This window comes from Syngnathoides biaculeatus, chromosome 6 (assembly GCF_019802595.1).
Source record: "Syngnathoides biaculeatus isolate LvHL_M chromosome 6, ASM1980259v1, whole genome shotgun sequence".
NCBI lineage: Eukaryota > Metazoa > Chordata > Actinopteri > Syngnathiformes > Syngnathidae > Syngnathoides > Syngnathoides biaculeatus.
The window spans coordinates 31,003,816-32,118,728 of NC_084645.1; the positions used below are offsets into that span (position 1 = coordinate 31,003,816).

Here is a 1,114,913-nt window from a genome sequence, read left to right on the forward strand (position 1 = left end):
TGCACCACAAACAGTTCTAATTATAAAGTCTTGTTCATGAGCATCACAAGTGTAATTTGTTTGAAAGAATAAATGCTTGAATTCAAGTGAATTATGCCTTTATATTTCACAGGATGATTTCTGAAACTTCACTAGTAACGCTCCTTAAGCTTGTTTAAAGCATGTAATGCACGTGAATTCTGCCTTTTTTGTTTATGTATTTTGTCTGTTTCATCCATCTATTTTCTTTTGCCGCTTATGCTTGCGAGGGTCGCGGGGAGTGCAGGAGACTATCCCAGCTGTCAATGGGCCGGAGACAGGTTACATCCTGAACTGGTTTTCCAGCCAATCGCAGGTCACATAAAGACATCCAACAGTCGCAGTCATTTCATATTTCATGTTTGTTCATGTTTAATAAATATTGATTTTCAACAGTCCATAAAGGCTTTTGTAATACTGGGCTATATTTTTGTCAATTTTGAGTTGCGAAAGAATGTCAAACATTTATGATGTGACTTTATAACTCACTTAAATTTTGGTTCTTGAGGCAAACAGTTGGGAACCACTGAGAAGCTGAAAGTTTGAATATTAAACTTACATCTACAGTGGTCTATTCCCCCCACCAGTCCCCCAACCCACTCTATGCTTTCAAACTCTTCCGTGTAAATCTCGACGACTTACTCAACAGATACATGTGTAGATCCAGTTGTCCAAGACAAGTCGAAGCGGGTTAAGAATCCAATTTCTTATGGGCAAAAACATCGACTTCAGCATTAAATATGGTTCCTCTCTTCCAAGTGTCTTTTTCGTTTTTCCACCTACCTTCGTTTATCATCACTTTCTAAATGTTTAACCGTGTCGGACAAAACTCTGGGCGTCGTGCTATAAGATGTGATTTCCTGTCGTCTCCAACCGACTTACCATTGAGCAATGCAACATGCAAACTCCACACAGGCGGGGCTGGGATTGAAACCCGAGTCCTCAGAACTGTGAGGCCACGGCTCTAACTAGTTGCCCCACTGTGCCACTTAAATTAGACCAATGAATACCACCCCCCAAAAAAAAAGATGAAACTTGGTTTGTTATTGAGTGAGATCCAGATGAAAATGTAGGTGGATAAATTGATCACTTCTAAGTTGGGAAGCGTTGACAATAACATGGCAACTAAAATGAAAAAGATCGAAAGACAGAATTGCTTCAAATGCTCCGGTTCTTCATGATTGGTACTATCCGGCTCTCTGGGGGTGGGTGTGTCAAGATGAAGATGTCGATGCGAAGCCAGAGAACTCCATAAACATGACAGAATTCCCCCCCCACCCCACACACACACACACACACACACAACACACACACAAAAAAAACACTTCAATATAATTCGCAAGCATACACAAATCGCGACTGAGGGTGAGGCATATATAAACTTGTACCGAGGGGGTCACATTGGGTAACACAGTTTCCAACAGGGATGAAACATACAACTGGAATGAAGTTCTGGAACTGACAGAGCGGTGCTCATCAGGCAACCTGGACACAAATATTAGAGCATAAACAACAACAAAAAAAATCTTCATTGATTTCTGGAAGAAAAGAACTGACCTGACCCCTCTCTTCATCAATGGTCTGGCCTTTTGAAGACCTCGCCACTGTCATCTAGTACTGTACAACATCTCGTGGTCCTCAAAGGCCCAGCAGAGAATCCACACCCTGAGGGTACTCACAACGATCAACCTGAAGAGCAAGCTGCTGCAGACCAAAAGATCAGGCATCCAAGACCTCCTGACTTAGTGCATCCCAGTGTGCTATGCTAGCTGAATTGAGGCAGACAAGAAGGGGCTACAGAAGGTGGTCAAACCAACCAGAAGATTATTGGCCAGTCCCTGCCCTCCCTTGACTTCATCTCAACCTTCCGCTGCTTAAACAGCAACCCGTTCAACCAGCCCCAAAGGTCTTCTTACATTCAATCAAAATGCACAGAAGCTTTCCCCTCCGGTGGAAAAACACATCTATATACATATCCGGGTGGCTGCACGGTGTCGCAGGTAGAAAGCCTTTGCCTCACAGTTCTGATGTCCCGGGTTCAATCCCGGACCTGCCTGTGTGGAGTTTGCACGTTCTCCCCGTGCCTGCGTGGGTTTTCGCCGGGCACTCTGGTTTCCTCCCACATGAATTGATATGCCCTGCGATTGACTGGCAACCAGTTCAGGGTGTACCCCACCTCCTGCCCGTTGACAGCTGGGATAGGCTCCAGCACTCCCGTGACCCTCGTGAGGATAAGCGGCTAAGAAATGGCTGGAAGGACATATCCGGGTTTGTGTTACCTCCGGTCAAGTCATATGCTGTAAATAGTACATAAAGCCTTAACTGTTAATGCGCACGTCGATGCAAAAAGCAAAACTTGTGACAGGAAAGGTAAATCACTTGCTCAGTACATTTAAAAATGAATGGAGCTACCTTACGAAAATCCCATTTCCCCCTTAATGCTCTGTATTTATTAACCTGGTTCTTCCTTAACTCTTCATCTCTCTTTTCATGGTTTAGGAAATGTCATCAAGTGTAATTTATTTTACAAACAGTATCAAACGCCTATAACGGGTCACTGTTCTGACTGTCACACAGTGAAAAGCACAAAGGAGTCTAATTCTATACTTACCAAGAAAAAAATTCAAAAAATATGCAAGAGGGCCAATAGCCCAGACGAGACCTTGAGCTGGAGAGTAAACGACCTCAGCAGTCCCCACAATATAACCTCCACCAACCCATGTCGCTAAAACACAACACATATGAGAAACAAAAGCCAGGAGTTTAAATAAAAAGTATCACAAAGTAAAAAATGTATGTGCGTATGCGTGTGTGTGTGTGTGGGGGGGGGGGGGCTTACCTGTCATGGTAAACACACCAATCACTACATTGATATTGCGGCCTCCGACGATGGTGACTTCGCTTTTTTTTCCAGAACATTGCTTCTCCACTTGCTTGGACTTCCGAGAGGCGAAGATTCCAGTGAGCAGAATGACCAAGTAAAAAACCCCAACGGCCACAAGTCCAGCCACATGCACTGCCATGTTCCTCAAACAGCCGCTGCTGACGAACATGGCACAACAATCACAATAAAGTACTACATTGTCAAATACTGTGGATGTGACATTTTTTGACCTTTGACCCATTAGGTTTACAGCTTGAAAGTGAATGCCAAGAATGCATTACCTCCATAAATATGTTTGTACCTGGGGTTGATGTTAAGACATATTTACATTTTTTTTAAAATTAGTCTGAGAAGCTAGCAATATGCTGTCATGTAAAAACGCAAGAGTTAAAGAAATTTTGCAAATGACGTCTATTATATCAACTGGATGGATGGAAATGGATGGTCGTTATTAACTCACCGCTCTGTCAGGCGTTCAAAGGCTTTCTGCTTTGTTATTTACTTTGTCTTCATTTGAAATCTGCCATCCCACCCCACCCAAGCAGGTTTATCTTCTCACTCTCAACAGGCACAGCACAACCTCCCCAAGCTGTTTTGCGTTTTTTTTTTTTTTGGGGGGGGGGGGGGATATATATATATATATAAAGAAACGAAAATACATTAAACAGAAAGTGTGTGTGACAGTATTTTTCTTATTTTAAGGCTTTTAACACATCTTAACTGGGGGTGCCAATAATTACGGAGGGTACTTATATAAAGTAACTAAAATGCATTAAACAGAAAGAGAAAACAACAAATTTTTCACGTTTAGGTACTCCTGCAGTCACACTTTTTCTGTTACAAACTGACCCCTGAACCCCATTGGAGAAGCAAAAAGATATGTGGCCCTCACAGGAAAAAAGTTTTGGGACCAGGAAGAGTTAATGTTGTTTGCTGAGTCGTTTCTTGACACTCCAGTCAAAATTCACTGTAAAACTAAACATGAAACATAATAATGGCACTTATTAAATGTTCAAATACATTACAGACATTGTTTCTTTCTCCTTTTTGCTCTTAAAAATTTGCTCGCTCAAAGCTCACACACAATGAAAGAAAACCACGATTGATGAGCTAACAAAGATTAGCATCTAACTCGCGACGCATACATCTCTCAAAATAATGCATAATAGTCCACAAATGCTGTACAAACGCAAAGAAAACACCAATATAGGAATATTGCCCCGTATGTATTCTCCAAACTCTGTGTAAAATGAGTTTTATTAACAATATTGTCGGTTTTACTTTCCTTATAACTGCACGTCTCGCTGCGTGCACGACACCCCCCCCCCCCATGGTCAAGATGTGCACACTATTTTATTATGCTCCCCGGCTCCCAAGCAATGGGAGGTAAAAGTTCTCTTTGCGTCCCGTTTTGAAACGTTCTAAATATGTAATCATTGCTTTTATGGTAGACTATACATTACATTTTTTAGTATTGTTCCACATGCATCGTTTACGTCATTGACTCCCAACTTTTACTGAGCCAAGGCATGTATCTTATCTTTGAAAGATCTCACGGCATGCCAACCCCAAGAAAAGTCACAAGAAGTGGAAACAGAAGCTAATTCTACACTTTCTCCAATTTAGTAAAGTAGCATTTGCTCTGTCTATCTTTGTATGTTGCTGCCACGGATAGATGAACAAAAATACTTTAATTGTTGTGAAAACAAAATATTTTGACCAATAAAGTGAAATTTGACTCAGACGTTGACATCATCACAAAAGGAATCCGAGGCATGGGTGGCAAACTATGGAAAATTGTGATACCGATTGGAAAGCTATCATGGTCTGAAGTTGCAAAACAGACAAGTGATTGGTTGATCATATCACATCGGCCTGGCTGGAATCGAGTTCTAGCGGAGAGCAGTAACCAAGCTTCAACAATAAAATACCAACCAAGCCGGTTAATGTGCACCAGGAGAGCTTAACTCGTGTCTAAGTCTTACATTATCCACTTACCGTAATTTCTCGAGTATAATGCGTCCTGAAGTATAATGCGCGCCCCCAAAGTTGACCTAAAAAAATAAATAAATCAGGAATACCCTTCTACCAATGTACAATGCGCACCACCAATTTGCTGCTTCACATATGCTCAAAATTGTCATGAGCAAGGCCTGGCCTGCCAAGAGGGGCGTGGCCGAGCCACTGCTCTGGGTGGTGCCTCCTCTGACACCCGTCACAGATGTTTTGCATTCGGCACTGTAATTCGACCAAGTATTTAAGTTGCAGTTTTGTCACTGGCATTTGGCAGTTTGTTGAGTATGCTTCACCGCATCCTGGATTCACCGCTACTGTGCGAAAGTTGCAAGTCAAGTGTTGAGCTCTCCTTGTCACAGCGAGTCTGTGCCGCCATAGTCTAGTCACGTCTGAGTTCATGTTTCCAAGTTTTCCCTCGTTGTCATCAGAGCCTGCCTAGTTTTTGTGCCTCTGCCTTGTCTGACTGCTACACTGTGTATGACCCTGATTTGGAATAAAACCACGCTCACCACCATGCTATCGTCTTGGAGTCCTGCCGTAATATATATATATATAAATGTGTAACATAAGACCGACCGATCATTACCGTACTGTTTGGGCCTGCCAGTGACAGTAGGTGTTAAAATCCTGAAAAAGCAATTACAAACCGAGCGCAGCAAGGATGCAGGCCACCCACAAAATATCACTGACCAGAGCAGGAACTAAAATTGCCGTAGTGAATAATTAGCCATCGCGGTGCTGAAATGGGTCCAACATAGTCACGTAGAGTTTGGACCTCATTGGCTTGGCAAAAAACAGTTCTGCTGAAAAAACACAAGACATCAACAACAACAACAACAAAGAGTGGCGGTCTTGACATGTCACTATGCACCACAAACAGTTCTAGTTATAAAAGTCTTGTTCATGAGCATCACAAGTGTAACTTGTTTGAAAGAATAAATGCTTGAATTCAAGTGAATTATGCCTTTATATTTCACAGGATGATTTCTGAAACTTCACTAGTAACGCCACTTAAGCTTGTTTAAAGCATGTAATGCACATGAATTCTGCATTTTTTATGTATTTTGTCCGTTTCATTCTATTTTTTGCTTCAAGAAGTCTGCTTTTTTTTTTAAATTTAAAAGTTACAAAAAGTGTGCCATTTTATTTCATGCTTGTTCATGTTTCATAAATATTGATGTTCAACGGTCCACAAAGGGTTTTGTAGTTCTGGGCTATATTGTTGTCAAATTTGAGTGGCGAAAGAATGTCAAATATTTGGGATGTGACTTCATAACTAAGTTAAATTTTGGGTTTTGAGGCAAACCCAGTTGGGAACCTCTGAGTAGCTCAAAGTTCGAATATCAAACTTACATCTAGCGTGGTCTATTTCCCCTGAGATTTTTTTAAACTTGAGCCTTGAGGTGGGGATTTCATCACAATGTGCATTTGTAAGTGGGCCCAAATGTAACAAAACAACAACACAAAAAAAAAAACCAAAATCTATGGGGTCCGTTCAGAAATGAAAAAAAAAAACAGGATGACGAGATACACCTACATAGTTTTATCTTAATTTTATAATAATTTGATAAACTCTTTAATTTATATTATTGATTCATTATTTTGTATTACAAATTTAACATTAAATCATCAGAAACAGTTTAATTTAGATTAATTCATAATGAAGAAATGTGAACGATAAAAGGCTGGCACTTGATGTTAATCTTCATCACAAATATGTTTTTGTTATCACCTAGACTTTTTGTCACGAGCAGGGACAAGGGCTAGGACCCAAACGTAGGACTCCAAGGCAAGGACGTGGTTCAGGTGGACATTTAATACCAGGCCAGGGTCGTGACACGAGTAGGAAGTCCATAAAGTACAAAAATGTGTGGCAAAAAGGTAAAACCATGAATCGATGTTGGATTATTATTCCGTGGCAAAAAATATGGGAAATGAAATCTAAGACTATGAGGCGGAAGAGTGCTGGAACGTGGGAAAGAGTCACATACAACGAACTGGCAAACAATGAAATGACCCTTGAGGCTTCAATGCATGGCTTAATTAACAGAAACGATTTTTTTTTGGGGGGGGGGGGGGTTGGGGAGGGGTGCTACCAGGAGTAGATGAAAGCAAGGCAGTGGCATGACCACACTCCCTGATTGCTTCAAATTGAAATCAATTCACCATTATCTGCACAATCAATTGAATTACAAAACAAGTTCCTTCTTGCTCGTCCCCCCCTCCTCCGGTTGTTCATGATTGGTATTATGCAGCTCTCTGGGGTGTGTGAAGATGTTGATGTGAAGCCAGAGAACTTCGTAAAAGTGGCAAAAAGTGGCACGCACAAAAAAAAACAAACAAAAAAAAAACACTTCAATATAATTCGCAAGCATACACAAATCGCGACTGAGGGTGAGGCATATATAAACTTGTACCGAGGGGGTCACATTGGGTAACACAGTTTCCAACAGAGATGAAACATACAACTGGAATGAAGTTCTGGAACTGACAGAGCGGTGCTCATCAGGCAACCTGGACCCAAATATTAGAGCAAAAACAACAACAAAAGAAATATTCATTGATTTCTGGAAAAAAAGAACTGACCTGACCCCTCTCTTCATCAATGGTCTGGCCTTTTGAAGACCTCGCCACTGTCATCTAGTACTGTACAACATCTCGTGGTCCTCAAAGGCCCAGCAGAGAATCCACACCCTGAGGGTACTCACAACGATCAACCTGAAGACCAAGCTGCTGCAGACCAAAAGATCAGGCATCCAAGACCTCCTGACTTAATGCATCCCAGTGTGCTATGCTAGCTGAATTGAGGCAGACAAGAAGGGGCTACAGAAGGTGGTCAAACCAACCAGAAGATTATTGGCCAGTCCCTGCCCTCCCTTGACTTCATCTCAACCTTCCTCTGCTTAAACAGCAACCCGTTCAACCAGCCCCAAAGGTCTTCTTACATTCATTCAAAATGCACAGAAGCTTTCCCCTCCGGTGGAAAAATACATCTATATCCATATCCAGGTTTGCGTTGCCTCCGGTCAACCTGTCAAGCCATATGAATAGTGCATAAAGCATCAACACCAATGCTAAACTGTATTCAGAATGGATAATCTGGCTGTCGATGAAAGCAAACCTTGTGGCCAGAATGTATGCAAGGTAGATCCCTCGCTCAGTACATTCAAAAATGAAAGGAGCTGAAAGCTACCTTACAAATATCCATCCTAATTTCCGGCCTGCAGAGCGCACCTGATTATATATATTTATATATATTTCCGGGTGTCCGCAAACCGCGACTTGTTTTGCCTTTTTGTCAAAGTGTTTCATGTTTTGTTTTTGAGTTTCCTGAAATGTTAACGTGCTTCACAATTTGTTACACTGTTTTGAACTTCCAGGCCACCATAGTCAAGGCTTAAGACCAATTAAAACCGTTTCTGCACAAGTAGCTATTCACGTAACGACGAAGCAACCCTGTTGAGCCCTGGGTCTAATAAAAGCAAGTGCTCGGTATATGCTAGCACCCATAAAAGTGGAAGCATGGATTGTATTTTCACCCACGGCTGGAGCACTACATCACCAAGCCGTTGAATTACACTTGCATATCCCTGCATGGGGCGGAAACATAAATACTACTGACAACTTTGCCAAACCATAAAGTCTGTGCCTCAAACTCTTTCCGCTAATGCTAACCTGCAAGTCCAACGACGTTGCAGCTCGGTTTACCTTTTGGTTTTGATGTGCTGACAGTGTCTATGTGTTGTCTAACATGGAGAAAAAAGCGAACCAGAAAACTGTTGCGTCATTTTTAGTAAATTTTTCAAAAGCCACTTTATGGTCCTACAATGACATATACCGTAGATACCAATCAGTATACATGCAATAAAAACAAGAACATAAAAATATAAACTGCAGATAACTATGACAATATTTCACTTGAAGCCTTGCCCTCATGCTTACCTTTCCACTTGCAATGAAATATTTGCAAAAGTGTAGTTCAAAGCAGCTTCTCTTGACCTTCTGCTTAATTTCAGCAGTATTGAGACATTCTACAATAGTAGCAGTAAAATGTTTTTATAATCCTTTATTTTTGCTTCTGTGTTTTTTTAAACCCTAAATTCATACACAGATGAGAATGACCAATTTGGAAAAACAATGAAAATGTCTGCCTAGAGAGTTCAAAGGGCGGTGCATGAATTTTTTTTTTTTTATTAAACACACTGTTAAATGGGGACCTCTGGTTACAGTGTAGATACAAGACAATCATAATATTTTGAAAAATTTAAATATGAGTCCAAACAACCAAAATAATTTTCCCAAAATTTTTTTGCCCAAAAAAATGTTGACTGATATTGCCATCAAAAAGGCTACTGCACTTACAAGTTATACTTCAGAAATAAGTACACGAGCAATTTGTCTACATATAATATGAGAGAGAGAGAGAGAAAGATCATGAAATATAAAAGTGAACAGTAAAATGTGTGATCTACAGGGACAGTGCTACAGATAGGCCTAATCGTATTAACAGTTGTCAATTTTATAATATTTGAGGGATTTACGTCCAATTTTTGTGTTCCCTGGTTTGGATACGCTCCTGGATATTTTTTGCTCCTCATATCGGAACACAGAGTGCACCGCACTTTGCCGAGAATGTCCACTTTTTGTATGTGTTCGGTTAGACATGTTGATCCAGTTTTCGTTCCTATCTGCACGGTTACACTTTTTTCAAGCCATGCCCATCTGAAACTGTTTTTTATCAATTACCCTGGCACGATCTTCATCTTTTCGCTCCAAGACTTTCGCCATAATGGAAAACGTGCAGACCGCGCGATAACATATGCGTACGTATGTCCACAAGTTATATCTATGCCGTAGTAAACTGAATGCTTCTCTATGAAAAGTTAAAGAGTGAAAATACTGATGAAATACCGCCAAAATGCTGCCGGAAATTGGAATGTTGTCATTATTATAAACACCAAATTTAATACAAACAGATAGCAATGCTGTTTTCCGCTACCATAGCTGTGACAAATTTCACGACGAGTGCTGCCGATAGATGCTGGTGGCAGGTCTTGAACACAGCGTCGCCCCATGTCAAGCCGTACCCCCCCCCCCCAAAAAAAAAAAAAAAAAATCTCAACGGATTTACACGTTTCACAAAAATGACAATTTCAGATGAAAAAATTCAGAAAACGTGGAAAATTCTCATTCCTGCACACAGCTTCCTTTGATTTTTTTTTTCAATGCTATTCAATTCTGTGTTTTTTAAACTAGAGAGAGGGACACAAATGCCTTGAAAATCAGTCAAATAGAGCTGGCTGGATTTCCCCCATTAAAGTCTGCAAAGGTCCGTTCATCGGCCGTGTATCCTGAGTCATGATCCTGTGGTGTCGGGTGTGAAAAGCACAAAGGATTCTAATTGTATACTTACCAAGGAAAAAAATGAAAAAAAACATTAGTACATTTAAAAATGAATGGAGCTACCTTACGAAAATCCCATTTCCCCCTTAATGCTCTGTATTTATTAACCTGGTTCTTCCTTAACTCTTCATCTCTCTTTTCATGGTTTAGGAAATGTCATCAAGTGTAATTTATTTTACAAACAGTATCAAACGCCTATAACGGGTCACTGTTCTGACTGTCAACCAGTGAAAAGCACAAAGGAGTCTAATTTTATACTTACCAAGGAAAAAATTCAAAAAATATGCAAGAGGGCCAATAGCCCAAACGAGACCTTGAGCTGGAGAGTAAACGACCTCAGCAGTCCCCATAATCGAACATCCACCAATCTATGTTGCTAAAACAAGACACATATGAGAAACAAAAGCCAGGAGTTTAAATAAAAAGTATCACAAAGTAAAAAATGTATGTGCGTGTGTGTGTGTGGGTCTTACCTGTCATGGTAAACACACCAATCACTACATTGATATTGCGGCCTCCGACGATGGTGACTTCGGTTTTTTTTTCCAGAACATTGCTTCTCCACTTGCTTGGACTTCCGAGAGGCGAAGATTCCAGTGAGCAGAATGACCAAGTAAAAAACCCCAACGGCCACAAGTCCAGCCACATGCACTGCCATGTTCCTCAAACAGCCGCTGCTGACGAACATGGCACAACAATTACAAGATGAGCATGACGGCAGTCAGACATAAAAGTTATGAAATGAAACAATTTAGATGCATATATTCCTGCAAAAATCTATTCAAATCACATGTAGGATAATGTATGTAACTTTTTCACTTACAAGAAATTGCAACGTGACTGTGACAGTCAATCCTCCTCTTGTACAATAAAGTATTGTATTGTCAAATAGTGTGAATAACGACATGTTTTGCCCTTTGACCCGTTCTGTTTACAGCTTAAAAGTGAGTGCCAAGAATGCATTGCCTCCATAAATATGTTTGCACCTGGGGTTGATTTAACACATATTTTTTAACTCACCGCTCCGTAAGGCATTCAGAGGCTTTCTGTTTTGTTGCTTGCTTTGTCTTCATTTGAAATTTGCCATCCCACCCCTCCCAAGCAGGTTTCTGTAATGATCATCCTGACACTAAACCAGCCACAACTGGAACCTCGTCAAGCTGTCTTGCGCTTCAAATAAACAAACAAAAAAAAATAAATATCCATCCATCCATCCATTTTCTTAGCTGCTTATCCTCACAAGGGTTGCGGGAGTGCTGTCATCTGGCAGGAGGCGGGGTATACCCTGAAATGGTTGAGAGTCAATCGCAGGGCACATGGAGAAAAACACCCGCACTCACAATCACACCTCGGGACAATTTAGAGGGTCAAATTAATGTTGCATGTTTTTGGGATGTGGGAGGAAACCGGACTGCCCGGAGGAAACCCACACAGGCATGGGGGAGAACATGCAAACTCCACACAGGGAGGGCTGGGATCAAACCTGGGACCTCAGAACTGTGAGGCCAAACACCCCCCACAGCTGCACCACCATGCCACACGCACGCAAATAAATATATATATTTATATATATAAACCTGTTCTGTTTAGTCGCCATTTTGGAAGATTGTGGGAGACGGCAACTGTAGCTAAGGGGGGCAGAGCTAAAGCTCGCCAGTCGGAAAGGTCTGTTGTGCACCGCTTACGCAGTCTCTTCGCGGAATATATAGCATTGTGCGCAAAAAAATATATAATCCAATGCAGATTGAAAGTATAACATATAGCTATTCAGTTTGTGGCATTTTGCAATATGATTCAATGAGTGAGGGATGAAAAAAATGAAAAGAAGACACTGGTTTCCTTTTGGCAGCACACGGAATTTTATGTAACAACGACTGACCGCTGCTCCGCCACACACTCGTCTTCCTAGTTAACCATACCCCCGTTCTTAAAGATGTACACTCATAATTACAAATGTTACAGTACTTATGCAGCCCATCAATTTGTTTTATAACGACAGCGTCCACTATCGGTGCTCTAGTTTGCAACAGAGTCTGGGCGAAGTAGAGCAAAGACGAGCTAGACATGCTGCTTATGATTACTCTCGATAATAATGGCAAAAGTTAAAAAAGAAATTAGGTTGTTTTAAGATGCAATAACTGTCGGAGTATGTGAATAATCGGAAGAAAAAAAAGTGGTTAAACTGGATGAGATTTTCTCTTTTCTGAGTGGGAAAGGTCTGGTCTGAAGCCAAAGTAGAAAGTGCAGGATGAGATGGCGTGTCATTTTAACATTCCACCTTGGCACAGGATGTAAGCACAGACAATGCAGTGCACTAAAAGCTAATTTTGTATTTTAAATAAAGTAGACAACATAACGTTAACCTCAGAATGGTTTGGGAGCATCATTAGCCCCCCAGTTGGTAGCTCGCGAGAGGCTGGCTGCATGAAAAGTAGCTCTTGGGGTAAAAAAGTCTGGGCACCCCTGCTTTAGAGCTTCTTACAGCAACGCCTGGATGGTGTGCAGAGCCCTTACGATTACAGCAACAGGTTGCTCACACAGCAGCAACCAGGAAGAGTCAAGTTGCTCAGTCGTTTCTTGACACTCCAGTCGAAATCCACTGTAAAACTAAACGCGAAACATAAAAATGGCACTTAATAAATTATCAAATACATTACAGACGAAAATTCGCTAGCTCAAAGCTAACACACAATGAAAGAAAACCACCATTGACGAGCTAACAAAGATTAGCATTGTACTCGCGGCGCACATATTACTCAAAATAAAGTATATTGTTCCACAAATGCTGTACAAATGCAAATGTCAATATAGTAATATTTCCATGTATATATTCTCCAAACTATCTGTAAAATGAGTTTTATTAACAATATTGGATTGTAGGTTTGACTTTCTTACTGCCCCACAAAGGTCAAGATGTGCACAGCAGTTACTTTGTGTAATGGATTTGATGAAATGAAGTCATTGTTGTAAAAAAAAATAAAATAAAGAAAGAAAAAAAAGAGCAGGGAAAAAAAAAAAAAAACGACTGCTTGGGGGCACACTATTTTATTAAGCTCCCCGGCTGCCAAGCTGTGGTTGCCAAAAATTCTCTTTGTGTCCGGTTTCGAAACATTCACAATATGTAATCATTGCTTTTATGGTAGACTATAAAATTACATTTCTTAGCATGCTTCCACATGCATCGTTTACTTCATTGATTCCCAACCTTTCTTGAGCCAAGGCACGTATCTTACCCTATGCCAACCCCCCTAAGAAAAGTCACAAGAAGTGGAAACAAGTTAATTATACACGTTCTGCAATTTCATAATAGAGCATTTGTTCTGTCTGTCTTTGTATGCCGCTGCCACGTACAGATGAACAAAGATACATTATTTGTTGTGAAAACAAAATATTCTGAGCAATTAAGTGAAATTATATCATTTCCTGCAGCAGACCATAATAAGAGCTCTCACGGACCATTGGGGGGTGGGGGGGGAATCAGTGGTTGACGTCATCTCGAAAGGAATCTGAGGCGTGGGTGGCAAACGGTGGAAAATCGCGATACCGATTGCGTTATGAAGTCGCAAAACAACGAAACTGATATAATAGCACAATATCGGAATAGTTTGCAGAATTATTTTTATCCTACTCCATCAATTCTAAAAGTATGGAAATTCAAACAAATTTGAACAATTGTTCTAGAAGATTGACATGAGTATTTGATGGTTTATCCATGGATTAAACCAGATGAGTCCACCCTAAGGACCATTTTGAGGAGCCTGTGAGAAGTATGAAAAAAAAATAATTGACACGTCACGGCAGGAGAAGAGATTGAAAATATCGTGAATCTCAATGGTTAGCATTTTCTTCTGGGCAAGGTCAGTTTAGTAAATTGGACATATGAAAGTCGTGTGAAATATTAGTACAGGGTAAGACCCAATTCTAGTTTGTGGTAGTTACTTTTTTTTTTTTCAAATAAATATATGAATTGAAATAATTCAAGGCGGCACGGTGCACAACTGGCTAGAGCGTTGACCTCACAGTTTATTAATTGCCCGTAGGTGTGATTGCGAGTGCGACTTTTTTTTGTGTGCCCCACCTCCGGCACGATGATCGCTGGAATAGGCTGGAGCACTCCCCTGAACCTTGTTAGGATAAGCGGCTCTGTGATCGCAGGAAGGGAAACTCCGGATCTCTTGCCGCAAAGAGGATGCACGAATGGATGTGTTCATGTTTTTGTTGTTGTTTTGACGGTGGCCTTTTGAAAAAGTAATCGCCGCCTTGCATGTTCTGCATCTCCAGAGAACTGATAAAATTCTTAATGAGTCTTAAATATGGCTGTAATTGGCTGTCTGTTCAGACTTGCGAGGATGATTCAGTCCTGCGCAATCAGTTTACCTTTTTACGAAGGCCCGTTCCCTTGGGAAGCTCCGCCGTGCGGGTCATCGCGACGGCTCCAGTCACGTGACGCCGTACGCATCCAGGACACGACCTCTGAACGATTTTCCCCTCTGGAACTTACCTTTTTATTATTTACTTAAACTTTTACTTTTTGAGACTATTTTGAATTTATGAGAGGGGGGCGGGGGGAAGCAGCCGCTTTATTGTTGCTACCGGCCTGGGGCGGTGGTGGAGTTTGCTTGAGCTACCAACTGAACGGGACAGAAAAATAAAAAAAATAAATGTACACGCATCTTGCCATGAGCGTGTTTGAATTGTGACACACCCAATTTAATAAACTTCAAATGGCTTCTTGCTGTGTTATTCCATATTAATTCCTTTCCACTGTGTATTTGAAGTGTTTGCTCATTCCCGCCTCTCTCTTTCTAACAAGCACGCCGATAAAACCATCCATTTTCCAAGCCACTTATCCTCACAAGGGTCACGGACGAAAGGCGGACTACACCGTGAACTGGCCGCCAGTCAGTCACAGGGCGCATATTGACACCATCGCTGAGCAGGAACCGATCCCATGCTACCTATACGAAAGTCAAGTCCAACTTTTTCGAAATAGAATAAAGACCAAGAAAGTTTGTAAGACAGCTCTTGTGAGTTTAAACATTCACACATTGGCTGAGATGAGTCAAACAGACAGTTTTATAGGGGGAGAGGGGCCACTTTTTTATGCAGACTGCACTTAATGGGCGCAAGTTCATCATTTAGAATGAATACGAACATACAAACGGTGGTACAAAGAAAATTGGTCCGAATATGTGTCACGAATCTGAAGATAAATCTGCACATATGTTCATTTTTCTCTCGCATTTATAGTGAAAGAGCCCAATTGATTTATGAACAGTTTTTGAACTGTTTTCCTAAATGAAAACAGTACCTTCTAATTCCAGGTCTTTCAGAAGCTCTCCAAAGGTGGAGCGGTCATTGGCTCATGGACAACTCTTGATTATTCTTTGTACTCCTCTGTCAGAAATCTTGCGAGAAGAGAGAACTCTACAAATTTCCAATGAAGAAAGGGGTTCTCTCTGTAATACCCCACGATAAGTTCAAAGTATTTGGCAAAGCTCATATTGGGCTCGATTATCCCATTTTTGCACAAGTCAGAATCCTATGCTTATGAATGAATGCTTTTTTCGACCTGTGTATGGAGGCACCTGAGAGACTAGTGCAGCGATATCTCAGTACTGGATATAATTTTCGCACCTTTTCTGTCAGAGGAGACTGCTAAGTATTTAGAGATAGAAAACTTCTCTCACAGGATGCACTGCTCACAGTTACAACAACCACTATTTCACATAAGCTGAACAACTCACAAAAGCACATCCTAGTATGGGTCCAAAAACTGAGTGAACTTGATGCAGACATGTAAAACAGTAAGCTGCATGTTTTGATTGTATTCTAATCAGGGATGGACTTTGTACCAATCGCTGCGGAGGTTTCTACTGGAGATGGATTAGCTACTCATTTCCCTTTTACTGTCTGAACCCAGCACGCCGTCTTTCTAGTGTTCTGCCTCCTCACGTTGGTCCAACTCTCCCTCTACCATCCCCAATCTGCAAGTGTCACAGGCCACCATGGGCTTTGTATTTCATCACATTTCTTTTGCTAGTATCCATCCCACTTACAAATATTCTGTTTGTCACCTTTGTTTTTGGTAAGAAAAAAAAAAATCCCAAATGCCACATTTCCGCTTCAAGTCTGTAAGATCCGAAGTAATTTCACATCGTTTTACAGACAGTGACTCAACATTAGCCATGACACATAATGTCAGACCCAGCTAAGACTACAAGTAGGTATACCTAACAATTTTCACCTCTCCTCCTGGCTCCGTCAAAACAAATGAGTTCCTTTACCCTCGGGTCAAACGTTCCAGAACTTTAGTTATGATTATCATAGCTATGCAGATGACACACCGTTATGTGGAGCAATCTATCCAGGTGACTACAGTTCAATTGAGATGTTGTGCCACTGTTAAATGCAGATAAATAACTGCATGAGCCCAAATTTTCTTCAACTAAACCACAACAAAACTGAGAATTGTTTTCAGTAAATAAGAAAAAAAAAAAAGGATTGCTGTTCGTAAACACCTGAACTCACTATTTTTTTAAAAAGCTAAGACCGAGTCTGTAATTTTGGTGTCCTGATAAGATTCTGACCTGACCTTCAAAAGTCATCAAATCAATTACTAAAGCTGCCTTTTACCATCTGATGAATATATCTAGAGCGAAGGCTTGCACGTGTCAAGCAGACCAGGAGAAGCCCATCTATGCTTTTAGCTCAAGTAGACTTGACTATTGTAATGGTCTTCTCACTGGGGCAGCACGGTGGGGCAGTTGCTGAGCGTTGGCCTCGCAGTTTTGAGGTCCGGGTTTCAAATCCCGGCCCTGCCTGCGTGGGTTTTCTCCGGGCACTCCGGTTTCCTCCCACACCCCAAAACATGCAACATGAATTGGACACTCTAAATTGCCCCTAGGTGTGATTGTGAGCGCGTCTGTCTCAATGTGCCCTGCGATTGGCCTGGTGACAACTGGGATAGGATCCAGCACTATTGCGCCCCTCGTGAGGATAAGCGGCTAAGAAAATGGATGGATGGACAGATTTGGGTTTGTGTTGCCTCCGGTAAAGTCAAATAAATACATAAATAAAACATGAATTGGACACTCCAAATTGCCCCTAGGTGTGGTTGTGAGTGCGGCTGTTTGTCTCAATGTGCTCTGTGATTGGCTGGAAACCAGTTGAGGGTGTACCATGCCACCAGCCCCCTTGTGAGGATAAGCGTTTCAGAAAATGGATGAGTGCTTTGGCGCTGTCAGAGTCACCTCGTGGTACATTCACCGGAGACAGACATTGGACTTTCTTACTCGTAAATGTCAAACTCGTCTGTAAAAATTGCAACGGTGAGGCTTTCCTTTAGGGTGGCGTTTGATGGTTGATCTGTACATGATATTACTAGTGTAAAATATGTGACTTGGTTCAAAGGTTGAGACTACTTTTACAATGTCATACTTTTTCTCTACTCAGCTTTCCAAGAGAAACCTGAACTTTGGTGTCCTCCCGTAGGGCTCCTCCATGTCCAGGTGCGTTTACTGGCTGGCCGAGGTACTCTCACCCGAGTTGACTGTGCGGGCCATGCTGTGAGGAAACATCCAGACATTACACGTTTGTGATTGTATTGAAACTCAGCTGTGCGCCGCATATGGCCCGTGGGCCACGTACAGCTTGCATTGGCTCACAGTTCTTTCCCCATTACTTTAGACCGGCCAATAAAAAGCCCAACAATGAAACTAAATAGATATTGGAAAGAAAAGTATCCATGACATCATTGCATTTCCCACAACGTTTTAAGGCCAATACCTGTTCATCCTTCCAACGTTCTTGTATCCCCATCTGCTGTCCAAAATAAGTCATTACAGTACCGTTGCATGGATACCTCAGGATAATCTAAGACAACAATTAACACGCTGTTCGTATTATAAATGTATAATTTTGGGAAAACAAAATCCACAATACGGTGAACCATTTTAAAGAACACTCCCTCCCCAATGGTACAAAAAAATCCCCACACTTAAAATAAGAGTAGGACGCCCCTTCCACCAATAACGGCGTCTCGTCCCCAAACAGTTCTTATTGCGTGCAAAGAGGTCCAATAGCTTCCGGAGAGGTCAGAAAATAGGAAAACAAATCACTTCATAAGGATCAATTTTTTCACAGGAAACCTACAGAAATGGATGAAAAGATAAAGCTATGGATTCAATGGGTTTCAACAACAAAATCGGAATCTGAGATTTTAATAGCGGCCTTAAAGCCTTGGGCTCAATTAACGGCAACAGTCAATACTTTGTTGAAGACACTACAGTGTAGAAAATATCTAAGAATGTGTGCAGAAAGAGGATTGGCAAACACCGCAATCCTATAATGCTGTATTAAAGACATAGTTCTTTTCCTCATTGAAACTTTGTATTGGTCTCTCTTCCTCCTCTTCTGCCTCCATTTTCTCTTCAAACACATCCAAAACATCCCAGGACTGAGGAATGAGCTGGCGAGAGAACCCCAACTGGACCAGGTAGGACACCACAATGACAGCCGTCAGACAAATTAACGCAATCAGAGTCCTAAAGGGAAAGTACTGTGTGATGATGCCATCCTCCTCCCTCCATCCAGGGTAGAGCAGCACAGGAGGGATGCCGAGCGCTGGCTCGCCGCTCAGCCCGCGAAGCACCAGCGCTATCACGTAGCCGCTGATGGCGCCGTAGCAATTAGCAGAGCGGAGGTGCACCACGCACACCAGCTGAGGGGTCACGATGCAGTAGAGCAGGTCGGCCGCGAGCAGCCAGAGAGCAAGGATGCTGTTCTTGTTAAAGGCCAGACCGGTCCCAGCCAGGCCCACCAGTAGCACACTAATCCTGATCACCCACTGCAGCTCCCTCTCTGATGCCTGAAAAACAAACACACACAAAAAAAAAATACATCGACAAAAAGTCGTGTTGCTCCACTCATACAACTCACACACACACACCTGCTTTCTCAAAGTCGTCTTGTATATGTTTTGTGTGAACATGGATGCTGATGAGAGCAATGTTGAGTCCATGGAGGACATAACTGCTGCTGCTATAGCGCCAATGCCTAACACTGACACCCAGGCGGGTGTGATGTAGGACAGAGCCAGTGGCAGGACATTCCCTGCCTCCCCGCGCTCATAAGGTGGGGGTAGACCATAGTCTGTCTGGTTCCAGTCTTAGAGAGGAGATATAGAGGCACATACAGAGACAGAGAGGGGAAACAAAATTATGGTAATGGGGATAAAAAGGATGTACAAACCCTTGTTAATTATCACATTATCAACCAATGAAGAAAAACATTCCTTTGACGCACATTTAACTTGAATTCTACTGGGAAAATTCACCTTACACCCTGCTGACAGACTGGAAATGTGTTGGCATCCTTGGAGACTTACACCTAATAGCCTGTGTACAGTGGAACCTCCAAAATCAATAACAATCCCAACCATGACATCTGATGTGTGAGAAGTCCCCAAGGTGCAACATTGCGTTTTTAGGTTCAGGCTGAGCGAACGGCGGGGGATCCCATTTCTGTGGAACCACCACCCGTGCAGGAAGTGCTTTGTGGTTTTGCTAACGGTGGAGTGTGAGCCACTTCTCGTTTGCCCCATCTGCTTCTTGTAACATGGACTGTCACCCCCCCTTGCGGGGAAGAACCCTGAACACCTCAACCTAAAGTTTGAACTCTGGAATCAATGTAACTGAGAGGGGTTGGAGTTTTTGGACCGTTTTGTGTGTACGGATTTGATTTATTTCTGGTAAAACCGTACCCTTAATCTGAACCTGTCATTGAATTTCTGTTTTAAAATAAGGCATAATCTAGTGCGTTCGCAATAGGTTAAATAGTTGTCAGTGAATTTCATAATCGATTATTTGTTGCGCCTTTATGTTCGATATATGCACATGCTTTTTAGAGACGGGCATCATCGGGTGGGACGTGACATCAACAAGTCTGCCCGCAGGTGTCTGCACGGGAGCTGTGGCCGAGAGCGTCTTCTGCGTGTGTGTGCGCTTGCTGTGTTTTATTCCTCTCCCAGCGTTCATTAAATGGCTGAAATATTCAACGGGAAACTGGGGATACACTAAAACTAATCAAAAATAGCAATATAGCAGGGGTGTGAAAAATGAACCATGAGATACCGGGGGAACGCTACAGTGATGGGACTTGTGACCGTCTTTGAGAGTCCGGTGAAGAGAGGGGCTGTCAAGTGGATCAAATGGTAGGGGGACTTGCACATGGGACGGTAACAACAGCAATGTATGTACCATCGAGGGACTGGATAATCTTGCTGCAAAAGTCTCCGCCCTCCCTTCGATGCCAACGTCTTATTGAGTAGTTTGACTGTTCCACTGTAAAGCCGCACAGTCTTGCCTTCCTCATGCTGCATGTGCGTGAAGTGGTAAAAAAAAAAAAAATAAACTCCTCGCAACCAAACAAAAGCCATCGAAATGATAGTCGATCTGTGATGGTCAGATGGCGTGAATGCACTGGAGCGGCCTCAGTGTATTAAAACTCGAATACTACATATGATGGGATGTTACGGGATGAGAGTGTACAGTACCTGCAGATGCAGCCACAGCTCCAATGATCGCCGAGGGGATGCCCATAATAAAAGCAAAGCCGGCAGCAGCAAAGCAGGTAACCTGAGCTTTGTGTGAGGAGGCTGCTGCAAGGATCCTCTGGTATAAAGATTGGTACGCCAGTCCCCCTAAAGCCTACAACATACTGTACATAAGTTCATCCAGCATATTAGTTATGCATCTTTTTACGAAATATATCTATGCCTGCTAAATAAACTATGTGCGGCTGCTGTAGAGCTCAGGTTTCACTGTATTGTCAGTGTTTAGCTGTAGGGACGTCCAGACAGTAAAGAAAATAAGTATTTGTACACGCTGTTATGTAGCAAGCTCTCCCATTTAGAAATCATGGATGGGTTTGAAATTTTCATTGTAGGTCTAATGCAAAGGTGATAATCTAAAAAGAAAAATTCAGAAATCCCAATGTATGATTGACCCTTTATTTGTGTGATACAGCTGCAAAGAAGTATTTGAAAACCTATCTGTTAGAATTCTGACCTGTTGGTCCGCCTTTAAAAGTCCACCTCCACTCCATGTATTATCATGAATCAGATCCCGATCTCATCGTTAGCTGCATAAAGACACCTGTCAACCCCATACAATCAGTAAGACTCAAACTAACATGGCCAAGACCAAAGACACCAGAGACAAAATTGTACAACTCGACACGGCTGGAAAGGGCTACGGAGAAATTGCCAAGCAGCTTGGTGAAAAAAGGTCCACTGTTGGAGCAATCATTAGAAAATGGAAGAAGCTAAACATGACGGTCAATCTCAATCGGAGTGGAGCCCCATGCAAGATATCACCTCGTGGGGTCTCAATGATCCTTAGAAAGGTGAGGAATCAGCCCAGGACTACACGACAGGTCTTGGTCAATGACCTGAAAAGAGCGGGGGCCACCGTTTCCAATGTGACTGTTGGTAATACACTAAGACGTCACGGTTTGAAATCATGCATGGCAAGGAAGGTTCCCCCCCTTAAAATAGCACATGTCAAGGCCCATCTTAAGTTTGCCAATGACCATTTGGATGATACAGAGGAGTCATGAAAGAATGTTTTGTGGTCAGATGAGAGCAAAATGGAACTTTGTGGTCATGATTCCACAAACTGTGTTAGGAGGAAGATGAATGATGAGTTCCATCCCAAGAACACCATCCCTACTGTGAAGCATGGGGGTGGTAGCATCATGCTTTGGGGGTGTTTTTCTGCACATGGGACAGGACGACTGCACTGTATTAAAGAGATGATGACTGCAGCCATGTATTGTGAGATTTTGGGGAATAACCTCTTTCACTCAGTCAGAGCATTGAAGACGGGTCGTGGCTGGGTCTTTCAACATGACAATGACCCCAAGCACACAGCCAGGAAAACCAAGGAGTGGCTCCGTAAGAAGCACAAAAAGGTCCTGGCATGGCCTTGACCAGTCTCCAGACCTAAACCCAATAGAAAACCTTTGGAGGGAGCTGAAAGTCTGTGTTTCACAGCGACATCCCAGAAACCTGTCTGATGTTGAGAAGATCTGTGTGGAGGAGTGGTCCAAAATCTCTCCTGCAGTGTGTGCAAACCAAGTGAACAACTACAGGAAACGTTTTGACCTCTGTAATTGCAAACAAAGCCTATTTTACCAAATATTAACATTGATTTTCTCAGGTGTTCAAATACTTATTTGGAGCTGTATCACACAAATAAATTATTTAAAAAAAAAAAAAATTATACATTGTGATTTTTGGATTTTTCATTTTAGATGATCTCTCTCACAGTGGACATGCACATACCTTGAAAATTTCAGACCCCTCCATGATTTCTAAGTGGGAGAACTTGCAATATAGCAGGGTGTTCAAACACTTATTTTCTTCACTGTTCATCCACAGGAGCAAAACAACAACAAGAGATAAAAAAAAAAACATCTCCATTCACTGCCAAACAATCATTACTCATGATTGAGAGTAAACTTTACATGTATGACTTCTGCATGGAGATCAGAGTCGAGTGGCTAAATTTGGACTGTGGAACTAAGTCATTTTTACCATCCCCTCCACATAAACAATAAATGACCTTTGTCATAGAGCGCTCTGATTACATTTAAACATATGTCTTCGTTGCAGATACCGCAGAAGTTACAATGTATGTTTCTGGTGGGGTTTTTTTATTGCTCCTGGAAAACAAGACAAAAAATGTGTGACATAAATGATCATCGTCGCATGATGACAATTATCACAGAAACAATTTTAAAAAAGAAATTGAACAAAAATATCTTACCAACATGAGAAAGTCATCTATCCATTTTCCGGCATCCTCCAGCTTAACCTCTCCAACCCAAGAATGGATGTTGGACTGGTTGAAATGGGCTACTTGTGCAAGGTCAGTCACCACAGGACTGAGAATCATAAAGGGAATACAGAGCCACTGAAAGACAAAACAAACACTACTTAGTCACAGCAATCTGAACGAAATGTGCGTGGATAAAAAGATTTTCAAAACAAAAGCTGCTTTGTCATTCCTCATAGATAGACGGCAATCGCACGACCTTGCTGCTCACCAGACTGACAAACATGAAGGAGAGTTGGATGATATCGGTGTACGCAACTGCGTAGAGGCCTCCTAAAAAAGTGTAGATGATAGAAACAGCCGCAGATATCAGGATAGAGGCAAGAGATGACAGTTCAAGGATGATACGCATGGTCCCCCCTGGAAAGGATATCATATCAAACAAAGAAAAACAAACTGCGTGAGTGCAAAACATACAGCTCACAGCCAGAACCATAAGCTCCATTAAAATGCAAATTAAATGCATTAAAACTTAATTACCAACCGAGGGCAGCGAGGATGCAGGCAACCCACAAAATATCACTGAGCAAAGCAGGAAGTAATATTGCTGTGGTGAACAATTGGCCGTAGCGATTCTGAAATGGGTCCAACATCGTCACGTAGCGTTTGGACCTCATTTGTTTGGCAAAAAACAATCCTCCTTGAAAGACAGAAAATAAACCAAAGTAAACTGTTTTGGGAATGTTCATTTGATTAAAGGGTTATTTAATATTTAAAATTAGACAGAAAACATTGACTCCAAAAATAAAATGAAATTGTTTGCTCTGGCGTTCGAGTTCCTTGGAAGTCAATTGGGGCGGAGCACCGAGTCAGTAAATTCATGGGGGTCTTTTAAATACGATCAACAAGCTTCCACACAGAAAAATCAAATATATTTTTTCAATTATTTCTGCAAACGCGACACTTCCAAGATGACAACACACCCCTCTGCTCTCGAGGGCTGTCCATCAGAAATTAGCTCAAGAATGTGAAATTCAGATAAAATGGAGTGCCCTGACCCGACTGAGCTTTTGCGGATGATTGACCAGCAAGCCCGCATTGGCTGGATCGGGACAAACGCCATCCCATAACTGCGTGCGATCAGCATGAGGAGGTGACATGCTACAGAGGGTCCTGACTATTAGTTAAAACAAAGCATGATGGAATTGGTTGCTTATTTTTTTTTTGTCCTTATTAGTTATGACTTGAATCATCATCCAATCAAGCAAATCACCCCCCCCAACCCTCCTGCCCCGCAACAAAAATCCTGTGCATCCAATTTTCTACATTTCAGAACTAGGGTCGGTATTTTATTTTAAAAAAAATATTTTTACTCCGTCTCCAGCACACGGTGCCGCCATTTTCTTGTCAGTTCCTGTCAATTCACGCTCACATGTGCATAATGAGATCAAAATTCATGATGGCCTCTCGCATTCCGAAACACCAGAATACTAGCAATGATAAATAAACTTGATTTTGTCACAAACAAGGCGGGAGATAGGACCTAGATGCAGGAAGCAGAGATGTGAGCGTGGATTTTAGGACAGTTTATTGCCTGGCAGAGGTCATACACGGGAAGGTAGACCAACAGGGTGACGGTACAAAAATCACAAGGCAAAAGGCTTGGTCTAAAAAAACATGAAACACTGTCAAAAATTGGACATGACAAAAGATGAAAACAAAACTTTACTTGATATGGCTCAGTCACGCGATGACATGGAACGAGGGAGTTAACGCTGGTTGACGCAAGTGAACACATGCATATTCACACAGCACCCAGAACCTTTTGCCACTGTCCATGTTTACTGCATGGACATTTGTTGCGGTTACTGCGGTGTTAGGCCAGTGAGAAACATTGCGGAAAACGACAGAAGTGAAACTATTACACATGTAATGTACAGATGACATGTAAAAGTGACCTGAAATGTAATGTAATAATCACACATGCTAACTGTTTTGTAAAGGCTGATTTTGTAGTCTCAAATTCTTTACAGAATTTATACATGACTCCGTACCAATGCAGCCCTATGGGGGCACAAACCAGTGCAATCTGTAGGCCGGTCCCAAGCCCGGATAAATGCAGAGGGTTGCGTCAGGAAGGCCATCCGGCGTAAAAACTGTGCCAAACAAATATGAGCGTTCATCTAAAGAATCCCATACCGGATCGGTCGTGGCCCGGGTTAACAACGCCCGCCCCCGGCACTGCTAACCTGCAGGGCGTCGGTGGAAATTCAGCTACTGTGGGTCGAAGACAAAGAAGAGGAGGAAACCGGATCCAGCGTCAGAAGAAAAAGAGGAATGCACAGAGCCTACAACTGAGTGTAGGGACTTTGAATGTTGGGACTATGACAGGAAAAGCACAGGAGTTGGTTGACATGATGATTAGGAGAAAGGTTGATATTCTGTGCATCCAAGAGAGCAGGTGGAAAGGTAGTAAGGCTAGAAGTTTGGGAGCAGGGTTTAAATTATTCTACCACGGAGTAGATGGGAAGAGAAATGGAGTAGGGGTTATTTTAAAGGAAGAGCTGGCTAAGAATGTCTTGGAGGTGAAAAGAGTATCAGATCGAGTGATGAGACTAAAATTTGAAATTGAGGGTGTTATGTATAATGTGGTTAGCGGCTATGCACCACAGGTAGGATGTGACCTAGAGTTGAAAGAGAAATTCTGGAAGGAACTAGATGAAGTAGTTCTGAGCATCCCAGACAGCGAGAGAGTTGTGATTGGTGCAGATTGTAATGGACATATTGGTAAAGGAAACAGGGGCGATGAAGAAGTGATGGGTAAGTACGGCATCCAGGAAAGGAACTTTGAAGGGCAGATGGTGGTGGACTTTGCAAAAAGGATGGAGATGGCTGTAGTGAACACTTATTTACAGAAGAGGGAGGAACATATAGTGACCTACAAGAGCGGAGGTAGAACCACGCAGGTAGATTATATTTTGTGCAGACGATGTAATCTGAAGGAGGTTACTGACTGTAAAGTAGTGGTAGGGGAGAGTGTAGCTCGACAGCATAGGATGGTAGTATGTAGGATGATTCTGGTGGTGGGTAGGAAGATTAAGAAGACAAAGGTAGAGCAGAGAACCATGTGGTGGAAGCTGAAAAAGGAAGAATGTTGTGCAGCCTTCCGGAAAAAGGTGAGACAGGCTCTCGATGGACAACCGAAGCTCCCGGAAGACTGGACGACGACAGCCAAGGTGATCAGAGAGACAGGCAGGAGAGTACTTGGTGTGTCATCTGGTAGGAAAGGGGAGAAGGAGACTTGGTGGTGGAACCCCAAAATACAGGGAGTCATACAAGGAAAGAGATTAGCGAAGAAGAAGTGGGATACTGAGAGGACTGAGGAGAGGCGAAAGGAGTACATCGAGATGCGACGTAGGGCAAAGGTAGAGGTGGCAAAGGCTAAACAAGAGGCATATGAAGACATGTACACCAGGTTGGACACGAAAGAAGGAGAAAAGGACCTCTACAGGTTGGCCAGACAGAGGGATAGAGATGGGAAGGATGTGCAGCAGGTCAGGGTGATTAAGGATAGAGATGGAAATGTGTTGACTGGTGCCGGTAGTGTACTAAATAGATGGAAAGAATACTTTGAGAAGTTGATGAATGAAGAAAATGAGAGAGAAGGAAGAGTTGAAGAGGCAAGAGTGAAGGACCAGGAAGTGGAAATGATTACTAAGGGGGAAGTCAGAAAGGCACTACAAAGGATGAAAACTGGAAAGGCAGTTGGTCCTGATGACATACCGGTAGAGGTATGGAAGCAATTTGGAGAGATGGCTGTGGAGTTTTTGACCAACTTATTCAACAGAATACTAGCGGGCGAAAAGATGCCTGAAGAATGGAGGAAAAGTGTTCTAGTTCCCATTTTTAAGAACAAAGGGGATGTTCAGAGCTGTGGGAACTATAGAGGATAAAGTTGATGAGCCACACAATGAAGTTATGGGAAAGAGTAGTGGAGGCTAGACTCAGGACAGAAGTAAGTATCTGCGAGCAACAGTATGGTTTCATGCCTAGAAAGAGTACCACAGATGCATTATTTGCCTTGAGGATGCTCGTGGAAAAGTACAGAGAAGGTCAGAAGGAGCTACATTGTGTCTTTGTGGATCTAGAGAAAGCCTATGACAGAGTACCAAGAGAGGAACTGTGGTACTGCATGCGGAAGTCTGGTGTGGCAGAGAAGTATGTTAAAATAGTACAGGACATGTATGATGGCAGCAGAACAATGGTGAGGTGTGCCTTAGGTGTGACAGAGGAATTTATGGTGGAGGTGGGACTGCATCAGGGATCAGCTCTGAGCCCCTTCCTGTTTGCAGTGGTAATGGATAGGCTGACAGATGAGGTTAGACTGGAATCCCCTTGGACCATGATGTTCGCAGAAATATTGTCATATGCAGTGAAAGCAGGGAGCATGCAGAGGAACAATTGGAAAGATGGAGACATGCACTGGAAAGGAGAGGAATGAAGATTAGCCGAAGTAAAACAGAATATATGTGCGTGAATGAGAAAAGTGGAGGGGAAGAAGAGTGAGGCTACAGGGAGAAGAGATAGCGAGGGTGGACGACTTCAAATACTTGGGGTCAACAATACAGAGCAATGGAGAGTGTGGTCAGGAAGTGAAGAAACGGGTCCAAGCAGGTTGGAACAGCTGGCGAAAGGTGTCTGGTGTGTTATGTGACAGAAGAGTGTCTGCTAGGATGAAGGGCAAAGTTTACAAAACAGTGGTGAGGCCGGCCATGATGTACGGATTAGAGACGGTGGCACTGAAGAAACAACAGGAAGCTGAACTGGAGGTGGCGGAAATGAAGATGTTGAGGTTCTCGCTCGGAGTGAGCAGGTTGGATAGGATTAGAAATGAGCTCATTAGAGGGACAGCCAAAGCTGGATGTTTTGGAGACAAGATTCGAGAGAGCAGACTTCGATGGTTTGGACATGTTCAGAGGTGAGAGAGTGAGTATATTGGTAGAAGGATGCTGAGGATGGAGCTCCCAGGCAAAAGAGCGAGAGGAAGACCAAAGAGAAGGTTTATGGATGTGGTGAGGGAAGACATGAGGGCAGTTGGGGTTAGAGAGGAAGATGCAGGAGATAGGCTAAGATGGCAAAAGATGACATGCTGTGGCGACCCCTAACGGGACAAGCCGAAAGGAAAAGAAGAAGAAGGTACATGACTCCGTACCAAAAAAATGCAATTTAAGGAGATGAGTTCAGGCCTTGTTAATAATTTATCTGTAATAATTTCGGTCATGACGCACAGCTGGTGACTATAAGTGAGGGTAGGAATGTAGATTGATTGATGAAATGAGTGTTTCGCCTTTGCTCCTTCTTTACAAAAACAGAGTGATACAAAACCCGCACCACTGCAGATGCTGCACTGATTATTGGATTTTTTGGGGGGCAGGGGCGGGGGGGGGGCACTGTGGGGCAGCTGTAGAGCGTTGAACTCACAGTTCTGAGGACCAGGGTTCAATGCCGGCCCCGCCCACCTCTCAAAAAGTCATTAATTGGATACTCTAAATTGCCCCCAGGTGTGATACTTTCATTGACGTAACGCCGACCACGTGTTTGTTTGTTTTGGACGGCAGGATTGTGTCTACATATCATGGCTAGGAAGCTATATATAGGTATACTGTAATGTTTTGGCAACAGTTATCTTTTGATCTTTTTTATTGAACGTCTTTTGACAAACGAACGCTGTAACCAGAAGTGATTGAGGCATTTGTGCTGGCGTGAGGAATAAAGAAAGAACAAAGAAAGAAGCCACATGTGAAACTCGAGAGCATTGTGTCGATGTCAGTGGGGCACGAGAGACAGGACAATAAGGAAGTGAGCTAGAGAGATTGGGGGGGGATAAATATCACCCAGGTTAAAAAGTACAGTTGGACTCACATCTACGTTATTCAATAACACGACAGCAAGATCATAACATGGTGTCAGATTGACGGATGTATAACGACGGACTCACGGGAAAGAAAAAAAAAAAACGAACGAAGACGAGGAGGAGGCGTTCAGTGTTCCAACTCATCCAATTTACTAGATGCGTGGCGGAGATTCAAGCAACATGCCGAACTCATATTCCCGAGACTGCTTAAAAAACAGAGCTGAGGAGGAAAGTTGCAGTTTCTTCCTGCTGTGGATCGGCGATAAAGGACGGGATGTCAGCAATACGTGGACACTGACTGGAGACGAAGATAAGTTGCTAAAAAGTTATTACGAAAAATTCTCTGATTACCTCACTCCGAAAGTAAACCCCGTATTAGCTAGATATAAGTTTCACGAGAAGGCGCAAGGTAACTGCGAGTCATTTGAGCACTTTGTGATAGAACTCAAGCTGTTGCTTAAAGACTAAGAACTACGCAAACCGCAATGAGATGGTCAGAGACCGCATAATTTTTGCTACAAACTCACCGAGTGTGCGCCAAAAGTTACTCAGCCAGGGGCCGGAGTGGCACGCTCGTAAAAAAGCGATCATAGCTCGCTCCCAAGTGTTAGCAAAGGTGAAGCGAAAAGCTATGGCTAGCGACAACCACAAGGTTCACATTATCCACCGCAAACCTGGAAAGCAAAATTTCACTGCGGGTGCTAGCAGACATATTGACAGCCCAAAGACCTCCGTAAAAATATGTAACAAGTGTTGGGGATACCACAGTAAATTAGCTGAATGCCCAGCAAAAGGGAAACAATGCCTGAAGTGTCAGACCCCTTTTTCTGTCTCTTCTTACAACCATAAGCCACACAATGAAATATTATTTGATGAAAAGGCCGTGAGACGCTTATAAGCAAGCCAACATTCACAAAAAGATCGCTAAAACACACAAGTTGCATTGTAGTTTTGCCGTCCAGTGGGCGTGGTAAACAAAAGTCATGATACTCATGACGTTACGTGAAATATATCTATTAGCTGGCAACCGGTTCAGGTTGTACCGCTCCTCTTGCCCGATGATAACTGGAATAGGCTCCAGCACTCCCATGACACTCGTGAGGATAAGCAGCTCAGAAAAAAATGGATGGATGGATGCATTTTTTTGCGGGGAAGGGCGGGAACGATTATTGGATAATCCATTATAAAAAGATTTGGAAATGACAGCCCTAGATTCAGGGTAATGTTGTTGTGGGATATTAAAAAAAAATTCCTTTCATGTCCTCAAAAATGTTTTATCAAGCATTATCAAGAGCAGAGGTTGTCTTCAACTGTGCTGCTGCCCGACCGCCGCCCCGACAGATACTGCCTTTTTACCGAAAGTAAGAGAAACAGTCAGGAGCCCAACAGGAGGAGGATGGTCTAATGTCTGAAGGGGAGTGGATAAAGTTTATTTTGGAAGAGATAAGCTGCTGATGATGTGTGTCCATGATGTGGCATTTACCATCAAAGAACATCTCATCACCCAAGTTCATGAATCCCCCAGTAGGTATTAAAACGTCACATGACCCTAAAATCTGAGCCCCATGATCAACCATTTGGCAACCGCTGTTAGGGACTAATAACCAACACTAGACTTACAGGACAAATATGGCCAAGTCTCACCGTCTAGCACGGGGGTCGGCAACATTTAACACTCCAAGAGCCATTTGGAGCCGGTTTTCACAGAAAAGACAACACTAGGAGGCGGAAACACTTTTTGAAATCTGAAATGAAGACGTTAGTCTATATGAACATCTTTACACTAGTAAAATAGTGCTTTGCTTCTGTAAACCATGAAGTCCATCTTTTTCAGAAAATTAACTTGTATTCTTGAAATGAACACATTTTGAACTCTTAAAAATGTCTTAAGAATTGCAAAAGCTGAATTTAAATTATTGCTCTAGCTAACAATAATGCTGTGACCCATCATCCTTTGAGCTTTCGGATGTGTAGTGGAGCCTATAATTATGAACGTACCTTTTAAAGAGGTAGGAGGGGAGGGGGAGTAAGGTAGACCAGGCGGAAGAGTGCGGTGACCGAGCAGCTCGTTCTTGTTGTTGGAAAGTTTAGTGTGCTGCCAAAGTGTTAATTAAAAAGCATCATCATCCATCTTCTTATCCTTCTCCTCACGAGGGTCGCAGGAGTGCTGGAGCCTATCCTAGCTGACATCGGGCAGGAGGCAGGGTACAACCTGGACTGGTAGCCAGCCAATCGCAGCGCACATGGAGACAGACAACAGTCACACTCATAATGACACCTAAGGGCAATTTAAAGTGTCAATTAATGCATGTTTTTGGGATGTGGGAGGACAACGCAGTGCCCGGAGAAAACCCACGCAGGCACGGGCAGGACATGCAAACTCCACACAAGCCGGGGGGTGGGATTGAACCCGGGGCCTAAAAACTGTGAGGCCAACGCTTTACAGCTGACCCACCGTTCCACTATAAAGAGCAACTTGGGGAAAAAAAAAAAAAAAAAAACAGCGGTGACTCCTCATCGCCGAGGGGATTATGATATAATGGGAAAAAAAGAGCACTATTTCACTGAACAATGAAAATAAATATTTGCAAAGTAACTGCCAGAATATTCATTTTACATTGATTTCTGCTCCTGAACCTCCACGCCCAGCATCTGCAAGTCAGGGCTGTAGGAAGTCACGTTTATTTTTACGCAGGACTCCCAGCTGCAGTCTGTGAGCCGTGTCGGCGACGAAAAATAATAAATAATATTTATATATACACAATTTTATTTTACTTTCTCGAGATCACAATCTTACTATTTACAACTACAAATGAACAAACAAAAATAAAATACTTTGTTCAGATATTGTGCAGTTTTGGTGTGGCTGGGCTTCCCCCATATGCCGGCAGTCAAATGTTTCTGAAGAAGCCGAACGGTGATCACTGAATATGCAAAATGCTTGAAGAAAGAAGTTAAAAACTTTATACTTCATAAGGAGGCATGAGACAAGATTTTTGAGACAAATAACATCCAGTTCAATCGGACACTTCTAATTTATTTTCCCAAGCCACGAGAGCCGCAAGATAACGATGAAAGAGCCGCGGGTTGCCGGCCCCCGGTCTAGCTAATGGGCAATGACAAGGTTGCTGCATGCGGAGGGAGTGAGCTAGAAAAATAGTGGAAAATTCCCACAGGCGGATTGGAGTCCACTAATTCCTGAAACTTTCAGGAAGTTCGTTGATAACTGTGTCCTACGACACATTATTAGGAATCAAGCAGTAAGTGATCGGAACCCGAATACCCTCACCTAAATTGGGTCAAATCATCTGCACATTGATAGAGACATAATTCAGTAACAACAAATAAATGGGCAACAATGAAAAAAAATTCAAAGACACAATGTCAAATTTAAACAAACTTATTTGATCTATGCCAGGGATGCCCAGACATTTTTTTTTTTTTTACCCCAAGATCTACTTCTCCAGCATCCAGCCTCCAGATATCGACCAATTAGATAATTTAGAATGACCAATGTTGAAATAGAAAGATAATGTCACAAAGATCTACCCACTACAAAATTGCAAAACACATTTATTTTAAAGTATATTGACGATTCTTTTTGTGTAAATGTATGTTTAGGCATGAGCCAATATTACACAACATAATTCACTTTAAACATTTTGTGTAACTATCTAAGTTCACGTTGATGAACACTAAACATCATACGCATGAAAATGCACACCTGGGCCGTGTCACTCACGTCAGTGGATTCGTGTCCTTCCACACATCAGCCATGGCTTCACAGCGCCGTGTAACTGTACTCCTTTACAGCTGCAGAGATTTTATTGAAGATAATATTTCCGCCTTATTTATTTACGTCAGTGTGGTATTTTCCATAAACAGTTCGAAAACGCCGCTCCACTTTTCACTGCACTGGCAGATGAGGCAAACGCACTTCGAAAATGACCGCTAAAAAGTTGTCCGCCTCCCCTTCCGTATGAATGTGATACATTTTTCTCTTCTTTACAGCAGCATCCATACTTATATTTGTCAAGATTTCTTAAGCGAGAGCATAAAATGGGTGTGGAACTCGGCGACTAGCGTGTTTTCCTGTACTGTTGTTGTTTGCATTTGTAATTTAATGGCATCCTTAACCACCGTGCTACACAGTACTGTATCTTTGCGACCATAAGGCACACGTAAGTCTTAAATTTTCTCCAAAATGGACAGGGCACCTTATAATGTGGCGCGCCTAATGGGTGCACCGAGTTCCAAAATCTGCAAATATCGTGTGACTTTGACGACCCCGCTGCCTGACTGACGGTGCATTACCGACCGACACACCGCTTATATAGCGGAAAGGTGGGTGACTGAGGACAGCATGCGGTTGTTAACTGGGGAACGGTGGGGGTGGAAGACGGACGCTAAGGACATGCTGCTCCCCAGTAGGTATATTGTGCCGGTATTTGCTTAGTGCAAAACAACATCGTTTTGGATAAGGAGCGCGTGAAAATAGCGACAACGCAAAGACGCCCTTACCAAGAACAGTTTAACTGCAAGCTATCAGTTAAGCGCAGCAAATGCAGTCGAACCTTGCCATGATTCTGGAGGGTTGAAAAAAAAGAACTTCAACTGCTCGACGTCGGTGCATTAAGGGCATCAAAGTGAAGTTGCGAGCGGCATGGCGAACACAACTTCACTAAGACGAGGAGGCGTTTTTCGACTTCTGAGCTTTTGCAGAAGTCACAATCATTTCCGTGGAGCCGCGCGGCAACGAGACTCACTCTGACAATGACGAGAGGGAATCTGGCGTGTTGGCCATAGAACTTGCCTAGCTGTTCATTTCAGATACAGATGAGGACTTTGATGGATTTTTGTGGATGAGGATTAATAAAAAATAATTATGTCAGGACGTAAATTGTTCAAAACTTCAATAAAGACCAACTAAACTAAGTTTTGCTCCTGCTGCCTTTTTAACTAGCGTATGGTTTAAGCTAGGATATCGTAGCATCACTGGGAGGCTGGAGACGCTCCCAGCATGCTTTGTGGCACTAAACCTTCGTAAATATCATTGAAGTGTATATATTGTCACAATTATTTCTTCACTCACGGTTCTGGTTGTTTTGTATGATTTTGGTTTGCTGTGACAACACGAGTGAGGATGGCGTGTGGACTGGTGACTTGCTTGCACCGGTCTGTGTATTTTATTTGTTAAACTAATGATAATCCCGTAATTCCGCGTTTCCAGAGCGCACCTGGTTATAAGCCTCACCCAGTACATTTGTAAAGGAAATGCCATTTGGTACATACATACGCCGCAGCTGTGTCAAAGCCGCAAGTGGCCACATTGAAATCCTCATTGAAACATGAGATATTTACCAAGAAAGACGGTAGATTTTAATGCTAGGGCCGTGCTAACAGGGCCAGTAAAAAAAAACAAACAACAAAAAAAAAAACATACCAGTAAAAATTACTGAGACATGGCAGTAACACACTAGCGCAGCACTAACAATGAAAGTCACCTCCTTGGCACATATATTCCACCGGTCTCACGCTTACCTTTTCCGCTCAAGTGCCCCCTTGCGGCCGTTAGAAAAAATGCACAAATTAGCCGCATCACCGGGTTGAAATCGTGTGAAAAAAAGTTGCGGCTTATAGGCCGGAAATTACAGCCATTAAGTAATCTCACTTCTAATTCTTATGAGAACCGATTCCCGCTTCGGATACTCACCTATAAGGAAATTCAAAATATATGCGAGAGGTCCAAAAGCCCATACGAGACCTTGAGCAGGAGAATAAACAGCTTCAGCGGTGCCCATAATGTAACCTCCTCCAACCCATGTTGCTAAAAGACAAAAAAAAAAAAAAAAAAAACAGATGAGAAACAAAAAGTCATTGGTGAAATTAATGCACTACAAAGTAACCAATGTGAGAAGAAGTCTTACCAGTCATGGTAAAAACGCCAATCGCGACGTTGAGGTTGCGGCCCCCGACCATGGTGACTTCGCTCATTTTGCCAGTGCATTTCTTCTCCACTTTTTTTGATTTGCGTGACGCAAAGATCCCGGTCAGCAGGATAACCACGTAAAAGGCAGCCACGGCCACAAGTCCGGCCACATGTACTGCCATCCTCGCAAACCAATAATGCTGCCCACAAACAGAACCACAATAAAAAGGAGCCCCAGATGATTATTGATCATTATTTAGTTAATTACACTGCAAACTGAATAAATGCCACCATGTTTTACTGTTCACCAAATAAGGTGGGTTCAAGTTTTACTTACATTTGGACCTTTGTCATAGGTCGGATTTAATCAATTTTTGCAGCTAGTATCAGCAATTTCATCTAAGTGTCAAAGTAAGAATTAATTCGTTTGTGAAAAGAATGTATGGAGAAGCACACTTAAAAACACAAAGAGGTCAATAAAAATCATAATTTATCAAACTCTGGCCCATGGAAGACCAGGAAGTCTCTTCTGTACACAATTTAAACATAATTTGCTGAAATAGACATTAAATTGTCCCGATTGACATTATATACAATAATAACACACAAGCTTACTGAAAATATTCCAGTAGTTCAACAGTTGTAATGTTACACAGTATTGAAAAGTAGAGATATGGATCCTGATTATTAAAAGAATATTGGGTTTTAAAATCTGTAACAACAAACAATACAAACAGCAAGAATTAAGTTCACTGAAATGCCTTTTAGCAGATGTTCATTAAGAAGTGTTTTAGATTTGGAATTACCGAGTTATTTTTTTCATCCTTGGAAATTAGAAATCTTCCCAAAAAAATTTTGAACAAAAAGGTGCTGAAATCGGCTGCTGTGGCGCGCTATTCACCCGGGCGGGAGCTTTGGCTCCGCCGGTCATGTTTCCTCCTTCTAAACTCATCCTTTCTCCACCGCCGTCCAAACGAAGCTACGTTAGGTTTACTCCACGCTAACTTCACCACTTCTGACACCATGTCATGTTATTAAATAACAGACGTTAGTCCCTTGTGTCATTCAATGTGCGTGATCTTTATTTTTCTTTATGCCCGCCAACTCCCTAACTTACTTCCTTGTCGTCACTGACCGTCGCGCCCTCGTGGAGTCAACACAATCATACCACAGTTGACACATACAAAACTTCACTCTAGATATGTTTTTCAGATGGTAGAAAGCAGTTTTTGCGATTGATTTGATTAGATTATTGAAAGTCAGGTCGTAATCAATCCAGCCAGGCCAGGAGGTGGGGCTCAAAGGAGAGGACCTGGTGACCGGGCCTGCACCCATGAGGCTTGGCCTGGCACAACCTGAAAGGGTAACGTGGGTTCCCCTTCCCATTAGTTCACCACCTGGTACCAGTCCTCTTGAGAGGTATTGGTACCAGGTGGGCAATGACAGTGAAAATCTGGAAGGGCGTGAGGCCCCCCTCCGATTTCAGAACTACAGTGGGTAGGCTTTTTTTAACTAAATATTTTTGTACAAGTGGCATGAAAAACAAGGCTTACATACACAACATAATCAGGGCGTAACAAGGTGCAACAGCACCCATAAGAAGTGGCGGCACACGGCCACGGCGCCCGCCGCGGCTGTTGTAAAACACCCGACTCAACGGACGTGGTCGTGGAGAACCACAACCCTGACAGATTTATTACGTGGTGTAAAAATGTTTGTGTCGGTCGGGAAATCGGAACCACATGGTTTTTTTTGTTTGTTTTTTTTCCCCACACCTGATTGGGAAGGACACCTACCCACCCTACCCCATCAGAACCCGAACGGTGTTGATTGGAAAAATATGTTTGACTTTTGAAAAGACTGCAGGATAAGATGGCAGAAATTAACGGTATATTTTTGATCAAAAAGTCTTGTGTAAATCACTTAAACATTAACACTGCTGTTGGAGCTGTAACTAGAATAGTTAATTTTTATCAGAGCAAAGGCTTTAAATAATAGACAGTTTGTTGCACTTTTGAGGGAAAATTAGACAAAATATGGTGAGTGAGGTCAGTCTCATTGCTTCATTATTACTCTTCCCTCAAAGAGGAGAATTTTCCACACCTGAGAAGCCATGCTCGGAAGGATTCTACTCCTCTTTGGATCAGTTTGCATACAGTAAAGGAACAGACATTCTCAGTGGTTCGGTTCGATAAATCCAACCAGATCATCTATCACTGATGACCACCTCTCAGCGGTCCTTCGCATAACCACCTCGGATATTGAGACAGATTTCAACGCCCTTGTTCAAGTCCAAGATAGACTGGAGTTTCATTCCAAAGCGAAAATGAAGTGAAAAGTTACAACTTTCAGTCTTTATGGAGCGTAACAAGTTCTAAATAAATTGCACTGATGTGATGAGCGTTTATTACTTCTATAGGAGTATTTTGGATTATAGGCAGATCTTTTTTTTTTTTTTTTTGTCCATACTTCGACCTTTCAATCACAATGGTAGAGGTCAATGTTGGTCTCATCAGTCCATTAAACTTTGCTCCTAATCTTCTGTGGCTCATCTCTGTACTACTTTTCAAAATCATTCCTCACCCTTTGCCATGTCAGTACCCGAGGAGGGGACTGTACCATATCATTGTTTTAAAGTCCAAATAAAAAAGTGGGGAATTCCCAGGGTCAGGAGCATCGCTCATAAAGTGAACTGAAAATGTAAATAAATACTTCCCTGAGTCTTACCCAGTTTTAATTGATCTCTTATAGGTGGTCCGATTTTAAAATAACTGGCAATGCCGATATGTGTCAAAATGCTGAATTGCGATGCTGATAATCATCCCCCGACAGACAATCGGTCAATTTCTATTAAAAAAACAAACTGAATAATGTCGTAGTGTTTACAAAGAATTAAACTGAGTCCAAATGACATATTTAAGTCAATACCAGTTTGTTACTTTTGGAGATAATGCATTGCAATTGTTCAAGGGCACGAAACATTCCACTCAAAAAGTTTGAGTATGACAACGTACAAACAAATGTCGCTCCTCTGCTTCCCGAAAATTATGAAGGGACCGTTGAGCAAGCCACCAAACCCGAAAAAAAAAAAAAAAAAAACATTTTGCACGTTCTCGCCCCCTCACTCGCCGGCAGTCTGTGAATTATTTCTTTGTGCAAGAATCTAAACAATGGAGGGCAAAAGGAGAGCACTACTTAGCAGCAGTGAGCAGCGTGACCTATTGCTTCAGTCTCGAGTTTGCTGGCTGAAGTAGAAGCACGGATCACAAGTACACAGGAAAACGGCTGAGGCTGGGCACCTCTGCTCTGGTGCTTCTCCCGAATCAGAAGAGATTTTCTGAGACTCTCCCATCCCTCGACTCTACTGAACGACTCGGGTCTTTTCCTCACACCATTTTCTTGACGGTTTCACATCGCTTGTTTAATGTGAAGAGAAGTTAGGAAGTGAGCCTCGTTTTGATATCTATGAACAAATGAACATCTCCCATTATCAATTATACAATTATAATCGTGATTGTAAACATATTTATATATAAAGTCCTCTGAGGGCCATCTACAAAACAGGATACAAAGACTATAAAAAATCTTTATTATTGTACATAAGGGCGGATTACTGTGGTTTTATATATAATAAAAAAAAAAAAACACTTCAGGGAGGCATAAAATATCAGATACTGACAGAAGCAGTAAAGCATGTGACTTTGTCTGTCAGCACGGAGTAAAACTACACCGCTTTACATTTTGCCACAGGGAACCATACTGCAAACAGTATAGACTGGGAGCAAAATGACTAGAAACTCGGTTTTATGGGGTTTACATTGTAAACATGCCAGAAGCAACCAGTTAAATGAGGTGATTCTTAACTATGCATCAAGCCATCCGTAGGAACAACCACATTTCATACGTATGAACAAATGAAAATCTTCATAACTCAATACAAAAAAAAAAAAGGTGTATTATTTTGTCACTCATCATCTTAGTCGGCGACCTCCACCTAAAGAGTTTTACCTGCTCGTCGTCAGAACCAAAAAAATCACATTTCAGAAAGCGGAAAGTTTCGGGTGGGGGGGAGGGCCTTCTTATTTAATGGCTATACTGTACTAAGGCCTCGTTTGCTGGTACTTTACAGATTAAGCCGTCGCGTTTTTACAATGACAAATCATTCACACACACACACACACACACACACACACACACACACACACACACACACACACACACACACACACACACACAGAATAAAACCTAAAATAAGGTAGGCCCTAATGGTCGTGGGAACTGCCCGCTATTTGAATTTTTTAGTGGGCATTCGTGGACTGTGTGAGTTTGGGGGGGGGGGCTGGCGCTAGAATGAATGAAATGCGCGTTTAGGCTTTAAACAAAAATACATCCAAATATGACCTCCATCCACCTGTCGGCGTCAAAGGATTCGACCGAAACGCTCGCGTCTAACATGTCAAAGGGGAGACCCACGTCAAAACTCACCGTTCCGCGGGACTGCCAAAGGTTTGCTGCTGCTGCCGCTGCTGCTGCTGCTGCTGCTGCTTTCTCCTCCTCTTCTGTCTTTTCACATCTGCCTCCCTCAGGCAGCTTTATCAACTCCTCTAAGCTCGACTCCCGGCTCTATTGTTCGTCCTCGGCAGCTCGGCCGAACGTGCTACGTTCGTATGGCGTCACTGCGAGTGGAAATTTACGGAAACATGACGCCGGAAAAGACGAAAAAAAAACATGACGCCGGAAAGCGCTGCCCACTACCCACTGGTTACTCGTGACGTCATCGCCCAACGCCAAATGGGTGCGTTCATATAGTTTAGATATTGGAAAATGGGGGAAAAAAAATAAAGCTTTATGATTTTTATAACTGGACCAACACTAATGCATCAATGAGACCCCAGGTTACAAAAATGGTCACCGATGTCTTTGAAATACAGATCTATAGCAAATGTGCTCAAATTACTATACCTCTCATTGCATATTCTCACAATAATCACCAAGTGATTTAACGAGGTAGGAAACCGATAAATATTACGTGAAATACTTAATTTTGCGTTTACATATGTTCAAGTCCCAGTTCAGTTAGCTACTCAAGTGGTCCTTGATGGTTTTGTGACCCATAAATTACAAAGCGACATATATTCCTAGTATAAACCATACAGGCCTTTTGGTATTATTAGAATCTTTTCATTCATAATAATTCATCCATCCATCCATCCATCCATTTTTTTACCGCTTGTCGTCACAAGGGTGGCGGTGCTGGAGCCTATCCCAACTGTTAACAGGGCAGGAGGCAGGGTACACCGTGACCTGGCTGCCAGCCAACCGCAGGGCACATCGACACAAACAACCACACTCACAATCACAATCACACCAAGGGGCAATTTAGAGTGTCCAATTAATGTTCCATGTTTTGGGGATGTGGGAGGAAACCCGGAGTGCCCGGAGAAAAGCAACGCAGGCACGGGAAGAACATGCAAACTCCTCACAGGCGGGGCCGGGATCGAACCCGGGCACTCAGAACTGTGAGGCCAACGGCTTACCAGCTGATCCACCATGCCGCCTCATGATAATTCACTTATTTAAAATGATCTTTCTATGGTACAATGTGGCCCAGCTAGTGAAATACCGTGAAGAGTACCTAAGTAGAGCCTTTGAGTGTTAATTGTCGAGGTACAATATTGTATTTTATCTGAGGATCCAGTATAATGTTCAGTTTATTATCATGCATTTATACAGTTTAATAATTCCAATCCAGTTGCATAATTTTCATGAATGATTAATATTTAGCCAACTGCCAAGTACAAATCCCAGCCCCGCCTGTATGGCGTTTTCATGCTCTCCCCGTGTCTGCGTGGGTTTTCTTTCTACAAGTACTTCGGTTTCCTTTCCACATTTCAAAAATGTTGAATTAGATGAAATAATTCAATTGCCTATAGGTGTGAATATGTGTTTGCATATTTGTGCCCTGTGAATGTTATTTTTTTTTACACCATTAATCTGACCTACATCCTGTACAACTTAACTGGGAAAGAAATTAAATCTTTTGGATAGAAAGGAAAAAAAATAACATTTTTGAGATAATGTGGTGGCGCAAGTGTGCACACCCTAATGGCTAGGGATATGGCTGTGTTCACAATCACCCATCACACATAAACTTATTAAATGGTATTGGACACATAAATGATAAAACCAATTACAGTGTCTCAGATGAACCACAAATAAAGTTCAACTTTTGTTGTCATTTAGCACCAGCCATGGTTTGCAAAGAGCTCCAACAGAAGCAGATGGATCTTGCTGCTCGCGGGTATCAGTCAAGAAATGGATTAAAAAGAATTTCCAGCTACATTAAAAAATATGGCACAACAGGGCCATAACCAAGAACCGGGCATCCCCTTCAAAATACACTGAAAAACAAGAAAACTGGGCAAAGGCAGACAGCAACAATGAAGGAGATGCAGAACTTGCTCATTAGGATGTGACAACAATAAAAAAAAAATTAACATCACTATTTTCGATACGCTGTATAATTAACGTGCAAGTGGTCCGAAGTGGTCAAGTCACAACCCAAACACCCAGCCAATCCAGTTACGCTTTCTTAGTCACGTGCCATCACATACTAAGAAAGTGTAACTGGATTGCCTGGGTGTTGGGTTCTGAACTGTAGTAACCCTGCTTGGTGCCACAGACGGTGAATTTTAAACAGCAAATTGTAGCCAGACAGAAAATTATAGCCAGCTGAATCTCAGGAGACTGAAAATATTGCGTTTGAATTTGAAAGGTTGCATTTTTTACATGGCGAATTTGTTAACATTGAAAAGTTAAATGGAAATACAGCTATTGAAAATGGGATCACTTTGAAATAACAATGTGAATTTTACAACATGAAATTTTCAGTGGCATTTTAAATTCAAATCCTGGTGGCACATATTTACTTCCGTATTGAGTGAAAGTTGCTGTGCAGTGCCACTCGGCCTTCGAAAGACAATTAGGTGTCTAAATAAGTCTTTGAGAAGTGAAGTGTCAACAGCTCGAGAGGAACTCGTGTTTGAGTCAGGGGTGTCAAACTCATTTTTGTTGAGGGCCACATTATAGTATACTATACTATAGTATAGTTAAGATAGAGCTGGACTCCATGATTGTGACTTGATGAGGAATGATGGCCAATTAGAGCCGGTGTGACGGTCTGAGCGCTCCCCCGTACTGAAAAGTCTCCTTGCGATAAATGCTATTTACTAACAGGGGAACTCTGGGTACGTAATAGACGCTTACTGGGAAATCCCCCGGTCTGATAGTTCCCCTTTATCATTTATTTTTGATACAGATTTTAATAAGAACCATGGAACAATAAAATCAAGCGGCGGACCGGATCTGGCCCCCGGGCCTTGAGTTTGACACCTGAGAGTTAAGCTGATGTCAAGGGAGACCACGCTTGTGAATCGCCCCCACGCCTGTATCCGAGCAATCCTGAGCCGGCCCCGGCCCAATCGTCAAGTGAAATACGGGACCCCCACATGACTTACACAAGGGAGCCACAGGGCCCTGAGACAACCGGGCTGCCAACTGAGCCCAACGAAAGACCAGAATGGCGGTCTCCAGTGGGGGGAGGGCATTGCTTTCGATGAAGTCACAGTGGGGAATCTTTGTGTCACTGAGTTTAAAAGTCAATCCAGCGGTTGCTCAGTATTTCTCTTCAAGGGTTTGTTTAAAATGCTTTTTTTTGGGGTAACATGTACAGTTCTTAGGTCTTCTGTTTGCCCCAATAAAGACACGGCTCACCAAGGTTATTGTCAAAGCATCACAGATGATTAACCTTTATCTTTTTGTTTGCCACGATACAAAGTTGCTGAGGTTGCTGTGTGAAAAAAATTCCGAGAATTTTTTTCCCCTCCACAACCCTTTTTACCATAAAGTATTTGAAAAGATATCTGTGGATATATGACCCCAGGTATTGGCGGGACTGTCATGTGAAGAGCAAAGTCCAACCCTGCTTTCACGTAACAGGAGACACACACACACGACTTGTTCTTAATTAAAACGCGATCTGGAATTTAGCAGGTCAGATTGGGTAAATGCAACCTCGGATGAACAACAGAGAGTAGTACAGTAATTGCACCGTGTCATGTCATCATTCATTGAACGAGTTTTGCAACAGCGCCTGAAACCTTCCAATCAATGACGCAAACCTGTATCCATGTCAAAGTATTTGTGTTAGCCACAGGAAGCCCCAGAGGTCAATCAAGCATCATGTGTTTTGTGTGTATATATCTTATATCATAAGTCAAAAACTTGGCATAAGTAAAGTTTAAAAATATCTAAAAAACAAGTAATGTCCAATCAACTGAGTTTACCACATCTCAGCAATGACCAATGGAAGCTGGATGCACCTGAGCTCAATTTTCATCTTCATACCAAAGGCTGTGAATACGTCTTTTTTTTTTAAACAATCAGACTCCTGAAAAAAAAAAAAAACTGATTATAGCAGCATTTCATTTCTGAGTAAGGCTGTAATACGACAAAAAAAAAGCACTGTCAATATTTTTGTTTTTTCGAATGTGGCATTTTCCATCAGAGAACATCTCGTCACATAGTTTTATGAATTTCACACCTACAAACTAGCCACCTCGTTTTCGATGTTCAAAGAAAAAATTCCTTTGCCCGTCACAATCGTCCATCTCCTCACTGGGAAACCCGCCAAACTCACTCACTCGTTTGCTACCTATTAATATACTAAGGAATCAGACATTGAGGGTGGTGTTGCCAGATTTTTTCAATTAGTTTGACATTTGAGCATTTCCAGGAAATGCTATCTACTATACTGCAAATCGTTCATTCGAGGGCATGTCATAAAAACAGGCTGAGCATCCAGCATCGTTCTGTGCCTTTTTCAGTTCATTGGCCAGGAATGTGGAATTTGAAGCAAAATCAAACTTCACCATGTCATTTTTCTGTTCAGGAATGCAAGTGCAACAACTATGTTTTTGACACCTGAAGAAATAATCATGTGCTTTAATATTTGTTTATCCATTTGAAAATACATCTATTGCAGTACTGCAATTGGCTGGAAACCAGTTCAGGGTGAACCCCGCAGGCTGCCTGGAAATAGCTGCGATGGGCACCGGCAGTTGTTAACGAAGCAGCTCAGATATTCTGTGAATGGTATGTAATAACAATACAGGGAATTCATATTTTAGCCTCACAACAACCACCCAAAAAAAAAAAAAAAAAGAAAAAAAAAGTTGTGTAATAGAGTCTACACACTGGCAAACTAATCCATCCATTCATTCATTTTCTGAACCGCTTATCCTGACAAGGGTCAGGGGAGCCTATCCTAGCTATGTTCGGACAAGAGGGCAGGTTACACCCTGAAATGTATTGAAGCAACTTTTCGTCCCTGATCTGCTCAGTAAACCGGTCGGGGCCGACAATTCTAAATGGTAAACCTGTTCAATTTTCAGAATAGCAACTCCTTACGTGCATAGTTAAGATAGAGCTGGACTCTATGATTGTGACTTGATGAGGAATGATGGCCAATTAGAGCCGGTGTGACGGTCTGAGCGCTCCCCCGTGCTGAAAAGTCTCCTTGCGATTAATGCTATTTACTAACAGGGGAACTCTGGGTACGTGATAGACGCTTACTGGGAAATCCCCCGGTCTCATAGTTCCCCTTCTTCTCGAAAGAGGCAGCTAACATACATTACCTAACCCTAACCTAACCTTAAAGCAAAAGTTGATAAAAAGGTATACACATCTATATACGTTCGGTGTGTTCATCTTTGAGACGTCCATAGCAAACATGAACACTCGGCAGCAATTTGTCAAATGGCACATGTTGAAGCATGGATGGGGATGTTTCAGACTGGCCAGAAGTTCACAAAATATACATCATGCGCGTTAATCACAAGGAGACTTTTCAGCATGGGCGAGCGCTCAGACCGTCACACCGGCACTGTTGCTGGCATCGAATGGCAGCAACTTCTGTTGAGTTTTTGTAAGACTAAAGTTTGCAGTTGTTACCAGATAAAAAACTAGCAGAACCTCTGATGTCCTCCTTTTGCTGTTTTCTAGCAATCTGAAGCCATGTGGCCCCATGCTGCATCTCAGAGGAAAGTCAGTACTACGACTGACATCAGGTTTGGGGGAAACTTGCAATTTCAACTGAGATCTGGAGGCGCTTCATATTCTGGTTTTAGCTTAGTTTTACTGTATTTCCCACAGTATAGGCCGCACCTAAAAGCCTTTAATTTTCTCAAAAACCGCTGGTGCGCCTTATAATCCAGTGTGCCTTATATATGGATCACTAGTCTTTAGTGCAGTTCTTTCATATGAATGCGTAACGTAATCCCAACCTTTACTATCTATTATATGCCCTATATATGAAAAAAAATCTTAAAATAGGCTATTCATTGCGGATGCGCCTTATAGTGAGGAAAATACAGTAGTTGTAGTCATTTTAAAAAGTGTTGTCTTTTCATGTTCCAGAGGAAGCGGTGCTTCATCTCACCTTGATCCAGTGATGTTTTCCTCTGAGGAAAAGGAAAAGTGGTAGCAAGTTTAGGAGACTTGACAAAGAGGACCATGTGGGGTGCTCTAACTTGGTTATCTCAAGTACACCTAAAGTGAGGTCTTTTTGTAAAATTGGTTAGAGTGGCGTGTGCATAAATGCCAATTTTTCAGATTTTTCTCACTTGTCATTTCTATTGTGGTGAATGACTTCAGAGACGCTAGAGAAACATCACAAATATTTGCACCTCTATTTTTATCTGGCAACAGCGCAAGGTTTGGCAAGCTTTCTGATTGGATCATCGCGCTATTTCAAGTGACAATCAGAGCGTCTCTGGCTCAGCACAACTCAGTGTTGACACGTATGGATTCACACACACAAATGATGAGGTCGAACTTTTTCACTAGCCTTTTCCTCATGACTCACTCCACGCCACAATATAATTACTTAGGGTGATCTTGTAGAGGCCGTCAACATTTGGGGCTTTGGGGCTGGGTAAAGTAAATAACTGGATTCACTAGCTTTAAAAACTAAAGTGCAAGTGTGAAACCTTGGTGTGCTGATAAATTCCGACCTGATTTTCAACAGTCATATCCTATCAATCCTAAAAACTGCTTTTTACCATTTGAGGAACATTTGTAGAGTGAAGGGTTCAATGTGGCAAGCAGAACAGGGGAAACTCATCCAAACCTTTATCACAAGTAAACTTTACTACCGTAGTGGTCTTCTGACTGGACCCCAAAAGGGTTACCAAAAGAGCATTAAACAGCTGCAGTTCGGGTTCTGACCAGAACAAAGAGGTCAGCGCTTACTACTCCAATTCTAAAGTCTTTACACTGGCTTAGAACAGGTGTTTAAGTTCTGTTACTGGTCTGTAAATCACTAAATCGTTAAGGTCCTGAATACATGAAAGAAAATGCTAATGGAATATAAACCCAGCAGGGCTCTAAGAACAGACTTGTGTCAAATAGTGGAGCGCCGAGTCCAAGGCAAACGTGGTGAAACATTTAGCTATGCTGCAAAAAAAAAAAAAAAAAAAGAGAGTTGCCATCAGCGTTGACATCAGCCCCAAGTGTGAATGTTTTAAAGTCCAGGTTAGAAACTTTTTTTCCTCATGCTTTTTAAGAGCATTTCCACTTTTAGATATTTATTACTGTATGCTGTTTTGATCATACTTGTTTTTGTTTTAAATGTTTATAATTTTTCATTTCTAAATGAGGGCCGGTTAAAATAAAACTTACCGGTAAATATCAGAGACACGCTAGCGCAGTGCTAACAGGCCCGGTAAAAGTCACTTCCTCGGCACATATATTCCATGGTCTCATTCTTACCTTTTTTTACTTGAGCGCCCCGTCGCAGCCGTTAGAAAAAATGCACAAATTAGCCGTATCACCGCATCAACCACAGGGTTGAAAGCGTGTGAAAAAAGTTGTAGCTTGTAGGCCAGAAATTACGGTATATTATACTGCATTAGTATATGTAGCTTGGGGCTGCCCGCTAGACCTAAACTAACCAGCACAGGAAGGAAAGATGAGATGGTTTTTCCTCAAGTGACTGTTCAGAGTACCAACGTGCTTCTAACACCCCGGTGAGAGGCCATTGTACCCCTGAAGGTATCATGTTTTTTTTCCCCGAGTGTGGGAAGCATGGCTCAGCATGAGACTCCATATCACATTTTCTATTATTATTGTGTTCTAAAATGGATGATAGATGAACTGCCTTGTGTTTAACAAAACATATCATATTCTTATAGCAACAAACATTCCTGTTGAAGAAATCTGTTAAAAAAAAAATGCAAAGTTGGGGGAAATCGTCTAAGCATTGAACTTTTTGAAAGAAACAAATCACCTGTTTTCCCTATAATTACATACGCTACATGTGATATACTCTGATGGGCCGTCGTCCCGGGGCAACGATACACAGTTTCCCTCTGACTCCAGGCGATTGAGAAGCAGGAGGCCTTCCCTGGCTGGGTCACCGGTGCACATGATCCAGTGGTTGTTGGACTTTTCAGCTCTGTGGGTGTCCAAGAAAGTATGAGCGGTCACCTCGTACTCGTTGCCGTATATGGTCCTGCCGGGGGGGGACAAAAAGGAATGAAAGACATTGAATGGCAAATTTATATGTTGTCGACTGAAATTTTTTACCCCCCAAAAAAATCGAGAATACATTGTACTGATTTTTTTAAAAAAGCAGGGTAAAAAAAAAAAAAAAAAAAAAGGGAAAAAAAAGTTCAATCCTCCACATGATACCAGGAGTGAGGAAGTGTTTGTCTGAGATGTATTACATTTTTAAAACCAACAGATTGGCTGGGTAATTGGTAGACAGGGTTAAAGTGCTCAAATGTATGTAATAAAAAGAAACATAAAATACAGTCATAATAATCCATCCATCCATTTTCTGAACTGCTCATCCTCACAAGGGTCAAGGTAGTCCTGGAGCCTATCCCAGCTATCTTCGAGCAGGAGACGGGGTACACCCTGAGCTGGTTGCCAGCCAATCACAGGGCACATAGAAACAACCAACCATTCACATTCACAATCACACCTATTGACAATTTAGAGTCTTCAATTAATTTACCACACATGTTTTTGGAGTACCTGGAGAAAACCCATATAGGCATGGGGAGAACATGCAAAAGCCATACAGGTGGGACTGGGATTTGAACTGCAGTCCTCAGAACTGTGAGGAAGAGGTGCTAACCAGTCATCGACCGTGATGCCTTGTCGTCATATAATAATACAATATATTTGGGCAGCACGGTGCCTCAGCTGGTAAAACGTCAGCCTCACAGTTCTGAGGACCCGGGTTAGATCCCGAACCTGCCTGTGTGGAGTTTGCATGTTCTCCCCGTGCCCAAGCGGGTTTTCTCCACTCAACATGCAACATTAATTGGACACTCTTAATTGCCTCTAGGTGTGATTGTGAGTGCGGCTGTTTGTCTCTCTGTGCCCTGCGATTGGCTGGTAACCAGTTCAGGGTCTACCCCGCCTCCTGCCCGTTGACAGCTGGGATAGGCTACAGCACTCCCCGCTACCCTTGTGAGGATAAGCGGCAAAGAAGATGGATGAATATGATGATTTGCCAACTTCAAGAGAAACTTCACACATACTTTTTCAAATCTTGGAAAATTTTACACACTAGGATACAAAATCAGGAATTTACCAGTTTTGGCCGCAACTGTCTGTGGTGTGCACCAATAATCTCAGCACAGAAAACCACACGTAGATTTGTGTTCCACCTTGACGGAAACATACTGCAAAATCGAAGGCGACGTACTGAGTGGGGGAAATGATTACAGCTTTGGTCCTATTTTTTTATTGTAGTTAAACCCCACACTATTACAATTAATATATATATTTTTTTTATCTCGCCATAAATTCCACCAACAACCCAGGCTTAACTTTGGCTCCTCCCTGACATCCAAAGCACACCTGTCAGATAACCCTGACACAAACTACTGTACGACTCTCTTTCAAAGCATTTTATGCTGTTTCAGGAAGAGGCCCAAAAAGTGAATAAGAGATTTATGTTTTTGCAAACATGTAGCATAAATTCCGCAGATAAAAAGACAAATCGGGGAGTTCTTGAATGTATCAAAAATATGCGGGGGATTACTATACCCAAGGATTAGATGTTCCAGAACAGCCAAGGCCTGGTTTGTCTTGCAGTGGAAGAGGACCACGTTGACATTGGCCTGTGAGACAAGAAGGCAAAGGCAAGCCTTGTTAAGACAAAGTAGGGTGCAAAGTAGTTGCAGAAAATGCTCAAAGGCACTAAGTGGGGGAAATACTTAACCGAGTGCACACAAATACTCACAGGTACAGGCAAACCCTCGTGCTCGAGCCTCTCCTGAGGGTCAAAGTGCACCACCTTCCACCAAGCTGGGAAGCTTTCGCTCTCATCCAAGCTGACCTCCTGGAGACGAGACCTCAGCGCGGACTTCCGGAAGGTCTGCACATCACTTGTCAGGTACAACTGAAAAAAGGGAAAGTGGCATTGTCGCGGTCACATCTACAGCGCAGTCAACCCATTAAAAGCCTCAATCAAGGTGTCACATTATTGAAACATGACTATATATTTTTCCCAAAAAGATAACACCGAACTAACTGATTTAGTAAATAAGCTCCACAAAAGCGGGAGTGAGATTTGAACCCCATCCTCGGAACTACGCGGGAGAAGCTCTAACCAGTCATCCACTGTACTAAAATAACACGTTTTTTTAGAGTAAAATACTTTACATTTCTATATTTTCAATTATTTCATTATTTTCTATCCCATTAAAAATGACTTAAATACAAATAATTGTTTTCCATTTAAACTACATTTTTTATTTAACATTGTAAAATTGTAATAAAGCTAAAAAACAGTTGTTGTATTGAGGTTCATTTGTTTATATATTTCAAATGACATGAAAACAAAATAGGCGTCAAGGTGGATCAGCTGGTAAAGCATTGGCCTCACAGTTCTGAGGACCCGGGTTCGATCCCAGCCCCGCCTGTGTGGAGTTTGCATGTTTTCCCCGTGCCTGCGTGGGTTTTCTCCGGGCACTCCGGTTTCCTCCCACATCCCAAAAACATGCAACATTAATTGGACACTTTAAATTGCCCGGAGGTGTGATTGCGAGTGCCCTGCGATTGGCTGGTAACCAGTTCAGGGAGTGCCCTGCATCCTGTCTGATGACAGCTGGGATAGGCTCCAGCACTCCCTGCGACCCTCATGAGAATAAGCGGCAAAGAAAATGGATGGATGGGGGGAAAAAATTCAGATAATGTAAAAGTATGCCTATTAACAACTGTGCTTATCTTCTGTGCTCGTCTTCTTCTGAAGACTTAATGCGCGTTTTCTGTTACTTACATCCCCGGCGAAGCCACTTGTTGTTTTCAGGGCAAAACTTTGCTCATAGTGCAGAGTTGCTCCTTCGGGAGTGCCATCTACACTATTCTCACACACACACATGCACGCACAGATTACAAAATTCGGCCAATCCAACACTAGCATATGTGTGCGTGTGTACCTGGTTATGATGAATGCCGTGCGCACACAGGCCTGAATGTTTCTCCCAGCACTGACCCCACACGGACCTTTAATGCCAGGAGAAGGAACCTTGGTCATGTGTTCAATGTACGCATTGATGCCGAGAGCAAAACATTCGCCATCTGTGCCGATGTTCACCAACATCACCACATCTCCAAAGTGCAAAGCATCATCTGTGGTCACACTCAATTCCACCTGTACAAAAATGTACATCATCATCATCATCAATGTTGTATTGGTATTATGGTTGCGCATGTGAATGATGGTACCGGACTGAGGATGTTGTGCTTGAGGAAGTCGACTCTCTGGGCGGTCAGCTCCCCCTTTTCTCTTTTATACAGGTAATTGCTCCTTACATGCTGTCATGAAAATACACATCAATATTGTAATGATCATGCAGTCGTGAAAATACACATCAATATTGAAATTATGGAAGGGTAATTTACATAAATTGACACTTTATAAAAAAAAAATTGTGTAATATGTCTGTTTTTTTTCCCCAACCGATTTAGGACAATTTTGGCAACTAGTTCTCATTTTCAGGTCAGGTTCTTATGCCAAGTCACCCCTTCCCAAAAATCCCAAGAGAAAAAAATTGTTCGGCCAGACCAATATTACCATTTTGATGCAAGTTGACCATTTAAAAAAAAAAAGAATTTGGTGAAAAAAATAAAACGATCGAAGCCGGGTTATCTGATCGAAAGCGCTGCCGTGATATGATATTAGCCAATTCATTTCTTGTTAAAATACAAGACAGGTCTCTCTGTATTGAAACCTTCCAAAATTTAATGCTGTTTAAAATTCATACTTCGAGACATTTAAACTGATGACAGACAGACACACAAATGAGAAAAAATTCAAAGCTAGATCGATTATTTAAGACAGCTGGACTGGCACGTGTCAATTAAAACTCCATTTTCAACATTGTGTCGGTCCGAATAACACTCGCCTAGCAAAAAAAAACAAAAAAAACAAGGAAGTTTATTTGAACACAAACCTCTTCCAAGTGCTGCTCCTCGTTCCAGTTGCCAATTTTCACGTTCGTACGATACGTTTTAAAGTTGGGCATGGAGGTCATTTTGTTAGCCATGATGTCGTTTGCTCGGTAGCCACCCCAATGCTACGCTGGCCTGTCTGGCGGTTTCTATGGCAACGTCTAACCACTTCAAGCTCCCGCCGGAAGAGGAAGCCGAAAATCCGACATGTCGGACGTAAAACCAAGCGACGCGCTTGACGCATGCGTCATTCCCTCACGTCAAAAGGTGCGCCTGATGTGACGTGACTGTGACGTCCAGTGTGTTATTTTGTTTACTTGCGGTGTGTAAACTTTGCAAGAAAGATTTTTTTAACGCTTAGGTCCAATTTTAAAATAGCATGGTAAAGTAGCAAAGTGTTCACTGTGTTTACCATGTGGTCAAAGTCGGTATACAATGTACATGTAATATATCCATTCAGTTTCTTATTTCTTTGCTTATTAATAAGAGTCAATTGTGTGTAACACAACACCATCAGCGACTTTCATCACATCCAAACTCATGATAAGTGGAAGGGCGCACACACCTGTGACATTTTATGTGGATACATACAGTACATTATTTGTTGCAGACCTACGTTGCTGTGATGCTTTAAATATTTTGCTATTAGTTGTCATGTTGCCCTTGGAGACTTTTGTGATTGAGAGCAAGAAAAATGAAATGAACTGAGTGGAAATGTTTTATTTAAGCTTCACTAATATGGAGCTCCATATCAGGTCATCACTTAACCGTCACTTTTTTGTGTGTTTTAAATAACAATCAGAGTGCATGTGTTTTTTTCACATCCGGAAAGTATTCACAACACTTCACCTTTTCACGTTTTGTGTAACAGCCTTGATTAAAAAAAAAAAAAATACAAGAAATTCTTTTCCAACCCTCGAAATTCGACACCTACTGTATTGGAACATGTTACATGTGGTTTTTCTTCACGGCCGCTAGAGGGCGTAGGTTCATTATACAGTAATGTGATCCGTTTGTTCTCGCCCTTTGGCCAAACTGGTTTCGATATTGACGCATTAGTTATCAAATCTCGATCCGTGTTGTAGCTTCACATCATCTCATCAAATACAATAAGTGCCTGTTCCTTGTAGGTGATGCAATAAGGAGTTTAGCTGTCTGTAAATCCCAATACAGTTACTTTGCGTGCAACAGAACAACTCTGCATGTTGATGTTTTGCAGGTTCTGTAAAAGTACTTTAATTACCACCTGACTTTTGCATAATTTAAGAGTTAAAAAAAACAATCAAGAGACAGCTTTAAAAAAAAAAAATCAAGACAAGTCAAGTGAAAATAATATTTAGCAACTAAAGTACTTTTACACCCTCATGTGGGCAAGGGGAGCCACCTAAAAAAAAAAAAAAAAAACAACAAACTCTTAAACTAATCCATTTATAAGTCGAGTTACTGATGACCATAGCAAAATGTTTAAAAAGTGAATTGCTGTGAATGCTTTGAGGTTGCATTGTACTTAATTTCTACAGTCTACCGGGATTCTGTCCAAGAAGTCACTTTTCTTATCCCCATCAGTGACCGTTGGCCCGGCCTCGTACTCCGACTCCATTCGTGTGATTTTGCTTGCAGTTTCTCTCCTCCTCACTGTCGTCCTCCTCTTCGTCGCTCCGATCGTCCCCTTCCAGCTGGACACGCGAAAGGTACTTCACAAAGTGAGGGTGTCGTAAAAAAAACGTAGCACCAGGCCAAAATAAACACACCTTGCTGAAGAGACACTTGTAGAGCATTTTTGATATGAGAACAGCCCAGTAGAGGTGCAGGATCTGCAGCACCAGCAACATGACGTTGAAGAAGTAGTAGCCAAAGAAAGGAGGGTAACTATCCAGTGGATACACCCACGTGCAGTGGATCACCCTGTGAACAATGTTGCTTGAGTTGTACAATTGCAAATACTGTATACGTTTACAACCAAGTTGTATTACTTTATTTTGTATTGTTATGTCTCTTATTACATTTGTTTTTCTTTTGTGCTGCATTGTTTCTCTTTTTTGTTCGTTAATATGTGCATTATGTTGATATCCTTGTGGAACGCAAAATAAGAATTTCAGTGCAAAGGGGAAACACGTTTCCCTACTGCTCACATGAGTGGCTTAAAAAAATGTTGAATGTTGAAAGTGGTGACTTGCACATACTCACCAGAAAGGAAAGATCACAAGTCTGGTCAGCATGAAAAGGAAAGTGAAGATCACAAAGATAGTGTTAGCTGTCTTGTGCCACTTAGCGTAGTTGAGTACCTTTGCACCCTGTGGGACAAAACAGACCCGAACCTGGTCATCGTCCACTGTGCCGCGGAGATTAATGATATTGTACCTTTTTTCCCCCTCGCATTAATAAAACAAACATGACATGGAATCTTATCTTTTACACAACAGTATTGCCATACAGGCATCAAATACGGTCCAATATGGAACCCATCCATGCATCCATCCATCCATTTTCTTAGCCGCTTATCCTCACAAAGGTCGCTGGGAGTGCTGGAGCCTATCCCAGCTGTCAAAGGGCAGGAGGTGGGGTACACCCTGAACTGGTTGCCAACCCAATGCAGAGCCGCACTCACAATCACACCTAGTGGCAATTTAAAGTGTCCAATTAATGTTGCATGTTTTTGGGATGTTGGGGGAAACCGGAGTGCCCGGAGAAAACCCACGCAGGCATGGTGAGAACACGCAAACTTCACACAGGCGGGTCTGGGATCAAACCTCAGAACTGTGGGGGCAATCCTTGGAAATGACACTGGACCGCCTCAATATGGAACCAGAAAATTAAATTATATGAAGTGATTACATGCTCCCAGCCTTGTACCCCAAGCTAAAATCCCGACAAAGGTGGAAGTGGAAAAAAGATTAAATGTGAAAACTCCCCAATGTGCAGGAAAACATGAATTATTCGATGATACAGGTAGTATGATCTCTTCCAAAATATTGTTGCAGAATGATTGTATTGTGATACAATTGTGATACGACGGTATCAACCATCCATTATCGGAGCCGCTTATCCTCACAAGGGGCGCGGCAGGACTGGAGCCTATCCCAGCTATCTTCGGCCAGGAGGTGAGATACACCCTGAACCGGTTGCCAGTCAATTGCAGGACACACAGAAACAAACAAACATTCACACTCATAATCACGCCTCAGGGCAATTTAGAGTCGACAATGAATAAATATTTTGAACTGAGGCAGACGCTCTAACCAGTCTGCCACCGTGCCATCCAATGGTATCATAAATTCCTCAAGTATAAAAAGACACGCAAAAGGATTACTTTGTACAGCTATAAAAATGCGCATTTGCTCCTCATCTGACAAAGAGCGATCAACGCACACACGAACTGACGTAACGAGCAAGCCGACCTCGAGGAGGATATCGGCCGAGTCGTGGAGCGCCATCACGATGGTGCCGACGCGGATGTAGTTGGAGATCCAGGAGAACGCCAGCAAAGTCAACGTGGCGATGTGGTGGATCACCTGCTCTTTAAAGTCCTGCACAGGCGAGAAAACCCGTGAACCGCCGATGAACTGAGATTCAAACCCGGAACCTCAGAACTGTGACTCAGATGTGGAAAACCAGACTGAGAGTTTCCCCAACTTTTATCTATCTATCTATCTATCTATCTATCTATCTATCTATCTATCTATCGAGTCACATTCAAACATAAACACTTGCCTTCCGCTTCACATCAAACGTGAGGCTGAGGAGCAGCGAAAGATAGAATCCCATTTCCAGGAAGTAATACCAGTACTGGGATTCCAGCAATGACTGGACACATGACAGGACAAAAAGTTTTGCACAGTAAATGAATCACCTGTAATTTTGTCAAGTGCCAAAAATGCTTACCTGTTTGGGGAACCCTGCCCAAACCTCTTTGAGATTGTAAAACCAGGGTTTCTAAAATGGAAAATAACACATAACAGTGACATGGTAAGAGCAACAAAACAGACGAGAAGAAGCGGACAGATTGCTTACATCGTGGAGGGCCACAATGCCGCCAACAAATGCGGAAAAATAGAATACACATCGCCAGCTGTTGACATATGAGAACAATTAGGATGTGTAAAAGAAATAAGCGATTGAGAAAACATTTTGTGGCTGAACACACCCAAGTCCACCCACGCACACATGCACATACGTACCTGGCTTCACAGAATCTCTTGCGAAGACCTGGACGCAGGTGGTTGCGCCGCCTCCTGAACCACACTTGAACTCTTCGCTCGGTCCAGCCCATCTTCTTACATAGACCCCTCACGTCGGCCTGACAGACAAAATACACACACGTGCACACACACAAGCCCACTGAAGCCTTTCTAAGAGCCTTTTGCAGGCCACTTTGATCAAACTGAAGACCTAAATACAACCACAAACAGTTGGCGATATGGGAAACTTGAATTGGACTAGTTACAAAATTGTTCAAATGCTTCTCAAGGTTATGCAATCATGTTTGCATATGTCTGTGCCATCTTTGGTCTTTGTTAATGATCTGTGGAATTATAATGAAAAAAAAACTCCATATAAAAACAATAAAAGCTGAATGCAGCGAAGCTGAATTTGAATGTAGTGACAAACGGACACTCAATTTCTTGTCAGTCAATGAAACTTGTTGGCAGAGCTTTTGTTTTCTTTCCAGGTGGGGCAACTCGTGAGAGGTGTTGGAGAGGGTGAACACATTCATTTACACCAGGATACATGCACTTGCCAATATAGTGTAGAGCTCGTGCACGTGACGTCACCATTTTCACGGCGCCATATTGCCGGTCAAACAGAGCTGCTCGACATTGTAGGATACATTGAACCGGAGGAGAATATTTACAATACCCGAGACCAGTTGCGCTGTTGGTTGTCAGAACAGATGAGACAGATACTCAAAGAGATCATTCTGTGGAATACCAGCTGAAAAGACCAGAAAATATCAATGGATTTTAAACATGATGGATGGTGCCTAACCAAAATACACACGTGCCTGTGTCGGGATCGCTTCATTTCCAGTAGGAATTATTCTTCTCAATCTTAAATTACCAAAAAGTAGTTATAATGCAAAATTGGCTCATTTGAGAACAATGCGTTTAAAAAAATAAATAAATAAAAAACGTCGGTCGCAGAGGTTTACGGAGGTTAACTGTGACCGCAATCGCTTCCATGCACGTTCCATGGAGATGACTCTGAACTTTTTTTCCCCAATCATAGTTAATGAATGCGAGTTTGTGTAAAACCAGGGGTCATTTATTTAAATATTGTTATTTGTATTGAATACTAGCTGAAAAGATCGATGGATTCCGGCAAAGGTTAACGTGTCGGCGAACACACTTCCGCGTTCACAAGCGGTCAAAACCGTCACTATGTGGGATTTATTCCTGATGAGAACAAATCCAGCAACAAAGTATTCGTATGCGTCCAGACTTTTTTCGCTTTCGAATTTTTCCGTGTAAAACATCAACGATTTACTCACTAGATCCATGTGTATAATGTATATCCAGTTGTCCAAGACAAGCAGAAGCGAATGAGCAATCCAATTACTTATCGGCGAAAACAGCGATTTAGGCATTAAATACGGGTACTCTATGCTGAGTTTATCTAATTTTCCACGTACCTTGGTTTATTTTCACCTTCTAAATGTCGAACGGTATCAGACAAGACAGTGGGCGTGATGATGAGTGACTAGTTTGCGCAACGAATGACGTTCGTCCAAATGACGTAAACGGTTAACGTCTTCACTTGTGATTTTGACCATAAGCCCTGATGTCCTCACGGGGTTAGCTTTCACTAGCAGCCTTTTCTTCAAGCTAGGAGCTAATGTTGAGTCAGTCAACCTCATTAAAACCAACCGACTTAGCATTGAGCAATGTTTAGTTTGAGCGGCAATATGGCGAGGTAAACAAAAGTCACGTGATTTTATGACGGAGTGCACAAGCTCTCTATAGTATTGTTCACCTGTGACAGAACCCGTGCTTTTGTGCAGAAGTAGTTTTCCAAGATGGCATTTTGCTCTAATGTCTGACGTAGTCTGTCTTTAATGCCACAAACGTCGGCAAGGGGAGCAGCCACCAACCTGCACACAAAAATCATCTTTCAGCCGTCAGTATTAACATTTCATACTGTTATACAAGTAGAGCAGTAGCTAAGCTTCTAAATAACCTTATTTTTGTTTGTTTCTTCTCTTAAGTGTACAATTTGGGGGGAAAAGTATTGAATTTAAGAAAGGAAAGAAAGGAGGGATTACACCAAAAAAATGTTAGAAGGAATATATTAATGAAGTAAGGATGGAAGGAATAAAGGATGGAATGATGCAAAGAAGGAAGGACAACACATGGCTTGTGACCCATTTTTGAAAAGGTAACTCTTATACAAAAGCCCTATCCTGTTTTCAAAACCATAATTTTGATACCCTAACTACTTTTATAAATCCCTAATCCTGAGTGAACACTGCTTTAAAACCCTAAACCTTCCGTGTAATCCCAACACTTGCCTTGAAACTTTATTTAGAAACCGTAACCCTTGCTTGACACTACCACACTGAACCCCAGTTTTTGAGGGGGGTTACTTTCCAGACATTTCCACACTTGGTAATTTTGTGCAATTTTGAGACATTCAAAAAAAAAAAAAAAAAAAAATCCATAGTTTTAACCATCCTATCACCAATTGTGGGATGTGCCGTCATACTTTTGGTCTCTGCTCACCTCTCAAAGAGAAACCTGACAAAGAGGAGGCAGAAGGCCAAGGGCAGCACGATGTACAGCTGGGAGGCTTTGGCGTAGACGCGGCCGTCGCGGTCCTCCAGGTCTGCCCATGAGACGTTCACGGGCAGCCACAAACGCTCCCACCACAGCCACTCGGTGACTGTGTGCAACATCCTGTGGGAAAGCGCACAGAGCACAAAACCCCATTTACTAAAATTGATGCGGTATATATCACAATTTGAGCTAACCTATTAAGCTCATTGTCACAATAGTGTTCCCTGCCTCAATTGAACTAGGGCACCCATTTTATACCGGAAAAATCTCACAATACACTACCAGACAAAAATGTCACAACTAATTTATAGCTTGTTAATATCCTGCTCTGGCATAGATAACATTGTTTGTAAATAAGAATTTTGGCACCACACATCAATTTTCCGAGCTGCTTATCTTCATGAGGGTCGCGGGAGTGCTGAAGCCTATCGGAGCTGTCTTCAGGCAAGAGATGGGGTACACCCTGAACTGGTTGCCAGGTAATCACAGTAATTTCGGCACCAATCAAGTGAAACTGAATAGTGGTTTGAAGTCACTTATTTAAGTAAATGCATGGTAATTATCAGAGAACCGACATTTCTCATCAATCCATCCAGCTACTCTTCATTTTCTATAGCGCTTGTCCTCAATGAATCTGTACTCCGACCTTCATTTGCATGTTTGCCTCAAACTTGAGTGGGTTTTTCCTAGGTAATTCGGTTTCCTTCCAGATTCCAAAAACATGCGCGTTAGGGTAATTGAAAATTCTACATTGTCCTTTGAAGTGAATGTGAGTATGAATGGTTGTTCAATGTATATTGTTTTGTCTTTGGTTGGTAACCAATCCAGTGTGTAAACAATTCTCATCCAAAATCAGCCAATACCTGTGACTCTAGTGAGGATAAGTGACATAAAGGATGGATGGATGGATGGATGGATGGATGGATGGATGGATGGATGGATAGAGTTTTTTTGCAAGAGACAAACAATATCAACCAAAATACCTAATACAAGTCTTGGTTTTTGTAATGTAGAAGGCGTACGTTACTCATAAATAGTTCCTGCAATCACAGTGAAAACATGCAAACTCTACACGGGAAGACCGGAGCAGAGATTAAAATCCTGGGTTCTGTCATTTGTGAGACAGATGAGCTAACCACTAACAACCGTCCTGGGTAAAAAAAAAAATACTGACTTTACTTTTATTGACTTCCAAACAAATTCCCTGCTCATATGAAGCTATCAAATACACTTTCTCTACCATCCATCCATCCATTTTCTAAGCTGCTTATCCTCACAAGGGTCTTGAAAATGATGGCGGGTACACTCTGACTGGTTGCCAGTCGCAAGGCACATGGAGACAGACAAAAGTCGCACTCACAATCACAACTAGGGGCAATTTAGAGTCTCCAATGAATGCACGTTTTTGGGATGTGGGAGGAAACCGGAGTGCCCGGAAAAAAACAATATGGGCACGAGGAGAGCACCCAAACTCCACACAGGTGGGGCCTGGATTTGAACCCCGGTGCCCAGAGCTGGGAGGTCAACGCTCTACAGCGGCGCCACGGTTCCACGTTTCTTCTACTCTTTCCTACTAAATAGGTCAATCTGACAGCCCATTAGGTGACAGTGGCTTGAAGGAGCTGAGTTATTTCAAGCAGATACCAAAGGGCGAAATGATAAACAAAAGGAGATGAATAGCAATTTACAGATGGAAAGATTACAAAGAAGTAAAGTCCTCCGTCTCTCATGGACTCTGCCCATAAGTGTAGATAAACATGGGGACAGTGTGTTCACATGAACGGCTAATATTGAAGTTCACCGCGTCGTCGTTTTACACACTGAAACATGTTGTCGTTAAACAAGAAGCCGTTGAGTCAGTTACTGTCAGCATGGCTATGCAGTCATTTGAATAGCTGCGGGCAATGTTTTTCCTCGGTGAGCTCGAACAGAGGGAAGGAGAAGCCATTGGAGGAGGTGTGTTGCTCACCAGCATGCAAAGTGTTTTAAAAAAGTAAAAATTGTGTGATGGGATCATATGGAAAAACTTTGGGCTGACACCCACACTCACCTTGTGGCTTCTCAAGGCAGCTGTATAAGCAGCGTGAAAGTCATGTAGTCCACTTACACATACACGCCGTTAGATCCGACCTAACTACCTGTCTGCACTGTATGAAGACACCTTCATGCAAGACTAATATTTACTCATGTCCCGATCACTCCCTTCATTAGTTTGTTTGTGCGTCAGAGAAAGAAACACAGAGGAAGAAAGAGGGAGAGAGTGAGAGAGACAGCTCACCTGGGTGGAAAACTTGGAGTCATGCCCCTCCCTCTTGGCCTGCTGTGCTGCTCACACTTGCTGCAAAGCAAGATTTTACTCAGCACACACACACAAAAAAAAGTCGGGATGAGAGTTTTAATTTGTCATCCAAGCAAATTTCTGTTTCTGTGTCCTCACCTACAGGAATTCCCTTTGGAATGCCTGGAAAACCCCCCCACAATGGGCCCCTTTCATCAGAAGAGTAGGAGGAGTCAACGCAAGGGTAATCCTAACCCATTAGGAGAGTCACTGTGCACATAAAGAGGCAACCATGTTAGTATCAAAGTTCACCAGCAATTGATATATGCAAGTGGTAGCACAATTGAAGCTTGCTCTGAACTCAACCCAAGGCTTACAATACAAAAATATATATATATATATATATATATGTATATAAATCGACCAGTTTTAAATCACAGTAGTGTATATTTGTTCATGTCTATCCTCGCGACATACAATGGTGCCTTGAGCTATGAGTGCCTTTTTAAAAAAAATGCATCGCTGTTTTATTTTTGTTTGGTGGTGTGTCTTGACATTTTTTGACCGAAATAGAGTGCCTGGGCTAAATAAAGATAGGGAAACACTGTACTAAACCAAGTAAGACCTTCAGAATTCCTGTGACAGAGCAAAAGGGGACAGAAGAGACTGTAATTTCATCTGTCTATTAAAAAATTTGGACCACAATCTACAGCTGTTTGCTTCACGGAACACGCAAATCAAGCATTGCAATCTAGCTACCCAATGCTAACACAGTAATAAATTCAGAATTACAATAAATATTTGTATGAAAAACATTTCTTGGCCATGACTATCAAACATTGACATACAGAACAGTACGTACTGTACAGTGGTAATCAAGCATTTTGTGCCGTGTGAAAAAACAGAAATAATAACCAATAACCTAATAAAAAAAAAAATCATAGCAGATTTCACAAGAAAAAAAACAGCCATAAAAAAAATTCTCATTTTATTCTCAATTTGCCTTCTTTTGTATATAAAAACCTCTAAAAATGAAATCTGATCTGCAAGCGTAGCTGTTGGGAATGCTGAGCATCACCAAGGTGTGTGGACTATTTGAGCTGCGTCTGTGGAGGAAAAACCAACAACAATAAATAAAAAGATTCAAAGTTCCCGTGATGAGCCACAAGGAGTGTTTTGGAGGATCACAGTCACGTTCTTTGAATTGTCCAACGTTGTATAAACATTTGTGGCAATTAAGGAGGAGAAGAAGGTGGCTGGAGGGGTATTACGGAGGAATGGGTGTGAGGCTCCAGGCACATGCAAGATAATGATCTGGATCGTGTCCCCCGTCTCTTTCTGCCGCCTTTCACCTCCACTCATACTGGCGTGTTGCGTTTAAGTTCACTGGGGGAAGGGGGCACTCGGTCTCCCAGTTTTGTGAAGCTAGTAGAATGGCTCGACTTGGTGGGGCGCTCCTCCGAGCCAGGGGCTCTTTGTCTGGAGGGCAGGGTGGAGCACCGGGCTTTGTCCCTGGAGCGTGGCTGCTGGAGCGGGGGGCCTTTGAGCAAGAAGGGATGATCGGAGCTGGTGGGCCCCTGTCGGGACTCTCTGTCGGGTTTGACGGGCAGCGAAAGTCCGAGGGGGACCAGCGGCGTGAGCGACGCCTGCTGATGGAACCTGGACAGGCTGCTGGAGTGCCTGGGTTTCGGGAGGGTGGAACACGTCACCGCCTCTCGGTGGCGTGAAGGCAGGGTGGAGCAGCGGGTCTTGGACCTGGCGCCCGGCTCTTGGAGGGGTGTAGTGAAGGGTGCAAAGAGCCTAGCGTCCATGTGGGAGGGGGCCATTTCTGCCACGGCGCTGCTCAGTGACTGGCAGGAAGGTCTTTTGGATACAAGGTTCTGTTTCAAGCTTGAATGTGGAATCTCTGTATCTTTGATGGGCGACATATCTCCAGCTGCATGAGAATGAAAGAATTTATGAGAAAACACTAGTCACATACTGTTGGGGTTATCAAACAGGAAAGACAGCTTTACCAAAGACCCGCTCAATTTCATGTGTATGCGTGAAATGGTTTCATCTCTCACCTAAGAGGCCCAGCTGGATCATGAGGGTGTCCAGATCCACAAGTGATTTATTTTCCTCATCTGCTACTTTTTCATTAGTCTCTTCTTCCCCTATTTGAGGTTCACTCTTCCTTTCATCTTCTCTCTCTTGCCCCCCTCCTTCGCTGACACTATTTTCATCCTCATCTTTCTCAGACTCATACCATCGCTCTTCTTCTCCCGTTCCAACTACATCCTCAAATGACTTCCCGGGTTCTGAGTCACTATCACTGCTGCGACTCAGGTCCTCTTGAGTTACATTGACTTCAACCTCTTTGTCCTCTTCTACATCCTTGTGCAGATGCTGCTCCTCTGCTGGTGCCTCCACCACAATGTCTATGTTGGCTGGGAACGGAAACGCGGAGCCTTTGGTTGAGTGTGACTTGGTGTGAGCCTCCTGGTCTTGATTGAGCAGAAACTCCATCAGCATCATGTTCTCCTTCTTCAGCTGTTCCCGTAGTGACCGCGGCACATCAGGGATCATCCAGGCCACAAGCATGCTGAGGAACATGGCGAGGTTCTGAAAGAAATATCATGATCAGACTGTTACAGGTGTCGTAAAACTGTACTATGGAACTATGATCTGGAAACATTAAGATCATTTCAAACTTATTTTACATTAGCCTTAAAAATTAACAGCTTCCAGATGCATACAAAAAAGACACTCAGTAACTTCCACTTACAACACGATCTAAACGTAGCAGCTGCCCGACATACTTACTGTAGATCACAGATGTCAAACTCAAGGACCGGGGGCCAGATCTGGCTCACCACATGATTTTATGTGGCCCGCCTAGGCAGATCATGTGTATCAACTTCCATGACTTTTTTTTTTCCCCAAATCAGTACCAAAATTTCAAATTGTCATCTCATAAATGATAACGTTGAGATATTTCAAGCATCTTTGTGTGACCTAACAACAATAGTTGCAAAAAGCCATTATCCTTTAGGTCTGATTCCAAAACTAGTTCATAAATTTCATGTGTAAATATGATGAAGCGGCTAAAGATTTTTATCGTTTCACAGCCATAACGGCCCTCTGAGGGAAACCGCAAGTACAACGTAGCCCGCGACAAAAATGAGTTTGACACCCCTGCTATAGATGTTACTCATTCAGTTTAGAGGTATTGCTTCAACATACTTCTTTGACACCTATAAATACATTCCAGAGCTATGGTACCATCTCAGGGTGTTCTTAAAAAAATTCAACTTTATTTTTGAGACGTGGCATCTGTACAGCTGTCACTATAGGAAAATGATTAGTCACACTATTGCTGAATCCATGTTGATAGCACCAAAGTCAAGGAAGTGCACCACTATACGATTCATGTATCCCAAAGTCACCTCTGATACACTCAAGTTTACCCCTAACCCAATTACTGAATACTTTTTATACAGTCGTTAATAAAGTAAATAATACATTTAAAACAGCTCTCAAGAGTCCAAATAAAATAGAAGTTTGTGTTTCTGTCTCATGCAAAAGAGACACGGCTCACCCTGCATCCCTCACTTGCAAGAGATGATAATGCAAGAATAGCTTTTGTAACCACGACCAAAGGTTGCGGGCACAGGGAGCAGTTAATTGTGCTCAAGGAAGCCCCAAGTCAACAAATGTGAGGCCACATAAAGAGAATAAAAGCATTGATTGTATTTTCACCAATGAAGGTAGCACAATCACGTGGGATATGCAGGGCACACACTCCCAAAAACACAAATTACCACTTTGAGTCAACAACTTTGGCAAATAATCTATCATGTGTTTTACACTAATCTGTGTATCCAACAACATTGTGGCTCCGCTTATCTCTAGGTTTTGGCATAATGGCATGTAGGTGTAGTATAGCCGTTGTTTGAAAATGGCAAATAATCAGCCTAGGTGACTGAAGTACTGAAAGGAGAAACTAGGTGTGGGGGCAGTGTTATTTAAATGAGCTGGGTCATTGGTGAGGGGCCTAATTATAGATAGAATTAAGGAAACAGCTCTAAAAAGGGAGATTTCACATTTGATTGGCAGTCTCTCAAGATCCAACTCTTCATTTACAAGCATTTAAAAAGTCAACTTGACATAATGTTCCTTGTTTTATTCGTCCCTAGCCAAATTATGAGGAAAAAAAATGACACAGAGTCTATCCATGTCTCCATCCCAAGAGAGAAAAAAACCCCAAACCGAAATCCATTACCTGAAAGAATATTACAAAGACCAGTTTTGCAGCCAGAACAGACCAGTACTGTTTCGAGAAAGTGTAGGCATCTGGCGCCCATGGTGGATCTCTGTAATCCTTATACCTATTGAACACAAAATGAGATTTAGCATGGCATAAGGTCCATAATGTTACATCGTGGACTATATTGCTCCTAAGGTAGAGGTTCAGTAACTGTAACTGATCCCAAGGATAAAAGGTGAAGGGTGAAGATTTAAAAGAATTCCTCGCCACCTGCACATGGATACTGTCGTGTTGGGTGCGGTGCCTGGGGGGAAATTGGTGACGTTGAAGTAGGACAGGGAGTGCTCAGTGTAGCCGTTCATGGTGCCGTTGTTGCTGTAAATGTACTGGTACACCATGCGGGGCACAAACTCCGACGTGAAAGAGATAACGAATGCCTGCAGAGACAAATCACAATTGTATAATGTTAGTGAAGCGTACTGTCAATCCATATTCAAAAGCGCTTGTCCTCATTATAGTCGACTCCAGATGATTTGGGTGAGAGGTGGGGTACACCATCGACGGTCTATATTTCATGGTTTGCTATTATCACGGTATTAATCTCACGGTATGTTAATTATTGCGATATCATGGGAAAGCTCATGGTATTGCAGGAATGTTCAAAGTACAGGTGAGGTGAAGAGGTGAAGCAAGAAAGATAAACAAGAGCAAATTATATGCTCAAAACATGCATAGTAGGTTAATTGAGGACTCTTAATTGTTTGTAGGTGTGAACGTGAGTGCGAATGGTTGTTTGTTTATATGTGCCCTGTGATTGGCTGTAAAACAATTCAGTCTCTATTCTGGCTTTGAGGCAGTAGAGATGAAAAGTGGGCAGCGATGCCAAATGTAGCGAGGTACGTCTTAGTTAAGCTTAGCTAAGTCTTCTTTTCCCCACAGTGCTAGTTTTTAGCAATGTCACTGTCTGGGAACATGACTGCAAACACTTTCAAATTATTTTCACAAGATTTGTAACTGTAATGGCTGGAGATCACTTTTAAAGTCCACACGATCTCTGCCTTTAACGAGTCCGCCTTCGTGTATTGAACTACGTTCATAGAGCCTGACTTCTGGCTGGTTGAAGTCGATGGCTGGACAACTGTAGATGCGCATGCACTGCTAGTACCACTGCCTGAAGTTGATGCTTCACTATCTTTATATTTTAGAAACAGATTCATACCAACGGAAGATGAGAGAGTCTTCGCCAAATCAGCGTGTCTCCTTGTTTTCCGGTGCGACTCCAGCTCTTTGACGCCCGTCTTTCCTAGCTGGTAGCTCTGCTTGCACAGATGGCAGTAAAACATGTGCCCATCTTTTGCATCTCGACGAACCCAGCTTCCAAACTCCTTACTTTCAACCCAACCATCTTGAAAAATGCACTTCCCCATGATACAAGTTGGATCGATGAAAGACGTAACGAAGACGAAGTGAAATGCCGACTCACGGAAACGAACAATGGAATATCGACGACAAGATGGCGACTCATTGTCAACACGGTGACTTCCGTTGACAATTTACGGCTGTTTTGGATGCCAGACGGATCGCTATTTTTTTTTTTAAATAAAAGATAATTTTTTTTCGGGAGAATTTTGGCAGTAGAGGTCCTCCCTTTAATTTTTTATAGTTTAAGGCCTTTTTAGGGGCTTGACCGGTTTTCGCGGATTTTAAGGACTTTTAGGAGCCGCTAAATGCACCTTTGAAAATTTAGGGATTTTTAGGGACTTTTTGGGACGCGTGCGAACCCTGTCTGAAAGGCTACAGAGGTTTACAAACATCCAAGTAACAACGGATAAAATAATCACAGGACTCCTACTTAGTTCGATTTCGTCCATTTAGTGATATGGTAAAATTATTTATTTTCCTAGCACCCTTATTCATGTGTTTTTGTATGAAATGCGAACATTGCATTTGAAGATGGGAAAGTGTGTAATAAGACTTTTTTTACAGTGATATGAAGGAGACCATTTTTATGTTTTTTGGGGGGGGTTGGGCTTGGAAAGGATTAGGCTATTTATATGTAAAAAGCGCTTCCACTTACGAAAAAAATCCCGTTACAAAATTACTTTCGGAACAAATTAATTTCGTAATGAGAGTTACTATTGTATACTGTTCAAACATTGCAAGAAAGTTATTTTCATGTCAATATGGGGTAATATGTGTACAATTTTGAGGAAGAGGAACCGATTCAATATTGGAACAAGACCATAACATTGTCAAATCGGAAAAAACTTTGTATTTATAACCTATAAGCAAACAAGCATCTACACTCACATTCATATACATTCATTCAATTTAGAGTCCCCGATTGTACCCAACATGGACGTTTTTGGAGTGTGAGAGGAAGTTGAAGTTCCCAAAAAATCCAAATGAACTCGGGGAGAAGAAACTCCACGCAGGAGACCTGACCCTAGAAACAAACCTCGACTCCTCGAACTGTGAGAAAGATACATTAACCGACGCTAATCAACCATCCATTATCTCTAGTTCTTGTCCTCATTAGGATCGTAGGTGATCTGGAGCCTATGCCAGCTGACTTTAGGTGGGAGGTGGGGTATACCCGTGACGAGCCAAATGACAATCAATTGTGCATGCAATCATGCATGTTTTTTAAAGTCAGACCACCAGGAGAAAACCACACAAGCAGCCAACTCCTCACAGGAAGGGTGGAGCCAAAATTCAAACCTAGTCCTTAGTGCTGTAAGGCAGCCTTGTAACCACTGCACATCAACTGTACATTAAACCATCATTCATGCTGATAATTCAACACTACATGCATCGACTCAAACAATCAAAAACTTTAGCAAGGCCATCTTCATCAAGCACATGCACATGCACATGCACACACAAAGATGCACACTTATATACAAAATGCAGGCACACATACGTAAGACACAGACACACACATACACGCACACACACTTACATTGGTAATGACAGAAAACTTGCTGATTCCACAGAGAATGTTGTACCATATTCCTGGAGGTGGCATGCACAAGAAATAGAAATAGAGAAACGAAAAGGGGAAAGATGGCGAATGAGTGAAGGAAAGACAGACAGACAAGCACACAGACAGAAGGACAGTAAATCAAAAGAGAAAATACATTTTAGAAAAGGTAAAAGTTATTGGAGTCATGCAGTGGTGAGCATCCTATTGTGTGTGTGTGTGAGTGAACGCTTGCGCGGGTGCATGCTCACTGTACCTATGTCTTTACACCTCACAGCATCCGGCCGCCGGATCTCGGTCACAAACTTGGCGGCATCGAGGCGGATCTCGATTACGTTGTTGAGCAGAGCAAACGCAGGTGCCAGCGGGAAGGATGCCACGAACAGAGACACAAAACCATACTGGATGACTGCAGACAGAAAGATGGAGATTTTCAAATGTGTGCTGATTGACGGAGTGAATTTGGGAAAAGAAAGGACGCTCACTCATCTCCATGTATTCCGGGCTCACACCCTCGAAGGCCTCCAAGGCAAAATCCTTGTGGAACTGCTGCTTGGATCTTTTCTCTTCAGCTTCATCCACCTCGTCCTCGCCTCCTCTGTCCTTGCCTTTTTGCTCCTGTAAGTTTCTGTACATCTTCCTTAACTTACTACAAAGAACATACACAGAGGACCACTATGACTTGTAAGTTATGAAACTTTGTCAGAGTATTTACATTTGAAGAAAGTTGAACGTACGGAATGAGAACCTCAAACACATTATTTTGAATGAGTTGTTTTCCGAGCATGATCATGCTGAGCTGGATGCACAACTCGATTAGGCAGCCTGGAGGTGCGCACTAACGAGAGGATAAAGAAAACTTTTTCAAAAAAATCAATGGCACGATAGACACAAGAAGCAAGAGACAGGCCCCACCTCCTCCATGCGGTAGTCGCTAAAAACGTAAACGTAGTCGCCAGGCCGACCGGAAAACCTGAATGACGACAACACAGGTTTAGAAATAAAGACGAATGAGTGAGTGGGGTACAAAATCGCTCACCTGCCCTTGAAGAAGGCCACATAGAAAATAGGTGCAAAGGCATTCATGGATTTGAGAAAGAAAGACTTGAAGATCAACCTCTCCTCAAACTCTTCCTGTGTCTTTGGGAGCTCTGATTGGGCAAAACAAACAACACAGAATCAGCTTGGATTATACATACTTCCTTATCAATCTCTTAAATGGGAAATATTATTGAAATAGCGCTTATTCAAATACTGTGGTTGTTTTTCGAGATACAAGCTATCGTTCGGCTGATTTTTTTTTTTTTTAACTTCAACTTGCAAGGTAAAATTTAAGATTTGAGAGCTGTACAGTGGCACTGAATTCACTTCACGACAAAGAGCATAGTGAACCAAAATAGTGTTTGGAGCTTTTTAATGCCAGTCCCATTTAAAGTTAACTCTCAAACGGAACAAGAAACAGAAAATAACAAAATGTGTACTTAAAAGCAACCACATCAGTCTGCCTTTAAGCGTATGCTAGCTTAATGCTAACACATAACGGGTGATGCCATACACAGGCTAACGTATTGCATCTTTGTTATGTTATAACGCATTAAGGAACAGATATTTGAAGCCAATGATGCAGCAACACATATAGACAGAAAATAGAACAATACACGGAAGGACATAGTCTTTGTATCCCTTCGTGCCTTCTTGTGCCGTGTTACCCCTTGTAACTGACGTGTAATTTGCCATCGTGTTGATGAAGTGCTGCCTCCTCCCCTAGCAAAAACCACAAGAGGAACTGTTTTAAAGTCAGGATTCATACCCAGCTCAGTCAGCCATACGGCAATGGCTCCGTAGACCTCCTCCAACACCAACACCACCAGCATGTTGAGGATGATCCCTGTGGTGGTGACCGTCATCCTCACGCTGGCTTTGGCCTCGGGATCGGGGTTCATGGACCACACACTTAACATGCAGATGCGATATACGGCCACCCCAAAAACGGCTGAGAAAGTCACAAAAACCTGTACACACACACAGACGGATGCCAGAGAGATCTTGACTGGATTTGCTTGCTTAACTTTACATGCAGAAACACATGATTGGTAAAATGTTGTAATTGACATGATACAGTTATTATTAGTTGTTTCTCTCCAAATAAACATTTTCACTACTCCTTAATGTTGTATATTTTATTTTCCATTTTGCCATATGCTAATGCTACACGTTACACATATGCACATTATAATGACATTCCAGATGACATCTGGTTACTCAAAAAGATGAGCATTTTGAGGTATTGATAAAGAAGTTATTACTATGTTAGTTATCATGATAAAAGTATATCATTACTACTATAGTTGCTGTTAGGATTGTTTTATCATGCGTTTGTTTCTGTTAGTCTTAGTCTGAATTGTTCTCTTTGTGAGCTGGGTGCGTGTCTTAAAGTGTGACCCAGTGACACCTGGGAGGCGATGCCCCCCTGCCGACCTCAAGCTGATGCCCCTGAACACTGGGAAGCGATGTCTCCATCCTGGCCTCAGCATGTTTCCTTTCTGATCTTAAGCAGATTCTCCTCAACACCGGGAGGAGATAACGCCCTTCTACCGCAGGAGGATACCCCCAAATACAATAAACATGTCTTTAAACAATGCCCTGCTTTTTCTCTTGTGGGTTTATCAAGACACTCTTGCGGCCTTGAAGAAACATGTACCTTAGTGTTTGTGTGCTGTTGGTGTAGCCATCTGTGTCAGCATTTTCACTGTGTAACCATGGAACCCTTTGACCTGAGAACGCAATAAAAAAGAGCAGACAGGGACTACCACTTTGGCAGTCTGAGGTAGCGCACTTTCACAGTGTGTCCTCCATCTGTCCCGTGCACGAAAAGACAATCTTGGTTGGTTTGAGTTCACTCTCTACAGTCCTCAGGCTTGTCTTAGCTGTTTTTCTAGGAACATCTCTGACAGGTATTCATGAAGCAAAATATGACTTATCATTGCGATTAGCCAACTTTACCACATAAAAGGGGGCAAATTCGAAAGCACGGTGTACATGTGGTGACATATCCACCTCACAGTCAGGAGGTTCGTGGTTTGAATCTTGGCTTTTGCCTTCCTGTGAGGGGTTTGCATGCGCTGCAGTGTTTGCATGTGTTTTCTCCGGGTACTCTGATTGCCTTCCACGTTCCAAAAACATGCATGTGAGGTTAACTGATACTAAATTGTTGATCGGAGTCAGTGGTCATTTGTCTATATGTGCCCTGTGATTGACTGGCAATCAGTCAAGGGTGTGTGTGCCCTCTCGCACACATGCTACACTAATGACAACAAGTGCGATAGAAAATAGATGAGTGGAAATAATTAGCATGTTCATGAAACCCATGCAAAGGCGATTTTTTGATACATCCCTTGCTTGGGATGTCACGAGACACACATCATTTTTAATCTGGAGAGAAATTTCATCTCTAAGACTAATTTAATTTTATTACAGAAAACAATAATAGGGGTTTACCAGTAGCAGTAGTGTGGACACGTTGATGAGGTAACCTGATAGGTGATCCTCGATGTCCAGGGATTCTGGCTCTAGCTGTAAAAATAAGGAAAATGTAAAAAATTTAAAGTACAAATAATAATAATCATAACAGGTTTAAAATGCATCGCGGGCAACCATCCGCCCGTGGGCACCGCGTTGGTGATGGCATGAGATGGCATCCCCTACAGTACTTGCTGATATGCCAATCTAATTCGTCCAGGCCTAAAAGAATCAGTAGTGCTGGTTGATGTAATTTAACTATAATATATTAGCGATGATACTGTTAAAGCAAATCAGATTTCAAATTTGTGGTCTCAGTGTAGTAGGGTCATAACCTACTTTTCAACTTGAAGCTACTTCCTGAATACACTCTGTTATTAGACAGTATCCACAAAACGAATATTTTCTCAGCCACTTCTAAATTCAAAATGCATCTTTGGCGTTTTTACCTATCCCCCCTCAAAGGTGAACGATTCCTACAAACTAATGCAATGGAAGCAAGATGGAAAGCACCCGTCTGGAGACAATGGCACAGGAGTGGGGATAGATGATTGTAATCAATCCCCGTGGCCATACATTGCCTTCACAAAGCCACGTTACTTTTTAGAGTCCTTGGAAAACCAATACTTTTTGGTGTTGACTGTGTGAGCCCAAAAATAACCTCTGTCAACATCCAATAAGTCCAACACAAATTTAAAGACACTTTATGGTATTCCCCAAAGTTTACATAATCACCAGGTAAGCTAGTCATCACAACTCAGACAGCCAACATCAACAACTAACATAGCACAAGCTAGTACCAGGTGTTTGGCAGCAAAACAATAAAACTGTGCAAAATGTGTGTGTGTGTGTGTGTCTGTAAAGGGAATTTAGACAGGAAGAGGAAGGGAAAAAGTTGCAAAGTATGGCTTCACATTATGTTACTCAAAAATTATATCTGTCCAGGTTATTTTTTTTTTGGGACAAGACCAAAGTGTTTTGGTCTGGTTAAATAATTATTTCAATATTTGACTGAGTTTAAAATAATAATAATAATAATAATTCTATTCATTAGACTACAAAGATGATCACATCCACAACTAACACATTATTTGTTGAGTACACAAAGTTCAGTTATGGTAAAAACAGAGTGCTGTCACTGCATTAGTCTAAGCCATTGATACCGCAGTGGTAGTAAAAAGCATGATTATCCAAAGATTTTAGAATTAAGTGCTCATCTATAACCCGATTGTACAATTACAAAAATTAGTTACAAGAAAACAAACAAAAACGTTAATCCAGCTCTTTTTATTATTATATTGTAGTTTAGTATTTTGTATTTCTCTAGTGGATAGCTACTTCGTCAAGAAGCTTTAATTGACCCCTCCATACAGGGCACTTAACCACGGCTCCTGAAGTGACGTCACGCCACGTGCGCTGACGTCAGACAAACAATTAGGAAAAATATCGGCGCAGCAAGAAAGGAATAGAGCGAAACTGTCCGATTTACCGGCCGATTTCTCACTCGCATTCTTAGCTAACAGTGAAATATCGTTGAAAAGCAGACAGCAAGGTTCAAGTATTTCAGCGAGGGGTATTTCAATGGTATTTACATGCATATCGACGGAGAAACCATTGTTATTAGCGCGAGATCTTTCCAGAGTCAGAGGAAGACTGAGAAGCCACATAATATATTATAACCCAAAGACGAATTCGTCATTGACAGTTTCCTATTTTCGTGTTACATATCACACTTGTGTGCAGAATCTGTATATGTATCTGTATAGCCGTTTGTGAACAACCGTATGAAGGAAAAGAAGGCGAGGCTTGATTTACGAGTTGTTTCTCTCGTTTTCTTTGTGTAACGTCACGCGCTCCCCTCAATAATTATTCTTGAATTAGTGCCGAACCTACGCAAGTCCCGACAGAGTATGACAATCACTACTTTAGTGTCCTCAAACATCCTTCCTTCAGTCTTGGTGTCTCGGTGCAAGTCGAAGGCTTTTAGGACTGCTAGTCCTGTGTAGCCTAGCTCACCACCGAAAAGAGACACGTTTGTGCAGTCAGATCATCGCAAAATATCGCTCAACACAGATCAAGTGTGACAATCATTCACACGTAGCTATATTATGCAAGCGAAGAACTGCTAATTCATTTATATGAGACATGTATTGAAAATCAAATATAGGACATACCTTCGTGCTAACACAGTCCGGTTTACCCTAGCGTAGAATAACTTTAAGGATCCAAGTACGTCAGTGAAGATTGTATTCACCTCAAAGGTCTAACTGGCTGACCTACATAAAAAGTCAACATTTTTCTGATCTCTGGTTGCTCGATCAGAGCAAGTCAAGTTTGACAAGCAAAACAGGTCTGTAACAATCTGCACATACTAATATATTTGATAAGTAATGCCTCTGACCAACATAATCTATTCAAATGTCTTTGATTATGTCACATTACTTGATAAATATTGTTTCTTGTTGTGTAGTTGTGTGCTGTTGTGTTGCATTATTGTAAATTACTATTAGTTTGTATAATTATGATGTGATAGTTTTGGCATTATCAGGAGGATTAAGATAACCCCCCACTGAAGGCCCAGGAACCAAAAGCCCACCTCTGTTAGTTTCCAACATTCCTTTGCTGGATTTTCTTTCATACGCATCCTGTCATGTTTTCCACCTGGCAGGTGTAAGTTTGCCAGCTAAACGTGGCTTCACTCCTGCCTTTCTCTCTCTCATCAGTAATCTGGGCTAATCTCAGGCAGGACAGAAGCTTTGGGCTCCACCATTTACAGAAGGTAGAGGGGGCCGGGAGTTCTTCCTCTTTGTTTTTATGATTATATATTTATATATACCCGGTATTTCAAAACAAAATCATACAGATGCTGCAGTGCATCAGAATGTAATTGTTGAGCAAAGATAAAATAAAATGTTTGCATAACATTTGCGGAACTCTGTGCATGAGTAGCGCTGCTGAACAAATGAGATTAGGATAAGCATTAGTTCCCTGGCGAGGTTTAAATCACCTTAGTGCCACAAGCCCGCCCTCTCCCCCGGCTTGATCAACAACCCTCTCCCAGCGATACCTGGTTGGAAAGCATCTGGTCCCTCTCTCCATCCACTCCATCCCCACTTTCAGTCAACTGTAACACAGTTCAGGTATGATTTTTACATGCATTTATGATCAACCCAAATTATGACAAGCAGATACTACACCTTCTTTTTCCACTTTGCTTTCTTCTCCTGTAATGCTTCTTCATACTCAGGCCTCAGTTCATCCTATAACACAAACACAGCCACACACAGAAATGTAACATGAGAACAGATTACTTTTTTTTCCTATTCAGTTGGTTCTAAATCAATTTTATGAAATGAACTTGGTAGACAAAGTACCCACCTACTTTTTAGTGTACTCAAGGATCACAACTGATTTATAAAATAGAGAAATGAGCCAGGTCAACAGTAGATAAGGTGAAACAATGGAAGTGTTGGTAAAATAATTCATTTTAATAACAAAGGAATGAATTCTAATTTTCTAAAATATTGATTATAATGAATATAATAAATCCATACATTTTCAAGAACGCTTATCATCACGGGACTGCGTGAGCCTCTGTGGATGAGAGGCTGGGTACACCCTGAATTGATTGCCAGCCAATCAGAGGATACATATCAACAAACAACAATTCGCACTCACATTCACACATACGGTCAATTTAAAGTATTCAATTATACTACTATGCATGTTTTTGGGATGTGGGTGGAAGCCGGAGGACCCGGAGAAAAATTTACGCAGGCACGGGGAGAACATGCAAACTCCACACAGATGGGACCAGATTTGACCCAGGGTCATCAGAACTATGAGGCAGATTTGCTAACCAGTCACTCACTGTGCTGCCTTAATATGATTAATTCAGCCACTATTTTAGGAAATAATTACAATCCTAAATGTTAATTTGATTATTTTGAATAAATCAATTGACCACTTATTGAATGAGCTAAATTATAGAAAAGAGAAGACAGTTTGGGAAAAATAGCAAAAGTAAAGTAACAAACACACCACGACAGAATTCTTGATAATCTAAATGCTCGGTACGCTAGATTAAAGAATGGTGTGGGTGGTTAAAGCCTTTCCCACATTGGAAAAGTGTAAGAATCCAGAAAATGGACCTGATTAAACATTGTAGTCTTCTGAAACACCTGCAAAATTTTCTATTTATAGTTCAGAGTGCATCCCTGCTGATGAGTACTGTTGGCATTAACAACATGGTTGAAAACAGAAGAACTCGTTTACAAAGGCTCAGTCAGTGTTGCCAATTTCCGGAAATGCAAACACCAAATGCATAAACGCGTCAACCAAATTTTTTTTAGATTCCTCAAGCCCACACTGCGAATTTAAAACTTGTTTTTAACATAAATTAAGCAATCTGGAAGACTGAATAGTACAATAAGGCAATATACTGTATATGTACTTATACTCCTCAAGTACGTTGATGTACACATTTAATATTCCAATTAAATTTGCCTCATTTCTTTGCCTTTTTTTTCTAGCCTCCAACTTGAATCAGACCCATCTCCACCTGCACGTGATGCCTGCTTCAAGTTTTGCAACGTGAATAACATCCCCCTCTTTCAGCACTTTCATTCTGGAAAAGAATTGTATTTCACTTCATTTTTCAATATAACCAAACTCAAGCCTAATCCCAAATGGATCCTTCAGGAAAATATCAAGTGCAAAATGTTGCCGTTTTAAATCGGTGAGTTCTGAATTTTAAGTTAGTTCACTCTGTGTTGTGACAGAATCCTGAACAGTGCTCTGTCGCTTAATACATTTATATCATTTATTATCGTATTAATATCAGTAAACTAATTAGATAACTGTAGCAACATTTCCTTATTAGTACAAAACAACAAATCAGCTCATGCCGCCGATGTTATGTGTGCTTCGCGGAACCGGGAAAATCAGATCTATATGATTAACGTAAATGGCCTATTTTTAATTCAAAATGGCAAATTTTGATGAAAGGGGACTGATTTTCATGTACAACCTAGCGACTTTTCCGACGCTTCTGGCGAATATTTAATAAAAAGGCGACTATCGACTTTGATTTCCGACAAGAAACATCACAAGCGGAATTAACACATCGTTTTGTTCCTATGACAATAGAGGAGCCTGGTGGAAGGCAATCATTCAATCACACTGAACACAGCAAAATAGATGGTACACGTTACAAGTTTTGAAACTTTTCAGGCACTGTATGTAATATTGTGCCTCAAAGGTGAGTTGTGCATTTTGTGTTAGATTGAACATTCTGAATGCTCATTTTATCAAATGTAATTTTTTATTGTTTCTGGGGAAGTTGATTCTGGGGAAGAAAATCTTGCAGCTTCTTAGGCATCCTTATTTGGTAAATTTGAGGCCCACTCCTAGCTTCTTCTACATGTGTCAAGTGACTACAGAAACATGCTCACCTGTACCCGGTCCTTCGGGAAGTGAATGTAAAGAAAACAAAAACATGCATCAGACAGATGAAAAGTGTTATAAGCATGTGAGTATTTATGGTCATCCTCTCAAGCAACTTTACCCCATTTAAGAAGAGACCAATCCCATTAGGGACTCCAACGACCAGGGAGAATCATGCTAGTACACGTGTATGCATATTTACGTTGGTGTGTGTGAGTGTGTGTGTGTGTGTGGTCACACTTCAGTGGACCCGGGACCCTGTGAGCTTTAAAACTCTCACTTCAACTGATTAAAGATTAGATAATTAGACTATGTGAAGGATTTAAAGGCAAAGTGCTCAAAATGGTGACAAGTTGCTTCATGTGCCTTTCACATATGGTACCTCTTCATCCTCCAAGCTGGTCATGTCCCAGGTGTGTTTCAGACACATCTGTCGCCTTTTCCAGTGCTCCAGGAAACAAGCAGCTGGAAATTGACAAACACATAAAATAGGTTTAGATCTCTCCCCGCAAAATAAATAAATATATTATTGTTTGTGTGTATGCATCTCTTCTAGTAGGTGATGCAGGGTTTAAGATAATTTAATCCATCCATCCATCCATCCATTTTTTCTTTTTCCGTACCACTTATCCTCACTAGGGTGACGGGAGTGCTGGCTCTCGTCTGTCTCTGGGCAAAAGACGGGCTACATTCTGAACTGGTCCTGAGCAAATTTTAGGCCACATACTGTATAAACAAACGACAATCTAAACTCACATTCAGAACTATGGGCAATTTAGCGTCTTTAATCAACATACCGTGGATCTTTTCGGGATTTGGGAGGAAAAGGGGGAACGGGGTCACGGGGAGAACTACACACAGTTGAGGTCAGAATTTGAATACCGATCCTCAGAACCGTAAAGCAGATGTTCTAACCAGTTGTACATCGTGCTGCCACATTATGACATTTACACTTATTACGATTATTTTTAGACTAAGTGTAATCTTGAAAATGCCCAAAATAATATTTCTGTAAAATTATGACTCAATTCCAGTATTATTATGACTTTATTCTTGAAAAAAAGAAAATCAAATTTTTTTTTCCCCTTAAAAATATCTAACTTTATTCATTTACAATTACTCCATACTGGAAATACTGAAAGCACACCAAATTTAAGTGTGTCACTCTCCCTTTGCATTCCAATTTTATTTTTGGGGATGAGCAGAGCAGCGCAATATGTTCGAACGAGCAAATCTGTTGCATGAACATACTGAATGGGATTACTTTATAAATTGGCAATGATCAAAGGAGTGTCAAAATATTGGTCAAGTCTTTACACAAAACCTTGAAACCGGTAGGTGGTCCAAAAATGATTGGGTACCGCTGCCCAACAGAACTGCGCCTAATCAGATGATCGCTCTTTAGCCTTTAAATTCATCCAGTTAGGCCGGTGGGGAGAGAGAAAAAATGAGTACCAAGCAACAACAACCTCTCTCTCTCCACTTCTCCCATTCACACTTTTAAATCCAAACAACAAATAGCACACAACCTTGTGTTTTTTTACAATATTTTCATAGATGTAACTAGACAAACAGTGCCATGCTATTTACCCCAGAGAGACATGAAGATGGCAAAGAGAACCGTCGCTCCATTGTCGAACAGGTAGGACGCTTTGGCCAGCGAGCACACCGAACTCAGCCGCCAGTAGTCGCACACTCCATCGCACAGCGGACACATAGTAATGTTCAGGTTGTCGTCGCACGTCTCCTGACTACAAAGTCAGTTTGTCATTAGATATACCTTCCATTCTTAAATTTTACAGATTTAGCAGACTACCTACCTTGGCACGTTGGTGTCCACAGTGAAGATGCCATAGAGGAAGACGATGATGCCCAGTACAGATGGTGGGATGAGGAGCTGAGTGTAGACACCCAACCAAGCAAAGTACAAGCCAATCTGCTCCCCAAAGTACTTCCTTTTGACATGGAAGCAACATATGAAGAAGGTTTGAATGAAAAATACACCATTTGTGTCTTTCAACTTGCTCCCATCATTGGGTAGCCTTGCAAAATTCAATGAGATCTAATAACAGAGCTGTGCCAAAGGTTCTTCCTTTACAAAAGTTAATGATGCTCCGTTTCAATAAAATTCGGTAATCAGTAGAGTGATTATATCTTGCAGTGGTACATCATAACTGTGATAGAGGTAGGCAGTGGATGAGATTTTGCTAGGCCATTCCAAAAACTTCATTTTGTTTTTTAAGTCATTCAGAAGTTGACTTGGTGGTGTGTTTTGATCGTTGTCTTGCTGCAGAACCCAAATGCAAGCTGATGTACCAAGACACAGACTTTCTAAAAAGAGCAACCATCATCTCATTAGTCCATATATAATTCTCCTAAAAGTGTTGGGAGTCATTGAGATGTTTATTTGCAAAAGTTCTTTTTGGTCAGCATTGGTTTTCGCCTTGGAACCCTATCATGAATGCTATTTTCTCCCAGTCTCTTCCTCAATGTTACGACTTGAACACTGACCTTAACTGAGGCCGGCTAGCAATTCTTTGGAAGTTATCCTGAGTTTCTTGTTTTGAGAGTAATGCTCTCCCTATCGTTTGCTGGAATCCTAAAGCTTTAGAAATGCCTTTTTTAACCCTTTTGAAACTGATTGATGTCAATTACTTTATTTCTTTTCTATTCTTGAATTTGCTTTCGAGTTTAAAGTTGTGATTAGTCCCAAATAATTCATTAGTTTTTCACACATGGCCAGGTAAATTTGAAGATTTTTTTTCCTTAATAAGTGAAAATATATATCACTTGTGATATAATATTGTGATAAAATATATCACTTATGTGATATTTACTTTTGTTGGATGAGCTTAAACACTAAAGTGGTGAAACTATGCACAAATATATTAATTTAAGAAGGGGGCCAATACTTTTCCCCTATGCTGTAGGCTGGAAGCTTCGATGGTATAAAATCCGGATGTTAGGGTGAATAGAAAATGAATGGAGTGTTCAAAATTATCAGGATGGATGAGGATTCACTTGTCATAATAAGGAAGACAGTAGAAATATTTTGAGAGGGTATTGGCAACCATCAATCACCCTATTCAATAACTCTCCATGCTTTGCTTTCTAGCTATTGGTACAAATGGGCTCTTTCTGTGAATGCCTGTAGACGCCATTCCAAAACATAGATGTTTGGTTCAAGTGTGAATGTAAATGCTTGTTTGTCTTGATGTGCCCTGAAATTGAGTAACCGCCAGTCCATAGTATACCCAGCCCCTCATCCATAGTTAGTTGGGACTGACTCCACCTCACTCGCCACCGGAGGGGGAAAAGCAAAAGAAAATGATGGATGATAGTTAAAGAGCAACCTGATCAGGTCCACAGGCTGGTACTTATGCATGACTCCATAGTTGGCCCATTCTTCATGGAGGACCTGAGGGAAAAGCAAGAATGCCACAAATAAAAGTCTTTGCAATATTGTCCTTCATTAACTACTGTAGATAAGGGCTCACCTGTCTGTCATTTCGCTGATCTTTACGTCCTCTCCCAGAAAAGGGGCCCTGTATTCCAAAATAAGTGCTTACATATGGACATTTCCACTTGTACCAATAAAATAATTCATCTCATTTTATTTCCAAGCATGATGACATAAGGATTCTCACATCATGCAAAGGGAAGGCAGAGATGTAGACCCCTCGAGCCAATAAGGACATGATGCCTGCAGCAGAGTCACAGGATTTGAGATATCGTGAAACATGACTGACCAAAAGCACTCAAATGGTAGCCACGGGACAATGCGATCCTCACCGGCGGTTTGGCAGGAGTGTCGGCAGGTGGTGCGTGAAATAATCTCTGCCACCTGCACACACACACACACAGTACGTGTGTCAGATTCACCCACAAATTGACAGATAGATTTAATGCATGCTTCAAGTAACACAATAACAATTTCTGTTTGCACTCAAGTGACACAACTGACATGTGTATCATGGCAGAGTAAAGCGAAAAAAAAAAAAATGCATACAACTGAATATCTTCCAAAAGTGAATAAAATATACAATGCAGCGAATGGTGACATACTGTCAGTACACCTGTATCTAATCAAACAAATTATCCTGATCCTCAGAAGGTTTGCGGGAGCGCTGGAGCCTATCCCTAACTTCAGGCAAAGGCGGACTACACCCTGAACTCGTCACCAGTCAGTTGCAGGGCACATAGACACCATCACTGAGTGGGAATTGAGCCCATGCTGCCCGCACCAAAGTCAGGCGTGTGTACCTCAGTGACCTTGATGTGTAATGCATTTGTTATTATTATTGTTATAATTTTTCTAGTGATTATTATTATTAATTCCACCACTAGTTAGTACCTATGGCTTACAGTTCTGAGGTCATGGGTTTGAATCGGGCCTTCTTTTGTGGAAGAAAACATGTTCTCCCCATATTTTCTCCTGATACTCCAGTTACCTCCCACATTCCAAAAACATGCACGATAGTTTAAATTAAGACTCTGTATTATAAGTAATTGTGAATGTGAGTGACATTGGTTGTTATCTATGTGGCCTGTGATTGGCTGGTTGCCATAAAAGTCAGCTGGGATAGGCGCAGAGCACACCCGCAACCCTCGTGAGGATAAGAGGTTCAAGGAATGGATGGATGGATTTTTATTTTTTTTTTGATTATCTGTTTTTAAAACCTGTGGATTTTTTTAGCTGCAATTTGATTGTTAATGAAGGTTGTTTCCCGTGTTTCGTTAGTGTACGTACACACAACTGTATGGAATATGTGTCACTTGAAATGTAGATGGAACTAGACCTAAAAATGCGATATTGGGATTCAATCAGAATCGTGCACTTGGACCAGTTGTGTAAAAGCAGCCTAAAAATTTTGTTCTCCACTTACTATTCTGCTGCGTGTTGCATTGTCAAAGACAGTTTCTGTTGACGTGATGTCATACCTGCAAGGAGAACACCTGCTGTCAGATACTACTATTCTGGAAAATACACTAAATGAACTAAAGTATTGGTGCAGCTTCCCATTTCACCAATAGGAGATAAAAATGGAAGAAAATTCTCATGTCAGAAGTGACTGTTGGACCTAACTCACCCCCCCCCACAAAAAAACAACAACATTGTTTTAACACTTGTGTTTGTACAATCTCTATTGTCACTTATCTGAAAAGTTGTGGTAGTTCTTTCACATCAAATAATGTAAGGCTTGATGAACCTTATGAACTGCTCCCACAATATTTTAAGCTCTCCAAAATCTCTTGTTGGGATGAAGACTTTAAGAAATAAAAATTGATTACGTTGAACTATATTATAATACTCATTATGTGTGATGTGTTTGTATTATGGCACAGCTGTAGCAACAATGTGATATATATATATATATATATATATATATATATATATATATATATATATGTATGTATAAAATCCATAATTTCTTTATATAAAGATTTTTTTGGGGTGTAGGCATATCATTTTGAGTCATTTGAAAAGTAACTCTCAAGGCAAAAAAGTGGCCACTTTGCTGTAAAGTGTCCTCATGTGTGACTTTGAGTGTGAATGGTTGTCTATATGTGCTTGGTTAACTCGCTTCCAGTCTTGGGTGTACCCCACCCCTTGCCCAAAATCAGCTGGGATAGGTGTTATACAGTGATGCCTCGGTTCTCGACCACAATCCGTTCTGAAAACTGAATCGATGTTTCCCATTACAATGAATGGAAAAAGAAATAATGCATTCCGTTTTTTTTAGCTTTTCCTGATAATAAATGTGTACAGAGGCTGCGTTATAAAGAAAAACAAAAGTGCGCTGATTGCGCTATGTCATTTCCGTTTTTTTTTTCGGGGGCGAAATAGAATAGACAATAACAAAACGCATCGTGGGTGGGTCAACTGCTTGCGCCACGCGCGATGTTATGCTATTTCAGTGGGGTGGAAATTAACAACAAAGCGTGTCGTGGGTCAGCTGGTCAGGCTGCGCGCAATGTTATTTCCAGGTTTGTTGGGGGCGTTCGAGTACCGATTATCGTTCGAATACAGAAGCAAAAAAAAAAATCTCTAAATTTTCAATCAAAAACCAATTTGTTAAAAAACGGGGACGTTTGAAAACCGAGGCTTTACTGTATATACTGCATAATGTTATTTTTAATTTTGACATTACTACTGTGTTAGTGTAGATTAGTAATAGATTACGGCACTTAATTACAAATTCAAGTTATGTCGCTGTTGAAATGGAATTCTGTCAAACTGAATTTCACCTTCACTTGCAATCCGTGAGTGGGGTGGTACTTACAGGTAGAGCTTGTCTCTGATGAAAGGGTGTTTGAGCGTCTTAAAATTTACATGTGTCTGTGGGTCCCGCTGGATGTCAAAATCAGGAATGTCAGGCTGGAACAGCGTGTTAATTTTTGTCGCAATGGAATCCCACATTCCTACAATGCCCGCTCTTTCCCGCAGCTCACATTTCTGTTTGGTTACAAAAAGAAAGAACTAAATTCAAATAAATTGAAATCAGACGTGTGTATAAGAGAGAATAAACTACCTTTTTCACGGCAACTTTGATCTTCTGGAGTTCCGCCTCTCGACTCAAGATTGTCCATGGGATGTGCAGTCGGATAAAAGTGATGCCGTTAGCCCTCTGCGAAAAACACACGCGTCCAAAACAACTTTGTTTTAAAGAGGCACACAAACAAAAAGAACAGAAGAATGTACCTTGGTTCTGACTGTAGTATTAGACATGGAACACACTTAGCAAGTCCATAAGGAAATAATTGTAAGGCCCATCCTATGTGAGTACGTGAGATTCATTGCTGACGTGCTTTGTGTTGAAAGCAGTTGTCTCTTATTGTTTGAATATTTATATATCATTAAAATTTCAAAGTAGACATGGCGATTTTTCCGCTGTCTGAAACACACAGGCAAATAAATCCTGACTGTACTGTAACACCTCTGATGCACCCGTGTGAAAAGGGCTACTGTTGAATAATATTTTAAGGTCGTTTGACTCTCGGTATCTACACAAAAGATGGCAGATGCGCGTCCTCTAATCTTGTTAGGATGCTACTATGTATTCCAATGAGGTTGTTTTCCAGGAAATTCCATTATTTCAAGCTCAGGACCAAAATCCATCCGAAATAGGATAACAGCTACAGTACCCACATGAGAGATAATTTGATATTTTTCCACCATTTAAAACGCTTCCTAGGTGTAGCAGTTGACTGCAACATGCATTCAACTAAATACCCGAAGAATCAAGAAATATGACACACTCTTTTTAGCCTCGACTGCTTTTAGGTTGCGCTCCCTTAGAGATAAGCAGTCAGGTGTGGGGAGTGTCAATACAAGAACAGCTTTTGTTACCATGACGACCAAGGCTACAGCTTCCTGATGAGCCCAGAGTCCAAAGAGGGGAGTGCAAAGACCTGGTGAGTGTCCCTAAAGACATTCAAAGCATGGAATGGAGTTTCACTCGTGGTGGCAGCACCTCCTCACCAAGCCGTCCAATTACATGTCACTTGATGTGCAGATCCGGCACCACAAGCGTCTTACAGATCAAGAGAAAAAAAATCTGTACAGCCAACAATATTGCAGCTCTCCTTGACTTTACGGTGTTTCTGTGGAGTTTGGTGGTTGCCTGAAAATGGTGGTTATCACTCAGCCTAGTGCGCGGATAAACTTATTAAGGGGGAAGTTGTTATGTAAATGATCCTCAATGCTACATCACAATCAGATAACATTAAGAATTGCTTTGTCGCAGACATATTTGAGTTCCTTGGTTGTTTAATATTACACTTGATGGGTGCCCAGACACCCCAGACTGAATTGCTAGAAACTACCACGTATTCCAAATGATTATCCAAATGATATTTTTCACTGTTGATAGTCAACACATATGAATATTATTGCTGATGCTGTAGCCTTGTTGAGACAGGCTGGCCATCCACCAACTATCCATAGCGCCATATGTCTTGGCCATTCAGGGTGACACCACTCGTCAGTTAGTGATCTCATGCTGCAGGGGAATCCCTCTAGTTCAATGGCTGCGATGGGCAGGAGAGAGACTCATGTTGTGGTCCCCGATAGTTGAAAGTCTGAGTTGCCCAATAATTTGTATCAAAGTATATATTTAAAGCAACAAACTCCACCAGAGAGTCATAGATTATTTAATTACAGCAATGACCTTTACAGCGGGACACCAAGCCTTCATGCCGCACCTGTTCCAGCTGTATTGTTAGGTGTCATGAAAAGCTATCCTTTAATTTTAAATGCTCCTTTCGTCACAACATTCGCACACCTGCATAAAATAATATAATCCACAAAAGATGTATCAAAACCTTTATGAATATAATAAATGCCAGCAATGTTTTCAAACAAATGGGCTTGCACTTTTCACCCAGTTGATTTTTCTTAGGAAAAAAAACTTGGGTTACTGACAGATGGTATGAAGTGACGTCACACGTCTACTCATTCAATCAAAGTGAAACCCACCCGCAAACCATACGCCTCTCTCAAGCCAGCACAAACACTTCTGAGTAGTGGATCACTCTCTAATAAGGCCCTATAATCTGGCTTTTGGCTTCACACTCGTGGTCTGCGGGCTTAATCCTCAACCAAAACAGCAGCTGATATAACACGCTAGCGCCTCGCAACCCGCACACAAAACACACACATGCACATCACTTCTAAAATAAGCAAGATACTTGGGCTGTACCAAGTATACCGTGCAGACATAATGTTCTTTCTCTAACTAGGATATAATATAAGCATATAATGACATTAAAGGCTTTTGATTTGATTTGATATATATCTATCCATCCATTCATTTTCTTAGCCGCTTATTCTCACAAGGGTCATGGCAGTGCTGGAACCTATCCCAGCTATTATCAGGCTGGAGGCGGGGTACACCCTGAACTGCTTGCCAGCCAATCGCAGGGCACATAGAGACAGACAACAGTTGCGCTCACAATCATACCTAGGGACAATTTAGAGTGCCAGATTAATGTTGGATGTTTTTGGGATGTGGGAGCAAACTGGAGTGCCCGGAGAAAACCCACACAGGCAATGGGGAGAACATGCAAACTCCACACAGGTGGGGCAAGATTGAACCCGGGTCTTCAACTGTGAGGCCAACACTTTACAGTTGCATCACCGTGCCTCCTTAATACAGTATGTTGTTCTTCTTTCGGCTTGTCCCTTTCAGGGTCACCACAGCGTGTCATCTCAGATGAACGCACATATATGTTTGGCACAATTTTTACGCCTTCCTGACGCAACGATTCTCAGGGAGTGGAGGCCCCAGTGGGATACGAACCCACAACCCCTGGTTTACCAAACCAGTGCTCTAACCACTGAGCTACGGGGCCTCTTCCTGAATACAGTATATACTTGTGAGGATAAGCGGCTCAGAAGATGGATGAATGGATAAATGAGCCCAAGATGCAGTCTTAAAAAAAATGGAAATAATACAATGACGTGTTCTTAAAAAAATGTGAAAAATCTTAGAAAAGTTGAGGGCAGATGAGCAGGTCACAACCCAAAGCCTCTCGTAGGGATACAATTTAGTGCGAGCCTGTTCTCAGCTTCAGACTCTGACTTATCCTTAACCTGTTTGGCAGCCATCCAGCCACAGGATAATTTCGTTTGCCTCACTTATGTGTGACCCATTTATGTCTGTCATGAAAAAAAAATTTAAAATTACTACTAAAATACAAAGCAGCAATGAGCAGGTCCTTATACCCTCCTCTGCATGGCGAGGTTTGACACCATGTTCACAAACAATATGACTTTGCATTGGCGATTATCCATCTTGGGATGCCTCCTTCATCTTGAGCAGTGGGGGGAAAAAAGTGTTGGAGGCATTTTTTTCTAATAAATTTCAAGAGGCAGTAATGAGTGACTTTTGTTGAGTCGTCTTCAGTACCCTGAAAATATGTATGTTTTTACCATGATACACACGGTTGCAAATAGCGGCAAATTTCAGGCATATTTACCCCACTGTCCCAGCCCTTGCCGACTCAACGTCGCAATCACAATTACCGTGATTTCCGGCCTACAGAGCGCACCTGGTTACAAGCCTCATCGAGTACTTTAGTAAAGGAAATACCATTTGGTACATACATATGACGCAGCTGTGTAAAAGCCACAAGTGACCACATTAAAACACGAGATATTTACAAAGAAAGACGGTACACAGAAAGAGTTTAACGCTAGCGTGGAGCGAGTGCGGCGCTAACCCTAGTAGCAACGCTAGCGCCGCGCAAAAGCTAGCGCTAACACTAACGCCGCACTAGCGCTAACGCTATCACGGCCGGTTAAAATAAAACTTACTGGTAAATATCACTGAGACACGCAAGTAACACAGCAGCAACACACTAGCACAGCGTTAATGCTAGCGCAGCGCTAACAGGGCCGGTAAAAGTCACTTCCTCGGCACATATATTCCGCCGGTCTCATTCTTACCTTTTGTGCTCGAGTGCCCCCTTGCGGACGTTAGAAAAAATGCACAAATTAGCCGCATCACCGCATAAACTGCAGGGTTGAAAGTGTGTGAAAAAAGTCGCAGCTTGTTGGCCGGAAATTATGGTAGTTTGAAAGCCCCTTAAAACCATACACACCTCTTTATCGCGTTCTAACTGCAGGCCGGCATCGAGCAGGCCGGTTTCAAACTCCTCCCTTATGAGAGCCTTCTCCTCCTCAGACAGCTTTGACTCCTCTGCGTCCCCCGAAGCAGTTCCTCCTCCTGCCTCTCCGGACTCTGGGTCCATTTCCCACAAGCCTGGTATGGGGATGGGAATCCCGCCGTTGGACGCAATGGAGAGGCGTCCCTTGGATGACCGGCTTTTTTTGTATTTGTAGCACAGCACATAATCCACCTTCCTCTTGCCGTCAGCGAAAAAGAGCCCTGGTTCGAGGTCGATGCCAGACTCCTACAAAGAAAACCGTGAACACAACGTATGAGCTCAATGGTAGAACGAAGGAACACAACAATACACAGCTGTCTTCATGTACCCTGCGATTGGCGAGCAACCAGTTCAGGGTACACCTTGCATCCTGCCTGATGATAGCTGGGATTGTCTCCGGCACTCTCGTGACCCTTGTGAGGTTAAGCGACTCGGAAATTGAATGGATAATCATTTTTTCATATTTTATTTAATCAAAAATTCATTATATTTACCTTAAAGATGACAAAATGTAAAAAATTAAAAATTATTCAAATTTAAAAAATACAAAAAATGTCACCTCGGAGTTTCAACATAATTTGTTCTTGTGCAGTGTCCAGTCCCAATTTTTCAATCACTGAATTTTTTTTTTTCCATAGGAAATAATGTAAATGAATTTAATCTGTTCTCAACCTCCAAATAGTAAATTTCTGTGTAAATTATTTTTACTTAAAACCATATAGAAACTGTATTCAAACAATAAAAAAGCATAAACTTAAAGCAATTTGAATGTGTATATCATTATATATATATCTTTTTGGTCACTGTGTGATGGCATCGGAGAGACTTGAGAAACGAAGGAGTAAGTGTCATGCTGAAGTCACCCTCCATGATTTGACTGTGTAATTCTTCAGTAGTTTCTCAATTTCTTCTGTTCTGTGACCTTAGCTTTGCTTTGTAATGGTAGTCACTCCTTTGGCAACACTTGCTGCCTTTTATTACGTTTTTATTCTTTCGAATAGTCAAAATAGCTGACATAGCCTTATGATGGCAGGAGCTGTAACAAACAGGCACCCCATTTTCGCACTTAGCGATTATCTCCTTCCTTAAATTCTTTGTGGTTTGCACAACTTTACTTAACTTTTCTTCTGGTAGTACAGCTGCGTTTGTTGGGGGCATGGCAAAGAAAATACTGGAAAAACAATAAACACTCTCGAGAAGCACTGGGGAATGTGCGTGCTCAGTCTATGTCTGCCTGACTGACTCAAAATGGGGAGTGTCTTGTCTTTGCACCGTTCGGCTTGACTGTGCTATGCGTTCAACATGGGCTCAGCTTTGCTCGAGTGTTCGGACTCAGAGAATTGGGTCGAACACCAAGGCATTTTCTTTTCTGACTTTTTTGGTCAAAGTCCGATTTGTATGGCCCACCCGAATGGTTTCAACTCTGAGGCTCCACTGTAAATAACTTTACATGAAAATTGTAATCTTCTTATTTATAGTTTATCTACGAACGACTTGGCTCATCTGAACCTTTCATAAGTCAAACCTTTCGGCGAAAACTTGCCCACCCCTGATATAAATTAGACAGACTAGTCAGTACCTGAGGAGGAACCTGGTCGGTGTCCGGCAGGCCGCCAACAAGGGGGCCTCCATTGGTGGCATCGAGCCCAAGCCCGGAAAGTGAGTGGGCCAACGAGACGAGTTTTGCAGAGTGAACGGACGACGACTCACTCATTGCTGTGACGACGGACATGCGGCCTTTTTCGTTTCATCCCTCTGATGGCACAAGGGAAGGAGAGAAACTTCTGAACAGTGTCAACATTATAGAAACCTCTCAGTATAATGCAAACCCGTTAAAACGGCAGACATGTTGTATATAGATGTATATATATAGACATGTATATATAGATTTATGACAGTGCCCATCAAAACCAAATCATTATTTTCTCTTTGGGCGTAGCTGATTTTCCACCCAAATGAAAAATGATGAAAAAAAGAGAAATCTTTTCTTCCTCTGTTTTTCTTACAGTGGCCAAACTTGAGCTACAGGTTCACAAAGAACAAACATTTTTTTGAAAGTTTCATAGTGGTAAGGAAGTGATGAAACGGGTCCAAGCAGGTTGGAAGAGCAGGTGGAAGGTGTCTGGTGTGTTATGTGACAGAAGAGTCTCTGCTAGGAGGAAGGGAAAAGTTTATACAACAGCGGTGAGGCCGGCCATGATGTAAGGATTAGAGATGGTGGCACTGAAGAGACAACAGGAAGCAGAACTGGAGGTGGCAGAAATGAAGATGTTGAGTTTCTCACTCGTAGTGAGCAGTTTGGATTGGATTACAAATGAGCTAATTAGAGAGACAGCCAAAGTTGGATGTTTTGGAGACAAGGCGAGAGAGAGCAGACTTCGATGGTTTGGACACGTTCAGAGGCGACAGAGTGAGTATATTGGTGGAAGGGTGCTGAGGATGGAGCTGCCAGGCAAAAGAGCGAGAGGAAGACCGAAGAAAGGGTTGATGGATGTTGTGAGGGAAGACATGAGTTTAGTGGGTGTTAGAGAGGAAGATGCACGACATAGGCTTAGATGGAAAAAGATGACATGCTGTGGCGACTCCTAACGGGAAAAGCTGAAAGGAAAAGAAGAAGATTGTGCTTATCTTCTCACTACTATGAATGAAACAACCAATTCACTCCTAAGGACGTCCATTTCTATGCCTGTTCTGTGACTTCCAATCTTTCTGTTACAACGTGATGATGACATTGCGTGACACTCAAAGCTCAGTGGTTACTTCCACCTGAGAACCTTGGTCGAGAACACCTCCGTCCAACTGGAACAAATTCACTCAATGGAGTTTGTCAAAGACGAGGCCTGGAATTGATCTAATATGGCTGCTGCTACCAACCAAACTGGCTTGACTGACTGTTCAATTTCGGGCATGGGTCAATTTTTGTGTCTGTCAGTGAAACTGATGTCATCGATAATTGTTTTCGAGTTTCGTTATTCATGATAAATCCCCAAAATGATCATAAAATTGTAGTTGACATGCTCCATCCACGTAAAGCAGTATTGCCAAAAAAGGCTTGTAAATGTATTCCCATTAATTCTATTGAGGGCTAATGTGGCCAAAGTCCATAGTAGGAGTTCACCAAAGTCCTTAAATTTCCGCAAATTCAAACCAAAATTGACAACTTCCCGTTCAATTCCGATGTTTCCTTGACTTTTTCATGCAAGTTGATATGATTGACATGTCCGTCCAATATGGTGTTTATGCACGAAACTGGTTCCTGGAGACACTACTGAGTGAATTTTGAGGGAATTAGTACATCCGGGACCCCGAAAAAACAAAATTTTTTACCAGGATACACACATTCTGCATCAGCAATTAGGGTGCATTTTGAAATTTTGTTGCCCAGAACTGTGACCTTGATTTGACTTTCCACTTTCATGTCACTTTTTAACTGACGGATGAAGCATTAAGGCCAAAGTTAAGCTGTCCCTACGCTTTTTTGCCCCAGTTGAAGATGTAGGCTCGGATTAAGCTCTGAGTGAGCGGGCGGCGTTTGCAACAATCTACTGGGGTAATTTGGTCACTGGGCCCCATTCGTTGGGGATTTCTCAGACCTTTTGTCCTTTAATCTTGAAATTTGATACGGAGTAAAAGGGTGTTTAAGTGCCAGGTTGGAAGTATAATTTTAGAGGTTTAAGACATAGTGTAAAATAGTAATATATGAAACGTGTGACTAAACCTTGACTCTTCGCAGAAACGACCCAGATGTTTCCTACTAGTTGGGATGTAAATGTGACATTTAAACACAGCAATGTTCTCTTGAACCATCTAAGCATCTCATTTTGATGATCAAACAGAGCATGCAAATCATCAGAATTACTTGAAACTTCACAGAAAACAAGAACGCTAGTGAATCACCGCCATAGAGTTTAAGATTACTGGCTACCTTGGTAATGACAGTTGCTATTTTCCTGTGGTGTTTTGGAAGCGGTTCTGTTTGGGGCCAACTAAAACAGTTCATCAAGTTTCATTTCATACCATATCAACTGGTGTTTCCACCTAAGATGTGTCCACACAAGATCACCTCCAATTAAACTAGTCAACTTCAATGGACATATGGACATTCTAACTGCGGTAATCCCGGTTTACCGTGTATTAGTAAACAAACAGCTAATGTAAACAGAGAATATGAGGGCCATAATGAAGGTCAGAAGCTAGGTCATCATTATGCACTACACTTCTTCTTTTCCTTTCGGGTTGTCCCGATTAGGGGTCGCCACAGCGTGTCATCTTTTTCCATTTAAGGCTATCACGTGCATCTTCCTCAATAACACCCACAGTCTTCATGTCCTCCGTCACCACATCCATCAACCTTTTCTTTGGTCTTCCTCTCGCTCTTTTGCCTGGGAGCTCCATCCTCAGCACCCTTGTACCAATATACTCACTCTCTCGCCTCTGGTCATGTCCAAACCATCAAAGTCTGCTCTCTCGAACCTTGTCTCCAAAACATCCAACTTGGGCTGTCCCTCTAATGAGCTCATTTCTAATCCTATCCAACCTGCTCCCTCCGAGCGTTCACGGCAGATCACAATATTATCTGCGAACCTCATGGTGCAAGGGGAATCTAGTCTAACCTCATCTGTCAACCTATCCATTACTACCGCAAACAGGAAGGGCCTCAGGGCGGATCCCTGATGCAGTCCCACCTTGACCTTAAATTCTTCCGACACACCTACGGCACATTTCACCGCTGTTCTGCTGTCCTCATACATGTCCTGTACTATTCTAAAATATTTCTCCGCCACACCTGACTTGCGCATATGCAGTACCACAGTTCCTCTCTTGGTACTCTGTCATAGGCATTCTCTAGGCCTACAAAGACACAATGTAGCTCCCTCTGACCTTCTCTGTACTTTACATTATGCACTACACTACACACACATAACCTCAATAACGGTGAGGTAGACCTGTTAACCTCTTGAGACGTATGGATGAATGCTGGATAGAAAAATTCGATGGATAGATGTGAGCAATATCTTCTTTGAAAAGTTTTTAAACCCTTTTTAGGTGACAGGTTTAGCAGCTGGTATTGGTAATATGGTGTTTCAAAATGAAACCAGTGGAGGATTTGTGATGGACACTTAAAAGCTGTGGGCATAGGGTTATGCTCACCAGTCTATAGCCTTATCAGCAGTCGGGGTGACTTTAACAGATCAGTTCCCCAGTGAATAAGAGCCAAGCAGTCATCGACCGTCCATTCACTATGAGTCACTTTTAAACTGGCCGCATTTGGGAAAGCAATATGTACATTCAGTGCCCTGTGTCGTTTATCTGTTGGGCCAACAAAAACTTTACCGGTGGTCGTTGGAGCAATGTTGCGACTTTTATCCACATGTTGCGCTGCTAAACTCTGGAAAAGATTGCTCAGCCAACTGGTTGAAAGTAGGCGAAGGCTCAAACCAACAAGGCTCTAGCTCTCCCCAGATTACAAATGTGTCTATTCAAATCACCTTTTCATTTATTCTACATAGTTGTGTAGTTAATTGTTGAATGATTTTATTTACAGTACAACAAATAATGTTTCTTTATGTTTAAGCCAGTGAGGCATAGTGACAGATAGAACAAAGGCCTTCTATTAAATGGCAAGAAGTACATAGAGTCATTAATGTATCCACTTTATTGTTATATTTTTGTCTGTTGGCGTGCCCTGAGATTTTGCAATTGGAAACTATGTTCCTTGGTTATATAAGGTTTGGAAATCAGACATTACAAGATGTCAGAAATAATAGGTGCTAACTTACTATGATGAAATTAATTAAAATTGCATTGATGACTAAGGCACCCATTTCCCACATGTGAGGGCATTACAGCTAATAAGGGGAAAAAAATAAAGTGCTTTCAATGAATTATAATATCAGGTAACACTGCATCTGTATCATAAAAATCCATCCATCCATTTTCTTTCCCGCTTATCCTCACAAGGGTCGTGAGAAGTGCTGGAGCCTATCCAAGCTGTCAACGGGCAGGAGGTGGGGTACATCCTGAACTGGTTGCCAGCCAATCGCAGGGCACATAGAGACAGACAACAGTCGCACCCACAATCATACCTAGGGGCAATTTAGACTGTCCAATAAGTGTTGCATGTTTTTTGGGATTTGGGATGAAACCAGAGTGCCCGGAGAAAACCTACGCAGGCACAGGCAGAACATGCAAACTCCACACAGGTGGGTCTGGGATTGAACCCAGCAGTTTAGAACTGTGAGGCCAACGCTTTACCATCTGAGCCACCATGCCGCCTCGGAAACATACTGTCTTAATTTCTATTAATCCTGAAGTTGATTCTTAAAAAAAAAAAAAAAAAAGACAACATTTATGTCATTTGCATGTCATTCAGCAAAGAGCGATTTGGAAAAAAAATTCCAAAATGGATTTGTTGAAAGAAAAAAAAACTGGAGGAGTTTTTATCTTGAAACCATATTTCTCATCTCTTACTTTATAGTTCAGAAAAATCCCAATATTTACCTGTGTGATTATCATGTGACATCAAAGGGGGTAGTAGGCTTGTTTTTGCTTGATTCTACATAGGGTTAATTTATTTTTTACACCTATGATTAAAAGATTGCCTGAATAGTTTGTACGGTATATCCATCGTTCCCTATAAGGTAATAAATGTGTATCTAAACTACATCTCACTCTCAGATTTGTGGTTAACATGTAACCTGCGGACACATTGTTATGTTGGCACAGGCCCGGCAGGAGGGCACATGCACACGTCTGTCAGGCTTACCGGCCTGTAAGCTCTGCTGACAGCTCAACAACACAAATGCGGAAAGGTCAACAAATGCACCCTTCATACGAGGGGGAAGCAGGTACCGGGATAACTCAGGGGGTCGATTATTAACGTCACTCCAACAGATTAAATGCTGCTAATTTTAAACACTATCCATCTTCAACATATCCTCACACGGGTAATGGGTGTGCTGGCGCCTATCTCAGCTCATTTCAGTCGAGAGCCAGGGTACACCCTGAACTGGTTGCCAACCAATCACAGGGCACCTAGGGACTAACAACCATTCGGAGTCACATCCACTCCCACGGAAAATTTAAAGTCTTCAATTAATTTACCATCCATGCCTTTGCAATGTGGGAGGGAACCGGGAAACCCGGAGAAAATACAAACATGCAAAGGGAGGCTTGATTTAAACTGTGAGACAGATATGGCCTAACCGGTCGTTTATCATGATGCTTCTTAGCACTATTATGATAACATAAACATTAACATAACATTAGGACCGCAACTCGCACTACTTCTAAAAATCAACCCAATTAATTTTTCTATTAATCGATGACTGAAATAAAAAAACATTTATAAATGCCCATCCCCTTTTTAAAAAACAAGACATTTCAAATTGACACTGCAGTGAAATTGCACACAAAATGATCATGATTCAGTAACTGGTTTGGTCTGTAACATGTCAGAAACGTTGCGAAAAATGTGAAGCATTGTTTTCCCAAGTATAAGCAGATGTTTAAAATATTCCAAAAGTCTGTTTTCACGAAGGAGTGAAACGTCTCTAAACAACGGATTGATAAACAACACAAGTACTAATTAATAGATGTAATAATTGCCAATTAATCAATTACAGTGCACGTGTAATTCATGTAACACCTACGACAACAAACCTACATTCTGCTTCACATTAAAACAGTCCCTGAAAATAATAAAGCCAATGAACAATTTAAACAACCAACAAAAAAAGGTAAAAATATCTACATAAATAATAAAAGACAAACAAATCGATTGAAAAACCAGCGTCTTTAAGAGATGTCAGTCTTCAAAAGACGAAAACAACTGCACCAGTTTCACAATACAGGTGATCGTGTTTTGTTGCAATCATAATTAACAAATTGGAGATAGTGTGGAAATGTTTTTGTTTTGTTTTGTTTTTCCCAACAGTTGTACGCATCCAGATGGTCGGATGGGGAGGGGGAAGAAGCTTGGGGCCTCATCCCCACACACGAATACGCGCACAACTAACAAAAAATGTGTTGTCAATCAAAACAAGTTGGGTGACGAGTTTGTCCAATAAACGCGCAGATAAATGCCAAACCTTTACCAAAAAGTGTGCTAAATAGTCAGAATCATTGTTTTTTTTTTTTTTTTCCACATACAGACAAAAGAGACAAGTGGGTACTCACTAGTGCTCGTGGAGGATCAGCTGGCTGCCCCCGTGGAGGTGGACGACGATGAAAATAAAAGATGATTTGAAGACACGCGTGAGGTGCGCGTTGGCCCGGGCCTGACGTGGGACACACACACTCAAAAAAAAAAGAAAAAAAAATCCGCACACGCTCCCGACACCCACCGGGTTTAGCTCGGCGCGCGCACGCGAGGCCGCTAATTCCCCCTGAATCCCGGCGACATGGCGGGCATCTTGTTTGCCTTCATACCAAACTCGACAGGAGGGAAAAGTCAGAGCAAAAACAAAGTCACAAAAAAGTGGTTTCACAGCACATTTTGGCCCGCCTTCCACTTTTGTAAAGTTTGCGCAAACATTTATCAGCCCCTATTCTACAATAAATTGTATTTAAACGTGACATTTTGGCAAAAGTCGAAAATTTGCCCCACGACTTCTAGAAATACGGTCTGACTAACGTGTGCATAAATTGGCGGTCACTTTCTTCTTCACTGGTAAAAACACGCTTCAGTGGGAGGCAGCGGCACCCAGAGGACAGTAGCGAAACCGCACAATCACTGTTGAAATGTACGTGTGGATTGATTTTTTTCTCTTTTTTTTTTAAATAGACGAGTATTAAGTCATGTCATTATCCGAGCCGCTTATCCTCACAAGGGTTGCAGGAAAACTGGAGCCTATACCAACTAGCTTCATGCGAAAGGCGGACTACACCCTGAACTGGTCGCCAGTCAGTCGCAGGGCAGATATCGACACCATCACTGAGCGTACCACTACACCATCAGTGACTTTCATACCAGTCAACTTTTCAGAGCGCCAACCTGTATAAAATACCCAAAAAAGTCCTTATAGAGAGCAAAAAATCCTTATAACATATCGAAGCAAATTATGTCAAAATAACGGAGGGAAAAAAACCACAAAGTTTTTCAATGATTTTTTTTTTTATTATAGATCTCCATAATGATAATATCTGAAGTTAATGTATAATTATCAAAGTCTCTTTAGTGGCATTACTGTGTTCAGAATTGTAATCATGTGTAACTTTCTTCACCAACTCTAAATGCTGAACCTTTGGCTCGAAATTACAGCATCCATCCATATTGACGGAAATGTTCAGAATCCGTATAATTTATGATATACGGCCGTATACGTAAGATTCACCACAAAATGCGTATGAACTACGGCTAAACCGTACGAGTTGACACGTATGGACTGGACGTGTATTATTTCTTGCATTTTCGTTTAGTAAAGTGTCCGTGCCAAACTAATATCAAAAAGGCTCAAGAAACAGACGTTATTAAGACATACTTGTTGCCAGGGTGAAATGAGCTTGTTTTCGGGCAGCCCGCCATGCACTATTGGACATCCATTTTCCGAGCTGCTCATCCTCACAAGAGTCAGGGGAGTGCTGGAGCCAATTCCAGCTAAATTCCCTCACATTGCATTCTGCTGGGCCAATAGCGAGCCCGGCGATCATTAAATTGACATTGGGGTACAGCTCGCCAGAATGTCCCTCCTTATCTTTGGATTTTTCCGTGCTCATATCAGCAAAAACAGAGCCCAAAGGACAATAATATCAAAATACAATTTTAGGAACATGCTGACTTTGAAATAAAGCACATTGTTGGGTCTTTCAGTCAGTGGTAAGGTGCACATTTGTTACTTGGGCCTTCTTAACATATTTAGTTCACCTCTTAATAAAAAAACAAAAAACAAAAACAAAGATCCACCACTGCTTTATAGGTACCGACTAAAACATAACTTTAGTATTTTTGACACACGTGGGACTTTTACAACTTGGGAATATATATGACATACAAAACAGAAAGGGAAAGTGCTTTGTTTTATTATAAGTTGTTTAATACGGGTACATTTGTATTTGATATAGACAGGCAGGTCAACAAAAGTTTAATAACTAGCTTCTGTTGGCTTCTAGGTGCATTGTTTGGACTGACAGTTGCACGTGGTGACAGACAGAACTGTGTGGTGGCCGCGGGTTCCGTTGGCACACAGGACGGGAACGCTGACGGGCTCCGTCTCCGCGGCGACGCAACACACACACTCCTGCTCCATGGCGGCCCTCTGCAGGGAGTACATGGACTTACTGCGACATTTACCCTGACAGACAAGAAGAGACAGAGAGGATCAGATAGACAGTTAGTTTTAGGACTTGACTGGTGTTGGACGAATTATCAAATTCAAGTATGACTCCGTGTCACGCTACCTCGCAGTAATGCAGTTTAATCTGCTGCTCTGACTGGCAATTGTCGACTTTGACAAAGTTGAGTGTTCCCACCGCCCTCCGACACTCCGTCTCAGTACCTTCACACACGTAAACACGGTTATTAAAAACAGACTAAAAACAAAACAAGTAAAGTAGTGCATTGAGATACGAGTGGTACGACTTGCAAGTTTGTCGTTTGGCTTTGAGTCGTGAGTGCCATCTTGAAATACAAACCTTTTATCGTGGCAATGAACTCAACTCCCAATAAGCAAATAAAAAAGAGGCTTCCGGTCTCGCCTACGTGGCGTTTGTATGTTATTTTCGTGCCTCCGGTTTCGTCCCACACCCTAAAAACATGCACGGCAGGATAATTGAAGACTCTAAATTGCGCGTATGTGTCAATGTGAATGGTTGTTTATGAGTGCCCTCCGACTGGCTGCCGACCAGTTCAGGGTATACTCTGCCGGTTCCCAAGAAAAAGCTGGCATAGACTCCAGCACGCGTGCAACCCTAGTGAGGATCAACAGAACGGAAAATGAATGAATGTCTTATACTGTGCCCAGGTGGGCGGGGCTTGCAGCGGCACAATGGCCATTCAATTGATACAAAGTGTGGCAAAACAAATTCTATGTAATGACAATATTTCGGTATTTTTTCCATTTGCAAATACAATATTAAAGAGTGCTACATTAAAAAAAATATATACAAACATTTTGTTTTTTGGGGCAAGGCTGGAAGTGATTACCGTAATTACCGGCTTATAGGCCGTGACTTTTTTCACACGCTTTCAACCATGTGATTTATGCGGTGATGCGGCTAATTTGTGCATTTTTTCCAACGGCCGCAAGGGGACACTCGAGCGGAAAAGGTAAGAGTGAGACCGGTGGAATAGATGTGGCGAGGAAGTGACTTCTACAGGTCCGGAGCTGTGAGCGCTGCGCTAGCGTGTTACTGCCGTGTTTTTTGAACCGGCCCGGTTAGTGTTAGCGCGGCGGCGCAAGCGTTAAACTCTCTGTGTTCCATCTTTCTTTGTAAATATCTCGTGTTTCAGTGTGAGTTTCAATGTGGGCACTTGCGGCTTTTACACAGCTGTGGCGTATGTATGTACCAAATGGTATTTCCTTTACAAATGTACCAGGTGAGGCTTATACCCGCTGCGCTCCGTAGGCCAGGAATTACAGTAATCTTATTCCAATTCATTCCAATGAGGAAAGATGATTTGAGTTAAGACCGATTTGAATTACAAGCATCACGGGATGAATTACACTCATATCTCAAGTCACCCCCGTATCTAGTACTGCTAACTACTCACATGTCTCACAGCATGATGTTCCAAGCTGCTTCACAGTCCCCTGGGAAGAAACAAGAGTTACTGTATGTCAATGAAAACATTGGCGAAGCTTGTGTATGAATGTACAATGAAGAAAATAAGTATTTGAACACCCTGCTATATTGCAAGTTCTCCCTCTTAGAAATCATGGAGGGGTCTGAAATTTTTATTGTAGGTGCATGTCTACTGTGAAAAAGATAATCTAAAAAGAAAAATCCAGAAATCACAAAGTATGATTGTTTTAACGATTTATTCGTATGATACAGCTGCAAACAAGTATTTGAACACTTCAGAAAACAATAATAATAAAATTTGGTGCAGTAGCCTTTCTTTGCAATTCCAGAAGTCAAACGTTTCCTTTAGTTGTTCACCAGGTTTGCACTCACTGCAGGAGGGATTTTTGGCCCACTCCTCCACACAGATCTTCTCTACATCAGACAGGTTTCTAGGCTGTCGCTGAGAAACACTGAGTTTCAGCTCACCTCCAAAGATTTTATATTGAGTTTAGGTCTGGAGACTGGCTAGGCCACACCAGAACCTTGAACCTCCTTGGTTTTCCTGGCAATTCCAGCTGATAGACAGATGTTTAAATACTTTTTTGCAGCTGTATTACACAAATAAATCATGAAAAAAAAATCATACATTGTGATTTCTGGATTTTTCTTTTTAGATGATCTCTCTCACAGTGGACATGCACCTACGATGAAAATTCCAGACCCCTCCATGATTTCTAAGTGGGAGAACTCCCAATAGAGCAGGGTATTCTAATACTTAGTTTCTTCACTGTATATGTGCAGGTGGGTCGCGCGTGGTGTTCGCACCCCGTGTTCAAGGCATGACTGGCGGTTGAAAGGCGGGCAGACGGTCGATTGGATGCGAACGCCGAGGTCCCCTTCGCTGTTGACGGTACAAGTGAATTGGTTGCAGCCCTCCTCCTTGGTGGTGTTCACCTGGATGTAAAACAGTTTGGTACAGTGGCACACCCAACAAAGGGCAAGAAATAATCATTCCAGTCAATAAGTTATGCAGTTGCACTTATGCTTTAATATTATCACATCTAAGCGTCAAGAACTAATCTCTGTCATTCGACTACCTGAACATGTGGTTTGTGTGTTGTGTGTGTGTTTCCATACCTGCAGACTCATTTGCCTCCCATCGGGCATGCGGTAAAAGCACGTAGTGGGAACACAGCGACCACAGCAGCTGCCTTCTTCTTTCTGTTCCGTGTAGCCCTGTGGTGAGCGCTGCATGTTAATTTATTTACATCCACATTCATGCATTGTGACTGTCCCTGCACTGTCCAAAGGCATTACAAGACATAAGACGTGAGAACTACCGAGGGACAAGGAACACATGTGGTCCCCGTGCAGGAGAGCCGGTGTTTCTTGACGGGACCGCCCTCCACGATGCATTCACAGTGTGTGCACACGTCCAACATCAGCCTCTCTCCTGCCTAGACACACACACAAAAAAAACCTCATGACACAATTTTGTTTTACAATTCACAACAATTAGCAATTAACGTATAACATGCTTTTGTCAAAATAGCCCAAGTATCAAGAACTTTAGCCTGTTTTAAGGGGCCGTTGCTGTCTCATGCAAGTGAGCCTTGGTTCACTCTGCCCCTCTGTACTGCTGTGTAAATGTCAAGTACGGCTTTCGTTACCAAGACAACAAGGATACTAGCTCGGGGGTGGCTACTTGGTGAGGTCAGTCTGTTAAAATGGCAGGCACGAGGCACAGTTAAGCCCCCAAAGACAGCAAAAGCATGGCTGTATTTTCACTTGTGAAGGCAGCACTTCATCACTAAGTAGTGGAATTACGGACAATCAACAGTCAATACACATTTTGGAGTGAATAAAATTATATATATTACTACCAACATATACAAACAATATTTACTGTGTAATTTCACACTTGACTGGTGGGCCGGCCGGGACTTGCAGAAACAACTTGTGTAGAACTTATTGAAAAATACATTTAACCATTTACCATAACATCCCCTTTAACATAATAAAACACAAACTGAAGTCGTTCACCATTAAAAAAAATAGAACAAAACAAAGCTTGCTTACACCAATGAGCGTGTGGTTCAGGACGCAGACATCCAAAGGAACTGCAAGGGAGAAAATACACCATCAACTGTACTTTGTAAAATCAAGTCAAAATGAGCTGGTATCAATCTGACCCCTGCTGGAAATACACTACAACTACATTGCAGTTGTCCCGTGACTCGAGTCAGCAGCTGATTCTGAGGGTCCTCTGTTTACGATGACAAGTGACTTTTTGAGGTGATGAATGGCTCAGAGAATTAGCTTGCCCAGCAGCGTAACAATACTGTGTTGACAGCATTGAAAGTAGAGTGTTAAAATAATGCCAATAGAGGTCTGGATTACTACTGGCAGTTAACACTTGATTGACTGGTTATGGCTACCTGTTCAAAGAAAGGTAAATAATAAATACATACCGTAATTTCCGGCCTCTAAGCCGCGACTTTTTTCACACGCTTTCAACCCTGCGGCTTATGCGGTGATGTGGCTAATTTGTGTATTTTTTCTAGCGGCCGCAAGGGGAGCACTCGAGCGGAAAAGGTAAGCGTGAGACCAGTGGAATGTATGTGACAAGGATTGTGACTTTTACCAATATGTTTTTTTTTTAACCGGGTCCTGTTAGCGCTGTGCTAGCGTGTTGCTGCTGTGTTACTGGCGCGTCTCAGTGATTTAGGTGGGGTTTTTTTTAACTCGCTCTGTTAGTACTGTGATACCGTGTTGGTACTGTGTAGCTGCCGTGGCTGTTTTTTTTTTTTTTTTTACCAGCCCTGTTCATGTTACCATGTTGTTGCTATGTTAAGCTAAGATAAGGTATTAAAACTTTGAAAACTTTCTATGTACTGTCTTTCTGTGTAAATATCTCATATTTCAATGTGGGTTTCAATGTGGGCACTTGCGGCTTTCACAAAGCTGCGGCTTATGTATGTACCAAATGGTATTTCCTTTAAAAATGTACTGGGTGAGGTTTATCATCGGTGCACTCCGTAGGCCGGAAATTACGGTAAATCATCTTTGAAAAATCGCCCAATTTAAGATAGTCTTTTGAGACAAGAAAATATATTTAATGCTGAGTCAAAAATCATCATGGCTAATAGGAAGGCAGCAATTGGTATTTTTATGGGGAGCAAACCAGGAATATAAATATATACTATTGCCCTCCTACTTAAATTGTGCATAATATCTTTATAATTGCCTATATAATGAGTGTAAATATAATACAAAAGTGGATACCTAAAAACTTACTCATGTCATTCCCCACTCATCTTGCATTACTCAGGTTTACAGACCAGTTGATTTAAAAAACAATGCACCGGAATGCGCACTTTTTCCGCTAACCCAGCCTAAAATTAGACTGTCCTCCATATAGAAAGCTTGCATCTCAGTTGAAATATAGTATATCTCTTCAACATACTTCCATGTGACAGCGTACTTTAGACTTTTCTATAAAAAAGAGATTTAGCGTCATCTTGAGGATAATATTCAGGGAGAGGTTTCATGGGGAAAAGAAAAGACTAAGAAGTAAACTGCAAATATGTGTTTTAAACGATACAGGCAAATATAAAGGAAAAATTGGCATAGGCATCCATTACTAGCAAAATCTTCAGTATTTGCAGCAGGGTGTGGTCTTTAAATTCCACAAATAGCAAGGGTTCACTTTACTCATGGCCGAGAAGTGTTTTTCATTCATACATTTCCTGTAATTGTGATTTTAATACTGCATCGGTTAGAATTGGACCACGGCACATTCCCACATATGGTAAACAAATTCTGGTTGGGATCCCTGACTCCTGATCCCCATTGTAAACCGAGGACCCCCTGTGTTTAACTTAATAAATTTAAGCTTAGCCCGTAGCGTCACGTGTGATGTTTACCACAGTGGCAGCGGGGACAGCAGTCCTGCGTGTCGCAGCGCATCTCGGAACCCAGCGGGCAAGGCGGCGTTTCTATCGTGGAGCAGCTGATGTTGGTCGAAGCAATAAACAACTCGCCCTTCAACCTCATGCACTCATGCATGACACATTTGTTGATAGAAGACTGCCATCGCTCCCCCACCTACACACACAGATTAAAAACGTTCAATTTTCCTGAGGTAGTTTCGCAGTTATTAAGTGCATGTGTAAATTGCAAACCTGTCTAAGTGTTCCTGCGATGAGTGTGTCCCCTCGCATGTCTCCATTTGCCTCCACACAACTAGTTTCTCTGCACTTGCCGCAGCATTCTCCACCGGACACTGTATATGTCGAACCCTGTGATGGAGACAGACAAAATAAAATTATAAGCTCACTTCCAAAAACATTTACGGTCTACAGGTACAATTATCATAGTTGTTTACTGATCTTGGCAATAGAGGTCGTGCACGTGACGTCACCATTTTCACGGCGCCATATTGCAGGTCAAACAAGAGCTGCTCAAGATTGTGGGAGACATTGAACCGGAGGAGAATATTTATAATACCCGAGACCTGTTGTGCTGTTGGTTGTCACAATAGACAAGACAGATATTCAAAGAGATCGTTCTATGGAATACCAGGTGAAAAGACCAGAAAAGATCGATGGACGTGATGGATGGTGCCCAACCAAATACACACGTCTGTGTAGCCATCACTTCACTTCAGGGAGGAATTATTCTTCTCAATCTCAAATTACCAAGAAGTATTTATAATGCCAAGTTGGCTCATCTGAGAACAATGCGTATTTAAAAAAAAAAAAACATCGGTCACAGAGAAGTTTACGGAGGTGTGTGTGTGCGCCTGTGGCCGCAATACGCTTCAGTGTATGGAGGAGACGACTCCGTGTCCTAAATGTTTTTCCCAATCATAGTTAATGAATATGGGTTAGTGTAAAACCAGGGGTCATTTATTTAAATATTGGTATTTGTATTGAAAAAATGAGAAGTGTATAGAGATTGTGCATGTGATGGATGGTGCCCAACCAAATACACACGCCTGTGTAGCAATCACTTCAGGTAGGAATTATTCTTTTCAATCTCAAATGATCAAGAAGTATTTATAGGTGCCAAATTGACTCATTTGAGAACAATGCATATTTAAAAAAAAAAAAGTCTGTCTCTTTACGGATGTAAGCGTGTGGCAGCAATAGGCTATTTTTTTTTCCAGTCATAGTTAATGAATGCTAGTTTGTGTAAAACCAGGGGTCATTTATTTAAATATTTGTATTCGTATTGAAAAAGTCAGAGTGGCTCTATCACTATGTGGGATTTATTCTTGATTGAGAACAGACCCAGCAACGAAGTATTTGTATGCGTCCAGACTTTTATACGCTTTCAAACTTTTCCGTGTAAATCTCGACGGCTTACATGTGTAGATCCGGTTGTCCAAGACAAACGGAAGCGACGAAAACATCGATTTCGGCATTAAATATGGGTCCTCTATTCCAAGTGTCTCTCATTTTTCCAGGTACCTTCATTTATTATCACTTTGTAAATGTTTAAGGGTATTGGACAAAACTCTGGGCGTCGTGCTATAAGACATATTTTCGTTTCGTCTCAACGGACTTAGCAATGAACAACGCTTTGTTTGGCCGGCGATATGGGCAGTCATGTGATTTCGGTGACGTAGGTGCACGAGCTCTACAGACAAAATGTCAATCAGAAATGGTATGTCTTTGATGCATTATTGACTGCCATTCTGTTAATTACCAAAATCGACTAATATTGGAGACTTAAAAATGGAGAAGGGAATCAAATAAATGACTTTTGTTTGTCTCACCAGGGGGCAGCTACGTTGGCACGGCGGCACAGTGCACTGAGCAAAGTGGAGTGAGGTTTCCTTGTCCAGTAGCTGGCTGCATGTGCACTTCTCGCATCCCTCATCCCAACTGCTGCCCACTGGATGGACCATGTTGCCCACTACACACACCTATTGGGTAGAATACCATTACAACATGATATACCATAGCAGTAAACCCACCCGCCCATCCGTTTTCTAGGATGTCCAAATTGATCTGCCTCAAAGTCTTCTGAAATAAGATGTGGTCCACTCATGACCTCAATGAGGACACGTGCATGAGAAAATGGATGGATGGAATGTCACACTTCTTTGATCCGTGTGTAAAAATGCAAAATCTGAAATACTGACTTTATCCGGCATGCAGCTTGTCTCAGTGCACCCGCATTCATCCGTCTTGGAGGCCGTGATGAAGCCGACCGGGCAAGTGCGGCCGGAGGTCTGGCAGTTACACGAGCACTCGAACACATCGCAGCACTTTGTCTTTTTGACTGTCAGCTGGCGATTGACACCACAAACTTGGGGTTGACTGACAGGGCAGTCCTGCTTCTTGCAAACTGAGTGGTTGAAAAGAGATGAAGTCACGTCAAAGTGTTCATAGGTTTAATCTCAGTTATCCTGAGGCTGAAATCTGTCCTACCGCACTCGTGTATAGGTTGACATTCTCCTGGATTTTTCAGAACCAGCACTTCACCGTCCTCACAGCGGGGGGCCTCGGGACGATCACAGCTTGACAGATCACACACTGAAGTCACAGAGGGAGGATATGAGCTACATGGAGACTGATGCAAGTTCAAAGTGAAAAAACTGTTATTTTCAAGAAAACGTCAATTTTTTTTCACAATTTGAAAGTGTTCCCAGATGTCTTAATCACAAGAAATTTTATCGACACACCCTAAGCATCAAGAATTAGACCTCACGAACTCACTGCCCAAGGTGTGTGTGTGTGTGTGGGGGGGGGGGCAGTCTCATCCAAGTGAGCCTGACCCTGCCTCCCTCTACTGCAGGGCTAATACATTCATTAGGATGTTGACTGGAGTCAGTGCTCGGGTTGCGAGTAGGGTAGGCGAGGGGCTAGTAGAGGGGTGTTCAATGTGTCGATCGCGACGCCGTGCCATGAGGAAAAAAAAAAGACATCAGCTGTTTTTTCCTACATTTAGCTCACCGCGGATGTGCAAACAATGACAGTACAGGAAAGCACGCTAGTCAGCGAGTTCCCCCCATTTTAGGCTCTCGCTTAAGAAATCTTATCAAAGATGAGTATGGATGCTGGCGTAAAGAAGAAAACAAAAACATATCACTTTCAAACAGAATGGGAGGCGGACTTATTTTTCATGGTGTCATTTTCGAAGTGCGTGTGCTTCATCTGCCAGTGGAGTGAAATGTGTAGCGTCATTTTGAAACTGTTTATGTAAAATATGACACCGACATTCTGCCGAAAAGCAAGCTGAGAATGAGAAAAGTGAACAAACTAAAATCGCAATTAGGGGCACAGCAAAATCTCTGCAGCTGTAAAGGAGTACACGGCGCTGTGAAGCCATGGCTGGTGTAGAAGGACATCGGAAATGTGGGTTTTTCTCACTGCAGTTGGACGAATCCACTGATGTGAGTGACACAGCCCAGGTGTGCATTTTCATTCATATGGTGTTTCATGATCATCGTGAACTCAGATAGTTAGTTACAAAAATGTTTATGGTTCACTATGTTGTGTTGTGCAATACTGGCTCATGTGGTTATGCAAGGCAAACAAACATACATCTACACATAAAGAATTATCATTATACTTTAAAATAAATAGGTTTTGCATTTTTGTAATGGGTGGATCTTTGTGACTTGGTCATTCTATTTCATTATTGGTCGTTCTAAAAAAAAAAAAGACGTCCGAATGTCCCATCCTCCATATCCCCGGTCGTTTGCGAGAGGCTGGCTGCTTGAAAAGTAGATCTTGTGGTAAAAAAAGTCTGGGCACCCCTGGGCTAGTACTACACCAGTATGAGAGGAAGAAAAAAAGCGGGCACTCAAAAAAGATTTCTCCAGGCACCCCAATTCCTTCACGGTTTTTCCTCTAAACAAAATTTGGCTCACAACAAAAGCAAAAAAAAAAAGCAAGTTGGAAAAAGATGTCACTCAAAGTACAACTGTATTTGCATACAACCCATTTTCCATGATAAGCCCCCTCTATAGTGTTATCTTAAGATTACTTTGTACATACCACATTCATACTCGGGGCAGCACTTGGATTCTTGCTTCTCTTTCAGCACCTGGCAGGCACTGCACACTGGTACTACACACACCACAACAAAAGCCTTCAATTAGTGAAAGGTGGCTGTCATATAAGAAAAAACGCTGAATAAAGCATAATTGCCTTTCACGTCACTGCACGGTCGGGCGGTGCAGTTGATGAGTTGTCGGTCCAAACACAAGCAAATCAAACATGGGTTGTCATCCGGTACCCAACTCTGTAAATACTGTGTTTGCGCAACAGAGGGACACACGCATTTGAGTTAAATTGCGCATAACAAATTAATGACACATACTGACAACTACCATACCGGTGACATCTTAATTGTATCATTAGATTGTAATTACGTTAAGCATAACAAAATTTGATGTTGATCAAATATGATTTATGTATTTAACTGAATTATTACACTGGATATGATGAAAAACTGCTATTTTACACATTTTATATATTGACTTTTTTCATTTTAACCTTATCTCTGAATGACCCGGGCCATTTGTTTTAAAAATCAGATGTTGCCCTTGCGCCAAAAAGTGCTGCTCTGACTGATCCAGGCTGAATTCCTTCATTTTATTTTCATTTGTTTTCAGTATGACACACGCCATAAGTGCCTTATTGTCCTCTCCATGGGGCTGACCTGATAGGAGTGTCCGCGATGGTCCACGCACTGGTTGCACTTCTCTGGTGGCACACACACTCCCTGATGCAGAACCGTCCCCCCCGGGCAGAAACAGCCCTCAGTGAGCGTGTCCGTGCACGATGAGTCGTTACCCTTGGAAGGCGACCAGTCACCCCGTGACGACCGTGCAGTGTCGCAGTTGTCCACGCAGCCCGTGCGGCACGCACTGTACTCCATGGTGGCGGGACAATGTAAGGCTGTAAAAGATGAATTTCAGGTGAAGGTCCGGAATGGATCGTGAGAATGCAATTTCTGGAACATTATGTTTGAATGCAGAAGAGCTAACACTCAACTGAGATGACCGCAGAATTAAGTAAATTGTCAGAAAATGTCGAATGTGAGAATTAAAAAACAGAAAAATACACCTTATCTACAAATGAAAATTGTTTGATGAGGGTACAGTATTACATCCTGCCCTCCATTTATGCATTGTTTTTAATGAGAATTGCTCAAATGCACAAATGCTAGCATAAAGAAATAGCAATTTGAGAATAAAAAGAAAATGTTCTGAATGAGCAGAGCAATTAAAACTTTGAATGTTTTAAATTGGTTGAGGAATGTGGAAAGAGAGGATAAACATAAAATGTCTCAATTTGGGACTTGTGTGAAAATGTGGAATTGTGCGAAAGAGGCAATTATTGTAATATGAAAAGTACTTCCAAATATATCCTGAAAGAGTTGAAATTTTTGAAGTTGCAATAAACTGAGTGGGTTGAAAAAAGGATTAGCTAAAAATGTTCATGGAGCATTTTTAAAGCATTAACAATGGCCGTGAATTATTTGAGGATTTTCAAAATTTGTGATCAGGCCGGTCCCATTCCGCCATAAAGAGTGCTGAAAAAGTGAGAATTTTAAAAGTCTCCTGTGGGCAAGTGTTGAGAATTGTCACTTGTGTGAGAACACAAAGAAGCAATGAGTCTGGTTTGTTCAACGTTGTTGTAACGTCCACGTTGACAAAATGTCCCTAAATGGCTGAACACTGGAAGACTGCGTGTTTTTAATTAAAACGCATATAGAGGAATGTGGAAATTAAAAAGTTTGAATGTCATGAATTAGCGGGATATTTTGAAGGAATAATTTCAATCAGTTGAGAAAAGTGGAATAAAAAAATAGTGGAATACTATTAAAGGGGAAATCCACTGGTTTGCATTGACAATGTATGCAATAGGTCACGTAATATGTACTTTATTTTGACAATGTGATGTTAAGTTCTCTCTCATTTAATGGTGTTTTGAGAAGATTTTTAATCGACAATTCCGCTGCCATTTTTATGAGTTACATGGCCTACATGCGGAGCTGTGATGTGTACAGTGCCGCAACACAGGCTCGATTACATGGGACACCATTTATGCTCGGCGCTGATTTCCCGGATTTATCATCATCTGATGAAGAAATAGCAGTATCGGTTGATAGGGAAGACGGAGGAATACTTCCATACACAGTTATGTATGGTTTTAGCGGATTTCCCCTTTTCAAGACTTTCAAGTTAGTGATCACATCTCAGACTTACGGCACAAGTGAGGGTTTCTCCAGTCTACACACACCCCGCTCTGCCTACACAAGAACGCGTACGCAGAAATGTGCTCGCACACGTCCGACTCCTCGCACGCCTGCTCCTCGCATTTGGTGAGGTACGTTAGGACAGGCATCTGCGCATGACAGGCCTCGAACACCTGCGACCGCAGGGCTTGGCATCCCCTGGACGCGCCAGTGGCGCACACCACATTGCTTTTCGTCACGCATAGGCCCCGGTTGGCGGCCACCATCCAGTCAGAGATGAAGGCCGTCTGGTCGGAGGTGGGGCTGCCATTACGCAAGGAGAGAACGTTGACAGATTGTTCCCCGCAGGTACCTGCGAGGATAAAGACTATTACATTATAGCTGTATTGTTATCCCAGTGTTTCCCAACATTTACTGAGCCAAAGCACATATTTTACATTGGAAAAAATCTCAAAGCGGACAACTACATTTTTACAATATTCAATGATGCTAAGTATTAGTCTAAAAACAAAAAAACAATGCTTAATTAAAAATAATATATATTCCAATAGGGTAGTACAGTGTGCTAGTGGTCCTTTGCTTGAACTTTAGTTTTCATGTTCTTGTCATGCTTAGATGGGGTTTCTTTGGGTACATCAGCTTCCTAACACATTCCAAAAACATGCTAATTATGTTTATCGAAGACAAAACTCTTCATAGGTGTGTGAGTGAGATTCAAACACAGATCTCATTTTGAGGCAGACCTGCTAACCATACATGAAGGCTCCATCTAAGGATCAAATCCAGAACCTCTCGACTTATCCACTATACACTATCTTGGCGTGGGGGCCTCTAATAAAGAAACGTGTTTGGGTTTTCTCTTCAAAAACGTTACCACAGAGTCCAGCAGTGTGGCCGCTGATACTGGAACTGACGAGCATGATGGTGAACTCGTTGCGCTGCGGCGTGAACGTCAAAATGTAACCAAGGTCGGACTTGATTTGCAACATCAGTCCTCCGTATCGCACTAGCTCCAGACCTGCGTGCTTCCACGGTAGCGAAATCTCTTCTTGCCCAAGTAAAACCTGCACAAATAGAGTATATAACCCTCTCAACCAGCGGCAAATTTATTCCCCAAAGGACGCAAGGGATGGACTTTTGACACTCTTGCTCTAAACACTGTCATTATCCAAATAAAAACACCAGAAATTCAGCTTACTGTCATGTCATCCTTCAGTAGGAGTTTATATGGCCCGTGCATGACCTCGATGGCTGTCATGCAGACGCGGTTGTACTCTGCCCCGTCCCGACAAGGTCCATTGTGGAGCGTGACCTCCCAACTCTGGCTGACACTGAGGAGGGTATAGGAACATAGGCCCTCTGCGTCCAGTCTGAGTGGCAAGCTGTCAAATCTCACCACGTGATTGGTGGAACTCCCAATGCAAATGCCTGACAACACACATTGACAGGCGGCAGCAAGAGAATCAGGAACATGAGGTTGTGAAGAAACTATAAATAACCAAATTGCCCAATTCCAATTTCATTTCTGTTTCTGATTTTGAACAGCCTTTTCAAGTGACATATATTCCATATGACTGTGTCCACCCTGAAACACATCCACAAAGCCTCCATTGCACATAACTCGAAAACCAGCAACAAGAAATTACAGTAATTAAAGTAAAGTAATTACAGTAAATCTTAATCTAACAAATATTTAATGCTGCAAATTAGTCACTTGGCCTGGGCTGAGTCTTTCCCACAATTTTTGGCCCACTCGTCCACACAGATCTTCTCTAAATCAAACAGGTTTCTTGGCTGTCGCTGAGAAACACAGAGTTTCAGCTCCCTCCAAAGATTTTCTACTTGAACTTGCAATATAGCAGGGTGTTCAAATACTTATTTTCTTCACTGTATTTAATCCTCTATTTTACCTTTGTAGACCATATGAAGAATCAATATACCAAATGTGCCATATCTCTCTTTACATCTCTAATGTAGCATATTTAAACCATATGTAATATTATATACCTCAAATGTAACATTTATGCCATAGTTTCTGTATAGTTGTAATGTACCATATTCAATCTATGCTTTCTCTCTAGATCAGATGTTTTATTTAATATTTTTAACATGCACGTCACACTGGCATTTATCCGACATATTTATCCACATTTTTGAGAGGCCTGATTCCAAACTGATTTTTTATTTTTTTTTGCTGTATTTATGCTGCCATCTGAAACGGTGTCAATTCAAGCATGCGGCGTAAATGTAGCAACTCTTCTTTTTTCTCATGCTTTTTAGAATGTATCCACTTTTTGATCATATTACTTGCACCGTATGCAGTTTTAATCGTCTTTTTAAAAATATTTTGTTTGCCATTTTTATTGTTTTTATGCCGTTTTAAATGTTTTATCTCTTTGTTTTCAAATGCCTTTGATCCTGTAAAGCACATTGAGTTACCCATTGTATGAAATGCGTGATATAAATAAATTTGCTTTGCTTTGTTATTTACATTTTTTGGATGTGCAAATCAGAAGAAGTTTGATCCTATCGGACTACATACATGGACATTCCCAATGGCAGGTGCAGGCCTTCTGGACTTTCACAGGCGGCATGTTGTTTCTACAAGCCGGGGGCTCCAGTCTATCGCAGCTTACTTTGTGGTTCTCCATGGTTACGGTACCGCTGGGATGGCACAACATCAAATGGCAACCATCCTCCAGCAGCCACGAATCTCCAGGCTGTGGCACATGAGTTTAAAAAAAAAAAAAAGGATGCATCCATCACAGTACAACAACGCAGTGAAAGTTTTTTGTGTGTGAGAGTGCAGGACTCACTTTTCTCTGTCTGCCACTGTCATCAACGCACATTCCTGGTGGAGTAGCTGAGAACCGAAGTAAATCAAAGCAAACAACTACTGTTATGATCACTGATATGATAAAAACGAGAACAACGCTACCACGAGATGAGTCATTTTCAGCTGTGTCCACGTGTTTGTGAAGATAGGCACCTCTGCAGATTTTCTCTACATAACTGTGGTCCAAAGTCAACAGCATCCGTAACTGATCCATATTCTTTAGGTGCAGGCTGTTGTCGTGTTTGTGGCTGATAGTGGCCAGCTCGTTCTGGTCGTAGCCTGGACCCACGCCGATGGCGAACACCGACACACCTGAGGCAATGGAGTATATTACAGGTCAGACTAGTTGCTCTTAAATTGGGGTTCTCAAACCATTTGGGTCCATCAAGAAGTTTTTTCTCAGGACCCCCTCATAAGTTTACCACCAAGTGTTGGTTTTACTAGGACATCAATCCCTATACTTTATGTACAGTAGTAAACTTGAAATGAGAGCACAGAATTTATTGCTAACTATTTTCTGCACTCCAGGCCTGCCATTTTGAGGATGACTGCTTTATGGAGGCATTGTGTGAGTTACCTGCCGCCAGTGCGTCGTCCGCTGCTTCTTGGACCTGATCACTCGACTTGTCGGTCACAATCATCACCACAGCTTTGGTCACGCCCACTCTCCCCCATTGAATGGCTGACTGGACCGCGTACTTCAGTACTGAGCCTGAGCCGAAGACATGGCAGTGAGCATCAATGCGCTGAAGTCTTCACGTGTTTTTGTGTCTTCTATACCGAGTGGCATGACTGCTGTTCTCCTCATTGGAATGTCATCCACCAGGCTCATGAGGTGTGACTTGCTCTGTTGTGCGCTCCAGGGCAACTCTGTGGTGATTGCCTCGCCATACTGCATCACATTCACTTGAGTGCTTTTCGAACCTGCATGTGGACAACACGGATTAAAGGACGGGGATGAACAACATACACATCTCATTCAATTCTCAGAGTATTCACTGGGGGGCCGATTAACTAGGGTTTAAAACACAAAAAACAGGTGCAAACATGATTTCTCATGGTGCAGTAGCTGAGTGGTTACCGGAGTGTTCAATATCATAGCGGTCCAATGTCACTAACCCCTCTCCAATCAACCTTTTAATCAAGGTAAGCCGTTCTTCTGAACATTGTGTTGACCCCATTTTTCTCAGGCTTTCAAGGAGAAATACATGTTCAACAGGTGTTGACTTCATCCTTAAATGGGGGCTGCCTGATTCATGACCTCACTGCTATTTTTTTTAAAAGACCCTTCAACAAACTGCCCATTTACATACCCTTAAAGACTGTGTATATCAGGCCCCATGAGAAGGGTTGCGTCAGGAAGGGCATCCGGCGTAAAAATTGTGCCAAACATATGTGCGTTCATCTGAGATGACACGCTGTGGCGACCCCGAAAGGGACAAGCCGAAAGAAACTTACTTATATCATGAATGCAGGATCTTGTTGGTTTTCTGAGAATCCACTGCTTTTACTGGTAACTTGTTTGACATGTAATAATAAATATATGCTGAAATCGTAGATTAATCTGGTTAGTCTCATTAGACTGCTATTGTTTTGAACACTATGTATACTGTATGGCAGCACGGTGGATCAGCTGTAAAGTGTTGGCCTCACAGATCTAAATTGCCGCTAGGTGTTATTGTGAGTGTGGCCGTTTGTCTTTATGTCCCCTGCAATTGCCTGGCAACGAGTTCAGGGTGTACCCTGCCAACAGCTGGTTGACAGCTGAGATAGGCTCCAGCACTTCAGTGACCATCGTGAGGGTAACTGGCTAAGAAGATGGATGGATGGATGGATGGATGTATACTGTATCTGCCTCACAGTCATTAGATTTGCATTGGAATCTGTGAAGAATATACATGTTCTCCCCGTGGTTGCATGAACTTTTTCTAGTTACTCTTTCCCCCATATTCCAAAAACATGCTTCTTAGTTTAACTGGAGACTCTAAATTCTCTAATTAGTGTGAATATGAGTGTGAATGGTTGTTTGACTATATGTGATCTGGGACTGACTCCGCCTCTTGCACAAAGTCACCGAGTATAGGCTTAAGCTCCCTCACAATCCTTATGAGGATATGTGGCAAGCCCTTTTGGAAAACGGATGGATGGATCTCAACAATGCGTCCTACTGTCCGTTGACACTCATTCATATCAGTTCCATCCAGAAGAAACCCACGTAACCTACCTATATCCACAGTGTTGATGAAGGCTTTTACAAAAGTCTTCATGTCATCAAGCTGCCCTCCGGACTTCAACAGGAAAAGCACATCCCTCGGTGTTCTACAAGGCACTGTGGGAACAATTGAAAAACTACATCAAACCCTTGTCAATTCACCGAGCACCATTTGCAATTCACTGTCTTTTTGTCGAACCTAATTAAAATTATTCAATGGACTTGCTAGTCTGGGGTTGACTTAGAAATGTGTCACGGTAGAACATCTGGTTAGGGCATTAGCCTCCCAGTTCTGAGAACTGGGGATCAAATCCCAACCCCGGCTGTGTGGAGTTTGGATGTTCTCTTCTTGCCTGGGTGGATTTTCTCTGGGCACTCTGGTTTCCTCCCACATTCCAAAAATATGTATCGTATTTTCCGCACTATAAGGCGCACCTAAAAGCCTTTAATTTTCTCAAAAGCTGACGGTGCGCCTTATATATGGATCAATATTGAGCCTTTAGTGCAGCTCCACCTAAGAGGCCCCGTAGCTCAGTGGTTAGAGCAGTGGTTTGGTAAACCAGGGGTTGCGGGTTCGTATCCCACTGGGGCCTCCACTCCCTGAGAAGGGTTGTGTCAGGAAGGGCATCCGGCGTAAAAATTGTGACAAACATATATGTGCGTTCATCTGAGATGACACGCTGTGGCGACCCCGAAAGGGACAAGCCGAAAGAAACTTACTAGTGCAGCTCCACCTAATGGATACATAACTTAACCCCAGCCTCTTCTGTAGCGTCTATTCTATGCGCCTTATAATCCGGTTCGCCTTATAATGTGGTGTACCTTATATATGGAAAAAGTTTTAAAATGGGCCATTCATTGGAGGTGCGTCTTATAATGCGGTGTGCCTTATAACGCCGAAAATACGGTGTTTATTGGATGTGAATGTGAATGGTTGTACAATGGTTTTATGGTTGTTCAGGGTGTATATATATATACATAACTGAGTCAAAAAGATAAAAAAAAATGGCTAATGGGAAAATGCTAATTGGTCTTTTTATGGATAGCAAAGTAGCAATATATACTTGAGCATAGGTAATTGGTGTCAGTGAAGTGAACATTTTGACCGAGACAAGCAGTGTATTTAGGGGAGAAGCCTGGGTTGTTTGTGGGAGTTATACAGACTATAGAATATGTAGTTTCAACTCTTAATACAGGCAATTGTAAATGCTGTTGTGGGATGGCAAGTTCTTGCATTTTTTCGTTATTTGTAGCAGATGCGCCTTTTTACTGTGATTATATCTTAGAGTATGTGCAAATTGATGGCAGCGTGTTGTCTGTACCTGTTGGCGGGAGGGTAGCGATCGTGGCGTGGACCTTGGGCACCAGCGTGGGGAAGCGTGGCGTGACAGTATAGTATGTGATGTTGATAATACGGTGGACTACTTTGTCGAGATGGGTGTAGTTGTCCACCATAATCGGAGGCAGGACTAAGCTGAATGGAAACAAGTCCACCTCTTGCACTTTGGGGCCGACACCAATGGGGTACAGGTATGTATGGGTGATTGTGGTTGGTGGCCGCCACACTGTGTCTGTGGGTGGGTTCTCTGTCACCAGGAAGACTACCTGTGGAGGGACAGGACCGCCTGAAGGTGGGACAATGGTCCTATCCTTAATGACTGTCGTCACGGCGGTACCCGTGTTGGTTTCGCGCCCACCCCGCCAAGGAATCTCCCTGAGACGCTGTAGCAGCAGCTCCCTCTGGTACCTCAGATCCCAGCGGTTTATTTCCACGGTCACTTTGACAGAGTACTGGATCACGGTAATGTAGATGAGCTCCTGCATTTCAAACATCTGTGTGACCACTTTCTCCAAGAACAAGAGGAATTTTTTGAAGTTGAGTTCTCCGACTGAATCAGAGCCTTCAATCATGAATGTCACTTCCTTGATTGGATGTAGGGAAGAGGGCGGTGTAGTGGTGGTTCTAGTGACCAGGGAGGGGGTGGTTGTTGTACTGGACTCTGGTTCTAGCCCCAAAGTGCAAAGATAGTTGGTAAATTCAACCAGGCGATCAGGCAGCTCGGCTGTGCTACTCAGTATGTAGGACTTGCTCTCGGGGTTGGCCTTTGTGATGTCGTCAATCTGCTTAATGTCCACGCCGGGACCGAGGCCCACCGTAAGCGTTGTGATGGTCCTCTTGCGGAGCATTCCGATGAATGGGGTTAAGTTTCCAGAGTTGCGGCTGGCTGTTAGGATGACAGCGACACGCCCGGCGTACACCCTTTTGTCCTTGTCGTAGATGTTGTATGACAGATATTTAATTGCCTCATCCAAGGAGGCTTTCTTGCCTCCGGCGTAGTGCAGCTCGCGCACGGTCTTCTTAAACAGCCACTTCTGAACCTACACATTCAATAAAAGAGAGGGAGGATCCCACATTTGTCAGCTGCATTCATTGCGTGTTGTGATTTGGTCTAGAACAGGGAACACAAGTCGCTCAAAGGCCTGGTCTATAGCTCCGCAGTGATAGGAAATCCAGATTTTTATCATTTGAAACTGTAAACATGGAGAGTTAAAGAAATGAAGTTTTGGAATCTTGTAAATGAGGTGATGCTCTTTTAGTGAAAATACCGTCATGGGTCTACCTACCTGTAACTCATTTGGTTTGACTTTAGCGAAGTAAAGCAGGACAGCGGCTCGAGTGTGAGCGGAGCCCATGCGGAACTGCCCAACCACATGGAGGATAAAGTTTTTAACGTCCTGAAACTCTGCCTCTGTCAGCGCCATGGAACCATCCAGCAAGAAAACCAGATCCATGGCGCGATCGCACATCCACTCTGGCATTATGGTGGGGATGGGGATGGTTGTGAAGGTGGTGGAAGGAAGGGTTGGTGCAGCGGTGGGCAAAGTGGTGCAAGCCTCACAGGTTAGCATGTTGTATTCGCAGTGACTGGCGGACAAATCATGAAGAAAACAAAATACGTATCATGACTTGTAAATGAATTAACATTGGTAAAGGTAGGGAAAAAAATCATACCAAGGGGCACAAAAAAGTCTCAAGCACCTATGCCTAACATTGAAAATGAAGCCAATTGTGTTTAAAGGAAGACTTTGTCGAGACTATTAGGAATGGGACCACACATTAAAAGTTAGTAGATGAGGGTTTAGTGTTTCTTTTAATGCCAGATTTATCCGCAGATTTCACCGAGAAATATCTCTAATCATCAGCATCTCCGTAAATAGTAACCGGGAAGTGTTGTGTGCTTATACGTATATATCCATCCATCCATTTTCTTAGCTGCAGGATAGTCGCAGGAATGCTGGACCCTATCCCAGCTGTCATTGGGCAAGTTTACACACACGGAGACACGGGGGGAACATGCAAACTCCACAGAGGGAAGTCCGGGATTGAAAAGCTGCGCCTCATAACGTATGTTGTTGCTTTACCGTACCAGCATGTGAGCTAATAACTAGTAATGATTAAATGCGTGCAAATTTCCCCGCTGATGAATGAGCCTCAACTGCGACAGCCACGGCTTTTTCCTGTCAAGTTGACCCCACGGGAGGTTAAAGGACTAATTTGGGTGAGTTTTCTCGGTTTTGGTGCAGAAAGAGTCAGCATCTTGGCTTAGCTAGAACAAATGGTCTGCAATGCTAAGCACCGGAGACGTCAGGGGCGGAGTCAAGGACTTTTCTTTCGCATTTGGCTCTGAAAGCTGGCACATATCCAGATTTTGCTTGGCTTTCAAATATGCTCTTTATTTTCAATTAATGTCCAACATATATGTAATAATAATATTCCTTCACATTGGAGGGTTTATTGTACATATGAATTTTGGGGAGAGTCTTCCTTTTAAGGGAATTCAACATTCTACACGTTTGTTTGGTGGTGTTCCATGAGATTTTTCTCATGTAACATATGTGCCTTGGCTCCGGAAAGGTTGGGAAACACTGTTCTAGACATGGCTCACGTTAAATTATAATGATTCTGTGTGCATGGGCCATCTACAATTGTCAGAGCAAAGCACAAGTTTGATCATCACTCCCTGAATTTGCCATGAATTATGGGCTACTGCTTGTATTTTTAACCCACTTGTAGTTTTACGGCTACTTTATTTAGCTAGATAACTGCATTCCTCAGTTTTGATTGCCCCACAATTCTACAAAAACTGGACTTTTTGACTGGCTAACAATGACATATATCTTGAGGTTTACGGAGCTGATTTTTTTTATATATATAAAAATGAACACCGAGTAGGCGCTGTTACCATATTTTGCAGTGGGCGAGGTCATGACGGCTGATGATGACTGAGTTGCCGTGGGAGATTCTCTGACCCTCGTGGATGCACACTTGACACTGGGAGGGATCGACACACTTCATGGCCACTTCATCCAACAGTTGGCCTTAGAACGGCATAGCAAATTGACACAATTTATAACAGCTTTGAGGTTTGTATACCAAAGGTTACTGACATTCTTTTATCAAAATACAAATGATAAAGAACTACAGCACAATTAACGAACACTTTGGACTTTTATTCAGTTTGGAGGGGGGCTTTTCCGCCTCGTGCCAGTGACCCACTCTTCACCCAGCCCCAATGTTTTGATTGCATGAAATTATGAAGGCAGGTAAAATTAAGTGAAGTCCCCATTGCTGAAAAAATAATCTTTAACAGGTTCAGAATTGTGGAAATTTGCAAATGCTAATGTGTCCACCACACACTCCACGTGCCCGGATAAAAGCACATAAATTGACAATGAAGTGTAGTTTATGACGTCCTGACACCAATTAAACTGCTTTAACTGAGCAAACTTGGTGCAAGGCTGATAGCTCATGTTAATTAGTGCTTCTAACACTGCACCGCTTCTTCCGTTTTGACTTGGACATTGTAGTACAGGCAACATACATTTCAGTATACAACACATACGTACCTCGTGTATTCTATTTTGAAACACGTCTGTTAATAAAAATAGAACTGCGCTGTTATTTTCAAAACATCCTGTACTTCTGTGTTTGAAAATAGACATGGAGAAACATGGTGTCATAACATGGTGTCTGTCAAAAATCAAAATGACTCACTGCATGGCACATTTTCAGAAAACGGCAGCTTGTGCAATTTCACGCTTGATGGGTGGGTGGACTGTCCCACCAGAAACCCAACAATTTATATAGAAGGCATTAAAATGTTTACTATCCATTATAAGTCTCTTTTAGTATGTCAAATATATTGTATGTGAAAATGTTCTGCACCTGGGGGGCAGTAAGCGTGACATCCTTCCACACACGTGAGGGAGCAGTGGAGGGGATCGGGGTGCTGGCAGGTGATGGGACAGGCAGGGCCACAAGTGTTGTACCTCCACTGGCATAACTCTTCTCCAGTAGTTGGAGTCCGTGGGTTCAACTCCTCACAGCTCATCGCTACAGAAAGGAAACATTTTCCATGTCGTGCATTCATTAATTTGCTCCGGTCATTGATTTTTATCCTATGAAGCAGCAGTCCCAAAACCAGTGGATCCACAAGGCCATTTTGTACCTGGCTCAAAAGAGAGACTCAACAAAAATATTGTATTGTTAATCAGAGCCTGAAGGAACTGTTATTTGGAAAATTAGGTGCATTATTCTCACTCCACACACTATTCTCCACTCACATTCGTCATGTGATAGGATCATTTCAAGTAAGCCCACAAGGTAGCAAAATGTTTTCAATGAACTTCTCTGTGGAAATATGATGAGACAGCAGAATAAGAAAACCTCCAAGAAAAAGAAAGGGAAACTATCAGGAGTCGTACTTAATGTATGGGACTATGGTTACAGGTGATCCTCAAGTACCAGGAGCCCCTCTGCGTAATACAGAACAGTACAGCGGCGGGCTCGCAAATGAGGAAATGAAGCTGTCAAAGCAAGCACTGAATACTTTGCTTCCATTTCCAATGACCCCTCTCTGTGAAATGGGATTTTCTGCAGCAAAACTAAATTACTGCATAGGCTAGGCGAGACACAAGTAATACATTTCAGGTGTCATTGTCTGTCATTACCCCATGATGGGACTGCCTGGTTGAAGACTACATCAAAATACCTCTTTACGTGAAACCAGTTTGTGTCACAAAAACGTCAGGGACTGCTGCTATAAAGGAACACAGAAATATTCATCAAACTCACGGCAAAGTTCGTTGGATCTCCAGTTGATGGATACACCTTTCTGTGAACAAGCCTGAGAGTAGGCTGCAATGACGTCACAAAAACAAGCGCAGTCAGCCACTGATGCACAGGTGCACGCTGCTTCAATGCACATCTCAACATATGGCTGTGGATCCACCTGTGGACATAAAAGGGAGAAAGGACGCTGAGAACCTTCTATAGATACTCAATGTACGTACCACACACAAGCTAAAGAGATTCAAAACATTTTGGTTTCTTATTAATACTGTCAGATGGCACCAGAGAGTCCAAAATCTCCCTTTGTATTACTCTTCTTCCCCCTATTCAGGGCCCCATCATCCTCTTGAAACTCATACAAAAATTAGCCCCTAAGACCAGTTTCACTTATCGATATTAAATTTGGTGGACATGTTTATCATAAGAGGACACATGAAAACTTCCACGAACCCATGAAATTGAGCAAGAAGTTGGCCATTTTGGTTTAAAGCAGCCATTTTGACTGTATTCCATTTTTTAATAACACTAGACGACATATTTGTGTGATAGAGTGCGGCGCTAGAAAAAAAAATAATTTTTGTTAAAATTCTTGCATTGGGCAACAATGGACCTTTCCGATCTGTCAATCACTTGTACAATAATAGCCAGTCAGATAGCCGCATTGTCTTAACCCCTGGCTTGACACGCCCCTCTCGCCATATTGTCCCACAAGCAATGCTGATTGTCAGTAGCGTGCGCTTGGAAAAGTCAATGTTAGGAAGAAAATGGTCCTCAGATGCGCTTGGGCAATGTGCAATTCTGATGAAAGATATCCTGCTAGGCTGGAAGGGGCCCGGTTGATTCATTTTCCAAAGCCTAAAACACAGGTGCCGAAGTTTCTATGATGGATTAAGGCTAGCGGAAGACCGCACGTACAACTAAATGTGGACAATATCAACAAACACAAGGCTATATGTTTGAAGGTAAGTGAGAGAGAAGTATCTTCTCTGACTTTGATTGAATTATTATCAGTGCTTTATACATTGCAGGAGAACAACTTTCACCTTGTTACTGACTTGCTGAATGAAGTGTGTAATGTTTTATGCCAAAGAGTCGGGCTAGTGATATGTAAATGCATGATGTCATGCAAGAGAAATGTCTATTTGCCTATTTGTATCACATCAGACTTTTAAGACAGAGCACTGGGTTCGATTATGAGCCAAGTCAAACTTTTTCATCTGTTGACTATTGCACTGACTGAGTTGATCACCATTGTTTAAATGCACTTGTAGAAGATGAAACCTAACTCACTGATAAAGACTACAATGATATTAGTCTTCATCTTTCCAAGTAAAAAGGACTCACCCTGCTTTACATGTGCAATACGATTCCACTTTTTTATCCTGTTGGATTTCAATATGAAGTGTGTGAGGTGTGAAACTTTTTTGCATCGATCACCAACATTTCGCTGTAACTCTGACATTGCGTCCTGCTCCGTCCAAAAATTTAATTCCGTGTACCTATCCTTGCGTGAAATAGTTGAGACCTCTCTGTAGAACTCTCTTGGACAAGTCTGACGGATTTGGCAAAAAAATACCGCAATATTATCTGGAATACGTGATAGAGAATCGACTTCAAGCATGTTCTGTTCAGTCGCCATTTTGGAAGCATGTGGGACATGGTTAAGGGGGCAGAGCTTAAGATCGCCATCGGAAAGGTTCATTGAGATTTCAGTGCACTTGTTGTTGATGCAGTTGATCATTTGAGTTTTTTTGGTGGCACGTTCACCCAATCACTCACCTGGATGTTGCACCCTTTAAAGATGGGACCGAGAAGCAAGCGGCACGACTGCTCAACTTTTAACAGTTTGTTAAAGTTGTCGGCACAAGGAGGCAGTATCTGTAAACAGAACGTGATGAGCAACATTACAATGTAAAGAACCTAACCTACTTATTTACCTTAACTGCCCAGAGGGGATAAATACATTTTTTGTATCTGAATATGAACCACTTCAACACAAAGTAATGTAGTTTCATGGTAGAAATAGGAAAAAGAGCCAGAATCTTGTACATCACCTGTCTGACATCAGGACAGCTGGGAGCAACCTTCCAGGAGTTCCCAAAGTGCAATGAGTCAACTTCCAGCTGATTGTTACTGCTAACTAGGTCGTTATTCACGTTCCCGTCAAAGTTACCACACAGACCACACACCCGACTCTATACATGTGGGGAAATTACAGGAAGAAAGAGGGTCAAAATGCAAAAAAATAATTAATAAATCTTTGTAAAAACACATCCATACCTTGTATTCAGCCGATAAGTGGATCAGAAGGTGGGTTCCCGTGTCCCAGCTCAGGGAAATGTGTTTCCCCAGCAATAGTGTGTAGAAGTGGCCTGATTGGATGATCTCCACCTGTGCATTCTGTGGTACTGGTGCTTTCGTCCTTACCTGAGCAATGACCAAAACATGTCAATAAATTCAAAACATACCAAAAATCCACAGCTAATATGAGAGTACTGGTATGTACATTATTTTGTTGTATAGCATGGGCCAAAAAAAAATGTTCAAACTCCTGCTGATGCTTGGCTTTTTTTGCCCCTTAACATGTTCTCCCTCGATTTCTAAAGCTACCCATTCAGAAATAGAAGCGACCAACTTCTGCCGTAGCAACCTCTGCCTCATCAAGCCAAAAACACGCAATTAGTGACTAGTCTACAATCGTGCTTTTAATCTCGTTGTGGGGTTGTACAGTCGACAAGTTGACTAGTTGACCAAAAAGTAGGAAAAAAAAATCACGAGTCGCAACGTACCTCTCCATTTTCCAGGACAATCAATCCACCCTGATAGTAGACAGACACAGACTTGGCACAGCGATGTCCCACAATGCCACAGGCTTCATTTTGCACAAGCACTCGGAAAGTCCCCTCTTCCCCATTACACATGTCCTGTTCGTAAAGAAGGTATAAAGAATGGACAAATAGATTTGAAAACACTTTTGATATTGAAGATCTCTTTTTGAAGCGTCTTACCTGTACCAGGACATACTGGCAGAGACCGGGAAAGGGGTACTTCAACCCATCAAAGGTGATGTAGTGAGCCTCCCCCACGGTGCGGCACACCCCATCGCAAAAGGTCTTGGTGCACCGCCACTTTTGTTTCTCACATACGCTGCAAAGACAATACTGTCGGTCATGCAACCACCAGCAAGAATATACCAGTAGTCATAAAAATCTGTTTACCAAGTGTTGCAGTCCACTGGTATACTCTGTCCTGCCGCATAAGGCCTGTCGTTATAGTAACAAGGGCACTGGTCTGGCGCTATACAGCCTCCTTGATGTTGTACCTGAAATATCAGTCAGCAAGTTCTGTTTCAGATCCATTTGGTCTAAGAAATGCCCTCAGTTAATAGTTTGACAATGAAGTCCATCATTCTACTCTATTTCTATAGCACCTTTCAAGCAACACAAAGTTCATCACAGAAAATGTATTCACATAAAGTCAATCTCTCCCAGCGAGCCATAAGTCTCTGACCCCCACCATTCCTTGCGCCAAGGAGGCCAAATTGGATAAATCATCCTAAAACATAATTCTTTATATTACTATAACTCCAAAGTAGTCAGAATCAGGTACAGGGATGTCAAATTAAATTCTGTTTGGGGCCACATAACAGTAATAGTTTCCCTCAGAGGGCTTTGGTTAAAAACAGATTATTAGTGGATGGGATATGATTTATATCATAAAAGATAAGGGTAGGCTTTTTTACTGAGTCTGATGAAATGGAAGAAATGTGTTGCGTTCCAGGACCTAAAACTAAAACGTCACAGTTTTGGTCTGCTTGAGCCGTGGGAAATTCTCTGCCATTAATTTCTAAAATACAATCAAAAAGACTATCAGCTGCACACAAGGCTACTGCTACCTACTGTGCCGGGTGGACATAGACAGCCGGGGATACAGGCGGAGGAGACGCACAGGTGGTCGGCATTCTGGCAGTTTCTGTTACATTCCAGGCCTTTTCCCCCTGCTTCACATTTTGCATAGACCAGTGGAGGGCTGCACTGTGTAGAGCGCCTCTCTGCAATTTTAAATGCCACACATTTAGTTCATCGCTAAGTTTTTACAGTTCTTTTTAATACATACCGAGGATTTGTAAGAGTCTGTGGTCGCACGGCAAAAGAAGCCACGCTCATTAGCTGCTGTACTCAATGATTTTCATTAGATTCGGGCTATATTTCGGCAGCTATCATGATTACTACTGCGAGAAAGCTTGATTGGTACTAATGTGTCAGACAACAGTCTAGCATATCTGTTTTTTGCATTGAAATTAGGAAACTCACCAATCGATTCAGAGAAAAGCTTATTTAAATATCAAATATTAATGACAAATCCAATTATCTGACAGATGTTTTGAACGAGCTGGTACAGATTGAAAAAGGGCATCCTGGGCATTTCCAATAATTCCATTCTTGCAAACCGAATAAAAGGACAACAAACAATATTCCTACCTATCCAATCATCACCCATTATTAGTTTTTTTTCCACCTATTGCTGGTGGGTCTGGAATGCATTCCTAAGAATAAATGGCGTTCATTAAAATAAATTGTGGATTTGACCTCTGGAGGGTGAACGCTCATATTTGTTTGGCACAGTTTTTACGCCGGATGCCCTTCCTAAAATTTGAAATTGAGGGTGTTATGTATAATGTGGTTAGCGGCTATGCACCACAGGTAGGATGTGACCAAGAGTTGAAAGAGAAATTCTGGAAGGAACTAGATGAAGTAGTTCTGAGCATCCCAGACAGCGAGAGAGTTGTGATTGGTGCAGATTGTAATGGACATATTGGTAAAGGAAACAGGGGCGATGAAGAAGTGATGGGTAAGTACGGCATCCAGGAAAGGAACTTTGAAGGGCAGATGGTGGTGGACTTTGCAAAAAGGATGGAGATGGCTGTAGTGAACACTTATTTACAGAAGAGGGAGGAACATATAGTGACCTACAAGAGCGGAGGTAGAACCACGCAGGTAGATTATATTTTGTGCAGACGATGTAATCTGAAGGAGGTTACTGACTGTAAAGTAGTGGTAGGGGAGAGTGTAGCTCGACAGCATAGGATGGTAGTATGTAGGATGATTCTGGTGGTGGGTAGGAAGATTAAGAAGACAAAGGTAGAGCAGAGAACCATGTGGTGGAAGCTGAAAAAGGAAGAATGTTGTGCAGCCTTCCGGAAAAAGGTGAGACAGGCTCTCGATGGACAACCGAAGCTCCCGGAAGACTGGACGACGACAGCCAAGGTGATCAGAGAGACAGGCAGGAGAGTACTTGGTGTGTCATCTGGTAGGAAAGGGGAGAAGGAGACTTGGTGGTGGAACCCCAAAATACAGGGAGTCATACAAGGAAAGAGATTAGCGAAGAAGAAGTGGGATACTGAGAGGACTGAGGAGAGGCGAAAGGAGTACATCGAGATGCGACGTAGGGCAAAGGTAGAGGTGGCAAAGGCTAAACAAGAGGCATATGAAGACATGTACACCAGGTTGGACACGAAAGAAGGAGAAAAGGACCTCTACTGGTTGGCCAGACAGAGGGATAGAGATGGGAAGGATGTGCAGCAGGTCAGGGTGATTAAGGATAGAGATGGAAATGTGTTGACTGGTGCCGGTAGTGTACTAAATAGATGGAAAGAATACTTTGAGAAGTTGATGAATGAAGAAAATGAGAGAGAAGGAAGAGTTGAAGAGGCAAGAGTGAAGGACCAGGAAGTGGAAATGATTACTAAGGGGGAAGTCAGAAAGGCACTACAAAGGATGAAAACTGGAAAGGCAGTTGGTCCTGATGACATACCGGTAGAGGTATGGAAGCAATTTGGAGAGATGGCTGTGGAGTTTTTGAACAACTTATTCAACAGAATACTAGCGGGCGAAAAGATGCCTGAAGAATGGAGGAAAAGTGTTCTAGTTCCCATTTTTAAGAACAAAGGGGATGTTCAGAGCTGTGGGAACTATAGAGGAATAAAGTTGATGAGCCACACAATGAAGTTATGGGAAAGAGTAGTGGAGGCTAGACTCAGGACAGAAGTAAGTATCTGCGAGCAACAATATGGTTTCATGCCTAGAAAGAGTACCACAGATGCATTATTTGCCTTGAGGATGCTCGTGGAAAAGTACAGAGAAGGTCAGCAGGAGCTACATTGTGTCTTTGTGGATCTAGAGAAAGCCTATGACAGAGTACCAAGAGAGGAACTGTGGTACTGCATGCGTAAGTCTGGTGTGGCAGAGAAGTATGTTAAAATAGTACAGGACATGTATGATGGCAGCAGAACAATGGTGAGGTGTGCCTTAGGTGTGACAGAGGAATTTAAGGTGGAGGTGGGACTGCATCAGGGATCAGCTCTGAGCCCCTTCCTGTTTGCAGTGGTAATGGATAGGCTGACAGATGAGGTTAGACTGGAATCCCCTTGGACCATGATGTTCGCAGATGATATTGTCATATGCAGTGAAAGCAGGGAGCATGCAGAAGAACAATTGGAAAGATGGAGACATGCACTGGAAAGGAGAGGAATGAAGATTAGCCGAAGTAAAACAGAATATATGTGCGTGAATGAGAAAAGTGGAGGGGGAAGAGTGAGGCTACAGGGAGAAGAGATAGCGAGGGTGGACGACTTCAAATACTTGGGGTCAACAATACAGAGCAATGGAGAGTGTGGTCAGGAAGTGAAGAAACGGGTCCAAGCAGGTTGGAACAGCTGGCGAAAGGTGTCTGGTGTGTTATGTGACAGAAGAGTCTCCGCTAGGATGAAGGGCAAAGTTTACAAAACAGTGGTGAGGCCGGCCATGATGTACGGATTAGAGACAGTGGCACTGAAGAAACAACAGGAAGCTGAACTGGAGGTGGCAGAAATGAAGATGTTGAGGTTCTCGCTCGGAGTGACCAGGTTGGATAGGATTAGAAATGAGCTCATTCGAGGGATGGCCAAAGCTGGATGTTTTGGAGACAAGATTCGAGAGAGCAGACTTCGATGGTTTGGACATGTTCAGAGGCGAGAGAGTGAGTATATTGGTAGGAGGATGCTGAGGATGGAGCTCCCAGGCAAAAGAGCGAGAGGAAGACCAAAGAGAAGGTTTATGGATGTGGTGAGGGAAGACATGAGGGCAGTTGGGGTTAGAGAGGAAGATGCAGGAGATAGGCTAAGATGGCAAAAGATGACACGCTGTGGCGACCCCTAACGGGACAAGCCGAAAGGAAAAGAAGAAGAAGAAGACCTCTGGAGGGTGCCAGTTCATCGTCATAGAAGAGATCGGACAGCAAATTGCTTGTTACGGCTGAGCTGCAACGCATGGATCCATTCTCGCAGTAGCTGTAAATAAACACATGCCAAATGTAGCCCTTAGTACATTTACACCACAACAATGCTGTATTCTACATTTTAAAAGGAAATTTAAATGTTTTAAAAGTCTTTTTTTTAAATGTCATTTCTGTTTTAGTTTTTGTTGGGACAAATTTTAGAATTAACACATTTAGTGTGCTCCACCATCTTTTTGGATTGCATGCTTGCCAATGTGTTTTTTTCTAATGCTACAAAAAAAAGACCCTCCCACAAACCATACATTGTAGAGCTTTTCCAACAGAAAAAAACAAACATGATCAAAGACACACACACCATGTGAACAAGAAGTGAACCATTTTTGCACTGTATTTTGGGCAAATTCTAGAGCTAGTATGTTGTGACCAGAAAATGACCCCAAATGAGCCCAGTTCGAATCAGCAAGGCTTGATAGATCGGTGATGCTAAATGGCTATCCAGTACAAAGTGGTTGGAGCATGGCATCAAAGCATCCAAGTCAGAAGGCCTTTGTCACTAACCAACACTAATGCAAAAGCTATAATTACAGTAAATATTCTACATTAAGTATAGACACTCCTGAAGCCTTATACTGCATGTACAACGAATGAAAAACAATAAATAAGGCCGTAAATGACACGTTTCTTTACACATTGTCAGGTGTGCCACGAGATATTGTCTCATTTCACTTAATTGGTCTCAGAATTATTGTTAGTGTACGACACGTAATGTATTTTGTACTACGCTAGTGATGTATGATGGCAATTGGAACAAATAATTCCACTTGATGGTATCATTGATTTGAGTATCCTCGTTACTTTTCATTAAACTGAAAATTGTATGTTATAGCTAGGTAGGTAATCAGCTTTGTGTTTAAAGATGCCCACATTTCACACTATGTCAATTCTTGAGTAAACTGAAATGAGATCATCATTATTTAATTTTTGTTTGGTGGTGCGCAACAAGTTTTTCTTACGTAAAATAAGTTCATTGGCTGAATAAAGGTGCATTCGATAACACTGTGTCTACTAAGTGTATTTGCAGGTTACACCAACAGACCAGATGCTGCTGTGATCGGCATAGACGTCATTGGGCTGGTACAGCTGTCCGTCATGAAGACATGAGCACTGGTCTGACGTCACACACTCTCCGGAGTCGCTCAGGTACTTTCCAGCGGGGCAAAAACAACCCTCCTCGCACACCCTCTCCGCTCCGCATCCCGCCTCTCCTCCAGACAAGGAGCGGCAGCTGCGGTCGCACAAGCTTGCGCAAGCCTCGTACACCTGGCCTTTGGTGCACTCCATCTCTAAGGATGAAAATCCCTTTGTGGGGTCGTTCTTTCAGATAATCAATTAGTTTGCACGCAAAAAGTTAGGGATAACTTTCGGGTTTTGGGTGAACTTTCAGAATGAACATAAATGAAACTAACACAGGTAAGATTAGTTTTGATCTTTGTTTACTACAACTTGCTATTCTCCCAAAAAAAAGCTGATCACCAAAATTCGCAGCAGCTGTTTGATCCATGACTCTGTCAAATGGCAGTATATTACCATGTTTAATTCAAATTGGTATGTTGAAAATGTCCATTGCCAAGTTTTGAGATCGTCAAATTAAATTCATTTGTAAAAGTTACAGTGCATTCCAGGTTCACCCTGCAATTTCACCCAAAATCCCAACATAACGGAGTTGGGGAACCCCACCGATTGACAGAGCCAGACAGCGAATAGCAAAAATCTACGGATAATTGACACATATTATAACTGCACTGTAAATAGAACCCCATCCCCAAACATTCCTGAATAAGTGGGGCTAATCTGATAATAATATTTGGGGGGTTGGTTCAAATAAAAAATAAAAAAAACAAAAATACAAATAAATACAATGGGGAAAAAAAATCTGAATCGGTAAATCCACAGGTGCCGGAATGCAAGTATGTAGGTTTGCATTGTATCCCTAACTTTTTGTGAGTACTGTAAATACAAGTGAGGAGTGTTTTTACGGCAGAGCGATGGAGAACGCCAGTGGAGAAGCACGCCTTTGGCAGCACACGCAGCTGCGTAGGAGGCCAGGGCGGCGCAGAGGCATTCCTCGCCATCAACACACGAACATACATCATAATGACAGAACCGTTGGAAAGGACCCGGATTGACCAGGAAGTGGCATGGGCTGAACACATCAGACGTTATCATGGCGCATCCTTCCTCCGCGAAATGAACTAAGGAAAATGATCACAGCAGATTAGAGATTAGGTATGCATTCAACCCTAGTGAATTTGCATTTATTTTTCTTTGACACCTAGCCTATCCAATTCTACTCACTGAAAAATATACCTATTTGTGGCTTTGGGTGTATTTTTTGACTTTTTGTAAGGATGTAAGGTGCCACAAGATGGCTACTAGAAAAGAAGTTATTGGTGTCAAAGACTTACAGTATGTTAAAGCAATACACAGTATGTTGATTTAAAGACTATGATCTTTATATGCTATGTAAGACTAGCTGGCGTTGTTAGGAGTAACAGTAGTGATAGTAATCCAGTACAGTACAGTATCAGCAATTATTAACATTTATTGGGGTTGAAGGGGCATTTACTATTCACAAATTATTGCTATTTGTCATTGACCCTAAACTCTGACAATTATGATTGTTCAAGGTAGTATTGAGTTGTGTGTGGCCGAGTTACTATTTGTGTGTGTTTCTACCTCTTTTGGGGTTGATGGTACAGGGATCGGTCATGGATTTGTGGGGGGACTTGCAGTCCCCACTAACTCTCCAGGACTGACTAAAGGCCACCGGGCCTGCCTCGACCAGCCCAGATGCGGACAAGAAATCGTCGCCTTGGTTACCATTGTAGTTACCGCACAGGCCGCAAGTGCGCCCCTCCCAGTATGGGCTGAGCTGCAAAAGGTGAGTGACATTTTAAAACGGCCAAGCTTCTCGCAGGAATTTACCAAAAAGTGCCACGAGTGATTTAATGCACCTTTAAGAGCACTCGGCCTCGTCCATCCCAGTCAAGACGCAGGTTATCTCCCAATTTTAGATGCACAGATGACTGGGCAGATCTCTGGATCTTCAAGCGACCTGGAAATTGAGAAGTGTTGATGTTTAAGATACTGTATGTCAAGTTCTTTTAATAACAGAAGCATTTGAGCTCTAAAGAAAAAAACACTTTTTAATTGTACTTCAGTATTTATGTGAGAAAGAATGAATACTTTTAGCCGGTCACAATGATTGATATACCGGTCACTACTTTAATTTATTTACTATTAGATAGTAAATAATGGCACCCATCCAACGTGCTCACTAGTGTCATTTGACTCCAATTCACTAATCAGATAGCTCAAGTCAGTCACATGACCACACAAAAACCCTTGCAGGCCAATCAAAGTGAGTCATCTATCCATTTTCTTTGCCGCTTATCCTCACGGGGGTCGCGGGTAGTGCTGGAGCCTATGCCAGCTGTCAACAGGCAGGAGGCGGGGTACACCTTGAACTGGTTGCCAGCCAATTGCAGGGCACATGGAGACAAACAGCCGCACTCACGATCACACCTCGGGGCAATTTAGAGTGTCCAATTAATGTTGCATATCTTTGGGATGTGCGAGGAAACCGGAGTGCCCGGAGGAAACCCACGCAGGCACGTGGAGAACATCCAAACTCCACACAGGCGGGTCCGGGATTGAACCAGGGACCTCAGAACTGTGAGGACAACGCTTTATCAGCTGAGCCTCAAAGTGACTCATTTTGGGGAACCCCCCCCCAAAAAAAACTGTTGTCCGAGTTACTTTATAGACTGACAAAGAACAACTTTATTATGCACATCTTAAATTATGACTGCACAAACTTGGATATTTCGGCCCACTTCAAACTTCAGAAAACTATTGTCGTTTTGGCAGTGCATAGATTATAACGTTATGGTCATGAATCACTGCAAAACATGCTTCTTTGGGGATACGTGCCAGGCTGTAATTTTAATCTCTCTCTCCCCCTATACCTACATATGCTAATTGGGCCAAATTTGACCCTTTTTCCTTATCATGTGAGGTCTCTCACATAAAAATAATAATAATAAAAAATCAATTAAGTAATTAAAATTTGGTATGTGTGTGCCCAGCTTCGGAACCTCCATTTTCAACCAGCTCACTGATTTGACTACTTATCCTCAAGCGAGGCAATTCACATATAACACTAAGTACACAATGACGTGTCACAGTCTTCAGGTGACAAACGGCAGCTACTCCCCATCAAATTGCCATACCGTGGTGCATTGGGGTCTGGATGTCCATGCCGTTGACAGAAACCATTCCTCCGTGCTTCAGCTTCACTGTCATGTCCTCCAGACTGGCCAGACTGAGGGTCACAGAGCGGGTACACACAGCGTCCTGATCATCGGCGCACTAAAAGACAAAAGCAAGCTGTTTAATAAGCAGCTGTCAGACATAGAAAGAGTGACAGAAAGAAAACCCTGAGATATTTGCCTGTCAAATGCGAGTTCTTATGGAACATGATGTATCTTAGCCATCATTTTTGGAAAGTTATCAATTTCTGAATTTGCAGGATATGTTGTCATATTTTGGAGGATTTGCCACAAGGATGAGACATCCCGAAGAGTAATTTGTAATAAAGTGAACCCTCGCTTTTTATGGCCGTGAATCCCCCCCACCAGTGACCTAGATTAGTACATTATGATTTGCTACTGTTTCCAGGACTTGAAAGGACAGTACAAGCTTCTAAGTTACGATGTACAAAAATACATTACTTTGATAGAATTTGCAAACAACAGTTTTGGGCCTCCGTTACCTGCACATTTTCAATAATGACAGAAAACTCCCGCTTAGTGCAGTCTTGGGCCAGCATGTACTGACATGGGCCCGTGAAGGTGAAGAACTTGTTGTCAAAGGTCTTGAAGTGGGACTGACCCACCACCAGGCACTCACCTGCAGAGCATATGAAGCCAGATGAGGAAGACTAACCACAAAACCATCAAACACTACAAGACACTTTATTAGCCACACTTGCATGATGAGCCCCAATAAAAGAGCTGCATGACGTTTCCAATCATTTAGTTACCTTATTTAGCAACTGGAGGAAAGCACAATTTTAGCAGTTGATCTTGTGCTGGATGTCAATAAATTGTTTAAGTGTACGTGATCACGAGGCTCTATTATAAAGCCGGATTTTCCGTGGAGGTCCAATTACTCAATTCCAATTTAATGTCCACATCCATTTGTTTGCCTATTTCCGTACATAGTCAAGTGTACGGTGGCCTGGATGTGCAAAATGACAAATTGTGAAACAGCTTTATATTTCAGAAAACACATTAACAAACCCAGCAACACTGAAAAAAAAGACAAATTGCAAAAGACGAAACACCCGAAAAGGGAACATCCCATTTCACAGACTCTCTTAGAATTCTACAAACTTTCTTGCCAAAACCCACTAAGCATATTTATGCTTAATCTGTAATTTACATTTGCAAATGTTGTTTTTTTTTTTTAAATGTGCTTATTTGTGTTGTTTATGCCGACTTTGTTGTGTATATGTCACCCACTAGTGTATTTCAGTAAGGTCAAGCTAACATTGACGAGGTATATTTGATCAGTGTGTTTACACCCTCCTATTTTTATACACAATTTGAAGGGGCCTAATTCTGAATACAAAAGAGTTAACATTGTCAGGACACATATCCAAACTACGTCACGTGAGAGTAAAAAAAATACAATTGTTTCCCTCCAACCATACAGGGTAAATACTGCCAATGTGAATAGTGTTCATGTCTCTTACCGGGGCAATCTTCATTGGTGCATTCCCACGAACCGTGTCGACACACACTAAGGGAGACAAATAAAAAACACAATAAGTGGCTCTTATTTCACACTTTCTACTGTCATCTGCGTTGACTCACCAAGTGTTGCAATCTTGAGAAATGGTGGAGCCAGGGGGAAAGTGTCGACCCATATGCACGCAGGAACACTGAGACACCTCCACGCACCGGGTGCCATCCAACACTTTGCCCACTGAAAAGCGAACACACATTCATACAACGTATGACTTGTAGCTGGAGGGGTTGGAAATGAGAAGCTGGGGTGCTGTCGTGGGAGGCCGGGGGTCAGGGGGGGTTGATTTGTTACCAGGGCATGTGCATCCATCCACGCACTCTTCTTTGCAGACCTCCTGGATGTTGAGACTATGGCAGGTTGTGGAGCATGACTTAGTGCATTCGCTGTAGTGCATTCCAATAGGACATTTTGGAACTGTTCAGTGGTGAGAAAGGATTAAAAAGAAAATACTTTGTTACAGTACATGTCATTTGTTTCAGTAATTAGTCTTCTTCCCCACACTTGAAAACAGGTATCTTTTCTTTGAACTCTCAACTTTATCAAAACAGGCTCCTTACTTTTTTTTTAACCTTTGTGGATGACAACATGATGTTCAAAAAGACAAATAGAGAAGTAAAGTTAACCACGACGGGGTGTGTAATTGTCTGGGCTCATAAGAGAGAAAAAACAATGACTGTGACACCATAGAGGACCGTGAACCAGGGGGTAATACGACAATGACAAAACAGACTCATAGAAGCAAGATATTCCCCATCCATGGCCTTATATATGACACTCGTTTGTGGTGAATGTGTTGTCTTCTGTTAGCCTAAAAACCATCAGCATATTTCTATTTGAGTACTAAATACTGTAAGAACATCTGCACTCCTTTGCTTATTTTTGCATAATTTGATGGCATTTTTCCAACTTACAGCATTCTGTCTCCTGTTGCCACCCTTGTAAAAGCATCCCGTGGGCGTGACACGTGCGGGCGTATTCGAGAAGGACTGGACAGTAGCAATCTTCGCTGTTGCCCTGGCCGCAATGGCACACTTCCTTCTGGCACAGGGACAGGAAGGCGTCGGGTGATACCAAGTGGGCGCAGCGCAGGAACAGGGCGGATGTTTGCAACATGTTGCAGCTGGACAGAATCTACAAAAAGGAGACCCGGCTGAACGCTGGCTCATTTGTATGGGAAAGGATTGCTCCCCTCAAAATAAAAGAATTTCAGAGACACCATCAAAAGGTGAAAGTGTGCTCTAATTTCTGATGCATGGGCTTTGTTGACGAGGCCATGTCATAAATATGTTATAAGTGTTAAAAAAAAAAAAAGTTTGAAATGTTAAAAAAACAAGAACATATTTCCTTGTTAAGGTGGGATTCCATCAGGGATCAGCTCTGAGCCCCTTCCTGTTCGCTGTGGTAATGGATAGGCTGACAGATGAGGTTAGACTGGAATCCCCTTGGACCATGATGTCCGCAGATGATATTGTGATATGCAGTGAATGCAGGGAGCAGGTGGAGGAACAATTAGAACAATGGAGGCATGCACTGGAAAGAAGAAGAATGAAGATTAGCTGGAGTAAACCAAAATATATGTGCGGGAATGATAGGGGCGGAGGAGGCAGAGTGAGGCTACAGGGAGAAGAGATACCGAGGGTGGAGGAATTCAAATATTTAGGGTCAACAATCCAGAACAATGGTGAGTGTGGTAAGGAAGTGAAGAAACGGGTCCAAGCGTGGTGGAACAGTTGGCAGAAGGTGTCTGGTGTTCTATGTGATAGAAGAGTCTCTGCGAGGATGAAGGGCAAAGTTTATAAAACAGTGGTGAGGCCAGCCATGATGTACGGATGAGAGACGGTGGCCCTGAAGAAACAACAGGAAGCAGAACTGGAGGTAGTAGAAATGAAGATGCTGAGGTTCTCCCAGGTTGGATAGGATTAGAAATGAGCTCATTAGAGGGATAGTCAAAGATGGATATTTTGGAAACAAAGTTCGAGATAGCAGACTTTGATGGTTTGGACATGTCCAGAGGCGAGAAAGTGAGTATATTGGCAGAAGGTGGCTGAGGATGGAGCTGCCAGGCAAATGAGCTAGAGGAAGACCAGAGAAAAGGTTGATGGATGTGGTGAGGGAGGACATGCGGACTGTGGGTGAGAGAGAGGAAGATGCACAAGATAGGCTTAGATGGAAAAAGATGACATGCTGTGGCAACCCATAACGGGACAAGTCAAAAGGAAAATAAGAAGAAGATTTCCTTGTTAATGAAGTGAGTGTGAATGGTTGTTAGTTTCTATATGGCGCACGATTGGCTAGCGACCAGTTCACGGTGTGCCCCGCCTTTCCCCAGAAGATAGCTGTGATAGGCTCCAGCATGCCTGTAACCCTGTTGAGGATAAGCTGTTAAGAAAATGGATAGATGGAGAATCAGAATCATCCTATTTTTGTAGTATGTGGCTTATCTCAGAGGTTGTGCCTGGATCATTCTTGATTCTCAGTCAAGGATGGTAAGGATTTTCTAAAGCATGAGCATGCGTGCCTGTGTCTGTGTGGGACGCCTGACCTCTGAAGTGTCTTTGGAGGTGTTGCAGGACAGACTGGGAGGTGAGATGCGTCTGCAGGCTTGTCCTGCTCCTTTCACCGCCCAGGAATTAGCAAAGTCGTAGCTTTCCTCTGTGAGGAATCCTGAAATGACGCATAGCGCATAAGGGTCTTGACAGCCTCTTCATTAATCTGCTCTTTGTTTTTTTAGATCCTTTCCTTAACTCGTTATCTTTTCCTGTATGGAACCGCTTCTTTTCCTGTTTCTAAGACCTGATGACGAAAACCATTTCCGAAATTCCCTGGAAAAATGGACAGCCTTTCATTCCGTTCTAAATTGGGCTACAGTACTCACGTACCGACAATTTGGCCCAATCTGAGCATCTTCCCTCCTTTGTGATCAAAATCAGCGTAGGTGCGACTGTCAAATGTATCACAAAGATTATTGCGAGGGGTTACCCTGAGGTGTGAGGGATATTTCCTCGCCCATCTGCATGGAAAACACTCAAAGCTGACAATCAGAAATGTTAAACCTACTCAATATTTACGATCGGAAATCCTTATGCAGGAGTCTGGATGCTGTGTGATAGCACGCTGCCTCCCTGAGTCAATGTTCGTGCTACAACAGGCATCTGGTTGGGGGAGGAGACGTGATTGTTAGGTGGAGATATGTGTGTGGTGTGCTGCGTTGTTCACACGCTTTAAGAGCAGTAAGGAGACACCTGTTATTTCCCTGTCATGTGTCAGGTCGCTCACATTTTCAAAATCAGTGAACACGATGTCTTAACATTGAGCACACAGAATGAACGGCCTGATGTACAAGTTGCCATAGACATACCTTCTTGAGCGGTGAATTCATCAGCCGGTTCTGAATTGAAGTTACCGCAGAGGCCGCAGGTGTGGTTGGCGTGACCTTCGCTTAGCGTCAGTGCGATGTTGGCCGCGTTGTCGATGGTCACCGTGAAGCCAAATTCCTCGCTCCACAGCTTGTAGAATCCCAGCTCCTGGCCGGCAAAGACGGAGTGCGATGCGTACGGAAGATTAAGTCTGCAAGAGGAGAGGCACGGAACCCGTAAGATACTGTAGACTGTAAATGAGCTTCCCTACATTGCAATTTTAAAAGTATCGGAACACACATCAACTATTAATGAATCTCTTTTCTTTTTTATGTAACTTATTGAATGACGCTGATGACCGTCGTCAGGCTAGCAAGGTAGCAAGTGCTGGAAAGCCTCCGATGGCCAACTCATGCCAGAAAGGCCAAATGTGTTCTCGGGCTTGGCTTTAGATACGCCCCAAAAATCTGGACAACTGAGATGGTTGGAGAGTTTACCATTATATCTCAAAATTTAATTCAAAAGTTCACGCAGGTTTTTAGAGCTTATCTCCAAACACAAATTAACACTTGCTTTAGTTTCTATGTGATGTCCAGTATTACCTAGTTTCTCCCTGTGACAGTCTTCCGTTGACAGACAGTTGCAGCTCAAAGACGTCCCCGAGAAACAACGTGACGCCGTTCCTTTTGCCCTCAACAAAATCACCTGAAGGTGAATCACAATGGACATTGTGTTACTTCTGTCGCACCAAAATGAAACACATTGACACAAAAGTGTCTTTACAATGTACTTGATTGTCACCGCCAAAGTGGTATTCATTAAACAATAAATGCATGTTTTCTTATCTGTTAAATGTGTGCAGCAATGTGGAGCGGCACTGTAATGCATCTCGTATTTAACTCAATCTGTTAAAAACCTAATCAAATAAAAAAGTTTTTGATACAGCTCTTGTATAGTCTCTACACCACGGGTAAGCAAAGCATAGCAAATGTATGTATATAGCGCATTTCGTACACGAGGTAACTCAATGTGCTTTACATAAATAAAAGGATTTGAAAAAAAAATACAATAACTAAAAACCAGGGCAGCACAGTGGATGAGTTGGAAAGCGCTGGCCTCACACTTCTGAGGTCCCGAGTTCAATCCCGGTCCCGCCTGTCTGGAGTTCGCATGTTCGCCCCATACTTGCGTGGGTTTTCTCTGGGAACTCCGGTTTCCTCCCACATCCCAAAAACATGCAACATTAATTGGACATTAAATTCCCCCTAGGTGTGATTGTGAGTGGGGCTTTTTGTCTCGATGTGCCCTGCGATTGGCTGGCACCCAGTTCAGGATGTACCCTGCCTGCTGCCCGTTGACAGCTGGGATAGGCTCCCTTGTGAGGGTAAGCGGCTAAGAAAATGGATGAATGGATAAAAACCAGCACACTATGACCACTGATGCTCTACAATGTTTCTTTGATGGGCTCACCCAGCAGAGTGAAGGAGCGAAGTTTGCAGTCCCCAGCCAGGAGGTAGCTGCAGTCGCCGGGAAACTCGTACAGAACCCCGTCGAAGGTGTGAACATGGTGTCGTCCAAACAGGCTGCATCTCCCCGTCATACCTGCCACGCATGCTTTACACACACAAACGTAATATTGTCAACATCGTTATGAGCACCACATGTGACACAATACACAACCCTCCCGTTATCTTGCAAAGCTACCCATTTCAGAGTTTAACGATACAAGACCTCCTACTCCACGCTAGTAAAACTCACTCAGTAGCGAACAAAGTTAAAAAGAAAGTTGGAAAAAATTGGGCCCTGACCTTGATTTCAACAATTGGTAAAAAATTGGTGTGATTTTTCAATCATAACAAGATGCAAAAAAGTCTCAAGGAGACCTCCGAAAGGAATCTTGAAAAAATTGCCCCAGCCAGAAGCAGATTGTTGTTGCTGGGTAACCAAGCCCTTTTGCCTACACCTCCGGCTGGAGCTTAGCGTCAAAACTTTAATAACTTAAATATCAGGAATTCAGGAGGCATGGTGGACGACTGGTATGATCATCTGCCTCACAGTTCCGAGGACTGGGGTTCAAATCCTGGCCCGACCTGTGTGGGGTTTGCACATTCTCCCCGTGCTTACTTCGGTTTTCTCTGGCCACTCCGATTTCCTCCCACATCCCAAAACGTGCATTATTGTAATTGGGGACTCTAAATTGCCCCTAGGCGTGATTGTGAGTGCGATTGTTGTCTGTCTCCATGTGCCTTGCGATTGCCTGGCAACCAGTACAGGGTGTACCCTTCCACCTGCCCGATGATAGCTTGGATGGCTGGATCAGTAAATCACCATTAAAAAAAAGTGATGCAAAGGCCTGCTTATCGGTGCTAGCAGCTTTAAATTGGAATGTGGGAGGAAGACAAAGTTCTTGGAGGAAACCCACTAAAGCAGCGTGACAGCACGCAAACTCCACACAAGATTCAAAGGCAGAATCTCACAACTGTGAAGCAGACGTGCAAACCACAACTTGAGAGTCAATGATAAACATAACCAGAGTTAATTATGGGATTGTTTTCCACCCACCTGTCAGATGTAGCAGAAGCCAAATTCCTCTCAGACATCTGCATGCACGCAACTGAAAAATATAAACAAAATGACACGCTTCATTTTCATGATCTTAAATTGACTTTGTGATACATTATTACTTTACCTCCATGGCTCCACACTGAGCTTATATACAAATCTTGTAAAAAAAAAAAAAAATGGTAAAAAACAAGACTAATACAATCCAGAAAAAAAGCTGGCTTTACATGGTGGAACTGCCTGAATAAAAAGGCTAAAGTGAGAATGGGGTCAAAAACGCAAAAGCCCAACTGAAAGCTTCTTAATTTATATCAAGAGAAGTCCATCCCACCCTGCCATTGCGACCCTAACATCCCTCCCCCTAACACCACGTTATGTCAAGAAGGCCAGAATATCAGACCACGCATGTAGAGTGACACCATCAGTCTGCATCAGTATAAGACAATACCAGGATATGCCCGCGGATGGTCTGGCTATGTGATTAGTCTGCTGCTACAAGCCTGCGTCAGTGCCAACCTAAACAATTGTGCTGCAAAACATTCTGACAGCGAGGATATCTCATGAGAGAACTGAGTGTTTGGTATCCACAAGCAAAAAAAAAAAAAAAAAAACACACGGGCAATTTACGGCAAAAGTTGTACGCAAACAATGGGAACGAGTTCTTTGGAAAAGGTAAAAACATCACCTATCAGCTGGGGAAAGAATTAGGAGCCTGGAGGAAATTTAAAAAAAAAAAACATTTCCTGCAAATTCCGCTGCATTTCTTGAATGATTAATATGCATGAACAGAAAACACAAACTTCACGGGACAAGTGCTGTAGTAATCTCCTACATATTTGTCAAGAGACTAGACACATTTTCACTCAATATTTGTGATTTTTTTTCCCCTGGAAACCCAACAAATAGCCCAATTACTGATCAAATTGCATTTTTTTTTCTACAGTCTGTAAGATGCAACAAGATGATGCCAAATAAGTAAGTAGTAATTGGTGTCAAGGAAGCATGTTGAAATTACAGGTCTTGAGTTTACTACCATGTTATAGGCAATAAGATACAATTGTTCCTGAGAAATTATCACGAACCATCATTCTGGCCCCTTTAATTATTTCATAACAATTTGTTGGCTGCACTTTGGAGAAATGGTTAGCACATCCACCTCACAATTAAGTTCAGGGGTCAAATCCAGGCTCCATTATTCTTGTGTGGAGTTTACATTAAAAATTACACATCACAAAAACATGTGAAGCTCATCCATCCATCCATTTTTCTTTGCCGCTTATCCTCACGAGGGTCACGGGTAGTGGTGGAGCCTATCCCAGCTGTCAACAGGCAGGAGGCGAGGTACATCCTGAACTGGTTGCCAGCCAGTCGCAGGGCACATAGACACAAACAGACACGCTCACAATCACACTTACGGGCAATTTAGAGGCTTCAATTAATGCTGCAAGTTTTTGGGATGTGAGAGGAAATCGGAGTCGCTGGAGAAAACCCACACAGACACGGGGAGAACATGCAAACTCCACACAGACGGGGTTGGGATCGAACTCAGAACTGTGAGGCCAACGCTTTACCATCTGATCCACCGTGCCGCCATGTGAGGCTCAATGAAGACTTAAAAAAAAAAAAAAAACATCGCTTTGAATGCTGGTTTGTAAAAAAAAAAATAAGGGGGGGCTTGGAAAAGTGGTACTGAAAATTGATGGGTGAATAATTAGTTTTTCCCCTTCCAATGAAGGAAAGGCAAGAGAGCGAGCGATCTTGTAAACGCGCTTAAATCGTCTCGGAGGAATGACGTCATCGCCCGTGCCACCGAATTCAATCAAGAGCGAGACCGAGTCTGAGAATAACGTCATCGCACTGTTACTCGCCGTGAACACTTGAGGGCGACGCAATGCATTGACAAGCACCTAAAACAAACAAAAAAAAAAAAACAGTAACTATCAGGATTTAGCGCAGTGCTGTGTGCATGTCCAGCCTTTAACGCTCGGCTGGTTTGCAGAAAGGGGGGCAGGGACGACTACGAGCGGGCACCAGCAGCGCCACGCGTGGAGGGAGAAGCGCCTCACTGAGCGACCTCACTACTTGTTAAGGATCCCATTGTCGCCGTCATGGCGGCGCTATCCGGCGGAGAGATGTGCATCAAGTACCTAATGTTCGCCTTCAACCTGGTCTTCTGGGTAAGTGCGTTTAAAAACTACAATGCATTGATTTGGGTGCGCGTACTGACGAGGCGTTCGTCGGGAGTGGAGCGGCACGGCCGCAAACCTTCAAATTGCCGCAGTCTCCGAACGGGGTTGATGTCTATTTACTGTATTTATTTATTTATTGCACCGGATGGCCACTATAAACATAATCCTGGGACGTGCCTCAACGGGGTTACTGCTGCTTGTAATCCTCCCCAGTGGCCAAATGACCCACTTCCACTGAGCGCACCGAGTTCCGCGCACCGTTTTTTAAAATGGTTGCGCAAAAAAAAACAAACAAACAAAAAAAAAAAAAAAACCAAAGAGCCAGGCTGTCTTTTATTGACTGCAAAGACTTCTGAACGGTCTGTTTGTGTGCGTGGGGTGGCGCATGTCAGGAAGATCGTGTGTGTGCCTGCATCTTGGAGATCCTATGCACGCTATTTATGTCCCACAGTCCCACTAACCCCGTGGGGTGTGTCCCAACTGTGTTTGTTTATCGAGAACTGTACGTGTTAAACTGTGTGTGTCTAAACAAGTACGTTTTGGCCTTTTATGGTGATTTTAAGTTTTGTAGCTATAGATAGAAATGAGCACAACAATGCATCACAAGAGGTTGGGGGTAGGAGGGCGGGTTGTGTGTGTATCCGCGTGTGGAAGAGGAAGAGCGCTGTGGAAATAAACACAACTATAAATATTCAAGTGCATCTCATTAAATTAGATTATGGTTTAAAGAGTGCAGCTCAAAGATTCATAACAAAAGTGAACATATTTTCACACTTTTTTAGATAACTATAATTTACAGTGTACCTCCCTGGCAAATATTACCATCTAAAGAAATCCATCAATTTTCTTAGCCACTTATCCTCACAAGGGTCTCGGGGAGTGGTGGAACCTATTTCAGCTGTCAACAGGCAGGAGGTAAACCCTGAAATGGTTGTCAGCCAATCACAGGGCACAAGCAGACAAACAGACACACCCACAATCACACCAAGGGGCAATTTTGAGCGTCCAATTAATGTTGCATGTTTTTGGGATGTGGGAGGAAACCGGAGTGCCTGGAGGAAAACCACGCAGGCACGGGGAGAACATGCAAACTCCACACAGGTGGGTCTGGGATTGAACCTGGGACCTCAAGACTGTGACTGTGAGGCCAACGCTTTACCAGCTGCGCCACCATGCCGCCCCATCTAAAGGAATAATAGACAAGAAAGCATCAATTATTCTATTCAAGTGCAGGGCCGTGGAGCCACCCGAAAATACTGAACAATTCTAAACTATTTGCTTCATTACCTTAAACAGAAATCCCTTCCCTATAAGTTCATTTGATGGATTGGTTTCAGCGTGTTTAGTAAATTAAAGTCAGGGAATGTCAAAGTGTGGATTGAATATTTTGTTTTTTGCAATATAAGAAAAAGTTTGGACACCCCTGTGATAAGAACAGTTCAAATACACATGCCATGTTTTCCCCTTATGTGTGGGGTTTCTCATGTAAAAATATCTAAGATAAGATAAAATCTGTATGCGCGTACCATGTTTAAGACGTCCAACCAACTGATCAATGAATTGATTAAGAGGTGTGTTTCAACACGTTTAATCAGTAGTATACGGTTGAGACAGCAGACAGTAGGTGAGAAAACAAGTACAACAGATGTCAGCATGTCCTAACAGGGCCTTCTGTGTTGCTATCAGATGCGTCGCTCTTGTGGTTGCATGCCAAGGTAGGAACTTGCACAGGACTCGCTGAAGTCACAATCTGTGAATGCGTCACACATACAGGAAGGAACATGGGAAGACTTTATCACGGTAGGCAAGTTTGTTGACTCGGACGATTTTCTCGCCACTCCCCAAGTGTGCATTCAGGCAAGTGGAGGCGTGGTATCGACAGAGCTTTCACTTTCAAACGCCTCGGTATTTTTCCTGCTCAGGCAAACACCGCTTCCTCCCCAGAATTTCAAGTTTGTTAACAAAGCCGTCAGCATGGCTGTCGTCGGGGGGATTAGGTGCATCAAGTATCTCATGTTTATATTCAACTTATTCTTCTGGGTAGGTGGTCTTCATTTTTTCCTAACGTGTGTATGTGTGGGTGTATTCAGAAGTTAAGATGGAAAGAGGAGGGGTGAATTCTTCAAACTTTCAACCTTTGTGTGTCAAAAAGTAAGAAATTATCAAAACAAAATGGCAGCACGCATGGATGACCGTCAAGTGTAGAGTTTTAATGTATCCTGAAGCAAAAGTGCGAAAATTATACATATAGTTTATGCTAGATTTGTTTGGACTGGAGTGCTGTGAAATTTTTCCAAAGTAAAACTGTGCCTATATTCAAAATAGGAACACAAAAGTAGATAAATGCATGTGTACCATTTAAAGTGTCCTGACACCACACTGATGGTCATGGCCAGGCCGTAGACGGCCGTGCCCACTGATCTAAAAATAAATAAATAGATAGAAAAGACTGGATGGCTTATTGGCCACCAAAACTTAAATCGCTACCCGCCATCTTGATACTCCCAAAACAACCATGCCGACCTGTGTTAATGGCCAGTTTCGCGGTTGTGAGAAAACGTTCCACAGGTAAGTTAGAAAGATTTACTTTGATAATGTTAAAAGTTTGCTTTCTAAAGGTTTTTTTGTTTTTTATTTTCGGATGAGCTTAATTCACTTGAACAAAGTTTTGTTTCCCGTTGTTGTTGTTCACTGTTCACTCTCTGCTTCACCTCTATAGGCTGAGGCTTTTTTGCGAAAAAGCAGTGTAAATATTTTCCCAAACTTCATCAGTGGATAAGCAAGAAAACACATTTCTGTGAAATTTTTGATGAATTTCATAATACAGAACTCTGCAAATTGAATATCATTTTCAAATGCAAGGAAACTCGTTTGAATTTTCTGTTTGAAATAGGACGTCGCAGAGACAACAAATGAACAATATGTTTGGCATGTATTTTCCCATTGCGAGTCCTTATTTCCAAAAACATATCTAACTGATTGACTTAAAATGTAATGTTTTTATGACAAAATTTTTTTTAGTTTTTTTGCTATTTTATGACGATTGTACTTCATAGCGTATTTCGGGAAAAGTTAATGTCACAGAAATCAGGCCCTAGGTAACATGTAAGGTTTCTTAGTAGTCACGGAATTATATACATTATAATTATTTTTTTATTTTTTTGGAATAGTATACAATACAATACAATATTTTTATTCAATTATATTATTATAATTATGTCTTTCCTTTCCACCTAGCCTTTTTTGGCTTACCAAGTCGAATTAAAACTCCTTCATGTTAACAGAACTAAAAAAATGTCACGCTCACATGACCAGCTTTAATACCACATGCCAAACTTTGAGAAAACCCCCCGCCATAATAAAACATGTAAACCTTGTCCTCTACACGTTTTGAGAGTACCAAGATGGCAGCAATGGCTTCAACCAATCGACATACCGCTCGATGTGTATGCGCTATCGAGTCTTTTTTATCATTTGGCAAGGAGTTCTTCATCACTATGACATTAAAAATATCTAGAAACAATGGTGTGATTTTGTTAGATGTATGGGCAATTTAATCTGCGACAGCCGATCACAGCCTGATTGAAAATCATTTTAAATTCGTAGGCCTTTGTGACAAACATGTCAATGTTATAATATACAGTAACTCAACGTAACTCAAGTCTTGTGTGCTTTAGCTCGCAGGCACTGCCGTCTTTGCCATCGGCCTGTGGTTGAGATTAGACCCCAAGACCAAAGGCCTTTTTGAAGGACCAGATTCTCCGTACGTGTTTTACACCGGTAAGAGGCTTTAATCTAATGATTACTATTCACTTTGTTTTGGGTTGATTGCGTTTAACAAAGTCACCGCTTTATATGTCATGTTTAGGTTCACTACTAATGAATGGCACTGGAATTTTTAAACGTTACAATGTGTGTTATATTCAATGGGAAATGTTGAGTAACCTACAATAGTTGGGATTGAGGCATGAATAGTACTCTCATTTATAAGGCTCTGAAATAACAACATTTCCACCTAAAAATAATTATTGTAGTACATGACAAGACTTCTTTGGGTTGTCTGGGAGAAACAGGGTTTCACTGTCTTAACATAAAGTGTGTTGCCTCAGTTTTAATTCAAAAGAAACATTTTAGATTTTCTTCCCTCTATTTAAAACCACAATATTTCCCATGAGTCTTAAAAGTGACATTTCTCTTCATCAAATTATAATGTGCAAGTGACAAAGAATTACAATACCGTCGACTTGTCACACTGGTTCAAACTACTTGGTTTTGGGAGTGGTTCTGTCTTGCAATAGCCAATGAAGGGCCTTGTTACCATGACGACTAGGGGAAGAGCAATAGTGTTGCGACAAAGCAAGCTCGTTGTTTACAACTTGAGACTTTGTTGCTATATTTTTTCTTCCATTTTGGAGCCCTCTTGCCAGGCAACAGATTTTGCTTCCGGACACTAGACCCACCACACCCCCACCCCAGAGCAAAAGATGTTCACTCCTTCACATCCAGATTGCAAATTAAATCACATTTGTATGATGCCACCTCTGGCCAATAAATCCATAGTCCTGCCCTGTTAAACGATACAGGTTCAATTACATTTTCAGTCTTGGAGGAAGCACTTCATCACCACGCAGCCAAATTAACGGTAGAGGCAATGTTCCCTCTAAGCTGAGCAACTGCGCATTTGCGCACTTGTCCCACACTCTCAGCGTAGAAGAAAACAGATCCAGCGCAGTGAACTGAAGGCTGACGTTTTTTTTGTTTGTTTTTTTAAAACACGGCAGCACAGTGACTCTCACAAAGAGCTACTGATCGGCCACACTGGGCCACATACTCTTCTTCCTAGTTTACCTGACACCCCCTCCCCCCATTTTAACGGGGTACACTCATAATTACAAACACCAGGGTATGTGAATAATAGAAGAAAAAGTGGTGAAACTGGATGGGATGTTCTCTTTTTTGAGTAAAAAAAGTCTGGTCTGAAGCCAAAGTAGAAAGTACAGGATGAGATGGTGTATGATGTTACAATTCCACCTCGGCACAGCCTGATTGAGGATGAAAGCACAGATGATACATTACCATAAAAGCTAATTCTGTATTTTAAGTATAGGAGGCAACATAACATTAACTGTTAAACTGTTTGGGAGCATCATTCAGCTTTCAATATGCATTGCGAAAGATATCCTGCAAGCAATAATTCAGTTTTACACCAAGAAAAACAGATGGGGATATCATTTTGGGTAAAAAAAAAAAAATGAAAAAGTTGGAAGCGACATTTCAAATTTAGTTAATAGTTGGCTTGGTATGTATTTTTATTGTAATGTATATTTTTGTTTGTAGACATTTTCATTGTAAGTTTGCAAAAACACAAAATTGTTCTTAAAAATGTTCTGATGGGAATGTAATCTGAACCTTTTAATGAGCATTGTAACTTCAATGGATGACACTGACTGACCACAGTGCATACGTCTGATGTTGCTCACAGTGGTCAAAGGGGGTGCTCACGGGCTCAGTGTGTTTGCTCAGACACGTAAAAAATTAGAGGGAACATTGGGTAGTGGTGTCATTGTTGGTCAGAAATACACCACACCCCTAAGTTGACAATCTAGCTGAACATTTAAGTATGTTGCAGATAATTGGGAGTCAATGCTGCTTACACTGCTAGGTAATGATAATATGCACTGCAGCGCTTCTTTACTTTTGGCTTTTGTGCTTCTGTATTGTCCAGAGCCTAGCTGCCATATCATTAGCAGAGAAACTGTGTGGGTGTGGTTATTAAAAAGTAAATTCACTAAGGGCTTAGTTAAAGATTGGTTAAATTCCACACGTGATGGGCGGTAGGCATTCCAGTCATCCAACTATGTCTACAGAAGTTAATTTATCATAATAATAAGTCACTAAATATGGTTCCTCCCATCATTTAGATCTATAACTTCTACCTGCAGAAATTGAGTGGATTTGGTCAAAAGACAGTTTTGACATGTTCGTTGTCGATCTATGTAGGTGTGTACATCCTGATCGGAGCTGGGGCACTGATGATGGTCGTAGGATTTCTTGGATGTTGCGGTGCCATCCAAGAGTCTCCCTGTATGCTGGGACTGGTATGTATAACCTATCTCGGTGATTCTAAAACACTGTAATGCAGCACACTAGTGCACAGTTTCACTTAATTAGTTTGGAAGTTATCTAAGTACTACTGAAAACAAATCTTTGTTCATCTATGTATGATTTCCCATAACAATTAAATGCTACTGAGTAGGTGAAGTTGTCCATAAATTTGTGGCCATACTTCTCTGGGAACACGCCGTCTTGCCAGATTTCAGAAGTGAATCAGGGTCAGGACTTGGATAGGCGACTAAGTGAAAGCACATCGTTCATCCAACTTTCATGTTATTCTTTTCAAGAAAATGTCAACAGTTTTTTCCAATAGTGTTACATTCTATTGTTACCCTGGGTGGAATGTGAATTGACCCGGGGACTTTGAAAAGCCTGTTTGCATAAGTGTTTACTGAACATGTCCAGGTCCAGGTCCAGCCAGCAGGCTTAGATGTTGCTTGTTCACTTCCTGTGTGGCTCACTCATCGCCTCCCCTCTGGCCTTAATTGTCTTGTACTAAATGTCCCAGTAGGAGAGTTACATGTGAATCAAGTTCAGTTTCGCTCAGATGACTTGACTTGTTCATACATGCCAACAGACATGCGCAGACAACTTTCTAACTCCCTTTATCCTTGCTGCAGTTTTTCTTCTTCCTGCTGATCATTTTTGCCATTGAAGTCGCTGCCGGCATCTGGGGATTTTCCAACCAGGGCAAGGTAACTCACGCGGCTCAAGTGCATAAGTACTGTATGTAGATATGTATGTTACTTCCCTTTCAAAACAAGTTCTAGCAGAAGACACATGCAAATAAACATTTCTCCACTTGCATGGCAGGTGGTCGATGACATAACCACATTCTACGTGCAGACCTTCAACAACTACAAGGAAACAAATGATGAACGACTCAAAGAGACTCTGCGCGTGATTCAAACTGGCGTGAGCTTCTTTCATTCATACCAAGATTAGCAAATCAGTTTAGCGAAGACATTACTAAGAGAACGAGTCAGTGAAGATCATGGGGCACTTGTTAATCATGCAAACAATCAGTACTTGAGGTTACGAGGTATACTTTTCCCTTGCAACATTATAAAACGTTACTCAAAAGTCTTGATCAGAATCAGAATAAGCTCTAATGGCCAAGTGTGTAAAAACAAACAAGGAATTTTTCTCTGGCAGTCGGTCCTGCCCTGGTACGACATTCAGAACAAGGAACAACAACATAGTAACAAGAACAAAGAACAAGAGACATTTCTGTTTATAGGAACTATTCTGTATAAGAGGTGCAAGATGTAAAATCTATATAGAGCTCGTGTTCCTATGTCACCGAAATCATGCGACTGGCCATATTGCTGGTCAAACAAAGCATTGTTCAACGCTAAGTCCGTAGACACGAAACGAAAATGTGTCTTATAGCACGATGCTCAGAGTTGTGTCTGATACTGTTAAACATTTAGAAGGTGATAATAAATGAAGGTACGTGGAAAAATGAGAGACACTTGGCATAGAGGATCCATATGTAATGCCGAAGTCGACGTTTTTGCCAAAAAGAAATTGGACTGTTAATAAGCTTCCGCTTGTCTTGAACAACTGGATATACTCTTGTATCTGGTGAGTAAGTTGTTGAGATCTACACGGAAAAGTTTGAAAGCGTATAAAAGTCTGGACGCATACAAATATTTTGTTGGAATAAATCCGACATAGTGACGGTTGACTGCTCGTGAATGCGGAACGTATTCGTCTGTTTGTTAATCTTTGCCGGAATCCATCGATCTTTTCAGCTAATACAAATACAAATATTCAAATAAATGACCCCTGATTTTACACAAACTCTCATTCATTAACTATGATTGGAAAAAAAAAAAAAGAGGACGAACCTGTCTCCACGGAACATACATGGAAGCGATCACGACCACATGATAAATAATTCTTGGTAATTTGAGATTGAGAAGAATAATTCCTACCTCAAATGAAGCAATCGCTACACAGGCGTATGTGTATTTTGGTTGGGCAGCAACAATCATGTTTAATTGCCAAAATCCATCGATATTTTCTGGTCTTTTCAGCTGGTATTCCATAGAATGAACTCTTTGAATATCTGCCCCATCTCTTGTGACAATCAACAGCACAACTGGTCTCAGGCAATTTGAAAACCCTGCTCTGGTTCAATGACTTCTGCAGTGCACAGCAGCTAGATTTGACCGGCAATATGGCGCCGTGCAAACTGTGACGTCGCATGCACGAGCTCTTTAGATATGTGTGTTAACAATGTCAATTGTGCAAAAAGAGCAGTTTAAAGTGACGAATCGTGTGGTCTAGAAAATATAGGAAAAAAAAAAAAACTATTGGACCAACAGGATGTGAGTGAGTGCCCGAACAAGGCTTTTGTCAAAATACCCTAAATGAGACACTGCTCACCCCACCCCCTCCTCAGCAGGACCAACACCAACTATCGCTTTAGTTACCATGACGACTAGGGCCAGGGATACTTGTTCGGAAGAGTATGTGATCCTAACAAAAACAGGAAGAGTATTGATTGAATTTTTACTTGTTAGGCAGCATTTAAAACCAAGATGCCAAATTATTCTTGGAAAAATGCATTTTTGTGTGCTGTATTGTCAATTAGACACATGGTTATGTCACAATCCAGCAATATTCAAATAAAGAATTCATAAGATAAGATTTACTTCGGTCTGTAATTTTATCAGTATCAATTGGTTTGCAGCTTTGTACATGTGGTGCATGCAACAGACATGTCATCAAACAGTAATACAAGTTTGTTGGTGACAGATGCGTTAGAAACCTGAATTTGCATGTAATAAAAGGATTGATGTCCTTGTGTATAATGCTCCTTGTCACTAAGGCTGTCATTTTGCTGTTCTGTATATAATAGAGATGGAGTGGGGGATGATGGGGATTAAGTCAACTAATCTAGTTTCAATAAGACATAAATAGACACTTACAGCCACCATTATGAAAACCCCAGTGATTTTGTATGCAGACAGTTAAAAATAATGTTTTTTTTTTTTTTTTTGTATTGTTCTAGCTAAACTGTTGCGGTCCAACCGGCACACTGTTGGATGCTGCCAAGGACACCTGTCCTTCAGGGGAGCTTCTTGAGGAGCTCATCACCAAGGTACGATTGGAACACTGCTTTTAATCAAGAAATGACAAATGTGGTTTGCTTAGCGCAAGGCTGGGCGTACTTTTGTGCCCAGGATTCACAGTCAAGTCTTAAAACACACTGATGAGCCATCACAGTCATATTTGAGTTAATAATTAAAATAGGGCTTCAAGAGTAACAAACTGTCCGTTAAATTTTCATTTAAAATTTTTAAAATATAAAATAAAACAATTTATCATTAAAATTAAAAAACACATTTTAAATATGTAAAATCCATCCATCCATTTTCTTCGCCACTTATCGTCACGAGGGCCACGGGGAGTGCTGGAGCCTATCCCAGCTGTCAAAGGGCAGGAGGCGGGGTACACCCTGAACTGGTTGCCAGCCAATCGCAGGGCACATTGAGACAAAGAGCCGCACGCACAATCACACCTAGGGGTAATTTAGAGTGTCCAATTAATATTTTGGAATGTGGGAGGAAACCGGAGTACCCGTAGAAAAACCACACAGGCACGGGGAGAACATGCAAACTCCACACAGGCGGGTCCGGGATCGAACCCAGGACCCCAGAACTGTGAGGCCAACGCTTTACCAGCTGATCCACCGTGCCACCATATGTAAAATCATTATACTATATAACATTTTAGCAATTACAATTAATCAAATAACTACTCATCATTGAGATATAAATGATTTTGAATTAATAAAATAACTGACTACATAATTAATTTTAGGGAAAAAAACTAGCCCAATAAATACAAAAAATATTCCACGACTATCGATAATACTCGGTGAGTCGGATTATAGAATGGAGCTGGCTGTAGTTTGGTTAATGGACACCGCTTAAAAGATTGAAGCTTTTATTGGGGTGAGAGCTGGCGTAATTACACGTCCAAAAGACATAATGATGGTGCGGGCTGTCAGTTTTCCGTTGCAGACGCATTCCTTCAGCCCTTTCGCTGTAGTTTCTATGGAAACAACCGTTTTACTGGTGCGTTTGTGGGCCCTCCAAGTCATTTCGCCACAGGTCTGAGAAAAGCCCACATGAATTTCGTGCTCTTGTGTCGTAGAGCTGCCCTGATGCCATTGATGAGGTGTTTGACTCCAAGCTGCACATCATTGGAGGAGTGGGCATCACTATAGGGGTCATTATGGTAAATGCACGATTGGCCTAGCCTTGTCACTCAAATGAAAATGTATGCAACAACTCAGTTCATCTCTCTTGGCAGGTGTTTGGGATGATTTTTAGCATGCTCCTGTGCTGCGCCATCAGGAAATCTCGAGAGGTGGTGTGACCGCTGCCAAAGCATTGTGACGTCCTCGTTAATGTTGCATGATGTCATTCTTAGAGTCACGTGACTCCCCACTGCCAATAGAAACACCGCTTGTTCATTGTGGGGGGAAATCGTAACCTCCATTTACATAGTTGTCAGGCCCAGCCCAGAATGGGTGTCATCTGTGCTTGAGTGAAAAATGTAGCACATTGAGATCATACGAATGAATTTAGTGTTTGTCCAAATGACCTTAACTGAAGATTGGCTTATTATTTATCGATCACTTCTCTCACCTATTGGCAAAAGGAGATATGGATCCCAGCCAAATAAGTCTACTGCCTCTTCGGCAGGCTGGATCAGCTGCCAAATGAATACTTGAATTCATTTGAATGAGAGTAACAGGATGCTGACCTATGTACTATTTTTCTGGTTAAGAATCAAGTGGTACCCTTTGTGGCATTTTGTTGGATCACCTCTTTCTAAATGCCCATTTGTGTCATTTTTTTCAGTCCTCTATGTATGCACATATGAAATGTTATGTATTTTCAAATTACCTTTTCATTTTATTGATTTACACCACACAAACAGATGATTCAAGAGTCAAATAAACCAAAATGGAGAGCTTCATCTTGACTTTTTTCCCATATGCTAACACTGACTGTCACATTTTTCTTTCCAGATGTTATATCATTCACGAATTGAGATACAAGTAAAGTGAGTTATGAGCTGAGTCACAGAACAAATCGACTCTTAAGTTCGGGGAAGGATGTGGGAAGTTGTTTTGCGGTTGCCTTCCATCATATCAGACTCCAGCTTTATCGGGAGCACAAGATTGACGCTAAAAAGTTGTTTTTCAAAAACGTATTACTTCACTTCATATGAATTAACTCAGTGTGATGAGTAGACCTCGTGCGTCTGTGATTAGAAAACAAGGAAGTGCTCATTAATTGGGTTGTTGACAGCCGGGCTTTCATTGTGATTCCTGCTAAAGATTATGTATAAATTTATGTTCACTAATTTTCTTTGTAATGGCAGGGGGAAGAGAGCAAGAAAGAAATAAGACACACAGATTAGCCAAAGTAAACAAGGGCAAGATGAAGCCTGCACATTTTTAGTGATGGATTAATGACTATCTTGGAATTTTAGTTAGAAAGTAAACCAAAGAGCACTGATTAATCGGCAATGACAAACAACCACTCTTAACATTTGACTGGTGTATTGTCAACCACGAAGGCCCAAATAGAAACAGTTTGCAGGTCGAGTGAGCCATAGAGAAAAGCGAAAGCATGTGAGGCTGGAAAGGAAGAGGTCATCGATCCATCCATTTTCCAAGTTGCTTATCCAGGGTCACGGGAGTGCTGGAGCCTATCCCAGTTAACTTTGAGTGAAATCACAAGCACCCTGAACTGGTCGCCAGTGAGTCGCAGGGCACATGTATAGACCGTCACTGAGTGGGAACTGAACCCATGGTGCCTGCTCCAAAGTCAGTGGGGTGTAGTACGGCGCCATCAGTGACTCGATGAGGAGGCCGGATACGCATTTAGCCTACATCATATCGAAGCGACAAAGGCTATGGTCGGAAAGCTGAATTCCAGCGTTAGTGGGCATCAGAAATCACGGACGACAGAATTAAGTCCCCTCAAAAGTATTGGAACGGCAAGGCCAGTCCATTTAGTTATGCCATATACCGAGCCAAAGCAGCATGCGAGTTTTCAGAAGGAAACGTGTGGACAGAATGAAAGCTGGACAACATCAAGCGTCACATTCACCACAAGCCATTTGAAAGCAGTTAGAATTGCACGCAGATGTAAGATGTGACTCAGGATCGGTACTTTGTTGGGGGAGAGCGCCTAAGAGGGGGAGAAAATGAAGAAGCTGACACTGATAATCAAATCGAACCCAGAACAAGTTGGAATTGTCATCAAAAATATTCTCCTACCCATCAACAAGAATGCATCTCTGCTGTGAGTTCAACAAATTCACAATCACATGGCAAAGCACCAGAGTACACCAGAAAGCTGACGTAGCAAAATGTATGCCTTTGAATTTTTTAATTCAATCAAAAATTCCATCTTGCCACACCCTTATTAAGGATGAAATCAAAGACAATACAGTGTACAAAAAGATAGCTCTGTATTTTCTATACACAGAGCAAAATAATGTTCATCATAAAACAGTCCAAGAGCATCATTCAACTGTCAGTGTGTGACTGCAAAAGATATTGTGCAAGCAATAATTCAGTTTTACACCAAGAAAGACAAATGGTGATATTATTGTAAATTAGGAAAAATAAGTGGAGTAGGTCAAAGTTTATAGCCCGGTTTGGTTGAAACAATGAAAAAAAAAAGTTCAATGACCTCAGTCTTCATCCTCAGAGGAATAAGTGAGTTGGAGTGATTTTGGGTGCAATTGGGTGGGTGTGTGAAGCACAGCATCCAATCGGAGGAGGTTTTTGACACAATGCAAAACAGCCAAAATGAGATGGTATTTACAGGAAACAGACTCAAGTTCCGATACCGTTTTGTTATTATTGAATAAGGAACAATACATACTTTGTTCAGCCTCTCCTTGGGAGCTTTTATTACCACAATGTGCTTGGCTAAACCCTGGCTTGCAGAACAATCCGTCAGGTTGGAAAGGATTTCTGTCTGGTAAGCTCCAGACTTTAGATTGAATCTGTAAGAAATGTCTTTCATTGCCGGAGTGAACATGTCGGGGAAGATGCAGTATTGCATCTGCCAAGACCTGGCGCACGACAGGTGTGTGTTTAGAAATGGCGTGCGAGTGGCCATGTTGTAAAAGGGCGCGGTGTAAGAGAAGCTCGAAAATACCACCTGCCGGTATGACGCAGCCTGGCGAAATAGAGGATGGCGCTTTAGTAGCTATCCCCTGGGGCTCCCATGTTGTACGCAGCATATGAATAACATCTTGAACAGCACCTGCATATTGATCCGTTTGCCCTTCACCCAAGCCACAGATGATGATATTACAGGGCTGCTGTTCCCTGGAATCCGAAAATGCCACGTGAACATATCTGTGGAAGGGGTAAAAGGTGGAATTGTTACAATTAAACAACATGAGGACGGCATCAATCAATATTGTGTCGCGATAAAAGATTTTCTCACCTATGGGCTCCCAGCAGTATCGATCGACAAAATGTCAAAGAAGCAATGTGTTCTGGTTTAATCCCCCAACAGTCTGAGACAGCCGAAGCGCCGCTCAGGTGGAGGAAGAGCGCCAGTTCGTCTTCGCCGATGCACTCCACCACACGTATCTGCGCTTGTGTTGCTAAAGTCAGGACGGCGTCAGACTGTTTGACTGCAGACAGCAGGACAGAGACGCCAAGAGCTTGAAGGGTGGCAAAAATATGTTCCAGTGAGCATTCCGCCCAGGCACTAAAGTGCACGATGCTTTTCCTGTGTGTTCCGTTCCCAATTTCCATCGTGTCGCTTGCATTTAGCCATTTGGGTTGCAGTGAAACAGTCAAAACCACTGCTTTGACTGGATCCTGGCGACTGTCTTGGTCGTGTGTTGCAAAGTCCCTGTGAATGACTTGTCCCTCAATCAAACGTGAAGAGCTGACAGGAAAGCCAGACACCGGCGTATGTAGAGCGTGGAAATTGTCGTTTAGAAACCGGAGTGATAAGGACGCAGAATCTGCCTGACAGCCATTTGAGTCTACATACAAATTACCCTGAAAACTCCTGCTGTTGTCTGAGCTTGAAGATTTGTCATTTTTACAGCTCCAGTTAAGGAGCAGTTTGAAAATTAGCTCCCCCATAAAGTCAGAGTGGGCAAAACCCAAACGGGTATGAAAGAAAGATGCTATTAACTTTTCAACATGAACCCTATCCGAGTGAGATGCCGATTGCGTGCTTGCAGTTAAAGTCTTCGCTGACAGGGAGAATCCATAAGGAGCCACTGCGACAGCGATCAGATCCTCTAGCTCCTCCAATGCAAAAGCCACCGTTTGGTCAGCCAAGCGTCTGGCAGAGGCAGACTCGGCTGCTTCCCTGGAGTTATAGACACGAGATACATTGAGTTCCTTAGATCCTGTGGCATAAATGGTACGCAGCAATGATGCCAAGAGGAGGATAAATGACTTGGATCCATCCCCTGTTTGTCCGCTGTGCTTCCAGACGCACTCAACCATCATCCTATAACGAAACAGAAGCAAATAAGGGGTCGGCAAAGGATCTTTGTAATTTCCTTTCAAAATCCCTGGCCAAGGTCTTCGCCTGATATCACGCCCCTGGCGTTCTGTCTATGGGGCAGTGCATTAAACAAAGAGATGAGACACCAACGACCTGAAACAAATAATCACTGATGCCATTGGCACCATTGATGAAGCAAAGTAAAAAAAAAAAATAAAACATGGCAACATGTCTTGATGATTTGGGTGCAACTAATGGTGCCCACAGAAAAGTGAACGACTCGTCAGCACATCCGCCTCACAGTCCAGAGGTTGTGGGTTCAAACTCGATTGCATGTTCACTGTGCCCCTGAGTGAGTTTTCTCGGGGTAATCCGGTTTCCTCCCACGTTTCAAAGGCTTTCAAAGTAGGTTGATTGAAAACTCTTAAAAGTCCACATAGTTATGAATGTGATTGTAAATGGTTATTTGTCTATTTGTGCCCTGTGATTGGCTCACATTCTCGGTGACACCCACAAACTTATTGAGGATAAGTGGTCTAGAGACTGGATGGATGGATAATGGTGAGTTTTTTTTTTTTTTTAATACTGATTAGTCTATTCATTTGCCTGTTTAATTATTTTGTTACATTGTAAAGAGACTTTATGAACACCTTTATACAGTGGACAGTTAAAACAGCGCAGTCATGGGGGAAATTATGCCTTTAGCCTTTTATGCTGCCTGTCAAGGCTGGTGTTTCCCCATTTTATTAGCATGTCGCAGTTCTGTAGCCACCTTTTTCCTGGAGGTGATGATAATGAAACGATTACGACAACAAGTTCTTGTGAGAACATGGAAGCAACAGTGAGGCTTTAGTCACTAGCGGGCTTTTTGTTTGTTTATTGCTTTCTTTTGTAAACACTTATTAACAGCCGCAACTTTTAAAAGTATTATTTTACAGCTTGGGAACGTGTTGAGCGGTGAACCTTCCACAAGCTTCTGAGACTACTCTGGTGGTATCCTGGCCAATTCTTCCTGACAGAATTTTGGTGAGTTCAGGAGAGGTTTAGTCTGATTTGTCTTCAGAGACAAAAATTGAAATGTGTGTTTTTGCATCGTGTACATAAACTTCTGGCTTCAACTGCATGTGTGCTTTTTTTGTTGACAAAAGCCCCCCGGAGGAACATTTCCATCCTACATTGTGGTTGTGATATGACAAACCACTCCACTTAGACATACACACATATGTAATTACACTCACAGATATTTATATACTTAAACAAATATACATATTTCAGTCCCTCATTTCTTTTGTAAAACTGAGGTACAGCTCTTCGTTTTTAAAATAACTTAAACTGGTAAAGTGCTCTATATTTTCTAAGGTGCATCTTTTAGATGTATGATTTTTTTTTGCATTTGGATCATACCAAAATATATTAAACTAAAAATAAATTTCTCTTCAATAAAAAATAAATGCCTGAAAAAAAAATATTATTTTCATTCATACAGCACTCTTTTATCTATAACACACAGTACACCTGTTAATATTTCACTGTATTTATAAGTGATTTGATGATGGACTAAGTGTTAGGACTACACTAGTACTCATCGTTAAATAAGATGCCTCAGATTTTTTTTCTAGATTGTTCATTGCCTGACCGTCTGATGTGAAAGAGTGAAGAAATTTGCTACAAAACTGCAACTGTACATTATATTTGGCGACTTTCTCATGCTATCCTCCCACCTTTAGCAGGGACTGTAATGTTTTCTTAACAGAGCTGCAAAAGCTGGTGTTCCCGCATGGTTTACGTCTCTAAAAGGTACTTTACACCTAACGGACATCAGTGGGTGTTGGCCGAACAGCACCAATATGCAGTGAGGGGACCACCAAATTTTCAGGTTTGGGGGCCAGTATCTGAATTATGTCTGCATGTGAGGGAAATCAAGTAAAGGCAGGACAAAAGTGTGAAATTTGGCCCACAATTAATCTTCCCACAGTTGGTTGTGTTGAAAGCAATTGTCAATGTCCAGCAATTACTTTAAATATCACAACTGGCCACTGGTGAATGACAAATCATGTCTTTAGCCCTTGATGATGCCTGTAACGACTGGCATTTTCCCACCTTTGTTTCCAGTGTGACATATTTGTATAAACAGCACTGACACCAAAGGAGGGGGGAAAGTCAATTTTACACTATTGTGGTAGTATCTGAAGTGGGACATCACCTGCAGGCCAGGAAATATTGGTAACGGTTTTGTATTGAAACAACTGTTGCTGTACAACAAGTATTCTATATGTCATAGCCGACATGGACATAATCATGTTTCTAATTATCACTGCTGGAAACAGTGTTGCTATAGTTACCTGGCAAGTGGATGGTCAAGTCGTAGTGCCGTGAGAATGCGTGTCCCACTGCGGCTCAACATCACATGTCCGTTCTCTCGGGTGAACAACACCTGTCCTCCTTCGGGTCCGAAGATGCGGAGGACGACGGCCTCCAGTGCACACGCCACCTGCATGACATGTTTCTGGTGAAGGCGCCGCACTTGCGGCATTTCTACGCACTAGAAAAGAAGAACGTGTAGAGGTGTATTATTAGATTATTATTATTATTAGATGTATTAGGTCCACACTGTTTAGGCTGTAAGAGTATAAATATACATTTTTTTTTTGCAAATGCAACTGAGGCCAACAAAATGATATATTGGCTAGCATCTATGAATTAAGAGTTCCGAGGTTCTGGGTTAGAAGTAGGATGTACTCTTTGTGCATGCGTGGGTTTTCTCTGGGAACTGTGGCTTCCGCCCACATTCCACCACCATCCACGTTAGGATCCTAAATTGTCCTTATGTGTGAATCTGAATGTGAAGGCTTGTTTGTCTACTTGTCCTGCAATTGGTCCATCTAAACTCCACACACAGCTAACCAGATAACGAGGACAAACACTTTGAAAATGGTTGAATTAAAATGCAACTAATCCAGACCACATATGATTGGAGTTCAATGGAATTATTAACTTTTTATTTTTCCCAGCTTCATGTACGTCCAAAAACAAACAAAAACATCATATTTAACGATCACGATCTAGATGGTGAAAAAGTTATTTTTCCATGTAGTGTTAGCGTGGGGATCACAGTTGTCATACTGAAGCATAGTGCTCAGGAAACGGTATTAATTTAGCAGGATTCTTACAATGAATCTATTGGGTCCCTTTTTAATATCCTCCCCAACATGACATTTATGGTTGATGCTAAAATATTGACATACACTCAATGGACATTATTAAGCACACATGGTACAAAGCTAGACCGCCACTCAACCATCACTTGTATACAACACACATCGACGCACACATCGTTAGCATCGAGCTACTTTTTTCATGACAAAACTGATAACAACCGGCGAATCAAGCCGTCTGATTTAGTTCGTTTGTCCGGACTATCATCTCAACACGTTCTGCTTATCTCGAAGTAACACCGGCCAGAATCTCTTAAGAAAGACATCCAGAAAAAACTTACTATTACGCAATCTAAACGACGCTTCCCACTGTATCCCGGAGACGGAGCTTCTTCTCTTGTAAGCATGCATACGCAGCAAAGGTCAAAAGCTACTACTGCCACTTAGCGTGTGGCGGTATGAGCTGCACTCTACAGGAAATGAAACAGTATTGTACAATTTTAATAATAGTGCTTTTGACCCCGAAAGGGACAAGCCGAAAGAAACACACATAGTGTATTAGTTATGAATTATACACCACATTTTAAACCAATACAGTTTTATGAGTAAAATGGTGGGATAATACATTTAAACATTTAAATAGATGGTTTTTTGTTACAAAATGAATTTCACTACATAATCTGCACTGAAAAAAAAATATCTTGAATAAACAGGGATACATCGGAAAAAAGACGTTTTCAGAGTCCCCGTCCCTGACCTTGGAAATGAAAAAAAGAAAGAAGAAAAAATATAAATCTGCAAAAATTCAATGGGTGTTAAACCACAAGTATACAAAGGGCCAATGTAAACTATTTTCTACATTTTGTGTATGCTTACATGTATAAATTAAGGGTATTTAATCATGGTGCATGTATTCACAACACTCCTCATGTTTGTCTCATTATATATCAAAAAAAGTATAGCGTACTGGGATTTTAAGTTTAGCAGCTATAAATTCAATGTCGGCTTGAAAAAGTGTTTCATGAATCCAAATGGCTTTGGTTCACACATGACTGTAGAAAATAATTTTCAGCAACATCAGTTTTGATTCCCAGCTGAGATTTTTGCCATATTGGCCTTGGAAGGAATCCCTCAATGTGTTCGACAATTTATACACACACTCACACAGTAGCTGCAGTGACCTTAACCTTTGCCCAAAATCTTTTGACTTCATCCCTGAATCCACTCGGTGTGCGACCTTCCCCGCCTCTCTCTGTGCCTCAACCTCCCTTCCGTACAGCATCTCTCGCTCTTTTGTGGCGTTTCAAGGTGAACTGGGCCCGGGTCCGAAACATGATCTCACTCGCTTGCTGCAGAAACCAAATCCTAAATTTCTAAATCTGGCACCAATCATCTATACATAGATGACATCCAGGTGCTTATGTAGTGCGACGTGTACACACAACACACATATATACACACACTCACACACACTCATAAGCATAATGTAAATGTTAATGCACAGTACCGCTGAACTCTCAGCATGCTAAGAAGCTTTTAAAAAGCAGTGTCACTACACTGATGAATATTCAGCTGTGTTGTGGTGAGGGTGACCAGTACGGATGAGACTGAGAAAAATAACCACACTCCCACGAGACTCATATCAGCACAGATGCAATATAACCAAAACAACGTTGTTGAATTCCTCGTCATTGAACTTCAAACTTTTTTGACGGGTACAAAAACACAAAGGACGACACGGTGACTCTCCCCCCTTACCACATGCTTGTCCTTCACCTGTCCTGTCCGGTCCTGTCATCGTCTCTCCTCCTCCTCCTCCTCCTCTTCATCCTCATCTTCATCTCTGTATGTGGGGGAAAAATAAGGGAGTACTTGTGAGTCCGGATATTGCTGCGGTGTGCACAGTCGGGATACCGGTAGGTTTGTTTATTTCCTCTCTTTGATGATGAACAATTTCAAACTATTTCCCTGAAGAAATCTGAGTTGTATTTAAAATATTCGGGCAGTTCATAGACTTGAGAATAATGTATGTTCGTGTTTTGTTTTATGAATTCAGGCTGGTTAATATGTTTACACTTTGGGAATTTTGGTAACACCATTTTTGTAAAGAAAAAAAAAAGGTTTTATCAGCTAACTTTTTATAATATAAAATATTCGCAACACTGTATGCGTTTCAAACATAAATTTTTAATATATATATTTTGATGATTTACTCATTCCTGAAAATCAATTTTTAACCCTTTTAATTAATCCTGACTCCTTTGACATTGTCAAGTGTACTACTGTATACCTACTGGAATATACTTTGAAGATGTATTCCAGTAAATAATGTTTGCATCACTTTCCAATGACCTAACATTCACTTAAGTCAGCATTTTATTCCAACTAAAAAAGGAGGACCTCGGCAGCATATATTATATAAGTGGTTAATACGTCTGATTAAGGGCGGCACGGTGGATCAGATGGTAAAGCCTTGGCCTCACAGTTCTGAGGACCTGGGTTCGATCCCGGCCCCGCCTGTGTGGAGTTTTCATGTTCTCCCTGTGCCTGTGTGGGTGTTCTCTGGGCACTTCGGTTTCCTCCCACATCTCAAAAACATGCAACATTAATTGGACACTCTAAATTGCCTCGAGGTGTGATTGTGAGTGCGACTGTTTGCCTCCATGTGTCCTGCGATTGGCTGGCAACCAGGTCAAGGTGTACCCCGCCTCCTGCCCGTTGACAGCTGGGATAGGCTCCAGCACTCCCCGTGACCCTCGTGAGGATAAGCGGCAAAGAAAATGGATGGATGGATTTACAGTCGAGAACGTCTGGCTTCAAATCTAAATGTTGTATTTTCTCCCTATGCTTGTGTGGGATTTTATCAGGTTTAAGTTCCTCTTTGAGTTAAAAAAAAAAAACAAAAACAAAAACGTGCCTCTAGATGTGCCCGGTGATTGACCGATGACCAGTCTAGGGTGGAACCCACCTTTACCCCAAAGTCAGCTCGGATAGGCTTCAGGTCACTTGTGACAAGAATGAGGAAAAGTCTGTAGGTAGTGGATGAAAAAAGAGAGAAAAACTGTAAAAAAGCAGAATAATAATACTGCTGAATAGAAACTGCAGAGTCGTTGGCAGTTTTTGAGGGATGACAGTGACCTTGGCGCCTGGCTGTGACCTCGGTTGAGCAGCATGCGCACACGTCCTCACCCGCGATGCTCCCTTCTGCCCTCCATGTCACGGCTCGGTCAGACGCAGCTGCGCAGCGGATGTCCTGCTTGCACTCTAAAGTGCCTGCGCAGCAGAAAAAGGAGAAGTCATTTGACACCATCGGTCATGTGAGAATATCGTGGCATCAATTGATCACTTGCATTTAAATGGGGTTTGCTTCGTTTTGCTGCATGGAGGAGGAGTATTCGCTTAGACTTTTTTTAAAAAATATATTTTGAGGGGAAAAGATTCATAACATCACAAGAATCAAGTAAGAATGTTACCTGAATTAAATTCTAATATTTGGTGTGGAAAATTGAGTAACGTACTAATGTCATGAAAATAAATATTATAAGAATACAGTTGAACCGCTGGCCTCACAGTTCTGAGGACCAGGGTTCAATCCCTGACCCGCCTGTGTGGAGTTTGCATGTTCTCCCAGTGCCTGTGTGAGTTTCCTCCAGGCAGTCCGGTTTCCTCCCACATCACAAAAACATGCAACCTTAATTGGACACTCTACATTGCCCCGAGGTGTGATCGTGAGTGCAGCTGTTTGTCCTGATGTGCCCTGTGATTGGCTGGCAACCTGTTCAGGGTGTACCCCGCTTCCTGCCTGCTTATAAATGGGATAGGCTCCAGCACTCCCGCACTCCTTGTGAGGATAAGCGGCTAAGTAAATGGATGGATAGAAGAATACAGTTGTGATCTTACTGGAATTAAATTGAAATGTTAAGGCAGAAGGTTGCAATTTTTTGACAATGTAGTTGTAATGCTACTGGGAAAAATGTCATCTTATTAAAATAAAGTTGTGATATGGGGAAAAAAGTTATAATTTCATTAGAAAAAAAGCACAAAAATCAGCTGGAAAGTGTTGGCCTCACAGTTCTAAGGTCCCAGGTTCAATCCCGGACTCGCCTGTGTGGAGTTTCCATGTTCTCTTTGTGCCAGCGTGGGTTTTCTCCGGGCACTCCCGTCTCCTCCCACACCCCAAAAACATGCAACATTAGTTGGACAGTGTAAATTGCCCCTCTGTGTGATTGTGAGTGCGGCTGTTTGTCTCGATGTGCCCTGTGATTGGCTGGCAACAAGTTCAGGGTGTACGCGCCTCCCGTTGACAGCTGGGATAAGCTCCAGCACTCCCTTGACCCTTGTGAGGATCAGCGGCTAAGAAAATGAATGGATGGATAAAGTCATCGTGTCATGAAAGCTGAAAAAAATTGGAATGTTACAACAATAAATAAACCCTATGTTACAAAAATCAAGTTGTAATTTTGCGAGAATAATATTGCGATGTTAGTGGAATAAAACTACAATCGTAGGGGAAATTGTACTGTTGTAAAGTTGTAATATGAAAATAAAGTCGTAATTACAAAATCACCATTGTTATATTTTAATGTGTTTAGAAAAATAGATTTATGAAAACATACTCATAAGTTTAAAGCAAGAACATCACAGTATTACAAGAATAGATTTTAACCAGTGAATGCCAAAATTCCTGCAAATACCAAAAGCTCAGGTCTTGAAACATTTTCTTCCTCTCCGTAATCGACTTCTCAAGGGGGGGCCTTGTTCTTCGCAATTTCATGCGAAAGTTACGAAAATATAAATGCTTGTTTCTTTTCACTAAATTCTTATTTTGATTATATCATAATGCATTGTTTTAAAACCATTCCCATTCTTTTATGATGACACCCCAAGGATCAAGAATTACAGCACGCTATTCAGCCTTTTTCTAAACTTCAAAGAAATCCCCTTCGTGTTTTATGTTACTGCGCTTTCGCCAATGTGTCAGATGTTGTTGTCCATGATGACTAACATTGGAACTCGGGAGCTTGCGACAAGGCGATTGGCCGCTCTGAACTAATCAAGAATGTGGCAAAAAAATTACAAGTTTTACATAACATGGCCCCTTTATTGATATTTGTTTATATGCAGTCGGTGGATATTACACATTTGGGTGCTGATGCTTATTTGAAGAGCCTTGATGGAGGTTCTTGCTCTCCCGATTGCTATTGTTCTCTTGACACCTGTTCTCCATTTCTCCAAGGATGTAATTCTCGGTTCTGTCAAGAGTACAATATGACGGGCAACCACCGAGCTCCTCCCATCGTTCCTAGAGGAGCTGCCCACAGGCTCAACGCGACAGAAAACCAAACACATGCTGCGGGCCAAAGTCCTGACAAGTTTATGAGTGAGCCTCAACGAATTCACAGTGAGTAAATGCAACGTTATACAGTCTTGTGTGGATAATATACACATTGTACACTATATGAATTCTTAGCTAGTAAAAACACCGGGATAATTCCTGCAAATACTTAATTAGGTTTACGCTCACTATTTATTGTCAATTTGGAATACAAGTGTTATATTAAGCATACCTTTAAAAGGATAATAAATGCTCGCTTCTGATTGATATTGTCTCTGGGGTATTAATTGCACACTGTTTATTATGTATCTTTCCTGCACCCACTCACTGTATTAGATCTGCTCTGTCCTTCTTGCTAACAATTATTATTGACGAGTTTTTCTAGTGGCGGCACAGTAGCGCAGCTGTAAAGCGTTAGCCTCATATTTCTGAGGTCTAGGGTTCAATCCCGGCCCCGCCTGTGTGGAGCTTGCATGTTCTCGCTGTGCCTGCGTGGGTTTTCTCTAGGTACTCCGGTTTATTCCCACATCCCAAAAACATGCAACATTAATTGGACAGTCTAAAATTGCCCCGAGGTGTGATTGTGAGTCCGGCCGTTTGCCTCCATATTCCCTGCAATGGGATGGCAACCAGTACACGGTGTACCCTGCACCTTTGCAACCCTTGTGAGGATAAGCAGCTAAAAAAATGGATGGATGGAGGTTTTTTCTAGTCTGCTCCCACATATGGGAAAGTCACAATTACTTAGGTGTTTATTGACTGGAGGATTCATAGTAAAACACAAAGATAACGAACACGCAAAGGCAGGAGCTGCTGTTGGCCACAACACACACCCACTCACTCACCAACGTCACATCCCACCCCATCAGGGCCCGCCTCTTAAAGGCACCTCAAAGTAATCAAATTAAGGCAAAATCTAGAATGGATCGCTCGTAGTAGTAGTAATAGTAATTGAAAAGTAAACTTTCCATAAAGACCCTTGAATATACATCCATCCATCCATATTCTTTGCCGCTTATCCTCACGAGGGTCACAGGGAGTGCTGGAGCCTATCCTGTCAACGGCCAGGAGGAGAGGTACACCCTGAAGTGGTTGCCAGCCAATCGCAGGGCAAATTTCGACAAACAGCCAGACTCACAATCACACCTAGGGGCAATTTAGAGTGTCCAATTAATATTGCATGTTTTGGGGATGTGGGAGGAAACCAGAGTGCCCGGAGAACCCCCACGCAGGCACAGGGAGAACATGCAAACTCTGGGACCTCAGAACTGTGAGGCCAACGCTTTACCAGCTGATCCACCGTGCTGCCCTGTAATATCCAGCAAATGTGAATATATTCAAAGATCTGAGGATTCGCATTCAATTTTTTTTTGGGTGTGTGCTTATTTTGTTTTGCAGCATCAACGTGGGTCGTGGCGGCCTTCTGCACTGTGAGCTTGTGCGTACTCTTTGCGTTCGGCATTTGCGCGTGGAAGAAATGTCAGAAAAAGGACAAGGACAAGAAAAAGGGACAAGAGAAGAGCAAGGGAGGAGGAGATGCTGAAATTGATGAACTTTCCAAAGAGGTACACATCTTCCCCGAAATGTCTGCTTCAAACTAAATTGAAAGGCATGAGTCCTGTTATGATATGCATTTCCACTTAATTTTGTGTCAGTCAATACACTTTCCAAGGGGTATTATTGAGTTATTATTATGATCCATTTTTTGGGGGGTGGGGGTGGGAGGGAGTCCTTTTCAGAAATGCAGTGCACAGATTTTTGCCTGGATACAAGTACTTGCAAAAGTTTTCAGAGATTTTGAGTTCCCCCAGAAAGTTATTAGACTGTTGGAATAAGAAGTAGAAGAACAAGAAGAAATAGAACAAGTTGAGAAGGAGAATAGGAATAAGAACAAGAAGAAATGAAGCGTTTTCTTGAGGGCCTTTGGGGGCCCTGTTAGATAATAAATAATGAGAAAGACAAAATTGAGGCCAACATAAGTTTTATCCACAATTTTGGGGGTAAATTTGAGTTGCGAGTGAACGACGTTGTCATGTTTGTTGTGTGTCTAAACAGCCGCTGAAAGTCGAAAGCAAGAAGGTAACAGAGTTGTTAGACATCCAACCAAAGGAAGACGAGAAGTTGGGAAGACTGCATTTCACACTAGACTATAACTTCACTGAAAATATGGTGAGCTGTCCGCCAAATCTCAAGTGTCACCCGATAATCATAACTTTTCTTAATGTTAAATATGTTCTACTCTCCCATTGTAGCTCGTAGTGGGCATCTTGCAGGCCGCCGGGCTTCCCGCCATGGATGTGGGTGGGAGCTCGGACCCTTATGTTAAGGTCTATCTGCTCCCAGACAAAAAGAAAAAGTTTGAAACAAAAATTCACAGGAAGACTCTGGAACCCAACTTCAACGAGACGTTCACATTTAAGGTGATATTTTTTTTTCTGCGTTTTTGATATGGAATGTTCCAATTTATAGTGGAAACAAGCTAAATTCTGTTCCAGGAAGTTGATCAATATCATATTATGAGTCAGAATTTGTCCCCCCCCCCTGTAGGAAATATTAACATTTTAATAGCCTCATTATACAATGGTAAAAATGAGTAACCCATCCATTTATTCATGTGTAGCTTTGGCTCATTAAGGTTGTAAAATTGCTGATTGGGCAGGTACCGTACACCGAGCTGGGCGGGAAGACGCTGGTGATGACAGTGTACGACTTTGACCGCTTCTCCAAGCACGACGCCATCGGGGTGGTAAAGATACCGATGAGCAGTGTGGACTTCAGCCAGTCGCTGCAGGAGTGGCGGGATCTGCAGAAGGCAGAAAAAGAGGAGGTGTGTTGCCATCAGATCCTGGTTTATCAAACGGTCTGCCTTTACAAAGAGAAACCACATCACTGTCTTAGTATTGTTAAACTGACATCTATAGTTTGTTACCTTGCCCGATCAGATTTAATTAAATGAAGTAACAGATGCAATCGAAAATTAGAGCATCATGTCAGCATTTCTAGAGATGTACAATTTTAAAAAATAAAATCAAAAAATAAGTACTGTTCAGAGAAAATATTTGATATTTTTAGTTTAAATACCTAAAATGTATCAAATTTGCAACCTACACAGCAACAAGTGTCAGACTTAAAATGACCGAGCGGACAGTGATATTTTGAAAAGTAGTGGGATTCTATTTAAGTGATTCTTTAATTGAGAGCCATTCTAAAAATGTAATTTGAGCAAATAAAATATTTGACGCAATAAACAACTTACAATTCAATTAGAGTTTGGTCAATGATTACACATACATGAACAAAAATAATAGAAATGACTTGTTAATTTCCCATCAAATTACTACATACAAAAACAGATTAATGCCATTTAAAGTGCCACTGTCATGAAATGCATGATTTTTAGTATGTTATTAATTAAAAAAAGGCAGCCAGAATGGACCATCCGATTTTTCACCACACAATATGATTTTGACGTATATGGCTTTTTGTCACTACCGCCATGAAAATCCTCTCGAGAGATTTGTTTTCGAGGAAAAGCAGGAAATGACGTTAGTAGCAGACGCCCACTCAAGCGGTCTTGTATGTTTCCATTAGTTTTACGTCACGGGAGGTAGCTCGTTGTTCCTTCGTGTTAGCCAAAATGCCGGCTCGTTTTATTCCTGGATATTGTTCGTACACTCGGGAGGATGGATTCATTCTTCATACTTTTCAAAAGACATGGTTCGTCGTGAAAAATGGATTACACAGGTGCAAAGGAGGAGAGCTTCGTGGCTTCCAAATGACAGGTAGGTGTGTATATAACTACTACAAAAAAAAAATATTTGGGGGAGGGGGGGACACAATCCTCTCAAAATGTAACAAAAGATCCGTGCACATAAGTCAGGGATCCTAAATGTGTCGATGTATTCGTCGGCGCCGAACACGGCTTCGGCTGGGCTGGCTCATACATACTATCTGGGAGTCTGTTGTTAGTTAGAAATGATCCGCATATCATCTAACTGCGGCTCAAAATGATAATATTGTTCCGGTAACTTCACTCGATTGAGAGATGTTCTCTTCTTTGTAAAGAGCTTCCGTGTCCCACAATAGATGGCATAGCGTGTTTTCAATGGTGAATATCGCAGTGTGACGTAATGAACAGAGGATTCAGGCAATATGGCTACCACTTGGATGTCGACTGAGACTTCCTCAACTTTGCGCATGGATGACACGCTCTCCGCTCATATTTCATTTTTCGTGTGTATATTGAAGTGAATAATGTTATATGTATTTTTCATTCCAATAACAACAACAACAACTTTTGGTCAACTTGGTAACTTTACTCCTGACTCGAGGGACCAAGGCTGAGCTTTGTCCGCTGCTTGAAGGCTAAAGTTAAGGATACCTTTTCTTCAGAAATTATTTCCCTTTTTTGTGTATTCAATCTTATTCGATTGTGCACTGTATGTGACCATGACGAGTACATATTTTCCAAGTATTGGTACTTCTCTTTGTTTGTTTTAGAGCGAACGCCTCGGAGACATTTGTTTGTCCTTGAGGTACGTTCCAACAGCAGGGAAGCTGACTGTGGTAATTCTGGAGGCCAAAAACCTAAAGAAAATGGATGTGGGTGGATTATCAGGTGAGTCAAATAAAAAAAGTGTGTTCTGCAATCTCGAGAGAGGTTCATTTTTAAGTGAAACACAACTGCTTTTTAACTTTTTTTGAGCTTGAGTTAAGGACCAATCACTGTTGATGCCAGCTGCTGAATAAAGTGCACCATTGATCGTTCCCGTTCTCTCTCGTCAGACCCTTATGTGAAGATCCACTTAATGCTGAATGGGAAAAGGCTGAAGAAAAAGAAAACAACTATCAAGAAGAACACTTTGAACCCCTACTACAATGAGTCATTCAGCTTTGAAGTGTCGTGTGAACAGATAGAGGTACACACAGGCACATCTACTCTATACTTACTTGCTTGACATTGCATTAGATACAATAACGTAACTCTGCTGTATTTATCTTAGCTGTGCTTGGGTCCTAAAAAAGATTTATCTCCTCATAAGAAGGGCCTCAATACTCATCAATTTTTGCAAGCATGTACATTATAGTTGTATATTTTCATTGGTAAAATGTTGTATTCGTGTGGCTGGTGTCCATACAATAAAAGGTTCAAAATTCAATCGATCACAAATATTCACTTTCTGTGTTTGTGTATCGATCCTTATCTCCAGAAAGTGCAGCTAGCAGTGACCGTGTTGGACTATGACAAGATTGGAAAAAACGACGCCATCGGGAAACTGCTGCTCGGTGGGAGCGTTGCTGGAACCGAGCATCACCATTGGTCGGACATGCTCGCCAACCCGAGGCGTCCAATTGCCCAATGGCACAGCCTTCGAACAGAAGACGACGTCAATGCACTAATTTCCAAGAAATGAATACCTGAGAGGTGACAATGGCTGAACAGTCTCCTGACCTCATCTCCTTACATGAGCTTTCTCCACTCTATTTATCAAACATAGGCTTTCATAGGATAAATGTGATCAAGATCAGTGGGTGGCATTGCTACAGGTACTACAAAGATTGAGAACAATTCTTTCAAAGTTGCTGGTCAAACTTTGATTTATTGAAATTTTGAACAAGAAATTGAAAATTAGCTCTGGAGTCAAACTGTCACCATCTTCAAACATGTATTGAATGTACAGGAAACAGTTTAACTAATTTAGCATTCTTATATGACATACATAAGTGTGAAAAGAAATTGTTATGCAACAAAACTGTACAAAACTACTCAACCTTTTACTGCAATTAAGCATACAGGGTGTTTTACTAAGTGTTCCTTGGAGGTGAGTCCCCTCATATTAACAGGCTAACTTTGTGGTGTACCTTCCATTCTTCTTGTAATAAATCAATTACAGTTTCTCTCTGTTGCTTTGATAAATTTCTCAATTCATCCTCAACATTTACAAAGCAGTAAGTGCATTTCTCCCAGAAAATTTTAGGAAAGGCAACACATCACGAAATACCTGCAAAAACCATCCGTTTAACCAAAAACTGCTGTTCATCTCTAAAAACTAAATATCGGTCGTGGGCATGTCAGTGCCAAGTTTTGATAAGATTGATTGCCAGAGACTAGACAAAAGACAAGACTGTAATTTACCATTGCAATATCGAAAGGAAAGGACCATTGCAGAGCTCAAAGGGGAAAAAAAAGTAAAAATGTGAACATAGTACAATCTCATGAGGCAAAACTGTATATGCAGTGCTGTAGGATTTTCAAAGCAGTCTTCCTCCCCTTGATGTTTCTGGCTGTTGGGCCATAAATTCGCGTCCACATCACAACAAATATCTTCTCTTGCAATGAGCTCTTTCATAAAATTGCCAAAACAATGGTTAATCTAATCCTTCACACGTTTCCCTTCGTTAGAGAAAATCAAGATTCACTTGGGTAAAAAGTCAGATGGAAAGTCAAACGGAAATGTATAGCAATATGCTTGACACATCATGCCAACTTTTTATTTGAACCATTTTGCTTGTAAAGACTTATGGGATGAACAAATGTCTAAATGTTGTGGGGAGTGAAGCTATACAACGGAGGCTCATAATATACTCGGATCAACATAACATGGGCAAACGATCATGTCAGAAACAGCAGAGCATTGTAGATATTCATTTACATGGATGTGCCAAAGCATTGTTTAAAGAAATGAGAAACCACTCTTTTGGGTAGGCACAAGTGACACAATGATGTGAAAATTTTCAATTCTGATCTCAGACACTGCACATACCAAAGAGCCTGAGAAAAAGTATAAATTGAGGCCACGTTTGACTGAACAGCCAAGACACAGACTTTCATCACACATTTCCACTTTGCTATCAGCAGTACACTTCACTATGATACTCCAACGATAAAGAAAAAGTAACCCAACTGTGGATTTCATTCTTTTGATATGGATAGGTTTCCAATGACGTCACCACAATCCTTAGACCTTAGACGGATAAATTAACGATAGAAAAAAACTTCACGCTTCACCTATCACCTGTGTTCTCTGACCTCTATGACACACAAGATGACGTAATTGGAAACCTATCCATTCAATGAGGGTTAGGAAATCCTCAACGACTGAGATTTTATCCAACTTTAGAAATAGCATCTTCCAGAAGATTTGGGGCACTTGAAATTTGAGGTGGTACTTTCCAAGAACATTAAAACAATGACAGTGCAGACTAAATAATTTAAAAACATTTAATCCACACTTTCCATTTTATTTTTATCCATAATCCAATGATGATCCACTGTTTTTACATTAATTGGCTTGAGAAAAACTATGCAAACTATACAAACCTAAACAAGATACACTTTCTGTAAACCTTTTTGTTTTTTCCTCCATTCAACCACACACACAACACGGGGGAAAGGGCATACCATTTTTCTGAATTAGCTGTTGAAATAAAAAGTAGAAAGCTAATATTCTGATACTACTAGGTTAGCACTAAAACTAAAACTATGCTGCTAAAGTGCAAAAAACAATGGCATTTTAGCTTTCCTGGTAAGATAGGTATATATGTTATTCTATCCCAATTACAAAATCTTTTATTTTGTGAATATATATTCAAATTGTTTGAATGCAATAAAAGGTGAAAGCTAATATTCTGAGACTACTAGGTTAGCACTAAAACTAAAGCTATGCTGCTAAAGTGCAAAAAACAACAGAATTTTAACTTACCTGGTAAACTCAGAATATATATGTTATTCTATCCCAATTGCAAAATCTTTTATTTTGTGAATATGTATTGAATTTGTTTTGAATGCAATAAAAAGTAGAAAGCTAATATTCTGAAACTACTAGGTTAGCACTAAAACTAAAACTATGCTGCTAAAGTGCAAAAAACACAACAGAATTTTAGCTTACCTGGTAAGATAGGTTTATATGTTATTCTATCACAGTTGCAAAATCTTTTATTTTGTGAATATGTATTGAATTTCTTTGAATGCAATAAAAAGTAGAAAGCTAATATTCTGATACTACAAGGTTAGCACTAAAACTAAAACTATGTTGCTAAAGTCAAAAAACACAACAGAATTTTAGCTTACCTGGTAAGCTAGCTAGCACTCACCTGCCGAGTGGGAGTATTCTGCGTGTCGTCACCAGGTTGGTAAATTTCCCTTCCCTCCTCCTTGCACCAGACACTCTTACGACCCACTTGATCTTCTTGCGGGGGCCACGTCCGAATAACCTCCCGAGACCAGTGACATGTCCCGGATTGTGAGATGAAAGTCAAGCGTACAATGAGACGCATTGCCGTCGTTTTGATGTGTTTCTCCAACCTCCTCCTCCTTCTACTCGTGGAGGGTAAGTGAAACAGGCAGACACCTCTTCATCGCAAACTTTTAATAACACACACATACACAATTGTATTTTCAAACTCGAGATGACAATACCACCTGGTCCGACAGGATGTTGTTGTAATTCATGAAGATGCCTCAGAAATTTTGACCAGAAGTACTTCTTTCATAGCTCGGATAGTAATTGTTTCTTGGTTCTGATTGCCTCTCGCCAGGTGGATGGTAAATTTGAGCTGGGGTTTATTCAAAAGAACACACTGCAGGATCCCACTAGAATACTGAACTTGAGTGACACACATTAGTTCCGCCTTTTGCCTTGGTCCAATTTCACAATTTTAATATAACTGCGTACTGTAGTGCCCAGAGAAGTGGACATAGACTTCCAGGCATGCTGAGCAGTATGTTGTACATGCAAAAATTACCTGTCAATAGTAATGTCAGATGTTTTTTTTTTTTTTTCAATTGTTGCTGTTGGGTTTTTAAACTTTTTTTTTTTTTTTGGCGGGGGGGGGGAGAGGAGGGCAGTTTTGTCGAAGTGCAAATGTAGGTTGTGCTTTGTGTAGCGAGTCATTGCTTGATTTTATAGTGTGGGATGTGTGTAGTTAGTGTACACAAGCTCCTAACTCCTTTGTCCGCTTTGTCTGATTACAGTACAGTACTGTGTTGTAACCCCATTTTTTTTTTTTTTTTTTTTTTACACACCAGCACAAATCTTTGATTCCAAGTATTCACTGATGCTCAGTCTCGATCAGTTCATTGACATAAATACTATATCCCTAAATACAGTATATATTGTACATAGAGTATCTGTATGTGGGCTTGTATGTGCGGAAACGTACCCCGGGGACATACTGTACAGGAGCTAAAATAAGTATTTAACACATTACCAGCTTTCTCATTAAATACATTTCCAAAGGTGCTATTGACGTGAGAATCTCACTACATGTGTGGAGCAACCAAAGTAATCTAAAGATTGAAAGAAAGTAGAACAAGTAAGATCAGAAATAAAGCTGTGAGTAATAATGTGAAGTGACACGGGGGAAAAGTATGGAACACACCATCTGGTGTTTATTTAATAGTTTGGACAAAAGCCTTTTTTGGCAATGCAACTTTGAGACATCTCCAGAATGGAGAAACTAGTCGCATTCATTGCTCTGCTGTGATTTTGGCCCATTCCCAAATACAATCAGGCTACAAACCTTTGAAATTCTGTGCGTTTCTTCTCTGAACCTTGACTTTCAGTTCTTCCCATCAATTTTCACCTTCAATAATAAGTTTACCAGTACCATTTGATGAAAAGCAGCGCCACGCAATCTGATACCGTCATCACCATACACCACACATCCCCATCAGTGCTGGGATACGCTCCAGTGCTCCCGTGACCCTTGTGAGGACAAGTGGTTCAGATAACGGATGGATGGATAGTTTACGATGGTTTTGAGATAGCTCTCTGCTCTGACCCATCATGAGGTGTGTCTTGACTCACATGAATGCAGTAAGACACGTTTGTCAGCCATCAATTAGAAGTGAAAAAGATGACGTTCATTTTCATTGGCAAGGGACTGAATTACTGTTTGATTATTGACAGTTTTCTTTCTTTTTTGGCTTTCCATACCTCTTTGCATCTCCCTTTATGTGTTTAATACTTTTTCGTTTCACATTTTTAAACTTAATTTCTGATCTTATTTGTTCTATTTTCTTTGTACGCTTGTTCTTGATTTTATTATTTTGTATTCATCAGTAAAAATGTTTTTAGTGCACATATTTACAGCGATGGCTTCCGCGCTAGCATAGTTAGTGATTGATTATGCTACATTTTGACCATTGGATGGGAACTGTCGTAAATCTGAAGATGTCCTACAAACATGCACAGAGGCCATTTTTAAAATACTTGCTTCTGTTTTCTTATTTTCGGCTGAAATCTTAAGGAGCCCAGAATCGACCTTCAGGTTCAGAAGCAAGAGTACAAAGGTAAATTAATTCCTGTTTTTTAACAACAACAACGGACACCAAGCTTGGCTTTCACATCAAGAGGTTCTGGTTTTAGATGTCAGCTTGCGGTCTTCTGTTTGAACTTTGCATATTCTTCCTGTGCTTGTGGGGGTTTCCTCCCAGTATTTGGCAAGCACTGTTGAAAATGGGTGGATGGAAAACAACAACTGTATTGTATATTGTGTTTGATATGAGTGAAATTTATATTTCCGAGTTTATCGAGATATTAATGCACCAATTCGATAGACAAAGACAAGGTTTTATTTTTACCCATTTTGTTACATTAGAAATTAGAAAGACCTGCTGTTTATTTATATTTCTACATTTCTCATTACGGTACTTTTTGGAGTTGTTTTGTTTCTCATTATTGTCTTTTCCGTTAGTGTTACATTTACATCAAACTGATTGGATGAGCATTCCAAAATAAAGATTTTCTATGACAGGAGAGTAAAAGTTACGCCACAGAATGAGTTTAAATATAGTAATTTTGGAGTAGGCAGCAGCTGATAGAAAGGTATTCAAGCTTGTTACTCATAGATGGGGCATAAAAATTGAAAGGTACCTCTCCCTGTTCAGGTCCAATTCATTAGGAAAGAAAAAGGCAGACTTTTTGGTACAGAAATTGGCACTGTGTCCTAATGAAGTGTCCAATCAGTGATTATCATTGATGAATGTAGTGATGAGTATACTTGCACTCTTTCCAGCCTGTGTTACAGACAATATCCTGTCTACGTAGTAAAGTGGACCTCAGTTACGAGTAGTGTAAAATCTTCAGCCATCCCTCTTATCACTCCTTCCTGCTAGTGTGCGCGTTTGTGTGTGTTTGTGTGTGCAGACGGGCTAATGCACTTCGGAGGAAACAGGATCTCCTCTGGGATGAGGTTGGTACACTACACCAAAAAGAACCAGAGCAAGCCTGGGTACCGTCATGTGCCCAAAAAAAAAAACGTGAAAAAAACTAAAAACACATTTCTCACAAGGCTATCTTTGTACATGTGACAGACATTTGCACTTTCTAAGAGAGACACCGTTGATTTCAGAGGGACATGGTCAATTTCTATTCAAGTTTATAATAACTTAAACCAGTGATTCTCAAAGATTGTCCAAATGTGGTTTTCCCTCCATTATGCGAAAGAATGAAATTAATTAAAACAATTAAAAATGTGAACCATTTTACACTGGCTTTTTCGAATTCAGTATAGTGCATTTCTTTACTCGTATTTAAATTTTAAATACAAGTGAAGGATTTCTTCTCATTAAACAGTTTGTTTTTAAAGATTCAGGACTAATTTTTCTTTGGGAAATGCATTTCAATTAAATATTATTTAAGTATAGTTTTTTAATGTTCCTGTATTCAAACATAGTGTTGATGATCAAACTGTGCATAATATTCCCGTGGCTTGAATAAAGCCTCTGCCTCATTTTTGATGACGCTCAGGCTTCCTGTTCTAGTGTATTTTAATGTAGGTCAGGTGGTACCTGAAGGTCAAACAGTTTCATTAGCTGGTACTTGTAAAAAGTTGCAAAACCTGTGATTTAAACCATTAACCAGACATACAGACCTCTGCTCTCCAATGAGACTTTGTCACGCAACGTTTTGCACAACTACACAGCCAGAGACTCCTCCTCAGGTAAACTCTCTCTTAGATAAAGTTGATGATAGCAATAATGATGTAACCCTGTCACAGAAAAGAAGCTATCCATGTTTTTTTTTCCCCCACCAGAAAATTGTGGCTGCCTTAACGGTGGCTGGTGTCAGGATGATGGAGTGTGTGACTGTGCCCAGTTCCAGGCGCTGGGAGACCGCTGTCAGATCGGTGAATAAAGTCTGAACACAAACGCAAAAACAGACACATTATTGATAAAATAATTTTTCAGTGGTTGAATCTTAATGTGCATGAAACGGTCACATTTTTGAACAACTACGATAGAGATCTAAAATTCAGTCTTCCCAGAAGAGGGGAACCAGGACGTTAATCTCAATTATTATTAGTCTCCAAGCGCAAGTTGGAGTTATTATTCATGGTTTTGTTCCCAACATAAGTGAACTGTAAGCATGCTTGCATGTTATTCTAAACACGTCATATTCCCTGGTTATTTGCAAGTATTCATGAAAGAGCTATGCGCTACAATGTAATTAGTTTCCACAGATCGCTTGCGCTCTATCCCACGCACACAGCAGGAGAATTGTCATTAATATATTTTAATCTGATTTAGCATTCACACACATGTCGGAAGGGGACCGAGCTGAGACTTGAAGATATTTTTTTTTTTTTTTTTTACTATGAGAAAGTGTTTTTTCCCCCCAAAGCTCAATTCAATAAAGCTAATTACTTTGATAGATAAGGCTAATGCTCAAGCAGCTGAGCACGTTTTAAATAATCATATATTTAATCAGCTCATGTACAGATAAATAGGATCGAATGTAAAAATGTGCCCTTTGCTAAACAGATAAGAGGATTCACTTTATCCACCCTCAGCCCCCCTCTAAATGTCAGCATCGTCAGCTGGGGGGGATTCAGTGAACCATGAAGAGCTTTTAACTGGGTGGAAAAAAAAAACTTTCTTCAATAAAAGATGATGACATAGTATGATTAAAGTGAAAGGGGTATTACATTATTTTTAATTAATCGAATTTATGTCTCCAAAACCCCAAACTGATTCGTCAGTACCCAACCAGGGTCAAGACAGAGATGGGATCTGCAGGTCCTGGGGTCAGCATCACTTTGAGACCTTTGATGGCATCTACTTCTACTTTCCTGGGACGTGCTCGTACGTCCTGGCCCAGGACTGCCACTCTGCGACACCACGGTATACTGTGTGGGTAAGAACAAGCATGTAGACATAAAAACATATATAATCTCATGAATTTCAATGCATTTACTTTTTGACCCCAGTATTGGTGATTTATACGAACTGTAATTTCCGGCATAAAAAGCACATCGCATTATAAACCTCACCCAGTACTTTTGTAAAGGAAATACTATTGGGTACATACATAAGTCTGGGTATCCCTGCTGAAACTTTTTCCCCCGTGACCCGACCCAGAGAAGCGCTACAAAATGGATGGATGGATGGATGGATGGATCGATGGGTGGATGGATAAGCCGCACCTGTGTAAAAGCTGCAAGTGCCCACATTGAAACAGGAGATACTTACAAAGAAAGACAGTACACAGAAAGAGTTTTCAAAGTTTTAACACCTTATCTTAACATAGCAACAACACGGTAGCACGATCAGGGCTAGTAAAAAAAAGACATACCGGTTAAAAAAAACATCCACAGCAGCTATTCAGTAGGCACGTGGTATCACAGCACTAACAGAGCCGGTTAAAATAAGCCAAAAAAACATACCTAAATCACTGAGACGTGGCAGAAACACGCTAGCGCGGCTCTAACGCTGGCGCAGCGCTAGCAGGGCCAGTTAAAAAAAATATACTGGTAAAAATCACTGAGACGCAACAGTAACACAGTAGCTACACGCTAGCACACCGCTAACAGGGCTGGTAAAAAAAATAAAAACATACTGGTAAAAATCACTGAGACGTGGCAGCAACACAGCAGCAACACGCTAGCACAGCGGTAATTGCTAACACAGTGCTAACAGCGCCGGTTAAAAAAAAAACATACTGGTAAAAGTAACTTCCTCGGCACATATACTCCACTGGTCTCACTCTTACATTTTCTGCTTGAGTGCCCCTTTGTGGTCGTTAGAAAAAATACACAAATTAGCTGAATCACCGAATTAACCGCAGGGTTGAAAGCGTGTGAAAAAAGTCATGGCTAATAGGCCGGAAATTACAGTATATCAGTTATTACCTTAACTTTGACATTGGTTGTGTAATTTGACTTTCACATCAGATAGCCTGCTACTGATATTTGTATACATGCATGCTTTGAGCCTGGAGCATGTCTGTAAAGTATTACCACGCTGCATGATGAGAATGGCTGGAGATTTGGGTACATTTCTTTCATGGTGACTGGCCCCCTCGGTGTGTCTTCAGGTGCACAACAGCCGATTGTGTGACGGCAGCGTGTATTCATGTCCAAGAGCTCTTAGCTTGTTATTCCCAAATGAGGAAGAGATTCACATATCTGCATACCGTGTTCACCAGGGAGGACGCAGGTATGTGATCTGCATGGACAATTGTATCGTTAATAGCCCATTTTGAGGAGTATTTCGAAAGATGAAAACGACTGTCATTGTGTAATCCCAGGCTCAGCTTGCCTCACACAATAGGTGGCGTTTTTATCGAGCGCCTGGCCGATTACCTGCTGGTGAAGAGTGTTTTCGGCTTCTCCCTGGCCTGGGATGGTGGCTCGGGGGTCTACCTGAAGATGAGCGAGGATCACCAGGGTGCCCCCTGTGGCTTGTGTGGGAATTTCAACCACATCGCCGGTGATGACCTTACCACTGCCCGCGGTAAGTGCTGCCTGACTGGTTCCTCGTCTTCTTTTCACTTGTGTCGGGCATACATTTTCTCAGTGGGTATTAGCAGCAGAAAGGCCATCTTGAAATCATGGGATTTATTTTTCTTCTGTTTCAATGATTGACACAAAATTGGGTGGACATGTCTGTCATAACCATTTTGGGTCAATTTGAGGCCTCATATTTGAATAAATCCCCGTTAAGACATGTTCCCAAATCCAGCTCAATTGGAATAACCTAAACAAATGGACGACATTAAATTGCAAGGGTTTTTTTTGCCACTGTAATGTTGAAGCTGGTGGTGGTGTTAAATTTGACGATTGTTTTGTTTTGTGGATTCGCCATGGAAAGGGGGTACAACAACTGTTAATTGTTGCTTGCAACTTTAATTCTTACAGTTATTGTATTTAGCCACTGTCTTGAGTGCCTTAACAAATGAGAAAATTAATCAGTTTTCACAAGTGTGTGTATTGCGGTGAACATCGTGGTGATGTAGTTTTACATTTTACATGTCTATCGCAACAGGGATGCACTAAAAAGGGCCTGTGGCTGGAATTGAAAAGGAACAAAGGTATTTTGGGTTGAAGCATCAATTTTGTGCAAATTTCAGCCATGATGAAACAAAACATAAAGATTATGAACATACAAACCCCTCAGCTGTTAAGATTTGTCAAATTAAAATACTGTATGGGCAATTGTTTGAGATTTCATTGATGTGTCAAGATGTCAAACAGTAAAGGGAAAACTCAAACTTTTTATGTATTAAGTTAAGCTATTGATTTGATCACATAACTTTTTTTTTAATTTCCATTTTGTTATTGTGAATTTCAGAGCCCTACGTTTATTTGATAAATTAGAGAACACGCAGTTGTGCTCTTATGTTTGATTACTCGGGCAGAATTCCTAAATTGTGTTATATTCTTTAAAGCCACATAAAACACATTTAATTTTGAATGGAATTCAAATTACAGTGAGTTTCAGAAATGCACAATAATTAAACAAAACATCCATAAAGAAAATAATGAATATAATTATATATAATAATATATATAATATATAATAATGAATACTCAGTCATAAAAAAATGTATATTCCAAGTTCATCCAGAAAAAGCAAACTTATGAGCACAACAGTACATATAAGGAGTCAAATATAACAACAATATTAAATGGCAAAAGGTTTTTGGGTTTGGCTGAGGTATTGATTACATGGCGATGAAAACCACTAGGCTATTTAAAAATATATCATAATAAATAAACACTAGATGATCTTCCAAACCTTTGCGTTAATAAATTTTCTCAATCGGGACCTTTTTTTTCTCAATCGAGACCTTTTAGAATTTTTTTGTTGAGTATCCCTGTCCTTGATGTACAGTATTTGTGGATAGGTGATGCTAAATTGTGAAGCTCATTTTAGCTCTGCACCAGCAGCAGTGCAACTATTTTGATGATTATTAAAAGCTATAATAAAGGGGATGTGAGGGCTTATTCATCACTGCGTGTCGAGAGGCACTGTATGTCACCATTATTTATTTTCAGGCATACGGACTGATGACCCTGCTGTATTTGCTAACAGCTGGGCGGTGGACCTCCCTCATGAAAGACCCTGTCCCTCGGTGGACCTTGACTTCAGTGGACCGTGTGACTCGGTATCGGAGATGGATGTAAGAACTACATAGACGCACTTCACTGAGAGACAGCGTGTAATACCAAACTACTTGATAACCAATTAAGTATGCCAGTACAAATCACCTTAGTTTTACCCACCTCTGTGGATCCTGTCAATTAACCAAAAAGGACACGATTGCACAATAAAACACTTATTTTAAACATGCCCTAGAGCAGGGGTGTCAAACTATTTTTTGCCATTGGCCACATTGTAATTTGTGTTTCCCCCTGAGGGCCGTTATGATTGTGAATCAGTCAAAAAAAAATGTATCGCCTCATTTTATTTACACTGATGTTATCCCCCATCTCCTGTATATTTAGGTACACAAATAAGCTGGATCTTGTACAATATATACCAGTATCTGAGAATATCAACAAACCTTCACAGTCGATGGTTGATTTCCAAATGGGCAGCGGCTGTGTATTTTTTTATCTACATTGGTGTGCCATTCCTTTTCTGCAGGATGCCACTGAGAAATGCAGCGCTCTCCTCTTCTTCCCGTTTTTGTCCTGTCATGAGAATATTGATCCCAACCCATTTATGGCCAGCTGTGTCTCTGACCTCTGCGCGTAAGTGAGAACTACCTATTCAGCCTTGACTGCCTTTTTATGTGTTTCGTATGCTAGCCTCTTTACGGACCAACATTAGTTGTAAAAGTAGCCTCCGTCTAAAGTGTATTTCGACCATAGATCCGATGATGAGAAGACATTTTGCCGGACTTTGTTGGAGTACACTCGGGCCTGCTCTCATGTCGGGTATCCAGTGAGGGAATGGAGGGATAGCTTCCCCTCTTGCAGTAAGTTCTGGCTACAACTCTTGAACAGAGAGGGGGATACATGAATACCAATTTTTAAAACATGAGAGACCCCACATATAACACGTGTTCTTACTGATATTATTATTATTATTATTATTATTATTATTATGATAGTGTGGTGAACTCAAAATGAACAACACAACAGACCACAAACAAAACCATATCTCCATCAATTAGACCTGTGTGATATGGGCAGGCCGGCACGGTGGATCAGCTGGTAAAGCGTTGGCCTCGCAGTCCTGAGGTCCCGGGTTAAATCCCGAACCGGCCTGTGTGGAGTTTGCATTTTCTCCCCATGCCTGCGTGGGTTTCCTCCGGGTACTCCCACATTCCAAAAACATGCAACATTAATTGGACACTCTAAATTGCCCCTAGGTGTGATTGTGAGTGCTGCTGTTTGTCTCTATGTGCCCTGCGATTGGCTGGCAACCAGTTCAAGGTGTACCCCGCCTCCTGTTCTTTGACAGCTAGGATAGGCTCCACCACTGCCTGCGACCCTCGTGAGGATAAGCGGCAAAGAAAATGGATGGATGAATGATTTGGGCAAAATTAATAATAATAATACATCCTGTAATTTTATATTCTGATAATATATGCAGTATATCCTGATGTGTCCTTATAATTATATATTAATGGGAATTATCTGTGTTAATCTATTTATTTATAAAATATGTATTTTATGAATAGACCAGAAAATGAAATGAATAAACAATTCATAAAGAACAACTCCTGCGACCTTTGTGAGGATAAGCGGTTCAGATAATGCATGGATAAAAAAGTAAGAAAGTCAAAATCGCAGAGGGTATGACTCGGCTAAACTAGGTCTTAATCACACACATAAGCTTTTGGCATTTTAAATATTGAATAGGTTTAACATTTGTGATTGTCAAATCTGTTTTCGGACCAATTTGGGTAAGAAAAAACACTTAATACACCCCACACCATAGGATAATCATAACAGATAATCTTTCAGGAACATTTAAAAATTGGGCCTTTGCCACATTGCTAGATTTAACAAAAACATTTACAACCTAACCCGATTATGCATGGACCCCGCTTTACTTTGTGTGTGAAACTCTCTTTGCATTTAGATGATGGCTGCGAGGAGAGCTTTGTGTACAGAGATTGTATCAGTTGCTGCCCTCCCACCTGCACCTTTGAAAAAGAGTGTCTTGGAACCAACCTCCATTGCCTGGATGGCTGCTACTGTCCTGATGGTAGTGAAGACAAGGAACTTAGTAATTTCTGCTACCTGCTAGTTGTAGTTTAAATTATACGCAGTGGTGGGAAGGGGGTGTTCATAAAGCCTCCAGTGTGCCCACAATCCCAGTGAGGATAAGCGTTAGGGAGAATGAATGAGTGATAAAATAAATTATATATATATTTTTTTAAACAAACAATTTCTGAATGGAAGCCCTTAATGCAAGATCTGATCATCCTGATGTTTTCTATCAGGGCTCATTTTACAAAATGGAACATGTATAGCGGCTTCCCAGTGTCCGTGTGTTTACCACGGGTCGTCATACGTGCACGGACATGTGCTTCAACAGGGTTGCAATATTTGGTGAGTGTTGATATGTACTTCATCAATTTCCCCAATGTGCAGTTAAACTACTGTGATACTTTTTTAGTGTTTGTATGGGAGGCGTATGGAACTGCACTGAGAACAACTGCACGGGTAGGACTGCCTGACCTTTTGTTGGGAATGCAGCGACCTAGTGAGTCATTTAACCTCTTCTGTCCATCCCCACACAGCGGAGTGTTCAGTGGTGGGTGATGTGTTTGTGACCACGTTTGACGGAAGAATGTTTCTCCAGCCTGGCGCGTGCCAGTACGTTCTCGCAAAGAGCCGCGGCAGCAGCAAATTTACCATCACTCTGCAGTACACGACCTGCACCGAGGTGCCAAAGCAATGATCTCTGTACACCCATATGAGGAGCTGTCAGGAACGTAATTAAGTATTACCTCTTCCACGCACATAACTAAAATGCTGTACTACTGCCACTATTGAAAGACTTTCACATACAACTTGTTTTTTGTACACTCACACACACTGCTTAAATGGTCTCACATGACAGAAACATTCATACAAGCAACTGAAATCCTCTCACACATTAGTCAAATGCTTATACACACTGAAACCCTCTCATATGCTATACGCAAACACACATTTCAGTATATTACGAGCATATTTCATTAACTGTAAGAGGATTTTACTTGTGCGTAGAAGCTTTTCAGTTGTTTGTGCAAGCATTTCTGTAGTGTGTATGATAGCATTGCAGCAGTGTCTGAGAATGTTTGTGTGAGAGGTAATCCTGAAGGATGTCCCTGAGGGCCCCTCATAAAGCCACAAATCCACCTGGGTTCAAACTGCCTTTTTATGTGTACAGAAGCAGGTGTGTATTCAGTCGGTGACGTTGGTGCTGGAGGAGGATGTGAGTCGTCAGATCACTCTGACCAGAGAAGGAGGGGTGATGATCGGGGTCAACTCGGCCCCTCTCCTGCCTTATGTTGATGGTGGCTATGGACTATTCTATTCACTTCTTGTTTCCTTCATTATTTAGGAATAGAAATAATGTTCTTGGTTAAATTTCATTTTTGTTTTTGTTTTTTTTAATTACACAAGTGTCAGAAACAAAAAAGCCTAAATATTTGAAATGTTTTTCTCCAGCATAGTGTCAAACAATGTTAAACTGACACTAGATAACTATGGTCAAATTTACTCACTGCCTTATCAAGACAAATTCAGAACATTTGAATGAACAAAATAAGAGTAGCAATATGAACACGGTGGATTTGTTTGAGTCTGAAAGTCTCCATGTTCTATATTAGTCAGCTCCTTTTTGTTTCCAATTTGATTACCAGTTTCAAACGTGAACTAGACCTTTTTCATTTTATCTGTTAATTACTCACTGGATGAATCTAGAATTGTGGCCCAAGAGCCCCATCCAATTTAATCTCCGATTTTATTGGCCGCCTATTTTTGCGTACCTTTCATGTGATCTATCCCGTAGAGCCTATGTTTACACAGACTAGACACACAAAAGCAATACACATGCACAGACAAAGAATTTGAACTGAAATAACATCACAAGTGTCCACACTCAAAAGTAACGGAAGTTAAGAATATTTCACAAATAATACAAAAATAAATTTCACTGAGCATTTAATTAGCCTGGGCTGACCATTTCCTAATTGATTTTATGAATAAAAACTTCCACATTTCCCCACTGGCTGCTACCAACTGAAATTATTTTGGCAAATTTGAAAATGGATGTCATGCCTCTAATGTACATAACATATGTATTTGCATTACATTTATTGTGATACAATTTGCTTTCTCTGTAGTTTAGATTTACAGTTTTTCTTTTTTAATGAATTTATTTGTGGTGTTTGCGCACATCTGGATGTGTATGTTGTTGACGTTGCTGCATTATACATTGGAATTTCAGTTTTGCCACTTCAGTAAAAAAAAAAAAATCTAAATTGTTTCCATTAAATTATGCAGTTAACAGAATTTTTTGGGGACTCTGTACTTTGTATTTCACATCAAATTAACATCTTACCAGTGATTGCATTTTTTTTTTCTCCCCTGGATATGTAGATGCGATGGATGTGCGCAAGCTGACCTCGGTGTTCACACAACTAAAGGCACGAGTGGGACTGAGGTTGCATTACGATGGTAGAGGAGGGCGAGTCCAATTGCAGTTGGACAGCCACTGGCATGGATTGACGCTCGGCCTTTGCGGGACTTTGAATGGAAATCTTCGAGATGACTTTCTGTGAGTTTGCAGTTGTACCACTTAAGTCTGTTTTTAAAGCTTTTTGTAACCGTTTTCCATTCTTATATAGGTCCCCTGCAGGTATGATTGAGGGGACGCCACAGCTTCATGCCAACGCTTGGAAAGTGTCATCAGCATGTGTCGCGCCGGTGAACTTGCCCATTATTGACCCGTGTGAGATGAACCTACAGAACGGTAATTAGCTCCACCAAGAAGGGAATGTCTACCGTGGAACACCGGGACACCTGATGTTGTACCTTTGAGAATATGATGTGAATTCTGGTGAAAAAAATCCAAACATTATGACATCATCATCTTTGCTATTAGTCGTGCTTAACTTTTTTTTTAACACTGATCTTTTTGTAATCTTTGGCAGTGTTTTTTCAAAAATATTAAAAGGATACTTAAAGGATTTCCTCTACAATTTAAACAATACATAAATAAAGTAGCTTTTTCTTTTCTTTTCTTTGCTTTGCTTTAGATCAGACTACAGTGTTTTAGTGCCAATAATGGCCAGATTAGCGCAGCCGATTTCCCATATCAGGCCCAACATAATTTCGAGTGAACGACAAAACGTCTTGTGGTGCGACATAATCCATGACTAACGATTTGGCCCTATGACGCTAAAATGAAAAGTTTAGCATATTTTGTTTTTGTGGGGAGAATATCGTCTGTGTAGTGTGACATAGACTATCACTGACAACTCTCTGACAGTAAACTTTGACGTTGGCAAAGAGGATTTCGCACAAACCTTACTAGGTTACTTATCGTTTTGTTGCCTGCTTGTGAGGCATATCGTATTAAAAGTATGTGAATATACCTCGAGCAATCCTGATGAACACAGCACGTTTTTTTCCCTCATTTTGTTAATTCTCTCAAAACGTCCTCACACACTCACATGCACACAAACAACACATCAGTGGAGCGCATTGTTTTCATTGCCATGGTAACGAGTATCTCATGTTACCTTGACCAGTGACATGTTTTGTAGTTCCACCACTCTGGCAGTGTTCGATTGGAGAAAATAAAGCCCCTGTGATCACAAAAGACAGGCTGTCATGGTTTTGAAATACATGTTGTGTATTGTTGCTACTGTCTGCCCAAGACAAAGTAAGATCATATCTCAGTAGTGTGACATATTGCAATCGTAAAAGACCAAATGTGTCTTGTCTGATCCAGGCATATATCCGCATTAACCAAAACTCAACGCAGCTCTTGCTTGCATTTTGGTTTTGACATGACACCAGGGATTTGTTGGGATCTTGGTGTTTCTGCAAGTTTGCACCTATGCATGAAAGTGTCTCAGACAAGGTCATGCGGGACACAGACTCTGGCCATCAGTTGAAAGTGGCTCTGGATTCTCACCGTGCCTAGCTGGTCAGATCACTGGTCGAGAATTGGTTTGCTCATAGACACATTTTGCAAATAGGTAACAAACACAAGATTTAGCTCCATCGAAAGGAGCCAGGAGCCAGCTCGGGCATCTGGTTAGATGTCTCCTTCTCGGCCTCCTGGTAATGTGTTTTGTGCATGTCCCGCTAGAAGGAGGCCCCGGGGAAGACTCAGGACAGATGCTATGTCTGTCGACTGATCTGGCAATACCTTGTGATCACCCAGGCAAAGTCAAGTAATTGGTGAAAAGGAAGTCTGGGCTGGCATGATTCAGCCGCTGATGCTTTTTTGGTCTTTAGTGATTGGGAAGGTTGATTTTATTTGGGTGGGGGCATGTCATATATTGCTATGTTATCCTCAAATAGCAGAATGGGTAAACTCCCACTTCGTCATCATTGAAGCAGAACACCAAACAGCCAGGATAACAGGCAAATAAAATAAGGCAGAAGAGTTAGGAGATTCCGAGAAGATCAACTAGGCAGGAAGATGAGGGGCAGAAATGGTCGGCAACAAAAGATCAGTCCACAGGAAGGTACTGGAGATTCTATCAGTGACATGAAAAAAAATCTGGCAATGAGTGAGTCATCAACAGAACCTTAAGTAGGTGGGTGTGACTGACTGACAGAGGTGAGCATGGCTGACTGGCTGTGACAGATTGTGATGGAGTGAGAAAAATTACACTCAATGGGTGGGTAGGTGGTTTTGAAAAAAACCCAGCAGAAAGCGAGTTTTCATAATACTTTGTTCCCTTCAAGAATGATTTACCGGTACGCATTGGCGGACTCTGGGTGCACTTGTAGCGGGAAAAACCTACATGATACTTTTGCAACACTGTCCAACATTTTCTGGATAGTAATGTATTGTGCATATCTTTTTAGTATTCTATGCCTCCCAGTGTGATGTGCTCCTGGGGAGTCTGTTCACCCCGTGTCATGGCTACATTGCTCCAAATGTCTACCAGCAGCAGTGTCGCTACCAGGCCTGCCGATGCGGAAGCGCTTGTCTCTGCACAGTTCTGGCTCACTACGCTCTGCTTTGCTCTAAGCACGGCGTTGACATTAATTTCCGAGCGCACATCTCCGAATGTGGTGAGTTGCGAGAGCTGCTGGAGTGAGTTTAATCACTGTTGAGATTTGAAAACAATATCTTTGCATAATTGTTATAATACATTGAGGTGAAAAGGCTTCTGGGATTTTTTTTTGTCTGTTTGCAAAAAGTAGGTCACGTGCTTTTTTTTCCCTATTGGTTTCGTATATATGATGTAGGAGTGGTGTGTCTCGGAGGGATGGTGTACCACTCGTGTGTGTCGTCCTGCGGGCGGTCCTGTCGTGATCTATCCAGCGTGGACGTGTGTAATCCAGATGACTGCGCTGAGGGGTGTGGCTGTCCTGACGGCAGTTACTATGACGACATGCGCCAGAGATGTGTGCGACTGTAAGTCTACTCCAGTTTCCACTGGAAATAGGATGTGAACACGACTGTTGAAATTGCACTTTTTTAGTGTACCATTCAAACCATCCTTCAATATATTTTAATTGGGCTTTTCCACATTACGGTTGTGGTTCAGCTGGAACCATAATCGATCACAGACCGTCATACTCTATTGATAATGAAAGGTTGTTTAACATTTCATACTCACATTCACATCTATCGACAATTTAGTCTCCCACGCGATCACCTCGACAACATCCAAACTCGACACAGGAACACTGAGCATGGATTGGAATCTGGAACCACTCCACTGTGGGGCACACATGCTTTTCTTATTATTGTTCTTATTCATTTAGAAAATGTAAATCAATTCTGACTCAAATTGAATCATGGCTCATTGCAAAATTTCTTTCCAATATTTCCCATGTAGTCTTCTTCTTTTCCTTTCGGCTTGTCCCGTTAGGGGTCGGCACAGCGTGTCATCTTTTTCCATCTTAGCCTATCTCCTGCATCTTCCTCTCTAACCCCAACTGCCCTCATGTCTTCCCTCACCACATCCATAAACCTTCTCTTTGGTCTTCCTCACGCTCTTTTGTTTGGCAGCTCCATCCTCAGGACCCTTCCACCAATATACTCACTCTGTCGCCTCTGAACATGTCCAAACCATCGAAGTCTGCTCTCTCGAATCTTGTCTCCAAAACATCCAACTTTGGGTGTTTCTCTAATGAGCTCATTTCTAATCCTATCCAACCTGCTCACTCCGAGGGACAACCTCAACATCTTCATTTTTGCTACCTCCAGTTCTGCTTCCTGTTGTTTCTTCAGTGCCACCATCTCTAATCCGTACATCATGGCCGGCCTCACCACTGTTTTGTAAACTTTGCCCTTCATCCTAGCAGAGACTCTTCTGTCACATAACACACCAGACACCTTCCGCCAGCTGTTCCAACCTGCTTGGACCCGTTTCTTCACTTCCTTACCACACTCACCATTGCTCTGGATTGTTGACCCTAAATATTTGAAGTCCTCCACCCTCGCTATCTCTTCTCCTTGTAGCCTCACTATTCCCCCTCCATCTTTCTCATTCATGCACATATATTCTGTTTTACTTCGGCTAATCTTCATTCCTCTCCTTTCCAGTGCATGTCTCCAAAGTATAATATAATCTAATCCTTATAAACATGGGATAAATTACAAAAAAGATATGTGCTGTATATGATATTACAACAAAGAATATAAATTTACTCATCTTGTTAATCATGTACTTCAGGGTCTCCCCCCCCCCCTCCCCCCGCATACCAGGGGGTCACGCCCCACTATTTGAGTGGCACTGATTTAGTGAAAGGATTTGAGGATAGAAGTCTCTTCAATGTCGTCTTGGAATTAATTGACCACTCATCCTTGCAGAAGTGTATGTAAATTGTAAGGACATTCGATGTGCACAGCCAGCGTCAGGTCACCCAGATGATGATGCCAGTTGGGTTTAGTTTGGGCTCAGGTAGAGCCAAATTCCAAATTTATTTCTACTCACTAATGTCCATGACTAAAGGCCCAGTTCCATCTGAAGAAAAGCATGGGTTTGGTGTACTTCTGGTGACCTGCACCATTGCTTTTTTTTTTCCTCTCTCTCTTTTTTTTTAATGGATATGTTCATGCTCACTCGTAAACAACCGTCATGGCGCATCATTTTTCTGTCATTGGCAGGGCTCAGTGCCACTGCTACACCATGGCCGGTGTGTCTCAACCAGGCGAGATCATCTTCAGTGCCACTGGACCCTGGTGAGTTTCACTGGCTTCCTTGAAAAAGCAGAAAGACATTTCGGCTGCTTTCACACTTGCAAGATCCACACCACTTCGTAACAAACACGATCAACCCACTCTATTTGGGTTGTTTTTGGGGTTGTTTTTAGTCATTACAGACAGACCACAAAAATGTACAGATATGCACAAATAGGAACATTTTTCAATCAAAAGTTGTGCTTATTTTCTACAGGAAAATTTGTGAGTAGGTGTGTTCCCAAAGGACAACTTTGCGAAGTTCACTTAAGCGCAAATGATGTTCAAAATGAATGTGACTTTTATTTTATTTCCCTCTATTTGCCATCAGCCTGTGCAGGAATGGGAAGCTGGAGTGTGCGGCAGAAGAAAAAGGTAACCCCTTCCCAACTCCATTACACACCCCCTGCCTTCAATTCTAGCTTCTTTCAACAACAAAGTGCTGTTTCAGGCTGTGTCCCCCTTGCCGAAATCAATCTTATTATTTTAGTAGCCTTGCACCTAGTTTCCCAGAAGTTCCTGCTGTGATTGGTGAGGAGGACACGGGCATTGATTCACCCGCATTTCTGTGTGTGTGTGTTTGTGTGTGTGTATAGAGCCAGACAGCCCAGAAATCAGGCAGTGCCCCACGGGTAAAGTGTACCACAGTTGCGCCGAGCAGAGAGGCGGCTTGGCCTGCGCGTCAACATGCCGCAATCTCATGTTGAACGTAACCTGCCCGCCCAACACGCCGTGCATCTCGGGCTGTGTCTGCCCTCCTGGGTAATACACAACCCCTCTCAACGTTGTTATTCATCTGTCTCATTGATGTCCTGAAACTGCCTCATTGGTACTTGGAAATAATAATTAAAAAAAATACATCAGTGCAAATTTAGCTCTTTTTGGCAATCTCTGACAAAGTGATCTCATTAAAGAGATTAATTTTCAAATGTATGCATGTGGATGTGAGCACAAAAGGACGAAAAACCGGAGGCTTTCCTGTGAGATAGAGATGTAATTAGTTGGTAGTCATCTACAATGATTAAAGGCACGGTGTACTTAATCAAGAGAGAGCAAGCTGTGTGTGCTTTAATCTTCAAGATCTTCACTCTAATATTAAAAACCTGCATATCCATCTTTCTTCATTACAGAATACATCTGTGTCTGTACAGTCTTGTTCTGATTGCACATATTTGTATGCTTGGTATATTCTATTTAAAGGCTGGTACTGCATCGTGGGGAATGTTACTATCCAGAAAACTGCCCCTGTGTCTGGCTTGGCCTAGAGTATCTCCCTGGAGAAACTGTGGAAACGTCCTGTTATAAATGGTACGTCGAAAGCCCTCTTGGAATCCATTTTTATTCGTTGGAAGAAGGATGCTCGAAAACGTAATCATTTTTTGAAAGCAGTGCAAATATATCTACTGCAATTTGTAGGCCTTCTGAACGTGACATCCCAAAACTAACTCGATGGTACCCCCTGGAAAGTTACAAAAAATAATCACCTCCCAACGCCATTTACAACAAATCATCATAATTTTAGATTGACATGTCTATTATAAAATAATGCACCTGTAAGTCTCAGATACTAATGCCCGAAATTGAACAGGAAATCAGCCATTTTGAGTTGAAGCTGGAATTTGGGGAAAAATGTTTAGGACTAATATTTGCTAGACAAATTACTACTTACAAAGAAATTACCCAAATAAACTTAAATCGGAAGCAGGTAAACAAGAGAGGAGTGAAGATTGAATTTTTTTTTTATTTGCCTAAAGCATGAAAGATGGATGATTATTATAAGGATTTGCCATAAAAAGGGGGATGTCAGGCCCCATTCATCGCTGCTTGTAGCTTTATCTGTTTTGTATTTAAAAGAACACAAGCTCATGATTAAACAAGGAGACAAATTTAATAGAGAATATATTATCCACAAAATTGTATACTAATGTGGTATGATTTCCCATTTGGATGATCACTCATTTGAAGCAAACAGAATGAAAAATAATCATTTTGGAACGTTGCAATTACGCATCTGCTTCATTTCTTTTTATATTTCCTTACATGCCTCTACCTGCTGCCTGCCGTCTCCTCAGTCTGTGTCAACGTGGGTATTTTAACTGCAGTTATTCACCGTGTCCAGCTGTGTGTACCATCTACAGCGACAGACATTACCACACCTTCGATGGGCTGGAGTATGACTACCACTCCAAGTGTCAGGTCTACCTGCTCAAAGTGAGTCTGGCTAGGTCCCTAAGCAATGTCTGTATGGCAGGCTATCGTGTATATCTAATTATTAGGAGTGTTGAAGAACCCGGCTACAAAATGGAATGGAGGTTAGGCTCCTTTTTGTGTAAGTCTGGTCCTTAAAGGAGGCCTTTTGTACCTTTTTTGTCAGAATTAAAAAAAAAAAAAACGCTGAATAAATAGTCTGATATTTTTAGATAGAAATATACAAAGGATAAAGACCTACAGTGCATTAACTGTCACTTGACATACTCGAAATAGTCAGGACGGGCTCATCCAAATGCACAATATGGCTTTTGTTACCATGACGACTATCATGCGCATGCGAGAGCTATTTAGTGTGACACACTTAGTAAATTTGTTGCTAAAAATTGATAAGCAACAAATACAGCAACTTTTTGCGTTGTTATTGAGGATTTCTGGAGACTCGGTACGTACAGAAAAGGAAATGTTCACCCATCCATGTCCACATTGTGAATTTCCCCCTCCCCACCCCCTGTGGGAAGCAAAGTCAACTATATTAGTATGGCTGGAAACATAAAGACATAAAGTATTGATAGCATTTTCATTTGTGGTGGCAGCACTTCACTGCCAAGGTGCCGAATTACACTTGTGTTGTTTGTAGAGTTTTTCCTGACTGTGGTGCATGTAGCCGATCTATTAGTCCTCAGAGTCGTGTAAATTTCAGATTGTCTGACTTGACGAGACATTTTCCAAAATAGTCAGATCACAAATTATTTACAGTAGGTTACTTCATTTCACACTTGATGGACCAGCGCTACAGAAGCCCATCTATTTGTCTACAATTAACTAAAAAAGTTGATTTTAAGGTCCCTTTTATGGAAGTAGCATCACTGTGTCTGACTCACGGTGACTTGAATCTGAAAGTGCGCAGCCAAGTCTTTGACTATTTCTTTTCTTTCTTTTTTCTTTTTTTAAATCAGAGAAGGCAAACGCGTTTGCATGTGTGTACTCCTTTGTTTGTGCCCTGGTAATGCTCGGCAAAGATCAAGCATGACAAAGAGGCTAGTGTTCAACCCAAACCTCAGGGTTCCTGTGCTCCCAGGGATATAGAATTAGAATGGGTGAGACAGGTGGTCCGATTGAGACCCGACAGATTTGCAGACCACCTTGCAGACGCGTAAAGAGTGGGCAAGTGGGTCTTTGCTGTTTAATTACACTGCAGTACTTCCTGAGCGCATACATTCCAAATGTCAATGTTAGCTTTCTACTCAAAGGGGATTTTGTTCATGAATGACCTTCTTCCTGTGTGCAGGGTTCAGGAAAAACTGAAGTATCCATTGTTGCCCAAAACAAAGACTGCTATGAAAGTGGCATTGTGTGCATGAAAACACTGGTCATACACGTGGGACTTACCAAGATCTACTTCATGGACAACTCTGGGAATCCTGTACACACACACACACACACACACTCACTCGAACACATACGAAACATTTTTTATAATGTATTCAAATAACATTTGTGATTGTTGTTTTCTCACACAGAGCGCATCAACTGTAATTGGTCGAGAGTCAGGGTTTGAGATGTGGAAAGCCGGTTTCTACACAGTGGTCTATTTCCCCGATCAGGACTTGACCGTCCTCTGGGACCGTAAGACAACCGTGCACATCAGAGCCGGGCCTCGGTGGAAGGTGTGCAGCTGCCACTCATTTTAAATTAGAACAGATTTGTTTGTTCTTGTAGCTCAACGTAGAGACCTGAGGAAGGCGTTTTGTTGGCAGTCAGCATCATGCCTCCCATGCTTCCTCTACAGCAATTTTATTTGTGCGTTTGTGTGTGTTATCAAGTTACCCACAAACTCATGTTGTCTCTGGTGAAAGTTTGCAAAACTATCTGTTGTAAAATTCACACTGCAGAGTCAGCTCGTGGTGTTTATTTCCGCTCGTCATCTCCGTGTCTTTAAAAAAAAATCAGTCGATCTTTTTAATTTCCTTTTTTGTGGGAGTTCACCGACTGTTGTGGAAATTGAGCCATCCAGCGAAGCTGCGTTTTAGGGGTGTCCTCATTGTTGGCTAACTGCAACCTGGAGTGATAAATGGGCCTTATTGTGGAAGCCAATCACAGCAAACACACATTTGAGCAGAGCCAAGCAACTTCACGTTACGTTGTACTTATATAGTGGGAGACCGGACTCGAGCTTGAAGGTATACACATCATGGGCCTGTATTTTAGCCCTGTCCACAAAATCAGGACAATTCAAAAGTTGAAAAAGATTCTTATACAGAGGCAGCACAGTGAATCAGATGGTAAAGCGTTGGCCTCACAGTTCTGAAGTCGAGGGTTCGATTCCTGCCCCACATGTGTGGAGATTGCATGTTCTCCCCGTGCCTGCGTGGGTTTTCTCTGGGCACTCCGATTTCTTTTCGCGTCCCAAAAACATCCACCATTAATTGGACACTCTAAAATACCCCTAGGTGTGATTGTGAGTGCGACTGTCTCTCTGTGCCCTGCGATTGGCTGGCAACCAGTTCAGGGTGTACCCCGCCTCCTGCCCGTTGACAGCTGGGATAGGCTCCAGCACTCCCTGCGACCGTTGTGAGGATTAGCAGCGAAGAAAATGGATGGAAGGATTCTGATGCGATACTGTAACAATTCATCAGTATATGTTTGTCTTTGCACGTTTTCAGCACTTATCTGTATTTAATGTACATCTGCTGTGAGCCCCTCTAAGAAGGGTTTTGCCCAGAGAATGTTAACAAATATACAGATAACAAAAGATTAACTCGCTTGTTAAGTTCAAGACCTATTTCTATATAATACTGCATACCTCATAATAGACTATTTTCAATTTTTCCGACAGGGCCTTCTCAGTGGACTTTGTGGAAATTTCGATGCTGTGACCATTAATGACATGACCACATCGAGCCACATGGAGGTCAACAATGCGCAGAACTTTGGAGATAGCTGGACGCTGGGACAGGTACGCCCCGCCCTACCCCACCACCGCCAAATCTTGTATCAAGACCCTCATCTTGCTTACCATCTTTCTTGCTCTTTGCGATTTTTGTAGTGTCAAAGTGATTACTTAGTGGAGCGACCATGCGAAGCCGACTTGGGGAGACAGCCATACGCAAAGAGGGAATGTGCACTCCTGTACAGCGAAGTCTTTGCATCTTGTCACAATGTGGTGAGTAGAGATGAACCATTAAAAGTTTAAAGTTAATACTGCAGTAGCAAATGTTATCACTAAAATGACACATTCAACACTATCATAATGATGTTGCTAAATAAACGACAGATACATACACCTAAAGCATTGCGCACACAGACACACACAAAGTTCAGCTATTATACAGTATTTACATGTGTGGCCAGTAGATGGAGTCCTATATTTTTGCACAAAAGCAGCCGGTGGACTGCAACTCTATAACAAAGCACAAACTTCAGAGGACATCACTTGATATATTACAGTAGATATGAACATCTATGCCCGGATGCTTATTAGGAGATGATTAATCATGCACTCCACACGATGTAACATTTGCTTGAGTCTGTTAAGCATCTACTGCGTCCAATTTTTTTTTTTTCAGGGCGATGTGATGAACAACTATTGTGATGGTTGCCATATGTCATAGTAACACAATCTTTAGAAACAGATATAACATGGGGAAACATAGTTACATGAAAAAGCGTGTGAACCTTTTTGTTTGAATTGGGAAAAAAAGGTAACCTAATCTTTATCAATCATAACACAAACTACACAAACAATAGGTTTTCACGGTTTGACATTAATGCCTCGAAATATACGTTGTCCACTTTGCACAATGATGTTTAGATGTTTTTTTATTCAATAAAAATATGAAACCAAGTCATTGTGTGTGGTATTAGATAAGACGATTTATTGTTGTGATTTACATGAAAATCATATTACATTTCATGACCAAAATGCTGAAAGTAATTCCAGTAATTCCAATGACTTTTTGACAACTTTATAATGTGTTATTTACAGTTGAGTTTAGCTTTCCTTTGGACTAACATGACCCTTCACGCATGCATATTGACTCCATCATAGCAGTTACGTCGTTCCTTCTGCACCAGAGATTAGCCCACAATTCTTTATCCTGCTATTTTGTCACTCATCTGAATTATTGACAACTACCTCGTATATAACGAGCCCTCACTTCATTTTTACCCCATGGAAATAAGGAGAAGGCCACTCTCCCTGGCCCTGCTATTTTCTTCAAAAGGGCAATTGTCAGGAATAAAATCCCTCTATAACCTGAGGATTATTATCATACTTACATATGTATAGTGTATCCAGAAAGTATTATGTTCATGATTGTTTGTCCCCAATATAGCAACCTTTTAATATCTCATAGCAACTGCAGTTAACTTTACCTGAGTCCCTATTTAATCTTTTTTTATATTGTCATCTTCCACAGAGGTTGCAAAATGTAATGAGCCTGTTTCACCAAAGAAGAAATAACTATTTTCAACTGTAGGGACTAAAAGTAAAAAGTCATCAGAAAAATAAATAATGAAGTAAAGTACAAATGCCCCCAAAAATTAGTACCATACAGCACCAAAGTATTTGTACTTTGTTACTTCCCACCACAAGAAGCCAGGAGGTGTTTCTCTCTAATGCAGTGTGCTTCCATGTACTCATATGACGGCATACCCTACAGGTGGATGTGGCCTGGTTCTACAGAAACTGTCTGACCGACACTTGCAACTGTGACCGCGGGGGCGACTGTGAGTGTCTGTGCACGTCCATCGCCGCCTATGCGCACAAATGTTGCCAGCACGGCATCACCATATACTGGAGGTCGCCTTCTGTGTGTCGTAAGTGCACACATACACACACACGCATACGCACGCACATGAACAATAACATGCTGATTGTCGACTTTCTCCTGAATGTTACTCCCGTTCAGCCCAGGATTGTGAATACTACAACAAAGGTATTTATAATTGTAATCCCAGCCATTACTCACTCACCTCCTTAAAGCTCAGCTCCATTTATGCGCACCTTAGCGCTCGGCGACGGCCCGTATTCCTTGGTGAGTGCTGTCCATAATAACACGATGATGGGAGTTAATCGCACCAGTGGCTCAGTCTTTCCGCTGATGAGGGACACGTCGGGCCATTTGCCTGCCCCGGCCCTCCTCTTCAACTTTATGGTTACGGGAGGCCTGCACAGGAACAGGACCTCACGTAAGTATCGCAGGTTCTCACCGTGATGCACTACTACAGTGGAACCTCCAAAGTGAACAGGGTCTGAGATGCTCGTCCACTTTCAGTTATTCCAAATTTGGGGAGGATTTTTCCCATAGGAACTAATATAATTGGGTAAAGAGGTCATAACAGTGTACAAGTAGTTAGAAAGTGTGCCTCATTGTTAGGACAGTCCAAAACATGGATGATAGCCTCATGGAAGATCCAAAATTAAGACTAAAATAAAATTGTCTACTGGAGTTAATCTGAGTTTGAGTGATTGATAGTTTACCACTCCCATGTTTACCTGTTTGTATCACCAAAATGAACCCGTTATAGGATATGGCTAAACCGCACCCCAAATGTAGCTCTCCGAACTGTCCATGTGTGTGTGAATGTCGGGGTCCATTATTGATTTTCTATATTTGCCCGGCAAGTGCCTGGTGACCAGAGCAGGGTCTACCCTGCTTCTCGCACCATGTTTGTTTGGACCAGAATGAGAACCTCTAAACCAGTAGATCTCAGCTGTTGTCACCCTGGGATGTGCATTTTCCTATTGCTACAAAGTCACCATCCAATTTAAAAGAACAATAAAGCATTTTGGTGTAAATATAGCCTCTGAGAACATATACACTACAGTATGTTGTATTTTTAATGCCGTTCCATATGAGGCTTACAAAAACATATTGCTAGACATGACGTCCATTAACCATAGGCTAAGCTGCATTGTATTTATTTACAGCATAAACTAGTGACTAGATCAAAAGTGAGTAACATTTCCTTTTGCTTACCTCTACCATGTGGAACGCCTTGGTACGCCTTTGTACTGTACTGAAAATATCTGATCACAGGTATGAATGCATGTAATTTTTATTAGCTGTCCTCTATATGTACAAGCCCTATGGTTTCCCATGGGCAAGCAGTCCAGGGTGTGTGCCCTGCTTCTCTCGCCTAAAGTAGCTGGAACAGAATTGAGCTCACCTGCAACCCTAATGAGAGCATCCATATTGTCCTTAGCTGTGACTGGTTGTCGATACTTACAGTAACGTGCCTTGCAATTGATCCTAATAAGGACATATAAGTTGTCAGGTACAAATGTCAGTGTGGTTATTAGTTTGTGTAGATGAGGCCTAGGATTGACTAGATACCAGTCCTGGGTGTACACCGCTTCTCTCGCCAAAGGTTAGCTGAGAAAGACTCCAGCTCAGCTGGATAGATGAACAATTTTACGAGTGTTCCACTTCAGAGGTTCCACTATACTCTTAGGGAATCAGTTGTTTCACCCCCTGTGGCTGTTCCGGTAGGTATCCCTGTGGTGTCCCTTGAGTCTGCGGAGAGACCCAACTTCTTCCTTGTGGTGTCAGAAAAGAGATGTTTCCAGCTGGAGCAGTGGAGTCAAGGGGAAGAGTTCAGACGGCGGGCGACGTTCATCCAGCATCAGGGCCTGTTTCTGCCCGGTCACACCTCGTTCGAACTTGCCAGCCAACCGGGAATCTTTCTGACACTAACGCGCACCGCCGTTCGAGCTCTGAGATATGACACGTCCAGCGGATTCAAAGCCAGCAGTAGCTTTATACTCGAGGGTATGTTCTGCATTTTTGGTGTATTTAAGTGACACAGCTATGGACGTCTTTGCTGAAAAATAGTTATCTATGTCAGGGGTTTCCAATTTTTTTTTAGTCCAGGGATAGGACAGGATCATTTTTTGAAGGTCCCCTTTATTAATTAAGCGTGCTGGAATTAAATTAAATACCAAAAGCCCTCTATGAAAGTGCATGTGTATTATTATTTTATTTTTAAACGTTCAAACCATATTATTCATGACCAGTTTGACAGAAAGAAACTTAACCAAATTCAGATAAATTAAGTTCCATAATCATCCGTCATTGCCCGCTGATGTGCAATGCATCCACTGACAACATGGCTACAAACAAAGTGGTGCTACACTGCCAAAGCTTGGGTTTAAAAAAAAAAACGAAATGAGGAATATATTACTGAACTTGAGCAAAACTATCTTCCCAAAAACATATTCATCTGACTTGGTTTGGTTTCTTTAATGAAACAATATTCATTCATTCATTGTCAATACGGCTTATCCCGTTCAGCATCGCGGGCCACTGGAGCCTATCACAACAGACTTTGGGCAAAATGTGTAATAAACCCTGAATTGGTCAACAGTCAGTTAAAAGATGTAAATAAGAGTACGAGCTTAAAAAAAAAATCTCTTAAAAGTAGTGTGGTTAGATTGCCTACAATTACCCAATTATAGTATTTCTTTCTTTAAGGTAAATACGTTGTTTTCTCTTACTCTTTGCTCTAAAATCTATATCGGCACTTATGATACTGTGTTAGTTGCTTTTTTTTCTTTTTTTCAGGAACAAAATGTTTGAGGTAAGTGAATTGGTCTCAGACAAAACAATAAAGAAGAAATATTCAACAGACAACGAACAAGCGTATTTTTCCTTGCACAATCCTTTGCTGTTTGGACATTATATTTAGAAACATTTCCTAGCACTCTGTCTACATTTTTTTTATTAAAGCGGTTAATGAATTCAGTTCTTGGTAAGAAACAGACAAGGACGAAATCACTGAGTCAGTCATGCAGAACATTGCCAAAGACATGGTTTGCATTTACACATTTCAAAAGGAGTGATTTCGCAAAATCTTCAAAAATATATACCCAAGGCATGTGCTTCAAAGCTACAAATATTTTTCCCAGGCTATCTTGCTTTACCTGTACATCTGTACATAAAGGAAAAACTATTATACTGTATAACGGGAGAATAGCAGATTTATGTAATATTTCACAAGCGTGACAGTTTTTAAATAGGCCAATGTTAAGATAGGAACAATTTATTGTTTTAGAGTGCCTATTTTCAATGCTCGGGCAATCCCATATGTTAGGTATGCACAAAAAGCAACATAATTTATTGATGAATGGACCCCCACGTTATGACTCCCACTTTGAGAACCACTGCCCTACATTTATGCATGCAATAACCAATTTGCTCCTCTCTTCATGCAGAGACTCATTTTGTCATCCCCTACCGGCTGATGTGTGAGTGGCGCTATCAGGCCTGCGCCAGCCCATGCGTGCGCACTTGCAATGACCCTGATGCTACACGATGCCGCTTCCTGCCCCTGTAAGCGCACCGCCTCTTGTGACGCACACTCAATCATAGTTTAAAGATATTTTTAATGACTTACTATATGTCACAGCGTGGAAGGCTGCTTCCCACAATGCCCCAAGAACATGATCCTAGATGAGGTCACCAACAAATGTGTCTACATGGAGGATTGTGAGTGTTGTAAGGCTGGAACTTTTAAAGTTGAACAGAGTCCGTTGTGGGATGCCTGTGTACAACCTGGACTGATCGCCGTCTATCGCAGGGCACATGTAGACAATCATTTACACTCACATTAACGCTTTTGGGCAATCTGGAGTCATCAATAATCCTAACATGCTTGTTTTTTTAATTTGGGATGAACAAGAGTTGGACAAACACAGGTAGAATATTCATCTCGACTGGAAGGCCCCAGCCGAGATTCAACCCAGAACCTCTCTAGTGTGAGGCACACAGATAGAGACAACAACACAATTTTTACCATTCGAAAAATAATTACAAAAAATAGACATACATGAGCTTTCTTGACTACGTTTTGTCACTTTTAAGAATACTTAACTGCTGCTTAACTGTAACAATACGTTTATTTACAGTAGATATTCATCCATTTTCAATAGAGTTTGTCTTCATTAGCATCGTTATCTGCAATAAAATCTCACATAACTTTGGGTGAGGGGTAAAATCGCTATTCATCGTACTCAAATAAGAGTAAAAGTAACAAGTACTCCTCTAAACATTTACTTGAGTAAGAAAGTACTCCGAAAAAAAAATACTCTGGTAAAAAGTACACGATGATAGAGAAAATAATCCCAAAAATGTTTTTTTATTTGGAAAAAATTTAAAAAAAAAACCTACTCCAAATAGGTAAATCTGCAGGTACCGAACAGTGAGTATTGCAGGGTCAATTGTGAGATGTTCCACTCTACTTACTTTAACTCTTGCTTTTCAATAGGGCTGAATTCTTCAAAACTCCTTTGATATAATCTGTCCTTTTTAGGTGTAATTCTTCCCCCGACTCCCACCCGCTTTGCGTATGTGACGCAGCCTGACATAATTACGTCTCCACCATTAACACTTTCGACTCAGAGGCCGACAATTACCACAACCACAAAGAGCATCACTAGAGTGCTCACTACATCCTCCACCTCCATGAGGCCAGCAACATTTGCCACTACTTTCAGTCCATATCCTCCAGGGATCCCTTCCACTACAACCCCCCCAACAAGTACACCCACTCCTACGACCCCAATACCCTCGGCTGCTTCCACCGAGCCTTTCACGTCATCCTTCATTTTAACACAAACCCTTTCAGCTCCTCCCACCACAGGCATCGGCACACCTTCAACCTCAGTGCCACCTGTCCCCATAACGTCAATGCCACCTCCCGTCATCTCCACCGCCACTAGCACTATTACCACGGCTATTCCTTCTCAACCTCAGCCCACTGCGGTCACCCCAGTGGACGTTTCGACGCTTGCCGTGGCAATCTCTGCGCCAAGTGCCACGAGCACAAAGCCGATGACAAAAGAAATATTCACAAGTCAAGATACCTCTCCGACAAAAGAGGAGGCGTTGACCACATCGCCGTTCTTCATACCCACAACACCTTGCACTGTAAGTGTAACTTCATCTCTGAGAGTGCAACATGTGAACAAGATGATTTTTGGGGGGCTTTTGAAGGATTTGAAGACTGAATCGAAATCATCATGAGATTGAAAATGACAAAGCTAAGATGTAATTGTCCAGTTCGATTTCTTGTAGTGTCCCTCCTTCCCTTTGTACTGCTTGTCTCGCTATCCCTGTCGTGTCCGATTCTGTCTTTTTCTGTCCTGTTCTGTCTTATTTGCTATTATTTGTCTACCTTCCTCACAGAATCTAACACCGTTTAGCTCACAACACCCATTCTTTCCGCCCCTGTTGTATTTGCTCCGTTGTATCCCTTTTCACAGAGTGTAGGACTGCCTGGCTCACCACTCTTGTCTTTTCCTGTGCTGTGCTGTGCTGTGCTGTCCTGTCCTATTCCCTATTTGTCTTATTTGCTAATCGTCATGTCCATTTCCCATAGAGTGAAGCACTGCCTTCCCAGTCCACTTCACATACAATATAAAAAAGAAAAGATACAATTCTTATGTGATGTTACTGTTGTCTTATACTGCTGGTATGCTGGTGTTATTTTTTTCTTGTTTTTTTTTTGTCTGTTATTTATTTTCTCTCTTTCTCTCCCTTCTCAAACCTTGTACTGTCCAAATGTCCATCAATCCATCCATCCGTTTTCGTGGCTGCTGGCGCTTATCCCACCTATCATCTAGCAGGAGGCATGGTATACCCTGAACTGGTTGCCAGGAAATCACATTGCACATTGAGACAGACAACATTTGCACTAACAATCACACCTAGGGGCAATTTAGTCTCCAAGGAATGCATGTTTTGGTGATGTGGGAGGAAAGCGGAGTGCCCAGAGAAAACCCACACAGGCACGTGGAGAACATGCCAACTCCACACAAGCGGGGCCAGGATTTGAACTCCTGTCCTCAGAACTGTGAGGCCAGCGCTCTACAGCTGCGCCACTGTGCCGCTGTCCAAATGTATTACCTATAAATATCTATCTAAGTACAGACTGTCACAGAAAAGAGTGTATCGAGTCTCCTGTTGCACAATGAAACTGTGATGGCGTGACATGCCATAAAGAGCCTCCATACTGCATGAGGGCGGCCAAACAGGACAGATTTAAAGAACTACAGATCCCAATATGTTAATTAGTTTAGAGGTATCCCTTTTTTCCAACCGGGTTTTGTAGGACACTGACATTACTCAATTTTGCATGTTAGTGAACACGTTTGGGCTCCACCTCTGACATACACTAAAATAGTAGTTAAGTCAAACATAGTAGTAAAGTCATATGTTAAAGAAAATCTTGAAGCAAAAACCCCTTTGCAATGCAACGACCCTCATCCATCATTTTTTTTCCTATACAGGGAGTCCTCGGGTTAAGACGGTCTCAACCGAAAACGTTTCGACTTTACAACGCCATTCCGCCATTTTGTCTGGCTATTGCTTGTCCGTGTTTGTGCACCCTCCTTTTTATACATTATCGCCCCAAAGAAGAAAGCTGTGTCTTTAAACAATGCTTCTGCAGCCAAAAGAAAATCCATTACCATGAAAACGAAGCTCAAGATCATAAAAAGATCGGAGAAAGGAGAGACATCAACACCATCAAAGCTTCAGTCGGTCGACCATGGTGACAGTTATTAAAGACAAAGCCCATATCTTAGCCCATGTGAAGGGTTCCGTTCCTATGTCGGATACAATGATCACAAAACAAAGTTCTTTGATACTTGTCGAGATGGAGAGGATTGAGGACCAGGTTCCTTTGCAATTAGCACTTCTTAGCAGTAATGCTAAGTACATCATCTTGTTTATTTCAATGTATTTGTTTTTTGTACTTTTATGTAAATTCTGATTTTAATGGTGGAATCCAACTTAAGCCAACTGTAGGAATGGATCTCAGTCGTAGACCGAGGACTCCCGGTAGTGAGTAAACTATACTATATCCTATTCCAGTGGTTCCCAAAAAAATTTTGCACTTTTTTTCCTTTTTGGAGATGAAATAATTTTCGCTCCCACGCCCTTCTGTTGCTTACAAATATTATTCCATGGGATCCAACAAAAACGTGAGGAACAGCTCAGTGAAACGTAATAATGAAAATTGTTCATGGGAGTTCATCGTAGCTCTGTGCCCCCCACCCCAGTTTGAAATGGACTCTCCTATTGTAACTATGGTTCCCATTCTAATTGTGCATATTTCAATACTGTATACCCCATAAGCCTCCATACGTCTACCGTATTGACGAGTGTGCAGAGTTCATCTGTTTCAACGGGCAACTGTTGCTTTACAATGCGTCGCTGCATTGCCGGGTCAACACCACTCGACCTCAGTGCAGCCTACTGGGCCTACCCATCCTCATCAACGTGGACCCCTGCTGCCCACAATGGCAGTGCCCTTGTAAGCTGCTGCAATGTTACTCTTTGATATAAGCTGATGGTGTAGGTTTATCAAGATGGATGACCAAGAGCTGTTTTGTTTTTTTTACCCTGCCAGGTCGTTGCACTGTGATGTCTGACCTCCGTGTGATCACGTTTGATGGCAACAACGTGGCCTTGTACGATAACGGCTCCTACGTCATGGTTAAGCTGCCGGGAGAGACTGTTATTGGCACAGTTGAAAAATGCCCAACTAGCCAGGTAATGTAAAACATCAATTATATACAGCAGGGATGGGCAGAGTATGGCCCAGAGGCAAAATACAATCCGATATGTTCTTTAATACGAATTATGTAGTTGTATTTACGGAACATTATAAAGAGAACTGTGACTTTTTTTTACAGTAGTTTTGCTGTTGTTTCATAAAATTCAAGATTCAAGATTTTTATTGTCACATGCACGGTAAAAACACAGCGGTAGCATTGAGGAATGGAATTCTTAATTTGGTAAGGTCCATCCACGTATACAATCAAAATTTAAAATGCTGTAGAGAAAAATAACTAAAATAACAAAAGATCAAGAATAAAAATAAGTATGTACATTTCAAGGATCCAGGCATTCAACTTCAAGTGTACGTTGTTTAAGTATTGGACAGTGTAAGCATTGGTTAATTAAAATAAATTTTATTATTATTTATTCATGTCCCTCATTAAATAATTATTTAAGAGATTCATTTGTAAATAATCACATGAAGAATGAGAGTAAAATGATTTTACATATTCATGTAACTTTTTGTACATACTGTTCAATGTTTTTAAAATAAAATTTGAAGCCATTTCATAGTGTACCCAAGTAATACTGAAAGGATCTTATATTCTAACTAGATGGTTAAGAATTAAAAACACGTTATTACTTTTTTAAACAATATAATACACATCCCATTTGTCTTAATACAGTAATTGTTCAAAGGGAGTGTGCATGTTGAACTTTCGCAAAGCTTTGTGAAATTATGAAAAAAAAAATCTATATTTGAACATGTAAATTAGAAATCTGAAAAATAAACCTTTTGTTTTTCAAGTTGAAGCCTAATCAATTTTGTTTGGCTAGGACATGTAGTTACTCAGATATTGATATTTCAACAATGTCATGATTTTGATGTCACTCTTTGTTTTTGTGCTTATCATGTTGTTTTTGTTATCCTGCCAGAGCGTAAACTCAATCAGAAGAACTGTGAGTAGGACATCCACAGCCTGTTCCATTATGAAGAAGCTGTTTATTTTTACTTTTATTCATTATTTTTTATTGTCATTATTTTTTATGTCCTGTATTTTCGTTCCCTACAGAGTCCAACAGGTGGGACATCTGGCCTGTGTTTGAAGAAATTAAATATCACTACCTCTTCTGACCACATTGTTATCAGTCGACTGGATCGAAAGGTGATCTTCATAAACTGAATTTTTCAATTTTGCTAATTTAATTCACAAAACCTTATTATTATTAAACTTGTTATTATTTACTTACAAAAGAAAAAGATTTATCTTTTCACAAGTATCAATGCCAGTGAGAAAAACTGAGAAGCAGCAAAATTAAAGCATAAGGTACAATTTGCCTATATAATCTACAACAGAATAAACGGGCCCAGATTTCACAAAATAAATTTATGAATACAGATGAGATTACCATTATTTCCGTATATATCCAATCATAGATAAAATGAAACCAATGAATTTAGGAATTGTCTTTCTGTGAAACATTCTCCCATGTTTTAATGAATCCATGCAATGTTTGTTTTTTTGAGGTCAACTCCAGAAGTGAATTAACTTTTCTACACAATTCTAATTTATTAAGATGCTTCTATACACTATGTACATTTTTAGGTAACAGTGAACTACAGGCCAACAAGAGTGCCGTTCTCCCTCCACTATCTTCATGTGGAAGACACCGGCGCAATGTATCTTATCAAAACCCCCGGTAATGTCAGCATACAGTGGTATCACAGCACTGGGATCATGGTGTTGCAGTACATCACGCCGAACGAAGCATCTGTGCACAGTCGAGGCCTGTGCGGTGAGTGTCAGCATCGCGGCAAAGGCTTCATGAGGAAATCAGATAAACACGAACGGACATTTGGTGTTGACCTCGTGTCTTCCCGTCATGGCAGGTTACTGCGACGGCAACCCGGAGAATGACCTGAGGTTGCCAAATGGCACTGCGGTGAGCGAAGTGGGGGACATGATGCTCTTTCTGCAGGCTTGGAGGGTCCCCACACCCGACGAAAGCGAGCACATTCGCAGGGTCGGTGACAACTGCACCGTCGGGGACTGCTCCATTTGTCTCTACATGCTCCACCAGAGACCCTTCACATCGTGCCATAGCAAGGTGTGTCTTTGAAAAGTATTGTTTTCCTCTTTGCCGCTTGACAGTATTCAGTGTTGGTGAATCACTGTGTGAATAGATCACTGCACACCATCGGAGCCCCCAATGAACAGAGGACTATGACATTGGTTTATGTCCTGTGCAGGTGCCTCCGGATCAATTCTGTGACACCATGTGGGCGGGCGACCTGCACTACAAGGACCACCAATGCGACTTCCTGGCTGCGTATGTGGCCGTCTGCTACACGCACCAAGTTTGCGTTAGCTGGAGAAGACACAATTTCTGCCGTGAGAACACAAGCTCCGCACACACACACACACACACACAGATACCGATTACAGGATGGAGCAATTAAAGTACAGTGTTCACAGTTCACTGTTCGCAGCCTCGCATATTTGCAGATTTAGGTCTCCAATTTTTTTTTATTTCACGATCATAAAGGTCTTAAATTCTCTCCTCTCAATAGACGAGGCACTACATTAGACATGGCGCCTTTCAATGTGGTGCACCTTATGGCCCCGTCACACCATGACGTTCTGGTCAACGTTCTCTGAACATTTCAATCGTTCTATTTTTCGGTATTCTCAAATGAGGATGACACATCTGGCGTGTGATTAACGTGTGTCTAACGCTTGACTAACGTGTGTCTAATGCACGAGAAGCGTGTAACAGCAACCAAATAAGAGAACCCTAAAAACCATTAGCGTGTACTAACGTGTCACTGGCGCGCGACAAGCAATTTGTCAATGTTAGACGAGCGTGTTGAGCGTGTGACTAAACGGGTGAATAACGACAGAATAGCGTTTTGCTGGCGTTTAATTTTTACAGTGGAACGGGAACGAAAACGTTGGAAATTTCATACTCACTTCAATTGTTCTTGTGAGTTTGAACAGTCAGCATCATGCGGCCTAGACGAAAAAAAGGTGGGTGCGGACTACAGCAACTAGCACTGCAAGTAAGAATGCAAAGCATCGGTTTATATACCCATTACATGGACATTCGGGAAATGCACGAATGACGCTCAATGGACGCCAAAGGACGTTCGTTTGACTTTAGTTACACACTGTGTGCGCTAGGGGATTGTTCAGTGGTCGTTGACAGGTCGCCAGTGAGTCGTTCACTGCAAAGCAAACGATTAAGTAACAACCAAGTAAAGCTCGAGTTACGACTGACTAACGATAGCCAAACGCGTGCAACGCTCGGCGAACCTTAGTAAAACGTTCCACGAACGTTCTTGAACGTTTCGCAGCGTTTACAATTAAACATTGAGGAACGCTGGTCTCGGTGAGAACTTTTGTGCATGTTCAAGACTTTTTTTCCGGACCGGCGTTCTCCGCCGATTCCCAGCAATCATTGACGTTCACTAGCGTTCAAACAACGCTCTTCTGGCGCTATCCCAGCGACCATGGGCGACTACCTATGTTTCCTCAAACGCTATAGAACGCTGACCAGAACGTCATGGTGTGACGGGGCCATTATGTGCACACTGAGTTCCAACATTTGCAAAAATTGTTGTGTGACTTCTCCATCAAAATACACTTAAACATGTTGGTTACACTGTTGGCATCCCTGCCAGCCACTGTTTTAGCATGTATGTAAGGTACCATATAATGGCGCTAATAATAATTATTATAATATATTATATTATTATAATAATAATAATAATAATAATAATAAATAAATAAATAATAATAAGCGGGTAAGAAAATGGATGGATGGAATAAATTGAGTTACAAACTTGGGCATGGAACAAATTAAACTCATGCCCTCAAAGCAAATCACTTCTCCCGCAGCTCTGCGGTGCCCCCCTGGGAAGGAGTACCATCCATGTGTGAACACCTGCACCAGCCTCACCTGTCTAAACAGGGACTACTATAAGGAAACAACTTGCCCATTTGTCCGGGAAGAGTGCGTTTGCCGTGCTGGGACCCTCTTGCATCGCGCCGACTCCCCGTACTGCGTGACTGAGGATCGCTGCGGTGAGTCGCACTAAGAGGCAGAAATATCTTTTTGTGATTGGTTAAAAAGAAAAATAATTCCAGACCAGCTTGTGGTCTCGTACAAGAGCAAGAGCAAGTGCATGCAGAATGCATTCGGCTTGCATCACAAACTACAGTATGACCTCCTTAATATGTCTGAGCCAGGTGAATTTGTAGTTTGTTCATTTGTAGTTTGTTTTAATATGTTTAAATGTATGGGAGGGTTAAAACTAAAAGAAATAAAGTACTCTTTGTGGTTTCCCTATACTGCAGATGTTCAATTACTGGTGTAGTTTATCACCTCCGTGATAAATAGAGCTTCACTGTACCTCAAATGTAATTGAAAATAACACACGATTAGAGATTTATGAGCAGGGTGCATTCACCTGCAAATGGTATATGTAGGGAAAAAACTCCAAAAGACCACCTTGTCGATCAGTGAATTATTATCTGGCTTCCATAGTGTGCACGGACAGTGAAGGCAGGCCCAGGGCCCCTGGTGAGATGTGGAATGGCTCTGCTCAAGCCTGCTGCCTGTACAAGTGCATGGAAAATGGATCCGTGCAGGCGGTGGAGCCCGACTGCGGCTTTGTTCCGACGCCGCTGTGTGAGAGGCAGGGCGAGTACGTGCTTGACGTGCTGGAGGAAGGCGCCTGCTGCCCAAAGAAGATCTGCGGTGGGTTCAAATGTCAGAAGGAAATAGTGTGAATATGTCATACTATGATGATCATGACCAAAATAATCACAGTTTTTATATTATTATTATAATTATACTACACAACGCCATGTAAACGGGCAGTAAGGGGGACAAGTGGCTTGTAGGGGTGGGAAAGTACATGTTACCCTGATTTATCGTACTTTTGTTGTGCCACGGTTCAGTACATATGTGGTATGCACTTTGTGCATAACTAGAATGACATTTTGTCTTCGTTATATAATGCATTTTAATGTACTGAATAACATACAAGAACTCTTTTGTCCAACACCTCTTAGCCCTTGACTCTTTTGTAAACATTTATTCGATGCAGAAATATTTGTATACACGTGATGAGTTTCTTTCGGCTTGTCCCTTTTTTTTTCCACTTAGAAATCATGGAGGGGTCTGAAATATTCATCGTAGGTGCATGTCCACAGTGAGAGAGAAAATCTAAAAAGAAAAATGCAGAAATCACAATGTAAGATTTTTTTTAACAATTTATTTGTGTGATATAGTTGCAAATAAGTATTTCAACACCTGAGAAAACTAATGTTAATATTTGGTTCAGTCGCCTTTGTTTGCAACTACAGAGGTGTAGTTGTTCACCAGGTTTGCACACACTGCAGGAGGGATTTTGACCCACTCATCCACACAAACCTTCTCTAGATGAGACAGGTTTCTTTTTAGATTATCTCCCTCACAGTGGACATGCACCTACAATGAAAATTTCAGACCCCTCCATGATTTCTAAGTGGGAGAACTCGCAATATAGCAGCGTGCTCACATACTTATTTTCTTCACTGTAGTAGTAATTGACTTGGGCAATAGGTAGTTGATACCCAGGACAAGTTGGGAGCCAGGAAACAAATGTAAGCAGTTGAATTACATGTGCCCTGCTAATCAGGCATGATCAATCGACCCACGAGTAATCCAATTGATACGCTTGGGTTATGAATTAATATGTGCACTGGTACAACATAATGCGGGTCAAGTGTTTTCATGAAATGACAGAACCGCACATCTTGGACTGTGTCCTTGCATCTAGAATGCAACATGACCATTTGTGACAATGAAGCGCCAGCTTGTGACAATGGTGACCGACTGGTGATTGGATACAGCGCACTTTCTTGCTGTCCGGAGTACAGATGCGGTGAGAACAAGCGTCATTCTACGCAAATTGTTTGACATGATTTAACACCATTTTGTCACCCCCTTCTTTAGAGTGTGACCCTGCGGCATGCCCACCTGTACCCCTCCCTGACTGTAGGGAAGACCAGTTTTTAGTGGAAATACGTTGGGGGAAACTGTGCTGCTATTCTTACCTCTGTGGTAGGCCAGATATTTATTAAAATATTAAAGGAGACATGCAATTTTTTCACATTGTTCGGAGTTAGCCTGTTCTTAAGGCTCATCCCATCCTATATGCTGTTTGGGCAATGGCGGGTTATGTTTTTGTTTGCATGAGCCTACAGCAGAGCCCAGTGTGTGGAAAAAAAAAAAGTGAGCGCAACAATAAACAGAATTACCACTGTCACTGTAAACCATGCTGACAACTAACCTTACAGTGGGAAAATGAGGGATATTTCTATATCATAGTGTTTCAGACTTTGCAGAGTTGCTTGGAGTGGCTCTGGATCAGCTCCATCATCTGAATTATATATTATATGTGTTTTTCCGGTGCAGTGTGTGAATCATGTACAGAGCCAGTTCCAACCTGCTTGCATGGAGAAATCTTGGCTGTGGATATGAACACCACCCAAAGCTGCTGCCCACAGTATCTTTGTGGTGAGCGCTGCTGCCAGATGGCATAATAATAGTCATTATTACACCTTTTTGTTTTTACCTTTGCTAAGGCTGCTGTGATTTTATTAGTGTAGGCTCTATATCGCCACAGTTTTTCTGTGTGCTTGTATGCATGCGTGTATGTATTATATATACTATACACTGTACTGTGTATATATATATACTAATGTGCGAGAGAGAGAGAGAGAGAGAATTAATTATTAAGAATATATTATTAATAATATAGTGACATATAATGAAGTAAACATAACCACATGGGCTAATTTAAAATTTGTTGGCAATCTATGTTTTACAGTAATATGATTAAATAACAAAAATGGATAAATATAAAATACTAACATTTAAAATGTATATTTGTGTCATGATTATAATTTTTTAAATGTATTTTTAAATTTTAGTTACAAAATAAGACAACCACATCAACGACTTGGTGTCACTGAATATAAACATTCTGTACTGTATTTTGTTCTATTGTTTGTAATTTATAAGGATGTCAAAGTTATTTCAAGATTAATCACAAAAAAATGTTTGCCTTAATCATGTATTAACTCAGATTAATGATACAATTTATTTTTACCTTAACATGCAATTAATGGCTATTTTAAATGCGGAGTCAGGTCGATCCTTGTTCCAGTACTAAGATAAGTGAGTTGACTCCAAGCGGTGTGCTCGGCAGCAATTTTTGCTTCAAAAGTCAAACCCGTGAGACTTTTGAAAAAAGAAAACTAAAAAACAAAGGTAATTTGCTTATAGTGCAGTACCAAACTCTCTTTCTATCAGCACACCAAGTTTACCATCTCAAACCAAAATATGGCACTGCATGTGGTGTATTTGGTGCCTGTAATTCATTGCAGTTAATCAAAATTGAAGTGTGTTAAATCTGATTTAACATACTAATCGATTGACAGTGCTAATAATTTTATGTATTAAAAATCTTTCCCATGTGTTATAGTGTGTGATGTCAGCAATTGTCCCAAATCATCCGTGAGCTGTGCATCGGGTCTTACTTTGGTTGAAACCACTGTGCCGGGCTATTGCTGTCCGCAGCAGCACTGTGGTACCTAAAGATTTTATTTTCAAGCAAGTTCTCTTTTTTTGTGTGTGTGTTTAAACCTCTCACAGTATTCTTTTGCTTCTGTCACTCCCAGAATGTCAATGTGAGGACAGTCCTCTCCAAGTGTGCCAGCTTGTAAGTAAGCTGCATTAAAACTCTAGAGCAGGGGTTTTGTTCACACCGAGACAGCAGAATCGCTTTAGCCAGAGCTTTTATCTTCTCTCAGGGGGAGGTTCTAGTCGAGGTCCCAGACATCAGCAGCAGCGACTGTGGCTGTCCTCGACACGCATGCAGTATGTGGAATGAGAGCGTGAAAAAACACACTGGGGTGCAAGTCCATCCAGGGCTCCCTGTCTCCCCACCCACCTTCCATAAAACTGTTTTTGCACTTCCTTTGTCGTGTAGCTATTGATGTCATACTTGTGTGCGCTTCCCTTTAGAAAAAGCAGAGGTGTGCCTTTTCCAAGGGGTTACAGTGCTGGGACCAGGCCAGTCCCTCATTCAGCAATTTGAGGCTGAGTTGTGCTACACTGTCCAATGTCTACATCATAAAGATCCAAACACAGGCTTCTATGCCATGGAAATCACCTCAGTCAATTGCAGCCAGCAATGTAAACCTGTATGTATCCAGCATATTAAAGTGCATTTTCATATACTGTATATAATGTTAGACTCAAATCATACACACCTTTGTTAAACATCTTACAACACCAACAATGATGAGGAAATAATGGCTAAGTGTGTGCTAATTGTTCTTCTACTGGGTCGTGTTCCTGACATAACTTCACACAGTGATATCTCCACCGACAATCAGGAGTCTCCTCCAGCAAACCAGATGTCTTTCATAGTACCAAGACTTACCTGTGACAGGCACCATTGTGCCACACGGCATTCAGACTGCTGGAAATTTATTTTCTAATGTAAATACTAAACAAGATTTACATTTACGATTGTTGGTCAATAGGTTTTCTGAGCAGATTGGTGGGTGAAAATAAGACTTAATACACCCCATACCACAGGATAATCGCTCAAAATAATCTTTGAGGGAGAGCCGATAATCGAGCCTTTGCTCACTTTGATCCAAAATGTGGGAAAATGCTCAAATTCACCCGACTCGTAACTTCTTCTTTCTCAACAGAACCAGGTATACGTACCATCTACTGACCCGCAGGTGTGCTGTGGCTTCTGTAAAAATGTCTCCTGCACATTCACGGGCAACAATGGGACTCCAGAGCTTTTTACCGTGAGCGCAAACAAAAACCAAACAAATTTTAAAAACATTTTTTAAAGGGGAAATCCATTGGTTTGCATGACCAATGTATCCAATAGGTCATGTAATATGTACTCTATTTTGACAATGTGATGTTAAATCCTCTCTCATTTAATAGTGTTTTGAGAAGATTTTGATCGACAATTACAAATTTTCAGGGGCGCTGTTATTTTCGCAAGTCACTTGACTTATGTGCGCGGATGTGACGTGTACCGTACCGTAACAAAGGCTCGATTACATGGGACACCATTTATGCCCGGTGCTGATTTCTCAAATTTATCCTCATGTGATGAAGAAATAGCAGTATCGGTTGATCGGGAAGACGGAGGAATACTTCCATACACAGCCGTGAGTGGCACAGCCGTGAGCGGCTTGACCGGTCGGTTGATCGGGAAGCCGGAGGAATACTTCCATACACAGCCGTGAGCAGCTGTCTATACACTGCGGAGCCGCTCGGTCGACTGGGAAGATGGAGGAATACTTCCATACACAACCGTGAGTGGTGAGCGGAACGGAGGAATACTTCCATACACAGCCGTGAGCGCTGTGTATGGAAGTATTCCTCCGTCTTCCCGGTCAAACAATACTGGTATTTCTTCATCAGATGAGGATCCGAGAAATCACCGCTGGGCATATAAACATCACATTATCCAAATAGAGTACATATTACATGACCAATTGGATACATTGTTAATGCAAACCAGTGGATTTCCCCTTTAAGTGAAAATGATTGGAATAGTGAGTGTGTGCAGGTGGGAAGGTCCTGGGTGGAGAACTGCACCAGATACAACTGCATGGAAACAGCGGTGGGGGCTATGATGTTAGCCTCTGGCATGGCTTGCCCGCCTTTCAATGACAGCGAGTGCACTCAGGTTGGGGACGAAGGACAGAGGTGTCTGTACACTGTACACGAAATGGACAAAAGTATTGTAACACATGCCTTCAGCAAGTAAAAAAATCAATGGTGGATGACTGTCTCTAATAATGATTGTCATGCATGGTCATAGGATTTTATCGATGTTGGAGGGGAAACTCTTAGCGTTAGGCCAAAATATGGTCGTTTTCACTTTTTTTACTATTGGAGTGTCTCCAATTTCTCTCCTATTTTTACGAGATATTAACCAATTTAAAACTCATCTGTCTGAGAAGTGTTATAAAACTCCACTCTTTCGTTCATTCTGTGGGAGCCTTGCAGCATAATTATAGCCTCGATTGTAAGTCTGGATGTTTTTTTGGCACAGACGGGTGAAAATACAAGTCGTTAGATGCATTTGAGTAGGGCTTTCAACAAAAAAAAAATAATAAATTGATCGCTGTTATGCTTTGTTGCAGAAGGAAGGCCTTGAGCCGTGATTAGTTTGAAATCCCACTAATACACAGGGTTAGGCTTCTCATGGTATTATTTATGACATCGCTCATGGTTCTCAGAACTTTGAAAAAGTTTGGGAAGATGACGTAACACTGACATGTACTTTTGAGGAGTTTCCAAAGCTTCTGTGTGATTGGTGGAGGGGATGGAGGTTGGTGGGACTGCAGATTGTTTGTTTCACATCTTACGGCACAAGCCATGGTACGCAAAAAGGGATGTGTAGACTTTATATATAGCTACTTTATCGCACTGGACATCCTCCCGATTGTTTATAGTACTATGTATTTATGCCATAAAAATATTTAAGCTATCAATTAGATTGTAATACTACACAGTAGTTGTCAATCTTTTAAATTCCATTTTTAAACTTTTTCTAAATTATTATTTGACACAGCATGTTTTTTGTCTCATTGTGGGTTGGTAAGCAGAATTGTTGCTAATTCCACATAGTACCTGAATCTTTCGATGCCTGAGCTCATTTGTTCTGCTTTTGCACACTAGTCAAATGCCAAGATATTAGCAATCAAGGGATGAGCCATTTTTTAATTTTAACCCATTCGTGGGCAGCATCCTATTTTTGGGACATCATGATTTTCATGCATTATATCCTCCATTTTTTCCCTTGAAAACTTTATCCTTTAATGAGCAAGGTTGTATTTTTGGGACGATCTACTAAGAAAACCCAAGTACCCTCTCGCAGGCAGGATACCATTTTTCGGACGAGATTATAAATTAATAAAGTTATCATATAACTTAACCATAAATGAAAAAGAAGTGTGGTTTCCTTGATTGTGGCCCGTTAGGAGACGTTTCTCAATAAGGCCAAAGATTGCCACCCTGCCCGTGAATGGGTTAATTTTGCAGAGGTGGCCATGCAGTCCAAGGTAACAGATCCGTGTGAGGCATTGGGATGTCCCCACGAGTGAATGGCACTTCACCGGTCACACCTTCTATCTCTGATTTGTTGTTTGTCCTCGGGTGTAGTAGTTTCTTAAAAATCTTTTTTGAGGTACACGATGGAGCCATACAGGGAATTTTTTTATTCTCAAACTATTTTACTAATGTACTACTGTTAGTGAAAATATTATCAAATAGTATGATGAAAAAAGTGATCATTTCAATTTTTTAAATTGCAAAGCTCTCTTTAAAAAGGGAGCACTTTTGTCCATGTATTGTGTACTAATTGGGTCACATTTCTCCTTACATTTGCTTTTTTACTCATGATTTCGACTTCTTACCTTGTCAAGAAGAAGATATTTAATCATAAAATTAAACTTGAGCGGTAAGTATTATTCTCTACTTGCAGAGAGGTGGTGTGGTTCAGAGATTCATGGACGGCTGCTGCAGGACATGTGAGTCTCTGCGTTTATTAATGCTTAAGAAGGCTGAGTGCCTTGTTGCCTGACAGTGGATGGGCTTATTGGCTGAATTTTATGAAGGGTGCGTGGCCTGTTGTAGCAATCGGCGACCAATCCTGACGCTTGGCCTGTTTTTCATTTCCCTACGATATGCGACTTTTATCTGGTGTTCGGCACCCAGGGAAAAAGGAAAGTTCTGATCATCTGTGGACCAATACAGTAATGGTGCACTCCGGGTGATCGGAAGTGGATTGTTTCTTCACCGCTTGTCTGCTTTGACCTTGCAGTTGCGCCAATGTGAGGTTGTGAACTGGGGCAGAGGTCTTCTTAACGCATTATGTGATTTGGGTTCCTTTTGTTGGTGAGGTGTGGAAGAGGGAGCAAAATGCATGTGCATGCCATCGTCCTGCGTCCTCTCTGTGCCGTGTCTGTGCCATGTTGACTTTTTGATGTTGTTTTTTTCTTTTAATGGTTTTTGTGTTCTCCCGGCGCTTTCTTTCTTTGCTGTCCTGATGATGCTACCAGGTGCTGGAGTGGGTGTTTTACCCTTTACCGTTAATCCCGTAACCCCCACCGGTAGTACTAACTGTGACACAGGTATGTGCTGCTTGATATTAGAAGAAGAGGCCTGATCCAATTGATTGACTTGCAATTATCCTCTTTCTCCATTGTAGCTAAGCGCAGTCTGAGCACCCCAATAAAATACCTGCTGCTTGGCAACAAAGCATCCAGCTCAATAGTCCTCATAGTGGAATGACATCCAATACAAGCGCTGTATCAAACAATCTATTTTAACACGAAGATGCTCAGTTTGATTCACACTGTAGCTTCATATACATGTGCGTCATGATGAATTGCAATATCGAGGAAATCTGATTGTTTCATAAAGTGAAACTCATATTTTACATCAATTCATTACATACTTTATCGAGTGAAATATAATTTATGATGATATCTTGCAATGAACGAAAACCACAAATTTGCTATCGCAAGAAATTAGATTTAAAGCCCATCGTTAAAGATTGCAGATCATTTCGAGCATTCGCATTGAAAAATCGATGGCCCACTCACCGAAGCCTTCAGCATGATTTTTTTTTAAAGATATCATTTTTGATACAGTGCTTGCATTGAATTATAATAAAAAGTGTCAGTGTGTGATTCATCTTTTTTTGTGGTTGTCTGTGAATATGAGTACAGGCAAAGAGGACGGTAAGACATGCAAGCGAGTGGCCATCCGAACCACCGTACGTAAGGATGACTGCAGGAGCAACACACCTGTGAGAAAACACACATGCACAATCACAATAGTGTTCCCCGCTATCTCGCGGATCCTCGTTCTGACGTTTCCGTGAAAAATACGTATCTGTTAAACGAATGAGGTTCACTGTAGCCTATACATGTGCCTTCACACTGTATCCCGGCCTGATTCCAGGTGACGCTCTTCTCCTGTGACGGAAAATGTCCGTCGGCCACCATCTTCAACTTCAACATCAACAGTCACGCCAGGTTCTGCAAGTGCTGCCGTGAGAACGGACTGCAGTCCCGCTCAGTGGCGCTCTACTGCACGCGCAACGCCACCAGGGTGACGTACCGCTTTCAAGAGCCCCTGGACTGTACCTGCCAGTGGAACTGAATGAAAGGTTCCGGCCTGTAAGATTTGGGACGCATGTATGACGTAGTACAGGGAAACTTATTAGATTTTGTACAGCACTTAGAGGTGAAGGTAATACATTACTTCAAAAGGGACATATTATGGAAAATTGTCTTTTTATATGCCTGGGTTCTGTTATTGGTTTCTTTCTTACAGGGAAATTTTCTTTCCCCTTGTTGCCAAGTGCTTGCTTGCATGAGGTTTAGATTAGTCGTTTTTTTCATTTTTTATGCATGACAAGTGTGGTTCTTGACCTATCCAAAGTGTAAACTTCTTTGAGATAACTTCTGTAAATTGGCACTATGTAAATAAAATGGACTGGACCGCCGCCTAAAAGCAGGTTGATTTGAGTGAGACCCTAAAAAAGAGGATTTTTAGTAACAGACATGTTAAGACAGTTGGAAACTCTTTTAAATTGTGCAAAATCAGTGTTACTCTTCTGGAATATTTTAATAATTAAATTATAATTAGAAAAAAAAATTCAAACATTGAATTTCTTTCTCTCTGTCTCTCTCTGTCACTCTCTCTCTCTCTCTCTCTCTCTCTCTCTCTCTCTCTCTCTCTCTCTCTCTCTCTCTCTCTCTCACCAGCAAGATGTGGTATCTGAAGTTGCCAAGTTCTCTATGCCTAGAGTTATCATGGAAACTAAACACAGATTTCCAATAGGCTCAAACACCATATGGGCTGGAATTAGGGCTGACACTCCCACCCTTCCAAAAAAAAAAAAAAGTCCGTTTTCAGCAAGACCCTGGGTAGAGGGTGTAGAATGTATCGTAATTCTTGATCCTTGGAATCATTTGACACCTCGGAACTGTTTTCATTAGGGAAAAATAAGTCTCCTTTAAAACCTAAAAAGCAAATTTAAATTAAAATATAACAATACTGACTCATAGGCTGCTTAGTTTTGACAGCTGATCATTTTAGCCTAAAAATTGATTATAGTGTAGAATATTTTTTAGATTAAGATGGGTCTTTACCAACTGACGATTTCCATGAGTCTTTGTTTCTAGAGAAGTGCAGTTAAAATAAAAGTCATTCGAACTTCATACGGACACATTACAATAGGTTAATAAAAGCTTTTAATGTGTTTTTGTCTGAATTATTACTTTACCCAATTGCCCAAGTCAATTTTAATACCTTTATTCCATCTACTTCCAAGTAAATTTCAAGGGACACATTGAATATGGTTTGTTTACACTAATGGAATGAAACAAATCAACCCAAATTGCACCTCATAATGCTACAAGAATCACTTGTACAGCACTTAATGAAACAATATTTCAAAAAAATGCAAACAAATGTTAAATTCCGTTTAGTTGCTTTGCTTACTTAATAATCAACATGCCTCAAAAGTATCATACACAGAAACCATATTAAATGGACTCTTACTGTTCTTTGGATTTGCATTTGCTGTTTTTACTGTGGGCTTTTTAATGCTACACTGGCATTATTCTTTACTTATTGAAATGTTATCCATATCTGGAAAAGAGGCCTGCTTCTGATCCCAAGATAATTAACTCGGTGCTTTTATACCCCCTTTTTACACTGCCATGATGCATATCCCAACTGTGACACTTGAGAACAAAACAGGAATACTATCACTTGAACTCTATTGTGTAAATCCAACATAGTAACCATTTAAGTTTCTTACATTTTGGTGACTATAGGCTCTTTGGGCAAACAACCTATGTCAGGATGTGTACTATTTGTGTCCAAGGGGTTATTGCCTTAGTGGGAGTCCCTTTTCCATAACACATGTTGTTATCAGGCCTGCTTGTCTGCGGGGCCCCGATTTCTCTCCCTATCGTATTCTAGTCATTTTTCATGGCCGAGTGGGCCCACCACACCTGGCACCCCATTCAAAAACCACCAAAGCTCACATTTCACAGATCATAGTAACACTTCCAACCCTGTGTACTTGGTGAGTTTATGCAAAAATGATGGCGCTTCTAACAAACATGCGCATCTCAAGTGGGGTACGTACGTACAACTATATAAAAAGAGTGGGGACAATTTCTAGCTTTTTTTCCTGCCTTGTGCTCTACGTCCGGAAAGACACGATAATCATATTTCAGAAAAAGACCATCCTCGGCGTTTTTCCTCTTGTGTGAAGTGTTTGTGACTTCTTGGCTCTGGTCAATGCACCATTGACACAAATAGTAGTTAATGATTGGGAGTTAACGTTGCCCATTTCAGATGTTTACAAACCGCTGTTTCAGGGTTTCTCTTTCTGCCTTTTGACACACACATACGCATAGAGATATACACGCACACACATAGAATGGAGTGTCCCTGAGGATTTGAAGTTTGATCTCTGAGATCAACTGGCTTCTAACGGGTACAGCAGAGTATCTGTGTTTGCTTGCAAGTTTCTTCCAGCTAAGGTTGTTTTTATTCATTTCAGTATTTGAGTTACTTCCACTCCGCCGCTGGAGTGTTTTTGCTCTTCCTTAGGTGAGCTTGATGACCTGTGAGCAATCTTTCAACCCAGTGGCCTCTCAGCTTGTGTTCCTGCCCTTCAACACAAGGTGTGGAGAGCTTTACGGTGACCTGCAAAACAGCAAGAAACCGCCTGGTAGGAACTTTGCAGGATTTATGAAGGACAACTGCAATAAAGTGTGATTTTTGCAGGTGTGGAGCCTGCCGGTTCCATTGCATGCCGTCCTGAATGCAACATCTCCTTGTGGCTGGCAGCGTCACATTGAGGATTGGCATAATACTTGAGGAGAGAAGAGAGGAGCCTGTAGACAAGATGGCTTATGGAAGTAAAAATTCAATGAGATATTGGACATGGCGGGGAAGGTGACACACTGGTAAGCAAATCTGCCTCACAGTTCTGAGGACCGGGGTTCAAATCCCGGTCCCTCCTACGTGGATTTTGCATGCTCTTCCTGTGCCTGCGTGGGTTTTCTCAGGGTACTCCAATTTCCTCCCACTTCCCAAAAACAGGCATGGTAGGTTAATTGAAGACTCTAAATTGCTCATAGGCATTAATGTTAGTGCGAATGTTTGTTTATAACTGCCCTACAATTGGCTGGCAAGCAATTCACGGTGTACCGGTTCCCCTCTTGCCCGGAGTTAGCTGGGATAGGCTCCAGCACGCCCGTGACCCTCAAACCCCAGTACTAGAGAGCACTTAACCGAGGTGACTACACTGTTAGCCGCTATCTTGACCATGACTACAAGTTCAGAAGTAAGGCATCAGCACCAATACCTGTTAGTAAGGTTTATTTAGCATACATTGTGGGAAAAGTGGCACTTAAAAGGATGTAGTAAAACGGCTGAATTCATTTTTGTGGTTAATCGGAGGCATTTAAAAAGGTGGCAGGTGTGTGCTGACTCCCATTTTACGATTTTCCTTGTGATTATGTTAATTCTGAACGCAGACAGAGTTACAGTATAAGGGTGTGCACATGTGTGGAACCACATTATCTCAGTTGTTTGTACAGTATTTACTTCCCCAGTCAAGAAGATCCTAAAAAAATGTCCTCCACAGGTCATCGGACCTGGTGGAAAAAGTTTTACAATGACTTTATTTTTTAATCTCGTTTTTTTGTTTTTACATTATAAACTTGCCATTTGAACAGGGGTGTGAAGAATTTTTTTTAAATCCCACTGTATATACCCTGGTGGCATGGTGGCTCAGCTGGAAAGCGTTGGCCTCACAGTTCTGAGGTCCCGGGTTCAATCCTGGCCTCGCCTGTGTTCGCGTGCCTGCCTGGGTTTCCTCCGGGCACTCTGGTTCTCTTCCACATCACAAAAACATGCAATATTAATTGAACACTCTAGAATTCCCCCGAGGTGTGATTGTGAGTGTGGCTGTTTGTCTCTATGTGCCCTGCGATTGGCTGGCAACCAGTTGATGGTGTACCCCACCTCCTGCCCGTTAACAGCTGGGATAGGCTCCAGCACTCCCGCGACCCTTTTGAGGATAAGCGGCTGAGAAAATGGATGGATGGATCGATTGATGTTCCCTGCTATTGGCTGGCGAGCAGCCAAGGGTTTAGTCTGCCTATCACCCAAAGTCAGCTGAAAAAGGCTCCAGTTTATCCATGACCCAAATAAGGGCAAGAGTGATAGAAAATGGATGGATAGTGGATCTCAAACTCGACACTTTCAGTCCTCAAAAGTCTCAGAAACCTAAATTTGGCACCTTCTGGTTCACTAAGAAACCCTCAAAACGAAAGTAAGTGCTGATGCTGTCACTACGTTGTGTCGTTTCCAGCGCCGGCGAAGCAAGAGGCAAGCGATATGTTTGGAACCCACACCAGGACAGATGGACGGTTACAAGGTGGGAGATCAACCAAGCGCTACTTGATGATGTCATTTGTGTGAAACACAAAATAGTCTTTCTTCAAGATACTGTTTACATTTGCGTCACATTCCAAGTTCACCTGTTAGTTGCTAGGCAACCACTGTCAGCACATGACAGTTTGAGTTTCCAGCCGTTTAAAGATGTATGATCCCTGTAGAGCCAAGAGCCTCGGCCCGGAAGAATGACCGAGCTTGCTTCAAAATGTCACTGAGGTTTTATTTTCTTGTGCACATGGCCGCGCACGTGCGTGTGTGTGTGTGTGCAAGTTCATGTGCATGCGTGTGTGAATATGCTCTTAGCTTGTTTTCGGCCTCCTGTCCTGACATATAAGATCCCAGATGGAGATAATTGTACAAGGTCTGCACTCATAAGAAGGATATCACACACTTGTAAACATGTAATAAATAAATAATACAGGGTTGCTCATTTGTTATTTTGTACTCAGAGTTTCTCAACCCTAGCGCTTCAAGTACCACCAATATGACCAACATTAAAACGCAGCATCTGCGCAGACCCAAGTATTCATAAAATATTAGAGGTTTTATTCCTGAAAATTATTTTGAAGACTATTGAAAACCAGTACAGAAGTACAATTTAACTTGGTAGAGTGGGAGCCAGAATTTGAACCGCCAACCCTTCGATCCCTTGGCAAACCCACTCAACCAACTAAGTCACGGTCGCCCTAATTGTAATAACATATACCATTGGTACATAAGTATCAGTTCTTTCAGACAACACATTGTATTGCTTTCCAAAAATGCACAAATCTGATATTTAACACAATTGACATTGTGTACCACTAATAGTATACAATCCACACTTTGACAATCACTGCCGATAGGGGACCAGTTGTACCAGTTTTTCTTTTTCTTGTTAGATTTGGATGTGGTCCGCGTTTGATGTTGTTATCTAGAATATAAAGTGGGAGAATGAAAACGTGCAGCAGCCCGCAAATGGTCCCTAGATCAGCCTTTGGACACCCTTGCTGAAAAGGAAAATAACCAGCGGGATGCTACAATTCACATTGCGACACGGAGCAGGGGAGGGCGCTTCTAATATAGCTCCCGTGGCTGAATAGGAAGATCTGTTTTCTGACTGCTTTCAATCTAGAATCTACATTCCCCAAACTCCGAGTGTCATCTTTTCCAGGCCCTGCAGGGGTGTACAGCCTACACGTGGTGCACGTTAACGTCACGTCTGCGTCTGTGATGTGGGACGTGGCCTCTGGTGATTTTTAACTTACTCAGAGTCACCGTGGCAAAAGATTCCATCAACATCACTGTGCTCAGTGGACCTAAGGAGGAGACAGTTGCCACCCTTATAGGGCTGGCGGGGGGGCTGCACTTACAACGTGATTTGCCAAGAGATTGAGGGGGGTCACTCTGAAGCACTCTGTCTTCCTGACTATCACCACGGATGCATCATTTCATCTAAGCACCCAAGCCCCGACTATCACTTGTACCTGTCCAACGATATCTCTCCTTTCTTTTTCTTATGTTGCCCACCGTGGAAGGAAGCGAGGATCGTTCCTGTGTCTGCATGTGCTTTCTCGGTCAGATCCCAAGTCCGACTTCAACCAAAGCAGAGGAATGTCACGGTGCACTTACCTCATCACAGGTATGTTCAGGTACATTGTTTACCCATATTCGCCTAATCCTGGACTGGTTGAGAGTCAACGCTGGGGCCCGTTACATGTACCGTAGAAAAACGAGCATTCACACTCATATTGGTAAATACTATATGGGAAATTTGGAGTTGTTGAATTTTCAATTAAGCTGCATTCCCAAAACGTGCATGTTAGGTTCATTGAAAACTCTAAATCAGGGGTGTCAAACTCATTTTTATCACGGGCCACATTGTAGTTCTGGTTTCCCTCAATCAGAGGGTCGTTATGACTGTGAAACCATAAAAATCGTTTATCACCTCATCATATTGACACTTGAAATTTATGAATTACTTTTGGAATCAGACGTCAATTTTACTGTGTTTTTCAACTATTGTTGATGTTTGGTAACGTAAAAATACTTGCAATACCTCATCATTATGATTTATGACATGCCAATTTGAAATGTTGGTACAGATTTGAACAAGAATCACCGACGCTGACATACATGATTTGCCTTCGTGGGCCACATAAAATCATGTGGCGGGCCGGATCTGGCCCCCGGGCCTTGAGTTTGACACCCGTGCTCTAACTTGTTCATACAATAGGTGCGCAGGGATCTCGTTTGATGAGCATCCCGCATCCTAGACACAAAAATTATCAAGAAAATATTGCGAATGTGCGTCCACTGACGGACAACATTTCCGAGCTACGTGAATGTATACGGGTCGCTCAAATTAAGAGGTCTCCTATGGCACATTGCGGGGTAAAATTCACATTTGCACATCAAAAAAATCACATTGAGAAGAAAAACTGCGAATTGAAATGCAAAACTATAAATCAGGTTCACCGCAAAGATGGTCGCAAAGATGGAAATAGGGCGTGGCATATGTGACACGATGCACTTTAGAACAATGGATAACGCAAAAGCTATTTTACAAACAACAGAAAAGATTAAAGTGTAACTGTCCTAAAAATATGCAATATAGTGGAACCATGAAACAAGAACCCCAAATATAGTGGAACCATGAAACAAGAACCCCAATGTAGCGGAGGTTTATTGGATCTGTATTCCGTGATAATAAATTGCAGGGACTCATAATAAATTGCAGGGACTCATTGTTCTAAGGCTGCGACTCATTGTTTTGGTGACATGCATTCCAGGACTCGCTCAGTCTCAAGTGTAAAATGACCCCTGCCTTTTAATGTGAGTATGAATGCTTCTTTGTCTCAGTGTGCCCTGTGGATGTAACTCTTCTTCTCTCCTCCAAGTTAGTCGGCATAGGCAACTATTTCGGCCAAGACGTCATACACCCAGATTATGTATCACACACTTTATGATGGGCAGACATTTCAGCGCAGAAGTGTACCACACGTGTTCAGCCAAGCTTCACCCCATACTGGTTCCTTGAGGTTGCCAGGTGACCCATACCCCCCACCCTACAAAATGTAACCTTAACCATCACGTACACACACGTACAGCTGAGTAATATATCTCATGACTTATTGAGTTGGTTTCGTGAGCTCAACCCTGAATGTTTTATTTGCTCAAGAAGGGAATGAAAGCATTCACTTTCTTCTGCCCTTGAACACCAAAACTTTGATAAACTGTATGGCTCTGGTTAGTTCCTCCACCTGTCACTTTTCCAGGTCCCATCATGGCACGTAGCATCTCATAAGCATTCTTCCGCCGCATGGATTACCTGCACTGACTCTAGATGCACCTCAGCACTAGTGCGACTGAGATAAACTTTGAACTCCGTTTTCCGTCATGGCCTTTTTGCATCGCATCTTGCTGCTCGCACTCTGCATGGCTCTTGTTCACACGCAGGTAAGACCCAATGTCTGCCTCTATTGTTTATCTACAGTATATGTCTGTCTGTAGTATATAGTTTGATTCCTCTCTCTAGCTTTGTACTGTATATTTTTCATTCTAAATCTGTTTCTATCTATCTTTAATCTTTCTCTATAACTATCTACAATGTCTCCCAATGAATCCATGCAAAAGTCACTTTAAGCCCCCAAATACCATGAATGGGCAATAAACCATACTAATGTTACTGTCACGTAGTACTCGTTAGGATTATTTCAAAACATCTATATCACAAGGTACAGCTGGTAATCACATTAATTATGTGAAACAACAGACTGTCTTACAATATCAATAAACCATCCCAATTTTGGTAGTGTATAGCTGTATATAATGTGCAAATAAAAGCTTCGAAACAAATGTCAAATGGTGTCCATATGGCATGTTAATTTGTGTTTTTAAAAATAGAATCAAAATGATCTTTTTCTGCATATGTGTGAGAGTGGGCAGCCCGTTATTTCTGTTTTTATGCTTTACCGTTGCTCCAATCCCCTCTTATTTTCTGACAAATTAAGGATTGGTTCCCCTCACGTGAAACACAAATATCCTTCCACAAATCATTGGATGCTATCTTTTATACTCTACAAAAAGCTGATGTTTATCTGGCACCGATAAGCCTAATCAGCATCGTAAAGCCTTCAGCTTTAGCAAAGATAACTCAGCATTTGAGTTGAAAATCTATTCCAATAAATCCGCTCGCAGCATTGAATAGGCCCGGAAGCCCTTTTTCTTGGGCAATCCTTGAAGTGATTACCAAACTTTGATGCCATGCGCTGGCCATCGTCGATGGCGTAGGCAAAAAAGCTTGGCCATTTAGCCACGCCCATCTGTTTACGATGCTGTTAAACTTCTGCTCATTTGGTTTAATTTTTTAGTCAGAGTTAGTGAAATTACAAGCCCTAAAATTCACTCAAAATGTCTGTTTCAAACCATGTTGGCCAACTTCCTATTCAGTTTCAGGAAATGGGTCCTTGAGATTTTTTTTTTCCATGCATCATGTTATAATGCATATATCCAACCAATTTCATCTGGATTTGTCAAACTAGGGTCCGGGGCTCACTTTTACCTAATTTTCCATGGGGTGCTATTGAGTTAGGTGTTTTTTTTTTGGTTGGAGTTTGAGGGGAGAGATTGTGTTAGGACCCTACAAATCTATATACAGTATTTTTGCCAGGATACATTTTGACACCCTCATTCATCTATCCATCCATTTCCTGAGCCGCTTATCCTCACAAGGGTCGCAGGAGGGCTGGGGCCAATTGTAGTTATAATTAGTCAGGAAGCGGGGTACACCCTTAACTGGTTGCCAGCCAATCACATCAGAACAATGATAATAATAAGGAAGTGATTTCAATAGGGTTCCGCACCTCCGTGCTTTGGCCTAATAATTTTAAACCATATAATGCAATGCAAATTAAGCAAAGCAAATTTATTTGTATAGCGCATTTCATACACAAGGTAATTCGCATTGAATGCTTTACATGGTTAAAGGCATAGATAAAAACAATAAAAATGACAAACACCATATTAAAAAAAAAGAATTAAAACCGCATACAGTGCAAGTAATATGATAAAAAAGTGGATACATTCTAAAAAAAAGAAGAAAAAAGAAGAGTTTTCAACCTGGATTTAAAAACATTGACACTTGTTGCTGACCTCACCTCTGTTGGCAACTTATTCCATTTGTGTGCAGCATAACAGCAAAATGCTGCTTCGCCATATTTGCTTTGGACTCTGCTCTCCACTATTTGACCTGAGTCAGTCGATCTCAGAGCTCTCCTGTGTTTGTATTCCGTAAGCATATCTTCCTTGCATTCAGGACCTGAATCATTTAGTGATTTATAGACCATTAGCAGAACTTTAAAATCTATTCTAAAAAAATAATGTACTTGATTATGTGTTGGTGGTGATATTTTTATATTTGCTGACGTTGTGTGTGTTGTGACTTTGTTTTCCTTAGGCTGATGTGGACAGCGTGAGTCCATCCACACAACACACACTGACTGTCACTGCGGTGTCCTCAACCAACATCAGTCCAGGGGTCAGCCGCATGATCAACACTAACGAGAACGGTGAGGCGTCCCAGTGATTGATTTGGGTCATGGTTACTTTCTATAGTTTGCTGTTAGAGACTGCTGCGTGAGTCTATTGCTATCCCTCACTTTGGCGTTTTGAGGGCAACAAAACTGGAATGTTAAAATGCTCTCTAGAATGTTTTTGGTGTTGTGTGTGTGTGTGTGTGTGGTGTGTGTGTGTGTGTGTGTGTGTGTGTTGTGTGTGTGTGTGTGTGTGTGTGTGTGTGTGTGTGTGTGTGTGTGTGTGTGTGTCCTTGGGGCATAATCATTTTCAAACTCAAGTCCTTAGTAGAGAATCTGTGAAGGTAAAAAAAGAAAAAGTAACAGCTCTACTGTAGAACACATTTCACTGTCTTTTTGTGGCCTCACTGAACTCAGCTTGCATTAAGGGGGGCTGTGCAAAACCCAACTGCTCACTTAATTTCACGTTTCAATTAGTGGACCAGACACAAGTACAATAAATACAGTACTGTACTTGTCACATTCCAGCCAGGCCAATTATAGAACTGTCTATATAAATGAAGTTTTATTATGGTAAAAAAAAAATGCAATACCTTTTAAAGGTACCACCCCAGTGATAAGACATTGTACTCCTAAAGGTTCAAATATGTATTTTTTTCTGAGTGTGTCATCTTCTAATTGAAGAACAGGAATGTGTCAGTATAAGTGATTGGGTCTTTTAAATTCCTCTTTGTATTTGAAGTACATGAAGAACAGCTCAGCACTGAGCGTCTCTTGAATGTCACTTCTTAAGTGAAGCCTCAGATCAGCGAAAACACGAGCACAAGCCGCCGTGCTCGCGCACATACTTACCGTATTCTTTTGCCGTTCATGCTGTCCTTTATGTTCTTAAGTGCTACCTTTCAGTAATAAAAGAATGGAAATGAGTGACTGCGAGAGGTGAAAAGGGATGAAAACGTCCCTTCTCATTTATACTGACCAAAATTCACACTATTATCCAATCTGGCTGGAAGAATTGTAAGCAAAAAATGACAACGTGCACTTATATGTAAGCTGTCGATAAAGCAACACAATCACAACCTGACATTTGTTGAGAACTTCAATCATCATTTGGACATTCTAGCAAGCTACAACCCCCTAGAAAATACTTGTTACACGCCAAAGACACCACTGGAATACATTATCACTGATAATAAGGAGCAAGCACACGAAAAGAACATTTATCTGCTCAACAATGGCAGACATTTCTCAGAAAGGTTTGAATATATGTATTACTAACACTTACCTTCATTCTGTTAGCTGCATGCTATCACTAATAACTTGCTGTGTCACAAAATACTAAGATGAGCCAGTGATGGAGCTATTCACTCTGAGATGATAAATATAGTAGTAATGTAAAAAAAAAAATAATAATAATAATAATGTAGCCAACCACCATTTATCACAAGGATACATTTCGAGGTGGCACACTGGTTCAGCTGGAAAAGCATTGGCCTCACAGTTCTGAGGTCCCGGGATCGATCCCGGCCCCGCCTGTGTGGAGTTTGCATGTTCTCCCCGTGTCTGCGTGGGTTTCCTCCGGGCACTCCGGTTTCCTCCCACATCCCAATAACATGCAACATTAATTGGACACTGAATTGCCCCTACGTGTGATTGTGAATGCAGCTATTTGTCTCGATGTGCCCTACAATTGGCTGGCAACCAGTTCAGGGTGTACCCCGCCTCCTGCCGGTGGACAGCTGGGATAGGCACCAGCATTCCTTGTGAGGATAAGTGGCTAAGAAAATGGATGGATGGATACATTTAGATTAGATTAGATGCAGAACCATCAGCAATCGGTGAAGGTCCGTGAGGCCAAATATATGTATATAATATCCCTCCCACACGCTTTTAACACCTAAACTCATTAAAAAATACTTTGCAAGTAAGAGCAAAGTTCTTAAAACAGTGGTGAGGCCGGCCATGATATAGGGATTAGAGATGGTGGCACTGAAGAAAAAAACAGGAAGCAGAACTGGAGGAAGCAGAAATGAAGATGCTGAGGTTCTCGCTTGGAGTGAACAGGTTGGATAGTATTACAAATGAGCTCATTATATGGACAGGCAAAGTTGGATGTTTTGGAGACAAGGTTTGAGAGAGCAGATTTACATGGTTTGGACATGTCCAGAGACGAGAGAGTGAGTATATTGGTAGAAGGGTGCTGAGGATGGAGCTGCCAGGGAAAAGAGCGAGAGGAAGACCAAAGAAAAGGGTGATGGATGTTGTGAGGGAGGACATGAAGACACTTGGTGTTAGAGAGGAAGATGCATGAGATAGGCTTAGATGGAAAAAGATGACACGCTGTGGCGACCCCTAACGGGACAAACCGAAAGGAAAAGAAGAAAGAATAAATATTTCCAAGCACCTGTTTGGCACATTGAAACAATGTGTGATGGATGATAAATTTGTGCTTGAGTATATAGTGTAAACAGAACTGCACACTGTACTAACAATTTTTTTGTGTGGTTTATGCAAAATATAAATAGTTTCATCCCTAGTGACAGAATAGTAACATACAGACCTATTGCTCTCCAGTTCCTGGTCCACCTTTGGGACTAAAAGGGGAGGCTGTCGGCTCCAACGCGATTATTCTCTCCTGGACCATGTCGACTGATACCAGCAATATTGACAATTACACATTGAGGTATAATTTATTTTCTTTTTTTTTTATCTCTACCAATTTCTCTATTTGGATCAGAAGACATATGTCAGTAGACAATGCTGTAAATTGAGATGACTTAATACTTCATAGGTACAAGGAGGTGTGCCCCTACCTGGATCCTGTCTTCACAGATGTGGTCAAGGTCCTGGAGACCCCAGATGTTTTGCTCTCTGACTTCACCCCAGGTTCAACGTACCACATTCAGGTACTTGTACCATTGCTTGTTGTCCACAGGCACAACACAACCAGCGCGACTTCATTATTTTTACTTTTTTTATCATTTATTCTGTTCCATTTCCTCTGGCTGCCCATCAGGAAATGAAACCTGTGACCTTCTGTTCCGAGAGTTTTATGGGGAAAGGAGACATACAATGTTATGTTCATGTGAGACACAAAATTGTCTATAAAATTAAAATGTGAGCTTGACTGGTTGTTGATCTATCGGTGTCCTGCAATCCACTGGCAAGCGATTCAGTGTGGGACAGGCTCCAGCTCAACAGCCACCAAACAGTGATAAAAGAAATACATTTCTTTCCTATTCTTCCATAGTTTCTCTTACTACCAATATTAAAATAGTTTTCAAATCATATTCATAATTGATATGCTACATCAATATGCAGTTGGCTGGCAACCAGTCAAGGGGGAACCCTGGCTCTCGCCCAAAGTCATCTGGGAAAAGCTCCAGGTCACTCGTGACCATAAAGAGGACACAATAGAAAATGGATGGACTGGTATTAAATCAATGAGTTGAATGAGGAAGGATTTTGTTTCGGTTTTAATTCTTTGCTCAAAGACAATGTTTGTTCGTCAAGTGTATTTGTTTTACTTCTCCAAGTCACGTGTTTACAATGAAAAGGACCCAGCGGTGCAAAAGTAAGGAACGGATATGACCCAAAAATGTGGTGAATTATTAGAGAGAGACGAGTTGACTTCCTGATGTCCTCCAGAAAGGCACTAAACTGCAAAAGGACAACATAAATCCTTTGCCGATTTTTGTGCCAGTGGGTTCTTAACATGGTGAAATACATGGAGGAAAGTGAATCGCCATATATTTATTTAAAAAAAATCTACTTGGAATGCATTCAACGTCTGTCTCACACTGATTCCACAAGCTGTCTCTTGATCGGGCTCAGTGTCAGTAATGGATCCCGATTGTATTATTAATCCGGTAAACAGAGCTATGGATCAGCGGGGGATCTTTTCACACTCTGTAAGGACTGAATGAATGTGACATTGCTTATTAGCCTAGAGAATTCATTAACCCACAATGACCCTTATACATTTGTCATGTAAATCCTTGGCAGCATGTATGGCCATATATTCTATTTGTGTGTGTGTGTGTGTGGTGTGTGTGTGTGTGGTGTGTGTGTGTGTGTGTGTGTGTGTGTGTGTGTGACTGTCTCAAATTACAACATCACAGTTGCTAAATGATACCTATTATGTATTTCTTTTTCACAATTTAAAACAATTATCAGGTGTCTTGATTATATGTTCGTGAAATGCTTTTTTTTTTTTTTTGGCCATAAAAACAATAATAGCATTGTTACCCGTTTTTAACTGTGAAGATAGCACTTCATATACTGTGGAACATGGACACATCACCAAACAAAAAAAATCAATATGTGGCACATTTCAAGAGCTAATGCTGTTAGTGAATTCTAACCTGTGCAACTAGCGAAACTCAATGCAGCTCTGCTTACCCTTTGGCCCATGTGGCGTCACCCTAGTGTAAGATGTGGATGTTTCTGCATTGCACAGCCACTCCACTATACTGGACTCTGTGACTTGAAAGTGGCTCAAGCTCTTCCCTCATTCCATCACCCAAGTCACAAGATGATACATTTTGTGTGGCGAGGGGGATTATGTGAATTATCCTAAACTATTATTTAAAAGTAGGACAGTAGACTATAACGACTCACTCGGAGACTCCATTTGGTAAATGGGCAGCTGGGAAAAGATTTACTTTGTTTGGCAAGACAAGACCCAAGAATTTGTATAAAAGCTATTAAAAAGTCTACTTGAAATATTAGCTCCCCTCGACATATAAAACCCAAGAATTATTACAATCAAACCAGATTACAATGCAAAAATTCATGATATGTCATCACTACAGTATAATACTTCATGCCATACCGTACTGTCCAACTTCCTGTCTTTAGGTGGCAGCCTCCTCTTCTGCTGGCACGGGACCATTCAGTAAAGCTATCTACATAAATACCGCTGAGTCCCGTGAGTACCCACAAACAGGCACCCACACAAAAAACAATGTCCATTTAATATATAACTCCATGGGAAAATGTATGTACAATTGTGTTGTTACGTAGCTCCGGGCCTGGTGACCAACTTGACCGCTTTTGCCCACAATCACACCTCGGTGCTGATCACGTGGTTCCTGCCGCACCGCACCAACGGCCTGATCATAAAGTTTGCCATCAAGGCCAAGCACGCTCGCACGGTCCAGACCGTGCGTGACCTGGAGGTCAACGCCGAGGACATCATCAAGGGAACGCTGCCTCACTGCAACGTGAGGCCTTTTGAAATTGACTCACTGCTTCCAGTTTTTTGATCGGTCTTTCGCAACATGTTGTGAGCTATGGCATCAATAAAACCCAGGAAAAATAGGAACGGAATCTTCAAGTGTTGGGTAGGTTTAATTTTAGACCAAAAGACCAAAATAAGACAACAAAAATGAAATATTGGTCATGTTAAATATAAAACTACCGGTAGTGTAAAAATAACACAGGTTTGACAGGTTAAACTAAGTCTAGGCTTACCATAAATACCTTAAAAGTTGTACAGGTTGAATATTAAACTACTGTAAATCCCAAAAAGGTGAGAATGATAAAATAAGACTACTAAAAATCACAAGTGTGTCAAAATATTACAATAATAGTTCTGGATTCATACGGAAAGGTGTCTGCGTCTACCTACCTGGTTCTTGTGGTATATCGTATCAAACTCGATAAAATAATACAACTAAAATAGCATTTTGTGTCTGTTTTTTCATGCTCAACCACTTGTAGTATTTGAAAGGCATTATCATTTTTTTCTTAAATGATATCCCAGTTATGCTCACTACTATAGCGTATACTATATACATATACTTTGGTATCTTGGGGGCAGAGTACCTACCTGTCACTATACATCACTGACAAAAAAAATGTGAGCAAAGGATGTATTAATTTTTGGGAAGTAAACAAATTTGGGGCCTTAGATGGTGAAATGAATCTGAATGACATTTCCACCTGTTTGTTTGTTAGGATGCAGCAGATATTCTGTCTCGTACGACCGTCAGCCCCTTGGAAGGGACGGCACCGTCCCTGCCTTACACACTCAGCGCGGTGCCCCCCTCAGCCGCCTGGAGCGTGCCCATCTCGATGGTGGTAGATCAGCTTCGACCTTACACCCCTTATCTCTTCGAAGTGTCTGCCTTTACGTCTGAAGGGGAGGGACAGATCGCCTCCACCATGGTCCGCATGCCAGAGTCAGGTGCGAGGGAAAGGCTGAATTTCAACTGCACTTCCCAAAATGCCCAAATGAAATTTCTCTTGTGTTAGGGACTCTTGTTTGTGTGTATGTGCGCTACAGGGCCAGAAGATCCTCCACAAGACTTCACAGTATTGGACGTGAAGTCTCGATCGATATCCCTCGCCTGGAACTCTCCCACCATCATCACTGGGAAATTCATCTACGTGCTCTTCCTGTATGGGGCCTCAGGTCAGTCCAGATTGACTCTGCATGAACAGAGAGCAGTGAAATGTAATTTGACGGGACTCTTCTGCGTGTAGGATACCTGTACGAGAACAGCACAGCCGACATGCGATTCACCTTCAAAAACTTGGCCCCGTACACAAAGTACACGGTGGCGGTGGGAGCCAAAGCGGCTGGAGAAGTGGGTCCGCTGGCCAAGGATGACGTGAGGACCTCGGCTGAAGGTGACGACGCTTGCGTGTGTGTGGACATTTCAATCAACCAACTTGTAAGTTGTTCCAGCCATCGATTGTCTATAAGGCTTGTCCTCACTAGGGTCCTCGGTCAGCTGGAGCCTGTCAAAGCTGACTTTCGGGTGAGAGGCTGGGTACACCCTGGAATGGTCAATAGCCGAGCCAATCATAGACTTGCTTCTTTTTTCATACAGTATCATCTGCTTGTTGTGATTCTTTTTGGAAATATGTCAAATTTCCTACAATTTTATGTATGTAGCTTGAAATCTGGGCTACGCTCATAATTTTTCAACATATTAACCAATTGTTTTCAACCAAGGAGACCCCACACAAAGAAAAAAATCACAAGTTGTGTTCTTACTGCTCTTGTGTGTACGTGAGAAAATCAACATAGCACACCACAGATATTCACCGCTGAGTTCAATGATGTGCGATAGGAACTATTCAACAGATTTAGAATGTATGATTGTTGGCCCTGGTTAGAGCACCCGCCTCCACAGTTCTGAAGATCTGGGTTCAAGATCGGCCTTGCCTGTGTGGAATTTGCATTTTCTCCCCGGGACTGAGTGGCTTTTCTGCAGGAACTCTGGTTTCCTCCCAGATCCCAAAAACATGCACGGTACATCAATTGGAGACTAAATTGTCCATTACTATGAACGTGAGAGTGAATGCTTGTTTATATGTGTAACAGGGATTGACTGGTGACCAATCCAGGGTATATCCTGCCTCCTGCCAGCAGTCACAATGCCTGGGATAGGCTACGTCATATATGTGACCCTAGTGAGGATAAGCAGTGCAAGAAAATAGATGGCTGGATGGATTGTCAGGCCTCATACTTGTCAGTACTAGTGTACGCCATCTTAACTGAGGACTGTCTTTGGTGGTGTAGTGCCCAGTGCTGTTCAGGACCTGATGGCAATCGCAGAGGACGCTGTTTCAGTCGGAGTGAACTGGAGAAGTCCGGCTCAGCCAAACGGTCCAATCACTCAGTACAGACTGCAGGTCCTGCTGAACGACACTCTGTTACAAGACATCACCCTCGTAGGCGAGCTGGTAAGATGCCTTGTTTTTACCCCCTGCTTCAGAACCTTCCATATAATGAAAAAAAAAACAATAAGCTAAGATGAGATCAGATCATCTTTTAATGATTCCCAGCGGGGAAATTCTGAAGATGCACTGCTGGAAAATCTTTTGGGATATGCAGCTTTCAGTGAAATTTTAAGTCTTTCTGTGACTCTTCCAGTCTATCTGCATCGCTCTTGCAACCTTCTTATGACAATCTGTGGTGCTTTAAGCTCAGTGACCGCTTCCCTATGAGAACATGTTTGAAGCGTGGCAATGACAAAGTACCATTGATCAATTATTAGTTGTAATCTTGGTCTCCCAATGTCATAATGGGAACAGAATGATGAAGAGGAGTGTTTATGTAAATAGTCGGCCTTAGACTCATAGAAAAAAATGCAAGTGAGAAACAGCAAGTTGTGAAAATGTAAAGTCACTGAGCAAACACTGAGCAATTGGACGTTCAAAAGTTTTGAGCTCAAATTAAGTTCTCCTCTCAAACTTACAGTCCATTTTAGGTCCACATTGAAATTTCACCTGAGTATCCCTCATTTTTAGCAAGTAGTAGATGCTCACCTATAGACCTTCCATTTCTCTCCCACAGAATACAAACACAACTGGGGTTCATGAAGAGTTGTTGCTCAGTCCCGATCAGGACGCCGGTACACGGCGGCGTAGGAGGAATGCTGAGCTCAGTCGGACCTCCACTGCAGCTCATTTGGACTCAACACAGTCGATCAACATGACCTTCAGTTTGGCCTTCACACTCAGAAATGCAAAGCAAAGCAGCACAGAAGCTCAAGCCAAACAGGGGTTTAACCCCTCTGTGCCCCCTCCGGTCACGGATGCACCCAGCAACACTCACCATTCTCTTCACCCTCCCGCCACAGTGTTTTCTGCTTCATCTGCGCCGCCTGATACGCATTCACCCCGCCTGACGGCGCCAGATGACGACATGACTGCCGAGTCATCCCGCCTCACTCAAACGCCGGGCCATCTGCGCTTGTCCACTCGCCATGCATCCATTAGAGGACATGCGGGGGCTTCTGCAAGTACAGGTACAGCTTCTGCTTTTGACTCATACGATCACTTGACTTACAAGTCACATGGCAGAATTTTTTTTTTTTTTTTTTGCTTTTGAGTTCAAAACCAACATTTGATGGCTGATGGTAAACTCAGGTAACACTTGATTTCAGGAACATTATTTATGAATTCTTTATTAATTAATTAAAGACTCTAAATTGCCCAAAATGTAAATGTGAATATGACTGGTTGTTTTTATATCCTGTTTGTGCTCTGCAATCTGCTGCTAAATTGTCCACAGTGTACGACGCTTCTTATATAGAAAAGACATTTCTAAAATTGTCCAAAGGTGTGAATTTGAGTGTGAAAGGTTGCACTGTATTTATATATTGTGCAACTGTAGTGCTATTAAAAATAGAGGAATGGATTGATGTCATGTTTGATATTCCAGATTTTTTTTTTTTTTGGTAATATTAACTAACTGTTAAACTGTCCTTTTCCTGATCTCTCAGGAAAAAACATTCTGTACACATTTGTCATTTATTGGACACTTTGCTTTTTTATGTGTTTTCCGAACAGATGCTCTTAAAATTTCCATTTTCAATAGATACAATTTGATCTACTTGTGCATGCCGCAGGTGTCACGGTGCGAGAAGTAGCGATGGACCTGTCGACAGACGAGTTGCACTACCTGGTTTCCAACCTTGAACCCTTCACGGAGTATACGTTTAAAGTCTCCGCCTCCACCATAGTGGGCGAAGGGCCCGCCGCCAACATCACCGAAAAGACACGAGAGCAAGGTACCAATAATTCATGATCGGCCTAAAAAATGAAAATACTACACAGGGTTACCCTGCTATATTGTGGTTCATCGTCAGCACACCAGCTATATCAGTTTTTTCAAGCCATTATTTTGTGTGTGTGTGGTGTGTGTGTGTGTGTGTGTGTGTGTGTTTTTGTGTGTTTTTTTTAAATAAGGCAAGACAAATTTTGCTCCTTTCATACAATAGACAAGGGAACTAAATTTAGCTTTACAGAGCTAAAGAAATGATGGCTAAAAACAACATCAAATGAAACCACACAACCAGGGCTGTCCTCATATGGGCACACATCCAATTCATAGGAACTAAATACGCACAGTAATTGACACGGACAAAGGCGACACAGTAGAGGACTGGTTAGCACATCTGCCTCACAGTTCTGAGGAAGCAGGTTCAAATTCGGCTATACCTGTTTGGCGTTTGGAGATTCCCCCGTGTCTGCGTGGGTTTTCTCCGGGTTCGCCGGTTTCATCCTTAAATCACGCACGGTGGATTCCTTGAAGACTGTAAATTAACTGTAAGTGTGAATGTGAGTGTTGCTTGTTTATATGTGCCCTGTGATTAGCTGGCGACCAGTTCAGGATTTACCCCGCCTCTCGGCCCGAATTGGCTGTGATAGGCTCCAGGATGTCCGCACCCTAGTGAGGACAAGTGGTTTTGGAAAACAGCTGAATAGATCTATTTTCTAGAAGTGGTTTTTTTTTTGCCATTTCTGTCTGTGTTTAAAGAGTCTTTTTAAATTAGTCTAAGTATGTATAAATAAGGCGGCACGGTGGATCAGCTGGAAAAGTGTTGGCCTCACAGTTCTGAATTCCCGGGTTCAATCCTGGACCCGCCTGTGTGGAGTTTGCATGTTCTCCCCATGCCTGCGTGGGTTTCTCCGGGCACGCCGGTTTCCTCCCACATCCCAATAACATGCAACATTAATTAGACACTCCAAATTGCCCCGAGGTGTGATTGTGAGTGCGGCTGTTTGTCTAGATGTGCCCTGCGATTGGCTGGCAACCAGTTCAGGGTGTACCCCGCCTACTGCCCGTTGACAGCTGGGATAGGCTCCGGCACTCCCCGCAACCCTTATGAGGATAAGTGGCAAAAAGATGGATGGATGGATGGATGGATGGATGTATAAATAAGTTTAAATTTGTAAGTGTGTGGGATGTCTCTCCAAAATGCAGATTTTGATCTGTTGGGATGAGTCTAGAAAGCATCCCCCTTCATGACTTAGGTTTTCTTGTGCTGTGTGTCATGTAGTCCCCAGCTCGGTACTGGAACTTGGCTACCAAAACATCAGCTCCACCTCCATATTTGTAAGATGGGATGCACCACTCAACCCCAATGGACGGATCACGCATTACACAGTCTATGGCCTCGGGGTGCACACTGGTCAGCATCTGAAGTGGGTCACAAACGTTACCGAGATACTGATAACAGGTAGTGTGTTCATTGTGTGATGACACAGTTCAGTGTGCAGCTGTGATTGTAATACATAGCGATATCTCATTTTTACAGATTTGGATAAGTATGCTGCCTATAAGTTACATGTGACTGCATCTACAGCTGTGGGAGAAAGCGTGCTATCCCAGGAAGACAGCATCTTTGTTCTCACATTAGAGGATGGTATGTGTAGGTTGGAAACAAATATGTACTCACGAAATGGAATTGCTGTGCAACAGGAGAATTTGTTGTCTTTTGTTTGTGTGGAGAAAGATGTTTGAGAGACAAAAGACAGCAAAGCAAAAAGAGGAACAGAGAACAGTAATGGAGAAGAATAGTACATGACAACAATAACAAGAGATAAATTTTGTCAAATTTGGACTGAGAAGGCTGTGCTGCACCTCTGTGAGGAAGGTACACGACGAGGAGCAAATAAAATGGGAGGAGGCAGTACAGGAGTAGTGAGCCAGTAAGTTCTATGTGAGGAGTTAAAGGCTGCCTGCCACACACCAAGAGACTAAATTGTCAGCCCTGGTGTTGGGTTTGGCAATTTGAATCACCGGTGGACGCCGGAGCAACGTTGCAAATTAATCAATCAAAATAAGCATCAGCTTTCACACTTTTATGCCAAAAATGCATGGGAGCGAGAGAATGAACGTGCTGACCCCAAGCCATTCAAATACAGTACATTGTAAAAAGTCAAATGTTTTATGTCACAATACTTAACTACCGTATATTTATGATTTAGAATGTACCTGTGGATGAAGTAAGAAAGCTTGTGTTAAAAACGTACATGAACAGCACGTATCGTGCCGAGTATGTTATAATGAATGGGAGCCATTGAGCCTACGATTAAAGGTCAAGTGTCATCCCTATAAACATTCTAAAATAGATATTCAAATGAAAAATACATATAACATTATTCACATCAATGTCCATACGAAAAAATAAATATGAACGGAGAGCGCGTCATCCATGTGCAAAGTTGCGGAAGTGTCATTCGACATCCAAGTGGTCACCCCAGATATTCGCCATTGAAAACACGCTGTGGCCCCTACTGTGGGAGACAAACACGCCCCTTCTGACACAGAAGCTCTTTTCGAAGAAGAAAACATCTCACAACAAAGTGAAGTTACCGGGGCAATATTACCCTATTGCTTCGAGCCATATTTAAATGATATGCAGATCACGGCCTAACCACCTCCCCACCCGATCCACCTCCGCGCGGCGATGATAGAAACAACACCGCCCGCAAGCGACGATGACACCACGGCCAAACCGCCTCCCCGTCCGATCCACTTCCGCGGCGGAGATGAGATGTGAAAAAATGGCCCGGTCTATACCGGCTGCAGTTTTTTTTAATTAATAACATACTAAAAATCATCCATTTCATGACACTTGACCTTTAAATATCCACACTTTTTTCCCACCCAAGTAGTCTTTCTCTAGTGATCCACTTCTTCCTGAATTCCCACTCGATTTTTTTATGATTTCGTTTTATGGTTTCATAAAAATAAACGTACCACATCGTTGCTCTGGGTCAATGGAACTTGACTAGAATTTTTTTTCCCCAGAGCCTGATTCCCCCCCTACGAACCTCACTGTGGTTGACACCAGCTCGTCCACAGCCACCCTGACCTGGTCTGCGCCAGAGAAAGCCAACGGGTTGATCCTACAGTACACGGTCCTCTACGAGAATCAGTCGTATTTCAATTCAGTGAACACCTCCAGCAACAGAGTCACTCTAACAAACCTGCGGCCCTTCACCTACTACAATGTCTCCGTGATGGCTTTCACACGTTTTGGCCATGGCAACGTCTCCTCTGACTATTTGAGCGTGTTGTCTGGGGAGGATGGTTCGTTGATGCAAAATCTGAAAACTCTGAAGTCCCATCAGAACTGGCAAATAAATGAACTTTTGTGTTGTTTCCAGTGCCAGGCAGTCCCCCGTACAGCCTTGCCTATGAATCGCTCAGTTCCAACGAGGTGAACGTGACCTGGCTGCCCCCGTTGGCTCCCAATGGCGTCATCACCCACTACAGCTTGGAGTTGTGGAATTCCACCCACTGGATCAACCTCACTTCCCAAACCAACTTTCTGCACTTGACCCACCTAAGAAAGTACGCGCGCTACCGTGTCATGGTGCGGGCGCACACCCGGGCCGGGCCGGGGAATTTCAGCTCCGAGGCACTCAACATCACCACACTGGAGGACGGTGAGATGGACAGACGAGCTGATGGGTGGGGGTGAAGGAGGGAGTCTTAATTCCTTTATTTCTTCTGTGCTTCTTTTCCTTCATTATTCATCTTTGTCCATCAGGTCGGCGAAAACTCACTTTTTTTTTTATTTTAGCAGCAGCTAAAGACACACAAGGTTGCAGTGCCATCGGTTTTCCACAGAACAGTTGTCGTTGTTGTCATTGTTACTTGATTCGACAGTTTCTCTCCCACATCACAGCTCCAGATATGCCTCCTCAGTTCCTCTATGCCAGGAAGTTGTCCGACTTTCAGGTGGAGTTGTCCTGGGAACCCCCGCTCATAGCCACTTCAGACATACTCTACTATATTGTCAGAGTGTGGTGAGTTCTATTTCTCAACGGAGAAAGAAGAATGGCTCCACTGTGATCAGCGGACCTCTTTGTCAGGAACGAGACAACAAATCTGCTGCAGAATGTAACCGAGACATCAGTGGTTATAAATCTGAACATTGAGAGCCGGTATAATGTGTCGGTTTCCACCTGGACCAGGATGGGAGACGGAGGGGTGCGGGCTTACATAATCTCCGATGCAGGTAAGTGTGGTCTCCACATTTGCTAATTTTTTTATGAAATTGTCTCTGATGATCATTTGTTTCTTTAGAGCCCTTCGAGCCACCCCAGAAAGTCACCTTTGCAAACGTGACTATGTCCGCTGTAACCGTGCTGTGGTATCCACCGACCAAACCCAGCGGAATTGTGATTGTTCGCTATACAATTTACTACAGTGACAACAAATCTGTTGTCAAGCAGGTGAGACACACAAACCTGTGGAGGTAGCTGAAGGCTTACGTTTGCAAGTGGCAGCCAAGAAATTTCAAAGATTTTGAATGTATCAGCAGGAATCAAATCATTATTTCCCCCATTGAATACAGTCAAATACCTTTATATGTGAAAAGATACTGCCACTCATGTCATTCTGTCCTGCCACAGGAAGTTCCTGTTACAGATGTTTCTGTCCCTGCATCGCCGAATACGCTTCTGTTCTGGACTCTGACTGGTCTGGTCGGGGGAAGTAACTACACAGTGTGGATGACTTCAAGTACTGTACGGGGTGACGGAGGAGTCCAGAGCGAACCACTTAGCTTGCTCTTACCTGAGGACGGTCAGTCAGATATGCCAAAACACCCAGATATACGACATTAAGCAGATTACTGCACAATGTTCTCTCACCAGCCATCTCATTGGGTTCGCCTCCACAATATTGTGACATCCGGTTGAAGAAAATCAAATATTTTTATTTACAAAGATTAGCGCTCTGATTACAGGCGAGACATCAACAAGTTTAGTATTGTGCAGTGGTGTAGTACTATGGCAGACATAGTATAATTCACCTAGTTAACAATTACTACTTTGCTAGTAGTACCCACTGTATAGCATGAAAATATCCACCAGCGTACAGATTAGCCTCACTGGTAAAATGGTAAAATGTCCCACCAGTATGCCAAAGCGATCCAGCTAGTATGCAGATAAACTGTTCTGTCATACAGTAGTGTACTGTACTCTACTCTGTCTACTAGTGTACTGAATTGTGTTTGAAAAGTGCATACTAGTGCATCAACCTTATGATGGTTGTCAAGGATATTAAATAAATACTTGAGCAGTATTCCATATAATTTGCACATATATAGTGAAAGTAGGCGCCACAAAACGGATGGATAGAAGTTTTTAATTAGGGTCTTGGTTGTGTAGCGGTTCACATTGGTGGCTGGTGTGAGATTGTTGCTCCACACCTTTCTGACAGCGTCAGTCAAAACAGAGCATTGTAATCTGTAAAGACACATCTTTTGTATACAGTTTCATTAGATTGTACGGGTGTACCTAATAAAAGGTCTGGTGAGCATATAAATTATCATATCTAGTTGCAGTCTCACTGGAAGACGCATCTGCACAGCTTTTTCAACACTCTCCTTCCACCTCCATGAAAAAAATGACATAAAAACGGTGCTCAGGCTGCTCAGTGAAAGGAGATAACTCTCCATCTCGCAAACTGGCTCTTGGGTTTTTTAGTCCCGAGGGCAACCAGTTTGTATTTCCTTTCCCTCAGCAGGATGAAAGTTGTGTGGGATTAGAAGGGAAAAGAACAAAGTGCAAGTGCAAAAGCACTTGATGACAGAGTAACAAAGGCTGACAGATCTCGCGAGCTGGAGTCGCACGCCGCCCTTATGCCGTGGTTGATTCATTGCCATGGATACGGGCATTCTCCTGTATGTACGCATGTAATGTTCACTTTGATGCTGTGAATTCCAAGTTGACGTCAGAAGGCCTTGTTTTTATGTGATTTTGTGAAAAAGGGTGCAGACAGCTTCCAGTGACGTAGATCCAATTCAATAGGCACGTACTAGCGAACAATAGTAATGAAACGATGATATCTGGTAACTGACTATATATCTCTGCCTGTGATCTAGCCGCTCCATTCTCAACTGAGCAGCGGACCACCACGCCGCCTTGTCTCTGCCGCTCAGCCAAGCCCAGCGGGGGCTCGGTTCCCCCCCTAGGCACTGACTCCACACATACCTGGCCTGCCTCAATCCTCTCATTGATCCAAATATCATATTTAACTTTTCCTTGCTTCTCAGGTTAAACATTCAGGATGAGTATTGTCTTCCCAACGATTTTTTTTTCCCATCCCTAAAGGCACATTTCGCTTCTGAATGGCTTTTTTTTTTTAATTCTCTTAACACTGTCTCTTTGAGGTATATATTTCCACCTTGTCTTTTTTCTGTTGTTGTCTATTAACCCCAACACTGCTGGTACAATGATGACTGTTTGAAACTAATGATGACTGGCAAAATCACATTAAAGGAGACATTAGGTATTTACAGGCGTCTTAATAACATTGGTGGGCTTTGCATTTGGTACCTGGTGTCTTCAACAGAGCATGTGGGCCTTTGTGCGTGACCGTGTAATCCAGGTTTTACTTGAAAATGTCTCTTGATCTTCATCTAGCCTAGCTGGCCATGTCAGAGCCAAAGAAATTGGAGGAACATTTTTTGTGGAAATTATCACCACTTTTTTGAAACAGTCAGCCAGAAATGAGCACCCATAAAGGCACTTTTTCCTCTCATGGATAAACTACAGATTAAGTAGGGAAGACCAAGTTTCCTTCTCCCTAGCCATTTCGTCCAGCTCTTCCGTGGAAATCCATGTTCCCTAAATCCTTTAAAAGTCAAATTTGCATAAAATGTCTCCTTTAATGCAAAATCATTTTGATGTGGTTTGATAAGAATGTCATGAATCACTAACCCACCCGTCTTCCCTTCAGTGCCGTCCGACTCCGTCCACAACCTGACCGCTCAGAGCTTCAGCTCCACCATTGTCATCGTGAGCTGGGACCCTCCCCTGGAGCCCAACGGCCGCCCCCACTACATCCTCACCTTGCAGGAGGCTGGCGTCATCCCAGTTGTACCCAACCAAACCCCTCCTGCGGTCAACAAAACAATCGAGGTCACAACCAACGAGACTGTTTTCCTCTTCACCAAACTCAGAAAGTATTTTCCTTATGTAGTCACCGTTACCCCGGCGACAAGGGCTGGCACTGCCCATAACCAGACCAGCACCATCTACCTGAGGACGGATGACGACGGTTAGTTCAAGGAGAGGGACCGTGGCCGTCGTTGATGTATATGTGTCTTAAATGTATTTTTGGTGTCAGTCCCAAGTTCTTCACCATTGCTGGTCTCCGCGGTGAACTTGTCATCATCTTCCATCGCCGTGGCATGGAAGCCCCCCCTGGAGGCCAATGGGGAGATCACAAAGTACATGCTCACGCTCTTCAGCCCCGCAGGCTCAAGCACTACACAGACCTCCGACAGCTTCTTCACTCTCACCGATCTGCTGCCGTACACCGCTTACAACCTGAGCATTACTGCGGCAACACGTAAAGGCTCTGGGCCCGCGTTGGTATTGATGCTGCACACAGATGAGGGGGGTAGGTTTTTCTGGGGTGCCCCTCTCTGTATGTGCATCCGTGCTTGTCTGTCCTTTCTTTGCGTGTCTGTGTGATCAATGTTGTCAAATTTTGTCTATGTATACAATGTCAAGACTGTATGTGCAGTTAAGACCAGTAATCTTCATGGACACCAGAGTTTGGGGAATCTGTGTATCATTCCATCCAGCTCTTAAAACGTAATGAACACAATAATAAATACAGTAATTTGATAAATTACATTATATTTTTGTGTTCCAGGCCCCATGTCCCCTCCCCGTAACCTGAGCGTTTTCAACCAAACGGCCGTGTCCGTGTGGCTGAGCTGGGAACCCCCCCTGGAGCCCAACGGTGTGGTCCTGCAGTACGGCTTCCGCATCCGAGAGCTCATCACCGACACCGTCACACGCCAGGTACCGTCAATTTCACACGCCGAAAGCCCGGTCCGTCATAGTGAAAACATGAATGTGCACCCGGGAGATCTGCTTGGCAAAAACTGCACACCTGTTACACAGCTTAGCGGGTCTAATTTCACACTCCAGATGCCACTCGGCGTTAACATTAAATTCATCCGCACGTGCGCAAACAATAAGATATCATCAGCAAGTAATCAAGATGGGGTGACGATCTCCTTTCTTTTTAAATGTGTGTGTGCGTGTGTGTGTGTGTGTGTGTGTGTGCTTGTGTGTGTGCGTGTGTGCGCGCACACCATTACAGAATTCATCCGGTCCCTCAACCACTGAGTACATCTCCGGCTTCAGGCCTCATAGTTCCTACGAGATCAGTGTTCACAGTTACACCCGAGTAGGCCATGGCGACCAATTTAGCAGCCCTGTGACCTTCACCACGAATGAATCGGGTAAGAAAAGAAAATAACCCGTTTAAATGAGTGCATCACTGATCAATCATCTGCAACAACACACGCACGATTCCTGATGAGGATAGAACAATTTTATGTTGTGGTCTTATTCCAAGTCAGAAGACTAAAAAAAAAATTATCCTCAAAATTCTACACATCTTTTTCTTTCGGCTTGTCACGTTACGGGGCGCCACAGCGTGCCATCTTTTTTCCATCTAAGCCTATCTCATGCATCCTCCTCTCTAACACCCACTGTCCTCATGTCCTCCCTCACAACATCCATCACCGTTTTCTTTGGTCTTCCTCTCGCTCTTTTCCCTGGCAGCTCCATCCTCCGCACCATTCTACCAATGTACTCACTCTCTCGCCTCTGGACATGTCCAAACCATCGAAGTCTGCTCTCTCTCACCTTGTCTCCAAAACATACGACTTTGGCTGTCCCTCTAATGAGGTCATTTCTAAGCTTATCCAACCTGTTCACACCAAGCAAGAACCTCAGCATCTTCATTTCTGCCACCTCCAGTTCTGCTTCCTGTTGTTTCTTCAGTGCCACCGTCTCTATTCCGTACATCATGGCCGGCCTCACCACTGTTTTTTAAACTTTGCCCTTCATCACCGCGGATACTGTTCTGTCACATAGTAAAATGTGAAATTTAAAAAAACCTCAAAATTCTACACATAACACGATAAAATGGGGGTGAGGGAAATTTCTTTTTAAATTTGGAAAATTCTATTTTAAAAAACTAATAAATTTAATGTACTCATGCATTCAGAGCAAATGTAGATGATGAGTTTGAAATAAAAATGTTTTGCAATGCATGCAATTACAAAAAGCAATTTTATGCTAATGCTAGCAGCAAAATAAATTCTAACCTCACTTTGTCAATGTTTCCTGTGATTTAGACCATAGAGATAATTTGAAATTATATATAAATATTTTTTTACACTGGCTGAGGTCATTTGAGGTTCATTACGTGTTAAAAATGATTCACTTTGCTTGAAATTTATTGCAGGCCAGTTGTAATGGAAATGTCTGGGATGGCTCTTTGTGCAAGTCTTTCTCATGCACCAGGTTTTACTTCTGCCGAACCCCTGTGCATTCCCATCCTGTCTGCGTGTATCCATTTGTAATCTGAAGGAGTGTGTACTTCCCAGAAGATGGGATTTTCCTCAGACATGAAAGTTAGTGATATCACCGTGAAAACACGTAACAATCCAAACATGAAATCAACTTTCGTAGCTAATGCGGGAGTTACTCATCACCACATTGCTGATGATGTGCCTCCCGCTTTAATCATAAGCAATAAGTGGTCATTAGCGAACACATCAGCACCAGTGATACGGCATCATTAGCATATTGCGTGTTGTGAATTCTTTTTTCCACATTAGTGGTTCACTAAACGTGTCAGAGGTGCCGATGCGCTCAAATGCCTCACACATCAGTATGCTAGTTCAGAGATTATTTGCTCTTCTAGATTTCTATAACCCATGTGCTCATACTAATGCTGCCTCGTTTTAGTCTGAAACAAATAACTAGAGCTACCCTTGCTGGGTGCGAGAGAGAGAGAGATGAATCATTACTTGAGCTAATTTTAGAAAACCAACGCGTCTGCTTTTTATGTTGGCAGTGTCAGAAGCTGTGGCGAACCTGTCGTGTTCAGGAGTCAGCTGGGATTCCATTCATTTATCTTGGGGACCTCCGGTCAGCCCGAACGGGCAGATCCTCTTTTATGAGATTGCAATGGAGGTGGACTCATACCGCGTCAACACAGCAGAGTACACAGTTACTGGACTGCCGCCAGACCAGGAGTACATACTCAGTGTGGCTGCAGTCAACTCTGCAGGACCAGGCGAGCAAATTAACTGCACAGCTTGGACTCTTTCGGAGTCAGGTACATAGTTCACATCATGAATGTAATCCTTTCAGAGAATTGAACAACAAAGAGCAACAAGGATGTTAAATGTAATCCTTAATCATGGTGTTTCTATTTAGCCCCATCTGCCCCTCGCTTCCTCGCCATCTCTCAGGTCACAGCTAACAACGTGACACTGGAGTGGGGTTCCCCTCTCTCAGTCCCGGGCGTGCTCAAAGAGTACCGCCTGGTCACAGAGTTGCTCGAAACAAAATGCCAACCCCACGTCCCAAACCCCGAAGAAGAAACGGTCTCGGATTGCGTGGAGTCAAGTGTTACCATGTCGGTCAACGCTTCGGAAGAGGCCTCTAGTATCACGCTCCATCCTCTGGCCAAGTACCGGCACTACCGCTTCAAAGTGGCAGCAGTGACCAACGCAGGAGTCGGAGAATATACGGACTGGAATTATGCACGCACCCTGGCTGGCAGTAAGAATAATCTCGAATATATTCTGCCCTAATGACCGTGGAATCTAAAATCTGCTCTCACAAAACACTTCAATAGCTACATAAACCGGAGCAATCTTGGGACAAAGTTCCATCTATCTCTTTAGCGCTTTCCTTCTTAATGTTGCAGGTGAGTTGGAGTTTGGCTCAGTTGACCTTAGGTGAGAGGCGGGCTACACCCTAGACTGGTCGCCAGTAAACAGCTGGGTGCAGGCAGATAAACAAGCATTAACTCATTTGCTCCAGTGGACATTTTTGAGTCTTCAATGAACATAACATGCATGTTTTGGGTTTGTGGGAGAAAGCCGGCATAACTGAAGAAAACCCAGACAAGCGTGGTGAGAACATACAAACTGCACTGAGATTTGAACCCTGAACCCCAGATTGACTTGGCTGTTCAATTTCACACTTTATGTCCGGGGAAGAACTCCAGAGAACCAACTATTTATTGTTCCATATGTCCCATCTAAAACCGAGCATAATATTCTTTGTAAAAGAAGCATTTTCTATAAAATGCTTGTATTGGACCTGCACGGTGAGGAGTGCGTTCCTTAGCATTTCCGCATCATAGTCGAGATGTCCTGGATTCGAATCTTGAATTTGTTCTACCCACCCTTCCTCCCGCATTCCTCAAATAATGGTTCGGCACGAAATTAATCGTTCATTGATGTGAATATGAGTGTAGATATTTGTTTCCCTGCTACCAGCCTAGGGTGTGCCCCGACACTTTCCCTAAAGTCAGCCGGGATAGGCTTCAACTCGCAACCTTATTGAGTACAAGCTAAAGAACATGGATGGCTGGATCACATGAGATGGTCCAGCTGTACTGAAAGATGTGGCTTTATTTAATATTTGTAGCGAAATAGTCATCAACCATTATCTAAAGTAAAAAGTGAAAAATGTGTGTAAGTGGGTGATGTGCGTGTCTACCTCTCAGACCCAGATGCTCCTCCACGTGATATCAGGGTGCTGCCCACCTCCAGCAGCCTTCGTATCGACTGGGACCCTCCTGACATTATTTCTGGACCCACGTCCTACCTCGTTCAGGTCATTTCTTTCACTCACATTTTGTAAGGGTTGATGAAGTCGCCATTTTTACTGAATATTTCCCACGACTGCCCACTAGGTGGAAGGTCCCAGTTTGAATTACTCCTCTGTCCTAGCGCCGCGGGAGCTGACCACGGTGATTGTGACCAACTTGACGGCATTCTCTCTTTATTTCGTGACGGTCACCGCCTTCACCGGGCCCTTGGAGCGCGCCGCCGAGGACGGGAAGGCCGTTGGGCCCCTTGTGTTTCAAACTTTGGAGGAAGGTGTGTGGGGAAAGTTGTTACTGGACAAAGAAAAAGTGGGCAAAATATGAAAAGACTGACTCTGCTGGAGTGTTTGTGTACTCCCTCACACCGTGACCTTGCTCCCTCATTGTTTTGACTTATATTCTATTTTTTGGGGGGATATTATTCAAAATATTCAATGCTAATATACTGTATAGTACCGTAATTCCCGGCCTACAGAGCACACCTGGTTACAAGCCTCACCGAGTACATTTGTAAAGGAAATACCGTTTGGTGCATACATACGCCGCAGCTGTGTAAAAGCCGCAAGTGCTCACATTGAAACCCACATTGAAACACATGATATGTACAAAGAAAGACGGCACACAGAAAGACGTTAATGCTAGCGCTAATGCTAGCGCTAATGCCAGACTAACACGAACACGGTCGGTTAAAATGAAACCTACCGGTAAATATCACTGAGACACGACAGTAACACAGCACCAAGACGCTAGCAAAGCGCTAACGCAAGCACAGCCTAACAGGGCGGGTAAAAGTCTCTTCCTCGGCACATATATTCCACCTGTCTCATTCTTACCTTTTCCGCTCGAGTCTCCCCTTGCAGCCATTAGAAAAAAATGCACAAATTAGCCGCATCATGACATAAACCGCAGGGTTGAAAGGGTGTGAAAAAAGTCGCGGCTTGTCAGCCGGAAATTACATAATTGAGAAATACAATCTAGTCCATGGAAAGAAAAGGAGAGCACACCATTAACGAGTGAATATGAAAAGATTAAATAAAAACATTTTTGCAAGCTGTTAATATGAAAATAACATGAACATAATAAATTAATGGCAGAGCGCAAAGTCATTTATTTCTTAGGAATACCATGAAACAACAATACTCATGATGATGATATGATTCATTCATTCTGAAATAATTATCACAATGAATAAGATGCAGGTTAACATCATATCTCCAAGAATAATAACATATACAATAATAATAGATGATCAGAAAAAACATACTAAAAATAATACTGGATGCGTGTGTATGTATAATCCGATACCAAACAATGGAGTAATTAGTGTTTAATTAATCTTGACGAATAAACACGCACAAAAAAGGAAAGAACCAGCAATTTGGGCATAATAACATCGTTGAGGAATTATATTCCGATTTTGGACATGCAACATGACGCAAAATCACAACTGGATTTTCATGAATAATGCATACCAGCAATAAATCATGGACGTTGTTGAGGCCATATACGGTTGACTTTACAGAGCTAATGAAGGCTTCAGCTACTTTCTGTGTTTTCCTGTCTCTCGCCAGAGCCTAAAGACCCACCGAAGAACGTAACGGTGTCCGTGATCCCGGACCAGGTGAACCGGGTCAAGGTGACCTTCACGCCGCCGGAGGAGCCCAATGGGCAAATCACGTCCTACTTTGTGTATATCTACGAGAAGGAACTCCTGGTGAGGAACGTTAGCCTGAATACCACCCAGAAAGAAAACCGCACGCTGACTGCCGTCATCGACGGCCTAAAGGGTGGTCACAACTACAGCATTCAGGTGAGTGGGTTGGGGGGGGACTTTTAATTACTGTTAGTATTTACACTATAATGTTTGTGACTAAAGCGGCACGGTGGATCAGCTGGTAAAGCGTTGGCCTCACAGTTCTGAGGTCCCGGGTTCAATTCTGGCCCCACCTGTGTGGAGTTTGCATGTTCTCCCTGTGTCTGCGTGGGTTTTCTCCGGGCACTCCCGTTTCCTCCTCAAAACATGAAATTGCCTCTAGGTGTGACTGTTTGTCTCCATATTCCCTGTGATTGGCTGGCAACCACCTCGTGCCCGTTGACAGCTGGGATAGCCTCCAGCACTCCCTGCGACCCTTGTGAGGATAAGCGGCAAAGAAAATGGATGTTTGTGACTGTATTTTATTCAAAGCATTTTGTGAGTTCTCTAAAAAATTAAATTTGCCAACACATTATATATTGGTGCCCACTGAGCTTTTTTTTACATTCTCAAGAGTCCTGTAATATTTGTTAAATTAATTTGCAATTGGCTATATTTGCTATTTCTTTTCCTAAAATTGTTTCATCATTTCTCAATCCAGTGTTTTTCCTTTTTGTGTAATTCATTTATCATCATCATCATCATCATTATAAACTGGAAACAGGCTAACTATAGTCATATATTGTACAATCACGTTTCAAGTGTTATTCAAATTAACTATATTACACCCGCATTTGAACCCGTAATTGGTCTTCTACTGTACGCGTTGCGCTCCCTCATCCAATGCTTTTGTTTTTAGATTTCAGCAGAAAACGCCGCAGGTCAGAGTCCGCCCAGCCCACACGTCCAGATATCAACGGGAATCAAAGGTACAGCGTTCGCACTCATTTCTGGGGCAGGCTCGCCCGAGCCTGTCTACTACTGACACTTCTAAATTAAATTCACGTCTGTGCGGCATGTGGAGGACCACGCTTTCTACCCAAAAAAAAAAAAGCGCGACATTTGCAAAGATTACACCACTGTGTTTTGACTGGCGCTGTCAGTAAGGATTTCGTTTATTTGTCACGCTGCGAGCTGTTTCTTATAGTTTGACTCTTGTTCGACTAAATGAGGAATCAGAATACAGTAATCCGCTGCAATTGTGTGCTTCACTATTCATTAATTCAATTCCATGATACATGACTACCAGGATGTGTGCGTCATGAAGGGCTGCTCTGGAAAATTAGCCAATTTCACCTGCCTGAAAATTATTTCCTAATGACAAATGTAACTTTGTTCATCTATCTGTGCCAGCTAACAATTACATCCTCTTAAATTAGATGACACGCGTTACAATAATTGTGTATCCGCCTGTTGCCATTTATACAAAAGGATCAAACACAACTTCCTGCAAGTATACATTCAAGGAGCCCAAACTTCACATTAAGTACATTTGTGAGTACATTGAGACGAGATCATATTTGTGTCAGAATTCATACTTTTTGAGTCATTTCTTGTGCGTGCATGCAAGTGCGTGCGTGTGTGTGTGTGTGGTGTGTGTGTGTGTGGTGTGTGTGTGTGTGTCTGTCTGTCTGTGTCTGTGTGTGTCGACGTTGATGATTTTTAGTGGTTTTGCAGCGCCGGCCAAGCCCGCCCGAAATCCCCAGCCAGTGCTTGGCACCAAAGGGGTTGCCATAGTTACTCACAAGAGTATCACCATCCACATGCCAGCGTGTTTCTATAGTGACGACAACGGGCCAATCGAAAAAATCCAGGTCATCGTTTCTGAGTCAGGGGGTATGACTATTCACAAATGTCACTTTAATTTTGTCGGAGTTTGACAGAAAAAAAAAAAAAAAAGACTGCTTTCTAATTCCATCATGTCACAGTGAAGGATGTCCCAAAACTCACCACCTGGAGGGAAGCCTTCTTTGAAAACCCCAGCCCTTATGTGACGGACCGGGGCTTCCCCAACCCTCCTTGTCTGGAGGACACCCACAAGGTATCCAGGGACCACCGACGCACTTCCACCCCCACGGGGACGTATGTGATCGGAGAGCACGACGAGTGTATGCGTGAGAACCGTACGGACGCGCTGTGTAACGGACCTTTGAAGTCCAACACTGCTTACGTGTGAGTGGGCCGTGTAGAGTACCATCGATAGTTTTTAATGGATGAAAACTGTTTTAAATATACTCTGTGTATTCAACAGGTTTAAGTTCAGAGCAACTAACAGCATTGGCCAATCCACTGACTCTGAGTACTCTGCCCAGGTTAAAACTGCAGGTATACATAGAGAATATACACTATAGAGGCTATGGAATATAGTGGAAAAGTTAGTTTCTTTCACTAGCTTAATTTAAAAACTTTATACATCAACGACAGACCACTGTATAGAGCTCGTGCATGTGACATCACCATTTTCATGCTGCCATATTGTCAGTCAAAAAGAGCTGCTCAACAGTGTGGGGAACATTGAACCGGAGCGGAATATTCACAATGCCCGAGACTTGTTGTGCTGTTGGTTGTTACAACACACAAGACAGATATTCAAAGAGATCATTCTATAGAATAACGGCTGAAAAGACGAGAAAGGATCGATGGATTTCGGCAATTAAACTTGATTGATGGTGCCCAACCAAATACATACGACTGTGTAGTGATCACTTCATTTCGGGTAAGAATTATTCTTCTCAATCTCAAATTCCCAAGATGTATTTATAATGCCAAATTGGCTCATTAGAGAACAATGCGTTTAAAAAAAAAAAAAACTCCAACGTACATTAAGCGTGTTGCAGCCACACGTTAATCTTTGGTAAACCTCTCCCCGACAGACTTTTTTTTTTTCTAATATGCATTGTTCTCAAATGAGTCCAATGCGTATTTAAAAAAAGAAACTAAACCGTCGGTCACACTGAGGTTTACATAGGTTAACGTGTGGCTGCAACATGCTTCCGTGTACGGGGGCTGAAGTCTATCCCAGCGGTTTATTTTCTTTTTTTAAATAAGCATTGGACTCATTTGAGAACAATGCATATTTAAAAAAAAAACACGTCTGTCACGGAGAAGTTAACCAATGTTTAACGTGTGGCCAAAACATGCTTCCGTGTACAAGGAGCCGACTTGCTGCCTTTAATTTTTTTCCAATCACAGTTAATGAATGCGACTTTGTGTAAAACCAGGGGTCATTTATTTAAATTTTGGTATTTGTATTAAAAAAATCTGACTGGCTCCATCACTATGTGGGATTTATTCTTGATTGAAAACAGATTCAGCAATGAAGTATTTGTATGCATCCAGACTACGCTTTCAAACTCTTCCATGTAAATCTCGACGACTTATCTCACCAGATACATGTGTAGATCCAGTTGTCCAAGACAAGCGGAAGCTGGTTTATAGTCCAAATTCTCATCAGCGAAAACATCGATTTCGCCATTAAATTCATGTCCTATATGCCAAGTGTCTCCCATTTTTCCACGTAACGGTGTTTATTATCACCTTCTAAATGTTTAACGGTATCGGACAAAACTCTGGGTGTCGTGCTATAAGACGTATTTTTGCGTTGTCTCCAACCAACTTAGCATTGAAGAATGCTTTGTTTGACCGACACTTCCGGCCAGTGACGTGATCTGATGACGTAAGAGCACATATATTAATACTGCAGATCGCAATGGATCTGTTTTGCTAGTCGAACTCGGATGTAAAAAAATCTCCTCTGACCGGGCAATTGGAGTATGGAAAAAGCACTCCAGCCTTGTTAGGCTGAATCCCAAATCTGATTGGTTGTAGAAACTGTCCGATTGCTCAATGAGTTTTATTTACACCAGCCAGCACTTCTGATTTTGAAGGCTGCGGGCAGATGAGCTAGACATGACAACAAATAGATTCTGAATTCTAAAAATTTAAAAAAAAAAATCATTAACATCCACATATATGGTTTTGGTACAAGGTATGGTACTGGTAGCAATGCAGCAAAGACAAACATAAAATTAAGAAAATAGTTTGGAACGGATAAGTACGATTCAATGGAAGAAGCTTAGAATTTAGTTTGTAAATGTAGGGCAGCGCTTCTGATAGTTTTTAGGCCAGCACAAATGGCCACCACTAATTCACAATTCACAGAGTGAAAAGAGTTCCATTTTTTAATTATTGATGATTGTAGTTGACAGCTAAAACAAACACCAAATGGGATAGAAAGAATCAAAGTATTTTTACATGTTTAATTCATCTATATCATATACACACTTCCCATTTTAATTTAAATTGCTGAACTAAATTAACTTCTCCACTAAATTCAAATATATTGCGATGCACCTGTAAATACAGTACCTTTGTCACAATAAATGCATCATAACCGCTCATTTTTGTCTCCCAGTAGTGTACAAATTGTTGAGCCGAGACGAGCAGATCATCCTGGGTGTACTCCTCTCCTTCTTCTTGGCGCTGCTGCTGTTTGTCATTGTCTGCGTCTCCGTCAAGTGAGAAACAGAAACACGCAGCGCCGTTGTTAACATCTTCACAAAACACTCAAGGAAATAATCAACGCGCTCAGATGGTGGGCATGTAATGCAAGTCAAATTCATGAATACCAACGATGGAAGAGCATGTACTAGGATATATAGTATGGCGTTGAATGAGAGCAATCAACAATGTTTCCTTTTTCATTCCTGGAAAATTTGGCCATAAAAGGGAAAAGGAAGAGAATATTGTGAAATACGTTCAAGCATAATAAAGGGAGGAAGGACTAACAGTGAAAGAAAATGTTCTACAATAGCAGATTTAGTTATGGGCCTTGTAAATGCCTTTTAGAATTACACCTATAATATTGTGGTTCTTTATGTATAATGTGCACTCATGTATAATATGCACAACATTCGGAAAAACCTTTCTACCTATGTATAAACCAGTTTTCCAATAGATGATTTTGCTTCTAACCTTATGGTAGAAAAATAAAGAAAAAAGAAAGAGGTACAATTCTTCAAAGAAAACACAAAGGTCCTAGCGAAACACATTTACTTTTATTTTAATGAGATTCAAATTAACCTTTCAAGCATTTCAGAAATGCATTATCATTAAACAAAACATAACCATAAAGAAATTAATGGTTGTTTTCCAATCATCGGTCATATTACAAAAAGGAAAAAACAATATTAGACAAATTCTGCCAAGTTTGTCAGCTCAACTGTACATACAGTGTGTGCAGTCATACGTACCCGTGTCATATTGGAATGGACGTCTAGGCTACACATTTTTTACAACTTGTAGGTGGAGGTGGCATATTGGAATTAAAATGTACACCTTTCCCATTCCTTCAAGGTGGTGGCATCCATTTTTAAAATCTGAAAGATTTTTCCATTTTCCCCTATACAGTACCTATGTATAATGCACATTTTTTACTTTTGACAATTTTTTGGGGGGGTTGTGGCAATTGTGGCAATCCAGAACAAAATAGGACCAGTAATTACAGGACACTCAACTCCCCTTTCGAATCTCATTGAAATAAGCTTGCTCATCCCGCACCCATCGACTGCAGGGCTAACGGCGAATTTTGTTACCATGACTACCAAGGAGCTACTGTATTTCTTGGGCCCCAAGTCTAAAAAACTAAACTTGTGAGCCTTCATAAATACAGTAAAAGCCTGGATTACTTTTTTTTTTCACTTGTGAATGCAGCACTTCATTACCACACCGTTGAATTCCACTTGTCAATTAGTGTACACATCTGTGTGTGTGGTCCACCCATGTAGCAGACACATTTTCAAATACAAATACAAGGCCAACGTCACCCCACAACTCTGATTAGCTTTGTCGTTGACATGTTTGCTAGGGTCCACCACCGTAAGAAGGAAGGCGGAACATATTCCCCCCGAGAAGCGGAGATCATTGAGACCAAGTCCAAGATGGATCAGTTGATTGCCGTGGCAGACTTAGAGCTGAAGCAAGAAAAAGTCAACCGGTTGGTAGATTAAATCCGATGGCAATTTGAAGGCAAGTGCACGCTTGCTGTGACTTCATGACGGACGCTCCAGATGTACGACTTTAAATGTGAATTCAGAGTGAATCCAAAGTGTCTATGCTGCTGCTAACACGATCTACATTCCCATCAGCACGAAATCATTTTGTTGTTGCAGAGAACCGAGCAAAAATAGAAGCAATGTCTATGGCTTTGTTTTTTGTTTTTTTATTTGCTCCTTTTTTCTTTGGAGATGTGCTGTCTGCAACTTTCCAGCCATTGTCGAATAACAGTTTGGCTAAATTAGACACTTTTACTGTGTTTCTCCACCTCTAATTTAACACCTCTTTACATTGCGAAGAACAAACAAATTTCAAGTGACAGACTATATGAAGCCTTGTCGATGTTTAGTGACGTCGTTATTTCCAAAATAAAAAACATTTATAAAATTGGACTTTTAGAAGACTTACAGTGTGCAGGGTAACACAGAACATAATGAACCTCAGTGTATGAATCTCAGGACTGTTCTCAAACTGAAAAATGCATATGTCTAGTAAAGTGAGAAATGCAGGGAATGTGGAGCAGTCAGTGAAAGCAAACTGGATTCTCAACCAAAATAAAAGAAGCCAAAATAGTGAGGTTCGTGTCGCCTTCAGGCTGTCTTTTATTAAAAAAACAAGAGCTGCAGGAATATTATCAAAGTGAAACTTGCATTTTACTGTTTAATATGTCCAATTTTGCTGCTTTAGAGAATATGAGGCAGTGTCATAAAATATTTACAACACCAATCCCTAATATGCAGTTGGTACTACTTGTATATGCTCCTGGTGAAAGAGCGTCACTCCTTTTCACGCCATTCTTTTTGGGAAGCAAATATTTTAGCTCATTGCATATTGTTCTTTGCCTTAAGCGGCTTCTGTCTTTTTAAAATACGTGAGTTTTACTTGCGAGGGTTAGGAATCGGTTCAGGATCAGAATCAGAATCGGTTATAATAACTCAGGTATGTAAGTCACTAAAATAGCTTTGCTTTCACACAATTGCGCGCGGTTTGTAACACACTGCAGCTACACACGTAAAGATTTAAATACCTCAACTGTTACAGCACAGACACATAAAGATATCTCTATGTACGGTGGGGACTCGTCCCCCAAAGCAAATGCACAGCGTAATACCAAGACTAACCTGTGAGAGGCGCAATGCTGCCAGAAAATACAAAGAAGAAGTAGGAGTAATGTAGTAAAAGAAATACAAGAAGCTAGATAATTGTAGACATCACATGAGGAAACATAGTCTTTGTTTTTATTTTTTGCAAGAATTCATTGTATGGGCCCCCACTAGTCTAAAAATGATATTCCGTTTAATATACCAAAATTGCCAAAATTTTGGTCAAACTATCATCCTATCAACTCGTATCCATGCGACTTATCAGAGCTTACGCGGGGAGTCTGCTTCCTGTGTTCCTTGTTTCCAAGTGCGAGGCCAGTTGTGACGTGAATTTCGATCGACAACAGAGGGCGATATTGGCAAATATGGCGGCCCCCTAACATGGATGAAAACTTGATTATGTAATTAGTTTAACGCTTTTTTCAGAAATGCTATATTAACCAGAATAAGGTCTTGACATTTAATGGAGGCTCATACACTCTTGCAATATATATTGTTGTATCGTATTGTAAATATACATATATTAAGATATTGGGTTGCAATCCCCTTTAAACAGTTTAAAATTTAGGACTGATCCCTCTTAAAACACACCACAGGTATACTCTACACTACATGATATTTTCTCAGGTCAATCATTTACAGATGTACGTTCAACAATCAGGCCTGAACTCACTTTGATCGGAATTGAGGGAAAAGATTCATATTTGTCTCGATGATGGGAATGTGTGTACGCTGCCCCTCTCTCACTGAACGCTTTTCTCCCGCCAGGTATTCATCTTTCTTCCTCAGACGGAAGGATATATACGTAATCCAGTACGTGTTTCCAGATGCTGTCTTGGCTCTGACTCTCCCACAATCTCCAACCTGCTTGGGGGGGCTGAATAGTTTCAGTGTGTAAGCAGTGCTACCCGTTATCTAGTTCATGGGTTCAGAATGGCAAAGAAGTCCGACACATTGAACTTCTTGATACCCAGCATTCCACTTAAGCATGGGCAAACTGTTACTTGTATTTTAAATCATCATTTCCCATTGAAAATGCAGTTAATACCCATTAACAACACCCACAATTTAAAGGTGTACTGCAAACAAACATTATTTATTGTGTGCACTCCACATAATCTGCAAACACAGAAGATGAAAGCACATAAAATGACTGTACCTAATGTATTGACCAGTCTTGTTCTTCTTCTCTGGCCCAGTTTGGCACCTGGCAAACCAGTTTAATAGCTTGTTACTGCCACCAACTGATGTTGTCCTGCCACTGCAAGGAAACCAATGTGAATTGATGGTAGCTGGATGTTGTAAAATGTGCGGCCCCCATCTGGCGATGGTGGCCTGAAACCCATTTATATCTCAAATTTTGCATGAATCACTCTAATTTTTACAGTCACACAAATACACATAAACACAATTTCATCCCGTAAAATCAAAGAAATATTTCAAAATAGGGTTTCCAGCCTGGGATAGATTCATCGATAAGGCTTTGAATTTAGGGATTCGAAGTCCAGCTGTGGGTTTGTGCATGTGTTCACTTGGGATAGACATAAAAAGAGGTCCTTCCTTCCTTCCTTCCTTCCTTCATTTTTCCTGCCTTCATTGTTGCTGAGCCTGTCCTTCCTTTCTTCAGCCATTCTTTTCTTCGTGTATACCAACCTTCCTTCCTGGGTATATACATGCTTTTTTTTTACAGCATATACAGTATGTGTGTGTGTGTGTGTGTGTATATATATATATATATATATATAATTATTATTATTATTATATAGTCTCTAGTTGTTAAAGCACAGTTGTTTCTCTTAATGAGAAAATGAAATACCAGAAACACTTGTGAGTGTGCGAGTTCTTTATTTATTTTTTTGTATATTTATTGAATGTTATCTATTTTCATCCAGACTCCTCAGCTACAGGAAATCGCTCAAGTAAGTCATCTTGCATAAATAATGTATAAATGTGTATAAATAATGTGCTGGCATCCCTACGTGGTGTTCTTTTGTGCTCGCTGTATGTTCATGTTACACACTCGCCGGCCACATGCCACGTTGGTTCCACCATTGTAAATATCATAAATATTGTGCACCTATTTCTTTGCCCAGTGAGGTTGCCTCAAGTTAGGTATAGATGCATATAGATAACTAAAAATTCTACCATGGTCTAGCAACAAAGTATGTGTACTTTCCTTGCCAGCAGTGGCTATCACAGTACATTAATTGAATTCTTTTCAAGGCCCATCAACAAGAAGTGTTTCCTCCAGCACGTGGAGGATCTGTGCAGCAACGACAATGCGAAATTCAAGGAGGAGTTTTCCGTATGCAAATTTTTCCTGAAGGGGATTTGATCTGTACTCACAAAATCAGACTCTTTGTAACGTTTCTCCCCCTCAGGAGATCCCCAAACTGCTTCAGGACTTGGCCACCACAGATGCAGATCTTCTCTGGAACAAATCCAAAAACCGTTTCCCCAATATAAAACCCTGTGAGTACGCATCGAAAATACAACGCTTCCTCGGTTTTGTCAATATCAGTGTCAGCTTTACAGATGCCAGGTCTGTAGATATCACTCGTAAAGGTAATCACAGTGCCATCGAGTGACCTGATTTGTTGACACAAAACAAAAGCCACCACAAAGTTTCTTTGGTTTACAAAGGAGATTGATATTATGGGCCATAACTATAGAAACATTTCTTTCAGCATTTTAGGCCATAAGAGAGTAAAAGTGCTTCTATATGCGAATGTACCGTAATTCCCGGCCTACAGAGCGCACCTGGTTATAAGCCTCACCAAGTACATTTATAAAGGAAATACCATTTGGTACATACATATGCCGAACCTGTGTATTAGCCGCAAGCCCACATTGAAACCCACATTGAAACACGAAATATTTACAAAGAAAGACGGTATACAGAGAGTTTAACGCTAACGCAACAGGGCCAGTGTGACGGTCTGAGCACTCCCCCATGCAGAAAAATCTCCTTGTGATTTATGCGCATGCGTTACTGACAGGGGAACTCTGGGTACGTAGCAAACACTTACTTGGAAATCCCCCAGTCTCATAGTTCCCCTTCTTTTATATAGAGGCAGCTAACATACGTACGTTATAACCTAACCTTAAAACAAAAGTTGATTAAAAAAAAATATACACATACATGTATGCTCGCTGTGTTCGTCTTTTTGAGACGTCCATAGCGAACATGAACACTCACTATAAGTTGTCAAAGGGCACATGTTGAAGTATGGATGGGGATGTTACAGACTGGGCGGAAGTTTACAAAATATACGCGCATGCGCATTAACCACAAGAAAAATTTTCAGCACCGGGAGCGCTCAGACTGTCACACCGGTTAAAAAAAAACATACTGGTAAAATAAAAATCACTAAGACACGGCAGTAAGCGATAACGCAGTGATAACAGGACTGGTAAAAGTCACTCAACCTCCACATATATTCCACCGTTCTCACTCTTTTCCGCTCGAGTGCCTCCTTGCGGCCGTTAGAGAAAGTGCACAAATTCGCCGCGTCACCACATAAATCGCAGGGTTGAAAGCGTGTGAAAAGAGTTGCGGCTTATCGGCCGTAAATTACGGTACATAACATGTTCCTGATGTGCAGTCATGTAGGGTAATAGCATTTTTACACTATTCCCGAGGGACTAATAATTTGTAGTTGCTCTACAGTATACATTGAAAGTGGCCATGTTGTACCCAGATAATAACAACCGAGTTAAACTGCTGTCAGAACCGGGAACTTTGGGCTCAGATTACATCAATGCCAGCTTTGTCTCGGTGAGTGTTAATTCCCAAAAAGTGAACAAATGCATACTTTTTTTTTTTCAGTCAGTGTGAGTGAAACGCTTATGTCCCGTATGTGCGTCTGTGTCTCAAAGGGTTATCTGTGCCCAAATGAGTTCATTGCCACCCAGGGTCCTCTGCCCAACACGGTGGCTGACTTTTGGAAGATGATCTGGGAAACGGGCACCCGCACCGTCGCCATGCTCACGCAGTGCCACGAAAAAGGCAGAGTGCGTTTATTCCTTTACTTTCAGAGTCTTCATCGCAAATACTGCACCTCTCCATTTTATTTCACGCACTTCCTGTGTACCGTTCTAGATTCGCTGTCACCAATACTGGCCAGAGGACAACAAGCCCATGTCGGTGTTTGGTGACATCCTCATTTCAAAAGTATCTGAAGAAATCCTTCCTGACTGGACTGTCAGAACACTTAAAGTGGAAAAGGTAACACTAAACAAAACTAATTTCATGGAGCTCCCTTATTATTTGATGTCTTAAAGTGGGCACGCCCCTCCATCAAATGTGAAATAAGAAAAAAAAAAAACCACTGATGAAGTCCCGCCTTTATGATCTTAATGAGTTTGTGTGAGGTTTAATTAGTGGTGGCCAGTGGTGGCTTTCTGCAAGCACCATTCATTTGCAGTCTGGACTCAGAGCGGTCAAAATCTCCTGCTTTCAGAACTTACAGAAATTTCCTTTAACATTTTTTTTAAAAGAAGTATCTTCAGTTGTCGCTATTCTATTTTCTAAAAAATATTCACTGGAAGTGTTGGAAAAGTCGTCAGCAGGGATTTGCCCGTACTTTGTTGGAACACCCAAGCTCCTTTAAACAAAACTTTACCTTTGCCTAAAGTACTACTTTGTTATAGATTATAGCCTGTTCCATATTATGTACCGTAATAATAATAATAATAATGTAACCTACACAGTGCACCTATTGATAAGCCTCACCCACTACATTTATAAAGGAAATACCATTTGGTACATACATAGGCCGCAGCCGTGGCAAAGTCGCAAGTGCCCACATTGAAACTTGAGATATTTACAAAGATGGTACACAGAGAGTTTAACACTAGCGCCAACGCGCTAACGTTAGCTAACGGAAGCTCATAACAGCCAGACGTTGAAGTTTGGTAAACCTCAGCGTGACCGACGGTTTACTTTCTTTTTTTAAATACGCATTGGAGTCATTTCAAAAACTCTGTCAAGAGAGAAGTTTACCGAAGTTTAACAAGTGGCCGAAACACGCTTTGTGTACTCGGCAGCAGACTTGCTGTCTTTTTTTTTTTTCAATCATAGTTAATAATGCGAGTTTGTGTACAACCAGGGGTCATTTATTTGAATATTGGTATTTATATTGAAAAAATAATTGAGTGGCTCCATCACTATGTGGGATTTATTCTTCATTGAGAACAGATCCAACAACGAAGTATTTGTATCCGTCCGGACTTTTCTACACTTTCAAACTATTCTGTGTAAATCTCGACGACTGACTCACCAGATCCATGTGTAGATCAAGTTGTCCAAGACAAGAGGAAGCTGGTTAATAGTCCAATTTCTTATCGGCAAAAACATCGACTTCAGCATTAAATATGGGTCCTCTATACCAAGTGTCTCTCATTTTACCACGTCCCTTCGTTTGTTATCACCTTCATAAAGCTTAATGGTATGGGACAAAACTCTGGATGTCGTGCTATAAGACGTATTTTGGGGGCGTCTCCAACTGACTTAGCATTGAAGAATGGTTTGTTTGAGCGACACTTCCGGCCAGTGACGTGATTTGATGACGTAGGTGCACGAGCTCTATATTCCACCGGCCTCACTCTTACCTTTACCGCTCGAGTGCCCCTTTGCGGCCGTTAGAAAAAAATGCACAAATTAGCCGCATCACTGCATAAGGCGTGTGAAAAAAGGCCGGAAATTGCGATACAAATTTGGGTCATGTCCCCAATTTAGGAAGTACTTTATTCCTCTGTACTGGATTACATTCACAAGCACAAAGAAGAGCGAAACATTGTGAAGCGTAGTTCAAATGCAACCTCCCCTTAACATTTCTCTCCGCAGCACGGACAATACATTTTGGTCCACCACTTCAACTACACGTCGTGGCCCGACCACGGGGTCCCGGAATGCTGCAGGACCCTCATCAAGTTTGTCCGGGCGGTCCGAGCGCACCAGCACGACGACGCCACCATAGCGGTCCACTGCAGGTATCTGTATGTCCCCAAATGGAGTTTTATACAAAAGAGGAAATAATGATTTGATCTCTTGCTGGATTTGTTAGTTTATCAACTACAAATTCAACACATACTTAGTGTCGTGATTGTGTGTCTGCGGCCTCAGCGCCGGGGTGGGCCGAACGGGCGTGTTCATCGCTCTGGACCATCTCATTCAGCACGTCAGAGATCACGACTTTGTGGACGTTTACGGGCTTGTGGCTGAGCTGCGCAGCGAGAGGATGTGCATGGTGCAGAATCTGGTAAGCACACACACACACACACACACACACACACACACACACACACAATTTATTTTCATCCTGCAATTGAAATGAACAACCTCCAGTGAAGCAACACGCACAAAAATAATGCCCCTTGCAGAATATCCTCTTAAGTTGTGTTCCGTTGCATTTCAGCATGGGCAAATGTCTGTGTAGTTGTCCTACTTTACTCTTTTCATGCCCCCCCCCCCCTCCCTCTGTGATCCCGTTCCCTGTGAGGCATTAATAGAAAATTCTTTTCTTTTTTTTTTTGACTGAGATGATCTGGTAGTGGATTAAACGTGTATTGTGAGTAGGATTCCCCCATCCTCACAAAGCATCCTAAAATCACCCAGCTTGCTCATTCCTTAATAATCACTTGTGTGCCTCACTGTGTGTGTTTGCGTGTGTTCATATGTGTGTGTTCCTGTGCTCGGATTGAATGTCTACACCGTTTTTATTATCACAGCTCATTATGTGTTTGTTTGTTTGTTTGTTTGTTTTAATACAACATAAGATCCATATTTGTTGCTTAGTATCTCTTTTACTCTAATCTATAAAACCATTAAGCCTCTTTTTGTCTATTTATTACACCAACAATGGCCGTTGGTCACTGTCACCTGCCGCAATAAAATCAAATAATAATAAGAATTTCACGTCACGTTTTAAAGTGATGGCATGAGATACGACTGTCTCAACTTAGCCATCCTTAAATGATGGAAAAAGTTAAATGTACATACAATATAATTGAGTCAGTTTAGCCTAGCAGTACATAGCATACACACAGTACCAACATAACAGGAGAGCGAATATAATTTATTAAAATATTCACTGAAATTAGGCCTTTTAAAAAAATATTTCCATAACCTTTTGTGGCCATCCATCCATAAGAGTAGAAACACAATAAGAAACGTGAATTTTGTGCACTACCGTACTATATTAATATCTATCCAACATCATCAATCATAAGTAAGCGTTATTTTCTTTACAAAGGCAATTTTTTTTCATACCGCTGCAGCACTTTTATTGTCTCTCATCATATTGTGCAGGGGTTGTTAATAAAGTGAACATTGAATGTATGTGTTGGGCATACTCCATAGTGGGAAGATGGATTAGGTAGACGGTACTTATTGTCACTTCTAGCTGCATATATGCTGCATTTTAGTGTTATCAGCATGTTTTTGCCAGTATTTTTTGTTCGTTTCAGCAACTTGGCCGTGTGTACGCGTGTGCTTTCTTGTGTGTGTCAGGCCCAGTACGTCTTCTTGCACCAGAGTACACTGGAACTACTGAACAACAAAGGCAACAGTCAGTCAATCTGGTTTGTCAGCTACTCTGCTCTGGAGAAGATGGACTCGCTGGATGCAATGGAAGGTAAACAAATGACGCACACAATCGGACTGTCTTCCCCTATTTTATTTATTAAGACAAGGCACACGTTTTATATTTGAAAATCTCATCCCACACCGCTAAATAGAAATGTCACAAAAAAAGTAAATACCCTGTAGTTTCCCAGTCACAAATTATGAATTTGCTTTTCTTTTTTTGGGGGGATCTATCCTCATCTATTTGCTGAAAAACGTTTTGTGGTTTTCTGCTCATTCCTGTAACATCCCATGAGATGGCGCCAAAGCTCTGCCTGATTGGAAAGTAGTAATTGGCGTTGAGGAATTATTTTGAGGTGAAAGTTAGTGAGATATGAACATTTTTATCAAAAAAAAAAAAAAACACAAAAGTTGGGACATTGTGTAATATGCAAATAAAAACAGAATACACTATTCAAGCTATACAAAGTTGAATACACGACAAAGACATATTTCGCATTGAAAGTGCTCAACATTTTTGTTTTATTTATATTTGTTTGTTTTTTGGAAGGATCTCACGACTGATCCCTATTGCTGGCTCACCTCCAATTTCAACTTCTCTGTCGCACCTACATCACGCCTCACCAATGTTCCGCTGCCCTCATACATGTCCTGTACTATTCTGACATATTTCTCCATCACCAGACTTACACATGCAGTACCACAGTTCCTCTCTTGTTACTGTGTCGTAGACTTTCTGTAGATCCACAAAAACACAATGTACTGCAGTTCCTTCAGGCATTCCCTGTACTTTTCCACAAGCATCCTCAAGGCAAATAATGCATCTGTGGTACTCCTTCTAGGCATGAAACCTTACCGTTGCTCTCAGATACTGACTTCTGTCCTGAGTCCTGCCTCCATTAGTCTTTCCTGTGGCACCACAACTTTATTCCTCTGTAGTTTCCACAGCTCAACACATCACCTTTGTTATTACAAATGGGGCACAAGCACACTTTTCCAGCAAACCTCACAGCCACCTCTCCTAGGTGTTTCCATTCCTCTGGAGGAATGCCATCAGGACCAGCAGCCTTTCCATTTTTCATCCTCGTTAGTGCTTTTCTACCTTCCCCCTGACTAGTCAATGCCACTTCCTGATCTACCAAACTTGCCGCATTTTCTCATTTTCCTGCGCTGGTGAGAGGACTTTGATAATCTGGGCCACAGCCGATATGATATGGAATCCTTTGGATGAACAAGCATGTTTGTTTGGCAAAGTTTTAAGGCAGCTGCCCTTCCTGATCCAACCCACTGCGTTTATCTGTGTCACGAGCAACCGGTGTGGGGGAGGACCCAAACGCAGGACTCCGAGACAAAGGCATAATGCCCAGTGGGTTTTATTTCAGAATCAGTGTCCGCACCCGGTGACCCGATGCAAACTCAATGAACTGGCAAATGCCCGTGACGAAAACTCCAACATAAACACCTCCCAAAGCGGTGACCAGCCCACGCCCCTCCTGACAGTGCTCCAGCCCCACTCATGACAATCTGGGTTTCGGACCGGCCCACAGTTTGCACTGGTTTGGGCCGCCCATCGGACTACATTGAAGATCAGACTACATTTGATAACCAATTTATACAAAAATTTAAGTTCACATACCTTTTCTTCCAACTGTAGCTAGACAAACTAAGCAGGGCTCGTACGGGTCAGGGAATTTCGGGAATATCATGGGAAGAAACGATGCCTTTTCCAGGTCTTGGAAGGTCCAGTAAATAAAACATGTCATGGGATTTTATTGTTGCAGCTCAAAAATATTTTTCATCATGTTTTTTAATTGAAACAATAAACCTGTCAAGCGAAGACCGATAACTCTTGCACATTTCCGCTCTGAGAAATTTCTCGAACTGATGCCATTTTGTTCAGTTCATCCAAGCGTGGAGGGAGTGCGCACCTGAGCTCGAGGAAACAAACAAAGCTTCCAGTTACGGATATCCTGGGAAAGTGCAGATTTAACGACGCGTGGTGAGAAAATGAGTTATTAGAAGGTGCGTTGCGAAGTCATATGAAGTCGTCTAAACACATCACACCAATGTCAAGGAAACTGAAAGGATAAGACGGAGAATTTGACAATTTCCAACGTCTTCCGTGGGAGGGCTGACTCCGGAGAAAATTAATTTGCCGTGCCGGCCGGCGCTACTGCAACTGTCCCCAGTCGGCTGAAAACTTCTAAACTAAACAAAAAAAGAGCAGCTAGAGGCCATGAAGAACAGTTAGCCACTTCCTGATGCAGCCAAAACAGGTTATTTTATTTTATTATTTTATTTCCTACGAATTTTTTTCAAAAACAAAAAAAAAAACCATTTGTGAAATTAACAAACGTCTTCCCACATATTTGAGAACATAAACTTCTCAGCATACATATACTGCAGTCTTCCTTAGTGATATTGGATAAACGCCACTGAGTTTCATTAAAAAAGAATGACTTCCTCACAAGCGTCAATAAAATAGTTTGGGTAGCTATGATTTTGCGTTACAGCAAACAAATACTTTTGTATTTTTGGCCTTATTCAAAATCATACTTTGTGGTGAAGGTGTTAGCCTTTCAGCCATTGGCCACACGAAGAGTGAGTTCAAACCCGTTCTCTGACCAGTAGTCTATGAAATGTCAATTTTTATATTACATGTAATTATAGTTTATATTTTTAATAACCATAAATTTCACAGTCATTATGATGCGCCTACTACAATGGTCAGCTTTGGCACTTATTATATAAGTGGAAACACAATCATAAAGCTGAAATATTGCTGTCTACCACAATCAGTCAATCCAATATTAGTCAAGGAATTTTGTATTGGGTGCCTGAAAAGTCATGGAAAATTCATGGAATCTTGATCCACTGGAAGTGTACGAGCCCTGAACTAAGGCACATTATTTGCGGTAAAAAAAATCTGAATTTTCTGAGAAATGAAAGTTCTTTGCATACCCACCTGATGATCTTTCATGGCACACGGGTCGGGAATCGTTGAACTTGAGACGCAACTTGATCCATCACGCCTCTCCCTGCACATGTTTTTTTTCAGGTGACGTTGAACTGGAATGGGAAGAGACGACAATGTAGATGGAGACCTTTGCCAGAAGATGTTTGTTCTTTTTTCTTTTGAGCATTCGAAGTAAAAGGAGAAGGATGAAGAGGATGAGAATGCGTCTTTGGAACATTTCTCTCTCCAAGGACCTTCTTGTTATCACCGTGGGGATATAAATGGGAGCATTCAGAGCGTCCTATCACATTTTTGCACACTTTGAGTCCACTGCGTATTGTCATGACTGCATCATACTAAACGCTGTTGTGTTTTTGTAAGATAATTTATTCAGCCATACGTCCTTTATTTTCTATTCTTTTATGATGTCTTTGTCCATTCTGCTGTGGACATAGAGGAGTTGACGGCGTTCCAATTTTGGGTTTGGATCCATTTCTCAAGAGTAAAAGCTGCTTGGATTTGGAATTCTTGCATTGTTGTTCTTTTCCTGCCTTAATACTTGAGCGACGCTCATCGACTCTTACGTGGAATGAATCCATCTTGACTTTGCCCGGTCATGGTGTAAAATTTAGTAAGTGTGTGTTTGGGTAACTTTTAAAAGAAGTATTTGGACTATGAAGTACTTTTTATGATGTTGCCTTTGTACACAAAAGTAGAAATAGTGGGACTTCCGTTTTCTTGATTAGTTTGTTTTTGAAAGTCTGCCCAAGAGCAATATTTTGCATAGCAACTAACATAACTCCGATTAATCCCTCACAGATACCCAGAAATTGTGATAAATTTAAGTAGTAATAAAAATGGCACACACATTTTTTTATATGACAACAAAGCAGATGTACGAAAGCAGAGAAAATTGATTGAATTGATTCACCAACTTCTTGATTTCAATTTCAGTTGTTTATTTTCAGCACCCCTCTAAAAATGTGCAAAAATTATTCAGTTGTGTTGTATAAATACATATATCTTCGATAAGTGTTGGTCATAATTCTTTTGCAAGACAAAAACCTGGCATTTGAACGGGGGGGTGTGTGTACATTTTATGCCCAGTGCAGCGTCGTTCCTCTTTTTACAGTATTGTGCTGTTTAACAAGTGCAAACCATTTCGTGGAGCTGAATTTTACAAAAACTATTTTATATAGAATATCCTATATTATTATAGTGAGGTCTTATTCTGTTCATGCTTTGATTTATTAAATAAATCAGAAGTTTCTCGCAAATTACACGGCACTTGTCATTTTATTCACCCTGAGTACTTGCTCTTCCTCAAGTAATTATTTGGAGGATTACTTTTTGCTTTGACTTGAGTCCATCCATCCATTTTCTTTGCCACCTATCCTCACGAGGGTCACGGGGAGTGCCAGAGCCTATCCCAGCTGTCAGCGGGCAGGAGGCGGGGTACACCCTGAACTGGTTGCCAGCCAATCGCAGGGCACATAGAGACAAACAGCCACACTCACAATCACACCGAGGGGCAATTTACAGTCTTGCGTGTTTTTGGGAGGTGGGAGGAAACCGGAGTGCCTCGAGAGAACCCACGCAGGCACGGGGAGAACATGCAAACTCCACACATTGTTCTAAAGTAACAGTACTCTTACTTGAGTATGGTAGTTGTCTACTTTATCCACCTGAATATGTGCAAAGAATATTCGGAAGATCCCAGCCAATCAATCACCTGACTTGAATCCGATGGGAAATCTTTGGGAAGAACCGAAACTCACGGCGCCTTCAACATTTCAAGACTGCTTGTGTGGAGGAACCGGCCAAAAATAGCACCCTATGTCTCCTTTAATTAAAAATTACAAAAGATTTTAACCCCCAAAAATGGGAGGTAGTCCACATAAAATGTCTGCCATCGTTAAATGCTAAAATGCAAAAAGTTTTTTGCATTCATTTCAAAGCATTTGCTGTGTTGTATAAGGCCAAATGACAGTCCTATACCGAAGCAGATTATTGTTTCTATTTCCTCATCCACATTCGTCACGCTCAATATTGCATCCCAGTGCCGTAATGACGAGTTCAGCGCCTGTGTGCCGAAGCCACAGGAAAAGCATTACGGGCGGATTTTGCCAGAAGCTTCCCGCGCTCCGTCCTTCATCCACCTGCAGACAAATCTTCCATTAGAGCCGCTCGAGTCGATATCAACAGCACACAGAGACGCCGAGAGTAAAAACTACTTTATTCTTTCATTCAATCCAAACAAACAAAGAAAAAAAAATTAGAAATAATCTTTTGAGTTTTTTTTTTTTTCCTAATAAACATGTCGATCTTTACGAAATCTCCTATTGTTTTCTTTTAGCAAGAGCGTGAGGGTGCAAATATTTATGACAGTGTGAATGCGTGAGGCTGCTCCATCCCCGTGGCAACCGCAGAGAAGGAGGAATGGAGGAAAACTCAGCACACGGAGCAAGACTTCCAAAACTAGAAAATGCAACTTTCTCTAGAAGTTGAGTGTGAACGCTGAAGAGCTGCCACCGAACACAAAATACATTTACAAGAATGTCGGAAAATGGAACCTTTGGAGAAATTAAAATACATTTGTTTAACGAAGAAATTGTTTTAATGGGGCGGCACAGTGGAGGATCAGCTGGTAAAGCGTTGGCCTCACAGTTCTGAAGTCCCGGGTTCAATCCCGGACCCGCCTGTGTGGAGTTTGCACGTTCTCCCCGTGCCTGGGTGGGTTTCCTCCCACATCCCAAAAACATGCAACATTAATTGGACACTCTAAATTGTCCCTAGGTGTGATTGTGAGTGCAACTCTTGTCTGTCTCCATGTGCCCTGCGATTGGCTGGGATAGGCTCCAGCACTCCCCGTGACCCTCGTGAGGATAAGCGGTGAAGAAAGTAGATGGATGGATGGATGGTTTCAATGGTTGAGAAATGGGGAAGGATTAAGAAAATCTGTGAGAGCGATCATTAATTCCGGAATTTTCTCGAGTAAAATGGCGCTGATGACGCCTGCTCGGAGGAGACGGGAAACGTCTTCCAAGACCAGATCAAGACCAAAGTCCAGTTGGGATTGCTTCAGCGCCCTGAGAATGAAATGATCGGAATTAATGAGGATGGTCACAAGCCTGTGGAAGGATTGGAAATGTTGTCAAAAGTGTTTGTTCATTTAAATGAGGACACATAATTCTGGGGGGTTGAAAAACATGTTCCTGAAAATGTTGGCAAAGGAATAATGAATAATGAGGAAAATATGGCCTGATGACGGCTGGGATTGGCTCCAGCACACCAGCGACCCTCGTGAGGATAAGTGGCTCAGAAAATGGATGGATGGATGGATATAGAACAGAGAATGTGGGGAACTGCCATGGAAAACATGTGACTCTGGAGAAAAATGGAAATATTTTGGAATGTTGAAACGGCGTCCTGAAAGATCGGAACATTTTGGTGCTGGAAAAGGTTTGAATCGATGAAATAATGAGGAAGGGTTGAAAAAATACATATGTTTGGGACTGTTGACAACAAAAATTTGGAATTCTGTGGCAAAAGTGGGAAATGTTTGGAATGTAAACAAACACGTCCTCGGCCTTTGGACGTTGAAATGCCGAAGGGTTAGAGAATGTGCCAAATGAGCTTGAAATTTTCCCCTGAAATTGTTTGAATTCTGTGGGGAACGTGAATACCGGTAGACGAATTTATACATGGCGTCTTTGCTCTTCAGCGTTCACGCGTTAAATAAATACCATATAGAAAATCACATCAATGGACACGACGATTATGATGCCAAAACAGACCGGAGCCGCTCCGTTTTTGATGCTTAACATGCTGAAGGGCGGTCGTCAAGTCAGTAGTGGTGGTGGTGGTGGTGGGGGGGGGGGGTAATCCAAGAGCCAAAGCAGGTATAAGACAAGCTTTTCTGAAAATGGATTTTGTCCCGATTTGGCTTTTGTATGTGAGTGTGCATTTATATATTTTACCCAAACAGCTTAGCCCTTTGCAAACTCCTCATTATTACAATACTACAGTAACGAAAGTGGCAATAATAAGAATAATAACAACGTGTTGCCATGGTAACCCATCTAAAGTCGATAAAACCTCGTCGCTTTCCTGCTCGGCTACAGGACTTGGTGAGGACGCCGACCCTCCCCCGCCCGATATTAAGATGCCAATAATAATGATAATAATAACTAGCTCTGTTTGTCGCTCTCTTTTAAACTATAGACTCTTCTCTGTACAAATTCGGCAGACGGAGACACGCACACACTGACGCGAGATCACGTTCTCAGAATAGAATCTATATATTTACAATATATATTTCATATATTCTGTGGTGCAAAAAAAAAAAAAAAAAAAAAGGTAGGAGACGTGCTCGGTGCGTCTCTGCCATACAAAGCGGCGCCGACCAAATAAACATTTCAACTTCATCCCAACCATCTCGCTGCTGCTGCTTTTCCATAATTTCCTGATTGACCTTTTATTTTTTTTTTCACTGTGCCAGAAAGTAAAAAGTGCAAAAAGCTTTCATAAGGACACCAATGTCCACCCCCCTCCCCGCCATATTTTCCCCTTCTCCTCAACTAAAGCTATAAGTGAGAGCTTCCCGGCTGATAAATGGTCTTCAACAACAACAATATTCACAGTGGAGGAAGCCATTAGGAGAGATTGTACAGGAAGAAGAGGGGGGGGGGGTCATGACGAATGACCACCACGGTCCCAGTTCTGAGGAAGGACGGGAATGGAAGTAAGACAAGAGAGGTGCAGGCCTTTCCTGCTACAAATGTATTACGGCCACACTGGGAAGGGAAGAAAAGAAGAAAAAAAATGTATGGGATCATCTTGAACTCAAATGAGAAAAAAAAAAAGTCCAGAACGGTAAAAATAAAACGGAAAAAGTCCTCATTTGGATTGGATTGAAAAAAAAAAAGGGGGTCTAAGATGAATGTAATTATGTAATTATTATTAATGTAATGTAATTAATGAATGTAGTTTTTACTAGAAAAAAAAAGGTTGGTGAATACAGTATGTCTTAGTTTGATGCAAATTATGACATAATGTCATGGGAATACTGTGGGAACTTTACTGGAAAATAAATAATTTCACAAGAAAAAAGCCAATCAGAATTTTATGAAAAGGATATGGTAAACTTACAAGGAAAATAATTTTTATTAGGATTAAAATTTTAACAATTTTATGGGAATATATGCTTAGTATTACATAAAAACCTTTACAGTAAGGCCACAATATTTTGAGGAAAATTACTCATTTTACAAGAATAAATATTCTGTACTACTTTCAGTAAAGTACTACTAAAGTACATCAGGTCTTTATTATAGTATGAGGGCATAATAATCTAAATTGTATGCAAAATTGAGTGAATATTATGACACTGGTAATTTCATAGGGGAAATCGGAATTACTAGAAGAATCGTCTTTATATAAAAAAGTCGGACTTTGTCGTGAAAATTAGAACTTTGTTCTCAAAACAATTTGGTAACAATCCCACTTTTGTTATAATAGGACTTTTATTTTGAAACTTGACTTTTTTTTTTGGGGGGGGGGGGTATGATCGACTATTTCTTCCCAGCGTGGCCCTAACACTTAGTGAGGCAAGACAAAAACTGGACTTCGTTTTTGTGACGTGATCTGCTCCCCCGAACCATTGGGGAAAGCCGATGACGTGGAACTGTACATCATGGAGGGCAGACACACACTTTTATGTACTTATGTATTGCTCTCTCTCTCTCTCTCTCTTATTGCTCTCTCTCTCTCTCTCTCTCTCTCTCTCTCTCTCTCTCTCTCTCTCTCTCTCTCTCTCTCTCTCTCTCTCTCTCTCTCTCTCTCTCTCTCTGCATCGATAAGCAGCTTTCTTCCTCTTTTCAACTCTGAAAAGCTAAACTTGTTGTGCCAAGATGATTTTTTTAAGGGTCCTGCTTTTTTTTTTTTCAGTAGCATCCTCTGTTTTCACACAGGGGTGAGCAAAGTAAGGTCCGTGGGCCAGATACGGTCCGCTAGGTTCTTAAATAGGGTCCACCGAGCCTTTATATTAAGCCCTGTGACATTTGTTGCATTCATGTAGTTATTTTTCCAAGGATTTTGGTATGGAAATCTATTGACTCGTGATTATTATTATTTTTATTCATATACTTTCATTGAGATATTTCTCTCCTAAAACTGATAAAATGATAATTTAAAATATAACAAAATTAGAATTAAAATTTAGAACTTAGCATAACTAATTATTTTACTGCTAAAATTCATAATTTACAAATAAATAAATACAAAAATATAAGGAAAATAAAAAATGCATTTTTATTCAATTACTTAATTGAAGTGAAAGTAATTGTTTTAAATTATCATAAATATAATAAATTATTTTCCATTTAAATAAAATAGCAAAATAGTTAAGGCTTTTGATTCAATTATTCTAAATATTTTGTAAATTAAATCAGATTCAAATATATAAAAATTTGTAATGATCAAAAAATGTAAATTCGTGAAATAAAACTAAATGCTTTTCTCGGTCAATTCTAATTCAATTAATTAATAATACGATTCAAAATGAGCATGAATAATGTTATCATTGAAATATATTCATATAAAGTATGAGTATTAGTAAAACATATATGCATATAAATATATAATTAAGCCATTCATAAATTATCATTAAATAATTTAAAAATATTGAAAAGCTGAAAAATGAGTACGACTCATTATTTTCATTATTAAAAATAAAAAATATTCCTTTCTTCAGATACACATTTTAACTTTTTTTTTTTTTTTTTGTACCTCGTCTACGAATGAGCGGGCCTGATCCGTTGTTATTAAATTTACAGACATTGCCATTCAGGGTCGTACTTTGCCCACCCCTGCTTAGCATGAATCTCGGTGCCACGAAGATGGCGAAACGTGGGACCAGCTGGCCAATTGTCGGTTGGCTTTACAAAATGGTGACCCAACAATTCCATGTTGTTGCTGTTTCCGCGAGGGTCATAGTGGCAGCTTTTTTGGGGTGGAGGGTGGGGGGGGGTGCCGGGTTCAATTCAAACAACACTGCGGGAGCCGCTGGAGTTGCGTCTGCGAGTGAGCGGCATGGTGTGGTGTAGCGGCATGGGCGAGTCCGGCGGGCAGAACTGGTGCGGGTGGTTGTAAGGGGGCGGGGGCGGCGGCAGAGGGGGCTGGGGGCCGTCGCCCTGGACGTGGACCGGCGTGGACATGGCCGATCGCAGGAGCTGGTGGGCGGCCGGGCCCTGACTGAGGAAGGCCTCCATACGGCCCCGCCCGCTCTGGTCCACTACGATGACTTTGACGATCTGCTGACACTGGATGAGCGTCTCCGGGCGGAGTTCCCCGGCCGGGGCGGGGCCGAGCAAGGCGGGCGGCGCGGTCAGGGCCAGGGGGGGCGTCGACTCAACGCCGGGCGGACTCAGTTGGTAGGTCTGCAGCCTGTTGTGAATTGACACCTAGTTTAGGAACAGCCAGAGAACGCACGGGGAGTTACCAGCCTGAACGCAGCCTTACGCAGCCCTCTGGTGTGACACGCACTGGGAGGGGGGCGCATGCAAGCATGCACGGAAGTGGCGTGCAAGAGTGAGCGTGTGCGACACACACACGGACACACGCTTTCTCCTCTCAACACTCACATGTATCGTTTTTTATATTACAACGACTAACTCCAAAAAGTTCAGATGCCGTGTTAAGTCACCACCCAACCCAAAAAATGTAATACACTATAGATAATAAATAGTCAATGTCAATCTTTTTTCCCATTACAAAAAACATCAGTACAGCGGTACCGTGACCTACAAGTGCCCCACGAGTTGCCCCTTGCTTGATTTCTTTTCTTTTTTCATCATTCATTCATAGCGTTCAGGCACCGTCTCTACATTCTTTAAAGGGGAAATCCAGTGCTTTGCATGAATGATGTATCCAATAGGTCATGTAATATGTACTCTATTTTGACAATGTGATGTTAAATCCTCAGTTTTTTATTATTAAGATTTTTTATCGACAATTACGAATTTTTAGGGCCGCTGCCGTTTTCGCAAGTCACATGACTTACGTGCGCGGATGTGATGTGTAAGGTGCCGCACCAAAGGCTTGATTACATTGTGCCCAGCAGCGCTGATTGGGAATGACGCGGAGTCTGACGAGTGAGATAAAGGCCTCCGCTGAGCTTCGGCGTCCAAGCTTCGGCTAACGGCCTCCGCCGGACGCCGAAGGTCGGCTCGCGGCCCGCCACCGGAGCTCGCTCGTCAGGCTCCGCGTCATTCCTGTCTGAAGAACCATCCGCATCTGCCGGCACGGAGCTCCGGGGGCCTTTGTTTACACACTTAACGTCCCGCGCGTAGGTCTCCGAGGAGTCAGACTCTGGCGTCATTCCACCCGAAGAACCATCTGAATATTCAATATTATTTACAGCCGCAGGTATTCCTCCGTCTTCCCGATCAACCGATACTGCTATTGCTTCATCAGATGAGGATAAATCCGAGAAATCGGTACTGGGCATGTTGTAATCGAGCCTTTGGTGCGGCACCTTACACGTCACGTCTGCGCACGTAAGTCATGTGACTTGCGAAAATGGCAGCGCTCCTGAAAATTCATAATTGTCGATAAAAATGTTCTCAAAACACTATTAAATGAGAGAGGATTTAACATCACGTTGTCAAAATAGAGTACATATTACATGAACTATCGGATACATTGTTCATGCAAACCACTGGATTTCCCCTTTAAATAGTGGAGGACGACTTCATTGTTTACTGTAAAAACATTTGACACTACATCAAAAGTTCTGGGAAAAGAGGGGACCTGGGAGATCGTTCTGCAGGTGGGTGAGGGCGGGGTGTGGTGGGTGTGGGGGTATTTGGTAGAAGATCAAGGGATAAAGTGACACCGAGGGCGTGGTGCCTCCCTAACACACTGACTTGACATCTCTCGAGAGGACTGGCCAAAGGCGGGAGAGACACACACACACGCGGTGAAAAGGGAGAAGGAAACAGCAACACACTCGCAGACACACAAGCTGGCTTATGTTTGCCTTGTTGGGGCTTAGCAGCAGCTGATGGAGAATGGATGTTTTCTACAAAGCGAGAGTGGCGGCTGATCCACTCCAAGGCCTCTAGGCAGCCTTTGTATCCTCGGTGATGAGCCCCGGGCAGAGCTTTTCGCTTTTTTTTTTTTTTTTTTAGATATATTTTTGTTATTATTGTTGAAGCTAAGCACGACTTTCTCCTTTCCGAGTCGCACACCCAAACACGGAGAAGCCGACAAGACTGACGGAGATGAAGGAGCGCAGGCTTACCTGGGCGGTTTTTGGCACTCACCTCCACTGCGTTGTTGTTGCCGCTTTTATCGTACACGTCCTGTTGACCTGAAGGCGCGAGACAGCAACAGGCGCACTTCAGAATATTAAAAGTGCTGGAGACAAGGGCGCATTGTGCAGACCGCCGCCATTTGTTACTCTTTCAGTGGAAGGAGTGAGTACAGTCCGTCGGCTATAATGGCGATGAGTGGATCTCCCGGATTACACTCCATTGTACACTGTTATGTCAGATTATACTGGATTGCGGTTCATTGTTTGAATTATTTTTTTACACCGTAGGGGAAAGTCTGAATTTAGAGTTGCCGCGTAGTGCCGCAACATGCACATACTGAAATGCTTGCAACATAATACATGAAGAAGAAGTTCCTACAGAGCCCCTAAAGGGACATTGAAAAAAAAAAACTAACTTGTTTCTCATTGTAATGAGTAACTAGTCCATTGCATGCGTGCATTTCTAGGCAACAATGACAATGCAGGAGTTAGTTGGGTTCTATTTTCATCCAGGATTTTATTATAGAGACATTGCTGCTTTACTCGCAAGTCGTCGGCATTATGTTTTGTCTGACAGACATTTAAAAAGAATTTTGAAGTCTTTGGGTCTGGTTCGGCGCAAAGAATACAACACTTTGGATCGTGTAGTTCATTTTATCCAGACGTGCTCAAAGCCAGTTGTGGTTTAGAGGCTACCTGAACGCAGGAAGCTACCGCTAGCAGGTAAATAAGGTACGACCCATAGGTAGCCATTTTTCGACACTTTCTCATTGTAACGAGTAAGTTACTCATTACAATGAGAAACTTACTCATTATACAATGAGTAAGTTACTCACTGTAATGCGTAAGCTACTCATTACAATGAGAAACCAGTCTGTTGTTTTTTTTTTTTCCATTTAGGGGCTCTGTAAGTTCCCAACAATAACTAAACCTTTTTATGGTCTGTTTGTATGTTTTAGTGCGGCGTGTACAATCCTATATGTTAAACGAACAGTTTTGTAAAGGTTCACAATGACTGTTAGTCCATTTATTGCATTTGCATCATATGTTAGCATCAAGCTATCAGAGGTCATTATTTATTATTTAACAAATTTTACAAGTTGAGAGATAGAAAAATGTTGCCTGGAGGATTCACCAAAACGAACAAACTTCCCTTGGCACAGGTAGAAAGTTTATTCCGACGCTTGAATTTAACACTTTACATTTGTTTCTATGATTTGTGACTGCGCCCCAAGTAGTACTGAGAGTACGCATAACCTTGACAGCTAACAGCTACAAATACCGCTGACATCTACTCTAATTAAATTAAAATATTCCCATCTTTCGGTGCTTCTAATCAGCACTAAGTAGGGGAGTTGTCACTTTGAGGGTTTTTTTTTTTAGTCTGTGAGTGCAAGAAAGCTTCAGCAGTTTGAGGGATATCCGAAAATGCTTATTTGCTTTCCCCCAGCGAGCAAGATAAGAAGATTTACCACAACGTGCGTTAGAGCTTAACTTTGTTTGCAAAAGAAAGAAATACACTCCATATATAACAAACAAAGATTGACGCTGAGTGAATACTTAGCAAATTTTAGCCAGTGTTTAGCTTTGGAGCGGCACAAATTTGCCCAAAAAAGTAACTCAACTAAAAATGTGTTTGCTCAATTTTGCCGCAGTCCGATGTCACGTTTAGGCCCATTGACGCAATAACACCACCTTATGAGTTCCTGTGCCTGTGACTCGGCAGCTGACTGAAGCTCTGAATCACTTGTATTGAAAATGGACTTGAGTGAGCACCTGAGGGGGATCCGTGTCCTGTGTGCGCATCCACTTGGCCGCCATTCGTATGTATGCTGTGATGCTGGATGCCTTGCTGCCTCTCCAGTTCCCCTAAAAAAAATACGAGAAAAACAAACACAAGTGTGAAAGATATAAACAGTACTGCACAAACACCAGTGCTTAGTCGTCGCACATCTCCAATCGTGGGAAGTAACGGAGTAACTAGAACGTCCTTGCTGGCTATACTTAATAATTTGAATACAAAATTCTCTATCTAGTCTGCAGAAAAACCTATACGGGACCTCTTTTCTAGTTCAGTCCCAATTATCTTGTCAGAATTTAACACACAGCGAGTCCGTGTCCAGTGATAATTTCTTTCTTCTCTGTACAAGCGCGATGAAATTTTTTTTAATAATAATCATATGAATAATGCACACCACTTATATAGCAATTTTCGAGCACTCAAAGGTGCATTTTTTGTGTTTTTTTTTTATTTTCTATTTTACATAGCTGCACTGAAAGGAGATGCTTGAATCTAATTCTACATCTATCTATCTATCTATACAATTGCACACATTATTCATTCGCTCCAGAGTGACACCCTTGCGGTGCTCGTCTACTTGTGAAGCCACACGTGGCCTGGAGCAGTTTGACGGAAGGGTGGCTGCCATTCTGCACCTACGGCCCCTCCAGCCGCCACCAAACGTCAAACCAGATTCCTTCATAGGCATGCGGGGGAAGTGTCATGCTCCTGGTTTCCTGCCCAGGCTGGCGTGGCCAGCCAATCACATGCACCGTGTTACAGTTGATGACGCCCAGTATAGATAGGACGTGGGGGACGACTTGTCCTTCGCTAGATCGTCGTCCTCGATGCCTCGTTCCCGCACTCCTGTTTGCCTGACTTCTGCTCTCCGTGCACCGACCCACGTCTGTCCACTGACCACCCTCGTAAGCCTGCCGTACTATTACTTCTGATTGTTGGGACTGTCTGCCTGATCTCAGACCTTGGACCGAATAAAGGTTTCCTCTGTACTGTCTGCTGTCTCTGGAGTCGTGCATTTGGGTCCACCCTCGAGCCCCGTTTCGTGACAGGAAGTTTCCTGCGCAGGGACACGAACCGACGACTTAATCTCTACACCAGCCTATGTACTTTTGACATTTTATTTAAATGAAGGAATTGAGTATTCGTACACAAGTGTCTGTAATTTTACGTACAGTGTCATGAAAATATACAGTATTCCCCACCCCACCCCCCCACCCCCAAAAAAAACTGTATATACATATCACATAAAGATGACCCAAGTAACCATAAAATGTTTCGTTAATTAAGGAGGGGAAATATTGAAAGTTTCCTGGCCCTGTGTGGAAAAAGTAATTTGGGTTTCGGGGGCAGCTATATACTTTTTTTGTCTGTTCATTTAGGTTATCTTTGATATTATTTTTTTGGTGATCATAAACAAAGTGGGGAACCTATGCAAAAAAAAAAAAAAAAAAAAACCATCTGAATTTGTGAAGGTGTCAAGTACAGAGTGTGAGTAATGCCAAGCCTTACACTGGATGTGTATGTGCTCCATCTCGTTGACCTCCGAAATGGCCTCCCGCAACTCCTCCGCGAATTTCCGCAGCTCCTCCCCACTTGGTGAGCAAAAGCTCACCAGCTGCTTCTTCTCGGAGGTGAAGGGGCTCATCATGGTGACGCCGTGGGCGTAGTCTGGTGACAAACGCAAACACACATCAGATCCCTTCATGGATTGCATAAACTAAACCGCAGGAATCCACGAAAAATGGCCGACACTCACTAACTTGCCGAGTTTGGTGATCATTTCAATGACGGACCATGAAAACGAGATCTACGCAGCTTGGGATTGATGTGTCTGACGACATACTCAATGTATTGACCGTGTCATTGGGCTGTTTTGGTACTTGTTTCGGTGTTTTTCCGGCGCCTGGGCCTGTGGATGGGTGGAGCCTGCTCAGCATCGTCACTACTTGGGATCTTAATTGTCGGACAGAAGTAAGCTCGTAACCAGAATATTGTTTCTTCCTCGGTGTGCTTTTTCCCCCCGCATCATATCTTTGTCCAAGTGGAAATAATTCTCGTTTTTGTTTTTCTAGTATTAGCATTCTACTCTTGTGCAGCAGGTTTGTTTGTTCCTTTTGTTTGTAACCCGTGTCTTACTTCTCAACCTGTGCGGTTTAGATTCACTTTCTTTTGTTTGTTTTTCCCCATTTGCGATTTTCTTCTCCTTGCAGTCAGGACTCTTTCTGTTAGCATTGCTTCGTTTTTTTTTCGAATGGCTGTGCGGCTCCTACTTCGGCTGTGTATTTGTATTATCCATTTTTTGCTTTTTTAATTATTTTTCCCTTCGCCTAGCTCCTGTCTGGCTTTGCCCATCCATTTTTTGGTGCTGTTTCTTGGGTTGCTTTTCATTATTTGTTTTGCTCACCTTTGTCGTGCTCCCCTGTTGAAGTCAATTTATTTGTTTTGCTCAAATTGTGACTCAACATTTTGGGGGATCAATATTATGACACAAAATAATTACAGACCGTGGCACCTTGACTTCCAAGTTACATTTGTTGGATGACCGAACTCCTTACTCAATTTACTTGTATAACAAATAGACGTTCCCTCTAGACCTCATTTGTCTTGCAAATTATGGCTCACAACTAACAAAAAAAGCAACAACAGCAAAAACCGATCAAGCGACAGCCCGTAACTCCGAAAAAAGTCCTAAATTGAAGTACTTGTAAATCACGCTCCCACCGAATTTAAGGAATTACATTATGTAGGTGGTTCATCGTACATTCATTGCTGAAGAGGTGAAACTGCATTCCCAGGAGACCCATCGCTTTGCAGAAGGTGTAAGAAGCCGAGCTTTTCTTCTTGGGGCACAGCTTGAGGATCTGGAGACGGACCCGAACGTGTTTAAAATGCTGGAAAGCTGCTACGCTAAATAAAACACGAGCGAGCCAAATGGCTGATGTGCGTCACGCGTTTTGGAGCGTGCTTACCAAGAGCAGGTCATTAAAGAGGAAGACCTCTCTCTGGAGCTGCGAGAGTTTCTGTTTATGAGGTTTGTTGGCATCGGGAACCTCGAACAGACGACAGCAGCACACCAGACGTCTGTGAGGCACGGCCAAGATCTGCGACGGGGACAGCGAAAGAGACGAGCGCGGAGAAGTTAGTCAGTAGGCAAGCAAGTAGGTCAGTCCGTCGAGTTGTCACGTTGGCAGACGGTAAATTCACTTCTGTCATTTCGGTTAAAGGAAGGTTCGGTTAGGTGGCCCGGCAGTTTTAATCGGCAGCCGAGCGGGTGTGCAGGTATGGAAGGTGGCAGGTGAGCGACGCTTACAGTTTTCAGGCCCAGGATGGACTGCTCCACGCGGCTCACGTAGGTGACGTGGTCCTCATTGGATCGCAGCTCTCTTTGTTGGATCCTTTCGTAAATGCCGGCCACCATCTCCCTGGGGATGTCTGCGCCGTCGTCCACACCTGACAGAGCGGCAGTGTGCGTGTGAGTGTGTGCTATCTAGTTTACACAAACCACCTAAAATTAAAGTAGACGGAGGGACAGACAGAATGAAAGACAGACAGATATGCAAGATCTTTAAATGAGTGCCTGTGCACAGCCTGAATTGCTGGCCAGTCACAGCCACACCATGCAAGGTGGCTGCGCTATTTTTTTTTGGTCCGGTTTCCATGACGATGAACTCTCTGTCTGGAGGCGGCTGTTGACTGAAGAAAAAGTGCTGGTGAGCAAAGGTAAATAGAAGTCAAAGTGCCGCCGGGGCGAGCGCAGGTGATGAGATGCATGCGGAAAACACCGGCTCGTATCGTTAAATCGCAATGAGGCGCATTTAATTGGCACGCTCTCTGGGGCGGAACTCCAGGAGCTCAAGTTATCAGACATGGAACACCGGGAGAGCGAGGACAGCCCAGAAACTTTGACTTCAAGTGAAAGCCCGATAAAATACATTGCCATTGAAATTCATGTGTGCACTCGCGCAGTGTGTAAAGTATGTATGCTCACTTAATGGGTGTACTGTTTGCATGTGAGTATACAGTGAAGAAAATAAGTGTTTGAACACCCTGCTATATTGCAAGTTCTCCCACTTAGAAATCATGGAGGGGTGTGAAATTTTCATGGTAGTTGCATGTCCACTGTGAGAGAGATCATCTAAAAAGAAAAATCCAGAAATCAAAATGTATGATTTTTTTAACAATTTATTTGTGTGATACAGCTGCAAATATATATAAATAAAGACCTGTTGTCCGCCTTTAAAAGTCCACCTCCACTCCATGTATTATCCTGAATCAGATGCAACTGTGTGAGGTAGTTAGCTGTATAAAGACACCTGTCCACCCCATACAATCAGTAAGACTCAAACTTGTAACATGGCCAAGACCAAAGAGCTGTTCAAAGACACCAGAGACAAAATTAGAGAACTCCACACGCTGGAAAGGGCTACGGAGAAATTGCCAAGCAGCTTGGTGAAAAAAGGTCCACTGTTGGAGCAATCATGAGAAAATGGAAGAAGCTAAACATGAAGGTCAATCGGTCAATCTCAATCGAAGTGGAGCCCCATGCAAGATATCACCTGGTGGGGTCTCACTGATCCTTAGAAAGGTGAAGAATCAGCACAGTGTCACGTCCCATCGGAACGAGAGGTAGGACCCAAATGCAGGAACTCGGAAGACGCAAGGTAGTTCAAGAAGAGACACGTTTATTGTATGCAGGGGTCGGGGATCGAGCAGGCAGTCCGGTGCAGCAGCGGTAGTTGTGACGTCGGGCGAAGAGAACAGATGAGCGGACAGGCAGGAGTCGGTACACGGGGAAACAATCAACGCAGGCAGAAGTGTCAAGGAGTCAGGCTTACAAGGTTGGTCAGAGAACGGACGGAGGTCGGTACACACAGGTTCAGTCAGGAATACGAGAGTGCTGGAACGGGACATAAAGCTCAACGAACTGGCAGCGGACCAGTCGTCACCGGGTCCTATATATACACAGGCGGTGATCCGCCCGCATGAGTCGCAGGTGTGCGCCTCCCAATTAGCGCAGCCGCGCGGGCACCCGCACAGCTCGTGCTGAAGCAGCTGGATCATGACACACAGGACTACATGACAGGACTTGGTCTACGACCTGAAAAGAGCGGTTTCCAAGGTGACTGTTAGTAATACACTAAGACGTCATGGTTTGAAATCATGCACGGCACGGAAGGTTCCTCTGCTTTGTGTTTGGAGGAAGAGGAATGATGAGAACCATCCCAAGAACACCATAGCATCATGTGGTAGCATCATGCTTTGGGGGTGTTTTTCTGCATATGGGACAGAACGACTGCACTGTATTAAGGAGAGGATGACCGCGGCCATGTATTGTGAGATTTTGGGGAACAACCTCTTTCCCTCAATCAGAGCAATGAAGATGAGTCGTGGCTGGGTCTTTCAACATGACAATGACCCGAAGCACACAGTCAGGAAAACCAAGGAGTGGCTCTGTAAGAAGCATATCAAGGTTCTGGCGTGGCCTAGCCAGTCTCCAGACCTAAACCCAGTAGAAAATCTTTGGAGGGAGCTGAAACTCCGTGTTTCTCAGCGACAACCCAGAAACCTGTCTGATCTCGAGATCAGCTGTGTGGAGGAGTGGGCCAAAAATCCCTCCTGCAGTGAGTGCAAACCTGGTGAACAACTACAGGAAACGTTTGACCTCTGTAATTGCAAACAAAGGTTACTGCACCAAATATTAACATTGGTTTTCTCAGGTGTCCAAATACTTATTTGCAGCTGTATCACACATCTAAATCGTTAAAAAAGTCATACATTGTGATTTCTGGATTTTTCTTTTTAGATTATCTCTCTCACAGTGGACATGCATTCTCTTCGCCAAAGTGAAGCACAGCATCATCAGTGTACGCAGTACATACATACATACGTGCGTACGCGCAGTACGTGCGCCGCACATGACTTTCACCTCTGAGGTTGCGTATGAAGTCGTCGAGGCCCATTTTGCGCTGCGGTTTGATGTTGGGCGAGTACATGTCTGTGTTGAGGAGGACCACAGCGAAGGCCAAGATGAAGATGGTGTCGGGGTTGTGGAACTGCTGCACCACATCAGGGTTACACATACAGTAGCGCTGGCTGTTTGCACACACACACAAAAACATCACATCACAACATCACAAATACAGTCTAGACTTTGTGAAGGCTACTTTAAAGAACAACTGGAAACAATTTTTGGAAACATGTACTGTCCAGATGGTCCGTTGCTTCCGATACTTCCCAATAAATCACGATGAGCAAGCGAGAGGGAGAAAGAACTGTAACAAATATTGCTTACAACATTGCAATAGCATAAGCCTCAAGATGAATTAATCAGTCCCAGTTTGGAGCACATCCCAAAATATGTAAATTAATAAAGGTCTGAAAAGACATCAAGCGCTTATTGAATTCTCTAAACTCTTCATCACTTTTGAATCCACATCAAAGCATCCAGTTTCTACTCCGGAGCGACGAAACACTCACTTTTGCTGCGAAATGCGACCCTGACGAACGCGAGTTTCCATTCACTCTGTCAACTTTGGTCAAAAGTTCTTCACGACTGCTGAAAATGATGCCGAAAAATGCTTTAATATTCAGCCCGGCTCTGTTCAGTTCCGCCCGAAGGCTTCCAGCGAATGTTATAGAAAGCCCTTTCTAAACCTTCTTTGTGGCTCCTGAGGTGCAGTCTAACTTAATGAAGCGGCCCCCTGACTTCTCTATTATTATTTTGCAGCACATTTCACATTTTTAAGTTATGGATTGTGAGCTGGCGAGAATCGGAGGAAATGCACAATAGCACCATCTGAGAGTCTGCTAGCTTTCGGGAAGCAGATACAAATCATTAAACTCGACATTAACTTTTTAATTGCTTTTTTTCCCTCCAAAAAATCTGGAAAAAATGTATAGCCTTGTGTTTCCTTCAAGATTGTGAAGGCAAATGGCAGGAATGTTTTTGGTCAGCATTGTCTCAAAATAAGGAGCAGCCGTCATGAATGGTGCTGAAAGGACACGTTTGACAGTCCAAAGCGGTTTGTGCCCTCGGTCGTGAAGTAACGCTTCTCTCGTCACGTTGGCTCGCACGAGCGCGTCGAGATGCTGCACTGTCTTTCTCCTGCGTCTCTGCCGGCAGGCTTCCAAATGTCTCGCTCGCACCTCCCTGACTCCTTGACTGTCACTTGAGCTTACACACTGGTGCATTTGGGGAGTCGGGGGGGCTTTCGTCACAGCCGCCAAGACAGGAAACCAAGGCGGAGACAATTAAAACCAGAGACGACTCGCTATGGCGTAATATTTTTTAGGTTTTACTTGTTTTTCCAATTTTATTTAGCACACGATGGTACGATGAGATGCTTAAAGTGTCACTAATAAAATCAAGAATGGTGCTCAGTAAGTTGAACTAACAAAGGCCATTTGTGTTGCTTCTTTTGTCTGTTTGTAGGTTACTTTGTGGTTCATGGACGGCCGTAGCATTTTGATTTGCAACATTCCTTAATGTTCTCAATAAAACTTCTCCATGTAATTTCACCTTCTGGTCCTCGTCACTGATCTAAAAAAAAAAAAAAAAAAAAAAAGACTGGATAGCTCATTGGCCACCAAAGCTGATATCCGCCATCTTGATACTCCCAAAACAACCGTGCCGACCTGTGTTAATCACAAGTTTTGTGGCTGTGAGAATACATTCCACAGGTAAGTTAGAAGGATTTACTTTGACACTGTTGAAGTTTGTTTGTGAAGGTTTTTTTTTTTTTTAAGTTTCTGATGGGCTTCGTTCACTTGAACAAAGTTTTGTTTACAGTTGTTGTTGTTCGCTGTTCACTCTCTGCTTCACCTTTACAGGCTGACGGTTTTTCATGAAAAAGTGATGTCAATATTTTCCCAAACTTCATCAGTGGATAAGCAAGAAAACACATTTTCTGTGAAATTTTTTGATGAATTTCATAATACAGAACTCTGCAAATTGAATTAGATTTTCAAATGTGAGGAAACAAGTTTGAATTTTCTGTCTGAAATAGGACGTCGCAAAGACAACAACGCGTTTAGCATGTATTTTAAAATTAGTTATCTTTGGGTTCAATAGAGCTTGTGCACGCGACGTCATCATTTTCTCGGCGCCCTATTGCCGGTCAAACAGAGGTGCTCGACAATGTGGGAAACATTGAACCGGAGGAGAATATTTACAACACCCGAGACCAGTTGTGCTGTTGGTTGTTACAACAGATGAGACAGATATTCAAAGAGATCATTGTATGGTATTGCATCTGAAAAGACCAGAAAAGATCGATGGATTTCGGCAATTAAACGTGTTGAATGGTGCCCAACCAAAATACAAACACGCCTGTGTAGCGATCACTTCATTTCAGGTAGGAATTATTCTTAATCTCAAATTATGAAGTATTTATAATGCCAAATTGGCTCATTTGAGAACAATGCGTATAAAAAAAAAACTGTCGCAGAGGGTTATGGAGGTTAAGTGTGGCTGCAATCGCTTCCGTGTACATTCCGTGGAAACGACTCTGTCCTTCTTTCTTTTTTTCAAGTATAGTTAGTGAATGCGAGTTGTAGTAAAACCAGGGGTCATTTATTTAAATATAGGTATTTGTATTGAATACAAGCTGAAAAAATCGATGGATTCCAGCAAAGGGTAACGTGTCGTGGGATTTATTCCTGATGAGAACAAATCCACCAACAAAGTATTCGTATGCATCCAGACTTTTATACGCTTTCAAACTTTTCAGTGTAAATCTCGACGACTTACTCACCAGATAAACATGAATCTCCAGTTTTCTAAGACTAGCGGAAGCGAATTAACTGTCCAATTTCTTATCGGCGAAAACATCAACTTCGGCGTTAAATATGGGCTCTATGGCGAGTTTATCTAATTTTTCCACATACCGTCATTTATTTTCATGTCTGACGGTATCGGACAAGACTCTGGGCGTCGCGCTGCAAGACATATTTCCGGGTCGTCTCCAACCGACTTAGCATTGAGCGATGCTTAGCTTGACCAGCAATATGGCGAGGTAAACAAAACTCTATATATGAGTCATCGAGGATGCTTTCTGATTCACTGAGCAAGACCGTATCATTTTCAATTATGTGGCACAGGGGAATTTTTGGTCCCAATTGTCTCAATAAACATTTAGTGAATGTTGCGAGGCCATTTTAAATATGCAGCAAATCTAGTAGTCAATGGTTGGCCGCCTGATTCCAAAAAATCGGCATTGAAGAAGGAACGTAGCCGACACCTTCGTATTGCTTTAATTATTGAAACCTTTCCATGTTGACAGCAGTTTTTGTGGAATCCTGCAAACTGCTGGTTCGTGCTGGATTCACCCAATGAAAAAAAATAAATAAAAAAAAAAAAAAAAAACAGCAGCTTCCCGACTTGTCTACTTGACGTAATATGCAGCAAATGCTGAGGGGAGGCAAGCTCCACAACCGAATGCATGACTCCACACACACACAATGTGTGTATGTGTCTGCACTGTGAATACACACTATTAACGTGTTGTGCGTGTGTGTGTGTGTGTGCGCACGTCACTCTTGGCTCCAGATCTTATGTCGGCAGTCTGTTTGAACAGGAGCCTGGCATCTGCATATCATGAAGGTTCGCATGCCAGCTGGCACAAAGAGGCCCGTGCCACGATGACAGAGCAACACACACACACACAAATGACATAACAAGTGTTACGTAACACACGGCGTATCCCGGTACGGCCCGCTCACTTGTGACCTACGCTCACGGACCGTGGTACGTGATGGCTGGTGACAGATGTGTAATGCGCGCCACCCAAAGGGCCCGGGCACCTATGACTCGCCGGGATGTGATGAAGTGATCTGATTGGTCTTCCAATGAGACGAGATGCATGATGCCTGCTCGATTCAACACACTGTGTAAAGGTCGCATGATATAAACTCAAGGGGACTCTGTCCCTGGGGTGCTGAATTTATATCCACACACCAACAATTGGCCCCAAATGTGGCATTTTCACCCCTTCCGAACAAAGCCCGCACATGCACGATTAACAGATGTCTCTAAAAGATACTCCTGAGTGATTATCCCGCGCTATTGGGTGCTCAAAGAATGACGTTTGTACTTTCCGCCCCAATGTGCATGAAAATTGGAGGATTTCCCCCTACGGCTCAAAGTCCCCTTAAAGTTTGTGCTAAGTGATTAGCCAATGACGTGAGGTGTTTTAAGAGTGGTTTTACACCTCAATCTGCTTGGTTACCAGCAATTGTAAACAAAAGCAAATCCTTATTGTGTGTGGTCAATTCCGAAGTGGGGCCAAGCCACAGATTCTGTGATTATGACGTGAAATGGAATCTTAGACGATCAGCAATCTCGCTGAAGATGCTGGTGCTGCTGCTGCTGAAAATAAACAAGAGGAGCAACGGGTAGAACGTGTCTCACAAGACATTCACCACAACAGAAATGTCAAGGGAAAAAAACAACAACAATGTATGTAGTTACCAGATAAAAATGCAGCCAAGCGTCTCCTATTCCGTATTTTCCGACGATTTGGGTATTTTTTTACACTGTATTTTCTGTCCATCCTCTGCCACCAGGCTGGCTTTCAGAGGTCCGTCTTTGTAAAACAGCAGACGCTGAACCGGAAATGTGCGCAGTTCACTGTACGCCACATGCAATAAGAGGAGTAAGTACAAAATGCATTTTTTCCCTCTTCAAACTATGACTGGGTTGCACGTGACGTCACGCTTGTTCATCCGGGTACTTGACAACCACCATTGTTGCAGACAAGCAGTCAGCCGTCCATCGTCATCATGCCAGATTTTTGTTGCGTCTATGGATGTGGAAATCATGGAAACGGAGACATTGGGAAGCGTTTTTTTCCGTGTTCCAAAGATTAGATTACATGAAGAAGAAGATACAATGGAGTTACTGAAAAAACGGCAACAAAAGCGGCTTGCAAATATACGACATGCAGATCTGAACAAAGCTCGAGTACACAAGGCACACACAATGGTTATTTGAAAGTCTCTAGTTTGTAGTATAGTTCTAGTGTCCGGATATTCTATTTCAGGGAAGTCTTTCAGATCCTTTGAAAGTACGTCGTTGTGGAGAGTATACGGATCGATATCTTCACAGAGTTTGATCTTCTGTACTTATCTAGCTTTGGCGACATCATTGAGTGAATTAAAGTAGGGGAAAAATATCCGCAGCTTACACATGGGGGTGTGGACGTTGCCATGGTGATGTCGTCTGCAACGCCTAGCTTGTCTGTAGAAATGGCGGCGATCGTCACGTGATTGCAACCCAAGGATATGTGCGGCCTCTAACATTTAAAAGAAACACCTAAAATATCGTAACGCAGTATTGTGGGCCTGTGAAGATCTGAGAGACTCTTTTGTGATTGAGGATTATACAAAAAAAGCTTGACTTTGACGGTGTGTAGCTTGCTTAGGTCTGAATGCATTGTAGTCTCACTATCATTGGCTAACCCAGTAGAAAAGTCCCGATTACACTTGAATGTGTTGAAAAATATGAATTAGTGGAATAAGGGAGCGAGCCTTCATGCGCCACGTTCTTACACTGCTGCACATATTAGTTGATTGCACCCCGGTTGTAACCTCAAACCGCCGGTGCACAGTTTTTATGCGCACATATTGGACATGTAGTAGTCTGTTGTCGTTCATTCCATAAGTGTTTGGCGTTGCAAGTTTGTGTTCTGCAGCACGGTGGAGCAGCTGGTAAAGCGTTGGCCTCACAGTTCTGAGGTCCCGAGTTCAATGCCGGAAAAATATATACATCTATGTAAATAAAACACTGAGATGGAATAGCTACACGGTTCAAAAACAATGAAACGAAATCAAACTTATGTACAACGGTACGTCTGTGGTTATAAGGTTAAGAGAAAAGCCATCAAATCTTTTTAATTCCTACGATGCTAGCTTTCCGTTTGCGGATATTAATAGTACTGACCCACAGAAAGCGGCACACACCTCTCACTCAATTGTGACTACACAACGTAGATCGAAATCAGTCCAATCGAAATCAAGTCTTACTACAGCTAACCAGTGGAATTTTGGTTGGGGGGTAGGATATGGAGGGGGGAAAAGGACATGCTTGAAAAAAAAAAAAAAAAAAGAGTCAGCATGGCAATTTTAGTTTTACAGCATAAAAACCTATAAGATATGTGATATGCGAATGCTTAGAAATTAGCTTTATAGAGGACATTTAAAAGCTCTGTCAGGTGATACTTGATGAAAAAAAAATGGAATCCCTTTGGTCATATTGATGTATTTTGTTGATATGATAAAAGAAAGGATAAGGCAGACCTCATCTTCCTGCACAAAGGACACACGAAGCCTATTACGTCGACTGCGGCGCATCAATAACGCTTTTTCTCAGATTTGTCCCTACGGGTAATCTGTGGACACATCCAGCGAGCTTCAAGGGCAGCGCTGCAGAGAACATTTGTTTGCTCATCTTCTTCCTTTTTTACTTTTAATCGCGGTCACTACAGCGGCATCATCAAGGCAGCGTAAATACGCTTAAAGGGGTAAGATTATGGAATCTTTAATTGCGCGTATGAAAACGGATGGGCCTGAGTACATGCACATCCACCAAGTGTGAAATTATACAACCAAGAAAAACTTTTGTGATTCTGAAAAATGTATCAGTATGCAAACCCTTCTGAAGTATGACATAACAGCGAGGCGACTCAACATAATACCAACTTTACACGCCTTGTTTTTCCACCGCTGACTTGGAGGAATTTCAATCTAACATTTCCAAGCCAAACTGCACAAAAATATTTTATCAGCCAAATGTTTAGCAGAGCTTTGGCGTTGTTGGATGCAAAATTTGACACGATTGTTTGGTGAAGGTGTCAAGGTAGTGGTCGGTGTGTTTGGCAATGCGTCCGCTGCATGGGCCAAATACGCGACTTGGCGAATTTGCGACGTATGTTCCTACTGCTCTGTGAGAACGATAACGAGAACTGGAGCTCAGTTGGAGGCCTTCTATGCAAAATACAAAGGTAGAAGATTAAAGTTGCTGCAGGTCTCCTGCTATAGAGCTCGTGCACCTACATCATAAAAATCACGTGACCTTTGTCACCATATTGCTGGTCTAACAAAGCATTGTTCAATGCTAAGTCGGTTGGAGACGACACGAAAATATGTCTTATAGCATGATGCCCAAAATTTTGTCCGATACCGTTAAACATTTAGAAGGTGATAATAAACGAAGGTACGTGGAAAAATGAGAGACACTTGGCAGAGAGGACCCATATTTCATGCTGAAGTCGATGTTTTCGCCGATAAGAAATTGGACTGTTAATTTGCTTCCACTTCTCTTGGACAACTGGATATACACATGGATCTGGTGAGTAAGTCGTCGAGAGTTTGAAAGCATATAAAAGTCTGGATGTATACAAATACTTCGTTGGAATAAACATAGCGACGGGTTGACAGCTCGTGAACGTGGAAGCGGATTCGGCTACATGTTAACCTTTGTCAGAATCCATCGATCTTTTCAGCTAGTATTCAATACAAATACCAATATTTCAATAAGTGACTCCTGGTTTTACACAAACCGCATTCTTTAAATATCATTGACAAAAAAAAGAGGACGGGGAGTCGGCTCCTCCATACACGGAAGTGTATTGCGGCCACACTTACACACACACACCTCTAAACCTCTCTGCGATAGATGTCTTTTTTTTTTTAATGAGCATTGTTCTCAAATGAATCAACTTGTGATTATAAATACTAAATACACCATCCATCACGTTTAATTGCCGAAATCCATCGATCTTTTCTGGTCTTTTCAGCTGGTATTCCATAGAAGGATCTCTTTGAATAGCTGTCTTTTCTGTTGTGACAACCAACAACACAACAGGTCTTGGGTATTGTAAATATTCTCCTCCAGTTCAATGTCTCCCACAATGTCGAGCAGCTCTGATTGACCGCCGTGAAAATGGCGACATCACGTGCACGAGCTCTTGTAGAGCTTCGGAATTTACCACAGCCGGAATGAAGTGCTCCAAATCTGTTTTGCTAAGAGCGGAGGTTGTTTGCGCATACCTCTATACACGTGTCAGACCTTGACAATAAATAAGAGAACAAAATAATACATGAACACAAAATGGCAATAGCGAGGCTTCTCTTCACGTGTTCAGTTGTGACTTGGGCTGAAGCTCGGCATCACAACGCATCACAACTCCCTCAAAACAATGTGTTTGTAACGCTCGCCAGGAGGTTGTTGGGAAGTAGAGAGCATCTATTTTTGTACACACGCTGATTCCCTGCATCAGTTTTGGGTGTTGTAATTGGCGAGTTCATCCACGGTTCCAAGGCAATCAGTATAATTTGTTAATGATACCAAGACTTTGCTCTCCTCACAACCTGTCACCACGAGCTCTCACAAGCACTTAAAGTCGATTAAAATGTCTCGCTGAATCCGGATGCCTGCTTGCCCCAAGGCTGATACATGACATCAAAGATTCTTTCCCTTTTCTCCTAAAAAAAAAAAATCGATTGATTCCAGAGTATGTAAGCACCAGTCGCCGGTGGCGTAACAAAACAGTGCCCTTTTGGTTTTTAGGGTGTGATTGTGTTTTTCAGGAGCGGAGCTGTAGTCCAATGTGCCGCAATAAAGTCAGGACATTTATACAGTCCTGCATGAAATCATTCATCGAACTAAAAGAAAACAAAATACCATAATTTCTGGCCAACAAGCCGTGACTTTTTTCACACGTTTTCAACCCTGCGGTTTATGCGGTGATGCAGCTAATTTGTGCATTTTTTCTAACGCCCGCAAGGGGGCACTTGAGCAGAAAAGGTAAGAATGAGACCGGTGGAATACAGTAAATGTGCCGAGGAAGTGACTTTTACCGGCCCTGGTAGCGCTGCATTAGCGTTAGCGCTGTGCTAACGTGTTGCTGCTGTGTTACTGGCATGTCTCAGTGATATTTACAGGTAAGTTTTGTTTTAACCGGCCCTGTTAGCATTAGCTTTAGCGCAGTGCTAACGTTAGTGTTAGCGCAAGCTGTGTACCGTCTTTCTTTGTAGATATATTGTGTGGGTTTCAATGTGGGCACTTGCGGCTTACACAGCTGTGGCGTATGTATGTACCAAATTGTATTAGAGACAACGAGACACGGAAAAGTATTAACATGAAATTAATATTGTTCACCCTCATTTTCATCATTTTATTGTGTTTTTGTTCATCAACATAAAGTTCTCTTTTCTATTGTAGATTTCACCAAGTCAGTTTTAATTTCTTATTGCTTCATTTTCATTTTACATTTGACTTACCTACATGATACAAATGTATTATAGTTATGTTGTATTGTTGTACATATTATGACAAAAATGATAACATAAAACGTGTATTTCAAATAATAAATAGTGGTTCCGAATTGGTCCGATTGACATTCATGACAATTTTGTATGCTGTTCCATTATTTAAATGTGAGCGTGTCGGTATCCATCCAGAGGTTCAGAGGTACCAAATGCCCGGACCTGCTGCAATTAGTGACCCGCCGAATGCCAGGGTGCCAAAGTTGAGGGTGGGCATGCCCTATTTTGGCTCGGCAATGTTTATCCGTGTGAAAATATTCGGTTTTAGCGCTCCCGGCTTCTCACCTAAAGGCCTCGATGAGTCGCTCCACCTTTTGCGCCTCGCCCTGCACTCGCACGTGCGCTTGGAACTTTCTCAGGGCCTCGTCCAGCTCCATGCCCGAGAAATCCATCTCGTCCACCACGCAGCTGCCGGCAAGCGCACACATTTGCAAGTGAGAGGGGAAAAAAAAAAAAGAAGAGAGAAGCAACAATTTAGCAGAGGGAAAGAAACGTGGGTGTTTGCGTCCGAGTGAGTGCGCACACAAACACACGCTGATGGGCAAAACCTTCCTTTACAGTCATAATTCCATTACAGAGCCATTGACCTGGAACACACACACAGGGGTGTCGGGGGGTGGGGGTGATGACATTGGGAGTTAGAAGCACCACAGCCACATAATGACATTCAAAGGAGTACATGAAAGGGCTAAGAATGTGCCAATGGCAGCGCACACATGAACGTGCGTGTGTGCAGTGACCTATTTTGACAATATCTGCAACAAGCTCAGCAAAAAGCCTCTCCTTTCACCCTGGAAGTGTTTCCGCATGCGGCTGGGAACCGAAAACACGAGCATTTTGAATGAAAACATTTTGCATTTAAGCATGCCCGAGTGTCATCGCATGCATTTTACTACTATGAGGCCCATGCCGAATAGTACAACTGGGAGACAAAAAGGTGATGTTTTGTCCAAAGAAAATGATCCAAAGTTCCGAGACAAAATGTACATTTACCAGCTGTAAGATTACCAGGCAAAAGTTGCTACAATTTTTTCCAACATTTGAAGAGTTTGTTTTCAAAACGAGACATGGGCATTTTTTTCAGATTTACGAAACTTGCGCCAAAATTATCCATTCGGAGCTGGATAATTTTGGCGCGAGTTTCGTAAATCTGAAAAAAATGCCTATGTCTCGTTTTGAAAACAAACTCTTCATTTATAAAATTCCAGCAATACTGAGAGAAACGTATGGAAGCATATTGAAACATATCACGTTATAATGTGGATGTTTCATGTTATAACAAGATATGTTTCACATTATAATATGGTTAAGTATTCAAGTAATGTAATTTATTTCATGTTATAATGAGGTATGTTTCACGTTATAACGCAGTAGCGAACTTTTTTTTTGGGGGGGGGGTGACAGCGATACGCTCCCGCTGAAATGAAAATGCAGTGTTGTGAAGATAAAGTATCTATTCCGAGAAAATGATGGGAGAAAAAAAACCACTATATAGTACATAAAATTGGATAAAATTTCAAATTCCTGGCTGAAACAGTGTCTGGTTTCAGAATTGCAGCTTGCTAACTGGCTCAAGTTCCCAAGTGAAGGTTCACCTTGTGCTCATTAAATGCTAAACATTAGTCAAAAATGTCCACTCATGTCAGAAAGCTTGTGCATTTGTTTGTTTGCATATTCTCTGCTTACAGCTAATTAATCATAATCATAATAATGCTGATCAATATGCATTTCTAACAGGCTAACATCAACCTAAAACTGCATACAAAGTTGAATGGAAAATCTGAGCTTTTTGGCTGGGCTGAAATGGGGAAGTGTCAAAGGCACTTTACTGTGGTATAAATCATTCCACCCGTCCATTTTCTTTGCCGCTTATCCTCACGGGACCCTATCCCAGCTGTCAACGGGCAGGAGGCGTGGTACACCCTGAACTGGATGCCAGCCGATCGCAGGGCACATCGAGACAAACAGCCGCACTAACAATCACACCTAGGGGCAATTTAGAGTGTCCAATTCATGGTGCATATTTTTGGGATGTGGGAGGAAACTGGAGTGCCCGGAGGAAACCCACACAGGCAAGGGGAGAACATGCAAACTCCACACAGGCGGGGCCGGGATGGAACTTTACCAGCTGATACACCGCGCCGCCTATTGGCAATATACTGTAAATAATTATATACACTAAATTCATACACTTTATAGATCCAATTATTGGGCTTTACACGCAGGGAAGAAAATATTTCAGCGTCTACCCTCTGCAGCTACCCTACAAGAGTTTCCGCTGTGATGGGATCTCCCTCACTTTCTTTTTTAGTCGTTGAGCAGAAAGCAGCAGACAAGTCACACCTCATTCTTAACCTTGGAAAGCACTTGACAGAAAGCCCCCAAGATGCAAAGTAAGGTTTTTTTTTGTTTGTTTTGTTTTTTAAATCCAATTTTATATGGCTCTCAGCAACACGACGTGCTTTTATGGATTTTTTTTTTTTTTTTAAAGGGGTTGGGGGTTATCATTCAGCAATTTTGAAACATGACAACGAGTCCTGGAGGTGCTCTAAACAAAGGCAGCTGATTTAAATCCAAGATTAAAGTACAGGAGCTGCTGCTAATGCAACTCTGGGGTTGTAAGTGCTTCGCCACATGGCCGTAGCTCACTCTAAATGCATTTGGGCGCATGCTTATCACTTGCAGCAAGCCAAGATATCAGCATAGCTGTCAATGTAGCAGTCAATAAAAAGCGGGAAGTGCTAAACCTGCAAAAGGTCTCGTGTAATGCATCGCTCTTCTCTGGCCGAGCATACATAACATCAATCTGAATGATGCTGCTGATAAACTGTTTGAAAGGAAAAATTGCTGTTGCATGATGGGAAACGGAGGCACCAGTTCCACATTCTTCTTCAACAACCTCAGAAAAAAAAGCCCCTCTCTCCATTTTGGATAGTCCAAAGATATTTGAAGGAGTATTTTAAATCAAAGTCCGTTGCATTTAAGGGCCATGCGGCAGATGACTGTTATGAAAGAAAAGGCAGATTTTTTTTTTCAAAGAAAAGCATTGTACGTTTATAAGAATGAAATGGTATGGTTAAGTGGGGGGGGGGACTGTTTTCACAATGAATTATATTTTTACAAGGAAAAAAATATTTTGTAAATTTAAATGAAAGTTAGCTGGGATAGGTTCCAGCAACCCCTTGACCCTTGTAAGGATAAGCAGCTTGGATCATGGATGGATGGAAAAGGTAAAATATTACAATACGTTATTGGAAATTTTAGGAGGACAATGATCCATTAAAATAGTCAAATGCAAAAAAAAAAACAATTAATTTAAGTTATTGTAATTAATTAAAAAATTGCAGTAAAATTTCAATAATTTCATCATAATATTATGAGAATAAAACTGTAATATTACAAGACTAATTTTAGGGGAAAAAACTATTACAATTATTAGAATTCAAATGTTTTTTAATGATGGAAAGTTACAAAAGCAGTCTCCTGACCAGTATAAAGTCATATGACATTTTAATTTTATGAAGCTCATATTTTACTTTAAAAAAGATGATATTAAAGGAAGAATAAGGTTGTCATTTTTAAAAAAACGATCTTTTTTTATTAGAAAAAGATTAAAAGTTATGGGTTCAATCTTGTAACAGTACAAGAAATACATCATGAGATAAAAGCAGAAATTGTATGATTACATAATTTAAAAAAAATAAAATGATAGTGCTGTGAGTAGAAAAATATATCGTTTTCAAATCAAGTGGTATTTTTTTCTGAGAAAAGGAAAAGAGGAGAAAAATATTTTTAAATTAAAGAGAATAAATCTGTAATATTATGAGAATAGATTTGAAATATTCTATGAGAGAAAAATGGGAATTAGATAAGAATTTGTATAGGTCCAAGAAAATCTTGGAAAGTTATGAGAAAAATACTTGTAAATTATAACAAAATGTCGTGAGAATGGAGTTGGACTTTTATGAGAAAAATGTTGGGATGTAATGAGAACTCCGTCTTTTGTGAGTAAAAAGTAATTTTACAAGAGTAAAAGTCATAAGAGTTTTTAAAGAATACAAGAATACAAAACTGTTCTAAAGTAGCAAGAGTGTAATCACAATTTATGCTAAAGAAGTTGTGAAAAAGTAGCACAATCCCAAAGTTAGGAGAAAAAAATTACAAAGTTGTACTATATAGATAAAACATTGCAAGAAAATGAGAATTATTGAATAAAGGCAAACGTAAACCTTGTCTAACAGAATTCATCATGAGTCTTTCTTTATCTAGCTCTAAACGACTTTCGTTTCTTGTGCATTTTTTAATTTCTTTTTTTTTATTCCCCTTCTTACCTTTATGTCAGTTTCAAAGCTAGAAGGCCAAGGCTCAATTGGCTGGGGGAAAAAAAAAACTTAGTGGTTCACAAAGACTCTCTAAAGTCAGTATAAATGATTGATATTAAATCGAAACTTGTCTCCATTGGGGGAAGAAAACAAACGAGGAGATTCTATTTAAGTCTACATGGCAAAATATTTTTCATTGTCCTGAAGACTGAATCAATAAAGACGCTGCAAGAAATGATTTCGATTCATTAAGATACCATCATGACTTCAGCATGAGACACGTTATGCTTTTTTTATTCACACTGTATATATCATTTTAAACAGCTTCCAAGTGTTTTCATAAAGTCCGGCAAATAATTGAGTTGTCTTTCTTCTCTGCCCTTCGCCCCCCATTTCGAACTAACAACATTCTTTTATGTCCTTACAAACGCCAAATTGATGTCTAACCTTGAACTTACCACGACCCCAAGTTATCAATTCTAATTCAAATTATCATCATGCAAATGCGCAACTGCTCGCCCCGCTGCCCTCACCCAACCGGGCAAAAGTTGACCTTTTGTTCGTCAAATGCAGGAGCCGACTGTGTGAAGAACAAAAAAAAAAGAAAAAAAAAAACCAAGCCACCACAGCAGCATGTGCTGTATTTTCCCTCAAGGAGGCAGCACTTCGTCAACAAGCTGCAGTACTTCACTTGTCAATTAGTCTATTGCTGCACCACATAGCTTGTCTGATACTAGATTGTTTTAAGAGGGCGGTTCTGTTTGTCAACTATCGCATTTGTTAGCATGACAACAAGGGGCGGAGTTGCTCATTGAGCCTCGAGTTATTTTGTTGGAATTGTTTATATGTGAATTAGCTCCACGTACTTTACTTCTTCTTCTACTTTACTACCGTAATTTCTCGAGTATAATGCGTCCTGAAGTATAACGTTAACCTATAAAAAAATCAGAAAAACCCTTCTACCAATGTACAATGCACACCAGCAGTTTGCTGCTACCCATGTGCTCAAAATATCGGGAATTATCTGTATTTATATTTTGTTAGGTTTGTACTTGTATTGTTTTTCGAAAACTGTCTTTACAACAATAATTAACAATAATCATTGTGCATCTGCTGATATAATCTCTTTAACTTTTTGAAAATTGTGCGCATTATTTTCGAAAAATTACGGTAATTGTAGGTTGGATGTGTACCTACATTGGGTGTGGCCTAGTGAGCTATGGAGTCAGGTTTCCAGTTCTAGTGCAGAGTGAGCGTCCGTGTGCGACTTGTGGCCTAAAGCAACTCCTAGCGAGGGTTTTCATTTTGTCCTTGCCCAGGTGTGAGGTTACCAGCACGTAATCTTTGGGGTACCACTGTAATTGCATACGAAGAACGCGGACTCACTCGAGAACGTCTCTGTTGAACTGCAGCTTGCTGTTGCCCAGGAACTCTCCAATCATCTGCCTGCTGAGGCCTTTCCTCTGGAGGAGGAAGTGCGCCACGCCGATGGCCGTGTCGGGTACGAAGCCGCGCGTGATCAGGAAGTGGATTCCTTTTTCCGGGTTCCTGCCGGCACAAGGGAGCAGCGACAACACTTTAAAGCGTGGACTGCAAAAACACGGGTTTGTGACGACAATTACTTCACAACATGCGGGGTGGGGCCCACTATTTAGCAGGTGACAGTCAGATACATATTCATATTAATTATGTTGTCAACATGACCCACTATCATTTGACATTCCCAAGAGAAACTCGTTCATTATGCAGCCCTTTATACTGTACATAGGAAATTGCATATAATCAAAAGGAAAATTACAAAATAAATACAAAAATCTGAAAAAACAGATACATTAAAACTTGTGTAATAACACATTTTGTGTTTTCAAAAATAAGAATGGCAGTGCAGAATCTACTTTAACTTAAATAATAATAGACATTGAATAAAAACGAGGTCCTTCAAAATATATTTAACGATGTATATAATGTGGGTGGCACGGTGGAGCAGCTGGTAACCTGTTGGCCTCACAATTCTGAGGACCCCGGTTCAAACCCAGACCCCCCCTGTGTGGAGTTTGCATGTCCTCCCCGTGCCAGCGTGGGTTTACTCCAGTTTCCTCCCACATCCCAAAAACATGCAACATGAATTGGACACCCTAAATTACCCGAAGGTGTGATTTTGAGTGCAGCTGTTTGTCTCGATGTGCCCTGCGATTGGCCGGCAACCAGTTCAGGGTGTACCCCCGCCTCCTGCCTGTTGACAACTGGGATAGGCTCCAGCACTCCCTGCGACCCTCGTGAGGATAAGCAGCAAAGAAAATGGATGGATGGATGGATATAATACTGGTATGTCTTCTTCTCTTTCTTTCAACTTATCCCGTTAGGGATCACTACAGTGTGGTATCTTTTTCCTCTCGAACACCCGCTGCCCTCATGTCTTCTTTCACAACATCCATCCAACTTCTCTTTGGTCGGCCTCTTGCTCTTTTGGTGTCCTCATCACCTTCCACCAATACACTCATTTCTAATCCTATGCAAACTGCTCCCTCCTGGAGAGAAGCTCAACATCTTCATTTCCGCCACCTCCAGCTCTGCTTCCTGTTGTCTCTTCAGTTCCACCGTCTCCAACCCGTACATCATGGCTGGCCTCACCACTGTCCTATAAACACAACACACCTGGCACCTTTCGCTAGGTTCTCCAACCTGCTTGGACCAGTTTCTTCACTTCCTTACCACACTCACCACTGCTCTAGATTGGTGACTCCAAGTATTTGAAGTAGTATTTGCTATCTCCTCTCCCTGTAGCCTCACTCATTCGTGGACATATATTATGTTCAGATGATATATCAGCTAATCTTCGTTCCCCTGTAGTGCATGCCTCCATCTTATGAAATATTCTTCCACCTGCTCCCTGCTTTCATTGCAGATCACAATGTCATCTGCGAACACCGTGTACCCACGGGGATTCTAACCTCCTCTGTCTCCCTATCCATCACGACTGCAAACAGGAAGGGGCTCAGGGCTGATCGCTGATGAGGTCCCACCTCCACCTTAAATTCCTTTTTCACACCTACGGCACACTTCACCACTGTTCTGCTACCCTCATACAAGTCCTGTGTTGATCTAACATATTTCTCCTCCACACCAGACTTGCGCATACAGTACCACAGTTCCTAGGTACTCTATCATAGGCGTTCTCTCGCTTGTTCTTCACATTTCACAAAGGCAGCTTTGTAACATGGTGGCTGGGATTTTTTCATTTTTTATTTTCTGCACTGTAGCTCGCAAGTGCCGGACTCCACCGTATTCAAAAGGCGACTTACTCTGGCTCTCTCAGTGTGTGAAGAAATTGCTTATGAAATCAAGAAAAAGATGAGCGCATTCATGCTCAAAAGCTGTTAGTTGAGGACGAGTCCGGGTCAGAGCGGCTGTCGGCGATGCGTGCCGCTTAATCAACTTTAATTCGCAATAACTAATAGTAATGTTGAGAAGTAAAAGCGAGTCGTGCTCTCTCGCTCTCTCTCTCTATTTATGGCTCCTTTCACATTGTTCATGCCCTACGATTCTCTCTTTTATTGCTCCGCCGTTGCCTCGATGGCTTTGCCTTTATTTTCTCATCCGTAGTGAGCCCCCACCACAAAAGAAGCTCCCACGGCAAAAAGGCTACTTTGAAGAGCGACTAGTGCAAATGTGTGTAAGGGAGTGTCTTTACAGTACGTGAGTGTCTGTGTGTGTGATTTTTGTGGTTCCACTTACACGTTAAAGAGGTTTAGTCCAATGCGATAGAGCCGTTTCCGATGCGTGTCGGTGGATAGGGTGGGCGACCGGCACGCCGTCGGATCTTGGCATCGATCCCTGGGCAGGGAGACCACCAGAGCCTGCAAGGCGTCGGGCCCGGTGCCCGCCGCCAGCTGCTGCGGATGGGTGTAGTGGTACTGCTGGTACTGCGTGTAAATCTGGGCAGGCTGCTGCTGGTCGGACTGGGTCGATGTAACGATGGCGGTGGAGGTAGACGTGGAGGTGGACCCTGTTTTGTCCGAGATGCCTTCCCCTTCTAAGGTGCCGTACCCCCCCGAGAGGGGCACAGCCGAGCCTCTCCGCGAACCCGGATCCAAATTCTCCAGCTCCTCGCTTGGAGGAGGCGCAGGGAATTCAGGCTCCTCAGTTGACTCTCCTCTGATGAGGCCCATCCCGCTCAAGGAGGTCTTCCTGCTGCCCGCTTCGCCGCCGGCGTTCCCCAGGGAGGTGGTGGTGGTGGTGGTGGTAGCAGAGGAGATGGTGTAGGAACTATTGCTATCAATGTGGACGGTGACGTCCCGGAAGGCCATGAGCAGAGAGCTGGCGCTGCGGGGGAGGCAGGCACTCTCGGCGGCGGCACGGAGGGCCCCTGGGTCCATGAGGAGTCCCTGGCCGTCCGGGCCCTCCGATACGCTCCAACCACGGAGGGCCTCATCAATCGACTGGGCCAACGAGTGAAGCTGAAAGGACAAAGGACACATCAAGCCTTGTCATGTTTGAGTAGCACATGGGAGATCTGTGTTTAAATATCAGTCAGAACACCAAAATAAATTGTTTATAGATGGTTCTTTGTCTAGATCTGCCCTGTGATTGATCGGTCACTAGTCCAGTGTGTGCACCGCCACTTGCTCTTGGAGCGCAAGCTACGCCGCCATCTCAAATTCGGTATCAAAGTATCAGATTGTGAACACTTTAAGTATTGAGTGTTGAACTCTTACTTGCCCATAGATGTGAAGTTTATGTACAGTAGTTGTCCTGCAATTGATGGCAAGTGGTCCAGGGTTTGTCGTGGTTCTGAGCTCAAGCATCAGTAGTAGACTCAGTATCAAACATCAAGTACATTTTTATGTCATTGTGCAGACCTTTGGTATCAGGGTTAGCATAACTCCCACACATCTTACGAGATCCTTTTTCGAATCGTCGCTGGAAAATATCTATAGTAATACAGTACATATAGTGAGACTCTGATGTGAATGTGAGTGTCCCTAAAGAGGACGAGAGCTATAGAAACATTTTTGTCACCTTGACACTTTTAATACATTGGGAACATACCTGCACTTTTCAAAAGGAACAGTCACCTCAGTGTCTACTAATAATAGAATACTTTGGTGAAGAATAAAGGATGAAAATGGACTCCTACTGTGAGCAGGTTAGCTAATTATCTGCCCTTTGTAAGACCGAGGGGTCTAGATGAATAGTGACAATGTCTTGGTAATTAGATCATGAGGCAAAACTGATGAAACAAGCCTTTCTTTCTGTTGCCAGCGTTGCATTTCAAAGTCATATAAGAGGAATGGCAGGCGTCACCTGGCTCAAAGATTCAAGGATTTTTATTGTCAGTGCCTTGTACAGTCTATAGAGTACATACAGTACAGAGAACCAAAATGCAGTCCCTCTCTCTATCCCTCTCTCTATATATAAATCTCGCTCTAGGAGCATCTAACTAAACATTAAAAATAAAATAATAATACAGTACAGGTAAGTCACTGATGGTGTAGTAGTACACGCGCCTGACTTTGGTGCAGGCAGCGTGGGATTGATTCCCGCTCAGAGATAAAGTTGCAACCTGCCTTGCGACTGACTGGCGACCAGTTCAGGGTGTAATCCGTCTTTTGCCCGAGACTAGCTGGGATAGGCTCCAACTCTCCCGTGGCCCTTGTGAGGATAATTGGCTCGGATGATGGATGGATAGTACAGTACAGAACAACTACAGAACAGTAGTTCTTTACGTATAGCTCATATAGACTGAAGTTCAATTGAGTTGAACGCAGTCAGATGGACAATGTACAGGAATCATTCATGAGTAAATATCAGATGAGGTAAAATATTGGCTTAGATGGCTTTTGCTGAAACGTTAGTCTAGCAAACAATATCACATTTTAATTATTATTAGATTACAATAAAATTAAACACCTATATTCTATGGTAATGGTCCTCGTTAGGGTCACAAATGAGCTGAGGTCTATCCCAGATGACTTTGGGCAAGAGGGGATTTACACCCAAGACTGGACACCAATCAATCGCAAGGAACCGAGAGCGAGGCATCAGAAAATCACAGTGGAACCCTTTCATTGAAGAACACTAATTAAAATCTGAATTGAATATGAAGAAACAGATACTAGATTGTTCAGAGATGTGTATGTGAGTGTGAATGCTTGTTTTTCTGCATATGCCCTCCAATTGACTCCTTACCAGTCCTCTTTTCATACAGCAATTCTTTCACCACGTCTCAGCTGGCTTAGGCTCTACTAGGTAGAGTCTACCTCACATGTGACCCTAATGAGAACCTCTATATTGTCCATAGTTGTGAATATGAGTGTCAATGGTTGCTTATCAAAATCAAACCGCGGACCTGCCCTCTAAATCCATATTTGCTGTTCGTTTTGACAGTAACGAATGTCAATAACTGCCATGTTTTGGCTGCCGCTTATCCCTCTGGAAAAGGTTTTCTTCTAAGTAGAAAAAAGATTTCTTTAAACCAGGATTCCTCGCCATACTGTGCCAATGCCATAAATCCTCACTGTCTTGGACCAGCTGCCTCATTCCTAGCTAGCCAGTTGGCTACCTAGCCAGGGTTACTGAGCCGACTGAGTTCCTCGGATGCTCTCGTCATTGCCCTCATTGTATTGTGTCAACTTCCCCTATTCATTCTGCTGCAGTTACCATCCACCTCGGCGATTGCTCCTTTTCGGCTTCGGTTGTTGTACCGCCACGAATATCCATGCAGGTTGTCAGGGCAGGCTAATGGACCAGGAGAGATCCTTCAGCGGAGATCTCAGTGGAAGGCTATAGCTACAACTGCAAGAGCTGAAATTTGGGAAATATTTAGGGTGCTTTGGGAGCAGTTCCAGCTCTTGTTAGACTCAATGAGTATTTTGCTGTGATTCAAATGTATACATTTTGATTTGTCCATTTTCCGGTGGAATCAAATGCCAATCCAATCCACTCATAAACAGCACTAGTCAAAATGTATCCTGTGACTGATTATCCACCAGCCCACGGTATATCCCACTTCTCTAGCACAAAGTCAGCTGAGCCAGGTTCCAGTTACCTACCACCCAGAACAACTAAGTATTTTTGGTGTAGAATAATGAGAACTCCAGCTTACTTGTTCAGAGAAGCAGTCCTCCAGCTGTGAGAGCGACGGTCCAGGACTTTGAGCGGGCCCCGGTCCCGAGGCCGGAGGGACAGCCGGCGCCGGGGCCGAGGCGGGAGACGGGGGAAGAGAAGTGGAGCGGCACGGCGGCGGAGGTGGCGTCTTGGAACGTAACGGTATCTGTCCCCCTCCCGGATGGAGAGAGTAACTGTGTCTCTGGGCGGTATTGCGGTTCCGTCCCGAGGGGCTGGGTTGGCGCAAGGAGATGCGGCGGGGTAGCTTGCTCTCCGAGAGAGAGTTGCGGATCTTTTGGAAATTTTTGCTTAGCTGGTACTGACGGAAGGCGGTCTGGATGCGACGGGCGGCCCGTCTGGAGATGAGGTGCCCTCCGTACTTCTGCTCCAGGTCTTCTATCTGAAGAGAGGAAGGTGGGGTGATGAATTCACATTTAAACTGTGGAGGCCTTTTTGAAGTAACAATTCCAACTAAATCGTATTTATAATCGTTTAGTAGCCAATGTGGCTGGAGAATTGGAAATAGAAAACAACCATCATGCATTCCTAATAATTTATATGTATTCAATGTAGTGTTTTCCAACCTTGATTGACACAAGGCGCATTCAGTGGTACCTCGACTTTTGGGTTGCAATCATTTCAAGCTCACAACTAAATACTGCATTGTACTATAGCGGTTTACATTTGATGCCTTGGGGGCAGGAAATTGAATTTACTTTGGTTTCAGGTTCATTTTGACAAATTCCTTTGTACAAGCCCAGGAAATTGCACTAAATAGCTGCTTCAAATCAATATTGATCACTTCCTTTTGAATTCTACCCTTGGGACCTTTTGTCGAGGATGTCAAGGGTAATTTTGTTTAACTTTCCAGGGGGGCTCGAAAGAGTGAGTTTTTGGGGAGAAGATATTTTGGTGAATACATTTTCACCAGGAGATAAATGTTTGCAAACATTTGTGGGTTTTCGGGGCCATAGATACATACCAGATGAACGAAAACTGTGTATGCTTATCTTCGTAAAGGCAGAACGCGAGTGTGGGTTCAGCAAAGCAGGCGTACCTAATAAATTGTTTCGGAAAGTTTCACTGCCCAAACTTTCCACTCATGAAGAAGAAAAATCAGAGCACTAGAGAAAAGGAGGACATCCGACGCACATCATGAGAACACTCCACAAAAATGCGCACACAGATGTCATTATTAGCAGTTACCATGGCAACCTAGACTCTTTCATGCTCCTGTCGCTGTGGATGTGGAAACAGTGGTGTTCATTTTTTTCCCCTTTTCATGTCAACAGAGACAGAAATAGATCTGAATGGGCTTCTGCTGTAGCAGCACGCAATGTCACCCTTGCAGCCCCCACACACCCCCACCCCCACCCGTCACCCCCCTCACTCCCAAAGTAAACCAAAGTTTCCTCTCTCTTCTGCCAAGGGAGAAAAACATACCCCAATACGGGAGGGCGTCGGTGACGTCAGGTTTACCTCTCACACACACGACTAAAATGCCACACTAAATGTGATGAATTAAGGAAATGCTCTCACACATGATATTGTAATGTGCCCATATAATATGCTGAAATGCTTTCACACATCCGACTGAAATACTTGCAAACACACTACTGAAAAATATTTATGTAAACTGGATTACTGCATATGAAAGGGTTTGATATACAAAAGCATTTCGGTACAGTATATCATATAATATCATTTTCAGAATATTATGTGACAACATTTCAACATAATCTTTTGAAGCATTTCAGTACAGTAGATGAAAGCATTTCAGCGTATGTGATATACATATATCATGATGTAGGAGCGAAAAGTACACTTTGAGAGTGCTGCAGTATGTCGTGTGTGAACATTTCAGTATGATGTATGAGAGCATTGTGAGAGTTTTGGTATAATTGTGAGACAATTCCAATCTATCATATGAGAGCATGTCACCATTAAGTGTAAAGGCAGTTCATTATATTTTCATTATGAATTATATTTTGGTATGAAACTTGAAAGCATTTATCTACATGACATTATACAACAGCATTTTATTTTGATGTGTGAGAGCAGCTCGGTATATCATAGGACGGCACTTCAATATACTATGTGAAAGCATTTCAATCCATATTATATGACAGCGTTTCAGCACATGTGAGAGCAGTCTAATATGTGATACAGTTTTCTTATACCATAAAGTACATTATATGAGAGCATTTAGCAAATAAATCATAGGACATTTCACTATGTCAAAGCATTTCAGCTTATTATATGAGTTTCAGTAAGTGTAAGAGCATCTCACATGGCGCGTGGTAGTTTTAGTATGATTTACAAGAGCATTTAAGTACATTATATGAGAGCCTTTAGTAAGTAAAGTATGATGTCATGAAATGAAAGCATAAACTGTGAGATGATGTCAGGATAATTGGTCTGCGAATCTCAGGTGTGTATACCTGTGCATCCTTGCAGGTTTGTGTGTGTGTGTGTGTGTGCGTGTGTGTGTGTGTGTGTGGTGTGTGTGTGTGTGTGTGTGAGTGCGAGTGAGAGAGAGAGAGAGAGAGAGAGAGTGTGTGTGAGAGAGAGCATATATGAGAGCGAGTCTTGAATTACAATGTGTCCCTAACGGGCCCTCGTACCCCGATGAGATGACACTTTTCCCGAGAAGGACGTACCTGTTTGTTTTTGTTCTCCAGGGAGATCTCGTACTCGCTGGGCCCCTCCCGCTTGGCCGCGGTGCCCTCCACGTCCGGTCTGCCCGAGGACGAGCCGTCCTCCAGGCTCAGGAACCGCCCGCTGTTGTGGGAAGACGAGAGGATAGGATTGCGATCAGTGGCCGCCTCCGTTTCCTGACCTTCAAAACACATCTGTGAGGTGCGTGTGTGTGACAGAGAGAGAGAGAGAGAGAGAGAGAGAGGAGAGAAAGAGAGAGAAAGAGGAGCAGCAGGTGGGAAATGATTGCAGTGGCCGGCGGCCATAGCAGGACACAATTTCATCACAGTTTGCAGCAGGAATTCATTTCATTTCACAAATCTACTCTCAAGACTTGATTGTAATATTGTCATCATATCATTTTGTTTAATTATGTTTTATGAGGATTTAGGTATCTATATTTTGGCTGGGGATGGGGGGTTATGTCCCATCTGGACTGACTGTTCTTATCTTTTGCGTAGGCCATTGTCAAGTATTTAGGCTGCTTTAGCATGGTGTGCTAGTGGGTAGCACGTCTGCTGGAGCTTTTAAGGTTATGGGTTCAATTCTCATTGATAGGTTTCCAATTACCCGTCACACCCACTGATCTGAAAAAAAACGAAAAAAGACTGGATGGCTCATTGGCCACCAAAACTGAAGTCGCCATCCGCCATCTTGATACTCCCAAAACAACCATGCCAAACTTGGAGATAAACATCACCATAAGCCAACCTGTAAACCATGTCCCCCACACGTTTTTGGGAGTGCCAAGATGGCGGCCAATTGGCTTCAACCAATCGACATACCGCTCGATGTCTATGTGCTATCCAGTCTTTATTTATTTATTTTTTAGATCAGTGGTCACGCCTTGGGATGGCCGCCATCTTGTGTGTTATAGAGGTCAGAGAACACAGTTGATAGGTGAAGCGTGAAGTTTTTTTCTATCGTCAATTTATCCGATTGGTCCAAGTGTTATGAGGTCATAGAAAAAGGGAATCCTGGCACCGTGGTGACGTCATCGGAAACCTATCCATTCTGATATTCCTCTGTGGAATTTGAACGGTCTCCCTATGCCTGTGAGAGATTTTTCTAGATATTCTGCTTTCCGGCTTTGTCGTATTCCGAAAAAGTGTGTTAGGCCGGAAGAAGGGTTTTGCCTCAAATGAAAGACTTGAACGGAGTTGGGAGGCACATGAGTACGCCAAGATCTATGCAAGTGATACAGTAGATGTGTCAATGAAGTATGATGTACGGGCCGTGGAACGCCATGGCGCCTTGACCTATGGAAAAATAGGACATGAAGCAAACCCAGGCATCGACAGCCCGGAGAAACTTCACTTCAAAAACAGCAGAAGGCGACTGTTTTGACATGCTCTGTATTAAACATAAAATACATCATGGAAACAATGGCCCAGATGCGGAATGGCAACTAGTGCTGTCCTGTGTCAACTAGCGTGAATTATAGCAAGAGAACGAGAATGTCTGCACGCGCTTGCGAGACACCCAAAGTCAAACACGACTTGCATAAAAAGCAGCAAGATAACTTCATCAGTCACTTCAGATATTTTTTTAAACAATCATCAATCATCATAGTGGACTTTTGTGCTATGCTAACGGGCACGACTACGATTTAATGAGATGAGTGATTGGAGCCCAACATGCTAACAGTAACACTTTATGACTAGTGTAGTTGGACAAAAGTTCAATACATAAATGTATATCCGACAAATACAGGAGTGCATTGACTTACGAGTTCCCTCATGTGCAAGTTCTTTTTCAAGGTACAAACCACTGCCTGGTGGACTTTTTTTTTTTTCGCAACGCAATTTTTAATTGCAGGCAGGTTTTGGAGAAGCCGCTGTTGAAGTGATGCAAGACAAAAAGGAGAGCCACAGTCGTTAATGCATTTCAACTATTTAATGACCCGGACAAATAGTCAAGCGCACAAATACAAAAGATTAGGGGGTTATTTTACAGAGTTGATTACAGTACATTGTGTTAGATTAACTCTTGAAAGATGGAAGACAATCATTCCACTTTTTTTTTTTTGCAACGACACTTCATCTTGGGAGAGACGAGTCAGCGCTATTTTCCTCTTCCTGTATTTTCACATGGTGTTCAAACCTACTGAAATAATTATGAACTGATGCTGTGAACTGCAGGAATCTGAAAAAAAAAAAGATCTTGTAACAAGTCTTGGCACTCCCAACATGTTTTCTGAAAAATGAAGCTACAACTAGGGTTGGAGCTTAACGTTGCTATTTTGCAACACTTTATTTCTGCCTACACTGTAACAAGCAATGTTAGTAATGTTAATTTTTTTCTAACATACATATTGTATGGCGGCACGGTGGATCAGATGGTAAAGCGTTGGCCGCACAGTTCTGAGGTCCCGCATGTACTCCCGTGCCTGCGTGGTTTCTCTCCGAGCACTCCGGTTTCCTCCCACATTCCAAAAACATGCAACATTAATTGGACACTCTAAATTGCCCCTAGGTGTGATTGTGAGTGCAGCTATTTGTCTCCATGCAACCAGTTCAGGGTATACCCCGCCTCCTGCCCGTTGACAGCCGGGATAGGCTCCAGCACTCCCCACGACCCTCGTGAGGATAAGCGATGAAGAAAATGGATGGATGCACATATTGTATATTTTCATGCACAAACACAATTACCGTACTTTCCGGCCTACAACCGGCCCTGTCAGCGCCGGGCCAGCGTTAGCGTTAGCTCCATGCTTGTGTTTGCGCCGCGCTAGCGTTAAACTCTTTCTGTGTACCCCATTTCTTTGTAAATATCTCGTGTTTCAATGTGGGTACTTGCGGCTATTACACAGCTGCCGCGTATGTATGTACCAAATGGTATTTCCTTTACAAATGTACTGGGTGACGCTGATAGCAGGTGCGCTCTTGAGGATGGGAATTACAGTATATTCCACCACAAGTATGTGACCCAGTGACTGCCGTATAAACGCTGACCGAGCGTTGATTTCAACTCTGAGAATGTTCAGTTTCTGTTCTCAAATTTCCTGTGAGGTAACTTATAAAGGACGACTCCGTAGTATCACAAAATCCGTGAAGAGCGCTTACGGGGTGTGTGACATGCACGTGCTCCATCAATTACTTTTTTGTTTTTTGCCGTTAGCAAATCCAACAACATTGGAGCTCTGATTAACTTTTATCTTTTGCACAATTGTATTTCCACATATTTAAGCAAAGTCTGACAAAGTCATGTTCAGAGGAACTTTGTGTGTGGGGGTATTTAGACATATTTTGGGAAATACACGGCTCACATTTACTTTTCTGTGTAAAAACTTGACTGGTGGACACAAACTCCTGAGATCTGACTATTTTGACACAAGCTATTAAAAAGTCAGTTTTCCACAATGTCTCCTGCAAGCTTTGATCATCATTTGACTAATATTGTCTTGTGTTTGCTTCCCTCCCTCTCGTCAAAACACTTTATTGTTCATTCAGAGTGTTTTCACAAGTGCAACACTGAAAAAATGTCATCCGTCTTTACAATCCGACGGCTCAACAAAAGCAGTCAGGTTCGACGTCCTCTGCGGATTCCTATTGGAGTTCCTCTTGTTTCGTTATTTTGTTGTTTTTGTTATACAGCAAATATCCCCTCTCAGAAATAAGGTTGCAAGAGAAGCACTGCGTCGCTCACATGAAGTGACGCGAGTCGCAAATAGAACGCAAAGGCAGTGGAAACAAGAGGGGGACACGAGCGCTGCTTTGGAATACATTAGAGTACATTAGAAGGTTGAAAACGCAAGACTTGAGCAATTTATGCGCAAGCACTGCAAAAAGCTTCCGTAATATAACTGCATGTGCAATTTCAAACATTAAAGGGAGGGCTGCAGTTTTAAAAAAAAGTACTTATCTGGCTGCTACATGATCTAACCATGTAAAATTATAAAAATGATGTTTTGAAAAATCAGCATTCTTAGGCCCCATTTTAGGCCTCTAATTTTAATATCAATTTAATAGTTTTATTTAATATACCGCGGCCGTGTAAGAATATCTTATCGGAGATTATAGAGACCAAAGGCGTGGACGAGATGTTGTCTATCATTTAGTGTGAAAACACAGACACCCGCTGCAGAATTGTTTCCTTGGTGGGAATATTTGGCTCCAGTTAGCTACAAAAGTAAGATCGGAGGAATCGGACGCCTCCCGAGACGAAACAAGAGTAAACATGTGTACCTGGATGCGCTCCAGCCTAAGGCGAAAAGAAAGAGCTGCCAGTGGCCTCTCTTTAAGGCATCAGGGAGCGAGAATCGCATACTCGCGCGTCACTTTGGCTTGGCTCGGTTACACGTAGAAGCTGCCTTTCACAGGTGGGGGGGCACACAGGACGCCGAAGAGGATTCGAGACCAAAGCGGGATTAGCAATGGTTCTGCTCAACAAGTAAGTTTATATCTCCTGTATTGGTTGCAAATTGATAGTACATTCGAGAAAAAAAAATGCAACATCTGCAGCGGCGAGTTTGCTGCAAGCGCAAGGCTCAATGCATGGGTTTGTTGATCTGGCAAACTGCTCTGGGCCAAGATTGCCACTCTGGCGCAGCAAATGTCATAGGTAATCTGCCTGGAGGAGTGACAATTTGGGGTCAGAAAGTCGATCAAAATTGACGGCCACTTTTAGTTGTGGTGCATGGTCTAACGCAATTTTGGTGAATTTGATCAATGCGCCGCTGACATAAGATATTTTAGTCACCCGTAGTTATCGCCAACTCATTCTGTATTTAATGGCCAGACAGCGCAGCGACGATGCTCCACTCATCCATGAATCACTCCACATAGAGAATGCAGAGTGCAGTGTCTCCCTCAAGATTACTAGTTGCACCACATTTAAAGTGAACGAGAGGAGCCACTTTGATTGGCTGCGACTGACGTTGGATTTAAATACTTCCACAAGGGTGGACCTGGTCACTCTCAGATCTGCTGGTTTATGCCTGTCTACAAAATTACTGGAACTGGTCTAACATGCCTCTGGATCACAGTTGCACCGCCCAGGGTTTACACTGTTGACGAAAATAGAATCCTTTGTGTTCTTTCAACACTCCATCATGAAAAATTCATAATACGTTGGAATATGTAGCTGTGGGTAACATCGCGTTGGTTGCGGTGCACATTCATCTAATGCATGTCTGGTCTATGTTCTCATTGGTGAGGAACACAGCTTTGTTCAGTGACTTGAGGGTGGGGGCAAGAGTGGAGTGGAGTGAAGTGAAGCTCCATTTAACTCTTCCTCGCAGTTTAAAAACTTTAAACTCTCCTTTAAATGATCGCTTTTAACCTCATCTACAAATGTGCTAAAGAAATCAAACAGGACTGCAATGCATAGACATAAATAGGTTTTGCTCGTGACCTCGGAAGAGGAGGAGGAAGGGGGATTTTTTTTTTTGCTTGAGTGGACCAGTCACCTGACGGTCGGTTATACACAGTACACGTTGTCACGTGGCACCACGGTAGAGTTAAATGTCTGCTTCCCGTCATCACGGCGGACTGGAGATGTTTGCACTGTTGCGTGTCGCAGTGCTGTCATCGCGACAGAGGAAGGAGAGGAGGAGAGCTCCAGATCACAAACGCTTGTCATGAAAGCGAAACCGTCGCGAATGGTATTATCTCCCCAAAAAATAAAAATAAAAAAAGGTGCCAGATTTTGCACCCGGCATAAGTGAGCGGAATGTAATGAGATCTCTCGTGAGCTCCACAAATTGCGATCTGATCTGATGAGATTGAATGCAGATACAGTCTAAGGCTCTGAACACATTCGATGGGATTTTCCATGTTCAATTTAAATTGCTGTCAAATGTGCGATCTGGATCCGATCCGGTGGAAATTTGAGTTCTGATCCTGAATATCAGTGATTCCCAATTTGTGCGAGCTGGCAGATTTGAGTCAAGTTATTTCAATTTCACCTTGTTGGCTTGAAGATTATTATTTATTTGCTACAAATAATCTATACATTTTTTTCATCTATGTATGCCAGAAACAGATGGTGATAAGTATAACGTTGAAATGCTCTTCCACAAGATGACAGAAAGACGTTGTGATATTTTTGTTTGAAGGATGTTCTATGAGATTTTCATGAAAAATGCAAAAAGTAAATCAAGGTTGGGAAACCCTTCTGGATTTGCACAGTTAACTGGGTCCCATTTAAAATCTTTCATAAATGTCATTTTCTATTTTCATGACATTGAATTTGCTTGCCGACGAGTCGAGGGTGTCCCTGCGACCCTAATGAAATGAAAATTAATGGATGGATGGATTTTCATTTTGACTTGATGTGCCCTGCGAATGGCTGGCAACCAGTTCAGGGTGTACCCCGCCTCCTGCCCGTTGACAGCTGGGATAGGCTCCAGAACTCCCCGTGACCCTAGTGAGGACAAGCAGCAAAGAAAATGGATGGATGGATTTTCATAACATTGGCCAAGTGGTTAGCACATTTCACAGTTCTGTTCTTTTAGGTTCAGATCTCCCTCTCGACTTCCGGCGGGGAGTTTTCATGTTCTCCCCATGCTTGCCTGGGTTCTGGCCAGGTACAGCAATCTGAATTAAATACATATTTCCATGAAGAAAATGTAAGTACAGTATTTTAGGGGTCCAAATATGACACCCTCTTTTCACAAAAAGAAAAAAGCCAACAAGTCACTGGACACACAATTGGGTGGACATTTCTCAGGCCTTAAGGACTGAAATTGATCAGCCATTTTGGTTTGAAGTACCCATACACTCTCTGAGCCACTTATCCTCACCAGGGTCACGGGAGTCTTGGAGCCAATCCCAGCTGTCATCAGGCAGGAGGCAGGGTACACCCTGAACTGGTTGCCAGCCAATCGCAGGGCACATGGAAACAGACAAACAGCCGAACTCACAATCACACCCACGGGCAATTTAGTGTGTCCAATTAATGTTGCATGTTTTAGGGATGTGGGAGGAAACCGGAGTGCCGGGAGAAACCCCACACAGGCACGGGGAGAACATGCAAACTCCACACAGCGGGGAAATAGAATTTGAACCCCGGTCCTCAGAACCGTGAGGCCAACGTTCTACAGCTGCGGCACCGTGCCGACTTGATGTACCCATTTCTGTCACGTCCCATCAGAGCGAGAGGTAGGACCCAAGTGCAGGAACTCGGAAGACGCAAGGTAGTTCAAGAAGAGACACATTTATTGTATGCAGGGGTCAGGGATCGAGCAGGCAGTCCGGTGCAGCAGCGGTAGTTGTGACGTCGGGCGACGAGAACAGATGAGCGGACAGGCAGGAGTCGGTACACAGGGAAACAATCCACGCAGGCAGAAGGATCAAGGAGTCAGGCTTGCAAGGTTGGTCGGAGAACGGACGAAGGTCGGTACACACAGGATCAATCAGGAGTACGAGAGTGCTGGAACGGGACATGAAGCTCAACGAACTGGCCGAGGACCAGTCGTCACCGGGTCCTATATATACGGGGGATGATCAGGCCGCATGAGGGACAGGTGTGTGCCTCCCAATCAGCGTAGCCGCACAGCTCGTGCTGAAGCGGCAGGATCATGACAATTTCGGGGCAATTCCAAGGCTCATACCAGGCAAACTCCTCATAAGGAATTATTTGAGCCCCAATAGGAAGCAAGGGCTCGGTCTTTGTAGCTTCAATTACGATTTGATTTCCACGTCTTTATTTTGTTGCATGTTTTTACTGCTGCCTGTAAATCAAATTTGCCATATGAGAGTTATATAAAAATAAAGAGAACACACAAACACACATCAACTCATCGCCGTACTATGAAACCCACAACTGCCCACGCGCCAAACAGAAGGCAAAATGGCTCTTTTTTTTCCCGTCCCCTCGTTACTATGGCAGTGATGGCTTTTGCGTCATCGTCGGGTTGCTAGGGGGCGATGGCGTATTGATGATATCGATGCTCGTTGCTCTGACTCAGGCCCCCGTGCTCAATACCCGGGAGGCCTGACGGCTATTTGTTACAACGCGTTTAACGTGGCTGCATCTGTGACCACAAGTGCCCACACACAAACGCACGCACACACCCAAATGTGTGCAGTCGGCTGCACACGGAACAAAATGTCATTTGCTATAATAATAATAAACCTTCGTGTAATGGCCATGTTGGAGACTTACAATGAATATGATGGTTGCCCCTTACAAACAAGAAGACAATAGGAGAGGACATCGTTCCGTTGATAGCGTGACTGATGGCAGTAAACAGCTGAATTGACTCAGGGATGCTGATTACCAAGGAAATAATGACGGGAGAAAGCAGTTTAGCAATAACTCCAACAAGAGAGATGGATAAAGGACTGTAAATAAAGGACAACAATGGAGGCGCTTGAGCCGCAGTATTAATGTTCCTGTCCAAGGCTGTCTTGCCCTCAAGGCTACTGTAGTTCTTGCGCTTATCTGGAGATTGCAGAAATGAGCCCAACAAAGTCACTGTGCACCCTCTGCTCGAAATGCGAATGTCAAACTTCAAGGTGGCTCTGGTCAAGGCCAAAACGGGAATGTCTAGCGTTCTCCCAAAAAATAAAAAAATTAAAAAAAACTTTCGGTCGCGCAATTAAAATGCGCTAAACTTGTGTCATTTTACCGTCTTTTCCTTGTAAATGTACATCCATCCATTGTCTTTGCCGCTCATCCTCACGAGGGTCGCGGGGAGTGCTGGAGCCGATCCCAGCCATCAACAGGCAGGAGGTTGGGTACACCCTTGAACTGGTTGCCAGCCAATCGCAGGGCACATCGAGACAAACAGCCGCACTCACAATCACACCTCGGGGCAATTTACAGTGTCCAATTAACGCTGCATGTTTTAGGGATGTGGGAGGAAACCGGAGTGCCCGGAGAACACCCACACAGGCACAGGGAGAACATGCAAACTCCAGCGGGTCCGGGATTGACGCTTTCCAGCTACTTTAGAGTCTCAAATTGTTGTTGATGTTTTTGGGATGTGGGAGGAAACCAAAGTGCCCGGAGGAAACCCACGCTGGCACGGGGAGAACATGCAAACCCCACACAGGTGGGTCCAGGACTGAACCTGAGACCTCAGAACTGTGAGGCCAACACTTTCCAGGTGGTCCACCGTGCCGCCTCCTTATAAATAATAAATAGATATTTGTGATAATGAGATATTTTAATTGTGTGGAATTGATGTACGTGTTCAAATTAAGTCGATTCAAATAACTTTTTTTGTGTTTCAAAGAAAGCCATTGTGAATTTGATGGGGGTATCTATCTATCTATTTTCGTTTTTATTTTCAAATGTTACTGTGACCGGCTGACTCTCAATAGAATAGAATAGAATAGAATAGAATAGAATAGAATAGAATAGAATAGAATAGAATGCGATTGGTTCAGGGTGCACCCGCCTCCTGCCTGATGACAGCTGGGATAGGCTCCAGCAACTCCTGCGACCCGTGTGAGGATAAGCAGCTCAGAAAATGGATGGATGAACAGAAAAGAAAAGACATGCCACCTCACGCCTGAAAATAGTTGGGATACTGTCCAGCATGCCTGTGACCCTAATGAGGATAAGCGGCACAGAAAATCGATGGATAGATGAATAGAACAGAAAAACATTTTATCCAACAATGAAAACCATTTTATCAGCTCAAGGTTTAGGAGCACATTTAAAAGCACAAAATAAAGTTACATCTAATAAGATTGAATTGCATGTAATGACAGATAATAGCGTGTAATTTGTAATCCTCATAGCATAATTGCTTGAGTTGTTTTTGAATAGGAGAAAAAACAGAATTCCCTGCAAACATATTTGTTTTTTTCAGTTTATCTCGTGACACTAAGTTATAAACCCGTCCATCCATTTCTGTATCATTTTATTCTCTTCGGGGTCGCTGGTGAGCTAGAGCCAAGCCATCCGATTTTGGCCGAGAGGCGGGCTACTACGCCCTGGACTGTTCACCAGCCAGTCGCAGGCCACTTACAGACAAAACAGCCATTCACACTCCACTTTGCAAGTAAGTGCAATCGAGTCTTCGTTTAACCTGGGAAACAGCTTTGTGGCATGTGGGAGGAAGATGGAGTACCTGGAGAAAACCCACGCGAGCCTTCGGATAATACATGCAAACTGTATACGCAGCAAGGCGGGAACCTGCATTTGAACCCCCAACCTCACAGCTGTGAGGCGGATGTGCTACCCACGACATCACAGTGTGAAAAATATGTTGTTTATGCAGTATTATTTACAGTGGTCAGAAGGTAGTTTCGGATAAGACAAGCAGCAGCTGTTTCTTCGCAAGTGCCAACTGCTGGCCTGGCATTCACAATACAGACTTTTCAGTCATCTGTGCGCGTCCCTCTGTTCCGATTGACCGTGTCAACTGCAGATTAAAATTTTCCACAAAACACACACGCGCACAAAAAAAAAAAAGAACTCACATACAAATTGTCTGTCCTACCTCGCCGTGCCGCTGGTGTCGGCCTCGGGATGCTCAGGGGCAGGGCAACAGAACTGATGCAGCACCGTCTCGCTTCTGCAAACCAGGAGACAAGAAAATCATTTGTTTGCCCGTTTGTTTTCCCAGCATCCGGCCAGCATGCTCTCGCCAAGCAATGTCGGCAACACGTTACTGTCACTCTTAAATGGTGGCCGTTTTGAGTAAAAAGCAATTTAACTCGATCCATGTAAGTCAACAGATTACAGTTTTGTTTTTTTGACTCAACGCTGATATTTAAAAAAGAACCATTTGTAGATGATGATTCACAGGTGGAGCAACCCATCTGTCGAATACAATTTTAACAATCCACAGTAAAAGTGCAAAGAAATGCACGGCTTCACTGTCCCCACATGATTTTAATTCTTTTCCTGAGTAAAAAAAAAAAAAAAAAGTGTACATGATTATTGTGACTTTTTTATTTATACATTCATAACTGAGTTTTACTGGCGTGTCTAGCACGCAATGGATTTGTTACTTTTCCAACAACACTGCTCACAGCAAAAGATCCAGAAAAAGAGACTTTCATTGAACTCCTCGGGATTATTTGGCACTGATCCCTTAGTAAATACCCTATGTGGGTCAATTCCGGGCTGAGACCGCTTGCATTGCGATGATACCAGCGTCCAGATGTTGATACCCACCGTGCATCACTCATCGTTGTGATTTAGTCGTGTTCCCAAATCGGCGTGACAGATGGTCACTTGCAGCTATTTCCCTCCGCATACAAAATAAAACACTTTCATTCGACTCTCTTCAACATTCCGATGTTGTTTCGGTGACACAATCAGTGCAGGCCGGCTATTAGCAAACTGCTCTGCTCCCAAAAAAAAAAAAAATGATGCCGGTTCCGAACAGACCCATGAAGAGGAGCACCAGGAGCCGTTTGACTGTCAGTCACCCCCACCTGAACAAGTCCAAGTACCCACTGAGGAAGGAGGTGAATGGCTGTGTGTCAAATTAATTGATTTTACGTTTATTTAACAAATAAATACATTTAAAAAACAAAGGAAAATAAATTGTTCTGTAACGAAAAGCCTGTTCTCTGTTTTCATCAGAATCGTTTGGGAATGTTACCGGCCGCTTTGCAGTCGGAAGACATCCATCTATCCATTTTCTTTGCTGCTAATCCTCACGAGGGTCAGGGAGAGTGCTGAGCCTATCCCAGCTGTCAACAAGCAGGAGGCAGGGTATACCCTGAAGTGGTTGCCAGCCAATCGCAGGGCACATTTAGACAAACAGCCAGACTCACAATCACACCTAGGGGCAATTTTAGAGTGTCCAATTAATGTTGCATGTTTTGGGATGTGGGAGGAAGTGCCCAGAGTGCCCAGAGGAAACCCACACAGGCACGGGGAGAACATGCAAACTCTACACAGGCAGGGCCGGGATTGAACCCGGGACCTCAGAATTGTGAGGCTGACGTTTCACCAGCTGAGCCACCATGCCACCAGTAGGAAGAGAGAATTATTTTATTACATGAATATGGCGTAGCTCTTTTCACAAATATCCATCTATTTTCTTTTGCCGCTTATCCTCACGAGGGTCGCAGGGAGTGCTGGAGACTATCCCACCTTTCAACGGGCAGGAGGCAGGGTACACCCTGAACTGGTTGCCAGCCAATCACCGCTTTTCACAAACATGGTCAAAAAATGATAGTGAAATGCATGTTTTAGTATCAACATTTTCAACTGGCCTGATGGCCGGCAATGGGGGGTGTCCTGTAAGATTTCTTTTCAGAAGCCCAAAAGTCTGTTGAAGTTCTGATTCAATGTACTTTGTTAATCGGATTGAAAAAAAAAAAAAGTTCAGTATCTAAAATGTGCTTGATCCAGGAGATGAGAAACGTCACTAATGTATTTTGACAAACTAAGTTTTCAAATGTCGGAGAAAATACATACTGAAGTGCAGGAACATGGAAAAAATCTTAAGAACCGTGATGAATTATTTGCACTTTGTCGCTTCCCAGCGCTGCCATCCAGAGTACAAACATCGCTGTAAATACTTTCGATGCATCGCCTCACCTTCGAGATCCCGTACGTCTGCCGGCATTAAGCGTACCGTGAGGTGCGCTTTTCAGAGATGAGTTCTCGCCGCGATACGCGTATTCTTGATTGACTGCACAACAAAGGCATCTCCTGACCTGCACTCAGCATATTGTATGTGACGCAGAGTCACAGTGACAGCCAGTCAGAGCCGACGCCAGGACTCGCAGTGACAGTCGCAGCTATAAAAAGATTTCTTTTCTCCGTGACTTCCACATCCAGGAGGAAACTACGGAGCCATCCATCCATTTTCTACAGCACTCGTGAGTCTCATTTGGATCACAGGTGAGCGACGGCACTATCCCAGCTGACTTTGAGTAAGAGGAGAAGTGGTTAACAGCCTGGACTGGTCGCCAGTCAATTACAGGGCACAAATAGACAAACCTCAGAACTGCAGATGAAGTGGTTCTGTTGGCTTTATCAAGCCGTGATCTCCAGCTCTCACTGTAGCGATTCACAGCAGAGTCTGAAGCGGTTGGAATGAGAATCATCACCTCCAAATCCGAGACTATGGTCCTCAGTCGGAAAAGGGTGGCGTGCCCTCTCCAGGTCGGGGATGAAATCCTGCCCCAAGCGGAGGAGTTCAAGTATCTTGGGGTCTTGGTCACGAGTGAGGGAAGAATGGAGCGGGAGATCGACAGACGAATCGCTGCAGTGTCTGCAGTGATGTGGACCTTGTATCAGTCCATTGTGGTAAAGAGAGAGCTAACTCGAAAGGCGAAGCTCTCAATTTACCAGTCGATCTACGTTCCTACCCTCACCTATGGGCATGAGCTGTGGGTCGTGAGTGAAACAACAACATCCCATATACCAGCGGCCGAAATGAGTTTCCCCCGCAGGGTTTCCGGACTCTCCCTTTGAGATAAGGTGAGAAGCTCGGTCATCCAGAAGGGGCTCGGTGTGGAGCCGCTGCTCCTCCGTATTGAGAGGAGTCAGATGAGGTGGCTGGGGCATCCGATTCGGATGCTTCCCAGACGGCTCCCCGGTGAGGTGTTCCGGGCATGTCCCACCGGAAAGAAACCCTGATGACAACCCAGGACTGGCTAGAGAGACTATGTCTCTCGGCTGGCTTGGAAACGCCTCGGGATCCCTCCGGAAGAGCTGGAAGAAGTGGCTGGGGAAAGGGAAGTCTGGGTATCCCTGCTGAAGCTATTTCCCCCGCGACCCAACCCGGGAAACCGGTAGATAATGGATGGATTGACCTCAGAACTGCTGCAACTGCCTGGCAACCAGTTCAAGGTGTACCCAGCCTCCTCCCCAAAGAAAGCTGGGATAGGCTCAAGCGCTCCCGCCCCCCCCCCCCCGACTCTTGTGAGGATAAACAGCTAAAAAAATGGATGGATATTGTTTTGAAAACAAATATGAGAACTTGTTAAGATAAATAGCCGTTTTGGAATTCAAGCTGAGAGCAGACAGTAACTCCAACAGACACTGTTGTTTTCACATAACCTTCGACCAAGCTTCTTTTTGTTTTTGTTACATGTAGAAATAACATTTTCAGTTCTCTGCAGTCATTCATTCATTTTCGATAGAAGGCTACTACACACTTTTTCTTTTACATCCAGGCAACAGAAAAAAATGCAGTATCATCCTCACTTTAGATGTCAAACGCCTCTTTGGGCCTTCCAATGTTCATTGTTTTTCTGTGGGAAACTGTCCAGATGATTCTTTGAGTACTGAAGCGGAAAACCGAGCATGGTTGTTATTCACATGGTAATCTTAGTCAAATAACTTGCTGTGTTCCACTTACCTGATTATTGGGAGCACGCGGTTTAATTGGGGTGACTGAGTGATGTTAATTAGCTTGGCTGATGAGGATAACTCGATTTTTTTCAAGCCGAGATGCAAAGACAGTCAAAGGTTTTTAAAAATATCTTTTGCAGATGAAACCATTGTTTTCAGAGGTTTCCGAAGTCCCCCCAGGGGGCTCGTTCACAGGGACCGAATGACTCGTCTGATCAAGGCGACAGTGACAGAATCAGGAAGGGATTTTAAAAGTAGTCGTAGAGACAGATGTCACCTTATGCTGGTGAAGAAATCAAGTGTGGAAAAAATATATCATGTCTGCGTGTGAGAAAGAGAGACAGTGAGAGGGAGAGAGAGCGCGGGAGAGAGAGAGAGAGATTGTGACAAATGCTGACTGGCTTGTGTTGAAACTGCAAAATGTAGCTTCTCAAATCCTTTCATTGCCTGATTAGGGGAGATTAATTCTCTTCTCTGCTTCAGAAATTGGGTTAGAAATTGTCAACATTATCCCATGAGCCAATCCCTCCTTAATTTGGGTTTGAGGCGGAGCGCCCTGGACTGGTCGTCAATCAGAGCACATTTACCGGAGAGCAGAGGTATCAAACTCAACGTCTGGGGGCCAAATGTGGCCCACCACGTCAATTCATGTGGCCCGCAGAAGCAAATCATGTCCGTCAACTTCCATGGTTCTTGCAAAACTTGGAACAAAAATTCAAAACTTGTCATTTTCTGCTATCGTTCCCCCTTTCACGGTAACTCGATCAATTGTTGAGCAAACTATTATCCTTCTGATTTTAAAACTACTTATCCCTTAAGTATATAAAAGAATATGACAAGGTACGGCATGACTGTTATAATGGTCCTCTGAGGGAAACTTGAAACGACAATGTGGCCCTCGACAAAAGTGAGCTTGACAACCCTGTCGTAGACTAACGAGCAGTCACACTTCTATTTGCACCCATCGACAAGTCCGTACAAATTCCACACAGGAAGGCCAAAACGGAGGTTCCACTTGTGAAATGTGAGTTGGACGTGGCTAGCAGTCCACCAGGCCGCCATTTCAATGATTTCCCACGGGAGGAATTGTGTGGTGCCTCAATAGATCTACCTCAGAGTTGAGTGCAGGTATTGTAGTGTAAGAGTTCAGTTTCTGCTCACTTTGCTGTTGTTTGACGTGTGCTCGTGTAGGTTGTCAGACGCACAACGCGCAGACACACACTCCCACATCCACTCGTTTGTACACGTAATGGCCATCCGCATGCAATGCGGCATACACAAAGTGCAGGTGAATATTTTAAGAATACACACCAAGTGCTGTCGGCCCGTGTTCCCATCCTGCCTCACGCGGTCCTGCTCTTTTGTACCACGACTTCAAACACAGTATGTTCAGTCGTTAGTCCCTTGCCAGGAGGCTCGCATGCAACTCGGGCCCGGGATGACGCCACTTTATTTTGTGCACCTTCCCAGACACCACGGGATGTCTCTCAGTCCACTGGCATGGATTGTTTGTTTAGGATGGATAAAGCAAGTAGACAGCTCCCGCAAAATACAGCCCACCATTCCTTTTCTTCCCTTTCCTGGTCCTCCCCTTGCACCTGCCTCAGCCTCTCTGAACCGGTCCGCTCCAAAGTCCGCCTCGAGCTCCTTCCGCAAACCTCCTCCAAGGGGGCCTCCATCAAAGAGCGTTACTGAGCGTGCATCTTTCTATTTCTCGTTCCCCCTCCTGAGAACCGCTGATTACTGTTCGCTCCACGGGCTAAGTGGGCCAGATAGGAAGGCTCAGCTGGAAAGAGAGAGAGCAAAAGAGAGAGCGAATCCTTTCTCTGAACCTCTCGCTTCCCTGCAAAACCCCTAAGGTGCATACACATACACCGGCAGCACGGGCAACAATGCAAAATACGCGTGTCATTTAGACGGAGATACAGATAGACGGGTGCGGTGAGTGTACGAGGCCAGCAGTCCACTTCCATCCATCCATCCATTTTCTTTTGCCGCTTATCCTCACGAGGGTCTCAAGGGAGTGCTGGAGCCTATCCCAGCGGTCAACGGGCAGGAGGCGGGGTACACCCTGAACCGGTTGCCAGCCAATCGCAGGGCACATGGAGACAAACAGCCGCACTCACAAGCACACCAGGCGGCAATTTGGAGTGTCCAATTAATGTTGCGAGTGCGACTGTTGTCTGTCTCCATGTGCCCTGCGATTGGCTGGCAACCAGATAAGGGCGTACTCCGCCTCCTGCCCGTTGACAGCTGGGATAGGCTCCAGCACCCCCCTGACACCCTTGTGAGGATAAGCGGCAAGGAAAATGGATGGATGGATGGATGGATAGTTGTAGTGGTAGTAGAAACAGTAGTAGAAGTCGTAGTTGTTGTCGTCATCGTACAGTCGTTTTGATGGAGCAGCAGCCAGCTGTCAGAGAAGCACTCTTTCGACACTCTATAAAGAAATCAGCCCACCACACTAGAAATATATCATTCATGTTTTTTGTTGTGTTTGAGTGTCTACTTGACACGTATTTATTGACAGATGCAGCCGAGGAAATGAGTGGCTGGAGCCCACAAGCTTCAAGTATGAGAAAGACATTAAAAAAAAAAACCCACATGTGGCGTAATCAATGTTGTCAGGGGATTCAAAACCATGCCATCATCTTACATCCAGAAAATACGAAAACAAACACTCTCAAGTATTCCCTCCTCCTCCATCTCCAAAACACACTGAGGGTACGCAAGCTTACATGAGCCGTGGATCAACATCCACTAATTGCGCTCTGATTTAAATTCTAATTTAAATGTTCTCAAAAAAAAAAAAACTTTGGCCTTTTCTTGAGCTTTTTCTGTGATGACACAATCAATCTATCGATCTATCTATCCATCGATCCATCATCTTTGCCGCTTATCCTCACAAGGGTCACGGGGAGCGCTGGCGCCTATCACAGCTGTCAACTGGCAGGAGGCAGGGCACACCCTGCACTGGTTGCCAGCCAATCACAGGGCACATGGAGACAGCACTCACAATCACACCTAGGAGCAATTTAGAGTCTCCAATTAATGTTGCATGTTTTTGGGATGTGGGAGGAAACCCACACAGGCACGGGGAGAACATGCAAACTCCACACAGGCGTGTCCAGGATTGAACCCGGGACCTCAGAACTGTGAGGCCAACGCTTTACCAGCTGATTCACTGTGCCGCCTCTATCTATCTATCTATCTATCTATCTATCTATCTATCTATCTATCTATCTATCTATCTATCTATCTATCTATCTATCTATCTATCTATCTATCTATCTATCTATCTATCTATCTATCTATCTATCTATCTATCTATCTATCTATCTATCTATCTATCTATCTATCTAGCTATCTATCTATCTATCTATCTATCTATCTATCTATCTAGTCCAATGTTGCCTTCACAAAGGCACACAATGTACACAGACACACACACACTGGCATGCATACAGTATATACATGAAGAACGTACATGTGTGCGTGTGAGCGTGTGTGCGTGCCACTATACTTCCATCTTCCCATTTCATTGAGACGTGAGGCCCTCAACATTTAACAGCTGAGGCCTTGCACTTTTCGTAAGCACATCATTTCCTTGCTCGTGGCTCGCCAATTGACGATGGAGCACCGTTGGAAAAAAAATTGCGACCTAGCAAGACGTTTTTCGATTCTCCGACCGCAGTCCAGCACCATTTTGACAAGCTTCATGGCCTTCGCTCTGGTCCAACACGAAGGGCAATTTACACCATCCATGGCAAGTTTCTCAAAAACAGGTTCTGTTTTGAGGATACATGTAGCGCAAGGTAAGTTACTATCGCTATCCATCCATCCATCTTATCTTTTGCTGCTTATCCTCACGAGGGTCGCGGGGAGTGCTGGAGCCTATCCCAGTTGTCATCAGGCAGGAGGCGGGGTACACCCTGAAATGGTTGCCAGCCAATCCCAGGGCATATCAGGACAAACAGTGGCACTCACAATCACACCTAGGGGCAATTTAGCATATGCAATTAATGTTGCATGTTTTTGGGATGCAGGAGGAAACCGGAGTGCCCGGAGAAAACCCACGCAGGCACGAGGAGAACATACAAACTCCACACAGGCGGGGGAGGGATCAGGAACTGTGAGGCCAATGCTTTACCAGCTGATCCACCGCGACTATCGCTATTGATAAAATAAAAATGAACACATCATAGAGCAGCCGTTCAAACCAAGGGGAATTCATCAACAAGACCTCGATTCAGGGGGCGCCTTGAAAAGTGATAACGCTTTTCCGGTAGCGACTTGGGGTTGTTGGCCATCATTAAGCTCCACTCGGAGAGCTGAGCAGATCTCTGCATTCAAAATCAAAACGAGAGAAATTTGTATTAAGCTGACGACGTTAAAAGCTGGTTTCCCTGAGGGTCATTAATGTGGATAAATCGGACCTTGAGATGGCGCGGAAACAGGCGGGAAACACTTTTGCATCTGAAAATCATTTAGCTGTGTTCACAGAGGCGTTATGAAGAGAAATGTTACTATTTTAGTTGTAAATAGTCCTGCATGCGTGCCTTGCATCTATGTTTAAAACCAATTTAGGATTACTGTAGTAGTAATCATTTCAGCAGTCTTCAAGGGGGTGTGGGGGGGGGGTTCCACCCACATTTTCAACGCTAACAAGCCACCCCCAAACCATCTCCCCACCACTAATGATTATTTTTTTAAATAGTACCAAATATAATTTGTCATATATCCCACAGACTGCAAAATCATGAGCGGCATACCGCAAATGGCCCACTGGGTGAAATTTTGGCGCCTGTGAAAAATAAATATACATGATAAGCATGAGAAGTGCGTATCTTTCAATCATTAGATGATGTAGTGCTGGTGTACCAAAACGCAAGGGAAGGTCGTGGCGTGGTGGGGTGCGCGCGTCCACGTGGCGCGCGTGCGCCTCATCTAACAGCAAAACATCAGAGGCCTGACGGTTGCCCCATGAGACGTGAACAAGCTGCACATTCATTAACAGCAGGAGGAGCGACGTGCACCGCATCGCATCACACGCCGAGCTGCCCCCACACACAGTTTTCACACAACTATGCATACGTGTCATACATGCACAAATACATGCGTCACATACTCGCGCCTCCAGTTCACACAAACTTCTGCATTACACACTCCCATGTCAGACACAAACACACATGCATGCATCACACAGACACATGCGTTGCACACATGTACTGTATGCACATGGCACTTATTCTTTTCCTTTCGGCTTGTCCCGATTAAGGGTCGCCACAGCATGTCATCTTTTTCCATGTGAGCCTCTCTCGTGCATCTTCCTCTCTAACCGCAACTGCCCTCATGTCTTCGCTCACAACATCCATCAACCTCCTCTTTGGTCTTCCTCTCGCTCTTTTGCCTGGCAGCTCCATCCTCAGCACCCTTCTACCAATGTACTCACTCTCTCGCCTCTGGACATCCCCAAACCATCAAAATCTGCTCTCTCTAACCTTGTCTCAAAAAAAAAAAAAAAAAAAACTTTGGCTGCCTCTCTAACGGGCTCGTTTCTAATCCTATGCAACCTTCTCACTCCTAGAGAGAACCTCAACATCTTCATTTCCGCCACCTCCGCCGCTGCTTCCTGTTGTCTCTTCAGTGCCACAGTCTCCAATCCGTACATCATGGCCGGCCTCACCATGATGAAGTTCTACCTCCACCTTAAATTCCTTTGTCATTCCTGCAGCACACCCCACCACTGTTCTACTACAGTACGTCCTGTACTATTCTAAAATACTTCTCTGCCACTTCAGACTTCTGCATGCAGCACCACAAGTCCCTCTCTGAGTATTCTGTAATAAATATTAGCTTTCCATAGATCCACAAAGACACAATGTAGCTCCTTCTGACCTCCTCTGTACTTCTCCATCAACACCCTTAAGGCAAGTGATGCATCTGTGGTACTATTCCTCGGCATGAAATCATAATGTTACCGAAAAATACTCATTCCTGTCCCGAGTCTAATCTTCTCGACTCTTTTCCATAACTTCATTGTGTGGCTCATTAACTTTATTCCTCTAGAATTCCCACAGCTCTGCACATCATCCTTGTTCTTAAAAATTCCTCGGGCATCATCTCACCGACAAGGATTCTATTGGAAAACCTGCTCAAAAGTCAGCACTCGTAGATGTTTCCATACCTCCACAGGTATGCCATCAGGACCAGCTGGCTTTCAATTTTTATCCCCATTTGCGCTTTTCTAACGTCCCTTGACTAATTAGTGCTAATTCCTGATCCACCACACTTCCCTCTTCTACTATTCCTTGTCTCTGATTTGACTCATTCATCAAGTCCTCAAAGCATTCTCTCTATCCAGAACATTACTGGCACCAGTCAACATATTTCCAATCCCGTCCTTAATCACCCTCCTCCCCAGTGCCATCGCTCTGCCTGCCAAACCTGGACCAATATTTTTCTCTTTTAGTCTCCACCTTGGCCTACATGTCATCATACGTCTCTTGTTTGGCCTTTGTCATCCCCACATTCGCACTACATGACATCTCTGTGTGTTCTTCTATCCTCTCCTCTGTCCTCTTCTTCTTCCAGTCAATTTTCTTGCGTGATTTCCCGCACTTTGACGCTCCACCACCAAATCTTCTTCTTTTCGCCTTTGCATCACATGCACACACCTAAATTACACACACATGCATCACGGAAACACACATACACACACAGGCATGCATCACAAACAAATCCACATGCATTACAATACAAACACATAATGTACATGTATTTCACACACATACGCATGTATTAAGCACGCACACGCATATCCATTACACAAACACACATCAACACTCACCCACATGTGTCACAAATACATCTCTAAGCATTCATTTTAATTAAAATTACATTATTGAATAGCAAACACATGCAATGCACAATCCCACACATGCATTCATCAAACACACATACTAAAGCCTATATGTATTTCACACACGTTTGCATGTAAGAAACACACATGCATTCATTACATACATACACGTATCTTTTACATAGATACACACGTAAGCGTCCATTGCACACGCGCGTGTTCATGCAAATGCATCACACGCAGCGCAGATATAATGCTTCACAAACACACACGCGCGAATGCGTTACACCCACACATGCATTAAACATGCATGCATCGCAAACGCGCGCACGAACACACGCGCACACATCACAACACACGTGTGCAGGCCCACAGCTGTTTGTTACGTAATGATGATCCAGTTTTCCTTTTAAAATAATCCACATCTCTCTCTCTCTCTCTCTCTCTCTCTCTCTCTCTCTCTCTCTCTCTCTCTCTCTCTCTCTCTCTCAAAATAATGTTGAGAGCGTGTTTTCTTTTAATGAACAGCTCTCATTGTGCTGGCAAGAAAATATTGATAACCTTTTAGGTGCATTAGAGATTCTGACGAAAATGAGGGAAAATCATACCGGGACACGGCGTATTACATTCAGCAATGTGTGATTGCAAGTGTATGTTAGGCTACTTATAGTATTTTTGCCGGTACATTTCTGATCTACTTTCGGCGTCTACTCACTCGGACGTCTTGGCGAGGGTCAGTGACCGACACAGAGTAGTCGGGGTCATCGGCACCAAGGAGCGGCAACCGCTGCAACTCCCGCCGTTATCCGGCTCGCTCTCCACCGGCGAATCCGTAGTCGGCTCTGCCGGAACCAGCTGCATGTCTCCCGGGTCCAAAGGTTCCGTGGGAGGGGGCTGGGCCATTGCTGCCCCGTCGACTTGTTGTGCCGGTGCGGCCTCCTGCTCCGGCGCGGGGCTCGCCGCGGAGTTTGCCGCCGAGCTCTTGGTCTGGGGGTCCTGAGCGAGGTGGAGGTGATGGAGGCATCCCAACTCGGGGTGAATCTGATGGTGGTGATGATGGAGGAGTTGGTGCGGGTACGCGGTGTAAGGATGCTGATGCTGCTGCACGCGGACATCTCGCAGGTGCCTGTTCTCCCCGATGAGCTCATCCACTCGCCGGTCCAGCTCCTCGATGCGGGTGCGCTGCGTCTGGATGAGACTTTGCTGGTTCTGCACGATGGTGGTGAGCTCCCGCAGGTACAAGATCGCCTGCACCGGGTTTTCCAGCAGGCTGGAGCTCATTCTACAGCCAAGGCTTGGACAATGGCCAGGAAGAGAGAGGCAAAAGGACGCGGAGGAGAGGAAGGCGATCGGGACGAGATCTCCTTGCAGGGGTTCCTGTTGTTTTGTCTTCCTTCTGCAGGATGCAGCGACAGTACTCGCCTGCACTTGTGCTCCCTCCCTCCTGTCTCCCTCTCTCACTGCGCTGAGAGGGGCTGAAGAGAGGAACTCGATCCAGCTGTGATGGGAAGGAGGGGGGACGGCGAGGAGGAGGAAGAGGAGGCGCGGGGAGGCACTGATGCGCCATTACGCACAGCCACGGTCAAACTTCAGGGCAAAGACGCACCCTACAGGCGGTGAGAAATCAAAGCAGTGCATCAATGTTAGATTGGCCACAACACACGTGCACAGGGACAAAAAAAAATAACTTTCTAACGTTCTGTCCCTCTGTTTTTTTTTTTTTTTTAATGAAAAGCTAGCAAGCACTGGTTTACACTTTTATGCTATCGACAAAACAAAAGAAAGTTTTAGACTGCCTATCCAAAAAAAGATAATACCAAATTAGCTCATGAAAGCATCCATCCGTCCATCCATCCATTTTCTTCCACTCGTCCTGGGGTCAACAGCGGAAGCCCAGACTTTCCTCTCCCCACCCACTTCATCCAGCTCTACCAAGGGAATGCCAGGCCAGCTGGGACACATAGTCTCCGCAGTGTGTCCTGGGTTTTCCCGGTGGGACGTGCAACGACCATCTCAGCCAGGAGGCATCCAGATTATTCTAATCAGATCCCGGAGCCACCACATTCACCTCCTCTCAATGCAGAGGGGCAGCGGCTCTACTCTGAGCCCATTCTGGACGACTGAGCTTCTCATCATCTCTAAGTCGGAGCCCAGACACCCTGAAGAGGAAACTCATTTCAGCCGCTTGTATTTGGGATCTTGTTCTTGCGGTCATGACCCACATCTAGTAGCCTTAGGAACTTAGACTGTTAATGGAGAGTTTTGCCTTTTGGCTCAGAGCCTCACTGCAGACTGCAGCGTTCTCCCTGTTGTTTTCTTGCTCCATTTTCCCCGCACTTGTGAACAAGATCGTGCACAGGATCTCCTCTTTGACATGGCGTGGACACACCACCCTTTACCGACTCGGGGCCACAGCCTTAGATGTGGAAGTATTGATTTTCACCTTATTTCACACATGGCCATGAACCACTCTAACAAGAGTTGAAGATTGCAGGTTGTTGAAGCCGAAAGAATCACATCATCTTAAAATAAAATAAAGCTAAGACCCAATGCTGAGGTCAGCAGATGGAACCCCCTTGACACTTTGGCTGTAACTACAAAATTCTGTCTATGAAAGTAATGAATAAAATGAGTGACAAAGGGCAGACTTGGGGGAGCCCAACTCTCACTCAAAAACGAATCTGACTTCCTGCCAGCAATGCAGACAAAACTCTGACAGCCGTAATTCAGGGACCGAACAGCCCTTATTAATAATTCAAGTTCTGCATACTCCTGGGGCACCCTCCACGGGACACGGCACACAGTCAATCGTCTTCTCCAGATCCACAAAGCACATGTAGACTGGTTGAACGAACACTTACGATAAAAATAAAATATACACCAATCTGCACGTAGTTTTTTTTTTTCCATATCAGATAGAGAATTTGTGAATAAAGCTGGTGTTTTGTTTTATATTTGTTTTGTCTATGCTGGCCCGGGACGCTCACTGTGACTCATTCTTAAAGTCGACAACATCAAACAATTTTCTTGCCGGTGGATGGGGAATATCTTTCTTCTCCTCAGGTGCTGTGCCACCATTGTTAATGCTCTGGTTCACATTCTTCCATGTCGCTGCTCTCCCATTTTTTTAAGTTAGGCTACAAGATCTCAATCAATTAAAATCTGAACCTGTTGACCTTACCTCTGTGCAACACTGTGTTCAAATGCAAAGAGTGAACGTAAAAAGATGCACTAATACTTGAAAAATACAGAAGTTCTACTTTCTTACTTCATATTCTGGGTCAAATTAAGTCTTTTTAAAGACACATGAAGAAAACCTTGCATCAGTTAAGATGTGAGGACACAAGGGCATTCAAGGAATAATAATTTCTATTTCAGAATCAAATAACGTGGACCTTGGTTTAGAAAATCACGAAAAGGCACATAGTTTTAACATAATCAACAAAACACTTGATCTAATCAAATTTGAAGCTGGGGAGTGCAATGCTTAGGTGATCTTAAATAAGAGGCAACTTTTGTAGTCAAGATGAGAAATAAGTGGTGAAATATCAGTTTTCACCCTCATTATAAGTCACACAAGGTCACCAAAATGCTGATAACACCCGTCAGTATACTGTGGTGCACTTCTACACTAATGCAAACAAAAATCACATTGAAAATTGTTATTGTTCTTAAAGATGAATATATCTATCATCATATATCCGGGCGAATATATTGTGCAGGTATGCCTAATAATTTGTATTATTATTATTTTAAATAACAGGGAAGATCTAGCTTTTCTTACATATAAATCCCCTGGAAGTGTTGATTACACAAAATCAATTGCAATGGTTTGAAATGCCTTTCATGTGTCGGGTTCCCCCTACAACCCAGTCCGCGAAACTGTAAAAAAAAAATTCCGAGGGTACTTGAATGCTCCATCATGACTGGGGAAGTCACATGATACGTAGTCGCAGAAGTCATGCGACCGTTGTTTTGCTAGTGCCGTTAGCCTAGCATTTCCCAACATATAAATGCTCGAAACGTGTTTATAAGTACACAAAGTCAATGGTCAGGTAAGGAATTTGTGTGTCAAAGCGTACAGGTTTTGAATCGGTTTTACAGTTTAAATGTTACGGTCTTTCTAATCCTATTACCGTAAACGGCATACAGCATAGTCTTGGATCGTCGCTGTGCTGAGTGTAGCTTATTCATTTTTATCGTGTTTTATATTTAAATACGTGACATGGGCTCACGTGCTGTTTTTGGTGCAAGATTCTCACGCTTGCCAGTAGACGTCTGACACACTGGACTGTATTAGTTTGTTTATGTGTAATGCGAGTGTCAAAAGTGGGCTCCAATGTCTAAATATAGTATAGAATATTGCCAGACAAAAGATTACAGTATTAGAGTTCCCACATAGACAAGAAGTGTAACTTGCCCACGCTGTAGCCTTTTGCTTGGTTGGTACCCAATGTGAAAACAAAACCACTTCAACCAAGGTAGTAAAAAAAAAAAAAAAAATGAGTACCCTCCTCATGTTATTCTAAATGTGTTAGATATGACACTTTGCTACAGTGGAAATTAGTCATTGTACATCTTATTTTGCGTTCTTATGATTATCGAAAGTTGTAGTTTATTATTATCTTCCTTAAATCGAAAGATAATCTATACCAATCTATATCATTGCAACCGGAATTCACTTCACAACAAAAGGGAGTACACCCCTAAGTGAAAATTGGGCCCAAAGTTAAATTGTAAGTTAATGGGAAGAGAGAAGAAGCTGTTGGAATGTCTGCTGGTTTTAGTTGGCATTGTTTCACAGTGCCTCCCTTATAGGAGGAGGTGGAATGGGTGGTGGCTAGGATGTAGGATGTGGTGGGTCAAAGAGGATTTTGCATATCCTTCTTTTAGTCTCAGCAGCATGCAAGTCCTCAAGAGTAGGTAGGTGGGTACTGACCTGGCCTCAACTGCCCACTGCAGTCTAATTTTGTCCTTCCATGCGGTAAAACCAACCCAGACTGTGATGGGGGAACACAGAACCGAGTCAATGAATAAAACTGCCTCAACAGCTCCTGTGGCACGCCGTGGTCCCTCAGAAACTGCAGGAAGTAAATCATTTTCTGGACCTTTTTGAGGATGGAGTTGATGTTGGTCTCCCACTTCAGGCTGTTGATACAGAGTCGTCACTGTTTTTGATGAGGCTAATGATTGTGGTTTTATGTGCAAACTTAATGAGTTTGAAGGAGAATAGCGATGCGATAATACTGATATCACTGATCAAATGGGCGTAAAGTCTCGCAATTACACCCCTCTAAGCGATAATGCATTTCATATGGTTTCAACATCATAACCAGCCAACTATAATGACGAAGTGGCCCGTGAGGAAAACAAGTTTTACACCCTTGCTTGTATAGAGTACTGTAATTGGGGCTTGATTTACCCTTTGTGAAGCAGGATGACACAGAAACACTTCCTGGAGGGTCAGGTGTACTCGGTACCTCTCATACAGCTGGACCTCAGGAGAGAAGAGGCCGTTCACCAGATAGCAGATGCATTGTTCTTCCTGGAGACCATCTGTACCGATATTTTCAGGAGGTAAGCTCCTCGCAATATTGCTTACAAAGTCTTCCTGTTCAAGTTTCGGAATGCTAGATTAAAGCACAAAACTTTGTCAAAAGAACTTTTTTTTTTTGTCTTGTGTCTTGCTTTCAGAGTGTCTGAGAGTGTGGAGAAAAATCGCCACCACCTCCACAGTGTCACCGACCGGATCCAACTGGTTCAGGCTCGCGTTGACCGGATCAAAGGCAGTAAAAAAGCCACCAAGGTAAAAAAAAAATAAAATAATAAAATAAAAGCAGACTGAAAAAACATTCCGACGAAATGGCCAGCCATTGGTAAAGCTGACTTCTACAGTGACATTTGAAGAGAAAGTTGCCACTGATGTGTTGAAGTCTGCTCAATATTAGTATCATTTATTTAAAGTAATATTAGTATTATCTCATTTGGTGAATATATTCCATTTCTCACAATTGAGAGGAAAAAAAAATCCATCTTGCAAAGTGACAGAAGCTGTGATACCACCCATTTTATGTACTGTACTGATTGTAATACATAGTCCTTGCAATACTTTTTTTTTTAAAATTCAATTTATTTGTGGAAAAATGAAATGAAAGGGAGTGATTATAAAGTGTTTAGTAATATAAGAAATGTATATGTACAATAAAAGTCTTATTGTCTTCCCTCATCACAACCCCCAAACTGTGGCCCCTGGTCATCATGGTTCGAATGAAAATAAGACACTTGGGAACGTTTCCCTCAATGTTTACTTTTAAACAGCTTTTTATGTTTGTAGGTTTTCTCAAGTGCCAAGTACCCAGCTCCAGACCGACTCCAAGATTACTTGTCTATCTTCACCGGAGCCGCCGACCCCTCGACGGAAGACCGCCCTCGTCTTAGGATACAGGACAAACTTCGCCCCTTTGATGAAAAGACTTTACAGGTCAGATCAAGAGATCTCTACCCTTTTTCTCAAATTAGTATTTGAGAGAGTCTTCTGAATTCTGATGGTTTATGACTCAACACTATAGCTTATTTACTACTGCCACTACTGGCTTCGCACCAAGTTTCTCCCCCTTGGTGAGGAGCCTCCATTTTCGAGTGACATATATGACACGGTGACATCTATCATGTAAAATCCAAAACCAAGACAAGTGTTCATTTCCAGTAAGCAGCACTTTTAAATGCTCTATGAAGTTGTCATCTTAGTGGTGGAGACTTGCTGTTGCATGCAGAGCGCACGTGATGACAACAACAGGTTGCTAGGATGCTAACATAGTATCAAGGACTAAGAGTTTCTTGGGTAAAGTCATTTATTGACACGCCAGTTGAAATTCACTGTTAAACTAAACTCACATAACAGAATTACACTGATTGAATGTTCCAAAACATCTTGACCTTTGGTTCTTTTTTGCGCTTTTATTCACAAAAATCGCAACCTCAAAGCTAACATAATGACTAAACAACACCACAGACGTGCCAACAAAAATTGACAATGAACCGTGGGATTTATAGCTCTCAAAATAATGAATATTGGTGCAGAAATGCTGTATGAGCACACACAAACAGGAAATATAGCAATACTCTCTGGTGTGAATTCAAACTGTGAAAAATGAAATATCACAATATTCGATTGTGACATCGACTTTCTTTTATAATGCTAGAGTGTATCTCACTTCCCCACAGAGGCCAAGACGTGCACAGCAGGAAATGTGATCATCAATAAAACTAAAACCCAGTCCAATAAAGTTGTTTAAGAAAACAGTGCTCACATTAGATACTAACTTGTAAAAATATATAGTACTTGATTGAACTTTATTTTGCATTTTACATTTATTTCTTGTTAATTGTTTTAATGATTGTGTTTTTCTTCATCTATTTAAAGAGACTGTACTTGTGTTTCAAATCAGTGGTTATTTTTGCATTTTGAATATAATTTGTTATTGCTTTTTATTATTATTTTAGAATTTCCTATAAATATATATTTTCAATTGTAGAGTCTTCTTTTTAAAGTCACTTTATGTAATCCATTAGGGTCAATTTTTCTCATACTTACTGTTGCCGATTATTGCTCTCTGTTTGCGTAACGTCACCTTATCAAGCCTTGTCTAACTTTCCATATAGTACAAAACGAGCAAAGTAAGTATGATTCTTGCTTGTATCGGATCGGACTGATATTAGTATCAGCCAAAATTCAAGGCTGCAATATCTGATCGGAAGTCACAGATTTGGATTGGGACATTCCTGGTTGGGACGCCTGGGAACTGTTTTAAATTGGGAATGAAAATGCACAACGTCTTCTTTCCAAAAAAGAAAAGTGCACAACATTTCCCTCGGTAGCACTGCTTTGTTTCGCAATAAGATATTTCTGTGTGTCTTGTCTCGAGACAAATGAAAACACATCCTGCAATCTCCTTTGGTGCACAAATGCATTATTCAGTTTCCCGCATGGAGAAACATCTGATTCGGTTCTGCCTGTACTTACGTGACCCTTTTCCCCATTTGTTACCAAGCGCAAATGAAATTGACAACAATTTACAAATAATTGATGCCCTACCTCCTAAAAATGTTTCTAATTTCTTAAATGAATAGTTCAAATCCTAAATGTACCCAAAACTATGGTACCAAAATAGTTCAATTTCAAAATGAGGAGGCGCTGACGTGTATGTCGCTGCTTCGCAACCTGTAAAAATAGCAATTACTATTCCATTAGCCACTATTTTAATTTTTTTATTGGATACAAAGCTACATTTGACCCTGCTCTTTTCGGGGAATAAGGACAGAGCCTGACCACGAATAGAGAAAATGTTAAATATGCAAACAAATGACACTCCCTTATAATTGGCATGATTTATTTGTATATATTTTATATCTATAAAAAAATAGCTTTTTTAAAAAAAATTAAATAATGGGGATCAGGTAAAAAAAAAAAATGCAAATAAGTGGGTATATATTGTGAATATAATGTAAATCAGGGGTCACTAACGCAGTGCCCGCGGGTGAATGGTAGCCCGCAAGGACCATATAAGGTGCCCGCGAGGTATGTTCTAAAAATACCATAGGCCACAAATTGTTACTATTATTTGTGCCTTAAATTCTGAATCTGACTTCCTTACGTGAATTAAAATGTCATTTACTACAGTAAATTAAAACAAAAATATTTTACGTACACGTAATGAAGTGAGTCTGAAATTTGCCGCAAACAAGTCACGTAGCCCTTCATACCATTGGTGCTCACGAAGTAGCCCTCAGCCTCTCAAAAAGTTTCCTGAGCCATTATGTAAATCATCTTAAAATAGGTGAATTTTTCAGTGAGTAGATTATTTTCAACGCAAAAGTTTGTGAGCGGGCAGGATCAAAGTTACATTTTCCATCTCGTTACCTTATCCCCCTTTTGCTTGTCTCGCTGGCAGGAGAAACTGGTTTACTTCCCGATGTGCGCAGGCAACAAGAAAAAGTCCGAGGATGAGACGGAAGAAGGGCTGGGCAGCCTCCCCCGCAACATCTCCTCTGTAAGCTCGCTGTTGCTCTTCAACACCACGGAGAACCTGTGAGTACACACGTGCACTCGCCGACTCCCTCACACACACTCGGTGGAAGAGTAAATACTCAATGTAAGGTAAAGATACCTGAAAAATGTACTTGTCTTCTTACTCCGTATTGTGTTAAGATACAAGAAGTACGTGTTCCTCGATCCTCTGGCGGGAGCTGTGATCAAGACGCACACAACCATCGAGACGGAAAAAGAGCAGAAACCTTTTGACGCTCCTTTGTCCATCACAAAGAGAGAACAGCTGGAGAGACAGGTAATTTAATTTTTTTTTGTATTTTTAAGTATTTTTACGAGATTCGTGCCTTAATGGACCTAACTAAAGAAGCAGTACTTTTTCTGATTTATTGTAGAAATTCTAGTCACGGGCTGGATTTGCGCTGCAGGTACAAACGTCCATGATTTGAATGTCAATCTTTTTTTTTTTTTTTTTTTTTTTTTAAATCGTGCTCATTTCAGGTGACAAATCCCATATGGCAATGTTTATACTGATGATTGATCACCATACATACATATAATACTACACATCTTTATTTTTTACAATATAGTTTAATACAGGTTGAGTAGCTGATGTCGTAATGGTACAGTCACATGACTTTGGTGCAGATAGTGTGGGTTCAGTTCCCACTCAGTGACGGTGTCTTGCCATTGGCTGGCGACCAGTTAAGGGTGTGGCCTGCCTTTCACCCAACGTCAGCTGGGATAGCCTCCAGCACTCCCGCGACCTTTGTGAGGATAGGCGGCTCAGAAAATAGATGGATGGATGGATAGTTCAATAAAAATACTCAATTTTACATAGCAGCTCCAACTATTGAAGACAAATTCCTTGTATGTTTATGACATAGTTGGCGAATAAATATGATTCTGATTTAGGTGCACTGTGGCGGAAATCACTTGCATATAGAATCAAGTTTCCCCTTTTAAATGAATAGAAAAGCCAGTCTATTACATTACACCCCCCTCCCCCAAAAACAAAACAAAAAAACCCTCCCATTTGAATTTTTAAAAGAAAAAAAGCACAGTTTTGTAAAATATTAAAACATAATGAGTGAGTGAAAAAGTAAACAGATTTTCTGAACCGTAATGGACTCTATGCACACGGCACCTCCGTGTTTGGGGTTAGGTGACGTGCTAATTCTGGTCCACAGGCAAACATATCTCAATAACAATAACATCATCAAAGTATATGTAATGTGGCACGTAAGAGTAAAACAATAATCGAATTGTGTCACTTGAGCCATGCAGTAATAAATCCAGCCACGATGATCTTTTGATTTGTGTTGAAAATGATTGGTCACTATTGTTTCGCTAGACTGCAGAGAACTATTTCTACGTACCAGACTTGGGCCAGGTGCCCGAGATCGACGTCCCGTCGTACCTGCCGGACCTGCCGGGCATCGCCGATGACTTGTCCTACAGTGCCGACTTGGGCCCTGGCTTCGCCCCATCGGGACCCACACTCAACATTTCAGAACTTCCCATCTTCTCAGAGGAGAGCGATGGTATTAAACTACCGATGCACACAAAAACTGGAACAGTCGTGTCCCCCTGAATTGTTTGAAAATGCAGCTTCTGAAGCCAGTTTAACTTAGCAACATGAAATTGGGTTGGCACATCTACGATGAGCAGAAGTCTCCAAAAGCCTTTCCCTGTCAGTTTTACTTTGTCGAAAAATTGCTGACGCCTATCTAAATCTAATCTATGCTGGCTTATCTAAATGCGCAAAGCCGCAACGACTTTCTAAAAGGGTCAACCAGAATAATTTGAGGTCCACTGATAAAGCCAGTCTGCCACAAGGGGAATCCGTTTTGGAAGTATAATTTGAATAAGGCCGTAGCAATGGACAATTGCAGCGCTGCGCAACTAAGGCATGATGCCTGGAGGCGGCCTATCCTAACTCTGTCCTGTGTGTTTCAGGAGCTGAGCTCCACCCGAGCATTCTTCCTCCTCCTCCTCCTCCACCGCCACCACCACCTCCTCCTCCCTCAACTACAACTCCATCAGGACCGCCTCCACCACCTCCACCGCCTCCAGCACAAACAACCCTGGATGGAGTCATAGTGGGCACCTCAGGTTTGCCAATCATAAAAGACTATACATGTAGAGTAGGTCAGGATGGTAATTATAATTGTTTCTACTCTTTGCGGCCAAAGCATCCACGTTGACGTGCACTGCTTGCGCTAAGAACTTGGCTGCAGTAGAGACCAACTATAGTTTGCAAAAGCAGACTCAGTATTGCCAGCTTCATGATTTTTTTATTTAGTTGACATTTCCAACCCCAGCGCCAATCACAGCGTCACTATGTTGTCCATTTATGTTTAAAAAATTTGTGATTGATCCATGCTGGGAACCTTTGACCAAATTTATGTGCTTCCAAGTCACAAACATTTTACTGAAGTCACTTTTCTTCACGCTTACAACTACATGCGAAAATAGCCCGAGAGAAATGCAGCTTGAGAGCTCATTTTAGAATGTTAAATTTTTAAGTTACTTTAAGAATCATGTTCACATATGTTTTTACTATAGGGAGATTTCTACTTAAGAGGAATAACTTGTTTTCACTCTATCTGTTAAGAAAAATATTTATTTCTGTGGAAGTGTGCAAGTTAGCAGGGGGAAACAAATCTAAGCTTGTTTGGTATTAGGAGGAATAAAACAAGGTGGGAAAAACAATACAGAGCAAAACCTGTTTGGAACCCCATAGGCGCAGTGTCTGGTGCCCCCAGCGAGGTGGTCCAGCCCTCCGACGGTCGAGCCAACCTCCTGGAGTCCATCCGAAATGCCGGCGGCATTGGCAAAGCCAAGTTGCGCAATGTCAAGGAGCGCAAGATGGAGAAGAAGAAACAGAAGGAGCAGGAGCAAGGTGGGAAGATTTTGTTTTCTTAACTCTGAGAACAAAGGCAGCTTTTAGGGTCAGTGATGAGCAATTGAGAGCAGAGCGTTACTGACGAGCAACCTCTGGTTAGCGAAGTGAGTCACTCTGTAGCAAAATCCTAAAAATGGTGACACTGTTAAAATCTAACAATGTAGAATTGGCTTTGTAGACTTTTTCACTTGTCACGCATACCATAATTTCTCGTGTATAATGCACACCCGTGTATAATACGCACCCCTGGTTGACCTCAAAACTCTTCTACCTATGTATAATGCATTTTTACAATACATGCTTTTGCTTCTAACCATGTGATCAAAACAAAATATTTTTAGTTGTTTTTCAAATCATTCTGACGCTACGCACGGTATTTTAATGTCATACTTGCTTTATTTACTTGCTAATTTTGAAATTCACAGTCCGACTTTTATCTAGTAAATGAGAAAACGGACAGTTGTGCTCATGTTTGATTACCTCGTCGGAATTTTTAAGATGGGCACAATTCTTTATAAACACAAAGGGCCCGAGGAAACATTTAATTTTATTTTAATGGGATTCAAATCAAACTGTCAAGCGTTTCAGAAATGATTATTAAACAGAACCATTTAAAAAAAATGTTTAGTTTTCAGTTAAAAAAAGCAATTAAATGCTTATTGGTGTTATAGCTCTGCTTATTGTTTAGTACTTGGGATTGAAAAAACAAATCAATGTAGTTCTAATGACTATCAATTATTTGTGGATTTTCACTTTTCAGTCGGGCCCGGTTTTTACACCCTCGTAAAAGTCCACTGTACCTGTGAGAAAAATGGGAGCCTTGGTCCACAGAATACAGGGACTGAGGTTAATTTCCCACAGCACACATGACCTGTATTACTTTTGTGAAGGCAGCTGTTGTTGAATCTCACTCGGCCTTGTCCCTAGTAATACTTCCATTGTCACAATCAGACCACAACCTAATAAATTATTTGTCATCTCCGAGCAGTCCGAGCAGCGTCCAATGGCGGCGACTTCATGTCCGACCTCTTCAACAAGCTCGCCATGCGCAGGAAAGGTAACTTGAGGACACCATGCGTGCCAGCTAATTGGGGATTTAAAAATGACGCATCCTGTCTTTCTTGAGGTATTTCTGGCAAGGGTCCCGCTGGTGGGGATTCAACCCAACAGCCTGCCAGCGCCAGAGCGTTCGCGAGAATGTCCGACGTCATCCCCCCATTTCCCGCCCCGCACACGACCGCAACAGACGACGACGACTGGGAGGTCTGAAAAGACTATAAAAGATTTCATGCACTGATAATTAAGGTTTGGAAACCTCCGGAAAGTTTTCAGTAAATTTCCACGGGAGGTAAGGATGGGGAATTTTCAAAGAGTATTATTTTCAAGCATACATATTAACATGTTTTGTCATAAGCAGACATCCTTGCTAAAATATAATTTCAAAGCATAACATTTCAACAGATTTGGAAGTAGAAATGCATCAATTTTTAGATATTTTATGACACCCATAACATTTGTTCTTTTCCCTCACCCAATGCATTCAAATTCAATTGTATAGCCCTTAATCACAAGTCTCAAAGGGCTTTACGGGCCCACTGTTGGTAAAGATTGGCGACATCCATAATCTACACCTGCTACTCGAAATAAAACTCAAAACTCCATTTTGAGTAAAGAAGAAAACCCTTAAAGGACCTGCAGTTGTGGGGAATGTGCAGGCTGGAATGAACGTCAAGTAGGCAACATTTTAAATCTGAAATGAAAATATTTCTATTCCCCCCCCCAAAAAAAAAAAATAAACAATCTGTGCATGTATTGGGGGAAAACTGTTGTGCATTTCATTAATGAATAGCGTGGATACTTTTGTAAAATCTTTAATCGGCAAAATTTGATTGAAGTACCACATTGCCCAACTTCAATTTTTTTTTTTTTATGAATTCCAGGTTAACTCTGTTTTTTCCCCCAGAAAGTTTCCAATTTGCACACCGTAATTCCAGTAGTTTTGCAATTCTGCTGGTGACATAAAAGCATTTGATAGTTTTTTTTACAGATATAATCTACCAAACAAAAGTATTACGTAACGTTCTATTGTAAAATGGTGTCAGTCAGGCACAAGTTTGTCACCGTGAGTAGAAAAGCTTGTGAGCGTGGTCGATTGCATAGTTTTTCTCTTCCATGTTTGCATTATGTAACAATGCACCTTAAATATTTAATGTGGCAAATGAAAGCCATGCAGCATTGTAGCTGCCTCAATAATTCAGTTGGACGTGCACCATTTAGAAATGTTCCAATGATGTTGCAGACTTGGTGAATATGTTAAAATGCGAGATTTTGGTGATGTACAAAATGAGACCAGCATTAATCATTGAAAAACCTCTTCCACCACTAACCTGTAAAACTCTTGAAAAAAATGTTTTAGGCAAATAAAGAGCCGATAATGTGGTTAAACGAGTGTGTGCAGCCTTTTATAACTGGATAAGTCTGTTCGGACAAAAACAGATCACATTCATTCAACTTCATGTTAAAGCCACGTGCCTCTGATGAATCTTAACTACATTTAAGATGTGCTAGTAGGCTTTTCCTGACATTTTCGTAGACACATTTAACGTCACATCTTATTCAAATACATTAGACAGAAGAATGGTAGAAAATAATTTCCAAAGTGTCAAATATACCACGAAACACAGTGAAGATGGTAATAAAAAGGAAAGAGGAAGAGAACTTGCCACAGCATTGTCAAGACCATAAACTGGATATCTTCCAAAATGGAAGATGAGAAGAAAACTGGTGAGGAACAGTGAAAGAGCTACAGGAATTTATATGGCAAGTACTTGTTGCGAAGGTCTGTTTTCTTTGGATGAGTGTATCCCAGGTGTCGTAAAAAAATTTGTCCACATCCTAGATGTCAGCATTCAGAAAAACAGTAGTGCAATCAAGCTATAGCAGAACGGAGCCATATTAAAGTGTCTGGACACAAGATGTGATATCTGATGGCTGGAAGAAAGAACATTACTGCAAAAGCCATGTATTCACTGTTGGAGTTGCAGCACCCAGGATCCACCACGAGGAAAATAAACTAGTTGAGCTTTTGCTTCTTCTCCACAAAGAACTGAAAAAGAATAGTAAAAACAAGATGATCATGAGAACCTACCATAATTTCTGGCCTATAAGCCGCGACTTTTTTTCCGCACGCTTTCAACTCTGGAGCTGATATGGTGATGCGGCTAATTTGTGCGTTTTTTTCTAACGGCCGCAAGGGGGCACTCGGCGGAAAAGGTAAGAATGAGACCAGTGAATGTGCCGAGGAAGTGACTTTTACCGGCCCTGTTAGCGCTGTGCTAGCGTGTGGCTGCTGTATTACTGCTGCCTCTCAGTGATTCAGGTATGTTTTTTGATTATTTTTTTTACTGGCTGTTAGTTGCGCTACCATGTTGCTACTGTGGAGGTGCTACAGCGGGTTTTTTTTTAACGTGGTTTTTTTTTTTTTTTTTTTTTTTTTTTTAACCAGCCCTGTTCCTGCTACCATGTTGTTGCTATGTTAAGCTAAGATAAGGTATTAAAACTTTGAAAAATTCATGTTTCAATGTGGGCACTTGGGGCTTTTACACAGTTGTGGCTTATGTGTGCATCAAATGGTATTTCCTTTACAAATGTACTGGGTGCGGCTTAAAATCCGGTGCACTCTGTAGGCCGGAAATTACGGTAAATAAATACAGCAGTACATTGACTTACAAGTGATATTTGTTGCATAAGGCAATTTAATCATTTTTTCATCTTCCGTTCTGCTAATTTTCACTAATGTTGCAGGATGAAGGCCAAAGATTTGCTAGTTGCCAGCCAATCACAGGGCACATAGAAACAACCATTCAAACCTACCGGCAATTTAAAGTGTTCGATTAATGCATTTTTTTTTTCCGGATGTGGGAGGAAACTGGAGTGCCTGGAGACAACCCATGCAGGCACGAGGAGAACATGCAAACTCCACACAGACAAGGCTGGGATTTGAACCCCAGTGCTCAGAACTGTGGGGCAGATGAGTTAATCAGTCATTCAATAGTAATTGTCTATCAAATTATTTTTTCCCCAGTGCAATGAATCAGAATGCCTTTAATTCACTCCACCCCTGCATAACACACAATTTTACATGAAGAATAGCATTGTAAAAAATAAATAAATAAAACCGTGAATAAGTGTGTTTTATTGAGTACGTACTGTCGTATTCATGTGGTGGATGTGTGCTTTTTAAGGGTCGTGGCCTTGTGAGTCATGACAGGAGCTGGTGTCGGCTAATCTGCTTGCCAAGGTCAGTCCGTGAGTTGTTGCCTACAGCACCTTCCCATTTTCTATAGTGTCCTTGTCCAAAACAATAAAGGTGTGAAATAGCATCAGGGACTGCAGCTCTCCTTGGCCACAAGCTTGGGCATTACTGTACACGGGGTTATTTTAACTTCTGGACCTTGCTCGCAACACAAAGCAGGACAACTAAATCAGCCGAGCGTTGACTGGTAATTGGGAAAAACTACTGAGTTGGGGCACTCAATTCATAAGGTCAAAGGACCGCTGTATACCGACCGACCTGCTCCTCACCTTCCGCAAAGCGGCGAATGCGGGGCCGAAGCGTTGGTGCGTGCTGGTACGACTCCGAATCCATGCCGGCAGTTTGGCAAGTGTGGCGGCACGGGAGTAGCGGCGGTCGCACAGCACGATAGAGGAGTAGTCACCACGGTGACGGATAGCTCTGCCTTTTGGGACCAAAAAACAGAAACACCCGCCAGTCATGACATGAACAAGTTTAATGACACTGTGGACCCCTCACAGGGATCTTATCATACCTATTGATTGATTGACAGCCTTCATGCAGAGATTTTCAATTAGTGCTTGGCCAGGGCTCCAACCTCCACTGTGAGTCTGGAACACAAAAAAATTTTAAAAGTAAAGACATTATACATGTGGGCCACAATTGAAGGATTTGTGAAATCTAATAACACGTAACATCGTTTTAAAAATCCCCCAAAGATTAAGAATGATAACACGTTGGCTGATTTTCACAAGTGAGGGAAGCACATAACCAAGCCACCACATTGCACTTGTGAGATTTGTGTATGTGGCGTATGCAACGGACATGTCACCAAATACAAATACCCCACCTCAAAACCATGTTGAACGGTCGTGCGTCTTCTAAGAAACAAAGGCTGATAAGTTTGTTAGGTAAGATTAATCTCTGCTTAGTTTTTTGGCTTTTTCAGACTGTGTAGTCGGACTGTCGCTTGAAAACAGATGCTCCTCACCCTACCTAGCTGCAAGGTCATGGGTGTAAAAATTCAAAAGCGAGCGCTAATTATGTAAAGAGTTATCTGCAATGTCAGTCTGTCAAAAGACATTTTGGTAAACATCTGCTTTTGTTCACATTTGATAGCCACTCCAGAAACTTTGTAAAATTTTTGTCCATTCTCTGTTAGGAATCATTAAAAAATGTCATGAAAAGGTGTAAATGTAAGCAGTATCGTGTCTCACCAGGTGTTTGTCCAGGTAAGACATCTTTTCTTGTAGTTCCGGTGATTTGATGTTGGGATAAGGCATTCCAACCATCACCACACACCTAAATGTCAAATACAGTGAAGAAAATGAGTATTTGAACACCCCCGCTATATTGCAAGTTCTCCCACTTGGAAATCTAAACTTTTCATTGTAGGTGCACGTCCACTGTGAGAGAGAGTCTCTAAAAAGAAAATACAGAGGAGTCATGGGAGAAAGTTTTGTGGTCAGATGAGACCAAAATGCAACTTTTTTGGTCATAATTCCACTAACTGTGTTTGGAGGAAGCCAAATGATGAGTTCCATCCCGAGAACACCATCCCTACTGTGAACCATGGGGGTGGTAGCATCATGCTTTGGGGGTGCTTTTCTGCACATGGGGCAGGACGACTGCACTGTATTAAGGAGAGGATGACCGTGGCCATGTATTGTGAGATTTTGGGGAACATTGTGATTTCTGGATTTTTCTTTTTAGATGATCTCTCTCACAGTGGACATGCACCTGTGATGAAAATTTCAGACCCCTCCATGATTTCTAAGTGGGATAACTTGCAATATAGCAGGGTGTTCAAATACTTATTCTACTACTGACACTTAATTTAATTTAAAATTATTTACAGAAGTGAAAAAATCTTTTCATTGAGAAAAATAACTTTTTATCAAAACCTATGATCAAAAATATGATAAACTGTATTCCCAAAGCGCATACCTGCCCAGGTCATCAGAGAAATTGATGCCCTCACTCATCTTCCCACCCACCACGGAGAACAGCAGCGCCCCCGTTAAGCCGACACTTCCTTGCTGAGCGCACTTCTGTCGAGTGACATGACATTTCTGCAGATACTAAACAGTGATATCTTAAAAGTTTGTCACGTTCTACCAAAAGGTGCTTTTCACCTGGATACAACTGGAGAACTCGCCCAGGATCTGCTCCACCTGGTTGGCCTTCTTGGGCTCCTGGAAAATCTGAAGATATAATTTGGATTTTAAAATCACAATTTCTCCATCAAAAGTGATACAGGTTGCAATAAAACTAAAATTAGCAGGACAAACCATCATCCCTCTTAAAATGCCACCGTCATGAAATGCATGATTTTTAGTATGTTATTAATGAAAAAAGGCAGCCGGAATGGACCCATCTGTTTTTTCCAACACACATGATTTTGACGTGTATGGCTTTTTGTCACTCCTGCCATGAAAATCCTCTCGAGGGATTAGTTTTCGAGAAGAAGCAGGAAGTGACGTTAGTAGCAGACGCCCACTCAAGCGGTCTCGTATGTTTCTACTAGTTTTACCTGCTGGAAAGTAGCTTGTTGTTCCTTCGTATTAGCCAAAATGCTGGCTTCTTCCATTGCTGGATATTGCTCGAACACTCGGGAGGATGGATTTACCCATCATAAGTTTCCAAGAGACCCTGTTCGTCATGAAAAATGCATTGCACGGGTGCAAAGGACGAGAGATTTGTGGGTTCCAAATGACAGGTAGGTGTGTATACAGCTACTAAAAAAAAAATAATAGTTGGGGGAGGGGGAGAAGGTAATCCTCTCAGAATGTAACAAAAGATCCACGCACGGCTTCGGACATACTGTCTGGGAGTCTGTTGTTAGTTAGAAGTGATCCGCATATCATCTAAATATGACTCGAAACGAATGGCTAATATTGCCCCGGTCACTCCATTCGATTGTGAGATGTTCTCTTCCCATAATAGTGTTTTCAATGGCGAATGTCGCAGTGTGACGTAATGAACAAACGATGCAGGCAATAAGGCGACCACTTGGATGTCGGGTGAGACTTCCGCAACTTTGCGCATGGATGACGTGCTCTCCGCTCGAATTTATTTTTTCGTATGGACATTGAGGTGAATAATGTATGTATTTTTCATTACAATATCTATTTTAGAATGCTTATAGGCATGACACTTGACCTTTAAGAATGTAAAAATATTGCAGAAAATATTCGGTTAATAAAGGGTTATCACAGCAGCAGCTTCACTCTAGAAAAAAATTCATATAAAACATTTCTAGTAACAACTTGCAATTCATCTGTCATTATGGAACTTATTGTTTTTCCCCTTTGGAGGTTCAATCGCGAAAAGAAAAATAATACCAATAACTGTCACGTAGCCCACCTTCTTCTTGTTGGCGAGACGGGTCAGAATGCCGGCAGACTCCCAGTGAGCCACGATGCACCTCGAGTACTCGTACGAGGGAAAGAAGCACACCACGCCGCCCGGCACCACGTTGCAGATGTTCGAGAGGATGCGACCCGTCTCGTCCATCTTCCAAGAAACCCATCATGCATAACAAGAACACATGGGCTCGATTTACACTGCAAGTCCATGTGCGAAGTTACCATTTAATCTTTGTATCAGATTTTTTTTCAAATATTCTATTTCCATGTAAATTTTACATGACACCAATATCTGACGCATGTTCGATTTTTTTTTTTTTTTTTTTTTTAACTACTTGGGAGAAGCCCAATTCCAAACCGAAGAGATCCAATTTCATGCATTTTTTTTTTATTTTCACGCTGCCACAACGCATATCACAAATGTGCAACTCGAGAGCAAAACAATCAGAATTGTGCCACTTGAATCACGCCGTGTAAATCCGGCGTTTGTGTGTTACCATGCGAGGAGAATCTCTGTTTTGGTACGTGAAATCCAGCTCCTGACCCGACGGACCGCTGCACAATACGATGGGAAGGAGGTTCTCGGGTGGAATGACATGGCCTGTAGCAACAAAATAAAGGTGCATGAGAAATGAAAATACAAGAAAAATGCTGACCTTAATTTTAAATGTGGAAACATATTTGAACCTGTTTTTAATCACTTTAAGAAAAATGTCAACAGTATTTTTTTTATTAAATGCTCATCGCACACCTCCTTTCCCCTTCATTACCACAGAATACACGATGGATCTGAAGTTTATGGTGGAGTTTATAATTATATGCTTGAAAACACTAGTAATTATATTTATTACAATCCACAGGTACTTAAAAAGTAGTAATACATTATTGACTCAAGTATGAAGGGGGAAAACAGACAAATACACAATACGTAAGAATGCATACTCTATACATAAACCTTCCCTAAGAATATGTAAATAAGTGTCATTATTTTTGGGAAGAGTTACATATACATAAATGCCAGCATATAATAAAATGCATGTGTGCGTGAATAAAAACCTCCCCCACATAAATACATTTCCACCACCAGATGGTCAGTATTTTGCAATTGACTTAACTTCACCAGCTACTCAAGGTGGGAAATTAATTTCTTATTTTGATCCAAAGTAGCAGATTTCCGTGCAATTTTACTGAGATATTATCACATGATCTTTTCATCGGAACACAATTTTTTTTTTTTTTAACCATACCTAGTGTTGAAAAAAAAAAAGGAATGAAACAACCCAGTTTCATAGAAATATAATGGGATGGCCTTTTTTTGCTTGCAGCACTTCAACTCTCAACAATGGCTTAGTATTGAGCAATGCAGTGAACCGAGCTCTTAAAACATATCGATTTGAAGTTTGCAAGGAAGGCGAGCGACTTCCCCCGCATACTAAACCGCAGTTACTGTCCTTTGCCGTAAAAACATCAATATCGACAAAGCCGTTACGGATATTTAGCGGATTGGCCGTGATGCCAAATGGGCTCGCACATACCGCAGGAAAACTCAGCGATGCGCTCTTCTTGCACTCCAGCCGAGAACAGCAGCTCCTGTTTGAAGTCGGACACCTGCACAAAAGCGGCATTCAGCACCGGCAAAATCACTTTTTTTTTTTTTTGTCATTACGATCAACTCCACATTACCACTACAGACTCACCTGCATTTTAGGGAAAAGTCACTTCCTCGTACACTTTGAAGGCATCTAAGCTTATAAAGCTTAAATTTACCCCCCCCATTTATGGTGGGTAATACGTTCCAAGACCGACTTGGATTAGGTTAAAAAAAAAAAAATCCACAATACAGTACCGTGACAAAATAGTGGCTCCCTTCTCAAATGTTTTTATTTTTGCATACTTTCCCCACTCCTGGGGGAGGCCCAGAGGAGTTCCACAGATAACACGGAAGTGGCACAAAAAAAATGTCTGGAGGTGTTGAGCGATTGGCCGAACGAAAGGGAGAAAGTTCATCCATCACTGTGTTAAAGATGACCACAGCTGAGAAGGCAGCCAGTTGGCCGTTTAGCTTTGCAACACACATACACACACAACTGACCAAGGGATGGCTTGGCACACAGCGGAATATCAAGATACCATAAGATGTATTGCTGCCCTGCCGATTTAAAAAAACAAAACAAAACAGAAAACAGTTTGTGCAAAAACAAAATATCAATCCAGCACAAAAGTGAAGCTATATAGAGCTCGTGTGCGTGACATCAACATTTCCACGGCACCATATTATATCAAACAGAGCTGCTCGACACTGTGGGAGACATTGAACCGGAGGAGAATATTTACAATACCCGAGACCTGTTGTGCTGTTGGTCGTCACAACAGACAAGACAGATATTCAAAAGAGGTCATTCAATAGCATACCAGCTGAAAAGACAAGAAAAGATCAATGGATTTCGGCAAAGGTTAACGTGTGGCCGAACGCTTCCGCGTTCACGAGCTGCCAAAACTGTCGTCTTTTTTTTTTTTTCCCAATCATAGTCAATGAATGCTAGCTTGTGTAAAACCGGGGGGCATTTGTTTAAGTATTGGTATTTGTATTGAATACTAGCTGAAAAGATCGATGGATTCTGACAAAGGTTAACGTGTGGCCGAACGCTTCCGCGTTCACGACCCGTCAAAACCGTCACTATGTGGGATTTATTCCTGATGAGAACAGATCCAGCAACAAAGTATTCGTAGGTGTCCAGACTTTTAAACGCTTTCAAACTTTTCCGTGTAAATCTCGACGACTTACTCACAAGATACATGCGTATATCCAGTTCTCCAAGACATGCGGAGGGAGTTAACAGTCCAATTTCTTATTGGCGAAAACATCGACTTCGGCATTAAATAGGGATCCGAGTCTATGCCAAGTGTCTATAAATTTTCCAGGTAGCTTAATTTATTATCACCTTCTAAATGTCTAACTGTATCGGACAAAACTCTGTGCATCGTGCTATAAGACATATTTTCGTGTCGTCTCCAACAGACTTAGCATTGAACAATGCTTTGTTAGACCGGCAATATGACGATGTAAACAAAAGTCACGTGATTTTATGACATAGTTGCTATAGTGGTGGAACATTCAAGAGTAACTCACAGGCTGCATCGTCCCTCCAGCAATGATCACGGCTCTGCACTCCTTCAGCACTTGGGAGAAGTGGACGGCCGGGTTCAAGAGAAGGAACTTGATGCTGCTTTCTGACAGATTTCCTACACATTTGTGTATTCAACTTTACAACTGGGGTCTTTACTGACCTCTATTATGAATGCTGCGGGTTTAAAACGGTGCCGGTACCTTGTCTGTGTAAGACCACCCTGCCGTCTTTGTTGCAGTTGGTGAGAGCCATAAAGAAGCCCTCCACTTGCAACATTGGGGAGGCAGCCAACATGTTCTCTGCTTCTAAGGACCCCTGTTGGTCGTTTGGAAGAGCTGCAGGCAAGAGGAGCTGGATTACAATCTTTAAAGCTCCACTGTCATGAAATGGATGATTTTTAATATGTTATTAATAAAAAAAAAAAAAAAAAAGGCAACTGGTATGGACCCGTCCGTTTTTTCACCACAAAACATGATTTTGATGTATATGGCTTTTTGTAACTCCCGCCATGAGAATCTTCTCGAGGGATTTGTTTTCGAGAAGCATAAAGTGACATACATGGCAGGACCGGCCTCAAGTGGACTCGTTTGTTTCTATTAGTTTTACCTGCTGGAAGGTAGCTCGTTGTTCCTTCATTTTAGCTAAAATGCTGGCTCGTTGTATTGCTGGATATTGCTTGAACACTCGGGAGGATGGATTTACCTTTCATACTTTTCAAAAAGACCCGATTCATCGTGAAAAATGGATTGCACAGGTGCAAAGGAGGAGAGCTTTGTGGGTTCCAAATGACAGGTAAGGTATGTGTACAGCCACAAAAAAAATAAAAAAAACAATGAGGGGGGCAGGGGGACATAAACCTTTCTGAACGTATTAAAAGATCTGCGTACATGAGTCAGGGGTGCTAAATGTGTCAATGTACTTCGTCGGCGCCACAGACGCCTTCGGCGGCCCCTCGGCCGCCCTGGACGGCTTCGGCTGTGTGAGAGTCTGTTGTTAGTTAGAAGTGATCTGCATATTATCTAAATATGGCTCGAAATGATAGGGTAATATTGCCCCGGTTACTTCTTTCGATTGTGAGATGTTCTATTCATCGAAAAGAGCTTCCGTGTCCCATAACAGGTGTGCCACTATGTGGTTTTTAATGGCAAATGTCCTGGTGGAACATCTGCTGATGACGTCGCAGGCAATATGGCTTCCACTTGGATGTCGAATGACACTTCCGCAACTTTGTGCATAGATGACACGCTCTCCGCTCAGGTTTACTTTTTCGTATAGATACAATGTTATATGTATTTTTCAGTACAATATCTATTTTAGAATGTTTATAGGCATCACAGTGGAGCTTTAAGGAGACATCCATTTTTTGTAGCACTTTTCTTGACAAAAGTACCAGGTGAGCTAGAGAATAATGCAGCTAGCTTTGGGCAAGCCAAGTGGTATACAGCTTGGACTGGGTCACAAAAAATAGCACGGCATTTTCAGACCTATGAATAACTAAAACGTGGGGTGGAGAAAACCTGCACACGGATCAGGAAAACATGCAAACGTCACTAAAGGGAGGCCTGTGCTAAACCAGCAAAACCTACTAGGGTCCTTAAACTTAAAAATTTCCACAGCTGTATTTGACCAGGATCTGAACTCCAACCTGGTGCCTTGCTATGGTTGTCGCGGAGGGACTGAAGATAGCGGTTCAAGCCCTCTGTGCGCCGGTTCTCCTTGTTGGAGCTAACATGAGTGTGCAGACTCACGCCCGACCCCACATACTTCTCCACAAAACCACCCAGCTGAGGAAAACAAGAGAGACACGCTTGTGAGGTTTTTCAATTGCACGGGGCGGTTAAATGACTTGGAAATGCCAACTCCGCAGCGACTTACTTTTCTGCTGATCATGCTCTTCTCAAAGTATCTGTGCAGCTAGCAAAACAGGGAAGAAGACCTTTTAAGTTGTATTATCACATAAAGTTATTGATCCATCAATGCACCATTTTCATTCATTTGAGTCTAAATTTGTTGGGCCACAACATTAGGTACCCCTGCACACCTGTTGAGATCCAAAATAAGGGCGAAATACAAATTTATGTTTTTAAAATTAAAACAGCTGCGACTTAACTGGCACTCAACTCAGAGCTCTTGTATATCAAATCAAATTTTGCCCATAGAATTGATTGTAAATGCCATTAATCTGTTTAGCCCGCTTAAAAAAAACAATAATAGAATGTCATTTTTGATAAGACAAACAGCACTGTACAATTGTGTAGTTTGTAAAAATTCATGGATTCATTGTTTGGCTCCTCTCGGTGTATATGCTTGGCCATCAAGGAGGAGTACAATACATACATATATGTATTAATCAATAAGATTGACAACTGCTTCATTAACTACGGTGATGTTTGTCTTTTCCGTAGAGGATGAAGAACGTATATTTCTGGGAGTGCTGACGCAGTGTTTGTCTACATGTGTTTCTCCACCATTTGTGTTGAAATACTCATCGCTTAAATGCCACGACATAACCGCTAGTTTAGTTAGCCCGTTTGCATTATTTTGGGGATTAACCTTGTTGATTTAAAAATTATACAAGGTTATGTGGTATTTGGTTAAGTACCCAAAGTTTAATTCTCTTAATTTTATATTTAGTTTTCCAACAAACTTCAACTTGGCATGCTTGTTTTAAACAAGCTGTTATCTGACAAACTAATACTTAATATGAAGTTTGGTGCAGCCATTCCGTGCTTCTAACTCATTTTTTTGCTTGCAAATCAATACTTTTTTCCACCCCCCACATTTTGAAAATCAGACAAGTGACAGCTTCCATCTAAAAAAACACGAGATGGATCAATTGTGGTCCTAAAGCCTTAATGGGCTTATATTAGTCAGATATTTTACATGTTTGATGATCTTAAAATTAAAGTCAGCAAACCTTACAAAAATACAGCATAAGTATTTGAGAAGGGGCCCAACACTTTCACAGCACTGCGTTCCTTCATAGAGTTCTTGTGTTGTGTCTAATTAGGTGTACATAATAAGCAGACTAATACCTTAAATAAGTTGATGTTGTCAATTTGAGCTTTGAAAAGAAAGTCGTTGATGGTAAGCATCTCTGTTGCTGAAAAACAAACAGGAGAATTCTTGGATCAAACGTTTCCCACTGATGTTTGCCTGTGACGGTGCGTGTATGTTTTCCAACCTGCTTGTGTGGTTTGGCTTTGTGGATTCTGGCCCACCTTGCCTGAGGAGATGACATTTACATCACGTCACGTATGATAGTAATGGTTGTCAAAGGCAATAAATATATTTTACTCACCTCCCAGCACTCGCACGAGCCCCTCAATCACAAAGAGAACTTGTTTAACATACATCACATTTTTCGCCTTCAGACGATTTCTGAAGAAGACATAAAAGGAGATGTGTATTTTTTTAACAATTCATAACAGTTCCCTTCTGGCTTAGTAACAGTGACATGTTTTTGTCAAGCCCATAAAAAAGCAGGCAGTAAGAGTACGGATTTTATTTTCACTCGTGGAGGTAGTACATCAATACCAATCTGCCAAATTGCACTTGTCAATTAGTGGGCAGATCCATGCAATGGACCTTTCTGACCTGTCAATCACTCTTACAATAATAGCCAATCAGATAGTCGCATTGTCTTAACCCCTGGCTTGCCACGACCCTTTTGTCGTCATGTCCCACAAGCAATCCTGGTTATCGGTCACGTGCGGTTGGAAAAATTCACGTTAGGAAGAAAATGGTCCTCAGATCCGCTTGGGGAACGTGCAATTCTGATGAAAGATATTCTGCTAGGTTACAAGGGGCCAGGTTGATTCATTTTCCAGAGCCTAAAACACAGTTGAGGAAGTGTCTATGATGGAATAGCACGCGTACAACAAAGTGTGAAGAATATCAATAAACACAAGGCTGTATGTTCAAAGGTGAGGGAGAAGTACCTTCTCTGAGTTTGATTGAATTATTATCAGTGCTTTATACGTTGCAGGAGAACAAGTTTGTTAGTCTATCACTGACCTGCTGAATGAAGTGTCTCATGTTTTATGCCAAAGAGTCGGGTTAGGGATACGGAAATGCATGATGTCATGCAAGAGAAATGTTTATTTGCCTATATTGTATCACATCGGACATTTAAGATAGAGCACTGGGTTCCATTACGAGCCAAGTCAAATGAATACACCCACTCACTTATAAAGATTACAAAGACTCATGACCTTTCCAAGTAAAACGTACTCACCCTGCTTTACATGCGCAGTATGATTCCACTATTTTATCCTGTTGGTTTTCAATATGAAGTTTGTGAGGCGTCAAACTTTTTCACATCAATCGGCAACATTTCGCTGAAACTCTGACATTGCGTCCTGCTCCGTCCAAAATCTTAAAATCTTAATTCCGTGTACATATCCTTGCGTGAAATAGTTGAGACCTCTCTGAAGAACTTGGACAAGTCTGACGCATTTGGCAAAAAACACACCCCAATATTATCTGGAAAACGCGATAGAGAATCAAGTTCAAACCTGTTATGTTCAGTCGCCATTTTGGAAGATTGTGAGGCATGGCAACTGTTGCTAAGGGGTACGTACCTGAAGCTCGCCAGTCGGAAAGGTCCATTATCACATGCCGACACAAAGACCCCCTGCCCACGTGTCAACAACTTCGTTGAACAGTACATGCCACTTATCAGAAGCTAACCTAAAAACACTGTAGCTCTACTTATGGCATGGCGGATCATTGCTCAACCTAGCTTCAAATTCATGGGTGGAGAATCTCTGCAGGACCGAGAGTGTGTAAAATGACCAGCTTGTGACATCAAACGAATTTTTGTAACTAGGCAGTTCACAAACGATTTACCAATGTCACATTTCACAGGTAGGCGAGCACTCCAGAACTGTTTTTTTTTTGTTTTGTTTTTTTGCTCACAAGCTATCAAAAATGTCAGTCAGGAAGATGTCAAAGTTACTCACTTGAAGCGTTCCGCGTACTGGCTGAGCTGCGAGTGAGCCCGGCAAAGCTGCAAACAACAATATTAGCAGATCTCGGGTCACGCACACAAAAAAAGTTACGGCATCTCGGTCGTGTGTTTACCTGCGCACCGCTGAGTTCCGCGCTGTGTATGCGGGAAAGTGTGTCACTGAGGTTGTGGGCTTCGTCTATGATCAACACCTGTTCACACAAACACGTTCTACTGTCACCAACGCGCCGCTTCATTATTCCTCTGCGGCAAAGCCAGGGATATGTGACCTAACTTGACTGAGGGAGAGACCAGAATGATTTTGCAATGCCCCCACTGCGCATCATCAGCCACGGCCCCATCATGGATTTTTGAGTGATTGCGTTTTATGGGGTTTTATAGGATCCAATCAAGATCATATATTTTTTTTTTTTTATACCAACTGCATACCCAGTGAGAAAAGGGGAGTCGGTATATTGTTGTTTAAAGGATTGGATGGTCACATTCTTAGAAATCTTGTTGACTACCTGGTCCTTCAGCTGAATGCCTGCTGCCCGCCGTGTTGCTTCATGAAGTACCATCTGATAAGGCAACACCACCAACTGCACAGACAAAAGCAACAAAATGTGATTCAGTTTTTGGACAAATAGAACATCACCTGGATGAGCAGTGACAAAAGGCGGAGGAGTACAAACCTGCGCCTGGGGGACAGCGAGACGTGTGGCGTAGTAAGGACACGAATGGCTTTCCCTGCCAAGCTTCAGGAGCTGCTCGATGTCATGGACCCTGCCAAGGAGTTCGTCCCTCACCTGTTGCAGCGCCGAGATTTTGTTGTAGGGACAGATGCTCTTCGCCGGGCCTCGCTTCTTCTTGGCGGCCTCCTCGTGATGTGGCTTCTCTACAAATAACAGACCATGCTTAAAGCAGTTGTGAAAATTAACAGAGTACCACTACTTCGTTTCTGTATTGAAGTAGTTAATGTGTATTTTTTGTTGTGATCATTAGATAATTTTGCATTTTTTTGTGTTACTCTGTTGATAATGTCAGCAGAGCTATGGTTTCAATAGCATAAAAGTCTGAAACCTTTTGCGTGCAGAAACTTTTTTGCTTGTCAATTTATTAAAACGCTTATTGTGTGTGGATAAAAGTAAAGGAGTTGAAGCAGCTTTCATATTCCCCCCCTACATCTATCTTTGTTTCTGCTTGACTACAGAGTGTGAATACTTTTGCAACCTTTGTTTAAATCCCATGATAGTGTGAGACCTGAACCTGCCTACTTATCCCTTGGCCCCAATTTTTCTCACGTTGTCTTCCTCGGCTTGTCTGAGTGTTCACGAAATACAGTACAATGATGCCTCATTTCACGACCACATTCCCTTCCAGAAAACGGTTCGAAAAGTGAATTGTTTGAAAACTGAATCGATGTTTCACATTAGAAACGAATGGAAAAAGAAATTATGCGTTCCAAGCCTAAAAAATTAGACTTAAAATAATTTTTTAAGCTTTTCCTGAGAATAACCTGCGAAGTAGAAATACATGTACAGTTTAAATACTTTATATAATAAAATCATTTAAGAAATATATATATTTTTTTGCTTAAAATATATGCTTTAGTAGTAGAGTACCCTTGGCTGGGAGTGCATTGCTGTATCTGTAACGACTTGACCCCCAGCCTTTTAAACTTTTTTTTATTAACAAAAGTGCGCTCGTTGCGCCGCGCCCATTTTGTCATTTCAATTTCATTGGGGGGCGGGGGTGTTCGAATTGTGGGTGCGTCAACTGCTTGCGCTACGTGCGGTGTTATTTCTGTGTTTTTTCGACGGCGTAGGAATTCACAACAAAGCGCGTCGTGGGTCAGCTGGTCTGGCCGCGCGCAATATGGCGTTCGAGTACCGATTTTCATTCGAAAACAGAAGCAGACAAATCTCAAAATTTTCGTTCGAAAACCGATTCGTTCAAAAACGGGGACGTTCGAAAAACCGAGGCTTTACTGTATGTGATTTTCCCCTTCATTTTTCTCACCATGTTTGTTTTTCTGCATCTCCAAGCAGCGGTCGTTAATGCGCTGAATGCTGCCCAGGCGTCGCACTTCCTCATTGACGCAAAGATTCTGCAACGCGAGATGTCAGGGTTAGCGTCGATTTCATCCATTTTCTTTATTCTTATTCTTTTCAGGTTTACAGTGAAAGTTATCCAAGTTGGCTATGTGGAACATTACACGACAAGTGGTTCCACTGCATCACGTTTCCTAAGTAAGAACACAATTGTGCCATTGTTATAAATGACCAAAACCAGGCATGGGTTGGGCTGACACTGTGAGACCTTGAAAAAGGCAGGGCTGAAAACTGTGACCGAATGCATATGCCACCTTTTTCTCAGCTTGCGCCATTACAAATTTCACCTTGTTGTATTTTGCGTGAGTCCATGTTTTGATGTTTGAAAGTGGCCTTTTTGTCCAATGCAATCGGCTCCTTCTCCGCGTATGAGAGCAAGAGCCTGCTGTGACCCAGTGTCAATCATTAGGAGTTCCTTTTGAATTAAAAGCGACCCACTGCAATATGATTGGTCGCCTGTTGCGACATGTTTCACTGATTCTTCCAGCGCTATTATCACAGCACCGTCGCATACGTGTGCACCACTTCGGCACACCGCAGAGGAGCCAGTACCTGGATTCCCTGCTTAGTTTTTCCGTCATATTCATTTCACTCATTATTACAAACACAGAGTCAACAGTTACACAGAATGAAAATACTGTATGTGCAAGTGTAAAAACTTCAAACTCCTTTAAAGGGGATTGTATATCACTAAAGGGCATCCGGCGTAAAAACTGTGCCAAACAAATATGAGCGTTCATCGAAACCAAAGAGAAGGTTGATGGATGTTGTGAGCGAAGACATGAGGGCAGTTGGGGTTAGAGAGGAAGATGCAGGAGATAGGCTAAGATGGAAAAAGATGATGGGACAAGCCGAAAGGAAAAGAAAAAGAAAGAAGAAGTATATCACTAAAATAAAATGCTGTGATTGGCTGGCAACCAGTTCAGGGTGTACCCTCCCTCCTGCCCGATGACAACTGGGATAGACTCCAGCACTCCCACAACCCTCATGAGGATAAGTGCCTCAGAAAATGGATGAATGGATAAAATAAAATGTCATGATTGCAGTATTCATGATTTACTGTACCCGTGTTCAGTTTGGGACTATGATTTTAAACAGGAAAATTGCTTTGTTTCACAACTAATTACCAACATAGTGTGAATAATTATGAATGATACTTTTATATGGCAGTGGTACACTTGTGCAATCAATGCTTAAAATTGTTTTTACTGGGGATAGTGGCTTCGGAGCCCTCACAACAACAACTGGTCCCTCCGAGTTGTTTGCTTGGTCGGCTGGTAAGTTTGTCAGGTAGATAGGTTTGTTTTGTGGGGAGGTTGGTATTAATAGCCCTTTGTGCGTGTGTGCGCATGTTTCACCTGGCGGGAGCCCAGCGTGACCAGACTGATGTCCTTGCTGAAGGGGCTCTTCTGGACCTCGTGAACGAACTGAGCAAGCTGGGAGTGTGTGCGACTGCAGTAGTAAATCTGCGAAAAAACAATGACACACACGTACGCACGCACACAATTCTTATAGTATTCACACGACAAGGCATCACAGGGTTCCCACTCTTTCCTTGAAATTATTTTCCAGGACGTTTTCAACTGCTACAGTGCGAGTCAAGATATCACAACATACACTTGTAACCCCCCCCCCCCCCCCGCTCCCCAAGCTTTGGAGAAGTGTTACTTTTTACAATTGTACCTTATATTTTGTACATTTAATCAGAGTGCTTCAGTGTTTATTCTTCTCCCTGTTTCTCCATAAAATATTTTCATATGTTCAATAAATGACCAAAACAATTTCCTTTCGTTAATCTGTTTACTTACTGTATTTAGTTTACAGATTATTTTGTGCATGACGACAGGCCCACTCCAGTTCTCCGCTGCTCCTCTGTCACTCAGAGGCAAAGACAAAGAGAGGGAGAAAAACCTCACACTCGATATACAGCAATACCTGAACTGAAAGTTGCTAGCTTTAGTACTTATTTGGAGACAATAAACCCTTACTTGGTTCTGAAAAGTCAGTAAATCTAGCGACAAAGTCACATGGAAACAATGGGCAACAGAACTGCTCTAAGTGAATATGCAATTTGATTGGTTGGAAGCGTCACATGGGGCGCTGTGTCGGCTAGAAGCAGAGATGGCTCAACGTTGCCCATTAAAGGCAGCAGAAAACATACACGTGTAAAATGTTTAATCCGTTTGTGTTCTCCCAAAAGGCAGAGAGAAGCATAAGGACGAAAAATAATTTTCCAGCACAACGCAAGCTTTTCCAGAACATTTTACTTTTTGGGTCATTTTCCATGACTGGAAAATTGGTCAATCATTTTCCAGGTTTTCCAGGACGCGTAGGAACCCTGCATCACTTTGTGCTATCATGTAACATGCATCACAACCTTCGTTACGTGCTCTTCAACTAGCTCGTCATCCTCTTCTTCATCCCCACAAAATCTGAGGAGATATAGGAAATATCCCGCTGTTATTATGTGATCAAATCACAAAGGTCACAAATCGAATGGCCCCCCACACCTGCTCTTTGATTTGGACTCGTCGTCGCTTTCATATTCTGCAATAATAAGATCTTCGTCATCTTGATTTGCCGCTGCCTCTGTTTGATCTTCTTTATTGAGCTGGAGCAACTTGAATGCTTCGTCCTCCTCACAACTCTGTGGACACACAAGAGGCAAAGAATACACCTTTGAATCGGAAACCATCATTGAAATGAACACCAACCAGCCCAGGAACTTTTGAGTTCCTGGTAACTGGATCTCCTGGTGACAAAGGGTTTTTGTGGCCTATGTGGTATGAATTTCCACTGCATCTAGTAGCTCACTGTAGCTTGACCAAATGACACCACATTACTGACACCTACTGGATCTAAACAAAAATGTCTTATTTTAGTTATATATATGATTTAAAACCTAACATATATACATATGTACATACGTGTGCGTGTGTGTGTATGATATGTAAACACCTAAGGCAAGAAAAAGGTGGCCAAAAAAAAAAAAAACCCACTGTGGGAGGGATCTGAAGCAATTCTTTGACCGCTGCAGAGATTTTTCTTTTCCCAACATAAACTAAGCAATGTGGAAGACGAACAAGCCTTAAAATGAATCCATCCATCCATTTTCTTAGCCGTTTATCCTCACGAGGGTCACGGGGAGTGATGGAGCCTATCCCAGCTGTCAACGGGCAGGAGGCGGGGTACACTCTGAACTGGTTGCCAGCCAATCGCAGGGCACATGGAGACAGACAACAGCCGCACTCACAATCACACTTAAGAGGCAATTTTGAGTATCCAATTAATGCATGTTTTTGGAATGTGGGAGGAATCCGGAGTGCCCGGAGAAAACCCACGCAGGCACGGGGAGAACATGGAAACTCCACACAGGCAGGTTTGGGATTGAACTCAGGACCTCAGAACTGTGAGGCCAACGCTTTACCAGCTGATCCACCATGCCGCCTTAATTTCTCATCATTATTTCTATTTTTTTATCTAATATTTATTATTTCTGTTCATTTATTTTGTAGGATAAATTGTGTTTTTTTTCTTTAAACATTTCTTTATGTTTGCATTTTTTAGATTTGTATATTTTTGTTTAAAAAAAAAAACAAGTATTTTTCTGCACTCCTTTTAATTTATGTTTCAAATTAGCAGTTATGATATCTGAAATGTTTTTATTTGCCCTCTTGAGATTTTATGTAACTGTAAGGCACTTTTAATAACCTTATCTGCTAATTGGCCATGAGAAATACAGTATCGTGAAAAAGTGTTGGTCCCTTTCTCAAATTATTTTGTTTTTGCATAATTTACCTAAAATCAAACAAACGTAAATATCAAAAAATATAACCAAAGTTAACTTAAAATCCCGTTTTAAATGAAAATTAAAGTAATAATAAATCATAATAATGGTTCATGCAGAAAAAGGTATTTACACCACACAAGTAAATCATTTTTTGAGTCTATTTTTGGGGGGATTTTTTTTCCTTCAGACTTTTTTTTTTATTAGGTCCAGAACTATGGAAAAGTGCCAACGCTCTCAGCTTTAGAGGTCCTTAAATGCACCAGTCTCAGAAGAAAACACAAAGACCAAGCCATGACATTACTTCCATTCAGTTTCACAGATTGGATGTTACTTTTGTTGAACTCATTCACAGTCTCATCAGTCTTTGGCTCTGATTTACAGTTTTCAATCTTTTCACAGCTTCACAATCACTTGTTTTTCCAAGCTTGCTCTCCAGCTTTCATGTTGGTTTTAATAGCGGTGTGTTTATTTGAATATGCACTCTAATGTACACTACATCAAGTCCTTGTAGACAACCAGATATTTTAAGGAAAATGTTAGTGCTTACCTTTCTTTTCATTGCATACTTAAGTTGAACATTCTTTCTGATCAGTTCTAAGCGCTCCTCTCGCTTCTTTCTTTTTATTTCATCGTCCTATAATAAAACAGAGGCGAGTCTTAACGTGGATGATCGCGTTTAGAAAGACATCTGTAGGTTGATACTCTCACCTTCAACTTGAACATCAAATCCCGTTCAGCTTTTTTTTGCACAAAACTGGTGATCCAGTCTGGCTCTGCGGCCGAACTTTGGACACGGTCCTCTGGATCGGATGAAGAAAGTGACATCTCGCCCTCCTGCAGCTGGACGGCCGCCTCCTCTTTTCTTTTATTTTCAAAGTCCGTCAGCCAGCTCAGCGCTCCGCATATCAGACTCAGAGATTTGCCCTGGATCAAAGGTGTGTTTACATTTAAATTTGGAATCTTCTTACGTGTAATGTTCCGAAATATACCAGCATACCGTCCCAGTCGGGCTCTCAAAGATGCCAACTTTTCCTTGGTCCAGTGCAGTGTACAAGGATCGCATAAAATCCTCTTGGATGGTGTAAGCCTGGTAAGGAAATGGAAATTGGGATCTGCCATTTTCCATGATGAAGAACCTGAAGAACAAAATCGAGACGCCATTCAATTAAAGGGGATGTGTTCTAGAAAATTCGCTTTATTTTGTTAACTATACCCAAAACGTCAAAACTTTAGATTTTACATGTGTATCACTTATTTATCAGATGCTGTTTACTGGCATCTAAAAAAATAATGAAATATAAAAAAGAATAGTTAAAACATCACATCGACTTTATGATCTACAGGACCCCCATTTTTCACACACCTGACAGTGCGAATTCGTATTACTTATTTACGAAGAGAACCATACATTTTGTAAATGTTCAGCACCAGCACGCTACATATCGTATTATTTTTAGTCATCGATTAATCAGTCGTTTGTTTAATTAATGAATTGGGAGAACTGTTTTAATTGTAAATGAACATTACCCATTAAAATTACATCTATTGAACACCTTAATCTTGTAAATGCTCAAAATGTACTAGAGTACTTCAATACTTCCAGAACACACAAACTAGGTTTTTAGGATTAAACAAAAAAAAGATCCCCGGATTAACTAGTTAAACTCAGGGTTAAGGTTCCAAAATATGGTACATTCTACATGTATCAATCACAACGTTGGGTAACACAAATGAGACGTTACAAACGACGTAATTTAGCATTACTTACAGTCACTTTTAAGATCGTCAAGAAACCTAGTCGTGCTTTGGGTCGACCAGTTGGTCATTCACGACTAAAGACAATCTTTAAACGACACAATTACGAAAAGATGATAAGCGTTGGACTGTTTTGACTAGTTTCAACTCCCGCGCCAAGAGGGAGCAAAGGGCACAGAAACAGACCAATGAGAAAAGAGCTCAACTAAGGTGTGCGCGTTTTACTGAAAAGGGTAGAATCGTGAGCGGTGACATTCACTAAATGTCGCTTACCACTCAAGTGTGGAAATGATATACAATTTCTATAAATTATATTCTTAATGTGTTTATTATTGGGACGTAGTATGCGGATACTTGACGTATTTTTAGCACGATTTTTTTTCATTGTTTCGGACCGCCTTTCCTGGGCACCTTGGTGTAATTATTTAACGCTCTGCAGCGCTCGGTTCTCGGTTCCTTCCAGAATGTCTGGAAAGTTCTCCGCTTCAGCGGCTTGACTGGCACTCATTCACGCGTGGACTTTGCACGCTTTGCTTGACGACTCGTTTACGTGACGTTTGTATTAGCGCGTTGGTAAAACAAACGCTAGTAGCATTATTAGCTGGATTAAGCGCAGTAGGCGGGTGTTGTGTTTTGAGTGCTAGTTCAAGTCAGGCTTAGGTTCACCCTCTATCTCTCCCCTCGTTTTTTTTTTGTTTTTTTTTTTTTTTACAATGACCGCCGAGGAGCAAACGAACGAAGGGCACCACACCATCCCCATGGAAGGGGAGGACATCACGCCCAAGAAAGATGGAGGTGTTTTGAAGGTAAATAGTCCTGTTGAGAATCGTCTTTTTCTTTTGGTTATTTATTAAACATTAAAGCGTCGGGGCTGCTAGCGTTAGCTGCCGTCTGCTAGCTTCCCTCGGGCGCGTGACGAATCGTTCATTGTCGTTATTTGTGGAGACGTCCAACAAGTTCACTAACTTACTTTTTTCTATAAACGGCGGCAACTGTTAACGATTTTTAGATGTGTTATTAATAAGTAACCTGTTGGTGCGGTTGAGCACGGGCCAAGAAGGCTATGGCTATCCATCTTGCACATTCAATAAAATGGAAAACTATTATTTACATTACTTATTAATTCACTGAGGCAAGATAGTTGGGGTGGGGGGGACTATCATATCACCAAAAGTGGCTTTAGCATTGAATTGTGCCTTCTGCAATTCAGTGGAAGGGCATTTAATGTATCTGTCTTGTCACTATAGTAGGTAGGTGAACAGAGATGCATTCATAGGATATAAATCATTTTTGGGGCAGTTGTACAATTGCACACTTGTTGGGAATCACTAGTCCAGTGGTTAGCACCTCTTCTTCACAGTCCTGAAATTCATTGACAATAAATTTTTCCACCAAGTAATGGTTGTCGATGCTGTGCATGCCATGTGATTGACTGGTGACCAACGTACTGTCAGCGCCATCTCTTTTTTTTTTTTCCTTTCCTTTTTTGTGTCCTGTTCGGCAGGATGGAGAATCTGCATCCACTTTATCCCAGAATAGTTTTACTGTGTCACAGTGGAGTTTTTGACCATGCCCATGTGATTTCTTGGTATTTTAATTGGAATTGATTGGTGATCGGAGTTAAGTCAAACAGAACAGAATTTCTAAAGAGGAGAGAGACAAAGTACCGTATTTTCCACTCTATAAGGCACACCTAAAAGAATTTAATTTCCTCAAAAGATGATGGTGCGCTTTCTAATCCGGTGCGCCTTATATATGGATCAATATTGAGCCTCTAGTGCAGCTCCATCTAATGGATGGATAACGTAACCCCAGCCTCTACTGTAGCGTCTATTCTATTAGCCTTACAATGCGGTGTGCCTTACATATGAAAAACGTTTGAATAGAGGCCATTCACTAAGGGTGCGCCTTATAGTGCGGAAAATACGATACTGTCAACTGAATGAGCCTGTGAATGAAGGACAGGACAAAATATGATAGGATAGGACAAGGACAGGAGAAGAAGGCTGCAAGACAAGCATCGTGAACTGGGCTATACAACTGAAATGTGGTGTGACTTAATGAATTGACAAAGTCTATAGAACAATAGTATAAGTGTAGGGGGGTACATAAGCAGTTTGCATATATATTATTTGTTGAAATAAGTGAGTAGTGCCACACCCAGTGAAAGAATCTCTGGTGTGCGCCTACAGACATGCAAATGAATCCACACAATTTTGCATGCAAAAAGACGGACAGAAACATCCTATAATTGCTCAGTTAGCAATGCCGAGGGTAAGGACCCCATCCAATCTGTCAAGGACAGAACTGTCCCCGGGGGTCCATCAGAGAACAACCCCATGGATCAAACACATCCCCTGCTGAAGGACCTACTGTGGTCTACCGGCCCCTCTGAGGCACATTGACAACTGGCCACCCGGTGGTTGCCGCAGGGACCCAATGCCACTCTGCCCACCCCACACTCACCCAGGATAACAGGAAGCCCCACCTGTCTTTCACCAAACACTTCCACACTAATTGACATAAGTGCATCCACACTGGACTTTCTCAGCAAAATGACTTGGCTGCATCTTCCTTGAAAACAGCATCATGGACTATGCTTTTAAAAGTCTTTTGCCATGTAACACAATTAAAGGAACCAAATCCCTATTCCACTGTCCCAGGCTAACACCACCAGTCTGGAGACGTGTCAGAGTTCTTCTTCAACCTCGCTGCCCGGGTTTTCAGATCACTGCTTGCTGTCAAAGACTTCCAGCTGTTACTGGGTGGATTAAGTTCCAGAATGCAAAAAAAAAAAAAAAAAAAAACACTTGAAGTGACAGCTGACACATGTAATGTCAAAACCAAGCCAAAAAGACATAATGTGTCGTGAAACCAACAGCTTCAGAAAATGTTATAATGTAATGGTATCTTTACAGACCACTAAAATGTCTTACCTAGTTGTTAATTGATAGCCTGTTTGCGCCAATTGCTGAAAGTGCCAAGAGTCCTAGAGGCTTTCTGAAAAATATCTGCAATGCAAAATTATAAATGCACATCGACTGCATTTTTTTTCCCCGCAATTTATAACTGTTCAGAGGTGTCTTAATGTCTTGCAAAAAGAAAAATGTTCCAAAAATGACTCATTTAAAATTTTTACACCATAGCACTTTTTTTTTGCCATGGTTTTAGCAGCGAGTCTGTCTCTAGCAGTGGTCGTTCATCCTACCCCTCATACTGCTGGACCAATGGCAAGGCTGGTCTGAAGATTGCTTTTCTAAAATGGGCAGATAAAAGATTTCCTCGATTGAATTTCACACATAATAGGTCCCTTCCTACTAATTTTGGATATACAATGGTGCCTTGATCTAAGCGGAACTACTAATTTTGTTAATACAATGTTGCATTCTTTTAAGAGGGACCCAATGTAAGGGTTTTTCAAATTACATGACAACGGTTTTACAGTAACTTCCAACTCAGATGTCATTTAATAGCTTAAATCATACTCCGAGAGGGCAGAATAACGTCACACACTTGCTGCAGGCAACACAGGCTCATTGAGGAACTTGCATAATACACACAATGTGTTGTTTGTTGCATTGATCGTATTTCTTTGATTAAAATGTTTTTATGATCGTTAGAAGTCAAAATCGGGATTAAATTTCAATTCATCCTCCAACCACTTTAATGGCCTCGCATGTAGGCAAAGGACAGTCACAGGTTTAAACACCAGTTTATTTTTCTCAAGTAAAGCCGTAATTTAAACACTGCATCTTATGTTTACTGGATTATCTTTGATATTTAAATTTGATACGAAACACTTAAGTTGGGAAACGATCCAAAAAGTAGAATTTGGGGAATGTCTCTGCTCAGCTCACACCCAGATGGTCGCACGCAGACTAATTTGCCAATCCTTTTGTCACCGACTAGGCCACACATCTTAACCGCACTCGGCAATTGAATAGACTTTTGACTGACGTCTCACACCTTCCGATTTAGATTCCGGGCACCATCTTGGTTTGGTGAATTCACGTAAACACACGTAACTAACCAGGAATCATTTCAGAAAGGCGTAACAATGGGAGCGCACTGCTATGTTATCAGTTGCTGAAACGGGCGTTGTAAAGCGTCTTTCTTTCAACTGCCAGCTGTGATCAAAAACCAGTGCGAGAAAACGGAGCAGTTAGCAACCAAACGGCGACAACTGTGGCTGTCTCGTATTAGCAGAGCTGATCTAGCAGCCAAGCACAATACTCGTGTGTGTCTGTGAATGCAATGCATGTCTCCAAAATCTGTATTTTCTGTTTCATTATATTAAGTTTGCAAAAACGAGTTACTACACCGCTAGCTGTTTCGTGAGTTGAGTTCAAATGTAGCCTTAGAAATGGAGAAAAAGGTGCGGGCTCCAGTTGGGATTCGTTCTGGTCGAACCTCTAGCTCTCTCCCTCTCGGTAACAAAAATAATAATCTACACCTCTTTTGTTGGTACAATCAACATAATTTAACAAAGTTGACTATATTCACGCAGTACATATTTAAATTGCATTGTGCAGTAAACTAACCTTAGCCGTGTGGGGAGACACGTTGCTTACAATGGATACCGCCGCACATCGAACCCAGCCATTGATGAATTGGTTGTAGGCCTCCAGACCTTTTGTAATTCCTTTGTTGGTCCACGGTATAAGCACTTGTCGAGAAGAGGAGATAGTGGACCACGTCTGGATAGGTTACCGACTCCCACAGTTGTGTGGTCCATTTGTGTTCCTTCAATGCATATGGGTCGATATTTTCAATCAAAGCGCACTTCTTGCCGTAATGGTTTCTTGAAACATCTAATGAGCACCGATAACTTTCCAAAGTCTTTAACCATCTTGCGTCACTTTTAACAGTCGTACGAACATTTGTGTAACTCTGGTCGATATGCAAAAGCATTAGAATGAACGGCGCATCAGTAGAGTGAACCCATCCAACACGGCCAGGTGCCCCGGATGTAGTCACGTGGTCGAAAACAGTCTATTACATTCAGTGATAATGTCATCATTTTTAAATTGACTTATTGTAAGTTTTTACATGATGATACCTTATTAAAAACAATTGGCTTTTTTTTGGGGTGGGGGGTGGCGGGTGTGGGGCTTGAACAAAATAATGGTATTTCATTAGGGAAGTGCTGTTATGAGCTTGGTCATGGGGATAAAAATGAAATTCTTAAAGTACCACTCCATGTCTACACTGCCTTCTTTCCAGCTGGTGAAAAGGGAAGGCACTGGTGCAGAGTTTCCAATGACTGGGGACAAAGTTTTTGTTCACTACGTGGGGACCCTTCTGGATGGCACTCCATTTGATTCCAGTCGAGAGGGCGGAGAGAAGTTCTCCTTTGAGCTGGGCAAAGGTTGGTTTCCTATTCTTAAGATGTCCTTCCATTATGCAATGATGATGTTTCCATCACTCTTCTCTGCGTTTGTGCGGGTGGTGCGCAGGCCAAGTCATAAAAGCGTGGGACATCGGCGTGGCCACTATGAAAGAGGGTGAGCTCTGCCAGTTCATCTGTAAGCCAGAGTATGCGTATGGGTCTGCGGGTAGCCCACCCAAGATCCCTCCCAACGCCACACTTGTTTTTGAGGTAAGCCTGTGCTACACTCCATTTCCTCATTAGATCTGCGTAGATGTGGCTCTGTTACCCATAGTTGACATGTTCTTCCTCTTCAGTCACTAAACTAGTTAAGTGAATCAAAAGTGGCAACTTGTGTCCCATTTTTCTTGAATTCATCACACAACTAGATAATTCCACAAGAAAATTTTTAGGACCCCATACACTGAGCTACGTGACCGCACCTGACTGAACTGAACAATCGCAAAAAGATTTACAGTTTACAACTCCTTGAGGTATATCACTGTGTATATCTTCTAACTTCATCTAACTCCTCACTATACAGCTTCTTAGACAGTACAGTATTACTGTAATTTCTCATGTATAAAGTGCACCTATGTATAATACGTATCTTTAAAGTTTACAGCAAAATTATGGAAAACCCTTCTACCTATGTAAAATGAATTTTTACCTGGCTGGAGGCGGCATGGTGGATGACTCATTAGCATAACTGCCTCATAGTTCTGAGGACAGGTTCAAATCCCGTCCCTGCTGTGTGGTGTTTGGTGTCCAGTTTCCGCCCATATCCCAAAAAACATGCATAATAGGTTGATTGAAGACTTAAGTACACGTGAATGTGAGTTTGAATGGGTTTTCTATCTGCCCTGCGATTGGGTCAGGGTGTACCCAGCTTCTCACCCCAAGATAACTGGGATAGGCTCTCGCACGCCTGTGACCCTAATGAGGAAAAGCGGGGAAGAAAGTGTCTGGATAGACTGTGCATGATATTGCTTCTACACAAATGATCAAAACATTAAATATTGTCTATATTTTACAAGTTTTTGAAAGTAATTATTCTGAAGCTAAGCACTTAATTTGTACACATTTACTTGCTCTTATTTTGAAATTCACTGCCGTATTTTATTTCACAAATGTCCTGTCCATATTTTTGATTACCCAGGCAGAATTTGTAAGATAGGCACTGTTCTTTAAAGGAAACTTGAAGGGCCAGGGGAAACACATTTTTATTTATACATTCCAATTAAAATGTCAAGCATTTGAGAAAGGGATCATCAATAAACAAAACAAAAATTAATGATGGTTTCTATTTGGTTGTATTTAAATTTAAAAAAAAAAAAAAATGAAAATGCCCTAAAACAGGTGTGCCTAGCTTGAGGGTCTGATTGTAGCCAAAGGTGCATCAACAAAATATTCAGCCGAAGGTGTGAATACTAATGCACGTTTAAATGTTTCAATACTTCTTTACAACTGCCTGAAAATGTTTTTACTTTGTCATAGGATTTTATTTTTTTTTATTTTATTTTTTTAAAGGAAGACTACTCAAATCAGCTTTAGAACACCTAAAGGCAAAACGTAGAAAAAGTTTTGGGGAGCAATTGCTTTTTGATGCAAGGCTAGGTTGCTTTGAATATTTTTTTCTTTACATTCTATGTTCAATTGGGTCATATTAGTCTGTTTAGATTTGTTTGCTCTATTCTCTAACAAAGTGGAGAAACTGTCCCATAAATTAATTTGAGAAGGAGGCTTGTACTTTTTAACAGAGCTGTATATGGTCTTTACTGTACTGGAACGTTTTGGCGTCAGCCAGGTGGATCTTGCTTCAAAGGTCAATTTTGTTGAAAAGGTCATGTGATAAAACAAAGTTATTGATTTAATTTTTTCTGCGACATTGCATTGCCAATCACCTGCATTCACGGATAGTCACTGCAAAACTTAATTGCATAGGGTCTGCCTTTTATAAAAAAAAGTTCCACAAACATGAAAACTGTACAACAGTTCAGTCACTTGTGTGCGGCAGTCCTTGGACACCCAATAAGTGAATCCATGCTAACTTTTGTAAGAAATTTAGGAAAAATGCTTAAATTTAGGTCAATAAAGTGACTCGATTTAAATGACAGCCATTGCCACACACTCTTAATCTGTTACGATGCCTGTCCCACCTGTCTTCACCTCCAGGTGGAACTTTTTGATTTCCGGGGTGAGGATTTAACAGAAGATGAGGATGGCGGGATTATCCGTCGCATTATCACCAGAGGGCAAGGATATGCCAAGCCTAATGAAGGAGCCTCTGTTGAAGGTGACATTTCTGATATTGCCTGTACAAAAAAAATTGTCACCTTGCAATATCTACAAATGTAACAGTGTAATTTCATAAAATAATCAATTTCTAAAATAGATTTTTATTTATTTATTTACTATCTACTAGTTACAGTTGAAGCCAGACGTTTACATATAACGATGCATGAAGGTGCCACGTTCATCTGTTCAGTTACACACAAGTATAAACAACATGGGGATGTCCAGCCATCACACCACTCAGGAAGAAGATTGGGTTCTGTTTCCCAGAGATGAAGCTGTTTTGGTCTGAAATGTGCAAATCAATCCCAAAACAAAACTTAAAGACTTTGTGAAGATGCTGTTTGAAGCTGGTAAAAATTGTCCTTATCCACAGTAAAACGAATCCTGCACCGACATGAGCTGAAAGGCCACTCGCCAAGAATGAAGCCATCACACCTAAAGGGAGTAGGTTACAGTTTGCAAAAAAAAAAAAAAAACACCAAGACAAAGATCTTAACATGTCGTCTGGTCTGATGAAACTAAAGTGGAGCTGTTTGGCCATAATGATCGTTACATCTGGAGGAAAAACTGGGAAGCTTGTTGACCTGAGAACACCGTATGAAAACTGTGAAGCATGGGAGGTGGCAGCGTCATGTTGTGGGGCTGATTTGCTTGAGCAGGAATGGGAGTTCTTCATAAAAATAGATGCCCTCACAAAGAAAAAAGATTACATGGAGATATTAGGGCAACATCTTGAGTAATTGTCCAAGAAGCTAAAACCTGTACGCAAATGGGTCTTCCAAATGGACAATGACCCCAAATATACTGCCAAAATGGTTAAGAAGTGGCTTGAGGATAAAGTCAATGTCTTGGAGTGACCGTCACAAAGCCCTGATCTTAATCTCATCGAAAATATGTGGGCAGATCTGGGAAAGGTGTCTGTGAGCTAGGCAACCGACAAACCAGTTCTGTCAGTAGGTATGGGCCAGGATTGCAGCAGAATACTTGTCAGAAGCATGTGGAAACTTACCCAAAACGATTGACCCAAGTCATGCGCTTCAAAGGAAAAGCTACTTGATACTAAGGAAATGTTTGTAAATTTTTGAACTCGAAAAAGTGTTTTTGCAAAGTGTATGTAAACATCTTGCTTCAGCTGTACTTTTGCTCAGGCAAAGAACCAATAGAAAAAAAATGCATGGAATTACAAAACCAAAACAGTATGTTGTAGTGACATGACACTGTGTAAGCGTGACATTTTGGTTTGTCTCCTCTTAAGTGAGCGTGGAGGGCTCCTGCGAGGGTCGTGTGTTCGATGAGAGGGAACTCAAGTTCGAGGTTGGAGACGGAGACAGTCACGGCTTGCCAGCCGGTGTGGAGAAAGCCATCATGGCCATGGAGCAGGGAGAGGTGTCTCTGTTTTACATCAAATCGAAGTACGAATGCAGTCTTAATTGAAAAGCTAAAGCAGAAATATGTTGAATTTAATTCCTTCTCTACAAATAATTTGCATCTGCCCATCTATTTAGGTCGAACTGTCTTGTTGTATTTTAATGAGTTTGTCAGAGTATCTCAAGAACTGGGAGTTTGGGTGGGGTTATACAGCACATTATACAAAAGCCTGTGATTGAGGCAGTCCAAAGTCCAGCATTACGAGCCAATGTGGTGTCGTTCACCCACCGTGATGCAAATTTATGAATTGAATTTGATCAATTAAACAGTTTGTAGTTGCTTTGGGGTATGCTGGTGCGTACTGTTGTCCGGATAATACGCCATGTCAAAAACAAGGAATTTGTCTCCGGCAGTTGGAGCCGCTCTTTGTTTGACGTACCTGTTGACTCTGACAATAGACAGTCAATTGACAGAAAATACTTCTGAGACATAAAGACATTGCAGTAACAGTCACAGAGCAATAAAGTTTGTGCGTAAAGTGGCAATGGCGGCACACTTTATTTTCTTGACAATTGTCCAAAGGATCTAGAATCCTCTAGCCTTTAGAGGAACAGTCCAGTGCAATGACTGTGCAAACGGCTTCAAGGAATGTGTACAGTTTAAAGTGACAAGTCGTGCAACAGTCTGGGACAATGTCAATTAAATGCATACACTGTATATGTGTATATATACTCATTTAAATTAAGCTCCTAACAGGTGGGATATAAGTACAAATAACTGTTTTTCCTGCAGGTATGGTTTTGGGGACACTGGAAGCTCCAAATACAACATCCCCAGCGGGGCACTCTTGCAGTACAAGATCAAGCTGACAGCCTTCGAAAAGGCCAAAGAATCGTGGGAGATGAATGCATCAGAGAAGTTGGAACAAAGCGTGGTCGTGAAAGAGAAGGGCACTCAGTATTTTAAGGTACGCACGAGTGACTGAGTTTACAGCCACTCAAGAAACATTTGTCTGTTGGTTTTGTTTAATTGACTGCACTGATGCCTTTGCTTTCAGGAGGGTAAGTTCAACCAGGCGTCTGTGCAGTACAAGAGGATTGTATCGTGGCTCGAGAACGAGTCAGGGTTGTCGGAGGAGGAGGAGAACAAGGCCAAAGCACTCCGGCTGGCTGCTCATCTCAACTTGGCCATGTGCTACCTGAAGCTCAAAGAGCCCAACCAAGCACTAGAAAATTGTAACAAGGCAAGACATCGCACACACTAAGCCAATGATTCAACCTTGTGCCGTGAGAGATCGTCAGGTGTCAAACCGGGAAGTAGTCTGAAAAGGAATTTTTTTTGTTTGTTTACTACGGATAAAGATGCGTATCTTTGGGGTGGCTCCAGCTGAGTTTGTAGAGCAGGTTGTCCAGTGACCAAAGGGTCACCAGTTCGAATCCTGGTTCCAGTTGTCAAAGTGTCCTCAAGCAAGACACTGAACTCTGATTTGCTCCCAGTGGGTCTGACGGTGTTTTGCATGTGGCTGCAGACATGCAAGGCAACGCAACGCCCGTTGAGGAACGAATGTGAGGGTTGTGAAGCTCGATGGACTCTGTATGGTGTGCAGATAGAATGGCAAAACAATTACATGCTTTTCCAATATATGGAAGACGGTAGATAACCTATGGGATGCAGACCCTGAGTAAATTCATTGCTAAATTCAGATGAATCATCATTTCAGCATATGCTCTGTTACTTTTAACGTGTTTATAGACAGTTTACTCGCTAATATAAAATGTTTCTGGGTAAAGTTTATGAAATGCTGATGCTGTATTATTAATCTATTGTGGAGCTTCTGTCAGGTTTGATTGAATAAAGCCTGTCTGGTGCTATGGTGACAGGCCTTGGAGTTGGACAAGTCCAGCGAGAAGGCGCTGTTCCGAAGGGGCGAGGCATTGTCTGGCATGAAGGAGTTTGACAAGGCCAGGGATGACTTTCAGCGTGTTGTTCAACTTTATCCCTCCAATAAGGCTGCCAAGAGTCAGGTATGATGTCACTCCGGGAAGATGTTAGAAATGTTTACACAATCTCTGGCTTTTGCTTTTACTTGACTGAATAGTGTGACCAGTGAGAGTCACTTTTTTTTTTTTTTAAATAAATGCACAATTTTTTATTGTAATTGCTGCATTAGTGATAGACTACAGCGTGTTCAGATTGCATAAATTTAGGTTAGGTTACCATTGTACAATCGGAATTCTGTTGTAAATAGAGGTTACAGTAATAAAGTCCTGCTAATGCTAGCTATTGAATGAGATTATTTTCCCAAGTCTCATGCAGAATAAAATGCAATGCACAACTCATTACAATAATCTAACAACCTGCTATTAATATGTATAGTAAGGTTCTAAACCTACATCTTAAGATAAAAATGATAAATATACATGGAGTCGTTTGTTTCCGATGGTTTTGACATACGAGGTTACAAATGACACCAAAAACTAACTTGCACAGCAGTGTCAAAATATTGGTTAGGCTGCACAAGAATGAATGGCCAGGTAGCAGCTAACTGGTTTTCCATTAGATTTGTTTATTTATAGCCTAGAAGTATCACAGCTTACTGCAATTATCACTTTAGGATACAGCACATTTCAGTTGCATACTTATTTTGGTTGTGTTGCCACCATAGGAACAGAGGTGCATCATAAATGGAGGACTTTCTGGAGATTCAATATAAATGTTTTTGTATTCTTGAAATAGTGTAACACATGATCTAATTAATATCTCCATTGTCTGGAAAACCACACAACATAAAGCCTTCACGTTTCCTCAATTCTTCCATCTCCCTCCTACCACCCTTACCATGTTTTTCTGTAAAAACTGAACAGAATCTGGGAGGGCAAGATTTACCAGGTAATTAACTGTATTTGGAGGTACTATTAGAGGTGGTACAGTTTCTATTTGAAAATAGAATTCTAATTCAGTGCGTGATGGGGATTTCAATTTTTGGTCCATTGTGAAGAAAGCAGTTGTCACGTATTTTGTGCTTCTCATCAGACAGGAATCAATGTTGTGACACTTGTACTTATCCTTTTGGGGGATGCTGTGTATAAGGCATCCAGGTGAGACAATATTGTTTTTTTTAATTGGTTGCTCGTACATCTCCTACAGATTGTTCTTTGTCAGAAGCAAATCAGGGAGCAGCACGAGAAGGACAAGCGTACATATGCCAACATGTTCCAGAAGTTTGCAGAGAGGGACTCAAAGGTAAACAGTTTGCGCCAATCCTTTTTAAGCACTCGTGACTTCGAAGTCTAGTTCACCAGACAAACAGTCATATGACCTCACGTCTTCTATTGCAGTGGTCCCCAACCACCGGGCCGCGATCAATTGGTACCTGGCCGCAAAAGTAATAATTAATTAGTTCCGTTGTATTCATTATCACAGTCTGAAAAATATTTTTTTTGAACAAGACAACCTTGGAAAATTTCTTTTCGATGGGGAAAAGGCCGAATGAAGAGATCGAAGAAGGGCCTACAACTTCCAAGAAAAAGGAAGTTATTAACCATATCAAAACACTCCTTTAACTCACGTCTTTTTAGGAGTTTTGTGAAGAGATGGACGCAGATGTGGAAATAAGATGGTTATCCAGAGGGAAATCACTCACCAGAGTGTTTAAATTACGAGAGCCGCTGCAAAGATTTCTCTCATTGCCGACATATCTGTGAACCTGGGTTTTCTGGAGTGACAGCAAAGGTTGGGGACCACTGTTCTATTGGGCTTACCGGGAAGACTTAATGACACTAGATAAGCCAGCTCAGCTGATTGTCGTGTTTCCATGTTAGTTTTCAATCAAAGTACATGTCCAACTTGTTTATAGCTCGCAACATCTCAAGATCACAGACGCTACCAAGCCGACACCAACCTTGCACATGATCATGACATCATCACTCTTAGCTCCCTTGTAAATGGTTAGCCATTGGCATAAATAGCAGAATAAACCCACCAACAAATTTGACTTGACAAACCATCTTTAAAGGTCAAGTGTCATACCTATGAACATTTTAAAATAGATATTGTCATGAAAATGACATATTATTCACTTCAATGTCCATATGAAAAAATAACTATGAGCGGAGAGCACGTCATCTGTCAAGATGCGGAAGTCTCATTCAACATCCAAGTGGTAGCCATATTGCTTGGATCCTCTGTTCATTACGTCACACCACGACATTTGCCTCTGAAAACAAGCTGTGCCACCTACTATGGGACACGGAAGCTTTTTTCAAAGTATAGAACATTTCACAATCGAGTGACATGACCCGGGCAATATTACCCTATCGTTTCGTGCCATATTTTAGATGATATGCAGATCACTTCTAACTAACAGACTCCCAGACAGTATGTATGAGCCAGCCCAGCCGAAGCCAAGCCCCTCGTCCGAAGCCGTGCAAGGCGCTGACGGGTACATCGACACCTTTAGCACCAATGGTTTACGTGCGTGGATATTTTGTTACATTCTGAGAGGATGAAGTCGTCCGTCCCCCCCACGCCCTAAAACTGTTTTTTTTTTTCTTTTTTTTTTTTTAAATTATTATTTTTTGTTTTTTTTTAATAGCTGTATACACACCTACCTGTCATTTGGAATGAAGCTCTTGTCCTTTGCACCCATGCAATCTATTTTTCACGACGAACCAGATCTTTTTTAAATGTATGAAGAATTAATCCATCCTCCCGAGTGTTCGAACAATATCCAGCAATACAACGAGCCCACATTTTGGCGACCACGAAGGAACAAAGAGCTACCTTCCAGCAGGTAAAACTAGTAGAAACATACAAGACCGCTCGAGTGGGCGTCTGCTCCTAACATCACTTCCTGCTGGTTCTTGAAAACAAATCCCTCGAGGATTTTCATGGCGGGAGTGACAAAAAGCCATATACGTCAAAATCATGTTTTGTGAAGAAATGAATGGGTCCATTCTGGCTGCCTTTTTTTTCAATTAATAACATACTAAAAATCATGCAATGTTAAAATTTGGCTGCCTGACTGTTTTCTTCTGCAGAAAGCCTTTGAGAAGGTGAAGAGCAAGGAACACGGCGATGGTGATGATATGGAAATAGAGGCTGGCAACAAGGAAGCAGAGGGTGACGTGAAACCCCAAACAGCGTAAATTCTGACAGTTGTGTTCTTCTGACCTTTGTTACTTTAGCCATTTGTGTTTTAAGTGTAAATGTGTGTGTGCGTGAGAGATGAGAGTGCGTTAAGGAGAGCACTGACTTAACCAGCTTTTATCGTCCGGGCCTCTTGTTGTCGTTAGTTGTGGCGAACTGAGCAAGTGTGACGTGGTTAATATTTGTGTCCTCCCCACCCCTGAACACCTTTCAACCTGCAGCTTTATAAGTGTGTTTCACAGCTACAATGGTACCTCTACTTATGAACATCTCTAGTAGCGAAAAATTCAGGTTATGAAACTCCTCTGAAAAATACTCACTAGTTAACGAAGGCAAATTCAGGACACAAAAGGCCAAACATACACGCTGGATTCGCAGCCCCCAAATTCCACTGAACGTCTGTTTGAAAGCGGCGCAATAGAGCCTCTCCCATTGGCTGTCGCCGTAGCATCTTCCTCCCATCCTATTAGCTAGGAGGGACGTTAGTCTTTACCCATGATGCTTTACGTCCCCCTTGGACACTCGACTGTCACCGAATCATGCTGGTGCTGTCACATCCGAGCAAACATTAGAAAAGTACAACTTTCTTGTGTTTTTTTTATTGTTGTTGCAAGTGTATTCATCTTTCTACACCACGGGCCCCAAGAAACCTTGGTGGAATTAAGGTGTGTGTTTGCTTACGTATGTTTTCTCTCGGCTGTCAAACGTTTGGCTCCTCCTCTGTCCCCCACAATCCCTTTTGGTTGTCACTCACCTTTCTCTTCGCATAGTCACCCAACGCCAAAGATAAATGAACATAATTATTATTCTTTACATTATGTACTTGGAATGCTTCTTTTGGCAGGGGGCTTGGAACAGATTAGGCTGTTTACATGTAAAATACGGTTCTACTTGAGGAAGAATTACTTTACCAAACGGCTTTGGGAATGGATGAATTTTGTAAGTAGAGGTATCACTTTATTTTACATTAGTGTGTATCATGTGTAGAGAATTGAAAAGCCTTCATTGTAAAGGGCTATTCACCTTGCACTATGTTTGATCTCTACCCTTCATCCATCCATTCATTCATTTTAGCCTCCGCTTTCTGGGCCTACTGATCAATTCTGGAACCCACAATGGCTGTATACTCGGATATGAAATGCTGGAATGTTCCAAAATATCTATGTATGTAGCAGGTGATTATGTGAATTTTGTGGTAAACAGTTGGACTTGAGTTTTCTTCTTGAACTCTCTGGCAAAGCCGTTTTAGGTTTGGATTTACCCACTAGTGCTTTCGGGACTATTGACTATGTACTTTGGATTACTTTTTTTTTTTTTTTCCCTCTCCCCCTCAAATCCCCCCCCCCCCCCAAAAAAAGAAAAAGTGGTGGTGTTGTGATTTCTGAATTGTCAATACGACAGAAAGTAATCAACTGGAATATCTGGGCATCTGAACGAGCATCAAAGCAGCTACACAGGACCCATGAGCTCGTTCGACCGTCTTAATTCTCTGCTTTGTGTACGAAGTTTTGCAGTTTCAGCCTCTCTGCAGTGGAAAAGCCACTTTGGGTCTACTACTTTGTTTGGAAGATTGTGGCATGTTATGGTGTCGCCTGGCGGAAGGATACAATAAAGATTTGTTTAAACCTGCATTGTGTTTTTCTGTGGTATTTTCGACCAGTGTATTGCACACTTGCATTTTAGCCCTTTTCTGTCTAGATTCAGATTAGATAGCAGCTTTCCCACAAGCCATTCTTAAATTCCAGTTAGGGCTCCTTTGTAGATTCAGTGATGCCTTGACTTGTGACTTCAAATCATTCCATGACCTTGCTTTTAACTCCTAACACTAAAATCTTTCCCTACAGTTTTAATGAGTAGAAATGCGTTAATATATTCCATGCCCGGCAAAACAATAGATTTTACAAACATTAAAATTGCAATAGTTTTGTACTTCAACTGTGTAAAGGATTTTGGTGTTAGGATTATGCGCTGGCGCTTTCCGTTTGTGCACCTTCGCCATCAGGGGGCATTTGAATGTATACGTTGCCGCCGTACACATACACATTTGGCCAATTACATATTTTTTCCACAAATTTAAGATAATAGTGAGTCTCATAGGGGAAAACTAAACCTAAGGGAGCCCAAACTCTTGATGTGAATAATAATAACAGTTCCTTTCTGCATATCCAAAATACAAACCCAAGTAATCTAAATTTTTCATATGTGGGTCCTTTAATGTGACCACACAAGTCAATTGCATTTTTTGCAATTGCTTAATCCATCCATCCATTTTCTTTGGCGCTTATCCTCACGAAGGTCACAGGGAGTGCTGGAATCTATCCCAGCTGTCAACGGGCAGGAGGCGGGGTACGCCCTGAACTGGTTGCCAGGCAATCACAGGGCACATGGAGACAAACAGCTGCACTCCCAATCACACCTAGGGGCAATTTAGTGTCCAATTAATGCTTCATGTTTTTGGGATGTGGGAGGAAACCGGAGTGCCTGGAGAAAATCCATGCAGGCACGGGAAGAACATGCAAACTCCACACAGGCGGGTCCGGGATAGAACCTGGGACCTCAGAACTGGAAGGCCAATGCTTTCCCAGCTGTGCCGCCCCTTCATAATAAATATCGTTCCATTTTTTCTACCACTTGTCCTTACTGGAATCATGGGCGTGCCGACGACAAGCTCAGCTAACTCTGGGAAGAGGGTACATCGTGAACTGGTCGCCAGCTAATTGCAATACAGACCTAAGTAATTAAGTTTTTCATATGTGGGTCCTTTAATATGACCACACAAGTCAAGTCATTTGCATTTATTGCACTCTCTTAATGTAGTCTATAAATATTCTTGAAACATCCATTAAAATTCTGCAAAATGCAGCATAGTACACTTAAATTGGCTCTCACTAGGTTTTGTCAATGGCCTCTTAGTTGCTCGTGTTGGCTAAACTGGTAAATATTGCAGTTGTGGTGGTGTGTTATACTGTCATTAGGCTGTCCCGCTTTATTAATAGGAATAACTGTCTATTTTAAGGTGTGGAAGAAACTAACAACGTAGAGTGTGGTGCCATGCCAAATGTACTTCAGTGTTGTTTTTTCGACTTGCATAGCAGACAATCGCATTGACCATTTCCCCCATCATTTCATGGAATAAGTAAACCAAGCAATGTACTAATATTTGAGTTGCCTTTTATGCAGAGGAAACAGAAAAAAATAGCAGTGCGTTTTTATTTATTTAATAGTCCTACAATGAGCATCAGATGAGTGCACTGGCTGTGAGCGATATTATCCTTCAGTTACCTTGGGGACACTGGAGTCAGTTTACAAGTGGGATTAGTGCACTGTTGTGCCCCACGGGTAAACACTAAGAGAAAAAAATAAACACTTCACGAGGTGGCAAGTTGTTTGTAAGCCTGGAAAAACACTCCAATACCAAATAGTAACTACCAGGGTCTGTTAAAGAACTACCAACATTATGTTTTCAACCAAAGAGTTGAACTCAATTGATGGATTGAATTGTTGATTGTAATATATATTAGACCATAGCTGAATAATATCGACCAATGTCACAACCATGACTAGGAAAACTGCCTCTAGAAATGTTAGGTAACTTGTATATGTATTTTCTATGACGCTCAATGCACGTGGCAATGTAGATTTCACCTCGGAGCAAAAATAAACAACTGTTTTAATTCATGGGCCCATTGTCTTATTATTATTGTTGTTATTATTATTATTATCATTATGTTCGAACTTTCTAGTATCTGCTACTTGATTGAATTTTGGGGGGTGATGTTACACCTAAAATAGATTTTCATTTCTCCAGATAACACGTTTTCTCTTCTTACACCATGATGTACACTGGTGTGTCCCAGCTTCCTACAATGCACACAAAAATAAAATCCAGCTGTAAAATCTGTGCTCTTAAAAGGAGAAACTGTTTGCTAACGCCTCACTTGAACCCGCTTCGGGTGTCGTAAAGTGCCCAGGTAAAGAAACGGGCGTATCTCAATGTGGGAGCGAAGTAGCGTCAATTGTCTTGACGAATACCCTAAACAAGCGCGTGTTTTGTAAAGGCCTTTTCAAAATAAATTTACGAAACTATTTACAATACCACTAAAATGCCATAAAAAGCTATAATATAATACAGGTGGACAACACTTTACATCACGTGATTTTATCAGTCATTTAGTCTGATTTCGTTCTCCATTTGGATGCGTCTCTTCATCAAAATAATTTCATTCTTTTAAAAAGTCAGTCGGTTTCCGTTTTACTTGCGAAGCGCTGGGTGTGTGTGTGCGTGCGTGTGCGTGCGTGCGTACTCACTGAGTCAATGTGTTTGTTGAGGTGGTGGCGTGGAAGTCATTCGGCATCTTGAGTAGTTGGACCAATTCATAACAATAAGTCTCCTTAAAGCAGTTTTCCTATTTTAATAGCTCATCTATTTCCGTTTCTGTATTCCCGTCGGAATGGAAGCGACTGACACACGGGCGCACCGGGCACAACTCGGTGGTCGGTGTTAGGTGCGCGCACTCGCCGGGGACACGAGCACCGGCGACGGGTTGGGGCACCGAGGGGACGGCCCACTTCCACGAGCGAGGACTACCAGCCTGAGAACCGATGAATAACCCCACGGTGTCCGTCAGCTGAGTGCCGAGATGATAACCACGTTTTTCCCGGTGAAGAAACTGCGGAGGAAGGGAAAATGTGTCCTGTTCGGGGCCATTCTGCTGGTCGCAGCGGTGGCCGTCTACCACGAGATGGTCGCGGCCAAAGAGTGGAGCGAAGGCACCGGTAAGTTGGCAGCGCGAAAACTTTTCTCGTAGGTATGCGGCACAACTATTAAATGTGAATACGGTTATCTTCTTGTACTCGGTGCAACTTTATCTAACTTGTAGGGCAGAAAAGCAGCCTTTTATAAACGTACGCTATACACTGTACACATTGCCAGCCACCGCCGCCCCCCTCCCCCATATCGTAATTGTAGGTGAGGTATCAGTTGGATTTTCATTGCTTGTGAAAAGCAGTTATAAAACCATTCATGCTGAAGAAACGTGTGAATATTTTCATTGCACGCAACCGCAGTATCACATGCTTACTGTGTTGTGTAGGATGTGCATGCAAATCGAATTAGAGCTGTTCTAGGAGTACTTTCTGCCTCGCAAAGTTGAACGAGAAACTAATTTTATGCCAACATAAAAAAAAAAAAAAATTTATAGTTCACTAACGTCCGTATTGTAGTGTCAATCAAGTTAGGCCTGATTTTTTTTCCAGGATGATACTGGATTTGTTATGAATAAAATGCTAAAAATATATTTTTGGGGCTACGACTAAAATGCCAGTGTAACTGGTATTTTTTTTTTTTTTGATGAGATCAATTCGTAGTTGTATTAAAAGGATAAAATGGAAACACAGTTACTTAGCTTTTCTTAAAATAGAGGTGCAAAAATGGGCACATTATTAGCCAATATCAAGACAAAAAAAACATGAGCATTACTACTCCATTAAAATGAGAAAATGAATGACTGGATAAATATGGATTTTGCTGTGTGTACATGCATGTTCTGTCATGAAGCAACTATGCAGGGCTGGACCCAAATGCAGGACTCCAAGATGAGGGGATGATGTTAGGCGTAATTTTACTCAAAGCTTCGGTCATACACAGTGTCAGTGGGCCAAGAAGGCAGAGGCACAACAATGCTAGGCTATAAGCAAAATCCAAAAACATGAAGCGAGGTCCGATGACTAGGAGGCAAACTTGGACACATGAACTAAGACGGGACTAAACTATGGTGGCACAGAATTGCTGTGATGAGGATAGCTCACACTACACTTTCTCTGAGTGGTGGAGAGTCCTGCTGGCAGTGAATGCAACGAACTGGGAAATGCCAGTGATAAAAACTCCAACTTAAATCCCTGTCTAATTACTAATTGTCACTGCCCACAGCAGTGGTGTGGCCACGCCCCTCTTGGCAGTGGACAAACCTTGCTCATGACAATTCCTTGGTAATTTGAGATTGAGAATAATAATTCCTACCCGAAATGAATTGACCGCTACACAGGCATGTGTATTTCGTTAGGCACCATCCATCCCATTTAATTGCCGAAATCCATCGATCTTTTCTCATCTTTTCAGATGGTATTCTATAGAATGATATCTTTGAAGAACTGTCTCGTCTATTGTGACAACCAACAGCACAATAGGTTTCGGGCAATTTGAAAAACAGTGTCATGAACATGTCCTGGCCACTGCCTTGAGGGGCGTGGCCAGTCCACTGCTCTGGGCAGTACCACCTCTGACAGCTGTATATTTGAAAGTAATTAGACTAGGCATTTAGGTTCAGAATTTGTCGCTGGCATTTGCCAGTTCGTTGCATTGCATTTACTGCCTGTTGGATTCTCCAATATTGTGCATAACGCTAGCGTAGAGCTATCCTTGCCACAGCGAGTCTGTGCCCTTTTCGTTTGCCCACGTCTTGTCAAGTTTCTCAGTTTGTCTCATAGTCATCGGACCTTGTTTCGCGTTGTTTGGATGCCTTTAGTCCAGGGTTTTTGTGCCTCTATCTTGTTGGATTGCTGCACCATGTATGACCCTAACGTGGAATAAAATCACGCTCAATATCATTCCCTCGTCTCGGAGTCCTGCATTTGGGTCCGCCACCGTGACGCTGGCTTATGACAAACTGCTCCCGCACTGCTGAGTAGCTTTGCTTGACTGGTGTAATGGTCTGAGCTCTCCCCTGTGCTGATAAGTCTCCTTGTGATGGATGCGCATGCGTTACTCACCGGGGAACTCTGGGTACGTAGCAGACGTTTACTGGGAAATCTCCCGGTCTCATAGTTCCCCTTCTTCTACATAGAGGGAGCTAAGACATGTTATAACCTAACCCTAACCTAAACTTAAAACAAAAGTTGATAAAAAGATATACACAAATATGTACGTTCGCTGTCTTCGTCTTTCTGAGACGTCCATGGCGAACATGAACACTCTGCGACAAGTTGTCGAATGGCACATGTTGAAGCATGGATGGGGATGTTTTACAATGGCCGGAAGTTTACAAAATATACGCGCATGCGCATTACTCATAAAGAGACTTTGCAGCGCTCAGACCGTCACACCGGCATTATGGCGCTGTGAAAACGGTGACGTCACGTGCACGATCTCAATAGCTGGGATAGGCTCCAGCACACTTGCGATCCTCGTGAGGATAAGCTGTACAGAAAATGGATGGATGGATATAAAATGCAGCAATATCCTTTCCAATCACAAAAGTCAGATTTTTTTTTTTTGTTTTTTTGTTTAAGGTGATATAGCATAGCCCTGTGTGGAATAAAATCCAAAAGAGAATGTAGGTCAGTATCAGATAATCTGCCCATTGTTGTGTGTAATCCAGTGAAATGTGTTTAAATATTAACTGAATAACTACACACCTCAGACAATCTCCTTGTTGCATTTGAGATATTTTTTCTTTTCATTTAAGTTGCAGATGGCCAAATGAGCGCAGGTGAAACAAGTGAACAGGTTCTTAGCAAAGACAGACGTCACCCGAGGTTTCGTGTGCGTGGTCTGTTCTGTGGGGCTGCGCCAGGTCAGGAGGTCACGTCGCAGTTTTATTCATATTAGAGGGAAGTTTTGTGTCACGTCGGGTACCCGCACTTCCTGCCCTTTTCATTCCCTTTATGTGCACCGTGTGAGTTTGAGCGTGTCAGGGATGTATGTAGATGAGAGCAGTGCGGAACCGACCACGAATGACACATCTGCTCGATCTCTTTGAACGAAGCCAAACATGTAAACACACGTTAAGAGCTGCAATGTGAGGCAGGGGTCGCCTCACTCCGCATTCCTTACGTTTTCCGTAGGACACCATCTCGCCATCTCTAAATGCATTGCTTGTATTTTCACTTGTTGGGGTAACATGTCATGACCAATGAGCCTAATTACACTTAGCAACGAATAGATCGGTTTCGTGCATGTCAGACATAGCGCCTGAATACTCTCGAGTTAGTTTTCCATTATATGTATTTAATGTAAACACTTGCTGTTGTGGTTTTCCCCTGATGGGGCATTCAGGCCTGGAACATGCTCATCACCCCTCGGCGGCTGAGAGGAAGCTGAAAAGCACTGCTTACCACAGCCGTGTCTCTTTGCATACATTCTTCTTCTTTGACCAAGATGACTTGTTTTTTTTTCCACTTGCAGGTCATATGACCACTTTAGGAAAAAGAAAACAGCAGTTAATAAATGTCCCTCGGGCTGAAATGGCAGCAAGTGCTTAAAGGTGGTCGTGCTCCATTTAAAACAGCATTTTAAGTTAACTTGGGTTATATTTTGTGATATTTACATTTGCTTGATTTTGGGTAATCTATGCAAAAACATAAGAATTTGAGAAAGGGGGCAACACTTTTTTACGGCACTGTATTTGTAATGCATAATTAGCAGAGAAGGTTATTGAAAGTTACATAAAATCTCAAGAGGGAAATTAAAAATGTTCCATATATCAAAACAGCTAATGTGAAAAATAAATTAAAAGTTAGGGGTGCAGAAAAATACTTTATCTTTTTAAACAAAAATATACAAATATAATAAAATGCAAATATAATGAAATATTTAAAGAAAAAAGAAAAAATGTATCCTACCAAATAAAAAAAAGAAATACAAAAGTTTTAGACAAAAAGTTAGAAATAATGATAAGATATTAATAATTATAAAAATGGGCGGCACAGTGACTCAGCTGGAAAGCATTGGCCCGACAGTTCTGAGGTTCTGGGTTCAATCCCGAACCTGCCTGTGTGGAGTTTGCATGTTCTCCCCGTGCCTACGTGGGTTTTCTCCAGGCACTCCGGTTTCCTCCCACTTCCCAAAAACATGCAACATTAATTGGACACTCCAAATTGCCCGTAGGTGTGATTGTGAGTGCGGCTGTTTGTCTCGATGTGCCCTACGATTGGCTGGCAACCAGTTCAGGGTGTACCCCGCCTCCTCGCCGGTGACAACTAGGAGGGGCTCCAGCACTCCTGCGACCCTCGTGAGGATAAGCAGCTATGAAAATGGATGGATTTATAAAAATGTAGAAATACAGTGATGCCTTGAAATACAAGTTTAATTCATTCTGTGACCACGCTCATTTATCAATACACTCTTATGTTAAATCATCCTACCCAATTGAACTGAAATGGAAATAATCTGTTCCGGCATCCCTAAAGACATCAAATATTTTTTTGCATTTTTTTTCATGAGAAAAATCACAAGCCATATTATTCTACAGTGGTTAAAAAAACAGTAGCATAGTCTCCTCTCCACTTAACGTGCAAAACATAGAGAAAGCAAGCAGAAAGCACGACTCTGGTTAATGTATTGTCCTTCCTCCTTCATGTTTGTCTATTGGCATCTGGAAAACCATCTTAATGACGCATTACTGACACCAGGTCCTATTCTCCTGTCTGCAAGGAAACCAAAGTGAATGGTGGCTCTGAGTTGTGATGTGCGCCGCAGCCATAAAAACTCATAAATCAGGCCACTTGTATCTCAAGGCACCAATGTATGGGGCAAAATCTTAGAAGGAAAAAAATATCGTCTCGTTCTTGTCCTCCATACACTTGTCTGTTGTTTACAAGTTTACGTCTTTTTCTCCACTTTTTTTTGCAATATTTAATTAATTGCGATAACTACTCTCAGATGCCCAAAACAGTATAAACTATAAAAAAAAACTATTTGAAAACTTTTTTTTTTTTCATTCCTAATGCTAACTGAGCATCACTCACCCTCCAAAGCCAGCCAGTTATTTACTAGTAATAGTGATTTATGGTTGAAATAATTTGCGACATGCAATCTGTGCTGTGCTCTGCTGGGGACTGTTTGGAAGAATAAGGCACCAGATGAGGGAGATAAACATACTCTTAGTCTTAACCACCACTCTCAAATTATGCATGTCACCAAAGTTGGCTCTGCCTTCCCATCCCCCACGGGTTTGCGTGTCTCCACCCCTGCGATAATGACAGACTTCAGTCCATGAAACCCTGGAAGCGCTGCTGCCTCGCTCACGTCTCAGGATCATAAAAAAGGGACACTATACTTCATTGTGGAAGTAAAGCACTAAAAGAGTGGGAAAACTGACGTCACATCCAAAGTAGAGTAGTAGTCACAACAAGAGTGGAAATCAAGTAAGCCTTATATGAAGCTGGTGACAAGTATGGCACGAGAATAGCCTTCATACTTGCTTGCCTTTTGGTATCTTGTCGGTAAACTGGGAAGTTATACGTTGAGATTAGGTACAACTATGGCAGGAACGAGGCTAGTCATCCAAGTACACTACTTCCTCATTCATCCCAGACCTGATTTGTTTAGAAAAAAAAACATCCCCGTAGAAACAATGCAAATCAACCAACCATGAACGGGACCTCACAAACTCTTTGATGTCAAATCCTAGAAATTATCAATAAACTTTGATTCCATGCTGTGCCCACTTAGATGGCATCCCCACCCCACCAAAAAAACAACAACAAAAAAGCTTTGTATATTTTACCAGCTTTGAGAAGGCTTTTTAAATATATTCTCATGCATTGCTGGAATATGGTTAGATCTTTTTCGGTTTTGGAAAATTGTTCTTTCACATGCAATATTTAGACCTTACCAAAATGAACCATCACAGACATACAGTGCAGAAAATAAGTGTTTGAACACCCTGCTATATTGCAAGTTCTCCCACTTAGAAATCATGAAACCATGCAAGATATTCCCTCGTGGGGTCTCAATGATCCTTAGAAAAGTGAAGACCCAGGACCACATGACAGGACTTGGTCAATGACGTGAAAAGAGCTGGGACCACCGTTTCCAAGGGGACTGTTGGTAATATCTTAAGACGTCATGGTTTGAAATCATGCATGGCACGGAAGGTTCCCCTCCTTAAACCAGCACATGTTAAGGCCCGTCTTAAGTTTGACAATGACCATTTGGATGATACAGAAGAGTCATGGGAAGAGTCATGGGAGAAAGTTTTGTGGTCAGATGAGACCAAAATGGAACTATTTGGTCATAATTCCACTAACCATGTTTGGAGGAACACGAATGATGAGTTCCATCCCAAGAACACCAGGAGGTGGTAGCATCATGGTTTGGGGGTGTTTTTCTGCACATGGGACAGGATGACTGGCACTTTATTCCATATATTGTGAGATTTTGGGAAACAACCTCTTTCCCTCAGTCAGAGCATTGAAGATGGGTAATGGCTGGGTCTTTCAACGTGACAACGACCCGAAGCACACAGCCAGGAAAACCAAGGAGTGGCTCCAATTGAAGCATATCATGGTTCTGGCGTGGCCTAGCCAGTGTCCAGACCTAAACCCAACAGAAAATCTTTGGAGGGAGCTGAAACTCTGTGCTTCTCAGCGACAGCCCAGAAACCTGTCTGATCTAGAGAAGATCTGTGTGTAGGAGTGGGCCAAAATCCCTCCTACACTGTGTGCAAACCTGGGGAACAACTGCAGAAAAAATTAGACTTCTGTAATTGCAAACAAAGGCTACTGTACCAAATATTAACATTGGTTTTCTCAGGTGTTCAAATACTTATTTGCAGCTGTATCACACAAATAAATCATTAAAAAAGTCATACATTGTGCTTTTTGGATTTTTCTTTTTAGATGATCTCTCTCACAGTGGACATGCACCTACGATGAAAATTTCAGACCCCTCCATGATTTCTAAGTGGGAGAACTTGCAACATAGCAGGGTGTTCAAATACTAAATAAACTAGTGGCAGCTAGAATATGTCTGGGAGTGTATTAATATCAGAATGAACATTTCCAGTTCTTTAAGCAGAAATATTCAACATTGTGTTCTCAGTGTACCCATGTTGTCATTTTAAAAGTTCATGTTTTGCATTAGCAGTGTCAACAAAGACAGATGAATGGATAGACGGCAAGTGGCTGCTGGGCATTCGGTTTCATGAAGAATTATGAAAAATGCCCACACATTCTTTAAATGTTGGGCTACTTGATGTTATGAGTAGTATTTACCCATCTTTGTTCTACAGAATTGATTGTCATCATCGGATCCGGAAAATCTTTGCAATCCAAATACTGTATACAGTAGAGTTCTTGTCTAGTTCCCAATCTCTCAAGAGTCTGTTTCAGTTTTTAATTTGATGCTTTCATCCACTGCGGCATTCATGAAAGTAGGTTTTGGGACAGAGCAATACATGTAATCATGAGTGAGTACACCGCTGTGAAGTCAATGGGAGCTAAAAACACTTGAATTTACATAACGATGTGGACATTGGAACACAACAATACTCTTGGTACTGTTGTCTTGAGGACTGGGCTCAGACTTTGCTTTTTCGTTGAGATTATGAATACATGGCTGTCATATTGCACTAAACCAGAAAAGGGTCAAGGATGGGCCTGTTATCTGCCATTGATATGATGTCACAGTGTTCTGTGCATAGAGCCCAGTGGGGTTTATTTGGCCAAATTTCCTTGTGCGAGTCGGTCAAAGTTGCCCTGATTTGTTTGGGAGCACTCTGGTATGTACCCCATCTCCTGCCTTAAGTCACCTGAACTAGGCTCCGGATCACTCTGTGTCCTTAATGAGGACCCTAAAGTCTCGTTAGCTTGCCAGTTAGCCACGTTTATTATTTCTCGGTCTTTACAGTGACAATGCTACGTGTTTCTGTATGCTGTTCTTTGTTTTTCCTCTCTGTCCATCTACTTGGTTAACCATCTGCCTCATTAGCCAGCGAACTAGCCACAATATGAATGTCCGTCTGTCTAGTCAGAGTGCTAGTTAGTTAACAGTCTATCCGTCTTCATGTATTTTGCTATGTTGTAAAACGATGTGGAGTATTTTCTTTATTGTGTCAAAGATGGTTACTGTTTCTGGTTGAGAGGCAATTGTCTTCTTATAGAGACAAAAAACAGCTGATTTCCTATGCTTATTCTGTTCTGGTATTCTTAACCACATAGTCTACCTTTTTCTAAGTTCATTTCCTGTTTTCTGTTTGTCACTGATGTGGTGGATCAATCTAAATCAAAGTGGAAGATTTGATTATTTTATTTTATTCTATATTTAGACATTTTTCCAGCTTTCTGACTGTTTTTACTGGTTTGTGCAGGTATTAATTCAGATGACCGGAGTGGCTGGAGGGGTGCCAGACTTGACCAAAGGGTAAGCACGAAAAAAAAAAGGTTGGTCAAAGAAAATGTGATGACTGTGGGATGCAGGATTGGAAAAGTAGGTGGTGGAATCCAAAACGTATAAAACTATAGAGGCAGTGGCTTTAATGATGCCTTTTTGCCAGGTCGGAGCGGGTTATCCACTGGAGGAGTCCGGACTTCTGCTACAAGCCTGGAAACCAGAGGTGTGTTTATGTGTTTTCATGTATTATGTGTTTGTGTGTGTGGACTCCACCTTTAAAATAATTTAAATTTTTGGTTGCGGCATGGGAGACTGGTTAGCACATTTGCCTCACAGTTCTGAAGACTGTAGTTCAAATGGTTCACTCTCACATCCCAAAAACAAGCATGGTAAGTTATTGAAGACTAAATTGCCCGCACATGTGAATGTGAGTGCGAATGGTTGTTTGTTTATGTGTGCCCTGGAATTGGCTGGGGAGTGCTGGAGGGTCATGGGAGTGCTGGAGCCTATCCCAGCTATCAATAGGCAGGCCAATTAAAGGGCACATAGAGACAGACAACAGTCGCACTCACAATCACACCTGAGAGCAATTTCGAGTCTCCAATGAATTCAAGTTTTTGGGATGTGGGAGGAAATCGGAGTTCTTGGGGAAAACCCACACAGGCATGGGGAGAACATGCAAACTCCATACAGGCGGGGTTGGTCCTCAGAACTGTGTGGCCAACGCTCTAACCAGTTGCGCCACCGTGCCGCCTGGCGATTACTAGCCATCTTTTATTGATCAGAGACTGTTCTCGCAATGTCTCAAAAGTATTCTCTTTCAAATGACAAACTGTCGTTGTACTAAAGCGCCCCCAAGTACTGGAGACAAATTCCTCGTGTATTTTTGACATACTTGGCAAAAATAAAAATGACTGATTGGAATTTATCTTATAGTTAGCTCAGTCACGACTTTATTTCTCTGTTTGTCCAACCGTCTAGTTAGCTAAATAGGGACACGTCCGGGTAGCTTTCTTTTCAACCAATCAGTGTATTACCTGACCATCTGTCATTTTAGCTCACTAGCTTCTCACTGTCAGACATTCCCAACCTCAACATTTCATCGGACGTTTTTAAAAATATTTTTTTTTTCAGTTTTAATTTTTTTTTTTACTTTGCTTTTTGACTCAAATTACACATGGACATGTCAGGACTTCCAGACCTTTGGACATAAATAAATAAAAGGAAATTACCTTTGTTGTAGGATAACCGGGTACCATTCCAGTTGATTCCAGTTGAGGAGCATTGTTTAACAACCTTTTGTCTTAAACAACCACTTTGGCTGTGAAGTCGTGCTAACATTTGTTCAATGCTAATGAACCGCTATGACCACGGCATGGGAGGAGGCCGTCTCTGCTCCTTTGTTATAGTCCGCTTTGGCGCGCAAACACACACACACACACACACACACACAAACACACAACGTATTCATGGAGGATATACACTTGGCTCAAGTTACATTGCCTCTTTGACAGATGTCACACAGGTTTTATGTTTACATTCTGTACTTTTATTAGTCACGCTGACTTATTCTCGCTTGAAGACCCTTTTAAGTAAAAATAAATGTTTTGTAAATTTTACACGCCGAACAGAAGAATTCTAACAACCCTGCGAAACTCAGAAGTATATAAAATGAAGCTTCAAAATTGTCAAAAATCAAGCCAATTCAAAAGCTGTGACGGCTAAATGTGCTGAAACCACACCTTGTTCAAATATTAACTGTCAATCAAATACCAGTAGTACAAACAGTAGTATATCCATCTGTCTATTTTCCGTGCTGCTTATACCCATTAAGTTGCGGGCATGCTAGTGCCTATCTAGCTTAGACTTGATGAGAGTTTATGCAGTGTGCTACAGATTGTGCAGATAGGCAAGAAATGGTTTGTGTGGGCGCTTGACAGCATATAGAGTGTGGACCGAAAATGCAAAGGCTTCAAAAATTATCTGAGGTAACCTGCGGGCGCAGGTTTGCATTTGTGTGCTGTTTATTTTTTGCTGAAGTAGGTCAAGATGTTTGCTTTATGCACTGCTTGTTGACTGACTGGCACTCTTTCTCCACTCAGTATAAAGGCCAGGCCAATTTGCATGTGTTTGAGGATTGGTGCGGCAGCTCCACGGACAGGCTGCGCCGAAACCTGCACTACCCGCTCTACCCTCATGTGAGTGCAACCCTGCATGCACTACTTTCTCATTCCTTGGATATCCAGTAAAACCAAAGTCTTAAAGAAATGCAGTGGTACCTTGACTTGAGTGTCCCAAATTAGGAGTTTTTTGAGTGACGAGCTTTGCCGTTGCATGGTCAATTTTTACTTTGTTGCAAGTCAAAATATAAATAGTGAGAGAGCTTCAGATACCCTGCTGCTCGTGAGAATTAAAAAAAAATGGCTCAGACACATACAAAATAAGAACACTCACATTGAGCTGCTGCCATAACTCAAGTACAGACACCAGCCCCTGACATTGCTCTCTTGGCCTCGCCCATCAAGGACACACATCCACCACACATCCTAAAGTGTGTACAATAATGTGGATTATTTCTTTACATCCTCTTGTAGTAGTTCTTATCGTTGTATTCATTCTTCTTTAAAAACACTAAATGAAAAATTTGGGGTTTTATTTCGGATGGGTAAACTGAGTCACAAGCTTGGTCCTGATGTTAGTATCGTATTAGTCAAAGTCAGAGCAAGGATGTTAACCAAGATCTTTGCATCAATGTTGGTCATGTTCACGATGATTTTTGTCATTGATGTTCTCTACAGTATTCATCATGACTGTGGTATTTGCTATGATGTTCGCAAATATACTAATTACTATTGTATATTCACCATGTTATCGACTGTGTTAACGATGATCTTAATAATAATATTAGCAACAATGCTAACTGTGAGATGACCTACGGTGTTATCCATAGTGCTATCAATGATTTTAGTAAAAGTATTAGCCAAAACATTAGCACCTGTGTTTGCGATGATGATAGCTGTGGTTTTAGCAATTATGATATAAATCGTTTTGCAGTGTTGGCCATATTGTCAGATGGTGTGTTAGCCATGACTTAAGATATAATGTTAGCCAAGATATTAACTCATATTTTAACGATGGCATCAGTTACTGTTGGCCATAGTGTTTGCCACTCCACAGGTACTGTCAATCGTTAGTCAGATATCCCACTCTGTCTTGTTATTCTCAGTGCTCCACAACACAGTAATTGTTTGTCTTTGAGTGACTTCTGTCAAACAAATACAAACTGTTCCTTGCTGTCTTGGTACATTCCGCATCCACATGCTAGATGCTTATTTCCCGTGATTTGAGATCCTGACTCTTTCCTCTCCTGGCTCCTTCCAGTCCAGGACCATAGTTCACAAGCTAGCCATCTCCCCACAGTGGACGAACTACGGTCTCCGGATCTTTGGTTATTTACATCCGTACACTGACGGTACAACAATTACGGTTTGTCTTGTTGTGATTCGTATCTCGGGGCATCATCATTATTTCTTTGCCGTCCTCAGGAGAGTTTGTGTTTGCGTTGAGCTCTGACGACAACTCGGAATTCTGGCTCAGCACAAACGATTCTCCCTCTAATCTACAGTTACTTGCATGGGTAGGAAAGGTATGAGCATTTGTTGTCATCATTGCAAAGATAAAAAAAAAAAGCAGCAGTTATAGTCCTGCATGTTTTATCATTTCCTCTTTCTAGACTGGCTCTGAGTGGACAGCCCCAGGCGAGTTTGAGAAGTATGCCAGTCAAATCTCCACAGCAACTCAGTGAGTCTATTTCAGTATGTGCGGAACTATGGCGTACCCAATAACTAACTCTTAAACAAGTAAAACAGACTTCAGTTTCCTCTTGCGGTGCTTGGAAACTTCCTATGGCACATTTACCTATTGTGTTAAAGGGGACATATTATGGTTACCAGCCTTCTAATTGGTTGCATACAAATAGTTCTGTCTCTAGTGTGCCCGACCACCCAAGTAAATCTGTTTCCCTAAATGTGTCTATGAGGAACTGTTCCGAATTTGGATGCATTGTTACGTGCACGCACCAAGTTTGACCACCCGTGTCATAGCAGCTCATAGCTGGTCAAAGAGCTGCCACTTTTAGTCGAAGCCAAAAGCGGAGCAGAGATTTTGCTTGGCGGCGTGTCCGCTGGATATGCCATATGTATGGACCCTTTATACTATAATTGACGTGTAATCTGGTGGCTTGCTGATAAAGTGCTGCCTTCATGAGTGAAAAAAACACAATCCATGCTTACACAGTGTTTTATGACTCATCTTGTTTTCTTCGCACTCCGAGCTGCCAGTTCCATAACCCCCAAGCACATTCTCCCCACAGTGGAGGGTGCGGGGGTGTGAGCATTTAAACGGGATAGGACCATCTGCCCAAAACAGGCTGAGATCAAAAAGGCTAAAAAAGAATACATGGGCTATTTTCTTCAAATGAAAAAGAATGAAATCTTGAAAAAGATTGACACGCTGTGGCGACCCCTAACGGGACAAGCCGAAACGAGAAGAAGGAGAGGGGTATTTTCTTAAAAGTAACTATAGTACATGTTGGTGAGACACCTGGGAACAGTTTGAAATTGTATTAAAAAATAAAGCATAATACTACTTTAAGTATTTCAACAATAAATGTTTCCATGGTACACATCGACACTCGTCCTGTTGGCAGGAAATAAATTCCCTTTGTAGGTGCTCATTTACAATTGCTTCAACATATTTGCAACATGTTTCTGTGGATTTTCAAATACACTAAATAGAAATACAGTATGTACATGTGATCTTTAGTGACAATAATACTACTTTTCATGGCATATGAAGCTTGCCTGGATAGGCTCATTGTTTCTTTCTGGCATTTCAGCGCACTGACGTCGTTTCTCGAAATTCACACACAGTCAGTGATATTATCTCATTTCTTGAACAAATTCTTTCAGCCTTCCCGTTATCTGATCATACAGATACAGTACATTTCAAACGGTATATGATGAACACATCTCAGTGAGTCAACCGTTGTATGCTGTTATTACTGGTGTCACGGAATATTTAGTCGCATGTGGGTTGACAAGAACCTGCTGGGAGAATTTTTAGGTGACACACATCAAGTGACTTTCTTGCATTGCTTGCAATATTCGCAGTTTGTACACGTTGCAGCTTCATTAAGGCCACAAGAGTGTTTACGAAGTAGAATGAGTCATCACCCAAACACGGACAATAATGAGCAATGAATGTACATAGGCGGCACGGTGGTCCAGCTGGAAAGTGTTGGCTTCACAGTTCTGAGGTCCCGGGTTTGATCTCGGACCCCGCTGTGTGGAGTTTGCATGTTCTCCCCGTGTCTGCGTGGGTTTCCTTTGAGCACTCCGGTATCCTCCCACATCCTAAAAACATGCAACATTAATTGGACACTCTAAATTGCCCCTAGGTGTGATTGTGAGTCCGGCTGTTTGTCTCGATGTGCCCTGCGACTGGCTGGCCACCAGTTCAGGGTGTACCCCGCCTCCTGTCCGTTGACTGCTGGGATAGGCTCCAGCACTCCCGCGAGCCCCGTGAGGATAAAGTGGCAAAGAAAATGAATGGATGGATGGAGATACATACAGTGAAGAAAATAATGATCTGAGCACCTGCTGAAGAAGTTAAACGTCTCTGTTTATAGTTCATATCAGTTCAAAAATACATAAAAATACTAATTTTATTTAGTGAAATTTGATCCCCAAGCAACACACGTTTTAATATTTGGTGGCAAGTTATGCAATGAGATGGTTAGGTGTAGGTGGTCACCATGTTTGCCTGTGTCTCAGGAGGGACTGGACCCCACTCCTCTTTAAAGAGACCCTATGATTCCTTTGAAAACAGGAGGTTCCAGCTCCTTTTTATTTTTTTGGGGCGCGGGGTAGTTTGAGATCTGGAGACTGACTTTTTGTGCTTCTTCTCTGTTGCATTCTTTTGCGTGAATGTCAATGTCATACTCTAAGACCCATCTACGACTCTTCCATCGTCAGTGTTCTCGTTCTTCATTGGCTCCTCAAAACTGTGACCTGTCACCTTCTCCCTTAAAAGGAATATTTCCACTTCCATGCCTGAGTGTAGGCATGATGCTCTATGGGTCATACTCTGATCTGTTTCATCCTTCAAACACCACAGGTCAAGGTGATGCCAAATAGCTCAACTTTCGTTTCATCTGACCACAGCTCTTTCTCCCAAAACCTTTGTAAGGCACTTAGACTGGAAAAAGCAAGGGGAGGCCTTTACATGTGATAGTTCCCGACTGTTTTGTATCCCATTCGAACCATGTGCGGGTCCACAGTCCTGTTCCTGACACCTTTGGATAGCTCTTTAACATGCCCAGGGTGCTATAGAGAATTGAAGGGAAAGTATTTAGAACAGATGTGTGAATTGAGACCAGAAGTACTGAAATTAGTTCATTGTGGACAGTTGGGGGCCAGATGGGCAACAAACAATCGCTGCGAGCCACAATTTTGGCTGAGTGGTATAGGATCACACGGCTATTTCACTGCAAAAATTAGCCGACATTTTACCAACGTTATGCAGTTTATTAATGTGTTAATAGTGTATATTTATATATTTTGATTTAACAGTTTAAATATTTTAGGCTATGGAGAACTATGCAACAGGTGAAAATGTTATTATTATCTTCAGAAAGCATGTTGAAAAGCATTTTGGAAACCAATAAAGACATTTTTCCGTTACAAATTTGAAAAACATTACTTTAGAATTTTTACGTCTAAAAAAACAATTGATCTTTTAATGAATAACAACTTGCAATAATTCAAATAAAGTTAAATGTATTGTTTCAAAAGAAAATTCAGTGGGCCAAGTCTTTGCCATTATTAATCAAATTAGGAAAATGACCCTAAAATGAATAGGAGAGTTCAAGGATTAGGATTTGCATGTTTCTGCTTATTGAGCTTCAGCATTGTTGTATGTACCTCTGATCTACAGGCTTTCTGCTCAGAAGAGGTACTTTTTTGAGCTGATCCACAAGCAAAATGAAAGAGGTACTGATCATGTGGAAGTGGCTGTAAGTACTTCTAATAATTTAGACCGTCCAAAAAATCCCAACCTTTTTTTATGTTTGCATGTAAGTGGAAACTACAACAATTTTTTTTTATTTTGACGCAGTGGAAGCTGTTGGATGAGGACTTCAGATTCGTTGTCATTGAGTCCAAGTATATCTCTCTCTATGTCAGTAAGTAAATAATACACAGTGCAATGCAAACACATTTTACATACATATGAGTAGAAGCGCTATAGCAAATTGATATTGTGATTTTTGCACAGTATTATATGAATACACAGCAGTGTGCAAAAAAAAATACATATACATCAGTGGCTCATAAAGCCACAAATGCATTTACAGTAGTATAGCGACTGAGCCCTCCCGCGAATCCCAAAAAACCATGAGTAACTGACGCTACCGCCCCCACCAAAAAAAAATGTATATATATATAGTATAGCCTATATTTAAGTTTTAATTTTAATAATACCACAAACTACGCAGGTACGGGGAGAACATGCAAACTCCACACTGACGCGTCCGGGATTGAACTTGGGAACTCAGAGGACAATGCTTTACAGCTGATCCACCGTGCCGCCTGGTCCTTAAACAGTTTAATATAATTTCAAACTCATCTTGCATTGCCTTCCAAAAATAAATGGCTCACATATTTGATCTAGAAACAATACACAAGTGCGCATGCAAATTACATGCACATATCTTAAATCCTTTTTTATGTTCAATCAACAACCCAGGCTAAGATTAGCTCCTCCCCAAATATCCAAAAATGTTAATCCCTCAGTCGAGGTGCATCACTTCAATGACACCATCTACTACTTTAGTATTTAAACAATTTTGGGGCATTTTTGAAAGAGTACAAAAAATGGATGTTGGGTTTTCACCCATTAGGGAGGAAAAGTTTCCTTGGGGAAAAAAAAACACACAAAATAGGTAAATTTGTGTATTGCAAGCTGCATATAGGTAAGGGGTCACTGCATAACAATAATCAACTCACAGTGGTGATCCACCAAAAAAAAGTACTCTCCAAAATCACAATTATACCTTTTCCCCTCTGTGGCTTCTTCCCTCAGATGAATCATCACTGCTAATGAGTGACGTTGCGCACATACCGCAGACGGTGGCAAGCTACCGACGTCGTGCTCCTTGGAACTACAGTGCCGTTTCTGCAGACCTGTTGAGGGAAGACCCGCGGGACACTTTCCACCAAGGTGCACGACTGTTTCACAGCCCCAAAAGTTTCTTCCCATTCATCGTCCCTCACATCAATGTACTGTGTTTGTCGGCAGTGCCCTTGATAGGTGGTGATTTTCTGGAAGGAGTTCTGCCCGACTGTTCCTACAAGCCCAGCTACACAATCAAAGACTTCCCGCTCACACGATACCAAGGTCTCCAGTTTGTAAGTATTGCTCCTGTATTTACACTAATTACATTTGTAAACACCAAGTACATCTGAATGTATGTATGTGCCATCATCCCATGACACATTGCAATAAATGTTTTTCTTTCTTCTTCTACTCGCACAAGTGGCACACATTTTAACTTATTAATTTATAACCCCGAGAAATAATTTGCACGTTTTGCTCCTAAATCTGTCTCAATTTTTTGGGTGGTGCTAAAAAACAACCTTTCACCGCTGTGACTTTTCAGCACAATTGAGAGTTACTTTATAATAATAAAATGGCCTATTTCTAGCACTGTACCTATCAAAATTATGCCTACAACCCAAAAAACTGTATCTTCACTGAAGTGTTAACGACATGTGGGGCCCACGGAGCTAGGCAATGCCAGATGATAATATCCATGGCCACTGCCGGTCTGTGGTTGTAGCCTGGTGTTAGGTCTGTCCAATACTCTCCATCAGTGGTTGGGAACTTAAATGACAGGGGCCGTAATTTTTCAATCGTATCTCCAGGGGTTTACAGACTGAGCACTTCATAACCCGATGTATGACAAAAATTCTGCTTTGACTTGACAAAATATGTGCTTATTTATTCAATGTAGATCACAGAATCTTGATATCATGCATTTATAAAACATAGAAAACAAGGATTCATCAACAACAAAGTGTTTGAAGCACAAAACAAGTTTTTTTTTTTTTTTTGCCCCCAGCCCTTTGCAAAGGACTGTCCTGCATGAAAATTACTGCTCAAAGATGCCACAAATCTGTTGAATCGCAGAACCACATTAAGTGCATGAACTCATTTTCTGCATTTTTTTTTCACAAATAAGTCATCAATCCATCCATTTTCCCAGACCGCTTACCGTGGTCACTAGGGTCACGTGGGTACTGGAGCCTAACCCAGTTGACTCCGGGCAAGCGGCAGGGTACACTCTTAACTGTTTGCCAGCCAGTCGAAGGGCACATATAAACAAACAACCATTTGCACTCAAATTTACACCTATGAACATTTGAAAGTCCTCAATTAACTTAACATGCTTTTCGGATGTGGGAAGAATCCGGAGTGCCAGGAGAAAAGCCTGTTTTTCAGTGGGAAAACATGCAAACTCCACGCAGACATGGCCGTATTTGAACCTGATCCTTTGAACTTTGAGGCAGATGTGCTAACCAGTTTGCAGCGGTTCTGCCTAATATGAAGTCAGGCAAAGTTTTTAATATTATGTTTGTCCTCCGTGTCTTTTAATATCCCCAAATTGTTAGGCCTACTGACTTTGCATTATAGGGAAGTTCACTCAGGTTTTGAAGGAGCCCTTGCATATGCCATCCTACAACAGCTGCTTATCCAAGCCACCATTCGTGTTTGCAACGCGATTCTTCTTTTTCTTTTCCTTTCAGCTTGTCCTGTTAGGGGTTGCCACAGCGTGTCATCATTTTCCATGTAAGCCTGTCTCCCGCATCGTCTTCTCTCGAGCTCTTTTGCCTGACAGAACCCTCCTGATCATCCTCTACCAATATACTCACTTTTTCTTCTGAGTCTGTCCAAAAATCCCAATCTTCCCTCTTTAACTTTGTCTCCGAAACGTCTAACTTTGTCTGTCCTTCTGATGAGCTCAACTGTAATCCTACACAACCTCATCCTTCCTAGGGACAACCTCAACCTCTTCATTTCCGCCACCTCCAGCTCTGCTTCCTGTTGTCTCTTCAGTGCCACCGTTTCTAATCCGTACATCATGGCTGGCCTCACCACTGTTTTATAAACTTTCCCTTTCATCCTAGCAGACTCTTCTGTCACATAACATGCCTGACATATTCCGGCACCCGTTCCAACCTGCTTAGACTCATTTCTTCACTTCTAGGCCACACTCATCAAGTATTTAAAGTATTCCATCCTTGCTATAGCTCTCCTCTCTGTAGCCTCACTCTTACCCCTCCACCTCTCATTCATGCACATACATTTTCTCCTCCTTAGTCTAATCTTCTTTCATCTCCTTTATAGTTCATGCCTGTTCCTCTCTAGCTCTTCCTCCACCTGCTCCCTGCTGTCACTGCAGATTACAATGTCATCTGTGAACATCATGGTCCATGGGGATTCCAGTTTGACCTCATCTGTCAAACCTATAAATAACCACCTATATGTGTTTGAGTGTATGAGGGCGTGCAGCTGCCTCACTGTTCTTTAGGACCAGGGTTCAAATCTTGGCCACCGATGTGTGGAGTTTGTATGTTCTCCCTGTGTCTGCGTGGGTTTTCTCCCCCTGGCTTTCCACTTTCCTCCCACATTCCAAAGACATTCATGGTAGGTTAATTGAAGTCTCTAAATTGCCCGAAGGTGGAAATGTTAGTGCAAATGGTTGTTTATATGTGCTCTCCGATAGGGTGATAACCAGTGCAGCGTGTACCCTACCTCCTGCCCAAAGATAGCTAGAGTAGGCTCCAGCACTCCAGCGACCCTTGTGCATTTCCTTTGTGACTTTGTGGGAACCATCTCACAGCTTCAAACTGGTTCACCAGGTTCATATGTCCTTCATATATCCCAATGACTACACACGACTCACACACATGGAGAAAGACAACAGCTGCTTCTACCCAGAGAATCCCAGCTACATGAAGATGTGAGTAAATGTCTTTGTATTGTAAGGTTTGGAGGACAGAGCCCAGTTCCTTAATTTTTTTCTGAAGACAGAAATCATTTGGGTTTGACATTTCTGTTTTCTATTTTGATATACAATTTGGAAGATTATCACCAATTTGCAGCTCACTGTAATTATTGGAAGAGACTGCCATATCAGTGAGATCAAAGTGACGACCTATTGGCATCACCAAAAATTTGTGATACGCTTTCGTGATGCTTTTCTTCTTTTTAGCAGGTTAAATGCACTGTAGGGATTATAGTGTCTGGAGATGGAGTGGGCGAGTCTGAAAGCCTCTAATATATCCCTACATCCATCCATCCATTTTCTTCGGCTTATTTGGGGTCGAGTTGTGGGGGCAGTATCTTGAGCAGGCAAGTCCAGACCAAGCCAATTCATCAGCTCTTCTGAGGGGATCCCAAGGCATTCCCAGGCCAACTTCGTCCCTTTGGTAAGTCCCCAGAACACCTTGCCAGGGACTCATCAAGAGGGCATTCTAACCAAATGCCTGAGCCAATGTAAAGGGGCAACAGCTCTACACTGAGCCCTTACCAGATGACCCAGCGTCTCACCCTATTGGTAAGACCTAGTACCATATAATTTTTAAAATCTTAAAAGAATATTTATCAGTGACAGATCCCATACATAACAATAAAAAAATCTGGCCTTTGACATATTTTGTCATATTGTGTGGTGTGCTCAGATGATATAAACAGAACACCACATATAACTATTCTTTGCTAGTGCCAATCTCAAAATCTCACATGATCGCATGAGCCGTAGGCTTGTAAAAAGGGTGTGGTCCTCAAAAAATGACTTTGTTTGGTCCCGGACTCAGTTGTCTGTAAAGAGCTGGGTGGTGAAAATCACACTACTGCTCCTCAATCTGAGATTTGACTTCCCGACTCACCCTGTTCTCCAGCACCCGTGAATAGACCTTGCTTGGGGGGCTGGGGAGTGTGATCCCACTGTTGTTGGAACACACCCTCTGGTTCCCCATCTTAAAAAGGGGGATGACAACCACAGTCTCCCAAAGCAGACACACGGTCCCCCATGTTCTCGTGATGTTGTAGAGACGTGTCAACCAGGACAGCCACACAACATGAACCGGGCTGACCTCATCTACCCTTGAGGCCCTGCCACCGAGAAGCTTTTTAACCACCTCGGTAGCTTCTACCACAGCAATAGGAAAGGCTGCCCCAAAGTGGAACGAATTAGGCTATTCACACGTTAAAAGCAGTTCTACTAAAAAAAAAAAAAAATCACATTACGAAACGTCTTCTGAATTAATTTCATAAGTAGAGGTACCACTGTACTCCCCCACCATCGGGATTCTACAGCACTCCCTCCAAGGACTCCAAACTAAACTGCTATTTGCTGCATAGGCAGAAACAATAGTCAGGACCCATCAACCCACCCCAAAGGTGGAAGCAGCCTACCCTCTTGTCCACTGGACAGAACCCCACTATACAGGTACCAAGCCAGGGAGCAATAAGTATGCCAGCATCTGTTCAGCGCTTCTTACCAAGGGGAATTGGTGTGGAAGAAAGTCCAACCCCTGTCAAGAGTACTGATCCCAGAGCCCAAGTTGTTTGTTAAGGTTGGAAGTTTTCAATCTCATACACCATCTCAGGGTCCTTCCTTATCAACAAAGTGACATTCCACGACCCTAGAGTCAGCTTCAGTTGCTGAGGGGAAAAAAATAAAAATTGAGTATTTCAAATGTAACATTTGCTATTGTGGAACTGATCTTGACAAATGTACGTAAATAAAAGCATGAATGTTCTCTTGATTCATCTTTTAATGTCAAACCCAAATGTTTTTTATATGCAGTGAACTGAAAGGATTAAGGACTTTACTCGTTTAACTAGAGAGTTGGGAGTGTTTGTGTATACTTTAATATTGTGCATACAGTAACATTACATCTACATCATGTGCGTCTTCTTCCAGGTTTGGGTTTTCTCGATACATGAGACTAAACGGACCTGATGGGTTAAAAAAGGAAAAATCAACCAGTGGTATTTTTTTTTTCATTAAAAAAATATTTGGATTTTTTTTTCTTTTTCCTCTTTTTCCATTTATTTTTTTCCCTCTCTTCCTTTTTTTTATTTTATAAAGAATTTTCTTTCCTTTCCTTTTTCTTGTGTTTTGCCTTGTAATTCACAGAGTTCACAGCTCTCCTTTTCTTTTTCTCTCTCCCTCCTGTATTAGACGACAGCTTCCAGAGAAGAAAGTCAGTCCTGGAGGATGACAAATTTGGCAAGGACATCTATCCCAACCGCATGGAGGTCAAAATGGCCCATCAGAGGCATAATAATCTTTTCTCCGATTATGGCGATGATTACGACGACTACGTCCTGAAACGGAGGCGCAAACTTTTCTCCACCGCTTTGAGTGACTCTGACACCTTGAAGAAGTCACCTGACGCCAGTCGTCATGAATCTCGCTTGGGTAGAGGCGTTGTACCTCGTCAGAAGAAAGTAGCAGAGCCTCTTCATTTGGTGGCCACGCAAAGCTCCAAGCAGGAGACGCCAACAGCGGTGAAACCACAGATGGCTGTTAAAATAGCAGCGAATGTAAAACCTAAGAGAAAGCAAAACTCTGCAAAGAGACCAAATCTTAAATCAGTGGAAAAGACGCAACAGCTCAAGCCACCTGTAATCAAAAAGAAACTTGGAACAAAGCACACCAATTCTACATGGTTGAGTGTTAAAATGAACCAAACCCACGTCCAGACGAATAAAAAGTCTCTTCAGGCCATCAATGCCGGTGCGCCAAAGCTCGCTCCCACGGAAGACTCAAAACTGCGCTTTATGAACAGCAAGAGGTCCAACGGTGATTCCAAATTTGACGTCAAGAGCTCTTTGGTAACAGCCAAACAGAGATACGCAGATAACAGAAAAAAGTATACGGAAAAAGTGATGGAAATGCCTGGACTGCGGGACATGGAAAAAAATCTTAAAGGCAAGTCAGCCCAAAAATGGTCAATAGCAAGCAAGGACAAAGTTGTTCCCAAAAGGGAGGAGATTCGGAGAGATCGAGAGCGTGACACTGACACTTTATGGGGCGCAGGGGGAGATTTCGATGAGGAGGAGCTCACCCCTGCACCTGGGTTCGACGTCAAAGTGGACTGGAATCAGACCTTCCACATCAATCACGTTGACCTGCAGGCAATGCGGTCCGACTGGATCGACCTCCACTGCAATGTTTCGGGTAACTTGCTGTTGCACTCCAGGGATGCGCTGCCCATTGCAAAAGCTTTTGTGACCCAACTCAACGAGAAGAATAAACAGTGAGTTGGAATTAATTTGATTGAATTGAATTGATTGGACCCATCAATGCTAATATTCATTAGGCTTGATTCCATTAGTTTTCTATTTGCAATGTAAGGTTATCATTTTATTAAATACATTAAAAATGGTAAGCATAATAGAAAATACTAGAGACAACAAACTGATTTGTATTTACATAATCAGTAAACAGACTAGTTAATTTATTCAATTTATATGCTGCTATATTTAAATTTAGGGTAGAAAAGCATATATCTAGACAGTGAGGGATTTTTTTTTTTTTAAACTTAGAGTGGATAGGGGGGAACTAAACTAAAATAGCCCAAACTGCAGCACTATACTGGAAACATTTGTGACCGGTGTGTTTGTCACTTGAAAATAAAGTGAGAAAAATTAAGCAATAAAACTATGTTGTGTAAAATAGGGTTAGGGTTCATAGAATAGCTGAAAAAAGTGTTATATTGTTGTTACCATGACATAAAATGGCCCAAATCATGATAATTTTTCCCCATATTGCCAAGCTCTTGTGGCAGGTTTGTGATGTCTTCCATTTAATACGTGTTTGAATATGATTAGTTAATTCTGGAGACAACTACGTCCCCAGTTATAAGAGGGTGTGCATCCGAGTCTTGGACAATCACATTATCCCAGTTGTTTATTATTGCTTCTCGTTTCTCATAGAAAACTGAGATGGACAGTTTCTAGGCCACATTAATGGTAGGAACTGTTTTGAAAAATATCATGTCTGGTCTCTCTTTTTTTTGTACCACAGAAACCTGGCATTCGAACAGTGATGTGTCGATATTAAATATCCACTGCACATGCTTGGATGTGATTAGCTTTTTCAAACTACTGTATTGCCTCCTTTTATCTGTTAAAATCAACAGTAGACATTTAAGACATATTTATGCAAGGAAAAATAATTAATTTTAATCTCTTGTGTGTCCATGCGTGCATGTACAGTAGTCCCTTCACGCTGGTACGTGTGGTTAACGTGGAGAAGCGAGTGGATGGTGTCCAGGGCAGCCGCTACCTCCTGGAGCTGGAGCTGAAAAATGCCAAAGGCCAGCTGTTGCGCCTGTCGCACTATATCTACGCACTGATCCGCAACCGCGCTCGCCCACGCAGCCAGGATTTAGGCTTTCGGAGGCCAAAACCTCAGCTGGTGCTGTGCAACCCTGTCGGCTTCTACTGGAACCCTGTGGCAATGATCCATTTCATAGTGCCGGGTACGGTGCATTTATGGCCATCCATTACTACAGTATTTCCAGAACGGCCTGGCTCCGCTCTGCTCCAGCCTCGCTTGGCCTGGCCGGCCCTCCGTTGCTTTTCCTTGACAACAGCCATTAATCAAAATTGTGAGGGATTGGGCCGAGATCAAGAAGGTGACAAGCTTGTTATTTTATCCTCTGCCAATATGGAGAAAAATATTATCAGCGTTTTGACTGACTTTGATTGGCTAGTCATGAAAACTGTGGCCAAACCACGCACACTACGCGACAGTTCAGTCAGATTTGGGTCGTCGCATGGTATGCAGCAGCATTTAGATGTATTGATTGTGAAAGTGATAAGTCACCATGCATCTGTCAGCCAATCAGATGACAGTGATGTCACAGGCCTCCTTCCAAAGCGTTCTAGAACCAGGTTGAAGGAGGTTTTGAGGAGTGGCCTCGAAAAGTGTCATGGAAAGGCAACCACACAGGGCGGAACCAGGCTGTTTGGGGTTAGAATTGGTACAATGGAAAAGGGGAACATTAAAGTTCATCCTAAAATCTTGTCAGGGAATGAACAAAAATTCAATACATTTTTTACTCTTTTCCATTCCATTTGTTCAAAGTATTTTGCTGAAATTAGGGTAATGTTTTTTCAATGAATTACAAATAGTAGTAAAATAATTTTACATATTTTACATTTGAAAAAAAATACTTGTTTAGTTGTAATTTAAAAATATAGTTAGTACAAATGAAAAAAATACACAAATTACAGTGAAGAAAATAAGTATTTGAACACACTGCTATATTGCAAGTTCTCCCACGAAAAAAATCATGGAGGGGTCTGAAATTTTCATTGTAGGTGCATGTCCACTGTGAGAAAGATAATCTAAAAAGAAAAATCCAGAAATCACAATGTATGATTTTTTTTTTTTTTAACAATTTATTTGTTCGACACAGCTGCAAATAAGTTTTTGAACACCTGAGAAAACCAATGTTAATATTTGGTACAGTACCCTTTGTTGGCAAATAAAGAGGTCAAACGTTTCCTGTAGTTGTTCACCAGGTTTCCACACACTGCAGGATGGATTGTGGCCCACTTCTCCACACAGATTTTCTCTAGATCAGACAAGTTTCTGGGCTGTCACTGAGAAACACGGAGTTTCAGATCCCTCCAAAGATTTTATGTTTGGTTTTTCTTTTTAGATTATCTCACTCTCACAGTGCCCATGCACCTATGATGAAAATTTCAGAGCCTTCCATGATTTCTAAGTGAGAGAACATGCAACATAGCAGGGCGTTGAAATACTTTGTTTCTAATTATTTAATTGATTAACTAATTAATTAATTATTTGCTTCTCTCGACATACATTGTTGTTACCAGTTCTATTAATAATGTCCTTCTACAAGTCCTTTTAATCTTTGATTATTGAAACAAGTTTTATATACAGTATAGACTTAGTGTTTAATTGTTTTACTTTCTCAGTGAAAAACCAGGCCCGCTGGGTTCAGCAGCTCATTGACGACATGGTGGCCTTGTTCAAGGCAACAGGGGATGCCAACTTTAACCTCATTATCACTGACTACAACAGCACTGACATGGATGTGAGGGCCGCCCTCAAGAAGTCGTCCCTGCCCAGGTAATGTGATCCACAATTTAAAATTCTCCCAAATAATAATAACGTAACAAAAGTATTACAAGTGACTCGTGCTGGTTTGCAGTTCTATACCAGTGAAGGCTACAACCAAAATAATAACCACTGCTTTTGGTGATGCTGCTGTACCTAATGTATTGTCCAGTGTGTCTATCCTCAAACTGTGATTGTCTTTGGGCTTCTTCAGGTACCGCTATGTAAAGCTTCGTGGTAACTTTGAGCGCTCTGCTGGTCTCCAAGCAGGTATCGACCTGATTGATGTGAGTGGCCGTCCCCGAGCTCTTTAACCAACGAGCCATTTCTGTTTAAATGTTTACCTTTTCTCCTACATTCAGGACGAGCACAGCATTGTGTTTCTTTGCGATCTTCACATCCAATTCCCTCCCTCCATCATGGATAGCATTCGGAAACACTGCATTGAAGGATTCATGGCCTTTGCCCCGATTGTTATGAGGCTAGACTGCGGCGCCACACCCTCGGAGGGCAGAGGTGCATGAGGAAACATCTGGGGGTGGAAGCCGGAGGCGTACTGTGAGTGCTGCGTGACATTGTACACTAACCAATGTGTCTGTGTGACAGGTTACTGGGAGGTGAACGGCTTTGGCTTACTGGGCATTTATAAGTCTGATCTGGATGCGGTGGGAGGAATGAACACCAAGGAATTCACCAACCGTTGGGGAGGTGAAGATTGGGAGCTCCTCGACAGGTTTGTATCGGTTTATCCAGCCATCCATTTTCTAGAGCAATTGTACTCTCAAATGAGCTGGAAACCAACCCATGTGTCTGGGGAAGAGAGGCAGGGTTCACACTGGACTGATTGCCAGCCAATCACATGGCACATCCGGACAAACAAACATTCACATTCACACCAGCGAAGAATTTGGAATCTTCAGTGAACAGAATGTGTGTTTTGGAATTTAAAGGAATCTAGGGTTGTTTTTTTTTTTTTCAAATACGAAAATAAATTCAAAGGTCGACTCTCATCCTGGAATGGATTGGGGTAATCTTAGATGTTCCAGCAGTTATTCGAATCAGTTTTTCCTGACCGTGAGGGAGATATTCGGCCCTCCACCGAATGTTTTATATTTCATTTCTCAAAACGAATCTGTGACCGGATTGACATCCATACGGTTTGTTGATTTGGATGCAAGAGCCTTTGACCACCAAAACTGTTTGCAAACAACAGGATTTGAAATTGCCAACGATGCGAGATACTTCCACCAATTAATATTCAAGTACCTGACCAATTTATGGCTGCCACATGCCCACTCATCTCAGGAAAAATTGCTAAGTGATTCGGCTGTGTCTTACGCAAAGCTTACACTTTTCGTCGTTCGAGAACTTTAAGGATAAATGGCTTCACTTTTTTGGTGGGGATAAATTCCTCAGCATTTCATAAATATAATTACAGTATAGTGCAACGTAGGGTATCTGAATACCTCAACATTTTTTGGTGATTAGTGTATTTAAAGAGAGGTTACACACTTTGACTCTTTCTCCCTCTTGTGTCTCATCACTGCAGGATCCTCCAGGCCGGACTAGAGGTTGAGCGGCTCTACCTACGCAACTTCTTTCACCACTACCACTCCAAACGTGGCATGTGGAACCGTCAAGTGTCGCCCGGGGAAAGGTGACCCGGTCAAAACCCACGCGAGACTGCCCGGAGCACTTTACAGCCGGGCTCTGCTGCTTTCCAAATGCCGTGACTAATGACCAGCGCAGCAGGGTTGCACGGTGTGACCAATCAAAGTCGTCGCTATGGCGATGGTGCTGATAACATCATAGATGTTTCCACTTGATGTACTGCTGACTACAAAAAACGGTACTCGCTGGCCAGGTTCTGCTCACTATGCAAGAGTAAAAATGAAGACAATCATGCGTGATGATGTGCACACCTGAATGCGACACTCCAAGGATGCGTACACTCAAGTGTCTTAAATCTTGCACAATAGTCTTAACTGGATTTATTTTTAGGCAGATAGTGTATATGATGCTATAAATTATGGAATCTTAACTTATTGTGAAATTTTTAAGTGTGTGTTTTGTACCTTGTGTCTGTCGTGGCCTCTTAAAATTTCCTCAGCATTTTCACATGTGCCTTATTCATAATAATGATCCTTTTTATGTTCTTTGTCCACCAAGGGTGGTATGGAGATTAATAGCAGGAGGATTTAAGGATTTTGCAGCAAGCAGAAACCTGACTTGAATAATGTTCAAATGGAAGAAAATTCTGTGTAACCTGTATATATAAACGCACACACAAACGCACACCTTTTCTGCTTGTTCAGATTCCTGTTAAATAGTAACATTGAAGCAGCACAGTCAGTTTCTGTAGTTGCACCGAGCAGCTTCTGCATGAATTTTGTGAAATCCTTTATGCAGTGCTTTTCTAATGAATTCAAGGATTCACTGCTGCTTTTTCTTTACTGGCTGGCAGCCAGTTTAGGGCGTACCCCGCCTCCTGCCCGAAGGTTGCTGGGATAGGCTCCAGCACTTCCGCGACCCTTATGAGGATAAGCGGCTCGGAAAATGGATGGATTATTATTAAAAAATATACCTCATTGCTCCCAACCTTGGGAGTTCCTCTCTTGACTTTTGTAATATGTAAGAGTCTCTTCTCTCAGGGACTATTTTTTAATTCACACAGTTTCATGAATAAATGTACCCAAAAGAATGTGTTGATTGTTTTTATTCAATGTAAATTTGATTCATTTCGAGTGTTTTGTTTTTCTGGACTGACTGGAGTTTGCTTTTGGGTTTGCTCTACTCATTATTACACTTATCAAACGCCTCTCAGTAGTAGTGAGATGATTAGCTCCTGGGTGGGTATTATAAGCTATATATAAGCTCCAGTGAAAAATATGTGACTGAATAGATTACCTGGCTGTAGTATTGGCTTTAAAATTACAATGAATAAAAATATATAATTGAATGAATAGCGTGGACTGTATATATATTCCACTATATACAGCATAAATAAAAGGCTGTTTTCGCTTCGGATGCTGCCTTCCATTACATGATGCAAAGGATGACATCTTGCATCGACGCCGTCCAATGTTTTCATGCTCAACGCAGCCTACTTTGTTCACGTGTGTATATGTGTGTTTTTTCATTGCAGGCATTTTTTTTTCTTTTTTTTTTGAGCAGTGTTATTTGTAAACTCTGGAAGTTCAGCTCCTCACGTGAAAGCGCACATTTACGACGGACAGCAAAGGCAACACTGTCCAACCCTCGTTCATCATGGCTTCCATGCTAACACCGTACTGTAGATGTTTTAAGGGGCTTAGCTCGGACGAAATGTCACTACAATCCCACTAAAAACGTCTCCTTGGACGTCATATCTGGTGCGAATCAAATTTAACGCATACGTTGTCCTGCCTGGTTGATTTATAACGTGTTATGGGAGTGAGACAGACACGGGTGGTCTGTGGAGCGGCGAGCTGTCAACGACGATGTCCGGGGGAAACGAGCCCTCCTTAGTGGCTCACTGACGATCGCATCGTGGATGTCGTAGGCCTGGGGTAAGGACGAAACTCCTTCCACAGATGTCTGGTGGTTATGCTAGTGTATGTGGCGTGACTGTGCTGGAACACGGCTGTTCGAGATAGTGAAGTTGGGATGTTCAGTAGTTGTTCTAGTTAGCATGGCTATGCTAAAGCGCGCTATCTGGCCATTACAGAGCTTAGCATATTGCAGGACTTTCGTTAACGGAAATATCCGGGACATTAAAAGTGAGTCGAAAGGTTTTTTTTTTTTTTTTTTTTTTTTTTTTTTTTTTTTTTACGAAGTAGGTGTCTTATTTGAATGACGCGAGGGTTTCTCTTGTGCTTTTGTCTCAATCAAATGTCAGTCAAAGGTGACTGCAGGTGGCATTTTCTTCGGTTCCTCGCTTTACGACTGAGTTCCGTTCATATTAAGCAGAATTAGTACATAGGTAGGAACGCTGCGCCTTCTCACTACCCGACACTTGTGCTCTGTAGTAAGCAGTGTTCTTTCAGTTATCTTGATCAAGTAACTGATTACTTGACGTTTAAAGTAAGTTAGTTAGTTCCTTTGTGTTGTGTTGACTGGTGCAAGTAGTGTGATAAATGGATAGTAAAAATACTTTGAGAAGTTGATGAATGAAGAAAATGAGAGAGGATGAAAAATGGAAAGGCAGTTGGTCCTGATGACATACCAGTGGAGGTATGGAAGCAATTTGGAGAGGTGGCTGTGGAGTTTTTAACCACCTTATTCAACATGATACTGTCAGGCGAGAAGATGCCTGAAGAATGGAGTAAAAGTGTGCTACTTCCCATTTTTAAGAACAAAAGCGATGTGCAGAGCTGTGGGAATTTTAGAGGAATACAATGGAAGTTATGGGAAAGAGTAGTGGAGGCTAGACTCGGGACAGAAGTAAGTATCTGCGAGCAACAGAATGGTTTCATGCCAAGAAAAACTACCACAGATGCATTATTTGCAATGAGAATGCTCGAGGAAAAGTACAGAGGTCAGAAAGAGCTACATTGTGTCTTTGTGGATCTAGAGAAAGCCTATGACAGAACACCAAGAGAGGAACTGTGGTACTGCATGCGTAAGTCTGATGTGAGGGAGAAATATGTCAGAATAATACAAGAGATGTATGAGGGCAGCAGAACAGCGGTGAGGTGTGCTCCAGGTATGACAGAAGAATTTAAAGTGGAGGTGGGACTGCATCAGGGATCAGCTCTGAGCCCCTTCCTGTTTGCTGTGGTAATGGATAGGCTGACAGATGAGGTTAAACTGGAATCCCCCTGGACCATGATGTTTGCAGATGGTTTTGCGATCTGCAGTGAAAGCAAGGAGCAGGTGGAGGAACATTTAGAAAGATGGAGACACGCACTGGAAAGGAGAGGAATGAAGATTAGCCGAAGTAAAACAGAATATATGTGTGTGAATGAGAAAAGTGGAGGGGGAAGAGTGAGGCTACAGGGAGAAGAGATAGCGAGGGTGGACGACTTCAAATACTTGGGGTCAACAATACAGAGCAATGGAGAGTGTGGTCAGGAAGTGAAGAAACGTGTCCAAGCAGGTTGGAACAGCTGGCGGAAGGTGTCTGGTGTGTTATGTGACAGAAGAGTCTCTGCTAGGATGAAGGGCAAAGTTGATAAAACAGCGGTGAGGCCAGGCATGATGTACGGATTAGAGACGGTGGCGCTGGAGAGACAACAGGAAGCAGAACTTGAGGTGGCAGAAACGAAGATGTTGAGGTTCTCGCTAGGAGTGAGCAGATTGTTTTGGAGACAAGGTTAGAGAGAGCAGACTTCGATCGTTTGGACATATCCAGAGGCGAGAGAGTGAGTATTTTGGTAGAACGGTGCTGAGGATGGAGCTGCCAGGCTTAAGAGTGAGAAGAAGACCAAAGAGAAGGTTGATGGATGTGGTGAGGGAAGACATGGGGGCAGTTGGCTTGAGAGAGGAAGATGCACAAGATAGGCTTAGGTGTAAAAACAAGCCAAAGGAAAAGAAGAAAGTAGCTTAGTTCTTTTATTGATTATTTAATTTTTAAAGTAACTCTTAGTAAAGTGTAACTTTCATTACTTTCAGCATCTGGAAAGCGGCAGGAATATTACTTATCTACAATTAACAAAAAAAAGCTCATCTTAAATATATGCATTACTCGGTAATGTACACCACACAATTTACAGAAGGATGTCATCAACATGAATTAATAAATTCAATCTTACTGTAATTGAAGCTGCATTAAATGAGCAACTTTGTGCAGATTTCACATGCCAAATAGCCACGTAAATGTAAACAAACACAATTCTCAGTACACGTCTTTTAATATTCTTAACTTGTAGACATTCAGACAAACTGTAGCAACCCTGCTGATTGTGTGGGGGTCCATGGCAACTGTGTGTGTTTGTGTGTGCACATTATGTACAATGTTCCCACTGGATGCATTATGGGCATTTCATGTAGCTTGATCACATAGAAATATGCAAATCTGTGTTCGTCAGTGCGAATAATGTAGATGACATGGTCACACAGAAATTCGCCATCTTTACCCGAACACTCTAAACTGTGCTGAGCTGAACTCGTCTGGTAAGAAAAGTTGTTGCCTTCTCCCAGAGGGGGGCACAGGCCCTTGCCAAGTTAATAGTGCCTATGAAGCAATTACAGTACTAAATTGTGTACGTATTACTACAATACGAATGCTACGTACACGCCGGTTGTGAAAGATCGCTTCGCCTCACCTCGCATCTCTTAATTGTGTTCGATCGCATGACACATTCGATGTGCATGCGCTTCATCAGCGCTGTGAACCCCTCCGTGAGTTCAATGAACTCATCAACCTCTCACACCACCTCGTGCTCCTTCCCTGTCTGGGAGGTGACATTCCACATCCCGAGAGCCAGTTTCTGTAGCCAGGGATCAGATCATCAAGTTTCCTTACTTCAGCAATCGCCCAGCTCACAGTGCACCCGACCCCCATGGCCCCTGCCAGAGGTGGTGAGCTCATGGGAAAGGGGACCCACACTACCCTTTCTGGCTGTGTTCGGCCACGCCTCAAGGGTGCAGGCCCGCCCACCAGGTGCTCGCCGTCGAGCCCCACATCCATCCAAGCCTGGCTCCAGATGGGACCTGCGTCCAGGCAAGGGAATCCTATATCCAATTGTTTTATTCGTCAAAGGGGTCTTAAAGCCAGGCTTCGTCTGGCCCTTCACCTACAACTGTTTGCCATGGATGGACCTGGCATACAAATCTACAAGGTCATCTGGCTGAACAGGACAGGTTTAAAAAAAAAAAAAAATCTGTATGACCTTTAAACTGTAAAACTCCTGTTTTTATATGTTGCTGCTTTGTAAAATGCTTCCATCATTTCTTCGCAGATCAGCCTAAATTTGAATCATGCCTGGAAAACTAAAAGCAAAAATTGTGGCAGGCCGCCACTTGCCCATCATGGATAGAGCCAGTGAGCTTACAGATGCTTTTGTAGAGGTAAGTAAAAGGTGCTTTGAATTCAAGCAGGCGTAGTATTGATTTTTCTTCAGAATTTCGAAAAGCTCCTATGCATCTTGATAACGTCTCTGACATGCGTTTGTTAAAATGCCCCAAGGATGAAGAATTTCCACCCTATTTCTGTAACCTCCCTTTGACGGTTATACTGTTTTGATCCCATTTCAAAGAATGGCAGAGGTTGCATTGAGGTGAGCAACTACTATACGTGGAAGTGGCAGGCAAGAGTGACATTAAATGAAATCAAGGGCCCAGAAAGAGTAAAGTGGATTGTATCTGTGGTAGCGACAGTTAATGACCAACCTGCAAATTTACTCTTACAGCTGACACATCAGCTGTAATGTCACAATGCGGCAATAATCAGACTGAATTGCTCACAGACAGTTTTGGACCTAATTGTATGTAACAAAAACTAAAAGTTTGCCTAATATGTCCCATTTCAAATCTTGCCAAATTTGTATTTACTCTAACCGAAAAGTTTCATTTCTTTGCTGTGCAGGTCAAGTTTGGAAACATAACATTCAAAACAGACGTATGTCCCAAATCTCTAAATCCCCAGTGGAACTCGGAATGGTTCAAATTTGAGGTAAATGACTCAAATTTATGTATTTACTCAAACAACCTTTGTGTTTATGTGTTGTTTTACTTTGTAGCCTTCACAGTCCAGCCTTCAATGTATTATCTCTCCATATGTTGCTGCACCATTTGTGTTCAAATCTGTGTTGCTTTAAGGGTTCGGTATCACTGCGTTGAAGTTGCTCTTGTTCTTGTGTAAATGACTTCTTCCCTCTCTTTTGACGTGCAGGTTGATGATGAGGACCTGCAAGACGAGCCGCTGCAGATCACCGTGTTGGACCATGACACATACAGTGCAAACGATGCCATTGGGAAGGTTTACATAGATATTGACCCGCTGCTGTGCAGTGAGGCCGCTTCAGTCATCTCCGGCTGGTTTCCCATCTACGACACCATCCACGGTACGCGGATACCAAATGAGAGCTACAAGATATCACTTTGTCTTTTATCATATATGTACGCCCTCTCTCTCTCTGTGTTATTTGTGTTCAGGTATCCGTGGGGAGATTAATGTCCTGATCAAAGTTGAGCTCTTCAATGACTTGAACCGCTTCAGACAATCGTCCTGTGGAGTCAAATTCTTCTGCAGTGTGTTTTGACTTTATTATATTACCAAATTCTACATTACCGTGCAGTAAATTCAGTGGAACCTTTTTAAGGACCGACACAATCCTGTCTAGGATGATAGTCGACTTGATTCAAATTTAGAAATAATTGTTCCCAAAGGAAATACAGTAAATAGGCACCATGGTGAAATAGTGGTGGGCACTTCTGCCTCGGAGTTCTGGTGTTCAGGTTTTGAATCTTTGCTCCAGCCTTCCTGTGTGGGATTTTAAATTTCAAAAGTATCCATTGTAGGTAAAGTGAAATTGATCTTTAGTTTTAAATGGCTGATAGAAATGCGGCATACCCTACATTTTTCGCCAGCAAGGACTGAAAAAGTAAAACGTGAATCTAAGTCCTTCAATGCTTTCCAATTTGGAGGATTTTTTTTTTTTTACTTAACTCCTTTTTTAAACTGATGGTCATGGCATCTTTCTCTAAACAGCCAAAGAATAAGCAAAAATTAGTCAGATTAATTCCTTTGGACCTTCTTGAATTTAGGTCTGGTATGATATGCCGACATCCTGCCTAATGTCTGAGATGGTAGCCCATCTTTTTGCGGTATAGCAGAAAAGAAAAAAAAATTCTGCAAATTTTGAGGCATCCATCCATTCATCCTATAGTGCTTGTTTTCAGTAGCGGGTGAGGTAGAACTTATCCCAGCTGTATTTGAGCAGGAAGCCAATTACCTCCTTGACTGGTCGCCAACCAATCGCAGGGTACATGCAGACAAACAATCTAACATGCATGTTTTGGGAATGTGGGAAGAAGCCAGCGTAACCAGAGAAGTACATGAACAATATGGAAACTCCAAAAAAGAAGACCATCCGCGATACGAACCACAAACCTCTTGACTGCTGGGCATACGTGCTAACACTGCCCTTGCACTTCAGAAACCTCTCTGTATTCAAATGTGATGTTTTCTCGTTATTGCAATTGTAACACATATTCTATATGTCGTTCACTGATCTTATATCTTACCAAATCTAAAATGGTGAGTAAAAGAGAATTAATTTTCATCACTTGTGCATGGCAGCCACCTCCATACCGCGATATTACAGAGCGACAATGGTCCACGGCTTTGTGGAGGAGCTTGTGGTGAATGAAGACCCTGAGTACCAGTGGATCGACCGCATCAGAACCCCTCGAGCCTCCAATGAAGCCCGCCAGAGGCTCATCTCGCTTATGTCAGGTTGGGAAACAAATCTGATCCATGTTCATAGACCAGTGTTTCCCGACCTTTTCTGATGCAAAGCACAGATTAAGTGTTTACCGTCTGTCATCTAATGAAAGAGCTTTTAATTGTCTACTTGTCACAGTATGTTGCTAGCATAGCTAGGCGAACAAAAATAAATGGATGGATCCTCAGCATTTTGTTTTTAATTCAGTTGTTATTAACATGTTGTGTTCCTGTAGGGGAGTTGCAGAGGAAGATAGGTCTCAAAGTGCTAGAGATGGGAGGGAACGCAGTGGTGGGCTACCTGCAATGTTTCGACCTGGAGGGAGAATCAGGCCTGGTGGTGCGGGCCATAGGTACTGCCTGCACTCTGGACAAAGTCACCTCTGGAGGCGCTACCGCCACTTCTATCACCACTGCTACCACACACACGCACCCGAGCACGGCTCCCGCTTCCAATGCGTGCAATTCCCCTTCTAAGGACGGAAAGGAGTGAGTAGCTGCCGAGCATGACGAATATGTGCAAGTGTGCGACAAATGGGGGGTGTTAGTGGTAGCATGTGATGAGATGTGTGTGGATAAAATGCTTGCCTTCCAGGGTGTATGTCTTGGTATTTGTCACCTATACTGCATTGTGAAATAGCACACAGCATTCTGAGATACTCACATGCCCACTTTACAAACATACACACCAACAATTTCACCCACCTTTCCCCGTCTGCTTTTGCATGGCTTGCTTGCTCTCAACTCTGCATGTGCTAATACGCCACCTTAAGATATTCATAAATACCTATGGATAATCAGCTTGAACTTCCAACTTTTGAATGCACATCTGACTTTTCAGTGTTTTAGTTCTTTTTGCTCAACTTACAGGAGGAGCCAAACAGCCGAATTCACAGCAGGTGTTTTAAGCCATGACAATTTCCAAGAATATCTAAGGTTTTTGTTGATTCAGTGTGTATCTCTGTTGAAAACTGCTGATGGCCCTCTGTGACACTGTTCCAAATCTTGCAACGTTGAGGCACTATTGGTTAAGCAATAATTGGATGTCATCTTGGTCTAATGATTTAATATAAGAAAGGCATGATGATGAATTTAAATATAAATTTGTGTGGCTGGTTAGGGTGTTGGCCTCACGGTTCTGAGGAGTGGGTTTCAAATCCCAGCACCGGCTGTGTGGAGTTTGCATTTTCTCCCCGTCTGCTGCCTCAGTTATGTTCTTTAAAGTTTAATGTAATGTAAAATTTTAATTTTAGCTATGCGTAAAGTGCAATGTTAATGTTAAAACATAGTTTTACAGTGGATTCTGATATTTTCTGTACTTTAAGGTATAAAACCTTTTGCCTTTTTGCTTTTGCGCTCATGCCCACTGTGGTGCTGTAGTTTAATGTTGGTCATTGTGGTATTCGGAGTCCCAAATAGTTTTTGGACTTGTATTTGGTGTAAAACATTAGAAGACAACTTGTCTATGCTTTTGGTTGAAATTTACAGCGGTTATTTTTAATTATGTTTATTTGTATTGTTTGTGCAGGTTTGTGAGTGTCCCATATGTCACCTATTAGTGTACTGTATTTCCAGGCTTTCATGGATGGGTTATATACTGTATGATCTCAGTCACATTAGTAGTTATGCAATATGCATTAGATTTTTATCCCTATTTGGGAGAGGCCTGCTTTCATTTTGAAAATATCTATATAAATTCAGCCTTCGTGTCTCTTTATAGTCAACAAAAATAATAGTTTTAATGATGCGATCCTATCTGACATTGATTTTATTGGTAATGCCAATAAAAAAGTGCAGAATTACACTTTTATACTAAAACTGAAAAATGAAGGTTAGTTTCTATGAAGTGATGTGCTGTGCTATAGCCACTGAGCTGATTATTAAATAATTGTAGTGTACGTATTGGGTTGTTTGTGTTTGCATCCCTGTTGTGCATGCGACTCACTTTGCTTGGAGAGAGTGTAAGAACAAAAGTGTTCGTCCCTTGCCGCACTCTCTCTATTGTGATGATGTGTTGTTGTTTGTCATGTGCCTTTCTCTCTTTCCTCCTCTCTGCCTGGACAAGGACTGACACAATTCTTACTGTCTCCAACACAACTGGTCCTCTCTCTTTCTCCTCCCCACATTTCTTCCCCCCCCCTCTCTCTCTCTCTGCTCTCCTCTTGTGTGTCCGTGCTCATCACCCCAGGTCTCCCTTAGCCCACGGATGCCGCTCCACCCACAACAGCCCAGTGCATTCAGCGTGCAGTGCACAGAGACTGTCCCAGAACTTCTCTGTCTCTGTGCCCACACTCATCTTCTCTGGTATGCAGAGACAGGGAAGGATGGAAGTCATTTTATGCGGGGTCAACACTTGTCAATTTGTATTTACTTTTTTAAGGATTTATTGACATCAAAATATCTACATATATCGATCCAATCAGTTATCTCACCTTTTTATACACGAGAGAAACTTGTTAGTGTAGCACATACGGGAAGTCAGCTCACAATTTTCCTTGTTTGGTCACATGACGTGGATTCAAAGGTAGTTTTTTTGGGTGGGGGGAATGAAATTTATTGTTCAAAAACTTCTTCAATCCAATTCATAACCTCAGGATTTGTCTTGATTTCAAGCCAATGGAGATGTGTGGGGGGCGTCTTATTCATCTTGCATTCCGCTTATCCTCACTAGGATTGCTGACGTGCTGGAGCCTATCCCAGTTATCTTTGGGCAGGAGGCGTGGTACACTGAACCGGTTGCCATCCAATTGCAGGAAACATACAAACAAACAACCATTTGCACTCACAGTCACATTTATGGGCAATTTAGTCTTCAGTTAACCTACTCTATATAGACAATATTGCCAAAGGAATTCCCTTGCCTGCCTTACCTCAGATATGAATTTTAGTCACATTCCATTCTTCAGCCATTAGGTTTCATATCATCAGTCAAATGTAAATGACTCTAAATAAAAATTTCATTAATGTAAGCAAGTCACTACACTATTGAATACTTATCAGTCAATCATAAGTCACATATAGAGACAGTCTTTCAGATTTTCACACCGCCACTGCGTGGAAACTTAACCCTCGCTGCCTCCTTTGAAGTCACCCAAATGAACTGTAGCACCATCCATGGCTTCTAAATCATTAAACTGTAAATCATAAACTTAGTTTTACAGCGTAAACAATAAAAATTGTTCAATTATTCACCCTCCTGTTAAGTTGTGCATCAAATTGCCCCATTTGATGCATGAATACTAATTGAAATGCTTAGTAATGGCCTTCACAATGAGATATAAACAATTTTATCTTTACCGTATTGGGAGTTTGTTAGGTTGCTGGTGTTTCGTGATAATGGGTCAATTTGACCCAGGAACGTTATTCCCAATGTAGCGAAGGGTTAAGTAAAGTAAAGTAAGCATTGTGATTCGGCCCTTAATAGTCAAGAGAAGCACGGACCTGTGCTTCGCTCCACTGGGACACATGCTTCAGCCATCCAACTTGTGTTTGATTCTTTTTAAAATTATTTTTCTGTATCTTTGCATGTTTCCTAATTTTGCTTCTCACGCTTGCTTGCTTTTCTTCTTTTTGTTCTCCAACCATGTGTAGCACCTCAAACACCTCCTTCAAAAACAAACATGGCATATCAGAAATATTTGTCCAGTCATTCACACTCTCACACCCAAGGTGAGGTTGTGACTGATTTTGTGTGTGTGTGTGTGTCATATTTCCCGCCAGGCCGGTATTTGGTGAGGACCTTCCCTTGTCAACTGGCCCGTCCACCCCTTTCAGAGCCCTTCCTACCTCCCCCTTTTCTCCAACCCCTTTCTCTCCCCCTCAAGCCAGCCGCCAGTCCTCATCATCAGACACAGACCTCAGTTTGACGCCCAAGACGGGTAAGCACATGAGGCAACATCCCCCCTCTCGCTTCCTACGCCCTCCCATTTCCTACTCCATTGCCCCTCCAACACTACAGAGGTGCTTTTCTGTTTTGTTTTTTCTTTCATGTTTACAGTTTATTTCTTATCATTTTGGCATTGTATTCTGTCATGTTCGTCTGTGGTGAAAACACACTTTATCTGCACTAGTTTTTTTTTTTGTTTGTTTTTTTTTTGTCCATTGTGATGTATTCATAGAAGCACTGTGTCTCTTCTTAAGTACACTCAGACCAAATAGGTAATAAAGATAGTACAAAGGGTCACACAACTATCAGAATGAAATCAATCAAAAGCTATTGTCATTACTATATGACTGCATACAACGAAATAACGAGTACTTCTACATAAGGTACTTGCGCAAATAAAATAGAAGAACAATAGATGAACGTCTTGGGTAAAAATAACATAAAATAAATACATCAAGGCACAGTTATTGCCAAAAGAACTTAAAAATAAATAATCACATTTAATGACGAAGTATGTAACAGCACGCAAGGAATTTGTCTCTGGGATTTGGTGTTGCCCTGGTACGACATTCATGTTGAGTATTACTAAGCTGTTATCCCTTTTCCTCTGTGCAAGACTTACTTGGTTTGATGGTTTTCCACTGGGACTGTGTCCAGAACACAGAGGTGGCAACAGTACTTCAGTACAAGTTTTTTTTAAAAAGTGGAAGTATTGATTCAACTCCTTTACTTAAGTAAATATATACAGACATGTAAATGTACTTCAGTACAACTAAAAATGAACATGTTTTGAGAGAGAAAATTGGCAGTGACAAGTTTTGGTGCCACCAACCAATCACACGACAGAAAGATACTGATGGTACAACGGCCAGTCCCCATTTTTAGCTTACGCTGTATTGCTGACCCATGTTGTCATAGTGATAATGGCACAATTACAGTATGTATGAAAAACTTCTAGGCCCTGTATATAAAGCAATGAAAAACGACTGTGGTAACTGAGCGTGCCTGTATGCGTGGTGTCACCCTCTATTCTTATGCCAGTGCACAAATTTGTTCACTGCGGACAGTTAAGAAACTTCTATACACTACTCTTGTAAAACAAGCACCACCTTAAGAGCTAAAAAGAGCTGTGGCAATCTAAAACAAGCAGTGGAAAAGTGACGTTTGTTACAACTCAGATATCTGCCTCCCATTTTATATTTCTCTCCTGAAGTTCTTTCCTTGTCATTGCTCTGACTTCCTGCTTGTCAGAGGAGCCCCAACCGACGAGACGCAGGCCAGGCATCTTCCTTTGCCCCAGCTCCCCTGTGCTCTCTACGTCTTTTTCTAGCTCAGTGGGCGGGGGTGCTTCTGGGTCCGCCACGACAAACACCAACCTGCACCCTCCCTCTTCTACCCACTCTGACTCTGCCTTGCTGAGAAAGAGTGTGTCCTTCACAGAGGACTTTCTACTGACTGCGTCCGGTACAGCTTGGCTGCCATCTGTCATTTATGTCACAAAACTGCAATAACAGCACAATGGGAGTGACAACTATACACTCACCATTAATTCAGCAAGTGTTGTCTAACCGGGTGATTACCAGCCACGGTGTGCTCTGAGATCATCAGGTGTACAGCAAGAAACTATCCAGTTTCATTTATTTGGTCTGAAAATTCTCACTACTGTATCTTTATTCGTCTTGTCGATGCCAGTGACTTACAATAACAGGCGGAACAATTAAATGATTGTCCACTAGATGGCAGAAGGTCCAATCAACCAGTTCCTACCTTTGCTATTTATGCCATACAACTGAATAATAGCTTTTCCTTCAGTGGTCTCAGATTTCACAGTGACGTGCATTTTGTGGGAATTTGAGACAAGATGATCACTTTATTGTATTGACTTTTTGGGCATTTTTGTTTGGTGGTGTGCTGTGAAATCTTTTTGTAATGTAAAATACACAAAAGTACTCACAAAGGTAAATATGACTTGGAGTGAAATTTCAGGATGAACTTAAAATCCACTATAACCTTTACAGCTGACCTTAATGTGACATTCCCTTAAGCCTTTGAATGCAAATGACCATCTGCCATGTTTCAGTTCTTTTTTATAACTTACTGTTCTCGAACAAAGAGTTCCACAGCAAAATTCACAAGTCGCCTCATTTTTGTGTGCGTCGTGGGCCAATAAAGGATAGGAAACATTTAACATCTCACTTGCCTATTGAAACAATACTAGTATCCCAATATTTAGCATGCTGTTTTTCCTCCTCCTTGTCCCCTTTAAACCTAGTTATAGAAGGCTCGTCCAACAGCCAAGGCAGAGCTGCTATCCTCAGTCGTGTGTTTAACATAGTTGCTTTGACTTTTCCTAACATTTACACAAATGTTTTTATTACTGTCTGCTTGGAAATGGGATGTTGAGTGACATGAGACTTTCTTTTGTGACCAGGGATGGGCAGTGGGGGCAGTGGTGGCAAGGAGGCGGGACCCCTGAAGACGCTGCTCAGACAGCAGACACAGACAGTTCTGGAGCAGAGGGTATGGCAATGAGTCACATGTTAAAATACAGACGGATATTTACGGTTGGGTGATTCATTTCAGTTTTTAATTCCATTGTTGAAAGTGCATGTCTGCAGATGTCGTCTACTTACGCTAACAACATGACTGCAAATAGAGTCAACAACTTTAGTTCCTGTTAAGAAACAGACAACATGAGCCCATTATTTTCAAAATGACAAGAAAGAGAGCCTGGTGGACGACTCAGTAAACATGGCAAAAGCAGACTGAATTGTCGTTTGAAACTTTTGATTCGAGATGTATGTTTCTGAACTGCAAATATTTTGCAAAGGTGTGCTTGCCTCACATAAAACTACATGAGAAATGAGCTTGAGAGAGCTCTTGTGGAAAATGTGTCAATTTTGAACAACAGACATGAATTGGCAGGGACATATGGTATTTTCCAAGTGGAAATAGTTATTTTCACATAGTTTAAGATTTAAAAACGTTTTTTTCCCATTTCTATTATGTCTGTGGAAGTTGATGCAAGTTATCACATCAAAATAAAAACTTAAAAGGTAAATCTCATTACAGGGGAAAAAAGTGAAACCTGTATTGAACTATGACATTGTTATTTGCCTCTTTGTAATCTGGAAGAGATTCATTAAAGTTGGGTGGGGCAGGGGTGGGGGGTCTGAATCTGGCCATATTCCTCAACCCTAGGTTGACATAACATGGACATGTTTTTGCAAAAAAAAAAAAAAACAGAAACAGTATTATACAGTTCAAGATTTGGTTTCCTCTCAAATGTTTTTTTTTTGCTGTTGTTATGGGGAATGAGTGTGTGCGAGAACAAACCTTTTTCCCTTTTCTGTCCTCTCGACCACCTGCGCTACTCAGGGAGCCTCCTCCTCTGGGTTGTATTTAAACACCGGGGTATGTCACATTTGTGTCACTATCCATAGATCCCTATAAGACCCTTACCAGCTGAGGGCCACTTATTCCTCACCTGCCCTCCCTTCCTTTGCCACTCTGAAAAGACAGGTGGAGGGCAGGAGAGGACGTTGCTTGGCCTACAAGTTTGAAAGGGTGTGTGACTGTGTTCTGGACTCTTGTGTGTAACCCCCCCGCTGTCAAAGTTGTCCCACTTCTGGACCAAAGGAATGAGCACGCTCACTTCATCATCTCATTCTTTCCTAGCTCAGAACGGACGCACTGTCAGTCCTCTTTAGTTTCCCATTTTCCACACTGGATGAGAAAACAGTAGAATATTTTGTTGTCATAGTCCCGCTTTTTCATGAAGCACATGTCACATGCATTTTTACATTTGGTTTATTTTAAATTGTAATGAGACTACAACTTAGAATGAAGTCCAAGATGCTGCGCAGGTATTTCCAACGCATGGATTTGCATAATGTTGTCAGACATTACTTGATATAGACTTGTCACTGCACAGTATCAAACATCTATTACAGTCTCTCCCAGTGCTACTTGAAATGTCATTGAGGTTTGCAGCAAGTAGGGACTTTGCATGCTAGGCATTTCCCATTATTGTTGCATGTTCCTAACCTAAACTGAACCATCCAGTATGGTTTAGGTTTCAGCCTTCTGAGAGTTTACCCATTTAGGATTGTTTTTTGTCAAGATGAAGTAGCTTTGGATGGAAAATTGAAATTTTCCATCTTCAACCTAAGAGTAGTTAAATGCACAGAACCTGCCAAGATGCTGTTAAAGAGCTGTATCAAAATAGATCTCTTGACATGAACAATCATGCTAAGTCATGAATGAATTTGACAATTATTGTGGTTATATTTTACTGTAGCTAGATCAGCACTGTACCATAAAAGTTGTACCCTCTAGTGGCACAATTAAGATATACTTCAGTATGACCGAAACAGAAAAATATGCATGGAATTATCTTCAGATCATAATTAGGCTTCTTTCAAATTATATGTACAGTACACGTGGAAATACGTTTTGGTACCCAGTTCTTAATGAAAGAAGAACCCACAGTTGTCCCAGAAATATCTTGTGTCCTAGAGATTAATGTGTTTTGGTCCGAAATATACGAATCAACCCCAGAACAAAAGTGAGGCTGCTGGATGAAGCTGGTAAGAAAGTGTCATTATCCACAGTGAAACACTCTTAAAATCATTGAAATACACCGACAGGTGACGTATTTACACCAGCATCTGTCCAAACAAAATGGATAAATACATCCAATGTAAATGAAAAGTGACACTTAAGTATAATGTATAGTTCTGTGGTACTTTAGAATGAATGAGTGAATGAATCCCTTTTATTGTCATTATGCATAGTTTGAGGGGAGAGGGCAGCCAACGATTATCTGTGCTGCATTAATTGTCCTCTGAAGTCTTGCTCTGTCTGCGTCAGTGCAGCTCTTGCACCAGATGGAGAGACAGTATGTCAGCAGGCGCTCAGCGGATGAATGGTAAAGGCCAGCCACAACTTTGTGTCCAGTTTCTTCTTTGTGAGGACTCTCAGCAAGCGGAGGCGCTGTTGAACCTTCTCGATGACCACTGAGATTTAGTCTCTCTTGGAGAGGGCCTCAGAGATCAGGAGTTTTTTCACTCATTAAATTAAATTATCGCATTTTTTGCTAATGGTGCCCAGTGAATTAATGTGGAAGTTTATGTTCATTTAACTAAGTGGGGGATAGTCAGCTCAGGGCAGCTAAAACCAATGTAATGATTAGTGGTTCTCTTATTTCTACATTATGGTTTGCTTCCATGTTATCACTTGCCCTGTGTTGACACCTGTGGAGTTACCGATATTAACTCACTTGTTTTATTTTGCCCGTCAGCAGTAAAAAAGTGTGATACGTAATGAAAATAGATAATCTAATATCGGTATTAAAGTTGGGCCCTGAGTGTGAATCCAGTCCGAGAAACAAACCACAAAAAAAAAGTGTGTTGCAGTGCACGTCTACACCACAGACAAGTATAACCACACTGGTGACCATATTATTAAACTTTGATACAGTTCTTGTATTGTATCTCATCAGACACATGATTAGATTAGATGCCTATGATAGTCATGAATATGGTTCACACAATGTCTATTCTAATATCTATTTCTATTCTCTACAGGAGTTTCCCTTCTTCACGTTGACATCTTTCCCAGCTGCCTTTCTGGTCCATGTGGGCGGAGTTGTCAGCGCTCGCTCGGTCAAACTGCTGGACCGCATACACAACCCCGGTGAGTTTATGAGTTCACAACCAGTGTAGCTTGTGAGAGAAAAACAAATTGAACTTGAACTGAGTCAATGTCATGTCTTGTATGTGATACAGATTAAAAGTATTCTGGTCAAAGCTAGAGAGCTGCTGTTAGTAGCTTTACCGACAAAGGCTCGCATCCACCATTATAGGTTAAACTGATAAGGGAGCTGTCACCTTGTGTCTTGTTAAACTGGCTGTTGATGTGCCATGCGTTAGCGCTGTGTTTTTTCGATGTCTGCCATGTTACTGTGTGTGAATTATCCTTTGCCGTTGAGGCGCTATAGAATATAGTGGTGCATGGCTCCACTCTCGTTGCCTGCTGCTGCTGCTGCTGCTGCTTCTGTGTGGTGTTTTGACTGCAGCCAGCATTGAGCCAGCTACAATATTGTTTCTATCTGCTTGGGTACTTCATCAGGTACACCTGCACAATCTAATGAGATTCAGTATGAGGACTATAACAAGGAAGTCTTTCTTCACAAAGATAATTATAATGATGCATTATGCTAGCCACTCTGCATCTCCATCCCCTCTGATGACGACGACCAAACAAACAACCGCATTCATGGGCAATGTGGGTTAGGTGTCGGGGCTGGCACACACCAATTATATCCCCTCAGAGATACGAACCAGCAACGCTCCAGTTGCAGGGCGTGCACATTTTTTTTTACTCACAATTACATTTTTTATGTCAACCAGAAGTGTACTACCATACTGTGTTTTCATGCTATGTAAAGTTTCATTTTTCATGCCCTTGATAAAATGTTTTTGTTTGTTTTATTTTAGTTCCAGGAAATCGGTTTTAAACTGAATGAAATTCCATTTGGATTTGTTTATTCCAATTAAGGTTTTTATATGGAACATTTTCATTCATGCTTGGCTTTCCAAGCTGATTATAATCGGAAAAAAAGGCTCCGTTGGTCTTGCAGTTATTTATTTATTTTTTTTTTCAAACCGAGATCACAAAGTAAAGAAAAGCAATTTAATTGTGACACAAAAAAGGAAATTAGAACAATGACAATAATACTAACAACAATATTGATTTCAAACCAATTAAAGAAAATAATTATAAGAGCAGACCTTATTTTTCATGACTTGAGAGGGTTTAACCTATTTTGATGGATTTTGGATTTTCTATACACAATGAATGTGGACATTGACAGTGGGGTGTGCTGCGTTCTGCTAAATCCAGTGTAAAAAGGCTGTCGCAGATGGACACACACACACACACACTGTAACCTTGAACAACTCCGTTGTAAGGGCAAAACTTTGGACAAATCTCCTGAATTGGATGCAATTTGATTCTGCTGGTGTACCTTTATAAATTGTCTGTTGTGTGTCTCTTGTGCAGCGCTTGTAGATTTTTTTGTGTAGAATTTTCCAATTCAATTTAGAGAACCAGATCATTAAATCATCACAGTAAACCCGACAAACCTATTTTTATTTGTCTTTAGTTTAAGGCTGCGTGAGGTCAAATGTTTGGTTGCACTGTCAGTGTAATTGGTTTTCTTATGGAATAAACTTTAAGATGAATTGCTGTGGCTATAATTGCTCCAAATATTTGTCACCACTTTATTTGTAGTTTCTGCACCTTATTGCACTTAATGCTCAATTCATTTTACAAGAACATTTTACTACCTTTTCATAATTATTCGCAATTAGTTGTCTTGAATTGGATTTTCGGTTAAGAACTACCTGGCTATACAATCTGGAAGACAAGTTAATGTCATTTAATTTTTTGGATGTTGGACGCGCTTATGTTTGGCTCATCACCAGAACATAATACAGAAAAACTTATTTGAATGTTGAAATTGTGTGTACCAGGATACAAATATGTCATTTTCCTCATCTCGAATTTACCTTTTGGCTTGTCATTCTTTTGTTATTTCTGGATTGAATGCATTGTGAGTGTGAAGTAGCGCTGTCTATTGTCTATAAGTGTAAATGGAGTATTTTTGTTGTGGTGTTAGACTGTCTCTTCTTCTCTGTTTCTCTCTCTTTCTCTCTTTCCTGTACTAATGGTGTGTTCTGGCCCAGCCTTGGGTAACACGCGCTCGTACAAACTGCTAGACTGGAATAGTGTCACGGCAGGTATTTCCCCCCTTTTACTGCTCTCACCCGTGGAAGTTTTGGCAGCTCATTGATGTGGAGCCTGCTTTTGTTGTCAATTTAAATACAATTGGCCTCCTGAAACATTCAGCTATTGCCCTGCATAAAACTCAGTGAGCTGTCATCTCCTCTCTCTTTTTTTTTTGTGTGAATGTGTGTGTTTGTGTGTGTGTGTGTGTATGTGTGGAGTTAAGTTGAGCATGCGCTGTGCTCTCACCCACGTCCAGCCTGGCCTAGTACATCCTTCTCCTTCCACACACCCCCATCCAAACCTCTGACCTGGTTCATCCTGCTGCAGTGCTCCCTTAATGTTGTCCCGACTCTTTTCCAATGCTCCCTCAAGCTGCATTGTGCCCCTCCACCCTTCCCCAATGCCCTCCCTGTTGAGGTTTAAGAGGTTGACAAATAACCACATGTGCACGCCTAACTAACTGGGCCGTATTCATATGGAGACAAGGAAGGAGCAGATGGATGAAAAGGAATTCTTGCAGTTTACGAAAATTGGAAAAAAATCAAGGAATCATTGGGATAGATAGAAAGGTGTGTAGTTTGAGGGACGATAAAGTAGTCTATGAGGGACTCTGGTGGATGAATATGGCCCTCCACTACCCATAAGCGTGCACATGGTCGTGAGTGTGCACGTTGGCGCCTGTGTGACTGTGCTTATAGTTTGCAGTAAGTTGCTCGAGGACTTGATGCCTGACATTGTCGAAATCCTTCATTTCTTCACTTCATCTTTGATTCTTTCCCCCTCTCATGGATCATTCCAAGAATCCTAAATTTCATCTCATTAAGCATGTGGATCCACGGGATGCGACTCAATACTCTAATGTAGCTCTCGTTTTGTTTTGTGAAACAGCACTTATAACTTTTTCAAACACTTCAGATCTTTGTAATAGTACAAGTGTGTAAGCTATTACAGCTATTGGTTTTATCTACTGTAAAACACATTGGGTTTGTTTTATACTTGAAATGAGCTTTATAAGAAAAAAATATATATACATTGATGGCTTGACCAAAGCCTCATGAGAATATTGAAACACACCCATACATGGTGAAGGCTTGATTATAATCTCCTAATTGAGCCGCATACAATCTCGTTTTTGTTTATGTGACTGATTTAATTAAGAGAGACTATATGAATCAGCATTACACAACATTTTGTAAAAATGCAGGTGGTCCTCTGTTTACGACAAGTTCTGTTCCTTCAGCGACGATGTAACCCAAATTTGTACGTGAGTTGGAACATGTTGTATTCTGCCAGTAACTTTTACTAGGGCAGTAGTAACAGCATTATTATTCTAAATATTTGTGTGAAAAAGTCGTCTTGGACATAAATATAATAAACAACATAAATGGAAAACAATTAAATTAAAAACATCAAGTACGGTGTGCCTTTTTGTGTACAAAAGAGGGCTTGAAGTTAACCTCTGAAATGTTTGTTTCCATGGCAAACTCAAGCTTGCCCAGTTCAGTCAGGGGCACTCAAATGTATGTCAGGGTTCAGTTTCATCACAGTATTTATCTCATGGTAATTTCTACAGTATTGTGGGACATTCCATGGTATTGCAGGAAGGTTCACAGTGCAGGTGGAACGAAGAGGTGAAAGCAGGAATTCAGAAAAAACATTTATTTTCCTTGCCTGCCGAGTCCTTCTCAACAGGCACGTAATTTGTGTTTCCCCACAGGTTTGTGTGTATTTTTATGTGTGTGTGTGTGTAATTTATATTGGTTTCAGGATCTTATGGAGTAGTGTTCGTTATCTTGTTGTTTGCACAGTTATGTCATGACAATGAAGGCTTTTGATTTAATTTGATTGCCAAAGCAAAAAATTTTGCTGTGCTCAGAATAACAAACCTCTTATTAGTCTTTTCACTAATTTAGCGTCATATTTTTTTTAACTTGTAACAATAGAATGTCCTGCTACTCAGTAACTAAAGTTAGAATTTACTGCCTACTAACGATGATTTATTAACTTCAGTCCAAAAACTCAATTGAAGTCAGAAAGGGAGGAACACTTTGGAGGCACAAAGCTTAGAATGGTTTAAAAACATATAAATTGTCACAAAATGGGTCATTATTTTATGTTGAAACAAGACCACAATCATATCAAATAATGTCTTGTCCTATCCAGCTGCATGGTCATGTAGAATGGGAGGTGTGTATGCCATTGTGCTGGAACTGTTTCCTGTGCAACAAGGGTGTTTGAAATACTCGATAGCGTAACTATTGTGACATCCCTTCGTACAACAATCAGGAATGTTGTATGTTTTGCAAGCTTGCTTGTGACTGTTTTTGACTTGCCATGGGTAATTTGTAAATGCCCTGATTAACACCTGAATGTTACGTCAAACCCATCTTACAACACTAAACTAAAAAAAAAAAAATGTTTTACAGATGATTTAGTGTGCATTCACATGTACGGTTGAAGCCAGACTTTACATACATTGTGCAAAAACACGTTTCATTTTTTTGTCTCATTGTCTGAAATCAAACCAAACTAAACCTCTCCTTTTTCAGGTTAGTCAGACTGACCAAAATTATTTCATTTTGTTCAATGGCATAATAGTAACAGAGAATTTCTTAGAGATTTTTATATTTTCTTCGAGGTCAAAAGTTTACATACCTTTCCTTAGTATCAAGTAGCATTTTCTTTGATCTGCGTGACTTGGGTGATATATTTTGGGTAACCTTCCACAAGGTTCTGACAGTACTCCGCTGGAATGCAGGCCCATTCCTCCCGATAGAATTTTGGTGATCCTGGCTGACCTGAAACAAGAGAGGTTTTAGTCTGATTTGACTTCAGAGTGTGAGACAAAAAATGAAATGTTTTTGCCCTGTGTATGGAAGCGTCTGTAACTTCCACTAACAACCGAGGCTGAACTTAGCTCCTCCTTGACGTTCAAAAATGGTCTCATTGAAAGCACAAATCATATCTTAATACCTTAAATATTTGGATGAAAAACACTTCTAATCCACAAATGTAAAATAATCAAATGAAAAACATTTAAGTACGGCACGAACAGCATACCTTTTTGTCCCCTTTCACCACGTATTCTCACGCTCCGTTCTTAAACTTGACATGTCATTAACCGAGGGCCCCCTGTACAAGATGTTACTTAATCTGATTTTAATCTGTTTCATCTAAGTAATCAGTTGAGTTTGCCTTCATCATTATCATTGTCGCTTTGTATTACACAATGATATACATTCATTTCGCCTTGCTTTGACAACACAGTGGAATGCTACAAATAACCAGTAAATACAAGCTGCCCATTTATTTTCTGGTGATCCAAGTAAACAAGTTGAGACCACACCAGAGAGATACGTGTGAAATATCACGCTGTCATATTTGCTTTTTGACAGTCAGGCTTAGTGTGTCATGTAGACAATACAATTCCAATGAATGTTTGATGCATAATTCATCCAATCACTGGCAATGTTTTGTTCATCTTTTTTTTTTTTTTTTCCAGATGAGCCAGAGACCCGCGACGCCTGGTGGGAGGAGATACGACAGGAGATCAAGTCTCATGCCAAAGCTCTTGGTTGCCATGCCGTCGTTGGATACAGCGAAAGCACCAGCATCTGGTATGGACTTTTTAATTCACCCAGTAAAAGTTCTCCACTAAAAAAAAAAAATCTATATTTTTCTGAACATACGCATCTATTTTACTCCACTTTCTTTTATCTCCATCCGCTAAACTCAGCGAGGAGGTGTGCATCCTGTCTGCATCTGGCACGGCAGCCATTTTGAATCCTCGCTACATGCGGGAAGGCTGTTTGGACGTAGGAAGCACAGACCACAGGTGGTTTGATCCCCAGTTTTACACGTATAATTTGCACAATGTAATGAGGGCCAATAAAAGAGGTAATTGAGCACAGACAGAAACAATAGCACAATAAACACCACGATAAACATTGTCGCCTATGAAGTCAATGAATAAATTGATCTTTTTTTAAATAGTCATATCCAACCATGCATGACATTGAACTTCTGTTTAAACTCAGCAAACTAGATGACACAAGAACAGCATTTTTGTCCTGAATATCTTGAGAAAAACACTATAAGCCCGGTTTGGTTTCGCCCCTATTTCGGTGCCGTAAATCCTCATTAGTTGGGATCAGCTGCTTCGTTTCTTGCTTGCTCACTAGCTGGCTAGCAAAACTGGCCATGTCAGTCGCTGGGTAGCTGGCTATCTACACGTCTTGCTGAATCAACGTTTTCGCATAGTTGCTGTCCCTCTCCAGCTGAAGATCCGTGCAGCTCCTCGGGCTTGGCTATCAGATACCTCGTCCTGCAGAGTTCTTGGTGGAGGGTTTTGAATCAGTAATCCATGACTTCAAGAATGAACTACAAATGGGTAGCATTTTCGTGCAGAGTAGATTCAAATGTTGTCTCCCATAAACATACAAAACTTGAAATATTCAGTGTATTTTAAAGTAAATGCGGCATAGCATCAGTTCCAGAATCGAGCAGCATGCATATTACAAGATTTGATTCGATCGCTTTTTCACACCAACTCAAAGGCCAGTCCCAGTTTGAGTGACCATGAAATCATGTAGAGCCCAGGTATGTAATGTGTCAATTATATATGTAAATTAACTTATGTAGTTTGACAGCAAATTGTTGCCTTTGCTAGGTTTGAAGAGCCATCTCCCTCAAGTTGCGGCTTCTGTCACATACCTTACGATGAGTTCAACATGCCCTTTCCTGCTCAGCTCACCTACTGCTACCTCTGCAGACGACAAAAGGTCTGAAGTGTGTTGCAATTGTTTTTACATTGTATATATGACCTCTATTGTTAGGAAGCATAATTGATTACTTTATTGGAACCCCAGCCCCATTGCTGGAATCGCTCTGCTTATGTCTCCTGACAAATTGCTACTTTAGGAGCCTCAACATACTCTGAAAGTTCATGATTTGGAAGGACATGTATCCTGGTGAAAATGTATGTATTTTAGGGGACCCAAACATGACCTCCATGATTCAGCAAATTAGCAGCCAGTTCCAGGATTTATACTTTCATTTCAAACTCCTATGAAAGAATTTAAAACAAATTGTAACTTATATTGCAAAAAAAAAAAAAAAAATCCGATGCCATCTGTCAACAGAGTGTGGCATCAAAGTTTGATGATTATTTTGAGCATTTGACCTGAAAACGTGAGTGCAAGGGCCTGTTCATTGCTGTTTGCAGCTTTAATTACGGTTATCTTTTTCCTAGGTCCCTGATGTTCTGTTCACAACAATCGACCTGCCATCAGAAGCAGCCATCACAGGGAAAGGCTGCCTCATTCAGGCCAGGTATGATACCTTGAAGCGTTCCGAGAGGATGCGCATCTGTCTATTACTTTTACTCAATGCAGGTTAATGTTAGTGTTTGTTACCTCGCAGGCTATGCCGTCTGAAGAAGCGAGCCCAGGGAGAGGTGAACGCCACAGCCATCTCCAACCTGCTTCCTTTTATGGAATACGAACTACACACTCAATTGATGAACAAGCTGAAGCTGCACAGCATGAACGCTCTGTTCGGCCTTCACATACAGATTAGCATTGGCGAGAACATGCTGCTGGGTCTGGCGGTAGGTCCTTTTTTTTTTTTTTTTTTTTTTAAATTTTATTAAATCTAATGCATTATCCTCCTGCATATGGGCCATCCACTATTCATGAATTTACATAGTGAACCACTGCATTATCTGCGAATTCACCTATTGTTGGGTGTTGATTGAAACATGCCCTCTGTTATTCAGTGGAAAACTCACTTATTCACTATTTTGCACAAAAACACAAGCAAGAACAGTATTGAGTTGCCGTCACTTGGTGGCATCTCACCGATGTATTTTCAAATATGATGAAACATGCAGACATTTAGACATGAGTATTGCTTCGGCCACATTTTCTGGCATTTAAAACCAATTACAAATGTTTTGGTAGGGACCCCAATTGCTTGCAGATTCTCACTATTCATGTCAGGGCTTTGTCCCTATCACCCATGTTTTTCCTTTCCTTCCTTGCTGATGCTCACGTGTGTGTGTGTGGGGGGGGGGGGGTATCACGCAGCTATTGGGGGGGCTATCCCACATCTATAGCCGAGTAATCAAGCTTTCTGGCAGCATTGCGGTACAGTATATATATATTTTTAAATCTGTTCAGTCCGCCACAGGAGTGTATCTGACTGCCCTCCCGACACCAGGAGGCATCCAGGTCGCAGGGAAGACTCCAAGCGACCTGAGCAACGAGCACCACATGTTGACTATCCAAAAGAGGATTAATGACACCATCGCCAAGAACAAAGACCTCTATCAGATCACTCTGCCGGTGAGAGACACCACACATACATGGACTGTGTGAATGTGTGTGTGACTGGTTTATTTCTATTAGCAGATCTTTATTAATTTAGTTTGCAAAATGCAGAATGCACTTTGTGCTTTTTGCATCCAGTGCCTTCCAGTCTTTGGCTCTATCCCATGCTGCATTAGATGAGCCAAACAGCCTGTTCATTTGGGGTTCTGTGCTATTTTTCCATGCCAAGTTTTGATGGGTGCTCCTGTACGTCGAAATCCTCTTCCTCCTCATATTCCAACGCGTTGCATGCCATTGCATATATAGTAGTGTGTAGTACGCCGTGTTTGTCAGTTGCAATGTCACTTCTGGTAGCCCTTATGGTGGATGGAGTAACCACACCCGGTCTCTTAAAGTTCGGGTATGTTGAGGGAGGGCTCAATATGCGTCATAAAAAAATAAACTACACTTAGCTAAACTATGGTCGTTACGTGGACGTATAACATAAACAATTCAAATATGAATTTTAACTGAATCGCATAATGTCTTTATCTGACCTTTAAACTTGTTAGAACTGGAAGACTTTTATTTCATTTTTATTTTTTTAAACCTTCTAAACATTTAGTTTACACTGCACTGAAAACACTCGTTTCTAATTTCAGTCTTGCCTTTATGATGTAAAACCTACGAAAACCGATCTCTAAAAGAACAGCTGTACGGCTTCACCGTGACCGATCAACAGTAGAACACTGTACAGTATTTTAAATGCCATCGAACAAATTGGTTTAAATTGTTTAGCTGTTTCACTACATTTCTTTATGTATTTCAACGTAATGTAGTACTTAATTTTTGATTTTTTTTTTTTCGCTTCAGGGCTCATCTGTTGTCACATGTGTCACATGCTTTTGTCAGTGATTGAACACATAACATCATGGATGCTGTGATAGACTTCCTCTGCAATCTACCACCGTGACCCTTGTGGTGTACATTTGATGAAAAACGTCCATGATGTTTTGTGGCTTCAAGTCCTCATGCATTGTCTACAGTTTGTGATATGTTGTCTCCCTGTTCTCTGTAAGTCTTGATACACTTACTTTTATTTCTCTCTGGTCATTAAAGAAAATATTTACCTTGGACCCTGAGGTGCTCGGCAGCATAAACATGGTACTGATCGCTGTGCAACACGGCAACGCATGATAAATCCTTTTACTCTTGTTAATCACAACATGTACCAACACTTCACTCCTGTGTGACAGCCCTTTAACTTGGGGGGATGTTAGGGAACGGGCCAACTTGTAACCCAACCTAAGTGGCCTCTTGTGGCTGGAGACTTGACCAATTGTAACTGATGAATTGCAAAAGGTAGATATACAAGTTTATTGTACCTCTTGCCTCTGAATGGAAGAGCACGTCGCCGTTTCCATTCAGTATGCAGAGCTGACATAGATAGAGCAGCAAATATATGTAATTAATAACAATTTCAATAATTATAATACAGTTACAACAAAGGTAATACCGGTAATAATGATGTGAATATACTTTTACTTTTAACCTAAGTACTGTATACAAGACATAATTTGTTGTTTTGGTAAGATTGAATATGTACTGAACCGAAAACCACAAAACTGAGATAGAAAGCAAACCATTCCAGCCCTACTTTGTGTGTGTGTGTGTATGTATATATATATGTGTGTGTGTTTGTGTGTGTGTGTGTGTGTGTATACACACACACACACACACATTTGGTGTTTGTGTGTGACACTGCCCCTCCAGATCTATTTTCAAATTAACACCAGCCCTGCGGTGTGTGTGACTGATGGTAGTACATGAGCAAGCATGTGGCGTGTTATTAACATAGTCTCTCTACATATGCAGGTGCAATGATGTCCTTAAAGTAGCCACACCAATTCACCTGTTGTCTCATTTTTTGCTTATTTCATAGGAGCTCATTGAGGAAGTGGTGGGGTCTCCCATTCCTGAGCCCAAACAAAGAACCAGGATTTTCCGCTCACACTCAGAAAGCTCAGATGAGCTATCAGAACTTGATCTTTCTCATGGGAAGAAGGATGCTTTTGTCCTGGAGGTGTGTATGGTGCTGTAAAAGTTATATGGTCGGTGTTAAGGTCTTGAAGTATTGACTTTAAATTATAGTGTTTGAGTCTTTTACACAAATTTAAATAACTAATTTTTATTTTTTAAAACCGCTGCTAATTTAATGCAACACATATTACAGGAAACTTGATTTTTCACATCCATCCATCCATTTTCTTCACCGCTTATCCTCACGAGGGTCGCTGGGAGTGCTGGAGTCTATCCCAGCTTTCAACGGGCAGAAGGCAGGCTACACCCAGAACTGGTTGCCAGCCAATCGCAGGGCACATTGAGACAAACAGCTGCACTCACAATCACACCTAGGGGCAATTTAGAGTGTCCAATTAATGTTTCATGTTTTTGGAATGTGGGAGAAAACCAGAGTGCCCGGAGGAAACCCACCCAGGCACGGGGAGAACATGCAAACTCCACACAGGCGGGTCCGGTATTGAACCCGGGACTGTGAGGCCAACGCTTTACCAGCTGATCCACCCTGCCGCCATTTTTCACATTATTTTATTTAAAAAATATATATATATTATAAATATATATTTTTAAATTTAATGTTGGACAACAAATATATTCATTGTGTTGTTTTCCTTTGAGATTATTAGTTATTTGGAAAGAAATGCGAGAGATTATTTTTTTAATTTTAATTTTTAAGAATATTTGATGCATTATTTTTTTTCTTCCTAAAATATTTAAATTTAAATCCATTTACTCATTTTCTATTTATTGCATTGAAAAATTAGTTAAATTATATGTTATAAATAGTGACGCAGTAGTAAAATAAACACTTCAACCTACCATTTGAATGTACTGTATTTATTAATTTTTTAATACATTATAATTAAACTACCGGCATTGATAAATATTAGAAATGGAAGAATGAATTATTTATGGACACATAAGTGGATATAATTTACAGACACCTTTTTTTAAACTAATCAAAAGTTGTCTTGACAGATCTGTTTTTAAAAAAATTGATTGTAGTCCTTGAGCACTAATGTTATCCCACCCCTCCTGTAGATTGACGACACTGATGCCGTGGAAGATATTCACTCCCTACTCATGGATGCCTCACCTCCCACGGGTATGTGAACCACGTCATTGTCAAAATACGTTTTTATCCTCAATCCTGACTCGCATCTTTTTTCTTTAGGGTTCCACAGCTGTAACACTGAGATCATGCCTGGGATTTACAACTGGACCTCGGGAGTACAGGTCTCTCTTTTAAATTGCTCCATTTGCAATATGTACATATAGAGCATCAAGTGGCTTGGCAATTTAAGCAGGATACACACGTTTTTTTAAATCTCGATAATAAAAAAAAAATAAATAAATAAACTGCTGACATTTATTAGAATTTGGACAAAGGAAAAAATGCTCAAATCTGGCCTGATTATCAATGTGGATTTATTCCGCTTTAAATTGGTACACACAAGAAGAGGAAAAATGAGACATTATTAATTGAAATATAATTAAATGTCAATTTCTGATTAATGTTGCAATTTTCCAGATGTTTACATCTGTGAGGGTATTAAGGTTGAGTAATACCAATCTCACCAATCAAGGCTTGAATAAGATCTTCACTGACCTGTGTGAGAACTTGCTGAAGGTATGTATGACAAATCACGTAGAATGCCAGAACTCCAACTCAATGTAATACATATATATATATATATATATATATATATAAATGTTTGTTATATTTGGCTTGGAATAACAATTTTCCATTGTTACATTACAGAAATTGAAACAATTTCTTCCCAGGCGAACTGTAGGCATGAGATAAACCTTTCGTAATAGTTGAACATCTGTCACTGTAATGTAGAATAAGATGTGAAAGCAATCAGTCGGAATTTTCCTTTCATGTTTTTAGTCTTGTCATGCAGGGGTTAAATATTAAGTTAACCACTGTAAAATGTCAAAATAAGAAAACAAATCTGTGTGACCCTTGACAAGTGACAATCCTAATCCTCAATTTGTTGTGTTCATTTCAGAGTTTGTACTTCAAGTTGCGCTCTATGATCCCCTGCTGTATTTGTCATCTGAACTTCACTGTTGCAGTACCAGAAGAAGAACTCATACAAGTGAGCATCCCTCACATGTATATATGCCTCTGGTACCTCTCCACCTTTCACACTTGCACTATGCTACGCACCTACATCTGCTTGCCAGGTTGGTGTGACAGCGGTTGCCATGACGTTCGACAAGGACCAAACCCAGGACAAGCCAGTGGAAAAGCCTGTCACCAAAGGTTGGTGTAAGGAAGTGACCAATAGTTTACTCCCAAAATAAAGTTTATTAACTAATGTAACAGTGGAACCCTGCTTGTGAAACACAAACTTCTGGGGCACTGGCTAAACTTTTATTTGTGAAGTTAAAATTCATATTCCCTTTACAAAAACACTAAAGTAGAAATAATCCATCCCAAGTAAAACTTACACAGAAAATAACGTCCATAGCACAAACACAAACCCCGAGCACAACTCGACAAACTTTTTGAACATTCAAGAATGTGCTGGTTATCTGAAGCAAATGCTGATAATGCTAATCTGTGCATTCAACAACATAGGATCTCTGTTGAGGTGTTGGCTTTGTGTTTCCTTGCTGTCCTCCTTTTGAAAATTGCAGCACTTTGCCCAGACTTGCTGCCACGTCAAGGGTGGAGAAACTCGGTGTGGAGGCGTCATTATATAATTACTACTAATTATCACAATTTGGCAAAATTCATTTTTCCTTTTTTCCGTTCAGAAGGTGTCATTCGAAGTCACTTTATTGTTAGCAGGTAATTCATAAAATATTTACCCAGCTGTTAATTTCAGACTCAATGGAAGGCAGGCACTCATAGATTTGCACGCATCAGTATTCATAGTTTCAAAGAGTGTAGTGGATTGAGGAATCAACACTTTTGTCATGTGGAATGTTTGGGTAACTTGTGTGTGCGCGCATAATTGCGTTTCAGGGTGCAGTGAGACCGAAGAGCAGCTGCAGTTTCCCTTGGAGCTCTCGGCCGATTCTCCATCCGCCAACATTCAGCTACCATCTAAAACCTCAGGTAACATCAAGCTGACTTCCAAGATTCCCCTCGCACACACCTTGTTTCACTAACAGGCAGTGTCACGCATGTCCTTCACTCACACCTCAGGTACAATCTCTTTACTCACTCCGGCTGCAAAACTCTGCCAAAATCATCTGGTTATTGTGCACCCGGAAGGTAAATCCTCAGTGGTGTCAGGTTGCAGAGTGTGGTCTCCTCTGTTGTGAACCTCCTAGTGGATAAAAGTGTCATTGTGTTTGACAAAGAAATGTTTTAGATATAGAGATTTATATATTTTAGGGATGTAACGATACTTTATCGATTGGTCACAGTTTGGTTTAATTATGATATTATGGATACTCAAAGTATGATGATATGATATTTTGGGAAAGCTCACGATATTGCATGAAAAGTCAAGGTATTGCAGGAAAGTTCCCAGTAAAGGTGGGGCAAAGAGGTGAAAGCTTGAACAAACTGAGAGCTGCCCTCCTTCTTGTTTCTTGCAGTCTTCTTTATAGCCATATGGTCTACCTCCAAAACTGTTTTTGCTACAGTGATAATAATTACCAACAATAAAAACAATTGTCACTTGAGAAATTGTCCATTTTAATAATTTAGTAGTATATGTTGGAGTCCAAAAAAAATCAAGGGAAGTCATTAATGGTCAGTCGGAACCAATATTCCTTCTGTTTGATGTTGTTTTTTTTTTTTTTTTTTTTAACCTACGACTTTGGACGTGAGATTAAGTCACTAGTATACCCCGAAAGAGTGCGGCTATTAGAATATGCTTCAGCGGATCATATCTTTGAGAGGGAGCAGTGGTAGCGGTCCATTGATTTCTTGCTTTTGGGGCTTTCCAGTGGGGGCCTCCACCCACTAGGATCTGGCTTTAGTCCATAAACAGGGTGATACTGACCTGTGGGTCAGCGTTTGCTAGGAAGGAGGCTGGCATGAACAGCAAGGTCCCTCTCACCCAATCGATTGTTACACATCCTCAGACAGGCATAGCAGCTGCGCTGTTGCCATGGACTTGGGGTAGCGTGTTTTTTCTGCATCCCTCCCAAAGCAGCTTTTTGGTCATGTGGGGAAGTGAGCAGATCACTGTATCTTTTGTGACATACCCATATGAGTTATGCGGTCCAATCAGGTGTGTTTATAAACTTGATGAGGAAATAGCGTGCTACAGGTTGACTTGAGCACCCTGGCTAAGCAGTCCTATTGTGTATAGGCGGCCCAAAACAAAACTTTTAACACAACTCCTTATTTTATACCAAGACAGGACCATGATGATATTGAGGCACTTTTAATTTTGGAGTATTGTAAATATTGTTACATCCCTAATATACAGTCCGTGCGTGTGTGTTTGTGTGCGTCTGAAATGACAGGGAAAAAGTATTGAAAACATGAAGAAAGAGAGGTGCAAATAGGCATGGAAAGCCAAGATAATACCTAAAATCATATTAACAATCAAATAGCAATCCAGCCCCTTGTCAGTGGAAATATCAGCTGGTTCAGTCCTAATTGATGGCCTTTAAAAAGGTGTCACAGCAAAAGTGTGAGTACCATGGTTGGTAAAAGCAAAAAAATTTCAACACCTTTCCAAAGTAATTGCTGCAAAACATAACAATGGCATTGGTTAAAGGGGCATATCTAAGCTTCTGAATGTTCGTGTGAGCACTGTTAGGGCCGTAATACAAAAGTGGAAAGTCAGTAGTACCACCATCAATTTGCCTCATTCAGGATTTCACAAGGTTCATGACAGCGTGCAAAGTATAATCAGAAAAGTTGTCTAAGAGCCAAGGGCCACCTGTAGAGAGCTTGAAATATACCTGGAATTTGCAGGTATTGTTTTCACAAAGAAACTCCACTGCCATGGCTTGTATGCACACTCACCACACAAGATCTCATTGCCGGAAAAAAAACATGTAAACATTTGAAGTTTGCTGAACAACATTTGGACAAGCCCATTCGATACTGGGAGAATACTTAAATACTCTTTGGTTGCCATAATTCACACCACATTTGGAGGAGATAGGGGACACCACAAAAAGTACCATACCAACAATGAAGTTTGGTGGTGAAGGTGATGGTGTGGGACTGCTTCACAGCAAATGGTACTGGTAAATTTCACATTATTGAATGATGGATGAATGGGCAAAGTGTACCGAGGCATTCTTGACAAAAAAATCTGCTGCCGTTTACAAGGATGATGATAAATGAATCGAGGGTGGACATTTCATCAGGATAACGATCCAAAACATACTGCTATGGAGACTCTCAAATTGGTTTCAAAGAACAAAAATGAACCTGCTTGAGCGACCCTACCAATTACCTGACTTGGATCCAATTGAAAATCTATGAAAAGAGCTGAAAGTCAAGGTCCATAAAATAAGATCACACAGCCCTCAAGATTTGAAGACTGCTTGTATGGAGGAATCGGCCCAAATCACACCAGAACAATCCATGTGACTAGTTTCTCTATACAGAAAATGTCTTGAAGCTGTCATGCAAACAAAGGCTTTTATACAAAGTATTAAATTAATACCATTTGGCATGTTCAATGCTTTATCCCTGTGTCATTTCACATGATTACACATAACTTAATTTCTGACCTTATTCTAATTTCTTTGTATGGATTGATTACTTGAGTTGTTCCCAACATCTCATGCTATTTTCATGTCAGTACCACTTTTAGAAACATATTTATTTAGTGAGAAAAATTATGTTAAATAATTATTTCAGCCTCTGTCAATGGATATAAATTGTTTTGTTTTAAATCTGCACAAAAAAGCGTAGCAACTCTGTTCTATGGGGCTTGAGAAACTCTCCGCTCAAAGTCATGCCTGCGCCACTTGTATGCTGAGATCCTTGATTTAAATTGTTTTCGGTGTTCCGTGGACAGCATTCAATCATAATTGGGTACTTCTTCTTCTTTTCCTTTCGGCTTGTCCCGTTAGGGGTCACCACAGCGTGTCATCTTTTGCCATCTTAGCCTATCTCCTGCATCTTCCTCTCTAACCCCAACTGCCCTCATGTCTTCCCTCACCACATCCATAAACCTTCTCTTTGGTCTTCCTCTCGCTCTTTTGCCTGGGAGCTCCATCCTCAGCATCCTTCTACCAATATACTCACTCTCTCGCCTCTGAACATGTCCAAACCATCGAAGTCTGCTCTCTCGAATCTTGTCTCCAAAACATCCAGCTTTGGCTGTCCCTCTAATGAGCTCATTTCTAATCCTATCCAACCTGGTCACTCCGAGCGAGAACCTCAACATCTTCATTTCTGCCACCTCCAGTTCAGGGTACTTTGGGTACATAGACCTGCAATTTATATATCCAGTTTTAGTTTATGAATGGACAGAGAGTCCTTGTATATCAAATGCGAATAATAAATTTGTTTGTCTGTTCACAGGCATCCCAGCAAATACCACTGTGTCATCCAGAGGTAAGTCCCCCCTCCAAAAGCACTTACACACACAAGGTCCCCGCCCAACCTAGCTGCGACCAAAACTGCAACACGGTCCCATTTTTTTGTTTACCATCCTTATGTCTTGGACAGAACTATCCCACACCGCTTCAGACCTCATCCACGTTTGTTCTTTTTCTGTTCTTGTTTTTTTTCCTTGTTGTCTTTTGTGTGGTTGTGGGTTTTTTTTTCTGTGTGTGTGTGTGTGTGTTCTCTCCAGCTGCCTCCGTTGATTACGGTTCCTTTGCAGACAGATGCAGCACCTGGCTAGAGCTGCTTAGGCTGAAAGCTCACACCATAAGACGAGGATCAGTTAAGACAAGTAGGAGGACACAGACTTGAGCACACTTTGCTGGCCATGTGCAAAGATACACAACACACACACACACACACAACACTATACAATACAGTCCATGCATGCTGCTGTGGGGTGGAGCTGTAGGAATCAAAGTGCAGCTTTTTGTCGAAAAATGGAAAAAAATTTAAGGCCACGGCTTTCAGGGAATGAGCAATTTGCATTTTTGATGATGGCAAATAAACAGGACTTTGGATTTGTTTCCACATGCATTTTTCCCCTAGGTATTAATTCAGTGTCATTCTAAATACTGAACAAAGTTGCATTTGCTAGCCTCAATATTAGGTAAAACCTGCACAATAAAATGAGATCCAAAACATGAGCCGAGTGCATCCTCTTGTATAAGGAAATCCAGATGTCTAGTGCAATACAATTTAGTCACCGATCCAGTTTATATAGTTTTGACAATGTTTTCTCAAACGTCTGCCTTTGCTTTAATAGACGCCTCACCTTAAACACAAGCTGGCGGATGACAGCTGGACAATAGAGTAGACTAGTGGTTGCTAGCACACATCCCTCAAAGTTGTGAGGTCCAGGTTTTGAATCTCGATGCTGGCCTTCCAGTATGCAGCTTTCATGGGTTTTTCTACAAGTACTAATGGTAGAAACGTGCTGAGGATGGAGCTGCCAGGCAAGAGAGCTAGAGGAAGACCAAAGAAAAGGTTGATGGATGTTGTGAGGGAGGACTTGAGGACAATGGGTGTTAGAGAGGAAGATGCACGAGATAGGCTTAGATGGAAAAAGATGACACACTGCGGCGACCCCTAACAGGACAAGCCGAAAGGAAAAAAATCAGAAGAGTATGGTTTCCTTCCACATTTTGGGCAAGAGTGCGTTCACGCTGGACTGGCCAATCTCAGGGCCCATGTACAGCAGACATACAACCACAAATACATTAGCAAATTCCACTCTTGACTATAAAGCAGATGTCGCTGTGCTGTAGCGTATCCTAACTAGCTTCTGGTGGAAACTTAATGTAGGTTTACTGACTGTGTAACATACAAATGAGTCTTGTAAATTTCACATACCACAGAACAATCCAGCCAAATTTGAATGATTACAAAAATTGCAAGGTGGCAACATCTCTGAATAGTAAGCACAACCTCCACACACTTCTGAAGACTCTGTTTCAAATCCAGCCTTACCTGTGTGGGATTAAAATGTTCTCCCCATGCCTGTGTTCGTTTTCTCCAGGTACTATAGTTTCCTCCTGCATTCCAAAAACCTGCATGGGAGGTTAATTTGAAAATTCTAAATTTCCCATAGGTGTGCATGTGTGTATGAATGTTTCTTTGTCGATATGTGACCTGCTTCTAACCCAGAGTCAGATGGATAGGTGCCATCACAGCCACGACCGCAGTGAGAATAATCAATGTGGTAAATAGATGTATGGACAAAAATTGAAGAGAATATAAAATGTGTCTTCCCAGTTGTGAAAAATCTGGTGAATGCTTAAAAGCATGCCCTCTGAAATGTAAATGCTACTTCATTTAGCAACAATTTTATGGTTATACATCCCTTGGGACCCGAAAATATATCAACTTAAAGCCTCCTGTGGATGGAATATATCCCACCAGTGCTTGCCAAAAATCTAAACTGTTCTGATTGAGTGAACACTGTGCCGTTAACACTGCAAACTTTAACAACAATAATATCCTTCCATCCATTTATCTTAGCCGCTTATCCTCACAAGGGTCACGAAGTCCTGGAGCCTATCCCAGCTCTCAACAGGCAGGAGGCGGGGTACACCCTGAACTGGTTGTCAACCAATCGCAGGGCACATAGAGACAAACTGCCGGACTCACAATCACACCTAGGGGCAATTTACAGTGTCCAATTAATGCTGCATGGTTTTGGAATGTGGGAGGAAACCGGAGTGCCCGGAGAACACCCACACAGGCACAGGGAGAACATGCAAACTCCAGCGGGTCCGGGATTGACGCTTTCCAGCTACTTCACCGTGCCGCCCCAACAAAAATAGTCTCACTGAATTTAGTGTCATTGTGCAGGTCTTTCTAATAAATTGATGGACTATTTGTAGGCTCCACAGTGGCTTTGACAAGTTTTTCTTGATTAACACAACCCACATCAGCTAAATTTGCCCTTTCACACTCTGGCTTGTGCACTATTATTGTGGCCGCCTCAGCTCATACCTGTCTCAGTCTCTCATTGTATGAGGTCGAAAAGAGTAACCTTCAACAGTGTCACGTTGTGGTCTTCCAGACATATATTTATATGGTACACCAAAGCTGTTCCAGGTCTCTGTGTCTGTCTGCAGACACTTTGTAAAACATGTTGTCCACCTGTCACGCACGGCAAGTGATTGTTTGGCCACCCACATCATCGACGACTGCATGTGTTTAATTATGTCACATACAAGCCCTTTTTTGTCACATCACCTTCGGTTAACACCTACAGGAAATAAAGTTCTATGGATGTTTGGTAAAAGCAAATTTCCTCCTTAAAAAAATTTTGGTTATTTGTGTGCAGTTTTTCGTTCAAGCTAAATCCTGCTGCGAATAGTGATAGTGTGTGACTGATGGACATCCTTCCCAAAACTATTTTTGTTATTGCCTTTACTCACCATAAATATACTACACCCCAAAACATGATGTCCAAATAATTGTACATTATTTCAAACTAATCTTACAACATAACCTTTAATAATAAATGCCATAGTGATTATTCAATTGGGAAAAACAAATACACCAGAGGTAATGATGGAGCAAATACTCTTGTAAAACGAAACTTAACTCCTCCCCGACATACAGATCTCTCATTTGGGATAATCACTTACCACATACTTTAGCAAGCAAGTTTCTTTCGGCTTGTCCCTTTCGGGGTCGCCACAGCGTGTCATCTCAGATGAACGCATATATATGTTTGGCACAATTTTTACGCCGGATGCCCTTCCTGACGCAACCCTTCTCAGGGAATGGAGGCCCCAGTGGGATACGAACCCACAACCCCTGGTTTACCAAACCAGTGCTCTAAACCACTGAGCTACAGGGCCTCTACTTACCACATACTTTGTTGGTGCCAATTACTACTTTCCAATTAAGCCATGACTTTGGTGCCATCTTGTGGCATTTTAGGACCTTACAGAAAGAGGAAAACAATGTGAATTTGAGAATCCTGAACCTCAAAAGGTGGATGACTCACGGTTTCAGAGGTATGCAGTATATGTTTAAGTTCATTGAATGTATAAGTTTGTATTATTATTTTACTGGCGTCACCATTACCTTTGGTCATTATACAAACTTTTCTTGCGACATTAAACAACTTTCCAAACAAACCTAGCAAATTCTTTCTGCCAAAAAAGCTCAGAGCAACAAATTTAGCTACTTGGGAATTTTGGTTGGAACCTTTGGAGTGACATTTGAAGAACGATGCAAATACTAGAAGTGATTCTCCCTCAAAATGATTTTCTCTGTATAAATGTGAATAACACATGGCCTGTCAACGCAGCTGCAAAAGTGTATGGTGAAGTATTAAGTATACCTAATATTTTGTAGTGTCACAGCCACAGTTCAAACCAAAAGAATGTAGATGCAACCATATGGCTAAGTATGAATAAAATAAGCCCATTATGTTTTGTTTATATAACTTAACAAAAAATGTAATGATATCCAACTATAACTTTGAAGTGTGTGTATGTGCATATATATCTATACAGTTTTTATTTATTTTTACTTAAAAACAAAAAAAATTGACCATTGAGACAATCTTCCGTGCAGTTTATGCAGTATTGACATCGTACAATTGCAAGTTTTAGGAACAAACACAGCTGTCTTCAGCAACCTCCCCTGCAAATAAGCATTTTTTTGGTCTCTGTAAACCTTCAGTCTCATCCCTGGAGCGCTCCAGTCCTCTGACCGAGGGCCGTTCCCGCTCACTGCGCTCCAACCGCTGCTCATTCGGAGGAAGCTCGGTCACGGTTGTGAAGATGACGCCACTTTCCTTCCTCCCCGCCACGCGGGTAGTTAAATACTTGGGCATCATCAACATGTTCTTCATTCGAGAGACCACGTCATTACGAGAGGTACGTCCCGAATTGCACAAACCAACCCCTAAAAAAAAAAAAATGGATTCCACACCAGTCGTGTTTTTGTTCTTCACAGGAAGGTGGTGTGAGTGGCTTCCTCCATTCATTCATAGCAGAGGTTTTTGCCATGGTCCGTGCCCACGTTGCAGCTCTGGGTGGGAATGCAGTTGTGTCCTACAGCATGAAGGAGTGTGTGTTAATGGAAAATCCCAATAAGAATCAGGTATACACACACATTATGGAACTTTTTTTTTTCCTTGCATGTGAATACAATTAGTGCTCCATTTTTTTTGTTATAAGCCCATTACATTATGGATTTGATATTTTTTTTGTGTTTGTGTTTACTTGGTGTTCCGTGCCAAAATTTGGGATATGAGCCTATGAGTCAAACCTTGACCTCTTCTGATGTTCCATTCAGCTTGAATATTTTGCAGTTTGTAACCCAAATGGTTTGAATTTGGTTTTGTGTATGATACATGGAGTTAAGAGCTCGATCACAGAAGAAATTAAACTAATAAGTCAAGGCACTGCTGTGCAATCAGCCCCGTTTCAGCAGTTTAATTCACCCATTTGTGTTCTCACTCAGGCTCAGTGTCTTATCAATGTGAGTGGCGATGCCGTCATATGCGTGAGGGAATCTGATCAGGAGCCCGCGTCCTCCACGGCAAACCTCAGCCAAGCTTGCACCACGGGAATGGAAGGGGCCACATGACACCAGCCATTAAACACACATGCACATACAATCTAGCCGTCCAAATGTGAGGAATCTTGTCTGCCTTAACTTAGTCAAGGATTTCCAAAGTTCAAATATAAGTCATGATTACAACACATGCGCACAAAAGGAAATTTGAAATACTGACATCGCACAAAAGAAAATTACAAATACTGACTTGGATTTTTGTCGCGTTTATCCACCAGAATTGCTTGAAACGATGCCCAAAGAAGCACTTAACATTTACCTCATGTGTCGGCCCAAACCTTCCCAGTATCGTTCGACTGTGGTTACCAGCTACAATCACTTTAACAATCCACGCGCCTAAAATGGGGTACAAGTGTACTGACCCTTAACATTGTAACCGATTTTTAGATGTGAAAACACCAACAAGACGAGTAGAAAAATCAGCAAGTGTGTCTGTTACGCTTGTATAGTATGTTGTGTATGCAGATGACTAACAACACTTCAGACATATACAGCAACAAATCTTACTCAAACCAGGTATTTGTCATACTACAAAGACTAACTTGTGAAAGGCAGCATGGTGGCAGGACATCTACACTGACGAAAAGTAATGAGCAGGTTTAACTTTACATTTGTTAGCGCTGACCATTTTCCAAGGGGGTGAAATTGGGTGGGTGTAAAGGGGAAAAAAAAAGTCACACCCCACACAGATAATAAACGAGGGTATTGTATCAGAGACATCAGCTAATTGGGCCTTTGCTGACTTGGAGGAGGTAAAATGCGCAGATTTGGTCCGATTGCTGGTATGTTAGTGTACACCACTTCAGTCATTGGTCCAAGGGAGTGTACAATATTTCTAATGCACTTGGAAACCGCTTCCGTGTTTTTACCGGTAATCGTCAACATTTCAGAGAGGGATTTTTAAAGCGACTTTCATCACCATACACGCGTTTGCCAAATCCGTTTTGTTGTGTCTTTATTATCAAAGCTTTTCAAGTACAGTATTGCTGACGGAAAGTATCACCAAGAACGTTTCTTAATAATAACCAGGTCAGAGCCCCTGTTGTGCCCAGTTAAGTTTGCTGTACCTTATAAAATGAACACGTTACGGTTTTACTGCAAATGGCACATTTGGGTTCCACATGGTATGTATTTGTTTGGTCAGCTTGCATCGCTGCTGTTTTAGTGTAGAGAATGTCCTAATCCTGCTACTGATTTTTGGCTGTATGATGTTTATTGATGGAAATACTTTTATTTCCCCCCCATGTGTATAACTATACAGACTGTAAATTTGCTTTGTAATCATGTTTGTTTTTCGTTGGTGTTTTTATAAGTGCAATATATCCTCAGTTGGAGTTAGTGGTACTATAAATCAGTTATTTTTTTGTTGTTGTTTTTGTTTTTTGTGACAGGTTGTGATCAATTTTTATGTGTTGTGTCCAAACTTGAATGCGCTAGGAGCATGCAGACCAAATTTGTATCGTCATGTACTTGTAACGCTTTGGCTGGGTAAGACTTGCACAATAAACTCAGTCAAACCAAGATCAGTGTCTGTGTCGTCATTAATATTTAAAAAAAAAAAACGCCTTTAAAAATAATGGAAAGAAAGCTCAAATTTCAGAATTACAGTAGAGGAGTTTTGTTTTTTGGGCGTGAAATTTTGTTACAAGTATCATGTAATACGGTTGGAGGTCGTTGGGTGACCCCAAAAGTTAACGTTAAGTCATAGTTACAGCAAATTGGTGTATAAAAGCAACACTTCAAGGTCAAATGTAAAACTGGACAGCGTTGTTGTTCCTAACTTTGAAACAGCGTATTGACGTGACGGTCTGAAGTCCACTCTTTAAGACGAAATAGTTTCCCCCCCCCTACTTTGTCACATAATGATTATGACAAACTCTATAACAATCATCAAAAGCATTTAATATTGCCTAATCAAAACATAGAAACTTAAACGTCATCTCACGACATTTTGCCATCATCTCGCGAGGAGTTGAGCACTTGAGCAATGAACACACCACGGCGCTAGATGTCGCTAGCGAGTGAGTGGCCACAAACGCGAGTGTTAAACGTGGTTCCTGCCAGGCAGGCAGTAGTTAGGCGGCGGAAGCCCGAGCTAACTTTCGCCCGGCTACCTCGCGTCCTACCCTGGCTTCTGCTATTCGAACGTCCCGCGGTCGGTCGGTCGTCCCGCCCATCATCAGGATCACTCCCAAACATGGGGGAAAACATTTTGCCACGGCGCATGTTCCTCTGGTGCATGGCGGCCATTTATTTAAGCGCATTTGTTTCACTCTACGTGCAAATACCAGGTAAGAAAATTTTATGGGGGAGGAGGAGTTTGACGTACTTTAGTTTGCTTTACCAAGCTACCTTGCTAGTATTAACTCGGAACTCGCCGCAGTGGCTTACGTGGCCGGGGAGCTTCTATAATGTTCTTATGCTACTTAAAGGGGACGATAAGAAAACATTAATCCACACACACGAGCTAACATGAGGATAAAGTTACCTTGTCAGATCTGAACTACATTACCCACAACTCCCAGCACACACCACTGCTATTTCTAGGTAGGAAAGCTTTGCCTTTCATGTCGTTGTTCATTCATTTTATTGAACAAGCATGGAAATGAGCCAAACATTCACACAAACATCATTGAACCAGTACTTATTTATTTATATATGTATTTAGTCTTTTGTTGTTGTTTTTTTTTAACCATAAAAGCAATGTTTTTATCCTTGACTGGTTGCCAACCAACCGCAGAGCACGCCTATAAATTTGGACCCTTCAATCTACCTATCATGGGTAATGTGGTGGAGGACTGGTTAGCACATCTGTTGCACAGTTCTCCCTGTGCCAACGTGGTCTTTATCCGGGTACTCTGGTTTTCTCCCACATCCCAAAAACATGCATGGTAGTTTGGTGAATGAACTAAATTGTCCATTGGTCTGAATTTCCATTGCCGTATGCTGCCTTTCACTCAAAGATAGCCGGAATAGCCTTTGACTTCCATGAGGATCAGTGGTACATAAAATGGATGATTGTACCGAACACGTTTTTGGAATGTGGGAGGAAATTGGAATACCTGGAGAAGGTCTACCAAGAATGCAGAGAGTATCCAAACTCCACAGTGGAAGATTGGCGCGCCGACTCGAACCGAGAGCCTCCACTGTGCAGCAGGCATGCTGTTAGCCTTAAATTAATTTATTTAATCCTGTATTAACAACCTTTTATTGTGTCAAGGTACGTTTTAAATTGGGGGTAAATGACATAACAAGAAACACAGATGGAACAAATAGCTGCTGCAAAGTCATCATTTTGAGCGAAATGAAAAAATTAAAAACCCACTCAAGAAAACTAACAAAATGAGAGAGGGCAAGGTTTACAAACTCATTTTTTTAAATCTTTTTTTAGGTCTCTATGGCAATGAGGGTTTGCTCCCTGCCCGCAAGCAGCTGCGCTACAGCGGCAAGCCTCTGGTTGAGCAGCTGCTGGCCTGGCCCACCCTGCTTTGGCTGAGCCCCCACCTTGGCCTGGACACCCAGACAGCCATGGAGCTGCTCTGCCTGGTGGGGGTTGTGCTCAGTTTAGCCGCCATGGTGGTTGGGTCACTGAGAGACAGCATGGTGTTCTTCTGCCTCTGGGTCTTGTACTTGTCCATGTATCAGGTAATATAGTACTGGTACTAGTACTGCTGGAGATGATAATGGAGAATGTGGCATCTTTTTCACTTTGTTTCTGTGACAGGTGGGGCAGGTTTTCCTCTACTTCCAATGGTGAGTGCTCGTGGTCATTCGGTCTGACACCTCAATATGGCAGAGTGGTGCTAAATTGTTACAATCCAATTGTGGGGTAAAGTCTCATGGCACACACCCAAACATAAATGTCGGTATTCACATACTCAACCTTCAGGGGTTTTTTGGAGTCTTAGAAATATCGTTTTTTCTTTTTTTTTTTGTCTTTTTTTTTCTTAAATATAAAGAAAACCACAAGTGTGCATCCATCCACCCATTTTCCAAACTACATATCCTTGGCCCAGTATACGACCTGCGGGCCAGAACCGGCCCGTCAGGTGATCCAATCCAGCCCTTGGGGTTGGAGAACACGTTCACTGCTATTTTTCAATGAAAGTAACACTTGTTGCTAATTTAGTCCATTGGATACTAGGCTGACAACACTTAAATGACATTGATGCATTTGTGAAGGCCAAACAATGGCAAGTTTCAGCAGCACACAAATTTACGGTAAGATGTCATGTTCACAATACAATGAATGATACAATGAAAATAAATGGGAATGTTTTAAGATATTGAATATTGGAAAATTTCTGTCAAAAGCTCCATCCACTTCAAAAGAGGTTTTGTTGGAACCTTTTTATTTTGTGCACTAACACAACATACTTTTTTAAATGTATACATTTACAAAGGGGGCACGCTCACTGATTTAGAATACTGTTGGACTGTTCATAATTTGCTAGAATATTCGCAACAATATAATAAATAAATTAGATCATTTTCCGTAGTTGGTGATCACTGTGACAACCCACTGAACGAGCACAATTTCATTCCCCCAGGGACAACCTGCTTCTGGAGGCGGGCTTCCTCTGCATCCTCGTGGCTCCGATGACTCTCATCAGGGGCTCTCGGGCAGTCCGCGAGCATGACCGCGTAACCTTTTGGCTCGTCCGATGGCTTCTCTTCCGCCTCATGTTTGCCTCCGGAGTGGTAAAGCTCACCTCACGCTGTCCTACTTGGTGGGGTTTAACTGGTATGACACCTTTTTGTTAAACCTCGCTACCATATGTTATAATTCAAAGACACCATTTGTCTGTTAAATAGCACATATTACATAAAAAGATCATTTAAGATTGTTTAACCATCAAGTATGGAATCCCTCAACCAAGTAAATCTTTTCTGATGTAACAGTGGCACTAATTTCCATAGTATTCACAAAAACCTTTGGCAGCAATGTTGAATGATTTGTGTGGCCAGTAATTATGTCATACTGACATAAGGCAAACTGTGTCGATTTTTCTTACTTGGATATTAACTGGACATGTGTTGCCCTTCTTGAAAGCAGGATTATCATTTTTGTTTAACCAAAATGAGACGTTTGAAAACGTTTTTTTCACTTTGGTGTACAATGATCAACATTTTTCCCTTTTATTTTGAGGTTTCGGACCAAAACATAACTGAATCATCATTAGTTCGAACAACAAACCCACTTTAATCTATTACAAAAAAATATTTGCAGCCATCATGAATAACCTATAATTGACATGCATCGACCCTTGTGAGGATAAATGTTCCAGATAATGGATGGATCAATCTGAAGTTCAGAGCTGTCTATCAAACTACTAGCCCTGTCCATTAATCAGTACAGTAGTGAAGAAGTAGATCTCAGTTCCAAAAAGTTTGGTCATTGAGTTTGTAACCCTAACCCTCTTATGTGAAATCGCAACAAACAGTAAGTGGGCAAAAATGCATTTCGCCACAAACATTATTGCAAAATGCATTTGCATCCAATTTAATTAATTGATGTAATAATCTGTAATAATTAGATGGTGACAGCCCTAGTATTTTTGTTTTTCTCAAATAGCTCACTTTGTATAGCCTGCACTGCACTAATCCCCCACCCACCCGCTTCATGTTGAACAGCGATGACATATCACTACGAAACCCAGTGCATTCCCACCCCGCTGGCCTGGTTTGCCCACCAGTTGCCCGTGTGGTGGCAGAAGCTAAGTGTGGTGGGTGCCTTCACCATCGAGATTGCCGTGCCGCTGCTTTTCTTCAGTCCACTGCGCAGGCTCAGACTCGGCGCTTTCTACTTGCAAGTGAGCACAGCATGTTGGGTCTTGAACACACACGCCCGGTGTAGTTTTTCCCAAGTCATTAAAATGATTAGTTTTCTTTTCTGTACAGGTGATGCTGCAAGTGTTAATCATTTTGTCTGGGAACTACAACTTCTTTAACCTTCTGACATTGGCCCTTTGTCTGTCCCTGCTGGACGACCGACATGTACGCTTCTGGCTTCGCACGTCAGAACACACTGAAAACACGGGTGAGACAAACTGTCCCTGTCCGTAACAAAGCGTCTTTTAGTCAAGAGTCAAGTTTATTTATCCTCCTTTAAGTGTGAATACAGTCACAAAAAAAGGTTTGACCAAAGGTAGCTAGGATAGGGTCTATATCATTCCTTTTGAGGATAAGCGGCTCAGATAATGTTTGGATGGGTAATGCGCCCTGAATACTATTTCATATGGAGCTCGATCAAATAAAATATGCCTAATCCACAACGTCGATTTTAAATCTGGATGTTTCGACTGTGAGGCAGATGTGCTAACCACTAACTTAATATCTCCATAAATGTATTTTTTTTTATTGACAGTTCTATTTGTGTTAGTGTGCCTTTAATTCCTGTTCTTCTTAAAGGTCCACTGTCATGAAATGCATGATTTTTTTAGTATGTTAATGAAAAAACAGGAGGCGGTATAGACCCATCCCCTTTTTTCACCACAAAACATGACTTTGACATTTATGGCTTTTTGTAACTCCCACCATGAAAATCCTCTCAAAGGATTTGTTTTTGAGAAGAAGCAGGAAGTGACGTACAGGGCAGTAGCTCACTCAAGCGGTCTCGTATGTTTATACTAGTTTTACCTGCCTGAAGGTAGCTCGTTGTTCCTTCGTGTTAGCCAAAATGCCGGCTCGTTGTATTGCCGGATATTGTTCAAACACTCGGGAGGATGGATTCACTCTTCATACTTTTCCAAAGGATCCGGTTCGACATGAAAAATTGATTTCACAGGTGCTTAGGACAAGAACTTCGTGGGTTCCAAATGACAGGTAGGTGTGTATACAGCTACAAAAAAAAAATAATCGGGGGAAGTAATCTGTAAGTCAGGGGTGCTAAATGTCTCTGTGCCACCGCAACTGAAGCCGTGATCGGCAGACGCGGCGCTGGCAGGGTGGCTCGTCACCGCGCTGGGCCGCAGTGGCTCATCTCCGTCGCAGAGGGGGTTCGGACGGGGAGGCGGTTTTGGCCGCAGCGGCGTCGTCACTCACGGGCGGCGTTGATCACGGCCGCGGAGGTGGATAGGGCTGGGAGGTGGTTTGGCCGTGATCCACATATCGTCTAAATATGGCTCGAAATGATTTGGTTGTAATGCCCTGGTCACTTCACTCGGTTGTGAGATCTCTTCTTCGAAAAAAGCCTCAGTGTCAGATGGGGCGTGTTGGTCTCCCATAGTAGGTGGCACAGTGTGTTTTCAAAGGCGAATGTCCCAGTGTGATGTCACGGACAGAAGTTGCAGCCAAGTTGGCTACGACTTGAATGTCGAATGACACTTCTGCAACTTTGCGCATGGATGACGCGCTCTCTGCTCATTTGTTTTTTCGTATAGACATTGAAGTGAATAATGTTAAATGTATTTTTCATTACAATATCTATTTTTAGAATGTTGATAGGCATAACACTTGACCTTTAATGTAATGACATGTAATGGTTTGTATTGTATCTTCTGCTAATTTGTATTATTTTGGCCATGTATTCCTACAATATTCATGGTTTCCCTCTTGTTTATCGCCACTAAGAGTCGAAGCTGTGGTCCTGGCCGTGTTGCATACTGGAGCTTGCAGTCTTTTCTCTGGTTATCTTTGGCGCAATTGTTTGTTTTGAGTTGAAAGTGGACCTGTCAACGAGATCTATCACTTCCAAAACAGGTACTGTATATGAAAGGGCTGTATTTTTTTTGATAAAAGCCATGTGTGTATAATGGGCACATAAAAATGATGAATTATTTTTGGGGTGTGGGGCTCCTTCAGCATTCACCTACCACCACTTCAAACAGTTTCTAAACAGTGCCACTTTCCCGTGCGTCTGGGTCGGCTTTCTATCTCTCGTTTGGGAGATGCTCACAGGCTTGTACAGGTACTAATCCTCAGCTCGTGTGTATTCTGAGTGACTTGATTTTATTCATTTTTTTCCCGATTTTAATACTTAATTTATTGCTAGGTGTGCGTGTGTGTCTGGTTTCCTAAGGAGGTTTTTCTCTACGCTACAGTGGACAGTGATTGCTGGTGCTGCAGTCGCCATGTTCACGATCAGTCTGGTGAGTTGACCTTCAGACGTTGGCATTAACTGCCACCATGCAGACAAAAGTGTATGGGCACGCCCAAGTTCTATCACACCACACTCATCCAAGCGTGGAGCTTGCTTTGTTGAATAAAGTGACTTCACCAAACAGAAATTGACTGTTTGAAACAAAGAATTGAGGACATATAATGGAAAAATGTACTTTTTATTTGCTAAATAGTTGGCACTTTGGAGTGCCTGCCCACCCATAAACAGTGAGATGCAACACCCAAGTAAATATTTAGCAGGCTGTGTTGCTCCATAACTGTGTTTGTGAGTGAACTATTTAATGTTTTGCCTGTTTCTGATGTCACCAAGCAGCTCATTTACATCATACCCCCACCACACAGTAGAACTACATGAAAAAAGTATTTATATTTCTGTCGGGAAAAAAAAAGGTTCAGAGGGCAGGGTGGAAAAAGTAAGTGAAAATTTAGATTTGATAATCGCCATGGGCGTAGGCACGGTGGTTCAGCTGGTAAAGCGTTGTCTCAATGTGCCCTGCGATTGCCTGGCAACCAGTCCAGGGTGTGCCTGGCCGGCCTCCTGCCCGTTGACAGCTGCGGTAGGCTTCAACTCTCAACGCAACTCTTGTGAGGATAAGCAGCTAAGAAAATGGATGGATGGAATCCCGTTTGGCAGGAGTAATCTCAACCAAGTGTTTTCTGTAGAAATCTTTCTGGGGAACACATAGGTGAAAATTTCTAATAGAGACCATTAAAAAACAAGCTTTTCCCCATGTGTACGCTTTAAATGCGATTAAAAGGTTAAAACACACTTTTTAAGAACTTTGTAAATGTATTTGTACAAACAAATCATTCAATAAAGCGTAAATATAGTAAACGGAGTTAAGAGGCAGGCCCTAGTGAGGTGATGGAAGTGAGTCCGTCTGAGCTGTGGCCAACAGCAGCTTCTGCGTCATTGTTCTAATTATGTTTGTGTTTTACTGCCCTCCCTGTGTTTAATAAACTGTTCAAAAGTGTGGTGACTGTGGCTCTACTTTCCCACATGTGAAGGCTTTACTCCGAGTATACTGAAACCCTTAAAGATTAAAAAATGGAACATAACAGCAAGGAAACACCGCAGGATAGGATGGCTTCGAATGGGGAAAAAAAAAAAAAAAAACCAGATGTTATCAAATGTATGTGAACACTGAAGTATTGACAAGGATTGTTTCTTTTCTTATTTTTCTTTTCTCTTCTACCCCCTTTCCAGGTGCCTTTCACTTACGTAGACTATGACTCAAATTCCAAGCTGTGGCCTGGAGTGCGTCAAGCCTACAGTCTTGTGGATCGCTACCAGTTGGTTAACTCATATGGACTGTTTCGAAGGATGACTGGCGTGGGTGGGCGTCCTGAGGTTGTCATAGAGGGAAGTAACGATGGCGGCACCTGGACGGTGAGAGGAACAAAAGTGTATTCTTTAGTCTCTTTGTTGGAATTGCTCCCTATCCACTATGAAGTGCACTATATAGCGAGGTCCGCATTTTTTTTCTGCTTGTTCAGATATGTAGTGAGTAATTATTATTCCCCCATATAGTCTCCCACAATACAGTACATCTTGAGTAGTGAACCTGTGACGGTTACTATAGGAAATACCAGAAATAGTGTGATGACAGTGGTGGTGTGCATTTCTTTACACTTTTTATGGTACTGAACCGTCACTGTCCATGGTGTAAGAAACAATCACTTCCCAATCGCTCTCGATTAAATGGTACTGCACAGCTGGACTGATCTTAGTTTCAATCACCAGGTAGAAATTAATGTTTGGTAAGAGATATAAAAGTAACTATTGTTGGTTTGAAGAAGTAACTGTAGTTTGCTGGAATCACTGAATGTTTAAACAGGGCTTTTGAGACATGTGCCATCATACAAATTTGTAACGTTTGTGACATTCCATTTAAGAAGACTGATTTGTGTTACAAGCATGGTCATGAAATTAAATTAAACTTGTAAGTCAAGGCTCAACAGTATAGTGATTAAGTATTATGGACTGAGTGAATGATTTCGAACATAGCCGAAATCTGTTCTACCCTGCTGGAGGACATTTTTGTGACATTTCTTGTTCCTCCCTTGAAGGAAATTGACTTTATGTACAAACCTGGCAATATGAGCGCAGCACCCCCATTGGTGACGCCCCACCAACCCCGCTTGGACTGGCAAATGTGGTTCGCCGCCCTTGGAACCCACACAGAGGCGCCCTGGTTCACCAGCCTCATGTATCGACTGCTGCAGGGAAAGATGGACGGTATGGCCGGTTCTAAAATTGAAATGAAATGTCAGGTCAGGGCTGGTATGCTACGTCACTTTTCATTAAATCACTCTGACCTCACAATTGTATATATTTTGTATCACTGGCCTGTGTTCTTGGTACTCTATAGAAGTTGATTTTTCTTATCATGTAGGTGTGACATTTACAATAAATCTGGCTGAGTAAAGGTATGTGTGTGAGGAGAGAATGACGTTCATGCATATATGTCCAGTAGTGCACAGTGAATTTTGCCTCACTATTAACATGTGCAGTAGTTGTCCTACTAGTTTGCCAAACCTATGCCTCTAATGTGCAGAAATGTCATACAGTGGTGGAAGTTACAAGTGGAAAAAGACATTCTACTAGTGTCCAGTAGTCGTTTTACAAGTGTGCTTAATTGTCTTATGAGTGAGGATAAACCGTACTTGAACCTTAGCTGTTGTCTCTTACCCCCCAACCCCCCGTAGTATTTGGGTTACTTTTGGACTCTACATTTCCTATAGGTGTGGGTCTGCCAGTAGTGGAATGTACAAAGGTACATTGTAGTGGGGGAAAAAAAAAGAAAATCAAAAAAGACCAATGAAATTGTATATTTTTCTGCAGGGCAGTAATTGTGAGGCATTGGTATGGGTGAGCAGTGATTGTTCATTTGGCTTCTTTCATGGCTGATGCTTTGTATGTTTGTTTTGCCCAGTCATCAAGCTGATTCAGACGGACGTCACTCGTTATCCTTTCCACCAGCAGCCTCCTGCCTACCTGCGAGCCCACCGCTACAGATACTGGTTTACGGAACCCAAGGCAGACGGGTCAGTAGTACTGCTGTATAGTGGACTCCCACTACTCGCGGGGGATAGGGAGTGGGCCTGACCACGAATAGCAAAAATCTGCAGATAATTGATGCCCATATTCTGTCCATACTTTGACATGTTTAAATCTGTCTCTACTTTGATGTGTTTTAATGGTGTGTAATGCAAACATTGCTTGAAAATATCAACTCTTTCCCCACACTTGCTGACAAGTCATGGGCAGAAAAAAAAAATCAATGCAATGGCAGGTTATGTAAATGAACCTCACTTTTGAATCACAGTAAAGTAAAATTCAGGTGGGGGGAAAAAAACACATTTTCGGAAAGGTTTATATAATTTCAAATGTGATGGTTGGCCAGGCACTTCAAAGACACACCCATGTTTACAGGCATTTAAAATACATTTTCCTCAAAAAATACATTATGACGGTTTTTATGTTCTCCACAAATTGAAATGAATTACACGCTGCTCCCTGTGTCCAGATCATATCCACAGCGCTGGTGGAGGAGGGTCTATAATGAAGAATTCTATCCTGTAGTGCATCTGGGCCACCCGTTCCTTGAGGGCATGCTAGACCAACATGGTCTTAAGGTACTCTACATAGACATCCACACAGAGGCAGGGGGCTGTGCATTTCATGTTTGAATTTACCTGTAAAAGATCAAGCTTTTAACGTCTACATATCTACACGTATGAAAGATGCTACACAATAAATACACTTAGAGTAAATCAGTTACAACTTCAATGAACAAAAATTACAATTTAAGATGGAAATGTAGACCAGTGGCTCTTAAGTGTTAATGGGCTCGCCTTACTGGGCATGACCTCACACCACTGAGCACCAGTCAGTTTTTTTCCCCAACCCAATACAGCTGGACATTCTAATGCTTGCCATTTCAGGAGATAGGCTTCTTCTTCTTTTCCTTTCAGTTTGTCCCGTTAGGGGTCGTGTCATCTTTTTCCATCTATGCCGATCTCGTGCATCTTCTTTAACACCCACTGTCCTCATGTTCTCCCTCACAACACCTCCATCCTCAGCACCCTTCTCCCAATATACTCATTCTCTCGCCTCTGGACATGTCCAAACCATCGAAGTCTGCTCTCTCTAACCTTGTCTCCAAAACATCCACCTTTGGCTGTCCCACTAAATGAGCTCATTTCTAATCCTATCCAACCTGTTCACTCCAAGCGAGATCCTCAGCATCTTCATTTCTGCTACCTCCAGTTCTGCTTCCTGTTGTTTCTTCAGTGCCACCGTCTGTAATCCGTACATCATGGCCGGCCTCACCACTGTTTTCTAAACTTTTCCCTTCATCCTTGCGGAGACTCTTCTGTCGCATAGAACACCAGACACCTTCCGCCAACTGTTCCACCCCGCTTGGACCCGTTCACTTCTTTACCTCACTCTCCATTGCTCTGTATTGTTGACCCCAGGTATTTGAAGTCATCCACCCTTGCTATCTCTTCTCCCTGGAGCTTCACTCCTCCTCCTCTCACATTCATGCACATATATTCTCTTTTACTTTGGCTAACCTTCATTCCTCTCCTTTCCAGTGTGTGCCTCCATCTTTCTAATTGTTCCTCTGCCTGCTTTCACTGCAGATCACAATATCATCTGCAAACTTCATGGTCCAATGGGATTCCAGTCTAATCTCATCTGTCAGCCTACCCATTACCACTCCAAACAGGAAGGGGCTCAGAGCTGATCCCTGATGCAATCCCACCTCCACCTTAAATTCCTCTGTCACACCTAAGGCACACCTCACCATTGTTATGGTGCCATCATACATGTCCTGTGCTATTCTAACATATTTCGCCGCCACACCAGACTTGCGCATGCAGTCCCACAGTTCCTCTCTTGGTACTCTGTCATTGGCTTTCTCTAAATCCACAAAGACACAATGTAGCTCCTTCTTCTCTAAATCCACAAAGACACAATGTAGCTCCTTCTGACCTTATCTGTACTTTTCAACTAGCATCCTCAAGGCAAATAATACATCTGTGGTACTCTTTCTAGGCATGAAACCATACTTAATTCTGTCCTGAGTCTAGCCTCCACTACTCTTTCCCATAACTTCATAGTTTGGCCCCATCATCATTATTGATTTACGGGATAGGCTAGTACTTGTAAATACACTTTTTTTCCATTCCATTTTTCTTTACATTCTCTTTTAGTCCTTGAAAGTTATGAAATGAGCGACACTTGTTACTCTAGCTACCACTGTACTTCAAATTTAATCTGAGCAATGTCAAATGACGAACAACTACACAGGACAAGTCACCTCCACGCCGGCAGTCGAACTCCGCCACGGCCCGGGCAGTGAGGTGGGTGCGCGCCCAGGTCACGGGCGTCCCCGCCCCTGTGCTCATCTGGACCCTGCTTGGCTGCAGCGCCACTTTGTGCCTGCTGCTGGCGTTGCCCGGGAGGCAAAAAAGGATCGTAGCCAATTTTGATCCAAAAGAGACTGCGCCCAATGTTAAAAAGATGGTGGGTGAGGATAAAAAGGAACATGAGAGAGGAGAGGATGAAGACAAGGGTGAGATGGAGGATGCTGATGAGGAAGAAAGGGAGGGTGTCACCAGTGATGATGAAAAGGAGGAAGAGGCAGAGACAGAAGAAGAAGAACACTAAGAGAAAGGGGCTGATGTTACTAAACTAAGTAAAGAGGTATGTGTGTATATATTTTTTCTCCCAGTTTGGGCTCACCTGTGTACAAACGAAAATCACTTCGGATGATTTAATTGTATTTGGAAAAAGAAAACACTCAATCAATCCAGGATGTTCCATCCAAGCATTTTTTTTTCTATTCATGTCAGTGCAGCACTTTTTATTTTTTTTTTCCATACACACATACACAAACGTGCCTTTTCCTTGTGTGCACAACACAAAAACATTTTTAGATAACATTAAAGTACAATAAATGATTGTCGTGAAAGTCATTTTTGTCCAACAACCCGTTTCATACCTTTTAAGAGGGAGGGAAAAAAAATTGGCATGCACTTAAAGTCCAGTGTTCCCTTGCTGTATTGTGTGGTTCACCTATTGCACAACTGGTGGCTGACCAAACATTTTTCCCCGTTGTATGTATTGTCTCTGTTACAAATTTATATAGCACCATGTGAATTATGACTTTTCAGCAGGGCAATATTGATATAAAATCCAAAATACTGTATTGGAGATTTGGTTGTGATTATATTCAGATCGTGAAGTGGGCATTATTAGAGCTGTCGACCTGTATTAAGGTCATGACTGGAGCAGTTTTGTGACATTCAGAGACATTGAGCTTGTACTCTGTACTCTGTGTATAGAGATTAAAAAGTTTGTCCATAAAATCCAAAGTATGAGATTTTTTTTCTGATGTTTTCAGTGGTAGAAGTGCCGCATGTAAAGATTAAGTTTTGATGATTAGTCTGTTTTCTGACTTTAAGATTCTTTTTACATTTAAGTGTGTAGTGTTCTGATGCAATTACAAAAAAAAAATAGATAATGGTTCCCTCCAATAGGATTGGAATGGCAAGGTTAATACTTTTTTGTTATATGATGAAGACATTTGGGTTTCAGATGATTTCAAGGTGAATGAGATAAAAGTTGGGAATTCCAGCTTTTATTCATTACCATGGTATTTCCATCGTTTGTATTAAACAACTCAAGACAGAGGACCTTTTTGTTTTAACCCACCCACTTTTCGAGTGTGCAAAATTATTGGTGATTGAAAGCCCAAAGTTTGGAGAAATAATCTGATGATCCATATCACACAAACTCATCTGTGAAGCGTGGTGGCGGTAATGTCATGGCTTGAGTTGATGCGTTTATTGTAACTAAGCGTGATGGCAAGATAATTTTATCTGTTCCAATAGTTTTGCTCACTTGGCTTCAAACACAAGGTGCCCTGTCCATTAGTTTAACATGTCTAGATCTTAGGCTAGAATAGCATGAAATAAAATAATTAATTCTGAACTTTTGTTTTATATTCATTTTTTGATCTGAAACCCAAATGTCTTAAGTGTATATAACAAAAACAAAGGAATTGACCCCTCCGTACAGGGCACTTAACCACGGCTCCTGAAGGGACGTCACGCCACGTGCGCTGACGTAAGACAAACAGTAAAAATGGCATATACAATACAATACATTCTGAACTGAGACAGACTCCATGCTTCTCATTTCATTCAAATCAACGATATGTTATAGATTCTAAATACAATACATTCTTAACTGAGAGAGACGCCATGCTTCTGATTTCATTCAATCATTCACACGTAGCAATGTTATGCTAGCGGAGAACGTCTCATTCATTTATACGAGACGTGTATTAAAAATCAAATTTAGGGCATATCTTCGTGCAATCACAGTCTGGTTAAGCTTCGGCCGCGAGCCAGCAAGAAATCAATACGTTTGTGCAGTCCGATCATCACTAAATATCGCTCGACAAAGAATAAATGTGTCAATTGTTCACACGCAGCAGTGTTATGCAAGGGAAGAACTTCGAATTAATTTATACGAGAATCAAATTAGGGCATACCTTCGTGCAAACGTGTTCTGGTTGATATTAGATGGATTTAGTTGATGATGCGGTCTTCCACAAAGTTTGATCCATCGAAGGGTACGAATCGAACTCCACCAACTAGCCTTTCGGGATACCTGTCGTCACTATTACAAAGTCCGTGACTACACCTCTTAACAATATTTTTTGTTAAATAACCCAAATACGCGATAAAACGCTAACTAAACCTATACTGGACCATGCAATGTTGTCTGAGAAAATGGCGGGAGCAAAAACGGGCTTTGGTTTATGCAGATCTTTGGCCTCTGATTGGTCAGTGACGCGGATTGCGCAATATCCACGGAGGGGTCAATTGACCTTGCTGTTCCAATACTTTTGAAGGGTACTGTATGTCTAATTCCATCTTTTGCGGTGGTGGTGGTCCAAAACCTAACCCTCTCAATAAAAAAGGGATTACTGTAATGCGCGAGTTGTTGGTGAATTTAAAACTCCATGTGCTGTTTCACCATTTCAGTATCCCAGGACAGTACTTGTTGATCAGCGACTGGTAGTACGGACGCAGCTTCTCCACGTCGGGCAGCTCGGCCACTTTTGTGTAGAGATCGAATTTGCTGCGGGAAGCAGACACACAGTTACAAAATTATTAGCCCCTGTTGGAATTACTGAACATTTCCTAAAAATACGAGAATTCCCAATGTTTACAATATTTGTAACATTTTGTATAGTAAATGAAATTATATGGATGTGTTTTGATTCACTTTCCTGCTGAATTATAGGGTTAGTGTCACCTTGAGCATTATGAACTGCAGTATATTGGAGTTTCACCAAAATCTTAAGTAATATGCCAAATACTGTAGCAATGTCAGTCTGACCCGCAGAAGATGGTGGTCTTATTTTGAGGGAAAGGGGTCTACTGTACATAATGTATAATTGAGCACCTGCAGCAAATAGCGGAAAAAGTAATTTTGTAAGTTTAATTATAGAACAAGCAGTTCTAATAATATTTGTCTTTTTAAATGTTCGCTCAGAAGAGAAACGACAAGTTACACTAACAACTTTGGCTAAACTAGGGGCCTCCCCAACATAGTAGAATCAGTCACTGTGATTTGACGAGCGGCTAGGCGCCTGCGCGCCATCGCACTCGCAAATCTGCACAGTCGAGCACAAAAAATCACATGCGTAAAATTTGTTGGTAGAAATATATACATATTGAAAGATGTCGCTTATTTTGTGTAGTCTTGATCAATGTTCCTTCTAAGCTGCGCACTTGTCGCACACTCAGCGCACATGAAAACCGATTCAGCGCAGTGAACCACAGCCTGACATTTTTTTTTTTTTTTAATTAACACAAAAGCACAGGGTCTCTGACAAGAAGCTGGTCCTCTGCCTAATTTTACTTCCTAGTTTACCTGACACTGCCCCCTCTGCTCTTAAAGTGGTACACTCATAATTACAATCAGAACACACACCTGCAACTTTATATCTGCGGGCATGACTCTTGGACCACACCCGTAACTTTTTATCTGCGGGCATGACTGACCACACCTGTACATTTTTCAAATGTGAGTGACTGTAGAATCTTTCAACAGTTTTGTAAAGTTTTCCTAATTGTATGTCTATGTATAGATTTCAGTGGGTGACTGCAAACAAGTTCTGGAATTGTACACAACTCACTTAAACTCCTGCACCCAAGACAGCATTTGCAGGTCTGTGTCGTCACACAGGTACATGTAGTCGCCTTGCGAGTGCCATGGGTAGAAGGAATGGTAGCGGATCATGTTGAGACCCTGTGTGGACCGATAACGTGGTTTAGAATCGGGATGTCACCGCGGTGGAGGATAAGCCCGGCTGGCGGACGTTACTTGCCTCCTTGGGAAGGCAGCACTTGTTGAACTGGAGAACGCGGTAAAGATATTCTTAGGGGCACAACACCAAGACATTTAGTACACCTGCAATATCAACTAGAATGACATCAGTCAAATGTATAAGAAACACTTCACAATATTACTACTAATATAGTATGGTACTACGACTGATTAAAAAGATGTTTTAAAACTTGTATCGAAGACCCTTTCATGTTTGCAGTGGTGACTACTTTCTAAATTCAGTTTCAGAGTAATCTTTGTAGTAGTCTTTGGGGTTAATACTAGAAATTGTAGAGACCTCACTCAAACCTGTTCCAGAAATTTGAAGTGGATTTATTGCCTTCGATTACGTATGCAAATATTGCTAGTATTATTATATAAATGAATTCTTTTAAATGGTCAAAAATATATTGGTTCAAATGTCGAATTGTGATTTTGCATTAAATACATTTATATGGAGCAATTTGATGGAATTTTTAATCATTAATTATAATCATTAGTGGTGAATTGTTCTGTGCTAAAATGTCCTTTTATGGTACATGGTACAATTCTACAATCAATAATAAACATTGTTCTTTTGTGTTATCTTTTTTTAAAGGCACATGTAAAGCAATTTAAATAAATGGACTCACCATCATGACCCCAGGATATGAGGACATTGTCAAGCCCGATGTTTGGTTTGTAGATTCCATATTTGGAGCTGAACAAAACAATAAAACTAAATGGAAAACTACGTCAGCAACTAAGGCTCATTAAAAAAATGACCAGATTTTTGCATTAACGTGAAAAATTTTTCTGTAAAGGACTGTTGTACTTTGTGCTATTGTTTTTTTTTTTTTTAACAAATACTGCGTTTAGGTGTCAATTTTAGCAGGAGAATATCTACCTACTTGTAGCTGGGATTTGTGTCATCTGGGTTCTCCTGGAAGGTGCTGTCTCGGAACACGATGGAGTTTTGAAAGGTGCAGCCAACAGGGAAGGTGTCACCCACCACGGCCCACTGTGGATATGCGAGGAAGTTTGTGGCCAATGGAATAAGGATTCTGTACGAACCCTGACATTGTTTACTTTCCCTTTTTTCCATGCCCATACACTGTAGTAAGATCCAAGTCACATGTGAGAATACGCTATCCTCATAATTGTCGATATGAAACTATGCAAAATGGCTGATATTAATGTTTCAGAGAATTTGTGGGATGCTTTACAGTTCTCTACTGAAAATGGTTCCATTGTGAACGTGCGGACATTTATGGCATTTGCAGTTTCACAGTTTAAAGATTCTCACCATTTTCCTTGATTTAACACACAAAGGTTAATCTAAAATTTGTTTTTGTAAACAGGTCAAATTTGTCCTTCAGTGTGCACAAACTTACTAACTACCTCAGTTCAGTAACCAAAGGTCTAACTGAACATTTTAAATATTTTTGGTTTTCTGCATTTTTTTTTTTTTTGTCACAAAGTTCACCTCAACAATGTATAATGATTACGAGAACTTAAATCCCATCTTACTTGAGGTTCATCCCACAGCGCCATGACCTTCCCAACATCGTGAATCAGACCCACTAGCTGGAACCAGTCTGAGAAGAGACATTCAAGACATAAATGATCCTTTTTTTCCATTTAGGGGGTACATCCAGTAGTTAGCCTCATAGTTCTGAGGACTGGGGTTCAAATCCTGGTCCTGCCTCTGGAGCTTGCGTGTTATCCCCCCTGCCTGCATGAATTTTCTTCAGGCACACCAGTTTCCTCCCACATCCCAAAAACGGTTTGGCGATTCTAAATTCCCCCTAGGTTTGATTGTGAGTTTGTAGGGTTTGTTTCTATGTGCCCTCCGGTTGGCTGGCAACCAGTAGAGGGTGTACCCTGCCTCCTGCCCGAAGTTAGCTGGGATAAGCTCAAGCACTTCCCCGCGACCCTTGTGAGGATAAGCGGCTCAAAAAATGGATTGCTGGATGGATGAACAATATTAGCCTTGTTGTATACTGTTATTGGTGTCTCATGAAAGTGGAGTTGCAGGACCGCAATGTGGTTAGCCTATCTGCTTGTAATCAGGAGATCCAAGTTTGAATCTCTGTGAGTTTGAATGGTTTCCTTGTTGTCTGCTTGTTTTTTTTTCCCCCCTCTCCAGGTATCCTGGCGTGCTCTCACATTCCAAAGACGTCCATGTTGGGGTCATTTATGGTGACCTGTCTTTAGATGTGAAAATGAGTGAAAGCTTGTGCCCAGTCCAGGGTGCATCCTGCCTCTCGCCCCAAGTAAGCTGTCCTACCTTCATACAATTTTTAATTTTACAGAGGGAACTTGAAACGCTTTGTGAGTGCATACCAGACAATTTTTAATTTTACAGAGGGATCTTGAAACGCTTTGTGAGTGCATACCTTTGTCTGGGTGCTCTTTGCGGATCCCCTCGGCCGTCTGGAAGGCGTGAAAGGAGTTAGGGAAGTCCACGTCCGGATCGGACTCGTCCACCAGCTGGTCCAGAGACATGACGGCATCCATCATGGACATCTCAGCGTGGCTGCAACCGCTCCATTCCAAGTGCTACGTGGAAGCCCCAAATGGATCAGTATCTTCTATTTTATTCTCTTCTGGTTTTCGTAATGCTGCTTGTGATGCTATCTGAATGTCGATATCACAAAGTTATGATTCATTCTGGGACACACCATACTGAAACCTCTTCAAACATAAAAGGCCTGACGGGCCTTAAGGAAACTGGATATTGGTTACATTTTTGAATTTTAGTCAAAACGATTCAAAATTGGACCAATATCCAATTTCGGTAGGAGGTCTCTTATTTTGATTAAATGTAATAATAACCAGTGTGCGTTCATGAAGGACTCTAAATCTGTTATTTACTGTGAAGAGACTGAAATTATGAGGATTTAGTCAATTTGAGGTTGATCCAGTTTCTATTATACAATTATACGATTATACAATTAGTTGTCTATTTCCATCCATTCTCTGAGCCGCTTATCCTCACGAAGGTCACGGGAGTGCTGGAGCCTATCCCGGCCGTCATCGAGCAGGAGGCGGCTACACCCTGAATTTCTTGTCAGCCAGTCGCATAGTTGTCTACATATTTGATCATTTTCAATTGATTGTTGAACCTCCAGTCATGACACAATGCAAAAAAAAAAACCAAGCAAGTGACAGCTTGTACGTTGAAAAAGTCAAATTGGGGTACTCGTATGTGAAGGTTCCGCTCTGTATATGAACCCAAAAACCAATCAGAGCTGCTGTGTTGTTGAACGCACAGATAAGCACTGATAAACAACATGACACCCTGCAGCGGAGGGGGAGAGGTGAACAGGGGCTGTCACCTCAAAATAGGCGGATTTCAGCCAGTCTAAAAAAGACCATGTGTAAAGTGTGCTGGTTTTGATCCTTGTCGTATTTCCATGAAAGCATGGTACGGACATGATATGTACTGTAGATGTGGGAATGGTTTTAAATATGAAAGCATCCACTTGGTCTATCTACGGTCACGCTGAACTGCAGATGTAGGTTAACCAAACAATCCTAAATTTCCGACCAAACGTCACAGCTTGGTTACTCAATCGGTAGGTAGTTGGTCGATAGAACCCTTCACCTCCCCGCAAAGTTCACAAAAACATCATGTGAATTCATAGAATGTGTGTTCGTGTGTGCAGTCTCATCCGCTCACCTTTCGCTTGACAAAGTCCACAGTCTGGTTGGCGTGCATCAGTCTGTACGTGTTGTACACATGCTCGGCGACACTCCCCGTCTAAAATGAATGAATGCAACTGGGTCGCTATAAAGTCATATACTCCATCCACGACGTGCGGTCCAATGAGTAGCAATGCATTATACTCAAAAACATACTTCATTTGCCCCTAATTCACATACAAAGGATAAAGTAATAATGTCCCTATACAATGCATCCATATAACATTTTAATAAATGAGTATATGGTTAAAAAATAAAACCTTTATACACTATTCAGATAGATGAAACTCCTCATTCTTTACATTCATTGCACAGAGAGAAAACTCTTTTATGTTATACTTTGATGATTACTGCTAACAAAAATGCGTAACCATTTCCAAAAATTTCAATTTTGAATATAAACAAATTACAATTATTTTGAATGTTGGAATCAACGTTCTGACAACAACCACAATACACTTCCACAATTAGAATGTATTGTCACTAAATCTGTTCAAATAAATTTTTTTCACATGAATATAAAACACTGACAATGCTGTGTTTCTGGTGAATGTTGTCTATAACTTGCCTCAAAGTTTCTGTAATCTTCCTTTTTGGTCTTCGGTGTCAAATTTGGCTGATATACCAGCAATGGGTCTGCACCCTGCCGTTTAAAAAAAAAAAAAAAAAAAAAAAGCAATGACATTTGGATTTATATAGAATATGTGCTGAGTTTGTTTTAGTGAAGAAGCCCACTTACCAAATTGATGAGCTTCATGCTTGTAGATGACGAGTTTGTTGTGTCACCCCGTTTATATGTCGCCTCCACCTGTGTTGTCACTCTTTAACCAAACTTCGGCGAACCTAAATGGGGTGTCTGTGCTTAACCTTGACCTTTGTGTTTGTGTGATCCTGCCCGTGCGGGAGTTTTCCACTAATTTGTTTCTACTTGTTCAGAAGTGCTCAGTGCGCTTCTTTGCGCCCCCCCCCCCCCCAACCCCACCATTTACTGTGCCACTGTTAGAATACTTGGTGATTCAGGTGAATCCAAATCAGATAAGTGTACTCGATCAATAACATGCTGAGAACAGATCAAGCGTCATTTGGCGTTGTTTGTGAATACAGCTTGTTTGGGCAGAGAAATACTGACGGAAGAGTGGCAGCCAAGACCAATGCTGAGATCTCATTGGGCACTTTGGGAACTGCCATCAAAAAACAAAGGCTCTGATTTACAGATTTACAAGTTCAGCAATTACTCAAAAGTTTACTCAAGATGTCCAAGTAATCAATAATCTTTCCATCAAGTGCACAAATCAAGGTTCATCAAGACATGGGTGAGAGTGTTTGATGTGGATGAACTTAACTGCTCTGTAATAGCGCAATTCGCAATCCTTTTGGGCGAGGTCAAGGTGTGCTGTCGGAGGGTTGTTGTTCATAGGTCACACGACACGGAAGATATCCCCAGAATCACATGTGCTAGACTTTTCATTTTTGAGTCGTAGGGACAAATCTTTGGTCGGGGATCATGTAACGCTACAAGATGTTTTTTTTGTCCATCCATCCATTTTCTTTGCCGCTTATCTTCACGGGGGTCGTGGGGAGTGCTGGAGCCTATCCCAGCTGTCAACTGGTTGGCAGCCAATCGCAGGGTATATGGAGGCAGACAGCCGCACTCACAATCACACCTAGGGGCAATTTGGAGTGTCCAATTAATGTTGCATATTTTTGGATGTGGGAGGAAAACGGAGCGGCCGGAGAAAAGCCATGTGGGTACGAGGTGATCATGCAAACGCCAGACAGGGAGTCCGGGATTGAACCCGAGACCTCAGAACTGTGAGGCCAACACTTCACCAGCTGATCTACCGTGCCGCCACTTTTGTTGTTTGCAGCAAAATATATTGGGCCCCATCTGTCCTTTTTAATTCCCTTTAACTTGTTGACAAACTAAAGCAGTAAAAATGCAATACAAATTGTTTCAGGATTCTGATAAACATGCATACATTTTTTTGCATTGTGGAGCATCAAACTTAAAAATATTAGATGACATTTAAAAAGGGCGACACGGTCGATCAGGAAAATGGATGGATGGATACTGACAAAGAATGCTTTCTGTAAAAACTGTGGATGGATGAGGATTCCCCTAAAGTGAACTCCAGCAGCCAGGTCACGAAACTCAACATGTGGTCACTGCAGCTTGAACAATAAACCATTTGACCTATTGTGCAACAGTGACACCACGTGCCCTAGAAGTGTAACTACTAGTAAAAAAAAAAAAGTACTACTGTAGTCTTTTTTTAGCATTTGGCGTACGACCTCTGCGAATAGTCTAAAGCAGATCTCGCATGTATCTCCAGAGGCAACTCCCAGTTAAATTTTCATTCCTCACCTGCACACCCTCACAGTTATTTCAAGAGTGGGTGTTGTTCAAGTTTGTCCTCCATCTTTCATCCACCCATTTTCAAGCTGCTCATCCGCACAAGCGTCGTGGGTGCTGTGGAGCCTATCCCGGCTATCTTCGGGCAGAAGGCGGGGTACACCATGAACTGGTCACCAGCCAATGGTATTAATTTTTGTGTTGTATTTATCCATCTATCTATTTTCTTAGCTGCTTATCCTCACAAGGGTCACGGGGGGTGCTGGAGCCTATCCCAGCTTGTCAACAGGCAGGAGGTGGGGTACACCCTGAACTGGTTGCCAGCCAATTGCAGGGCACATAGAGACAAACAGCCGCACTTACAATTACACTTAGGGGCAATTAAGTGTCCAATTAAAGTTGAATGTTTTTGGTATGTGGGAGGAAACACACACAGGCACAGGGAGTACATGCAAACTCCACACAGGCAGGTCCGGGATTGAACCCGGGTCCTCAGAACTGAGGCCAACGCTTTACCAACGGATCCACCATGCCGTGTGTTCTATTTATTTGTTTATTAAAAAAAAAAAACTCTCATCCTAAATGAAATTTACGATTTCCTTGTAAAAATCAGGATTCCATGATAAAAATGCCAAAATGCATAGTTCATAAAGCTTTGTATGACTAGATTGTTTTTAATGCATGTCTGAAAAAGCACAGCACCCCACTTCACTGCCTTGCCCACCACCACCACAAGTTAAATGTCAATTTCGGCCCTAAAGTTAAATAACAATGCTTTAAAAGTCAAAGTCAATATGGGGCCCAATGGAGGACTTCCTTTAAAGCGCTTCATCTCAAATAGCAAGTGAATCATCTTATATACTAGAATTAAAACAGCTCAAATGCGTACAATTCGAAGGCCAAGAAAAATCATTAAGGAAGGGGGCTCTGATTGGTGGTAAGTACATGGGCGGTTCTTTTGGCTGATTATCTAATCCTTTTGTGTTTGTGTGTGTGGTCTGGTTGTTATAATGTAGGTCAATGTCAGTTTCAAAACTGCCAAAGCAGGGAAAATGTTTTGATCCCAGTTATTTTGCTGGTTGTCACATGGGCCAAAGAACAACATTTCGGGCTTACAGTTCACTCGCATAGTGGTCAGGTTGTACAGTTGGATTCCTTTTAGTTGGCACGTGGGCCAGGGAAGAACAATTTTGCCACAGTTATGGATAAGGTTGTGTGGATCAAGGAATTTACTTTAAAGTCTGCTTGAAATCGGGATTAAGTGGAGACGTGGCCAACCAGTGTGTTGGGGGGGGAGATTGCCGTGTGTGGTAGTTGACAGACTTTTTATTTACTTATTAATAATATAAATCTTTCAAGACAGCAAAATTTGTCTTACTCTCACAAAAACAACAAAAATGTTCCCCTAGTGGTATCGTCAAATATGCTTTACTGACCCTGACAGGAGTGAAGAAGAACAGAAATTAATTGTGAAGATCTACATGCTAATACTGTACACATCCTGTATTTTATTGGACAGGCAAGTAAATCATGGGTGGGCAAACATTGATGCTCAAGAGTCACATTTGATTTGTAAAATTAACTATTGAGCCAGGTTACACAATAAATAAATAAATACATCGCAGATTAAATCAGGTTACTTGGTTTCAAAGAAATATATTTAAAATCATTAATACAATGAACATTAAAATAGTTTTAATAATATAATTTACATATATTTTAATTATAAGAATTAGTTTACATTTAAATGTAAAGTTGGTGAAGAATATTTCTTATAGTTTAATGATATAATTACAAATTATAATCATTACAATTTATGAAACTGATTTGAAGTAAAAACTACTCTGTGTATTAATACAACAAATAATAAAGGACTTTTAATGTGAGCCGGAATAAGGAATGTAGCCAGGTGTATGCCCGCCCCTGACCTCTACCAAATGATAAATTCACTAAAACACAAAATCGTCATCATTAGTTGCATGAAATCCATCCATCATCTAAATGCTTGTGCTATTCGCCTCGTTAGACTAGATGATATTTCAATAATGTACACCACTCAAAAAGTAGGGATTACTTTTCAGGTGATACTTGAGGATGAACTGCAAATTAATAATGAAATAAAGTAAATCCAAGCATCAGCCGTAGCTGTGGGGACTGCGAGGGTTGACTGGGGAGGAGTCTTCCCTGCCGCTGCGTCCAATCAGCTGGTAAAGACGGTGGCTGAGGTTCTGCACCTGACAGGTGCCCAGGACGCAGCCCGCCCTCATCAGATGCCCGTGGGCCCTTCGGCCGCCGGCGTGGCGGCGTCCTCGGGACCGACCGCGTGCGCCCGGCCACATTTCCTCCTCCAGTTCGAGGAACCTTGGCGGCGGGCCCTTCTTTAGGAGGACTCTCCAGATGAAAGTGCTCTCCCCCAGGGTGATGCTGTTGTCAAGGGCAACAGACTGGTGGGACGTAGGTGGCATTGTGAAAGAAGGCGACACGTGTTTGGATGATCTGGGTGACCTGAAAAACACAATATTAACGCTTTATGCATTTTGTGGGTGCTGAACACAACCCTCCCAAAAGTCAGCTGTAGAAAAGACTTTTTTTAAAAGTTCTGCTACTGGTCTATAAATCACTAAATGGTTTAGATCCTGTATACGTGAAAGAAACCCAGTAGGGCTGTGAGATTGACCGACCCGGGTCAAACACTGCAGTGCAGAGTCCAAAGCAAACATCGTGAAGCAGAATTTAGCTGTTATGCTGCACAGAAGTGGAAAAAGTTACCAACATAAATGATGTCAGACCCAAAGTGTGAATGTGGTTAGGTCCAGGTTTAAAACTCTTTCTCTTGCTTTTTAGAGCACTTCCAATTATTTCTTGCAATCTTTGCTATTATAATCATACTCTCTTTGTTTAAAATGTTTATAAGCTGTGTTTTGCAATGCTTTTAATCATGTAAAGTACACTGAGTTACCTTGTGTACATTTTTGGGCAACTAATTGAAGAGCTACTGAAATAAAAATAGCAAACCATAATAAACCAAGCATAGGCAGCGGTTCATTGCAAATCAACACATGAAAGCCTTTCTCAGAAGTTATGACATTTGACTGATTATTAAGTTAATCATCTTCACGAGGCCCAAGGCCGCTTCATCAAAAGATAAATGACTAGACCCAAAATAAGACTTGAGGACCTTGTGTGTTATGCGGCTATTACCGAGCATCCATCTTTCCAGTTAATCAGCAATAGAATAGGAGGGTTGCACTTAGAGCAAAAAAAAAAGCAGACTCCTCCACTTAAGAGGGAATATGAAGTACTTTCCTTCTGACCTCCCTTTGTCCATGACAAATATCGCAGGATCCTTCTCAAGGTCAACGTGGATTGGCGTACCATCTGCAGTGATGCAGATAGTGTATCGCTCTGTTGTGGTCCAGAAAGAGCTGAGCCGAAAGGGTTTACAGTTAGGATGCATCCTGGGAGCCTCCCCGGTGGGATGTTCTATAACTGGGCCCGTGTAGGCCGGAGGGATTTTGTCCCCCAGTTGCGCGAGAAATACCTCAGGGTCTCCCCGGAAAAGTAAGAGAAAGTGACTGGCAGAAGGGAACTCTGGCCTTCCCTTCAATGGGTGGATGGATTCCAATTTTACTGTCAAATTTGTTTACATCACAACCTTTGCTTGTTTGTTTGTTTTAGTGTGAAAATAGAGCCAAGATGCCTGTAAGCTTCATCCTGTAACAAATCCTGACTGGTATTCTGAGCTCTCTTCTGGCTGAAAACATAGGTACTCACTATCAACACACACAAAAACTCACATGTATTTTGCAAATATCTCCGTTAAATACCCATAACGTACTATTAAGCAATAATGAAGCATATTTTCCCCCTCTGACTTTCATAGTCACAGGCTGGAGCCGACTACACCTTGGAATGGTCACCATTTGTCTGAGGGCAATTATGAATGGGGCATTGAGTAGGAATTAGTCCCATGCTCCGTTTCATTTTTAATGTCGTCGTCCGGAGCAACGATGAAATTCTGAAAGCTGGGCAACCCCATAGAAGCCACAAACAGCCAAAGAAAGAGCAAAGCACCCCCAAAACATAAATGTGCATCTTCCATGTTTACCACTAGGTAAATGCAAAATGAAACGTGGGCTTACAAAGAAAAGAACACCGTGCCTCCTTTTTAAACAAGGGAGATATTGTGTTGTGATACTGGACATACAATACAAAAGTACTCCCAGTTGAAGTTTACTGTGAAATGTACACACAAATGATAATTAAACAGCATATTTGAAGACCAAAACAATGGTAACAATGAAACCACATCATTTTGTGTTTGGAATGTGCTCTTGCTTAGTGTTAATATAATGGAAAATGCCACAGACGTGCTAACTGCCATAAAATAATTGCTATTTTTACACATGCAGGCCGCGTGGGAACAATGACTATTACTGGAGCTAAATTGAGGACCTTCTCTGTCACATCTTCTTGGACCTAATTCAACATTTCTACATGTGGACCTCAGTGCTGCCCGACATAATGTGACACAACGTAGTACAACACCGAAGGTGCACAACCCTAAATTCAGATTTGCCTGTACATAGTAAAAACCCATCAAAAACCAAAAACAGCATACACCGGGGTGGAAAAAAAATAAAGTGAGATATCACGGGGGAATTCTGTCTTTTATGAAAAGAAGAGCCCAAGTATGCTGTCTGTGCTGTGGTACTGCATGCGTAAGTCCGGTGTGGCAGAGAAATATGTTAGAATAGTACAGGACATGTATGAGGACAACAGAACAGCGGTGAGATGTGCCGTAGTTGTGTCAGAAGAATTTAAGGTGGAGGTGGGACTGCATCAGGGATCCGCTCTGAGCCCCTTCCTGTTTGTGGTAGTAATGGACAGGCTGACAGATGAGGTTAGACTGGAATTCCCTTGGACCATGATGTTCGCAGGTGACATTGTGATCTGCAGTGAAAGCAGGGAGCATGCAGAGGAACAATTGGAAAGATGGAGACATGCACTGGAAAGGAGAGGAATGAAGATTAGCCGAAGTAAAACAGAATATATGTGCGTGAATGAGAAAAGTAGAGGGGGAAGAGTGAGGCTACAGGGAGAAGAGATAGCGAGGGTGGACGACTTCAAATACTTGGGGTCAACAATACAGAGCAATGGAGAGTGTGGTCAGGAAGTGAAGAAACGGGTCCAAGCGGGGTGGAACAGGTGGCGGATGGTGTCTGGTGTGTTATGTGACAGAAGAGTCTTTGCTCGGATGAAGGGCAAAGTTTATAAAGCAGTGGTGAGGCTGGCCATGATGTATGGATTAGAGACGGTGGCACTGAAGAAACAACAGGAATCTGAACTGGAGGTGGCAGAAATGAAGATGCTGAGGTTCTTGCTTAGGGATTAGAAATGACCTTATTTAGAGGGACAGCCAAAGTTGGATGTTTTGGTGACGAGGTTCGAGAGAGCAGACTTAGATGGTTTGGACATGTCCAGAGGCGAGAGAGTGAGTATATTGGCAGAAGGGTGCTGAGGATGGAGCTGCCAGGCAAAAGAGCGAGAGGAAGACCAAAGAAAAGGTTGATGGATGTGGTGAGGGAGGACATGCGGACTGTGGGTGTTAGGGAGGAAGATGCATGAGGTAGGCTTAGATGGAAAAAGATGACACGCTGCGGCGACCCCTAACAGGACAAGCCGAAAGTAAAAGAAGAATCCTCCTTCCAGTGAAGCTTCCCCTATTTTGAGCGCTCCGGATGAGCTTCTTCCCACACACACGACTACCTGGAGGCCCAGAATTTCCTTCCTCCTCCTGGTAATGGCTCTATTTGTTACTTCCCCCGTCACGCTCCTTAATTACAAGAGGATATGTCCATGATTTACTTTCTTTTCTGCTCTCGACTGCACTTGTTGCCAGTGACGGTATTATGTTGAATCCGTCACGCTCGCATCCAACCTCTTCTTTCCCACCAGCCGCTGACTTTCAGTGGATCCCCTGCCGTGCAAACTTTTATGAAGCTCGCCCCCTCTAGCCCCCCACATGCCCCCCCTTACGTAACAGTTTGAGAAGGTCTCACCGTGCAACATTAAAAAAAATAAAGCAGGAAAAGACTATCGCGGTCATAAATATGCGGCTTTTCAATGAAGCTGCATTGTCGCTCGTTGATGACATTCCCATAAAAAACACGTCGCGGTCGACGGGCCCCCTCGCTAAGCACGCGTCCTGGTCCCGAATCCCGCTAAATCACCCTCACCTCCATCTCACCTCTGGGCCGCCGAGAGCAATGACCTCATTTCCCGTTCTCACAACTCTGTTGCGCTCCGCTGCGACGCCTGAGAACCTTTTGTGCTCCTTTTGCACAAAAACCTGTTGATTGGATTCGGAAAAATCTTCACGCAATGGAATTTGAAAAATGTTTCTTAACGTGGGCAATTAGTTGGTACCTAGACTTTTGAATGCCCCAACTTACAAGATTTTCAAGTTCCGAGCCATCACTTGTTCATGTTTTTTTTTTTTTTGTTATTCCTTGTTGTGACCAAAAATCTGAGGTACGGGCGACCTTCTCATATGGTGATGCCGAAAATGAAAAAAAGAAAAATTTTATATTTGACAAAATTGAGTTGAGAAAATATTGAACTTGTAAGTCAAGGTTGTACTGTAATTGAAATAAACTGGGGGGAATAATGAAACTGCTTCCATGACATGATCCTAAAAAAGGAATGAGAAAATGAATTGTTAAAATAATACTAAATAATAATACTACACAATGCAACTCAGTGTATTTGAACTGTATGCTGATCTACAGTATTATCAAGTTTGTTTAATTGGATGATTTATGCTGCACAGCATTTCAAAACAATAAAATATGCCTATTTTTTTTCTCATTTGTGTTACATTCAATGTATCCATATGAGACTAGAAGAGATAGCAATACTGTATACATTCAGAAATGAGTAATAATACTGTAAATTGGCAATAGAAAGTTTTTTTCTGAATTAAAACTCCAGATCATGCTTCGAAAAATATATTATTAAAGCCTATTTTATATAATGTACACTTTACACAGGCGGCATGGTGGAACAGCTGTAGAGCGTAATTGGCCTCACAGTTCTGAGGATCAGGGTTCAAATCCTGGCCCCGCTTGTGTGGAGTTTGCATGTTCTCCCTGTACCTTCCGTGGGTTTTCTCCAGGCACTCCGGTTTCCTCCCACAACCCAAAAACATTAGTTGGACACTCTAAATTGCCCCTAGGTGTGATTGTGAGTGCAGCTCTTGTCTGTCTCCGTGTTCCTTCGGATCGGCTGGCAACCAGTTCAGAGTGTACCCTGCCTCCTGCCCAATCACAGCTGGGAAAGGCTCCAGCACTCCCACGACCCCCGTGAGGATAAGCGGCTCAGAAAATGGATGAAGGAAGGGTACACTTTACTCACCTGTTTTTTGTTTTTTTTTAGATTTTTTTCAGTTTACCAAAGAAAAACTACAATAGATAAACGTCCACAAAATAAAAAAGGAACCTTTACCAAATATCAAATCTTTTTTGAGGTGACCGCCTATTCATAAATGCTTCTTAAAAATATATACAGTCCGTATACTTACTATTAACATTTTACACATTTAGTTTTTGTTACTAAAATGCTTTTCAGTTAATCTACGAGATATTGCAATTAACATCCATAATGTTTTATTATTATTATTATTATTCTTTTTACTCTCTTCTCACAGATATGAAAAAGGCAAATTTGGGGGCCATAATGTTTTATTATTATTATTCTTTTTACTCTCTTCTCACAGATATGAAAAAGGCAAATTTGGGGGGAACCATATTTGGGGTCCTAACGTGACTCCTGTTCCCCCCTCGTGTAATCATTTACACGTCAAATATAATTTACTCCTCATGCCGTCAGGAACTTTCAATATTTAAGACGGCGTCGACGAAGAAAAGCGTCTACATTGTCACGTCACAGGTACATTGAACTTCATGAAATGTTCCTTTTCATTTCCGCCTCCACTGTATGCGCTCAGTTCAAGTCGCGACGGCGTGAGTCGAGAAGTCTTACTTGTGTCTGCTAGTCTGGAGGCTGTGATGGCTCAGCGGCGACCGGGTTTGGGTCTCCAGGGGCAGGAGGCCGAGCAGCAGACACGTCCACGCAGGCAGCAGCGCACACATGACGGCGCAAGGGAGTCACGCGAGCCGCTGGGTAACGCTCCACTACACTACAAGGTGCGTTCAACTCGGGTTTGTGCTGACACAACAACAGCAACTTCTGTCTTGAGGAGGAATTTCTTGTATTTGACTTCTCGGGAGATGACTGGTGCTCTTTTATTGGAGAACAGCTGGAGTCATTCGGGCTTTTTTACTTCCAAAGACTGATTGAGGAGGGAGCGAGACGAGAAGGAGAAGGAGGAGGAATTGGCTTACTGGGTCCTTTAGCAAAGCCCTTAAACAACACTTAAATAACCTCACCACAACACTGGCTACATATACTCAACTGTATTTAATATAAAAATTGTTATGTTCGTGACCATGGCGAAAGTTGAATGCTCTCTCCGAATTAACTAAATTGAATTCATCCAAGTACACTGGTGAGTTGACATATTCTCATTTACAGTATGAGCTGTCACTTGGTTATTTATTTATTTATTTTTTTCTCTTTGTGGTGGGAGTTAAAAGTCGAGATATGTACTTCGGATGCGCTTGACTGAAATGAAAAACAGATGGAGCAGTTAAAGTCCTGTAATGCCCTTGCTTATGGGCAAGGAGACCTGTAGACAGTATCCATCAATATGCTAATGACAAAACAAAATGTTTATACCATGAACTCCTGCATACTTGCCGATTCACCTATTTTCAAATACTTTTTTTGACATTTTCCCCCCAATTTGTCCCACTTAATTTTTGCATTTTCAAGAATTTGGGGGGTTTAAAAGAAGTGTGTGATACAGTAATCCTGTAGCATATCACGGTCCCTTCTTGGTCTAACTCTATTGCAGATTTTTCTTACAGTTGTTAACTATTTTTACAGTTGTATATAGTTGTAATTATACTGCGAATGATCGAGGGTGGAGATATATATCCATGAGATCTGCAGACACATAAAATTTTTCTCCAGCTCATTCTGTATTCAACAAAGTTATCCACTCTTGTTGTCTGTTGCCACACACTTTCGCATGTATTTCCGCATCCTCTTCCGCATTAGAGATGTCTCCATCGAGCCTCTCATCGCGGGGCATTTAAAGGGAATGAGTGGAGGCGTTTTGATTTGCTGCGAATGAGGTCAGCTGTGTTCCCCCCCGCAATGGCCACAGCACCCTCTTTTTAAATAATCGAGCTGACGCGCATCTGCGAAATTCCACATTTACCTTAGTCATGAAAATAATGAATAGAGAAGTCGGAAAAACACGTTTTATAAATAAACAATTACTATCATGAAACAATAAAAGTAATATATTTCCATCAAACAAGTATGAGAATATAGGTTTTAAATATCTGTTAAGTGGTTCTGATAGCGTTCAGGCCAGCAACGAAACCCTTGACCGCCGTCCACTGACTGCCCAGCCCTGGTTTGATGTCTTAAGTTAGTTTATAAAATGTATCTAAAAAAGCACAACCTGTAAACAGGCGAATTGGAGTTGACTCCTGTTTATTTACAAGGCTGACATTTACGAGAGTGACAAAAAATATTTTCACACGTGTAAGTTGATTCTCGGCAGTAGTTTTCACTTCGACCTTTTATTACCAAATGGACACACTGGGGACAAGCTGGTACTGTGAAGCAGATTTAACAGGACGTCCTGTACTCTGAAGTGGTTTCTGTAGTGGTAGTGTAATTAAACTGCTCAATCATTATGTGTCTGTGACTCAGCACTTTGCAGTATTAAACTCTTAAGCTCACTTTCCAATGCCGTCCGCCTCAATTTAGGCTAAGCATGTGCCCCAAAACTCATCCAACACAAAAACATCAACTTTCCCATGGCGAAAAAGGGCAGGGGCCTATCTTTAATGGCATGAGGCCCTCCCCTGCTAGACTGAATAACTAACCAGCAGCATCGGTGGCTATTTGGCGTAATTGAAATCCTTAATCACCCCCAACCCGCTGCACATCCTTCTCATCTCTATCCCAACCCTCAATGGCTGTTTCCCCTTTTTTAGTGTCCAATCTGGCACGTCAACATATTTATTACTTCATTTTATTTTAGAATTCAAATTAAACTTTCGAACATTTCAGAAAACCATTATTATCAAACAAAACATGATCATTAAAGAAACTAATGATGGTTTATGTTCAGTCATCAGTCGAATTGAAAAAAAGTATTTAAAAAATTCTGCCAGTGTATGTATGAGCAGAACTGTCCATATATGCAGTCATAAGTTTACACTTAAAGAGCAAGGTACACCTTTCTTTTAGGTGGTGGTGGTATATTGGCATGAAAGCATACAGCTTTTTCAGAACTTCCATATGGCAACATATATTTCTTGAATGTGATTTTTTTAAAAAAATATTCCCCTAAATCAATGTACAATGAGCAAATTTGACTTTTTACAATTTTGGGGGGTAAAAATGTGCATTATGCACAAGAAATTACGATATGTAGTAAAGCACAATTGGCTTTAAGGGGTACTAATCTAATGCGTATGTAGGCTTCAATTGAACGAAGTAGTTGCTGAGGCTTTTGCCAGCAGGTAGCGCTGTTGTTGCATGATCAGCTTGAGGGAAAAGAAAAGTGTGTGTGCATTGTGGAGTCACTTCCATACCTCTACTCACGCCACAGGAGCATTGTATTTTTCAAATAATACGGACCAATCACGAATACATCACAATATTGTCAGAATCAGTTTTAAAGGCCAAGTATGTAACAACATAAGGAATTTGTCCCCAGCAGTCCGTTTGTATTTGTAAATATAGACATTAGCTAATTTTAGTTAGCTACATTAGCTGAATAAATAACAATATCAAGTCACAGGTAAGTGTTTTAGCTAATGTTAGCCACCCATGTAAATAAGAATATGGTGTGACGGGCAAGTGTTTTTATATGAGAGGGGTTTTGAGATGACTCCAAAGTGCACCCATACTCTATTGGCTTTCGTCAGCACAGGGGTGGGGGCAATTTCCTCCCACATTCCAAAAACTCAAGAGTACATGCATTAGGTTCATCCAGCCACCCATTTTCTGAGCCACTTTTCCTCATGAGGGTCTCGGGAGTGCTGGAGCCAATCCCAGTTTTCATCGGGCCGAAACTGGTTGCCAGCCAAACGCAGGGCACATGGAGGCAGACAAAAGTCACACTCACAATCACACCTAGGGGCAATATAGAGTGTGCAATTAATGTTGCATGTTTTTGGGATGTGGGAAAAAAACGACGCACGCATGGGGGGAACGTGAAAAATTCACACAGATGGGGTTAGTATTTGAACCCTGGTCGTCAGAACTGTGAGCCCAATGCTCTACAGCTGCCCCACCGCGGCACCGCATTAGGTTCAATGATGACTAAATTATCGAGAGGTGTGAATGTGAATAATGGTGTACATGTGCACTGGAAGCCGGTCCAGGTTGTATCCCAAAGTCAGATGGCATACGTTCCAGCTCATTCAGGACCCTAATGAGGACAAGTCTTGTAACAAAATGGATGGATTGGTGACCACTTTGGGAATATGGCATCTAAACAGGCAATACTGTAAAATACATTTTATTTTTCAGACATGTTTCTGGCACAAGAGTACATACAAATACATGAAAATAATTCAATACATCATATAGCAGAGATTATACTGTGTGTGTATCATGCAGTCTTGACAATGTGATATCATACCTTATGGCGGGTGTACATCTTTAACACGATTGCACATTTAACTGGATTGTCAGTTACGTCCGTTGATTCTCTTTTTTTTTTTCTCAATTAAATAATGTCTTGGCTTTTTAATGACCAGCAACATTTCAATCTTGACATAAAGTATTTGGCGCCGGATGCTGTGGACCCAGCTTCTTAAAGCAAACCTTCACGCCATTTATTGTCTTAAGTTCTTCTTTGCAGTCCCAGAGCCGAGATGAGATCTTGCAGTGGTTCGGTGTCCTCGGCATCCAGGAGCGCATGCTGCCGGCAAAAGAGCGTGAGGTGCGTGAAGAGCGTGTTGAGGTGCGGGTGCAGACCCAGGGCTTGCGTCTGCCGGAAGTGAGACCAGTAGATGTGTGCCAGAGTCCTGAACAGCAACAAAAACACCTTCTGTACCAGGAAGATGAAGCCGGTGGGGAACACTGAGCCTGAAATTGAAAAGGTAAGTGCTTGACGGGAATTTGGGGCAAATTCGCTGGTGCATTGTCTAACCTTTATTGAGCCAAGACACATTTTACATGAGAAAAATGTCATGGCACCATGAAATAGAAATGGTCCTTACAGTAAAAGTGAATCAGTACTGCTTTAAAAGTTGGTGCCCAGATTTAGGACCATTACCTGCTTTTGTGGGGAAAACCTCTTCATCTGTGAGCAGGTCCTGAATGTAGGACATGGCGTAGTCAAAGTACAGAGGAGCCGAGCACTTCAGCTTCCTGCCATGGTCATCAGTCCAAACGTAAATTCTTAAAAACACCAACGGTAAAATGCGTAGTCAGTAAATGGACAAGGTATTATAGAAAATTGATGGGTCTATGAACAACCCAGATTAAATTTTGTTCCTTCCAGACATGTATGGCTTGTCTGTCAGTCGAGATGCATCACTTGAACTTCCTTGACACCAATTGCTGTATTATTTTCCCATTTAGACAGGGCTTTGGGAGCCTCTTATTTCGTCTTTGGGAATTTTAGAAAGAACATAAAACACCAAATAGGTTAGTTTTCCACAAATAACTGTGGGTAGGTTCATGAGAAAAAAGCAGACTGCAAATCGATTAGAGTTCACGTAATACTTTTTCACAACTTTCCGTACAGATTCACTAAGTTTAAACTTCTTTTTATGAGGTAGCAGCAACAGCAACTCTGGACATAAAACACAACGTTACTTGAAAAGATTCACCTCACTAGATAACTACAGCGTAAATAACCATATTATCTGACGCCTCCATTTCACAGTGCGTTGCGCCATTAACTCACGTGTCACCCGGTCCGCAGGCGGTCGGGCAGGTGCTGGGGGTGCAGAACTCAGACAGCACGCTGGAGAACAGGTTTATGTGCTTGAAAAACGATACCGCTGTGAAAGAGCGGGAAAAAAATGAAGCGGCACGTCATCGTTAATCAGTGTGTCGCTGCAAGGGAAGAGTTACTCACTGTTGCTGGCCAACCACTCGGCCTTGTCCACGCCGGGCGGCAGCGACGTGAGCGCGCACATGTCCATGTTGTTGATGTGCTGGCTCGCCAACTCCTGCTGGAGGTACGGACGTGCTTCCAGGATGTTGTTGTTGATTCCCCTTTGAAGGACAATGCAGAGGTTATGAAACAGTCAGTAGATGAAACATCTATAGACAACTACGTACGGAGATGTACACTGTGTAACTGAGCAGTGTGTTGTCGGCGCTCAGTTGAGTGCGAGATTACAGTAAATGCACGCTATTTGCTAAGGCTGGGGACCGAGCAAAAAGAATTGCCTACATTAATAGTTATACAGTACAACCTCGGTTCTCGACCACAATCCGTTCCAGAAGGTGGTTCGAGAAGTGATTTGTTCGAAAACCGAATCCATATTTCCCATTACAAATGTAGCTACCGGGACACGTCCGCGTACAGAGGTTATACACAATAACAACGCGCGTCGTGGATCAGCTGGTCGGGCCGCGCTTTATGTTACTTCCGGGTTTTTTCGGCGGCGTGGGAATTCAGGCCGCGCGTGTTATTTCCGGGTTTTGTCCGGGGCATTCGAGTACTGATTTTCATTCAAAAACAAGAGTCAAAAAAAAATCTTGAAATTTTCTGATTTGTTCAAGAACGGAGACGTTCGAGAACTGAGTATTTGCTGTATATATTTTCCACAAAATATGATCTTGAAGCACTTTAATATCGTTTCAAACTGATCTTTAAAGTCTTTCAAGTTTACCTTTAAAATACTATATCAAAGTCATTTTCCTCACCGAAATGAATTGAAATGCCGCTAATCTGTTCCAGCTCCTTCCAGTTTTTTTTCCCTCATATTTTTACCAAGAAAATAGCATTGTTTTATGTAAAACCATCATAAAAACCAACGGAAGACAATGAATGAGCAGGTTTTATAAAGTGTAATAACGCACGGTAGTATTTGATGAGGAAATACCATTTAATAATAAGCCTGATGTTATCCAAAATACGCCTAATGATGACGTATGCAATGAAACATCTGAAGTCGATCAGCAACTGTTCATGACACTGTTTGACTCCCACATTGGATGTTAATTTAAGTACATGTACAGTAATCTTGTGTCAAACTGTCAACATTGCGAAAAAAAACTTTCATCACAGGTGTGATGAGGGTAGTGATATTTTAACATTCTTCTGCAAATGTCCTACAACAATGATAAGTTTAAGGATGCGTAATAAATACACAGTAAAGTAAAACTACCCATCTATGAAGACGCGGAAGAGACATTATGGGTAATTATGGCCGATTACAAATGTGCCATTGTGTATTTTTTATTTTGAATTGGGTTTGTACAATGACATCAGATATGAACCACTTTAAAGTTCCAGGTCACATCTGGAACTTTAAACTAGGTCACAACTCGTCAGTAATGGCAGTTTATAAAACCAGTTTATTTCGTTAGATTCTCTTTTGTTATGTTGTTGTATGATAGTTATTAATGGTGTAGTGGACCACTCGCCTGATTTTGGTGTCGGGAGCTTGGGTTTAGTTCCCCCTTAGTGAGAGTGTGAGTGTAAGTTTGTATGTGCCCTGTGATTGACTGGTGACCAGTCCAGGGTGCCCTCTGCCTTTTGCCCAAAGTCAGATGAGATTCGGCCCCAGCTACCCATGACCCTTAACAGAAGAAGTGGTGTACAAAACAGATGATTGGATAGATGGATGGATGGATGGATGGTGTACAATAGAGTGCTTTTGCCTAGATTAAAAATACACAACCAAATAGTTGTGGTGGTTTTTTTTTGAGAGGGCTTTAACTAATTCATCCATCCATTCTCTCCCCGCTTATCCTAATGGAGTACACCATTACAGCCAAACAAAGGGCACATTCAAACAAACAACCATTCGCACTCACGTTCACACCTACAGGCAATTTAGAGTCCTCAATCAACCTACCGTGGATGTTTTTGAGATCTGCGAGGAAACCGGAGTGCCCAGAGAAAACCCACACAGGCACAAGGAGAACATGCAAACTCCACACAGATAGGGCCGGGATTTGAACCCCGGTCCTCAGACCTGTGACACAGGTGTGCCAAGCAGTCGTGCACCGGGCTGCCTGATAGAATATTTTTCAAGTAAACTGAGTTCGGAGCTTGCTCATCAAGCAAATTAATCTTGTAAGTCAGGGTGTGAATGTATCCATCCATCCATCCATCCATCCATTTTCTTTGCCACTTATCCTCAAAGAGGGTTGCGGGGAGTGCTGGAGCCTATCCCAGCTGTCAATGGACAGAAGGCGGGGTACACCCTCAACTGGTTGCCAGCCGATCGCAGGGCACATAAAGATAAACACTCAAGCACTCACAATCACACCTCGGGGCAATTTAGAGTGTCCAATTAATGTTGCATCTTTTTGGGATGTGGGAGGAAACCGGACTGCCCCGAGGAAAGCCACGCAGGCACAAGCAGACAGCAGATTATTTGCACGTGATCTTGCTTACTTACTATCTTTTCTATGGGGGCTCTCACTCTTAGAAAGAATTAGTCCAATGGTCCGAGTCCAACATGAAGGTCACTGAGAGTATGATTAATCTGAGTTTCCACTCAGTGGTGCAGTTCAGTTGGGCTCTCTCTGAACGATATAGCCTCGCCTGTATTATGTTTCCTCTGTGGAAAGGTGTTGTAAATATTTTGACATCCTAGCAGCCAGACAGTCTAAATTATCAATTACATTATGTGACAAAGGAGAACTACTACACTGACGATTGAGAACATCCTGAATGACAAGAAGACAAAGCGCTCTGATTGCTATCGCGCAGCCATGACGTAATATACCGTAGATTGAAAGTATTGCTGGGATTCCTAGTTGTAATGTTACATGTATACGTTGCTAGGCACACTTCACACAGGGCTTGCTCTTTTCTATTTTACAATTAACTCACAGCAAAAACTTTACTGCTTTCCAGTGAAACCATGTTACACAGTAGCTTGACATATGAGCTCCTTTTTTTTTTTTTGTTGCCATAACTTGCAAGCAAAAATTTGCTACTAGTACTGCATGATGGCAGTGAAAATTTAATTGAAATCACTTAACAACAATTTTTCAAAACAAGAGGCTTCTAATTGCTTTGACACTCCCAGTTGAAGTTTCCTTTCAAGCTAAATAAAACAGAGAATAACATTGCGTATTTAAAACAGCTGCATAACTTTGCATTGCGTCAGGTAAATGCCAAGACACAATGCACAATCCAAAATGCCACAGTCGTGTTAACGATACTGTTATCGATGTTGCGGTGTTATAATCCTTATAACCCAATGGATCTTTGAATACAAATGGTGAATCAATACATGTAGACAGACAATATAACAATGTTCACGATTATTTATCCTGTGAAAAACGATTAATACTGCAGCACCTCACTGAGTCATCCACAGTAGTTCTGAAACGAATTGTCTGTCTGTCTGAATTATACCAACCCCATACTGGAAAAATTGCGCACACCAGAACGAACCCCAATGAATCATGAAGCAAAAGCCAAGTCTTTACAATCTCTTTGTTATTACAATATGTTTTTGTAAAATACTGTATTGTAGATTAAAATTGTTTTGGGTAGTGCTGAACGGCACCACCAATGGGCCATGTGCAGAAGGTCACATGACCCAACTGGAAAACAGGTTGGCGGACTTCCTTTGTGTTCAGCAATAACTAAGATTGCGCCGGTCTGATGACATGATGGTTTGAACCTGAACGAGCTAGAATGCTGTTTTGTTTATCACTAAGCAAGCATCTTTGGACAGAAGTTATGTATACAGCAACATCACTTATTCATACATATATTTTATCATACAGTAGATGCCCGCTAGTTGCAGTGGAGAAGGACTGTGCTGGACCGAGACTAGTAAAAATCTGTGACTAATTGACACCCATTATAATGATTACTATTATTTTAACCCAGGAAATTCTCAAATAAGTGGAGATAATCCACGAATAACCAAAAAAATAAGGAAAAACAATTGGCGGAATACATCGATGTTGTAATCTCTGTCAATGGACTGTCGATTGTTCTACGAGAGCGGCTCCAACTACAGGAGACAAATTCCTTGTGTTTTTTTTATTTAGCAAACTATAAAGATGATTCTGATGTATAGATATGTAAACAGAAATAAAGCCCAAACATCGGATATGGTCGTCTTTGTAAAAGTAGAACATTTCTACTGTTGCTCTGTCCTGGTCTCTGCCAGTGACCCAAACCAGAAGGAAGTGCCTGGTCCTGTTTTGCAGAATGCAGAAGTTGCTCGTGCGCGATATCTGCCCTGCACCACCTATTTTCCTCACAATTTGAGATATGATTAAACTGAGTTGTAAACTCAGTCACTGAACCAATTAAACTTCCAACAAAAGTGGGACTAAAATTTTAGGAAATATAGTAACGGGCTCCTTGGACTACTCGTCCTTGTGCCGCTATAGGTAAAAGTAACCCCTCACTTGGTTAATTTTGCTTATAATCAATCAATTACTTGTTGTTTTAACACTTTTGTTTTGTCGGTACACCAACAACGCTCGTGAGTTATTGTGCCCATCTACACGTTTAAAGTATAAACATTAAAAAGCAAACAGGGGGGGAGGAGGGGCGGCCCACTCAAACCATGACGATAGTCAATATTTAGTGTAACGATTAAAATCACTCACTGAGTTGTTTTGACCATAAAAGAATAGTGTAGTCTCAAATTTATGTTGAATTTAGTGTTCAGTAACCCCAACCAAAGCATGTTTTTGGAAGGAAGGTGGGAGAAAGCCAAAGCGCTTGCGGAAAACCTACCCAAGCTCGGAGAGAACATGCAAACTCCACAGAGAGTCAACACCAGAATCTCAGAACCATGAGCCAGATGTGCAAAGTACTGTCCCAATAGGCTGCCACCATTATATCACAGGTAAGTTGAATTCTCCTCATTCTTCTTTTCAGTCATGCTGCTCCCTCAATAATTGATGTCATTTAAAAAAAAAAAAAAAAGATAGTGTGTCGGGGTTGTAAGGAGGACAAACCTGGGGCCTCTTGAGTGTGAGGCAGATGTGCAAACCACTAGACCACTATGCTATTTTGGTACCCCTTGGTGGAGATTTAAAAAAAAAAAAAAATGCTGCTCAGTTGAAGGAAATGGAGCGAACATCCTGTTCTGCCTGGGCTTCTTTGCCTTGATCCCTTTTCAGGCCTCTGGGCAGATAGCGGCGGTCCACACGCAAAACACACGACGGACCCGCAGCTGGTGTATGCGCAAAAACACACAGTGAGCCCGCCGACTCCGTAGAGGTGACTCGTGTTTACCTTTGCCCGCTGTCCTACCACCGGAGTGGAATCGACACTGCGTATTCAAAGAGCAAACATTTGCAGAGTAAATTCAGCTCCCTGCTTTCGCTTCTCTCTAACTCCTCTGCTGGAGGAATCCACTGATGCCATCATGCAAATATGCGACGCACACACGCGCCCTATCTGGACAACATTCCGGTTGTCTTTTAAAAAAAACAAACAAACAAGCGGACAGAAAAAAAAAACAACAATTGGACTAGAAAGCGTTAAAAGCGCAACTTACAATTTTCCATCACAGACGTCGGGAGGAGCGTTGCCGTCCCCTTTGGTGGCGGTGGGGTAACTATGGCAACCCCCCATGGCGGAGAGCTAAGAGCAAAGCCAGCCCCTCTTTGCCATCCCAAGCACGTTAACACGCACACACATTTACGCGCAACATATGGTAACACAACTTATGGATCCGCACAGCTGGAAAACACACAGCTCCCCCCACCCCTTTTTTTTGACAACTTTGTTAGCCAGGAGGTAAAAAAAAGAAAAAGTAGTCCCAGGAGTTGAAGATTGTTTCCAGCTGTCCAAGTCTTGTCGTGCGTGTGTGAGCGTTGTGTGTGTGTGTGTGTGTGTCTTCTTTGTCTGGAGTCCCACGCCCCACAAGCGCCGCCTCCTCAGCCCGGAGCGGACAGGCAGGTTTCTCCAACACTGGTTGAAAAACTCCACACAACTCCACCCCTTCCCCTCTTCCATAACGTGTGTGTGTGTGTGTGCGTGTGTCTGTGTTGGGGCGGATAAATGCATCTGTGTGAGGAGTAGATACACACCACAAAGTAACGGCGACTCAAAAGAGAGGAGAGACAAACTGCCAGAGCATCGAAAAGTTGGTGGGTTGACGATTGCAGCACAGTGCGCTTCTGGTTCGCATGTCTGCATCTTAGTTCTGTGGTTCTGGGTTTGAATCTTGGCAGAGTAGGCACATTTTCCATGGTCTTGCCAAGAAGTTTGTCAGAAGCGCTTCTGGGGGTGGGGGGCAGTGCCCCCTTAAGGCTCTGCCTGGACCCGCCTGTGTCAACCCCATCCATAAAGTTACTACACAATGGACCTTTCCGACCTGTCAATCACTCGTATAATAATAGCCAATCAGATAGCCGCATTGTCTTAACCCCTGGCTTGACACGCCCCTCTTGTCGTCATTTCACACACGCAATGCTGGTTATCGGTCGCGTGCGGTTGGAAAAATTCACGTTAGGAAGAAAATGGTCCTCAGATGCGCTTGGGGAACGTGCAATTCTGATGAAAGTTATCCGGCGAGGTTACAAGGGGGCCGGATGATTCATTTTCCAAAGCCTAAAACACAGTTGACGAAGTGTCTACGATGGATTAAGGTTTGCGGAAGACAGTTTAGTGTGGAGAATGACAAACAAAAGGCTGTATGTTCGAAGTTAAGTGAGGGAGAAGTATCTTCTCTGAGTTTGATTTCATTATCAGTGCTTTATACATTGCAAGAGAACAACTGTCACTTTGTTAGTGTATCACTGACCTGCTGAATGGAGTGTGTCATGTTTTATGCCGAAGAGTCGGGTTAGGGATACGGAAATGCATGATGTAATGCAAGAGAAATGTTTATTTGCCTATATTGTATCACATCGGACATTTAAGATAGAGCACTGGGTTCCATTACGAGCCAAGTTAAATGAATACACCCACTTACTTATAAAGCCTACAATGATATTACTCGTGATCTTTCCAAGTAAAAAAATTACTCACCCTGCTTAGCATGCGCAGTACGATTCCACTATTTTATCCTGTTGGATTTCAATATGAAGTTTCTGAGGCGTCAAACTTTTTTTGCATCGATCGCCAACGTTTCATTGTAACGCTGACATTGCGTCCTGCTCCGTCCAAAATCTTAATTCTGTGTACATATCCTTATGTGAAATAGTAAAGACCTCTCTGTAGAGCTCTCTTGGACAAGTCCGACGCATTTAGCAAAAAATCATACACTAATATTATCTGGAACACGCGATAGAGGATCCAGTTCAAACCTATTATGTTCAGTCGCCATTTTGGAAGATTGTGGGGCATGGCAACTGTAGCTAAAGGGGGCGGAGCTAAAGATCGCCAGTTGGAAAGGTCCATATTGTAGTAAGACTGCAGGACTAACAGCTCATGTGCATGAAGTGCACACTTACTGAACAATGAAATCAAGCAAGGAGGCGCTACGTTGTTCACAAGCTACATACGTAAAAAAAACTTGTAATACTACAACTGGTGAGTAATAACTGGACAATGTGCGGATAGGGATCCCTAGAAGTCCGTGCCCACTTCTCCCTGTGCTACAGTACATACTAACCGCACCACAAACACAAAACTAAGCAAGCCTGCAACCGTAGGCTGTTTTCATAAATGTGATTTATGCAGGCCTACTGCGCTGCTCACATGTCGTGTATTCGTCTGCACTCCTCTTTGTTGCTTTTAAAAACAGGACAATGTGATGCATAGAAGATGTCTAGCGTCAGCTAATTTGTTGTCTTAGTCACTGGTCAAGCTTTAGAATGCAATGAAAGAGTGTCCTGAATATTTTTAGAAAACACAATTAATACAATGACAATATAACTTGTGTGTGTTTTGTGTGTATGTATATACTGTATGTATAAACCCCCAGGCTCCACGATAACTGGGGCAAGCTGGAGAACAGCCACGGGGCATGAGAGGCGAACCCCCACACCAAGCAGGCATCAGGCCAGAGGAGCACCGCCAGGAGCCCGGTGAGAACCCTCCCGTTATTATGGCTGCCAGGACCTCGACTGGCAGTCATTGGCCCTACCCTGTGTATAAGTAGCCCCCGTGTGGTGTTGTGTATTAAAATCTGGAATGTCCCATGAGAATGGGAAGGGGAGGCAGGGCTGCCAGGTTGTGCCCATCTGCTGGGGCAACCACAGGATTCAACAGTGTTGCTCAACCATGACTTGGCAGACTGTGTGAAAAGCGTTCATTTTCAAGTGACAGTTTTCAGAAACCCATTCGCTTTTCTGAACCGCTTATCCTCACGAGGGTCGTGGGTAGTGCTGGAGCCAATCCCAGCTGTCGTCGGGCAGGAGGTGTGGTACACCCTGAACTGGTTGCCAGCCAATCGCAGGGCACATAGAGACAAACAGTTGCACTCACAATCACACATAGGGGCAATTAAGAGTCTTTAAAGACCGCGTTGAACCCTGGACCTCAGAACTGCGAGGCCAATGTTTTAACAGCTGTGCCACCGTGCCACCAGTTTACAGAAATTTCAAATTTATTCCAACAAACCTTAGAGCTGAGCAGAACATCTGATGAAACACATCAAACCTATAAAGCAGGGGTCAGCAACGTGGTGCCTGCGAGGACCCCTCAAAGCCCCCAGTGGGGCATGTTCTAAAAATAGTTTTGCATATTTTGCATAGCCATACAATATAAAAAAGTTAAAACAAATATTTTATGTATAATGAACTCTGTCTCTGAAGTTTGACCCCAACAGCACATCATACGATTGGTGCTCACGGAGGACCCCGTAGCCTCCAAAAGGTCGGTGACCCCGGCTGTAAAGCTTTTGACAACCTCAAACAACCGTGACACGAGACAAGTGAGTAGAGCACAGACGCTATCTCGCCAGTGGCCGTGTAGTGGGGGAAGCACTTGTGGCCAACAGAGGGAAATGGTTCAAACTGACAAATTTATTTCAACTCGTGAAAAATAACATTCATGGAGTGTTTAATAATAATAAAAAAAAAAAAAAGTTGGACTGAACGGTATATTTAGATAAAAGAGAGAGAAACTGAGAATGGCTGGTTCTTGTTATTTTTCCATGTGTAATTATGTATATTTTATTTATGACATATTTTATTTTTCATTATCATGTTATATTGTATTTGATATTCAATACAAATGATTTCCAATACAAACAATGTAACCCCCCCACGGTAAAAAATTGTCAAGCATTGACCGGTCCGCAGTGATAAAAGGTTGGGGACCACTGCTCTAACCCATCTATACACAAGTGGAAAAAATGACTTGAAATGTATGACTAGCCTTTGTATGATTTTTGTTGTTGTCTCCTGTCCAAAGTGTAGTTGAGTGTGCGACAAGAAGCTCCATATTTCATTGCTTCACCTCTCCCTCGAGGTAAACATATTTGAGCCCGCATCCATATCAGAGTAGGGCTGACACACGCAGGCTTTCTTTTCCTTTGACATATTTATTAGGTTCATATGAATTTACAAGCTAAAGTGACAAGTAACAGACACATTACTTCAAAAAAAGTTAACACCAGCATTAGTTTGAGTGGCAAAAATGAAAGGCATTTTACAGCACAGCTTTATTTGCGTTACACCCCCCCCTCACACACACAGACACATACAAACTCCTTGGAATGGGCAACAGCTGGTGAGATGCCCACAAAGCAATGTACCGTTACACGTTAACAGTTGTTTTTCTCACTTGGAACAAGAGTTTGATAGATTCAAATAGTGCCATTTTCCTCCTCTCTTAAACCGGATTTGTTCAGAGCATTTCACACGTGGAACAACCAAAAGTGTCACATTCGTTTGGAAAAACGAGACTGCTTTGGATTTTAATGGCTGTCACAAATTAAAAAAAAAAAAAATACTCAATGAGGGAAGACTTTGACAGAAAAGCAAAACTTTCTAACCTGAATACACAACGTGAGCTATTCCATTCAAATGCAGCCTTTACAAAAAAAGTGCTTGTGAATTAAGACGAATCTACCTAAATGATTCTATTCATCCATTTTTTTTTTTTTTTTTTTCCAAACAGCACTTATTATAGTTGCAGGTGGACCGGAGCCTATCCCAGCTGACTCTGAGCAAAAGGCAGGGTACACCCCGGACTGGTCGCCGGCCAATCAGGGTAAATATAAAGAAACAACCTCTCACACTCACTTTCGGACCATGGACAATTGAGAGTTGCCAATGAACACGCTTTGGGAATCCGGGAAGAAGCACAAGTACAGAACAAAACTCTGCACAGGGAAGGCCCGAGCTCAGATTCGAACACTGAACCCCAGAACTAGGAAGCAGACACGGTAACACTAGCCTGCTGCCTGCAAATGATTCCAAAACTGGGCAAATGTGTAACTGAAGTCACCACCAGCCCTGAGATGAGTGGAAAGTGCCACTGCGAGTGAACACACCCCCCTCCCCCCCATGACCAAATACAGGACCTTACAGGCCTTACCTCCAATAAATGTTCACTCCTCTCTGCAGTTCGCTATAGGAGGAAATACGAAACTTAAAGCTTTACCCCTCAAATGTCCTCTCTCTCTCAGTTGAGAGGGGATAAAATTAAAAAAAAAAAAAAAAAAACCACCCCCAGCAGTTGTGAGGAAATCCTCTATTTAACGCCTCACCCTGAATAAATGCTTTATTCAATTAACTCTTTGCAGTTGAGTAAGGAAATACGGTACTTTAGGCCTTACCCCTAATCAACGTTTGGTACCTTTTATTTTTTTTCTTTGACAACGTATAAGTAACAAGACAATGAGTGATCTCGTGTTCGCTTCCAACTGATTGCCTAATGCACGAAAAAAGTGATTAATTTAATGATATGGAAGACTATACTTAGACACACACACACACAACACACACACACACACTCCTCCTGAATTGATGCTGGGATACCAAGACGTCATTATTGCCTCATTTCAACAACGCGCATTCATACAACACATGCATTCAACTTTCCTATCTTTTGTTCCAAAAATAGATGATTATATATATATATATATATATATATATATATACTGTATACATTTATATTACGTTTATTACCAAGAGTAGACACAACCTAATACAAGTGCAAATATCACAATAGTACAACTGACAGTTTCCGAGAAGTAGAAGGGGAGGTATGACTGGGCATGTGCACACTGGGATGTGTCTTTTGGAGGGTTTTTTTTTTGTTTGTTTTTACTTTTTTTTTTTGTTTTGTTTTTTGTGCGCGCACACACGTGTTACACGTTTGCCGTCCTTTCGTATTGGGCATATTTCTCCTCAGACCTGAGAGTAACCTCTTCACTTTGGACAGAGCTCACACTCTCACGCATTGAAATGAGATGGATTTGTTCAGAGTAGTGACATGCATGGTTGCTCCATGTCTGATATGCCCGCTTGGGCACGAGCGAAACAGTTTGAAATGTTTGATCAGATGTTGGAAAGCAGTTTGCGCATTTATTCCAGATCCTACGGTTTGTTGTGTACAGTCCTACTTTGTAAGATAATAGAGCGCATTAATAGAATAACTGCCACACAGGTGATGTTTTTCTACTAATGCTATTTTTTTGCGCTATCAGTGTGACCCTAATTTGCATCTCAGGAATATGGAATAAATGCTAAAATGGCTTTCCATACACATGGGGAGCTTAAATTCTGAATTGAAAAGTTAGTTTTGTGTCTTTATGTGTAGTTGAACTGTCAGTAGTCAAATGCAGTGATACTCAGACAAAGTTTAGAGTCGTGTGCAGGAAAGTTTTTTTTTTTTTTTTTTTTTTGTCATGGGCAGATATCATTAATCTGTAACCTCATTTGGCTGTTGGGTGTGCTTCTCTATAGCAATGAATGCAAATAATGTCACTGGGCTGGCAAACGTGGCCGCTAAGACTAATCACAGGACAGCGTGGCTGCGCATGGAAGAGTCTCCGACGATCAAGATGGTGATGATGTGGTTAAGCCGGTCCGTTGGCAGAGGACTGCTCCTCTCTGTAAAACAAACAAAAAGTACAAAGGTAATTTTTCCAATTAGATTTGACTGCGAGTAGAAGCAGTCAAAACTGCAGCGGGCTCCGTAGTGTGGAACTAGGGGATGTTCAAGTGCATGGAAAACAATGGAGATAATGGAGTGGGGCCACAATTGGTAAAATAAACATTAAGCATTCATGGCATACACTGGGGCAAAAAAAATATTTACCGTAATTTCTGGCCTACAGAGCCCACCTGGTTATAAGCCTCACAGAGGACATTTGGAAAGGAAATACCATTTGGTACATACATACGCCGCACCTGTGTAAGGAAGTTTCTTTCGGCTTGTCCCGTTAGGGGTCGCCATCGCGTAACATCTCAGATGAACCCTCATATTTGTTTGGCACAGTTTTTACGCCGAATACCCTTCCTGACGCAACTTCTCCCCGCAAGTGGCCACATTGAAACACAAGATATTTACAAAGAAAGCTGGTACACAGAGAGTTTAACGCTAACGCCGCCACTCTAACGATACCGCTAGTGCTATGCTAGCACCGCACTACCAGGGCCGGTTAAAAAAAAAACAAACAAAAAAACCATACCGGTAAAACTCACTGAGACACGGGAGTAACACCTCGCGCAGCGCTAATAGGGCAGGACCACCAAAAGTCACTTCCTCGGCACATATATTCCACCGGTCTCACTCTTAACCTTTTCCGCTCGAGTGCCCCCTTGCGGCCGGATTAACCGCATCACTGCATAAACCGTGGGGTTGAAAGCGTGTGGAAAAAAGTTGTGGCTTGTATGCCGGAACGTACGGTAGTCATCCACCAATTCTGCAATTTATCCCACATAAAAAGATAAGAGAAGCTTGTCATTTTCATCACACCTTTTCAAATAATTTATTAGCAAATTATGGTTTTTAATCAACTTCAGTGCAAACAAGCAAGAGTCTTTGTAATCAACAAATGCCCTCTAGATCAAATTTAACTCCACTGCTGTTAGGTACACAGACAACTTACTGTGTGAAAGAAGCCGGCTGCTGGGTCGGACTGCCCTTAGCTGGACTAGGACAGTCTCCTTGTTTCCTTTCACATTCTGCAGCCCCCTCATTTCCTTTTTCCTCTACCGGCGTCTTCTCTGTGTGGCTTCAAAACAAAACAAAACAAAACAAAAGCAGTCTTCTTAACAAAGAGGGGGAAATGAGCATCCCACGAGCTCCCGGCGAACAGAAAACGACCATCGGTTGCGGAACCTGGTTAAAAAAAAAAAAAAAAAACAACTCACCGCTGTTATCTCGTTGACTGTGCCCCTCCCACAGCGGAAACAACAATCATTTTGTGCATGCTTGTAAGGAGACCACATTTGTTAGTTGCGTGCTATTGCATTGCCTTGTACTGACAAGTGTTCTCGTTCAAAGCATGCAACGTGGCAAAATAGGGATCTTCCCCGCTTTCTTAAAAACTGCAAAGGGAAGATGCTAGCTGGTTGTTTAATCGGAAATGATGCACTAGATATGTCGTTATTGCTAATATCAGTGCTGCACATGTCGGGCCACAGACATTCCTTTTGCCACTTATGGATGTGTTAATGCTGAATTGGTGTCGGGAATAGAGACTAGTTAAGTTAATGTATGGCCATGTAGTGGGTTAGTGCGGTCCACTGATGAATTAGTCCCGATCGTCCCACGCATCCTCGACAAGGCAACAAGCAAAACGTGTCCCGTCTTTTCCAATGAACGTTATTTGATTTCGCATACAAAATTCAGGGTAACATCACACGTTCCACATACCGTCGAGTGGCTGGTGTGAATATTCTGAGGAGGTTGGAGGGAAGGGCGAAACAGGTGGAAAGAGACGGTGGAGGGGGGGTGGGGGGGTATCAAAACAGCAACATAGAGAGTGGGAGGGAAAAGGAAAGGCTTAGAGAGAGAAAGGAGAGATGCTCGGGGTGAGCAGTAGAGAAACAGTATTTGAGAGATATAACGCAGCACTTTTTATTTTAAAAAGGCCGTTATTGTGAATACCTGTACGGGGGGGGATCCTAATCTATAACTTACACTAATGCAGTAGTTAAGTCTCAATTACAGTAGACACTCATAAATCATAAACATGAAACAATACACTGAAATAGTAAGTATGGTTGTTTTCTTGTACCACGTGACCGACTAGTTCATAATTCCTCACTAGATTTTTGTGATTAATAGACTGAATCAGTTCATTTGACATTATTTATCAATCTTTTGCACTGAACGTAGCTTCACCCTCACATGAAAAAAAATAATGCGAGTTTACTTTCACATATGTAGAAGCCGACGGCCATGCAGTTTGACACTTGATTTTGTCTTAAATTGTTAAAACATTTAAAATGTTAAACTCTTGGGAATTGAGTTTTCACACATTTTTGGAACTATAGGCACATTTCCAACTTATTTTCTATGTATGAAAATATTTCCATTATTTCTGTGGAGTTGGCTTGGGGAAAAGAAACTGACGACCATTAAGCAAATATTCTACAGTAATTATGACTTACTGCACATGATTTATTTATGACTCTTGCGTGTATACAGTGGACCCCCAGAGACTTCCGGTTCAGTCCCCTTAGATTCCCCTATTAAGAGATTATTTTTCCATTTTTCTTTTTGTTTTTTGGGGTTGCGTGGAGAACCAATCCAGAGGGCGCTTATTGTCTATTTATCGCCACTAATTCAAGAATTTTTGAGGTTTAAAAAAAATGTTTTAATTCCATTATACTGTGCATCAATTTAGGCAGATATTTGCTGTTATTGGTCAAACAGTGCATGCTAAGGCTACTACTCTATAGCCTAAACGTGTACTTTATACTTGCTATATTACTAGTCTTTGACTACAATAGACGAATGTATTTCGTATTTTAACATACCGTAATTCCTGGCCAACAGAGCGCACCTGGTTACAAGCCTCACCGAGTACATTTGTAAAGGAAATACCATTTGGTACATACATACGCTGCAGCTGTGTAAGAGCTGCAAGTGCCCACATTGAAACCAGCATTGAAACACGTGATAATTACAAAGACGGTACAGATAGAAAGAGTTTAGCGCTAGTGTGGCGCTAACGATAGCAAGGCCGGGTAAAATAAAATTTACCGGTAAATACCACCAAGACATGCCAGTAACATAGCAGCAACACGGTAGCACAGCACAAACAGGGCCAGTAAAAGTCACTTCTTTGGCGCATATATTCCACCCGTCTCATTCCTACTTTTTCCGCTCAGTTCCCGCTTGCAGCCGTTAGAAAAAAAAAAATGCACAAATTAGCCGCATCATGACATAAACCGCAGGGTTGAAAGCGTGTGAAAAATGTCGCGGCTTGTAGGCCAGAAAATACGGTACTTGGCAAATAAAGACGATTGTGGTTCAGCTTCTGATTGAACCCTAAAAATTGTTTGGTCGCGTTAACGGGACTTCCCTGTGATTCGAGGATGGCACACAGCATAAAAGGGCAAAGGGTAGTACACGTAACTTCTGATTCTGATTGATCAGGAGAAGGTTAATAGTTGATATGAGGAAACTGACAATAGACTACCAGAGAAAATGGCTTCCCAGCCATGCCTTTTTGAGTTGGCCAAATGACTTGTGTACATTCCCATATATAAGGTTTGATGCCTGAATGTAGTCTTGTGTAACTTCTGACATCTCGAGCCTTCCTCAAAGAAGCAAGCCATTGTTTGTCTTATCCAAGGACATTCCCAAATTGCTACAACAGCCGGCTGAGTAGTTGGTGAGAATAACGGAAATTGACTGAAGAACCTGACTTCAAATCTGGTCCTTCGAGTTGCAAGTTCAGGGAAAGGATAGCTGGCCAGATTGCCCTCGCGCTGCAGTGCTGCTTTCTCCTTTGTCGTTCTCCCATTCCTTTCTCCGTCTGTCTCTTTTGTTTATATCACATAAATAGCTCGTTGTATTAAAAATCCCATAAAGACAAGATTGATTGCTATATTATTCTACAAAAGAAGAATTTCCAACACAAACTAGACCCCAGACCGGTCGCCACTCAATCACCGGGGACATTTGAGTGGGAACTGAACTGACACTTCCAAAAAGGAAGTGAGGCGAGTGAACGACTAGTGTGAAATTCATGTGAGGCATAAAAATAATCTGCTGCCTTTTGGACCTTCTTGGCTCAAAAGCGCTTGTCCATGAGTGAGCATGTGTGTCCCATACCTGCTGAACACGGCGCGCTCGTTCTTGGCGTCCACAGTGAGCCGGAAGGTCTCCTTGCCGGCGCCCGTGTTGATAGTCTCAGTGGTCGCCGTCTGGGCAGACCCGGGTGCAGTTTTGCTCTCGTCTTCATCCGTGTCGGAGCTGCTGGAGGAGGAGCTGTCCGACGCCACCAGAGGGGCTTTCCTCGCCCCACATACGCTCCACACGCAGGCTGGGAAGAGGAGACGAGATGGTCCTGTTCATTTAAGATTGACGGATTCATTCCACTCTTGAAGCTTGTAAACATTCAACTTACGGTTCTGGTTTGGTTTTGTGCTGAGGTCCGAATCCACGGGTGAGCTGCATCGGGGGCCCGTTTCAGAACTGGGGATATTTCGTATGACACAAACCTTAGAGAGCACTGCAGACATACTGCCACTATTTTGAGAAATCGGGTGAAAGTTTAGGAGATGACATTCCTTGCATTCCCAGCCCCAAATATAATTTCCGTCATGATCCAAACATTCAGTGGCTGACACGTGACCAACGGAAAGTATACGTACTGCAGTTAACCCCAATTTATCGCAGGTTTGCAGGCTTAAAAATAATTCATTCAATGCCATAGCAGGTGTATGAGCGATGACAACATCGTGGCGGAACGTGTCTTATTAGTGATAAACTGATTATGGGGGGCCAATATTTGGTATTTTGGCACATATTCCATCACCTCTTTTTTTTTTTTTTTTTAATTAAGACAGCCAATGATTTAATACTATTATAGCTCTGTACTATAGCTCTATATTGGCTCTGATGCAGCCGGAGCAAGCCCGTCTGTCTTTTTGACTTCTCTCTCCAGCATTGTCCTGCCCACAGCACCACTTGATTGGTTACCGTTGCACCAGCCAACCAATGGGAATGCAGTAGAAGCCGTGCAATGCATGCACAATGCTGTGTTTCACACACAAGAGAACGAGTGGAGAAAATTTGAAAAAAATAGAGACAAAGTCTAGGGAGATAATATGGATTTCAAACACAAGTTAAGGAAGCAGACTGTAAGACTCTAAATTGACTGTTGTCTGTCTCCATGTTCCCTGTGATTGGCTGGCAACCACTTCAAGGTCTACCCCGCCTCCTGCCAGATGACAGCTGGGATAGGCTCCAGCAGTCCTGCGACGCTTGTAAGCATAAGCGGCTCAGAAAACGGATGGTTGCTTCAATTATTGGTTATCAGCCTCCTTAAGTATGAACAATCCCTAGTGGCCCTGAAAAAACATCTCGGTCCACCGCTATTATCGGTACCATGCGACCATTTACACACAAAATTAATTAATTTACAATGATTGTTATGAATCAGAGGCAACAGTGGGCCCACAGGACGGACCAGGGGACTAAATCCATTGAGCATGTTTGGTGTTTTCTCTTTTGGAATGTCGCCCCTGCCTTGTTGTGCCCCTCGGAAATGCCACTAACTACACGTTACTAAAGTTTGACACTGAATTTAGGGGTTTGCTTCTCTTCAAGTTTTGCGGTCAATGAGCGGAAACAAAACAGTCACGGTGGTTGGAGACATTTAGTTGTACCGTTTCCAGCGAAGACGGCATTGCTGGGCATGGGAAGGCATTTTGCAGGCTCACCAGCAGAAAGGCTGAAAGTCTGTAAACTTGGCCCAGCCCTTCTCCTCCGTCTCAGCGGCGGCAGGCTGGTGACTGTCCCAGGCTGCAAAGCCGACGCCTGCCGCGGGAGCTTTTGAATTCACCTCCCCAAAATCCGCAATCCAGCCGGAGTCTTGGGAACAATGTACATGAGGCACTTACTGAAAACCTGTCATTCTCTCAGAGAACAAAACAATGGCATAATGATGATTTCCTTTATCTCACTCTTTGTGGCCTCCGTCTGGCTGGAGAAAGGGTCAATGTCTTGCAGCTCCTCTCCTTCGTCGGAGTCTGAACTTGCTGCTTTTTCAGAAGCTGCTGAACTATCACACGCTTTCCTCGGTGCTTGGCCCTGGGCGGCCTGCGACCCACCGAACCTTCATTGTGTGGATAAAATTAACATCTTTACATCAGGACACCATGGAGAGAGTGACTAAGGCTGCAATAAGAACATCTTCAAACCTGTTCCTTGACTTGGTTTGTGTTGCATAATTGATTTCTTTTTCCTCCCAGATGTCCTCTTCATCATCGTCAAAGGCTTGAATCCTTTCCTTGGCGCAGGCTTCAAACGAAGCCATATTGGCCTAAAGAGTAAACGTGTCATTGCCAAAAGTTGAAGATGGTAAATGGAAAATAAGCCTGGAGTTACATCACAGGTTTAAGTTCCCAATTCCAATTCATTTAAAGTGGTAACTTGACTTAATGAGGTGGAATTTGTTCTGTGATCAACCTCCTAACACTATTTACCAGACGTGATTTTTCCAGTTATAGACGGAATTCCGTCTTTTTGAATTGCATTGATTAAAAAAAAAAAAATAAACCATGCTAGAATTCACACTTGTTCATATTCCAGTCCAACTTTTGCAAGCAAGGTGGAAGATTAGGTACACGTGTGGTGATTGGTCAAATGTGTTTGTCATGACCAATGAAAACGCTTGTTGTATACGAGGCAGTTTATGGGGCCGTTTGCAAGTAAACACCTTGGCGGTGCTCGAGAGGAAAGACACCTCTCGAGTGAAAGGAATTGATATGTCAAAAATAAGTTCCGATGGGACCGGGTGGAACGAGAAATCGTTGACAGTTGGAAAGAAGGAAGTTGCCACTATATTAAGCGGCTGCATTTGCAAAGTCGATCGACCTGGTAAAGCATTGTGCACATGGGGTCAGGATACTATTGACTACGGATCAGGAGGTTTCAAGGCATTGGAAGTTCACACGAAACGACAAAAACACGTCAAAAAACTGGTAGCAACGAAAACGAACTTTTCCACAGCTGGCACATTCCGATGTCAACCCGAGGCCGACAACCAACCCCAGTTGCAGACAAGGGTAATCAATAACGAGGTGAGAGTTCAGAAGCAATTACTTGTAAAAATCTCTGTTATTTACTGATAACGACACATGATGTTAATAATTGCTGTCAAATTCATGCGTTTCAATCATTTACTAAAATGTTTTTGAATGGATACGACATACACGCTTTGAAAGCACGCTTGCATGCCATGATGCAAATATGAATTCAAGTTAGTAGTTTACTTAGTTGAATTGGTATTTGTAATTTTTAGGGGTAAAGGTATGCACCTAAATAACAATTGTATTGTGTACATTTTGAAAACAGAATAGGATTTATTTATAGATGTACGCACATATTTCAAAGTACAATTTATAAAACTTGCACATTAAAATTGGTGATCATGCTTTGATTGTGCTTGCAGCCCCCAGACCCCCGGCTATTTTTCAGTCTTTTTTTCATTCACTCAAATCACGTCTGATTTACTTAGACCTCATATTACATCGGTTTTCTCCATAGAAAGGACTTGAAATGCCATTAATCCATTCCAACCCTGTTCGTTACCTCGTTTTTAATCAGAATAAACAGTACTGTTAATTTTTTTTTTAAATGAATACATTTTAATTACATGTAGTATTGATGTTGGATGTGTGGAGGCCCTGTAGCTCAGTGGTTAGAGCACTGGTTTGATAAACCAGGGGTTGTGGGTTCGTATCCCACTGGGGCCTCCACTCCCTGAGAAGGGTTGCGTCAGGAAGGGCATCCGGCGTAAAAATTGTGCCAAACATATGTGCGTTCATCTGAGATGACACGCTGTGGCGACCCCGAAAGGGACAAGCCGAAAGAAACTTACTTATTGATGTTGGATGTGTGCCTTTAGGGGGCCTTGACCTTGTGAGTGACTTCAGGAGCCGGCGTTGGGTTGGCCGGTTAATCTGCGTATGAGCTTCTGGATGTGAGCTGTGGCCTAATGCAGCTCCTTGCAAGTATTCTAATTTTGTCGTCTATTCCTACTTATGCTGTCACTTGAATCTTCTAGTGTAAATCCACCTAAAGGATGTTCTTTCTCAATAGGGAAGTCGAGTGACTTTGAATAAACTCACACTGTCCTGGCCCAAATCGATGTTGATATTGATCTCAGCGATCCGATTGAACGTTGCCCTGCAATGAGAGAAGGTTTTGTTTAGTCAGCATGTGGTTAGGCAGCATATTCAGGTAAGATGCAACTCAAGGCCCAGGTACCAAATGCACGGCCCACTGGACTAATACACACACCCGATGCTGTCGTCATGATCGGTGAACTCGTCGTCGTTGAAACCAAACTGATCCACGAAATTTGCAGTCATCTGCTGAATTTGGTAGTCTGAGAAAGCCTGAAGCATAAATACAAATAGTTTGCTTAAAAGACATTTTAGCAAACACTCTTTAGTAGGGATGTCCTGATTCCATCGTAGAGATAGCCAATCGATCTGATGTCATTTCATTTCTGTTGTGTTGAGAATTTTTACATGAAATTTTAGCTACATTTGTATGATAGACAAATCAAATACATTTCCTCTGGATTAGACCTTTAAGATAAGCTATTGAAACTTTGAAAACTCTTTCTTTGTACCGTCTTTCTTTGTAAATATCGTGTTTCAACGTGGGTTTCAATGTGGGACTTGCGGCTTTTATACAGGTGCAGGTTATCCATGTGCCAAATGGTATTTCCTTTACAAATGTACTGGGTGAGGCTTATAATCCGGTGCGCTGTGTAGGGCGGAAATTATAGTATACCTATTGAATGTTCTCATACATCACAGCCTGCAATTCTTTGTTTTCGTTGACAAAAAAAGTGCTATCTCAAAACTAACACAATGAATGAAAAATATCATTGACGATTTTAAGATTAGCATTGAATTTTCGGCACGTCCCTCAAAATAATGGACATTGGTACACAGATACTTTGTCACAATTTACAAACAGCCAATAACAGTTCTCCCCTGGATACATTCTTCAAAAAACTAGTTTTAACAACAATATTTAATCATGACTTGATTCTCGTTTTTAAAGTTACTTTATGGGACCCACTGGTTAATATGTCGGATTTTCCTCATACCTACAGTGTTGCTGATTATTGTTCAGTGTGAGTAATATGACTTGATCAAGCCTTTCCTTACATTGCATACTACAAAATGAGCAAAATACGCACAATTATTGCTGATATTGTATCGGAAGTCAAAAAGTAGGATCAGGACATCCCTACTCTATATAGTGGACGTGTAATGCTGAAACCTGCTGTAGTGTCAGTTCTTTTGGGAAAGGGCTTTCCATGTCATCTTCCGAGGAAGGCCGGGGGTTACCGCTGCCAACCTATCCGATACAAATAGAACAGTGTTTATATGCTTCATATCTGTTATGTATTTTATTCTGTATGTCCGTGTTTACCAGATCAATGGTGTTTCTCCTGTTGGTTTCTGAAAGGGTCTGGTTAACAAAAGTCTCCCAGCGCCCTCTGAAGTCATTTGGTAGCTCTACAGCCAAAAAAAGAAAACAAAACCAACAGCATTACACAGAACCCCAAGCAGCACATGGTTTGGTTAACACATGATCTACTCCCAAACTGTCTGAAACACCTTTGGAGATGATGGTAGAGAAATTAACATTTAATTCACAGGCAACAGTTCTGGTGGTAATCAGCATGAAAATTGCACACTCCTCAGAACTTGCTTGCGACTTTTGTGTAATACAACTGCACATTTCAGACTGACGCTTTGTTGTGGCCATCCCATGGCACACCCAACATTTTGACCTACTCTAGAGATGATAAGGCAAAGGAAATTCCAAATCAGTGTCTAGCAAAGATGGGGGTTACCCTGACATCCAAGTTGTTCATGGAATTATAGCGCCTACTAATTAATATTTCACTTCCATGTCTATAAGTGTGGATATTGTGGCCACAAATTAGCATTTTGTGCACACTATCCTGGATTGAAATTGCGGCCATAAGTCAAACAAAATTAGATTCCACGTCATGTCTGTGGCTCCATAGCAAAAAGTGACAGTCGAGCATGGATAGAGTGACTGTGACAGCAGTACTGTCCCCACGTACCATTGATAAGATTACTGATCTGAGTGTGAACCGGGCCTTTCTCCAGGTTGTGGACAACCGTGTTGGCGATCCTTGTCAGGTGCCCCATGTAGCCTCCTCTCATTCCACCTTCTGACCTAAAATAAACAAGTTGCACCCTTGAACCATGAAATAGTAAATAACCCTAAAATCTCATTACTAACAACACTTACTGGGTTTTCTCATTCTCTTCCCAGGCCAGTAGAATCCTTTGAACAAGGCGGCAGTGCTGAAACAACTTGACAAAACAAATTGGCCAATCAGTTGTTAAGAAAAAAAAAAAGCATAATGATGCGGTCAGCATGTTAAAAACACCTACATGAGTCACCAATAAATTATGTGCGGAATTGTCATGGGTGACAGCGACGTCCGCCGAAGCCTGCTCTTGCGACACATCCTGAGGAAGCTTAGCATTGTCCTGGGAGACGAAGCCCGTCTGAAGTCTCATTTCGTGGGCGCAGGGCCGCAGGATGGCCGCCACGCAAAGCTCCACTTGAAGGTGCAGGAAGTTGTTCCACGTGTATTTAAAGAACAAGTTCTGAAAGTACAATCCCGTCATTTAGTTAAACCCCAAGTGTCATCCTTATAAACATTCTAAAATAGATATTGTAATGAAAAATACATAACATTATTCACTTCAATGTCTAAGAAAAAATAAATATGAGCGGAGAGCGCGTCATCCGTGCGCAAAGTTGCGGAAGTGTCATTCGACATCCAAGTGGTTGCCATATTGGCTGCATCTCCTGCCCGTGATGTCACCTCGGATATTCGCCATTGAAAACACGCTGTGGCCCCTACTGTGGGAGACAAACACGCCCCTTCTGACACAGAAGCTCTTTTCAAAGAGAACATCTCACAACCAAGTGAAGTGACCAGGGCAATATTACCCTATCGTTTCGAGCCATATTTATTTGATATGCGGATCAGGGCTAAACTACCTCCCCACCCGATCCACCTCCATGCGGCGTTGATAAAAACAGCGCCGCGAGCAACAACGACACCGCGGCTAAACCGCCTCCCCATCCGGAAGCGACGACGCCGCCACCGTGGCCAAACCGCTTCCCCGTCCAATCCACCTCCGCGCAGCGGTGATAAAAACGCTACCCGTGAGTGACGACGCCGCGGCCAAACCACCTCCCTGTCCGATCCACTTCTACGGCGGAGATGAGGCACTGTGCCCCAGCGCTGCGACGAGCCACCCTTGCTGAACCCGTGTTGACAAAACCGGCGGCCGGCTCGACCTTGTCGACAAGGCTGCTGCACGGAAGCCTTTCGATGCGCACAATGACACATTTAGCACCCCTGATTTACGGATTAGGTCCTCCCCTCCCAATTATTGTTTTTTTTTTGGTTTGTTTTTTAGTAGCTGTATACACACCTAACTATCATTTAGAACCCACGAAGCTCTCACCCTTTGCACCTGTGCAATCCATTTTTCACAAAGAACCGCGTCTCTTGCAAACTTATGAAGGGTAAATCCATCCTCCAGAGTGTTCAAGTAATATCCAGCAATACAAAAGAGCCGGCATTTTGGCTAACATGAAGAAAAAACGAGCTACCTTCCAGGAGGTAAAACTAGTATAAACAGACGAGACCACTTGAGTGCGCTACTGCCCTGTTCGTCACTTCCTGCTTCTTCTCGAAAACAAATCCCTCGAGAGGGATTTAATGGGGTCGGGGGGGTTCCTTTCGACTTGTCCTTTTCGGGGTCTCCACAGCGTGTCATCTCAGATGAACGCACATATTTGTTTGGCACAATGGGGGGAGTTACAAAAAGCCATATACGTCAAAATCATGTATTGCGGTGAAAAAAACGGCTGCATCCATACCGGCTGACGTTTTTTCATGAATAACAAACCAAAAATCATGCATTTCATGACAGTGGACCTTTAAGAACTACGTCCATTGAAAAGTGTGTGTTAATCTTACCAAAAGAAGATCTACTGTATTGAGTCGGCAGAGTTCCTGCGCTATGACTGCGTGGCTGGAAGAGCTGGTGTAGAGCAGAGAGGCCACTAGTCTGGCTACGTGCAGCCGCGTGTTCCCCAAAGGTTCCTCCAGCACACCCAAAGTGGTCAGCATAGGATTTCGCTAAAGAGTTAAAAGGCACTGTTTAATCTAGACTGTGCCGTTCCCGTGAAGCACTCCTAAATTTTTCATGCGATCCGATTATGTACTTTGGGAGGCTCCAGAAGTAGCTGGTGGAAATGGAGCAAGTGCGGCTGAATGGCCAACAGGATGCTGCTGTTCACGGTGTAGCTTCTCTCAAACCCGCGTGCGTCCATGACACCATCCACACTATTGTTACAAAAACAGAATGGATGGACACAACCTGGAAATGGAGAGTTGCAAAGACTAATAACACGCAAAAAAAAAAGGTTTGCAACTCACACAGGCCTCCTGATTTCCAGCAATGTGAGCAGAACTTGAATCCCGTTGACAATGCAGCTCTCAGTCCTCTCTCCTGAGAACATGTTCTGTAACAGCTGCTCGACACACTCCTGCCTGCAGAACAAAGACAGACATTTTTGTGTGTATCCTGTCCAAAAAGCATGATTAGGAGAGTTTGCATTTCTGTGGATTACGATTCCAGCACGGTCAGCAGAGGGTCAGGTTGAGACATCTCCTGAAGCTGATTGGCCTGGTCTCGGCTTAAACGAATGATGTCGCACAGAGTCTGAGAAGTGTTGGACTGCCTCTTTGTAGAAATAACACACACCGACAATAGATTTTCAGGACAGTAAACACCAAAGCTTGAATTGCAACCGAGCTAAAGGTATACGCTGGTACCTTGACTCAGGAGTTGATTGAATTCATTGTGTCAATCTGATGATTGAATAATTAGCCACAATTCATTCATGATTTAACAATTTAATTATTTTTTTCCCCCCACACTGGGCCAGGCAACTGAATATTTTTTTTTTCATTGATAAAGAAATCGTTTGGAAACAACATTTTACGTTCAGTTGGGTTGTATTTTTCTGATATTTACATTTGTTTGATCATCTTAAACAGTAAATAGAAGAATAGGAAAAGGGGGCCCATACTTTTTCATGACGCTATCTGTTTATCTATATTTAAAGTAACACAGCGGGAAGAGGGTTGGCAGCCCTCACGATGATAGCTGCCTGCTGGCTAAGCTGAATTGAACAAATGCTCGAATTAAAGTAAAACCTAAAAGTTTTTTTCTTTCTTTCAAATAATTGACCTACTTTGTGTGCCATACGTGTTGCAAACAAACCTCTTGTTATGCTTGTTTGCTATCGATGTTTACTTCTTAAAGGTCAAGTATCATCCCAATAAACATTCAAAAATAGACTTTTTTCCCACCCCACTAGAAGGGCGTCGTATCCGAAGGTCACTCGAAACATAATTTTGGCATGCAACAAGGAAAAAAAATTGACCAAGCAACAATTGATAACTTGGAAAACTTAAGTCAAGGTACCACTGTATTCAATTAAAGCTCTAGCGTTGCTTCAAAATGAGTAGAATGTGCATGTACCTCTTCATCCATCTTTGGATGAATAATTTCTATGAGTCTCTGGGCCAGCTTTTCTTCATTCAGCCACTGTAAACAAACACAATTTTACCACATGTCATTTTAGAAACGGTGTTTATTCGTCTCTTACAGCCAGAGTCTCCAGCCGAAGCGGGGGCGGCTCCACGCAGCTGATAAGTCGGAGCAGGACGTCCATCATGGCTGAAGTGTCGATGTGCTTTAGAACCAAGGACAAGAAGCCCTCCTTCCGTCGCAGGAAACTAATCACCTGACCGCAACAGAAACACAGTCACAAGCTTTATTGCTGTTGTGAAAGTGTAAGTTGCAAAGTACACCAAACACCAGTCATTCATCTTAGAATCACCTTTACCACGACACCACTAGTATTATAAAACACCCTGGAGGGCATACCATGAGGAGATTTGTTTTAAAACCAACAGAGCTGAGATTCCTCAGTGCGTTATAACAAGTTAGGTACCATCAATCTGTGGGTGCCATTTGGGTAATGTGAACCCTGTACAAGTAGGAGTGAGATACACTTCATTGCTGTAATGGGTAATTTAGGACCAGTGGGTGTTACCTGCTCAGTCTTCCGCGCGATGAGGTTTCCGATGGTCTTGCTGAAGAACGATGACAGCAGGGGATTCAGAGGGGAGGGCTGCTCCAGAAAGGCATACAGAGTTTCCAGGAGAGACTCCTCGTTGCCCAGCTTGTCGTTGATCACTCCCACGTCACTTGTCAACAACTCGCATGCTATGTTTGAATACCTGTGTGAAACACAACACACCTGGTCGTAACATCAAGAGGACGTGTGAAAATTTGCCCTGCCTACTCATCAAGTGTAAAATGACCCAACCGAGTAAACGTTTTGTGAGCAAACTGTTACACCCTCGGGGGTCTATTTCACTGGCGGAGACGTTGCCGCGGCTATCAGTCGCAGAGACTCTGGGACATTAAAGACCAAAATATTCCTTGCACTCTCACCAGGAAATATTTCCAGACTGTGAGAGCCGATTCACCCGAAAATGGCTGAGACAGGCATCCGTAAAGTGTGCGTTTTAAAATTGTTGCAATCATTTATGTGTTTTGTTTATAAACGTTAAAAATTGAAAGTGATGAAAAAATGCAAAGAGAGAGAACAAGTTAGTACTGAATTGTTGCGATATAGCAAATTCCCCCACCTCAGTAGCACAGATTTTTTTGGGGCGGTTAAGATGGTGTCATGCTGATGTCACCAGTGAACAGTGTGAGTTGGATCTCCACCATGATACAGTCTTCCCTAATTTAGGGCAGGGGTTACATTAAAAAAAAAAAAAAAAAAAAAAAACGCATTAAGTGAAATTTGTGCTGTAGAAGTTGAGTTTTTTTTTCATTTACAATGTGTTTTTTTCCCATTTCTTCTACGTTGAAGCCCTAACCACAAACTTAATAAGCTATGACATTAACATTAAATCACATTTCTCCTTTAAATGCTGTCAAAGTTCAAACGTTCATAGATTTTAAATTTTAAAAAAGTACACGACTGCAGTCACTCACATTTGAAAAATGTATAGGTGTGGTCAGTCATGCCCGCCGCAGATTAAGTTGCGGGTGTGATTAGGGATGGAATCTCAAGATTTTAAAATAATTTACTGGATTAATATAACATAACTGTAAATTAAAAATAAAATAAACAAATACATAACTAAAATAGAAAAACATTTCAAACTCAGAAGTGATCATTTCCAATTTCAACGGATATTAGTGGAACATGATATAAAACGGTATTTAACATTTTTCATCAATAAAAATTCTTGATCTGACAAACTTTATCTGAAGAAAAGGTAAATAAATGCACAATCTATTGTCAATCCATTGATGAAAGCTAGCAGTAGATGATCTACCGGGTGAATACTGATTGTTTAGGAGCAGGCCTGTTTTGAAAACATTTATGAAATAAACATGAATTAATGTCGAGACTACACAAAATAAGCAACGTCTTTCAATGTCTATTTTTTCTACTCATAAATTTTACGCGCGTGATTTTTCGTGCTCGACTGTGCAGATTTGCGAAGGCGTGCAAGCGCAGTCGCGCTCGTCAAATGTGACTGCTACTGTATATTAGAATGAAACCGAAGACCAAAACCTGTTTGAGGCCAATACATTTGAGAATTAAATATATTAACATCCCTCCATCCGTTTCTTTTTAGAAATAACATTTAATTTTCATGATCAATTGATAAGGTTGGACACATATTATTAATTGCAACTCGGGTGTATTTTACAAGCTTGCACATACCTCAACAATTTGTCTCTCAGCATTATTTTATTTTTTTTTTTAAACTGACCAAGCAAATTGATAATCCGGGGCATTCACAAATCAAATTGCCACTCTATTTGACTCCCATCTGCATAAACAGCACCTACTTAAATCGCTTGGTCTCCTCGATACCAGAAGGAGGCTCTGTGGTAATCTTGCGGACCAGCTCCTGCATGCACTGATCCTGGCACAGGAACAGGAGGAGTCTACAAGAGCCACAAAGAAAGGAAACGTCATTTCAGTCAGCCAGATGCCAACAATGAAGGAGGCAGAGATGAAATAATGAAAGACCTCCTGTTCTGAGCCTTGCACTCTTGCAGCACGTCATCCTCATCCATGAGCTCAGCGAGCGTGACATCCTCCTTGTCCAGTAGAGCCTCCAGATGAGAAGCTGTGTGTAGGTCAAACTTCCAAAACATGGCTTACGTCCTCGTAAACTTTAGCTGTGCAGGGAGGATTTGGCATTGGGATTGGTGCTTTAAAATAAACTGCATACTTCAGAAATTAACCTAAATCAGAAAGCGTTGGGCAAAAAAAAAACTACAATATAACAATTCACTTTGTGCAAAATCTGATTTCAAGTCTTCTATGTTGCTTCTTCTCTATACACAAGCTTTTCAGCTCTTCTGTCTCTCAAGCATCTTCCCGGAGAATTTATTAACTTAATTGGTAGTCTGTTACTTTAAATGTTGCTGCCGTAAAGGACTACGGGCTAACATCTTTTTGGAAAGGTTGCTCAAAAGTAGCCGACACTAAATGTGACTTAAAGGTTTTGCTTGGATAAGGCACTTTTTCGAAGCATTTTTTTGAATTTCAACATCTTTTATGTCTGTGTCATCTCACTTAGGAAAGGAAAATCCCGAAGCAAAAGAAAATGAAAAAAAAAAAAAAATCAATCAGGAGAGCTCACTTCACTCAAAGTCAGCTGAGATAGGCTCCAGCTAACCACAAAGCTGAACAGGTAAGTGGAGTAGTTTATTTATCTTGGTTCATCTACAGAATCTATCGATGCCATTGACGTATAGCGACAAGCAGTCACTCGTCAGTCATGAAATGGTTCTTCCACTAGATGGCAAAAACCCACCTGTTGTCTTCAAACCAACAGAATCGCTTTGTGTTCAACTAAACATGGCCACAATTTACAGAATGCAAATTTGTAAATTGTGACATTTTTTAAGCATATTGAGTGTTGGAGACATTTTTATTTGGTGGTGTGGCGTGACTTTTCCTAATTCCTTGGCTCCCACATCGAAATAGAAAGGTCGAGACAGTAGTTAAGAGGGATGTTTGGATTTGCGACCGTTTAATAATACTGTATATCTTGGCGAAAGACGCAAATTTATACTTTATATATTAAATAGGGACGTACATCTGTAGGAGCGACTACATACGGTTGTTAATTCGCGTGATCACTTGGCATGTAACAGCAACATGAAGGGATCTTAATTAGCTTATTTGTTTAATTAACAGTGCTGCGCGGTAGGTTTAATTTTTTTTTCCCCCGGTTTACAATTCATTCCCCGGTGATTTTTTTTTCCACTTGTGACCGTGACGTTCATCTTGTACATATACCGTAAAGGAAAGAAACGTGTTTTACATATTTTTATCGCGAAGCGGTGCTAAGTGACGAGCTAGCTAGCAGACCTCCTCGGTCAGCCCACTCTGCGTCACCGCTTTCCACTTGACTGCCTTTTTGGGGGAAGAAAAATGACAAAATGTTCTAATACAACAAGCGAGGCTTACCTTTCAGTCTTCATGCTCCTTTGGTTGTCGGCTACGCTCGGGCTGTCAGAGCGGCCCGTAGCGGGGCTCTTGTGTTCCTTGTGGCGTTAGCTTTACGCTAGCGATGACCTCCACTCAACCATCCATCCACCGTGAGCGCGGTGGTCTTGGAGGCGGCTGTCGACCCCCCCCTCCCCTCCGACACCGGCCGAAATCAACTTCAACAGGCGGGCGACGACGACCGGCGATGTCACCGATCAAAATGGCGGAGAAAATAAAACCTTGTCCATAAATTCGGGTGTCCGTCAAGCCGTCTAACCATCAGCCTGGTGATATTTTTTACTACGGGGAGGAGAGGGAGGCAGGAATGGAAATACATATCTTTAGGAGGATTAAAAAAATAGTCACGTTAAAATTGACCAAAACACAACTAGGAATACAAAATATATGACAATTTAAATGATAGAAACAAAGTGTAAATTATTATCTGTACTGCTAGGGATGTGCAATAAATATTTTGGGGCTCCATGGACCGGTTTCTGGCAAGGAGGAAAAAAAAACAATCAAAACCTTGTAAGGGTTTGAGCTTACAAGTTTAATTCATTTTGTGAAAGGGGAGCATCTGAGAGCTGACTCCACTTTTTACCCCATGTGTGTGGTGTGGCCCTTTTAGGTGGGGATGAAAAAAATAGGGCACGGTGAGGCAACTGGTTACAGTCCTCACAGTTCTGAGGACCAGGGTTCAAATCCTAGCCCCGCCTGTGTGGAGTTTGCATGTTCTCCCCGTGCCTCCGTGGGTTTCTCTGGGCACTCCGGTTTCCTCCCAAATCCCCAAAACATGCATTAATTGGACACTAAATTGCCCTTAGGTCTGATTGCGTGACTGTTGTCTGTCTCTGGGTGCCCTGCGATTAGCTGCTAACCAGTTCAGGGTGTACCCTGCCTCCTGCCCCCTTGTGAGGATAAGCAGCTCAGAAAATGTTTGTCATCCAGCATGCTCGCTTTGTGTTGTTTTCATTGTGCATACTACTGGAACAGTGAATTTCTCTTGTAGATAAAGAGTAATATATCCATTTGATCTAATCTCGCTATCTATTTTCTGGTTCAGGTATTGTAACTACAAGCTGGAGCCCAATGACAGGAGTCCAAGACAAAGTTATTAGGTTTTACAAAGACTAGGCTCCAGCACGCCCGCAAACTTGTTGAGGATAAGTGATATAGAAAATTGCCGGATTATTTGAACCAAATATAGAGTCAAGCTATAATGATGGTGAAGGTTTAGCGCCGAGGTCTTCCATGTGTAGCTCAGACAGTTATGGGTGAAAAAGACTCCAGAAATCTTCAGCCATTATCTTTTCCAGTTCAGTTTAGTAGTTTCTGTCATGTCATCCCGCCACAGAGCAATTCCAGCTTCACCTTGGTGACTTTTGATATATTGTGCGATTGTTGCTCTTTGTGGTTAATTGTAACATATGTGTACATGTACATATAGTGCAACTGTCTGTTGGAAGACCTAGGCATGTATCTGTAATGTAATATGACAAATAAAAGCATGTATGCAGTTTCTACCGGAACCTGTAGAAATACTAAACATCTCCAAGGTATTGTTTTACTGTAGATGTCTTCAAGAACTACCAAAAATGACCATGCGCAATGTGTAAATAAATCATATATGTGTATCTAACGTTTATCTAAAGACATCAGTGATAAAACAAAATTTCAGCAAATTGGGTGGGGTTCAATCCCTCATGTCAGCCTGCAGGGATTGCAGCACACACAGCAAATTTGCTAACATGTTTTCCGGGGTTGATCATGTGAGGTTCTGCATAAATCAGATTACTTAAGTACTGTAGTAGTCCTTTGTTGAATCTATGCCTATAAGGGAAGCGGCCGGATCCATGACATCAGGAGTTGGATTCAGTGGCTAACTGGGTTGTGACCAGTCTATGGTGCATCCAGCTTCTCTACCATAAACGTTTGTTTGGTTGAATTGAAAAATCTAAACTGCTTATAGGCGTGAGTGTGAATGCTCGTTTATTTATGTTCTTCAATTTGGTGGTTACCAGTCCGGGGTGCACTATGCTTCTCTGGCCATAAAATCCATTAAAGTTCATAGAAGTCTGCTTTTTGTGTGCATGTATGTCTGTGCACGTGTGCTCACCAAGTACTGTAGCTACCTACCTCCCACATTCCCAAATCCTAAATGTTGGGTTCATTAAAAACCTCTATAGGTATGAAAGCTTTGGTGCATTTTAGGCTGGCGACCAGTCAAGGGTGTATCCCTCCTCTCGGCCAAACACATCTGCAGTAGGCTTCTTCTTTCCTGTGACCCAAATGAGAATACAGTTCTACATGTTTTGTTTTTTTTTTTTTTTAAACGCGACCAGTCCTCCATGTTAACGAGGATATTTGAATACAAAACGCATCAATGGCTGTGCATGAATTTAGTTTAGTTAAAATAAACTGTTTACAAGTAAATTTTTAAAAATTCATTTTAATGATCTATAATCGACCACGCTAGGTCTGTCGGGTTTAGAAATCAAATGTGGGCCTTGAGCACTTATTAATGTGTGACCACTCTCGGTGTGGATTTGGTCTTCATACAAACACAATTGTTCTCTGCATCTGAGCGTCACAAAGAGCGTCACGGTACGTTAGGCTAATAATAAAACCTGATTATGGCCCCGTATGAAGTTCTAGAATTGCTCTCTGCCCGCCCCAGCTAGAAATGCGACTGCTTTTTGGGGGCGTCGACGTCAGAGGGGGGAACTTTGTGTCTGAATCTGGCAACCCGGGACGAACCCTGCCGGCTTAGCTTGTGTTTCCTTCCTTGTTCCTTCCTTCCTCCCCCACTCAGCTGAACGTCCGCACAAGGCAACCGGCTCCCTAAGCATCATGTCGAAAGTTGCGGACACTAAGCTCTACGACATCCTCGGCGTTTCCCCATCGGCCTCTGAAAATGAACTTAAGAAGGTGAGGACTTTTGTTTTTCCAAACTGAAAATAAAACTGCGATGTAGGTCACCTGTGAAATGGGCCTAGAAACAGCTTACTAACGTGAGCTTGCTAGCTAGCTCGCAAACTAAGCGAGATAGACTGTTAGACTGCACGCCGTTCCATTCTGTGACGGTGTTTCATATTTCTGTTCCTATTTGCGGAATATGTCGCATTTCATTTGTACACTCAAAACGTCGTGCCAGCCTAACATTTGAAAGAAAACTGAAGTGGCCACGAGTATCCTACCTAGCTTGCCGGATATTAGACTATACATTTCAGGAAATAGTCGTCGCCATGTAGCTCTGAAAACGAAGCATAAAGTACATGTCCCAATACAATTTTAACATTATTGTGTGCTCATACGTCTTGTATTTATCTCGTTCCATTGCTAAACTAAGGACGAATCGCATTTATTCTGAATTGTACTCGTGCGTTTATTTTTGTTAGCTCTCGTAATTATTATTCAAATTGCAATGGCATGTCATGTCATATAGCTCACATTTCTTGAAAATGCCATACAAACTCGAAGGAATTGTTTTTTTGTTTTTTAATGGTGTGGCTGCGTGAAAGTTATCTTGAAAAATAAACCTCCATATCACGAGAAAACTGCTATAGTTCTAATGGTAACATTCCAGATAATCAACATGACTACGAATCACTTGATTATCTCGAGATTTCCAAAGGGACGCTATCAAACAAGACCATTGTCATACAATCAGAAAAATTGTTTATGGTTTTAAACTAAAGCATGCGAGATAACACGTCTTACAAGATTGTTGGAGGTGTCAAAGGCAGCAATGCTTCTTCCTACTGGTGCCCTGATGTTTTTGACAGCAGGCCTATAGCTGATCCCTTAGCATTTTTAGCTAGTACCTGACATCAAGGCTCTGGTTTGTGAATTCTCTTTGAAAGAGGCAATTAACAACTTTTGTGTCACCCTTGGTTTAATACAGGCCTATCGCAAATTGGCTAAAGAGTACCATCCTGACAAGAATCCAGATGCTGGAGACAAGGTATGACATGCTTTGTTTTGACGTGGGAGATAAAATGGTGGGGCATCGACCACTTTGATAAACTGTATACAAATTCCATTTGAAATAAAGGAGCTAGAAATAATTTGTTTGTAGGTTAAGATGGATTTATCGTTAGACGCTTAACTGAACTGACATTGCATTGTTGGCTGTAACATTTTTTTCAATTGACACCCAAATGACCCAAAAGATGTTCACTGTTGAATAGTACAACAACAAAAAAATGGATTACTTACCCTTTGACACAGGCCTCGGGGATGTGCAGCAAGACCTGTACTGTCTCAAAGTATATCTCTTCATGCACAACAATTTAAAATTCTTAACTGATAAAAGTGTAAAAAAAAAAAAAATGCTTTCGGAGATGTGAGACTGTCTTTCGGTGGACAGTAGGAGCTCTTTTAAGACTGGACTACTACAGCCAAGGTGATTAGACAGACAGGAGAGAATTTAATCTCTCTTATGGTAGGTAAAGGATGAAGAAGGAAAAGTTAGAAAGGCAAGATTGAGGATGAAAAACTGAAAGGCAGTTGGTCCTGATGACATACCTGTGAAGGCATGGAAGCATTTTAGAGAGGTGACTGTGGAGTTTTTGACCAACTTGTTTAACAGAATACTAGCGGGTGAGAAGATACCTGGCGAATGGAGGAAAAGTACACTAGTTCCCATTTTTAAGAACAAAGGCAATGTGCAGAGATATGGGAACTATAGAGGAATAAAGTTGATGAGCCAGACAATAGAATTATGGGAAAAAGTAGTGGAGGCAAAACTCGACAAAAGTTGTATTTGCGAGCAACAGTATGCTTTTATGCCTAAAAAAAAAAAGAGTACCACAGATGCATTTACCTTGAGGATGCTCATGGAAAAGTACAGAAAAGGTCAGAAGGAGCTAATTGTATCTTTGTGGATGTAGAGAATACCTATGACAGAGTACAAAGAGGCAGCAGAACAGTGGTGAGGTGTGCTGTAGGTGAGACTGTGGAGGTGGGACTCCATCAGGGATCAGCTCTGAGCCCCTTCCTGTTTGCAGTGGTAATGGATAGGGTGACAGGTTAGACTGGAAGCCCCTTGAACCACAATGTTCACAGATGACATTGTCATCCGAAGTGAAACCAGGGCGCAGGTTGAGGAACAATTAAATACATGGAGGCATGCACTGGAAAGGAGAGGAATGAAGATTAGCTGAAGTGAAACACAATATATGTCTGCGAATGAGAGGAATGGAGGGTGAAGAGTGAGGCTACAGGGAAAACATAGTGAGTGTGAATGACTTTAAATACTTGGGGTCAACAATCCAGAATGGTGAGTGGTCAGGAAGTGAAGAAAGTGATCCAAGCAGGTTGGAACAGCTAGTGAAAGGTGTCAGGCGTGTTAGGTAACAGAAGAGTCTTAGAGGGCAGCCATGATGTACGGATTAGAGATAGTGGCACTGAAAAGACAGGAAGCAGAGCTGGAGGTGGGGGAAATGAAGATGTTGAGGTTCTCTCTAGGAGTGAGAAGGTTGGAGGGGATTAGAAATGAGTGTATTCTATAGAGCTACCAGGCAAAAGAGTGAGAGGCAGACCAAAGAGAAGTTGGATGGATGTTGTGGAGGAACACATGAAGACTGTTGGTGTGACAGAGGGAGATGCATATGGAAGTTAATATGTGCCACCAGGATTTGAATTTGAAATGTAAAGTGATCACATTTTCAATAGTTGTATTTCAGTGTAACTTTTCAATGTTAACGATTGAACAGGCTACAATTCGCTGTCTGAAATTCACCGTCTGTGCCACCAGGCAGGGTTACTTCAGGTCAGAACTGAACATCCAGCCAATCGCAGTTGCGCTTTCCCAGTATGTGACGTCACATGACTAAAGCGTAACTGCGATTGGCTGGGTGTTAAGTTCTTACCTGAAGTAACCCTGCCTGGTTGGCACAGACGGTGAATTTCAGACAGCTAATTGTAACCTGTTCAATCGTTAACATTGAAAAGTTACACTGAAATACAACTATTGAAAATGTGATCACTTTACACTTTAAATTCAAATCCTGGTGGCACAGATGTACTTTCATAGATTCAGGAGGTAGGGTTACATTGTTGGGTTACTTGATAACGCCCTATGGCAACACCTAATGGGACAAGACGAAAGGAAACGAAGTGGACAAACAACTGTGAAACAAACAACCATTCACACCTACGGGAAATTTGAGTCTTCAATTAAGCTACCATGCATGTTTTGGGGATGTGGGAAGAAATTGGAGTACCTGCAAAAAACACGCAGGCATGGGGAGAACATCCAAACTCCACAAAGGCATAGCTGTATTTGAACCCGGCTCCTCAGAGCTGTGAGGCAGATGTGCTAACATCTCTGTGTCCCTGCTGTAAGTTGTTTAATGAAAATGTTAGGAAAAGCTTATTAGAATATCTGCACGTTCATTAGGTTAACCTTGGGTTATTCTTATCGTGGCGTGTTTGTTTGAAATGTTGAATTTGATTGGGTAATTGTAATATAGCCACGTTCCCCAGTCCAGCCACATCTCAGATGTTTTTCACTTTCAATCCAATTATTTTGTTTCTGTAAGACCCATGTTGCGATGGCCTACAATGTTTAAAATTTGAAATCAGATTTGTTTTCTTTTTAAATCAAATAGATTTTGTGGTTTTAATGGTTTTTTTTTTTTAAGTGCCAAAGCTTCTGACATGGGAATAACTCTTGCTTTGTGTGTGTTTCATATTTGTCACCCAGTTCAAAGAAATCAGTTTTGCATATGAAGTATTGACAACCCCAGAGAAGAAGGACCTCTACGACCGCTATGGAGAGCAAGGACTACGGGAGGGTGGAGGCGGTGGGCCCGGTATGGACGATATCTTCTCTCACATTTTCGGCGGAGGACTCTTTGGATTTATGGGGGGACAGGGCAGAGGCCGCAACGGGGGACGGAGGCGAGGCGAAGACATGGTGCACCCTCTCAAGTAAGTGACCTTCAAAATGGGCATATTATGGAAAATTTAAAATTACTTGTAAATGAATAGTTGGGTCTGGAGGTGGGAGTAAGTCACATATGCAAGGCCTAAGTCACGGTGGGGAGTGGGGGTAATATAGTCAAGTCGTCACTAAATTTCAAGCAAGTCAAGTCATTACTTGCTTTAAGTAAACCGCAAGTCAAGCCATACAATAGTTCTTCTGTCACAATATACAGGGCAGTAAAAAAGTATTTTCACCCTTCTCAAAACCTTATCTTTGCATAGTTTCCCTACTTTCATGGTTCAGACCATCGGACAAGTGTAACCCAAGTGACTTTTAAAATGCTGTTTTGAAGTGATAATTTCATTTATTAAGGGAAAAAAAACATTCAAAGTTTCTGGCCCTGTATGAAAACCTAATGAGCCCTTAAAGCTAAGAACTAGGTTTTACACGATCAGGACTTTTGAGATTGATCACCAATAAGTTGAGTTTAAAAATAAAAAAAAAAAAAAATTACTGATCCAATCACAAAATAGAGCAATGTCTATTTAAATTACTTGTTCATTTACTGTATATACCTGTGTAGCTAATTGCTAAAAATGTATATATTTATGATAATGTATCTTTGTTGATCTATTTACTCATGCCATCGAGGCACAGTGACGGAACAAATAAATAGTCTTCTATTAGATGGCAGAAAGTACAGTAAATAATGTATCCACTTTTTGACATATTTGTTTGTGTGCTGTGACAATTGTAAAATATGGCGCTTGGCTCCATAAAGATTGAAAATCACTGCTCCATCAGAGCATCTGTTTTAATGTGGCAAGTCAAACCAGAAGTACTACATTACAGAAACAGCGGGTACTAATTTATTGTAATTAAATCATTATTGGATTACTTACGCTTATAACAGTTAGTGCTAGGACGATCTTGCTAGGCTACATAACCTTTTGTTGCCTGCTTGCAAGCCGTATTGGATTAAAAGTACTTGAATATACCTCCAGCAAGCCTTACACAAAAGTCCTCTCCCGCTCACTGGTGACCACCTACACGGTTTTTTTTTTTTTTTTTTTTTTTCATTTTGTTCTCATAAACACATGGCATGATCCCTTATTGTTGTCATGGTAATGAGTGTATGTTGTGTTTGAGTTGACAAAATGAATCCCTGTGATTATTTAAAAAAAAAAAAAAAAAAGGAGGGGTGCAATCGTATCAGAATGCAATATTTTATTGCACTAGTCTGATATAGTGCAGTCGTAAAAGGACATTTGTCTTGTCGTCCAATCCGAGCATTAGGTGTCGTCTGTCTCACGTTGTACACATGACATGATTTTTTTAATTACTTTGTTGGTGGTCACATAATTACAATACTATATCAAAAGATACGCAAGAAGGCTAAAAAAAATGGATTTGCATATACTGTACACCACAGTGACATGGAGTAAATGTCTTTTGGACATTGATCAGATCAGCTAATTATGACATGAAAGCCGCTCAGGCGATCAGCATAAAATGCTAATTAGCATCCGATACTGATCAGGCTGATCAGATTGGTGTTAAGTCTACTAAGTTCACTTTGTGACCTGTCATCATGTTTTATCTTAACGTTAATGTCTAATTTACATTTTATACCCCTACGTTGACTTTCTTTACCCATGACTTGGGAACTAGTTTAGGTATTTTTTTTTTTTTTTTAAATAGCAACAGTCGGACTACACTATCATTTCAAAACCGAAAGATAAGCGGACCTCCAGTGGTTGCACGGATTAGAAATATGGGTCAGAGTTAACTTGAACATACTTGTTGACATTGGGGGTGGCAGGTGTTTGCGTTTGCTGGTTTTGTTTGCATGTTTTAGATAACATTAATCTGGACACTTCTGCTAATTGGTAGCTTGTAATTTGGCAGCTTCAAGATGAAGTGCATCCATGAGGCAAAATGACACCCGTGCTTTTACGGTCTTTCTGTTTTATTTTATGGTTCAAATTTTCAAAGCTAGCAGCAGCTCACTTTATTGCAACCACCTAACCACACCCATATGGTCATCGTAATAAAAGTCATAATCAGCAATGGCCACGTTATAGACTGGTATTGGGGATTTTAGGCAGATGATCGTGTCTCTTTGCAAGAAATGGGACTCAAAACAGATTGATTTCATTGAGGCTACAAAAAGTCTTGCATTTGCTTTAGTCTTTGATCCTTTGGGTTTCCAGTTGTGAAAAAAAGATTTTTTTTCTTTCTTTTTCATAGAGTTTCACTTGAAGACCTCTACAATGGTAAAACTACTAAACTCCAGCTGAGCAAGAATGTGCTTTGTGCTGCTTGCAATGGGTGAGTCCTTGTGTGTTTTTTTTTTTCAAACGTACGTGGCGTAAGTAATGCTGACATTCTGCCAATTGCCATTCAGTCAGGGGGGCAAGGCAGGCGCAGTGCAGAAGTGTGTGGCATGCCGAGGATTAGGTATGAGGGTGGTCATCAGACAGCTGGCCCCTGGTATGGTCCAACAGGTTCAGTCAGTCTGTTCGGACTGCAAAGGAGAGGGTAATGAGACGGGAAACTATTCAAACAATTAGATTTTTTATGTTTGGGATTCAAAAGTAATCATCTCAAATAATGTTCCACATGTTGTGTTTGTACAGGCGAGGTAATCAATGAGAAAGATCGCTGTAAAAAGTGTGAAGGCCATAAAGTGAGTAAGGAAACAAAGCTGCTTGAGGTGCACGTGGACAAAGGCATGAGACACGGACAAAAGATCACATTTACCGGGGAAGCTGACCAAGCGCCAGGCGTGGAGCCTGGAGACATTGTCCTCGTCTTACAGGAGAAAGAACACGAGGTTGGAAAAAAGAACGCAAACAGGGGGAAAAATTTTTTTTTGTTTCTTCTTCTTCAAATCCACATTTGATCCTTTTTAATTCTCCACCTCAGGAATTCCGCCGGGAAGGCAGCGACCTTCACATGGTGCAGCGCATTGGCCTGGTCGAAGCTCTATGTGGCTTCCAGATAACTGTCACACACCTAGATGGACGGCAGCTGCTTGTCAAGTACCCACCCGGCAAGGTCATAGAACCAGGTACAACTGCTGACTTGTTCGTTTAGCAGTCCCTTGACTGAAGAGTACGATTGTAGCTCAAGGTTTTGTCAGTAATGACCTGCCCTCAGGCAGTGTGTGGGGCAATGTAAGCGACTTCTGCTTACAGATGGAAGAAGCAATCATTACTTTCTGCCATGTGAGCGCCATCATATGGTAGCTTACTTACATGCACACTAAAACATGTTAGCATACATGCTAACAGTCTAACCACTGTGTTCAAGTGTACTTCATCGGACAAGTCTTACAACAAATGTCCACATAAAGCATGCTGTCCATTTTGGTTGCAATATATGGTGCATCTTATAGATAATATAATACTTCTGCATTCATTATTTGCAGATTGTCATTATTCACAGAGGGGTAAGGAACATGACCCCCTCCAAATAACGGGGGGAACACTGTAGTGATAAATTAAGAATAGGAGGGTGGGGACAGTCACTGAGCTTCACAATGGATCATGGACCAACACACATAAACATGTGCTGTACAATATGTGCCCAAAATCTTTTTTTATTAAAGTGAACAAAACTATGTATTATGTGTTGGTTAAAAGGAATGCCACAACATCTACTCACCATGTCATGTCACTCATACTTTGACATTTGAGTAAATTAAGTCCTTAGTCATGTAACAAATTTAACTTGGAACCACTGTTCGGTAGCCTTTATGCAACGCGTAAAACCGAATGGGATGATCTTGTAGTTTTAAAAGTGATGTACAGCAAATTTAAATCCACATTTTCAAGCAATTGCCAGACAACACTGAGTCAAACCCAAAAGTCGAGCATTTTGTTGGATGTGCAGGTTAGCATTAGCTATTGGCTCATTAGTGTTTGGTGAGAAACACACACATGAATGTTTATCAAAGATGTGTCTGCAAAGGATGGATGGGTTGTGTGTTTGTTGATGGCTGCAGCATCCACCGCATGCAGGGATCTGGTTTGGTGAGGAGCCGACCCCTTAGCTTTGCCGTTAGTCACAAAAGCTGAACTTGGCATTAGCTCCACTGTGGGGAGGGGGGGGGGGGGGGCAGTCTTGCCAGGGTTTTGGAAGTGGATATATTGTGAATGTTTCAACATTTGTGGAGTGAAAGAATGCATAATATGGTTTTCATTCTACGGTGGAGTCAAAATACTACACTTATAAGAGAAGCCACTCGGCGTCATCAACTTCAGCATGACAATGTAACTTTTTTTCATTCAAAGTTAGGAGCATGCTATTGATTGCAGAAAACCTTGCTGGTTATTGGAGGTAATTCACAGACCTACCTTGAATAGCAAAATTCCCAGAATAGTTTGTTCCCCTCTAATTTCTTAAATCTTAACATTACTCTTTTAAAATAAATGCCTTATATTTGATTTTCTCTACATTTATGCTTTTTTTGTTCAAATGTGCTTATTTGATTTAATACGTTTTTTCTAAAGCATACTGGATGGCTGTAACTTTTTTGTATTTCTTTTTTTTTTTAACCCATTCATGGGCAGGGTGGCATTTATTTTATTTTTTTTTTGCCTTATTGAGATAAAAGTCTCCTAACAGGCCACAATCAAGGAAATAACACTTCTTTTTCATTTAACGCATAAAACAAAGGGCAAAAAAGATGTACCTTCTCGCGGGCAGTGTCCCAAAACTGGGACGGGTATGTTATCAGTTTTGTGAAGTGGTACGTACTAGAGATATGTTCATTAATTCTTATTCTAGAACAACACTTGTGAATTAATAATACTGACGGATTAGCATTTTGAAGACAAACCTGGTTGCGTACTGACCTTTCTCCCTTTCTTGTCTTGGAAAACGCTGGATGTGTACTTCAGGCAACCATGTCGGGTCAGGATGGAAAGGGAAATAACTCCGTACTAACTTTGACCGATGAGTTATCCTCTCCTGATACCAAATTATGGCTTCAGATTAAAACGCTTCAATATTTTGATATACTGAAGGGTATAATGCGTGAAAATCATTATGTCCCATAAATGGGACGCTGCCCACGAATTTAAATACACATGATCTCTGTATTGAAGCGTTTCACCCTCTGTGGGTGAACCTTGAAAGTACCCCCACAATAATAATGTTGGTGATCTAATAATCTTATGTCGCATATGTCCTGCCATATTTCAGGCTGCATTCGCATGGTGAAGGGAGAGGGAATGCCACAGTACAGAAACCCCTTTGAGAAGGGAGACCTCTACATCAAGTTTGACGTGCAGTTCCCGGAGAACAACTGGATTAGCCCCGACAAGCTGAATGTAAGTCACGTCGGTGAGAGACTTTATTAGAGCACCCATGACCATGGCGATCATTGACAATTCGTTTAGGAGCTGGAGTGCCTGCTGCCGGGCCGCGCCGACGATCCCCTCATTTCCGCCGACGCAGAGGAAGTGGACCTGATGGATTTCGACAGGAATCAAGGGTCAGGTGGGGGCGCCCGGAGAGAGGCCTACAATGACAGCTCTGACGAGGAGGGCGGCCATCACGGGCCGGGGGTGCAGTGCGCGCACCAGTAGAAAAGACATTGACGCATTTACATCGCATCATCCTTCCAGCCCCACTGCTACAACACCATTCAAGACTTGATACACACACCTCCTGTCACTCTCACACACACACACACGGACCCTCCTCAATCAGTTTTTTTGGTGCCCATCAGAGATACCGGAGTGGTGGTGATCATTTTGTGTTTAATGGACAGTAGTGCTCAGCAAAGCCTCAGGCCAAAACTTGACTCAGACCTCCGTGTTGGCTGTTCACTCTGACAAACCGCAGTCAGTCTAGTGTAAAAGAATAAAAAAAGCAACATTTTGCCAACTAGTGTACATGGTGTAGTGTAATCTATCACACACGAGCATGCTGCTTACTTTCTGACGTCGTCCGACCTGGGTCCACACATGCACGCGCGCACAGTCTTGTGACATCAGAGACGTCAAGCCTGAAGAGTCCACACAGCCTCATACTCAGCCATGATTTCCGAAAATGGTCCCCCATGCTGTCACTTTGCTAGAAAATGAAGTCCTGAGTTTTAGTTCCTACTGTTGAAGTTTTTTTTTTTTTGTCAGTGTGTTTCTTGAGACCACTCAACTTAATCTGTGAACTCGAATGTTGCAACTTTTAAGGATGATCGCTATTGCTGCCTTGTGTGTTTTAAGCTGTAACAACGTGAGCGGATGCTGAGAAACTATTGAATGTTTGCCAAGAAATCTCCCACACCCGCGTCAGAGGGGCCCCCAACTCAACTCATGAGGGCAAAAGACCCACAATGCATATCCAAATTGTTCAACTTACTTTGGATATTTGGCCCGAAACCATGTCAACATAAACCTCAGCCCTTTTATTGGATAAAACAGCACCCTGGATAGTAGCGAACTCTTAGCGGCCAACATTGTATGATAAAGACTTTCTGAAGCTTCGGTGTGTACATTTGGTCGCAAACTACACGGAGTTTGTCATTAAGTGATATTACTGTTATTGCTTATGTTTGTCAGATAATGAAACTGTATAATAAACACTCTGCAAGTCCAGAATTGTTGACATACTGAAGGTTAGTTTTAATGTGACAGCGCTGTTTTTTTGGTTCGACTTTTAGCAAGACTCTCATTGTATGTTATTATCTTGGTCCAGCATGTCTTCCGTTTCTCTGCTTTGGAGATTCACTGGACCCAGGAGTTCCTTGAAGCCTGCGGTGTTCCTTGAGAAAGAAAGGGGGAAAAAATAGAGGATATACACAAAAAGTTGAGAATATTCAGCTTTTGGGTGAAGTTTCCAGACGGAGCAAAATGCCCTATAACATCACTGTTGGGCTTATTTTAACCACTAATGTAACTACTTCTCGTTACTAACGCCAGGCTTGTGCTAAGTTGCGTCCCGCTCGCATGTTGTGGTGATTTTGGATCAGGAAATATTGGAATATGGCAACAACCCTGGCTAGTTGGCTCACTCTGCTTGCGTGGGCGTCGCGAGCCGATGTGCGGCGCTTACCCGGCAAACTCATTTTACCCCACTGCACAATGCCGCCCCCCCCACTCCCACACCCAAAAAACAGCGTGAAATTAACCAAGAAAGAAACAGTCTGACAACTCCTCAAAGATACACAAACATTTACTTGACTGTATATCTTTTCCTTTCGGGTTGTCCTGTTAGAGGTCGCCACAGCATGTCATCTTTTTCCATCTAAGCCTATCGTGCTTCTCTTAATACCCACTGTCCTCATGTCCTCCCTCATAAAATCCATCAACTGACATGACATGATACATGACGGTAGAAAAATGCTATATTTAGCATAGCCAGGCTCGCCGCAGCTGCATGAAAACAGGTGGGATTCAAAGACCCCCCCCCCCCCGACCCCCGAAGCTTAAAAAAAAGCTACTCCTCTCAAAATTTTGGTGAAAAAATGGGACATTCCTTCAAAAATTAACAGAAGATCAAATTAGGTTGATCTGTGAGGCTTATCTTGTTAAGTTGATCCTGAAAGCCGAATACAGTATCCCCAAAGGAGTGGTGTCTTCACATCATAGTAGTACACACACGTGTCCAGCATATTTACCTCTTTCTTCTGCACTGCATGATGAAAGATCTTTCCCTTCTGAGCGTCTCCAATTGCTCTCTGACCATCGTCTTGTGCTGACTCTTGTCCTCCTTATGAACAGAAAACATTGATTTGTCGTGTGCGGTCTTTCCATTTCCAATAATGTGAACATGTTTACTTGTGGGAGGTCTTTACTGAGGTTTCTAATCTTCTCCGTGTACTTGGGGCCAACTAAATCTTCGTCTCCCTTTTTGCTCTGGATGATGGAGAGACGCTCCCGGACCTAAAGCAAGAACCGTCATTATCGTCGTCATCTTTCCCATTTTGCCCTTTGTCTCACCCTCAGCTGCTGTCTCTCTCGGTTTCTCTGCTGCTTCCTTTCCACCCGGCGGTGCACATCCACCAGCTTACGCACGGTCTTTTCTCTCTCCACTGCAGACACTGGTTCCGTTGCTTGGATGCGTTCCTTTGGCGCCTTCAGGTAATTCCTCTCATTTATGATGCAGTGCCTCTTCAAAACGAAGAAACCGGAGGAACGTTAGGATAATGGAAACATGGGGAGGTAGTTTGCCCTTTTCAAAACATGGTGTGGTTATGTGCAATTAAGACTATTGCGTACTGGTCACAAGTTAATCTTAGGGTGGCCTGGAAGGGGAATTGAACCCACTCAAGCTGCCATGACCTGTATTATGTCGCTGTATGCTCCAAACCAGAACGATGAGTGAGTCATATTCCTCACTTCTGACTGGTTGCGGTAGAAATCCCACTTGTGAGAAGCGCACGTTTTTTTATGTTGACAGCGCTAGCTCGGGAGCGGAGACGTAGGCCGGGAGCTTTGCTAGCTAAGGTGGAGAAATCCAAATAACCCGATTTCAGGCCTCTGCAGAAAAAGGGATGCTTGGAGGGTTTTCATTCATATTTCACGTTTATTCAGGTGCCGTAGAGCCAATATTGCATCCCAAATACTAGAAAAAGTGGGTTTGGCAATATGTGGCACATTAATTTTATTTATTTGTTTTTGGGGCAATTTATATAATTTCTTTTTTTCCACACTTTTATATATCAAGAGAAAAAAATACAATTAATTGACAACCCTTTCGGGGCAGGGGTTGCAAATTAGCAACAGGTTTAATATAATGGTAAATTTTAAGTCCAGAGTATCATTTTCTGAAAGTTATCAGATTTTTCTCTCTGCAAAAATGTATTTGGTCCAGAGAGGGTTAATTACAGTGCAATAATAATCCCTTTATAAATGACAGAATTAGGAGGGTTTCTCTCATCTCCAATTATCTCATCTAGTAGGTCATCCTCAACCAATACCCGTAAGTGAGCAAAGAAATTAACCTTAAAGGGAAAGCAATTAACAATAATCATAGTAGTCAACAAAAAAAATGAGAAAAAATGATACCACCTCAAAGCACCTTACAACAAATGTTCCATAAACTATGTACAATGATTTACATATTCGCTTCAAGTAAAAAATTTTTTTAGGTTTCAAATTTTCTTGGTATTGGAACCCTTGGGTGATACCTGTAATGACAACAAAACAAGGTGCAATACTTATGAGTTTAACAAAAAAAAAATTGCACTGCACATCATTCTAAGAAAAAGGAAAGATAATAATAATAATAATAATAATGATAACAGCAAAAGCAATAAGTGGTGGGAACCAATGAACAAAATTAAGATAAACTTGTCTTTGGGACATTTAAATATGTCTGCATTTTTTTTCTCTCTCACTAAGTGACCCTAATGAGCCTTCGTCCAAGTGTGTTAGATTTAATGCTTGATTTTTACTTATGAGCGGCACTTTTTTATCTGCTGCAGTTGTTTTTAACGTGCCCTGCAACTCAAATTGAGTTGGCACAACGACCCCGTGATGTGGCGCAAGTTCACAGGTGTCAAACTCAAGGCCCGGGGGCCAAATCTGGCCCGCGACATTATTTTGCGTGGCCCATGATATTAAAAAAATGTGTACAAAAGTTTCAAATCGTCATGTCATAAAAGATAACATTGATATGTTGCAAACAATGTTCTGTGTCCAAACAACAGCAATAATTGAAAAACACATTACCCTTGATTTGCGATGACAAAACCAGCTCATAAATTTCATCTGTAAATATGATGTGACGGATTTTCATGGCTTCTCATTCATAACGGGCCTCTGAGGGAAACTGCAACTACAATGTGGCCCCCGACAAAAATGAGTTCGACACCCCTGCTCTGGTTGCACTATTTCAAACAAACAAAAAATCATACCTACACAAATGCGTGTGCACTCCAAAAGACATTATTGCGTTGTAGCCATAACGGTTTATGATACCGTTTGCGTGACAACCCCTCGGATTTGATTTGAGCAGGATACCTACTGTGGCCTGAGGGATGGGCTCAGGAGCTCCAAGGTCCTTCCACATGTCTCCTTCCTCCTCAGCCGGCTTCACATCCAGAGAGTCAAGCAAGGCCTGCTGTCCTCGCACCAGGTTTGCGTGGCGGCCGTTTTGGTTATTTGGCCTCTCTTCCAGGTGAAGCTGAAGAGACTCAAAAAGGACTGGAATGAAAACCAGCAGTATTTGATGGGGTGCCATATGTTTACGTGTGCACCTCCTGCGGGCCGCAGTGTCGCTCTGCAAGTTGAGGCCGGTTCAACTCTTCTTCACGGTTCGCTCCGAGTGCGCGTACGGCTGGGGCACCCTCGTCAGGGTGCCGCATCTGGTCCGCAACAGCATGCGCAGGAACCCCCTTCTGACCTGTGTCGTTCTCAAGCTGTGTGCTCCAAGCCAGAGGGATCAGCGAGTCCTGTTCCTCCTCCTTTGTCGTGCTGGCCCATTCCTCATCCTCCCCCCCTTCGCCATCAGTTTTACTCCTATCTGGAATGCACAAAGATCTCCAAATAAGGCAGCCCCCCCTCCCCAGTGCCATGCCACGGCATAAATGTACATAAACTGCAAGGACTCACTCACAGGACACCTTGTTAGGTTCACCTCAGTCAAAAAATATCGCGATGAACAAACGCTGACTGGAATCTTAACCGTTAGCTCATCACCCCTAGAATGAAATGAACCCCTGACCCGATTTCAACCAGAAATCAGTTCTCCTCGCATGCAGGTTTTGATCTCTTGTCGACGAAAGGGTTAAAAAGGGTTTTCCCAGAGACAGAAACCCTGACCAAAACCTTCGGTAAAGCCAGTACCCAATAAAGTTGCCCTGCGAGTGTGTTGATGGCAATTCTCATTGCGTTGGTGGAACCTGCACACACACCCGGTACTTGATCAGGTACATCTTCAGCTCGGACTCGGTGAGGTTTTGCGCTGATCGCGTCTGCTCCTGTCTGAGAGCCACTGAGGTTCTGGGCCTCTGCGGGTCCCCTAGAGCAGGATTGGTGCGGGACCTGCTCCGGACTGCTCGAATTAGAAAACGAGGAATCTGGATTGAGGAGTTGGAGCAGGTTGGAGCGCAGGTGCTCTGCTCCGAGTCTGGATCGGTACTCGGGTGTCAGCACTGGCGGATGCTCATTCTGAAAGGGAATCAAACTCTTTCGTCAGATAGTTGTCATGGATTGTGATGACCTCACGGATCGCTTGACCTCATCCAACAGTGCCGAAAGGAATGCGGATGTCTGCCTCTCCTGCATCTCCAGGAACTGCGTTAAGAGAACCAAGCTGGCTCGTTCCAGCTGGCCCTGCGACCACTCTGTCGGGGGTCCGCTGATGTCACGCTGGGGTTGATTCTCACTGGTGGAGCAGATTTGTTGCAGCTTCTTTATACAACCTATTAGACGAGAAAAACGGAATTTTTTTGCGCGGGATTCAGGCGCGCAAACCGGTTCAAATCGATCATATGAATGTATACAGAGTACTGGTTTTAGCAGAGTCTGTGGGAACTGGTCTTTGGACCTCCTCCAAAGTGACCCCACGTAACAAGCGGACCAGCTGCTTCCTCTCCTGCTGCTGAGTCAGCACCAGCAACTGCAGTAACGCCTGCAGTCGGAATCCAAGTCTGAAGTTTAGGCTACGAGATGCGGCACAAAAGACTCGGTGCATTCATATTTCAACAATTATCGCAGCATATTCTTACCTCCGAATCCTAATTTCAAACCTGACACTGGCCTAAAAAAACATTGCGACCACCCGAGATGGAAAACGCGAGCCAAATTTCAAAACCTTGTTTTAAAGCGTAACCCTGACCAAAAAAAAAAACAAAACATAATTATTAACTTACATAACTAACGATACACTCACCCTAACAAAAATTAAGATCAGTGGTTCTCCAAAATGTTCAACTCTTGACTTTCCAAGTACTTCAGTGACATTACTACAGTATAGGAAAACAAAAAGAAATAGTCATTCATTGAAGATGTATTATACATATGTTATCAGAAACTATAGTACCTAAATATTTAAAAACAAACCGCTCGTAGCGATTAAATGCAACTTTATGGAACTCATCAGTACTTAATCAGCAATTCTGTTTTTGTACAACTAGAGGGCACCTGTGTACCTCGAGTAGTACTTGTACCAAACTTTGCAAATCACTGCCTTGGATTCAAACCCCAACTCTTGTCCTGAAACGTTCAATAAAAATCTTAATCCAAACCCGATGATGGTAACGTTCTGCAGGACCTGCCGGGACGACTGCGAGTTGAAGTCCGTCCTGTGCTCTTGCGCGTGGTCATCACTGCGTAGTAACGCGGCTGCCTGCTCTTCCCTGCACGGACTGTGAACGAGCGGCCTGCGAAGACACAGGAGTGAAAAGGTCGCGTTTGATATGAAAATGTTTTATGTATCTCACCACGCCCCCCAGGACTGTCTGACTGCCAAATATGCACTGAAGACTTTTTTCTCTCTTTGGGCTCTCAGGGTTGCCGATCGAATGTGCAGACACAACAGCCTGAGGCCCGACTCGTCCAGCCTGCCGAGGGACAAGAAGCAAGACTGAAAAAAAAACCAAAACATTTTTAATGAATATTTAAGTGTTGTTTGTACTTCTCAACTAAGGCCGTTAGCTCTTCCCTCTCTTGTCGACGACATGCGTTTAATTTATACAAGAGAGAAACTGCTGTGAAGCACTCGTCTCTGGGCTCAGGATAAGATCTGGAAAACAGAATGCTTCATATTCAAATTCCAAAAATGAGGGGTAAAATATAATAGTAGCTCAATACTGCCGTAAAATCTGTGAGAAAAATGCCATTTTTTTTGGTTCTCATTGTATTATAACAGTGTTTTACAAATACTGTATTACAAAAATGAATTTGGAACTTTATGGGAAATACTTACAGAAGATTTGTTATAATATGTAGGCTACAGCACATATGCGACCCTTGTGAGGATGAGCGGTATGCAATATAAATTGGAATGTCATCGAGACTGGAATATATTAATAAAACCTTTTCATAGTGTATGATATTACAAATAGTGTTTAGCTAAAACTGCAGTGATGTGCTTTTTTTAAAAAAAAAAAAAAAACAAGAACAGTTGTAATTTTACAACAGAAAAATTTAAAATTTTACCAAAAAGGATGTATTTTGGGAAATTTAGAACCACTGTAAAACAAGAAAAGAATTGCATTCAAGCGAAAAAGAAGAGGGGTTTTTTTTTGTAATCTTTTGGAATGTTCTGTTCACTTCTGTATTCATTTTGTGAGCCTCTAATCCTCACAAGGGTGGCAAAAGGTTTATTTGATATAAAAAAAAAATGGATATCTTACTATTGTAATAACAACAAAGTGGAGCTGTTCTTATTTTGCAGTGAAAACGGAACCTGAACCTGTAGATCGTAAACGCTCCCGGCAGCTCAGCCAAAGCGATCATGTCGTCGGACGCCAGAGCTTCGTCTGCGAGCTCCTCGAGCCAAAGCACTTCATTTTCACGTTGCCATGGCGCCAGAGCCTCCCAGACATGCGCACCTGTGACATCAGCCAACAAAAATGTGTTTGGGGGAGCGGGGGGGGGGGGGGGGGGCTGCGGCTTGTATCACGCTTTGGACCTTACTGTGGTGTTCCCGCAGCATGTCCGGGCAGAGCGAGCGAATCGCCGCGTCGTATTTGGCTTCGTTCAAGAGGAGGACGTCTGAATAGGAGAGGTAGCCCCAGGATTCACCTCTGACCCCTGAGCTTTGAACTGGGCAGGGACAGGCCAGTATGCTTTGCACACCTTCTGTCGCTAGTCTGAAAACACGCACACACAGTTGTTTAAATACCCACAACTCGTTTTTGTTGTGGGACACATTTTAGGTAAGATTTTCCTCAGGGGGCTCTTGTGACAGGGAAATCATAACTTTTGTTTTATCACCTAATCATAGACAACAAATAGTTTTGAAACGAAAAGTCAAGCGTCAAATTTTGTTCAACTATCCTTCAACCATGAAAAGGGTTTGGATAACGGAAAATGCTTGCAATATCTCAACATTATTTAATACATATGATTATTTGTCATTTTGGAACAGATTTTAGCAAAAGTTGACACACCTGCTTTGCTTTCGCGGGACACAGAAAATGATGTGGCTGGCCAGACCTGGCCCACGGGCCTTGAGTTTGACACCCGCGCTGTAGACGCTTTCAAATCAGTTTCCGCGCAACTGGATTCGCCAACATGAGGTGCTTTGTACGTCAACAGCAATTAGTTGGAGTTCTTTCTAGCCGCTAGTTTACGTTGTCATTAAAAACAGTGTAGCTTAGCCTTTGGCTGGCGGATATCATGGCAGCCAGTATACTTTTGGCAGTACTACAAACATTTTAATTGCCGTTTGAAAACACAATGTGCCGTAATTTCCGGCCTATAAACCACGACTTTTTTCACACGCTTTCAACCCTGCGGTTTATGCGGTGATGCGGCTAATTTGTGCATTTTTTTCTAACAACTGCAAGGTGGCACTCGAGCGGAAAAGGTAAGTCCGAGACTGGTGGAATAAAAGTGCCAAGGAGGTGACTTTTACCGGTATGATTTTTTTTTTTAACCGACCCTGTTAGCGCTGCGCTAGCGTTGGTGTTGTGCTAGCATGTTGCTCTTTTGTTACTGCTGTGTCTCAGTGATTTTTACGGTATTTTTTTTAACCTTTCCTGTTAGCGCCGTGCTAACGTTAGCTGCTGTGTCACTGGCACTTGTCGGTGATTTCGGTATGTTTTTTTTTTTAACCGGCCCTGTTAGTGATAACTTACTTACTGTGCTGTTACTGAGTAGCTGCCGCGGGTGTTTTTTTTTTTTTTTTTAATGGGATTTTTTTTTTTTTTTTTTTTACTAGCCCTGTTCATGCTACCATGTTGTTGCTATGTTAAGCTATGATAAGGTATTAAAACTTTTAAAACTGTTTGTGTAGCGTCTTTCTTTCTAAATATCTCGTGTTTCAATGAGGGTTTCAATGTGGGCTCTTGCGGGTTATGTATGCAGCAAATGGTATTTCCTTTACAAATTTTACTGGGTGAGGCTTATAATAAGGTGCGCTGTGTAGGCCAGAAATGACTGTGCTGTCCATGTTTACAGGAGCTATTTGTACACATAAAAAAATTCTCAAATTTTTAAAAACGAGGATGCTGATTTCCAGGGTGTGCGACCACACGACTGAGAGGGTTTCTTTCTCCGGGTTGTGAAATGCGAAATGTGAAATTTCTGCGTCGTGACATTTTCCCCATTCATGATTCAGCCTTTGACCTTCTGACCTGGCCCAACTCCGCCTGGCTGCCTTTCGGAGCCGCCGCGCTCGTCCCTCGTCGTCTTCCGCCCGCGTCTTCCTCTGCGTTGAAGATGTTGAAGAACACAGTACATGAACGGTGATGACACTTGACACCAGTTTGTTTAATAAGCATTATTATCCGATAAAGCACCTGTGTGGTTTGGTGTGGGCAATTGAACGCAGAAGCACGAGCGACGGGTGAAGTTTTGTTCTTTACGTGCAGCGCGTCCAGATGTCCCGCGTTGAGCAGCTGGACTTCCCAGTACAACTGAACGCAATCAACTTTCTGTCTTACTCTTTTTCGTAAGTGCATGGTGGAGTCCATTTCCATACGGTGGTACCTTGATGTACAAGTCCCCCAACTTTTGTTTCAATTTACCCCCACTTGGTTTCCTTTTGCCTCGTGTTTCGAGTAAAAATCCGAGTTCGGGCTTCAGATACTTCATCCGATGAATGAATGTGGCAGTCAGTTGTGAAAACAGAATGAGAAGACTGGCAAGGAGCTGCTGTCATCCACAACTCACGCCCCGACCCTCACGCGCAGACTATCCGTGACCCAAATCCAGCTCCTGAAGCCATTCAGTAAGCCACACCCCTTTACAGGAAACAGCCAACCCACAAATACGGCAGTAATTACACTTAATGACTACTTTATGTACTTAGATTCACTTTTGTTACAGTTTCATACAACATTTTTTTTCATGGCTGCAAAACATTAATAGCGTTTCAGTTTATTTCAATGGGGGGAAAAATGGATTTGATGTCGGACAAAATTGAGTCACAGGCTGAGTCGTAGGTCAAAGTAGCACCGAATTTACCTTTTCCTCCTTCTCCTTCATGTTCTTCATTTCTATGAGAACATCCAAAACGCGCTCAGCAACGCACGACCACTCGCCGTCGTATTCTGAAAACTAGCATGGAGATAAAATTGTGGTTACTTTACTGCCGCAACGGTGTCATTTTCAAGGAAACAAAAATTAATAATATAAAAAATATTTTGCAATATTGTGATTTTTTTTTTTTAGGAAAAGTCAGATTTGAAAATGAATGTAGTTGTAATTTTATGTGCGTAAAAGTAATTTAAATAAAGTCACAACATAAAAGAAAAGTAATGGTAATATCACAGCTAAAAATTGGAATGTAACAAAAATTATTGTAATATTACATGAAAAAAATGGTAACGTTGCAAGAATAAAAACATATGGCAAATAACATTGTAATACCAAAAAAATATTTAAGAAAATAACTGGACTAAATTTTCAATTTACTAGAATGAATTCAAAATGTTTTGATATATTTTTTTCAAAGTTACAATATAGTGACGATTTATTTTTTCTTCTTAATAAGCACATTGAACTTTTGCTTTCCCTCCCAAATGCAACATTTAAGTGTGGGCTGCTACCTCCTTGGCGGCCACGGGCACTTCATCCTCGCTGCGGGCATCGCCGAACCCTTTGGGGTACACTTGACTCATGTACTCGTCGGAGAACGTTTCTCCTTCAGACTGGCGCTCGGCTGCCATGCACAAACGACGACGACATGGAGCTGACAACACAAAGACTCCCCCACCCCTAACAAGAAACACAACACCTACCCCTTCTGCGTCATATTGCTTCAACCTGCAGGCCAATGAATTATACAAGCTGTTGCTGTGGTTACCGCAAGTCACCAAGAGGACTGCAGGGTCAAGTGACTAATACAATGCCGCAGAGCTTCATTTTTTTTCTACATTATGGGCTTGATTACAAATGGAATAAGTTAAATCTGTATTGGGTTTTTTTTGCAACTGTACTACAAATGTAAAATAATAAAATAGAAATCCCATATACAGAAATATTCACGCCTTTTCTCCATATTTTGTTGATGAATCTTTGGCAGCAGTTACAGCCAAGTCTTTTTTTTTTTTTAGTATGATGCCACAAGCTCATTGATGGTGCAGTGGTACACACGCCTGATTTTGGTGCAGTGATACGCATGCATGATTTTGGTGCAGTGGTACACGTGCCTGATTTTGGTGTAGTGGTACACATGCCCGAGTTTGGTGTAGTGGTACACATATAGTATAGACATTTCTCTACCTTTCCAAAACATGTCCGGTCAAATAAAGTGACCACAGGTGGAATTTAATTCATCCCATGGGTGACCAGAAACAAAATGCGCCTGAGTTCAAATATGTGCACAAGTGGTTTCTTTATTATACATTTGCAAAATATCTTATACAAACAAAAACTTGTCACATCTTGATGTTGCATGTAAAATTGTGAGGGGGAAGTTGGGGAGGAGGGGGGGGATCAATTTCAAAATAACACTGTCACATAGCAAAATATAGAGAATGTGAAGCACTCAGTAATTTGTATGCTGCACCTGAGCGTAATACCTTACCATACTATGAAATAATAATAATAATTCATAGAAAATAGACATTAGCATTCACAGTGTTCTTCACTCAACAACAACCCCCCCCCCCAAATTAAAAAAAAAAACCTGAGATATTAAAGAAGACGTAGGTCCATTTGGAACACAATTTATAAACACTATATTTTAAAAACGTGTGTTAAAAAAACAAAAACAAAGTGATCGTTCAAGTTGAACTACGTTACGTCTCGTGGTTTATAAATAATATCACTGCATATTCAGTCACTCGGTTGAAAGTGGGCAGCACGATGTGTCTGCCGCACTGGTCTGAGGTTGTGGGTGCTGCATCCCCAAAACGTGCACGACTGTAAATCGTCATCGGGTGTGAACGCCCGTTTGTTTATCTGCGCTCTCTGATTGGCTGCCCACCAGTCCAAGGGGCGTACCCCGCCTCTCGCCCAGAAGTCAGCAAGGAGAGGCTGGCGAGGATTTGAGCAGTAGATTCAAGGATGTCGAGCGCAGTCTTTTGCGATACGACTGACAGTGTCACGACTGGTCGCCGTGGATGATCTTGGGGCACTTGCTGGGGCGGACGCAGCGGCCGTTGTGGAGCACCAGGCCGGCGGGGCACTGGCAGCCGGGCACGCAAGGCTTGAAACAGTGGCTCTCGATCACCCCCAGCGGGACGCCCGCGTTGAAGCAGGTGACGGGGCACGGCGGGCCGCACTCGTCGAACACGAAGCCCCTCTCCGCCGGGCAGCCCACCGCTGTGGAACCGTGCCGCGCGCACTTAGTTAGTACGACTCCGTTGTCTCCGGAAAAATGCATTTCCGCAACTCACCGCACAGCGAGGGTCCCCTCCACTGCAGGACCACCCCGGCCTCGCGACACTGCCCGGCGTACGCCTCCAGCGCGTCGCACAGACACTCGTCGGTGTTGGCCCCGCAGGCGCAGAGGTCGTAGACGCAGGCCGCGTACCAGGCCTCGGGGGGCACCACGCGGTGGCACGGCCTGAACGCTGGCGACTTGAGGACGTTGCAGCGGGCGTTGGCACTTTTGCGGGCGTGGTAGCCCGCCTCCTTGCAGGGGTCCAGGTCCTCGCCTGGCCGGCAAGAAGCGAGGGAGCGACTTCCGTTTGTCACCTAGAGCATTTGGTCAGCATGGAACATTTGATGTAATCATTATTTTATTAGATTTCTATTATTGCGGCACGGTGTCTCAGCTGGTAAAGCATTGGCCACACAGTTCTGAGAACGCGGGTTTGATTCCGGCCCAGCCTGTGTGGAGTCTGCATGTTCTCCCTGTGCCTGTGTGGGTTTTCTCTGGGCACTCCGGTTTCCTCCCGCATCCCAAAAATATGCAACATTAATTTGAGACTCTAAATTGCCCCTAGGTGCGATTGGCTGGCAACCAGTTCCGGGTGTACCCCACCTCCTGCCCGTTGACAGCTGGGATAGGCTCCACCACTCCCCACAACCCTAGTGAGGATAAGCGGTGATGAATGGATGGATTTGCATTATTTTTTGGAAAATTGTTTTCTTTTATTATTTGCGATTGGAACCTGATTTGATCTGTTGAACAACTGTGATGCATAACAGCGTCATAAACATTTTCATTTGAAGTTCTTGCATGTAGAATGTTGTCAAAGCTAGTAGATTTTTGCGAAAATAAATGAATTACAAGTGGTGAACTTATTGGCAAGGGCTGTTTAAGAATAAAAAAGAATGTCTCATCTTACTGATCACAACCGTATTTTTTTCCTGGAAATCTTATTCTATATTTTCTAAAAAAAAAATACATTTTATGTTATTTTATTCTGTTATTTTTAAATATAAGCATGTCCTTTTAAGTGAAAGATTTGAAACCTGGTTTCATCTTCTCTGATTTTCATGTCGATTACCCCTCAGACGAGAAAAAATGTTGTCTACGTCGACAAAATCCACACCAAAATAAAACTACTACAGTACTTGTTTGAATAATAATCAATATGAGTATAAATGGTTTTCAGCCACAGCAAAATTTAAGGAATTATACTTTAGTTACTCGTACTGTCACGAGCCAGACTGGACCACGGCCAAGAGGGGCGTGGCCACTGCTCTGGGCGGTGACACCTTGGACTTTTTGTCATTGGCATTTGCCAGTTCATTGTGCCCTGAGTTTGTGAGTTGCATTCACTAACCGTAGGAATCTCTACCACTGAAAATAGTGTAGTGTTGAGCTATCCTCGTCACAGTGTTTCTGTGCCCACCTGAGTTGACTTCTGTCTCAGTTTATGTTCCATAGTCAAGTCCGAGTTCCCAGTTTGTCCCCCAGTCATCAGACCTCGCTGCATGTCTTTTGGATCGTGCCTAGCCTAGCGTTTCTGTACCTCTACCTTCTCGGACTGCTTACGTGTATGTACACAGCTTGAATAAAACTACGCCTAACATCATGTCCTCGTCTCGGAGTCCTGCATTTGACTCCAGCCCCGCACCGGAGGTTTGTGACACATAACGTAGTTCATGTTACTCTACTGTCATAAAGTCAAAATTTTAGAGGGTAAAACTTTTGTCCAGAGTGATTTAAAAATATATATATAATATGAGATTAAAGAAAACGTTGGTGCCAAAGCCAAAATCCAAATCTTAAATTGCTTATTGAGTGACGTCAAAGACAAATGGTTTTAGTTTATAACAGAAATTGAAAAAATATAAATATTTTTTGTATTTTACCCTCCAGCTGTTGCCGAAATCCGCTTCGGACAGGCTTATTTGTCCGCTGGGCATGCGCAGGTCATCCTGGTGGTAGTTGTTGAAGTTTCCGCATAGGCCGCAAGTGCGCCCCTTGTACGAGCCCGGAACGCTGACCTCCAGGTGGGAACGGCCGTTCCACAGCACCTGGACACCGGCGAGCTTCAGTACCGCACGGCGTTCATCTCCAAACAGCGCGAGAACAGACCTTGACGCCGATGTTGGTGTTGAGCAGGATGCTGTTGGCCTTCCGTTCCACGTAGATGTACGGTTCCCTGAGGAACGGCAAAGTCACCTTCTTGTCGTCTACCTGAGGAGCACAAGTGGTTGAGACAATCGTCACCTCGGGGTCACGCGATGGAACCATCACCGGGTCGTTCGGATCAGAATCAGACCCCGAACGGTCTTAAAAAGAATTCAGATTTCAACCTCAGTGAACCGCTTTTTCTGTATTTTTCTGAACGAACCTTGACAAGCCAATCCTGCAGCAGCCGCACTGTGACTTCGCCGATGAAGACGGTCACCTCTTTGGTCCACGACACACCTCGGCGACTGCGGTCCTCGTTGGTGGCGTGGATGCTGGAAAAGCAGAGGAAAAGACGTCACCCAAGCGTCACGCGGTACTCCCGTTTCCACGGCAACCGCCTGACCTGAAGTCTCCGCCCTGGCAGTCCTGCGTCAGGACGTAGGTGCAGGCCCCCTGAAAGTGGAGCATGCGCCCGTCGAAGGTCCGGTAGTGAGGGTCTCCGAACGCGATGCAAGTGGCAGGCCGGGGGAGGCAGTGAGGGCAGCACAAGCCTGGGACCACTGAAAGCATCTCATCCTGGTGGGGGGAGGGGGCGCACATACACAATGGAATGCACAGATGTGCCCAATCAGCGGAAACTCTCACCGACAACACAATCCAAAAGATACCTAAACCTGTTTTGATATAAAATTTGAAAGCCTAACCTTTCTTTGAACCCATTATTTGTAACTTCAACCCAGTTTGGAAATCAACTTCAAACCACAACCCAAACTGTCTTTTAAAACCATAAAGTAGACACCAAATGCGATGGCGGAGAGGTTAAGGCAATGGACTAATGGCTAATCCATTGTGCTCTACATGCACAGGTTCAAATCCCATCCTCGTCGTTATTTGACAGGAGCCATCTGAGCAAAAACCTGACTTTGAAACCCGAGCAGTAGACCACAACTACCCGATGAGGTGGCCGAGAGGTTAAGGCGATGGACTGCTAATCCATTGTGCTCTGCACGCATCGGTTCAAATCCCATCCTCATCGGTGTCTGACAGGAACCATTCCTGGAATATGTTTCTTCTTCTTAGAACCTGAAACAAGACTTTAAAACCCAAGCAGTAGACAAGAGTACCAGATGAGGTGGCCGAGAGGTTAAGGCGATGGACTGCTAATCGCATGGGTTCAAATCCCGTCCTCATTGGTATTTGACAGGACCCTACGCTGCAATTTTTGGTCCTTCTGCTTAGAACCTGAAACCCAACTTTGAAACCCTAGCAGTAGACCAAAATACCAGATGAGGTGGCCAAGAGGTTAAGGCAATGAACTGCTAATCCATTGTTCTCTGCACGCATGGGTTCAAATCCCATCCTCATCGGTATCTGACAGGAACCATTCCTGGAATATGTTTCTTCTGCTTGGAACCTGAAACCAGACTTTCAAACCCGAGCAGGAGACCAGAAGTACCAGATGAGGTGGCCGAGAGGTGAAGGTGATAGACTGTTAATCCTTTGTGCTCTGCGCGCATGGGTTCAAATCTGACAGGAACCATTCCTGCAATATATGTTTATTCTGCTTAGAACCTGAAACAAGACTTTCAAACCCAAGCAGGAGACCAGAAGCACCAGGTGAGGTGGCTGAGAGGTTAAGGCGATGGACTGCTAATCCATTGTGCTCTGCACGCATGGGTTCAAATCCCATCCTCATCGGTATTTGACAGGAACCATTCCTGCAATATGTGTTTCTTCTGCTTAGAACCTGAAACAAGACTTTCAAACCCTAGCAGGAGACCAGAAGCACCAGGTGAGGTGGCCAAGAGGTTTAGGCGATGGAATGCTCATCTATTGTTCTCTGCGCGCAGGGGTTCAAATCCCATCCTCATCGGTATTTGACAGGAACCATTTCTGGAATATGTTTCTTCTGCTTAGAACCTGAAACAAGACTTTGAAACCCAAGCAGGAGACCAGAAATACTAGATGAGGTGGCCGAGAGGTTAAGCCGATGGATTGCTAATCCATTGTGCTCTTCACGCATGGTTTCAAATCCCATCCTCATCTGTATTTGACAGGAACCATTCCTGCAATATGTGTTTCTTCTGCTTAGAACCTGAAACAAGACTTTGAAACCCAAGCAGGGTACCAGATGAGGTGGCTGAGAGGTTAAACCGATGGACTGCTAATCGCATGGGTTCAAATCCCGTCCTCATTGATATTTGACAGGACCCTATGCTGCAATTTTTGGTCCTTCTGCTTAGAACCTGAAACCCGACTTTGAAACCCTAGCAGTAGACCAAAGTACCAGATGAGGTGGCCGAGTGGTTAAGGCGATCAACTGCTAATTCATTGTTCTCTGCACAAATGGGTTCAAATCCCATCCTCATCAGTATTCGAAAGGAACCATTCCTGCAATATATGTTTTCTTCTGCTTAGAACCTGAAACCCGACTTTGAAACCCTAGCAGTAGACCAGTAGTACCAGATGAGGGGGCCGAGAGGGTAAGGCGATGGACTGCTAATCCGTTGTGCTCTGCACGCATGGGTTCAAATCCCATCCTCGTTGGTATTTGACAGGAACCATTCCTGGAATATATGTTTCTTCTGCTTCGAACCTGAAACAAGACTTTCAAACCCAAGCAGGAGACCCAAAGTACTAGATGAGGTGGCTGAGAGGTTAAGGCGATGGACTGCTAATCCATTGTGCTCTGCACGCATGGGTTCAAATCCCTCGTCGGTATTTGAAAGGAACCATTCCTGCAATATATGTTTTCTCCTGCTTCGAACCTGAAACCCGACTTTGAAACCTGAGCAGTAGACCTGAAGTCCCACATGAGGTGGCCGAGAGGTTCAGGTGACTGCTCATCCATTGTGGTCTGTACGCATGGGTTCAAACCCCATCCTAATTGGTATTTGACAGGATCCTTAGCTGCAATACAAGTTTCTTCTGCTTCGATTATGAAAATTGAGCTTACTTTGATAGTCAAGGGCTTTTTTCAGGACATATTTATCCAGATATAGAATTTTACGTGTCTTTTTGCAGAAACTGACCGTATTGCAGGTAAGTGGAGGGCAGCGTTCAGTGCGACAGTGCACGTCCCCAGAAACACACGTGCAGCCGGTGCACTCGTCCACCTGCCACTGCTCGTTGGACTGGTACACCGTGCCCTGATGCACACACGACACACCCCAGTCTACAAAACACACAGTTAGGTACAGTGTCATCTTTGGCGACGCACTCCGAAGCTAGCTGGTTGTGTTACCTTGACATTCGTGGCAGCATTTCCCTGCAACCTTCACTTGTTCCTGACCGTCGGGACAAGGTGCGGACAAACATTCCTCAATGCTGCACTCAATGTAGCCCAACTAAACAACGCATAAACACACACACACAGGGAGATTAGATTTTTTTTTTTAACCCTAGGCAAGGCGAGACTTACATTACAAGTGCAAGTGACACAGTTGTCGTCACTATCCGTCCAGCTGCTGCCGCTCGCTACGCGTCGGTTCTGACCCTCGATCACGCAATCTGCCAAGCCAGCATCGTCATCATCATCAACACCTCATTGATAAAATTGTTCAAAGAGAGTTCATGTGATGTCACCTTTACACACAGGGCAGCATGAGTCTGCGGGGGTGAACTGCTCACTGGGTGGACAAGTGAGAGGGAGGCAGCCGCGATGAAGGCACGTCCATGTTAGGTCCTGTTCAACACACACACACACACACACACACACACAACACACACACACACACTCACATACTGCAAAACAATGTGCACATCGTGTTGTATTCGGGTGTGATACGTTACCCTGCACTGGCAGGTGAAACAGGGGTTGTCTGACGCCAGCACCTCATTGCCAATCAGCGTTGGAGTGCAGTTACTGAGAGGCTCTGGACACAAACACACACACACACACACACACACACGTATGCACAAAAAAGTATGGCAAAACTTCGGTATTAATCTGATTTCAGTATAAATTGGTCCTAATAATTGATCTGATCTTCATCTCAGTCAACGCAACAATAGATAAACTGTATCCATAAACACCGTAATTTAAAAGGGTTCATATGTTTTTTTCCTGCGGCTCCATATGAATATCAGATGTTCATTTTTAGTCTAATTTGCATTGTTCTGCTACAACTGACGTGCACAGACAGGACAGCAGGCGTCGGGTCCTGAGAACACGATGTTGTTCTTGGGACAGTCCACCAGACTGGGACACTGTTTCCGGTAACATCGCAGGTGCTGCTCTCCGTCTGGCATCACCTGAATCCACACACAGTTTGTGTTGCGTGTTAATAGTTGGGTGATTACCACCAAGGACTTTTTACAGGGTGTGGAACGGCTTTGTTTTTTCTTGAAAACAACAAGAATTGACAAAAGAAATGGACTGTTTGTCAGCAGTGTGCTCTAATTCTGAGATGATCCACATACATACAGTCCAGAGCGGTATTAAAATCTCCACGTTGTTTCCTACCTCACAAGTGCAGACCTGGCAGGAATCTCCGGCCGGATGGAAGCTGTCTCCCGGGCCATATACCCTGCCCTCAAACACACAGTCTTCCCCCCAATCCAAGCACAGAACACAGTAAAACACCACAATTCAGACGTCAGAAGCATCTGGTTCTCTCGACCGAGTTGCCCTACCGGCACACACGGGGCAGCACTCGCCCGGCACTTTGATGAAGTTGCTGCACGGGGAAAGGCAGCTGATTTCAGAGCAGGTCGTCACGCCGTCCACGCACATGCAGCTGCGGCAGTGGGACGAGTCGGCGAACCAGCTGCTTCCCTCCGCGTACTCGCCGCCGTCGTACATACAACCTGCCGGTAAAAAGAAAATACGAGCCCCTGAGCGCCAGTGAAAGGAAACCCTCAGTGCTTCAGGATACAAAGAGATTTTGGACACAAATTTGTGGGAACAGTATAGAGAAGGTCTCTTCCTGTTCCAACATGTCTGAAAATTTGATGAAATTGACCGTCCTGCACAAATGGACCTCAACCCCATAGAACACTCTTGAGAGAATTAGAATGGAGATTGGGAGCCGGGGATTTTGACTAACATCAGTGTGTGACCGCATAAATGTACTTCTGGAAAAATGGTCATAAAGCCTCCCAACAAGAGTTTAAGATGTTTTACCTGCAAAGGTTGAACCAACATTATATTAAACTCTATGAGTTAAGTACTCATATATTTAATTACCCAGGCAGAATTTGCAAAATGTGTACAATTATTTAAAGAAAACATAAAGGAGCAGCTTCAACATGTTTCAATTTATTTTAATGAGATTCAAATTAAACGGAACTTAGAAAAGCATTATCATTAAACAAAATGTAATCATGAAGAAATTCACGATGGTTGTGTTCAATCATAGGTTGTATTTTAAAAAAACAAACTACACTTCACAAAATTTGCCAGGGTATGTAAACTTTTGAGCACAATTGTACATTTATGCTGTCATATGTACCCCTGTCCTATTGTACTGAAAGTCAGGGTACATCTTTTTGACAACCTCTAGGTGGTGGAATACAAGAACGTAAGTGTACGTGTTCACAACCTTTAGGGGGTGGAGGCATATTGGAAACAAAGGGTGCCGATTTTTTCATGACCTCAAGATGCCGGAATACATCAATAAAATGTGAACGTTTTATTTTTCATTTTTCCCTATACCTATGTATAATGAGTTTTGACAATTTTAGTGGGGGGTGGGTGTATTTTACACATTGTAAACACAACATTGTGTTGGAGAACAAGACCTTCAAAATGTGTTCTTAAAAACATTCCTGAGACCAACATTGATCTCTGGTATTACACTATTGCTTTGACAAAATAGCTTGTACTGTAATTCCCGACCTGCAGAGCGCACCTGGTTATAAGCCTCATCCAGTACATTTGTAAAGGAAATACCATTTGGTACATACACAAGCCGCACCTGTGTAAAAGCCGCAAGTGCCCACATTGAAACCCACATTGAAACATGAGATTATTTACAAAGAAAGATGGTACAGAGAGAGTTTAACGCTAGCGCCGCCGCACTAACAGGGCTGGTTAAAAAAAAAAAACATACAGGTAAAAATCACTGAGACACGGCAGTAACACAGCAGCAACACACTAGCACAGGGCTAACCCTAGTGCAGTGCTAACAGGGCCGGTGAAAGTCACTTCCTCGGCGCATATATTTCACCGGTCTCATTCTTACCTTTTCTGCTCGAGTGCCCCCTTGCGGCCGTTACAAAAACCGCACAAATTAGCCGCATCACCGCATAAACCGCAGGGTTGAAAGCGTGTGAAAAAAGTCGCGGCTTATAGGCCGGAAATGACAGTATTTGTATTGTATTGTGGTTATTTCCCTCCACTGTGTGTTGGCGACCATGTGCTGGCGTTTACCTCTGCAGCGAGGACAGCAGGCCGTCGGCTCGGTCAGCTGATGCACGCAAGCCAGCTCGGGACACGACGGAGTGGAACAGTGCACCTCTCCAGTCTGTGACATATGCAACACGTCAGCCCTGTGCAATTTCTGCCATTTTAGTGGCAGGAAAGGACAAGAATTCCCACCTGGCACGTGCACGTGGAGCAGTGATTCGATGGCAGTGTCCACGTCTGTCCGTCATTGTACTGCTGTCCATCCAGCATACATCCTCACAGCACACAACACAACACAACACAACACATACTGTACACGTGGTTCACACTTTCAAATTAATTCATAATACCATGGTCATTTCTACACCCCTGACAAATTTCATCTTTTTTTTTTTCCCCCTTTTGGGCAACATTTAAGTCCGGCTTGGAATTTTGTCACCACGATAGTTCAAACAAGTACAGTACGTACAGTACCTGTACACTCAGGGCAGCACCGTCCCGGCACGGTGACGGGTCGGCTGCAGGGCGCCGGCGGGCACGCGAGCGGCACGCAGGTGACGGTGCCTCTGACGCAGGTGCAACGCTGGCAAGGCTCAGAGGAGGGTGCGAAAGTGAGGCCGTCGGCGCGGATCACGCCCTGGTGCAGGCAGGAGTCGCACACGGGACAGCAGGCGTCGGAGGGGACCGGGTGGGAACACAGCACGGGACAAGGTCTGCGGTTACAGGTCACCACCTCCTCCTAAGGGAGGCAGGCAGACTCCGGTCAAGGATATTCCGCTTCACGTACCCAATTTGTCCTGACTAGGGCGCACTTGTAGAACTTACACGTAATGTTTTTTTCTACGACTGCATGATATTTCTGCACACCAGTACTACAGTTTTGGTATACTCATGGCACAACTATGTTACTAGAGAAGCAAAAATGCACACCTGTTGACATTTGGATACTACTAATACTGTACAGTAAGTGACATTGTAGAATTCGACTAGTTAACATTTGGCTGTTCACTAGAAGTACTAGTATTGCCCAGATCTCAACCAGTGCACTTTCCCTTACTAGTAATGTAGTTGTCCTACTAGTTTGCCAAATATCATACAATGATGGAAGGCAGTACTGAAACCCCCCACAACTAATAAGACATTCGTTCTACTAGTGTGCCCGAGTAAAATGTTTGACTTTTGATAGCCATCTTATCGTCTATGTATCAGTCTGGTCTTTAGCTTACTAGTAAGACAATTCAGCGCACTAGTCGATTAACTGTCTCAATAAAAATGTTAGTTGTACTGTATGGTTGTTCTGCCAAAAAAGTAGCACATGTTTGGAATACTGGTAGATGAATTGCATCTTACTAGCGGGATATTTGGTACTACTCGTAGTGCATGACACATTCCTATTAGTTGGGCCTCGTAGGGTCACTAGTCCAGCACAGCATTTTACTTATAAGAATAAATTGCACACGAGGACGCCGAATTACTGTAGCTGTAAGCCACAGTTTTTCTACTGGTGTACTTTAGTCTTTGTGCTAGTGTGCAGAATTGTGTTGGTAGTGGACCCAAAGGTAAACGTCAAGGCCATGGAATGAATGCTCAAACGGCGCCAGGCTAGACTGGAGGGTTCTTCTAAGTGGCAGACTCACGATACAGGAGCAGGAGGAGCAGGGGTCCAAGGGAGAAGGGAAGGATGAGCCCGACTGATATTCCCTCCCGTGATGTCGGCACGACCCGGTGCAGACGGGGCAACACTCGCCCGGCGGGGTCACCGGATGCAAGCAGGCGGCGCTTGGGCATGACACGTGTGAGCACAGCACATCGCCGTTCTACTCGCACACACACACGCGCACACAATAAATCTTTCCGTCCATAATACAGTCGTGTGGTTCTTAAAGTATAGCACAAAGTACCACTAGTGGTACGTGTGAAAAATTATTTAAATACATGGTCATACTCATAGAGGTTTAAATTTTCCAAAATACTTTATAGTAAATTTCAGCTCAGTTGAATTAAACGTCAAAGTACTTAAACTTTTGCCCCATTTTTTAAATTATTCAATACTTGCACCTACTATGTTAATGTAATTTGTTGGTCATTATGATGGTACTTGGAGAGTTAATTTTTTTCAAGTGGGTACTTAGTGTAAAAAATATTGAGAACAACTGCCAAACCATTTAATATACTTTCTTTTTATGATACCAGTATGAGTATTCCCTCTTGAGTACTCGCTGATAGAGTACCAATAACATTAGTACTTTTTGTTAAAACTGCAATCAACATAATGACACACATGATTAATTTGCTGTGTCAAGCAGCCCAAGTATAGTGCCGACTACTGGCGAGGAGGAGTTACAAAATGTCACTTCTTTCACCTTAAGTATCGGCGGCTGGTATTGGCAAGCCTCACAAGTACCCGTCACTTTGAAATAAAGCCTTCAGATTATGTGCGTTATGACCAACATTAAAATATAGTGTTAATAAGTGTTCATCCACAAATAGGCAGATAAGTTACTAATAAAAAAAAAAAGTAATTGTTTTTGTGAGCTGCTGTAAAATTATACATTTGAAGCTTAGTATTGCAATCAAATATCCATCCATCCATCCATCCAATTTCTTAGCCACTTATCTGTCGCGGGGAGTGCTGGAGCCTATCCCAGCTGTCAACGGGCAGGAGGAGACGAGGTACACCCGGAACTGGTTGCCAGCCAATCGCAGGGCACATTGAGACAAACAACCACAATCACAATCACACCTAGGGGCAATTTAGAGTGTCCAATAAGTGTTGCATGTTTTTTGGGATTTGGGATGAAACCAGAGTGCCCAGGGAAAAACCACGCAGCCACGGGGAGAACATGAAAACTCCACACATAGGGGTCCGGGATTGAACCCGAGACCTCAGAACTGTGAGGCCAACGCTTTACCAGCTGCTCGACCGTGTCGCCGCAATCAAATATACAGTAGGAAAATGAAAAATGCTACCAAAATGATTCAATTAAAATGTACTGCAAATAAAAGTTAAACAAAAAAAAATTACACCAAATGTGTTGCACTAAAAAGTTAAATACAACTGAACCGTCTTCAAAAAATGTACATGAAAAACAAAAGATGTAGTGTTCTGGAGTCATAGTTATGACAATTATTCAAAAATATTTGATTTCATTCCATGCTTTCAAGCATTGTAAATTGGATTTGTAACTAAATGAAGCCAAGACTGTACAGTGAACATCGCTGCTCACCCAAAGTCATCCGGCATAGGATCCAGCTCACCCAACACACTCGTGAGGATAAGCGTTATAGAAAATAGATGGCCAGAGGAATACAAAATGTTTGCACCAACCAGACAAGAGCACAGCTGACAATGGTCAGCTGGGTGCAGGAACCGCTCTCCGTTGAAACAGTTGCGTGCCTCAAAGTTACACCCGTCGCACACGCCGCATGCGCATCCGTCCAGCGCCGGATGTGAGCAGGACACGGCGGGACATCTTCTCTGCGTACAAACCACCTCACCCCTCTGGGGGGGAGGACACATAACAATGAGCATGTGTGGGATTTTGTGTGACTGGCAATCATTGTACTCACTGAGCATGTGCACTCCCGGCAGCTACTGTCTCCTTCTGCCAGCGTCTGCCCATCGACGTAATCCACACCTTGGAAGCGGCAACCTGCTCCCGCGTGGTGAAAAAGTGGGAAGATGAGCTCACTTTAACGGGAAATCGCTGATTAGCAGAGATAAGAACCGCAACGAAAGCCAAATGAAAATTGAATTCCAAGGCAAAGACCAAAGGCCCAGCTGCAGCTTTTCACAACTTTTTTGAAAGGCCAACTAAAGCAAATAAAGTACAGCTACTGTCCAAAATTGCAGTTTTTCTGTCTTATTTTTCGACGGTGGGGGGAGCACATCAATGTGGCACAAATGAAGCAAATGCACATTGTGTGCAAATAACTCTGCGATCAAATTCTTGCATGGGACGCACGTCTGAACATAGAATCGATGAACGCTTGGACGCCCCAGGCAAACACACTAGCAGAAGCCGTGATATGGACCAATCAGAGACAAGTTCTTTGACATATTTAAATAGGGGAAGATGAGCAATCATCCCAGAGCAAAGCTCATTTAAATGTTACATAATAACGAGAAATTATTGACTCTCAAACGCCAGGGGGAAAAGACTTACTACAAGAGCTTGAATGTTTTTTTATGACACGAATGATGAAATTAATTCCTCATTGTACCCCACAAGTTGAATACAATCATGTGAAATACTCACTACACTATTGAACAATTATTTTGTGATGTAGGTGCTTTTTCATCGACATTTGTCATTTGCCAAAGGAAGACTTACCGTCGCACACGGGGCACCCGCACGTATTTGTGACAGGGTGAGGGCACAGCGCCACTGGACAGGACTTTTTCACACAGCGTACAGTTCCACTCTAAGAGCAAACGCACACATTTCATGTTGGAAGAAGCAGTAAGATGAAGGCGAAGGTGTACGTACTTGCGTGTGTGTGTGTGTGTTTGATGCTACCTTGCAAGTGCACTCCGAGCAAGGGTTCCCTGGGTCGGGAATGGAATGCCCATTAGCGAGAACTGCACCATTGTAAAAACAGCCTGACAAGTGAAAACAAATATTTGGATCGTTTTGTTTCACAAAAGAAAGTGCAAAGCAAAATTAATGCCCCACAATAATATATTAAGCTCCTAGAATGAAACTTTTTCCCCCTCACATTAAGAGAAAAAAACATTATTACATTTCTTGAAAATATTTTTGTATTTTTTTACATTTACTTCTTTTACATTAGTTCTTAAATTCTTTTTTTCTATTAATATGTATTTGTTAATATCAATATAACTGATCCTCCTCATAAAATCATATATTTTATCTCTCAACAAATGCAAATTTTTCCAAACACATTTTAATGTATTCTCGCTTGTATTGTTGATTCATTTTGTTATTAGATGTAGTTTTTTCCCCGCAAAAAACAAAAAAAAACACAGATGATTTGTAGTCACGTTTGTAATTTTATTATTCTATTAACCTACTTAAAATATTTGTATTCTTGTACAATAATATTTGAAAAAAAAATCACAATATTGAAGAAATAAGAATCCACAACATGCAGTAATATTTTTATTTGTTCTTATTATAACCTTATTCTTATGTGATTAAGATATTCTTATCATGGTAAAATTTTTACCCCAGAAATATACATTTTTTCTCATACCAGTCAACATTTTCTCCAGTAATATATTTTTTAATTGCAACATTCTAACTTCAGTGTCTGAGGAGTATATCGTTTTCTCTTAGAATGTTGATGTATTCTAGTAATATTTAGTATAAGTTCATCCTCCTGTTTTTTAAAATTCTTGCAATATAGAATTTCTTTTTAAATTGTAATATTGTGCAATTCTTGCAAAATTCAGATTGCTTCTCATATTTTTTCTTCCAGTGACATAAAAAAAATCCCGTAATAATCCATTCACCTCCGTTTTTATTTGACTTTTTCATCATCATCATCATCATCAATTTTTATTATTGTTTGAAAGTCAAGTTTATTGTTTTAAAATCCAATATTTCTCATTATTAACATTTTAAAAATATTATTTAATGGAATTTTTTTTCTTGAACTACTTCAAAATTTTTTTTTATTTTAATATATTGATACTGAGGGCATTGAATCAGTTGCAACCGCACACTTCTGTTTGCAACAAAGTTTAGCGAAGACGCACTGGCCAGTATTTGTGTGGAAAACTCAACTACTTCTGCTCCAATGGGTCGTGCATCCTCACTAAGCTTTGTTGCATAAACTGGTGAAGGCCGCTCAGATGAGAAGCAAAACATCTTCTAAGACAAACAACTTCAATACCCTGAGAATGACGCGATCTGGATGAATGAGAATATTCACAGGAACCTCATGTTATTAGCAATTGGGTTGGATTTTTTTTCTACAATTTTGAGGGAAATACTGTATTTAACCACACTTAACTTTCGTTCGGCTTGTCCCGTTAGGGGTCGCCACAACGTGTCATCTCAGATGAACGCTCATATTTGTTTGGCACAGATTTTATGCCAGATGCCCTTCCTGGCGCAACCCCTCTTGGGGAGTGGAGGCCCCAGTGAGAAACGAGCTCACGACCCCTGGCTTACCAAACCAATGCTCTAACCACTGAGCTATGCTCCCCCATATTTAACCACACTAATGATAATATTATGATCTTATTCTCGTTTTTTTTGACTATGATCAGACATTTTTCTCTGTGTGTCGAATCCAAACTCAGGCACGCACACGGGTTTGAGCTCCAACTCACGTTCGCATTCCGCACAGCATTGTCCCGGCGCTTTGTACGGGTGCCGGCACTCCCCGTAGCACGGCAGCTTGGTGCAGACCACCTCGCCCGCGTAGCAGTAGCACACGGCACACGGGTCTCTGTCGTCGGCAAACTCGGTGCCGTCGGCGTGTTCTCTCCCGTTATACATGCAACCTGCTCATTCAAAGCAGATACTACTCTTTGTACAATACCAAAAAAAATTGCAGCATTGCGCTTTCGGGTGCGATTTCAGAATGAACCAAAAATTTAATTCAACTTTCAACACAGGAAATGTTTTCATCATTTCATGTAAAAAAAAAAGCTTAAATCCACAATTCGAAGTAACACAATAGCGCAGATTTGGCTCATCACCCAGAAGCCCAAAATTTGTTTAGATGATCTTTTCCTCACCTTCGCAGGACATGCAGCAGTGTCGCTGCACAGGGTGCTTACAGTTGCTGGGGGGGCAACGCTTCCTCTCGCACCTCACGGAGCCTTCGTGGCAAGCACACGCGACGCACGGGTCCGAGGCATCGTCCCACATTTCCCCGTTGGCTCGCTCTCGACCGTCATACAGGCAACCTGCAGGACATAGTTTCCATATCGCTTAAGATTACGAGTGTGCTGGAGTAAAGTTTGAACTGGTCGGCGACCAATCGCAGGTCACGTTTAAAACAACCACTCTCAGTCACACTCTCACTTACGGGCAATTTAGAGTTTTCAGTCGACCAACCACGTAAGTTTTTGGGATGTGGGAGAAAACCCAACCAGGCATGTGGAGAACATGCACGTGCAAACAGCACACAGTCTTAAAAACTGTGAGCCAGATGTGCTTTAAATTATTCCTATTGTAATATATATAACCAATGACTTATCTATCCATCCATTTTCTTCACCGCTTATCCTCACAAGGGCTGCAGGGAGTGCTGTAGTAGGCGGGGTACACCCTGAACTGGTTCTCAGCCAATGGCAGGCCACAAAGAGACAGCCGCACTCACAACCACACCTAAGGGCAATTTAGAGTGTCCAATTAATGCTGTATGTTTTTGGGATGTGGGAGGAAACCGGAGTGCCCGGAGAAAACGCACACAGGCACGGGGAGAACATGAAAACTCCACACGTAGGGGTCTGGGATTGAACTCGGGACCTCAGAACTGTGAGGCCAAAGCTTTTCCAGCTGATTCAGCGTGCCGCCACCAATTACTTAATGAGAATAAATATAAAAACACATAAAATATTTTTAAAAAATACTGGGAGAAATCATATAACAAATACACATGCTCTTACCCTGGCAGGTGCGGCAGCAGTCTTGCGTGATGGGGTGGGAGCAGGAAGCGAAGGGGCACGGCTTCCTCTGACAGTGCACCGTACCGTTGGCGCACACGCACAACTGGCAACGGTCCGACGGCGAGTAGAAGCGATCGCCGTGCCGGTATGTTTGGACCTCCAGCTCGCAGTCCAATGTTGGCGCTGCAACCAGAATAGTCAGGCAAATACATGAATTGAGATGTTCTATTAATTATGTCCGATGAGGTCGTTTCTACACAGTGCCATCATTTTTTTAAATGACATATGAGCACGAAAACAGAAAAGAGGTGAGTTTCATACAGGATGAGGTCTTGTCTAATTCAACCATTAGTCAAATTTGCTAATGTGAATGCGTGGCAGTAATGAAGTGTTGTGATCAGTGCTTGCACTTCCTTACCGGGACACTGGGGGCAGCAGTCTCCGGGCAACACGTGGGGGTTGGCACATGTCAGCGGAGGACATCTTTTCATAAGACATTGGACATTTCCATTCTGCAGGAGATAAAAAAAAAAAACTTCCCTTGAATCCATTCACCTTCTCATCCCCTTAGCCTCACAAGGGTCGCGGTAGTGCTGGAGCGTATCCTGGCTATTTTCGGGCAGGAGGCGGGGTACATGCTGGACTGGTTGCCAGCCAACCGCAGAGCACACAGAATCAAAAACAAACACTCACACCCACATTCAATTTAGAGTCATCTATTAACCTGGCATGCGTGTTTTTGGGATGTGGGAGAAAACCCAACCAGGCATGTGGAGAACATGCACGTGCAAACAGCACACAGTCTTAAAAACTGTGAGCCAGATGTGCTTTAAATTATTCCTATTGTAATATATATAACCAATGACTTATCTATCCATCCATTTTCTTCACCGCTTATCCTCACAAGGGCTGCAGGGAGTGCTGTAGTAGGCGGGGTACACCCTGAACTGGTTCTCAGCCAATGGCAGGCCACAAAGAGACAGCCGCACTCACAACCACACCTAAGGGCAATTTAGAGTGTCCAATTAATGCTGTATGTTTTTGGGATGTGGGAGGAAACCGGAGTGCCCGGAGAAAACGCACACAGGCACGGGGAGAACATGAAAACTCCACACGTAGGGGTCTGGGATTGAACTCGGGACCTCAGAACTGTGAGGCCAAAGCTTTTCCAGCTGATTCAGCGTGCCGCCACCAATTACTTAATGAGAATAAATATAAAAACACATAAAATATTTTTAAAAAATACTGGGAGAAATCATATAACAAATACACATGCTCTTACCCTGGCAGGTGCGGCAGCAGTCTTGCGTGATGGGGTGGGAGCAGGAAGCGAAGGGGCACGGCTTCCTCTGACAGTGCACCGTACCGTTGGCGCACACGCACAACTGGCAACGGTCCGACGGCGAGTAGAAGCGATCGCCGTGCCGGTATGTTTGGACCTCCAGCTCGCAGTCCAATGTTGGCGCTGCAACCAGAATAGTCAGGCAAATACATGAATTGAGATGTTCTATTAATTATGTCCGATGAGGTCGTTTCTACACAGTGCCATCATTTTTTTAAATGACATATGAGCACGAAAACAGAAAAGAGGTGAGTTTCATACAGGATGAGGTCTTGTCTAATTCAACCATTAGTCAAATTTGCTAATGTGAATGCGTGGCAGTAATGAAGTGTTGTGATCAGTGCTTGCACTTCCTTACCGGGACACTGGGGGCAGCAGTCTCCGGGCAACACGTGGGGGTTGGCACATGTCAGCGGAGGACATCTTTTCATAAGACATTGGACATTTCCATTCTGCAGGAGATAAAAAAAAAAAACTTCCCTTGAATCCATTCACCTTCTCATCCCCTTAGCCTCACAAGGGTCGCGGTAGTGCTGGAGCGTATCCTGGCTATTTTCGGGCAGGAGGCGGGGTACATGCTGGACTGGTTGCCAGCCAACCGCAGAGCACACAGAATCAAAAACAAACACTCACACCCACATTCAATTTAGAGTCATCTATTAACCTGGCATGCGTGTTTTTGGGATGTGGGAGGAAACTGCACGGATAGAACATGCAAACTCCATAAAGGTGGGGCCGGCATTTGAACCTTGGTTCTCACTCACAATGCAGCTGCACGTCCTGCACGCGTCAGTGGGATGTGCAAACTGGTGGCCATTGTGGTACTCCTGCCCGCCATAGCTGCATCCTGAATGAAGGGCAAGAAGTGTCACTCATTCGGTATTCATAAGTCATTCAATTCATTATTTGAATGTTTATCCAGCCATCCATTTTATAACCTATATATATATAAACTATAACCTGCGACCCTTGTGAGGATAAGTGGATCAGAAAATGGATGGATGGATGGATGTCGATTTATGGACTCACCGTTGCAGTCGTTCCTGCAGCACGTCCCCGACAGAGGCGCGTTGCAGCGGGGCCGAGGACACTGAGGCTGCTGGCAGTCAATCCTGCCGCTGGCGCACTTGCACTCCTCGCACGCGCTCACCGGGTTGGGGAACGCTTGGCCGTCCACAAACACGTGGTTCTCAAACCAGCAATCTTAGTAGGGGAAGGGGTGGGGGGGGGGCAACACATTTCAATGGAGACAACAACATTGGGACAGCTGTGATGGATGTCATTCAGGGTGACCTCACACACTACCAAAAAAGAGAAAAAAATGAGCTGTCACTACAGAAATGTTCTCACATAGAGGAATGCACTCAAATACACTACTGAAATGCTCTACCAACTACTGAAACACTCACACGAGGGAAATTCTCTCTGACTTCAATGTAACGTGCTCACATACACTACAAATAATTCTTTGCTCACATACACAAATGAAAGATTATTGGCGTAGACAGATAGACAGACCAATACCAGGACATTTGGGGCAGCACTCTCCTGGTTCTGTGTACGGGTTGCTGCAGTTGAGTTCCGGACAAGGTCTTCTCTCGCACGTTACAGTCCCGTGCTGCAGTGGGGAGGGGTCACAGGGTCAGCAGGAAGGAGTGCGATGTACGAGGTCTCGGTCTCAGGCTCACCAGGCAGGTGCAGGCGTGGCACGGCCGCTCGGGTGTCCCGAACGTCTGCCCGTTGCCGTAGATACGGTGATGATACGTGCAGCTGTCACACACCGAGCAGCAGGAGCCTGACGGAGGACGCACAACACACACATTCCTTGTTTCATCCATCGTTCCATTCATTTACTGAACCGCTTATCCTCACAAGGGTTGCGGGAAGTGCTGGAGCCTATCCCAGCTGTCATTAGACAAGAGGCAGGGTACACCCTGAACTGGTTGCCAGCCAATCGCAAGGCACATCAGGACAAACAGCCACACTCACAATCACACCTAGGGGCAATTTAGCGTATCCAATTAATGTTGCATGTTTTCGAGAGGTGGGAGGAAACCGGAGTGCCCGGAGAAAACCCACGCAGGCACGGGGAGACCATTCAAACTCCCACGACCCTCATAAGAATAAGTGGCTCAGATAATGAATGAATGAATGAATATTGCAAAATTTCCAATATTTTTTCTTGAAATATTATTACTACAGCCAAAGTTCCTTTTAATAATTTTCAAACTGTTTCTATTTTTGTAATATTTGTGTTTTCTGTTTTTCTCAAAATATATATACTGTATTTTTTCTTAATATAATTTTTTATCTTTTCACAGTTGGACTTTTTTTCTTATATCCTGATTCAATCACATCACACACAAGTGTAGTTACCAGGTGTCTTAGTGGGATGCAGGCATGTTGTTGGGGGGCACTGGATGCGGGTGCACTGGGGGTCTCCATCCACACACGTGCAGCTGGAGCAGGCATCCTCGGCGTGTAAATCAGTCCCGTCTTCAAACTCGGAGCCCTCCAACTCGCATCCTGACGCACGAAAATCAAGATCAAGCCGATGTCAAAACGCGTCTGCCAAGATCAGGACTGCCAGTGGGTCCACCTTTGCAGACGGGACAGCACTGATGTGGGTCCCGGACGGGGTCGGAGCAATGCACGGGAGGACACTTTTCTTCGTGGCAAACTACGTTTCCGCTCTGTAACGCGGCAAACGCACGTGATAGAATGATGCTGAATTGAAAAGAAGAAAACAATAATGGCGGCGTGGACTTGCCCTACACCTGCACTGCAGGCAGGGACCACTTCCGGGTGGGACGAACACTTTCCCGTCAGCATACACTTTGCCTTCAAACTCGCACTCTGTCAGAGGATACACGCACACGATGAACATTGTAACATCCTCACGATACAAATTTTCAAATATTAACCCTTTTTCACCCTGACTTTTTTTTTTTTCTTGAATCCGTATTACACCAATTTTTCTATTAAAAAATACAAATACAGTCAAGCCTCAGTTTTGGAACGTCCCCGTTTCTGAACAAATCGGTTTTTGAACGAAAATTTCAAGATTTTTTTGCTTCTGTTTTTGAACGCCCCAACAAAACCCGGAAATAACATACTGCGCGTGGCCAGACCAGCTGACCCATGACCCATTCTGTTATTGTCTATTCGAACACCCCCTGAAAAATAAAACGGAAATGACATAACGCGCGCGGCGCAATCAGAGCACTTTTGTTATTCTGTATAACGCAGCCTCTGGACACAGAAGTGCCCCGGTATTGACTGCTGTTTTTCTTCTCATCTCATTCTCATCATCTCGTATTAACCCCCAATCATGGCTCCAAAGAAATGCTCCCCCACCCCCCTCATTATTGTTTGTTTAAAGTTATTCTGCACTTTTGTTGATAAAAAAAAAGTTTACAAGGCTGGGGGCCGAGTCACTACACATACGGCAATGCACTCCCAGCCTAGCGTACTCTACTACTAAAGCAAACATTTTAAGCAAAAAAAGATATTTCTTAAATTATTTTACTATACAAAGTATTAAAGTAAACTATACATGTATTTCTATTATGCAGTTTATTATCAGGAAAATCTAATAAAAATGCTTTAAAAAGCCCAATTTTTTAGGCTTGGAACGCATTATTTATTTTTCCATTCATTGTAATGGGAAACATCTGTTCAGGTTTGAACAATTCACTTTCCGAACCGTTTTCTGGAATGGATTGTGATTGAGAACCGAGGAATCACTGTATAACAATGTGTGATGTTTTTCCACAAAATCTTGAAATTGTAACCGTTTTGTTCTCCAACTGCCTCGAATTTTTCGATCCAAATATAATACGATGCGACGTACTACAACGGCGGCACAGTACAAACCGTTGCAGGCTGCACAACACTCTCCCTTGCGTTTCGCTGGGTGGCTGCAGCGAGGCGCAGGACACGACGCCTCCGTGCGCTCACAGGACACCTCGCCAGCCTGACAAAACCGTGACGATTTGCGTGACACACACATCAACAACATGGAATCGAGTCACATTATTAATGCAGAGCACAACTCACAGAGCAGCGGCACTCAACGCAGGGATCGTCCGTGGACGGAAACTTCTGTCCATCTAGGTACACGTGCGACTCGTACTCGCACTGATCACACCTACAAGTCATAAATATACTGCATGAATATCTTTGTCTCATACGCTGGTGTCAAACTCAAGGGCCGGGGGCCAGATCCGGCATGCCGTATGATTTGATGCGGCCCGCCAAGGCAAATCTAGTGTGTCAACCTGCATGATTCTTGTAAAAAAAATGTACCAAAACTTCAAATTATCATGTATCGTAAATGATAATCTTGAGATATTACAAGTATTTTTTTCTACCAAACATGAACAATAGTTGAAAAAAACAATTACCCTTCCAAAACTAGTTAATGAATTTCCTGTCTAAATATGATGAGGCAATTAAATATTTTATGGTTTCACAGTCATGATGGCCCTCTGAGGGGAAACCGTAACTACAATGCGGTCCATGACAGAAATGAGTTTGACACCCCTGGTTTAATAGAATCAATGAATTGATGGATGGCTGCGTTACCGTGGGCAACAGTCTCCGGCACGGTGCACAGGATTTTGACAAAACAGGGCAGGACACGGTCGAGGTAAACATGCAACGTTTCCATCCTCCAGGAGAACACAGAGACACACACACATATGCATATATACAGTGTATAAATATATATATATATATATATATATATATATATATATATATATTATATATATATATATATATATATATATATATATATATATATATATATATATATATATATATATATTGCATTAAAGGGTACTTAGTCACTGTTGAAATATGTCACCGCAATCATTCAACATACCAGGCACGAGCATTCTTCACAGCGATCTCCTGTGGGTATCACGGCCCCATTTAGGAAGTGGTGACCATTCACACCACAGCCTGAAACACACACATACACACTCACGGTTACACTCCACATCACGCACTCACGTTTACAGGGCAAGACCTTGGCACACTGGACAGCAGGAGTGGGGTGGAGGAGGCGCTGGGTTGCGACAGGGCAACAGCGGGCACGGCTCCCTCTCGCAGCGAACATCACCCTCCTGGGGACAGAACACGTGAATTATCCGCTTTTCACTTCTTTGGTGCAGAAATAATCATACATACACTACAAACGACGGACTCCCACTCACACCATTGCTACCACATAATATACCGTATATACGACTTTTTGTGAGTTTTATGCTTGGTGGTGTGCCGGGAATAAAGATTGGGAAACATCAGGGAAAAGAATCCCACTCACAAAGCAGTGGCAGACATCACACGGACTCTCGGCTGGTCTCCATTTTGCGTCGTGGTCGTAACGCACACCAGAGTGGACGCAGCCTGGGGACACAAATTCGCTCTTGCGCTATCGACCAGGATTTTTCTCTCGAAAAAATGAATTCAAAGAAAAAAAATAAAACAAACACAGTCCGTTCAAAATACGTGAAAAAAAAATCCAACATTTGAACACATGAACAACATTTTTAGTGCAAAGTAAACAACGTGGATGGGAGAACGTTGTTGTCACCTTTGCATCGCTGGCAGCACTCTCCGGGGGGGCTCTCCCTTTGCGTGCAGTCCAGCGGGGGGCAGGGCACGGCCGAACAATTCCTCTCGTCCCCCTGCGTCGGAAGGCAGACCGATCACATCAGGTTGATACGTACAGTACACACACCAAAGTGACAAATGCATCCACGCACCTTTGAATCTCATGTTACAATTTGGTTCGAATAATATTCGGCCCTTTTAACCCTTTGTTGATCCTGGGACTTTATTCCTTTGAAATGATTACTATTAATCTGGTACTTTCTAGGATCATTATTATTTTCATTATCATGAATCTCTCACAATATGACATATTTAAATGCCTCGTTATTTTACAACGACATTTGCTGTTGTGTAGTAAATGTCGGCGTTTGAAAAACTCACCCCACACATGTTGGCGTTGTGGGAAACATTATGAACTCTCGTGTTGTGTGCCTCGCAGTCTGGGGAGAAGAAGAAGCATCAAGTTCTAGTTAGACCATAGTGTGTGTGTCTGTCTGTGTGTGTGTGTGTGTGTGTGTGTGTGTGTGTGTGAGAGAGAGACAGAGAAAGAGAGAGAGAGAGAGAGAGAGAGAGAGAGAGAGAGAGAGAGGAGAGAGAGAGAGAGAGAGAGAGAGAGAGAGAGAGAGAGAGCTAGAGAGAGAGAGAGAGAGAGAGAGACGGCAGGAGTGTACAGGAGTGTACTGCTGAGCCACAGAAAGAGGAATGTGGAAAGAATGGTGTCATCCACACATCCAGCCTGCGTGGGTCTTCCAGCAGCAAGTTTTGGCCTGGTCACTTTGGCTCCGCTCACAATGACAAGGCTGATGAATTCAGTTAGAGCGGTTAGTTCACATCCGGCTTTAAGGTTCAGGTTTGAGGTACTAGGACTCTTTCTGTACTCACTAGTAGGACAATTCAGGGCATTTGTAGATTGACTGTCTTACTAGAAACACTTTTTCCAGTACTATTTTCCGCTACTGTATGATGGTTCTGCACACTAGTAACACAAATACATGTTACCAGTGAGGAAGAAAAGTGTATGAGCTGAATACTGCGTGCTACTAGTACGTGCATTGCCAGAATGAAGTTGCAATCGTATGACAAAAAAGGTAATTCTGTGACAAAGTTTCATTAGGAGGAAAAAAAAGTTTCAAAAATTTCAGACCACAATAATCCATTAAAAAAGGAGGCCCCGTAGCTCAGTGGTTAGAGCACTGGTTTGGTAAACCAGAGGTTGTGGGTTCGTATCCCACTGGGGCCTCCGCTCCCTGAGAAGGGTTGCGTCAGGAAGGGCATCTGGTGTAAAAATTGTGCCAACCATATATATGCGTTCATCTGAGATGACACGCTGTGGCGACCCCGAAAGGGACAAGCCGAAAGAAACACACACAATATTCCATTAAAAACATCAATACAAGAAAAAAAATTGTATAAATAAAGTTGTAGTTTTATGAGGGGGTAAAAGTCATTTTAACCGGAGAAAAATAAATTATATTAAAATAATGAAATCCAAATATGTGGAAAATAGTTGGAATTTTAAGATACAGTAAATCCGATGGAATATTATGAGGACTTGTTCTGAGATTACGTTAGAAAAAAATCGATTACCAGAAATACTGTAAATCTGAATATTATGGAAAGAAAGAAAAATGCAATATTCCGACAAAAATTCAATGTTTTTTTTTTTTTTTTTGCTACTGTTAGTGTACTAATACCTTCGTGTGTGTCAGAAAAATTTAAGGGGGAGGTAGGACTGTATCAGGGATCTGTTCTGAGCGCTTTCCTGTTTGCGGTAGTAATGGATAGCCTGACAGATGAGGTTAGACTAGAATCCCCTTCAACCAAGATGTTCGCAGATGATATTATTGTGATCTGCAGTCAAAGCAGGGAGCAGGCGGAGGAGCAATTAGAAAGAAGGAGGCACGCACCGGAAAGAGTGAAGATCCAGGGAGAAGAGATGGCGAGGGTGGACGACTTCAAATACGTGGCGTCAACAATCCAGAGCAATGGTGAGTGTGGTAAAGAAGTGAAGAAACGGGCCCAAGCGGGATGGAACAGTTGGCGGAAGGTGTCTGGTGTTCTATGCGACAGAAGAGTCTCCGCAAGGATGAAGGGAAAAGTTTAGAAAACAGTGGTGAGGCCGGCCATGATGTACGGATTACAGACGGTGGCACTGAAGAAACAACAGGAAGCAGAACTGGAGGTAGCAGAAATGAAGATGCTGAGGATCTCGCTTGGAGTGAACATGTTGGATAGGATTAGAAATGAGCTCATTTAGTGGGACAGCCAAAGGTGGATGTTTTGGAGACAAGGTTAGAGAGAGCAGACTTCGATGGTTTGGACATGTCCAGAGGCGAGAGAATGAGTATATTGGGAGAAGGGTGCTGAGGATGGAGGTGCCAGGCGAGAGGAATACCAAAGAAAAGGTTGATGGATGTTGTGAGGGAGGACATGAGGACAGTGGGTGTTAGAGAGGAAGATGCATGAGATAGGCTTAGATGGAAAAAGATGACACGCTGTAGCGACCCCTAACTGGACAAGCCGAAAGGAAAAGAAGAAGAATTGTACTAATAGCTTATGCCGTTGTGGCTTACTAGTAACTAGTACAGAGAAATGTCATAGTGTAGTGAGAACAGTTGATTTACTAGTGCGCTGCCCTCTTGGTTTCATACTTTTTCCACTATACTCCCTTCCACTACTGTATGACATTTCAAGTAGTTGTGTACTTTCCTTTATGGCAAGGCATTGTAGGATTCATTAGATATCCTTGCTATCCAGATCTTAAGGTCCATGTACTGGTGCATTCTTTGTCTTCACGAGTCAGACAACTTCAGTATACTAGCACGAGAAATTCATGTTCCTCGTGAGGAAAAATCTTATCAGGAGGATTTCCTGTAGATCGAATATCACACAGACACACGCCTCTGTGGGAGTTCAACGACTGACTTTTGCTTGGCTTGGACTTTTTGGGAGATAATGACTTTAATTGTGTGTTGGGGGAGGAGAGGGAGAATAGTAATCACAGAGAGAGGAAGACTATGGGGTGGCCCGCAGCTAACAAACATTTCCTTCGGCAAACCAAGCGTGAATGAGATCAAAGTTGGTGTGTGTGCATGCGTGAATCAAAAGGGAGCATCTGGAGTCTCCTGGGGCCGACACGCAGAAACAATTAATGGCGGCATGGAAGAGAAGCCATAGGGAGACCATTATGCGGCGGGGAAGCAGCAGCAACTAGTTCACACCGGGGGAAGCCCAGTGGTAGTGCGGGGAGAGTGTTTCACACATCGGTCTAGCAGGCAGAAGATCCAGGTTCGAATGCACTGCGAAAGATATTTTTCAACAGCACCCTGAAACGCTGAGGGGCTTCTTTGGGCCTGAGCTCATATGAGGTGTACTGATGCAAAGAGGAAAAGTGTGGTCTGATTTCCTAAGTCCACTTTTCAAAATGTTGTGGAGAAATCATGGACGTCCTGTCCTCCAGGCAGAAGAGGAAAAGGATCATTCCGATTTTTATCGACTCAAAGTTCAAAAGCCAGCATTTACTGTATGATGGGTGTGTTAGGGCACAGTAATTTGGAAATCTGGGAAGGCACTATTACTGCTGAAATGTATATACTTACAGGTTTTGGGGCAACATATGCTGCCATCCAAGCAATCCCCCTTTATTTCAGAAAGACAATACCAAGCTACATTCTCCATGAGTTACGAGAGGGTGACTTCATTGCAAACGAGTAGCAGAGAGGAAAAGTGTGGTCTGATCTCCTAAGTCCACTTTTCAATATGTTTTGGGGAAATCATGGACGATGTGTCCTCCAGGCAGAAGAGGAAAAGGCCCATTCGGATTTTTATCAACTCAAAGTTCAAAAGCCAGCATTTACTGTACATTTACTGGGTGTGTTAGGACAATCATGGCACGAGTAACTTGGACATCTATGAAGGAACTATTAGTACTGAAATATACTTACAGGTTTTGAGGCAACATATGCTGCCATCCAAGTAATCGCAGTTCAGAAAGACAATACCAAGCCACATTCTCCATGAGTTACGACAGGGTGACTTCATTGCAAATGAGTGACATTAAGGATCAAAACTGGCATGGCAGCAGTCCTGACCTTATGAGAACAACCTGGACTCTTAACCAACTCAAGTTGTTCATCAAGGAAGAATGAGAAAGAATTCCACCTACAAAGCTTCAACAATTCGTGTCCCCAGCTCCCAGATGCTTATAGAGTGTTGTTAAAAGGAAAAATAATCTAACACTGAGGTAGACATGCCCCTGGACCAGTTTTTGGGGAACTCAAGATGAAAGATTATTTGCAAAATCAAAACAAAAAACCCCAAGTTTATCAGTTTGAACATAAAATATGTTGTCTTTGTAATGTATCCAACTGGATACAAGTTGAAAAGGATCATTCTTGGATGGATGTATTCGGTTTTTACTTCCGTCCAAAGGTGCGAATGAGATTGTGAACGTCTGCGTTCAATTCAGTCGCGACCATTCCAGAGTGCACCCCGCCTCCCGACCCAAAGTCAGCCTTCAGCCAAAAACGTGTCTACAAAAGGACACTTCTCTTACTTGACCTAAATTGACACTTCCTGCATGTCCTGCGGTTGCACTGCAACTGCTGAATCCATAACAGAGGATTAGGGACAGTATTACTATGTAGGGACTTTTGTCTTAACTCCCGTCTCGCTCTCCCTTTTCCTTCCTATTTAAGAGTTCCTGTAAAGTTGTGGTAAGCCAATAAAAACATCAACTCCTGCATAAAATGAATACTATCTCACTTAAAGTGCCAGATGTGGGTGATGAGTCATGAGTGACACGCAACAAATGTTTTTTAATGGGATGAAACCAGATAGGAGTCACTTGCCCCAGCCGCGTGAACAGAGGACGTATTCATGCAAGAACTGGATCGGTGCTTCCTGGGCCGTTATGTGAATGATACACTAATCCATCCATCCATCCATCCATCTATTTTCTTTGCTGCTTATCCTCACGAGGGTCGCGGGGAGTGCTGGAGCCTATTCAATCTGCAGGAGGCAGGGTACACCCTGAACTGGTCGCCAGCCAATCGCAGGGCACATAGAGACAAACAGCCACACTCACAATCACACCGAGGGGTAATTTAAATTTAGAGTGTCCATTTAATGTTGCATGTTTTTGGGATGTGGGAGGAAACCAGAGTGGCCGGAAAAAACCCACGCAGCCACAGGGAGAACATGCAAACTCCACACAGGTGGGGCCGGGATTGAACCCGGGTCCTCAGAACTGTGAGGCCAACGCTTTAGCAGCTGCATCACCGTGCCACCTGATGCACTAATATATGTATTAAATAAACTGTATTGTATTTCTGCTTTTTTGCTAATAATACTACAACGTTATTCTCATCGAATTTGACACTTAAAATATTACAACATTCAAACTTGGCAATTCGTGTGAAACTATTTTGCATTGTTACAATATTACAACCATTTTTTAATGCACAGTATTTATTTTTTCATAACATCGTGACTTTCTTTTACTTTCCCAAGTTCACGCAAAGAACTATGTGACAAAAAAAAAAAAAAATAGCAATGATTAGATTAGTTTGTCAATTTTCTCTATTGAAATGCTTTTGATCCATTCCAACAATACCCCCCCAAAAAAATCTCTAAATTTTTTGTTACATGCGTTCAGTCAAGCAAAATATCAATGGATTGTAAAATATGATAAAACAAAAATAATACTGTACATAATAAGAGAACTCAGGGAAATAAAATGGTTTGAGAAAAAGTGTTGACTGGTTTGGTTCTCCGGGATTATCCCATGAGGGCTCCCCCAGCCTCTGTTGGCAATTATCACGGGGGCTCCCATGAAGGGCCGTTGCTCAGTGTGCCATTCAAGACAGCACCCCCCGACCCCCACCCCCAGCAAGTTACGTCAGGCAGGAATGATAAGATACAAAGAGTACTCGTGAGAGGAAGTCAGCTCTAATTAGCCTGGTGGAAGGTGCTTGAAGGTACCTCTGATGTTAGCTTGACATGTGACCGTTCCGGCCGAGCACGTGCACACGGTGTTGACGTCAGTCTGCCAGCTTCGGCCGTCCTCCGCCTCGCCGCCGTCCCACACGCAGGACCGTCGCACACATTCGCATCCCTCCAGGTACCGCACTCGTTTCTGCAGATCCTCGTTCTATAATCGTCAGAATAATGATAACAATTCTTAGGTCAAGGTCACTACACAGGCGTATTAAAAGAACATAATAAGTAGAATAAAATAACTTCAACATACATACTGTACAACATATCAGGGGCTGGTAAATTTGGCCCCGGGACAAAATGAATAATGAACGATTTAATCGAGGCTATCATTGAATAGAGATTGGAAACACAAATACAATTAGCCCTTGTTTGTCGGAATGAGATATGGTTTCAAGATTTCATGCCACATTTTATATCGCAAATCGTCTCAAAATGCTTTGTCTAGAAATCACTGTAAATCAGTAGAAATTTTGTGACCAAACCTTGACTCTTTGATAAAAAAAATGCCCGGACGTTTCTTATGAGAGGGGATGAAAATGTGAAGTTTCTACAAGCCATTTTTCAGACTTCCCAATGGTAGCTTTGGCTCGAGCCAACGCATTCCTGACCACGCTAACAGCAAACTAAACTCACGTCAGATTTCCATCATGTTCACAAGAAGAAAAAAATAATCTGCCTGTCAAATTCTATAAAATGTTTGGCATGGATGCCAGATTTTGAAATACAAAAGGAAAGATAAAGAAGAGTGGAAAGAAAAAGTATGCTCTCATCCTACTTAAAAACTTTATAAATGGCAGGCCAACTTGTCTCATCTGCAGTAAAGTTGCAGCTGGGACATTGGCTGCACAGTGAAGGTCCACTGGGGCTGCCGGAGTTCTGCTGGGCTTTGCTATGAAAGGAAGCCAGCGCGAGGGAACCCACTAGCTTGATCAATTGCAAAGCGATGGCCTGAAAATGACGAGTCCTGCAGTTCACATTAGTAGTCACTAGTATTTTTTTTTCGGATTGGCCAATTAACATACACCCTTATGTAAACTTTTTTTTTTTTTTTTTTAATACAATGCTTCTGTATTGAGCAGCACGTTTTGGTCACGTGGGTCAGTCAGGCAAACAATTTGTTTCTTGTCTTCTTTTCACGTGAAGTGGGTGAGGTGGCCAACCAGGTGCTAAAATACTGTTACAAGGGAGTAGAGTGAGTGCTGCAGCACCTGTTGTCGTTGTTGTTGTTGAGCAATGAGAGAAATAGCGGGTAGTTCAATTGGTAGTTGTATGAATGAACCGCCTTCTCTCGTTGATGTCAGGAATTCTTTGTTATCTCCAACGCCACGTGGAGGCGATTCCTGAAGTTGGAGCCTAGTTGTAATTGGTCGGGGGCCAGTTATAGCCCGCGGCCGCTAGTTGCTTACCTCTACTGTAATGTATACAACAATACTGTTTATAAGTTTGGTTTTACCTAGGAAAGTCCTTAAGCGCAATTTAATCTCTTAAACATGCAGTAATATGCTGTAGTACGATGAAATATAGCCATTTAATTTCATGTAATATGTGTTTTGATGGAACATTTTATTTTTAGTTTAATGTTTCAAACATTTTAATGCTTTAGGGTACCCCCCAAAAAAATTATACCTGAGACTCATACAAATTATGCATGATATGAACATGAAAAAAAAATCTGCGATGATTCCGCAGTAGGTGAACCACAATACAGCGGTACACGGCTAGTACTGTATGTGTGGTTTGCACCTGAGCTTGAAGCGCGTCCAGCACACGAGCGAGGCCCTCCAGCTTGTTCTCCAGCCTGCTCAGGCCCTCGTCCCGCTGGACCCGGGAAGCCGACCTCCGCCCTTGAGGGAGTCCTGGTGGCCCCAAGGCCCCTCCCCTTTGCAGCTGCTCACTCCGGATGCTGTGTGGTTGATAAAGTACACCCTGGACCGGCATCCTGTGCGTTCGCTTGGGTTTACTGCTGGCAGAAGAAGCCCCCTGTTGGGGCACTGGGCCGCTGGCATTGCGCGATTCTGGACTGTGCAAGTGAGCGGATGCGGGCAGAGCATCTAGAAGAAGAAGTCATGAGTTTTAGAGGGAACAGGAGGACAAAATATAGATACGCCTACATCTTTTTTTTTTTCTAATTAGAAACACATTTAGCGTAGTATGTAAGGATAATGTGCAGTGGACTTTCTGCTTGAGGCCTAGGAACATTTCCAGGCTGAGTTAATTGACTTAACTGTTTGTGTAGCTGCTGATGGTAAGACAAGACGTTAAAAATGTAAACAAGTGCGAGGAAATTATATTCATTGTGGCCTTTGGCACACTTAAATTGTTAAATTGTCATTAAAGCATGCATGCTTTTACTGTAAACCATACACCAAAATTCACATGTACACAGATGTGCGAATGAGAACGAAGACAAATCACACAATAATAATGTTTTGACAGATCATGACTAACATATGGTCATGGTTTAAAGCATCTAATGCAGTATTACAAAAATTGGGACTGATTCCATAGTTCTGCACTCAAGAATCACGTCTCAGGAAAAATTCCCCTGGAAATAGACCCAGTAGTAACTTTAGACTTGTTTTTTGGAGGCACATTTAATATTCAGCCAGATTTTGGCCCGCCTACATTGCGGTCGAAACCTGCAAGATATTTGTCTTTTTGTCCTCAATCAGACTGATAAAAAAGTACATTTTTCTTTCTTTTAATTTAAACTTAGACAAAGGACCACACACATGCAGGGATGTAATACATCCTTGATTTGAAACATTATGAACCAGCTCGTTTTTGAACAGATGGAAAATGTTTACCTGTCACGTTGCCGCAGTGCCAAGGACGTCTTTTATAGGCCCTCATTGAGATTTCTGCTTTCTTGAAGTGACCCTGCCAAGAAGTCATATCAAAACACATTGAGGCACCTCAGCATCACTTTCATCCCCCTCCCCATCTCTCCATCAATTGGGAACATTGTAAATGTATACTGAACAGATTACTTTTCCCATTGCTCTGTGGCCCGCTTTTAAGACTCCCTGATAGCATAGTGAGGCCTGCTTCACTTATTCGCTTCACTTCGCAGCTGTTTAGTCTCAGTCTCTTGATTTGTGTACATACTTTCTGATGTGAAAATCATCAGTCAAGTGGGTTATTTGTCCAAAATGCTTTAAACAGGATGAATTTACTCAAGTGGTTGTTTAAGCAACCATCACTGCATCAATTAGGCTGAAAAAATATAGATCTTTGGAGACTCTTGAACAGAACTAATTGCTTTAAGTGGTTTAGAAAAATACCAAGACCAAATTTGAACTTATTTTTTTCCCCTTTTTGTCACCAAACAACATCAGCAAAGGCTTGATTATTGGATTTCTCTAAAGATTATGCGGGGTGGTTGTCCAGTGATGTGAAGTGTGTTAATTGGGCTTTTCCTCCCTGATCTGGGGCTGACAATCTTAAATGTAAAACCTACTCAGCCTTTATATTCACAAGTCCTTAATGTTTGCGACCCATGATTTATGAAACAATCTAGTTTGATACAGACACAGAAAGCCTACTCAAGATGTCATTTGTGGCAAAACTTACACTAAATTTACTCTCTTTTCTCCCTGGTGTGCTTCCCAGGGTGACAACAACATCTTGCGGCAGTTCCAGCTCGAACTTCTCCTCCGGTTTTACGAGGACGACTCGGACCTCTTGACAGTCCACAAAATATACGAGCCTGTCTGGCTCCAGGCTGACGGCCAAGTGCACCCATTCCCCCGACGAGAAGGGGTTCGTCCCGGGTAAAAGAAGGCCCCGGATTCCCCCTCCCGCTCGGTACTCCACACGCAGTACGTCATCCGGGGCGGAGGAGGTGAGCTGGAGAAGAATGGTCGACGACGAGGCGGAGAGAGACAAAAGGGTAATGTTGGTGCCCGCCAGCTGCTGGCCCACCAAATGCAGCCCCAGGCTTCCCTGGAAGTCAGAGCGCAGGATTCGGGAATACTCGGTGGGGAGAGTCAGGTGAGGCGCTCGAGGACGGATTCTGTACACGGCGCCCGTGGGACTGTGCAGTCTGGACACGCCGCTCTTTGTGTGGGATATGTTTAAGGCTGACAGCAAGTCAAGCACTGAGGAAACATAAACAACACTTGAAATATAATGCTGGAATGCTGACATGCTGAGTTTTGTTCTCAGATTTATAACAGATGTAATGGATCTTATTGCAGTTCATTACAGAGTTATGGATTGCCACATTAGTTGAGTATGACTGGTAAGGGAGAGCAATAGCTATAGGGGATGGATGGATGGATGATGATGGATAGGTATACATAATCATAACAGGAAGATGATGGTTGATTTTTTTATCATACATAGATTATATTATATACATTACTTAATATTTGAATGTCAAACCACTCCACTCAGTTGTAGTTCACATATTTTGTAATTTCTATAAGTAATATGGGCGGCATGGTGGAGCAGCTGGTAAAGCATTGGCCTCACAGTTCTGAGGACCCAGGTTTGATCCCGGACCCTCCTGTGTGGAGTTTTCATGTTCTCCCCGTGCCTGTGTGGGTTTTCTTTGGGCACTACGGTGTCCTCCCACAACCCAAAAGCATGCAACATTAATTGGACACCTTAAGTTGCCCCAAGGTGTGATTGTGTGTGCGACTGTTGTCTGTCTCCATGTGCCCTGCGATTGGCTGGCAACCAGTTCAGGGTGTGCCCTCCTCCTGCTCGTTGACAGCCGGGATAGGCTCCAGCACTCCGCGCGACCCTCGTGAGGATAAGCAGCGAAGAAAATGGATGGATATGCAACATGCCTTATTTTGTGCTGAATTGATAAAATGCACCACATGTGAAGTACCAGCTGACATCACCAATACAATAAATTAGTAAGAAAATCCATCCATCATTCTAAACTGCTAATTCGCACATTTCTGTGTGTGTGTGTGTGTGAAATTTTAAATCCATGTATAATTCCTTTCTACACGTTCTAAAAGCCATAGTTCACAAAAATATCAAATGTATTATTAAACTGCATTAAAGTGGAAGCAGCTACAAAAGAAAATACTCTTCAAAGTCATTGACTTTTTTATGGGTGTTTGGTGGGATATATTACGTCCATTTACTCTCAAACAATGATGTAGTTCTAGTTGAATATATTTTGGCTGCAGTGCATTTTCAACATTGGTGCGCGTTGTGTTGATTGAATGATTGACAGATTACATTCCATATATATATATATATATATATATATATATATATATGACAAATTTAACTAAGACTTGTCCAATATGAAGGTGAATGCATGGATAGGAAACTCCACTTACCATTGTCTTGATATGGAGCTGACAGTCCTTGTACAGACATTGCTACCATCCATTGTATGTCCAACAACAACAACAACACAATGACCATCTCCATTTTCTGCATGCAAAAAAAAAAAGAACACCAGATACTATGATATCATTGAGTTTGGAGGTACAGCGTAGAGATGTTTCAGAGGGCATGCAGAGTGTGGACAGAGAACATCTGGATCGCCCCTTCCCTCAGTGGGCCACACACAGCATTCTTTTTTCCCTGCTCCACTACACGATCCCTGTCCTTATTCTTCTTCTGCTTGGAAGAGGAGTTGCAAGGTGAGCGGCAAGTCTGTGCACTTTCACAGTTTTTTTTTCCCCTCTCCCTACGTCTTCCTGGCTTGTTTTTCCTTCGTTTTGTTGGGCGTCTCTCCACCCATCACGGGCAAGCGGTGTTGCTTCTCATACACCCCCACCTCCCTCCCTAACTCTTTCTTTTCCTCCCTCTCCTCAATCCCCTTGGCTATCAGCTAAACCTGGTGTGGAGACTGGAGAGGAGCCATGAGACCCAGCGGACAAGAAAAACGCCAGACCCCACCCCATATTAAATAGTGCTCGTACGAATAATCTATTGCAGGGTCAAATGTCACAATGTCATTATTCAGTTTAACGACACCTCAAACATAAAAGTGGCCAAAAGCACTGCAACACATTTATTTAAAATGTACATAAAATGGTTTAAGCAACATTTTATCTGTGTTAACATACAACCGTACAAGTGTATAAATAAGTCAAATCATAAATTGTGTACTCACCCCTGACGTTGATGGTGCATGACCAACGTATTGGGTTCACCGAAGTGGAAAGCGAGTCATCATCATGCTTTTCAACTGTCATGTAAGTGTAAAGATAAGTTAACCACTGTATTAAAGTATGTAGTACAGACACTTAACGCAGGCATAAAACCATCACAAAAAGTTTAACAGGACAGTTAATGTTTTAAGTCAAATTTGAACACTCTAAACGGTTTAACAAGTGTAAACACAAGACAACCACTAAATTAAATTATGAACTCAACCTGGATTCTGATGAAGTGTAAAGTAGGCGTTAAACATCGAACCTTGCCTCACGGTACGGGCAACGTTTTAAGTAATAACACTGCCATACAAGCACAAAAAAGCTTATTTAAATTGCACCCGTAACTTTGCTGACATATAAGATAGTGATGTAACATCGTAGTGAGTATTAACAAGAGAGGCCATGTTTCAAGAAACATTTTAACATTCATACCAATTTTACAAATGTTAAAATAAATAAATAAATAGGTGAACTACAACATTGAATTGTGACTTGGATGACACGTGAGCTAAATGTAATACCACATAAAACATTTAACTGTGCAGGCAATGTCGATCCATCCGTTTTCTTCGCTGCTTATCCTCACAAGGGTGTGCTGGAGCCTATCCCAGCTGTCAATCGCAGAGCACTGTTAACTGATATTGTCCTTCGACTGCAAGGAACCAATGTGAATTGAGGGTAATAATGTGCTACCACGACCAAGGTGTTGAAATCTATCGGGGGAAAAGTCCCTTTCAAGATGCAGGACATCATTTGGCCGATTTCTTTGCTTTGACTTGTGAGCATGATTAGGTATGGTAGTGGTGAACTCAAGTCAACTCACTTCACAACAATCAGGAGTTTGGCAAATTCTTTACATAGCATGCTGTAACTAGTCGCCAGCCAATTGCAGGGCACACTTAGACGCACAACAATTTGCACCCACATTAGCACCTCTGGGGAATTTAGAGCCTTTCATTAACCTACCATCCATGCATGTTTTGTCGTTGTGAGAGGAACTACCTGGAGAAAATTCAAGAAGGTAAGGGGAGAACATGCAAACGCTACACAGGCAAGGCCAGATTTGAACCTAGGTCTTCAGAACTGTGAGGCAGATGTGTGAACCAGTCGTCCAAATGCACACCCATTGGTCCCTAACTACCACCCAGCTCTCTCCTGACATCTAGAGGACAGATTACATCAGAGTGGCCTGTTGACACCCAACCTGATGGAACACCAAGAAAAACAAGTTAAAGCAGGTGCATTTCAAAGCTCACCGTGTGTTTTGTAAACCTACATGACCACAGGAATGTTTGTCCTCCATTGTGCACTCCACTGTCGCCTCGATGAAAGTAAAACATGTCTGCACTAAAAGCCCCAAAACAAGCGGGTTAGCCGTTTTCATCTCTGGAGCCCTTTGAAGACGTACTTTGTGTCCGTATATGCAAGCGTGCATGGGTGAATTAGGATATGGGTTAATCTTCAGAAGGTAAAGGGCGGATGTTTGATAGCTAATCCATTGTCAGCCCTTGTTAGTGCTTTTGTATCACAAATTAAATAAATCCAGCGTTTGAGCGGACATTGCGGACGTTAAACAGGGTCCTAAAACTGGGCTCCACGGACTCCAGGTCCATGTGCTGCAGCTCTGTTTTTTTGGGGGGGTGGGGGGGTGGGTGCATGAAAGCACATCATCATGTCTAGATAGAAGGCTACAAAAGGATTTGGCTTATCTAAGTTCCATACCCAAAGGGCAGCCAAGTGGCTGAATTAGTTTCTTCACCATTCTTGTCACCAATGTTCTGCAAATGATCTACTCTACTCTACTACTCAATGACTGCCAGGGACTTTATGTTGCATTGCCTTTACCTGAATATATCAGTTGCCCCTTGTGAGGATACGCGGCTAAGACAGTGGATGGATGGATGGCTGTAATATAACAAGAAAGAGGTTTAGACCTAGTGTACAGTATTGTATTGTATTCAACACGCTAAAATTAGTGATATTTCTTCTTTTTGTGACCAACTTGGAAAACTATTTTCCCCACTCTGGTTTGTAAGTGGCCGACAATTAGTTTTTTTTTATTCCTTGCTGAGATTTATTGCTGTTGCAGAAGATTCAAAGAACTGTTCTTTACTTGGAAATTATTGCAATGAAATATACAAACACAAAACTTGCCTGACTGATGGGCCTCATTTGCATAACAATCTATTTATCAAGGTCAAACAGCATCTTTTCAGCCAGACAAATCTCGTAAATTCACTGATGGCAACAGTCTGGGCCTTCGGTGCCAATGTCTTGCCGGCGTCCTAATCTGATTGGCTCCATTTTACCCCCTGACCAGGTAAGTCCCACCCCCTGGAGGCTTTATCCCCTGATCTGACGTTTATCCCTGGATACGCCCCAGTAAGATGCTGTCTGCTTTTTAACGTGTGTGGGCGGAGGGGTTGGTGGGTCGGCCGTGTGTTGTCCTGTCGATGTTGTTTAGTTGTTGCTCTAAAAGTGACATTTGCTTGCGTTTGTGAGGCAGCAATGCGTTCGCCACCCGATCGGAGGACATGGACTGACGCACCTACTGCCGAGGATTTGACAGCTGCTGGTCAGTATGGGAAGCCATTTTTTTTATATCCTTGACATCCATCTTCACATTTAAACTAGTACACTATTTGTCCTGACTAATAAGACAATTCCTTGAACACCGGTTCTCAAACCTTTTCAATTATTCAGATCATCATCATGACAAGAATATAATTGTTCATCTGAGACGAGAAAGCAGCTTCATTCCTAAAAACGTTGATTTAATTTCATTGTAAGCCACCATAAACATAAGGCAGGGTTTCAACATTAAAGCGAGGGTTTGCAGGTTGCAATCATTTGCCATGGACTCCCTCACACATAGCCAGTCACCTGCACACAACCCCAGGCTCGTGCTGACCTGTTAACTTGGGCTTCAGGAGCTTTGTCGAAACTCTACTCTGAAAAAAAAAGTCCTCCACCAGTGTTTGCTAAAAGCTAGGCATAAGATTTGCAGACATGAGCAGAGCAGCCGGATCCCAGGTAGCTGACAGGATTTAGAAGTGATGCGGATTTAGCAATAATTTCTTTCATTGATTGTAAATTCCAAAAAATAAAACTGCAAATCCCGCGTATCACCCATAGATAATCACTCCACAAGCAGCACAACTGCAACTTATGAGTACTTTTTTGCCGCTACTAGAGGAAAATTTGGTCTACTAGTACATACCATATATTAGCTTACTTCACATCGGTCAGTCAACTAATAGGAAGAAGACATCATTCAGTCTACTTGTAGTTTCTCAACCCTAACTTGCATCATTCAGCTACCTCAAGATCCTGAGGCCAGTCTGAGCTCTGCGATGGCCGTCGTCGCCGTACTGAAGTGGAACCCCACACTGACGCTCCTCCTGTATCTACGTGGAGTCGCAGGTACGCACGTCACAATACCCTCCATGAAGTCACCGAGTGCGTTATCGAGAATCTTCTCGTGTGGGACGCAGGGATGTCAGGATGGGGCGGTTGCTTGGACGGTCAGGACGTGCACTCCAAGGTCGCGGAAAACAGCCTCTGTGGAGAAGTGGTGGCGGACCTCATCGGGGACCACCCCATGGAGGGCATTGAGTGGAGACTGCACGGGAAAGATGCCGACTGGTTCTTCTTGGATGGAGGAATCGTACATTTGAACACTTCACCGGAGAAAGTTCTCGACCGAGAGGTATTTCACTATGAACTCTGAATTTATGTGCGTCAACGTGATCGACTTAAATGGCAGAACATGAGCGGTGAAAGCTTTAGGAGCCTCACAATCTGGCCCCTGGCCGACTGCTTGAAAGTCAAAGGGTCAACTAGATTAACTGTCACTCTTGTCTTTACTCAATCACACTAACAGTTAAGAGTCTTATTAATGTTTCGCTTTTATACAGTACCTGGCAAAAATATCTTGTGAAATATTCCCCAGCCTTCCATGAGGATTTACAGAAGTATAGAGCTTATAACGAAAACAATCATTAAAAAATAAACTAACCAATCAACCATCACTCAGAGACTTGACCATGCCATTAACAAACAGCTAACCTACCAAAGAAGCGCAATAAAAACAGCCAAATAACTAACCATTTAGTGAAAACGACGAAACTAAAAACTAACATTACAACTAAGAATCCAACCACCAATTGAACAACTGACTAAGAAACCGGATACCTAACAAAGGACAAAAATAACTACCCATAACCTAAGAACTAAGACATCAACCAATAATTTAACAAATGAACAAGCAACTATCAAATTTACTAACCAAACAATCAATCATGTAATTACGCAACTGAAACACTAGACATCTAGTCAACCATCCAAAACTAAAAAAAAGAAAAAAAAATAGAAGCGGTAACTTCAAAGTAACCAAACACAAAATGAACTGATCAAGCAACAAAACAAAACAACAACTAAGTAAGGAAAATGAGTAATAAATCAACCAAATAATTATCCAGTCAAACACAGCAGTCAACACCCCAAAACAATGCAAACAAACAAGCAATTAAATATAAGACACCCAACCAGAAGAACAATTCACCAATTAAGAACTCAGAAGTAAAAACTGATTAAAAAAAAAAAAAAAACAAGTAATCCAGCCAACAGAAAGCTGACCAGGTACTCAACTAAAACTGAGTAACAACTTGTTCACGATTGAGAGCTTCCTGTTTAAATAGAAGTTGCAGTGACACCGTGATCAACTTAGAGACCGACATACAAATGCACGAAATGGCCCTGAAACAACCAAACATAAAAATAGAACTATTGAACCAAAAAAGCGAGTAACAAACAAACCAGCTAACTACTGGTTATCATTCACTCAACTAACCAATACCCCAAATCTAAATAGCTATATTAACAACCAACAAAACCCTGCCAAAACAATCAAGTTTAAATAATGATGAGTTAACAAACCAACATACTCTACAATCCATCAAGTGATCAAGCAACCATCCAACCAAACTAATGTATAGCAAAGCAACCAAATAAATCAATAAAACATCCCAAAAACCAATCGAGCAACCTAGCAGTTAGCCGACATGCTTGTCTTGCTCACAAAGACCGTCTTATGTTTCAGCTGCAGGGTCCAGTCCTGATGGCGGAATTGTCGTGCTTTGAAGACGATGTGCTTCAGGTACACTATCAACATTAAGAGTAGTCGCAAAAGTACTCACACTTCATGCTTACAAGTACAGACACCTTTTTCTTTAGAGGAAAAGATGTTGGTACGGTGGTGTAGCTGGAGAGCATTGGCCTCACACTTTTGGGTACCAGGGTTCAAATCCTAGCCCTTCCTGTGTAGAGTTTGCATTTTTCTCCCCGTGCTTGCGTGGGTTTTATCCAGGGACTCCAGTTTCCTCCCACATTCCCAAAAATGTGCAACATTAATTGGACATTCTAAAGTGCCCCTAAGTGTGATTGTGAGTGCGACTGTTGTCTGTCTCCATGTGCCCTGCGATTAGCTGGCAACCAGTTTAGGGTCTACCCCGCTTCCTGCCCAATGATAGCTGGGATGGGCGCCAGCACCACCGCGACCCTTGCGAGGACAAGTGGATCGGAAATTGAATGCATGAACGTTACTGCCAGACAATGAATAAGGTCCATTCTCTAATGTGTGCCACATCAGAGCGTTTCCAGGATTGTGGTGGAGGTTCTCAATGAGAATGACAACTGGCCCGAGTTTGCGGAAGACACCATCCAATCTGTTGTCGTCAGTGAGGTACGGCACTTAGACAGAAAAAAATGATTCAGAGTGATTGCTTTGTTGTGCCCATCATGTGTTGTGTCGTTCAGCTGACTCCAGTCAATACGCTGGTGTTTACCATCCTTGCAATTGATGCAGACAATGACCAGATCATTTACGCCATTGACCCGTCCTCTGTAAGTTGATCTCCAATGAATAATATACCACCACAAGGTTGAGACAATATCTATAACCATGTATAATGGATCCAAATGTGTTGCACAGCCTGATGCAGATTACTTCAAAATTGATCTTCCCAACATCGGTGCTGTGAAACTTGCCAAATCTCTGGACTATGAGACCAAAACTCAGCTTTTTCTCACCATTCACGCCTCGGTAAGATCTCTTTTAATAAAATATAAAACATGGATGTTTATTGCCACAGGGGCAGTAGGGTGGTCTAGCAGGTAGCAAGTCTGCCTTGCAAAGGTTTAATGATTGGGATCTCAACTTTGCCCATCCCGTGTGGAGTTTTGCATGATTTTTACATGCTTCAGGCACTCTGGCTTTCTCCCACATTCCAAAAACATCCAAGTTAGCGCCACTGAAGCTGCAAATGGCCAGCAACCAGAACAGGGTTACCCATCCGCCACGCTGCCCTCCTCCCATTTCCAACTAATGTCCCCAAAAGTTATATAGGTTAACTGAATAATCTAAATTGCCCATACTGTCAGTTTGTTTGTCCAAATGGTGATCAGTCCAGGATGTACCCCACCTCTTGCCCAACGTCAGCTAGGATAGAAGCCAGCTCACCTGCCTCCTTAATGAAGACAAGCGAAATGAAAAATTAATGTATCTAAAAATGCTGCCGACATCCACCCATTGAGGACTTGAGAGTTTCACTTTTTGTCACAGGAAATGAACACGGCAGAGCATTTCAACACCAGCACTGAGATCACGGTTGACGTCCAGGACGGTGATGACCTGTACCCTCAGTTCCTGCCATGCACACTGCTGTTCCAGGACCTCACCAATCGGATATGCACCAGTCCCGTGTACACAGTCAATGTCACAGAAGGCAAAGAGGTTGGTTGTACCCTGGCTTTAGCCCGTCCATTTTGTATACGAGTTGGGCCATAATTTGACAATGGGCCTGTTCTGTATTGTTTTGTTCTGATGTAGGACTTTGTGCTGGATTTCTCTCCCGGTCCTATCCATGCAGTGGACGGAGACAGAGGACTCAAAGCCACACTCAGTTACGTCATCCTCTCAGGTAGTGCAGGAAAAATTGTTAGTGTTAATGTTTTTAAAGAGACTTTTAACCACGCTGTGACGTCTGTCCAGGGGACGACCATGGTCGATTCCTGATGGACCGACAGACTGCGGAGGTGAGGTTCACGCGGGCGGTGAATGACAGACTCGCCACTCCGGCACTGCATCTTCAAGTCATGGTGAGAGTGACTTGAGTTACGTATCAAAAAGAGCAATGCCTTCTCGAGAACAAAACATTCTCCTTATTTGCCTTTTCTCAGAACATTCACTGACATTTACATCAACACTAAGATTTATACATTGTCTAAATTCCAATAATTAGTCCATAAAATATTATTCAATTATTCCCACCATTCTTTTCTCTTCAATATGTAGCGTTTACTTTGGCTGTAGTCCTTCCAGTATGCTTATGTGGGGATGTTGGATTTTTTTGTCCATTCAGATTTCAGCCTCTTATATGTTCCTGTGTCTATATAATCTGACTAGAATAGAGCCTTCAGAATCAGGAGAGTTGGCCAAAGTATTGCCAAAATTATTCACTCACCTGCCTTTACTCACGTATGATATAAAGTGACTTCCCCTTCTTAATTAACATGGTCCAATATGACATCGGCCCAACTGTTACAGCTTTAACTCTTTTGAAAATGTTTTGTATCAGGTTCAGGAGTATGTGTAAAGAATTTTTGACCATTCTTCTAGAAGCACGTTTCTGAGGTCACACAGTCCATTGAAAGCAAACTCTCATCCATGTCTGGACCATGTATGCCATGTATGTTCCTTGCTTTGTGCATTGGTGCCCAGGCATGTTGAAACAGGAAGGGGGCAGGGGCCATCCCCAAACTGTTCCCTCAAAGTTGGGAGCAATGAATTGTCCAAAAGCTCTTGGTATGAATCCTGGAGAGTTCCTTTCTCTGGAACTAAGAAGGCATTTCCTGACAATTCCATGGTCTAAACTTTGTGGCAACAGTTCTTCTATTCGTAACAGCACCAGTACACAAAGCAAAGTCCACAAAGGCATGGATGAGAGAGTTAGTTGTGGATGAACTTGTCTGGCCTTCACAGAGTCCTGATCCCAACCTGACAGAGAAACTGTGGTCTGAATTCAGTATAGTCTGAGAGTTAGGCCTTCCCGTCAAACATCAGTCTGTGACCTCACAAATGCACTTGTAGAAGCATGGTAAAATATTCCTGAACTTTGTGGACAGCCTTCCCAGAAGAGTTGAAGCTGTTATAGCTGCAAAGGGTGGACCAACGTCATTTTGAACCCTACAAATACATTTAGTAGCCTGTACCTCTGTAATGAAAGTGTCGTGCATTTTTTTTTTTTTTTTTTTTTACATTTAATGTTGTCACCATGATATTAGACAAATTCATAACGGCTCCACATGTGATGTGGCACGTTTACATGCAGTGATATTGAGTTTTTGTATGGTATTGTTTTTCTATAATAATGACGAGGTAGTGGCGGGAGCTGGCTTCCACCACCGAGTACTTCCTGCCGAACTTATTCGATGTGTTAAAACACAGGCCTTTCAGGATGACGACCCCAGAAAGTACTCTGTTGCCACGGTGCTGGTCCGCGTGCTGGCGGTGAACCAGTTTCATCCAGTGTTTGACAAGCCTGAGTACCAAGGCTTTGTGACTGCAGGGAAGAGTCCCGCTTCTCTAGTTTATACCTACGGCAACAGAGCGCTTATGTTACATGTGCAGGACCAGGACTTTAAACATGTAGGTTCACCGACAAAACATCCACAGTACCGGTACATTGAAGTCCTTGGGTGTTCCATTGTACTCCGTCTTATCCCGCAGGGATTTAATCCGATGATCTACTTCACCTTCAGCCCCACGTCCAATCACACGGGCATCTACCAGGTCACACAGGAGGGGCTTCTCATTGCCAGAACCAATCAGCTCAAAGCAAGACAAAAGCACCTTCTGCACGTAAGCCCCAGCAACCAATAATTGACTCAAGGCATGCTTTGCTGTCCACTGAAAAACAGTTGTGTGGTAAGGTAGAGGGGGGCTTGTGGGGGAGATAAGGATATGATCCCTTTCTGAATTTGTACAATTGCTCACTTACAAATAAATTAATAGTCATTTTATTTGCGTAAATGCCTAAACAAAAGGTAGTACTTGGTGGGGAAACTTTGATCGGCAAGCACAGTGGTGTGACATTTTTTGTAGTTGGTCACCAGTTTTGCATACAGCTCAGGAGGGATTATGGCCTACTCTTCTTTACTTTTAAATCCATGAAGTTTCATGAAAAGGGGAAGTTTCAGCTCCCTGAAATTTTTCTCTTGTGTCAAGGTCTGGAGACTGACTAGGTCACTTCATGACCTTAATAGTTTTGTTCTTGAGCTTCTCCGTTGTTGCCCTGGCATTAGGTTTTGGGTCAAGACCGACCCACAACCTATCTTCAGTGTTCTTGCTGAGTGAAAGAGGTTTTCACCTAAGATTTGACAGGGGGTGGCCCCTCAATGTGGTGAAGTCCTGTTGTACCGCAACACGTTTTCACCTACATGTTTGACTGTGGAAATGCTGCTCTAAAAAACGTTCATCCTTTAAATACAGGAGGTTGAGTTTATGCCAACCCTTATTTGACTGATATTTTGTCTGTTACCATAATCAATAAACCAGAAAATGTAGCATGTAATTTCTTTGTAATGGAACAAACTTAACGACAAAACAGCAGTTCAAGAAATATAAGAAAGAAAAACTCTAAAAGTAAAATGCAATGTCACTGGCCAAATTGTTCAAATAAAGCTCTACTAAAACAAGAAACTAGACTCCATAAAAGGAGTTTGATAACAAGGAGTTTTACAACTATATATGCTCCCTTAGACAAAAGTCACTCAACAATATCGATACGTGACAGGTAATGGCAAGAGACCGGGAGTCAGGCGACGCTGTTGTCTCTACTGTGGTGGTGGAGGTGTTATCTGAAAGCCAGTCAAGTAAGAACCTTACTGAAATGCCTCAAAAAGTGGAAAACTATAAAATACATAAAAGTTATGTTTGCACTTGAACACCACAGTTCCTCTGAGTGCGCTGATAGACGACCGTGCCATCAGCTGCACCCTTGGCAAAGCCTTGTTCCTGAGCACAGCCTTCCTGACGGTGGTCGGTTGCGCCACGGCTCTGGCTCTGTGGATCAAGAGGAAACACAAGGGCCATCTGGACCCACTGGAAAGAGGCTGCGTGGCCCAGGGCAAGCACCCCAATGTGGTGAGATATCTCCACAGTCAGGATCAGCTAATATATCTTGTGTGTTGAACGATGCTTGTTTTGTCCACAGAGCCTACGGTGGTTCCAGCTGGTGAGTACAAAATCTTGCCATACATAATTGGATTAACTGAACAATCTTTGACTGGCTGGCTGACAGTTTTCCCTTTTGAAGATCATAAAGAATGGCTTAAATAATGGCTCATTGGAAAAGGATAGATGGCTAGGTAACAGATGAATAATGAATTATTGATTTACAATGAGCCAAGTGATGGCTGATCAGTCAATGTAAGGATGATTTCAGCCGCATAGAAAAAAAATAAATGGGATGGAGTTATTATTATTATTAGTTAACAGCACTGAAAATCAGCAGTTTCATTTAAAAAAAAAAAGTTGATTAACTGATTGATGGGCTTGATTAATTGGTAATTTGTTGGAACGAGACATTGAAAATGATTTTTTTAACGGTTTTAAGTATGACAGGGTTATAAATTATGGATTGCTGCAAAACTGATCACTTCAAACATGGATGGTTTAGACAATTAACGCATTATATTGGATTGATCTCACTCTGAATGGATGAATTGATTGCTGCATGAATGACGTGGTGGGTGAATTGATGAATTTTAAGGTTACTGGTGAATGGATTAGCTAAATGATGAATAAATAATTGATAAATGTGAGGATAAATATGTTATGTTCAATTAACTTGAGAATGGCTGGATGAACCGATTTATAGACTGACTGATAGATGCATGACTGAATTGAAGAATGGATGATTATGATGGAAGGAAAGACAAAATTTCAAGTCAATTCATTGAATTCACAAATGGATCGATTATCACAGGACATATTGAAGACAGTGGATTAATGGATGGATGAATGAACTGATGGTTTGTTGAAAATGGCCAATTAATGGACAGAGGAATGGATTAATGGCCTGGTTGATGAGTATATGGTTGAGTCGATGAAAGGATGCATGCATTAATGGATAGGTCTATTGATTAAACTTCCATCTATGGATCAAAAACCATTCATCCACTATCCAAGCCGCTCATCTTCACAAGGCTTGCGGGAGTGCTGGAGCTTATCCCAGCTATCTATGAGCAGGAGGAGGGATACACCCTGAACTGGTTGCCAGCTAATTGCAGGGCACAGAGAAACAAACAAAGGGCAATTTATTCTGATCAATTTATAGTTTAATTTAAAAACAATTAATGAATGGCTAGATAGATGGATGACCGGACACAACTGACTAATGGATGGATGGATAAAATTGAATGTTGTTGGAATCGATAATGGATGAAGAATCCCAGCCACCCTGCTTAACTGTTATCTGCTATGTCAGGTGAATCCGAACAGCGGCACGCCACGGGTGGATGATGTGAGCTTCAGCAGTGAAGACTACGGAACCATCAACCCTTCATTCACCTTCACGGGAAAAGACCCTCCATCTTGCCAAGGGCCAGTCCAACACAACAACCCGACGGCTCCCCTTGATGCCACATTGAGGTTGTCTGAAGCTATGTGTACCACCATCACCTTCAACAACAGCGTCTCCACACCCACCAAAAGCCTCTCTTGCTTGACCACCTTCCGGCCCAACTCTGTGGAAATCAACCCCGTCGAGGCCACAAAACGTGAATCGGAAGTCGAGGCCAAAGAACAGGAATCGGAAGTTGAGGCCAAAGAACGCGAATCGGAAATCGAGGCCAAAGAATGCGAATCCGAAAGTCCTGCACTGGATGAAACTGTACCTTCCACATGTCTCGACTCGCAGACAAACACCAGTGAGGACCCCGTTGATAGCATGGCCAGCCCTTCGCCCTCTTCTGCGAGCATCCCTCACAGTCAGGCCCGAATCGCTTCTGCCGAGATAGAGAAACCTTTTGGCAAACCTTGCACGGCATCACCTCCAAACTCTGCGAACTCTCCTCTACTGTCTTCACCGTTTGCCAAACAGACAAGCACGCCGCCACCCACACCAGAGCAGGCCCCCTTGAAGGCCACCCTTGTCATGGTGGATGCATCACCTGAACCATCGGAGCAGAGGTGGAGTGAAGAGGAGGACCAGCCTTGCACGTCGCTGGATATGCCTGAACAACCGGAACACCAGGAGCAGCCAGACCACCTAGGAACCTCCCAGGATGACGACGGCTTTCTGGCCGATGAAGACGTCGATAAGAACAGCGGTGGCGAGTTGGATGAGGATGAGGAAGAGCTACTCAGGGTGATGTCCCGGTGTCAACCCATGTTTGTCACGTTCAGACAGTGATGGAGGGAAGTAATGCAGAGAGTGGAAACAGGGGACACTAGTTTATCCCAATATAGTCAACCTCCATGATTCCAAATTCAAACATCATGTAATTGACATTCCAAAAATTTGTTTGTAATTGCCAATAGTTGAAACCATAAATATACTCCAAACTATGACGTGAAAACACTTTTATAACATTTCAAACTCATCTTATAACATTGCTCTGAATAATAATATGGCTTATGGTTACGCTGGTGTTTGTCACTTTTGCAAGCTGTAACAATACTACTTACTAGATTTACATGTTTACATGTAAAAATCTGGAATTTCAAAATAATGCGTCGTTTGTCGTGCTTTTCAAAGAAACTCTTTGTGTAGTGCATGCAAATCTTCCAAAACCCAGATGGGTATGATGATACGAAGTGTAGATGTCAACAGAAGAAACACAAAAGCTAAGATAGGAGATCTGAAGATTGTAACAGCAAGTAGACTGGTTTTGGAACTATTAGTACATCTAACACAAGTACAGATACGGAGTCAGTCCAGCAGTCATGGCATTACAACGCCCATTCATTTTATGTACTGCTTATCCTCACACGTACTGGAGCATATCTAGGCTCCATGACTCCCTGAACTGGTTGCCACCCAGTCACAGGGCAGACATAAACAACCAACCATTCAGTCACATTCACACCTATGAGCAATTTGAAGTCTTCAATCAACCTACCATGCATGTTTTTGAGATGTGGTGGGGAAAGAAGAGTGGCTGGAGAAAACCCACAATAAGACGGGGAGAACAAGCAAAACCGTCACCACCTACCTACCAAGAGAAACAAATAAAAAGTACTGGTAATGAGTTATGAAAGGTCTCATTGGTTAACATTCTTACATAATCATATTATAAAAAGTTAACCGGTTCTAATGTAAAATGTCAGTACAATAAACTACTTAACTTACATTCTGATGGCAATTCTTCAACACGAGTTGTTTAAATTCCTCCATTTGGAGTGTCACAGAAAAATTGTAAAGCAAAACAGAAACTTCAGAGGCCAAACTGGGGTGTCGTGTGACGGCGGCCTTCGGCTTTTCAACATCTTTTGGAAAATAAATGCAGCAGCCAGGATTTAAAAAATTTTCCCAATGTAATTTTATTTTTAAGATGTCCTCAATCACAAAAACAGGACTTGATCGTCAGCTCAGTTGGCAGACAAACTACACAATGCAGTGAAAAATATTGATCCTTTTCAAATTCATCCATTTTTGCAGTTCCCTACTTAAAAATAAATGTTAATAGAAATCATATACATATAAGTGAATTTATAGTTTATAAATTGTGAAACATTTAGGAGGAAAAATACCCAAGTTACTTGGCCCTGTGTGAAAATGCCCCCCTAAAGCTACGAATTGGTTAGGGTATCACAGCGATTCGTCCATGCCCTGAAAGAGAAAAGCAGCCCAAGACCATCCCACCACATTTGACTGATATTTTTTTTTTCTGAAATGCTGTACTACATTTACAGGTGTAATTACACACTTCCCAAACAGCTCAACTTTCATCACATCAGCCCATAAATTTGCAAGTTTTGGGAATTAAAATGTGAGTACAACAATTTTGGGGGGAGGTGGGAATTAGTGGTTGTTTTCAACTTGGAAAACTGTCATCTCATTGTCATGTCGTGAACTTTGAGAATTGAAGGAATGGAGGCCCCCAGTTGTTTGGAAGTTGTCCTGAGTTCCTTTGTGGCCTCCTGAATGAGTCACTGCTCTCTTGGCATAATTTTTCTCCACTTGGCATGCTGGAATCTAAACGTTTACACCAATTTCCAGACTGTCAAGGATTTGGATTCTCAACTATTCTGGAATTTCATTGGAACATGTTAATTTGCTGCAGCTATTTTTTTTCCAAATTCAATTTGAGTAGCCATGCCTAATCAAGATTTAACAAAGGGGATAATTACTTTTTCCACACAGGGCCAGGTTAAGTTAGATTTTCTTTCTTCCTTAGTTGATATAATTTAAAAACATTTTAAGTTCCCTTAGGTTAAATTTTCCTATTTCTTTGATGTTATTAAAGTGGGGAAACTAAAAGGAATTTGAGAAGTGGGGGGGCAATACATTTTTCTTTGTACTGCATTGAGTTACAAAAAAGGCTTCTGCAGAGAACTGATTTAAAAGGGAAAAAAAAAACATCATATCACGCAAAATGATCGATCAACAGTGGTTCTCAATGGTGGTTGTGGTAAGCATAGCAAAGATATTTATGGTAAAGAAAAAAGGATTCTTTTGAGCATTTTGGCTTGGTACGCAAAACTGAGAAAATGCAAAAAAAAGGTGGATGTCATCAAAAACAAGTAAATATGCTGTACACACAAAATACATAGAAATTGAGGCAATGATCACAGGACAAGATGGGATTCTGTTTATAAATTTAGAGGTCTTAAAGCAGTGGCCTTCGCCACCAGGGGGCACAGATTGTTTCAATTCCCCACCCCAATTCTACTCCCTCTTTTACAAATTTTCAGTGCCAGCACCCCCCTGAACTTAAAAAAAAAGGGGGGGGGGCACACCCCAAAACGTTTGACATACATTATTTTAAAGTGAGAAAATGATTTAAAATTTGCTGTCGTCCAAATATATCATTCATGTGGACAGCCTAACAATACAATGTTGTTCGATTGGGCAGGGTTATCATCCAGTGCATTGCAAAAAAATAAAAAATAAAATAAAAAAAAAAAGCTGCATGCTGCAACCTTTGCTTTTTCGTCAACGATAAAATCATTTGATCAGAACGGGATCGAAGAATCAAACTTCGAAAAAGTAGTGTGTGTACACGTGCATAACTGGAAACAAACGTTAATAAATTAGATGACCTTGTGGTGAATACATAAAAAAACAATGATGTCCACTCTGAGGATAAGGAGGCATAGTGGACACAAAGTCTTTGTGGACGGCTAAGAATTTAGAACTCGTCGTGTCGAGTAAGGGCTTCTCCAAAGTCGGTGGCCTGGCTGCCCACAAAAAGGTCGTACTTGTCCACAATTTCAGCTTTGGTCAGGCGGCCGTCCTAGTAAAAAAAGAGTTGAAATAACATTATTTTGGAGTGCAAAGTTAGCTCCTACTGACGTGCACTGCTTCTAATAATAAAATCAATGCAAAAGTGGAGTTTGTCGGCCAAACTCCCCACTTTGTCAAAAAAGCAATAAGGTGCTTCAATTATCGTTAAGAAACAGATGAAAGCATAATAATTTTCATAATTTGTTGTGTATGGCAAGAAAAAAGGACAGTGGAAGGCAATTTTTTCCCCATTTTGAAGACTTTTCACTAAAGGTGTGTTGACAAATTTTTTACTAAAAGGAACACTTTCCCCAAGATGGAACACTATTACGACCATCATTATCTGTCAAATGAAAATATGCTGTTTGGATTATTCCAGTGATTTTAAAGTTATATTGCCCAACCCAAGCAAACAGCAATGGTGCAGCAGCGGTGAGGAACCGGGACTCACTTTGTCTGCATCGGACTCGTAGACCAAGTGCTTAGCCTCGGCCTCGGCATGGTCGTAGTCGTTGGGCAAGATCCAGTCTCGGGTCTCCTCCTTGTCCATCTTCCCGTCTTTGTTCTTGTCTCGGAACTCAGCGAACTGTTCCCTCTCAGTCTTCACCCACTCGGGCTCTGCCGCACCCTCCTGGCTGTACATGTCACCTGAGAAGTGGAGAAAAACATGATCAGGTTCTACTCCTGTTGTCTTTTTCCAACTAATCAACACTTTTACGTGTCCCTAATAAGGTAATGGACACTTTCAGTACAGTTGATGGGATCGGCTTTATATAAATAGTTTCTGCACCGTTTCATTCCTCTCAGTTTTTAGTTTCTTGGCGCATCACTAAATTCCCCGCAAACGCCACCGGACCGAATGCAGGCTGACTGCATCAAGGCAGAGGCTCCGTGGGCTGTGGACATCTCTGTCTTGCAGCACAGCAGCTATGACGGTCTGTCAAAATACCATATGTCCAAGTTAAATTTGATTGCGGTGAAAAAACATTTATGGATCCCTGCCCAAGAGAACTGTGCCATATCAGCACACTGACAAATTTTAATGAATTTAAAAAAAAAACAAAAAAATCGAGAGATGCTCTAAAATTATGAGAAAGAGCCACTGAAGCCTGTCGGATCCTGTGGGATTGTCTGCTAAAAATCCACCCTGCTCAATTGTAAAGTACTGTAATTTCCGGCCTAGAACCCACGACTTTAACACGCTTTCAACCCTGCGGCTAATTTGTGAATTTTTACTAACTAAAAAGGTAAGAGTGAGACCAGTGGAATGTATACACCAAGGAAGTGACTTTTACCGGTATGTTTTTTTTTACCATCCCTGTAAACACTACGCTAGCATTAGCACTGTGCTAGCGTGTTGCTGCTGTGTTCGTGCCGCGTCTCAGTGATTTAGGTATTTTTTTTTTTTTTTGTGCCACCTCTGTTAGTACTGTGCTACAGTGTTGCTACTGTGTAGCTGCCACGACTGTTTTGTTTGTTTTTTTACCGGAATGTTTTTATTTTTTAACCTGCCGTGTTCTTGCTACCGTGTTGTTGCTATGTTAAGCTAAGCTAAGGTATTAAAACTTTGAAAACTGTGTGCACCGTTTTTCTTTGTAAAGATCTTTCAATGTGGGCACGTGCGGCTTTTACACAGGTGTGGCTTATGTATGTACCAAATGGTATTTCCTTGACAAATGGGTGAGGCTTATAATTAGGTGCGCTCTGCAGGTCAGAAATTATGGTATATGCTCAAATGTTTGTAGTTAGCTACAGCCTGAATAACGCATCCCGGTGTTTTTAATAAAGTTAACTTTCTCTTACATGTCTTATGTGGAGACTCACATACAACACAGTGAGGCAATGAAATTAAGACAAATCTATCGCTTGTTGAGTGAGCTCAGTAACTCATAGGCATGCTAGCTCATCTCAAGACAAGCACCATTGTATAGGACTTGTTGACATTTTTGTTTGGGAGTGTACCGTCAAGATTTTTTTTTTTAATACATGCTTTTGCTTGATAAAGATTGAGAAACACTGCTCTTCACCATCATGGTGTGCCTTGCACTATTCAAAAAGGGGAAAAAAAGCACCTACTTGTATAGACTTCTATTTTGAGTGTTTACACAGAACAAGAAGTGTGCTTTCAATACGTTTTCAGGACAGAAACCTGACATTTTATATATGATATTAACTTACCAATATACTCTTCCAGGTCAATTAACCCATCGCCATTCTTGTCAATGTCCTCCATGGTTTCCTGAACGAGAGAAAAGCAAGCACGTCAAAGTGAATAAAGAGCGATTGTTATTGTTATCTGCGGGCTGTGCTTATCACTCACAAGCACCACAATGTCCTTCATGTGCTCAAACTCCTCAGGGTGAATGAAGGAAGTGAACTCTTCTTTGTTGGCATTCTGGTCTCCATCCAGGTCGGCCATCTTGAACCTCCTCTCGTCGCGCACCATCATTTGTCTGTAGCTAAAGCCGTCATCGGCATCAGGCTCATCTGCGGTCAAAAGTACGCAAGTGAGCATCGGCGGCATCAGGTCTGATTCAACTGTGGGTGAGGGTTCTCACCAAGAATGTAGCCATACGTAGCGTTCTTGTACTCCTCCCAAGACACCACGTTGTCGCCGTTGAGGTCGTGCGTCTTCCACTGCCGATCAACATCCTCGTAAATCCACCTCTTCTGCGCGTGTTTGATCCACTTCTTCATCTCCTCCATGGTCACGAAGCCGTCCTTGTCTTCGTCGATGCGCTCCACCAGCATTCTGCGGATAACATGAATGCAACGGTGAAGAGAAGACCTACACTATGGAAGATTTGTTTCAAAAGACTTAGCAGGAATGTGACTACAATGTATTCATCCTTCAGAACAGGTGCTTTACATGTGGTGCTTGGTTTATCAATTTTCTGATGAAAAAAAAATGTTTTCATTTGTTTTAAATTTGAACAGTGGCGCGGTGGGGCAGCTGGTAAAGCGTTGGCCTCACAGTTCTGAGGACCCGGGTTCAATCCCGGCCCCGCCTGTTTGGAGTGTGCATGTTCTCCTGTGTGGGTTTTCTCTGGTTTCCTCCCACATCCTAAAAACATGCAACATTAATTGGGCACTCTAAATTGCCCCTAGGTGAGATTTGAGTGCGGCTTTTTATCTCAATGTGCCCTGCGATTGGCTGGCAACCAGCTCAGGGTGTACCTAACCCCTGCCCATTGACAAGTGGGATAGGTTTCAGCACTCCCTGTGACCCTTATGAGGATAAGCGGCAAAGAAAATGGATGGTTAGATAAATTTGAACTTAAAAATACAAAAATATTAAATGAAAAAAATATATACAACAGTGGCACCTAGAGCCAGAAATTAGGATCCCAAAAACATGCTACTAATATGAACATAAATGCATTGGCAGGTAAAAATACAAACAAGGATCCTTGGTTGACAATGATCCTGACATAAAAGGTATCGATATTAAGGGTTACTGATAGGGATGAGCATACATTGTGACTCACCACAGGAAGCCACTAACTAACCACTATACTTATTCATTGCATTTGTTTTATATAAATGGCCAATAAGTGTTTTCCATACTAATATTTACTTTAATTGGAAATTAATTATTTCGATGTGTTCCAACTTGCATAAAAATTCAGGTTAGGTCAACACCATGGGTGTGGAACTCCTTCATAAAACTAAGGAACGTGAATAAGTACCAAAACAGCAAAAGCCATGGGCACATTGAACGCATCATTCAGAGGGAGACATTAATAAAAACATAACACGTGGACCGAAGGTCACAGTACCAAAGTAGAAATGGTGGTGTTAAAACAACAACAGATTAGACCTTTTATGTGTGCTTTTTTTTGTAGCTTCTCTCAAATGTTACAATGTTGTTCCAAGGAATTTTCCTTTGACAACCGTTGGATATCATCTTGCAACACTGATGAACCAGGCTGTAAATCTAATCCATCTTTGGAACCTTTTAGTAGTTTTTACCCCAATCAGTTTTGAGATGTTGGACTCCTTCCACAGGATGACCCAAGGTGAGGCAACGTGATGCTCAGATCTGCTCATTCATAATGGGCTTTGCTACAGTTCTGCTTGCACTTTTATCTTTGTCACATTTCCTATCCCAATCTCTAAGCAACCCACCCAAAATTTAATTTACATCTGCCTTTATTGTAACAGATGTAAAAAAAAAAAAAAAAAAAAAAAAGACCAATTTTTAGGAGAGCAACCTTACCCAAGTCGCTCCTTGCTCTCCTCAGGAGTGAGCTGGTCAAAGGTCTTGGCTTCCTCTTGGCCCAGAAAAGCTTCATGGTCATAATCAAAGTTTTCGGCATCGTCATGCTCCCGGTTGCTGAGTGGATCATCATGGTGGACACGATCTTTCTTCTCGGTGGGCTTGCTGGTGGCGTACACCACGCAAAGGGCAAAGCACATTAAAAATGGCCGCAGCTCCATCCTGCCAATAAACACAGCCAACCTCTTTTCACCTAGAGAGGGTAAAATGATGCATTGTGTTACATTGTTAACACGAGATGACGAATGATTAAAGCATGCCCATTTGTCTCTCTTGAATCATGCTGAGACATCTACAGACACATCACAGGCATGATAGAAAAATGTTTTTTAGAAAAATGTTTTTTTATCATTTCTCCATTTTTCAAGCAAATATTTCAAATGATCTAAAAATGAAACCAATTGGTCATTCATTATTAAGCAAAATATATTTTCTCGTGTATTTGTAATTGGTCTTTGAATTCTCAGCAGGAAACCCGATTTCTAATATTCCTGATAGCTCCACCCTAATAGCAGCACTACTGGATCAATTTTTCACTTGTGACAGGTCTGTTTAATGTCACAAGTGCCATCATATAGTATATTTAATAATTTTTCAAAGAACATCTGAACACATACAATTTTGTGGTGTAGCTTTATCTTGATTTAAAAGGGCCTGTGATGCAACTACAACTGCTTTTTTTTTTATACAAATAACTCGAGTCAAATCAAATTAATTCAATGCAATTCCAAAACCTTTCATCATGTATTTTGTCAAGTATATGGTTACCGATATGTAGAGTTGGGCTAAGTTTACATACCCTGGTAGATTTCTTTAGTGTCTCAAGACTGAACAAGAACCATTTCAATATGTTCTGTATTTTGTTTGTTAGTGCGTGTCTAAAATGCTTTTGTTTACTTGAACGCTATTGAAAGAACTGTACAATTAAATATTTTGCCTGATCCTTCATGTTTTCTTTAAATAATTGTACACATCTCACAAATTCTGCAATCAAAAGCAGAAACATCTGTATAATCTTCTTTCATGTACTACATAAAAGTTGGCTGGAGGTAGAAAGTGAAACTGTACGGTATTCAACTTGAGAAAGATAAAACGACAATGTCAGCAGATCGACAAGTATTCAACACCCCTACTTCTCGCTCAGTGAATATTAGAATTGCGCTCTATTGTGAATAAAGCATGAGAGCAGGTGCCAGATGGTAAGATGCATTCGTATAAACACGTCGATAAGTGACAACAGTAAGTTTGAAGTAGTTAGCATTAAAGTTGGCTGGGTGCGACGTTCCGCCGGCTAGCTTACCGCAACGTTAGCAACATTTTTATGCAACAGGGCTAACAGTAACTTAATTGCCAGGTTGCGCACCAGTAAGACATCCGCTAAGCAGTTGCGCTCATATTCAAAGACTTTTGGTTTTTGAAGCACACGTTTTTCTTCCACCATGAGCTCTTACCAACGTCTTGAGAAGTTCGTCGATGTGGCCGCCGAGTCAACTCTCGGAAACACACCCATGCACTTCCGATGGTCGAGCGCTGACTGGCCAATGACGTTGCGAGGACGCAGATGCCACGTCGCTGGCTCATTGGTCCACATCTTGTGAGCATTGGTGATTGGATTGGCCGAAAACCGCCACGTCCTCAAATGCGACCTTTTCCTTTCATTCAGACATCATTTTTAATTACGTGGAATCAAAGCAGGATTTATTGAAAGTATCAGATAACTTTTAGAGCACGTCACTTACGTTACAATGAAACGAGTGCAAAATAATCTAACCACAAAGCCATTCTATTAAAATTCCTTAACTTTTATCTGCCCTCTTGGTTATAGCCATAGGTTCTTTTTTTTTTTTTTTTTAATTATTGTTATTGTCAGTCTTTGGGCTCTCAAGCCTTATGTACCCGAATGTACACAGTGCATAAAAAAGACATTATCCCAAGCTGTATAGAAAATTAATGTATAAAGTATAAATACATTTTGGTCAAGCTGTGACTGTCCAACAAATTTATTTCAGATTTCTGAAAGCTTTCACACACACACAATAAAAGTGCAAATAGCTACTGTGCAACTACCCAGTGTTGTAGCCTTCATTGAAGCGCCACAAAATAAATGCCTTTTAAATCCCGACACCACAGAAAAAAGTAATCGTGACAAGACAGACAATTGATTAATGGATCACAAAATATGTGAAATCTGGCTCAAAATGTTAAAAAATTTTAGACACTGTTTGAGTTTTCTAGGCGCTGCGGGCATGTCACTGAGTGGTGAAAAACTCGCAATCAAATACTTTTTTTAAGAGCAACTCTGGTGCACACGTTCCAAGGTGCAGCCTAGGACAGAGACGAAGCAAGATGTTCTATATGAATATGAAAATAGAATATACATGCCTCGTTTTATAAAATAACATCTTATGGACAATAAAACCATGTAAAAAATGTATTCAGTTTCATGTCATCATTTTTACACACACTGTGGATTGTAGAGCAGTGTGAAGCATGAGAAAATTATCGACATCCGATGGTGGGGCGGTAGTAGAAAATTGAGGAAATACCTCTAAAGAGACTTATTATTGTACTGGAATGTGTAAAAATATTTGGCCACTAATAATAACACCTCAGATTCATTACTCTGCTCCATTTCTATGAAGACTGAGTGATGACATTTTTCTCGTCATTGATCGCCTCACCTGCTTACAGACAATGTGTCGAGAGTTACACACCTCTCAGTTGAGCAGGAATACAATAAACCAACAACAACAACAAAAATGATAGGCCATACTGTGCATGACTTACATCCAAATTTACAAAATACTGACTGCATATTTTAAACAAATTTCTTAAGTTCCACAACAACGAAACTTGTTTCTTCACGTGGAAGATCGTCGACGTCTTATCCCACTGGCAAGTCTTCGTCCACCTGTTTTGTTTCTTCACCTGACTGGCAGACAGTCTGCTCCTGCTTATTACTTTCACCACCTGTCCCTAATGAGAACCCCCCGCCCAAAATTGTACTGTTATAGTGTAATTGATATGATGACAGTGTTTTTCATTGTGAATCATTTATCTGTGAAACAAACATAAAAAAATATTCAACAATATGGACTGGATTTTGGCCAGTTATTCCATAAATCTCAAAACCACATGAACAAAATATTACACCGTAATAACATGTCACGTACATATTTTTACCAATGAAGAAATTTGAATATATCGTCTATACATATACACATACCTACATAAAAATTCATATATATACACCCTTTCACCTTCTCAGATATAAAATATAAAGTTACATCTACTATATGTTTAAGCATAAACAACACATTTTAAGTGTTTTTCCTTTTCTTTTTCCCGTTTTGTGAAGTTATTTACAAAATACATATTTTCCACATGTGTATCCTATAGATATATGCATATAATCTACATATAACATGCAGTCTCCTCCAAAAGTATTGGAACGGCAAGATCAAATCCTTTATTTTTCTTGCATACTGAAGCCATTTGGATTTCAGCTCAAACGACGAATATGGGACAAAATTTTTGAATTCCAGCTTTCATTTCATGGTATTTACATCTAGATGTGTGCAAAAAAAAAACTCAGGAGGGACCACCTTTTGTTTGAAACCACCCACTTTTCAAGTGAGCAAAAGTATTGGAACAGACATTAGTTAATTAACTTTATGTGAACAACATTTCCTATTTAGTAGCATAATCCTTCCTTGCAATAACACTATCAAGCCTGCGAGTCATTGTCTTCTCCGGACGGATTAATTTTGCATTTGCAATGCTTTTCCAGGCCTTTACTGTAATCTCTTACAGCTCTTGTTTGCTTCTGTGGGTTTCTCCATTCAGTCTCCTCTTCAGGAGGTAAAATGCATGCTCTATTGGGTTGAGGTCTGGTGATTGACTTGACCAGTCTAAAACCTTCCAGTTTTTCACCAAGAAGTCCTTTGTTGTGTTGGCAGTGTCCTTTGGGTCATTGTATTATTGCATGATGAAGCTTCTCCCGATTAGTTTGGATAAATTTTCGATGCATCAACCTTTTTGCATATTAGCATTAAGCTAGCAGAGTTTTAACATCTTTGTTTTCTGTTTAGTTTGACAGTAAACGTAAACTGGGAGTGACATCAAACAGCTAGAAGAGTTTTGGGGAAAATTGTGGACTGTCTGCCAAACTTGCTGCAGTTCAGTCCCACCATCTAGCGTTCCTATCTCAAATTATTGCTAGCAAGTCAAAGCAAAAAATAACAATCATCCAAGACTGGACTCAGATAGAGGCCCTGTAGCTCAGTGGTTAGAGCACTGGTTTGATAAACCAGGGGTTGTGGGTTCGTATCCCACTGGGGCCTCCACTCCCTGAGAAGGGTTGCGTCAGGAAGGGCATCCGGCGTAAAAATTGTGCCAAACATATGTGCGTTCATCTGAGATGACACGCTGTGGCGACCCCGAAAGGGACAAGCCGAAAGAAGAAACCAAGACTGGACTCAGATCTAAGGGAAAAAAACACTCGTATGTCAAGGCACCACAGCACTAATAGTAGTCAGTGTAATGACTGTATGACGTATAACTTTAGGTTAATTGTACCTTCCGCCATCAAGTGCAAGAGCCGTTTATTGTTGTACTTGTCATTATACAGTAATGACACAACTAGATGAACAGAGATACCTAAAACAGTAGTAAATAACTATTAATTTTAAGACCACTTAGGTGAAATAGGATAATGACACACCACAGTGGTTGGGTGTCTCTGGTTTAGATAGAATACATTGATTTTGATTTTGTACCACACAGCAATTTTAACTCTTGCCTGCGTCACTTTCCTTTTCCTTCTTCTCACTGAGGAAAATCCGCTGCATCATGAGTTTCTTCACTGTGTGACACTTGTATTTCAGCTCAGATCCGCTGCCTTCTATTCCTGTAGCCGCACAAACACAAAAGTCAAGTATGACTGCGACAAAAGTAGGAACCCTTCAGAGAAGTTGGGTAGTGTGGAGACTTTACCTTTGCCTGGCTCCTCCTCAAAGAGAACACATGTTCCGAGGGTATCTTTGGAAGTGGAAATGATCAGTAGTATTAGTAAAGAAAAAGCATTAGGATTTGTTATTATATCTTCACTGTATGTTTATTTTATATGATAAAAAAGGTGCAGGAGGAACAGTTTTGTTTCAATGAAGATTCTGTCATGACAGAGTGTGATAGCATCCTTTTATTTGATCTTTTTTGTGTAATTCATTTATGTAATGTCTCTGGCTTCAGTGGGAAGTGGGAAAGTAACACTTCTGTTTAATTTGATTCCATGGAGGTGACTCCCCTATAACTTACTACAACAAGGCCGTACCTATGAAAGCATGAAAACCTAAACAAAAGACTACCATTGTGTTTCACCTTTGTTTTTTATGCATCTTGATTTATTTGGCTCTTCCCTAGTGATGTTTATTTATTTTATTTTGTTCTGGTCCATTTGATGCATTGTTTACCTTACCCTTTGAAAAGAAGTAATACAATTCACAAGCTATTTCGTCTGTAAAATACTTTTTTTTCTGGTATTACCTGTGTTAGAGACATCTATTGGTTTCCCACAACTGTGTTGATTAATCGTACCTTCATATTCTCCCGCAAACACATACTGGCCCACTTGCATCATTGGCTGCTCACTGTCGATATCCTTGTAGATAAATGGAAATATTTTGTTTTTAAGAATCATAGAGATTGGGTGATGGCTATTTTCAAATAAATAAAACAACGTTATTTTTAAGTAAAAACTGACCAGTATTTTGCAGGTGCCGTGAGACTTGAACACGCCGTCATTATTTATGATTCCAGAGAGCTCGACGACAACAAGCTGCTCCTTGATACATAACATACGGATAATGATCAATCAAATTGTCCTTTTGTTTTTAAAACGAATTCAGACAGCATTACAAGTAAACCTACGCTAAAGATGTACTTCATACAAAAACGAAAATCATAAACATTAAAATAAATAAGTACATTTATTGTTTTGAAAATGTGCAGCATGCACAGCTCCCACGTGAAACCGCGTCGTATTAAACCCCCCCAAACACTACATTGCCTCGCCACACAACACAAGTGTTTCACTAGTCTAAAAGCAGGTATCTACATCGGTAATAGCACATACTGTATACCTCTTCTTCCCATTCGTCATCCATGTTTATTGTCCCGTTGCATCCACCCGCCGTCTGGGGTAAAAACTTTGGCTCCGTTACTTCCGCGAATACTACGGTGTCCGAGAAAACACTGCGGGCTGTCATTGTGTAGTTGCGGCTTTTTATCGCTAGATGTCACTGTTTCCCGTTTTGCAGTTATAACGTCGAAGGGAAGACTTTTGCAATGGGAAAAACGTCCTATTCTGATGATCGAAAAGAACAGACTGGGAAACAACACTGTGATCGAGGTTGCAGATGAGCATTTTCTCTTCGCCTGAAATATTGATTATTTTGATTTAATTATATTGTGATTTGCCTGTCTTGATGATTTTAATTTTCTGTTTTTATCCTCTGTGAATTAAGGTCCGTGAGTTGCATTAAATTAAATTATGTATTAAAAGTGCGATATAGTTCCAATCTGTTGGATTGATGATGATGATCACTATTCTAACTACCATCCCTATTTGTACGTGTATATTTTATGGCATTTATTAACAAAGAGGGAACTGCTTTGCGCTTGTCAAGTGATTGACACATGAGACTGTTGTGTAGCACCCGCAGCTGTTAGGGTGAGGTGTGTGTATGTGTGTGTCCACGGAATTTTCTGGACGTGCTGTGATCACACAACTTTTGGTAAGTCAAACCTTTCATATTACATATACAGTACTTTGCTTTGTTTCATCCATGTATATAGCTCTCTACTGGATTTTGAATGGAATAATGACATTCAACACTGGTGGGCGGGTGAAACAAAGCCTAAAAATAGAAAAAGGCTGTAAATTCCTGCTACTTCTTGCCATCTATGACAACAGCTATGTAACATGAAGGTAATATACACTCATTGGACAATTTATTTGGTACACATGCATTATCTAATGATAGCTAAATAAAGCAGTATTAGAAATCCTACCTCTGAAAAAACGAGTATGAGGACTTTTGATTTATATTTGATTTGTATTTATTTCAGATGATGTCACATTGAATCAAATTCAATTTCCAAGATGTTCTTGTTGTACATGAGCTGTAAAGCAAGGATACAAAAGACCTGAATTTCAAGAATTTTATAAGGATCAAAGTTATAAAAAGAAAAAGCAAAGCTAAAAGCTTGGATCATAGAGTAGCGTGTTTGGCAAGGAGAACAAGGTAGTAAGGTTGTTTACTTACAAAAGATAGTCCTATGCTTCCCTAAAATGTGTCATGATCTTGATGTTTGAAGATGTTTGAAGAAGTATAATCTGCAATTAAAATGAAAGTGAAAATATCTTGCTCGTTGATTGAATCGAGGAACATCAACTGAACTGCTCACCAGTCAGATTCATGACCCAAAAAGAAAACCTTTCACGTTCACATCCACACCTACAGACAGTTTAGTCTTCAGTTTCCAAGCAAATTTATTGCTTTCAATGCTGAACTGCAGGACTAACACAGCATTTATTCAGGTCATATGAAAATGCAGGTTGTGTGTGTTGTGTGATAGTGCCTCCCCAGAATCTTACTGTTGTTCACAGTAGTCTAGAGTAATCTGGGCCTCACTTGAAACTGGTTTTGGATCACTTCCCAGTCTAAGTGATCCCACCGTAGGTAGAAAAAATGACACTTAATGCACGAGTAGACACTCCGGAAACCCACCCATTTGTTTACAAGAGAACAAAATGTCAAATTTCCCAAATATATTCCCTTTAAGGTACAACATAGTCTGTCTACTTTATTCCTCACCATTCACCTACCGCCCCTTCTAACCTGTGATCCTGACAGGAAAGAGACCAGGATGACTCTTCAGTGGACAGTAGTGGCCTTCTTTCTCTATGCAGAGATAGCCGTCAACCTCATCCTGTGCGTCCCATTGATATCAGCACAGAGGTACAGTATACAGTGGAGTGAAAAAGTAAATGTCTGAGGTAAAATTAATTGTAGTGCAGTGACGATCAGTTGAGGTTGTATCCTCCATGTTGAATTCGCATGAATACCAAGTGGAAGTCGAGACTTTTATTGTTTTAGCCAGGCAAGTCCAGTTTAGCTTCAGTCAAGACATACATTTAACCTGTGTCCCACATGTTGCCATTCATACAATAAAATAATGGCTTTGTGGTCAACTAAGTAAATGTATGTACAAACAGTCTAGATCGTCATTATTTCAGTATCTAAGCTGGAGCAGACATGCTCCCTGCAACCAGAGGTGTCACAGTGATTCCCCCACAGTTTGATAAACTGCATTCTGCCCTCTCTCCAGGAAACCAGGCTGGGACAGATTATTCATTCAGTCATCAGATCAATGCAATGCAATTACAATAAACAACATTGTACAGTGGTGAACTACATTGCTGTACAGGGAGTCATCAGGTTAAGACAGTCTCGACCTAAGACGTTTCGACTTTACAGCGCCCGTCCCCCGTCCACCATTTTGTCTGGCTAATGCTTGTCCGTGTTTGTGCGCCAGGAGTATCTTCGCATTTTTCGCCCTGCAGTTTAGACAATATCGCCCCAAAGAAGAAAGGAGTGTCTTTTAGCAATGCTGCTGCAGCCAAAAGAAAATGCATTACCATGAAAACAAAGCTCAAGATCATAAAAAGATTGGAGAAAGGAGAGACACCAACACACCAGGGCTTCAGTTGGTCGACCGTAGTGACAATTATTAAAGACAAAACCTGTTTTTTTACCGCATGTGAAGGGTTTCGTTCCCATGTCGGATACAATGATCACAAAACAAGGTTCTTTGATACTTGTCGAGATGCAGAGGATTGGGGACCAGGTTCCTTCGCAATAGCTAAGCACAGCCTCCCCTTCTTCTCCATCCACCTCTCTGCAGTAATGCTAAGTACATCATCTTGTTCATTTCAGTGTACAGTATTTGTTTTTTATACAAAGTATTTTGATGTAAATTCTGACTTTAATGGTGGAATCTGACTTAAGTCGAAGTTCGAATTAAGTCGCTGCTGTAGGAACGGATCTCAGTCGTCGAGCGAGGACTCCCTGTATTTGCTTACCAGCCAAACATGTACGCAAGGCGACACTTGCTGGCGTTGAGCGGAACTGCAACACGGAGCCATGGAAACACAACACAACCTTGCCCTCACTCAAAATTTCCAGTTCCTGAGCTTGAGAAGGTTAAAAAAAAAAAAAACTCAGATGCAGGCAACAATAGCTATAGTCATTCATGTACTTTCACCATTTGTCAAACAGGACAAAGAATAAAAAACAATACAAAATGAGAGCGCTTGCAAAGATGTTAATTAATTTTTAGACAAAACAATGTTTTCTTGCTTCATCAAAAACACAAAAATGGTGAAGAGATTTTGGAGTCTGGAGTATAATAATATTTAAATAAAAAATTGAAATAATAGTTATTTCAATTCATTTCAGGAGGGAAAATGACACAAATAATTTGAGTTATAAGCCTGGTCATGGAACAAATTAAGTCAAGCAACCACTGGATGTGCCATAGTGGATCGACTTAACAAAGTTTGGGAAACACTCTTTAGTGCATTAAAAACAGTTTTTCAATCTTTGCAGATGGCGTTCGGTTTTCAATTGGAGAATATGGAAGTGGTTATCACCTTACTGGAACAAGTGCTTCTTCACCATGATCATGGTTCTCGTTGTTCTTTTCCTTGGTGAGCTACCCTCCCTGCTTTTGTTTTAATAACTACCCGTGGGAAATGCCCACCAGTGTAAAAATAATAAGAGTAATTCATTTATCATTACTGTATTGAAGTGGATTTTTCATAAACGTGGACTTCATTTGAGAATTTGTTTTTCTGATGACTTTTTACTTTTAGTGAGAACAGTCCGTACTTTTGTCAAAATAGTCATGCGACTTTTTCAATGTAACCCCCACAAATAACAATTTGTTTAAAAGACACCTTTAAAAAAAATTATATTATTGGCTATGATTTGTGGCAAAAAAGTTTTTTTGTCCCAGCCTAAAAACGACCATTTACTGGCATTTAAAAATGAAAAAATGAAAATGAAGAAAGAACGCATACCATGACCACATACCAATGTTTTTTTTTATCATTAGCTATTTATGACATTACTAAATCTATATGGGAATATATTATTTTGATTACATGTCCATTTTTTTTTGCATGCGTACATGGAAGTTAATGAAAGAGAGAAAGTATTGTGCAGTTTCTTTCTGCAGTTGACTCTGTACTTATAATTTCACCATAGTATATGTCCCTCTACTTAAGAACACAGCGTGAATACTTTTCCCACATCTTCCTCCATCAGATGCTACCCGCGAGGTGCACAAGTACTCGAGCCCCGAGCCTATGCGAGAAGCTACCGCAAACTCCAATCTCTCCGATCACCTTCACATGAGGCTCTTCAGAGCTCAGCGGAACCTCTACATCTCGGGCTTCTCGCTTTTCCTGTGGCTGTCAGTCTTATTTCCTTTCAAATGTAAAGTTGATCTAAGTTTGCAAAGCAGCTACCGCGAGTGTCCATCTTCTGATAAAACATGAAGAATACATGCAGAAAAAAAAAACGTCTGCAGTGCTGAGGACGGTTCTGAGCACAAATACAACAATGAAGTACAAATACAAAACATCTGGCTTTACCAAGATAAAATTTTGACTGACACTATCAGAGAGGTAGCATTTAAATTATAAAAGGTTTTGAACATGAATGGAAGAAATGTTGCAAATGTTTGGAGGGCCAGGTTAAAAAACACAGTGGGTCGCATGTAACCCACCTTTGGGCTCTTTAGCATGGATGTCACATTAGCTGGCTGGCAAACTAATATACATATACTGCACCTATATACAGTGAACTCCTGTTTATCACGGGGGGTACGTTTAAGAAGTCAACATCTATCCATTTTCTAAGCCGCTCATCCTCAAAAGGGTTGCGGGAGTACTCGAGCCTATCCCAGCTAACTTTGGGCGAAAGGCGGACCCTGAACTGGTCGCCAGTCAGGCACGTATCGACACCATCACTGAGCTGGAATTCATCCCATGCTGCCTGCACCAAAGTCGCGTGTGTGTAGCACTACACCGTCAGTGACTAAAACCTCAACAATAATATGATAATCTGCTATATAGTGAAATTATCAGAAACACATTTTACACACTGTAGTTTAATTGGGCTGCACGGTGGTTTAGCTGGAAAGCATTGGCCTCACAGTTCTGAGGTCCCGGGTTCAATCCCGCCCGGACCTGCCTGTGTGGAGTTTGCATGTTCTCCCCGTGCCTGAGTGGGTTTCCTCCGGGCACGCAGGTTTCCTCCCGCATCCCAAAAACATCCAACATTAATTGGATACTCTAAAGTGACCCTAGGTGTGATTGTGAGTGCGTCTTGTGAGTGCGTCTTGTTTGTCTCAATGTGCCCTGCAATTGGCTGGCACCCAGTTCAGGCTGTATGCTACCTCCTGCCTGTTGTCAGCAGGTATAGGCTCCAGCACTCCCCGCAACCCTTGTGAGGATAAGCGGCTAAGAAAATGGATGGATAGTTTCATTGATTTGTGGGCCCACTGTAGGATTTCTGAATGTGCAGAATCTGGTATGAACAGGCAGTCAGGGGAGTCAGTCTTGGGATCAGGTTGGTTCTTTGGAGCCACCTTGACCGCTTGCTCCATCTCCCATGGGACAGCTCCCACGAAAACAGTTGGATGGAAGAATGGGTTAGAGTTCTGCTGAACTGCAGGGCCATGATACGGGAAAGGGCATCAGTCTTGGTGTTTCGGGAACCAGGACGGTTGGAAAGTGAAGTTGAACCTATTCAGGGATAGTGCCCAGCGAGTTTCTCAGGGGTTGAGATGTTAAGCTGAACGAAGATAAGAGAGGTTTTTGTAGCTGGGGGTTGGGTCGCATGGTGGTGGGGAGGGGAAGCGAGAGAAGGCACAGAAGTGCCCTCCAGGTCTCAAAACGGTACTCCAGAGCTCTACAGGACACTTACCAAGAAATTGATGTGGGTCAAACCCCGAATATAGCTGGGAAAGACTCCAGTACTCCCGCGACACTCATGAGGATTAGCAGCTCTGAAAATGGATGGATGACGGTTGTCAGTTAATACCCAATTAACTCAACTGAAGATTCAGTATAGTAGAGTTAAAATCAGGCATATACAGTAGCTGCTGGTGGAAAAAGAATGAACTGTGACATAAGGGTTCACTGTATAGCTGTTTGGCCTTGGGTTCCTAATATGCAGTTTTTCGTTACTTGCCATCTTTGTATATTTAATATTACAGTGTCATACGGCGGGTAATCATCTTGCTCAACCAGGTGGCTGGCTGGGTGGAGAACAATGCTGGTCTTCAGGCGCAGATGGAGAACGCTGCCAAAGCTGTCAAACAGCATCAAGAGCACAATCGTGTACTCAAACAAGTCAGAACAAATCAAAGCTTCACGACATACCCTATAATGCAAAATGTGACTGTGGTGAATAGAATCATTTCCCCTATCCCTAGACTCTCTTAGATGAGGAAAAAGTCATTTCAGAAAATAATCAGCAGCTGAAGCTTGAAGTTGAAAGCCTGTCCAGTCAGCTGAAGATGGCAGAAGAAGGTAAGTAGCCTATACCTTGGCAACTTTTCCAGAAGTGACAAAAGTACTTCCACTGTTTTCAGAAGAAGTACAGATACTTATGTAAAAAAAAAAAAGACTCATAAAAGTAGTACAGTCCTGAATCAACTCCTTTACTCATAAAGTAAAAAGTACAGACTACGAAAAGTACAAAATCGAAAAGTAAAAATGAATTTTTAACCGAGAAGTATAATCTATACTAGTGGTTCTTAACTGCTGTTACCCTGGGACCTGAATTTTCTCATTGTTGCATAGTCTTGACTCACTTTTATAGACATTAAGAGTTTTTTTGTTGTTGTTGTTTAAAATTGCCTCTAAAACACATCTACTGGCATATTTTAAAATGCCAATTCAATTGAGTTTGTAGAACTGCCAAAACCAATTTGCTTGACATGACCTCCGTCAGCCAAAGGGTGAGCTGCCCTATATTTGTTTACAGATTAAACTAGTGGCTAGAGCTCAAGGAAGAAACTTTTCTTGTTCTCATGCTTTCCCACCATTTTGTATGTGGAAACTTTGTAAATCTATGTTGGGTGCCAAAAAAAAATCTAAAAAGGAGTACTTTTTTTTTTTAATAGCTCTCTGCAACAAGTTTGCTTTTTGTTTTTGTTTTCAGATTAGACCAATTTTTCTTGAGCTCCAGTTGGTCATAGCTTTTAGGCCAGCACAAGACACAATGCATTTGCTGCAAATCATTCTTGGAGCAGACAGATTCCAACAAGTAACTTAAATAAGGCCATTATGAAAGTAAATTAGAGCCACCAGGATTTGAATTTGAAATGCCACAGAAAACAGAATTTGAATTTGAAATATCACACATTTTCAATAGTAGCTACAATTCACTGTCTGAAATTCAACTGGCTACAATTCGGTGTCTGAAATTCAACCGGCTACAATTCACTGCCTAAAATTCGTCTGTGCCACCAGGCTAGGTTACTTCAGGTCAGAACCGAACACCCAGCCAATCACAGTTACGCTTTCTTAGTCACGTGACATCACATAGTAAGAAAATGTTTCTGGATTGGCTGGCAGTTTGGTTCTGACCTGAAGTAACCTTTCTTGGTGGCACAGACGCTGAATTTCAGACAGTAAATTGTAGCAACTATTGAAAATGTGATCACTTGAAACATTTCATATTCAAATCCTGGTTTCTGTGGGATTTCAAATTCAAATCCGGGTGGCACTAATTTACTTCCATAGGCCGCAGATGGACAATATCTTAGTTATCTGTCGGGGAACACCCTGAACGAGTCGCCAGCCAATATCAGGGCACATAGAAATACACAACCCATTCACACTCACATTCATGCTTACAGGCAATTTAAAGTCTTTAGTCTAACACGTCTGTTTTTAGGTTATGCGAGGAAACTAGAGTACCCGTAGAAAACCCACTCAGGCACAGGCAGAAAACACAAACTCCACACAGGCGGGGCCAGAGCCCGGGTCCTTGGAACTTTGACTCAGATGTTCTAACCATATGGCCACTGTGCTGCTTATCTGTTACATTGTTGTTGTTAATATCTGGCTTCAAATGTTGGGGGATAATTAATATAAAGTAAACAATACAAGTACAGATAGGTGAAGACTATTTCAGTACAGTAATGAGGTATTTATGCTTGGATATTTCACACCACAGCACTTTTCTTCTATAATCATGATAAAAAGCTGTATAAAAGCTGCATTTGCCGCGGTGGATGATTGAGCACCCCAAAGCAACTCATTTGAAGTCCTGCTTGTGTGTGCAGCTGTGCACAAGTCCCACGCGGAGGTGGAGGCCATGAGCAGGCAAGCCAAAGGTCTGGCCCAAGAATACGAACGACTACTGACCGAGCATCATCAGCTCCAGGTAACTAAACATGGATGCATGCATGAAGATGACGTGTTTGTTGATTAATTGATCAGATATATATTTTTTTAACCAACAGAATCTTCAGAGTGCTACAGACAAAAAAATCCAATGATACATGCAGAAGGATACTGCAAGTTCTTTAAGTGGAAGTGGACATATGTGTTTTTTATTGTTTACATATAGATAGAGTGGTAACTTATATTTTGAGTTACAAGCTACCACTTTGTTGATTTTTTTTTTTTTTTGTTGCTGTGTTGCGAACTAAAATGTGAGCTACAAGTAAGACTCAGATATATTGCTGCTCAAGTGAAGAGAAAAAGAATGGAAAATTTATTAAGGTACTGTATAGCCATTTGCAGAACAAGACAAACAGTCAAACACACAAATGCAAAATCAGAAACACTCACAAGGACCTGCCGTAGGAAGCAACTAACTCATCCCTCACACCCAGCAACCCGACTGCGCCTCATGACATCACTCACTAGCGCACACTACTTCAAGGCAGACGTGCAACACGTGAACACTATAGTATTCCCATAGTAATTACAGTACGCAGAACCAGTTATTTCATTGTACTGGTTATGTTTTCATATGCAGTGCTGTTTTTTTAAATAATTAAAAAAAAGAATGTATACCATTTTACCAGCTTGGTCATGGAACTAATTAAACTTGAAAGTCAAGGTATTGTAGTCCCAGCTGGCACAAGACGTGGATTTTACGTCGAAACAACATCCAGGTCCAACGTCGAAAATTTGTTGTTTTAACATTGTATTTGTAAATTGCGACGACGTCACAATCTAACCTAGAATCAACGTTGTCTTACAACGCTGAAACAACATTCCTTTTACATTGTATTCGTAAATTGCATCGACGTGACAATCCACCATAAAATCAATGTAGCCATCCTCCATGGAAATTGAGCCATTAAAACTACAGATTGAAACCTTTATTATGCAGTGTCAAACTACAAACAATTAAAAACACTTAGCCCACAGTAATACATGTACGTTTAACATTTAGAACAAATAACTTGTTTCTTAAAGTATGTTACAAACAAAATAAAATATAGTGTAATTGAGAGAGTGGAAATGGCGGCTAGCTAGTCTCTCTCCAGGAAATGTTTCACCACTCACGACAGACGCCTCAGGTGGTGTGTGGGAAATGTTGTTTTTGCCTTCACAGCAGGAAAGATCTGGGGGAAAAAAAACAACGGCTCCCTGGTCCTTAAAGCCCAATTGTCATCCCTATAAACATTCTAAAATAGATATTGTAGTGAAAAATACATATAACATTTTTCACTTCAATGTCTATACGAATAAATAAATGTGAGCGGAGAGCGCGTCATCCATGCGCAAAGTTGCAGAAGTGTCAATCTACGATATCAAAGTGGTCGCCATATTGGCTGCATCCTCCGTCCGTGACGTCACCCGGACATTCGAAAACACGTCCTTTCTGATACGAAGCTCTTTTCGAAAAGAACACATCACAACCGAGTGAAATTACCGGGACAATATTACACTATTCTTTCGAGCCCTCGGGGCAATATTAAGCCATTGTTTCGAGCCATATTCAGATGATATCCGATCACGGCCGAACCGCATCCCCGTCCGATCCACTTTTGCGGCCGAGATGAGCCATCGCGGATGAGCCTGCCAATGTGGCTTATGAGAGAGACGAGCCGTCATGCTTTAGGGGGGTGTTCACAGATGCCGCAGTACTGAGCAACACAGTCGAGCCGGGGCGCTTTAAGCGCGCACGCGACTGAGTGAGGCATTCTCGGCTGGGTTCTTCAGAGCCGCCCCCGTCCGCAAAGCCCAATGCGCAGCCTTCGCAGAAGCAATGACCGCCGAACGCGGCGCCTCAGCCGGTATGGCTGATTTTTGGTGCCGTGGTGGCATATCATCAGCCGAGCCGTGCTGCTTTTAGGGGGATGTTCAAAGCCGCCTCAGTACTTGTTGAACACCGTCGAGGCGGGGCGCATTACTACCCACCTGTTATTTAGAACCCACGAAGCTCTCGTCCTCTGCATCCGTGCAATCCATTTTTCACAACGAACCGGGTCTCTTGCAAACTTATGAAGGCTAAATCCATTCTCCCGAGTGTTCAGGCAATGTCCAGCAATGCAATGCATTTTGGCTAACACGAAGGAACAACGAGCTACCTTCCCGGAGGTAAAACTAATGGAAACAAACGAGTCCACTTGGGGGCGCCGCTGTCCTTTACGTCACTTCCCGAAAACAAATCCCTCGAGAGGATTTTCATGGCAGGAGTTACAGAAAGCTGTATACGTCAAAATCATGTTTTGTGGTGAAAAAAACGCATGGGCCCATATTTGCTGACGTTTTTTCATTAATAACATACTAAAAATCATCCATTTCATGACAGGAGCCCTTTAATCGACAACGTACAGCCTGTGTTTCAGTGGGATCTGACTTCTTCTTCTCCTTCAGTCAACTACATTAGCAAACAAACCACCGCCACCTGCTGGCAGGCGGAACATGCAAATTTATCACACACACACAGAACGTTAACTTCATCCATTGACCCAGTGTCTTTGTTACCTCCTGACCCCGTGGAAGTTCCCACTACAGCTCGGGCAGAGAATGTACAGCTGACATGAAATGAAACTAGCGGTCACTGTTGGAGCTCACATCCTGGACAGACGGAATGATAGCTTAGATAGATTAATTACAATAAAAATTGTCAATCACAATGAACCATTGCTGACGATTTGAAAAGTAGGAATGTGAATATTTTCAGACAGTAACTGACACATCACGTTAGTTGCTTCATCCACGTGGAATCAACATTGCAACAACGTTATTTCACAATGTAAAAATTCAACTGTGCAATTTACGTTGAATTTAGGTTGTTCGACGTCGCGACCTAAAACAACGTTAATTCAATGTTGAATCCACATCTTGTGCCTGCTGGGGTTAGTTTTGTTCAATGGAGTGTCTGATAACCGGAAGGACGGAAGTAATGATATTGTGTGAGTGAATATGTGAGGGGCAGAGGAGGAAGAGTGAAGTTCCAGGGAGAAGAGATAGCGAGGGTGGACGACTTCAAATACTTGGGGTCAACAATACAGAGTAATGGAGAGTGTGGTAAGGAAGTGAAGAAACTGGTCCAAACTGGGCGGGGGGTGGAGCAGTTGGCGGAAAGTGTCTGGTGGCTTATGGAACAGAAGAGTCTCTGCTAAGATGAAGGGCAAAGTTTATAAAACAGTGGTGAGCCCCGGCCATGATGTACAGATTAGAGATGGAACAGGAAGCAGAACTGGAGATGGCAGAAACGATCTGGAGGTTCTCACTAGGAGTGACCAGGTTGGGTAGGATTAGAAGTGAGCTCATTAGAGGAACAGCCAAAGTTGGATGTTTGGAGACAAGGTTAGAGAGAGCAGACTTACATGGTTTGGACATGTCCAGAGGCAAGAGAGTGAGTATTTGGTAGAAGGGTGCTGAGGATGGAGCTGCCAGGCAAAAGAGTGTCAAGTGTGATACAAAACAATGAAGTCAGTCTTTTGCTATCTGCCTATTTTTGTAAATGTGTCTGCGTGAGCCCTGGCTTCTGCACTGCCACCCACAGTTATGGAACAGCAGAGATTGGAGGACTCCAGTCAATCGACTTGACCCGAGTTGACTTCAGTTGCAAGTTTTATGACTTGCTTGGAAAATACTTAAGACTTGGCTTTAGATTTGGTAGCCAAGAGACTAGACTTGGACTACATGACTTGACAAGTCATCTCGTTTAGAGTTGGAAATGTGCAAGAAAGAAAGAAAGAAAGAAAGAAGGAAAGAAGGCAAGAAATAAAGAAAAATGAAACATTTTCATTCCACTCAAGTCAACCTGGCAACATAGGCCAGTGTGACTGAAGCAGCCACTTGCAGAACAACGATGGAAGGAGCTCTAAACAGTGGTGTTTGGAGGCCTACTTTAGGGGGGGTTGCCCCGCCTAAAAACTTGTCTGGCCCACCCAAAAATATTTGGTAATACCTGTTAATGCTGAAGGTTTCTACAAACCGATTTTCAGGCCCACCAATTAGATTTTCAGCAAACACGAATCTCCATCAGCTCCGCAACATAGATTCAATATAAATACGCATGCAAGAAAAATTTTAAAAAACTTTGCTTTCATTTTGTTCCCACACCTGATTTCTGGCGCCCCCTTGAGGAGGCGGTCCCCTTGGGATTTGCTAACCACACTTTATGGACAGGCCAGACCTGTACCTCCCGACTCACACACCTATCTATCCATCCATCCATCTATCTATCCTTCTACCTAGTAATCACGGTATAGAATACATATGGAATAAAGCGAGACACGCGGCGCACAAAGATTTGAACACCCAAGACGAGCATCTCTAGTGGGCGTGTGGCACGCGCACGCCAATCGAGCATACTCACGCAGGCTCTCTTCTTACCGCGAGAACGCGCAGCGGCAGTGACAGTCGCCATTTTATTTTGAAAATCAAACTGCACTTGGAGGCGCCGTGACCCTCTTCTATTTCGCCCAAGTTTGGTTGGAGAGAACGAAGGAAGAATGAGCAACTGAATAACTCGCGGGAGCACGGTGAGATTTGGAATATGTCCCCGTTGAGAAGTCTCTCTGTCGCTCCGGTTTACGTTTATTTCAACGAACGCGAGCGATTTGTAATCAACAGGACGGCAGTTAGCCACCAGGGTCGGGGATGGACTATTTACTGGAAAGCAGCTGTCATACATTATCAAAGTAATCGCTTAATTTGACAATTGTACGTATAATGTTCAATTCCACTTTATACTGGATATGTATATTGTGCAAACCCCACTTTGATACTGGAATTATGGTGGAGGTACTGTATATTGAATACAATATGCTTGGTTCAAGTGTTTGCAGTTTCGTAGGTTAGACGGGGCTCCTTGAGATGAGCTAACTAGGCTAATGCTAGCAGTACCCAAACTGTCGGCATTGTTACGTAGCTTTATTGCCATTTTATTATTCCCATTCGGTTGGCTTCATTACGAATAATCCCATGTAGAATTTTTTTGAGGAAAGGCTTACTTTAGCAAAAGTTGGGCGCAAACAAAGCTAGCCGTTTTAGTCGGGCCCATCATACTAGCACGGTTAGCTTCATCATCATGTATTAGCGTGAAGCGCTGGTGCACTGGTTCGCTTCGCAATTTTACAAATATTTACATTAACTGGCTTTATAAACGGCCTGTTTTTGTTGCCGTCATGTTGTTAAATTATAATTATTACCATTTCCTTTAGAGGTAATCAACTATAAACAGGCTACTGTGTAGTTTGCTTCTAGCTGACTAGGTATGCTTTATACGACACTGCGAACGAACTCTTCTAGAAATGTTGTCGACTGAATTGAGTAGCTAAATGCATCATCGGTTGATCATCATATGTGTAAAATTTAGACTCGAGTGAGGCTGTTGGGTGATATTTACAGCAACCAACCGTTCGATTGCCTGTTTGTGAGTTCTGTGAACCATTTGCTGTCGTCCATGCACTTGCCCTTTGTTTAACTGAGTGCTTTTTAGTGTTTATTTTCCTAGTTAGGGTTTCCTATAAACGTTATGTTCGTTCGCTGTTGCCTGTTTAGTTGGTAAAGAACAGGCTCATTTGGAACGAGATGTCGGTTCTGTGTGTGGTTTAGCTCATCTGAGGCCTTGTCTGAGCTAACGGCAGCCTCGTATGGATGTGCCCAATTTGTTAAATATTACATTAACAGACGTTGAAATGTGATGAACGGGTATTTTCGAGCTGTCATGCTCATAGGCCACAAATGCCTGTGATGTTTAGTTAGGACCTAGTCCCAGCGTGAAAAATGAAATGTTCATCAAAAATGGACGCACCCCCACTTAAAGGAAAGTTTATAATTGCCTATATTAATAGTTTCTACCCTAAATTTATACCCCCAAACTATGATCTCACTAAATACCCCCAAACTATTATCTCAAGGCACTTTTGAGCATTTCAAACTCGTCTTTCAACATTACCCTATGAATTTACTTTAATACAAAAGATATCATTGGAAGTGCGGGGACACTGGCATGTTGGTCATGAAACTGAAAATTTACCAATTACTACTTACTTCAACTCCTTTGACATCTTTGACTCAATGGTGCATAAATGCACTCATTTTAAGGTGATAATCGCAAATGGCCAGATCTGTAGTTGGGCACTGTACCTTACATAAAGCGACTGTGTGGATCCTGTTAACTTCCACTACGGCCAGTAGTGATCCAGACCTATTTCTGCTCCATCTTGACGTTCACCATTCTGATTGCATCAGTTTAGAACCCACAAGGAGCCTTCCCTGCATGTCAGTCCTCAACTGGAACCTTCCATTAGGTGATTGTTCGCGTTAAAGCTGAGCAGCTAATAGCTGGTGGCCATGACTAGCGACTGCGTCGATAACATGGGTGCTGTACAAAGAGCAGGGCTTTTGTGCGGCATCTACGGGCATTTCAAAAAAGAGCATTAAAATATTTGGGTAAGAGTGACGAGGTATTTTTAGGAAAGTTATCTACAGAAAAAAAAATGATGTGGTAATTCTCGAGGTTTCTGCTTTATTGTCCCGCATTGAAGTTGAGATCTTAATTTCATGTACATAAATGCCTGTTTGCCTTTGTCTCATAAATTAAATGTCCAATATTAATTTTTAATCTGTCTTTACAGACGCTGAACCTCATTTAACATTGAAAGACTACCTGGAACTGGGACAGAACATCTTATTTGGATATCAGCTTTTTTTTTTTCACACCTTTTTTTGGGGGGGGGGAGGAAAAGTAACTTATCACTGAAGTGACTAAAGGGGAATAATGGTGATTTTGCGCCGTGCTCGGCCGCCTGCTTCCGCCCCAACCAGCAATGAATCTTGACTCGCTCTCGCTGGCTTTGTCTCAAATCAGCTATTTGGTGGACAATTTGACAAAGAAAAACTACAGAGCCAGCCAGCAAGAAATACAACATGTGAGTGTTTTCAAATAAAAATAATAATTTGACATCAAAGAACATCTAGTCTGTGAAGGTGTGGTGATAACTGGCTGGGCCTTTTCCTAGATTGTAAATCGTCACGGTCCTGAGGCAGACAGGCATCTACTTCGCTGTCTTTTCTCTCATGTGGATTTCAGTGGCGATGGTAAAAGCAGCGGCAAGGATTTTCACCAGGTATTTTTTTTTTTTTAATACAAACACCAGTGAATACCCTTTTGTTCATATTCGCTATGTTTTTATTTCCACTATTTTTGTCAGGTTAACACGTTAAGTATTGCAAGAGAAATAGGGCCACACTGGCAAGAGAAAATTAATTACACTCCAGGAGTTAGTAAGAATCGTACACGAATAAAATTGGAAAATTTGGTGTGATAAAAGTGACTTTTTCAAGATTGAAGTAGTAATAATCCCAAAGACATTTACTCTGCGTTGCCTCTTGCATTGAATTTAAAAGCTACTTTATTTTTATAAACTAGTATTTCTATTTTTTTTTTTTTTTCATTTTGACGTGGTAAATGACGGCTCATAGTTAGTTATTTAAAAAAAAAAACGATCTCGCCGGCATAGCAGAGAGAAGACTGCTGAGACGTCTGGCTCAGATTTTGCTTGATTTTTCATGATTGCACTATGTCAGACCACTGCAATAAAATCTTGTAATCCGATACGATCCGCATCCCGTTTTTTTATGACAACTGAGCTTTTATCCGGTCAACTCAAATGTGACCGATTACATTCCTTACTGTGGAGGAGACAATACGAGTGGATTGCGCTGACTTTATTATAAGAACAAAATGGGGGATAAAAAAAGTGGTGGTGGTCCCTGGTGCTCAGGACATGGGTGGATGTTCGTTTAAGGCTTGCTTGAGCTATGTCCAGTTACGTTTAATACAATACAGGTCGCAAGCCATCAACAAAATGTTACGGAGTCTAGCAAGCTTGTACTCGCGCTTGTGGTTACATGTAAACATGCTGCTGTTCTGTTAAGCACATCTAACCAGAGAAGCAAATGCCAACCTTTTGGAGCCAAGGCACATACTTTACAATTGGAAACTCTCACGGTGCACCAACAAACAAAAATGTCAGAAAAATTTGATACATTAATTGCTGTTTGTACTTACTGTCATGTAATGATCATCTGTAAGTGGCAAAACCTTGGTCATGTAGGTGAAAACCGTGGGAAATGACAGGAACAGGTCAACAGCAGGAGAGGAGGTTTTTGGTCATGGTAGAAGGAAATATTTCTCACTCCCCCCTCTTCCAAACATTATCATACAAAGAATTTTAATCAGCTGGTCTAAGCACAGCAATGCAGACCAATCAGATTTCTGTAAATCTAAGATGTAAACGGTAAATCCACTGGCAGATGGCAGGTGAGATGCTGAGCTCTAAAACCTTGGAAGAGGGGAGTTTGGAGATGATGGTATTGAACGCAGAGCTGAAGTCAACGAACACGATCATTGCATAGTTTCCTGTGCTGTCAAGGTGTTCAAGGAAGAAGTGCGGTCCCATGTTAACTGCATTATCCACAGATCTGTTTGCGGCGTAGGTAAACTGCAGGGGACCTGTGACTGTCAAGGTGGTCTGGCACAAAGTGTTCAAAGGACTTGATGACCAGAGATAGCTATTCAGACCTCAGATTGCAGTTTTCTTGGGCACCGGGATGATGGTGAAGCGTTTAAATTAGGATGGTACTTCGCACAGTTCCAGAGATCTATTGATCAGTATGAAGACTAGACCACGCTGATATTACAGGATGGGGACCCAAGGTCTGGGCCCTCCGCTTTGTTGATCTTTTGTTGTTTGAAGATAAATCTCACATGCTGTTTGGATTCAGAGGCGTGATGGTGGTCGGCCGGCTGGGGTTGAAAAGTGTCATAATCAAATCTGTATTAAAGTGTTCAAGTCGTCAGCCAGTCATTTTTTGTTCTCTCCCTGGTGGAATTGTCTCTTGGGATTGACTCACGTTTATAATCCACGCCAGACTCACTCACTCATCAGTAAATTGTATTTCTATCTTTTCTCTTTGCACTGTTAATTTCCTCAGTCGGCTTGTTTTTAGTCACTTTGATCGGCATCCACTTTAGCCTCTTAAAGTTTAGTAGCGAACCACTTCATTATCTTAAGTGCGATTATATCTTTGGTGGTACACAAAATCTTCACAGAAACTAGTTTTGGATGTGACACAGTCCGTATATTCATACAGGTCGGCAGTTGATGTCTGAGACACTCCAATTTTTGTAAACAATCTTGAAGTTCTAACTTTTCTTCATAGGTTTACTACGTCACTGTTTTCACAACAGGCTTCACAGATTTAAGTTTTGCCTGTATGTTGGTATTACTAGATTTTAGACACAAGACACACGGGATAATAAAGTGCAATTACAGGGTGACTGTACTTAACACATAAGCTGCACCATGTTATCAATCAATCCATTTTCTGAGCTGCAAATCCTCACAAGGGTCACGGGAGTGCTGCAGCCTATTCCTGCTATCATTGGGCAGGTGGCCGGGTACATCCTGGACTGGTTACCAGCCATTCGCAGGGCACATAGAGACAGACAACAGTCACACTCAAAATCACACCTTAGGGCAATTTAGAGTGTCCAATTAATGCATGTTTTTGGGATGTTGGAGGAAACCAGAGTGCCCGGAGAAAACCCATGCAGGCACAGAAAGCACATGCATACTCCACATGTGGGGCTGGCATTTGACCTCCAGTCCTCAAAACTGTGAGGCCAGCGCCCTGACCAGTTGCTCACCATGCCGTACCATATTATAAGGTGCTAAAACTTAAGGTCTAGAAAAAATGGTAATGGACAGACACCATTGAGTTAAAATGAATTTAAGAATACATTTCTTGAACAATTCACCCACATTTCTTTCAATCTTTTCTTCTATTAGATGGCATTAAGTACTCACAGAAATTAATATATTTAGTTTTTATATTTTTTATTTGTTGGTCTGTGAGATTTTTCAACTGTAAATTATCTGCCTTGGCTTTAAAAAGGTCAAAATTCACTGCTCTGGTCATATCATGTACTCTAATCAGGCAGGTCAAATCAACATTACAATTTGACTGAAATAAAGGGTGCTAAATTAATTTACTTTATTGTAATTGAATAGGCACATTTATTGTAAATATCACACACCGTCACAAGACAAATTGATTCCTACAGCGTACCAAGGTCACAGGCCCGTGATTTAAAAAAAAAAAAAAAAAAAAAAAAGTGCTTTCTCACACAAACTACCAGTTCAACCAAGTCCTGTCTTCTATGACACAATTCTCACCTATGGAACACTAAAATGCTCACACATCAGGCACAAAAGGCAGAGTAGCTTGCTGTTGCACTTAACAAAAAAAAAATAAAATAAAAAAATAAATAAATACCTCCTGCCCTGGTAAAAATATCCTGTGTTCATCCACATTTTTCATTTAAGTGTGCATTATTTCCTGGCATTTTGACTGTGAAATTGACATTTTCTCCAAAGATCACCGTACGGCTGGGAAACTTTGAGCTATTTTCATTCAGTGGGAATGCCAGTTTTGCAAAAACACTGTGCTAACCTTTCCCGCTCCAGTCACGTGACGATGGTCAGGAGATGCTGGGGAGAGATATTCTCCATGCCGAGGCTGTCCTGCTTGGGGTTAAATCTTCCTGCTCTCGTTGCACAGCTGAGCTGGGTGGCGGGAAAAATAAAGGCACTTTTCCCCAGTCATTGCGCTTTTTTTTTTCCTTCTCACCCCCCACTGCACATTGTGCGCTGTCCTTGTCACTTATCCATCCCCACACACGCAGACACACAGCTTGTTACAAGTCCCGTAACAACCATAATAAACTCAAGCAAAGGTTGCCTGCAAATACCGTCATAAACGCAAACAACGCTTGCACGCAACTACCGTAATGAACACAAGCAGCGCATGTGCAGGCACATAAACAACTTCGATGTGCTTTTGTGTCTCCACGAGAGCCACACGAAAGGAGGCAAGGAGCTGTGAGTTGGCCACCCCGCTTTAGAGTGTGACTTGACAGTATGACAGCATTTTTACATATAACCACGAGCAAAAGCACTAGCAATAGTTTGCGAGCCGTATAGTAATGAAAGTACGAGCATACCTCAAGCAAGCCTTATAAACGTCCTCTCCCGTCTTGAGCACCTGTAACCAACACACTTTTTATAGTCTGTGCGATCAACTCGTGTCACCACCACCATGATAATGAGTGTATCCAGTCGCATTTGAGTTGACCAGATAAAGTCCTATGATTATAAAAAAGACATCATGCAGTGGTATCGGAGTACATGATTTTATTTCAATAGTCTTGACAGTCTAAACATGAGAGCAAATTTGTCTGATCCGCGCATTACGTGGTCTATCAGCCATCTTCTCTGCCCCAGAGCTGTTTTTTTTAAATATCTTTATTGGCTGTCAGATATTTACAGTTCTATGTCAAAAGACACGAGAATACTAAAAATAAACTTGCTTTTGTATTTAAATATACTGGGCGTGGTGGAGACATGGAATAATGACCTCAAGTTACCCACGAAGCTATGTTGTCTGGTGATAGTTTACAAAACTAAAAGTAAAATGGGTACTGCAGAGTTAGGTGGTGTGGTTGATCTTCAATTTATCTTAGTCAATCCATTGCTTAAATTTTTTTGTGGTCTTAAATTTCACTGTCACTGAGCTGTTTTGTCAATTGACGCTTCCAGCAAAGACTCACTATATGCTGTTTTTATTTGTACTTTATTTTTTCATTTTGTATATTTTCTCTTTTTTTCTTGTTTTGTTTTATTTCTTTGTATTCAAATCATTTTAATCATGTAAAGTGCATTTACTGTTAAAATAGTTGCCTCAGGAATAGTGAGAGGACACTAAATTAATTTTCGAACACAGATTATTGCCATGGGACGTGTGCATACTAGTTTGTCTTATTGATTGTTGTAAGATTATTTTTTTCCCCTTCCATTGGCCTTCATATGCTTTTGTTTTATTTGCTGTCTCCTCCCCGACATGTTGTTTCCAACTTGCCCAAGACACAGTTTCTAATCCAGGAGTGTGTGTCGCTCATATCAAAGCCCAACTTTATTTCAACTCTGTGCTACGCCATTGACAGTCCCCTGCACTACCAAAAGGTATGAAGTAGTTTTTGTCCTCCTACTTAGTATTAAAAGTTCAAAGTAAAAAAAGCGTTTCCACAGCAATTTTACTTTATGCTGAGTAGTACCAATTTAACATAGATCTTGCTTTCATTTTCAGAGTTTGAAACCATCTGTCCATTTATTCACTCAACTAAGTAAAGTTCTGAAGCTCAGCAAGGTCCAAGAGGTAAGCCATTTGTGCCTGCTGTTGTCTTTACGTCACAAAATAACACCTCATAAAATGCATTTGTAAAATGGGTGATCATGAAAGTTCTTCTCGATCATTTTCATTGTAGGTGATATTTGGGCTCGCGCTTCTCAACTCCTCCAGTGCAGACCTGCGGTTATTTGGTAAGTATTCCTATTAGGTAAAGCTTGATAAAAGAGCAAATCATTGGAAGAAAAAAAAAACCAACACTTCCTTGAAAAACAAATTCTGTTTTTTTACATGCTCAGCTGCGCAGTTCATTAAGCAGAAGCTTCCTGACCTCCTCCGGTCATACATTGACGCGGATCTTGGTGGAAACCAAGAAGGTGGTTTCCAAGACATCGCTATAGAGGTTTTACACCTACTGCTATCCCATTTACTGTTTGGCCAGAAGGGTGCCAGTGGGGTTGGACAGGAGCAGATTGACGCCTTCTTGAAGACACTGTGCCGAGGTAAGTGAATCTGGGCAAGATCCTCTAAGGTCAGATGTCAACTATGATAAATGGGTCCCTTAAAATTTTCATTGGAAATTTGTGAGTTGCGGGTCAAGCTTTATCTGGGACTTCAGTGGTGGATTTACCTGACTTAATCTATCTCTCAATGCCACCACTTTATCATGCCAAATATAATTAAGAAGTCAATGGCTTACTATTAAAAAAAAAAAAAAAAAAAAGCAGCACGCATAGTCACCTCCAAACATATCGGAATTTTGTTTTTGTTGTATACTGAGCACGAATGAAAGGGTACTATATATCAAATTCTGGATCTGTCAGTTATAGAAGTATTATTGCGCCAAGTTGATTACAGTATGTTTGATTCAAGTTTGAGGGAGAGAGAAATTTCAGCATTATCATTTATCAGGATTGTTGCATATATTTTTTGGAAGTACTGTTAAGTAATTCAATTATATAGTGGTGTACTGAAAGGGCCATCTTTTTGTTGCTGGCTCCCAAACTGTGCATATATACATGTAATTTTTGGGAAGACAGTGACTATTTATTTATTTTTTTTAAATCTGAGCGGTCTGGTTGGATTAAGTGCGATATTTACGGGGACAGGCTCATTGGGTCCCTGCGGCCCTCCACATTTGGGCAGTTACTGGGGCTCTCAGTGGGCCTGGCGGGCGTTCCTGGATCCATCTGTGGAGGATGTGTCCCGTCTATAAGATGGCAAATACAATACATTCTTAACTGAGAGAGACGCCATGCTTCTGATTTCATTCAATCATCCACACGTAGCAATGTTATGCTAGCGAAGAACGTCTCATTCATTTATACGAGACATGTATTAAAAATCAAATTTAGGGCATATGTTCGTGCAAACAGTCTGGTTAAGCTTCGGCCGCGAGCCAGCAAGAAAGCGACACGTTTGTGCAGTCCGATCATCGCTAAATATCGCTCACAAACTGTGTCAATCGATCACACGTAGCGGTGTTATGCTAGCGAAGAACGTCTCATTCATTTTTGTGAGACGTGTATTTAAAATCAAATTTAGGGCATATCTTCGTGCAAACACAGTCTGGTTAAGCTTCGGCCGCGAGGCAGCAAGAAAGCGACACGTTTGTGCAGTCCGATCATCGCTAAATATCGCTCAACAAACAATAAGTGTGTCAATCGATCACACGTAGCGGTGTTATGCTAGCGAAGAACATCTCATTAATTTATACGTGACGTGTATTTAAAATCAAATTTAGGGCATATCTTCGTGCAAACACAGTCTGGTTAAGGTTCGGCCGCGAGGCAGCAAGAGAGCGACACGTTTGTGCAGTCCGATCATCGCTAAATATCGCTCAACAAACTAAGTGTGTCAATCGATCACACGTAGCGGTGTTATGCTAGCGAAGAACATCTCATTCATTTATACGTGACGTGTATTTAAAATCAAATTTAGGGCATATCTTCGTGCAAACACAGTCTGGTTACGCTTCGGCCGCGAGCCAGCAAGAAAGCTACATGTTTGTGCAGTCCGATCATCGCTAAATATCGCTCAACAAAAATAAGTGTGTCAATTGATCACACGCAGCAGCGTTATGCTAGCGAAGAACTTCGAATTCATTGATACGAGACATGTATTGAAAATCAAATATAAGGCATACATTCGGGCAAACATATCTGTTCCGGTTGATAGATAGATTTAGTTGATGATGCGGTCTTCCCCAAAGTTTGATCCATCGAAGGCATTTTTCGTACTGGGTCTTCGGTTTTGGAAAGGGTACGAATCGAACTCCACCAACTAGCCTTTCGGGATACCTGTCGTCACTATTACAAAGTCCGTGACGACACCTCTTAACCATATTTTTTGTTAAATAACCCAAATACGCGATAAAACGCTAACAAAACCTATACTGGACCATGCAATGTTGTCTGAGAAAATGGCGGGAGCAAAAACGGGCTTTGGTTTATGCAGATCTCTGGCCTCTGATTGGTCAGTGACGCGGATTGCGCAATATCCACGGAGGGGTCAATTATAATAGGAAACAAAGAGGAATCTTAAAAACTCCACTGTAACACAATAAAACTGTTTCAGCATAATAGGGATACAGATCCTCCATTCTGCTGGACCTAATAGGTGAACAAGACAACCCCCCCCCCCCCAAAAAAAAAAAAAAGTGTATGACTTTTGAAGCCAACTAATGACATTAAAGCCGATTATTAAATGGTAATTACTCGCCGATACCGATCAGGTCATATAAGGTCGAGTATTTAGGTTGGAATTAGAGATCAGTGCTTCTGATGATGTTTCATTCAGCGGAGTTGTTCTTGCTTTTCCTGAAGACTCATTGCTTGGAATGGTACAAGTGAGCGTCTCCTGTGTTTACGTTTCAGATTTTCCGCAGGAGCGCTGCCCTGTGGTGCTCGCACCACTCCTATACCCTGAAAAACGGGACATTCTCATGGACAGGATCCTGCCTGACTCGGGGGAGTTAGCCAAGACCATAATGGAGAGTTCTCTTGCTGAGTTCATGCAGGAAGTAGGCTATGGCTTCTGTGCCAGGTATGTTTTGCTTTCTGCTTAAGTTGATGCACAAGTTCAGTGGGCCTCTTGGTTGGTAGGACTTACTTGTGTGTCTTTTCTCCACAGTTTGGACGAGTGCAGAAACATCATTCACCAATATGGGGTGAGGGAGGTGACAGCCAGCCAGGTAGCCAGAGTCCTGGGCATGATGGCTCGTACACACTCGGGCCTAACTGATGGTATCCCTCTACAGGTGAGTTAATTGATGTATGTAGTTTGACTCCACATAGTTTCTATACATTGTACCTTGTGCTTTTTAAATCCTCTTAGTCCATCTCTGCTCCTGGAAGTGGCATCTGGAGTGATGGAAAGGATAAGAATGACAGTTCACAGGCACACACATGGAATGTTGAGGTGCTTATTGACGTAGTTAAAGAAGTGGTAAGTCAACACACTCATACTTCATGCTTCAAATAGAGGTGCTCTGAATGTATCATTTTTTTCTTGTTTCAAATGCTTTACTTGCACCCACCACTGACGTTTACCATGTTAATACCCTAGAATCCCAATTTGAACTTCAAAGAGGTGACGTACGAACTGGATCACGCAGGATTCCTAATCCGGGACAGTAAGGGGCTGCATATAGTAGTGTATGGCATTCAGCGGGGTTTGGGCATGGAGGTTTTTCCTGTAGATCTCATATATCGGCCATGGAAACACGCAGAAGGACAGGTAACATTTCAGCGAGTTCTCTATTAGTTTGTCTGGTTTTACATTTTAAGTTGACCCAATGGGGTAACCTGTTGCTGACTCAATGGGTCGCATTCACCTTTCGATAAATGCTTGAATACCTACTTTTTCTTCCAGTTATCATTTATTCAACACTCTCTAATGAGCCCTGAGGTGTTCTGCTTTGCCGACTACCCTTGCCACACAGTGGCAATCGACATCCTTAAAGCGCCACCAGAGGATGACAACAGGGAGATTGCAACATGGTAAGGAATGGGTCCATTTCAAGACTTGTATTATTTTCTTAACTATTGTAATTGAAATTATACACTGAATGCGGCCCACATTTGAAACTTTTGAACTTGTCACAGGAAAAGTCTGGATTTGGTGGAAAGCCTCCTTAGGCTATCAGAGGTTGGCCAGTACGAGCAGGTGAAACAACTCTTCAGCTTCCCCATCAAGCACTGCCCAGATATGCTGGTTCTAGCATTGCTGCAGATCTCGACCTCCTGGCACACACTGCGCCATGAGCTCATCTCCACCCTAATGCCCACCTTTCTGGGTAACCACCCCAACTCAGCTATAATCCTGCACTATGCCTGGCATGGACAGGTTGGTTTTATTTATCTTGCTTTAAAAAAAGTCTGTGCATGATTCTTTTCCCTGATTTGCAGTTCCCAGACACATTTTATCTCTGAATCTTTTGACTAATCTGTAATACAGTCATCCTCCATTTACTTTGAAGGATTTGTTCCGTAACCCTTGTTTGGCTAAAATCTCTAATAAAGAGATACCATATACAAAACATTCAAAATAACTTCGCCTGAAGCACACCTTCTAAAACCTACTTTAAAGCAGTAATTTTCAATCACTATTGGGCCAAATTACATATCTTATATTTGAAAAATCTACTCCTTCCACACCAAACTATAATGCTACAAAAAAATGGATGCACCAGTCAATACTTTCTACCACCTAATTGAAGATTTATTTGCATTTATCCTGTCACTCTACATCTCTGGCATGGATAGATAACAAAGATTGATTATGCTTAATATTATGACCAATTAAATGAATTTTGATAATTTCCTGCAGCACACTCGAAGAGTTCTCACGGCACACTAATGTGCCAGGACACACTAGGTGGGAATAACCCCTTTAAAATATTTATTAGTTCCTGTTCTCAATCACGGTTCTCCAAATACGAGCCAGTGTGTTTATGTCAGTTTCAGTCCCTGTTCATTTTTACTGTAAAACTTACAAAATAACCTGAATTCAAAACCCAACTGTATAATTTTGTTATACGAGTTTTCCATCTTACTGCTAATATAATTTGAAATGCCATCAGTAGGCTAATGGAAATTGACATAGAGATCGCAGTACCTGAAATTTTGAACTAGAACACATGGAACAGCAAAACAAATAAACCGAGTCAGGGTTCACTGTACTATTAAATGAATATTTATACTTTGGCCTTGGTTGTGTACAAATAAACCCGCTGGGTTTTGTTTCCAGGGACAGTCTCCTTCCATCCGTCAGTTAATTATGCATTCAATGGCTGAGTGGTATATGAGAGGTGAGCAGTATGACCAAGCCAAGTTGTCTCGTATCCTGGATGTGGCCCAAGACTTGAAGGTTTGTCAAAGCACACTAAAAACATGGAAACGGCCTATTGCATAGTAGCATTATTTTTTTTTTTTTTTAATTGAGTAGAAGTATGTGAACCAAGCTTCCTTTTATTTAATGGGAGGGATTACAGCCATTGATTGGTTGGTTTGTAATGTTTATCCATAAGCCAATATGATTTTGTTTGTTCTTCAGTCTCTCTCGATGCTGCTGAATGGTACTCCGTTTGCCTTTGTTATTGACCTTGCTGCACTTGCCTCTCGCCGTGAATACCTCAAACTTGATAAATGGTTGACTGACAAAATTAGAGAGCACGGGGTATGTCTCAATGTTAATGTTTTAAGCACACCCTCTATGTAGCCTCTGTGAGAGTAATTTTGTTTTCTCTCTGGATCAGGAACCTTTTATCCAAGCTTGCGTCACATTCCTGAAGAGGCGATGCCCATCTATTATGGGAGGTCTGGCCCTAGACAAGGACCAGCCTAAAAGCTCCCAGTTACCTCCAGAGACCTTAGCCACTATGCTGGCCTGTCTTCAGTCTTGCGCTGGGTGAGAGGCTCCTGTCTTTCAATGAATTGTTTTTATCAATTCTTGTTTTTATTTTAACAAAAAACTACATTTTTCTCTGAGGAGCAGTTTTGCTCATAATTTCTTCATTAGCGGGAACAGCTTTAGAATTTTGAATAGTAATTTTTTTGGGGAGGTTACCGCCCCGCCTGACCTTGGAAACGAGGTATCAGATGGATGATGTTTAAAGAGCAATTATGAATACAAAAGAGAAAATAAGATCTTAAAACCAAAAACATGCAACTTAGTGAGTAAAACAATGGTGAAAAGACAAACGTATTCCAAGCAGCGTTGACTGACTGTAATCGTAGTCTTATATTACAAAGGAAAATAAATTCCGTTTTATAACAGTGTGATCTTTGCGTTTTAACAAAATAATTTTGATATAGCTAATTCGTACAAATAAAGAACACATTCCCATTTACAAGTGTCCCTGAGTGCACCTTAGCATGAATGGTAGCCGCACTGAATCGGTTATAAAATACCTTTGTCCAGCAACACTTAGAGGCGGAAAGTTCCGTCAAAACATGCTCACATGCCAGAATGATGGCGTTCTCAACTTCATCAGACATAAATTAGTCACACTGAACAAAAATGTAAGCGCAACACTTTTTGTTTTTGCTCCCATTTTTCGTGAGGACTGCGAGATTTAAAACTTTTTCCACAATAAAGGCCATTCCCGTTTATTGTTCACAAATATTTCTAAATCTGTTGGTGACCATTTCTTTTTTGTCGAGATAATCCATCCCACCTCACAGGTGTGCCATATCAAGATGTTTCAACTGCATCTTTATTGCGCGGTTGTGTCATAGGCTAGTACCAATAAGACAAAGGAGAAATACTAAAGTTGTTCATCAGTTAATCTATTAGGAGCGTCCAAAGCTATGACCTCATCATCTGGGCTTCACTATGTTCTTTAAAGACAGTACTTTTTGTGTATGTAAAATTTTGACCTCAAAGAAAATAATATAAAATTATCTCTAATCATTGTGGCATTTAACAAAAAATTGTGGTGATCCTGACTAACCTGAAACGAGAGCTTTACTCTGATTTGAGTTCAGACAAAAAATGAAAGGTTTTGCACAGTTTATGTAAACTTCTCACTTCAACTGTGTATGTATATGTGTGTTTGTATATGTTTATATATATATATATATATATATATATATATATAGATATATGTATATATATATATGTATATAATATATATGTATATACATATATATATGTATATACATATATTATATGTATATATAGATGTATATATATGTATATGTATATATATGATATATATGTATATATATATATGTATATACATATATATATATGTATTATATATATATATATATGTATATAGATGTATATATATGTATATATGTATATGTAATATATATGTATATATATATGTATATATATATGTATATATATATGTATATATAGATGTATATATATAGTATATATATGTATAGTATATGTATATGTATATATATGTATATGTATATATTATATATATATATAGATATATGTATATATATAGTATATATATGTATATTATATGTATATGTATATATATAGTATATATATATGTATATGTATAGTATATGTATATATATCTATATATATATGTATATATATATGTATATATATATGTATCTGTATATATAATGTATATATATATGTATTGTATATATATGTATATGTATATGTTATATATATATGTATATGTATAGTATATGTATATGTATCTGTATATGTATATTGTATATGTATATGTCTATGTATATGTATATGTATATGTATATATATATATGTATTATATATATATGTATATGTATATATGTATGATATATATGTATATAATATGTATATATATATGTATATATTATATATATATATATATATATATGTATATATATATGTTATATATATATATAGATATATATATGTATAGGTATATGTATATATTATATGTATATGTATATATATATATATGTATATTGTATATATATGTATGTATATATGTATATAGTATATATATATGTATATATATGTATATGTATATATGTATATAATGTATATATATGTATATGTATATATGTATATAATGTATATATGTATATGTATATATATGTTATGTATATGTATGTATATGTATATATGTATATATGTATATATATGTATATGTAATATATATGTATATGTATTATGTATATGTATATTGTATATGTATATGTATATGTATATATGTATAGTATATGTATATATATGTATATGTATATGTATATGTATATATATGTATATATGTATATGTATATGTATATATGTATATGTATATATGTATATGTATATATAATATTATATGTATATGTATAATATATATATGTATATGTATATGTATATATATGTATATGTATATGTATATGTATATATATATATGTATATGTAATGTATATGTATATGATATATATATATATGTATATGTAATATATATGTATATATATATATATATATATATGTATATATGTATGTATATATATCTATATATATGTATATATGTATGTATATGTATATATATGTATATATGTATGATATATATATATATATATATATGTATTATGTATGTATATATGTATGTATATGTGGTCTGTGTTTAGAATTACAGTATTGGATACATGACTTTTTAAATTCGCGATTTAACAAATTTCAGAGTACAGATATTCAATACTACTTCTGGCGTCATAGCCACATCTGAAGTTTGCAACAAAACAAACCACATGAAAATTTCTTTTAATTTTTAGTTAGAATTTCTTTTTAATTTTTCATTTTTGTGTATGTGTGTTCAGGCCTAAAAGTCTCAGTAGAAATGAATGGAGTGGCAGAATGGGACCATCGCGGAACTCCCGGTTCAAGATAGCAAACACTTTTCTCTGCTCATTCTTTTTGTTATAATTTTCGTTTTGCGACCCTGAACTCCACATTTTGCACAGTTCTTACTGAGGACATTTTTTGGCCTGTTAACTTATTCCCGATCACTATTGCTGCACCTGCGCCACAACAAATACACGTCACTCATAATCATTAGTTGTAGCCCTGGTATGATTTATTTTATTGCAACATTCACAAATGAAATGGTTGTATCCCTCAGGAGTGTTTCGCAAGAGCTGTCCGAGACTATCCTGACCATGGTTGCAAACTGCAGTAATGTTATGAACAAAGCCCGCCAGCCACCACCTGGAGTCATGCCTAAAGGTCGGGCCCCGAGCACCAGCAGCCTGGATGCCATTTCCCCTGTTCAGGTATCTAACTTTGACACATACTTTGCATATTCTTCTGCCATGACATTCTCTATATAAGACATTGTTTTTGTCACTTATGGTTACCAGTTAGAGGTGTCATACTCTGTTACTGTCATAGTTTTTGTGGCACTCCTACTTTTGAACCAAAAGATTTTTTTAAGCATTCAAGTATTTACCTGCTTTTTTTAACTATGATTTTAAAAAGTTTTTCAGTGTGAATAGTGTTTTTTGGGGGCTTGCATAAAAATGTTTAAATTTTTTTTTTTTTTAAATATAATCTTGCAAAATTTTCTTGACCTTTAAATACGTTCCTTTTGAAAAGGCTTTAATTGTTGTCAGTGTTGTTTTAAGGCTTAAACATTATTTAAGTTTTCTGGTCAGTCCAGAACTAACAAAAGGAATCAATGCACTATATTAACTGACCCACTTCCTGCCTCATTCTCAAGCTAATATCCTTTCCTGCTTCTGTTAGATGGACCCTCTCACAGGCATGGGCTCCTTGAACTTGGGTGGCACAGCCACCTCCCACTCTCAGAGCATGCAAGGTTTCCCCACCTCCCTTAGTTCAGCGTTCAGTAATCCCCAATCGCCAGCAAAGGCATTTCCACCGCTCTCAAACACCAACCCAAGCACACCATTTGGGGGTATTGGCAGCTTGTCCTCGCAGCTCCCTGGTATGGACTCTGGTACTGTTCCTTTTTTTTTTTTTTTTTTATAAACAAACAGCAATGAAAGTCATTTCCTCATTCAAAACATGGCTAAGTTGACACCTAAAAAGCTGTAGTTAACAATAGGTTGTGAAATAAAACTGTTTCTTCCAGGTCCCTTGGGCTCTGGCATTGGGACTAGTATTGCTTCTAGTCTTGGAATGCCAGCAGTAAACACAGATCCATTTGGCACCAGGAAAATGAGCACACCAAGCCTGAACCCACCTACCTTCCAGCAGAGTAAGATGAAGGCCTGTAAGTGGCGGTGGTAGTGGTGTGACTGAGAGCCCCGCCCTGCGCTGCTCAGCACTGTTTTTCCTCTGCAATTGTCAGATTATGCCATAATTTCCAAATTTCCAAACCTATATCTTAGAGTGATATTGTTTTCTTGACAAATATGGTGTATAAAACCAATCTCTCTTATTTTGAGCAAATCAGCCCTATCTGTCATTTAACCTTTCAAATATTTTTGTAGAGGAAATACAGGCCAGTCTTCCATTCCTTGTCTGCACAAGCTGACAGCCCCACTTTAGTTGTATTAGTTTCTAGGCTTTTTGAATTTGCAAGTATACAGCAACATCTCAATAAATTTGAATATCGCGGAAAAATTCATTTGGTAGTTCAAAAAGTTCGTCATATTCTGTAAATTCATATAATGTGAAAGTATTTTACAATTGTAGCATAGTAATTGACTTAAAGTGCAACAAACTAATTTTTGTTTTGTTTCTAAATACATTGAAGTGCTGAAAACATGCATAGACTTGAGAAAATTATAGCAATGAATTTTTGAGCTATGGCTCAAAACCTTTTTCACCGGTTTCCTGAAGTTGAGAACAGGGCCAAAAATGAGGATGGGGTGTTTACCTTACCATGTAAAGACCAAGCACTCTATTCCATGCAGCGGCCAGTCAGTGGAATTGCATTTCCTTGTCCATAAATAACTTGACTGAGTTATACCAGTATAGCATAGTGTGCAGTTGGCCATGAAAATATATCCACAACATAATACATCTTCCCTGAAGTATGCGTTTTGTGTTATTTGGGCAATGTGTTTTGTCATCTGCCACCCATCAATGTTGTGTTGAGAGGCAGCGGTGGAATAGATGAGCTTCGCAGCCCATTGCCAGTGGTTGCAGAAGTCCCTGGCGGTCTTGCAAAACAGCAGTTAGTGCTATAAGTCTCACAGCCCCCTTCCCTGGGCTGAGGAGGAGGGACATTTTCATCCAGGGGGACGAGAGACCGTCTTATGGATCTGGCTGGTTATGTAACACAATTCAACAGCCACAAAAGCACGTCTACTGAATTTCAAAGGACAAGAAATTGTCCTGGCGGAGCGGTTCATACTTGTTCAGTTGGCATAGAGGCTGCCTCCCTCCAGCACGTAGAAATGTGTGATTTCAGTTGCTCGAAAGGAGCCATGAGGGAAGGGAGGTGGAATGTGTATTTGATTGACAAAAGTGGTATTTTCAGAGCTCTCAGTGAGATCCCCAATGCGTCAGAAAGATTAAAGAATGTTTGAGTTCTTGACCGTTTGGATATCTGATTTCACAAACTTTGCAATTTTTCTTTTTCTTTTTTAAATTCAGTCATTCATTGACGGGGTTCTATTTTTAATGTACAAGTTTTTTTTTCTCGCACTTTAAGAAAAAAAAATCTCAAGACATTTTAAAAAGACTACCTGCTGACAAGTGGTCAATTTAAGTTGTATACAAGGATGAATGGGCATTTCTCACTGAGACAATTGGCGTCTTTCAAACAGCTTTGTTTTATAATACTCGTATACTCTTGTCTTCACACTAGCTCAGATTTCATTTTATAATTAAGAGTAAAATACGTTAGAAGTCCACAAAAAATTTTTGGATAGTGTATCAAAAACTGATTTTTTTTTTCTTTATGGTAAGCCATTGTAACACAGTTTGAACATAAGCACTGCTTAATTATAGAGACATTTTAAAAAACTCAATCTTTTTAATATAAGTTCAATAAAATTTGCACCTAAAGCTTTTAAGTCATTACAATATTTAATAGTAATGTATTGTGCTGAAGTGAAATATGACTGAACTGTTCTTGACAAATGTACTGAAATTCAGTTAATAAATAAATCAAACCACTAAATTATATCAGTGACTCTTGTATTCGACTAGGAGCCACCAGGCCACTAGTTCTCCTCAAATCACACTCAGAATTCATCCCAATTTATTGAAATGCACCTGTATACATTACTTTCCGCATGAGGAAATATTATTTGGCTGATGCTTTGCTTATATTAAATCATTACCTTCCTTTAAATCATTTCAAGCCATTTTTTTTCTACTAGCTGACCTTTCTCAGGTTTGGCCTGAGGCAAACCAGCACTTTAGCAAGGAGATAGATGATGAGGCCAACAGTTACTTCCAGCGCATCTACAACCACCCACCTCACCCAACTATGTCTGTGGATGAAGTAAGAACCCCAGTGCATTTATTGATTACTTATTATATAAAGTCAGTAGATCTAGAGCTGTCTGGTAAGGTCCAACAAATTGCCTCGACTGGTGATCCATTGATTAACATGAATATAAATCACAGGAATATTATCCACCCTCAGGTTCTAGAGATGCTGCAGCGGTTTAAAGATTCCACCATCAAACGGGAGCGAGAAGTGTTCAATTGTATGCTTCGGAATTTATTTGAGGAGTACCGTTTCTTCCCCCAATATCCGGACAAGGAACTGCACATCACGGCCTGCTTGTTTGGCGGCATCATCGAGAAAGGTCTTGTTACCTACATGGCCCTGGGCCTGGCACTCCGATACGTCCTTGAAGCCTTAAGAAAACCATATGGATCTAAAATGTATTACTTTGGAATTGCTGCCCTCGACCGGTTCAAAAACAGGTATTTAAACTGGTTTCTTGATCTTATTTATTTAACAGCTGTCAGATTGTGTATGGCTAAAATTGGTAAATACCACATGCTTCTAGATTGAAGGACTACCCCCAGTATTGCCAACATCTTGCATCAATTGCACATTTTTTGCAATTTCCCCACCATTTACAAGAGGTAACCAGGTTTCCTTAATTTATTTCAAAATGTCTTAGAAGTGTAGACACCCTCGCATTGTCTGCGGGGAGAGGCTATTGACAGAGATTAAATCCTACGCTCTGCATCTTCCAATATCCTGTGTGTGCAGTATATTGAGTATGGCCAACAGTCACGGGACCCCCCGGTGAAGATGCAAGGCTCCATCACCACCCCAGGCAGTCTGGCACTGGCACAGGTTCAAGCCCAAGCCCAATCACAGCAACCTGGTGTTCCAAAAGTACCGCAACCAGGACAAACGAGCACCCTAGTCACGACCACTACGACTACTACCACTGCTGCTAAGACCACTACCATCACAAGGCCAACACCCAGCAGCTTCAAGAAGGATGTGCCCGTGAGTTCAATTTAACACCTACAGTAAACCCACATTTATTATGGGATATTCGCTCCAGACCCAACTGTGATAGGTGGAAATCCATTTGGGAACAATAAAAAAAAAAAAAAAATATTCTACAGTTTTCTGCTTCCATATGCTTTGGCATAAGACGGTTAAAACTTTAAACGGTGACAGGAGACTAAAATATATCCCTTGGGAGAATGAAAATACATGCATTTTGCTAAATAGGTTTGCTTGCTCCAAGCTGTTAATTTAGAACTCCCAGTTGAAATTCGCTGTTACACTAACGTAAAGCAAGAATTAAGCTGTTAACACTACAGGTCAAAAACATTGACGCAATGGAAGAGACAAAACGGCTGAGACATGTAATGCATGGCTCAGACGTCAAGACAAATAGGCTGTTTCACGACTGCAATGTCAGACCACTGCAATAAAATCTTGTATTCTGATACCATAGCATCCCGATTTTTACGATCATTGGGCTTTATATCGTCAACTCAAATGCGACTAACACTCGTTACCGTGGGGATGGTAACACGAGTGGATCGCACCAATGATGTTATAAGAAAAAAAATCCGGTAAAAATGTATTTGTGGTCACCAGTGCTCGGGACAGGAGGCAACTTTGTATAAGGCTTGCTTGACGCATGTTCATGTACTTTTGATAGGATAAGGCTTGTAAGCAGAGGTAGAGCTACCGCTCCGGGTTGTTTGTACACATGCTGCTGTTCTGTTGAACATGAGCTGACCAGAGTAGTGAATTCCAACCTTTTTGGAGCCAAGGCAAATACAGATACATTACAATTCATGGCACAGCAACAAAAGAAAATGTCACAAAAAGTAGATACATTAATTGCTTTATGTACTTAATGCCTTCAAATAGGCTATTAACTGGTTCTGTTTGTCATTATGCTTCACTGACATATATAGAAGAACAAATACATGTATTTTAAATATACGTTTTGAACAAATAAGTCCACAAGAATGTACAGTAAATGAGCAGGTTATTTTAAATAGTGATTGCTCCATCTTTGATCAGATCTGTTATCGGCTCCAAAAATCCTGATCGTGTAAAACTTATCTGCAGATCAATATTGACATGATTCGCACAACCTGTATCTGACTTGTTGGTAAGGTAAGATAATCTTCACCTTATTTATTCCTCCTTGCAGCCCTCCATAAACACTACAAATATTGACACTCTGCTGGTGGCTACTGACCAAACAGAACGGATTGTAGAACCTCCAGAGAACGTTCAGGAGAAGACTGCTTTCATCTTCAATAACCTTTCTCAGTCAAACATGACACAAAAGGTAAATGAGGGATGAAAATAACAACTGTCATTGGCTGTAATAGATGTTCTAAATCCTGTCATTTAATTAGGTAGAGGAGTTGAAAGAGACTGTGAAGGAAGAGTTTATGCCATGGGTGTCTCAGTATCTGGTGATGAAGCGTGTCAGCATTGAGCCCAATTTTCACAGTCTTTACTCGAACTTTCTGGACACACTTAAGAATCCAGAGTTTGTCAAAATGGTCCTCACGGAGACGTACAGGAACATCAAGGTTGGATATATATGGGAAATCTACTGAAAATGTTTGTTGCCTACTACGAACTCTATCGCTTGTACTCCAACTAGGTTTTGTTGACATCTGACAAGGCTGCTGCCAATTTCTCTGATCGCTCATTACTGAAGAACCTGGGGCACTGGCTGGGGATGATTACACTGGCCAAAAACAAGCCTATTCTCTATACAGTAAGATGTTTATCTTTGGCCCCTTTGTATTGCAGTTGGACTTTGACTCAGTCTCCCCCCCCAACCCCAATCATTTTTCCAGGATCTGGAAATTAAGTCTCTGCTACTGGAAGCCTATGTGAAAGGCCAGCAAGAGCTCCTTTACGTAGTTCCCTTCGTGGCCAAGGTTTTGGAGTCCAGTCTTCGAAGCATTGTGAGAAATGTGGTGATGCGATTTCTCGCTGTAGCCCAACCAGGCCACTTAATGGTTGGTTTTGCCTTTTGTAGGTTTTCAGGCCCCAGAACCCTTGGACCATGGCCATCATGAATGTTCTCGCTGAGCTACATCAAGAACATGACCTCAAGGTATTATAACTGGTCTTAGAAGCCTAAAAAAAACGCTTAGCCCTTTTGAGTGTTATTTCTTAATAATTGAGCACTATTAAAGTTATGAGAGCTATGCAGAAAGGATGAAGTGTTTTTTTTTTTTTTTTTTTTTTTTTGCAGCTTAACCTAAAATTTGAGATTGAAGTTCTTTGTAAGAACTTGTCCCTGGATATCAATGACCTGAAACCAGGGAACCTGTTGAAGGACAAGGACAAACTTAAGAGTCTTGAGGAGCAGCTTTCTGCACCAAAGAAAGAAGCAAAGCCTTCAGATGAGATGCTCCCAGTTTCCACATCAGGTAAATAATCTAATATTTGACCACATTGTCATTTGGCCTTTGCTTTTTCCCTCTGATTTTAATCTGTTTTTGTGTCCAACAGGAGACTTTGTTCCGTTTTCAGCACCACCCTCAACACCGGCTGCCACCACTGCCCCTTGCACAACCACGGGACCCCCCACCCCACAATTCAGTTATCATGATATTAATGTCTACGCCTTGGCAGGCCTGGCACCGCACATCAATATAAATGCCAACGTAAGTATTGCTTGAATTTTATCAAACTCACAACTACAGGGTATTTACATTTTTTTTTAACTACTATTTTAGTTTTAAAATACTATTGTAAAATTTTTGTAACATGGTTCATGTTCATGGCCAGTATGGAGTCCTGACTTAAGACCCTATGACTTTTTTCATTGGGGTCGGTTAAAGGAGCAAGTCTCTTGTACTCAGACTGGAAGAGCTTGAAGGACAAATATGACAGAGAATGGTGAATTAATGGTATCATGAAGAATGGGCCAGAATCGTGTTTGAAGTCATCACACACCATATGTCTCGTAAATTAGAACAGACGACAAAAAAAAATGATAAAATTGCAATTTATTTTAAAACAGGAAGTTATTTTTCAATGATCTTGTATCTTAAAGTTCAATCCAATTATGTAAATTGCAAATTTTCTTCACAACCCCCACCCCTCCACCCCCTAACCCTCAGATCCCTCTTCTACAAGCCCATCCTCAGTTGAAGCAGTGTGTGAGGCAATCAGTTGAGCGCGCAGTCCAGGAGCTGGTACATCCCGTGGTTGACCGCTCTATCAAAATTGCTATGACGACGTGCGAGCAAATCATCCGGAAGGACTTCGCTCTGGATTCAGAGGAGTCCCGCATGCGTGTGGCAGCACACCACATGATGAGAAACTTGACTGCCGGCATGGCCATGATCACATGTCGGGAGCCTCTGCTCGTCAGCATTGCGGCTAATCTCAAGAATAGTTTTGCAGCTGCGCTAAGGGTAAGCCCAGTTAAAATGCTTCTTTACAATGATCCTTCCTCACTTTGACAACTCTCCCTGCTCCCAGGCGGCAACTCCCCAACAGAGGGAAATGATGGAGGAAGCTGCAGCAAGGGTTGCTCAAGAGAACTGTGAACTGGCATGTTGCTTTATTCAGAAAACAGCTGTGGAGAAGGCTGGCCCTGAAATGGACAAGAGGCTTGCCACGGTGAGGACTTAAGGTCGCATTGAAGCATTTCTGTTAGCTGTGGCTTTGACAGAGAACCACAATTTTATTGTACCACTTTTTTTTGTAATTTATACACAATGTGGGATTAACAGAATATATGCAATGAGCGGACGGTTTACTGTTGGGTAGGGATAGTCCAACTGCATAGTAAATTTCTGCCAAAAATTTGACACTGCCCTAACAATATAAATTTCCAAAAGTGTACCTACTCTTGGCCCACCCTGTTTACTATATTTTTAATTAACTTATATCCTTTGTCGTGCAGGAATTTGAACTCAGGAAGCATGCACGCCAAGAAGGCCGCCGTTACTGTGATCCAGTTGTTTTGACTTACCAGGCTGAACGTATGCCTGAGCAAATAAGACTAAAGGTAAAGTTTGATATTCATATAGTGTAGTTCACCGCTCCCACGCTGAAGATGTTCTACATATTCAATGATTGTTTTTCAGGTCGGAGGAGTCGACCCCAAGCAGCTAGCTGTGTATGAGGAGTTTGCAAGGAATGTTCCTGGTTTCTTACCCAGTAATGACCTTTCTCAACCAACGGGTTTCCTGGCTCAGCCAATGAAGGTGACTTATTTCTTTAATCACAACTGTCAAATAAATTTACATAAAGTCCTCCTTAAAGGCAGTGTAATGTAATTACATTTTTGAACAGCAACAAGCGTGGGCCACGGACGATGTTGCACAAATCTATGACAAGTGCATGGCAGACTTGGAGCAGCATCTTCACGCCATCCCTCAGGCACTCTCCATGAACCCCCTGACCCAAGCCCTACGCAGCCTGCTAGAGGCTGTGGCCTTGGCAAGAAACTCCAGGGATGGTATTGCAGCTCTTGGACTGCTCCAAAAGGTAGGACTTGAGGGTCTTTGTGGTAGCAGAGGCATGTTTGACAAGTTCATGGGAGCACAGGAGAACCTCCATTTCATAGACAAATAAGTGGAAAGGGTTGTCCATTAAAGCAGTTTTTCTATTGTTTTGAAGCACTTTTCTGCCTGGCTTAAAAACACCCAGTACAGTACAAGTTCATTGTAAATATAATTTCTCTTCTACCGACTCCAGTATAAAATGCACCCCCAAAATTTACTGTAATTTCTCGTGTAAAATGACAACATTCTAATTCAAACATTAATTTTGTTTGGAAGGAACACCTTCTATTGATCTGTTCAGTGGCAGTTTTGTTGTTACATTCTAATGACAAATTGAGTATTTGTTAATTTGTTGAACATTGAAAATGTTTTAAAATGTATTAAGGGTTTTATGAAGAGAATGTCTTTCCAAGTTTTGAATACCAGTCATTTACTTTCTTTATATTGAAGGGGAAACATTGATATTGGAGGGTTTTTAATTTTAATAAATCAGAGATTCAGGGAAACCATAATTCTAGTTTTAGTTATCTGTTTTCAACGCTGCACATATTAAGGTATAAACTGTTACAAAAAAAGTAGCAGAGAGACTTTCTAATCCTGTTGATCCTATAGTTGTAATGTGTGAGGGTCACAGATTTATTAATTAAACTAAATACCATGTTTCCTCTCCTTTCATAGGCTGTGGAAGGTCTTCTGGATGCCACAAGTGGAGCAGATAATGACTTGCTTCTCCGTTATCGGGAGTGCCACCTGCTGGTTTTGAAAGCCCTCCAGGATGGGCGTGCCTATGGACCACAGTGGTGCAACAAACAGATCACCAGGTGAGTGCAGTCATTTCAGTTGCATAATTCAAGGGATCATAGGTAGGTGTTCTGTTACTTCGTGTAAATCGTGTAAACCCTAATGTAATAATTTGTACTAGCCACGGTCTATCACTAACCTCCACTAACGCACTCAAAGTTGAAAGAACAGCAAAAATGTGTATGGAAACACGTCACTGTCATAGAAAAACTGAAAATGGGTAAGCATGGCAGTAACTGAGCGTCACTTATTGTCCAGCAAGATGACATTCTTGTGTAAACCAGTTCATTGTACACTGTAATTTTGAAACCTTTTTTTGATTTACTAGTTTTTTTTTTTTACCTTAAAATCCCTTAAAGGACATTTTTTAATTCTTTTTTATTTTGTTTTGATTGACAGGTGTCTGATTGAATGCCGGGATGAATACAAGTACAATGTCGAGGCGGTGGAGCTTTTGATCCGAAATCATCTTGTGAATATGCAGCAATATGATCTGCACCTAGCCCAGGTACACCAAACCTACACAGAATTCTTTTACTATAAATCAATAGAAGCTATACTAGTTCATTAGGGATTCTGCTTCTGTTAATGTTAAGTGTCCCATCTTTTACTTGTAGTCAATGGAAAATGGACTCCACTACATGGCGGTGGCATTTGCCATGCAGTTGGTGAAGCTCCTGCTGGTGGATGAGCGGAGTGTGAGCCATGTAACTGAAGCAGATCTCTTCCACACCATTGAGACTTTAATGAGGACCTGTGCGCACTCTCGAGCAAATGCACCAGAAGGGTAAATTATATGGTTGTAATCCAGTCAACCCCTGCTATATCGCAGTTCAGTAATGTTCACACTTTTTTAATGGGTTTTTACTTTAAAGAAGCAAGTCCAAATTTAAACTTTGTGATAGTACAGCATACTGGAAGAAAAAAAGCTGGAATTTTGAGGTTTTTTCTCATATTAATCTTTTGATCTGAAACTCGAATGTCTTCCATAACAAAAAAGGCCTTGATCTTGCTGCTCCAATACTTTTGAAGGGGACTGTATAGACTGGCAAATCAAAACATCCTACTTTAAAACAAATAAGCAAAATCAGAAAACAAAATGCTCAGGAATGATTTAGGTCCCTGTAAAGTGGAAAAAATCCGCATCGCAGATTTGTTGTAATAGGCCGGACAAATTGGAATGAATAGAATCACTCCAAAATTGTGAAAAATAGACTTGCTATCAGCTGCTGTGTGCGTGGCTGCTGAATGCACTGAAAACACACCCAACTCAAGGTTGACCTGGCACTCAAAATTTTGTACTGTATGTCCTCAGATGTCTTCACAGAACCACAGGCTGAATAAAGTACCAATGTGTTTTTGATAGTTAACTTTCACGGAAGTCTCTTATACGGTGAGGACTTTGACAGCCTCGCTGCCAACCCCAATTTGATTACAAACTGACTGTGGGGATGAGGTTTTTTTTTTTTTTTTTTTTTTTTTTTTTTTTTTTTCCCTGCCTGGCTACCTGTGACATGTAGGTCCACATAACTTAGATGCTGTAGCCCGAATAACACACAAAACAAGGAAGATGTATTTTTTTCAAGCTGTATGCATAGCTTGCTGGTTACCTCTGTCCTTTGTGTTTGGCTGTATAACACCTGAGCTGAGCAACATTTATATAATGCCAGAAAGACCCAAGTTCATGACTTGGTCTTGCCATGTCAAATACAGAGAACTGAAACAGAGTTTAACACTGTATCTCAACACTTCAAGAGAGTAAATTGTTTTGGCACATTTTCAGCAATTACATTCAAAATGATGTAATGTTTAGGGGAAAAAAATCTCTTAGGGTCTTTACAGTATGTTTTAGGAAATCTCAAGATTAAAGGTAATGTTTGGCAGGGTTAATACTATAGTATTTCCAAAAAAAAAAAAAAAAGTTTCTTTCCCGGCTGTTCAACGGTAGTGGGTGGGTCTTGAACAATTACCGACTGTAAAGGGAGGTTCAATGTACATTTCCTTTGGGTGAATTGAAAATGGGAAACTCAGGTTACAGTATCTTGTTTGGTGTTTTTAAGTGTTTAATTTTTCCCCAGACTTCCCCAGCTGATGGATGTGGTTCGCTCCAACTACGAGGCCATGATTGATCGGGCCCACGGTGGTCCGAACTTCATGATGCACTCTGGGATTTCCCAGGCTTCAGAGTATGACGATCCCCCCGGCCTGAGGGAGAAGGCGGAGTATCTTCTGAGGGAATGGGTCAACCTTTATCACTCGGCTGCTGCTGGCCGTGACAGCACCAAAGCATTCTCTGCCTTTGTTGGCCAGGTAGTCCCGACACTCAGCTTCCAAATGCTACAGAACATCTATATTTTGGTACATAAAGCACTGAATGCTTACTGGTTACGGACGTAACACCAATTGTTCCGGATTGTGGGAGTGGAAATAAAATGTCTGGCGTTACTGGCCAGTTACAGCTCTGTTTGTCCATCGTGGTGAAAATTTTATTAGTTTGAACCGCGTAAGTAATAGTGAGCTAGCGCGTGCCGCGAATGCACAGTCCTGCAGAAGCACAGTTATGTCGATTGTTTGACAGCAGCCAGGGCGGGGGGGGACGTGGTCGTGCGCCAGTTCCTTGTGCACGCTACTGCACATCGTTGCGTCTTGATTACACTGTGCATTTAAGCCTTGTATTCCATGGCACTTGTTGCTAGATCGTTGTGTGCATATGCATGTGTTCACAAGTGTCAGCTAGCCTAATCATGAATTTTGATCTCGTTATGCACGAGACAGCGTGAATTCATGAGAACTGACAAGATAGTGGCACCATGTGCTGGAGTCAGAGTAAAAATATTTCGTTTAAAAAAAAAAAAATCTGACAAATTCTGAAATGTAGGAAACCCACCATTTTTGGGGTCCCAAAGGTGAATTAATCCACGACAGATATTTTTGATGATAGGACATCGAAATCTCATACTATGATTTGCAACTGCGTTCTCCATTACAAGGCTGATGTAAAACATAAATAAATATTGAAGCCATAATTATACAATTATAAAGTTATGATTGTTGTGCAATTGATCAGTATGCTGAATTATTTTGTCCTGTTATATAATCTTACTGCAAAAAATTGTGGTAATGTTCTTGACAAAGTTTTCAAAATATGGAAATTCAGACTAATTGTCCTGGAAGTAAATTTCCTTAGGTTGGCAGCTCTGCGTATCTCATAGCGTTGATTATTTTCCATTTAGATGCACCAGCAGGGTATTCTGAAGACAGATGACCTGATCACGCGCTTCTTCCGCCTTTGCACTGAGATGTGTGTGGAAATCAGTTACCGCGCACAGGCTGAACAGCAGCACAACCCAGCAGCCAGCGCAGCAATCATCAGAGCAAAGTGCTACCACAATCTGGATGCCTTTGTTCGACTCATAGCTCTGCTCGTCAAACACTCTGGAGAAGCCTCCAACACAGTGACCAAAATCAACCTCCTCAACAAGGTACAACATTTACATAAGCAGTGAGGTTTATGAGTTCCCCACACATCAAAATAGTAATGCATTACACTTTAAGCGCTTTTTCAATTAGCTCAAAGAACTTTACAATGGTCCACACCATTAATTTAATGGTCACAATGACACAATAAAAGCTCATTTGATATCAGGAAAATTAAAAGTAGCAAAACATGCAAAATTTGAAATTAAGGTACAATGTATGAAAGTTGAACTTTTTGAATGGAATAATAGAAATATACGTTTTTTTGTTTTTTTTTAACTTTTTTGTTCGTTTGGAAAAGGTCCGTTGCCGAAAACCTACTCTACAACTTCATATTTGCATTCTCCCAATAGGTGCTGGGAATCGTTGTTGGGGTGTTGATCCAGGACCATGATGTCCGTCACATAGAATTTCAGCAGCTGCCCTACCATCGCATTTTCATCATGCTACTGTTGGAGCTCAATGCTCCTGAGCATGTTCTCGAGACCATCAATTTCCAGACTCTCACCGCTTTCTGGTATGACACGAGTCTACAGCTGCCCGAGTTGAAGCTCTCCTCTATTCAAGATTTTTGACGAGACTGACCTTTTTGTTTTTTAGCAACACTTTTCACATACTGAGACCCACCAAAGCGCCTGGTTTTGTGTACGCTTGGCTTGAACTGATCTCCCATCGCATCTTCATCGCCCGCATGCTAGCGCACACGCCACAGCAGAAGGTTTTCCCACTGCGTTTTCTCAAAGTAGATGTATGTAGAGTTTGTCATGTTATTTTATTTTAAATGTATTGTCTTTCAGGGTTGGCCAATGTATGCACAGCTGCTCATTGATCTGTTTAAGTACCTGGCACCTTTCTTGCGGAATGTAGAGCTCAACAAACCTATGCAAATCCTCTACAAGGTACGTTTTGTGTGCCTCCCATTGTTCGCCTTAGTCTGTCCAACTACAGTGGTATCTTTACTCTCATTAGTGAGCCACTAAGTTTTTTGCTACGTCCTTTATCTTTGTTTGTGTGTGTGTGTTGCAACCCAAACTTTGTGGTACAAGCGAGCTTTCAATATGGCACCACTGGATTGACCTAGGGGGGTAAACATTTAGCTATTACGGTCCAGGTCCTGTAATGCCCTGGAATGAGGGTGATAAGAGTCGCAATGACCGATACGCTTATCAGGCTTTTATAGAACCAGTCATTTAAAGGACCTGCTGTCAGCCTCAACTTTCAACCAGATGTTCAAACTGAACCACTGGGTCAACCACACCTCAGCTTGTGATGTGACTAACTAATAGGTAACCCCCATTAAAGACACAAAAAGGCCAAGTGTTCTGGTTTGGCCATACAGTACTATGTTACGGGCAGTTGGGTGTCATGCGCTTGTCCTTTATAAGTATTGTTGTGTGTGATTGACTGACACAATCAACCCATCGCAGAAACATTTGTTGTTGTCATTGCATTTTCCTCAGTTTCCAAAAAACTATCGATGAGCCAGTCTGTTTACAATGCGAGTAACTATTGTGGCTAACGCGCTGCAGCTCTCAAAGTCACTAACCATCGTTTCCATGGTGGTGAATAAGCTGCAATGTTGACAGGTATTGTTTTCACGAGAGGAGGATGAGTGGTAATTAACAGACTGCTAAGCTGTGCAAAACCGGCACGATGCTATCGCTATATGTAGTCATGAAACATTGGAATAAGTGATTGGTAAGTAACCGACTACGAACAGCAAATTGTGTATGTCTAAAAAGAAAATATAATTCACGGCCACACACAGTACAGTCTGAAAACCGGAAATAAATTACTATTGTATCATTTGTGACCAAAAAGCAGGCGCCTCTAAAAAGTATCAATATGGACATCCCAAGCCGTACGTCTAAGTGAAATGAAAAAGACGCTGTGTGGACGTGTGACACCCGCGGTCTACCTCGATTCCATTGGCTATTTGCACAACTCATTAAGAAGGAGACAAAACAGATAGCGCACTCTGCAGCTGAAAGATAGTGTACTTCTACATAGGTCTGGAAGGACCTCTCATTGAACAGCGTTGTCGAGAACATCAGACAGGTTGTTGGCACTTGTGATGCATTCAAATGACTTCACGTAGGAGTTGAACAAGTGGGAATTGTGGCAAAAAAATCGAGTGTTGTTTGAAGATGAGCTGAGTAGATGACCACATGACCTATATCACAGACTACATAGTTGCATTATGGCCCAACATGTTAAACTAATAAAATTAAAAATGTTTAAATGCATCGTGAAAATAAAGCATCCTGCAGATTAAGAACTGGTAGTATTCTGTTAGCATAAATCTCCCGTGGCGATGATTTACAAAAAAAAAAAATATATATATATATATATATATATATATATATATATATATATATATAGTATTGTGTATAATTTATTCTGTGGAGATGTTTAATTATGTGCATGTCTGTGTGTTTATGACCAGTTTTTCTTTACATTCCCTAATGTTTTATACAATATCGTGTTTCTTAAATCCAGCTAACAAAAACAATTGTTGATTTTGGTATGGATTGAACAGATTAAATATATTTCAATAGGGAACACTTCATATACATGTTAACTGAGTTATGATCTTAGTCACTGAAGGAATTAAAATTCATGTCATTCTACTATCCTTGTTTTTGGAATTTTATTTTCATAATTTGTTCTGTTACCTTGTTTTAGGGCACACTCAGAGTACTGCTGGTCCTGTTGCATGACTTCCCAGAGTTCTTATGTGATTACCATTATGGGTTCTGTGATGTAATCCCACCCAACTGCATTCAGCTACGTAACCTCATCCTGAGTGCCTTTCCACGCAACATGAGGCTCCCTGACCCTTTCACACCCAATCTCAAGGTAGAAAGCATTCACGCGTGCGCACACAGACCACACACACTTGCACACAGAGAGGACAGAGACAAACCAATGAGAGACACACAAGGGGCTGTGCAGACCCTGTGACTTTGCTACTAATGTTTAGTAGTCACTAATCTCTTGTAGTGTGCCCCAACAAACGTCAAAGTACGCAAAATTAACTTCATCAGTGATACTAATTTAAATTGTCTCATTTTTAAAGGTGCAGCTTTGGTAATTGAGGAAAAATTGGTTAAAAAAAAAAGGGGGGGGTTTGCTGAAGCAGTACTGAGCAGTTTTTCAGTCCACAGTGTGATGGAAGTTTTTACTTCTATGGTTTTAGTTTGAAAGTTGACAAATAACTACAGGATTTTCACACCATTGACTTGGTGTTCCAAGCCAAATGTTGTTGGCTCTGGTTTGTGAATGAAGACTTACCTAGTTGCATACGCCTTTGCTGCCGTCTGTTTTGAACCTTGAACCTCTTACACTCTGAAACATATTGTCGAACTAGGATAGGATGGATCTGGGTTGATTTTTATTAGACTTTACACTGACCCGATCGGCTTGATCAGTATCAGCCGATAATTAGAATTTATGCTGATCATCTTTTTCATTCAAGGAGCCGATCAGTAACGTCATGGATCAGTTGCGCAAAAGACATTTACTCCTCATCGCCATCGTGTATTTTATATTTAATTCCAAAAGCGACTTTATTTTTGCCTTGTTGCGTGTCCTTTGACAAAGTAGTATATCAGTCAATAGTCAAAAAAACACTGGCAGTGTGGAAAAGACACCACGCCATGCCTGGCTCAGACTACAATAGCGAATTGGTCTTTCAGGTATGCACTATTACATACCAAAATATAATTTTGTGTTGCGATGTCACTGCATCCCTTCTTTACGATCTTTGGGCTTTATCTTGGCAACAAAAAAAAATAAAATAACTGGATACAGTTACCAAAGCAACCGCAGCAGATTACAGATCTCACCAAAGTGCCACTTTATCCTTTGATTTATCTATACTGACAAAATGTTGACTCATTGAGTCTTCAGATTATCGACGAGACCATCACATTGTCAGAATTTGTCCAACGGTTAGCACACATATAGTCCCTTTCAGAACTCTTAGAATGGAAAGGTCAATTCCCTTGTTTTTGTTATACTGTGAAGCTCAGAATTCCATCCACTATTTCAGAATATTAAAGCTATGATTTCGTGGTATTAAATCTAGAGTTGAACAAATCAGGACAGAGAACCTTTTGTTTGAAGACACTCACTTTTCAAGGGGACTGTACATAGCGAGAGACGTGTCCAGAAATGCATATTCTCATGCAGTTAGACACACATGCACAAATGTGCACACACTCGCATATGGAGACTTGCACACAATCGGAGTGATGTATAATTTTTCCCTGGTTCAGTTAAGTGGTTTGTTGTTCAAACTTGTTTGTATTTTCTGAATGTTTGCACGTGTAGGTGGACATGCTGAGTGAGATCAACATCGCTCCTCGCATCCTCACCAATTTCACAGCTGTCATGCCTTCCCAGTTCAAGAAGGATCTGGACTCCTATCTGAAAACACGTTCGCCGGTTACTTTCCTCTCAGAGCTGCGCAGCAATCTACAAGTAAACGCTATTTAATTTCGATGCGAAGTGTACGCTATTGGAAATCTAAATGGTTTGTGTCTTGTCAGGTTTCGAATGAGCCAGGAAACCGCTACAACATCCAGTTGATCAACGCCTTAGTGTTGTATGTGGGAACTCAAGCCATCGCGCACATCCACAACAAGGGTAGCACGCCCTCCATGAGCACCATCACCCACTCTGCACACATGGACATCTTCCAGAACCTGGCTGTGGACCTAGACACGGAGGGTAACTTAGCGAGATACACACACACACACACACACACACACAGATGACTGGGTGACTGATGACTGATGACTGATAAAAAGGACACTGAACATGTGTGTTTCATTTTCAGGGCGTTACCTGTTCTTGAACGCTATCGCCAATCAACTGCGCTACCCGAACAGCCACACGCATTATTTCAGCTGCACCATGCTTTATCTGTTTGCTGAGGCAAACACTGAGGCCATCCAGGAGCAGATCACCAGGTTTGTCTTTGTTTCTGTGTCTGTGAGTGTTTGAGCACGATAATCACGATTTATTACATTTCAAAGGGGAAAATTGATTTATCAGACGAAATTGTTCCGAGTTTGGTGATTGAGTGATTTAAATTCAGAGTGGAGGCACCACTCCATCTGTCATTTTCTCAAGGTTTTCTATCATTGGAGCTGTGATGATGGCAAAAAGGGTGACGTGATATCGTCATCCAGTTTGCGTTTCGGCTCGGATTAACGCCTCCTCTATCATAGGGTCCTGTTGGAGAGATTGATCGTGAACCGGCCTCACCCGTGGGGTCTCCTCATCACCTTCATTGAGCTGATCAAGAATCCGGCCTTCAAGTTCTGGAGCCATGACTTTGTGCACTGTGCCCCTGAGATTGAAAAGTAGGATGAGTTCACTTGTAGTAGCGCTATCTATCTATCTATCTATCTATCTATCTATCTATCTATCTATCTATCTATCTATCTATCTATCTATCTATCTATCTATCTATCTATCTATCTATCTATCTATCTATCTATCTATCTATCTATCTATCTATCTATCTATCTATCTATCTATCTATCTATCTATCTATCTATCTATCTATCTATCTATCTATCTATCTATCTATCTATTTTTTTTTTTACAAAGTACAATCGTTCTATGAAGTTATTTTTATTTTCTTGCTCAAATTATGGCGGTGCTGGTGTCATTCTGATCATTTGTGCTCCCCACTAGCTCAAAGCTTTTGAAGTATTTAATTTCATTGTACGGTGACCAGAGGCATTACCATGCCATTTAAGAAATGTAGGACCATTCTCATGGGCCCCACTCTTGTTTACGTTAGCGCCTCCAACCAGACATCCCTCGAGGAGACCAGGAGAACAAGAGTCGAGCTAGAAATGTTTTCAAAAATTACATTTTTTTTTTCTTCAGTTAGCGCAGTTAAAGATGACATCTTGTCATTGTCACCAATCAACTACTTCTTCTTGTCCTTTCGGCTTGTCCTGTTAGGTCGCCACAGCGTGTCATCTTTTTCCATCGAAGCCTACCTCATGCATCTTCCTCTCTAACACCAACTAACCTCATGTCTTCCCTCACCACATCCATAAACCTTTCCTTTGGTCTTCCTCTCACTCTTTTGCCTGGCAGCTCCATCCTCAGCACCCCTTCTACCAATATAATCACTCTCTCGCCTCTGAACGTGTCCAAACCATGGAAGTCTGCTCTCTCTAACCTTGTCTCCCAAACATCCAACTTTGGCTGTCCGTCTAATGAGCTCGTTTCTAATCCTCTCCAACCTGCTCACTCCGAGCGAGAGCGTCAACATCTTCATTTATGCTACCTCAAGTTCTGCTTCCTGTTATTTCTTCAGTGCCACCGTCTCTAATCCGTACATCATTGCCGGCCTCACCGCTGTTGTATAAACTTTGCCCTTCATCCTAGCGGAGACTCTTCTGTCACATAACACACCAGACACCCTCCACCAGCTGTTCAAACCTTCTTCGACCTGTTTCTTCACTTCCTTACCACACTCACCATTTCTCTGGATTGTTGACCCCAAGTATTTGAAGTCGATTGTCATCAACTCTCATAGCTAAATTATCACTCTTGTACTTTGTTTCAAATGAGATTAAAACCAAATGCGATCAACACTGTTCTGTCTTCACAACTATTCAAGATGCATAGAAAAACACAAGTGGTCTTCTCTTGCAAAATGGCCACCTCTCACAGCGCATATTTGAAGTGACTTCGAAGCATGTATAATGTTATAGGTTATTACGTTGAATGCAAAAAAATTCTCTATCAAAACATTGTAATTTCCTTTTTGTGGCCAAGTTCATTTGACAAAATAACAGCACTTAGTTATAAATGGGTGGTTGATTATGTGTAGTAACCATGAGCCAGTGTAAGTCATTTTAGTATTCAGTACTGCCCAAATAGAACAGGCACGCTCCATTTAAACTAAATAATCAAAGAATGACAAAAGTACAACTGTTTGGTTGTATTTGCAATCTAGGTGATATTTTCCCATTTTCATACTTCACCGAAGAACCGTGAGATACAAAGGATACAGCAGTAGTCCCTTGATTTTTAGCTAGCCTCAAAAATTGCCTCAATCCTCTCACCTTAATATGAATTTCTGACAATTGTATATGGCGGTGTGAGGCAACTTCAAGCTTGCTTTCGAAGCATTAAGTAGCTTGGAATTTACAATTACAAAAGAAATTAAATCCATCCATTGTCCGATACTGATACTTTCATTAAGAGATAAAATTGGAAGTATTGAAACATTTTGTTTTTTTAATATCTTTGGAGGTCAAAACAAGTAACAACCCTGCAAATGCAAGTCTGAGTGATTTGTGAGAATAAATCCAGCTCCAGGACGGTAACAAGGTTTTTTTTTTTTTTAATGCTTGTTTACTTCCAAGCAGCAGTGAAAATATCCTCCTGTCCTTGGCAGGTTGTTCCAGTCGGTGGCTCAGTGCTGCATGGGCCAGAAGCAGGCCCAGCAGGTGATGGAAGGAACCGGCGCCAGCTAGCCTGGCTCGCACTCAGCTTGTAGCCCTTGAGAGAGAGAGACGACGCTCGCACACACACACAAACACAAACACCTCCTCCTTCACTGTTAGCAGCACTGGATAAACTGGCAACCACAGTCTTTAAGAAATGTGGATTTATGAACTATTGCTCCAGGTTCTGAAGATTTATATTTTCTTTTGTTGATCTCTTTTGGAGCCGAGTCTCGAAGGAAATAATGGATGTGAGAAATGCTGTTTAAATACTGTTTTCATGCTTTGATGTAAATAATGGGGGGGGAGTCTTAAGTGAAGCGTGGGGAATGAACAAAATTGTACACTGACATGTAAAGGAAAAAAAAAACATCTGAGCATATTTTCGCTCTACCAAAGTTTTTGGTTTGCTTCCCTCAATTTTTTTTTGCTCCTCACTTGGTTTGCTCTCAGAAGTTGAAAGCTAAAAATGATTGAAGATAAACTTTTTTTTTTTTCCTTATTCCTTCTCCTCCTGTGTCCTTCAATGGACTCGAAGATGTAGTCTAGTCTGGGGGGGGGGGTCGTGTTTGTGGTGTCAGGCGATGGTTTACTGATGGGTGGTGTCGAGACATCTCTCTCCCAGGCACTTGTAAAATTGTTCAAAGTGAAAATGATTGACCTTGTATCTTGACAATTTGTACAAAGATTCAAATTGAAGAACAGAAGGACCAATACAGCCCATTTTGTAACATTTTGAATGTTTTGTAAATGTATTGGTCCATGTGTATTTTGTAGTCCTTTCTAGTTTGCCTTTAGTTCTTGCTACTTAATTGCAGTCTGCGTACATACAATTAATAAAGCATTCAAACTGCAAATTATGATTGCAGTGCCTCTTTATTAGTCATAGATTTCAGGTATAAATGCAAGTGTTCCCCGGCTACATAATGGATCATTGTCTGCACTGCAGCTGTGTTGGTTATAATTTACAAATGGTGAAATCATGTGTGTATGTCTATGGATATATGTGACAATTAACACATTGAGCAGGTTAAGAAGCACTTCACACAATGAAAACTGAACCCAAGTGAACATGTGCAGCAGGGGGTGCCCAGACTATTTTACCCCAAGATCTACTTTTCAAGCAGCCAGCCTCTTGCGAGCTGCTGACGACAGGAGTGGAGGGGTGGAGGGATGATGATAATGCTCTCAAACCGTTTTATGGTAATTGTTGCCTCCTATATTTAAAGGTTTTTCGTGCACTCTATTGTCTGTGTTTTCATGCTGGATCAGGCTGTGCCAAGGTGGAATTTCAAAATGACCCACCATCTCATCCTGCACTTTCTACTTTGGCTTCAGACCAGACTTTTCCCACTCAGAAAAGAGAAAATCTCATCCAGTTTAACCACTTTTTTTCTTCCATTATTCACATACTCTGACAGTCATAGCATCTTAAAACAACAGCATTTCTTTTTTTTTTTTTTTGTTTTTTACTTTTGCCATTATTGAGAGTAAACATAAGCAGCATGTCTAGCTCGTCTTTGCTCTACGTTGCCCAGACTGTGTTGCGAACTAAAGCAGAGGTGGTGGACGCTGTCATTATAAAACACATTGATGGGCTGCGTAAGTACTGTAACATTTGTAATTGAGTGCACGTATTTTAAGAGCAGGGTACAGGGGGAATCTAACTAGGAAATAGAATGTGGCGGAGCAGCGATTGTAGTTAGCGAAAGATCCATGTGCTGCCTAAACTTTTTTTTACAGTACGTATGTGAATTGTGCTAATGGATGTAACAACCATTCCATCCCTCACTCATTGCAAAATGCCACAAACTGAATAGCTGAATGTTATACTTTCAATTTGCATTGGACTTTTTTTGCGCGTGGAACGCAGAATATCTGCGAAGAGACTGCATCACTGGTGCACAATTGCGCACGCGCGCAGTTTAGAGGGAATGTTGGCTGACTTTTTTTTTTTTAAGCACGCCGTCCCACAATCATCCAAGACTGCCTCGTGATCGACGTATTGAGCACCCCTGATGTACGGTGACGGGCAAAGAAATTCTTTCACTTAAACTTCCAACAGAATCCAAGAAGTGTGTCCTGGCTGACTAAATTGAGATTGAATCCGTTGAGGTTTCAGAGGTTAGACAGGAAACAGGGCTGAGGTGGCGTGAACAATGCACAACAGGTAGTCCCATGATGACGGCAACAACAACCTACGAGTCCACTCCAAAGACCACTGCTCACAGATAACACGTGCAGAGGTGCAGTGGCGCTGCTGCCGCTCATCTCTAGAAGCAGGGAGCACCAACCACCAGGAGAGGAGAGACAAAAGAGAAGCAGTTGAGAAACACTACTATGTGGGTGGACACCTAACAAGTACACTGAGACAGGGTTGAGCATAGTGAAGGGAAGATCAAAGGCAAAGCACAGATCCATGATTCTCTGGTCTGATGAGTCCATGATAGAACCTTTTTGGTCTTTATTCTAGGTGGTATGTGTGGCGAAAACCAGGCACTATTCATGACCTGTACGACGGAGTCCCAAGAGTGAAGCACGGTGGTGGCAGTATCATGCTGCGGGGGTGCTTTTCAGCGGCAGGGACTGGATAACTGGTTGCAAGATGAATGCAGCCAAGTTCAGGGATATCCTGGATGAAAAGATTCTCCAGAATTCTCAGGACCTCTGGCTGGGCCTGTCCCTGCGTTGGTTTTCTCTGGGTGCTCCGATTTCCTCCCAGATCCCCAAAACACCCATTAAATGAGGACTCTTGATTTGCCCACGGGTGTGAATGTGAGTGCAAATTGTTGTTTCTGTGCCCTGTGATTGGCTGGCAACCAGTTCAAGCTGTACTCTGCCTTTTTGGCTTAAGATTGTTGGGATCGGCTACAGCACACTTGTGACCCTCCTGAGGATAAAGATGAATGCTTTCCATACCCACTGTACATACTGCTGGCTAATCCCACGACTTAACAGGCGAATTTAAACACAATTAAGTATATGTACATTGCGATGAAATTGTTATTAATGGATGTGAAGAAAAAGTTCCAGGTTCATGTCTTTGTGAGCACCATGACTTTATCCAGGATGCTTTTCTGTCCATACCGGACCTCCAGCGCCCTCCTTTCCCTGCTGCTCAGTGTCTTTAGCGACGCCTGGTCCTCCATCAGGGCCCGGTCTCGGTCCACGTCGGGGTAGCCCCTCACGGTCAGACGCGCCGCTTCGTGGAGGAGCCGCTTCCACTTGCTGTTTAATCCCGCGAGCCCGTCGTTGGAGAACCCTCGCGAAATCTCCCCCTCGTCCTCGTCGTCTTCCTCCCATCCGTCTTCGTTGCATTTGAACTCCAAGAATTCCTCCCTGGACATGCAGAGCACCTGAAAACACCCGGATCACACCTCAATGCGTACTCAAGCATTGGTTTGGAATTCATCTCACCCTGTCATAAATGTAGCTTGTATATCACCTTGAGCGTGGCGTGTAGCTCCGTGTCGGTGAGGCAGCCGTGTTTGCCAAAGACAAACGCTCCTTTTTCCCGGAGCACCTCCCACATCTCCCCCAACAGCGGCTGATCCCCATCCGGCTCTGTAAAGCGAAAAAATTATTCTCCAATGCGTCTGCTCCTCCCCGGCGTCGGGCTTCATTGTAGTGTACTACCACATTGGTCTGAGTACCCTTGGAATGATAATAACGAGATGAACCTCTTGTGGCCGCCTTGTGCAGGTTGGCAACGGCGATGTCAGCGGTGTCGTCCGTGTTGTCGCCGTGCGGTTGGGTGAAGCCGTACATGTGCAGCAGTTGCCAGTTGGCCATCTGCCCGTAGGTGTTGAACACTTCCTCTCCTTTTTTGATGGGTCGCACGCAGACCATCTTCAAAGTCTCCTGAAGGGGACAAAAGACAGAAAAGAGCAGCAGAGTGGCGTTCATTTTTGTTGGATGCCCAAATTATCTTCAGCTAATGTAAATTGCTTCTGACAAGGCGCAACGCCTTTCAATATTGGACAAAAAGCAGAATGCAGACATTATATTAAAACACCTGGGAGCTGTTGTAACCTGTGAAAAAAAAATGTACAGTATATCGAATCTCATTCACTGCCAGCCCCCCCACTTAAAATGGATACCATATTTGACGTCTATAGCCGTCAATGGCAGTGAACAAGAAACCAAAGTGCGTCTTTACTGCTGTGAACTCCAGATTGGCATTGTGCTTGGACACGTGGTTGAGCATGTCAGCCATGGGGACCATCATAGGTGGAGTGGGGGCCTCCTCCGTCTCATCATCTTCACCATCATCATCATCATCATTCTCTTCTTGTGGCTCTTGGAAACTACACAAGGAGGGAATACAGCGGTCTCTTGATTTCAATTCGTTGTTCCAAACGGGACCAAGCTCGTAACTTGGTTCCAGCCAGTCAAACACGCCACATTGTTAAAAAAAAAAAATGAAATTAATGAATGTTCCTTGAGACGCAAATAAGCCCTTTTCCGAGATATGAGCCATTGTTTAGTTATTTGGTGCTTTGACTTGCGAGCAAAGATTTTAAGACGTGTGCGCGGTGGCAGGGTGATGTAATCGGTAAATCGGGGATGCTCAATGTGTCGATGTGCCACCTCAGCTGAAGCCGCGATCGGCGGCGATAAAAGGCGGATCAGGCGGTGATGTGGTTTGGCCGTGATCCGCATATCATCTAAATATGCCGAGGGTAATATTGCCCCGGTTACTTCACTTGCTTGTGAGATGTTCTCTTTGAAAAGAGTTTCCATGTCTGAAGGGGCGTGTCCCACTGTGGGGGCAACAGCGTGTTTTCAATGGCGAATGTCCGGGGTGACCTCACAGGCAATATGGCAGGCAGGCAATATGGCGACCATTTGAATGTCAAATGAGACTTCCGCAACTTTGTGCATGGATGACGCGCTCTCCGCTCATATTTTTTTTTTTGTATAGACATTGAAGTGAATAATGTTATATGTATTTTTCATTACAATATCTATTTTAGAATGTTTATAGGATGACACTTGACCTTTATGTCTGTTTTGATGAGTTTGAATGCGTTTGTCTTTGGGTTGGATAAAACTTAAAAAGATGCTTTTAAATTAGTCACTTCATATATAGATATATATATATATTTTTTTTTTTGCACCTATTGTGGTTAGGTCTGGACCGTATCCCCTGCGATAAATGGGGGTTCACTGTATACATTAACAGAAGATGAAGAAAGAGTAGAATTCTATTCTAAAAGAAGCATAAAAACATTTCCTGGGTGTTTGACCGACCTGTAGGCCATGACAAAAGCCACCAGCTGCGTGTACAAGTCCAGTGTGTGCATGCAGGGGTTCCAGATGTCAGGATGCTTGGCAATGAAGGGCAGGACCACGTCTCGGTATTCTCTCTGGATGTTAGCCAGGTCTTTGTCCACCGCCTCTGGGATACCGGTTCCCCTCAGCAGTTTGTCTCGCTCCTCTTTGGACCTGCATGGACCACCAACAATGTCGAGTTCTGGCCACCAGGTGGTGCTGTTTGAATCATAACAAGCCCTTCACTTGCCACATCACCAAGTTTGGGGTTTGACTTGAAGTCACACACATCATGAATGTGGCTCGTTGGTCTAGGGGTATGATTCTCGCTTAGGGTGCGAGAGGTCCCGGGTTCAAATCCCGGACGAGCCCTCCTTTTGACCTCGTGCTTTAAGTCGATCTATCTCAGAAGCAGGTCAACAAGGTACTCTGTCCAACCACTGAATTTATGAATGTCTTCATCGCGTTCAGTATCTTGTGTGTTATGTTTTCATTTCCTCACCAGAACATGGGATGGTCCAACAACTTGAAGTCGGTCCATAATGACAGGTATGCTTTCCAGTGGGAGTGCGCTGTCGTGTATTCGTACAGCAAAGCCAGCAGGAGGGGGACCCAGCCTGATGTGCTCGCCAAGGAGATTTTCTCTGAGGGGGGGAAACAGGGTTTAAAAAATGGGGAGGCCGGACTGAGCAGGGCAATCTTATTACAGGGAACCCCCTTTAATCAGCGGGAATATCTTCCTGACCGACCCCTAAATACATCTAAAACTGACACACTTTTTAAAGACATCGTATTTGAAAAAATTATTTAACTGCATTCATATTCCTACCTGTTGAGCATGCTTTGTGGCACTAATGATGAATATAGCAATGAAAGCGCATATCTTGTGTCAATTATTTCTCCTTTGTTTTATTATTTGTTACTTATGCTATTTTGTTTGTTGTGGTGTGATCATCTTAGTTTCAATATGACACCAATCTATAACCAGTGTGATCGGTTGTACTTTATTGAAGTACAGTACTCACACAGAAACCTTTAGAGATTTTAGAACTCGGTGTAGATGTAAGATGTGACATCTGATAACGCGCTCTGTCCATTTTGGAGAAAAACATTTTTAAATGCACTCTCGGTGGCATGGAGGATCAGCTGGTAAAGCGTTGGCCTCACAGTTCTGAGGAGCAGGGTTCAATCCCTGCCTCGCCTGTGTGGAGTTTGCGTGTTCTCCCCGTGCCTGCGTGGGTTTTCTTCAGGCAGTCTGTTTCCTCCCACATTCCAAAAACATGCAAAATTAATTGGACACTCTAAATTGCCCCTAGGTGTGATTGTGAGTGCGGCTATATGTCTTGATGTGCGCTGCGATTGGGTGGCACCCAGTTCAGGGCGTACCCCGCCTCCTGCCCGTTGACAGCTGGGGTGGGCTCCAGCACCCCCCGTGACCCTTGTGAGGATAAGCGGAAAAGAAAATGGATGGATGGGTGGAAGTGCACCCTATGCTCACGAAAACATGGTAAGCACTAAAATAAATCAGGATTCACTGTGTTGTAAATACCCTTTTTAAAAAAAAAAGTGCTACAGCAGAGATGTGTACAATGAACCGCAGTATAACGTCGTATTTACCTCGCTCCAGCAGCGCCGAGACGTGCGTCGTCCCCTGGTGAAGAAGAGCTGATCTGGGGATGGTAAACAACACCTCGCCTTCCTCAATGTTATCCTGAGCTAACATCCCATAGTCAGCCACCGTGCCTTCTTTGCTTAATCGTACCTGCGTGGGCAATTGACATGATCCAATAGCGATTCGCAACTTTTACGCCACGCAAGATCACTGACACACAGGCGTGGTGCGGGAAATGACCCCGTGTCACTTCATTGGTCTGAAAAAATTATTTATTTCCGACAAACGATGTATATCTTTGTTCAACTATGCATACCAGTGATGGCTGTACCCCCCCCCCATTGGATAGGTTTCCGATGACGTCACCACAGCCCCAGGATTCCCTTTTTCTACGACGTCATAACTCTTAGACCAATCGGATAAATTAATGATAGTAAAAAATCATCACGGTCCACCTATCACCTGTGTTCTCCGACCTCTATGACACACAAGATGGCGGCAGTTGTAAGGCATGACGGGTAATTCGAAATCCATCTATTGCAGATGGCACTTAATTCACCCTTGTATCCACTTTTCCAGTTATTTCAATTTTGGTGGTGTACCGTGGCCATTTTTATAACCTAAACTATAATTTGGCTCAATAAACGTTGGGAAAGAGCGATTCAAGACATAAGAGGGCAGTTTGCCCCGGAGACCAGCGTACCTTTGTGCTGAGCTCTAGACCGACGCTGTCGCACCACCGGAGGAAGTTCTGAAGGGGAGCGTCGTTGTCTACCTGCACAGTTGGAGGAGGAAAATGGGGCACACAAATCACCGCTTTAAACCCTTAAACATACATTTGGAGCTGACTTAAAAGAAAATGAGACAGAAAGGAATAAATCGATGGCTACATACAGCTATTGATCTATCAATTGGTCAATATATTGATAAGATTCTCTCTTAAAGAGCAGAATTCTCAGTTTCATTAATTACAGCAAGTTGTACAGGTCCTGAAGGTACGAAGCAGTCCAAGACCATCACACGACCACCACCATGTTTGACTGTTGGTATAATATATATATATATATATATATATATATATATATATATATATATATATATATATATATATATAATGCAGCCCTATGGGGGGCACAAACCAGTGCAATCTGTAGGCCGGTCCCAAGCCCGGATAAATGCAGAGGGTTGCGTCAGGAAGGGCATCCGGCGTAAAAACTGTGCCAAACAAATATGAGCGTTCATCTAAAGAATCCCATACCGGATCGGTCGTGGCCCGGGTTAACAACGCCCGCCCCCGGCACTGCTAACCTGCAGGGCGTCGGTGGAAATTCAGCTACTGTGGGTCGAAGACAAAGAAGAGGAGGAAACCGGATCCAGCGTCAGAAGAAAAAGAGGAATGCACAGAGCCTACAACTGAGTGTAGGGACTTTGAATGTTGGGACTATGACAGGAAAAGCTCAGGAGTTGGTTGACATGATGATTAGGAGAAAGGTTGATATTCTGTGCATCCAAGAGAGCAGGTGGAAAGGTAGTAAGGCTAGAAGTTTGGGAGCAGGTTTAAATTATTCTACCACGGAGTAGATGGGAAGAGAAATGGAGTAGGGGTTATTTTAAAGGAAGAGCTGGCTAAGAATGTCTTGGAGGTAAAAAGAGTATCAGATCGAGTGATGAGACTAAAATTTGAAATTGAGGGTGTTATGTATAATGTGGTTAGCGGCTATGCACCACAGGTAGGATGTGACCTAGAGTTGAAAGAGAAATTCTGGAAGGAACTAGATGAAGTAGTTCTGAGCATCCCAGACAGCGAGAGAGTTGTGATTGGTGCAGATTGTAATGGACATATTGGTAAAGGAAACAGGGGCGATGAAGAAGTGATGGGTAAGTACGGCATCCAGGAAAGGAACTTTGAAGGGCAGATGGTGGTGGACTTTGCAAAAAGGATGGAGATGGCTGTAGTGAACACTTATTTCCAGAAGAGGGAGGAGCATATAGTGACCTACAAGAGCGGAGGTAGAACCACGCAGGTAGATTATATTTTGTGCAGACGATGTAATCTGAAGGAGGTTACTGACTGTAAAGTAGTGGTAGGGGAGAGTGTAGCTCGACAGCATAGGATGGTAGTATGTAGGATGATTCTTTTTGGTGGGTAGGAAGATTAAGAAGACAAAGTTAGAGCAGAGAACCATGTGGTGGAAGCTGAGAAAGGAAGAATGTTGTGCGGCCTTCCGGAAAGAGGTGAGACAGGCTCTCGATGGACAACCGAAGCTCCCGGAAGACTGGACGACGACAGCCAAGGTGATCAGAGAGACAGGCAGGAGAGTACTTGGTGTGTCATCTGGTAGGAAAGGGGAGAAGGAGACTTGGTGGTGGAACCCCAAAATACAGGGAGTCATACAAGGAAAGAGATTAGCGAAGAAGAAGTGGGATACTGAGAGGACTGAGGAGAGGCGAAAGGAGTACATCGAGCTGCGACGTAGGGCAAAGGTAGAGGTGGCAAAGGCTAAACAAGAGGCATATGAAGACATGTACACCAGGTTGGACACGAAAGAAGGAGAAAAGGATCTCTACAGGTTGGCCAGACAGAGGGATAGAGATGGGAAGGATGTGCAGAGGTCAGGGTGATTAAGGATAGAGATGGAATTTGTTGACTGGTGCCGGTAGTGTGCTAAATAGATGGAAAGAATACTTTGAGAAGTTGATGAATGAAGAAAATGAGAGAGAAGGAAGAGTTGAAGAGGCAAGAGTGAAGGACCAGGAAGTGGAAATGATTACTAAGGGGGAAGTCAGAAAGGCATTACAAAGGATGAAAAATGGGAAGGCAGTTGGTCCTGATGACATACCGGTAGAGGTATGGAAGCAATTTGGAGAGATGGCTGTGGAGTTTTTGACCAACTTATTCAACAGAATACTAGCGGGTGAAAAGATGCCTGAAGAATGGAGGAAAAGTGTTCTAGTTCCCATTTTTAAGAACAAAGGGGATGTTCAGAGCTGTGGGAACTATAGAGGAATAAAGTTGATGAGCCACACAATGAAGTTATGGGAAAGAGTAGTGGAGGCTAGACTCAGGACAGAAGTAAGTATCTGCGAACAACAGTATGGTTTCATGCCTAGAAAGAGTACCACAGATGCATTATTTGCCTTGAGGATGCTCGTGGAAAAGTACAGAGAAGGTCAGACGGAGCTACATTGTGTCTTTGTGGATCTAGAGAAAGCCTATGACAGAGTACCAAGAGAGGAACTGTGGTACTGCATGCGTAAGTCTGGTGTGGCAGAGAAGTATGTTAAAATAGTACAGGACATGTATGATGGCAGCAGAACAATGGTGAGGTGTGCCTTAGGTGTGACAGAGGAATTTATGGTGGAGGTGGGACTACATCAGGGATCAGCTCTGAGCCCCTTCCTATTTGCAGTGGTAATGGATAGGCTGACAGATGAGGTTAGACTGGAATCCCCTTGGACCATGATGTTCGCAGATGATATTGTCATATGCAGTGAAAGCAGGGAGCATGCAGAGGAACAATTGGAAAGATGGAGACATGCACTGGAAAGGAGAGGAATGAAGATTAGCAGAAGTAAAACAGAATATATGTGCGTGAATGAGAAAAGTAGAGGGGGAAGAGTGAGGCTACAGGGAGAAGAGATAGCGAGGGTGGACGACTTCAAATACTTGGGGTCAACAATACAGAGCAATGGAGAGTGTGGTCAGGAAGTGAAGAAACGGGTCCAAGCAGGTTGGAACAGCTGGCGAAAGGTGTCTGGTGTGTTATGTGACAGAAGAGTGTCTGCTAGGATGAAGGGCAAAGTTTACAAAACAGTGGTGAGGCCATGATGTACGGATTAGAGACGGTGGCACTGAAGAAACAACAGGAAGCTGAACTGGAGGTGGCAGAAATGAAGATGTTGAGGTTCTCGCTCGGAATGACCAGGTTGGATAGGATTAGAAATGAGCTCATTAGAGGGACAGCCAAAGCTGGATGTTTTGGAGACAAGATTCGAGAGAGCAGACTTCGATGGTTTGGACATGTTCAGAGGCGTGAGAGTGAGTATATTGGTAGGAGGATGCTGAGGATGGAGCTCCCAGGCAAAAGAGCGAGAGGAAGACCAAAGAGAAGGTTTATGGATGTGGTGAGGGAAGACATGAGGGCAGTTGGGGTTAGAGAGGAAGATGCAGGAGATAGGCTAAGATGGCAAAAGATGACATGCTGTGGCGACCCCTAACGGGACAAGCCGAAAGGAAAAGAAGAAGAATAATATATATATATTTTTTTTTTTTAATTTTTTTTTTTTAATTGCTGCGATACATTTACGGCATCTCTCCAGTCTAGGATGCCATTTTGTCGACTTTGTGTTGATAAAGTTTTGTGGACTAAAAGTCAAGCCCCCCCTTCCCCCATATCCGCGTGTTACCCACCCACATGAAAGCTTTATGAAAACACACACACGATGTGGGAGCTAGCTTCCGACGTGGTTGGCTAAATAAAAGGTAAAATGGTGTCCGGGTGGATTATTATTATTATTATTTAAAATATATTGCCTGGTATATATGGCGTAATAGACGAAGAATGATAATGCTAGTTAATAAGCTATTATGGCCATAGCACGTGTCATCTACATTCATTCGTGGCACCGCCACATTGCATTTTCTGAAACGAACTTCAGCAGACGAAAGCAAACCTTAGGTCTCTTGGCTTCTGATGACATTTTTTGGCAGTTGTAATGAACCCTCTTAAGCGGATTTTAAACGGTTTCCCGGTCCACGATGAGTAACCCAAGCGTGTCACAGTAAAAATAGACCCGGAATCTGGACTAGCAGGCAGCCCGCGAGCACACAGCAGCACGATGTCGTCCACCCGAAAGAAAGTTGAGACAAGCTCAGTGGTTAGAGCACTAGTTTGGTAAACCAGGGGTTGTGGGTTCGTATCCCACTCCCTGAGAAGGGTTGCGTCAGGAAGGGCATCCGGCGTAAAAATAGTGCCAAACATATATGTGGGTTCATCTGAGATGACACGCTGTGGCGACCCCAAAAAGGGACAAGCTGACGAGAAACTACTGCTAAATGACAAAAATGTTTGTTGTTAAAGGTTGTAACGTTGAGAAAGCGTCAAAATTTGATGAATGTGTTCTAACACGACCCTCAATGAAGTCTCGCAGGCTAACTCGAGTACCTAAGACCAATGAAACCGGTATTATGTATTGAATTTTATTCTTTTTGTCATGATAACTGCTAGCAACGTGGCTCGTTGGTCTCGGGGTATGACTCTCGCTTTGGGTGCGAGAGGTCCCTGGGTAAAGTCCCGGACGAGCCCAGCTTTTCTTCAATTTTATTATAATATTGTCCATATTCACATTTCACTGCCCAGTTCCTCGATGAACAAAAAATGCCCTCCAAAGTGGCAGCATTGGAAATCTCTGTTCCTCAAATGTAATGTTTACTTTAGACCTTACAGGGGGCGCTGTTTCACATGTTTATGCACTTGCCACATCACCGAGATTGCGGGGTCAGATCTGGAATTATACTGTACATGAAAATAACAGCCATATGTGCAAACACGTGGCTCGTTGGTCTAGGGGTATGATTCTCGCTTAGGGTGCGAGAGGTCCCGGGTTCAAATCCCGGACGAGCCCTGCTTTTGACCAGGTGCTTGAAATCGATCTCTCAGAAGGAGCTAATCTGTCATTCACTGACCGACCCCTGAAACATCTAAAACTGTTACATAGAAACCAAACGCAGACACACTTTTTAAAGACATCACATTTCACTGCCCAGTTCCTCGAGCAACAATAAATGCACTCCAAACTGTCAGCAATCTCTGTCCCTCAAATGTAATGGTTACATTCGACCTCACAGGGTCGCTGTTTCACAGGTTCATGCACTTGTCACATCACAGAGATTGCAGGGTCATATCTTTGGTTATACTGTACATGAAAAGAACAGCCAGATGTGAAAAATGTGGCTCGTTGGTCTAGGGGTATGATTCTCGCTTAGGGTGCGAGAGGTCCCGGGTTCAAATCCCGGACGAGCCCTGCTTTTGACCAGGTGCTTGAAATCGATCTCTTAGAAGGAGCTAATCTGTCATTCTAAAACTCTTACATGGAAACCGAACGCAGACACACTTTTTAAAGACATCACATTTCACTGCCCAGTTCCTCGAGGAACAATATATGCACTCCAAAGTGTCAGCATCGGAAATTTCTGTTCCTCTAATGTAATGTTTACTTTTGACCTAACAGAGGGCGCTGTTTCACATGTTCATACGCCTGCCACATCACCAAGATTGCAGGGTCAAATCTCACTTTATACTGTACATGAAAATAACATCCAGATGTGCACACATGTGGCTCGTTGGTCTAGGGGTATGATTCTCGCTTAGGGTGCGAGAGGTCCCGGGTTCAAATCCCGGACGAGCCCGTTTTTTTGTTCATGTTGGAGAGGAATACACATTTGAAGTGAGACTGATGGTTAGCGGTGGTGTTGGGCCCCTATGACCTCCTCTGGGCGCCTCAGTGGGGCCACTCTGGGTCCTCTCAGGTGTGCTCCTTAGCCCGATCCCAGTCCTTGGGTGGGGGGTCGTCAGCCCCGACAAGTGCTGGCACAGCAGTTCCGGGGCACTTCTCAAGCTCGTTGTACATGTGAGATGGTGTCAATTCACTTCCATCTATCTGCAGATACTCAGTTCTGGGACTCATCACCATTAATAACAACAATTATGCAAACCTCGGGGGTACCCCCTCACTCGGACTGTTTCTGTAGATGTTTGGAATTTACATGGCCACTCTCACCACACCTGAGTTGTGCATCGGCTCCATCACCTCTGTCCTACATGCCCCCCCCCCCCCGTCCTTGTCCAATTCAATCCTGTCCTACATCCTTCCATCACAGGGGTAGCACTATGGCCCCATACAGTATGCAAATTTAATATGTTAATATATTACGCTTATCATAATTTACTTTACCCATCATCCTTACAGATAGTGTCTTCGATTTTGTTGTCTTCTCTTCCAAGATTACTTTTGCTTTTGCAGTCTCTACACTTTAAAACTTTCTTCTGACAGAAATCTTCTGTAAAAATCCACCAGAAGACAAAGAAACACAGTGGAATCTTACAAACACCACTCAGAATAAAAGTTCCAGTTTAAAAGCAATACAGAGCCTCGTTTCTGCTTGAGCTAAACAGGTGTAAAAGACCAAAAAGAAAAAACAGTGATAAGGTTTAAATTCATTCAAATTACATCCACAATCACATTGGATTCTTTTTTATTCAATTATTCAATTTATTCAATTTCCCATGTTCTCAATCTAGTTTGATATATAAAGTGGAACTGTTTGGATTTCCCTGCAAACCCGGAGGTTTTACAGTGAAACCCACAAGAAGCGCCTTTGAAAGAATAAAAAAAAAAACAAAAAAACGTTTTTTTAACCAATATTTTTGACAAAGACGTGAATTATTGTAAAAGTTTGAATTGACAATTAAGTATTTGCAGATAATCCATTATGATTGCTTAACCGTCGTTAGATTTCCATTTATTTTTAAACACAAGGAATTACAGTGAAACACAATGACCCCCACCTAAGTGAAGCCAATAATATAGGATTTGTATCGCTCTATTTCTCTACAGATTAAATTCCAATATTAACAACTTAAATTTGATTTGAAAATGTGTTTTTTATCCTTTCTCAGAGAGGACTTTCCCCAATGGCGGAAACTGTTCAGTACGGAAGGCTTTAATGTAACACAATGTTGGAGGCATGCTGCAGCTACTTCCGGTAGCAACGCTAAAAAAGTAAAAGAAAGGTTTAATGTAAATATTTAAAACATAATTTAAAAGACTTATCGTCAGAATGGAAGTGCTCGGAGGAGAGTTTTGCAACATGTCCCAACAGGAACTGGCGGCTCCTGTCAAGACTGTCGAGGTAAGTCGAACTGGCCGACATACTGACACTGGGAGTTCATGTCAAATTTCAAGGGATAAGTCACGTGCAGCTGTTGTCTGAACATCAAAGTCCGAAATCATTTTGTTTTGGGAAAGTGAAGTCCAGTTGTAGGTTCTCGCAAACTAAGCCAAATTCCGTGATAAATCAACTCTCATGCAAGTCATCATGTAGTCTTGTCAGTAGTCACACCGGTCTTCCTCATGAGTCCCGAGAGAATGAGGTCAAATAGTGACCTTTATTAGCCACTGTGAATTTATGCGCAACGGCGAAAGATAACGCTCATGATCATGATGTCTTTTGATATCTACGTGTATATAAAAATTCCTTTTAAGCTCTAAACATCATCACTCTCCAAAACAAGTTAGCCAGCTCACCTGTGAAGCCAGCAAAATGGAGTTTAAACTTTAGGATTTTCTTGAATCCCCTACCCCTGAAGCAGCCAGTGACTTGCACAAATCTGATGTTTTGCAAATTGCCAGTCATTTCAAACTTGATGCCAAACCTGCTTTGAAGAAATTCCAAATTTTGGAAATTGTTCTGAATCATTTTGTAGATGAGGACATTTTTGAACCTGATGTTTTGGCCTTGGTAAAAGAGCAGGAGCCTTCGGATGTTTTTGAATTAAATAAACTGGAATTACAAATTCAGATTGAAAGAGAGAGACTAAAACATGAACTACAATTTAGGGAATTAGAGGAGAAAAAATAGAAATTGAGGCTCAAAACGAGATTGAAATTAAAAAACTAGAAAGTTCCTCTGCTTCCTCAGTATGTTCTTCACACTTTGATATCACAAGGCATGTCGAACTGGTTCCTCCTTTCAATGAGAAAGGGTCAAATATGCATCCTTTCTCTAGAGCAGAGTTCTGACTATGATTTTGTCAAAAAGACCGTTCTGAAAGCTTTTGAGTGAGTGCCCGAAGCTTACCGTCAGCAATTTAGCAACACTCGTAAATGGGACAGTGAGAGTTTTGTAGATTTTGGTAGGAAAAAGGAAACTTTGTTTGAGAAGTGGTGTAATTCAAGGGGGGTTTCAGATTTTGAGGGTTTGAAGCAGTTAGTTCTGATTGAGGATTTTAAGCAGTGTGTTCATTCAGATCTCCAAACTTATTTGAATGAACAGAACGTTAATGCCTTACGTGACGCAGCGGTGTTGGCAGATCATTATTTTTGGATTCACAAGAGTTCTTTTCGGTCTCCCGGCAATTCCAAGTTTTTTCGCCTAAAGGACTTTTTGTCGCGTAAGACTGCTTATGCAGGGTCTGGTGGTGATAAGGCAGGTTCCAATTCTTCTGACAAGCAGTCACATTCTTAGTCTGAAGCCAAGTCTCCTAGTGAAAAAGTCTTACTTCCCAATCTTGGCCAACCACTGAGCGCTAGGTACCGGGGTCCATACCTGATGAACTAAAAGGTGAGCAACAGACTATATTGTCCTTGACTCCTGGCCGTCGTAAACACAAAAGGTTATGTCATGTGAACATGATTAAGAAATATCATGAAGGACTAGAAACCAAACAAGTCAGTCGTATTGCTATACACTCTCCTCAGTTACTGATTGTACGGTTGATGATGATGTACATGTAAATTAGAATGTTGATGATGATGGAAATGTGAAGTTTGATGATTTGAGTGAATGTTTCAACAAAGTTGTTCAATTCTGATGTGTTAGTTGACCTTGATGAGAAAATTGAACAGAAAGTTATTCATCTCATATGTCACATTTGATTTTTTTTTTTTTAGTTCTCTCACCTATTTTCTGATGTATCTGGCCGCACAGATATGGTTAGTCATGATATAGTTTTAAGGTGATGCTGTGCCTGAAACTACAGCCATATCAAATGAATCCTGAAAAAAGTGAAATTCTGCAGAAAGAGGTGTAGTACCTGCTGGACTTATTGAAGTGGATGATTGGATTGATCACGTTGCTCGGTCAAGCTAATTACATGAGTAAGTTGGACCTTTTGAAGGACTTCTGGCAGGTGCTGCTCACAGACCGTGCTAAGAACATTGCAGCATTCGCTACACCCGACGGACTATCAATACAAAGTTGAGGTTCGGCTTGAAGAATGGCCCAGTGACGTTCCAAAGGCTCGTCAACAACGCGGCATCTGGTCTGGAAGGTGTCAAAGCCTACATGGATGATGTCATCGTTTCTGCCTTGGAATGGGACGATCACCTGAAGAGGATTTGGGAATTCTTCGATAGAGTGTCGGCAGGGAAATGACTGTCAATCTTACGAAGTGCGAGTTTGGAAAGGCACCAGTTGTATTTTTAGGGCTCGGCCTGGTACCAGTTGGCGCTGAAGTTGAGGCTATTGTACATTTCCCAGTTCTACAGTGTAAAAGAGAACTCATGAGATTCCTGGGTATGGCAGGCTAGTATAAGAAATTTTTGCCAAAATTTCTCTTGATGTATCTCCACTTCCTAACCTTTTGGGGGAAAGGGTTAGATTTCAGTGGGAAGGCAGTTGTCGAGCTGCATTTGGGGAAAAAGTCAAAAGCCATACTCATGAATTCCCCAGTGCACCTAACTTTGAGAAAGCATTTAAATTGCAAATTGAAGCAAGTGACGTAGGTGCAGGTGGTGTCCTGATGCAAGATGACGACTCCGGTCTTTATCATCCAGTGTGTTACTTTTCCAAAATGTTTGATATGCACCAAAGAAATTATTCAACCTTTTGAAAAGGAAACTCTTGCTGTGAATATTTGATGTTAAATCTGTAGTTATCTTACGACAAAGTTTTTTGTCAACTTTTCCTTAAGGGGGAGAGTGTGTGTCTATGTATTGCATTCATTCTGTATTGTTTTTCTTATGTACATTCTTTATTACAAAGAGGGGACTTTATTAGGTTGCCGGATCTTTGTGGAACGTACGGGAAGTGTCTATATAAGGACTGGCTAACTTTTAGCCGTGGCTTCTTACAAGTAACGACTCGGCTTATCTGCCTTTCCGCCACACTGCCTTCCACTAGCTGTCTTTTGGACATTTCTGGATTCATTACTCCATCGCTGGAAATACATTCGACTACAGGGACATTTATTCGGACGATACATCGTTTTGTTCGTTAGGTGGTGTTGTGTGACCTAAACTGCCATTGTACCTCTATTTTGTGACATTATATAGTGTGTGTGAATAAATTGTTTCAACGCAATATGACTGCTTTATTTTGCTGGTTTGACCAAGGGGATTTCGTTCTAAATTTACACATAAAATTATGTACTGTTTTAAGTTGCTTTTACTTAATTTTAACCATCAATTTGTTCCACGTGCTGCTTTCAACTGATGTGTACCCTTTTTAATGTCATACTCATCCCAAGTATTTCACATACTTTTTAACCCCATTAAAAAAAAAAGAAAAACACCACCGCCTTGTTTACACAATAGTTAACTCACTAATATTTGACTTGTATTTAAGCTCAGTCAAAAATTAGGTAGCTGCTGATTAAGTTAAAAATTTATGTTGCTGAATGGGGATTTAATTGATGAACAAAGTTCAATAGTGTACCCACTATCTTTCAACAAAATTACTTGTTACATTACACTTGTAGTTTTTATAGCCAAAAGTGATAATTTGTACGTCATGCGGCACCCCAACAAAGATGTCAGTCTGCTATGAAATATTAAGAGTACATTCTTCTCCATATACAATTTGTTTCATGTGCCCTTTGTTAAATTCAACAGGAAAAATGGAAACTCTTACCTGCCTTCTTAAAGGTAAAAAAAACACACATACACACACAGTCATGCACTACAATTAAAAGTCCTGATATGTTTGAAATATTTAATATACTTTCAAGATGTTATATAGATTGTGCAAAGAAAAAAAAAATGTGGCTACGCCAATAATCGGAAGCAGGACTGTATGTATGTATCACCGAACTGCAAAAGGCCTCTTTATACTCTCGCAGTCACGCGGTCGAAAACACCCGCATTGCATCATGTGACCAACGCATTGGCTTTTGATGGCCTTTCAGCATCGCTGCAAAAAATTGTTGCTGTGCATGAAATATTGTCATCATCTCTCGTGATTGGTCCCTTTTGGTCACATGCTGTGATGAAGTACTCAGTGTTCCCTTTAGTTCCAGATGATGTTCTATGGTTGCCATTGTTGTTACTTTGTTCCTTCTTACAGAAAGGAAAGTAAATTGCCAAAAAATCCAGAGGAAACTCCACCCTGCGGCGTCCCAGTCAACATTAGCCGTAGCGACACCCCCGATTTGGCAGAGAACAGCAATACTTGTTCAAAGCTGCATGGGTTGCGCTACAGTATAAAGGCAAAATGTGTGCTGGATAGCCGCAGTGATGTCAGCACGGTTGTCGCCTGTGCAATTATAAAGAAGCCTTAAAAAAAAAAAAAAAAAAAGCACTTTTCTGGAAAATCACTAGTGGGACACTTAAAACTAATGACTTTCTCAATGTGTTTTTAAGGTGAAAGGCTTAGTGAAGCAGCACATCGACTCGTTCAACTATTTCATCAATGTAGAGGTAAAACCGACCGAGACAGACAACGAGAGAGATGGAGACAAAGCGACAGTAGATCGATCGCTGTGTCTGTGTGTTTACTCAGCCTGTAATGTGCAATCTCAACATCCCACTCCTTAGATCAAGAAAATCATGAGTGCCAACGAGAAGATAACAAGTGATGCGGACCCGATGTGGTACATCAAGTAAGTGCCATTGTCCTTGATAACTTGCACAAAAAGGGACAGTTGCATACATGAATATAAATATTCATTTATTGATGTCACAAAAGCGTAGGATCACTGCAGTCATTATTATTGCAACACACTTTGTCATTATCCATCCATCCATACCTTCATCCTGTTAGTTTTTGATATTAACATAATTGACTAGGAAATTAGCAAGTTTACCAAATGCTTTTTTTGGATAATACATTTGCTTTGTGGAACCTTGTGTTTTCAGACAGATTTTAATAGTTCAAAGTTAGAGAGTCCAATACAATCAGCATGTAAAATATCTGAAGGGTGATCATTTGTGTTGGTATGCTTTCCCACTATTTCTCTATATCTCATGATTAGACCTTTTCATTACCTGTTTTTGAAGATACGCTCGTATAGATTTTCTATACTTACCTCATTAAAAAAAATCATGATCATCTGACATAAAAAAAGTACCCAGAATTTTTCAGTCCTTTCTGCATTCATTTGCCAGCTCATTTCTGATCAGTTTGCACTCCCAGATATTTATACTGTAGTTAACCCATTCATGGGAAGGGTGGCAATTTTTTGCATTGTTGAGATAAAAGTCTCCTAACAGGCCACAATCAAGGAAATAACACTTCTTTTTCATTTATGGTTAAGTACTTGGGTTTTCTTTGATTGTCACAAAAATAGGACCTTGCTCATTAAAGGATATATTTTTCAAGGGAAAAATGGTATAGCTGTAATCCAACTAGTTTATTACAGTTATTTACTGTAAATAAGTAAATTAAAAACATCAGCTTTTCAACGTTCCAAACTTTTTTGTGTCCTATGTCGCTCCGACCTAGGTGTGACCGGTGTCAGAGAAGCTTTATCTAAACAGCTAACAGAAATGGGTTTCAGTACGATTATCAGTAAGTTGCAGATATCAGAAGAATATCAAACATTAAGTGAAGTCTACTTCATGTGGAAGAGGAAGGAACAGTGCTCTCCAGATACCAAAGTATGGCTTCACATTAAAACATTTAAATATTTTGATATACTGAAGGATATAATGTGTGAAAATCATGATGTCCCAAAAATGGGACGCTGCCCACGAATGGGTTAATGACCTGCTCAATCTTTGAATGCTGAGATCCTTCTAATGTCATTTTATTCTTGCAGGTACCTCAATATCTACATTGGCATGCCTGATGTGGAAGAGAGCTTCAATGTGACGCGACCAGTCTCCCCTCATGAGGTAAATAAACCTTGTAACAGTTAATACACAATCTAGAAACACTGTATGTTTGGTGGGTTCAATAATTGAAGAGGCAATAAATTGTCATGTTTCCTAATTATATGTAGCATTTTCTTTCAATACTGAAAAAAAAAAAATGCATGGAAACACCTACATTATGTACAAAGGAGCGCTACGGCCATTCGTGGGGCAGGGGGGTGAGACTAAATCTATATTCCTGTGATGTCGCTACTTTAATCTTGAAAATACACAAATTTAATGTTGTAATATCATGACATGCCTCTTGGACATTCAAGACTTTTTTTTCTGGAAAATAGGTTTTTGAAAATATATTAAAGTGTACAACTATGTCAACTGTCTGGTGATTTTCAACTTTAATATCGTATTTCTTTCAGTGTGGTAGGTCCTATTACGGTTGGGTAAATGTATGATAGGGCTCTGTAAAAGTGTACATGTAACATGCATTTAAAGATGTGGTCGCTAGGGGCACTGTTGCAACAGCTGTTGAGGTACTGCCACATCACCACTTTTTAAAAGGTCCTGCAACAGTCCTGTTCGAGTGGCTCGTTGGTCTAGGGGTATGATTCTCGCTTAGGGTGCGAGAGGTCCCGGGTTCAAATCCCGGACGAGCCCTACTTTTGACTTTTATGGGACACCTCACGTTTTTAAGTCGGTGTCGGTCAGAAGCGTTGGAAATGAGGCAATCAGTGTGACCAACTGCTTAACTTACGCATGTCATCATGCATTTATCTTGTGTTTTTGTCCCCCCCGGATGAGCCATCTCTTTAACTTTTTGTGGTCGTTATCAACGTGTGCAAATAGAAGCAAAAGCTTCTTTTATTTGAAAATGTTCTTTTTTTTTTCATCAAATCTTCCTACTTTTTTCTTGTTCACTCCAGTGTCGTCTCCGAGACATGACCTACTCAGCACCCATCACTGTGGACATAGAGTACACACGCGGCAGTCAGAGAATCATCCGCAATGCTCTGCCCATTGGAAGGTACCTCGCTGTAACTTTTAGTCAAACTTGTCATAGGCCACATTGTAGTTATGGTTGTCCTCAGGGGACCAGTTGTAACGGTTAAACAAAATGCTTTACATGTATAATCACTATGGGGTGTAAAAGCGCCTTTGGATACCTGTGCCGTTAGAAAAGGGCTTGTTAGATATCATCAGAAAGTATACATATTTACTTCATTTGTCTGCAAATTATTTATTCATTTCACACAGATCTTAAATCTTTGTTTTGCTTTTTTAGGTAATTGCAGATAGATGGTTTTCTTTTTATGACAGCAACTACGTAGACAAGTGCAAACTCAATTACTTGGCTGAACGGTGTGAATTATTATGTTGTGAAAACACAAATAATGGCATTTTTTAAATAGTTTTTAGCTCCAAGTAAAGACAGCGTCACTAAAGACTACCTAAAATTTTATTTGTATTACACTAGTATACATATGACTAGCCAGAAATTGAGGTCCCCAGCATTTGTTTATATGTTAGGCGTGTGGCTAGCTTTTACTGGCCACATAAAATGACACTGGGCTTAATTTGGCCTGAAGGCCCTGATTCCTTGATTTTGACACTTGTGTGTCTTCATCAGCTTCACTGATAAGGCTGAACCTCCTCCAGCCAATGTTACTTTTAAATTGGATTATTTTTTTTTGTCAGGATGCCCATCATGCTTCGAAGCTCCAACTGTGTCCTCACAGGAAAGACACCGTTGGAGTTCTCAAAACTGAACGAATGCCCCCTGGATCCGGGTATGGAAAATTTCATTTTAAGTGTTTAAACTCTGTGCATTGTCTTCAAACCTGCCATTGTTTATCTACAGTGACACTTTTTTTAAATGCACTTTTTGGCGATGCAGGTGGGTATTTCATTGTAAAAGGTCAAGAGAAAGTCATTCTGATCCAGGAGCAGCTGTCCAAGAACAGAATAATTGTGGAGCAGGACAGGAAAGGAGCAGTGGGAGCCTCAGTTACCAGGTAGAGATGACCCGCACAAAACATCACCACACAGCATTTTTTATAAAGAGAAAATGAAAATCTCCCCATCAGCCACAAAATGAGCTCATTATACCCTTCACATTCCTTTTAAGATACAGGTTATTGTTACTATTTATATATATTTATTATAATTATATACATGGCAATTTTTACAGGATTATTGCAGAACCAGGTACAATTTGCTAAGAGCATCCCAAAATGAAAAAAAAAAAGAAAAGAAATTTTGGTCTCTGAATGTTAAATTGCAAGCCATAAAGTTCACGTTTTTTTTTTGCCCTCATAATCCATCATGGCATACAGTGGGGAAAAATCATTATTTGATCCATTTAGATCTTCGATAACTCAATGTCCGTATGAAATATTTGACAAAAGAGCTGTGATCAGATGAAACCATAGTTGACCTGTTTGGCTTGCTCTTCTGACAGTTCCAGTGTTCATGCGACGTATCCTTCTTCCTTATTCCTGCTTTCTGTGTGACCCTCATTCTCCCCCCTCTTCCTCACCTTCCCAGCTCCACTCACGAGAAGAAAAGCAGAACAAATATGATTGTAAAACAAGGCCGATTCTACCTGAAGCACAACACCCTGACAGAGGACGCACCCATCGCCATTATATTCAAGGTTCGTGCTTTGTGCACTAGGGGGCGCCCCAAGATCGGTTTCTATATCCCACTTGGAGGCTAAACCAATAACAGACTGCAATGGCAGGGATGTTCTATGAAAAACATCTGCATAATGAGAAGAGGGTGAGCGGAGAGAAGACAGCAAAGTTCTTTGTGGTTTTGGTGTGGGCAAATTTGCTCAAAAACAGTTGACTCATTAGTTTGAAAATATTGATTTTCAACTGTAAATAGAAAAGTCTTGTCAGAAAAGACATGTTTCAAGTCCAAGTCTATTCGAATCTCATGAATCTCAAATTAAGTTGGGTGCAAGTTTTAGCCATGGATGTCGCAATCTATCAAATTGCCAACTTAAGTCTTCCTAACTGCATTACAGAAGATCCTCGGTTTATGGTAGAGGTTTAGTCAATTTAGTTAAAAAAAAACTCTGGTAAGTGCAGTGTACATGCATAGTAAAAGTAAAAAAGTGTACATGAGTGTACTTGTATGTAATAAAACTTTGTGGATTCAAACCCAAACTTCAGAACAGTGATGGAGACATGCTAATCATGAGTCGACTTCGTTGCACCTTATATGTCTCCATTGCTTGAAAATGTCAGTCAGCCAGCTGGCATCATTAACTTCTTTGCCCGCTGAGAACAAATCTCTTGAGTATCTTCAGGGCAGAAGTCGTTATCCCGACGTTGTCACTTTTGTGTGTTTGCTGTATTTGCATGTGCTTCTCTCCCATCCCGCCTCGGATGTGGACAAAACAACGTCCATCCGAGACTATTGCCTCAGTTCCCACAGCCTAGCATTTCCATAAGCAAATGTCACCTACAACCCCGTGACTCCATGCGCACGCACACACACGCAAACATGCGCACACACACCATTCCTGGTTTAACTCTGCTCTTATGCAAGTGTAAGATGTCTATTGTTTGTTCACCTCCAGAGTGCAGGCTTGTCTACACAAATCCTTTTATTTAATTTCCACTCTGGGTCAGTCTGAAAATATTCTTCCTTCTCCAGGATTCCCACAGGTGTTTGAAATTATACAGAATTAAAACAAAAAGTGGATGAATGAGTTGTTGCTATCAGAGTTGCTGCAAAAAGCATTATGATTGATCCTGGAGAAAATGTATGAACTATTGAGTAACTAACTACTTGTCCTTTCCAAAGGGGATGGGTGTGGAGAGTGACCAGGAGATCGTACAGATGATTGGCACGGAGGAGCATGTCATGGCCAGTTTTGCCCCAAGTCTGGAGGAATGTCAAAAAGCTCAAATATTCACGCAGACTCAGGTAAGCACTCTGACAAGCTGAGCATATTTTCCCCCTCCCTCCTGGTCAAAGTCAGCAAAAGCTTGATTGTCAATGTCTCTGAAAGATGAAGTACTTTGGTGGCAGAAAGACCACACATTTGCTAATTCACAGCACAGTCATATGGAGACTGTGGCTGAGCCAAAGTTCTTGCCACAATATTTAAATATCTGCCATGGGAAATATTGACCACAGCCTCCCCGACTGTCTTCAAGCATATCAAGGTTGAAAAATGGCTGAACACACCTGACACTACAGGGTAATCACTCAGGGTAATCTTCTAACTACATCAGATAATTGGACCTTTGTTGACTTAATGTGCACGGGAGCAACTGAATAAAGCTCAAATTTGGCATGAGTATAATTATATGTACGCTGTTTTACTTCTGATTTCCAATTAAACATCTATTCAAAATTATAACTCTACAGCAATTCTAATTCTTTTTTTAAAGGACATTGTCAGAGACCTTTGGCGTGTCTCTGGTTTGGGGATAATTATCAAAAAAATTCAAAAGCCACTGTCTGCGATTGTACGGGGGTGGGTTTTTGCCCATGGTATGGGTAACTTGTAAATCAGTGAAGGCATCCAGGCAACATCTTTAGCAGGGCTTTCCCTGCTTCCAGCTCTCTGGAACCCATAAATTATCCACCTGTGCCGAATATTATTATTATGAGTATGTTATACGAGCTATTTTCACAACTATGCCTTGATGAGCCCACTTTTGTTGTATGGATGTTTTTAGAAGAGACCAATGACTCGTGACTTTAGCGACATCACTAAATAAGATGTCCTTTGAAGAGCAGGATGCTGCCTCTTGACAAGAGACCCTTGCCTTTCTTTGACAGCTTCATCCTGTTAATGGTGTGTGTTTTTTTTTTTTTTACATCCATGAATGCAATTTGTTTGGGTTCTTTTTCCTGAAAGATTATGTGGTTAAGAGGAGCCGCCTGGTTCACTGACGAGGCGTTATTTGCGTCCTAGCAACCGGCTGCCGCTGCGCCCGTGTTTCTGCCTCCTTCATGTCTTTTCAATGTGTTCACAGGGTCATTGTACTGTGCACAATGATTCGTAAATCTATACCATTAAACGCAGATACAGATAAGCAACATTCTCATCAGATAATGATGAGTAATCAACAGTACATCAGTCTGCCTTGGGTTGTTTTTACACTGCAGAACTATGGAAGTAAATATGTGCCACCAGGATTTGAATTAAAATGCTGCTGAAAATTTCATGTTGTAAAATTCACATTATTTCAAAGTGATCACATTTCCAATAGCTGTATTTCAGTTTAAGTTTTCAGTGTTAACAAATTCGCCATATAAAAAAAATTCAACCCTTACAATTCAAATGCAATATTTTCAGTCTCCTGAGATTCAACTGGCTACAATTCGCTGTCTTAAATTCACCGTTTGACAACCAGACAATCCAATTACGCTTTCTTAGTATGTGACATCACGTGACTAAGAAATTTGAAATAACAATGTGAATTTTACAACATAAAATTTTCAGTTGCATTTTTAATTCGAATCCTGGTGGCACATATTCACTTCCATACAGAACCCAATTCAGGTTTCTGCTCTCAAATTTCACAACTGGGAACTTTTCATTGTAATATAAATGAAAAATACAAGACATAGATTCGGATATCTTGCAGATCTGCCAACCTATAGAAATTCACTTCCAGAAAGGTTTGTCCAAATTTGAGAGAATTAACATTTTTATCTAAATATTGTCAAGAACATTTGCATGGAGCAGTTATTGCAGTATCTTATGTAATAGGATAAAAATATTGCACAACAATCATTTCTCTATAAGATTAATCCATACTAAATTGTGTTTTCAATATTTATTTTATTGTTATATACACCTTGTAATACAAGATGAATGTCGATCTGCCATTGTCAAAATTGTCTGTGTATGGATTATTTGACCTTTACCAGTTGTGATTTTAACCTTGGTTTCAAAAAAGTAATTATATTAAGTCAGATTAATCAAATCCATCCATTTTTATTGAGAACTGAACCCATGTTTCCTGCAACGTAGTCAGGCGAGTGTACCAATACATCATCAATGACTATTAATCAATTCTCAAAAGTCATTTAAAACTCAGAACTCTTTGGCAAACAACTTGCTGATAGATTGAATTTGATAGTTTATACATAGTAGTTTAGATTTCTGTTTTGTGAATTTGTATAGATGTCCCCTTTGTAGGCTCTTTATGTGTGTGTGTGTTTCTTTCGGCTTGTCCCTTTCGGGGTCGCCACAGCGTGTCATCTCAGATGAACGCATATATATGTTTGGCACAATTTTTACGCCGGATGCCCTTCCTGACGCAACCCTTCTCAGGGAGTGGAGGCCCCAGTGAGATACGAACCCACAACCTCTGGTTTACCAAACCAGTGCTCTAACCACTGAGCTACGGGGCCTCCTTTTGTAGGCTCTTTATAATATATATATTTACCGTTATGGTACCTATATCCATTGCAACTGATATGATTGAGATTTCCCCATTGTTGGACTAAGAAAGGATTCCTTACTTACAGTATTGTAACAAATATTTATTTTTAATAATAATATACTTTTAACCTTACAGCAGGCGTCGTCTCCAGTGAGTACTCTCTGCTATAACAGGGTTCTAACCCGACCTTTTTGGCAAGTGTACTGAATCCCCTATTCACATTTTGCAAATTCATGACACCGATGGCTTATAAAATTAACGTCATGCATTTCTGGCTTTTCCTACCCACTCCTCACCCTCTCTTTATTATAATGTAAACGATAGGTTTAAGAAGAATGATAAAAAGTGTAGCTTATTCACTATCATAGAGGCAGTGATTTGTGACTTTTAATGCATTGACATAGGCCGCAAAAGGTAACATTCACCTATGCAGCTTGGCAGGCAGGGGGGCATAATAAAATAGTGTGCTCCTAACCAGGTTTTGTTTCCTCTCCTTCCCTTTTTACATTAAGGATCCTACATTGACAAATAACATTTTTGTTGATGAGAATTCATGTTTGCTTTTGTTGCCAGGCTCTGAGGTACCTCGGGAATAAAGTGCGGAGGCAGCGCATGTGGGGAGGACCCAAGAAAACCAAAATGGAGGAGGCCAGGGAACTGCTCGCTTCACTAATTCTCACACATGTGCCTGTAAGTTTGAAACATAAAACGTTATGGGTGGGTTCCTGGGGAGGTGAGCTATGTGCACGAAATATAACATCGTCATTCTGTGGTTGTGTGTGTATTCAGGTGAAAGAATTTAACTTCAGAGCCAAGTGTATTTACCTGGCAGTGATGGTGCGCAGGGTGATCCTGGCTCAAGGGGACAACAAAGTGGATGACAGAGATTACTATGGCAACAAACGTCTTGAGTTGGCCGGACAGGTATGACTTCTTAAAACATTCCACTTCAGTTTGGTATGGTCTGTATGTATTTCCATTGTCACGCTAGACTCTACTCACAAAATTAAGAGATGGTTAACCAGTTGTTAGCACATCTCTCATTATACTTGTAATGTCTTTATAAGAATAATTTCAATGTGTTTTATTTAAATGAGTTGCTTTCTAAATCTGAACAGACCACAGGTTGAGCAATAAATGCAGGATCCACAGTATAACAGCTGACTTAGAAATAACATCTGTTTTTCCTTTTTAGTGTGACAAGAGTACCAAATCAGCTTGATTTAAAAAAAAAAAAAAAAAAAAAAGTGTACTGTAAAGATGTAGTAGAAAGTCATGCATGTGGTACAATTCAGGAGATCACAGCATCAGAAGTGAGCCCCAGATCCCTCACCTGTATCTTTTTGTTCCAGCCTCCTCCTTTTATTAAGACTTTTTCCGTCTGCTTTGTTTCATCCCTGTTTTGTTTTCTTCACCCCCGCCAACCCTGCTTGTATTGCCGCCTGGCTTTGTCAGGCGCGAGATATGCGGTAGCACCAAAATCCCAAAGCTTTGGAATGGCGGGGATTTTTCAGTGTGCTGACAATAGATACGGTGCCTTGACTAGAGCGATTGAGCTAATCCGCGGGCCCGCCTCTGATAATGTCATTACTGCTGTCTTAAGTTCTTTAATTTCCCCCCACTCCACCCCGACCTGGAGGGGAAGGGGGGGGGGTCCTCTTTCAATAGGGGCTTACACCAGCAATCTTCTCGCTCTCCAATTATTCTTCCCTGACATTCAACTAATTGGACTAGCTGTGCAACAGAAGCTTAATTTCTTTATTAATTTCAAGCCCGTTTGTTGTGATATCTGCTAACCCTCAGGTCGGGCGGTGGGGGCTCCAAAAGAGGCGGGAAAGGAAGCATGATTTGGGCTCACTCAGTTTAAATATGATTGTAAAATCACACGTCACACTGACAACTCTGAATGCATTTTAACCAAAACTGATGAGGACATATTTTTGTCTCTGCAGCTTCTGTCCTTGCTCTTTGAAGACTTGTTTAAAAAGTTCAACTCTGAACTGAAGAAGATTGCCGACCAGATCATCCCCAAACAGAGGGCGGCACAGTTCGATGTGGTCAAGCACATGAGACAGGACCAGATCACGAACGGCATGATCAACGCCATTTCCACTGTAAGTCTTTGTGTGGGCCTGTGTGGGCGTGTGTCTGATATTACTGGCTAGGTGCAACTCATGTAGGAGTTGTTTGGCTTTGTCACACAAGGCCCATTTGATAAGGGGTGGCTTGTGATAGGTCAATTGGTTCATTCAAAATTTTGACGATTGTGGTCTATCAAAGGAGAGCAGCTGGCTAGTAGTTAGCGAGTCTGGATTTTCTGGCTCCCTCACATATTTTAAAACATGCAGATTTAATTTAGTGAAGACTAAATTGTCCATTGCTGTGAATGATTGTTTGTGTATTTGCAATTGGCTGGTGAGCAATCCAGGGTGTCAGCTGGAGTAAGCTGCAGTCTCCATCTTACCTTCTACCCTAATAAGTACAACTGCAATTAAAAATCCACAGTTCATAAAAACCCTACATTTTTCACTGGCAATAATATTTGCTGACCATGTGCTATTAGAACTGCCCTGTGACTTGCTCGCAACCAGTCCAGGGTGCACCTCGCCTCCTATCCAAAGACAGCTAGTGTATGCAACAGCTCACTCGCAACCCTAATGAAGTACAGCATTACAGAAAATGCACATATGGATGGTCGGTCAAACATGGATATGACTTATTCTGAAAAATATTCAATAAGTCTTCCTGTTATAGGGCAACTGGTCCCTGAAGAGATTCAAGATGGACCGTCAGGGCGTGACACAGGTGTTGTCTCGTCTCTCTTACATTTCGGCTCTGGGGATGATGACCCGTATATCCTCCCAGTTCGAGAAGACCCGGAAGGTCAGCGGGCCGCGCTCCCTGCAGCCCTCACAGTGGGGCATGCTGTGCCCGTCCGATACACCTGAAGGCGAGGTGAGCGTTCGTCCACACACACACGATTGCTTTGGTTGCTTACAGTACACCGGCACCTTCACTTTCAAGTGTGCCAACTTACATGTTATGTTATGTTATGTTATGTTATGTTATGTTATGAGCCGCCACTTATTGAACTTTTCGCTTTGTTTTGGTTGCCAAAATTTGAGTTACAAGTAATTGTAAGACAATAACATTTTTGCAATTTAACTACATTAATCCTTTTCATGTGGGAAAGCGAGCCAATGAGCTTTCAACTGTAATTGAAAAGGACAAAGTTCAACAGACAGACAAAATGGGAAAACTCAGAAGGCGCTGGTGCTGTTGGCCATCACTCATGCCCAGACGCTCATACACAGACTAACTGGCCAACTTCAGCTCCTCACCTCACTCACTCTACCCGATCCCTTACAGGCATACATCCAACACATGATAACTACAGTATCAACAGTAAAGGGACTTTATAAAACCACAGGTTTTTGGGATGTCAAACATTTTCTTCTAAGGGCTGCAAAGAGAAAAAAGAAAGGGAGAGACCATGTTGACATCTTCAAAGGACACTCACTCAAGATGTCATTATAGATAAAGCTATGAAATATTTGTGTAGACATATTTAATAATAAAACCAGCTAGCTAATCAAGCAAAAAGTCAATGATTATTAAAACGTTTTGGTTGTCCAGTGGCTCTGTATCCCACTATAAAAGATCCATCCCTGCACTGAGCAGCAGCAAAATCCTATTGCCTACATTTAGAACCAAAACAGGAGCATTTTGTACTAAGATGACATTGGTATCACATCTTACTGAAGGAGTATTGATTGGAACAGATAAATGGCATTTCAATTCTTTTCAATGTGAAAAATGCATTTGCTGTTGTCATTTTGGTCTGGTAGGCCTGCGGGCTGGTGAAAAACTTGGCCCTGATGACGCACATCACCACTGACATGGAAGACGGTCCCATCATCAAGCTGGCCTTCAACCTGGGTGTGGAGGATGTCAACTTGCTGTGCGGAGAAGAGCTTTCCTACCCCAGCGTCTTCCTCGTCTTTCTCAATGGTAAAACATTCCCGGCATACATACGTTGAGCATGAGATGCTTTTTCCTTTGGATTACATTGCCAGGAGAGATAATCAGAAGTACCGCTGTAATTTATCCAATTTCACTTAGTTCTGTGGTCTAAAAATTGAGCATTTCCTCCACAAAATGTATTTTTGTCACTGAATACCAACGTATGGGCACAAATGTAAATGTTTAAAGCCTGTGGTGAAAACATTGAACTGATGAAGCTAAGACAGAACTTCCGAGGTTGTTTATACTATACCGAATGGAGTCTTTGAATCTTCAACTGACACCTTGACTGAATATATGGATACTATTAGTGTATAATTTTACATCAGACGTGTGTCTTTCAACAAAACATTTTGCATGTTCAATAGCAAGCCATGGTTCACTATAAAACTTCGCCAACTTCACTAAGCTAAAGACAGCTCTTTTTTAGTGTGAGAACAGAGGTCTGTACAATCAGGCCAGAAGCCAGCTGACAAAAGAAATCAACATTACAGAGCGAAATTATTCAGAAAATATGGGAAACCAGTTTGCTGCTCATGACTCTGTGTCCGTTTGGGGAGAATTACAGTCACTAACAAGCTAAACCGAATCGTTCTCCCAAGCAGAGAAAAATAAAGGACTAGGTGATAAACTTTAATAACTTCTACTGCAGATTAGAAAATTACACTTTCACACCCAAAACTCACCCAGCCGCATCATCGAATACCAACAATCTATTTTACACTTCTCTGTTGGGATGCTTACATTATTTGTACACTCACGGTTTTATAGCTGCAAAATGTGTGTACTGTTATTGATTACTTCTAGCCACTCGTGTCTGCACCATTTTCACATTTGTCCCTGTACCAGATCATTGTACTTTTAGTCAAGTTAAATTGATTGACTACTTTCCATCATTTGCACAATTACCATTATATCAGTATCTCCCCACTAGTGGAACCCTTTCATTGCTTAGTAACTCTCCACACTACTTTTTCCATGGCTTAAATGTACATTTCGTCATAGTGGCTGCGTACTGTTTTACTGCCAATGACTCCAACAGCCGGAGACAAATTCCATGTGTCATATTTGGCCAATCAAGTTGATTCTGAATCATTAGACGACACAAGTAACATAAAGTGTTCATCCACCTGTTGCCATTCATGCAACAATATAATGTAATATATTTGTGTTAAGATAAACAAGCCCATTCACACTAGTTTAATTTGTACATATATTTAGATGAGATTATTTCAGTAGACTGTTTTTTTTTTCCAATGTAAAATACAGTTCATGCGTAGGCTCATTTAAGGTTGGGAAACACTGGTTTGGATCACTTCAAAGCAAATTCTAATCCTCTGTGTGAGCACATGAAGGGAAATGTTAATTGTTCTTAATTTGTCATTAATTTCACAGCAGCAGTTTACTATGCTTTTAATTACTCTGTGTTTGTGTGGTTACTGATAACTGTCACAAATGATGTTAGCTGCCGTAGTATTTAATTAGCCACAAACAGCAGGTGTTTAACCCCTTCAGTGTTTTTTCTGTGCAGGCAAATGCACACACACACACACACACACGCACACACATGCAGTCTTTTCTGTTCTCCAGTGACACTCGCCTGTCTGACGTGATATGAAGACCATCTCAGCAGGAACGGTACGTTAGCGTTCATCCAGCAAGCCGAACGCAAATAGCAAAAATTGACGAACAATGAATACCGATCCTAAAATCTTTGGAACTTTCCCATTTTGCAACTTTATAGTTTAAAAAAATATACAGACTGTGAGGATGCTGGCATGTATGTTGCCGCTTTCCAGAGTTCAGAGGAAGAGGTAACAAAGGCTAGCCCCATTTTCCACTGACTGTTGTGAGGAAACCTCCAAGACATCAGCAGAGGATTGACGTGTTTTTGGAGTCTGATATTTAATAACATTCCTACCTTTACCCCATAATGTCACAATATACATGATAGCTGCTCTTGTTATGAAAGTAATCTCCCATCTCTTCATCCATTTTCTGTCACACTTGTCGTTTTTAACTTGAGTCTGTCCCAACTCACTTTCGGCGGGAGCCCTCGTAATTTATTCTCCTGAACAGAGACAATATATTTGAAATCATTCTCTTCTGTGATTCACAGGAAACATTCTCGGCGTCATTCGAGATTATCACAAGCTGGTCAGCACATTCAGGCTGATGCGCAGGGCGGGATTCATCAACGAGTTTGTGTCCATCTCCACCAATATGGCCGACCGCTGTGTGTACATCTCATCGGATGGAGGGCGCCTCTGCAGGTTTGTCTTAATTTCTCCTGGAGACTTTTGTTTTTGTAGTTACATACTTCTAGAGTGGTACCTTTTAAAACCGTATGGCCCAACAAAAAAAATTTTTTTTTTTTTAGCTTTGTATTGTGGGTTGCTTCTCTGACTGTTGAATGAAGTGAAAAACGTGTTTGTTGGTCACAGTACCACAGTAGCCTATTTGTTCACTTTGTAGACCATATATCATCGTGAAAAAGGGCCAGCCTATGGTGAAAAACAAACACATTGAGGATCTGTCGCAGGGCTACAGGTACTGCCTGCCACACATTCGTAAGATCTCGGCTGTTGTTTGGATGGCGCTGTCTGACTTGTGGTTTTATACACCCAGATCTTTTGAGGACTTTCTGCACGAAGGTCTGGTGGAATACCTGGATGTCAACGAGGAGAATGACTGTCAGATCGCCCTTTACGAGCACATGATGAACAAGTGAGTTGTGTTGAAACCAAATTTTTCTGTCATACACGTGCTCATGCCGCTTTGAATGTGAGTCAACCATCCCAAAAGTCTTTTTGGAATAAGTGAATCAAAATAAGACAAGCTCCAAAAAAGCTAATCACACGCCGAATCTCTTACAACTGTATTCAAACCATACAAACATATACAGGAGCACTTTTGTAGAAAATACAACTATATGCAGTATCAAAACCCTTCGCTTAACCAGCCTTTCCCGTGTTTTAATGACGTTATATTTTACTTCTGTAGAGACACAACCCACTTGGAGATTGAGCCCTTCACACTTCTGGGGGTGTGTGCTGGCCTCATTCCCTACCCCCACCACAACCAGTCGCCCAGGAACACATATCAGTGTGCTATGGGCAAGCAAGCCATGGGTAAGGCAGACACAGTTGAGCGAGTAGTTTTAATTACTTTTCCACAGAGGGGTAGGTAACTGATTAGGTTTTTTTTTCCCCTTAATAAATGAAACAACTATTTAAAAGCAGCATCCAAAATTCGCTTGGGTTATATTTGTCTGACATTTTTATTTGATAAACTTAAACATTAATGTGGAGAAACTGAAAAATTCCTAGAATTTGAGAAAGGGGCCAATGCTTTTTCATGGCACTGTGGATGTGTGCGTGCGTGGGCCCAATCTAATAACACTGCATGTTGGATTAGCACTAAAAAATACCAAACTTTAGTTTGTATAATGGCTAGGTAGTGATGCCGAACACAGCCTTTGTTATTAGCGCAGTTTAAAGTCAGACCAAAGAAAAGAGCAGAAATAGTATGCATAAACTCAGCATACGTGTACATTGATTGTTTTCCTTGTGTGTGCATGTGTGTGTCTGTGTGGGTGCACGCACTCAGTTGCGCATGGACATCAAACATGGGGCGCTTGCGTAGGTTCTTCATTGTGCCGTGTGTGTGCGGAGGCCCTTTCCCTGCCAGTCAGCCCGAGTGTCATTAGCAATTCATTGTGTCTGCACTGGCTGTGCTTGCGGGGGTCGGTGTGCTCAGCTGCGAAAGCGCGCCGAGTGGGCACCCGCGACTCCTTGGTAACCACAACTTCCCCAAACGGCCCCGCTAACATTCGTAACCCCCTCAGACCCTCTTTAACCCCCCCACCCACCCCCGCCCCCCTCCCCACCCACCAACCCACCGTTCTTTCCAAAAAAGACAGACTGGAACTATATTTGGCCCAATATCCTCTGTCTGCTCTGTTTTGTGCGGACAAACCTATACATGTGCAAATCTGCTTGTGCGGCCTGGGCCTATTATCACAGGCTCTGCGCTTGTAGCTTGATTGTCAAGTAATAGCATGTGACAAATGTCAAAGGCTCCCAGAGAGGCCATTAATTATGCCATAACTTGGCCTGTTCCGCCTTGCTCGTGGAGTAAAATCCCCTAAAAAAAAAAAAAATCCGCACTTCGGAGACGATTGAAAAAGCTATGAAAGTAGTGAGACATTTAAAAATTACCAATACCAATTTATCACTGGGGGTACTATCCAGACCCCCAGTATAAATCTGCAATAAAGAAAGAACTTCCAACACTCTTTAACTACATTTACACTCATTAAAAGACAAACTTATAATTTGTAAACCTTCATTTAAGGCTGCAGCTATTTAATATCTTACCCACTTAAAAACAATTTAGAATAATCGAGTATTCAGATAAAAAATCTTTTTGCTTGGCAAAATAGGAGTTATATTACAGTATCTTTCACTTGTCTAGAAATGTTTTTAGTGCCGCAATTTCAAACACCATAAATTATAAAACACAGAAATAAACAGATTTCATTTTAAACATAGGATTTGTTGTAATTAAAAAAAAAAGAAATCATAAATTCATAAAAAAATAGACCGCCTTTTTGTTGCGCTGTGTATATATGAGCAAAGATCATCGATACAATTTCTGGACTGCTTTTCCTCACAAGCTTCACAGTTCTGAGGAATTGGGTTCAAATCTGCCCACACCCATGTGGAGTTCGCATGTTCTCCCTGTGCCTCTGTGAATTTTTGTGGTTTCAACATCTTGTGCAATACATTTTATGCATTTCATTTTACACATTTGTTCTTATTTTTATTTCTTTACTTTGCTTTTATGAATGTACTGATAAAGGAGGGGTTCTCCTATCTCATTGTGCAGTGGTACAATGACAATAAGTGGCATTCAATGGTGGCCGTTTGCACCTTCAAGGTAGAACCAACATAATAAATCTCCAACAGTGGCAATGAAAAGTGAGCATTCCTATCTCTAGGTACGATTGGCTACAACCAGAGGAACCGCATCGACACGCTGATGTACCTTCTGGCGTACCCTCAGAGGCCCATGGTTAAAACCAAAACCATCGAGCTAATCGACTTCGAGAAGCTGCCAGCTGGGCAAAATGCCACTGTGGCCGTGATGAGCTACAGTGGCTACGACATTGAGGATGCACTGGTCCTCAACAAAGCGTCACTCGACAGAGGTGAGGGAGTCTTGGCAATATAACGGATAAAATTCGTCCCAGACTTGTTGATGCATTAAAGCCCAGTGTCAAGACATGTATTTGGTACGTAGGCCCTCGGTGGGGATTTATCTGACTTAATACATCTGAACACCACCATCATTACTTGACAATTATAAAAGTCCTTAATACTCTACAAAATGCTATATAACAGCACATAAATGTACCACGCACATCATCTGAAATAGTTCAGAATCAATGTCTATCTAGTAAACAGATTTCAAAAGTGCATAATTTCAACAGAAGATGCCTATTAGTAATTGTAAGTTGAAATCACTACTGATGTGTTTTGCTAGTTGATGTTGGCAAAAGAGCTCGTGCAGGTGACGTCACCATTTTCACGGCGCCATATCGCCGGTCAAACAGAGCTGCTCGACATTGTGTGAGCGGAGGAAAATATTTACAATACCCTGATAGACCTGTTGTGCTGTTGGTTGTCACAACAGACGAGACAGATATTCAAGGAGATCATTCTATGGCATACCAGCTGAAGAGACCAGAAAATATCGATGGATTTCGGCAATTAAACATGATGAATGGTGCCCAACCAAAATACACACACACCTGTGTAGCGATCACTTTATTCAGATAGGAATTTTTCTTAATCTCAAATTCCCAAGAAGTATTTATAATGCCAAGTTGGCTCATTTAAGAACAATGCATATTAAAAAAAAACCCTGTCTGTCGCAGAGATTTACGGAGGTTAAATGTGGCCGCAATCGCTTCTGTGTACGTTCCGTGGAGATGACTGTGTCCTCTTTTTTTTTTTTTTTCTTTTTTCCCTCTAATCATAGTTAATGAATGCGAGTTTGTATAAAACCAGGGGTCATTTATTTAAATATTGGTATTTGTATTGAGGAATAGCTGAAAATAGCGATGGATTCCGGCAAAGGTTAACGTGTGGCCAAACACGCTTCCGCGTTCACGAGCTGTCAACCCGTCACTATGTGGGATTTATTTCTGATTGAGAACTGATCCTGCAATGAAATATTTGTATGCGTCCAGATTTTTATAGGCTTTCAAACTCTTCTGTGTAAATCTTGACGACTTACTCACCAGAAACATGTGTTGATCCAGTTGTCCAAGACAAGCGGAAGTGGGTTCACAGTCCACTTTCTTGTCCGCAAAAACATTGTCTTTGGCATTAAATATGGGTCCTCTGTGCCAAGTGTCTCTCATTTTTCCATGTACCTTCGTTTATTATCACCTTCTAAATGTTCAACGGTACCGGACAAAACTGTAGGTGCCGTGCTATAAGACATATTTTTGTTTCGTCTCAACTGACTTAGCATTGAACAATGCTTTGTTTGACCGGCGATATGGCCAGTCACGTGATTTCGGTGACGTAGGTGTACGAGCTCTATAACAATCGGCATTGACCAACCAGTCAATCAGAGGATGTAAAAATACAGAGGTCATCGCTGACCTGCTCATTGGCCCTGAGAAGACAAATTTGAAATCGAATTGGATAAAGAAACAGTCCCATTGCTAATACAGTTGAGGTTAAATCAGCCAGCACTACTGATTCTGAAGGTCTTGTACAGGGCATATTAACCTGACAACACATAAAGGTGGAAATCTCATTGGACAAGAAAACTCTTAGCATCCACATACACTGATTAGAAGCATTGCAGCCAAGAGAAATGGTACAAAGTGAAGGGAATAGACTTAACAAATTAATTAAAATTCCATTTAACAGTAGATTTAGGTCAGTGTTTCTGATAGTGTTGCTGTTCGTGACCATTCACCACTTATACCGACTTTACCTCCAGGCTTTGGTCGGTGTCTTGTGTACAAAAACGCCAAGTGTACACTACGGCGTTACACCAATCAAACATTTGACAAGGTCTTGGGACCCATGCTGGATGCTGCCACCAGAAAGCCCATCTGGAGGCACAATATCCTTGACGCTGACGGGATCTGCTCTCCCGGTGAGTAGCTGGCGGTTGCGCAGCGTGCTTTGGTGTGCTCAACTATATTGGACTATTGTTGATACCGCAAACCCTTGCTATTTGCAGAATTAGGGCCAGAGCCTTACCTGATTAGTGAAAAGTCACATGTAGCTGATGCCCCCCGGAATATTTATAATTGCGTATAATACCATTTTAAACTTTAAATAAACCACAAACTATGATTCTGAAAACTAATAGCTTTTCAAACTTTACATTACCCCTAAAAAAATAAACGGATTTGGGGAAAAACTGAGACAAATGTCCGTATATCACCTCCATAATCAGTAAAAATAGTCAAGAAATCGCAAAACCTCTCATTTAACTGGAGATTTCTGATTGTCACTCAAAAGAGCAGAAACATGGCAAAGACACATTATAGCTGCCTCTTCCTCAAAAGTGTCACTTCTGTTGTGAAGTGAGGACCCCCTCTAACTAGCAACTCTGTTTTTTGCTTCCGTGTCGTGCTACAGGTGAGCGGGTGGAGAACAAGCAGGTGCTTGTCAACAAATCCATGCCGACTGTCACTCAGACGCCACTGGAGGGCAGCACCCAGCCAGGCCAGCCTCAGTACAGAGAAGTGCCGATCAGGTGAGTGTAATACGACATCCATTCTTTTTGGTTATCCTTTTCAAAGTGCTGGAGCTTCTCCCAGCTGACTTCAGGGAAGAGACAGACCAAACCTTGGACTAGCCTTCAGTCCATTAAAGGGCACATTTAGAGACAGACAACCATTCACATTCACTGAGTGGGAATTGTCATGCATTTCAAAGCAATGACTCCCAACCATTGTTCCACGGCACATCAGGTTACGTTAACACTGCAGGGTATGACGTCCAGTTTGGATTTTTTTGTTAAATCCAGTCTTTTTATGCAGTCGTTCACTTTACAAAACCAAAGCGACTGCACAAAAGAGCACTTCACATTGCACATGCGCACAAACATCATGCGTCGTGTTGGCAGAAGAAAGTCTGGCCTCTCAAGTTGGTCTCCTCATGACACATTTGTGTCAATTTTAAGGATGATTAACCAGAGCCATCATTTTCTGGTAGACATAAGATTTAAAGCTTCATGTTTTGGCCACTGAATGTTTTCTGCTCCTTTGTCTACCATTGCTTTTCTGTTTTGTCAAACGATTGTGACTTTTGTTGCGTTTTTATGACATACAGGTTGGATATGCGTAACTTGTGTGTCCATGTTGAACTTTCATCAGACACATAGCTGATTTATAGCCACATTTGAAAGAGGCCTGGGTCTGATATGACAAATTGAAAGGGTACACATGGTTTCACATTGCGCGAAAAATCTGAATTGACCTGCAGTGTGCCGTGAGCGATCAACGGGTATGTTGTGGAAAAGTATCCAATTAAATTAACCCGAGAGAACCCATGGGGTCACATGACCAGTGTAACGCACCACAGTTACAGTTTTTACCGTTAAAGCCCAACGTCTCACTTGTCTGCATTAAATGCATTGTTTTTTGGTAGTTAAGGCCCACTGGGTCATATGTGACCCATTCTCTAAACCTGAAGTAAAGAAGTAAATTTTTCCAAATGGGATGTTTTTATGTTTCTTTGATGGTTATTGATTAATTTAGTTAGTATATAAAATTTTAAAAGAGGATTTGGACGTCTTGGGTTCTCCAGGGTTAATTGGACACAAAATTTTGTGAAAAATAATTTTGTCCTTGTAGTCATGCCTGTGACTTATAGTGAGAGGTAGAAAAACTAAAATGCTCTTCCACTCGGAGGAAAAATGTACGATGTAACTATCTTCATAATTCTTAACTTTAATAGCTTTGTGTTCAAATAAACAAGCTCAGATGTCACACTAAGTATATTTGTGAGTTAACTGCGCGATGATCATTATTTCACTGTAAAGTGGTACTGTGGGTTTTTCGAGCGTTTTGTTTTTACTTTGTGTTGTGAGCCAAATTTGAGTCACAAGAAAAGCTTCAGCTCCACCGCTGCTCGGATGAACGGAAAAGCTACAGGGAAAATATACAAAAATTACGCCTACAAAAAAACTTTCTTTACATTCCTTTTACACAATGGACCATTACTTCCTTTTAATGAGAACAAAATAATAGCGATGGAGATATATAGGCGTTTGAAACTGGCATTTCAATTCCCTTTAATGGGATAAATCATCGTTAGAACTCCCTCCCCCTTAACCTCTGAAACAGACTAATTTACCCTCTTCAATTCCAAAATCACGACTCACCTATTCCCACTTTGCCTGCTCAAATTAATATTTTGCTTATCATTTTCCATTGAAATTCTTTTATGTCATGCTATTTTCATTGAAATAAATGCTTTTGTTATTGATGAATTGCCCTCCTGCTTTGCAGCTACAAGGGCCCAACGGACTCTTATATTGAGAAGGTAATGATTTCGTCCAACGCCGAAGATGCCTTCCTCATCAAGATTCTACTCAGGCAGACCAGGAGGCCCGAAATCGGAGACAAGTTCAGCAGTAGGCATGGACAGAAAGGTGAGCGAGTGGCAAGTGGAACCTGTTCCACAAGACAGGTTGTTAAGTCCCTTCCTCCCTCCCATCGTCCATTCAACAACCCTTTACAGTTAATTGTCGCTTTGTTCTGTGCCGGAATATGCAAATTTTTTAACAGCCAGCAGTATTTTAGCCCTAAAAAAAGTGTTTACAGCCTTCATTTTTGGCTGGAACCTCCTCTATAGAGGTGCCTCTATGGTGATTTAATAACATAATTTTTTTAAAAAAGGTAACAGGCGCCATGCATAATTTACTTTCTTCATTAGGGCTGTGGCCACAGGGGGGTCAGCTTGGGATGGGACAATGTCTTCTGTGTCGCGTCGTGGCGGAGAGCGCGGGGTCGCTTGAGGGTTAGTCCAGCAGGGGGAGGTTGGTGAGGTTGTCAATTACTGTAGAGAAATAAAAACTATCATAAAAAGTTAACAGGAGACCGGCAATTCTTTCCCCACATTTAAGTGCGTCTTAGTAAATTAAAAGTAATTTTGGCTTCTATTACGACGAACTGATCTGGGTGTAGAGTTAAAGATATTTTATATTTTTACAAAAATTTCAGATTTTTTTTTTAATCTACTTTTTCCTATTTCACTAAAAGACAATCGACAGCATTATTGAAAACCGGTTTCCCTTTTTTTTCATCACTTCTGACCTTCATATACCAAGCAAACTGAAAACCCTTGATTTTCCCAAGTATCAACTTCCAACGAAATAATAGAAATATGCTTTTTTAAAATTCCATATTATGTAAGTAAAAGTTCTGCCCCTCGGGAAAAAAATCTGTTTTTTCAAAACCTATGTAAATGCAAAAATTGATTAATTGCCCAAATTTGGATAATTTAGGTTTAGTAGTCTTTTTAGTTTTCCAACTGAAGTGTAAATTTTCATTATTTAATTAGAAGGTGAGCGTGAGTGTCCTCCAGCTTCTCATGACCAGTCCCATAAGTCCTGGTCAGTAGAGCAGAATAAGTTAATTATTTACTGGTCACATACGCACACCTACACACTTACACTTACACACAGCTGTAGGTCGTGTATTCATGCATTTGTGTGTGTATGTATGTGTGTATAGTGAGGAGGAGGGGGCTGGTCCATTGTGTAAGCCGTCAGCATGGAGCTGTAAGGGCTGTGATGGAGGGTGCCGGACCCTCACTGTTGCCTCCTTTCTCTGCTGATTTCATGCCTCTTTTATCATCACTTTCATCCAAAACAAATAACACCGAGTACGTCTGCCATGGGAACCGCCGGCCGGTCCTCGCCGCTCACCTTCCCCAATATTTTCCCCGCCTTTCTATATATTTTTCTTTGACAAGTTTTCTCCCGCCCCTACTTCTTTCACTATGCTGGCCTTCGTCCCGCTCCCATTCAGTCTGCAGCTTCCTGCTCCTGGACGACTTTCCAGTAAAACGCGCCACTTGTTGCCGGTCAACATCCTGTCGCAACATCCTGCCCGACATTAGCAGTCAGTAGCGCGGACCAGGCAGGCCAAAAAAGGGATTTATCTTTTTTTTTTCCCCACTACGTGCAGAGGTTTCAGTATCTCCTCTCCAAACATTCTCCCCACCACTTCCTCTCAGCCGAACAGAGGGGTCGTCCATGTATAATCCCGCTCTCGCCGTCGAGTTTAAGCCCTTTTTCACTTCCTGCTCCGATTCTTTTTCTGAGCTCCTCTTTTATTTTTTTTTTCATTTGCAAATGGGTCCACAATCTGTTTGTGCTGGCCAGGCAAGAGTGCCGTGGCGCCCCTCCGTAAACATTTAACTCTCGGCTATGGGGCTGCTTCATGAATCATAAAGGCAAGCCCGTCTGTCCACATGGGGGAGGAAATGATCTAACAGACCAACTACAGTAGACCCCCACTATTCACAGAGGATATTGATTGGGCCAGACCGAAAATAGCGAATATCAATGGATACTTATATAATGAGGAAATCAATTTCTCTATATTTTTTCAACCCCAAAGAATACCTTAATAAATGGGGATAAACCACCAAGAAGTGTTTTCATGGTTGGTCCTCTCTAAAAAAAGAAACAGGGGGAGAGAGAATAAATCTAGAAATACAGGGAGTCCTCGGTCTACGACTGAGATCCGTTCCTACAGTAGCTACGTAACTCGAATTTCGACTTAACTTGGATTCCACTATTAAAGTCAGAATTTACATCAAAATACTTTGTATAAAAAAAACAAATACATTGAAAAAAAACAAGATAATCTACTTAGCATGACTGCTGAGAGGTGGATGGAGAAGACGAATGGGAGGCTGTGCTTAGCTATTGCGAAAGAACCTGCTGCTCAAACGTCTCCATCTCGACAAGTATCAACGAACCTTGTTTTGTGATCATTGTATACGACATAGAAACAGAACCCTTCACAAGCGCTAAAACACGGGCTTTGTCTTTAATAATTGTCACCACGGTCGACCAATTGAAACCTTGGTGGTGTTGGTCTGCCTCATTTCTCCAATCATTTTATGATCTTGAGCTTCATTTCCATAGTAATGGATTTGCTTTTGGCTGCAGAAGCATTGCTAAAAGACACAGCTTTCTTCTTTGGGGCCATAATGTCTAAAAAGGAAGTCGAAAAATGCAAAGATACTCCCGGCACCAAACACGGACAATCATTAGCCAGACAAAATGGAGGACGGGGGACGGGCGTTGTAAAGTCGGAACATCTGAGGTCGAGATCATCTTAACCCGAGGACTCCCTGTAGTCGAATTCGCTGGTACCGAACTGTACTCTCCTGCCAAAAACTTACAAATATCTGGCAGAATTTACATAAATATCCCAAAAAAACACAAATATCAAAATTTGGGGAACAAATCTGACAAATTCCAACATAAATCTCTAAATAAACATTTAAATGAATGGTCTTCTTCTTTTCCTTTCGGCTTGTTACGTTAGGGGTCACCACGGCATGTCATCTTAGATGAATAGATTACCTAAATTCTTACATTGTTGAAAATAAAAATATGTATATTTGAGCCTGTGTATTATTTAGATGTGGGGGGGGGATTGAGTTATCAATAGTATAATTTTGATCGAATTGCAAGCTCATTGTAGTGAAAATATAAGTTTGTTTTATTTTTACCTGGTATCCATATGAAATATGATACATCATGTATTCTCATCCTATGCTGTCTCATCCTGCTAATTTTATTTTCTATGAATAAAAAAGACATTAATTCCATTATCTGACCTGTTTGATATACAACCCCATTTTTGACAATCTCCATAAGTACGGGGTCCCCACTCCAGGTTTCCATCAGTTCGGGCGGTCCTGATATAAACCATTAAAAAATGATGTCAGCTATTAGTATCAGTTTGGAGAAGCCGCAAGTTATCAGTGGCAAACAAAAAAAAAAATAATTGTTCATACCTAACTCATGCCTTCTCATTATAATATAAGGATTTTGATTTTTAGACTTTTTTTTTTTCCCCCAGATCTATTAGCTTGTGTTCACCATATTTGCGGGTCATAGGGACTGAGCCCTACTACGAATAGTGGGGGGGGGACATGAAAAGTTGAGAAGTAGAAATGTAATTTCTCACTTATCGTAATAGAGTGTCCTTAAAAATAAACAGGTGATTGCAATGAGATGTCGTTCCTGTTTTAGACGGGAATTTGGCAACATATTGTGGCACCTTGAGGCTTTTCACAAAGAGCACAAAAGTGCAAACTTGTGAGTTTTTCAGCAAATAGCTGGGGATTGTTTTCACGTAAAAAAACAAAAATAATGAACCTGAATTTGTGAATAGGGAGAGGTAAATCTGTTTGCAGCTGGTTACTGCAGTTTGTATGTTTCCCAACCTGGTCTATAAACATATTTAAAAAAATGCTCCAAGAAATATGATTTAGCGTGATGTGAATGATGTTCTGCAATATAGTGAAGGAGCACGAAATGCAATGGAAGGTGACAACGGTAGTAATGTGTAATATATTTCAGGGGTTTGTGGCCTCATCGTACCCCAAGAGGACATGCCGTTCTGTGACACAGGCATTTGTCCTGACATCATCATGAACCCTCACGGATATCCTTCCCGGATGACGGTAAGCAGTTTTCAACGTCTATCGCGACCGCCGGGGATCCACGTTGTATGATGGCGCTGATGTGCAATTTCGTGGTCACAAATGACACCTAATGAACCAGTTTGAGCAACTACGGAAGAATGTGGTCTGTTTTTCATTTGTTTAATGTGTGTGCGCGTACGCACGTGTGTTGAGAATGTCAAAAAAAAATGTTTTTCATAGACATTTTCTGTAATTAGGACTTTACTGCTTTGTTTGTGTAGGATTTAGTCATAAAGAAAAGTGCATTCCAGTAAAGATATTCAGGTTGGGTTGAAACTCCGTAAACCCGAGGTCCCCTTTACTATGTACTATGCATTTTACATTTTTAGCACTTTTTTCATTGTACCATAATTCCCGGCCTACAGAGCGCACCTTGTTATAAGCTTCACCCAGTACATTTGTAAAGGAAATACCATTTGTTACATACATACACCACAGCTGTGTAAAAGCCGCAAGGGCACACATTGAAACCCACATTCAACCACGAGATGTTTACAAAGACGGTACACAGAGAGTTTAATGCTAAGGCCGCTGCGCTAACAGGGCCGGTTAAAAGAAATTACCGGTAAAAATTACTGAGACACGGCAGTAACACGCTACCGCAGGGCTAACAGGGCCAGACCAGTAAAAGTCACTTCCTCGGCACATATATTCCACCGGTCACACTCTTACCTTTTCCACTCGCGGCCATTATAAAAAATGCACAAATTAGCCGCATCACCGCATAAGCCGTAGGGTTGAAAGCGTGTGTGTGTGGTGTGTGTGTGTGTGGGGGCGGGGGGGTCGCAGTTTATAGGCCGTAAATTACGGTAATAAGAGACGCTTTACCAAAACTTTTAAAAACAAGCATGTGCAAGAATGAATAGGCTTTGTAGTGTTCCTGTTGTGAAACATGGCTGTAGTGAAGACACGAGTATGAGTGAGGCAGGACAGATTGGGTTCGGGTTGGGTTTTGCAAAGGATAATCAAATGTTTTTGAGTTCATCTGATTATGCTCAACAGTTTTTCCTCTGTTTATCATTTATAGCAGATATTGAATGATACATTATATCATACATTTGTATGCTTTGTGTTGGTTCATGGCCTCTTGTAAAGCTATTTGACATTTTTTTAATATATATTTTTCTGAATTTATTGCTTCAAAAGCTTCTAGATGTTTACTTAGCTCCTAGTTTGTCCACTGCCATTATGGAATAATGTCCTGTTTTGGAATCAAAAGGGATGGAAATTGAAAGTTTTTTTTCATCAGATTTATTGATGAATAAAAAATTAATTGAGGGATTAATCGATTATGGAACAAATGCTGCCTTATTGGAAGGACGGTCATACGTGACCTTTCAAGTTCATTTCATTATGTGACCAACCTCGTAACTCAAATTTTTTTTCATACAACAAATCAGTTTTGCCTTTTTAAATGAATTGAAATGCCATTAATCCGTTTCAGCCCCCAAAATGTTACCACCATTTCATTAATAGGGAGGAAAAAAACCCCAACAAAAACACGCAATATATGCAAATCTGGGTTTGAGTTGTGGCCTACAGCAGCTCCTGGCAAGTGTTCTTATTTTGCATTTGTGTATATCTCACAATTTGTCCCATTCAATACAAGTCTGGAAGTGCATTAATGACTTTGATTACAGTACCTTGATTTTTATTTTTATTTGTTTATACTTTGTTCACTCGTGCATGAGTGTATCTGAAGCTCACTCATAATTCATAACTCATAATTTGAGCTTCCAACACCAAGCAACAGGTCGTAATTCGAATGCCTGAGCTTTGAGCCACTCGTAAATCGAGGTACCCCTGTACACAAAAAATAAAATGTCATAGAAATTTGCGATGGAGTTTAACTAAACATAAAACAAAGACTCCCAATTTGTGGGAGAATATTTTTTTATTTAAAACTATATCTTTGTGTGGTTAGGGTGACAAAAGCCTCATTATCTCCCCCCGAGGTTATCATTCTCTCCCAGGGCTCTCGTCCTTTTGACTGAATGGCAATTTGACAAACAGATTGTCGTTGCCGCGGCGACAGACGCCAACCGAGTATTACAAGTTTTATCAAACGTGCACAGAAGACGTTTGGAGCGTCTCTGCCTGTAAAATCAGCGGTGATCTTTACAGCTCAAGTTGGTGCTGCCAGTGCGGTTGCTAGCTGCTGCCGTCACCATGGCGAGAGTTCAGCAATGTTTGGCTGGGGAGGACATCACCCCAAGAGAAGAGTAGGTGTCGGTTTTTGTGTGGCAGGGTCAGGGGTTGTGTGGGTGCGACCTCAGCAGGATTGCCCAAATCAGTCATCCTCACGCCGGGGGTACACCTATTACCTTTCGCGGTGATTCCCCAAAAGTTTCATGAAAGACCATCGGGTCTTAGTTTCACAAAATGACACTCGCAGTTGAGCTTTACTTGCAAATTAAACATAAAAATAAGAGAAACACACATTCTATATTTAAAACAACCAAACCACTTTGTCTAAAAAAATGCCCCGCTAGCTTAATGCTGACAAATAATAGAAAATGCCCCTCATATGCGAGCAGTAAGCATCGATAGTCATGGTTTTATACCCTTGAAGCAAGTTGAACGTAAATGGTGGAACAACACATATAGACAGACAATGTAACAATACTCCCTCAGTACTCTACAAAAAAAGTAACTTATACTACCACAACTTACTGGGTAGTGTTTAATGCCTCACATTCTATTTATTATTTTCATAAAGTGCAATATCATCTTGTTCTATTTTAAACATGTTAAAAAAATAACTAGAGAGGATACAATGGATTAATGAAATTTCGATTCATTTCAATGGGGAAAGAGTGTGTTGAGTTATGAGTATGGTCAGGGAATTAATTTGAATTAATGAATTTCGTATACCAAGGAACCGCTGGAATCGTTTTTGATTCAATTAATCAACGATGAAGCAATAGTTTTACTTTTAAGGCCTTCCCCTGAGCACAAATCAGCAACTGTAGATGAGTTTTTCAGCCAGTGACAAATTTTTCATAAGAAAATCAGCACATAAATTAGTCGACAATTGTGAACATACAAGTGAACACTGTAAATACTTTTTGTAATATTTTTGTTTGATGGTGTGCAGTGATACATTTGCCTAACTTTCTCACAGGCATGGTGAGTGTGAATTAATGACTCTATGAATGTGAATGTTGAATAATGGATAGATATACTGTATGGTGTGCGGTGAGATTATTATTATTTTTTTTCTAATCTCAAATATTTCCTCGAACCTGGCTAGTCTTGAGCCTCACTTAAATCTGAGTGATTCCGGTCCCGATTCCAGTTCCAAACAATTATTACATCCGATTCTTTTAGGGGGCTGGGTTAAAAAAAAGTTTCCTTAGTTTATTAAGTGGGTGTCCATATTATGAGCATCCACTTTCTTAGCAACCCGTGGCCAAAGACTGCAAGGAAGGAAACATACATTACACAGAGTTGTGCTGATGAACACAACCTGTTCGTCTCAGGTGGGGAAGCTCATTGAACTGCTGGCTGGCAAAGCGGGAGTCCTAGATGGACGCTTCCACTACGGGACGGCCTTCGGGGGCAGCAAGGTGAAGGATGTGTGCGAGGACCTGATCCGCTATGGATATAATTACCAGGGGAAAGACTATGTCACCTCTGGCATCACTGGGTAATACATGATCATCAACATCACATTGCTTTCTTGATTGAAATTATTTCCTTTATGATTGTGCGGCGAACCGCCATTTGTAGCCAGGGATTTGTTCCAGGCGCACCAGCAATTGGTGAAAATCTGCAATAATGAGAGCGAGTGTAGAATTTCTTTTAGAATTTGTTTTTTTTTTTTTATTTTTTTTTTTTACATTTACCTTTATTTTATTTCTTTATTTATTTTGAAGTTTTATGCCATTGCCAGCTAGGACCGCAAAAACAGACGTCTCTTTGGCAGTGTCAATCAAATTTCCTTTTTTTTTTTTTTTTTTTTTAAATTGTATCCCCTCAGTGAGCCTCTGGAGGCATACATCTACTTTGGACCTGTGTATTACCAAAAGCTGAAGCACATGGTCTTAGACAAGATGCATGCTCGAGCACGTGGTCCTCGAGCCGTCCTAACCAGGTTGGACTACTTCTTATATATCCACAACATTTTGGAGGGGGTTGAGCAAAGAACACTTTTTGTTTTATATATATATATATATATATATATATATATATATCCCCCCCACCCCATGTTATTTTTAGGCAACCGACGGAGGGCCGTTCCAGAGACGGAGGTCTGCGTCTGGGCGAGATGGAGCGCGACTGTCTGATTGGTTACGGTGCCAGCATGTTGCTGCTCGAGCGCCTCATGATCTCTAGCGATGCCTTTGAGGTCGACGTGTGTGGACAGTGTGGCCTTCTGGGTTACTCTGGCTGGTATGACATGCAACAGTGCAAGTTTGTCGTAGGAGAACGTTTCAGTTCTGTAGGCACTCAGACCGTAATTCCCGGCCTACAAGCCGCGACTTTTTTCACAGCACTAGTTAGCGTTAGCACCGCTGCGTTAGCGTTGCCGTGTTAGCGTTAGCACCGCCATGTTAGCACGGCCGCACTAGCGTTGAACTCTTTTTGTGTACCGAGGCTTAGCTCCAGGTGCGCTCTGTCGGCTGGGAATTATGGTAATTCCAGTGCACAATTCATGGAGAACCAAGGTGGAATTAGTGGGAGCTCTTGGCTTTGTCCATTTGTGAAGTACAGTGAACTCCTGTTTATTTATACATTTCACAGACACAAGCAATATAGACCCCTTATTAAAAGAAAACTATTTTCATAGTTTTACTCCCGACATCCATTAAACTTATAACACTTAAAAAAAAAATCTTCTTCCAAGAATACATACAAGTGACCCCACTGTTCAAAACAAGATATTCTGATTAATGTTGTGTTGATGGGATAAGAATTACTGTAATTCCCGGCCTACAGAGCGCACCTGGTTATAAGCCTCACCCAGTATATTTGTAAAGGAAATACCATTTTTGTACATGCATACATGCCGCAGCTATATAAAAGCCCCAAGTGCCCACATTGAAACCCACATTCAAACACGAGATATTTACAAAGAAAGAGGGTACACAGAAAGAGTTTAATGCTAATGCTAAAGCTAGTGCTAATGCTACCGCCGCACTAGCACTAATGCTAACAGGATCAGTTAAAATTAAACTTACCAGTAAATATCACTGAGACAAGTCAGTCACACAGCAGCAACACGCTCGCACAGCCCCAATGCTAGTCCAAGGCTAACAGGGCCCGTAAAAGTCACTTCCTCGGCACATATATTCCACCGATCTCATTCTTATCTTTTCCGCTCGAGTTCCCAAATCGGCCGTTAGAAAAAAATGGACAAATTAGCCGCATCACCGCATAAACCGCAGGGTTGAAACCGTGTGGAAAAAAAGTCGCGGCTTGTAGGATGGAAATTACAATAAACATATTGGACAGTTGTTCAATAATTTCATGGATCTGCCATGTTTGGCAATATTATCCTCTGCTGTCGACAGAAATTAAAGTCAGAATGCCTTTTTTGCGCTTGTGTTTGGAACGTATCCAGAGCAAACTCACAAAAGAGGGAGTGGACTCTCAGTGTATGCTGTGACAACTGCAATAAGCACAGCATTGGTGACGTGTTGGTTTAAACCCAAACTTTTTCGAATTTTGTGCGCAAATTCAAGTTTCGCACCTAAAATTAAACATTGTATATTTGAACACCAAAATGATGTTCAGTCAGTCCCTACAATTATTTTTTTTCGATGTGGTTGCAGCTGTGTTGTCTAAGCTCTGCACCCCCTCCCCCCACGCACAGGTGTCACTACTGCAAGTCGTCGTGTCACGTGTCATCACTGCGAATTCCCTACGCTTGCAAGCTGCTCTTCCAGGAATTGCAGTCCATGAACATCATCCCTCGACTCAAGCTGTCCCGCTACAACGAGTGACGGCACCAAGTAAACAGGCACAAGCCAAACATTTCCTTTTTGCCCTTTCTGTTCTTCCACATGTTTAATATTTCAGCAGTATGCTTTAAGTTTGTGTAAATAATAAACACTTAGTTTCTCACATTCAAATCTTGCTTTGCTTCATTTTACCAGAATATTGACAGGCACAGGACTTTGTAAGAACCCTGTCAAACTTCAAGGTACAATGTTCCTCCACTGTATCATGCCACTGTTATTTAAGTACTAATTTTTTATGGATTTTTACCAAATAGTAATTATGAACTAAAAATAATGTCTTTGTTCTTTTGACAGCGGTGTACACTGGCAGAACTTTAAAATTTTCTTTCACTTGATGATTGAAGGTACAGTTCCAGTGTCTACCTGTTACCATTCATAAAAGAGAATAATAGTTTCCTGTGAAACTAAACTGGTTCTGACTTCATATTGAAGAGATACATTTGTAAGTATATTGATACAAAATCATTATTTTTGCTATATGGTACAGTAATACCATGCTCTTTGCAGCTGATGGTGACTAAGCCCTGCTGAAATAGCAAAAATCTATAGCTATTGACGCCCCCACCAAAGGTTTTGGAATTACCAAAAGATACCACAAGATGGTGGCAAATTAACCCTTTCCAATAGCTTGTATAATAGAAGCTCCTCCCCTCATTTCAACATCGGTCACTCATTTAGTGCCAGAAAGGTACAGTATTAGTTTTCTCGAATCAATCTGTTTATTGTCACTTGATTTTATTTTTGTATTTTAATAGAAACTGTAATGGCGGCTTTGATGCCACTCCAAAATAAGAATTAAAGCCTTGAAGGATTTTGATTTGATAAATTAAAAGTAAATGGCTGCAGTGGTTTTGATCAGACCTTTATCAGAACAATCAAGAGGAAGACGGCATCCATTGAGGGCCCATGTGGGTGTGGTGAGGACCTGTAGAAGTGTGGTTGAGAGAAACAGTAATGGACACTAAGATAAAAAAAAAAAAACATGGATGAATATAGACACCAAAGTCTAAAACAGTCTTTGCAAAGAGCAAAAAGAATGATGCTGTACCATCGTTATTGTTTTCCCACAAAATGGTAAAGCGGCGATGCTACGACAACAAACGGCATGTAATACAAGTTGCGTCGAGCATTCGAAAGCCCACAGGGAGATTGTACCATATCGTGGTTCACTTCCCCTCAAACATGGACAGCCAATGGACATTGAGACTTGGATTATCATGATCTTAATCCATATTCATCTTTACCGGAGAGCAGCAGGGCATCCTCTCTGGCACTAAAGACTGTTTCTATAGCTATAGAGCACAATTTTCTGTAGGCCTTCAAAAATCAAAGTTGTTAAAAATAGCTGGCATTAATGAGTTGATTGGCATCAATATGACAACAAGACCAAGACATTTAGAATGGCCTTTGGCCATATAAAATTATTGGAGTTCTTCAGCAAATAACGGATGGGTGGGGGCCGAAAAGAGTTGAATCTGTTAGTAGAGAACTGGGGAGCATGTCACTCCGCAGCCTCGATTTTATCAAACAACAGACTTTCTATTTATTGGACAGAAAAAAAGCGTCGAGTTAAAATTCAAAACACCTCTTTGCAATGGAAAAATTTGGTATTTAGTGGCGTATCCATTATTTGTGATAACTGCATCAACCCTGCAACCCTTTGACGTTACCGGACTGTTGCATTCTTCATTTGCAATGCTTTTCCAGGCCTTTACTGCAGCTTCTTTCAGTGCTTGATAGTTTCTGGAGGTTTCTTCCTTCAGTCTCCTCTTCTGGAGATAAATTGCATGCTCTATTTGGTTAAGGTCTGGTGGTTGATTTGGGCAGTTTCAGACCTTTAAGTTTTTTCCCCTTGATAAAGTTTTCACAGATGAAACCCAAGGCCAAAAACAAACACTGTCTTTTAAAGCAGTTCATCTTAAATGCAACACCTGAATAACTAGAAACAGCCATCAGTCACATGTTCCAATATTTTTGCTCATTTGAAATGAGGGGGTGACATAACACAAAAGGTGCTCACTCTGTCCTGAGTTGTTTAACGCATCTCGATGTAAATACCATGAAATAAAAGCGTGGAAGTCTGAACTTTTGTCTCATATTCATCTTTTCATTTGAAACTCAAATCTCTTCAGTAAGCATAAAATTAAACAGGGATGGAGCTTCCCATTCCAATACTTTTGTAGGGGACTGACTGACTGGAATATAGTGAATAAGGTTTTTACTTTTTAAATGGAGCTGGTGTCATAAATGACTGTTCAATATTATAATTAAACAAACATCAATACATTTTTACAAAGCAGTGTAATTAAAAAAATGAACCTTAATCACAATTCAGTCGTAATGTCCTCTTAATTCTAGTCTGTGTGGCTATCCGGGGGATTTCTGACAGTTTTTTTTTTTTTATCTTTTTTTAAGAGTACTGCTCTTATAACGCAAAATAAAACATTGGTCAAATAAAAGCAGCATCTAAAAAGTCCAATGTCAAGTCCCTTTTTAAAGCTCATGTTAATGAAATTTCACTTCCCATTGCATAACTGAAATGAACTTTTCTAGCATATTCTATTTACCGAGCGGCACGGAGGCTCAGCTGGTAAAGTGTTGGCCTCACAGTTCTGAGGTCGCGGTTTCAATCCTGGACCACCAGTGTGGAGTTTGCATCTTTTCCCCGTCCCTGCATGGGTTTTCTCCGGGCACTCTGGTTTCCTACCACATCCCAAAAACATACAACATTCATTGGACACTCTAAATTGCCCCTAGGTGTGATTTTGAGTGCGGTTGTTTGTCTCCATGTGCCCTGGGATTGGCTGGCAACCAGTTCAGGGTGTACCCCGCCTCCTGCCTCTTGACAGCTGGGATAGGCTCCAGCACTCCCCGCGACCCTTGTGAGGATAAGCAGCTAAGAAAATGGATGGATGGATTCTATTTCTCGGTACTTGTGAAGCATCTGCACAGAAGTTAAATTGTCAAAAGAAGTGTAATAAACCCTTTGTAATAACAAGAAATCCCACGTCACGCCCACTTTGAATAGAGTGTTGAAGCCATGATTAAAATGACTTGTTTTGCTTGTCTGATCTAAGATCCTGTGATGATGTCATAACCCGCTTTGTATTGACAAAATCCCTTTTTAGGACTTTTGATTTCCTCCCATCAAAGGCTGAATGCAACACACACACACACACATCACTGGGACTTTAGCAACAGGACAAAAGGCGTGCACATCCGTTTGTGAGCATGCACGTGATGAGAGGAAGGATGCACCTGCCCTTAATTGGCTGCAACTAATGACATGCTCCTTTTTGGACTTTTGTGTGTTACGTCTTTATGTGCCCTTATTAGAGGTGGGTAGGGTAGTCAAATATACTCAAGTAAGAGTGCTGTTATAATATGACTCGGATAAAAGTATATATTAGTCATCCAAATATTTAAAAGTATCTGTCCTTCACATAAATACCTACGTGAAAGTAAAAAGTACGACGCAAGTACAGTTTATGGGGAATGTTACTTGAGTAAATATACTGCATTACTACCCACCTCTGGCACTGTTAACATGTCTTTGCCTACGCATGTGCCTGTTTGTGTTTTAGCTTCGCAGGTGCCTTTCGGGGGGAAACATGTTTAAAAAGATAAAAACGTCCAGTGAAAAAGTCATCCTTGCTATACGTTGTGGTGAGTAATTCAGCCGTAGTCCTCCTTTCTCCTCGTCATCTTCTTCTTGTTCTCCTCCTCCTCCTTTTTCTCCTCCTCTCCTGTGGTTCCATTCATATTCTAATCACAGCTTTCCCTGCTCCAGCTCTCAGGCACTCCATCAGAGCCGCGACCAGCCTGGGGCTTTACACTTTTACCCCGCCGCCCCCTTTCTCACTCACTTTCTCTTCTCTTTCGTCTCTCCCCCCGACACCCCCTTTTGTGACTGTGTCCCCTACTTGTCTGAGGCACACCAAAATAAGGTTGAGGTGATAAACCCGCTGACAGGAAATCAGTGTTGCTGCCCTGCTGCACGCTTTATATTGCTGAATGACTCTGTACCAGAATATGTCCTAAATGTATATTTTGAGGCTAGTTTGTGTAGCCGTCATTAAACTCAAAAGTACAGGTACTTTGTGTCAGATATTAGTTTTGAAGCACATTTCCAAGAAAATGATGAAAATTTCAGTTAAGCGCAATTGGGGAAAAAAACGTACTAGTACATGGACCTTAGGTTGGATGTCAAGGTTATCAAATAAATCCTCAGACTGCTTTCTGGAAAGCTGTTTGAGCATTTATTCATTATCCTCGATTTTCATCTTAAACTCTTGCTAATGGGCCAAAAATGGCACCAGTGCAGTGGTGTCAAACTCCTTTTTGTCAAGGGCCACATCGTAGTTATGTTTTCCCTTGGAGGGCTGGGAAAGCCTGTAAAGGCATAAAAAAGTAGGATTGTCGAGTTTTAAAAATGGAAATCATTGAAAAAAAAAATATTCAGCTTTTAATGCTTGCAATAGCCAAACATCGTTACACCATTTGCAATTTTGAGAAGAAATCTGAAGTCGAAGCACACGAAGACCACATCAAATGTGATGGCGGGGCAGATTGGGCCACTGAGTCTTGAATTTGATGCCAATGCAACTAGTGTATCCCAGTCATACTAGTAGTGGGCTAAATTGTCTTACTAATGAAGACAAAGAGCATACTCATACGTGGATCTTAAGATGGATATCCTTGATACGAAGTAAAAGCTCCAAAGGCTTTCCATAGACGACACACGAATTTCATCCTCACTCACGTCTTGTTTATCTCAAAAACATGTCCAAGCAGTAAGTGACTCCATGCGACCAGCGCCGCCCAATTCCGACCTAGAAAAGTTTTAAAAAATGATTTGGATTCTGACAAAATATCTTTGACTACTTTGGAAGTTAGAGCTGTGTGTTTGTGTGTGGTGTGAAAGCGTATGAAATGCCATCATGGAGGATGGGGAGCCCCCCCACATAACCCCTACCCCGCCCTCCCAGTCCACCCACCCTGTTTTTTTTTTTCCTTGGGAGGGGGAGCTTTTCTTATTCAAAAGAGGCCCACAAAAGACTTCCAGTGAGCCTTGCCACATCCCCATCTGACTCGGGGGGCCATTCATCAGCCTCACAAGCCTATCAATGACATGTCCCCATCGGGGCTCCTATAAAAATCAGCCCCTTTCCCATGAAACATCAGCAAACATTTTGACGGCTCTGCTTTTGCCCCCGATGGATTTCTGGAGGACCCTCTAAAACAGCCCCCCCACCCTCCCACCCCCAAAGTTCCCCTCCATTCCCCACCCACACGTACCCTCTGTCTCGCTCTCTCTCTTTCTCTCTTATCCACTAAGACGGTCAGCATCTCCCCTCCGACGGCCAGTGGTCGCGGAGACGGCGAGCGGGGCGAGGATAGAGAGCAGGTGGAGTAGGAGGAGGAGGAGGAGGGGAAACTCGCGGCCGTTTTCTACTCGGAGGAGCGCTGGATGGGAAGAGGATGCACTGCGGGCTACTGGAGGAGCCTGACATGGATTCCACAGGTCAGTGGAATGTCCTGAGACCACACGGGAAAACGGCACCTCGGGCCTCTTCAGAAGCGCTTTTGGGAAGTTCTGAAAGGAAGCGCCCTGAATGGCAGGGAAGTTGGGATTTTTGGTGTCGCTCTTTTCAGACCGTTCGCTTTTTGGAAATTTGAAGCCAAAGTCTAACACTGAATTTTTAACCCCCCCCCCCCACCTTTATATGGCATTCAACTTATTGGCATTCATCTAGTTAGTTTTTCAAATTTGATTATGAAACAGTACTGTCGCTGCTCTTTTCAGTGGAATGATTCATTGTTTGTGGGGGAAGTTTGAAATCGCGGGAGAAAAAAAAATTCAGAAGTGAGATATATTATTTTTAAAAAGTAGGATGGCTACCATTTATTTCAGCTAATATCTTTAGTTTTGGAAAATTTAAAAACTGGGATAACATTTCCTGAAAAACAAAAAAATCAGGAGTGATTTGTAATTTTAAATATATATTTATATATATTGGAGTATTTCTTATTCTGAATTCTATTTTTGTTTTCAGTGACTATCCTTTACATGGTGTCTGGTTTAATTTACTTTTTTGTTTTAGAGTAGGGTACTGTGTTTGAAAATACAATAAATATAAGTTTGAAATTTAGAGAAAATTTGTCAAATTAGAATTTTAATCAATTCTATTTTTCTTTCATTAAGCAGCTGTTCACCTCGTCTGTCTGTAGTTGTTTTTTCTTGACTGAGTACAAGTATTTTGTCACAAAGTATTTTCATTAATTTTGATTTTTTTAATTTGAAATTATGGTCAATGTAAAAAAAATCTCAATTTATACATTTGTCATGAAGCAAAATCAATGACAAGTATTTAATTAAAAATAAAATGAATAATTTAAACGTATGCTCAGATTGTTGTTTATTTTCAAGTTTAAAATTTGTGGATTAAGAAAACTTTAAAAATGTATTTTAAAGTAGCATCATTAATAAATGTATTATAAAGAGAAGGAATTCAATGTACCATTTTTTTTTAATTCAGTCAGATCCATTTCAAATGAGAAAAAAATGCAATGAAGGTAACATGAGGAAATTCCGATGTTAGGTCCCGTTTTTTTTTTTTTTAAAAAAAGGTTTAAACAAAATGTGTTGGGTGTTTTGACATTTAAAAAAAAAAGAAAAAGCCTGTGGTTTACTTTTAAATAGAAACGCAATCTCTGTCTAAACATTGAAGTAGCTTCAATGATTAAGTTCCCCGTTTTAAAATAAAACTAATACAATTGGGAGCTGAACAGATATGGAAAAATAAATACCCCGTACATAAACTTAAAGATTCCCCCGGCCCTTGTGAGGATAAGCGGCTCAGATAATGGATGAATAAACTTAAAAATTGTCTGCGTATGTGTGTGTGGGGGGGGCGTCGGTGACAAAGGACCAATGTTAGATCATTATTTTACATGATAAAGTTTTAAAAGTACAAAAACTTCATTTAGTTTATAAAATAGTGATAATGAAGACTTTTGTATTTAATGTTGTGTCAAAAGTCCGGCGGTGTTCACTTTTTTAAAAGGAAACTTTCACTTTTAACATATTTATTATTTACATTCTAATTGGAATGAAAAGGTTGTTCAAACATGAGAAAGTCTCCTCATTTTCAAATGAATCCCAACGTTTAGACTGTAAGTTGCATGAGTGATAAAAGTCAAGTCACTTTTTCAAAAAGTTTCAAACTGGAAGAATGAAAAAAAAAAAGAAGAAGGTCTGTGAAATCTCCCCCCAGCCCTCTTAAAGTATCAATCAAATTAGGAGGGGAAGCGCATTGTAATTGCGTCCATTGAAAGGTCTCGGCGTGCTCGAGCTCGCAGGTGCACGCCGAGTGTGTGTCGGGTCACTTAGTCCACAGTGAGTGTTCAGAAATGTGTGAACATCCGTCCCACTTGTTGATCGACTTTAATCCAATTATTTCCGTCCCGTACTTATCTTCCCCCAGGGCAAATGAAGCTTGTGTGGAGAATTAGCTTCACTTCAGCTCCTTTCGCTTTTTTTTTTCTTCATACCCCCCCTGGACCCCCCTGTTTTTTTTGTTGTTGTTTTGTTTTTTTGGGATGGATTTGAATCAAATTGTAGCTATAAAATCAGATCACAATCTGCTGCTGGAGGCCCAAGTTTGTGTTTGTGTTGTTACTCAGATGGAAAAACAAGTTGCTTCAAAGTTGTGCAACATCAATGAGCATGTTAGCGTGTTGAAGGCTATTGAAACAACAACAAAAATCTTAATGCTCGCTTTCAACTGACACCTGTTACCGAACTATTTCAGCAATATCATCTAATGAAAGATTTTTTTTTCTTTAACAATGTCGTTTATTTGATAAGATCAAAAAATGACTTGCGTAGTAAAGAAAATACTGTAGTGTAAAATGACTGTCTCTGACACTGTCAATTTTAAAAACTGGGGGGCTACATTCCAGACCTGTTAGGTGAAAATCCACAATTTAGAGAGACCCTACAAAAAAAGATGAAATTCCTTTACCCCACCAGACAATTTAAACACACGTCAACTAATTAAAATACAATCAAACATACTTAAGCTAATTAAATCACATTTTAAAGTATTCCATAGTACTAGTATTTGGGAGTTAGATTCTTGACCCTGCCACCAGAGGCAAAGATTTGTGATAAAGAGCCCATGAAAAAAGCTTTAGAAAGAAAATATTTGCATCCTTTTCCAGATATTCCAGACAAACTTTTAAATGTAGTTCTTTGAACTATGAGGAATATATAGTTATATAACTATATAATGTGACGTAATAAACATGTTTAGATGTTGTGTTTGTCGTGAATAGTTTAGGATGGTGTAGTTTAAATGAGAAGCAAGCCCATTTTATGCTGATTTGTAAGGCAAAGCAAGGCAAATTAATTTCAACTGCTCATTTCACTCATTTCTATTTTTTTTTTTTTTTTTTTTTAGTACATCGCTTACGTCATCGTTTGTATCGAAACGAGACGCATCTTATGACAACGTGTGGGTGTACTTAGTCTTTCGTCTAAATTGAGACGAGAGTTTTGTTTGTTTAATCGAGGAAAAAAGGGCTTGGGGATGCTTTGTGGTGGTCTAGAACTGCACACGCTGTAGCTGTTGCCATGGCTTCAGTTTGATTGTATTGGGGTGTACCTAATTATTTGGCTCGACGCAAAGAAAGCATAATATGCCTATTTATATTCAGCACTGAAGAATATTGTGATAATGCAGTGGAGGGTTACTTTGTGGTCTTTTATAAGCAATTGGTAAGGGCCAAATGTTTAGTTGGGTCCAGTTCATTTGTTAAGGCCAATAAACTGGCGACCAATCCAGGGTGTACCCTTCATCCCGTCAGGCTCGATAAATTCCAGCTCAGCGGATAAGCGGATGGATGGATTGTACGCGTGCACCTTTGGTTGTAGCAATACTTGCTACTATGACTACTAATAATGTAGTAATAATAATAATAACAACAGACAGAATTTTTTTTGTAAATTGTATGCGAATGCCGCAATTCAAGTTTAATTCTGTGGAATCGATTGACTGAGTTATAAAGTGTTGAATGTGGGACTGAAATATTTTAAGTAATCTGAATAGCTCAAGAAATGTGGAAGGCGCGTGTAAATGTGTGAAATAGCACTTAACTTGGGAATTTTATCATTCAAATTTGGGAGTTTGCCCAGTGGCTGAATATTCCCCAAGATGTATTGAATGCGCTAAAAACTGCTTCTCAAAGTCCGGTACGAGTACCACAAGTGTTACATGAAATAATCGCTGAACTTGACATAATGTCTTTAACTTTTTGTTATTGATGCATTACATTTAAGCGCAATTCCATTTTATTTAGCTTTGAAATAAAATACATTTGCACTTGCTTCCTTATCAAACATGTACAATTTGTATGTTAGCTTTCAGCATCTCCAATAATTTAAGTCATTATTTGTATACAACTTTTTATTTCTCTATATAATTAAACACAGTGTAAATTTTCAAACTTGATAATTCATAATATTTCAGTGGCTTACAATACTAAATATACATTTAAGGAATAAAACCTTTGCCTAGTTTTTGATGAGCATGTGGGCCTACTACATTTCTGTGTTTTAATGATCATTATAGTGGTACTTGGAGAAATGAGTATTTTGGGAGGTGATAAAAACTTTTGAGACCCACTGAGTCATGTAGTTTCAAGTTATATTTGCCTGAATCAGTTCTGGAATGTGGAAGACGAATGTAAATAGTTCAAATATCTCTTAAAATCTGAATTTTAATGTGAAAATCTGTGAATTTGCTCATCTACAACTAGCTTGAAAGCTAAAGTGACCTTGGGCTAAAGGGGGTGTTGAGCTTGGACTGGTCGCCAGCCAACGCAGGGCACACATAGACAAACAGACAAACTAAGGACTGTTTAGTCTTCAATGATTTTCTCAGGCAATTGGTTAATTTTAATGAAATTCTGAGTGCAATTTAAAAACATTTTGTTATAATAAACAATTTTACATACAGTACCCATTTTTTTTTTTTAACTGGCCGGTTTAAAATGTCACCTTTGTACACAAAAAGTTTGCCCACCCCTGCATTAAACTGTGCAGGTGTACCTAATGTTGTGACAATACTTAATACTGCTACAACTGTACGACAGTATTCTCCCGCTATTATGCGGCACATCCTTTAACCCCCCCGTCCCCCCCCCCCCTTTGTATCGCGGATTTTTGGTAGCCTTTCATACATTCACCTTACAAACATTTCCCAGTCGCAAACTGCCAGTTAGTGTTGTTAATGTTTATGCAAGTCCCAATTTAATGTTTTGCGCCTGCATTGTTAAACTACTGTATGCAACGAAATGCTGCTCAGCACTGAGGTCGCGGGGAAGTCAAGCAACATATTTAAGAGCAAGAAGAAGAGGCAGAGAAGTTCCCCATCCGAGCTTCAGTCATAGTTGTCATTCCCACAGAGCAGAGCGAATAGATGTATGCATAGCTGTATGCTGTTTGTATGTGCTGCTGTGTCATGTGTGTTAAAGTAGCAGAAGGTGTATAATGACCCTGACTCATTTCTATTAGCCCGTCTATGGCGTTTTACATTATGTTAACATTTAGATAGTGGATTTTCGTTAGACATAATGACTTGGTCTCATTGAACATTTTGTTGAAATATACAGTGTTTAATTGGCTCTATGTTTTGTGTCAGATTTACAGTAAACATCTTAAAGCAATTATGCTTTGCTTCCCATTTGGAGAACTGCCCAAGCAATAGGCTTCTTTTTGTTTTCTCCAAGTGATCTTATCTGAACGTCTCCCATTTCTTGGCAGCAAAGAACAAGCGTGAAGGAATACTTTAAAAACTGAGTTTTATCACGTTTTTAATGCGTGGGGTGTCACAACATGTCACCTATGGTGGGTGGATCTGAAATCCCACCACTGATAAACTGGGGGGTTCATCGTAGTGCTATTAATATAAATAATAATAATAATAATGATGACTATAATGAAGTTTATGTTGGTCCCCCGCTGAGACGCTCGTGTATTTTCTTCATCCCCCACACGCACAAAACACTTTTCAATATCTGCGACCCCCCACCCTTCCTGCCAATGGTGTGTCCCAACAACAGTCAATGTGCTTGTCACATCCCATCAATGTAAGCGTGGAAAAAAAGGATTTTTTTTTTTTTCTAAACCTCCCTCATTCCGTTGTATCTCATTCGAATGCAGAGCTGGTCTACGGCGCCTTGCGTCCAAAAGCAAAATTAGATTTTGGGGCGCTCTATTTCTACCAATAGTACTGATTATTGATCATTCATACACCTGCTATACTCTAATTGCAGCAGTGACCCACTGAGGGAGGAATAGGGTTTATTTGCACAACATTCCTAATGATCAAGGACAGTGCTACTGAATATCAGGGATACTACATATTATCTAGGACTAATATTTTTAAGAAAAATAAACCAGTATATTATACAGTTACAGTTAAAGTGTTTCTTGGTTTATTATTAGATGGACTAATGTAACTAAATTTTACACTGTTACAAAAAAGAAAAGAAAAAAAAAGTTTAATTTGAACACGAGTGGTACATCAACACATGTAGACAGACAATGTAACAATACACACAGTTATATACAATATTCTTTATTATCTGCAGAAAATTACTAATATTACTGAGCAGTTGTGACCAACGTCTTATACATGCAGTACAGATGTTTGCATGATACTGGTCTCTGATGGCCAAGGCATGGACACCAGAAGGACAGACAATTTATTAAAGGGTAAAAATCATGTCCACCAACTATTCAGTTCTTTACATTCTATTGAAATATATTAAAATTGTATTGTTTTAAGTAGTGAGCTTGTAGAGTGCTATTTTTCGTATTAAAAAGAAAGACCCGGTCATTGTCTTTTATGAGGGCTGGAACAAATTAAAAGCATTTCCATTCGTTACAATGGGGAAAGATAATTTGAGATGCGAGTGTTTTGAGTTACGAGCGTGGTCACAGAACAAATGAAAGTCGAAATTCAAGCCACAAGTGTGTTTAAAAAAAAAAAAAAGATAAAGTTAGCTCTTGTAACGATGTAAAAATGTGCATACGCTTTACTTAAAATAGAAACCTTAATTAAATTTTTTTATTTTTGTTACTCAATGCTTTTCCTCAACAATACTCCCAAAATAAAATACATATTTAAAAAAATATATACACCGGGCTCTGGTGAATTTAATTGTTCTTGCGGTCCCCGAGTCGTCGTAGGGCGCTAAGCAGCCGCTTACTTTGCTTATGCCTCGGGCCAACTCTCATTAAAATGCTAATGTTCTTCTGAAAAACACCAAGCAAAATCTCCAAAGGTTGATTAATTAATTTTAAATACTTTGGTTTTTGGGGAATTCCATCATTGAGCCTCCCAGTAAGCGCGCGGACACACAGTACGCACACACAGTACACGCACGCACACCATTTGAGCTGGAAATGAAAACAGGGACAATGGCCTCCTCACTAAATGTGCACAAGCTCTTTTAAGCCGGGGTGCCGCGTCGTCGTCTTCTCCCAGGGGAGGAAGGCAGGGAGGGACGGAGGGTGTAATGTGGTCCTGGGGGCCGGGGGTGCAGGGGACAAAGCTGGCTGGATTCCTGCAGTGTGGATTAAAAACAAAAAACAAAAAAAAAAAACCCTCAAATAGAGCCGCGGCTAAGGCAAGCCATTTAAGCATTTGCTGTACATCTTTGATAACCATCGTAAGGTCCATGTACTAGAGTGCTAGTACATTGGAAAAAAAAAATACTGAAACTGTTCAGTCGCAAGCATTTTGAGGATTTTTTGATATCCTTGATATCCGTCTGAACAACCATTTAGTACTTGATCACCAATCAACCCATCTGGGATTGCAGAGCTACCTTGAGATACGAGTGACACAATTTACAAGTTTTACGAGACATGAGCTGTTGTTCGGTGGCTCATTTGCTTTGACTTGCGAGCATAGACTTGAAATACGAGTTAGCGTTTGCTGGGAATGACATACGGGTATCCACTGTTATATCCTTTTGTCTTTCTTATACTGCCCAATGGTGGCCAAGATGGGCCCAACAGATGAATGGCCATTCATTCAATGAAGTTTGACAAAAACTATATTCTATTTCATTAGATCACTACTGATATTTTTTTTAATAAAGAAAACATAGAGTAATATTTCCTCATTAAAATACACTACAGTACCAAAAATAACAATTCCGGGAGGAAGGCTGGAACGGATTAATGGCAGTTCCATTAATTAGAATGGGAAAAGATGATTTCAGTTTCGAGCATAGTGACGGAACAAATTAAACTCGTATCTCAAGGCACCGCCTTAGTACGAGTGAGATTAGAAAATTCTATTGGTTAAACATTTGGCACTTCACGTAGTAATAAATGCAGCGTGCAGATGTCATCTAGTGTAAAAATGTCATCCAGTAAGAGTTGACAATATTGGGAAAAAAATGTCACTAGTAAGACCGTTGTTTTACTAGTGTGTTGAATTAGAGTGATTGATTATTGGTGTGAACAAAGATCCTTCTCGTGGACGGACCGCAAGCTGAATATCGCTAAATAGCCATCAATCAATCAATCAGTCAGTCAAACCTTTATTTATGTAGCACATTTCATAATTGAATAGCAAAACAGTGTTTCAGAAGACAAATGATAAAAGACACAAAAACATCCCTCCAGCTCTCCTCCTGTGTCTGTTTGAGTGAGTCCCTGTGCCACATAAAAGCCATATTTAAAAGTAGTTGCATTAAAAAAAATCAATCAAGGAAATGGGAATAAATATTACTCAAATAGCTCGACCTACGTTGCAAGCAGCTCTCCCCAAACAATCCACTGTTGTCACCGCCCTTTATCGTCAGTTATGGCACAAATTGTTTCATTTAGCCTGAAGGTTTGATCATAAATGGTTTAAAATGAAGTTTACCGTAATTTCGGGCCTATAAGTTGTGACTTTTTTCACACTCTTTCAACATTGCGGCTTATGTGGTGATGCGGTTAATTTGTGCATTTTTTTCTAACGTCCGCAAGGGGGCACTCGGTACCAAAGGTAAGGGTGAGACCGGTGGAATATATGTGCCGAGGAAGTGACTTACCGGTGTATTTTGTGTTAACCTGCTTGCCCTCTTAGCGCTAGCGTTAGCACTCTGCTAGCGTGTTGCTTCTGTATTACTACCGTGTCTCAGTGATTTTTACCGGTATGTTTTTTAACCGGCCCTATTAGTGCTGTCCTACCGTGTTGCTCCTTTTTTTTTTTTTTTTTTTAACCATTATGTGTTTTTTTTTTTTTTAACACCAGCCCGGTTCATGCTACTGCGTTGTTGCTATGTTAAGCTAAGCTAAGGTATAAAAACTTTGAAAACTTTCTTCGTAAATAGCTCGTATTTTAATGTAGGCACTTGCGGCTTTTACACAGGTGCGGCTTATGTACGTACCAAAAGGTATTTCCTTTACAAATGTACTGGGTGAGGCTGATAATCAGGTGCGCTCTGTAGGCCGGAAATTACGGTACTTCAGTCCAACATCATTTGAATGTTTTTATACACATCATTAGGCCAAAAGAAGGCCAGAAAATGTGTCTGAATTGGGGTCCTCTTGGTTTTTAAGGATTTAATTTTACTATAGCATATGCAGTATAGAAAGAGTGTACTTTATGAGTCTGCTACTGTCATGCCCACGTTTTCTCCAATGTTTTTTGGTGAGGTGAAATGACAAAGTACAGTGAACCCCCGATTCTCACGGGAGTGTGTTCCAGACCCATCTTTGACATTGAGAGAGAGATTTTGTTTTACCCCTCCCACACGCTTTAAACGTTTAAACGTTTATCACAACACACTTTAAAATGTATTTAAAAAAAAAACATTTTAAAGATTGCTTCGAGGCTGATCTCACTCTTGTTTGTACAGTTTCCCCAAAGGAGTCAAAGCTTGCTTGCTTCAAGCTGTTTAATTTTTCACTCACAGTTCAAATTTACTGTAAAACTGACACAAGGAAAAAGAGAACACAAAAGTGTTCAACCAAAGCATGTAAATGTGTCCAATGAAAGTTGCTAGCTTTATGCTCTCAAACATGTAAAACGCAATAGATGGGCTCGGGGAAATGGTGTTCAATTTAACAGGTGTTACGTTGGAAGAATAAACCCTAAAACAATGGCTACTTTAACACATGGGAGCCGTACTGGACGTACAAGCACTGTAGACAAAGTATTCACAGGTGTATACAGTGGATATTAAAATTCTACAGCAGCTCTGTTCAAATGCCAGGGTTTTGTGGTATAAAATTAAAATGGAATTTTTTTCCCCCTCAAGCTCATTTTAAATGGGATTCAGCAAAAAAAAAAAAAACTGCCAGTGCGACCGCAGGATATCGACTTTGTAATTGAGTTGTACAGGTTACAGGTTGCATTTGTGTTTAAACAAAACAACAACAAAAAAGTCTGGAAATTATTTGTCCGCCTTAATTTTTTTTAAGTCACAAAACTTAGCATTTGAACAGTGGTGTGCAGACCTTTTTATCAACTGTATTCCGTAATTCTACTGCAATGACAATTATTACTGGAGATTAGTTAGGGACCTTCCTGCCACTTCTTGCTCATAATCACGCTGTAGCTACGATATGGGGGGGGAGACGATGAACTGCGATGTTGTGGGGGCTCAATGTACTGTTCATTAAAATCACATCAGCGTCTTTGGAGCAAAAACAAGATTAAATATATATCTTTTTTTTTTTTTATTAAAAATAAGTGGGGAAAAAAGTTGAATGTTACAATATGCCACACTCTTTTAATATAGGAAAAATGTTTAATAAAAGTTCCTCACACTTTTTATATGTACAATTTTAAAATTTGCCGTTTTGAAAGAAAATGAATGATGTAAGATATTACCCATGTTTTGAATTACATGCATTTTTAAGTGAAAAATTCACAATAATTAGGTTTAAAATTAATTTAAACATAATAAAGATATGTTGAAAAATTGTCCCATTTTAAATGTAAATTTCTTTGAATTGACATTTAATTCAAGGTTTAATGTTCTGATTTTGTACATTTTTACGTGTGAATTGTATCGTTAAATGACATCTTCCCCCCCCCCCCCCAAATTAACTGGTTGCCATATCTTGACCTCCAATAAATTCAGGGTCTCTCACAAACATAAGACAATGTGGTCTTTCACTTCCTTAAATTTCAGCCTGCTTGGCCCTCAGCGGGGAAGCAGGCGAACATCCCTGTTGTCGAATGATGAACCCGGTTGATCTGTGTCCATGTATCCATATTGAACTTGGCGTGCGTGGTTCTGCGTCTGCAGAGAGCTGGATCGAGCGATGCCTCAACGAGAGCGAGACCAAACGTTACTCCAGCCACTTGTCCCTGGGCAACATGTCCACCGACGAGCGTGAGTCATGTCATCAACAATCTCACTTCGACTTAAAGCAAGAAATTGTGCTATTATTTTAATGCGGAGGCACTGATGTATAAGTAGCCTTATTTTTGTCCTCGTTTCAGATGAAGAAAAGGAAAATAACAGGGCCTCCAAACCGCATTCGACACCTGCCACTCTGGAATGGTACGTTTGACCTTTTTGATGTAAACTGACTAAGAAATGTACAAAAACTTGTTCACAATTTGAACTTAAACATACAGGAAAAGCCTTTTTCTATATCACAAATGTGCAATACTGAATCCCTCTCGTTTGCCAAAGTAAAACAAACTGTCAATTAACTTGACAAAGGAGTAGTTTCCACGAATAAATCTTTTTTTGTTTTTTCTGGAATCATCAGTGAAACAGCTGTGAAAGTCCAGTGTAATATTGTGCAAACAAAATGTAGAATTCTGATCCATTCTGATGATGGTGAGGGGACGACACACTTCCTACCTACATACAGCGCTTTTCTATAGTGACGTGAAAGTAGTAATTATAGTGAGTCCTCGCGTTAAGAGGGTCTCGAACTCAGACGTTTCGACTTTACAACGCCCGTCCCCCGTCCGCCATTTTGTCTGGCTAATGCTTGTCCGTGTTTGTGCGCCGGGAGTATCTTCGCATTTTTGCCCCCCTTTTTAGATATTATCGACCCAAAGAAGAAAGCTGTGTCTTTTAGCAATGCTTCTGCAGCCAAAAGAAAATCCATTACCATGGAAACGAAGCTCAACATCATAAAAAGATTGGCGAAAGGAGAGACACCAAGACCACCAAGGCTTCAGTCGGTCGACCGTGGTGACAATTACTAAAGACAAAGCCCATATTTTAGCGCATGTGAAGGATTCCGTTCCTATGTCAGATACAATAATAACAAAACAAGGTTCTTTCATACTTGTCGAGATGGAGGGGATTAAGGACCAGGTCCCCTCACAATACCTAAGCACAGCCTTCTTCTTTTTCTCCATCCACCTCTCAGCAGTAATGCTAAATATGCCATCTTCTTTCCATGTATTTGTTTTTATGCAAAGTATTTTGATAAGTCTTCGAGTTAACTTGCTACTGTAGGAACTGATCTGTCGTAGACCGAGGACTCCCTGTACCTGTCTTTTGTCCTTTTTGGTTGCTTTCTGTTGTCACATTATCTAATGTTTGACTCAATTACCACATTTATCCTGCTACAGAAAGGGCAATTGCAGTACTCCCTACGGTACAGTTATGCGCGTTTCAGCCTTCTATTCCTTGTAATCTTGATGCGTTCACTGCACGGTCCAGGCTGGAGGAGAACTATGAGATCGCAGAAGGTGTGTGCATCCCGAGAAGCGCCCTCTACATGCACTATCTCGACTTCAGCGAGAAGCACGATACGCAGCCGGTCAACGCGGCCAGCTTCGGGAAGGTAAATGTTTAAAACAATTACCTCACACTTCTGAGGTCCCAGGTTCAATCGCGGACCCGCCTCTGTGGAGTTTGTCCGAGCACTCCGGTTTCCTTACACATTCCAAAAACATGCAACATTAATTGGACACGCTAAATTGCCCTTAAGTGTGATTGTGAGTGCGGTTGTTTGTCTCCATGTGCCCTGCAATTGGCTGGCAATCAGTTCAGGGTGTAGCCCACCTCCTGCCCGTTGACAGCTGGGATAGGCTCCAGCACTCCCTGCGACCCTCGTGAGGATAAACGGTGAAGAAAATGGATGGATGGAAATTAAATAATGATTTACAATGCTCCTCAGTGGCAAATAAATCACCACATATATATCTGAATGTACTGCTGACATTCAGTATTCATTGGGAATAAAATTAAGGAAACTGTGGAAACAGAACATGAAAGAAACAAAAGCAGGAAAAATCAAAAACATAGCCTGCACTTTTGTCCAGATTGTCACCTAAATTCCAACAACATCCTTGTCTTATGATCCATTACTCTACAAAGTTTTTCTTTTGGGATAATCCTGTCGCTGTCTAATGCAAAGCATGTCTGTGCACTTTTTTTAATACTTTTAAAATGTATCAAAAATACAAGTAGTATTATTACTTTATTATTATATTTATAGTTATTGTTAGTTATATTTTATGATATAACATTTAACAACTGTCCAATTTTCACAATCGTAGTAAAAAAAAAAAAAAAAAAAAATCCCAGATATTGCAGCTGTTATGCAGATTCTGCCCACCAATAAACGGAAAAACAAGGCATAAAAAGCTTAGTGGGAGGCAGGGGGGCGGTTCTTCCCCCATTTATCCATATCCTCACCAAGATGTAACGTATTCATCCAGGGCCCGCGTCACTGGCCTCCCCAAAGTTTGACGCTTTATTAGGGTTTTTTTTGCTCTAAATGAGGCCGGCAAAGCTTCCCCGCTGAAGCTTGAGCCGGGCCTCAGTGTGAAGCCTCCAGCAGCAGAATCCAACCCCGCCGACAAGATGACCATTTTTGCCCGGTTCTCACAAGGCTGACAAAGCCGCTCGGCCCTCGTACGCCGCACCCCCCCTCCCCTCCCCGCTTTTCCCCTCGGCGGCTCCTGTCGGAAGATATTGAAAAAGAGAAGGGCCCGGGATTAATGTGTAATTAAAGGAAATTTGGAAGGGTGAGATGTTGCGGAATGTTAGATCAGTGGCTGAAGCGGTGTGGGGTGTCCTTTAGGAAGGCTTCATTGATTCAGGACAAAAAAAAGGAGGGAGAGGAGAGGCAAGAGTGGGCCCTGCACTGCCTCCCCTGTCTGCACATTTATCAAGCGGGGGGGGCCTGACAGAAAGTTCACAGCTTGGCCTCTGTTTTCACGGCACACAATGGTGAGCGACACTGTTTGCTAAAGTTCTTCTACCCGCGGCCCGACCCTTGGAGATGGCCACAAAAAAGAGTGGGGGAGAGTGGGAAACTTATCATTTCCGTATCTCTCCAATAACGAGGAAAGAGGACGTTTGTGTCACCGGCAAATATGCAAATGAGGGTGAAAAGTGGACTTCAAGCTTCTTTTGAATTTATGCTTTCAAACAGATTATCCGACAGCAGTTTCCAGCACTCACCACCAGGCGACTAGGAACCAGAGGGCAGTCCAAGTAAGTTGCTTGTCATCTCGCTATTATGGATTTTCTTTTCATTTTTATGTTCTTATTGACGTTTGGAAGTTTATTCATTTGCTTTATTCTGCTGTATACGATACTGATTTACTTTTTGAAGTTTCTTGTCATCTTGTATCATGCGTTTACTTTTTTATGTTTGAAGGTTTTTTATTTTCCCATTATTCTGAGTTTCATTTTAATTTTTTTTTTACATTCATATTTCTTTTAATTAAGTATTGTTTAAGGGAAAAAGTTTAATCAGTATTTATTCCATATAAACTGTGATATAGTAAAGTTTTCCCTTTTTCAACTGAACTACTAGGTTGATCTTTTTAGGATATTCTCATATATTAAGAATGTCCTTGTATTATCTACCAGTATTTGTTTATTTGTTTGTCTATTTATTTATTTATTTTCCTACCAGATATTTTCTTATATAGGCTACTTTGTTCACTTCTTTATTTTATATTTTCTTGCTTTTTTTTTTGGCTTGATACAAAAATGTCATACAAATGTATAATTTGCATTTATTGCTATTGTTTCTATATTTGCTAATTGTGTAGAGCAGGGGTGTCAAACTCATTTTTGTCACGTGCCACATTGTAGTTACGGTTTCCCTCAGAGGGCTGTTATGACTGTGAAACCATGAAACTCTTTCGCCTCGTCTTATTTATACGTGAAATTTATGAGCTAGTTTTGGAATTAGAAATCAAGGTTAATGTGTTTTTAAAGTATTGCTGATGCTTGGGTACACAATAATGGTTGCAATATATCAACATTATCATTTCTCATATGACAATTTGATATTCTGGTACAGATTTGACCAAAAATCATGGAAAGTTCATACTCGTAACTTGCCTTCACGGGCCACATAAAATCATGCGCTGGGCTGGATCTGGCCCCCGGGCCTTGAGTTTGACACCTGTGATGTAGAGCCTAATGAGCGGACTTAAACTGTTCTTAATTGTTAAATGAATGCAATTAAAATTGTGGTTGCTATCTTTGTAAAGGCTACAGAAGCCTCAATAGTTAGTTTTTAATACAAGTGTAACATTTATAGCGTTATTAATATAAGTGTAAACTATAATAGTGACTTGAGCCAAATGCTGGAAATTTTCAGTTCAATTCAAGGGAGGTACCGAGTGTACGTACAGCTCCCCGGTATATATTGATATATGTGGATAAATACGTATGTAAGTGTGACGTAAATGGGTGCAGGTACCACTACTACGGTATCGCAGTGAAGGAGACGTCGCAGTACTACGATGTGATGTACTCCAAGAAGGGCGCGGCGTGGGTAAATGAGGCGGGCAAGAAGGAGGTGACCAAGCAGACAGTGGCATATTCACCGCGCTCCAAGCTGGGAACGCTGCTGCCAGAGTTCCCAAATGTCAAAGACCTCAATTTGCCTGCCAGCTTGCCAGAAGAGAGGGTAAACACACATTTGCTCTCTTTTTAAAGTCTGTCCTTAGCAGTGGTGGGAAATGAGCAAGTACAAATACTCAAGTAGGTTTATCGCCTACCTGCACTTACTATTTAAAATAGCCCATGTTTTCTGCAGTATTTTTTATTCTGACTACTTTTTACTTTTACTGCCTACATTTGAAAAAGGACAAAGGGTGACCCAACTCATATAAGTTCCTGGGAGTTTTATAACGTATGGTAGATTTTCTTTATTTATTTATTACATTAAATAACATGATTTGATAACAATTCAGTCCTGAAACTATTGCCTCTTTAATCCATGTGGTATGGATTTTATAGTCTTTGTAAAATATGCTCCAAATGTCCACCGTTGCGCTCGAGACTCTTAGATGGAGTGTGTGAAATTGTCTAGAACACACGAGAAATATAAAATATGAGCTTGTCAAAATAGGCTCATTCACTTTTATCAACTTTTGCGAATGACGACACATAAAAAAAAAGTAAGTAGAGAGAGGAAAAGTCCAGCTCGGTTTAACTGATTAAGATCTTGGGGACATCGGCAGAGTGTGAACCAAAGACTGACTGCAGAAGTTAGGAGAAGCAAGATATACCCACCGCTGCAATCATTGCAGACATAATAATTGATTGAGAGCGATCATGTTTATTTCTTTAATGGTTTTGCCTCTTCCACGCACTTCAAACACATTAAAACGTACTTTTTGAACACATAAAGTACAACACCAATAATTGAATGGTTAGAAAATACTGTACGTATTGAAGTTGCTGTTTATCAGAAACAGTTTAACAGGTGTATGAGTCTCTGTGCGTAAAGTGTGGCCAACAGCAGCTTCTATGTGAATGGCTATATGGACGCCCTGAACAGTGAGCCTCCATAGGTGTTCCATGCTGTACATACTGTATATTGTATTGTACTTTATCAGATTCATTATAACATATGAAGATAGAGTAATATTTAAGGAAAAGGGAGTGGACGTAGGTGAGGATAAAAGCAAGAAGTTTGACATTTCAAAAGCGCCTCGCTCGCTCCCTCCCATTCTTTTGATGTTTCCCAGTGTAGCGCTGGCAAACATTTTGAAAAAGTTTCACTTTTTCATATAGAGAGCCATTATACATTCTAAACAGTACACATTGTAAAACGGTATTTGATGCTTTATGAAACTGTGTTTATATGGCTTGGGTGTCGCATGGCAGTTGTTCTGTTCTTCCCTTGAATAAAACACAGAAATATATTTTTATCGTCAGTAGACGCTTTTGTGCATTTTGATTCTCGTTAAGTCGTTGTGACAGCCTGCACCGGCAACATTGAAACTAGTGGCTGACTGATGGAGCAGTCATGAAAACAGTCGCCAAACCGCGCACGCTGCTTGACAGTCAGCGCTCGCGGCTTTGCTCAGTGTGCAGTAGCCTTCAGTACTTTTTACCTCCGAAAAATGAAATTGTGTAGCAACAGTGAAGCCGCACACGTCGCATCATTTTTCTCACACAATCAGGGTTTTATAATTGTATATCATACATCTTGTATAAAATAGCAAGTTACTTCACATCTTGCCAATTGTGTAAGTTTTGTTCCCCATAAAAATTGTGCTCGTCCAAGGTCAGATGAGATCTGTTTACCTTGAGCAAGTCATTGGCACAATAGTAATACTCAGTGACTTAAATAAGAAAATGTAATCTTATTACTTGTCTGGAAATAATAATGCATTAAGTTACTATTTACCCAAACCCCCCAAAAAAAAAAAAAAAAAAACGCCATATTAGAGCAATCCCTGACGAGGTAACACATTGCCAGAAGAGAGGATTAGATCAGTAACTGTAAGTGAATTGTAAACCACCCCCCACCCCCTGAAAAATAGTTTAAAAAAAAAAAAAAACAATATCCTGGGGACATGAATAAAGACAGTATTACTGATGGAAGACTTTCATCTGTATCATTATCTAATTTAACTTGTTTTCTTAGTTAGCCAAGCATAAGTAACACATTTTGTGTGCAGCCTTTATTCCCCCTTTTTATTGTATTAAACGAGTACTTTCTGTAACTGATAGTAAAACGTAATTTTACTCTTTACTTTGGTACTTCATTGCATTTCAAGAGCGTGTAGTTTGTTTGTTTTTTTTACTTTTACTTAATGAAGTTGAATCAGTATCTCTACTTATACCACAATATATATTTTTACACATGTATCTGTACTTTTACTAGCTTGTGAGTCTTTTTGCCACTTCTGGGCCTGATAGCGCTAGAGACCCCCGCCCGCCTGCCTGCCCGCTGCCTCTGGCTCAGGCTCTGGAGAAAGACCTGGAGGATTTATATACTGGCTCCTCGCTAACTCTTAATCTTTTGGGGGAGATAATAAGATCTCGGCGCAGACAAAGGCCCAGCACAAGCTGTCCGCCCTTTTACACACATGGGGGGCCGTGATTTGAAATGTTTTGCTGATCTCTAAAGCCTGCTTTATAGCTACCGCGCTCTAACGCCAATTCGTCCGTTCCCATGCTTTGCGCAAGATTTATCTCCTTGTTTTGCTCACGAAATTTCCTTGCGCCCCGGACGATCAATACTGCACTTGTCGCCCACAGGTGTCAACCTTCATCATGATGTACAGAACGCACTGCCAGAGGATACTGGACACAGTTATCCGGGCCAACTTTGACGAGGTGAGGCTTTTGTTTTGACTTTGTGTCAAAACTGCTACTTGACATTTTCAGGAGTTGGGACTTGCCAGTTGAAAATTTGTGATTGGACTGTGATTGCCTGTTTTCAGTACATACTCTCTCTGACGGGGAGACACCGCATTGAGCCAAATATGGTTCATTTGAATTTATACTATTGGCCTGTCCCCATATCATCTGTTATTTGTATACATTATTCATCAATTTAAAGTATTGAGAATTGCTTGAGAACAAATCTCTAAGCCCTCTTGGACACTGTTTAGAAATGTTGTAAAACTGCATCTTCCGCACTTCACGGTAACTGGAGTAACGACATTCTGTCAGCTCAAGGTTTAAATTCTGGATGTTTTGTTGACAATAACCAGTCAAAATAGGTAAGATACATTTCAGTGAGCCGTTTTTTTTTTTTTTTTTTTAATGAATAGACATAATGCTTTGGTGCAGAAGGAAGTGCCAGCCACAAAGTTAAGTTTGCATGCATTTTCGCCTTTACACTATTTAAACAGTGCAACGATTATTTGATTACACAATTCACGACTTTCAAAAAACTTTAGGAAAGATAATGTGACACATTTGTTTTCTTGTGTTACATATTGAAGACTTTTTGTCTCATCAGAGATTAGGCCTGGGCCACACTTTGTCCAAGGTTGGTGGCAGCAATGTTTCTGTACGTTTTCAATCAATCATGACGTAATTAAAGATTGAACGATTGAAGATTTTTTTTTGTCACTAGAGCAAATCAAGTACTGTGGTTGGTGTAATTGCAAGGAGGTGGGCTTTTGGCAATTTCATGGACATTGAACTGGGTCGTTTGTGTTGTCATCCATGCTTTTATCTCAAGTAGACTTGACTGTAATAGTTTTCGAACTGGGATCCCCTAAAAGACCATTAAACAGCTTTAGGTCAGGTTCTGACCAGAACAAAGCAGTCTGACTGTATAACTCCAATTCTAAAATCTTTACACTGGCTTCCAGTCAGCTTTAGAATAGATTTTAAAGTTCCGCTACCGGTCTATAAATCACTAAATGGTTTAGGTCCTGAATACATGAAAGAAATGCTAATGGAATACAAACCCAGTAGGGCTCTGAGATCGACTGACTCAGGTCAATTGTTGGAGTGCAGAGTCCAAAGCAAACTCTTTTTTTTTCCCCTCATCTGTTTTAGGGTAATTCCACTTTTCAGTGATATTTCTTCCTGTAAAAGCTGTCTTAATTGTACTTTTTTATTTTAAAATGGTTTTATTTTTGTATATGAATGCTTTTTATCATGTACATTTCACTGAGTTACCCTGTGTACGAAATGCACCATACAAATAGATTTGTTTTGCTGTGGTGTGGGCATCATCACAGTAGACCTGTCCAATCGAAACAGCATCTTTCATTTCGTTTAAAAATTCATGCATGACTGGGGGAATGTTAGCAATGCAATCTTATTAAATACAGAACGAGCTGGCGGATTCACTACGTACATAGACCTCATTGGTCTATAGCCTCGCCAACCATCGCTTTCAACCACTACAGTGCGCATGTAGACTGAATAAAAAAAAATGTAGTAAGATATAATAATGCATTACATACATTTATTTGTGCCATAATTCAATGTTCATATACAGTATTTATTATTAATATATCTGATACATGTCGGCGGAGCACGTGTATCGGCCTGCACCTTTATCAAAATCATCAGAATCATGTTGGGCCAGCGGTCTGTGCTGCACTACAACATAGATGTTGGTCTGATGGCAAAAGTTTAGATCGACTTTCAGCCACCCATTTGTCACATGTGCCGGGAAAATGTTAAATACACCCACGTTGCATCAGTACGCATATGTCGGTGCAGGCTGCTCTGCCAAATTGGCAAACACACCACTGAACCTTGTGCTTCCACAAAGATCAACATATGCCACCATTTGCACACCATTTTACGTTGTGCTTTCTTCCACCTCTGCCACAGAAAAACAACCCCAACATCTCTTTGTGTGTGTTTAGGTCCAAAGCTTCCTGTTGCACTTCTGGCAAGGCATGCCACCCCACATGCTGCCTGTACTCAGCTCGCCCACAGTGGTCAACATCGTCGGCGTGTGCGACTCCATCCTCTACAAGGCCATCTCCGGGGTACTCATGCCCACCGTCCTCCAAGCCCTGCCTGACAGGTGAGCAGGAGACCGCTGCTGCACGCACCCACTGGACGCAGCATTAGGTACACCCGCAAAAGCTCATCGGATGCATCCATCCATTTTCTGTAGCGCTTGAGGTCGCGGGTGAACTGGAGCCTATCCCAGCAAACTTTGGCCGAAACCCGGGACTGGTCGCCACACAGCATACAGTGAACTCCAGTTTACGTTATATTCCTAACTCGCTCACGATAGGTCCTGATCAGCGATATAATGCAGATGTTACTAAATTTATGTGTCAAATGATATAAATTGGAGCTGATCCAAATTTGGGTGGTTTGGCCTCACGGGAGATCTGGTGGTATTTTGTAAATTAGATAGCAGGAATATACAAAACTAACTGATGGGATTACCTTTAAATTTAGAAGAGGTTGGATCATCGTCCTAGATATCAAATAATTTAATTCTAATTAGAATGAGAATAAAAGTCTGTCTCCAAGAAGTGGTTGCTGGGCTTGGCAGATATTTTTGCAGATGTGCTAACTACTAGTTCACCACGCTGCCCATGTGCAGAGTTCATTCAATGAAAATTTGGGATGTTTTTAAATTATTTTTCCTTTGTTTCACTGACACAGTTTGACGCAGGTGATCCGGAAATTTGCCAAACAATTAGAAGAGTGGCTCAAAATTGCCCTTCACGACCTCCCAGAGAACCTGAGGAACATCAAATTCGAGTGTAAGTGGCTTTAAAAGCTCAACTTTCTAGGCAAATTCAAAATGGACTGTATTTGTAAACAATAGCCACCAGGATCATTTGTGGTTGCATAATGTGAATAACTACTACTGACCTTCTGAATAGATGCACACATCTACTGGAGAAATAGTCGGTGTACTGAGACTAAAACAATGACAAAAACTTTTCGGGGGTGGGGTGGACTTGAAAAGGTTTTGGTTTTGTTGCGTTGTGTCAAAAAAATCTAAAATTGAACCAGCCGTATCTGTGTCTGAGAAGGCAAAGCGAGCAAACAGGTCTACAGAGAATAGAGCCTGTTGATTAATTGCAAAAAATAGTTACTTGTTCTTTAGAGTATTTGTTTCATCATCACAGTGAGTGTAGCTTGAGTGGATGCCTAGCTGAGTAAACTACAGCATGGAATTCATTTCACCGTTAAAAAAGCACATTTGTGAAATTAATCCGAGCAACTGTGAAGTCAAGCTCAAGCGATCGGAGCCTCTTTAGTTTTCCTGTGAATATTCTCATTCATCCAGGTCATTTCATTCTCTGACAGCTGAAGTTGTGGTTGAAGAGTCTAGAACAAACTAGAACGGTTCAGTAACGTTTGAGTCAAAGCCTTTTTAGTTATGTAACGTAAAAAGACCAACTTCCGTTGGCCAACAGATTGTAAGAACAGCATTACTCACCCAAAAACACGCAATCGTAGGCTGGGATTGTTACTCGCCTTTAGATTTGCATCAACCATGATCAAGTTTTAAACATATCATTTTTTTGCTATCTTCTGCATGCATTAGCTAGTCCCTAAAGCATCAGGTTAACTGCTGTATGTCTGAATTCCCAACACATCTGTTGAAATGTTAGGGACTTTACTTTGTGTAGCATCTTCTTTTCACGTGATACTTCACACTTTCAAACAGTGGTGGTTTACATTCAAACCATTTAACATGTTTTTCAATTGCTCTTTGCTTACTAGTAGCAATATTGGGGATTACTTCTGCTCTTGCCACCATGAAGAATGTGGGGAAAAATGAATTGTTGTATTAGGAATCTCTTAATATTTATTTTTAAAAGGAAAGATATTGGACTCCACCTTATTTATTCCCCTGTAATCTTTTCTAGTGTCCAGGAGATTCTCTCAAATCCTAAAGCGGCAAACGTCCCTAAACCATCTCTGTCAGGTTGGTACTGAGAGATTTTTAATAAAATCCTTATGAGCAAATGCGGCCTCCCAGATAAGAATATGTGCTGATACCGATAGTGTCCATCCGCAGGCATCTCGCACCGTGATAAATAGCGCCGACATCACTTTCCAAATGCTGGAGGACTGGAGGAACGTGGACCTGAACAGCATCACCAAGCAGACGCTGTACACTATGGAAGACTCGCAGGAGGAGCACCGGCAGCTCATTATACACTGTAAGTACATTTTGGGGGTCCCCGCTGACTGCTGCTAAGAGGGCAAGCCAATAAGGCGATGGTGCACAAGAGAATAAAATAGCTTTATTGTCATTGTAACGTATATCCGTCTAGCCATCCATCCATTTTCCATATCTGAGGATGGGGGCAGTCGTTTTAGCAGGGAAGCCCAGACTTCCCTTTCCCAAGCCACTTCCTCAAGGTCTTCCGAAGGGATCCTGAGGTGTTACCAGGTCGCCGAGAGACGTCATCTCTCCAGCGTGTCCTGGATTGTCCCTCCCGGTGGAACGTAACTAGAACACCTCATGAGGGAGGCGTCCAGGAGGCATCTGCACCAGATGCCCCAGCCACCTAATCTGGCTATCCTCAATGCGGAGGAGCAGCGGCTCCACTCTGACCCCGTCCTGGAGGACCGAGCTTCTCACCCATCTCTAAGGGAGAGCCCAGATATCCTTGCACAGGAAACTCATTGCGGCTGCTTCTATGTAGGATCTTGTTCTTTCGATCATGACCCACAGCTTGTGACCATAGGTGAGGGTAGGAACGTAGATCAACCGGTAAATAGAGCGCTTCACCTTTGTTTCTTCACCACAATGGACCAATACAATGTCTGCAACACCCCAGATGCTGCACTGATCCGCTTGTCAATCTCCAGTTCCATTCTGCCCTCACTCCAAGACCCCAAAATACTTGAACTCCATCACTTGGGGAAGGATCTCATCCCCGACCTGGAGAGCGCACTTTACCCATTTCCGATTGAGGAGCATCAACTCAGATTTGAAGGTGCTGATTCTCACCTCAGCCACTCCAGACTCTGCTGCGAACCTCTCCAGTGAGAATTGGAGAACAGAGCTTGATGAAGCCAACACAACCACATCATCTGCAAAGAGCAGAGATGCAATGCTGGGGCCACAAAACTGAACACCCTCTGTGGCCTAAAAATTCTGTCCATAAAAGGTACAATCCGAATCGGTGACAAAGGGTGGCCTTGGCAGAGTCCAACCCTCACAAGTCCGACAATGTGAGCCAAACTCTGACACCGGTCTCACAGTGATTGAACAATATTGAATAATAAATGGAGCATAAAGAACGCAAAAGACCTCCGACTCTCCTTTTGTCACAGTGTACCAGGAGTTTGATCGCCTCCTGGAGGAACAGTCGCCCATCGAGGCCTACATCGAGTGGCTCGACTCCATGGTGGACCGCTGCGTGGTCAAGGTAAAACAGCCATCCGTGTGGTGTCCAGTGATTCTGTCACAAACTGGGGTTATTATGCTGTACATATTATGAAAGGCGGGGCCTGGTGGGTTGGTGAGTCTGCATGTGAGCAGTGACTCAGAGCAACTCCTGCATGAGTGTGCTGATTTTGTTTTACTGTTATTCAATAAATGGCTGAAAAGTGCACATAAGAGGGAATTTTAGCAAGTTTCGAGTTTCAAAGTAGTAGAACTGAGTTGAGTGTGTAATTGTTCAGTCAGAAAGGGCGCACCTTGGTTCAATCACATATCTTTGGCATCCGATTCATCAGTTGGTCAGTCCTCACATGGGCAACTGGGTATGTTTTTTTTTTTTTACTCCCCAGTCTCTGGTGTTGAAACCTGTTTGTTCTCTGTAATGATCCAATGTTAATGGTTTTGGAGATGCAAGGTTTTTGCCCGACGACAGCAATTATAGACTATTTGAGTAAACTGTAGATAAACATTGAAAAAAAAAAAAAACAAATGAAATCAAAATGTTCTTGGTGTGAAGCACTAGTGCTGACCACACAACCACCTCAGTGCCCCCACCTGACTGAACAACTTTATGTGGATCATGTTTTCTAAACTTGATGCAAAAGAAAAAGTGTTTGCAAAACCTACCATCCTTTAAAAAAAAAGACACCTGTAGCTCAGGGCTCACTTGTCTCTCATCCGCACCGCAATCATCCCAGTTAATGATGTCTACAAGCTTCCCATTTGCGGCCATTATAAGCCTGATATGGCCTTGTAAAATGTGATCGCCCTGGCAACGCCTCAGCCGGGCTAGACAATGGTTCAATAGGAAGGCATGTCGCGAGGGCAAATTAAATAGTTGACTTGTTGACATGTTTTCTGGTCCTGGAGGGTTAAGCCCCGAACACTGGCCGAGGGGTTAATGTCGGCATCCTTACCCTCCCCCCCATCTTTTCTTATGGAAATGATCTCCTTCTCCTTCTAGGTCTCGGGGAAGAGGCCTGGTTGCCTGAAGAAGGTGGCCCAGCAGTTCTTGTTGATGTGGTCCTGCTTTGGGACCAGAGTCATTCGTGATATGACACTCCACAGCGCCCCCAGCTTTGGTGAGCCGCCGTGGCCACTGCTGGCCCTGTGCTCCTTATCCAATAGCAGGGGTCGCACAGTCGTCACACTCTACTAAGTAAAAGTAAAGTACCATAATTCCCGGTCTACAGAGCGCACCTGGTTACAATCCTCACTGAGTACATTTGTAAAGGAAATACCATTTGTTACATCCATATGCTGCAGCTGTGTAAAAGCTGCCCACATTGAAACCCACATTGAAACACAAGATATTTACAACGAAAGACTGTACACAGAAGGAGTTTAACGGTAGTGCTTACGCTAGCGCGGCTCTAAAGCTAGCATTAACGCTAGCGCCACGCTAACGCTAACAGGGCCGGTTAAAATAAAACTTACCGGTCAATATCACTGATACACAGTGACACAGCAGCAATACGCTAGTAAAGCGCTAACGCTAGCGCAGCACTAACAGGGTAAAAGTCACTTCCTCAGCACATATATTCCACCAGTCTCATTCTTACCTTTTCCGCACTAGTGCCCCCTGCGGCCGTGAGAAAGAATGCACAAATTAGCTGCATCACCGCAGAGTTGAAAGCGTGTGAAGAAAGTCGCGGCTTGTAGCCCGGAAATTATGGTAACTAAAAGTACAGATACTTTAAAAAATTCTGATTAAAGGAGAAGTCACCATCTTTTATTAAATAATGAGTGAAAGTACAAAGTTATCAGGGAAATAGTTTACTCAAATAAAATAGAGATACTTGAAAAATCTACTGAAACACTGGCGATGAAATTTGAAAAAGATACTTATCAGACAACAAAGCATTTGAATCAGCTGGGCGGTTTGAACTGCAGTTGTGAGTTGCCATGGCGATTCTCAGATCTTCCGTAGCGAGAGAACGATTCTTCTGCGAAATGCCGCCGTCTCGCTCACTGGTTAACAAAAGTGACCACTAATTAGGTTATTCACCCCGCCGTCCAACCCCTCCAAGCTTTGTGAAATACCATGTTTTGGTTAGCATGTGACCTTGTTCTATCAGATGAATGTCAATCGATTTAAAATGTCAAGAGTTTTAAAGATCCAAAAATATTTACAAATAATTATCAAATACAACAGAGTTCAAACTTTATCATCAATTAAAAAAAATATCGACAGTATATTGGCTCTCAAAACTAGTTTTGAAAATAACTTTAAAATACATTTTTTTCTGCGTGTGTTTACGTGCGTGTGTGTAGGTGAAAATTAGAGGTAGAAAAGGATGAATTCCAATTACCTGAAATGAAATGTGCACAGTAAAAAATGATTTGTACTTTGTTACTTTCCTCACTTTTAATGAGGGAAGTAACAGTATGAATTTTGAAACAATTGGTGTGCAGGTGAAGTGGGAGTGGCCTGGGTAATTGAGGTGCTGTAAAATGAACAAGGGAAAGTGACCTTTCACTCCCCGGCCGTCATTTGAATATCAAAACCACAGCTGGCTTCCGTGGTTCTGTAAAGCAGCTTTATGTGCACAAACAGCTAATTAACAAAAGTGACCCCTCCCGCACCCCCCGCCGTGTTTGTCCGTCTTTTCCATTTTATGACAGCTCAGATTCCAACCGACTCCTCTGAATAGTTGCCAAGTGTTTATCATGCAGTCTCACGCGCGTAATGTCACAATTGCGGGGTTCGCCTACTCCACCGGCACCCAGAGGTCGAGAGGATCTATTTGTAGCGTTGACCAAGATCATCATGTGTCGTCATTATCCAAGGTGCTTATCCTTACAAGGGTTTTAGCAAAGCTGCAGCCTATCCCAGCTAGCTTCGGGCGAAAGACAGACTACACCCTGAACTGGACGCCAGTCAGTCGCAGGGCAGATATCAACACGATCACTGAGCGGGAATCAATCCCACACTGCCTGCATCATGTGTTCAAAATCGTTCAGTCATTCTCTCCTCCCCTAAACCTTATACTGTATATTGATTTTTTTTTTTTTTCAAGTAAATTTGTGATGAACGATAAACCACTGTAAAGCATGGGTTCACTATGTATAGTGGAGAGGGAGTGAATAAGAACAGAGCACAGCCCAGGACCGACTTTCATAGAATGTGGGTAGGGTATGATGTCGTACTCCGGGACACATTTGCGTGTTTTTGTGGTCCCAATAACACGCACTTCTCGCACAGGTTCCTTCCACTTAATTCATCTCATGTTTGACGACTACGTTCTGTACCTGCTGGAGTCGCTGCACTGCCAGAGAGAGCCAATGACCTCATGAGGGCCATGAAGGGCGAGGGCGGAACAGGTGAGGACGGGTATGACACAACGTGGCATAAATGGTCCCCATAAATAAAAATTCCGAGCTTGACTTGCAAGTGTTCCAGGTTTTTCGATTCATCGCGTGCACAACTTGAGTGAAGTGAAAATAATGGAGCAATTAATGTACTCTGATGTCCTTGCATGTGGGAAAGGAGAGGGAGGCTTGGTTACCAATCCACATTCAGGGTTGGTGGGGTTGGGTATGGGATAAACAATGAAATACACAAAAGGAAAAGGACTTATAATCACCACTATTGCATGACAGACAGAATTAAGGTTGCATGGGGGGACCACAAAAATAGTCATAGTCACAAAAACACAGCTGAAATATTTTTGAGAAGTGTTCCAAATTTCAAAAGATAATGTTTTGAAAGATTGAGATAACTATTGTGAGATTTAGTTTTTTTTAATGAATTGTTTTGTTTTCCCCTTATTTTTTTCACTATTTTCCCACATATTTTTGTTGTATTTTTTTAAACATTTTTTTATATTTATCTTTTTTTCATGTATTTTAATTTAGTTCTTTGCGATTTTTCCTTCATATTGTTTCATACTTTTAATTTATGTTTCCCTAAAAAATGCTATCTTTTTTCTTTACTATTTTCCCTTATTAAAAATATTTAGTATTTTTATTTGTATGTATTCTTTAAAAACTTGCATTTTTATTACATTTATTAATTTATCACTTTCCATAGTTTGTATAGTTTTTCTTTACCATTTTCAGCATTTTTCTTTTTTTTTTCTTTTCTTCCCACTCATATTCTTAATATTTATTTTTCTGTGATAATTTACCACTTCATTTTATTGTAAAATGTTTTTCAAAACGATTTCAAACCTCATTTTTCATGTTCTTATTTTTATACTAGTTTTCCCTTCATATTTTTGACCTTAATCCTGCTTTCTTCTTACAGTAGGATAAAAATTGTCAAAGATTCCAGTGACACAGTGCAGTACCCAGTCAGTAGTTTCAATGTTTCAATGTCACCTCCCACAGACCGAGATGATGAGTTCACACTGACGGAAATAACCGCCACCTCCTCGCCGTCCCCGGGCTCCTACTCGCCAGCGCGCTCCGTCCACTCGGCCGCCGTGTCGTCGGCCTCGCCCGCAGCTGACACGTCACCCGAGTTTCCGTCTAACACGGGTGAGGAAAGCGAAATGTTGTTTTGTTTTTTTTCTTTGTTGTGGCAAGTTATCAAAACAGATGTAAGTAATTCACAGAAGGGGGAAAAAAACAAACTTTTGTACTTATACATTTCAGAGTACCGTAATTACCGGCCTACAGAGCGCAGCTGATTACAAACCGAGTACTACCATTTGGTACATGCATACTCCGCAGCTGTGTAAAAGCCGCAAGTGGCCACTTTGAAACCCACATTGAAACACGAGATATTTACAAAGAAAGACTGTACACATTAAGAGTTTAACTCTGGCGTGGCGCTGATGTTAGCACTAATGCTAACACCAGTGATAAAGCTGGAACTGCGCTAAAGGTAGTGCTAACGCTAACAGTGGCGGTTGAAGTAAAACTTACTGGTAAATATCACTGAGACACACCAGTAACAAAGCAGCAACACGCTAGCGCAGAGCTAACGCTAGCCCAGCGCTAACAGGGCCGGTAAATGTCACTCGCTCGGCACATACATTCCACCGGTCTCATTCTTACCTTAGGGTCCCCCTTGCGGCTGTTAGGAAAAAAAAATGCACAAATTATCCGCATCACCGCATAAACCGCAGGGTTGAAAGCATGTAGACAAAAGTAGGCCAGAAATTACGGCATGTACTTTTTTTTTAGTTTTGGTTACATAAATAAATAAATAATGGGTAAGCAGTTGAATCAGACTTCTACTTTCAATAGTCCATACGTCCATCCCTTTTCTGAGCCGCTTATCCTCACAAGGGGATTTTTTTGTTTGTTTTTTGTTTTACCCACAAGTTTCTGTATTCCTACTTAAAGTACAGAGTGTGAGTACTTTTGCCACCTCTGTGTATGTGTCTGGCAGGCGCCGTTCAGTCATATACGTGGTCCCTTACCTACACAGTGACAACAGCAGGAGGTTCCGCGCCCGACGGCGGCCAGCAGCTGTCCTGCATGAGGAGCGGCAGCGGCGCCGCAGGCACGACACCACCACCGCCGCCCTCCTCCGCCCATCGGCTGCCCGTCTACGCCCACAGAGAGGAGCATGGGTAATTGCACCTTTTCAGAATGTTCAGAATCCTTCACTCACTCCCTATTCAATAGATGGTGCCACATTGACATTCCAGTTTATTTAAAATCCGTCACTTGATTATTATTTTTAAATGCATTTATTTGTGGGGAGGGCACAGGGGGTTGTTATCTTAAGCCAAAGTTTTAGTTGAACGGGACTTTCAGCTGAAGTGGTAGTGGAATTCCCTAGGAAGGGGGGAGAGGAGACATGAAGTCAGCAACATACTTTTAGCCGTATAGTAAACAGCCTAAACAGTAAAACACACAAATACAAAATGAAAGCACACACATGCAGCTTCTGTGGGCCACAGCTCACAGCCAGACACTCACGCGCAAAGTGTTTAGCCAATCCCTCTCCCGCTTTCATCATGTTTTTAAATACCGTGCTATTTCTTTTTTCAACAAGAACAATTGTGTTCTTTTGGAGACATATTTTAACATCAATAGATGTTCTGTAAAGGTTTTGTAATGAGGGGGAAAAGTGGACCTCAATGGAAGAAAGTGGGGTGGCACGCAAGATTCTAGGATGTACAATAAAAGGACTTCGTTCCACAAAAATAAAAAACAGACGCTGAACCTGGGTATGATTTGGACAACAAGGAAAAATGGAAACAAATTTGCCCACTCGTGTTGTCAGCTTGTCCATAATAGATGAAAAGTTCTGAATTGGGTTGGTGAGGATTGAGGATACACTTTTGTTATTTAAAAAGAAAAGACAAACAAGGAAATTTATATATATATTATTATTATTATAAATTATTAAAGGATGTTACTTACTGAGGCGACAAAACAAGGTTCAAAGGTACACCAAAATACCATGTCGGAAAACCTTACGCTACATCACGGTTTTTACTTTGCGGTGCCACTATATTATACATATTTTTATTACAGATTTTTTTTATTGCAGATTAGTTGTACAATATTTTTGTGTTGTCCATTACTCTTGTTTTCAGAATGTAATTTATTTCGGCTTGTCATTATAGCAATTGTTTTATGACGATATATTTTCCCCAGACGGCACGGTGGATCAGATGGTAAAGCGTTGGCTTCATAGTTCTGAGATCCCGGACCTGCCTTTGTAGAGTTTGCATGTTCTCCCCGTGCCTGCGTGGGTTTTCTCCGGTTTCCTCCCACGTCCCAAAAACATGCAACATCAATTTGAGACTCTAAATCGCCCCTAGGTGGGATTGTGAGTGCGACTGTTAGTCTCTATGGGCCCTGTGATTGGCTGGCGACCAGTTCAGGGTCGACCCTGCCTCCTGCCTGAAGACAGCTGGGATAGGCCCCGGCACTCCCCGCGACCCTCGTGCGGATAAGCGGCTAAGAAAATGGATGGATGGATAAATATTTTCCCCAAAACTATCAAAACAAATGACAGTATTATTGATGTTTTTCATGTCACCGATGTAATGATATTAAAGCATAATAATGTAATTCAATTACATCCATTTTATGAATTCACTTAATTCTGAGAATTATGAAGTGTAACATTGTAATGTAGAAAAATAAAAAAATATCTTCAATTAAAAATCTGTAAATAAAATAGATTGAGGCTGTATATAATGTGAGCATACGTACTTCATATTTATGTTTGTATTTAAATTGTTTGGGAAAGGATTCAATAACTGCAAGATAACGTGAAACAAGAGATGCCATATTTTTTTTGTCCCCAGCTGAATAAATTGGGTGGGATGTTTGCGGCAGCCTTTATGTGCGCGTGTTTCCGTAAATGTTTGAAATGTATTCCTGCGTTTTCAGATATAGCGGCAGCTACAACTACGGCAGTTACACCAACCAGCATCCTCACGCCATCCAGAGCCAGTACCCGGGCATCGGCCACGACGCCGCTATCCCGGCACCGCTCCACTACTCCGCCTACCACCGCTCGTCTGCACAGGTCAGTCTCAAGCTCGGATTCGTTCGTCGAAAGAAAATTCACAGCTGCAAGCGGCATTGAACGCATGTGACTCCCGGGTTCAATTTTTATCACGGGTGCTAGAGACTTTTTTTTTTTTTTTTGCGCACCCTGTTATGACAGACACGTTCAGCCAAGTTAGTGGCGATCGGTGGAACTGGTGTAAGGGGTGCCGGGGGGGGAGCAAATTTTATTTCAAACTTTCCAGCAGGGCCTTCCTCTCAAAGTCTCACAATCCCGGTCGCCACATAGCGGAAGCAGCTGTCAATGTTCTATCGTCATGCATGTATTACTAAAATATTGTTATTCAATGCTCTCTTTTCAGCTGGGAGGCCCCCCGCTCTGCCCTTTGACTCCCCCGCTCTGACTGTTTTTTTCCGTGCGGCGAGCGCTCATAATGGAGCCGACTGTGGTGTTTATGTGTTAACGTGAACACGTACTTCCTCTTAAGACGCTTTTGGGCTTAAATCGGGCACAAAGTGGCTTCTTTGTCCCTGGGTGAGGTTGGACTTTGTCTCATGTCTGAAATGTGCTAGTCAGCGTGCTCATACGATGTATGCTGTTTGGCATCTGTCCCCATGGCAACACAGGAAGAATCCCTACTTTCAACCGCTGTTTCATTTCACAAATTTGCTCGATTTGACTTTATATCTCAGGAAATTACTTTGGGACAAAAATCATAAATGTAGAGTTATATCATGCATGTTGAGCGCAAAAGTTATCATCTAAATAACACGTTGCATTTATATTTTATACAAACTAGGCCAAAAGAAACCAAGGCTAGTTTCCTCCTCTTTTAGGCTAAGCTAAACTATGCTAGGCTAGGCTAGGTTCAGGCTAAGTTGATTTTACTTTTTTTGAAGGCGCCATTCTTGAATTTACTGAAGTCTAGCCCAGACTAAGCTAACCTAGAATATTTTTTGCAATGTTATTTTTTTTTAAAGCAACAGTCTGAATTTATTGTTTTATACTATGCTGGACTACGTTTTGGTAATGAAGATACAGTATTATTCTCATCTGGTGGCTCCCTGTTTTAGGCCTGCGTAAGTTGGCTAGGCTGTGTCTATTTCGGCATCTTGTTTTTGCCATCTTTAAATCAAGATGGAGAGGTCTTAGTGCTGTTTTTCTAAATTGGTATTATCTTTAAAGAATCTCAGCATTTCCCTGTTCCCCGTTAGGTTCTGGTTTGCTAACTTGCTGTTATTGTTAAAGGAGCTCAGTCTGGTTTTGCTGTTTGCTATTATTTCTAAATGAACGGAGCCTGGTTTTTATTCTATTTTAGGCTAGAGTAGCCTTTTTTTTTTGCCAATTTATTATTTTCACAAAATGGATTAATTGAACCCAAATAAATTACTGTAATTTCGGGCCTACAAACCACAACTTTTTTCACACGTTCAACCTTGTGGTTTATGCGGTGATGCAGCTATTTTGTTTTATTTTGCTATTTTTTTTTGCTAACGGCCGCAAAGGGGCAGTTGAGCAGAAAAGGTAAGAATGAGAGCGGTGGAATATATGTGCCGAGGAAGTGACTTTTACCGGCCCTGTTAGCGCTGCAGTAGCGTTAGCACTGTGCTAGCGTGTTGTTGCTGTGTTACTGGCGTGTCTCAGTGATATTTACCAGTAAGTTTAATTTTAAACGGCCCTGTTAGTGCGGCATTAGTGTGGCGCTAGAGTTAGCACTGGCATTAGTGCCACGGTAGTGCTAAACTCTTCCTGTGTACCGTCTTGCTTTGTAAATCTCTCGTGTTTCAATGTGGGCACTTGCGACTTTTACCCAGCTGCGGCGTATGTATGTACCAAATGGTATTTCCTTTACAAATGTACTCGGTGGGGCTTGTAACCAGGTGTGCTCCGTAGGCCGGGAATTACGGTATATTGATGTACGTTCGTATCCAACATGAATTCAAAAAAAAATGTTTAATGATAGTCATGTAGACAGCACAGTGTCGCAGCTGGAGAGCGTTGGCGTCACATTTCTGAAGTACGGAGTCCAAATCCGGGCTCCACCTGAAGTTTGCATGTTCTTGCTGTGCCTGTGTGGGTTTTCTCCGGGCACTCCGGTTTTCCTCCGTAATCCCAAAAACATGCATTTATTGGAGACTCTAAATTTCCCCTTAGTGTGATTGTCTTTCTCCATGTGTCCTGCGATTGACCTATCGAGTTACATCAGGAGCTGGAGTTGGGTTGTCCAATACTCTTAAGTTGGGGCACGTACTCAAGTCACCACTGAAGTACACTCACGGCAGTTCATTGTTGCGTCTCTCTTCCTTGGTTCCACAGTACCAGTTCAACGGTCAGATGTCCCGCATGGATCCCTGTTTGATGAGCACCACACCCCGACTGCACCCTGCGCCCGTCACCCCCCGCTGGCCAGATATGTCCTCGGTCAATGGCTGCTACGGAAGCCCCCCTATGCATTCATCACGCTACGCCGCTTCGGGGGACGTTTACTCGCCTCTCGTCCCGCGCAGGAACTCCGAGTACGAGCACTCCCAGCATTTCCCCGGCTTCGCCTACATCAACGGCGAGGCCGCCGCCACCGGCTGGGCCAAGTAGCCATTTTGTGAACGCTTTGAACTGTAAACGACATCCATCGCTCGTTCAACACGGGAGGACAAAATATCAATCGTGTGTGGGCCTGGCGCAGCGCCTTTTCTACAATTCCTGCTTTTTGTCCGTCCATTGGTAGAAGCCTGTGAGATCATTTACGGTGTTTTGAAAAGTATTTGCCCCCTTCCTGGTTTTGAACATTTAGTGCATTTTTTTCCCTATTAAAGGGGAAATCCAGTGGTTTGCATGAACAATGTATCCAATAGGTCATGTCATATGTACTCTATTTTGACAATGTGATGTTAAATCCTCTCTCATTCAATAGTATTTTGAGAAGACCTTTATCAACAATTTTCAGGGGCACTGCCATTTTCGTGAGTCACATGACTTATGTGCGCGGACGTGACGTGTAAGGTGCCGCACCAAAGGCTCGATTACATTGTGCCTAGCGCTAATTTCTCGGATTTATCCCCATCTGATGAAGAAATAGCAGTATCGGTTGATCGGGAAGACGGAGGAATACTTCCGTACAGATTTGAACCTGTGGCTGGAAATAATGTTGAATATTCGGATGGGAATGACGCGGAGTCTCACGAGCTTCAGCGTCCAGCGGAGGCTGGAAGCTAAGCCTCAGCGTCCGGCGGAGGCCGTTAGCCGACGCTCGGATGCCGAATATGGTCCGAGCTTCGGCTAACAGCCCCCACCGGACGCCGAAGCTCGGCTCACGACCCGCCGCTGGAGCTCACTCGTCAGGCTCCGTGTCATTCCCGTCCAAAGAACCATCCGCGTCTGCCGGCCCTGAGCTCCGGGGGCCTTTGTTTACGCACTTACGTCCTGCGTAGGCATCCGAGTAGTCAGACTCCGGCGTCATTCCGCCCGAAGAACTAACTCTGAATATTCAACATTATTTACAGCCACAGGTTCAAATTTGTATGGAAGTATTCCTCCGTCTTCCTGATCAACCGATACTGCTATTTATTCATCAGATGAGGATAAATCCGAGAAATCAGCACTGGGCATAATGTAATCGAGCCTTTGGTGCGGCATCTTACACGTCACGTCCGCGCATGTAGGTCATGTGACTTGCGAAAATGGCGGCACCCCTGAAAATTCATAATTGTCGATAAAAATCTTCTAAATACACTATTAAATGAGAGAGGTTTTAACATCACATTGTCAAAATAGAGTACAAATGACTATCCTATTGGATACATTGTTCATGCAAAGCACTGGATTTCGCCTTTAAGAAATGAAATCATAATTTAGGCTGCATTTCGTATTAACTTCAGGCGCCTGTGGGATATTAAATTTGGCTCGACGATCCAAAAGATTATAGCGTGATTAAATATACAGTTTGTGGAAATCAGGAAAAGAGCAAATAGTTTTTCATGGCACTGTAGATTATTATCATGGAAAAAAAAAGAAACCTGCAGCAAAATCATCCAACGCTGCCACCAAGCTGTGCCTTTGTTTTCAGGAATGTACGCCTCTGCCAGTTAGCCCGCGATGCCTGAAATGATGTGCGGGATCCACGCTCAGCTCCCAAGTGGATGTGCACAGGCCCTGCCTTAACCTTCTCCAAAAAAAAAAAAGAGCCCAAAACATCATAGAAAGCGACATCCTTGGATTCACGCCAGAGGCTAAAAAACACAGACTTTGTGGCTTCTTCTGTGTGATAAATTCTATCTATCTATCTATCTATCTATCTATATATATATATATATATATATACATATATATATATATATATATATATATATATGCTATATATTTTCTGTAACTATGTAACATGGTGTGTTGTTTGCATTCTATGGTTATCGGTTTTGTTCCGTTTTGTAAGACGATTAGTACATTAACCTTGGGTTGTGTGTTTTTATAACGCAATCAAATGCTACTGAGGACCTATTACCCTATGGGTATTTATTAAATAATAAAAAAAAGTATCAAAATGGAAATTATCAAAGTGTACAGTAACGTTGTTCAATGGAAGCACTGGAAAAGCATCTGTGGTGAATGTTTGAGGATCGCAGTTGAAAGGCAGAATGTTGTTGCCACATAAAGAAATTCATTATGTAAAATTGCTGACTCACTTTTGCGTCATTTTTATCAGTATTTAATTATCCGTCTGATCTATTTTCCTTACCGCTTATCCTCAATAAGAGAAATCAGTATAAATGTTTGGGGTGCTACTTCAGAAAGATGGTAATTTTTCATTTCACTTTTTCAAAAATAAAAGTTACATATTTATTAGGGGCGGCACGGTGGATCAATTGGTAAAGCGTTGGCCTCACAGTTCTGAGGAACCAGGTTCGAACCCAGCCCCACTTGTGTGGAGTTTGCATGTTCTCCCCGTGCCAGCGTGGGTTTTCTCCGGGCACTCCGGTTTCGTCCCACATCCCAAAAACATGCAACATGAATTGGACACTCTAAATTGCCCGTAAGTGTGATTGTGTGTGCGGCTGTTTGTCTGTATGTGCCCTGCGATTGGCTGGCAACCAGTTCAGGGTGTACCCCACCCCCTGCCTGTTGACAGCTTGGACAGGCTCCAGCACTCTCCGTGATCCTCGTGAGGATAAGTGTCAAAGAAAATGGATGGGTGGGTATTTATTAGTGAATTATATAGAATTAAATGGTGAATAATTTGAGTATTATCTACAGCAGTACAAACTGGTTAAAAGAGTTTTATGTTAGGGTGTCGGTAAAGGCTACAATTTGTTCACAGTAACAACTGTGTGTGTGTGTGGGGGGGGGGGGAGTCATCTCCACAAAACAATGCCTTTTCTAGAGAAAGAATTTCGTACTGAGTTGGGGGTCAGTGCACCTCAGTCCCATAACCTTTCAACCCCCTGACCCCCTCCCCCGGTGAGGTTTGTATTTATTGGAACATTGATCCTCTGTGTCATGTGCGCCTGGCGCTCTGAAATCTGAGGCTTTGAACGCAGCCACATAAAAGGGGGCCACCCGGGACTGATTTCAGCACCTGACCCCGCGTGTCAACATCAATATCCTCTTTTAACTGCGATAACGGTGTTCGCGCACAATGCCAAACGTGCAATAAAGCACACTTAATTGGCGATTTGCAACTTACACTTGAACGCACCACGTCTGTCTTGAAGACCCAGATATGATTTTACTGCTATTTATATTCAATATATCAACGTTCTATTGTGTTTGTCCAATTTGGGGTGAGGGAAAATGGGTACACACGCTAAATTGGTTGCCAGCCAATCGCAGGTCAAACATTCACACTCACAATCGCACCTGTGGAAAAAGAGTCTTCATCAACTGTATCTATAACAAATTATTAAAATAATAATAATAAATAATTTTGAAAAATCATTTTCAGCAAACAGATTATGTTTATTGATGTTGTCACATTGAGTTTGAAAACAACGAGTTTTCCAAATTATTTTTTCTTGTATATATTGTTTACTTTGCATTTATATAACTTTGAGAATTCCTTTAAAATGAAAAGTGCTCTACCAGTTAAACGAATTATTTTTGCCATTCTTTTCTGAAAACAGACGTGTATGTTTGCGTGTGATACTAAAATCAGTAACATACTGAATTTCCGACCTTACCAATGCAAAACATGAGTGTCTGAATTCCGTCGTCTTTAAACACACCGCTGGAATGAGAAAACGGAAATAGTTGTGGGCTTTCCGCACCGGCGAAGCGTCACCTAAACGCAGCAGGCTAGCCTGACAGCTAGCTAGCCGGTTTAGAAACGCGCAAGCGGTGTTTAGTTTCTCTGACAGCTACCATGGACTTAAACAATGTGTTGTCGCAGCTCGAAAGTGCTAACGAGGTGGACATCGAGGAGCTTCTCCGGGAGTTTAATCGAGAGGTGGGTTGTGCTGGTTCTTGTTTTTCTTTTTTTTAAACGTAGCTCGAGTTTAAGCTAGCATCCCGGTTAATTGAGCGGATTGCTTTTTAAGTACAACAACCAAGTCAACCCGATAAGTTCTTGAAGACAAAAGTCGAGCCGTGTGATGTATAATGCTCGTTTATTACATTCTAGTTTTAGTCCGACACTCATCAAATGGGAACGGGACGTTTACATTTGCGTCAAACCTGGTGCAAATGCAGTGCGCGCAGTCTTTATAGTAAACAACGTACATACGTATGGCGTCATGAAGCAACGTTGAATGGTTCACAGTTTACTTGTATTGTGCACCTGGTATGCATATTGTCTACAATAAGCTTTTCTCCTTTTTAGAACAGCCACACCTTCACTTTCGACCCGAAGGAGGAAACGCTGCGCAGTGTAAGCAAAGGCCATCATTGTATTCCATTAATCTTTCAAATGCTTACTTGCCCTTATAAGGGTGACTGGTAAATTGGAGCCTATCCCAGCTGACTTTTTAATTTATTTTTTTTTTGGGGCGGTCAATGACAGGACAGCGTATACACAAGCAAGGATTTTCTCACACAGTCATATTCAGTCCTCACTAAATCTCATCTGAGTTTGTGCAAGAGGGGCAGTACACAGTCATCATAGAGACTAAAGCAATCATTCGCATTCATAAAAAACTGAAACCATTAGTAGCCGAACTTGCTTGTTTTCGGAAATGTGGGAGGAACCGCATAAGCACAGTGAGATCCTGCAAAATTTAGAAAGCAGAGGCAAACCACATTTTGGCTTTATAACGGAAAAAAATCTGTGGAAAAACTCTGAAGTTGAGTACCTGGTACTCAAGGTACAAGGTATATCAAACTGTTGCATACAGAATCAGCTTTAATGGCCAATCATGTCACAACAGATGCTTCATACTGCATGGCCAAGCATAAAAGACTTGTCATCTGTGGTCTGATCAGATGTCACTAATATGAGTCTGTTGGCATTTCAGAAGCTGTGCCAGAGTGTTCTGATAGTGCTCGGGATGCACGTGCAGCCCAGCTGTCAGAAAACTTGTCTGGAGACCCTCCGCATCCTGTCGCGGGACAAGTGCGTCCTGACGCCAGTCGCCACCCGGGACGGCATGCTGACTCTGGCCAGGATGGCCCGTTTGGACACAGGGGAGACGGGGGGCGACGGCCAGGAGCCCCCGCAGCCAAGCGCGCCGGCGGCCGAGGAGGAGCGAGTAGTGGTGGTGGAGGCCCTGAAGTGCCTGTGCAACGTGGTGTACAACAGCGCGGCGGCTCAGCAGGTGAGCGTGGACGTGAAACTAGCGCACGGCCTGTGCGCGAGCCTGCAGACGGCCGCCGCGTGGCACCACGAGGTGGGCCTGTTCACGCTGCGCCTCCTCTTCCTGCTGTCGGCGCTGCGCTCGGATCTGCGGGGGGAGCTGAGGAGGGAAAAGCAAGTGGTGAAGCTCCTGGCCGAGGTGCTGGAGCACACGCTGGACGTGAGGTGGGACGGCACCTACGAGGCCGCCCTGCCGGACCCCCAGGCCCTGCCCCTGCCCGCGGAGGAAAATGAAAGAGCGATGGAAGCTCTCAAAGCTCTCTTCAACCTCACTGTGTGCAATGTCGGTGGCAAGGTGAGCATACTCTGTTGTGCATCCTTTTCATTTTCCATAGTGCTTGTCGTCATTAGTAAGGAAATTTTAATTTTTCAATTTGGACAAAACAAATATGAGCATTCATCTGCAATGACACACTGTGGCGACCCTTAACAGGACAAGCCGAAAGAAGCACATATGTACATGCTTTATATGCACAAATATTTCAGGATATTCAGCTCTTGGGTGACATTTCCTTATGAAGACAAAATATGCACTGTATCGACCTCAAATAATTGGAAGATGCACACAAAGTGGAAGTCCCCTGAAGAAAAAAAAAAAAAAGTTAAATTTAAAAAAAAAGGGGGGGGGGGTTGCCATTCAGCTCATTATTGGAAAAACAGCAAAAAAAAAAAAAAATGAACATTTGGACGTGCATTTCAGTTTGGAGAAGGCCAAGTAGGAAATTAGTTGTAAAAGCATTTTACAATTCATTCTACATTTTAGATTCATCCTGAAATTTCACCCGTTAGCCCCGTTTTGTGACCAGCATGAATAAAACACTGCATTATAGCATTTTACGATTAATATAGCAAAACAGAAGTCAAATTAGATAAAAGCAATCAAAAAGAGAATCTCGACTTACTAGAATACCATCCAGAGTAAATATGTTTTGAACTGCAGTATTTGGCTCCTGTGACTTTACAAAATTGACACTTTTTTGAAATGAATATTTCTTAAAGGAAAGAGCCAGCTCGGATCGATTCATGTGAAAGTTTTATCACATTTTGAGTTCAGTTGAGTAAATAGCCATACCTGAGGTAGATTAATAATTATGTTTTAAAATTCATGTTGTTTAAAGGAGGACGACCATCAGTACAGAGTGATCGCCGCTATCCTGCGCCACGTGCTCATGTTAAGGACCGAGACAGAAGAGAAAACGGAGGAAGCGCACAGGTGGGGAACTTCACAGCTTCTCCTACGTTCATTATTGTTTTAGCACTCGTGTTGCGTCATGTAATAGGCTAATAGGTGGGGCAAATAGGTTTTAAAGACTTACTAGTGCTAAGGTTGGCAGCAAAAATCCCCTGCTGTCACTTGAAAGGCTGGGATTATGTGGTACCAGTGGTGCTTAATGCATTTGGTACCTGATCCTTCAGTGAGGACCTCTTCATGGGACAACCATCATCGCTCATACTATGACAATAATAGAAACCATCAGTACTATACAAAATGCAATAGTGGTACGTGTGCTTACGAACATCTCAAGTCACGAAAAATTCATGTTACAAAACACCTCCGAACGTAAGCATCCTGTACCTTGGTTTGTGCGGCGCGATAGAGCTGCTCTCCCGTTGGCTATCGCAATATCATCTTCCTGACATCCCACTGGCTACAAGGGACATCACTCTTTACCCATGATGTTTTTCGTTTCCATTGGACACTGTAACGAATTAGGCTGTTTACATGTAAAATGCGCTTCTACTTACAAAAAAATTCACATTACGAGACGACTTCCGGAAAGGAGTAATTTCATAAGTAGAGGTATTACTTTACAACGCACATCTGTGCCACATCACCTGCAGAAATTCTAAATCTTAAATTTGCGGCATCACTAGAAACCAGTTCACAAGGTGAAATGCTGTGAAATGACTTTTAGGAATGAATTAGTATAGTTAGAGAAGTCCTTGCTGGATCGTGACCGTCCACAAGTGTGCGACACTTGTTTGAGGTTCACATACGCTCCAAGTTTTGAGGAAAACATTCTGTGGGATCCTGCTTCTTTTTTTTTTTCTTCAAAATTGTGCTGCAGTTAGGAGAAATTTGCTCTGAAGGAGATGTGTATTTTATAGCTCCTCTGATGTTTTCTACAAAGTGATGTCATAAACCCTTCCGCTGATCTCAGCTTTCGGAGATTAGTGGCTGCTCAGGAAGCGACTCCATAATAAGATCATGTCTTTGGCCCTCACATGTTGCAAACAGAAAAAACACAGCCACCTATTTACGCAGCAGTGGCACACATCACAATTCATTTTTAAATCATCGGATTGTAAAATGTGAGCTACACCACACGCACACACACACGACTAGGAAAAGATCAGCTCGTTTGTTGTTGAACTCAATGTACTGTAATTCCCGGCCTACGGAGTGCACCTCGTTACAAGCCTCACCGAGTACATTTGTAAAGGAAATACCATTTGGTACATACATACGCCGCACCTGTATGAAAGGCGCAAGTGCCCACATTAAAACCCACTTTGAAACACAAGATATTTACGAAGAAAGACGGTACACAGAAAGAGTTTAACGCTAGCACTGTGCTAACCTGCACAGTACAGAACACACAAAATTACATCTGTTTTAGGACCAAGAGTGGGAGGCACAGAGCATCCATTCTACCAGAAACCAAAAAAAAATGAAATTAAGGAAGCTAGATGTACTGTAAATCTATGATGCCTTTGTAAACTCTTCCTCTCATTTTTATTGTGGTGAACAGGATAAATGGGGAGACTCTAAATTGCCCGTAGGTATGAATGTGAATGTTTATATGTGCCCTGAGACTGGCCGGTAACCAGTTCAGGGTTGTAACCTGCCTCTCCCCCCCAAGGATAGCTGGGATAGGCTCCGAGTGAGGATAAGCGGTACTGAAAATGGATGGGTGCCAAAAATGGGGGTAGACTGTATTCAAATACAAAAAAAAAAACACTTTGGAGTTTTTGGGGTGCTGGTATACCTGTGACCTTACTCGCGTCCATTTCCTCCCAAATAAGTGTCTGTGCTGGAGTTGGACCGTATTCTCTGTGCAACCCACAGCCATGCCGTCAATCTGTTGAACAACCTGCCCGTGTCCTGCTTGGACGTATTAATCGACTTGCCCATACGGGGAGGCCTGGAAGAATATGGCGGCAAAAACATGGATGCCATACAGGTCTTGCTGGACTTCATGGAGAAACGGATAGACAAGGTAAAAGTTCATTCGAACTTCAGAGCACATTGGTTACACGCACACTACTGCTAACATAGACATCCATGCATTTTCAGACCTTTATCGAATAATTCAACACACAAACAGAAAATCAACCTCTGGGATAGGCTTCAGCCCCCGTACACAGAAGCGTGTTGCAACCACACATTGAACTACGGTCAACCTCTGTGTTACCGATGGTTTTTCTTTTTTTGAATACGCATTGGACTCAATTGAAAACAATGCATATTAAAAAACTAAACCAAAAAAAACGTCTGTCGGGGAGAGGTTTACAGAAGTTTAACGTGGCCGCAACACGCTCCTGTGTATGTTGGAGACCATTCCCTGTCTTTTTTTTTTTTTTTTTTTTTTTTTTTAAATGCATTGTTCTCAAATGGGCCAACTTGGCATTATAAATACTTCTTGGGAATTTGAAATTGAGAAGAATATTTGCTTCCTGAAGTAAAGTGATCGCTACACAGGCGTGTGTATTTGGTTGGGCACCAACCATCACGTTTAATTGTCGAAAACCATCGATCTTTTCTGGTCTTTTCCGCTGGTATTCCATAAAATGATCTCTGAGTATCTGTCTCATCTATTGTGACAACCAACAGCACAACAAGTCTCGGACATTGTGAATATTCTGCTCCTGTTCAATGTCCCCCACACTATTGAGCAGCTCTTTTTGACCGGCAATATGGTGTCATGAAAATGGTGACATCACGTGCACGAGCTCTATACAAATGCCAAAAGTACAAACAGTAGTTACCAGTACATGTAATATTTAATAATGCATTTTTATACTGCAAACACAGTCTTTATTTTTCCTGTTGCCTTGGGCTTGTCCCCTTTTCCCATACAAGCCTGCCTTCTACTTCCTCCACTCGCAGCAACTGGCATTCTATCTTCCTCCGCTACATCTATAAACATTTTCAACACACAAAAAAAAAAAAAAAATTGGGGTGAGACTGAGACAAATTAATCACATTTAAATGGGGAAATTGAGTTTCAAGCTAGGTCACCAAAGGAATTAAACTCTGACGTCGAGGTGCCACAGTAGTAGTTTTGACTTTTGTACTTTCTGGTGTTGATTGGGATGCTTTTAGCACTATAGCAGGTACTTTTTGTGTGTGTGCGCGTGCATGTCAGGGCGCCAACTACAAAGAGGGTCTTACGCCTGTGCTCAGTCTGCTAACTGAAGGCTCCAGACACCACAGAGAGATCCGCAGATATATCAAAGCTCAGGTACTGCTCAAGTCCCATCCCCCCAAAAAAATTCCGTCATCATGAGATGCTTGAATGTATTTTTTTTATTATAATTTTTAAAAAATCTCATTTACACTATAGGTGCTTCCTCCACTCACAGATGTGAAGATCCGGCCGGAGGTGGGAACCACCACAAGGAACAAACTGGTGCGCCTGATGACCCACGTGGAAATGGCCGTCAAGCAGGCGGCGGCAGAGTTTCTCTTTGTCTTGTGTAAAGAGAGCGGTAAGGAGGGAGGGTGAGCGCCTGTCTGGTCATAGAGGAAACAAACATCTGTCTAGTAGACCTGCTTCCGGTTGGGGCCTCATTTGGGCACTTCCTGTTCAATGTTGCGCATGGGTCCTTGAGGCTTTTTTTTTTTTTTTTTTTTTTTAAACTCATTAGACACTTTGCTACTGAGTTGATTTTTTTTTTTTTTTTTGGGGGGGGGAGGGCGGTGGAGTTATATATGAAATGTGTGTGACTTGATGATTTTGTTAAAGGTAGAAACTGAAATGATTACAAGACGATTATGACTACGAATCCAATTGGGCTCCATTTATTCTCATGACGTGTGTGTGTGTGTGTTATTTAGTGGACAACCTGTTGAAGTACACGGGTTACGGGAACGCGGCGGGACTCCTGATGGCGCGAGGGCTGCTGGGAGGAGGGAGAGGGGAGACTGAGTATTCACCGGACGAAGACTCTGACACGGAAGAATACAAAACAGCCAAACCTTTGTGAGTCTTTGTCGGAAAATTTCATTCCTTGCTAAATGTTCAAATTTGCTCACATAAGAAATTAACAGTACAGTGTACCTGTGTGCAGAATCCCTTGAGCACATTTTGTGTAGTAGTCAACAGTAAAACTCTTTTTTTTTTGAATGCGAGTCTACCTAATAAAGTGGGTGTCGCATACCGAATCCAAACAGATGTTTTTGTTCCCCAGCATCAACCCCATCACGGGTCATGTGGAGGAGCCTATGCCCAACCCCATGGAGGAGATGACGGAGGAGCAGAAGGAGTATGAAGCCCAGAAGCTCGTCAACATGTTGGACAAGTTGTCAAGGTAACGGCTCGAGCTGTGTAACTTTCAGCTGCTCAAACGGAGGAAATGCAGATACAAAATGAAAACACTTGTGCGAGGCTGTTTTTGTCACAGCTCACGCCGAGACTCCGACATGCGGATCAACTGGCAAACCCGACTGCAGCTCCTAGGGTTGGGTGAATTAATCGAAATTGAATTGGATTCGGCTTCCCGATTGTAAAAATACGACAGTATATTCATCCTTCCATTTTCTTAGCCGCTTATCCTCACAATGGTCGCGGGGAGTGCTGAAGCCTATTCCAGCTATCAATGGGCAAGAGGCGGGTTACACCCTGAACTGATTGCCAGCCAATCACAGGGCACATAGGGAAAAGCAACCGCACTCACAATCACACTTTGAGGCAATTTAGAGTGTCCAATTAATGTTGCACGTTTTTGGGATGTCGGAGGAAAGCGGAGTGCCCGGAGAAAACCCACGCAGGCACGGGGAGAACATACAAACTCCACACAGACGGGTCCGTGATTGAACCCGGGACCTCAGTACTGTGAGGTCAACGCTTTCCAGCTGAGCCACCCTCGACAGTAAAATCAAAGAAAAAATAATGTGTGTGTGTGTGGCTCTGACAAATTAGAAATTTCTTCACTGAGTACTATCTTACTCTTATTCGAGTAAATTTTGGAAGAACTACTTTTTACTGGTAATTACTTTCAAGTAACCGAGTACAGTATTTGGCTACTTTTTCCACCTCAGTCTCTGTGTGACTGTATGGGTTCCATCCATTTTCCACACTGCTTATCCTCACTTGTGCTGACTGGCCGAGCGGCCAGCCAATTGCAGGGCGCGTAGAAACGCACAACCCTTTGCACTCATAATCGCACTTGACAGTTTACTGTCTTCAATTAAACTAGCATGCAATCTTTTTGAGATGGGGAGGAAAATGGAGTACCGGGAGAAAAGCCACACAGGGGGGGGTAGGATTTGAACGAAAGTCAGGCCGCTTGATAATAAGTGTTCAATGAGTTAATTCTACGGTGATTCAGACTTCGATACGGGTTTCTCTGCCCTACCCAAGTGTGCATAGTTGTTTCCTATAAACATAACACAACAAAAAGAACCTAGAACTATGTTCGACGCTTAATGCTAACACCAGCTAGCCCAAATTAGCATTACATATCACACGTGGGACTTTACCCTCAAATAAAGTATAACACACATACATTGTACATGTACCGTAATTTGCGGCTTATAAGTCACAATTTTTTTTCACACGCTTTCAACCCTGCGTTTTATGCGGTGATGCGGCTAATTTGTGCATTTTTTCTAACGGCCACTAGGGGGCACTCAAGCGGAAAAGTAAGAGTGAGACCGATGGAATATATGTACCGAGGAATTTACTTTTACCGGTCTGGCCCTGTTAGCGCTGCGTAAGCATGATACTGCCGTGTCTCCGTGATTGTTACCGGTATGTTTTTTTTTTTTTTTTTTTTTTTTTTTTTAATTCGCACTGTTAGTGTAGCGTTAGCCTTAGCATTAGCGATGCGCTATCATTAGTGCGGCGCTAGTGATAGCGTGGCAGCGCTAGCGTTAAACTCTCTCTTTACTTCTTTCTTTGATAATATCGAGTGTTTTAATGTGGGTTTCTATGTAGGCACTTGTGGCTTTTACACAGCTGCGGCATATGTTTGTACCAAATTGTATTTCCTTTACAAATTTACTCGATGAGGCTTGTAACGAGCTTCGCTCTGTAGGCCGGGAATTTTGGTAGTAACGTATACAAATGTGTAATGTAACAATACTCAAGGACACTAATCTGCGAAAAATGAACTATAGCAGTACAGTTTCTCGCTTTCTTCAACTTATCCACACCTTTGATGCTCTAAACTGAGTCCAGTTGAAATTTTGAGTTTGTTTATTTATTTATTTACTTACTTTTTGGCTGTGTACGACCATGGACATGTTTGCTGTGTGGAGGTGTTGACAGGCTGTTGTTATTCACTGTACTAACATTTTAATAAGCAACAGCACTGAGGCACCTTGATTGTATATTAGCACTGACCTTTGCGGCACTTGCGTCCCAACGCCCGCTGCATCTCTCCCTGCCAACCGAGTCGCCCGAGCAAGAATCTCCTCGAAGTCAATTAGATTTGAGAGCAGCACACGGGAGCGAACCTGGCGCGGTTATTAGGGCTCCGGTAATTAGGCGCCACCTAATTGGTTAAGGGGGCCGACGCGTCGCACAGGTTTCTTTTCACGTTTCTAATAACCAAGCCGAGTGTCCCGGCTTAATTTTAGTGAGCAAGAGGCGGAACAATTGCGCGGGCCCGTCCATTGTCGCACGGGCTGATCCGTTAATGAGGCACGTGCGCCCCGAAAAGAGGAAGATTCCTTTCCGAGAACTGCCACCCCTTTTCTTTCATCCCCGGGTGTTGTTAGTCTGGAGCGCACAGACTCTAAGGGGGATGAGTCAGCCTCGGAAGAATGTCCTCCACTAAATGCTTAACTGCTTCTCCAATTAGCACATACTATGAATTTGTTGGCTGGTGTTAATTGGGGGGGAGACGATGCTTTACACTTCTGTGGGTAAACCTCTCGTTAGGCTTCACTTGGACTCGCTGACTTTCACGGTTGACTTCGGGAATGACTGATGTCCATCTTGTTTACAAAGAGTTGTCGAAACATTTTATCCCAGTCCGTGTACCAATGGACTCCAGCACTCCTGTGACCATTGTGTGGATAAGCGGCCTGTAAAATGGATGGATACGTGTGACAAATGACGCCCCTAATGGATTGTCTTTTATAATACCGAATAACCACTGCGTTTGATTATCAGCACACAATTTTTATACACAATCGAGCCTAACTGATTAGGATGCTGATTCTGATATTTGTCAGGAAAAAAGTAAAAATAATGATAAATGGGCTGATTAATTAAACGTTAATTATTTGGTCCCTTAATTACAACAAAGACGAGTAGCAGTAAGAACATTGGAATGTTTCAAAATACTTTATCCCTTAGCATTCAACTTTACAACAGGAATTTTCAACTACAAAAACATACAAATAAGCATTAACTGATGAATTTATCTTAGACAATTTGGACAAATGTATGCTGTATTGGCGGCACGGTGGATCAACTGGTAAAGCATTGGCCTCACAGTTCTGAGGACCCGGGTTCGTTCTCTGCTCCGCTTGTGTGGAGTTTGCATGTTCTCCCCGTGCCTGTGTGGTTTTTCTACGGGCACTCCGGTTTCCTCCCACATTCCAAAAACACGCATAATGAATTGGACACTCTAAATTGCCCCTAGGTGTGATTGTGAGTGCGACTGTCTCTATGTGCCCTGCGATTGGCTGGCAACCAGTTCAGGGTGTATCCTGCCTACTGCCCATTGATAGCTGGAATAAGCTCCAGCACTCCCCGTGACCCTTCTGAGGATAAGGGGCAAAGAAAATGGATGGTTAGATGGATTACCTGTATAAACAAAGTGAAATTCCTGGCAAAACATTCATTCACGAGCAATAAATGTTCAGCTCTGTACTAATAACACGGATGTTCTGACCTGAAGTAAGATATTTGCAAAATGCAGTTTTTGTCATTATTTCGCCATCTTTTCTTTGTGTGCATGGGTGCATCCCTGCACATTTGTTATGCTAATTGTTTGGTGTTTTGTGGTTTTGTGTTGTTGTTAGTTTGAATGTCATTCCAGTCTAATGTTGCAATGTGTTTAGTGAAAAAAAAAAGACAATTTTTGATGATATATGAAGGCCGAATGTTGGCCAATTAAAAATCAACAATAGTGGCAAAACTTTCCAGGGTCACATAATATCACTCAGAAGGCCGGATCCCGCCCGCGGCCTTGTGTTTGACACCGGTCCTTTACATCAGTGGTCCCCAACCCCCGGGCTGCGGTCCGGTACCGGTCTGTGGATCAGTGTGTACCGGCCCGCCGAAGAAATAATCACTTAGTTCCATTGTATTCATTATCTAAGTCTGAACAATCTTTTATTTTGAAAAATGACCAGATCCTCTTGGTTACATCTTGGTCACTTCAGAGCCAAAATTTCCCCCCCACAAACTAGCAAAATGGGGGAAAAAATTTGTTTTTGGACATTTTTGTGGGGTATTTACTTTATCTTATTTTGAAGGTCTTTTTTAAATGTTATGATAGTGACCAGTCAGAGCGTTGTGATCGCCAACAGAGTGAAATGAGGCAGAGGGGAGAGGAGAGGAGATTGTTCAAACTGACCAATTTATTTAATCTGTTGAAAAATGGCGTGTTTAATAATTAAAAAAAATGCTGTGTAGATATGTAAAGATAAAAGAATGAGAAATGGGGAATTCCTGGTTCTTGTTCTTTATTTTTCCACATGTATTTTTATTTTTTTATTCACTACATTATTATTTATGATCATGTTTATGGTATTGGATTTTCAATGCAAACAATCTAGCGTACCGCCCCCGGGCTGCGGTAAAAAAATTTAAAGCATTAAAGCAAAGCCGGTCCGCGGTGATAAAAAAAAAAAAAGGTTGGGGGCCACTGCTCTACGTTGTCTGTCGGCTCGAATGATTGTTCATCTATTTGTGCTTTGCAATTAGCTGCTGACCAGTACGGGGTCTGGTCACGGACAACTGTGAGGGGAGGCATCTCGGAGGGAGGGGGCGCCGGGGGGGTCACATGCACACACAGACAGATGGACGCACACATACACGGGAGGTATAATTGGATTAGGATGAAGGGGCAGTTGTGTCTTTGAGGAGATTAGCCCCAGTGCTGATCCTGTAATTAAACTGCCACTGGAGTAGAGAGGAGAGGAGAGGAGAGCAGAGAGAAGGAGAGGAGAGTGGGGGCATGCGGGTGAGGGGGTTGTCTGGACTGGAGCAAGTGTCCATGGGGTGGGGGGGAGACTCTGAAATATACTCAAGTGAAAATTTTAAAACACATTTTTAATGGTAAATATATACAATACCAATTTTGAAGCACAAAATCGTTTCTCTCATTCACTTTCATCGTGCTTGACATTTTGTTTTCAAAACAAGAGCAGATTTCCGTTATTCCTACCATTGCGCTCCATAAAGTTCCATTTACGAGACGGACTCTCAAGTCATCCTCGTGTGTTTGTTTCTGCAGGCAGAGCTTGATCCGTCCCATGGGAGTCAAGCCGGACGGGACGTTAGCCCCCCTGGAAGAAACGCTACACGCGCCACCTGGAGACGACGCCGGATCGGACTCTGATTAGAGCATCGTGGCCGTGTGTCGGGATGGGAGAGGGTGCGCGAGAGAGAACCACTCCCCTCCAAGCTGTGTCACATTTCAAGGGCTGGATCTTTCAGATGACCTCGTGGAAGGTAGATTCCTCTTTTAGGAGCATCTTGTGCTGACTCGATCCTAAATATTATTATAACCAGTAACAGCCGAGCACAATACAATTGCCTACTAGAGTTAAGTGGCTAAGTCACTCATAACAAATTATTATTTTTTTCGTAATGGTAGCAAAATAGTGGACGTTTGCCACGACAATTACGACATTTTTATCTTGGTGAACTGTCACTTCCGAACTGGCTACGGTTCTGTTTCAGATCTCAATCAGAGGCCCAGTTCGGTGTTGACCACGCACATACACACACGAGGGTCTGCCAGGGTCAATATTGTTAAATATTTACAACTGCAGGGCCCAACAGAAGGGGGGGGGGGGGGGGAAACCCCTCTTCGTACAGCCCGCACCACAGGATAATCACTCGGGGATAATCTTTCAGAGACGTTTTGAGATTTTGGCCGATTTTGAGCACAAGGCAGGAAACATGCTCAAGTTTGGCTCGCTTGTCAGTATACATGTAGAGTTCAGACGCAAAAGCAGATGTATCCATTTTTTGTTGTTTCTGAAGATTCTCTACAGGAACAACAAAAATGGATATCTGCTTTTGCGTCGGAACTCTTCAGATGTACCCACATTTATCAAGCTCTACCCACAGCAACTAAGGCTCAATTCTCAAAACGAGGTTTGGGTGAAATTTCACTAGCCAAAAACACCTTTTCAGATGAAATAATTAATCTTTAGACATGGGCAAATGTCATTTAGCAGCTCTTGCGTGACCCTTGTGAGGATAAGCAGTTTAGATTATTGATGGATAAAGGTTCTCCTGAATTTTACGTTCATCCTGAGATTTCAGCCAAAAATCCCGAACTTTCAGTAAATTGTATTTTGGGATTGCTCCTGATCTACTGTGAGCTTTGAAATGTTATAAGGCTTCTCAACATCAATGTGGTTCAAATACAACAAAACCGCTGTGACGGTCTGAGCGCTCCCCCGTGCTGAAAAGTCCCCTTGGGATTAATGAGCATGCGCGCAGAATTTTTTGGGGACTTCCGTGCCAGTCTGAAACTTCCCCAGCCATGCTTCTTCCGCATGTTCATTTTCGCTCTGCTTCAAACAATACGTTTGCATTTGTTTCTGTATTCTTTCATTCGAACACGCGGAGGAAGCATGGATGGGGGAAGTTCCAGACTGGCACGGAAATAGAAAAAGTAGAAAAATTCTAAAAAGAACTACCTGTGTGCGCATTAATCCCAAGGGGACTTTTCAGCACAGGGGAGCGCTCAGACCGCCACACCGGAATCGGCAGTGTGCGGATGTTGAACGGTCACTTACCGGTACGCCAAAATCATCGCATGGGTTAAGTAATAGATTAGTGGGCCCCGAAGGATCCAGCCCCGCAGTGTGTAACACAGCTAAAATGGCGCGGGTCTCTGTTGAGGAGGACTTTACTGAGGTTCCCCTGCGACAGTGAAGAGACCTCACTGTTGTACCTTCTTGTCTTATTTGTTCCTAAATTAAGAGTTATTCACATAGTTGATTGAATGCCAGCGCACTGATCAATCATTCCTTCACCTTCATAACGTCTGTACTTTTCTGCTCCACTTCATCTTTTTTTTTTTTTTTTTTCTCCCTTCTCCCTTGTTACATTCGCCATATTCACTCGTACATTAAAACATGACGTCCCTTGAGAGTGGGACAATCCTGCTCAGGTTGAGATGTAGTTTGGACTGGGAAGGTGTCGCCGTGAATCGTTTTTGACGCTCAAAGTGAGCCTTGTGTTTGGCTTTGTTTTTATCAGCGTGTTGCACGTTAGCTAAAATCCTACATGCTCGGTGTTATTGTTTAAAAAAAAAAAAAAAACACGGTACAGTATCATGTCTTCTAATTGTTTTAAGTAACAAACTGTTGCTTGGTCAATATCTTTTGTGACGTGAGGCAGAATTTTAATTAAGAGTGAGGATTAGATATACCACTCCTGGAAGTGGGGAAAAAAAATGAAGGAATGGTACTGTAATAACTTCACATGCGGGGAAGGAGAGCCACAGTTTCTAAAGCAATTTTGGGAGAAATTGTTCAAACACCTCAATTCAAAATGAGAACACTTGCAAGGAGCTTCTGTCGGCACAACTCCGGCCGGCTCACAAACGGCTCCTGACCACGAGCAGTATGCGCATTAATTCCACTTTATAAAACAACACACTTCATAATACAACTTTGAGGCCACCATTCCAGACATTCCCTTCATTCCATCGACTTTGATGATGGTTGAACTCCCATGTCTAACTTCTCGCATCCATTATTCAATGCATATAGCATGTCATATCCCTCACTTTGGTATGTATGTTTTCCCCCCTGGGAGAATGTGTTTTTGCACAGTTTTACATGATGTAAACCTCACTGTATTTATGTAGTGAACTTATCACTGAAACAAAAGCGTTTAATAAAAAAAAAAAAAAGTCCGTCAATTTGGGGTCATTACTCGACAGGTTTTATTAAGTATTGCTCAAAGTAGTGTTTAGAATGATTAAAAACAGTCATATAATCTTACAGTGGATTTGACGAGAAGCAAAAACGTGATGTCAAACATAAGAAACGACGACAGCATTTTTGTCTCCCCGCTCTCAGTTGCTCGGACAGGATGACGCTGAGCACTTGCTGTCTGTCTCAGAGTCCGACTCCTCGCTGCACGTTCCGCTTCTGCCGCCGACCGTCGCGATACACTGCTGAGAGGATTGATTAGTTTGGATCGGTTCACTTCAGAACTCATTGTTATTTAGGGGTGTCCAATTTTCCCACCCAGAAAATTGAATGATGCAAGGAAGGGACACTTTAATATTGGACTTTCATTTGTAAAGCATGCTTAAAATAATCCCCACGCCATTACTAAATGCTGTAGTTGTTTAGAAAAACTGCTACATCACAGCTTTCTTTTGAAGGTGATGAATCTCTTCTTCCCCCCCAGGATTTTGGACTGGTCCTGCTCTGAGTAGCAGTCAAACAAAATCCAAATGAGCAATCTAGAAGATGCATCATTTATGCGAGGATGGCTAACGTAGGATGTTCACGAATTGGACCTTGACCTTGTACTGAAAATAGAGCAAAATCCTATTTGCTTCTAAAATGGAATTTATTCACCGGGCCATTTTGAAAATAAAAATGTAGCTACTCTTTTCAATATCTACATTTATTATGACTTAAAAAAAATCAACGGTGTGCTGCAAACTGTCTGGGAACATACTTTTGGACCCCCACTGGAAAAGTTTCCTTTTGAAAAGCAACCTGTTGTTCTTGACTCTTCATCAGTTCCACGATGTCGTCGTGCCAGCCCAGCATCTCGGCGAACTTCCTTACGGTGTTTTCCAGGTCGCCCAGTTCCATGTGGTCCCCCCTGCGTAGCGGGATCCTCTGGAAGGGGCCCACGGGGTGCCGGTTGAGCAGGAGACGCGGCACCGTGGCGCGCACTGTGTTCACCAGGCTGGCAAAAGGCTCAATCTGAAAAGCCGTTTAGAATTCAAGTGAAACTGGAAGCTGGGAGGTTCTCAGATGCTCCGGACCACCTGTAGCGATGTCCCCATGATGATTAGCAGGTCAGCTTTGGGGAAGTCTTTAGTGTGGAGGAAGTACTTCTGAGGGAGGTCCTCGCCGAAAAAGACCACGTCGGGCTTGACTGTTGCGGCGCAGAAAGTGCACGTGGGGATGTCGCCGCTCATGATGGCGCGCTGCGAGTCAATTGGCGACGTCAAAAACGGGCACCCGGCGTGATGGCGAAATGCGATCCTGGGGTTCAAACTCACCTTTGCTTCCTCTGAGGGGTATGGCGTGTAGCACAAGTGACAGGAAGCGGTGGCAAAACTGCCGTGACCTTCTACCAGCTTGTCATCAGGGATGCCGCACACTAAGGAGGCAACCATTATTTAACAAGTAGAGTAAACAAAATCTAAATATGGATTTGAGAACGTTGGATCCGATGCTGTTTGAAAAAGTGTTTTTGTTTTGCACTAGGGCTCCACTGCCTTTGTTAGAGTGAGACCTTTCCGCACAGAAAAAGGTTTCTCAGATGAAAAGCAATTGGAAAAAAACGGGTTGAAAATTGAGTGGCACGTTGCACAACGGGTTAGAGTGTCTGGAGTTCAAATCCCAGCCCCGCCTGTGTGGAGGTTGCAATTTCTTCCCGTCCCCGAGTGGGTTTTCTCCGGGCACTCCGGTTTCCTCCCACATTCCAAAAACATGGATTCATTGCTGACTCTTAAGTTTCCCTTAGATGTAATTGCGAGTGTGAATGGTTGGTTGTTTCTGTGTGCCCTGCGATTTACTAGCAACCAGTTCAGGGTGTACCCCGCCTCCTGCCCCTTGACAGCTAGGATAGACTCCATCACGCCCCGTGACCCACGTGAGGATAAGCAGAAAAAAAAAAAAGGATGATTGCTTGGATGCCTACAGTCAATTTGAACGTGGCGTACTGGAAAAAGCCCCGTTGCATTTTTGGATGCGTCACTTACATTTCTCCAGGCCGTCGATGTTCTGCGTGTACATGCGAAGCAACAGGCCTTTGTGGTGCAGCATGCGGATGAAGAAGTGGATGTAGTTGGGTCTGTGGCTGCCGGGATACAGCACCTTGGCCAGAGAGAAGAAAGGCTGGGGGTCGTTGGAGAAGTAGTCCACGTTGAAAATGGCTTCCGGGTAGGGGATGTTGAATGCCTCCAAGTTGGCGTACAGGCCCGTTCCTGGAGTTCTGAGGAAAGCCAGTTAGCAATCTGAAGAGGGCGCTCCGATTATGAAACAAAAGAGGGGCCAGAACACCAACCTGAAGTCAGGAATTCCGCTGGGGGTGCTGATTCCGGCTCCTGCCACCACGACGATGTTCCTGCAGCGACCAATCTTCATCCGGCGAGCCACCGAGGCCAGGCCGCCACCACATTTGCCCAAAGCGGGCCCATCGTGACGTTGACCTAACTGCTTTCCTTCACTGAACAAGCCAAGACGAGACAAATGGGGCGTTTCCAAAATGATGTCGTCATATGATTCTCGAAGAATCTAAAGTTTCCCCACCTTGGAGTCGGGCTTCCCTGCCCGCTTACGCTCATCTGACTCAGGTCCTGAGTCAGGGCTGAGTGCAACTGCTTCTTGCGTTGTTTCCCGTACTGGCCCGGTCCGGAGTCCCGAGACTCGGTACTTCTGGAGCTGCGCGTTATCCGAGCGACCGCGGGCCGTGAGGAGCCGTCGTCCTCCTTGGACTTGGACCCGCTCATGCCTGCGCCTTCCGACCCTAGCACAAAAACAACAATATTGATAATAATAAATCATGCTTGAAAATTTGGAAATCTGCAATTTTGATTTTTGAGAAAAGTCATTATCGGATCATTTTAGCACTCAACTTGCTTTTATTTTTACTTTGTTTTATCTCAGCTCGACAAAGTCCGAGCTCGGCTAAACACGCGTGACGAACTTTCGTGTCCTCAATCCACTCGTTCCTCTCCGGCCGTATTTCGAGGAATCAACCCTCCCGTGGCCTCCCCCGGTGCTGTGAAATGCTTTTAAAACCATCAAGTGTTGGACAAAAGCTAATGGCCGCAATATATTTAGCGGCGCCTCTTCCGTCCTGACACCACCTTTATCCACCCCTCGCTTCTGAGAAGCTATGCTAATACAGTCCACAGCTGTGGCAGCTTTACTGTTCAGGGAAAAGCTGAGGGGCGGAGGTGGAGGGAGGACAATGTTCCACCCCCATCCCCCACCTCCTCAAAAAAAAAAAAAAAAAATCAAGATTGACCGTGTGTCAACAAACCCAGCTGGGGAACAGAAAAAGATGTCCCCTCCCCTCTCCGAGCAAGGACTGCAGAGATAAATGATACAGAGGCGGGATTCAATAAAGAGGGAACTGGGGAGCGCAGCGAGGGTGGGGTGGGGGTCTTCTTTTCCAAAGCTATTCCGGGCGGAGAGGAATGAGTGATCAGCGAGGAAGCAAACAAAAGGAGCTACAAGCCATAAAACAGGGCTGCCTCGGAGATAAGGCCTCCCCCCTCGTCGGCTCCGGTGGCCCCTCAGCGCCCCCCCGTAGGCCACGACAGGACTACACATGAAGATGGGATTAAAGGCACCCACACATCTTCTCTAATAAACGGGGATGAGAATGACCAATTTGGAAAGACATTGAAAATGTCTTGCCTACGGTGGGGTGGGTTGGAGGTAGGTGTGTTCAAAGGGGAGGATGCCCCCCCCCGGCACAATTTTTTTTTCCTTTATAAAACACTGCTACTGCTTAATTTTAACAGTGTAAATACAGGGCAATCATAATATTTTGAAAACTTAGAATATGAGTCCAAACAACCAAAATAATTTTGCCAAACTTCACACATAAAAATGTAGACTGAGGGAAATTCATATCAAATAGGCTACTGCACTTACAAGTTATACTTTAGAAATAAGTACACAAGTAATTTGTTTATATGAGAGAGAGAGATATGAGATATAAAAGTGAGCGATAAAATGCGTGATCTACAGGGCCAGTGCTACACATAGGCCTAATCGTATTAACAGTTGTCAATTATATAATATTTGAGGGATTTACGTCAAATTTTTGTGTTCCCTGGTTTGGATACGCTCCTGGATATTTTTTGCTCCTCATATCGGAACACAGAGTGCACCGCACTTTGCGGGGAACGTCCACTTTTTGTATGTGTTCGGTTAGACATATTGGGACCGTTTTCGTTCCAATCTGCACGTTTACACTTTTTTCAAGCCGTGCCTGTCTGAAACTGTTTTTTATCAATTTTCATGGCACGATCTTCATCTTTTCACTCCAAGACTTTCGCCATACTGGCAAATGTGCAGACCGCTCGATAACATATGCGTACGTATGTCTACAAGTTATATCTATGCCGTAGTAAACAGAATTTCGCTATGAAATGTTAACAGAGTGAAAATACCGCCAAAATCCATACAGAAATCGGAATGTTGTCGTTATTATAAACACCAAATTGAATGCAAACAGATAGCAATGCTGTTTTCCGCTATCACAGCTATGACTTAATTTCACGACTGTTGCCGATAGATGCTGCTGGCCAGTCTTGATCACAGCCTCGCCCCGCCTCAAGCCGTACCCTTACGGCCCCCCCCCTACCCAAAAATAAATAATTTTACGGATTTACACATTTCACCAAAATAATTTCATCTGAAAAAACTCAGAATTCCGCAAATCCGCAGAAAATGATCATCCCTGAATAGCGATTAGAGAAAGCCGTAATCTATTGATACCCATTTTAAGGTCGATGTACTAGTAAAATCTTCAGCCTCATTAGTAAGACAGGTGTGGTGTATGAGTAAGGCAACTACATGTTAGTACTGAGGCAAAAACTGTATGCATGCTACTAGTACCACAGGGAATGATAAAATTGTACTAGTTACCATCTCGTGCTTTACTAGGAGTACAAGTAGCATGCAGATTTATATTTCTACTTTCACCTCACAATTAACAAAAAGTTGCCCTGCTAGTATACCATAGTTGCCCAATTAGTGAGGGCAAAAAAAAAAAGATTACTAGTACATGGACAGCAAATAGATGCTGAAACGGTTTTCCACAAGCACTTATGCAAAGAAGATCTCGTCTATAAGGGACTGGAATCTCCTTTGGCTCGTTTGAAAAGGCAAACACGCTGAAGTTTTTTTTTTTTTTTTTTTTTTTTTGGAGCACATCCTTAAGGACTATTAAAAACAGTGGGATGTCGAGGTTGTCTTTTGTGTGAACTCCCCTCAGTCAGACGCTGCTGCTGAGTACAGGCAATACATCAGCTGCCCGCTTAGTTATTAAGGTGAAAACGGGACACAACCCCCCCCCCTTTTTTTTTTTTTTTTAAGATCTTTGCAAGCTTTTGCTCAAGTCCACCTACATCTGGAAAGTCAAACATCAGCCGCACTGGCGAGTGAAGGCCTAATTATGATACAAAACACTCTTATTATTCTTAAATGATAAAAGAATCCTTGTATAAATGACAAAAGGTATTGAGTGAACCCCACCACTTGTTTGGCCTTTCACACAGCGGAGCAGCCGAAGAAGGCCCGTTGTGGTCCCAGGTGCACCACAGCACCGCCGGACCACCAGCGGTGATGCTGCTCACATGAGGGCTGCGGTGATCTCATTAGGACCCCGGCCCGCAACACTGGGCGCACTCTAGTGCTCACCATTACAATCCCTCTAACCCAAAACCATAATCCTAGCGAATTTCAGCAAGTGCAAATAAAGTCGGTGTAGAAACAAACAACGTTGCTGATGTGTTTTGTGGAAGTGAGTCCGTTTGCAACATTCCAGCGCAAAAACTGCTCCAGACGCCAAAATGCAATGAGTTGCATGACATAAGAACAAAATGAACAAAAATCAGCTAATAGATAAATAATGGAGGATGGGTTCCCCCCAAAAATCTGCAAAGTGAAATTGCAAACAGGCAGGAAAGCACTGTAATTCCATTTTAAAAATAAAAAATGGCAGTACCAACCACTGTTCCCTCTAATTTTTGACGTGTCTGAGCAAACACGCTAAGGCCGTGAGCAACATCGGACGTACGCAATGTGGTCAATCACTGTCATCCATTGAAGGTACACGCTTCATTAAAAGGTCCGCCTTTACGTTCCCATCACAACATTTTTAAGAACAATTTTGTGTTTTTGCAAACTTACACTGAAAATGTCAACAAACAAAAAAAATACATTCATAACCAAACCAAGCCAACTATGAATTATAAATTTGAAAAGTCGCTTCCAACTTTGTCTCTTTTTTTTAACCCACAATGATATCCCCGTCTGTTTTTCTTGGTGTAAAACTGAATTGTTTCTTGGAGAATATCTTTCGAAATGCATGTTGAAAGCTAAAAGATGCTCCCAAACAGTTTTAAGGTTAATTTTATGTTACCTCACATATTTAAAATGTAGAATTAGCTTTTTGTGCACAGTATTGTCTGTGCTTTCACCCTCGATCAGGCTGTGCCAAGGTGGAATGTAAACATTTTACACCATCTCATCCTGTACTTTCTACTTTGGCTTCAAACCAGACCTTTTTTACTCAGAGAAAATCTCACTCAGTTTCACCACTTTTTCTTCCATTATTCACATACTCCCAACATTCATTAAAGCAACAGTATTTTTAACCATTATTATCGAGTACACGTAAGCAGCATGTCTAACTCTTTGCTCTACATTGCCCAGACTAAAGCACTGGTGGTGGCCCGTGTTTGTAATCATGAGTGTACCCCTTTAAGAGCGGAGGTGGGCGGGGTCAGGTAAAGTAGGAAGTAGAGTGTGTGACCCAGTGTGGCCGAGCAGCAGCTCGTTGTGAGAGGCAGTGTGCTGCTGTGTTTAAAATAAATAAATAAAAAGTCCTGCTGTAGTTCACTGCGCTGGATGTGCTTTTGTCTGCGCAGTTGCGCAGCATAGAGGGAACATCGGTATCAACAGTTTGTTGGTTATATTATTGGTGTTAGCTGATAGTTGTATAATTCACAGTTTGGGATTCACGGATGATTCAACCCAGTTTTTAAACCACTGAAGTGAGGAGAGGAGCTTCATTTATTCAGGCCATAGCCCTGTCTAATAGGAAAAAAAATGATTTGCTGCCATCTTGTGGCATTCTATAGTCAATTCCAAACCTTTTGGATTATGAATAGGATAGAAGATTTTTGCTAGTTGCATCTTGAACTAGACAACTATACTTACTGGTTAGCTGCTCAGTTATTTATACATTTCCCTTTGATTTTTTGTTGCAGCATCTGTTCATTTGTAGGCCCCAAAATATCACTACTATTTCAGAAGTGACAAAAAGGAAATGTAGAACTTAACTTTTACTAATTAAATGCCGCAAAAGGAAAATTCACATTCATGTCAGCAGAGTAGAGTTCATCCTCCTCCTTCTGGTGGTGCTCGGTCTTTGCGTTTAACCCCTGCACTCGTTTTGGTCTCCCCCAAAAACGAGGGATGGCAACAGACGGCTTGGTCACCACGGAAACCTTTTTCATCACTCGGTCGGCGAGGCAACAGCTCAATGTCGCGTCTCCCCACCTGCTTGCTAATGACATATCAGTGTGTGTAGCGCCTTTGTGTGGCCTTCCGTTGACACAAAGCCGCACGTGCTAATTTGTTTTAGCATATTGGTCAGTGTCACAAAGGGGAAGGAGAGCGACTAATGACTGTTGGTCCTCGTTCCACCTCCGAGGACGTTCCTACTCTCTCCACTTCGACCTCCGAACTACTGATGTCTCACATTGCTAGAAGCAAGACGGGCAGTACAGGTACTTCAATTTAAAATTAAATTCAAGGCAATGGCAGCTGACTCGCTTTTGTCTTTTATTTTCAATAATAAACCAACCAAACCAATAGAATAATGAGATTTTATCTTCAATATTAATAAAATACATATACAATATTGTAAAGAAGCTCACTCTGTGATCTTCAAAATTAATCAAAATATGTTCACAGTATTTTATTTGAAATGGTAAATAAATATTTCCAAGGCTAGCAAAAACAGCATTTTTTTCCTTGGCAGTATTCACACTGACTTTTATCTCAATTTATAAATTCAGTTAAATACTGTACTATGTTAGATTCTGTTCAATTGGTAAAATACATGATGCAGCAGTTTTACAGGAGGTTAATGAGTTAGTTATCGCCATACTTCCTGCTTTCAATACATTGTTTTTATTGATTGCCTAGAAGTGATCTTGCTAAATATTTATTGTATTATTATAAGGTTATTAGAAAATGGTTTGGTTAGCGACAGACTTTGATGCGTTTCTTAAACTTAACACATTCAGATTACGTAACGAAGTCGTCGTAGGCTCGGTATCAAGTCGTAAAACGAGGACCCGTGGCTCTACTTTGCATCTTTATTGTTCTGATCCATAAAAGCTTTATGTGTTTAGACTGCCACCTGCTGTAACCCGTTGCTAAATGCAGGTGGACACGCAGTATCAGTGCCTTGCCTCGTTGTTTACTCTTTTAGCACATTTCCAACCGCACCGTAACAGTATATTAAATTGCTGGCAAGTGCTTAACAACTGTTTTGTCATCATCTAACGTTGAATTATTTACCTCCAAGACAACTCCAGTTACGCTGAACACCATTCACAAATCAACAGCCATTAAAAGGCCCCTGATCCCCATTTAAATCGCGTATCAACTGGAAAAACTCGACGGACATGCTAACGTGTGCCTTACCTGTAATGTTAGCTTGTTTCTGCTCTGTCGATACAGATGAGCAAAAAAAAAAAAGTAAAAACTACGTTAGCTGCCTTTTGTCTTCATAGAGAGTCCAAAAGACGAGGGTGTTGTGAGTGTGGATGAATTATTATTATTATTATTTTTTGTAAAATAAAAGTAAAAAAATCACCGAAGTTAATGCTAAAATCACATAACTGTCACAGTGGCAAGTTGCTTCCGGACACTCACGAAGCCATTACAAACACTGGCGGGAAGAAACGCGGAGCCCGTATCATGTGGTACAGTGTTTCCGCTTTCCTTCTGTCATGTTTTTTTGTTGTTGTTGTAATATATATTTTATTTGGTTTACTGTGCAATATCAGTGTATTTAAGGCAAACTCTAATTTAATGATAATTAAAAATAATACAAAAAACAAGTGATTCTGCGTTAATTTGCTCAACACTCAAAAAACGTCACCATACGTCATATCCGTTTGATAAGTTAATTTTTATGTACTGTCCTCATATAAGATATTTTTGGGGGGATGAAAATAATGGGGAGGAAGCTTCTTCGAGGTTTTATTTTATTTGTTTATAAATTTTGAATAAAAGCGTTAAAGAAACAGACGTGCGAGCGCGCACACACACACACACACACACACACACACAAGGGGGTGGAGCCTTGTCCGTTCTCCTAGAACAAACAACCTACAGGAAAAGACCAGTTTCTCCGTCGACAACAGCATAAATCCACGCCTAAATTGTTTAACAATATTTGGAATTGATTCCTCGTATTTAAGGGTGTAACATAGGAAGGTAAGTTTCCGTATTGTCTTAACTTACTGAAGTTCGTCGCAAGATGTCACCCATGACAACCGCCGCTGCGCTTCAAACCTGCAAGTTTGTCTTTTTAAAAGAAAAAAATGACGTACTGAAACTGGCAAATATAGAATTGTTAGAAGTGCATAACATGAAGATTGCAACAACAACAAAAAAAGCACAAAATACGGTTTTACTCGTGTTGGTGTGGTGCTGTTTTTATCACCTGGAGCGAAGTGACGTGTCTGGTTGCGTGACCTAGAATATTCGACCGAACGCTAAATAAAACCATGTTTTTGCCCGAAGACCACAGTGAATTGTTTAAAAATATGGCGTTTGGTCGCTCTCAAAACACAAACGCAGTCGTTGCGGGCGATTGTTTTTGAGTTGCTCCTGGTGTAAAGTTGACCAAAGTTAGCTCTGGTAAGCGTTAGCCGCTTTGCTAGCGTAGAATACTGCGCCTTAATCTTTAAATCGTCGCCAAGCAGCTGCCGCACATATGTCAACAAGTAATGGCGTGTCCTGCTTTATTGACAGTCGATGTTTTTTTTTTTTTTGCTTACTCTAAATAGCTTGCCGCGCGTCCATGCCTCGTTGGCGCATGTTGTGTTTGCAATGAACAGGTCTGCCTTGTTTGCAGATCCGCAAGCTGCGCACTCCACGAGCAAACTCCTCTCGTGTCTTTTCCGAGTGTGGAAGCCGTTTGACCTTGATTGTACAAGAGCGATGCAACAATTACAACTATTTTGACAAGCGATAAATTGTGAAATAGCATTCTTTAATTTAAAATTGTCCAAGTCCTCTGTTTTCAGCCTTCAGTAAATATTCTGTGAATCCAGTCGTCCGACACGAAAGCAGATGCGTTATGTTTGTTTGATTTAAAAATAAAACATTTTCTAGCATCTGCTTTTACTTTGGAAAACGTGAAATTACCCGATTTTCTGACATGTTACAGAGCAAACTAGTTACTGAATTCTAATTAATTTATGGAGAAATTAAAAAAAGACAGTTTAATCCATCCACCATTTTCTGCACCGCTTATCCCCACAAGGATTACAAGAGTGCTAGACCCAATCCCAGCTGTGCATTGGGGAGCAGGCAGGTTACACTTTGAACTGGTTTCCAGCCAATCACATGGCGCCAGTTTAATCGATTGCTAAAATAATCTTTATTTGCAGCTGTTGTTTTTCGTCAGTAGTTGGGTGAACAATCCAGTGCTTGATGAATTCTGATTCACTTTTTTTCTGTCCTGTTCAGCCATTGGCTCAAGCAGAGTGGAGGATCTCTATTCCAGTGATTCCCAACCTTTAAAGAGCCAAGGCACATATTTTACAACTGAAAAATCCCACGGCACACAAACAAAAGTAAATGTCACCAAAAATTGATCAATTAATTACTGTATGTACTTCCTGCCATTTAATGGAAGAGGATTTCTTGGTTCTGCCTGTCATTGTGCCTCAATGGCATAAATAGATGAATAAAGATACATTATTTATTGGAATAAATATTTTTTTTTCAGCAATTACATAAAATTGGATAACTTCTCGCGCCACACCTGAAGAGCGCTGACGGCACACTAATGTACCCCCGCCACACTGTTTGGGAACCACTGCTCTATTCATTGTATGCCAGAAGAGTTTTACTGTGTCACAGCAGAGGATCTCAGCTTCCTTTATGTTTTCTTCATAATGTAATTGAAGTTTATTGAGAATCAGTCAATCAGAACAAAGTTTTAGAGGGGTAGAAAAACAAAGCCAAAAGGCAAAGTGCTCATTTTAAACAGGATGAGAAATATCTACAACAAGGAAACATTAAATATGGATGGTGCACGGCGCTGTAGCGGTACTGTATACCCTTTGAGGGAAGGACAGGATAGAATAGGACAGGACATGGACAGGAGAAGAAGCATCCAGGAAAGGGGTCGTGACAACTCAAGTGTGGTGGGATTGACTAAATTAATTATAGAAATCTATGAAATGAGAATATAAATCAGGATGTGGGATACACAACCCATTTCCGAATACACAGTCTACTTTTTCTCACATTTTTGTTTGTTGGTGTGTCGTGAGATTTTTCAATTGTAAAGTACTGTATGTGGCTTGGTTCCAAAAAGCTTCAGATTATGTATTCTAATCAGCCTAGTCATATCGACATTACAACAAGACAGAAATAATGGGTGCTCGCTGACTGTAATTAAATAAAATTATTGTAATTAATTTTTTCCCCCACACACACCCACACTGAGAGGATGACTCAACAGAATGATAGCATGTTTACATACAACAACTAGCAATAGTTTCCTAGGCCATGTAATGTTTTGTCACCTACTTGTAAGCCGTGTCATATTAAAAATACGTGAACAATCCTCAATCAAGCCTTCACGAACGTCCTCCTCTGTCCTGAGCACCAATAACCACCAACATGCATTTTTCCCCCCTCCATTTTCTTCTTATAACACAATCAGCATGATTCACAGTAGTAAGTGTATGTATATGATCGCATTTGAGTTTCTGGGTCATGCGTAAATATGCTCTCTTGATTTGTCAATAGATGCACACATAATTGTACTCCGAAACTGCCTTTGTGGTGCATTCTTTGTACTGTTTACTCCTTGATTATACTGACCAGTATGTTCATATATGATAATTGTTGCTGTATTTATGACATTTTCTCCATTCTTTGCCCCACACAGATGAGTCAGGCAGAGCAGGTGCTTGAGGGCACACCTGCTAACCATACTGACGAGCCAACAGATGCAGGTCAGTGAAAGAAGACTGTAGACATATTTCCGAAGCAAGGTACAGGCGTAATGATTTTGTAAAAAATGGGATAGACAACACACGACACTTGCATAATTGTATAAAAGTCTGTTCTTTCTTCATTTTGTGCGTGGGCGAAATGATTAACAGCACACGAAACATTAACAATGTCTCCAACAATTGTCAGCCTCCTCCCCAAAACCATATGTCTGTTGTAGTAACATGATTCACTTGTGGGAGGCAGCATGGAGCCGTACGGCATCCAGACTGCCAGAAATTACAAAGCTGTAGAAGAATAAAAATCAAGAAATATTGGCTAGTGTTAGCTTAACTCATAACCACATTTCAAAGAGAAACATCTCATTGGCTGTTTTCAGAGTCACTTTTTCCCCGACTGCTCATTACAAACAACATTCTAATGAAGTTTGGACATTGTGTTCAACATAAATAAAAGCAGAATGCAATGATTTGCAAATCATGTTCAACCTATTAAATACACCACAATGACATATTTAATGTTGAAACTGATCAACTTTGTTTGGAGCAAATAATCATTAACTTGTAGTTTTATGGCTGCAACATGTTTAATATGCTGCACAAAGAATTGGGTGACTCCATTCTTTAAAGTATAACAAAACATGTTTACCGCTGTTATGTCACCTTTTCTTTTAACAACATCGAATAAACATTTGGGAGCTGAGGATGGCAATGGTTGAAATTTGTAGATGGAATTCTTTTCCATTCTTGCTTGATGTACACCTTCAGCTGTTCAACAGTCCGGTGTCCCCATTGTTGTATTTTACGCTTCATAATGTGCCATACAAGTGGTAGCATGAGTATTGCAGACAAGGCATGAGTCCATCTGTTATGTGTTACTCTACATATATTGGAGATTTTCGTGTCACCAATTATAATGTCATACTAAAAATAAATTTTATCTGGTGACACAGTACATCTAGGATAAATTGCATCGGTTGTTCAGTACTTTTCAGGATGCATTGTGGGCTACGTTAAGGAGATAAGGGATACGACGACAGTGATTCCCACCACACCAAGTGAAATGTCATCAGGGGTACTGCAAAAATCATTATCTGTCTAGCTATATAGTGAAATGTGGCAGAAGGTACAATCAGCCTGCGAAGGCACCTGTTGCCAAAATCATTAATAATATTCATAATTTTTACAATGTTTTTGTTTTGTGGCATGCTGTGAGATTTTTCTCATGTAAAATGGGGCTGCCTTGCTCAATAAACCATGCCAAACACTGCAGTACATATTCTAATAACATTTTAAAAAAGTATATATGAAATATATTACACTATTACCGTAATCTGCAGCCTATAAGATGTGACTTTTTTTCACACGCTTTCAAGCCTGCAGTTTATGCGGTGATGCGGCTAATTTGTGCAGTTTTTCTAACGGCCGCGAGGGGGCACTCGAGCGGAAAAGTTAAGAGGGAGACCGGTGGAATATATGTGCCGAGGAAGTCCCTTTCCCGGTCCGGCCTTGTTAGCGCTATGCTAGCGTGTTACTGCCGTGTCTCAGTGATTTTTACTGGCATGTTTTTTTAGTTAGTGTTAGCGTTAGTGCGGCGGCGCTAGCGTTAAACTCTGTGCACCGTCTTTCTTTGTGAATATCTTGTTTCAATGTGGGCACTTGCGTTTTTTTCACAGCTGCGGCATATGTATGTACCAAATGGTATTTCCTTTACAAATGTACTGGGTGAGGCTTATAACCAGGTGTGCTGTGAAGGCCGGGAATTACCGTTATATATTGGACAAAAACTGCCACCACTCTTGATTGTGAGGGTTCTGGGCAATGTAGAATGACGTGGCAGCACATAGAAGCTGAAAGCTGATTGAGGGAAAAACACTAACATTCACTGCTGTGCACTGATTGAAGCTGCAGCCAAGAGAAATGTAAATTAAAGCTATATCATCTGTTGGGATTAAAGTAATACAATTTCATGGAACAAATATTAGATGCTGGGTTGTAAATGAAGGTCAGAGCAGCTGATAAGCAGAGAAGGCATTGCTGGCCTTGACCCTTCGCCACTGAATTTCATTGTCATGTCACATTTATCCACCAGACACCCTCAAAGAGCATCCGCCAACTCAGACAGGCATGTTGGGCAGGTTGGCAGGAGGCCTGTACGGCGCCACCAAGGGGGCTTTAGGAGCTACTGTGGGCGGCGTGACATGGATAGGAGGAAAGAGCCTAGACCTCACCAAGACCGCCGTCAGCTCCGTGGCAGCCGTCCCCGCGGCCGGAGTGGGCCTAGTCAAGGGAGGGGTGTGCGCCGTCGCCGGAGGCGTGACGGCCGTCGGTTCCGCCGTGGTCAGCAAAGTTCCTATCGGAGGAGGCAAAAAGAAGGACAAGTCTGACTGAGAGCAAGAGGAGAGAGAGCAAAGGCACACCGCCGGGGTGTCGGTCACACTCAGAGTTTGCTTTTTGCAGCGTTAGATCAAGCCTGGTCGCAGCAGCCGATGACGAGCAACACGGGACTCAAATAATCAATGTGAATGTCTTGTCCTTTTGCTTTTGTATTCACTCTCTCCAATATAATGGCGTGCTTGTAAGCTCCAAGTAAGAGACTGTACTTATTTGATGTGCAAGGAGCACTTTTCTTTTCACGTGTGGGTGGAGTGGTCCAAATAAAACAACCATGTCTCATTTTGATCACAAGCCTCAGGGCTGTTTTCACTGCAGAAGGCAAACTCTAAATGCACTTGATTATCACCAGCGAGACAATCAGCCATGAGTGGTAAGAAATGATTGAGCGTCAAATTTTTTAATTTTTTTTTTTCCCCCCCTTACATTAGGCACTATACTGTGTTCTTTCCCACAGCCCCAAGTTGCACACACACACACATATATATACTAATAAAAACACTGATTCCAAAATGGACATGATTGTCCATCCATACGGTTTCTGTCAAGATTAAATTTGTCAATTTTTAAAAAGATGTTTGTAATTGTTGAATATATATTAGTTCTTTTTGCACAATTTGCTGTTCTCAAACAAGGAATGAGGTGCAATATATGACTGTTTGTGTTGGACAAAAACGTTTACAAGGATATCTATGTGATAACTTTCTGTGATTCTTCTTGTTTCTTTGTAACTACCTGGTAATAACACTGGCACTCAAAGCTCAATAGGCTCTTTCCTCTGTCAACATCCTATTTGAAATCTTGCAATGGCGGTGTAAACTCACGAGGTGACTTTTTGGACTCCATTTTGTTTTCAAAGTGAGAACACTGAGCTGAATGGTTTCTTTTCATATTCTAACTGCGCCAGGGTACGTATTGGTTCATTGATGAATGAAAGTTCAGCCATCGGCAGGTTGCAACAAAGAAAAACAGGAAAAATCACAGAAAGGCATAGAATTAAACTACCTTGGAGTTTTATTGAGCACATAGCTGTTGTGGATTTTGCTGTTCAGCTTCTTGTTAGACCTCAAGTTGTGTAAAAAGAACTAAAAAAAAAATTAACAGTTAGTGCATTAAAAAGTTAAAAGAAGGTCCTATTTGTTTCACCTCTAAAAGTTACAAGTTCATCCATTTTAGGTTCATCCAGAATTTTCACCTGATAACCAACATATCCCTAAGGTTTTGTGAGTGGTTTAAGTTCATTTATGCTCAATATGCACAAATATTTCGGATGTGATTGTCTTAAATGCCACGTTGGCGTAATGGCTGAAGCGCCTGTTGAATGAAAAACGACCTCTCACTAAAACCAATGCAATGTAGCTAAAGTGGAGACAGCACTATTAGAGCACTATAGAATCAGATTTCTAATCAAAAGATAATTCATGATTGACCTCTGAACTGAATTTCAAACCAATTCTAAAGTCAAACTTTTCAGCCCCTCCACTTTTGCTTTCGGGGTCATTGTTTTTCTTCCTCGTGGTGTATACTATTTTTTGGGCATTTCTCTTTTCAAATGTTAACTCATGTAGACACTCTTCTAGCTACCTTTTAATAAAGACATGGAAAAATAGTATTGCAATGAATTGCGGAGTGTTGTGTGCGCGTGATGTAGAGGAAACATTTGCTTTTATTCTATCTTTTGTTACATAAAGTCTGCATAGCTTCACTTTTACAGTGACAGTTGTTTGCGGTAGAAAAGGCAGTTTTATTCATCTTTTAAAAAAAACGCTGGACGTTTGTGTTTGACCATTGTTTATAGCAAAGTATCGTATCTTTAGTTTTCATGGGATCTGAATTTTCAGATGATATACACTCAATCAGCTCAAGTACAATTGTTCTATCCTGCTATATCAATTACAGTGTACAACTATAGAAAAAAAGTATCATAGGACAAAATATCTGTATTCACAGCACATAAAATCAGTTTTTAATATTTGCTTGCAGGCGTTTGCGGAATCCATTTCATTCTCATTGCAGTGCATATTTGACGCACACGTCTTCTAGCAGACTTTAGAGATATTGCACTTCAGTCAGGACACTCGGCACAAATATGTTGTTTCAATGAAATGTCAAACTGCAACGTCGCTGTTTACACTGTGGGGCTAACCATCTGCACGGGTCCAGATGAGACCACGATCCTTGGATCAGCCTGTTTCTGCGCTGGATATTTCACTTCTCTCTCTTTACAAACACAAAACATATCGTTAGGTTAAGGTGTTTCGTTAACGTGAGTTCGATCAATTTCCATAGTACGTCTTACTTCTCCGGTTGTAGCAATTTGGCTCACAAGAGAAGCCAGCTCCGGCGTTGCAGACAGATGTACTGCAGTGAATGTATACCTAAACAAGGAGAGCAGTGCATATTTACTCTACATGTGCTGTTTCAATGCAACTGCAAACTGCCTGACTGGTCACCGCCACACAGTCAGAAACGTCTGCATTTTAACAGTCTGAAGGGATTGAACGAAAGACCTTCTCTTATTTCAACTTTAGGACTGTAGAGTTTGGATGTTGTGTTGGCTGGACTCCGGCTACGAGACTGTTTACCTGTTCCTTTTGCGGTTCCAATGAGCTGGGGTCAACAAAGGTAAACATTTGGAAAATGAAACGCCTGTAATGACTTGGGAAGTCCAGTCCAGACCCTGAACCAACTGGAACCAGTGTGGACCTATAGCGATCATCTTTGTTAGGACACCTAGAGAAGCAAAGGGACAGTTCAAGGCAATTAGCAAGGTCTCTGTGATCGCCAAGAGCACTGCCAAAATATTCAAACAAAATGATATGACTGACAATTACAAAAATTACATTCATTTTTACCCATCAATCAGAAGGTCCCACTGAGGCAGACTGTGAGGATTTGCACTAGTAGTGGTCCAACAGCGCCCGAGGTTGAGAACAAGGTTGGGGTCAGTCCTGTCCATGAGTTGAACTTCTACGTACACAGGATCCCTCAAGACTCTGGTCACAGGATAATCTCCGGGCATATAGTAAGAGTTGTAGGCCACGTCCGCTGTGATGAGAGACACACGAATTACATTCTGTCCCCAGCAAGAGCAGATTGCTAGAATTACATCCACTTACCTTCGTTACAACCCTTCGAATAGCATTGTCCACTACCCAACCTCATCTGCACACTGATGGGACCCAGGGCAGACACTGATAGAGGAGGATCATTTATTTGTAGAACCTCCGCAACTAGAGCCTCAACCGAAGTGGCTGTGTATCTACACTGGAAGAGTAAACTGAAAAGGGAACAATTGCATCAGGTTTATCATTACAGAGCATTCACCTTGACAGTGTTGGGCAAACCATCATCCCTTACTCATAGCTGCTGTCCCTGGTTATGGCACTCAGCGGTCCCATTGCCACTTCATACGAGGAGGTCATCCTGTTCTCATAGATTATCATCCCGGGCTCCTCCTGCAAGAGACGTTTGAGTTGAATATCCACATGCAGACTTTGGACTACAGGCCTGAAAATCAAAATCCTACCGCAACAACAGTGCCACAGGTTGTCACGGGAAACTGGTAGATGGCAAATGCAGAATTTGAGTCAACACTCATGCAGCTCGGACCATCTCCTAACAGTGAAATGGTGTCAAGGTCGATGTTGGGTAAAGTGGCATCTCTAGCCACTACCACAATGAACTGAGCATCTTTGGTGCATTGGACCGTTACTGGAAGAACACAAAGACAATGTGAGATCACAAACTTTTCATGTCTTCACGATTCAGAAGACAATGACCTTGGTGCAATTGCTCAGGGAGAATGTAAGGTCTTTTGAAAACTCACCCATCTTTCCAAAGTAGCACATGCCTCCGTTATAGCAACAGTTAAGAGCTTCACAACTCGCCGCAGAAATATCTGGACTTCCGCAGGGGACACGAAGATTTGTATGCACATCGCAGGAATTCACATGAGACGGGGGGTGGTGAGTGTCAGGGTTTGTTGTTTGTTTTTGAGAATGGTCACTTGCTAACAAGTCCTTTAAAACGTTAAGATTTTGGTATTGATTCTGGCCTTTACCAGGCCAATCTTTTGAAGGATTTTGAACAACATTCTGCCCTACAGTATTTTGTGTGTTCTGCCCTTGAGAAACTTGCCATCCGGTAGTCTTTTTGACAGGATTCTGTCCTTGAGGACTTTTATCAGGAATCTGCACTACAGGAGTTTGAGGATTCTGCTCTTGATGAACCTGCAAAACAAGAGAATTAATTACAGGATTCTGTCCTGCAGGATATTTATCAGTATTCTGCCCTACTGGATTTTGAGGGTTCTGTCCTTGAGTAACATGCCAAGTGGAAGTCTTTTTGACGGGATTCTGTCCTCCAGAACTTTGATCAGGAATCTGCACTACAGGAGTTTGAGGATTTTGCCCATGAGGAACCTGCAAAACAGGAAGATTATTTATAGGATTCTGCCCCATTGGATTTTGACAGGATTCTGCCCTGGATCATTTTTGCCAGGATAACTAGGTGACCATGGAAATGAAGGGTCCGAGTGTTTAGTTGGAAATGGGCCGTCAGGAGGAAGCAAGGGATTCTGACCTGATTCTGAGGTTGAACGGTGTTCTGTGGAAGTTGTTTTTTTGAAGATGGCCACTGCTGCTGAGCTTCGGTCCTTGTGAAGCATACCAAGATCAAGAATGCTACTAAGAAGGTAATACCCCAGCGGTTTGCCATGGTTTCACACTGATTAGACCTGGACAGTCCCCAAGTGGCTCGCAAATGTGTGCTGCTGGATTTATACGTGACTAGAGCCAATGAGTTAACAACCACACCTCCTCAAATCGAGGCTGTTTATGTCAATGGGCACACAAAAGCTTAAGGGGTTTATTATGTAATCTTTTTTTTTTCCTTTTTTTTTTTTTTTTTAAAGCTGTGTGGTTTTATAAGCATTTGGAAGCTTCTCAAGGTCAGGTGCATGGTGATGAGTGGCATTGTGACATTACGATACGGACAATATTTATGTCACTAAAACCTTTTCAAAGGTCTTTGTGAACCATGTTGGTTGCCTAAAGGTTATTTTATGGGTACGTAGCATCAGAGATATCGATCTTAAGCCTGAACCAGGATCAAGACAAGCATTTATTATGCAGTCCTCTTTAGACCATAAGTAGACCAATTGTGGTAATTTAAGACAATTAAGAATCCCCTGTTTGCCCATTTTTCATGGTTTACCTCCCGACAAGATCCCTTCATTCATTCATTCAGTCATTCATTCATTTTCCGTACCTCTTATCCTCACTAGGGATTGATTGATGATAAGCAGGCAAATATTTTCAGAATTATTTTAATTCTATTCACACACTAATGTATACTTTGTGTTCCACAGCTCACATAGAATCACATCACACACATACAGGCATGAAAGGAGAGGATCAGAGTTGAAGAGGTGTGCAGAGACTGCTGGTCCGCTTGAGCAGTGGCGGTGGGAGTACACCTTCCTCAAGTACACCTTGACAGTTTCCAGCAAGCAGACTACCATCCAAAAATTTGTTGCCTTTTAATTCTTGGTCTCTCTGACCTAAATAGTGCATCAGTTAATAATTAAACTATACGACTGTTTGGGTTTACCTGTGATAATTTCTGTATTTTCTTTTCAACAAGGCTCTGTTAATGACAAGCGCAAAATGCACATGTCATATGGAGGGAAAAATAGGATTTATCACAAATAGTTTGCTGTAGATCGAGAGGAATATTTAAATTGAACCTTTCAAGATTTGCTATGAACTTATCGGGCAGTGTGCAAGCCAAAGGCCTTGTCAGAATATCCGTGTTCTCTACAGGGATGACCATGGACACTGACCAGCTGGTCACCATGACTTTTTGGCTCCAGGATGACCATTCAACCCAACTGGACAGAAACAAGCCACATAATAGGGTCAGTGACTGTGCAGGCATAAATTTGAGATGTGCAATCTATGTCAGGAGTATGTTTGTACATGGTTTGAACAGTGTTTTGTACTGAATATAGGTAATTCCAACAGTTTGAGGAAACTGAGCAACATAACCTGCAACTAAGTCCTGCACATTTTTTTCGTTATGGCAGTCTTTAGGTAAACAACTGCTCTTACTGTTAGGACAGCGTATCCGCCACCTCACCTGATTGCAGGAGTTTTTCCTTATTTGCAAAGAGGCAAAGTGGTGTTCATATTGCTTCAATATAGTCTTAACAATCCAGTGTTATCCAAACTTTATTGAACCAAGGCACATATTTTACATCAGAAAAATGTCATGGTAAACCATCCATCCTTTATCCAAACCGCGCATACTCAATGGCTAGGTTTCCAATCACGTCACCACCACCATGAGACAACTCGGAGAAATTAAAAACAGTAAAAAAATTCACGCTTCAAGTATCACCTGTGTTCTCTGACCTCTATGACACACAAGATGCTGTAATTTGAAACCTATCCATAGGGTTGCGGGTGTGCTGGTTCCTATCTCAGTTTACTTCAGGCGAGAGGCGGGATGCAGTGTGAAGTTTTTGCTGGCCAATTGGAGGGCACATATAGACAACCAACCATTCACACTCACATTCACACCTACAGTCAAGTTAGGATCTATAATCAGGTAAAGAACCTCGTGGGACAGATGGTGTTAGACTTTGCAAAAGGGATGCATGGATGGCTGTCTTGAACAATTTAATCCAGAAGAGGCAGGAACATGGTGTGTCGTATAAGAGAGGAGGTCGAAGCACGCAGGTGCATTACATTTTGCGCAGGAAATGTAATCTGAAGGCAGTGACTGACTGTAAAGTAGTGGTAGAGGAAACTGTGGATAAACAGTGTAGGATTGTGGTGTGTAAGATGACTCGTGATAGGAAGTTTAACCCTCTCTGGACCAAATAAAATTTTGCAGAGAAAAAAATCGGGCACTTTCAGAAAATGATACTCTGGACCTAAAATTTTCGATGACATTAAACCTGTTGCAAATTTGCAAACCCTGCCCGGAAAGGGCAGATCCGAGAACCATGTGGTGTAAGCTGAGAAAGAAAGAGTGTTGTCGAGAAGAGGTGAGACAGGAGGAGCTTCCAGATGACTGGACCATGACGACAAGGTGATCGGAGACAGGCAAGCATTCAGTAGGAAAAGGGAGAAGGAGACTGTGGTGTAAACTTACTTTACAGGAAATCATACAAGGAAAGAGAATCAGAATCATCTTTATTTGCCAAGTATGTCAAAAACGCACAAGGAATTTGTCTCCAGTAGTTGGAGCCACTCTACTACAACAACAAACACATAAAAATATAAAAACACAGTACGGAGAGTCATATGTGTGTATATATATATATATATATATATATATCCAGCCATCCATTTTTAGGATCATGGATGAGGTGGACACTACTCCAAGTGATGTTTGCTGTGAGGCCAACCGATTTGCGGCTCTTTTTTACCCCTTTTTCCAGTTGACCCAAAAAAAAAAAAAAAATATGTACAGGCAGCGTAATTGTGAGAAAGGAGAACCACACTCACCAATGTACATTTCAAGAGCTTAGTCTACCGGGACACCGTCTCTTACCAGGCACATGCATGCATCTAACACAGACACTGAAAAGTAGCTTTTTTTGCTTTTTTTTTTTTTGGTGCTCAAATATGTTTACAATGTGTTTAAAATCTGTTTTCTAATTTGTCTTTGTGTGTTTTACCATGGTGGAAGATTCTGAAATAAGATTGTCTCGGTTGAATGAGTGTGCCTCTGACCACTGAGTCCTGGAGGTGGTTTACAACAAATCAGGTCGCAGTGCATGCACTGTGGAAAGTATTCAACGCCAACGGCAACAGAGAGTTTTATACAAATCTTTTATTGGAGCTCAAGTAATTACATTTGATTTAAAGTGATTCCCAATCAGGTTTTTGTGGTACGCTAATGTGATTTGAGAACTGATCAGAGTATATTCTAAGTTGTCTTAAAATTATTGTTAATTAATAATAAATTATTTATGTACAATAGCTTCTCCCAGTGATAAGCAGAACAATTAAATGTAGTTACATTAGAAGACAGAAGTTACAGTTAATCTTTGTGTTCAATTAATCGCATACAGTACTCAATATATAATATATTTTTGAGTAAATGAAGATGAGGTCATTATTTCATTATTCATACTTTGTTTGACTTTTCTGTTTGGTAGTAATAATTTTCAAATTTAAAATGGGCGACTTACTCATTGGAATACACAGAATGTTTGGAACTAATAGTGGATCTATCATAGGCGTGAAAAACCCACCACCAACCCCCATCCCCCAACCCTCCCTTATTGATATCCTTTGAACTGTTCATTAAAACGACTAATTTCAAAGTTGTGTTTGACGCTGTTATTATAATGGAATACATTTAAGTTTACCACTGCCACAATGTGGAAAAAAACTACTTAGAGGGTTTCTTTAAATGAAATATTATGCTCTCACTCTGTGTCACAATGCTTTTAAAGTTGAAACGTTCAAAAGTGTCAGCTTGTGGAGGATTTTCAAAATCAAAATGAAATCCTACTGAATACTGAAATTATGTAAAAAAACAATAATGAAAACTAAAAGTTGTTTGGAGAGTTCAGCGTCCTTAGTGTTCTTTTCCAGCCGTTACAATTTCATACTCGGCTGTTTATTCCACGCCACTAATCAACTTGTTGTGTTGTGGTCGCAAATGCCGTGAAACTGTTCTGGCAAAAACGTGGTCTCTGCCAGATGCTGTTCAGGATGTGTGCATGACCAGAGGTCCAGCGGAGACCACAATCCTTGACTCCTCCTTTGTCTGGGTCACAGATGTTACATCTCTCTCTGCACAAAACAAACAGGCATCCAAATATGGTTGAGAATCAAGAATGTCTATGATCCCGATATTTTTCACATTGTAAGCAAATTCCTTACTTCTCCTGTAGCACATGGGCTCACAGGAATTGCCAGAAGCTGCGTTGCATACAGCCGTGCTACAGTGAATATACACCTGCGAAAAGAAAAACGTGTTGGGACAGTCCCGCAGACGGGCTGCTGCCGCAGTTTTCTATGTGGATCGATACGTTACGTGTTCACTCTGGGGTTGTAAGGAACTTGAATCTACGAAGGTAAACATTTTGAAAATGAAGCGCTTGTGGTGACTTGGGAAGTCGACACCAGAGCCAGGACCAACAGGAACCAGGGTAGCTGCGTAGCGATCGTCAATGTTTGGACACCTGGAAGAGCAAATGTTTGTTCAGAGGGATTACCTGATGTGGTATCACTGTCATCCTTGACGTTGCAATACACAATGAGTTATTGTATTTTGGAGAGAATTGGATTGACGTTTCTCTCATAAACTGCAAGTTGAGCTTTTTGCACACAACTATCATTACAAAGCTCCTTTGGTGTCCTCATTAGAATAACTTAGTCATTGTGAAAATGCAGTAGTACAATGAAACGGTGAGGTCTTATTATGAGTAGCCAAGCATTTGCACACATTACGGCACAATGTAAAGTCTCTTGAAATATGTTTCTCAGTGTTTCTTGCACGTAATTTGGTATGTCTGCTATATGGAAGTAAAAATGTGCCACCAGGATTTGAATTTGAAATGCCACAGAAAACAGGATTTGAATTTGAAATGCAAAGTGATCACATTTTCAATTGTTGTATTTCAGTGTAACTTTTCAATGTTAACAATTCAACCGGCTACAATTCGCTGTCTGAAATTCACCGTCACGTGATTAAAAAAGCGTAACTGTGATTGAGGCGGCACGGTGGAGCAGCTGGTAAAGTGTTGGCCTCACAGGTCTGAGGACCCGGGTTCAATCCCAGCCTTCCTTTGTGGAGTTCGCATGTTCTCCCCGTGCCTGCGTGGGTTTTCTGTGGGCACTCCGGTTTCCTCCCACATCCCAAAAACATGCAGCATTAATTGGAGACTCTAAAGTGCCCCTAGGAATGATTGCGAGTGCGGCTGTTTGTCTCTATGTTCCCTGCGTTTGGCTGGCAACCACTTCAGGGTGTACCCTGCTTCCTGTCCTCTGACAGCTGGGATAGGCTCCAGCACTCCTGCGACCCTTGTGAGGATAGGCGGCTAAGAAAATGGATGGATGGATGGAACTGCGATTGGCTGGGTGTTCGGTTCTGACCTGAAGTGACCCTGCCTGGTGGCACAGATGGTGAATTTTAGACAGCGAATTGTGGCCGGTTGAATTGCAAAGATTGAAAAGTTACACTGAAATACAACTTTTGAAAATGTGATCATTTCACATTTCAAATTTAAATCCTGTTTTCTGTGGCATTTCAAATTCAAGTCCTTGTGGCACATTTTTACTTCCATACAGCTGAGTATATTATGCGTACAGTAATATGTGGTTGAATGATGAATGAATAAATTTTACCCATATATGGTTTGGAATTTTCTCGTGTGTTTAGTTAGATGTTTTGAAGCTTAACATGTCCACTGTGTCATGATAATATATATAGTTTCAAATAGCATACATTGACTGAATCAAGTTGATGAGTGAAATTCACCTTCCACTTTCTTCGATGCTAACATTAGCCTAAAATGTCCAGCGTGTCTGCAAGCTAACCTATTTTGTTGTCTGGTTGTGTATTGTCTACAGGCATCCCATTTAGTTATTTTTTTGTTTATTTGTTTGTTTGTTTGCTTGTTTATTTATCTATCTATCTATCTATCTATCTATCTATCTATCTATCTATCTATCTATCTATCTATCTATCTATCTATCTATCTATCTATCTATCTATCTATCTATCTATCTATCTATCTATCTATCTATCTATCTATCTATCTATCTATCTATCTATCTGTTTGTTTGTTTGTTTGTTTTTGCAAGTGTAGAAGCTTGCTTGGCCAATGTCCATTTCTTACAGCGTAGCATGTATATAATGCAATGAACAAAAAGAGCAATGTAAAATCTCAACTTTTTGCGAAATATCGAAGTCTGCTGTGATTGGCTGGCAGCCAGTTGAGGGTGTAGCCTGCATTCTGCCTGATGACAGCTGGGATAGGTTCCAGCGCTCCCGTGACCCTCGTGAGGATAAGCGGCTCAGAAAATGGAGGAATCAATGGATGGATATTGTAATCTGAAAGGCACGTAATGATTAATATTGATGCATCATACAAGAAAATTTGAGTTCCATCCATCTGTCCAATTTCCGTACCACCTCTGCTCACAAGGGTTGCGGGCGTGCTGGAGCCTATCCCAGCTATCTTCGGTCGACAGATGGGGTACACCCTGAATTGGTCGCCACCCAATCGCATTAAATGGGAGTTACATGCAGTAATTGCTTTAGAAAGTGTTTATACTGTACTTGCTTGACTGTTGCAGTACCAGTGAAATGTATTTTCTGATGTTTTATACCTTGATTAAGGATTACATAAAAGCATTTGGGATATTTTTTTCAGGCCAACAAGAATTCTTTTTCAATAATGTGATGAACCTGGTCTTTAAGTTATTTTAGATCATCATTTATTAGACACTGTCATAGGATGTTGTAGCCTACGGTTATTAAGATATTTTGCACTGTGTAGAAAGGTTTTATTTATTTTCCTAATTTGACAGTGCATCTTTTATCGACCTTGAGTTTGAAATGAACACTTGAAATGAAATGAATGGAATAGTCGGCTGCCAGTGAGCAAACCCTATGGGCAATGTCAACAGTGCTACAAAATAAAAAGGGAGGCCAAAAATAGTTTTTGTTGTTACCCATTGATCAGAATGTCCCACTGCGGCAGTGAGTGAGGATTGGCACTGGTGGTGGTCCAACAGCGGCCGAGGGCGAGAATGAGATTGGGATCGGTCCTGTCCATGAGTTGAACCGCCACGTACACGTTGTCTCTTAAGACTTTTCTCACAGGATAGTCGGCCTCCGTGTAGAAAGAGTTATAAGCCACTTCCGCTGTGAGTGCAAAGACGCTCATAAATGTTCTGTCTCCAAACAAAGCAGGTTACCGGCAGTGTGCGCACGTACCTTCATGACAACCCTTCGAATGGCATTGCCCATTACCCAACCTCAGTTGCACATTAATGGGACCCAGACCGGCCACTGATAAAGGAGGACTCTGCAATGACAGAGTTTCTGCAATAAGAGTCTCCACCGAAGTGGCTGTGTATCTACACTGGAAGAGTAAACTGGAAAGAAAAAGGTTGCATCAGGTTCATTGTTGGAGCGCAATCAATTTGACACTGTCCAACTGAATACAGTACTCAAAAAATGAGTGTTACTCGGGTTTTAAATGATTTCAGGATGAACCTACGCTATATTGCACTACTGTATAACCTCTATAGAATTATACATGTACTTCTCTAAACTGTGAATGCACATGTTAAGTGTTTGAGTACTTTTTGCGCTAATTTCTGATCTATATTTTTCATTTTTTCCCCTTGACTTTTGTTTGGAAGCCTCATGATGACGAAATAGTAAATTAATTAAGAGATGTCCTTTTAGTCTCATGTCAAAATGTGACCAGCAGAGTATTGCTAAAAAATAGCAATTCTAACTGAACCTGTAAATTCATTAGCCGGTTCGTAGAGACTTGTTGCGAATTTTGCCGTCAGACCGCATAACTGCAATTTGTGCAAACCTGAAACATTCAGCAGTTGGAAATATGCATCCAAAATATTTTAGACCATCAAATTAAAATAGGTTCATTTAGGGTCACACTAAAATATCATCCCAAAATTAAATATCCACTACATTCTGTGAGGAGCGGAACATAATGCCTTACTCATAGCTGCTGTCCCTGGTTATGACACCCAGAGGCCCCACAGCAACTTCATATGAGGAGGTCATCCTATTCTCATAGATAATTTTACCAGCCTCCTCCTGCAAGAAACGTTACAACAAAAGAACATGTAAATGCAATATAATATATTTTTCCCCCTTTTTTTTCCAGGGTGTTAAAAAAAAAAAAATAAAGGTCTAACCGTAACGACGGACCCACAAGCAGCCACAGGAAACTGATATATGGAAAAACCAGAATTGGAGTCAACTCGTGTGCAACCAGGACCGTCTGCCAACAGTGAAACACTCTCGATGTCTATGTGGGGTAAGGTGGCATCTCTGGCCACGACCAAAATGAATTGAGCATCTTTGGTGCACTGGACAGTCACTAGAAGAACACAACAAAGTCATTGGTTTAGCTCCTAAATGAGACAAAAATTCAGCCGAGATGTTTTGAATGAGAAACGGTAAAGTTCATCGTGTTCACGAGTTGCTCACTGTGGCGCCAGAAGGGTGTACAATATCAAAATAGATAAAAGAAGTGAAAAAAAAAATACACACCGCTTTTCCCAAAGTAGCATTGTTGTCCATCGTAGCAACAGCTGATGGCTTCACATGCAGCGGCAGAAATATCAGAACCTCCACAGGGGATTCTTTGGACCGGTAACACGTCACAAGTTTGTAAATTGGGGTCTTTCGCAACCGGCGTGGATTGGACTGGTGTGTGTTTTCCAGGATGGTTTGACTGAGGTTCCTGGGAAGAATAATCAAGTGAAAATCCTCGAGGTAATGGCTTTTTCCCTTTTGTAGCAAAATAAGGAGGGCCCAGGGGCAGTTGAGGGAATGAAGGATTATTGGATCCAGAATTAACGGTTCCTATTTGTTGTTGTTGGACTGGCTTTTGGTCTGATTGGTCCACAGGTTTTTGTCTTAAACCTGAGAACCAAGGTGGTCCGACCAATGAAGGATTATTCAATTGTTGGATGAGTCCCCCGGGTTGTTGATTCTTCGGTGGGCGTCGAGGCAGTGACGGATTTTGATGTTGTTGATCCACAGGTTTTGGAGAGAATGAAGGATAACTTGGCATCTGATAAACTGGCCCGACAGGTGGTCCGGGAAATGAAGGAGTTTTTTGTAGCTGGTCCATCTCCTTTTGGTTGAATGGCTTCACATCAGTGGGTTCCTGAGGAACTGGGACTACGGGTGTTCCCGGCAGTAATGGATTTTGCAAAGGTGGTAGGAGATCATAGTAAAGAAACGGTACTCTTTGCTGATCCTTTGGTGGTTTGGAGTTTGGTGGCTTTGAGTCTGGATCTGGAGAAACAGGAACCGTTGGCTTGTATGGTGAAGGGAGATAAGGACCATAAAAAGGAGGGTGTACTACGAGGTCTGGAGGCTTCTCTGAAGGAGAGTCCACAGGTAGTTGTGATAATAAAGCATACTTCCATGGCGGCAGCTGTGAGTATTTTGGATTATGTGACAGAGAGTTATAGGGTGGTTTCAGGACAAAGTATGGTCCTGTCGCAAGTGGGTTCTGTTGGTTTCCAGATGGTGGCTTTTGTAGCGGTGGTGGATTTTGCGTTTGAGGAGATGGGAGAAATGGCCACGGCGGTGAGACATGTGGATTAGGGGGGTTTTGAAACTGGAAATTTGATCCGACAGGTATGTAAGGTGGAAAGACATGGTCAGGGGTATAAGGTGGTCCGGGGTGTGAAGGATTGTTCGGCTTTGGCAGAGACGGGCCCGTGGGGGGCTTGGGGGTTGAAGGTTTCGGTAAGGGATTTTGATTAGGCGGTCGTAGTGGGTCAAAAGGGTGATGGTAGGGCGGATCTGGTAGATCCTGTCCGGAAAGTGGCTTCCAAGCTTCAACCTTTGTCCCAGTGAAGCACCATAGCAGTACTAGTGCCAAGAATAAGGTGGCACTGCAGCGTTTGATCATGTCTTTGAAGAAGTCGGATCAGGAGAGTCCCCAAGTGCGCCATATACTGTATGTCTGCCACCTTTTTATATTTGATCTTTTTAAAGCGCCACCTCTCCTGTTAAAAAATAACCACCAATCCAGGCCTCTTTTCTCTTTAAAGTCAGTGAAAAGCTCAGGTTTTCTATTGGCTGCTTCACAAGGCCAGTAATCCAAATTGTTGTATCTTCTGGGATGAAAGGGCAGCTTGACAATTAGGTCACGCAAACTTTTTAAAGGTCTTTGTAACCTTAAGCTGCAATTGAAACCAAATATTTATTTTGAACACAATACTGAGAACAAATACAGAGTTTCATGTTTATTCTTCACCAGTAAGCTCCAGTCAGTTCAAGGTTTCGATTACAGAACAGGGGGCATGGTGATCTTTTACCTTTGATTACATTATGTAGTATATTTTATATATATTGACTATATTTCTAGGATTTGCAGTATACTTTTTCAGGTTCTGAACTGCACTTAAATTTGACCAAGTTGTAATTACAGTGGGGCCAGTACCAAGGTCCATGACAGGGGACGGGCAGGGCTACCATGAACACTTATCATTATTAAGTTACAGCCATCAGATGGAGCTATTTTTTTTTCTTCTACCAAGCGCACAAGCCCACACGACCCACTGAAATGACTGCAGGAATTCAATTAAATTTCAGCAGAAAAAAAAAGTGTGGATTTTCCACGTTCTCCTCGTGCGTGCATGAGTTTTCTCCAGGCACTCTGGTTTCCTCCCACATCTCAACATTAATCGGACACTCTAAATTGCCCCTAGGTGTGATTGTGTGTGTGGCTGTTTGTCTCCATGTGCCTTGCGATTGGCTGGCAACCAGTTTAGGGTGTACCCCGCCTCCTGCCCGTTGACAGCTTGGATAGGCTCCAGCACTCCCGTGACCCTTGTGAGGATAAGCAGCTAAGAAAATGGATGGATGGATATTTGTCATAAATAGATAATAATGTTCAGACCAAATAAATGTCAACTGACAAACTAGTCAAATGCTTATAATGTGATTGAAGACTAAGCTGTTACGATTACTTCTTCTTTATATGCGATTCTTACTTTATATTTTAAGTAATTCTCATTGAAAACATAGACACATCCACTACAGTTACTGTATACTACTCTTTGGTTGACATTTTTTGTGTGTGCGTGTGTGTATTTACTACCTTTCGCCACGAGAACACTTGATTCCTACTGGTCATCCGGCCCACTAGGTGGCTGCCCCTTTAAGACGAGAGAACAATGGCCTGCCTCCATTTCCCACAATTCCACTCGCCGATTCCTTAGGACGAAGCGACTCGGCAGCCGGCTGTGCTTCTTCTTAAGGCACCACAGAATGTCTCAGTGGTCCCCGCCGGGCGCTGACGCAAATAGCCGGAGGAGGAAGAGGCCAGCTGAACACCCTCAAGGTGAGCCACAGATCAATTTAGCTGGCAACAACGACCTGTACTCATTCCGAAGATATCCTCCGTGTTATCAAGTGTGCTTTTTCTCAATGGCTGCACTGTAATATTGAACCACGCAAGTGTATCATGCGTTACGTTTACCCTTGGGGGCGCCGGTGTGGTCTAAGGACCCTGCAAAGCGATTTCAGAGATTTGTCTCCAATACTTTATACGTGTTTGAAGGTAATTGCTGAAAAAGTGCCAAGACTGAGAATTATACTACTGTATATACATATATTTTTTGTGCTTATGCTATATATTTTTCAGTCATCAGATTTTTTGGCCGAGTTCCTAACAACATTTACGTCCGGTGGTGTTTGAAATTTAGATTCATTTTCCCTCACTTTAGGAGAAATGTGCACCCTTTATGAAAAGAGTTAGTGGGTCTTCATAAGATGGATGTGAGATACTTTTGTCAAAATGTCGTGAATCTCTCTTCATCACGGGGCTATTTCCAGACCCACATTTTCATAATGTTTGTAAACACATACGTAAGCGCCAGGGTACTTCCGGTTTGAAGAAATGCGATTGACTAAACCGAAATAATGTCAAAACTTTTATTTGGGGATGCATAGCCTGATTTAGCACAAACTGTTTTTTTTTTTTTGTCCAAAAGAAAAATTGTAAATTCAATCCATCAAATTCTTTTGGTGTGGACGATAAATTTAATTTGTGTCTTATGACGTGACACTTTTAGAGATATAGACAATATCTCATATGGAGGTGCCATTTCAAAAGGGAAAGACCCAATACCAAACCTGTATTATCGGGTTTGAGAAAAGAATTTTCTCAATTTTCAAATGTTTGTTTTTGGTTGGGCGACACGGTGGAGAAGCTGTAAAAGCATTGGTCTCACAGTTCTGAGTACCCGGGTTTGATCCTGGCCCCACTTGTGTGGAGTTTGCATGTTCTCCCCGTACCTGCGTGGGCTTTCTCCGGGAACTCCGGATTCCTCCCACATCCTAAAAACATGCAACATTTTTTGGACACTCTAAATTGCCCCTAGGTGCCATTGTGAGTGCGTCTGCTTCTCCCCATGTGCCCTGCGATAGGCTGGCAACCAATTTCGGGTGTACCCCGCCTCCTGCCCATTGACAGCTGGGATAGGCTCCAGCACTCCCCGCGTCCCTCGTGAGGATAAGCGGCAAAGAAAATGAATGGATGGATGTTTTTGGTTGCATTTGAGTTAGTTTACGTCAGCTCTATGTAACAATAACCAGTTTAACGTCAAATAAGCATGATTGCTGAATCTGAGCAACAGAAAAGTTAATTTAGCTAGTCCCTCCATGATCATGTTAACTTTGTCTAACGTTTTTCAGACATCCATTTTTTTAATCAGTTTATTAGCTGAAAAGATGAAAAAAAAAACTCACTGCGGGCGAGCTGTCTCACTACAAAGTGACATCACATTTTCAGTTCCAGTCAGCGGCAGTCTGCACGTGAGTCTCTGAGCTTGAGCTGTGGCCTACAGCAACTCCTGTGTCTGTGTGCTCATCGTGTGTACATATGTTTTACTGTTCTCACGACGTTCAATAAATGACTGAAAAGCGCTTCATCAAGGGCTATCTCATTTTCTGCATGCGAGGACGTTAAAATAAGTATACTGCAAATGAGATTAAAAAAATGGGAACTGATAGAAGTTATTTCAGAAACATTGCGAGGGAGGAGTCACGAGGTTTGTGTTTTCTTGTAAGGAAATGTGTTTTCCTCACTTGACACAGAGCCAATATCACCCACAAAGATGAATATCCTTTTATTGAAGTCATGCTTTAGGTTTGTCTGATGAACAACAAGCTGTTAGCAAAGTGAATGAAAGCAGGGTTTTGGGTTTGGATTGTTTTTCTAATTATGCAAATAAACCCGGAATTTACAAAATTGAAGTTTGACTGGTAATTGGAAACTTGAACATAGTTTATATTTTAACAAAATTCTCACTAAAATTGCATTACATGAAATGGCGGTGTTACCTTAACTTATAAGTGCCGCATCTCACAAGTTTTTCAAGCTATGAGCCTACAATTTTTTTTTGACTTTGTGTTGTGAGACAAAATTTGAGTTATGAGTGACCTCCGGGTATGCTGCTATACTGGTACTGTATGGATGTATATTTGTACAAAACAAAATGTTTATTAGGCTTTACACGATCAAGATTTTTGGGGCCAATCAGCGAACCAATCTGATCAAAGATGGAGCAATGAGTGTATTTAAATGAGCTTTTCTGTGTTCCAGACTCTCCACAGGCACAACAAGATGATGACCAGGCACCTGACGAAGAGGCACAGCTCTACGAGTGCCCTGTCAAAGGGCCACAATATCAAACATCACAGTGTTGCTCTTCACCCACACACCAGCTGAAATGTCCCGCCCAATACACAACAAAATACTTGTCAGCACATTCGTGTGAGTGCTGGTCACAGCAATATTTATGTTTGCTCTCAAGAAAATGTTCCTTCGCAAACATTTATTTTTGGTCAACTCTCCAGATCCAAGCCATCTTGCGTATGAAGATAGCTGGGAGGAGATCCAAAGTATAAGAACCATCAGAGCCGAGAACAAAGTGGAAGCCAACAAGCTGGTCAACAACTACAGGGTATGACTGTCAAGTCGTGTACTATATATGTATGAAGCGTGTCGGTAGAGTTCCAGGGCCCATGTCACAAAAAGATACATTGCACCAGGGGTGCCCAGACTTTTTTTTACCCCAAGAGCTACTTTTCAAGCAGCCAGCCTTTCGCCAACTACAGGCGGGGGCGGTGGGTGATGATGCCCCAAACGGTTTTTAAGTTTAATGTTATCATGCCTCCTACAGTATATTTAAAATACAGAATTGGCTTTTTGTGCTCTGTATTCTCTGTGCTTCCATCCTCCATCAGGCTGTGCCAAGGTGGAATTTTAACATTACACACCGTCTCATCCTGCACTTTCTACTTTGGCTTCAGACCAGACCTTTCTCACTCGAAAAAGAGAAAATCTCGTCCAGTTTCACCACTTTTCTTCGATTATTCGCATTCTCCGACAGTCATTGCATCTTAAAACAACCTAATTTCTTTTTTAACTTTTGCCATTATTATCGAGAGTAATCATAAGCAGCATGTCTAGCTCGGCTTTGCTCTACGTTGCCCAGACTGTGTTGCTAACTAAAGCAGTGGTGGTGGGCCTTGTCATTATAAACCACAGTGATGGTCTGCTTAAGTAGTGTAAAATTTGTAATTATGAGTGTACTCCTTTAAGAGTGGAGCAGGGCGGTGAAAGTTCCGTGTGCTGCCCAAAAGAAACCAGTGGCTTCTTCTTTTCATTTTTTACAGTAATGTATGTGAATTGTTCCATTGGATGTAGCAGCCAGTCATCCCTCACTCATTGAATCACATTGCAAAATACCACAAACTGAATAGCTGTATGTTACACTTTCAATTTGCGTTGGATTTTTTTTTCGTTGTTTTTTTTTTTTTTTTATTGCATGTAATGCAGAATATCTGTGCGAAGAGACCGCGTCAGCAGTGTGCAATTGCGCACGCCCGCATCTTAGAAGGAACATTGGCTGACGTCTTTTTTTTTTTGGTACGCCATCCTGCGATCGACTGGTCGATGTTGATCGACGCATGGAGCACCCCTGCATTACACAGTATTTCAAATCCAAAACTACATGTTTTCGATGATAATATGTAGATCATTGATGTTCATCTTTCACATCTGTAAAGAGATCATGTGGCATAGACTTCATTCACGGTACGAAAAGAGGTGAAACTTGTAACTACTTCACTGAGACAACGTGCCTGCTCACAATGCCTTAAGCATCTGACAGTTCCTGGTCAAGGGGAGCATCACTGTGCTGGGGCATTTTACTTACTCACATGACCTGGCTCCATGGGAGTCCCTCATTTCCAAGCTGAAGGTGGGCATCAAGGGGAACCGTGTTGAAGACGTAAACAAAATTGAGATGGCTGTGATGATGGCGCTCCTGGGAATCCTGGGAAAATCTATCCAGGAGTGGATGAGGCAGAGAAATCTGAGAAAGTGTGTTAAGTGACTCCATGGGAGTTCATCCGAAGGAGAGATCTTGTACTTTGTATTTCGTGACACAAGTCCTGGAAATATTCTGACAGACCTCTTTCTCTATGTATACAATAGTTTCAAAAAGTGTTTATTTTGGATGGAATTGGACTCTCAAAATTCACGACAGGTTGGCTGAGTCATATCAACCAATACATTTCTAAGGATGTTCAGTTCACTTCTGTGACCCTAACAAGTGTCAGAATGGTAAAACTGTTTGACTTTTCCCCCCTTAACATTCTGTATGAAGCCTTGTGATATAAAGTACTGTTGATCAGTAGTTAGCTGTCGTCCTGGTCACACAATGCCAAAATATGAAAGGTATTATGAACACCACTGTTTTAATAAACATTCTAATAACCAGAAAATATTAACGTCTTATAACTAGTTGATCAAACACCTGTTGTGAATTTTGACATTCTGCTCCTTGTTAGCGAACAGAAAGTTGTAGAAAAAGTACTGAAACCTTGAACAATTGGACATTTCCATTCTAATATGTAGAGAATGTAAAAAAAAAAAAAAAAAAAAAAAAATCTCCAGTAAAGGTGGTTGTACATTTGAAAGGCTGAAAGCTCAACATCCAGAGTTTTGTTATGATTTAGTGTTTTGGATGTGTTTCAGTTTGGCTTTAGAAAATGGAAGAGCCACGTGACCGAGCGCCCCTTTGAAGATCGATCCGAAGTGGTGAAAGAGCTCTACTCAGAACTGAATGTCATTAAGCCTCATACTGGTCCAGGTACTCTGTAGGGATCAATTTATTATCACTATCTATTACTAATATAAACGTTTACTTATTTACACATAGTTTTTGCATCATTTGAATATTTTTACGTCATCTACGTATGACCTGTCTTATCTGCCTGTTTTCAAAATCCAATCTGGCCCTTGAGAACGAAAGTTTTCCCACCCCTAATTTCGAGCCACAGGCAAAATCTAATATTAAATCGGACATACCCTGATATGTTGGGATCTCATGAAGCGATTACCATAATTGACGGCCTACAGAGCCCACCAGGTTATAAGCCTCACCTAGTACATATGTAAAGGAAATACCATTTGGTACATACATACGCCACAGCTGTGTAAAAGCCGTAAGTGCCCACATTGAAACACGAGATATTTACAAAGAAAGATTTTACACAGAAAGTTTAACACTAGCGCCATGCTGTTAGGGCTGGTTAAAAAAAACATACTGGTAAAAATCACAGAGACACGGCAGTAACACGCTACCGCAGCGCTAACAGGGCCGGACCGGTAAAAGTCACTTCTTTGGCACATATATTCCACCAGTCTCACTCTTACCTTTTCCCCTCGAGTGCCCCCTTGCGGCTGTTAGAAAAAATGCACAAATTAGCTGCATCACCGCATAAATCGCAGGGTTTAAAGCGTGTGACAAAAGTTGCATTTTATAGGCCGGAAATTACTGTAGATTGTAGTCGTGCAAAACAATATAAGACACAGCGGCCAATATCTTGAGATATAAATTTTATTTGTTCCATGACCATGCTCTTATCTCAAACCACTCAAATCTCAAAACATATTTCCTATTTAAATGAATGTACATACAATTAAATTTTCTGCTTATAAAAAATACCAGTTTTTTTTTATTTCGAGTAGCAATATATTGTAAAATATAGTTGTAAAAACATAATTGAAGATACTGTGAAATACACTTATAGTATTTCCTGCCATTTTTAAACAGTTCCCTGGTGTTTTAATAACACGTCTGTCTGTGACAGTCCTTCACTATCCAAAAATATGCATTATACCACTCATTGGTGGAGAAATTCAGGTTGGGGGCACTTATGTAAATGAGGCCATTCAGAAAGGTCCTTCACAGACGCATTTTTAGAAATAGACATAACAAAAATGTGAATTTTGTTGAATTCCACACATGATGAGTGCATAGGCACGGAAGAGACACGACTATTTGTGTTCATCAATAATAAAAATTTTCTCAAGTATATTCCCTTTAAGTAAAAATGAAATGATAAAAGCGTTTTAAGAAGAGAGTCACTAATATCTGGATCACCTCTGGACTTAATGGTTTAACATTACACATTTCAATGAATGATGTTTTTTTTTTTAAATGATCTTTTTCCTCCAGTCTTTTTTTATGTCATAGATTGTTTGATTAAAAAAAAAAAATTACAATTGTTTACTAGTACTGTACTTTACAGTATATATCAATTTTAACGTGTTTGTCCTGTTGGCAGCTCATCTCCTCACATGTGGAAATGTGACTTATATGTTTCTATTTGGTTGGTGGCTCTCCGTGATCTACCTGCTGGTGGGCCTACTAATGTTCCTCACTGTCATCGGCGCACCGTATGGTAGGTGGGTCGTTCGTTACACTAGCAGTACAGTATTGCAAGTCTACAAGATAGACCATATATAAAAATATTTAATAGTTAGAAATTCCTTGATGCTACAGAGTGCAAATATTGACCCACAGTATAGGTGTGGTTTACTGTAGTTCATATTTAGTAATCACACGTTTTTCTTTGTTTGTTTTTTCCTACCCTTGTAACTTTTCCATCTCTTCAGGAAAGCTCTGCTGGAAGTTGTCCTGTTACTTCCTGTGGCCATTCGGCAAGTTAGTTTGTCAGGTATTACTTTTTATATTTACTGGACAGTAGGCCATTTAAATATGTATTCATTATTTGATCTATTCATGATTTTTATTGTAGGAAAATGGTGGCATTTTGGTGGCCAAATCTTATGATTGTGAGTGCTTCATTGTCATTCTAATAATTACACTTTCTTTTATTGGGCATGTATTCATACAGATTGGACATACATTTCGCAGATGTTGTGAGCAAATGCCTGACTGTGAGTGCACTTTGGAGTGGATGGAGGACAGCTCGCCGGTGCTGCTGCCGTCACCCACCGAGAGTCCTGTCCCGGAGGAGGCGTCAGAGCGGCAAGCACCCTCGGGCTACTGGGTAATGGCACCTTCATATGCATGCGCTCGCCCGAACGAGAGCACCCGAATTGTATCTCGTGAGCAATGCATTGGGCCACGCGGTCCCTATGTGTCACTTGATGAGCACATGACAAAAGTTATTGCTGCGTGTACAATGCCGCGGAGATCATCTCCTGTGATTGTTCCGTTTTAGTCACACGCTGTGATTACTGACTTAACTTTCTCCTTGTGTCCTCATACCACCTACACCGCCGCCTTCTTGATTGATTCTGCAGCATAATTAAAAGTATCATCTGGTCGACATTTTTGTTGCTCTGTTCCTTGTTCTGGAAAGGAAAGGAAATAAAAAAGGCTACCGGAAATGGCCCAAAAATGCAGAGGAAACCCGGGTCGTCCTTGTCAATATCAGCCGTAGGGACACCCCTGACTTTGAGGAGAACTGCAGCACATTTTAAAAAATGTGCGCGGGGTGGAGCTCAAGTATAAAGCCAAACTGCGTGTGGGATAGCCGCAATAACGTCAGCAGGGTGACTGCACATGCGGCTATAAAGGACCCTTAACATTTATATGCTCGCCTGCCACTTCTTTAGGTACACCTTGCACAGTATCATGAAATCATCCATCCATTTTCTTAGCCACTTATCCTCACGAGGGTTGGCGGGAGTGCTGGAGCCTGTCCCAGCTGTCAACAGGCAGGAGGCAGGGTACACCCTGAACTGGTTGCCAGCCAATCGCAGGGCACATGGAGACAAACAACCGCACTCAAAATCACACCTAGGGGCAATTTAGAGTGTCCAATGAATGTTGTATGTTTTTGGGATGTGGTAGGAAACCAGAGTGCCCGGAGAAAACCCATGCAGGGACGGGGAAAAGATGCAAACTCCACACTGGTGGTCCAGGATTGAAACTGCGACCTCAGAACTGTGAGGCTAAAGCTTTCCGGCTGAGCCACCGTTGTTATGAAATTATGTAGCAAAATATAGTGATAAAAATATAAAATGTACAAAAATGATATGCAGAATAACACCCATTTGTCGTGGGGGAGATGCTCCAGACCCACCTGTGATAGGTGAAAATCCACTTTATTGAGACTCCATATAAAAACTTTCATTTTGTTATTTTTATCTCTTCTAAATGCTTTAAACACATTTAATTGATTAAAACACCAACATCTCAAGACATTACTGAGCACCTGTTCTCACTCTGTCACTCACATAATTCTCACAATAAAAGATAAAGTGTGCATGTTTCAAGCTGTTTCTGTCAATTCCACTTGAGCTTTGCTGTAAAACTGGTTAATAAATCAATAAATAATTAATCCTGTGATATTCAAACACCAAAATGTTCAACCAATTCAAACAATTTCCTCTAACAAATGAACGTCTTCTAGTTTGAGGCTAACATATAATGGCTAATGCTATAGATAGGCATGTATTCTCTCTGCTCTTTGGGAACAACACCTTTTGTTAAACTTTGGACATCCCTGATGTTTTTTTTTTCTTTCTTCTAATCATACTGGATCTCTTCCAGTAGACCTCAATAATTCCCAGCATGTAGTGGAACAATGTAAGAAGCAGAACTCTAAATTAGGACTTTACGTATACTATAAAACCCATAAAATACTATAGCTATTAAAATTCAGGGGCACAAACAGTATAAACTACAAGGGAGTTGGGTTCACTGCTTTATACTGTATGCTGCAATTATTCCTGTTCCTCACCTCTTTGTTTTTAGTGTCGTCCCTCCACTTATGTATGGCTCTTGCTGGGATATCCTCCTCTGGTCATTATCCACTCTCTGGTCTGCCTCCTTTCCTGGATCCTGGTCTTCACCATCCCTGTCGCTAAGATGAACGCACGCACTTTAGCCGTCATCCTTCTCTTGCCTCCGGAGGATGTGTCCGTGTCAGAAAGCTCACAAAGGAAGGTAAGAGAACAGATTTTCTTTCATATATGGGGTGTCCCCCAAAAAAATTATACACACTTTAAATAATTGTAAAATTGATGTTTATTATAATTCGAATAATTTTCAACATGTGAAATAATTGACAAATATCGTTATTATTTTTTGGGGGGACACCCTGTATGTATCTTTTTTTTCCACATTATGACACAAGCTTTTTCATGCTCATTAACGTTTTATTGCTTTATTTTTTTTAACTTTAGTATCAAGGCTATGAGAGCCGGACAGTGCTGTGCTGCTACCATGCAGCAAACTGGTATTATTACAAGTACACTGTTGATGGCATCAATGTATTTGCTGTCAGTATCCTTTACCACTGTGGGCATAGTTATTCAATTCAGTTTTATTTGAAATTACATCTCAGTAAATTAAACTACATTTATTGTAATTCATTACAATTGCATACCTAATTGTGTAACAGAAGCCTGCAGAAGACTATGGATGTGATTTATGTGCTGCAAAAAAAAAAAAAAAAAAAATATATATATATACACCTTGAAGTCTCACTACAAATTGGAAAACAATAAAACACATTTATTGTACTCTGCAGGCTTCTGTTGCACAATTTTATGTCATTTCAATAGGTTTCAGTAAATATATTCTAATTTATTGACATGTAGCTGTAAGTGGTATGTTGATTTATGAGTTGCGAGTTATTGTTTGGTTGATTCCGCTCAAAGGTATTTCCAACACACAAATACTACACTATGTACAATAATTAAATAGAAAAAAACCAGTGTATTACTTTACATTATCTTTTATTTTATCATGATTTTTAGGTACAATACAATGTTGTTTTTCTGTAATAAAACCTAAACAACAAAATATATTTTTTGGGGGGTGCTTGAACAGACTATCATCTCAGTTCATTTTAAGGGGTGAATTTGATTTAATGTTCAAGTAAAGTTAAGCGGTTGTTCACTGAAAAAAATGAACTCATCATGAGTCAAGGTATCACTATATCTCACCAAATCACAATAGAAATGAACAACATATGTTAATAAAAGAATCCAATTATGTAATATATCATGAAAGGAGTACAGTCAAACAATAAATATGGCACTAACTGAGCGTGCCATGTTTGTTTTTTCTCATGCCCCCAAAGGGCCATAATATGCTGCCTCCAACAGCTTGTTATTGTTTCCAGCTTACCATGCTTCAATGAAGATATAGTTATCAGATACATTTCGATTGCCCTTCTTTTAAATTTGACAACTGCAATGAGATCCTGGTAGGTTTAAACCTGTACTGTATGATTGACTTTTAAAGTACAGTTGTGGCTGAGCTGAACATTATACCACTTTTGTTCAGATTTGGAGGTTCCATAATTAAGATCAGTTGTTACCTTTGACCCTCCTGCCAGACCTCCTCCCTCTCGTCATATTTGCACTGATAATCGGGTACATTGACAGTGATAACCGTTATGCCAGCTCTGACGCCAAGTTCGCCATAGCAATTGTCTCCATCATACCTCTGTCACACTACATCGGCATGGGCATTGCCAGGTGAGCTCACATCTCCTGACACGAGGAAACTCCACACATGGCCACATCCCCACACACATAGACCCACACATGCACAAACACGCAAAACCAGAAATCCTCTCACACATACCCAAAAAAAAATCCCCAATCATTAAAAACACATGACAAAAAATGATCTCATCCAAGCCTGGGGCCTTGCCACTGAGGAGGTTTGTACCCATCTCAATGATAGGAGAGCCCCCTCAGAAACCCCAAACTTTCCTTCCTCAATGGAAGAGTTGCCAATGGAATTGAGAAGGTCTTGGAAGTATTCTTCTCACCGGCTCACGACATCCCAAGTTGAGCTCAGCAGTGCCTCGTCCTCACTATACTCAGTGTTGATGACGCACAGCTTCGCCTCCTGAGACCCCAGATATTAGTCTGGAATTTCCTCAAAGCCTTTCGGAAATCGTTTTCCACGGCGTAACCGTACTCCTCCCATGACCATATTTTTCCCTCAACGATGACCAAAGCTGCCATCTGCTCGGCCAGCTGGTACCCATCACCTGCCGCAGGAGTCCCACAGGCCAAAGAGCTCCATTCCTCTCTTTACCCGAGTGTCCAAGACATGCGGCTGCAAGTCCAATGATACGACTACGAAATCAATTATCGAGCTGTGATCTAAAGTGTCCTCGTGCCAAGAATACCTATGGACACCCTTATGCTTGAACATGATGTTTTTTTTGGACAATCCTTGGCGAGCACAGAAGTCCAATAGCAGAACACTACTGAGGTTCTGATCGTGGGGGATCATTACTACCAATCATGCCCTTTCAGGTCTCACTGTCAATACCCAAATGAGCATTGATGGCCCCCAGCAGAACAAAGGAGTCTGCAGCAAGAGTGCTCTCCAACACCCCCTCCAAGCATTCCAAAAATGATAGGTACTCTGTACTGCTGTTTGGTGTATGGGCACAAACAACAGTTAGGACCCGTTCCCTCCACACCAAAGCGGAGGGAGGCTAATCTCTCGTCCATTGGGGTGAACCCAAGTGTATGGGCGCAAAGCCGGTGTGCAATGAGTATACATTACACCTGCTCGCCACCTCTCGTCATGGGCAGCTCCAGAGTGGAACAGGATCCAATACTTCTCAAGAGGACTGGTACCATAGCCCAAGCTTCTCAACCTCACATACCAACTCATGCTCCTTCTCTGACAGAGTGGTGACATTCCACGTCCTTAGAACCAGGTTCTGGCGCTGGGGATCAGATTGCTAAGTTCCCATTCAATTACCATCCAGCTCACACTGCACCGGACCCTTATGGGCCCTCTCACTGATGGGGGACCTATAGTACCCTTCCAGACGGTGCCCACCTGGGTGCAGGGCCAGTCACCAGGTGCTTGCCTTTGAGCCCCACCTCAAGGAGGAGGCCCCGGTGACCTGCGTCTGAGCTTTGTCTGGTCCCTACCCTACGGACCCTTTTGCCATGGGTGACCCTACCGGGAGCATGAATCCCCAGACAACCTAGCTCCTAGGATCGTTGAGACACACAAACCTCTCCAATTACGATAAGGTGACTGCTCAAGGAGGCGAGTTTGAGAGCCACTGACGTTAAAACCTAACACGATTCAATTTACTCTTTCTTGGTACTCTTTCCCAGCATCTCAGCCCAGAGTAACTTTGCCGTTGGTGCTGTTGTCAACGCCACCTTCGGCTCCGTCACAGAGTTGACTTTTTACATTACGGCTCTGCTGAGGGGTCACAGGGCATCCAACCCGTGCCTGCAGGAGGTTGTGAAGGCTGCGCTGACTGGCACACTTCTCGGGTGCATCCTCTTCATCCCTGTGAGGAGTCACATTTTGTACACACATGCACACCGGGACAAGCACACATACTGATTGCAACATTCCGAGTTACCATACAGTTTTGTTTTTTTTTTTTGATCCCACAGGGCATCTGTATGATAATTGGAGGGTTGAGACATTGCGAGCAAAGATTTAACAGTCGCTGCACTGGAGTGAGCTCTGCACTGCTCTTCATCTCTGTTGGAGGTAACGGAAAGACAGCCGTGGGTCATGCATCCGCCACATGGGCCTTCAGTCGGGGACTTTCCCGACTGTTGCTCCCGTTGCCCTCATGTGATGAAATGTCAGTCAGCCAGCAGAGACAGCTGAGCATGTGATATCTGACCACAAGAAATAGTGATAAAGTATAAATAGATAAAACATAGAATGACATTAAGTTCCTGAGAGAAACCCATGTGGATAAAATAATTGTTGTATTTATTCATATGTGTGTGTGTGTGTGTATGTACAGTCGTGGTTACCATTATTGGCAGTTATGAAGTTGTTAAGTACTAAATGTGCAATATCGCCTCGCAGTCAGACCACACTATCCGAGACCAGAGCCCAAGTCCAAGACGTTTGGGAGTCGAGCCCAAGTCAAGACCGAGACAGGATCAAGACAATAAAAATCCATTTTAAAAACATGACAAGGTTGAACAATTAAAGTGCATCTGGTTTTTAATAAAAATAATCTTTTAACTACATTTGACATCCAAAAACATGCATTCTTTAACAATTTCAAAGCCCAAAATGCTAAAATCTCCCCCCAAGACAACTCATTTAAAAAATGTATTGTTTTTTATTTTAAAATCAAGGCTTTAAGAAGAGCTTGATTCCATTTAAGAAACAAGAGACTGCAGCATTTATTTTTTGTTTTACTTAAATGAAGCTGGCGGCACGGTGCAGCAACTGGTCAGAGCGTTGGCCTCATAGTTCTGAGGACCGGGGTTCAATTCCCGACCCCGCCTGTGTGGAGTTTGCGTGTTCTCCCCGTGCTTGCATGGGTTTTCTCTGGGCACTTCCTCCAACATCTCAAAAACATGCATTACGTGAACACTCTAAATTCCGCCTAAGTGTGATTGTGAGTGCGACTGTTGTCTGTCTCCATGTGTCCTGCGATTGGCTGGCAACCAGTTCAGGGTGTACCCTGCCTCCTGCCTGATGACAGCTGGGATTGGTTCCAACACTCTTGTGACCCTCGTGAGGATTAGTGGCTCAGAAAATGGATGGATGGATGGATGGCATAAGATGCAGCCAAAGTAGAATACATATGTAAAGCATGCTACTAAAACATGCTCAATCGTGCATGCAGTAAGATTATTTTACAGTTGAAACTATGCTTGTACTTGGACGCATGGTTGGAAACAACTTACCACAGAATACAGATACAGGTTTACTGTCCTTTCCACTGCAGGTGTCTTCGCCCCCACGTTGTTCTCCAAGGCTTACGGCAACTTTGTCTGCGATGCCTGCACCAACTCCACATCAGCAAACACCACAAGCAACAGCAGTGGCCCATTTGTCTGCCACAACTGTCACTATGATGTGGTGAGCACCCTGAGTCTGAAAGGAAGTCAAGGCACTATGGTATGGTGAACATTGTTGATAATTCCCCCACAAATCTTGATTTCTGTTCAACAGAACAACGGCACGCTGTTCCATCACCATGTTGAGTAAGTAATTGTATTTATTTTCCACAAGAATGACAAATGTTTTCCACTGTAAACTGTTGATTTTGTTTGTTTGTTTTTTCAAATGTTGCCAGAGATACAGAAAGGCTATGGATCCTCATAGGTCATCTTTAGTCCAGTGTTTTTCAACCTTTGTTGAGCGAGGCACATGATTTACTGTAATTCCCGGCCTACAGTGCGCACCTGGTTACAAGCCTCACTGAGTACGAAATACTCATGAATACTCATGAACTCATAAATGAGTAAGGAAATACCGTTTGGTGTGTAAAAGCCGCAAGTTGCCCACATTGAAACACGAGATATTTACAAAGAAAGACGTTTCATGGAAAGAGTTTAACTTTTTTTTACTGTTTAAGCTAGTGTTCCACGCTATGCTAGTGCTAACGCTAGTGCCGTGCTAAAGCTAGGGCTAATGGTAACGTAAATTAAACTTACCAGTAAATATAACTGGGACACGCTAGTCACACAGCAGCAACACGCTAGCACAGCGGTAACAGGGCCGGTAAAGTCACTTCCTCGGCACATATATTCGACCGGTCTCATTCTTACCTTTTCCGCTCGAGTGTCCCCTTGCGGCCGTTAGGGAAAAAAAATGCACAAATTAGCCGCATCACCGGATAAACCGCAAGGATGAAAACGTGTGTAAAAAGTCGCAGCTTGTAGGCCCTAAATTACGGTACATGAGAAAAATCTCACAGTAAATGTAAAGTAATTATGATCTCATCTGAACAGCTGACTCAATGTGAAACGTGCACCTAACATGATGGCGTTTATCCATGTGGATGCCTCAGTTATCTGCTCTCCAGTACTGTATTTTTATGTTTTTCCATTTGTCTTTGGACAGACATTACACAACTCACTTGCACAAGGGAAGACTTACTAAACATAAGGGAGTCTATCCTGGACATTCTTTCAGCAACTTTTTCAAATCCGCTCAGTTTTTTCCCAAAGTTGAGATTTGGGCAAAAAAGCTGGTATCCAAGTTGAGTTCTGCAAGAGAGGATAAATATTGCCGTTCCTGTTGATCCACTTCTACGCACCCTAACCGAGCAAAATGAAATAGCTTCATCTTCTGAGTAACACCCGCAAAGACTTTGGCGTTTCCGCCAACCTGTCTTTTACCAAGACTTGCTGATGACAGTATAATGCTTCCCGGTTTCCATCTTCACCAGGGAGACTCGTAACTTATATATCAACGAAAAATTGTGTACTGATATCATGGAGCTCAGCACACACTGCAGCATGGATTCTGAGTTCCTGTTTTTGAACTGTAAGCCATTCTACTCGCCTTGGGAGTTTGCATATTTCATTCTCGCCGGTGTTTAGATTCCGCCTCACGCTAATACGAATGCCGCACTGCTAACAAAATAGAAGAAAATACCCAGACTCACACCTAAATATTCTTAGTGTCTTTAACAAGGCTAAACTCAACAACCAACTCTCAAAATACAAGTAACACATGGCCTGTCCTACTGAGGAAAATACCATTTTAAACCAATGCTATTTTTATTTATTTTTCACGTCTTTATGTGTCCTAAGTATTCTCTGTCAATTGTCGTTCTCGGGCGGCTCCAACTACTGAAGGAAAGTTCCTTGTGTGTTTTACACATACTTGTTAATCAAAGACTATTGTGATTCTGATTCTGTTTAGTTGAACAGAAAACTACTTTGTTGTATAAATGGCATCAAGAGGATACTGAGTGTTTTACAGATACCCCCAAAATTGTATCGTTGTTGATAGGCCCCTGGTGTACACGGTTTCTGCCCTTTTGCCGGTGGCTTACATCATTGGACTGATATTTACACTCAAGACACACTCCCACATCTATGACATCCACCTCGGAGATGGACAAGGTAAGACTGTGTACCCCATACGGTGTGCAGTACTGAATCAGTGCTAATTGGTGCTAATTCTCAAGGTCTTTTCGAACTAGAGAGCCAGAACCACCAGCACGGCAGTACTGTGGTTCACTGGTCTCGATGGAGGTCTTTGCTCATCCTCATCATGGCCACTGTCCTCATGTCTGCCTGTGCTGACCTGGCCACTGAGCACATGCAGCCCATCCTCAACCAGCCCAATATCTCCCAGGTTGGTAAAAGTACTCATTCAACTTGAATACAAAAAGTGAAATGAATAATAGGAGGTTTAATATTATTGACAGTGACAGACCATGCTCCATTGTTATCAATGGTTTCCTCAAATCATGCAATGCTGTGGGATTCTTCACCCTCCTGGCCTTATATTTTTGTTTTCCTTCTCCAGTATTTTATTGGGGTAACAATTATCGCCATGGTTCCCGAGATCCCTGAGATTGTGAACGGTATCCAGTTTGCACTTCAGAATAACATAAGTCTCAGGTACCATCGTGAAAAAAAACGACACTTAAAATGTGTCTTTTGGCGTCTTAAGTTTTTTTTTTTTTTCTTCTTCTTCTTTTCCTGACAGCTTAGAGGTAGGCAGCTGTATTGCTGTGCAGGTGTGCATGCTCCAGATTCCAATCCTGGTCTTGTTCAACGCCTTCTATGTAAAGTTTTCTCTTTCTACTACGTTGCATTCGTTGAAGTTAACTTTGAATAAAACCCGGTTGCTGCTTTGCCAGGATGTGGGTTTTGTGCTCTTGTTCAGCGACCTGCACCTTTGGACCAGTATCTTCAGTGTCATTCTGGTCAACTACATTTTCATGGATGGCAAGTCAGATTATTTTCAAGGTAAGTGTTGAATTTACAGCCTGCTGTTGTGCGTCATATAATATTAGCAGATCAGGTCATTTGTGGTTGAGGTTAGATAGATAGATAGATAGATAGATAGATAGGCAAAGTGGCTTATTTTTATAATCAAGTAATAATTGATTCTCATGTTTATATTTGAATATTTATTTAGGTACTTGTTATTTAATCAAAGTATATTTTAGTGACAAAAATAATTCTTGGTTACATTTTAATGAATTCTAATTACGCCATTGAAATAAATACATGTCCTGGATATGTACTGTATGTATAAAACTTTATTTTACTCAAATATCCAGTAGCCAATTCTTTAACACATCTGCCTCAAAAAGGACTGATCTGGACTAGCGTGTGTGGAGTTTGCTTGTTCTCCCTGTGCCTTCTTGAGGTTTCGTCAGGCACACCGGTTTCCGACCACATCTCAAAAACCTGCATTGTAGGTTAATTGGAGCCTCTAAATTTTGTGAATGGCTGTTTGTTTGTTTGTATGTGCCCTGTGATTGGCTGGCGACCAGTTCAGGGTGTACCCCGTGTCCTGCCCGTAGACAGGTGGGATAAGCTTCAGCACGCCAGCATCTCTAGTGAGGATAATAAGCTTTACAGAAAATGGAGGGATGGATTTCCATTCTTGATTTTAATACATTTGATTTTAATGAACAACCATTAATTTATTAACATAGAAAATTGTGTCTACTATGTTTTTGTTGTATCATAACCATAACCAATTATGCAATTTCAACATCACTCATCTTGGTCAGGGTCACGGAGTGCTGAAGCCAATCCCAGCTGACTTTGGGCGAAAGGCACACGACACCCTGAACTGGTCACCAATCAGTCGCGGGGCACAATTATTTAACAATATATACATACATATGTTTAATCTTTCTACTGTATGACACAATAAATCCATTGTTTAAATATATTTCAAGAATATAATGTATTTTTACTTGTGCTAATTATGATCAGTTTAGTGGTAATCAAGTTTTCATATTTTGATGTGAATTTAACCTTTATTTATCTGAGTGAGGCAACTGAGAACAGATTCTCATTTGCAGTGCTGACCTCGCTGCATTATTATTACATTATTTAATCAACATTTAATATCATAAACTCAACATTGATAAATGTGTTTATATGCAAGTGTTCTGAGTATATATGAAAGTGTTTTTATAAAAACTCAATTTCTCTATCTTGTACTTTATTTTAATGCAGGTACAGCTCTGGTGGTTGTGTACCTTATCCTAATGGCTCTCTATTACTTCGCTCCATCACCAGCAGGCTGCTGACTCGGAGGACTGACAGTATGTTCTTTAAATAACTCCACATTTACATTACTCCCAAAACTTCGGGATCGATTAACCTAAAATACATGGCAAATATGGATTACGTTCTCCTTCTATGAACATTTGAATGCACGTCCAGCTGTGTAAGGTTTCAATGCTTTTTGAACAACTCAGTAATATTCACAAAATTCAAGTTTATTTGTATAGCCGTTAACCACAAAAGAGTCTCAAAGGGGTGTGCAGTATTAATTACTGTAACTGTTACTGTTAAGCACCTTTTGGAGAAGACAAAAATGTGCACAAAGTACTGAAACATTGAACACTTTGGCGTTCAAAACCTTAGAGATGGTCAAATCAAGCTTGCAGGTAAAAGTTCTAATGCATTTTAGGTTCATTATGAAATTTCACACCAAAGCCAAATAGTCTTAACTTTTTGTGAGTCGTGTACATAATAACTGAACAAATGATAACTGCCTCAAAGCCATAGTGTGTATCAAGTGGTGGACCAGCCCGGACACCTTTCATGTTGTGTTCACTCAAGCAGACGGTTGATGCTAACATGACAAGTTGTGTGGACTGCTTACACAAGTCAATGGAAGGAAAGAATCCCACATTATTCCGTAAAGTTGCTTTAACCCCCTCTACATGTTTGAAAACACAACTCATTTACATATACTATAAATTTTAATTAATTTCAGTGGTTCAGTTAAAAAAGTAGAACTGTCGTAATTTTTCTTCTTCTTTTGGCTTGTCCCGATTAGGGGTCACCACAGCGTGTCATCTTTTTGCATCTAAGCCTATCTCGTGCATCCTCCTCTTGAACACCCACTGTCCTCATGTCCTCCCTCCCAACATCAATCAAGCTTTTCTTTGGTCTTCCTCTCGCTCTTTTGCCTGGCAGCTCCATCCTCAGCACCCTTCTACCAACAAAGTCACTCTCTCGCCTCTGAACATGTCCAAACCATCTAAGCCTGCTCCCTCTAACCTTGTTTCCAAAACATCCAACTTTGGCTGTCCCTCTAATGAGCTCATTTCTAATCCTATCCAACCTGTTCACACCAAGCGAGAACCTCAGCATCTTCATTTCTGCTACCTCCCAAAAAAAAATCATGAAATATTTCACTTTGTTGTGAATCTAAAAAAAACAAAAAAAGCTCACTCTGTAACTACTGAAACTAAGTGGTCCACAATGGTATAAATGTATTAAGATAAACCTGTTTAAGAGAGAAATATTTGGTTTTGGACTTGAACAGTATTTTTTGAAACTAGACATAATGTGTACTGAAATGCTCTTGTTTTTACCGCAGTGTGTCAAATACAATGTAATATTTTAATATTAAAAAAAAAAAACATGACTGTGTCTGTGAATATGTGGAAATAAAACTACGTACAAATATTTTTGGGAGAAAAAAAAAAGTCCGCCCGAGTTTTATTGCACAAGTAGAAAAATGAACTTCATCAGAATCCTCCTTTGGATCGACATTTGTGTACAGTACAACAGTGACATGCAGGAGAGATCACAAACGTCATAAATAGAAACATCTTTGACATGAGCAAGGCCGACTTTGAACACACAGGAGCAGACTGGCTTCATATTAACAAATGTAGGAAGGTGACAAAAACAAACAAAAAAAACTACCTTTTTATTCTGAAGATAACCACGTTCAGTGGTTTCAAGAAATGTGCTTTTTAATTGGTACTGCTGTCGGTTTAAAAAAAAAAAAGTGTGTTCTACATGACACATTCAGAAAAAAAATTGGTTAAACAAGCAAACAACACAAACACCACAGTGGTTTAAAACAACTTAGTAAAAGTGTAACCTGTACGGCACCAAGTTGATCATCACGAGCAATCAGAGTATTCAAAAGGCACAAGAAACGGGGAAAAAGAATGCTGAGGCTGCAAGTGTGAAAAATTATATTTAAAACAAATAAAAAGGGAAGAGGCACTAGGAGTCACAGTGATGCCATAAAAAAAAGAACATTACATTTTCAGTTGAAATAATCACAGCTGCACGTTACATTTAAAAACTAAACTTCCTACATTTGTCAGACAGTTCCACGCTTTCCCATGTTGTTGTTTCAACACAAAAATATGAACACTGTACAATTGTGTGGAACAGTTTGACAAAAAAAGAGAAATCAGTGCCAACATCACGTTTTTCAAGTGTAGTTAAAGGCCATAAAATGAGATTATGGTCAAATCAAATTAAAATTGCCTGTATAGTGTACAGAGACAAGTTCATCTTAACATAGATGTATAAAACGGAACACGTTTACAAATATGTAAAGGAAATAGAAGACATTGTAATAGAGACAGCAAGCTTCAGAACTGCAATCCCCCACCTTTTTTTTTTTTTTTTTTTTTTTTTAAAACGATTGTCCACCATGCAACGCTCGCCTTAGCGTGTCCAATTCCTACTTGAGGCGCTGAATGAGCGTGTGCGGCAGACCCAGGCCGAGCAGCTGCGGTGTGGACAGCTGAGCTAGCCGAGGCTGCATCTTCAGTAGCCTCTCCCAGGCCAGCTCCAGCAGGCTGGGCACCACCAGCCACAATTTATACAACGAGGCAGTACGACGATTACCGGACATGTTCACTACACCTCCGTGGATGTACATGCAGCCCGCCTAAGGGGATGAAAAAATAATTAAATTAGATTTCTAGAAAAAACATTTTACCAACAAAAAGACATTGCTACAAAATTATCAGGATGAGCAAATTCAAGCGAAAACAGCACTGATCTTCAGCTCATTTTGTTTGGACACACTGCAGAAAATCTACTTCAAAACTCTACATTACCAAAAAGTATTCAAATTTACTGTGTTCTTGTTGAAACAAAACTCCAGTTTTAGCCTCACCTTCACAAGGCTCAAAGTGCAATTTGCCTTCTCAACTGATAAAAGAAAAGCCAAATTGTCTTGTGATATTAAAAATAAAAAAAAGTACTTTTACTTTCTGGTTTCTTGTATTTGGTCCCAAATATAAACATAGTGCCAGAGAAAACAACACCAAAAAGGTTAAAAACGTTCAAAAGAGTAGAATGATCACTAAACTCACAAAAACTAAGTAAACGTTCCTCCTACATGCACAACTTGGCTTTAAAAAGCCTTCGTCATGTCAGCGATAAGATGGCACTACCATAATTTCCGGCTTATCAGCCGCGACTTTTTTTCCACACTCTTTCAACCCTGCGGTTTATGCGGTGATGCGGCTAATTTGTGGATTTTTTCTAACGGCCGCAAGGGGGCACTCAAACGGAAAAGGTAAGAGACCGGTGGAATATATGTGCAGAGGAAGTGACTTTTACCGGTCCGGCGCTGTTAGCGCTGCGCTAGCGTGTTACTGCAGTGTCTCAGTGAGTTTTACAAGTATTTTTATTTATTTATTTATTTATTTTTACTGGCCCTCTTACCGCCGTGCTAGCGTTAGAGGAATATGTCACAAAGACTGGATGGGTCTGAAGTTATTAATTTTATGATGACTCACTGGCGTGACAGCAGCGGAGTGGAAGTAAGCGGGCTCTGGCATGATGGCAGGAAGTTTGGTCCACTGAAAGGTGCTGAGGTGGAGCTTCCACAAGTCGTCCATAATCAGCTGACCGTTGTAGCCGCCGCATATAAAGACCTCTGCGAGGGGGAACACCGACATAGAAGTAGTAGACATAGATAAAAAAGGAAGGATGGAAAAAATACAAATTCAGATGATGGGACGAAGAAGAAGAGAGAATAGAAACGAGGTGGTCATATTCACGAGAACTCACCATGCTGAACTTGCACACAGCCGTGACAGCGACGGGCAGCAGGATATCCTGTCAAAGAAATCATTTACAAATCTGTGACCTTCAAAAATAAGATTGTAAGCTTTAAGGCACCAACCTAGTTTTTCATGGGGCTTGGTGATGATTTCCTCCCAGTAATTTGTCTCCAAGTTATATGCGTGAATCTGGAAATGCAAGTTAGTTTTTACAATTCTTAAACTGTACTGTGTACAGTAATTCCCGGTGATAAGCCTCACCCAGTACATTTGTAAAGGAAATACCATTTGGTACATACATAGGCCGCAGCTGTGTAAAAGCCGCAAGTGCCCACATTGAAACATGAGATATTTACAAAGAAAGACGGTACACAGAGAGTCTAACGCTAGCACTGCGCTAACAGGACCGGTTTAAAATAAATAAATAAATAAAAAAAAATCTGGTAAAAATCACGGAGACATGGCAGTAACATGCTAGCACAGCGCAAACAGGGCCGGACCAGTAAAAGTCACTTCCTCGGCACATATATTCCACCTGTCTCGCTCTTACCTTTTCTGCTCTAGTGCAAATTACAAATTAGCCACATCACCCCATAAACCACATGGTTGAAAGTGTGTGGGGATAAAAAGTCGCGGCTTATAGGGCGGTAATTACGGTAATGTGGCTGTCTGTCTGCCAGTACGTACGAGTAATAAGTATAAAGTAGTTTGGCACAAGTGACTCGTTTCATCACCAACATAGAGTCATTAAACTTCCTAAAAATCAGTTTACAACTCTACATTTTCTTTTATGTTCTGTAGAATACAGTGCTATTTTTTCCTAATTAAAAACATTTTGGGAGGCTGAATTGGATTAATGGTATTTAATTGTTGAAAACTGATTGATGATAATACATAGAGTTAAAAGTGATTGAACTCTGAAGTCAGTACCACTGTACTTCCTTTCTTACCTTGTCCAGACGATATGATGACCAGGAGGTCCCGCCTCCAAGAATGTATATCCTCCGTCCATCATGCGCCAACTCGTGTCTGTACCTGTGGCATCACACATTCATCAGTACTTTAATGATGTCACACCTTTTGAATCAACTCTTACTGCGCACTCGTCTCACCGCTCCTCCGGTAGATCTGTGGGGACGTTGTTGGGCTTGAGGTGGCTCCATTCTTTGGTAGTCAGGTCCAGCCTGTGCAGGTCCGTGCTGTAATGGTAGCCCGTCGTCCCTCCAAAAACGTACAGGCAGCCATTTATTATGACCATGGCCTGCAACGTGACAACGCCGCTCGTTTGTAGGCAGTTTACCAAACAAAACCCCGTGATGACGGCAAAGCGCTATCGTTACCTGGCCGTAGATCTTGTTGGGTTTTGCCCCTCTGCAGCACAGCAAGTTCCATTTTTTGTACTTAACATTGCAAACATGGACGTCGTTGCCATTGTTTTCTCCGAAGGGAATACCGGTGCCTCCGAACACCAGCAGGTTGTTACCATGGAAGACAGCTAAAGGGGCGGGACATACATAGCGATAAAATCGATCCAAATTTGAGGATTTCCTTCTCCACTTTTGATCTCAGTCACCCAAAGTGATTGTTAGATGTCTCTGGAATATTACCCTACAGCGATTATTCCATAGTGTAATGAGTAATTTTTCCTCCCTGATCCGCTCAAAAAAAAAAAAAGAAAAAAAAGTCACTGATGTCTATCGTTAATGTTAAAGCTGTTTGCTCTGGATGATGAAAAATCCCTGTGCCTGTTCAACACAAAGGCCAATTCATGGTCTCTGTGACTATGCTGAAATACGTGTTGGGTGCGTGGGAGTCTGGCTTTATATACAGTACATTGTAGTTTACAGCGGCTAAATGCAACTGTTCTCATTCAATCCTCATCAATAGATGATGCAACTGCATCGCCAACTGGAGGCCCACGAGAGGCCGTTATAGTACCTTAACTGCTAGAGTTTTCCCCACTTCACTTGAAAAATGGTATTTTTTTAAACTCTTAACTAATGGAAAAGCAAAAAAATACTTGCATTACATGGAGTGGTACATTTGACCTAAGAGTGTCCCGACTTGCAAGTTTATTTAGTGGTGAATTGCTGCTTGGTCCCCTCCCCCACTTTAATCTGCACTTGCTGAACAGCTGCAAGAACGTGCCGACGTTTTGTTTGTGTGTTTTAAAAATTAAGCAATTTCTTTTTTCATTTTTTTTTTTTAAATTCACTGGGAAATTCCACTATTGTTGCTTTGCTGTAAAACCAGATCAACCCTACACACCCACGGTGGGATTACTAAAAAAAAATACTTGGTGGCAGCACCCGTTTTGTAGTCTATTTGTGGTTGAAGTAAATGACACACCCGACGATTACTCAAGGCTTTTTTCCATTGGAGGAAATGTCAAGTCGGTGGGTTGTTTTCAAAACATGGATACAACAACATGAATGGATGACAATAATAAACTTGATTGATTAGGTATTTAATGAACACCTGCCAGTACCAATTAATAGTGAGTATTATTAGAAGGGGTCCTTGGCTCTGTTACCATGCCGGTCACGTAAACCAACCTACGCTAATGCAGCAGTCAAGTCTTCCGTCCATCCATTATCTGTATCGCAATTCACCTCTTGTGTTCCCTCGACGTCGCTCATTATTCTGTTAAACATATTGAATAGTATCTTGTGTTCAAATTTATATTTGCAATGTGTCAAATGGGCGGCACGGCGGATCAGCTGGAAAGCGTTGGCCTCACAGTTCTGAGGTCCCAGGTTTGATTCCGGACCCGCCTCTGTGGAGTTTGCATGTTCTACGCGTGCCTGCGTGGGTTTCCTCCGGGAAATCCGGCTTCCTCCCACATCCCAAAAACATGCAACATTAATTGGACACTCTCAATTGCCCCAAGGTGTGATTGTGAGTGCGGCTGTTTGTCTCGATGTCCCCTGCGATTGGCTGGCAACCAGTTCAGGGTGTACCCCGCCTCCTGCCTGTTGACAGCTTGGATAGGCTCCAGCACTCCCCGCTACCCTTGTGAGGATAAGCAGCTAAGAAAATGGATGGATGGATGTTTCAAATGTTTTACATACTTTTCAATGTGATCACAGCATGTGGGTGGGGTTTTGCAATTTTGTTTTCAAATAATTTACAATCTGTCAAAAAAGTATTGGTTTTAAATACATTTAAATATTTCCAGTGTGTGACTGGGCCAATTACAAACGGTTCCCAAAAAAACTACTGTTTTCTGGGGTCCTGGAACAGCTAATTGCCTTTCAATTACAGTACAGTACAGTTTTTTTATATCGTGCCGCATCGCACCAAGGCATCCCAAAGCACGTATTTTGTCCTCTTCAGGTTTTAGGTCAAAGGTGGATTCTTAGCATTCTGATGAATATTTGGGAATTTCAGTCGAACAGAAGAAAGATTTGAATTGATGATTAATGAATCATTGCATGCTATTGCTCCTTTCAGTTGGTCCCGTCCTTGTGATACATTTTAAAAATGACATCGTAGGTTATTGTGTGGCATGTGATTGTACAAATGATGCAAGGAGAGCTTTTGGCTTTCTGGGTGAAAAAGAAACACGTGACCAGTGGAAAAGAGAGAGCCAATCGACCTGCGGGTGCTGAGCAAGCATTCCAAACACTGTGCTGGTCATTTCGAAACTGGATGTTTTGAGAAAGACTTGGCAGAAAGCAGTGGATACAGATGTATAGCCTGAAAACAGCAGCGCCAACTGTTTTACCCACACTCATCAGGACCTGGACCGTCAGCAAGAGAACAAAACCTAGCAGTGACCACAACCCCCCGCGCGCAAACGACAGGTTGAGGACTGTAGGTACAAGCACACCTCCCTAATAAGATTTATGTATAAAGTTCTCGTATTGGCTCTTATTAAACTGAGCAGGTCTACACAATTGCAGTGTGAGGGGGAGCATTCTATCGATATCTGCAGTGTAGTTGTTAAGATATCTTACCTGACATGGAAGCTAGCTCCGTGGGAATGTAACCCTCCGTTTGAACGCGGTGCCAGGTGGAGGTGGCGAAATGAAACCTCCACAACTCCCTGAAGAGAGGAAAGTCTTCATTTTCCAACCCACCCGCCTCCTCGAAGTCTGGGTTGTAGCCACCAAACATATACAGGTGGGTGCTGTCTGCCACGCAACGGTGTCCGCTACGGGCCGAGGGCACCCAGGGTCCTGGGAGCATTTATGACAAAATGAAGTATCGCCTCCGCCGTTGGAGCACGGGGTGAAAGCAAAACGCATGTTACCTTCTGTCAGAAACCTGTTGGGGATACGCAGGTTGGGGAACGCTGGGGATAAGATTCGCCGAGCCTGGAGCCAGCGTGCCCGCGTCTTAAAGCCTGTACGTAAGAAGGAGCGCACGTAATTCAAGCATAAACCATAAATGCAAATATGGCAAGCCGTTTGAGGATTTGATATCCTTGACGTAGAGCTCAATTGTCCACGTGAAGCACAGTTGTCAAACTCAAGACCCGGGGACCAGATCTGGCCCGCCACATGATTTTATGTGGCCCGCGAAGCCAAATCTAGTGTTAATTTCCACGATTCTTGTAAAAATCTGTACCAAATTGTCAAATATCATAAATGATAAAGTTGAGATATTACACGCATTTTTGTAGTTACCAACCGTGAATAGTTGACAAACACATTACCCTTGATTTCTGATTCAAAAAACTAGTTCATAAATTGATGATGTAAATATGATGATTTTTGTTCCAGAGTCGGCCCTGTGAGGGAAACCGGAACAACAATGTGGCCCGGGTGAAAAATGAGTTTGACACCCCTGATGTAAAGTATTAGTATGCTAGTTGTTGTCATTAGTAAGATGAGAATATCTGAGCACATCTAAACCTCATACCGCGATCTCATAAATATACGATGTCATTATTAGAGTTCAAAGAGGTATGAATGACCTACGACCTTTGAAATATACACTTTGGGAAAATTTACAGGTGTCGGGCTTTTGCGAAATTGTCCTACATTTTTCATCCAATTAAGAGTCCCATCTAAACACTTGGGGCATTCAAGATTTTCAAAAACTGTTGTTTTCCCTTGACATAGGTTGGACCCACTGCTGGAGGACAAATGCAAAAGTATGACCCGTGCAAATGTTGGGAAAAGGTAATACGCCCCCGCCTGTCGGGATTGGAATTAGAATCAGAGCGGCACCGACTGCCAGAGAAAAATTCTTTGTGTGTTGTTACACACTTAGCCAATAAAGCTGATTCTGATTCCAACCCCGACATTTGCACAGGTCATACATACTTTTGCACTTGTCCTCCAGCAGTGGTGTCCAACCTACAGCAAGGGGGGCAATTTGCTTCTTGTCCTATCTTTTTGTGTGGCCCGCATTTAATCAACACAATTTTTGACACAGCTTTGCATTCCTGCGACAGCAGTGGTGTCCAACCTATGGCCTAGGGACCACTTGCAGCCCATCTTCCATTTTTGGGTCCCATGTCCCAAGACCAAGTTTGACTCGGATCACATGAAAACCGGAGGAAGTGATCGCAAAAGTGTGAACCCTGCAAAAAAAAAAAAAAAAAAAAAATTGCCCTTTCTGGGCAGCACGGGGTATCAGCTGGAAAGTGTTGGCCCCACATTTTGTGAGGTCTAGACCCGCCTGTGTGGACTTTGCATGTTCTCCCTGTGCCTGCGTGGGTTTCCTCCCACATCCCAAAAACATGCAACATTAATTGGACACTCTAAATTGCCCCTAGTTGGGATTGTGAGTGTGGCTGTTGTTTGTCTCGATGTGCCCTGCGATTGGTTGGCAACCAGTTCAGGGTTTACCCCGCCTCCTGCCCGTTGACAGCTGGGATATGCTCCAGCACTCCCACGACCCTTGCGAGGATAAGCGGCTAAGAAAATGGATGGATGGAAGGTAATTTCTTAAATCGGACAAGGATATAACTTGTGCAGACTTTTTTGTGTCTGGGTCTGCACTATAACCATTTTAGAATCAGTTTTGTCAAACGTATCACTCAGTAGTCATTTGATGTAGTTTAGGAATACTTCCAGGGGACGCTGCCGAGCCTTTTTTTTTTTTTTAGGAATCGCGCGCGAAAAAAAAAAAAACTTTCACCATGCAAAAATTCACAAGTTTTCGCCCGTAGGACCTAAAAATGTACTTAATAGTAAATAAGGAGCCGCAGCTGTTTCTGCTTGGGGTCCTTAAAATGAAAATCGCTCATTTACAAGCAAAACTGCTGGGACTCAAGCCTTGTAATGTTTGCACGTGCAGTTTGGCGGTAGTATCGACGTTACTGCGACTATCTTTGCTTTAGTGGAGTTGGAAACGTAGCTAGCCTTAGCATTTTGCACACAGAAAACCCTGACACGGAACAACAACATACATGTGCACCATGTTTTTTTTTTTTTTGGTTTTGTTTTTTAAGCACGCAATAACTATCTTTATTGGAGGCTTGGCAGTTCATCTCTGTGCTTTGCCGCACTTGTGTTTGATTTACCTGAATCTCGACTGGTGGGCCTCCACGACAATTTCTCGAACTTATTGAGCTGACTGGAGCTTCCGTCCTGTACCGGCGTAGACATGTTGACAAGGTGGCGGCTCCGACCGAGAGGTTTCACGACTGGACACGAACAGCGAGCCCCCAAAACCCCGCTGGAACAGGAGACACCATGAGATGGGAAACGTGCTTGTTCTGAAATAAATAACGCAGCAGAGAACACACACACGCCAGTTGCTGCTGTTGTTAGTAGTGCGTCGCAGTCACATGATCCTTCCTGGCCAATCAGAGTTGACGACATGCTTAGCGACGCACACTGTTGTGCATCATGTAATACGGGTCCAGTGCCTCAACAAGATAGAATGTATTCGTCAAATTATTGTGTTTTTCGCAAACCTGTTGCAGAGACTCAGGCAGCTACGGTATATATATCTTTACAGAATAAATTACAGAATAAATCCTGTACAATTTCATTACGAAAGTGACATTTGATTTAAATGCTATTGCGCTAATCGCAAGCTAGCTCTCCTAACTGCAATCGTCACTGGTAGAGAAAACTTAACTGTATAGTGGAAAAAGAAAAATATTGCTATTTATTGGTCATTGTAAACACCGGATAAACTAGGCATAGGACAGAGTAAGTAGCTTGGAGATGTAATTCCCTCTGAGGCTCACTTTATTGTATTTCACTAAACGGGGGGAAAAAAACGAAAGTTTTAGTAATAGTTATATATGGAGGACAGTTACAAAACTATCCTTACATTTTCTGTCGCTCTTGGCATAAGGATCAGAGGTGAGCTGGCGTCTTTTTGAGCAGTCGGGGTATCCCCTTGACGGCTTGCCAACACACATTCAGTTAACCTGCAGTCAGTTCTTTTGACCCAACATGCACGTTTTCAAAATGTTGAGTTGTGCCCAAAGAATGTCAATGCAAGCACAGGAACAACATGGAAAGTGGAGTACCTGAGCCAAGATGCAATGTGTACGAAGATGATGTTGGAGATGCATGGGGCTGATTGTGATGGTTGGTGATTAGATAGACTGATTTATAAAGAGTGACAGTGATCTCCAGGTGAATGTGGTAGCAACAAAAAAGTCAATTGTCATCTCCGTATGCTTATTTCCAGCTTATTGACTACAACCGTTGATCTGAGGAGAGCTGAATTTACTCTCCAAGTGGGACCAATGGTTTGATGTAGCTCATCACTTATCGTATCATCTGATAAAATACGAAATTTGTGGAAGGCATCTTAAGGGGAATCCAGGTTAAATTTCCGCGCTATCCATGCTCTCACAGCAGATGCGTGAATGGATTCATCTGTTCAAACACTAACTCCAATCAGACGTTAAATAAATGTGTATACTGTATTGACAAAGTGAGAGCTCGTTGAATTTGTCACAGTCTCCGTGCGGGCACCAACATGGCGGCCCCCGCTAGTAGCTAATTTACTAAATTAACTGTGGACCTCCATCAGAGTTATGGACAATTTAGAGCCTTCAACCAATCCATCAGGGATATTTTTGGGAATGTACGTATTAGTCATAGCCCAACAAGTACATCAAGGATAGGATCTCACTGGGAAAAAAAAACAACCCCAAAGAAATAAAGCTGGACAAGGAGATGGTGAAAAGCCTTCTAGATTATATAACCAAAAGTTACACCTCTCATGGAGAAGGTGATAAATGGGATGCCAATGAAGTTGAAAAGATGATGGGAGGACACCTAAACGTTGAGATCCATCTTGCTCTGCTTAAGGTCTTCCAAAAACTTCCAATCGCTACACAAGCAATTTCGGTACAGCCATTAAGTGATTTTCTTGCTTCCGTCTGGAAAAGAAAACCTCCAGTCTAAGACAACTCCGTCTCTGAGGTAATGAACAAGTGCACAAGGAGGCTATTCCGAACATCCACTTATGCAACAAGATGGACAATTCTGTCTTTGTTGAAATTCCAGAGCAAACATTGGATGTCAGAGGAAGATCTCAAGGCAACCATGCGATAATTCCTTCACAAAAAATGTAAAATTGCTGAGAAACGCAATAAAGAACCTCTCCTTCCACTGGGCTCATCGATACAAATAGGCAAGAGAGGAGATGGTCTTCATCCAAAATCCATCATGGAGAAATTCATTATTTAACAAAATGAAGTGTTGACGATTGATTTTACAACCTAGCTGGAATCGACTGCAGGCCACTGGTGACCCCAAACAGGAAAAGCATTTAAATATAAATAGATGGGAGGACTGGAAGGCAAGGAAGTAAGAGAGTTTGTCTCACAGAGAGCCGCATTTTCTCGTCTTTCTCCAATTTTTACTTGGCTACTTGAGTTTTGTTTGTTTTCCTCGATAATTTGGAGAAAAATAAGAAATTGTCTGACTGCTGAGTTGTTTATGGCCTGGGGGTTCATAGTTTAGACCCATTGTTGGTGTAAAAGACGACGATCTAGAAGATCCTGTATCGCTTCAGTTTCGTCACTGTGTGGACGAAATCTAATATCTTCTAGTCTACACAAAACGTCTCTGATTTTCCGTGTTGCTGCTCAATAGGCAATCCGGATGAGCCTGGAAAACAGGAAAAACAAAATCGGAATCAAGATTCTCCCTCAATGTAGTGGAGAGTTTTAAAACAAGATTTGGGTTTTCTCTAAGTACTCTTATTTTCCGCAAAGGTCCCAAAAAACATTCACGCTTGGTTAACGGCGATTGCCTGGCAACCAGTCCAGGCCGTACCCTGCCATTGGCCAAAGATCACCTGGTATTAACTCCAGCTCACCCACGATCCTAATGACGACAATGAAGTGATATTGGAACTGGATAGATGATCATGGACCTCCCAACCGGTGGTCACGTTGATGTGGTTTTGCCACGTGTGCTCCAAAAATTACGCCGCTAGATGGCGGGGTCAAGCCAGCCATCCTCAACTGTGGGATTTGTATCCACGGGGCTCGTTATTAGCACATGATGAGGCTGCATTTCTCTAAAAAGCAAACACGGGCCTGCTCGATGAATATTTAAGAAGGATCAAGGAAACCAAATCCAAGGTCGTCGTAAAAATACAGGACTGACACATCCTGTCGAGGCTTTTAAGTCATCTGCGGATATGTTACTAGGCAAAACAACCACATCTGTACTCACATTCACAGCTACGAACAATTTTATTTTGTGTATTTGATACCACATTTATAAATTTAATACAATTTAAAATCCACGCATTTATCAAAATAAAACAAACCCGATAAACAATTGCATCAAACATCAAACTTTTTGCACCTTCAAAGCCAATCCACTCATCAAAGGGGGTGGTGGCAGTCTTGCAGTATTTACTGCCCCCTTAAAAGCGATTGATCGTAGGTTTTCAGTTATTCTATAAAACTGCTTCGTTATGACAGAACATAACAGACCTGCCAAAAGAATTTGCCCCCAGTGATACGGCAATTAGTAATCTTGTATTAGTAGTATAGTGTCAATTTTATTGGAATAATCAAGTACAAGGATAAAATTATTTTTTTCTTGGTTAAAGAGCAATTATCAACGCGCAAGAGAAAGTGTGGCATTTCCCTTTGTGGACGACTAATTGGTTTCCTGTTTTAGATCATCAGTATTTTTCTTAAATCTGTATTGTGTATGTAGAAGGAAACTGCATTTTCTTGTCTACAAACATTTGTAATCTGGCAATTTTAAGCAGGAATTTAAAAATATCATTTCTTGTGAGTATCCAAAACACAAGGTATTAATTTCTCACGTGTTATCCAGCCATTAATCTTGTGTACTGGTTATCCTCACTAGGGTTGCTGGCGTACTGGAGCATATCCCAAAAGGCGGGGTCCTGAACTGTTCGCCAACCAATCGCTGCCATCATGTTCTAAAGGTACAATTTCATCCAAGTGTGCTGTCGTTCACAAAGTTAGCTGCTGAAGCTACGGCAAAACAAGCATATGTGACGTCAAAGTGTTCAATTCCCAGATCGGAATGCAATGGGAATTTTTTGCGGGTTGCATTTCATATTGTCCTTATTGTTACCGTACTTTGAATATCATTGTTGTTTCTGTGTATGTTAAAAATGGTTCTCATTTAGCTGTCACATTTATTGTTGATTTATACTGTGCAATTTTTTTCAATTAAACCATCACTTTAGGTAAGTTGTGAAAGAATGACGCCTTAGGTCATTTATCTATGAGAGTGTACCCGATAGGGTGATCATTTATTTTAGATAATAGTAATTATCGGGCTGCACGGTGGATCAGCTGGAAAGCGTTGGCCTTACAGTTCTGAGGGCCCGGGTTCAATCCTGGACATGGCTGTGTGGAGTTTGCATGTTCTCCCCGTGCCCGTGTGGGTTTTCTCCGGGCACTCTGATTTCCTCCCACATCCCAAAAACATGCAGCATTAATTGGAGACTCTAAATTGCCCCTAGGTGTGATTGTGAGTGTGGCTGTTGTATGTCTCGATGTGCCCTGCCATTGGCTGGAAACCAATTCCAGGTGTACCCCGCCTCCTGCCCGTTGACACCTGGGATAGATCCATCACTCCCATGACCCTCGTGAGGATAAGTGGCTAAGAAAATGGATGAATGGATAACTAACTACATTGTACCAATGGACCTTTCTGAATTATCAATCACTCGTACAATAATAGCCAATCAGATAGCCGGTTTGTCTTAACCCCTGGCCTGACACGCCCCTCTCGCCATATTGTCCCACAAGCAATGCTGGTTGTTAGTAGCCTCCACAAAGAAAAGTTAATGTTACGAAGAAAATGGTCCTCAAATGCGCTTGGGGAATGTGCAATTCTGATGAAAGATATCCTGCTAGGTTACAAGGGGCCCGGTTGATTCATTTTCCAAAGCCTAAAACACAGTTGACGAAGTGTCTACGATGGATTAAGGCTCGCGGAAGAGCGAGCGTACAACTAAGTGTGGACAATATCAACAAACACATGTCTATATGTTTAAAGGTAAGGGAGGGAGAAGTAACTTCTCTGAGTTTGATTTCATTATTATCAGTGCTTTATATATTGCAGGAGAACAACTTTCACTTTGTTAGCGTATCACTGACCTGCTGAATGAAGTGTGTAATGTTTGATGCCAAAGAGTCGGGTTCCTGATACATAAATGCGCGATGTCATGAAAGAGAAATGTGTATTTGCCTATTTGTATCGCATCGAACCTTTGAGACACAGCACTGGGTTCCATTACGAGCTAAGTCCAATGATTACATCCGCTCACTTATAAAGACTCCGATGATATTACTCGGGATCTTTCCATTGTAAAAAGTACTGGCCCTGCTTTACATGCGCAGTACGATTCCACTATTTTATCCTGTTGGATTGCAATATGAAGTTTCTTGAAGTTTTTTTCATCGATTGCCAACATTTCGCTGTAACTCTGACATTGTGTCTTGCTCCGTCCAAAATTTTAATTCCCTGTTCATATCCTTGCGTGAAATAGTTGAGACCTCTCTGTAGAACGCTCTTGGACAAGTCTGACGTATTTGGCAAAAAACATACCCCAATATTATCTGGAATACGCAATAGAGAATCGACTTCAAACATGTTCTGTTCAAGCTCATTTTCGAAGCTTGTGGGAGATGGCTAAGGTCGCTATCGGAAATGTCCATTTTCTGGATTATGTAGTCACTTATCATGTTGTACTTTAGTAAAACAGTATGTTGCATATGTGGCTATACAAAGTGTTTTCTCAGTGCTTTGGTCAAAGCAGTAAAACCTTTTTAAGTCAGTTGGTTCGAGTCCAAGTGATGTCAAGAGTCATGGCTTTTCAAGTCCATGTCGAGTTGCAAGTATTTGATAATATTCTCAAGTCAAGTCTAAAGTCATTACATTCATGACTCGAGTCTGACTTGAGTTTTTTCACGTGACCTGAGTCCATTCCACTAGGGTCACTTGTAATGCAAGGCATCCAAGTACCCAGTCAAAGTATTAAAATCAGAGAAAGTGATCATTTTTAAGTGGTCACTTAATTTTTTTCCAGAGTGAAATAGAATGGAGGCCCCACAAGCACAATTATCTGTTTGGCTTTTAACGTATTATGTGTTTTAAATGCGACTGCTAATGTTCACACTACAGCACATTCAAACAGTGAAAGCAAGAGGGACACTTTATTGTTACAGAAGAAACACATTTTCTTCTAAACTGCGTTAAAAAAGGGGTGGGGGGAGAAAAGGGGGGTAATAAAGGTCACAACCTCAAATATCAACTCTGCACACTGTTGCCAAGTCCTGTTGCTATGGAAATTGCATCCTACTGCAGGTGTGAGTAACGACAGAGGAAGTCAACTGTGCTTCCCTCTTTGTCTTTTTCTGCTCGTCCGTATGGTACACGGGCGCCGGTGTGCATGCGCGGGCGCATGTGAGTGTGCTTCCCGTCGCAGACATGCTCGCAAACAGCCCGGAGGTTGAAACATTGAGCTTCTGTTTTAAGTCTCACTCCATCTTTGCTCTCCCTGTTTGTTACAGAGATCAACCTCTCGCTAATCGAGGCTTTATTGTCGTCGTGCGCGTCGTATTTCTGCGTTCTGCTGGGGAGCGCTGTCCGAAGGCGACGACCAAGGAACTTCTGAACTGTGCAAATGTAATTAAGCCTTCGGCAGGGTGTGCGAATAAATAGCTGCGTGGCTCCAAATAGTGCTAGCGGCCATTCAGGCGACTGAGATGTTTGATTTGTTTCAAGGAATACAGTGTAGGAGATCGGATATGTTTAGAATTATGAACAGAAATGACGGACAGAAATCTCTTTCTGTTTCTCGTTACAAGAATTTAGTGGCGAACGTAATCTGTATAGATGGGCATGTGATAGCATTTTGCATTGACTATGAGGAAAATAGATAATAATTGTCACGTCAAATAAGTGACTAGTTAAAGGACAAGTGTCATTCCCATAAACACTCTAAAATACACATGACATTTTTCACTTAAATGCCTATACGAGAAAATAAATATGAGCGGAGAGCGCGTCATCCATGCGCAAAGTTGCAGATGTCTCACTCGACCTCCAAGTGGCAGCCATATTGCCTGCAACATCATCAGCAGATGTTACACTGGGACATTCGCCATTCAAAACACGCTGCGCCACCTACTATGGGACACGGAAGCGCTTTTCAAAGAAGAGAAAATCTCACAATCGAGTGAAATGACCGGGGCGATATTACCCTATCGTTTCGAGCCATATTTAGATGATATGCGGATCACGGCGGGAGTTACAAAAAGCCATATACGTCAAAATCATGTTTTGTGGTGAAAAAATGCATGGGTCCATACTGGCTGCTGTTTTTTCATTAATAAAATGCTCAAAATCATGAGTGCACTTACCCGTTCGCGGTTCTCGAGCATTTATTTATTCGGTCTGTCACTATGCCTCCTTTTTGAGCAATTCATAAAATGAACCCTATTTCCCACAGCACACCTAACACTGTCAAAGCATGATAGACATTCAACAATATAATAATAATAATTATATACACATATATATATTATACACAATATCTAATAATTTGGTTACTTTATTTAGGTAATGAAAGGTGTAAATTATGCACCACTGCAACCACAATAATTAGCACACCGTCCAACTTTTAGTAAAAGTCCACTGAAACGAACAATTGAATTATCATTACATTCGCAGGTATGTTGATCATCTAATCAGCACTTTATGTTTCATATACTGTTTGTGTTTCCAGATTTTAAAAGTACCCGATAATAAATCAATGCACGACATCAGAAATAAGATGCGCGGACATGTGAAATGGAAATGGAGGGCACATTTTATTTATTTATTTATTTTGCACAAGCATTACTCCGTCACATTGAGTTGTCCAAGTGGATCAGATTTGGAGCTGTTGTTGCACACTGCAGCCGGCTGCTACTCGCCTTTGAGTCTAACCGAGGGAGACTGAGGGAGGCTTATTAAACCCTGGGCTGCAGCCTTATTCCGAGGACCACAATCAGGCAAAAAAAAAAAAAAAAAAGAAGCGCACAGCGCGACATAAATAGCCCGCTATAATGTTCATCATCTTCTAAATATACAGTACGGCGTGCACACGTTAAGATGAAGCAGGCTCTGTGTAGACGTGTTATTAATAGTGGCTGACATTTTCACAGTTCATGGCTGAATCACTCGTTGCAAGCCTTGGTGAGCCTGCACATTTGTAACATGATGCATAAAGCTCACCCAAGGCTCTGAATGTGCTCATAATTGCATTCAGGAGAAAAGACAAAAGATGACCGACTGCAGCAAAAGTGCAATGGGACTAATACCCAGACCCAAACCCCACATATCCTCGCCACGTGCCACCTACTTCATTTTCTGATGTTTAAAGCTGGCAAAGCACAAACAAGAAGGCGGGGGCTGGGGGTAAACGGAGCAAATGATGTTAATAAGTGTAAAGTTTTGCCCCCTCCAGTGTGAAGTTTGCATCTTCTCCCCATGCTTTCGCGGGTTTTCTCGGATTTATTCCCACACTCAGAAAAGCATCCTTGTTAGCTTCAGGCGACCGGTCCAGGGTGTTCTCTGCCTTGCACCTATGGTCAGCTGAGATAGGCTCCAGGCGCGACCCAAACGAAGATAAGTAACATTAGAAAGTAGATGGATGCCATTTGAAATAATGCTAACAAGTGAGTTATATAGTCTCTTTGTTGATTTAGATGGCAAAAACGCAAAATAAAACAAAATCCACAATGGTGGTTCTGGAGGTATTTTTGACAAACCTGTCATTTTATTGACAGAACCTATCAACAATGCTACATCCTGACTTGGACCCGGTGCACACTGGGCCGTAGCGTGAGCAATGGCGCTCTGCCAGGATTGGACCATTAAGGCCCATTAGTCCTTATCGATAATCTTGATGATCGGGCCTGCACGGGCAAGGAAGTAGCCAAAACAGAAGGTCAACGTATGGATCTTCATCTGATTTCACAAACCTGCCTTGCACTAGCCGCATTAATCATGCTCACATTTGATCAAGGCATTGATTGAGTGGTGGGGTGGTTTGGGGGGAGGCTTGTTGGTGATACCTCGTGGAGGGTGTCCCCTTCACTGCGACCTTTAGTTCGACATGGCGCACTCTCAATGAATACTACTCCCAAAATGTTAGGGATATTTACGATAATTCCTTCTACAGAGCGCACCTGGTTACACGCCTCACTGAATACATTTTGAAAGGAAATACCGTGTGGTACATACATACGCCGCAGCCGTGTAAAAGCTGCAAGTGCCCACATTGAAACACGATATATTTACAAAGACAGTACACAGAGAGTTTAACGCTAATGCTAACGCTAGCGCCGCGCTAAGAGGGCCTGATTAAAAAAAAAAAACATATGTAAGTAAGTTTCTTTCGGCTTGTCCCGTGACATCTCAGATGAACCCTCATATTTGTTTGGCACAGTTTTTATGCCGGATGCCCTTCTTGACGCAACGCCTCTTGGGGAGTAGAGCCCCCAATGAGATACTAACTCACAAACCCTGGTTTACCAAACCAATGCTCTAAACATACCGGTAAAAATCACTGAGACATGGCAGTAACACACTAGCGCAGCGGTAACAGGGGGACCAGTGAAACTCACTTCCTCGGCACAGATATTCCACTGGTCTCGCTCTTACCTTTTCTACTCGAGATGCCCCCTTGCGGCCATTAGAAAAAAATGCGCAAATTAGCTGCATCACAGCATAAAGGGTTAGCGTGTGAAAAAAGCTGCGGTTTATAGGCCGGAAATTACGGTAGCTTTTGGGTGGGCTTGCAAACTTGCAGATATTGGCTTTTTTTTTTTTTTTTTAGGTGAACTTAATTTGACCTTCAGTTGATTTTTATTATCCCATCTCCATTGTGAAATTGTTAGCAGTTCCATTGTTGGGTTACCTTGACTTACAAGTGCCTCAACGTACAAGTTTTTCGAGCTGTCGTTTGGTTGTTTTTTGTTGTTGTTTGTTTTTTGCAAGCTAAAATCTGGATGACAAGAGAGCTTCAGGCAGGCATGGCAGGATTTTCACACAGCGGTTAGATGAAGCTACACAGGTCAACCAAGTGAGTTGGACAAAAAAAAAAAAAACACAACAAAACAAAAAAAAAACCAAAACTTTTCCAGCCAGAATGGGTTAAGCTGAGTTAACATGACAAAGAGTGGGTGGGTCCTCAAAACAAGAGATGCTTGGAGTAGGAAGACAGTGGTTATGTAATGGAGGGGGCTTGTTTTCGTGTCCCCTCTGAGTTCATGTTAGCTGATGGAAGACACCCTGCCTTCGCTGCTCTTCTTGGCTTCTGCCACACTGCATTAATGTCTTGAATCTCAGTGACTGGTAATTGGCCTACTTTGAGGCCAGCCTTTGTCTCCTATGTGAACTTGTACAGTATAGAGAGAAGGACTGAACCATTCCAAGCGCTGAAATGCTTTTCAGAGATTCTGTCAAGAGATTTCAGTCATTTTTTTTGAAGTTGAAGTTAATCACTGAAAATGTGCAAAGATTGACTGTGGTACTCAGTTATGGAGATCTAGCGTTATGTTTTTTTCAACATTTTGTGATTTTGGGCACTCAGTCAGATGGTAGACCTGGAGGATTATGGGAAAAAATAAGAAGGATTATTTTGATTGACATTGAAATTACAACTAATAATCACAATTCTTTACTGATTTCAAAACTTTGTATTAATTCAACTCCCAAAATTCAATTTTAAATGCAACTTAAAAGAGCAGCAAGAAAATAAATTACTCGTCAGTAAAATAATAATGAGAACAATAATAATAATACAGGCGGCACGGCGGATCAGCTGGTAAAGCGTTGGCCTCACAGTTCTGAGAACCCAGGTTCGATCTTGGCCCGGCCTGTGTGGAGTTTGCATGTTCTACCCGTGCCTGCGTGGGTTTTCTCCAGGCACTCCGGTTTCCTCCCACATCCCAAAAAGATGCAACATTAATTCGACACTCTAAATTGCCCCTAGGTGGGATTGTGAGTGCGGCTGTTTGTCTTGATGTGCCCTGCGATTGGCTGGGAACCAGTTCAGGGTGTACCTCACCTCCTCTGTTGACAGGTTGGATAGGCTCCAGCACTCCCCGTGACCCTCGTGAGGATAAGTGGTGAAGAAAATGGATGGATGGATGGATTGATAATAACATAGACTTTGGAGCCGCTGTAGTACATTTTCAGGGGCCAATACTGTAACTGATGAAATGATTTGTAGTCAAGTGTGTGTGGCTTCATACTTTTAGAGGTGAGGGTGACCCGAAACTCCCGAGTTGCAAAAGTTGACAAAGCTCTGCAGAAGACAGCTGGTAATGTTTAATCACACGAGGAGTTTTCCCTGCGAGGCATGCAGATAGATCTTCCTCTCATGTTGTGACAGTCACAGACGGCCTCCTCCACCTGTAAACACACGACCCTGAACCTTGGGCCATATACACACCTTCTCACCCTCAAATGAACCATGAATTAATTTGTAGGGAGGAGGGGGGGGGGGGGGGGCTACTTGATGACAGTAAAACGCCTGTTACAGAAATGCAATAAAGATGAGATGAGGTATCAACGCTCCGTAGTTAATATTAAATCCATCCCGTAAACTCTGGAACAGCTAGTATACTGTTCAATCCGCGACATGCATCCGTACACCAACAAGCATGAATTGGAACTTTGAAGACAAAGAATGAAAGTACAAATGATGCTTTTACGTCTCGTGAAATTGCATTTGTGTGTTGTCCTATTTTTAAATACAGTAAACCATAATTTAAAGTAAAGAAAACACTTTGTGCAAAGTTACCCATCTATTTTTACTATTTCAAGTTAAACATCAGCTTTACTGTGCAATGTAATGTGCAATGCATCGTTGTATGTTATGATCTAATGTGGTATAGCAGATATTTTGATTGGTATTGATTTATTTGTCCGCTGGATATTTGTGTTGTATTTTATTTTTTATTAATCTTGTATTAATTTAATTATCTGGTCTATATACAGTAGAATGTGTATTTTTATTTTATATATAAATGGATTTTTAAAAAATCACAGGAAAAAAATGCCATTCATTCCATGTAATTTAAGAACAACTATTACATCAGGATATAAAATGACTTCCACTGGAATATAATTTTTGTTCATATTCCATATTGCTAGTTAGTAATGCAGGGGTCACCAAATTTTTTTAGCATGGGATTTACTTCTTGGGAACTGATTAATGCGAAGGGCTAAAACCTACTGGTACATACGCTAGTGTAATAACTACTTTGCCTAAAATTGTCTTGAATTATATGTTAATTATCCATTTATCAATGTGAGGACACCAATTATGTTAAATATTTCTCACAAATGTGATCAATAACCGCCAAATTGTTGGAAACAGATCATATGCAAGATTTCATTTCTATAAATCTCTGCAAAGGTAAACATTTTCAAATGATCACGTCACTGGTGAGCCATTTGTAAAACAGGCCCAGGGGCCTCAGGTTGGTGACCCCTGTTCTGACGTGAAACCGCTGGTATGCAGACCTCAAGCCGCTACCAAATTCATGGCCCGCCACTGATAAACTACACAACGGGATCATTTGCAAACATCCGCTTTTTAATTTGACTATTGAACAATGAAAAGAATGTCAAAATTGTTTATACAGTAAGTTGGAATATTATTGATTTGATTTGATGTTGACTTCATTTGTCACATATTCAGTACATTGCACAGATAAATCTATTCATTGCTCAAACCATCAACCCACAATGTTTATTATGGGGCGTAATGGAGGTTCATTTCTGTAGTTCCATTGCACACACTCACCGTCGATCTTGCACACAATCTATTTGTTCCTTGTTGAAAGCGCCTCGCACAAACGGCCACTGAGTGTTACATTCAATTACTGACCTGCTGCGGCCAGGCGGGCTCTAACCCGGCGAGATGGCAAGAGCACAAATCACAATGGCTTGGGCCACAGCCAATAGCCGGGATCGCGCCGCGGCCCGGCGCGACTCGGCACGGCTGCGCGCCAACATCGCCGCAGACGCTCAACCACGCGTCTCTGCCTTGCCTCGGTGCACTCAGGTCAGCAGAAAGGGAATGTAACACACATTGTTGGCCCTGACGCTGTATTATTCATGTCCTGCTCCCAGAATAGCGTACTCAAACAGTACACGCTGTTTCATCGGGGCATGAAAAAAAATAAAAAAAGTGGAGCGAAGAGCTACATATTTCCAAGCCAAACAATGGCTTATATTAGCAGCTAGTAAACTGCTTTAATTGCCACTTGTGTAAGATGATGGATGTTCTTTTCTATGGCTTCCAGGGACGCTGGATGACCTCGGCGCTGTTACGCAACACGTGGGCGTCTTTGTCTACAATGATGCTAAAAAGATGGGAGTATTCTAGCTACCTTTCCAGTTTGGCTCACCATACTCTTTGGAACTGGCATAATGTGACATCATAACAGAATAAAGTGCGCATTTGTTTTGCGATGAAGGTCCGTACAGCCGACATCATTCAAATTCGGATCATGACAAGACTACGTTAATGTAGCAAAAAAAAAAAAAAAGAAAAAAAATGTCTCTATGAATTCCAGCCATGAGATACAGCTACAGTATGATGCATAAAGAAGCAATCAAACCACTTTAAATTATCATCTCCGTTGGGATTCACCATATTCACCTTTGTATTCACTGATAAACCAGAAGTGTGATTTATTTGTCGACCAATCTGGAGACAGGAGCGTGTTGACCTCCACCCTCCTAAATCAAGCAATGACCCCCAAATTTGTATTAAACGGAAGGTTGCATTTTATCACACTTTATAATAAAAACCAAACAGTACTGAACCATATTCAACGGTCCTTTCTGGTGGTGGTCTTAAGCTCTGCTCCCTTAGCCATGTCCCACAAGCTTCCAAAATGGCGATTGAAGAGAACATGTTTGAAGTTGATTCCCTAGCGTGCATTCCAGATAATTTTGGGTTTTTTTCCCACATGCGTCAGACTTGTCCAAGAGAGTTCTACAGAGAGGTCTGAACTATTTCACGCAAGGATATGTACACGGAATTAAGGTTTTGGACGGAGCAGGACGCAATGTCAGAGTTACAGCGAAACGTTGGCGATTGATGCAAAAAACTTTGACACCTCACAAACTTCATATTGAAATCCAACAGGATAAAATAGTGGAATCGTACTGCGCATGCTAAGCAGGGTGAGTAATTTTTTTACTTGGAAAGATCACGAGTAATATCATTGTAGGCTTTATAAGTAAGTGGGTGTATTCATTTAACTTGGCTCGTAATGGAACCCAGTGCTCCATCTTAAAAGTCCGATGTGATACAAATGGGCAAATAGATGTTTTTCTTGCTTGAAATCGTGCATTTACGTATCACTAACCTGACTATTGGGCATAAAACATGACACACTTCATTCAGCAGCTCACTGATATGCTAACAAAGTGAAAGTTGTTCTTCTGCAATGTATAAAGCACTGACAATAATGAAGTCAAACTCAGAAAAGATACTTCTCCCTCTTTTACCTTCAAACATACAGCCTTCTGTTTGTTGATATTGTCCACATTTAGTTGCACGCGCGCTCTTCCACGAGCCTTAATCCATCGTAGACACTTCGTCAACTGTGTTTTAGGCTTTGGAAAATGAATCAACCGGGCCGCTTGTAACCTAGCAGGATATCTTTCATCAGAATTGCACATTCCCCAAGCGCATCTGAGGACCATTTTCTTCCTAACAGTTGTCTTGAGGTCTTAAACCTTGGCGGAATAATACCATGACGAAAAATCAACACACTCATAAAGAAAAAGCAGATTTGTACAGTGTTATTCCTGACGGATACGTTCCTTACACCTCTACAAATGATGAAAGTCCCCGAATAATGGATGCAGTATTAATATACCTATGTGTGATATGTATCATATTTTTGCAACCATAAGATGCCCTTAAAATTTTCTCCAAAATGGACATCATACCATATGTGGACTATTAGCTACAGTTGTCATGTCCCACAAGATTCCAAAATGGCGACTGAACAGAACATATTTGAAGTCGATTCTCTATCGCGTATTCCAGATAATATTGCGGTATGTTTTTTGCCAAATGCGTCAGACTTGTCCAACAGAGTTGTACAGAGAGGTCTGAACTATTTCACGCAAGGATATGTACACGGAATTAAGATTTTGGACTGAGCAGGACGCAATGTCAGAGTTACAGCGAAATGTTGGCGATCGATGCAAAAAAAAGTTTGACGCCTCTCAAACTTCAGATTGAAATCCAACAGGGTAAAATAGTGGAATCGTACTGCGCATGTAAAGCAGGGTGAGTAATTTTTTTACTTGGAAAGATCACGAGTAATATCAATGTAGTCTTTATGAGTGAGTTAGGTTTGATTTTCTACAAGTGCATTTAAACATTGGTGATTAACTCAGTCAATACCGTAGTCACCACATGAAAAAGTTTGACTTGGCTCGTAATGGAACCCAGTGCTCTGTCTTAAAAGTCCCATGCGATACAAATAGGCAAATAGACATTTCTCTTGCATGAGATCGCACATTTACGTATCACTAACCCAACTCTTCGGCATAAAACGTGACACACTTCATTCAGCAGGTCAGTGATATGCTAACAAAGTGAAAGTTGTTCTCCTGCAATGTATAAAGCACTGATAATAATTCAGTCAAACTCAGAGAAGATACTTCTCCCTCACTTACCAACGAATATACAGTCTTGTGTTTGTTGATATTGTCCATATTTAGTTGTACGTGTGGTCTGCCATGAGCCTTAATCCATCGTAGACACTTCAACTGTGTTTTAGGCTTTGGAAAATGAATCAACCGGGCCCCTTGTATCCTAGCAGGATACCTTTCATTGGAATTGCACATTCCCCAAGCGCATTTGAGGACCATTTTCTTCGCAACATTAACTTTTCTTTGTGCAGGCTACTAACAACCAGCATTGCTTGTGGGACAATATGGCGAGAGGGGCGTGTCAGGCCAGGGGTTAAGACAAACCGGCTATCTGATTGGCTATTATTGTACGAGTGATTGACAGCTCGGAGAGGTCCATTGTCAAAAGACACTATCGTACCGGACTGAATCAAACTGTACCGTTGCGTTAAAACTGCGATAATGGCATGGGTTTGGCGATCCATGGCAATCCACTCACAGTACTGTCAGTACATCATGTCTGGTATCCCGTTTCCCCCCGCCTCCCCATGTGAGCTTTGATTGACAGGCAGGCTAACTAGTTTTGACAGCAGAGAATGAGGCAGGGTTGAGAGGGAGCGGCCACGGGAGCTGTGCCTGCCCGCCACATTGGCGGGGACGCGGCAGACCCAAATCCAAACTGGTTTGTGCTGTTAACTCAAAACAACAGCTCCCGCCAGGCCAGTATACCGCAAGAGTGTTTATTCTGACCACAACACAACAAGAAACGTTCTCTGATGCAGTTGCTCTCGTTAAGTTGGAATTAATGTCCATGAATTTTTGTGTCAGTTGCACACAGGAGGAGGACTTGAGGGACCAGAGTGGCCCTTACTGCGGCTCTGCTCGGTTCAAGTGCCACTTCATTGCAACTCTGTCACAGTGCACCCTTTTCATTGGCGCCTGTGCCGCATCAAAAGTGTGAGGAGAATATCCCAGTATGCAACACTCAGCCAAAATGGAGACAGTCAATCCCTGTTTATTGGGAAGGAACATGTTCCTTACCCACCCGCAATGGGTGAAAATCCACAATACAAGCAAGCAATACAATTATCTTTTCAATCCATTTCACCCCTCCCGCACGCTTTATCCAAACACATTTTAAACTGTAAAAAGCAATTTGAAAAAAAAGCCGTATTGCAGGGTAGCAAAGAATGAACCGCATATACCTGTAGCATCGAACACTGTGTTCTTTTACAGTAAACGGCAAGGGGAAATTGGAGAAAGCGATAATCAATGCGGTGTCCCCCTGCCCCGAATTGCGGAACAATCGAAAAATGATTTATTGAGACGTGTCAACGGGAGGCTTTCGAAGTGCTGCATGATCAGCCTGAAATTCGCCTCGAAAGGGCTCTTCCTGGAGTTGTATCTCAATGCGCTTAAGCTCCCAAAATCCTGCATCTAAATGAGTATGGCATGCACCCACTCCCCTTTTTTATTTTTTAATTTTGGCCGCTATGCCCCTCACCCTCCTCCCTAAAATGACCAATCCCAAGGCTTTCTTTTGCAACAATGATAAATACAAAATTGCCGGGAGGGTTTTCTAACTCCGAATGATGGCTAACTCGTTTTCAAATCGGAAGTCAAGGATAATAATTTGTTCGACTGTTGTTCAAATTACTGTAACAATGGGGTAAAAAAAAATGCTTGCAACATCTCAACATTATTATTTATTGAATATTATGATGTGAAATGTTGGTGGCTTGTTGCTTTCACTTATTGAAATTGTGATTTTTCCAAGCTAACTAAGCTAGCTATGTTCAAAGAACAAACAAAGGCGGCATGCGCTCGAGCCATCTCATTTTCTGGGTCACAATGAGAGCTAGCGCATCGTCAGATTTACTCCAAACTTCGCAGAGAACAAAAAAAAAATGATAGTGAATAACATCCCTATAGTTTTCTCTTGTGCCCAAATCCAATAAATGTGTGATTTTTGATCCTCCAAATCAAGTTTTTTGCAGTCAAATTTGCTCCCTAATGACCACGAGGAACAATTTCATTTTTATCTTTGTCTCCGAATAAACGCTAACAAATAAGTCATTTCTGGGGGCTTGAGATTGGATATAGGAAGGTGAAGAGGGACTAAAAAACTGGGACAAAACCACATACAACGAAATCATTTGGGGGGGGGGGCGGTAAAAACAATTTAATGGGGCATCAACCCCATCAAAATATGCCTAGCGACGCCACTGCCTTCAACTGTTTTTTTTGTCCCAACTCGACTGCATTGCAGAGCCACTCCGACCCACCCCAAACACACACACACCCCCGTGCGCGCACACACACACACACACACAAACACACGCATAAACAATATCACTCCCTTTATACGATTCTTATTACGTAAAACTAATCCGGATTGTTAAACATGACATCATCCTTTAAAAGGATTTAAGATGCCTCTTTACATTTGCTCATCCGGTAGGCTGCAACTGCCACAAGTTCTTCTCTTTCCGCACGACAAGCACGAGGGAGCCCTGTGCCCGTGAAAATGAAGTGTGTTTCTAAAAAAAAAAACAAAACAAAAAAAAAAACCATGAAAAGGAAAGCGTAATTAGTAAATGTGGTTTGAGTGGGCTATGGCGAATTAGAAGTGTGCTGGCTCATGTAATTGGCGACTGTGGGAAGGACACCACGGCGGGCAGCATCCACTGTGACAGCAGCAGAAAACACCAGATGACACACACACACACACACACACACACTGACACAAAGACATTCCCGCTGGCTTGTACACGCGCCCATGCAGGGACAGATCACACAGTGTCAAACAAGACTGACAGTGACGCTTGACTGTTATGGCGTGTTTTTTTTTTCTTTTCCCATATCAATGGTTCACATATCTGACCGCGTATCTTGAACGTCTGATTTTGAAAGACGGCGTGTGAATTTGTAGCATGAAAATTGTCCCCCAAAATGTCTTTCCGACATTTTTGCGGTGTTGAAAATGGACGGACGGTTGTCTTGTATGTCTTTATTGATGTGCCCTCCGCTCGACCGGCGACCAATCGTGGGTGCACCCTGCCTCTCGGTCAAAGTCAGCTGGGAGAGATGCCAGTTTACCCAAGAAGCGAATGACAGAAAATAGATGTGGCGGGTGGATGTTACACATATTTATCACGGTCTGTATTTTTGTTGGCCTTTTGGATTTGCTTTGCCTTGTTGTTATGTTTGCGCCTCCCCCGTCGAGTCGTCGTGTTTGTGTCCCCATCTGTTCTTGTCGATCTTGTTCTGTTTGTCTACCAATCACCAGCCACTCGTCTTATCCAGCTGTCTCATCTCTTGAGTTTATTTTCTATTCATTTTCTGGTTTCCGATTGTCAAACGTCCATCATTATGTTATGTGTGCTTTTTAGTCTTTTCCTGGTATTTTTTTCTTTCTGTCAATATTGGCTTATGGACTTTTTTTTAATTAGAATTTTTACTCCTGCTACCACTTACCTCCGATATTTTCCCCCCAAATATATACCTTTTTTTGTAGTCCCCCCTGGTCTACTGCCATGCTTTTCTTGTTTTCCCTTACGCTTGAGTCCACCTTTGTTTTTGGACTCCTAATCACCTTGAAACCCTCAGCCCTGACAACATCAAAGATTTTTTTGGGGGGCGGTTTTGAGGCATTTTGACTCACTATGTAGAAATCCAACATGTAAAGTTCCAGAAAGTTGCATATTCTAAACAGAGCCGTATTGCAACTAATGACTGAGTGAGGACGGAAGTACTTTGTGCAGTACGTTGCGAAGTGGTCCCTGTCCAAGGTTCTGAAATCTGCTTCCCCAAGCACGCGTCACGTGACCTGCGCCAGCTCTGCCTCGCTCAGCAGCCAGCTCGACTGCTGCTTTCTGGAGATCTTTTTTTTTTTTTTTTTTCATGGGAAGCGAGCGCACAACCTCCAGTCTTCCTCCCCCCCAACCCTACCCGCCCCCTCCTCATCTTGTCTCTCTGTCAGTGGCGGACAATGTGGACCTGCGAGGGTTTTTTTTTCACAATGCAGCTCTCGCTTTTTGACTTAAAAGTCTCTTCTTTCCGGGTATGCTCTTTTTCCCTCTCCGGGGCCATGGGAGGGATGATGTAAGGACCGAGTAAGCGCGCACGCTGAAGTCCGCTCTCCACTAAACATGCAGAAGGGAGTACGACTGAATGACGGTCATGTCACCTACCTGGGGCTTTTGGCGAAGAAGGACGGCACGAGACGCGGGTGCTTGAGCAAGAAGAGCTCGGACAACACCAAATGGCACACCAAGTGGTTCGCGCTCTTGCAAAACATGCTCTTTTATTTCGAGAACGAGTCCAGCTCTCGCCCTTCGGGATTGTACCTGTTGGAGGGTTGCATATGCGACAGAGCGCCTTCGCCCAAACCTTCGCTCTCGGCCAAGGAGTGTTTGGAAAAGCAGGTGTGCCCGCAAAACACACGCACGTGTGGAGCACCACGCATTGTTCTAAAGGCTCCAAATGTGTCTTTTATCTCATTTTATTTTGAATATACACGCATTCGCATGTTACGTATTTTCTTTTCTCGTCAGATGCGTGCATGACCTCAATATAGAGTGGGGGGAGAAAAAGAAGGGAAGGGGGAGCAGCAGCATGCGGTTGCAGGTTGCTGTCTTGCGCGTTATGTAATCCATGCATGCCATTAATGATGAGGTAACAATATTAACATCTAATGCCAATGCTTGCTGCAGTGTTCTGCTCCTTATGCAGCAAACCAGCGGTTCATCCATTTCGTCAAATCGGCAGTAAACCTACATATGTTGTACTATTCCACATGTCGAACTTTATGTAAAAAAAAATGTGCATGTGTTGTGTGATGGTTTTGCACTGGTTGCCCACTTTTTTTTTTCAATTGATATTTTTTTTTTGGGGTGGAGAGACGCAAAAAAAAGTTACGGACGCAACAGTGCCATCGTGTGGTAAAAATGTTTAATGAAGACAATAAAGACGGAAAGAAAGAAAAGAAAAAAAAAAAAAAAGAAACTGCAGGGTTTCCAGTTGTGATTTAAAATCCCCGAATGGAATCGTTGCATTTCATTATGTGAAACAAAAGAAGGCTTTCATATAAAAATAGTCTCACAAAGTCAGCTTATAATAAATAGAGGATATTGTTTTAGGCATCAGTGTTTTAAGTCTGCCAACAGGCCACAGCGTTGTGGGTCACATGCGCATGCGACATCTCTTGCCCGCCTAAATCAGCTAGTCAGGATGGGCGCATTGTGCCATCGTGCTGTAAAATTAGATGGATAAATTTGAGAATGATCCATATGGTCCGTGAATAAACGTGTTGCGAACGTTGACGTCACCGTTATAGGATGAGGCTGAGATCCAAAGTGGGTACTGGCTCTTGCTGAGAACATCTGCCCTGGTGCTGATCCAGCAGAATGCTGCACGCGCGAGCATGTATCAATTTTGCAATAAATATTATGAAGGCTTTTACGACATAAACAAACAAAGCCTCTTGGTGAAGTAGCCACCTGCTCTTGTTTTCTTGCATTTCTCGGGTTCTTACGCATCTTCGACATCCTTGTATTTACCTTACATTCGGTGCATCCTTGTGGAAAAGTCATTCAAGCTCAGGGTTTCTATGGCGACACCGGGTCGCATCCTAAAGAACGATGAGGCTGGGAGGCTCAAGAATTGTTGTTTAGCGTCTTTGCTGTTAACAGTATTTGGGTCAGTTGTCCAATTCGACACTTTATTGTTAGTGTTGCAGAACAATCAAAAGCAATTTAGCAGGACATCAAATTATTCACTATTCCACAAAAAGTATGTGTAATATATTGTATATTGTATGATTATGTGCATTATGCCAGTTGTAGTACAAATACAATTAATTTGTAGCATCAGTGACAAGTGATACTGATAGGCATAATGATTAGGGCTACATGGTAGTTGAATAGAAATTTGATTGCTATTGGGTATTGAAAAAATCTTTTCATGCATTTTCTTTCAAACTGCGATATACTGCACACTGCATTGTGAAATATTAGACGATCAGTGTTGGGAAAGTTAATTTTCTCTGCGAACCGGTTCAAAATTCGGTTCATCTTTCCAAAAGTGAAGAAGTTCATTGTTCGTAATTCAAAATCACCGCTCCAATCCGATTGTTTTTTTTCCCAAATATATAGTTTTTTTTTATTAATTAGCCCAAAGTCACTGATGGGCTATTTACTACCCTCAAAATCCTAGCATTCTATTTCCCTATTGTTGCCACCAATTCATCCGTCCATCCACCCATTTTCTTAGCCGCTTATCCTCACGAGGGTCGCAGAGAGTGCTGGAGCCTATCCCAGCTATCAATGGGCAGGGGGCAGGGTACACCCTGAACTGGTTGCAAACCAATCACAGAGCACATAGAGACAAACAGTCGCACTCACAATTACACATAGGGGCAATTTAGAGTGTCCAATTAATTTTGCATGTTTTTGGGATGTTGGGAGGAAACCGGAGTGCACGGAGAATACCCGCGCAGGCACGGGTGAACATGGAAACTCCACACAGGCGGGTCTGGGATTGAACCCGGGACCCCAGAACTGTGAGGCTAATGTTTTCTAGCTGATACACTGTGCCACCTGCCACCCATTAAGTCCAACTAAAATACGACCAACAAACAAATAAACGATTTTTAAACGATGAATTGAAATAAAAACTTTTGTCCTTAACATGCAAACAAAAGATGCGACTCAGTATGGGAATGAACGAAAGGTGAAAGGACTTTGATAAATTTGCATTCCTCGTAGCTATGGCTTACTATATTAAAACAATAATTTATCCATTCTTATTTTACAAAACAAAATAAAGTTCATATTACCACTATTGTGATCTTCCAGTGTTTTAACAAAAGCATTCTGATACAAATAATAACGTTCCTAGTAAAACATTTTTACAAAATAACTTATTGCTTCCCATTTAAGCAGTGTCCCTGAACGCACCTCGCGCACTGTGCAGATGCCTCCTGCCTGCCCACAGTAGTTTCCTTCTAAAAGAGCTCAAAGGGAAATGCAGTGTGGACAGTACAGTGCATTCTTTCCATTTGCGTGTTTGGATTGCGCCCTCTGCTGTCCAGGTTTAACATAACAGCTGATTAATTGTATATTACAGAACACCAACATCACAGCAGACGTGGGGTGGGGTGGAGAGGACTGATGACTGAACGGAGAACCATCTCATTATTTTCATTATTGCTATGTATTGGTTATGGTTGTGTTATTCCGAAATGCTTTTAATGTTCTGCCCAATCACTCGCTGTTGTGATGAGCAAGGCTGGACCACGACCAAGAGAGCCGTGGCCCGGCCACCGCTCTGGGCGGTGTCACCTCTGACACCTGTCACTGGCCACAGCTGTTTTCCATGCGGACTCTAATTAGATCACGTATTTAAGTTCGGAGTTTTGTCACTGGCGTTGCCACTTTATTGCCTCGTATCAGTGTGTTGCATTCGCTGTAAGTTGGATTCTATACCACTGAGAGTAAGTGTAGTGTTGAGCTATCCTCGTCACAGTGATTCTGTGCCCTTCGATTAATCCGTTCCTGTTAAGATTTTTAGTTTTCCCCATGTTAGTCATCATCTAACATCATGTCCTCATCTTGGAGTCCTGCATTTGGGTCTGCCTCTGCACCGTTGGTTCGTGACAGCTGTCTTCAAAGAATGGTAGTGATGTGCCGCACTTATATTTACTTAAGTAACTTTTGGGACGAGTTGTACATGTCAGAGTAGGTTTAATGCAATACTTTTTAAATTTTTATTTGATATGTTTTTTTTTTCATCGTGTTTTGTACTCCAGTTAAAGCTTGACAAACTTGTGAGAGGCTGGACTCTTTGTGTTTGTTTAAGACATTTCAAGTATTATTCAAAATGGTTGTTGGTGGGGACTAAAACTTTGGAGGGGGGGGTTTGAATTTCCCCGGTTGTGCCTCAATGGGCGTGTCCCCAGGTGATGGTCAACAATAGGCTGCTGTTGTTGAGGGGCTGTGTCCGTCCGTGTTTCCAAAATATAATGTCTGTGAAATGAAACCTACACTTCAGGATCAACCACAGCACATGAATGAAAATGGCCACTTTATTTCTACCCAGAAAGACCCACCGGAGCTATCCATCCTCTGCCGAAAGGCTTATGCACGTTCAAAACGAGCAGTGAGGAGGGGGGACGTGGGGGAGAAAAAAACAATCCACGATGTATGCGTGGCTCTGAAGATCAAAGTGGAAGTTGGAAGAAGTGGCGTTGTTTTTGAGTACTGGAACCGATGAATCCACCTGTTGAAATTCAGTATAATCAAAATATATGATCAAGAAACATCTGGTCTAAAGAAAGAAAGCTAAAGCCGACTTTGCAGTTTTGAGGCCTACTAGCAACATGTTGGTTGTTGTCATAAAAGTGTCAAATCAACCCTAAAAAATTTGCTCTCTAGATGACTGACGTGACATTTACGTTGATGCGCACATGTCACATCACATGGCTTTTCTGATTTATTTATTCTACACACCCGATCGAAAGAGATCACGTCACATGTACTGCCAACAGTCGACCGAGTTTTTCAATCAGAATGACCGAAAAGTCTCCATGTCAACCTGACTTCTTCTTTCTTCTTCGGGTGCTGTGGTTTCTTCAAAAACAAAACTTCAAACTCACCCTTTCATTTTAGAATACTTCTTGCAGATGAATTGGCCTCATCCATCCATCCATGCATTTTCTTAGCCACTTATCCTCACAAGAGTTGTGAGAGTGCCGGAGCAAATCCCATGTCATCGGGCAGGAGGCGGGGTACACCCTGAACTGGTTGCCAGCCAATCGCAGGGCACATTGAGATAAACAGCCACACTCACAATCACACCTCGGGGCAATTTAGAGTTTCCAATTAATGTTGCATGTTTTTGGGACGTGGGAGGAAACTGGAGTGCCCAGAGAAAACCCACGCAGGTACGGGGAGAACATGCAAACTCCACACAGGCGGGGCCGGGATCGAACCCAGGACCTCAGAACTGTGAGGCCAACGTTTTCCGGCTGATCTACTGTGTAGCCTGAATTGGCCTCAAGTTATCTTATTTTATTAAAACAAATGGTAAGAATGCTTAATTTGCACATTCTTATTTCATATTTTTGTCTATTTGATACAAAACAAATCTGAATTTAGTACTTGGGTATTTTTTCTGTATTTTTTCTGAATAATCCCTCTTACTTAAATGGTTCGGCGTCGTACTTTTTCCCTTCTTACTCTAAAGGAACATTCTTCTTACTTTGGTACAACCTTTGGCCCCTGGACCCAGCTCTGTTCCCTCCACACCTGCACAATCTAATGGGCGCTGCCTTCCAAAGATAGCAATTGTCACTTCTACCTGCTGTCAATTTTTACATCACTGATTGCACTCAAGGTTGCGCTTCGACAGGTGAGTGTGTACACCCAGCAGACTTTTTGCCCCTTTCATCTCACTAGACAAGATGAGAATTTGAAACAGCTCCCGGGATGATGCAGTACAGGTCTGCAGTACACAACACCAAAGACAACCGGGACCACATTTGTTCCTATTTGGCACTTTTTTTTCCACCTTCATCTCCACATTTTGTGATATTTTTAGGCCTACCAATGTGCTTTTAGAAAGAAAATGTTCAATGACTGGATACATAAATGCATGATAATTCTCCTTGGATTCTACTTGCTCCCTGGTAAAAGAAAAAATAGAATGCAAGGATAATCATGTCGGCGGCACGGTGCCTCAGCTGGTAAAGTGTTGGCCTCACGATTCTGAGGTCCTGGGTTCAATCCCAGACCCGCCTGTGTCGAGTTTGCATGTTCTCCTCGTTCCTGCGTGGGTTTTCTCCAAGTGCTCCGGTTTCCAATAATATGCAACATTAATTGGACACCCTAAATTGCCCCTTGGTGTGATCGTGAGTGCGGCTGTTTGTCTCCATGTGCCCTGCGATTGGCTGGCAGCCAGTTCAGGCTGTACCCCGCCTCCTACCCGTTGACAGCTGGGATAGGCTCCAGCACTCCAGCACTCCCGCAACCCGCGTGTGGATAAGCGGCCAAGAAAATGGATGGGTTGATGGATAGTTTCCCAGTTATCAGTGACACTCAGAGGGCAACCACAACTTTGCTGCGGCCCGCGTTAAAATCTCCAACATTCTCAGAAATGAGAGGCTTAAAGACTTTGCATCCGATATCATCTCCTTTCGCACGTCCGGGACTCTTGAGGATGGTAATGATTTTAAAGATGCATGACTCAGGCGTAAATGCGAATCAGGTTGCAGGCAGCGTGTTTGGCAGCACCTCTCACCAGACACTGTGGAAGACGGACCGTGATGGGGGGGGGGGGGGAAGTACAGCGACATGCGTGCCTCTCTGCCAGAAATAGATTCTTTTTGACAGTACGATGAATGCCTAATGAATGTGAAGATGTAGGAGCAGTCAGCCATGAATAACGATCATTTGCTGGTTGATAGGCGCCTGTTGAACATCCATTTTCTGAGATGCTTATCCTCACAAGGGTCTAGGGAGTGCGGGAGCCTATCTCAGCTAACATCGGGCGGGAGGCGGGGAAAAACTGGTTGCCAGGCAATCGCAAGGCACACCGAGACAGATGCGGGAGAAAACCGACCATGGGGGAACAAGCAAGCTCCGCACAGGCGGGGCCGGGATTTGAACCCCAGTCCTCAGAACTGTGAGGCCAACGTTCTACAGCTGCTCCACCGAGCCGCACCCCCCTGTTGAACAGGTACGGGTCAAAAGGTCAGAGGAGATGACCCCTGAAGAGCTTTGTGGAGCTTTCAAACAGTAACCAGCGTCCCTCCAGATAGTAAGAAAAAAAAAAAAAAAAGACAAGGTTCTTTCATTGAGACCGAAAATCGCATATGTCGAAAACCGCTTAATTTGCAGATCACAACCATTTCCAATTAGTCGCTGCTGCAGTGCGAGAGAGCGAGGGCGTTCGTCAAGATTCGAGTGACACCACAAAAAGCAACAACGGCCCGACCGTTCACGTCGAGCTGAGTTGCTAGGAAACAGGTACCGTACAGTTACATAATTGGCCATGGCTCCAGCCTCCATGTCTTATGGCATTTCCTCCTGGGAACCAAGAGACATCCCAGGAACGGAGCCGGGGGAGGCTTCCCTCGCTGAGCTCTATCTATCCGTTGCACGGGTGGGCGATGATGAAGATGAAGACGTGGCTTCCCCGCGCGCTTCCAAATCTGCTCCGTAACGCGTGCGGGCGCCAAGGCGCCAAAGCCAACGTAAAGACATAAGCGGCTTTCATCGAGCCCCGACTCGAGGAGCTTCAGCTGCAACACAGCTGGCGAACTCGGGTCTGCAATACGGTTTTGCGTGGCCCACTTACGCAAATCACGCGTGTCTACTTTCTTGCTCACCGGAGATGTTCCTTTGCATTTGGCTTTGCAACCCGCTGCAGAAACTGCAATTTTTTTTAAAAACAATTATTTTCAAACAGATACTCCCAATCTTTTTTCCAGCAAATGGTCACATTGGTGCCTTGAGATACGAGCAGAGGTGGGTAGAGTAGCTAAATATTGTACTCAAGTAAGCGCACAGTTACTTTAGAACAGGGGTCTCAGACTCAATTTAACTTCGGGCCGCTGGAGGCAGAGTCTGGCCTCAGCGCACATGGATTTATGTGGAATTAAAATTAGAAATTAAAAACAATCCCATCAAGATCTTTTTTTTTTAAACACAAAATAAGATGAAGAACTCTGGTGTTTACAACTTGTGTGTAAATTTTCTTAAAAAAAAAATATCACCTTTCTTATTGAAAATCGTTTCTCTGCTAGTATCAAGCTCGGTCGATGTCACACGCCAGATAGTCATCTACCCCATCGTGATTGGTGTGCTCCACACACAATGCTGTAAAAGTGCCATCTATATAAAACTCGAGGGCCGCACTACCATTTTACTTTCATATTAAGGTGGGGGCCGCAAAATATCATCTTGCGGGCCGAAAATGGTCCGCGGGCCGCATGTTTGAGAGCTTGCTTTAGATTAACATTCATCCATCCATCCATCCATCCATTTTACATACCAATTATTCCAATGCGGATTGCAGGCATGCTGGTGCCAATCCCAGCTATCTTTGGGCAAGAGGCGGGGTACAACCTGGTACGGTTGCGAGCCCCTTCTAGTAACGATCAAATTCAGCCCGTGATGAAACTGAATTTGACAACCCTAATCTAGAAGAATTTACTGTAGTGCCTCGTTTGGGTTATAAAACGGCATGTTATGCGTGCACGCTGTCTGTCTTCTAACCAGCCGACCGCGTTGGTCTTTTGTTTTTATTGCAGTATTACTTCACCGTCAGCTTCACTCACGAAAACCAAAAGGCCCTCGAGTTACGCACGGAAGATGTGAAGGACTGCGATGAATGGGTGGCCGCCATATCACACGCCAGGTAACAAAAACAAACAAAAAAAAAAACGTCAGTGAAAAGCTCACACACTGGCAATTAGAACTTTTCGGTAAGTAATATTTGACTGATGTGCTCAGTGTGTAGGGGGGTGGCGTTGCCATGGTTACGTAGGCAATGAGATGGAGGAAAGTGCTTTGTTCACAAGAAATCCTGATTGCTTTGATTGGAGCTGCAAGCACTCGGGATGTGAAAGCCATCGCTCGAGTGACAGCAACCTCCCTCTGCGTGTGTGTGTGCGTGCTTGTGTGTGTGTATGTGCGTGTGTGCGCGCCTCTGACAGTTACAGAAACTTGGCCACCGAGCACGAGACCCTCATGCAGAAGTATCTTCATCTGCTTCAAATTGTGGAGACGGAGAAAACGGTCGCTAAGCAACTTCGACAACAGATTGAAGACGGGGAAATCGAGATTGAGAGGCTCAAGTCCGAGGTAAAAGTCAAATCGCTGGGATTATGGAGGATGGAAATTTAACATGGAGCTGAACAGGCATGCGTCCGAAACATTTGGAGCCTGGCTTTGAACAGGGAACACAAAATGTCGTTGAATCAAAAACGGTTTTTCATAATCACGGTTCAGGTAACCGTTTGAGTCCGATTTGAGTCGCATTTCTGCCCTGCACAGTCGATTGAGGTCGCACAGCTGCATGCGCTGTGCATTGTCCATCACATGCACTCAGTGGCTCGCAAAGCTTTGCTGCGTGGGCGGGGTGGTGGTGCTGGTGGTGGTGGAGCCCACCCAAACGTCACAAAAAATGCTGGGACAGCAGTGTTCATCCCCTTTCCTTTCAGCACACCCAATAAGCATTTGGCAAGGACCCGAATTGTCAACATTTTGTAGGTGAAATTCTTCCCCTTACTTGCTTGATTTATAACTTCAATTGGCCAACGGTCTGGGGTCTCCATTGTTGTACTGCGTGCTTCATAATGCGCCGCACATTTTCACTGGGAGATAGCTAGGGAATGCTGTGTTCTTTTACTCTAAATATAAGCGAAACAACAACAACTTTCAGCAGTTTCAGCCTCAACCATCTTGTCTTTTTAATGCATTAAATTGAATGCATTTATGAAAGGATCTCCAAATGGTTGTATTTTGTTTTTGTTGACGTTGTCCCATGCAACTTCATTGTAATTGGGGTTTGTGGGAGATTTTGCATGTGTTGCGCAATATTACTGGTTAGAGCGTCTGCCTCACAGTTCTGTGGACTGGGGTTCAAATCCCGGCACCACCTATGTGGAGTTTGTATGTTCTCCCCGTGCTTGCGTGGTTTTTTTTTCTCCAGGCACCGGCATCCCAAAAACAGGCATTAATGGGTTGCTTTCACGTGATGTCACCCATTGTGCTGCCTCAAACGGTGGCCATTTTTGATCCCTGAGCTCCCGTTACTCATACATAGGCAAGGTGGACGACATTATGTTTCTAACTGCATTTATTGAAGACGCGACCGGCAGCACATCAAGCCCAGACTGACTATAGGGCTACCTGGCATACACACATCATGGGATTCAGGACTGCGTCACAAAGGAGGAGCACTTACCTGTATGCTAACACGGAAAATGAAAGGTGGTGGAGTATTATTTTTTTCATATCGAGGCAAACCCCATTTATTCCATTTTTTAAAACCTGTATATTAGTTCACTACAAGCAAATATTTATTATTTGTTTAAAATTTGATGACAATGGGAGAAAGACAAAAGAATAAACAAATCTGGATTTGTATTTAAAAAAATTCTCAAATCTTTCAAGTGACTATCAAAAAAGGATCTTAACTGTAACATTGGCCTTCTGAAAAGAGTATCGATTAAGCTTTTTAGCTCGGCGACACATCAGTGCGATGGAGGTTGAGACCGGGCAGCGGGGTAGCAGCGTCGGGCAATCGTCCACAAAGCCAAGTCTTCGTGAAGCACAGAGCCAGAGAACGTCCAAAGTCTTTCGTCGGAAGCGTCAGACAATGTCCCCGCTTACGCAGCCGGACTTGTGTACTGAAACACGAGGCTTTGAAGAGCGCGCCTACTCATAACTCTGGAAAAAACTTCAGCGAATTGGCGAGAGTTGTCGATAAAAAGCTCTCTGATGGTTTGCAAATCCTCTCTTGTGTACTTGATTCCTGAGACATCCGTGACACACAAACAGTAAAGGAGAGCATTACGGAGACCTCCACACTGGTACGCGTTAGGTACAACGGTTAAATGGTGGCGCGCAGTGGTGTATGGGTAATTCATCAAAAAAAAAAAAAAAAACGTGACGTCAAGAAAACAACCCATTGGAGACTCTAAATTGCCGGTAGGTGTGATTGTGAGCGCGACTGGTTGGTTGCCTGTATGTGCCCTGCGATTGACTGGCAACCAGTTCATGGTGTACCCTTCCTCCTACCTCAAGATAGCTGGGATAGGCTCCGGCACTTCCATGAGCCTTGTGAGGATAAGCGATACAGTTGACAGTTGATGGATGGATAGATTACCAGTGCTTCATCTACAACTCTGCACAACTTCCCTTTCCAACTCTACTCTGCTCTTCCCATCTTAACAAATAAAAAAAAATTGAATCAGTAATACTGAAAAAAAAAAAAAAAATCGGTAAGATTATGCTGATGGTTGAATTTGGCGTCCAGAGTAAGCCACGGAGGCCGCTGCATGTCACACGGAGGACTGTGCTCAGCTCTTCGCTTTGAATGTCCTCTCAGCAACAATGCCTCCAACAGGGCTGCCTTCCCTATTCTTCACATCAAATAGTCATTTTGCTTTCATGTGCTAATGCGATGCCCGCGAAATGGAATTAGAAGAGGAGAATATGCATGAACACTGTTTTATATTGCATCTCTTCTATGAAATACAATGACAATTAGCTCCCCTTCGCTGGGCTACAAAATAAATGGAAGCACTTAGCATCAAACAGTTCACAGCAGCTCCAGTCCGTGTTTTTACCACTTGGAACATAATGAATTTAAACCGAGGTGGCGAAAGAACTCCATACATAAGTAGAATTACAGATCTGGTATTGGCTTACATTTTTATGCCATCAAAACAAAATGTTCCTATATATTTGATAATATTGTGAACTGACTCACACAAAAAAATGCTAATTCAGCTTGTTCGATTGAATGCTAACTTTGAGATTGGCCCATTTCATAAAAAAATGGGATTCAGGTGTGAAATATTGAAAATTGATCAAAATATGTGCATTTATTGACAGAGTGGCCAACACTGCAGAGCTGCAGAAAAGATTCACTAAGGCGTTCTAGCAGCCTGGCTAATTGTCGTGCCTATGCGGCGGCCATGTTGGAAAGGTTGTTGTTTGCTTAAAAGGCAACGCATGGACACTGAAATTCAATTTTAACCTTATTTTGGAATAGATTTTTATGAGGCTTTCTGTGTGTTAACACCAAAGCACATGCTATCAATACAAAATATTTGAAAAAAAAATGCAAATTGGAAACATTTTACGGGAAAGGGACTCCTAAGTCTCTTCTTATAATTGTACAGCGATTTACGTAACAATATGCAACACAATGTATCTTTAATCTTAATCTTTTTTTTTTTTTTTTTTGCTGTCCACACACGTGGAATGTGCTGACAATTTTGACCTTTCCAGCTTAGTGGGCGCAACATATTTACCTATACTTATTTTCTGAGTGGACATTTTTGACTGATGTCAGTATTTAATAAGCGCTTGCTGAACTTTCACTTAGCAAGGTAATAACATTGCTTAATTTTCTATTATGACTTAATGTATGGTTAATCTTGACAACAGACAACTCCATACATCATACTGTTTGATAAAAATTATGAATCAGAAGTGTAAATATTTACTGCAACTAGCCACAGTTTCAGTTTCCCCTGGAAAAAAAACGTCAGTGAAAACATCAGATGGTTTCAAATGACTTGGTTATCACATAACTTAACGTGGACAGTAAAGCAAAACAAATCAACAAACACGGGTTAAATATAATTTAACTTAACATTACCTAACTACACATAGTACTTTTGTTTTGGACGAGCCAAAATCACACAAATACACTGAAACAAACTTTGTAAAATGAAAGAAAGACATTTTACGAGACTTATTGTTCTGTTGTATGTGCAAAAATGTGCATTAGGTCACCTTTTCACAAGACCTCAGATTTTGATTTTTCTGACAGATTTTCATCATGAATTACTAATTCTGATGAGGACACCAGAGCTTTCATTATACAGACCCATAAACTATTATCTACTATCCACGGTATGTTTTTTCCAGGTTAAATGTTACAACATAAAAACAAATAAGTTCTTGGGTGTGGTTTAACCTGCTACTCCCAATCAGGTGCATGCGTCATCATGGTTAATGCTTCTTAGCTCAAATGTGCTGAAAACCCACTGCCTCGCAGCCCCTTTTGACCTAATCATTGTATTAAAAGTACAGCAAATAAGATTTATGTAACAGTGAAGTATTGTTTTTTTCCCCTACGATAGATCGCAGGGCTGCTAAAAGACAATGAGAAAATCCACGCTAGTCCCACGGCAGCCCCGACTGAAGATGACTCTGAAATTAAAAAGATCAAAAAGGTGAAGGCCTTTTCTTTGCTGAGTTTTAATGGCATCTTTTTAAGACAATGACCATACGTTTTTTTTTGTGTGGCCGCAGGTCCAGAGCTTCTTGCGCGGTTGGATCTGCAGGAGGAAGTGGAAGACTATCATCCAGGATTACATCCGCTCGCCGCACGCCGAGAGCATGAGGAAAAGGAACCAGGTGGTGTTCAGCATGCTGGACTCGGAAGCCGAGTACGTGCAGCAGCTGCACATTCTGGTCAACAACTTCCTGAGGCCGCTCCGCATGGCCGCCAGCTCCAAGAAGCCGCCCATCACCCATGATGACGTCAGCAGTATTTTCCTCAACAGGTTGGACCCTTACCTAGGAAATATTGGAGTTCAGCAATTAGCCAGTAGGGGGGTGTTTCTAATGAGGTACATTATTGCAGCATGTACCTCCAGGGATTTAAATTGGCTCCTGTGACAATTAATTGGAAAGCATTCCCTTTATCGTGAATCATATCAAGTTTTTGTCTCTCCCTATCCCTTCAGACAAGCGTTGTCCACTAAGATTGCACACTAATCTACATGCACCCCTCATTGGCCTAATGGAAATCCACCCACACGCTCGTCGGAGCGCATTCACGCTCACAAGCAGCCCCGTCTCAATCAGCGCTGCGGTACTAATTCACAGGATGTCGGGAAACTGATGAAAATTGCTTGTGGGAGTAAGATTTGTTAATTTCTTTTCCCTACTTTTTAATTTTTTTTTTTTTTTTTTTTTTTTTTTTGCAGTGAAACTATCATGTTTCTACATCAGATCTTCTACCAGGGGTTAAAAGCCAGGATAGCCAGCTGGCCTACGTTGGTTTTGGGTAAGGAAAACTTCAGAATTTCTCATAAATGTAAAGAGACCATCACAATACTAACCCGAGCTACCTGGCTAGCCGACCTTTTCGACATCCTGCTGCCCATGCTGAACATCTACCAGGAGTTTGTGAGGAACCACCAGTACAGCCTCCAGATCCTGGCTCACTGCAAGCAGAACCGGGACTTTGACAAGCTGCTGAAGCAGTACGAGGCCAAGCCCGACTGCGAGGAGAGAACGCTGGAGACCTTCCTCACCTACCCCATGTTCCAGGTGAGTGCTTACATTATTATTTTGTCAAATTCATGTAAACCATGCTGCTTGCCTTTATAGTGAATTTTCAAATTCAATCATCACTTAACATCTATTCTCACTCTGGGCCAAAACATTAAGTACCACCGTCACTATGTATTGATCCGATAAAAACCTGATTCAGAAATTACAAATTGTTGTTCAGGCAACTCTAGTATTGAATTATTGTTACCTGTTGTAACTTTATTTATGTTGGTTCTTTATTCATGTGATATTAAAAGAAATATGCATATTGGGGAATTGCAACACTAATGGGCTCCAATTTGAACAAGTGTGAGGTGTGGAAGTTCTGAGAGAAAGACATCAGTTGTGCTACACCTGCTTGATAAAAATGAAGAAAAACATTTCAACAACACAATTTTAGCTACATGTTAAAAATAAAAATGACTATTACTAGACTAATTTATTGGAGTTTTCTTCTTCTTAAATTATTATTTTTATCTTTATTTCACAATGATGTAGACAAATTTAAGCACGGACGCCTTCTTGTAGCACGGCTCATCATCACCCTCAATGGCCGGACATTGTCTTTTGTGGCTCGCGGTGCACTGTTCACGTTCACGACTATAAAAAAAAAAAAAAACAGTTTTGTAAGTTCGGACTTTCATAATGGCTCATCTGTGGCAAGATGTGCACATTCTTATGACGCCAGTGATGCTGGCTGTGCTGCATTTATAATACATTTTTGCCGATGAGTGACGATTGGGCTCACCTCTGATCCGCTGCTCATTAGTGTTTGCGCAGGTTTGCGTCTCTGTGTTCTGGAGCATGTATATTTGCATGTTAGCTGTAATATCAGACACCCCCCCCCCTCCCCCCTGCCACTGTGGTTGTGTGCAGATTCCCCGCTACATCTTAACGCTTCACGAACTTCTGGCCCACACCCCCCATGAACACATAGAGAGGAACAGCCTGGACTACGCCAAATCGAAGCTGGAGGAGCTTTCGAGGTAAAATAAAGAAGACCAAGTGACATTTAAAAGGGGAGACACATCTTCCATTTTACAAAAATCCATATGAATGAAAGACCTTAGTCACATCTCCTAGTCAAGAAACCCTTTATAGTACTAGGAAGTGAGTGGGTGTTGAAAATTGACCCGGAATGCCTCAGAATTGAACAAGTTTTCAAATACAGTGTATTAATGAAATACACGTGTATATCAGTGGATTAGAACATTGGTATTTGGAGGAGATGAGGACCGAGACTTACCACGAAAAATGTTCATCACTCTTATTGTTAATTAACCATATTAAGTCAACAAAATATTGTAATGTATACATATGCAGCTGTATGACACACTATATATACTCTGGGGGGAAAAAGTACTTTGAAGTTATTTAATTTGAACACGTAGTGAATATTGTTTGTACGTTATTAAAATGTGGTAAACTGGCAAATTTTCCATTATTTTTTTAGGGTTAGGAGCTGGGAAAATGACGTCAGTGTACTTCATTTTAATCACGTCTAACCAATGTACAGAACATTAAATGAATTACTTTTTTGTGAATAGTAGGCCCCTCTTAAAGTATAACATCAAATGTTTTTTTTTTATGGGTGAATGGGCCAAAAAAACTCCATAGAACCTCTCCACCAACTTGTAGAATATTTTTAGGCGTACTGATCCAATCTTTGTGTCCATACCGTGTACCGTAATTTCCAGCCTAGAGAGCGTACCTTATTGAGTATAAGACGCACCCAGTACATTAGTAAAGGAAATATAATTTGGTACATACATAAGCCGCACCTGTGTAAACAAGTGCCCACATTGAAACACAAACATGATATTTACAAAGAAAGATGGTACACAGAAAGAGTTTTCAAAATTTTAATACGTTAACTTAGCTTAACATAGCAACAACCCGGTAGCACGAACAGGGCTGGTTAAAAAAAAAACAACATACCGGTAAAAAAAAAAAAAACAGGTGAGGCAGCTACACAGTAGCAACATGGTAGCACAGCACTAAAAGGGCCGGTTAAAGAAAAAAAACATACCTTAATACACTGAGATGCTGCAGTAACATAGCAGCAACACGCCAGCACAGAGCTAACAGGGCCGGTTAAAAAAAAAACATACCAGTAAAAATCACTGAGACATGGCAGTAACACACTAGCACAGCACTAACGCTAGCGGAGCGCTAATAGGGCCGGTTAAAAAAAAAACAACAACATACCGGTAAAAGTTACTTCCTCGGCACATATATTCCACAGGTCTCACGCTTACCTTTTCCGCTCGAGTGCCCCCTTAGGGCCATTAGAAAAAAATGCACAGATTAGCCAGTGCATCACCGCATAAACCGCCGGGTTGAAAGCGTGTGAAAAAAGTCACGGCTTATAGGATGGAAATTACGTTATTTAGAAAGTTGAGAACATCATTTGTGTATCCAGTATGATTGTGAAAGGATGAAATGGCAAACAGTTTGTGTATTTGTTCCCCCCAGAATCATGCATGACGAAGTGAGCGAGACAGAGAACATCAGGAAGAACCTGGCAATCGAACGCATGATTGTTGAGGGCTGCGAGATCCTCTTGGACACCAGCCAGACGTTTGTTAGACAAGGTAACCGTCTCAACAAATTCATTTCATTGGAAATGGAGAAAAAGTATACCCCTGTGAAACTCTTTAAAGTTTTGTTAATCCAACACTGGAGAACTTATGATAAATATGTGAAATTTTAGGTGTCTCCTAAAGATTCTGACGGAGGAGAAATTTGTAAAGAATAAATATGTGGCCAGTGCAGCTAACGTGATGGAAAATAATGAATAGGGAAGATTTAAATATGAAAGAATCGTAATAAATACAGAATAGTGACTGGTGGCGTGTTGGTACATTCGCGTGACTTCCGTGCAGGCGGAGTGGGTTCAGTTCCTGTTCAGTGGCGGTTTAAATGTGAGTGTGAATTGTTGTCCGACTGACTGCTGATCAGTGCACGATGTACTCTGTCTTTCGTCCAAAGGCAGTTGGGATTGGTCCACAACCACATGGCCCTGAACAGGATAATAAAATAAAAAAATATATAGAAAATAAAAATAGACAACGGTACCTCAACCTTGTGGTTGTCCAGTTTGGAATCTATCAAAACTTTTAGAGAAATATTTCATCCATCCATTTTCTTTGCGGCTTATCCTCACGAGGGTCGCGGGGAGTGCTGGAGCCTATCCCAGCTGCAACGGGCAGTAGGCAGGGTACACCCTGAACTGGTTGCCAGCCAATCGCAGGGCACATAGAGACAAACAGCCGCACTCACAATCACACCAAGGGGCAATTTAGAGTGTCCAATTAATGTTGCATATTTTGGGGATGTGGGAGGAAACCGGAGTGCCCGGAGAATACCCACGCAGGCACGGGGAGAACATGCAAACTCCACACAGGCGGGGAAGGGATCGAACCCGGGTCCTCAGAACTGTGAGGCCAACGCTTTACCAGCTGATGCACCGTGCTGCCTAAATATTGTTTTCAATTTATATCCAGTCGATGTAACCTTGCGTCTGTTTTTGCGTCTGTGTTGCGCCCTCAGGTTCTCTCATCCAGGTGCCAATGAGCGAGAAGGGCAAGATCACCCGTGGGCGCCTGGGCTCTCTGTCGTTGAAGAAGGAAGGGGAGAGGCAGTGCTTTCTTTTCTCCAAACATCTAATCATCTGCACCAGAGGGTCCGGAGGAAAGCTTCATCTCACCAAGGTGGGCCAGAATTGCTGACCAAGCTTGTCCTCGCATCTCCAACCGCCTCGCGAGCTGGAATCGAAAAGATTACGGGACATCAGGGGGAAGGCAACGGGGTTGGGCGACGACGTGGTTTTCATCAGCGCCGGTGACCTCTGGAGCGACGCCTAGCAGCGCCGTCTCAGGCTCACCGAGGCTCCTCGTTCATGTTTGAATGCGCAGACGCTCGATGTCACTTTGATTTGGGCAGCGGACGGAGCTGTTTTATGACTTCACATTACTCAGCATTAAAGGGGACGTTTGATGTTTGTGGGAGTAAAATGGGCCAAAAAGCTTTCAGATGAATCCCATAAATCCACACGCTCATCGGCCACTTCATTAAATCTGCGCAATCCAATGAAGCGGTTTAAAAAAAATAATGCTTTGGGTGTATTGACACTGTCAGAGAGGTATTAAGTACAGTACTTTATAAACAACAATTGTATTGGATCTCATCATGCACATTTATGAGTGCAGTACCAAATGTGACTGTAAATATGTGGTATCCCAGTTAAAATATGCCATATACAGTACACAGTGTTTTTAAATTGTGGTCAGTTTTCAAATTCTAATTCAAAAATTGCTTTTTAAGGCATCGCTAATCACACGATTGTAAACATTGCAAATGCTGTACATTTTTGGAATACCTGTTTCGCATACAAATTTCATTACAATAATATAACAATCAAAATAATAATTCGTTTGTGCTCAACGACAAACAATGATGACATATTTGAATTTGGCCCTGTAATTGACTTAGATAGGCTTAGATAGATATAGCGTGTTACGCTTTTTTTCTTGTCTCCATCAAAATAAATCCATCAAAAAATATACAGTATCTATAAACATGTTTTCATTATGTTTCATTATGTTGCGTGATACTGAGGCTGGCCTGAATACACCAAATGCGCATTATTTGTTGTTTGCAGAACGGCGTCGTCTCCCTTATAGACTGCACTCTTATGGAGGACCCCGAGGGGACTGACGATGAGTGTGAGTGTATTGTTCATAACGCAGCATTGCACCTTGCAGGGATGTAATAATGTGGAACTGGCTGCATCCAACGTGGTGAAAAAATCTGAAATACTGTAACTTTTATATTTTTTCAAATTACAAACGAGCAGATTACCTCCACTAAAAACACGTTTTATTCACATTTTATTCCTTACTGTGTATGTGTAGCTTTATTGAGTACAGTATTGTCACATCCCCAGCCAAATCCGATAAAAGCGGCCAGGACATGGAGCACCTGGACTTCAAGATTGTGGTGGAGCCAAAGGACAGCCAGTCTTTCACAGTCATCCTCGTGGCGTCCTCAAGGCAGGAGAAGTCTGCGTGGACCAGTGACATCAGCCAGGCACGTCCTCACACGTCACTCTGCAGCTGATTTTGTAACATTCTTGTGTGAGCTCGCCTGTTAGGTTGACTGCGCTGGCCTGTTTGTCTCGCAGTGCATTGACAACATCCGCTGCAATGGACTCATGATGAACGCCTTTGAAGACAACTCCAAAGTCACTGTCCCACAAATGATCAAGTAAGCCTTCTTTTTCGTCTTTTTTTTTTTTTTTTGGATGGGGGGGTGTTATTATAGCCATCATCGATAAGGCCATCCTCCAATTCTTTTGAAAAATTGTGGAGCAAAGCAATGACGGTACAACATACAACAATACAATTCTCAACCCTAACCTTAGACACAACCCCATATTGAGATCTCAAATATTGTTATAAACATACACACATACAGTATAACAATCAAATCATTAAACAGCAATATCATAGAACTGGAACCAATGTATATGCAGGATCAGAAGTTGTAATAGCAAAGCAATTTTTATCTAAAGTTGATCCAGCACAATTTGCAGCAATGTGTTTTTAAAATGGAAAAAAAAAAAAAAATCAATGGAACAGGGCAGCACGGTGGCTCAGCTGGAAAGTGTTGGCCTCACAGTTATGAGGTTCCGGGCTCAATCACGGACCCGCCTATGTGGAGTTGGCATGTTCTCACCATGCCTGCGTGGCCTTTCCCCGGCCACTCCGGTTTCCTCCGACATCCAAAGAATATGCAACATTAATTGGACACTCTAAATTGCCCATAGGTGTGATTGTGAGTGCGACTGTTTGTCTTAATGTGCCGTGCGATTGGTTGGCAACCAGTTGAGGGTGTACTCCGCCTCCTCCCCGTTGACAGCTGGGATAGGCTCCAGCACTCCCCGCGACCCTTGTGAGGATAGGCGGCTGAAAAAATGGATGGATGGAATTCAATGGAACGCGCTTATCCCTATCACGTTGTAAGTTTTGTTTGTTGTGCTTGTGTAGGGTTTAAATTCATTTTTCAAGGACGATACTTCCTGTCCTATGAAATCACATCCGTAACGTCTCGCGTGCAGGTCTGACTCGAGTCTGTACTGCGACGACGTGGACATCCGCTTCAGCAAGATGATGAACTCCTGCAAGGTGCTTCAGATCCGCTATGCCAGTGTGGAACGTCTGCTGGAGAGGCTGACCGACCTGCGCTTCCTCTCCATCGACTTCCTCAACACGTTCCTGCACTCGTATCGCGTGTTCACCACTGCTGATGTGGTGCTGGATAAACTCATCACCATCTACAAGAAGCCGATCAGCGCAATCCCTGCTCGGTGAGTCGCACAACTTCAACTTCCTCCATCAGTGAGAACGTGACGTGAAAATGCGTCATATTCTTTACATGCTTCCAGATCCAATCAGAAATAGAAGTGAAGCGAGTGTCATGTATGCAGTAGGACTAATATTGGACTCTGGGGTAAACGATTGTACTCGTATTATTACTTTTATTAGTATAAAATAAGCGTTAAGTGGTACATTGTCAAATGACTATGATGTTTTTTTTAATGTAAACTGTCCATTGGCTGGAAAATATTCAATTTCAGTGGACTCAAAAAAAAAAGAAAAAAGAAAAAAACACAAACGGGCTAAATCATCTCCATAGCAAGTTCATATGAAGAGTTCAGACGCAAAAGCAGATATTTCCATTTTTGTTGTTTACGTAGATTCTTTGATTTATATAATATATACATTTAGATCATATATAAATCAAAGAATGTACAGAAAATGGATATATCTCCTTTTGCATCTATTTTGCATCTGAACTCTTCATATACTGTACAGATATGTCTGGGGTTGGGACAATGTTGCTTATGACTAGGGTGTGTTGGAGGAGTGTTTTAAGCCATCCTTGGGAATTAGCAGTAATATGCCTATAATAAGGAATTTAAATGCCTCTGGAAAACCAAAAAAATATTGCAGCATTTCCATTCCAAATTTTAATTCTATGGAATTTAGTTTCATTTGTAATCTGCGCTATAAACAGCAGATGCAATTGGGAAGCAGCTAAATCTTTCTGGACACATAAAAAATTATGAACATTTTAACCAATTTTAAAAATATGAGCTCACACATGAGGAACAAAAATGCTTTGGTTTACGAATACATTCCCAACTCAACTTTAGATCTAGACCACTTCAAAACAACGACAGCTGTCACACAGTGCTGTAAACAAAACATCCATACATCCATTTTCTTTGCTGCTTATCCTCACGAGGGTCGCAGGGAGTGCTGGAACCTATCCCAGCTGTCAACAGGTAGGAGGCGGGGTACACCCTGAACTGGTTGCCAGCCAATTGCAGGGCACATAGAGACAGTCGCATTCACAATCACACCTAGGGGCAATTTAGAGTATCCAATTGATGTTTCATGTTTCTGGGATGTGTGAGGAAACCGGAGTGAAACCTGGAGAAAACCCATGCAGGCACAGGGAGAACATGCAAACTCCACACAGGCGGGGCCCGGAATGAACTATTTGTTGAATTATTTATTTATTTACACATTTGTTGGCTGAAGTTTTTTGTCGATTAGCGAGTGGAACATAAAGAAAGTAATCACCGGCTGGTTAAGCGGGTGAGTGTGCCAGGTTGCTGAAATCTTGTGATCACAACGCGCATTATTTTTGTTTCATAAAGCAAGCGCCTTGGCTGAAGGTCGGTTGGGTAACATTGAGAAGTAAGTACAATGTAGATGCAATCAAGTAAAGCAAGGACTCTGAGATGGCCGAGCGTGTACAAATGTGTGTTTTCCGTGGTTAAAAACAATGATTGGGTCAGGTCTCCCGCCTGTCTGGAAGTGTCTCAACTAGTCTCCGTCGCTCTATGGCAACCAAGCCCGGTGCTGCAGGACCCCACCCTCGCCTCCCTCCCATCTCTCCTTGTTGCGAAAAGCTCCACGGTTTGAAATATTGATGGAGCCCTGCGGTGGGGCGAACGCCGCTCTCCGCAGGCCAGAGGCAGGAGCACCCCCCGCTGCGGGGTTCTGATCAGCTGCAGCTCCCCCTTGCCCACGCCCTGCAGCATTGCCCACTGCTACGGCACTTGTCATGTCATTGTCAGACACCTACACTCGGCTGCTTGTGTCAGCGGCGGCCGTGCGCGCTATCATTCGCTGTGCTATTTATGGGAACCCATGAGGTCGCCAGGAGGGTGGCAGAGAGTGGGAGATTTCCCCCCCCCCCCCCCCTCTAACACCGAAGCCTGCGCTGTATGTTACAATGAATCAACCAGACAGACATGCAAATAGACCGGGCTTGTATACATATTTTAGGAGGGATGTGTATTTAGCAAAGCTCGTCAGAAATATTCCTCTGTCCTGAATTTCAATGAAATGCGTATATGTGGCTGTGATGCAGGTCCCTGGAGTTGTTCTTTGCAAGCAGTCAGAATAATAAACTCCTCTATGGCGAGCCACCCAGCTCCCCCAGGGCCAGCAGGAAGTTCTCCTCCCCTCCTCCTTTGGCCATCGCCAAGAACTCGTCCCCGAACCGACGACGCAAACTCTCCCTCAACATCCCCATCATCACCGGGGGCAAAGCTCTCGACCTGGCTGCCCTGAGCTGTTCCTCCAATGGCTATGCAAGCATGTACTCCTCCATGTCCCCGTTCAGCAAGACCACCTTGGACATCAACAAACTCTACGTGACCAGCTCGATTAGCAGCAAGATACCAGATGAGGGGGAGGACAAGAAAGACAAGATGGAGGAGACCTCAGTGTGCAAACAAGGTAGGCCTCCTTTAAACAATTGTGGGCAGTAAGCCTTGGCCTTGCTCTTCTGGCCTCATCCCTATGAGAAGCGCTAATCTACATTTGTTCTATTCCCAACAGTCAATTGTTTTCATTTTGTCGCATTTCGTAAACCTCTGAAACGATCGCTACACAGGGGTGGGTATTTTGGTTGGGCACCATCCACCATGTTTAATTGTCGAAATCCATCGACCTTTCCGGGTCCTTTCAGCTGGTATTCCGTAGAATGATCTCTTTGAAGAACTGTCTCGTCTATTGTGACAACCAACAGCACAACGCGTCTCGGGCAATTGGAAAAATCTGCTCCGGTTCAACGGATCCCACACTGCAGAGCAGCTTTGTTTGACCGGCATTATGGCGCCGTGCAAACTGTGACGTCACATGCATGAGCAGTATAATGTCCACCGTTTTCTGTCCTCTGATTGGTTGGTCAGAGTTAGCCAAATTTGACTAGCGTAACACATCTGTAGCCACCTGCACATTTCCTGGATTTGATAATCAGTATTCATCAGTATGATTTATTTCATTTGAATGGTTTTATGTATTAATTCTAAGCTATTGAATGGTACAAATCGCAGTTATGTGTTGGTACATTGCGTTTTTGGATGGTATTGATGGTTTATGTCACACGTGTCAAACTCAAGGCGTGGGGGCCAGATGCGGCCCGCCACATGATTTTCTGTGGCCCGTGAAGACAAATCATGCGAATCAACTTCCATAATTTTTGTTAAAATCTGGACAAAATTTCAAATTGTCATATCATAAATGATGAAGTTGAGATATTGCAAGCATTTTTGTGTTACCAAACATCAACAATAGTTGAGGACCCTATTACCCTTGATTTCTGATTCCAGAAGTAGTTGATAAAATTAGTGTGTAAATATGATGGGTCAATTAAAGATTTTCATGGTTCCTGTCATAATGGCCCTCTGTCAGAAACCGTACTACAATGTGGCCCGCGACAGAAATGAGTTTGACACCACTACTTTAAATAATTATGGCATGATAGTTGCGGGAGTAAACGGTGAATTAAGTAAGGTCCGACTCCCCAGTGAAGTCCCAGGTGCCAAATATCCAATATGTCCTGCAACTCCCTTTGACCCAAACCCTCATTAAGCTCAACCGTGCTGACTTTATTGTCGTGATGTGGCGCAGATCTCTCCGTGCGGGAAGAAAGTGACACTGATCAAAACCAGAGCGACGACGCCGACCCAGAATCCTCGCCAACAAAGTCGCCAACCACCCCGAAAAACATCAAATGCAAAAACTCCTCAGGTACACTCTGTTCCAAAGAGAGCCGTGACGTCATTATGACAAGACAGTGTGTTATACAAGTGTGTGTATCCTACCCCGACTCACCCTCAGCGGCACGGAGCTTTCAGGACATAAATAGAATACAAAGATATGCATACGCTTTGCTGTTTAACTGTTTAATTGAATTTGATTAGCCGTTTTTGTGCGCAAGCAGGCACAGAAGAGATGTAGCACGGTCAAAAAGCCCAAGTCACATGTCAACGGATTGCAACATGTAGGGGAAGCCAGTGTTGGCTTGTGTAGGTGTCAGGGAAACTTGTGTCATGGCAACTACATCGAGAGCGTGTTTTCCCTTTCCACCCACGGATAATGAGGCTGTTTCACTGCAGCCAAGATTATCTGCGCCTCCCTAAATCTCATGACCACATTGCAGGGGTAGAGGGAGAAAAAAAAATGCCTTACAGAGCAAAAGCCCTCCCTGGAATGCAGCGAAATGGTGAAAGAGTGCGCCCCTCACGCTAAAGCATGTCTCACATCTTCGGATGTGTCTATGTTCTCGAGTTTTAAATAGCAGACTGCAGAATCTGTTGATTCTTCTCTATTGCTGATATTTGGTGGCTATATTTAGCTGCAACCATCTTGTATACCAAAGTCTGCTGAAGAGAAGAGGTTGGAAGATGGTTGCCTAGGCCTGTGGAGCCCCACAGTGGAGACTTTAGGAAGATCTGGCAGTAGATTCTTTGTCAAGAATATGAATATAGTCCATGAGCCACCCAACAATTTTGGTTAACCTGTTCAGTGTCGCTTGAGCCTGAAGCCTACCCAAGCCTGGACTGGTCGCCAGTGACTTAAACTCACACTGTCACTGAGTGGAGAATGAACCCATGCCACCTGCAGCTGAGTCGGGTGGATGAGCCGTCACACCAAAAGTAACCGTAAATAGCCTTTTTAATGACGGTTAAAAAAATGTAAATGTGAAAAAATATATATTTTAAATACAAAAAGGTGTGATAGTTCTTGTTGCATTTTTTTTATCTAGACTTTAAGGTACTTAGTGGCATCATCCACTTGAATCATAATTCTTGGTATGTCATACCAAACCAACAGTGCTATATTTATTGCTGATATAATTTCATAGTTATTCACTATATTTCCAAAAGATTTTGCTCACCTGCTTTGACTCACATGGGATTTTTTAGTCATGTCTTTTTGTCTTCATGAGTCATCATGTCTCATGTCTTTTTAGTCATTCTTAATCCATTTACTTTAATATGATGTTGGTCCACACTTTGCAGCTCTAACAGCTTCAATTCTTGTGGGAAGTCCTTCATCAAGGTTTAGGAGTGAGTTTATGGGAGCTTTTGCCCGTTCTTCCAAGAACATTTTTGTGAGGTCACACGCTGATGGGCGGCACGCTGGGTCAGCTGGTAAAGCGTTAGCCTCACAGTTCTGAGGACCTGGGTTCGAGCCCAGTAATTCATGTATTTTTACAGATCTATCACTTTAGCTCTGTTGTCTCTTTTTTTTTTTAGTTCTAGTGTCATATGAATGCAGAATTGACAGTAAAGCCTTTCTCGAATCTTGTCGCAGAGTTCTCTCTGTTCTCCTACAACAACGGCATGGTGATGTCCTCATGCCGAGAGCTGGACAACAACCGCAGTGCGCTGTCCGCTGCCTCCGCCTTTGCCATCGCTACAGCCGGAGCCAATGAGGGCACCCCCACCAAGGAAAAATATCGAAGGATGTCCCTCGCCAGCACAGGTACGCAGCCTCTACCCATTCCGTAAGCCCTTATTCAGACGGTGTTAATATACGGAAACAAAATGGTTGTCTGGCACAATACAAAGACTTCCATCTTCTCCCCTTGGGAAAGTAAAGTCTCAAATCCTCCATAAAGGAAGATTGTTGCTTGTCTGTTCAAATATTCCCCGCAGGCTTCCCAACAGATCAGAGGAATGGCGACAAAGAGTTTGTCATCAGACGAGCGGCGACCAACAGGGTTCTGAATGTTCTCAGACACTGGGTGTCAAAACACTCACCGGTAAATACAAGTTGAAAAGCTTGAATGCTAAGAATTCAATTCACTCTGATAAATGGGGGCTCTGTTTAGAAATGGAACCCAAAGCTTGGAGGGACTGCATTCCCGACAACGTCAATCCATGCAATAGCCTTGGTCCTGTTGTTCTTGGCTACAACCGGAACAACAGCAGCCAGAAATAGCGCCACACGCTGATGCAATGTTTACAAAAACTGTAATAAAAGTCAGGGTTTCCCAAACACTTTCAGCTTTTGCCCCATATTGGAAATGTGTTTTGTTCCCGTGGTCCAAACTGAAAAAATCTTTTTGATTTGTCACTGTTTTTGTCCTCCCAGGACTTTGAAAGTAACAACGAGCTGAAAACAAAGGTTATCGCCTTCCTGGAGGAAGTGATGCATGATCCTGAGCTCCTGACTCAAGAGAGAAAAGCAGCCGCCAATATCATCAGGTGTGTCATTTAATTGCCGTGCTAATGTTTTTTTTTTCTAGAAGTCCACATACTTCCAATACTTTGACTTTTTTTTTTTTTGCGCTGTCAGAACTCTGACTCAGGATGATCATGGTGACAATCAGATCGCTCTTGAAGACGTGACACAATTGGTGAGTGAAGTATTTTACTCTGTACGGTTTGGATAAAGAATTTAGTTTGGCATGAAAATAAAAATAGATAGCAGCATATATGCTTGGAGCAAGAATGTAAGCAGCATTTTTTTCTGAATGTTAAAACAGGTTCGGACCGGTTTTTTTTAAGCATCTTTGTGATATCCCCATGTATAATATCTATATCAATATAATTCATGACTACTGTTTGAAGCTAGCTGTTAGCTGACAACTAAATTGCAGACAACAACATACAGTGCATTAACAATTGATAAGATTCTTTTACTTAGTTACATCACATTATTGTGGAAGCACGGTGAATGCACATTTCCCTCACAGTTCTGAGGACCGGGGTTGAAACGCCGACCCCACCTGTGTGGAGTTTCCTTGTCCTCCCCATGCCTGTTTGCGTTTTCTCTGGTTCCTTCGGTTTCCTCCCACATCTGAAAAACACGAGCAGTAGGTTGATTGAAGAATGGCCCTAAATAGCCCGTAGGTGTGAATATGAGTATAAATGTTTGGTTGCTGATATATGCCCCCTGATTGGCTTATGACCAGTTCAGAATCTACCCGCCTCTCCTGGGCTAGGCTCCAGCACACCAGAGACCCTTGTGAGGATTAGCGGCTCGGATAATGGGTGGATGGAAGCTGGATTTAGAGGCTTCCTCCCAATTGCGCTAAAACATAATATTTACTAAACTCTTATTTTCTGTATGATTTTAAACATACTGATGAGGTGTTACTTCACTGACGCCATGTCACTGAAATACAGTAACTACATGGTCCTTACCACTTTGTTACTACAATAGAGCACAAAGGATACAGATGGGACTCCAGCGTCGAGAATAACAACCGCTGTCATATGCAAAACTGCTATCTGATCATGTGCGCTTTCAACCTTCCAGTTGAGTTCAGGAAAGGCCGACCCGTTCGAGAACCACTCGGCCTTGGAGGTTGCAGAGCAGCTCACGCTGCTGGACCATCTGGTGTTTAAGGTCATCCCATACGAGTGAGCTCAACCGCCTCTTCGTCATGCATTTTAGGTTAGAATTTCTTGCCTGAAAAGTAATGTTCCTTATGTTGATAGGGAATTCTTTGGTCAAGGCTGGATGAAGAATGACAAGAATGAAAAGACGCCCTACATTATGAGGACAACGAAACACTTCAACGATGTATGTCGCGTCCGAATCATGTAAACCTGTGTTGGATTTGAGAGTACAGTCAATCCCCCGTTTATTGTCGGGGATGTGTTCCAGAACCACCAGCATACTATGAGGTGAAAATCTATGTAGATTGATCCATGCGATGCTGTACTGTGAATACACTGAGAAGGCAGGAATGCGGACAGAGCTCCATTGTTATGTCTCGAGTTGACAGGAAATCTTGTTCTGTGTTCTTAGTACAATGGCTGTCTAACACATTCTGGAAGTGTATCTAGGAGTTTTACCTTCTCGAGAATGGTAAAGAGTTTCCCCTGCCCCTTAGGTGAACAAATAGAAGCCTTTCAAAATGTACGAAGCTTTGGGGTCTGGCTGTAGCTTGAGTGTCAGTGTGGAAACCCAACCTTTTATCCACTGAGATAGGGCCATGACCCAACCACGAAAGGTAGGCTATCATTCTTTTAGGATGCAAAGCAATAGTTGTTAAGATGTATTGAAGAGAGGGTTCTGCCCGGCTTAATTGGGAAGGGATAAAAGAACGGCATCGTATCTTGGAGAACGTGTACGTTTTTGTTTCTATTTGAGTTGCAGGCAGACAACTGAGTCTTGAAATCATTTTTCTGCGGATTCATGGAATTGCGAGTTTCTTCAGCTGAAATTCTTATTTTTGTGAAACGTGTAAATCCATTGAGAAAATTTAGGGGGGGGGGGTTATGGCTTAACACGGGGTGATGCTGTGAAGTATAACTTGTAAGTGCAGAAGCATACTTGACATAAATTTCACTCAGTCTACATTTTTATGTCTGACGTTTGGCAAAATTATTTTGGTTGCTTGGACTCATATTTTAAGTTTACAAAATACTATGATTGCCCTGTGTTTACACTGTTAGAAGTAACCAGAGGTCACCATTTAACAGTGTATTTCCTAAAAAAAATTCCAAGCCCTGAACTCCCCCCCGAAGGCAGACATTTTCATTGTTTTTCCAAATTGGTCATTCTCATCCCTGTGAACTGAAGACTTAGTCCACCTGTGTTGTGACATGCACCTCCTCTGTTGTTGCTTGGTTTCCCCAGTGTACACTGCATTCATCGCTACACCAGGTAGTTTTTCTGGGTCAGGGGGTATCAAATCTTTTAGGTGTACCAGGCTCTGTCTCGGGGTGTTACCATGACGCATTCTGAAATGTTGAGACATGTGGAATGGTAACGATGTTCCATCTGTGACTCTTTTCGATTGATCAGTCGCGATTTATTCAGTGCCGTTAGAATGAAACGACCTGGAAAGATGAGAATATTCACAGACATAACTTTAGATAGCCGTAAAATCTTCACTACAGTGGGACCATGGAAGATGAACCTCGATCTAGCGGTGTAAACACTTCTTTGTGGTCCTCTCCTCTCCCAGATAAGTAACCTTATAGCCACAGAGATCCTGCGCTCGGATGACGTGGTCACCCGGGTGGCGGTCATCGAGAAATGGGTGGCTGTGGCGGATATTTGCCGCTGTCTCCATAACTACAACGCAGTGCTCGAGATCACCTCCTCCCTCAACCGAAGTTCTGTCTTCCGTCTCAAAAAGACCTGGCTCAAGGTGTCCAAGCAGGTACGGAGCAACACCATACACTCAATTTGTGTATGATTTTTGTAAAATAGCCACCCAATATTCCTACAGACAAAAGCACTGATTGACAAGCTGCAGAAGTTGGTCTCTTCAGAGGGGAGGTTCAAAAACCTGAGAGAGGCTCTCAAGAAGTGAGTCAGACTGTTGATTTAAATAACCTTTAAATAAAAAAAAAAGTTGCATCTCAAAGGCATAATGTGTTTTTCTTTCTCTCCAGCTGTGATCCTCCGTGTGTTCCCTATCTGGGCATGTACCTCACAGACCTGGCTTTCATCGAGGAGGGCACACCGAACTACACCGAAGACAATTTGGTCAACTTTTCCAAGATGAGGATGGTGAGATGCAGTCGTTGCTATACACAAGGTCCTCTTACTGTCTGTTTTTATGTTTGAAACTGGTTCTACTCCTTTTCAGATTTCTCACATCATCCGAGAAATCCGACAGTTTCAGCAGACAGCATACAAGCTTGACCTTCAACCAAAGGTTAGAGCTCCATCTTTTGAGGATTACCAAATCTACGTAGGCATTGAAAAAACTATTTTGCTTTGATAAGGTTGGACCACTTCGAGAAGTTTGGCTTTTGAAATTTCAGGACCAACCTTTAAATGCACTAAAACCTGTGTAGCTGATTATACCGTAATTCCCGGCCTACAGAGCACACGGGATTATAAAACACACCCAGTATATACTATAAATAAGTAAGAACAATAAACAAAAATCTCCCAGCTCACACTGGTTGAAAATGACTTTCGAGTATCATCTAGCCAATAGTTGTCTTTTTTTTTTTTTGTGGGGGTTGGGGGGTATTTACATTGATTGCACTGTACTTGTTGACGATTTTGCTGTTGTTTTTTTTACGTTTTCTTTCTTTTTTTTTGTTTTTTTTTTTTGCTCCAGGCAGCCCAGTACCTACTGGATGGGAGCTGCGTTCTGGATGAAGAAAGCATGTACGAAGCCTCCCTCAGAATTGAGCCGAAAGTGTCCAACTGATAGGGCCAAGGGGGATGGGGGGGGGGGGGTTTACCTCTATGCTATGCTATGCTATGCTATGCTATGCTATGCTATGCTATGCTACGCTACGCTATGCTATCTCCTCTGATAATATGACACATCAATTCACATACACAATCACTTTTGCATTGTTGTACAAGATATTTTCTCTTCTGTACAGTAGTTGTTTAGGGTTGTTTGATCATAGAAGATAAGTTGTTTTTTTTAAATGATTTTTGCATTGATTTTTTTTTTAAGCACAATAACTGAGGTCACATTGGTTAGTCACGATGAAATCAATGTGACCAATGACATTATTTCGCTTTGTGTAACTTTACCCCTCGCCAGCTATCTCCACTTCAGTTTTCTCTGTAAGTATTAGTTTGTCCGCGACCAATGTAGCATTGTAAAAAGCGCATCATATCAGGTAAAAGAGCACAGAGAACACAGAGTTGTGCAGGCAAAGGAAGATGTGGGAACAAGATTCGGTGGTCAGCGAACCATCTCTATGCTTCCTAAACCAAAAAAAAAAAAGAGAGATTTGTCTCTTCATTTTTGCTCTGCAACAAATGTTCCCAAATGTTTTGCACCATAGACTATTTTTGTACTGACAGCTTCTAGGACAAAATCACAATGACACATTAACGAAACAGAAGCTATTGTGCCTGCTTTGGTCACATACAAAATTGTAATTTGGTGGTGATGACTGACTGTTACCTTGTTGACGAATAACCACGTTGAGTTGATCACTTATAACACTATATTAAATTATATACCGTATATCACAGTTGGGTCTGTGGCAGGAACTGCAGATTAATTGCAAAGTGTTGGAAAGCGACGCACGCTGATATTTTCAAATTGCCACTAATTTTTTGTTTATACGAATTTGTTTTTTTGTCGCCTGTCCTGAGTGTGCAAAATAACGTCGGAATCATCGCTGATTCGAGACAGGTTCCATCGCCTTTGTGTTTTATTTTGTTTTTTATTGTAAAGATTGGACCGGTTCAGTCAAACATGTTTCAATTATAAATGAATTTATTTTTGAAAGTACTTTTCAAAAAAAAAAAAAAAAAAGATGGTAAGTGTTCAGCGATACTTGTGTTGAGTAAAACGGTTCTTGCTCCTCTGTAATTAAAAGACAATCTGTCCATCTTGCTGTTCCTGTGGTTGTGGAACGTGACGGTATATCACTCTGTTATATGCATTGCTGTTTATTAACACTATGATAAAAAAAAAAAAAAACGTTAAGTGAATGACCTCTGCCTGCAGCATTCAAACACTATTTTTGTAGTAGTCTACGAGTTGACCTGCTCTTTATATAAACATAAGAAAGTATTTTGTACTTTGTTGTTGATTCACTTCTCTGACACATGCTGTACATTTTGTACATGCTCGCCCTGCATATTCCTCAATGTGGAACGGTGTAATCCTTTCAAATATATATATATATATATATATACATATATATATATATATATATATATATATATATATAGCAAGCTTCAGTACAACCTGCTACAACAGTGTGGTCTTGAAACCATGACTTTAGAGTAGGAATCAAGTGTTTTGCATTATACTGTAATCCTGTCTATAACCATTTCTATTAGCAGGAATTATAGTAATGTAGTGCTTATTCTGTGAATATTTGTATGTATTTTTACTATGTATGTACAGGACACTTTTGAAGCTCACGTGACAGGCATGCAACACGAAAAAAAAATAATACTATATACTTATACTGTAGACACTTATACATGCACATACAGTACTCCTATAAGGTATATGAACAAATAAACATTTTTTTTGCTGTTAGCAATACCCAGTGGTATGAAAATTATATTTCAGCCCTCATGTTTCCACACCTTAATAAGGCATTCCCCATTTTCTAAGAAAATTAAATAAATATAAAAAAACATACAGTATATATATCCATATAAAATCAAAGACATTGCTGATTTGAACAAACTACAGTATTATGTTTCTAAGTTACCTCTTGCTAATAAATCCATTTTGTCTCAGGGGCATTTTGTCTCAAGTGTTTTTGTAGATCATCCATACAATTTTAATAATGCATTGTTGCGGCTTCATTGCCGTTATCTCTATAAAAATAATAATAATAAAAACAATCCCACAGAGATTCAGGCAAGCAGTACTCTTCGAAACATTGTCCATTGTTTACAAACTAAAAGTTGGATGAGTGAGTCTGAAGTTATGCATCGTTTTAAATTATTATCTCGTGAAAGAAAATAGCCCATCAATCAAGCATGCTTCCATCTGTCCATCTATCCATTTTCTGTACTGCTTCTCCTCACGCAAGTCGCAGGCATGTTGGCGCTGATCTCAACTTATTTTTTCGTGAGGATTCACTTTGCCTATCACTCATTGCAGGTATGAAAACACTATGGGTGTCTAACTAAATATGGACATTGCGTATAGGTTCATGTTTATTGTTGGTCATGTGGGCTGTACCATTCCCTTGCGTCTCCCATCTATGCCCTCTTGTATGACCTGTCAAGTTCAATGTTGTCCTGCGCTGGCATTTTACATCTTAAAGTGTAATCCGATTACGTTGGGGAACCACATACCCCTTTGTAACGTCTTAGCTGGTTTTAAAATGTGAGCCATCCAACAAAGAAAAAAAGTCAATTGAATTGCAGCCCACCTATCCGTGTGTGTGCGTGGATCCTCCACACAACTGTACAGTTATTAAACTACATATCCCACAATCCTCAGCGGTTCAACATCTCGGCCAATCGGGTAGCCGCTTTGGTTACGCGCCTAGTCTGTCTTCGTTTGCTAGTTGCAGCCGTGGCAAACTAAGCGGACACCATCCGCTTTTATGTCAGCAATGTAATTACTCGCTACCTGCAAGTGTGGTTTTCGTCGCGTCCCTGTTGTCGTTTATCACGTCCGGCGTTGCGACCAAGTGCCGAATAAGCAACTGGCAGAGTTGGCAAGGACCAAGTTGCCAGCTAGCTAGTCCCTAGGTCAGTTGGTGAGCAGCAACAATGTCCAGTCTTCCCCAGAATAATTTGAAGGAGCAGCTGGCGAGACACAGCAACGCCGCCCAAAGTAAACTGTCTCTGGCGAAACCTAAATCGGGGTAAGTGGCAGAGTCTCATAAGGAGAGCGTTCTATACGATTAGCACGAGATAGCTTCGGACGTGGAAACAGTGAAATAACGTGTTTACTTTGTAATTGAGAACGGACGAAGTCCATTTTTTGGGCTCTGCTTGTGCAGACTACAAGTCCATCTTTCCCAACGTTTCTCCTTCAAAAAGGTGGTCTATGCTGATCGAAAAAGTCATTTTATTTCAGTGAGGTATCACAAACATTTGTCTAAACCCACTACCATTTATAAAACATTTCTGAATCCTGTAGTCACTAATACGTTATTTCTGGCATCCTCTGTGGTGTTTTGGGTGTATCTCCCAAATAGCACAAAAATGCATGTTAGACTCACCGAACTTTATGTAGTCCATCAGTGTTGTCGTAAATCTGTTTGTCTAAGTGTGGCCTGCGATTGACTAGCAATCGGTTACTTTGGACCTGGTCTCTCACCCCAAATCAAGTGGGATAGGTTCCAGCTCAACCGTGATCCCTTTTAAATAATGGCCACACGAAAGCCCATTGGCAATACAGTGTACTAATTTCTCTCCTGGTGATTTTCAGGCCATTTTCTTTTAAAAAGAAGTCTTCATCTGGTACAAGCGTGACAGAAACCTCACCTAAGGTAACCATACCGAATGTTTTGGCAAGTAGGAATGTTAATCTCCCAATAAACAGGTTGGTGACTCAACCTGTTCTGACATTTCCAAACACGCCTGAAACCTCTCAAAAGTCCAAAATCGGCAAATACTTCTCTGTAAATTCCAAATGCAAGTCGGACATCAGCCCGGGCTCTGTGACAGATTTTCCGCGGCCATCATTGTTGGCATCTTCTGGCGGTGCATGTCCACCTTCACCCAAATGTGACAAAGCGCTTACGAATGCCAAAGACAGTAGCCCCGTAGACCTGGATGTGTCCCTTGGATTACAGATTGACGACTGGGATGATATGGATGACTTTGAAACACCCACCAAAACGAAGAACGACTCCTTCAGTAGAAATGTAAGTACGACTGACAGCAGGCCAGTCGTACCTGAATGCAAAACAGAATCCGCGGGGGGGCAGAGTTGTTTGAAAACAGATGAAGCTCAAATGAGTCGTGATCTGAGTTCAGTCGGACATGCAGATGATTGTCAACCGGACGATTCTCCAATTAACACAACGAAACGACGCCACCCGGCTTATCTGAAGTCCATTGTTAGTGACAGCGAAGAGGACAATAATGACGTGCCCGTGACAGGTAACACGCAGGATTCTCTTTTGCATCAATGCGTAAAGTAAACCAACCAATGGACAAAAACACAATGGCTTTTTTATCCTGTCATAGATGATAAGAAAGATTGGGTTGACCCAAAGTGGATTCAGTTGGATGCCGACTCCGAGCCTGAAGACGACCTCGACTACATACCGCCGTCTCCCGAGAACTTGAACTACAAATCTCCTGTGGAGTCCATGTGAGCCTTTTTCCCTCCAAGTTCTTGTCCGATTCTACCTACTTTGAACATAAGGTGCACAATCTATTGAGCAGAGCGGGAAAACATGCCAGGATTGATTTGCTATTCTATTTGAACAGATCCAAGCCAAATTATGGTGAAAGCAACGATGAGTTTTTATCAAAAAAACCTGATGTGACCCCTCGTCAAGCTTCTTATGATCACTCGACAGACAAGAGAAGTAAGTGTGCTTTGTTCATTTGTTTTTCCTTATGTAAATCTTCCGTGTGTGTATAATATTCTCTCACAGGTGACCAGCTCTATAGAATCATGGAGTCTATTTGTGCCCTGGTGGATTCCATCCCATCACACGAGCTCATCGCTCTGTCCTGTGGAAATGAGCTTCTGCTGAAGAGGGCTCAAAGGTTGGTGTGGCTCTACTTTATCTATTTATTTATTTATTTAAGATTCAATTAACACATGACTCCACTAATCAGTTTCCCTTTCCCACCTCCAGGAAGAGGATTCTCATTACTGGTGGTGACGCTTTCCTAAAGCCCCAGCAGCCTGACAGCACTGGTATTTGTGATCCCAGCCTCAAAGACAAATCTTCCAATGATACACCCAGCAGCTTTTTACCCACAGTTTCAAAGATGACCCCTCAGATCAGGAGACCCTCAGTCATCTCTTTGGACTGTGACTCCGATCACTCTGACAGCATTATTAAAGAAACCCCGTCACGCTCCGAGAACGGCCGGAAATCAGTTGTGGAAATGGAGAGCAATCCAGAGCAATGTGATTCTCCATCAAGCTCCAGCATCTCAAAAACATCTCACAATCTCTCCAGTCTCAAGAATACCCACATTGATGTGGACTGTGATGATCTGTTCTTCTCGCCCAAGAAGAAAACGGAGAGTATAGTGCAGATTAAATCTACCCCCCTGGCAAACGTCACTGCTACGAAGTCCTTCCAGCCGGATGACTTTTTCATCGACGACTTTGACATAGATGACTTAAACGACTCTGACATTCCCGACTACTTCGACGAACCCCAAAATTCCGCAGTGCCATTAAAGACCCCCATCGCTGGCCCAACGGCTGTGAAGGAAGGTGGTCCGAGCAGGTCCTCGTGGCAGAATAAAGCTACGACACCTGGGCCTGCACCCAAACCAACAAAGATCTGCTCTCCCGGTGAGTCACTCAGACCAGTTTTCAACTTTTTTTGCACCATGGACTGGTTTAAAGTAGGCCTTTTTCCCTCAGACCCTGGCTGTCAAAAAGGGAAAGGAGATTAAGGGGGGGTTAAATACTATATTATTTTTGGTAACGCATCATGTGACCAGTGTACAGTCTAGTGTAGTTTCGTTTGCAAATATTTTGTTCAAAAGAAGTTTTGCGGTGAACGTAATAAATTGAAGGGTTTATGGAAATGATTGGTTCTTTAGATTTGGCAACATTAGCAAGTTGGCTGGGGGTCGGGTGGTGGAGGGGTGAGGACAGAAGCGAGATGTGCAGTCGTAACGTGTCAACTGAGACGCCCAGCTGTTACAGTCAGTTGTCAAAATAAAACTAATTTGCCATGTCAAACGCTGTACATCTGAAATAATAAATTGGTCATTCTTTCTATGCGGCCCAGAAACAAATGCCTCACAGAGCGTTACCGGTTCGGAGACTGGGTATTGGGGACCACTGACTGAGACAACCCTTGATTTAAATATTTGGAACAACAAAAACACACTGTGGGCAAAAACCTGGCCCAATAAGTGAAAAAAAAAAATGTACAGGTGTGTTCAGTCATGCCCGCAGATGTAAAGTTGCAGATTTGTATTTTGTTTGTAATCATGAATGTACCCCTTTGAGAGCGGAGGGGGGCGGTGTCAGGTAAACTAGGAAGTAGAAGTAGGCTGAGCAGCAGCACGTTGTGAGAGACCGTGTTAAAAAAAAAAAAAAAGATGTCTAGCTGTGGTTCACTGTGCTGGATTGCTTTTCATATGTTCCTAGAGTGTGTGCAATTGCGCAGTGGCGCAGCTTAGAGGGAACATTGGTCAAGACTACACGAAATAACCGACGTCTTTCAATATGTATGTATTTCTACTCGTAACAAATTTTACGCGCGTGATTTTTCGTGCTTGACTGTGCAGATTTGCGAGTGCGATGTCGCGCGGGGACATACGCGCCCATCAAATCGCAGTGACTGGTTTTGAATTATTTTCTTGTTGAAATTATGAATGAAGACTAAGGAACCCATTCCAAAGAAGATTTTAATCAGAGTAGTTACCATATTTTAAGATGTAAAGCACGGTCAATTCGTGGTTACCACTTCACTCTAACAGTTCTGAGGTTCTGGGTTCAAATGTCTGCTCTGGCCTTCCTGTGAGGCTTTTTCATGTTCTACCTATGTAAATGTGTGTGTGTTTTTTTCCTCTAGGAATAAATCTTACACCCAAATTCCAAACACATGCACGCTTGAATCATTTCAGGCTTTAAACATGTACACAGGTCTGAAAGTAACCTTGAATGGTGAATTATGCGTGTATGATAATTGACTGAGGAGCAGTCCAAGGCGTACTCTGCCTATATTCAGAGATGTCTTGAAATTTTTTGTCCTCCCAGCAACTGTTGTTATAAATTTAAATCGATTTCCCATTGCAGAACCCACCTTCCGAAACCCAGTACACGAGCGTTTCAGAGGGTTCACCTTCTCCCACTCGCAGGAGATGATGAAGATCTTCCACAAGCGCTTCGGTCTCCATCAGTTCCGGTTTAACCAGCTTGAAGCCATTAATGCCGCCATGCTCGGGGAAGATGAGTTTGTGCTCATGCCCACAGGTTTGCACCTCTCAGGGTTATGACTATGACGATAGATATGGAAGGTCAGGAGAAGATGTCCACGTCTAATGATGTGTTCTTGCAGGTGGTGGTAAAAGTCTGTGCTACCAGCTTCCTGCTTGTCTGTCACCGGGAGTCACTGTGGTCATCTCTCCTCTCAAATCTCTCATTGTGGATCAAGTCCAGAAGCTCACTTCACTAGATGTACGTTGGCCATGTTCTTACTGCATACAATTGCTCACCAAGACACAGCAGGGGGAGAGTTGAGGGTGATGTGGCAGTACAGTTAGGACAGTTGTTGAGTGCAATAGAGCCATAGCCTAAGGATGGTCACGTTTATTGAGCTTGGCTTCTTTCATTATTCACTTGTTTTGTGGGTATTTGGAGTGATCATTGTTGGTGTTTTAGATCCCAGCAACAAGCCTGTCTGGTGATAAAAGTGATGGTGAAGCAGGGAGGATCTACATGCAGCTATCCAGGAAGGAGCCCATCATTAAACTCCTCTACGTCACGCCTGAAAAGGTGAGGATTTTATGAACTGGTCCATCTCACGAAAGTGCAAAAGGCTTACGGATATTTGCGTTTCAGCACCTATTTTGGGGGAAGCATACCCCAGTTTTTTGCTGAAGCACTTATTGCCGAATTACAATACAATTACAAGCTTTTTTGCTTATTTACAGTCGGACGTGGTCTTTGTCCATCGCGAATATCAGGAGTCCACTGTTGAACATCATGGAAAACTCAGTTCAATTTAAAAAGTCATAATTTATATTATCTAGATGCACTAGACAGAAATGTTTTTTTTTTCAAATCATTTTGACAATTATAATTTACAGCTAAAGAAAACAAAATTAAGCATCTCCCCAGGAAATAATTTTCAATATATGTCAATCAATATAAAAATTGCAATGATTTTTTTTCAAACTTCAAAATTAGCTTTTAAAACTTAAAAATTGGCATTAAGTGTCGCGGAACCTCAAGAAAACAGACCTGGATATAATGGGTAGCTGTTCGGACAGAACAAGGTGTCCAAAAGTAGATTGCATTTGTGACATAAAATGTCATTAATAAAGTGTTTTTGTTCTAGAATTGCTTGCTGTTGTTTACTTGTGCCATGGAGTAATGCGGGCAGAGGATGGGACTGACTTATTTTTGGCTCACATATCTACAATAACACGAGAACCAATGCCAGGCGACGTGCTCCCCCGTGCCTATATCGAACGAGGGGCATTAGCGTGGTAGCTATGTAATGACCGTTTAGCAATTGGCTATCATGCAGAGACAAAACAACATGGCTGCGTTGTTAACTCTGAGAAATACAAAATAAGTCTTTGTTGTCTGGAACATGTAAGATTTGGTACAGTAAACTTTTTTTTCAAGCCATTGGCCCTTGGCACTGATTTGGAACTAGGAAGTGCACAAATTCCTCACGACTAATGAAAGCGATTTGTTTAAAACGAGTACTGTATGTCAATAATGCCTCTATAACCAAACAGACCACTGTGGTAAATTGTAATGTAATGTAAAACTCATCATTTTCAAGATTTTTTACATTTGTTTACAATAACCTTGTACTGCTATATCGGATGAGCCGATGCCCGCATTTGTCCGTTCCTTGAGGTTTCACTGTAATTTGTTTAATGAATCTGGGAGATATGAGCTTCACTTTTTGAGTTGGAAATAATGAAAAGAACAATTTCATGATTTATATATATTTTTTTGCACCAATGTTTGTGGAAGCTCTGCTTTGACCAACACGTGTTTCCTGTCTTTCCTCCAGGTCAGTGCGAGTAACAGGCTCATCTCGGCCCTACAGAACCTGTACGAGCGAGGCCTCCTGGCTCGTTTCGTCATAGACGAGGCTCACTGCGTCAGTCACGTGCGTAGCTCTTCTATAACACAGTTCCATTTTTTTCACGACATATCAACTAAGTGACCGTCAACGTTCCAGTGGGGCCACGACTTCCGTCCGGACTACAAGAGGCTGAACGAACTGCGCCAGAAGTTCCCCAACGTGCCCATGATGGCGTTGACCGCCACAGCCACCCCCCGCGTGCAGAAGGATATCTTGCACCAACTCAACATGACACGTCCTCAGATGTACGTGCTTTTATGACTTTGCACTATTGAGATCCGCTTTTGGTGTCTTACTTGTCTTTTCTGCCGTTTTCCAGCTTCACCATGAGCTTCAACCGAGCAAACCTTAGGTACGCCGTTCTGCCCAAGAAACCGAAAAAGGTTGACGAGGACTGTGTCGGTTGGATCAAGAAGCACTACCCACGTAAATAACTGACAACTACAGGAAACGCCCGTTTATTGCGTTTATGTTCAAAACCTACCTGCAATAAGGAAAATTGGCTGACATAGGGAGACCCTATAAAAGCATTTACCCCTCCCGCACACTGTAACACAAACTTTAAACACACCTTTTTATTGACTGGCAACCAGTTCAGGGTGCATCATGCTTCTCGCTCAGTCAGCTGGGATCGGCTCCAACTTGCCGGTGACCCTAGTTAGAATAGGTGGTATATAAAATAGTTGGATGATTAAACACACTTAAACTTGTTTACATTTTAAAGCATTCCTCCGTTTTACTTTTGAAGACGAACCTACAACTTTACTGACTAAACAATACTCGCACACACAGTTGTCTAAATAAGTGGTAGGAAGTGCTTGAAACTGTTAGTCACTCCCAGTTAACTGTAAAACTGACACATAAAATACATAAATTCAAATGCTTAAAGGGGAAGGCCACTCATTGAAAATAACAGTGTATCAGATAGGTTATGTCATTGGTACTGTAACTTTAAACTAAAGATTTTCATCAGATATCATTTAAAACCTCAAATATCAATATATAATAGTCGGTGCCTACGCACGGGACATAAGTGCGTAAACAACGGCCCCCGGAGCTCCGGGCTGGCAGCCGGCCGCGGGCAAGCGAGTAGTCAGACTCCGCGTCTTTCCCGTCCCAAGAATCAGCTGAATATTCAACATTATTGACAGCCACAGGTTCAAATCTCTATGGACGGATTCCTCCGTCTTCCCGATCAACCGATACTTCTATTTCTTCATCAAATGTTTAACTGTGCAACAAGTCCATATGATTTTAATTAATAAAAGCACATGCCTTAATGCTAAAATTTAATGGCCAATTTTGGAGCGAATTAGCATTGATGTTATGATAACTTTGAAGCTTTTAACAACTGCTACTTTTAACATGTAGCAGAAAATTACAACACATGCAAACAGGATAAACAAAAGAGAATTAAATGTAAATTTATATCAACAAAACCACATCATTTTGTTTCACTTATGTCGTAATACCGTTATATTTTGAAACGGCATAAGCGGGCTAACAGAAATTAGCACAGATGTTATGTTAATAAAAAAAAAAAATTAAAAATCAAAAACTTTCAACACACGGAGCAGCAACAGACGAAAAGAGGTGACAACAATACTAAGATGAATATATTCCTCTCTCCGTGGGATCAACAACTGTTACTGGAGCTTTCTCTGCATTTTGTTGGTCTTAATTATGCTGCATCTGTAAACCTCAGTGCTGCTCAGTATGTTGTGTACTGCACTGAAGCCGCGTGACTTTAAATTCATACTTGCCTGTTAACAATAAACCCGATACAAAAATGATTGACTTAGTGTCTGCAGTATAGCCGGGGTGCGAAAAATGAAGCGCAATGTAGGTTGGGTGCACTGTATTTACTGAGGTCGTGCTGCTGCAATCTCATTCTGAGGCCTCACTGATTTTGTCCGTGTTGTAGGTGATTCGGGCATCGTGTACTGTCTGTCTCGAAATGACTGCGACAACATGGCCGAGAGCCTGCAGCGAGCCGGCCTGTTTGCTCTGTCCTATCACGCTGGGCTGAGTGACAGCGACAGAGAATACGTGCAGTCCAAGTGGATCAACCAAGACGGCTGCCAGGTGAGCTCACCTGTCTCTCGCCGATGTAAACGGACTCCATTTCCTCCCAGTGTCGAAAACGTACCCCTCCGCCCCCAGGTCATTTGTGCCACCATTGCTTTCGGCATGGGCATCGACAAGCCTGACGTTCGCTACGTGATCCACGCCAGTCTGCCTAAATCAGTGGAGGGCTACTACCAAGAGTCTGGGAGGGCGGGCAGGGACGGGGAGATCTCACATTGCATCCTCTTCTACAGCTACTGCGATGTGCACCGCATCAAGAGGATCATCAGCAGTATGTGAAATCCACCACATTCCCATTTTATCTGACTCTCACTTTTTCCTCTCCATTTTTTTGTTGTCAACTTTTTGAGTCTGAAACAGCTGTTGCCCCTTGGTTGTCATGACAGTGGACCGAGAAGGTGACAGAGGCACCAAGGCCACTCACTTCAACAACCTACAAAGCATGGTTCAGTTCTGTGAGAACATGATGGACTGCAGAAGGATTCAGCTGCTGGCCTACTTTGGAGAGATGAATTTCAACAGGGGCTTCTGTAAAGACAATCCCGACGTTACCTGCGACAACTGCAGCAGACCAAATGTAAGGCCATCCATTTACCGTAATTCCCATTCAACAGAGCGCACTTGGTTATAAGCCTCACCCAGTACATTTGCAAAGGAAATACCATTTGGTACATACATAGGCCATAGCCGTGTAAAAGCCGCAAGTGCCCACATTGAAACACGAGATATTTACAAAGAAAGATGGTACACAGAGTTTAACGCGAGCGCCACCGCACTAACAGGGCCAGTTAAAAAAAACATACTGCTAAAAATCACTGAGACACGCCAGTAGCACGCTGGCGCAGCGCTAACAGGGCCAGACCGGTAAATGTCACTTCCTCAGCACATATATTTCACCGTTCTCACTCTTAGCTTTTCCGCTCGAGTGCCCCCTTGCGACCGTTAGAAAAAATGCACAAATTAACCGCGTCACCGCCTAAACTGCAGGGGTGAAAGCGTGTGGGGAAAAAAGTTGCGGTTTGTAGGCTTGAAATCACTTTAATATTTGTATTTTTGCGAATGACGAAACGTGAATGAATAAATGTGGTTGGATGTTTGAGAGCTGTCCACCACCAGGTGTGACTTTGGAGTACATGAATGTGTGCATTTTTAAAGCATCTTTGAGTGCCGTGAAATGCGCTCAATGCTGTAACTTCAATGCTTTATCATCATCAACTAGTTATAGTAATCTTAAAATCAAGAGATATATATATATATATATATATATATATATATATATACATTTACCACCTCACGTGGCTCAATTTCTACATACTAGGACTGCGTCGACCACATTGAATCTCCTTTTTTTCATGACACCCCCTGCTGTGAAGCTACAGAGGCAAAAGTTGTCTTTGCGTCTGGTGTCAACGTATAGCAAGTCACTGATTATCACTTCCGTGGTAGTGAATAATGTTATTTATTGTAGCATCACTTTAACTACCACACTGAATGTTTCTTGCTGTCAAAATAGTTGTTCTCGCCTGGCGGAAATTGTGCTAAAACATCAAAAAAATCAAAGGGCTAAACAGTCAGAATGGCTCATAAGAAACGGGAAGTTCCTAAAGATCGTTATTGAAAGTATTTGTCATAGATGAGCAGATGTACATTCGTTCTCGAATTGCTTACCATCATTGGCTCTCTGCCTCATGTACTGCGAGAAAAGTAGCCATATGTTTTTGTTTTTTTTTTAAGCTTGTTTTTGCTCTTTATTAGACTGGCAAAAACTGTAAGTGCTCACTGGTGACGCCGTGAGTGAGGCAAACAAAAAAATGGTAAAAATGATCAAAAAGAAATGGGCAACAAGTTGAGCAGCAGAGCGTCTCATCTTTTAAATGACAATGTGACGTCCCCCTTTCTGAATTGTTTTTCAGGTAGTGTGGCATAACCTCTTGAAGTTTGGTTGTGTGCAGGAATACAAAATGAGGAATGTCACTGAAGAAGTGAAGCGCATCGTGAATTTCGTCCAGCAGAACTGCGAGAAGGTCGGAGCCAAGTTCGGCCGGACCCCGGCGCAGAGCCGGCTGACGCTCAACATGCTGGTGGACATCTTCATCGGTGCGACGTAGTCCGTCGGGCACCTCGCCGACGTGGCCGCCGCGTGCCTTTGTCACACTGAACGCTAGCTCTAACCGACCCGCGCCGCTCTCTCAGGTTCCAAAACTGCCAAGCTCCAGACGGGCATGTTTGGGATGGGAGGCTCTTATTCCAAGCACAACGCCGACCGTCTGTTCAAAAAACTGGTGCTGGACAACATCCTGATGGAGGACCTCTACATCACCAACAACGGCCAAGCTGTGTCGTACATCTCTGCGGGACCAAAAGCGCTCAACCTCCTATCCGGACACATACAGGTTGCATGTCCTGCTTGGAGGAACATGCTGAAAACGCAACAGCTGACGCTTGGGCCGCATTGCAGGTGGACTTCTACGAGACGCAGAGCGCTTCCACTGTGAGGAAGAACAAAGCTGCAGTGTCCAAGAAGATCTCTTTGAGGGACCAGAAGGTTCAGGAGTGTCTCAAGGAGCTGGTGGATCTCTGCAAGCAGCTGGGAAAAGCCTTCGGAATTCACTATTACAACATCTTCAACACTGGCACCTTGAAAAAGTTATCAGGTAAACACAGCTCTGGTAGGAGTTTAGTTGCATATCGTACAAAAAAAAAAATCAATTTAGTTGTAAATGGACAGGAGATGGAATTGATTCATAAGTAGTCACAAGTGAGAACCTTTTGTCAGAATTCAGACCTTAACATTTCAAACTCTTGAGCCCTCCACATTGGTCCAATGTCTTCCTTCTACTTTGTCGAGCCATCCAATGATTTCCCAGAAAGTTGCGTGGCAGATTCACCCGGAAGCTGTGCCCTCCATCCGTCATCAGATTCGTGGGCTTATGGTTGTTAGTGTAGAAATAACAGATAAGCGACTGAAAAAATGGATTAATGTAATAATGTATTAATAATTTCACATACAAGTCGCTCTGGAGAATAAGTCTCATCCCCTGCCAAACTATGAAAAAAAAACTGTGATTTATTGTCTGAAAAATACGGTACTTGTTTTATCAATTCACTACCAAACATAATCTCCATACATCTTAAGCCACGCATACTTTTTGTAGCGCATATCCTGTTCAAGGTCGGATGTGCGCTGGAGTCCATCCTAGCCCACTAAAAAGTTGAAAGTCAGACAACACCCTGAACTGCTCACCACTCAATCTCATGAAGTTTAGAGATATTTGTAGCCATCAGGTTAGTGAGTGAGGGGGGGAAAAATGTGTACTGCTATACCAACAGCGTACACCATACATGTTTTGCCGGAGGCAATCTTAATTGCTTTATGTCATCTCAAGAAGAAGCGCTTTCAATACCAGTTTAATAGTAAAGTGATGAGCAACTGCAGCGCTGCTACTAGTAACTAAATGGGGTTAAAAAAAAACAAATTTTTTTTTGGATTGTTTAATTGTGATCTAGAAGTTTTTTTCAAAAATACTTTTACTGTAATTATGACTTTACTCCTGCATTAGTATAGGTTGATGTGTTTTGACTCGCATTCAGGGTCACATTACATTGCTGCCATTGGAATTTTTGCACAAACTGATCACGCTCTCTATTAACTTTAAAAAAAAAAAAAATATATATATATATATATATATATAAATGTCACACATTCAGCCGTGTGAAGCTTTCAGTCTTTCTCAACTGGTCACGCTCGACTGTCATCCGCAGAGAGGTTGTCCTCCGACCCGGAAGTGCTGCTGCAAATCGACGGCGTGACAGAGGACAAGCTGGAGAAGTACGGGGCTGAGGTGATCCAGGTCCTGCAGAAGTACTCCGAGTGGCAAAATCCTGGTACAAAAAAACCCTACTGAAATTTCCCGAGATAAAACTTTGTGTTCTACTAAACATGCCCACATCTCACACGTAGTAATTTGAGAGGAGCTCATCATTACTTGAGTACAATGAAATCTCCATTTTTCACAGGTGATTATGTTCTCACCCACTATAGATAAAAAGGTGCCGTATAGTAATCATGATAAAAAGTATTAAACATTGTAAATTGTACAATAAAATGTCAAAAGTAATTTTCTCAATAATGGTTACGAAATCGCGCTCTCTTGTGTGCATCGTCCACAGTCGGCCAGCAGCAGGACGAGGGCGGCGAAGAGGGCTGGATCGACACGACGCAAGGCCGCAAGGCGAATGACGACGACGACGACTCCTCCGCCTACTTCCGCAGCCAAAGCGTGCAGGGGCAGAAGAGGAAGAAAACGCTGTTCTTCAAGTACAACAAAAAGAAAAAAGGATACGGAGGCGGAGGCTCCAACTCCAGAGGGTGAGTCGTGTAGCATCTCATCGACCAACGATCAACTTCCTTTCCCTGAACTTGTTTTTCGCTTCTCCACCAGCCGAGGCTCCGGCAACAGTAAGTCGTGGTCGTCAAGAGGAGGAGCGAGAACCGGTCCTCAGTCTGCCGGCCGAGGCTCCGGAGGTGCGACGGGTGACGCGTCGGTGGGAAGGACGCCGGGCTTTTTGGCGGTGCCCACGCCTCAAAAGCGACCTTTCCTCAAGCCGTCTTTCTCCCACATGTAGCGCCGCTATCTCAACACTACGTCGGTTTGTAATTTGTGCTGTTCAAAGTGTACATTCTCGGGATTATATTTTGGAATACTTGCTGTACATTTCAGTGTTTATAAAATCTTTTCAAATGTTCGTGTATAAATGTTTATTAAAGGTCATTGAAAAAAAGCCCGTCACGCCTTCGTTCTTCTTGTAATGTTTTTCCCGAGTCGTCTTGGCTAATTTTAGTTTAAAAGGCCTGTTGACGGTGCTGAGTGGACATTCGCTGTCGTGATATAGTGTAGAATGCTTGAATTTTGATGGTTGCATAACAAAGCAATTGTTTCATGATGCACACTGAAGGAAGGAAGGAAAGCCATTTTCTCACAAAGGAAAAATAATGTAGAATAAACAGAAGTGCAAGAAAATCCCAATTTTTGTACCTCATGCTAATGAAAACACTTTAGTAACCTTTTTGAGCAGCTTTTATAATCTGGATGAGTGTTTAAAATCTAGTTTACAGAAAAATCTGTTGAAATTGAACAAAAATGTAGAAAAAAATCATTTTAATAAGTGCCTTGAAACATTTTAAATGAATAGAAATACTAAATGCTGTAAAGTTTTCTATTTTTAGGAAAAAGGTTATGAAAACAATATGAAAGACAATCCTAGGAGAATATTATTTTTCCAACATAAAAATGTATTGTTTAAGGGAGGAAACTCGTTTTAATTGAAGTGAATTTCACAAATGTAACTTTATGCCTTTTATCCAGGAAAAGACACTTAGATGACATTCTTGAAAAATACTTTAGTTCTAAAAATGAAGTATATCATCCATCCATTTTCTTTGCCGCTTATCCTCACAAGGGTCGCAGGAGTACTGGAGCCTATCCCAGCTGTCAAGGGGCTGGTTGCCAGCCAATCACAGGGCACATGGAGACAAACAGCCGCACTCACAGTCTCACCTTGGGGCAATTTAGAGTGTCCAATTAATGTTGCATGTTTTTGAGATGTGGGAGGCCCAGAGAAAACCCACGCAGGCACGGGGAGAACATGCGAACTCCACAGAGGCGGATGCGGGTTCAAACACTTTACCAGCTGATCCACCGTATATCATTCAGCCAACTGAAATTAAAAATACACCAGTTCTTAAAATTGGTTATTGATATATCAGGATATCCGATTTATTTCATATGTTACAATCATATAACAGCTTTTGTTAATTTATTGCAAATTATTTTGCAGACCCCAAGCTGTGGCTCGTGGACCCATTTGAGAACTCTCTGTAGAACATTATACATATATCCATATTTTGGAGATATACCTGCTCTTGTCTTTTAATGCTATATATTAGTGCATTTATGACCTAAATCCTTCCCATCTACTGTAATTTTGTAACTATAATTTGACATAATATACGTGAGTTGAGGTTTGGGATATAACTGCAATACAAGGGCACACTTGTGTGTACTTTAAGCACCTTACCTTGAAGCACAGGTGTCAAACTCAAGGCCCGGGGACTAAATCCTGCCCACCACATGATTTTATCTGGCCCGCAAAGGCAAATCATGAGTCACGAATGAGTTTCCATTATTATTAAAATTTCACATTGTCATATCAAAGCGATGGCGGCATTGTGTATCAGCTGGTAAAGCGTTGGCCTCACAGTTCTGAAGTCCCGGGTTCAATCCCACACTCAGGCAGGTCTGTGTGGATGTTCTCCCCGTACCTGCATGGGTTTCCTCCGGGCACTCCGGTTTCATCTCACATCTCAAAAACGTGCAACATTAATTGGACACTCTAAATTGCACCCAGGTGTGATTGTGAGTGCGTCTGTTGTCTGTCTCAATGTGCCCTGCGATTGGCTGGCAACCAGTTCAGGGTGTACCTTGCCTACTGTTGACAGATGGGATGGCTCCAGCACCTTTGTGAGGATAAGCGGCTAAGAAAATGGATGGATGGATATCAAAACGATAAAGTTGAGATATTGCAAGTAATTTTGTTACCAGACATCAGCAATAGTTGAAAAATCCATTATTCTTGATTGTCGATTCCAAAACCACTTCATAAATTTCATGCGTATAAATGTGATGAGTAGTCACTGATGGTGTAGTGGTACACACACCTGATTTTGGTGCGGGCAGCGTGGGATCGATTACCGCTCAATGATGTTGTTGATATCTGACTGGCAACCAGTTCAGCGCGTAGTCCGCCTTTCGCCTGAAGCTCGCCGGCATGGACTCCAGCTCTCACGTGTCACTTGTGAGGATGAGCCGTTTGGGTAATGGTTAAATGTGATGACGTTTTCAGTCAGAGCGGCCCTGACGACCACGTGACCCGTGACCAAAATTTTGACAAACCTGCGCCTTTCAACAACTTTTTGGACATCAGGACCATCTCATCCCACCGAAAAAAAAAAAGGCCGGAGTGAATTGACAAGAGCACACGATATGTTTTCAAATCAGTTTATTTCAAGTCAGAATAGTTCTATTTCATGGCACCAGTTTACAAAGGACTAGCGGAGAGAAACAAGATTTCTTAATGACTCGTACAGAAGGTTAAGCTAAGGTACAAACAGTTCCGAACGGGTTGACAGCTGAATTTGGCACATGGACGTTGCAATATATACAACTTGGATGTATATTAGTAACGTGCTTCATCGCGTGAGAAAACAGACGACAGAGGGCACACCACCTTTTTCTTTTTTTTTTGTTGGAATAACGTGCAGCATCTTGAGTAGGAATTTACACAATGACCCTACGGATGAACTTTTACTGACATTTGCTCAAAAAAAAAAAAAAAGTCACAAACTGATGCGTCTCAGACTTAATAAGATTGACATCTTGTGAGTGGGACAGATTTGTACATCACATTGTGCAGTACAAAGTGTTTGTTGAAATGCGTTGAACGCAACAAAAAGCCTGAATATGTCGTCACTCCCGCCAGCGCTTGTTGCGCAAAAAATACTAAACGAAATAAAACAGTACGCAGGTGCAGCTCAATAAATGACAGTAATGTGTCAAAAAAAGTTGTTTGGCAATATCTCGAAAAGTGAAACATGATTTGTTAAAAGTCTATTTATACCTCATTTTAAAATGTAAAATCATTTGTTGGGATGGCAAACTGTAGCTTCTTGTTATCTGTTAGCTATAATTAAAAAAATGTTTAAAAAAATAAATAAAATCGATTATATATTTGACTTGGTGGGCCAGCAGTACATAGTATGTATACAAATTAGACTTTTTTTTTTTCAAGTTGTGAAGTAAATTGGGTATTGTGTTGTAATTTATTGGGATCATATCAAGACATAACCATTTATAAATCTCTCATAGGGAAACATAATACTGTAAACAAGACTTTTTAATGCAAACATAAAAAGGACAATTCCTCTAAGCAGCATGATGAGGATAAATCAATAAAAAAATTTCAAACAAAATCACCCACACAAGGAAATAAAACTGTAATCGTGTCAGGGAACACGTTATCTTTGAAGTCTAATGTAAATAGATTTTTTTTTTAAATGATTATTGCTTCATGAATGGTGCCATTCTTTGTTGTAAAATCCATTTTTATTTCTAGACGCTACATGACGCTGATACAAACAAAGCATGTTGACGTGTCAGGGACAATGTGCTTGCTTGCTTCTTTGCTTTTTTTTTTAAAAATTATTATTTTTTTTTTTTATTTCGTCGGATGGACTACAGCAGCCTGTGAAGGACAAATATTCCTCCTCCTTTGTCAACAACTATATCAACAACATCTTTTCTATCCTTTCCCTTTAGGCAACTCAGACACACATCCTCCAACAACACAGCAACAAAAAAATTATATATTTTAATGTCTCTCTCTCTCTATATGTATATATACATATATATTTTAGACAAAATCCATGAGTCATGACACTTATTGCTCCATTTGTGAACTGCTAGGAGTCTGCACACTAGAGCTTTGAAGATGATAATGTTCAGCAGAACCTCCAAAGTCAAACACCATAAAATTTGTACAGTTAGGAAAATGCCCCCCCACAAATTGAAAAAAAATTAGGACAAATATGCCTCGAAAGTTGCACAGCTGCATCGGCCCATGAGACTTTAGCTCAAGCAGGGGTGGGCAAAATATGGCTCCTGGCCGTCCTTTCCTCGACCCAATTCCACTTTTAAGAGTACCGTCACATTTCTTGCATTACTTGTGAATTTTGGAACGTTGTCATTTAATTTATTGTTCATTTCTGTCAAGTCAGCAGCTGCACTTTCTGTATCATCTACTGTACTGTATACAAGATGGGAGTGACCCTGATGTACCAGGACAGTATTCCAGATCCGAGTTGTCACCTGAACAACTCAAATTAACTCACTTCAAAACAAGCAGCAATTTGGAAGATAGTAAACAATTTTTTATAAAACAGGCAACAAGTTGTTTTTTTTTTTTTTTTTTTTTTTTTTTGGCACACCCAGTTGAAATTTGCTGTCAAACTAAGCATCAAACAAAATGTAGTACACTTTGCATGTTTAGAACAACCCCATAACTTTAACATTAAAGTCCACAAGTTGAATCCTAACGCATACCGTAATTCCCGGCCTACAGAGCGCACCTGGGTATAAGCCTCACCTAGTACATTTGTAAAGGAAATACCATTTGGTACATACATAGGCCGCGGCCGTGTAAAAGCCGCAAGTACCCACATTGAAACCAACATTGAAACACGACATATTTACAAAGACGGTACACAGAGAGTGTAACGCTAGCGCCGCTGCGCTAACACCAGCATCGCCACTCTAATGCTAATGCCGCCACACTAACGCTATCGCTGCCGCTCTAACGCTAGCGCCACCATGCTAACTCAAACGCCACTGCGCTAATGCTAACACTAGTGCCGCCGCACCAATGCTAGTGCTGCCGCGCTAAAGCTAACCCTAGCACCGCAACGCTAACAGGGCCGGACCGGTAAAAGTCACTTCCTCGGCACATATATTCCACCGGTCTCACTCTTAACTTTTCCGCTCATGTGCCCCCTTTCGGCCGTTAGAAAAAAATGCACAAATTAGCTGCATCACCGCATAAACCGTTGGGTTGAAAGCGTGTTCAAAAAGTCACGGTTTATAGGCCGGAAATTACGGTAATGGGAAACACCATGAATGGGTTGGGGTTTAGGCCCAAAATCATTTTTAGATGAAATATTAAGTTCTTTTTCAACATGTATGACAGTAAATTTTGACGTGCTGTATCCCCAAGTTGTCCTCTTGAACACCTGCTTAAATGCAACATAATTTTTTTTTTTTTTTTTTTACACTTGTACGACAGTTGCCAATGTCAAGTTCATGAAACTGGAACAGATTATTATTTTTTCCATTTTCATGAAACCATGAAAAAAAAGTCTCCTGAAATACAAACAAATAATTTTGGATTGTTGTTGACTTTGGAGGCTCCGCTGTTGATGTACTTTCTCTTGTACTAACAGAACTTTTCTTGCACACGATGTACACTGTTGAGTTTGCATTATTTGCTCCACGCGTTCTAAAATCAGTCAACAGTTAAAACTATAAAATGTGTAAAAATGTACAATGCGCATTTTATACTCATATTCATTTGTCACAACGTGAAACATGCATCTAATGCACCTAATTCATAACAAATGGCTATTTTTGTGTTTATTTTACCATCTGCAAAGTTATTATCACGGTTATTTCTTTTTAAAAAGAATTGATGAAAGGTGTTGATGTATTTTTTGGCATCGCAAGTGTAGTTGAATCATACGCAGAAAAGCTGACATTTGTTTCTCTGCCAACGCTCCTATCGTCCCTTGAGCCCCGGTGCTACAAAAAAGTATAATTTCATCTTCAGTAACAAAATAACATTTGAGTCCTGTTAAAATATACATTGGCGCGGTCAATATATTAGGAAACAAATTAATTTTGTACAAAAACAAACAAACAAAAAAATGCACATCATCTTGTCTTGTCCACGCGACATGATGCACAAACCTAGAAGTTGATCTTTAAACCAAAAATAAATCTTCCTCATAAGAAATAATTGAAATTCATTGAATCTCAAGGTCATGAAAAATGAATGAGCAGAACCAACAAACACATTCAACAAGTACTTTCTGAGCATCTGGACTATTAGCTATTCGTTGCTCTTAATTAACTCTACGGGCTCACGTGACTCCGTCCACCGTAGCCATTTACGACATTAAAATTCGATCTGTTATCGCTATTAAAGTGTCCTCTTAAACAATCATCAAAACCAGCGATCATCATCTTTTCACAAAAACGAGCCATTCATCTCCTACACGAGAACTTTCATTTCGCTTCAACCTTCCGTGTCTTCATATTCCACATCATACTTTCTACTATATGTCATCGCCACCTACAGCAATTTCCCTCCTTGATGGTCAAAGACCCGCTAATCGGATCTCACAAAGATGGTCCTGACCAATTGTTATGTGATGCGGGCTGCGGCAAAAGTTAATTTTCTCCCCCGAATTTCTCAGAAAACAACTCGAGACTTACAACTGTAAATCTTGAACGGGTTACGTGTGTGGTGCGCTACGTTTGTCAAGTACCTGCCAGGAACAACGCAAATCCACAAGTAATTGACTCGCCCTGTGCCCAAAAGGTATACAATTACCTATAGATGCCAGAAGGTGGCGGCAAACCACTACTTTTCTATTAGATGGAGCTATGTCTTGTCTAAATATAGCTCCTCCCTCTACCCCAAAACTATACTTTTATATTTTATATTATTCAACCCTCCAAAGAGTGGTATGACTCAGTTTTTTTCTTGCCATGTGAGAAGCAACTCACGTTTTAAAAATTGGCAGATAAAAATTGGTCGGCGTGTACCCCCGCTAACTAACTTCTGCTTTACACGTCCTTTAGTAGTGCTCATTTCCGCTCCTTGTCTGATGCAAATGTACTTTTAAAATAATAAATAACACATAAAGGCAATGCTCGTCTCTCTGAAAGTTTTTTTTTTTTTTTTTACAAAAGGCAACAAAAGCGGGAGAAGATGATTGGTATATATTAAAAAAAATAGGAGGGTGAAAGTGAGGTTGGGCCGGGTTTAAAAAACTCAAAGCGTGACGGGGGGAGAGAGAAGCTGGCCCAGGTTGGGCAGGGTGGTCAAGCTGCACGTCCGCGGGAGGAGGTCGAGCCCCGTGGGGGCCACCCTCCATGGCGTCTCCTCCTCGGCCCCCCACCGAGCGGCCTTCTTTTTTTTTTTTTTTTTAACCAACGAGAGCGCCTCACTTGCTAACGAGCAACCCGCCCACCCAGCGGAGCTTGCAGGCAAACCACCGCCTGAGGGGACAAAAGTATTCGTAATGGAACTGCTCGAATTCGGGGGTCCGGCGGATGTCACGTAAAAACGCCACGTCGAGGTCGGACTCGGTGAGGATGATGAGGAGGACGAGCAGGACAAAGAGGAGGCCGATGGTGACGAGGAGCAAACGCAGGACGCTCAACAGGAACTTATTCACCTGTTCCACCTCGCTGAGGGCCCCTGCGTCGCCCTCTTGCGCTCGTCCAAAGTCCCTCCCGGCCCCTCGCGTGGGGGTCCCCGCCTCCGACTCCTTCTCCTCCTCGATACTGCACGGCGCCCCATTAATTTGGCGCAGGGCGGCCGGCGGCTCGGCGCCGTGCTCGGCCACCGGCGTCGGGAGGACGCTGTCCGAGGGGCTGTACGCCTCGTCCGAAATCACCGCCGTCCCCTCGCTGGCGTCCGTGGCCTGGCTGCGCGAACGCGAGATAAACGCCTCGCCGTGGGACACCGAACGCACCGGGGTGGAGTGGGCGCTGTCACGGAGCGACTCCAGACCTGAAAGAGAGAAAAAGAGAAAAGTGCGTGACGTTGTGGTCGGCCCCACCCGTACAGACTTTACAGTAGCGTTCGTTGACAATGCCAATGAAAACGCTTCATCTCAAAAAATAGAATATTGTGGAAACCCAAATTTGCACTGAACCATGGTCATACAATGGTAAAAATGCCATGTTTTAAAAAATCCTTCAAGTGATTGGTGGGGTTTTCCCCTTTATAACTCATTTATATTGATATTTTTTCCACATCAGTGACCTGACGTCCGAGCCGGAGATTGCGTACGATGCTTGCTTTCACTTAGCAGCAAAAATTTCAGATACAAGTGCTAAATAGTGGCAGCAACTCAACAATCTTTACAACCATAAGGAGTGTGACAAAAAGTGGACATCGGGTGGATAAAACAACCACCTGCTTCCTCTTAGGAAAGGCCGCTACCTTAATGCTGAAACACAATGAGAAATGCCATAGACTGACTAACAGAGAGCATCCATGTTATTAATCCTTAAAAGGGGAATTCCGGTGGTTTACATTAAAAATGTATCCAATAGGTCATGTAATACGTACTCTATCTTGACAATGTGATTTTATATCCTCTGTCATTTAATAGTGTTTTTAGAAGATTTTTATCGACAATTACGAATTTTCAGGGGTGCTCCCGTTTTGGCGAGTCACATGACCTGCATGGGGGATGTGACGTGCTACGTGCCGTTCCGAACGCTTTAGGGTTTAACATCACATTGTCAAGATAGAGTACATATTATACGACCGATTGGATACATTGTTAATGCAAACCACCAGAATTCCTCTTTAGGCAAACGATATCTGAACACAAATGGAGCAGCAACACAATGCAGCCTACAATGCAACAAAACTAGTCAACTGCAACTGCTAACTGGTATTTGTTTCAGGGAAATGCGTAGTTTTTGTGTAATCGAAAGCAATAAATAAACAACAATAACAGAGATACGCATTGCTTCAGCACTTGGGGGAGGAACAGTAAAAGGGTCGTTGTGACCCAAACAACTGTATTCAAACCCAGAACCTCAGAACTTTGAGATTTGCTAAGTAACAGGTCTCTTGCTGCCATAAAAAAAAAAAAAATCTAAATCTGAAAGGATGTCTACATGTTGAAATCTTGCCCATCAACGTTGAATCCCTGCTTTGCTCTGCGTGATGCTGTCCAAAATTTTAGACCCAATAAGCCTTTCCCCCTCATCGGCATCAAACTGACCTCTTTCTGGATTTCAGCTCGACTCTCACAAGTGAGAAACCTGGACAAAAGCCACGGAGGCTCTTCTTGCCAGCGCTTTGGCGGGTTTACCTGATTGGTTGCTGGGTTGAAGGTAGGGCAGCGGCGTCACGCTGCCCGACTCCGGCTGCCCGTCCAGCGCCGGGTACAGGGGCAGGACTCCCAAGGCCTTGCCCAGCATGCGAGGCCCCAAGCTAAGCACGCGAACCTTGACGTCGCGGTAGCAGTGGTTGACCATGCGCAGGTGGACGTTCACCCGGGTGGTGATGCGGATCAGACACTTGACCATGGCTGTGGTACGCGGGTGACCCGTTCCCAAAGGTCCTGTTAATCCCCAAAGTTCCCCGTCCTGGAGTCCGGGCCGCAGCGTCGCCGTTAAGTCAGCGGGCTTCACTGTGTGAAGCCATGCGATCGGCCTGGCTTGGCTCCACCCAGGCCAGTGACAAACATGGAGTAGCCGGGCCCAGGCTATTTTCAGTTGAGGTATTAATACCACTCGCTACAACCCGTGCAGTCCGCTCTCCTGACACTTCAAATGTCCTGGAGAGGCTCAGTGCTATTTCCGCTTTAGTTTGCAGTTTGCGTCTGTCTGTTTTCAATAGCGCTTGTCCTGTTTGTGTTTGAAGAGATGTCATGGGGGTAGAGGGGGGGGGGGGACCGGGGGACCCAGTGAGAAAACACCCTCAATTGATTGGCAGTCAGTCACAGTGCATACAAAATAGAAGACACGCAGACGCACACACGTTCTCATGGGACTCGAGTGAGCCGCAGTTGTGCTAATCATGTATCATAACGTACAAAATATAACATTTAAATAGGTTTTATAAAGTGTAATTAAAGGATGTTCTTCATTTTGTAGGTTTTTTTTTTTTTGTTTGTCACGTTAACTAAAGGGCTGAAAGTTAGTCACCAAAACCAGTTTTACCCGAAATTTGTCTGCACATGGCCCTGTGATGAAGCCAATCATAAACTGGTTTTCTATGCGGGGCGGGGTGCCCCCAGCACTGGTCGCCAGTGTCATGTATACACAACAATTGACACGCACGTTCAACCGTTTGGACAAGTTCGAGAAACCGCTAAGGCTATATTCTGATTCATTTCTTTTTATTTGTGATAACTTTTGTTCCAAACTGCCACTAAATAAAGAGAATTTAATTGGGTTTATCTGAGGTTCTTTAGAAGGGTTGACCTGCTCCTGGCCCATTTCAATGACAACCGTCAGTACCGACAGCTGCTCTGGGCCCAGGCGTCCGCAGGTGGTCCGAATACAGCAGCGGTGAGCTGGCAGGTTGACTGATGCCCACGCCTGCAACCTGCGCTGCCAGCTCCCATGCGGCAAACTGGGCCAGATGGCTCGAGTTTCGGCATGTGAAGGAGGGCGACTGACACCTCCCTGATTTTTTACAACTTTAATCTCTGTGATTGACAGCCACAAATCCCGGTGTAATTATTAACTTCTGATTTTTAAAAGCCACCTAAAACTTGCAACTAAGTACAGTAATTCCCAGCCTACAGAGCGTACCTGGTTACAAGCCTCACCAAGTAGATTTGTAAAGGAAATACCATCTGGTACATACAAACGCCGCAGGTGTGTAAAAGTCGCACGTGCCCACATTGAAACCCACATTAAAACAAGAGATATTTACAAAGAAAGACGGTACACAGAAAGAGTGTAACGCTAGCGCTAACACCAGAGCTAACGCTAGCGCTAGTGATAACTAAAGTGCGGTGCTAATGCTAGCCCTAACGCTAATAGGGCTGGTTAAAATAAAACTTACCGGGAAATATTACTGAGACACGCCAGTAACACAGCAGCAACATGCTAGCACAGCGCTAACAGAGCCGGTAAAAATCACTTTGTCGGCACATATATTCCTTCGGCCTCATTCTTACCTTTTCCACTCGAGTGCCCCCTTTCGGCCGTTAGAAAAAATGCACAAATGACCGCATAAACCGCAGGGTTGAAAGCGTGTGAATAGAGTCGCGGCTTGTAGGCCGGAAATTAGGGTATGCTTATTAATCACCTTTCACCATTACACGCTTACCCTCCATGATGGATATGTGCACAGCTCTCCGCCGCGTGCGCGGTACGCTGGTGAGCCGAGGCCCGTGGGTGATAGACGGGCAGCTCCTGCTGGGAACCAGGCCGGCCCTGCAGACCAGCACAGACGCGCACACGCATCCAAGCACGGCCACACAGCAACACGCGATCGTTACTCAATGTGTGCGTGTGTGTGTAAGCGAAAAATACCGCGGTTGAAAAAAAGAGAATATTTCTCAATAATGCGTACGTACCTGTGTATTTCTGGAGGCTCTCGTTTGATTTTGGCGCTCTGCTCCATCACCTCTTTTGCCACGCGGCCGCTGTCGGAAAGCACAGAGACGACGCTGAGGAGCCGTCGCACGGGCGGACACAGAAGCGGGCGACACGCCGTTGTCAACCCGTCGTTTATAGCTACTGTGATCGCGTGGAACTTTGTGTAAATATCGCTTCCCCTCATTAAAGGGGAAATCCAGCGGTTTGCATTAACAATGTATCCAATAGGTCATGTAACATGTACTCTCTTTTGACAAAGCGATGTTGAATCCTGAATCCTTAATAGTGTTTTGAGAAGATTTTTATCAGCAATTACGAATTTTCAGGGGCGCTGCCGTTTTTGCAAGTCACATGACTTACGTGCGCGGATGTAAGGTGTAAAGTGCCGCACCAAAGGCTTGATTACATTGTGCCCAGTGCTTATTTTTCGGATTTCTCCTCATCTGATAAAGAAATAGCAGTATTTATTGATCGGGAAGAGGGAGGAATACTATGACTACTATATATACTATGACAGTGCCCCTGAAAATTCGTAATTGTCGATTGTCGATTCTCAATTAAGTGAGAGAGGATTTAACATCACATTGTCAAAATAGAGTACATATTACATGACCTATTGGATACATTGTTCATGCAATCCACTGGATTTCCCCTTTAAGGTGAGCTAGAGCCAATCACAGCTGACTTTGGGCAAGAAACACACAACGTACACTCTGGACTGGTCGCTATCCATTTACAGATTACAACATATATATTTTGAATATGAATATTTTAAAGCTGCAAGCGCCTTAGTCTGAACTTAATTCACAAATAAAACTCTCAATCTTGAATTTGAACTACATTAAACATTCAAGAAAAGTTTGGCCTTCAATTGATGTCAGTACTTCTTGAAATCTAAGACAATCTTTTGGATGAAGAGCCCGCTTAAAGCGCACGCCTGGTGTAATCCATCTAATTCATGTGATTATTTATCCTATGCGACTAAAAAAAGGGGGGGGGAGTCCTTTGGGAAAACCCATTTCCGCTGGGTGGGACTGCCCTCCCCCACGGGTGGGACTGCCCTCCCCCACCGTTGTCATCTGTCATTAAGTCCTCTAGTTGTCGAGGCAGACCTGTAACGGAAGCGGCTGCCCTTGAAGAACAAATTGCTGCTGGACACCGTCCGGACCTGACTTGACTTCTCCAGCCTGAAAAAGGCAAAAATACAAATAATAATAATAATATATATATTTTTTTAAATGAGGCATTTTAACTTTAATAAGAAGAAAGCAGGGAGAAAAATCAAGTTAATATAATCGCCTTTGTGCCAGAAGAGCAATATAATCTCTAACTTGGAATATTTTATCATTCGGAATTCAACCAATATCTGCAGGGGCTTTTTTTTTTTTTTTTTTTTTTTTAGCTTTTTGTGTTAATTCTGAAGGACAGACGCTATACGCTCGATAGAAAGCGCCATACACCATTCAATATGTTTACTCACAGTAAGTGAGTCATTCATTTTTAATGCGCCGTTTAACCTTTGAGAAAGGAACGCGCGATAGAGCTCCAGAATCTCTTAACGCCGCAGACGCCGCCGAAGACAACATTGCCGGTTTCGAGACTGATCAAAAAGGTCAATTGCACGGCGGGACTCACTTATAGAAAGCTTGGTTCTCCACGCCACACTTCCAAAGGTGCTTGCATGCCTCCGGCGTGGGTGCAAAGTATGTCAGGATGATCTTTGTTTCCTGCACGTTAAAAATGGAAGACGGCGTGCAGGACTATTAAACACACCGGGAAGAAGCGCACGACGGGCATCACGCGCGCCGGCAAGTGGCGCTCTCACCTCCTTGTGGTTGGCGTAAACGTGGAACGTCTTGCCCTCGAACTTGAGCTTGGTGACCTCGTTCCTGTCCGGGGAGGAAAGCGCAGACAAACGGGCTTATTAAATATTCATGAAAAGCACTTGAAGACCGCATAAATAGCAATAGAGCGGACAAAAACAAACGGGTGGTGGTGGTATTCCCGTGGGGCCGATAGGGAAGGGGAGGGAAGGACGCCAGAGACATTTTGCAATAATACCCCAGCAAAAAAAAAAAATATATATATCTTTTTCTATTTATGAATAGAGCTACGTGGTGTGATGAATTAGCCATCTGCAAACCCGTGAGCACCGCCTCTTTTCACAGGTAGCGACAGATGGAAGCTTGCATGGCTGCGCCCCTCACTAGCCACTTCATTAGGTACACCGACATACGCGATATGATTCTGACACTCAGTTTGTGGGTTTGTGCAATGTTTAATAGCATCCTAGAGATTAATTGGATATAACTATAATATAACAATACTTTATGATACTACTACATTGATTAGTAATAATAATACAATTCCTATACAGTGGTTTCTTGAGATACAATTGGGCTCGCTTATGAGTTTTTCACGATATGAGGATTATTATTATTATTATTTTTAAATGTCAAGGTACAACGGGTATTTTCTATGGCCCGCAATTTGGTGCTGATCCAAACGAAGGTGTGCACTCCAATTTGAGGTATTTACGATCAAAATCAGTGGCACGGTGAAAACTGCTTAGCACATCTGGCTCACAGTTCTGAGGACCGCGGTTCAGATCCCGGCCTGGCCTGTGTGGAGTCTGCGTGTTCTCCCCGCACCTGCGTGGGCTTTCTCCGGGTACATCCCCAAAACACACGCGGTAGGTTAGATGAAGACTAAATTGCCTTTAGGTGAGAATGTGAGTGTTTGTTTCGATGTGCCCTGCGACCAGTTCAGGGTGGACCCCGCCTCTCTCCCAAAGATAGCCGGGATAAGCTGCACCACACCTGCAACCCTTGTGAGGATAGGCGGCTAAGAAAATGGATGGATGGACCATCAAAACCTGTTGATTATTAAGGTTGTGCAAATGATGTCACCGCATGAGTCTTAAGGCTCATTGTAATATTTTGTCAGTGTGACACAGCTAAATATGTCATTATAAACCCTAATACACATCATTTAACTCACCATTTGAGGAAATGTACTCTCTTGTTTCCCTGCAGGACCACAAAACCAAAGGGCGTGAAGGCAAGGAAGGCCGGGTTGCCCGACACGTCCTGGAAGAGAGAAAAATGGAATGAAACGCGTATGAAACATTCTGCCATACAAGTACAGCGCACAGCTGTTGCTGTTGTTGTTGTTGTTTACAATCCACGTGCATCATCCCACCTTGCACGGGTGTGGATCAACACCATATGTCTCCAGCATCTGGGCTTTCTGTAGGAAATTTCGCTCGGATGTTTCAGGGGTCTGTCCGCTGAGAGGGCACAACAACAACACAGCAAATGTTAGGAGTGGAAACATCAGAAAAATATGGGACATTTATTAATGCACGTTTAAATTACTTGCAGGAACTGGATTTTTTATGACTGCATTTTTTTTTTTAATTTGTTGATGTTATTGACATAAAAAAGTAAGTAGCCATCAAGCATCCCAAAAGACAATATATATATATATATATATTATATATATATATATATATATATATATATATAATGCAGCCCTATGGGGGCACAAACCAGTGCAATCTGTAGGCCGGTCCCAAGCCCGGATAAATGCAGAGGGTTGCGTCAGGAAGGGCATCCGGCGTAAATACTGTGCCAAACAAATATGAGCGTTCATCTAAAGAATCCCATACCGGATCGGTCGTGGCCCGGGTTAACAACGCCCGCCCCCGGCACTGCTAACCTGCAGGGCGTCGGTGGAAATTCAGCTACTGTGGGTCGAAGACAAAGAAGAGGAGGAAACCGGATCCAGCGTCACAAGAAAAAGAGGAATGCACAGAGCCTACAACTGAGTGTAGGGACTTTGAATGTTGGGACTATGACAGGAAAAGCACAGGAGTTGGTTGACACGATGATTAGGAGAAAGGTTGATATTCTGTGCATCCAAGAGAGCAGGTGGAAAGGTAGTAAGGCTAGAAGTTTGGGAGCAGGGTTTAAATTATTCTACCACGGAGTAGATGGGAAGAGAAATGGAGTAGGGGTTATTTTAAAGGAGAGCTGGCTAAGAATGTCTTGGAGGTGAAAAGAGTATCAGATCGAGTGATGAGACTAAAATTTGAAATTGAGGGTGTTATGTATAATGTGGTTAGCGGCTATGCACCACAGGTAGGATGTGACCTAGAGTTGAAAGAGAAATTCTGGAAGGAACTAGATGAAGTAGTTCTGAGCATCCCAGACAGCGAGAGAGTTGTGATTGGTGCAGATTGTAATGGACATATTGGTAAAGGAAACAGGGGCGATGAAGAAGTGATAGGTAAGTACGGCATCCAGGAAGGAACTTTGAAGGGCAGATGGTGGTGGACTTTGCAAAAAGGATGGAGATGGCTGTAGTGAACACTTATTTCCAGAAGAGGGAGGAAGATATAATGACCTACAAGAGCGGAGGTAGAACCACGCAGGTAGATTATATTTTGTGCAGACGATGTAATCTGAAGGAGGTTACTGACTGTAAAGTAGTGGTAGGGGAGAGTGTAGCTCGACAGCATAGGATGGTAGTATGTAGGATAATTCTGGTGGTGGGTAGGAAGATTAGAAGACAAAGTTAGAGCAGAGAACCATGTGGTGGAAGCTGAGAAAGGAAGAATGTTGTGCGGCCTTCCGGAAAGAGGTGAGACAGGCTCTCGATGGAGAACCGAAGCTCCCGGAAGACTGGATGACGACAGCCAAGGTGATCAGAGAGACAGGCAGGAGAGTACTTGGTGTGTCATCTGGTAGGAAAGGGGAGAAGGAGACTTGGTGGTGGAACCCCAAAATACAGGGAGTCATACAAGGAAAGAGATTAGCGAGAAGAAGTGGATACTGAGAGGACTGAGGAGAGGCGAAAGGAGTACATCGAGATGCGACGTAGGGCAAAGGTAGAGGTGGCAAAGGCTAAACAAGAAGGCATATGAAGACATGTACACCAGGTTGGACACGAAAGAAGGAGAAAAGGATCTCTACAGGTTGGCCAGACAGAGGGATAGAGATGGGAAGGATGTGCAGAAGGTTAGGGTGATTAAGGATAGAGATGGAAATGTGTTGACTGGTGCCGGTAGTGTGCTAAATAGATGGAAGAATACTTTGAGAAGTTGATGAATGAAGAAAATGAGAGAGAAGGAAGAGTTGAAGAGGCAAGAGTGAAGGACCAGGAAGTGGAAATGATTACTAAGGGGGAAGTCAGAAAGGCACTACAAAGGATGAAAACTGGAAAGGCAGTTGGTCCTGATGACATACCGGTAGAGGTATGGAAGCAATTTGGAGAGATGGCTGTGGAGTTTTTGACCAACTTATTCAACAGAATACTAGCGGGCGAAAAGATGCCTGAAGAATGGAGGAAAAGTGTTCTAGTTCCCATTTTTAAGAACAAAGGGGATGTTCAGAGCTGTGGGAACTATAGAGGAATAAAGTTGATGAGCCACACAATGAAGTTATGGGAAAGAGTAGTGGAGGCTAGACTCAGGACAGAAGTAAGTATCTGCGAGCAACAGTATGGTTTCATGCCTAGAAAGAGTACCACAGATGCATTATTTGCCTTGAGGATGCTCGTGGAAAAGTACAGAGAAGGTCAGAAGGAGCTACATTGTGTCTTTGTGGATCTAGAGAAAGCCTATGACAGAGTACCAAGAGAGGAACTGTGGTACTGCATGCGTAAGTCTGGTGTGGCAGAGAAGTTTTAAAATAGTACAGGACATGTATGATGGCAGCAGAACAATGGTGAGGTGTGCCTTAGGTGTGACAGAGGAATTTAAGGTGGAGGTGGGACTGCATCAGGGATCAGCTCTGAGCCCCTTCCTGTTTGCAGTGGTAATGGATAGGCTGACAGATGAGGTTAGACTGGAATCCCCTTGGACCATGATGTTCGCAGATGATATTGTCATATGCAGTGAAAGCAGGGAGCATGCAGAAGAACAATTGGAAAGATGGAGACATGCACTGGAAAGGAGAGGAATGAAGATTAGCCGAAGTAAAACAGAATATATGTGCGTGAATGAGAAAAGTAGAGGGCGAAGAGTGAGGCTTCAGGGAGAAGAGATAGCGAGGGTGGACGACTTCAAATACTTGGGGTCAACAATACAGAGCAATGGAGAGTGTGGTCAGGAAGTGAAGAAACGGGTCCAAGCAGGTTGGAACAGCTGGCGAAAGGTGTCTGGTGTGTTATGTGACAGAAGAGTGTCTGCTCGGATGAAGGGCAAAGTTTACAAAACAGTGGTGAGGCCGGCCATCCCATACCGGATCGGTCGTGGCCCGGGTTAACAACGCCCGCCCCCGGCACTGCTAACCTGCAGGGCGTCGGTGGAAATTCAGCTACTGTGGGTCGAAGACAAAGAAGAGGAGGAAACCGGATCCAGCGTCAGAAGAAAAAGAGGAATGCACAGAGCCTACAACTGAGTGTAGGGACTTTGAATGTTGGGACTATGACAGGAAAAGCACAGGAGTTGGTTGACATGATTATTAGGAGAAAGGTTGATATTCTGTGCATCCAAGAGAGCAGGTGGAAAGGTAGTAAGGCTAGAAGTTTGGGAGCAGGGTTTAAATTATTCTACCACGGAGTAGATGGGAAGAGAAATGGAGTAGGGGTTATTTTAAAGGAAGAGCTGGCTAAGAATGTCTTGGAGGTGAAAAGAGTATCAGATCGAGTGATGAGACTAAAATTTGAAATTGAGGGTGTTATCTATAATGTGGTTAGCGGCTATGCACCACAGGTAGGATGTGACCTAGAGTTGAAAGAGAATTCTGGAAGGAACTAGATGAAGTAGTTCTGAGCATCCCAGACAGCGAGAGAGTTGTGATTGGTGCAGATTGTAATGGACATATTGGTAAAGGAAACAGGGGCGATGAAGAAGTGATGGGTAAGTACGGCATCCAGGAAAGGAACTTTGAAGGGCAGATGGTGGTGGACTTTGCAAAAAGGATGGAGATGGCTGTAGTGAACACTTATTTCCAGAAGAGGGAGGAACATATAGTGACCTACAAGAGCGGAGGTAGAACCACGCAGGTAGATTATATTTTGTGCAGACGAAGTAATCTGAAGGAGGTTACTGACTGTAAAGTAGTGGTAGGGGAGAGTGTAGCTCGACAGCATAGGATGGTAGTATGTAGGATGATTCTGGTGGTGGGTAGGAAGATTAAGAAGACAAAGGTAGAGCAGAGAACCATGTGGTGGAAGCTGAAAAGGAAGAATGTTGTGCAGCCTCCGGAAAGAGGTGAGACAGGCTCTCGATGGACAACCGAAGCTCCCGGAAGACTGGACGACGACAGCCAAGGTGATCAGAGAGACAGGCAGGAGAGTACTTGGTGTGTCATCTGGTAGGAAAGGGGAGAAGGAGAACTTGGTGGTGGAACCCCAAAATACAGGGAGTCATACAAGGAAAGAGATTAGCGAAGAAGAAGTGGGATACTGAGAGGACTGAGGAGAGGCGAAAGGAGTACATCGAGATGCGACGTAGGGCAAAGGTAGAGGTGGCAAAGGCTAAACAAGAGGCATATGAAGACATGTACACCAGGTTGGACACGAAAGAAGGAGAAAAGGATCTCTACAGGTTGGCCAGACAGAGGGATAGAGATGGGAAGGATGTGCAGAAGGTTAGGGTGATTAAGGATAGAGATGGAAATGTGTTGACTGGTGCCGGTAGTGTACTAAATAGATGGAAAGAATACTTTGAGAAGTTGATGAATGAAGAAAATGAGAGAGAAGGAAGAGTTGAAGAGGCAAGAGTGAAGGACCAGGAAGTGGAAATGATTACTAAGGGGGAAGTCAGAAAGGCACTACAAAGGATGAAAACTGGAAAGGCAGTTGGTCCTGATGACATACCGGTAGAGGTATGGAAGCAATTTGGAGAGATGGCTGTGGAGTTTTTGACCAACTTATTCAACAGAATACTAGCGGGCGAAAAGATGCCTGAAGAATGGCGGAAAAGTTTTCTAGTTCCCATTTTTAAGAACAAAGGGGATGTTCAGAGCTGTGGGAACTATAGAGGAATAAAGTTGATGAGCCACACAATGAAGTTATGGGAAAGAGTAGTGGAGGCTAGACTCAGGGTTAGGGGTGGATCTAGAGAAAGCCTATGACAGAGTACCAAGAGAGGAACTGTGGTACTGCATGCGTAAGTCTGGTGTGAGGGAGAAATATGTCAGAATAATACAAGAGATGTATGAGGGCAGCAGAACAGCGGTGAGGTGTGCTCCAGGTATGACAGAAGAATTTAAAGTGGAGGTGGGACTGCATCAGGGATCAGCTCTGAGCCCCTTCCTGTTTGCTGTGGTAATGGATAGGCTGACAGATGAGGTTAAACTGGAATCCCCCTGGACCATGATGTTTGCAGATGGTTTTGCGATCTGCAGTGAAAGCAAGGAGCAGTGGAGGAACATTTAGAAAGATGGAGACACGCACTGGAAAGGAGAGGAATGAAGATTAGCCGAAGTAAAACAATATATGTGCGTGAATGAGAAAAGTGGAGGGGGAAGAGTGAGGCTACAGGGAGAAGAGATAGCGAGGGTCGACGACTTCAAATACTTGGGGTCAACAATACAGAGCAATGGAGAGTGTGGTCAGGAAGTGAAGAAACGGGTCCAAGCAGGTTGGAACAGCTGGCGAAAGGTGTCTGGTGTGTTATGTGACAGAAGAGTGTCTGCTAGGATGAAGGGCAAAGTTTACAAAACAGTGGTGAGGCCGGCCATGATGTACGGATTAGAGACGGTGGCACTGAAGAAACAACAGGAAGCTGAACTGGAGGTGGCAGAAATGAAGATGTTGAGGTTCTCGCTCGGAGTGACCAGGTTGGATAGGATTAGAAATGAGCTCATTAGAGGGACAGCCAAAGTTGGATGTTTTGGAGACAAGATTCGAGAGAGCAGACTTCGATGGTTTGGACATGTTCAGAGGCGAGAGAGTGAGTATATTGGTAGAAGGATGCTGAGGATGGAGCTCCCAGGCAAAAGAGCGAGAGGAAGACCAAAGAGAAGGTTTATGGATGTGGTGAGGGAAGACATGAGGGCAGTTGGGGTTACAGAGGAAGATGCAGGAGATAGGCTAAGATGGCAAAAGATGACACGCTGTGGCGACCCCTAACGGGACAAGCCGAAAGGAAAAGAAGAAGAAGATATATTATATATATATATATATATATATATACATCTTAAAAAAATATCAGTTGAGTTGTAGTTGAGTTTTGCTTTGAGTGATTACAGCAACTCAGCTTTTTAACACCACACAGTATTTATTGTTCAGCACTAGTGAAGAAAGCATTTGCCACCAGTGGGCAGCAGAAGCTCACACAAGTCTGAAACGTCAATACTGGGACAATTCCAGCACTAATGGGCTCACCGTATTTCCATCCACTCATCCATTTTCTTTTGCCGCTTATCCTCACGAGGGTCGCGGGGAGTGCTGGAGCATATACCAGCTGTCAATGGGCAGGAGACGGGGGACAACCTGAACTGGTTGCCAGCCAATCGCAGGGGACACTTAGAGGCAATTTAGAGTGTCCAATTAATGTTGCATGTTTTTGGGATGTGGGAGGAAACTGGAGTGCCCGGAGAAAACCCACGCAGGGACAGGGAGAACATGCAAACTCCACACAGACGGGGCCGGGATGGAACCCAGGTCCTCAACAGTGAGGCCAACGCTTTACCAGTTGATGCACTGTGCCGCCCTCACCATGTTTCATTGCAAATATTCCATATTTTCCCTCTTTTACAAGATGAGTTCAGTTGTTTTTTTTTTTTTTTTCGTTTTCAATTTTAGTTGAGATTTATGTGGGAGAAGAAGTGAACTTGGGGAGGATGAGGAAAGTGAAGAACAGCAAGAGGAAGAAACAAGGGAAAGGAGAACTCTTCGTTCACCGCATTGTTGCTGTTCACTAGCCCATCTGTGGCGTTTCCTAATATGCGTTGGGATTGAGCTAGCGGACTTAAAGGCTAAGCTATGCGGCTGGTTTACATACAAGATGTAGTTCTCTCCGAATTTGCCAATAAACTTCAAACGTATGTGTAAAAAAAAAACCCATACTTATATTTTAAATTCTTGCTCGCAGGAGAAAGCAAAAACTTGGTTGAACGGTGGCTGCTATCTCTAAAAAACTCCGCTCAAGTCTGGTAACGCACATCTCGATTGCAAATCCCCAAGTGTAGTACTGCATTCCTTTTTTTTTTCCCCGTCTCACATCAGTTCCGTCTTGTGTATGTCAGCGATCCGCCGCTCCAGTTTCTCCGAGTGTTTGGGGAAGAACTGGAATTTCGAGCTGTAACCTTCCGGATGCTTCCCGGGGTCGTAATTCCCGATCTCAGCTGGAGGACGAAACAAAAAAACAAAAACTTGTTAACCTTCTTGGCAAGCTGCAGACGTGACGAGCACAAATATTAACGCCGCCCTCCAGTCGGATGACCCCGATGCCGAATTCTCTCTGGCCGGGCAGCGCCATCTTTAATGCAAAAGCAACTCGCTTCCACAACTATTTTCTGGGATACTATCGACACATCTCACTAAACACGTGTTGGGTCCAGGATGATAAGAGGCCAGATAAGCACTTCAAAGATTTGCAAATGTTCTATTCTGGCCATTTCGCTGTGACAAATGCATGGCCAAGAGCTGACGCATCATAAAGATGTACAATATTTTTCAGTTGGCCCGCTGAGTTCCTCCGTTCAATTTAATGCAAAGTTAGCCGGAGGAGGTCCGTATGTTGCCCCCCATTACCTTGAAGGATGTAGGCAGCCAGCATAGCGGCGTCCGAGGTTTTGCACAGGAGGCGGCCGTGGTAAAGGTCCCTTTTGATTTGCAGGAAGACGAGATATCTGCAATGAAAAGGACAACGCCGAGCTCAGCGGGGCGTCTGCGGAGGACAGTCGAGCGTCGGCCCGGGGTTTCGGCACAGTCGCCGGTCACAACATTAGGTACACCTGCACAATCTCCTGAGGACCAAGACGAATGCTGAGTGGTGAGATGTCACCGCTGGACTTAACACTATCAAAAGCACAGATCTGCATTTACAACTTTAATCATATTTGTTCAGCGGGCCTGTATTCCCAACAGTCTGTTGTCTTACTTTCGTAGCGTTTCACTTCATCGCTTCCAGTGCGTGTAAAGCGGATATAAAAAGTGTCACACGTCGCAGTTTCTGTGATATAAAGAGAGTTGAGACCAAGATAATGACCAAACTTTTTCCACCAGTAATGTCACCTATAAAGTGCACAACTCAAGTGTTTTTTTTTTTAAATCTTTGAGTGAAAAATAAACAACTGAGATCACGCAGCTGCACAAGTGTACACACCCTTTCATCAGGAGGAATGTGACCGTGTTCCGAATTAACCTATCACCTATTTTTGGAGGGGGTGGCGCTGATGAGCAGTGTTGAAGTTCAGTTTTGCTTTCACCAAAGTCTCCCAAACACATGTAGGAAAGTCCATCTATCCATTTTCTTCGCCGCTTATCCTCACAAGGGTCGCGGGGAGTGCTGGAGCCTATCCCAGCTGTCAACGGGCAGGAGGCGGGGTACACCCTGAACTTGTTGCCAGCCAATCACAGGGCACATCGAGACAAACGGCCATGCTCACAATCACACCTAGGGGCAATTTAGAGTGTCTAATTAATGTTGCATGTTTTGGGGATATGGGAGGAAACCGGAGTGCCTGGAGAAAACACATGCAGGCACGGGGACAACACGCAAACTCCACACAGGTGGGTCCGGGATCAAACCTGGGACCTCAGAACTGTGAGGCCAACGCTTTACCAGCTGCTTCACCGTGCCGCCACATGTAGGAAATTGTTTTAATTATGTTTTTGTCATTTTTATATTCTGCTATGAAATAAATATTTGTGAATTGTTCCAGATGAGACCCGTAGAACAGTTGTCTGCTATTATATCGTATTTTTATATAGCATTGATGATTCCTATAATTGCGCTGAGACAGTGATGGCCTTAAGAGGTTGCGTAAATCCTCACCAAAGGATGCACTGGTGATGTTTGCCCATTAGCAGCGAGGCGCAAAACTATTATTAGACGACGGGGGAAACTAATCATGGCAATCAGACCACCATACGATTGTTTTTCATTATCCAGACTCGGCCCCCACATGCTAATAACACTTTCTGTGCAGCGCTAAGAGCGGCAGCTGATATTTGTCTTGCATAAATATCTTGACCACAAACAGTGAGTCAGTATTGACGAGCAATTCTGTAATTTCGTCTGTGGAATCCAATCAGATCTTTGAATGAGTCGCCTTCTTCTGGCTATACTGTGCCCTTTGACCTGCACACTATTACACGTGTGACACATGCCACACGTTTCATGTCAGCACAGCATCTTGTGAGCGCACTCGTACGGGGGCCGGAGGGAGGGGGACGGCTGAACGCGTCAGTACAGTGTGTGCATTGAAAAACATCATCCAGAGAGAAATTACTCTTCAATGCATCACATTGACCTTTCTGGGAAATGTTTGCTATAAGTATTAAGCAAAATTAGCTTGAAAAAAAAAAAAAACAACAACAACAACCAATACAAAACAAATATTGCCCTGCCATGTTTCATTTAGTGTTACCACGGAAACCTTTTTGCGTTCCCGCTAAACAAGTCCTTTAGTAAACAGTGAAACGTCTCAGGTCGGAAAAGCGCCGTGGCTTTTTAATGATTGAAGGCCATAACGACTGTTTATTATTTAGAAAGATGCATTTAGAAATGTGGAAACATGCACACTGAATAGCTAGCGAGGGCAACGACTGCTTTGCAAAAGTGAGGGAAGTGGAATTGTTTGCTGGAGCGCTGTGGAAATGCACTACTTCATTTTCTAGATCTGTTATACATCAAGTGTGATAATATGTACTGCATACATAATAAAAGGAGATTTCAAGGATAAAGTAATACTTCTCAGACAATAAAAAATGAGTTTATAATTTTTGTGAAGACAAAATGTTGGTCGGCAGTCTTGGCTTGGAACTGTAAGTGTGCAAAAGTGTACCTAATGTTGTGACCAATGGATCTCCAGGTGCATCGCAACAATTTAGTATATCGCAGAAAAATTCATTTATGCAAATACTTCATTTTGAAAAGTGAGATGTGCATATTACATATACATTTACAACATTCAAAGTGAAAAATGCGATGATTTTACGTTTTATAATGTAGGTGGGCGACACAGTGCCGCAGCTGGAAAGCGTTGGCCTCACAGTTCTGAGGACCCGGGTTCAAATCCCGACCCCAGCTGTGTGGAGTTTGCATGTTCTCCCCGTGCCTGCGTGGGTTTTCTCCGGGCACTCCAAAAACATGCAACATTAATTGGACACTTTAAATTGACCCCAGGTGTGATTGCGAGTGTGGCTGTTTGTCTCCATGTGCCCTGCAACTGGCTGGCAACCAGTTCAGGGTGTACCCCGCCTCCTGCCCGTTGACAGGTGGGATAGGCTCTGGCACTCCCGCGACCCTCGTGAGGACAAACGGCTAAGAAAATGGATGTATAGCTGGATGCATGTGACCGCTACACGATTGGGCGGCGACAAATCCTTGGTGTCACCCACCTCTAACTCAAAACCCCACAATTCATCCGATTAACACGGGTGTCAAACTCATTTTTGTAACAGGCCATATTGTAGGTACGATTTCCCTCAGAGGGCCGTTATGGTGAAACCATGGAAAACCTGAATCGCCTCATCATATTTAACTAGTTTTGGAATCAGAAATCAAGCGTAATGGGTTTTTCAACCATTGTTCACGTTTGGTAACACAACAATCCTGATGATATGTCAACATTATCATTTATGATATATAACAAATTGAAATGTCGGGACATATTTTCACAAGAATCACGGATTTTGACGCCTATGATTTGTCTTTGCGGGGCACATGAAACCAGATCTGGCCCCCGGGCGTTGAGTTTGACACCAGTGCTATTAAGAATGTTACATTAAAGGTACCATATTTTACCAAAACAACTGTTTCTTGTATTCGGGATGTCAAACGGTGTCGATGCTACCTCGGTAAATGTAAATATGTAGTAAAACTGTCCACGCATTACCGAGTTCCAAAAGTTCCATCGTGCTGTTTATCTCCCCCCCCCCCACGGTAACATATGAGATGTGGGAAAAGGAGCTTTTACCGAGTGATTTCCTCCTTGAGGGCAGCCGGATCAGGAGGGTAGAACTTGACACGCAGACACATGGTGAACGGAGGCTGAGCTGGATGGAGAAACCCGAAATCACACAAAATATTTGAACAAATAAACAGAAATCGAGACCTTTTAAAAAAAAAAAAAAAGTGAAACATTCAAATAAATCAACACCAGACCTGAAACACAACGCTGTCAAGTATTTGACAGGGAATTTAACATTTAGGAGGTGAAAAGGTCAACTCGGATTTAGATTTTTCCCCAAAGTATGCAAGTCAAGAGCTCCTTTTGGGTCGGTTGCCAGGCAACCTTCCCCGCCAAATGATTGTCAACACAAGATTTTAACCACCCTATATTTTATCTGCCCCTTTGAACCACGTTGACCTTTTGCTCTGAGAGTCACTCATCGCTGTTCAATTTTCGGCCGTGCGGACGTAAAGATACTTTCATCAACGGGCGTGCTTGTCGTACTTTGGATAGATAAAAGAAAAGGTGCAGTACTCACATTTCATTTGCTTAGCAATTGACCTCGTTAACTCCAACCAGTGCTGCGTCAGAAACAGAGCAGATTGCTGGATTAGTGACATCGTCAGCACACAGGTTCATCGCCGTGTGTCGCTCGCGGCGGCTCTCCGGGAGAAACCGTCAGGCCGCGTCGTCATTGCGCTGCGCCGATCTTTGACATGACAACGTGTGCGTTCGCGAGTTTAGACAATGCCTGAGTAAATTCAGCTGTAAAGGTCGCAGTGCATCGCAGGCTCATGAAGACATTTCAACCGGAACCCAAACAGCCCTAATTTATGGTGGGAAGTCAGCCGTACATGTCAGTTCCGGATATTCCGTCAACTCCGTGAGCTCAGCGGTACGGCTGAATACTTCATGAACGGAGCGCCGCCGCCGCTGTCACGGAACATCCGCTCGTAACACAAGTCCTCACTCTGGTGTTCCTTGACTACATCACATCAAATTTATATTTAGCAAACGGTCAAGCATCTGATTTGCATATGGACAAGAAGCAACAATGCCGCGTTACTCGTCTGCTTCAGAAATAGCACACATTGCACAGAGGAAACGTGGTGAACTACTGACTGATAATTCTCGTCTGCATCTCTGAGGTTCCGGGTTTGATTCCTGGCTCTGGCCTTTCTGTGTTTTCTCCATTTGTCTATATGTGCCACATGATATGCTGGAAAACATTTTTTCGCTCCAGCCTGCAACAGCCTCAAGGAAGACCGCGATATCGAAAAATAGATGGATGAATGCCTTTTCAACCCCGCAAAATGTTGGAACAAACGAGCAAGACGTCATTATACCGTACGAGATCCCATTTCAGGGTGTGTCAAAGGATTTATTCTCTACGTGTTTTGGTTTATCTTTGGCTTTTTGTAGCTTTTGCAACACTCGTTCTGACTTGATACAAATGACTCCATCTACTTTTGCGCTCTAGTTTTTCCTCGAGGGAAAAAGAGAAGCGAGTGCTGGTTTTCACATCATTTGTACGTTATCCTGTATTTTTTTTAAAAAGCGCAATATAAATCACCAAAAATCTACTTTTTCCTCAATATTGTGCAGCCCTCATGATGAGCCATAATTCCAGTTCCCAGAAAAAAATGCAGTTGGATGATGACATTGATGACAAATAGCTTGAATGTTGCAGGAAATGAAATTGTAAAAGTAACTACAACGGTACAAGAGAAGACTTTGGAAAACTAGCATGGCGAGTGGAGGGTGAAAGGATGCTTTATTTACAGGCGGCACGGTGGCCAACTGTAAAGTGTTGGCCTTACAGTTCTGAGGTCCAGGGTTCGATCCCGGCCCCGCTTGTGTGAAGTTTGCATGTTGTCCCCGTGCCTGCGTGGGTTTCCTCCGGGCACTCCGGTTTCCTCCCACATCCCAAAAAACATGCACCATTAATTGGACACTCTAAATGTGACTGTGAGTGCAGCTGTTTGTCTTTATGTGCCCTGCGATTGGCTGACAACCAGTTCAGGGTGTACCCCGCCTCCTGCCTGGGATAGGCTCTAGCACTCCCGCGACCCTTGTGAGGATAAGCGGCTAAGAAAGTGGGTGGATGGATGCTTTAGTTAGCTAGTCTTTGCAATTAATTCAGCACAATGCAGCGTGTCAGCTGGGACAGGCTCAAGCAAACGCGTGACCCCGATGAGGGAAAGGCACGACAGAAAAATGGATCGATGGATGGATCATTAATTGGATTGCAATCAATAAAGCAATTGTTTCATAGAAGATATTTGAGAAATGATATATGTAATTGTAAATGTATGTTACTCATGTTTCTTCATCATTTCATAAATGAGTGAGCCAGTTATTTGATGTGATACATCAATACAAAATAAAATAAACAAATACGTTTTATATGTCACGTCATGTCATTATCCAAGCCACTTATCCTCACAAGGGTTGCAGGAAAGCTGGAGCCTATCCCGGCTAGCTTTGGGCGAAAGGCGGACTACACCCTAAACTGGTCGCCAGTGAGTCGCAGGGCAGATATCGACACCAACATTGAGCGGGAATCGATCCCACACTGCTCGTACCAAAGGCAGGCGTGTGTAGCACTACACCATCAGTGACTGCCGTTTTATAGGAATTGAAGAAATATTACAGGATTCTTGATTAAAGAACGGAGCGGGTGACTGGCATGTGCTGACGCTCTGAAGGGATCGGAGTTGTTCCAACAAGAAAATGGGTTGTAATTTGGTGATGTTGCAGGCAAGAGCTAAATTCTGCTACCGGGTCCAGTGTGCTACCTTCATAATGTAGTGAGATGGCCCGCGGGCAACTACGTGCTCAATTGTATCTTGTGTACTGCGACACGCACCATTAGCTCACGAGGGACATTCCGGAGGAATCCAAGTCGTGCGAGGAAATGACAGCGGTGTGTGTCTGTGTGTGTTTTACCCTCTGCTTGTCGGGGTCGACATATCTGATGCCAAAATAATCTTTCTCCAGCAAGTTGAGGTGGTGGCAGATGAGGTCAAACAGATACTGTCCTTTCGCATCTCGCTGAAGGAGAGGAGAAAATGTTTGAGGTTAACGAAACACTGGGAATAATTCCTGATGGATTGATATCAAATTTCGAGCCTACACTGTCTCCCGTTCACAGGTTCACACATTTTGGATGCACAATACGGCATAGTGTTTATATACTGTAGTATCAATTTATTTTACTCTGAAATGCCGATAATCTGTTGTAGCCAAAAAAAAAAAAAAAAACCCCCACAAAATTTTGTTTTGTATTGTCAATAAAGGAAAATACACATGTATTATACAAAAAACTGAATAAAATGGTTGTGTATGTATGTATTGTGTTGAATGTGGGCCTTCTAGCTCTGTGGCCTAGTGAGCGATGTCAGGAGCTGGCGTTGGGTTGGTCGGTCAGTTCAGTGGGAGTGTCTGGGTGGGAGTTGTGGCCTACAGCAGCAGCTCCTTGTGAGTGTTCTCATTTTCTCTTTGTGTGTTTGACTCTGTTGTTGACTAAAATGCTAAAAAAAAGATTCAACAACGGAGACTCTCTGAGCACACGTGAGAGTACCATTTGCAATTCACATCAAAAAGAGCAATGGTGAGTGTAGTAAGGAAGTGGAGAAACGGGTCCAAGCAGGTTGGAACAGCTGGCGGAAGGTGTCTGGTGACAGAACAGTCTCCAATAGGATGAAGGGCAAAGTTTATAAAACAGTGGTGAGGCCGGCCATGATGTACGGATTAGAGACGGTGGCACTGAAAAAACAACAGGAAGCAGAACTGGAGGTAGCAGAAATGAAGATGCTGAGGATCTCGCTTGGAGTGAACATGTTGGATAGGATTAGAAATGAGCTCATTTAGTGGGACAGCCAAAGGTGGATGTTTTGGAGACAAGGTTAGAGAGAGCAGACTTCGATGGTTTGGACATGTCCAGAGGCGAGAGAGTGAGTATATTGGGTGGAAGGGTGCTGAGGATGGAGCTGCCAGGCAAAAGAGCGAGAGGAAGACCAAAGAAAAGGTTGATGGGATGTTGTGAGGGAGGACAAGAAGACTGTGGTGTTAGAGAGGAGGATGCACGAGATGGGCTTAGATGGAAAAAGATGACACGCTGTGGCGATCCATAACGGGACAAGCCGAAAGGAAAAGAAGATCTACACAGCTAATATTCGCTGTTCAGTTATGTTTGACAAACTAACTATTATTACTGTTGTTTACACTCCCATGCTCCAGCAAGAATTAATGCAAGAGTCCACAAAAAAAGTTCAGTAATAAAACATTAGTCCAAGGCTTTTGATTTCAAATCCAAAATGAAACACACTGCATAAATTGTAAAATGCCTGTTAAGTTTACCTTCCTGAAAAGAGAGTCTTATCATTCTTGATGGCTTTATAGTAAAATCTGAACCTGAGGCATGCCGGAGACTTAATCCAGAACCAGAACCGCCTGAGATGGAAGCTAAAAGACATGATGAATTAGCTATGCCGAGAACCTGCTGCGGGATTTGCTAATCCTCATAGAAATGCATACCCCATACTATACAGTACTTTGCTGTATGAACCTCACAGGCTAGTGCGTAACACTGCATTCCGTTCAGCTCAAAGTGGAGCTTTTGGGATCAGACTAGAACACGTTTTGCTGCGAAAGAAACGATAAAGTTGAAAGCGCCCCGTGACAAACTTTGCGTTAAGCTTGGCAAAGAAAAGCGGTAATTCGTCGCCCCGAATCGTGTACGCCAAGAGGTACAGTATACGCGCTTATGATTTACATAAGGACATTTAGAGGGGTGATTACAAGCAGGCACATCTCTGCGCTGACATTTCCTTTGACAACTTTGATTCAAAAAGCTTTCAATCGTACTCGAAAATGGATTCATCTTTTATACTTGTAAAATCCAAGTTTAGAACACTATTATCAGAAACACCTTGAACAACAACATATTAGAGAATTAGTGTCCAATGCAGGCCACTTGAGTCAGAAGAGGACCACTTTTTAGCCTTTTCACAGAAGAAACATGAAGCTCGTTAACATAAATTTTCATCGTAGGTGCATGTCCACTGTGAGAGGACATGCACCTGTACGATTTTTTAACAATCTATTTTGCGTGATGCAGCTGGAAATAAGTATTTGAACGCCGGTCTATTAGCTAGAATTCTGACCCTCAAAGACCTGTTTGTCCGCCTTTAAAAGTCCACCTCCACTCCATGTATTATCCTGAATCAGGAATAAGGAGAGGATGACCTGGGCCATGTATTGTGAGATTTTGGAGAACAACCTCTTTCCCTCAGTCAGAGCACTGAAGATGGGTCGTGGCTGGGTCTTTCAACTTTTTGACAATGACCCGAAGCACACAGCCAGGAAAACCAAGGAGTGGCTTCATAACAAGCATATCAAGGTTCTGGCGTTGCCGAGCAAGTCTCCAGACCTAAACCCAACAGAAAATCTTTGGAGGGAGATGAAACTCCATGTTTCTCAGCGACAGCCCAGAAACCTGTCTGATCTAGAAAAGATCTGCGTGGAGGAGTAGGCCAAAATCCCTCCTGCAGTGTGTGCAAACCTGGTGAACAACTACAGGAAACGTTTGACCTCTGTAACTGCAAACAAAGGCGACTGTACCAAATGCTAACATTGGTTTTCCTCAGGTGTTCAAATACTTATTTGCAGCTGTATCACACAAATAAATCGTTTAAAAAAAATTACATTGTGATTTCTTCATTTTTCTTTTTAGATTATCTCTCTCACAGGGGGCATGCGCCTACGATGAAAATTTCAGACCCCTCCATGATTTCTAAGTGGGAGAACTTGCAGTATACCAAGGTGTTAAAATACTTATTTTCTTCACTGTACATCCTAAATATTACAAAATATTTAGTAATAATATTTGACATTATTAAATATTAATAGAATGAAATGCATCTGTACAAACAAAGATCTCCTTAATAATAAACGTTGCCCGACTTGTGCTAAATATCTGATACTTTAGCCTAGCAGGTGTAAATCAGTGTTAAAATCTTAAAAAAACGGGGAAGCCAGGAAACTTTCAGTCTTTGTCTTCATGTTCTGTTAGCCTAACACTTTCAACTTGTGGAACGTTTGTTCAGTTTATACTCCAGAAAACAGACGCTGACGTGTCTGCATTGTCCAATTTAGTGTTGCCACCTTAACAGCGATTTCAATTTAGTACGGCAAATTAGTTCTGGGAGCCTTCATTGTGCCATTGCACTGTTGTCACCACAAAGGAGATTTCAGACCCCACGAGAATGCCAATCATTGTTCCTCTGTGTAAATAATGCTTCTTTGGCTCTTTTCTCATTAAATGCAAGGCCATAAAATAAACATAATATTGGGGGTCCTCTTATAATGCATCATTGTCTTCTTTTATCTGCCTTTGAGATGAGTCTCGAACACCTCAAACAATTAAAAAGCAGTTCAGGGTAGAAATGACGCCCCAAGCCTAAAAGGACATCTGGCCTTTTGTTCAAGACATTTGTTAGTATTCTCCCCTGTTCTCTCCAGGCCGCCCCACCCGCTTTGCTCCCCAGTGCACCAACACGCCAAGTACAGCTGCCTTTCGTCCCCCACCAGCCTCTCTGAAAGCAAGCTCACAGAGAAAGAAAATATTTTTGGCCGCTAAAGCAGGTGTAGGGTGTAAAGTGGGCCATGAGGAGAGTTGGTATAAAGTAGTCGCATAGTCAATTTATTAGATTGTTGTTGGTTATTTATTTTGAAAATATTTTAGGTTCAGTTCATTGGTAAAAATACAGTTAAGCCTCGGTTTTCGAACGAAAATTTCGAGATTTTTTTGCTCCTGTTTTCGAACAAAAATCGGTACTCGAACGCCACCAACCAAACCCGGAAATAAGATATTGCGCGCGGCCAGACCAGCTGACCCACGACGTGCTTTGTTGTGAATTCTCACGCCGCCGAAAAAAGAGGGAAATAACATCGTGCGCGGCGCAAGAAGCTAACCCACCCACGACACGTTTTGTTATTGACTATTCGAACGCCCTCTGAAAAAAAAAACGGAAATGATATAAAGCGTGCAGTGGAACCAGCGCACTTTTGTTTTTCTGTATAAAACACCCTGTGTACACAGACGTGTCCCGGTAGTGACTGTTGTTTTTCTTCTCATCTCATTCTCCTCATCTCATATTAACCCCCAATCATGGCTCCAAAGAAAGCAAGTGGAGGTAGTCAGGCTGGGGGTGCTGAAAAACGGAAAGCTCTGCGTAAAATGGTCGACTTCAAGAAAGAATTGACAGCCGAATACGAATCTGGTGTGCGTGTTTCTGGGTTGCTAGAGATACGGCAATGCACTCCCTTGGAACACATTATTTCTTTTATCATTCATTGTAATGGAAAACATCAATTCGGTTTTCGAACAATTCACTTTTTTGAAACATTTTCTGGAACGGATTGTAGTCCAGAACCGGGGCATCACTGTAGATGCATTTTGAAGTACAAGTTTAACAGATAGGATGTACTTGAGTACAAAAGATATAGCTAGTGCTGGTGCTAAAATGCTAAAGTAGCTAATGATAGCAAGTGAGAGAATACATTTTTCTTGTTTGCCTTTTGGCACATTATCAGATGGTGTAACTATCAATTTCAAATGGTTGCCTGTCCCTATTTGGGCCATGCTGATGGACCGGCGACCAGTTCAGGGTCTTGCCGATCTCAAACTCGTAAATCACCAGGGAGAGACTCTCGGACCGTGTGACCCTGAACCGCATATGCAGTGTTTCAGCCTGGCACAAGAATGGATTTGCCACAATCATTCTTGAAACAAACATAAAAAATTCTCTGAAATATGACCATGGATAGGGTATATCTTGCTCATTAACCCATTCGTGGGCAGCGTCCCATTTTTGGGACATCATGATTATAGCATTATATCCTTCAATATATCAAAATATTCAAATGTTTCAATCTGAAGCCATAATTTGGTATCAGGAGAGGATAACACATTGGTCAAAGTTAGCTCGGAGTTATTTCCCTTTCCTTCCTGACCCAACATGGCTGCCTCAAGTTATCATATAACTTAACTGTAAACAAAAAAGAAGTGTTATTTCCTTGATTGTGGCCTGTCAGGAGACTTTTATCTCAAGAAGGCAAAAAATTGCCACCCTGCCCATGAATGGGTTAATGCTCCTGTTTCAAGTTCCTCCATGTCGCTCCTGTTCCCGTTTTGTCCATATAGAAGTCCCCAAGATCTCAGTAACTCCGTCTAAATCTCACCTGTGCTTGACTTGACCACTCTCTTTATTTAAGACTTTTTATGCTGTGAAAATGAACATTTAAAAAAGTAACAAGACCGTTTCGACTAACCAAATGGTGGAAAGTACAGATATCTGTTTTTAAATGTAGGGAGTTAAAAAAAATCATCAGAAGAATACATAAGTAGCATACAGATACCAGAAAAATCAATTTGAAAGGTATTTTTAATCTTTTCACTCCTCATCCAGATGAATGCATTTATAAGCCTTACCACGTCTTTGATGGGCAAAAAGGAATGGAAAAATATTTGCTAATGTACCTGCGAACGGTGGCTCTTTTACAGCCAAGAGCGGCCCCTGTGTAAAATGGGCACTTTCTTTTCAGATTAATCATTAAAACGGTCTCCATGTCCGCACAAGAGCCCAGGCCATTAATAAAAGATCGTATCACGGGAGTGGAAACCATCGATGCCATTAACTGTGTCATTCTGACAGTGTGTGCGTGCGTGGCTTGGTGATTTCTCGGCCTCCATAAGCAGATGACTTTCTTATGTCCGCTGCGGAGACCGCTTAATGCACCAGAGCCACTGAGTCAGGTGACCAAGCGACACGGAGTTCATCTTGTGACCGTGCTGCTCCCGCGGGACAGAATGACCTGCCCCATCTCTCACATCTTATTATTACGACGCCGGCTTCATCGGAGACGACCATGACCAAGTATGATTCCAGCGGTCCGCGCTTGGATCAACTGCAATCTTGTCTCATGTGAGCAGTGAGGATGAAATGTAGACCAGCACCCAGTGACAGACTTGGGCGCGAGAGCACCACATGAGTCTGTCCTCCCCACTCTCGTGATTTCCGGCCTATAAGCCGCGACTTTTTTTCCCCCCCACGTTTTCAATGCGGTGATTGGGCTAATTTGTGCATTTTTTTCTAACGGCCGCAAGGGGGCACTCGAGGGGAAAAGGTAAGAGTGAGATCAGTGGAATATATATGCCGAGGAAGTGACTTTTACCGTTTTTTTTTTGTTTGTTTGTTTTTTTAACCAGCCGTGTTAGCGCTGCGCTAGCCTGTTGCTGCTGTGTTACTGCTGCGTCTCAGTGACTTCTACCGTTTTTTTTTTTTTTTTTTTTTTTTTAACCGGCCCTCTTGGCGCTGTGCTAGCGTGTAGCTGGTGTGTTACTGGCCCATCTCAGTGATTTTTACTGGTATGTTTTTTTTTTTAACCAGCACTGTTAGCGCCGTGCTAGCGTTAGCTCCGTGCCAGTGTGTTTCTGCTGTGTTATCGCTGCGTCTCAGTGATTTAGGTTTTTTTTTTTTTTTTTAACAGGGTCTATTAGTGCTGTGCTACCAGAGGCCCTGTAGCTCAGTGGTTAGAGCACTGGTTGGTAAACCAGGGGTTGTGGGTTCGTATCCCACTGGGGGCCTCCACTCCCTGAGAAGGGTTGCGTCAGGAAGGGCATCCGGCGTAAAATTGTGCCAAACATATGTGCGTTCATCTGAGATGACACGCTGTGGCGACGCCGAAAGAAACTTACTTACTTATTAGTGCTGTGCTACCGTGTTCCTACTGTGTAGCTGCCGCGGCTGTATTTTATTTTATTTTATTTTTTTACCAGTGTGTTTTTTTTTTTTAACCAGCACTGTTAGCGCCATGCTAGCGTTAGCTCCGTGCCAGTGTGTTTCTGCTGTGTTATCGCTGCGTCTCAGTGATTTAGGTTTTTTTTTTTTTTTAACAGGGTCTATTAGTGCTGTGCTACCAGAGGCCCTGTAGCTCAGTGGTTAGAGCACTGGTTTGGTAAACCAGGGGTTGTGGGTTCGTATCCCACTGGGGCCTCCACTCCCTGAGAAGGGTTGCGTCAGGAAGGGCATCCGGCGTAAAAATTGTGCCAAACATATGTGCGTTCATCTGAGATGACACGCTGTGGCGACGCCGAAAGAAACTTACTTACTTATTAGTGCTGTGCTACCGTGTTCCTACTGTGTAGCTGCCGCGGCTGTATTTTATTTTATTTTATTTTTTTACCAGTGTGTTTTTTTTTTTTTTTTTAAACCAGCCCTGTTCATGCTACCCTGTGGTTGCTATGTTAAACTAAGCTAAGGTATTCAAACATTGAAAACTCTTTCTGTGTGCCGTCGTTATTTGTAAATATCTCGTGTTTCAATGTGGGTTTCAATGTGGGCACTTGTGGCTCTTACACAGGTGCGGCTTATGTATGCACCAAAAGGTATTTCCTTTACAAATGTACTGGGTGAGGTTGATAATCCGGTGCGCTCTGTAGGCTGGAAATTACGGTATATTCTATAGTCTACACTGCAAATTGTCAAGGGCAGAACACAGAACATGACCCAAAATGCATGACACCAATTCAATGGACTGTTTCAAAAAAGAGAAGTTTAATAAATGAGCATTGGTCGGCATACATACAGGCAATCGGCAAAGGCAACAGTATCTAAAAACGTGAGGCAAAAGGCGAGGTCAGTAATCAAAACAGGGTCTCGGCTTACTTTGAGTCAGTGACACGGAAACAGGGACTGCTTGAACGTGACAACAAGGTACAACAAACTGGCAACCAGAAAGAACGAGACACGAGGTTAAATGAATGCATGGAGGGGGGGGGGGGGGGGTGTCATGCTCTCAGGAGCAGGTGCGACCAAGCCAGGAGGAACACAACAACTATGACACACACAGTATGTACACTCACTCTCTCTGTGTATATATATATATATTACAAAATGTATGACATCTGCATCTCCATATATAATTCTAAATAAATTCTCAATGAGCCAGCCTGCAATTATCAAAGCCATTAGCAAAGGATGACAGGAGGAAGGATAATCGCCGCTCAGGGATCTGCGGCTGACGGGGGCGTCCAAATACACAACGCTCATCTGTGATACATCTTCTGGTTTAGTGCAGATACAGAAACAAGTACAGTCAACGCAAAAAAATGTATGATGTCAAAAAATTTCACCACCCCAAAAAAAAAATGTCTGGCTCCCCGAGTTGCAGAACGAAGGGATTAGCATATGGTGTGATATTCGCTGTCATTGTGGTGGCTCGTTGGCAGCTGTCGATTGGGGTTATTAAGTAAATACAGCCCTGAGCAGAAGGAGGAGATATGGTACATGAAATGTGTCACTCAGACGATATCAAATCATCAGTCATCTTAAGCGGGATGCTCGGAGGGGGAAATTAACAAAGATGTCATCGCCGTTTTACAAATTATATCTGTATATACGCCCATGAGGTGGAATAACCATTTTGCGTAATGTTGTGCAGAGGTGTTCTAATGAGGAATAATAACGCGTTACCATGAAATGGAAAAGCAGTTTGAAGTCATTTGAAACAGCAAAAGGCAGAGCCATTAAAAAATTACTTTGATGGGAACGGGTGAGGTTCCCGTGATTGATTCCTCTTTTGATTCCTTCCAGAAGTGGGTGGAATCAAAAGAGAATAAAGACAATTGCAAAGGGGGAAGCACAAATGAGAAATGATTCTGCTTAAAGTCTGAATGAGAGAGATTTTTTAATAGTGTGATGAGATTTATTTTAAGAATTCCGGTTTACCACCAGGATGGCAAACAAGCTCAACATAATGGGGACAGCAGTGCTGTCATTTCCACGGCGACCCCGCAAAAGGCAAACAGTCGTGACCTTCGACAGAAGTGATTTTTTTTTTTTCACAGCATCCATGCCGGTGACGTGTAATGACAGGCAATACAATTAAACGCTTTCCCGCCAAATAGCAGTAGATAGGTAATTAACCTGTATAAACAATTTTTGTGACATTATTGTTTAGTGCTATGTCATGACATTTTTTTCCCAATAAAAAATAACTATTGATTTGATAAATGTTGGGATTTGGAAGCATTGTTGTCGCCAGGACACCTGGTCATGTAACTGCTGCGCTTGCCACACACGAAATTATCACATTGATTTCAAGACATGATGAAGACAAGATCTGTAATTACACTGTAATTAAACACTCACTATTCAGGTGGGGATCGGGACTGACGACCTCACCCACACTTATGCGCCAATCATCATCAAACGTCACGTTCACCTACTGGAAACCAACACAGTAGTCATGTCATTATCCAAGCTGCTTACCCTCACAAGGGTTGCGGGAAAGCTGGAGCCTATCCCAGCTAGCTTCCGACGAAAGGCAGACTACACCCTGAACTGGACGCCAGTCAGTCGCAGGGCAGATATCGACACCATTGAGTGGGAATCGATCCCACACTACCTGCACCAAAGGCAGGTGTGTGTACCACTACACCATCAGTGAATAACAATAATAATTATAATAATACACTTCCCTTCTATATGTTTATCTTGGTTCTCATCTGTTTATCATTTCTTTGCCTCTGGAAAGTGCTATGGGTTTGCCTTGTGCGTTGGGTGGGCGGGTTCAAACAAAAGGTGCTGTCCCTTCAGTTGTTTAACCCATCCATCCATCTTCTTTGCTGCTTATCCTCACGAGGGTCGGGGGGAGTGCTGGAGCCTATCCCAGCTGTCAACGGGCAGGAGGCGGGGTACACCCTGAACTGGTTGCCAGCCAATCGCAGGGCACATTGAGAGAAACAGCCGCACTCACAATAACACCTAGGGGCAATTGAGAGTGTCCAATTAGTGGAGCATGTTTTAGGGATGTGGGAGGAAACTGGAGTGCCCAGAGAAAACCCACGCAGGCACAGGGAGAACATGCAAACTCCACACAGGCCTGTCCGGGATTGAACCAGGGACCTTGGAACTGTGAGGCCAACGCTTTACCAGCTGATCCACCGTGCCGCCTTGTTTAACCCATCTGGATCCAAAAGCTGGAATTCTGAACTTTTGTCCAATATTCATCTTTTGATCTGAAACCCAAATGTCTTTGGCACACAACAAAAACAAAAGGAATTGACCTTCCCCTTTCACTACTTTTGGAGGAGACTTGTCAGAAATGAGGTATTCCTGTTTGTTCCAAACAATACATAATAAACATATAGTGAACTTGATGTATTTAGCAACCATTTGAAAGTTACTCTTAAACGATGCAAATTTTAATGTGAAGGTCAACTCGAATTTGCGCATCTCTCACACTCGACACTGAAGTCAGCAGCAGTTGACAGGAAATGGTGAGTGCAGGCAAAATGGCGGTAGGAGGGCTTCATATGCATACACTGACTATATAGTAACAGGGACGCAGTGGTCGCATCAATGCTGAGTTGAGAAATAGCAATTACATCCACGAGCAGGTTTGCTCGCTATTTGTGTCTGAACCCAAAGCTTTGGGCGGGCTTCACAAAAATCCCAGTGAAGTCATTAGTTCCCAGCCCACCAGTGATGGATGTCCTTGCCTGCCTGCCTGCCTGCCTGCTTGCTTGCTTGCCTGCCTGGCTCCAGCAACGATTCTATCACATTGACACACTGTGCAGGAGTGTAATTACAAACATCTCAGACAACACACTTTGAAGAGCTGCATTTCAAGGAATGGAAGCCGAGACAGCAAAATGGCAAGAGTTTCGAACACCTCTACGATCGACAGGTCCCCTCCCCTGTTCCTGGACATCTTCGGGTAAGCTTGGCCACAATCGTTCCCGCCTGTACACACCAGTTAGGCTTTCTTGCTAAAAAGTGTGACAAATCACCCCCAAAGCAAATTGGCTGCACAATCAGTGTCGAGCTTTGGATTAGCATGTAAACAATGCCTCATTTTCGTTTTTTTTTGTTTGTTTGTTTTTTTGTGATTTGCGCAAACCCCAGCTGTGACGCACCACTTATATCAATCCAAGCCGAATGAATGGCTAGTGGGCGATGACCCGGTGTCACTCCTTTTCACTGAGTCAGACTTTCAGAACCGAGACATTCTGAGGCTCCGCAGCAGTACAAGTGCGGCGCGCGGCGCATCCACTCGGTCTAGCCAACGGGCATGACGCATTGCATCAGGCATCGTGCCAAGGATTCGTTCACACATTGACTCATATCTGGGTTTTATCTGTGATTTAGCCATGAGCGGTGAACAATTGGATTTCATGCCAGGTATTTGTGGCTGAAAACACTTTTCACAAGACCATCACGGTTTTCAGATTATTGTATACGCTTAGTGAGAACAATAAAGAGACATGGTTGTTATGGTGTAGAACAAGGTGTTATCAACCAGATTATAAACTAGCTATTATATTATCTTCTTAAATAATTTATGATGTGAGTGAGCAATTAATTCATCCAATAATTATCTAAAAATTAAGGATGTGAGATTTGGATTGACACGGTTTTAATCCGCATGCTCTTTGTGAAAAAAAAAAAAAAAAACCATATATATATATATATATATATATGTATATTTATATATATATACACACACATATCATAAATGATGAAATTGAGATATTACAAGCATTTTTGTGCTCCCAACATCAACAATAGTTGAAAAACACAATACAGTTGATTTCTGATTCCAAAACTAATTCATGCATTTAATGTGTAAATATGACGGGTCAATTAAAGATTTTTATGGTTTCACAGTCATATTGGCCCTCTGACAAAAACCAAAGCTACTATGTGGCCTGTGATAAAAATGAGTTTGACACCCTGGCCCTATATTAACAGTGGATAAGACTACAAGACAAATTTGGTCTTTTACGATTGGACCATGTAATACTACTGCAATAAAAATGTGCACGCTGATCCCAACGTACCCATTCGTTTACAAAAACAGGGGTTAATTATCATGAGCGGGGCTTGAGGACAGCCAGGAGGGGCGTGGCCTGGTCACGGCTCTGGGCGGTGCCATCTCTGGCACTCATCACAGCTGTTGCGCATTCGGCCTGATAATTGACCATGTATTTTTGTCGGAATTTTCGTCACGGGCTTTTGCCAGTTCATTGAGTTTGCACCGGGTCACCGGGTGCGGACACTTCTTCTGAAATAAAACCTGCTCGACATTATGCCTTTGTCTCGCAGTCCTGCATTTGGGTCCTCCCCCGCACCGCTGGCTTGTGAAATTTATCTTGTCAACTCAAACGCGACCTGATACACTCGTTAGCACAGCCAGAACAACAACAATTGATCGTGCGTGTATTATGTTGGTCAAAAAAGAACAATGGGGAAAAATGTGAGGAGGGGTCACCGGTGCTCGGGAGGAGACATTCATTCAAGGATTGCTTGAGGTATATTCCCGTACTTTTAATACGATACGCCTCACAAGCAGGCAACAAAACGTTATGTGGCCTAGCAAGCTAGTGCTAGCACTAACACTTGTATGTAAATATGCCAGCATTGTGCTGAATCATTACAACAAAATCCTGATCAATATCCAAATAATGATAAAGAATGACTACATAAACTTCTCCAGTGGTGGACGTATCGAGACTCCCCCCCTGTGGAATTTTTGTCATCTTTGTCAAAGACAAAGAGCAGAGAAACAAGTCAGGCAAATCACCTCGGTGAGGTGGTTAAAATCCATTTCCTTCCAGAAGGAAGAGGAAACGTGTTAGAGGTGGAGTGACCCTAAGTCATGATGTATTTATGTTCACAATAGAAACCCATTAGCTCAGCTTTCTATAGATTGAACGACTACTGTATCTTACATACTAAACAGGCGCTTCACCATTTGCATAATTAAGTGCATCAGAACAGTATTGATTTAACAACTCAGCAAAGGCTATGCATCCTCGGACTGTGATGCACGAGCTCAAAGTGGATTAGCAGCACACAGCAGCGGCGCACCACATTGACGGATGGATTGAGAGACTTTAAACCTCCTATTGTGAGGGAACGCCGTTAAAGAAGCAATGTGAGGAAATCACATATTTTCCAGCAGGGCACGAGATAAGAGCGCTGCAGAAATGTCGGGGCAACCAAGTGAAGAGACGGAGAAGAGGCGAAGCGAGCGGAGGTCTTTTGCATTTGTTCGAGCTTTTCTGTAGTCAAGAGCTGCAGTTTAATGCGCCCTGCTGGTTGAAGTCGCTTCCAGATGGAAGACTGTTTGCTTGTCAGACACACTTGTTTTCCTGTGACTTCGCCATGTGGAACCACTGTAACCGTCGTTCACTTCACCACCCTTGTCAAAAGTACTCTTAGAAAGAATAAAATTACTTCACACCCAATTGGACGACATGGAAAAAGATTGGTGCATATCTCCAACTTATACTGTATGTACAATCAGGGGTTGGTTTTATGGCACCTTTCTTAGTATATCAAACCTACTTGGCTCGTCACTGCGCTTTTAACTCCATTTATTCAATTGACAGAGCATCCAAACTATCACGGACTATTTCTACGGTCTTTGATACTATCTATACAGCAGGTGTGCCAAACTCATTTTTGTCGCTAGCCACGTTGCACTTACGATGTCCCTCAGAGGGCCGTTTTGACCGAAAAGCCAGAGAAATGGTGAATCACCTCATTTTATTCCATATACTGTACATAACAAATACTGTAGATGCATAACCAATTCTGAAATCAGAAGTCCAGGATTCAGTTATTGTAAAAACTAAAAAGAGCAATTGGTAATAAAAAAAAAAAAAATGCTTGGAACATTTTAACATCCAGTTCAGGGTGTAGTCCGCCTCTCGGCCGAAGCTAGCTGGGATAGACTCTGGCTTTCCCGCAACCCTTGTGAGAATAAGTGGCTTGGATAATGACATGACCTTTTAACATTACTTATTACATATGAATTTAAAATCTCTGAAGAGATTTTCATGAGGATCACAAGAGTCGATCCACATAATTTGCTTCTGCGGGCCGTATAAAATGATGTGGCGGGCCGGATCTGGCCCCCGGGCCTTGAGTTGGACACCTGTAGTGGTACAGTATGTGAAATTAACCACTGCTGGCCGTTGAGTAGTGGAGCAAATTCCTCACGACTGCATCTTTGAAATATTTAAGAAACACAGCTAGAAATGATCAAAATCCAACTAGCTTTCCCCCTTGCTGTGACGACACTCGAGATGTTGAGCTATTAAACTCCACAGTGTCCACTTTGAGGGCAACAGGAAAACAGAGCGAGTCAGCATCTCCTCAAGAATAAAGGAAACCCTGAGGCACGGTTTTCACAGTCTCCGCAGGACTATTTTGGTGCTTAGGACCAACAGTGACAACCGAGTAAAATGACTAAAAATAAGACCCTTTTGTGTACCAGTGACCTAATACACAAAGCAAGGTCTGAAAATACAGAAATTTACGACTGTACTTCTTTCCATTTTTACCTGATGACCAGGTGTCCCAATACTTTTTACGCAATCCAGTGGGCCATGACAAATCGTCAGGTGTGCCAGCGGGAAATGATCCAATTTCACTTGATTGGTCTGAAAATGATTTTGTATTAGCTATAAATAATGTATCTTCTTTCATCGAGGCCAACAACATATATTGACAGGCATAACAATTAAATGCCGTTCTGCTAAACGGCAGAAGTTACCTACTGATCCGCGGTTTCCTGTGGCTGTAGGCCTATCAGCATCGTGTTTAACTAAACAGCCTCAGATTTCACACGGAGTTCCTAAATTTGTAAGTACATTGAGACAAGCACATCATTATTATTTCAGTTGTTCCATCTTTCGGCCTGTCCCATTGGGGGTTGCCACAACGAGTTGGTTGGCACAGTTTTTACACTGGATTGCATTCCTGACGCAATGCAAACACGCAGGCTCGGGAGCGGCATTTTTTTGCAATGTTGTTTAGTGGTATGAATTTTATCATGTAAAAATGTGCACCTTGGCTCAGTAAAGATTGGGAAAGATTGACCCAGTTGCTTACTGGAAAGATGTAGCGTTGGCAGAATACATGTCACGTAGCGAGTGAGACACCAGCGATGGTATCGATTCACGCTTCCGACGGTCTTCAGAGCCACAGGAAAGACGACTTTCCACAGGTGAAACCAAGCATGAAAATGCAGCAAGCTGTTTGGCCCTGGAGGCTGGACGCATTGCACACGGGCGTGTAAGGCCCACCGCCGCCTCAGCGTGTCGAGGCTTTAATGGAGGCCCAAGAGAGATGCGATCACCCAAGTGAATGCACTAAAAAAACAATCTTTTCATAGAATGTGGGCAGGACATGCAAGGAAGTTTATCTTCTGATGTTTGAGTTTGGTAAACAGAAGCTTTAATGTTATGGCCTGCTTAGTATACACCGAGGAACACACACATCCACACCAAGAAGTCATTTATTGCCACTTCTTAACAAATGCGTTATTACCTTCGAAGGTCCGACACCAATTAAGGCCGAGTAGGGCTACCATAATGGAGAGGAATGAGCAAATGATCTTATTGGTCACACACTCGAGTCACCCGCTGGGAAATGCAGCAGAGCTCTTCAGCATCCCACAAAGCCGAGAAAGCTTTTGCGCCGTGGCATTGGACACACGAGCAGTTTAACGAGGGGAGCGAGCGCGTCGACGGGCTGCGCGGCGTTTGGCCACCAAAACAGCAAGGCGGTGAGGAGCGATGACAACTGCTGCCTTGTCAGCTGTGAATTTGGCATGACAGCTTATTTGGGAGATTTCCTATGCTGTCACTTACGGAGAAGCAAGGAGGAGCGTCCTTATTGGCTAATCCTTGACACTGTTCAAATTACTTGAAACAGTCGCTCTGATTTCCGCTTTAATGAGGGCTAAGTGAGAGGCCGTCCAATGAATAAAACTTCAATTTAGAAGACTGCTCTAGATAAATACACTCCGTGAACTACTTTTCAAAATGATATGACACTAAATCAAGAACTGCACATGACCTTTAGATACAGTCGGGGACATCGACAGAGCCAGGAATAGTGAAAAATCACAAGTACTGTAGTTAAAAGTGAACCCCTGCATTCTATTTTTTTTTTCTGCTGATAAAACTCATACATCTGTGTTTTTTTTTTATGCACAGGCCAAGTACGAAGTTGCAGGATACATGAAATGAGAGACTGTTGAAGTGAGTTGAGGAGCCTCATTTAAAGAAGCACAGCCCTTTGCTGCTGTCAGTAGGTAATTACAGTATGGCGTGACCATCAATTACTTGTTTCAAAACCCAGGCTAAATTTAGTTCCTCCCCAGCGTACAAAGTTTTTTTTTCAGTTTTTCAGAGCCCGTCATCCATGCGGAAATTTACGGAGGTGTCATTCGATATCCAAGTGGTCGTCATATTGGCTCCATCTACTGCCCGTGACGTCACCCCGGACATTCACCATTGAAAACACGCTGTGGCCCCTACTATGGGACGCGCCCCTTCAGACACGGAAGCTCTTTTCGAAGAAGAGAACGTCTCACAATCGAGTGAAGTGTCCGGGGCAACATTACCCTATTTAGATGCGGATCATTTCTAACTAACAGACTCCCAGACAGGATGTATGACCCAGGCCGGCCGAAGCCATGCTCGTCCGCGCGTTGGGTAAATCCATCCTCCCGAGTGTTCGAGCAATATCCAGAAATGCAACGAGGCGGCATTTTGGCTAACACGAAGGAACAGCGACCAACCTCCCATCAAGTAAAACTAGTATAAACATACAAGAACGCTTGAGTGCGGTACTGCCCTTAACATCACTTCCTGGTTCTTGTCGAAAACAAATCCCTCGAGAGGATTTTCATGGCGGGAGTTACAAAAAGTCATACGTCAAAATCATGTTTTGTGGTGAAAAAAACGGATGTGTCCATACCGGCTGCTGTTTTTTCCATTAATAACTAAAAATCATCCATTTCATGACAGTGGCACTTTAACCAAAAGTAAAACAGTAATAATAATAATAATAATAGCGTACAAGTTCTTCCAAAAAGAAAAAACGTAATTATCAAATTGTAACCTGCGATTCGTCTTGGTGATTAGTGCAGATACACGTATACTGTACTAACTTGCCGTTATACAACATTTAATGCTATTTCCAGTGGAGTGTCTCTCACGGGGTAAGATTTGTGAAGTAGCAAGTCTGTAATAGTTAAGACATCCTCCTCTCGGGTTGACCAGGGAGGGAAAATTGGAACTGAATTAGTTTCAAAGCAGTAAGTGGAGCTGGTATTTTTAGCCCCAATCTGATTGCATGGTTAAAATAAATTAAGTCCTCTTGGAATGAATCTACAATACTGGAGCAAAAAATAGAACTTTTAGTACAAGCCCCCCCCCAACCTATCCCCCGCCGCAGCTGAGCTTCTTCTCCCGGAGGGAGACATGGTGTTGATTGGCTTGCGGACCCAAGGTTCAATATTCTCCCCAGCGATCATAAGAGAGGCAAACGGTGTCAGGATGTGCTGTAAAAGGGCGCAGACAGTAGATGGAATATCCTGGCACGTTTGCCTCATAGTTCTGAGGATCGGGGTTCAAATCCAGGGTCGCCTGAGTGGAGTTTGGATGTTCTCCATCCATTAGTCTATTCATCCTGAGCCGCTTATCCTCAAAACGGCAGCAGGAGTGCTGGACCTTATCTCAGCTGTCTTCAGGAAGGAGGCGGGGTACACGCCGAACTGGTTGCCAGACAATCGCAGTATTGTAAAATTAAAGAAAAAAATTTAATTATATTTTTATTTACGCATATCACCCGCCCCTACTTACAGTAACAGTCTTGTGCCATCATATTTACACTATCTGATGTGCTTTTATGATTGATGAAGGAAACGCAAGAGTCACCTGTTTTGGTTTAGTTTTTAAGAGATTTTTGTTTAATTTCATCCTATTTTATTATATTTCTTATCATCATTCAGTTTTTTATTTCGACGTGGAATCTTTTAGTCTTCTCGCGCTTTTACGTTTAAATCCTGTCTCTCCTCACGGGAGCTCCCACGCTGGGAGGTGTGTTCGGTGGATCCGGGGGGATGCCATTCTGTAGTTTGCTCGTGGCCCAGGGAACAGGGGGGCTCTGGACAATCTGGGGAGACTATCTTGGTATTCCCGTCTGTGTTTTGTGTGTAAATGTCGGGGTGGGAGGGGTCGGTATGCTTCTTGAACAATTCCCGTGATTCTTTTGTCAGTTTTAATTTCTGTGAAGCATTTTGTGTTGCATTTCAATGTATGAAAGGTGCAATTTAATAGATTTGATTTGAAAGGAATCAGCTGCTACAAGGCAGTGATGATTTACGGTAAGAACAGGCGCAAAACCCAGGGAGGGATCCTGGTTAAAGTAAGCCTTTTTAAATTAAAAATAAAAACCTTTCTGGAGGCAGATGCAGCAAATTGGATTTCTCGTTTGTTGGACTCTAATTTGGGAATTGTCATGGGCATGGTCTGGCCAATGCCGAGAGGGGCGTGGCTGAGCCACTGTTCTGGGCGGCACCACCTCTGTTCATTTGACTGTAATTAAACCAGGCATTTAAGTTGGAGTTTTGTCACTGGCATTTGCCAGTTCGTTGCGTTGCATTTACTGCATGTTGGATTCTCCACTATTGTGCATAAGTCTAGTGTAGAGCTATCCTTGTCACAGCGAGTCTGTGCCCTTTTGTTTGTCCACATCTAGTCAAGTTTCTCAGTTATAGTCATCGGACCTTGTTTCATGTTTTTGCATCGTGCCTTTAGTCTAGCGTTTTTGTGCCTCAGCCTTGTCGGACTGCTACCCCTGGTTTTGACCCGTTTCTGTAATGAAGCCACTCCGATCATTATGTCATCGCCTGGAAGTCCTTCATTTGGGTCCGCCACCGTGCCGCTGGTTCATGACAGGAACAGCACAAGGCTATTGCAATAACACTAGCTCAGTTGGATTCTGATTCGGAAGACTTTTGTTCCTGTCAATATCAATAGCAAATGGGAATTTAGAGGGAGAGTCCAAGCCCGAGCAATTACACTTTACAAAAACTGTTTTATGTCCTTATGTTCTCTTTTATTATGTTTTGATCCATTACAGTGCTATTTTTCCAATATTCAAAACAACAAAATTGGTGGTTTTGTGGGGTCTGGAATGCCAGTTCAATTAATTTCAAAGAGGAAAATGAATTTATAAATAAGCAGCATAGGTATGAGCTTGGCTACGGAATAGATTAAACGCATACATCAAGGTACCTCTGACTGTATTTGTGTCCAGCACATATTTTACCATTAATTGGTTTGGCTTTTTCCTCATGCCTCGTCACAAAATGAATGTTTATGTCTAGTGTGTATTTACCACCGTGGGATGAAATGAAGTGTGTGTGTGTGTGTGTGTGTGTGTGTGTGCACGAAACCTCTTTATCGTTTTCGACTCCATTTCTCAATCCCCAAACACTCCAAGCTACAAACATAGGGTTGTTTTCACACACTATGAAAAATATGATTCCTTATAAGCTGCTTAAACAGACACAAGCCGCATGAATACAAAGGCATGGGTTCTTTTGGGTTTTGACAGCATGTTCCGAACAGACCAAATGCGTTTTCGAGGCACGACGGTGGCTTAATAACCAGGTGTACCGTGTGAAGAACGTTTACTTTTTATCCTCGCAGAACTGATCTTCAAACGCATTTCCGACAGTCTCGTAGCAACAGTGGTAACCATGAGCAGCACTCCACACAAAGCCTTTCTTACTTTTCACTACCGAGTGATTCCCTGAGGCCGAGAAGGAGACTTTTCGCAGCGTAACGTAGCGCAATGTAAAGATAGCGCTCGGCACTTGTGAGGTAATGGAGGCTCAAATTCATCATCGGTGGTCTCCCACACAGATTACATAAGGTATTGACTTAAGTGTGTCAGACTTCAAACAGAGCAAGTGATTAAGACAACTTTGCCGTTCAGAGCCCGAAATATAACTAGTGAAGCAATAAATATCATGCATGGTGGTTATGTCAATTAGATTTGTTTCAGCCACGGTTGTCTCCGACCGTAAAACATGTTTAACGCTCGTTATCATCACCACATGTAATAACAAACCAGATAAAATTTGATTCTGTCGCAGTATTATAACGTATATAAAGTAAAGTTGACTGTATGATGTAAATGAAGGAGTTACTGGAGAGAAAACTCGCACTTCACAGTTTGAAAATCCCCTGACGGCTGCATCACCGCTCGGCAGAATGCAAATGAAGTAGCTAATGGCCTCGGAGGTTCTCAGTTTTATGGTCTGAAAAGTCTACAATTACTTGGCTAATGAGTTTTGTGGAGAGGGGGAAAAGACAGAAAATAACCTGACAAAAGATGAATGCTTATTGATTTGATATTTCCACAAATCAGTTGTATGGTTTTGGTTAAATCCCTCTTGTGGGTGGCTGAGTGGGGGACTAAATAAATGAAGAATAAAATATTAATATGATACGATATCTCTTTTTTTGTGCTTATTAGAAGGAAAGCTATATCCAGCCATCCATTTTCTTCGCCGCTTATCCTCACGAGGGTCACAAGGAGTGCTGGAGCCTATCCCAGCTGTCAACGGGCAGGAGGTGGTATACACCTTGAACTGGTTGCCAGCCAATCGCAGGGGACATCGAGACAAACAGCCGCACTCACAATCACACCTCGGGGCAATTTAGAGTGTCCAATTAATGTTGCATGGTTTTGGAATGTGGGAGAAGACTGGAGTGCCCGGAGGAAACCCACACAGGCACGGAGAGAACATGCAAACTCCACACAGGTGGGTCTGGGATTGAACCCGGGACCTCAGAACTGTGAGGCCAATGCTTTCCAGCTGAGCCCACCGTGTCGCCAGGAAAGCTATAATACATGAAAATATATATATTTTTTCTAGTATAAAGGAGAATTGGGATGCGTCTGTACAAACAAGTTTTAACTGGTAACATTACAAATATCTCGAGGTATCCATCAGAGGCCTTTTTGGCTTCTTGACTACTGCACGGTGACTGAATGAGGCCAGTGGATTGGCGCCGCAGGTAAAATTAAATGGAAGCGTGCAGACTGACTGAGCAAAGATGGGACATCGCCCCCCACGGGGCTGATGGGAATGCAGGTGAGCGCTGATCCAAAAAGGCTGCGCGTCACACAAAAAAGAAGTTAGCGGCCTGAACCTCAGAAACTATCATGAAGGGGGAACGGCCATGGAAATAATGTAGGCACGTTATCATCTTTTTTTGGAACACATGTATGCTGCGCAGTGAACGGGGCTTCACTGTTGACAGCAAGAAGATGCCCCTCACCCTGCAACACGTATATGCAGCTCATCCCTATCAAACAAGAAACTTTATTACCTTTAACAGGCATTTTGTGTTTGCAATGTGCACATACATTTGTGCATTGAACCAATTCAGACTGACAGAAAAAACATAATATTCAGTGGTCTTGTGGGATGATGGGCTGTGATAAAATAAGTATGTATTATGAGTATCATATGAATAAATATAAGTATGTATTATAAGGCAGCACGGTGGGCTCAGCTGGAAAGCGTTGGCCTTACAGTTATGAGGCCCCGGGTTCGATCCTGGCCCCCGCTATGTGGAGTTTGCATGTTTTCCCCATGACTGCGTGGGTTTTCTCCGGGCACTCCGGTTTCCTCCCACATCCCAAAAACATGCAACATTAATTGGACACTCTAAATTGCCCCTAGGTGTGATTGTGAGTGCGGCGGTTTGTCTCTATGTGGCCTGCGATTGGCTGGCAACCAGTTCAGGGTGTACCGTGGCTCCTGCCCGTTGACAGCTGGGATAGGCTCAAGCACTCCCCGCGACCCTTGTGAGGATAAGCGGCTTAGAAAATGAATGGATGGGTGTATTATTAAAGTATTATGAACCTATAGTGTTTCTTAACTTGTTCCTTCAAAGGCAACTTATAATACGAGGGTGGGCAAATCAAAAGGAACGACGGCTTAGCTCCTATCGCAGCCTCCTCCCGCTTTTCAAGGCGGGCATCGTCACCTGTCATGAAGTTCAAAAAGAGGGCCGCTAGGCCTCTGCAAAAAGCAACAAAAAGAAAAAGGCTGGGTCACTTCACAGCGAGCAGCCAAGAGGAACAGATTGCTTGGGCTCCGCATGATCGCAGTGGGGATCGGCCTGAAAGGGGTCTTTGTTTGCCCTAAGGGGACGCCGGAGTGGCATGGCTTGGAAGCGGAGGGTGGCATGTGCTTCGGTGGAACTGGGACCGGGGGTGGCGTGGGAGGCGGCGTCTTCTGCTGCGGGCCCTCGTTCCCTTTCAGTCTTCCTAATGTCTAACTAGTCACGCGGGTCTGGGAGGTCGCCCTCCAGCCTGTCCGAACGCTGCACGATAACGCCAACATTCGAATTAAGGATCGGACAAGATGCTCTTTTGCAATTCTGCAGTATCAAACGATAAAGATTAATCGATTCACCTCTTTGACGATCAAAATTGAGCGTAATTGCTTTTCTAAAGGCAGAATTTTGGATCATCCATTGAATTTAGCAATTCATCCACGTTGTGGCCTGTTTTCCTCAATTTATAAGCCAGTAGCATTCAAATAAAATGAAATGGTTTCGAGGCAGCATGGTGGGTGGTAGGCTCGTGGTAAGCATGTCTGCCTCACTGTTCTGAGGTTCTTGGTTTGAATATTGACGCCAACCTTCTTGTGTGTAGTTTGGATGTTCTCCCAATGCTTGCATGCGTGCATATTTTATCCTTTTACTCCGGCTTCCTCCTGCATTCCAAATGCATGCATGTTAGGCTAATTGAATAATAAAGCCATCCATGCATCCTTTTTCTTTGCAGCTTGTCCCCACATTGGTCGCGGGGAGTGTCGGAGCCTATCCTAACTGTCAATGGGCAGGAGGCGGGGTACACCCTGAACTGGTTGCCGGCCAATCGCAGGGCACATAGAGACAAACCGCCGCACTCACAATCACACCTAGGGGCAATTTAGAGTGTCCAATTAATGTTGCATGTTTTTGGGATGTGGGAGGAAACCGGAGTGCCCAGAGGAAACCCACGCAGGCACGGTGAGAACATGCAAATTCCATACAGGCGGGTCCGGGACCTCAGAACTGAGAGGCCAACCCTTTAACAGCTGATCCACCGTGTTGCTGAACATAAAATGAGTAGTGGCAAATTTCTTTTTGTTGCACGGTGCAGTGAAATTATATTTTCCCTCAGAGGGGCATTGTCACTGTGCAATCATACAACTGTTCAATCTAATTCAGAAAATTCATGAATAACTCATTTTGAAATCAGAAGTACGGTTAATGAACTCGAGCTAAAAGAACTTGCGGTTCATGTCTTGTGACTTCCGTTGCAAGAAAAATAACAACAATGCATCACGCATTGGATCAATGCACAGACGTCCCTTCACTTGCAAAACATGTATTCATGATGAGAAGGGAGGATGCGCTGCAAATTGTCATGAAGAATTGAAAAAAAAAAAGTAAATTGTAAAGTTTGGTGTCCCATGAATGCAAAGTAATGGAATCTTTTTATGCGTGAAAAAGGCAAAGTCACCAGAGCGTGGAGGCCACGACCTTGACTGGTAACCATCAGATAAAACCTGTTTAGGACTAAACTGCGGGAATACTGTAAAACCACCCGCCTTGAGCCCAAAACGCTGATCTCATTACCAGCATGTAATCAGCCTTTTTAATGACAGGGGGGAGGGGGGGCTCTCAGCACCCTCACATCACGTCATCCATCTGCTCTACTGGGATTCTGGCCTACTCTCCTCGCCCGAAGCCCACCGGAATGGAGGAGTCGGATTAGCAGAATGTGCTAATGCTGCAGCCTTCAGCCACTAATTACTGTACCACAATAAGCAAATTCTCATCTGCAGGCAGAACGGGCTGTTCATTGGCGCGTTGCCGCTCGCTGTTATTTCTTTTTTGCAGCCTTTACTTGCATCCAGAATGTTGAGTGCAATCACAAAAGGCAGCGGGGAGGTACAATTCAGAAATGTACTTCCACATTTCCTGATTAAATGTACAATATGATAATGGTATGAGGTGAATAAAGGACGAAGTATAATTTAGAGTATAACCTGGAGCGCGATGACGAATTGAGCGGTTGCCATGGCACTCCAACAATGTTGGAATGTCATTTTTCTTTCGTTCTCATTGAGGCCTCGCGAGAACATTTTAAGCCATCATCAAGACGTCAGGATCTACGGTACTCTGATCATGTACGAAAATGTCAGCAGAGTATTCTTATTATTTTACTCATATCCAAGTATATAAATGGCCACCGATGTCCTAGAAACAGGAAAGCACATTTCACACCAGGATTAGGCCCACATATGGCAGAAAGTACGGCCACAACTTTACGCTGCATGGGACTACATTTGAAAAGTGGATTTTTTTTTTTTTCCCCCATTTATAATCCTCTCAGTCAGTTACATAAAACATCTTGATTGAGAGAAATAATCCACCACTGGGTGTCAGAACAGGGTCAGCAAAATAAACCTCTGGAGTGGGTTATGATCTACATATGAAAAATGGCGTGCAGGTCGATGGTGGATACAGGAAAGATCAGAGATGGGTGATAAATTCACTCCATTACATTTACTCAAGTAACAGTTTGCATAAATTGTTCTTGTCAGAGCAGTTTTAATGAAGCATACTTTTTACGTTTACTCGCGTATTTGCAAAGAGGAAAGGGCAATTTTGCTACGTTAAAATAATCTACACACCACTCGCTACTTTCATTTATGAATAATCACGTGCCCGATCTATTTTTAGACTTTCATTTTCGACTTCCACGCTGGGCGTCGTCGTGAAATCCACCCGTGGTTACCGCGGTGATCTTTGACTCAACCAATCAAACAACACAAGAAAGTCACTCATTCAATCTGAAATTACTTAGTATTTACTCAGTATTTGAGTAGTTTTTTTTCACTGATTACTTTCTTACTGAAGTTGTTATTTTGAGGACTATTTACTTTTACTTGAAACATATTATTCAAAAGCAACAGTACTCTTACTTGAGTACAATATTGGCTACGCTAGCCTCAGAGGCAGGACACACATGAATCGAAATCCCTGTTGTGTGACCCATTGTGCTGTCTGACCCATTCGTCTGTTGCGGTGTCTTAAAAATTCAATTAGTGGCCCAAGATGCAGCCAGAGATGATTTTACTCCTGGGTGTGATTGGTGCGAACAGTTGCTTGTTTCTGTGTGTCCTACTATTGGCTGACAACGAGTTCAGGGCGTATGGCACTGCCTGCCCGATGAGGATAGGCTCCAGAACACTCGTGACCCTTGTGAGGATAAGCGGCAAAGAAAATGGATGGATGGCTGAGGAATTAAAAATATATACTGTCCCCGTGAGCTAGTCATAGACTCATTTTGTATTTCTACGAAATGCCAAAATCAGGAGAAAAGGCATTGAAAAAAAAAGGACATTTGTGACATTTTGGACAAGCCATTGCTCAGTCCCAGTTTTTACACTTTGCTTGAATATTATGGCACTGTCAGTTGACAAGTCTTCTTTCACTCAGTGCCCCCCCCCCCCCCACCAACTTGACTCACAGCCATTAATTCTGAGAAACGACCTTCAGAACCTCTGCGATTTTACACGGGCGCTTGCAATTGGCCTGCGCTTCCTTCCGTCTGTCATTTGTGCAGAGAGCTGCCGCACAGTCAGTCATCTGATCACGATTCACTACTTTTAAATACATCTAGCAGGACTTTGGAGGGAACCCGCGTGATAGAACCTGATGCAATGTAATGTGTCAAGGACAGTTTAAGTCAGTATCAGGAAGTAAGCAAGTACGGATGGTAATAAGTTCTTTTGAAATCGTGTGAATAAATGAGTCTTTTACACCTGACTGTTTTTTGATTGGTAAAGGATAAAATTGGTGCTGAAAGCTAACTTGAAGTTTATATAATAATCACTGTTGGCTACTCACGAGTTTACCAATTTACTGTTTTTTTTTTTTTTTTGGCAGATTTCTGTTCTCTGGTATTTGCTCAAAAGTGCACTTATTCGCTCTTTTTGTGCTCATTCTGAAAACCCCAAAAATGTCAAGCGATGACACAAAAGCCTTACAGAAAATTAGATCAACTTTATTACTTCTATGATTACAACAGTGACGGCACAGTGGAACACCTGGAAAGCGTTGGCCTCACAGTTCTGAGGTCCCGGGCACCTTGGTGCCAGTGAAATATGTTGACGTTCAGCCTAGGAGAAATCATACAGAAGTTATTAAGGGTAATGTTGTAACATGAGTTTAAAATGATATTAAACTGTTTTGCGATTATAGTCTGTTATACGCTATAAAGTCCAGATCCAGAACAAATAGTAGTGGATTACTGAAAGTTGAAATTAGTAAAGGGGATAGCGTTCACGTTTCCTTGGGAGAAATCGCACACAAGCACAGGTAGAAGATGCTAACTGTAAACCTGAGCCAAGATTCAGAAATGTGAAGCACGTTAGTGGGAATTAAAAAATTTAAAGAAAAAAATGGAGAAAATAAAAATTAAAGAAATGCTGCTTTAACACGTTGATGATATGTTTAACAGCTGCTTGGGTATTTCAAAGACGCAACACTGAACAAAGGAAAAAACCTAAAATCCTGTTTTTCCACCTCCCGTGGTCCTCCGTCTTCTTCTGTGCTCTGACTCAGAGGCAAGAGAGCTGGCGCAAATCAAATCAAGGTTCCGTTTGCAGTGAATGAAGTGCTCGCCGCAGTATTGACTGACAACTCTGGCTAGTTTCTCAAGGAGCAAACAGGACCTGACAGCCGAGTACTTGGTATGCGCCATTCAGGGAGGGCGCAGCTCAGTCAAGACTTTTACATCACAATTGAGAAATTTGTGAAATATCAAAAACATTAAATACATTTTGTTCAACTGAGAACAGAAAAAAAATTGGCCCATATTTGGATTTATGAATGCAGTTGGCCGTGCACCTTGGAATTGGATAGTCAAAAAGTTGTCTGCTTATCCAACATCTACAACACTCACTCAAGGCTACATAATTCATCTATGCACTAATCTATTATTTATTAACTTGCAAGATTTAGAAACAGACTAGTTGAGGGACAGATATAATTAGACCCCCCCCAAAAAAAAAAAAAAAACAGAATATTCCTCACAATATTTAGCATGCCTGCCGTCATTTGTGGGCTAAGAAAATAGTAGTTTTCTTTACAACTCTCAAAACAGTACATTTTTTCCCGAGTACTTTGTCATCAGTGCAAAGTCAATGAATTTAAGGAGTAAGTTGAAATAGAGAATGTCATTAAATATGCCCCAATTCACATATCTTTGACATCATGCCAAAACACAGTCTCGCGTCTAAATGCCCTTGAAGTCAGAAAATTCAAAATTTGAACAAAATACTCTGATGAAGTACGGCCTACAAATCTTCAGAGAACAAATCATTATCATGATTTTGCAAAGCTTTTTGTATGATTTCCTGTTAATTTCTTGTAAAAACAATACATCCGTGTTGGAAACTCCACAGAGACGGCGGCTAGCTTGATTTAGAGGTACCGGGTGAAGAGCGGCGCTCCGTTTCATTGCGGAAGCTAACTGCAAATCTCCTCCATTGTTACAGAGCGAGCACGAACACCGACACTCGGGAGTTTGGGATAAGCGATGTCCTGAAAGGCCCTCCTGGGTGCTTTCCATAGTGTTTTACTGTCACTCGTTAGTCATGCAGCCAAGTTAATGTCTTTGCGGAAAAAGGATGCGTGTTAGGAAAGCACAGAGGAGCCCGCAGTGAAAAGTACTCAATGAGGATTTTCAAGGAGGGGGGGGGGGATGCCTCCACCGGCTGAATCCTGCATTGAGCATCTCGTATGAAATGAATGGAGTCTTTGTGGTGGATGGTGGGTTTGGCTCTCTGGATGACCAACGTCCAGAGGTTCAATCTTGGAGTTTCCCATGTAAAATGATAGTCCCCTTTAAATGCTACAACACAAACAATTGCTCATCACCTAGAGGGCCGACACCTACGGTTTTGGCTAGCAGTCGTCAGAGAATTTCTTCACGATTCATTAGTTTTGCATTGTGCTCAAGGCAGCATGTGGGCAGAAGTGTCTGGGCCTGATTATTTTCTGTAACGGCTTTAAGAAATGGCAAGGATTAAAAAATAATTGTTTTGTTTTGTTTTTTTTTCCCACCAAAAGACAAAAATACATCGTCCCAGCAAAATGTAACATACCGAATGGTCTCCTCATTGATCACAATTAATTGGGGAAACACATTTGGTTGGCATGGTGATTCACAGCATCCATTGTTTTTCACAAATGTTAACCCTCATTAGGTTCCTGGGTGGGCTTTAACATATGCCAGCTGACTTAGCCTGAGAGGTACACGGGGTCCACCTTGAACTGGGTTACCAGTCGATCGCAGGGTACATATATTGTAATTCCCGGCCTACAGAGCGCACCTGGTTACAAGCCTCACCGAGTACATTTGTAGAGCACAGGTGTCAAACTCAAGGCCCGGGGGCCAGATCTGGCCCACCACATGATTTTATGTGGCCCGCGAAGCCAAATCTAGTGTCAATTTCCATGATCCTTGGAAAAATCTGTACCATGTTCACATTGTCATATGTCCATCCATCTATTTGCTTTGCCGCTCATCCTCACGAGGGTCACGGGGAGTGCGAGAGCCTATCCAAGCTGTCAACGGGCAGGAGGCAGGGTACACCAGGAACTGGTTGCGAGTCAATCTTAGGGCACATAGAGACAAACAGCCGCACTCACAATCACACCTAGGGGCAATTTAGAGTGTCCAATTAATGTTGCATGTTTTTGGAATGTTTGAGGAAACCAGAGTGCCCGGAGAAAACCCGCGCAGGCACGGGGAGAACATGCAAACTCCACACAGGCAGGTCCGGGATTGAACCCGGGACCTCAGAACTGTGAGGCCAACGCTTTACCTGGTGATCCACCGTGCTTTGTCGTATATCATATATGATAAAGTTGAGATATTACAAGCATTTTTTGTGTTACCAAATGTGAATAGTTGAAAAACACATTACCCTTGATTTCTGATTCCAAAATGAGTTCATAAATTAATGAAATATGACGAGATGATTAAATATATTTGTTCCACAGTCATAACTGCGCTCTGAGGGAAACCGGAACAACAATGTGGGCTGTGAGAAAAATGAGTTTGACACCCCTGTTGTAAAGGAAATACCTTTTGCTGTGGAAAAGCCGCAAGTGCCCACATTGAACCCCACATTGAAACACGAGATATTTACAAAGATAGACGGTACACAGAAAGAGTTTAACGCTAGCTGCGCTAACGGCCCACTAGCGCTAATGCTAACATGGCCGGTTAAAATAAAACTTAATGGTAAATTTCACTGAGACATGCCAGTAACACAGCAGCAACATGCTAGCACACCGCTAACGCAAGCGCAGCGCTAACAGGGCTGGTAAAAGTCACTTCCTTGGCACATATATTCCACCGGTTTCATTCTTACCTTTTCCCCTCGAGTGCCCCCTTGCGGCCGTTAGAAAAAATGCACAAATTAGCCACATCACCACATAAGCTGCAGGGTTGAAAGCGTGTGAAAAAAAGTTCCAGCTTGTAGGCCGGAAATATATAGTACATAGACATACAACCACTCATACTCACATTCACGCGGAGGGACAATTTCTTCAAATAACCTACTATGCATATTTTGGGAAGGTAGGAGGAGAAAATCCTTGCCCACAAGCACAGGAAAAAATGCAAAACCTCAACCACCTCGTCGCCTCACAGCAACGTACAAATATGGCAAACAAGGTGGATGTCGTCCTCCTCTATCACTGCTGGCCAAAGTGGCCAAGGGCTGGCAATCAAACAAGTCGTCCCTTGCAAAGGATTTTTAGTCGATCGGTGCAGTGACAAAAATCACTGAAAACAATACGGGAGCACCTGCCTCGAGGCCGGGAGCATATAGGGGCCAGCTCAAAGAACACAATTTATTCAGAAGGAATCATCACGGCTTAAAACAATCCCCCCTGGATTGCATTCGCACTGCCACATGGTCCACCTCTGTGTGCGTGTGTGTGTGCATGCTCAACTGAAATAAAAGAATCTCATTACCAGAGGTTGATGGGCAGCATCTTCTCATTTTCATTGTCGCGGAAAAGCTACACAAAATCCGCCAAATGTAAAATAATAATAATAATAAAAAGACAATTATTATTGGTGTCATGAAAGCAGAACCAAGAGTCTCTTCGTTATTTTCTGCTCAGCTAAAGATGGAGCTATGATTGGCATGACACAATTAGAGCTTTTCTCCGGTTTGCTTTTACATAACAGACATGTTGTATCGAAGACACTCCAGGGAGGCACACACATGCACACTGACAATAACACGCGCGGCTGCTGAACTCTAAGCCCATGTCGACGTTTGGCCTGGAAACCCATTTGCCGCCAAACACCAACCCACTCGCTCAGAATTATTCTACGTTGCGCTTTCTTGGGTGATTCTCACTGAGAGGTGGAAATAGTTCTCTGATACATTTAATGACATTGGGGAATGACAAGCTAATCCTTTAAAGTTTCACGGGCTTGGCGAACATGTGTGATGTCGCGCTTGCCGCTGGACTGAACTGAAGATCTGTTTGACTTATGAAGCCAATTCTTTCTGAATTTTTTTTCTGCCGAAACGACCAATGGACCATTCTCTATCGCGTATTCCAGATAATATTGGGGTATGTTTTTTGCCAAATGCATCAGACTTGTCCAGGAAAGTTCTTCAGAGAGGTGTCAACTATTTCACGCAAGGATATGTACACGGAATTAAGATTTTGGACGGAGCAGGACCCAATGTCAGAGTTACGGCGAAACGTTGGCGATCGATGCAAAAAAAGTTTGACGCCTCACAAACTTCATATTACAATCCAACAGGATAAAATAGTGGAATCGTACTGCGCAAGTAAAGCAGGGTGAGTACTTTTTACAATGGAAAGATCCCGAGTAATATCATTGTAGTCTTTATAAGTGAGTGGGTGTATTCATTGGACTTGGCTTGTAATGGAACCCAGTGCTCTGTCTTAAATGTTCGATGTGATACAAATGAGCAAATAGACATTTCTCTTGCATGACATCCCGGCTTTACATATCCCTAACCAGACTCTTCGGCATAAAACCTGACACACTTCATTCAGCAGGTCAGTGATACACTAAAAAAGTGAAAGTTGTTCTCCTGCAATGTATAAAGCACTGATAATAATTCAATCATACTCAGAGAAGATACTTCTCCCTCACTTACCTTCGAACATACAGCCTTGTGTTTGTTGATATCGTCCACATTTAGTTGTACGTGCGCTGTTCCGCGTGCCTTAATCCATCGTAGACACTTCGTCAACTGTGTTTTAGGCTTTGGAAATTTATCAACCCTTGCAACCGAGCAGGATATCAGTTTCATCAGAATTTCATGTTCCCCAACCGCATCTGAGGACCATTTTCTTCATAACATTAACTTTTCCAAACGCACACTAGTGACAACCAGCATTGCTTGTGGGACAATATGGCGAGAGGGGCGTGTCAAGCCAGGAGTTGGGACAATGCGGCTATCTGATTGGCTATTATTGTACGAGTGATTGACAGGTCAGAAAGGTCCACTGTACAACTCTTGAAGAATTCAACTTTGGAAAATCCACTCCAAACAAGTAAAAATACAGCCGGCAATGACAGATTTGTGCAGTCAAAAATGAGGTGCCTTGCTCCTCTCACTTTGTCTACCCACGTGTCCATCTATTTGCCCCTCGCAGACATTCATCTCTTCTGACGGCTGCGCTGACACACACAAAAACACACATTCCCAAAGATAAAGAAGACTGGTTGTGTGCATGACTAGCTGCCAGTGTTCTGCGAGCCCGGAAATGCACAGAACAAAAACAGCCAAGGAAGGCTTTTATTTGATTGAAGATTAGAACAAAAACATTGACCGTTGGATCCGATACCACGCAAAACACACACATACGTACAAATGATGACTCACAAAGTAAGTCAGCCAGACATTTCCTTCGTTATCGTCCCAGTGAGCCAAAGCACACCTAAATGATCGGCATCCCCTTGACTCTTAGCAGTGAGATGAAAAAGACATGGAAGGGGCACGAGCGAGCTCCACTGAGAATTAAAACTGCTTCTACTCTCAGTGTGTGTCTCTTTTCACAGTCACCCGGGTGCAACTAAGCTAAGAGGATTGAGTATTGTGCTTGCATATCTCATCTGCATGAGGGTGAAAGGGCTTTTTTTTTTTTTTTTTTTTTTTTTTTTTTTTTCAAAATGACCGCCACAACCCACTTTGAATACAATGCTCGTACTGATTAACGCCACATAACAGAGCTATAAACACTCAATAATGTTCGCTTCAGGGGAGGTAGCATGTTCTAGAGTGGGTTTCATAGTGACACAATAAGTGTTCTGTGTACACCCACTTCATTTGGTACTACTGATGTCACAAAATAGCAGTATTGCACAATATACTGCAGAGAGCATTTTGGATACCAATGTAATCTATTGTTTTGTGTTCTTATACAAGTGATGAATTAATGGGGCATTGGTTTTTTTCCACCACATCTTACTCTGAAAATAATGTGTCTTTTTTTCCCCTTATTTAATTGTGAAGTATGTTTAAGTATGGTAATTTAAAAGAACGCTAAACCTTTCTTCAGTCACGTAAAGTATTGTAGATTTTCTTCCCATCCATCCATCCATCCATCAATCCATCCATCCATTTTCTTAGTCGCTTATCTTCATGAGGAGTGCTGGAGCCTATACCAGCTGTCAATGGGCAGGAGGTGGGGTACACCCTGAACTGGTTGCCAGCCGATCCCAGGGCACGTGGAAACAGACAACAGTTGCACTCACAATCCCACCTTGGGGCAATTTAGAGTGTCCAATTAATGTTGCATGTTTTTGGGATGTGGTAGGAAACCGGAGTCCCCGGAGAAAACCCACACGGGCAAGGGTGGAGAACATGCAAACCCCACACAGGCAGGTCAGGGATTGAACCCGGGGACCTCAGAACTGTGAGGCCAACGCTTTACCAGCTGAGCCCACCGTGCTGCCTAGATATTCTTCCCGTATGCCCATTATCAGCAAAATCTTGCGACTTTGTGTTTCCATTAATTCTGCAATTTCTACAACCGATGGTACTCATGTACAAGACAAGATGTAATAAAATATCCCTTTAAAAAAAAAAATTACAGTATTGAGTTCATTGCTAAATTAGGTAACCAAATGATTAGAAACGTCTCTCAGTATGAGAGTACTGTTGAAGTTCTGCACCACAGCCAACTACAGTACATCCACAATATGAACAAATTGTTGAAATGCCTACATCAGTCCAATCAGAGCATGATATTTGGTATCAGAAAAATAATGTATTTTAGTTTACTTTTAATGACCTCTGTCTGCTGTGAATAAAGTCACGTGCAAGAAACGATTGTTTATCTCTGCTGCTCATCTGCAGGCTCTGTCTAACTTCTTTGATAAGGACTGTGGTCAATGTGATTGAAATGCAACCGGTGAGAGCTCAAGTGTTGCTTTATCCGGCTACCTTTTTCCAGTAAATCACCATTGTTCGGATTGAAAAAAAAATAAAAAAGGTTTACAGTATGATGTCTTACTGATAGTTTTCAATGAGGGCTGCTTATAAAATTCAGGCAAGGCTAGTTACCATCAATGAATGTCACGTTTGATCAATGCAGGGGTTCGTGCTGTCAGATTTCCTCTTCACTAGCATTTGTCCAAGACCAAGTATCTGATAAAGGGAGAAAGTAATTCAAAATTATCAGTGTGTGTGTGTGTGAACAGTGAGAGGTTATGCTTGGAAAATCTAATAGGAGGACGGGCCCAGAGAGCACACAGAGGAGACGGAACGTTACAAATGAAAGAAAAGAGGGCTGCGAAAAGGAGGGGAAGAACCATTAGCGCCAGACACCCCGCCGTGAGGCAGAACCACAGGATGATACAGGCTGAGCCTGATGGAGGTAACCCGTGGCGCAGATGAGGTCGGGATGACAGGATAAAATAACAGGAGGACAAAATAGGGGTGTGGGGGGGGGGGGTAAGAATATACCCCTGAGGGTGATGCCTTCTTTCAGTGATGAACGAGGAGAAGCATACGTGCAAAGTGCAGGCCTGAATATCTGAATTAAATTAGCATTTTCCTATAAATCAGACATTCAGTCTCAACTAATTAATAAGATGTAGGAAGTTGAGCTCAATCCATGCCCACTTCCACCATGTCAGGACATTCAACACCGATTCCATTAAAAATAATCATTTCAAGAAAAAAAATGATGGAATAATTCATTTGTTTCACCTTATGAATATTGCAGTGTGTACTTTAGAAAAGTCATGCGCTCTCTAATACCGTTTACGTTTTTGCCCTTTTTTCGTTTGTTTTTGAAAACATTACGTGACACACAAAACGGAAAACTTCATAAGAAGTCTACGCCGGGGGGAGTAGAACCCCTGTTTTTTTTCATGTTTTATTTTTTTTTGGGGGGGGGACGTTTACTGGTGATAGAATGGCCATCACATATTTATGGATTTTCAGTACTTCAGTATTCGCCGTGAATACCAGGGGTCCACTAAAGACCTAAAACTTCCTCAGGATACTTTACGAAGTTTCCCGTGGTATACCCGACTAGCTTTATATCACAGCTGCAAGCTCCAACCATCCCTTTGTTCCACCCATAAAATTTTGCATTCCCTTTTCCCAAATGACTAAAATGATCAAATGCACACTGATCCTCCTCCTTCTGACAAGTGTGTTGTGTTTTTCTTTTGTCTTTTTTTTCATTAGCAGAGGCCCAAGAAAGGATACGGAGCAAGACCTTCATTAGCAAAATAGCTACCACAGAGATGTGTTATTCTTTTCAGCATCTTGATATTCAGGTTTGCAGGCCAGGGAACATAAACCAAGGCCTGTTTCTGTTATAGACAACACAACACAATGGGGGACGGCAGACTGACAGGAGAGCAGACTGACCTGTTCTCCATTCTAAGAAGAGGACCACTTATTTGAGTTACAACGGCAACAATCACATCAGAGAAAGACACCCAGATGCCCCTGGAAAATTTGCTCATACGGTGGTGCTCTGAGATACAAGATTATTCAACCCTTAACCACCTTCATAACTCAAAACGCTCAAATATTCAAACAGTGGAGCAAATTTACATCATAACCACCTCATGCAAATTTGCACCCCATGCAAAAGATTGGCAAGGACTGCGTGTCAGAGGTTCTCGGCTAGACGCGAGACTGATGCCATCCTTAATTGCAACTAACCGGATGCCACAGGTTCAGCCAATCGCGATGCCGCTGAATGCAAATGATGTTCTCCCCAGGATGCCCCTCATAAAACATTCACCACTGTCACACATTTTAGTCATTCATGCTATGAGGCATAGCAACAGCAAGGCAGCTGAACCAACATGCTCTTTTCAACTGTGGCGATCATGCTAGTATTCATGGTACGCAACAGAGAACAAAGTAAGGGGATTTGGGGGTGGGGGGGGTTGAGTAAGGTATGATATTTAGCTTAAAGCCCCACTGACATCCCTATATACAGTACATTGTAAAATAGATATTGTAATGAAAAATATATATAACATTATTCACTTCAATGGCTATACGAAAAAACAAATATGAGCAGAGAGTATCTCATCCATGCGCAAAGTTGCAGAAGTCTCATTCGACATCCAAGTGGTCGCCATATTGCCTGCAACGTCATCAGCAGATGTTACACCAGGACATTCGCCATTGAAAACACGTAGTGGCACCTGCTATGGGACACAGAAGCTTTTTTCAAAAGAAGAGAACATCTCACAATCGAGTAAAGCGGCCACGGCAATATTATCCTATCGTTTCGAGACATATTTAGATGATATGTGGATCACTTCTAACAAACAATAGTACAAACAACTCCCCGACAGTACGTATGAGCCACTCCGGCGGCACCACGATGAGCCACCACGGGCAAAGTCGTGCTTGGCGGACGCTGATCGACACGTTTAGCACCACTGATTTACGTACGCGGATCTTTTGCAACGTTCTGAGAGGATTTACGTTCCAACCCCAACTATTGGTTTTTTTAGTAGCTTTTTTAGTAGACCTACCAGTCATTTGGAACACACAAAGCTCTCGTCCTTTGCACCTGTGCAATCCATTTTTCATGACGAACCAGCTCTTTTGGAAAAGTATGAAGAGTAAATCCATCCTCCGAGTGTTTGAACAATATCCAGCAATACAACGAGCTGGCATTTTGGCTAACACAAAGGAACAGCGCGCTATCTTCCTGCAGGTAAAACAAATGGAAACAAACAAGTGTGATTGAGCGCACACCTGCCTCCAACATCACTTCCTGCTTCTTGTGGAAAACAAATCCCTTGAGAGGATTTTCATGGCGGGAGTTACAAAAAGCCATAGACGTCAAAATCATGTTGTGTGGTGAAAAAAGGGATGGGTCCATTCAGGTGCTGCAAAGTCTCTTTGTGGATAATGCACATGCGCTTAAATTAATGCGCATGAGCGTATATTTTGTAAACTTCTACCCATTCTGAAACATCCCGATCCATGGTTCAACATGTGCCATTCGACAACTTGCAGCCGAGTGTTCATGTTCGCTATGGACATCTCAGAAGGACGAACACAGCGAACGTACATATATGTGTATATCTTTTTTTTTTCCAATCAACTTTTGTTTTAAGGTTAGCTTAGGGTTAACTTATAATGTATGTTAGCTCCCTGTATGTAGAAGAAGGGGAACTATGACACCGGGAAATTTCCCAGTAAGCATCTGCTACGTACCCAGAGTTCCCCTGTTTGTAATGGATAGGCATTCATCACAAGGAGACTTTTCAGCACGGGGGAGCTCTCCTTTTTTTTTTTTAAATTAAAAACATACTAAAAATCAAGCTTTTCATGCCAGTGGGGCTTTAAATAGATTAATAAATTTTAAATAAAAATCGTTTTTATTTTTCCACTAGTCAACTAATAATTGATTTTCACAATTACATTCAAACAAATTTGGATAGAGTGTTCATTTGAGTCCATTTATTTTAGTTTTTTTTTCATGTGCGTTTTTAACATTCTGCTTATACTTACTAAATGACAATAAATAATAATATTGTATGTTATTTAAATCATTGTCTATACACTTTAAAGGTTTAATGGTGCCATCATGTTGGACTCTGGAGCAAATTATTCCATATGGAATTGATTCCGACGGGAAATCGTTTTCCCTTCTGTGAGACCTAGCGGGAAAGAGCTGCTCGTCAGGACTCTCAATCCTGGGCCACCCTGACCAGCGAGCGATCTTACATTTAGTTTGGGTAACTGCGCAGTCGCCGTAGCAACAGCTGAGATGCTGGCACCGTGCTTCAAAGTGAAGCACCTCTCAACACACGCCAACTACAGAGACTCAACGATGGCGGCATACCTCAGGGAAATTTGGGACAATTCAATCCCCGTCACCGCAGTCATGCGAGGGCAGACGTCCTTACTCGAGTATTTTGTTTTCAATTTCATAACACTGAGTTTGTTTAAACAACACTACCCCAAGCAGACTATTGCGGCTCACTTGAACAAAACTTATATTAGAAAAACACGAGAAATTACTGGGTTCGTTGTTTTCAATCTATAATTAACTCTTGATTAGAGTGGGCCAGAACACGACAACCCATCATTAAATGTGTACATAATTAGAATCAACACAAATGACAACAGTGGCTTTTTTAAGCGTAAAAAATTGCATGGGGGGAAAAGAACGTGTGGCAAAATCTGTGTTTTGGCATCACACTTTTACAGTACGATGGGAAGAAGTGAGAAGACGTAAACTCCCAGTAGGAGTCAGTGATACTGCTTAAATTTACAAAAAAAACAACAAAAAAACAAGTCTTTCTATAAAAAGGCCTCTCTAAATTGTAGCAATCCTTTCAGGGATGAGCAAAGATTTTCTTCTGTCTGCGGTGACCATCTTTCCCTCCCTCTTTGTGCATCTTCTTCCCACACCAATTTCAGAATAGGGTATTAACTGTTCTAGTGCAGTCACAGACCGTTTAAGACCAACAGTAAAACCCCATCGGGGCTCGCCTTTGGATACCAACAGTGAGTCTTAAAGAACAATTAATGGCAAACTCGGGATTAACTCCTGAGAAGCAGACAGCGCCGCACTATAATATCGCAGGCGGCTAAACACCGAGAGTTGTGCGCTTCGCACAAAAACGTCTACCGGTAAATGTCATTTTCATTGTTTTCTGGCCTGACAAAACGTCTCAGCCTGACTCGCTGCTGTAGCACTGCATTAAAATCACAGCAGAAGCTGCCTGAGGGCGAAAAGAAGGTTTTCGGGCTCGTCCGTCAACCTGTATCTAGATGACAGATCCAAATGGAGGCCTTGTAGAATGATGAGAGCAGACATCCATTCAAGTTCAATTAAAAATCTTGCACAATCCCGGCTTCTTCCTTTTAAATGATGTAACTTCAGATGCCTTCATTGGCTGCATTGTGTGCCTTGACACATTTTCTATGGAAGATTTTGATGTTTACAAGGTGATACCGGTCCACACAGCGGAGATGAATGTGAATCAAAGGCAGGAATAACGCAGAATGTGGGCCAACACATCGTTGAGAGTTTTCATTTGAATGTGCTGCTGTATGATATAACAAGAACAGTCAAATTGCAGCATACTGGAAACATGATCAGACAGTGAAAAAGAGAAAGTTTGTGACCTAGTTACGACTTTTTTCCTTTTTCTTTTTCTTGCTCTCCTCCAATTGATGATTGCAGTTAGACCAGTAACTGGAAGGACACTTTGGGATGTGTTCCTAATGTTCGCAAGAGAGCTTCACAAGAGACTAATAACGGGATGGATATACATTTGAATGAACAAAAACAATAAATGAACACTTTAATTGTTTGTTTCTAGGGTGCACTTGTCTCCTGTACATATTCTGAATATAGTTTTGAACAACAAGAGCATCTCTCTTTGAATAAATAGAACACCTGCTTGGATGGCAGCATTTGGGTTCATCCCAGATGATCAATAAATTACTATGCCCATATTTAGACTACAACTCAATTTGCTTTGGAGCTTCAACTGCCCTTTAATGCTTTCTTCAATGCTGGATTGTGCATGAAGCCAGGCGAGATTGACAATGTGCTACAACAACCCATTGAGCCGTTTAGCCTATACCTTAATGTGAGATAACCAACAGTTAAATTATTAGAAAAAAAATATGAATGCTTTTCAAACTGCCTGAAAATTGTCACCGACTCCAATTTAACTGGATGTGCACAAAGCATCGGCAAAGAAATAGCAGAGCTTCTGTTTGGCTCTGACACACTTAAAGGTCAAGCGTCATCCCTATACAGATTCTAAAATGGATTTTCAAATAAAAAAAAAATACATATAACATTATTCATTTCAATGTCAATGCGAAAAAATAAATATGAGCGGAGAGTGCATCATCCATGCGCAAAGTTGTGGAAGGGTCATTTGACATCCAAATGGTCGCCATATTGGCTGCGTCTACTGTCCGTGACATCACACCGGGACATTCGCCATTGAAAACATGCTGTGGCCCCTGCTGTGGGAGACCAACACGCCCCTACAGACACAAAAGCTCTTTTCGAAGAAGAGAACATCTCACAACAGAGTGAAGTGGCCGGGTCAATATTACCCTGTTGTTTAGAGCCATATTTAGATGATATGCGGATTACTTCTAACAACAGACTCCCAGACAGTATGTATGAGCCAGCCCGGCTGAAGCTGTGCTCGTCCGCGAGGCATAACGCGGAAGCCTTCACCGACACATTTAGCACCCCTGTCATACGTACGCTGATCTTTTGTTACGTTATGAGAGACAGATTACGTGGTCCCCCCCAAACTATTATGTTTTTTTAGTAGCTGTATACACAGCTACCTGTCATTTGGATTTTCATGGTGGGAGTTACAAAAAATCATATACATCAAAATCATGTGTTGTGGTGAAAAAAAAAAACGGATAGGTCAATGCCGGCTGCCGTTTTTTTTTTTTTTATTAATAACATACTAAAAATCATCCATTCCATGACACCTGACCTTTAACATTTGTATAGTACCGTGGTGTGCTATCTTCTGTTCATCAGTCAAATGCATCACAATAACAACGACTGCATCAAACTGCTCAAAGTATACTCGCTGACTGCTGGAATTTCATAAACTTACAGTTAATAACGTATTACCTTTATAATTGCTACAGTTTTTCTCTTTGAAACACTCAACTTTGTTTTTATAGTGCAGTTTGGAAAAAAAAAACAACAACAGTAGCTTTAATAAAGTGCTGTACAGAATCATTGAGCATAAATGGAAATGCTTCACTGTCAATGTATGGCACAGATGCCACGCAAAGCGAGTTATGAAAACATAAAACACGACAATAATAATGACCAGCATATACTACTGTCTGATCAATGATGATCACGGCTCAAGAATTGCTCAAACACCCGTGAACGGAACGGCTGGCAGTCGCTCGCTCGACTGGAGGCAAGCAACACCAAGCGGGGGGAGAGAGAGACGGATGTGATGGGGAAAATGTCTCGAAGAATTTTAACTTCCCATCTTCGTAGAACTGGTCACTATTAAGCGGGTTCACATAAAAAGGTGAGTTAAATCCCTGGGCATAACGGGCTGCACACCGCAGTATTGGCTGGAAGTGCTTCCCCTTTATCATTAAAGAGTAAAGATTATGATATTTCCTCCTTGAAAAGTACCAGCATTTTACTATTGAATATACAACTCCAGGTTATCACGCAGAATGAGGATATTTTTCCGTCAGATGGCGTCCAAGTTGCTTGAAGAATACAAACAGCGTAAACTCGTACAACAGCTATTTCTTTCATCGTATTTCCTCAATGCGTTGCCGTGGATATTGTACTCCATTGTACTTGATGTCGCTACGGTATAAAAGAGTTTAAACACTACAAATCTGAGATTAAATGAAATGACTATTATTCCGATACAAAACAATATCAAGATGATCCTGCGGTGACTCGGCTACAACGTTAAGTACAACTGAACAATCAGTTGATCAATCATGAGATATTAACATAGTGTACTTTAGTTTTGAACAAAATCCTTTACTTAGCATACTGCTTTGGTAGGAAGACAGATCCAAACAGCCCCAACAGAGCTTTCTCCTCTTCCCCTCCACTCCGCTGCGTCCTCACGCATGTTGACGTCAGCCGCCCAGACCACGCGTTGTCTCTGCTGTAAACAGAACACCTGCTGGCCTCACTGTTTGTCTCTGGCTCGCCTCGCAGCGCACTAACGCAGGTCTGCTTACAACGCTGACACCCTTTCACCATTTTATAGTATCCGCTTCACACCTTCTCATGGGACAAAAGGCAGGAGTGTGAAAGCCTGTTGATAAGAAAAGATATCAAAGTAGGAAGAATCTGGTAGGCCTTCAGAATTTGCGATTCTTCAACAAGGCAGGTTAATGTTGCCTTGGCGAGGCTTTAATGTGTCTTGTCAGCAAAGTCTCTGGGGATGTTTTTTTTTTTTTTTTTTTTACACCTTTTAATCCTTAACTGTGCCGTATCCGCTAAATTGTTTTTGTAATTGATGTGACAGTTCTTTTTCACCTGCTCGGGAGGATGCGAGCATGAACAAAAAGTGTCGCATCATCAAAGCTTGCAGTGGATGGACAGTTGCTACAAAAAGATGCCGGCAACAGATCTCCAAGAACCCTCAGCCCTGCCTGTGTGGAGTTTGCATCTTCTTCCCGTGCTTGCGTGGGTTTGCTCCGGGTACTCTGGTTCCCCAAAAAAATGCTTGTAGGTTGATTGAAGATTAAATTCACTGATTGTCAATGGTTGCTTTGTTTAGATGTGCCCTGCCATTTCCTAGAGAACAGTTCAGGGTGTCCCTTGCCTCTCACCCAAAGATATGTGGCATAGGCTCCAGTATGCCCGTGACCTTAGTGAGGATAAGCAGGACAGAAAATGGATGGATGGATGTTTCTCAGCTTGAAGTAATCTATCAATAAATTGCCACACGATATAAGAAAGGCGGTATCCCGCCACCTGAGCTGCATCTAATCAAATGTAGGGGTACATGAGGAGTCCGTTTCTGTTCTTCAAGGAACAATCTCGAGTACCTTCACTTTTGGACTGCAACTGTTAAATGATGGCCCCTTTTCCATTGACAGAAAAGCTCAGGCATACTTCCAACCGGTACGCATACAAAACTGTACAAAACAACTATCAACAACGTGACAAGCTATTGTATCCCTCAAGGCAGCGGGTGGTGTAGTACGGTATAAGAATAGTAAAAATGTACACTATCAAGTCTAAGTGCTAATACTATGGCCAGAACAAATATGAAAGCAAGCGTCAGGGGTACAAAAAATGGGTATTACTCAGTTAGAATTGGGTCAACAGTAGGAGTCCCTCAGGGTACATTCTACACTAATGCACCCCATAAGGTATTCCATAGGTCCAAACGGGGATAAGTATCTTCTTCACTCAATTGGACTAGACATTCAAGTTGACTCAACTTCACTCATGCAGATAAATTTACTGCCCCGTGTTTGATCAAGATTTTTTATTTTCTTGCCCCAAACAACTGGAACCCTTTTTCTTTTCAAAGGTTAGGTAAATTGGTCTCCCTTTGTGTGCTCAAAATCACATCCCAGTCAATATTATGATCAAAACCAACAACAAATTTCACAGGATACATTCTGGAATAATGACCATTTTACAAGTTCATATTCTGTAAGTGTCAGGTCAAGTGGTAAGGTTTCAATAACCCTGAAAAGTACATATTTACGAGTTGTGATAAACTGGCCTCATCATGTGCTTCAAAATCATTTTCCAGTTAATTTTATGAGTAAAAATAAATGTAGGCGGCACAGTGGGTCAGCTGGAAAGCGTTGGCCTCACAGTTCTCAGGTCCTGGGTTCGATCCCGGACCCGCGTGTGTGGAGTTTGCATGTTCTCCACGTGTATGTGTGACTTCCCTCCGGGCACTCCGGTTTATTGGACACTCTAAATTGCCCATAGGTGTGATTGTGAGTGCGGCTGTTTGTCTCGATGTGCCCTGCGATTGGCTGGAAACCAGTTCAGGGTGTACCCCGAGTCCTGCCCGTTGACAGCTGGGATAGGCTCCAGCACTCCCCGCAACCCTTGTGAGGATAAGCGGTGAAGAAAATGGATGGAAAATAAATGTAATTTAACCCAGACAGGAAATTGGTGGACTCCCAGTGCAGCAGAAAGCAACAGGTTCGTTGCTTTCAATTCCCTTCACTTCCCAAGTTATAAAAGTCCGACCCAGGTGACAAACTAGGGCATACTGGCCTTACTGTGCGTCTCAAAATTAAATTACAGGGCAGAGATTACAATTTAAAACAAGTCTACAATACCTTGTCCCATAAGGCGTATGTATCATTAGACCCAGACGAACTGCCAAAGAGGTTCACGAAAGCTGACCGTTCTTGTCCTCGGTTTAATAATCAAGCAAGCAAGAAGCCTCACTTAAGTACCATAAATTGACGGTTTACATTTACGGTATGACTTTATAGACAGTGGTGGACAAAAAAAAGGTGTTTCAACTGTCAATACATCCATTTTCCATTAAACTTGTAGGCCTAGTATTTATTTGTATATGGTATTTATTTCATTCGTTTTGCAAAATGCATTCCTTTTGTGAAAGATAAAAATTACTCAGACAGCTTTACGATCGGATCGTCATGTTTCGCTTTATTTATAATGTCGTGTCTAATGACTGTCGAGTGGTGTTTTTCATTTTGATGGACTGAAAATCTGATAAGACAACAATGTTTGGTTTTCAGTGCTGAATCGGAGGTTTTGCTAATGTAGCTTGAAAACTGGGTTTTCTGTTTACATTTTAGAGAAAATTATGGATTGCTTCGAGAAATGTGTCTTGGCAATTGAGAAAACTGCAATGTGTCTAAGGTATATATGTAGAGGGTACTGCAATGTGAGAACTCCACAGTAAGTCCCTCGAGGTATATTCGACAATAATGCATCTCATTGGGGAATTTACTGTTCCAGTCAATTGCCATTATTGCTATGATAAAAGCCTACACTAACATTAGCCTTGAGGAGTTTTGATGGACTCAGAAGAGGTGTCCAACGGGGTCAGGATGTTTAAGTCAAGTGTCAAGGGTCAAGGGTACAACACCAGTGATAAGAAACAACGAAGCTACAACGATTACCTTTTTTTTTTTTCCTTCTCTCGAATATCTCAGACCGCTGACAGCAAACGTGGCCTGTAGCTGATGTGTTTTGACAATAGTGGGCCACGAGGGCTAAAAGCATCACCCTAAATTAGCGTGAGGTTGTCTGGAATGGCAGAACCGAGGGCGCACTCGGGGTCAAGCTTGTCGCCAGTGAGCCAGCAGAGCAGCCATGCGAGGAAGCCCCTCTGCTCAATGGCACTCAGCCCGACCACTGCAATCGCACGACGACCCGACAGGTGGTGACTCACCTGAATGGTGCACGTATATTCCGAGTCGTCCAGCAGCCGGACGGTGCAGCCGTATTCCCTCTCGAGATTCCTGACGCTGCCGCTCACGAATCGGCTCAACATCTTCGCTGTGCGTCTGGACCGGAAACAATAAAGTCGGCACAAACAGCGGCGTGCAAGTGGACGTCACAACGGCCGCACGCCCGGGTCCCCAAAACGGCCCGAAGCCGCACGTCGAGGCGCGGAGCCGTGCACCATCGCGACCCCGTCAGGTGGTCGTCGCTGACACCACAAAGTAGGAACAACCCCCGGGATGCCCGCATCCACACGTAGTCTGATGCCGGATTACACGACTCCCACCCCTTCATTCACTGCTGCCACTTGAGCTGGCGGGCGGGTCCACATCAAATCTGACGTCAAAGTCAACCAACCGGAGGTCGAAGCGTTTCCTCCCCCACATAACGTTCACGTTTTGCCCTCGGCCCCTCTCATTCTTACTCGCACCTTAAGTGTGCTCATTTATCCATCCTGCTTTTCGTCCCTCGGCTGCATATGAGCCCAAATGGAATATTCAGATTCCGATCACATGCTAGCTGATTTTGTGAAAATATGGCAGGTTGAACTTCACTTTAAAATGTCGATGTCAGTGGTTTTTTATCTTTTATTGTGCAGTCGTGAAAAGAATTGAGCGTTACACTGCCCCCTGCAGGAAAAATATCGTCCCTGCATCATCAAAACTAACGGGCATTTATTTTCAACACACAAAACGGCCACGTAACACAAAGACACGTCCATAGTTATTTGCCAGGCAATAAAGAACAAAGGCACAGACAAGGAGTGCTAAAATTAAAAGGAACCCATCTGCCGTGACCCGGATTCGAACCGGGGTTGCTGCGGCCACAACGCAGAGTACTAACCACTATACGATCACGGCAAGCTAACCGGGACTGGCTCCAGCTGTACCATAAAAATGTATATATTTATTGTTATCCCACCCGTCAAACCTGCTGTGTAAAATCATAACCACGCTAACGTGACAAAGTTGTGTGCCCTTTCCAGTGGTAATTATCATTTGTAGGAATTCCAGGACTATTTCAATAGCTGCCATTAAAGACGGTTTTCGACCACGTGACTACATCCGGGGCACCTGGCCGTGTTGGATGGGTTCACTCTGCTGACGCACAGTATAGACCGGAGTTACACAAATGTTCGTACGACTGTTAAAAAGTGACGCATGATGGCTAATGGGACTTTGGAAAGTTATCGGTGCTCATTAGATGTTGGTTCAAGAAACCGTTACGACAAGAAGTCTGCTTTGAGCGACAATATCCACCCATATGCCTCAGAGGAACACAAATGGAGCACACAACGGTGGGCGTTGGTAACCTATCCAGACGTGGTCCACTATCTCCTCTTCTTGACAAGCGCTTATACCGTGGACCAACAAAGGAATTACAAAGGCCTGGAGGCCGACAACCAATTCATCAATGGCTAGGGTCGTCGTACCGCGGTATCCATTGTAAGCAACCTGTCTCCCCACAATGCAATTTAAATATCTACCACATGATTATAGTCAGCGTTGTTAAATTATGTTGGTTTTACCAACAAAAGAGATGTAGATTATTATTTTTGTTTTTGTTACCCAGAGGTAGAGCGCCAGATGTTCGACCGGGACGAATCCCAAGTGGAGCCCCCACCTTTTTCTCCACCTCCACGGCTACATTTTTAATTCAACTTACGAAACAGCTAGCAGTGCGGTAACTTGTTTTTGCAAACTTATTATAATGAAACAGAAAATACAGATTTTGGAGACATGCATTGCATTCACACACGAGTATTGGGCTTGGCTGCTAAATCGGCTCTGCTAATACGAGACAGCCACAGTTGTCGCCGTTTGGTTGCTAACTGCTCCGTTTTCTCGCACTGGTTCTTGATCACACCTGGCAGTCGGAAGAAAGACGCTTTACAACGCCCGTTTGAGCAACCGATAACATAGCAGTGCGCCCTCATTCATAAGCCTTTCTGAAATGATTCCTGGTTCGTTACGTGTGTTTACGTGAATTCACCAAACCAAGATGGCGCCCGCGTTCAAAATCGGAAGGTGTGTGACATCAGTCGAAAACAGCAGTGCACATTATAAACCTATCTTGCTGCAATATTCCAGCGAGAACCAGATCACATTTTCACTGAGTTACAACAAAACACAAGAGTATTTAGCCGGATACATAACGGTCTTATTTTCTGGATAAATAATTGTCTTTATTTATGTGTGTGTGTATTGCTAGCCAGCAGCAAGTACTCAGCAACAAATATAATTACTTGCTTTTAGACAAAACCATTAATGAGCAAGGGTACAGATCAATCTTTTTTGAAAGATAATTCTGTACAAGTATTGCTGGCATCAGGCGGAATCCTCCCATCTCCAAAACCATCAGATACCAGGAAACCCCAAACATGGCATGTTTCCTGACCCACTAATTTTCAGCAATTTAAGTTGTTTATATATAAATATATTGAGCAACAATTTCCATTTGTAAAAAAAAACAAAACAAAAAAAAAAAAAACATTAAAATGATATATACAGTATTACTATAAAAATGTGAAATTGACCAAATTGTGTCAAAAGAGGTTTTGGCCCGACACCAGCTACATGACCCAAACACCTCCATGATTCATCTTAAATGTCAGAGTCCTCAATTAAGATGAACATGTCTAAGATCTGAAGTCTTGCAGCTCAGTCTCATCATTCTCCTCAGGTTCGTTGCACCTGGCGGCCTTCGTGTGAGCGCACTCCGCCTTCCTGGTAAAAGGCTGACCCGGACGGGCCAGAGTCTGCCTCAGCGGTTGCTTGCAGCGCGGAATGTCGGCCGCACTCCGGGCGGAAGCAGCGTTTGGTTTCGTCCGCGACGTGCTTTGAATCGCGTTGTACAATTTGCAGGACGCCACCAAAGGTTTCCCGATGTCCACCCGTTGGCTTTCTGTGAGGCGCCGTCTGCTCTGGGCGTCCGTGTAGTGTAGATCCATCTTGATGACCAGTGACTCCTAACGAAGGGCGAGCAAAACAATATGGCAAAATGTTTTGATCCGCTTTTTGCTTTGTCGCAACAGACGGAGGCACGCATACCTTGAGCTTTTGGAGACCGCACAGTCGCAGAGTACAGTCTGGGTTATCCGCTTGACCCAGTAGTATGGAGTCGATCTCCTCGAACCTCCCGGGCCCGGACAAAATGTCTTCCATTGGCTGAGAAAGCACGAGGTGAATTCACGAGTCAGTATCATATTTTGTCAAAAGCTCAGTTCTCAAACATGAAACTTAATCAGCCACTAGATGTCAGTACAGCCCATGAGAGCTTTTCTCACATTGAGCAAAGTGACATGAAATGGACTCTTCCGCCTTTGAGCTTGTGCGGCTTTAGTGAGGCGGAAAGTGGATGTCTATATATGGGCATGACTTCCCCAGACTTGTGAAACGTGGTGAGTGGTCATGTTTCGGTTTTCTCATGGAAACTTGACATCTACTGTGAGCGACGTGGAATTTAAAATGCTGATAAGGTTCGGCGTAACACCCTGAGCAATTTGGTAAAAATAAAACTTGATTATAATTATTATTACTTTGTTTGTTTCCTGTTTTTTTTTTTTTTTTTTTTTTTATCTGAAAGTGACTCAGTATTTGTGGTTTTCGAGGTGGCTTAGCAGGATGTTCATATTACAGTATTAAGCGGCGGGTGACAATATTTACAGGTATGCTACTCAGAGTGATAGTGCAGTTGTCCGTTTTTGAGCTGGTGGTCTTGATAACTCCAAAAGTCACCATGACATTCGAGAACAATGCCGAGAAGCTGACTTCCACTTCTACGCCACAGAGGAACGTTAGCTGCCTCTTCTCAGGTAGCTCTGAAAACATAAAAAAATATTGTTAGTATATTTTGAATAAAGCAGTATTTACAACCATAGGAGAGAAGTTCTTCAAGCTATCCATAAACAGGCTCATTAATTTATGGTAAGCCTATGATGTGAAAATGACTAACCTTAAGCGTCAGGTAAATTTGAGGAAGTTATGAGATCTCACAAACAGCTTTCATTAACATAATAGACAAAAGCATCAAACAAAAGGGAACCAGATCAAAACGTTTCTTCTTTATGAGGAAGTATTTTCTGAATGGTTTATTTTTAAATAGGATATCACATGCTGTAGTGTAGGTGGTGTAAGCAACAAATTTATCACAGTGACTCAAGCTGAAATTGCATCAAGGATATTTTTCTTTATGTAAATCTAAGGGCCAAACATTACGTGACGCACTATTTGCTCGTCCCCAGCAGAAATCTCTCAGTTGCAGCTCCCGTGTGTGGCCGGCGGCCTGGAGTGGATCTGCAAGCGACCGAGGCTCCTTCAGGGTGTGTTTGATTTCCACAGCCTGCTTGCCTGTGATCAGAGGGTCCCTGCCTAAATCTGATGTGAAGAGGAGAAACAGGCTCAGTATGTTCACAATTCATAGATGTTGTTAACCAAAACTTCTGAAAAAGTCTTCGATTAGTCTGAACACTGCCCGGATCTCTTTCAAACTCGAGTTGAACACACTTTTGAATCAGGGCCGATTTCAGGTTTGGCTGGATGTCAATTCTCATGAAGCATAAAGATGAGGTTAGCTATTGAGGAAATGTAGCATCAAGTACTTTCCTGCAACTATGAGATTCACTTTCAACTAGTTTACGAATGAATGAACAACACGCTCTGCTAATTAATAGTTAACTATAAAAAGAACTACAGCACACCCAGTAGCATTATTACACTGTTGTGTGTAATGCATGTCATGCAATTCTTCCATCCTATTTGAGATCATGTTAAAAAAAAAAAAAAATTATAAACAATTGCCCGATTGTTCATTTTCCAGGTTCTTGGTCAAAGTCACTCAGTCAAAATATTCATCTTGGGTACAGTGAAGGCAGGAAGTACAAAAGTTTGCAACTACCAACCGAGCGTATGATCGCTGGAAAAGGAATAACACTAAATGAAGTCAGTAGTCACGTCACGGCTCAGTTGGTCAGCGCTGTGTGTCACTTGCAGTAAATCGATAGCTTTGGATTCCGGTCACAGGCAATTAACTCCGCCCGATGCAAGTCAGAATTTAAAAACAACACCCAAACTTTAACCGCAACAGCTCCTCCAACCTGATCCAGCATGTAAACTGCCTGAGTTACCACATAGCAGAGAATGAGGTTTACAAAAACATCATGGGATGCACATGGCTGACTTTGAGGAACCCAGGGAAATTTGCTGAGGTGAATGAGTTGACGAGACGCAACGTGAAGGAGAAATGTACAATGGATGACCACGCAGGAATGAGGAAGGGAAAAAGTAACACGTAAAAGCAAGACGAAGATAATTTCAAGTTCCTATTCATGTTTCACATCTGGCAACTTCTACGGTAGAAATCAAACGGGCTATACCACGTTAAGCTCATTCCAAAATGAGGAAATGTACACAAGGAAAACAGACATCTTATTGGAAAGAACTTGACATAAAAAAGCATTACTTCCTTATTCTAAAGCCTTACACAGAAAAGATACAATTTTTCATTAGCCTGTTCATCATAAAATAATATAAAACACTCCACGGAAGAAGAAATAACATCATAAAGCATTACAAGCAAGCAGGTTTTAAGACTAAAACTTTTTTTTTTTACTTCAGCAGCCTTTATGCTCTCATTAATAGAACCAGTCTGGCCAGAAAAGGCACAAACCAAATACTGGTATTTTCTCCTTTATCATCATCATTTTGACTTCAAGTATTTGAAACTGTGGCAAAAATTAAGCGTAGCCCGAGTGTCAGCAAGGTGCCCTCCCCCAGTCACAGCTGATTTGGAAGTGAACCCGTGAGAGCAGGAGCAAAGGGGCACGGTGGGAGGGGTCCAAAAGGCACAGCAGCTGTTTTGTGGTCTGCGGCGCTCGGGTTTCTTGCTGTTCTTGAGCAGACAAGAGTGAATTTCCAGAGAATGAGGTCGCGCGTGAAAGCCCATTTACAAATACGGTATTGTGTTTCCGAAAGAATCCGAATTAGCTTTTTTCGGCCACACAAGGAATTTGTCTCCGGCAGATGAGACAGACAAGCACCCTCTCAAGACGTGAATCAATGACGGTAAATGGGAAATGCAGTTTGCAGTGGTTTGTGCCCGCACCCCTGATGCTGATAACCGATTAGTCTGTCAGAAGAGGTTGAAAAAGCACTAAAATGAGGCGCCAGTGATTACGAAACGTGTCTGCAGTCCTGCCAATGCTCCAGGAACAGAACAAATGTTTGCTTTTTGATCGATTTACCATGGATTTTAGTTGCTTTCTTTGACACTCACCCTCTGACACCCTCTCCAAGACGTGCGTGACTTTCTCCGCCTGAAGGATGTACTTGTTCAAGTATTTGGTGAAGATTCCTGTACTTTTTCCTCCATCCTGGACTTCAAAAGCCTCAGCATCTTCGCACCTGGATGGGCGCAGTCATAAAATGTGGTTTTAGTATTCAAAACAACATTGGCCAATAATAAGATCGCCGGGAGTTGTTTTTTGTGATGAAATATTTCAAATAAAAAATGTACATACGTGCCATAACCATACACGGTATTCCCTGTAGGCTGCAGCGGCATGATGGCTGATGGTATGGACTGCTGGTTGTGCCTTCAAGAAGAGTACAATGTTTAGATAAGGCATGGGGAAGCAACAGTGGGGCATACCAAATAAATCATAAAACTGGGAACAAATACATTCTCAGAGGAATTGTTACAATCCAGAAATGTTTCTAATACAGTGAAGAAAATAAGTATTTGAACACCCTCCTAAATTGCAAGTTCTCCCACTTAGAAATCATGGAGGGGTCTAAAATTTTTATCGTAGGTACATGTCCACTGTAAGAAAGATAATCTAAAAAGATAAATCCAGAAATCACAATGTATGTTTTTTTAACGATTTATTTCTGTGATACATCTGCAAATACGTATTTGAACACCTGTCTATCAGCCAGAATTCTAACCCTCAAAGACCTGTTAGTCCGCCTTTAAAAGTCCACCTCCACACCATGTATTATCCAGAATTAGATGCATAATCGTTAAAAAGAATCGTTACCTGCATAAAGACACCCGTCCACCCCATACAATCAGTAAGACTCAAACTTGTAACATGGCCAACACATGACAAGACAAAAATTGTACAACTCCACACGGCTGGAAAGGGCAACGGACAAATTGCCAAGCAGCTTGGTGAAAAAAAAAGGTCCACTGTTGGAGCAATCATTAGAAAATGGAAGAAGCTAAACATGGCGGTCAATCTCAATCGGAGTTGAACCCCATGCAAAATAACACCTCGTGGGGTCTCAATGATCCCGAGAAAGGCGAGGAATCAGCCCAGGACTACACGACAGGACTTGGTCAATGACCTGAAAAGAGCTGGGACCATCGTTTCCAAGATGACTTTTGGTGATACACTAAGACGTCATGGTTTGAAATCATGCATAGCACGGAAGCTTCCCCTGCTTAAACCAGCAGATGTCAAGGCCTTGAGCATTGAAGATGGGTCGTGGCTGGGTTTTTCAACATAACAATGACCCGAAGCACACAGCCAGGAAAACCAAGGAGTGGTTCCGTAAGAAGCATATCAAGGTTCTGGCATGGCCTAGCCACTCTCCAGACCTAAACCCAATATAAAATCTTTGAAGGGAGCTGAAACTCCATGTTTCTCAGCGACAGCCCAGAAACCTGTCTGATCTCGAGGAGATCTGTGTGGAGGAGTAGGCCAAAATCCCTCCTGCAGTGTGTGCAAACCTGGTGAACAACTACAGGAAATGTTTGACCTCTGTAATTGCAAACAAAGGCTACTGTACCAAATATTAACAATGGGTTTCTCAGGTGTTCAAATACTTATTTGCAGCTGTATCACACAAATAAATTGTTTAAAAAAATCATACATTGTGATTTCTAGATTATCTCTCTCACAGGGGGCATGCACCTACAATGAAAATTTCAGACCCTCCATAATTTCTAAGTAAGAGAACTTGCAATATAGCAGGGTGTTCAAATACTTATACAAATATTTTCTTCACTGTATATAGTGATAAACATTTTTTGAAAGTCCTGTGATTTTTTTTTTCTATAATAATGTAATCCTAACCTGTTAATTTTTAAATAATGTGCTTTTTAATAAAAACAGAAATCTCTCTGCTACGGTTACCATTTTCGGCAGGTATCCAGTAGGATCACACTCAGAGCAGTTTGTCGTTGCTGCATGCTTAGCATGACCCGTTGCACACACAAACAGTTTTCGGTTTGGTAGGGTTGTGGAGCATCCACAGGCACCAAGTAATTTCTCCCAGCGCGCTCGAACCCGTGGCCCGCGTAGTAGAAGAGACCTGGAAAGGGTTATGAAATATAAATTGCTCAATTTCAGCGCTATGAACATGTGCTTAACATGAAGACACTGGAGCAATCAGAAAAGTGAGACCGAGGTAAACAAATCCATATCATCATCATCTCAGTGTAATGTTTTGAAATTGATATGAGAATGGCATGCAACACCATAAATAGTGTGTAGTTCTTCCTGTGATCAAAACTTATTTCTAGGAAGACAGAGATTACCCATGACATGTTAGGTTTCAGATTACAATACAGCCAGTTTATTATATAGGTACACTAACCCCTGCTATTTGCGGGGCATAAGGACAGAGTCCTGCTGCAAATAGCGAAAAGCCGCGACTAATTGACGGCCCTCCAAAAATGTTTATGATGAAAATAATCCCAAAACATTTGTTCATTCATTCTCTCCTGCTTATCCAGAGTCAAGTCATAGGGGGCAGCCCAGATTTGCCTCTCTCCAGCCACTTCTTCCAGCTCTACCAGGGGGATTCCGCAGGGGTTCCCAGGCTAGCCAGGAGACATAGTCTCTCAAGCGTGTCGTGGGCCTCTTCCCAGTGTGACACGTCCTGAACACCAGACCAGGAAAGTGTCTAGGACAGGGGTGCCCAGACTGTTTGACTCCAAGATCTACTTTTCAAGCAGCCAGCCTCTCGCAAGCTACCAACGAGGGGGTGGGGGGGGGTAATGCTCCCAAAGTGTTTTAAGGTTAATGTCATGTTGCCTCCTATATTTAAAATACAGAATTAGCTCTCATCCTGGATAAGGCTGTGCCAAGGTGGAATTTTAAAATGACCCACCATCTCATCCTGCACTTTCTACTTCGGGTTCAGACCAGACCTTTCCCACTCGGAAAAGAGAAAATCTTGTCCAGTTTAACAACTTTTTCTTTGATTATTCAAATACTCCGACAGTCATTGTATCTTAAAATAACAACATGTCTTTTTTAACTTTCTCCATTAATATCGAAAGTAAACATAAGCAGCATGTCTAGCTCGTCTTTGGTCTACGTTGCCCAGACTGTGTTCCGAACTAAAGCAGAGGTGGTGGACGCTGTCATTATAAAACACATTGATGGGCTGCATAAGTACTGTAACGTGTAATTATGAGTGCACGTCTTTAAGAGCAGGGGCCATGGGGGAATGGAAAGTAAACTAGGAAAAAGAGAGTGTGGCGGAGCAGCGGTCGTTGTTAGCGAAAGATCCATGTGCTGCCTAAAAGAAACCAGTGGCTTCTTCTTTTCATTTTTTTTCCAGTACGTATGTGAATTGTGCCATAGAATGTAACAACCAGTCACACCTCACTCATTGAATCATATTGCAAAATGCCACAAACTGAAGAGCTGTATGTTATATTTTCAATTTGCATGGATTTTTTTTTTTTTTTTGCTCACAACGCAGAATATCTGCGAAGAGACTGCATCAGTGGTGTACAATTGCGGATGCACGCAGTTTAGAAGGAACATTGGCGGACGTCTTTTTTCTTTTTTTTTTTTTTAGGCTGTCCCGCGATCCACCAAGACTGCTTCATGATCAACGCATTGAGCACCCTTGGTGTAGAAGGTATCCTAACCAAAAGCCCGGGCCACAGCTTCTGACTCATCTCAATGCGGCGGAGTATCGGCTGTACCATGAGCCCCTTCCAGGTGACCAAGCTTCTCATCCTGTCTCTAAGGGAGAGCCTCGATGCCCCGTGGAGGAAACTCATATCAGCAATTCATCACAACCTACAGCTCGTGACCATAGATGAGGGTAGGAACATAGATCGACCAAAAATCAAGAGCTTCTCTTTCGGCTCAGCTTCACCATGACAGACCGATGCAGAAATCTGTATCACTGCAGACGCTGCACTGATCCACCTGTCGATCTCGCGCTCCATTCTTCCCTCACTCGGAAATAAGCCCCTGAGATATAACTATGATAACTCATCTTTCAACATTACACTTAAAATGACTTGGATTATTTGATCTTGGCGGGACGGTGGTTCAGTTGGTAAAGCGTTGGCCTCACAGTTCTGAGGACGCGGGTTCTATCCTGGCCCCGCCTGTGTGGAGTTAGCATGTTCTCCCCGTGCCTGCGTGGGTTTTCTCCAGGCACGCTGGTTTCCTCCCACATCCCAAAAACATACATTACGGTAATTGGAGACTCTAATTTTCCCTTAGGTATGATTGTGAATGTGACTGGTTGTTTGTCTCTATGTCTATGTTTATAAAAAAAAAAAACTGAATATGCAGGGCTTCACTGTTGTATTGCCCAACTTAAATCTTCCAGAATCAGACACTGATTTGATGAAGTAATAATAGGATCATGATTCTTACCATAAACACCTCTGTCTAGGAGGTGGAAAAACTCGTCGACAGCAGCCAGCATCTCCACCTTGGTAAGATCCAGCAAGGACACCACCCGGAATTCCAGCTGCTGCAGGAGGTTGGCCAGCTCATGTACGTCCATCATGGGAGCCATTAATGCAGGGTGGTTGGAGTAATTCAAATTGCCGATAAGTAAGGCGACTTTGTCGACAGCTGGAACGGACCAAAATAGATTTGGATGTATTTCTTCTAAAAATAAAAAGCCTAAATTGTTCCCCTTTAAACATAACAAAACTGTGGGTTGGAAATGAAATTCTCCCAAAATGTACCTTTGGTTTCTGATAGAGGAAGTCGATCATTTGGCACTGAATGGAAACAGAATACGTGACTCAACATTTTGTCAACAACAGTGAATCTAATTTTGTCAAGAAGGATTGCATGGAGTGTTGCAATCTATCTGTGATGCATACCGCAAAACCCCAAAAAAACAGCAAAAAGAAGAAACTGCACTGTGAACTGCTTCTGATCAGACACAATACCATTTCGATTCGGACAGCTTCCCTTTTAATTCTGTAGCAATGGGGAAAGTACCTTCAGCATAATGGAAACTAAAATGCTGAGTTTTAATCCAGTTGAATGGCATGAATGTGAAGTGATGGTCCCGTTTAAGATTGCGCTTCACAGAAATCTAAGCAAGTTCAACGGATACTACAGCAAACGTTGTCTATGATAAGTTTCGTCTGACTCACCAACGTCAACTTCCACGGCTTCGCTCCATATCTCCTCCAGCACATTAGAAACTGAGCACAAGTACCATCCGGTGTGTTCGGCTTCAGCCCGATCAATCTACAGGTAGCACAAATAATAGCTCATTCACTGGCCTGCATGCGAGATTACACTCCACCGCACATCAAACATCAGGCTACATATTAACTGGCCTTTCGGAATGAATGACAAAGTCAGCGACGTGTGCCTGGCAGAGTGTAAACAACTAATATTGGCACTTGGTAAACATCCTACCTTACCTGCAGCGTGTCAGTAGTGTTTCTTGCCAGCAGATGTCCATTTCGGTACCACTGGTAGCGTGGAGCAGGGTTGCCAAAGGCTGCGCAGCGAAGTGTGAATTTTGCACCCGGTTGGACTGTCTGAGGTTTCGGGTTGATTGCAATGTGGGGCTGCCCCTGCCACTGTGGTGGCAAACCTGGTATGGTTGGGAAAAGAAATGAAAGTATCACCAAAACACCCAAGTGACAATCCTAATGATGTGCAAAACAACCATAACGAAGCATTTTGTGGATCCGCTTAGAATTTGTGGCCATTCATACCTGAGGCATCCAAGTCCAGCACCTTCACTTTCACCCACTCGCTGAACACCCAGTTGGAAGAGGTGTCATTCACACGGCACACGTAGTATTGTGTTTTAACCGCCTCGATGAGCAGATCTTCCTGAGTTCCGCCATAGACCTTTAAGAAAAGAAGAAAAAAAAAAGATGATAATGAAACGAGGGATTCACATGTTCATCATTGGGGCACATGCAAAAAAAATCCAGATACACTCCCAATCAAGACGTGAAAAGATGTGACAGAATTTCATACACGCAGTACGATGCCATTATTATCATATATTCAAAGATCACGCAAAACTGCCACACAAGAAAAAAATATGTAACAGAAGACCCCACATTTCTTCACCTTTGCCTCTGACAAAGATGAAACAGAATGTAAAAATAATAATGTTCGTATGAGCAAGCAAACAAGAAATAGCCTGATGTGTTTTCATCCTTGTTAGGATAAACAAGATGTTAAGGGGGGAAAAAAAGATGTTATCCACAATGAAAAAGAGTTATTTAAATAGTAACATCTATATATATATATATATATACCTCGTTGATATCACCGTCACCTTTAGTGAACCACTGATACTTGAGGATGGTTGCAGCCTCAGCGCGGACGCTCAGAGTCACCTTGTAGTTCACAGGTACGCACACAGAGACTGGTTGGCGTTCTATGACAATGTCTGAAAGAAGGCGAGACAAATCGTGAACGACGCGTGTTTGTAAAGCCATCGGAGCCGATCACGGAGCGACAACACACCTCCGATCATTATGTGACGGGGATGGAACCACTCGTCAGCGCATTTCCTTCTTTTTATCGGGGATATGTTCCCTTTAGGCGCGGCATTTACTGGAATAAAATGAGTCAGTGTGGTACAAAGCGAGTCAAATTGTGATCGAAGAGAGAAAGTCAAGAAATGAACGTTAAAGAAAGGACAAAAAAAGTGCAGTTTGTTTACGCTGCAACGACGACCATAGCTTTTTTTTTTTTTTTTAAGTTTGTAATTAAAAAGAGTAATAGCAAATATAATGGTGATTGGGTGCATACCTGCCATCGGCGTTGTACCAGTAGCTGCCAGAGACTGGTTGTGCTCGCAAAGCTTCATAACTTAAATCTTTGCAAATGAACCCGCCCCTCTTTCCCGGAATACGACTCAACCGTAAAGCTCCAAATAAAAACACAGCCAATGAAGTATGAAGTCACTTGATTGAGATTAGTCTATGTTACACCCTTTGTCATGAGTGTAAGCAATTTGTATGAGGAAATTATGAATATATATTCAAGTCAACAAGCCAAGTTATTAAACTTCGTCTACAGGAGAAAGAACAAGAGCCGTAATTTTTTTATTACGGTAATAAGCAGTTTCATTCATATCCGGGCGCTGTTCAAACACCAATCGAGGACGAGCAATAAAGTTGTAAAATTGCGTGTGTTTTGGATCCTCGTGACTTCAATAGTTTGTGACACGGTGATAAAAATAATAATAATGATGATAATGATGCCAGTTTGCTCAATTGATAAAAGTGCGTCCCACGTTCAGCCTTTCAGTGCGATGTGTTTTTTTTTTTATGAGTACAGTAAAAATAAATAAATAAATAAATGAAAATAAATCCCCAACGCCCTTCATCAACAACTCTACAAAACTCAAAATGCATGGTTGCACTGGGAGTAATATTTTTCTGTCTCATTGATGTCATTTGAGCTGCATTATGTTTTGCAACGCAGCTCTGGAGGAAAGCACATTGGAAGAACACACGTCAGTGGCTGCATCCATCCATCCAATATTTAAAACTATTACGCAACACATAACCAACAAACATCTACATTTAACACTTTATTCTTGGTGATGACAAATGTTCTTTTTCTAAAAACTATTCTGAAATTATCTCAAGTATTTTATCAGTGTCCTTTTGGGGCACATTGTGGAAAGAAGCTGAAAAATATATTTTATGTAAGAAATATTGTACGGTTACGCTTGAAAAGGAAAATGTTACATTTTATGAGTTAAAATATTTTAAAAAATTTGTAAAATTATTCCCTTATATATTTGGTTCAGTTAACTTCACGTTCACAAATCAAAATTTTGAAAATCAATTCCAGTATTCAAATTATTCTTGATTGAAAACAGTATTTAAGGTCTCTTAAATCAATGAATAATCAGAATAAAATTAAACTCAAATTAATTATTAATTTATTAATCATGTAGAACTATTTGAAACTGAGTGGCAAGAATTTATTTTATCTTCATAATTCTATCTAATAACTTTTTGTTTTGTTTATCTATTTATTTTTATTCCTTTCATGTATTTATGTTTGTTATGCCTGATGTAAGTGAATTGGGTATTTGTATATTATACTGTACAATACAATCCTTGAACTTGAAATAAAAATGTTTTTCAACAATCACACACAATCTTGTGGCGTGTCTGCAGCAGACCAGACACTACTTGACAACTCATTTAGGTGCTGTTGAAATCTGAATTGTTACCTGTGGACGACGTTGTGAAGTTTTGGAAAATCTGATGTGCTCTGAAACCTATTTGTGGGCCTGCTAAAAATAGGGCCCTGCTGGCAACACATGTGCGCCCATGATTTGGAGCTCCAGAGGCTTTCTTCGCAGACACGGGGCTCCAAAGAAACACACGTCTCAATGGTAAGTTTGAACATTTACTACGTTCATACGAACCTCAAAATATGCATTGAGGGTGTGAATATTAAGTTGTTGTTTTTTTACTTGTGTGTGATTACAACATGATAGCTCCAACTATTTATAACTTCCAATGCCTGCAGTTTTCCTGGTCAGATAAGACAAGTATGAAAACTGAATTGTATGCTGAATACTGGTTGAATAATGATTAATGTAGTTTAACTATGGTTTATTTTTTTTGGTCCAGAAATGTAATTGATTTTTTTCCTCCCTTTTTAGGGGCTTTTTTTATGAATAACAAAATTCTTCTACAATCCAAGGCAGTGAATTTTGGCCAGCTGAGGACGTGACTAAGGATTTTTTAATTTACATTTTGGGGATAGTGGATTTCTCAACTTTGGTGAATAACTGCAGTCCACGATGACTTCCAGGAGGCCGATGACACGCTCTTTTTCTGCCAACGGGAGGACCAGCAGCTTTAGCGAAGAGGACAGCAGCTCTCTAAATGGCCGCACCGAAACCCGCAATAATTACCTCTCAAATGTTAGGCCGGAAAACAGGTACACAATCCACACAGATGCACTGCATGTCTGGTTTAAAGGAGATTTTTATAGTGTATGGTGTTAAAAACCAAAACAGCTGAATATACAAATCAAGATAAAGTAGTGCCCAAAATTAACACAAATAAATGCAAAAACAAACACAATTACAAGAATGTCAGTGTGCCTTGTTGTTGTTGTTTTGAAGAGGAGAGACATCATTAGCCTATTTCATATCAACTGGTTAATTATCGAAATCTCAGTTCTTGATTAACAACCCTGCGTTTGCCTCCTCTCTAACTAGCTATTCAAGGTACTCTCACTACAGGCCAACGAGGTAATGCATACGTTTCAAACATTCTTCCAAACTAACATCTTAACCACACAATTTGGTTTACGCCAAGAATGAAACCAACACAAGTCTTAACAGTTGATGTGTCCAGTTTTGTCCGGTCTTGCATTAAGTTTCAGTGACCAACATCGATTTTGCATTTATCATCCCTGTTTTCCTGGGTGTCCCAAAAAGTATCATTGTCAACCTCTTCCCACTACCGGAAATGCCCATTAACAACTACTGTATTTTCCTTCAAAGAAAACGGAATGTACTGCACCAGTGTGAAGCGGCCTTTAAATTGTCGAGGGGAAGCGTGTCAGTTTGAAACCATTGATTCCTCTGCAGGAGCACCTTGTGCACTGTCATGGCTCAGCTCACCGAGGACATACAACCATCCTTTGAGACCACCTTGAAGTCAAAGGCCGTGTCAGAAAACTGTAACGTCAAGTTCACCTGTGTTGTATCAGGTACACTCCATTTTAATAAACCTTTTTTGTGTTATTTTACTGTAAATCACATGTATCACATTTATAACAATGGAAAGGGTGCGATTTTAATGCAAAAAAAAGATTACAAAAGACACATTGTCTTTGTAAAAAGTACAGCAGGAGTTTCTGAGTAGCTGTGTTACAGTCAAGTCAAACACGGTAATTGATTGTTTATAGGTTACCCAGCGCCAGAACTGAAATGGTATAAGGATGATATGGAAATGGACCGTTACTGTGGACTTCCAAAATATGAAATCCACAAAAATGGGAAACTTCACACCCTCCATATTTACAAGTATGTGAAGCACAGCTATAAAATGATAAATATTTATGTTACTCGACTGGAAATGCAGATTCTGACTTATTTGATTTCATGGGTGTTTCTATTTCCAGTTGCACACTGGACGATGCGGCTATCTATCAGGTATCAGCGAGCAATAGCAAAGGTATTGTCTCCTGCTCAGGGGTTTTAGAAGTAGGCACCATGAGTGAGTTCAAAATCCACCAAAGATTCTTTGCCAAGCTCAAGCAGAAAGCAGAGAAGAAGCGTAAAGAGTTGGATGAGCTGAGCAAAAAGGAGGTCAAGGACAATATTCCGGCAGAGGAACTGCACATTAGTCCTGAGCCACCCCCAAGGAAACGACCAGTCCCGCTAGCGGAGCCGGTCCAAGTAGCTAATGAGCATGAAACTGTGGAGCAGCTGCGCACTGCTGCAGGAGCCAATGGAGTTAGCTTTGACGTCAAAGAAACAGCCTCTGCAATACCTTTGGACAATAATCTGCCGAAGGACATACCGGCCCCTGAGGACCTCGTTGCCAAGAAGAAACCAAAGATCGCCAATGGCCTCAATGCCGCCGTTAACGGCACCACAAACAGCAATAGCGTTAGGAGCCTTTTGATCACAAATGGAGGTGACAACTGTTATGACGGTGGAATCAGTTTGGCACAGTTTTTATCAGAGACTCTTCAAACGCAGACTGGCGAAGACAGCGAAAACTTACCACAGGTAGAAAAGATGCAGGAGATGGACGTATGTATCAAAAATGCAAGTACAGATAAAGAAGGACGACTGGAGGAGTTACAAGCAGAAAAGAAAGAGCATGAAACAGCAAAAGAGCAAGAGAACATGAAAGAAATAGAGGTGGTCATAGAAAGGGAGAAAGAAAAGGAAAGGTTACAAGAAGTGTCACATTTACAAGAACACCCTAAACACCACAGAAAAGCACTCAAGGATCATGATCATCATAACCTTCAGTCATCCATCTCCTCCATGTTGCACACAGTCAAAGATTTCTTCTTTGGGAAGGGAAAAAAAGACTCTCATGAATACACTGAAAACAAAGATAAAGAACATGACCATGCGCCCAAATTCTCGCAGCCTAAATCTACACAATCACAAACACCTCCATCGTATCGGCTATCCAAAAAACATCGGGCAGAGGTTGACAAAGCTCACATGGACCAAGTTGTACCTATGGAAATTGATGAGTCGAATGAGCCTTCAAGGTCTGTGGATGTAGAACAACACTCGGTGTCAAAGAAACTCTCGACAGCACAAGAATGTAAAGTGAAAGATGAGGCTGTAAAGTCACCAGTTATGGAATTACCCCCTGGGAGACCAAAAGAGCCTGCAGGACAAAGTAAGCATGAGACTGGGACTCGGGTGCATAACATGGAGGTATCAGCAGGTGAAGCAATCAGAGGTCCAGGTCAACAAACGTCATTGTCCGGTCTTCAAGTTCTCAAAAAGGTATGTGCAGACGACTTGAAAAGCAGCTGGTTGCCACTTGACTTAAGAGTTATATTTAGATTGCATCTGCGTGACAAGATGGTGAACCCACTCAAGCCCTGGGAGGGTTAAGTCCTTAACTATGTTCATGATGAAACTGCTCAGAGTTTGTGTTGTGGCTTGTCATAAAATAACTGCTGGGAAGCACACTCCAGTAGTTGTTTCATGGCAAGGGTACGGCAGTCACACTGAACTAATATTCGGTGCAATGACTCAGCCTGCCCATTGGAAACTGCTTTTGCCGCACTGGCATCACCAAGTCAAACGTGTCAGAGGAATGAGGAACCATAAAAGTAGATCTCTGTAATGTTATATGTGGGGGGAGGGGATGTTGTGTATCTTCGCAGCACACTGTAAGATAAGAATGAGACAGCAGTGCGTCAGAGGACGTGCTGAAACTTGAACACCGGCGACGACTCTCACGTTATGTAGAGGCTTTGTTCGATCTGTCTGACGGTTAGTCGAGCGACTTTTGTGGGGGGTCTCAGCATGAGAAGGAAGATCTTGTCACATTTTGAAAATTCATCGCAACCCCCAAGAAGCTTCCCCACAGACTAAAAATAAATCCTCATGTAGACAAAAGGAAGGCAATGCTTCTCTTATCAGTGGGCAGCATGAGAATTGGTTTGCCTTTGCTATGAATGGGGATTTATGATCTACAGTACCTGTACTATAAATACTGTAAATATGCAGCTAACGCTGCAATGGACATTTGGCAGTGATTTTCAAAATGATTGTCCTTTTTGCAGTTGAGATTGCATATACTTCATTTAGGCCATTTAATTGCTCTGCTTAATATAGATGTAGGACTTTTATTTTGTTCTTAACCTTCGTTTTGAATATCCATCCATTTTGTAAGCCGTTTATCCTCAAGAGGGTTGCGGGTTTATAGGAGAGCTGTACCCTATCCCTGCTAGCTTTGGACAAAATGCAGACTATACCCTGAACTGCTCGCCAGTCAGTTGTAGGGCAGATATCAACACCATCACTGAGCGGGAATCGATCTTACACTGCACGCACCAAAGTCAGGCGTGTGTACCACTACATCATCAGTGACACTTTGTTTTGAACAAGTAATTAAAATATGTTTTGAATTTGTGTCTGTTGAATAAATATTTTTCACTTCTCGATAAAATCACCAAAATTAAAAAAAAAAAGCACACACTGTAGATGTTTTAATTGTGTATCAATCAATATGCATTCGTTTTCTGAGCTGTGTAGTGCACACACACATATCATACATAATATCTATTGAGTTAATTAAGTGCATTAGAGCCGGCGTGTGGAGGAGAGGCAAGGAACACGCTTTAGCACGTTTCCGGTAGGAAGAGGAATTGAAGTCACTGGGTTCAAAGTGGACCTAATTGTATGGAGAGCTGATGTCAGTAATGTGGAACTGCAACTGTCACTAATGTAGAACTACAACTGTTATTGCGGTGACCCCTTTATGGAAAACCTCACTGTTGAGTGACTGGAGGAAGTCAAATACTTTGTTTTCTCACGTGACTGATACGGTCTTACTTTTTACACACAGCTTCAAGAGCCACAGGTTCATTTTAAGTCTAACTATGACAGCAGTTCCCTTCCATCGAAAGCAATAACTTCCTTTTTTTCCGAGTTTGTTGTCACGAAGCTATGTGGCGCTTCTTTATTGTCCTATGTAAACATTTGAAAAGTGTGAATAGCACACAGAAGCAGTGAGGGGAAAACCCCACCTAAACCATACACAACACTACTTCTGTGCACATTTAAATACTCCTGAAAGACTTGTTTCCTCAATATTAGAGTTCATTTAACATTTTTGTGATCAAGTAAATATATTTCTTTCCCTGGCTAATTTCTGGTGAGCTAACATTCATTGCCCTTTCTTTGTGTAGGCAGCACACATCTGCCCAAAATGTTCAGGAATTCCCCTTGTCGTAGTTCAAAATAAATTTAGAGCTGGCACTAGCACTTCAAGCAACTTCACTTCCCACATTTCCATTTTCTTTTCAACTTCACAATGATATTCACTTTCTTCTACCACAGCCACGAGATATGGAATTGACTAATCCGACAATCTACTCTTTGTCTGCAAAACAAGAAATAAACTAGGTTCAAATGTTGAGTGTTCAGTTAGCCTAACATTTCCATGGGCTGTTGCCTGTGTAAACATGGCCACTGTTTGTATGAAACAAAAAGAAGAAACTCTTAGAATAAGATGACAGGTCATGAAAAATGTGTATGAAGTTGATGGTTATGTATTTGAAACACATGCATTTATATTTTACTCATGCATGTACGAAAAATGTAAATTAGTTTGAAGGCATTTAATGACAAAGTAAACATAGCTCTGGTAATGCAATAAAATGCGTTCTTTGGTTCCCATTAGGCTGAAGAGAAAGATACTGAGGCAGTCAAAAGTGCGGATAAGGTTCTCTCACACCAACAAGAGACAGATACCCTGATAGGTTCACCGCTGCCTCACCACCCTCCTGGAGACGCTACAGCTGTACCCAGGGACAATAAGTTTCTCTCCCCAGCCAGCCAAAGTTTCCCTCAACCATCCAGCCTTTTAAAAGATATTCAAGCTCCTTCTCTCAGCGTTATCTCAGCTATGGAGACAAGTAGCCTCTGTGTGACCCCCACTTTGCAAAGTGACGATATCAATGTTGACGAGATAGGTGGCGATAATAAACCTAACAGTGAGGTGGACGACCCTTCCAAGAAATTATGCGTGGAAACTATAGAGAATGTAAAACCACTACCCCCTCCCAATATCAACAGACCTCAGGTGCCTGTATCAACAGCACCTTCCCTGGAAAAGGCTAAACCTGACAAAGAGGTTAACTACCCTACCAAAAAGTTATGTGTAAAAACTGAAGAGAGGTTAAAGAAGTTACCCCGCCCTGATATAAACAGACCCGAGGTGGCTGTATTAACACCTTCTTTGCTAGAAGAGGGTGAACCTGAAAAAGAGGAGAACTACCCTACCAAGAAGTTATGTATAACAACTGAAGAGAGGTTAACAGAGCTACCTCGTCTTGATGTAAACAAATCCAAGGTAGCTGTATTGACAACGTCTTTGCTAGAAGACGGTAAACCTGATAAAGATGTGAATTTCCCTACCAAGAAGTTATATGTAGGAACGGAGGAGAAATTAAAAGACCTACCGCGAACCAATATAAACAGACCCAAGATTGCTCCATTAACACCATCTTCGGCAGAAAAGGGCAAATCTGACAAAGAGGTGCACTATCCTACCAAGAACATATGTGTAGAAACTGAAAAGAAACTAAAGGAGCTACCTCAGGTGGCTGTATTAACACCATCTTTTCTGGAAGAGGGTACACTGGATAAAGAGGTGAACGATCCCACCAAGAGGTTATGTGTAGAAACTGAAGAAAAGCTAAAGGAGGTACCTAAGGTGGCTGTACTAACACCAACTTTGCTGGAAGAGGGTAAACTGGAGAAAAAGGTGAACTACCCTACCGAGAATTTATGTGTAAAAACTGAAGAGAAGTTAAAGGACCTAACATGTCCTGACATCAACAGACAGGAGGTGGCTGTATTAACATCATCGTTGCTGGGAGAGGGTAAACCTGACAAAGAGCTGGAGTACACTTCAAAGAAATTCTGCGGAGAAAATGCAAAGGAACTAAAAGACCCCCCCCGTCCCAATATAAACAGACCTGAGGTGGTTATGTTAACACCGACTTCACTGGAAGAGGCTGTCAGGACAAGGGAAATTAAAACACCCATTCAGATACTTGAGTCTAATATGGATGTACACAGTTCACAGCGAGATCATGTAAAGGAGGCTGAAGGTGTTTTCAGTCAGGAAATGAATGTAGGATTTTTACCTGCCACAGCCCCCAAGATGGGTGACCTAAAAATGTGGTCTGAATGCGTATGTTCTTTAGCAGATGAAAGCAAAGACGACTTAAAACTGAGACTACCTCAGAGTTCAGAGTCTGATTTTAAAAAGGATGAGACAAGAAGTGAAAGGAAGGAAAGAGTTAGTGTAGGAAATGTGAACCATCCGAAAGAACAAAAGCAGGTGATCGTACAATTTACCGAAACGAATAATGAAGTTTTGGAAATGGTGACAGAAGAAAATAAACCACTTGCAGAAGCGAATGAGTTGAACAAAGAGTCAGTCAAGATCATGACAGACATGAAAGATCATAAGCAGGCTGAAATAAGTGTTCGGGAAGACGTTTCAAAAATGGAGCATCTAGACAATAATAAGAAACACCAGTGTCCCTACGAAAAAGTTCCACTCTTGTCCGATATAAGCACAAATGACAACACTGGTGTCCCAAGGATTGAAATAATAGAGCCTCAGATCAAACAATTCACACTCCCACTCACTATATTAGCGCTCAAAAAGATAGAGTCAGAACCAAGTATTTTAGAAAAACATTTAAAACCACAACCTAAAGCCTGGGACGTTCTTGATTCTTCAGGGCGTGATGATAAGCTACCCCCTTCAGATAAAGGGAAGGAAGTTTTGAAGTCAGGTGACAAGATGGAAATAATTTTGCCAGAGCAGGCAAGAATGAAAGATAGTCAGGAGCTCCCTCAGGTCAACTATGCAACCATTCCCCAAATAAATGTGTCATCCAGTGATGACAAGGAGGATCATAAATTCAGAAACATCCAAGTTCTGGATTCTCTGCAGCATTTAGAAATGTCGACGGTGCCTTTGTTTGTGGTCCCGCCAATATCTGTCACTTGTCATGAGAATGAGAGTAAAGGAAAGAAAAGCAATCACACTGAGTGGACAGAAACTGAAACTTTTGTGGTCACAGAATACAGTCAGGGTTGCCTTGGCAACGGCAAGACAGCTATGTCTGAAAAAACTCAAGACAAGGCAGAACAAAGTTTACCAGAGAACATTTCTTCTATGCCAAATGAAAATGTGCAAGAAAGGAGAAATGACAGTGGGCCGTTCTTGAGTAGACCCACAGAGGATAATATTTCCCTTGAAATACTGAAGGAAAAACCCTTAAAACAGGCAAAGATTGACATTAGTGTAACTGTTGAAGACCTCCTCAGAAGCAGAGCCCCCATTGAGAGACTCATACACAAACCCCCCACTCACCCATCACTGAGCCCTGGGAGTATCCGTAAATTTCTGTCCAAGGCCGCGGGAGAGCTCGAAAGTGATGCTGGAAAGACGGTGCCTGTGATCACAGTGGACGAACGTCAGAGTGACAAGCCGGACGAGGACACGAGCGGCGGCTCGACACCGATGTCCTCTACGCCGACATCGTCGCTGTCATGCGAAAGCAGCCCGAGGCTGAAACGACGGGACAGTCTTTCACTCATACGCTCCGCCACACCCGAGGAATTGGCCTCAGGAGCCCGTCGCAAAATCTTCATTCCTAAACCTAAAGAGGATGCGGACACAACTGCCGGTGCGCTGGAAGCTCAAATGAAGAAGGAGAGCCCCTATATGTCCCCCAGCCAAGCTCGCAGAGCAGCATTGCTCCAAGCCCCTGTGGGACAAAACACCCCCCCAACGGAGAGGCGCTCACCACTGATGAATCGCAGGAAGACCACACTGGAGGTACCCAAAGTAGTGGAGGAACCGCCCAAAGAGGACCCAGTTAAGTGCGTAAAAGAGGAGAAAGTTGCTGAAAAGAAGCCTGACCCTCTGAAAGGTAAGGTCCGCACCTTAAATAATGTTGTGTGCTCAGCAATAACATTATTTAAAGAACTGGTGAAGTGAATTCAGAGATCTGTCTCTAAATACATTATACACGTTTAAAGATAATTCCTGAAAACATGCAAAGACTGACAACTATGGAGTAGTACTACATAGTGGCGATATAGTGGAAACCTTTTTTCACCATATCCGTTTTGACTAAAACGTTGCTCAGGGAGGCATTTCACCATCGGACAGGGGTCCACCCTGCCCAGCTACATAAGAACTCGAGTGCCTTTATTCACATCAGTAGCTATTCAGCACAATTGCAAGTTACTTTGCTATTATTACTAAACTATACACAGTCAGGGTTTGGGGGGGGGCAATCATGATTAATGAGTTTAAATTAAACAATCAATGATCTAATTCTATGATTCAGAAATATATCTATTTAAATAACTTGTTTATTTACTGTACATACTTGTGAAGTGTTTACCGAGTTGCGACTCACCTGGCACACACTGAAATGTTGATGAACTCCATCAGGTTTTTGCTTGCTAACTCTTTGAGGTCTCACGACTGAGAAGATTTTAAAAAACAAATTTGTAGAACATTACAAGACATGCAACAGGGCTAAAAATAAGGAAAGTCCGTGGACTAAACAAGATTGTGTCGTCCATAATGTTTTAATTTACTGATCTGATCAAAACCACCAAATTAAGAGAGGGAATCGCAAAAATTGCATAAAATCCAACATTTCAGCGGATCCAAATTGTGCAGTCAAATTGGTGTGGTGGTTAGTCTAATTATTATTTGTCCCAAGCCTGTTAGCTTACAACCGATGTATCTTTTTTTGCTGCTGAAACGTGTAGCTGAAGCATGTTGCTGCTGAGGCATGCGTAGACCGAAGAAAGTTTTTGAATTCTGGAGCCTCATTTTGATCTTTTTAATCATTCAAATTTGGCAGGTTTGTTAACAACACTTATCTGTGGTATGACAAACTTAGAAGGCATATTTTTGGAAACTGTTTTATTGGTGGAATACTTTGCGGGTCCCTACGACTTCACAGTTCATATTTCTGTAGTTTCTGCATAATCCTACAATTGTAATTCCACAAGCAAACTATTTTTTGGGGGCGGAATGTGAGTTACGAGTTAGGCCAAGTTTACGGAGTTTGCATGTTAGACATACATAAGACTCTGGCTTCCAACTGCATTCTAAAAACTTCCATGTTGAGTTAACCGTAGCCTCTAAAATGTCCATCAATGTTTTGTTTTGTTTTTTTGTCAGTATTGTGCTCTGTGATGGATTGGCGACCCAATCCAGGACTGTCCGTTGCCCAAAGACGGCTGGGATAGGCTCCAGCTCCCCTGCGATCCTGATGCAGATAAAAGCTTTCAAAGACAGATACAAAGGAAAAACAGCATGATGTGTCATTTGTAAAGCATAAATCCAACATAATTCTAAAAACTGCAATAGAGAGTGTGTTTTTGGAACTGTGTATACTTATGTTAGCGGCCATGTGTAAACAGCACCACAGGTCATCCGTAAGATCAGAGGAGAACCTTTCCCAGATGCTTCTGGACACCTGAAGCTGTGGTGCCAGTTTTTCAACGTCCTCTCCGACTCCACCATTAAATGGTTCAGGGATGAAGAGGAAATATTGGAGGTCAAGAGAAGGTAAAAAAGGACGTCAGCGTTACCCCGGACACGGACCACCGAGCCAAGTTGTGAGCAGAATGGCGGCTCTGTGCTATTGTTCGGGGGATATACAGACAGCATAACTGCCCATAAAGTTGTATTGGTATAAAACAAATGATTCTACAAGGATTAAGGATTTATTAATGTACAGAACACTCTGCGGCCTTCTGATAATCTCAGTGCAGCTCATGTGATTGTCAGCCTCATATCTGTGACACGGGGACTGGCTAGCCAGACACATAAACTGTAATATGACACAATATTTTTCCCACCTCCTGAGCCCGGGGCGTGAAAAGTCTCTCTCTACATATATCCACTTTTTGCTTGTTGTATCAGCAGTGTTGCCATACGGCACTGTTCTTTGTCGTATAGCGACATCTTGTGGCCTTATCGTTTTCCGACAGACTGCTGCCGCTGACGTGCGTTTCACGTTGTGTTTAAGTGCAGGGGACGAGACCCAAGTGGCACTGGCTATTGTTCTGGCAGCAGGCCAGGATTGTGGCGTTTACGGTTGCACCATCCAGAACGAATACGGCACAGACACCACAGACTTTCTCCTCAGCGTGGACAGTAAGATGCAACATCCAATTTTGAATCATAAATCATTGTTCACTGCTCTTATGAAACCTTCCATTTTCTATTTATAGTTCTGTCTGATATACTTCTCCGAGAGGATTTGGAAGGTAACTATTGCTTTTTTCCTAACTTGCTTAGTCATGCCAGAATAGTTTTGCTGTGCAAAAGAAGAGTTTGTACACTATGTTGTTACTTATTTTGAGATTCATTTTCTTTCCTTTTCGTTTGTTTAATGGTTTATTAGTCACTGAAATACGTAGTTCACTTGCCAATGGTGCAGGTAGTGTGGATTCAATTCATACTCAGTGACAGTACGTGAGTGTGAATGTTTGTTTGTGCCCTTTGACTGGCTGCCAGTCCAAAGTGTAGTCTAGCTTTCAACGGAGTCATAACCCAAAACAGGCCAGCCTGTATAGGATGGATTGATGGATGGACGTATGGATGGAATTGCAGTTGGCATGTCTGCCTCACACTTCTGAGGTTTGGGATTCATATCTGGACTCCGGCCCCAGTGCTTAACGAATTCCACCGTGTGACATTTCCTTTAGTTGGAGAGGAGATAGAGATGACGCCACTGCTGTTCACCAAAGGCCTCGCCACCCCCGGCAACTGGGGCAACAAGTACTTTGGACGCATCATGACTGAGACGGCGCACATCGGAGAGGGTGTCAGCCACAAAGCCAGCAGAGTGAAAGTCATCTACGGCCTAAACCCTGTCTATGAGTCTGGAAGTACATGCATCATCAAGGTTCCGAACCCCATCGCCTACGGGACCAAGCAGGATAACAACCTTATAGACAAAAATCTAGAAATGACAAAACAGGCAAGTGAAAATGAAATGTTCAGTGGTTAAGTTGATGCTAATGAACCTCATGTTGTTCTTTTTTGCTTGATTTCTTCATCCAGGAATGCAAAATCCAGAACATGATCAGAGAATATTGTAAAATCTTTGCGGCTGAAGCAAGAGTAATTGAAAACTTTGGCTCTTCACTAGAGTAAGTGCAACAATTGGGGCACAGCAGCTTTGCCGTTCAGTCCTTGTCAGTATGCTTTGTCTGTTCCCACCCATAGAGTGATTCCTCAGTACCTGATGTACCGACCCGCCAACTCAGTACCGTACGCCACAGTGGAAGTTGACCTACAGGGGGTCTTCCTCAAGTATTGTGCGATGAATGCGAAAGGCCGCCCGATTGCTCAAAGTGCCTCTGAGATGGAACAGAAATGCAGCACCTTCCAGCATTGGATTCACCAGTGGACGCACGGCAATTTACTCGTCACCCGCATGGAAGGTGTGCCACACAATTGCACTGACAAAAAGATCCGATGGTTCATAATGACAAAGGCATCGTTATATGAAGAACCACAATGTTTCGCGCAGGGATATCGGGATAGAGTTAAATTTTCTTTCAGTACAACAGGATGGGGGTTTTAGGTGTTGAACTTTACACTCCAAATTGTTTATTTCAGAAGGCTCATATAGTTACACATTGGTGGCATCCCAACGTTGGTTACAGCTCTTGATACTTTGTCTGAAGCAAAGGAAAGGGGGATATTACTCTTACCACAATAGGGTAGTACAAGTTTTAAACTTCACAGTTTACTAAGGAATCACAACATCTTTGTTACGACTCTGGTACTACCTCCAAAGTGGACCGTTTGAGGGGTGACTTGGCTTGACACTGTTACTCATCCATTTTCTATAGCCGATCCCAGGCATACCCTGGACAAAGCACATAGACAACCAAGCATTCACACCTATGGACAGTTTTGATTTTTCAATAAACCAAACGTCTACGTCTTTGGAATGTAAGGGGGAAGCTGGAGTAGCTGTAGAGAACCCGGACTAGAACATGGGGAACAAATAAAAGATTAAACTAAATGTATTACAGTATTGATTTTGTTTGATTTTTCTGCAGGTGTTGAAACGAAGATTACAAATGTTAGAGTAGTGACCAAAACAAAAGGGTTTGTATTATACTTCAAATGCACTGATAGTTTTGGCTGCTCGGTATCAAGATGGCTGCACTAAAAGCTTCCCCTTCTCCTCCTCGCTGAATTTCAGGTATCAAGGGCTGGCAGACCACAGCTCTCCAGAAGTCTTTGAGCAGTTCCCAACGGTCCACCAGTGCAACTACTACTGCGGACTAATGGGCCTTCGCCCGCTCAAGACTCAGGACCAGCAGCAGGCCATAAAGGTAAAAGGTTCCAAAAGCCCTTTGCTCAACCGCAAGTTGACCTCAGGGTCCGGCAGCCCCCAGCCACACCGTAAAGGACACAGCCCTCAGATGGGCCGGAAGGCTAATATGAGCCCAAAGGTGACGAGGAAAGTCCAGGAGACACAGGACATTGACTCCAATGGCAAACTCAAGCCTGCAGAAACTACTAATACTCTTGAAATGAGGTAGGAAAATATTTCAGCTGTTTATCTCCAGCTAGAATAACAGTAGCAGTTTCTTTTTATTTAAAATGACCGTGAAGTACCGTGACTACAATATAAAATTGGGCAGAGGATGCGCAGAAGTGGTAGTATGCTTTACTCCATCGTACCAGGCCTCATTAGACTTGACGTTAAACTACTGAACCTAAGCACGTGCCTCAGAGTCTTATTCGCTCCATGAGTGGACTCTAAGCAGTACTTGTGATAGCAGAAATAAGTTATCAGCAATTGACTGATCTTGAAGACACGCTCTTTTTGTGAGAGAGCGACAGAAAGAAAGAAATGTCCCTTTTTTTGTGTTAAGTGGCCACGTTCAACCCCAAGTGTGATTCCACTCTGCATGTTCATCTGAAATGCAAACTCTATGTCCAGGGGTATCCTTTTTTTTTTTTTCAGCCCAACTTGCTTTAATGTACATTGCAAATCTGGTTGCACTGTTCATTTAAGACCAATCAAAAGTTAAATATACTGGAAAGCTCATTAAATACGTTTGCACAATCCAATGAGTTGTGGTTTTTAGTTATAATGCTCAGTTTCGTTTAACAATATATTTATTGTTAAGATTGTAGTTTACAATGGAGAACTGCACCACATCATAATAAGTGTGATTTAATAATTTGCTTACCTCTTTAAGTGGAAAAAAAAACAAAAAACATGTGTACCAGTATACATTTTCACTATCAGTCAAAGTTTTGGACAAATGTTCTCATGCTATTGAATGAGCAACCGTGTCCAAAATATTAACTGGTGGTGTATATACAGTACAAAATAAATGCTCATAAAAAAAAGAATTCTCAACTGCAGGAATAGCTAATATTGTGCCAAGTGAGTGTTTGTGTGCACAGAAATCATAACTTATGCTCTGTGATTTCTGTCGCTGTAGTTTGCTTGCTTTAAGCAACAGTCACACTTGCAGGTACATTATTAGATCTGTTATTTTTAACCGTGATACGGTGCAACCCGTCGCTATGCCGAGGCAGTACGCTGGCAGCTGGAACCGGAAAGCTGCTGATTCAGCTCCACGCTGTAATCTGGAGCCAACCCGTGGACACGTTGGTCAAAGTAGACAAAACAGCACACTCAGGATTTCTCTTGAGAAATTTACTTTCTATGCAAAGCTCAAGTACAACCAAGTCGACAACAAGAGTTTCGATATAATCTGTAGCAATGGCGTGGTTTTTTTGTCTTAAAGCTAGAGCACAATGGCTTCAATACTGACATTTCATATCTTTCGCTTTAAACAATCAATTAAAATTCCGACCATAACCAGCATGGAGACATCGTGAATGTAGTGTATGTCATTGATTTCCAACCTTTATAGAGCCAAGGCACATATTTAACAATTGAAAAATCCCACGGCACACCATCAAAAGTAAATGTCACCAAAAATGGATCTATTAATTACTATATGTACTTCCTGCCATCTAATAGAAGAGGATTATTTTTGTTGTCTGTCATTGTGCCTCACTGGCATAAATAGATGAATAAAGATAAATTATTTCTTGAAATAAATGTGGTTTTTTTTGCAATTACGTAAAATTGGATAAGTTCGCACGGCACACTTGAAGAGCGCTCACGGCACACTGTTTGGAAATCACTGGTCTATGTAATAGTTTATTGGTTAATGATAAGTGGGAATCAGCAGGTGGTTTGAGAAAATACTTCACTTGCATGGTGGGGGGGATATCAGATAGGAGGGAAACAGTTAACTGCGGTGACACAAGGATTAAATAATGTAATTGGCTCAAATGTGTGTGAGGGCAAGAGAGTGCGAGACAAAGAAGTATAAATGTATGTGTACAATGTGTTACCCCATGTCAAAGTAATCTATTTTCTATTTTTAATAAAAATGTAAAACATTTGTTTCTGGAGTTAAGCTCATATTTCAGTCTTTGTGGGTCTTTATTTCATTTTTTAATCCAGTGCAACAAGATGCGTAATACTCGGTTCAAAATTTTTAAATTGAATTTTGGTCTATTTACATTCATCAAACAGAAGATGCCTGAAGGTTTCCTGAGATATTTTTCTTTTAACAGAATAAAAGTAAACTAATTCATTCATTTACAATATAATACTTAAGAGTTACTCTACATATGTCTCAAAAGACAAGAGTATGTAATACACTTTGGAAATAAACATCTAAATCTTTATAAATAAATTTGTTTGCTTTACAGTATTAATGTAGTACACTACCCTGTTCAATCATTAACTAATACCAAGCAATTTCTCTGATTGCCGATATAAAAATGTTCAGTGGATATAAAAAGTCCACATGTTCAATTGCGAAGTTTTTAAAGGTACACCCAGATAAATCATTTCAAAACTCTCAACCATTAATGTGACCTATAACTTGTCCCAAAATTTTTTATTTATGAATTATTTTTTTTTTTTACTTTTTAAGAGTGGAAGTAAAGGTAAATGACCAAATTTAGCAACATGACAAGTGTGACTGCCATTTTTCTGGAATTACAAAATTTAAGATTCAACTCTTCAAACACCACTAAAGTCCTTCATAAAAACATAAATTCAGGAAAAGTTGAATGATTACTACAGTACCTGGAGTATTCTACTGCAGACTGCTCTTCTCACTGGTATTCTTCCAATTACACTTTTAAAGTCAAGCTTTGGGAGCAAGTGACATAATTTGAAACATCACATTAATTTGGACTTGTCGACTTAAAGAACGCCTGGGAATTTTGGACCATACAGGTTAATTGGTAAATGTTTTCAACTGCAACTATTTGGAACAGCTCATAATTTCCTCCGCTTTCTCAAAGGCCCCTGTTTCTGCTGAAGAAAAACAACCCCAAACCATGATTCTGCCCCCACCATCACTGTGAGTATGATGTGCTTTTGGTGAGAAGCAGTGTCAGGTCATGTACCTTTTGTGATTGTGGCCAAAACATTGCACCTTGGTTTCATCAGAACATAACAATTCTCCCAAACAAGTGAGAAAAAACGTTATGGCCTGGCATTTGAACAGGCGATTGGAAATCTTTTATATCCACCAATACAGGAAGATGGAAAAAAAAAAAAAAAGAGTCCCAATTAGTATATGAATTGTCTGAAAAGATTCAATCATATTCTATAGTCTAATATTGAACACCAGAAACTAATCTTAAGAAAATGGTCTTTTCCCGGGGAAGTCTTACGTTTGGACACATGTGAAAACCAGTGTAACCGGATTACAAAACAAGGCAAAATACCCTGCAGATTGTCTTCGTTTACAAGCAAAGGGCCTCATGAGAGACGCCACAGCACTGACAGCATTTGGCAAAATACACGGTGGCGTTTACCACCATGCTCCACGAGCCTTCAAAGGAGACGGTCCCATTGTTGACAGCACTGGAAAAGAAGTCACATGACAAGTCAGTACAGTATACGGTCTCCGTCCAGACAGACATCTCACCACGATCCCTCATTCTGTCATCTAGAGTTAAATCTTCTTCAATAGGAATATCATGGAGAACTTTATTTCCATCCATCCATTTTCTTTGCCGCTTATCCATACGAGGGTCACGGGGAGTGCCGGAGCCTATCCCAGCTTTTCAACGGCCAGGAGGCGGGGTACACCCTGAACTGGTTGCCGGCCAATCGCAGGGCACATGGAGACAAACAGCCGCACCCACAATCCCACCTAGGGGTAATTTAGTGTCCAATTAATGTTGTATGTTTTGGGGATGTGGGAGGAAACCGGAGTGCCCGGAGGAAACACACGCAGGCAAGGGGGGAACATGCAAACTCCACACAGGATTGAACCCAGGACCTCAGAACTGTAAAGCCAACACTTTACCAGCTGACCCACCGTGCCGCCCCTCATACAACAATTGTTTTTTCTTTGATTGTTTTATATTCATGTGTTCTTTTCATACAAATACTGTGTTTACTGTAATTATGACTGTACTACAGCAATTTGTTAAAGTAGGTTAGTGGTAGACAATTGGTTCCATCCTATGCATACATATTTTGGACCAGAACTCGTCGTCGTAAACTGAAGACCCCTCGTACAGTAAAATATTTCATGTACTTCCCAGGTTAGACTTGGATTTTATTTTGAGAATAACATTATTTTAACAGAGATGCGTTTTATTTTTAAATGGCTACTTTTCTGTTGTTTCACAGTATCTACGTTTAGTTTGGATTAAAAGTCAAAGCCTACCTTCCAAAGAGGTCATTGCAACAGGTTTGCACATTCACATCTGTGTTGTTGAAAACAGAGTCTTTGAACAGTGTCACACAGTCGAGCGGAGGAACGAATAAGATCCCTTGGAGCAGGAAAAAAAGGTAAGCAATGTGCAGGAGGTTGATTTGTCAAGAAACCAAAATCTAAGAGGAACCTACCAGCGACGCAAGCATTGACAAGTGAGACACATGTGGCTGTGATCATGGATCGCAACACCAGAGCCGAGATATCGGTTCTTCTAGATGGGCATATAGAGGCTTTGGTAAGAGAAAATGCTCTGTGTCAAATATCAGTACAGCGACAGGATCCTGGTGCATGATTTAAAAAAAATAAAATAAAAAAAAGACAAAAGATGATGGGATACTACTCACATAGTCCTCCAATCATGATGCCAAGAGAGCTGAAGTTGGCAAAGCCACAAAGAGCGTAGGTGCATATTATTTCAGAACGGACCTGACAGAAAACATTTGTGTTAAAATAATAGACTAATAGTTCAACTACAATACCGCAGTAGAGAATAGAGGAAATACTGCATACAGTATACTGCATAACCACCCACCCCCACCAAAAAAAAAAGAAATGTTATCTCATGAGACTTCAGTGACCTGAGCATCTAAATGGGGTCTTTTATAATTACCGTAATTTCCGGCCTACAAGCCGCGACTTTTTTCCACACGCTTTCAACCCTGCGGTTTATGCAGTTAATTTGTGCATTTTTTCTAACGGCCGCGAGGGGGCACTCGAGCGGAAAAGGTAAGAATGAGACCGGTGGAGTACATGTGCCGAGGAAGTGACTTTTACTGGCCCTGTTACCTCTGTGCTAACGTGTTGCTGCTGTGTTACTGGTGTGTCTCAGTGATATTTAACGGGAAGTTTTATTTTAAACAGCCCTGTTAGCGTTAGCGTTACCCCCGCGCTGGCGTTAAACTCTTTCTGTGTACCGTCTTTCTTTGTAAATATCTCATGTTTCAATGCGGGTTTCAATGTGGGCACTTGCGGCTTTTACTCAGCTGAGGCGTATGTATGTATGTACCAAATGGTATTTCCTTTATAAAAGTACTCGGTGAGGCTTGAAACCTGGTGCGCTCTGTCGGCTGGGAATTACAGTACGTAATTACACAAAATTGTTTTACTTTTTACTTGCCTTTTGTGGCAATGTCACCACAGAAGGGTGCCAGAGATGGCAAGGACGAAAAGTACAATGATAACCACAGAATTGGAGATGGTTCTTGAGACAACATGGGAATAAAAAAGTAAGCAAGTAAGTTTCTTGTCCCGTTAGGGGTCGCCACCGCGTGACATCTCAGATAAACGCTCATATTTGTTTGGCACAGTTTTTACGCCAGATGCCCTTCCTGAAGGAACCCCTCTTGCGGAGTGAGTGAGGCCCAGTGAGATACGAACTCATGACTCCTGGTTTACCAAACCAATGCTCTAACCACTGAGGTATGGGACCTCTTAGACAACAGAGGAATAGAGGAATAGCTATAGGAAAAATACTTTAGTGCCTGAGAAGTGTTGTATGGTACCCATGGAAATTCCTGTGAGACATGGTACACATGACACATTTCCTACAACGACCGTGTGTGTTGTTTTGCGTCTGTGTCAATGTCCCACATGTACTCACTGAAATCCACTGTCTTTGACCGCCAATTACAGCATCCAGTCCGTTGAGTCTGTTGCGCTTCAGTGTGGACAATTTCTCGTAGGCCACAAATTCGTTGAGGAAAAGCTTTATGCCGATCAGCTCTGCGACGGTGAAACTCTCCTCAAACGGCACTCCCATCATGAAGGCCAGGGGCATGAATATGTATGAGCAAAATAGCTGCAACAAAGGCAAAATTTAAAGCTACAATTCTTAGAACACCATTGGGAGCTGTACCTAATGATGTGGTCAACGGGTGTTTCTCCGTCACGTAATCGCATACCTGAAAGGTGACATCGGGGTATCCCACCATGCCTCCGAGCCAGCTCAAAGCTTCATTAATGAAGCCGAGGATGGCAAGGAAGGCGATGAGGTTTGCGGCGATGTTGGCAACCAAACCGACAGAGGCTGATGCGCCGTTGCTGGCTGCCTCCAGAATGTTCTGCTCATCTCTGACAAGTGTTTCAAAATGTACAGGAATACAAATGAAAGGACATCCACTATGCACATGAAGTATAGTATACATACCCACAAGCCACTTTGATAGTCTCCTCTGATTTGAAGGGGCTTTCTTCTGTCTCTGGGAAAGACAGCTTGGCAAAGGCCAGCGCGCAGGGAGCAGCCATGACCGAAGCTGATATCAAGGAGGATGCATCAATCTGCAACGTACAATGACAGGTGCCTTTATTTTTACAGTTGCAATAACTCAAAAGTTTGCTTCATATGTTTTGAATACAATCTCTGGAGGTATTTTATTAGTAACATTATTTTCACTTTTTTTTTTTCAGGGCTCCGTGATGGACTAGGAACTCTCTTAAGAACTTTATGAACAGTGCCTGTGGCCTTTCCTTTGGGACTGTTTGGGGTGCTTTGGTGAGTGGGTGGCGCCCCCCTGGCTGGGTCCTGTGAGGGATGGACTCATTGGCTTGACCCCTTCTTGCGGCTTGTGGGGGCCAAGTCCATCCTTCCTCAATGTGCTGGCTCAGCAACTCCATACACCAGTTGACTAATGTGCATGAGATATTGTGTTCATTCACTAAGAAGTTCCATAAATATGTCACAGCCTTGAGTTGCTTATGCTGTTACAACTAACAATAACACAGGTTTATAGGTTATATTAAGATATCAACTCACAGGTTCTTACAGGAGTTTGGACACTAAAAAGAATCCTACCACACCACTCGTCAGTAGTACTGCCTTGCTCATTTCCCACGTCCTATCCCTTTCTGTCCTCTCTCATTTTGTTCTCTTGGTTAGTTATTGCTTGTCGTCAACAGGTTTAAGGTTTTATGTCCATCCCCATCTTACACATGGAAATGTATTTTGATACGGTACATAATATCTGGATTGAAATAAATACAGTATATTCTACAGCACATGTGTCAAACTAAAGGCCCAGGGGCCAGATCTGGCCCGCCGTACGATTGTATGTGGCCCACAAAGGCAAATCATATGTATCAACTTTCGTGATTTTTGTTCAGATCTGTACCAAAATTTCAAGTTGTTATATCATAAATGATAACGAGATATCATAAGCATTTTTGTGTTACCAAACAACAATAGTTGCAAAACCAATTACTCCCGATTTCTGATTCCAAAATGAGTTCATAAATTTCATATGTAAACTTCATGAGGTGGTTAAAGATTTTTATGGTTTCACAGTCATAACGGCCCTCCGAGGGGAACCGTAAGCAAAATGTGGCTTGCAACAAAAATGAGTTTGACATCCCTGTTCGACAGCATATGTAAATCATTTTTTTATTCTAAATTCTTGAGGTTAATTTTGATTAATTAATTAATTTTAATTTTTTAATAGTTTTTTTACACAGCATGTTAATTTATTGAAAGAGATGACCAATTAAATGACAAGGCAAATGGTTTTATCTGAAGATACCCAATCACTCAGTAGGTGACATGTTTAATTGGTGAGTTATTTGGAACGCGAGATATGTTTGTTTTTCAGAAATAGTGTCTTTTCACCCCAAATGAGATGAATGCTCCCATGACACTTCCGGCAATTGTGGCAAATCCTCCAGTCATAACAGCATGGATCTCAGATTTGGTCATGTCGTTTAAATATGGCCGAATCAGCAGTGGCGCCTCTGTCTGTTGCACAAAAAGAGGGAGGAGCAAACTGGGTTGAGGATTGTAAAAAAAAAAAAAAAAAAAATATGTTTTTAATGTTGTAAAATTACAGAGCAGTGTTGTTGCGATTACCTGGCCAATAAATATATTGCCTGCTACACTCAAGGTCTCTGTGGGAGAGGTTCCCATTGTTATCTGCATAATCCATGAGATCTGCATGGGGAAGGGGAGTGTGGTTACAAATATACACAAGTGAAATACACTCAATTCCTGGCAACCTGTAATAGCAAGTATATATTTACCTTCAGGATGAGCCACTGCATTAGGCCCAAAAAGTAAAGCACAGACATCACACTGCTGAAGAATACAACGATAGGCAAAGCCTGAGGAAGACACCCGTGAAGGCAAGCATTAATATCGTGTACCATCAACTGGACGCATGCTTCCTAATCCATGTGTAGCATGCAGGCCACCAAATTGCAAATCATTTGCACAGCCACTGACTTGAAAGGCAAAGATCTCGCCGATCAAATCTCCAAAAACAAACGATGATCCTTCTTTGGTGTAGTCCAGGAAAATCTGGAATATACGAGACAAAGAGAAAAGATACATTATCAGAAGTTCCCAAACTTTTTTTGCAGCATCCCCCTTCTTGGAGGTGAAATTTTGTGTGCATCCTCCCGCTTGCAACCATGTTAATAGTCAACAAAAACATGATCAACAGCTGGGTGTAACTTAATTTTGAAAAGTGTTTATGGTAGCCCAGCTTCCCCCTGTCATAATGACGCACCCCACTAGGAGTGGAGTTTGAAAACTACTGGATTATACGTTTATAATCATTTGTGGCATTATAAGCCTAGCATTTATCATTTATAATAGTGAGTCACACAAATTACAGCAACTCAGTAAAGATAGTGAGCAAAACGGAACCCTAAAAGTGAAACAAATGATTACCGGGACAGACATGTGCGTGAGAATCCTCGAACAACCCGAGCACGAGGGTGGACAACATTATAAAGCTGTGTTAAAGATAAGCATGTGAGTCGCACAGATAGTTCCCAAGAATAACATAAGTGCCTACATGAGTCGAATAACAGAGAGCTTCATGTATCAGGTAGGAATCCTGCTTTTAAATGTTCCACAATAAATAAGATTCGCTCATCGTGGAATGTGCCAAATATATGGTTGTGATTATTCGTAAAGTGAAAAAACTATGCTACATTTGCAACAAAACACACATTATATGGGCAATATATTGAGACAACCGGCCACTGCTTAGAGTAAATATAAGATGTGAAAATGAAAAGAAGATGATATAACATTGGAGTTTTTTTTTGCAGCGGATAAACGATTCATGCCTTTTGGTATTGTTATATACTGTACATGATTTGCTGCACTGTATTTATTCAAATATCCATACCTTAAAGCCTAATAACACCAGAATGTAGACGTTATCTGTTAGCCCATCTACAGTGTTTCCCACTATGTGTTAGCATTAAGGTAGTGGACTTGAAGACTGAGTTATGTAGTTGTCTTAAATACAGAATGTATAATTTTCTTCGCTTTATGTTTAGTTTGGAGTGGCAATTTGAAGGCCCTTCTTTGAAGATTTCTTATCTATCTGACAAACTGCTGCTTGCTGTGAAAGGAAGTTATTTGAGTTCACTGCCAGTTTAGAGCACTCGTATATCAAATCTTTGCTTGCAAATCAAAGCCCCCAATGAATAAATACATAAATAAACATCAACATAAAAAAAACATCAACAAACATCTGCTCTTGTCTCAAAATATGAGTCAGGTCACTTGTATGTCATGGCACTGTTTATATTTATTGAACTGTAAAATAATAAACTTATCTGCATCGTTCCATTGAATCTGTTTTATGGTGGTGACAATTACAACCAGAAACAAATTAATTTATATTCTAATTGTAATTGGCATTATTTTCTTTGTGAAGTTTTTTTTTTTTTTTAAACGAGAACTACTTGGACATCAAAGTGCCACAGACTTTGGTGGTTGGACTGTATCTGATTAAAATGTGTGTCCCTGGTCCTTTGCCCATATAGTATACTGTGCACAGTTAAAAGAAAAATGTTAAACTTGATGCACCTGTACTTGTCGTCCGAGCCATTGGAAAGCTACAAGTCCAGGCTCGGTTCTGATGACAAAAAGTCCGATGCAGAACTGCAACCCAAGGCCCCAAAACACAGGCCTCCAACAGACCTGCAAGCAAATGGACAAAATCCCGCTTTTTAAATCACACAGGTGCTGTCACGCAATCTGTCCGGAAGACACCATAAAACATTGTACTTTTCCAAGGAAGCAATTTTGCAAAACCCTCAGGATGATGCATATATACGGCTGAGTGATATCCAAAGTCTCAGCAAAACACATGCGAGATAAGTGTCGAGATAAGTGCCCAGGGCACATTTCGAAATGGTCAGGACGGTAATTATACAAAAAAAAAAAAACTTACTGCTGTCCTGTGGGCTGAGCAGAGGAACACGAGCAGGATGAACATGCACACGCCTCCGAATGAAATAAGCTGCTCGGGACGCTGGAGTGTGTCTAGCACGAGCCACAATGCGAGCAAGACCACAACAATCACAATGAAGACCCTGCATTACACAAACTTCGTCAATCGGACTCCACCGTCAGGGCAGACCAGCGATCATAACATCCACCCACCATTTCAGCCACCATAAATTGGATTTCAAGGTTTGTATGACAGGTCTAAAACACCGACTGATGCTCTTTCCTATGTATTTCTTCACAATGTCGTAGGACTTGGACACAACAACCAAAGAGGTGATGACCACCAGAGCAGTCGCCCTTTGGAAATCCAAAACACAGGCTGCAATGAAGTATGCCACATAACCTACAACACAATGAAAGGAAAAACACATGGTTTCAAAAGAGTAACATCTTACAAATTTGACACATTAAGGTGTTACAGTACCTGCTCCCAGTATCCCCAACAATGTGTACTTGACGGTTTTGGAATGATTTCTCAGGTAATCCTCAGTGGCGTTAATTGGCTTAGTTATTTGCCTAAAGAACACAAGAAATTGCATTTGAACTCATCTCGCGGATTCATTTACTGCTTTCTTCAACAGGTTTCGTATTACTCTTAACATAAAGTTTTAGTCACATCCACTACCCACAAAGTTAGGGGTATTCGGTTTCAGGACTGAAATTTCAGGATGAAACAAAACTGCGCTACAACCTTAACAAGTTAAAGTGCTTGATGCTTTATGTCAGTCGTATTTCATGTTTGTGTTTTTCCATAATAATAGTAGTTGTTCCTAAATTCCCGGGGTTCCTAAAACTTCTGGAAGTTATGGCGGTGTCCTGACATGACATGCCTCTGCAACATCACATGGACTTCAGAAACAGTTCTTCTAGATACACAGACCAAGATGGGCCTTCTTTTTAAGATGGAGGATCAGAGGCTGTGTTCCAACTACAGGGTGATTCACACTACTCATTCTCCTCGGTAAGGTCTGTTCAGGAGTTCTGGAGATGAGGATGTTAAATCACAGATTCAGGAGGAGCAGGGTGATTTTTGCTCTGGGTGTGGAACAGTGGACCGGCTCTATATCCTTCAGGGTGCTCTTGGGTGCATAGGAATTCGCTCAATGAATCTACATGTGCATTGTGGATTTAAAATAAGCCCATTGGAGTTTTTTTTTGTGTGATCCTAAATTGAGAGTATTGTATCCCCAAGTACGGGGTCAGAGTTTGGTGTGCATTGCCGCCAGTAAGTTGGATTTGATCCCAGTGAGGTTTGGAATTGGCCAAGGCCAAGGCTACCTCGTCTCACCTATTCTGTTCGTAACACTTACGGACAGAATATATGCACAGCCGGCGGATTAAGGCTTTCCGTTTTGGAGACATCAACATCACATCTCGGTTTTTCTTTCCTATTGGCTTTATCAAGCCGCAATCTCCAGCTGACTGTGGAGCGATTGGGATGAAAATCATGACCACCAAATCTGAGAGAATGGTACTCAGTCGGAAAAGAATGGAGTGCCTCCTTCAGGTCGGGAAAGACATCCTGCCCCATGTGGAGGAGTTCAAGTATCTTGGGGTCTTGTTTATGAGTGATGGGAGGAATAGTTGCAGAAGATTGAGAGTCTGATCCCCGCAGAAACTGCAGTCATGTGAAGTCTGTATTGGTCTGTCATGGTGAAGATGGATCTCAGCCAGATGGCGAACCTCTCGATTTACCTGTCAATGTACACTCCTATTCTCACCGATGATCACAAGCTGTGTGTCGTTGTAGTTGACCGAAAGTACAAGATCACTCATACAAGTAGCAGAAATGCGTTTCCCTCACAGGTTGTCCAGAGTCATCCTTAGAGATTGCGTGAGAAGCTCAGTCATTCCGGAGGGGCTCAGAGTCGAGCCTCTACTCCTCCACATCTGTTTTCTTTCTTTTTGTTTTGTTTTGTTTTGTTTTTTCATGTGTGTGGGTGGTCTTTTCTGTATTGACACACTGCCTTTTTTTCCATGTTTTGTTGTCCACTTGCTGCAACTGCATTTCTGCTACTGCTGCTAAATTAAAGACCTACTTCTCAGCGAATTGAGCATGTCTTTGACTTTTCTTTATTTGACTCAACATTGCTACAGTTCAAAGGTGACCACAACTCTCCCAGTTACTTTCTAACACCATAAAACTATCTTCAGTCCCGCCCTAAATTTGAGATCTCTGAACATGTTGCTGCCCTCCTGCGTGACTGCACATAGTGGAAATTACCACGCTGAACAGTTGGACAGCGATTCAGTACTTTTCGCATAACTTACTGTTCCCGAAGGAGAACAGCAACATTAAATGTAGGTCTTTGATCAGTAGATTAGAAAACTGTAAAATTAGTAGTTAAATTTAGAATTTGTATTTAAACAGTTCCCTGCATCATGCTGTTCAAATTTTGACATCACGACCCTAACACCTAACAAGAGAGCAACACTAGCTCAACATTGTGAGGCTTCAATCCGGATGTTCTCCGAGGCCACTGATCTTAGAGGGTCACATGGTGTCCTCAGAATCAGCAGGTTGTAAGAGAGCTACAAAGTCTCCAAAAGGAATAGAACTTGACGTCCCTGTCGTTCAGCTCGTTGTTGGGTAATAGCAAGTACTGAAACATTCAACATTCGGATATGCATTGAAATGTTTAGAGGTCAAATTAAGGTTATAGTGTATCTGAGGTTCATGCTGAAATTGCTGAATATCACTAACATCTTGTGAATTGTGTGTTTAATGACAATTGGATTCGATTACAGCCAAGTGTTGCGGGTGAACAAACAAAGAGAACAATACAGAAGCAAAATGTGAGGCTCTTGCAGCAAAAACACCATCCAGAACAATTGCATTGCCAATAAAACAATCAGAATTAACAAAACACACCTTAGATATGATCCCACTCCCTTTTTTGACTGCTCCGCTTGCTTTTTGGTGTTGCTCGCATCATCTGTGATGTCCTCCTGAGAACATTTTATGTTACTCAATAATAATAAAACATCTCTTCTCCTAAAAAAATAAACAGAATCAAATACCTCCATTTCAAACGCATGGTTGTAAACTCCATTTCTGTTGGCCCGGCTTCCATTTCTATTAGTAACGCTGCCATTCTTGAGTTTAAAACTGTTTTCTTCATCTGTAAAACACAAACAATTTTCCCTTTTGTGCAAGCTTTTAGCAGTGAGGATGAACAGAATGACAAACTAAACCAACTGGAATGAACAAAAGCAAAGAAACAAGTGCAAAATAAACGGAAGTAAAAGCATAGCTAATGGCTTACTCATTGTGTATCCACTCCTAGACTCAAGTCACCAAATACTGCACTGTCCAATACTCTGCAGGGAAATGTAGTCTGCCCTCCTCGAAAAATCTTATCATTCACCGAGACACATTACGTACTGCTCCTATCAGCTAATGAGGAAAAGGACAAAGTATGTGTGAGGTGATAAACAGCTTTACTGGACCTCATATTAAAATAATTTTGTCATTATGGATAGAAACTCATGGAAAAAGGATCTTTGTGTAACTTAAGGCAAAAATTATGCCACAAAAGAGTGTAATAAAATTGCATATAACTGAATCATATTTGAACAAAATAGAAACAATATAATACAAACTGACAATCATGGCTAGAGCCTACTGTTATGTTTTGTTTCTTTCTTCTTTCTAAACATCAATATCATTCATGGGACAGTATGTTTAGAAATGATAAATTATGGGAATTTAAAGATTAACAGGTTCTCACAAAATAAACAATATTTCCTTTGATGTTAAACCTTCAAATAGATACTTTTGAAGGATTGTTGTGTGTATGTGTGTGCGTGCGTATGTACATATCGAACAGTATATTAACTTAAAAACAGGTCAATTTAATTTGAAGGGATATGTATGGTAGTGTTGCAAATCAATGAGAAAATTAATTAAATACCGCAATATAACAGTACGATTTAAATATATTTGATTTTAAGAATAAATTCCCTGATAAGGGAAAAGGGGAAAAAAAGCAAGAAAGGAAAAATGCATTTAAAGATTAATTTACATCAAAGGCATAGGCTATTTCCACATTAATTTTGGGAGGTTAAGTGTCTCCCAAGAATTTATAACATCTTGAGAACATTGACCTGTATCGTCAGACCATCCACATCTCCTCCATTAGCCATATTACTTTGCAATCTGGACAATTATTTACTTATTTATGATTCATGATTACTTTTAATGGCTGAACTTCGTTCATCTCTTTATCGCAAATATCATCATCTAGTCACACCCACAACAACATAAGGCCTCTTGTAAAATGGGGCTGGTCCATGGTCCACAATGATTTAATGAAGATGGTCACAGTGACAATGTACGTCAGCATTTGTTTTGATATTACGTTGTCCTCACCAGGGTCGAGGGCGTGCTGACTAACCTAGCTGACTTTGTGTGAGGGGCAGGGATGCACCCTGGACTTGGACCCTGGCACATACAGGGAATGCGAGCATTCATACCTCGGGACAGTTTAGAGTCTTCAATGAACCTACCACACATGCGTTTGGAACAGGGGGAGGAAACTGGTGTACCACACAATCCCATGCACGCATGGCAGGAGCATACAAATTTCACACATAAAGGCCGGAGCCTAGATGTGAGGTTGATGTGCTAACCACTAGATAACCGTGCCACGTCCATTTTTCAGCTGGGAGGCAGTGTCCACACTGAACTGGTTGCCAGTCAGTCGCAGGGCACAAGGAGACAGAGAACAGTTGCACTCACAATCACACCTAGGGGCAATTTGCCTTTAACCTGCTTCCTGCCAGATGACAGCTGGGATTGGCTCCAGCAGTCCTGTAACCCTCATGAAGATAAGAGGCTGGTGTAGTGGAACACACAACTGACTTTGATGCGGGCAGCCTCGGATCAATTCCTCCTCAGTGATGGTGTCAGTATGTACCCTGCAACTGACTAGTGACTACTTCAGGGTATAGTCCACCCTTTGCCTGAAGTTAGCTGGGATATGGCTCCAGCACTCCTGTGACTTTTGTGAGGATAAGCAAGGATGGATATTTTAATTTAATCATTATTTAACTAGTTATTTATTTGTACTCAGTGAAATGTTGAGGTTCAAACTGAGCATGCATGTTACAGCGCCTTACAAACGCATTAATATTGAAGATACTATAATTCAGAAAATTTTAATGAACACTTGGGCCTAATAGTCTTTGTTGGCCATGATTGTGGTATTTTGGGAGCAAAGTGGGGTTTTTTTCGCGTTTTTTTTTTTTAATTATTAGTCTAAAAGCCATTGCGCTGGTACCTTTCAAATGAATTAACTTGGTTGTGGAACACGGGGGATTACTAAATTCCCTTACTCTCAATTCAAATGCGAAACTCTTGCGTCAGGTTATTAGTCAGCAACATGGAACAGCCGAATTATTTACGTTGAGAAGAGGAAATATTTTCATGGACGCGAGGTATAGCACCGCCTCTCGCCTCCCAGACCAAGCTCGGGGGAAAGAGCTTGGAGCTTCGTGGAAAAAGAAGCACACAAGTTGACGGCGCTAGGCTAGCTATTTAACTTCAGTATAGCCGTGCACACGTTGGTTAACGTGGTCTAAATGGCGAAACACAAAGGCATCCCACTAGTTTATTAGAATTTGTTGGCATACCTGGGTCAAATGGTAAGCTAGCTCTTTGCTTGCTTGTTGGCACACTTATTTTACGCGGTCAGCGTCGTATTAACAGTCTTTATCAGCTTCCGTAGTGTAGCCTCGCGGCTAACTTAGCTTTTCGGCTAACTGCTAATGTCATAACATAGTACGTGTAGTTCGTACGGACATTTGAAGCGTGTAATATTTGGCAACATTTATGACATGTCAATGGATTGTCACTGTTACGTAATCAGAGTTGATCAGCGATTCGGTTTGGCGTCATAGCGAGATGAACGAAGTTAATATTACTCGAGTTAAAAAACAATCTCATTTAACGTCAGTTAAAATAATAACCACTGGTGCCAGTTTAGTTGGTGTGCTAGATTAATTGCATAGACTAACCATGTAAATGTCCTCTGTAGATTTTTGAGTCTGGGCAGCCATGGGTGACATGAAAACCCCAGATTTTGATGATCTTCTCGCTGCCTTTGACATCCCAGATGCTACAGGCTTAGATTCCAAAGAGCCCATTCAGGAGGGGAATGACGAGGCACATCTGAAACACCCCGGAACATCTGCCAGTGACAATTTATTGAGTAATCAAGCAGTCTCTGCAGCAGATGTTCCTGTTGTGAGTGTGATTGTGAAGAACACACATCACCAGAAGCCGTTGGAGGGTTTCGGAAATGGGTTCCACTCAGGACCAGCTTTGCAAAATGGATTTAATACACAGGGTTCTGGTGACACAGCTAACAGTGTCTTTAGTAAAGCATTTGTTTCTTCCCTAAATGGGGAATTCCCAAGTGAATTTCTTGGGAAAGCACCAGTTCAACACAAACCTGATGCTACGCCACCATTTTCCCAGTCACACGCTCACTCCGGTCACATTTCCAGTCCTGAGTATGAAAGCAGTTTAATAAGGCGAGACAATGCATATGCCAAACAAGAGAGATCGTGTTTCCCAGACGAATCCAATTGGGTCGAACCCTCAGCAGTGGATAATCCACAAAAGTCAGATCTTTGTATTTTTGATGAGCTTCAGAAGGACAATGAGTCACCCCGGAGAAGAAGTGAGGAGCCAACTGACAATGGTGTCAGTAATAAAATAGGAGTACACAGTAGACCCCCTCACCTAAGCAATAACAAGACCTTAAATGAGCCTACGTGCAATTTGGAATCCCCGATTGATGGCCTTGACTCATTTAGACAAATAAAGCCATATGCATCTAAAGTGCCATCTTGCCTTGAGGCTCTGGTGGCTTTCAATGCTAGAAAGGATCCCAGCGAGCAAACTAAGAGTCCCAGAGAGTCTCCAGTAATGAGCATTGACTGCATGAAATACAGCCCCAAAGTGCCCATATCCCCTCGTAGTCCCATGAGCCCACTTGAGGTGGTGAAACGCCTGATGAAGCCACCCGACAGCCCCGCAAGTATCTGCAGCGACAGCAGCGGCAAGGCCGCGGGGTCACCTCCGGTAATACCCAAGGTCCGAATAAAGACCATCAAAACCACAAGTGGACAGGTGAAGCGCACAGTTACCAGTGTGCTGCCCGATTCCGAAACAGACGATGTCCACTCAGCCTATGAATCCTCACCATCGCAGAGTTTGGTGAGTGAGGATGGAGCATATTCACCGAAAGTCTCACAGAACAAATCAGAGGAAAACCCCAGGACTTCAACAATGTTCCAGAATTTACATGACAGAAGATCAGATGCACCCCGGGAACATACGCTAAAGAGAGTCTCTTCCACTAAGGGACATAAAAAAAGGTCTAACTTCCTCCCCAAAGCAGCGCACCTTGCCACTCTGAACCTCGTCCCTCACAGCGTCGCCGCCTCAGTGTCGGCCCGCTCCACCTCGCAACAGTCCAGTCAACAAACGCTCTCCTCAACTGTGTGCAGCACCGTCCCACTGGTGCATCAGATCAAAACGTGGCCACAAACTTCCGTCCCTAACTCTGCCGCGCACACCTTAAAGCGACTGCTGAACAATAGCAATCCCGTGCCGACGTACGTGCCCGACCTGAACCCCCCACCTGAGAGCAACATCCGCCTCCCTGCACGAGGCTACCGCTGTATCGAGTGTGGGGACTCTTTCGGGGTAGAGCGTAGCCTCACGTACCATTACAGCCGGAGGAGTGTCCACATTGAGGTGGGATGCACACACTGTGACATGACCATGGTGTTCTTCAACAAGTGTGCACTGCTCGCACATGCCAGGGAGCACAAGAACAATGGCAAAGTGATGCAGTGCACGCAGCTCCACATGAAACCCATTGCAGAGGCGCACATGTTTGTACCTCTCCGTACGGAACCAGTCAACAAAGACTCTCGTGACACACAGTCACGTTCTCTTAAAACCCAGCCCGTCTTACCTCTCTATCCAGACAACGTCACCCACTACCGACTGCGGTGCTTGGAATGCAACAAGCAGTTGTCGGACCACCGAGCACTCGCCGGCCATTATCAGTCTCTGTCAGAAGATAAGAGAGGATTGGTGAGTAAACTCTTTTTGCAATAAGAACAGTTAAGGCAAACAAATTCAATATGATTGATGGGTATCGAAGATTAAAACTCAAGATTCAGCCAGGATTGCCCATTTATTGAATTGTCACGGGTTTAAGACTTGACTTGATTTTGTGACTAACTAATTAAAAATTTGTTTTTGAGTATTTTTTTTTCCACATCGTCAATCAAGAACATGTAAATAAATGCCCAACTAGATAGGAGTGTTCAGTATACGTTTGAGTTCTGTTCGTACAGCGTTGACTCAACTTGAATTTGTAAGAAAGCCTGATTTCACCGTTGACATCACTAACCGAGGGTAACAAAGTTGTAAATTAAGTAAATATTTTTAGGAAAAGCTAGGATGAAGGGAAAAGTTGATAAAACAGTGGTGAGGCCGGCCATGATCTACGGATTAGAGACGGTGGCATTGACGAAACAACAGGAAGCAGAACTGCAGATAGCAAAAATGAAGATGTTGAGGTTCTCGCTCGGAGTGAGCGGGTTAGATAGGATTAGAAATGAGCTCATTAGAGGGACAGCCAAAGTTGTATGATTTGGAGATAAGGTTAGAGAGGGGAGACTGATGGTTTGGACATGTTCAGAGGTGAGAGAGTGAGTATATTGGTAGAAGGGGGCTGAAGACGGAGCTGCCAGGCAAAAGAGCGAGAAGAAGACCAAAGAAAGGGTTGATGGATGTTGTGAGGGAGGACATGAGGACAGTGGGTGTTAGAGAAGAGGATGTACGAGATGGGCTTAGATGGAAAAAGATGACACGCTGTGGCGATCCCTAACGGGACAAGCTGAAAGAAGAAAAAGAAGAAGATTTTTATGAAAAGCACATTTTGGCCATGAATATAAAACAAGTGAAATACAGTAAGTGTGGCAGTAACTGAGAGTTGCTTCTTGTATCATGTAACAACATAATCTTACTCCACCACTCCAACTACTTGATTGCAGAGTTATCGTAACCTTGAAACATATGTCGCTATTGTGGTAAAAGATAGGAACCTGCATATAATCATTCAATGAAGAGAGCTCAGTCATTTATATTAAAATGGATTTGTTAAATCTCCCCGTTCACATTAGCCTGGTTACAAATTAATTTTCGCTCAACCCATGCGCACATTATACTGAAACCTGTGCAAGTCTAGCGTTTTCATGTGACCTCTTTTCCCTCCCGTTCTCTTGCAACAGTTTTGCAAGCTTTGCTCAATGTTGCTACCTAACAAGTGCAGCTTGACAGCCCACCAGCGCATCCACACCCGCAAGCCCCCTTACTGCTGCCCCGAGTGCGGAGCCGTAAGTCGCTGTGCGGACATTCAGAAGCACATCAGGGAAAATTGTCTCCACTATGCACGCAAAGCCTGGTACAAGTAAGTTAGTTAAAGATGAATGCAAGTTTTATATTAGAGTCATGGTCTGCAGACATTGACAGTGTTTGTTGCTTCCACTTTTCCTATCAAACCAAGAAGTTACCTTTGGGTAATCATACAAATTTTCAATTTGATTTGGATAAAAGCCCTGGCAGGGCCATTTTCAAAATGAGAACTTCCTGTTCAGAAAGTTTGGGGACAAAATTGACTATTTGTATGTGTTTGTAAATCTGTCACCTTGACCCCACTTTCAAAGTAGCAACTCCTTCTCCTGCAGGTGTCTTCACTGTGAAGTGGTTTTTAAGACCCTTCTAGGACAAAAGGCACACATTGAGGAAAAACACTGTGTAGTTCTCCGCAAGTGCTCCTCCTGCCCCATTGCCTTCAAAACCTCAGACAGCTATGAAGCTCATATGAAAAATAAACATCGTGCGAGCAAAATCCCTCCCCAGTAAGTTACTGTAGTAACATCATTATAAGTTCTATTATATCTTTTTACAATTGAACGAAACCTCTAACCTAAAGATCTTTATTTCACAGGTTCAACTTCAAGTGCTCATGTGGTAATGTTTTCCAGAAGAAATGGTTGCTCTTTCAACATTTCCATCAAGATGCCAACAAGCGTCTCACTAGTGTTTTTAAGTGTCCTGAATGCAACTCGGTCTTCTCTCAGAAGCAGCTGTTGATGGATCATTTCAAGGTAAACCTTTATTAATTCAACAAAGTAACTGATTGTTTCTTTTTTAATTTAAAATAGAATCTTCTTGGAATGTAATACGGGGATTACTGATAGTTGACATTTGAGCCTTGAAAAAAAGTAATGGGACTAAAATGCTGATTATATGTGGAGTTTAGGCATAAAGTTGCAAGGAGCGACAGACGGAGCCTTGAAGTCACATTTTCATGGCAAATGCTCAAACTCCTTAAACTGACACCATGGTCTACTCACATAACATGACATGGGCAAAAAAAAAAAAAAAAAAGCTTTGTCATTTTGCTTTGCCTTTGAGTCTTGTATACCTGCTTTGGATTGTGGGTTAGTTGGATGATTTTCTTAATGTGAGTCTACTGACCACTGAAATATATAAAATAGTGGCTTTAATCCAAAATGAACTGCTTCCCTTTCGTTTTTGAGCATGATTCTTTGAGACTTGTCTGTGCGTCTTGTCAAGCCAGACCTTTGCCAAATTTCATGTTGATGAGAGAAAGTGGTGAATTCTTAACATTTTTACACCTTTCAGGGTTTCGATTCTGTGTCGTGTTCAGGACATCTAAATTGCTTACATTTTAGGATTAACTATCCATCCATTTTCTGAGCCGCTTATCCCAAAGGGTTACGGGAGTGCTGGAGCCCATCATCGAGCAGGCAGGGAGTACACCCTGAACTGGTTGCCAGCCAATTGCAGGGAACATACAAAGTGTCATACTCACAATTACACCCAAGAGCAATTTAGAGTGTCCACTTAATGTATGTTTTGGAGATGTGGGAGGAAACCAGAGTGCCCGGAGAAAACTCACGTAGGCACTGGGAGAACATGCAACCTCCACACAGGCAGGGCCGGGATTTGAAAGGGACTCTAAATTTGTATGATTGTGAGTGCAACTGTTGTCTCTATGTGCCTTGCAATTAGCTGGCAACCGTTTCAGGGTGTACCTCGCTTCCTGCCTGTTGTTAGCTGGGAAAGGCTCCAGCACTCCCACGACCCTAATGAGAATAAGCGGCTTGGAAAATGAATTAATGAGTTCATCACGCTGTGTGTCAACTGTATATGTAGCCAATTGATTGTATTTTCTCTTTCCATAGAGTGTACATGGAGGGGAGGGGAGACCAGAGCCAGATGTTGACAGTAAACAAATGAACGATTGTGTTTTGCACTCGGATGCCGGTCCCGTTCACGCTCCGGTGAAACGTACAGAGGCTCCTCGGAAAGAGGCAGAAAAGGAAAGCAGTCCTCGTGTGAAGTCGTCTGGGTGGACGTGTGGGGAATGTCTTCAGTGTTTCCCTGAACGAGACCTTTACATTGCCCACTTGAAGTCCAAGCATAATAAGGTGAGGAAACATTTCTATTCATTAACCTTTTGTAATGTGTTTTTATGAAGTGCAGTAGTCCCTCAACTTACGAGTCCACTGACTTATATGTTTTGACGCTTGCCTGATTTTATTTTATTTATTTTTTTTTCCCCCTCTATCTCCCCTCACCCCTTTACCCCTGGCTTGACTCGTTGGAAATGAATTGCGTTCCAATTCATTTCACAGCTCCATTGAAGTGAAAATAATTTAAGCAAATTAGGTGGTACCTCTTAGTGGATCATTGGTTCACTTACAAATCCGTTTATAAACGCGTATAAGACAAATATTACTTGGGGTTGTTGAAATATGGTTTATTATACACACCAACAAACACTTGTTCTTTCTTTCACACAGTGTGAACTGTTACAGGTGTTTTTGTAATTATGGCCTGATCTCACTTCGTAAAGACAGTTTATTTATTTCTTTTTATTGTTATAATTTACATATTTGTAAGTGATGTGGTTCTGTTGGCTTTATCGAACTGTGATCTCCAACGCTCACTGGAGCGGTTTACAACTGAGTGTGAAACCGCTGGGATGAGAATCAGCACCTCGAAATCTGAGATCGTGGTCCTCAGTCAGAAAAGGGTGGCGTGCCTTCTCCAGGTCGGGGATGAGATCCTGCCCCAAGTGGAGGACTTTCAGTATCTTGGGGTCTTGTTCATGAGTGAGGAGAAAATGGAGATGGACAGACAGATCGGTGCAGCGTCTGCAGTGATGCGGACTTTGTATCGGTCCGTTGTGGTAAAGAGGGAGCTAAGTCGAAAGGCAAAGCTCTCAATGTACCAGTTGATCTACGTTCCTACCCTTACTTATGGTCATGAGCTGTGGGTTGTGACCAAAAGAACAAGATCCCGGATACAAGCGGCTGAAATGTGTTTCCTCCGCAGGGTGTCCGGGCTGTCCCTCAGAGATAGGGTGAGAAGCTTGGCCATCCGGGAGGGGTTCAGTGTCGAGCCAGTTGAGGTGACTGGGGCATCTGATTTGGATGCCTCCCCGGTGAGGTTTTCCGGGTACGTCCCACTGGAAGGAGACCCCGGGGACGACCCAGCACACATTGGAGAGACTACGTCTCTCGGCTGGCCTGGGAACACCTTGGTATCCCCTGAAAGAGCTGGATAGTTACTGGGGAAAGGGATGTCTGGGCATCCGTGCTAAAGCTACTGCCCCCGCGAACAGACCCGGAAAAGCAGTGGAAGGATGGATGGAGTACAGTGCTATTATTCTTTAAGAAAAGCACATAAAAATCTGGGTTTTTGGGCTGGCTGGAACAGATTCAGGGCATTTCCCTTCATTTCAACAGGCAAAGTTTATTTGAGATGTGATTTATGTGGCCAGGAATGCTCATCAAACAAAGCACCACTGTACATGTGATCTCTGCAGACTTACAGTATACACACACACACACACACACACAAAATGTATCTATTTCCTCAGCCTGTATAAACTTTTTATTTTTTCAGATAAATGTAATATTTTAAGCACAACATGGTACATTACTGAAGTCACAACTCATTTCAAACTTGGCTTCTTCTTCTTTTCCTTTCGGCTTGTCCCGTTATGGGTCGCCACAGCGTGTCATCTTTTGCCATCTTAGCCTATCTCCTGCATCTTCCTCTCTAACCCCAACTGCCCTCATGTCTTCCCTCACCACATCCATAAACCTTCTCTTTGGTCTTCCTCTCGCTCTTTTGCCTGGCAGCTCCATCCTCAGCACCCTTCCACCAATATACTCACTCTCTCGCCTCTGAACATGTCCAAACCATCGAAGTCTGCTCTCTCGAATCTTGTCTCCAAAACATCCAACTTTGGCTGTCCCTCTATGCATTATGCATATTTCTAATCCTATCCAACCTGCTCACTCCGAGTGAGAACCGCAACATCTTCATTTCTGCTACCTCCAGTTCTGCTTCGTGTTGTTTTTTCAGTGCCACTGTCTAATCCATTCATCATGGTCTGCCTCACCATTGTTTTGTAAACTTTGCCCTTCATCCTAGCAGAGACTCTTCTGTCACATAACACACCAGACCCGTTTCTTCGCTTCCTTACCACACTCACCATTGTTCTGGATTGTTTACCCTAAATATTTGAAGTCCTCCACCCTCACTATCTCTTCTCCCTGTAGCCTCACTCTTCCCCCTCCACCTTTCTCATTCACACACATATATTCTGTTTTACTTTGGCTAATCTTCATTCCTCTCCTTTCCAGTGCATGTCTCCATCTTTCTAATTGCTCCTCTGCATGCTCCCTGCTTTTCACTGCATATCACAATATCATCTTCCATACCTCTACCGGTATGTCATCAGGACCAACTGCCTTTCCATTTTTCATCCTTTGTAGTGCCTTTCTGACTTCCCCCTTAGTAATCATTGCCACTTCCTGGTCCTTCACACTTGCCTCTTCAACTCTTCCTTCTCTCTCATTTTCTTCATTCATCAACTTCTCAATGTATTCTTTCCATCTATTTAGCACACTACTCGCACCAGTCAACACATTTCCATCTCTATCCTTAATCACCCTTACCTGCTGCACATCCTTCCCATCTCTATCCCTCTGTCTGGCCAACCTGTAGAGATCTTTTTCTCCTTCTTTCGTGTCCGACCTGGTGTACATGTCTTCATATGCCTCTTGTTTAGCCTTTGCCACCTCTACCTCTGAGAAGTTCAGTCAATATTTCCTCTCTGCAGTCATTGAAGCGCTATCCCTGTCGGCAGTGTGAGCAGTCATTCAACTCCACGACAAGCTTAAGAAGACACATTCGCAGTGACCATGACGGGAAAAAGAAAATTTACTCTTGTTGGTAAGAGGTTTTACAATGCCGTTTTAGTCATCTAGTGGAGGGGCGGTGAAACGAGATTTTGTTCATTTGTTCATTTATGCACTGTACCTCTTCAGGTATTGCACAGAAACAAAGACATTTACCAACAGTGTGATGATGAAGAACCACATCAGTCTGATGCATGGAATTAAAAATCCTGACCTTAGCCAAATGCCTAAAACCTCCATCCAGGAAAAGATAAAGGTTTTGGGCAGGCTCTTACACAATACCCGTTTGTGTGATTAGCATTGGCCTCATCTCGAGACTTCTTCTGATTACAGGATTCTGGACCATCAATAGCTGGCAATGAGAAAGGGCAGGAAATGCCAAATTCTCTGGAGACTCCTTCTGCCAAGCGTCCAAAAACACAGTTCCGCTGCTCCAAATGCGGATTCATCACAGATGACAACGCCCAGTTCCAGGAGCACATACCTCAGCATAAAAGCGCCGAAAACACACCCCAGTGCCTTCGTTGTGGCCTGTGCTTCACGTCGCCGCTGTCCCTAAGTAGACACCTGGTTATCGTTCACAAAGTCAAAGATCCCGAAGACGAGGAGGCGGTGACGGCCCATCGGCCAAATGATGGCGACGATGAGCGAAGTGATGCCGAACTCTCGCAGTCAGGCGAGGACTCATTCAAATCCCAATCATACATCAGCACAGTGACATCCACATCCAATTAGCTTGCTAGCTGTGTTCGTCTTGGACATTGCTGAATGCTCCACATGAACACACTTTTTAACTGCAGCACATTATAACAAATGGTTAACAAAAAACTGGATATACCCACATACAGTTGAAGCCAAAGATTCACATACACTGTAAAAAAAAGTTTCATTTTTGTCTTGTCTGAAGTCAAATTGGACAAAATTTCCAGTTTTAGGTCAGTCAGGATCACCAAACTTATTTAATTTTCACTGCCACAATAATGAGAGAATTTCTTAGAGAATTGTATATTATTTTCATTGAGGTCAAAAGTTGTGTGTAAAAAGTCCTCTGTCTATAAAGAACATGGGGTAGCCCACATAATAAGGTCATGGCTTTGAAAGCTCGTGGTAGGTTAATGGAAAATGTGAGTTAGTTGACGGCACATCTCTATGTGATGTATTTAAGTCCTCAGTTCAAACATTCTGCTTCCTTGTTTGAAATCATGGAATAATCAAAAGAAACTGGCCAGGAGATCAGTAAAAAAATCGTGGAGCTCCTTAAGTCTGGCTCATCCTTGGGTACAATTTCCAGATACTTGAAGGTGCCACATCCAACTGTTAAAACAATTATAGGCAAGTAAAAGCATCATGGGAATGTCCACCCATCACTTATCTAGAAGGAGACGGGGTCTGTGTCCCAGAGATGAACGTGTTTTGGTCTGAAATGTGCGAATCAACCCAAGAACAAAAGGTTAAAGCCTCGTGAAGGTGCTGGATGAGGCTGGTAAGAAAGTGTCATTATCCAGATGGAAAACGAGTCTTGCACTGAGATGGGCTGAAAGGCCACTCACAGAGAATGGAGCCATTACTCTACCCCTAAAGAGAAACAAAAACGACCTATTACTGTTTGCAAAAATCTTAGAGATCTTAACTTCTGGAGACATGTCCTGTGGTCTAATGAAACTTAAGTGGAGCTGTTAGGCCATAAGGACTGTTATATCTGGAGGAAAAGGGGGGAAACTTTTAGACCTGAGAACACCATACCAACTGTGAAGCATGGAGGTGGCAGCATCATGTTGTGGGGCTGTTTTGCTGTAGCTGGAACTGGAGCTCTTCGGAAAACCTGACTCACTTACACTAGTTCTGTCAGGAGGAATGGGCCAGGATTACAGCAGAGTATTGTCAGAAGCTTTTCGAAGTTTACCCTCAACGTTTGACCCAAGTCATGCAGTTTAAAGGAAATGCTACTCGGGACTAAGGAAATGTATGTAAACTTTTGACCTTGAAGAAAATCTCTCTGTCGTTATTGTGACTTTTAACAAAATAAAATAATTTTGGCGATTCTTACTGACCTGAAAAAGGGGCGGTATAGTCTGATTTGACCTCAGACAGCGAGACAAAAAGTGAAATGTGTTTTTGCACAGTGTATGTAAATGTCTGGCTTCAACTGTTTATCTCATGACCAATTGCTATGCATGATATTACAGATTTCTACTTAACTGCATTTTGGATACTAGAATCATTGTGGCACTCATTGCAACTGAAGCCTTTTTTTTTCCCCTCTAAATATTTTATTCACCTTGATGCAGTAACAAAATTGTGGGATTTGAGTTCTGGTGCAAACTGTTAATAAGCCAATACATTCTTTCACTTTTAAGTATTAACTGCTACTCCTATTAACTGCAATTTAGTTGCTTAAATCTTAGTATTGCCACCCGATGTCCCCTGAAAGGCATTGTGGGTGTTATTTTTTTATGCACTATTCTTCTGCAAAAAGGACTAATAACCATAAACAGATGCCAAAGCCTTACTAAAGTTGGGCTGCAGGAACAAGAGATATGTTTCACTCTATGAGCATTATATGCTTTTAGTTTTGTTTTTATTCAAATGCTTGTAAAGGGGAAGCAGAACGTTGTTGAATGTGAGGATCAGCAGTATTGAAAATACCTCAGACTGCCAAAAGTTTAATTTTGGAGGCACGCAGGTTCTGTATTTTGTCAAAATCAAGATTATTATTGGAACAGGGAAAAATAATATGAAAGGAGGCAAGTGAGGGACATCTTGCTGTGACAATTTTGTGTTGGAAGTGAGACAGCAACCAACTACCTCTACGGTGAATGGCAGTGATTGTTAAATGTGCAGAGGAGTCACATATAATCCCAGTGCAATCCAGAATGTGTATTATCCCACATTATTGAATTTTATAAATTGATTTTGGGGACCACTTTGAAAATACCAAGTCATATTGACTTATGAAGGTTTTTTTTTTTTTTTATGTGTTACACGAGTTCTTAATTTTCTACTCTCATTAAATGTAAGCATGCGGCTGCCCAGACTGACGTATCATTTTGTGCTGGTCGAAGGATATTTTTTTTTACCTTTGATACCCTGTACAGAAATGAATTGTATACCTTAAGAGCATCTCTTAAACTATGACCTCTACCTAGCATGCAATGGCCCATTTGCCTTACCATTATGGTTACCTAAAGTACTGTACATACAAATAAACTGGCGCATTGAATGATATTTCTGTCTGACACCGTTTTTGTATTGGCTCTCTGACTCATGAGACATTGGAGTGGATCCAGTTAAAAGCAAACAAGAGCAATGACTTCATCCAACTAGAATATTGAGCCCATCCTTTCTCACAGTTTTTCTCCAGCCTGGATGGCTGCCTTTGAGACTTCCCCTTTTCACCAAAAAGAAGCTGACATTGAAGTTCATATGTACTGTTTTAAGTTGAAGTTGTGCTGTTAGAAAAGCATATTGCTCACCCTTTCAGACATTTTGAAATTGAAATCCACCAAGGTACACGTAAAATGCAAAATATGTGTGTGCTTGCTTACGTAGCATTCACTGAGCACATTAAGCAACATGAGTCTGTTAATAACCTCACTTAGCTACCGTCTAACAAATATACTGAGATGCCTCAGTTCTCGACCGCATTCCGTTCCAGAAAACGGTTCGAGAAGTGATTTGTTCGAAACCCAAACCGATGTTTCCCATGACAATAAATGGAAAAATAAATAATCTGTTCCAGGCCTAAAAAATTGGGCTTTTTAAAACATTTTTTTGCTATTCCTGATAATAAACTGCATAGTAGAAATAAATGTGTTGTTTAAATACTTTATATAATAAAATCATTTAAGATATATTTATTTTTTGCTTAAAATGTATGCATTAGTAGTAGAGTACGCTAGGCTGGGAGTGCAATGCCATTTCTGTAGTGACACGCCCCCCCAGCCTTGTTAACTTTTTTTTTTATTAACACAAGTGCAAAATAACTTTAAATAAGCAACTTGCCTTCTTTGGAGCCATGTTTGTGTGTTAATACGGTAGTCCTCGATAAGAAGAAAAACAACAGTCACTACTGGGACAAGTCACAATAACAAAAGTGCGCCGTGGTAATTCACAACAAAGCACATCGAGATCAGCTGATCTGGCCGCGCACAATATGCTATTTCCGGGTTTTGTTGGGGGCGTTCGAATACTGATCTTCGTTCGAAAACAAGCAAAAAAAAAAAAAATCTCAAAATTTACGTTCGAAAACGGGGGCGTTCGAGAAACGAGGCTTTACTGTACTGGAAAGTCCTGAAATTTTTTTATTTCAGTTGATATTTTGCTATCACATGAAGGACATATTAAGTTTGATAGCATACAATTGCACACACACATAATCGCCATAAGGAAAATTACGAAACAAAAGTGGAATATTTACTCAGCAACTAGCCACAGTTTCAGCCTCCATTGAGAAGTTGATGAATGAAGAAAATGAGAGAGAAGGAAGAGTTGAAGAGGCAAGAGTGAAGGACCAGGAAGTGGAAATGATTACTAAGGGGGAAGTCAGAAAGGCACTACTACTGTTTGCAGTGGTAATGGATAGGCTGACAGATGAGGTTAGACTGGAATCCCCTTGGACCATGATGTTCGCAGATGATATTGTCATATGCAGTGAAAGCAGGGAGCATGCAGGGGAACAATTGGAAAGATGGAGACATGCACTGGAAAGGAGAGGAATGAAGATTAGCCGAAGTAAAACAGAATATATGTGCGTGAATGAGAAAAGTGGAGGGGGAAGAGTGAGGCTACAGGGAGAAGAGATAGCGAGGGTGGACGACTTCAAATACTTGGGGTCAACAATACAGAGCAATGGAGAGTGTGGTCAGGAAGTGAAGAAACGGGTCCAAGCAGGTTGGAACAGCTGGCGAAAGGTGTCTGGTGTGTTATGTGACAGAAGAGTCTCCGCTATAATGAAGGGCAAAGTTTACAAAACAATGGTGAGGCCGGCCATGATGTACGGATTAGAGACGGTGGCACTGAAGAAACAACAGGAAGCAGAACTGGAGGTGGCAGAAATGAAGATGCTGAGGTTCTCGCTCGGAGTGACCAGGTTGGATAGGATTAGAAATGAGCTCATTAGACGGACAGCCAAAGTTGGATGTTTTGGAGACAAGATTCGAGAGAGCAGACTTCGATGGTTTGGACATGTCCAGAGGTGAGAGAGTGAGTATATTGGTGGAAGGGTGCTGAGGATGGAGCTGCCAGGCAAAAGAGCGAGAGTAAGACCAAAGAGAAGGTTTATGGATGTGGTGAGGGAAGACATGAGGGCAGTTGGGGTTAGAGAGGAAGATGCAGGAGATAGGCTTAGATGGCAAAAGATGACACGCTGTGGCGATCCATAACGGGACAAGCCGAAAGTCAAAATCCGGGTTATTATGTCCAGAAAAAATCTAAAGGGTTTCATGAAGGGAACCTTACTCCATAATGACAGGGTGGAAAGCATCTTCAACGATGCCTGCAACTATTATTCACTAGAGTATGGTTATGAAAACAGAAAAAACATGATCAAAATTTCTCGTTAAGGATGGTAAACACTTTAAAATAAATATTTAGTATCATTCAACCCCTTATTACCCACACTGTAGTTACCAGGACACGAGAAAATCAGATACACCCGATGTATAGAAAGGGGGGATAAAAAGAAAAAAATATATAATTATACTCTCATTTGTCCAAATACTGTATATGCCAAGTTATAATATGAGCCAGACTTTCATTATTCTGCTGCAGATTCATGATGACTGATTTTTATTTGGCACCTTTTCTATTGACCCTTTTATAGTGGTTATTGTGATTGTTTGCATTTTACTGACGTTTATGGCTATTAGAAAAGGAGGCAACGCTTGTTTAAGGAAGACATCATTCAACCTTCGGTCCTTGAGAGGCAACATTTATTCTGACAAGAATAAAGATGACTGTAAATATTCATGTGGACCCCGACCCGGAGTCTCTTGTAACAGACTCACTTATCTGAACAATTACTTAAATGTATTTGCCAATGTAGTAATTGCAAGATTAGTTAATTGTTTTACTTCTTGTGGCAATCGGACTGCATCATACCATGAGATAATATGGATTTTTTTGCTCCTCCCATACAGTAAATTATTAGCAACACTTCCATCTATTATGCACTTTGACTGTTACTGTAATTCCCACCTAAAAACATATTTTGTTGGGTAGATTGTTCACGTATAGATCAAGCATGACTGGCTGTACCTGTAACGATGTGTATGTATTCCCTAAATGTATATTTTGTTATTGGGGTGTTTTTCTGTAGTATTAAAGAGCCAGGGATACATAGCTTGTGTTTTTTTTAACATATTTGCCCAATATGGGTGATTCTAATTAGTGACCAGTGCCTATGAGTGTTGTAATTTTTTGCTAACATTTAGAGTAATATAACAATGAGATATATCTGAAATAAATAAACCAGGTCTTTCTGTGACTCAAAATAGATGGATATGAAGTCAAATAAATTGATCATCAACGTACTAATTACTTCTTTGAAATGTGAATTAATTTGTGTCAATGCCAGTTAATGACATTTCATTTTGAGCAGAAGTAATTGTGAATTTAATGATATTGCTTATGAAATTGTTTATATTATTAAGTGGAATAAATCATTAGGATGAACGCAATTAATTATGATTGGATTTCATTCTGTAATTCAATGTAATATTTTAATTATTTAACATTTGTTTTATGTGTGACAAAAACAAATCCATCTGAATTCAACCGTTAAAATATGATTGAATGAAGGAGTCAAAGTGTGAAATAATTTGGGATGCTCTATTCTCTGTTAGTTATCAACGTTTCAAACTGATATAATTCTATTGAATATAAAGATGGCAAGCAAGGAATGTTTCATCCAATAAAAAAAAGTTAAATGCAGTAATTATTAAATTATATTTCAGAATGTAATTCAATAATACATGAATTGAATATTTATGATAATGCAGCATTTATTTTATAGTTATTTTTGTTCGAATGTTTCTTTTGCGCCCCCTACAGTCAGATAAGAAATGTGTTCGTCAGCTCATCCGGGTCATTATCGCAACATGTCTCTGCGCTATTAGCTTCGTGGAGATCTTTCAATAATATCTCAAGTCATGCCTTTAATAGTTATGTGTGGTTATCCGTGCAGTGGTAAGACTCGGAGGGCAGAGGAATTAAAAGTGTATTTCGAACAAAACACCGACAGAAAGGTTCACCTTGTTGGAGACTCGTCACTGGCCGCTGAAAAGAACGTCGTGTATGCAGGTTAAGCTAGCAAAAACATGTACACACACAGCATGTTTCAAAAGTCTTAAAAGTAGAAACATTAAAAATATAATGACATCTCTCCTCTCTCGTGAAACGATTTCCACCTCAAACAATAGGTAATCACCAACAATAATTTATTATTATCATCGGTTTGTATCAAAACATTTCTATCACGTTTTCATGTGTGTTTCAAAAATAAAAAGGGAAAGATACATGAATATACATTTGCGGACATGTTTGAAAAATTAATAATAAATACATTTGGCTACCTGCAGTAAATAAATGTGGTGGGATGTTTCAGATTCCCAAAAGGAAAAACAGGTCAGAGCTGCACTGAAAGCTGAAGTGGAGAGGTTGGTCCTCCAATGATTGATTTTATTTATTTGATTTCATCTTTTTAACATGTGCTTTCATTGTTTAGGAAAATCAATAAAGATGACGTTGTTATATTGGATTCATTAAACTACATAAAAGGTAATGTCAATTGTAGGGCTGGGAGATGTGGCCTTAAAATGATATCTTGATTAAAAAAAACCTCTTAATTGATTGATAAAATCCATAAATTACTCAACCCTACAAAATAGTGAGCGGAATTAAAATCACTGTCATTTGTTTCCACTTCTATACATTGCAGGCTACCGCTATGAGCTTTTCTGTCTCATAAAGCATGCACAGACGCCACACTGCCTGGTAAGTACATTTAATCAAACTATGCCAAATTGCGAATAAATCTTTTTTTTTTTTTTTTCAAAATGAAAATTGAAAATATATATTTTTAAAGGTGTATTGTCTGACATCAGATGATGTGAGTACAGGGTGGAACACCAGCAGAGATCCAGAGGAGCAGTACGCGCAGGAAATGTAAGAAAAGACATTTTACACACAGCATATGTATAGTATGTATCAAAGGTCTTATGCGAGAAAACATTACAAATATAATGACTTTTCTGATATTTCCTGTAGCTTGGAAGCATTAGTCCTGCGCTTTGAAGCGCCAGACTCCAGAAACCGGTGGGACAGTCCACTTTTTAACATCCTCCGAGATGACACACTTCCATATGAAGCCATCAATGACGCGCTCTTCAAAAGAAAACCACCGCCACCGAACCAGTCCACTCAAAGTGTGAGGCACTCATTAAAAATTTGCAAAGAAAAAAAAATTGTCTGTGAATGAATGTTGTCTTTTTCCTGCTCCTTGGATATAAGCTCACCAAATGCCGTTTGTGTCTCGACAGCAACCACTTGAATCTGCAAACTTCTTGTACGAGTTAGACAAGATCACACAGGATATACTAATGGTATGTTTTGGATTTTCTGAAACTTGCTTTTAGATTTTTCTCTTCTTTGTTGATCAAAAATGGTTTCTGACCAAAAAGGGGAGAAAACGAGCTCTTCATATCAAGAATAACCATGACTTTGATGCTATTATTTGCTTTGCTGACACCTCAAACAAGAAAACAACAAAAACAAGACTGAGAGGGATTTTAATTGAAAAATCATTTATTTAAAGATATCCAACAGCATTTTGAAGAGCACCATGAGGGATGCTGACTCTTATTGTGGATCATACAGTGAAGAAAATAAGTATTTGAACACCCTGCTTTATTGCAAGTTCTCCCACTTAGAAATCTTGGAGGGGTGTGAAATTTTCATCAGAGATGCATGTTCACTGTGAGAGGGATAATCTAAAAAGAAAAATCCATAAATCACAATATGGTTTTTTTTTAAATTTATTTTATGTGATACAGTTGCAAATAAGTATTTGAACACCTGTCTTATCAGCTAGAATTCTGACCCTCAAAGACCTGTTAGTCCGCCTTTGAAAGTCCACCTGCACTCCATGTATTATCCTGAATCAGATGCGCCTGTGTGAGGTCGTTAGCTGCATAAAGACACCTGTCCACCCCATACAATCAGTAAGACTCAAACTTGTAACATGGCCAAGACCAAAGAGCTTAGAAAGGTGAGGAATCAGCCCAGGACAACACTATAGGACTTGGTCAATGATCTGAAAAGAGCTCGGACCACCGTTTCCAAGGTGACTGTTGGTAATACACTAAGACGTCATGGTTTGAAATCATGCATGGCATGGAAGGTTCCCTTGCTTAAACCACCACATGTCAAGGCCCGTCTTAAGTTTGCCAATGACCATTCAGATGATACAGAGGAGTCATGGGATAAAGTTTTGTGGTCAGATGAGACCAAAGTTGAGCTTTTTGGTCATTATTCCACTAACCGTGTTTTTGGAGGAAGAGGAATGATGAGTTCCATCTCAAGAACACCATCCCTAATGTGAAGCATGGAGGGTGGTAGCATCATGCTTTATTCAAATACTTATTTTCTTCACTGTATGTATTATTTTTTTTGATCGGTTCTGATGTCTTACTTCACCAGTGTGATAATTTTTTTATTAATTGAATCTGCAAATTAAAACATTATGGCTGTCACAATTTTGTTTACGCCATAAAAATCTTTAAAATAGTTCATCTTTAGCTTTGCATCTTGGGATGTAGTACATTTTTGGTGACCAATAAATTTTTTTTTTATGTTGTCCGTTAAAAAAAAAATTGTCGGTGGTGGGGTAATTTGTGCTCTCTCAGACAAAGAAAACCCAAGATCAGTATTTCCAATCTGTGCAACACTGCTATACTTCATGGGGAGTGTCTACAAAGTCAAGTTCATCAACTTGAAACTCTCTCATCCATGTCTTTATGAACCTTGATTTATCTCATGATGCACAGTCCTGTTGGAATAGGAAGGGGGCATCTCCATATCTGCAAAGTTAGAAATCTCCAGAATATTAGCCCCTGAGCTCCAGTGAAAGGAACTGGGAATGCTTTAGAATATGAGAGATTTTGGACTGTCAAACAGTTATGGCATTACCTCTTCCTGTTCCACCATGTCTGTGCACCAGTGCAAAAAACCAAGGACATTAAAGACTAGATTTTACATGATAATCTGATCGATACTGGGCGATAATTATAATTTTATCTTGATCGATGTAATTTTCAAATATGCGGATCTAATCAATGATGCCATTGATTAGTGCCACACGACATTTATCATGCACCTTATGTTTGAATTCAAAATCTAGTTTATTTCAAGCCTTGTCACTGGATGTTTGTTTTTTTCCCTCATATATTTTCCACCCTTTTCCAGGCCATTTTTAATGCACAGAAGACGAGTATTCCTGGAGATCGTGTTTCAATTCCTGGAGCAACAGAGAAAATATCTTTTTCTATACAAGTTAAGTCACATAACATAAGTCAGCATCTATTAGTTTTTGTATGCAGAACATCATAATGCAACAGCCAATATTTTTGCTGACTCATCAAGCTCCACCTCGCTTAAAAGACATTTCTGGCCATCAACTGGCTTGTCTGAACTTTCCATGAATGAATAGGAATTAATGAAAGGCACCTTAAATAATCAGAACAAAAGGCCTCCGTTGTTATGATGTGCTAAGCCACGTATAGAGAACATAACATAGCTTAGTGGGTTTTTTTTGGCATCTTGAAGAAAATGATATTACAAAATGTCTACATTTGCTTCTAGACAGCAGGATTTGACTTAAAAACCGAGGCCTTTTAATATTTTTTTTTGCTCGCTGATTTTGACATACTCGTTTCAATTGTCACTAGAACCCATCAGCAAAGCCTGTCGACTCAAGAATGGAGATGATTTAACAGAAATACAGGTCATAATTTTGTCTGGAAAAATTCCTTAACCAGATGTGAAACATCGAGCTGAACAGGAACGTCAACATGGCCGAGCTGCGCAAATTCCGGCGCCAGTTCATCAGCTACAGCAAGATGCACCCAACAGAGAACACGGGTCAGATTTCCAACATGTTTGTACAGTATGTTAATAAAAGTCTTCATTGATGAATATTTGTCACCAGTAAAAATTGAAGTACTTTTAAGTTGGATATATTGAATTCATTTACACTCAGCATTATTTAAGAGGAAGTTTTATTTGGTGATCGGTGTTCTGTCACTGAATTCTGCAAGTCAGTCACGAACATTTGGCACAACCAACGCTCCATTCAGCACTTTGCTCAAGAACATAATGTCCTTAATTCTTTCAAACGGTCTGCTTGATCTGTACACAACCTTCTAAAGCCCCCCACCCACTCCCACACACACATACACACAATCTGTTGTAAGGGAAATATGAATGATTTATTTGCTAGTAAAGATTTGCACTTATGTAAGAAGATCATGAGAAAAAGGGGGTTACACATTTCACATTAATTACGATGAAGAATGAGTCAGCAAACAATTTGAACAATGATGGCTTCCATTTTCAAATAAATACAGAAGCTTAAAACAATCGGGTGGGATTCAAACAATCTAATAAAGATGGGATCCGAGAGATTATTTATTGACAAAAATAAGGTTTTGCCTATGCAAACAACAGCTAAGCAGGACGCTTTTGCCAATTTTTGTGCAGTTTTGTCTTTGCCTACAAGACTTCATGCCATACTGCTTTTGCCTTGAAACAGACTGAATATTTTGCTGTTTTATTAGAGATACAAGAATAACACCGAGCAGGTAAAATTAAGATATGATACGTGGAGACATACTGGTGAAGCTGTTTCACAATCCTGTGTGTACCAAATTTACATGGGTGTAATCGTGCAAGACACATATAGGCAGATATACGTATATTACATCAGATATTTTTTCAATACTTTCCACATTCATTGTATAAACTACATAAATTCACTGAATATGAATTAGTGCCAGTTTATATTTTAACACAGTGTAATGATTTGGTAGGAGAAGTTGCCTTTTGTTTTTTGTCATCCTTGCTCCTCTGGTGTGTTTTTCAACCTTCTAAGTTAGCGTGGCTATTATAAAGACATTTTTGTATACGTATACAGTAATCCTTCAGGTTTTGCAGGTGATACAGTCCTTACTACAAATAGTGAAAACCATGTGCCACCCCCCCAAAAATTCATTTGTATTTAAAAAAGTCCAGCACCAAAATGCTACAAGATGGCATGAAAGCCTTGTCGAATAGAAAAGTACCCCTACTTGTACTGTCCTCTGCCTAGCAACAAGTGCTAAATAGGTCATGTGACTAGAAATAAAAGTTAAGTTCCAGTGTTTTATGAGGTGTGTAAATATAACTCATCAAATTATTTTGTCAATTACATGCAAAATTCCATTTTTTCTGTACTTAAAAAAATTGTGAATATGAAAAAGTTATTTTCACTCTTGAGAAAATGTATAATCTTTCAATTCGCTTTGTCAATACTGATTTGTTTTGTCACTTAAAAATTACCAGTACTCTTTTTTTTTTTTTTTTTTTTTTTTTAGTATCTAGACAAATTCACATTATTCTCTTTCAGAGGGCTGGGAAACCTCCATTACCTGGGCCATATAGGGCCCTAAAAAGAAAACTCACCTTGCAAATGTTTCTAATATTCAATAAATCGCTATTCACATTATATTTTTTTCTTGAGTTGGACAGCTGTCCGAAAGAATCTGTCCCAGTGGCTAAAAAACGGAGCATAGTTCCTGTTTGGCCTCTGATGGTGCATGTCATGAGCAGGCGCTCCCCCCAACAGGCCGAAGGGCACCAAGCGATTGAGCCCCCACGGTAGGTCGTAGCCAATGTGGTCCTCCACAGACATCCAGATACTAAGCACCGTGATGCACCAGGTGGTCAGCGGGTGGCACTTGAGCAGAATGGGGTTCTGGTTGCTCCAGAGTCCCACCGTCATTAGTTCTGGAATGCTGAGCTGTTCGGTGGACCAGGAGAAGGGAGCAGCATATTCGTGGTGGATGGCGTGGATGCAGCGGTACAGGGGCACGTGCTTGTGGTGTATGACGTGCCAGATGTAGTACTGAGCGTCAAAGATGAGAAGAAGGGCCAGGCCGTCGACGACGACCTTGCCGAGCGCGGGTGCTTCCTGCGGCATCGCCGGTGGAGGTAAGACAAACGTGCCGACCACCACACTCGGCAGGACAAAGAAAATATGGTTAAAGAGAGCCATCCAGAAGCTCCTCAACATCATTCCCAGCGTGGGTCGCCTTCCCGGCTGGATCTTGTACTTATAGAACAAAGGCACCTTTTCTCCCAGTAAGTCCACGGCTGCGAAAGGCACGCTGAAGACAATGTAGCTGGTAAAGGCGAGGAGGACCGGAAATAAAGGAGATGAGATGAGAGGCCGGTGGTGGGCAAGCAGATGGTTCCAGACGGGCTGCAGGAGATGATCAGAAGAGCTAAGACAAGCGGTGAGAGGGCGCAAAGGCGTGTCGCTGATATTCAACATCTTGAAGAAATGCACTGTGCTGCTGCTGCTTCTGGATGCTCAAGCCTGGAAAAAAAAAACCTTTTCCATGTGCAGTTTGGCTCAAAGAGCTTTCGTGTCAACAGCGTGCGATCCAGAAAGATTAACTATTCAGTGGCACAATACACTGATGTGCTAAACAACACGGTTAAGGGGAGATGGCAGCTTCAGAAAAGTAAGGGGGGTGGGGGGGCATTCTGGGGTATACTCTGCCTCTTACCCAAAGTCAGCTGGGAGTGATGCCAACTCAGTCTAGTTTATGGTTATTCATGGTGGTGTGCTACAGCTGCCCGATTTGGTTGCATTTAATTTTTAAAATTATTTTTACCTTTTAGTTGAAATCTTGGCGTTACGCTGGGTCAGCTGGTAAAGCATCGGCCTCACAGTTCTGAGGACCCGGGTTCGATCCCGGCCTCGCCTGTGTGGAGTTTGTATGTTCTCCCTGTGCCTGCGTGGGTTTTCTCCGGGCACTCCGGTTTCCTCCCAAATCCAAAAAACATGCAACGTTATTTGGACACTCTAAATTGCCCCTAGGTGTGATTGTGAGTGCGGCTGTTTGTCTCTATGTGCCCTGTGATTGGCTGGCAACCAGTTCAAGGTGTACCCTGCCTCCTGCCCGTTGTACAGCTGGGATAGGCTCCAGCACTCCCCGTGACCCTGGTGAGGATAAGCGGCAAAGAAGATTGATGTTTTAAATGTTTTACTTTTTTTTTTACAACCAAACTTCATGCATCCATTCTCTGCATTGCTACCCTGACTTGAGTAACAGGTATGCTGGAGGCATTCCCATCTGATTCTGGGCAGGGGGCAGGGTGCAACTCGATTTCCTGGGCACGCAGACAACCATTCGGACTCACATTCACGCCTACGGACAATTTCAATTAACCTACCATGCATGGTTTTGTAATGTGGGTGGAAACTTGAATGCCCAAAGAAAACCCATAAAGGGACTAGGAGAAAACGCAAACTCCACACAAGGAGGTGTCAAGAGTTTGGATTTTAATCTGCAACCTCAGAACTGCGAGGCACGTGTGGTCAACAGTCTCCACAACGAAGTTTATTCATTTGTTATTTATAAAAGTATTTTATCTGTCAAATTTGACAGAAAAAAAATGTACAAAATCGAATTCCACACAAAGATTCAACTGAGCTATTGTAATTGTATGAACTAAACAATTTATAACAAAATCCAGTTGATAAAATACCAGTTTCACACCGACTGATCATTACAACATGATTTATTGGAGGAAATTAGAAACTCATTGAATTTATTTATTATTATAATTTTTTTTTTACATCTTCAGAAAATAAATCAGGCTACTTCTTTTCACTGGCCTTCTTGGAAATCGTCTTGTTGGTGTTGGCGTACTTCTGCCGATCATTTCTGTGAAGACAATAGAAATTAAACTCCTGGTAACTGAAGACTAAAAATTGTGTGTGTGTGTGTGTGTGTAGGTGGGGGGGTTTGGATTTATATACCTGGACATTTTGACTCTGTTTCGGCAACCCAGTCCTCCCTCCCAGTGGCTGGTGTGAGCACCTCTGGTCATCATGCTGCCACAGCTGACGCAAGGCTTCCCGTTGCTGTACGGCTGCAGCGAGGAATGCGGTCAGGATACAGCTGAAGATGTTATGATGCGATCGCTTCAAGATCACCTGCTCTTTGGCACAGAAGCCGCAGATCATCCGGCTGGCGAGCTCCATGGGATGGTCCTGGTCCTCATCGTGGCACACGTCGCAAGGGTAAGCCCGGCCGCAACACGGAAACCTGTATGACGAGTGGTTATAACACCTATATTCCCTTATGTACATTAAAAAAAAAAAAAAACAATATGGAGTAAAGGTGATACCTAAGCCAGCGATGGCTTTGCTTGTAATGCTTGCATGCTCCTTTTTCTGGTAGTGGCTTCCCCTTTTGGACAGCTGGATCTCTTACTGTCTTCAAATTAACAGTAGAAGCACTTGGACCTGTGTGCACGCACACACAAAACACAACATGTGTCATTATGATGTCAATTCAGTTGTGCACCACCGTAAAACTACAACCACAGTCTTCTTTTCCTTTCGGCTTGTCCCATTAGGGGTCGCCACAGCGTGTCATCTTAGATGAACGCATATTTGTTTGGCACCGTTTTACGACGGATGCCCTTCCTGACGAAACATTAAAAGAATAACTCTGCAACAACACAACCAATTTAAAAAAAAATTGTTGAAAAGGGGGAAGCCAAGGGAGAAATCATTATACAGTACACCGCTTACAAAAAAGTTCGGGATATTCAGCTTTTGGGTGAAATTTCAGTATGAACAACCTTTCCAGGTGTATACTGTATATTGTAAGGTTATAGTGAAAGCTGAAACAGAAAGATTGTACCATTTATCTATTTTAGAGGTCCACTGTCATGAAATGCGTGATTTTTAGTATGTTATTAATGAGAAAAAGGCAGTCGGACTGGACCCATCTGTTTTTTTTACCACAAAACATGATTTTGACGTATATGGCTTTTTGTAACTCACGCCATGAAAATCTTCTCGAGGGATTTGTTTTGGAGAAGAAGCAGGAAGTGACGTTAAAAGGAAGCAGTGCACTCAGGCTGGCTTGTCTGTTTATACTACTTTTACCTGCTAGAAGGTGGCTTGTAGTTCCTTCGTGTTAGCCAAAATGCCGGCTCGTTGTATTGCTGGATATTGTTTAAACACTCGGGAGGATGGATTTACTCTTCATACTTTAAAAAAAAAAAAAAAAACACCTGGTTGGTCGTGAAAAATGGATTGCACAGGTGCAAAGGACGAGAGCTTCGAGGGTTCCAAATGACAGGTATGTGCGTATAAAGCTACTAAAAAAAAAATAGTTGGGGGGCGGGGGGACGTAATCCTCTCATAATGTACTAAAAGATCCGCTTACGTAAGTCAGGGGTGCTAAATGTGACGATGTGCGCAACGAGGCCATTAGCCCTTATGCAGAGGCGAATCGGGTGGGGAGGTGGTTTGGCCGTGCTCTCCCACCGGCCACCGGTGTCTGGGCACCCCACTTCGTGCGTCGGCTCGCCGGCGACGGCTTCCGCATCAGCTCGCCTGCCACGGCTCACCCGCCAGCGACGGGCGACAGCTTCCGTGTTGGCCCTGACGTGGAGGTGATTTGGCTGCGAGCAGTAGGAGAAAGGAGCTCTCCACCTGCCTGGCATAGGTCCTCCTGACTACGCTACATACTGTCAAGGAGTCTGTTGTTAGTTAGAAGTGATCCGCGTATCATCAAAATATGGCTCGAAATGACAGGGTAATATTGCCCAAGTCATTTCACTCGATTGTGAGATGTTCTCTTCTTTGAAAAGAGCTTCCGTGTTCCATAGCAATGGCAAATGTCCCGGTGTAACATCTGCTGATGACGGTGCAGGCAATATGGTGACCGCTTGGATGTCGAATGAGACTTCCGCAACTTTGTGCATGGATGACGCGCTCTCCACTCATATTTATTTTTTCGTATAGCCATTGAAATAAATAATGTTATCTGTATTTTTCATTACAATATCTATTTTAGAATGTTTAAAGGCGTGACAGTGGAGCTTTAACAATTGGATTTGCCTTCATGAAATTTGATACAAGAAAAAAAAAATGCATTCCACACGAGGATCATTACTTAATGTGTGACGATATCAGGACTAGTATCTGGTGAGTTGTCAAACATTAATATTTGTCGAACATTGACAATTGTTTTCAACATAACATCGGCTTTTGCTCCTTGCGTGGCACACGTTGGTCAGACTGTGGTGGTTTTGTTAGTGCTGTACAAGAGAAACCTTTGCTAATCTGCGGGAGAAGAATGTCAGCGAGCTTTCACCTGTTTTGTCTCTGCGTGGCTGAATGTACTGGAATCTGGCGCTCTCGGCCAGCAGACTTAGCTTGCCATGGCAGTTTTCACAATTGACCTCCTTTGTTTGACCATAACAAAGGTTCTAATGAAAAATTTAAAAATGGATGTATTAATCAAGGGCTTTTCAAGCATTGTAATGACCTCGCTGTTCGTTGTGTCTGTACCTGGACAGAGCTCTCCTGGGAACAGCTGAGGCAGCCCACAATGATGTGACAGTCTTGAAGCACCAAGTCAGAGGGAACCGCGTTTTGGAGGTCCAGGTACCCCAACACGTCACTGTAGTGGTGCAACATGGAGGGTCTGAATGCGGCACTGATTCTCGCGCTGCATTTCTCACACTGAGCTGTGCAGGCAGTCTTCCCACTCAGCGTCAAGTCTGCCATCACCTTACACCTGCAAAAAACCAGGACAAGAGTTCACGTAAATTGTGTTTGTTGCGCTTCATTAGACGAGTTCATGTCAAACCTATCTGTCTTTATCAACTGACAACTTGAAGTCTAAAGAGATTCCCATAAGGAAGTATTAGAAACTGCTCCCCTTATAATACACAGTGGTTTTACATGTTTGAGACTCCAACCACAATCACAAGCACGTGTTGAAGACGTTACAAAACAGACCATTTTTATTTTCAATTTGTGTGCAACTTCCTGGCTAGAATTAAATTGATAATAATTGAATTGGTACATTAAAATCCTTATCTCTACAGTGCCAGACAAATATCCGAGATTAACATCTCAGATATATACATGTATGAGTGTATATTGCTGAGAAGCCAACAAAAATAAATCCATCCATCCATTTTCTAAAATGCTTCTCCTCACAAGGGTCAGGGAAGTGATGGAATCTGTCCCAGTCATCTCTGAACTGGTTGCCACCCAATCACAGGACACACAGAGACAAAAACAACCATACGTGCATAAATAATTTTTTTTTAAAAATCAAGTCTTATTACATTAATTACTGTAGTTGGATATCCTCAACATTGCTCATTGGACTCCCCCCCCCCCTGCCCCACCGCCCGTAACACAAAGAAACTTTGTAACTTGGAGTAAATATTAACTTTTGACTACTGTAATCTCCGGCCTTTAAACCGCGACTTTTTTCACACACTCTCAACTCTGCGGTTTATGCGGTGATGTGGCTAATTTGTGCATTTTTTTCTTTTCTAACAGCCGCAAGGATACACGAGTGGAAAAGATAAGAGTGAGACCGGGGGAATATATGTGCCAAGGACGTGACTTTTACCAGTCTGGCCCTGTTAGCGCTGCGCTAGCGTGTTACTGCCGTGTCTCAGTGATTTTTACCGTTTTTTTTTTTTTTTTAAACTGGCCCTGTTAGCCCGGCGCTAGCGCTAGTGCAGGGGTCACCAAAGTGGTGTTCGCGGGCGAATGGTAGCCCGCAAGGACCATTTCAGGCCCCCGCGAGGTATGTTCTAAAAATACCATAGGCCACAAATTGTTACTATTATTTGTGCTTTAAATTTTGAATCTGACTTGCTTACGTGAATTAAAATTTTAAAATACCTGTAATGTCATTTACTACAATAAATTAAAACAAAAATATTTTATGTACGTCTAATGAACTGAGTATGAAATTTGCTGCAAACAGGTCAGGTAGCCCTTTATACGATCGGTGCTCACGAAGTAGCCCTCAGCCTCAAAGAGGTTGCTGATCCCAGCGTTAGTGTGAGCGCGGTGGCGCTTGCCTTAGGGTTAAGCACGGCAGCGCTCGTGTTAAACTCTCTGTGTACCGTCTTTGTAAATATCTCGTGTTTCAATGTCGGTTTCAATGTTGGCACTTGCGGTTTTTACACACCTGCGCCGTATGTATGTACCAATTGTTATTTCCTTTGCAAATGTACTGGGTGAGGCGCGCTCGCTGATTTAAGATGGAAACATTGTTTTACGAGATGGTAGAGGTCTCTCCACTCAGTCTTGTTTTTGTTACAACTTGGACTGGATTTTATTATATCATTTAGCTGTTTGTAATGAATGAAATGAAAAAATGATGCTGACCTGTTGCATTGAAGACAAACGGTGATGTTCTGGGCCACTAAAGTGGCCGTGTTCTCTCCCAGCGTGAGGCCGAGCAGCCTGACTTCGGTGCCTCTGCGGACCTCGCTGATCTTAATGTTTTCCACCAGGTGTGTGGCGTCCTCACCCTCAGCTGGCTCTTCATCACTACCTGGGCCCCCTCCTCCTCCTATGTTGCTTTCTGAGTTTTTCACATCGTCGCCGGCCACCTCGTCCTCATCCGTAGCATCAGAATTGGTATCCAGTTTATGATTGTTTGATTTTTCACACATTGTTGCCTGCAGATCCTGGTATGATATGAATTGCAAGCCAGCTTTTTCCAAATCAAGATCCTTTTTCAACTGTAAGAAGAGCAAAATCAATGTCAAAGAGTTTAAAGCACAACCATAGTTTTCTGGGTGAAAAAAATGCCTAATGACCTTTTCAAACAAAACTGTGTGCAAACCATAATTCACAATAGCACATGTCCTAGTGTCTTTTTCCTGAGCCATTTGTGATGCAACAGATGAGTACTAATGATGTTAAAGAGGAAATGTACAATAACCACAAAATTAGAAATGGAACTTCCACGTTAACGTCTGGCCGCTCTGTACAATATGAGGGTTTAGCCTGTTGTATTGACCAATGTGTGCCACGCGAGGGGCAAAATGTGATGTTACGTTGAAAGCATAAAAATCAATCACTTCTCGGCCCAAACTAGAGAATCCAGTTTCTATAAAAATAGCATGTGACTGATGGAGAGCTGAGTCCAAACTGAAATGCTTTTTGAATGATGTGAAATGTATAGACATATTGGAAAATAATAAATCAGTTTTAATACAAAATGAAGCAAAGGCTTTCGAGTTTCCACCACTCACCTGTCTGGCTCCCTCCGTGAACAGTTTCTCCAGACTGCGATCGAGCCAGCGGAGAAAAGGCCGGAAGAGCAGCTCCACTTTACCGAGGAGTCGGTTCGTGGCGTGCTTCGCCTGGAGCCACTCCAGCGACGCTTGCTGCACGTGCCTACCAAGCCGCATGGTGACTGTCAAGTAACCAATACGGTGAATTCTCACAATAACTCACAGTTTACTTTTAATACCTTCCCATCACTAGGGGCAGCTCTTGGTCCAGTGGAATATCAAGAGTGAATATCTAAAGGGAACGAAAATGGTAGTCGTTACCAGTATTCATGATGACAATATCATCATGTTGTTGTCATGAAGTTGCGGTTTTCACCTCTCGTGGATAATCATCTGGAAAGCTCACCATGATGTCAATTTCTTTCAAATCAAAAGGCTGCAAACAGCATAAAAATGGATTAGCTGTGACTAAAGAAATAGAATGTATGGCTGTCCATCCTCATAAGGAGTGCTGGAGCCTATCCCAGCTGTCAACGGGCAGGAGGCGGGGTACACCCTGAACTGGTTGCCAGCCAATCGCAGGGCGACATAGAGACAAACAGCCCCACTCACAATCACACCTAGGGGCAATTTAGAGTGTCCAATTAATGTTGCATGGTTTTGGAATGTGGGAGGAAACTGGAGTGCCCGGAGGAAACCCACGCAGGCACGGGGATAACATGCAAACTCCACGCAGGCAGGTCCGGGATTGAACCCGGGACCTCAGGACTGTGAGGCCAACGCTTTACCAGCTGAGCCACTGTGCCTCCGTAACGGGTGACTGCATAGATATAATTGAGCTTCCCATAACTACCTTTTTTCATATTTTGAACACAAATAGTTAAGAATGAATCAGTGGCACCTGTCCTGGTCGCTGCTGAGTAGTTCAACAAGACACAATTCAAGATATGATTTTTTTTTTTAATTTTCCTCATTGGGATCACAGGTGAGCTGGGGTCTTTGCCATCTAACTTCTGCTGAACGGCGGGGTACACACCGCACTAATCGCTTGTCAATCACAGGGCACTTATGAACAAATAACCATTCACACCCATGAACACTTTAGTTTTAAATAAACCTCATTCATTCATATTTTGGACATGTGGAAGGACATCAGAGTATCTGGAACAAAATGAATCATGAAAATCCCACAGAGAAGGAACGGAAAGTCTTGTCAGGGTGATGTGCTAAGCACTCGTCCACCATGCTGCTCGAAAAGACTACGGCGGCTTTCCACACAATCGCCCGTATATTCACTGACACTGACTCATCTAAATAAATGAGCAGAAAAATAAATATTTACCCAGTCTGGATCAGTGGCTTCAACAGTGGCCCTGTAATACGTAACCTTGCCATCACTTCGCTCTTGAATTATCAGACGCTCTTTAGGGAAACGCCTCTTCATCTGCTTGATCTCGGTGTCCCGGAGCTGTGCGGCAACGTCCTCTGTCAGCTCGGACAGTTTGACCTCTTGGAGTACGTTTGGCCGAGGGGCAGGTAGTCTTCTTTGCGACAAGTTGGTCTGCTCTACTGAATCGGCGTGGTCCCCAACTGAAGGGAACTGCGGTGGATGCCAGAAGCGACACCTGTCCTCCATCGTGCAGTGCCCTGACAAAAAGTAGCGGCAGGCACGACGTCCGGCTCCTGAGGATGCCTTGAGCTTGGCAGTGAGGACATTCACATCCCCTTCCTCTTCATGACGCACGGAGTGGAGGGATGGGTGGCCAGGTTGGCAGAGAGTCGTGATTTCATCTTTCTGGTCAGATATAGAATCAACTCTTACGTGTAAATATCTGCACTTGGCCCCAAAGTTGCAGCGTCTTCTTTGAGAAAAGAAACGACACAACTGCTGTGTTTGACGGCCTGTCTTTGGCTCACATGTCTCCATTCCATCACCGTTCTCCATTGTTGTGATGCCTGATTTGAAACAACATACATTTTACAGAATAACTGGCTTGTTTGCTTTATTTTAGGGCCCCGAATAAAGCTTTATGAGTAGTAGAAGCCAGGGCAAACTCCGTCCGTCATTCTTAATCATTTACCCATACATCTACTTTGTTTAACAGTAGGCAGACTCTTAGTAGTTAGAACATACCCTGACGTTTAAATAGTTCCCTTTTTTGATGATTAATTTAGATAGGACTGGTCTCATATCATATGTGAAGAGCAATTACCGTTAACTCACAATGAAAACTTTCCTAGCAGTCAGAGGCTGTATTGTCATTTTATCGTTCGTACACGAAGAAAACATCATCAAACTCACCGTGCTATTAGCGTACGTCGTATTAGTCAGTTTGACTGTAAGACTATAACGTGCCAAGTGAGACAAAACGATCCTTTAGACAATCGTAAAATAGCTGTCTTTATGCGAGACGTAATGTTGTCATTAATATTTTCTTTGTGATATCGATTTGGCCACTCTCTGGAGCAAGAGATTGATTGTTGCCCTCTGCAGGACGGGAAAGCGAATTGTGTTTTAAAAAAATCCATCGTTCAATAAATCGTGTTCGTTGCATTTTTAATAATGTTACATCACGATTTTTAACAGGGGATCGCCACAGTCAAGCCTGTCTATATACCTGTAAATGGTAGCTATTTCCATACACTACACACTAGCAAGCTATGACCTGAACTACTATATTCGTTTATTTCATGTTTATTGAACGATCTTGACAACTGGTTTTTAAAATAGAAAACATAGACTACATAAATTAAAATTTCAGCAAGTGCCCAATTAATATTATTGCAAAATATCGTAACACAGGAAGGATAAATAAGACGTACTTCCACTACGTATCACCAAGTTTTCGTTTTTTTCGGACAGTGGCGCTAGCTAGAGCTACATTCCTACACGTTGGAACGAGTGGAGTGAGGGGACTTCATGCCTTTTTCCTGATTTTGAACTTAAAACAAAGCACGGGCTTAAATTTCAGTGTTGGCCATGGGGCAGTGTGGTGTAACTTCGTCAAAGACTGTCCTGGTCTTTTTGAACCTCATATTTTGGGTAAGGTTGTGGTTTTCTTTTGTTGTTCGGAATTTGTTGTACGTCAGCGTAGCATCCAGCGAACTAGCCAGCTAGCTAGCTACGATGTTTGTTTACACTCATGCTCAAAGGGGGTGCTAATATTTTTTAGAATGACTGTTTATTATTTATATATATATATATATATATATATATATTTGTCTGAGGTATTAAAAAAAACATTCACTCACTATTCTGGTGTTTAGCAATAAATGTAGTCCTCCTGATTGACCTTGGGAAAAGTTTAGTCTGAATTAATGTCAGACAGTCGAAGAAAAAAAGCATCATGTATAGTTTTATAGGCTGTATGAGTGGCCAAGTTATGTAGTTTACCTGTTATGCTAGCTGCTTTAAAAGCAGCCGAACTTTGTTAGTGCGAGGAACCATTAGTTTGGGAATAGTATAGTTTTGCAGAACTTCTAGCAAAACGTTTTTTCGGAATTTTAATTACGTTGGTCTATATCCGGGGGGGAAAGGCTCGCATAATCCAAAGATCTAATTCAATAGCTGTAAATCGTTTGAATGCTAATAAAAACAACAGTGTTTGGTTAAAATGCAATATTTTTAGAAACGCGCAATGTTAAAGATGAAAACCCAGTCCAGGCCTCCTTGCGACGCAACTGCGTTACAGTTAATGCATGCATTAAAAAATAATTATTGACCTCCAAGTCCTCCAGGGCAGAAAACACGCAGGATCACGTGAAAAAAACAAACAAAAAAACTGAAGATGAAGAAGTAGGGGAAAAAAAACACTGAGTATGCACCTATGTTAACCAGGTTTATAAAAATTCTTAGTTGTACACGATTAACACATTCAATATTTAGGATTGTCGGGCCCAACCTGTTTCCACTCTTGACACACAACACACCTAAGGATAATCTTCTAAAATATTATTTTAAGACACAACAGTCTGACGTTTGCCATCCTTGTTTGGGAAGAGGCAAAATCAGGACAGAACCACCGCACTTGTCATTATTTGTGTACCCTGCCTTATAATCCTGGTGTATTTCAAACGGTGTCATCATAAGGAACACGGAGAGGGAAGTTGTTTGTATTGTTGCATTTTATGGAGCCGGAATCCTGGACAGAAGGATATCTTTTATGACGTCAACAACATACACTCAGTGAACACAAAAGGATGTCAGCATTTATAAGATATTAATGGTGAGTCATGACTCACAATGTCATAGAGGTAATATATTCCTAGGGTTTGTACACAAAAAAATATTTTTTTTTAAAACCACAAGAAAATGTCTCTGCTACAAGACCCCATGGATCAAAATAAAAACCAAACAAGCTTTTACAGTGATATGAAAATATTATCACCCTTCCTTTCTTTTTTCCTTCCTTTTACACTTATGTTTCCCATCATCAAACAAATGTAATTTAACACACAATGCTATTTTTGAATGTTTTTATTATAAATGTGAAAAAAATGCATACCTACATGGGACTGATAACTAGTTGGCAAACCTTAGCAACAACAACTGTTATCAAGCGTTTGCAATAACATGGAGAGGAATTTTGGCCACTCGTCTTTGCAAAATTGTTATAATTCAGCCACATTTGAAGGTTTTCAAGCATGAGCTCCCTTTTTAAGATCATACCAAACAACTCAAGTCTTCGGATTATTCATGTCGTAAAATTACAAATAAGGAAAAAAGCAAAAGGTGTCCATTTTGCAAATTAGCCCCACTGCCATCTCACATTGGGGCAGAAGTGCAAACCGTCCCTCACAGAAATATTATCAATGATAGGCAGGTAACAGATTTACTTGGTTATTTGACACTTTATGGGCCAGCCCTGGGCAGAATTGTATTATTACTATTTGTATACTATAATATGCCTTAATATCTCACTGATGCGAGAGAGACAAAAGTAAAGTTTTATGTATTGCTCGCCAACAGGCGGCTGCTGGCATCCTCTGCTACGCCGGAGCATACGTGTTCATCACGTACGATGACTACGATCACTTCTTCGAAGATGTGTACACGCTGGTCCCGGCGGTTGTCATCATCGCAGCTGGGGCGCTCCTCTTCATCATCGGCCTCATCGGATGCTGCGCCACTGTGAGAGAAAGCCACTGCGGACTCAGGACGGTCAGTACACCACTGTGACCCTTGAAAGTACTCCTATAAGAGCACAATAGGAATACACTACAAAACGAAGAAATTACATTCTTACGTAACGTAAATGTAACTTTGATTATTGTGTTTAGTTTTTTTTTTTTTTTTTCAACAAATAGCGTTTCATTAAATATATTGTTTCTTAGGCCTTGCACATGTTGTGTGATGCGGTCAAACCCGATTGGACTGTACCATTGCATCAAATTGACAGTTGTCGATTCACCCCTGCACATTGAGCAATTGAATATGAGATCACAAGCTTTAGGGGTGTGTTTATGGCATTTTTTTCCCATTCCTCCAGAAGCACATTTGTGAGGTCACACTGACACTCAGTCTCTGCTATTAATGTATCTCAAAGGTGTTCTCAGGTTTTGGGGTTGCACTTTCACAGGCGGCGACCATGCTGACATCACTGTCACTGTTCCATACCCAGTTTGGCTTTTTATAAGAGCGCAAGCTGGGCGTGCAATTTTGAAAATGTACTGCAGTTGTCCTCCAAGCCGGGAGTGTTGCGATAGTTTAACGTTATCGGACAAAACTCTTGACGTCGTACTATAACACATGTTTTCGCGTCGTTTCCAACTGACCTAGCATTGAAGAATGGTTTGTTTGGCCGGCACTTCTGGCCAGTGACGTGATTCAATGACGTAGGTGCACGAGCTCTATTTGCTAGGATTTAAATCGCTTTAAGAAAAATTGTAACAAAATAAATCTCGTGACAAACTTTCATAGATTATACATTCATACAGGGTGGAGTTACCTCTACATTTTTTGACCGTTTCCGGAAGACGTTTTTACTTTCCTTTCCGTAACAAAGAACAAATCAACAATAGTGGTGACCGCAGAATAGTGTATGTTTTACTTATTTGTTCATTTTTTTTCTCTCTCTGTAGTTTGTCTTCATTCTGCTGCTGGTTTTCATGACAGAAGTGGGTGTTGTGGTTCTTGGATACATTTATAGAGCAAAGGTGATGGGTTGTTTGTTTCATTTATGTACAGTATAACCCATCAATGAACAATTAAGTCACATTTCTTTACCATTACCAGGTTGAAGATGATGTGAATGGCTCCATACAGAAAGTATACAATGAGTACAACGGCACCAACAGTAACTCGCAAAGCCGCGCCATCGACTACCTTCAGAGACAGGTGAGAAAGTGCAACAAAAGGAGGAGAACGCAGGTGCACTTGTCACGCTAATTGCGAAGATGTTTGTTCTTGTAGCTCCAGTGCTGTGGCATCCACAATTATTCTGACTGGCGGTACACACACTGGTTTGAAGCATCCAAAAACAACAGCGTGCCCATCAGTTGTTGTAACGCAAAAGTTGGTGGACTCTGCACGGGGTCCCTCGTTCGTCCTGAAGAACTCTACCAAGAAGTAAAAAACAAAACAAAACTTGCAGTTTTAATACTAAATGAATCTGTCTGGATCTTAAAATATATATATATATATATTGTGTTTGTGTGTAGGGATGTGAGGCTCTCGTTGTGAAGAAGTTAAAGGAAATTATGATGTATGTCATCTGGAGTGCACTGACATTTGCTGGGATGCAGGTATGTTATTGTATCCCAGTACAATATATTGCATTTGCAATGTTTCATTCAGAATAATCTATTTCCTCTACTAGATACCATGTTTTAATTGATTCCATGTTGAGTTGCCCAATTCAAAAAATGCTGACGCTACATATTATCTTAAGGATGACTGATATCACCATGTGGCATCTGAAAAACTGATTTATATTGGTCAATGTAGATCAAAAAATGTTGTGTGAAGAATGCAAAAGTAAAATGGAGTCAACAGGTCACAAGCTTATAGCAGTTATTGCAAGTAAGGATTCTGCTACACAAATGTTATTCACTTTAAGCAAATTTGATCATATCTGTTGCATAAATAATCCAAATCCAGTTTTTATCTAGCGCTTGTATTTGGATTACATTGTAGATGCACCTAATAAAATATCCAGTGAGTACAGTAATTCCCGGCCTACAGAGCGCACCCGGTTACAAGCCTCACCGAGTACATTTGTAAAGGAAATACCATTTGGTAAATGCATACGCCGCAGCTGTGTTAGGGTTAATGGTCTAACCCTAACCAGCTGCAAGTGCCCACATTGAAACACGAGATATTTACAAAGAAAGACGGTACACTGAAAGAGTTTAACGCTAGCGCCACACTAATGCTAATAGGGCCGGTTAAAATAAAACTTACTGGTAAATATCACTGAGACACGCTAGCACAGCGCTAACAGGGCAGATAAAAGTCACTTCCTCAGCACAGATATTCCACTGGTCTCATTCTTACCTTTTCCGCTCGAGTGGCCCCTTGCGGCTGTTAGAAAAAAATGCACAAATTAGCCGCATCACCCCATAAACCGCAGGGTTGAAAGCGTCTGAAAAAAGTTGTGGCTTGTAGGCCGGAAATTACGGTATATGTTGTATTAAAATGTGCGATACAAATCAAACTTTTTTTTTTTTTTTTTTTTTTTTCCCCTGCCCTCTCCTGTGTTAGATTCTGGGGATGTTGTCAGCGTGCGTCGTGCTGTGTCGCAGAAGAAATGATCCCGCCTACCAGCTCCTCATCACAGGAGGCACCTACGCTTAAGTCTTTACCCTGTCAGACTTGATGCTGAATTCGATACATCACTAACCTTAAGACACTGAAGCTGCATGCTTTCCCCGCCCCATAACAAAGCTGTAGTCCAAATACTTCCAAGGGTTTGCTGAGAATGAATGAATGATTGACCTTTGGAAGTAAACCAAACTGTACTGTAAGGAGGAAGATGTGCAAGGGTGATTTTGAATATGCACTATGTGTGTCACTGTAAGAACATATTATATAAAGACCCAGTTAATTTTAGGACTAGTACTCCTAATAATCTTCTGTTTTTGGTCGAAGGCTGTTTTTGCAATCCTCATTATCTCCGGACATAAGTTACATTTTCTAGTTGTACGCGATATTTAACCTTTTGCTTTGTAACGATGGTAGTTTTAGAATTTGTTGATTTGTTGTGACTGGGTTAAGAATCTAAAGAAGTTGTAAGGGAGTGCAGTTATGGAGTTATTGATTCAGAGGTTTCAGCGAAATTCGTGCAACAAATTATGCCTTAGGCTTTTACAGAAGAGCATTTTTACAAGAAAGGTCAGGATACTTTGCTAAATCAAAGACACTGGTATTTAAAATTTTAATACATGTAAGAAATAAACGTACATAATTTACAAATAATTACTGAGAAGTCGTTCTAGTTCTTTTTTGTGTGCTCGTCCAAAGTCATTTGGCAAGGTAAGAGCCTGGAACCAGCCCTCTTTGGCCGTACTTCTGCACCATCCACCAGCCATCTTCGCCCTGATCTGTTACGAGCACAACATCCCCGGCCGACATGGAGAGCTCATCATCTCGCTAAAGAAAGAGAAACCAACTTCAACATGACTAATCTCCCCCCCCCACCCATCCTGTGGAACAATTCAGAGAAAGTTGGGCAAAGAACAGACCTGCGCCACGTACTCGTACACTGCCTTGTACTGCAATTTCTGTTGAGACCCTTGTGTCCCAGGAATGTCGGAATAAACGTCTTCATATGTTTCCCCTGTGGAGTTACACAGTTAGTCGTCGAATCAATTAAGTAAATGTTCGGTGCATCGCATGATTTTGTAGGGATTTTGCCACACAAATGTGATGGCAGACTTAAGTAGTGATATGTATGAGCTAAGAAGAATGTACATAATAGATGTCCAAACTTTGGTATCATTTCAGACTTAAAAAAAAAAAAGTTCAATACATCAACGGCAAAGCAGGACGACACCCATCCATGTCTGTTATATGTAAACATTGTAAGATAAGTTAAGAGAGCCTACAAGTTACAGTTGGAACAAACTGTAAAGCCTCCACAGGTGGTCAAGGACAGACAGGTGCCAGTTAATTTTAGATCGTTTTAAGAAAAATTGTAACAAAATAAATCGTGACGATCATTCATATATGCTCGGACTCAACAGGCCTCAACTTTGAAAGATACACACATCAAAATCACAGATACTACAGTGTAGAATGTGAGGGTGGTCCTGAAACTTTTTTTTTTTAATATAATCTAAAGATTAATCAACAGTTTAACATTAAAATAGTTATTTAGGGCGCAGCACGGTGACTCAGCTGGTAAAGCGTTGGCCTTAGTTCTGAGGACCTGGGTTTGATCCTGGCCCACCCCTGTGTGGTGTTAGCATATTCCCCCTATGCCTGCATGAGTTTCCTCTGGCCCAGGGGTTACCAACGCAGTGCCGGCGGGCGAATGGTAGCCCACGAGGACCATATAAGGTGCCCGCGAGGTATGTTCTAAGAGTACCATAGGCCACAAATTGTTACCATTATATGTGCTGTAAATTCTGAATCTGACTTGCTTACGTGAATTAAAATTTTAAAATACCTGTAATGTCATTTACAATAAATTAAAACAAAAATATTTAATATACGTGTAATGAACTGAGTCTGAAATTCGCCGCAAACAGGTCATGTAGCCCTTCATACGATCGGTGCTCACGAAGTAGCCCTCAGCCTCAAAAAGGTTGCTGAGCCCTGCTCTGGGCACCCGTTTCCTCCCACGTCCCAAAAACATGCAACATCAATTTGAGACTCTAAATTGCCCCTAGGTGTGATTGTGACTGCGGCTGTTTGTCTCAATGTGCCCTGCGATTGGCTGGCAACCAGTTCAGGGTGTACCCCGCCTCCTGCCCGTTGACAGCTGGGATAGGCTACGGCACTCCCCGCGACCCTCGTGAGGATAAGTGGCGAAGAAAATGGATGGATAGTTATTTAGGACAATTATCAAATAAATAATAGTTGCTAATCGGAAGAGAGGAAAAATGCCTAAATTAGGCCCAATTACCGATTTGTCTTTACCTTGCATTATGATGTACTTTAGCGGTGTCATTGCAGTTTTTGCAAACAATTTCAAAGGGAACTGAAATTTTCTATTTTTCAGATTTTTAACAGAACTCAGTACTTGCATGTTACCTGTACTTTGTGCGCCTAGATCTTTCTGAAGGTTCATAGTGGAGCCCCCCAAAGAGCTCCCTTGAAGGAGATTTGAAAACCTACAAAAGGGAATAACACAAGTTGAACAACTGTTGTGTGATTGTGAATCCAATGTGTTATTCAGACCTTTTCATGACTCCACCAACGAGTCCCATGCTTCCATTTCTGACCTCTGAAGTGTCCCTCTCGTAGTAGTTTTGGTATTCAATGGGAGCTATTTAAGAGAGAGAGAGAGAGAATACATGAAGTATACCCTGATCCGCACAATGAGCATATGTGTGAGATAACGTGAAAATATTCTGCCAGTTCATATTCAAATTAGGAGGGACGCCTACCGGGACGGGTAGAACCGGTGCCCTTAATCCCTACAAAGCAGTTCATGTCTGTGATGACGTCGCACTTCTCCAGAATTTTCCGCATGCCCTCGTAACACTGAAAGGGGCAGACATTCAAAATCGGAGTCAGTTTTCAAACATTATCTGAAGACGGATTATTCGAGCTGTATGAAGCGTTACTTCGTCAGCCTTCACGCACTGCATGGACAAGTGATTACAGTGCACCCACAAGCCGTTCCTTAGGGCCTTGAGACGCTCCGCTTCCTGCTGCTGAAACATCTGCAAGATGATGTTATGGGGAAATTAACTTTTACAACACACGATATAGGACGTTTTGTACAACGACCGTGTCCAATGTTGCCGCAATCCACAGTTTTCCCTCGTTGCTGGATCACCAAGTAAAAATCATCCTTGGTTTTTGGTATAATGTATCACCTCCAATCGACCTTAACATTTAAAACGACCGTTTTGTGCCAACATAGGAAGTTTGCAGCTTAATGACTCATTTTATTGTCTTATCATAGGAAGTGTTGCACATCCTCATTGAGAAAAGAGGCTCCGTGGGTATTGCAGGATTATGGCTAAAGCTTGCACTCTTTATCATGGATTGTGCTTTACATTCCTCTCTCGATATACGTACCGAGACCGAGTTGAATGTCACCAGTTACCTCGCACGTGTTGCTGTGTGTTGATTCCCACTCAACGCGGATCTTGTCCAGCTGCTCGATGTTGGATTTGTACTGTCTCTCTGTTGTTAAAAGAACACACTGATCATGATCACACACACACACACACACACACACACACACACACACACACACACACACACACACACCACACACACACACACACACACACACACAAACCAAGCACACAATTCTAAAATTTGCATTCCTCACACTGAATGCACAGAAAAGTGTCTATTTGATGTCACAACTGCCACCGACTTTGAATAGATGAAGTTGTGACATCCTCAATGAAAGGGAAGTAAGTGAAGTACAATCGCTCCTCACCGGCCTCTTCTGCAGCTTCTCTGCACTGTTTGGATTTGTTGCTCGCCTGGGGGTGGGCGGTAAATAAAATGGTCATTTTGGGTGCATCTAGTGAAACAAATAACACACTTATATCTAACTCTCATTCTACTGTATGTTTAATCACTACATTTTTACCTTCTCTATCTGTTTGGGTGTGGCCGTGGTAACGTTGCTCATCTTGTCCGCCGTTTGCTCAGCCTCGTCTGCCTCCCTGCAGCGTTGCTCGTAGTGTCTTTCAGACTAGGGGGGGCAGGACACGGAGACACATGAAACGACAACGGCCACAAGTACTTGAAGGCAAAGGTACAACTGCGTGAAAATCAATGAAGTCAGATTTGAAGACATCCCTCTTTCATGGGATTAATATGCAAATCCACACGACCCAACCCAACAGATAAGATTTATCACTATCTGACTGCATACAACCACACAAAGCAAGTGTACAAGCAACTGTGGTACATCACACACACAACTAAACAGTTTGCTGTGAGAGATCAAATGGGCTCAGGAAACTTAAACATTTTTTAACTCCCTTTTCCAAGCTCAAAGGGGTCATCAAAAGGACGAAGGTTTTGTGGACGACACCAAGCTTGCTGTGATGACGGAGTTGTGAAAAAAAAAGTGAAAAGGGAGTGAGACAAAGGGGGAAAACTTGTACTTTGGATTTGAAATATATTCTGTCTTGGGTCGGTTCTGACACACCTTGCATAACCAACGTAGCAGCCAACCATGAAATAAATGCACGCCTCATAAAGCCCAATTGATTAATAAAGCGACCAACCATACAGCACCCAACTTTTCGATTCAAGACGTGTTGCGCTTACATCCATTGTTTTCTTGTAAAAGGTGACTTTGCTCTTCTGAACCTTCTCCATGACGGATTCAAGCTGAGGAGGAAGGAAGGAGGGACAGATGTTAATTACAAAGTACAAAAGCACATCTTTAAAAGTAAATTATTATAAAGGAATAAGGTGTACTTTTTTTCTCTGCTCTTTCTGCTTCTCTCTGAACTGCTCGATCCTTTTCGCCTCCTCCTTTAAGAGGCCAGACAGCTGGACGTGCAAGTTGCCTATCGTTTCCATTTCTGGAAAAAAAAAAATAATCCTAAAAGCCTCAAAGAATCGATGCATTAAAAAAAAAGTGTAGAACTTATATACGGTGGTCGTGGTGCCCCGAGGAGTTTTTCCAAGTTACGAGCTCTCATTTGGCCACTTGTTTGATTGGAGTTACAAGTGCAGATTTGAGATACAAGCAACGTACACTGGTTGTAAAGCAGGGGTGTCAAACTCATTTTTCTCGCGGCCCACATTGTTGTTCCGGTTTCTGTCTGAGGGCCATTATGACTGTGGAACAAAAACACTTAATCATCTCATCATATTCACATCATCAATTTATGAACTACTTTTGTAATCAGAAACCAAGGGTAATGTGTTTTTCAACTATTTACGTTTGGTAACACAAAAGTGCAAGTTTATCAATTGTGATATATGACAATTTTGGTACAGATTTTTACAAGAATCATGGAAATTGGCACTAAATCTGGCTTTGCGAGCCACATAAAATTATGTGGCGGGCCGGATTTGACCCCCAGGCCTTGAGTTTGACACCTGTGCCGTAAAGCAAGTCAAATGTTTACCTAGCACATTTCGTCCAAAGAGTAACTCACTAAACTCGACAAAAAGCAGCAGTTTTCAGAAACAACAAAATAATAAAAAAAAAAAAAGAGACTTCAACCTGTTTAGTACCACAGTTGAAATTTACTAACAGATGAAACACATTTGCCCCTGCTAGCTTAAAGGTAACACATAATAGAAAACTTCATGATGAAATAACACTTAGCATATGTTGTTTAAAACCCTTAAAGCAACAGATATGTGCACATAAAAGGTGGAGCATCGATATCACAAAACCCACAGGCATATATTCTTTATCATCTGTAAAAAATGACAAATATTACAGGAGCTCACCAAGTCACCACAGTCGTGAAATGATTCGTCTTCATTAGTATCTGCGTGATTGGATTATACTGCCCCTTATTGGCCAAGGTGGGCACGCCAAAAGGAGCTGCACAATGAATTGAACTGAACCGCGATGCATAACTCATCACATTAACAAACTTACAAATTCTTCACAGTCGATTGAACTATTTGTATATACTTAAATAAAGTGCTTTAATATAGAGTGGTATTTTAATTGGTTTTTTTGGGTGGAGGCTGGAACAGATGAATTGCATGTTTATTGTCTCAAGCCCTCGTTGTATGTTGTACTTACGTGTTTTCATTTCATCAATGGAGGTTCTCAGCGTGCTGTGGAAACAAACACGCACGCTTAGAGGATGTGATGTGATCAATTTGTCAACACCTTCTTTGCATGGCTAACACACGCTCACCCACCAGATCTCATAGAAACCCCCGACTTTGCGCGAAATGGCGATCAGTTCTTTGCCGTATTTCTCCTCGGCGGAGGCCCTGCGGGAAGACACGAGGCCCGCAACGCAGACCGGCTTCGTTTACTTTCAAGGAAGGTCGCGGGGTCAGAAACGAACAAGCCCACCTCATTTTAAACAGCTCCTCCATGTCTTTGCACGTCCGCCGACCATCGTTGAGTCTCTGGATGATGGCCTCGTACCCGGCATTACTAATAAAGTTCTCTTCCTGCAACGCCGTAGACAGCGTTAGAAGCGTCCGCTTACAGTTTTTCCACTTCTGAGGTGTCTTACGGTTTTTGCTCCTTTGCATATATTTATGGAAAGTGAAAGTTAAGCCCCTGAACGGCCTAAAAATGTATGAAATAATGTATCGTGAGAGTCTTAACTTTTTGTACTCTTCATTTGTGTGACTAAAAAAAAAATAACAGGAGCGTTTAGCATAAATTTAGAACATGCATGAAATCAACGGTGGGTTGCAATTTTACCCCACGAGGTGAAATGATCAAATACGCAGAAAAATGAACTAACTTTTGGGCTTCCCATTGCCTTCAGCAGATCTGCATTATGCAACTTCCTGTCAACTTATGTGACTTGTACAATATTGTAGTTTTTTTCTTAAGTGTTGGGGTTACACAAGTGAATGAAAACCGAGGGACACGAGTGAGACGTAAATTTAACCTTTCTAATGCTTAAGCGGTACCACAATTATCCATCAAAATATAACATTTCCAAGAATTTCAGTGATTTCATGGTAGTTTAAATTTAGCAAGTGGGAACACGGAACAGTTATTTTTCCCCCATTTTCTAGGTAGCTAGATTTTTTCTATTGTATTTATCAAATATGCAATCAGATCCATGTGCAGGATACTTTGCTAATAGTTTATAGTTCATTTTATAGTGCATTTATTCTTAATTTCCTGGCATCACGAAAAGCACAGAGTTGGTGAATTAGGCCAATAATTCACATTTTTCAGATGAATTTTATATTTCCGATGAGTGCGATCACGCGTGCGGAAACGTGTACATTGAAAATATTAGCACCCTTTTGACAATCATCATGGTGGAAATGTAATTGTGTGGAAATAATTTTATTATTTGAGAAAGAAATGACAAATACAAAACTTAACCAAGCATGCTCTTCCTCTGGTCAATCAGATGTACTGACATAGTAAAAACAATATTCAAAGCCACCGCCCAGCATGTAACTAACAATTTTTTGGGACATTTATTAGCCGTACATATATGAAGAAAGCGGACACTTTAGTACTTCAGTTTTACATTATAGTGAAATTCTCCTTTAGTACATTTTGTAAGCTCCTTCTGTTAACTTTTAAACCTTTTGTTAAACCGTGTAGAAAACTTTAGTGACTGATTAAATGTCGCGCTCAACAGTCAGCTTGATCCTCAAACCAAAACATCAGAATGTGTATACAGTACTGTATATGTACGCACACACATGTGTGTGTGTGTGTGTATATATATATATATATATATATATATAATTGTGGCAGATGCTCACCCAAAAGCCATCCTTAAATTCTAACTCCATCCTGAGTGGTTCCCCTCCGGAGAAGTCTTGGACCTTCTTTAATGCCCCTCGGAAAGGCAGCGCGTTTTGCCAGGCGGGCGGCTCGCTGGACGCAAGTGAAACGTTCCAGGAAACGAGCCGTCACACAGCGCGTCGCTCGTTTGTTTGAAAAGAGGAAGAGTGCGTGCAGCAGCTAAAGACAAGTGGGCCGACACTTTGTTTTCCCACAAGGTCGCGATAACCATTCCTGCTGAGCGTTGTCTTAGTTTAGAAAGTCCCTCGCCAGTGTCACGAGGACCTTAACGCCGGTTCGAGTTCATCCGAATAACGCTTGACGTGGCAGAAAATGACAAAATAAAGATCGACCGAAATTATAATTCATCGTGCGACAAGTGCAGATGTCTGCCGTAATCAGTCACTTCGCTGTTCATGAAGGTGTCCGGGTTTTTCAAGACTTCACCCTCGGAGATCTGTCCGTCTTCATCTTGGTCCAGCTCCTTGATGAGGTGAAGAGCCTGATTTTGAGGAGAATAACAATAAATACGCATCGCCATCAAGCCTAACGTAGACAATACAAATGATCATGTCTTACTTCTTCCCGAGCAGCGCCGTAGCTGTTGGGCGCGATCCAGCGGAGTTGCTCCTCTCGGTTCAACTTGCCGTCTTTGTCTTGATCGTAGAGGTCCTTGAATCGCACGGTCTCCTCAACCTCCCACTGCGATGGGGCGTCCTCTTTCAAAAGCAACCACAGGATTTGCCAGGTCAGTGCAAAAGTGACAGCATTAAAGTTACATAATTACTTCAAACAACTCCATCTCCTTGCAGCTGTGGAAAATGGCACATAAGTAAATGCGTACAAAATCCTATTCCATCATAAACTGAATAGAGACTCTCTACATTACATTTTTATCAAGTCCCTCGGCGGCAATTTTATTGCAAATCCAAATGTATCCATTGGGGAGCATATTCAAAGAAACCACCATTTTTCTGTTCAGGCAGAAAACTATTTGGTGTGAAAATATGCATTTCTTTTTAAATCGAAATGTACCGACCTTCAGGTCGAAGGTCACCAATGAATTCCTTCAGATCGATCAATCCGTCCTGATCCGAGTCGTAGTCAGTCAGCACATCTTCGATCGCAAAATCCTGAAACAGGATGAAGGGAAGATCAGAAAATGTACACTGAGTACATTCAGATCCGCTCTTAATAGATGAAAAACCAGACCACATCATTTTCTTTATTCATACATTGGACATAAAAAGTCTACACACTTTTTTTAAATGATTTGGGTTTTTGTGATTTCAAGAAATTATCCAGTGGGTCAGATATGGCCCCTGGGCCTTGAGTTTGACACCTGGTTCATGCTTTAAAATAGTCCGCCCACATACTGAAATGTACTGTAATTTCCGGCCTATAAATCGGGACTTTTTTCCACACGCTTTCAACCCTGCGGTTTGTGTGGTGATGCGGCTAATTTGTGCATTTTTTTCTAACGGCCGCAAGGGGGCACTCGAGCAGAAAAGGTAAGAGTGAGACTGGTGGAATTTATGTGCCGAGGAAGTGACTTTCACGGGTCCAGTGTGGCGGTCTGAGCACTCCTGGTGCTGAAAAGTCTCTTTGTGAGTAATCCGCATGCGCATATATTTGGTAAACTTCCGGCCATTCTGAAACATCCCCATCCATGCTTCAACATGTGCTATTTGACAACTTGTCGCCGAATGTTCACGTTCGCTACGGACGTCTCAGAAAGACGAACACAGCGAACGTAAATATATGTGTATATCTTTTTTTTTAATCAACTTTTGTTTTAAGGTTAGATTAGGGTTAGGTTATGGCGTATGTTAGCTCCCTCTTTGTAGAAGAAGGGGAACTATGAGACCGGGAGATTTCCCAGTAAGCGTCTGCTATGTACCCCGAGTTCCCCCGTAAGTAACGCATGCGCATCCATCACGAGGAGACTTTTCAGCACAGGGGAGCGCTCAGAGCATCACACCGGCCCTGTAAGTGCAGTGCTAGCGTTAGCGCTACTGTTAAATTTTGTTTTGTCATACCGTTTGTATGTACCAAATGGTATTTCCTTTACAAATGTACAGGGCGAGGCTTATAACCAGGTGCGCTCTGTAGGCTGGGAATTACGGTATTTAAACACGCTATTTCATATACTATAAAGGTATTTCAACACCAAAAAAAGCGAATTAATGGAAAGAATCTTCTGTATAAACATTCCTTTGGTTTTAAACACCAAATTAGGGTGAAAAAAATCCACCAGATTCTTTGGGTCCCAAACCGTGCGTAATGTACTGTAATCCACCATCTACTATACTGTAGCCGCACAAAACCCGCGCTGGGACAATTCCAAACTCCACAGTGATCTTACAGCCATGTAATCCACTTCAGACGGGTGGGTGAAGGCCAGGAACTCGGTCAGATTGAGGCCCGGTGTGCCGTCCTGGTTGGCGAAATTGAAGCGCCTCCTCTCCTTCAGGTGGAGCTGACGGGGGATAAGACGACTCGTCAGTGCTTGAATTTGTGAGGCGTCGGGGCCGGGCGGCATCTTGGTGCGCCTACATGTCGCAGAGACTCTTGCTCTGGATCATCCAAAACTGTACTTTCATCCAAACTGATGAGCTGGTCGTGCGCAGCCATGTTGTACTCCTCCCACGAAATTATACCGTCTTTGTCGGTGTCGAATTCGGCAAAACGCTCCTCTGCATCATCCAGGGCATATTTTCTGTAGACATGCTGAATCCATAGCGCAATCTCCTCTGTGGAGAAAACAGTATCAATTTTGTGTTTACCCCTGTTTTCTTTTCCAAGTGATAAAGTCCGCACAATCTTACCCGCGCTAAGGGAATTGTCTCCGTTTTTGTCAATCTTCTTCACAATTTCCATCATTCTCTTTCTCTGCTCTTCTGGGCTTAGTTTCTTTAACTCCTCAGTGTCCTACAAAGGCATCCAATATAACACAGGGTCACAAGGTGACCATGCTAAAAAAACAACAACAAAAAAAAACAGGTATGGCGTTTCACAACCTCCTCTCCTAGCAGAACGTTTACGTCGTGCTCAGAATTCAGCTGGTGTCCCAAGTCATCATGTTTGTGAACGCTAAGTACCGCCACACACTGAAGGGCCAGCAATAACAACACCATCACAGCAGGGGGCGCCATCTCTGGGAGGTACAGAAGTCAGTATGAAAACTAAAAGGCTATACAGTAATAGGACATTGATTCATTTCTTGTTTTGAAATTGATAGTATATCATTCTACAGGTCAACCCCATATACTCGCCAGTCACCATTGACAAATTTGCCTAATCGCAAGATTTGTTTACACCAATCCTCATGTTAATCCCCGTTATATAAAACTAGTCCTTTAGCACATTATGTGTTATCTTGCTGTTAAGGGACTACCTTAAAGTAAGGGGAAGGGCTTCGTTAAACTTGGCCATCTTCTTGTTTAATTTGAAAATAGCATTCTGCTGGCATCTTGTGGCAACAATAGACAATTTACAACGCTTTTTTACTGGGGGGGGGCAATAATTTGCCAACAAAATGTAGGTAAAAGTTAATCGATTAACAGCCGAGTTTGTTTACTTTATCACCACTACTACGTCTTCTTCTTTGTATTTTCAGGCAGTCTGCATACCCCTTGTTACCATACCACCTCTAAAAGGTCAGTTTTGGTACTACACATATAACGTTTTGTACAACAGCGTTGGTTAATCAGATCCTCTTGAATACACTACACAGTATAACTGCAGTAAGCAAGCACTTGAAGTTTGGGTTTTCTTTCGCCATGCGTTAGGTTCTCTCAAACTTAAAAAAAAAAAAAAACAACGATTAAGATGTTATTTTGGATGTAGTGCCGCGCTTGAACCTAAGTTAGAGTGTGAGAGTACGCGAAATGACGTGGAAACATGCAAAGGCACAACCTCACCCGTAAAACTAAACATATTCGAAATTAGAAATGACGCTTATCGAGGCAGATCAGGCAATGCCGAGTTTGTAGAGTCAATATTTGCAGTTACCGTGAAAAGTCAAAAATGTAGTTCGAGTCAGCTAACAGGGACTGAAGCGAGAAGTATTTCTGGTCACACCTTCCACAATAAAACCAATCTCCTCTTTGTACTGTATCGGAACAAAAACATTTTAGTGATTAATCGAAGCGTGACACGACTCTTTGAAAATTGGTCGTAAAAAACAAACAAAACAAAACTGGTCGTCTGGCTGCTGGAAACAACAATCCAGGGTAAAACGTATCGTAAACATTAAAGACATTCCACACATGCTGAACACGTCGTAGTTGCCGTAGTCACAAAATGACGTCTCGAATCTTTCAACATGTGTATAACGACGCTCTATTGTTAATTAAACCACTACGCCAAAAGATGCCCACTCAAATCGAACCACTTCCATTAGGACAACTGATCGAGGCTGAATGTTAAATTAATCGAACTCGACAGCAAGGATGGAGTTTCTCGTAAGTGTGTTGGATTTAAAGACACTCGGGAAAATTAACGCTCACTGCGTCTCTCGTTTGGTGCAAATGTCAAGTAATTATGAATACTCATGAATGATGACGTCAGATATTGGGGTTCTGCCCAGTTTTCCCAAATCTGAATCAATGTGCCGAATTAAGAGGAATTTTTTATAGTTTCTCCGTAAACTTGTAAATTCCAACTTCCGCGTATGTTGCAGTAAACTTTTGCCCTTATTTTGAAGGGGAATTCTTTTGCTCGCGTTCTGCGAAATGCCCGCTCAATCTGTATGGTTGCTATGGTCGAGACGTGTAAATCCCGCCCCAGGTAAACAAATCCCGCCTCCTGACCCGAATTAGCCTGCACCCGATTGGCTACGGAACACGTTGCTCTTGTGTTAGAGTAACACGATTGGACCACATTGTCGTTGGCCATGTCAACCGACTTCCGTTCTCTGGGTTTGCGCTCAACCTCCCTGTCAAGTAACATCATGGTTTCCCGTCCACTCTGACAACTGGGCCAACGTGGACTTCCCATTTCTCGTTGACTGCGCGTCGAACGTAGCACGGATCGATGAACAAAGACGGTCGACACGACGGACGACGGCGCGGCGCCGGGCAGCACCGTCTGGGACCGAGAGTCGGGCATGGAGGTGACGGGAGGGAGAGGTCTGGCAGCAACAGCTCGGGCTCCTCACATGGAGGAGGCAAAAACAAAAACGCGACCATTAATGCGCTCAAGGTAACAGAAAACCTACTACGTTTGTTTCTTTTTTTTCTTTCGGCATAATGGAGCTCATAGTGCACGTCTCCGAATTCTTGTTTAGCGCGTGGCCGGATTAACACTGCTGCAAGCTAGCAGCCTCGATTGAAAGGCATTCAGGTTTGTGTAACCTTTACCTTCGGTGGGTGTGGTGCTTGCTCTCATTACATCTTTATATCATGGTCAGCTGTCATATGTGCTGTTCGAATGATTCACTGCTAGTAAGAATCATGCTAACATTGATGTAGACTAAATTGTGACGACAGCAATTTTTTTGCGTTCCTTAATGCAAATGAGGGCTGTTAAAGTGGACAATTTGCACCTTCAAGTTGTTAGCAGTGATTTAGCCATGGAAAAACGTCTTTCGTCGGTTATAAGGTGATGGTTTGCCTCACATTCGGCACAAAAAGGAAACGCAATGCAAACTGCTTATCTTGGTCAATAGTGACAAATTTCCATCCGTCCATTTTCTGAGTCGCTTTTCCTAACGAGGGTCGCATGGAGTGCTGGAGCGTATCCCAGCTGTCAATGGGCAAGAGGGGGGGTACACCCTCAACTGGTTGGCAGCCAATCGCAGGGCACATAGAGACAAACAGCCTCACTCACAATCACACCTAGGGGCAATTTGAGTGCCCAATTAATGTTGCATGTTTTTGGAATGTGCGAGGAAACCGGAGTGCCCGGAGGAAACCCACGCAGGCACGGGGAGAACATGAAAACTCCACACAGTCAGGTCCGGGATTGAACCCGGGTCCTCAGAACTGTGAGGCCAACGCTTAACCAGCTGACCCACCGTGCCGCCTCCTTGAACACATTTTTAATTTAAAATGTAACTTCAGCAGGTGAAATCTTTTCTGTTTACCAAAATGCAAAATCGACTTTGTCTTCTTTTTAGTAATCGAACAATGGGGAAAAGTACACTAACAGTTAAAACTTCGAACTGTGTTAATTAAAAACACCAATTTTATTCGTTTTTAGTGGTCTTCCTTGGCAATTTTTTTTTTTTAAATGCCACTGGAAGTTAAATTTATACCACGCTACTTTTTGTCTTTCTTAATCCTGCACTGCTTTAACCTTGACGTCCACTAGTCAGAGAGAGGCCTAGCATCACTGTGTTTGTTGACAGACTGGGTGTGTGGCTATGGAGCTCGTGCACGTGACGTCACCATTTTCACGGCGCCACATTGTGGGAGACATTGAACCGGAGGAGAATATTTACAATACTAGAGACTTTTTTGCTGTTGGTTGTCACAACAGACGAGACAGATATTCTAAGAGATTATTCTATGGAATACCATCTGAAAAGACCAGAAAATAATCGATGGATTTCAGCAATTAAACATGGTGGATGGTGCCTAACCAAAATACACACACGCCTGTGTAGCGATCACTTCATTTCAGGTAGGAATTATTCTTCTCAATCTCAAATGATCAAAAAGTATTTATAATGCCAAGTTGGCACATTTGAGAACAATGCGTATCAAAAAAAAAACTCTGTTGCAGAGGTTAAGTGTGGCTGCAATCGCTTCTGTGTACATTCCGTGGAGACTACTCCGTCCTCTTTTTTTTTTTTTTTTACAATCATATTTAATGAATGCGAGTTTGTGTAAAACCAAGGGGCATTTATTTAAATATTGGTATTTGTATTGAATACTAGCTGAAAAGATTGATGGATTCCGGCACAGATTAACGTGTCGCCGAACACACTTCCGCGTTCAACGAGCCGTCAAAACCGTCACTATGAGGGATTTATTCCTGATGAGAACAGATCCAGCAACAAAGTATTCGTATGTGTCCATATTTTTCTAACTTTTCAAATTTTTCCGTGTAAATTTCTACGACTTACTCACCAGATCCATGTGTAGATCCAGTTGTCCTAGACAAGCGGAAGCAAATTAACAGTCCAATTTCTTATCGGCAAAAACATCAACTTTGGCATTAAATATGGGTCCTCTATGACGAGTTTATCTAATTTTTCCACGTACCTTAATTTATTTTTGCCTTCTAAATGTCTAACAGTATCAGACAAGACTCTGGGCGTCTTGTTATAAGATATTTTTGTGCCCTCTCTGACCAACTTGGCATTGAACAATGCTTTGCTAAACCGGCAATATGGCGAGGTAAACAAAAGTCACGTGATTTTATGACGCTGGTGCACGAGCTCAGTACTTACACTTTAACCCCCCTTGCCGAATGTGATCTGTGAGATAACAACCCCTAAAAATTCCCACATTATATTACATAATTGACACTGGATTGGATTATCATGTGTTTTATTGTGGACAACGAACTAGTTTTTGAAGATAAGTGTAGGAAAAATTGTCAGAAACTTCCCTGGCCACATACAATGATGCATTGGTTTGGGAGTCTGGGTTTGGCATGCAGGCCTTAGATTTGACACGGGTGCTGGACACCACAGCCACGATCACAGTGTTACAATTGGAGACGAGGCATACCTGTGCACTCACTAGATCAGGTAAACGTGCATGTAAATGTTACAATACTTCGTTTTTACAGGTACAGTACATAATAAACACAGTGAAACTCAACCATGTGGAACGGTGACTCAGCAGGTAAAGGATTGGCCTCACTGTTCTGAGGACCCGGGTTCGATCCCAGCCCCGCCTGTGTGGAGTTCACAGGTTCTTCCTGTGCCTGCGTGGGGTTTCTCCGGGCACTCTGGTTTCCTCCCACATCCCATAAACATGCAACATTAATTGGACACTCTAAATTGCCTCTAGGTGTGAGTGTGACTGTATCTGTGTCTTGCGATTGGCTGGCAACCATTTCAAGGTGTACCCTGCCTCCTGCCCGTTGACAGCTGGGATATGCTTCAGCACTCCCTGCGACCCTCGTGAGGATAAGTGGTGAAGAATATGGATGGATGGATGTGCCACAATCACACCTAAGGGGGGATTTAGATTCTCCAATTAATGAATGTTTTTGGGATGTGGGAGGAAACAAGAGTGCCCATAGAAAACCCATGCAGGCACGCGGGAGAACATACAAACTCCCCACAGGCTTGTCCGGGATTGAACCCGGGACCTCAGAACTTTGAGGACAACGCTTTCCAGCTGAGCCACCATGCCACCCCAGTCTAGTACTAATATTTAAAAATGATTCTCACTAAACGTTCCTATGGGCAGTATTTAATCTTCAGTTAATAAACATGCCTTTTTTTGGAAGCCCACACATGAGTACTTGATCTGAAATTCAAACATACAACCGAACTGACCGAGCGACAGACATGCAAACCACTCGCGCACCGTGAAGCCTGTAAAAAAATAATTTAATGTAAATAATTCAGAAGCGAACGTAGCTGATGCTAAGATAGCATTTTGGATGCAGTTGCGCTTTTTTTGTATCCACCATAAGAGTGTGAATCATCATATATATGCCAAGTCCAATCAGATTCTCAGCGCCACACTTGTGTTGCTAATGCGAATGCGTCATTTGACACACACACACACACACACACACACACACTGTCCCTTCGCCCGCAGCTACACACTCATCACTGGCAACCGAGAGGGGGGGTGGTGTGTGCATGACTGCGCAGAGTCGCGGCAGAAGGAGAGTGTGAGGAATCGAGTGTGGGCTCCCAAGTGGAGCACAGAAGCTGCAAATGTAACGAACGGTTTTGCAGTGGTGAGGCTGATGGACAGAAGCAGCTAGCGAGTGTGGGCCCAACTCCACTGAGGGGTGACTTTCTGGTCTTCTCAGAGAGGAGTTGAACTAGCGGGACGACTGGGTATGACATTCTGGAGTGAGCACTGGGTGTCTATTTTAGTCGCCCTGTCAGATGGCCATGGCCTGTAGTACAAGTGGCGCTGCTGGTGCGGGGGAACGGGGCGCATGAAGTGGAGAGCAACAGCATGTCAGGGCTGGACGAGGACAGAGAAGCGGCTTCGGCGCTCTGCTTCTATTCTGTATGTATATCGTGTTTTGCTCTTCTCCTATGGGGTTCGCTCCTGTTTTGTTGCTTGCTGGGAATAAAAGTGAAACCTAACGCTTGCTCCCTCCTCAGCACCGGCTTGGAATATGTCTCGTTTGTGGCACATAGCGAAGAACTCTCTCCTTTACAATATCGTTGAGCAGACTGGTTGCGCTCAGCCGATTAGGTGGGGTAAAGCAACGTCTTCGCCAGAAGCTGGCAAGGGGATTCTCTTGCATTTGTGTGCCCGACTCTTCAGTGTTATCTTCTAATCTCTGTGTTCCTCTCACTCGGAAGAATAAGCAGACATGGCATTGACATGAAGAATTTTGTGAACCAAAAGTAGGTCACCAATTTATCTCCCTTAGGGACATTATATAGTATCAGGATCTGTGTATTTTGGCTCTGCATGATGTGACACCAACATAGCTTTATACCAGAAGAATAATTGTTGCAACGCCTCTAATTTCTTATCCATCTTCCTCCCCAAGCCATAGACAGTTTATTGTTGCATTGCTTTTTATGACACCTCAGTTGCAGACAATTTCTTTCTGATGACAAGACAACGAGATATTATTTTGATCCACCGGGCATTTCTGAGACTAATTAGCAACACCATTTGTTGTTTGTTATCAAGCGTATAGCAAAAAATACAAACCTGCACCCTCTGGTAGTGTTCAATTTTGCTCGCATCAGATCATTTATTAAATAATGCAGAGGAGGTTGAGGCTATTAGACTGAGAGAGGGGACTCTGAATGAAAGACTGTGGACATGAATACTGAAATCAAGCAGCTCATTATCAATAGAGCACATTGAGTTCTCTCTATCATTGTTTTCTTCACGTATAACGCAAAAGCAAATTTATTATCTCTCTTCAACACTTATTCTCTTTTAGACAATATTTGGATTGCGATTATCTTATGTGACACGGCCAGTTTATTCATTGTGATGGGGAAAAAAAAATCCGACTTGCGTTACAGTATTTTGCTTGCTTAGAGCTTCTACGGCCACTGATGCATACTCAATATGGAGGTCAGCCGTGACACATGTTGGGTGAAAAAAGGGTTGGTTCGAGCCTCGAGCTGTTTCTTGTCACAGTCTTGCTTCCGCTGAATGCTCTTGGACTATGGTGCATCTGACTCCAGCTCTCAGCAGTTGTTGCATCTCTGTTCCGGTGCAACATATTGAACTTGAACAGCTTGATGGCACGAAGAGAAAACTAATAAATAGCAGGTTGTATTCAGCGCTCGAAAAATTCCCACATTTCTTTCAAACAAGACAGTTTGAGTTCCAACACATGCACAAAGATTTCTGGACGTTGCTCGCACACCACACTACAGTACACTGCGTTTTAGCACTGTAATAAAGGGGTAACCATAGAAACAATACCGTTGCATCAGACTGGCAAAAGCGATACAACACACACAAGCCACTTCACTTAATCAAACTAATGAGATCCAAAACAAGGTTTGTAGAGTACTGCACAGTTTCAAAGACCACATACATGTCACTGCGCTTACATTAAAGTTAGAGATACACAGGATCTTACATGCAAGCAAAAATGTGTGTTATTTTATGCTCCAAACTCTCATACATTGGCTTTGACCTTTTTCACTTTCGAAATCAAATGTTGAAAATGGCAGCACAGTAGACAGCTGACCTCACAGTTCTGAGGATAAGGTTCAAATTCAGGTCCCTCTTGTGTGGCGTTTGCATGTTCTCCCCGTGCCTGTGTGGGTTTTATTCAGATGCTCCCGTTTCCTCCCACATCCCCAAAACATGCATTAATTGGAGACTCTATATTGGCCTTTGCTTTCCATTATCTGAGTTGCTTATCCTCACAAGGGTTGCGGGCATGCTGGAGCCTATCCATGCTATCTTCGAGCAAGAGGTGGGGTACACTCTGAACTGGTCGCCAGTCAATCATAGGGCACATATAAACAACTCGTCGCACCAGCGGTCAATTTAAAGTCTTCAATCAATCTACCTTGCATGTTTTGGGGATATGGGAGGAAACCAGAGACAACCCACAGAGGCATAAACTCAACACAGGTGGCGCCAGGATTTGTACCTTGGTCTTCAAAACTGTGAGGGTGATCTAACGAATCGTCCCAACGTGCCACTGCCTAAAGTGCTAGAACTATTAAAAAAGAGAAAATTCATCCAAACAAAATTGCATTGCTGTATTTTTAATAGTTTAAAAGTTATTTATAAGAACATGGTAGATGCTAATAGGAGTGTGGGGAAGATTAATAAAAGTCTGGGGAGGGTCATACAATTGACAAATATGTATCAGGAAAAAAAAATGTGGTTGATACTTTGCAGATTTCAGCGACTGCAGGGGCAGTACGGAATCTCACCTCCGTGATAAACGAAGGATTACTGTATTGGATCCCTAGTCTTAAATACTCCATCGTACTATGTATTGGCCTTTGTAAGATCCATTAATGAATTTTGAGTTGTCACTTTTTCAGATAATCTTTAAAAAATTGTACCTTTTTTTTTCCCCAAATTTGTTTTGACCACATATAACATTAAAATTCAGCATGGTCAATGATAAATCAGTTTGTCACGCCAAGACAATGATTATTGACTAAGTAGACACACATGGTTTAAAAATTATATCATCCACAATACATGAATTTTCTTGTTAAGAGTTTTAATATTTGCAGTGTACATTGTAGTGAGACTCTCCTTATCTTGAGTCACATTGCTTTCCACTATGTTCCTGTATGAAGTGAAATATGATGTTTTGTATTCCCATGCAGGCATCTTTCCAGCGCTCCAACAGTCACGACAAAGTACGCAAGATCGTCGCCGAAGAGGGCCGTGCTGCTCGGAACTTGATTGCATGGAGTGTCCCATTGGAGAGTAAAGAGGAGGAAGGTCAGTGCCTCTCAAGCAAAATGTGCTATTACATGAAGATGCTATTTTAACAGGCCTTTTACTCTGGTGTTCACACACTCTTTGTCAGCTCCCACTCACAAACCCCCCACACACTTCCTCAATCCGCAACTCTCTGTGTTTGTTTGCATCTAATGGAGATACATTGGATGTATGAGTTAGTTTTGGTAGGTTAATTTAGACCACGTTTAGGGTACATTCTTCTTCGTGTAAGAAATTAGAAATGTTTTGAAAAGTTTAAAGAAGAATGGTACTGTCCAAAGTAGTTTTGTGGAGCAGTGGTTAGCACTTGCAGCTCCAGGATCTACGTTCCTACCCTCACTGATGGTCATGAGATGTGGGTCGTGACTGAAAGAACAAGATCCCTGGAAACTAGTGGCCGAAATGAGTTTTTCAGGTGTCTGGGCTCTCTCTGAGAGAGATGGTGAGAAGCTCAGTCATCCGGGAGGGCCTCAGAGTAGAGCCACTGCTCCCCCACATTGCGAGGAGCCAGATGAGACGGGTGGGGCATCTGAGGGCGACCCAGGACACGCTTGAGAAACTGTCTCTTGGCTGGACTGGGGGATGCCCCCGGACGAGGTATATGACGTGGCTGGGGAGAGGGAAGTCTGGCCTTCCCAGCTATACCTACTGCCCTCTGACGCAACCTCGGATAAGCGGAATAAAGTGGATGGATGGATATCACAGATTCGTTATAATACAATGCATCGCTTATGAGAAACATTCAAATAACACACATTATTGTGGCCTACCCAAGAAAAGAAATTAACTAGGCAGTTAAAAGTGGTACAGTATTATTATTATTATTATTATTACTATTTTCCACCGTTGACTGTATACTTCCAATCGGGCTTTCATTGTTTCATTTTGTTTATTGAATGCATGACAGCCATCCCCAAACTGTGTGTTGGGATACATTTGTAGTTAAATATTTTGTTTTAAAGGAAATCTTTTCCATTTTCTCTGCACAGGAAAGTCCAAAAGTCATTCCACTGGTAGCTCAAGAGGTCAGAGGACGAACCATTCAGGGCAGCAAAGAAATAAGAAGCAGGTGGGTGCTTGATCCAGCTCCACCAGAGGGCACCGTCTACCAGTTTAAATATGGCTATTTTCTTGTCCTCTGTTATTTTAACTCAAACTCAGCCATAAATTTCAGTTGAAGCTGTGATACAGTGGATATAAAAAAAAGTTTCTGCACATTTTTCACATGCCTTTTTTTTTTTACTATAGAAATGATTACTAAGACAATTTTTAAAAAAAACTTCTCCAACATTAATTGACCTAAGGTTTGCACAACTTTGTTGTAAAAATAATGAAATATTTTTGAGGGATGTAGTAAAAATAAGCAATGACAACTTTGTTCAGAATCAACCAATCACTTTCAATTTCGTTATATGGGAGTCGGCAGGCACCATTTGAAGTACCTCTGATTAACCTTAAATAAAGTAACTTTTCTAGTAGGCTTTTCCTGCAATTTTTATAGTCAAATTTTACAGCACAAGCTGCGGTCTGCGTTACCACGAAGTGGCCGTCCAGCCAAAATTGATGAAAAGATGAATACATAATTGGTGTTGCTAAGAGGCCAATGGCAACAATGGGAAAACATGTGGCTAGGTGGCTGTTAAGTGTACATGTGAAAGCGATCTCTTTTGGCATTTGAACAGCCATATGTAGACTTCACTGCATCACATTTGGAAAAAGAGAAAACTTGTAGTGCGTGAGCCGCAACAACAGTTTTCTTTCTTTAGAATACAGGTGTGGAGAGTAAAAGCACAGCTGGTGCCTTGTTGGACAAGGCGACGGAGAAGAGCCCTGTCAAAGCTCGGCAGCCTCGCAAAGTGGACCTTCGAGCTCGCTACTGGGCCTTCCTGTTTGACAACCTGCGGCGTGCCGTGGATGAGATCTACGTCACCTGCGAGTCCGATCAAAGTGTCGTAGAATGCAAGGTCAGCACATTTCCCCCAAAATTCCTCAGCCCTAAACAACTCGACACAACCATACAAACTAAAACCTACTTTTTGTGGTTGTGCTCATCATCGGCTTGTTGTTGGTGAGAACACTAGAGGGAGACATTGACATCTAAATAGAAGCTCCATTCTTCTTTTGCTTTTCATCAGAGCCCCACACTGCTGAAAGAATTATCACAGGGCACCCTCTTGGCAGCCTGCTCTGAATATTGATGACGGGTTGTAAACAACATACGTGTGTTTTCTTGAGCATCTGGCTTTTTCTGATGATGTGGTTATTCAGTTCTTTTGTTGAATATTGCTGTACCCGTAACCCATTTTTTTTAGCTGATTTTGTGCGTTTGGTTTTTGTGCGACCTCGCGAATGGCTGATTAGCCCTTCCTAACTTTGATTTCTCTGCCATGCTGCATGATGCCGAGCATGGTTGTTGGTTCTGGTGATGGTCTGTGGTCAGGACTGTAGCCATGATCCATGTGGTGTGATCATTATGTTGTCAGACATCTGGCAGCTAGGTTTTTTTTTTTTTTTTTTTCACCCCCTCATCTCACGACACACTAATGCTATCTAATGGCTGTGGTGCTGGGTACTGCTCATAATCCCCATCCCACCCAGTTTGGGCCCACTGGAACTTGATCGATGATGGAGTCATTCCGAATGAGAGTGCACTTACTGCAACCCGTACTGCAGTCCCCCAGTGGAGTTGTGGGTTGCTCTCACACAACAACTCACAGAATTCCGTCCAAATAAACCTTTATTTTGGAAAACGAAGATGATGATATTTACTGGGGCTCTAACAGTGCCTTACACATCTTTAACCCAGGCCCTTCTCCGTGTTTTTCTGAAGACACAGTGCAGTTGAGATTGTGTGTTCTGTGAATTTGGTCTTTAGAGATTGGGTAAAATTTTACAGTCAAATCATGTTAGCTACACCTACCAGATAATTTATCAGGTAGTATATAACGATACCCAGCATGATAGCTTTAGCATACATTTTGCTGAACAGTAATGCTTTAATGTGATGATGTGATGCTGCCAACTCTTACTTTAGTTGTCAAATTAACATCACTCGTCATGTAAAAAAACTGGCCATTATTGTTTTAGTCTATGTAAACGTTTTGATGAAGCTAGCACATCAAATTTTATTTAATTGTACACTTGTAAGTGTACTTATTTTATTTATTTATTTATTTATTTATTTTACAAATTTGTCCTATAAATGAAGTAAACAAAAAATAAATTTCATTTTCTGTCGTTGGTTGGACCGCTGGCTTTTATTGAGTCACCTAATGGCAAGCCCTCTCAGAGGTTAAACATGTTGTCATTCATCATGAAATGTTATGTGAGGGTTGTATTTAGGTAAGTGTGCCTGTTAACATGCTAAAAGCCACTTTACGATGCCTCCACTCGCTGTGGACTTCGTCCGTCAGAGGACCAGCTCGGCCTTCATTACCAAATGAGCAGCGAGCTATAGAGGCGGTCTTTGTTAACCAGCTCCAATCATCAGAGCTGCTGCTGAACACATCTTTCACTGGTCTGAGTTGTCTATTAACTAAAAGCACTGTGGAGCTTTACTCTGAATTATCACTCCCTTCCCGATCCCCATCCATCAGTTGTCTGCTTTCATTAGAGACTGGGAAGGGTGTGTTGTGGCCATATTGGGGGAGTAGTGCCCAGTCCCAACATCCCAACACCAGTGGGACATCTGAAAGACCAACTGCAGATATGAGTCACTCTCATATCAAAAATGTACCTTCGCTGTTCTTCCTCAGTGTTCTGCACACCTGAACTTGTATGTGCCCACCTGCAACTTTCCTGTGTCCAGGTTTCAACTGTTCTTCTCTTCAAAATTTCCGTTTATTTAAATTAAATGTTAATGTGCTGGCAAGTTCACTTTGCGAATTATCTGAACTCCTGATTCCATGTCAGTGTTTTGATGAATAACAATGGCCGGATGAGTTGTGCCATTGAGAAGAAGGTCTGCATGGAGATTGGTCAATGTTCCGTAGCGGGATTTCATGTTCTTCTAACTAGAGACTGAACGAAACTGAACGATAATTCTACACAATCGGTCAAACGTCTAAACACCCATTAATCGACTGTGTGATTAGAAGGGCTGTCTGTTTTTGACGATTAGTTTTAGTAGTTGCGGGATGGATCCAGACGTTTTTAAACATATTCAGATTTAGTCCATACTCTTAATGTATTTTCAGTTTGACTCTCATAAATGGGTATTTCGTTTGTGTAAAGATGTGCAACCCATCTAGTGTTCTAGAAAAATGACGCACCACAGGCAGTGTATGTTAAAATGCATTTCTATGCAAAGTTTTCCAAGGAATTTACATAATTATGTCAACGTCCTCCTTTCAAACTGGTCGCATTTGCTCGAGGCACATAGTCTGGTTGTTACTTAGCTACTCGCTCTTTTAAGTGTGTAGATTTTTTTTTTTGTTGGTGGCAATATTGGATTGGTTTTCAGTTGATTTGTCATACTGTTTTCTCATCTTCTTCAGGGTTTTTGTAATTTGTATTTATTTACTTTTTCCCAGGAAGTGTTGATGATGTTGGACAACTATGTGCGGGACTTCAAAGCCCTCATAGACTGGATCCAGCTTCAGGAGAAGCTAGAGAAAACTGATGCTCAGAACAGGTGATCTCTTTGTCTTTCAAATGCATTCATTTCCTGTTTGTTTGCTGTCAACCCCCCCATCCTCCTGAGGTTAAACTGTGACCACAAAGTGCTGGTGTCTGCTCACTGGCTTTGCGGCTCAAACAGAAAGGATCAATAGCCTTGTATTCCTTTCAAAAAGAGCCACAAGTTTATTCAGTTCTTTTGAACACAGAAGCCATTGCATGTGTAATTTGACTGACTGTATGCCATCTAAATGTTTCCCAAGTATATTGTCTTTGAATTCAGTAGCAAACAATTTTATGTATTGGCTCAAAAGCACTTGTTTTAATTTCCAGGCCTACCTCTTTGGCCTGGGAATTGCGTAAGATGTCACCTGGACGTCATGTGGTCCCAAGCGCCTCAGCAGAGAGAATGGTTTCCTCCCCAGGTGCACGGCGCGCCCTTAACTTTGGGTAAGGCCTTTCACTCTCTGAGCGATAGAATGTGATTGTATTTTTTATTTTTCATCCATACCCAGATATAATGCGCCCTATTAAGTTTTTGAAAATATTTTTGGAAACATTTGTGCATTATTTTCGAGAAATTACAGTACTCTAAAATTGGATTGAGGTACAGTACCAATATTTATTAATTTGGTTACCTTTCCTTCCTTTAAGTTTTCAAGACAACACAGTGAATTACTTGTGCAATATTGTTCAATTACTACTTGTCTGACATAAATCAAACTCGAGGCATGTAATGTAAATGCAAAATCCTGAGCTCCTTGTCGACCTCATTAGATTGTACTGGTGGCCCCAAAATTGTCTCACAAATATATGTATATGAATAACGCAGCATGTGTAGTATGGTTTATTTTCAAAATTCAATTTTGAAATTGAGTTTGTCGAGTCCAATTCTGTGGTCTTATCATTTGAAGGTGTCGATGAAGGTGTTAAAGACTGCTGAAACATTTGTTCTGTGTAGGCAATGCTCTGCAATCAGAAGCTGCCAGATATGGATATTGATTGTGGTTTTACAACTGACGAACATTTTGTCTTGTTTGAGACTGGCAGTGGACTGTGATCTAACCAGATAAAATTGACAAAAAAACAATAATTGTAATCCACTTGTTAATCATTGAGTTGTTGGATTTTATTCATTTACTAAGATATATGAGATGTATATTTTATTCAGTGGTGCTCCACCCGCCCTAGCTGCAGCCCGCCTATCCCTTACGGGCCCCAGTTGGGCAGACCGAGTGAAGTGTACTCAATCTGCCCAAAGTTCTAGTCATCTGATGACCTCTCAAGTGGAAAAGCCAAGTAAGACAACCCTCACTGTACAAACCTACAATTAAGCACTGAAAAGTAAAGAACAGAATGGGACGTAGTGACTTTTTCATTTTAAGGTAAAAAGGATGCAGAAGGCTGGGAAACTGTTCAGCGAGGACGTGCGGCTAAGCCTCGCTCCGCCACAATGATTGCCAAGGTCAGTCCAGTCTTGGCCACTCATGTCACTCCTAAGCAAGACAGTACCAGACATCATTCAGTTGTGGCGCCACAAGCAGAGCCACCTATCTCCCCCCAGTGCCCCACTCATGTGGATGCAACCGAGTTGGACTCCGACAACAAAGTCCCTACACGCCAGGATCCCCCTGAGTTGGTTAAAAATCCTGTAAGCGGAGATACAATTGAGGTACATCTACCACAAGAAGAATTTTTTTTTTCATGATGTGTAGAGAAATATGAGATGGTTTCATCAACTACATTGTTTTGTTTGGGGCTCATGAAGACACACAGCTGTCATTAGATTGTTTTCAGTGGCTGTATATCCTTTTTCACTCATCCAATTCACACCTATTAACACACAGTTTATTCATCTTTTGGTTTTGAAATCCAAATCTTATTCATCTGCAAATTTGGATCAGAATTGGGTGTTGAGGGCATGTCAATAGTGAGATTCCCTGCATGATTTGTGTTTTTGTTACTGCTCTGGTGAATTGCATGTTTTAATGGAGCTTGCATCTGCTTGTGTGTGTGACTGTCGGTGCAGCCCCCAGCAGAGAATGCACCAGACTCGGGGCTTTGTGTGGACACAACCTGTGACGACGCATCTCCCTCTATAGCTGATCTCACCCCTTCCCAAGCCCCAGAGCCCACCCTCTGTTCAGCTGCAACCCCACCAGCAGACACGACCTTATCAGTCCCACTCCCTGCCCTTGCCCGCGCCTCATCCCTAGAGCGATCCCAGATGGATGGGCTCAGTGGACCGTCAGCCTTGGGGGACGGTGTGGCTGAGGGGGTTGCGTCGCAAGGCATGGCCACATCTGCTCCACGACAGGCTGAGACTCCCATGGCAGCGATGAAACTGGAGAGTGTGCTGGACCCCACAGAGTTTTCCACTGTGAGTGCTGATAGATGGCGAAGCAGAGGGAGGGGCGGGCCTGGACTTGGTAAGAGGGGAGTCCATGAAGGTCCCACGGGTGCGTCATCGCCTAAACAAAGTCTATCTAGCAACTCCCCTGACCAAATATGTCGGCAAGACAACATAGTTGTGTGTGGTGTAGTTTAAGCATGATTCACTATGGAGAATAGCTGTAAGTACCATAGATTTTTTTTTCCCTTTTTTTTTGTAGCAAGTACTGTCCTGTTATCCCCAATTCTTTGTTTAGTTCATTTTGTCGAATACATTGCACAAACCTGTAATAGGGAAATACTCCAGATTGGGTTTTAATAACGTTTACCATCGATCCACAGTGGTTCATACACTTAATCATGATTTTTATTTTTTATTCCTTCTTGGGTAAGCTACAATCACCTGTATTATTTATTTGCATGCCCCTCTTAAGCGATGCATTATATTAAAACAAATCTGTGATTTCACATCACATCAACAATCATCCATTTTCTTCCAGTTATCTGAGGCCGGGTCGTGGGGGCAGTAGCTTTAGCTGGAGTTTAGACTTGCCTCTCCCCAGCAATTTCCTCCAACTCTTACGAGAGGATTCCGAGGGGTTCCCAGGCAAGCCAAGAGATGTAGTCTCTCCAGAGTATCCTGGCTCATCTCCCGGATCTAGTCCTGGTGGGATTTGCCCAGAACACCTCACCTAAATGGGTGCCTGTGCCACCTTATCTGGCTCCTCTCAATGTGGAGGAGCAAGACCTCTCCTGTGTGAGTCCCTCCTGGATGACTGAGCTTCTCACCCTATCTCTTCGGGAGAGCCTGGACACCCTGCAAAGGAAACACATTTTGGCAGCTTTTATCCAGGATCTTGTTTTTTTCCAGTCACGACCCACAACTCGTGACCAGGGGTAAAGGTAGAAATGTAGATCAACTGCCAAATAGAGAGCTTTGCCTTTTGACTGAGCTCTTACGTCACCCAAATGGACTGACTCAAAGACTGCATCAGTGCAGACACTGCACTGCCTGTCGTTTTCCCGTTCCATTCTTTCCTCACGCGATTTTAAACAAGATCCCAAGATATTTGAACTCCTCTACTTGGGGAAGGATCTCATCCCCGACCCGGAGAGGGCACTGCTCCCCTTTCCAACTGAGGACGATGATCTCACATTTAGAGGTGCTAATTCTCAAATCAGCTGCTTCACACTTGGCTGTGAACCGCTCCAGTGAAAAAAGCAGAAGATGCAATACTGAGGCCACCAAACTAGACCCCCTCTATGCCTCGGCTACCCTTAGAAATGCTGTCCTTTATGTTTTGAAAATAATAATTGACAAAGGGCAGCCTGGGTACAACCTTCATGGGAAATGAATCTGACTCCCCCTGCCCCCCTAGAACCAAACTGACACTGGTCGTACAGGGACTGAATAGCCCATATCAGGGGGTTCAGTACCCAATACTCTCGAAGCACCCCGCACAAGACTCCCAAGAGGGACACAGATGAACGCCTTCTCCAAGTCCACAAAACACATGTGGATTGATTGGGCAAACTACTATACACCCTCAAGGACCCTCCTGGGGTTGAAAATCTGGTCCACTGTTCCACGGCCAGGACAAAAACCACACTGCTTCTCTTGAATCTGAGATGCAACTTCCCGATGAACTCTCCTTTCAACCAGCTCTGAACAGGCCTTACCTGGGAGGGTGAGGAGTGTGATGCCACTGTAGTATGAACACACTTTCTGGTCCCCTTTCTTAAAAAAGGGGATACCGTCCCAATCTGCTAATTCATTGGCTCTGTGCTCGATCTCTGCATGTCATGTGTGTCAGCCAGAATAGCCCCACAACACTCAGAGCCTTTATGAACTCAAGGTGAATCTTATCCAACGTCGGGGCCTTTCCACTGAGGCACTTTTTATCCACTTCAATGACCTTAAACCCAGAGCTGGGAGAGTTCGGCTCAGAGACTCCAGACTATGTTTCCTCATGTGAAAGCGTGTCGGTGGAATTGAAGAGATCTTCGAAGTAATCTCACCGACTCATAACGTCCTGAGTCGAGGTCAGTGGTGCCCCATCCCCACTACAAACTATGTTGATGGTGAACTGATTCCTCCTCCTTAGATCCTCTGATGGTGGATCAGAATTAATAGGCATAAAGAACAATCATGACCCGTCCCCACACCTAAAGGCGGAGGGAGGCTACCCTCTCATCCACTGGGGTGAACCCCATCGTGCAGATGCGGAGTTGGGGATAATTATTATACCCACACCTGCTCGGCTCCTCTTATCATGGGCAACTCCAGAGTGGAAAAGAATCCAACCCCTCTCAAGAGGACTGGTACCAGAGCCTAAGGAGTATGTGGAAGTGAGCCCAATTATATCTAATCTTAACTTCTCAACCTCACACACCAGCTTGAGCACCTTTCCTGCCAGAAACGTCGCATTCCTTATCCCTGGAGCCAGTTTCTGAAGCTGGGGATCAGATCGCCAAGGCCCTTCGGCCACCACCCATCTCACACTTCACCCTAACCCTATAGCCCCTCCTAGAGGTGGTGAGCCCATGGGAAGGGGGACCCGCGTTACCCTTTTGTGCTCTCCTTGGCTGAGCCTCATTGATGCAGGCCCGGCCACCAGGCTCTCACCTTTGAGCCCCACCTCCTGTCATGGCTCCAGAGGGAGACCCTGGGGACCCGTGTCCGGGCAAGGGAAGCCATTCGAGTTATTTTTAGTTTTGGAGCCGTATTTTTGCATTGGGTGATCCCGTCAGGCGTGAAGCCCACATCACTAAGGATCTTTGGGATACACAAACCCCTCCAGCATGATAAGGTGACTGCTCAAGTTAAAAGAAAGTTAAATCAGGGAAAATGTAAAAATTGCAAAGTAGTTTGCTCCTTCCACAATCGCTTCATCCTCACAGTAAATGTGCCCTGCATGACAGTGGAATGCTTTCACACTTGTGATTGTTGTATTGTTCCTGTAATGAGGTTGATTTGCTGTTCCTTTAAATCTGAATCAGCCACCAATGGACAAATTTAGACCATCTAAACCTGTCATTTCTGCCATAGTTTGTATGATCACGCATTCACCTTGTGTTCAGCCTCAGTCCATGGCAGAGGTCCTGGCTAAGAAAGAGGAGCTCGCTGACAGACTGGAGAAGGCCAACGAGGAAGCAATCGCCAGTGCTATTGCAGAAGAAGAGCAACTGACCAGAGAGATTCAAGCAGAGAACAACGATCTGGAGACCGACAACGAAAATGACTTCCCGGTTAGACAAGTGCCAAATTTCAGTCGCTAAAGATCATCCTTCATTACTTTCTTTTTCTCTTACACTCTTTCAGCCTGGCATGACTGATGGAGGATGTGGACCCATAATGGAGTGGAGTGAGGTGTTGGCAGATTATGATGGTATGGATTACCACATCAGCTCTTAATTAAATAGTTTAAAATATGTTAAAAATGTTTTACACCACAGATATTTTCTTTATCCACTTTTTGCAGCAAGGGAGGCATGGCGTCAGAATACCTCATGGGGCGACATGGTGGAGGAAGAGCCTGCTAGACCGCCTGGACATGGGATCCACATGCATGAAAAACTGTCCTCACCGTCACGCAAAAGGTGCGGTTTCTTTCTTTCTTTTTAAATTTTTCCCTACTCATCGCAAACTCTCTATAACATGTGCCTTGTGAGGTGCAATTGAACAGTCGAATTTGTCGCCCCATCACCATATTTGGACAAGAATTTAACCTAACAGACAATGTTAAAGGTCAATGTATTGTGTTTGACCCTGTGTTAACTGTTAAATTACCAGTTTAAGTCCCTCAGCATGACAGCGCTAATCTGAAACAGTGGTGGGCTGAGGTAACCAAAAGTTGACTGATTTATGAAGCTATTTCTGACAGGACTATTGCCGAATCAAAGAAAAAACATGAAGAGAAACAGCTCAAGGCTCAGCAGCTCCGGGACAAATTGCGAGAGGAAAAGACGCTGAAACTGCAGAAGCTCTTGGAGAGGGTGAGTGAAAATCTGAGCAGATGGAAACACTAATTAAAGGAACTTTGATTTTTATTTTTTTCACCACACCTTGTGACTTTGTGCAAGCCAGCCATTAATCAATATCTAATAACTCCAACTAAAACCCACCCAATTTAAAAAAAAAAAAAAAAATCATCAAACCAATGTCAGGTGAGTCTTGGACCATAACTGGAAAAATGCATGTGCACAGTTCTTTAATTTATGTACAGGATGTTGGCATTGTAACCCAATGTGTAGACAGCGAGAGTAGAAACTGAAAACGATGGAAAAGCAAATTAATCAGTTATTTTTGTCACAACTGGCTCTCTATTTTTACTTTCTGTAGGAAAAGGAGGTAAGGAAATGGAAGGAGGAGTTGTTGGAGCAACGGAGGAAGATGATGGAGGAAAAGCTCTTGCATGCAGAGTTAAAACGAGAGCTGCAACTCCAGGCCATTGTGAAAAAGGCTCAAGAGGAGGAGGCCAAGGTAGGTGGGGAGGGGTTACCAGTAACTGTCATTTGTTTTATCTTAATTGTTACATCTTGTTGTTCTTGGCCCACATTTTGAAATGATAACAGAGACACAATTTCTTTATCATGATTTTATTTCTATACCTGATTGTCCTTTTAGGTAAACGAAATAGCATTCATCAATACTCTTGAAGCACAGAACAAGAGACATGATGCCTTGGCAAAATTAAATGAATATGAGCAAAGGCTCAATGAGCTCCAAGAGGATCGGCAGAGGAGACAGGAAGAGAAGCAAGCCAGAGATGAAGCTGTGCAGGTCCGGCCAAAACATTTTCATTGGTCTCTTCATCTCATGCATTTAATGCTTGCTCACAACCTGCTTTACTTTGGTAGGAACGTAAACGAGCACTTGAAGCTGAGCGACAGGCACGCGTGGAGGAGCTGTTGATGCGGCGCAAGGAACAGGAGGCTCGTATTGAACAGCAGCGGCAGGAAAAAGAGAAAGCAAGAGAAGATGCAGCACGGGAGAGAGCTAGGTTAGTGCTTTGTTGTCAATTATGTGTGGGGTTACATTGAGTCTATGCAATAAAGTGCGAGTGTGTGTGTGTGTGTGTGTGTGTGTGGTGTGTGTGTGTGTGTGTGTGTGTGTGTGTGTGTGTGTGTGTGTGTATATATATATATATATATATATATATAGAGAGAGAGAGAGAGATTTGACTATTTTTACCACAAAAATCAGCTTTCCTCCAAAAAATGTTGCTTATTGGAAAAGCAAATGACAATGAGATCCCTCAAAACACATTGTATACTGTTTCTACTGATACCAAACAAGTTTTGAAAGCTTATTTTAAGTGGTTCCTTTTGGAAAATGTCCCACTTTGTCATTTACTGTGTGGAAATTATTTTAAATTATAGACAATTCAACATCACAAAATAAAACAAACTACATGACTCTGCTGGTTCAAATGTCTGTTGCCTGCGTTCTCATGGTCTTTTGTCATGTAGAGTTGTCCAGATGAAGCTAGGCGACCTCAGGAAATTGGAACTTGATGCCTCAGGTCAAAAGTTTCCAAAATGTTGCTAAATTACTGCTTTTGCAACTAATACATGGCAAGCTTGTCTTTTGCAATGTTCGGCGTGACTGACTATAGGATCGGCTTCCATCAGACTCTTTTGTTGTCATACAGAAAACAATGTAAAATTCTTTTGCTCAAGTTGACTGTTTCTGGGCAGGAACTAAAGTCGCTAAAAACAATTTGCTAAGTTGGCAACAGCGTTTCACTTTTGTAAAGTACCTCCTCTCTTCACTGCCATGCTGCTTGTGTAAGCACTAATGCTTGTCAGAATACATAAATTTGAATTCATTGCGGACTGTTAGACTCTCAAAATAAAAAAGTGTCTCAGCCTTGCTGTACAGTAGCTCAGTCAAAATATGTCTGTGGAAATGGACCAAATGGGGACTGCTGCTGTAGAGAGTTGCGCCAAATCAGCTGATTGCCCCGTCCCTTGCTGCAAGCAGTGACGATGCTGGCTTGGATGGCGCCTTGTGGGAAACCCCTCAATGGTCCCCTCGGACTCACACCATCGTCTTCCTCCACATCATCATTACTAATGGGAGCGTGGGATGACAAAGCTAGAGTCCTTCCCCTTTTGCCTAAAATTAGAAATGAATAAATAATATAAACATGAGATTTAAAAATAAGGATATACTGTATCCATTCTATGATTATAGATGTCCGTATACATTTTCCTGACAATTGGTTAGTTTTGTGACATTAAGCAATAATTGGCTTTTTTTTGATGAAGCATAGACTCAACACAGAGGATAAAACAATTATGCGATGCACGCACACAAAACAGAGTATTTCTTTCAAAAACCTAATAAAATATGGATATTAATTTATTTTTTGATCCTTTGGATAGCAGGAAATTAAAGGTGTGCAATATACATAGGTTTTCCTGATTTCTGGCTTTGATTTTGGGGGTGTGCAATATACTCCACCCTATTGTACTTAAGAAATGGTGTTAATTGTCTAGGCCAGGGGTGTCAAACTCATTTTTCTCATGTGCCACATTGGCGTTACGGTTTCCCTTGGGGGCCCGTTATGACTGTGAAACCAGAAAAATCTTTATCAGCCTCATCATAAACTAGTTGTGTAATCAGAAATCAAGTTGTAATGGGTTTTTCAACACTTGTACTTGATAACAAAAACATGCTTGCAATAACACAATGTTATCATTTATATGACATGACAATTTGAAATTTTGAAAAGATTTTCACAAAAATCTGAGTTGTTACAGGTGATTTACCATGCAGGGCCACATGAAATCATGTGCCGGGCCGGATTTGGCCCCCAGGCCTTGAGTTTGACATTGTGGTCTAGGCCTAGATTACACATTAATTTGATGTTTTACACTGATTTTCTATATTGTTTCTGAAGAGACCGAGAAGAACGTCTGGCTGCTCTGAGTGCAGCTCAACAGGAGGCCATGGAAGAGTTGCAGAAGAAAATCCAAATGAAGGTAAGTTTATATCGGGCTCACTTTGCTTCGCTCATAGACACCGCGCGAGGCCCCCCATTGCCCAGCTGACCCCTTGCGTTCTGTTTGCTTTTCAACAGCATGACGAGAGCAGCCGCAGGCATATGGAGCAAATGGAGCAGAGGAAGGAGAAGGCGGCTGAGCTCAGCAGCGGCCGGCACGCGAACACAGACTACGCCCCCAAGCTCACGCCGTATGAACGCAAGAAGCAGTGCTCACTCTGCGCTGTTGTGGTATGGACATCTTGTTAATAGGGAGAACCTCGTGGACTCTTTAAGGAATTCGTTATGGACAAATGAGATATTCTAACTAGTGTGGAAGTCTTCTCTCCCCCCCCCCCTTTTTTTTTTAGCTGTTTCCAGTACATTATCAAATAGACATTGTGGGAAACTATCCCCCCCCCCCCCCGGATCAAATGTAGTAATTAAAAGAGGACTATGCAACTAAAGGTTTTGACACTACCACAATGGAGTCACTAAAAGAATAAAATGGGATGGTAACTGTAGAAAATATTAAAATAGACTTCAGTCCATGAGCTCCACTGTTATTACACCGTTATTTGTGAGAATTTAGTTCCCATGGGAACAAGGGGGACACATTCTGACCGGTGAAACTAGCATCAACTGCTCAGTGAATTTTGTTGAGCTTGTGATTGACTTCAGTGTAACATCTAACACAAGGGGTGAGGAAGAGGTCCACAGGAAGAAGCACTTTACTTAATGACCTGAGACACAAAGTATCATAAACCAATCCATAGTCCATGGTAGAAAGGCTCTTTAGTGACACCTTTTTGCAGCTGTACACTATTTATACCGTTAAGTAATTTTGACTTAAAGTTTTTTTTTTTTTTTTTTTTGGTGAGTTGGTATATTTTAGCAATACTGTAACAAAGGTTGGTGGCAAAAGAAATTGAGATTGGGTAATGAAAAATATTTGATGTTTCATTGTTAAACACTTTGACAAAAAAGTTCATTGTTAAAAATTAGATCCTTTCTCATTACATCATGTATGTTTTAAATTTATAAAACACACACACACACACACACTTGTTTTTTCTGGCCAATAGATCCAGCTTCATTCATCCATCCATCCATTTTCTGTACCACTTATCCTCACTATGGTCTTGTGTGTGCTGGAGCCTATACCAGCTATTTTAAGGCGAGAGGCAGCATACACCCTTAATTGGTCGCCAGCCAATTGCAGCGCACAAATAAACAGCCTTTCTCATCAAAATTCATACCTACTGGCAATTTTAGAGTTTTCGATCAACCTACCACATGTTTTTGGGATGTGGGAGGAAATTTGAGTACCGGGAGGCAACGCAGGCAGGCAGAGGGTGAACATGCCAAGGCCACACAAGCGGGGCTGGGATTTGAACCCCACTCCGTAGAACTGTGATGCAGATAGGGTAACCAGTCATTCACCGTGCTGCCATCCAAATTCAACAAATTGGGAAATTTTTGAATTTGTAATTTAATAATTTGTGGCTTACCTGTAAGTTTACAACAAGTCCAGGGTTCTCATGGAATTTCATTTGACATTATTTTGTTCGAAATTACAGACATTAGCAGAAATTTCAACTGTAATGTACTGTTCACGTTTCTTCACCTTATATACAGTTGAAACCAAATGTTAACATGCATGATATAGAAAGAGAATGTTTTGGGGTTTTTTTCTCACTGACCGAATGAAATCATAAAATGAGACTAAGTTCATGATAATCATCTTCATGAAATCAAACTAAACTTTTCCTGCCAGATAATTTTTCAAGACATTTTTTTGTATTTCTTTCTTCATTGTCACAATTTTATAGACAGGAAGATTGCAATGCATTTAAAGAATTTGGGAAAACCCAGAAAATGATGTCATTTCTTTGAAAGCTTCTGATAAGCTTATTGGCAACATTTATGTTAAATACAGACACTTGTGCATCTTCTTTTTGACTTGCATTTATTTTTGTTTTGTGTATGTAAACATCTGGTTCCAACTTATATTTAATTGGTGTGATGAAAACAAATTATCAGCTGACTTGTGGAACAAAATTATCTACCTAATTCTGCTTTTCCCTGAGAAGATGAGCAGTTGCAGGTCACATCCTATTAGATAAAAAAAACAAAACCAAGAGGTGTATCATTTCAACCAGCATGCCGTGGGGCTCTGATGACCCCTTCCTGCCTCCATCTCCATTGTGTCCCCCACAGTGACCTCTGACTCCGTGTTTGCAGATCACCTCGGAGGTGCACCTGTTCAGCCACACCAAGGGGAAGAGGCACCAACAGGCCGTGCGAGAAAGTAGCAGCATCCAGGGACGGGAGCTTTCCGACGAGGAAGTGGTGAGTGCAAACCCGCCGACGACAAACACGTTCATCTTCCAAAATAATACCCCCCCCGTTGCTGCTTCTGTTTTTGTAAGAGGACAAAGAAACCGATGACTGTCTTTTGTTCTTTTGTTGCACGGTTATTATTGTTTATGCACCCCCACTCATACACCACCACAGATCAGTTTCTTGCTTTGTGCAATTGCAAATGGGCCTTGAAATGTACACAGTCAGGGTTCAGTGCTCCAGTGGAAAGGTGACATCACCTCACTGCACTGTTTTTTGGGGGTGGGAATGGAGGACATTGAACGCTTTCCTTGGGAAGGCAGCCCGTTTATGCAAGTTAACCTCTCAGGCTGCAATATGAGATTGGCTTTTCAGTACTGCTCATTGTGAGGCTGACAACTGTTGGTGCTATATGTGGCACCTTTGGCCCCGGTAGCTCTTTCATTTAAAGACTTTCTTTCCCCTCTCTTCTGAAAATAATTGATATGCCCGACATCCTTCCTCGCTGGTATTTCTTTTCTTAAAGTAGGCCTGTTTGTTCCATTTGACAGTTTAATAAACAAGGCAATGGTGAGTCAGTATTGGTTTTATTGCCCAGTCTGCAAACATAAACAATCCTTTCACTTCGGATGAGGGGGCAAAAGGAGAGAGGAGGCAAGAGCATAAAATATAATCGTTTCATAGTAAATAAAAATATAATGTGAAATAATATAGAATGTTTGACATAAATGCAAATCAGTTGCCTTTTGGTGAAATGCGCCGTTTTGAGTTCAGAGTTCCATGTTGCTTAATTTGTTTAAAAATGTTTTTTTCGTTTTTACGTTTTTGTTACATTTTTTTAAATCGCCTTTTTCTAGAGAAACCACTTGTCTAAGGATGAAATTAAATGCCAATTAATGAGCACTTCATCATTAATTTGAATGTGTAATTAATAATAATAGTAATAATGCTAATGCATACCTAAATTCAGCCTAATTTTGCTGTCCTTTTAAGATATTTAGGATTTTGCGTCTGAATGACTGTTGTTCTCATTCTGACATGGATGCCATTTTAATTTGCACACATTTCTCTACTGGTAACTTGAAATCTAATCAAGTTTTGAGAAATGTTTGGCTACTGCTCACATTTTTCATTTCAAACCCAAGTTTGTTCTCCAACATTTATTTTAGTCAACCGGTAACTTTTTTAGATTGCTGTGAACAGAGGTCACAAAAGTAGTTTCCCCACACAAGTAGGGGCCATAACCATTGAGCATTTCATATTTATTTAGTGTATTTTTTTCATCAGAGACTTATGAATTGAAGTGAGAATAAAAAGATTAGCAACAGGCCAAGATAGGAAAAAAAGCATTGATATGTAAATCAGTTTTATTGTCAATTTGGCTGGTGTAATGTGCTTCCAAGGAACATACCTTTTGTTAGATATGATATTTATTAACTTTATATGAAGCTGCAAAGAGCATTTGCATAGTAGTGATATCCTTGAAGAATAAAATAGTCCTGGATCTCTGGTTGACGCTCTTTCGATGGCCCCTGAATTGAGAAGCTTGCTGAAATATCGAGAGTGCCAGCGCAAGTCCCCCTCTCACTGTTTTGAAATCTTGACACTCGACACCTTTCCAGCGATGAAGCTGTTCAAAGAAGATTTTCAGTTAAATATGGGTGTCATATTTGGATTTATGACATATCCCTGCTGTATTGTCATCATAAAGATGGACCAGTAGTTTGGTGCAAAAAAAAAAAGTGTCATGCAAAAGACTGAAGACAAACCTCATCCAGTGTCATATGACCTATCGTCTAAGTAGCCGATATGAAATTCAGCTGTTTGCTTAACGCCAAATGAAATGGAAAGCTACCCAGTTGGCCCTTTTGTGAGTAACAAAAGAGGCGCAGGGTGAACATATCGCATAGAAAGTGTGTTTGTGTGGGCTCCCTTTTAGATCTACGATAACTCTGTCTGTGTCAGAGAAAGGCAGGGATGTTTGGAGGCCGGTCATGTTTCTCCCACCAGAGGCAATGAGTGATATTGTGCGGCACTGCAGCTCTCAGGCCTCTGTATTTGTCCTTTTGTGATAATGGTTCATCGGTAGACACCTGTTTGGCACCATGTTAGACTCGAACATTTTTCCTGCCACTGAGCTTACCTTAGACGTCATTGTAATAACTGTAACTGTATTTGCTTATGGATTGACAGCTGCCTATCTGCGTTTTTTTCTTAGGTGACAGCATAATATTTCAATTGATGCCTTTTTATATCACCTGTTTTATATATTTTGGGCAAAGATGTTTTGGATGCGTTATTGAAACAATTCCATTAGGTGAGTAGAGGCACACTAGATAGCCTCTCAGAAAGATTACTGAGTCCAAGTGGGATGACATCCATGATTATGGGTCACGACTGACCGGTATGAAGGAACAGTGGATGGAAAAAAAGATATAATAATAAAAACGGGGTTAAATACTTTAAAAATGTAGTGAATAGCTTTGTCTGTGTAATTTATATTTTGTTCCTTCACATTCAAAAATAATGTATATTAAAAGAAAAAGAAAGAAATACGTGGTTTAAGGCAGGGGTCGGGAACCTATGTCTTGCGAGCCATACCTGGCTCTTTTGATGTTGCATATGGCTCTCAGAGCCCTCGTCACTACATACTGTACAATGTCATTTCTGTCACATAGGCAACGCGAATGACGAGAGACAGTTTAACCTAGTGGGGTTGCCGTAGTTCACCGTAGCAGTCAATGTGGAAGGGTTCAACGCAGTGCAGGTAGCAACAACTAATTGTGCAAACGATTGCTCAAAGAAAAAAAAGATGGAGTTCTACAGTTTTTGGCAAGACTGGACAGCCATTCACAGATGGAGGAGTATGCCAAAGCATTCGTGCCTGATGTTGCCAATGAACTTTTGACAACTTTTCGCATAAAGACAAGATAAACGAATAAAAGACATGCTACTCTTGGCAAGAACGGTTCACCATCGTACCATCATGATGGCAAATCAAATTGAATTACGTTCACGATTAAATGATGGACGTCTCAACGCCTGCATGAAGTTTAATCTAACAATGTATGAAAGACTATAAAGCCATCGACAAAACCATGCAGCACCAGAAGTCACATTAATGGTAAGAAGTGCCTTTGTCCTCATTGGTTAGCAACATCATAACAATGTTATGTAAAAGTATTCAGAGACTTATTGGACTCTAAAAGTGTTGGTTCTACATAAATGCTCAAATACACCTGTATTTAGTTTTTAAAATTTTTTGCATGGCTCTTTTGAAATGACATTTTGGAATTTATGGCTCTCTCAGCCTAAAAGGTTCCCGACCTCAGGTTTAAGGTGTAAGCTACGTCAACATTGATTTATTCAGTTTACCCTGGTAGCATTTTTCCCGCATTCTAACACATGCAATGGAAACAGGCATTCCAAACATTCTGAGATTTTCCCATTCCATAAGAAAATATTTCAAGTAGTTTGTTACTTTTCAATTACACTGATAGTCTGATGCATACAATCTATATTCCTTCAGCTTTTAGGTTATTCTTTTTAAATGAGCTTTCACACGGCTTTAACTTTGAGAGTGACACCTGTATTACATTGCACTGTGGCGAAACGCTTCATTCAACTAGCAGGTGCAAAAGCAATTGTAACCAAAAGCAATGGCATCCGACACACAGGTTTAGTTTGACTTCTCAATGGATGGCCTTTATCTGTGAGGCCTATCCTCTGGGTTGATGGATGACAACATAATTTGGTACAGTAATTTGATTCGCGCACATGCAGCATGTCGCTCAAATTGGGTTTTGTACATTACACCATCACTTGATGGAAGTACTTAAATGGTCAAAGGAACTCCTATAGCCTTAAGCCACATCCATGGGTGGGGGTTGGCCTGTACTGGAGGTAATTATAGTATACAGTATACAGCAAACCTTTATTGGTTGTCAAATTTACCTAACTTCTCCTGAAACGTGTTATACGGTAAAGAAATTCATATTTTTCTTTTTTTAATCAACCATTTTACTGTAATTTTTTATCAAAGCTCTTTTGGGAAACTGGTGTTGCAATTTAGTACTCACTGTTGACACTGATGCTTGCATGGGATGCCAGTTCTCACTTGTGTGTTTTTGTATTTGTCACTATACAAAAAATAAAAATGTCCCACTTGTGTGTACTTTAGGAGCACCTTTCCTTGAAGAAATACATAGTGGACATTGTGGCCGACAGTTCGGTTTCCTCTGAAAGTGTAAAGGATAGCGAGGAGAGGCAAAAGGCCCGCAAGAAGGCGAAGAAGCTTCGTGCCAGGATGAACTCCAGGTCAGTTCATCAGATCCCATTGACTTTTTTTTTGTGGCGATTAAAAAAAAAAAATGTTTTTCAAAATAAAACTCGTGTTATCTGCATCGTCACTGTCCACAAATTAACAATAATGACCTTCATATTGTGGTCAATGATTACACGGCAGGACTACACATTGGCCTCTCGGTTGTAGCTCTACACCTCCTCCAAATTGCTGCCCACATTCTCTGTGTGTATTGCATGCTAAAGCATGTATGTTCAGATATGATTTTTAAATGAAACATCAAAGAACGTATATGCTACCAAACAATTTCCTTTGCATCAGAAACTGGACCGACATTCATTTAATTTAACTCGATGTTCAAACAAAAGAGCGAAAGAGACTTGTGCTACTGGCGGAGGTGTGAGGGGGATTTTCCATCCATCTTCGACCACTTATTCGAGGTCTGGTCGCGGAGTTCCCTTTCCCAAGCCACTTCATCCAGCTCTTCTGAGGGGATCCCAAGGTGTTCCCAGGCCAGCCGGGAGACAGGGTCTCTCTCGCGTCTCCCGAGTCGTCCGCTGGGTCTCCTTCCGGTAAGAAGTGGCCGTAGGCGTCTGGGAGCCATCCGGATCAAGATGCCCCAGCCATCTTATCCGACTCCTTTCAATGTTACCTGGCCGGCACCATGTTAGACTATCCCAAATATTTTTAGTGGCACTGAACTCCACTCTGAGTCCCTCCCAGGTGACCAAGCTTCTAATCTATCTCTAAGGGTGAGCCCGGACACCCTCCGGAAGACACTCATATCAGCCGCTTGTATCTGGATTCTTGTTCTTTCAGTCATGACCCACAACTTATCACTATAAGTGAGGGGAGGAACATAGATCGACTGGTGAATCGAGGAAAGGTTCGCTGGTCAACCACAACAAACCGATACAAAATCCACATCACTGCATGTGCTGTATGGAAGTTAAAATGTACCACTAGGATTTGAATTAAAAATGCCACTGAAAATTTCATTTTGTATTTTTGTGTACATATTTTGACTACATTTTAAAATTCACATTATTTCAAATTGATCACATTTTCAATAGCCGTATTTCAGTTTAACTTTTCAATGTTAACAAATATGGCATCTAAAAATAAAATCAACCTTTCAAAATTCAAACTCAATATTTTCAGTCTCCTGAGATTCAACTGGCTAAAATTCGCAGTCTGAAATCCAACGTCTAAATTCACTGTAAAACAGGCAGGGTTACTTCAAGTCACAGACATTAGCAAAGGATGTCAGAACCCAACACCCAGCCAATCCAGTTACACATTCTTAGTATGTGACGTCACGTGACTTGTGGGACACAAACCCTTCCACCACAATAACGTAAAGGCTTCCAGGGTGGGTATGTTGATTTTCTGATTTGATTTTAATGTTGAAAAAGGGACTTTGTATATTTGAAAAGTTTTTTTTAAGTATAATAGCTTTAGTTTATAACATGGAATGTAGATTTTTTTTTTTTAGTATGCAAGACCGATGTTGGCTATAAGAATAAGTGTTCCTTTTGTTTTTGACAGGCTAGAGATAGTGTCACAGTGATTCCTGCCTTAAAACAAAATAATGGGTTTTCATTAGTTTCCTAATGGGAGGAATATTGGAATGTAACTCCTACAATGAACTCGTAATCACTGTATTTATGTCATTGTGTGAGGGGGAATATGATTATTACTTCTAGACAGAGTGTGGGTAAAGCTGCATGTTTATAAAAGTACACCCTAACACATAAAGCGCCTTCCGGAACATTTTCTTAATCAATACTGTCAAGTGTAATCATCATCAGTGCTTGGAAAAGTACTTTAAAGCCACAGGCTGAAATAATCCTGCCTTTGTGGGCTTTTGCTTCTGTCTCAATGCTGCTCTTCTTTATTTTGTGAGGCTCTGTGGTGTTGACAAAGTGACAACATGATCTGTTTCTGTTCTCTGTCACTCTCTCGCCAGCCGTCCTGGGATTCGCATTCAAAGGCAGCAGGCTCCCGTGGGCAATTAAAAAAGCACAGAAACCCCTGAAAGCATAAAAGTTAGCTGCTTCACCACTGGGTGTAAATTGTTTAGTTAAGACAACAAAAAAAAGGAATGTTCAAACAGCCCATCCTATTTTAATAAGCGTTATGAAGGAAAACATGATTATAGTTTTGTAAAAGTAGCAGCGCTGTAATCATCAGGTTTAGCTGCTTTTTATTTGGGAGGCTGCTCTCGCAGTTTACTGTTGATAGTTGTTCAGTTATGGTTTGCTCAGAGGAAAAAGTGGCCTGCGAGCGGGAGAGGATCTCAGATGATTGTGTATTCAAATACTCCTGTATCAGATTTGAATTGATCTGAGCAGGTAAGCATTAACTGAGCGTTTTTCATTTTGCCTGCTGCCTGGCATTTTTGCCGTCAGTGCCCTGCCGCCATGATAACATGAAGATGAGAAGATATTTTCCTCTTATTGATTAAATATTTGATGAGACCAGAAGAAACACTACCGCCGCTTTGAAAGCAAAGAACACTGTGGGGAAAAAAATATTTTTCCTTATTGTGCTCTTATGGGTGTTAGAGATTGATTAATTTATTTAAAAATATATACTGTATATATTTGGAGGGGTGTGGCGAGGTCCCTTTTTACATGCTTTTGGTGTTTGCATGTCTGCTCTATAGCAATGACTGACTCAAAAGTGCCCTAGTCAATAGTTCGTTATTGATGCCCGTCAAAGTTTGATAGACTGGCACGGTGAAGACATGTAGTTTGGCATGAACTGTACGTTACTACTGTCCTTCACATGCCCATGTCCTTCCAGGAGGTCACACTTTAAAAACCCTGAGTGATGATTGTCACCTAAATTACCTGCGTTTTCTGAAAATAAGGAATCTGAATCTTTGGATTTTTTTCAGGGGGGAATTATACATTACGATTTAATCTTGGTTTTAGTTGGTGCCAAAAAAATTCTCCTTCAAGAATAGCAATCGTGTCAGATAATTTTACGCCAAGTTGCTATGCTGACAGGCCAAATAAACTGTCTCGGCTTGAAAATTTTCTTTCCTTTCACACTATTCTCCACAGTGTACTTTGCTGGAAGGCCAAGCAAGCACTTTCGCTCAAAGATTCAAAAATTTTTTTTCTTCACTTGTACCCCTGCAGAGCAAAGCAATACGAGACGTCAGTTGATGTAAAGACGCAAGTTCCTGACTCCCCGTACAAGGCCAAGTAAGTGCATTCCTTTTTATCTTTAACATTTGTTTTCTTTACTCAAATATTAGGAAACCTGTCATGTTGTACGTCTGTGATTATTTTGACAATTGATTGAGTTCAATCAGTCTCAGTGGGAGGTCACCAAGAGCAAAGTCAGTCACCTTTTTCAAAAATTGCAAATTATCTGGTTGTATGTTTTCTTCTCCATTATTTCTTTTGACTGATGTGCTAAAGCTGTAAAAATTAAGCTGTTATAGAGACCAAAATGTTTGTAATCTCCAGTATCTGCATATGGAGTCAGTTTCTGTTTTCCACTGTTGGCTTTGGGATGACTATTATCAAAACCACAAGTTAAAAAAAAAAAAAGTTTCAATTCATTACTTGGATGCATTCAATTAATAACTTTCATAATAATTAAAAAAAACTTTGAATTTGATTAACAAGTTGTTTGAATTAATGTATGCAAGTGGTATGAAACTCGCTTTGAGATGTTTGCCTTTGTCCATTGTATGTTCAGGTTACAGCGCCTTGTGAAGGACCTTTTAAAACAGCTGCAGACCCAAGACACCGGCCAGTGGGCCAACAACAAAGTGTCCAGTCTGGATCGAACTCTGGGAGAGATTGTTCGCATCTTGGAGAAACAGGTATCTTAAAACAAAATGATGTGTGGAACAAATTTTTGTTTTGTGTTTTCAGTTAATTAATTAAAATCTATTCAGTTCCAGTGCTTTTTTTTTCCCCTCTCTTTTACTTCATCCTGTCCTGTCCTGGCTTTTAGCAGTGGTCGCGCTCTTTTGGCTTGGCTGTCTGCTGAGCTGTCTGCATCTGAGTGCGGGTCATGCCAAACGCTCTGCATGTCTCCTCGGTCATTAGTTGTGTTTGGCTTTGGCTCCCTCTGTCTCACCCTCCCAAGTATCACTTACTCTTAAACCACTTGCCTTTGGTTATTGGCTAATGAAGACCATGTTAACTGTGTTTTGCTTGTGCACATGTTACCAATAGAGGTTGCTTCCTGGCACGAGAGTGAGCATTGTCCCCATGTCTCTGTGGTTTGGACCACTCAGACGCCACTAGTTTAGACAATGGCCAGTTGAATTTAAAAAAACAATTATCCCCGGTAGACATTTAGAATGTGTAGTTCATCCACACAATGTCTTATTCAACTCATAATGCATTGTTTTACACATTTTCATAGGCCTTCCAATATTCTAGTGGGTGGAAGTTGGTAATCTAGTCATGTTTCCAGAAAGTTCAGTTTCTCATGGAGCTTTTCGAATTAGGGAAATGCTGATCAATTTGAAAGTAAATATGTGCCACCAGGATTTGAACTTGAAATTGTGTTTCAGTGTAACTTTTAAATGTTAACAGGTATGTGACGTCCCGTGACTAAGAAAGCATAACTCCGATTCGCTGGGTTTTCGGTTCTGATCGGAAGTAACGCTGAATTTTAGACAGTGAATTGTAGCCAGTTGAATTGTTAACATTGAAAAGTTACACTGAAATACAGCTATTGAAAATGTGATCACGTTACATTTTAAATTAAAATCCTGTTTTCTGTGGCAATTCAAATTCTGGTGGCACATATTTATCGCAAGTGTATAGTCAGAATGCCCGCAACATTATCAACTACATAAATAATGTTAATATTATCAATATCTACACCATCAAGGGTAGATAAAGTTGACATTTAATTAAACAATAAAAACGTAACAAGGAACAATGGCATGTTTTCAGAATAGTAACACTGCTTTGACTCCTCATGCAATTGTACTATGCATTTTTTTAATTGCACTTAAGTACTGTGTTTTGTGTCTTGTCATCCTTCTGTAAAAACTAAAGGACTACAGTAGTAGTAGTAGTTTACCACTGAAACCATCACTTATTGAAAACTTGCTGGAAAGTCATAGGTTTAAACATTTTCACACTTTTCATAATGGAAACAAGGTCAAATGTGTACCATACTAAACTGTACCCAACTGTACCATTTAGTCAAAACAACACAATGCATTTTCTTGGAACACTGACAAAACTCCATGACTTTGTCAATGTTAAAAATTGATAAAGCACATTGCCATCTCATGTGCTGCACAGTATACTGAACATATGGAGACTAAATCATGTTCCAAAACCATGACCTGTGTCACTTTCTGTGGCAATGGACACATACAACACATGACGATGAATCTATTCCTGTGGCATCCAATAAAGGTAAGTGAATAGGTATATTCAATTTCCAGTTATATACAACTTTTTCCAACTAGACTTTATTTGAAACCTGTAAAAAACATTAACGTCAGCGAATGGAAGGCATTAAAAACACCTGCCACCATGTTTATGATGAGGAAAATATACAGCCCACTTTCTGTTATGAGGCATAAATTTCCTGCCAAGTTGTGGTTTCTCCCATTATACCATCCCACTGTGTGTCCGTGGGCATCAGAACAGAAAGATTATGGAGTCCCAACAGTGACAACTGGGATAGCCGGCGGTGCTATTATCGGATTTCCCCAGGGATGCTTAGTAGTTCTGGCTTGCACAGCCTTCTTTAAGGAGAGAGGAGGAGTCAGCTGTGATGTAAATACAGCCCAAGCTGTCACTACACGAGAAGCGCTCCTCTCTACTCCGCCTACTCTTAACATGAGGGCAGAGGTCAGCGGGCCATTGAAGATGTGCTAAGTATTCACCAGTGCTGCTGTTGCTGTCAAAGAGCAAACCAAGGACTGTGTGTGTCTTTCAACTCTGGTTAAACGCTCATTTGGTCAAGTTGTGCTCTACCATTTCACAGAAATAGAGCAAGGAAGAAGCATGATTGGCAAATGAAGCAGTCGGGGGAACACTTTCCTCTCTAATCCATGGACACACTCAAATAAATAGTCTCCATCAGCATGGCTGTCTGGCCCCTTTAAGTCTGGGCATTTCAGATTCTCTCATGTCACTGACTCACCTACAGATTTGTTTTTCTGTCTCATATCTGATTCAGTCTCCATTTTCTCAGCTAATTCCGTAGACAACACCCGACACCCCCCTCCTGCACTGCTGTTTGTACCCCCCACCACCACCCACGACACTCCTTGTGAGGTTACACCTCGTCTCTCTCTCTCTTTGACCTCAGCTTGTTTCTCCCTCTGTGGCTTGTAATGGTTTATTTTGTGTCAAACCTTATTCTAGCTTTACGCGACATGATTGTTTAGCCTTTTTTCCACACACTTTTATTATATATTGCCCAAAGTGTTTATTGGTGTTTTCACTTAAAGCCTGTCAAGAACAAAATGTCAAGAACACAGACCCATGACTACCAGAAAGTATAGGCTCTTAGCGTTTTCAATGGCAGCTGTCAGAGCGTGCTTGTTCCAAGCAGAGTGGCCATGATTGAACTTTGAAACTGTATTGTGTTCAGGTTCGATTGATAACCCAGTACAAACGCTTAATGACAGTGGAAATGTGAACATTTATTGATGTAGTCATCTTCATTAAGAAGGTATACATTCAGAAATGACTTTTTTGTTTGGATATGCATTCAAATCCTCTGTAAAGTATGCTGTTTTTAAAAGTTCATCCATCCATTTTCTTTGCTGCTTATCCTCACGAGGGTCGCAGAGAGTGCCGGACCCGAATGGGCAGGAGGCAGGGTACACCCTGAACTGGTTGCCGGCCAATTGCAGTGCACATAGAGACAAACAGGCGCACTCACAATCACACCTCGGGGCAATTTAGAGTGTCCAATTAATGTTGCATGTTTTTGGGATGTGGGAGGAAACTGGAGTGCCCGGAGGAAACTCCCGCAGGCACGGGGAGAACAGGCAAACTCTACACAGGCATGTCCGGGATTGAACCCGGGACCTCAGAACTGGGAGGCCAACACGTTACCAACTGATCCACTGTACTGCCTTTAAAAGTTAATTTATAGTTAATTTAAAGAGACAAAATACAAATTGAATTTCTTAGGTGCTTTAAAACATAACGGATTCTGTTGTATGAATAGCAGCAAGTGGATAGTACAGATATTGTGGCATCATGGAAGAGCATTTATGTTATTCTGCCCATCACCACACATTGTTGGCAGTAATAGATAAAGAAAGATAGAATTGTAGTTAGGAAATGATCATTTTGAGTCAAAACACTCTGATAATGTCTCCCGGCACAATCGGGCACCACACAACTCTCGTTAGGAATCTCTACTTTGAATATGGTTTCCCTGGCTATTTTGATTTTGTTATACTTAATTAGCCTAGCCCATACATACACCAATAGATACACACAGAAGTTTATACTAAATTACATAATGTTTACTTTCTCTTACAGCTTGCTGAGAACTGGGCTGAGAGCTTTGTTTGGGCTTCTCGGTGAGGCTATATCATGAAAATTCATCAGGGTCCTCTCATGCAAAAGAGTAAATGTAAAACTTTCAGTCTTCTATGAACTTGACCACTTACTTGACCATCTGCTGGTCAGGCTGGACTAGTGAGGCTATTACCTTCTCCATGTAATTAAAGTGTCTGGTGGGAGGGGACTACAAAGTGCAATCTGGCTGGTCTGCACACACTGGCGCAGGAATTAGCAGCTGCTACAGCCTTCCCATCAGATGGGGCAACAATAGTTGACCCTGGGCAGTAATTGAATAAGATTCTCCTCCTTGTATTATGCAGAAGCCATCCTTCTAACTCCGGCCTTAATGATTGGCCTTTGGTGGCCACCCTGTTAAAGGAAGATAAATTAGGTACTCCTCCTTTATTGTTAACATTGATTTGTGGGTTAAAATTGATCCAAATAAATGGAAGGGAACATGAACTGTAATAGTTATCAGCCCTGTAAAAAAAAAAAAAAAAAAAACTGCCAGATGTAAGAATGTGTTCACTAGTTAATTTTCAGGGATTCTCATTTCCTGAACTAATTTCCACAGTTGTCTGTATTTAATTATACAATATGCATATATTGGCCCATCTGTCCCTTGTGTCTGAAGTATTCAATTATTATTAAGTGAAATCCAATTAGTTGCTCGGGCTTCAGTGCTAAAGCTAACAATCCAGTTACCAGCAACTACATTTCCATTCATTCATGAAAATATAAAAGGAGAAAACACGTGCTATTATGATGTGCATATTCTCATTAATTCAGGGCATTTCAATCTCAAGTCATTGAATCGATCGCAAATGGGGTGTTCTGGTTGTATTAGAAGATATTTCACCTCTCATCCAAGCAGGCTTCATCCGTTCATGCAGAAAGGCTTAGCTAGGAACTCTGGAAAAATCAACTATTTGTGCTCAAAGTTCATGGCATGCCCCACACATATATTTTTTTGCAATGTAGAAAAGAATAGAATACCCGTCAACAAAAGTCGTTAGAGGGAAACTCCCTCGTCAAAATTCCAATCAGTTCTACAGTAGAACTGGAGCTGCCTCACGGGAACAGAACCCATGTTTTATGTTATCTATTGGAGACAGAAATATTGAGCTTTTTGGAATGGACAAAATTACAGCATTTTAAGTGGGAGATGGGTGGTGTCATAAGCCGGCACCTTTCTTAAGAGATGGTCTTCCCAACTTCATGAAGATGGCCTCTCCTTTCAAACCATATCTTCCCTGTCCAGAATATGTACATTTTTGCCCCTCAAAAGAGTGTGATTTATGCTATGATGGGTAGATTGAACTTAATCCTTTTCACTCAGCTTTGTTCCATCACAGCAGATAAATCTGTCATCAGGGGATACCCAAACTCATCTCTTCTGGGTTTTACAGGAGACAGCCAGGACTGGGCAGGTCCCTTTCACCCCATTCAGTGCTGTTTGATAAGCTCCAATGAAAGGGTTGCTTCATACAGCGGGGCAGAAACGTATTTAGTCAGCCACCAATTGTGTAAGCTGTCCCACTTAAAAAGATGTTACTCATCGGTATAACTCACCTGTGAGAGAAAAAATCTGATTTTTAAAGAATTTATTAGCAAATTATGGTGAAAACACATTTGGTCACCTACAAACAAGCACAATTTCTGGCTCAAACAGGCCTGTAGCTTCTTATTTAAGATGCTCCACTGTCCTCCACTGGACCCGTTCTAACTCATCAGTACAAAAGACACCTTTCCACAACCTCAAATAGCCACACTCCACACTCCACTATGGTCAAGAATAAAGAGCTGTGAAAGGAGACCAGAAACATAATTGTAGACATGCGTCGAGGACTAAATCTGCAGCAGGTAAGAAGATAGCTGTGAAAAAATCAACTGAGAGGTTGGTTGATACCACCCTAATCCTAAGGAAGCATGTCGCCAAGTAGCCATTTGCCCTTTGGTTGAAAGTTGACAATTGCGGTTGGGACAGAGTGCACCTTTGCGTTTTAACACTGATACTTTAGGGCTCAGTTTTTCTACTTCAGTCCCTTCCAGCTATAGAAGAAAGAGGCCTTTCCCTCCCTTGTAGACCCATGTAATCACAACTGTCCAGTCTTGAGGCTTACTGTCCTATATGTACCTTTTTTTCCCCCCCTTTCTTTTTCTTTCTCTGTCTTCTACAGAACACCGCAGACCAAGTAGCCTTCCAAGTGGGCGGCGGCCTATCAGCTCTGGAGCAAATTCTCCAGGTTGTCACTGCTGCTTCCTCACCTACAACCCTTCCCCGTATTCCTTACAAGTTAGTACCACATTTAAATTGTACGTTATTGAATGTTAAGTTAACTTTAATTTCACTAGTGGTTGATTTTAATTGTCAGAAGAAACGGGGCAAAAACCGTTGGGTGTCAATATCATGTAGTTTTCATGCAGCATTTAACTACGCTCAAAAGAACTTTGTGTATCCATAGTTGAAATAGGTCACATCACCTCAATTTTTTATTTTATTTGTGTTTTAATCCTTTGTCTTTAACAAAGAGCAGGTTAACTGGTTTTGTTATGCACCAAAACAGCACAGTTATTTGACTTTGTGGCATGTATCCTTTAGCTGACCTCACCGACATCACTCTACATTTTTCCTACTCGTTTTTCCCTGTTGCTTTAATTTAGTGAGTTCACCTCAACAGGCCCACTAAATCACAGATTAATGGTCGCTTCTCAATAAATATACTTAAAATGTGTCAATGAGTAACAATCTAGTCATACAAATCTGAAAGGAGTTTTATTTTCCCAATCAATTTGTGTTCCTTCTTCACCAAGTCAACGTGTCCCGTCTACCAATTAGAGTGCAGGGAATTTTTGAGTTGTGGGTCTGGTGTTTGCCTGGCCTTCCTGTCAATAATGTTTGAGAGGCAGCCTGACTTGCTAGTGGAACTTTGTAATGGAGCAGAGTGGCCTTGCTCTTCCATTCATTAGCATTAAGTGGTCTCTGAATTCCTGCTAATGGAGAAATTCTTTTATTTATAAGGCTTTTAAAGGACATCACTTGTCTATTGATTTTTTTTTTTTTTTTTTTTTTTTTTTTTCCCTCGGGGGTTGGGGACCGGAGGGGGGAGGCGGTCTCCCATCAATCATCCTAATCGGAGGGAATCCTAAGCAACAGATTTCTATTTTTAATTAAAAAATTAAATTTGCCGTATTTTGAATCTGTCTTTACTCACCACTGGTGGACAATGTCCCCACGCCATTCGCAGGAGTTGGAGCCAGGCTGGACCATGAATCTGATGACATGGATAATTAACAGCAATTCTAATTATGTTGAAAAATTGAGCTTGATTAGTCTCTTTTCAGCCTTCACTGGCTATGATCAACATCAGTTTGTCTTTAACTAAGCTGAATAATGACCCTTTGGTCAAAATAAGGAGAATGTAGAAAGTACTTTGGCAATGTCAGGAGGCTCCTGCCATATGGTTATACATAATTTTATGTATAATAAAAGTACCTGTAAGGGTGATAAGTGTAATTATGTTGTATTGCAATATCAGTGTTACATTATTAAGTTGCTCAGTATTGTTTTTAACTGGTAGAGAGAAGTAGTCAGGCTGTCCATTTTTCACTCTCTCCCATCTGGTTGGCTACATGTACTTATGGACCACCCTGTAGATGCTACCCCGAGAGTGTTTGCTACGCTGTTTATAAGTGATGCTAACATATTGATCGTCTTCTCATGCCAAATGAGCGGATGAATTCTACTACTGAGATGATCCTCCAGCCATGTCTCTCCTAAGGGAGGTTAATTCCATCCTGTAACCATTACATTCATGAGCTAATTCCGCTTCAAAATTCCACTTATGCTCTGGTGTAACTCTGTTATCTGCAGTACATACTTGAGTGTTTTATAAGGATTTTGTTACCTTATCTTGTTGAGTGAATTCACAGATTTGTTTCTAAATGCATTTTACAAGTTTGAAGATGATTGCTGAAAATGTGCAAAGACTGAGAACTACTGTACCTAGTACTCAGTTGTTGGGAAATAGCGTTAAACTGTTCTTCACCATTTCAGTTTTCCTCTTGGAGGGTTGTGGGGGTGGTGGCTAAAAGGGGGTGAAAGTACTTCACTTGAGCGCCTTCATTCGCATCAGTGGTTGTCCCGCACAATTGCGACGTGCAGTTCACTCTTCATTTCTGCCTACAGTTTGAAAATCCATCTTCTGTTCTGGTAGTTCCCTGGTGTGGCTGCTCTAAAGTCGTTGTTGGCCATGAGTGCGTGTGTACCTCATGGAAACATATGACAGGAGAGTGTGGGGTGGGTTTTATAAAATTTATTTATTGAATTTATCATTTGTAACTTTAGACATTCCATCTTATTGGAAAGAAAGTATTTTAGTAGCGGTGGGTGGACATAATTTCCCTATGGAATTACGGTGTTATTACACGTTAATATTTGGTGTGCCCAACCGCTTCCAATTGATTTTTTTTTTTTTTTTTTTTTTTATGCGTAGACCTTTTACTTTAGAGGTGTACTCTGTGAAGTGACAATACAAGAAAAAAATCTGCCGTACCGCATACTATTTTTTATTTAGATTTTACACAATGTCCCAATTTCATTTGAATTGGCATTTATACATAGTACTAGTCATTTTTCTTGGTCTGATGGTGCAACATGTAACTTAGATGGTAATGGTAAAAATTCTAAATAAAAATTTACTAAGAAGAACGAAAATAAACCTTTTGGCATAAGTATAAGCTGTGTGCAATAAGTGTCCCTAATAATCATACTACCTAGACTTGAATAGACAGATATCCTGATAACTTGATCAAGTGATTTCCATAGAAGGTTTTACGAGTGCATGGACTTGTTTACCCAATTTGTATTGGCACCTCTAGTCTCATATGGTGCGGTGTATCCTGTGAAATTAGACCCGTGTGTGGCTTTATTTCAGGATGTTTTTCACCATTTGTTTTGGGTGTTCATGACGCTGCGTTACGGCTCATCAGATTCCCCCACTCTACCTGGCCAGTGTGGAGCAACAACCTGAGTTGATGTCCTGGAAGCACTGAGGGTATCAGAGTGATCAGCAGCAGAATCAAATTAAATGTCATTTAGGTAGCAGTGAATGAAGGGATTGTTTGACAGCACAAGGAACTGGATTTCCTCCTCACCTTTTCTATTTTGGCTTAGGATTCTTTTTCTTCCCCTGAACACAAATTTACCCTGTTAAAGAGGCGGTGATTTAACCTGATCTGGTAGTTGGTCAGATTTCTGCTGGTTTACCTCAGCCAAGCTTGACTGCTCACATAGGAAGGGTACAGAGAGTGAGAAATGTGAGACTTGAGGAGCACAGATCCCAGGTTAGATAAATCAAGGCAGTGACAAAATGAGCCTTTTGCATGCTTGCTGCCTGTAAAAACTCAATTGAGAGATCTATTTTGATGTCGGAAGACATTAACAAAATCTTACATGATGTGGTAGGTTACGTTTAAGTCATGTCTAGTTTAATTGATATGCATTATTAAATCAGTTTGAAGTGGTAACTTTTCTAGTCTTGCCCACGTTTTCGTATCCACTCAATCAAGATAAAGTCTAACAGAAACTGTAGTCAATGTCACATCCCCACTGCTCGACCCTGACGTGCATAAACCAAGAGGCCACCCAGGCCGCTCCAGTTAAAGTTGATGAAACGTGTGCCATCCATTGATCTTATCCACATTTCTCTAAGGATTTACAACAAAGCTTCTCAAGTAAAATATTAATCCCTGTTTTGTGACCTTAGCTTGGTGTCAGTGTGCAGATTGTCACTAGTGATTATTCCCTCTGAAGACTTTTTGCCAGGATGGTATTTTTGTAACTCATATGTTATAATATTCTTGACCCAATGGATGAACATATTCGCTGCAGTCAATTTTTGGTATCAAGCAAAGAACAACATGAACCATCATAGATGTGGAACTGAAGGAAAGTTGTCTCCACTGGTCAATCGACACCTTTATGACAATGTTTGAGTAACATGAGACGAGATGGTGTGACACTTTACCAAACTGTCTCCCAAAATCTCTTACTGGAGCAATCACAATTGGCTATTGAGATGGTGAGATTCCCAGAGATCTACCTCATTAAGATCAGTTAGGTGGGAGGAAATCAAAGACAGATTGCTGCAATGTGCCATTGTACAAGCTGGTGTAAAGGCATTCATTACATCTTTAATAGACTCCCCATTTGTTTGGAGATGTCGAAAGACAAAGTCCGATGAGCTATGTTACAAAGCAATTGCATACTCGTTACATTACCTTAGCAACTGTCAAAGTGGATTGTTATGCCAAAGGGCTACGTAAATTGATATATGGAGAACAGATTTGATATCAGTAAAGTCCACTCAGAGAAGAGAGAAAACAAGACATGCATTTCACCAAATTCATTTAAAAATGTCCTAAATGAATTAAAAAAAAAAAGCCCAAACCTGTATTTGTTGAAGTTGTACTTAAATGTAATGCTTGTTCTGCTACTTTTTAGGTGTACTTAATTGAATCAATACTATGCTCTTTAGAGGGCCACACAAAGGCCCATGGTACAATTGTTCCCACTTCTACAATGGACCGCAATAAACTTGTTGCTGTGTCGACAGCCTGTGGCAGATGTGATTTAAAAAAAAAAAAAAAAAAAAAAAAGACTGGTTCTGTGATGATCCTGTACAAACCCCAATAAAGCTTTGTCACATTGTGTAAAACCTAAATAAAGACGCATGGCGTCTCCTATCTCGGGTGGTGGTTTGGAAAGGGTTAATGGCATTGTCGTTCATTTGAATGAGAAGAGACCACAGTGATTTGACTCAGTACCACTATGGAATGAATTGAAATGTAAGTGAAGACACTACTTTATTTTGTGTATCCTAAATCTGTGATGATATATTCATAATTTTGCACTCACCTTTCTCATAGGTCTCTTTGTGTTGCTGTGAATACCTACTACTATACATGCTCCTGCTGTCCCCTCAACTGCTCCTATGTGCTGTTCAGCAACAAGATCGCACTCCTCATGGACTTGTTGCTGCACCAGCTCACGGTAAATCAGTATATCAGCTTTCTGTTCATTTGAATATCCCCAGATTTTAGATTGAATGAAGTCGCTTTGTAAGTAAACGTAATACGAGATGACAGTTTGTTCAGTATTCATATTTTTTGTGTCATGAAAGCAGTTCATCCAGTGACTGAAGGGCAGCTAGTTGAATGCTGCCTCTGACTGTCCGCATGTCGAAACTGTCCTTGGCTGAACTGAACCCTTATTTGTCCCGTCGGCCTGGCTTTGCCTTGCATGGTAGCATCCATCCATTTGTCTGTGAATGGGTGTATGTGAAGCTTTGTAAAGCGCTCCGGGCAAAGTGATAGTGTCGATAAAGTGCTATATAAGTGCAGTCCATTTGTCATCTGCTAGTTTCGCAGATGTGCTGGAGCCTGTCCTAGCTGACTTTGGGGGAGAGGGTGGGTACAACCTGAACTGCTTGCCAGCCAATCGAAGGGCATATATAGACAGCCATTCACACTGACACCTATTTGCAATTTGCTTTTGAGTCTTCATTTAACCTAGCATGCAGGTTTTTGGAATGTGTGAGTCAAGCAAAGTACCCGGAGAAAGCTCTCAGGCAGACTCCGGACCCTAGATTTGAACCTCAACCTTTGAATCGCAACCTCAGAACTGGGCGGTATTAGATGCTTAATATGTGGTAGAGCTTGCATGTTGTATTAGAGCTCCAGTACCGCGTTTTCATTGTTCAGTGGAGCGTTTCAGTGTTGTAAAAGTGCACACACACAGGCGCACACATGGTAGAACCTCTTCACAAAGAATTTTCATGCAGAGTCAGTCAGTCGGGCAGCTTTGCAACATGTCCGGTCTTTTTCTTTCATCACCCCGCAACAAGTCAACTTCATCTCTTGGCAAACATCTATTGGTGTCGGCTAGATGAGACATACTCGCATCACAGAGGGGACAAGTTGCAGGCACTCGGTTGTGATACATACATGAACCCTGTTGGGATTTCTTTCTTCTGTTCTGGGTTCCAATCCAAAACAGTCATATTTCCTTAGGGCACACAGAGAGGTTGGTGTCTTTGGTTTGGTTTATATAAAACATATCCCAGCAGCTGCTCTGTTGACTGACATGTCTAGTAGTGCTGCAGCAGACAATCTGTCTTTTCCCCTGACCTGCCAAATTATTTGTGTTGTAACACATTTGCGCTTGATATTGTTTAACACTTTCCTTGTTCTTCGATTCCTCTATGTATGTCTACACGTGGTATGCAAGTGGCTAGCGACTGAGTGCAGCATTGGGTTGCCTTGCAATGTTACGAGCAAATACCCTCCTTAATTAGATTTTTGGAGAATGTCGGTATTGGTCAGAGTTTATCTACACTGGCAGCATTCAGCCCAGCTATTAGAGCCAGCCAGAGGTTTTACTTTTACATATTGCTGTGTAAATCTAAATTGATAGACAATGATCTAAACATGTAATAGTGCAAAGACCTTACAGTATATGGCCATGTAAAATGTTCAAATGTGTTTTAAATCTGTGTGTGGATGTGCGTGCAGTTGTAGCAATTAGTGCATTTTGACGTTGGCCTCGGTGTGATCTTTGTTTTTGTTTTGCAGCTTTATGTCCCAGATGAGGACAAGTCGATCTTTGGGCGGACTGTTAACAAGCAAGTGTTTGAGGGCTTTACTACCGGCCTATTGCAGACCACTGCTACCATCTTGGGGTGCCTTTCGCCGCTGACTTCCGAGTCAGAAAAAGGGGAAAACACATTGATTTCTTTGCCGGACACCAAGGTCAAGAACTGTGCCACAGAATCTTTCAATACTCGCTCACAAGACCTAATCAGGTATTTCCCTCATTCTTCTTCATGCTTATTTATTAGTTGATTTTTGTGGCCTTGGGAGTTGGTCAACTTCAGCTCACAAAATGTCAGCCCTCTTGGAAATGGACCAAATGGTGTCTTCTCAGAATGGGAGTCGTGTGAGAATGAGCATGTATTCTGGCATCTTTCCAACTTGGAGTCTATGCACATACTAAGCAACACATTTCAAGTAGGATCACTTTCTAGAAGGGGGACGCAAAGTAGTGTAAACAAAGAGCACTTGCAGGGCTTTGAAAGGTCCCCTTGAACCTGGTGTTGGAGGTCTCCTTGCCGGTCTGGACTGTAGGAGTCAGCTTGTGACGGAGAAATGCAGGCTATGAGGAAAGGCAGGCCTGGCACCATGAAGAAGTCATCGGGAGACTGCGTCCTTTCCACCGTTCCTCCCACAAGCTATGATTCATCTGGTTGGAGCAGCTGCAAGGAACCACCACTCTCATCCACTGACCTAGTCGTAACCCTGGAGACAGGGGAGGGCTTGAGAAAAATGGCGTCGTCTCAGTTAATCCCAAGTATGAGCAGAGGATTTACCTCAACTGCCTTCTGTAATGTATTAGCAAGTGAGAAAGGACAAAAGATCAAAACATTTTTAGCTTTCGCATTGACACTCTCATTATACCGTACCATCTATCACACGGAAAGCAGCTCACAATTTCCTTTCTGGTTATTACCACATTCTCAGTTTTCTTTTCAGTGCTTTTAGACTTACGTCATCGCCATAAATGTTTTCAATTCGGGCTCATATGATGCGGCGCCAAGCAGCAAGTGCGACCACCAAGCAGCTTGTCAAACAGTGCGGATGCTGAACAAAGCAGTCGGCGTGAGGACGGATCCTTTCAGCTCAAGTCAGTCTGTGAAAGAGGAAGAAGTCAAAACACTTGGAGCGCGTTCAAGTGTTGCCTGGCCTGCAATGGAATATGGGGCTCATCACCTGTTTTAAGGGGCCCCCAAAAGTGACTGACTATAGAAATTGAGAGATGCCACATGGGCAAAAGTATTGAGTCACCAGTCTATAACACAAGCAGGTTCTTTGTACTAAATCCATCCAACCAAGTGATACCCCAAACTGTTACCTCAAAGTTGGAAAAGAAATGATATAATTATCCTAAAAATGTTAGCACTTAATTGGTTGAGTTAATTGATGAATATATAGAATAGAGTTTTAGCTGCAATTACGACAAAGAATCGAACCTGAAAATGAGCAACGGTGTTTGAGCTGACCACAAATACTTAACAGCAGGAAGACGGCCTCAGGTTAGTATACAGGCAGTATACTGGCGCATGGACCAAAACAGCCGTCTACTGGCGCTATTAGGAGCGATTTGTGATTGAGAGACCACAGGGAAACATGATCTACTAGAGTCCTGCCTTGTGCAAAGACAAATTGTAGATATCACCGTGTATATCACAGTGAGGTATCGCGTCTCCGTTGCAGAGATGTGGAAGTATGTTCAGCAGAAAGCACTTTTTTCCAAAATTAGGTCAAGAGATTTGTTTTGTAGAACATGAAGTCATCCCTGGTGCATTTAGTGTGCATTTACCAGTAACCCCACAGTTGTCTTTCTCTTCTTGTGTCTCTTCCAGCTATGTGGTCAACATGGGTTTGATTGACAAGATGTATGGGTGCTACCTGTCCATCCAAAGCCCTGTGGATGAGCACCCCAAGATGTCTGCTTTTCTCCAGCAAGCCTCAGCTTTTTTGTACAGCATGTGTAAGCTCTGCTTTGTCGTAACTGGACGGTAAGCATGCCCCTATCACTAGTTAAATGCATTACATTTCAGTTCTAATGACCAAGAGTGAGTGTCTGTCGCTTCTTGAATGTCACAAGGATCACTAAAGACAACTCTCATGGTTACTCAAACAAAGGCACTTGGTTCCTCCGCAATCAGCCGGGGGGTCATTTCCTCTAGCCAGCTAGCTAAGCTGTCTTTACTGCCGAAAGAGATAGGCATCTACTTGACCCAGCTCTCTGTCACTCACCATAAACCTTAGCTTACAGCTCGGGGGGAGCCCACCCACATGTGCTACGGTGACCTCCCCGCAAGGAGGTTCAGTGGTGCTGCTGACAGAGGCTAAGCATACAGTCGCACCGATAGACAGCGCCAAAGTTGTTCACTAGCAAGCAACTTAGCCCACAGTAGCCAAGATACGCTTTGATCTCACACATGACTAGGAATGCACTTAATGCATTTCGTTATGCTGAATATTGATATCAAATAGCATTATTAGCTTAAGATATTTTCCATGACTGCCTCACCTCAGTGCCAAGGAACTGAATGTTCACGTCACCAGTCCCTTAGCAGGTGTAAGAAGATTAGATCATCAATTTACCCCCCCCCCCCCCGATAGAAAGTATTGTTTTGTGTTTGTTTATATTGATGTAACTGAGAAAAGCAAACCTGTACCGAGCAGCATAGTTTAACCCGGTCCAGCGAAATAAATATTTTACATGGCAGCTTTTAACTCGATTTTAGATACAAATTGGGCACTGATTTATCTCTTCACTATTTTTTTTTTAAATTTGTTTTTTTTTTTTCCTTTTTTTTCCAATTTTTTTTTCCAGGCAACTCAACTGTGAAAATGCTTGACAGTATATCACCACTTGTACAAGATCATTTATTTTTTTATTCTGGGGTGCATTTAGAATGGGGCTCAATTATCCGTGGATTTACACTATTAGTGATCGTACCTTGCCTCTATCCCCCACAAAGCGGCGGTCCATTGTGGTGTATTTTTAACTGCAGCATCCTCCAGCATTCAAAGGTTTTGGGGGAAAAAACTCTCTTCTTAGCCAATGAACTTCTTTCACCATTACACGACCCAACAGGCCTGCTTGTACCTTTTCTGTGCATCATCAAAGAGAATGTAGAATATTTATTTAGTCCATGCCAGTTGCTGTGTCTGGGGATTATAATGGCATTAGGAGTAACATAGTTCACACAGGGCCTGTTGGGTAACATCAAGTATCAGCACGCACTGCGGGTTCCTTCTAGAGGTCACACACCCTCCATTGTTCATGACTGCAAATCATGGCCTCTCGCTGTACTAACTGGAGGTTGTCGCTAGGGGAAACCTAATTTGTATTTGTTTTGTTTTATTAAAATATAAAGTAATGCCTCGCAGATGTGTCTGTGTAAATAATATTACACGGTAACTTAATTCTCTTCAGTTCCAGATGAAATTCTCAAAGCTTTATGAACTTAGTCTTGTCCCCATTGACAAGAACGCTACCTTAAAATATGACCATATCGTGAACACACGTTTTTGGGTTTTGCATTTTACAGACCCAGTGATTGATATTCGTACGTCCCTTAGTTTGTTATGTATAACAGTTATTCTGAGTTAGTAGGGTGCCATCTTGTTTGGGCCAAAACTTAGCACCTAGTCAGTAGCCTCAGTGTGCACTTCTATATTGAAGTTTCATCCATATGTGTATTAGTTTTGTTCTCAGGTGACCTTTGGCTGGAGTGATTCGGGTGATCCAGTTTTATTGTCATTTGTCTTTGTTTGTATTTTTTACCATGTTTTTTCCTCCTTAGTGGATCCAGTATATTTGACAACAAACGACAGGACCCAACTGGGTTGACAGCGCTCCTGCAGTCCACAGACCTGGTGGGAGTGGTGCACACGCTGTACTCCATCCTGCTGCACAGCTTCTCACCAGAGTCTTCGTCTCAAAGCCAGGAACCTTACAGCCTTGGGGTCATCCAGGTGGCTTTGCAAGGCATTCGCTTCCTCAACAGTTTTGCTCTGCTTGACCTCTCTGCCTTTCAGGTATCCACAATGATGTTGTATTGGTTCAGCACATCTTTTGTGTCCAAAAAGAGAGAGATGTTTTTTTTTTTTCATCTATTATGCTTGCATTCTCTAATATTGTGGAGGAAAAATAAATCGTGGGCCCAGCTCACCAAGTAATTGTTAAAACCAATCTCAATTTTTAACAACGGGAATGAAGACAACCACAAATATTTATTCTCCCATGATCAATTTAATCCGTAAACCTGATCCGATTGACGCCGGCTCCTGTCTTAATGTCTGTTGGATGTGGAGTTTGTCTCCTCAGGACAAAAGCGACCCATGGACGTAAACACAAATGACCTCTGACCTGACGTCTGTTGTCAGGATTGATTAGATCCCGGTGGGTCAGCGGTTCAGACGACCACAAATGATTAGCACTGTAAACTGGGCCGTATATTACGCAGCTCCAGGAGGAGAAGGCACAGCATCACTGTGCAGAGAAAGCTGTTATTTATTTGAACATCTACTGCGAAACTACTCTGCCACTGGCTCCTTTAACTCATTGGTCCCCAGCCTTTTTTATGCCAGGGATGGTTTCATGGAAAGCAATATTTTGACAGACCAACATAGAAACAATTAAAAACTCATTTATAAATTGCATCTCAACATTACCCTTAATGTAGACCTTGCAATTAATGGAAGCCCTCGATTGTTTCTCTTCAATGAGCAGGTCCCATCTCGGGGTAGGGGTAATGGCAGATGGGCAATAACACCCACAATATGTTACCTTTGTTCCTTCTACTGCCTTAATTTTGTTTTGTTCACCCATCATTGCAAGGCATCCCTCCCAACAAAGATAGTTTGCTGTAGCTAGATATTCATTCTTTTTTCACCCAGTTTTGAAGGCTTCATTGTCTCATTTGCGAGCCTTTTCCCACACATTATGTAAATAAAACTAAGACCGTTGACATTGTCTCTTAAATGCATTTTTTTTTCTTAGAAATTGGAGGCTCTTCACTTTCTGTGTCATCATTTGGCCGTTTCCCCTTTCAGAATTTCTCTAAAGTGCGTTTGTTTAGTTGAAAAATTTATTCAGACTCTTATGTGGTCAATAAAATGGACTTTGTTCTGTCTTTCTGTGCGGCCCGGTGGTACCAAATCTCCAAATGACCAGTTCCGGTGGTCTGTGACCGCTACTACTCTTAGCTCATAACTAATGAAAATTTAAGATGCTACCTTCCCTGAATTGATTTTTTTTTTTTTTTAATGTCCTCGTATCACCTTGTGCCCAATCCCATTACATAACATTGTTTATACGTATATTGCTGTGGGGGGGTTTTCACGACAAAAGCTGCTTCCCTACAGTGATTTATGGGCTGCATTTGACTTTTAAGTATAGGTTTGAAACTTTACAATATGTTTAATGTCAAAGATATTTTGTTTATGGACTTTACAATGCTCAAACTCTTGAGTAGAGTTGTGATGATCTTTGGGTGCTCCGTCACAGTGACATGTTTGATAAATACTGTCAGTAAACTACTCCTCTCATCTCATTTCGCTGCTGGTTTGGGGATTTTTTTTTTTTTTTTATTGCATTTTGGGCTTTTGTACCACACATTCCCACGAGGAACATATATAAAATGTTTTATTACTTTGCATTGTTATGTTGAGAGCTTTGTAATGTTAGTCACGGGCAATTCATGATGTGCCCCACCACAATAACGCTGCATGCAATCTCTCAGACTGTTCTAGGAGCCGAGGGCCTGTCACTCGCTTTCCGCCACATCGTAAGCTCACTGCTGTGGTACTGTACGCAGCATTCTGCCGAAGAGCTCCTCCATGAAGTCATCATCTGTGTCGGATACTTCACCGTTAATCACCCGGACAACCAGGTAAACGAGCTGGAGAAAATAGATTATATGCCTTTCCAACTGTAAAAACCCATGTATATACGTTGGCTGGCCACTACATGATGTCCACTTGCACAACTGCAGAGCTTTACCAAAATTTCTGCTAGTACAGATTCTATGCTCAGTTTTGATTGGGTCAGTTTATTCTTTAATAGTTTTCGAAGCTTCTCAACTCCACTGCAGCTGACTGAGAGCTGTTTCTATTGTTTACCTTATTTAGTTTCAGAGAGTCAATATTAGAACAATATTACTGTAATTTCCGGCCTACAGAGCACACGGGATTATAAGGCTCACCCAGTACATTTGTAAAGGAAATACCATTTGGTACATACATAAGCCGCATCTGTGTAAAAGCCGCAAGTGCCCACATTGAAATGTGAGATATTTACAAAGAAAATCTGTGCACAGAGTTTTAATACCTTAGCTTAGCTTAACATAGCAACAAAACAGTAGCACGAACAGTGCTGGTTTAAAAAAAAAAAAAAAAAACTTGAGGCAACTACACAGTAGCAACACGGTAGCAAAGCACTAACAGAGCCAGTGAAAAAAAAAAAAAAACATACCTACATCACTGAGACACATACACACGCTAGCGCGGCACTAACAGGACTGGTTAAAAAAAAAACATACCGGTAAAAGTCACTTCCTCGGCACATATATTCCACTGGTCTCACTCTTACCTTTTCTGCTCGAGTGTTCCCTTGCGGCTGTTCGAAAAAATGCACAAATTAGACTCATCACCGCATAAGCCGCAGGGTTGAAAGCGCTTGAAAAAAGTCGTGGCTTATAGGCCGGAAATTACGGTATATATTTGGCTCGTGTTTGGATCTCATATTATGCAAGTAGCTACGGTGTGGTTCTTTGGTGATGTTAATATTAATCTTCTTCTTTTCCTTTCGGCTTGTCCCGTTAGGGGTCGCCACAGCGTGTCATCTTTTGCCATCTTAGCCTATCTCCTGCATCTTCCTCTCTAACCCCAACTGCCCTCATGTCTTCCCTCACCACATCCATAAACCTTCTCTTTGGTCTTCCTCTCGCTCTTTTGCCTGGGAGCTCCATCCTCAGCATCCTTCTACCAATATACTCACTCTCTCGCCTCTGAACATGTCCAAACCATCGAAGTCTGCTCTCTCGAATCTTGTCTCCAAAACATCCAGCTTTGGCTGTCCCTCTAATGAGCTCACTTCTAATCCTATCCAACCTGGTCACTCCGAGCGAGAACCTCAACATCTTCATTTCTGCCACCTCCAGTTCAGCTTCCTGTTGTTTCTTCAGTGCCACTGTCTCTAATCCGTACATCATGGCCGGCCTCACCACTGTTTTGTAAACTTTGCCCTTCATCCTAGCAGACACTCTTCTGTCACATAACACACCAGACACCTTTTGCCAGCTGTTCCAACCTGCTTGGACCCGTTTCTTCACTTCCTGACCACACTCTCCATTGCTCTGTATTGTTGACCCCAAGTATTTGAAGTCGTCGACCCTCGCTATCTCTTCTCCCTGTAGCCTCACTCTTCCCCCTCCACTTTTCTCATTCACGCACATATATTCTGTTTTACTTCGGCTAATCTTCATTCCTCTCCTTTCCAGTGCATGTCTCCATCTTTCCAATTGTTCCTCTGCATGCTCCCTGCTTTCACTGCATATGACAATATCATCTGCGAACATCATGGTCCAAGGGGATTCCAGTCTAACCTCATCTGTCAGCCTATCCATTACCACTGCAAACAGGAAGGGGCTCAGAGCTGATCCCTGATGCAGTCCCACCTCCACCTTAAATTCCTCTGTCACACCTAAGGCACACCTCACCATTGTTCTGCTGCCATCATACATGTCCTGTACTATTTTAACATACTTCTCTGCCACACCAGACTTACGCATGCAGTACCACAGTTCCTCTCTTGGTACTCTGTCATAGGCTTTCTCTAGATCCACAAAGACACAATGTAGCTCCTTCTGACCTTCTCTGTACTTTTCCACGAGCATCCTCAAGGCAAATAATGCATCTGTGGTACTCTTTCTAGGCATGAAACCATACTGTTGTTCGCAGATACTTACTTCTGTCCTGAGTCTAGCCTCCACTACTCTTTCCCATAACTTCATTGTGTGGCTCATCAACTTTATTCCTCTATAGTTCCCACAGCTCTGAACATCCCCTTTGTTCTTAAAAATGGGAACTAGAAAACTTTTCCGCCATTCTTCAGGCATCTTTTCGCCCGCTAGTATTCTGTTGAATAAGTTGGTCAAAAACTCCACAGCCATCTCTCCAAATTGCTTCCATACCTCTACCGGTATGTCATCAGGACCAAGTGCCTTTCCAGTTTTCATCCTTTGTAGTGCCTTTCTGACTTCCCCCTTAGTAATCATTTCCACTTCCTGGTCCTTCACTCTTGCCTCTTCAACTCTTCCTTCTCTCTCATTTTCTTCATTCATCAACTTCTCAAAGTATTCTTTCCATCTATTTAGTACACTACCGGCACCAGTCAACACATTTCCATCTCTATCCTTAATCACCCTGACCTGCTGCACATCCTTCCCATCTCTATCCCTCTGTCTGGCCAACCTGTAGAGATCCTTTTCTCCTTCTTTCGTGTCCAACCTGGTGTACATGTCTTCATATGCCTCTTGTTTAGCCTTTGCCACCTCTACCTTTGCCCTACGTCGCATCTCGATGTACTCCTTTCGCCTCTCCTCAGTCCTCTCAGTATCCCACTTCTTCTTCGCTAATCTCTTTCCTTGTATGACTCCCTGTATTTTGGGGTTCCACCACCAAGTCTCCTTCTCCCCTTTCCTACCAGATGACACACCAAGTACTCTCCTGCCTATCTCTCTGATCACCTTGGCTGTCGTCATCCAGTCTTCCGGGAGCTTCGGTTCTCCATCGAGAGCCTGTCTCACCTCTTTCCGGAAGGTCGCACAACATTCTTCCTTTCTCAGCTTCCACCACATGGTTCTCTGCTCTACCTTTGTCTTCTTAATCTTCCTACCTACCACCAGAATCATCCTACATACTACCATCCTATGCTGTCGAGCTACACTCTCCCCTACCACTACTTTACAGTCAGTAACCTCCTTCAGATTACATCGTCTGCACAAAATATAATCTACCTGCGTGGTTCTACCTCCGCTCTTGTAGGTCACTATATGTTCCTCCCTCTTCTGGAAATAAGTGTTCACTACAGCCATCTCCATCCTTTTTGCAAAGTCCACCACCATCTGCCCTTCAAAGTTCCTTTCCTGGATGCCGTACTTACCCATCACTTCTTCATCGCCCCTGTTTCCTTTACCAATATGTCCATTACAATCTGCACCAATCACAACTCTCTCGCTGTCTGGGATGCTCAGAACTACTTCATCTAGTTCCTTCCAGAATTTCTCTTTCAACTCTAGGTCACATCCTACCTGTGGTGCATAGCCGCTAACCACATTATACATAACACCCTCAATTTCAAATTTTAGTCTCATCACTCGATCTGATACTCTTTTCACCTCCAAGACATTCTTAGCCAGCTCTTCCTTTAAAATAACCCCTACTCCATTTCTCTTCCCATCTACTCCGTGGTAGAATAATTTAAACCCTGCTCCCAAACCTCTAGCCTTACTACCTTTCCACCTGCTCTCTTGGATGCACAGAATATCAACCTTTCTCCTAATCATCATGTCAACCAACTCCTGTGCTTTTCCTGTCATAGTCCCAACATTCAAAGTCCCTACACTCAGTTGTAGGCTCTGTGCATTCCTCTTTTTCTTCTGACGCTGGATCCGGTTTCCTCCTCTTCTTTGTCTTCGACCCACAGTAGCTGAATTTCCACCGACGCCCTGCAGGTTAGCAGTGCCGGGGGCGGGCGTTGTTAACCCGGGCCACGACCAATCCGGTATGGGATTCTTTAGATGAACGCTCATATTTGTTTGGCACAGTTTTTACGCCGGATGCCCTTCCTGACGCAACCCTCTGCATTTATCCGGGCTTGGGACCGGCCTACAGATTGCACTGGTTTGTGCCCCCATAGGGCTGCATTGTGATGTTAATATTAATGATAACTACAATCAATGAAATAATTAAAATTTCTGAATGACTTCAAATTGATTAAAGATTGAAAACGTAAAGAAAAATTATCATTTTGTGCTGTATAAGTGGTAGCTAATAGACTTTCAAATGGTTAAAATATTTTACTGGCTGCGGTTTACAATTATTTAGATATACAGAATGTAATTAAATGTTTTTATTTGCATTTATGTGTGGTTTTGTGTTAGATTACAATATATATTTCAATTTGTTTTAATTTTAATATCACACTATGATTTTTCCTTACTTTAACTAACCCTGGTCCTTTTTAGCTCAAATTATTTGATTGACCATGTAGAGCAGTTTGAGAGTAATTTTTTTTTTTTTTTTTTCAAGATGAATTTCTTTGCACTTCCCTGCCTGTGGTCACTGCGTAGTCTGTTGTCCCCCAGAGTGACACAGTGCCCCAGAGCGCGTGCACAACTCAGCCTTATATCCACTTACAGGACACGACTGAAGTGATGCGCAGGAGCAGAGCTGGCCTCTGTGTAATTGGCTGTCATGCTTGGCCCGTCTACCGGGCTCCTGATCAGCTACAGTTGGCTGCACTCTGATTATGTTAAATCTGACTCTCCCAGATAACAGCCTCAACCTCTGACACATCATTGATGTCTTCTTAGCAATTGGAAGCCTGTACCAATTCTACTTAGCCAGATTTTTCACTTTGAATTAAAGCGGTCCCCTACCACTGTACAACCTTCCCTACGAGTCTATTCCTTTTAATTAATGTAATGTACAGAATCCGAGAGCCAATTTGCATTTCATATTAAATCACCGAATGACGGCCAGTGATTAAGTAAAGTGAGTGACAGATTATTTGTCTCCGTGGGCACCAAAGCTGAAACATTTGCGTTTCTAACTCGGTGCAAAATCATTTATCCACGATCTGTGTGCTCTCTGTAAAAGGATTACGAGGATGAATAATTTGTTGGGGTTTTAGTGTATCACATTGGACTCTAGGTCGTTTGGTTCTGAATTTCCCACACAACTAGCAAACAGGAATGTTCTTTGCCAGTGATCCGGTTGTGGGAACACGTCTGTTAAGTTCCGCACCAAGATGGATGGCGTCTAGGAGAATATTCGGAGCAGCTTGAGCTTTTCTCTAGCTAATGTAAGCACTGGCACAGCACAAAAGCAACCCGAGCCGAGGCCCGTGCGGTCGCTGTCTCTGCTGAGTCAATGTCGGCACACCGGCTTTTGTTTATACGCTTGCTCTAGAAATGAAGCTGCTCATAAAAAGCAGAACTTTGAAGCATACATCCTGATGGACCCCCCCACCACCCCACTCAAGGGGCATGAATAATTCACTTTGTCAAGACAAAAATCCATTACAGGAGCAACATATGTAGGCTTGGTCTTGGGAGCCACTGAGCCATGTTGCCATATGTTTCATTGTAAGGAGGATCGGTGAAAATATTACACACCAAGGCAGAACAAAAACAACTTATTTCAAAGCAGACATGAAAATGTTCTTCCCCTTGTTGTTTATAGAAACACGCGCACATAATCTCCTTGTGCTCAAACGCTGTGATTCATTTGTGACTCATCCACTATGATGAGTTGTGGAATCTTTGAACTGGAGGAACTGTACCTGGATACTGTTGACATGTTAACCCACCTGATTCCAGCGTGCTGGTTTTGTGTGTAAATCTTAAGAAAACATTTTTGGTGTGTACGTAGAAAATGACCACACATGCACAAATATTGACTTTGCAAGCCAAAAAAAAGGGGGTTAATTTCAGGTGCTATTAAAGGATTTATGAATGAGGTTATATGAGATGTTTATGTTGCAGGGATTGTCTCCTTGCATATGCTTCTAAAAGTGTTGATGTTAGGAAGAATCTCAAGTGCTGCATATAAACTACATATCAACCCGATATTGTATTCTACTTGCGTCTCCCAAGCTGGTCTTTATCTGTGGAGCCATCGCTCTTTTCCCCTTTCTTTTCGAGGGTGTTTCCTCTGCCCTCCAGGCCCGAGCATGATCTTTAGGCCTGTAATTCCTGCTAACCTGATGTTGAAACGCTCCCTTCAACGGCACATTACTGCCGAGACAAGCAAGTGCTCGCTGCCCGCAGGCTAAGTGCTGCTCGCACAGACCACGGGAGCCAGCGGCAGGGAGTGTTACACTCTGCATCACCTGGTAGAGTAAACAGGCAAAGGCAGTCAAAAGCAGACGGAGACTCTCTCCACAGACTGGCTGGAAAGTGTCTGATTGTTTTCTCCATGTATGATTTACATGCTGATTCAGGGGTGAACGGTGGTCCAACTTGATTTAAATGAGTTTTTAGCCCTGCGAAGCTTTGAAGCGCCGAGGTTGCGTTTTGTCTGAATCACTGTCATCAGTATCATTCCGCGGTGGGATTATCTGCCGGGAGATCTTGGGGTAGGATGATGGCGTCAGAGATAGTTATTCGTTTTATTGAGTAAACACATGACTCTCTGGACTTTTTTTTCAGACAGCTGACAATTAACCTAAAGTCAAGTTGGAGTGTCTATGTCAATGTCTGCTCTGCTGGAATTCGCATGTCTCGGGGTAGTTTACATAGGAGCTGACGCGTGTCTGGATAAACGGTTGTAAACAGTTATTTGACCAACTTGGCTTTGTTTGTTGTTTTTTGTGGTGCTGCCCTGTCTGTCATCTTATCAGTATTATGGTATACAAAACATATACAGCTCTTGTTCACGTGAAGTTGTTACGAGGCTGTCCAGATGCATTAATGAATGATAGAGATTGTCTCTTCCTTTTTTTTGTGCCATAACAAATGGCTACATTCGCAAACCCTCAGCGTCATACTCAACATCAAATACCCAAGTACAATTCAAGTGGTGTATCCTGAGAAAAACACATTTGGAAGTTGTTTGTATCTTGGAGTGTGGGTGTTTAACCCAGTTTTCATTCCACGCTTTTTTTTTCTCTTCCAGAAGTGTGTGTGCGTTCCAGAACGTTAACTTTACCGCACTCTTTGTTGTCATTGTGGACAGTGAGGAAGTTATGTCATGAAAGCGTCATAAAAAGCAACACTGTTTAAAAACGGCATTTCGCTGACCTGAAGAAACAACACAGTAGCAAAGATGGGTAGTTTTTTTTTTTTTTTTTTTTCCACAGTTGGAAGTTTTCATGCTGGCCAGATGCATTGACATTTTTTATGATGTCAGGCTTCATTCCGCAGATACTCGGACATAATTGTGAAAAGGAACGTTTAGTTTCCAATTCAGAACAGATTCCCATAGGGTCTAATACTCAATAAAACTCTCACCGTCATAACCTCATACTCGCTCAGCTGTCATTCAAGTGTAAAAAGGAGTTAAGCGCGGTGTTGTGAAAACAATACATTCAGTCTTCTTAACAATAACAAATTACTAAGACATCAGACAAAGAGTTCAGTTTCCTGAGACGCATGCCACTTACGCCTTTTTCTTTTTCAAATTTTAAATTGCCTCCATACTTTAAATTGAAGTATATAGTGATGCTTGACTCTGATTCCGTCTGCTTACTTACTATACAATTTCTTTCACAGGATGTCGAACAGCATTTCATTTAACTTCTGGTGTATATCGTTAACCCACTACCATAATTGTCAATTTTGAACATTTTTAGAACATAAGATTAAATAAAGGCCAGTTGTCTTGAGGTCTTAAACCTTGGCGGAATAATACCATGACTAAAAATCAACACACTCATAAAAAAAAAAGCAGATTTGTACAGTGTTATTCCTGACGGATACGTTCCTTACACCACTACAACTGACGAAAGTCCGCGAATAATGGATGCAGTATTAATATACCTATGTGTGATATGTATCATATTTTTGCAACCATAAGATGCCCTTAAAATTTTCTCCAAAATGGACATCATACCATATGTGGACTATTAGCTACAGTTGTCATGTCCCACAAGCTTCCAAAATGGCGACTGAACAGAACAGATTTGAAGTTGATTCTCTATCGCGTATTCCAGATAATATTGCGATATGTTTTTTGCCAAATGCGTCAGACTTGTCCAAGAGAGTTGTACAGAGAGGTCTGAACTATTTGACGCAAGGATATGTACACGGAATTAAGATTTTGGACTGAGCAGGACCCAATGTCAGAGTTACAGCGAAACGTTGGCGATCGATGCAAAAAAAAGTTTGACGCCTCTCAAACTTCAGATTGAAATCCAACAGGGTAAAATAGTGGAATCGTACTGCGCATGTAAAGCAGGGTGAGTAATTTTTTTTACTTGGAAAGATCACGAGTAATATCATTGTAGTCTTTATGAGTGAGTTAGGTTTGATTTTCTACAAGTGCATTTAAACATTGGTGATTAACTCAGTCAATACCGTAGTCACCACATGAAAAAGTTTGACTTGGCTCGTAATGGAACCCAGTGCTCTGTCTTAAAAGTCCCATGCGATACAAATAGGCAAATAGACATTTCTCTTGCATGAGATCGCACATTTACGTATCACTAACCCAACTCTTCGGCATAAAACGTGACACACTTCATTCAGCAGGTCAGTGATACGCTAACAAAGTGAAAGTTGTTCTCCTGCAATATATAAAGCACCGATAATAATTAAATCAAACTCAGAAGTTACTTCTCCCTCACTTACCTTTGAACATACAGACTTGTGTTTGTTGATATTGTTCACATTTAGTTGTACGTGTGGTCTGCTGCAAGCCTTAATCCATCGTAGACACTTCACCTGTGTTTTAGGCTTTGGAAAATGAATCAACCGAGCCCCTTGTAACCTAGCAGGATATCTTTCATCAAAATTCCACATTCCCCAAGCGCATCTGAGGACCATTTTCTTCATAACAATGTTCCCATGTGCATGCTACTGACAACCAGTATTGCTTGTTGGACAACATGGCGGCGGGGGCGTGTCAAGCCAGGGGTTAAGACAATTTGGCTATCTGATTGGCTATTATTGTACAAGTGATTGACAGGTCAGAAACGTCCATTGTTGTGATTTGTCCAATGAAGTACTCTTTAGTACACTGTTAGTATGCACGCTACCATGTATTTTAGCGTGTATGTAAGCTAACATATGATGGCACTCACAAGGCGGTGACGAAAAATTGCATTACAGGCAGGTCATTATTGATGATGTACATACTCACGCCGCCTATTCGAAACTAAAGTTATCACATCACAGCAAACAGAATAGCATAACTAGCAAATAATAAAACGAAAGAATGACAAGAAATAATTGACACAAAACATGCACTTCCAATGCTATTTACATGCTCCCAGCATGCTTTGCGGCACTCCCAGCAGGCAATTATACTGTTGGGTTAAAAAAAAATTATTTTTTTAAGAGCAGCTACAAATGCAAAGAAAGATCTTCACTTTCATTGATAATTAATCCTTAATTTTTCACAGAATTGAAAAATCCTGATGCCTTATGTATGACACGGACATTTAGAGGACTTTTTTTTTCCCCTTCAGTGTACTGAAGTGCAGTGGCTGTGACCACTGTC

General features: G+C 42.0%; 54 protein-coding genes, 5 long non-coding RNA genes and 8 other non-coding genes across 151 annotated transcripts in view; 37 read left to right on the top strand and 30 right to left on the bottom strand.

The window, feature by feature from the left end:
- LOC133502433 (high affinity choline transporter 1-like) overlaps positions 1–5,759 on the bottom strand; it is a 20,150-nt gene extending 14,391 nt beyond the window's left edge. The window contains 3 exon segments of the mRNA XM_061823224.1: positions 2,630–2,743; positions 2,858–3,057; positions 4,901–5,759. Coding sequence (XP_061679208.1) covers positions 2,630–2,743; positions 2,858–3,041 — 298 coding nt within the window. The 5' untranslated portion in view covers positions 3,042–3,057; positions 4,901–5,759.
- Positions 5,760–18,527: 12,768 nt separating this feature from the next.
- Positions 18,528–39,691, bottom strand: LOC133501770 (high-affinity choline transporter 1-like). Of its 5 annotated transcripts, none has more exons than XM_061821719.1 (9): positions 39,489–39,691; positions 35,002–35,203; positions 34,788–34,901; positions 23,705–23,860; positions 23,432–23,580; positions 23,152–23,298; positions 20,877–21,030; positions 19,272–19,489; positions 18,528–19,190 (listed from the first exon to the last, which is right to left on the bottom strand). In XM_061821719.1, exons 2-9 carry the CDS (start codon positions 35,183–35,185, stop codon positions 18,666–18,668), a joined length of 1,647 nt encoding a protein of 548 aa, XP_061677703.1. In that variant the 5' UTR covers positions 35,186–35,203; positions 39,489–39,691; the 3' UTR covers positions 18,528–18,665. The 5 variants fall into 5 exon arrangements, with proteins under 5 accessions (XP_061677703.1, XP_061677704.1, XP_061677705.1 ...); XM_061821720.1 differs by lacking the exons at positions 35,002–35,203; positions 39,489–39,691 and adding exons at positions 31,073–31,291; positions 32,817–32,887; XM_061821721.1 differs by lacking the exons at positions 35,002–35,203; positions 39,489–39,691 and adding exons at positions 31,073–31,291; positions 32,799–32,887.
- Positions 39,692–39,878: 187 nt separating this feature from the next.
- cfap161 (cilia and flagella associated protein 161) lies at positions 39,879–51,780 on the bottom strand. 2 transcript variants are annotated; one of them, XM_061821728.1, is made up of 8 exons: positions 51,536–51,780; positions 50,808–50,897; positions 50,519–50,733; positions 50,359–50,440; positions 49,321–49,479; positions 49,125–49,198; positions 47,350–47,574; positions 39,879–44,147 (listed from the first exon to the last, which is right to left on the bottom strand). In XM_061821728.1, exons 1-8 carry the CDS (start codon positions 51,626–51,628, stop codon positions 44,126–44,128), a joined length of 960 nt encoding a protein of 319 aa, XP_061677712.1. In that variant the 5' UTR covers positions 51,629–51,780; the 3' UTR covers positions 39,879–44,125. The 2 variants fall into 2 exon arrangements, with proteins under 2 accessions (XP_061677712.1, XP_061677711.1); XM_061821727.1 differs by lacking the exon at positions 51,536–51,780 and adding an exon at positions 51,157–51,403.
- A 468-nt stretch (positions 51,781–52,248) lies between these two features.
- cers3b (ceramide synthase 3b) lies at positions 52,249–60,866 on the bottom strand. Of its 3 annotated transcripts, none has more exons than XM_061821725.1 (12): positions 60,741–60,866; positions 60,582–60,641; positions 58,250–58,423; positions 57,504–57,621; positions 55,712–55,830; positions 55,545–55,602; positions 55,416–55,466; positions 55,245–55,337; positions 54,932–55,060; positions 53,721–53,827; positions 53,285–53,438; positions 52,249–53,209 (listed from the first exon to the last, which is right to left on the bottom strand). In XM_061821725.1, the coding sequence occupies exons 2-12, from the start codon at positions 60,602–60,604 to the stop codon at positions 53,096–53,098; spliced, it is 1,140 nt and encodes a 379-aa protein (XP_061677709.1). In that variant the 5' UTR covers positions 60,605–60,641; positions 60,741–60,866; the 3' UTR covers positions 52,249–53,095. The 3 variants fall into 3 exon arrangements, with proteins under 3 accessions (XP_061677709.1, XP_061677708.1, XP_061677710.1); XM_061821724.1 differs by having other exon boundaries at positions 60,745–60,820; XM_061821726.1 differs by lacking the exons at positions 60,582–60,641; positions 60,741–60,866 and adding an exon at positions 60,354–60,526.
- Positions 60,867–61,035: 169 nt separating this feature from the next.
- ano2a (anoctamin 2a) lies at positions 61,036–96,140 on the bottom strand. The gene is made up of 27 exons (XM_061823245.1): positions 95,627–96,140; positions 89,028–89,203; positions 87,383–87,694; positions 83,311–83,406; positions 83,062–83,234; positions 81,664–81,718; positions 80,570–80,621; positions 80,425–80,480; positions 80,275–80,322; positions 80,131–80,195; positions 78,598–78,732; positions 78,368–78,528; positions 77,160–77,242; positions 74,530–74,592; positions 74,400–74,456; positions 71,312–71,386; positions 69,624–69,825; positions 68,853–68,964; positions 68,729–68,786; positions 68,551–68,651; positions 68,299–68,462; positions 68,070–68,222; positions 67,793–67,845; positions 65,101–65,267; positions 64,846–64,951; positions 62,648–63,185; positions 61,036–62,517 (listed from the first exon to the last, which is right to left on the bottom strand). Exons 2-27 carry the CDS (start codon positions 89,178–89,180, stop codon positions 61,940–61,942), a joined length of 3,816 nt encoding a protein of 1,271 aa, XP_061679229.1. The 5' UTR covers positions 89,181–89,203; positions 95,627–96,140; the 3' UTR covers positions 61,036–61,939.
- Positions 96,141–97,446: 1,306 nt separating this feature from the next.
- Positions 97,447–141,259, bottom strand: vwf (von Willebrand factor). Of its 2 annotated transcripts, XM_061823985.1 has the most exons (53): positions 141,213–141,259; positions 139,642–139,693; positions 138,550–138,693; positions 137,682–137,784; positions 137,082–137,290; positions 136,266–136,387; positions 134,635–134,854; positions 134,015–134,137; positions 133,789–133,900; positions 133,668–133,714; positions 132,684–132,820; positions 132,142–132,280; positions 130,864–130,964; positions 130,586–130,781; positions 129,886–130,101; positions 128,946–129,192; positions 127,807–127,901; positions 124,474–124,625; positions 123,793–123,896; positions 123,583–123,721; positions 123,364–123,498; positions 122,855–123,001; positions 122,629–122,769; positions 122,354–122,452; positions 120,578–120,734; positions 119,669–119,836; positions 118,686–118,821; positions 117,067–117,367; positions 115,764–116,820; positions 114,454–114,558; positions 113,010–113,153; positions 112,807–112,941; positions 112,383–112,541; positions 112,210–112,256; positions 111,936–112,113; positions 110,592–110,821; positions 110,268–110,457; positions 109,404–109,745; positions 107,852–108,090; positions 107,338–107,440; positions 107,185–107,256; positions 105,613–105,717; positions 105,324–105,529; positions 104,955–105,104; positions 103,357–103,473; positions 103,099–103,279; positions 101,252–101,292; positions 100,513–100,629; positions 100,310–100,408; positions 99,998–100,126; positions 99,159–99,198; positions 97,847–97,944; positions 97,447–97,740 (listed from the first exon to the last, which is right to left on the bottom strand). In XM_061823985.1, the coding sequence occupies exons 1-53, from the start codon at positions 141,213–141,215 to the stop codon at positions 97,555–97,557; spliced, it is 8,415 nt and encodes a 2,804-aa protein (XP_061679969.1). In that variant the 5' UTR covers positions 141,216–141,259; the 3' UTR covers positions 97,447–97,554. The 2 variants fall into 2 exon arrangements, with proteins under 2 accessions (XP_061679969.1, XP_061679970.1); XM_061823986.1 differs by lacking the exons at positions 137,082–137,290; positions 137,682–137,784; positions 138,550–138,693; positions 139,642–139,693; positions 141,213–141,259 and adding an exon at positions 136,469–136,714.
- Positions 141,260–141,569: 310 nt separating this feature from the next.
- cd9a (CD9 molecule a) lies at positions 141,570–152,945 on the top strand. Of its 2 annotated transcripts, none has more exons than XM_061823999.1 (8): positions 141,570–141,818; positions 145,508–145,610; positions 147,831–147,928; positions 148,565–148,639; positions 148,758–148,859; positions 150,967–151,056; positions 152,115–152,198; positions 152,274–152,945. In XM_061823999.1, exons 1-8 carry the CDS (start codon positions 141,750–141,752, stop codon positions 152,337–152,339), a joined length of 687 nt encoding a protein of 228 aa, XP_061679983.1. In that variant the 5' UTR covers positions 141,570–141,749; the 3' UTR covers positions 152,340–152,945. The 2 variants fall into 2 exon arrangements, with proteins under 2 accessions (XP_061679983.1, XP_061679984.1); XM_061824000.1 differs by lacking the exon at positions 141,570–141,818 and adding an exon at positions 143,661–143,870.
- A 115-nt stretch (positions 152,946–153,060) lies between these two features.
- On the bottom strand, positions 153,061–167,763 carry bbs10 (Bardet-Biedl syndrome 10). 5 transcript variants are annotated; one of them, XM_061823993.1, is made up of 7 exons: positions 167,631–167,763; positions 162,766–162,900; positions 162,596–162,656; positions 161,404–161,470; positions 158,815–159,014; positions 155,444–156,475; positions 153,061–155,352 (listed from the first exon to the last, which is right to left on the bottom strand). In XM_061823993.1, the coding sequence occupies exons 5-7, from the start codon at positions 159,003–159,005 to the stop codon at positions 154,677–154,679; spliced, it is 1,899 nt and encodes a 632-aa protein (XP_061679977.1). In that variant the 5' UTR covers positions 159,006–159,014; positions 161,404–161,470; positions 162,596–162,656; positions 162,766–162,900; positions 167,631–167,763; the 3' UTR covers positions 153,061–154,676. The 5 variants fall into 5 exon arrangements, with proteins under 5 accessions (XP_061679977.1, XP_061679976.1, XP_061679975.1 ...); XM_061823992.1 differs by having other exon boundaries at positions 161,386–161,470; XM_061823991.1 differs by lacking the exons at positions 161,404–161,470; positions 162,596–162,656; positions 162,766–162,900; positions 167,631–167,763 and adding an exon at positions 159,969–160,068.
- syt1b (synaptotagmin Ib) lies at positions 156,503–170,791 on the top strand. 2 transcript variants are annotated; one of them, XM_061823998.1, is made up of 9 exons: positions 156,503–157,498; positions 164,864–165,028; positions 166,361–166,527; positions 167,018–167,131; positions 167,215–167,382; positions 167,622–167,789; positions 169,463–169,580; positions 169,748–169,881; positions 170,173–170,791. In XM_061823998.1, the coding sequence occupies exons 2-9, from the start codon at positions 164,896–164,898 to the stop codon at positions 170,374–170,376; spliced, it is 1,206 nt and encodes a 401-aa protein (XP_061679982.1). In that variant the 5' UTR covers positions 156,503–157,498; positions 164,864–164,895; the 3' UTR covers positions 170,377–170,791. The 2 variants fall into 2 exon arrangements, with proteins under 2 accessions (XP_061679982.1, XP_061679980.1); XM_061823996.1 differs by lacking the exon at positions 156,503–157,498 and having other exon boundaries at positions 164,610–165,028.
- A 2,362-nt stretch (positions 170,792–173,153) lies between these two features.
- otogl (otogelin-like) lies at positions 173,154–218,959 on the top strand. 3 transcript variants are annotated; one of them, XM_061823988.1, is made up of 57 exons: positions 173,154–173,292; positions 175,214–175,256; positions 176,113–176,158; positions 176,830–176,908; positions 177,002–177,094; positions 177,947–178,101; positions 179,281–179,402; positions 179,494–179,699; positions 181,244–181,368; positions 181,836–181,942; positions 182,063–182,169; positions 183,282–183,428; positions 183,646–183,754; positions 183,822–183,868; positions 183,946–184,091; positions 184,581–184,707; positions 185,795–185,972; positions 186,043–186,167; positions 188,243–188,452; positions 188,630–188,798; positions 190,500–190,574; positions 190,903–190,946; positions 191,168–191,333; positions 191,772–191,879; positions 192,644–192,782; positions 194,071–194,205; positions 194,303–194,449; positions 195,619–195,738; positions 195,829–195,945; positions 197,444–197,600; positions 197,693–197,719; positions 197,793–197,972; positions 199,277–199,555; positions 200,998–201,115; positions 201,192–201,271; positions 202,095–202,711; positions 204,923–205,100; positions 205,197–205,339; positions 206,285–206,308; positions 206,422–206,514; positions 206,956–207,145; positions 207,240–207,457; positions 207,600–207,741; positions 209,248–209,433; positions 209,897–210,109; positions 211,176–211,280; positions 211,352–211,459; positions 211,814–211,915; positions 212,886–212,990; positions 213,082–213,122; positions 213,214–213,280; positions 213,428–213,606; positions 214,126–214,230; positions 215,010–215,129; positions 216,933–216,978; positions 218,182–218,261; positions 218,417–218,959. In XM_061823988.1, the coding sequence occupies exons 1-57, from the start codon at positions 173,211–173,213 to the stop codon at positions 218,615–218,617; spliced, it is 7,578 nt and encodes a 2,525-aa protein (XP_061679972.1). In that variant the 5' UTR covers positions 173,154–173,210; the 3' UTR covers positions 218,618–218,959. The 3 variants fall into 3 exon arrangements, with proteins under 3 accessions (XP_061679972.1, XP_061679973.1, XP_061679974.1); XM_061823989.1 differs by having other exon boundaries at positions 183,282–183,407; XM_061823990.1 differs by having other exon boundaries at positions 218,177–218,261; positions 218,417–218,557.
- Positions 218,960–226,264: 7,305 nt separating this feature from the next.
- Positions 226,265–269,512, top strand: ptprq (protein tyrosine phosphatase receptor type Q). Its single transcript, XM_061821997.1, has 46 exons — positions 226,265–226,384; positions 228,384–228,495; positions 231,034–231,142; positions 231,251–231,365; positions 233,320–233,389; positions 233,485–233,684; positions 234,421–234,649; positions 234,749–234,877; positions 234,949–235,095; positions 235,994–236,157; positions 236,771–237,224; positions 237,828–237,989; positions 239,262–239,441; positions 239,520–239,627; positions 241,019–241,300; positions 241,378–241,659; positions 241,902–242,022; positions 242,089–242,234; positions 242,303–242,451; positions 242,632–242,803; positions 244,964–245,284; positions 245,354–245,629; positions 245,888–246,039; positions 246,344–246,485; positions 248,114–248,377; positions 248,479–248,826; positions 249,782–249,891; positions 249,971–250,157; positions 251,455–251,693; positions 252,436–252,505; positions 253,254–253,412; positions 253,505–253,748; positions 253,828–253,901; positions 255,994–256,093; positions 257,443–257,571; positions 259,502–259,546; positions 260,626–260,652; positions 260,957–261,038; positions 261,115–261,205; positions 262,435–262,511; positions 262,613–262,747; positions 262,836–262,961; positions 264,582–264,727; positions 264,861–264,996; positions 266,247–266,370; positions 269,380–269,512. The coding sequence occupies exons 1-46, from the start codon at positions 226,325–226,327 to the stop codon at positions 269,415–269,417; spliced, it is 7,233 nt and encodes a 2,410-aa protein (XP_061677981.1). The 5' UTR covers positions 226,265–226,324; the 3' UTR covers positions 269,418–269,512.
- A 6,304-nt stretch (positions 269,513–275,816) lies between these two features.
- On the bottom strand, positions 275,817–336,491 carry iqsec3b (IQ motif and Sec7 domain ArfGEF 3b). Of its 3 annotated transcripts, none has more exons than XM_061821998.1 (17): positions 336,352–336,491; positions 335,869–336,077; positions 331,645–332,536; positions 320,244–320,318; positions 309,808–309,928; positions 307,146–307,547; positions 303,776–304,497; positions 301,427–301,588; positions 296,004–296,126; positions 286,321–286,487; positions 283,705–283,844; positions 283,364–283,495; positions 283,156–283,255; positions 281,904–282,062; positions 280,370–280,462; positions 278,604–278,650; positions 275,817–276,740 (listed from the first exon to the last, which is right to left on the bottom strand). In XM_061821998.1, the coding sequence occupies exons 3-17, from the start codon at positions 332,208–332,210 to the stop codon at positions 276,321–276,323; spliced, it is 3,429 nt and encodes a 1,142-aa protein (XP_061677982.1). In that variant the 5' UTR covers positions 332,211–332,536; positions 335,869–336,077; positions 336,352–336,491; the 3' UTR covers positions 275,817–276,320. The 3 variants fall into 3 exon arrangements, with proteins under 3 accessions (XP_061677982.1, XP_061677983.1, XP_061677984.1); XM_061822000.1 differs by having other exon boundaries at positions 276,549–276,723; XM_061821999.1 differs by lacking the exon at positions 335,869–336,077 and having other exon boundaries at positions 336,352–336,489.
- LOC133501881 (uncharacterized) lies at positions 287,996–309,922 on the top strand. The gene is made up of 3 exons (XR_009795302.1): positions 287,996–288,074; positions 301,453–301,644; positions 309,829–309,922. It is a non-coding gene; the product is annotated as an uncharacterized LOC133501881 (long non-coding RNA).
- wash1 (WAS protein family homolog 1) lies at positions 334,856–344,662 on the top strand. Of its 2 annotated transcripts, none has more exons than XM_061822015.1 (11): positions 334,856–334,984; positions 336,366–336,506; positions 336,624–336,735; positions 337,264–337,410; positions 339,881–340,017; positions 340,138–340,273; positions 341,330–341,519; positions 341,935–342,090; positions 342,722–342,880; positions 343,872–343,940; positions 344,010–344,662. In XM_061822015.1, the coding sequence occupies exons 1-11, from the start codon at positions 334,977–334,979 to the stop codon at positions 344,150–344,152; spliced, it is 1,398 nt and encodes a 465-aa protein (XP_061677999.1). In that variant the 5' UTR covers positions 334,856–334,976; the 3' UTR covers positions 344,153–344,662. The 2 variants fall into 2 exon arrangements, with proteins under 2 accessions (XP_061677999.1, XP_061677997.1); XM_061822013.1 differs by having other exon boundaries at positions 334,858–334,984; positions 336,363–336,506.
- Positions 344,663–345,667: 1,005 nt separating this feature from the next.
- Positions 345,668–394,956, bottom strand: ddx11 (DEAD/H (Asp-Glu-Ala-Asp/His) box helicase 11). Of its 6 annotated transcripts, XR_009795300.1 has the most exons (31): positions 394,809–394,956; positions 388,578–388,659; positions 365,526–365,664; positions 365,237–365,452; positions 365,076–365,162; positions 363,249–363,385; positions 363,116–363,170; positions 362,097–362,204; positions 360,647–360,734; positions 359,320–359,522; positions 359,152–359,226; positions 358,759–358,836; positions 358,638–358,684; positions 356,975–357,054; positions 356,858–356,899; positions 356,709–356,776; positions 355,549–355,587; positions 355,319–355,457; positions 353,874–354,008; positions 353,676–353,788; positions 352,081–352,153; positions 351,043–351,146; positions 350,544–350,693; positions 349,313–349,381; positions 349,125–349,228; positions 348,395–348,479; positions 347,713–347,788; positions 347,468–347,622; positions 347,093–347,233; positions 346,757–346,902; positions 345,668–345,989 (listed from the first exon to the last, which is right to left on the bottom strand). XR_009795300.1 is itself a non-coding variant. In XM_061822011.1 (30 exons), exons 4-30 carry the CDS (start codon positions 365,652–365,654, stop codon positions 345,957–345,959), a joined length of 2,688 nt encoding a protein of 895 aa, XP_061677995.1. In that variant the 5' UTR covers positions 365,655–365,664; positions 387,535–387,660; positions 388,578–388,659; positions 394,809–394,956; the 3' UTR covers positions 345,668–345,956. The 6 variants fall into 6 exon arrangements, 4 of the variants coding, with proteins under 4 accessions (XP_061677995.1, XP_061677993.1, XP_061677994.1 ...); XR_009795301.1 differs by lacking the exon at positions 347,093–347,233; XM_061822011.1 differs by lacking the exons at positions 346,757–346,902; positions 347,093–347,233 and adding an exon at positions 387,535–387,660.
- fkbp4 (FKBP prolyl isomerase 4) lies at positions 366,727–382,094 on the top strand. Its single transcript, XM_061822016.1, has 10 exons — positions 366,727–367,089; positions 371,507–371,651; positions 371,740–371,882; positions 373,827–373,947; positions 375,205–375,361; positions 376,110–376,284; positions 376,375–376,560; positions 377,198–377,341; positions 378,465–378,560; positions 380,357–382,094. Exons 1-10 carry the CDS (start codon positions 366,997–366,999, stop codon positions 380,462–380,464), a joined length of 1,368 nt encoding a protein of 455 aa, XP_061678000.1. The 5' UTR covers positions 366,727–366,996; the 3' UTR covers positions 380,465–382,094.
- Positions 384,756–413,747, top strand: b4galnt3b (beta-1,4-N-acetyl-galactosaminyl transferase 3b). 2 transcript variants are annotated; one of them, XM_061822007.1, is made up of 20 exons: positions 384,756–385,241; positions 393,554–393,606; positions 393,740–393,799; positions 395,679–395,774; positions 396,958–397,048; positions 397,122–397,222; positions 397,310–397,377; positions 400,573–400,651; positions 400,753–400,819; positions 401,719–401,856; positions 401,935–402,044; positions 404,559–404,659; positions 406,628–406,695; positions 406,889–407,969; positions 408,931–409,196; positions 410,665–410,818; positions 411,021–411,093; positions 411,169–411,322; positions 411,413–411,539; positions 412,356–413,747. In XM_061822007.1, the coding sequence occupies exons 1-20, from the start codon at positions 385,106–385,108 to the stop codon at positions 412,465–412,467; spliced, it is 3,135 nt and encodes a 1,044-aa protein (XP_061677991.1). In that variant the 5' UTR covers positions 384,756–385,105; the 3' UTR covers positions 412,468–413,747. The 2 variants fall into 2 exon arrangements, with proteins under 2 accessions (XP_061677991.1, XP_061677992.1); XM_061822008.1 differs by lacking the exons at positions 384,756–385,241; positions 393,554–393,606; positions 393,740–393,799 and adding an exon at positions 394,925–395,101.
- A 256-nt stretch (positions 413,748–414,003) lies between these two features.
- c2cd5 (C2 calcium dependent domain containing 5) lies at positions 414,004–453,394 on the top strand. Of its 4 annotated transcripts, none has more exons than XM_061822003.1 (28): positions 414,004–414,354; positions 417,688–417,796; positions 418,314–418,400; positions 418,620–418,791; positions 418,883–418,978; positions 420,030–420,185; positions 420,410–420,662; positions 422,362–422,477; positions 426,491–426,579; positions 429,648–429,756; positions 435,356–435,470; positions 435,590–435,688; positions 436,523–436,634; positions 437,105–437,184; positions 437,275–437,461; positions 438,033–438,197; positions 440,104–440,244; positions 441,282–441,345; positions 441,415–441,476; positions 441,772–441,870; positions 442,256–442,345; positions 442,434–442,512; positions 443,221–443,313; positions 446,707–446,739; positions 446,981–447,082; positions 450,961–451,157; positions 451,237–451,383; positions 451,747–453,394. In XM_061822003.1, the coding sequence occupies exons 2-28, from the start codon at positions 417,707–417,709 to the stop codon at positions 451,870–451,872; spliced, it is 3,159 nt and encodes a 1,052-aa protein (XP_061677987.1). In that variant the 5' UTR covers positions 414,004–414,354; positions 417,688–417,706; the 3' UTR covers positions 451,873–453,394. The 4 variants fall into 4 exon arrangements, with proteins under 4 accessions (XP_061677987.1, XP_061677985.1, XP_061677986.1 ...); XM_061822001.1 differs by lacking the exon at positions 422,362–422,477 and adding an exon at positions 423,894–424,051 and having other exon boundaries at positions 414,005–414,354; positions 451,747–453,393; XM_061822002.1 differs by lacking the exon at positions 422,362–422,477 and adding an exon at positions 423,894–424,051 and having other exon boundaries at positions 414,005–414,354; positions 447,011–447,082; positions 451,747–453,393.
- A 452-nt stretch (positions 453,395–453,846) lies between these two features.
- Positions 453,847–472,338, top strand: lmf2a (lipase maturation factor 2a). Of its 11 annotated transcripts, none has more exons than XR_009795446.1 (19): positions 453,847–454,151; positions 455,252–455,505; positions 455,585–455,613; positions 456,411–456,604; positions 457,495–457,673; positions 457,762–457,900; positions 459,433–459,561; positions 459,664–459,769; positions 459,854–459,950; positions 461,189–461,371; positions 462,052–462,220; positions 462,918–463,029; positions 463,512–463,620; positions 465,302–465,697; positions 469,161–469,439; positions 469,998–470,076; positions 470,258–470,444; positions 471,528–471,654; positions 471,747–472,338. XR_009795446.1 is itself a non-coding variant. In XM_061823001.1 (14 exons), the coding sequence occupies exons 1-14, from the start codon at positions 453,869–453,871 to the stop codon at positions 465,659–465,661; spliced, it is 2,343 nt and encodes a 780-aa protein (XP_061678985.1). In that variant the 5' UTR covers positions 453,848–453,868; the 3' UTR covers positions 465,662–466,368. The 11 variants fall into 11 exon arrangements, 1 of the variants encoding a protein (XP_061678985.1); XR_009795447.1 differs by having other exon boundaries at positions 470,329–470,444; XR_009795450.1 differs by having other exon boundaries at positions 469,161–469,258.
- miox (myo-inositol oxygenase) lies at positions 468,037–474,038 on the bottom strand. The gene is given in 10 exon segments (XM_061823006.1): positions 468,037–468,145; positions 469,209–469,321; positions 469,401–469,450; positions 470,032–470,126; positions 470,260–470,399; positions 470,909–470,976; positions 471,778–471,940; positions 473,064–473,144; positions 473,655–473,729; positions 473,826–474,038. Coding segments are annotated over 10 exon segments (912 nt in total). The 5' UTR covers positions 473,844–474,038.
- A 1,432-nt stretch (positions 474,039–475,470) lies between these two features.
- adm2b (adrenomedullin 2b) lies at positions 475,471–483,621 on the bottom strand. Its single transcript, XM_061823005.1, has 2 exons — positions 483,483–483,621; positions 475,471–477,944 (listed from the first exon to the last, which is right to left on the bottom strand). The coding sequence occupies exons 1-2, from the start codon at positions 483,590–483,592 to the stop codon at positions 477,575–477,577; spliced, it is 480 nt and encodes a 159-aa protein (XP_061678989.1). The 5' UTR covers positions 483,593–483,621; the 3' UTR covers positions 475,471–477,574.
- On the top strand, positions 478,020–480,013 carry LOC133502337 (uncharacterized). The gene is made up of 3 exons (XR_009795456.1): positions 478,020–479,000; positions 479,118–479,205; positions 479,323–480,013. It is a non-coding gene; the product is annotated as an uncharacterized LOC133502337 (long non-coding RNA).
- LOC133502336 (uncharacterized) lies at positions 482,891–493,992 on the top strand. Its single transcript, XR_009795455.1, has 4 exons — positions 482,891–483,389; positions 483,496–483,646; positions 487,456–487,696; positions 493,466–493,992. It is a non-coding gene; the product is annotated as an uncharacterized LOC133502336 (long non-coding RNA).
- On the bottom strand, positions 485,720–494,649 carry LOC133502333 (MOB kinase activator 2). The gene is made up of 5 exons (XM_061823004.1): positions 494,270–494,649; positions 488,683–488,822; positions 488,509–488,605; positions 487,873–487,997; positions 485,720–487,682 (listed from the first exon to the last, which is right to left on the bottom strand). Exons 1-5 carry the CDS (start codon positions 494,344–494,346, stop codon positions 487,438–487,440), a joined length of 684 nt encoding a protein of 227 aa, XP_061678988.1. The 5' UTR covers positions 494,347–494,649; the 3' UTR covers positions 485,720–487,437.
- Positions 494,650–497,902: 3,253 nt separating this feature from the next.
- Positions 497,903–520,783, bottom strand: ppp6r2b (protein phosphatase 6, regulatory subunit 2b). Its single transcript, XM_061823000.1, has 25 exons — positions 520,642–520,783; positions 518,482–518,802; positions 517,030–517,181; positions 516,846–516,944; positions 515,020–515,206; positions 514,570–514,707; positions 514,443–514,508; positions 513,526–513,638; positions 513,332–513,445; positions 513,118–513,238; positions 512,870–513,031; positions 511,260–511,478; positions 511,114–511,178; positions 510,923–511,038; positions 510,259–510,344; positions 510,106–510,183; positions 509,107–509,204; positions 508,935–508,992; positions 507,003–507,124; positions 506,766–506,917; positions 506,523–506,673; positions 505,205–505,272; positions 504,910–505,120; positions 501,728–501,853; positions 497,903–500,726 (listed from the first exon to the last, which is right to left on the bottom strand). Exons 3-25 carry the CDS (start codon positions 517,155–517,157, stop codon positions 500,693–500,695), a joined length of 2,712 nt encoding a protein of 903 aa, XP_061678984.1. The 5' UTR covers positions 517,158–517,181; positions 518,482–518,802; positions 520,642–520,783; the 3' UTR covers positions 497,903–500,692.
- A 291-nt stretch (positions 520,784–521,074) lies between these two features.
- Positions 521,075–531,342, top strand: dnaja2b (DnaJ heat shock protein family (Hsp40) member A2b). Its single transcript, XM_061823003.1, has 9 exons — positions 521,075–521,433; positions 522,410–522,469; positions 525,215–525,441; positions 527,687–527,767; positions 527,844–527,977; positions 528,076–528,272; positions 528,365–528,509; positions 530,648–530,775; positions 530,845–531,342. Exons 1-9 carry the CDS (start codon positions 521,356–521,358, stop codon positions 531,031–531,033), a joined length of 1,239 nt encoding a protein of 412 aa, XP_061678987.1. The 5' UTR covers positions 521,075–521,355; the 3' UTR covers positions 531,034–531,342.
- A 738-nt stretch (positions 531,343–532,080) lies between these two features.
- On the bottom strand, positions 532,081–539,342 carry LOC133501982 (uncharacterized). Its single transcript, XM_061822210.1, has 15 exons — positions 539,335–539,342; positions 539,035–539,210; positions 538,805–538,949; positions 538,031–538,138; positions 537,837–537,956; positions 537,668–537,776; positions 536,905–537,025; positions 536,632–536,816; positions 536,307–536,562; positions 535,650–535,915; positions 535,418–535,576; positions 533,389–533,559; positions 533,227–533,331; positions 533,067–533,158; positions 532,081–532,211 (listed from the first exon to the last, which is right to left on the bottom strand). The coding sequence occupies exons 1-15, from the start codon at positions 539,340–539,342 to the stop codon at positions 532,118–532,120; spliced, it is 2,115 nt and encodes a 704-aa protein (XP_061678194.1). The 3' UTR covers positions 532,081–532,117.
- A 3,552-nt stretch (positions 539,343–542,894) lies between these two features.
- Positions 542,895–578,654, bottom strand: kcp (kielin cysteine rich BMP regulator). The gene is made up of 46 exons (XM_061821786.1): positions 578,251–578,654; positions 576,518–577,044; positions 575,752–575,824; positions 574,688–574,995; positions 572,927–573,095; positions 567,326–567,384; positions 566,925–567,018; positions 566,655–566,737; positions 566,358–566,454; positions 566,211–566,290; positions 565,910–565,995; positions 565,382–565,472; positions 565,199–565,298; positions 564,093–564,178; positions 563,922–564,015; positions 563,699–563,848; positions 563,011–563,117; positions 562,847–562,940; positions 562,352–562,525; positions 562,087–562,169; positions 561,681–561,774; positions 561,263–561,445; positions 559,105–559,275; positions 558,694–558,867; positions 556,913–556,995; positions 556,727–556,817; positions 555,963–556,045; positions 555,721–555,894; positions 554,030–554,209; positions 552,867–553,131; positions 552,585–552,667; positions 552,417–552,510; positions 550,679–550,852; positions 550,509–550,591; positions 550,177–550,297; positions 549,836–549,918; positions 549,629–549,728; positions 549,465–549,553; positions 549,288–549,390; positions 549,076–549,218; positions 546,447–546,619; positions 546,264–546,375; positions 546,005–546,106; positions 545,779–545,943; positions 543,909–544,209; positions 542,895–543,834 (listed from the first exon to the last, which is right to left on the bottom strand). The coding sequence occupies exons 1-46, from the start codon at positions 578,351–578,353 to the stop codon at positions 543,614–543,616; spliced, it is 6,303 nt and encodes a 2,100-aa protein (XP_061677770.1). The 5' UTR covers positions 578,354–578,654; the 3' UTR covers positions 542,895–543,613.
- Positions 547,660–547,741, top strand: trnas-gcu (transfer RNA serine (anticodon GCU)). The gene has a single exon. It is a non-coding gene; the product is annotated as a tRNA-Ser (tRNA).
- Positions 568,112–568,184, top strand: trnat-ggu (transfer RNA threonine (anticodon GGU)). The gene has a single exon. It is a non-coding gene; the product is annotated as a tRNA-Thr (tRNA).
- A 2,760-nt stretch (positions 578,655–581,414) lies between the features above and the next one.
- Positions 581,415–594,271, top strand: LOC133501801 (cadherin-related family member 5). The gene is made up of 17 exons (XM_061821781.1): positions 581,415–581,653; positions 582,396–582,501; positions 582,573–582,787; positions 584,180–584,236; positions 584,729–584,821; positions 584,896–584,982; positions 585,071–585,181; positions 585,701–585,871; positions 585,968–586,058; positions 586,130–586,236; positions 587,585–587,785; positions 587,867–587,998; positions 588,933–589,011; positions 589,092–589,282; positions 589,353–589,373; positions 590,628–590,909; positions 590,991–594,271. Exons 2-17 carry the CDS (start codon positions 582,432–582,434, stop codon positions 591,552–591,554), a joined length of 2,472 nt encoding a protein of 823 aa, XP_061677765.1. The 5' UTR covers positions 581,415–581,653; positions 582,396–582,431; the 3' UTR covers positions 591,555–594,271.
- calub (calumenin b) lies at positions 592,660–600,476 on the bottom strand. Of its 3 annotated transcripts, none has more exons than XM_061821782.1 (7): positions 600,321–600,476; positions 598,810–599,062; positions 597,149–597,342; positions 596,911–597,077; positions 596,769–596,829; positions 595,042–595,238; positions 592,660–594,600 (listed from the first exon to the last, which is right to left on the bottom strand). In XM_061821782.1, exons 1-7 carry the CDS (start codon positions 600,469–600,471, stop codon positions 594,496–594,498), a joined length of 1,128 nt encoding a protein of 375 aa, XP_061677766.1. In that variant the 5' UTR covers positions 600,472–600,476; the 3' UTR covers positions 592,660–594,495. The 3 variants fall into 3 exon arrangements, with proteins under 3 accessions (XP_061677766.1, XP_061677769.1, XP_061677768.1); XM_061821785.1 differs by having other exon boundaries at positions 600,233–600,359; XM_061821784.1 differs by lacking the exon at positions 600,321–600,476 and adding an exon at positions 600,170–600,312.
- Positions 600,477–600,853: 377 nt separating this feature from the next.
- Positions 600,854–605,165, bottom strand: gtf3c6 (general transcription factor IIIC, polypeptide 6, alpha). Its single transcript, XM_061823142.1, has 6 exons — positions 605,010–605,165; positions 604,631–604,711; positions 604,465–604,528; positions 603,865–603,909; positions 603,671–603,778; positions 600,854–601,845 (listed from the first exon to the last, which is right to left on the bottom strand). The coding sequence occupies exons 1-6, from the start codon at positions 605,133–605,135 to the stop codon at positions 601,754–601,756; spliced, it is 516 nt and encodes a 171-aa protein (XP_061679126.1). The 5' UTR covers positions 605,136–605,165; the 3' UTR covers positions 600,854–601,753.
- A 59-nt stretch (positions 605,166–605,224) lies between these two features.
- bcap29 (B cell receptor associated protein 29) lies at positions 605,225–614,037 on the top strand. Of its 4 annotated transcripts, none has more exons than XM_061823139.1 (8): positions 605,225–605,663; positions 606,786–606,890; positions 608,541–608,641; positions 609,261–609,408; positions 611,218–611,353; positions 611,437–611,533; positions 613,279–613,397; positions 613,477–614,037. In XM_061823139.1, exons 2-8 carry the CDS (start codon positions 606,799–606,801, stop codon positions 613,510–613,512), a joined length of 729 nt encoding a protein of 242 aa, XP_061679123.1. In that variant the 5' UTR covers positions 605,225–605,663; positions 606,786–606,798; the 3' UTR covers positions 613,513–614,037. The 4 variants fall into 4 exon arrangements, with proteins under 4 accessions (XP_061679123.1, XP_061679124.1, XP_061679122.1 ...); XM_061823140.1 differs by lacking the exon at positions 605,225–605,663 and adding an exon at positions 605,670–606,173; XM_061823138.1 differs by lacking the exon at positions 605,225–605,663 and adding an exon at positions 605,670–605,857.
- Positions 614,038–617,698: 3,661 nt separating this feature from the next.
- On the top strand, positions 617,699–656,162 carry cnot1 (CCR4-NOT transcription complex, subunit 1). 6 transcript variants are annotated; one of them, XM_061823477.1, is made up of 49 exons: positions 617,699–617,973; positions 620,074–620,367; positions 620,458–620,565; positions 625,426–625,524; positions 625,649–625,717; positions 625,827–625,881; positions 625,987–626,190; positions 628,564–628,732; positions 628,820–628,946; positions 629,024–629,134; positions 629,255–629,425; positions 629,561–629,688; positions 629,794–630,034; positions 630,938–631,057; positions 631,244–631,366; positions 631,446–631,597; positions 634,761–634,911; positions 635,384–635,597; positions 635,733–635,873; positions 637,936–638,060; positions 638,205–638,491; positions 638,578–638,655; positions 638,777–639,032; positions 640,207–640,347; positions 640,418–640,597; positions 640,672–640,788; positions 640,871–640,981; positions 641,056–641,133; positions 641,275–641,452; positions 641,535–641,689; positions 642,149–642,445; positions 642,513–642,653; positions 642,940–643,044; positions 643,124–643,243; positions 643,332–643,526; positions 644,222–644,364; positions 644,744–644,852; positions 644,962–645,131; positions 646,423–646,654; positions 647,578–647,826; positions 648,175–648,338; positions 648,422–648,539; positions 648,619–648,720; positions 650,507–650,680; positions 652,157–652,306; positions 652,375–652,555; positions 652,665–652,797; positions 653,059–653,193; positions 655,257–656,162. In XM_061823477.1, exons 2-49 carry the CDS (start codon positions 620,266–620,268, stop codon positions 655,333–655,335), a joined length of 7,188 nt encoding a protein of 2,395 aa, XP_061679461.1. In that variant the 5' UTR covers positions 617,699–617,973; positions 620,074–620,265; the 3' UTR covers positions 655,336–656,162. The 6 variants fall into 6 exon arrangements, with proteins under 6 accessions (XP_061679461.1, XP_061679463.1, XP_061679464.1 ...); XM_061823479.1 differs by having other exon boundaries at positions 617,701–617,973; positions 638,578–638,656; positions 638,787–639,032; XM_061823480.1 differs by having other exon boundaries at positions 617,701–617,973; positions 635,384–635,585; positions 638,578–638,656; positions 638,787–639,032.
- Positions 656,163–656,180: 18 nt separating this feature from the next.
- Positions 656,181–669,275, bottom strand: setd6 (SET domain containing 6, protein lysine methyltransferase). 3 transcript variants are annotated; one of them, XM_061823489.1, is made up of 9 exons: positions 669,159–669,275; positions 662,895–662,966; positions 662,197–662,341; positions 661,082–661,223; positions 660,559–660,753; positions 659,465–659,612; positions 658,959–659,166; positions 658,751–658,869; positions 656,181–658,661 (listed from the first exon to the last, which is right to left on the bottom strand). In XM_061823489.1, exons 3-9 carry the CDS (start codon positions 662,300–662,302, stop codon positions 658,341–658,343), a joined length of 1,239 nt encoding a protein of 412 aa, XP_061679473.1. In that variant the 5' UTR covers positions 662,303–662,341; positions 662,895–662,966; positions 669,159–669,275; the 3' UTR covers positions 656,181–658,340. The 3 variants fall into 3 exon arrangements, with proteins under 3 accessions (XP_061679473.1, XP_061679472.1, XP_061679470.1); XM_061823488.1 differs by lacking the exon at positions 669,159–669,275 and adding an exon at positions 666,866–669,081 and having other exon boundaries at positions 656,191–658,661; positions 658,986–659,166; XM_061823486.1 differs by lacking the exon at positions 669,159–669,275 and adding an exon at positions 666,866–669,094 and having other exon boundaries at positions 656,240–658,661.
- Positions 660,880–660,951, top strand: trnap-agg (transfer RNA proline (anticodon AGG)). The gene has a single exon. It is a non-coding gene; the product is annotated as a tRNA-Pro (tRNA).
- On the top strand, positions 667,745–667,816 carry trnap-agg (transfer RNA proline (anticodon AGG)). The gene has a single exon. It is a non-coding gene; the product is annotated as a tRNA-Pro (tRNA).
- On the top strand, positions 668,144–668,215 carry trnap-agg (transfer RNA proline (anticodon AGG)). The gene has a single exon. It is a non-coding gene; the product is annotated as a tRNA-Pro (tRNA).
- trnap-agg (transfer RNA proline (anticodon AGG)) lies at positions 668,529–668,600 on the top strand. The gene has a single exon. It is a non-coding gene; the product is annotated as a tRNA-Pro (tRNA).
- A 691-nt stretch (positions 669,276–669,966) lies between the features above and the next one.
- On the top strand, positions 669,967–711,533 carry polr3b (polymerase (RNA) III (DNA directed) polypeptide B). Of its 5 annotated transcripts, XR_009795504.1 has the most exons (32): positions 669,967–670,103; positions 673,805–673,837; positions 674,552–674,608; positions 674,726–674,790; positions 675,949–676,024; positions 676,924–677,024; positions 677,696–677,787; positions 677,895–678,012; positions 678,545–678,653; positions 679,814–679,936; positions 682,990–683,106; positions 683,206–683,340; positions 684,369–684,530; positions 685,171–685,371; positions 686,265–686,427; positions 688,559–688,712; positions 688,915–688,989; positions 689,068–689,166; positions 689,443–689,570; positions 691,442–691,651; positions 693,463–693,621; positions 694,113–694,230; positions 695,990–696,132; positions 700,090–700,193; positions 703,697–703,863; positions 704,197–704,310; positions 704,436–704,609; positions 706,033–706,171; positions 706,316–706,362; positions 706,475–706,524; positions 709,765–709,846; positions 711,519–711,533. XR_009795504.1 is itself a non-coding variant. In XM_061823484.1 (30 exons), exons 1-28 carry the CDS (start codon positions 670,032–670,034, stop codon positions 706,160–706,162), a joined length of 3,399 nt encoding a protein of 1,132 aa, XP_061679468.1. In that variant the 5' UTR covers positions 669,967–670,031; the 3' UTR covers positions 706,163–706,171; positions 706,316–706,338; positions 706,525–706,597. The 5 variants fall into 5 exon arrangements, 2 of the variants coding, with proteins under 2 accessions (XP_061679468.1, XP_061679467.1); XR_009795502.1 differs by lacking the exons at positions 709,765–709,846; positions 711,519–711,533 and having other exon boundaries at positions 706,475–706,568; XR_009795503.1 differs by lacking the exons at positions 709,765–709,846; positions 711,519–711,533 and having other exon boundaries at positions 706,033–706,179; positions 706,475–706,558.
- trnap-agg (transfer RNA proline (anticodon AGG)) lies at positions 676,586–676,657 on the top strand. The gene has a single exon. It is a non-coding gene; the product is annotated as a tRNA-Pro (tRNA).
- Positions 711,534–711,569: 36 nt separating the features above from the next.
- rfx4 (regulatory factor X, 4) lies at positions 711,570–745,686 on the top strand. Its single transcript, XM_061823485.1, is given in 19 exon segments — positions 711,570–711,704; positions 722,510–722,596; positions 722,707–722,767; positions 723,893–724,016; positions 725,616–725,677; positions 726,899–727,112; positions 729,701–729,778; positions 731,782–731,945; positions 732,542–732,642; positions 733,762–733,820; positions 733,914–734,058; positions 735,182–735,276; positions 736,255–736,372; positions 738,496–738,561; positions 738,564–738,614; positions 739,623–739,772; positions 740,632–740,815; positions 742,596–742,734; positions 745,033–745,686. Coding segments are annotated over 19 exon segments (2,217 nt in total). The 5' UTR covers positions 711,570–711,661; the 3' UTR covers positions 745,309–745,686.
- Positions 745,687–748,951: 3,265 nt separating this feature from the next.
- On the top strand, positions 748,952–762,383 carry ric8b (RIC8 guanine nucleotide exchange factor B). Its single transcript, XM_061821751.1, has 10 exons — positions 748,952–749,149; positions 749,522–749,569; positions 750,153–750,785; positions 751,609–751,703; positions 753,561–753,711; positions 754,861–754,956; positions 755,059–755,203; positions 755,553–755,697; positions 755,906–756,025; positions 761,132–762,383. Exons 1-10 carry the CDS (start codon positions 749,066–749,068, stop codon positions 761,238–761,240), a joined length of 1,626 nt encoding a protein of 541 aa, XP_061677735.1. The 5' UTR covers positions 748,952–749,065; the 3' UTR covers positions 761,241–762,383.
- Positions 762,384–763,790: 1,407 nt separating this feature from the next.
- On the bottom strand, positions 763,791–772,780 carry si:dkey-103i16.6 (uncharacterized protein LOC557125 homolog). Of its 3 annotated transcripts, none has more exons than XM_061821754.1 (8): positions 772,518–772,780; positions 766,368–766,584; positions 766,123–766,284; positions 765,818–766,050; positions 765,113–765,213; positions 764,876–765,037; positions 764,598–764,810; positions 763,791–764,038 (listed from the first exon to the last, which is right to left on the bottom strand). In XM_061821754.1, the coding sequence occupies exons 2-8, from the start codon at positions 766,565–766,567 to the stop codon at positions 763,940–763,942; spliced, it is 1,170 nt and encodes a 389-aa protein (XP_061677738.1). In that variant the 5' UTR covers positions 766,568–766,584; positions 772,518–772,780; the 3' UTR covers positions 763,791–763,939. The 3 variants fall into 3 exon arrangements, with proteins under 3 accessions (XP_061677738.1, XP_061677736.1, XP_061677737.1); XM_061821752.1 differs by having other exon boundaries at positions 763,791–764,041; positions 772,518–772,779; XM_061821753.1 differs by lacking the exon at positions 772,518–772,780 and adding an exon at positions 766,710–767,179 and having other exon boundaries at positions 763,791–764,041.
- Positions 771,510–778,756, top strand: tmem263 (transmembrane protein 263). 5 transcript variants are annotated; one of them, XM_061821760.1, is made up of 3 exons: positions 771,510–771,592; positions 776,011–776,077; positions 778,167–778,756. In XM_061821760.1, exons 2-3 carry the CDS (start codon positions 776,011–776,013, stop codon positions 778,463–778,465), a joined length of 366 nt encoding a protein of 121 aa, XP_061677744.1. In that variant the 5' UTR covers positions 771,510–771,592; the 3' UTR covers positions 778,466–778,756. The 5 variants fall into 5 exon arrangements, with proteins under 5 accessions (XP_061677744.1, XP_061677739.1, XP_061677740.1 ...); XM_061821755.1 differs by lacking the exon at positions 771,510–771,592 and adding an exon at positions 773,155–773,315; XM_061821756.1 differs by lacking the exon at positions 771,510–771,592 and adding an exon at positions 773,335–773,395.
- Positions 778,757–780,596: 1,840 nt separating this feature from the next.
- Positions 780,597–782,454, bottom strand: LOC133501983 (zona pellucida sperm-binding protein 4-like). The gene is made up of 8 exons (XM_061822211.1): positions 782,298–782,454; positions 781,998–782,182; positions 781,829–781,926; positions 781,588–781,748; positions 781,324–781,516; positions 781,054–781,201; positions 780,768–780,846; positions 780,597–780,688 (listed from the first exon to the last, which is right to left on the bottom strand). Exons 1-8 carry the CDS (start codon positions 782,317–782,319, stop codon positions 780,597–780,599), a joined length of 978 nt encoding a protein of 325 aa, XP_061678195.1. The 5' UTR covers positions 782,320–782,454.
- A 4,373-nt stretch (positions 782,455–786,827) lies between these two features.
- LOC133501696 (zona pellucida sperm-binding protein 4-like) lies at positions 786,828–803,423 on the bottom strand. The gene is made up of 8 exons (XM_061821559.1): positions 803,300–803,423; positions 791,395–791,579; positions 791,196–791,293; positions 790,439–790,599; positions 790,174–790,366; positions 787,529–787,676; positions 787,375–787,450; positions 786,828–787,284 (listed from the first exon to the last, which is right to left on the bottom strand). The coding sequence occupies exons 3-8, from the start codon at positions 791,258–791,260 to the stop codon at positions 787,199–787,201; spliced, it is 729 nt and encodes a 242-aa protein (XP_061677543.1). The 5' UTR covers positions 791,261–791,293; positions 791,395–791,579; positions 803,300–803,423; the 3' UTR covers positions 786,828–787,198.
- On the top strand, positions 790,518–813,852 carry LOC133501693 (uncharacterized). Of its 3 annotated transcripts, none has more exons than XR_009795240.1 (22): positions 790,518–790,613; positions 791,364–791,516; positions 794,373–794,567; positions 796,833–797,003; positions 797,087–797,193; positions 799,275–799,389; positions 800,870–800,986; positions 801,201–801,262; positions 801,443–801,598; positions 803,314–803,505; positions 803,745–803,844; positions 804,905–805,046; positions 806,667–806,850; positions 806,958–807,057; positions 808,265–808,398; positions 808,492–808,523; positions 810,283–810,395; positions 810,461–810,630; positions 810,805–810,899; positions 810,993–811,066; positions 811,142–811,250; positions 812,481–812,512. XR_009795240.1 is itself a non-coding variant. In XM_061821555.1 (22 exons), exons 2-22 carry the CDS (start codon positions 791,435–791,437, stop codon positions 812,552–812,554), a joined length of 2,529 nt encoding a protein of 842 aa, XP_061677539.1. In that variant the 5' UTR covers positions 790,518–790,613; positions 791,364–791,434; the 3' UTR covers positions 812,555–813,852. The 3 variants fall into 3 exon arrangements, 2 of the variants coding, with proteins under 2 accessions (XP_061677539.1, XP_061677540.1); XM_061821555.1 differs by having other exon boundaries at positions 810,988–811,066; positions 812,481–813,852; XM_061821556.1 differs by having other exon boundaries at positions 810,476–810,630; positions 810,988–811,066; positions 812,481–813,852.
- On the bottom strand, positions 791,620–794,383 carry LOC133501694 (uncharacterized). The gene has a single exon (XM_061821557.1). It carries the CDS (start codon positions 793,128–793,130, stop codon positions 791,715–791,717), a length of 1,416 nt encoding a protein of 471 aa, XP_061677541.1. The 5' UTR covers positions 793,131–794,383; the 3' UTR covers positions 791,620–791,714.
- A 329-nt stretch (positions 813,853–814,181) lies between the features above and the next one.
- On the bottom strand, positions 814,182–823,115 carry LOC133501695 (kelch domain-containing protein 10-like). The gene is made up of 11 exons (XM_061821558.1): positions 823,010–823,115; positions 822,783–822,937; positions 820,560–820,652; positions 820,264–820,485; positions 817,645–817,799; positions 817,417–817,565; positions 817,255–817,339; positions 816,427–816,493; positions 816,312–816,359; positions 816,038–816,177; positions 814,182–815,178 (listed from the first exon to the last, which is right to left on the bottom strand). Exons 1-11 carry the CDS (start codon positions 823,081–823,083, stop codon positions 814,969–814,971), a joined length of 1,398 nt encoding a protein of 465 aa, XP_061677542.1. The 5' UTR covers positions 823,084–823,115; the 3' UTR covers positions 814,182–814,968.
- Positions 823,050–874,382, top strand: LOC133501692 (ras-specific guanine nucleotide-releasing factor 1). 2 transcript variants are annotated; one of them, XM_061821552.1, is made up of 27 exons: positions 823,050–823,204; positions 826,567–826,648; positions 850,715–850,821; positions 851,120–851,267; positions 855,287–855,379; positions 855,459–855,712; positions 856,139–856,484; positions 857,364–857,473; positions 858,963–859,081; positions 860,040–860,200; positions 861,151–861,214; positions 861,436–861,578; positions 861,673–861,755; positions 862,609–862,857; positions 864,936–865,306; positions 866,483–866,602; positions 868,172–868,342; positions 868,516–868,622; positions 868,955–869,067; positions 869,159–869,219; positions 870,125–870,228; positions 870,307–870,391; positions 871,785–871,982; positions 872,052–872,131; positions 872,218–872,335; positions 872,415–872,483; positions 872,898–874,382. In XM_061821552.1, exons 1-27 carry the CDS (start codon positions 823,050–823,052, stop codon positions 872,988–872,990), a joined length of 3,804 nt encoding a protein of 1,267 aa, XP_061677536.1. In that variant the 3' UTR covers positions 872,991–874,382. The 2 variants fall into 2 exon arrangements, with proteins under 2 accessions (XP_061677536.1, XP_061677537.1); XM_061821553.1 differs by lacking the exons at positions 823,050–823,204; positions 826,567–826,648 and adding an exon at positions 842,553–842,828 and having other exon boundaries at positions 856,139–856,218; positions 856,291–856,484.
- A 1,358-nt stretch (positions 874,383–875,740) lies between these two features.
- blm (BLM RecQ like helicase) lies at positions 875,741–889,060 on the top strand. 3 transcript variants are annotated; one of them, XM_061823376.1, is made up of 22 exons: positions 875,741–876,093; positions 876,663–876,723; positions 876,832–877,339; positions 877,427–877,553; positions 877,673–877,773; positions 877,843–877,957; positions 878,050–878,723; positions 880,185–880,361; positions 880,447–880,565; positions 880,770–880,883; positions 882,142–882,240; positions 882,313–882,461; positions 882,536–882,642; positions 884,141–884,301; positions 884,380–884,575; positions 884,691–884,881; positions 886,257–886,401; positions 886,498–886,697; positions 886,763–886,958; positions 888,067–888,189; positions 888,475–888,673; positions 888,747–889,060. In XM_061823376.1, exons 1-22 carry the CDS (start codon positions 875,999–876,001, stop codon positions 888,928–888,930), a joined length of 4,041 nt encoding a protein of 1,346 aa, XP_061679360.1. In that variant the 5' UTR covers positions 875,741–875,998; the 3' UTR covers positions 888,931–889,060. The 3 variants fall into 3 exon arrangements, with proteins under 3 accessions (XP_061679360.1, XP_061679361.1, XP_061679359.1); XM_061823377.1 differs by having other exon boundaries at positions 877,030–877,339; XM_061823375.1 differs by having other exon boundaries at positions 876,663–877,339.
- A 4,280-nt stretch (positions 889,061–893,340) lies between these two features.
- On the bottom strand, positions 893,341–962,362 carry LOC133502500 (FERM domain-containing protein 5). 2 transcript variants are annotated; one of them, XM_061823365.1, is made up of 14 exons: positions 961,783–962,362; positions 917,306–917,410; positions 914,895–914,937; positions 914,381–914,459; positions 910,989–911,086; positions 910,456–910,579; positions 903,480–903,567; positions 903,279–903,367; positions 902,104–902,167; positions 901,914–901,996; positions 901,391–901,465; positions 900,257–900,325; positions 900,007–900,113; positions 893,341–896,712 (listed from the first exon to the last, which is right to left on the bottom strand). In XM_061823365.1, exons 1-14 carry the CDS (start codon positions 961,882–961,884, stop codon positions 896,141–896,143), a joined length of 1,698 nt encoding a protein of 565 aa, XP_061679349.1. In that variant the 5' UTR covers positions 961,885–962,362; the 3' UTR covers positions 893,341–896,140. The 2 variants fall into 2 exon arrangements, with proteins under 2 accessions (XP_061679349.1, XP_061679348.1); XM_061823364.1 differs by having other exon boundaries at positions 901,914–902,005.
- A 261-nt stretch (positions 962,363–962,623) lies between these two features.
- On the bottom strand, positions 962,624–962,695 carry trnah-gug (transfer RNA histidin (anticodon GUG)). The gene has a single exon. It is a non-coding gene; the product is annotated as a tRNA-His (tRNA).
- A 1,440-nt stretch (positions 962,696–964,135) lies between these two features.
- On the bottom strand, positions 964,136–974,962 carry malt3 (MALT paracaspase 3). The gene is made up of 15 exons (XM_061823560.1): positions 974,842–974,962; positions 974,554–974,643; positions 974,343–974,476; positions 973,785–973,923; positions 973,485–973,660; positions 973,209–973,305; positions 972,789–972,824; positions 972,469–972,672; positions 969,973–970,150; positions 968,353–968,427; positions 968,109–968,236; positions 966,062–966,211; positions 965,501–965,655; positions 964,886–965,002; positions 964,136–964,803 (listed from the first exon to the last, which is right to left on the bottom strand). Exons 1-15 carry the CDS (start codon positions 974,897–974,899, stop codon positions 964,474–964,476), a joined length of 2,067 nt encoding a protein of 688 aa, XP_061679544.1. The 5' UTR covers positions 974,900–974,962; the 3' UTR covers positions 964,136–964,473.
- LOC133502580 (uncharacterized) lies at positions 966,099–972,592 on the top strand. The gene is made up of 4 exons (XR_009795506.1): positions 966,099–966,238; positions 971,651–971,713; positions 971,826–971,902; positions 972,488–972,592. It is a non-coding gene; the product is annotated as an uncharacterized LOC133502580 (long non-coding RNA).
- Positions 974,963–976,346: 1,384 nt separating the features above from the next.
- alpk3a (alpha-kinase 3a) lies at positions 976,347–990,378 on the top strand. Of its 2 annotated transcripts, none has more exons than XM_061823767.1 (14): positions 976,347–976,447; positions 976,873–977,001; positions 977,660–977,781; positions 977,980–978,097; positions 978,196–979,552; positions 981,963–985,239; positions 986,756–986,903; positions 987,367–987,494; positions 987,572–987,607; positions 988,049–988,323; positions 988,407–988,495; positions 988,572–988,789; positions 989,417–989,465; positions 989,563–990,378. In XM_061823767.1, exons 1-14 carry the CDS (start codon positions 976,383–976,385, stop codon positions 989,903–989,905), a joined length of 6,354 nt encoding a protein of 2,117 aa, XP_061679751.1. In that variant the 5' UTR covers positions 976,347–976,382; the 3' UTR covers positions 989,906–990,378. The 2 variants fall into 2 exon arrangements, with proteins under 2 accessions (XP_061679751.1, XP_061679752.1); XM_061823768.1 differs by having other exon boundaries at positions 976,356–976,447; positions 976,721–977,001.
- A 235-nt stretch (positions 990,379–990,613) lies between these two features.
- Positions 990,614–1,006,545, bottom strand: slc28a1 (solute carrier family 28 member 1). Of its 6 annotated transcripts, none has more exons than XM_061822029.1 (19): positions 1,006,404–1,006,545; positions 1,003,652–1,003,782; positions 1,003,407–1,003,507; positions 1,003,258–1,003,334; positions 1,000,810–1,000,901; positions 1,000,539–1,000,728; positions 1,000,327–1,000,468; positions 999,960–1,000,073; positions 998,355–998,429; positions 998,153–998,233; positions 997,983–998,063; positions 997,746–997,871; positions 996,294–996,424; positions 996,049–996,217; positions 995,748–995,945; positions 994,492–994,573; positions 994,279–994,377; positions 994,097–994,202; positions 990,617–993,282 (listed from the first exon to the last, which is right to left on the bottom strand). In XM_061822029.1, the coding sequence occupies exons 2-19, from the start codon at positions 1,003,653–1,003,655 to the stop codon at positions 993,162–993,164; spliced, it is 1,989 nt and encodes a 662-aa protein (XP_061678013.1). In that variant the 5' UTR covers positions 1,003,656–1,003,782; positions 1,006,404–1,006,545; the 3' UTR covers positions 990,617–993,161. The 6 variants fall into 6 exon arrangements, 5 of the variants coding, with proteins under 5 accessions (XP_061678015.1, XP_061678016.1, XP_061678013.1 ...); XM_061822027.1 differs by lacking the exon at positions 1,006,404–1,006,545 and adding an exon at positions 1,006,020–1,006,377; XM_061822028.1 differs by lacking the exon at positions 1,006,404–1,006,545 and adding an exon at positions 1,005,723–1,005,855.
- Positions 1,005,892–1,018,232, top strand: znf592 (zinc finger protein 592). Its single transcript, XM_061822026.1, has 9 exons — positions 1,005,892–1,006,031; positions 1,006,424–1,008,498; positions 1,009,704–1,009,882; positions 1,010,160–1,010,333; positions 1,010,423–1,010,582; positions 1,011,687–1,011,932; positions 1,014,641–1,014,753; positions 1,014,849–1,014,975; positions 1,015,053–1,018,232. The coding sequence occupies exons 2-9, from the start codon at positions 1,006,444–1,006,446 to the stop codon at positions 1,015,452–1,015,454; spliced, it is 3,456 nt and encodes a 1,151-aa protein (XP_061678010.1). The 5' UTR covers positions 1,005,892–1,006,031; positions 1,006,424–1,006,443; the 3' UTR covers positions 1,015,455–1,018,232.
- A 3,545-nt stretch (positions 1,018,233–1,021,777) lies between these two features.
- kti12 (KTI12 chromatin associated homolog) lies at positions 1,021,778–1,029,893 on the top strand. 7 transcript variants are annotated; one of them, XR_009795535.1, is made up of 13 exons: positions 1,021,778–1,022,018; positions 1,022,323–1,022,374; positions 1,022,443–1,022,495; positions 1,022,656–1,022,711; positions 1,022,803–1,022,882; positions 1,022,985–1,023,144; positions 1,023,257–1,023,319; positions 1,025,181–1,025,266; positions 1,025,751–1,025,855; positions 1,027,500–1,027,628; positions 1,027,739–1,027,961; positions 1,028,090–1,028,266; positions 1,029,778–1,029,893. XR_009795535.1 is itself a non-coding variant. In XM_061823735.1 (11 exons), exons 1-11 carry the CDS (start codon positions 1,021,868–1,021,870, stop codon positions 1,027,710–1,027,712), a joined length of 957 nt encoding a protein of 318 aa, XP_061679719.1. In that variant the 5' UTR covers positions 1,021,778–1,021,867; the 3' UTR covers positions 1,027,713–1,027,841. The 7 variants fall into 7 exon arrangements, 4 of the variants coding, with proteins under 4 accessions (XP_061679719.1, XP_061679721.1, XP_061679720.1 ...); XR_009795534.1 differs by having other exon boundaries at positions 1,028,113–1,028,266; XR_009795536.1 differs by lacking the exons at positions 1,028,090–1,028,266; positions 1,029,778–1,029,893 and having other exon boundaries at positions 1,025,181–1,025,249; positions 1,025,762–1,025,855; positions 1,027,691–1,027,829.
- Positions 1,029,543–1,037,521, bottom strand: si:dkey-24l11.2 (uncharacterized protein LOC100034462 homolog). The gene is made up of 12 exons (XM_061823731.1): positions 1,037,365–1,037,521; positions 1,036,405–1,037,018; positions 1,035,439–1,035,498; positions 1,035,302–1,035,354; positions 1,035,081–1,035,225; positions 1,034,206–1,034,564; positions 1,032,355–1,032,583; positions 1,032,158–1,032,272; positions 1,030,173–1,030,290; positions 1,029,979–1,030,090; positions 1,029,802–1,029,914; positions 1,029,543–1,029,706 (listed from the first exon to the last, which is right to left on the bottom strand). Exons 2-12 carry the CDS (start codon positions 1,037,005–1,037,007, stop codon positions 1,029,640–1,029,642), a joined length of 1,974 nt encoding a protein of 657 aa, XP_061679715.1. The 5' UTR covers positions 1,037,008–1,037,018; positions 1,037,365–1,037,521; the 3' UTR covers positions 1,029,543–1,029,639.
- Positions 1,029,926–1,034,199, top strand: LOC133502679 (uncharacterized). The gene is made up of 3 exons (XR_009795537.1): positions 1,029,926–1,030,065; positions 1,032,363–1,032,450; positions 1,033,363–1,034,199. It is a non-coding gene; the product is annotated as an uncharacterized LOC133502679 (long non-coding RNA).
- A 29-nt stretch (positions 1,037,522–1,037,550) lies between the features above and the next one.
- Positions 1,037,551–1,043,478, top strand: tspan3a (tetraspanin 3a). Of its 2 annotated transcripts, XM_061823742.1 has the most exons (8): positions 1,037,560–1,037,689; positions 1,037,926–1,038,105; positions 1,040,032–1,040,223; positions 1,041,144–1,041,218; positions 1,041,298–1,041,399; positions 1,041,475–1,041,630; positions 1,041,723–1,041,806; positions 1,042,765–1,043,478. In XM_061823742.1, exons 2-8 carry the CDS (start codon positions 1,038,043–1,038,045, stop codon positions 1,042,855–1,042,857), a joined length of 765 nt encoding a protein of 254 aa, XP_061679726.1. In that variant the 5' UTR covers positions 1,037,560–1,037,689; positions 1,037,926–1,038,042; the 3' UTR covers positions 1,042,858–1,043,478. The 2 variants fall into 2 exon arrangements, with proteins under 2 accessions (XP_061679727.1, XP_061679726.1); XM_061823743.1 differs by lacking the exon at positions 1,037,926–1,038,105 and having other exon boundaries at positions 1,037,551–1,037,689.
- pstpip1a (proline-serine-threonine phosphatase interacting protein 1a) lies at positions 1,043,469–1,050,726 on the bottom strand. Of its 2 annotated transcripts, none has more exons than XM_061823733.1 (15): positions 1,050,595–1,050,726; positions 1,049,201–1,049,301; positions 1,049,041–1,049,115; positions 1,048,919–1,048,953; positions 1,047,625–1,047,731; positions 1,047,472–1,047,534; positions 1,046,783–1,046,887; positions 1,046,627–1,046,672; positions 1,046,282–1,046,361; positions 1,045,794–1,045,892; positions 1,045,614–1,045,710; positions 1,045,405–1,045,492; positions 1,045,258–1,045,337; positions 1,043,745–1,043,839; positions 1,043,469–1,043,603 (listed from the first exon to the last, which is right to left on the bottom strand). In XM_061823733.1, the coding sequence occupies exons 1-15, from the start codon at positions 1,050,622–1,050,624 to the stop codon at positions 1,043,469–1,043,471; spliced, it is 1,236 nt and encodes a 411-aa protein (XP_061679717.1). In that variant the 5' UTR covers positions 1,050,625–1,050,726. The 2 variants fall into 2 exon arrangements, with proteins under 2 accessions (XP_061679717.1, XP_061679718.1); XM_061823734.1 differs by having other exon boundaries at positions 1,043,472–1,043,652.
- On the bottom strand, positions 1,050,148–1,054,771 carry rcn2 (reticulocalbin 2). Of its 3 annotated transcripts, none has more exons than XM_061823740.1 (8): positions 1,054,631–1,054,771; positions 1,053,637–1,053,773; positions 1,053,445–1,053,547; positions 1,053,173–1,053,369; positions 1,052,982–1,053,095; positions 1,051,656–1,051,749; positions 1,051,196–1,051,335; positions 1,050,148–1,051,118 (listed from the first exon to the last, which is right to left on the bottom strand). In XM_061823740.1, exons 2-8 carry the CDS (start codon positions 1,053,769–1,053,771, stop codon positions 1,050,975–1,050,977), a joined length of 927 nt encoding a protein of 308 aa, XP_061679724.1. In that variant the 5' UTR covers positions 1,053,772–1,053,773; positions 1,054,631–1,054,771; the 3' UTR covers positions 1,050,148–1,050,974. The 3 variants fall into 3 exon arrangements, with proteins under 3 accessions (XP_061679724.1, XP_061679723.1, XP_061679725.1); XM_061823739.1 differs by having other exon boundaries at positions 1,054,540–1,054,666; XM_061823741.1 differs by lacking the exon at positions 1,054,631–1,054,771 and adding an exon at positions 1,054,014–1,054,487.
- A 176-nt stretch (positions 1,054,772–1,054,947) lies between these two features.
- scaper (S-phase cyclin A-associated protein in the ER) overlaps positions 1,054,948–1,114,913 on the top strand; it is a 66,574-nt gene continuing 6,608 nt past the window's right edge. The window contains exons 1-29 of one of the 3 annotated variants that reach the window (XM_061823729.1): positions 1,055,521–1,055,821; positions 1,062,546–1,062,663; positions 1,063,653–1,063,732; positions 1,064,430–1,064,627; positions 1,067,196–1,067,296; positions 1,067,614–1,067,730; positions 1,068,452–1,068,579; positions 1,068,666–1,068,745; positions 1,068,845–1,068,952; positions 1,069,310–1,069,660; positions 1,072,753–1,072,920; positions 1,072,994–1,073,060; positions 1,073,154–1,073,271; positions 1,073,556–1,073,667; positions 1,074,014–1,074,154; positions 1,074,299–1,074,454; positions 1,074,532–1,074,674; positions 1,076,580–1,076,661; positions 1,076,760–1,076,912; positions 1,078,905–1,079,012; positions 1,083,184–1,083,320; positions 1,086,456–1,086,521; positions 1,087,024–1,087,150; positions 1,093,013–1,093,128; positions 1,097,763–1,097,886; positions 1,099,467–1,099,696; positions 1,101,314–1,101,469; positions 1,103,270–1,103,504; positions 1,105,211–1,105,360. In XM_061823729.1, coding sequence (XP_061679713.1) covers positions 1,055,654–1,055,821; positions 1,062,546–1,062,663; positions 1,063,653–1,063,732; positions 1,064,430–1,064,627; positions 1,067,196–1,067,296; positions 1,067,614–1,067,730; positions 1,068,452–1,068,579; positions 1,068,666–1,068,745; positions 1,068,845–1,068,952; positions 1,069,310–1,069,660; positions 1,072,753–1,072,920; positions 1,072,994–1,073,060; positions 1,073,154–1,073,271; positions 1,073,556–1,073,667; positions 1,074,014–1,074,154; positions 1,074,299–1,074,454; positions 1,074,532–1,074,674; positions 1,076,580–1,076,661; positions 1,076,760–1,076,912; positions 1,078,905–1,079,012; positions 1,083,184–1,083,320; positions 1,086,456–1,086,521; positions 1,087,024–1,087,150; positions 1,093,013–1,093,128; positions 1,097,763–1,097,886; positions 1,099,467–1,099,696; positions 1,101,314–1,101,469; positions 1,103,270–1,103,504; positions 1,105,211–1,105,360 — 4,038 coding nt within the window. In that variant the 5' untranslated portion in view covers positions 1,055,521–1,055,653. Of the gene's footprint in view, positions 1,055,083–1,055,520; positions 1,055,822–1,062,545; positions 1,062,664–1,063,652; positions 1,063,733–1,064,429; positions 1,064,628–1,067,195; positions 1,067,297–1,067,613; positions 1,067,731–1,068,451; positions 1,068,580–1,068,665; positions 1,068,953–1,069,309; positions 1,069,661–1,072,752; positions 1,072,921–1,072,993; positions 1,073,061–1,073,153; positions 1,073,272–1,073,555; positions 1,073,668–1,074,013; positions 1,074,155–1,074,298; positions 1,074,455–1,074,531; positions 1,074,675–1,076,579; positions 1,076,662–1,076,759; positions 1,076,913–1,078,904; positions 1,079,013–1,083,183; positions 1,083,321–1,086,455; positions 1,086,522–1,087,023; positions 1,087,151–1,093,012; positions 1,093,129–1,097,762; positions 1,097,887–1,099,466; positions 1,099,697–1,101,313; positions 1,101,470–1,103,269; positions 1,103,505–1,105,210; positions 1,105,361–1,114,913 lie in introns of those variants that run through there. The other 2 variants (XM_061823730.1, XM_061823728.1) reach the window with 2 other exon arrangements.

Bases quoted from the DNA above. Each gene is read 5' to 3' on its own strand.
- LOC133501770 (XM_061821719.1), bottom strand. From the start codon at position 35,185: ATGGCAGTACATGTGGCCGGACTTGTGGCCGTGGCTGCCTTTTACGTG. The intron at 21,031-23,151 runs GTAAGATATTTT...AGTATGTTGTAG, and splicing joins TAGATGACTTTCTCATGTTG to GCTTTAGGGGGACTGGCGTA. The intron at 19,191-19,271 runs GTGTGTGTGTGT...TTTGTTTTTCAG, and splicing joins AGACGACTTTGAGAAAGCAG to GCATCAGAGAGGGAGCTGCA.
- cfap161 (XM_061821727.1), bottom strand. From the start codon at position 51,273: ATGAATTGGCTAATATCATATCACGGCAGCGCTTTCGATCAGATAACC. The intron at 49,199-49,320 runs GTGAGTATTTGT...CTTGTCTCACAG, and splicing joins ACGAGGGTTTGCCTGTACCT to GCCAATGTCAACGTGGTCCT. The intron at 44,148-47,349 runs GTGATTTGTTTC...TACCATTCACAG, and splicing joins TGTAATTATAGGGAAAACAG to AATATCTGAGCTGCTTCGTT.
- cers3b (XM_061821724.1), bottom strand. From the start codon at position 60,797: ATGAAAGGGGCCCATTGTGGGGGGGTTTTCCAGGCATTCCAAAGGGAA. The intron at 55,831-57,503 runs GTGAACAATACT...TTTGTCTGTCAG, and splicing joins AAGCACGGGTTCTGTCACAG to GCCGACGTGAGGGGTCTATG. The intron at 55,061-55,244 runs GCAAGTGTTTAT...TCGCCTGTGCAG, and splicing joins CGTTTGATGTGAAGCGGAAG to GACTTTAAAGAGCAGGTGAT.
- ano2a (XM_061823245.1), bottom strand. From the start codon at position 89,180: ATGTCCGTCGTCACAGCAATGAGTGAGTCGTCGTCCGTTCACTCTGCA. The intron at 80,481-80,569 runs GTGAGGATCGCA...ACTCTGCTGCAG, and splicing joins ACACTCCTGCCAAACCGCCG to GCATCATGTCCTTATTGGCT. The intron at 74,593-77,159 runs GTACCATATGTG...TTTGTGTTATAG, and splicing joins CCAGCTTGGAGGATGAAGAG to GATGAACTGAGGCCTGAGTA.
- vwf (XM_061823985.1), bottom strand. The intron at 117,368-118,685 runs GTAACAGCGCCT...TTTGTCCGCCAG, and splicing joins CTCGCCCACTGCAAAATATG to TCACTGCGAATACAACATGC. The intron at 101,293-103,098 runs GTAAACATCACA...TCTCCCTTGCAG, and splicing joins CTGTCCCCGCTGCCACTGTG to TTCCTTTGGATGTCTGCGTC.
- cd9a (XM_061823999.1), top strand. From the start codon at position 141,750: ATGGCGGCGCTATCCGGCGGAGAGATGTGCATCAAGTACCTAATGTTC. The intron at 145,611-147,830 runs GTAAGAGGCTTT...CGATCTATGTAG, and splicing joins TCCGTACGTGTTTTACACCG to GTGTGTACATCCTGATCGGA. The intron at 152,199-152,273 runs GTAAATGCACGA...CTCTCTTGGCAG, and splicing joins TCACTATAGGGGTCATTATG to GTGTTTGGGATGATTTTTAG.
- bbs10 (XM_061823991.1), bottom strand. From the start codon at position 160,034: ATGCTTACAAGAGAAGAAGCTCCGTCTCCGGGATACAGTGGGAAGCGT. The intron at 156,476-158,814 runs GTAACTATAGCA...GTTTCGTTATAG, and splicing joins CTTGACCATCCACTTGCCAG to GATGATGGTTGAGTGCGTCT. The intron at 155,353-155,443 runs GTGAGAAAATCT...CCCCTTCCACAG, and splicing joins ATACTGCTGGGAGCCCATAG to ATATGTTCACGTGGCATTTT.
- syt1b (XM_061823996.1), top strand. From the start codon at position 164,719: ATGGCCCCTTTATTGATATTTGTTTATATGCAGTCGGTGGATATTACA. The intron at 165,029-166,360 runs GTGAGTAAATGC...TTTGTTTTGCAG, and splicing joins TGAGCCTCAACGAATTCACA to CATCAACGTGGGTCGTGGCG. The intron at 166,528-167,017 runs GTACACATCTTC...GTGTCTAAACAG, and splicing joins TTGATGAACTTTCCAAAGAG to CCGCTGAAAGTCGAAAGCAA.
- otogl (XM_061823988.1), top strand. From the start codon at position 173,211: ATGAAAGTCAAGCGTACAATGAGACGCATTGCCGTCGTTTTGATGTGT. The intron at 179,700-181,243 runs GTAAGTGCTGCC...ATTTATTTTCAG, and splicing joins TGACCTTACCACTGCCCGCG to GCATACGGACTGATGACCCT. The intron at 206,309-206,421 runs GTGAGTAGGACA...CGTTCCCTACAG, and splicing joins TAAACTCAATCAGAAGAACT to AGTCCAACAGGTGGGACATC.
- ptprq (XM_061821997.1), top strand. From the start codon at position 226,325: ATGGCCTTTTTGCATCGCATCTTGCTGCTCGCACTCTGCATGGCTCTT. The intron at 250,158-251,454 runs GTGTGTGGGGAA...GTCTCTCGCCAG, and splicing joins GTTTCAAACTTTGGAGGAAG to AGCCTAAAGACCCACCGAAG. The intron at 264,728-264,860 runs GTATCTGTATGT...CTGCGGCCTCAG, and splicing joins ACCATAGCGGTCCACTGCAG to CGCCGGGGTGGGCCGAACGG.
- iqsec3b (XM_061821998.1), bottom strand. From the start codon at position 332,210: ATGAGCTCCAGCCTGCTGGAAAACCCGGTGCAGGCGATCTTGTACCTG. The intron at 307,548-309,807 runs GTACGTCCTTCT...TCCTCTCTTCAG, and splicing joins TGGAGAACAAAAACAAACAG to ATAGAAGACCTGGAGCAGAA. The intron at 296,127-301,426 runs GTGAGTCCGCGT...GCTTGCCGGCAG, and splicing joins TTCAACAGAGACGTTCTCGA to CTGCGTGGTGGACGAGATGG.
- wash1 (XM_061822013.1), top strand. The intron at 340,018-340,137 runs GTGAGTACACAC...TATTGTGTTAAG, and splicing joins TTCAACACCACGGAGAACCT to ATACAAGAAGTACGTGTTCC. The intron at 342,091-342,721 runs GTTTGCCAATCA...GGAACCCCATAG, and splicing joins AGTCATAGTGGGCACCTCAG to GCGCAGTGTCTGGTGCCCCC.
- ddx11 (XM_061822009.1), bottom strand. From the start codon at position 365,654: ATGGAAAATGGCAGATCCCAATTTCCATTTCCTTACCAGGCTTACACC. The intron at 363,386-365,075 runs GTAAGCACTAAC...GTGTGTCCACAG, and splicing joins AGTATGCAATGAAAAGAAAG to AGTTGTGAGGAGGACGAAGC. The intron at 348,480-349,124 runs GTATGCGCTTTG...TTTGACATTTAG, and splicing joins TTCTCTGATGACCTGGGCAG to GTGTGTGGTGATGGTTGGAA.
- fkbp4 (XM_061822016.1), top strand. From the start codon at position 366,997: ATGACCGCCGAGGAGCAAACGAACGAAGGGCACCACACCATCCCCATG. The intron at 375,362-376,109 runs GTACGAATGCAG...TTTTTCCTGCAG, and splicing joins CTGTTTTACATCAAATCGAA to GTATGGTTTTGGGGACACTG. The intron at 376,285-376,374 runs GTACGCACGAGT...CTTTGCTTTCAG, and splicing joins AGGGCACTCAGTATTTTAAG to GAGGGTAAGTTCAACCAGGC.
- b4galnt3b (XM_061822007.1), top strand. From the start codon at position 385,106: ATGATAACCACGTTTTTCCCGGTGAAGAAACTGCGGAGGAAGGGAAAA. The intron at 393,800-395,678 runs GTGTGTTTATGT...TTCTCCACTCAG, and splicing joins TACAAGCCTGGAAACCAGAG to TATAAAGGCCAGGCCAATTT. The intron at 400,820-401,718 runs GTAAGTAAATAA...TTCTTCCCTCAG, and splicing joins GTATATCTCTCTCTATGTCA to ATGAATCATCACTGCTAATG.
- c2cd5 (XM_061822001.1), top strand. From the start codon at position 417,707: ATGCCTGGAAAACTAAAAGCAAAAATTGTGGCAGGCCGCCACTTGCCC. The intron at 437,462-438,032 runs GTAGGTCCTTTT...AAATCTGTTCAG, and splicing joins ACATGCTGCTGGGTCTGGCG to TCCGCCACAGGAGTGTATCT. The intron at 441,477-441,771 runs GTCTCTCTTTTA...GCAATTTTCCAG, and splicing joins ACTGGACCTCGGGAGTACAG to ATGTTTACATCTGTGAGGGT.
- lmf2a (XM_061823001.1), top strand. From the start codon at position 453,869: ATGTCGCTAGCGAGTGAGTGGCCACAAACGCGAGTGTTAAACGTGGTT. The intron at 457,901-459,432 runs GTGAGACAAACT...ATCGCCACTAAG, and splicing joins AGAACACACTGAAAACACGG to AGTCGAAGCTGTGGTCCTGG. The intron at 462,221-462,917 runs GTATGGCCGGTT...TGTTTTGCCCAG, and splicing joins GCTGCAGGGAAAGATGGACG to TCATCAAGCTGATTCAGACG.
- adm2b (XM_061823005.1), bottom strand. From the start codon at position 483,592: ATGTGTGCGCTGCTGCCTGCGTGGACGTGTCTGCTGCTCGGCCTCCTG. The intron at 477,945-483,482 runs GTAAGACTTCTC...TGTGTTTTTCAG, and splicing joins CTCCAGACTAGCAGACACAA to GTCACCCAGATCATCCAAAC.
- LOC133502333 (XM_061823004.1), bottom strand. From the start codon at position 494,346: ATGGGGGGTTGCCATAGTTACCCCACCGCCACCAAAGGGGACGGCAAC. The intron at 488,606-488,682 runs GTGAGTAACTCT...GCTCTTTCACAG, and splicing joins CGAGTGGTTGGCCAGCAACA to CGGTATCGTTTTTCAAGCAC. The intron at 487,683-487,872 runs GTAATGGTCCTA...TTTCAATTTCAG, and splicing joins GGTTTTCCCCACAAAAGCAG to GCTCAGTGTTCCCCACCGGC.
- ppp6r2b (XM_061823000.1), bottom strand. From the start codon at position 517,157: ATGTTTTGGAAGTTTGACCTACACACAGCTTCTCATCTGGAGGCTCTA. The intron at 516,945-517,029 runs GTCTTTCATTAT...TGGCTCTTGTAG, and splicing joins TGCAAGGCTCAGAACAGGAG to ACTCCTCCTGTTCCTGTGCC. The intron at 511,479-512,869 runs GTAAGATTAACA...TTGTACTTTCAG, and splicing joins ATACAGTAGATCTTCTTTTG to AACTTGTTCTTTAAATACAC.
- dnaja2b (XM_061823003.1), top strand. From the start codon at position 521,356: ATGTCGAAAGTTGCGGACACTAAGCTCTACGACATCCTCGGCGTTTCC. The intron at 521,434-522,409 runs GTGAGGACTTTT...GGTTTAATACAG, and splicing joins CTGAAAATGAACTTAAGAAG to GCCTATCGCAAATTGGCTAA. The intron at 525,442-527,686 runs GTAAGTGACCTT...TCTTTTTCATAG, and splicing joins GACATGGTGCACCCTCTCAA to AGTTTCACTTGAAGACCTCT.
- LOC133501982 (XM_061822210.1), bottom strand. The intron at 538,139-538,804 runs GTTCCGTTTTCA...TCTGTTTTCCAG, and splicing joins TTTACGATCTACAGGTTCAG to ATCTTATCCTGAGCCCAGAG. The intron at 535,577-535,649 runs GTGCACACGTAA...GAGTCTCTTCAG, and splicing joins GACACTGCGGCCCGCAGGAG to CTTCACCTGGAAGAGAGGCC.
- kcp (XM_061821786.1), bottom strand. From the start codon at position 578,353: ATGCAGAAAATGGAGATGGTCATTGTGTTGTTGTTGTTGTTGGACATA. The intron at 566,738-566,924 runs GTGACAACAACG...TTGTGTCCCCAG, and splicing joins GTGCTGCCAGCGATGCAAAG to GCTGCGTCCACTCTGGTGTG. The intron at 545,944-546,004 runs GTCTGTTCTCGC...GCCGGTGTCCAG, and splicing joins ACACCAACATCGGCGTCAAG to GTGCTGTGGAACGGCCGTTC.
- LOC133501801 (XM_061821781.1), top strand. From the start codon at position 582,432: ATGGCCGTCGTCGCCGTACTGAAGTGGAACCCCACACTGACGCTCCTC. The intron at 586,059-586,129 runs GTAGTGCAGGAA...ACGTCTGTCCAG, and splicing joins CAGTTACGTCATCCTCTCAG to GGGACGACCATGGTCGATTC. The intron at 590,910-590,990 runs GCCACAAAACGT...TCGGAAATCGAG, and splicing joins TGGAAATCAACCCCGTCGAG to GCCAAAGAATGCGAATCCGA.
- calub (XM_061821782.1), bottom strand. From the start codon at position 600,471: ATGCTCACAAGATGTGGACCAATGAGCCAGCGACGTGGCATCTGCGTC. The intron at 597,078-597,148 runs GTGAGAACCCTC...TTTTGACCGCAG, and splicing joins TACGTATGGCTACATTCTTG to ATGAGCCTGATGCCGATGAC. The intron at 595,239-596,768 runs GTAAGTTAATAT...TCCACTTCTCAG, and splicing joins TGACCTGGAAGAGTATATTG to GTGACATGTACAGCCAGGAG.
- gtf3c6 (XM_061823142.1), bottom strand. From the start codon at position 605,135: ATGACAGCCCGCAGTGTTTTCTCGGACACCGTAGTATTCGCGGAAGTA. The intron at 603,779-603,864 runs GTAAAGTCTCCA...GTGCGGCTACAG, and splicing joins TGAGGAGGAGCCAGGCAAAG to GAATAGAAGGCAGCGGATCT. The intron at 601,846-603,670 runs GCAAGAGTTAAA...GGTTCTCATTAG, and splicing joins GGAAAAGGAAAGTGACGCAG to GGACAGGTGGTGAAAGTAAT.
- bcap29 (XM_061823139.1), top strand. From the start codon at position 606,799: ATGACTCTTCAGTGGACAGTAGTGGCCTTCTTTCTCTATGCAGAGATA. The intron at 608,642-609,260 runs GTGAGCTACCCT...TTCCTCCATCAG, and splicing joins TCTCGTTGTTCTTTTCCTTG to ATGCTACCCGCGAGGTGCAC. The intron at 609,409-611,217 runs GTCAGTCTTATT...TTAATATTACAG, and splicing joins TTCTCGCTTTTCCTGTGGCT to TGTCATACGGCGGGTAATCA.
- cnot1 (XM_061823477.1), top strand. From the start codon at position 620,266: ATGAATCTTGACTCGCTCTCGCTGGCTTTGTCTCAAATCAGCTATTTG. The intron at 625,525-625,648 runs GTATGAAGTAGT...TTTCATTTTCAG, and splicing joins GTCCCCTGCACTACCAAAAG to AGTTTGAAACCATCTGTCCA. The intron at 647,827-648,174 runs GTACAACATTTA...TTCTCCCAATAG, and splicing joins AAATCAACCTCCTCAACAAG to GTGCTGGGAATCGTTGTTGG.
- setd6 (XM_061823486.1), bottom strand. From the start codon at position 666,892: ATGTCATCAGAAGCCAAGAGACCTAAG. The intron at 661,224-662,196 runs GTAAATACGACG...TCCCCCCCTCAG, and splicing joins CTCGGCGCTGCTGGAGCGAG to AGAAAATCTCCTTGGCGAGC. The intron at 658,870-658,958 runs GTACTCAGACCA...TTCGCTTTACAG, and splicing joins TCGTTATTATCATTCCAAGG to AGCCGGATGGGGATCAGCCG.
- polr3b (XM_061823484.1), top strand. From the start codon at position 670,032: ATGGAAGTGCTCGGAGGAGAGTTTTGCAACATGTCCCAACAGGAACTG. The intron at 673,838-674,551 runs GTAAAAAAAACA...TGTGTTTTTAAG, and splicing joins TCTTACCTGCCTTCTTAAAG to GTGAAAGGCTTAGTGAAGCA. The intron at 700,194-703,696 runs GTAAGCAGTTTT...TGTTCGTCTCAG, and splicing joins GATATCCTTCCCGGATGACG to GTGGGGAAGCTCATTGAACT.
- ric8b (XM_061821751.1), top strand. From the start codon at position 749,066: ATGGACTTAAACAATGTGTTGTCGCAGCTCGAAAGTGCTAACGAGGTG. The intron at 751,704-753,560 runs GTGGGGAACTTC...TGCAACCCACAG, and splicing joins AAAACGGAGGAAGCGCACAG to CCATGCCGTCAATCTGTTGA. The intron at 755,698-755,905 runs GTGAGTCTTTGT...TTTGTTCCCCAG, and splicing joins TACAAAACAGCCAAACCTTT to CATCAACCCCATCACGGGTC.
- si:dkey-103i16.6 (XM_061821752.1), bottom strand. From the start codon at position 766,567: ATGAGCGGGTCCAAGTCCAAGGAGGACGACGGCTCCTCACGGCCCGCG. The intron at 766,051-766,122 runs GTTGGTGTTCTG...GGCTTTCCTCAG, and splicing joins AGCGGAATTCCTGACTTCAG to AACTCCAGGAACGGGCCTGT. The intron at 764,042-764,597 runs GTTGCTTTTCAA...CAATCCTCTCAG, and splicing joins TGAAGAGTCAAGAACAACAG to CAGTGTATCGCGACGGTCGG.
- tmem263 (XM_061821760.1), top strand. From the start codon at position 776,011: ATGAGTCAGGCAGAGCAGGTGCTTGAGGGCACACCTGCTAACCATACT. The intron at 776,078-778,166 runs GTCAGTGAAAGA...TTTATCCACCAG, and splicing joins TGACGAGCCAACAGATGCAG to ACACCCTCAAAGAGCATCCG.
- LOC133501983 (XM_061822211.1), bottom strand. From the start codon at position 782,319: ATGTGCTACTTTGGAAAGATGG. The intron at 781,927-781,997 runs GTAGGATTTTGA...CGTCTCTTGCAG, and splicing joins CCTGTGGCACTGTTGTTGCG to GAGGAGCCCGGGATGATAAT. The intron at 781,749-781,828 runs GTAAGGGATGAT...TTCCCTTTTCAG, and splicing joins ACCAGGGACAGCAGCTATGA to TTTACTCTTCCAGTGTAGAT.
- LOC133501696 (XM_061821559.1), bottom strand. From the start codon at position 791,260: ATGACCTCCTCATATGAAGTTGCTGTGGGGCCTCTGGGTGTCATAACC. The intron at 790,367-790,438 runs GTACGTGCGCAC...TTGCACTCACAG, and splicing joins TTCGAAGGGTTGTCATGAAG to CGGAAGTGGCTTATAACTCT. The intron at 787,451-787,528 runs GTAACGTATCGA...TTCTTTTCGCAG, and splicing joins TACAACCCCAGAGTGAACAC to GTGTATATTCACTGTAGCAC.
- LOC133501693 (XM_061821555.1), top strand. From the start codon at position 791,435: ATGGAAAAACCAGAATTGGAGTCAACTCGTGTGCAACCAGGACCGTCT. The intron at 797,004-797,086 runs GTGAGTGCTGGT...TCAACTCTCCAG, and splicing joins ATACTTGTCAGCACATTCGT to ATCCAAGCCATCTTGCGTAT. The intron at 811,067-811,141 runs GTAAAGTTTTCT...CTGCTTTGCCAG, and splicing joins TCTTGTTCAACGCCTTCTAT to GATGTGGGTTTTGTGCTCTT.
- LOC133501694 (XM_061821557.1), bottom strand. From the start codon at position 793,130: ATGATCAAACGCTGCAGTGCCACCTTATTCTTGGCACTAGTACTGCTA.
- LOC133501692 (XM_061821552.1), top strand. From the start codon at position 823,050: ATGATCCTTCCTGGCCAATCAGAGTTGACGACATGCTTAGCGACGCAC. The intron at 860,201-861,150 runs GTGGGCCAGAAT...TGTTGTTTGCAG, and splicing joins GAAAGCTTCATCTCACCAAG to AACGGCGTCGTCTCCCTTAT. The intron at 868,623-868,954 runs GTAAATACAAGT...TTGTCCTCCCAG, and splicing joins GGGTGTCAAAACACTCACCG to GACTTTGAAAGTAACAACGA.
- LOC133501695 (XM_061821558.1), bottom strand. From the start codon at position 823,083: ATGTCGTCAACTCTGATTGGCCAGGAAGGATCATGTGACTGCGACGCA. The intron at 816,494-817,254 runs GTAAGAAAGGAA...TTGCATTTCCAG, and splicing joins CATCATATCGTCTGGACAAG to ATTCACGCATATAACTTGGA. The intron at 816,178-816,311 runs GTGAGTTCTCGT...TCCCCCTCGCAG, and splicing joins CTGTGTGCAAGTTCAGCATG to AGGTCTTTATATGCGGCGGC.
- blm (XM_061823375.1), top strand. From the start codon at position 875,999: ATGTCCAGTCTTCCCCAGAATAATTTGAAGGAGCAGCTGGCGAGACAC. The intron at 876,094-876,662 runs GTAAGTGGCAGA...GGTGATTTTCAG, and splicing joins CTGGCGAAACCTAAATCGGG to GCCATTTTCTTTTAAAAAGA. The intron at 877,554-877,672 runs GTGAGCCTTTTT...CTATTTGAACAG, and splicing joins AAATCTCCTGTGGAGTCCAT to ATCCAAGCCAAATTATGGTG.
- LOC133502500 (XM_061823364.1), bottom strand. From the start codon at position 961,884: ATGTTGAGCCGATTCGTGAGCGGCAGCGTCAGGAATCTCGAGAGGGAA. The intron at 903,568-910,455 runs GTGAGACGGGGA...GTGCCCTCTCAG, and splicing joins ATACACAAGACGGAACTGAT to CGGACAGACCCCTGAAACAT. The intron at 903,368-903,479 runs GTGGGATGATGC...TCTCTCTTCCAG, and splicing joins TTGATCCACACCCGTGCAAG to GACGTGTCGGGCAACCCGGC.
- malt3 (XM_061823560.1), bottom strand. From the start codon at position 974,899: ATGAAGCTTTGCGAGCACAACCAGTCTCTGGCAGCTACTGGTACAACG. The intron at 965,003-965,500 runs GTAAATATTGTC...GTGCTTTCTCAG, and splicing joins TCACTCTGAGTAGCATACCT to CCAATGGAAGACATTTTGTC. The intron at 964,804-964,885 runs GTATGCGTGCCT...GCCCTTCGTTAG, and splicing joins GCGGTCTCCAAAAGCTCAAG to GAGTCACTGGTCATCAAGAT.
- alpk3a (XM_061823767.1), top strand. From the start codon at position 976,383: ATGATTTGGAGCTCCAGAGGCTTTCTTCGCAGACACGGGGCTCCAAAG. The intron at 978,098-978,195 runs GTATGTGAAGCA...TTCTATTTCCAG, and splicing joins CACACCCTCCATATTTACAA to TTGCACACTGGACGATGCGG. The intron at 989,466-989,562 runs GTTTGTATTATA...GCTGAATTTCAG, and splicing joins GTAGTGACCAAAACAAAAGG to GTATCAAGGGCTGGCAGACC.
- slc28a1 (XM_061822029.1), bottom strand. The intron at 998,430-999,959 runs GTGCATCAAGTT...CGTATATTCCAG, and splicing joins GGCTCGGACGACAAGTACAG to ATTTTCCTGGACTACACCAA. The intron at 994,203-994,278 runs GTAGGTTCCTCT...TCCTGCTCCAAG, and splicing joins TGTCAATGCTTGCGTCGCTG to GGATCTTATTCGTTCCTCCG.
- znf592 (XM_061822026.1), top strand. From the start codon at position 1,006,444: ATGGGTGACATGAAAACCCCAGATTTTGATGATCTTCTCGCTGCCTTT. The intron at 1,010,334-1,010,422 runs GTAAGTTACTGT...TTTATTTCACAG, and splicing joins GCGAGCAAAATCCCTCCCCA to GTTCAACTTCAAGTGCTCAT. The intron at 1,011,933-1,014,640 runs GTGAGGAAACAT...TCCTCTCTGCAG, and splicing joins TGAAGTCCAAGCATAATAAG to TCATTGAAGCGCTATCCCTG.
- kti12 (XM_061823735.1), top strand. From the start codon at position 1,021,868: ATGCCTTTAATAGTTATGTGTGGTTATCCGTGCAGTGGTAAGACTCGG. The intron at 1,022,019-1,022,322 runs GTTAAGCTAGCA...GGGATGTTTCAG, and splicing joins AAAGAACGTCGTGTATGCAG to ATTCCCAAAAGGAAAAACAG. The intron at 1,022,496-1,022,655 runs GTAATGTCAATT...TATACATTGCAG, and splicing joins TTCATTAAACTACATAAAAG to GCTACCGCTATGAGCTTTTC.
- si:dkey-24l11.2 (XM_061823731.1), bottom strand. From the start codon at position 1,037,007: ATGGAGAACGGTGATGGAATGGAGACATGTGAGCCAAAGACAGGCCGT. The intron at 1,035,226-1,035,301 runs GTATTAAAAGTA...GCGGCTTGGTAG, and splicing joins CTGCCCCTAGTGATGGGAAG to GCACGTGCAGCAAGCGTCGC. The intron at 1,030,291-1,032,157 runs GTGAAAGCTCGC...GCGTGCACACAG, and splicing joins GCCACGCAGAGACAAAACAG to GTCCAAGTGCTTCTACTGTT.
- tspan3a (XM_061823742.1), top strand. From the start codon at position 1,038,043: ATGGGGCAGTGTGGTGTAACTTCGTCAAAGACTGTCCTGGTCTTTTTG. The intron at 1,040,224-1,041,143 runs GTCAGTACACCA...CTCTCTCTGTAG, and splicing joins GCCACTGCGGACTCAGGACG to TTTGTCTTCATTCTGCTGCT. The intron at 1,041,807-1,042,764 runs GTATGTTATTGT...CTCCTGTGTTAG, and splicing joins TGACATTTGCTGGGATGCAG to ATTCTGGGGATGTTGTCAGC.
- pstpip1a (XM_061823733.1), bottom strand. From the start codon at position 1,050,624: ATGGAGTTAGAATTTAAGGATGGCTTTTGG. The intron at 1,049,116-1,049,200 runs GTGGGCTTGTTC...GTCTTCCCGCAG, and splicing joins GAGGAGCTGTTTAAAATGAG to GGCCTCCGCCGAGGAGAAAT. The intron at 1,045,493-1,045,613 runs GTAGGCGTCCCT...TCTCTTAAATAG, and splicing joins CACCGGTTCTACCCGTCCCG to CTCCCATTGAATACCAAAAC.
- rcn2 (XM_061823739.1), bottom strand. The intron at 1,053,370-1,053,444 runs GTAAGATTGTGC...TTTTCTCCACAG, and splicing joins AGACAATTCCCTTAGCGCGG to AGGAGATTGCGCTATGGATT. The intron at 1,051,336-1,051,655 runs GTCGGTACATTT...TGCTTTTGAAAG, and splicing joins TGGTGACCTTCGACCTGAAG to AGGACGCCCCATCGCAGTGG.